The sequence below is a fragment of the Equus asinus genome, chromosome 2 (assembly GCF_041296235.1).
Source record: "Equus asinus isolate D_3611 breed Donkey chromosome 2, EquAss-T2T_v2, whole genome shotgun sequence".
Taxonomy (NCBI): Eukaryota; Metazoa; Chordata; class Mammalia; order Perissodactyla; family Equidae; genus Equus; species Equus asinus.
In genome coordinates this window covers 143,296,535-144,441,030 of record NC_091791.1, presented here as the reverse complement: position 1 = coordinate 144,441,030, position 1,144,496 = coordinate 143,296,535, and the positions used below count along the sequence as shown (strand labels likewise).

The following is a 1,144,496-nucleotide window of genomic DNA, read 5'->3' as shown; positions in this document are numbered from 1 at the left end:
CCAAAAAGTGGTGAATGTATAAATATATTGTGATACATTCATACAATTGAATACTACTCAGGAATAAAAAGAATGAACTCCTGATACACACAACAACATGGTTGAATCTCAAAAGCATTATGCTAAATAAAGAAGCCAGATACAAAATGCTATCACTCTATTTATATGAAATTGAAAAAAGGCAAAACTACAGTGACAGAAAGCAGATCAGTGGTTGCTGTGGCAAGGGGTGAGGGGAGGTGACTGATTGCAAAGGGGCATGAGAAAACTGGGTTGATGAAACTGTTCTTCGTGATGACTGTGGTGGTGGTTGCATGACTATACATTTGTCAAAACTCATTGAATTGTGAATTTAAAATGAAGTTGATTTTAAAAATCATGTGTCCTATTTTTTTGTTAAATGCAGTGGACATTATTCTTATTTGCACTCTATATAGCAATTGACAATGTTGACTATTGACTTCTTGAAATTATCTCTTTCCACGTCTTCTATGACACCACATTTTCTTGGTTCTTTCCCTAGCTCTCTGGTAATTCATCTTAAGTCTCTTTCCAGGATTCTCTTCCTTCAATTGTTCATTAGATATTGGAGGTCCTCAGGGGTCTGTTAGGAGCCCTGTTCTCTCTTCCATCCATTTGGATGCTCTCATCCAATCTCCCAGTTTCAACTGCTATGGATATACTCATCTCTCTATAACTCCAACTTAGATCTCTCTCCTGAGATTCAGACCCATATATGCAGCCACTTACTGGAATCTCCATTTGGTTGTACCACTGACATGTCAAACTCAACAAGTTAAAAACTCAACTCGTCTCATCCCCTTTACATGTCCTCTCTATCTCAGTGAGGGGCATACTATACCCCATACCCTTCCTTTCCCTCAACACTCACATCTAATTGATTAGCAAGTTCTGTCAGTTCTACCTTCTGCTCTCTCTCTTTTTCTGTCTGCTCTTCTCCATCTTCACTGCTACTCTCCTAGTTTAGAACACCTTCACCTATCTCCTGGATCACCCCCAACAGCTTTCTGACTGGTTTCCTTACCCTCGAACTTTTCCCTGTTTCTATTCCAGTCTGGCTTCTGAAAAACTATAGATTAAGATCAGAGGACTTTAGTATTGCTTGTCAACTCCCCAGACATCGCTGACATTTGGACTTCATTGTTTCTACTTATGCAAATGGAAACATGAAGATCATAATCTCTAGGAATATCAATCACACTAAGAATAACAACCAGTAGTAATAAAATAATAGTAACAGTTCCTTTCTTTAGAACATTAGGCTTTAGGATGCACTGTCACATGTATATTTTATTCTCAAAGATGTTCTTATGCACAATTCATAGTTGGGGGAACTGAGACTTGAATCACATTCAATGTTCACCATAGTAATAGCTCAGGGATTTAAATTCTTCTATTTTCCAACCCAAAGCTCTTTCCTGTGCTCCAAGCTACACCATAACATAGATTGTGTTTTACATTTAAAACGCCAATGACTCAGTTCTTAAATGGAGAAAACCATAGAAGTAATCAGAATCTATCCTGCACAAAGCTGTACCTACGTCTATTGAAATGAATGGAGTAGAAGAGCTGTTCTCTGACCATTGGCCACTCAGATAACTGTGATGAGAGTCTTAATGCAGCACCACGAATGCAGCTTCACACATGGGAAACCAGAACATCAGTTATGCCTGTTACAGCAATATTTAGAAAAAACAATAGTGGCCATCTTTGCTTCTTAGCACTTTTTCTCATTTTCTTTGACTGTTCAGGAAAAAAAATCAACAGATTCTATCTCATTTGTCCATTTGTTTGAAAGAGAAGTTGCTCTATTTTTAAAGTTACAATCAATAATCTTGAAAATAGAAACAATACTGGTAATTGACCAACACATTTTTTTATAAAGGTAAAAAATCCGATGAGTACATTCAAAGTTTAGTTCAGGAGCAAAGAGTGGTATTTATTTATCCCTTTGTTTGAGAGCCCTGAGCTGTCCCTCTATCCGAGGTACATTATGAAGCTGGAATAGGAAGACTGCCCGTACTTAATTGAGGAGGAATAGTAACCTATAGCCTGATCTGACATTTTCCCTGTTCACTAGGGAGGAGCTATTTAAAGGGTTTCAAAAAATAGCTGCCAGCAGCCTTAATTTAATAACCGTGCTGAGCTATTGGGGAGCACCCAGACGCGGATCCCCCTGTGGGAAATAAAATCCAGCCGAAGGAGGAAGTAATGGTTGCTCTGTAGGCCCAGGATTCCCAGGGTTAGAGAACTTTGTTTAAGGGGTTATCAGACTAATTACTCATACACAGGCCATCGGAAGTTTTCCCAATTGAGTCATCTTGTACTATGCTGGCTCCTTCAAACTATGGTTATTTGTCATATTATAGAAAATACCGAGGGCCAGGAGTATTTGTAGGTGTCAACTTACATCTCATGTAGCACTAAAGTTTGACGATGAGATGAACTCAACTTTATTTCAGTGTTGTGACTTTTTCTTTCCCTTTATTCTTCCTCACTTCAGCCCTCACCTTCCCCATGGTGTCAGTCTTTGGGTTCTAATTATGCAGACTTACATTATTCTGCCAGAGCATCTAAGAACCAGTTTAGCTATTAAAATAACTTTATTCCCTAAGCCATATTTTCCTCCACTGCAATAGCTTCAATACCAGGGCAAGTAAACAATGACTAAACAAAAGATGGTGGCAGCTATCTCCACATGCTCTGTTCTTATGCCTAAAATCTCAAAGAAATGCTGAATTCCCCAAGCAATGGAAATGATCCTCAGATTTGAAGAGAAGCCATTTATTTCCTGGTGTACTTCACACTTCACCTTCAGAACTGCCATTTTTATAATTGTCCAATTCAGAATTCAAATATAGTACTGTTCTGCCTAGAAATTCAAGGCAAACTCAAGAGCTAACAGCAAAATAGCCATTGTCTTTTATGCATTAGATGCAAATGTTTTAAAGTGTTTTCTTCTACCGTCATATAGAGGAGCTAAGGCTCTCAAGCCAGATAGAAAGTAAGTTTTCAGAGATACTTCCTGATTTGCTAGCGTGGGTTGGATTTACTCATATTTGCCTAACAGGCTCTAAACCACTAAATGATGTTCCAGTCCCCATTATTTTCTGCAAACAAGTTATCGGGGCAAGGCATGCGGGGAGTGGGAGAAATTTAAGAGTAAAATAAATGCAGCCGTGATATGAGAGGCAAATGCACAGACCTGGGGGCCTGGAGATCTGGGTCTAATCTGAGCTCTGTCACTAACTTCTGGGCAGTTTGCTTCATCTCTCTGGGCCTCAGTTTCTCTGTTTGCTAAATGAAGGGCTTAGACCAGATGAACAATCAGGTCTTACTGGCTCTGACATTCTACATTTTTGTATGAGATAAGCAATCCTGTAAAAGCAGGTAATGATTACAACCAAGTATTCCCTCCAACGCAAAGTATGTTTTCATGGGGGAAACTGGGAAGGCAAGTGACCAACCCCAAAGAAGTTACAGAGCCCTGGGGAGGTGACCATCTTAGTAGATAGGTAGCTAGACTCAGGAATCATCACTGCCTTCAAACAAGCAATGGAACTCTGGGGGAGATCTAATTGGGAGAGGCAGCTCGGGCAGCTTGTGAGCAAGTCAGGGCCAAGGAGGTGACAGGTCTGTACAATAGACACACACACACACACTATGAGATTTCAGGCAGGTTCCTTTTTATGTAGCTCAAGCTTGGAAATCGAGCCTATTGTACTCCCAGAAAAGATTTTCTTTTTTCTCTTTCAAGAATTAGGAAAGCAATTTGCTAGTCTATACTGTTTATTTCTTGACTTCTAGCACCGATACCCCACTTCCAGCCTGAAATTATTAAATGGCAGTTACAACTGGTAAGGAGTCACACCCAGTGGGTTGCTAATTAGCATAGACACTCCATCATTGGGTTAAAGAAGAAACGTTCAGGAAAAGAACTGCACAGTAAGACCCGTTCTCCACTCCCACTTGTTCTCTTGGATGGGACGGCTCACTGGAGAGTCATTTTCATCTGTTCTCATCAAGCTTCCGTGCACCATATTTATCCCAATCTCTCTCCTTCCAGTATTTTGAAAAGCTTATCCACAATGTTTTTCTTGAAAATTTCTTCTCCTTCTTTCACCTGTTGAGATCCAGGAATAATTCTTTCGTTTTTCTTTTTGAAACGGCAACAACAGTTATAATATTTTTTTCAGGTGCTTTATGTACAGGTGGTCATGCATGTTTGCCTTTGCAAAAACCAAGTTAAGTTAAAGAGTCAAGTGCTTGCTTCTACTTGATTTGTGCAGTGGGTGGGTGATCCGCACTGCCATCTGTCTCCCTTCATGCATTCCTTTTCCCTCCTTCTGTCCCGTCTCTAGTCCCCTACCCCTCACCATTAATCCTCTGTTTCTTGAACAGGCACTTCACAAAAATGGGCATCCAGATGGCTAATTTACAAACGCAAATGGATCAACTTTATTATTTATAAGGGAAATATAGACTAAAACCACAATGAGATAGCTGTATTATCCATTATCGTGGCTAAAATTAAAAGAATTGACAATAACAAGTGTTAGCAAGTTAATGCAAATGATGGAACTCTCATGCACAGCTAGGGGGAGTCTAAAGTGGCCAAAATTACTTTGAAAAACTAGTAGTATCTACTACAGCTACACACAGCAACATGAATGACTCTCGCAGATATAACGTTGAATGAAAGAAGCCAGGCAGAAAAGAGTACGTACTGTTAATTCATTCACATGAATTAAAGATAAAACTAAACTATGGTGATAAGAGTCAGAATAGTGGTTGTCTTTCAGGGGGAGGGGTGGTTGTTTGCTGTGAAGGAAAACAAGGGAGTCTTCAACAATGTTGGAAATATCCTCCACCTTGATCTGGGTCATAGTTATATGACTGTATCACATGTAAAAGTTCATCCAGTTACACACTTAAGGATAACATATTCTACTGTTTATTGTGGCATAATAGACCAATAGCAGAAAAAGACAAAAATAGTTTTCCCCAGGGAGTGAATGTAGCAGACCCTGATCATTTCCTTGTCATGTTTCATGTGCTCACTAAAATCAAGTGTTACAGAAGTGTCTGAACATCAGTGTTTTTAAGTGCACTGGATGTTACTTTCTAATGACTCTAATTCTGATGACTTGTGGATCATATTTGGAAGACACTGTAAAGAAAGTCTAGGAATAGCAGCTCTACACATTAAGACACACCTGTAGGCTGAGTACTCAACCAGATATCTGAGAGAATCTTTCCAAATGATTCAACAGCAGGCTGGCACCTGCCTGCTGGTTCCACTTTATAAGAAAGATAAATTAATAAAAAGAAGAGCATCAGATAATGAAGATCATTCAATTAAATTAAATAGTTACTGTTACAGTAGACAGTGTTATAGGAGCTGAGGTGATTCAAAGATGAACAGGACAGGCTTCTGTTATCAAGGTACTTACCTTTATTGGTTGCGGGAAGCAGGTATGCACGGAGCTAAGTGTCATTTTAGGAAAAGAGAGTGGGAGGTAGGAGAGAGGCATAATATGTTACCGGGGCACAACCAAGAGAATAGTGGAAGGCTTCCTGGATGGGTAGCATTCTACTAGAGTCTTGAAGGATGGGAAGGGATTTCACAGATGTAAGTGGGAAAATGGAAGGGGAGAAGGACACATCATCTCAGGAAGAAAACAAAGCCAAGTTTGATAGGACCACCCTTCAGCTACTCTCAGTTTGAAGGTCCCCATCTCATGTAATGGCTCATTTGTGCTGACAAGTGTTCTAGTCTGAACCTAGTGGCTGCCTTACCACCACAAGCATCTGACCTTACCGCTTCTGCTCCAGATGCTGATATATGAGAGTCTGTGACACGGGCAGTGATGGGTGCTCTGTAATGTCGCTTCAAACCTACAACAGATTAGTGAAAAGGAGACCTTTGAACATGGACCCCTGGCACCTTTGCAGCACTTAAGAGCCCTCTCTCTTCTGACTTGGAGATAACTTACCAAAAGGCCAAGCATGGGTTTAATTTATTGCCAAACTGGTTTAAAAGTGAGAGCAAAAACAGACTTTAGCATTTGTTTTTTCTAATTTGCCATGAGGTTGAAGTCCATCTCTTGCAATAAGAAATCACTCTTATGGACAACTAGGGTGAGAAGCTCATCCTGTGTCGCATTTTATGGGCTCAAAAGCATGAGGATTAGAATAAGTCTTTCACCCCATCTTATTTGACTGAAAAGATCTTTGATCTTTTCTCAACCTCCTAACAAAGGCTCCCACATTTACTATTTTCCTTCTTTCAAAAAAGATCATGAACCTTCACATGGATAAAGGCTTCCCTGAGTTATATAAGGTGATTGTTTAATTTATCCCCCAGACGGTGATACCTTTGTTAGAGTGTTTGTTCCTCCATTTGGATGAGATGTCAGGACATAGGCACAATGTAGGACCATCTTGGGAAAATCAGGATATATGAGCATCTTCCTTATTATACAGAGAAAAATTTGAGGAAACAAAGTAAAATTTCAAACATCGCCTTAAAATAAGCATCAGATTTGGAAATGACCATTGAAAATCACTGCCACTGCTGCGCATGGAAGTTCTGCACAGTTACTGAAGAGGAAGGAGCAAGTTTCATCTCTCACATTATGTTTCATTGAAGAGGTAGAATCTCATTTCCTATCCTTGGCATATTTTAGTATCTTTGTGACAGTGAAATATGGGTGAAGCTCTGAAATTGTGATTTCTGGTGCTTTCCCTTTGCTCCCTGAAAGAGAGCTCCTATCCATCAGCATGCTTCCCATCACCACAAGGTCTGGTGGGGAGGTGAAAAAGGCAGGGCACAGCACACAAAGGTTTTGCTAATTCAAAATTCGTCATTGAGATATTTGGAATTATGAATGTTTAACTAAGTTTAATGTTCCTATTATATCATAACCATGTATTTTATGCTTTAGTTTATACTCTTCTTATTTTTAAAAAAATATACTTTAAATGTGAATACATTCACCATCTGACCACATGAACTAGCTAATACACACATGCTTGTGTGTTATTGGTTGTGGGAAGCAGGTGGATCACTATGGATCACAGTAGATCATTCTGTATCCTCAGTGATAGGGGCCTGAGCCCAGACGGTTGATCATCTGACCCCCATAAGTCCCTACTCTGACTGGTATCCCGCAGACTGGCATTTGGGGTCTCCAGGAATTAGCATCAATTCAGAGCTATTGTCCAGTAATCCCCTTCCTAAATGCACAGTCACTCTGGTAAATGGCCACAGCCCCTCTGGAAAAGACTGAAGGGGAAGATACACAGTGTAAATTGGTGGTGGTGTAATAGATTCCCTTCTCTAGAGGATCCAGCCTCCCCCTCACTCAAGGGGCTTTGGGTTTGTGAACTGCCCCAATCCTCAGAATTTGGGACTCTCTATTGTGATAATTCAAGTCAGACTTCCTTTTTACCAGACTTAGAGCTTTCCCACTTACACCAATCACGTGAAGCTTTTTTGATTGTTGCTTTGACTCTGTTGCCCTTTATCGTAACCATGCTCATGTAATCTTTGGTGATTAAGTACCACCACTTGGCCTCTGCCATCGAGAAACTCATCATCCCTGTTGAATTCAGAGATCCCAGTTTGATCCCAGAGATCCCAGTAGCATTTCCCACTATCATTCATGACCTACACTGAATGGCACCACAGAGCTCTTCACGGATGATGGGGCTCCTGTCATAAATGTAGTTCTCACAGCTTGGACAGAGGAAGGATACTCCACAACTTCCCAGAGAACATAGTAAGAGGGTGAATGAAGTTCTTACATAATGAATCCACTCTAGTGTTCCAGTCTCCGTAAGACTGCAGGTCCCTTTTAAAACCTGTGTCCCAAAATTATACCTTAAGAAACTAAACAAAGAAGAGCAAGGTAGATCAGAGTAAGTAAAAGGAAAGATGTAAAAAATAAATGTTTAAATGAAATAATAATAATAAACATTTAAATAAATAGTGAATGAAATTGGAAACAAACAACCAATTGAGAAAATTCACAAATGAGTACTATGGAGCTGTAAAAATGAAAGCAGGCTATCATCATTTACTACAATGAAATACTCCTTAGGATATGTTGTTAGGTGAAATAAATCAAGGTGAGAAAATGTGTACGTGTTATGCTATTATTTATTTAAGAGGGGTTTATAAAAATATACATGTATTTCATTATGTTTTCCAAAACTATGAAAAGACAAGCCGTTAGAATTGGGAAACAATAGAATAAGGTAGAAAAGACAGGAATAGAAGGTCGACTTCTTGGAACATACCTTACTTTAGGGATTTGACTTTAGAATCTTGAAAATAGTTTACATAACTATAAAATACAACTAAGTTGAAAGGAATCCCTTTAAACAAAGACTATTTTTAGTAATTGTATTTTTATTGATAGGGTTAGTGCTTTTATTATCCAACTGTTATATACGATATAGCTATTTTGGGATAAACCAAATGAGTAATTATCTTCATGTCATTAATAAATACAATTTTTGTTATGGGAAAAAGGAGGTGCAGATGCAAGATCAATGAGGCTAAGTAAAAATACTGTGTTCATGAATCTGAATTGGAAGTACAGTAGTCCCCCTTTATCCACGAGGATTACGTTCCAAGACCCCCTAGTGGATGCCTGAAATCTTGGATAGTACCAAAGTCTGCATATACAGTTTTTTTCCTCTACATACATACTTCTGATAAAATTTAATTTATAGATTAGGCACAGTAAGAGGTTAACAACAATAACTAAAATAGAACAATAATAATAATACACTGTAATGAAAGTTATGTGAATGTGGTCTCTCTCTCTTCAAATATCTTATTGTACTGTACTCACCCTTCTTCTTCTAGTGATGATGTGAGGTGATACAATGCCTACGTGATGAGGGGAAGTGAAGTGAACGATGCAGTCACTGTGACATAGCATTATTTTGGGACCGAGGTTGACCGTGGGTAACTAAAATCTCAGAAACGAAGCTGTAGGTAAGGGGGGACTACTGTATCAGCATGAATTTATTATGTATTTCAACTTTATTTAAAAACACAGATTTTTTAATGACTTCCACTAATAGTGGAATCACCTTTTGTGAACCAACCTTCTTACCAATCACAATTAGAAAAATTGGATAAAATACCAAGAGCATCAATTTGAAGACATCAGAGAGCTTCCAAAGCTGCCAGGATCTAAGGAGAAAAAGTTCAGAGAGTAGAAAAGCCCAGGAAGTGAGCTATTCTACAGTATTGTAGTTTGGGACTGAGAGCAAAGCAGAGCAAAAATCGGTGGCTCCGTGGTTGGGAAGCTGAGAGGCAGTTTTGTCAGCATGGTGGTGCTGGGGAAACTTGTGGTTCTTGGAGTTCAAAGTGGGCCAAGGAGGAGGAGTGCTGTTAATAATTTCAGATTTCTATTTAGGAATTCTTAGAGCTCCCCCTGCCCCGAGGAATAAGAGTGAACCGGAAATTGACCAGCACATAAAAAAGAGTACAACAAAATTTCAAAGCTGCTCAGTCCCAGTCATGGACTAAGGTGATCTGCTTTTATTTTACCACCTGAACGAAAGCAAAAATCTCCTCTAGAGAAAGATAACACCAACAAGAACCTCTAATTATCTCTATAACATTTTATAAACAATGTCTGGTATCCAATGAAAAATTAGTAAGCATAACAGAATACAGGATCAAATGACCAAAAACTAAGAGAAAATACCAGATAATAGAATTAGACTCACAGGTAATGGAGATATTAAAGAAATCAGGCATGATTTTAAAATAACTGTGATGAATAGGTAAGGAAAAGAAATGACAAAATAAATTCTCGAGAGAACTCGATTTTATAAAAAAAGTCAAATGAAAACCCTAGTACTAAAATGTATAATAATTGAAATTAAGGACTCAATAGATGGGTTTAACAGGAGATTAGACACAGAAGAAGACAGGTTAGTGAAATCAGAAGGTAGATCAGCAGAAAATATCCAGTCTAAAGCACAAAGAGAAAAACGTGGATAGAAAAACAAAAGAGTCTAAGAGACATACGACACAGTATTTATGTCTAACAAATGCATAATTTCCTCAGAATGAGAGGAAAGAAAGATGGTATAAAAACAGTATTGGTAAAGAGGCCGGTGCTGGTGGCCCAGTGGTTAAGTTCAGTGTGAGCTCTGCTTCTGCGGCATGGGTTCAGTTCCCAGGTACAGACCTACACCACTCTGTTAGTGGCTGTGCTGTGCTGGTGGCCTGCACACTAAAGAACAGAGGAAGATTGGCATGGATATTAGCTCAGGGCAAATCTTCCTCAGCAAAAAATATATATATACATTGGTAGAGATATTAGCTGTAAATTTTCCAGAACCTCAAAGTCATCAATTCCGAGATTCAAGCTCTATAAACTCCCAGCTGTATAAATACAAGACATATAGTAGTTAACCTGCGGAAAGCGATGCAAAAAGAAAGAAAATTAAAGCTCTCAGGAAAAGAAAAAGACTTTCCCTTTAAAGGAGGAGCAATAAAATATATAGCTGACCTCAACAGAAATCATGGAAGCAGGGAAAATGTTTATAGTTCTGAAAGTTAACTACTAACCTAAAATTCTATATCCAATGAAAGTATTCTTCAAATATAAATATGAAATAAAGATATTTTTGCCAAAACAAAAATTTTGGAGCATTATCATTTTGAAAAAATACTCTTAAAATTGGTAATTTAATCATATGCAAATTGCTTATCAATACAGCTAATTTAAAAAGAAAAAGAAATACTAAAGGGAGTTCTTGAGGCAGGGTAAAACGACCCCAGAGGAAAACATGGAACTTAGGGAAGAAATGAAGAACACTAGATAGGATATATCTGTGGGTAAATCTAAATGAATATTGATTGTACAGAACAGTAATTTTAATGTCTTCCAGAGTTTAAAATATAAGTAGAATTAAAATACATGTCAAAAACAGAACAGGAGGGACTGGCCACGTGGCCGAGTGGTTAAGTTCGCGCGCTCCGCTGCAGGCGGCCCAGTGTTTCGTTGGTTCGAATCCTGGGCGCGGACATGGCACTGCTCATCAGACCACGCTGAGGCAGCGTCCGACATGCCACAACTAGAAGAACCCACAACGAAGAATACACAACTATGTACCGGGGGGGCTTTGGGGAGAAAAAGGAAAAAATAAAATCTTTAAAAAAAAAAAAAAAAAACCAGAGCAGGAAGTTCAAGAGTTAATGTGTTCAAAGTCCTTGTATTTTCATGGAAATGGTGAAAGTAGTAACTCATATTTATCTCTATTAAGTCAAGATACATATTATATTCTTTATGGTAACAACTCAGAGCAAAGTAGAGAAATATATAATTAACAAGCTAACATCTTTTAATAAAATACTATTATTACTCTAATGGATTATTTATTAGATGTGATAATAATTTGGACATCTGTTTATATTTATTCCTAGGTATCTTATATTTTTGTTGCTATTAGAAATGATATATTTTAAATGTATTATTTTTAACATATTGTTGCTAGTATATAAACACATAATTGTTTTTATATACTAATTTGTACCTAACTCAACTAGCTAAATTCTCTTATTCATAATTTTTTTTGAGTTCTATTGGCAATCATATTATCTGTACATAATTGTACAGGTTTTTTTTTTTATTCTTATGTCCTATTTCTTTCTCTTGTTTTATTGTATTTGCTGGAATCTTTAATACAATATTGAATAGAAGCAGGGACTCTGGACATCTGTGTCTTGCTTCTGATGATTAAGGGAATCTTTACATACGATATTTGCACTTGTTTTTTGTTATGAGATTAATGAAGCTCCCTTCTATTTCTAATTTACTAAAAATAATTTTATTATGAATATTATTAAATAATTTTTATACATTACTCAAATAATTTCTTTTTTCTTATTCATCTATTAGTGTAGTGAATTACATTAATAGATTTTTCTAAAGTTAAATCAATCTTGAGTTACTGGAATAAGCTCAACGTGGTAATGATATATTATATTTTTTATATATTGTTGAATTCCATTTGCTAATATTTTGTTTATGATTCTTGCATCTACAATTATAAATAAAATTGGCCGGTAATCATTCTCTCTTTTATTGTCCTTGTCCAGTTTTGATACAAGGATTATCCATTTTCATAAAATAAGATGGGGAATATTCACTCTATTTTCTAATTGCTGGAAGAATTTGCAAGTGGCTGAGTCTACTTCTTGAAAGCTTTTAAAGCTTATTTGTAAGATCATCTGGGCCTGGAGTTTTCTTTGTTGGAATATTTTATATTAATTTTCTTTCTACTTCTTCAGTTCATTTTGGGAAGTATATTTTTTTTTAGAAATTTCTCTATATTGTGTAAATTTTCAGATTGTGTAAGTTTTAAATTTGCTGATGTAAAGCTGTTTATTTTATTCTGTTTTCTTTTTATTCTTTAACATATTTCTAGTTTCTTCTTTTTAACTGCTCCTACTTTTGTATCTTCTTTCTTTCTTTTACTAATCAGTCTTGCCAGACGTTTATCTACTTATTAGTTATTTCAAAGAATCAACTTTTGTCTTTGCTGGTACTGTGTTTACTATTTAATTAATTTCTGGTTTTAACCTTTATTATCTCTATTTTTTTCTAATTCCTTTGGTTTATTCTATTATTATTTTTCTAACTTCTTAGTTTGAACATTTACACTGTTAATTTTCAACCTCTCTGTCTTCTCTTCTTACATAAGCATTTAAAGCTAGAAATTTCTCTCAAAGCACAGCACTAGTTACATCCTACACGATTTGATATGTGGTTATTCTTTTTCAGTTTAGTCCCTCCAGTCCTTCTTGCTTACACAGCCCTCTGATGTGTTAAAAATATGAGTTCTGTAATTTATCCAGATTTTCAGTTTTTCTCAGTGGGAATGTTGGCTTTTTCTGAGTTATTCCGCCCTAACCAAAGGTGGAAGTACCACTCATTCTTTCTTCAACAGATCTTTTCTTTTTTTAATAGATTTTATGTTTTAGAGCAATTTTAGGTCCACAGAAAAATTCAGCAGGGGGCCAGCCCAGTGGTGCAGCAGTTAAGTTCGCACGTTCCCCTTTGGCGGCCTAGGGATGCTGGTTTGGATCCCAGGTGCGGACCTGTGCACCTCTTGTTAAGCCATGCTGTGGCAGGCGTCCCACATATAAAGTAGAGGAAGATGGGCATGGATTTTAGCTCAGGGCCAGTCTTCCTCAACAAAAAGAGGAGGATTGGTGGTAGATGCTAGCTTAGGGCTAATCTTCCTCAAAAAAAAAAAAAAAATTCAGCAGAAAGTACAGAGTGCCCATGTACTCCCTGAAATCCCAGACACAACCTCCCTCACTATCAACATCCCCTACCAGAGTGGTACATTTGTTTCCATCAATAAATCTGCATCTTCTCACATAGAGTCCATCATTTACCTTAGGATTCACTCTTGGTGTTGTGCATCCTATGCATTTTGGCAAATGTATAATGACATGTATCCACCATTATACTATCATACAGAATAGTTTCACTGCCCTGAAAATCTACCGTGCTTTGCCTATTCATCTCTCCCTTCCGCCAACCCTCAGGAACTTCTGATCTTTCTACTGTCTCCATAGTTTTGGCTTTTCCAGAATGTCATATGGTTGGAACCATACAGCATGCAGCATTTTCAGATTAGCTTTGTTCCCTAGTAATATACATTTAATATTCCTCCATGTTCTTACATGGCTTGATAGCTCATTTCTTTTTATCACTGAATAATAGTCCACTGTCTGGATGTTCCACAGTTTATCCATTCACCTACATGGAGATCTGCATTGCTTCCAAGTTTTGGCAATTATGAATAAAGCTGCTATAAACATCTGTGTGTGGGTTTTTATGTGAACATTAGTTTTCAACTCATTTGGTTAAATACCAAGGAACCCAATAGCCAGATGGTATGATAAGAGTATGTTTAGTTTTGTAGGCAACTGCCAAACCGTCTTCCAAAGTGGCTAAACCATTTTGTATTTCCTCCAGCAATGAATGAGGTTCCTCACCAGCATTTGACATCAGCATTTTGGATTTTTGCCATTCTACTAGATGTGTAGTCACGTCTTGTTTTAATTTGCAATTTCCTAATGACATATGATGTTGAGCATCTTTTCATCTGCTTACTTGCCATCTGTATATCTTCCTTGGTGAGGAGGTGTTTGTTCATCCCTGTTGCCCATTTTAAAATCAGGTGATTTGTTTTATTATTGTTGGGTTTTAAGAGTTCTTTGTATATTTTGAATAACAGTCCTTTATCAGATATGTCTTTTGCACATATTTTCTCCCAGTCTGTGGCTGGTCTTCTCATTCTCTTGACAGTGTCTTGATAGGGTCTCTGAAGGTAAAATATTAGTGATGTCTACCTTATCAATAATTTCCTTTGTGGATCATGCCTTTGGTGATGTATCTAAAAAATCACTACCAAACCCAAGGTCATCTAGATTTTCTTCTATCTTATCTTCTAGGAATTTTATATTTTTGTGTTTAGGTCTATGATCCATTTTGAGTTAATTTTTGTGAATAATGTAATGTGCGTGTCTAGATTCTTTTTTTTTTTGGCATTTGGATGTCCACTTGTTCAATCACCATGCTAATCTGGTTTTTAAGCTATTCAATGAGTTTTAAATCGTAAAGATTCTGTTTTTCACTGTTAGAAGCTAATCTGGTTTATTTATAAATCATTTACTTGATCATTTTTTATAATATGTTTTTTTGTTCATATCTTCTTCATACCAACTTCAAAAATTTTATGCACAGTTATTTTTTAGTCTGCATCTGGGCATTCCAATATCTGAGATTTGTCAGAGTCTAACTTTTGTGCTTGGTTGGTTCTGCTAACCCTTGGTGGCTTACCTCCTCATGTTTATGGTGTTATTTTTTATTGTGAACTTATATTTAGCTGAACTTAATCGATATGTCAAGGAGCTGGGTTGATAACGCACTCTTCAAGGAAAAATTAGTGTTTACTTCTGTCGGATGTCAGGGGCATTATTAAACTGAGACCACTTATTTAGTTTCTTAGCATGCCGTTTCCATGACTAAACACAGAGTAGAAATTCGAGTCTCAGACCCATCTGAGAGCTGGTCTGTGGTTAAAAATGCTTGGTAGATACTATTATTATTATTATTGTCCTTACTATTATTTTCTATCTAGAAGATAAAAAGTGAAGGCAAGTTTCCTTGTCTCACTTTGCACCAAGCAAATTTTTACCTAGCTCTCATTACTGAGTCTGCAGCACCTTCAAGCATACTGGCTTTATGTGGAGTTTTCAGATTCAGCTCCAACTTCGCAGTGGACTAAGATACAGTCCTGTGTTCCACATATCACCATTAGCCCCCAACTTCTAGTTTCAGGTTGACGGCATTTGCTATCAGGGCAACCTCTACTCACTTATTCTGGTTTCTGGATCTATTTGCTTAACATTCTGGTTTCAACTCCCTTTTAGGGAGTTGCCTCGCTTTTTAGTGGGCTCAGCAATGCCTAAGCATATGTGTTGCAGTTTCGACATCATCTAGGAGTTTTGCAGAGGGAAGGCTCTTCAAAATATTCAGTCTAGAATTCTTGTAGAAGCTGAAGCCTGATGGTTTTGTTTTTACATCAACTTGTAGATTCATTGTCTTCTCAAATCTCTCTAGGGTATTGATTAGAGTTTTCTTTTAAGTTTCCTCTGTCCCCCAAATTATTTTTTTCAGGGGCTATGCTTCCTGCTGTTTATTTTTGTATCTCTTTAACATTCCAGGGGTTTCCTCAAATATCTGGTGACCTTAGCTTATTGGCTCATATTTAAAAATGAGATAACAGAGACTCTGTTTGCAGATTTGTGTTATATTAACAGAGCTATTTAACCATTGGTTGATAAAGTGCAGAACTCACAGTAACAGGGGGAGCCCTGACTTTAAAAAAACAACTAAAAGTCTTCTCTTGAGAACTTCTTAAGAATTTCTTAAGAGAGGAAGCTTCTGATTTCTTTGCCTTTGGGGTAGATGCCTGACTGTCTTCAAGATGCTACATGAAAGAGCGGAGGAGGAATTGCAGGTGGTGATTCGCTGTTCCATTGACCAGCTTTCAATTAATCACAAGGTTTTCAGTTCCACATCTTACTCTGGCTCCCACGTTTGCCCTTCGTTATTCTTTGTTGTTCTGAGACTCAACCTTTCTGTGGTTTTGCCAGACCGTTGGCATCCGCCTTAGCTGTAGCCCTCGGTGATTATTTTGGGCTGCGACTTTCTCCTCCTGCAATGTCAGGTACCACTCCTCCATCCGCTTAACTTGTAGAAAACTTCCTCCTGCTGAAGAACTCTCCCATTTTCTTAATTGTTCAGGTTTTATTTTTCCATTTATTAATTTATATGATATTTCTGGAGGAAGAGGAGATAAATTCACAGAGTCAACCCAGTTTTTTTTAATTGGAATTTCTATATACCTGACCTCTGACTATAATAGCTGGGTAGAGTGTCTTAGTCCATTCAGGCTGCTAGAACAAAATTCTAGAGGTGCAGAGACCAAAGACTGAGTATACGAACAACAGCAGAAATTTATTGCTTACAGTTCTCGGGGGTGAAGCCCAAGAGCAAGGAGCCGGCAGAGTCAGTGGCTGGTTGGGGCTTGCTTCCTGGTTTGTAGATGGTGGTCTTATCACTGTGTCTTCACACGGTAGAAGAGGCAAGAGAGCTCTCTTGGGCCTCTTTTATAAGGGCACTAATATCATGCATGAGGGCTCCCCCCCATGACCCAACGCCTTCTCAAAGGCCTCACCTCCAAACACCATCACATAGGGAACTAGGGGGGGATACAAATATTCAGTCCACTGCATAGTCTTCCCAGTTCAGGTAGCTATGTAGAGCTGTATGTGAATGGATTCTTTAGCTTGAGGCATTCTGAAGTTGAGAAGAAAATACATTGGGAATAGCCGACTTCATATTCTGCAGATAGATTCCGTAACAATTGAGAACGTGGACTCTGAAGTCAGAAAGATCCAGGGTCAAACCGCAACACTGCAACTTATCCATTTCATTTATTGTGTGACCTTAAGTAAGTCACTTCACCTCTCTGAGCCTCACTTTCCTCATCTTTAAAAGCCATACTTACCTCCTAGACTGGACAGAAGAATTAAATGAACATCACCCAGTGAACGTTGAGTAAATGCTACTCCTATAATTAATGTCACCTATAATAAGAACTATACCCAGTCTGTTCCACATGGTTGGTTATATACAATCTTGTCCATGATGCCTATTTCTTAGACATCATTTTTGCATTTGCCCAGACTTTAGGTGAGAAATTTGTATTGACGTCTATAGGAGGTCACTGTTCTTTCAGTACACCCTGCAAAATGCCAGGCTTTCTGCCTGTCTAAACTGAAAGCGTCCATGTGTGTTGGTTACCTGTCCTCTCAATTATAACCAGCATTCTTTCATACAACATGTGATGAAAAAGAGTTAAAGGACTTTCGTCTTGGAGGCCATGGTGAAGATGTATTACCCACCATTGTGCAGGACCATGACAATTCTTACTTAATGTGTAACAAGCCTGTAAGGCACAGCAGAGGTATTATTACACTCATTTAACAGAGGAAAGAGTTGAGGTGCAGAGAAATTAAGCTGTGTACCTTGGGCCTTTATATTTGAAGCGTCACCTCATTCTGGCCCTCACGTGGTGGTTCAGGGAATGTCTCCAGTTTATGCTGGCTCTCCCTTTCCCCTTGCAGTTTCCAGCTGTATTTCCTGTACTTTAGCATTGCAAGTGTGATGGATTGCTGAAAATTGGATGGCTGGAGAGGAGAGGGGTTTGGATGGTATATGAGACATATGCAAATCTCTAAGTGCACAAATGATGATGGATAGATGTTGTTCTACTATGTGAATTAGCTGTAAATGTATTTTTGTGATTCAATTTAGGTTGGAGGATCTAACCTTAGAGGTTCTAAGTAATGAGGCATTAACTTCACTACTATTTTTTCAAACTACCACAAAATATAAGCACATGTCAAAAAAATGAATCAGATGATGATAGCTGGTTTATGGGTGGTCTTTTTAATATCATTATTGCCATGGCAAACCCAAGCAAAATGAATTTGGTCATTTCCATAAAATCCCCAGTGAGCAATAGTTTCTATTCAGAGGCAAGGCTCACATCTTGGTAGGTCTGCCCACAGCTGCTCAGATGGGGCCCACGGCTGCGTAGGTTATCTTTCCTGGATTGAGGCGGGCCCCTATGAGTCAAGATTTCTGCCATTCAGGGCTAACTCATCCAGGGAACTGGAAAATTTGCATTTAGGATCCAGAGTGGTTCTATATTTTATTCCCCAAGAGAGTTGTCAGCTCCGCTATTCCAAGGATCTACTGAAACTTCTTATATTATCTGCTTTGTGGGACTACAATTCTGGGTTTTCTCTCTTTGTCCAGCTCTAAATAAACTTGTGACCTGATCTTACACTCTCTTCCTGGTTTTAACATCACGCTCCTGTAGGATCCTGCTCCTAGTAACTATGCCCTGGAGTCTCCTAAAACCTCAGGCAACAGGCCACGCGAATTCAGCAATCCTGCTTTGATCAGGTCCACGTTAAGCCCAACCTTTGTCTGTCAGGGAAGGAGGAGGAGGCTGGAAGAACCCTCTTCTCTCTAGTTTAGTGTTTAACTAGCCCTTTCTTCCTTCCTCCATACATACCCGCTGCCGTCAGAACCACCATTTCCTCTCAGATCCACATGACTGATAACGCCAAGCAGTGTTTCATAGACTTTTTAACCACCAAGGATGCTAATTACTACTTTCCCCTCCATAGATACCATGTTTTAAAAGATTTTTATCTATCAAGCTTGATTATTAATTCATTTTCAGATTTCTTTATTTGTCAAATACATATACACATGCCAATCAGATTTTTTTTATTGTGGTAAGAACCCCTAATGTGACATCTACCCTCTTAACAAATTTTCAAGTGTACAATATAGTATTGTGGATTATAAGTACAATGCTGTACAGCACATCTCTAGAGCTCATTCATCTTCCTTGACTGAAACTTTACGCCCGTTGATTAGTAACTGCCCATTTCCCTCTTCACCCAGCCCCTGGCAACCCCATTACACTCTTTGAGTCTACAAATTTGGCTATACCTCGGATAAGTGGAATCATGCAGTACAGTGGTCCCCCCTTATCCGTGGTGATATGTTCCAAGACCCCCAGTGGAAGCCTGAAACCACGGATAGCACCAAACCCTATATATATATATTATGTTTTTTCCTATACATACATAGCTATGATAAAGTTTAATTTATAAATTAGGTACAGTAAAAGATTAACAACACTAATAATAAAGTAGAACAATTATAACCATATACTGCAATAAAAGTTACTGTAGATCTTAGGAACCTCAACATTTTATTCTTTTTTTTCTTATTAAGTAGAGAACTTTCACCTTTTCACTTAAAGGAAGCATTTTATGGCTTCTCTTTGGCATATCCGAATTGCCAGCATCACTACTTTTGCACTTTGGGGCCATTATTAAGTAAAATAAGAGTTACTTGATCACAAGCACTGCAATGCCATGACAGCTGACCTGATACCTGAGGTGGTTACTAAGTGACTAATGGGCAGGTAGCCTGTGGATGTGCTGGACAAAGGGATGATTCAATAGCTGGGTGGTGCAAGATTTCATCAGGATACTCAGAACAGCACACAATTTAAAACTTATGAATTGTTTATTTCTGGAATTTTTCATTTAGTATTTTTGGACCACAGTTGACCATGGGTAACTGAAACCACAGAGAGTAAAACTGCAGATCCAGGGGACTATTTGTCTTTCTGTGATTGGCCTATTTCACTTAGCATGATCTCCTCAAGGTGCATCTATGTTGTAACATATTACATAATTTCTTTCTTTTTAAAGGCTGACTAGTATTCCATTTTATGTGTATACCGTGTATATTTTCTTTATCCATTCATCTGCCAATGGACATTTAGGTTGTTTCTACATCTTGGCTATTGCGAATGGTGCTACAATGCATGTAGGAGTGCTAATATCTCTTCAGGATCCTGATTTCAGGTTTTTTGGGATAAATACCCAGATGTGAGATTACTGGATCACATGGCAGTCCTATTTTTTGAGGAACCTCCATACTGTTTTCCATGGTGGCTGCACCATTTTGCATTCCTATCAACAGTGTTCAATGGTTCTAATTTCTCTACGGCCTTGTCAACACTTGTTGTCTTTTGTTTTTTTGATAAGAGCCACTTGACAGGTGTGAATTGATATCTCACTGTGATTTACATTTCCTGATAAGTGGTGTTGGTGGTATTGTGGTGAGCAGAGCTGTTTTCCGATCAGATTTTATCAGTACAAGATAACCAGGCTTACCACACTGATTTGATAGCATCATTCCAGCCAAAAGCAAAGAAGTTAGTTGTAGTTAGCCTTTGCAGCCTTGTTAATATTTTCCATTCAGCTCTTTTATATTGGAATCTTTGCTCCTAAGTTACAACTGCTGATTATTGTTTTTCCTCTCAGAGGGAGTTTATCTGAACAGGGCAAAAAGCTTCAAGCTAGAGATAAAACTCAAAAGGGAAAATCAGGCAGTTGCTAAGGAAAGATCTCTAGGGATATTCGGAACTTTTTGGGCCTCTGAAATAATTCTATAAAGTTAGACATTCAATTAGACTGTGAACTAAAAATAAACAGTGCATCTAAGAAAAATCTAATAGAACAAATTTCAGGAAGATCATTGAACACTGTAAATGTTGTCAGCGGCATCTCTGATGTGGTCATAGTTAGGACACAGTGCCATTAAAGTCAGATAAACAAAAAAGCGATTAAAGAGGAGGGGACTAATGAATAGTTTCTGTTTAATTGGTAGGGGAGGTATGCATCAGGTGAATCTAAGACGCAGCCAGTTTTGAAAACCACTGCTTGTAATCTCAAATTGTAATTTGAGAACAGTTGTTCTTGAACTTTAACGTGCATCAGAATCACCTGGAGGGCTTGTTAAACTACAAATTGCCCACCCCAGAGTTTCTGACTCAGCGGGACTGAGGTCGGTGCTATCCTTGCATTTCCAACAGGCTCCCAGGTAACGTCGATGCTACTGATCTGGGAAGAACATGTTGAGAACCTAAGGCAGGTAGGTACATGCTCGTCTCCCTCTAGACTGCAAGCCATGTAAAGGAAGGGGGACTTGTCTTGGCCAATTGGTAGCAAAATGTCTGGCACATACTGAACGCTTAAGAGATGTTGTATTACAGATCAGTACGTTAAAATACAAATCAGTGTTACGTGAGTTTAAACATGGCAAACCACAAGGTCCAAAGCTCGATCCTTCCCATGATGGCCCCAAACTGAAGTTTCTAGACCTGCAAGTTCGGACCTTGAGCCACCCCCATCCCCACCAAGGGTTTCAGGCTGAATCTTACAGTTCAAGGACGCGGGCTCAAAATCTGAAAGCTCATCTGTTTTCATCAACTGCCCTATACTCTTCACTTTTAAAACATCAAAAATACCTCTCCTGGCACTGGTTTTTTAATTTTTTTCCTAAACCCTTATTTCAGGCAAATTATTCATATCTTAGATTTGTATTAATTAGTTAGAAAATGGTGTTTTACAACATTTTTTGATCTGTGGATAGAAAAAAAATTATTGTGATTTAAAGAACAAAGTTACGCAGCCTAATGGATATCATAAACATTCCTGCCTTCCTCTTTACCAGGTTCCATAAACACATTTTTAGGAGTTAACTGGACTCTTTCTTCATTTAGCAAAGCATTACTGCCCATGCAGCATCTGTGTCCTACATTCAGGGAACACATGGATGAGCAAGATCCAGCCCTGGCCCTCCAGAGGCCCACAGGCTGCTGAGCCTACGGCAGCTTGGCGAGGGCCCGAGGTGGCTATCAATCCCCTGTGTGGTCCAGGGCAGCAGGAAGGAGAGGCCTGTGGTCCAGCCCAGGAGAAAGAGGGGGTAACACAGGGGGAGGGGGAGCTAATCCTTAGAGAAGAGACATTTTTATTCTTCACCTGGTGAATCCTTCTGAGACTGCTTTTAATAAAGAAAAAAGAAAAGGAGGCTTTTTAGGCCCGAAATTGTGAACAAGTCCCATTTCAGAAATACAGGGAACAAACAGGCTTCCTTCATAAAATTTAACTGTTGTTATAAGAGGGTAAAAAGCAAGATTCTGAGATCCTCAGGATTTTTGCTGGTTGGTGGGTGCCTGTAGGCCCTCTACTCCAACCACCACACCAACCAACTCCCCTCCCCCCTGGTACACATATGTACGCAAACACACACTCATCAAATCTTCTCTGGTAATTTTTTCAAGTGGACCCTTTGTTTGTTCTGCTGTGTGTCCCAGTGTCAGCCACTCTGACTCCTCGGCAGACATTAAGGATAAGGAAGCAATTACACTCTTGACAAAGCACATTTATGGACACTTTCTATGTCAGTTCAAACCCTTTCCCCTAGAAAGTCTTGCCTTTGGCTGCCTGTAGTTAGGGAGGCCTTTGAGAGCCAGTATGTGTGCGTGTGTGTACCATCACAGCTTCAGAAAGCACTGACACATTTAGAATCCTTTCTTATCTTTTCCTTCTGTTAAAACAACCAAGGATTATAATACTTGATCTTTAAGTGTGAGACATTACTTTTGGAAAAAGATTTATCAAATCCCCCTCAAATATAACTCCTTGGGTTTTCATGGTTTGGAGAGAATCCATTCTCTTGTAAAACAAGTTTTTTAAAAAAAAAATCTCATTGATTTTGAGGCGAGCTTGTGGTTGGGATGTGCACACTGGTTTCTGTTCAGGAATACCTCTGGAGTTCTCTCTAGATGGGCCAGCATACTTGTCTCACTACAGAGCAATGATAAAATCATTTTAGTCTAAACAGGATAGCTTTTCTTTACTATCGAGCATATTTTAGATTTTATTTTTCTGAATCCTTTTCAATCTTGAATGAAACGAAGATGTGCATTTCTACTTTTTTCCTGATTTCCAGGCTGGATATTTATTTTACACATCTTTCTCTCACCAGAAACTATACTTGAGAAAAAGTGCATTTTCTTTTCTTCTCTGTGTCTGTGGAACTTTCCTATTTTTCTGTACATCTGTAACATCTTTGTAGACACCTGATTTGGGCTTGGCTTTCGTTCCAAAAAGATTCCACTTTAAAATTCCCTCTGAACAAAAACATGGATAGTGAAATGCATAGCTTAAAATGTTAAATCAACTCAAGAAGAACAAGATGTAAGAAGAGACAAAAACACAAAATGAACAGAGATGTATATCTCACGAATTTTGTTTAGAGCAGTACAACAAAGGAAAATAATTGTATCTCTGTCCAAGGGTTGTTGCAAAGATTAAATTAATTAACACACATCAAGCAGTTACGACTGCCCGACCCTGTCGGTGCTCAGTAGTGTTAGCTATTATTATTATCTGAAAAAATAAAAGATAGAATTTAAGACAGCATTGATGCCCAGTGTTTTGTGGAGGAGGAATCTGGTCAAGGATTATAAATACCTGATTTTAAGTTTATTTGAAACGCCCCACTCCCTTGCTTTTTAACCTTCCATCATTCTAGATAGAAGTCGATATATTTTCCACATGGGAAACAAAACAGCCTCCTCTTTTCCTAACCGCTCACCCTATTAAGGAGATGGTGGCCTCTGAGGCACACACAAAACAAATAATAATAATAATGAGATCCTTTCTTGAGGCCATCCTTTCCTAAGTCCGGGTTTGTTGTTGGCTAGTCACTGGTTCATCACTCAGAGCCCTGGGTTTGGGGCTAAGTAAGCGGCTCTCTCTCCAACAGGATGACTCTCCGCTAATTGGAATGAGAAGTTAATCTCTCTCAAACTGAACCCAGCTGAGTCTCCGAGAGCAATGATGTATTTAAAACATCTCTGGCAGTCCAGGGCATGTGGCACTAACCGGATTTAGCCCATTAGCAAATCGGCAAGGCCCTGCTGACACTGCACCCAGAATAAAATACATGAGGCCAGCCCATGCCCTGTGGGCACCTACAGCATGACTACATAATAAAAAGGCATTTATTAATAATCTCATTGGTCACACAATACAAAAGAAGGCAACAAGGAGTCAAACGCTGTCATTTGTCGTGACTAGAGAAGCCTAATTAAAATAAGTGTCATGTGATTAACCTTTGAAAAATTAATCTGGTATAAAAAAAGTCAAAAAAACAAGGAGATAGGCTCTTAAAGTAAATTTAATGCAATGGGCACTATTCAGAAGAATTCTGAGCTCTCAAAGTAACCACTTGAGCTTTAGTTTTTGGGTGGTGAACATGATGTAATCTACAGAGAATTTGAAAAATATTACAATGTACACCTGAAACTTATATAATGTTATAATCCAATGTTACTGCAATAAAAAAATTAATTAAAAAATACAATAGGCAGCTGTTGTATGCACTGGGATCAAATTGCATGTGCTCATGAAATGTTAGTGCCACTGACAGCAAAGAGCAATTAGCGAATTTAACAAGTGGGTGTCTATTGTTAAAGATAACGGCTGGCCACAGAGAGGCAGGGTGCATGGTGGTAAAGAGCATAGGATTTTGGTATCATCCATCTAGATTTGAGTTAAGATTCTTCCACTTACCACCTATGTGTCCTTGGACAATTTTCTCAACCTTTTAGTATCTCATCTTTTAGTTTCTCCATCTGTAAAATGGAGATACTAATACATCTCATGTGATTCTTGTGATGATTAAATAAGATAGTATAAGTAAGCTTTCAGCACAGAGTTAGGCACATCGTAAGTGCTCAAAAACTGTTAGTGATGATAAAAAGCACTTGTTAGCTTAAGATCCTTGCTATGCAGAAAGCAGTTTGCCCTGCATGGAAGGCATGTGACGTGCACACAGCACTGTGAGCTGTGATGCTTCGATGCTGGTCATGGAGATTTTTCCAGGATCTTGCTGACAGGGGTCCCGTCTTGTGATTTAATGTCAAGGGTGGCACATTGGTAATCCTAAAGGAAGGTTACAGGCTATGGCAGGACAAGTTTCCTGAAGGTTCGAGGATAACATTTGTACATTTGGTCTAGCCCCAGAATGCTCAACTCAAATCCTACAGGTGCCAGGCAGGGACTGAACTGGCTGGGAAGTGTGGGGGCTTTGGCAGCGCCACTCAGGTGAAGCCACTTTCTGCCATGTGGCAATACAAGTCTGATGTTGCCAGATATTCTGAGTTTTACAAGGGATGCTAGAAGTAATGATTTTCATGGGAAATGTCCCATTTTGAAAAACACTCTGCTGGCCACATCCAGTCCTTCATCCAGGCCTGGGACTGGGGTGAGGCAAGTGAGGTACTCATCTCAGGGGCAAAACTTAAGGGAGTGCCCAAAAATTCAGTAATCAAATATCTTAATGCACTGTTTTAAAAATCGAAATCAAAGCAAAAAAAAATTCACGATAAAGAAAATATCAAAATCTTAAATTAAGACAGGATCGGTGTTACTAACTTTTCCTTTTGCTTGAGGCTCCAGCATAGCTCTGCACAGCACTGCCTTCAGCCTTCAGCTTGCAACCTCTGGTCTGGACTCTGCCACCTGACTGCCAGGCCGACTGCTAGCTTTGTATTGGACCAACTCATGAAACAACCAAGATATTGCCCCAAATAAGATAGTTGGATAAATTATCCATTAGTGTTAAGGATATACTCGATTCCATCTTTATTCAACTAAATTTCACTAATATCAACTAAAGAGGAATTAATGAAAAGTCAGAATTAATCTATTTGTAAATAAAAATGTTGTGTTGCTTTCTAATATGATTATCTAAAAAAATATACTACTAATAAAATGGCTTCAAATGGATGACCCACTTTTATGAACAGAAAGAAGAGATTTATAAATAGGTAGTAGGACAGGCATTCCGGAGTCGAAAATCCTCTTTGAAAGCACATGCAACATCTGAGTATGTTCTGTTTCTCACTTTTCATCAAATTCTTATACGGCCCAGGACCCCAGAGGACCAGGAATGACTGCAATATAGCATGAAGAAGAGAACACGTGCTCTGAAGCCAGCCAGACCTGGATTTAAATCCTGACTCTTCCCTGCCTTGATACCTTGGACAAGACAAATAATCTCTTTCTTAGTTTTCGTATCGGTAAAATAGGACCATCTCAGGGGCTGGCCCTGTGGCCGAGTGGTTAGGTTAGCGCGCTCCGCTGCAGGCGGCCCAGTGTTTCGTTGGTTCGAATCCTGGGCGCGGACATGACACTGCTCATCAAACCACGCTGAGGCAGCGTCCCACATGCCACAGCTAGAAGGACCCACAACGAAGAGTATACAATTATGTACAGGGGGGCTTTGGGGAGAAAAAGGAAAAAATAAAATCTTTAAAAAAAAAAAAAAAAAAGGACCATCTCATAGGCTTGTTGTAGAGACCAAAGTGGATAATACATCATGTTATCTCCTGATTCTTGGTCTGGCCGCAGACACTTGGTACATGCCAGTTGTCATTATCATTTAGCATATTCACTCAAACCATCCCCTGCCAACATCCTTAAAAATACATGATTATATTTAAGAAAGTTAATTATGTCCTTTATTTATGCTATTAATTTGCTTAGTTCATCTTTTCTTCAAAACAGCCAAAATTCAGCTTCAGTTTGGGTAGAATTACTCCAAATCCTGAATTCAACGGCACCTAAATGAGAAAAGTTTAACTGTACTTGATACAGCAAGTTTTTTCCCTTTAAATTAAAAAAAAAAAGCATTAAAACCATAAAATGGCAAAATCAATGGCTGTAGCCTTATTGCACATTCTGAGAGGAGAATGACTACTGGCCAGTGAGTGATACAACCTAATGCACCACAGGGCGGTGCAGGACGTGGTCCAGTAGAATCAGCCGTGGAATTCAACTGCAGCAGCCGGGTCTCCTGGTGTTCAGTTTTGCAATAATGTTCCTGGTATCTCTGTGTAACATGGACGCTCCCGAGATGAGAAACAGCATCGTAACTCAGTGGCTCTGGGTTCAAATCCCCTTCCCACCACAAATTTGCAGAGTGACTCAGGGCAAGTTCATTTAACTTATCCGAGCCTTAGTTTCACCCGTTGTAAATTATTTCCCAGAGTGCTTCCCACTGGAGCCCTGTCATGTGCATTTAAGAAAAATGTGAAACTTGCATAGCTTTGCTATCCTCTGCAATACATCTTTATTTTATGTTTCTTCTCCTCCCAACTGTTCTTCTAAGAAGCAGCTAGGATTTCTCATTTAATCAGTAAGCCATTTTTTATCATCCATGAAAGTGTAAAAACTCTATCAGTTAGAATTCGAAATTTATGTCAGGTTCATCTGATTGGAACTTAACTCTATTTCATTAATACGGAGAAATGTCACCCTTTTAACTAATGAAATGCATCCAAAGAGAGCTATATTTTTAAAGGTATATCATCAGAACTAGCCATATGCAAAATGCCTTTCAGAGTCCACACAGACTCCTCAACAGCACTTGCTCTCTCTCGCGTGTGCATCCTTGACCCAAGTAAAAACTCCTTTTTACTGGAGGAGGCAATGTTTCATTATGGAGAAAAACTATTTCCATTGCTTCCCCATCCAAGGAAAATATTCATGTATTAACCTCCCACTTAGGTATATTTTAAGGCATTATAAAACCTTTAGTTAAAAATATTTGATGCCACAGATGACAAGCTGGAATACATCTTGAAGACCAGAGGATTTGCAGAAACACTCGAAGCCAGTTAATTTTTTTTAAAGTCATAGTTTATTGAATTTTAAGTGCAGAGAGAAGATTCTTTTTTTTTAAAGATTAGCACCTGAGCTAACATCTGTTGCCAATCTTCTTTTTTGTTTTCTCTGCTTTTTCTCCCTAAAGCCCCCAGGTACATAGTTGTATATTCTAGTTGTGAGTGCCTATGGTTGTGCTATGTGGGACGCCACCTCAGCTTGGCCTGATGAGTGGTGCCGTGTCCGCGCCCAGGATCCAAACCAGCAAGACCCTGGGCCACTGAAGCCGAGTGCATGAACTTAACCACTCCGCCACGGGGTTGGCCCCAGGTGCCAGTTAATTTTGAGGCAGTACCACTCTCACTAACGGTTTTCTCTGTTGCTGTCCTTCACCATGCTACCAAATCTATCATCAGGAGGTGCCCAAGGAACGGGTTTTTAAAACATCAACCCAAATCTGGTTAGGAAGTCCCATCCCTTTTTCCTGTTGGCAGCATCTTCAAGAAGACTTTGTAGAAGCAAACGGTAGAGTCTTCAAAAGAAATCACTGAGCAGATCCTGTCTCTGGGGCTGCCATCTTAGCTCTCCAATGCAGAGCTGGTGGGTCAGCAAAGCAGTGCTGAACCCTGAGCACAAGCCAGCAGACTCCATGGAGAAGTTGGTTTTTCATCTTCCCTTTCTTTCTCTTCCTCCCTTTTCCCTTTCCTTCCTCTCTCTCTTCCTCCCCTCCCCTTCCTCCCTTGCTTCCTTTCCTTCTTTTTCCACCTATTTACTAATTTATTAAAAAAACACTTACTTACAGTCTGGTATTATCAAGTACAGTGTTAGGCTCTGGAAATATGAATGAATGCCCTTGGAGAGCCCTTGATAAATGTTATTAAGAAAACAAATAGGTTAATAGGATTGAATAGGATAGAGAACACTTGGGGGCATTCTCCTTTGGATAGGACAGACAGGGAAGCCCCCTCTAAGGAGATGACACGCAAAAGAATATGTACTTTTCACATTTACTACCTTTGAGGGGATACCTGGAGATCTGTGTTTTTAAAAAGCATCCCAAAATCCTGATGCGCAGCTGAGGTGGAGCAGCCCCACCCAAAGTGGTGGGGCCACTGGAGCATTTCACACCGGCAGGGTGACCTGGCTGAGTGTGTGTCCTGGAGGCATAGCTCATTGTGAGGGGCACTGACATCTGTGGGGAATGAAGCTTGGAGCCTCTGGACTGGAGAAGGGAAGCCTGTTGGGAAATCACTAGGTAGTGATGGGGAGCTGGCAGGTGGAATTATATCTACGGGCCTCTGCCTGCAGAGGTGGAAAAGACTTGGGCTGAACTGGCATCAAAGGAGCTCAAAACTTGGGACCCAAAGAGATGGAGGTAAGAACCACAACTGCGATGGCCCCTACTGTAGCCAGCCAGCCATCACCCTGGACAGCTTTCCCAGAAAACCTCACCCAGGAGGTAGATTTCATTTTAGCTTTGCTAAAGCTAAAATGAATCCAGGGTTCAGCAACTTTTCCTGTAATAGACTAGACAGCAAATATTTTAGGTTTTATAGGTCACAGTGTCTCTGTCACAACTATTCAACCCTGCCATTATAGCTCAAGAACACCCTTAGACAATATGTAAATGAGTGGCTGTGGCTGAGTTCCCAGAAGACTTTATTTACAAAAACAGGCACCTGGCTAGTTTGGCCCGTGGGTGGTAGTGTTGTTAGTGTCATGTCCTCCCCTCCCCGCCTCTAATCTGTCCAAGAGATTCTTAGGATTGTGGCCCTAGGCTCTAATGGAAGGAGGCCAGTGAATATCTTCCTAGGTATATATAAATATTATAAAGAACTTTACTTTCCTATATTTATTAAGTAGCAAGTTTAGACTCTCTATTTCTAGCTCTGCTGGTCCTGGTTTTGTGCTTTGTTGGCTGGCGGAATTGTCATATACTTAATTGCACAGCGTGAGAGCACTCATGGGGATCAGAAGACCTGGGTTTAAAGTCCATCTACCTTCCCATGTGGCTTTACCTCTCAGAGCCTCAGTTTCCTCTTGATTAAACTGAGAGGGTTGGACTGGGTGACTTTTAAGGCCCTGTCTGGCACTAATAGTCTAATTCTGTGTGCTTTGTACATTAGCTGGGATGCTAGTGATATTTGATAAATAGAGGCCCAAAGAGAAGAGGTGGAAGTCAACCAGATGAGAAATGACCTTAGTCTAGATGAGGGGTTTGGCAGCGTGGATGGAGATGACAGCATGCAGATGACAGATGTTCGTAGTATGATGCCAAGCACACTATTAAAATGAAATGAATGAGTGAGGTTGTCAATGTGAATGGAAATTGGATGGATGTGGATATCATGGGATAGAAAAGAGCAGATGATCCTGAAATCTTGAGTCTGAAGACAAAGGCCTTTGCCATGTTCAGTTTGGATGAAGGGTGGGGAATAGATGGATGTAGACCCAAAATGGTGACCTGGAAGTAAATCGCAAAGTAAGGGCTGAAAGAGTCTGGCTGAGGATCTTTTAAATGTGGGCACATCCACTACCTGAAGCTGGCCTTTACATCCCCCATCCAATTCCATCTGGTGTGTGACTTCTAGAGAAATATTCCCCAGCACATAGCTTCTACCCTGTAATTTGACTGCTCAGGAAACCGTGGCTCCCTCTCACCCATCTCCTTGCACCAGCATTCTAGATGACTGATAATCTGGCCCACCTGAAATTTTAGGTCCTATGGTTTCCTTCAACCTCTTCACAAATCCTATACCCCACACCCCAGCATCTCACTGACCCCTGAGCACACCTGGGCTTTTCCACCTCCATGTCTACCGTGAATCACAGACTTCCCTTATCTGGAGTATACTTTCTCTCTTTTCTTTCTATGCCTGCACCCCCTGTCCTTCAAGCCTCACTATTACCCTGAACTTTTCATGCTACCAAGTCCATAGTGTCTTTGTTCTTCCTCACATTCCCCAACCCCTAATGCTCGTGGCTACATCGGGTAAGTTTTACACACTGCCTGACGCAGGAAACCCACCCCTGCAGCGTGTCTCCTCTGCATAATTCTGCAGCCTGTGTGGATTTGTATAACCTTTGGGCAACTCGGAGAAGTTCAGTTCTAATCCCCATTTGGGAAAACCGAGGCTCATAGGGTGGGGACCAGCTGACAGCAGAGAGGAGTCAGGGAGAGAAAAGAATCCACACTGACTGAGCACCTTCTATGCAGCAAGAGCTATTTTGATACCTTAGAAACATCGTTTCCTTTCATTTTGCAACAACCCTGCAAAGTAAGTTGTGAAATCCCCATTTTCACAGGTGAGAAAACTGGTTGAGAAAAATTGGGTAACTTGGCCAAGACTGGAAAGGAACTAAGCGGTGGGTCTGGAGTCAGCAGGGGCGTGTAAGATGAAGCCCACGCGGTCGTGACGAGAGGAAGAACAGCACTGCAAAGAGCTTTGGAGACAGGCAGGCCCCAGATTAAACACGGAAGCTTAAATGCGAAGATGCCCAACCATGCCTTGCACAGAGTAGGTGTTTAATAAATTGTAGTTATGATTATTAAACCACATTTCGAGGCTATAGTATTTTATTTCCTCTTTGAATGTCCTATATTACTCAGCAAAGATATTACTCAAGATTTCTCATATAATTGATATAAGAGCTGTTTGATCTACATTTTGCCAAGTAATTGGTTTGACATTTTTCTTTTCCTAATTTGGATGGGTGTGCTGTCTCCACATGTCACATAAAAGAAGACCAAATTTGAGAGAATGTGCAGTGTCACATGTAGTCTATAATAAGTACCCTGAGTAACAGCTGTCTTTATTTTCATCACTGCCATTGCTAACACATGGTAGGTGTTTAATACAAATATCTTCCATGATGCTGTTGAATCAATGAACATGTTTAGGAAGTGCAATTGGTCATCTTGTCATCACTTTGGGCACATTTACTCCTGATGACTCTACTGAATGGATCTAGAGTCCGTTCCACTTGTTCTTAAACAATTGATCACCAAAACCTCCTGGTTTTTGTTGTTTCTTAAATCACAGATTCTTGGGCCATATCCCTGGAGAATCTGCTTTCCTAGCTCTGGATGTTTAAGAAGCTCCCCAGGAAGATTTGCTCACCAGTCAGGTTTGGAGATACCACATATCTAGATGGTGATGACCAGCTTCCACCCACACTTGCCATATACACTCTCTCTTTAGCTGAGGAGGCACTCAATGGCCATGAATCAAATTTCCTCAAGGCTGACCAACCACTGGCAACAACATCGCCCTTCCTTCTACCCTATGCTGATCACAAGCCTCCGGAAGACAGTGCCCATTGGAAAGGAAGCAGGTGCCGTTATTCAGGTCAACTTGATGCTAGAAGAGTAAAGGAAAGAGGAGGCAGAGGGAATAATGAGGAACCCTAGGTCCTATAGGCCACCCTGCCAAAGAAAGCCCCTGGCATTGCTGAGTGCTCATCCTGAGGGCACCCTGATTCCGTCCTTTCTGGTCTCAGGCTGGAAACGTTCCTGTTGGACGCAGGCAGAGCTTCCAATATGCTGAGAAGCCACTCTTCACCCCTCTCACCATGATTTTCCATCCTCTACTCCTTGGTCTTAACTTCTCAGGTACTGAAAGTTCTCCTGGACCTTCTAACATCCCCCACATGGCCTGATGTCAGGATGGCAACTGCCACTCTTTGTGAGACAAGTCAGCGTGTTAAAGGGGAAGCAGGCAAGGCACATGAAATGGGGACTCTACAATCTTAGGTTGGAACCAGCCAGCCCTTTGCCCGTGCCAGGATCTCAGTCTGCAGCTCTGTCCTTGTTTTCCTGAGCCCAGGATGCTGGCTTTCCTAGACAGGCACCAACAGACTCAGCCAGGCGCCACCCCAAATTCATCTTTTGTTCCAGACTGAATAGTATCGACCTGGATGGGTCATAAAGAAAATGTGATAAAAAATGTGCTTTGAAAACATTAACTTGCTGAAAAATATAAGAATAAAAATAATTGTAAAAACCTTTTTGAGAGCCTATTTAGTTCTTGGGAATGCAAAGAAGATATGAAAGAGTCCTGGCAATATCTATAAAAATTGGGGTAGATGTTATCATTACTAGACACAAAAATATTCTAATTAAAAATTTTAACACTATTAAATTTTAACATTAACAAAAACAAATATCTTTCTACTTAGAGATTTCCAAAGCAGTAACAATTTTATTTTTGTTTGTTTTGCTTCATTTTCTATTTTTGCATTATGACATGCATGGAAGATATTGGTGGAGATCTTTCTATTGTGGCAAGATATACATAACATAAAATTTACCACTTTTAAGTGTCTTGGACAGATTGTTTTTCTCTTATTTTTTGTTCAGTCTCTTGCCTATATTCTTTGCTAATTTTTATTTACTTTAAATAGATATTCAAAGATTTTCAGATGTTTTTAAGTCATGTAGATACCCAACTTTGATTAAGCTCCAAAACATGTGCCAATTACTGTGCCAAATGTTTCATACATCTTGTCTCATTTATTCCTTGCAGCAACCCTTGTTCAAAGTCACATGGCTAGCAAGAGGAGCCGCTGGGAAGAGTTTTCTATACTGCAGAGGCTAGATGCTAAAACAATATCCATTGCCTCTATGGCTCTGAATATCACAGATGAGTCCACTTTGCTGAAGACAAAATTAACGGACAGCCTAAATAATGTACTTAAGTCTCTCGGATTCCACCACTGTAAAAAAAGCCTGAACAAATAGAACAAACAGAATCTTATTAGGTTTTACAATTTGCCTTCAGTTTCCCTGAAGACTCTGAATAACTGTCACGACCCAATATGTCCAAGGTTGGGATAGAACCATCCTTACTTAACCCACAAATGGAATCATAAAGTTCTCATTTGTATGCAAAAGGAAGGATGGGCATTCATCCACTATTGTGTGGTGGTGTAGCTCCAACTCAGGCTCTTTAGTGGACTGAGTGCAAATCCTGACTCACACCTTGTTGACTGCTACTTAATCTCTCTAGAACCCAGATTTCTAATCGGTACAACGGAGATGAGAGTAATACCTACCTCCTTGGATTGTAAAGATTAAAGTGCCTGGTACATTGCTAAATTCTAGAGAGAGACTAGCTATGATCAGCCATTCACTGGGCAAATATTCATTGAATTTGTCCTGTGTGCCAGGCACAGGGCTGGCTTGGCGCAGATGACTAAAACATGGCTGTAACTCTTCATACGCCCGAAAGGGTAGACATGGATGAACAAATTCTACAATGGAGGCTGTTATACAAATCTCCACAAAGTGGAAGGACAGAGAGGAAGTGGGGATGGGAGCAGGGAACAGAGAGGGCTTCAGGGAGGAGGGGCTTGTTCTTGGCTAACACCTACTGCATTTCTATGCCATACAAAACAAACTCTGCTGAAAATTTTGCCCAAAAAAACTATGTTTTTAAAAAACTTTTTATTGAGTTAATGATAGGTTACAATCTTGTGAAATTTCAGTTGTATATTATTGTCTGTCAGTTGTGTTGTAGGTGCAACCCTTCACCCTTTGTGCCCACCCCGCCTTTCCCCTGGTAGCCACTAATCTGTTCTCTTTGTCCACAGGTTTAAATTCCTCATATGAGTGGAGTCATACAGAGATTGTCCTTTTCTATCTGGCTTATTTCACTTAACATAATTCCCTCAAGGTCCATCCATGTTATTTTAAAAATACCTTTATCCTCCTTAACTAAACTGTAAACAAATAGCACTAACCACCAGAAAAGGAGAGAACGTGGAGCTTTTTGATGGTCAAGAAGAGAGGCAGAACCCCGCTCGCCATTGGTAGTGTTCTGTGCTGTGAGAACTCACGATTATCTTTGGGTCCTGGAGGGCAGTTCTGTATAAACTGAATCTGACATTCTGAGCTAGTTTCCTAAGTCAATATTACCATTGAAAGGAAACCATTGATCAACCAAGTGGAGCTGCTAAAAATGGATTCCAGCCTGGGAAAAATTCAGTGGGGGAAGCTGTGAATGTGCCTGGCCTGTCTAGGCAGGGCTGGGTTCTTTGTGATTCAACTGGGTGCAAGCTGAGGGCTGCCAGTCAGACAAACCAGCAGCAATGATCACCTCGCTCACCAGGCTCCAGATCCCAAGCACCCACTTAGGGCAGAGGAGGGTGGGAGGAAGAAGCAGGCCTCCCCGCGTGGACCGGGCAGACATAAGGTCTGCCGTGGCTCAGTAGCCATCCACAGATCCCAGCTAATTTCAGCCTCCCCAGAAGCTTGACTCTATAATGAGGGGCTGGTGGTGGCTTGGCGCGTCTCTGCCCTCCTTTCTTGCTTAGTGGCTCATCACACTTTGTTGGAGACGAACAATGGGGGGAGGGGCTAGGAGGCCTGCGAGTTAGACAAAGAAGGAAACTGTGCCTTGGCCGGATCCACGCCAATTATGTCTGAATAAACAAATCCACAGTACGAGCTAAGAGCCTTCCCTCCCCACCTCACCCTATTTTTATTTATTTTTATCTTGGTCTGGAAAGTTGGACATATTCCCTGTACCGTCCTGGTACCCAGATGGCCTGTTTGAGTAAGCAGTGGGGAAGAAGGTCAATAATACATCAGCATGCAGAGTCTCCGCTAAGGTCAGTCCTGCATAAAATATACCGTGACAACCTGAGGGCAAGTTTAAAATGGTGCTCCACAACGGGGTGGGGGTGGGGGCGGTACAGATGCTGCCTTCTCACAACGGCTATGAAATTGACGTCTGGCCCCCAAAAGTCTACACTACTGGGTTCATATAGTGGTCTTTTAGGAAAAGTTTTCTTCACACACAGGAGTGCTCATGATCCAAGTGAGGAGGATTTTAAGAGAGTCTGTCTTCGTATATAAATACCTGTGTTAGAGGCTTTTTCAAAAATAATCAGATCCACTTGCCCCAAACGGGAGCACAATGGCTACCACAGTATCTCAAATTCTGTCCTATTGAATCAGCTCCATATGTGTGTATATATATGTATATATATACATATATTTTTTTGGTCTCAAGATATATTTGAATAAGATGTGAGTGCTGAACTAGCTGTTTTAAGATTCTTGTTATTGAGAGGCATTTCTCAATTATATTTGGATTATGAGTTTTTAACTAATAAAGATAAAAGTAGATAAATGTGGATAGAGTCACTGGGTATTTTATAAGGGTTCTGCTTCTCTCTTCCTTTTTTAAGATTGGGGGAAACCCAACAGCACCTTTTTAATGTAAAAAATAGAAGAAAAGTCCATTTCACTTGGGGAATGTATTCAAATTGGAGGCGAATACTGACACAAATATTCTCAAAGATTGATCCAGGTTGAAGCGTGTTGTGCATGGGTTTACTGTTCAACTTGCAAGTAATTTGTAAGGCCAGAGTCAGTCTTGACTATGAAACATTGTATCACTGTGATTGGAATCAATAGTTCTTGCACTGTCATTTGTCACATATTTACAAGCTTGAAAAATAGTTCATTTTGTCCTCATCCCATAACTCAAAAGATTGAATCAGAGCCCTGGAGGGATCTGCCAACAGGACACATTCATTACTGATCACCCGTCTTGGTGAGGTTATAATCACAACCACACCAAAAATAGAATATAAATAAAAATTAAAGCACTGCTCATTTGGTACACTCTTAAATATTTTCAGCTTCAAATATTTAAAAGTCTGCAGGGAGATCTCCATCACCTTGGTGACCTACCTCATTGACCACAAAGAGAAAATTCATTGAAGCTGATTTTCCCATAACACTCTCAAAACATTCAAAGGTATCATTTTTTTTTTTTAAAGAAGAAAAATCAAAATCTAGAGTTAATGGTCCAAAAACTTCATAAAGTATACTTCTTCCAGCCACCTCGTGTATAGTTCATAAATGACCTTCTATTCCCATGAAAGATTTGTAGAAGACATTTAAAGATAATGCTTTCAATTTTAAGATAAAAGATTTATGAATGATAGAACTTGTGTCTATGAAATCACTAATCCCAACTCTCTAATATTTCAGATGGAGAGCTTCATAAAATGAAAAGACTGCCCATAAAGTTGTACCACACCTGCTGTCAGAGACAATCAGTAATAGAATTGCAAAGTGAATATTGAAAAGGATGTGAGATGTGCGCATTTTGGGTTATAATAATGTATTTTAAGTCCCCTTCACTCTACTGCTGTATTGATAAAATATTAATGGTTGAAGTGCTGGGGGGGCCAATTCAGATTCTTTAAACAAGTCCCCAGAATTTAACAGATAAATACGTTGTTCATCACATTTACTTGCTAAAATAAGCCCAAATGCTAGGATTGCAACTAGTTTCTTCAGGCATTTTCCTGACTGAATTCAACCTGTGGGGGGTTGAATTTCTCGAGTCTCAGCCTGAATCAACCTAAAAACTCCAGATTGCCTTCCAAATGCTCAGTTGAGTGGCTCTGTATAGATACAGCCTGTCATCTCTTTTGTTAGAACAAGGCTGAAAACCTATGTGATATATCAGTCGTTCCCTCCCTAAATCTCTTTAATTTGTAACTTTAATGTGTAGGTTCTATGACTTTAATATTTATTTTATGAAGTAACCCCATTTCCTCCATTCACATCCTCACTGAGAATGGCTGAAATTCTACTAGAAGGCATGTTGAGGTGGAGCGTCTGATCTATCTCCGTCTCTTTGGAGAAGAGGTGGGAAGGCACAGCTTCTCATGAGGAGGGAGACCTGAACTTGAACATAGAGAGTTCGTGATGTCTGCCCATGCACGCGTCTGCTTTCAAGAAGAAAGAGAGTGGGTGGTGCAACAGGAGATTTGCACCCTCTTCCTCTGCAGCCAAATCCAGAGGTGTCCCTTCCATGACCTAGGATTATGTATTCTGGCTTGAAAAGATAAGCTGGGTAAATTAGACTCATTCTCTGATAACTTAACTGAGAGACAGAATGAGAAGTCGCCAGTGGGGCGTGTGCTAGAAGTAAAAGGTTTTGTAGGGATGTGGCTGGGGCAACCATTGCTGGCCACATGCAAGATGAGACAGCTCACCCTCAGAAAGAGAAGAGAATGCAGCGCCCAGGCAGGCGGTGCTGAGAGAAAGAGAGAGAAAAAACTGGTCCTGGGTGCAGCCATAGCTCTGGTCTTTCAGAAGCGCAGTTGTTCAGCCTTGCTCAGATTCTCGAGAAACCTCTCTGTAAACACACGTCTCCTCTGTTTGGAACTTGCTTGAATGACCTTCTCTCTCTTGAAATTCCAAAAACAGAACGAGATGTATTTAATGTTCTGTCCAAATCAGAGCTAAGCCATCAAGATTGGGGACATTATGATGTTCATTCCATGTTACCGGCATGCTACTCTGAAGATCAGTGCCTACTGAAGTTCGATTTCGGGGCCTGTCTTTGTACCTCTTATACTCTAACAGGAGACACAGATATTCAGTCACAAGTAGTAGAAAAATGCCTGGTGAAGTGGATAAGTAGACGTGCTGAGAAAGGCTGGGAACTGTGCTAGTAACCTGACAAACTAATTGGAAGCCTCAGATATTCTATGGTAGAGGTAGCTGACTTATAATTTGGGGACAGGAGTGTAGGGAGATGACACAGCCCAAAGGAATATGCATTTTGAGTGGAATCCAGGGGGAGGAAACTTTTCCTTCTGAGCAAAAAGCACAGGGTCGAGTCCATGAAATCTGGGTTTGAATTCTGACTCTGCCATTTCCTGGCTATGTGACCTTGAACGAGTTACTTGATGTCTGAGTCTCCATTGTATTTGTGAAATTGCTATAATAATAACTTTTCTTACAGAGAGGTGATGATTAAATAAGATAATATATGCAAAACAGGGCGTTGAATAAATAAACATTTTGCCGAGATCAAAGGAAAAGGTTTATTGTCTTCGTCACTGAAGCTTATTTCTCTGTCAAAAATCTACTGAGAAGCTCATCACATGTATTATCAAAATAGTTCGTATTCAGAGAAACTCAAAGAATTTAGTAAGCATCGTCTCTGGCTCACAGATCATTTCTGAGAGCTGGTTTGGTGGCAAATGTTAATACATCCATTTTACTGATGAGGAAGCAGTTTCTCAGGATAAATGAAACTCAAAACCAGATAGCAGTGGCACTCTTGAAAAGGAAGCTATAGGGAATTTAGGGGGAACAGGCTATACTCTCTTGAGGTTTATTAGGGGAACCTGTGATTGTTGCAAACCAGACCCCCTGATAGACTATTTAATTTTGTGGCTGTGGGATCTGATAAAGTATTTCTTTGTTATTTCTGTTTTGGCAGCAAGTTCAAATGTTCAAACAGTAAACTTCCTATGAGGATATCCTTAAATGGTCTTTATTATGCAATTTCAAAACTGCATTCATGTTTATCTACTTAAAAAAGACATTAGGCTGTTATCGTTACTAATACTTTAAGCTTATCATGACCATTTCTGATATTAATCTACATATGTGCTAATTCCTCATCTGCTGCTCTTAGCAATTGAATCCCTTGTTAAGACCTCCCCCACTTCGTTTGTGAAGACAGGTGGAAGATAATTGCTGAATGTAGATTTCTTTGTTCTCTGTATCCTAAATTTCATTGTCTCTTTAAAGATCCAAATTGCCCTTGACATTTATCTCTGTGCACATGAGAGCATTTTTATTAACAGCTGAAATTATATATATACACATATATACATATGATGTGATGCTCATTATTTACTGTTTCTTCCGCCTTTCTAACTTGCTGCATCCTCTTTCTATAACCTAACTAATTTTCCTGGGACAAAAAGACATGGAGAATTAACAAGAGCAGAATTCGAAGAAACACAAACGAAAGAAGGAAATAAAGGAGGGCACCCAGCAGTAACACATTTATAAATGCCAGATGTGTTTTGATTTGTGGCAATTATGTAGAAAAAACTTAACGATACTTCCCCAAAGTAAGTAGACAATGTGACATTATGAAGCATTGACATATAATGAATGGGGTCCGCTATGCAAGAAGATAATCCACTCTACAAAATAATTGGAAAACAACTGGATGAGAAAGAATCAAGTTTAGTCCAAGGAACATATGTCAGTCTCAGAGAGGCCAGACCAGAATGTGATTGAGTAAGGAAAGGTGGATCAAGATGAGCTGACTGTCAGTGGGTCTGGAGAAAAGAATGTGTGAGTTGATGGCACATAGATCATCTGCATTTGGCCAGGAGAGGAGGGGCCAGGGATGAAGGTCTTGCAGGGTGTCTTCAGCATGGTACGCTGGCCAAAGAGCGCCTGACTGCAGTCCGCTTCTTAAATTCAGTCGGCAGATGTTGAGCATTCCTCTGGACCATACGCTCTGCTATATGCCCAGGGTCAGTACGGAAGAAGATGGGTAAGCTCCGTGCCTTGTCCCTCTCCTTGCTTTGCGCAAGCAAAACCTTTTTCTCCTCAGCACCGAACATTATCTAACATACCATTGAGTTTCTATTTGCTTTCTTCTCTGTCTTCCCTGCAATAAAATGCAAGTGTTATTAAGATAGGGATGTGAATTCAGTAGTGTCAGTTCACTGCTGTATCCTCATCGTCTAGAACAGTACCTGGCACATGGTGGTGCTCAGTTAGGTTAGTGAATAAATTGATCAGAAGTAAACAAACAAGGAAATAAACCTATACAATTAAGAATGCTATAAAGAAGATAAAGAAAACGTCTGTAAAATTTTTCCCTTGGCCCGCATAAGACACATGACTCTCCTCATTTTGGCGCATATCCTTCCATTCACAGAAAAGTAAACGTGTTTCCCCTTGCCTTCTGTTTCTCAAGCAGCTTTTTCTTTGTCCTTAACAACACATTGCTTATCTATCTCATAATATAGCTTTAATTGGTTGCATAATATTCCATTGTTTAGCCTATGTCATATATTTAAGCAATTCCCTGTTGATAAATATTTAAGTTGTTTTCCTTGTTTTGTATTATAGACAGTGCTGTGTTGGGTCTCTGTAAACAAGTATCTTAACATACTTGTCTGATGTCATTCTTAGAATTAATTCCGAAAAGCAAATTCACTAGGTTAAAAAGTATGTCTAGTTATATGTTGATACATATTTTCAAATCATCCTCCAGAGCACACACATTTGTGTTCATAACACCAGAGAAAGAAAATATCAATTTCCCCCACAACTATCAACTCCTGGTATTCTTCTTTTTTTGTGTTTGTTAATATCATAAAAAAATTGTATTTCATCATTACCATGATTCACATTTCTTTGGTTTCTCTTAAGTTTAGATGCTCTATATACAATTTAGCCATCTGTATTTGTGTGTGCATGTGTGCACATTGTTTGTTCTTGTCTTCTGCTTATTTTTCTACTGTAGTAGAACAATATTTTTGAAGATTTATTATGAAATCTACAGTCTTTCCAAATTGGCCTATATTAAAAAATTCAACGTACAAGGCCTAAAAACATAGGATCTTTATTTCCAGAAGAAATGAAAAGTACACACACACATTTGGGCAGTAAAACAGTATGATATTAGTCATCTGATAGAAGCAGCATATTTCCTAAGAATTCCTGAATTCTAACTTCAAATATCTACCTCAATTCAGCCTTTATGTTGAGCACAATATCCACTATTCTAAGACTTGATGGCACCAGTACTATCTGGAGAGAGATTAAAGAATAGCTCACGTAAATGGAGAGGACCTCGGATGCTATTTCTTCAAGGATGCAGAGCCACTATACTCCTCAAACATTCTGGATGCGCTTGGGAGTTCGTGTGTTGCCAGATACGCCTACCGACTTCCAGGCCAGAAAAGGCTCAATCTCTTTCAAAGTGCAGCTTTTTTGCCATTTTGGGAGCAGCGGCAGTGAAACTCATTTATGCTGGTCCCATGTGGCTCTGTGTCTGGTATAGATTGTTCAAATCTCTTGGTCCCACCAGAAAACCTATAAGCCTGATGCTAAGTTGTCTCCTGTGTGTCATTTTGGCTCATATCCTTTTGCTCAACCTGTCATCCTTCCTTTTCTGTCCTTAGAGGACGATGTGAAAAGCCCCATTTGAAGGACATGCACAATCCCTAAATATCCCAGCAACATCAAAATCTTGCCATAAAAAGCATTATCCTTTACCTGTGTACCTCCTCTCTAACTAGAGTGAAGAGCTGTGCAGTAAAGCGTGCCCAGAAGCTCACAAGTTTCTGTTCTGTCGAAACCGTAAAGGAAGAAAACTTTGTGCTGAAATTATCCTCCTTTCCTTCTCCTACCACTGTGTTTCTTCTCTTCCATGTGTGTCTTGTCTGTCTCAGGCCTAAAGTCTTGTCACTACAGGGACGCTTGTCTTCATCTGTACCACGGACACTCCCTGGGACATGGCAACGGAGGTCACTTTCACTTTCTGAAAATGATAATTCATACTTTCCTCCAAAATGCACATTTCTGAACTTGACTAGATTTCAGTGAAATAGAAACTGACTTGAATGCACTGAAAATTTTAAAATTCTGCTGGCAACTGATGAATAATAGGATTTTTTGGATGCCTTTATGAAACTGTATCTGAGAGGTTGTTTTTGAATGTGGACCAAGGAGTCATCCCATGCAGTTTCATCCTAGAATAGAAAGTAAAAGAATGTTTGGTTGTACGTTTTTTCATATATGCATTAAGAGTTCAAACATATTTAGGCTAAATATCATAAGTATGACCAATATTTTCAAAATAATAGATATATGCGTTATATGTGAGATATCTATATTTTGGAATAAAAAGTAGACATATATTTGCTTATTTAATGTTTAATTTATTTAATAAATTAATACAGCCAACACAAAAGTGGGTTTTCAGCTCCTTAGTCTGTATATTTAATATACATCCTCACCAGTTTGACTGTTCCTTCCCTGAGACCATAAAGCTCTTTAGGATTTTACTTGTCATCATTTCAAGACCATACAGGCGTCTGTTCCAAAGCTATTATTAAAATTGCTGAAGATGTCCTCTAGCATCCTCTGCTGCAGATGCAAAGACTCATTTTCCTTTCCTGTAGGCTCTTGTTCCTTATTTGGAAGCACTCAATAATAAACAAAGCAGGAAGCTGGAAGCACAGGCCCCCTCTGAAATGGCTGAGCAGTATTCAATCTGGTGGCAAAAAAAAATAAACAAATAAAATTATGCTAGTGATGAGACATCACTTACATATACACTCAGGAAGCAGAGAGTGGCCGTCCACTCTGGGACTTAATAACAAGGCACATATTAATGCGTCTTTCCATCTAAAGGAAGGGTCAACCCCACTTAGCAGGCAGCCGTGCAATAGGGAGGTGCAGCCTGAAGAATGCGATTCGTGGGTCCATGTCAAGGTCGGATGTGTTCATGGTGGCTGGGGCCGTGGAACGTATCTTTCAAACATCACAGCGGTAAGGCCCAGAAGATTCTTTCTGAGACACAGTCAGTGCCTATGCCAGACCCCTCTGCTCATCTCTGTCACTGCCTCTGGACTCACCTTCTCAGTCCTTCTGGAGATGTCCTTTTGCTTCTTCTTCGACATTTGTGGCTCAGTTTAAGTCATCTTTCACAAACCCTTCCCCAGGGGCACCAGGATATTGAGAGTGTGGGATTTAGACCTGGAGAGAACCACCATTTCCTCGGCCACATACTAGCTCTGTGGCCATAGCCAAGTAACCTAAAGTTCCTACACCTGTAAAACAGGTGTAAGAATCATGCCTGTTTCTCAGGGTCGTTGTGTAGATTATAAGGTAATATTGAATGGTAGCTGTTAAACTGAACAACGAGTATATGGGGCTCATTGTATTATTCTCTCTGCTTTTGTGTACATCTGAGCATTTCCATGATAAAAATCTCTTCATCAAATGTAATGCATATAAAGCACCCAGCACATAGTAGGTAATTTCTATTTCTCCTTCCTTCCCACTCAATCTTCACTCTTCCTCCTCCTCAGAGCTTTCATGGTTGCTCATTCCTCAGATGCTCCTTAGTGAGACCCCCAAGGAAGACCTGGCAAGGTGGATAACATCAGGCAAAGGAGCCCTTGTTATCAGTGGAGGCTCTAAATCCAGACTCCACTGTGGGCACCTCATGGGCTTGGCCCTGCCATGGCGCCTGCAGTGCTCTTTTCTTTTTCGCTGAGGAAGATTCACCCTGAGCCAACATCTGTTGCCAATCCTCTTTTCGTATGTGAGCTGCCACCATAGCATGGCCACTGACAGACAAGTGGTGTAGGTCTCTGACCGGGAACTGAACCCAGGCCTCTGAAGCAGAGTGTGCCAAACTTAACCACTAGGCCACTGGGGCTGGCCCTGCGGGGCTCTTTTCCTGCAGGCCAGAGGCAGACCTAAAGCCTCAGCCAGCTGAGTAACTTCTTGAGCTTTCCTTTGGGCCCATATCCTAATTTTGCACCTGTAGATACTTCAACTCTCATAATGGGGAGAAATAAATTGAAGGGAAGGAAGAGGGAGGGAAACAACTTTTCCCCAGGGCCTAAAGCCGAACTGTCTCAGCCGCTCACTCGTGGCTACTGCAGAGATGGCTCCTCTGCCCCAACAGGGGAAGGAGGCTGGCCCTTCTTAGGGACCAGCGCTCTCAAGGAACAAGCCAGAAAATGGCGGCATGTGGGAGCCACAACGAGCAACAGAGGGAACTCTTCACAAGGTCCTGAGTTTTATTCCCTTTTTTCTTCTTTCCTTCTCTCGCGAGGGTCCAGGAAATGTCGTCATTCTTGAGGCCTCTTCCTGGGAGGCGGCAGCGCACCAGGTGATGGTGGTGGGAGGAGCCTTGAATTCTTCTCAGAAGAAACAGAAGCTTAGGGTAAAGCCATTCATTTGCTTTCTGTCAGAAACCAGGGAGGGAATGTGATGGGCAGGTTAAAAGGAGCAGTGAGAAGGGGACGTGGGCTTGTAATAAGGAGTCTGCCTCCGTCCTTTGGTTGTTGACTGCAGACAGCTTTGAAACCTCACTTCTCCCTCTTCCCTTTCTACCCCCTGCGCCCAAGAAAGCCGTGTGTCCCCTCCTTTGGCACCAGTGGAAGATTGAAACCGTGTGGGCCCCAGCCCTCCTGCAGGAACTCTCCCTCGCCCTGGCCCCAACCCTACCCATCATAAAAGCCGAGCCAGTCTCCTTTCCTTGCTCTCTCAAGTCATTTTCAGACCAGTTTGGGAAGCCTTTCCTGCTCCTTCCAGAAAAACCTCAATTATATAAATAACAAACTTTTTATACCCTGTTGGTGTGTGTGTGGCAACATCAGTCTCAACATCTGAACCAAACGCTGTTTCCAAATGGTGGCTTCCACAGGAATAGAAAGAAGGGATGGTAATATTAGCATCAGCTATTTCTGAGTGACTGGATTATGAGCAATTTATTTTTCTTTTATACTTTTCTGTAGAGGTCCAAATTAGTAAATATTTTAGGCTTTCCAGGCCATATAATTATTCAACTATATAACTATTCAACTCTACTCAACATTCAACCAGCAGTGTAAAAGCAGCCACAGACAATACTAAACAAATGAGTGTGGCTGTGTTTCAATAAAACTTTATTTATAAATATAGGTGGAGGGCCAGATTTGACCTGCAGGTCATAGTTTACCAACCCCTGCTCTGATGTTTCTACACTGAAAGTCTATTACTTACATGATTAAAAAATACGACATTTAGGGGCTGGCCCAATGGTTTAGTGGTTAAGTTTGTGCACTTTGCTTTGGCAGCCCAGGTTCACCATTTCAGATCCCAGGTGTGGACTTAGAGACTTACATCACTCATCAAGCCACACTATGGCAGGGTCCCACATACAAAATAGAGGAAGATTAGCATAGATGTTAGCTCAGTGGCAATCTTCCTCAAGCAAAAAGAGGAAGATTGGCAACAGATGTTAGCTCAGGGCCAATCTTCCTCACCAAAAGAAAGAAAGAAAGATGACATTTATAAAAATAGAAAAATTGTGACACATTGGTAATCTTAAGGCCTATTGGTCAGCTCTTATGGAGGTGATAAAAGGAGACAATAGCAGCTGGCCCTCTCTTTATCTATGGTTTCTTAAGGAGGCTGGCTTACTTCAAGAGAGGGAAGTCTTAGTGTCTTAGATTGTCCTACTCCTCCCCCATGAGATGCCTCTGCACCGGCCCCCTGACTTTGCCAGGATTAATAACTGCTCCAGTCTCGTGTCTTATAATCTGGAATGAAAATGCACATCCTGAAAGGAGTCTATTGATCCCAGCCTTCTAGTAGTAGTAGAATAACTGAGACTCTTGGAGAAAGCTTCCGATAAACTCAACATGGTATCATTGACTGACCATTACTTGGTGTTCCTTTTCACTGGACTTAGGCTTTCCTGATTTGTTTCTGCTAACAAGGCTGGGACCTTTCAGGAGAATGAGATGGGGCTGAGCAGCTCTAGAAAATTCTACCCTCTGCCCAGCAACTCTGGGGAATTCCCACCAGGGTTCATATTTCAGGAAAAATACTACCAGACTTCCAAAATGCTGCTTTGGCCCTGGCCATGTTCAAAAGCCCCCGACTTTCTCTTCTAAAGTGTGTTTCTCTAATCAGCAGGTTTGCTGTGAAGGAAACACCAAGTGTGGCAGAAATTGTCTTCCTATTGGGAGAACGGGGCGAGCAGGTGCTTGAATGTGGGAACGTCAGAGCTCAGAGTGAAGGCAATTATTCTCCCCCATGTAGCTCAGCGTGGAAGAGAAATTAGCCAGGAAAAGGCAGGCAGCTGCTCTTCCCCCAGTGTCATGGGCAGCTGCAGTGAGAGGGTGCCCCTTACATCTGGGCACACGAAGCCTGTGCCGGCCCAGCAGGCCTCGTGGCCCAGGCCCAGGATTCTGGAGATGCTCTCAGAGGCCTGGGCCAGGAAGGAGCTGGAAGGAGATTGATCATTTCTGGACTCCTTGCGGGAGCTGGAGGTGAAAGCTGGAAGACAATGCTTAGGCATCTTCCCCAGTAGGAACATTTTTCAAAATCAAAATTGACTCAGAGGAATAACATTATATCCGCTCCCCGTCTTGACACTCATCCTTCCAGGCTCAATTTTTACCCAAATCAAGTAACAAAACTGACAGTGGTCTGTTCCGCTTTCTATGAGCTAAGCCCAAAGATGGGGCCCCAAGCAGCTTATCTAGTGAGAATGGGAAGGGTTTTAATGGGATGACCTTCACCCGGGTTTCCCTCAGGGAGGGGCAGGCTATGGATTCAGGCTTCCCAGGAGCACATACTGTTAAACCCAGCTCGACCCTGGTGATCAGGAAGGTTCAAGTTCCTCTTGGAGCATTGCTGTGTGAGGTCTCCCCATCCTCCTCTGCCCTTTGTGCTCTGTGGCATCAGAAGTGTTAGAAGATTCTGACAGAGGCCTGAGATAAGGGGTACTGTATTGGCCAGAGAAAAGGAGGATTTCTAATGCAGGCACCTGTCATTTCTGTGTGGCTAAGCAATCCTGTGCTGGCTTTTATGTTTCCAGAACTCATTTGTTTCAAAGGCAAAAATGAGAACTCCCCTGGGGCCTACAGGGTTCAGTTCTTAACTATGTTAGTGACTGTGTTAGCTCAAGGCTGTGCCAAACAAACCCCCTAGTCTCAGTGTTTTAACACAATATTCATTTTTCTCATTTGTGCACAAGTCCAATGCAGATGTTCCTGTCTGGAGGGTGGCTTTGCTCCACATGGTCGTTCAGGGACCCAGGCTCCTTCTACCTTGTGTCTCCTGCTTCTTCTAGGGTCTCAGAGTCTTCTCCAGTTACTGACAGGTGGGGAACCAAGCAACGGGAAGGCATATCTACTTCTTATCCACTCAGACCCGAAAGGGACACACGTCCCTTCTGACCACATTCTATTCCTGATAATTAGTTGCACAGTCACACCTAGAGGCCAGGCAACTGTGACATGCAGTCCCCGGTTGGGCAGCCACTTCCCGGCAACAAGCTGACACTGTGGGTCAGGGGTGGTCAGCTGCCTGTCAGTATTTTCACTGCCCTTCCACCCCTCCCAGAGCTGCCTGCTGATGCTGCTACTCACATCCAGGATGACTGTCGCTGAGATGCTGCTTCACTTTGCCCTGCCACTGTCCCTCTATTCTTAGAGGTCCCTCAGGTAGCATTTCATTTCTGCAAATGCTTCATTCTAAGCTAAAGATAGATGTGGAGCTGGGGTTGGGGGGGGGGAACTCTAGGAAGGAAGGCCAAGCTGGCTGCTTTAACAGAAGTTGACGGTGCCTGTAGTAGGGCCAGGTTCGCTTGGGGCTGGGGAAGTGAGAGGGGAGAGTTAATGGTCACCAGCATGAAAGGCGTGGCCTGACAACCCGAGGGATGCAACTGTCAAGTGGGAGAGGGTCCAAGATGGCTTAGTGAACAGAGTTCTGTGCAAAGTCGTTGCTCCAAGTGAGACGACCAAGAGTTTCCATTTCTTTACATGGAGCGTGTGTGATAAGGTAAACATTTAAAAAGAAAATTGTAACAATCTGGATGTCAGTGGTGCTAGACAATTCCCAGTTGCTTCTGATCCATTTTAACACAACTTCTGATAAATTTCTCCTTTATGCTTTTCCTTCTCCAAGGTCTTATCCAGGGTCTTCGTTTCTAGGGCGTTGTTAAATTGTTTCCAAGTCTTTCTGGAGCTATTCTCTCCTTGTTCCTCAGAAAACTCCTGTGGGCTAGGAAGCACACAGAAAGCTTGAACGACACAGGAGATATGATGTCACTCAGAACAGCACTACCACCCAGATGTCCCAGACATCCTTAACGTTCTCAGATGCCCCAAGTGTTCTGACTCCCAGGATCTAAATTTAATTGGACTAGGCTATCTTTCTCATCTCTTTCACAGTCCATCTCACTGGAAGAAGTCCTGTTCAAAGAACCTTCTGGACACCAAGCAGTGGGCCATGCAGCTATTTCCTACCGCATCCTCTAGCTACAAACCCTCCCACGGCAACGGGTCAGAAAAGTTTTCTTCAAACCAGTGTGCTTAGAAATACTCACAGCTTACCTTGGCACACCTTCATCAGTATAGAAAGAGAAGGGATTTTCACGAATCATCATATGGACAGTCCCCAGCTCCAAATCCTTACAAGTCAAGACACCTCAGTGCCTCGTTATGGATGGGGAAAGTGAGCACATGCCGCAGAGTACCATGTCCATTAATGGAAAAGAACCACCACCCTTATCCAGAAGTTGAAGTTCTACTGCGTGCCCTCCCTAGGGGGAGATGAAGAGTTTCCACCCCTGATATGCTGCCCCCAGTGGCCTTTGTGGTCTACTTCTTTATACTCCAGCAGGTGAGAGGCGGCCTAACTCGATGTGCAGAGCACAGACTCAGAAAAATCCACTCTCTGCCAGGTACTAGCTGTGTGATCTTGGAGAAAGTACCTAATTCTCTGTTCCTGGATTTCTCATCTGTAAAATGGGGATGATAATCTGTCTTATAGGTTTGTTGTTAGGATTAAATGTGTTGATGATATAAAGCGCTTTCAGCTGTGCCCAGTGCATAATTAGCACAACATAAGCACTTGCTATTTTGTAATGAACATTATTTGCCCAGGTGTGGTCTGCCAACTAGCAGTGGGAAATCTGCCAGACTGCAGGGAATTTTGCCTCGGCCTTGCATGCTTTCTGAAATCCGTACCTTGGTTGGGCTCACTTAGGTTTAGTTCTCTCCAGAGGAAGAGGAGTAACAGGGAGTAGAAACTGTGCCAGCAGCTTACTTCTGCACCTGTTGAATGGCTGGCTTGCTCTAAAACTGATTGTTTGGTTTTCATATAACTTATTGTTCAAACTAGGCTACTTCTGAGGGTCCAAAAAATGTTAAACCAAATGGGACACCATGTCAAGAGTGATAATCCAGGAATACCCCAGAAAATCAAGACATAAACCTATGGTCACCCTAATACCATTGATTTGAGGTTTGTCTATTTGATCTCCTGCAGCACTATGTTAATACTTATGACATTTAGTACAGCATTGCACAGTGCATTAGGCACTTAGACATGTTGTTGACTCCTTTCAACATCCTTGTGAAATAGATTTTATTATTTTCCCCATTTTACAGATGAGGCAACAGAGGTTTATGATGTGCTAAAGTTACACCAATACTAAGCAGCCCCATTCTCTCTGTTCTACCGTGTGAAGGTTTCCTTTATTCCCAGAGACCTCCCAGTTTTGGAACATCTTAAACAACTTTGGGCAACCGTTTAGCTGAACTGTCCGGTCCACATGCTTTCAAGATTCCCATTGCTTGTCTGGTCTCTGGTTAAGTTTGTGCCCACAACAAGGCATAAAAGTAATTTTAAAAACTATTAAAAGAGATGTATGAGTTATTTATCTTTTCTCTGGGCCATAATATAGGGGAAGATGGTTTTTGGAAGGAGAAAATTTAAACTCTGGCTCTACCGATCACCAGCTGTGAGATCTGGCCTCAGTCTCTCACACTCTTTGTGCCACAGCTCCTGGAATTGTAAGCGTTCCTTATCTGTAAAATGGGAATAATAACACTTGCCTAGTTTTGTAAGGATTAAAAGAGCTACTGTCGGGAAAGAGCTTAGCAAATAGTAAGTGCTAAAAATAGAAATAAAATGATGAGGATGATTGTTTTAATTACTGAAGACCTAAAAGAATAATCTTTGAAACAGATGAACAAATAGGTAAGCAAATAATCAGCAACCAAGAAGCCTTAAAAGAAAATGTTATGCCTTCCTGTCTAAAAATGTATCCTATACTTGCACAAGTATGCAAGTATGCAAAGATGCATACACAGGATTTTTGTCGTTACGTTATTTGTAAATGCAGAACACAGGATATATTTGACTTTGGCTAATAATCATGGTATCTCTATCATTGAATTAGACGGGCAGTCTACTTACTTTTTATAAGCGGAAACACTCTGGGTCTGGTGACCAGAAGTCGGATTGAGTCACCACAATATAGAGGTGCATCCCTACCAAGCCCTGTACCTGAGCCAGGGTGCAGACCCAGAGCCCCTGGGATGAAGTGGAGTTAGGGTCCCCTGGAGGCAGGAGTTTGCTACATTGCCAAAAATGTATACTGTAAATCTCCCTCCTGCACTTCTTTGTGATAAAAGTCAGTGGAAAACTATATGACAACTCACTGCAGGCAGGACTGCTAATGGTCCAGACTCTTCAGGAATGAAGATTTAGGTCATCCCACAGGACAAGGAACGCCTGTAGCTGAGGGACGACTCTAGCTAAGGTGCTTGCCAAGGGCAGAGAAATATGGACTGAATAATAACAGAAGGTACTTACAAGTACTAAGTCTAACCACGTGACAGGTTGAGGAAACAAAGGCTGTAATAGTTACGAGCATTTCTTCAATATTTTCATCTAAATATATTTGCATATACATTAGCCAATTTTGTCTTCTTCTTTCTCAATCCTCTAAGATAAAATGTGTCAATCTCATCACGAGAAAAAAAATATAAATATGTGAGGTGCTGGATGTTGACTAAACTTATTGTGGTAATTATTTCAAAATATATACATATATCAAATCCCTATGTTGTACACATAAGACTAATACAGCATTATATCAATTATATCTCAATACAACCAGAAAAAAAGGAGAAAAAAGATGTGTCAGTAGTAGTTGACCCTATAGTTCAGTATGTAAATTATAGGCTATCAAAAAGAAAGTGTGACTCAGAAGAAGAAAGAACATCAGCCACATATGAGTAAAACGACTTTTTGTCCTCTTTTGTAGACAAGGTTAGTGTGTTTTGCAGGAGGGCTAGTTGCATCCTGTTAGGTGTAAACAAGATTTTGCTACTGTCTTTATTTGGAAGTTATGTGTGGTTAGAGCAGTGTGTATGGAAGCCATGTTGACAAGGGCTGGACTGCAGTGGCTTTGTATTTTGTCAACTTTGCCAAGCTGGAACTATGTTTCCAAGAATTCTCTTTCCTGTATGATTTTGGATTAGGGTTGGTCACAAGAGGTATTTATCTAAGATTTGGGAGGTGAAGTTAAGCAGCCGCCTTTTTCATGCTCTGAGGGTGCTGTCAGGGCACTGTGACAGCTTGTGCATGTTGCTACTGATATGGGGGCTCACGTTGTCGGCAGTGGGCAGCACCCAGGCCTGCAGCTCCTCCCACTCCCACCAGACCTCCTCCTTCACGTTTCTGGGCCAGATGTGAGTTCAGTCTCGTGGATGAAAGTGCCAGCTTCTGCATGTCACCCACCTCATCAAGATTGGAGTAACGGAGAGACAATCATGGGTTCCAGTCTGCCCTTGCTCTCTCTTACTTCATGTCCAGTTTTTTTGCCCCTGCTGCCGTCACAGCTGACCTGGAGTAAGTTCAGCCTGCTGCCAGGTGCAGCAGCCTTGCAGACCCTCCTTCACACCTCCCATAATTGTGTATGTTCTTACCCCTGTTAAAAATCCCATATTCTACACCACTCGGAGTGGTTCTGCTTGCCTGAGCAAGCTCTGACCTATCAGAGCAAAATCTAATACCCATTATCTTGCTTTTTATATCAAATTTGATAGTCTAGATATCCAGCTTTGCATGACAGTAGATTTTATCACACTGATCCCAGACTTCCCATGGCCACAGTTAGCTGGAGCCGAGTAGCGGCTGCTCCCTGGAATGACTCAGGCACTGTCCAATTTGCTACAGTCCCCATCTGGCCCCGTTCACTCATTTATATTTCATGCCTGGTCCCCAAAAACATTTGGGTTTCTGACCCCTACACTGGAGGCATTCTGAAAAGATATGGTCTGATTTCTGTTCACTGGACTTGAAGACTTTGTTATTGCCTGATGCAGACCAAACAATATTTTCAGGTTGGCTGAGTGGCATATAACAAAAGTTCTAGTATCTCATTAAAATAAATATTCATTCTTTATTAAAATTATTATTCCACCCTCGTAAGCATAGAATAACACCCACATTTCATTCAGTAGACACAAGCTCAGGTACCTCCCCCAGAGAGAGAATGTAAGTCGGTAGCATGATGGGAATTATGCTTTTCACAAGCTTTGGGGTTGAAAAAGACTTGAGGCAATACCCAGTTGTATGGATTTCAAACTCCTCCACCATCATTCCAGTTCCTTGGAAGCTCTTCTGGGCTCAGAGATGGGGCTGTGGGTCTCAGCAGGTGAGGCTCCTCCACTCCGTTCAACCAGAGAAGCTTGATGTTACTCGTTTGGGTTTCTCTTGAACTTTCTTTTGCTGTAAAAAAAGGGACCTTGCCTAACCCTCTCATTTTACAAATGAGGAACTTTAGGGACAAAGAGTCTCAAAGTTAACAACTAACTACTGAATGAGGTGTAACAAGATCTCAGGACTCCAGACTGCCGTCCAAGGATTTAGCTCATACACCTAGTGTCTCAAGAGGCATTGTATTGGTTGTGTCAAGAGAACTCGGATTATGCCCCAAGATCAGACGGATGTGGGTAGATCAGCTTCATGACCAACCCAGAAGGGGCTAAACCTAGGATGGGGCTGGTTCCCTCTCAGCTGTGTGGGGGAGACTTACAACCCTTATTATCAGTCTTTCGAGGTCTCTGTACCAGGACCTGAATGAATAAGAAACAGAGAAACATTCAGAAGTTATTTATTTCCCTATTTAACTGAGGCAGTTTATTTTTTTTCTTAAAGAAGAGGCATCTTGTTCCCTTTAAATCCACTTAGACAAAAACTAGACGTTATTGACAGAAGACCTGTGATATGCATCTCAGGTTTTATATAGGGATTTTCATTTTGTCACATCCAGTTTAAGCCACCAGCCTAATTTAATTACAATTAATGAATCACCATTCACCCTGAGGCAAAACCAGGTTTTCTTGCTGAAGAGGTGTTCAGTGCACAGCATTCAAATTCATGACCTAGACCTCAAATTAACGGGCTGTCCATTAAGAATGGATGAGTGGCTTTGAAGACTGCATTTATCGGTTGTCGACAGTCCTCTCTTGCAGTCCCCAGCAGTCCCTTTGGAAGAGACAATCAGAACAACGGGAGATCCCGCAGAGGGAATGTCTAGGGCTACCTACTGCCAAGTGAGGTTTCATTAAAGAATAGCTTTGCCCTTGCGGGGGTGGAGTCTATCAAGTGGTAGTTAGTCCTGGGTTGTGAGAAGAGGTTCCGTTTCGGCAGCAGGATTTTCAGTACCCAGAAAGCAATCAGCCATCCGAGAGATGCCATCCTTCCCACCGCAGGGGATGCTTCCATCCTGCATCCAACCCCTAAGGGTCTTACTGTTGGGGAAAAGCTAATGAAACCCTACTCCCAATTCATCCAGTGGGGATTTGGTGCGTAGCTATGTGCCTAAACCTCAAGATATTTAGACAACAATGCCACGAAGTGTAGCGGTATGTGTAAGTATGAGGGGTGTAGACAATCTTGAGGGACAAGAAGGAGGTTCGTCTTGCAGAGTTGTCAGTCACAGCATGCTTGCCAGGGTTGACTATTCAGCCAGTCTAATTGGCTGGCTTGGTGGCCCTTTCTTCCTTCTACTGCTCCACCGGGCGAAGAGGGCACCATTGCGTGAGAGAAAGGGACATCCTTAGGTAAATGCTACGGGAGCTGTGCTTCTGCTAGCACTCCAATGGTACAGGATTCAGAGACTGAGATGGGCACCTCAGAGGTATAAGAGGTGTAAGAATGACCCAGAGAAGCAAGAAGGCCTGAGAGTTGTCATTCGTGGTACTGACTGCAGAATGTACGACGGCTGCCCACAGCCAGGCCCGTGGATGCGAAGGGCACTGCTCTGCCTAGAGGGGTGGGAGCCTTCTGGGGGTGAGTCACAATGACTGCTGAGTCAGTCTCTCTGACATTTGCACTCCTGTCTGCAGCCTCCACTGAGTGTCGGCCATGGCTGTGGTTGCTTTTAGTGGAGCACTGCTAGCCTAGAGCAGTCCTTCACTTGGCCACTACACGCTGTGCCCTTTCATCTCTGTTCAGTGTGGTGCTGACTCCCCACAGTTGTGTGCCCTGAGGGCCCCAGCCAGAGGGTCTGCACTGGCCTTCACCAGACCCCTTACGTCTCAGACTCCTGGAGCCCTGGCCCATCCCCCTTTCTCTCAAGAAGCTTCAACCGGAGTTGCAACTCTCTTCTTCTGATTTCTACCTCTGTCGCTTTCCTGCAGTCACCCTTGACTTAAACAACCTCCCTTTTCAGGTGGGCAAGTCACCCTGCTGCCTCCCTTGAATTCTCTGTAGAAGCCCCAACTGGCACGTGAGGCTGGAGAGTGGGAATGACCAGGTGCCCAGCTAGGGGGAGATGCGCTAACTCTGAGAAATGAAGTTTGTGGAGATTGAACTTGACTTCCTCCCTGCCAGCCTCCCTAATTCCTCTGGCCAGCATCCCTCTCTTCTCTTTCTACAGCCCATGGGACTTTCTAAGCTAAGTCTGAACATCCAGTTTAATGTTTTATACCTGTTCATTCATTTAGCAGGACAGAGCAGGGCCCGTGGGATCACATGGAGGCAAATGACCTGGTTCTTGTCCCCAAAGAGCTGACCATTTTGTTGAGGAGACATCATCATCAACAGCAACAACAACAACAACAACACACACACACACAATTAAATAGCAAGACAACAATGCAAAGTTTGCTTCAGGACAGGATATAAGAAATGCCAAATGAGTGCTCTCAACCTTAAGCGTGGTCTGAGTTGGGTGGAGGCAGGAGTCTGTGGGCTGGGATGTGATTATGAGAGTGATTTAAGCTTGTCCAAAAAGAGGGTGAGAATTCGATAAGCTTGTGCCGTGACGCTGTACCATCACATTCTCTACTTATTTAACGTGTCAGGTTGTCTCCTCAGCCAGACTACAAGTGCAGGAACCCTGCCCCATGTTCCTTCTGGATCTGTCTCTTCTTACAGAGAAAAACGCAAAGTCTTCTTGGAGTGTATGCCAGAGACATGCACTGGATTGAATCCAATTCAGTCACACCCTGAGACATTCGTGCTGGGCTTGTCCACATAGAAGAGAACTTGAGGTCTCAGGCCAGCTTGGGGGAAAAGGACTCTCCAGGCACTAAAAGTCACTTAGACCCTCCCGGGAAATGCAGACTTGCCCTTCTCTGAGCAACTGCAGCACGGTCAGAAATTCTCCTTTCTAGCCTATGCCTTTCTAGGAAGACCAAAAGAGTTTGCACTAATAATTTTTACAATAATTGTCATCTGATTATCACTTTCCCCAAGGTGAAACTGTCATGAAGATTAGGATTCATGGACTCTCACGTGCAGAGACACCTTCCAAAATCTTGTACTTAATAATTTAAAATTCCTTCTCTTAAAGAGGGCCCCGCAAACGGTATTAGCTTCAGTCCTCAGAAAATTTAGATCTGTCTCTGCAGTTTATTATTCATTTACTAAATGCTTTTCTCATAGAAGCCTCACAACCGTCTCAAGAGGTAAATTCTATATAATTTGGACTTTATCAAGAGTCCCAGAGAGGTGCACTGACTTACTCAAGGTCACAGAGCAAGTTGATAAAGATTCAACTTCTATAAATGAGTTTCAGAGCAGAGATGAGATATTCTTATAAATTATCCAAGATAGAATGCTGGAGTCTTTTCATTTCCTCTCCCAGACAGTGAAAATGAGAACACAGCTCTGAGTAACACTCTGTTCTTTCGAAGTTACCCTCTCCTGTAAGGTGAGAAGGCTGGGGTTGTGGTCCAAGGCTGGCAGGGCTCACAGGAGCAGACACCAAATGGAATTCTGCGGTTATTGGTGCTTAAAGTCCACTGCATTCTCCACTTCAAACCACAGCAGCGAAGGGATAGAGAACAGTGTTGGGGAAACTGCCTTAAATTGAAGACAAGTCTGCAGCATCCAAAGTGTTCATAGTTTCTGAATTTCATTTTGTTTTCTGTCTTTTTTGGCAGCAAGGAAGTCAATCATGTCTCATAGGATGGTTCTTTTGTACAGGAAGGAAGTGTGCCCACCTCCAGTCATTTGTGAATAGGTACTTGCTCATCAAACATATCGCGAGCATCTACTCTGAGCCACACATGGTGAGAGGGGCTGGCCACAGCCTCGTCGTGAGCACTGCTGAGTCACAGGCCATTTAGGCCACCATATCTCTTTCTGGAAACACTTAGGCCTCAGATCCCTTAAACTGAGGCTCATCAGAGGGCCAGGAATGTGGGTAGAGGGCCTGCATGAGAGTGCCACATGGCCAAAGGCCTCAAATGCACATTTCTCAACTTTTCTTGAGTGAGGTTTTAGAGATATCATCATAATAAGATTGAATGGAGACGTTCATAATACATCTTGTAACATGTGTCCCATTTTCAGAGACACAACGGATTGTTATAGATGTAAATGCTGGCTTAACCCCTTTGTTCTTTGGCTTCACTATCTTCTGACAGAGATAACAATAGTAATAACAATAATAGTGGCTATACTTACTGAATACCATGTTCTTACTGCTGTGTTAACCATTTATAAAAATTATCTTTTTGATTTCTACCAAAAACTTGTGAAATAGGAACTGTGGTTGTCTCCATTTTACAGATGTGGAAACTAAGGCTTAGAGGTAATAAACTAACCCCTCGTGAGCTGTGTAGATAATGTTGAGTATAAACCAACAGAACAGTCACACAAAGTCTGTGTAACTCAACTTTCCTTTGCCAGATTTAAATTATAAAGCACACAGACCTTTCCAGTAATACTCAGAGAAGCAATTTCACACCAGAAACTTTCTCAGAGGCTGGTGTCTCACAAATGAGAGCCCCTCTGTTTCTGGGGGCTTTTGTGTTATTCCCAACAATTATTTTTCATTTTCCTCTGCCGAGCAAGCCAATAATTGGTGACTTCTCATCTAGTGGCTTCCCTGGATGACAAATCACATTACTCTGAATTCCCCACAGCTTTCTAACTCTCTCCAAGTCCAGTGGTTGGAAACAGCGAATGAAACTTTGACCACCTGTGTTCGTGACAAGGAGACCAGGATTCCAATGGCCCTCGGTTGCTGGTGACAAGGCCCGTGGCCTCAGGAGGCCTCAGTTCCCTGGAGCTGCTCTGTGGACTCAGATCAGGCAGAGACAAATGTTGAAGGTTTGGGGCTATATTCATTTCCTGTGGCTGCCATAACAAATTACCACAGACTTGGTGGCTTACAACATTAGAAATTTATTCTTGCACAGAAGTCTGAAATAAAGGCATCTGCAGGGCTGTGCCCCTTCTGGAGGCTTTATTGGAGAATCCCTCCCCCCTCTTCCTGCTTCTGGTGGTTCCAGTTGTTGGTGGCTTGTGACTGCCTAACTCCAACCTCTGCCTCTTCAACCTCTGTCTTCTTCACATGGCCTTCTCCTCTTCTGTCTCTTATAAGGACATTTGTCATTGGATTTAGAGCTCATGCAGGTAGTCCAGGATGACCCCATCTTGAGATTGTTAACTTAATTGCATCTGGAAAGATCTCTTTTCCAAATCATCTCACGTGCACAGGTTCCGGGGTAAGGACTTCGATGTATCTTTTGGGGGACCGTCATTAAACCCACAACAGGGTCCATGCAAAGTTCTCTCTCCTAGCTCCAATTTTTAGCATGGACATGGCAAAAGGCTGAGGGATATCATTAAAGTTGCACGGATCTCCAGCTTTTAAATAACTTGGCTGTTACTTCTCCAGCTTCTATTTTACAAACAATTTTTGAGTATCTACTGGGCAAGACCCTGGGAGCTCAGAGCTAACCTGAACTGCAAGCCTGTTCTCTACTTGTCAGAATCTAATTAGATAGACAAGAGCACAAATACTTATGATCCAATGTGGCTTTTTCTCTAAAAGGGGTGTGTACAAAGAGATCATATAAGGTGTTCAGTGAACATGTAAAGAAGGCAGGGCAGGCAGTCTAGATTCTCTTTTGTAATCATGGAAACTGAGGCCCCATGGACTGAATGGTCTAAGATCCCACGGCTCAGACATGATGGAACTGAGGCTTAAACCCGGAGCTTCTGACAGTTGCTTAGAGGTCACATGCTTCTGGCATCTGAAAAAAGAGCTTGACCTTCTAGAAGGCAGATCCTTATGTTCTTAGTGACTCTCTTTATTGGATCTGGAGAGCAACCACGGGGGAAGGTTATATAGCCTGGTGATTATCTAACATTCTTGCTTTATATCTCATTGATCTTCCTCTTCTTTTTTTCTTTACCTCTTCCTTTTCTTTTTCGAGTCAGGAGATGCTGGATATGGAAACCCAAAGTATCTTTTGATAAGACATTTTCAAACAGCAATCAAACAGGAGAGCAAGGTCCTAGGCCAAGAAACACTGTAAATTATAATTTTGCTGTAAATATGTCACACATTGACTTCCTTCTTAGCCTTTCCTTCTGGGAGAAGCTCTGCGAAGCCCTTGAGGTGAGCCTTGCTTCAGTCTGCCCCTCTTCTCACTCTCTTATGTATTCTATTCCTTTACTCAGAGGCTCCTTCTGGGGAGAGGGGTAGGGACAGATGCACAATTATCATGGGCACATAGGGGTCCTCAGGATTGGGCTCATTGAGATGCTCCATTCAGTTCAACAGACACTTATTGAGCACCTACGAAGAGTCAGTCATTGTGCTTGACACTAGAATGCAAAGACAACCAAGGTAGAGGCTCTGCCTTCAAGGAGCTTATTGTCTGATGGACTCACAGGACATAAACACTTGCTGCTGAGCAGAAGGAACAAGTACATTGGAGAAAAATCCATTGCCAAGGTTCCTACCAGTAGACCCAAGGGAACGCAGGATAAGCCAAAGCAGATTGATGGCTGGAGATGGGTCATTCTTGCAGGGCAACATGTAGACTGACGGAGATCACATTTCTATATGGCTTATAGAATAATGGCTTAGACTGAACCTGCAGGTAGCAAAATTGGGGACGAATGGGATCATGGCAAAACAGTCTCCAAATTATAAATTCTTTACCAATCCAGATGCTATAGGGCAATCTTACTGCCTCAAAGAATTTTGACATTCAAAACAAGCATCCACATCTCCTTTAATAGACGTGTTGTAAGAATAAAGAAAGATAATAAACTATTATTAACAGTTATTATGCTGCCAATTAGGCTGAGTATGTCTTCTTGTCCAGGCTTACTACTGGCCTTTTTCTGCCCTGACGCAAATTTCAAAGTGATCCTGTCATGTCCTTTCTCTGGGGCCCAGTTGCTCTTTCTGGGGGCGTAACCTCGTCAAATGGTTGTTGGGAAACTCTTTTTTTAAAAATGCACATTTATTTAGCAATTCCAAAAGAGTTATTGCTAAGAATAATTTATGTAAGTTCTAAACTGAAACTACTTCCTTGTCAAAAGCCATTGTAGCTATTTTTCAGATCCCATAGATAGTGTCACAGAAGAGCATTTGCTCTTTGTTGTTCCAATATGATAGTGGGGTAAAAATGGCAGATGATACTACAGAAGGAAAAGGAGATAGATGCAACATGCAAGGTGTCCCAGTTGAATGGGAATCATCAGAAGCCCGTTGAGGATATAACAGGAGCTCAGGGTAACATAAGCCCATCTACAGTTGTAGGGCCCTGAGGCAAATGTGGACTTCTTCCTTGTATACTGGACCTCTCCATCTGATCCTGATTTCTGGTGTAATCCAAAATGATTTCTTGAACACAAGATGCCTTTCTACTCAATGGGGATGAAGGTCAATGTTGAAATTTCAACAGGCAGCCAGGAAAGAAATAGTGTGTTGATTCTGGGATAAGTGACTGTTCTGAAACCCTCTTAAACACTTCAGGTCCTCTCAGCCCTGCCTGTCTCTTATGCCAGCCACAGCAGCAAGCTTTGCATGGGTGTGACCTGGGACCATTGTGCCTCAGGCTCCTGCTGTCCTCGGTCTGCTGCCTTGTGGATCACCACAGGAACCCATTCATTTGACTTCCGGAATGCAACCTAGAAGTGAATGGAAGTTAACACCGCATGAGTGGGACTTCCATCAATGAGGGATAGAAGCTGATGAATAAACACCTTCCCCTTTCTACTCTTAGGAGGCACTTCTAAGATGTGTTTCTTAAAACTTCTCAGATGGTCCTCTGGGATGAAGCAATCTGTGTGGGGTGGCCATGCAACCTTGAATTGGAATCCCTCCTTCCCTGCTTCCTTCTCCACCTTTTCCTCCTGCTCCCTGGATTTACATGTGCATACCCATTTCTAGGGAACTCAAGGTAAGATGGTAGTCATTAAAAAAAACCCTATTTTTGGAAGTCACTAGATCTGCATTAAAACAATCAATCTCCACCATCACCACCCCAAGACCCTTAGGATTTGTAGATTTAAAATTTTCATTTTTATCAATTTGTAGGGGACTCTCAAGGTCACTGAGATATGATCATTTATAATAATGGTGCTGAAGCATCCTGGGAGTCTCGTCCCAGAAGAGCTATTTGGCTAATGAGACTGACCCCCCAGTTAAGTATCTTCTTGGTTAATGCACAGACAAGGATGTGCTATAAAGATGATGAAGACACTGCACCCCACCTAGCAATTTTTCTGCAGGGCTTCTTCTTCCCCCTCTCCTGGTGGTCTGCTGACCAGAGCTGGGAATCAGTGTTATAGGAGATTGTGACTTGGTTTTCTTGTAGCTCATGGAAAATGAATGCTGGACAGCATTCCCCTCCTCCTCCCACTTTTTTTTTTTTTTTTTTTTTTTTTGCTGAGGAAGATTCACCCTGAGCTAACATCTGTTGCCAATCTTCCTCTTTTTGAATGTGAGCCACTGCCACAGCATGGCCACTGATGAGTGGTATAGGCCTGCACCTGGGAACCAAACCTGGGTCACTGAACTGGAGCGTGCTGAACTTAACCACTAGGCCACTGGAGCTGGCCCTCATCCTGCTTTTTACAGCATTTATTCATTTGGGAACAACTTGTGCCATCTTAGGCAGGAATCATGGAGTGAATCCCTAAAGAGAGTTATCACCTATGTGTACAATCTAGTTTAAAGAAAGTCTGGTTGAAGACAATCCAAAGCATAAGTTTATTTTAACAGCTGATCAAATTCTGTCAAAAACTTCCATTAAAAGATGGATGTTAGGGGGCTGGCCGAGTGGCATAGTGGTTAAGTTCACGTGTTTTGCTTCAGCAACCCAGGGTTTGCCATTTTGGATCCCAGGTACAGACCTACACACCTCTTGGCAAGCCATGCTGTGGCAGGCATCCCACATATAAAGTAGAGGAAGATGGGCACGGATGTAGCTCAGGGCCAGTCTTCCTCAGCAAAAAAAGGGGGATTGGCAACAGATGTTAGCTCAGGGCTAATCTTCCCCCCAAAAAAAACAAAAGAAAAAGATGGATGTTGGGGGGCCAACCCAATGGCATAGTGGTTAAACTTGGCGTGCTCCACTTCAGCAGCCCGGAGTTCACGGGTTTGGATCCTGGGTGTGGACCTACACTGCTCGCCAAGCCATGCTGTGGCAGTGACCCACATACAAAAACCAGAGGAAGACTGGCACAGATGTTAGCTCAGGGCCAATCTTCCTTAAGCAAAAAGGGGAAGGTTGGCAACAGATGTTAGCTCAAGACCAATATTCCTCACCAAAAAAGAAAAAGAAAAAAAAATGGACGTTGGCCTCTGGAGTGCCGGTAAAGTTCTATCTGTTGATCTGGGTGCCGATTATGTGGATGTGTTCATTTTGTGAAAACTAACCAAGCTATGGCCTTGGAACCTATGCACTGAAGATTCTTGTATGTGTGTTAAACTTCAATAAAGAAAGTTTGCTAAAAATTAAAAATGGTTGTTGTCTGCTTCTATCTTTTGAAAAAGCTTTCTGTTAACACCTGGAATCTGTCCCATTAGTAGTACATACATTCACATGTAAGATGCCAGGTCCAGATCTCATCTCTGGCAATGTAAGTGCTTTCACTGGGGAATTATTTTAATACCTTGCTGTCTGGTGATGAGAGGCCGATCTAAGCCCATCAGTCTATCATAGCCCTTCACTTGCCTTGTGCTTGGAGGTTTTGGCTGCGTTTTCCTTCAGGGGTGTGTTTTTAATCCTTGCCCCTCACTGGGTTTGAATCTAACACCTCCATTTGTCCTTTGATTTGGGAACCAGTTTTGTTGAGAAATTAGAGAAGCTTCTCAGTTTGGTCTAAGAAGGGGATCTGAGTCTTTTCCCATTTGTGTGGATTTTGTCAAGCCTTGCCCTTGACAAAATTATGAAATATGTGAAGTTTTTGTTCGTTCATATGTCATTCATTTGTCCCTTCCTTTCTTCACTCTAAAAATTTCTTGAATGTGCCAAGCACTGTGCTAGGTTGTGAAACAACTAGAGGGAGTGACGTGTAGACCTGGGCCTCCAGGAGAATTTGGTCTAGAATGCTGTTTCCTGAAATACATTCCTCACAACCTACTTTCATAGGGCTTTCTTTAAAAAAATAAAAAGGGAAGCAAAGTATTACATACTAATTGCCCTTCTTAAAGATTCTCATTGTATATCAGCCTTAAAAATTCTGAAAAGTCTGGCCTATGAAAATGTTTCTCTTTGTTTAACCCAGTTTTTCCCAAATGTATTTTGTCAAGTAACCTTCCCCCATCTTCTTTTTTTTTTTGGTGGCTCCTATTAAAATCCTTCAGGCTCGAGTTCTGGGAATGTTACGTACCCCGGTGCCATGACTCTCCTTTGAAGCCTCTCCCGAGGGGGCCCCAGGGATTCTGAATCTCTAGGCAGTGCCCCCGACCTCCCACACAACCACTGATGCCCACGCTGGCCCAGACTAAGCCTGGTCTCCCAGCCTCACTCTCATAGGAGTGAATCATCAAAAAATGACTTAGTGGCCACCTGTTTAGCCTTTTCAGATGGCAGGCAGCAAGGTGAGTGCCGTACTTACATTGCTTCCTTTGTACTTCAAACAATCCTCTGAGGTCGGTGTGAGTGTTCCCATTTGACAGAGGAGGAAAATTAGGAATGATAGCAGTTCAGTAACCTTCCAAGGACACTCAACTAACAAATTGCAGAGATGAATATGAGCTCTGGCCTATGTGACTCCAAAGCTCAAGCCCGTTATCGGTCAGCCAGCATTTTCCCAAGTGAGTTACCCGAGCTGACTTTAATAGAATAATGAACACTTTTAAATATATATTCATTATAAGGAATATTAGACAAATATAATCAGTATAATAAGCTTGGGATGACATTTCCCTTTGAAATAAATTTCTTTCAGTAAAAAATAAGTAGATCTAAAGAAAAAACATTATGTTAATAATTATTATTATAACTAAGCCCATCTGCTTCCTATCGTTTGTACATATTCCTGATATCCCCCTAGGAAACTACAGACCCGGTCCCTCTGCTGACTTCACTCCTGGGTGGCATTCCTCACGCTGGTGGTAAAGTCTCCTGGGAACCATGGACACGACGCCAGGGGTTCCATAAAATTTTCTTAATTTTATACATTGATTTTGAATCCAATATTTAAAAATATTTTTATCTATTATAGATGAAAGCATCTTTTGGAGTGATAAGTAGCATTTGAAAGATATTTTTGATAAAGGTTTTAATTTCTTAAGTTAGTTTCTCTTCAAATGAAGTTTCCCTTTATTAAACTTTTAAAATGGCTGAGCCAGCCCTGATGGTCTAGTGGTTAAAGTTTGGCACTCCGGCTTTGGTGGCCTGCGTTCGTTTCTCCATCATGGAATCACATCAGCTGTCTGTCAGTTGCCATGCTGTGGTGGTGGCTTACAATAGAGGAATTAGAAGGACTTACAATTAGGATATACAACCATGCACTGGGGCTTTGGAGAGAAAAAAAAGGAATAGTGGCAACAGATGTTAGCTCAGGGTGAGTCTTTCCCTGCAAAAAATGAAAAAAATACATAATGCACCATGTAAAGATAAGTTCTTATGAATTATTATTCATTAAATTATAAAATTAGGCAAGATATACTTTTTTGCCTTCAAGGAAAGAGATAGATGAAAGAGTAAGTATAATACAAGTTCCGTTTAGGTGAGAAGTTCAAGAGGCACGAAATGGTATGCCAGTGTAGGAGAGAGAGAGGGAGAGAACTCGAATAAGAGCCATATGAGAAAGTTCTGTTGAGTAGGTATGCACCACACTCCAACTTCTATTTGTTTCCTGAAGTTCAGTGTGAGGGAATTCTCTAATGTGGCCAATTCCAGTGTGGAGTAAAGCAGGACCCTGAGATGGATGTCACCCTAGGGCCCCAAGAGGTGAATCAGTCCCCTTGGACCACGGGAGTTTGCAGGGGCTCCCTGAGGTGGCCCCACCTGGACTTCCTGTCTTGTAGACTGTCAGAGACCACAGATGTTGAGGGTGGTGGTGGAGGTTTTGAGAAGATGCACGCTCAGGAATGATGAGATAAGTCATCATTGAGTTCCAGACTTGACTATCTATCATATTGACCTCTCCATTTGGATATTTAATAGGTATCTTTGTGGGAATGACAGTAAAAGTCAAAACAACCCCTGTAGGAGAGGCACAGTGAGTGGATTGCCCTAATTCTAGCCACAATAAAGGAAGAAAGGGTTGCTCATTTGTTTAGTAAGCTACGGTGGAAGCCAGGAACAAACCTGGTCAAAATGAAAGACAGAGGCAAAATTAATATGCATACTAATTAATTTCACAGTAGGAGGGAAACCAAATCCAGGGTAGGATAACAAAACCACATTTATAAGGCAAAACAAGGTTTCAAATCATTGCTTCTCTATTTGTCTTCTGAAGTAGACTGACAGGAGAGGCCCATGTCATATTCTCCTTTTACTTCCTACCTCTTCCTAATAGGATTTATGGAAGCTTTCTTCTGTAAAGCTTGGCCCTCAGCCCTCTTCTCCATCCATGCTTTTCTCCATAGGTAACTGCCTTTATCTCGTTGCTTTAAACATCGTCTATATGCCAACGACCTCCACATTTATATCTCTAGCTCAGACATTTCCACTAAGCTCTAGACTTGTATATCTGACAGCCAAATTGATTTCTCCACTTGGATATCCAGGAAACGTTTCAAATTTTAAAATGGCCAAATAGAATTCTTAACTTTCCCTCCCAAGCCTGTTCTGCCCTGAGTCTTCTTACCTCCATAAGTGGCACCACTATGCATACACCCACATCCTCAGGATGAAAACTTTAATTCATCTTTTATCCTCACCCATTGCATCTAATTTATCAGCAAGTCCTGTTGATTCCACTTGCAAAATATATCTCAACTCAGCCCCAATTTCTCCATTTTCATTCCAACTACCCTTGTCTGAGACATCACCATCTCTCACCTGGACAATGACAATGGCCTCCGGACAGTGATCTCTCTGGTTCCCACCCTTGCTCCCCGACAGTGCTTTCTCCATACAGCAGCTAGAAGGATCTTTATAAATCAGATCATGTCACACTTAAAATCTTCCAATCTTTCCTCATCGGGAACACTGACAACACCAAATGCCGGCAAGGATGTGGAGCTACAGGAATTCTCATTCATTGCTTGTGGGAATGCAAAATGGCACAGACACTTTGAAAGACAGTTTGGCAGTTTCTTACAAAATTAAATATACTCTTACAATATGATCCAGCAATCATGCTCCTTGCTATGTACCTGAAGGAGTTGAGAGCTTATATAAATGCAAACACCTGCACACAGATGTTTATAACAGCTTTATTCATAACTGCCAAAACTCGGAAGCAATCAAGATGTACTACAGTGGGTGAATGGATAAATAAAATGTGGTACATCTAAAGAATGGAATATTTTTCAGAGCTAAAAGGAAATGAGCCATCAAGCAGTGAAAAGACATGGAGGAAACTTAAATGCAAATTACTAAGTGAAAGAAGCCAATCTGAAAAGGCTACATGCTGTATGATTCCATCTATAGGACATTCTGAAAAAGGCAAAACTATGGAGACAATAAAAAGATCAGTGGGTACCAGTAGTTCAGAGAAGCGAGGGAGGAAGGCGGGGAGGTGGAGCATAGGACTTTCAGGGCAGTGAAACTATTCTGAATGATACTGTAATAGCAGAAACATGTCATTACACGTTTGTCCAAACTCAGACAATATACACCCCCAGGAGTGGGCCCTAATGGAAACTATGGACTCTTGCTTTAGATAAGATTTACTTTAGGGAATTGTCCAGAAAATCACACAGGTATCTATTTTATTTACATCCATATCAGTGTCACATCAATTTCGTTATCTGTAAAAGGAAACATGACATAAGGCCTTGTAGAAATGTACACAGGGAACAATGCCTGGAATATTACAATAATTATGAATGTTTTCAGATTCCCTGAGGTCTCTTAAAACACGCTGGGCCAAGTCAAGCATATACAAGCTTAGTTAGCCAACTTCTGTGTTCTGGCCCTTTCCTACCTTTTCTTCCTTCTTAATGCGGTCAGCCCTGCTTTGATTCACAATTTCAGGAGGAAAGCAGCACTTAACAATGGTATCTAGGGTTTTGTACTATCAAGCATACTATCTAGAAATAATGAAACTTCTGCCAGTCAACAGGTGTAAGCCAAAACTGCTCCATGGAAACTAGATGTTCCACGCTCATCAGGACTTCAGTTTTAAGAGCTCCCTAGGGTCTGCTTGCATTCCTGACCTTTTCAGGTTGGAGCTCCTTGTCCCTGACACAACCCGCAGATGCCTTTGAAAGATACAAAGGTGCATTTCCAGGACCAGTTCTATGGCATAGTGGTTAAGTTCGCATGCTCTGCTTTGGCAGCCCGGGATTGGCTGGTTCAGATCCCGGGAGGTGAGCTACGTACCACTGGCAGATGTTAGATCAGGGCTAATCTTCCTCAAAGAGTACACAACAAAACAGGGGCTGGCCCGGTGGTGCACCTTCCACTGTGGTGGCCCAGGGTTCCCGGTTCCAATCCCGGGTGCAGATATGGCACCACTTGGCAAGCCCTGCTGTGGCAGGCGTCCCACATATAAAGTAGAGGAAGATGGGCATAGATGTTAGCTCAGGACCAGTCTTCCTTAGCAAACAAAGGAGGAGGCTTTGTGGCAGATGTTAGCTCAGGACTAATCGTCCTCAAGAGAAACACAACAAAACAAAGGTGAATTTCCATAAAAAGGGCAGCCTGGCTCCCTGGATAACTATGATATTCAAATCAGCTTACATAGAGAAGTCCATTCCCAAGATCCAGGGCTGATACGTGAATAGCGTTGCACATATCCGAATTCTTCCTCCTCCTGGGCAGTCTGTTAGCACTCTGGGAATGGCAGCTATAGTGTGCCCGACTTGTTCCAGCTTAAATAGTTCACTCCTTATAGGTTACTCAACCAGTTGCTTCTGCAGTAAGACAAGGCCTGGACATAGGCATTTAACAAAACTTCTTCTACTAACTTCGGTTGATAACTGCTTCATCAATATTATTCAACCCTGCATCATCCTCTCTCTTGACTGTCGTGCCACCAGAAGAGCATTAAAATGTCCATGGAGTTAATTAGTTCTGCCCTATAAGCCCATCACTGAATGCTTTTAAATGTGTATTTGCGAAAGCTAGAGCTCTCTTTGACTTGAATCTCTGGGCTAGGTCCTCTTGTTATGGTCATAATCCCTCTAGGCTTATGCTAGTTGCGACTTCAAAGGGCCAATCATCTTGGAGGGTTCCACAGTAAAGACTTAAAGTTTGTCTACAAGGCCAGACTGAAAGAGCTCTTTTCCAGTTGACTTGGTTTTATCAGCCACAATAACAGCCAGTCAATGAGCTATCTACGGACTCATGCATGGTTGATCCAATTCAGTTGTTAAGGTGCCTGAAATAACATCAATCTCATTGATTGCTTCACCATTAATGACAATCAGCCTTTATGATGACCAAAAGAACCTATTTGATTGGGAAATTATCAATAGAGTCATAATCATAGCATTTAGATATGGACCAGGTGGGTCCCAGGGGATGTTTCCTTTCCTCAATCCCAAAAGATGAGTCTTCCTGATTCTGATTATAATCAGGAAATGTCTTGTGTGTGTGAAGGGAAAGGGAGGACAGAGGGTGTGAGGCACTTTAGGACAATTCTTTTCTCAACAAGCACATGTGAGGGCCTTCCTTTGATTAGTGATCATAGTCAAAGAGGATATATTTCTAATTCTCATAATTACCATGAACTTGTGGTAGTCACTGCATTCCTCACAGAGACCCACTTGTTCTCTCAAATTCTGATAAGCTGGCAATGACATGTGGGATAGACCATAATTTTATCAACTATCTTGAATCGGCCACATGTGAGCTGAGTCAATGCAAAGTGATTGCCCATAATCTGCTTTTTCCCCCCATTTTGCTTCAAATGGAAGCAAGCATATATGTTATATATATTCTTTACATTTATCTGGTTTGTGTTCATTTGTTTCCAGTTTAAAGAGAAATGAGCAAATCTGGTCCACTATTTATTCAGAGCAGGAAAAAGTGTTCTAATGCCAAAAGCTCCCAAATATACTTCATATTATTTTTGGAAGTAGGTAGGAACTAAATTAAACATTTTTTAAGAATAAAAAATGTTTCAAAACCTGAAATTACATTGAAACATTAAATTTATAGAAAAATATAGGGGAAAGTATCCTAAAAGCCATTTTGTATGAGAAAGGAAAAGTTTTATAGAAGAATACAGAATAAGTATAAAGAGCATGAAAATGGAAACATGCAAAATAAAAACATTTAAAAGCATTGAAGTGCAATTACTTAAACTATTTCTCTACTTGGAAAACAGAGACTAACGAATTACAACGGTAATGTACATATTGTCAGACAAGAATATTCTCTCCCACAGTTTGGACTTTTGGGTTAGGGAGAAGTTTGAAGAAAGGAGCCAGACTAGTTAGTAGTTAGCCTCTCACATTAAGGACATGTCACGCTCATACACCTTTCAGAGCACACCTTTTCCCATTCCTGGTGGGTTCCATGCATTTCTCTTGACTCTCCGCTTCTTAATGAACTGACTGAGTTAAACTTGACCACAGAAATCAACTTCATGCACTTGAAAAAATGCTGACACCTTATTTTACCACAGACTTGACAAATGCTGGTGCTATCACATAAATTTTTATTGGGGGAAAAAGCTGTTTTGTCTGACTAGACGCTAACTTTTCTTTTGAAAATTCAAATTATATTTAAGGAGCAACTGATATTTACCATCTTCAGAGTATGGAATGTTGCCTTTTAAGTAAAAGAAGTGCTCCCTTGTGCTCTGTAATTGCGAAGAACAACAGGCTCTGGGACGATTTCTGCTACTAAAGGAATGCTTGGGCTGCAAGGCAAGAGGTCCTCTTGCAGAAAGAGTCTTGGCTCAAAGGGGCTGGGTTCAAGACGGCTGTGTCCTTGTTCCAGAAGCTATGCTTTTGCTCCACTAAAACCAACACCGCAACTCCTCTGTTCTTTTACTTTCTTTCCATTCAGCCCTAACCTTCTTATTCACCTGCTGTATGATCCTAGGGAGGAGAAATTTATTTCTCCTGGCACTCAGTTTTCCCACCTGGAAAATGAGGATTCGAGGTTCGCTCAGTGGTTCACAACCTTTTGTTCCGATGGCACACCCTTAAAGGAGGCCATTCATGCAAGCACTCTCTTTGGTATACCTAGATTTAACAAAGCTCAGAGTACTACGACAATTTGTCAATTGCTCTCTGATGGTGAATCAATGATGGTCATGCATTGTTGGCTGCGGAGAAGGTAAGGTATCAGCTGTAACGCTGACTTTCTCCCATTCAATAAGTCTTTCACCATGCAGATGGCTGAGCCTGGAGTCCCTTTAGGTATAACTTTAAATGATCTCTAATTTAAACAAAATTTTAAAGTAAATAATATCCAACTTTGTTACTTTATTTTGCTTAACAAATTACTTCTTACATTCCTCCCAGCTGTTTAGAAGACATAAGTGTTTTGTGAGGCTGTAATAAGGAAATGCAGGGTCTCAGCAACAAGAATTAACCAACTGCTGTTACAACAAGCAATGGATCTCACAAACATGTACTGAGGGGAAGAAACCAGATACGCAAGAATAAATATGGCAGGGTTTCGTTTACATAAAGTTGAAAACAGGCAACACGAATAGGCAGTGAGAGAAATTTGACTAGTACTTACGTTTGTTGGGAGGAATTGGCCTGGAGGGGCAGGAGATGCATTTCCGGGGTTCTTGTAAAGTTGTGTTTCTTTATCTAGGTGGGGTACGTGTTCACTTTGTGAGAATTCATCACACACTAGGCAAGATTTGAACACTTTTCTGAATGGATGTGTTTACTTAAAATGAATACATAAATAAAAGATATGCAGGGCTAGGTGCCATCAGCACAGAATAACATCCACATTATCCTTTCAGTGTTTACTGTGTGCCAGGCAAAAGGTTTCTGGATACATTATCTCGTTTAACTCTCACGACACTATTAGAATACTATTATTATCCCCAGTTTACTGATGAGAAAACCACAATATAAAGAGAGAAATTAATTTGTCCAAGGTCCGTGCAGGGAGGTAATAAGCAATAGAGACACAGACTTTTCATTGCCAAGCACACGTTCTGAACTACCACACTGCCGAAAGCAATGAGCTCTGTTACGCACCCCAGTGTGTCTGGGGCAAGTCATCTGCTGTCTCGGAGCCTCAGCTTCTTCCACTGCTTCTTTTAGTTCTCCCATTCTAGCTCCACCTCGATTTGCTAACAGATACCTGTGTCTCTCCACTTCCCCTTTTGTCCTTGGCCCCCTCCCCTCAGAAAAGTCTCCTGTTACAGCCCAATGGGATATTAGCATGCAAACAGAACTTTAGCCCAAAGCACAAGTGCAGAACCATTGTTTTCCTTTTCCTTTGTAGGTGAGTGGAGTGGTACACATGCCAGGATTGCCTGAGTCTGTCCTGCTGGAATGTTGTTATTATTTGATACAATTCTGTCAACCTTTAAATCGTCCTTGTGGCATCCTCGCCACCACCCAAACATGGGTGGGTTTTTCTAAACAAGGCCCTGCTGCTCCACCATCCTATTCATTAGAATGGGATTCTACCTGGATAATGCCTTTTGAGGAATGCATCCCAGCATTTGAGGCAGCTCCCAGCAGAACAACCTGCCATTTGTGATGCCTCCTTCAGGTTAAACATTTTAGATTAATCAATAAGTAAATGGCAAATAAATGGCATGAGCCCCATGTCCAATATAAATAAGATCAACTGAAGAAACAGAAAAGGGCAGTTTCAACATTGTCCAATACGCCTTGAGCCCTGCTGCCTTCAGCTCTACTTGAGGTGAAATAGCCAGAGGAAAAGTGAACAATGAAGTGCATCATCCAGATGTTTTAGAACATTAGGGTGTCTGGCGTCCTTTACCTTAAGACACTGACTTCATTTTGAGGTGCCAGAGGTGTTATTGTTCTGAATTTCTGTCACCCAGAAGGAAGGTCACGACTCTGGCGAGACAGTCTCCTTCCTACAATATAAATCGAACCAGCCAGCCTCGGAACACAGTGCGATGAAAATGCCAAGGCCAGCGCAGAAGCATCACTGGCTCTGAGAATTTGCCAAATGCTGCCCCAAATGTATGTTTCATAAGGAATTCCATTCGTTTCTCCCAATTCTTTCTGCTAATTTACTTCAGTTACATTTTTCAGATGTGTAATATCTCATTTTTGAGGAAAAATACATTGCAGCCAAAAGAGCTGACCTTCGTGCATTTTCAGACTCTCCGCTGTGTACCTGACAAATGAGGCACCAAGGCCTTTCCATATTCTGTTTGGGGGTCTATTGGCTGAGGAATCCTCGGTCATCCCACCTGCCTGGCATCTAGGATCATGATGAATTGTCTCCAACTCTAGCCTCAGATTGTTTTTTAACATTTAATTTAGTTTCTTCCTGTGCTTGGATGAACATGGCCATGTTATGGATTTCTGCTCTAATGTACACCAGCAGGCTGGAAGAACAAGCCTCAGCAAGCTGTGGAAATTAGAGAGGCTGGATCAATAGGCAAGGTCACGACCCCCTGGCTCCGATTCTGTACACTGTCCTGAAATTCTCTCCCTTGAAAATCTTCCTGCTGCTTCTAATGTGAATCCATGTGTATTCCCAGAGAGGAATTCATGTAAACCAGCTTCCCCCAACCTCTCACATCTCGGGGAGGGACACCCATCACCACAAACACTGAAAAATTTGTGTAAAGCACAGCCTAGGAATATAAACATCTAGGCATTTGCTTTATGTGCTGTTTGTTAACTCCATTGTCCAAAGACCCTTTCAGAGGGATGACAAATGGAGGAGGACAAAGAGAGAGCAGACCTGCCAATTCTGGAGCAAACCTCTAAGAAATTATCTTGTATGATACACACACCTCAAACAAAGGGACGCAATCCTCTGAGCCTACGTCTTGAAATTTTTATGGAACACAGAATTGTAAAAATCAACCTGATTTAAACTCTGAGAAATATCTCTGGGCTCGATGAAATAGGTTGGGGAGAAAATATTTGAAAATATTTTAAAGCTAGCAGGTGCCAATAATACTACAAATTTAGATCTTTTCAATACAAAGGACCTGCTTTTCCAAATACAAAGCAATATTCTTAACAAACTAGTTTCCCATCTGGAGATTTAGAAGTTGATGTTGCACAGTTATAATTTTCCTAGGTGGAAATAACTAATGCATCAAAACCTCAAACCTACAAAAGCAAACCCGCTACTGGTAATTTATCATTTTCACTAATCACTGGTTCCAAAGTGACCTGACATCAAAATGATCAATTTAGAAAAAAAATCTTAAATATATCTGCCTTTTGAGGAAAAGGTTAAGGGTGTGGGAAAAAATGGGAGAAGGAGGGAGGTTCAGGTCAGGAGAAGAAGAGGAAAGCCCCAAAGCCCTTTTCTCCTGGATTGTGGATGCGACTTTCACTTCAGAAACCTGAAGCCGCACAGCCCAGAAAAGCAGGATCTCTTTTATTTAGGGAGTAAATTTAGTGCGTGATAAGGCACATCCTTATCTTTCCCCTCATTCAGGAGCAACAGCAGAAGCACTTTCTATACAGCCCGGTAATTCTACAATGTTTGGTAGTTTGGCTTCATAATTTAGATAACTGGATTCTAGTCAGAGGGGGTAAACTTCTGTTTCATTTTTGACAAACCACTTAGTCAATCTCTCATCTTTCTTTTATATTAGGGATGTTAGGTGAAATAACATCACACTTTAAATCTCCAAATGGAAAATTAGTTTATTGAGAATATTGCTGTGTACTTGAGAATGTAAGTCTTTGCTGGCAGAGGATGTTATCTGCAAGAACTCTGGAATGTTAGGATGTTTTCTTTGCAGCACAGAGACTCATTGCAAAAGAGAAGAGTAAATCTTGCATTTTGCCAGTACTTTATTTTGAAAGGAAAATATGCACAAATACGCTGTTTCTTTGTAGGTGCAGCAAGAATCCCATTCTATAGGGGTAGCCTCAAAGACCTATATGTGAAAAGGGCTGGTGAGGGAGCGGTTTAGAAGACACAAAGAGGTGAGTGATAAGAATTTTTCTTCCACTGCTAGTGCTGTTTTTCTACCTCATTTTTCAGTAGAGGCTTTCAGTTTGGAAATAAATCCCAAGTTTGATCACAATGGCAGTCACAAAAAGTATTTGGATGAATAAATGGCAATTTTGAATCATAAAGTCAAGAGCAGTATCTAACCTAATCTCAAGAGCATCTCCTTTTAGGTGAATAAAGTCATCATGTCAGTTTTTCCGATGAGGTATGTAAGATCTGAGACATTTAGACTTCCGGCCCAAGGTCTCCCAGCTCGGGGTAGAGGGTAGACTGCAACTCTGTGTTTCTGCCTACTGCTATAGGGCTTTGCCTTCACAGAAAGCTGTATCCCCTTTTCAAGGCTCTACTCTAATACAGGGTTCTGCCCTCTAGTGCAGGGCTCTATTGTCCATACAGAACTCTACTACAGTAAAGGGTTCCATCCCAACAAAGGACCCTACTCCAAAACAAGGCTCTACTCCAAGTACAAGGGTATTCAGCCTTACTCTATTTGTTGAAGAAATCACAAACTCTGCCCAGGTTCGAGGGGAGAGAAAATAGACCCCACCTCTAAGTGGAAGGAGCCTCAACATCACATTGTAAGGTGAGCAGATGGAATGGGAGATATTGTTGCATATAGGAAAATACAATCTGCCATAATCTGCCTTCCGGCCACAACAATTCAAATCCTCCTACATACAAAATATACTCATGCCCTCCCTCCAAGCCTCCAAGTCTCCTCACATTGAGGCATCAACTGGAAGTCCAGGATCTCATCATGTTAATCAGGTCCTGATGAGAAGGAAGCTCCTCCAGTGCAGTTCCTCACTTTCAGGTCCTAGAGCACTAGTGCTGTTGTTATGAAGCACTGTGCACTAAAGAGACATCATATAGAGTGGATAACTTGTCTCTGGTCCCCTTGGTATCAGATAGGGTGGTTATAAGGCTGGGGGCTGGAATCATCTGAAGTGTCATTCACTCGCAAGTCTGATAGGTGATGCTGGATGTTAGCTAGAGTTTCTCAGTTTCTCTCCAGGCGGACCTTTCCACGTGATCCGTTTGTGTGGAGAGTTTGGTTTCCTCATCACTTTCCCAGAACAAGCATCCTAAAGAGTGAGCTAGCTGGAAGCTATGGTCTTTAAGAGAGCTGGCCTCAGAAGTCACATAGCATCACTCTGCAGTACTCTGTTGGTTGGAGCAGACCCCAGCTCTGTCCAGATTCAAGTGGAGGAGCCCTAGGCTCCAGTCTCAGCGGAAGAAGCCTCAAAGATACGTCATAAGAAGAGCAGGTGGGAAGGAAGATATGACTGTGATCATTTATGGAAATGCAATCTATTGGAATGGGCTGCCTTCCAAATGAGTGAACTCCTTGTCACTGGGGCCGTTCACACTGAGGCTGAATGACCAGCAGTCAGTGGTGCTATAGAAGAGGCTCTACTATGGGTAGAAGGTTTGACTAAATGACCTCTGAGGCCTCTTCCAACTCTCAGATGCTATGACACTAGGAAAAGTTTAATTGAACCCAGGTAATCTGAAGACTTCGAGAAGCTGAATTGAATAGCTCTGTGGCATATAAGAAAAAGAGCAGGAGAAATGGGATGTACGGATAAATTGAAGGTGCCAAGAATGCAGTCCTAGGATAACCTGTGTCCAAATACCATGAGCCTGTCTCCAAATAAGAGCAAAGGGCCGTGACCTCACAGCCAGAGTCCAGAGGCATACTGTCCAGGCTGGTGAGGAAGGTGGCAGCTCATGTTGCAGTTCATGTTAAGAACTGAAATCAGAGTGAACCTGAGCACAAGTAGAGAAGGGGTTGTCCTCTCTGTTGGCCCAGAATGTAAGCACATACAAGGTGAGGAGCCTTTGAGCCAGCCCTGATGGTCTAGTGGTTAAAGGTTCAGTGCTTTGGCAGCCTGGGTTCACTTCCTGGTCACAGAACCACACCACCTATGTGTCAGTAACCATGCTGTGGCAGTGGCTCACATAGAAGAGCTAGAAGGACTTACAACTCGGATATACAACCATGCACTGGGGCTCTTGGGAGAAGGGGGAAAAAAAATAGAGGAACATTGGCAATAGATGTTAGCTCAGGGAGAATCCCTCCCTAAAAAAAGGAAAAGGCAAGGAGCCTTTGGACTAATGAGAGTCAAATGTGGTTGTGCATGTGAAAGGGCTTTATACCCTGTAAAGTGATACGTCAAACTTGTTTATTGTGTTGGGACTTCCAATCACACCAAGCAGAGATTTCTGTAAACCAAGATGAACCTTTTTTTGCTCTCTGTCCCACACATGGATTGCTTACCTTTGGTCAGATCATCTTTCTATGAAGCGATTTGTCCCCGTGCATTTCCCATGAGACCCTTTCTTAGCATTCTTAGTCAACCATTCAGTTTGGTTAAAATATCGGTTCCGAACCAACGGCAGGGGTTGTGTCAGCGGACATAGCCTGAGTGTATTGCTCTAGGTCTGCTTGTCGTCTCTTACTGTATCCTCTTCCCATCAGTTTTTCAAAACCAGGCACTTTTTCTGCTGCCCTTCACTGGGCTGGCTTCCAGCAGTACCTTGTCTGGGGCAGAATTGTACTGGCAAATGCATAATTCAGTGGTTTGTACTTTACATCTATTAACCATGGCACCAAATGCAGGAATGACACAATGGTGAGGCTTTTGCTTAGATAGTGTTTTTCCTGAGTGAAGCTTAACATTCAAACCAATTTATAGTTCCTTTGCATAGTAGATAAGTATCATAATAGTCTTTTAATAGATGACAGCGGAAATACATACATTATAAGGTCAATGTCATTGCAAATTATTACAACAGGTCTAATTCAGGGGTCCTACCTCCCCATATCTAACTTTTACTACTAGATTATGCATAGTACATAGTAGGTATTTAAAAATATCCATTCAACTTTATTATATTATCAATAGGCAATTAAACAAAATTCAATTTCAAGGATTTTTTTTTTTTTTTTAATCCAAGACTGACTTAAGACAGACCCATTCAACTGGTTTGTAAATCTCTGGCAAAATAATAACCATTATGTTCCCATTGGATAAACGATGGCAGCCAGATAGGTCTCAACTAACTAAACATTGTATTTTATTTGCCCTTATGCTAGTTTTGGAAGTAGAAATAGAGCTATTATGGAAAATCTTTATTTCTTTTCCATACTTTACACTAAATACCTTTTAAAAAGTGCACGTACTCATTGTTCTATTCATTCACAGAACAAGCCTTGGAGATCTGTTGGTATAGATATCGTTCTCATTTAAAAGATAGGAGTCAAAAGGCTAGAAGTGATTCATTTGGAATTAGAGCTTAGGCCCATTCTGTGGTTCAATTTTCTTTCTAATACACTGTGATGTTAGCTAATAAAATAATAATAACAACAACAGCAACTATTCATTGAGCATTTATTGTGCCCCAGTCCATATGCAGCACTTCACCCACATTATCACATGTAATCTTCACACAGGCTCTTGAAGGGGACACTTTTACTAGTATTATTTTACAGATGAATAAACTCAGGCTCAGAGAATTTGGGTAACTTGTGACAAAGTTCTAAACTAAAAAAGATGGATTTTGAGACCATGCAAAAGTGTTTAACCACAATGCTGTGCAATTTCTCATGCCAGATACCGCAGAGAAAATTGGAGATGATAGGAAAGAGTGTGGGTGAAAGAAATGGGTAAGTACAAACATTATTTTTTTCTAAAATAACATTTTAATTTCTAAAACTAAGACTCAGCCATTATACGAATGAAATCCTTACTTCTGTAAGGTTAAAGGGACCCCCCTCCCTCCCTATTACATTGTCACAGACCAGTTAATGTTCAAATAGGAAGCAATGTGCTCTGGAGTGTATTTATATTTTATAAGATGGAATAGGCCATTTTCATGCCCCATTCACTCAGCCCTGTTCTCTATCTGTATCCTGGTAACACCTAAGTGTCTGTCCATTCAAGGGTATCATCCAACTTGGACAGGCCAGCCTGGGTAAACCACACTTTCCAGTTGCCTGGTTATCATTACTAATGTATCAGAATGCGTTCTGAGAGCTTCTGTGCATCTTTCAACCCATGAGCCACAGTTTTCTTATTCAACATCTTGTCTGTAGAAATTAGGCTTCTTGTTTTATGTGATCGTTTTCTGCCTCATGCTAGTTCTTCAGGGCCTCCATTGCAGGCTTCTCATCAGCCACTCTCATTGATGCTAAAGGCAGTGATGAGAGTATTTAGATTAAGAAAGTTTCCTTAAGAACTCTTTCATCCTGATCTTCTTCAATAGCCAAAATTTGGGGAAACATCAAATGAGTCCAGGAGCTTAACTCAGTCTGACCCTGAGATGTCAAGTTATATATAAAATATCTTGATCCAAGTGTCAAGGTGAGTTGAGCAAGACCAGGTTCCTGAGTCCCCATTAGGATACTCTGCCCACTTAACTCCCCATCACAGCACTAAGGATCACATGATCACTGATTTCCAAAGCAAGAGACTCAACAATATGTTGGAATCAACATTGCCGCTGGTTTGCACAGCAAACCTATGGCCAAAATATCCTTCCACCTTTCCTTTCTGAACCTAAAACTATGACCTGAGTCTAGATACTTCCATTTCTCTTCTTCTTTTTCTGTTATTAAAATACAACCCCTCATCAAGTGTTCTTTCTGACAGATAATTGAAAATTCCCCTAAATTGCTTCTTACCTAAACAGGAAGCACCCATGGTTTTCAAACACTTGCCATTCCATGTCATGTGGAATCATATCGAACAAATAACTTCATTTAAAAGTGTGGACCATGGTGAATGGGGATTGCTATTGTCTGAATTTTTGTGCCTCCCAAAATTCATATGTTCAAATCCTAACCCCCAAAGATGGTGGTATTAGGAGGTGGGGCCTTTGGGAGGTACTTAGGTCATGAGGGTGGAGCCTTCATGAATGGGATTAGGGTTCTCATAAAAGAGACCTCGCAGAGATCCCTCGCCCCTTCCACTCTGTGAAGACAGCATGAGAAGTCTGTGACCCAGAAGAGGGCTCTCTCCTGACCATGGTTGTGCCTTAATCTTGGAATTTTAGCCTCTAAAACTGTGAATGTTTCTTTTGCTTATGAGCTCCCACTCTGAACATCAGACTAAGCCCAAACAGCCTAAGACAGCATTTGTCTATGTAATAACACCATCTTCAAGGAAACTGAAGTTTGTCATTACCTGTGATCCTCACTTATCTGCTGCAGTAATTTTTTCAAGGTTGTGAAGGCTCTCCTTCTGGCTAAATCCAAGTCTCTATCTCTTCTCTTTGTAGCTCTTAATACTGGTGACCATTTATTTGAAGCTTGTGGTAAAATTATCCCTAACAAACGATACCCCCATGTTTCTCTCCCCTGGTTCTCTCCCATCTATCTGATTCATTCTCCTCACATAGGGACCTCAGCTCTTATTTTTCCAAAATCTCACCCTGAGAGTATCTACCAGTCTTAGATTTGAATACTATCACTGTGGACATAACTTTCAAATCTGCCTCTCCAACTTAGTCCTGTATCCTTTATCCTGCCAGTTTCTTAAGATCAGCATATACCAAATCTAATCCATAATTTCTCCCCAAACTATTTTTGTCCTGATTTTTCAATTTCTGACAAAAATTAAGATGTGAAGTTTAGGTGAATGTGGACTGATGTGGTAGCATGAAAAACTAGAAGAAAGAAATGTGCTTGCAAGAACTTTCCAAGGAATAAATATAGGATTTAATGACTGGTGAGATGTAAGGAATGATTTAAAGATAAAGAAACTATTATTAGCCTAAGCGTCTCCTCAGTGTCCCTGCAATGGGCTTTACGTCACTTTTGACCCCATTCTTTGTTCTTGCCTTACCTCCTTTCTCCAACTAACCAAAGTACTTTCTCTAAATTACTCCTTCTTATGTTTATTCTCCACTGAGCCAGTCATAGTTATAAGCTAAATAAATATTTGTTAAAAGAATGACTCTCATTTTCAATTTTCTTGAGGAAACTGATGTGACCTGCTAGTGGCTGTCAGTAGCTTTGAATGCCATTCTCTCAATTTAGCTCTCTGCTGACAACTTTGGAGGTTATTGTTGTTTCCAGTTTGTGGTGGGAACCTAAAATCCACACAATTCTTCTGTCAACTGATCTGTGGCAGAACTCTCTTGGAAGCACAATCATTACAGGTCTTGGTTAATCCCTGCTGAGAGGACTACCATTTCCAGTTCTATTCATCCCTTTACCAGAGGACTTTGTGGCACCTGTGGGAGGCAGATGTCCCAAAGATGTCCACATCCTCATCTCGATAACCTGTGAATATGTTAGATTACATGGCAAAAGGACTTCGCAGATCTGATTAAAGATTTGAGATGAGGGACTATCCTAGACTAACCAGGTGGACTCAATGTAAGCATGAGCATCTTTATAAGGGAAAGAGGAAGGCAGAAGAGTGAGAGAAGGAGATGTGATGATGGAAGCAGAGGTCGGAGTGATATTGCTAGAAGGGGACCACAAGCCAAGGAATGAAGGCAGCTTCTATAATCTAGAAAAGGCAAGGGACAAATTTTCCCCTAGAGCTTCTAGAAGAAATGCAGCCCTGCTGATCCATAGATTTTAACCCTATGTGGCCCTGTTTGCACTTCTGACCTCCAGAACTATAAGATAATGTTTGTGTTGTTTTAAGCCTCTAAATTTGTGGCAATGTGTTACAGAAGCTATAAGAATATAATAATCCCCTAAACCAAACACTCTTCACCACCCTGTTATCCTGGTCATTGACTAAGATTCACCATTCTCTTCCGTTTTCTCCCAGACTCTCATCCGCAGGCTGCTCTGTGCTTCCTCTGCGGATCTGACCTCCCACCAAGCCTCTCCTTTTCAGATCTTTCCCCTGAGTTTTCTAGGCTTTCTTTTAGATTGCACACAAACTCCCCTGTGTTCTCAGACTCTCCACCAAATGCATCCCCTAACTGCCAGCCATAACTGTGCAATGCTCTTTCCTGAGGACACCAACACCCCTGAAAGTCCCTCAAGAAGACGCCTTTATTTTTCTTATATTCCCCAGTATCTTACTCCAAAAAATGTACGGCTTACCAAACACGACTCTTTTACCCTTGTGTAAAAATCCCTGGTGCTTACAGACTACTCATGATATTTGGCCGTATCATTCTTGACTTCTTGTCACTCTCATTTTCTAGGTTCGTGGTAACTCCTCGTTTATTGAAGATTTTAAACTGGGATCACTTAATTGGATCTGTGCACCAGGCTCTGCTCTCATCTTGGGGGATTTGACAATTCTTAAGAGCAATCTATCCTAGCCAATCCATTTCTTGATCTCTTATACTCCAGTAACCTTCACTTCCACTCCACTTCAGCCATTAATTCCCAGGGGCACACTCTGGGCCTTTTCATCACTTAGAGTTTCTCTACCTCTGAAATTTTGCATTCAAATATAGTATAAACAATTGAGTTAAAAAATTAGAGGCAAAATAAAAAATTAAAGACAACCAGAACCCATTATCTAGCCCCACTCCACCCCACTCCAAAGGAAACACTGGATCTTCCTCTCACGATGCCTGTCTCAGTAAACGGCAGTCCCATCCACATGTGTGCCCAAGACAAACACCTAGATACTGTCTTTAATTCTACCTCTGCCTTCCAATTTCCACATCCAATCATTATAAATTCCTCTCGAGTTTACCTTCTATCTCTGAAACCTGTCCTTTTCTCTCCAGCCCCACTATCACTACACTAATTAATCTGTTCTCTGTATTACTGCTAATTTCTAGTTGTTCTCTCTCCAACTGATTCCTTCATACACACCAAACCCAATTCTTTTCAGGTTCAGGTTGATCTTTCTGAAATATATTGTGCTCATGTTATTTCTCTGCTTAAAATCTTTCAAGAGTTTCCCATTGCCTTTGTAACAAAGGTCTTCTTAACATATCCTTAACAGCTGACTGCTGCTTACCGAGGGAGCTTCACCTGGTATACTTGCCACATGTCATCCCTTCTCCCCTGCCATCCCAAACACACTCATTCTAAAGTTGTCCTGAACTACTTTCAGTTTTCCAAACTAATTTTGCTGTCAGTGTCACCTCCAAGCTTTTCTACCTGCTGCTTTCTCTGGGAATAACTCTGTTTCACACCTTATCTGATGACACCATACATCCTTCAGATCTTAGCTAACCTATTACTTTTTCTGAAAAGCCTTGCTTTATTTCCCATCCTGCCTTCTCTCATCTCATCATTGAGAAAGGCTCCCTTTCTGTGGAGCAACCTGTGCTTACATCTCTTCTAGCACTTGTCACACTCTACTACAAACGTCTCTTTAGTTATCTCTCCAGCCAGTTTGTAAACTTGAGGAAAGACCAAGTCTTTTTTACTCTTGAAGTTTCGATGCATGACACAGACAATAAGAAATTTTTACTGAAGCAACAAATTAACTAAATACAGATTTGTGTTCCTAAATATACTCTCTCCCTTTTTACTACCTTTACTAATTTGAGGCTTCTTATATCTATCCCAATTAGAGTTAAACTTTATCATCTAGATTAAATAATGTCTTGATGCATGCTCTCTAGGTGGTTCATTTTGTCCATTCACATTAGCAAAAATGATCTTTTTTCATGACCTATATTTGACCCACACTGGCTTATGGACATGGTATTCTAATCCATCCAGCCATCATCAGTCCTGTCTTAAGACATTTCCAACCCCCAAGGCCTTCCTATGCATCCTGTTCTGGCTTAAGCAAGTATCTGTGTGGCTCCTGAAATATCCCAACCACATCATTACCAACAACCCTACCTACAGTCAAATAGAGAAGCCAGGACCCAACTCACAATTTGTTCCTTGGTCAGATTGAAACCCTAATATGGCCTCTGAGTGGCGGGAAACCACCTCTATAGACCACTATACTCTCAGCTAGTCTAAAAAACACTGATTCAAAGACTTCTTGTCCAACCACAAAGAGAATGATTACTAAGAAACTCTGAGAGAACCATTCTAATGAGATAATAATGAGATGAATGTCAATCCCCTCTTACATAGAATGACGAGGCTGCAAACCTTTCCAAGTAAGAAAACTCTTTTTTTCTTGCAAAAATATCCCAAGACTCTACATGATAGGTGTTGTGCTGTTGGTTGATGGACAACAAAGAAGCTCCTATGAATTCATTAGCACTTTAAAATAAATGTATTCATTATTAATCACAGAAGCAATTTACATGTTTTAAAAAAATTATAGCACATACAAGTATAAGAGGTATGAGCACATGAACTTGCAATAACTGTAATGTTTCCCAGGCTTGAGAATTGCTCACAGTTTGAGAAATTTTTAGTTAGAAAACCACTAAAATCCATTCCACTATTAACGTTCTCTGATTCTATTAGCTTAGCTAATCCCCCATCACTAGTCAGATCAGAGCTTCTCACTCTCTTTAATTCAGCATTTCCTAAACTTTGTACCATTGAAATCTACTTGTTGATTAAAAGAAGGGCTTCAGGTCAAAAACTTTTGGGAAATGCACATAATATTGTCTCCTTAGAGATGTTTCATATGTATAACCATATTAAAGCCTTCAAGAAACAGTAAATAAATTTGTTTATATTATTTAATCCGGTATTTCTCAACTTTATTTGTCCATGGAACAGTGTTTTTCCCCATGGAACACCTATCAACATATGGAGCACTGACATGAGAAAACACAGTTTGTAAACACTAGGCTAGTGGGCAGGACACTGTCAGCCAAGGGAACAGGAAGTCCAAGAGAACCACATCCCACTGGTTATTGCACGCATTATGTATTCATCCTCAGGTAGGGGCCAAGGCTGAGTAGATGTACATGACAGTCTGAAAGATTTTGATCCAGAGTTGTGGCCACTCGTGCAAATCACATAGTCATTGAACCAAATTTGGGGCATGGCAGAGATTCTGAAAAATCCGTTTGGCCTCTCAGATTACAGTGTAGTTGCAAATCTTTCTGTCCTAAAGACATAACCGTGCTCTTTAATGTCTCAGATGCTGACCCTTAAGAAGCATGATTCACACAACAAAGCTGATTCTACACCAGGATGAGAAGGATGGGTGCTCTCAGTGTGGCGTGATAAATTTCCTGAAAAAAGACCTGCATCTTCCTCAGCATTCCAGCATGCACTAACCCACTGCATTTGCCAGAATAAATGCAAAGCATCTCAGTCACCTTCTGGTTCAGCACAGACATGTTCAGCATCCAAGGCAGGCTGGAGAGGAGATGAGGAAACTATTCTGGGTGTAGGCGTAAGGTCAACAAATTGGAAAAAGCCACAACTCACCCTTGGGAAGGATTAAATACGCTGACATCCTCCAAATTGATTTACCTAGATCAGACCGCATGTTAATGAGGCCGGCAAGTTACTCTAATTCATTGTTACTGTTCTAAATGCAGAGACCTTTTCACATCAAAGAGGCGGGACCATGGATTCAAATGAGCGTCACTTACTTGTGGCTTGTCACTCACCCTGTCTGGGCCAGTGTCCTCAGAGCCATTTATAATTGCTGTCATCTAAACCAGTCCAAAAAGAACTGGACATTCAAAGAGCACAGCCCCCAAACAACGAAATGTGTTTTCTTCCCCTGTTACCGGCACCTCTGAATAGAGGGGCATACATGCTCTTAGCCCGCAGAGTGTAAGCACTTAGATTTCTTCTGGGTGCAGACACGTCTAAGTGCTCGAAGAATTTCTATTATTTGAAGTATCCCCTTGAAAATGTCTCATTCACTTTCTAAAGCTGACTCCTCGGTAACACCAAAACGTTATTTATACTACAGATCTCAATTTTGCCCAAATTATGAGCTGGGAAGGAGGATTTCTTAATGGCTTCACATCATTTAGCTGTAAGCTTTATCTGTATCGAAAGGTAAAGGTCATGCCTATATGAAAGCAATATTTATTGGTGTATTTATATGATACTCACACAGTGCTTTGCATTAATCATCTAATAAGTTTCCCTAGTAGGTAAAAGAATACATCAGTTGCAAGGCCAGGTAGTAAATACTTTAGGCTTCGTAGGCCATATGATCTATTGCAACTTTTCAACACAGTTCCAAAGCCACAGTTGATATGTAAATGAATGTATGTGACTGTATTCCGATAAATTTTTATTTATGGACGATGAAATTTGAATTTCATATAATTTTTGTGCCACAAAATATTATTCTTAAAAAAATTTTTTTCAGCAATTTAAAAAAGTAAAAACCATTCTTTGTTGGTGGGGCTGTACTAAAACAGGTGGCAGGCTGCATTTGGCCCATAGATTATTGACCCCTGCCTTAACCTGTAGCTTTGAAAATAAGGCATATAACCTCTTTCCTTATAATTCATTTTCAAGTTCTTTACCAACATGAACTCATTCCACCTGATATGATAAGAAGATCAGTGGAACCATGAAAAAACATACAGAACAACTATTGCAGTGTGTGAATGCTAGTAATTTCAGATTTTACTTTTACAGAATTAGGAGAGTATCCGGAAGAAAAAAAAAATCAAGAGGCATAAAGATGATTTTCCTTACAATATGTACTTTAAGAAAGGTTGCTGTGATTTTTCTTGTACTTTTACTACTCGTAGAGTTAAGTCTCTCCCCAGAAAATTGTACTCCTAGATTCATAATGGATTATGACTTTTGCTTTCTAACAAATGAATTTTCATTCTTCATAGTCACAGAAAACTCCATAATAAAAGTTACTTTTTCTGATTACAAAAACTGTATTTGTTTCTTTTAGACTACATGGAAAATGCATAAGAGCACAGATTACTTTTAGGTCAAGAAAGATTGCCGTTTAAAACCAAGAGATTTTTAAAATCGTCTCCCACGTGTTTATAGCCATTATATAAAAATTTTTCTGTTGGCAAATCAAATGTGAAATAGAACACTTGGCTTCTTGGCTAGAAAGCTTACAGTTTAACCCTGCGTGTAGATTCAGGGTGAAGCAAAGGTCTCTAATTCTAAATATTTGTTGGTAAATATTACTCCATCAGCTACTTGGAAATCAGTTTCCATCAGATTGGGTAAAGTGGGCTAACCAAACAAAGCAGCAATTAAGACTCCAGGCAGAACACGGCCTCTACTTTTCTTCTCCCTGTGCCTGTGCTGTGTCCATTTGTCCCTGGCCTCAGTCCTCCCACCCTCTGCTTTCTTCGATATAAAATGTCTTCGGCTTGCAAAGAACATCAGTGAGTTTATGAATACATTTTGTAACAGGCTCACTATACACTGCGGGCCGCACAGGTGTTCCTTCTTTGAGAAGGCTCCATCTGGGTAACTGTGGCTTCTTCGAGTCATCTTGCTTCCTGGCAGGTAGCTCAGAGCCACGGCCCTGTTGCTGCTTCCCTTTAATGGGAACAGGAGTGCCGAGAGGGCAGCCGTGGATTTGCAGGGCTTTCTTAAAGCAGATTCCGCTCTTTAAAGAGAAATAACAGTAATCCTTTGCCTTCAAACCCCTCTCCCCTGCCCCCAACCCACATCCCCAAATCAGACAGGCCAGATGTTTGTGAAAACTGCAGTTTCTGCAATCAAAAGTACAACATTTACCATAGCTTTTACCAAAGATTTCAATTCCCCTCATCTTAAGGAAAATGACCCTTTTATTTTGTTGTGGACATAAAATTATGGCCCTGGGAAAATTGGAAGCATTTCTGTTGAGGGAAATCAATTTTCTCACTGCCACATATGATCAACATGTCACAGCCATCACCCAGATAATAATGGTAAAGTACAAGTAAAATGGCTGGTAATACTGGCTTTAAAGGTAGAAAAAGAGAGAAGCAAGATAACACCCCCACCTATTTTTAAATCGTGTTTGCAAAAAGAAAAAAAAAAAGAAGAAAAACCTCTAACGGTTATTTTTGTTCTTTAATTTTCTTCCTTCCCGCCCCACTTTCTTCCTCTGCTCGTGCTTTCTAGAGTATGAGTATTCTATTTTGTGTACTAATCGGCGAAAGCATTAATGAAACTGTAGAGATATGTGTTCTTCCTGGAAAAGAGTAAGCACTTTATGTGTAAACCACTCTGGCTCCTTTTCAATCATCCTGTTAATGGGTGGCTAATTGTCAAAAGATGTGACCAGTGTGAGATGACCCAAGAGTGTGTTTAGGTGGGAGGCAACAGGGAAAGTACAGAAGCGGCTTCTTAATTTGGATCCTGCAAACAAAAGGAAACATCAAATCTGACCTCGCTGCTGGAGTGTTAATGGCACTCTCCCCATCGCCCCCTGCACTTAGCATCTTTTGTGCCCCACCCTGGGAAGCTTCCCGGCAGAAGCGTGCATTAGCAGAACTCTACAGTTACAAAATGCTGCTTACTACAGACAAGAGGAAAAAAGCCTTCAGAGTGATTAAACGTTCTTTGGACAAACACACCAACAGCCATAAATGTGCCATTTTTATTTCAGGCAGGCTTCTCAGTGACGTCCCTGCTATGGCCCCAGCACAAAGGAGTGTGGTACCCAGGATGTCATGGAAGCCCTTCAAAGAAGATCCAACACGATCCCTCTTTATAGGAAAGTTGGCTCCACATGTGCATATGGGAAGCTAAAACTGCATTAATTCAGACCAAGACTATAACAGAGAAAATAGCAGGCAAGATTTTGGCAAAACTTCAAATATTTTAAATAATTTAACCATTGCAAAACATCAAACAAAACCAACTGCTTATTGTGGAATAAGAATGAGAGAAGGAAGTGAAAATGAGAGGAAACCGAACCACTGAACTCTAGGCTAAGGGAATGTCACAGTTAAAGTCATTGTGTCATGCACAAAGATGTTCACAGAAGTATTATTTAGAACTGAAAATAACTGACATGTCTAGCGATAATGGATTTAAAAGAATAAACTATGGCACATACATTTGATAACACATTTTTGCAGCTATTAGAAATAATGATTTTGGAAAAAAGAAATATGGGGGAAAAACATAGACTATGGCTTTAAGTAAAAAATAAGAAGAAGAAGAAGTTATAGCTATGGAAAAATGCATGCTCAGGAAAACATACCGAAAAGAATGCTGTGGTTGTGTTAGGACAGTGGTATTATGGGTGAAATGTTTCCCTTCTATGTCTATTGGTAGTGATTTGGATATTGTATTAATTAAAAGCAAAATAAAACAAAAAACTAGGCAGAAATAAGCCCTAAGAAGCTCTTTTTTGGGTGGAGAACATCATTCAAAAAGGATAATTTTTTTCCAGATTTTATTAAAATGTGTTAACACCACATTTGTCCTGTGATTAGGTGACAAATTGGGAATAAAAGGACCCAGTAGGCTCTTTCTAGCTCAGAGGAGGCCATTTCACTCTGTTCCTTAGAGCAACACCCCCAGGGTCCTCCCAACTCAGCCTTCAAAACGTTGTATGCCTCTGTGCTGCTGATTTCCACAAAGAAACTGACATGGAATTTGGAGATCCTAGACGGTGCCTAAAAGTTCAGTGACGGGTAGCTAGATAGCATCTATACTCAAAGAGGAACAAAACTGTCTGTTTTCTCATTCATTTTATAACCTTTTTTCCCCAAACCTGCATTTCACACACTGGATATGTGAATAGTGCATCTGAAGTTTATTTCTAGCTAATCTCTTTTTTTAAAAAAACTAAGAGTTGTCCGAGGTATCCATATCCCAGCTCATTTCCCATTCACACTTCCCAAAATGGGTGGGTTATCTTCAGGTCAGGATGCAAATCCTGCATCAGGAAAATATCCACCCTAATGGGGGAGACTTGGGTGCCTATTGGTCCACTTAACACTGTGGCGGGTGAGGCTCTCAGCTCTCCAGACAGCGGGATGAACCATGTGTTGGAAAAGATCAAACTCAGTGGCTTATTGGAGTGGAATGGTTGGGAGAGAGGTGTTCAAAGAACACTTCCTGTCAGTTAGTAAAAGCACATCGATAAAAATAAATCAATGCCCACTTGTTTTCTAGGAATCTGCTTCATATTCAGCAAAGGTTCCCATTATGCTGCATTTCTGATCGAGTAGCCTAGAAAAGATGTGGTTAAGCTAGGGTAAACTACCCTGAAGAAAAGCATTACTCCGAGGTGCTGCATCTTCCCTTATGCCCCAAAAATGTAAAGCACAGATAAACTTAGCTACAAACAAATAAAATGGTCTGGGACTTATTTGACAAGTGGATTGGGAAGGAATTGCCTTGGATTGGATAACTTGAGTTTGATTCTTGACTTATTCATTGGGCTTCTGTGCGGCTTTGATTGTCTTCCCCTATTAGGGCCTTAGCTTTATTAATTGTGAAATAAAATGGTCGAACTAGATCAGAGAACTCTACACGGCACATACACCACCACTCGGCTATGCAATACTTGTGACAGACATTGTTAATCAACTGTGGCTCTTTCCCACTGAGCCAGGCTGAGGCCTCAGAATCCTTCATTTGACAGTGTTCCTGGCAGCCATTATTAATTGATAAGTTTAGATATAATGGATAAAACTTTCCCATTACAGGCCAAAATGATTTCCCAGGTCTCTGACCCTCCATGACCCTGTAAGCTCTTTCTCAACCCTCAACAGAAGAGAACTAAGACCTCTTCCATTAGATATCTAGACGCTCAAGTCCACTGACACTCTGTAGACTCCAGATCAACTTTGCTCCATATTTACATCTAAGTGGTTCTATTTTTCAAGAATTACTGTGCTAAAAGCACCAATTTAACCAAGTTATTTCCCTTTTTAGTAGCCAATTTGTACCAATGGCAGATACCAAGTGTTTCTTTGTCCGGCATGAGTTACCCAGCAATACCTACCACAGCCATCCGATATACTACATAAGAGGACATGCATTATTAATTCTTGCAAGTGCAGGGTGATATTCAGTAATTCGTAAGTTTAATAGTTGATATACAATGTTATACATAATTTTATCTTTTCCCCAAATCCATAATAAAGAAGAACAATATTGGCCCCTTGTATAGATCAGCTGTCACATGTGTCAGAATCCAACCAAACTGCTACATTAAATGCTCACGCTATGAAAACAGATACCATGTTCCTTTCCCAAAACCTGAGGTCCTCCACTGTCTCACTGGCTCCAGACTCATTGCTCTGTGCTTTATAGCCTGTTATTAGCTGGATTTATTACTGTGCTCTCATGTCTCATTATTAATCTTCACATTGTTACTCTATTTAGAGAGACCTGCTGGTTGTCTCTGTCCCAGGCTTGGTGAGGCAAGTGAGGAGATTAAGGTGTAAAATCTGAAGAGACACACTCTCAGAGTAGTCTCTCCTTAAATTTTGCACCCAGGCAGTTCACTTGCCTTATTCTGGTTCTGGCTTTGCCTAGTACGATCAACCAAAAATAACAATTTTTATTTCTTTCTTGGTTTTCAGCTCTTCAAAGCCAATTCACATGCAGAATCTAATCTTATTCTCTCAGGCCTTAGAAAGGCCAATGCTATTATTTTTCCCATTCTACAGGTTGAGCAAATCTGAGTTTGAGAAAAGTTAAAGTTAGGGAGTGTTAAGGTTAGAACTCGATATCAAGTCTTCTGAATCTGAGCAGAATATTCTTTCCAGGAGAATGAGACTATAAACTCCCTTTTCTGTGCTTTGTGAAAAGCAAGGTCTTCTCTTCTGTCAAAATCCAGATTTTTAACTAAACTTTTCAATTCTAATTATTTCATTTATTCTGAGATTTTCCCCATACCCATGCATTATTCCTCATTTGTTTTGCAAATATCTATTACGTGTTATTATCTCTTACTGGGTTTTTTTTTTTTTTTGGTTCTGTTCCTTAATAGGTTGGATACTCCTTGAAGTGTGAACAATATACAATAAATAAAATTCTATGTATTGATAGAGCCTGAACTTGTCGATGAACACTGTGAAGGATAGAAAGATTTGCATTATAGCTAAGTTTTAGAGATGAAGTGAGTGATAAGGAATGATGATAACAACTAGCATTTATTGAGGACATTAATGTTGCAAGGACTATGCTAAGCAGCTAACATGCAACATTTCCATGAATTTCATAACTTGATGAGGTAGGGATTGTTATTCACATTTTAAAGATGAGAAAACAGTTTCAGGAGAAAAAAAGCTTTAGTAAAAATAGCAAACTACACAAGGTCACAGCACTTGTACATGTCAGGGCCAGGATTCAAACCCAGGTCTGACTCCAAAATCTATGCTTTTGAATGATTATTCCACGGCTGTGGAACCAGTGAGGGGTCAAGTTGGAAACTGGCCCTAAGATTTAGTTGCTTTTTCATTGTCTTAGTCTGCTTCCCATGTTCACAAACTAGTGTAGGCATTTAATGTCTTTTTGTTTCAGGGGAACTGGTAACTTCAGCACAATTTTAGTCGATCTTTACTTTAGAGATTTAAATGTGTCCTTACTTGAAGTTAAAGCCTAAGTAGAAACATTACAAACCTCTATATCTGCTACTTGGTTATCAAATGGACGTAGTGTCTTTGGAGCATGCAAATACAAAGATGGCTCAGTAGGGTGTGGTCTTCATGTCTGTGCCTTGCAAGCTAAGAAGCATAATAAGGCTTGTGATAATTAAATACTGGTGGATCCCCAAAGGCATAAGAGAAGTGGGTTGCAAGAACATGTAGCACTGGGATGGCAAATAGGCAGCATGGCTCATCTATCCCGGCCTTCTTTCCCATGGGGCTCTGCGGTGGCCTCACAATGCATTTCAGCACAGAACTCCAGGCAGCCACTACCCATTTACCAGGGTTGGCTCTAGAGAGGAAACTTATTTGGCATTGTCGGCCATGGACTGGCAGAGACTTAGTTTCCAACCCTGGAAACTACTTATTCGCTGAGTGGCCCTGGGCAAGTTATTTAACCTTGAAGATCCTCAATCACATTATTGTTAAATAGAGACCCTGGCAGTACCTTCTTCCCAGGGTTGCTATGAGGTATAAAATGAGATGCATATAGCACAGGACCTGAATAGACGTTAATTATCCTTGAAAAGAAAACAGGGACAGTGCCTCTTTAAATCTCCTTTCTAACTGCAAATTCATCCAGGAAATAAAAAATAACGTAGAAGACTCTAATATCCCTCCCACCTTTTTTGCTTTTTTGATTTCTGAGCTTAGTGAGAATAATCTGAGTTTTCGCAGATTTTTCTTCTTTTTAATCATTTGGTGCCATCAGTTCACGGAATTTGGAGTTATCCAGACCTAGGTCTGAGTTTCAATTCTGTTATTTACTCAGTGACTAAGAGCAAATTGCTAAACTTCCTGAGCTTCAGTCTCCTCGTCTACAAACCAGGAATAGCATTACCTATACCACAAAGTTATTGTGAGATTAAAACAAGACAAAGCACATAAGCCGTAAATCACTTGGTAAATATTCCTTGTAATTCCGGCAGGGCAGGTCTCTAAGGGGCACCTGTGTCCATTCCAGTGAAAGGAGACATCTGGCCATGACACTGCACTTTGAGCTTGTCCTGTTTGGTGTAGCCATTGTGCTAGCTGTTGTTTACCTAACTCTGATGAAGTTACTCAGTTCTCGTCCTTGGCTACTTCCTGGCGCTTGTGCAATATCTCCTGATTTGAGGCTGGATTTCTGCAGATCATATAACCTGGTCACAGCAGAAGTGGTTATGCTTTAACTCTCTTTTCAACTCGGTGTAATGAACTATCAAGTGGAAAGAGACGGAAGGGATTCGGGGTCAGAGCTGGGGAATACTGGGAGTGATCTTCTTGATCTTTTGCATCTGATTCAATAATTATTGATTGCCTACCGTACACCAGGCTCAAAGGTATAAGCAGGACACACCCTTGCCTCGAGGAGCTCAGAGCCTGGTGATGCGATGAGAATAAGTTTTCACTTATATGAACAGTTACACAAAAACTAAGTTGGATGTAATAAGTGATCCCTTCAAGAAATGTATGTAAGTGTGCACATATCAACCTCAAGGAGAATGCAAATACATTTACTCAAAAAATCCCCTTGAACTTGAAAGAAAGAAAATACATACATCTTTCTTTAAAGAAGAATAGAAATAAAAGCTACTAAGACATACTCAGACTTTAAATGTGTATATAAGTTTTACTAAACATATATGGAAATTGAACGTGAAAATTTTTTCAAGTGTGTATACACATGTATACATACCATACCTGAAGAGTTCAGTGAACTTTCACAAACTGGAGATGTTTATGGAACCAGCACACAGATCAAGAAATAGAACCTTACCAGCACCCGAGAATCCCTGCATCATGTCCCTTCTAGTCACTGCCCCCAGATCAACCAATACCTTGTACTCTAATAGCATGAAATGTTTTGTATCTGTGTATTCTATATAAACAGAATCATAAAGTATAATCTACAAATTTTAAAGATATTTTCCTGCCAAATTTCAATTCATTATTGATGCTTTCTTCATTAAACAAAACCAGGAAAAGTTGACCCACTGTGAAACATAGGCTTGGAATAAAGTATTCTCAGGCTTGCATAAAAATCACCAACTCTTTCTGCCCAGGACGATGCCTTTTGTACCTGGCTGTCCTGATCTTGGAGGTTACACTTTAGAATGTGAACTCATTCATTACAAAATGCTTTATTTGATTGAGGGCCAGGTACTCGCTTCCCAGCAACACAGCTTAAGTAAATGCCCAACTCAGACAGTCAACATTACTGTCTCAAAAATCTTTCATTCTGACATATTATCACACATTTGTCATTAGGGAACTACATACCCACATATGTCCATAAATATTTGGTCTTGGTAGACCCAGGTTGACCTGCTTGAGAATCAGAAGGAAAAAAACCCTTATCTCTGTCCTTGGAAAGCGTACAATTAAATGAAGGGAAAGTTTGAATGCGGCCTCTGAGAGACTTTGTTTCCCTGAAAACAAAATCATTTCGCTCTAGTCAATCAATAACTCTGCATGGTAAATGTGAATCTTAGGCTCAGATAGAGGTTATCGGCCATAACATTTCTTAACACTTTCATAATGTTATCAGGAATTAAAAGGTAACATTTATCAAATATTTACAAGTTGCGTGGGACACAGCACAGTGTAAACATATGAATCTGATAATCTCCAAGCTGCAGTTTTAAAACAGATCCAAAAAAATCTCAAAAATGTTTGCTCTTCGATGATGCATTCTCCATCATGTAAAAATTTAACTATTGAGATGCTCTAATAACATGCAGAATGGGTCACACAAGGAGGAATGTGTCTTAGGTGAAAGGTTAATATCAACACGGATGAAAGAGATTGCATTAGGCAGGTTATGCCGACCAAGAAGGACATATGTTTTCTAAATGAACATTGAAAAAAACTATTATATAATGGAAAATGTGAGACAAATATTGTTTACTTCAGTTGACTTCACATGAAAGGTGTGTACTAAAACACACAAAAACGAAACAGCCCTATCTTCCTATGGTCAACTCTATTCTCCTTTTTGTTGCCCATTGTGGCATTTCTCCAGGTTCTTTGGGGGCAGAAACTTTGTTTCTCTTTCTCTCTCGCCAGTCCCCTGGGAACTTTGCCTCTATATATGGTTCCAGCCCAGAGCCCCCATAGCTGCCTCTCTCATAGTGGATCCTCTGTTCTATTAATTAGAGATAGTCGAGAAGAACAAGGAGGAAGAAGAGGAAGAGAGAGGAGGGGGAGAAGGAAGCGGAGAGGAGGCGGAAAAAGCGGAGGAGAGAAGTGTAAACTGACAGGCAACAATCTTAAAGGTCATTAGCTGGAAAAAGAGAGTCACACAGCCCCACACCCCAATCTCTACACTCCCCCTCCTCCTGGTAGACTTGACGTCCCAGGACACCATGGTTCAGTCCTAACCCATGCCCTGCATGCTGTCGGCTCTAGTCTTTCACCTCTGGGCCATGTGTGAGGGCCAGAGGACAGACAGAACTGGAGTGGGTTTGACTGGAGAGTAAGGTATAGCTAGAGTGGTCTGAAAGGTTTAGAACAATGAAATAGCACTTTCCAAAAAAGAAAACTTCCTAAAGTAGATTTTGTTAGTAGAACATTTCTTTCTTTGTTTTCAGAGTTGGAAGTGTTCACATTGTGAATTTCTTAGCCCTTTAAATCTGAGAACTGTATTTAATTCTACAGTGATGGCTGAAGGCAGCCAGAAATTCAAGGTTGCATTGCAAGGGTAATTGGAAATAAGGCCCAGACGGCCTAACAGAAATAGAACCTCCCAAAAATGTTTCTTCTTAAAATATAATAAGTGAAGATTTTTATCAAATATGAGAAGAGAAATTGAGGGCCAAAGAGAATTAAACTTGAATACTATGAAACATTGGGCTTCTACAGAACAGGCATATGTACATTTTTTATTCCAGTGTTGGCCGGTGTGTTAAGTACTACAAGTCGTGCAATATAACTACTTATTTTTATTTACATGCATGACAAATTAATGAAATAAAGAGCAGCCTAAGCTTTTTAAATTAGACTATAGAATAGAAATCAGCCACCACTTCATTAAATGGGACCTTTAATGGATATTCACCCTGTATAAATATGAGTGGGAAAAAGGAGAGCTTTATAACTAATTGACTTCCTGCCCCAGGCACCCAAACGTCTTTCTGCAACTCTGGATTTGTCTCTCCAGGATACTACTGCCAAAATGATCAACACAAGGCCCCAAAATAACAATTTATTCTGCCCAAAGGACATTGTGCCCTCAGTCTCCTGGCCAGATGAATCGGCACAATTACATCCTTCTCTCTTGCCTTCGCCCTCAGGGTATCCTAGGTGTCAAGGCTTTACATGTTGCGAGGATTCAGAGCAAAAAATCTGCTAAGAGGGAAGACAGTGCTACAAGTGTCTTCTTAGATTCTTAGGTCCAAACTGATGGAGCAAAACACAAATCCTCCATTGGTTTGTTGCCTTCAAAACTTCACTGCCCCTCAGGCACATCCACAGATCAAGAGGAGAGTTAAATCCTTTCCTGACTCCTGACACAAATATATTGGTGTTAACCGACGATGGCCGCAAATTAGCCAATTTCAAATCTTCTTTTTCAAGCGCTCCTCTCCTTCCCTCCTCCCACCATGAGTTAGTGACTTAAAGACCGCAGCACAAATGCCGGTTTAATCTCCCGAGCTCCACTTCTCTTTTTCTGAAGTAGTCTGATAGAGAGGAAGACATACATTCATTTCTGCTTTAGGAAATAAAATTCCTTCAGTGCGGTTTCTTGATGATCACCTTTTATTTGCTTTGCCTTTTTTGCCTTCAAACTCTCTTCGAGTACTGAGAAGTACTTTTCCTTTGGACAGAGCTGGCTTTTAAAAAATGTTCCTTGTACTCATTTTTCTTTCTGAGTCAGACTCACTGAGCTCTGCGTGAACAAACTCTTTCATCAGGAAACCCCACAGCTCACCCTCGGGATGTTTGGAAACAGGTGTGTGTCTGCTGCAAAAGCTTTTCTGGATGTAAGTAAGTTCAAGGTGGGGCTCTTAACAATGAGCTGGGGCATCAGGAGAGGAAGGTGGTTATTCCCTCAGACATCCCATCACCCCTGAGGTCCCCACTGCCCGTGTGAGGATGAGTGACTCTAGCCCCACACACAGGTAGACACCTGACCAGTGCTTCTGACCCTCAAGAGCTTCCTGTTAAAAGATAATTCACACCACTATTTAAATGCTATTCAAAAGAGATATTGCAGGGCTGGCCCCGTGGCCGAGTGGTTAAGTTCACATGTACCGCTTTGGTGGCCCAGTGTTTCGCTGGTTCGGATCCTGGGCGCTGACATGGCACTGCTCATTAGGCCACGTTGAGGCAGCATCCCACATGCCACAACTAGAAGGACCCACAACTAAAATATACAACTATGTACTTGGGGGACTTGGGGAGAAAAAGCAGAACAAAAAAAGAAGATTGGCAGCAATTGTTAGCTCAGGGTCCAATCTTTAAAAAAAAAGAAGATTGGCAACAGTTGTTAGCTCAGGGGCCAATCTTAAAAAAAAAAAAATAAAAGAGAGAGATATTGCTATTACTTGGTAGGGAGAGGGGTCGAGAGGAGGAAAAGGCCAGGAAGATCATTCTCAATGAAAAGGAAAAGGAGAATTATACAAGAACTCCTCAGGAGTTCATTAAGACTAAATTCACAAAATTTTGCAACAAAACACATAAATAGGCCATATCTACTCACTGCCTATTTCATCTTTTGGACACTTACCAAGAAGGACATAGCTTTCTATTGAACTTTAAATTTTAACGAAGATTAATTAGTTTGAAGGATCACCTTCATTCTCCATTTGCTCGTTTGTTCATTCATTCATTCAGTATTAATTATTGAGTGTCAACTATATGCCAGGTGTGGTGGTAGGTACTGGGGAAACGACAGTGAACTGAACCAGACACCTCTACCTCTCTGTGTAGATGATGGAAGAGCCATTAATCAACTCATCACACAAACAAATATAAAATTACTAAGCCCTCTGAGGAGAGGGGCATGCGACTATGCAAACCTATAGTAGGGTTTTCGGGCCTAGTCAGGAAGGTCAGGAAACACTTACCCAAGGAAGTGTCAATTGAGCTTGGATGTGCAGGAGGAAAAGTACTCAAGGAACTGAAGGTGTGGCTGGCTTGCAGAGAGTGAGGATGGATGGGAGGTAAGATAAAGCAGAAACAGGCCTTTAGGGACAGGATCATGCAGGACTTGGGCTTTATCCTAAGAGCAATGGAAAGCCATTGAAGGGTTTTGTACAGGAGAAATGATAGGATAGGATACAATATGATATGAATGACATATGATATGACATGACATAACATAATATGCTCAGGTTGGATCTGTCTGGCTGCAGCATGTCGATGGTGGCAAGAACAGAAGGGCAGGGAAGCTATCAATAGACTGAAAGAGACCAGAAAGCTGGATGAGTGGAGGGGATTTCATTCAGAAATCTTTACAAATTAATTAAATCAGTCTGATACTTATGAGGCAGATCAGACCCTGGTTTTTATCAGACACACCATATAATTCTTCTAGTGGGGCCTGTAGACCTTTTCCCACTCCCCTCCTAATAGCCCCTTCCCTCCATTTATTCAACAGAGGATTTTGTTCTGCCACTTACAAGCCAAAATCACTCAGCCAACCTGTCTTAGAATCTTTGTTTGTAAAAGGGCTAATTGTAGTCTCCAGGCTTTCCTCAAGGGGTTGGTGATTATGAATATAATCTACAGTAACAGGTAAGCAATGGCCTTTTACTCTAGAACACGTGAGATCAATGTAGGCTGGCATTATTGCAACACTCCTAATTATGTGTGATGTCCACCTGCTCCGGGAGTTAACAGCAAGTTGGTATGAATATTTTGGAGAGAAAAAAATTTCAAATGCTTTAATTAGGCCACTCAGCCAATTCCTAGCCAAGGCAATAACTAGTTCAGAAATAAAGGACAAAACAGAAGCAAGGCTGGAGAGGGAATTGGGGTGACTTCAAAGCCCCAGCCTCAGGTCTCTGGACACTATAAGGCTGTACTCCAATCCACGTGCCATGATGAAAAGGCATGTGTAACAGCAGCAGGTGGCTCTCATGCCCTCAGAACGCAGCCATTCACAGCTGCAAGGAGCTAGAAAGGTTTTAGAACTGAGAGATGACATCACTGCTCTCCTTCAGGGACAACGGTTGGGAAGAGCCACTAATTTCCCCAGAAGAACAAACAGAGCCATGCTTACCCTCCAACTTCTGTTTGAGTAAGCAGGGTCAGGATTTGATCAAACAAACCTATTTTGCCAGTGAAGGGGATGAAGGGCACCTCAGGGATGGGAGAGGGTAGCAGAGGAGTCAGGGCAGAGAAGCAAATGAAAGTATATCAAACTTGTAATGGGTCTTCCATCCATAGTCTGTGGGAGACCAAGCTACTGCAGGAATCAGAACCTCTCATATCTCTCTGTTCTCTGCCCTCTTGCCCTTCCTCATCAAATTTTGGTGTACTCTCTGATGACTTTGGGAGTAGAAAGAGCCCTACTTAGATTCCAGGGAGGAGCAGGCAGTCATGAACATCTTTGTGGAGAGGAATGCAGAGAACAGAAGGAAAAGGTCTGGAGCATCCCCTTCATCTGTGAGCATTGCCTCCAATGCATTGAGAATCAGTCCTAACTTTACAACACCCTCGGTCTCTCCTAGGGTCGTTTCAAATGTATTGGAAAGCTTCTCCCCAAATTGAAGCAGTGAATTCTAATGTACGATAGACATATCCAGTGTACAATAGCTCTAGATATTTCTATTCTCTCCTGGTAAGGTAGTACTCCCTGGAGAACGTTGTGAGGAGGTGCTCAAGGAATCCAAACCATGCTTATAGGAAGTTTCAACTTGAGAGCAGGGAGGGCTCTTAATGTCTGAGAAGGTAAGACCCTGAGAATCCCACTTCCTGTCTCTCAAAGAGCCTTTGGGACTGTGTGTTTGTGACTGTGTGTATTGACGGGGGTAGGAGTGTTGCATATTCGCCTTTGTAAGAGATGGGGTGTGTGGAGTGGAGCTGAGGAAACTTCTGAAGAAGTTTGGATGGTCTATCAAATCCAATAAACATTTACTGACGTGATTGTAGTTTGAGATGGTCTTGAAGATGGGTAGGACTTAGGAGGCTGAGATAGGTTGGGAATTGGCAAGACATTGCAACTAGAAGAAATAGCCAGAGCAAGGAAAATGAAATATGAAAATGCGGGACTTAGACAAAAAAATATCCAGTCAGCCAGTATGGCTGCACATTTCTGAGCTGGTTATGGAGGAAAAAATAAGACTGTAAAGCTTAAGAATGATCACATTAGAGAGGGTTTGGAAAGCCGGTCAGAAAAGGCGGGAGGACCATTTACTCAATCATTCCAGAAATATTTATTGAGTCTGACTATGTATATTCTATGCCGGACACAGTTCCAGGTGCTTGGAATATATCAGGGAACAAAAAAGATGAACGTTCCCGCTGTTATGGGATTACATTCCAGGGATGACAATCCACTACTATCTGCCATTGACTCTTAACGTTCCTGAACTAATTTCATCTTTACAACAAGCTCACGAGGTTGATACTGTGATTAACCTGCTTTTACAGATGGGAAAATTGAGGCACTGGAAGGCTAGGCATATTGCCCAAGGTCACACATGTAGTAAATGTTTACTGTCACTCTTAATTACTGCATTACACTCGTTGTTTAAGAGCTGGAAGAACAGAATTTCATGGTGGGACGTTTGGCGAGGGGGGCTGGTGAAGAGTCAGCAATGGCAAGATCATACCATAATGAAACCCCATAGACGAGGTGGCCAATCAACAGACTGTTCTTTCTCACAGTTCCGGAGGCTGGAAGCCTGAGATCAGGGTGCCAGCGTGGTCAGATTCTGTGGAGAGCTCCCTTCCTGGCTTGCAAACAGCTGCCTTCTTGCTGTGTCCTTACATGCCCTCACATGTGTGTGCAGAGAGAGAATTCTCTCTCTTCTTTTTTCTAACCACCTTATTGTGGTGTGATTGACATACAAAAAGCTGTGCATATACATGCTTAATGTATACAACTTGGTGAGTTTGAAGATAACTCTGTATCCATGAAACCATCACCACAATCTATGCCATAAACGCATTCATCACCTCCAAAAGTTTCCTCCTGCCCTATTTATTTATTTATTATTTTGTGTGTGTTATAAGAACAATTAACTAAAAAGCAAACTCATAGACAGAGAGAATGGAATGGTGGTTGCCAAGGGCTAGGGGGAGGGGGAAACAAAGAGGTTTTAGTCCAGGGTACTAAGTTGCAGTTATACAAAATGACTAAATCCTAGAGATCTGTCAGCTAGTGCCTATAGTTAGCAATACGATTTTGCATACTTATACATTTGCTGAGACATCTTAAGTGTTTTCTTCCTCTTCTTATAAGGCCCCCAATCCTATCAGATTAGGACTCCACCCCTATGATCTTATTTAACCTTAATTACTTCTAAAAGCCTTATCTCTAAGTATAGTCACATTAAGAGTTAGACTTCAACATTTGAATTTGGCCGAGGGACACAGTTCAGCTCACAGTACCAGGCAACATTAAGATTTTAAAAATTCTCTAGTATTTGTCCATGCTTGCCACCTGCATGTGTTTTCTCATTTAATCCTGTTCATAGCCCTAGGCAGTGGGCAATATTCTCCCCATTTGACAGATTGTGGAAAATGAAGTTGCAAGAATTTAAAGACATTTTTTAGCCACTCCTACATCTGTCGGTGGTCCCTGACTTATTACTCTAGATTCGCCTTCTCTGCACCACACGCATCGCCTGACTGCTGCCCACACCTCGGACTTAGTGCCTGCCTCAGTCCTGAAGGCTCTGTGATCCCTGGAGAGGGGGCTCTCAGCCTGCAGGGGAGGGTCTTCCTGTGCCCTGAGGCCCCACGCGGGGCAGAGGGCCTGGAAGAGCTTCCTGGGTGCTGGGAAACAGCTTGGCTTGGGGAACCCAGTCTGGAGAGGAGATGCAGAGAAGGAAGGTTTGAGTGTAGAATTTATTTAAGTCAGTTTAAGAAAGATGACTTTTTTAAAGTTTTACAAAAAACTTTTTTAAAGAACTTTCAATGGGAAAAATGGCAGATAATTTCCCAGGATATAATTATTGAGTTATTTGGGAGAAATTAAAATGACTACACAGAGAAATCTGAACTTCCTTTTGTCATGACTACCTCCCATGGACTTGCTTTTTTAAATGCCTTCATTCTCTCATTCATTTCCCCGTGGTCTGTTATGAACACGGCTCTGTGGAAGGGCTGAGGAAAATGTGTCTGTAATTGCTGTGAAAAGCTTCTGGAAAGTGCCACGAAAAAGGAGTCTAGCTAAAACTATGAGAATGCGTTGGTCAAATGGTTCACTACAGACACTTTCGTCTTTCCATGCTGTCTATCTGGTCTTCTAGATAGAGCCATGCAGAGTTGGGATGCCTAGAAACTGACTTGCTCCTCAGGTGACAAGAAGTGAGCATTAACAACATTCTATCACTTGCATCTTGTGTACCAACAGCTCTGTGGGAAAGGTAAATCAAAGCTGGAGCTAAATTCAACAGCTTATATTTGAACAAGTTAATGTATTTTCTCTTAAAGTCATAATAAGTAACAGAGAAACATGGGTTTGATATGAGATGTCTATTATTAGTGAGCTGATATTGGTCTCCTGAAATTCTAATAGCTCATCTTTGCTTTCGAACACTCTCAGATCCTACATTTAATTGAGTCATTCCTCTGCACTTGGAGAATTCACATATGTTAAATAATTTAATCTTCACAATGACCTACAAGGGTGCAGTTATTTCCATGTTACAAGGGAGGAAACTGAAGCTCAGAGAAATGAGTGATGCATGCCAGTTCTATCTCCTGTAGGTTCCCTGAGGACTGTGCCTATGCAAATTCATCATATCTCCAGGGCTCACTGATTATCTGCTGTATAGAAGATGCTCAGTAGTATTTGTGAAGTTACCAAAAAGTACAAGATCTGAGACTTAGAGTTTTGGCTATAATGGCAGCAAATATCAGAATGGCTTCTCATTTACTAATAATAGAGAATTATTTCCCTGCTTGGGGCGCTACTCTTGAAGCATTATAGACACACTTTGCAATATCTATTTGGATTTTTCTACTCTTTTTAATAACACAAGAGACACAATGTTCACTGTGTAAGAATTAGGGAGTGCAAATGAACAGTAAGAAGAAAAACAACAACAAACAAATTTAAGTCACTGGAAATCCATCCACTCAGAAACACTTGCCCATGTTCTGCAACATGCTTGGCTATAACAAAATCTGTATTCCATTTCCTAAATAAAAGAAGTATCTTTCCCATCTACTTTCTGAGTCTTTCTTGGAGTCAAAGACAAGACAGGTTCTCTCTTTATGATCACCCAACAGGATCTACTAGGACCATTCCTTGGGACTGTGGACCAGAAATACATCACTGGGGATGACAAGCCTCCCATTTCAAACATTTTTACCCAACTGCTATCAGTTAAACACAAGCCCAAGGGCAACCTGCGAAGGGCAACGACTTTGTCCTCAGCCTCATGTTGTTCAGTGGAAAGAACATGTTTAGGTGATTTGCTACTACCCAGCAGTGTGCCCTTTCAGTGCCTCCTTGTAAAAGGGAAGGTGATCACTCAAATAGTGACCAGGGTTACTTCCAGTCCAAGAATGCTATGTCTCCGTCTACAAAGTTAAAAAGGCAATGTGTATAAGGTGAGTATAACTCCCCTGCCAGCCTCCTCCATGAGAGGTGGGCTGGGTGGAGCTAAGTAAACACACTGTACTCCCATTGCTAGTTGCCTCGTGAACTCAATACCAGTTGCTTCCCCACTGCCAATCACTGCTGGACGATAAGTAACTATATTTGTCAGGGTTCTCCAGAGAAACAGATATATATTTATATAGGAATTGGCTCAGGGATTATGGAGGCTGCGAAGTCCCACAGTCTGCTGTCTACAAGCTAGAGAACTCAGAAAGCCAGTGATGTAATTCAATCCAAGTCTGAAGGCTCTAGAACCAGAAGCATCAACGTCTGAAAGCAGGAGAAAATGGATGTTTCAGCTCAGAGAGAAGGAGAATTCATCCTTCTCCACCTTTTTGCTCTATTCAGTGTTCAGTGGGTTGGATGATGGCCACCCACTTTGATGAGGGCTATTTGCATTACTCAAGTTTGTGAATTCAAATACTAATCTCTTCTGGAAACACCCTCACAAACACACCCAGAAAGAATGTTTTGCCAGCTATTTGGGCATCCCTTAGCTCAGTCAAATTGACACATAAAATTAACCATCACAGGAACATTGTCTTATTGACTTTGGAGTCTGAGGGTGCAGACACCAAAGGAAGATGGAGAGAGGCACCCATTTCTCCACCAAAATACAACATCCCAACGGGCTTCTCTTGTTGAAACCACAATAGCCCTGTCTGACTGACGGATGACAGGAACTTTCATTTACCATTAAAGCATCTCAAAGAAATTAGAGGGTAGGTTTGAGGTCCCTCAAGATGAGATCCAGATCTGTAATAGCCATCTACCCCTGCTCCTGGCTGGTCACCTACCTACCAGAATAGGCCAATTGGTTTTCCAAGTTCTCTTTTCTCCTACAACCTAGGACTTAGACATACTTCATTATAATTACTTGCCCAAAATACATCCTTATTTCTCTGACTTCATTTGACTTAAACGATAACTAAAAGGTTGATTTGATTGGTAAGAGATATTAAGAAAGAAGCCATCTATCCCAGTAAAATTCCTTTACCACTGTCAAATAGTGCTTTGTTTTTCTCTCAACTCTTCCCTCTCCTTGGTGCCCTAAAGTCACTGGAGCCTTGTGCTTTGCCCAGCTCTGCCCCATGTCCCTCTTTCCTAATAGCAATGGATGGATAGTTCTCAAGAGTGAGGAAAGTTCTTTGCTAAGGGTACTGCCATCAGTCTTACTCCACAAGAGCTTTCCTTTCTTATTCTTTTACTATTATTTTTAAGATCTATGGCTTGATTTCTGTAAGGGAGGTAGGGGAAGAGTGGCAAATGTGGAGGGAGAGAAAAAAGTAACATGATATTATCTTCTGTAGAAAATGCATTTTGGGTGTCGAGAGCTGACGGGGGAAAAACACACAGACATTCAAGGCAAAAGGCTTGATGGAAGCTTAGGAGACTAATCCTGATGCTTACTTTATTTTCTTTTTAATGGGATGTCAGTTCTGAAAAATAAACGTCTTCCCTGAATCCAGAGTTATAAGCACTTATTTGTCTAGATAAAGTACAGAAAAGAAATATTGTGTGGTGCGGCCCATAAGTCATCTTCATGGCCTTTCAGGTAAACTACCAAGGATTTTTACTGTTCAACTCAGTGGAACACAAATTGGTAAACTGAGAGCTAAGTGATCATGACCACTGAAGCAGTCCAGAGCTGACACCCAAAATTTCATCTTAATCTGAAATGGCAACATCAATTACCTGCAAACGTGCCACAATAGGGGATGCCCACGAAAAAGGGCAGCAGGCATCAGGTGCTTCAAGGAAAGCATCATTTCAGGGAATTGACTGAAATCATTCAAAGAGTTTTCCTTTTTTAAATTGGACCTGCTATTAAAATTGAAAGCAGTGATTAAGGGGGCTTCAAGTTCCAGTCCAAACTTAAAATCTGAAGAATGGTGGTCAGGACCCAATGTATATGTGGGCTTGAGTTTGTACTTTTTTTTAATTGTTTTTGTGTGTGTTTGAGGAAGATTCACCCCGAGCTAACATCTGTGCCAATCTTCCTTTATTTTGTACACGGAATGCCTCCACAGCACTCACGGCTGACGAGTGGAGTAGGTCCTCACCTGGATCCAAACCAGAAAACCTGGGCCCCTGAAGCAGAGTGCACGGAACTTTAACCACTTGGCCACAGGGCTGGCCCCTTGAGTTTGTATTTTTGATTTATTTCATCAGCATCATCTGGAAAAAAGGAACACACCTTGGCTGGACTCTTAGATGCTTCTAGACTCTATCTGACCCAATTCACGTTTTATGAATTTTTTTCTTCTTTTTTAGTGACCATAATGTGCCAGGCATTGTGTCTGAGGGCTAAGGCCACAGAGGTGTATACAGACAGTCTCTCCCTTCCTGGAGCTCACAGTTTAGTGGAAGAGAACATGCCCACGACTATGACACAACAGACTAAGGGCCACATTAGTCATTTGATTACAATCACCATTTAACTGGAGACCTGAGGAGTGTGTCATTAATTCTGCTTGGAGAGACAGGAAAAGGGTTCTTGGATTCTGTGACATCAGCCAAATCTCCTACATTCTCAAAATTTTCCTCAGGCCCACATACCCCTGACAAGAGTAGAAATAGAGGCCCAAAAAGCAGAGTCCAAGTATTTAAAAGTCATAAGTCAAGCTAACAGACTCATAAATAAATTATGCTTTACTTTCATACATTGACAAATGTAGCTTAATCACAACCTGGAAGGCCAAGTTTGAATTTAAACTTCTGGGAGTTCATGTGGTATCATGCAGAGAGCAGGCCTAGCTCCTGGCTCCTGCCTTAAAGTCAACTGATCTTATGTTTCCATCTTGGCTCCATCATAAAGAGTCTCTAAGTTTCCTTGGAACCTGGTAGATTGGCCAGTCCTGAGGAGAATGGACTGGGGAAGAGCACATATAGGCCCAGAGATGTTTGGGGCAGGAAATTCTGGGTCCTAGTACCTATAGTGTGGTCCAGAAAAGGTGTACTGTTTCCGAGTGGGAGCATCTCCAAGATACACATACGCCTCGCTCCATGTGTCAAGATGCAGACAGCAAAGGACAAGAGCAGAGGTCTCTGCTGTGCGGCCCAGGACAGGGGCCTTGCTTGGTCAGGTCTGAGAGTAGTACTCACTCCTCCCTTCTCATTCTTGCTCTAACTAAAACCTAGTTCTTCCCTGAGGATATTGTTTCCCTGAAGCGTTCTCAGGGGGTGGCTGTTTTCCTCTTGCACTTCTTAAATCTGGGGTAGGTGTCTTCCTTGCTCCTTATTGCCACTCCCAGAACATTCTCCCTCTCTCTACCCTCTTCCAAGATTGAGCCCTTGAACTGTATCACCTGCTACCTCACCTTGTGACCGCCATCCACAAACCTGCAGGTCACTTACTCTCATTTCTTAAGGGTTTTTAGCATCTAGATCCCTGCCAGTCTCTTCAGAACAATCTATGTGAAATTTTTGGTGATTTCAATTTCCACCTAGGTAATGCTTCTCAGTTCCTTAACCTCCTGTCTTTCAATAATCTTGTCCTTTACCCTACCTCAGTCAATCATTCTCATGGTTACATGCTAGACTTGTCATTTTCAATAACTGTACCCCCTCCATAATGTCAATTTCAAGCAGTCCTCCTACTTTTTCTAGTCATTCCCTCTAATACTGTTATTCCTACAAATCTTCAACCACATCAGGACTTCCAATCCATTGATCCTATCGCTTTACTTTTCCTCTGTCCTACACCCACCTCATCTCATCATTTCTCTCCTGATCCAACCTCAGTTCATGGCCAATCTTTATAATGTCTTTTGCTTTCATCCCAGTCTCCTTTGTCCCACTCTTCCTTTATCGCCCCCTCTTAAAACTCCCCAGTTAAAGCCAATCCTCTTCCTATTCTATGGCTGCTCACACAAAATGGAAAGTTTTGGTAAACCCAAATTCAGACTAATTCAAGCTTAAATTCACAGTCTCTAAGTATATAGGCCTTAGTGCTGCCCAGCAATCCTTCTATGCTCTCCTAGAACATTCTTTCTCTCTTACATGTCCGCTTCATCCCTTTTCCTCTTTCCAAAAGCTTCAAATCTTTCCTCTCTGCATTTTCTGATAATAACCTGGCTGCCTGTCTTGCTAAGGAGGCAGAAGCAGTCAGAATGGAACTTCCACTCCACATCTGTCCACCTGCTGCTTGCGTTTGAACCCATATTCCCCATATTCCTGCCTGCTACTGTTTGAACTGTCCTTGCCCCTGGCTAAGAAAAAAATCCTCCACTTGTACGTGGCATCTCATCCCCTCCTGTTTATTCAAAGACCTCACCACAGCAATTATCCTTTTATTCTTCTGTGTTATCAAAATTCTCCAATCTACTCAATTGTTCCCATCAGAATATAAACATGGTATTATTTGCCTCATCTTAAAAAATAGGAAAAACCCCAACACTTGCTTGATCTCTCTTCCTGCACAACTCTCGCCACCTATTAGACGGTTTCTCTGCTCCCCTTACTTGATGCTTTTTTTTTTTTTTCTGCTTTATTTCCCAACCCCCCCCAGTACATAGTTGTATATCTTAGTTGCAGGTCCTTCTAGTTGTTGGCCGCCTCAACAGGGCCTGATGAGCAGTGCCACGTCTGCGCCTAGGATCCGAACCCTGGGCCACCGCAGTGGAGCGCGTGAACTTAACCACTTGGCCACGGAGCCGGCCCCTACTTGATGCTTTTGATTTATCTCCTCCCATTCTTTCTTGAACCCACTCCATTCAAGCTTTTGCCCCAACTACTTGACTGAAAATATTTTAGACAAGGTCACTTATGACTTCCATGTGGCTAGATCCAATGGTTAATTCTCTATCATACTAACTTGATCTGTCAGTGGCTTTGATACACTGTCTACAACAGTGGTTACCAATAGTTCCTCCCAACCCTGAACACTTATGCTACTCCTCCCATCAAAAGGTGACACTTGTTTCTCTGGTGGGGCCTTGTGACTTGCTTTGACCAATAGAATGCATTGGAAGGATGCCGTGCCAGTGCCAAGCCTAGGACTGCATTCTCTTTTGCTTTCTCTCTCTCTCACTCTCATTTGTATCTATATTCATATCTATTCTCTTAAAAATTCCTACTACTTGGTAGATAATATATTATAGTGTAAGCTCAATAAATAACTGCTAATAAAAACACAGATGTTGGAATTTTGAGAGGAGCCTTGAAGAATGAACAAGAAATCAGGACGAAAGAAGATGGGTAGGGAAGGCAGAGAGGCGTTAAAATTCATAGAAGGTTTGGGACGCCTGGTGGTTCTTTGTATCTCAACTATTAGGATGGGAAGAAAGCAATAGTGAAGGTTGGCCCAGGTTATGAACAGTCACGAATCCCATGCTTACCTACTCAGGTTTGAATTTTACCCTCTGTAGCCTAAGGAGCTTCTGTGCTAGAGCTTCCAGATGGAACTTTTTAAGCGTAGGCCTCAGTCACTTCACTGTTCCAGGATTTACAATGACTCCTCCCTATTTTCTACTCCTTTTAGTCCTTATCTTTCCTTTTTGACTTTCTTTCTTTCTACATTTTACTTTCCAACTCTCAATTTGTCATTTAGGTAGGCGACACTGCTCACTGGGCCATGAACACACTGCTCTTTCCAGACAGTCTTTCCTGGTGCTTCTCTTTACCTCCTGATGTCCTTACTACCCCATCCCCTCTATAAATCCTATTTACTCCTTGAGGTCTTGCCTTGCCCTTAGAGGCTCCAAGAATCTTTTGCCAATCAAAAACCCCACAGATTTTTCCCCATTCTCTCAATTCCCTTTTTAATTATGGTTAATACATCTTGGTATGGCACTGGATTGTTCTCTGCATATGTTTTATGTGATTAATCTTAAAATCCAAGTATGTAATAAACTTTTGAGGGCAGCATTTACATCTTATGACACATTTTGGAATTCTCTGCAGTCTTAGTGTAGTTGGGAGGGTAGCGGTTGTGAGCTGGGGTTAAGTAGGACACACCCCAGGTGTCTGCTATCAAGAGATGGGATGGAATGACAGAGGGGGATCCTGGTAGCGTCTGTGGTGCCCATGACTTATGTACAAGGAAGTGGTTATTTTATTCTGAGACCTGTTCCAAGTGTCCCCTACCTAAAGAGAAGAGTATGGCCTCCCCTCGCCCCACCACCAGCCCTCCATAGGGCAGCAAATGTACAGGAATGCAGATCATAAAGTGCAAAGATGGAAAATGGGATAGTAGCACTGGAAAAACAGAGAAATGAGGTTACTGGAGTTGGTATTTTTAAGAACCTGTGCTTCTGTTTTAGTATCACAAATTGTGGAGGTAGAAACATCAGTGGTCAGAGCTATGGAATAGCTAAAAATCAATTTAAAATCTGAACCAGGCACAATTTCTGAAGGAAAGTTTGAGAATTCTCTGTAATTGCTATGAAAAGCCAGTGACAAGAGGATGCTTTAAATAAAGTGCAGAATGGCCTGAAACAAAATCAAAGAACACAGAACAAGCAGACAATGTCAAATCTGAATGACAAAAGAAAATGTAAAACGGTTTTACCAATTTCTTACAGAGGAAAGTTGGAAAATTAATACCAGAACCATACTGTTTATTATGGCATTATAACACATATAATCCCTATGGAGATTCCTTTCTTGCAAACGGTTCACATATTCCTTAAGTTTGAACAATGCTGGTGTAATGGAAAACACTAGGAACCAGGCTTCAGGTCCTATATATGTCTATTGCTAACTGCTCATTTGGTCATTCACGTATTCATTCAATCATTCCAACAAAACTTTTTGAAAACCTATTTATATCTATTTATAGTCTAATCTCTTTGTGAGCTTAAGCAACTGTCATACCTTTGGAACTCAGATTACTCATTGTAAAATAGGAATGGCAATTCCCATACTAACAACATTACAAGGTCTACAGAGAATCAGATGAGATGATGTGAAAAGGAATTAAACTATAGATATAACCTATCTTTTTTTCTAGAAAAGAAATATAAGTTCATCTAACTTATTTAAACCTGGTCAAAGTAATGTTGTAATTATCTTGAAACTACTACTGCAAAACCATCTTTTGATTTTCGAAGCCACTATTGAAACTATGAGCAGAGCTTGGTCATCATTCTGAGTACTTTCAACACTCCATATGTGGTTGAATTTTACTTGAAAATTGTCAAATATCAGTTGGGATTAGTCTGATTCCATTGATCTCTTCACCCAGTTAAAGAGAAAATACCACATTCAGAGACTAGCACATGAAACAAAAACAAAAAACCTCTGTTGCTCATAAAGGAGTCCAGAAAGTAGCAGAGAGGGCTGCAGTGAACTGCTCCTCGGCACAGACACTACCTCTTGTCTTCCAGAAAGCCCTGTCTTGTCCATTTATGTCCAGGTGGTCTCAGAGTGCACCTTACACTGGTGCCGACATTCAACATGCTTTATGAAGATGCCTCCCAGTTCTTTCCCTTCGTGCAAAGAGGCCAGTCTGTAAAAAACCTTGCTGAGTAGTTGTAAACTCAACTGACAGAGTATCCAGAATATTAGCATACACATCTTTCTAACCTAGGAATGGAAGAAGATTGGTTACTTTTGGGTGGTTGCTCAAAAAGTGAGAAAATTTAGATGTGTAACCACTTTCCTCTTTTTCTGGCTTAGCTTCTCACCTATGACCAAGCTCCTTCTTGCATATAAATGGGCCATTTAGGAGGCAGAAAAAAAAATCTCATGATAGGTGGGATAATTTTAACCCCATTACCAGGTTTTTAGTGTATACACAAAGTCAGAGACAAACAAACATTGCTCAGGACCTGGGCTAGATACCTGTCAGCAATATCACCAAATAGAAGGAGAACTTCTTCCTTGACCCAATATCTGTAAATCCCCGTTGCAGTTGTCCCTGCTCTCCCCCTTGCATGTGACACACTTGTCTGCTCTGAGCTTTAGAGTTCACAGAGCACTGTCCCTGGACTCTCTCATTTCATAATCACAACTTGGTGAGGTTTATTATCCTCAGTTTATAGAGGATAATTCCAAAGGATGAATTCATCCTCATAGGCTCAGTGAGCTTGATCGGAATTCAGGTCTTCTGACTCCCAGGACTTTGCTGGTGATGTTTTGAACCAGCCTGTACGCGCAGGAAAAGGGACCTAGCACTGGGTGATAGACAAATTGTCATAGCACCTTGGATGTTCTGTGTGAGTCACCTGACCACCAATTCCATTTATGGAAATTCATAAAGAAATCCCCAAACTTCACAACTTATTTATTACTGCCCTTGTCATCATTTTTGCACTTTGCCGACCTTGACAGGGTACACTACATATCCGGGTATATCATAAAGCTTCATACAAGTTCCGTTAACCCATCATACTGAAAACCATGCTTTCTCACCCCTGGCATGTAACAGTGTTTGGGGGAAGTTTTTAAAAATATACACTCTGAAGCTGCATTGATAGAAATACAGTATTTGGAATATAGTAGGGGATAGTACCACTCTATGCTGGTCAGATCACTTCTCAAACACAACTTTCAGTTCAAGACATTGATAAAATAAATATTGCATGTATCCTGAGGATCATGCCTCCACCACTAGGAACTAGGAACGAAGGATTTGAGCCTGGGGATGAAAAAATGTAGGGAGAACATGATCGCTGTTCTCACTTTCGCAAAGGCTGTCAAAGGGAAGAAGGATTAGACTCACTCTGTGCTGCCCTTCAGGGCTGAACTAGAGTCAGCGGGTGGAAGCAACAGGGAGGCAGATTGAGGCTCCATGGAAGGAAGAGCTGTCTAAATTATTAGGTCAGCTCACGCTGGAGTGAGTTGCCTCAGGAGGTAGGGAGCTCCTAGGTACCAGCAATGTACATGCAGAGGCTGAGCTGTGCTTTGCAGAGCTGTCACTGCAGGTGTTCAAGCACCAGAAGGGGATTTAAAAAAATAACATCTCAGATACCTTTTATTCCAGATATTCTTGGGTCCTGGGACTCATGGCGAAGGAGCATGCTTAAAGCATTCTCTCTTGTTTCAGACTGTCTAAACCAGCTTTCTTGAACACCTCCACCAACAGGCAAACAGGAATTTATTGTTTTTGGCTATCCCTTTGGGCTTATTCTCAATTCTTCCTTATTTTCCCTTATTTAGGCAGAAGAATTTATTCCACAGTGGAAGTGTAGATATCCTTGAATTTCTTATAAACTCCTGAAATATAAGATAAAGTGTCAGTTTTTCTTTTTAACAAGCACTTTGTATTTTTAAAGCAGTTTTAGGTTCACAGCAAACTTGAGAAGAAGGTACAGAGATATCCTGTATACCCCCTGCCTTCACATATGCAGCGCCTCACCCATTATCAACATCAGCCGTCAGAGTGGTACATTTGTTACAACTGATGAACTTGCGCTGATATATTATAACAACCCAAAGTCCATAGTTTACATTAGGGTTCACTCTTGGTTGTACATTCTGTGAGTTTTGATAAATGTATGATGACATGTATCATTATAGTGTTTCTTTTTATAGAAAACATAGTACCACTCTGGTGGGGGATGTTGATAATAGGGGAGGCTATGCATGTGTGAAGGCAAGGGGTATACAGGAAATCTCTCTACCTTCCTCTCAATTTTGCTGTGAACCTAAAATTTCTATTAAAAATTTTTCTCTATATATTAAAAAACAGTTTGTGCAAAAAGACCTTGACCCTGTCAGATTTCTGTGAAGGGGATTGTTCTGCTCTTTCATGAGCTCTTCTGGTCACATTATCAACAAGAAATAAAGGCACAAACTTCATAATTGAGTGGAGTGTGACATAGGAAATTTTTTCAGAGATATGGACAGGGTTTAGAAAAATAAATTGTACAGAACCCAGGGTCTAATATTGGCAGGTGTAGTTACCATCCTGAAGAAGCAAGAAGGAACAGCAGTTTCAAAAACCCACTGAAGGTCACTGTATGGAAAGAATGACTCTCTGGAGCTGGGCCTCTGATAGAGAGACCAGCTAACCCACCATGACCTGGCAGAGAGGAAGCTGAGGGAAATCTCTCTCATCCTCATTTTCCTCCCACCCTCTGTCATCTACTAGTGCCTCTTACTGGGCAGAACCAACTGGAAGCCAACAGACGAGAGTTCCTGTTGATGCTGTCCACATGGGTCAGCCTCACAGGGCATGAAGTAGTGTGTAGAAGGGTACAGGGTGGACATGGGGAGACCAGCAGAAAACGTCCAGCACTGTCCTCTCTTACAGCACACGCCCGGGTAGCCATTTACTGTCTGCTGTCCTTGTAGCTTGGAACTTACTTCCTAGTAGAGCCTACTTAATTAACCAAGACTTGCAATTGGCTCTAAAATAGGGTTAAAAGCAATAATTATTTTAAAAGAAAAGTTCTATCTTCTGATTATGAAAACTAAAAAATTTATCAACAATAAACATTTCAATGGAAATCAAATATTTGGATCCACTTAAGAAAGAGCTTTATAATAGGGGATTCATAAAATCTCCTGCTTCCCAAAATGCTTCATCAGAGTTGAACAGCTCCTTTTCTCAAGGCAGCCACAGCCTTTTTATTGGCTCTTTCTCCCACAGCCATCTGGTACTGTCTTTGATGGGAAATCTGGGATATATCTTCTAATTTCATTCCAAACATTCATATTCAATAAAACATTGTATTATCTTTTTTAGATAATCAAAATATTCAATTTTATTAGACAGGTTAAATGTAAGAAAGATAGTTTCAATATTAATATTTGTTGTGAAGCCTGTAACAAGCTGCCAATAGAAGATACACACTTTGTTTACGGGATATGAAACACCATGACGTCAGGGAAATCGATGTGCTTATGACTGGAGAGAGGGGGGATGGGCTAGATGGGGAAACCAGATTCTGTGCACACACTTCCCCCTCCTTGCCCATAAGGAACTATCAGAAAGCTAGTGAGTCTGATATTTAAACATAAATTCACTGTAATTTGGTGCTTTTCAATGGAGGTTTTCAGAGCTCAATTTCAGTTTCATCACAAAGTGGAATTTCAGAGTGACTTGACAATAACAGGTTTGCTCTTGAGAAATGAAAGTGGAAAGTGAAGTCTGGATCCCCCTGACTTACCCTGCTGTAGGCTCTCAGCCTCTTCTAGAGTGAAGAGGGTGCTCAATGTTGATGGAAACACGGTGAGCTACCTTATGGGAACCTCTTTAGTGAAGCCAAATGTTTACTGTAGCAGAAATATCTGAATCTTACTGAGAAATTCATAGCATTAAAAGTAAAAAGCATTGCGTAGACTAGTAGACTCATATATTTAACCTCCTGTAAAGTCTAACATGCATTTGGACTCAAATAAAATATATGCAAATAGGTCCTGATGGAGTCCTATATTTTGATCCTGAATTTCTCTAGTTTTCTATATAGGAGGGTTTTCTTTGTCACGCATCCAGCTAGAGGAGCTGATAAAACAAAGGCAAAGGTGTGTTGTGCTGCCCCAAAGAACAGATCCAGATGGTTTCCAAAAAAGAAATTGTCCCCAAACAATCACCGTAAATCTTTCACACTGGGGACCAGGTTTAAAGAATGTGGTTGAGCTGAGTGTTTGTAGATGCTCTCTGCGACTGTTTAGATTCTGATGGGGATGTAAGTGGTATTAGAGGTGTCTCAGATCCAAAAACGGTAGCTAATAAAAACTAAAAATCAAATCTTCTGTTTAATAATTTGGAATTCAATTCCATTTAAATTTGATAGAAAATAAAACTATTAATAGAATTCCTAAAAACACTGGGGTAAAAGGAGGAAAGGAAAAAGTATAACTTGTTGTCAGGAATCAGATATAAGGTGGTAGAAAATTTATCTTGTGGTCTTGGTTTAAACAAGCAGGGTTTAGATAGCACTGCTCCATTATTGCATACCAGTTACATTTCAAGGATATGACAGGATTCAGTTCAGGTTATTAATATATGACTCTCTTATAATTTACATTTTGATAAATATTGTCCAGGGAAAATGGTTTTTTTTCAGATTCAACGTGTTGCTTTTCTTAGAAAATACTCAAAGCAGATGCCTTTCTTAAGTAAAGTTGAAACTTGTACGAATTAATCAAAAGGACATTTTCAGTTCAAATAATGGAAAGCTACCCATTGATCAAATAATTGGATGTTGGGCAGAGGGAGAATCCAGAATATACTGCATGTTATCCCAACCCTTGTACAAATATATCTTGGGAGACAGTCTGCTCGGTTCTTTTGCAATAGAGTCAGTTTGAAAAGCAACATAAAACCTTCACTATGTCATGTGCATTTTGTACACTTTACAGTGTTTTGGTAATAAAATATGGAAAGGGTTTGTCAGAGTGTGAAAATGACAAATGATTACATATAAATTTTTTCTTATGTTTCAGGTGGGAATGGAGGCAGAGAATGGTGTACAATGGTCACACTTTCTCTTAAATTTTGAACCGTTTAACAAACAAGATAAAAAACTGCCTATTTACTCCTTCTTCCCAAAGTTGTCTGTCACTGGAAGAAGAAAAAAGCAATAATGTAATTAGCAATCAGCATGGAGCAGGAAGAAACTGCAGTGTTAGGCCAATGGTAGAATGCAGCATTTCCTTTCAAAATCCTACACAAGTACACAGGGCAGACAGAGACTATGCAATTGCTGAGCATTCTTTGTTCCCAAGGTCATATTTCTTACATGGGTGACCTTGAACAAAATACCAAAACCTCATTATGTCAAGACACTCACTGCTTCAACATTCCTCAGCAGTTGCCCATCGTTCGAGGATGACATTCTCATCACTCCAAATAGCATACAGGATCCTTCACAACCTGACCCTCGCCTGCCTCTTCAATCTCATATTCTGACACCCACACATCCACCAATCACCACAGATGTATCACAATTAATTATTGTAGAGCCTAAGTGGACTGTGTCCGCTTAGCCCCCATGCCTTTCTTTACTCATTCAATAAATATTTTGGGGATATCTGCTGTGTGCCAGACACCGTGCCAAGAGCTAAGAATAAATGAGGAGCAAGGCAACATGATCCAAGGACTCATGCAATTTATGCTCTAGTGGGGATAACAAAGAAAAATAACACACCCCTGCCAAAGTAAGCAAATAAAAATAAATAAAATAATTAAATTGTGATAGGTGCTGGGAAGAAAAAAAACCAGAGTGTTGACACAGAGACTAAAAGGGAATGAGGGGCATAAGGTGATGACATTTAGAATGCTCCAGGTGGAGACCTGGGGCCAAGACTTCTAGACAGAGGAAACAACATATGCAAGTTTTAAAGTATGAAAGACGTTCTCAGGTTCAATGAATTGAATAAACTCCAATGTCGCTGGAGTATGGTGTGGGGGACACAGCACTAAGTGAAGATGAAGGGGTAGCCAGACCTCACGTCAATCAGGGCCTTCTAGCTCATAGCAAAGAGTTTATTCCAAGTGCAATTAGAAGTTATTGGTTGGCTTTAAACAAAGTTGTAACATAGTTCAATTTATGTTTTCAAAAGATTGCTCTGGCATCTGTGTGATGAATGAATTAGAGAAAGACGAGAGAGAGGTACAGTTACTTAGGAGGTTATTCTGGCAGATCAGAAAAGAGATAATAGTGGATGAACTCAAGAGATATATGGGAGTAGAATTAACAATGCAAGTGATGTTCCCTATTTTTTGACTAATTCCTACTACCTTAAAGTCCCAACCTAAGCATCACCTCCCCTAAAAAGCTACTTTGAAACCCCCTCAATCCTCACAGAGTTAGAAAGCCCCTCCTGTTCTGTAAGGAGCCTGTCACATGGCTCCACAACATGACATGCCCTAATGTTGACTTCCTTGCCTGCTTTCTATAGGACTATGAACTTTTTTTAGGACAATGGCTGTGTCTTATCCATTTCTGTATCCTTGGCCTGATCACAGAGCCCACTGCATCAAAGGTGCACAATAGATGTCAAATGTGTGGGTGCCTCATGCCCTCCGGACTGTTGGAGAGCTCTCCATGTGACATGAAACACTGAGTGGGAGCCAGATCTAGGGGCTTGGTATTGATTCTCATATTGAAAGGACTATGGAAGAGCTGCTGCATACCTATATCTGTTAGAAGTGACCAAGAAATCTCAGACAGGAAGCCAAATTGATTTTTCCAAGGCCATTTCAGGGGAAGGAGTTCTTGACAAAGGTGGACTTTCTCAAAAGTACTTCGAGTTCCATTTCTAAACCCTGCTGCGACAATTACAGTTCAGTAACACTTGCTTGCAACACAGAGCTTAGCAGACACTGTCATTTTTGACAAGGCGTTTGCATTTATCAGGTGTGTGTCTGGGAACTGTTGGACAGAAATCATAACCAAGCTGTCACCATGGCCTCCCATTACCTTCAAGCGGATTCATTTTAATTCAACTCCATAAAGATTTAAGTGGCCGGCATGCACCAGGTGGTGTGCCCGGATGTTAGGATAGAAATGGATGTCAGAATATTTGTAAAAGGTCTCTATTTGTAAGGAACCCATAGTCCTGTGGGGCAAACGATTCAGTAAGCACTGCAGTTCAGGATGTTAAGAAGCTATAATGTGTATTTATAACATTATATGTATATACTTGGTGAGAGAAAACATAACAGGATAATTTATTCATTCTTCTAGGAGGAATAGAGTATATATTTGGTTAGAAAGGGGCTTAACTCAAGCTGGATCAGTAGGAGTTGATCTATGTCTCTCTGTCAACTTCCCAGATGCAGGGAAGCCCAAGGCTTAAAGGCACTGGCTCCAGAGGTAGAATGTCTGGGTTCAAATCAATTACTTCATGACCTGTGTAACCTCTGCCAAATTATTTAACAACTCTTCACCTTAGCTCACTCAACTGTGAAATGGGATAACAATAGTATATACCCCATAGAGTTGCTATGAGCGTTAAATGAATTCCTGCACATGAACATGAAAATGTCGTACCAGGCAGAGAAAACAGCATGAGGAAAGGCAATGGGTGTCCATGGAATGTCAAGGAAGAGCAAACCTCTGGTGTGAACAGAGTACAAGGTGTGTTCAGAGAAGGAGATTGGAGGGAAGATTGGAAACATGGTTTATGGTCCAGATTCTGAAGCGCTTTGTAAACCATGCTGAGAAATTTGGATTCTATGCCATAGGTAATGAAGAAATACCAATGGTTTCAAAGAGTGGAGTGATATGATAACGTCTATGTCTTAGAAGGATTCTTCTGGCAAGAGTAGAAAGGTTGGACTAGAAGGAGAAAGAAAGTGAGAGGCAGAGTACAAGCAGGTGGTTATAGCAATAATCCATGAGAGTTGATTTAAAAACTAGAATAGGGTGGCAGCAGTAGGGAATGCTAACCTACTAAGTTGAAGGTTTCCCAAATATTTTGACCACAGCACTCTTCTTTCCTTATATAATATTTCAAGAATTCATCAAGACACAGTTTGGGGAATGCTGGCTCAACATCCACTCATTTTTTTGATGTTTTTATTTTGTCTCTTTGCATCCTTGTGCATCTCTGATTTTCCATTCCTATAAGCCAGCAGGGAATCATGATCACAGACAGAGGTACTTGTAAATTATCTGACGTGGACAGTTTAGCAGATCAATAAATGAGCAAGTGTTCCATGGAAACCGAGTTTATGCTGAGCTCTCCGGATTTTCACATTAGCCAGCCCTCTGCCGTAATGCTCTTTTCCCTTTGCTGCCAGAGAAGCTTTGTGATAACAGTTGTATTTGGGTAATATTGTATTTGGGTAATATTTGGGTAATGTTGTTGACATACATTTTAGATTCAAAGGAGAAAAAAAATGATGCTCTAGGGGTTAGAATTTCCTTCCTAACGTGTTTGGTGCCATTCTCTCTGAAAATAAAAACAACAAATTCTGAGAATGTGCCAGATATTATTCTAAGTGCTACAGACATAAACAAACAACACACACACAAACATGCACACTATTTAATCTTCACAATAACACTGCAAGGCAGGCACCATTATTATTCCTACTCTACGGATGAGCAAACTGAGTCACAGAGAAGGCCAAAGTCACATAGCTAGTAAAGATTAAAACTAGGAGGGTCAGTGGCAACAGCTGCTGTTTAATAAATGTTGAATGAATGTGTGAGTGAATGAGCGAGGGAGTGAACTGAATGAACAAGACACGGGTGGTAAGCATTAGAAAAGAAAGAAAAGGGGCCAGTGGCACAGCAGTTAAGTTCGCATGTTCTGCTTCAATGGCCCACAGTTCGCTAGTTCAGATCCCAGGTGCGGATCTACACACCACTTGTCAAGCCATGCTGTGGGAGGCATCCCACATATAAAGTAGAGGAAGATGGGCACGGATGTTAGCTCAGGGCCAGTCTTCCTCAGCACAAAGAGGAGGACTGGCGGTGGATGTTAGCTCAGGGCTAATCTTCCTTAAAAAAAAGAAAAGAAAAGAAAGAAAAAATTATACACTCAGGTTAAGGACAACCTTAGGAATGAAAACAGAAAAGAAGGCCCCTTGTTAACCTGGGAAATATTCCAAAGAAATTATTCTCCAAATGAGAGAGTTGAAGTAGAGGTAGTAAAGAAGAAAAAAGAGTGAAATCTACCCAAGATTACAGAAAATATAGCACATTGTTAACACATTTCTCTGTTGTCAAGATCAAGCTCTTGTATTATTATTGGCCCTTATAAGCAGCATTTGAAACAGATACCATTTCAACTGCGAAGAGTTTACTGAGTGAGACCCAAGAAATGTTTGCAATTTGCTGAATTCTGTGACCTCGAGAATAGAAATGGCATCTGTGTATCTAGAAAGAGGTGCAGAATGTGTCCTGAGGAAGGCTTGCTGACACAGTTCTAAATAGGACCTGAAGCTGTCTAAGCTCTTACTCAGCTTCTAGGCACGTAGTCCTGTGTCAGTGTTATCAGAGGACAAAAGAAGAAATATCATCAGTCAGTAAACATTTCCAGAGCATATACTAGTGCTAAATACTAGGGAACCCAAAACGGGATAAAATATAATCCCTAATCTCAAACGCCTCCTAATCAATTGGGAGGGAGAGGAGACAAACACAATTATACGTTCAGATGACAGGCTTATAAAATCGACTGTTCCAATAAAACATACCCAGTAAGGTACAGTATGCAAATATAGCACATGAGTTGTATAAGAAAGACCAAAATTACAAAATAAATTTGAGTAAGAATGGCTCAACAAGGATTTAGGACCAGAGAATGAATTTTAGATGGTTCTAGATTATTAAGCAACGGATGATGAGAATATTTCAAGAAGGAGGGGAAGCAGCAATATCTAATGCTGATAAAAAATCAGGGACACTGTGCAATGGTTAAAAAAAAAGCCTTTGGGCTTCCCCACTGGAGAAGGATTTTACTGACTTTGAATTATGAAATTAATTACCCAGAGGCTATACTGCTAACTACAAACTATTATTTCATCTGAAAGCAGAATCCACTCTTAGATCTTCGTAATTCATTCTCCTAATCTTTCCACTTTGGGTTCTTTGGTCTTCAGAGCCCTAGAAATCTTCTCTCATGCTTCCAATTCTTTCATTTCCAAAGTAGGCATCCATAAGGTGTTCTGAGTCACTTTTTCAGACAACACAGAAACTCTGCTTTCTTACTAGTTTAGAATTCTGTCCTTCTCCAACCAGTCCGTGACCCTGGATGAGGCACAGCTGAGCACCTATCCAATTAGGCTCATCTTTATGCTAGGAGGTAGACCCAGGCCAACATCGTCTTTGAGCTGGTCTTCGTGCTGTACTTTTATATGAGTGCACAGCTCACGTGTCACAGCAGGCAACCCGATGCTGACATATAGCAAACCCTGATTGCCATCAATCTGCTCCCAGAACCATCTACCCAACTATCATAAGATATCACTTTGGGGCTGACATCTTTGGGACTTAGTCCCAGGCAGGAGATGTGAGTCACCCAGGGATGACAGTCTGATCAAAATGCATGATGGATAGGGTCTAACCATCATCCCATCACTCATGAGCAAGGAGGCAAAAATTGTCAAGGTAGCAGTGTCAGGTGTGGGGAAGGTAATTTCTGACAAGTGATTAATGCCAAGGAGCAAGCAATCATCCAGGTGCTGCCAAGAGAAATGGGCAGTTACATATTTTTTTTCTTGGATAATGCCTCCCTTCCCCGACTCTTGACCTCTGGTTATACAGTATGCTGCAGAGAAGCCTCACAGATGACTTTTGTTCTTTCCCAAATTCTAAATACGTAGGCCCCTCAAAATCTAGAGCTTATATACACTCTACACACACATACACCAAACATAATTTTAGTTAAGACCTCATAGCCCCATCATCTTTGGAAAAACAACTGAAATTTTCCCCAGTTAACATTACTCTAATGGTCATTAAATAAGCAATAGGTCAGTGTGGCTGGGGCCAAACGTTGGTTTCATTCATGATCTGGAGCAAATGATCGTACCTCTCTTTGTCTCAGCTTCCTCATCTATAAAATAACATTGTTTCGAGTATTAAAGGAGAATCTCTCACCTTTGTGTTTTATGGTAAATGCTTAAGAAGTGCTAGGTAATATTATTATTGTCCTCTGTGATGCTTGCCACGTATGAGAGAAAATTCTCAAAAACTGCAACAATTTTGTGGAACATAGGGCACCTGAAGGAGGCAGGTAAAATGGGCGAGGGTAGAGAGGATACTTTGAACATTTGGATTAAAACAAAATGGGCGTGGGTCCTTTGAAATGGGAAGTGGAGCAAAACAGCAGAGGGCAGGGAACAAAAGCCACCCTTAAAACAGCTGAAAGCTGGTCCTCCTTTCCACCAAGGCCCATGAGGAGACGTCCTCAGCTTTCTAAATACATGGAGGATTTAGTGAGGTAGTAAGATCTGACAAATGATCCCAGGACTCATCTGTGCAGCCAACAGGGAGGAGAAATCCAGTCCAAGGTCACACTGGGAACAGGCTTGGATATGCTGAGGGTGGGCACACTGCAGCTTCACTCAGGCTCCAGGCAAGAGACAGAAGCCACACTAGCTATTTTAACAGAGAGAATTTGATATTGACAAATAAAAATGGCAAGCAATAGGATATATTGGAGAATATGAGGAAGTCATTTGGTGTAAACCTAATTCGGCCTGACCTTGTCTTTCCAAAAGGGCTTCTCCATGGCCGTTGAGCATGCATTGTATATCTGCTTTAGACATTCCCTATGGCAAGAACAAAGGCCCTTGAGATAAAGGTGAAACTTCCCTCCCCATCCCAACGTTGGCATTCCCTTAAGGATTAAGCATCTTTCCTCAGGATAGGAACCGATTGCTGCACTCACCTGTGACCACCCAGCTCAAGACAATACACTTGCCTCCTGCTACGCCCGCCAACACAGCAGACCCACTACCTGCTGTGTCCATCAAGCGCTGTGCCAACAGGGCAATCTTGTGACTATCGTGGGAGGGACATTTCAATCATATGTGAAATGTCCTGTATGGGGGTATATAACCACTCTGTATACCTCATTTCTTTGGTGCCCTTTATTCCTTTGGGAAGAAAGACCCCGGGCCATGGTCCTCAGATTTCAGCTCAGAATAAACTCACCCAAATTTTCATTTATAGATTGGTTATGGATTATTTTCGTTCACAATATAAAGACTTGTTAAGTATGTTTCGAAGAACTGAAAATGTAAAAGAGAACTCTAAGGTATTACAGAGGGAGCAAGTGCAAGAAGCAGCTTCAAGCCTTGGGTTGAGGGAACCAAGGAAAGAGGTTACAACTGTTCCACCTTGGAAGCCTGGCCAAAGGGCCCCTTGGAGCTGAAAGTCAGGCCTCTGAGGTAGGAGCGCTGCTCAGCTGGAGCTGGGGTTCTTGAGGGTGTCATGTGGGAGAGACTGACTGCCAACAGGACTCAGTTGCTGCTACCAGAACATGCAGACACTTACTGAGGCTAGGGAGCCCCTGACAGGAACAGGAAACCTACAGGAAAGAAGGAGCAAGTCACTTCTCCCCACTGGGGCCTTGCATCTCCCTCTGGCGCCCCCTACTGGATGCACCTATCAAGGAGACTCTGGCAAAGCAGAAATATGTAATTTGTGTCCCTGCTGGGACACAAAACAGTGTAGAGGAGTGTGAGTGTGGAGCTGAGACACAGTAGCTTGTTAGTGGCACACTGTCTACCATCCATCCACCCACCCAATAAACACTGCCTCCTTACTGGGTGCCAAACACTGGGGGTTAAGATGCAGTACATTGCCCTTCAGGAACACAGGCAAGGGCAAGCCAAGAAAAAGAAAGAGAATATGATATGGACAGTGCCTGAAAAATGTAGACCAGTGTGGGGAGAGGGAGGGAAGGGAGAGAAACTGCCCGGAGTTGAATGTTAAAAATGAGTAGGGATCCGTGAGAAGAAACGGAAAGCAGGTAGACACTGATATATGGAAGAACAAATCGGGAGGGGTCTGAGATGCCATATATGGAATTGGGATATTTTTCCTCAAGGCAATGAGAAAACACCAAGAGTTTTAATGTGATATAACCAGGTTTTGAGAAAAACATTTTGAAAGTGGTTAGAATGGTGGCAGACTGGCCTGATTTAAAAAATGCAATAGTCTAGGAATGAATTTAAGTTTCTAAGTAATTAATACATTTACAATATAAAAATGATATGAAAAGGTAAATGCTAGGAAACCTATCTATCCATTAACCTGCTGAAGGATTTCTTGATTGCTTCTAGGTGTTGGCAATTATGAATAAAGCTGCTATAAATGTCAATGTGCAGGGTTTTGTGTAGACATAAGCTTTCAACTCCTTTGGACAAATACCAAGGAGCATGACTGCTGGATAATATGGTAAGAGTATGTTTAGTTTTGTAAAAAACCACCAAGCTGTCTTCCAAAATGGCTGCACCTTTTGCATTGCCACCAGCAATGAATGAGAGTCCTTATTACTCCACATCCCTGCCAGCATTTGGTGTTGTCAGTGTTCCAGATTTTGGCCATGCTAACAGGTGTGTGGAAGTATCTCATTGTTGTTTTAATTTGCATTTCTCTGATGATATATGATGTGGAGCATCTTTTCATATGCTTATTCGCCATCCGTATCTCTTTGGTGAGGTGTCTGTTAAAGTCTTTAACTTTTTTGTAATTGGGTTGTTTGTTTTCTTTTGGTTGCATTTTAAGAGTTCTTTGTGTATTTTGGATAATTGTCCTTTATCAAATGTGTATTTTGCAAATGTTTTTTCCCCATCTGTGGCTTGTCTTCTCATTCTCTTGACATTGTCTTTCACAGAGCAGAAGTTTTTAATTTTAATGAAGCCCAGCTTATTAATGATTTCTTCCATGGGTTGTGCCTTTGGTGTCATATCTAAAAAGGCATTACCATATCCAAAGTCATCTAGGTTTTCTTCTATGTCATTTTATAGGAGTTACATAAGTTTGCATTTTACATTTAGATCTATGATCCATTTTGAGTTAATTTTTGTGGACAGTGTAAAGTCTGTGTCTAGACTCAATTTTTTTGCATGTAAATGTCCAGTTGTGCCAGCACCATTTCTTGAAGAAACTATGAGCTCTGTTGTATTGCCTTGGCTGCTTTATCAAAGGTTGGTTGGCTATATTTATGAGGGTCTGTTTCTGGACTCTCTATTCTGTTTCATTGATCTATTTGTCTATTTTTCTTTCACCAATACTGCACTGTCTTGATTACTGTAGCTTTATAGTAAGTCTTGAAGTTGGATAGTGTTAGTCCTCCAATTTTGTTCTTCTCTTTCAACATTGTGTTGGCTATTTTTGGTCTTTTGCCTCTCCATATAAACTTTAGAATCTGTTTGTCTATATTCATAAAATAACTTGATGGGATTTTGATTGAGATTGCACTGAATCTGTAGATCAGGTCAGGAAGAATTGACATCTTGACAATATTGACTCTTCCTATCCGTGAACATAGAATATCTCTCCATTTATTTAGTTCTTTGATTTTGTTCATCAGAGTTTTGTAGGTTTCCTCTTACAGATCTTGTACACATTTTGTTAGATTTATACTTAAGTATTTCATATTTTGGTGTGCTAATATAAATAGTATTGTGTTTTTAATTTCAAATTCTATTTGTTTATTGCTGGTATATAGGAAAGCAATTGACTTTTATATATCAACCTTGTATCCTGAAAACTTGCTATAATCACTTATTAGTTCCAGGAGTTTTTTCGTCAATTCTGTCAGATTTCTAAATAGATGATCATGTCATCTGCAAACAAAGACAATTTTATGTCTTCATTCTCAAGCTGTACACCTTTTATTTCCTTTTATTGCATTAGTAAGGACTTCGAGTACAATGTTGAAGCGGAGTGGTGAGAGGGGACATGCTTGCCCTGTACCTGATCTTAGTGGAAAAGTTTCAAGTTTCTCACAATTAAGTATAATGCTAACTGTAGGCTTTTTGTAAATATTCTTTATCAAGTTGAGAAAGTTCCCCTCTATTCCTAGTTTACTGAGGGTTTTTATCATATGTGTTGAATTTTACTTTTGCTGCACCTATTGATATGATGATGTGACTTTTGTTTTTTAGTCTGTTGAGGTGATTGATTACATTAGTTGATTTTCAAACGTTAAACCAGACTTGCATACCTGGGATAAATCCCATTTGGTTGTGGTGTATAATTCTTTTCATACATTTTTGGATTTGATTTGCTAATATTTTGTTGCAGGTTTTTGCATATTGCTTACCTTTGTTCTTCTGTAGGTAAGGTTTTTTTTCCTTTGGCTTCTTTCAGGATTTTTACTTTATCTTTGGTTTTCTGTAATTTGAAAATCATACTCCTGGGTGTAGTTTTTTGACATTCAACTTCTTGATGTTCTCTGAGCTTCCTGGATCTGTTGTTTGGTGTCTGACATTAACTTGGGGAAATTCTAGTTGTTATTGTTTCATATATTTCTTCTGTACCATTCGCTCTTTCTTTCCTTTTGGTATTCCTGTTATGCATATGTTATACCTTTTGTAGTTGTCCCATAGTCCTTGGATTTTCCGTTCTTTTTTTTTTCAGTATTTGTTCACTTTGCTGAAAACTGAAAAGTTTTCAAGAATTCTATTGATGTATCCTATAGCTCAGAGGTTCTTTTCTCAGCCATCTCTAGTCTACTAAAAGCCCATCAAAGGCATTCTTCATTTCTGTTACAGTGTTTTCTAATCTCTAGCATTTTGGGGGAGTTGCTTTTTAGAATTTTCATCTCTCTGCCTACATCGCCATTTTGCATGCTGTCAAATTTATCTGTTACAGCCCTTAGCATATTAATCATAGTTGTTTTAAGTTCCCAGTCTGATAATTCTAACATCCTTGCCATATCTGGTTCTGATGCTTGCTCTCACTCTTCAAATTGTGTTTTTTGCCTTTTGATATGCTTTGTAATTTTTTTCTTGATAGCTGGTCATGATGTACTGAGTAAAAGGAACTACTGTAAGTAGTAATGTGGTGGTAAGTGTGGTGAGGGGGGAAGCATCTGTAGTCCTATGGTTAAGTCTCAGGCTTTTATTGAGCACATGCCTCTGGACTGTGAACTGCACAAGTGGTTCTCAGCTTTTTTCTTCCCTGTTAGATAGGATAGGATGGTTAGGTGGACTGGAGTTGGGTATTTCTCTTCCCAAGGTCAGTTAGGTTCTTACAATACTCTAGCAGGTTAGGCTCTGGTTAATTAGTTTCTCCTGGGGGCAGGCCTTATTAAGAAGAGCAGAGTGCTCTGATGTATTTCAAAATGGTTCCTGTTCCCCTCCCCCTGCCAGAAGCACGAGGGGATTTTTCTCTGATGTTTACTGTGGGAATATGGTTAAGCTCCTGGAGGCAAATCTCACAATATTGTGGGGACTCCCCTATGACTGAGTCTCCTGGAGTTTTTAACTCTCAGAGTTGTCCACACTTAGCCTCCAGCAATTTATCAATTATAGTTCCGGTTTTCCTCTCCACTCCAGGTTCCCCTGGCAGTTTCCGCTCCTGAGGCTCTGCTCCAGTAAGCAGTGACTCCCTGGATTTGCCTGTCTCTCCAATGTCAGGGGCAGATGTTTGCCTCTTTCCTCTCCTCTCTTATGGATCCAAGAAGTGTTGTTGATTTTTCAGTCTGTTCAGCTTTTTACTTGTTGTTAGGACAGAATGGCAACTTCCAGGCTCCTTATGTTTGAAACCAGAAACTAGAAGTCTCTTTTACCTGTTTTTCTACAATATACTACATATTATACTAGCTTTTAAATAGAAATTACTGCTAATATTTAAGCCTTTCTCAGCGACTCAGAGAATTTATTATGAGCACTAAGTTCACAATTTATGAAATAAGACCTGTAGTCACCAAGGGTATATTTGCCTCTATGTTAAGTGGCTCCAGATTGCAAACGTTTCAGATGCTTTGTACAGATTTTCTATCTCCTCCCTTTCTCCTGGTCACTATTAGGAGGCCTGCCAGTAGCCTCTCTGCCCTCTTCTAACTGGGAGCTAACTGGATAGCTAAGGATTCTCTAATGAAGAAAGTTTGTGAGTGCCCGTTCATACCTATCTCTGTAGTAACTCCTTGCCCTGACTTTTTCTTCTCTTGGGGTAGATTCAATCAGGATAATTGCTGGATTTGTCCAGCTTTGGGTAACTCTCTGCTATACTGATGATGTTTCTGTTTTCTGAATTCTCTTCTCTCCAGTTTCCAGATTGTGAATCCAGGCTCCGTTCGTGTTGTACTTACTAACTTGCTTAGGTGCTTAGACTAAGCTGTAATCAAAAACATATTTGCTTGAAAATGTCTTCATCATATGGGAGGATAAAGTCTAGTTCAAATGTCACCTCTTCTGTGATACTTTTCACAATTCCTTCAGTTCGGTTTAATTTTTCTTTCTTCTCTAGATTCAGAGCATCTTATTCATACTTAAAATATTTATTTTCTTGTACCTTGCAGTTTAACAGGTTATTTATGCCTGTCTCCCTATGCCCTGCTCTATTCCACCACCAGCATTGTACCCCATCCCACTGTACCCCCAACTCTAATTTTAAATACTGGGATCTGCATCAGCTCGTAGCAGAGGCTCAATATTTGCTGCATTTGAACATCCTTATGAATTGTGAATATGAAAACCAATTATAATCAAGCCTTCTAACTCTGACTACAAACTCTTCCAAAAGCACAGTGAGCGGGGGAAAAGTCTCTGGGCGGGAATATTTTGAAGAGTCAGTCTTGCTGTCTCAGACGATTGGGATGATCCTTCCCCTTCTGCGTACTCTACCTGCACTTAGGAATTCTCTCTCCATTTGCTTGGTGTCCATGCATTATATTACCAGGGCTCTGGGCCCTGGCTGCAAATCCTTCTAAGACAGGTCACTTCCCTTATGTCCAACATTCCTTACCCTAGCCAGAGTGCTTTCTCTTCTGCAACGTTCTTCATGGCAGTTACAAAAACACAATCCACTGATCCTGACCCCTGCTTGTACATTCACTGCTTTCCAGGTGAGACTCTGCTGTGCTCCCTTTGGCTCTTAGCTGCTTCCCTGGGGCTCCCCAGACATTTGGCTACCAGTTGTCTCATAGCCTCTCTACCTACCATCTGCCCCATGGGAGACTGACTATATTGTTACATCCTTCTCTTTCTCACTCTCTATATAATAAAAGAGTTATTTACTTGAATAGAAGGCCCTTTCCCCCAGGAAACAGACTAGAAATTATTTCTATGGTACTTTAGGTTTTCTCATTTTCCCTTTAGTAAAGCAGCAGGATCCTGAGGCTGGGTTTCAAACATGTCACTCTCCATATGAGTTTCACTGGCCTTAGTGGCCTCTGTTTTCACTGCTTATTTTTTTTCTTTTGTTCTCCCTTCATTGACAGAGTAGAAAGTATCACTAATATGTCTTGTTATACTTTCCAATAGCAATACCCTGATTTCTTAATAATAATGGGCTTCCACTTTTGATCACCAGCAGTACCAAGAGTTTTTTTCTGGATTCTGTGGTCTGTTCTCAACCTCTAGGATTCACATTTGTTACAAACTTCATTTTAGAGATGTAGTTTGCATTTTATTCTCATCCAATGTAACAGCAATTATGTTTGTTTAACTGATTCAAAACCAATTTTGATTAATAGATAGATCGGTGAAAAGATAGATAGATAGATAAATACTTTTCTCTAAATCAAGATTTCTCAACCTTGGGACTATCGACATTTTAGGCTGGATAATTCTTTGTTGTGGGAAGCTGTCCTATTTATTGTGGATGTTTAATAGCATCCCTGGCCTCTCTTAACGCACTAGATAGTAGTCAAACCTCAAAGTTCTACAACCAAAAATATCTTTAGATATAACCAAATGTTCCTGGAGGGCAAAAACACCCCTAGTCAGGAGTCACTGCTCTAAACTTATTCTCCCAATTATTAGTAAATAATAATGACAAAATATTTTTTTACCATTTTTAAAGTTAATATACAGTGAGTGAATACTGTACACCAGGCCCTTTTGAAAGCACGTTCACATATAAACTTATTTAGTGCTTAAAATATCTCTATGAGTTAAGTATGAGGAAAGAGAAGAGAGTCAGATAGCTAGTAAATGGTGGAGCTGATTTTTAAACAATTAGCCAATTCTAAGGCTCATGCTTTTTACAATTATGTCTTACATTTTACATCTTATCTTCCATGACATAGCTATATCTATCTATGTGAAACTTTTTCTTAAAGGATAAAGTTTTCATCTCTCTAGCTCATTAGTACTGAGCCTAAGCATGATTCTTCAGCCATAGTAGGCATCATGGAATGCTAGTTGAACTGAATATCTTTTAGTTTGATGTGAGAATGAAATATTGCCATACTTTGCACACAGTAGGTTTCTAATAAATATTTGCTAAATTAATATACTACACAGTCTAGAAAAACCAGATGTCTTACCCTCTTTTGGTTTTCTACATCCCTCTGAACTTTTACAATGGGGGGTAGGGGAGTGATGGGGGGTCATTTTGAGATAACATTTGTACTCCTTTTCATCTGTTGACTTTAATATAACCTTTCTGAATGTTTTCCTTCCACTCATTATTTTCTTTCTAATTTGGTCTTGGTCAAGAATCATAACCAGAGTAATGTTGCATTATCTTTACATGGCACCATTTTCTGAGGAAGTAAAGCCATATTACAAACACTATTCAATTTATCCTTAGTCTTTAGTGAGGAGAGTAGGGGATATTATTTTTTCCTTTTAGCAGACAGGGTTAATTGGAGGCATCAAATAACTGACACACCCAAAGATTATTAAATCAAATTCCTGGCTCCTAATCCATAGCATTATCATTACTAAAGTTAACTTCTCTATTAAGAAATATTAGAGCCCTCACACTCTATCCCCACCCCCTTGATTTACTCAGTAGGCATGGACTGTTTCCTATAGACAGACATTGTGGAGATGAAGAAAAACACATTTATTTTTTGCCCAAACCATCCTGACTACTCTGCTAGTCACTTTAAATTTGTAAGCTCATTTTGGAGTAGGTATTGGCATCTCCGTTTAAAAAAATGAGGCTGAGAGAAATTAAGAAATCTGCCCCAAATCTACAGCTAGAAACTATCAAAACCAGGTATCAAAAATGGTTCAAGTTTCAACGGCATTTCTACTATTGCTGTGTTTTAATTAATTCCCACCAAGTTTTCTTTAAATAAGAAGCCATCGGAACAAATCATCACCTTCTCTAAGTGCTCCACAATTGTTCAAGAATCAGCCTTCCCACTGAAGCAGAAAAGGAAGAAGTAGAAGAGTATCTTCTGGGTCCACAGGTTGTACATATGAAATTAGAGCGTAAGCCAGGTACGCTCTGGCGGGGCTAGAAGAGTGAAATTTGTTTGCTCTTGCCTTCTCCCCAAGAATACTGAGACTGTGTGTGGAAGGGCTGCCACTGTGTACTCCAGAGATTGTTGCATTTCTTGAGTAGATGATGTGATTCCAGGATACTCCACATGGCACTTTGGGTTTCTTATAGCTGAAAGGTGCTATATACATGTCAGATATTATTATCCAGCACTTATAAAAAATGTTTCCACTTATTGGTGTGGACTCACGGTTGAACAGCTTAGAGATGATAGTTCTTGCTGGTAATAGCAGTCAGAATAGCAGTGTAAATGGCCCTTTTTGCTATACTTTGCTCCGTATTTTACCATTTTTTTGCTCTATAATCCAGTCTGGCCTGGAACAACAGAGGAAGATATTTGCTGACAAGCCTTAAAAATAGAAAGATGACTATTTTTCTTATTGTGGTCAAGGTCAACAGCAAGGAAGGAATTTCTGTGAGTGCATCATAAACAAAGTTAGACCACAAGAAGGTTTTTTTTTGAGGAAGATTTGCCCTGAGCTAACTACTGCCAATCCTCCTCTTTTTGCTGAGGAAGTGTGGCCCTGAGCTAACATCCGTGCCCATCTTCCTCCACTTTACACATGGGATGCCTACCACAGCATGGCTTTTGCCAAGCAGCGCCATGTTCCCACCTGGGATCTGAACCGGCAAACCCCGGGCTGCCAAGAAGCAGAACGGGCAAACTTAACCGCTGTGCCACTGGGCCGGCCCCCACAAGAAGCTTTTAAAAATGCTAGAATGTAACATTTTTGCTTTTAAAACTCATAATGTAAATGCTATTATCCTCTGGCGGCACAACCAGTGTATTTGGAAATGTGCATATTTTATTGGTAGAAAATGCAATATATTGCAACTTCTTTATGTTTTCAATCTAATTTTGAAATCTCCTTTTAGGACAATCATCTGGGTTCTGAATTATTTGGCTTGGCCAATTGTGCTACCCACTTATTTCCATTGGCTTCCTATCTATTCTTCAAGCTTCTGTAAGAAGCCACTAGATATGCCCATCCCTTGACCTTGGTGTCATTGAACTCTTCACGATCAACTATTGTTCAGCTAAGGGGATAGTGCTACTTTGGGAAGCAAAAATCCCTATTCTTTTTATTTCCAGTTTGGCTACAACTTAGATTTCCACTTTAGTGTTAGGAAAACCTCAGTATGGCAGAGAAATGAGCTTTTCCTTTTTCTTTCTCTCTGAGACCTAACAAAACTACTCTTTATATTCTTATGCACTAGTTACAACTTTTCAATTACAAACCATTGTTGTATACGTTGACTTAAATAATTCTCAAAATTTCTTGAATTAGGCATGATTCCTACTTTTCAGAGAAGGAAACTGAATACAGAGAAGTTAAATGAAATGCCCAAGAGCACACAATCATTAAATCTAGTCAGAACTAAATTTCAAATACAGGTCTCTTGATTTCAAATTCCAAAAACTTTCCTTTATTTGGGGGGTTTGGACATTTCCTGTAAAAAACTAAACAGTAGATATTTTCTGTTTTGCAGGCCACAGGATTTCTGTTGCAAATACTCAACTCTGCCCTTGTAGAGGGAAGTCAGCCATAGACAATATGTAAACAAATGGCCGTGTTCCAATAAAACTTTATGTATAAACCGGGCAGCAGCTGGGCTGTAGTTTGCCAACCTCTGCTTTGTATTATGTTTCCCCTGTAATTCTATTCCATTTGGGATTATTTATAGACTCTCTTCTGGTTAAATTTTCATAAAGTTTATTTATAAAGATTAGAAAGAAGAGAAAATAACTTCTGCATTGTTTCCTAACCTAAGCTACAGGGGACAAAATTTACTAGTGTAATAGCCAATTAATGAAGTAGAAACAGCGCTGGACTTAGAGTCAAAAACTTAGATTTGAAATTGGGCTCTATACAATCTCAGAGATGTGTGACCTGAAGGAAGTCATTAAATTCTCTGAGACACGAGCTAATATGATTTTAACAGTTGTTTCACAGGGTGCTCACAAGGATCAAGCATGGTGTACGTGGCAGTGACTGAGCCCGTACCTGCTGTATAGTAAGCCCTCAATAAAGACTTGTCAAATCTCTGAATTTCTGTTGTAACATAATGAGAGCTTTCTGTCTTATTATTCTGGGGTTTGGGTGAAGAAATATGAGCATGATATCAGTCAGGTCATTTCAGGTACGTTTGCTGAGCCATTAGTTTTTAAACCCAAATGCTAATAAAAAGCAGCTTTTACAGAATTCTTGGATTATGGGTATTACTATATTTCTACTAAAATTTGTTTTCCAGCTATTGATTGTAATCAGAGGTGTGGTAGCCTTTGTGGTTGGTTCTCCCAACATCCATTCTACTCTCTAAACATTAATCTAAGAGAATCCTGGTAATCCTATTTATCTTCTTGGTGATTGGTTTAGGAATAGCGTGTCTCCTAGTCCTGGTCATTGAGGTAAGAGAGGAATTCTGCTGTGCAAAGGCTTCTGGAAAAAGTTTCTTCCCTCCTGAGGATGCATAAAAAGAGACTGTTCCTTTCTTCCTCTGCACATCCTTCTCGCTAGAGGTTTTGCCTGGAATGACCAAGCCAGCATGCAACCGTGAGGGGACAGCTGAAGGCGAGGCTGACAGAGGATGGCAAAGCGGAAGGATGGAAAGGACTGTGACTTCTGATGACCCTGTTGGGCCTCTGAAGCAACCAACCTGGGAATCTTGTTATGTTAGGTAACAAGGTTATCTAAGGTGTTGTTTCAGCCCATTTGATTGGAGTGTTTGATTCCTCGAAGTCCTGATACTGCAGCTTGGTCTCATATATTGTTCTTTATAATTTTTACGTGACTTACGAGCTAAGCATGAAAATGAGAAATGTTGATTGCTTCTTGATTCTGCCACTCATTAACTGAATGATTTCTGGAGAATCATTTTACTTCTTTGGGTTTTGGATTTTCTATTTATGTAATAAGGGAGTCAGATCAAAGGATTAAACTTCAAATATATTTCCCTGTTCTAATAATCTATAATATAATCCATGATAAGGCATAGAAATGCCTCCTTAATTCTTTCCCACAACACATTTTAGTCTAGATCTAAGCTGTCCAATATTCCAATATGTTAGCCATTAGACACAGGTAGCTAGTCCAAATTGAGATGTGCTAGAAGTGTAAAATATGTATAGGATTTTGAAGACTTGGTCCAACAAAGGGAATATAAAATATCTCATTGGTTACTTTTTTATTGCTTACATGTTGAAATAATATGTTTAGATACATAGGGTTAAATAAAATATATTATTGAAATTAATTACCCTTACATCTTTTTACTTTTTTAATATGGCTACTAGAAGATTTATAATTACTGAAGTCATTCACCTTATATTTCAGTAGGACAGTGCTGATCTAGATTCTATCATGTGTACTACAGCTCAGCAAAAGCAGTTCTCATGGAGGTCAGGCTGGAATAAATGCCAACAAAGAATTTGTTAATACAAAGGCTTGTAGAATTTTCTTCTGCACCTTACTTCAAGGACAAGAAGTATCTATTTTTCTTCTATTGAAATTAGTTTTCTCATTCTAACAAAAGAAAATTCTGAAAACTCAACCCAGAAGCAGGTTGAATATGGCATCTGGTATGAACAGAACAGAAACTTAAAAGAGAAAATTCTCTGGAATATTGAAATATTGAGAAAAAGAACAGATAGGTATAAGTTTGTTTTGTCTTCCTCTCAATGGAAGATATTCAGGTTCTAATGATTAGGAAGTTCTCTCAATACAAAGAAACAAATGGTGGAAGAGAGCAGTTTCCATACCGTGCCCTCCCACAGTGAGCTCTGCTCGGGCCAAGTACTTTCAGCTTGGTGTCCTGATGTCCACCATATTCACACATATGTAGCACCAGGATCTACATTCTACTCTGTGGCCTATATCATTTTAGCAGATGAGCACTGCAGGGTCTCACATGCTCAGCAATAAACTACGAGCCCTTTAACAGCCATGTGTCCTTCTGGCCCCCTTCTGGGTGGAACGCCAACCCTCTGGGATTTGTAATGATATAGGGCCTGGCCATTGCGGATCTTAACTTGTCTCACTCAAAGAGCATCACTTCTTGAAGGAACACAGACCCTTCTGAGGCAGCTGCTACTCCTGGGAACGTTGGTCCTACCAAGGGCCGTCCCTCTTGGCAAGCACATAGCCTTTAGTCCCCTGCGTATATAAGCAACCCCTCTCTGCCCACAGTAGCAGGTGCAAAACTCCATCCAGCCAGCTGCCCCTGGACACTCCCTGTAAGTCAGTCCCAATAAACTTATATGTCTCTTAGGCTGTCTCCGGGTCTTTCCTTTGGTCCCTCTGTTACCTATCCCACACTGCTTGCTTAGTCGAGCGTGTGGCCAGACAAGCACCTACTCATCCTTCAACATGGGGTCTAAGAATAGAAGTAACTGCAAGCTACTGACTTTCCACTTAACTACTGAAGTTTTATGCTTTGTACTTTTTGGCAAACTGTAATCTGCAGGCCAAAGCCAGTCTACCACCCGGGCCCAGGAGCCTAAAATATTTACTATCTGGCCCTTTACAGAAAAAGCTTGCTGACCTCTGCTCTAGATATCCTTTTAATGAAAATGAGAGAGAGAGATACAGAGAGAGAGAGACAGAGATGGAGACAGAGACAGAGGGGAAAAGCCGAGAGAGGGAATCAGCTGAGATTTTTATGACCCGGGAAAATCCATCCAGGGCACTAGCTAGACTGTGCTGCTGTCTTTAAGTTCATGGTAGAGACAATGTTCTCGAGAACGTTCCACTTCACCTTGGACCAGTGCTCAAGCAGGGTTAGAGTAGATCTCGCTGAGATTATGCAAGGCAAGACTTAAAGAAAGAGCAACTCGCTCATCTCCATAATTCTTTTTCTTTTATCAGCTGCTTTGCTTTAACTTTATTCTTTTAATTTACTGCCTTTTTCTTGTTTTAATATTTCTCTGTTTTTTAACTGCTTAAGTTGAATAATTACTTTCTTGAGTTTTTTTATTGAAAAAATTATTTTATGCTATTAACTCTCAGGACAGTTTTGACGGCTTTTTGCAAGTTTTTGTATGTAATATTCTTGTTATAAACTCTAACGCAGCTCTTACTTTTTTTTTTCTTTCACCCAGGAGTTATTTATGAGAGTGTTCTCATATTGCCAAATAGATGAGATTTATTATTTGCTTACCTATTTTAGCAAATGCTTTTAAAACATGTCTCTTGATAATCACATAATTTCTCTCCATTAACTTACTGATGGGGTTAATTTTGTGAATATATTTTGTTAAACAATCCTTAAGCTTCTGCTGGATTTAATTAGAATTTATTTATTTATCATCTATTTATTATTTATTTATTCTATTACCTTTAAGAAGTTTCGATCTGGTACTTACTATATTCCAGGCATTGTTATTTTTACTTAGTATGTTTGCATAGTTCTAAACACTTGATAAATATAAACTCATGTAATACTTTATTTAGAATTTTTTCCTCAATATGATTAACTGAGATTGCTTTGAAGTGGTGAGTGTATGTCATATGTATATGTGCTATTATTGTTAGGTTCAGGGTACTTATTGGAGACCCATAAAATTAATTGGGGAGCTTTTTATTTTTGTATTTTAATAGTACAGAAATTATCTGTTTCTGGAAGGTTTAGTGGAAGTCCCTAATAAAACCATTTGACTTGGTGTTCTATGGAGAGGAGATACATTCTGGACAACTTTAAAAAATTGTTCTATGATTATTCACTTACACAGGTATTCCATTTCTTCTTGAGTTAATTTTAGATACTAACATTTTGTTTTCCAGAAAATTATCAAATTATAAGTAGGTCTACACACGAACATATACACACATACATATGAAAGTCTTGATTAGAATTTCATTAATTAGAAATTTATAAGGATAATTAGCATTTTTATAATTTTGAGTCTTCCCATCCAGGAAAATGGTATGTCCCATGATTTTTTTCAATCATCTTTAATACCATTCAGTAAAATTTTATAGGTTTTTTCCAAATAATTTACATACATTTGGATTAAGTTTTCTTTATCCTAGCTTCTAAATGTTGTTAGTAATGTCAGTGGAGTCTTTTTCTGTTCCTTTTGATGACTGGTTATTCCCAGTGTATAGGAAAGTTATTGCTTTGTATGTTTATATTGTATTTGGCCATCTTACCACAATTTCATTTCTGTTGGTCCTCTTGGAATTTATTTATATCATTTGTAAATTTTGTTAATTTGTTCTTCCTTTACAATGCTTATCACCATTTATTATTTTGTCTTTTTGCATTGACCACACCATAGAATCATTTTGAGAAGCAATGGTGAACAGTTGACCTCAGTATATTTGTTTCTGATTTAAATAGAATGCCTTTAGTGTCTCATGGTTAAGTATAAAATTTGCTACAGATTCCTGGTTTTTTATTTATCATACTGAGGAAGTATCCTTCTCTTCCTAGTTAATTAAAAAGTTTAGTTTTTTAAATTGTTATTTTATTTGTTATAGTTTTTAAATTTTAAATTAAGAATAGATATTGACTTTTATTAAGTGGCTTTCTGCCATCTATGAACAGGATCAATCACTTGGTTTCTGTTTTTTAAACTATTAATGAGATGAATAATTTGCCTGCCTTATTAAAGTTACAGAGTTCTCACTACGTGCTGTTAGGGTAAGGAAAAAATAGCCCCTTCATCATCAGTGTCTCAGGGGCTCCTTGGCAGGAGGAGAGAGGAACAGTTTTGAGATTGATGGCTCCATTCTCAAGCCAAATGGTTGAGAAACTGAAATTGGACTTGGCAGTTCCTTCCAGCTATCCTCTTCTCTTTCTTCTTTGTTACTTTCAGTGCTCAAGTCTTAGAATTAGTGATATCTCTACTCATTTTGCCTATTTTTTACATTTAGTTTTCAACTGGACCTAACCAATCTGGTTGCAATGGCTCTCTACAGAAGCTTTATTGACATTAGTTTTTCTCCTTTGTTCTTTATAGGTTTTGACACCACGCCTCACTCCTCGCTCCTTAAGTCTTGCTGAGACTGTGGTTTTTAAACAGAATTCATTCACTCTCTTTGTCACTATTGAAGAGTTTGCTGATCACTATATGCTACCTACGGCAATCCAGGTCTACCAATGTGTAGAATCCGATAAAATCCCACCTTTACTCTTGCATTAGTTAGGGTTCTCCAGAGAAACAGACTCAACAGGATAGATAGATTGATAGAGAAAGAGATAAAGATAGAGAGGTAGAGATATAGAGATAGAGATGATAGAGATATATAGAGAGATTTTAAGGAATTGGCTCATGCAATTGTGGAGGCCAGTTCTGGCATGTCTGAAGTCTGAAATCTGTGAGGCAGGGCAGCAGGATGATAACTCAGGCAGGGTTCCTATATTGTAGTCTTGAGAAGAATTCCTTCTACTTTGGGAAACCTCAGTCTTTGTTGTTAAGGCCTTCGACAGATTAGATGGTGCTCACAAAAATTATGGAAGGTAACCAGCTTTCCTTAAAGTCTACTGATTTAAATGTTAATCATATCTTAAAAAATGCCTTCACATTAATGCCTAAATTGGTGTTTGACAGAATAACTTGTCATCATTGCCTAGCCAAGTTAACATATACAATTAACCATTGCAACTCCCATACTCTTTTCTCCTACTCTAGAATTCGTGTGCTTTCAGTAGGTGAGAAATGTATTATGTTGTTATCAAGGATTTAGGTTGTATTACTCTTTGTAGTTTTTTATACCCTTTGCTTTCCCCCCTTATTGTCAGCAGTATTCATTGTCTCAGGGGAAAGATGACAAGATGCACAAGCAAATTACATTCTTTTGAGTTGCAATAAGGCTTTTGCATTTTAAAATCCTTAGTTCTATAATACTAGAGTAAAATGTTTATGTCACAAAGAACAAATCTGAGAAAATAGACAAGTCAGGCTATCTCATTGCAGAAAAGGTAAAGATTACATGGGGAGGACAAAGAGAAGACAAATAGCTTAGATGTAGGTGGATTCCTAAAAAGTAATCCTGTGTCTTACCCACAGTCTGTTTCCTAGTTAGGGGTGGGGTGCAGAGTAGAAACTTGAGACAGAGTTCAGAATTCAAGAACAGTGGAGAGCTCTATCTGAATTTCTGGGTGGAGCTCAGGAGGATTACAAACTCCACAAAATGTTCCTGCATGCATCCTGACATAGATGTGGTTGAGTAGAAATGCCAAAGACAGCCACATGCTGTGTCAGTGAAGTTCAGGAGATTCAAATCTTTTCTGTTTATCTCACTGGGGCTTGGAAGGACCTGAAAGTGAACCAGACTAGAGATGCCTATTGCTAGAAAAGAGGGCAGAAGTAGCTGAGATATGTATGGGCGGATGACCAAAGACCAGAAAGGAATGATTCAAAATATTTTTTCCCCTCTAGACACTGTTTATCTGGATATACTATTATCTGTCCATCTAGTATGGACAGATTATGACTGAGTAGTCCCCAGACACCTGCACCGCTCTACTACTAGACTGACATTACCTGTCAGAGGTGACCATACATCTCCATTTGCCAGGGATATTCCTGATTCATACTGGTTGCTTGACGCATAATTGTTAAATAGTGGTCCCTCTCACTCTAGAAAGTGTCCTACTTTGCACTAAAAACTATATGATCTCCTACCTAAGCCCTCAAAACTTGGAGACAACATAGGAGAAAAACTGGGAAGCCTGAACCAGTTCAGATTGTTTCTTCTACCTGGAAAAATAAGGAAGAAAATCTAAAATAGAAATTAAATTCATTTATAGAGAAAAGATTGAGTTTTGGGCATACACGAGACTGTGTACTGAAATTCACCTTTCCTATTTAAAAGGCACCTAAACCTCAGGAGTTTGCATCTTGAAACCTATTACACTATGCACAAACTATTACTTGAATACAATAGGATATATAAAGTTTCAATATTTTACATATTTAATTTCTGGTTAAAGTTCTTTTAGTGCCTTTATTCTAGCAGCAGATGTAATTCTCACTAATTTATTATTATAAGATGGTAGAAAGCAAGGAATACTTTACAAAGGGCTTCACAAGCCCAGCTAAGGGGGTTTGGATTATATTCAAGGGAGTAAAAGATTGAGATTTGTGTTTTAGAGAGAGTGCTTGGGCAAAAGTGTGGATGATGGACTGGAGGCAGAAGGACCAGTCTGGAGGCTCCTGAGGCAATCTGAGCGGGAAATGAGCCTGAACTGAGGAAGTGACAGTGGGAATGCCAAGAGGACAGATTGGAGAGCCACTTAGAAAATCAAATGGAAAAATATTGGGAGACCAATTTTACACTAGGAGTGAGAAACAGAGATTTATGGAGATAGAGAATGAATTCAGCATGGGACACATTGACTTGAGGTTCCTGTGTGATGTTCAGGAGATGATGGTTTTTCAGGTGAATTTTGGGATATGGAGTTGGACATGAAGATGTGTATGAGGGATGTGTAATATGGGGTTACCAGCTTATAAGAGTTAGGGAAAGTAGTAAGCATTGAAAAAAAAGAAAAAATAAGGTGATTACTCCTTCTTTGTCTCTCAACAGATGATAATATAACCCAAGTAAGTTTCTTCTGAAGTCAGGCTAGAAGGTATTATTTTGAAATAAATAAAACAATATAACACTCTATGAACTTTTGGTTGGTAATTTATGTAGGAAGAATTTTACCTTAGACCAGTGTTTCTCGACTGGGGGCAATTTTGTCCCTGCAAGGGACATTTAGCAACGTCTGGAGACATTTTGGGTTGTCATAACTGGATGGGGGCATGGGGGTTTGTAACTGGCATTTGGTGGTAGAGGCCAGGGATGCTATTAAATATCCCACAATGCACAGGACAGCTCCCACTGAACAAAGAATTATCCCGCCCAGTATGTCAATAGTGCCGAGGTTGAAAAACTTCTGCCTCAGACAATTGAGCTAACAATTTTGTTGAAAGAGCTGAAATCATCCTTGAACTGTTTTTCTGATCAAGAAAGACCACAGAAGGACTTTGATGTAATGCATGAAAGAACCTTGATATTCTGGCTGGGAGGTCCATTCTAGTTAGAGTCTAGTTAGCTTTCTAACTCAAAAGACCACTTATCTGGTCAAAAGCCCTTGAGTGCACGGGAGCACTCTGGGCACACACCACATTGAGGGCTCCAAGAAAGTATGGCACTTTTACTCACTGAACTCCACAACATAGGTTAGCAGTTGATGCAAAGATAACAAGTTCCATAGCATGAGAACAGATGGGAAAGCATATATCACCAAATACATCTCAAAAGTGGAGGATTGCAAATGACCATTAAATTAGGCTACCGCATTGCCAGATACGAGGACAAAAGGTGGTGAAGGGGGTGAGCAATGTAAGACCGTAGTTAAGAGCACAGGCTCCTGAGTCCAACTATCTGGGTTTGCAAGACTCCTGGTTGTATGATTCATTAGTTGCGTGATCTTAAGCAAGTTACTTATTCTCTTATGTGTTACACTTTTTTCATTTGTAAAATGGGGGTAAAAATAAGACCTGACTCAAAGAGTTATTTTTGGGAGTAAATCAAATATCACATACAGAGCTAGCAGAGTGATTGACACACGACAGACTCTAAATAAATGTCATCCACATGTGCTTTGGCAGCCTAGCTGGTAGAGTGTGCTATCAATGGAGCAAAAGAAGACCTAGACCCAGTCCACTGCTTCCAAAGTGACCTTCCGCTAAGGGCTTTCAGGTAATTGACACAAAGATGTTTACAGTATTAATGCTGGGAGTATGAAAATACCTAGTTTTTCTTTTTTAATCAAATCAGTAATTTGCTGATCCATTTTTATTAAAAGTGGTGACATTCTTGCTGTTGATTCCCCTAGTTTCTGCCATAACGAAAGGGAGTAAATGAAATAGATTCATGCTTTTCAAATTGTCGTCTCATACTCCTAATGAAAAACTGGGATCTTCAGATAACACTACAGTTATAAGACACTAAATGATTCCAAAGAGTCTGAATGCAGAACCTGCATGCATACTAACTACACTGTGATATTTAACTTGTTTTTTCACTGCTTACTAGCTATGTGGTCTTTAGAAAATTACTTAGCCTTTCTGTGTTTCTGTTTCCTTGTCTATAAAATGGGATAGAAAGTATCTCATAAAATGACTGTGAAGATTAAATAAGAAACTGTACATAAATTGTTTGGCACGGCACAACCAGAAAATGTTAGTTATTAAAATTTTGTGCATTTAGCAAACATAAATGTATATGCATGCAAAACTTAAATGACTTTTAAAAGATAAACTACAAAATTCAAGAAAAATCTCACATTTATAGTGTGCTATTTTGAGGCTACTTCTGTGTACTATTTTGCTTTTCTTCTAAGAAAACTTTGGTAAATTTTTGAGAAGTACAGATGTAAGTGTCCTTCTAGTCTACTTGACATCTATGCAGGCATAGAATATTCTTGAACAATATTCCTAGATGCTATCCAAAAAAAACCTTATGAATAGCTACACACTCAGTATCATTTTCAGCTGTTTAAATTTCACTATCTCACACTCATTAATCACACATTGCACTCATTAATCATGCTACAAAGGAGGATCATTAACAATTGTGGCCAAATGTGCAGGAGAATCCCCTGCCTGGAAGCCATGGCTGCTGGATTACTCCAGAGACTGGGTTACACCCAACTGTGGTGGGGCAGCATCAAATGTGTGACATCGCTGTGGAGTTCAGAGGAACCGCACAACCCAGGTAATTTCTTGAGCTATGATCCTGAACAATCAGAGAGATACAAAGATAGGACCACATACAAGGCAAGCAGAGGTGAGATGCTCAAAGGTGCCAGATAGTTCTTTTTGTAAATAAATTCAATATACCAACACTTCTATAACAAAGTTTGTAAAGGAGGAATTTACCCACTGTTTCAGATTAATTGAAGTTCTCAATTTTAGTGATTCCTTAGCTGTTTCCTCTCTCTCTCTCTGTATGTATCTATATATGTCCATATTCTATTGACTTATAGAAGATGGGGATTTAGCTTTCTTTCCCCCATTCCCCACTCCTTTCACCCATCTCCCTCATTCTCCTGATAGTTATATTATCTTTTTTGTTAGAGTAATAATTACTTTGTAATAATTACTTGTTTTATTCACAGTTGGACCATGTAATATACTATAATTACATTTTTTTCTCTCTCTTTTCATTTGCTTAGTTTTCTTTCACACACAATACCTATCACTAACTCACCACCAAGCCTATTGATAGGACCCTGAAATCATTCTCAGTACAGTCCAGTTTATCAGGCAATCTACCAGTTTTATAGTTGTCCTGGAGGCATCCCTACTGGAATCCTCTACTTTCTGCTACAACTGGCCCGGTTGCTTTCTAGGTTCACATACAGCAGTAGACATGCAATCTACTGTCATTGTGCTCTGGGGAATGTCCTTCTTTTCTATATTGCATATGCTGCTTTTTCTTGGTTTACTCCATCTTGAAGGTAGATCATATCCTCTAGTAGTTTTATGAGAAAGAATGTGTGGAAGATAGATTGGCTAAGTATAGAATTCCTAGGTGGAAATGGTTTTCATTAGGATATTTAAGTCATTGCCTCATATTCTTCTATCATCCTTAATTGCAATTGAGAAGTCTCATGCCATTATGATTTCCTATCATTTGCACTGGGCAAAAGTTCTCTTCCTTTTCCTGAAGTTTTTATGATCATGCCTTTTTCTAGTGTTCTGAACTTTCACTAGAATGTGCATTGGTGTGGATCTTTTTCATAAATTTTACCGGGCGCACCATGGGTTCTGGAATTTGTTTTCATCATTTCTGGAAACTTTGCTCGATTTGATTTTACACAATTTTCGTCCTGCTGATTTCCTGTTTACTCTTTCTGGGACCCTCATTAATATTATTTTTAATATTGGACCTCCTCTAATTTAATTGATTTTAAATTTTCATATTGTCGCTCCTATTTTACTTTCTGAGAGATTTCCTCGATTATATCTTCCAAACTTTTTTTTGGAAAAAGAAATTGCTAGCCTTTGAGTGTGTATGTGTATGTATTGTTCACTGCTGTATTCTCAATGGCTAGAACAGTGAGTGGCACATAGTTGAAGCTGAAAAAAAGATTTGCTGAATTGAATAAATAACTGCTATCACATATTTTTAACTTTGTGAATGTTCTTTTTTATAGCCTCTTATTTTTGTTTCTTGAAGGTAATTTCCTCTCTTATCTCTCTGATTCTATTAATTATAGATGTTTGGGATTTTCTTGTAACATACCATATTGCTCGTTTTGGCTGTCACCTTCTACTTGTTTTAATCTCTGTCTTTCCTATTGAAAGCTTTCTTCATTTATCCAATGAAGTGAGGCTCTCCAACTAGTGAGGCACAAAAATATTTTGTGTTCTTGGGCACACCATGGGGTGTTCTGGGTGTGATGTTTCACTGAAGGAGCCTGAGTAGGCAGCATCTGTAGATATTTTTTATCAGCTGTTTTTAAAAATTTTTAATTGTGGTAAAATATACATAACATAAAATTTACTATCTTAACCATTTTTAAGTGTGCAGTTCAGCAGTGTTAGTACATGTACACTCTTGTGCAACTAATCTCCAGAACTCTTTCATCTTGCAAAACTGAAACATTAAACCCATTAAACAAGAACTCTTCATTCTTCCTTCCCTCTCCCTCCTGGTAACCACCATGCTACTTTCTATGAATTTGACTACTCTAGGTTCTTCATATAGTTGGAATCATACAGTCTCTGTCATTTTGTGACTGTTTTATTTCACTCAACATAATGTCCTCAAGGTTCATTCATGTTGTAGCATGTGTCAGAATTTTTAAGGCTGAATAATATTCCATTATATATATATATATACCACATTTTGTTCATCCATTCATCTGTCAATGGATGCATGGCTTCCTTCCACTTTCTGGCCATGGTGAATAATGCTGCTATGAACATGGGTATACAAATATCTCTTTGAAATCCTGCTTTCAGATCTTCTTTTGGATATGTACTCGGAAGTGGAATTGCTGGATTATATGGTAATTCTATTTTACATTTTTTAAAAAATTATATAACTTTTAATATATATTTTTTTAGGAAGATGGGCCCTGTGCTAACATCTTTGTTGCCAATCTTCCCCCACTTTTTTTCTCCCCAAAGCCCCCCAGTACATAGTTTTATATCCTAGTTTAGGTTCCTCTAGTTCGTTGATGTGGGATGCCACCCCAGCATGGCTTGATGAGCAGTGCTAGGTCCACACCCAGGATCCGAACCCGTGAACCCAATCGCTCAGCCATGGGGCCAGCCCCTATTTTACATTTTTTAAGGTACCATCATACTGTTTTCCGTAGAAGCCACACTATTTTATCTTCCCACCAACAGTGCATAAGAGTTTCAATTTCTTGACATCCTCATCAACATTTGTCATTGTCTGTTTTTTTGATAGCAGCCATCTTAATGTGTGTGAGGTGGTATCTCATTGTGGTTCTGATTTGCATTTCCCTAATGATTAGTGACGTTGAGCATCTTTTCACGTGCTTCTTGGCCTCAGGCTGGTTATTTAATCAGAAAAGAATCATCTGTCTCTTGTCTAGTGTTTGTAAGAACGGTTATCGGCAATTTGAGAGCAAAGCAGCAGGGAAGTGGGTGTGTGGCCAACCTGTTCAGGGAAGGAAACTCCAGGCATCAGCTGAGGAGAGAAATGGATGTGGGAATCAAGAATATTAACTGTTTCTTTCAGTTTTTCTGTTTCAGCCACGCCTGTACCCCCACTTTCGGAGGTGATAGTTGACTTCAGTGTCTGAGCCTTTAAGGCGCTCTGCAACACCAACCAGCTCCCTTCTTGGCATCATCTCCTATGGCATTTATTTGCCTTCTGGTTTTTAAAATTTTGCTGTTGTTATTCCTTTTCCCGTTCTCTATTTTTCTTCTGGGTTTATATCTTTTATCCCATGATTTCAATGGGGCTTCAGGAGAGGGTGGAGATGAATGTGTGTCTTTAATTTGCCATTTTAATTGAAAATCCCTCTAGTCATTTTATCATTATTATTCCTAATCAATACTCTTTTTTTTCCACTTAGAGAGGGGAAAGGAGGGGCAGAAACAGAGAAATATTGTGAGACATTTCACCAACCTTTATTAAAGTAAAAATATGGATGAGCATCCCTCTAGATACATTCTGTTGGTGTTTGATGTCCCTGATGCCATAGTCGGCCCCCTACTTTGACCCTTCCTTGACTCAGATTTTCTACTCATTTCATCCATTTTCAGATTTTTGCCTAATAGGAAAACATTTCTAATACACACTATCCTCATTGGGAAGGTAGAATTTTATCTACACTGTTTTGCTTTACACACAGTCTTTCAGGGATTCATTGACTTTCTATGTTTGGGATACCTCTTTAGAAGTACTCATGTCTTTTGGTTTGGTCTCATTCATCACACTCATACGAAACTATAGAAACATGCTTTTTAGTGTTAACTGATGATATGAAGACTGATAGAAATCAAGAGGGAAGTTACTTGTTGTTTAGTACAACCTTAGATGGACCATGGCCTATCTCATTCCGACATAAAACATCCCCAGAGGATTATCTTTCATGAGCCAGAAGAAAAACTATCTACTATTTACTATTCATTATTACTCACTGAGCTGGGGAAAGCCTTTACCTTTAAATAAATTGTTGAAAACTTTGAAACTAGCCCTCGATCCCAGGAGTACTCAGTTAACATGAAACATTTTAAAAGAGGAAACTCTTACCAAAACAATCTATATAGCTTGGTTATGTCCAATCTGAGTAAAAAGCTTGCTCGAGCACCTGGAGATCCATTATGGTTATCTAAAATTAAGATTCTAAGCAGGCTTTTTTGGTATGTGTAGTAATTTCAATTATTTGTAATATTATGTTCAATAATAATAGTACATACATGTGGTGCTTGAGAAATTGGAATTATTAGTCTCAATGTATAGATGAGAAAATTGAGGTTCAAGGTACTATATGAAACTACTTTGCTAATGTCAAATAACTAGTAAGAAAGGGAAGGAGCTGAGACACATGCCAATACTTCAGACTCCATGTTCAATGCCTGCTACAATGCAAAACACTTGCATTAAACTACATAGATATTTGGGGAAAGTAATCAAAGATACGAAGGACAAAAGAAGTGAGGAATAGAATAAACTAGATTGAAACATGTTAGATACAGAACCCGCTCCTCAATCTACCTTCTCCAAACCATTCAATGGCCTCCTCGTAGCCTGGGAATTAAATTGGCGTCCTCTTCACCCCTGTGTCTGGAATTGTGTATATTTGCTTGGTATTTCGGACACGTTGAATAACCCTATGTAAAAAGAACACTCTGAAGATTCCTTCACACAAGCTGCCTATGTTTGCTATAACATATATTAGTTCTAGCAAAACGCTAGGAATTGGAGAAAAGCTTACTGCTCATCAGTTTCCAACATTAAGGAAATCGATTTATATAAGGTGGGCATCCTGGTTTCATTCTGCCTGGGTACACTAGCCACTAGCTTTCTCAAGGCAGTGACCTACATCCACACAATGATTCAACACCCTCAGTGTTAGTCTGCCTGTCCTCTGTTTGTCTTCTGGCTTCCCTTCCAGGTGCCCTGGGCCTGTCTGCTCGGACTTAGCCTTCATTTGATTTGCACACAGAACTAACTTGAATGCAGTCACCTCTCCTTAGGACAATCAGAGAAAATGCCTTCATTTGAAAGACTAAAGGAAAATCTCTCCACATTGACTAAATACGCTGACTTTTTAGATGCTTTAGTATGCTGACTTTTTAGATGCTTACAAAGAATAAAGGGGCAGACTTTTACTATTTCCCAGAAAAAACTTAGGTGGTAGTGGGATAAAGCAGTTTTCTTCCTTTTCCTTCAGAGAAAGGCTTTAGCCTGAGGGAAGGTAAAGAAGTAAGATCCTAGTAAATAAAGAAACAGAAACCTAATACTACCAACATGTATGAGAGCAGAATATGACTTCTGTATTAAGGGAAATGATAAATGTTTTCACATTATGGGAACCGCTTTAGCACAACCTTAAAATAGTGCTTTAGAGATATGTGAGGACATAGAGAAATTTGTCTCTACACTTTAAACCTTTTCTCTTCCACAAGGATTTTTAGTAAGAATATGCTTTGGACTAGAGCTAAGAGAATGTGAAAGGAAATTTCTAACCTTGAGTGTTGCTGCCACCTACATGGCAGGAAGACTACACACAAAACCCAACACCTTTCCAGACAGGCATCAGCTGCAGGATACTTTCTATGAAAACATATTTTAGAAATTCCCAAATTTGTTTCTTTATTTGACTATCCCAATGACAACTGAAATGACAGTATTCGTTATTTTTACCTCACTTCCTATCTCAAATTCTTGGCAGAAATTGGACCAACTGGTTTTGCTTAGATTGGTGGGAATACATTGATTATTTGAAATAGCGGCTCATCTAAGGAAATCTTTCTTATCATAAAAACAATCCCAGGGGCAACTTGATCCCTGTGGCTATGACTGTCTCAGGGAGAGGAGGAAGGCTCTTAATCTCACTGTGCTACAGGTTTTTGCCTTTTTTTTTTTTTTCCCTGGCAGGCTCTAAAATACAGAAATAAAAATTAAATAAAACAATGTTTTCTCAGTTGATTATAACTATAAATTGATGCAAATAGAGATAACATAAATATAAGAATTCTTTTGACATACAAGAGAGGTTATTTCTGATAGGAAATGTAGTTGTCACTGCAGAATTAACAGGAAATCTCTTTAAAAGTCTAAAAGAAACTTGTAATATGTCAAGAACACATCATAGACTGTCCTTTTATCTTAGATGGCATCATTTGAGGCCATGATGCTAGTGACTGAGGCTGTGTGAAAACACCTTCTCCCAAGAACATACACATGCAAGATTGAAAACACGACTGATGACTTTACAAAGAATTGCTAAGTGAATAAATGATAGGTTTTGTAAGCATGTACCGACCAATTATTGCTATTGCATAACGTTATCAATATTGGCATTTTGCTGGCATTTGGCACTTTGCAGCTTTAGGCACAGTGTTGTACTAAACATGTACTAATTATATTTGCTGTTAAAAACCTTGCATCCTTGAATAAAAAATCACTGCTACTTTTCCGATTAGTAGAGTGTTGAAGACAGAAAAGATCCCTAAAACTGATGATAGGAATTCATGCTTTTGTGCAGTGATAAAAAGGCATTTGGAGAAACAATGTCAAAAGAAAGAACCACACATGCTCGACATTTCCCCCTGCAAACCACTAGAAGTAAGCTATTTTAAACATTTTCAATGGTCTATGGCTTTAGTTTTCACATGGTATTAAAATAACTATTTCTTACCATTTGTATCATTATAATCACGCTCATAATGATGCAATTGTCACAGTCTATTTACTTGTGGTATGCTTCCTGGGTTAAAAGTGAATTTATCCCAGACTTAATGAACAGGGCCTAAGACTAGAAGGTGGCAAAAAATTCAGTAATCAAGCTAAATATATTTTAATACAATATTTATAAAAATTAAATTAATGCAAAAAAATCCATGATACAGAAATTTTAAATGCAGATGGGATCTGAGAAGGTTGGGATGAGAGGAAGAGGTGTGAGGGAGTTGTGCCAAGACAGACGTCACCCCAGTCCCCGTCCTGGCAATGAGATGAACTGATGTGCACAGTCTTCCAGGGCTCAGTTGGATGGGAGTTTCCTGAGGCATGCTCTTACTGGAAGACCTGTTAATTTCCAGTTTACATTTTTCTCTTACATGCCATCTGTAGGGTCCTCGTTGATGAAATCACAGTGCAAAGCAGTCTTGGGACCACTGAACATGAAGCCACACAATTTCATCAAAAAGGTATCTATGCAAGATTTTTTTTTGTTTGTTTTAAAGATTGGCACCTGGGCTAACAACTGTTGCCAATATATATATATTTTTTTCTGCTTTATCTCCCCAAACCCCCCCCGTACACAGTTGTATATCTTAGTTGCAGGTCCTTCTAGTTGTGGGATGTGGGATGCCGCCTCAACGTGGCCTGACGAGCGGTGCCATGTCCGCGCCCAGGATCCGAACCCTGGGCCGCCGCAGCAGAGCGCGCGAACTTAACCACTCAGCCACAGAGCCGGCCCCTATGCAAGAAAGTCTTAACCGCAAAGTTTTTGGTCACAGCTAGTTTTGAAAGTATTTTACAATGCTAACTATGTACATGTTTACAAAGCAGTGACTTTCATATGAAATTAGACACAACTTTGGGTACTTTACATGTGAAACAACATTTTGTGGAGAATCAAAGTGTAAATAGCACTGCTTTTAAATAACTGCATAATCAAAAAGTGGGCAATGTAAAATTTTTAAAATTACACAAATGAGTCCATTTTGTGAAAATAAGACTTTTACATCAATTGGAATTAATGTATTCTGAGCTTTCACTTTAAATACATGGCATAACACTTAATTTTTAAAAATTCAATTATTATAATGTGCCTTAAAAACATTGAAGAGAAAGAATATCTTTTATAAAATGTTCATTTAAATAATTATAAAAGGCTTTTTAAATACAGAACATTAGGGGAAAATGTACAAAGAAGGAAATAAAAATTACCCCCCAATACTACCATTTAGAGATAGACTGTTAATATTTAGCAAAATATTTTCTTATCATTTTTCTAATAGTGACATTTTCAAAGTAGCCTTAACTTAGTTTCTAAAACAGCAATAGACTGTTTCAGGCCTGAAGCCACCTATCTAATTGTACGTTTCTAATACTATAAATTTTACCTTCTATTTGAAGTGCTGTACAGTATTCAAACTGCTTTCCATACATCATCTCATGGAGTGCCTTTGCATGCATAAGCCCTGTCAGGGAGGTCTCATCACGGGTGGGAAGTGGGGCTCTGAGAAGCACAGCAAGGACACACTGCCTGGACACATGGCAATGAGGCCTCGGCGCTAAAGCCTAAATTCTTTCCAAGATTCTTTCCTCAGCAATGTAGGCAGTGTGTAACTCTACCATGAATAACAGGATCCCAGCTTGCAAATTTGAAAATACGATATTCCTTAGAGGGAAATACATAATCATAAATATTGCCAAGATTATTATCAAAAAAGAAATACAAGATAATTTTTTTAATGATTTATTTATTACAATGACAGGGAAGACTCTGGATACAAACACATCTGCTAATACAATGACTCCACTTGTTACCTGAGGCTGGATGTAGAAAAGGACAAACACATAATCAAGAGGCGGTCAGTTTTGAGTTTCTAGCTGTGGTACCAAGTGGTTAGGGTCACCATGTGGTTGATCTGGTTAATTATGTGGCAGCTTACTATTTCAAGTTCTCTTCGCAATAGAAATTTCTGGAACATGTTGAACATAAGTCAATATAAATTAAAGAAATGATGTTTAAACAGACTCATGGATTTGTGTCAAAACACACTTGTACATGGATATTAGGGAACATTATTTAAATATTTATCTCTAAAACTCTCATTTTAGAAATTAAAAGTTTTGATAGTTAATGACCCTGGCCTCCAGAATTCATATTGGTAAAAAGATTTTAATTACTCATTTAATATGAATTATTAAATTTTAGCAACTGTAAAATATGATGTCAAAAAATTCTTAAAAATCTCATTTAGAAATGTCAGGGTCACACCAGTTCTAATTTTCTATAGCTAGTGGCATCATAAAATATTTACCAAGGATTCAATATTGGTTTCCTTACACCTGAAAAAATGCTAAATTTGGCACTTATTTTGATTCTTCTTTGAAAAGGGAATAACAGGACATAGCTATAAAAATAAAGAAGCTTGTTTTTAATAAACATAACAGAACTTGAGCATCCAAATCAGTTTTAACTATTAAAATTGCCCTATTGATAGGACATATACTTATTTGATATTGCCATCATTAAAAACGTTTTTGGGAGTTCTTGCAATGGCCTCAGAGCCAGTACACAACATGCAAGAAAAGGTGTTCCATTGCTTAGCTTGTTACCTTCTTTTATTTTGAAACTTGTTCTAAGTAGTTTTTGACTATTTCCAAAGGGGGGAAAGTATACATGTCGATTTGCAAAGGATGACAATTTTCAATGATTATTCATATTAACAATGTTACTATTTTTGAAGTACAACTCAACAGTAATTTCAAGCAAAGGTATCATATTATAGGGGAAAAATACACATTTCTATCTACTTTAAAGGAGTCACATTCATTTGATGTCTACGTTCTGGTATATTCATTCAGGTTAATCATTAATTATAGGTTCCTTCAGGGTAGGGACCATACTACTTCAATTATATAGTTCTCTTCTAATCTCTCCCTCTCCCATGCCTACTGCATCCCAGCACAGAACCTGATGCTGGTGCCCTCCGAAACGTTTGGTGAATTGAAGTGACTGGAACTTCCCTATTGGATACATAGATAGATATAAATATCATATATTTAACACTCTATTTCCATTTTTCTATGATTTAGGCAATATTTGTATTCATATGCACAGTAGTAATCTTTTTGATGATTTTCTATAAATCCAGAAATTATACAGTATAAATCAAAGCAAATACGTCAGATCACTAAGGGCTTTAATAGATGAACAATTTATGTCTCTTCCTACTTATATTGCTTCTCATATTTTAGTTTAAGAATTCCTGCTAGTCAAGCTTCTTTCTGGGAAAAGAACTGTAAGAGTTTATATTTCATAAGGATCAATTGTGACGTGCTATAAGCAGATTCCCTTTCCCTAGTTCCCATCTATGGCCAACGAGATCAACCTTTAGCTAAAGACATTGGCCTCTATGTCATTAGAAGTCCAAATTAACTTGACGGCACAAGATTGGTCCCTGTTATACTGTGTATCACTTATTTGGGCTAATTGATGACTAAATGGAACTGGCTATTTGTTGACAACATTTCACGCTTAGGGATGAGATTTACTGCAGGGTGATTGATCTAAATTAAAGCATCTACTAAAACAAAATGTCCTAACCTAACAAATCAAACAAATTTGGTAAAGTTTTAGATTAAATACATTGAAGCAAAAGTAAATTTAAAAGCATTATGTGTTATATTGTTTAAAAACAATGTGGTTTTAATGTTGCTTATTATACAATTCAGGGACTGAAAAGATGGAAGAAAAACTAAAATGGTATTAAATTTATCTCCACGGGCTGGCATTCTGTGTTGGAAATATTTTTTAAAAAGTAAGAAGCAGGACTACATAATAATTTAGACAATGATTTTTTAGAATTAGATGAACCTGGGTATTTTCAATCAGTAATTACACTTTCAATACACTCTGAAGTATTAGCAAATCTACTACAACTTAGTAACTTGAGTTATTAATAACATGGCTTATATACAATGATAAATGGCATGTTTTGGGTTTTTTAATTTGTCCAAATTCTGTTCCTATAGATGAGATTCCATTTAGCACAGCTTGCAGGAGCACAGCTTTGCTATCCAGGAATGATGCCTTGGCTCACCTAGAAAGAAAAGAGATTATATGGTTATTTGGTGAAATAAAGAAAGAAGGGAAGGAGGAAGGAAGGGAGACAGGAAGGCAGTGAGAGAGAGAAGGATGAAAGAAAGAAGGAGTGAGAAAAGAAAGGAAGAAAGGGAGGAAGGAAGAAATTGCCTATAATTTCTACATTTCTCTTCTATCTTGCAATAACATATGTTAAGATAATAAAAATATTCTCGTCTTATAAACCAGGCCCCAGGTAAATATGTTAATACAATAAAAATATTCTTGTCTTATAAACTAGGCCCCAGGTAAATATATTTTAATTGCACACACTATTATATAGGTTTTTCTTTTAATTGCCAAGAAAGATGAATGTTTTCAACAAGATGAATTGGGTTTGAAATTATTAAATTTCCATAAATTTCAAGTGGCTGAATTGTTCTTAGAGAAACCCACAGCTGCAGTTTTAAGGTCAAATGTTATAAATGTTACTTGAAATATGATTTGAGCTAAAGAATCAAAAAAAGCATTTAATTTTCAGACTACTTGGATGATTGTTATTGTAGGCTAAAAAATATAACTTAATTTAAGTTAATTTGACTATCAAACTAAGTGGAGCATCATGCCTTAGTGAACTACCTCTAAATACATTTATATTAATGATGTGATCATGTATAGTAACTCCCATTCCTACTGGCAAAAACTCAAAAAGCTGATTATGTGGTTTAGTTAACCAATATTCAGTATTGTATGATATATACACTATATAGTGTATATATAAATATATTTATAAGTATAAATATATATAAATATTATATATTTATATATATAAATATGAATGCATATTATTACCCTAGAATTCTACATCTTTTAAAAGTTATTAGGTTGATGTTTAAATTCTTCCCTTTAGATAAATTTTTTAAACTATTGATATTGTTAAATGCAACTAAAAGAAAGAACTTAAACGTTTTTTGCTACTGAAATTGTTCTTACTTCTAGAACATTTTTTTTAGTGCTAACCATAAGTGTGTTCTCGACAGCTATGATTGATGGGCTGCTCATACATTCCACATCTTTTCTGCTTCATGCATCATCATCAGCCATCTCCAACACTCCAGTTCTGAATCTGTCCTACTTTCTGTTACCTGATTTTTGCTAGTGATTCATGAGCCAGAATAGTAAAAGAAAAAAAAATCCACCTTGGCTTTTCACATGTAGTATCCCCTGGAAGCCATGAGAAATCTAGTTTTGTTCATCAGATTCATGCAAATGCAATATTGATTGACAATGATGTATACAGATCTACACACATAACGTGCTATATAAAAACCACTAAAATGTTCTATTAATGACAGAACACATACTGATTATAACCTACTTCAGAATGATGTGAAAATGCTTGTCTGAATGCTTTTATTTGTACTTTCAAGCTCTCTCTTGTCACTACTATTTTCAGCTGAAGCTATATTTAAGTGCACGGTCCCTGGTGTACTATGAAGTACAATGCTTAATTTTCCAAGCCAATAAGGTGATAAAAGCTCAAGGTCTCTCATTAACACTTGGATAACAATTGTGATGTCACACGAAATTTTTTATCATCGTGAGTACAAAGATGAGGGGCAAGGAACACTTTTTATCATATTCTGGAGAACGGGGATTGAGCTTTAATCACTGTGGAAGAGTTAACAAGAAGTTAACCAGTGAAAGACTAGACTGAACTATTTTTCTGATAGCATCTTTCAGATTCAGGAGCAACCAGGCCTTAAAGAGCCAAAGAAAGAAAGCCTAATGGCCCTAAAATCTCAAAAAAGGGAGCTGCAAGTTCACGATGTTGTCTCAGTGCTTCTATTACTAGACATCAACGTTATTCCCACTGGTTATGGGAATGTATAAATGCCAGTGAAGAAGCAAGTAGACTTCACAGACTCTGAACCAGAAACTTCAATCTGTGATTCACCTGTGAGTCAAAACTCCTTGCTAATGAATTATTCCAAAGAAAAGACACTGCTGAGGGAGACCTTAACCTATCAGACAAGACCTCCAGGTTCACTAGTGGGGTCAGAGTAACAAGAATGCTCTGGTCTAAAGTTGCTTTGCCAACCTTAATGGACTACAGGCACTCACCTGGGTATACAGCTTGAACCAATAAAGAGATCACAATGGCATGATGAATAAGGTAGAGCACTCTGGAGACCAGGTGAATGACCACTCCACTAGGCATCTAAATTGTGACCTATATGCACACACCAGCCCATTTACAAATGGGTCATCCTAGTCAATTCAGTACTGGAGAAGCAGTGATGTCAATGGAGAAATAAGTTCAAACAGACTGAGTTCAAAACCCATTGTATTAAAAGATAATCAATTGACAAAGTCAATCTTACCATTTTATATATATTCTAAACACTTGATTTTATTGATTACATTTAAAAATGTTCTATCAATGTTTTAAAAACTTCAACCTCATCTTTAAAAAACACTATTTTAGTTTTTCTGTGCTTCAATGTTCCTTTGCTCTCTGCATATGCAAATAAGTTGTTGTTAGCAACATGAAGCTATAAGCGCTAAATTAAAATGATGTTTACAGGATGTGCAAAGAAAAGACTATTTGGAAAGAACAATATATAGGCAATATTCTTGAACTGTGCTTGGATGGGAAACTGATTTTTTGTTTTCATTTTCTATACGCTCTTCGAACAACTGGTCTATTCATTAAAAATGATGTAATAAATATATTAGTCATTTAGAATTGCATAGATAAAACCATGTAAGGTCAATATCCATTAAAGCTAGAAGACTGACCACATTCAACTTTGTAACTGGGAGATTTTGCATGTACATGAAAATGTTAAAAGGAATTTTAAATGAGTGATAAATATTCCAGGTGAAAATGGTAAGAACGATGCATTCAGATTTAAATGCACTCCTTTCCATATAAGGAATAATGAATATACTACAATCATGTGCTGCTTAACGACGTTTCCATCAACAACGAATGACATATATGATTGTGGTTCCATAAGATTAGTACTGTACAGCTTAGATGCGTAGTAGGCTATAACCATCCAGGTTTGTGTAACTACTCTATGATGTTTGCACAACCACGAAATTGCCTAACGATGCATTTCTCAGAATGTAGCCCTGTAGTTAAGTGACGCACGACTGTAATACAATTATAAGCTTAGCTACTGAAGCACCTCTGTTGATTTGAAGACATCTTCCCAAAGCTTATCACTTAAAAACTCCAAATTTTGTTTTTTTCTTCCAACAAAGGTGGTTAAACTTAGTTTCCAGAGAAACACCACTCATACCTGGTAAATAGAGGTAACTAAACCACCATATAAAGCAATGTTTATAGTTTTGGAGCCCCTGCATTTGAATGACTTGATATTTTGAAGTTAATTTGTGGACACTGAGAAGTGGACAGTCATATTTTCACAGTTCAAGAAAGTCTCCCAGGGACACCAATTTCACAAATCTTCCTTCGTGTTCAATTTTAAGAATTTTGCCTCTCAAATGCTCATACTTCAAGGAAATGCACTCTCTCATCAAAATCTTTCTACTAAACAAGCACCTCTGTCAGAAGTGTCTTAATTTCTTATCACAGAATTTTATCCACACAAGGAGCAATAAATAATTCATGTCACTGCCTCTTTGTTGTGTGTCCCTGAACTGCACAGAGCTGGAAGGCTGACAGCTGTGTCAGGACAAGCACCAAAGATCTGACATGACAAGTGACTAACAAGTTTCTTTCAGTTCATAGTGAAAGAAGACAATGGCCCAAAGTGCAGAAAGAAATCCTGAAACAAAATAAAACTGCTTCTTTCTTTTTACCTAAGTGTGTGCTATGAGCTTATTTCCAACCCACAAGCCCTGGTCATTTTATAGGACTGCCCAGCCCCCTTTATTCCTCACACTGGCTTGGCCATTTACGCCTGGCCACAGATCAATATGAGCAATTCTTGGAGAAATACGATGTCTCCATGACAACCAAGCCACAAATTCTCAGTGGAAGGCAGTGAGACCAGTAGTGAACTCTCTAGAGGTTTCTAGGCCTATAAGGCAAGACGTCTTAAAATGCAGGAATGGACAGAGGAAAAAGCCAGAGTAATTCATTCTTTATTACCAGTTTAATGATGTCCGATGTATAGAACACTACTCACTTTTTAAGTTAAGATTCTTTATCAGTGCCTATATTTCCTAATTAATCTTTCTGTTTTGATATATCATTGTGTTTATATAAATCAGACGGATTATGTTATATTTGAATCACTACAATTGCACTCATATTGAGGAACGATAGACATTTATTCTACTTCTGATATGGTTTAAAACTGATCTATTCTTGCCGAAAACAATTAACTCTTAGGTAAAAACTTGACTCATGAATTTAACTGCCTGACAAACGGTCAATAGAAAACTGTTTATTAAGACATTTTAAAAACCTAGTCGAAATTAGATAATTTTAGTCAAAGCTAGGAAAAATTTTAAAATAGTTTTTTATAGAAATTTAATGTTACTACTACACTCTCTCTTTTAGATTGGGACTAATCTACATTTGTCTTCTAGATATTATGGCAGGGGGTGGGGTTAACGTGCTGATTAAAAATTTCTGTTATTGCTAAAGATGCCATTTCTCAGGTCCACGGGATGCTAAAGCAGGAGTGTGGTTGAGAACAGACACATAGCAGCGGTTCATCTTTGAGGAATCTTGGTGTGGTGGAGGGGACTGAAATACAATGCCAGTGCCACTGGGCCTATTGGGGTTCCGAGATGACTTAGGGGACCTGACATAGATTGCAGGCTGCACCTTTCACTGAAAATTAAATCTCAGTAGCTCTCCTCGGGGAAGGATCAGGGGACTGTTTGCAGCTGCCCCCTGTCAGCGAAGGCTACAAGATTTGGAAATCTCTTAACTAAGCTGACAGGCCACAGAGAGGATGAATCAAAAATCTGATACATGGATCAGCACACAAAGATGCAAGAGGGTAGAGGGTACACAGGAGCCAGAGAAAACAGGAAAGAAAACGTTCAATGGGGGGAGGTAGTTAACTCTTTCACTCATGGAAATACATGGAAATAAGGTACCCTCTGGCACCTTAGGGCTTTGTACTGATCTAGGAATGTCATTCTACTTTTGCAAGATTTTTTTCTTTTAATTAATTAGTTAAGACTAAGCATGCTTCAAAACAAAACAAAAACAGAAAAACTCATGCTCAAGTGTTTCTGGTCAAATCCTTCCGGTACATTTCAGTCTATTCTTTCCACAAAGAAAATACAAACATAAGTAACTTGGACATAGGGTAAATTTTATTGAGTGAGGAAGGGTTACTATTTTCTTTTTTCTTGTTCTGAACAGTTGACAACATCCATGAGTCCATTATTGTGATGCTAAAATCCTCTCACCCCAGTTAGAGTTCTGTTTGTATTTAGAAACGTAAATAGATAGTAATGGGGACAATTTGTTTCTCTTTTCTCGAACTCTCCACTTGCGCTTGATCCCATTATTTGAAATATTTAAAATGTTGTCATTTCTCCAGTTTCCAATCTCTGCCTCTATTAACCAGTTTAGCCTAAAATTGATGATAATGAACTAATAGTGTCAGCTTCCCTTCTCAGTCATAAAGCCTTTGTACTTCCTCCAACTGAATTCTTGATGAAAGAGGAAAAGATAACAGCTCCACACTGTGACCCCTGGAGGTGACCATTAATTTGACAGTGCAGCTGCTAAGAGAAAACAGCATTACAATGTCCTCTTCCCCCACCCCCTTCCAAGGACCCCAAAGCTGTGTCAAATTTATCATTTTATACTTGACTATTTTTAAATGGCTTTCACCTGGGCTCTCAGACTCTTCGAAGACACATCTGTCAGGCACGTCCTCAGTGTCTTGGAACTTTGCCGAGTTTGAGTTGCTGTCATGCTTGACCGGACTGACTGGAGCTATTAAAAAAAGAGAGCGAGAAAGAGAGAAGAAAGAAAGAGAGCGATGAAAAAGTAGTAATAAACACCATTAAAACATTTCCCTTCAGTTCCACAGATATTTCCAGGGACACACTATGTAAACACAAATAATAAATTGAAATAAAATGTATCCTCTAAGTATGTATTGGCAGACATGTAATTAGTTGAAAAATCTATAGATGAGACTTTATCTTAGAAGAAAAATAAGTTCATGGCATCAGCTTAAAAGCTACAAAGTAACAAAGTGATCCCTTCGAAGTAGAAATCGTATTTTGAATGCATAAATCTAAAACAATACAGTCAATTAATGGCAACAGGACACAGAGAGAAGAACATCAGGCTAGTCAATTAGAAAGACCAGCTCTAGGCTGGTGCAATGGTTCCTTTTGTTGCACAAATCACAGCTGATGAACGCTTTTTATGCATTTTGGTTCTCTTTCATCAAATTAAAAACTATGGTACCAAACACCAATAAAAAGCTCTATAAAAATAAATTTAAAAATGTAGAATGAACACATTGCAAACGATAATAAGGAGGGCTGATGTCATGAATGGTAGATCTCTAGACATTATTTTCTGAGCAGGAATTATGAACAGAAACCAAAGCTAGCAAAGGAATCTAAAATTTCCTATAAACTCATTGCAACCACTAAATTTCATTACAGAAGCATAGACTCAAGTTTCCACATTTTTCTAGAAGTTGTAATACTTGGTCTAAATTATCTCCACAAGTAACGTATTTCCATATTACATTTGTTCAGGAATCATCTGTCAGGGTAAGTGGACATTGTCTTCATGAAGAAACTTCGTGAATAACAAAACAAAGCAAGCCTGCAATAATATAAATTATGTCATACTTACTGGTCTGAAGCCAAACAACATAAATATGTATATTATTGACTACATTGGAATTCTATCTATCACAAATTGCTGCAGTAAACACTATCACTGTCTCCTCAGGTCGTGATAACACACACAACATATTATTTGTAAGCCATAAATGCAATCAAGAAAATACAGATTTATAAGTCATACATGAAATAACAAGTTTGTTGGCACAGGGGCAGAGCTTGGCTGCTGTTCCTAAACCTCCATTAGGAGATGAGAGAGCAAACGTAGAGGCTAAAGCCTGTGTTACTTCACACATTCAATAAGTGACACAAAGGAGTGCTGCCAGAGGTCCAAGCAGCATTAGTAGAGCTCACACCTTATATACTTCTTGTCTTGTTTTCACGGGGTGTGCATAGGGTTGGTGATCATAACCTGGGGCCCACATACACACACTTTAAAGGAGACTAGCAACATAATTCTGGTTCAAATATTCTCTTCAAACAGTGTTACCAACTCTCTCAGGAAACATATAACACTTCTCTGTTCTGTGGAAGTGAGAGTGTGGAGTTTGAATTCACTGCTTCTCTAAAACTTTTTGTTTGGGAACAAAATATGAGAAAAATGTATGAAATTCTGATTTTAAATAAATAAATCTGATTTTTCATTTTGTGCATTTGAATTTTCTGAAAAAAAATATGGAAGTAGGTACCGCGTCTGTTTCATTTATGTCTGTGTGCTGGGTGTATAACAGTGCCTGGGCCTTAGAAAGGTATTCTCACATGATTTATGGAATGAATGAACGAACAAATGAACAAAGCAGACACACCATGCTAGATATCCTCCTGATCCAAGGATATGTGCTTTGAATTATCTTTAAGTGGATCTATTCAGTTTCTTGTTTAGGCCCACATGAGACAAAGGATGCATATTTGCAAAATGGTGGTATGGATTAGTCTGTGACTTGGAAGAAGTGACACATATGGCCTAAGTAGTTATTGGGGTAGCCGCCTTTAACCTTCCTCAGTTTAGTTCATACTTAGAGATTATTTTTGAATCCACAGATTTTTGTGAAATTTTAAGTGAGATAATTAAACACATTGAAGTTGTAGAATACTATTACATTCGTCAAGATTTCCTTGTCTGTTTTAATAATTTTTATTTCTATATTTCTTACTTGTTAATTTTCTGAAATATTTACATTGGTATTTATAATTGGAAATTAACCATACAGCTAAATCTATTACTAATCGCCAATGAGGTAGCATCTGTGTTTATTTCAGCAAATGTTTTGCACTTGTCATCCCATACACTGTTCTTTCGTAATGTAAAACTTTCACCCATTCATTCATTCATTCATTCCTCCAACAAGACTCTGTCCTAGACACAGGGGCCTCAAGGAGGAAGAGAGCATGGTATTAGTACAACAAAGTAAATGTCTAGAATCATTTTTAGTGACCACATTTAGACCACATTTAGCAATAATGTGGTCTCAGGATGAACTGACATCCCAGTCCTCTCAAAAAGCCAGAAAGTTAGATGTAGTTTTAGCTGCCTGATCTTCATTAAATTCACACTAGTAGGTACCATGCAGTGATTTTTGTCTCCACCTCTGATTTTGGAGGGTGTGGTTTGTGTGGGAGTAGGAGAGTAGAGAAGGTTATTCTTCAGATATTTTGCTTAATTATACTTTAGCTTCCAAATCTGAGATGGTACAAGATTTGTCATCTTTACTGGTATCCAATTAAATTTACTGTAGAAGAAATGCCTACATTCTATCAACTGGGAACAACTGACATTGGAGAGGTTAATTACTGCCATTCCACCCTTTTTCTTTGATAGGCTAATCTTTGCAATTGTTCTTTTGGGTGTTTCCTGTGATGTTTCATCATTAAACTCTGACATGCTGCGTGACCAAGGCTTCTCTAATGAATCATTTCAAAAATGATGAAATCAACAAATATTGATCTAGTGCTTGTTATAAGTAGAGCTCTCTGCTAGACCATGTGAGGGGTAAAAAACAATGAAGGCACTTTTAATGTGCCCTCATACAACTTGTGATCTAGCTGAGGTAAAACGAAAATTTATTAGCAGGAGCATTAAAAACAACATTCCAAGAGTGACATGGTTTTAGGAAGGCAGAGGTAATTCCCCTACAATAGGATAGTTGGGAAGTGAAATTTGAATTAGATCTCCTTGACAGGGAATATGAGTAGCACAAAAGGAGCCCATTCAAGGCAAAAGAAAAAGGTGTGAACCTGGGCATGGCCAAAGAAATATATTAACTTTGTGCCACAAATGTACTTGTTAACAGATTGTTGCTGCCAACTTTTGTATGAATTTTTAATGAATGCTCCTTACATGTCTCTTTGAGCTTTTCCTGAATTGCTGTTGTGGCTAATTCTTCTCACCTGTAGAAGTTAGCTATAGACAGGTTTTTCCTTGCCTAGATAGTCAATAATTTGATCTTTACTGATGGTGGGCCCATTTATCACAGTAAGTTGTCCTTTCACTATACATATTGACTTTTATTTATCAATACCAAAGTCCATTTGTAGCTCATCACTAAAGTTCTTGGATATTTTCAGTAGTTTTTGAAGATGCATTTTAGAGCTTGGCAGAGAGATACTTTTGACATCAATATAGTGCAAATTGTTGCTAGGCTCATCCTTAACTTAAAATCAACTGTTTATTTCCTCTGTAATGGATTCTGAAATAGTCTGCATTTGGGGGGCGAGGGGTAAAAAAGACAAACTCGTTTTGACAGTTCTACAGCTGAAAGATGTAAGGCTGTTCCATTTACTCATCATACACCTCAAAATATTGACAACTGAAAGGCCAGTGTTTTAAATATCTTTGGTAGCTAAAGAGAAGGAGAAGTCCATGTACTTTGTATGGATGTGCTTGATTACAGTGTGTTTAATTATGAGTATAATTCTTCTAGATCCTAAAGAAATGAATGGTTCAACTGTAGACAGTTGAATCTTCTCAATCTTACAGTGTCACTATGAATCAACTCAAAAAATCTTTCTAGAGGCTTAGAAGAAGGAAAAATTACATTAACTTCAAGTAGAAGTAAATACCAATGTAATACTCACAGATCACAAAAGACTGCAATATATTTTAAATTAGATACAAGCACAACGAGCGAAAAGACTTTAAGGGATAACACCAAATTTGTAAACAAAGAGGATGTCATTTGAACAGACCTCAAATTTAGTTTACAAAGTGGTTCTCTGTGGACAGACGTCTTATCAGGAAACGTATCTGGCTAAAGAGCTATGTACATATTACCCCTACTTTAAGAGTATCTACTGAGATAATCAAGTGATAGGACCTCTTGATTACACTGGAATAGCAATAGCTACACCCTGCATCAGATTTCAGGCCAACTTTGTTTTCAGTGTGGACTGGACACTGGAAAAAAAAATCATATAGAGATGCCAAGAATTAAATAAAATAATGCTTCTTTATAATTAAGTAATAACTTTTATGGACAAGTTCAGCAAGATGAGTTAACATTAAACTTACGTGTCTTTGCTATCTTCCTGTAATTGTAATCTGACATGGAATACTACTTTCTAAGTGACATTTTCTAGTATGAATTTTTTTAAGGATATTTTTCAACTGGTAAAGAAATGAATTTTCCAGATGCTATGAAGGGTAACTATTATTTTAGTATTTTTACTAGATTCATAGAATTGAAATTATTTTATTTAAATATTTTGTATACATATATACACATATATAATACACATGCAAAACAAGGATCAAATTATTGACTATCTGGTTTAAGGGAAAGAAAAAAACCTGTGTAGAGTTAACTTCTACAGGTGAGATGTATGCCTAGACCAGCCAACTAATTTGGGGGAAGATAAATTTTAATGAGAAAGAGGTATATTGTTTACTGAATCTTTGTAAACAACACTTTATTCCTCTCAGATACAGAAAGTCCCCCGCTATCCAGGATGTTTGTACAATGGGCTTCTTGGTAAGGCTGACAAACAACCACATATATCTGTAGCCTAATGCAAGGCACAAGGCAGGTACTTATGAAAGGATAGAGTGAAACTGCTAATGAGGATTCCTCATACTAAAAAAGCAGTGATTAACTTCACTTGTAGTTTAAGGGAGAAATCTTAAGGTTAGGCCTATGGTTTACAGTTCAAACATACCCAAATATTCCCACAATCTGTTATTAATCCCAACAGGCAGTCTGCATAAAGAAAGAGACCCTATCTGTCTTATTTCTGAATGGAAAATAAAATTCCTCATTGTTTAGCACCCAAATATATGTATTAATTGCAACAAAAGTGAATATCAACAATTTCAGCATAGACATGAACTTCTGAGTTCCTGAGGGGGAAGATGTTGTACTAGAAAAGACCTTCATTAACAGAACCCAGAAGATCTGTTTTTTTAATTCTGTCTCTGCTCCTAAGAATGTGACCTTGAGCATGTCATTTCACTTGCCTGGACTTAGGTAATTTGATTAATAAAATTAGAGAGTTGGATTGGACAAACTGCTTGACATCTTCTGGCTCTGAGATTCAAATATTTTGCCAGTTAAGAATCCAAGACCAACCAACCACTCATTGTATCATTGAACAGGATACCAAGAGGCTAGTGGCTATGAAACTGGCCTTGGAAATAATAAGGATGTCTGAGGTCCTTTCTGAATTGAGTGAGATTGCTATTTTTTGACAACTGGCAATACCCAGTGTGACTGAGGGACAGAGGAAATCAGGGCAACTTCAGAGAGAGAGGTGGGTAGCTGCAATGCCAGGGTAAGACAGCCCTATGGAAAGATGACCAAGAAAGGACTGAGGCTGCAGTAGGGCTACTTGAGAGAAAAAGCAAGGTGACTCCTTGGCATAGAAAAGCATCTATCAGATATTGACCAATGGTGTAAAAAAAATCTTTAAAACCAAACATTTAAAAAAAAATAACTTATACCTTACCATTCTTAGAATCGTATTTATGCTATTACTTTCTTTAAACAACCCCTCTCTTCATCAATCAATTTGACAAATATGAACTTCAGTACAAGATGAATCATCCTAAAGTAAATTAATTAGGTCCACATAATAATTGCAAGAAGTACAATTGCAGTGGACAAGGCCTGGCCTGGAAGATAGATGGTCTGGCTTAGGTTAGGCTACATGTGCACTAGACTCCTCCGAGGACTGGCTCCATCTTGGCTTTGGGGCCCCAGCCACAAAGAGGTTCCCAATTATTGTTTGTCAAGTGAATACAAAGTGTATTCCTGTGGAATTGTATTTTCCTCAAGTCAAATCTCTTAAAGAGAGAATCAGTAGAGTCCAGCTCTTTCTATTCCTTTCATATGTAAGGATGGGGACCATGAAGTCATTTGTCTTAGTCGAGCCTGGCATGAAAACCAGCTCTAATCAAATTATCTAAACTCTCAGATTGAAACAGACTATAGAGACACATTGAGATGCAGGAGGGAGAGAGAGGATGACAAAGGAAACATCTAAGTTAGAAAGTAAGAAAGAAAAATAGTAGGAAATGATGCAATTCTTGCTCCTTTTTTGGCTGCATTTCCTCACCCCATAAAAGGGTAATTCTCAGAGTTACCAATGAGAGGTTTGCCTAGATTTCTTCATGTGCTCCTTTAGAGCCCCATTTCCTTGGCAAGCAGTGTTCCAAGCAGAGAGGTGCTGAGTAGATAAACAGGCAGCTTTTTCTTTTTTTAGTATTAAATCAAAATAATTTCCATAACTTTGATTCTTAAGCATTACTAAAAATTCAGAGTGGAAATAACTCAGGGAAACATTACTTATTTTTATTTTTTATATTTATCTATAATCTGGTAAAGATGAGAATTCCTAGATGCAAGGAAGAAACTGGTCAAATCAGCAACCTCAACCCCAGCTTTCTACATCAAATCATGGAGATAATTATTCAAGACAAAGGGACTCAGGAACATCTTACCTGAAAGGACCCCTTCATCACTAAAAGGAAGTATAGATGATGAATGAGTTCAAGAATGCATAGAAATTAACTGTCATACTCTTCATGTAGTTTAGATTCTGCAAAAGTCATTTGACTTTTCTCATAATGACCAAATCCTACGGTTAAATACAGAAATGCATTAATTTCACTGTTCGGAAGCTCAAGAAGTTGAAAGCAGGAATAGATTCGAAAGAAGAAAATGAATAGATTCCCACACATTGATAAATTAAAGGACAGTCAGTAAAGTGAGAATTCTAAGAGGAATTTATAGTAAACTTCCCCACTTGCATTTGAAAATTTAAAAGAAAGTCAGGAAAACAAAAGAGACTCTTCAAACAAAAGAGCATCAAGCTAGCATTTGAGACTAGAGAGAAATGTGATTTATATATCAACTTAAGATAAGGATTCACAGCATAGGGCAATTTAAACCACAGCAAAGTCTAAAGTTATCCATAAGGAAAAACACCAGAAGCATTTTCCTTTTGAATCAATGGGAGAAGAAACTGTCACATGGAACTACTATTGGAATTTGTAAGAGCAGCAAGCTTTCCATAGGCTGAACCTAAGATGATACCCTCAGCATGGGAGAATGGTTGGCAGGCAGTCTTCAATTCCCAGCTGACAGCCATTTCTATCTCAAGGGAAAACATTTGTTGCAGACGTTTAGTCAAGTGTCAGAGTTCTTTCATCTCTAGATAGGAAATGGAAAATAAGGAAATCAAATTATCTAGACTGTGCCTTTGGTTTCTAGTTCTTTGTCAACTTTAAGAAGGATGCAAGGAAGAAAAGGCCTAAGTTACCGTATTTTGTATTATTAGGCTTACTCTGAATGTGATTCATTTTCATTTGAAAGACATCAAAATGATATGTTAGTGTACTTGAGAACTCACTGCAATTGAATGGAAGATATGCTTGGATGCTAATAATGCGCTTTCCCACTGTATTATAATGTAATCAGCAGCAAGCATCACATTCTCATACCCCACACTCCACATATGCACTCATACTGGACATAGAAAACATAGGTGATCTGTTGGCATTGATTGCTTCTTATGGTCATGCATATAAAATATAGCCACTCCCTTCAAAATATTAATTTTGCTGGGGAATAAATAATCGAAAGATGCCTTCTCATATCCTCAAGCTGTGTCACTGAGTGAACCTCAGTATTTGTACTAATATCTCTAAGAGATGGTTGCCAAGATATAGAAATGAACTTGATAAGTAGTAGAGAGACTCATTTTGATACTAGACAAGCCAGAGACATCTATAAATAAAGGATAAGAGAAACACACCCAAAGGAAGCAAAGTTTTAAAGAGCAAACATGCATGTGGATAAAGGAAAACCTGCAACTGTAATCTAATGAGACTTTCCAAAAAACTGATTCAATACAAAAGAGATGTTATCATAATTGGAGGACTAAGAAATAGGAAACAAAAGGTAACAAATAGATATTTCTAGATAAGACAGTATAAAACAGTGTCCTAGATTAGTGTAAAGTACTCCTCATAATAAATTGTCATAAATTGTTTGAAAGAATACATGGTAAAATCTCTAGGACTATAGACGACACTAAGGGTTTCTGAGCTGTGAAATGTTAGAAGACAATCACAGGCTGAATCAGTGGGAATACATGCTACGTATGCATTTCAGTATAATAGTAAATTCTGGGAAACATTTAAAGGAAACAGGATCCAAAGTATACGTGACAAGAACACAGCCCTGAGCTATCATTTGCTATGACTCCAGGACATCAGGCCAGTGTAAAAATGTAGGCAAATGGTTAACAGAAGGCTGGCACTTTAGGAAGAGGATGATCAACACAATAAATCAACCACAAGAAAATCAACAAGTGAGCCCAGGAGGCCTCTGCACCTGAAACCCTGCATGTCTCCAGTGATCACAGCCAATACAGGACACGATAGAATTTAAGAGGCTAACCAAAGGTCTGGGAGGAGAGTTTATACAATATCAGAACACCTCAAAAAGAAATTAGGAAGACCAAGACTCCAGTATGGAAGTAAATCTGAAGAAGAATGGGACCGATATTTGTAAAATTGCCAAGGAGTTATATACATCTATTACTGCCATTTTCTCACCTCTAGCTCTTCCAGCCCCTCAAGATGATTATACTCTCACCCTACTTTCCATTACCAGACTGACTTCTCTATTTTAATAGCCTGATAAGACGTGTTTGTCCCTCCAGTAATTCTTAAACTGAGACAAGTCATACCCCTAACTCCAAGGTCTGGTCACGTAGCTTCTGTGAAGAAAAACCTGCAATCACCTCTATTCAGTCAGCAATGGGAGATTCCAGAACCATGAATTTGAAGGTCTTTCATGATAGTCTCAACTCACATTTAGGTTTCTTACTGGATGCTGGCCCTCACCCATTCCTCCCCGTCTTAGACTCTGATATCACATACTATAGCTGGAAGAGACCACTCATTGTCCCCTGGATATGCCATTTATTTTCTACATGGGTACCTTTGTGAAGATCCCCAGCATGAGAGATCCTCTCTCGCCCCAATCTCCAATTCTCTGCTTGCCAATATACTCCCCTTCATTCAAGACTCAGGTCAAATGCCCGCTTTCCCACAAAGTCTTCATCAACCCAGCAGTTAACATTAATTTTTCTCCCCTCTTCTGTGTTTGTTAGCACTTTGTTTGGCCTGTGTTATTCTTCTTACCCCATTCTTTGGTTCTTGTGTCTGACTACTTCACTGGGCTACATTAATAGGGAAGCAAGATATTTTAGACATATCTTGAAATTTTGAGGCTGATGTCATGAGGATAACTTTGCTTCTCTACAGTGGAACTTCTAGTGTTGCAATCAGAAGACTAGGCTAGAAGAATCACAGGCCTGACCCAATGTGTCAGTTTCTGTCATTCTTAGCTTGTCTCAGACACTTAGAAATTCAGACTGTATGCACGTTCCACTAACAAGATGAGTAAGCGCTCATGGGACAGCTTACTTATGGACAGTGATGGCTAGGGGAGTCTACTTTCTCCACATTGAATGAGGATATGTAGACATCAGGTGGACCATGCTGAGCAAGATCTCTAGGCTAAAGCATCATTATACAACATTCACTTCCCTTCCCTTCACAGAACTTTATAAAATAAGAGCCATACATTGTAAAATATTATACCTAGTCCCTACAACAGAAGGGAAAATTCACTGATTTCCACTCTCTTTTCCTTACCCTCATAAATCATAAAGTTAAATTTACCCTAGGGATTTCATTTCTCTGAGCTCAGTGTACAGGCATAAAACAAATTTTGTTCTTGCAAGACATCCCATTTTTGTTTCATTAGTTCAAGGAAAGGGCCACTCAATTTTTAAAGCATTTGGTTTGATCTTTGCTATGATTCATGCTATCTAACATCCACAGACACACTTTATATACTGAAATGTATCTTATATATATAACGTGTCTCCATGGACCCCATAATGGTGGTACCTTCACATAAAGTACTCAAAAGCTACCTTACAGACACATGAGTCTAGGAAAGGTGACCAGTAAAAGAAAATAAACTTATTTGTTGACTATTTAAATAGTTATTGTTTTGCCCAAGTTCTTATTCTACAATAGTTTTCTCTCTCTCTCTCTCTTTATGAAAGGCAAAATGCTTCCCTGGAGATGGGAGAGGGAGTACTCTAAGAAATTTTCCTCAAATGTGTGTTCTAACATTCTATTTTATACATTTTCATTCTATGTTTAATCATCTTATTGATATTTCATTCTACAGAGAAGGAGGTGATAAAAATTTTTATTAATGTAATAAAAGAAAAAAGAAATAAAGATGATTTGTCATAATTTAACTAGATAAAATGAATTCTTGTGATCTTAACATCAGAACAGACTATGATTTCTAAAGGAATACTGAATTATGGAAACAGGATTTTTACATAATAGAACCATTTACACTTACCATTTAATCACATTAAATAATAATTCTTATGGTTCTATTGGTTCATATACTTTTTTTGTCTCTAAATTCTTTCCACAGAACAGTTAAGTTATTTGAAAAGGTTTTCTCATTCTACTGCAATGGAGAGGCTTTCTCCCACTCCTCTAATAGTCAAAATTAGATTTTCCATGCTGGGTATCTACAGGGAACCATGATCATCAGGCTATGCATAGAACCTCGCTCTCTTCATGAATTAAAGATCACTCAGATTTATTTCTCAAAAAACAAATAGGGAAAGGAGATTTGGATTAAACTTGTTTTGCCAAATTATGGTTATTACTTTGTTTTAAAACCCTAAGGATCATAGGGAGCTCAGACCAAGCACAGCACAGTTGGAGTTTGCAAAATGGCAGCTCAAGCAAGGAGGAAGCAGCTCTTTCCACAGTATTTCTCTCATATTTCCCACAGGAAAGTTGTCCAACTTCAAGGCACTCAGTACAGCCAGAGCAGAGAGGTAAACAAAAATGCTATAGAAGTCTGTTTCATTGACAAATCTACAACACAGATAAAGTTGGCCTTCTTCCAAGAATAAACAGCCCCCAACTTCTCTCCATCCTGTGGAACAGACTCTCAGAGATTCCAATCCATACACGGCAGAAGACCCTGGCCTCCAGTCACCCAGCTAGTTATCCATGGAAGTGGCTCAAGGCTGACACTCAGATTGACTGGTTCACACTAATTTACTTCACACAGATTCCATTTATCTCCTAGAAGATCCCCTGGCAACAGCTTATAATGGCATATCCTAGGATGCCTGCCTGCATGCGTTTTTAAAGCAGCAGCGCTTGATGAATCTGAGTTCAGAAAACAGTTCACAGATTGAAGAGTAGGTGCAATCAGAAAACATCAAGAGGCACAGCTGGGACTTGGTAGCTTGCTTGACTAGTCTGGGCAGCTGAGCATTAACTGTGTCTGCTTTTCTGCTGGCTGCTCACTGCCACTGGGACAAATCAGAGAGCCACTTCCTTTTTCCTATACTACTCACCCTCCAAAGGAAAAGAGAAAAGAAAGTGAATCATCATCCAAGTAGCATGTGCAGCTGTAGGGAGAGCTAATTTGACTTTACTCTTTAAATATTATGATATTGCTGATCTAGGTAAAACTACAGATGATAGTTCTGAGGTTAAGATGCTGGATATTTGGACTAGGCAAAATGTAGCTAGAAAAAAAAGTAAAAGAGAACTCCAAATTATTTTATTTACTTTCAACAATGAGGTCCAAAGAGCTGGCTGAGATACTGTGATTGTGAGGCTAGTTGGTTACTACCCTGATGCTTGCTCTCCTGTGTCCACTGCAGAGCTTGGGGAAAGACACAAAAGGACTCGATATTTGTCACGTGAATAAATGGGTGGATGAATGTATGAACAAACAAGTCACTGTTCTCTATTTGACATTTTAGTCAAATGTGTTTAATTTAGTCAAATGTTAGTGTGGTAAACCACTGACTATTTTTAAATTAAGGCATGAAATACCAAGAATCCTAATGGTAACATGGTCAGAATCCAAAGGCAGAGGGAATTGAGAAGGTCTTTTAATGGCAGTGAAGCTAACGGTATTAAACAATAACAATTCAGTAGCAAATCTACCAAAGCAGTGACAAAGCACATTTAGTACTTAGAAGGTTAAACACTCAGCTGCAGTAGCCGGTTGATGGAAAAAAGTAGGATTAAGGCTTTTGCATGAGTCTTGACATGATCATGTTGTCTGCCTGCTGTCTTAAGCTTTGAAAAACAGCTGGGATCGTCTTCTTATAAGCTCCAACTCAAAGATGTTTAAGCAGTCCTCAATCCAATTAAACAGAGGTAAATAGAAGGAAGAATTCTACTGAATACTTCATCACATTTTTTCTTAATGAAAAACAGCATAATTGCAGGTTACACAGCTCCTTAATCTCACATTAAATCTAATAGATTGCTGATTTATACAGAGCATGGCAGTCCCAGCTTTCTATATTGGTGTGCTTAATTTTAGGTCATTATCCTTTATTATGTGACTTGTAATCCTTAAAGCCCATGATTGTGTCTGGATATTTGGCAAGGATTGTACTTGGCAATACAGGGATTCTAGTTCTAAGTGATGATTTAATTGAAAGATATAGATGATTAGATGTTGAAAGAATTACATATTTTGCTTTTCTTTTGTAATAGGCTAGTTTCTTATAAATGTTTGCTTTGACAAACACTGTTTAAGATCCCTATTCAATTTTAGGGGTCTGCTAAAAAGGACAGCTTTCACAACTGAAAGACAAGTAGCTTATTGTTATGGAAATTTATCCATATGCTAGTAAAATAGCCAATTCAAAGAAAATCCTGGCTCATCCACAAACTGGCTAACTACAGTCAAGTTACTTAATCTTTCTGTGTCTCAGTTTCCTCATCTACAAAATAGTAATAATGATAATAATGATTAACAGTAATAATTCTACCAGATGCATGGAATTGTTGTTACAATTAAATGAGTTAAAACATGCAAAGTGCTTAGACTAGTGGCTAGAAAGCAGAAAGCCTAAATAAATCCAATATTATTATTATTATTATTACATTTGTCCTTGCTTAGAAATGTGTGTAATTGGCAATCAGATGCCCAGGCTTCAGATCAAGGCACTTTATTTTACTAGCAATATAGTAATATTTAAAATTTAACTGAAACACTTTAAAGTTATTCAATCTTGAGCTTCACTTAAAATTGTAGAAGTCTAGAGGATAATGTTTGTGGCCCATTTTAAAAAAATAGTTAGTATAAATTTGATGATATCCATAGCCAAAAAACATCCTGCACAAAGTCATCTATAATTCTCCTTTTTCCTATCAAAAGTGCTAAATATGGAAAGAAGTAAAACTGGTTTCTGACAATGCAAGCAAACTAAGTACAGCTCTTTCACCATAACTCATGTAGGATGTTTGATTGCCAAGCTTTTTACTGATTTCCAGTCTATACTATGTTTGAAGGATGCGCTAGTACTAAAATTGAAAGTCTAATCCAGCTCAGCCTCATCAAAGGCAAAAACATTACTGGAGGGCGGTCATTTGACAGAGTACAAACCTCAAACACAGAAATAGTGGTTTACTTGTTACTGACATTCCCTTCTCTCTCATTTCTAGGGTAGATAGCACCATAAAATACCATATCAAATAACAACAATAAAACAACTCTCTTCCTTGAACATCAGGTTAAACCTTCAAAAAAGTATGGCTTATATTCATCTTAATCACAAAGCTGAAAAAACTGTATATTTATTTCAGTTCATTATTATGTTCCATAAACATAAATCATAACGTTTTCATTTTTAAGGTAAGATAGGATAAATTAAGATTATTTTACATCCATCTCTGGCCATAGCTAAAAACATATCTTGTTTGATCCAGATATTTTTAGAACTGTTCCCCCTGCCCCTACACATACAGTAGATCACAAAATTAATCAGATTACTACATAGTTGATTCCTCTGTAAAAGTAGCTGAAATAACTGGACAGAGCCCTGGTGATTGCCAAGACCTTAGCAAGTACATTTAGATATTAAGTAGTACCTTGCTTTTGGTATTGTACAACACATACTCCATGAACTCTCATTAATATGAATTTACTGATGTTAGCAATATTACAAATTTGAACAAAGTTCAGAATATAAATAGAACAAGAAATGGGTCAAGTTATTCATAAGGGAAAGAAAATTAGATTGTCATAAGATTTTGATGACAACACTTCACCCCAGAAGATAAAGGAGTAACATGTTTTAAAAGTTCAGGGAAGGAAAAATTTGAGCTAAGATTTTCTATCCAGCAAAATCGATCTTTAACTATAAAGGCTGTAAGCGGATATGAACATGCAATAACTTAAGGAATATTATTTGAATAAACCTTTCCTAAGGGATTTACTAGAGAATGAGCTTTAGACAACTAGCATAATCGAAGAAACATCAGCATAAGAACAGGAGGTAAATATACACGCACCTGTAGGACTAAGACTAAATGATGGTTATAAAAATACAACCATATCCTCTGACAATGCAGGGATAGAACAACTACAAAAAAATGGAGGGGACTGGAAGGATATGGAGAGAGCGTAAAAAGCAAGATATGCTCATTGATAACATTGTAAGTATTACCTGGGAGTAAGAGAATATTATTTCAAATTAGACGCTGGGAGGGAGGGAGTTGAAATGTTACTAGCAACCTTATTTCAATATTTCTCATAGTTAAGAACCAATTGGCAAGAGTAAAAAAAAAAGATATTATATAAAGGTATTAGCATAAAGGTAAGGCATTGGAACAAAAAAGAGACTTTCCTAAATAGTTCCCCACTTCTCCTCCCCAAAAAAAGACACAGATAGAGTAGAGAGATTTTAAGGAAAATCAAATAAAACAGATTGCATAGTGAAAGGATATATACAACTTCATATATTTGTGTGTCTGCACAAATTTACCGACATTATCAATAAATGTTAATGGACTTAATTAACCTATTAGAAGAAAGGATGATCAAATTGACTAACAAAGTAAAATCTAACACTGTGTTGTATAAGAGAGACACAGTAAAAACAGAGATTAAGAAAGATTAAAAATAAAAAGGACAGGATATAAATAAAAAGAAAGCAGCTGTCACAATATTATTGAACATGGTGGACTGCAAACCAAAGAGCATCAAATAAGGATGCAAAGAAGGGTATTTATGATGCTAAAAGCCACAATTCACAATTAAGTTATTTTAATTACTAATATATGGGCATGTAATAACACAGCCACTTTAATAAAACATACTACAGGAAGTGCAAAGAGAAATAAAAACTGATAATAGATAACTTTAGCACATCCCTCTCAATTTAAGACAGATGATGGAGAGAAAATATTGACAAGCATGCAGAAAACTTACACAATGAAATCAATAAGGTAGATCTTAACAATTAAACTCTGAATGCCAATAATAGCACACCTTGTCTTTAAGTGTACATGAAACATTCATGAAAATTGGCCACAACCTAAACTCGGAAGTAAATCCCCCAATATTCCAAGGAATAGAATTACTGCAGACAATATTCTCTGATCACATAGAATAAAACTAGAAATTAGTAAGAATATATATATAAAAAAAATCTTTCCACCTGGAAATTTCAAAACATATTACTAAATGATTCTTGGCTCAAAATGGAAATTCAATACAAAATTGAAGAATTTTTTCAAAATGACAATAATGAAAGCATAACATAACAGAATCCATGAAGTCAATGCACAATTAATCCACTTATGAAAGGACATTTTATAGCATTAAATACCTGATTAATAAAAGTGAAAATGAATTAAGTACCCAACTGGAAAATGTAGGTAAAGAACAATAAAGTAAACTCAAAGATACCAAGAGGAAAGAATTAATAAAGATAATGACTTAAAGAACAGTAAAACAGAAGAACCAAGAAAAAAATCCGAAAGTTGTTTTTAACAAAATAATCAATAAAACCAACAATTCACTAGCAAATCTAATCAAGTAAAGGGAAAACTCAAGAACACATAAAATGAAAAATGAAAGGGGGGAAATAGCTATCAAGAGAGAGGAAATTTTAAAAAGTCATAAAAGATGGCAGTGGTCAACTTTATACAGATTAATTTGAACATCTAAATTAAATAATTAATTTTATGGAAAAATTGGTAATGATCAAAAGGGTGAATGGACAACTTACCAGAACAGAAGTAGGGAAAGAAATCTTATTTGACAAAATTTAACACCTTGTTATGTAAAAACACTTAATAAAATAGGGTTGTCAGATATTTCTTTGATATGATAAAATATATATGCCTCAGCCCCAAAGCCAGAATACTACTTAATAGAGAAACACTCGTGACTTTCCCACCAAAGTAAAGAAAATAATGGGATGCTCACCATTTCCAACTCCTATACAACATTGTGTTGGAAATATTCATCAAAGCAATTAGCTAAATGAAAAAAATTAGACACATATAACTGGAAAGGAAGAAGTTAGACTTTAAAAAGTTTTTTTGGTGAGGAAGATTGGCCCTGAGCAAACATCTGTGCCAATCTTCCTCTAATTTGTATGTGGGATGTTGCCACAGCATGGCTTAATGAGCGACGTGTAGGTCTGCACCTGGGATCCAAATCCTGAACCCTAGGCTGCTGAAGTGGAGAATGCAAACTTAACAACTATGCCATTGGTCTGGCTCCCGTAAAGCCATTTTTTTATTGGAAGATACAATTATATGTCTGGAAAACTCAAAGAATCTATGGAAAACTATTGCAGCAAAAAGATAATTTAGTAAAGCAGCACGGTATATGAATCAATAGTCTTCAAAAATACAAACATGGGCCAGCCCAGTGGCGTAGGGGTTAAGTTCACACGTTCTGCTTCTCAGCAGCCCAGGGTTTGCTCGTTTGGATCCTGGGTGTGGACATGGCACTGCTTGGCAAAAGCCATGCTGTGGTAGGTGTGGCACATTTAAAGTAGAGGAAGACGGGCATGGATGTTAGCTCAGGGCCAGTCTTCCTCAGCAAAGAGAGGAGGATTGGCAGTAGTTAGCTCAGGGCTAATCTTCCTCAAAAAAAAAAAAAAAAACCCAAACAAAACTAGTTGGAAGATATAATAAACAAGAAGGCTCTATTTACAAATAATTTTTGTTTTTAGGAAGACTGACCTGAGTTAACATCTGCTGCCAATCTTCCTCTTTTTCCTGAGCTAACATCTGTGCCCATATTCCTCTACTTTATATGTGAGATGCCTGCCACAGCATGGCTTGATAAGTGGTGCATAGGTCCATGCCAGGGATCTGAACTGGCAAACTTGGGGCCACCAAAGCAGAGCATGTGAACTTAACTGAGACACCACCAGGCCGACCCGATTTACAAATAATTTTTAAAAATAGTAAGAAATATCCAAAATTTATATGAGGAAAATTCTAAAACACTCTTCAAAAACACAAAAGTAGATCTGAATAAATGGCAAGATATACCTTATTCTTGTAAGGAAAAACTTTGATCAAGTTATTGAATTTCTTAACTCTCTGAATTTAGTCCTATGGCATATCATAAAAAAAAAAAAACAAGTTCAGAGAAGTCACAGGGATTCCATTTTAGAGGAAGAACATGGCCTTGGATCTGAATTCGTGATTTGGTGTTGAATAGACTACACTCAGTCTCCTGAGAATTGTAATTATCACATGAGAAAACACACACAAAATTTCAATATAAAGGTTTTTAACATAAAATTTAAACAAATAGAGTGGGTATTTTCATCAAAACATCTGGAAATGATTTGTTAGAAATGAGTTGCATGAACATTTAATGCTCTAATATTGCAGAATAACCGAAGCATTACTATTATAATATCATGACTTCCCTAAACAATGAGTGCTGACTGCGTGCCAGGCGCTGTGTGAAGTGTGGGGTATACAGTGGTGATCAATCTCTATTTTACTAGTAACCTCTTATTTCAGTGGTAATCTCTGTATTTCAGGTTTCATTGGTTCTAAACCATTGAACATTGCCCATTTACTAGAAGAATACTCACCATAGAGTAAAAGGCAGACTGAAAACACAGGCTCAGAGTAGACAGGAACAGGAACAGCTAAAATTTCTTCATAGTAAGAACTGCATTAGTCTCCAGTGGATGCCACCCCTGGAGGGAACGTATTTCATCCACTTGTTCTGCCCTTGTCTCACTCATCTTAAGGTTCTAAGCCTCAGAAGATTAATTGGTCGGTTGCGCTACAGGCACCCGCCCACCCCTTGGCCATACTGTGGTCATGATAGAGGACTTGATCTAGTGGTAAGTGCTTCAAGCACGCCTATGGTGTCTGAAGGGGGAGGACAAATGACTTATTGTCTTTGAAGAAATACACCAAAGAAAATGGGGTGCTCTCAGGGCAGCAACGAATGTTGGGCAGCAAAAAAAGGACAGATGTCACTGATTTCCCAAGGTTGATATGATAAGCTGCATGACTTCTTTATAACTGACCACTTAGATTTTTCTGCTAAGTCTATACTGAACGTGAAGCAATCTTATCCAATGAAAAATGAGGCGTATAAAATTGATCAGAGAGTATTCATCAACTCTGCTCACTCCCTATAGCAGTTTAGAACTATGTGTTGGTCACCTCCTACCTAAATCTTCCTTTCTTTAAAGCATATGTTAGCATTGCACCGCATTCCTGGCCTTCCTTCTACACAAACCTGTGGTAAGGTATCTTTCATAAGTAAGACTTCCCAAACAGAAGAGAAATGGCTGGTGCCACCTTCCTCCTGTGGAGTAAGTAGAGCAGGCCTGATGTGAGGACTTGAGTCTATCACACAGCAAGGTTATTTTCCATCACACACTGGGCTTGGAATTCCTGTTGTGCATCTGGCCCATGTGCAGAATTTCAGCTGACTTCAAAGAGAGTGATTTTGAGGAAAGAGACTTAGTCACCAAAAGGAGAAAGTGAGGCATTAATCTTTGATAAGCTCCATTTACTAATTTATAAAGGCAATGGGAATTGGGGTGAGGTGAAAAAGTAAGCACTGAGGGAACTATCTGACGTGAATGCCAATGATTTTCTGACCATGTCAGGAACTCTGCTTTCTGGGGCAAAATGTACAGCTTGACTGTAAAACATTACATATTGTTTGGTAGCTTATAAGTGATTACGAAATTCAAAAATGCCAATTCTGGCCACTGAAAAATGGAAGAGCCATTTGCTAGAAGGGACTTGTAAGAACTAAGTGGTTACAGAAGACATTTTTAGAATTCAAAGTCAACAGAGCGAGACTGGCATAGACAGCAGCGTAAATAGTGCTCACATCTTTGTGTTCATCTTCTTAATCCTAACATAGAGAAGCCTGGGAATGACAGGCAAGAAGATCGAGAAACAATCTGGGGAAACTTAGAAAAGAAAGAGAACCAACAACTGTGCCCTGAGCATAAAGAACACAAACAGAAAAAGGTAAGAACAGTTTGTGGCAGTTAAGTATGGACAATATTACTTTATTTATTCTTAGCTATTTTTATTGCACTCAACATTTTATTTATCCAGCATTTTATCCATTCAACAATATACATATTTTGGGGACCCTAGTAAATCAGGTCTTCATTGCTTCCATAGACTTCCTGGGCACCCACTACACCACTGGTCCTTGAAGTGTGGTTTCTGGACCAGCAGCAGCAGCAGCATCTAGGAACTTGTTAGACATGCAGATCTCAGGCCTGACCCCAGACCTACTGAATCAACAACTCTGGGTGTGGGCCCAGGAATCTATTTTAACAAGCCTTCTAGGTGATTCTGAGGCACACTTGAATCTGAGAACCACTGAGCCACTCTACACTCTTGGTTTGAGCCATTTTTCATGGCTCATCTAGTTTCGTATGTATGAGTGTAAAGAGATGTGAAGGCAGAGATCATTTAAAAGACTGGTTTGTGCTTTATTTCTTCACAGAGCAACATTTGAGGGATCAAGCTATTTGCATTTCTATTTTACTGTAAAGGGTACTGAGTCAGGAAGTTAGTGACTCAGATCCAAGTGAATAAAGTAAGAGGTTAAGAGAGATCCTGGGAAGATCATATTTTGTAACTTAATAACTGAATGACAGAGCTCTAACCAGTCTATCAAGGCTACTCGAATTCTGATTTGAGGTCTAGCCGCATCCTTCCTCTCCTGAGCCTCTCCCTCTCCTCCACAGTAAATGTTGGGATTTCCACAGAAGCAATGGTGAAAAAATTATCATAACCACCAGAGGCTACAAACCTGCTATACATTAGAATTACCTAGAACAATTTATGAACATATCTATGACTGACCCAACTCATAATAATTAAATCAGAATGGGGGTGGGGGGAGGTTATAGCCCAGGTGATTCTAGTTAGCAACCATCATTAGGAACTACTGACCTTTGCAATTCCATAGTGATTAAATTAGATAATCTATTTAAAACACCTGATGAAATAACGGGCATTTGTAGCAGGTGTTTAAGAAATGTTCCCTCCTATATCTTTTTCCCCTGCTCCACAAAAAAACTGCCAAAAGGAAAGGTACCAATTAACACCTTTTCTAAGCAGCTAGAGTCCATGTACCTCTCCTCACTTCCTGACTTCCATAATACTTGCCTGTGCCCAAAGTTTCTGTAACTCATTATATCTCAAATTTTATGTCAAAATGTTTCCTCCTTGTATGTCTTTCTTCTTGACCTACATGTAAACTCCTTGATGGCAAAGAGCCTATTGTTACAATAGATTTCAAATTTTCTTCCTTTCAGGACCTGATGTTCATGATCATTCTGTTATCTTCCCCCTACTTTCCAATGCCTACAACAGGCAACCACAGAGCTCCTGATCCAGGAACCAGCTCACTCCTACTGAACGTGCTCTAGCCTTGAATCATGATCTATTATTGCCCAGATTTTTGCCTTATTCTTGTGCCCAACTCCATAATACATTCCCAAATTCAATACTTAAGCCTTAGGACCCAGATTTAGGTCCTAGGATTTCCCAGTTATCTGTCCCGTCATTATTTGCTTTCCTTTTCATTCATGGAGATACTTTGCAATCATGAAAATACATAGTTATCTTCCTGGGTGAACTGCTGGTGTCCTCCTTAGTAATACAAGCCCCATGAGTCAGAATTTCAATTAAATCAGAAATATTTAAGTTTAATTAAATGCAACCACTGTTTATTGAACATTGCTTTGTGCTAAGTACTGTTGTAAGTGTTGAGGGAATAGGCATGATGAGACATGATGTCCTGCAGTTCCTTCCCTCCCTCACGGGTCTTGACCAAGTATCAGCAAACTATTTTCTTAAAGGGCCAGACTGTACATATTTTAGACTTGTGGGCCATTCTGACCCTCAACTCTGCAGTTGTAGCATAAAAGCAGCCACAGAAAATATATAAACTAATGGGTGACGGTTGTGTTCCAATAAACCTTTATTTACAAAAACACACAGCAGGCTGGATTTGGCCCACGGGCTGTAGTTTGCAGACTCCTGGTCTTGACCATTTCTGGTTGGCTTATCAAGCCACCAGTCGAGTCCAAGTTTCCACAGCACAAGGATGGTGATGATATTAATTGAGAGCTCATCAGAGTCTCTGAACCTAGGTTTAGAAACAAAATTCTCTCCATCTGTCTACTTATTAAGAATTAAATTAAACATAAAATTTACTCTGTCTTTCCCTTCAAAGCCCCATCCAACCACCACACTGGTCCAACAGAGAAAAAGATGTGTTTTGACCTCCTCCGTAGGGAATGGTTAGGGAAACGAATAGAGATTTTCTGTACTCATATTATCTTCTCAGATAAATAGGACTCCATTCTAGAAGTGCTATAAATCAAGAAGAGAGAATTAAAGTACCATTAATTCAAGGAATAGTTATTGAGCACCTACTATGTAATAGGTCTTGGAATTGAGATCTTGGGGATGGAGTAGCAAACAAAACACACAGGATCTCCATCGCTTATAAAGCTTAGAATCTTACTATGAGACATACAATAAATATATAAACATTAAGAACTATAAGTAATTACCAATTACACATGACAATAAGTGGTCTGAAAGAAAATCACAGCATGCTATGAGAAGGAATAATGGAGTGAAAATAATGAAGCTCAGAGGTTAGGCCTCTCTAAGGAAGCAAGACCCAAAGGATAGGTAGAAATCAGGTGAAGAGTGGGTGATGGGAAAGATCACAGGTTAAATGGGTGCCTTGCAAAAGTTTATTAAAGTCCTGAGGAAGGAAGGAGCTTGGACCAGTCTGGGGACTAGAAGAAGGCCTGTGCTACTGGGGCCCAGAAAATGGGGAAGCAACTAGCCAGGACTGAAGCTGGAGAGGGAGAGAGATCAAACCATAAGCCTAACAGAACTGGTTTAGGATTTTGTATTGTATCTTCATTGCAATGAGAAGACATCAAAATAATTTATGCAGGAAGTGGCATGATTAGACTTACATTTTAAAAAGATCGTTCTGACTGCTGTGTAAAAAGTGGCTTGGAAAGGGAAATTTGATCAAACCCACTCTCCACCTTCCTCCTTTCAGCATCTTTGGGTAAAGCGCCTTTAAGCAACTATGTAGAGTAAGGAGATGGGTAACAGGAAAGTCAACTCTCTCTTCCCCAGGGTATAACTGGACAAATTTATTACCATAAATTTGGTTCCCAGTGCAAACAGACAATTATAATTCTATATACAAATCAAATAAAAGATCAAAATTCCATTTATGAATCATAGAGTCACCATGTAAAATAATTCCTTTAAGATTCAAATATCAGATGGTCTGGTCAAAGAAAGCAGGGAACCAGAGGTGGAAACTCCCTTGAAGAGAATTCCGGTAATGAAAGGCATCAATGAAAGGGGTGGTAAAAATAGATGTAGGGTGATAATTTTGATATGGAAGAAGACTTAGAATAGACACACACACACACAGACATGCAAACACAATCTACTGGGCTGGAGGCTTCTGACCTTGTCTGGCAGTTGGTCTCCATTTGGTATCATGGTCCTGTGAGATCGGGTTGGGGAAGGAAGTGAAGTGACGATTTGACCATCTGCTGCTGAGCATACTCAGAGAAAGGACAGAGTGTTGTTGATTGGAATGCTTCATAAGTGTCACCTGACATTTTTAGAGTATCCGTAAATGAATAGTTATACATCTATCTCTGTGTATGTGCACAGTATTATGTATAAATATACAAAGACACAGTCATTCTCAGGTAATTTCATATTGGCGACAAAGCTATATATCCAAAATTAGAGTTGTAACTTTAGCTGTAGAGTATATTAATCCCTCAGTGGGCTCATGAGTGCCACATATTCTCCATTATTTGTTGACTAGCTTGTCAGAGTTATTCATCATACACAGTGTCACAAAGCACATGGTCACTTCTCACATGTCTGCACCAAGGGCAAGACCAATGTGACCTTTGACTTTTTGTTTTACAAAAGATAAAATCATTCCTTAGGAACATTGTCTATTTGCACAGCTACCCAATCTGCTATTGAAGGAGACTCAATTTTCTGCAATATTGCTGTTAAATGTTTATAGCTAATTTTATAGTATAGGGATAGATGTCTGAATATTTTCCAATCTATTCTCTACTGGAGTAGGTTTTAACTGCATCTCTTATATTTTATGGGAGGAGAGATAGAAAATAATGAAGTGGTTTAGAAAATTCATTTTCCTGGATGATGAAAAAGTTGTATAATATAGAGTAATGCTTCCAAATATCCTCTGAGTTGGAAGACATGTTAACACATTTGTCTGTCATTTATATCTCTTCCTCAAGCAAATATTAACAGGTAAATATCTAATGCCATTTGATTTCACTCTCTTTTGCTTTGGAAACCTATGACTACCCAAACTCAGGAAGAGTTGGCATGGTGAGTACCAGTTTCTTTGGAGTACAGGAGCCTTACAGAGAGTAGTGGAATCCCAAATGTGGGCTGAATGGTTCAAACCACAGCCAAAAAAATGACTTCGACCACTGTTAATAGTCATTATCATTTCAATCTCTAGAAATCTCATGAAAAAAAGAAAAGAAAAACAAAAACTAATGGCTTTCTTTTGAGGACCTTTCCACAGCCAATAATTGAGAATATTACACTTTTAGATAGGGGAGGAGAAAATCATAATATCCAACAGAAGGGAGAAGTAATTTTATTATCTGGCAAGATAGTGGCTTCATCATTAAAAAATTCAACCAACTAGAATACAACATCCTTTGACCTAGCAGATAAAAGGTCAGAAGGCAATTTTGAATAATAAATGAGACCTGTTGACCTCATGACCCAAATCTGGCAGGGTCAGTGTTTCCCCTTTCAGCAGATGCTGCTGGCAGACACACACACACAGACAGCTCAGCTAATGAGCTGCCTCAACCCAGGTTGTAGGTGCTGTGGTACTTTAGTGTCAGGTAACACAAGAGAGAATAGGTTTTTAAAGCTGTTGTGTCACGTAAAGAGATATTTATAGAAATATTTCTATTGTTCTTCTAAGGAGCCTATTTTCCTACTTCCTAATGCTTCTATTTAGCTGTTAAATTTAGTAGAAACCTAAGTGGTGGCCAAGGTTTTTCTTCTAATTCTGATTTCCTTTATTATTTTAGCACTGGCAAAAAATAAAAGTTCCTTTTGCTATATTTATTTCATTTATATTATCAGCAAGATGATTTTATAAGAATTTTCTGAATATAGGAATGAGCCTACTTTTCCTAAAGATGTGACTTTTGCCCTTCATTTCACTGCAGATAGTCTTTGTATTTAGATAAAGGATTTAGATGTACACAGTATTAAGCTATGTGGATATTTCTATCTTAATCGTTAAAATGTTTAATCTTATTTGAATGACACAGTGATCTAATCCAGAAGTTTTAAACTTTTCAACAAAAATAAAAACAGAAATATAGTTTTAAACTAAACTATCCATCCTTATAATTTTAATCTTTTAAATTTTTCATTATTGCTTTTGGGAAAAATCAGCTGTTATAAAGTCAACCTGGTAAATGTTTACATTATTTTAATAAATACGTTTTAATAAGTCTCATTTTGGCATTTTTGATTAAGAACATGCACAGTGCATTTCTGTTTACTTGATATTCTTTTTTTTTTTAAAGATTTTATTTTTTCCTTTTTCTCCCCAAAGCCCCCCGGTACATAGTTGTGTATTCTTCGTTGTGGGTCCTTCTAGTTGTGGCATGTGGGACGCTGCCTCCACGTGGTTTGATGAGCAGTGCCATGTCCGCGCCCAGGATTCGAACTAAGGAAACACTGGGCCGCCTGTAGCGGAGCGCGGGAACTTAACCACTCGGCCACGGGGCCAGCCCCAACTTGATATTCTTTTAAATAAAAAATGTCAGGAGCCTGACCAAGTTCCAGTTTAGCTAATTATATTTATCTTGCTGGGTTCCCTTTGGGTTCCCTTTCAGCTTTCAACTGAAAATGATATTCTTCTTCACTCTTCATATTAAACTCTTGCCAATTTGTGAATTGCAGAAGGGCCACTTAGTAAAATAACATTATCTCATTTTGCAGTAATATAACACAGGTGAGATGGGAGTGTTACGAACCAAATTTTTTTTTGAAAAAAAAAAAAAAAAAAGACAACCGTGGAGGATTTGGAGAAAACCTCACCACATATTCATCACAATTCCCCATGTCTGCCCAAAATAAAAAGGCAAAATGGCAACCAAAACTAGTTGTTGTTCAATTGGTTTCAGCTTATTCAACTTGATACAACTGAATAAGTACATTTGGAACACTTTTGGTGTGCAGGGTCTTAATAAGCATAACTGTGTTATGTGAAAACATTTTGTCTCGTGCATATTGAATTCTTCTACAAAGTCACAAGTTTTACAAAGTAAAAGCACCTGATCTTGATTTATGGTGAGGTCATATTCTAATTAATAATATGGAATACTACTGCTATATAGACATGCAGCAGCTAAACTATGATACGGGGGAAGAAAGGAAGTGAGTTCACAAGGAGAATAAAAGGACACCTGGTGGGTATTGTGGAACACTTCTCAGTCTCATTAAAGCGCTTCACATTTCTTTTCACTTAGCCTCACTACAACCTCATGTGGAATACATGCAGTTGCGTGCTGGTAAATGTTTAACAATCTGCTCTAAAAAACAAACAAAAACACTAATTTGCATCATTTGCTGATTTTCAGGATGTGAATACTCCCACCATAATCAACTTCAAGCTATCAAGTGATGTCACTAAACACAGAGCTGGGAAGGGATGCATACAATTGGCTCTCAGGAGCTGGTGCTAGCTGGCTCCATCACACCATCAGACACAGGGCAGATATTAGTATCTTTGTTTTGGAGTTGAGAAAACTAAGGTGGAGAGATTAAGGGATTAATCTGAGACTAAGAGGTAAAGAATAGCAGGGTTGATACCAGACACCTTTTACTACCAGGTTCTGAACTTTTCTCCCCTTTCTGTTCTGTGAAGCCATTTAGGGCAAAAAAGAAGGAAGAGAAAGTGCCGCAAGAGTAAAGAAACCTTTCCTGACACAGGGAAGCACACACCCTTGACAGAGGCCTCAGGGCAGACATCGACACAAAGGAAAGAAACAGTGGAAGAGAGATGCAGACAGAGAGGAGAGAACAGTGGAGAGAGCTGGGAAAATATAGGAAAGGTAAGAGGAGAGAAACAGAGAAATGGTCACATATACAGAAAAAAAGAAAGATAGACAGATAGATACAGAGGGGGAAAAGGGGGAGGAGAGAGGGAGGGAGAGAGAGAGAGAGAGAGAGAGAGAGACAGAGAGACAGAGAGACAGAGAGACAGAGAGAGAGAGAGAGAGAGAGAGAGAGAACCAGACAGAAAGAGCACCAGAAAGGGAACCAGCAAGTCTTCTAAGAACAAAGCCTGCTGCCTCAGACACCACTGTCCCAAACTTTGACTAGATTTGCCTCCTTTCCCTTTAAGGATTGCTTTGCCCTTATCTAAGCAGGTATTCTTAAGACCGTATATGCTGAGGATGTATTGGTCTCTGCATTTACGAAGTACTTTTACATCCCTGGCCATCCAGTGGTATACGACAGCCAGTAACAGGTACATCCGTGAATAAAGTCTATTCTTCTCTGGAGGCCTTCTTTCTCCTATGATGCTCGTCTGAGGTTGTACACCAAATGAACCATTTGGGGTGGGGTTGTGGGGGTAGGGGAAGGCAAATGGTCCAATTCACTTACTCAAAGACAAAGCAAAATGAAACCAGTTTAACAAGACAATAATTAAATTTGTTTTCATCTGGCAGAACCGCACGACAAATATGATCCAAATGGCTTTGTTTAGTAGATTTTGAACTACTCAACAGAGCTTCGTTTAGTAGATTTTGAAGACCAGTGAAAAGAATTCCACATTAAATGTCTGGAGCAGGGGGTAGGAACCCCTGGCCTTTGACTTAATTTCATCTAGGCAATAAGGCAGATTAAAGATGATATCCTGATTTATTCCTATAATTAATAAAAGGCAACATGTAGTTGAAGGTCTTCAGCCATAATATATTGAAATGTCACAAGTTTGGGACTATCATTCCATGACATTTCACCTCTCTCTCTTTTCGTGTATACGTTAATTTTCCCTTTTGGCTCATTTGGCTCTTTCTCACTTTGGTCCCTCCTCTCCTTCGTGCTGTAATACATGGACGTCTTATTTGTGGTATTCTTTGTAGTTTTCTAATCCCTGTTAATATAACAACAAACCACTTAGTAGTTCTTATTTCTCTCAATTCCCCCACCCCTCTACCCTATCAAGTAAATTAAAATGTGGTTTGGTTTATTTGTTTTACATTCAGACCTCTTATTTGATTATTTTGCTGGATTCATGGCTTAAAATAAAAAAAAAGAAATGTTTCCCAGCCCTTCATGATAGTATTACTTTGCAAAGAAGACAAGGTATTTTACATTCATTATCTAAAAAGTCTTACAGTACTCCTTCAGAAAAAGGGGCTATTATTTTCATTTACAAAATAAGGGAAGACAAAAGGATTGAGGTAATTTATTTGACAAATAGTAAAATGAACTGAGGCTTGAATCTGTATTTCCACATTACTATATTCTATGATATTTTCTACTATACTACACACTATTTCAAAATCAAAATATACACTAAATTTTAAACACCTTTTCTCTGAAGATAAATGTTTGGATAAGAATATATTCCATCATTTCTCTATGGAGAAGAAAAATAATAATGCTCTTCTTTACTTGCCAATGTAAATGTTTAAGAGAGGCATAATGAAGAGGAAAATGTATAAATGGAGCTCATATAATGTCCATCTCTTAGAGAAAACATTTTACCATCAGTTATATAATAAGATTAGGTTATTTAACATTAGTATGAGGATATGGGTTATGCTGATGAAATCACTTAAACTTTCAGCATAAGAAAAAACTATAAGGTAAAGTATTGTCTTTAGAACTAAGGATTCACATTCCCTCCTTCATTTTAGTTTTCATTATGTTGTGAAGAAGTCACTTTTTTTCCAAATCTGTTACTTCGCAGAATTCGCCTAAGTGCTTCTAGAAGCACTGCCTCTGTAGGGTCTGGAAATCAGCAGGGTGACATTCAGCAGTGTTCCTGTACATGGATGGATGGAACTGACTTTCCAACTGTCACCTATGTCACCCAGATCGTCCATGTGAAAAAGGCTGACTTGGCACCGAGCTGGCAATTATCTGGTGAGCCCAGCCCAGTAAACTGCCTAGACTGACAAAAGTTCAAAGAATAAATATAATTGCATCGGGAAATCACGGAGAATCCTTTCTGATGATTCTAAATGCAATATCTTGACTGGATTCAGTTCGCAATAGCAGGCCAATCAAGCCAACTAAAATAAGACCAAAAATACAGACTGCTATTACGGGTACTCTATAACCTAGTTCAAAACATAGCATAAATCCAGTCTTTATAAAAATGTCAGCTATTGGTATACATAATGCTGAGTACATGTAGAAAAGTTACTAATGTCATACAATACACCTTACACATACAACACAATACATATAGATGTACACATTACACGTCCAGCTACAATAAGCTGAATGAAGAATTCAGGTTAATAGAGCAACAATGAAAAGGAGTCTCACTGTGAATACGTAAAAAAGAAAAAAGAAATAAAAGATTTATTGACAGTAGGAATCTGACTTCAACAATTAAACAATGCTTATTGCCACTGTTCCTCAGCTAGGACAAGAAACTGCACTTTAAAACGTAATTTACTTTATTAGCTCTTAGTATCAGGCTATCCAGAGAGCTTAGATGCCAAAAGGCAGTACCACAGCAATATGAGTGAAATGTGCAATTATAGCATCATTACACTTAGTTTTCTAAGGTTAAGAAGTTCTTTCCTGTTTTCTAAATGGAGGGAGTCGTGTTGTATTCAGCATTTAATAAATTTTTCTGAACTGTCAGATAATCTTAGAGAAACAAGTTGACTGATGCCTTTAGTACGATAATAAGAGCACCTAAAGAAAGGAGCACTATATGTAAACTTACTTTGGGTGAGCTTCAGGGTCACCAAGACATTAAGATGGCTCAGAGTTTCATCTCACATGCCACATCCAAAAAGATTACAGTAACTGATAGGAAGGATGTGTCCAAAAGATTTCTAATGCTGCATCTAGACCAAACAAGAAACAGTGCCTTGATCCATGAGCAACATCTGCCATAAGCCAGGAATGGAGGAGAGAAGGCTCACATGGCACCTTTTGTGATCTTGCGTAATGAGATCTGGGCTGAGGTCAAGAGATATCCAGCCCCATGAACCTGGGAAAGTGGCCATCGACCATCCTGAGGCTCAGTTTCTTTACCTTTAAATGAAGGGGGTGCTACTAGATGATTTCTGAGGTTCTCGTTATCCCTGATATAATTTCCTAGCAGCTAATATTTGTACAGTGATATTACAATCCTAAAAATCTTTTATATATATTAATTTCTTGTATCATTATTAATAATTTATAGATAAAAAAACTAAAGTTCAAGGAAGCTAATCACAGTGACACATGGTGTACTGCTGGGATCCAAACATTAGTTTCCATCCAAATAACACACTGCCTCATACAGATACAAGTGTACATTTCTACAGACACACCAACTATATTTCCTACTTCAGCACCTAACAAATTGTCATGTGCCAATCCCCTGACTCCGTCCCTCTACGTCTCCCAATTCTTGCCCATGGTAGAGATCACTAATCTATCATAGCAGCCTTTCTTACTTAGCCTAGCATATTGTAAGATTCCTCAACACATCACTGCTGGAGCCACTATCAGTTGGTGCGTCTCTCACTCAGGAGGGACTAGTCTCCTGGACTTCCTCAACAATGAAAAAGGTCTCTAGCCAGAGCTAAATCTTGAAGCCCAGAATCAAGTGAAGCAGCAGATGCTTTCCTCCTCTAGACCTTGCTGTCTGCTTTGTGGGTCATGAAAACAAATGAGCTGAGCCATCATGTTGTCAATGGAAAGCATTAGAGGAAGCAGTTTATTACCTCTGCTGAGGCTCGCTTGGACAAAATAGACAACGCTGGTATATGACCCTGAAAAAAGAAAATGCTTCCACTATCTTCACTACCATATCTGGATTATATGGAATACTGGGTAGAAATGACTTCTTCCCTTATTGTCACTGAAATAGTAGCAGTGGTGGAACCACGAGAAGTGGGGTAGAGCTCATGGCAAGAGCCCAATCCACCATCTTTCCACGAACATTGACTAACACAGCTCCACTGCTACCGTAAATGTGTCCTGGAACCTATTGCTCCTTCTATAATAGGAATTTATAGACTCCAATATTAATTTTAATGTTTTATCCAATCTTAACAGCAAACCATTATCCTATAATAGTATATTCTTAATTGTCCACATTTTAAACATTATCTATGACATATTTAATTCCAGATTACCTCTTCCTATCATCTAGCCGATTTTTGGGATTGCTCCAGCGGACGCCAACTGTTCAAGACAAAACAAATTAGAAATATTTATGTATAGCATAGGGTAGCCCTGATAGTTAAAAAACAAAACCAAATTCTGAAAGAATGGGCTGTAAACTCTTTGCATCAGATTTCATTAGACAACTCAAACTTCATCAAATGTTATTCTATAGATACTACCCTCTATCCTTGATCTTTAGGAAAATGGCTTAGGGGTGGAGTGAAGGAGGAGCAAGGATTATTTCATTACCTCTCAAAATGATGATTTAGCAATTCAACATTCCATTAAAGTATGTTTAATGCAGTGTTGAATTGATTTCCTAATTTATAAATTCAAAAAAGTTAAAGTCCACCCACTAGGTTGCTGTATAAGACAGGACCCTGTAATGCATTCCAAAACCTTATGTAGATGATTTCTTGATTTTTTATGCAACTTCTTCCTTCCAATTGAGCCAATGAGTGAAGCTAGCTTATTCTGATTCACAGCAGTAAATGGCACCTGGCTTTTGATTTCATTTTTGTGATAGGATTTTTTTTTACAGTGAAGAAAGAAAATGGCTTCAGAATAAAAGTCTCTTAAAGAATCTTTTTTTTCCCCCCCAAAAAAAGCCTTTCAAAAATGAGACACTCTAGGCTCTGGCCCAATGGTGTAGTGGTTAAGTCCACACATTCAGTTTGGGTGGCCTGAGGTTTGGTGGTTCGGATCTTGGGCCTGGACCTACAGACCCCTCATCAAGCCATGCTGTGGTGGCATCCCACAGAGAGGAACTAGAAGGACTTACAACGATGTACTAGGGCTTTGGGGAGAGGAAAAAAATAAAAGAGGAAGATTGGCGACATGTTAGCTCAGGGGCCAATCTTTCTCACCAAAAGAAAAAAAAAAGAAAAAGAGGCATTCTACTTTTTAACTTACTCTATTTGCATACCCAAAATGTGTATGATTTTTATTAAATCCAGCTCTTGGAGAGTTAGTATCTCAGGCATGCAGACAAAGAGTTATCTCTTCAGTTTATCAATGTATGAATCAAATCAAGAATTTAGAAATATTAAAAAAAAGCAATAGCAACCTTTATAGGTTACCTATAACTTGTTAATGTATTTTTCTGCTTGAGTGTTAGCATTTGTTTTTGGACTGAAAGACATGGACTCTGTTACTGCCATGGTATTTCCTTTTCTTTTAGCCATGAGCTAGAAAGAAGAAATGCTTTTCATTCCCAATATGAACAAAGTTAATGATGATAAATGCATGGATTTTTTTTTCTCAAAAGTACAATAAAAGTTTAAGAAAAAGCGTGCATGTTTTCCTTTCTTTTTAAAATATGTTATTAAAGATTAGGTGGAGATCAGCCTCCCCACTAGACTCTTATTTTTCCTTACAGTAACTGTAGGAAAGCTCATTTGCAGACAGCTGCAATATGAGCTTCCTTTCCTTGCCCTGTCGTTGACCTTCAACCTGATCTGAAAGAACCACCTTCTTTCAAAGTGAGAAGTTATTCATTCTCCATAATAGCTCTATTCTGGGCCTCCTTAGCAGAAACCGGCAATTGTGTCCAAATAAGAAGGTTTTGTGATCCTGACTACTGTTTTTACACAAGAGGACAAAACCACTAGGAAATTTCTGTTCCGACAGCCACAGTAGGCAGCCCCAAAGTTGGTGTTTAAAACTATGGCTGATGTGCAGTGATCACAAAAAGAGAAAGAAAAATCATTAGGAGTTCACACTCGCTCTGGTTATATACTAGGGTTTGCCAATTATGTTCTCTTAACTTGACAGCTTATTCATTGAGCAAGAGCTGCTACATTAGAAGTTAGCTGACAGTCTGCTGCGTGCAACTTTAAAATAAAACCATCACATGAAGAGAAGTGAGAAACATAAATGATAAGCCTATTGGATAATCATTACAAATAAATAAAAAGCCTTTGATACAAGCAATTAGTCACAAGCATTACAAGTTGAAATGCAGTCCAGTGTTAAAGAGACAGTTTAGAAGCACATGGCACATTTATCACAGCTCCACAGACAAGTTATTGAGCTGTCTGTGAAAAAACAGAGCCAAACAGGAAAGCTTTCAGCAGCGAGCAGCAGTTGAGGTCCTTGATTGATAGAGCTAGATGATGCAAAGCTGTCCGCTGGCTTTCTGCAAATAAAGTGAAGGAACTCAAGGTCTTTCATGGTGCTCTCTGACCACAGATGAACAGCTACTTTATTATGGCCCGTATTGAGGTTGCACCTTGCTCCATATTCTCCCACTTTCTGATGCACACGGTTAACTTGACCAACCAGCCATTGTGTTTAACATAAGGGTCTGCCATCTTCCCATTTTTTTTTTTAAAGATTTACTATAAAGGACAGAAGATAGCACTGGCTAAAAGCTCTAATTCTTTACTTGTCCTTACTAACAACTCTTTTAACCACAGTGGTATAAAGGAAGAATGTTGTCGTAGGCTTCTGATGCCTACTTCTTGCTTGGGTATGTTGTAACTCCAAGGAGTCGAAAGCAAGGATGTTCAGAACCATCACCCCCAATATGCAAGATGATTTTTTTGCCCAAGAATCAAGATGCTGTATTTATTCTTATTTTCATTTTGTGCTTTAAAATAGGGAATAGGGTGTCAGTTGCTTTTAGCAGGTTTCAATGACCGAAATTTGTTTTGCTAAGGAGTTTAACAGGAAATAATAAAATGCTTTGATCCTCATTTCTAGCTTGATTTTTGTCAACTAAATTTATTAATCTCAAAATAGCCAGTCTGCATTCTTCTAGAGCTATTCTTATTTATATATCCTCAAAAAAAAAAGAATGAATGAGAAGAAGAGAAAGACTCGCTCTAGAATCATTTTAAAAGATTACATTTTTCCATACTATCTCTTTATACATCATTCTCAGAGCTCATTCTCTAAAGATACTATTATCATAATCCTTGTTTGAGATTAGAACATTATAAATCTTCAAGTTCTAGTCCTTTATTGACATTTTAGAGTTGTATTATTTGAGTCTGAGTATCATAGACTTAGACTGCATTGTTCAGAATGCTTGGAATTCTGTCTTTAACAAATGAGTAAACCAATATGGCACAGCCAACAGAGTTCACCTGAAATTAATTCTGAAAAAGATATATTTATTTCTAAAACTTAAGTGTGTAACCAAAACCTAATATTAGACTCCCCTCCTCCAAAAAAAAATAGAAATTGTAATCTACTTTAAAATTTCCTAAAAAACAAAGATATTGAAAACTATTAATCTGTCCAGAACCCAAATTCATATCCCAAACATAAAATTATAAAGCAAAGTAATTATAAAAAACATAATCGAAGTATAACTTAGTTTTACTGTGTTTAAAACTATCATCAATGAGGGTATTCCGTTACATAAAATAAGAATATGCTTTGCTGCATTCTGGCTCTATCTCCTCTTACAGCTAAGGGGGGGCGGAAATGGTTTGCTTCTCCCTAGGAACTCCCATATTTACCAATACTTAAATTCCTTGTTATTCAAAGTACCTGTCACCTGAGGAATTCTTAGACTATCTAAGACCTCACCCCACAAAAGTAAGAACTCTGCCTTTTAACAAGTTCCCTGAGCCATTCACATGCACTTCACGTTTGAAAACCCCAGCTTTAACGCAGTAGTTCTCAGTCCTGCCCGCATTTTAGGTTCACCTGAGGACCTCTTAAAAAATAGGGATGCAAGGATGTGGCTGGCGGCGCAGCAGTTAAGTTCGCACCGCGCTCCGCTTCGGTGGCCTGGGGTTCACCGGTTCGGACCCCACATGCATACCTACACACCACTCACCAAGCCATGCTGAGACAGAAGTCCCACATATAAAGCAGAGGAAGGTGGGCACAGATGTTAGCTCAGGGCCAGTCTTCCTCAGCAAAAAGAGGAGGATTGGTGGTGGATGTTAGCTCAGGGCTAATCTTCCTCCAAAAAACAACAAAAAAATAGGGTTGTGATAGGGATGTAAGCACTCTGCTATAAACCAATTAAATCATAATTTCTGACAGTAGGGACCAAGCACTGGTATTTTTAAAAGCTCCCCAGGTGATTCAAATGTGCCTCCAGAGACAGCGACCACCATTCCACTCAAAGCTATGTAACCTGTTGTGTTTGTACAGCAGCTGCTAGGAAGCTCAAGTAGTCAAGATAAATCATTTAGGTAAATTAGAGCAATTTTTCTTTAATTTCAGCTTTATTGAGGAATGATTGACAAATAAAATTGAAAGACTTTAAGTGTACCTTGTGATGGTGATTTGATATACATATACATTGTGAACTGATTCCCTCTCTCTAGTTAACACATCACCTCAAACATTTATCTTTTTTTTCCTTTGGTGAGAACATTTAAATTCTATTCTCTTAGTAAATTTCAATTATACAATACAGTGTTATCAACTACAGTCACCATGGTTTACATTAGATCCTCAAACCTTATTCATCTTATAGCTGAAAGTTTGCACCCTTTTACCAACCTCTCCTTATTTCCCTCACCCCACAGCCCCTGGCAACCACTTTTCTACTCTCTGTTTCTATGAGCTTGACTTTTTTTTTAAAAAAGATTCCAAATATAAGTGATGCCATGCAATGTTTGTCTTTGTCTGGCTTATTTTACTTAGCATAATACCCTCGAGTTCCACTCAGGTTGTCACAAATGCGGTAAATTACAATATTAATTATCATTTTGTATTAAGAGCAACAAACAATAAGTTAAAAAGTAATATATGTATATCTCATGCTGGTCACTCCATTAAGCTTCTTCTTGTACATTTTTTTCATTTATCTCTCAAAGCAATGTTATTTTTCCCATTTTACATATAAGCAAACTGAGACTAGGATTGGTAGCATAAATTGATCAGTCACATAGCTCATTAGCAGCAGAACAGCCAGGAATCAAAACCACCTGTGTCTGACTACCGAGTTACACTCTTAAATCTCTTTGTGTATTCAATTCTTGCAGCTTTTCTCAATCTGTGAACTAGTTTTCTTTTAATTGGCATCTCTCTTCCAGACACACACAAACCCCTTACTTCTGTCTTAGTTCCTATCTTTGGTTTAGACTCTGGAAGGATGAGTGGGGCTCAAACTTTACCGTGATTTAAAATCAACTGAAGAGTTTGTTAAAACACAAGTTGCTGATTCAGTTAGTCTTCAGCAGGGCACCAAGAATTTGTAGTTCTAAGGAGATCCCAGGCGATGCTGATGCTGCTGGTCCAACTTTAAGAATCACTGGGCTAGATTAATTGTAGTGGATCTTATTATGTTACTTGTATTCATTTTGAGCTTCCTCAACCATTTATGTAAATAGAAAGGATATATACAAGTAAAAATAGGAAAGAAGGGACAGAAGGATGATGATATATAAACTATGTTAATTAAAACTGATGATAAAATAAAACTTCAAGTAAGTGATTTCCTATCCCCTATGGAAACCTTTCCCAAGAAATAAGTGGATTTCAGTATTCTTTTCTCCACAAAGCTAAAATTAGACTTGGTGTGTGATAGTAGGCAATGCCTGTATTCTAAAAATCAAAGAAACTTACATTATGACATTGCTTAGAAAATAAATGAGCAATTATGAAAAATTTTTGTCTTCTATGCTTTGTGTTCCCTAAGTTACTTAAATAATATCAAGATATGTTTAATTATTCCATGAAATGTTTTGCTTGAAGTTATAAATTACATTGTGTGAAACAATAAAAGCAAAGGATTTTCTTGAACTTATCATAGTGATTTATGTTCTTAGTGCAAAACTGACAATTTACGATATACACTTGGTTTTTCTTCACCACTTTTAGAAAGAAATATTCCACACAACAGAATAGTAGCTAGGAAGATGCCCCTAATTATTTGTGTTGGATATTGGTCCGATGAGATTCACAGAACGGTATTTACGTGAATCAGTTTCAGCAAAGGCAAGTCTTTGGAACTTTACGATTTAAAGTTAACAAGCAGACTAATTTATTAAATTGGAAATTAGGCATAGAAAATATGAATTTAACAGCCTCTTTCTCTTCCTGGCCTGAGTAAGTTTAAAAGAAACAAATTTGTATCTTTCACTTAGAACTTCAGTGACACATGTACTTTATTTGAGTTATTAAGATAAAGAAAAGTAAGGTCTGCTTGTTATAAGAAAGATATTTTTTAAATGTTCATTAACACCCATGTTTGAGGTGAAGCTGTTTGATCTAGTCATAGGCATGTCAGGTGGAACACAATTCTTAAGATTTTTTTAAAATGTGAAATACTGTTCCTGCAAAAAGTTGGTTGGATGACATAAAGAGCATGGGCTTGCCTATCACACTGATTACTTGATGTAATAGTAAGCAAGCTTAAGTGAACTGCGTGTCTTCAATCTTTCCAATCACTTAGGGATGGGCATCAGAGCTCGCCATCCATCATCCCTGGCCTGAAACATACGGTACATCAGCAATCTTGGGCTGACCTAAATGATAGTAAAAGCCACTATGCTGTTCACAATAAGAAATTGTTGTCCACTGAATTACAGGTTTGTGATTAGATTGCTAACATGGCCAACTTGATGTATAAGTGAAGTGTCCAGGGAAGATATTCTTTAGGATCTTCTGAAGATTAATTTATACCCTTGAAATGTAGACCAATCACAGAGTCAAAAAATATGTCAAGGTATTTTTCTTGCAACCAAGAAAGCCCAGCTGTTATAACAGTCATTAATTTATTTCTGGCACGTTTATCTGCAACAGAATTTAATAAACAAGGTGTCTAATGGTTATCATCTTGGCGTGGCTAGAATTGCTTGATACGATAATTAATTTTTTGGAGTCAAATTCATATGGAGAGTAGTTAGATACTATTAGGAATATAAACCTGAAATGTCAACTGCTCCACATAATTTAAATTTTTATATTTAAAAAATTCTAAATCTGACCAAATACCTATCTAAAATTTCTAGTTGTGTGCTATGTTCTCATATCTCAGAACTGTCTAAAGATATCATGCAAATTACCTGGTAGACATGCCATGTATTATTTCCTTCACTTCCTTTCCTAAGATTAAAAGAACTAGAATTTAAACTTAAACTTTAAAGAAATTATCTCCAGGTCAACTACATAGCCTTAAAAGAAGATTGTCACAAGAGATAGGAGGCCTGGCTTTGACTCAAGGTTCTGTGTCTAAATCTTCTATATGGCCTTAGATAAGCAACTTGGTTGCTCTTACCATCAGTATCTCTATCTGGTATAAGAGTGATATTTGCTAGTCTAGCCAAAGTCTTATTTAGGAGGATGGTATTCATTTCTTTAACATTTACTGACCACCTCTATTTTCCAGTCACATTGCTAAGTGCATAAAATGATGAAGACCCGAGTTCTGCTAAAAGCCTAGTGGAAGGAGACAGACAAGAAAACAGGCAAGTACAATATAAAGCTTAGTGTGTGTAGAAAAACTAGCCAGGCACTTATGAGAAATGAAAATTCTGGGGGCTCCATAAGCCCAGATTCTGAGTCAACAGATCTAAGTCTGGGCTCACATACACACCTTTTTAACACGTAATTTAGATAATTCTAGTGCAGATAGTCAATGGTCTAAAAGAGAATTTCCTAAGCACAAGGAATAAGCTCTGGGTGCTTTGAGGGGTATAGGAAAACATTTGACTCAATCTTAAAAGCCCTGAAAAGGTTTTGGGGGAAGTTGGTAGAGAAACAGAAACTCCACAGGGGCATAATCTGGGCACAATAGAGGGAAGAGAGGGGAAAGGGTTCCCAGTCAGGGAACTGCGTGAGAGTGAGCTTGGGGACCTTAGGCAGCTTAGTTTAGAAAACTCAAGAGGCCAAGACAGAAGATGCATTTGAAGAAGTTGGAAGGAGATTATCATGAAAGATATCTGTTTCCCTTTTTAATCATTTATTTCTGAACACATGGGCATGGAACAAAACACGTAAAAAGGATATACAATGAAAAGTTTTCTTTCCATTCTCTCCCCAGCTGCTCATTTCTCTTTCTAGGAGGAAAATACCATTAACAGTTTTTTTGTGTGTCTTTTCACAGATATTAAATGCATATACAAGAATGTATTAATATATATTCCTAACACTCTGTCCCAATAAATTAAAGAATAAGGTATACTATGCACAGTTCTGCACCTTGCTTTTTTTGACATAACATATTTTGGAGATTGAGCCACATCTTATTCTTTGTAAAACACTGTATATAGTATTCCATATATACACACATCATGACTTATTTTACCATTCACTTGCTGATGGATAATTAGCTTATTTCCAGTCTTTCACTCTTTTTATTTTTTTATTTTTTTTTATTTTTTTTAAAGATTTTATTTTTCCCTTTTTCTCCCCAAAGCCCCCCGGTACATAGTTGTGTATTCTTCGTTGTGGGTTCTTCTAGTTGTGGCATGTCGGACGCTGCCTCAGCGTGGTCTGATGAGCAGTGCCATGTCCGCGCCCAGGATTCGAACCAACGAAACACTGGGCCGCCTGCAGCGAGCGGAGCGCGCGAACTTAACCACTCGGCCACGGGGCCAGCCCCTCCAGTCTTTCACTCTTACAAGCAGTACTCTAAAGAATAAACTTGTACCTAAGCCATTTCAAATGTGTGCACAGATGTTAAATTCCAAGAAACAGAATTTTGGAGTCAAAGGGAATTGGTGTTTAACATGTTGGTAGATTGTGCCAAATCTACCATGAGGCTGTACTAATTTGCAATCCCACATGCAAAGTATGAGAAGACTGTTAACTTATTCTCCAAAAAGGAGTTTGACCTTTATTTTGAGAACACTGGGGAGTAAATCAAGGGTCTTAAGAGGAGGAATAACTTGATTGGGTTGTATTTTAGAAAGATATGCCCCCACTGCAATGTGGAGAATGGGTGGATTGGTACAGGAAGCAAGAAGGGTAGTTAGAAAGCTATGTAGAAATTAGCCAAGAAGAAATAACCTGGTATGGATTATGTGGAAGGACAAAGATCTTTACTCAGCATATATTATATGCCAAACTCTGTGCTGAGCATCTAAACTGTATTATCTCATTTATTACTTACAACAATACTGACGGATAGCTATTGTTATTTCTGATTTCAGACAAAAAACAAAAGTAAAACAAAGCTGCAGCTCATAAGTTAATTCGTTGTCCATGTTTATACAGGTAGTACATGGCAAAACTGGGACTCAAATCCAGGGAAGAATTAGTTCAGAGCACGTGATTTTAACCACTACAATATCCTGTTTGGAATGGAGAAAAGGATGCATTTGAGACTTATCAGAGATAGGATTGACAGAATTTAGCAACTGACTGGATGCAGAGCATAAAGAAAGAGGACATAACCATATTGTCTGCTGAGAACCCACAAAGACTTAAAATTGGAAAGTAAGGGATGAGGGTTGGGGGTAAATTTGATTTTAGTTTGAGGAGCCAGTGAGAGGTGAAGTAGAGGATGTCTCTACTGTCTTGGGAGCAGGAGAGCAGTCTGGCCTGGAGGTGTAGATGGGGGCAACATCAGTAAATAGCCACTATGCTTGGAAGCCACCAGAATGGATGAGCTCACCCAGGGAGCAACATTTAAGGAACAGGACAGAGATGAGGAGAACATGAAAGAGATTAAGAATGAATCAAGAAATAAGAAGAAAGGAAGGAAAACCAGAAGAAAATATTCTCTCTCAAACCAAATAAAAACAAACTAAAACAAAAACACTTTGAATTACTTTACAAATAAATTATTAATACTCTTTTTTCCTTATGTCTAAGATCTCTCATATATTATGAAAGTAATGTTCATAAAATGTTCCCCGAACACAAAGAAAGAATAGATTACTAATACAGCCCCACCAGTACTGTCTTGTGGTGGTGATAGTCCAGGGGAAAATCACTTTCCCTAAGCTGGCTGAGAGTCCTGATACATTTCTTTAAAGCTCTAATAACCATGCAGAAAAGTGTCAAATTGAGGATTTAAAGGCAACAGCTGTAGTCCCAGGAGAGTGTCTGGGAGTGATTTCTATGTAGCTGACATAACTCAGAAGCAGAAGAGTCACACTCAATGGCTAGGAGAATTCTCCTGCACCATCTCATATAAATCTACGGAGGGCTACCGAAGGTTTATGTGAGCTGTGTGTCCAACACGTGTTAGAAAATCAGTCGCCTTATATTTTCCCTGTAAATCCTTCCAGGAGTCTTCTAGGTTTAAGGGGGACCTTCACATTTGGAATCGAGAAATGAGTATAGATTTTCTGAGACTGCCTAGATTGTGTAATATGCAGTTCATACAATATATTTGGGGGGAAGAATATGTAGGTGCTGTCAGTCAATTGATGGATTCAGCCTCAAGAAGTTCAAACCTGCCCACTCTCCCCAACTTCCTCCCAAGGGAAAAAAAGATCTCTTTTCAAAGGAAGTACATTCTCTGAAAGTGGCTGAACAATCTCTGTAGCCTTTCTAGTGTGTGGCACGACCTGGAGAGATGGGACTGATTTTCTTGTTTAACAGTTTATAGAATCTGTCTTGTAAACTACCAATATCTCCTATATTAGCAAATCACATGCCACTTCTGAATATACCAAAGCTGAAAATTTATGATTGGACTGAAATATAGAATATAAACACATTTTTCTGTGTTTAAACTGATCTTTATAGGAACAGAAGCTCTGAAAATGATATAAATAAAATTGTAATTATTATTACAATATTCCAAAAAAACAATTAAATACCTAATATATACTATTAATAGCTAAATTTTTAACACATATTTTTAATTATTAGGCCAGATTTTATATTTTATAAATAAAAAATACTAAAATAATTATTTCTAAGCTTTATCAGAAATATCTTAAATTCAATATTCTTCCATTCTATCAAGTTTTATCTTTGACACCAATTGCTTATTATCTTGAACATAAACATAGTTGCCTTAAACAAAAAAAGAAAACTATTGATTATTTAGGATGTTCCAAATAAAGCTTTGATTTTAGGCATTTTTTTCTCCTAAGTTTATTTTCTTTAAGTAAACTCTACTTAATTTCTAAATATTAGTCAACGTATATCTGATTTTTAAAAATAGGAGGGTTTATTTAGATCAAATGCAAAAGAATTCTTTACCACTTAATAGTGAATCACATATCTGTGGATCACACATATGTGTATGTATGTGGAAGCAGCAGCCTTATTTATTATTATTTTTGGTGCTGAAAGCCTGGAACAAACAGCAGCAGCTTTAAAGAGCAGTTCCTCTTAAGCGCATAAGCCTTTGTTTTTACAGATCCTTAAAAATATTCAGAACAATGAAATCAATTTTTATGGGGTGGAAAATAGAGATTTTCTAACCAGTCTCATACCCAAAACAGTGACTCTGACTTCTTGATTGCCACTGTTTAAACAATAAAAATAACAGGTAGCTCACTACCTAATGAGGCAGGCTGTTCCATCATTCATCAGATCTAGGAGTTTGAATATTTTTCCTTAAATACTCTATACAAATCTCCTTAGATGTGCCGCAATGGCCCTTGCCCTGGCTTCTGGAACAATCCCAATAGTCTTCCCTCTTTTCAACAGGGTGGTCACTAATCATGCCTCCCATGCTAAGATTTTAGTTTTTGAAGCAAACATTTCTATTTCCTCTGGTCAGTATTCCACCTCATTGCTTTGACAGTCCCCCATCAATTCCTGCTCTAAAAGCACTGCTTATCATCTTTAGCAGAAACAATAGACCATCTTACTAAATATCACACAACTCTATGTATAGGGTTATTATTTCCCAGGACGTGGGTCCTTAGTTTCTATCAATGCAAACTATATTATGAGCACATGTAACTGGAAAATACTGTTGACACATAAATATTTCCACTTTCTTTTGGAGTTTAGCACAAAGAATAGAGAAAATTTTTAATTACGATATATTTAAATTGTAAGGGGCTGGCCCCGTGGCCGAGTGGTTAAGTTCGCGCGCTCCGCTGCAGGCGGCCCAGTGTTTCGTTGGTTCGAATCCTGGGCGCGGACATGGCACTGCTCATCAGACCACGCTGAGGCAGCGTCCCACATGCCACAACTAGAAGAAACCACAACGAAGAATACACAACTTTGTACCGGGGGGCTTTGGGGGAGAAAAAGGAAAAAAATAAAATCTTTAAAAAAAAAAAAAAGATAACATTCAATTTACCAATTTGTCTTAGAGTAATCAGGAGAATTAGAAGAACTCAGAGTGTTTAAGCAAAGTGGGGAGTTTATTGAAACATACACACAAGTCCAAGGTTTTCTTTCCTCTTTATAGGACTATGGTCTGTTCCTTTCTGCACATATGATCATTCTTCTTTCTCTCTCTCTGCAGATTGGTCTTCTATGCTTTGAATTACTATAGCCGGCCCATCCCTATCTTTATGTGGTCATTCTGATCTACATCAAATAGAAACTGGATTGGGCCTCTACATTCCTAGCTTCCAATTTCTGAGACAGAAAATCTCATTTTGTCCCAGGTCTCTACCCACTACTGGTTCAATTAAGAGATGACCAAGGTTACAAGGTTATACGACCAGTGGCTCATGTATCTGTACTGTAGGTACAGGTTCTCTGAAAGGTCATGGACAAGGCTGTGGAAGAAGGAAGCATGAGCCAGACAGGTACCCTGAGAGTTGTCTACTGTAATACTATTGAAGCATGTGTCTCTTGGCTAAAACACAATATTAAATATAGAGCCAAGATTGATATCTTGAATAGTTACACTATGAAATCACCCATTCAAGTCATAAGAATTCTATATATCAGGAATTCCATCTAATATCTGTGCATCAGCTTATGAGGCATTTATTTGCATTCACAAGACTAAATAGGATGTGGATAGCACAAGATATGAGCCACCTGCACATCCTGAAAGAGGTATAGTTGCTGTAGCTTTAATTAAGCCCCTCTTATCACGCTGCTTAGGTCTGCTCTCAGAAGAGCAATGATCTCATTCCTCATGCCCCACTAGGATGTCATTATGTGAGTGAGCGAATACAATTTGTGTTGTTTCATCTGTATTTACTTTTATGTTTTGGTTTGTTTATCTTTACATTAATGGTGAATTACAAAAAAAAATGAGCCATGAAAACAATGAACATTTAAAGTAGGTGGTTCTTTGTGGTCTTCAGAGAAGGTGTGTAAAGGTCATTCACACTCAATTCAGTGGAAGTGAGTTGGTCTTCCACCAAGAAAAATAAGCTTTTGTAGGTACACATTCTCTCTTTTTCTCTTCTTATGATTTCTTCCTCTTACACTGAAAGATTGCATTTTTAAAAAAGCTTATTAATACAAAAAATAGGAGAAAATATTCAGGATGTAGGGCTAGGAAAAGTGTTGCTAGTTAGACTTGACTTCAAAAGCATAACCCATAAAAGAAAAAACTGATAAATTAGACTTCATCACAACTAAAAAAAATTTCTGCAGGAGAGAATGGGGACATTGCTGCAAGAAACTTTTGACCTTTCTTGGAAATTGCCCTCAGCATTCAAGAGCCAACTTGATTAGTGATGCCCCAGAAGTTGCATACTCTACCAGGGTGGCCTGCACCCAAGGACAACTGATAGTGGGGTAAAAAGCAGCACAGGTCTTTTATAACTATTCATGCTGTGCTCTAGGCATTGCTTTTCTGGAAACGTTCCTGATCTTCATCAGCATCCAGCAACAATTAAGGCTCTCCTTTTCAGAGAACCACATTTTCTACCCTTTTACCACAAGTATGAATTTTCCACAATGATTGAGTTTTTTATTAACTGGAAATTCAACTAAAGAAAAGCACTATTATGTTGCCATATTGAATATTAGTGCCCATAGAGTTGGAGTTGGGAGGAGGTAGATGTGGCCAGTTTTCAATCAAGAGACTCTCCCCCATGGTCAAGGATTCCAAATAGTGCCAACCACTCTGATAGCAAATGTTGTGTTAAAAGGCCGTTTATCTTTTTTTTTGTGATATTCAAATATCAAATGAATTAACTTCGTTTCTCTTTTGCTAAGTATCTCATTTTGACTAAACACCTTCAAATGTGTATGTGAGTGTATTTTCTTCATTCTAAGATACCATCAATTCTAAAATGTGTTATCAATTTTATAACAGTCCTTAGACCGAAGGAAATTCCATACTAATTGTCCACATTTGTATCATCTCACCATGACATACATTTATTCATGCAATACATATCCCTTTCTTTTCCAATATCCTAATAATACTAGAATCTAATACTGTGTGTGTTCAAAGGCTAGGATTTTTCTGATTCACTTTTGGCCATTGACCTTCTGTACAATGTCATTTGATGAACTGCTTTTCATGATTTTTGCTTATAATTTTAACTCCTTTATCAATTTTAACATCAATTGTTTCATTTCCATTTTCTCTGTGTTGATGTCATAGTTTTGTTTTTGTCTTTACTTCTTTAATTGAATGACATATCCCAGGATATTAAACAGATCCTCTTGAAAGTCATCTGGAAACTTCTTAGTCCTTTATAGCGCATGAGTCGGTTATACGAATATACCCAGATTGAAAGTTTGATGATCTCTCATGAAAGATTTGCCCATTTTTACTATCTTTAATTGTATCTCTTGGTGTGACAATCAGTCTTCTGTATAGAAGGCAATCTTTGTTTCAGTTCTATATCACAGTGTAATCCTTCTGAAGATATTTTAAGTGACAATTAAAAATCCAAACTTAGTTTAAAATTTAGCCACAAGCAGTGCTACTATGGCAAATAATTCAACTGAATGAAAATTGAATGAAAAGGTGCCTTCTACACATGGCTAAGTTCATGCATAGGCAAAGACACTCATTCTCTGGATGACTGGCAGCTGTCTTTAACTTAGATTCATGCATTCATTCAGCAAATATTTATTTACAGCCAAATATTGACAAGAATAGACCTAGGTACTAAGGAAAGAGGGCAAATAATATGGATTAAAACTTCACTCTCATTGAGCTTATGTTTTTCAATTATGAGAAGCACCAGATTTCAGAAATGATAAAATGTGGAGAACTGCGGAAAATACGAATCTCAGAATAGAGAAGAAAAAATGATGTAACTTTAGGGTCTTTCAGATATTCTAATTCAACTGTTTCTAATGCATTTAATTTTATTAAAACTTCTCCAAAAGAGATTGCTTTAGTATTCACATATTTTCCTTGAAAAGATATTTCTTTCATTATATAATTTGTAATGCAAAATATTGCAGTTTTATATAACAAGTGACATAAAACCCAGACCTTCTCCTCCTCCTTTTTTTTCTTCTATAAAACAAATTAATAGAGAATTTTCATAGGGTATACTCCATTTACTTTCCCTGTACTCAGATATGAAAAAGTACATATGGGGACAGGAAGGAGTACATGGGTGTTCATGATGGTGGTGCTGGATAGGATGAAAACAACTCATACATCAAGCCCTCACTTCAAAGCAAGGAAAACTTCCAACGGACACTGTCCTAGAGTGCATTTAAACAGGCTGCTAAAAATTAAACGCTCTCTCTATATATACATGTGCATGTGTAATTTATACGTTATGCTTTGATACATACATATTTTAAAAAGCAATATAGAGAAATTACTAGCAGATTTTTTTTCACATGAGTACTAACACATCATATGTTCCAAACTCAAAAGGAGAATTGCTACTAATTGTATTTGAAAACTGAACATCCAAGTGAACATCCACTTTCATGTGTAAATGTGGACTTAATCTTTGATGTTCATGGGAAGTGATTCACGGCCAGTTTCTACAATATGCTAAGGAGATGCTTTATATCTGGGTACTGACACTTTATGTATTAGGCTATAATCAATACTATTCACTACATGCTCTGTCACTGAAATAAAACTGTGATTGTTCTGCAAATAAAGTTTTAATTACTAACACAAACATCCCTGTTTAGATATATAGTAACCATGTATATCCCCTAACACAACTTTATTACCAGGTATAAAAATCAACCTACATTTTAAAAGCCTTAAAATGTTGATATCTGAAAGGTACAGCCTGAGCCTGCATATTGTTTTTTTTGTGCAAACAACTCAGACATCTTAGGAGGGAGACCGAACTCAGTTTCCTCGTCTGTACAATAATAGTTCTAGCTCACAAAGCTGTTACCAAAATGAAATGAGATAATGTGTGCAAAGTACAAGAATTTTTAGGCTGCTACTAAAATTGGGGAAGGGTAAAAATCTGAATTTGAGTATTGATGCCTGTAATCAGGTTAGTATTAACCTGTGCATTTCAACAGCTGCTGTCAACACCTTAACACGCAGATATTTAATAGTTAATGTTAAGCCTATGCAATCATTTAGCTCATTCAGCTATCTCAGAGGGTAGAACTGACAGCCAACGACTTCTGCATGATTGGAAGACATCGCTGGAGCCCACTGAGACAACTGGTCTCCCTTCTTTAGCCCCTTCAGTCTTTGATCCATGTAGCATACTGAGAAGTACCTAAAGCAGAGACCCAAAAACTTTCTAGTACCTAAAGTATGGCATGCAAAACCTTTCACAAACTGGCCCCACTTCAACCTTAAGCCCGCTCCATTCACCCATGAGGTTGTAGTCTAATTACACTCCTAAAGTAGCTCTATGATATTGTGATATTATCAGTCTGTGGGGTGTCTAACCCTCTCTAGATGGTGCACCCAAGGGCTGTACTCCAAAGTACAAGAGTTTGGCTGGCGGAAAGTCAACCAGTGCATGCCTTTCCACATCTCCCGAGATAATCACACTTGAAAGGAATCCCCATTGTTAGCATCTTTCACAGATCCCTTGAGATATCAGTAAGATGAATATTTTGACATCAAATTTTAAGGATGTTCAGAAAAAAAGAAGTAAGGTATAACGCCTCCAGCTTCTCTGAGGCTCTGGTAAGCAGGTGGGTTCAGAGCAGCCACTCCCATTGCCCCAAGCAAAGGAAACACCTTAATGTATTCCTTGTGTCTTATTACTTTTTGTATGTATGGTAATTTGTGTGCCCACTACTTATTAAGTGAAATTTGGATGCCTGTTAAATGATAATTCCTTTTCTCTTCCCTTCTTCCTCAAATCCCACAGACATGCACACACAGAGTTTTTCAAGCTAAAGCTATTTCTTCACGTTGTTAAGCAAGTCAAAAACTCAGATTCCTGTAAGAGCCTAGTGAAAATTGATTAAAGCAAGTTTGGCAGGTACTGAGATAATCTGGAGAGCACACACGCACTCTGAAAAAGTTGTCTGTCATAACTCAGCTCCAGCCTACTGACGTCACACTAAAATGATAACTCAGTGTGGTCTCTCTTCCCATTTTTCTTTAGGAGTCAGAAATACAAAATATTTCATGAAATCTCCTGGTTTTTAAATGTTGGCAATTAAGTCTTTTCTTTTTTTCCCCATAAAAAGTATAATGTAAATCAAACAAACAGAGTACACATACAGGGAACCAGTTTGAACCTGTCTTAGAGTTCTAAGACTTGACAGCTTCTAGAAATTACTAGTACACATCTGAGCTTGAAAAGATCTACCGCTCCTTCCAAAACACGAGGATGCTACCTGTAAGCACCAAGGCTGTTCATGGCTGGGTTCCAGTGTGCCGTCTTTCCTTATGTAAGAAGGTTGGAGAGTACCTGACTCATAAAATTATGGCTCTCATTTTAATCAGCAAGGAAGAATTTCTGCACTGTAAAATCTTATTAGGGAATTTGATTGCAAATTGAATGTGGTCCAGCACCTCTCCAAAGCTCATTTAAGATATTTGATATTTGAGAGAAAAAGCCTAAATGGGCATGTTAACTGTCCATTTAGCTACACTATTCCAAGTTCTTTCCCTGCACTCTCAGACCATCAGAAAATAATGTCTTGGACCACATTATCTCAGTCAGTCAAAGACGTGGCTTCTGAGCTCTGACTCAATATCATATCCTTTGATTTTATAGACAGCTGATATAAAAAAAGTGTCACATTTAAGAGCATTTTTTGGTACCTTTTGGCAAACTGGTTGGAGGTATATTCTACTGTGTGACTTAATACTGCTTTATATTGGAACTCATGTGATAGATTCCAAGAAAAAATGTTCCAGGAAACCATGTTTATCCTCACAGATGCATCTGTATATGATGTCTTAATGGGAAACAATTTTCTTCTTCAGTTGTCAGGTCAAACTTCAAAAACTACATTAAGTGAGGATAAGAATTCTGGGTTCGCTTCTGAGTTTTTGAAGCCCTTACTGACCCTCCCCCATTATTTGTCCATTAACGTTAATGTTGTCTTTAGGTTTCTGGTAACTGGGAATAACCCAGCTATAATAATTTATTTTTATTCAAGTGATTTGATTTTGGGTGGGCAACACTTTTCAAAATTTATTTACTCCATTTTCTATAATATTATTTTGCTTTTTTTTTTTTTTTTTTTGGTGAGGAAGATTGTTCCTGAGCTAACATCTGTGCCAATTTGCCTCTCCTTTTTATGTGGGATGCTGCCACAGCATGGGCTGATGAGCAGTGTGTAGATCCACGCCTGGGATTCAAACCTGTGAACCCTGGGCCACCAAAGCGTAGTGCGTGAACTCAACCACTACACCACTGGGGCTGCCCCTTATTTTGCTTTTTTATTTATAAATAAAATTCTTAAAAAATAACAAAAATTCTATATACATCATGAATTTTGGTGGGCATTTCTGCTCCCAAAATGTCATCTTCATTTCTTATAACAGGGCCTGAAATTTTAACTTTAGGAGTACGTTATTTGTGGTTTTAAATGCATGTTGCAATTCTAGAATTCCTAGAATTGTAACCTATCTATTTGCTTATCAAATATTTATGGAGTATCTGCTGGGTACCTGGCACTGACCTAGGCACTGGAGATACAGTGATGAGCAAATTAGACACATTCCTTTCCCATCATGGAGCTCACAATCTCATGGGGAGTAGACAAGAAAACAGGCAATGACAATACAAGGCTATCAGTGTTGTGACAGAAGCGCAGCGTAGGCCACCTAACCTATTTCAAGGGAACAGAGAGGGTATCCCAGAGGATGTAAGGTTCACTTTGGGACATGAAGGTCTAGGAAAGTGGGAGAGGGGAAAGGCTTTCAGGCAGGGGCTATAGGCTCCACAAGGCTGTCTTTTTCATTGTTGTGTCCTCAGAGCCTTGCTCACTGCTCGGCTCATGCAGGGCACTCAGAACTTTTTAAATAGATAAATGAGTGAAGGAATAGCATGTGTGAAGGCTGACAGCCAAGCAGGGTTAGGCTCTTTGGAGGAACTAAAAGGGTTTGGTTTGGCTGAATTGTAGAGTTCGAAGTGGGTAGCAGAGGGCAAGATGAGACTAGAGAGGCATCCAGCAGCCAGTTGAAAATGATCCTCATGAATCATTTAAACAATAAGTACTTTATCCTAAGAGAAAAGGGAAGTCACATGTGCTTAAAAAATAATTTAAAAAAATCCATTTTCCATTTCTGCATAAGAGCTTGACTTTTGGTTAAATTTAGCTGGATTCTGGGGCCAGACCCATGGCCAAGTGGTTAAGTTCGGGTGCTCCTCTTTGGCAGCCTGGGGTTTCACTGGTTTGGAAGGCCTCCTGCTGCCCTGCAGGCAAGCTGTGTTTCTTAATCTCTGTTCTTTTGAGCAGACAGAGGCCAGATGTGGTGCATGGTCATCTTGAGTCTGAATATTTGGTTGAGCCTAAAGAAGAATCTCTGGTGGGCATTGCACCACTGAAGGGTTTTAGGTAGGAGAGTTAATATGAACAGATTTGTTTTTATAGCATCACTTTAGCTATTAAAGACAACTGCCTCTAGGACAAGTTACTCTAATAATACAGTAACCAGAATTAGTTAATAGCCCTCCTGGAATGAGATAGAAGCCTCAAAGGGGAAAAAGAGAGAGAAATACCTTCCTTTTAAGTTTCTTCTAGATCTAGAGGCTCTAAGCCCATCAAGTGGGACTTACAGGAATGCAAACTGCTTTCCATGTCTTTTTGTGTGTGGTTCATCTGTCTCCTACTGGAGAAAACATTAAGCTTGACTGGCAAATAAGAACAACCAGAGGGAAAGGAAGAAATACTAAGTGGAGACCACCAGGCCATTTTTAAAAAAATCAGCAAATATTGGAAAGAGTTAGATCTGAATACTGTCTCTGTTTAACTAGCTGTGTGACCTTAAACAAGTCGCTGGGCCTCTTTGAGCTTCAGGTTCCTAAGGAGAAAAACAAAGGGCTTAGACTCAATGACCTCCAAATGATCTTGACTCAAAGGTCCTAAGAGTCCTATTATCCGAGTACCACTCATATGCCAGGTACTACACTAATCTCTAATACCCCTCCCTCCCCCATAAGGACATTCAAAATCAAGTAAACACCAAGTGCTTTACAACAGAAAGATCAAGGAGTCAGGGACAAAAGCTAGAGTCAGTCTTTAGTCCACGGTGGAACTGAGGACAGTTAATTCTCTACACCAAATTTCATCGTGTGTAACATGGTGATCATATCCAACACTGAAGACTTTTTATTATATGCTTTAGATTCCTCAAGTGGCGGGTGCTACAGTAGGCTCTGACAGGCCAATCTAATCTGAGATCACCCAAGATAGTCACCTGCATGTCTACAGTATTTAAGCAATGTTTGCCCACCATAAACTCTCAGTGACTGCTGATGATTGACAGAATTAATAGAGATAATTAATAATTTAGTACTCGTGCTCTTCAACCATCTTGAAGTAAGACACAAAAATCCAGTATAATTTAAGCTTAATATCTAAAACAAAATGATGCAAAGTGAAAATAATAATAATTTAATTTTAAAAAGTATGTCTCCAAGAGATCTAAGCACTTTCATATCTTAAGGGGACACTAAAATGTACCATAAATGATATATGGTTGTGACATTAAGAATGCAGGGGAAAACCTTCGTTTTTACAAAAAGTTTTGAATTAGGAAATTTTAGTGAAAAGCATTGAGTGTACTTCTAGGAAATCTCATCATGATCTCAGTGTAATAGCCATTTGTAAAAGAGCCCTGAACTGAGTCCATGCCAGGGAGCATTATTGGAAAATGGCCCGCTCCAACGACTTCCTGGAATTCCTCTCTGTGCAAGTCAGCAGCTTGCTTGGTACTAGCTGGGCACTAAACTGAGGCACTGGGAAACATATGGGCATATCCTGAGGTGATATGGTTTGTGGTTTATCACTTGAATCTTAAAACAAGGCAGTCAGACTACAGCTCACACTATTCAAATCACGAGATCAAACTTCAATTTTTTAATAAAACATACAACTAAAAGCGACCATTGAAAAAAATAAAATTGGGGTAATTAGGCAAGTATTTGTTGCGGTGCCACAATTTTGTAGCAGGTGCAGGGGTGTTCAGAAGAAACTATATAGCCTCTCTCCTCATGATCCTGTCCACTGGTTTCCAACCTGCGTTCCATGGAATCTTGGCATTTCTTGGAAGGAATTACCTAATCGTCTGATTCAAATTTTATTTTTAAATTATGTACTCTAGCTATTGTTAAAGAACCATGACTTTAAAAAGGAATATTTTTATACTAATTTTTAATAAACTTGAAAACCATAAACATAGTGATTTATGCTGCCAAATAACTGTTTCCATGTAGATCCCAAGATTAATCTCTGTGCTTCTATTTAAATTTATACATGTATCACTGATTAAAGCGGTTGTGTGTATTTAATGTTGGTAGGAGGCAGTTTCACTCAGGTAAAACTGCACAAATAAGTGCTATTGATGTGCCATTCTGCTTATCAGGATAAATCATATTTTTTTTTCACTACAACATATCCAGAGCAGTATACTAAAATGAATTGGATGTTGAGACCAAAAGTTTATATGACTGCCATCCATCTGTCTTAATTTCAAATCCCATAATTCATCGAAATATCCTTGATCTCAGTGCTTAACTTTGTAATATATAAGTTATTATAAACTACTAAGATACAGTTTGTCTAGTTAATTGGTTGCTTCATTTTTATAAAAGGTTCAGATGCTTACAAAAGTTTTAAAATATCTATTTAGATCACTTCTCAAATAACAAAAGGAAGGTAGTCACTGGTAAAAATCTTTAGAAATGTATGCTTTACATATCAGATAGAAGTTACTGGTGAACCTTGGCTTATTTTTCTAATATCTTGCAAACTCTCGATTATTGCTGTGTAGAAAATCTCATGAAAAGGTGACAACAACTTAATTCACTTCATAGTGTAGAAATTATCTTGCATTAACTTTCTGATATATAAGCAACTAGGTATATGGGGACAGCACACAGCTCTTTCCTCTAGGAATCAGAAGTGGAAAATTTTAGAACTTGCATTCTAAAAAAGCACTTTCTAATAGAAAAAGCCTATGAAGGTTTACTTGACTTTTCACATATCTGATTTGACAAAAGGAATTAATAGTTTTGGAATACTGCTACACATTAAAAGAATAGATTAAAAAATATGAAAATTTATAATTATGGCTTGTGAATTTGGGAAAGTGAAGATTAGGCAAGGACAATAGGGAAAGTGAGACGATATTCAATACAACTAGGAAGGGAAACCTGCCAATTGTAATAAATAAAATGATTTATGATCCCTTCACCCTCTTCATATAGTTGTTATAACTGCAGCATCTAAGTGCTTTATACCATTAGTCACTAGGATATTGCAGTTTCATTATTACATTTTTTCAGTACCTTTTATATTTATGATTTATGCCTACAGAATAACTAGAAAAACCATATATGCTTTACATACAGATTCCAGAAGGAGACAGAACTCAGCTAAGTCAACTTATTTTTTAAATCCAGTTTTGTAATTGGGTTATAAGACACGTGGTTTTCCAGTAAAACATACTCCTGTAGCTTCACTTTCCACGTATGGACTTCTTCCAGGGCTGTTCTGCTTTCTTAAGCTATATCATGGTGGAATCTTATCCTTTATAATGTTTTGGAGAAAGCTGAGGGTGGCGCCTGCACAATTTGATTTGGTGTAAAAATACACACCAAATCTGATTTCTGTTACATTAAGGCTTCTCTGACAAAATATACAGAACAAGAAATGAAGTGAATTGTGTTTTAGAAATATCTTGCAAGCTTGTTTCCCCGAATACCTGACCACTAATTTTTAAAAATGGATCAAAACCCACTTTAATTGAATATTTAATAGATGATTTAATGGTCAAGTTAAGATACATTTTAAATGCTAAATATAAAAATGATTTGTGTTTGCTTACTGGAAATATTTGTAATACAAGTGAACATATGTAATAAACTAATATTTAAAGCAAATTTATTATGGAAGAAATGAAATGACTATCTTCAATTTCATACTATATTCATCAAACTATATTTTTGACTAATACTTGGCTTTTATAATCTGAATATCATAACAGTGGATTGCCATTAAAGGCAGAAATAGTTTAACTCATTTTTTTAATGTGTAATATATTTTCCTTTAAAATGAGCCATTGGAAATATAAAAATGGCAATATCCTCCCAGGGAAAGGCCTGAATTTAGCTAGAGGAAAACACATCAATTTTCATAAGTAAATGAACTTACTCTTGTAAATTTCATGCTCTACATGATGCCCCGTGAAACAGTGTAATTTACAGAAAAGAATTTGAGATTAGCAAATAGGAGCATACAATCTAGTCTAAGGCCATTTTCCAAGAAGTCATATCAACACAGCAAAGGTACCTAAGTCTATCGTGCCCTACTTTGCCTCTCATTGAAATGCGCAAAGGCTCTCTTCATTTGATATCTGTAAAGAGAAATAAAAAACACTTGCCAAAACCTTTTGAAAAAAGTAAGGGGCTAGGTAAGTACTAGAAAAGGCATGCTAGTCATTTGAAACTAATCCATCTAATATTTTTTTAGTCTCCAAAAATAATGTTTAAATAGATATTTCTGGGGCCTTGAAATGGGCATTTCCTCACAGTACATTGCGAGCAGACTTTAGCTAATTTGGAGAGCTTGAAATATGAGATCCCTAAGAAAATTCTAAAAACTCTTTTGCATCCCTCAACATTAAACACAGACACAGTATGGTATCTGAGTACTACTATTACCTAGAGAGTCCTCCGACAGCTCTACTCCAGAAAAAAGACTGAATAAAAATTTTCATTCCTTTTCAGTATCATGAGAATCCCAGAAAAATGTTAATGGGTATGTTACTGTTCACACAGGTGAGCAGGCAAGTCTACACTGCATTACAGGTATTTTGCCATTACCTTCTGAAACACTGTTTCACAGTGCAGGGTATGTCATGTAAAAAATAAATGATACTGCCCAATCTCAGCAGTTTGAAAGAAACATAAATCAATGGCATAAGGGAAGCAGGTGATGTAATGACTCTAGACTTAAGTAGATGGCTTGAAGAGATGAATCATGAAGTTTAACCTTTGAAATTATTCATTGGATATTAATATAAACATATGGAAAAGCACATTTCAAAGTTACCTTGCTTTACTAAAATTCTATTCATTAAATCAAGATTTTTCTAAGTGGTAAAGGGAAATAATATATCTTATTCCTGGAAAATGTCTAATAGCAAACATTTAATAAGCCTGGTCTTACTTAATGTTTCAGTTAAGGATGTTTGTAGAAAAGGAGGTCAATAATGTCTACATAAATCCATACACACAAAAAAGAAAAAAAATGGATGGTGAAACCCAAACTCGTCAATAAATGGCAAATGATACAAATGTATCCAAAGGAAGTGAGAAATCAGACCAAATACTAGTGTATTCAAGTTGGGAAAAATTCAACTTTTTGAACTGATTTAAGGAAGGTGGGAGATTGAGATAACGGCTAAATATAAAGACAGACAAATAACTTCAAATTAGCACCAAGAGCCACAGCAACTCAGAAGGTGCTACTAACATGATCTGGACTTTGGCGATCCTGAATGATGTTCAGTAATGGTTGGTCTAAAATCAGGGAGGCAGAATTTCTTTCCCACATGTAATGTGAATGTACTTTCTTTCTCCATGTGGGACGTGAAGCACAAATTTTCCATATAAATACCCTAACTTCATGAAGAGTCAATAAAAAAATCAAGAAAAACGAGCACTGCTCTACAAATAAGATATTAAACACAGATATTCCGACAAAATTTGAGCACAAGGGTTTCTTTGTATCTCCTGCTCTACTCACTCTCCACTTTGCACTGGATGTGTCTCACTTCTCCTCTTAAAATAATGTTTAATGGCTCCCTTTATCTTGACAAAGTCTCTATCAGCCCAATGGAAATTCCAGAACAAAACTGATCCTTAGAGGAGGTCTGTATGAACTGGAAATAGCAAGGCCCTTGTACCACCACCTTGCTTAGCCATTGTCCCAAGAAAAGCATGGCCTCTGCTCCAATGTGGGGATGGATCCTGGAGGTGCCAACAGCTGGAAGCTGTCAGTTAGCCACACTCCTCACAGCTGGGCAAGTAGTCCTTTCTTGTAGAGTGATCTAAGCAGTGCATCTCTCCATGCCTGCCACGCCATTATTCTCCAAAGCACATGTGAATGTCTACCCCTGTGTGAAGCCTCTAAAAATCATTCCCAGGCAATTGGTGGCTCTCCATGCTTCCACAGAATTGTGAACTTTAGTATCTTTCATACTGCATTGTGGTCTCATTATCTTTACAGGACTCTGCCTTTTGGAAAGTGGAAATCACGTCATATTCTTTTCAGATTCCTAGTAGATAGCTTGAGAAACAGAACACCTAACATATAACATATACAAAAGAGGTAAAGTGAATTGACAGATGGATGGATGGACCTACCAGCTGAGTAATCAATCAGATTGGTTATTCCCTACTCTGGTGCAGAGACACCAGAGTTATACTTGTATATGTCAAAGGGTATTATGAACTTCTCAAAAAATAACTTTAATATACTTTAATACTAATGGGTTATTGGACTTTATGGATAAGATAGATAAAAAATTAGTATGTTCTAAGCCAAAGTTTTGGAATTATATTCCCAATCATTTAAGTAACCTATTTGTATACCGCTTTCCATCCATTTTTCTCATTTCCAGTTTGCTGAATTCACAGATTGGAAATAGGTCATCTAATTTTTAAATTCTAGATGTACTTTGCTTATTCTGCATCATAAAATAATAATTTAATTTCAATTGTAAATTTTGGAGTTTTCTTTGATGACTTCCTTAGAGAATGCTTAGTAGCTCAGTAACATGTGCTCTGCATTTAATCAGCCAACACTGACTCTATGCCAGGCTCAGAGGCACACTTTGAGGACACAGATGAAAGTGAAAGGATAGGACAAGAAGCTCTTTTTCTAAAGGAGGAGACAGAACTGTAATCAGATGATTTTACTACACAGCCTGGGAAGTACTATGACCAAAGTATAAACAACATGGGTGGAACACAAAGGAAAGAGCAAACACGGGGGAGCTGAGGAAGGAACTTCTTGAGTTAGTTGGGGGTTACTAATTTGATTTCATCTCCCTGTGCACTTTTAAAATGGGAGAGGGACAGAAACAAAGAAAGGCCTCAGAACATACATAGTCCCTTTCCCAAAGGCAGTGGTTCTTGGTAGGGTTGGCACTGCCTCCCAGGGGAAGGCTTTGGAAATTGCTGAGGTGAGGGACGTTTGGTTTCCCCAGTGACTGTGGAGACACTGGCATTTAGCGGGCAGACACCAGAAATGCCAGATGTCCTGCAGTGCTCAGGACAGTCCTTCACAATGAATAGTTGTCCTGATATTTCATGTGGTTTCCAAATATTCCATTGGACATTCACGGAAGTGAAACCCTGTTGATAATTTCCTGAGCCCAGAAGCTAACTTTATTTTACACATAGGAATCTTTCAAGGTGTTAAACATCCTGATTTTTTTAGGAAGGGCACTAAACCTGCATATCAAGAAATAGCAATATTTTGCTGCTAGTGTTTGTCCAGAACTTTACCACGAAAATCCATTTGGACAGTCACGTCACTGACAGCACTATCACACGTGTGCATTTGTAACTGTTGTCTTCTCAGCAATGGGATGTGTCCCTGTCAGCCTTTTATTAAATCTTGTAATACAGTCATGCCCAAGCTTTTACCTACTGAGGCACATATTATTTTATTATAAACTACTTTTTGTTTTTTTCCCTTTAAATTGTATATAAATTATGTGTGTAGATAGGTTGTACTACTCATGAATTTCATTTTAGGATTATAAAGGGGGTATTACCAAATACTGACTATAAGGTCGATGCTGGAATTGAAAGGAATTGAGAACTACTACACTTAAATTTTCTAAAAGTTCAAGACTGACCTCATTCTCATGAGAAGAAACCTAAGGAGCTGGAAGAGTGTTCACAATTACAGTGCTCTTATGTATATTCAGCTACTAAGGAGCGCTTTTACATTGCCCCACATTAGCAGGGCCGCCTGGCTGGAGGACAGCTGTCCTGCACAGGTTTAAATAACGGGCCCATGTTCATCTGTAGCAGGTAAAAGAAAAAAAATGTAACAACTCATCTTTGAACTGTCTTCATTTCTTGCAGCTTATTCTTGGGGGCTGAAAATGAAGTACGCTGCCTTTTTTTTTGGCTTTCAAATATCTGTTCGCATTAATTTTTCCTAGTGGCTCTCTAGACAGCTAAATTGTTCCTGAACTAAAGAGATAAATTTGAAGAAATGCCTCTGGATTAACACTGTAGAAGAAAACCACTGTCCCTATAATGACCTTTTCCATTCTCTTCCTACCTATAGACTATTAACATATTACTTAGTATTTTTTTCATCCTGCCTTAGACCAGAGTTCTTTGATACGTATCTGTCACTGTCATTTATCATTCATCCTTTCACTCAGGCAACAAACATGTAATGAGTACCCATCACAAGCCACGTGGTGCATTAGCTGCTAGGAGCACAAGATTAATAAGTTCCAACTTTTGCCCTCAAGGAGTTCAGAGACGTGGGAAAGAAAGGCAAATAAAGAATTAGAGTGCCAGATGATATACACTATTTGGAAGGATATACATAAGAGTAGAAAGTGACATAATTGAAAATTTCAGTACCTTACATGGAACCTTAGACATACTATGTGCTTAATAAGAGATGTTTTAAAGTTATTTAAATTGCTCCAAGGCTGAAAATTGGACAGATACATTCACGAGTTAAAATGGAAAAATAAAGCTCCTGTTAGCAAGGTGAATGACATTCTGAGGGAATGGGATATTCCAACGGCACGGGGACAAATGAATGTTTTCCTTCTGTTACCATTTCTCTAGCAATTGCCTGGCCACATGCCAGACACTGTGCTATCTGCTGAAAATACAAAGCTGACTAAATCTCTTGCTTTTTCTCTCAAGGAATTTAATTGTGCTGAAATTGTTTCCAGAATTAGGAATGCATATCCATATTGGCTAATGGAATTGCCTTTGATGGAGGAACTAATATCACTCAAATTCCCAGGCTCAGAAGTAAGGATGGAGTTAATAGAGAGGAGGCTGACCCAGGTGATCTAGTTTGTAAAGAGGGCTCCAAATTAGCAGCTTAAGGGCTACTTGCTACAGGAGATCAGGAATGAGCCAGACGTCCAGAGAAAGGCAAGTGAGTCAGAACCCAGGATGTGAATCCAAAACCTGAGGAAAGCGCTTGATGCAGCAGCTCCTTAAATACTTCCATGGAGAAGCCGTAGTTGAATGAGGAGCAAGAAGATGAGTTTTAGCAAGGCTTGGGGCTCTCTAAAAATATCAGAATGAAATCAGATCATGACAAAATGAGTAGTGAAGAGCCAAATAATCAATCATCAGGAAAGAGAAGCTTTCTAGATGGTTACAAGCTAGATTCATTTGTGTGCCTACTTTTAATTTTTTGGGAGCCTGCTGTGTGTACACCACATGATCCTAGGATGATAACGCTCAGAAAACACAATTTTAGCGTATATTCAAGACGATATCTAGCTGCAATGGGAAAGTAATCAGCTGATTTTCCTTGTCTCCTCTTTCTTTTACTAATTAGGAGCTGGCTGAATCTTTAGTACAAGCTATCCTACAGTCCATCCATTCATTCATCTACTCAATAATCACTTATTATCAGCTATTAGGTGAAGGCCTATCCTAGGACTGGGAGGAAAAAGATAAATAGACCTGACCCCTGTCCTTGAGGGGTCAATGTTGGGAGGCCAGTCTCAGCTTGGGAGAACAATAGTGCGAAACACATTGGTTTCAGCAACAAAATCTAGATCACTTTTTCTTTGTCAGTAAATTTAAATGGGTATGTAGACGATAATCAATAAAGTTGTGCCTGCACAACTGTTACCAAGGAAATATTTAACTCAGTTTCTTAATAGTACTGTTGCTGTGCAGTTGGGCCAGGCTGGCATTCTGATTGCTCCTGAGGAAAAAAGACAATAAAATACTCTAGTTCTTCATATGCCAAGATGAAAATCATCAATCTCAATCTCCGTGAAAGATGGAACTACTTTTGGAACAAGAGCAGTGAACTCTATCAGTCTTTCTAAGGCAATACAATCTTTAAGATGATACAGAGAGGGCTGAGCCAGTGGAGAAGTTCAGAAGAATTTATATGGGGAAAAAGGGAAATGATGAAATTTCTCCATCAATTTTACAAGGAGCTAAAAATAAGACAGGACATATATTAAACCCAAATGACAACAGTGTTTTTTGAAAGGTATGTAATATATTCTAAGTGCTAAATAATTTATTTGCTTATCACATATAAATTCATCTTCATCTAAAATATGAGTACCTTCATATTTAAATAAGATTATCTATTACATAATTCAAATTAATCTATAAGAATGGAAATTTAAATTTCCTCTTCTCTTCTTCCCACACTGGTGATGCTTTCCCTTTTCAACTAATATGTATATACCAAATCTTTTTCATTTCTAGCATTTACTAGTTGGTATTTCCAGTTCTCAGGCATAAAAGCTTCTATTTTTTTAACCACTAAAACATATATTTATATAAATTCATATTCTAAACAAAAGTCTTTGTATTTAGTACATCTTTAGTAAGATGGCTTATAGTGCCACACTCAAAGGTTAGTAGAAAATAGGTATTTGATATTTGCTGATTACGTTTTTCAAGAGAATCCTTCCTTTGTTGTTATGCCAAATATCTGAGTTTTTGCTGCCTTGTAATCCCCAACCTGGATAACCTCTACCTCTGTAACTGTCAAATAGGAAGCACCTGCTAAATATTTGCTGAATTAAGAACTAGTGAAGGAGAATTGTGGTTAATTGGGAGGCAATGCCAGGTAGTGACAAAGAAGCCAGACTTCCTGCGTCTGACTCCTGGCTCTGCTGCCTGTTGGTAGGAAGACCTTAGGCAAGTTACTTAACTTCCTTGTATATGTCTTCTCATCAATAAAATGGGCATAACAATACTACCTGTCCCATAGGATGGTGGCCTGGATCAAATGATTTAAGGTATGTGGGGCATTTAGAACATACTAAGCCATAAGAGTATTAGCTGTTATGATTATTATTGTCATTATCACTGTCATTGTTATTCTGGAAGGCTGAAGGGTAGGAAAAAAAGGAGTTGGCACAATGAGATTCAAGGAGGACAGGGATGTTCTCTGGAGAAGAAATTAGAGACATATGGGTTTCTTTCTAATGTCCAGGCTCCTCATTCATGCACGTATTCATCAGATGATTCTTGGGAGGAAGATAAGGGCTTAAGGTGGCTTTAGTGGTCTTAGCAAACAGCTACCTTCTCTTACCTCAGCTTTTTGCTTGGCCAAGTCATATTCAACTTTCAGATCTTGGATCAGGCATCTTCTAAGAAGACTTCTTTACCCCAAAGACTGGGTTCTGTGCCTCTTTGATGTGCTCTCACAGCCTCTTCAGCGGCATCTGACACACTTTTAAGGTTATTCTGCTGCTAGTGTGTATCTCTGAATGGAGATTGAGAGCAATCTTAAAGGTATGGAGCTTTTCACAGAGGAGCAGGGGATTTGAGCTCCATGTTAGGCACCCCAGCCCTTAGATCCAACCCAAGAGAGAACAGACTCCAAAACACCTGGCTTTGAAAACGAATAGGGAATACACCCAGGAAAACTATAGAACTTCAGGGCAAGGAAAATCTGCCTTTAAAGGGCCCATGCACAGATTCATTCCACCCAAAAACCAGCACAAAAACACCAGACAGAAAAGTTCATAGTCCATTGGTAAAAGAGATTCACTTACTAAGCTCAAAGTGCATCCTGGAGAGGCAGGAGGTGGCTGGGCCCACCCTGTCCCAGGGACTGAGACATTGATGGCAGCCATTTTTGGGATCTAGTCCAGCCACGCTGAAACAGATGCTAACAGGTGCCATTTTGAAATCCTTCCTCTAGTTTGGTAGCATAGGGCCTGCCCTGCCCACTAGAGCACTCGAGGAAATCAAGCACAGACAGGCAGTGCAGGCAGCCGGCCCCAGGGACCCGCACTGCCCAGCAGCAAGTCCACAGCAGACTTGTACCACCAGGCCTTGCAACCAGCCACACAGGGGATCAGCCCCACCCAATGTGCCTGAAACAGCTGCCACTGGGGGCCTGTCCTGCCCACTAGCGTGCCTGAGGCAGTTGTGTACCACCACACCACATAGCCAGCCTGTGCCAGAGGGCCATCCTGCCTAAAAGTGAGCTAGCAACAGCTGTGCAAGCAGCCTCACCAGGGGCCTGCCCCAGCCACCAGTGCACCCAAGGCAGCCAAGCACTGCTGGATCATGCAGCCAGCCACACTGGGGGCCTGCAGGAGTTCCACACCCCTGGACCTAGCAACCAGACACACCAGGAGCCTAACCCACTCTCCAGGAAACCTGCAGTAATTGTGTGCTCCCAGGTCTCCCAGCCAGCTGTGCCAGGGGTTGCCCCATCCAATAATGAGCCTTTAGCAGCTACACGTGCCTGGGCCGCTCAATCAGCTGGCCTGGGGGCCAGCCCAGACTACCCACATGCCTGCAGCAATAGTTTTAGCCCTGCCACAACAGAAGGGCACATGCAGCCCACACAGGGGATACCCCTGGAGCATTTGGCATGGATGACAAGAGGGGAGCATGCTGCTGGTTTCTATAAGGCATCTCCTACAGAAGGCCACATTTCCAAGATCAGGACAATACACAGAAATAAGCACAGAGAAACAGGAAAAATAAGGAGACAAAGGAGTATGTTCCAAATAAAAGAACAGGACAAATCTTCAGAAAAAGAACTAAACAAAACAGAGATAAACAATCTACCTGATAAAGAGTAGAAACTAATCGTCATAGGGATGCTCACTGAACCAGGGAGAAGAATAGATGAACACAGAGAGAACTTCAAAAAAGAATTAGAAAATACAAAAAAGAACCAATCAGAGCTGAAGAATACAATATATACACAATACACAAAATACCATAAATACACAAAAAATAAAAAGGAACCCAAACATAACACTAAAGAAACCCATCAAAATGCAAAGGAAGAAAGTAAGAGAAGAAGAAAGGAGTAGAGAAGAACTACAAAACCACCCAGAAGAAAAGTAGCAAAATGGCAATAAGTACATACTTATCAATAATTACTTTAAATGGAAATGGACTAAATGCTCCAATAAAAAGACATAAGAAAGCTGAATGGATAAAAAACCAAAACCCATATATATGCTGCATACAAGAGATATACTTCAGATCTAAAGACACTCACAGATTGAAAGTGAAGGGATGGAAAAAGATATTCCATGCAAATGGAATTGAACAGAAAGCTGGAGTAGCAATACTTGTATCAGACAAAATAGACTTTATTTATTTATTACAAATTTTTTTTTGAGGAAGATTAGGCCTGAGCTAACATCCACTGCCAATCCTTCTCTTTTTTGCTGAGGAAGACTGGCCCTGAGCTAACATCTGTGCCCATCTTCCTCTACTTTATATGTGGGATGCCTGCCACAGCATGGTTTGACAAGCGATGTGTAGGTCTGCACCTGGGATCTGAACTGGCGAACTCTTGGCCACCAAAGTGGAATGTGCAAACTTAACCGCTGCGCTACTGGGCTGGTCCCCAAAATAGACTTTAAAATAAAATTGTAACAAGAGACAAAGAAGGGCATTGCTTAATGATAAATGGTATAATCCAACAAGAGGATATAACACTTGTAAATATCTATGCACCCAACCTAGGAACACCTAAATACATAAAGCAAATATTAACAGACACAAAAGATGAAATTGACAGTAACATAATAACAGTAGGGGATTTTAACACCCCACTTACATCAATGGATAGATTATCCAGACAGAAGATGAATAAGGAAACATTGGCCATAAATGACACATTAGACCAGATGGACTTAATAGAAATATACAGAAAATTTCATTAAAAAACTGCAGAATACACACTCTTTTCAAATGCACATGGAAGATTCTCCAGGATAGATTACATATTAGGCCACAAAACAAGTCTCAATAAATTTGAGATTGAAATAATATCCAACATCCTTTCTGACCACAAGGGTATGAAACTAGAATTAGCTACAAGAAGAAAACTGGAAAAGTTACAAGTATGTGGAGATTAAACAAAATGCTACTGAACAGGTCAACAGAGAAATCCAAAAATACCTGGAGACAAACGAAAATAAAAATACAACATACCAAAATCTATGGGACACAGCAAAAGTAGCACTAAGTGGGAAGTTTATAACAATACAGGCCTACCTCAAGAAACAAGAAAAATCTCAAACAAACAATCTAACATTACACATAAAGGAAGTAGAAAAAGAACAAAACCTAAAATCACTAGAAGGAAGGAGATAATAAAAATCAGAGAGGAAATAACTGAAATAGAGACTAAAAAGATAAGAGAAAAGATCAATGAAACTAAGAGCTGATTCCTTGGAAATATAAGCAATGTTGACAAACCTTTAGCTAGACTCACTAAGAAAAAGCAGAGAGAAAGCTCAAATAAATAAAATCAGAAATGAAAGCAGAGAAATTAGAACAGATATCACAGAAATACAAAGGATAATAGGAGAATACTGTGAAAACAGTACACTATACTATACACTAACAAATTGGCTAAACTAGAAGAAATAGACAAATTCTTAGAATTAGCCAACCTTCCAAAACTGAATCAAGCAAAAATAGAAAATATTAATAGACCAATCACTAGTAAGGAGATCAAAACAGGAACCAAAAACCTCACAAAAAACAAAAGTCCAGGACCAGATGGTTTACCTGGTGAACTCTACTGATTCCAAAAAGATTTAGGGGCTGGCCCTGTGACGTAGTGGTTAAGTTTGGTGCACTCCACTTCAGTGGCCCAGATTTGTGGGTTTGGTTTCTGAGCATGGACCTACATCACTTGTTAGCGATGCTGTGGCAGCGACCCACATACAAAATATAGGAAGATTGGCACAGATGTTAGCTCAGGGTTAATCTTCCTAAAGAAAAAAAAAAAAAAAGACTTAATACTTGTTCTTTTCAAACTCTCCAAAAAATTGAAGGGGAGGGGACACTTCCTAACTCATGTTACAAGGCCAACATGACCCTGATACCAAAACTAGACAAGCACAACACAAAAAATAAAATTACAGGCCAATATTGCTGATGAACTTAGATGCAAAAATCCTCAACAAAACATTAGCAAATTGAATACAATATATTAATAGGATCATACAACACGATCAAGTGGGATTTATTCCAAAGACTCAAGGATGCTTCAATATCCATAAATCAATCAACATGATATACACATTAACAAAATGAAGAATAAAAATCACACGATCCTCAATAGATGTAAAGAAAGCATTCACCAAGATTCAGCATCCATTTATGATAAAAACTCTGAATAAAATGGGTATAGAAGGAAAGTACCTCAACATAATAAAGCCAATGTACAACAAATCCATACAAACATGATACTCAACGGTGAAAAACTGAAAGCTATCCCTCTAAGAATAGGAACAAGACAAGGATGCCCCCTTTTGCCACTCTTATTCAACACAATATCAGAAGTCTTAGAGCAATTAGGCAAGAAAAAGAAAAGAAAATATACACAAAAATAGAAATTTCAAAAGGACATTAACACACACACACACACACACACACATACAAACATCTCGTGATGTAGTTTATGATAGATTTGGCAATGCCATTTACAACTTAATTGCTTAAGCTTGCATTATTAGTATTATCTTCAATTCAGTTTCTTGGCAGGAAACTCTTGTCCGTTTTTTGAGGGCTAGTTTAGTTAGAATGAGAAAATCAAATCTGTAGGTATTGAAGCACGGCCATTTGAAACTGAATGCAGCAGGGACATCCTTCTGTGGAGTGGGTCTTCCACTCTTCCTTCAGCATACCTAGAATAACATATATGACTCTGCACCACCTGACATAGGAATCAAGTCAGGACATCAGGGTCAATCCGTGTTTAAAATATTTTTTGTTGAAAAAAATATAAGTATAGATTTTCATTACCTTACTCCTCTATATCCAATCCATTGGCAAACACATTCAGCTATACCTTCAAAATACATTCAGAATCTGATCAGCTCTCACTTTCTCCATCCAGGCCACCCTATTTGTTCCAAGCTGCCATCATCTGGATTAGCATAATGGCCTCCCAACTGGTCTCCTTGCTTCTGTCCTTGGCCTCTGACTGCAGGCAACATGATCCCACTAAAATATGTGCCATTTGTCTGCTCAGTTGGTTTCTCATCTTAGAGAGAAAGCCCAAGACCTCACTATGGCACAAAAGGCCTTCTATGATGTGTCCCCCCATTACTTCTCTGCTCCTTGCTCACACAGACCTTTCCTAAATGACTTCTGTGGCCATAAAGAAGAATGCATTGGCCTTCTCACTTAGCCTGGAGACCTCACAGGGGGTGGTGGAAAATGCATTAACTATAAATAAAGACAGTCAAGAAAGAGTTTCCCTGTGAGGTAGTCAACTATGTTTCAATGCCTTTCCCCGACTAGAAAGAATCCCTTCTGAGAAATTCAGCAGGCAGAGGAACTCTGCCCTGAGCCAGTAATTCTACTGATGGCCACCAGGACCACAAAACTTTTCTGTTGAATAGATGTTTATTCCCTGATTTACTACAAATGCATGGTTTTATTTAAACAAAGAGCACATTTTCCTTATTTAATTTTGTAGATAAGTCTTTGAAAACGATGCATGTAATAAAGATTATTTGCAATACCCACATTTGATGCATCATCTTCACAACCACACAGTTTAACATGAATTTAAATTCAGTCAATAATTCCAAGGTGACAGTTTTATCTACAAAGCCTCCATTTCTATTTCAACCAATTTATTTAATGGAACAATTTAGAGCACTTGTTTAAACTGATCCAAATAACACACACAGAAAAGTAAAGGGAAATAACTCTCAAATGCATTTTAATAAAGAAACCATCGCTGTTTTTAAAGCAATGAATTTTAGCTCAAATGTGAGTGTTAATTGTACAGTTTCTTATTAAAAAGATTCAAGGAAGATAGCAATGTAATCATCATAAAAATGTAAACTCAGATAAAACTATTCTCCCATAAAATATTGATGAACAAATATTAAGACCTTAAGTAAAACACATGCTGTGAAATGTAACCAGTGAAAACACTGAAAAATAAATAAGATACAAAATTGTAAAATTCAAACACATGTTATGCTTCAACTCTCCCTTCTTTTGATTTCCATTGCTTCCTAGATGCATCTCATGTACAAATAGTTCAAGAAACCCGGTGATTTTCTTGATTACAAGGGCTGAGATGGCAATGATTGAACACTCTGCATTTTCTTTGGTAATAGAAAGCATGATTTATGAGAAAGGAATAAAAATCTAAGAAAACCACTCAATAAATTATTCAATTTTCACATCAAGCTGATTTAGAGCAAATTTCCTTCATGCTGCCAGTATGGAAAATGCAGCTTACTGGATAAGAACACAGTGTTTACTGGATAAGAACACAGTGTTTAACAGAATATCTGGGTTTGCTTCCCTGTTCTTAGTAATTTTGTGACTGTCAACAAGGCACATAGCCTCTTATATATTCCAGTTTATTCATTTAAAAAGTGGGATAATAATAAAAAGGATGTCTAAAAGTGCAAGATGTACACCACTGGTGGCAGTCAAGATAGCTGGTTTAGTGATAGACTTTTTTCCAATACTGTTTATTTTAATGTGTATGAGAACAATACATAATTAGTATGTCAAATAAAAAACTTACAGAGAGAATTTCTCAGGATAAGTCTAGGTAGCACCTGGGAATCTCTTTCTCAGAGAGTAGTTCTTTTCAGCTGTACTTCGAAACTTCATTTCCATAAACATGGACATTTAAAAAACTATACAATTGTTTACACAAATGACTCAAATATTGGAAACAGAGCCTGAGTTCATGTGGAGTATGTGAAAATTAAAAGAAAAAGTGAGATAACATTCAAAAAGTACTTAGCATAGTGTTGGAGTGTATTAATTGTTATTATTTTTTCCTTCTGATCTATTATTGCCGTATTACCATAATGCTAATAAACCAAATATACTCCAGCCTGGCATGAAAGAAATTTATGATTATCTGTGCATAATAAAACCATCATCTGTTACTTTCCAAATGATTTATATACAAAATTCATCACCAAGAAACCAAGAAAAAATAAAAAAAATTAGGAAAAAAAGAGAGGAGAAGAGCTTACAGAGGACAAATGAGCAAGGACCTTACAAAATTAAACAATATAAGCCTTTTATCATAAGATATTTGGTAAGATGATATGTGTTACAGTGATAGTGGGGCTAAGTAAATCTGCCTATAAAATTTGAAGAACAATCACACCCAGTGAATAATACCTACACCATCTCCTTAACCTTTGAATCACAACATTCGAAATAAATAAAATAGATTTTTACTTATTTATTTTTAAAAATTCCATTAAGTAATTCAGTACCTACCACTGTAATCAAGGTCTAAAACTTTTCCTGTAATTTCACTAATCTTTTCTGAATAGTTTTAAAAACAAAAGGGGAAAAAAGGCAATGTTAATATCTAACACAATATTGCTTGGAAATTCTCCTCTCTGATGCATGTTATGTGTTTCCTATTTAATTGCAATTGCAGTCAATATTTTCCTACAAGAAGTATTTCCCAAGAAAATATATCCTCAGCATTTTATGAATATATTTCTTTTAAACAGGATATTCTATATTTTATCCATCAACATCTAAAGTAGCTTTACTATTTTTGGGTTTCAAGTCTTATCACAAACTCACCCTAATTTTTTTTGACATTGGCAAAGGATCTTTCAATATTGATCAAAAGATAGTTAATATCTAATTTAAAATCTGGATGTCTTTAGTCACAGTAAGACTAAATTCCATAGTATCAATAGTTCTTAAACCAGAGAATTAACTGGGGACAGAACAGGGCCCAACCAGTGAAACTTCAAATGATGGGTAAGCTATGTGACAGCAAAACTCATCAGAAGTTTCACCTTGATGGCCTCCATGAATTTCTCCCCTAGAAAAGAGGGCTTTGGGCCAATGGATAAGTTAGACACTGAAGATTTGAGATAATACACAGAAATATCACCTAATGAGAGTTAATATGTGACAAATGACACTAGCTATCTTTGGAGAGTTGGAGGAAACCTATTAATGACACTATGGGTGCCTCTCCAAATGATTCAAGAACTCAAATATACTTACTGAAAATTAGTTTAAAAAGGAATTTTCTACTTCTTGCTTGAAAGGTATAATACAACTACAATTATGTGATATGATCAAAAAGGAGCTTCTTCAAGTGGGTGAATTTCCCAGATAACTAAAGCTAATTTCTGGACAACAAACAAATGACTTGAAATCACCATCGAGCTTTATCAATTTACTTATTAAATTTACCGTCCTCAGTGACTGTGTTGGCATTAGGGAATATTCTATTTTGATTGCTGGCCTTTACTGAAAAAGCCTTTTCCTGCCACATATCCTCTCTCACCACATAACGCTCTCCAATCAGTCTCATAAAAATAATAAGAAATAAATATAACACATTTTTAAGAATGACACTTGTTCTAATATTTAACAGTTCCAATATAGCAACACTCCTCTGAATCCCAGATAAATAAAGGAAAATCTCTTTTTGAGAGCTAAAAGAGGTACCTGACAATTTTTAACAATCCAGAACATGTAAATTTGTAACATGTTTTCCTGACAAAAATATCCATTTAATCATATTATAAATTAATTTGTTCACCACAAGCTTACTAACAAAGTTGAAATCAAATTTGTACTTAATTTTCTTTTACTGTTTTTAATCTCTATTTTTAAAAGTCACAGCTAACAGGCTGAAAAATCAGATAAAATTTTACAGTAGAAATTTGATTCACTTGGGAGCCATAAACCATAAACATTATCATTACGAAGTTACAATGATAAAATTTGTTATACAATCAAGTGGTCCAACTATAAATAAGCTTATTAATTGGTACATTTCGTATTCCCAGAAAAGGAAAAAACTGACACATAGCTATTATCAAGGTATCACATGAAAACAAATTTAGGACCCATTATTATCAGGGTATCCTTACAATGTACATCCCATTAAGCTATTACTATTAATCTTGTTTTCATTTTTATTCACTTAACTTTAAAACATTTTTATAAATGACATAAATTTTTGTTCTGGAAAATATGTATTGATTATAATAGAATTTAGAAGTTCTTTAAAAACTCAACAACTATAAAAGGAAATTGATTGCAGAATAGGTCAGAAACAGGCTTGGTTTTTGCAGAAATGATATATTGTGAACTCATATTCTCAACACGTTCTAAGTAGTACAAAAAGTTCTGATGAAAGAGCACGCCAATAAATTTTGCACTTACTTTGGAGAGGCAAAGTGTCCGTAATACACTGTAAATCTAGCTCTTCAGCCCATCCCGCCTTTGGCAGGATCTGTATCATCTCCCAGTTACCATTCTCTGTCATGGACTCTGGTTGACTGTTGATTGGTGCCTTTCTCAATGTCTTCATGTGCTGTTGAACTTCCGCCAAGAGAACAGCTTGTATTGCTTCAGTAACCTGTAAAGTTTTTTTTTTAATGAATTATTTTTAGTATTATTACAAATGCTTGGGGTTTTGCACAAAACCCAAAGCCTGGAATTTTTATTTGAATTGGTTTCAGATATAAATTGTTATGCTCCATTCCACCAGAATTAGCATCTGAAACAACTGAAATGCAGATACTGAGAATTGGCACTCAAACCATCACACTGTTCTTTTGCAAACTCAAGAGATTCTGAAAGGAAAGTTGAAGAATTCCCAATTCTTTCTCCTAAAATATTTTCATTTCCACCAGATGATAAAGAAAATTAATTTGAATATATCATATTGCTCTTAAAGACAGGCTTAGCTCCTCAAACAGTGTCTAGAACTAAATCACTATTTAGCTAAAAACACTTGATTTACACTAGGTTTAATACAGAAGGTGAAAGACAAGACTTTTATAATAAATCTCACTAAACTGTATGCATGTGTATGTGATTTTATACCATCTAAAATACCTCAAAGTGTGCCTTCCAATTATTGTACATACCCAGTCAAGGACCTGTATTTGGGTGTGTGGGGAGGATGCTTGTCACAGGGCATCGAATCCAATATTTTCATTTTTAAAATGAAGAATCTGGGACATGACATCCCAAGGTCATAAAGACTTGGTAGACAGGACTTCTGACCCCTGATTCCATGTCCTTTGTAGTATATGTCCTCCAGCGAGTCTATATCCTTGTCTCTCAGTAAAAAGCCAGTGATGATGTACCTTAGCCTCTTCCTGGCAAGAGATGAGGCAAGGTCCAAGAATAGGACAGAGTTCAAGGAAAGCTAAGAGTCGAATCAGGAAAGGAAGAGAACCACTGATCTAGGTGAACTTGGGGCACCTCCCATTATCCTTCTTTGGCTCATAGTTAAACTTTTCATATAGCCACATCCCAATGTCTTCTCCCCTCAAAAGCCTGCCCTGTGTCAAGACGACTCATATTCCCCAATCGCCACTGTGTCTTCTGCATTATATCCAGTCTACCTATAGGATGCTTAGAGCTAGGGCTTTGGGACAACACCAATCGAGACTGGTGATCTAGAGATGCTGATGCCAAAAACAGAACAGATATTCATCTAAATATTTATGTAGTCTCTTTTATGTGTTGTGACAGCATATGAGACCTTTTGGCTCCAGGAACACTCAGAGAGCTTATGCTGATGTCAGTTGCTCACTGAACTTCTGGGGCAGAAGGAGCTGGGTACCTGACTTTTAAATATAGGAAGCTTTCCAAAAGTTTCAGAGCAGCTTCCTGACCACTGATCATTCACCTGTTCTTGTCCACTGAAATGATTGCTTAGGTTGTGAAAAAAGGATAATGAATGATGTGATTTTACTATTGTATACAATGTCTACTAACATTGTGGTACTGCCTGTCACAACATAGGTACATAATGCTTCTCATGCACATCACGTGAGGAAACACTCAACAATGTGATGGCTATTGAGTACCATGAATCTAACATATAGTTTTATGTATCATGACACTGGTGCATCATGCCTATTAATATCTACTATGTAATGAGATATAGGATATATTAACTATTAGATATGACATTTACTAACATACTACTCTATAGCACAATATAGATGAACCATGCTTATTTATGTATATCATATGATGGGAAAAACTGTACTAATTATTCATGAACAATTTTACATCACTGAATTTATTTCATTTTAGTTTTGTCACACATTTTATTTGATGGCACTGCTTTCAAGATGTGGATGATGTGGTAGAAACAGTTCTGAGTCAGAAATGAGAAGGTTCAAACTTCTGATCCAGCTATGACAGTTACTACAATGTAACCTTTGACAAGTCACGTATTACTCTGGGACTTCATGTCCTCACTTATAAAACAAAGCCTGTGATACTGAGAGAGACTAGGATGAGAGCTTTCAATCACAGAATCCTGTACGGAACATGCTTCTGTCCATACCTATAAATCAAGAGTACATTAGAGGATGTCCTCAGACCCATCTATGTCCAGACTATGGTATACTCCTCAGAAGGGGCAGTTTGACCATATGCTCCCATGGGATTATGGTTGCCCTCTCACACCGGGATCATTATCACCTCTGAGGAGCACTCACAGTTATGATTTAGGACGTCCTCTATCTCACTGGATATACAACTTGGATCAATATTCTTTCTTAAAAATACACACAGACTTATGTAATTTAACATTTCTAATTATTAGATTTATATAGCAAGACCACAGTTTTTAACTATTGAATTCTGGAGCTTTTTGACATATTTGTCACTAAAAATGCTATCTCAAGAATAATTACTATGAATATCACTGGAAAACAAGAAGAAGTAGAAATAAGAGAATAAAATATATTAACCATAATGAGTAGGACACTCAGAGCCACAAAACTTAAAAGTGAATACTGAAAGGCATACACCCAATTGGAAACAAACTCAAAATACATACTTTATGCTGTATAGAATCAATACTCAGCACGACTCCAATTCACAGAGAAATTGTACATCATATAAACACATAATACTGTTATCACAGGATCTGGTATACAGTGGGCACTAAATAAATGATAATGGAATAGAAATAGATTTTGTATACTTAAAAAATATAAATTAGGGGCTGGCCCGATGGTGTAGTCGTTAAGTTCATGTGCTCTGCTTCAGTGGCCTGGGGTTTGCAGGTTGGATCCTGGGTGCGGACATACACACTGCGCATCAATCATGCTGTGGTGGCATCCCATATATAAAATAGACGAAGATTGCCGCAGATGTTAGCTCAGGGCCAATCTTCCTCAACAAAATATATATACATATATATGTAAATATATATGTGTGTATATATATATATAAACTGTGGAAAGCAGAATTTGTTGACAATTTCTGACTAACAACACTTGAGTCTGTCTAGTACATAAATATAGTAGATAAATTTTGTACATTGCTAGTAGGCATAGAATTTTCTGCAACAAAATATAAACTTTTTAGACAATAATTTATATAACTGTGTGACTTTAATAATGATCCAGAATTGAAAGCACTATGGCTATAAAGCTGTCTTCCAAATGCATATAAATAAGTTTCTCTGAAAAGACAGATATGCAAAGTATTACATTCTTATGAGGGAATGTGCAAAGATTCAAAATAAGGTTTACAAATCCACTGGCTGGAAACAGACAGCCAGAAATCTGGGCCATAAAGTTATTATTATAAGTATTACTGTAACCTAGGAAAGCTAAAAATTTTAATGGTTTTCTACTAACACCTTGAAACTGCAAAGTACTACAAAATAGCACAGAGAATTATGAAGACTCATAGGAGGCCCCATGTCCTACTTGTAGTTTCCATTTCCAGATTTTCTGCTATAAAAACATTTCCCAACATTCAAGCTCACACTGGTCTTTAATGTTTTTGAAGCATCTCCTAGAAAGGCAACATTTCTCCCTGGAGGCCTGGATGTCATGATTTCACCCACTGTTGATAGATTATAAAATCCCTTAGAGCAGTATCAGAAACATGCAAATTAGCAACTCCAAAACCTTGCTATTGCTTTTCCAGCATCTATTTCTATGTTGGATATGTTTCATGTGTGAAAAGCAAAAGAGACAATCTCCAGACAAACTCATTCACCTGGAAAATAACTCATTCTTACCTCCTCCCTTAAAGGTACCCTCTGCTTCAATTTTTTTTTTAAAGCTAGGCAAATCTTTTTTTTTTCTTTTTAAAGATTGGCACCTGAGCTAACATCTGTTGCAAATCATTTTCTTTTTCCTTCTTCTCCCAAAAGGCCCCCAATACATAGTTGTATATTCTAGTTGTAGGCCCGTCTGGCTGTGCTATGTTGGACGCTGCCTCAGCATGGCCTGATGAGCCGTGCCATGTTCCCACCCAGGATCTGAACGGGTGAAACCCTGGGCCACCGAAGCAGAGCACGCGAACTTAACCACTTGGCTGTGGGGCCAGTCCCCCTTCAATTTTTGAAATAGGATTTCCTCTGTTTTACAAAAGCATCCCATTACCACCTATTGCTCCTAAAACACATAAAAAGTAGATTTAAGTTAACACGATTTGACTAAGTGCTTAAATGAACAGCTTTATAAGGAATTAGAAGATTAGTTAATGAAGCATTGAAATGTATACTTGAAAGAGCCTCTGTTGTTCCTGAAGGGCCCAGGAATTCTCATTTCCACTTTATACATGAAGAAAATAAATAATCAATAAGTTAAACATCTTCCAGAGTCATTCATCAGGTGAGTGATAGAGATGAGAGGAGAACTTTGAAGCTTAGATTTCCCACAGAGTGAGTAATAAATGCTCTGGTAATACTGGTCCTGCTGCCAGCATTTTACACAAGGTCATAGAATCATAGAACCTTAAAGGTCCATTAGTCCAAAGATGTCCAAACCACATTAAAATTTATTTGAAGGTCAAATGAACAACTACAAATGATCTTTAGTTAAAGCAAATCAGGATAAATGTTCTGTTGAATTCTTTTCCTTATGGATTTTCTTTTCCAGCACTGAGGATATCTTTGGCTACTGGGGGAAAAAAAAATCTCGCCTTTAATAAATAGACTCTATCATTACAGTGATTGCTAATATGCTGGTAAAGTCAACATGTGCTAATGTTTGTCTGATTAGCAAGAGGCTTTTTGCATGGGTATTCATTAAATATTTATTGACTGGTTACTGTCACGACTGATTTCCTGGGCATTGGTGAAAGAGGGGTGAGTGAGACAGACAAAGTCCCTGCTCTCAGCAAGCTTCTATAACAGTGAGAAGACAAGATAAGCAAGCAAAAAAGCAAATGGTATAACTTCCATTAAAAGCAAGCACAACAAAGACAATAAAATTGGGTAACGTGCTGGTGACTGGAGGCAAGGGGTGGGGAGGGTGCAGTGATAATACTAGATGGAGCGATTAGGGAATACTCTGAAGTGCTGTTTTGAGCAAAGACTCAGATGATGAATGGAAAAATGAGAATTCTAGCCTGAGAAAAATGTAAAGTCCTAAGTGGAAATGGGTTTATATATTAGGTCAAAGTGGCTAGTAAGAAACGGGGAGAATGATGAGTGAAGAGGTTAGGCTAGGAGCAAATCACATAGAAACTTCCAGGCATGGTTTCAAGAGCCATTCTAACTGTTTATTTGGTTTCATGGTGTCAGCCCCCACAGTTTGTTCTGAGTTATCTTTCTTTGTTTTCCTGTAACCAAGCATAATCATTTGTAATTGGAGTTATTGCTATTCTCATCTTGCAAATTTGACATTTATTAAGCTTAGGAAGAAGAATAAAGTTCCCATAAATATTCATCTAATCAATGCAGAGACATTTATCGTACGGTGTACAAAGCTACCCAGTTAGTTTTTAGGACCCCAAAAAAGCCTTAAAAGAGAAAGAAGGATTTAAATTGGGCATTAAGGAAACAGCTCTCTAAATCAGCTCACAGATGAAGTACTTTCAGCATAGAAAAATGATTTCTAATTACACATACTGAATTCCCAAGCCCAGGGACCTTTACATCATGGCACATTTTGAAATCAAATAATAGACAATTCTGCCACAAATTGAAACCTCAAAGGGCAATAAGTTACCTATAATAACACAAACATCCCTTCCTCAGCCCCCTCTAGTCATACCTGCTAACGTGGTGCATCCTTGCATCTGCTATTTTCCACTTTTCCTCTCATTACTAGTCTCTGCATTAGGCCTGTTAAATGAAATGCCTTGGGAGGATATTTTGTGAGGACAGGAGTACCTACTCACTTGTACCCTCAGGAAGAGGGGAGTATGAACGAACCACAGCAGCAAGGAAACCTTCCAATAATTTCAAGACGATGAACTGTATCATACCTGCACAGACTGGTCTCTCCAACAGGAAATTAGCTTCAAAAGTGAAACATCAGCTGTCGGTATATGGGATTCATTCTTACCTAGAAATATATAGAACACATTCATATCTTGAGAGTATTAAAAATGGATGCAACCCAATGGTCCTCAACCCCAGCTGCACATTAGAATCACTTGGGGAGCTTCTTATTTTTTTTCACAAACACCAGTGTCCAGGTTCAATCTTACAGAGATTCTCATTTAATAGGTCCCAGGGTGAGGATGGGGCAGGTATTAATATTTTGTAAAAGTACCTCAGATGATTCTCATGTATAGCCAAAGTCGAGAACCATTAATTAGTTGATATGTATTCCTAACAATTATATAAATACATATTCACATTAAATTAAATTCATCTTTACACTTTAAACCCATCTTTGTACCCTTTTAACAATAGAAGTAACGACTAATATTCCTACCCAAAACAGATCATCAAATTTTACAATTCCTTCCTCATACAAATAGTTCCTGAAATTCTACCTTGCCATGAATCAGTATCTACCACACAGAAATCACATAAAAGACTTTCTTTGATTTGTCCTTACCCAGCTATAGTACTATGATCAATAGGTATAGCACTTATGTTTTAATTTGACTCATTTGGTTATGTATTGTTTCTTTTAAGTTTGCCCTCTTGAAAGTTCTTTTTATCTATTTGCCTTAATGTTCAGTGTGAAATTTTAAGAGTAAGCTAGGGTTTGGTTTATTTAAATTGATCCATAGAGTGTCCAGCAGTTTCCTACACAAAAAAGCACTTAATAAGTACCTTTTCATTAATTTAAAATGTACATATTATCATCCAAATGAAAAATCGATGAATTAAGGCTTTCTGAAAACTAAAATGTATTATCTAGGTGCCAGATCCCAGGAATGAGATAAGAAAGAATGATGAGGGCTTGCCTGCACTGGAGTGAAAATTACTATAATTGTCCATTTAAATTAACATATTAATATATGTTTGAAAGCTGGTACCAACTATTTAAATTAGCAGTATTAATGCAATATGCTTGTCATTGAATCACCATTTTATATGTTAATAACTGTGTATATATGTGTATGAATATATGTATATTATACACACATATATAAGAATATATATATATTCACACACATATATCACATTAGTAGTTAAGAGAAATGTGATAGAAGGTATTGGATATAATGTAAACTGAGAATATGAAGGAAATACACACGAAAATTCTGGGTCATTATTAACATCATTATCTTTTCCTGATGGAACACATAACGTGAATTTGCAATGACCAAGATCAGTGCATAAAAATTTAAATATGATAGAGCACTACGATTTTGAAGTCATATTTACCATTTCTTCATGAGCACAGCAGGTAAGAGAAAATCTTCTTTTGATCTCTCTCCTGTTTCCCTCTTTCATTTTGTTGACCTTGTGACTCTACCATCAAAGCTAAGTATTGGTCTCAACTACCACTACTTACTGGCATCACGGGGTACTTCACAGTGCACTTTAATGTGATGTTAAAATTTTAATATGAGGTAGAAATAAGAGCCAAATTTTCTTGGCAATGTCAGTGAGTTAAAGAATTAATTGCAACTTCAGGGAGAAAGATAAAAAGAAAACATCTCAGCTTTACCAGTATTACTCAGTCACCATTTCTGCTGACAGAAGTGGATATTGGTTCTTGTCAACCCTTTAGAATGAGCAACTCAGAGCATTATTTTATTCTTCGGGCTTTGACTTTATAGAATTAATAGCATGAAGTTAATCCCTCCTTTCCTTTCACCTCCCGTCTTCCAATTATTAAAACACAAAACCATGTTTCCTTAGTACCTAACTGAATTTTAAATGCTATAAATGCCACCTTGAAATACCAGGGACACTATTCAGTAGTAACACTAGTTGCTCAGGCTGCTTTGGTTGGGGCAGCCATAGGAAAAGCTGGGGCCTTTTGGCTCTGGTTAGCTATTCTCTCAGTCTCTGCAGAAACCACTTATATTGTGCCTTTAACTCAAATCCCTTTCTCAGTGTTATAAAAAATGAAAATGAGCATAAATACCCTAATAAGGGCTACTACTAAGGAGAAGGTAGGCAACCCAGACTGGCACCATATGATGGGAACACTACTTGTATCATAAATGTGAGAAGTGGTTTGACATACTGGAAAGAGCAAGGGATTTGGAATCAGACAGAGCTGGAGTGGAATCCTGGACCCTTGGCTTAATAGCTATTAGACTATGAGTGAGACATCTAACTTCTCTGAGCCTCAATTTTCCTAAGGGTAAAACACAGATAGTTCCTCCTATGTGCAGGGTTGTCTATATATTAATTGAGGTAATATATGTAAAGTCATTAGCATAATTCTTTGAACATACTAGGTACTCAATAATTGGAAGCCATTAATAAACTGTCACTTTAAAATATCTCAAATATTCTTTTCAATAGCCCTGAGAGGGCCCCTATGTACTGTTCTTCAGGTCATCCCAGTGTATTGATCTTCTACTCCATAACTTTGGAGGCAATATGCACAACAAGTCTGGAATCTTATTCTCATTTTACAAATGCAGTAAATTCGGCTTTTAAAGGAGTAAAAGACATGCCCAAAGTTACACAAGGAGTAAGTGGCAGAACTGGATCTTGAACCTCAGCTGTATGTCTCCAAAATTGCTGTTCTATTCACTATTCTTCCATTAATCCCAAAGCATTTGCTTAGTTTCTTGAAGGCATTTTCCTAGCAACTGGGAAAACAGCAGTGAATAAAATTGTCCTAAAAAAATAACCCCTATGGAGCTTAGATTTTAGTAGCAGGAAGTAGACGGCAAATGAAAAAACAATATATAGTATGTCGGAGAGTGAAAAGGATTATGGAAACACTAAAACAGGGAAAGGGGTAGGGTGTGCTTGGGAGAAGAGAGGGCACCCTCACTGATAAAATGGCTTTTGAGCAAGAATTGAAGGATGTAGGGTGGGGGTGGGGGGAGCAGCAGGTTGGCCTCTGTGGAATCTGGGAAAAAAGCACTCCAGGCAGAGGCAACAGACAGTGCAAAGGCCCTAAGATGTGCCTGTCATGTTTGGGTAAGAGTAAAAGGCCAGTACGGCTAGAACTCCAGGAGCACGGGTAAGCACAAAGAGATGAGGTCAGATTGGGGGGGAGGGGGCGGGGGCGGTGTGATGACACAGGCAGATCAGCCAGGTGAGCTCTCCTAAGGACTGTAGCTTTTATTCAGAGTGAAACAGAAGCCGCTGAAAGGTTTTAGGCAGAAGCATGAGGTTTTGACGTAGTTTTGAATAGCTCACTCTAGCTGCGTGGTTGAGAATAGAGTGTAGGAACAAAGAATAGGAGCAGACAGGTGGTTAGGAGACTTCTGTCATCATCCAGGCAAGAGGCGATGAAGGGTCACACCATGGGTGGTCGTGTAGGTGGGGAGAAGCAGTCAGAATCTGGGATATATTCTGAAGGTAGAACCAACATGATTACTAAAAGATTGGATGTGGGGTATGAGAGAAAGGGTAAAGTCAAAATGACACCAAAGTTCTTGGCCTGAACAACTAGAAGGATAGAATTGCCATTTACTGAGATGTCAAAGATTTGGAGAAGCTGGTTTTGGGGATGAAGTAGGCATTTGGCATCAAAAGAAAACCTAAACACTCAGAACAATTCAAGGACCACTATATAAACTTCTGAAATAGCTCTAAAATTCTATAATCACTTATTTGGTATTAAAGATATTAATATACTTCTCCATAAATCACATGTGACCTTAAACATCCAAATATTTCCTTTGCTGAAAAGTTTCAGACTTTCAGGCATTTCAAAGATCATTTGATGAAATCCATCACATTATGTGTCTTACAAGATGTTATTTAATAAACAAATTTCATATATATTTCAAATATATGCAGAAAGCAAAACTATAACCATGTGAAATGAAAACTAAATCAAATAATAAATACACACACTGCTCGTTCTAAACTGTAGAGTGCTATCCAGTTATAGAAAGACTAGTTATTTTATTTTATAGAAGAAAAATAAATCAGACTATATCTGTGGTTCCTTTACCATTACGTAAGTAACCATGGAAGCTTGAAATCTTCAAAACATCATTCCCAGGACTTTTCATCTTGTTATGCACAGAGTCCATTTTGAAAGAACTGTTGAAAAAAAGATTTAAAGGATATTATTAAATATGTCTGAAAAATATTCTGAGAAATAAATTGAAGATATGGGTGCATGACCACTTTAACAAATTTGGGAATTGAACACCTCACTTTTTGAATTTCTTCCATATTAACGTCTTCGGTGAGTCTTATTTCCCCACTTTGCTCCTGCCTAGAACTTAACCCCAATTGAATTGTGAATCTTAGTTTACCAGAATTGTCTCGTGATCCAGTTTTACAGGAGAGGCCTTGTTACTTTAGGTCTGTGATCTGTGGCTAATGCAATAAATTCTGGAATCCTAATATGTTGACATCTGCCAAAGAATTCTCACCAGGTACTGTCAAGACCTGATGGAGGCAGGCTTACCCTAGTCCATTGATTCATAGGAACTTTCCAGGGATGTTCTCATAGGCAGATGGCTCTTTCCTTAAAATTCAGTTACATCATGCACCCAGTTATTAAGCATACCAGGATTTCTCAACCTTTACAACCACAGTGAAATGTTACTGAAATTGTCAAATTTGTTAGAAGGGTTTGGTGTGACAAATCCAATACACATTATTTTGATTTCCTGAAAAATGACCTGCAGTTTCTGACAGCAGATTGAATCTAAAGTGACTGATTTAGGGAAGCAGTCTCTAATTCTGACACCTCCATTCAAAAATTTGTTTTAATGAAGAATTCTGTAAAGAATTAACTAATGTGTGGCAACGATTTTAAGGCCATTTCATGGAAGGCATGCTGAAAGTCCATAATCTCCCGTAAAGGGCACCAGACACACCCTCAACCTCCTGTACTCCACATCAGGAACAGTCAGAATAAAAACTGGAACACAATACTAAGTCCCTTATCTACTCTGTGGGATCATGATTAGGCGGACAAATAAAATTTGTTAGCAGTCCAAGGTTTTAAGAATTTGAAGAAATCTTAGTGATCACCTATCCCACCCACCTCATTCTGTAAATGAGGACAGTGTGGGCCAGAAGGCTAAGTGACTGCTCCACAGCCACATGACCAGTTAAACAGCAAAACTGGATTCACTCTCAGATTTTTTAGGCTCCAGGTTGCCTTCATTTTTTTTTTTTTTTACCATAGTTTAGGTGCTCTGTAATTTTCTTAGTAATAGAAAGAAAAGAAAGAGAAGTCTCTCTGAAATTAAAAATATATACATCTAGCTAGGCACTCAAAATGAATGAAAGAAAAGAAAATAGAGGAAAAGTAAGTATACGAATCACAGAGATCCACCAGTCTCTGTTTCTCACTATTAGGGCCACCAAACATAAAATAGAAAACTCTGTAGCATAGAAGCATTATAATGGAAGGAAACATTACACTGAATCCTATGTAATCCATATGGACTTGCTGCCAGATTGTAGGTTCACTGAGGGAAGGAACTGTGTCTATTTACTGTTCCTGGCACAGGTATTTGTTGAACTGAGCTCTTGTCAATGAACAGAAATGTCAAGGACTGTTTAGCACCATGTAGTGGGCAGTTCAAACAGTATCTCTTCCATAAAGGCTTTCTGATGGTTTCATCTCACACTAATTATTCTCTTTACACTGACCCCCTGTAATACTTATCTATCCTATGAATGTTTTTCCTTGTTCCTTTACCCTGCTTCAGAGTTTCCTACTTATTTCATGTGCATTATCTTTATCATTTGAATGAGTTCCTACCCAAAGGAGAGATTTATTTATATTTCCTCTGTGGGCTAGTGTTAAGGCCAGTAAGGATTTGGTGCATTGAATTCAATCCTCTAACATCAGACTATGGAAAACCACGTTGAATTTTAGCAGTGGGAGAGGGTAAACATCCAGAGTCAAGGTTAGTAATTAATTAGGCTCTAGAATAAGCCTTGAATCAGCATCTAGGGAACTGAACGAATCTTGAGGTTGATACTTTCTCTTCATAAGCCTCAATATCCTCATCTATACAATGAGCAAAATAATAGTACCTGTATCCCAGCTTTGCTGTGCATATGAAATGAAATCACGTATGTAAAGAGCTTATATGGTGACTAGTAGACATTAAACATTCAAAAAAATAGTTATTACTGAACTGTAGTTTCTAGAAATGAATTACTGATAGTCTCTTCTATTTTAATACGCCAGGGTACAAATTAAATAGTGGAATTTGAGGTGTAAAATCTTCAAACATTTCCTTTCCTGATGATATATGAAATACATCATAGGCATTTACCTAAACGTTCTTTGTTCCTACTTAATTCACAGCAAGGATAACGGATTTTAAGGTGTGCACGAATCTATCTATCGAATCATTCAGCATCCAGCAGTATGATTTCCCTGGCACATATTATGAGAGCAAAGGATTTGTTGTTTTGTTGAATGCAACAAATTTTGAAGTTTTGTTGAATGAATAAATTTTAAAACATATAGATTTATTGTCTAAATTATCTTCTAATACCAAAGAATTAAAAGGTAGATTTTCTTAAATATGTTTTGAGCCGAAGGAATTCTTGCATATTTACTCTTTATGAGAAGAAAGGAAGGAAAGAAGGAAAGGAGAGAGGGAGGGAAGAAGTCTAGAGAGCTGAATATTGCAAATAATGATAACATTTTTAAAGTCTAGAATAATAATAGCCAAAATTTCTAGGCATCTCTTACCTGTCAATTCCACATGCCAATTCTAAAGGCATGTTAACTAACTTATTAACTAAAAATATTCTGCTCAATAAATAAACTATAGTTTTTGACTCTTGCAAAGAATCACAATTATTTTCCAGTCCTCTCTGCATCCCAGTCTGATTTGGAAGAGTGGATGTGTATTTATTTGACAAGTCCAAAACTTTACTGGAAAACAAATTTACTTTTGAATAGTCTTTTTTCATTTCAGCATTGCATACATCCCAACCTGGCAGCATCAATGAGAAGTGATCTTCACTTGAAGCAAGTCCTAAAGAAACGGGACCCTGAAGCTTTAAAATATTGAGATGCTTAATGCAGAGATTATCTAATTCTTTATCCACGCCCCATGGTAAAAGGCAAGAGAGAAGCAATTTAGCTGTGTCTATTGTGAGGTTGGCATCGACTTTTCTTGATGGCTTAGGGTGCATCTTTTTGGAGCACTTCATTTTCTTTTGCCTTTTAATGCCATCATTTTCTTCTAAGAATTTGATGGTATTATCTCCTTGGGTTGGGCTTTCACTAACAGGCTTGGCTTGTGCCTCCGCTGGGAGAGGACCACAGGCAGTTTTATTTCTTTTCAGCGTCAATGTTTTCTTCTCGACTGTGCTTTTGGCTCTTCTCAGAATCTCACTACCATAAAACGAATTGGAAGGGTCAACATCACAGACCGGAGTTGGCAACAAAAGTTCAACAAGGTTTTCCAGATCAAATAAAAGGATATGAAAGCCAGTACTACTCCATTTTGTTTTCACAGGCAAGACATTAAAAGGTCCTGAGAAACACTTGGCATCAGCAACCTAAGTGAGATAAAAAAAGTTATGTGTCAAAGTTCTTATTTTTTAAGTGGTTTTATTATAGTTTCCATGATATTAAAATGGCATAAAAAGGAAATATTAAGTAACAGTACAACTAAAGGCAAGTCATTTCAATTTTTTTGTCTTAGCTGTAAAAATTCCCCTCTAGGGGCCGGCCTGGGGGCACAGTGGTTAAGTTCACATGTTCTGCTTCTCAATGGCCCAGGGTTCACCGGTTCAGATCCCGGGTGCGGACATGGCACTGCTTGGCACGCCATGCTGTGGTAGGCGTCCCACATATAAAGTAGAGGAAGATGGGCACGAATGTTAGCTCAGGGCCAGGCTTCCTCAGCAAAAAAGAGGAGGACTGGCAGTAGTTAGCTCAGGACTAATCTTCCTCAAAAAAAGAAAAAATAAATAAATAAAATAAATAAATAAAAATTCCCCTCTAAATTAAACATTCTACATTCTAAGATTCTTTGAAAACTTTTTTCCTTTCTAAAACTTATTTTTCTCTAAAAAATTATGAATTAGGCCTGTGGAGTAAGACAGCATCAGATTAACGTCCTTTAATACACACTTTCACTTCTTCCTATCAATATAATACTGAAGACATACAACAGGGAAAAAGTGGGTTTGAACACTAAAGAGAACAGTTAGAACATCTACAAGAATTTAGGAAGTCTTTTACTAAAAATGGTCTCTCCAAATGCGTTAAAATTTTAAATAATTGGAAGTAACCTAAATGTTAAACAATATCAAATTGCTTTTTTTTTAAGGCTCACCTTGTGGACTTGCATTATTCTTTCTCTGTCTAAAATGAGTTTGCCCTAAGTACTAGCATAGTGGGCCCCTATGTTTCAGTTATGTTCCTTCTCACATATAAGGCCTTCCTTGAGTACCTAATCCCTCATACCAACCCATTACTCTCCATCCTCTTTCCTGCCTTTTTTTCTTCTTCGTACTTATGATCACCTTATATTATATGAAATATTTGTTTACTGTATATTTTCCCCAATAGCATTCAAACTTCACCTTTGCAGGAGTTTTATGTATTACTTTGGTCCTAAGGCCTTTAAGATGATGCAGCATTATTAAGAGGCTCAATAAATATTTCTTGAATGAGCTTATCATATTTATACAACAGAATACCACTGAAATTTTTTTGGAGGAGGATTAGCCCTGAGCTAATGTCTGCTGCCAATCCTCCTCTTTTTGCTGAGGAAGACTGGCCCTGAGCTAACATTCGTGCCCATCTTCCTCTATTTTATGTAGGATGCCTGCCACAGCATGGCTTGACAAGCAGTGCATAGGTCCGCACCCAGGATCCCAACTGGCAAACGCTGGGCCTCCAAAGCGAAACGTGTGAACTTACCCACTGCACCACCGGGCCAGCTTCTCAAATATTTTTAAATGATGGTGTAAAACTATATTTATTGGGAAAAGAAGTGTTCTATTAGGCAGGAAAAATAATCCCCTTTTTGTAAAACTACATGTGTGTGAATATATAGATATTTCTACATATTGATATATACATATATACACATAAGCACAAATATATGTATATAAATATATAGTTAATATATAATATAAGCACATATATTATACATAGTCAATACATATATAGTCAATATAAATATATGTGTGTGTACATACATCTGTTATATATATAGTCACAAAGAACATGCAACAAAATGTTAAAAACAGTTAATTGAGAAGAGGGGATTAAAATGATCTTTATACTTTAGGGGCTTTTGGTTTTTTTATTTAGTCTTTTGGAATTTTTTGCAGTGATGATCTATTTAATTTACAATCATAGAAGGAGAAAATTTTAAAAAACAACCATAAATAATTTCTAAAAGTAAAAAGACAAAATGGGGACAAACCTAAAAAACACATTTTTCCACCAATAAGATAGTAGAAGGGTTAGTATAATTATTAACAAATAATTTCTGAAAACCAAAAATAGTACTATACAGACTGAAACATGGGCAAATAGCATCAACAGCAATTCACAAAGAATAATATTCAAATTAAAATATTGATTACCACCAGTAGTAATTAAGAAGTGAAATTAAGATAATACTATTCATTACCTATTAATTTAGCAAAGAGAGTTTCTTACATTAATTTATTTAATGTTTAATACATACAAAATAATATATAAATCATAAATTTAGTCTTTGTAAGATTATCAATGTTGTAGACCAAGAAACATGGACATAACTATACAGTATCATTATCCATAAGTGCTCCAAACTAGAAACAACCTAAATGTCCATCTATAGTGGAATGGATAGACATTGTGATGTATCTATGCAATGGAAAAATATGCAACAATGTAAATGAAAGAACTATAGACATTCAAAAACATGTATAAAATGTATGACTCTACCAACATAATGTTGACCAAAGAAGCTAGACACAAAGGAATTAACTGTCTGCCTTATCTATAAGGATACTGGTTACCTTTGGAGGACATAATTTCTGGGGTGCTGAATATTTTACTACTTAATCTATGTAGTGATTATGCAGGTGTGTGCTTTGTGACAGTTCACTGAGCTGTATATTTTTGTCCTGTGTTCTGTTTTTTTTTTTCTATAGGTGTTACACATTTCATAGTAAATAAATAATGTAAATGAAAAGTTAAAGGAATATTAACCAAGTGTCCCCAGCCAGGTTAGAAAATAGAACCTGTCCTGATTCTATACCCCTGCCTACTGTCAGAGGTAACCAATATTGGAATTTCATGTTCATGATTTCTTTGCTTAGGTTAAATATATACTCCTAATAGACCTATTTAATTTTGCATGTTTTTTATTTTCATATAAATATTAATTGTGCTATTTATAATTTTCCCTGATTTACTTATGCTGAATTTGACTTTTGCAAAATTCATGGTGATGATTATAGTTGTATGTGGTTCTTTCATTTTCACTGCTTAAAGTATTACATTCAATGATAACTATAGCTTATTTATCCATTGCTTTTAAGTCGACATGTAAATTATTTTCAAGATTTACTATTACAAAAAGAAAAAGTTTACAGGAATATTCTTTGGGTAAAGACTTTTGGTGCACATTTTCAAAAGTTTCTGGAGTAACATTGATAATTCACAGAATATGCACATCTTCAACTCTATGAGACTATTTCAAATTTTTTCCTCAAGTGATTGTATCAATTTATAAATCTCATAGCATTGTATAAAGAGTTTCCATGTTCCACATCCTTATTAACACAGGATCTCATTTTTGTCAATATGAAGAATATAAGTTGGTATCCCTTGTAGTTTTAATTTTCATTTCTTTATTACCATTAATTGAATATTATTGCAATATTTCATTGGCCTTTTATGTTTGTTCTATAAAATGCCTACTTATGGTTTTTATAAACTTTCTATTTGTCCTTTTCTTATTGATTTTTAGGCTTATGTATTTATTCTGGAAGTAATATTTTGTTGGTTATGTGGTCCAAATATCTTCCATTTGTGGCTTGTCTTTTCACTATTTTTATTAGTCTTTTCTGAAGAACATAGAATTCCTATTTTTAAACTGTCAAATTTAGGAAACATTTACTTTCAAGATTATACCTTTTGAGTCTTCTTTAAAAAGAAAAATGAAAACTTTCCCTATCTAGAGGAAATAAAAATTTTTATCTATACTTTTTCTAAAATTTAAAGTTCCACACAAGTTTTTAATTCTTTTAATACTTTTTCATTTTCATGTTTGGTTTGCAATAGGGAATAATTGTCATTTTTTTAATGTCAATATCCAAATGTTCCATCATCATTTGTGAATTTGTCCTTTTCTCACTGATCTGTTACCTAGGACATTAATCAATTTATCTATGGCTGTACAATACTCCATTGTTTAATAGCTTTACAAAAAGACAAAATCTGGTTGGTAGTTTCTCGTATCCTGTTCTTCCTATGGTCTTTTACTCTTCTATATAAATTTGTGGATGTTCCTAGAGTTCCAGATTATATCTCCCACTTATTTAGACCCTGGTTAATTTCTTTTGATAGCTTTGTAGTTGTTCAAAAGATTGTTTATATGATTTGCTTATCAATTTTTAATCTTTCTGTAGCATCTATAACTATGGGTCCTTTTCATTTCTGGTATTATTTTTGTTGCTTTTGTTTTTTTCTTGCTAGAGGTTTGTCAATTTTTATATTCTTTTCAAAGAATCAAATTTTGACTTTGCAGATCCTCTCAATGGAACAATGTTTTTCTTGGAGGATGGTTTCACTGAGTATACTATTTTAACTTGACTTATTTTCTCACAGCATTTTTGACGGCATTATTCTGTGGTCTTCTGGCTTGCTTTGATGTGGTTGAGATGTCAGCAGGTAGTCTGCCACTCCACTTGTCTTTTCCACTGCTTTTTAGATCTTTTTATCTTTAATGTTCTGCTTAGAATTGTAGAGTCACCACAATTCTTCTAGGTGTGGATGTTTTCCACTAAGCCTACGTCATATCTGAATATTCCTATATTTCATTAATTTTGTGGCATTCTCAGACTTATCTCTCTATTTTCTCTCCCTATTCTATTATTCCCTTATGCAACCCTGATTAGCTATTTGTCAGACAGTCTATCCCGTTTCAAGATTTTCATCTCTTTGTCTCTCTGTGCCACATGCTGGGCAATCATTTCAGAATTTTTCTTTTAGTTTGTCAATTTTCTTCTCACCTGTCTTTACTTTGCCATTTAACTTACCCATTGAGTTTCTAATTTTTGATTTTTACATTTTTTCATTTCCAGAAGTACTATTTGGTCCCTTTAAAAAACAAATTGGTCATTTTTATAGCCAGTTACTTCTTATTCATATTTTTAAACCCTTCTTTTATTTTTTTAAAGACACTTATTTTGTGTGCTATGTCTGTAATTCCAATTTTTAAAATCTTCATGAGTATGACTCTGTTTTTTGATTTTGCTGATGCTCTCCTGTTTCCTTATATGTTTTGCAATTTTGTGTGTGTGTGTGTGTGTGCATGTGTGAAACATTATTGGTGAGGATCCTTTGAGACATGGGTTGAAGATGCATACTTCAGGAGAGGATTTGTGTTTGCGACTGCCAGGTACCCAGGGGTACTACAAACAGGGCCCTCTTTAAACAAAAATTTCAGTGTAAGAGTTTTTCATTCTTTGCTGGTAGTGTGAATTCTGAACCTTAACCTGTGTGAAGTCTGGATTATGGTTATTACTTCTCATGTAAAACTACTTTCCCCCATCCATCAAGGGTTAAAGCCAACAAACACAAATGTCTTTATTATCTCCTTTTGTGGAATATATCCATCACCTAGGTTCACTTTTTCACTGCATACGTAGCTCTTAGAGGAAATGGATTTATGCAGTGATCTCCAACCCAACTTCCCATCAATGCACTGGACATGGACATTCTCTCTAATCATCTGTGTAGCAGTTACAAGTAAAACTGAGTGAACTCAGGGCTTAGCAAATGCTCTTTCAGCTTTCTTCCCACCTGTCTGGATTTGTGCTCTCATTTAGATTTTTATCTCTAACACTTTCTTTTAAACTCAGATATGTATTATTTTTAGGGGTGCATTTTAAAATATGTTCTCCACTACTTTTAGAGACTCGAGCAGAACTGATGCTTAAACTATTCGCTCACAAAGAGATAGAAAATTGGGTTTGTAAAGAGCATTAAAAATTAAAATATTCAGTTTTGATAACAAAGAGAGAAAATAGGCACTCTCTTAAACTGCATGATGGGTATAAACTGGTACCCTTTTTATGGAAGGAAGTTGGCAAAATATATCAACAACCTTAAAATATTATATACCCTTGGATGGAGAAATTCTTTTAAAAATAATTTATCCTAAGGGTAAAATTACAAAGATGCACACAATTATATGAAAAAGAATGTTCATTATAGAATTTTGTATATGAATAAGCTGAAAACAACTTACACGTTCCATGATATAGATTTGGCTAAATATATGATAGTATATGCACACATTAAAACACTAAGCAGATATTAAAAAGAGTTCTTTGTAAAATATATAATGCCATGGCAAGAAATTCTCATATACTGCTGATGGAAAACACCTAGATTTAAAAAGTACAATTCTATCTTTTACAAAATTGCAGTGATTTCTTAATATCTCATATGATTATATCTATTTTTAAAATAAGTTATACAAAAACCTATACTTTACCATGCTAAACAAAAGTTCTTTTAAAAAAGTAATCAAAATTGCCAAAGAAATTGTCAATAATAGATATGGCTATCTGTTTTTCACATGTACCTCCAAAACAAAAGTACAATAATCAGATTAAACTTAGAAGCATAACAAAAAAATTACAAGATAAATAATCAAAGACTAATATTTTAGATATACAAAGAACTCAAAAAATTAATTAGTAAAATACTCATGACTCAAGAGATAAAATAAGGAAAGGAGATTAAAAACACAACAGAGGGGAACAGTCTTTAAATCATTTGCCTCTGTAAAAAAAAGTGTAAAATTTTATATACTATACTGGTTTTGATCACTTAAATTAGCGAAAATTTTTGCAAATTTAATAACAAACAAAAAGTAGAGTATCCCACCTGTTGAGCACTCATTTCAACCTGGACTCTGAAAAGATCTAGATGGCCAAAACCTTTTTCAAAAACATTGTGGCAATATAGATAAGAATCTTAAAAATATTCAGTATCATCTCCTCTAATTTAGATGTTATCTCTTGTTCTTGGAGGTCACCGTTCCCAGTTCCTTCCTTTGGACTTATCCCTGGTTTTCATTCACTCAGCATTCATTCAAGAGGTCCCTGCTGAGGGCCTACTAAGTAGAACACAGTGTGAGCAGCTGTCCACACAACGCAGAACAAGACCCAGCACCTGCATGGATGCAGCTCACCCTCTTTACACACAGAGGGGAGAGAGACAGTGCCAAGCAATAACCACATCTTTTGGATGAGGGCAGAGAAAGGGCAAATATAGGAAACTATAAACGTATGAAGCAGGTACCTCACATCCAGCCTTGAGGACACAAGAAAGGGCCTAAGCAGAAGTGACCACAGAGGGGCTGGCCTGGTAGTGTAGCCGTTAAGTTCATGCACTCCGCTTCAGCAGCCCAGGGTTCACCAGTTTGGATCCCAGGTGCAGACCTACTCATCACTTATCAAGCTGCGCTGTGGCAGGCGTCCCACGTATAAAGTAGAGGAAGATGGGCACAGACGTTAGCTCAGGGCCAATCTTCCTCAGCAAAAAGAGAAAGATTGGCAATAGATGTTAGCTCAGGGCTAATCTTCCTCAAAAAAAAAGTGACAAAAGAGATATGAAAGATTAAGGAGAAATGAACGAAAGAAAAGTGGGAGGCCAAGTATTCTAAGCAAAGGGAAGAGCATGAGAAGACCCTGGAGTGATGGCTGGAAGAGGGGTGAGAAGGTATGTAGATAGCATGTAATGTAAAAATTTCAGCACGGCTAGAGAGTAGAATACGGGAATGTAGAATGAGCCAGACAGGACAGGAGGCAGATTACATTAAAGCCTTGCTAACTGCTGAGTTTCAGATTTATACTAAGTGCATTTATGACCCTTGAAGTGGTATTTAAGCAAAGAAGGCACCCAGTCACAAACTATTGCCATGGCTTTTTCTGAATTACCAGTTAATCAAGCAGGCTGAAGGCAGGGTTCTGCCCTCCTATGCACTTCTGCATCCTCAAAGCTATAATCTTCTCTGGCCACAGCATCTAGACCTCCTTAATTACTGGGCCAATCAAAATGATGGCAATGATTCTGGCAATATGACACATTCCCTAGTCTGGTCTCATCTTCTTATTTTGTGATCCACACAGCCACAACAGGCCCATTTCACTGCTGTAAACAAAAGTCCTAAATTTCTGTCCCTAAATATGATCACCTTAAGGCTCAGGAGCAACTGGATGCTTTACAGTATTTTCAAATCATAAATGTTATTCCAAATTTATTTAACATACAACAAATTTCATTTCTATTTGGAAACAAGTCCATTAGATTATATTTTAATAATCCAAGTCAATTGTTATATTTTAACGTCCTAAAATGATTAAATATTATAATTCTAGCCTGTCATTATTGTTTGAAATGTTTTAAATCTTTTAAGAAATAATGAGTATATTTTAAGTCACCAAAGGACTTTAAAAACAGTATTTACCATTATTTTGGATATAAGTAACATAGAATGACAATAAATGCCTATAATAGTAATTCCTGAGTTTTCACATATTATAGATTGGGCATACATGATATATTTAGTAATGTTTAGAAAAGGCTATAGTTAATCTTAACCTTATTTATATTTATACATTACCTAGATACAATATATTCCTCAGACAAGAATTCTATTAAAAGTAGCCTGCTAAATCATGACTGATATCCTGCAAAAATATGAATATACTTAGATTACTTTTAGGATGATAGAGTATATCTAAACCATCATTATAATAGAAGTGTTTTAGAAACATTCATCATTTTGATTACAATAAAAAAGTCTAGAATAAGTACTTAAACACAAAAAGTATTTCCTTCAATCTACGTCACTGCAAAAATGTGAAAGCTAAAGATAAATTTTAAGTTAGTAGTTTACATGTTGTTGAGAGAATGCTCTCTGATTGCCTGACAGATAATTCCCCAAAATGTCCTGTCCGGGCTTTGCACACATAGACAAGGTGCTGGTGTTTCCCCAACATCACATCACTGTTAGTCCTACTCTCTGAAGTTCCAGGTTGAGGCAAGAGAGGAGATGCTGTTTACAATCAGGACAGCAAGAGGGTATCGCTGAAGGATGATGTCCATTCCAGCCCCCTTATTTTCGGTAAGGCTGGGGAGAAAATGGTACCGATACATCTACATGTGAATGCCGTAAACAGCAGGTGGGGAATAAGAAGAGGCACACAGAGCAGAGCTCTCTGTCTGAAGTACGCAGACTTTGGGAAAAGCTACTGAGTCAGAAAGTCTGCAAGTAGAATCCCAGATGGCCAGCGGGCCGAAATCATTCCTCTAGTGCTGGCAAGAACCCAGACTGAATGACAAGTGAAACTGAAGTCAACAACACAAAATTCAAACTTGCAACAACCCAATATACATATAAAAGGGAAACCCAAAAAGACTCCAAAGTTTAGAGGAAAAACTGTAATAGGTATGAAGTATAAGTCGAACACCTTTATGAAAAAGAAGTCTATTCATTTATTTTTTTTCCTTCATCCTCCTGTGTTCAGCTTGTGCCTTTTCCTTTTTCATCTGATTCAGAAAGACAAAATGATTAAACAAGACAGGTTTTACCCCCTGCCTTTGAAGGTGGAAACACATTGTCTAACAACATGTTCTGATAAATCTTCTCTCTGAAAACATATTGGATCCCCCACTGTGTTTGTTGTAAAAGGATTTCACTGCCCAACCTACCACAACCACAAAATACATTTGGTAAAACTGATGCTTAAAACTATCTTCATCTTCTCACTTTTGTGAATTTGTGCAATAATACCTAATACAAATATTTAAATACTAAGTAAGAAAACATATAAATGAAAGCTGCAAAAATATTTTAGACATTTTGTCATGACAGAGCAAGAAGAATTTAAAAATTACCTAATTGGACGCTTTCCCCTTAACATAAGGGAAAATGAGGAACAGAGAAGTAGAGTGACTTGTTCAAAGTTACTCATTTGGTAAATAGCCAAGTCAGGATTCCCAAGTCTATTTTTTCTGACTATTCTTCAGATGACATTATCTACTTAAATTTTTCAAAGAATAGAATAATGTTTCCTATTTATCATTTCTAAGATATACAAGGGATCCTCATCAGCTAAGGATTTATTTTATGAAATGTCATATTCACTGAGATGTATAAGGAAGAAAAAGTCATCATTAAGTGAAAATATTCACAATCAACTGATCATTTATAAAATTAGTACCCAAACACTCCTCCCTTTCTAATATAAAGGCCCATCTCCATCCATTTGTCAGCCTCTGAATGATTATTAGATAATGCGATCCAATTGCAAAGTAGATAGCAAATACTATTAAAGATGCAGGATTATACTAAATCCAGACAGTGATGTCACACCTGACTCACACCCAATGCCACTGACAAATAAGGATCCAGCAGAGGAGACCAGTTAAGGACCGAAGAAGAGAAAATTAATTCAGATCCTTCAAATGACACATCTTTTAATATAAAGTGTATAAGAGAAGCTTGTTTTTTTTAATCCTTTAACAGCTAACTCATCAGTTTAACCTGTCCTCTCTAACGCCTCTGACCAGCGGTGGACCATCTTTTACTTTCTGTATTCTGATCACAGGAACTAAGATAGCTGCTTTTCAATAATTTCACCTCTTTTTGTTCTCAACCTTCTTTTTCCAGGTGTGCTTATAACTTTCACCACATGTTTTAATAACATGCAAGAATTGAGGAACTCGTCATGTAAAATATAAGAAAACAAAGTTTAGTAATCTGAAAGACCCTATGGTGATGAGTCATTCTAAAAACTAATGGCTAACTAGGTATGGATGAAGCCACTGAAACAGATTGGAAAATAATCATAAAAATATACAAAGATTCTGCACTCTGAAACCTCCGAAAATTTCTAAATTCTTTCTATTCTTTAAATAAACAAAGACTGGAAGTCACAGTTGATGCGTTACAAGTGTAGTTCACGCAAGGAAAAAAGATTAGTAGCAAATATATCTATACTCAAGGAAAAGTAGCCACATCGAAAGATTTATGACAATGGGAATTTTTCAAATAAGGGATGGCGCAGATGATGGGGGAAACGTGATATCTATGTATTGAACACTATCACTTTCTCTATGGATTTTCCTTTTCTGGACATTTTATATAAACGGAATCATTCAATATGTGCACTTTTGCATCTGGCTTCTTTCACTTAAGCAAAATGTTTTGCGATTCATTCATATTGTAGTATGTATCAATATTAGATTCTTTTTTATTGCTGCATCCCTATTAGTTTTGTACTGGACAAATGATCTTATAATTGAAGAGAAATAAAAATGTTTTAACATGTTGATCTGAGACCTTCTTTATGCTGATGAAAACATTTCCTTTGCACAACATTTCTTTCCTTCCACATTTTCACCATTTGAGTTTAGGGACCATTATCATTTTATGTGGCTTTTCCCAGAACACCTTTACTTGTTGCCTACCTTGAACCCAGCCTGCACAGTACTGCCAGAGTAATCTAGGGTCAAACAAACAAACAAACCAACCAACCAAAACTGCTTTGAATATATTACATTTAGATTCTGAAAAGCTCCCAAATGCCTGTGGAATTAAGTCCAAATTCATGGGGTTGGCATCCCCGGCTTCCAGTCTAGCCCTTTTCTCTCTGCCTTGTGTAACTTTACTACCCCTCCTCCATTGGGTCAGATTTCTCTGACTGATCCTCCTCCATGTTTGACTTGTGTCCACGTCTGTGCCTTTGCCTCTGCTTGTCACCTCAACAGCCATCCTTCTCTTCTCAGGCTCTACCCCAAATCCTACTCCTACAGTGCTACATCCCTGCCCACTCCAGCCCCATATTCTCTCTCCTCTCTCAACTCTTGAGCACTTACTCTCTGTATCACACTTTGAGCCTTAGGTAGTCACGGAACATTTTCATGTGTGAAAGTTTAATCTTCCCCAAAGAGCGAAGCTCTTTCAATCCAGGAACTGTATCTTCTGGTGTGAGCTATTTGAGAGCAGGATCCATATCTAATTCTTCTTCTTCTTCTGCTTCTTTTTTGCTACTTCCCAAATCTATATTTTGCAAATAGTAGTATTCAAGGATATTCATGGAATAAAAAATATTTATATGTCCTACAAAAGCAGCAAAATGAATTCACGAAATAGTACTGACTAATGAATGCGGTTTTGTCCATCCTTAACCCTAAGACAAGAAGTGAACAGAAGTAAACTTCGACATTACTATCACTACTTCACCCACAAAGAGCTGGGAATAATTCCTAAGATATGCATGTCCAATCTTTTACTGCAACATTAGACAGGGTCTTTCTTCAGGTGTGAGATAAAAAAGTTACTACCACAGTTGGGGCTCCCTAAAGGCAGCTCCATCACTGCCAAATATTCCCAAATACTCCCACCATAGCAAAGTAAGAGATGCTCAAGTCTGATTTTCAATCAGCATGGCTTTCATTTCCTTCCAAGCACACAACAGAGGGTTATGCTGGTGTAGAAAAGTGACACAAGGAAGAACAATGACAGATTTCTGCTCCATTGCAACACGGCAAAGGCTTATTTAACTATGGTCCTGGAAGTCAGGGAAAGTGACATTTAGTCACTGGTACTTCAACAGAGCAAACATCCGTCTAGACTTGTAATCAGGATTTTATACTTATTCCTAATCACATTCTTTGGCACACGCATTTCACCAAACTACAAGGAAACATATTGAAAAGTCAGAAATGTTTTTTCTAACTTTAAAATATCAAGAAGGTATTATTTGTGCTCTAAAACATGTGTATTAAACCATAGTTACCACAGCAGCAGCCTCTTCACTAAGTCTACTCCATCTCCTGACCTGCCTGCAGCCACATTCTCCCAGTGAACCAGACTTAAACTGGACACCATCTTTTCCTCCTCTTCCCTTAATCCTCATTTTCTTCAGTGCCTCTCATACCATGTCCCTTCCTTCACTTTTAAATCATTCATTCAATCAGCTATCCATCAAATGTTTACTAAGCATCTACTATGTGCCAGGTGCTGTGCCATATGTGGAAGACTCAGTGGTGAGCAAGACAGACAGTCCCTGATGCATGCAGCTTGAGGTCTAGATCATCTCACTCGAACTTCTTCCCAGCCTCCTCTAATTGCAATCAGTGCTTGGCACTGCTGCCTGATTCTTCTGTGGTTCATAGTTTGTCTTGGCCTTTCAGTCTTTTCTGATTTCTCTCCCTCTGTGTTTCTTCTCATGCTGAGATTGCCCTAACCCCCATCTACAGAAATTCTACCCCTGAATAAAGCTCATTTTCCCAAGAGACTTCCTTACCCAAACCTTTTCTAATCTCCCTTTCTGGTTGTAATCTTGTTTCATGACACTTTGATTTCTTTTCCAACATTTACCTTTTGTCATCAGTATATGTACAAGTATCATTATTTTCTCCTCCTCCAGTCTCTAAGGTGAGTATGCCTCACCTCAGCGCATTACACCAGTAGGAATTTAGGAATGCGTTCTGTTACGAGTTCATAAAACATGAGGTTTTTTTATAGGAGACTTCATTGAGCCTAACAGTGTCAGATAAGCTGAGTCACAGAACCACTGAGGAAAAATATACTTATTTCATGTCATTCTCCCTCCAGAAACTACTCAATACTGAAACGTAATGGTTGAGGATGTTATTCCAGGTCTTTTTGAAAAATAACAAATAAAAACCAGCACGTTTTTAAAAATTATTACTAAGTATGCCTTTGTTTATGGTAACTTGGGATTCAGCCCTTGGGTGTCAGTCCTGCACCTTTCCATAAGCCCATCTCTAATCTGTGTGATCAGAGAAATTCACTTAGGAAACTGTCGCTTAAGTGAAAAATAAGTGTCTCACAACACTAGCCCATTTAAGCACCTAATTACAGGGTCAGTCAAGAGTCAACCTGCTTCATAACAGATTGCCCTGGCCAGTGGGTTCCTGTCTACCCAGAGCTTCAGTTAGGGTGCCCCCACTCTTGGGTCCTGGTATACTTGGATGTCATTGTCCTGACTTTGGACTGTGTCTCCTCCAAATTTTATTAATGCAGAATTTGGACTAATTTGGAAAAGGACAAAAATATTCTTTAAGTAAAAGCCATTTCTCCATAGATTACAAATGAAAACCACCGTTTTCTATGCCTTCTCTGAACATACCTATGCCTAAAATCATGGAGCAGTTTTCTGGTTCTTTTTAAAATTTTTTGAAATGGAATTTCAGGGTGAAAAGATATGCACCTTTAAAATGTTGGTTAAATTAGACTGTGCTCCTGCAAGTTCGTTTCAAAACACACTTCAACCAAAAGTGAGTGTATATAAGTTATTCTGTCATAACATTAACGAGTTCAGCACTTCTTTTAATATTTATTCATCTGATAATAGGAAATTTGCATTGATGTTTTTTAGTAAGAAAAACTTAATGACTATTTTTATTTTTCTGATATTTAAGAGTTAATCTTTGTCCAATTTCCTATTTTACTATTTATCTTTACCATACCAATTTGTAAGAACTCCTTTGTATGTAAAGATATTAATCCTCTATAGAATATATTGCAAATATTGTTCAAATCTCATTAGGCTATAAATTTATAGATTTTGGAGAGTTTTGCAATACAATTTAAAAATTTTTAAACAGTAAAAACTATAATTTTTTTCATGTATCTTTTGGGAATTTTGCCACTCAAATCTTTCAAACCCAATTACTAAAAACATTATTATATATTTTCTTCTAGTAATCTATCTATATTTAAAACTTTTATTCATCTGAAGTTTTATTTTTATTAAAGCTAGAAAGTAGGGATATAATTTCATATTTTACCAAAAAATTATGCTCAATTATACAGAAGCCACTTATTAATTTTCCCCTATGATTTTAAGTGCCATTTTTTCCAAACAGCAATTTATAATTTATATGCATGCTCATTTCTGGACTCTTTTTCTTTTCCACTTATCTATTTGTCTGTTCTTGAAGCACTAACGAACTCTGTTGCAGATAAATAGATAGATGGATGGATAGATAGATAATGTTTGACATCTCAGAAGGACGCTCCATGCCCATCATTCTTCTTTCTAATTTTTCTTAGCTCATTTTATAAATTTATTTTTTCAAAAGAATTTTGTAATCAACTCATGAAGTTCCCAAAAACCCACCAAGGAGATTTTGAAATTTGTGTTATTAAATGTATAGATTTGTGACTATGAGAAATCTTTAAAATACTGTGCTTTCTACAACTAGAAGGACCCACAATTAAAACATATACAACTACATACTGGGGGGATTTGGGGAGAAAAAGCAGAAAGGAAAAAAAAAGATTGGCAACAGTTGTTAGCTGAGCTGCCAATCTTTGAAACAAATAAAAAATAAAAAAATAAAATAAAATACTGTGCTTTTCTTCTGCGGTTACATTGAGTTATTAAATCAACATATTTTTCATGTCTTTTAGTATTTTTTAAAACATGTTTTCATAAAGGTTTTGGATATTTCTTATCAAATTTATCCTTTTTTATTTTCTTCTTTTCTATTGCTATTATCAATGAAATTTCTATATTCATTGTACCTTCTAACTAGTGTTTTTTATATTAGTATATGAGTTTTGTTTTCAGCACTGCCATACTTAACTTTATTTTTTGTTTGTTTTATTAGGTTTTCTATTCTATTCACATTTTTTATATAGATTATCCACTATTACTATATTTGAATAAAAGTAATTTGTTTCATTCTTCCCATTTTTACTACTTAAATTTCTTTTTTTCATCCTTTGCATTTGCTAAAACTGCCAGAAAAAAAGAAAGTAAAAGAATAGTAGAGACAGTATGCTATTATAAATTAAATTGGTATGATTATTGCAGTTTTTTATTTAAAAAATCATTTGATTGGGACCGGCCTGGTGGCGCAGCAGTTAAGTTTGCACCTTCTGCTTCTCGGCGGCCCAGGGTTCGCCAGTTCGGATCCCGGGTGAGGACATGGCACTGCTTGGCACGCCATGCTGTGGTAGGCGTCCCACATATAAAGTAGAGGAAGCTGGGCACGGATGTTAGCTCAGGGCCAGGCTTCCTCAGCAAAAAGAGGAGGACTGGTAGTAGTTAGCTCAGGGCTAATCTTACTCAAAAAAATAAATAAATAAAAAATAAAAATAAAAATACACAACTTTGTAACAGGGGGCTTTGGGAGAAAAAGGAAAAATAAAATCTTAAAAACAAACAAACAAACAAACAAACAAACAAAAATCATTTGATTCACACATTTTCTTAATATTGGCTAAGTTGGAATGGTTTCCCTAGGTCCATTTATGTGAATAAGCATCCTTCTCTAATCCCTGTCATTCAAATTTGATTTACACAGTAATATCAGGTAAATGAAAGAATACTGGGTCCATTTTAACATTATAAACTAGTAATAATTGCATATTAACATAGCCAATATAGCTTTCCCCATCAAAGATTTTCTGAAAGAGAAAACTAAAATAGTATTTACTGGGGGCTTCGTCCAAAGTCTAACCATAGTAGATCTGTATATACTGATAGAGACAGATGTCTGTCAAATATTTTTGACTTAACAACTTTAGAATAGTATCTATAATATAATCTCATTTCTCTGTGAAAAAGAAATTTATACACATGCACACACCAACACACATGTCTATATTTTATGGTCTAGAAAGGAACACATCAACAGCATCACAGTAGTGGAGGCTAACACAACAGCTATGGTTTGAAGAGCGAGAGAGGTTTCTTTACTATCCATAAATGTCAGGGTCTTCCCTGTACTGCCAGGCATTCATTTCCTAAAATTCAGCCTTGATCCATTAGTGATACATAAAAACCAATACTGCTACATTGTATTTTGGAAAGTCTTAAATTACAACATAAACTGTACCTGAAAAGTCAAATTACTGTATATATTACTGACATGATATCCAGGAAAAGAAAATGCTTTTATATTTTCCCCCCTCAAATATATCAAGACATGCCATCTACTTTGACTGACTTAATACACATAACCACATAAAAATTTCATGGAAAGTACAACTTAAATGCTATTTTACCTATCCACCTTCTTGTCTCTGAAGGATGTTTACCATTGGGATTCAACTTATTCTGGGAACTCTGCTACCTCCCTTAAAATACACATTTCCATTAGCTGATGCGAGTCCCACATTGGTTTACCCTCTTTCCTAAGACACTAGCTTTTTTCCTAATAAGACACACACTCCTGATGAACGAGCTCCTCCTTTGCCTGTTACCTTGCCCTTTGGCTGATTCTATGGTAGAAAATAGAAGTTAGAAAGAAAAGTGAAAGAATTGTTATTAAATGTAATGATAAATTAACATTTATCCAGTGCTAAAAAGTTTTCACACAATTTTCACTTTCGAATTATTTGGTCTAAAAAAATAGAACTCAGAAGTAAGGCAGATATTGACTTAAGGATTCTTTGGTTTATGAATATTTATGACGTGGGGCATAATGAGTGCCTGGTCTCCATACCAGCAGCAAATTAATTAATTAATGTAATAATAACTCAATGTTTATTGAGGAGAAAATTTTAATTCAGCAAGTCAAACAATCCCTTGAAAAGCAGAAACAAGTTATTAGCAATTTTTTTTTTCTTTCAGAAATGCCTTCTTCTATCTGTCCTTGAAAAGATGATAAAGCTCCATTCTAGCCTTGAAAGCTGAAGTCCCCAGTTGTTTTGAAGTGCTAAGCACTAAGGTTTCTAAAATAAAAAACAACAACAACAAACAAACACATAGATACAGAGAGCAGATTGGTGGTTACCAGAGGAGATGAGCAGAAGGGGGTGGGTGAAAGGGGTGACAGGGCACATATGTACAGTGATGGGTGGTAATTAGACTTTGGGTGGTGAACATGATGTAGTCTACACAGAAATCGAAAATGAAGTACAACTGAAATTGATATGATGTCATAAACCAATGTCACCTCAATAAAAATTAATTAAAAAATAAATAAAATTAATGGGAGCTGGCTTGGGATGTTTCCCACCAACTGCCTTTGGGGTAATCAAATACAGTGCTAAGAACCCTGTCAAAAAGTGAAGGAGAGTGAAGAAGTTGAATCTTTTCTGGAGCTTTCTAGCTCCTCACATATCTAGTTTTAGTCCAGAATAATCCTAGATAATGTTTGCTTAAATTAAAAGCTGAAACGTGTGTGCTTGTGTGTAGAAAGAGAGAAAATAATGCTTTTCAACAATTTACTGATTTCCAAGATCAAACCTAAAATGTCTAAACTTTAATTAAAGAGGCACTTCCATGGAGAATTATAATAACACGTCATTTAATTTTATATGTGCAAACTAAATGTATGAAAGACTACTTTATCCACTAAAAATGTATACAGTAACAAACTTTTAATGCAGCACCTGGACCCTCCATTATAAAAACAAAATCAACTTCAAGTATTATGTTTAACTGTAAATGTTGTTAATATTGCTCTGTATATAATTATTTGAGGAATAAATTTCTATCACGATTTGAGGAAAATGGGGTATCTATCAGTCATGAAATGGAGTGATCCTTGAGGTAAATTCAAGTATTTGAGGAAGGGAAGAGTATCCATATGCTTATTGATTTTTACTCATTCTATATAGGTGGGGCTATTTTAAAGCAGACACAAACAAACCAAAAACACAAACTGTACTTCACATATACAACTGGAAATGTGAAATAAGATTTATTTTACTATATCTGTGCTTGCAATTGGAAATTCTCTCCTTTAATCTATCTTTTCTCAGCACTATATAATTTATCTTACGATATTTTTATGGAATAAATCTAGACATTCAAAAGAACTTACTCATATTCCTGCATGGGAAATTATCTTTATTGACAGAAGCCAGTAACTATTTTTAAAAGGATTTTTTTTTATCGGTTGACTAAATGAAGATCTACAAAGGGCTTTGCTCATATCACACCAAATATATCTCAACATTTATAACAAATGATTCAGTTTCATAGAAAACCATAAGCAGGTAGAGATATACCAGTTACAAAAAACATATACCTTACAAAGATATGGAAAACCATTGATGGAATGATAAGAATGAAGAAACATCCTAACAACGTATAAATCAAACAACCAGGTATAAATGAAAGTGCCAGCCATTCATTTTTAGACCTATTGAGCCCTCGCTTGCTGGAGATAGCTGATGGTAGTAAAAACTGTCTCCCTCCAAAAGGTCAGTGGAGAGCAGCGTGATTGGCAGCACAAATAGAAGACAAAGGAGAAAGCCTTCAATCTGCAGCTGATGCACAGGAAGAACATAGGGAGCTGAGTTTACAACAGAGACAACATTACCAAGCTAATGGCATGGGCAATCATGGGGCTACCATGCATCCTGGGTATCAGCAGGGCAGCTATTTTCAGCTAAGTGTTAGAGTACCTTTTTGCTTTCTCTCACCACTGCAGGGGTAAAACAACCTAGTGCAGGAAACCTACTGACTGGTAATAAATTACTATATTGGATACTTTTTGTTTTCTTTCAGCAATGACTTTACTGTGCATTCTTGCTATCATTACCAATTTAAGTGGAGCCTGCTTTAGTGAACTGTATCTAACAGTATATCAGTCCCGACGCTCCAATTGCTTTGGCAAGTATCACAGGGTCAAGAGGCTCCTTTGACCTTTATCATCTAAGTCTTTCTGACCACTCACTATTTGAAGCAATCTCAGCTGAACAGATGGACACTTTCTGTGACACTATAAAGCATAGAATATAAAGATAAATGAAATTGTGTTTCAGGCTTCAAACTGGTTTATGAGTGTAAAATACTGTTAGTGTATCTTACAAAATCTCCAGTTTTAAAGTGCACACTCTGACTCTGGCTAATGGTCAAAATTGCTTGATTCTTTTTTAATTTTATGTTTTGTTTTTTAAGTTTGAGGAACAGCAGAATTTTGTACAGCACAACTAAGGGTTACCTGGCACATTTTAATTATTACAACAATAGCCTATTTTAAAATGAAGGGTATACTTTTCATTACTGTGCAATGATATCATTGCATGTTTTTCTATTAATGATGCATCAAGAAAGTCATACCGTACACAGAAAAATTAAGACTATAAGTGATGAATGAAGATTTCAATTTGCCTTAGGCATAAATTTTTCTCTTAAACTATGTCATTTACCTACTGGAAGAAGATCTTAGTATTTTTACGTATCTGGATGTGAAAGGAAAATGACTAAGTAGCAGCTTTATATTTTATTAATCTGTTTGTTAGTATACCATCATGGTTATTTCAATATTTTGAAATTTTTACTTTAACGTAAAGTAGAAGATGTATATTTTTCTTCATTTGAACTAAAGGTTGGTCTCCTTTAAATAAAGTGGTCATATAACTTATTGTTCAATCTAGGCCACTTTTGAGAGTGGAATAGCTCACTATTAATAATTATATTGGAATAATAGGCATACACCAGAATTGTCCCAGTGAGCCTGGATGTATGGTCACCCTATCTTAAAGGAATATGGCAAAAAGTATGTTTATTAAAAAAAAAATCTGTATTTCTGTATCACTCTTGAAATGTGACTATTGTTTTGTAAATCACAATCATAATTCTATGTCTATTTTTTAAATGACTAAAAAGATAATTTTTTTAACTTTCAAGTTCAATTTACTTAGTTTCAATTGTTAAAAACTTCTGATTTGTGGTAAATGAAAAAATAACCAAAGCCCCAGCATAAGAATATTAATGAATCATTCATAACTTTTTATTTCTATATTTTATGCTTATAAAGTTTATATAACTAGTATCCTGTTATGGTATTTCCAAAATGATCTCTCAGCAATCAAATAAATTTCTGTAAGGCAAACAAATTTGGTTGCAGGCAAGTAAGAAAAAATAGATATAATCGATTTAGAGTTAAACAAACCACCTACCACTTTTAAAGAACTTAGAAGTTCAGGGAGAGAGGGAGGCATAGAGGAAGGGAAAGAAGAAGGTAGACAAAATTACCAAGAGGTCAGTAGGAATGTTTCAGAGAATTCTGGAATGGGAAATGGCTAATAGGTTAGAGACAGATGCATACTCCCCCCAAAAAAGAACCACAACCACAGTTGTGCCCTCACCTTCTGAAAGGGGACAGAAATCAAATACCAGCTTTACAGTTTCAGGTTTTTTGTAAGTAATTCTGAAAAGTAAATGCACAACACAATCTCCTTTCTAGGCAATGAAATACCAAAGTGACAGAGACCTAATTAAGGGAAAGGCACTGAGAGAGTTCAGAAAATAACGGCAAGTTGACATGTGGCCAAATACGAATTATCGAAAATAATTCACGTAATCAAACGATAGGGACTGAATATTTGTGTCCTCCCAAAATTCACATGTTGAAACTGTAATCTCAATGTGATGGTATTTGGAGGTGGGGCCTTTGTGAGGTAATTAGGTTATGAGGAGGTACCCTGATGAATGGGATTAGTGCCCTTATAAGAAGAGGCCAGAGAGCTAGCTGGCTGTCTTTCCATCATATGTAGGTACAACAAAAAGACAGCCATCTGCATCCACGAAGAGGTCCTTCATCAAACACTAAATCAGCCAGCACCTTGATCTTGGACTTCCCAGCTTCCAGAACTATGAGAAATAAATGTCTGTTTCTTATAAGCCACCCAGTATAAAGAATTTTGTTATAGCAGCCTAAGCTATCAAAAAGAAAAATCTAGAAGTGATTAAGGATCATTGCTGATAAACTTCTCTAACATTTTACTGAAGCCAAAAAATCCCTCTAAATTGTAGGGCATCACCAGTACTAGAGACAATATAGAAAAGATTATCCTATCTTGGTACTAAGCTATGGCGAGGACTCCATCAGAATGCTGGCTAAATCTGGCCAGATCTCAAGAACAAAATGTGAAGGAACAGAACTATTTTTGCACACAAAAAGACTAAAAAATAATATGACTCAGTCTAGAACCTTGAAAAGATACGTTTCATTATTGTAAAATCATAATAATACAGAATACGAAATGTTAACTCAGACACCAAATTCTGAATTATAGAAGAGACTAAAAATATTGATATACATTTACAGATTTAAAAAACGAATTAGTAAGAGAAACAAGAGACATCTGAAAGCAATCCTTAACTTTACAAAAATAGCTTTTGCTATATTATTTTCTCCTTTAATAAACAATGCTAATACTATTTACACAGTATTAAAAATACAGAAAAACAAGAACAAAAAGAAAATTAAAATCATTCATAATCAAAACATCTAGGGAGATCCTTAACTTTTTGAAGTAGAAATCTGGACAGAAACCATGCTTTCCCACAAAATTTCATAGAATTTTATAGACAAAAAGGGTCTTGGAAATTCCATCTGTATAGTCATTAGTATTTTACCAAATGCTTCTAGTTTTCCTCCTTTCCTAGCACATGGCTTCTGCTTCATCTGTCTGGTCTCTGGGACTACGAAGAGCAGAGACTCTCTTCTAACCTCAGATTGGTACATGGAGTGAGCAAGAAATAAATTTAGGTTATTTTTAGTTAATGAGATTTGAGGCATTGTTTGTTGCTAGAGTATAATCTAGTATATCTTGATCTAAACATCATCCAACTTGATATCAAAAGATAGATGAATACATAGATAACTGTAAAGGATAAACATCCATATTATTTCTCCACTCTACTCTCTACTACTACCATACTCATACTTCCGTACTCTCCATACTTCACTTCTGACGCCAGATGTGTTGGGGTTTTCCCACACCAAACAATTCTCAGATACCAGAGCAGGATGTCCTCCAATTTAATGCAATTCTGACACTACCTACCTGAAAATTGCATCTGATCCCACAGGTTAAGGGCTTAGTCCCACAAGACTAGCCCCACTCCCAAACTTCATATGCCAATTGGAAGTCCAGGTTGTCACTTGTGTTTCTAACCAACTGACTATAAATCAGAGGTTCCTACAACTTCTTCTTTGGGTTCAATCATTTGCTAGAATGGCTCACAGAACTCAGGAAAACAGTTTACTTACTAGATAACCAGTTTATTATAAAGGATCTTAAAGGGTAGGAATCAACTATGAGATGAAGAGATACATAGGACAAGGTATGTGGGAAGGGGCACGAAGCTTCCATGCCCTCTCTAGGAGCACCACCTCCATGTGTTCAGCAACCTAGAAGCTTTCCAAATCTGGTACTTTCACCTTTTTATGGATGCTTCATTACATAGGCATGATTGATTAAATCGTTGGTCATTAGTAATTAATTCACCCTCCAAATCCCTCTACTCGCCAGAGGTCACCGGGTGGAGCTCTGAGTTCCAACCCTCTAATCACGCAGTTGGTTCCCTTGGCAACCAGCCCATCATCCTGAGGCTATCTAGGGGCATTCCAAAAATCACCTCATTAACATAAACTTACAGGTTGTTGAAAAGGCTTGTTACAAGTAACAAAAGACACCTTTATGGCTTTTATCACTAAGGAAATTCCAAGGGTTTTATGAACTGTCTACCAGAAACCTTGGATGAAGACCAAATATATATTTCTTACTATATCACAATATCGCAATAATCAAGAGAGGCTTGGTGACTGATTCACTCATGCGGCCATTCATTTAGTCAACCAATGTGCTCAAGTGCCAAAGTTTAAATTAGAACGTAAATTGACTACTCCCACTCCGGTGCTCTTTCCACCACAAAAAAATATGATCTCATGTTTATGTGCCTTATGTTTTCCCTAGAAACTACTAGCAGACACGGAAACCAATTTTTTTCTGCCCATTTCTGAAACATGGTCACAACTGTTTGAATGATCACTTCATAATTCAACTTTGGTCTACTTTGCAACTTATAAACAAATTCAACGACACCCATAGAAAAAAATTAACTTGTCCTATCTGCTTTTTTTTTTTTTTTTTGAGGAAGATTAGCCCTGAGCTAACATCTACTGCCAATCCTCCTCTTTTTGCTGAGGAAGATGGCCCTGAGCTAACATCCATGCCCATCTTCCTCCACTTTATATGCGGGACGCCTACCACAGCATGGCGTGTCAAGCGGCGCCAGGTCCGCATCCAGGATCTGAACCAGCGAACCCCGGGCCTCCAAAGCAGTACGTGTGAACTTAACCACTGCACCACCAGGCCAGTCCCTCTGCTCTTTTTAAATAGCAACTGTTTCCTTCAAGTTTTTTACCTCTCTATGTACATAATTGTCAATTAAGATAACAAGTATGTGTTGCTAAATTACTCTGTACTCATCCCCCAGCAGAGACAAAAAGTAATTAAAAGAGATGTGCTGTGGATATGCTAATTTGACTTACTCCAGTCACCCTTGCTTCTCAACTATAACATGTCAATGGTATCATGCTAATGCTTTCTAAACATCATACTAATAAACTTATAATTGGCCAAAAGGTCAGAAAGAATGTAGTTTGAAGGAAAAATAACTTAGTCAGAATTGGTTTACCACTAAGTAGACCAAAGGACCAAAAAAAAAAGTGCTTTTTCTCTTTGGAATGATTCTTAGGTGTATTTACATAAAGAGTAATCAGCCAAACACTTATTTTTAGATATATGTCTCTGTGTGGCCACGAGATATTTTAGTCAATTCAATTTAACACATACTTATAAAATTGAAATCAATATCCTCACCTAAAAAAAAGTGTATAATTTAAACTAAAGTTAATGAAATGCCTAATTGAGCAAACGAGTTCTTTCAAATGACCATACCATGCTAATTTGTCACATATCTTATAATTTATTGACAAGATCAAGTTTGTAGACTACCTTAAAGAAGAAGTGACGGAAATAAGACAAAAATTTCTAAAAAGTCAAAACAGATTTCACAACAAACCAGGCTCCAAAATTGAGTGAAAACAGTTATAACTTTCAGCAAAGAGGGAACATGACAAGAACACCTGTTAATGACAATAACTGAATACAGTTTTTTCCCAGTGGAAAGCTTCCACTCTTTTTCCTGTGTTCTATTACACTTATTTATAATGGAAAATAACCACAGCTTGCCTATTGCAGGAGTCAGAAAACAATGGCTAGCAGTCCAAATCCTGCCTACCACCTCCTTTTGTAAATAGAATATTATTGGAACAGAAATGCTTATTTGTTTATGCACCATCTATGGCTGTTTTGGCATTACAAAGGCAGAGCTGAGAAGCTGTGACAAAAATGTCACATTGTATCACACACAAAGCCAAAAATATTTACTATCTGTAAAGCCAAACTTTACAGAAAAAGTTTGCCAATCCCTGGCCTATTCTAAATTAACAGGAATTTTAAATGTATACAAAAATATTTTTTCTAGGCAAAACCATAATATAAATATAAAGCATACAATTTAAGGTGTCAAATTCCCTTGACTCAGATAAGTTGTATTGTAACAGAGGACTCTATCTTAACGTTGTATTGGTTGTTCATTTGTCCCTTATGTGAGTTTCCACTACAAATATAAGTTGCTCTCAGTTCAAAGGCCAAGTTCAAAGGCTTTTTATTTTCCTGCAAGAGTACAAGACACAGTCATCTTCCACGATTCCCACTGTATATTCTATCTCCAGTCATACCAATTTCTCATCAATCCCCCACTCACTACCCATCTTTATATTTTGGACTTTTGGATCTGCTGTTCCCCACACCAACATCTTATTCATCCATTAAGATTTAGACCTAACATGACTTCTGCATTCTGCGGACAGCATTGGTCTTACCATCTACAGGGGTTCCAGTGGCACTTCGGGACATAGGCTTACTAGAGCACATATATCATATCATAGCTTTTACCAGTTTGATGTTCAAAAACTCAACACCAACTAATAATTTCCTTCTCTTGCTGCAATTATACAATAGCTTCCTCTTCATGACACCCCTTCTCCTCTAATCCAATTTTCTACGTAGGAACCAAAGTGATCTTTCTGAAACATAAATCAGATCACATCACTCCTTTTGAGTAAAACCATGAAGACTCCCCTTAGTACTTAGAACTCAAGCTCCATGCTTTGGATTATCACATTCAGCATAGTCTGCACCTACTTTCCTCTCCAATATGAACTTCTAATTCTCTCCCCATACACTTCTCTCCAGTCACACTGGCCTCATTGACTTCATTGCCTATGTCAAGCCCATTCCAACTTAAGGCCTTTTGCAGTAGCTGTTTGCCTAGAATATTCTCTCCTCTGAGAGTGACATGGCTTGCTCCATTTTGCCTTTCAGACTTAGTATAGATACTGCCTCCTCCTCTGACCCTCTCTGACCACTCAGCCTACAACAAACCCCCAGGCACTATCGCACTGCCTGATCTTCATTCCCTGCACAGTCCTTAGCACTATCCGACATTCTTGTTTTGTTTTTTGTATTTTTTAAAATTACAGTCTATCTCCTCTCACTAGAAATGTAAGTACCATGAATGGCAGGACTTCGTTGAAATTCCTGGTATCAAGAAGTGTGTCTGGCACATAGTAGGTGTTCAATGAATATTTGCTGAATAAATAAAGTATTCTGTTCCGCATTCCACGCTACAAAACATATATAACATACAGACACAGCTGTTTGTTTTCAAGGAGCTTAAGGCCTAATTGAGAAGATAAGACAAATAAATATCTGTAAAATAACTAGGCAATACATAGCTAACTTACAAATGTTTGTCTACCAGGTGCACATTAAATAGTGCATGCATATGCTGTAGTATGGGTAGGATTTGACTAAGTGGAGAGAAGAACATCCTCTGTATGTGAGTTTAGGCAGGAAGAGATGCATGGAGAGCACAGTCAGCACGGCAGTCAGGCGGAGGAGCACTGGCCTGCCCACAGTGACTGAGAGGCATCCTCCCTAGAGGCAAGGAGACAAGGAAGAAGAGCAAATCCTACAAGAGTTGGTGTCTCCGGGGACTGCTACTCTAGCACGCTACCCTACATTCCAACAATAGGGAGTTACCTAAAAGCATTTATTGTCACACACATCACGGAGTGGAATCAGCCCTCTCCTCACCAACCTGTGATGAGAGGGAGAGAGCAGCAATTTTCAAATGATCTATGAAAGTAGGAAGTGATGTTTGCCACTTGAGGGATGCAGGATTGTGCCAGAGACTCTGCATCTGGGAAATGAGACATAAATCAGGCCTCTTCATATTTATTACACTTACATTTCTAAAAGTTATTACAAACCTGTTGATTAGATTGTTGCCGGCTTCAGGGGTTTTGTATTGAGGGGAGGGCTTAGTAAAGTAATTATTTGAGGGAAACAGAGGGCTCATGATATGCAATACAATCCTCAGGCTATTTTTGAGTGCTTATTTTAGATAACCGTTACTAGAAAAAGGAGTCTGAAATTTAAGGGCAAGTGATTGGGGCAATAACATAAATTTGGCTGAAGTAAGAAACTATTTGATGAAACTTCCCTTTAATCTTTCTTTTTCAGCCTATATCAGCTCACTGTTGTGCCCACCTTACCTACTGTGAACCATTGCTCCCTAATGTGCTGAACATCCTAAATTTCATCACCAATGCTTAATAATTTTTTCTTATAAACTTTAGAATTGATTTGGACTGTTCTAAATATCAATATGCCTTATCAACTTTTGAATTGATTGAGACGGGTGTTTAAATATCGGTGGGGTAGCTGTTATTGACTATTTTGCTGGGTTACTCCCCTCTGTAAGATCCAGCCACATGTAAAACCCAATTTGAACTTAAAGCAATTGACTGGAAAAATAAATACACTTTCTTTTTTTCCTGTTAGTCATTTTAATTTTTTTTCCTTACAATTCAAAAAAAGAAGGATTCTCTACTTTCTTATCATCTATCTTTCATGTTTAGACTTTAGTAGTTTTCAGTCCATGTTTTTATTCAACAAATATTTCTGAATGCCTGACATGTGTCAGACATGTGCTAGATGATAAGGATAGTGTAATAAGCTGGCAGAGCAAGTCACTGCCCACTTTGAGCTTATACTGCCATGGAAGGTGGGGAAGATAAACAATGAAATGAAAAGGATGCTGAGAAAGAGAAAATGGGAGGTGGGTTCCTATTTACTTTATGGGGGAGTGACACTGAAACTTAAACTTGAAGGTGAAGAATCAGGGGGAAAACCTTCTGGCAGAAGACCAGCAGTAGTGGGAATATGAGTTTCTTTAATGAGGCCAAGTAGCTGGGGATTAAATATCTCGGCAATGGTCCCAAATCTAGTTGATGTTTTTCAATATATCTTTCATGTGTGCTTGATAATTTTGGATATTATTCTGAGGATGAATACAATTCAGCTTAATAATAATTGAATGTCAATTTCCTAGGCTCTTTTCTTCCCATCCAGGTCATCCTGGTGGAAGTTAAAAAGACTATTTCATAAACTGTAATGTGAACTCAAGAGATTGGAAAGTCACATGACTGAAGAATATGTGTAATCTTTACAGGACATTTACCCAACCTCCAAGATAAGTATCAAAATCAAATTTAAAGCTCAGAAGGTATTTTTGCGAAGAAAAGAGTAGATATCATTTCAAGTTTAGGAGATACAATAAAAATTACATAATAATAATAATGGCTAGCAATTTGAATTTTATGAATATTCTGAAATATTAAAAGGGATGTTTTCTAGGTTTTGATTATGCAGCCAAGTGTCCAGAATTTAAAACAAAGTTACCAGAGGATAGTAAAACTCAACTTAAATTATTCCCCAAGTATCACGCATCAACTACTGACTACACCTGCTCTAATTCCAAAGTGAGGAAATTTTTAATTATAGTATGGTGTTGCATGTTACTCTGAAGAAATTAGGCATATCTCGAAAATGGGAATCAAAAGAAACCATATTAAATGACTTATTGACTTATTGAGAAGACATCAGGTAACTCTAAGATGTTTGGAAAAGCTTTACAGGATATAATGTATCATTTACACATAATGAAGTACTGAGTATTTTGTAGATTATATTGCTTAGTTCTATTATACTTCATCATTTACCTATAATTTAAGCACCACTTATTATGCCTTTTTTTGCAGACAGATAAAAAGGCCAAAGTCCTTAAGTTTAATCCATTAGTGAAAGATAAACAGATTTTGATAAGTATTTCCTGTTATAAAACTGAATTCTGATAAAGAATAATAATATAATGCTTTGAAATATAAGAACTTAGTCCTAGAGTCAATGACACAGACTATTAGGTCAAGGCAAAAAACCATCAAGCTGTGGCCCCATAACTGGGTCACAAAATCAGTGAAGCAAACCATCATCTGAGGTGCTGTGTGTGATCTGGGCACTTACTCATGGTGCAACTCATTATATCTGATGTATCTGATCCCAACTGCTCTCTTGATTAAGAGAGAAAGCAGATCACTTAAGTCAAACAGATATTTCATGGCATAATTTATCACGACTAATGGAATTATCATAAAAAGGCAAATAAAATTTTGAAAAAACATATTCAAAATTGGTAGTTTTGCTACTATCATATTAACTCCAGATATCCTTGATAACACTAGAAATTGCATGCCTAAGGTAAAAGCATGTTCTATAGATTGGTTAAGCTGATCATTAGCATAACTAAACACCACGGGCATAAAGCAAAAATACGCTTAAAGACCCTAAACACAATTTGTTACCATCTATAAACTTGACTTTAACTATTAGTGACAGAGTTGAACAAAAGATAGGTTCTTTGTAATTAAAAATGTTGGGCTGCCAAACATATGATAAAAAAATTTTGTGGAAGTTCTAGATTCAGGTATCTTCTTAGATCTGGAAAGCCATATCAACTGTCAAATGATTCTCTCATTTAAGTCTCATGATAATCACGTAGGAAGAGACAGGACCTATGTTATTCTTTCCTTACTCTGCCATATGATCATACGATTGATGCCACGCTATGGTTTTTGTAAAACAGAGTTTGGCCTGAGAGACAGTTCTGCCATAGCACAGGCCAACTCTCTGCAAGACTAGCGTCAAAGGTCCCAAAGAGAAATAAGAGTCTTAATTCAAATTTCAGAAATGATTAGTAACAGGACAGCTAATCAGAGCATTTGGGCAGAGGTTAAATGTTCCAGAACCAGAAGAAGAGAGTACTAGTCCTAAAACAGTAGTCATCCTGAGTTAGAATGATTTCCCATCTGTAGGCAGAATTATAAGACTGCCCCTAAGATTCCCAGCCCCTGTGAAACATATCTTCTTCCAGTTACTCAACCAAACCCTAATCTAGGCAGTGCTGTAAAGGATCATGCCCATGTAATTAAGGTCCCAAATCAGTTGACTTTCAGATAGGCAGATTATCTGAGTAGTCCTGATAGAATCAGACTGAGTTTTTGAAAGCAGAGAGTATTTTACAGCTGGTGGCAGAGGGAAAACTCAGAGGTTCAAAGTATGAAGGGGACTAGATGCACAAGTACTCCACTGCTGGCTTTAAGATGAAGGCGACTATATAGCGAGGAACATGTAGCCCCTGATCAACACCCAGCAAGAATGCATGGACCCCAGTCCTACAACCAAAAGGAACTGAATTCTGCCAATAACCTGAAGAAGCTTGGAAGAGGACCCCCAGCCTCAGATGATACAGCAACCTCAGCCCACACCTAGATTTTTGCCATGTGAGATCCTGAACAGAGAACCCAGTCAGGCCATGCTGGACTCCTGGTACAAAGAAACTGTGATATAGTAAATGTGTATTGTTCTAAGCCTCCACGTTTGTGGCAATTTGTTACATAGCAATAGAAAACTAAAACACTGTCATCTTGAAGGGTTCAGACAGAAGCCAGAGTGCTCATCAGTGAGAGCAGAGATTGAGGACTCTGGTTCCTAGCAAGGCAAGTTGGAAGGAAGAGGTATACTTGGCAGGGTAATCAGACAGAGAAAAGAAAAATCAGAGATCCAAGCAAAAGTTAAATCCCACCCACTAATCACAGCAAAAGCAGGGAATTCTGAAATTCTGGAACTATAGAAACATCTAAAACTAACTTTTAGTACACCAGATCCCAAGATTAGTTGGCAATGAACATTCAAGAAAATGGGGCGGGGCAGTGAAGACAGGACAACACGGGAACCCAGCAGTGAAAGAAATTTGGCAGGTCGGAGCCTGGCTGCAAGGTCCACCCATTAGTGGGTTCAGCTACACTGGGACTAAGAGAGAGAAAACAGGAAACAACAGGTCCCAGTTTGGGTTCTAAACCTAATCTACTGCATGATTCAATCAAGACTGGGCTCCAAAATTCTCCTAAGTAAAGAAAGGAGGGAACGGGTAACTTGACCACTTCCAGTTCTAACATGCTACAATGCTAAAACTAGAAATAAAGGGTCTGATGAACCTGTATCCCTCCATTACTACTCTCTATGCATCCAGATTAATATTTTAGTTCAAGGAGCAAAACGGAAAACAAAATATTGACTACCAGAGAGTAAAGGGAGAAAGCTGTTTTGTATAATGACCAGAGACTCCTAGTGGGAGCTGGGAAGAAAGTAGTAAAGGCGAGCATAACTGTATATTTTGTAAGCTTTCATAAGGACTTTCTAATCATCAGGCCTTGAACAAGTGAAGACAAAAAAACAACTAAAATTTTCAGTCTTATTTGGATGTGCATGAAGTTAAATATGTGCATAAGAGAGACCCTGTTGCTCACAGCAGCCTCTTATGACCATTTTTTATGTCTGATAGTAACAATCATGCTTGGACCAAAAGCTTATGCAGGATATCTTACCTTAGGATTAAAACAGCAGTTTCCAAAGTAATTATGAGCTTTACAGTATGTAGAAAATTAAAAATAATGTAATTGATGTCATTATTTGTATTTAATGTCATAAATGCCATTTGGGGATGCAGAGAACTGGTTCTGCCTTCAGGATGTCACTATTAAAACCAAATTCAGAAAAATGGATGAGAATATTAGCTGGATTTATTTTTCAAATAAGTTCACGCTCTTCATTCCAATGAATAAAGCCGAACACATTTTGTTTTTACCAACATAGGGTAAAGATTCCATGAGAATAAATGCTTTCTTTTCTGAGAATGGCTTCCTGCTACATTTCTGCATTTGCTGCTCTCTTAGGGCCAGTTTCAACATAAGTCATTGGTACAGAAGTAGTGCTCCTGGTGGGATTCCTTTAAATGGGTCCAGATGGTACTCTCAGTCAATAAGTGATATTACCAGCTTTCAAAAAGAAAGATTTAATTCTCCTTCTTTTCTTTCTTGTTATAAGTCACTAACCCTGTTAGTTAACTCAACATCTGAATTTCTACAAACTTCACTTTTTACTCCTGAAAATATCATCCCTTGTGGTAGTCATCAAAAATAGGACAGAAACACAAAATATTCATGATGGAGGACAATGACTTGGTTACCAAGGAAACTCCAAGTTTCTGTAAAGGGGTAACATGCACCATCACCTTTTAATCAGAACCAGCAAGTTGCTCAATAACAAAGCATCCAAATCCACTGGAGTATATTTGTATCCCAGCAGATACAGACTTCTTTCAGTAGGTTGAATAGGTCCATCTTTGGATCCTACAAGAAGCTGAGTCTTAACATGTTTGGAAAAGTCACAAGTTTTTAAAAAGCAAAACTAATTTACAACTGAGAAGAAAAAAGTAGGAAAGGAAAGAAAAAGTGAAGGTGAAAAAAAAAGTACCTAAACGGCTCCAGGTGGGTAATATGGTATGGACATGATTACAAAATTCATAGCTTGTAAAATATTTATATAAAATTATTAATGTAAATGAAGGCAACTTAAAGACATGTTTTAACAAATTATGCTACTCTCCCTAGATGAAGCTAAATATAAAATTAAAATGCCTGATATGGTTAACTTTTATTCCTGTTTCTATGCTAGAATCACCCCCTCCCCACAAGTCAGTTGATGGCTATAATCAGAATATTTAATTCAAGAAGAAAGTTATAATCTTAGATTTTCATGTTTCTTACAGGGTTGATGAATGTGGTGGGGGTAGGGGAAGGAACTGGGTAAATCAGGGCTAAATCTAGTACTAAAGAAATGACAGAAACATTTATTCAGTGAAAAGAGTTACTTTAGAATTAACAGGAGAGAACATTTTTTGAAACCAGCTAAAACCCAAGTAGAACAAACCCTTTCTCTGGTAGAAGTCACAACCGCCTATCAGCAATTATAAAAACAATAACACTGACCTTGAATCAGCCTTAAAGGTCTTTGCACGAAATTATATTATCAGCTTTATGAATTTTCAGTTTCTATCTCAGCCACAAATTCAATAAATGCAGAGTTGGTCAGTAATAGGAACATGGCTATTTTAACAGCCTACGCTGAATAAGGCTTTTGAGAAAGTACACATTATACCACCATTTTTCCATATTAAAAATGACAGCTCTTTCAAACTTGTTCAGTATACCTTAGACAAACACTTATGACATCTGAGGTAAACAACAATAAAAATTCAAAATCAAATTCAGTCAAAACTAGAAATGATTTAAATAAATTATATCTACAATCCTGGGAAATCAACAATCAGCTAAAAGGTTTATATACCTGGAAATTTTTAAAAATTCAACATCTGGATTCAAAGTAAACTCTCGAAACATTTTCTTTTCTCATCTTGAGTATATAATTTCACTTCCTATTCTGTATCTTAAATATAACAGCTAGCAACAGCAGAAAAACCCAATGGACAAAAGAGCCATTGTGTGTAGTTATTGTAATTAACAGGTTCAATATCTATTACTGCCAGACAGGTATCATAGCAACCTTGTATTGCTGAAAACTGCTAGAAAACTCTTCAAAACCAGCAAGACTCTGCTTTAGGGAAATCTTGGACAACACCAGGGACATTACCGGCTGTCAACATCTGTGGGTGTTGCTATGGGCACAGCCACAAAGAACCCTGCTATCTTTACACAAAGGTATACACACAGAGAAGATGGGAGGGACACAGAAGATAAATTGATAAGAAAATCAAAAAGAAGAAATAATTGTGCTGGCAATATACAATAGCCACACAATTTTGAGTCCATGTTTTACACTAATTCTTTTCTATTATACCTGGAGAATCCAAATTCAACTTAACTGTAATTGTCACTAAACATGAACCAGGGGATGGAAGTAATATCCTAGAACTCTGTACTTGTACCATTTATCATGTCTTAATTTGAAACCAAAGTGAATTACATCTAAAATAATATTTAAACTTCCACTTATAAACCCTTGATCGTCATTTATAAATCTAGAGAAGGGAAAAGAACAGGTTACTATGAACAAGAACCCAATATTGATTTTTCGGCGGTGCAGTAAGGCATCTCCATTCTATTTGGCTGCTGTCAAAGCCACTCTTTAACAGCTGGAGTCAAATTGCACTATTTACAGCAAGAGCCCTTGTCAAGTGGACCATAAGTATCCTAACAATACACTATTCAAATGGCACTTTGCCACACAAATTGCTGACTTGATGAATAACCTATGTCAATGACTAAGGCCAATATAAAAGTTTCATTTTTACGAGAGGTTTTACATTCACACATTAAGTAAGCTTTTTTGAAGCACTATTAGGCTATATATTTCAGGCCTTTGGACGCTGAAAATAATTAAAATCTGTTTAAATACATCAAGGGAACTTGACAACATTAATATGGATCTGGTGTTAACTACATTTGTCACACGAGTCAGAATAGTGCCCTTCTGCTCCTGGCACTCCCCACCGGCACGTGCAGCACAATGTGGACTTTAACCAGCCGCACGCCATGAAAGACGAGCATTCTCCTTCTGTGCCTCTGATTCATGGCCAACGAATGTTTAGATACAAGCAAAGCTTTGAAGTCCTGTGAGGAAATTCAGGGTTGCTTCTGTGTGCGAGGCGGACAGCTGCAGTCATTTAATCCCACGTTTCCCACTTTTCATAGTGACTCTGGGACCTCTTAAATTAGTTTTGAAACAAAGCTGTGATATGCTTTTCATGGTTTTCCTCACCATTTGAGGTAAGTTTCACCAAAAAAAGTTTAAACTCATGCCACAAAGTGAGAAAAAGGACATCTTTCATAAAGCAGATATAAAAAAGTATTAAGTATTACAGAAATTTTTACTTAACTTACAGTAGTTAAAATTATATATAAAATGCTTATGAGAAATGGTTATACTCTGTCAAAAATTTGCATCACCTCACATGCGTTCAAAAAGAAAACTGCCTTGTATATTTCTCTGCCATTGTATATTTCTCTATTCTATCTTACTAGGAAGAGTGTTATCATTTAGGCACTGAAGTTTTAAGTTGGAATTCACTAAATTAAAATACTTAAAAATCTTAATCTAATGTTTACAGAGAGTAATTCCTATATTTTCATAAAGTGCTTGCATGTCTAATAATAAAAATCTATTTTCTAATATTGTACAAAATTGATGGAAAATATTTTCTGCATTAGAAAAAAATAGTTATATGCTGTTTATTACTTTAAAAAGAATATATCAAAAATTAACTACTGATCAAAAAAGTGAAAATTATCATCCTATATTGAGGATTTACCCCTACGTAATATAATTAATTGTTCCCAAAAAGATATTATTTGTCCGTTTCTATAGTGATTCAATTTTGATAATAAAATATAGATAGGTCAATAAAAACAGAGTTAATTTGCAACATGTAGTATTGCCACAATGAATTGTTATTTCATATTTATACATGTAGAGTTGCAGGTGACATTTTGAAATCTTACCATTTAGAAACCACTATAGCTAGTTCTACCTTGGTTAACTTTTTGTGTCATAAAATAGGAAAGAACTAACGCTTCATTCTGATAAAGTAATAAGTAGTAGTGTGGTCGAATTTTCTGTTGGTGGCCTTACCAGTGCATCATCTATCTGTGTTTTATGAGAGGTAGCAGGATAAAGCTCTAACAAGATTTTTGAGCAAATGGCACCAAATAGATATCACTTTAAGGTCAACTAAAGGTTAAAAAAATATAAATGTATTTCTAGAAAACTCAACTGGAACGTAAATAAATGCAATTGTATCTTTATTTATAATCAGTTTTATATGTTTAGATAAAGATACATGTATAAATAAATGCATTATTTGAGGAAAATTCCATTAAAAAATCTTGCTTAGATTAGGAGCTATAATGTGCACATGTTTTCTACAAAGGGCAAATTTTCAATCCCATGAATTTCAAGATTTCTGTCAGGGAAGAGACTGGATATAGGTCTTTTGGATTACATTCCACATAGTGCAGAAGTTGGGATAAATTTCTTTATTAAAAATTCAGATATCTAGAGAGAGAGGAAGTGTTGGGTATTTTGCCCATTGCTCCTAGGACCTCACGATCTCCAAGTCTAGAGAGGACCGTTTAGATCAGAAATTGGCAACTATAGCCAAAGAGCACCAAATCTGGTCCACTGCCTGTTTTTGTAAATAAAATTTTATTGGAGCAGAACCACACCCTTTTGTGTAAGAATTGCCTATGGGGACTTCCATGCTCCAACAGCATAACTGAATAGATACAACAACAAAACTCTGGCCTGCAAGGCCTAAAATATTTACTGTCTGGCCCCTTACAAAAAATTTTGCTTATCCCTAGTCTGTTTAAATATTGTCTAGGACAAAGCAAACCACGTATGTAATTTTAAACTGCCTAGTAGATATATTAAAAAAAAAAGTTTATAAAGGTGAGAATCGAGAGCTCAGAAATAAACCCACACATCTATGAACAGCTGATTTTTGACAAGGGAGCCAAGAACATGCAATGGAGAAGGGAAAGTCTCTTCAATAAATGGCGTTAGGAAAACTGGACAGCCACATGCAAAAGAATGAAAACAGACCATTATCTTACACTATACACAAAAATTAACTCAAAATGGATTAAAGACTTGAACGTATGACCTGAAACCATAACACTTCTAGAAGAATGCATAGGCAGTACACTCTTCAACATCAGTCTTAGCAGCATTTTTTCAAGTACTATCTCTGACCAGGCAAAGGAAACAGTAGAAAAAATCAACAAACAGGACTACATCAAACTAAAAAGCTCTGCACAGCAAAGGAAACCATCATCAAAACGAAAAGACAACCTAACAATTGGGAGAAGATATTTGCAAACCACATGTCTGATAAGAGGTTAATATCCAAAATATATAAAGAACTCATACATCAACAACAAAAAAACAAAGAACCCAACTAAAAAATGAGCAAAAGATCTGAAGAGACACTTTTCCAAAGAAGATATACAGATGGCCACAGGCACATGAAAAGATGTTCAACATCACTAATTATTAGGGAAATACAAATCAAAACTACAATGAGATATCACCTCATGCCCATCAGAATGGCTATAATTAACAAGAGAACAAATAGCAAGAGTTGGAGAGGACGTGGAGTAAAGGAAACTCTCATACACTGCTGGCAGGAGTGAAACTGGTGCAGCCACTATGGAAAACAGTATGGAGATTCCTCAAAAAATTAAGAATAGAACTACCATATGATCCACCTATTTCACTGCTGGGTATTTATCCAAAGAAGATGAAAACAGGAATGTGTAAAGATATATGCACCCCTATGCTCACTGCAGCATTATTCACAATAGCCAAGACTTGGAAGCAACATAGGTGCCCATCAAGGGACGAATGGATAAAGAAGATGGGTGTATATATACAATGGAATACTATTTGGCTCACTCATAAATCTCACTCATAAATAGAAGATAAAAACAACAACAAACAAACATATGGAGATAAAGATTGGATTGGTGGTTACCAGAGGTGAGGTGGGGAGGGAGGAGTGCAAAAGGGGTGATCAGGCACATGTGTATGGTGATGGATGGTAATTAATCTTTGGGTGGTGAGCATGATGTAATCTACACAGAAATCTAAATGTAATGATATACACCTGTAATTTATATAATGTTATAAACCAATGTTACCTCAATTAAAAAAAAAAGTGAAACTGATTTTAGTGATGTATTTTATTTAACCCTATATATCCAAAATATCATTTTAACATGTGTTAGCCAAATTTCAAGTGCTCAATAGCCATATGTGATTAATGGCTACCACATTAAACAGTACAGCTCTAAATAAGCAACAAGAGGTTGCTGTTGGGGATCCATTTGACAAAAAATCAGTTTTTAAAAAAAGGCATTCCCAGGACACTACAATGGGTCTAAAGTGTGACAGTTAAAATAATCCTGTTTATCCTTTTACTCATGTTACAGACAAGAAATGAAGAAAAAGAATCTAAAATCAACCAATCAACCAACTGAGAAAACAGACCTTCTCTCCTTAAAATATGATGATGATTTCTACCATATAGACATGACTTTAGTAAGGCTGTTTATTTCCTACTTTGAAGCTAAATTCCTCCCGCTGCAATTTAAACAGTTTCTATCTTGTTTTAGCCTCAGCACAATCTGAGAAAAGCAGTTTCCCATTACTAATATGATATTGTATTCCTTTAAATCCTTTAAGACTCTTGCCCTGTTCTATCCCAAAGACTTTTCTTTGTCTAGCTGCACAAATTCAACTCTTCTAATATTTCAAATTAGACACATTTTCAAAATGTTTTATTATAGTTGTTGTTCTCTTTAAAACCTTTTCCCAAATTTATATGCACTCTTCAAATGCAAGAAGAAAAAGCAAAAACTGTATTCTAATAAATTCCAAATATTGTTAAACAGAAAGAGCTCACTGCACAGATCTTACAAGCAACTCTTCTGTTTAAACAGTTTACTCTACCAGCCAGAAATATTTCACTTGTGTCTCACTAATATCCACACACAAAAAAAACCTGAAACTCAAAGTAAACTTAGACAGTTCTAAATTTCACAGGCTTACTGTCTCTCATTTTTCCCACTTCTAAAATGAGTGTGATTTAAATCTGCTTCTTTAAAATTGATGTTTTTCTTATGATAACTCATGAAGCATTTTACTACATTAACAACAAGAAGGATGGAGAATTTATAAGCACTCTTGAAATTTCATGCTTATCAAATTTGTAAATGCAGATAAAACAATCTCAATGGCTTAAATCTAAGAGGATGAAATATGAAGACGTGCAGTACATAAGTGAAGAAGATATAACTTAGGAGAAGCAGAAATAATAATAGCTGTAGTTAACAGCAATCTCAATAATAACAGAAGTATAGTACATAGAACAAAGGAGGTGATGGCTCCTGTCTAATTCAATTCTCTGACTCTGTAGAGAGTGAAGGTTAGAAATTGGAGTCATCTAAGGTAAAGCAGGGCAGCTAAGAAATAAAGTTGGAGTCAGCCTTAGAGTAGGAAAACAAGACCCTGGCATTTTATTGCTTCCTGGAATCAAGAAAGAAACAAAATTATATAAAGAAAATGAAATCTATATATACTATTATTATTACCGAAACGGTAGCTCTGAGGTCCTCTAAGAAACTGAAAGAAATAGCAATCAGTTTACCTTCTGGGAATTCAACTAGTAAAATAGGCACTTGATGAATGAGATTTGTTCCTGCAGACCCTAGACATCTAAATCCACAAGTCAAGAGACATCTCCAAGTTCTCATCTACTATTCTAGCATATAATTTCCATTATAAGATGCATTATGAACAGAGAGCCACAAATCACATTACGATGGGAATGCTTGGCAGTCAGCTGGGCTCACTCACTGGGCTTTACATACCCCAACCTTTTATTTTTATTTATTTATTGTATTTTTTTTGGCCCTGAGCTAACATCTGTTGCCAATCTTCCTCTTCTTTTTTTCTTTTCTCCCCAAAGCCCCAGTATGTAGTTGTATATCCTAGTTACAGACCATTCCAGTTCTTCTATGTGGGATGCCACTACAGCATGCCTTGATGAGTGGTGTGTAGGTCCATGCCCAGGATCCGAACTGGGGAACCCTCAGCCACCAAAGCAGAGCATGTGAACTTAACCACTTGGTCACGGGGTTGGCCCCACCCCAAGCATTCAATACAGAATATGTGTGGTTAAATTTCCCACCTTAGGAGACTAAAACCTTATGACTTTCATCTGCAGTTGTGAATGTTAAATTTTCATGATATTGATAAAATTGTCCTGGTAAAACATGACCTCTTTCAAGTTAAGAACACGAAAAATAGATTTGAGAAATCTAAGACAATCTGACTAAATGAGAACAGAAAAAAAGCTGAAGCCTAATCACTGATTTTAACATCTGAAGGAGGAAAGTATAAACAAAAGTAGGTGGCCTAAATGGACTCTTAAAAAGAGAAATCTAAAATTTACAAAGTTTTCAATGTATATCAGCCTTGACTAAGGGAGATAGTGCACTGATGGGCTGAAAGAGATGACTGCATTAGACTCTCAGAGCTCAATGAATGAATACTTAGAAAGCCCACTTCTGGAAATATATCCAATTAAATAATACTGAATATGAAAAATCTTTAGGTTCATAAATGTGTTATTCATAAAAATGAAACATAAAAAACAATCCACATATTAAGCTATAGGAAAATAATTCATATCAGTAATAGCAAATACACAGGATAGAACATAATACACCCACTAAAAAGAAATAGATAATATTATGAAAATAGGTTTACATGAAAAAACATTACATTAGATATATGCATATAAATGGCATAGTTACAACAACATGATAAGAGGATAACCTGGAGGCACAGATGACAAAATGATGGAAGAGTCCCTTAAAAAAATTAGATTAAGTTACTATATCACGTTTAGAAGGGAGAAATAATAAAGCTCATCTAAATTTCTGTGAAGCTGGTTGATTTGGTTTATGAAAATAAAAGCAAACTCCATCACTGTGTACTAATTAAGGCTCAGAATCCCAAGGAGCTGGTGATCTTAGAGATGCTGAATATATCAAAAGAACTGTCCATATAATGACCCAGTTTTTATGATACCTTTTTGGTTTATTTTCAATCAGCATTTTAAAAAGAGGTCAACTAATCTCAATTGAAAAAAAAAATGGATCCAGACCACAGAATATAGCGTTTTTTCTCCACCACTCCATTGAAAACCACCTAGAATTCAAGAGTTAACATAAAATTGGTTCAATTTTGACAAGCCAGAACCTATCTTGTCAAAAAGAATGCTAGATCAAGCATAATGAACACTCAAAAAGTTATCCTGATTCACCCAAGATCCCCTGGTAGACACGTATGGTAGACGCGATCCTCTGTGAGTTCTTGTTTTTGTGCTGATATTCAACTGCTGCATATTTATGATGGCATACTGCTTCTTACTCGGGGTTGATATTGCTCTTTGTGAGTAGCAGCTTGATTTGAACTTACCTGACATGAAGACTCCACCTGCAGACCAGGGCAAGGTACTGGCCCAAACTGGTAGGAGCTGGAGGATTTCTGTTCTATACTTTTGTGCTTATGTGTCTCTGAGGCAACTGGAAGTACAGATTCAGGCTTTAGAAGCTGAGAATCATCACAACAATTAAGAATAATTCTTGCTCTTTCTCCCGTTTCATGTCTTTCCAAAGTGCCTGGAAAACAAGATTAGAAATAAAAATTTATGCAAATTATTTACCCCCAAGGAGTAAAAAGAACAAAATACTTTTAAAAGAAAATCACAATTCTTTAAGTTATCATGCCTTACTATCTTCTTGCAACCAAAAAGCAGCCTGGCAGCTTTCTCTAAATTATTCAAATCACCATCTTACAAAGGCTGAAATTATGGATATGAAAAGCTCAACCTCCTCTTTGTGCTTTCTCATCCACTGAAATCAACAGGGCATTCAATAGTCTTTAACAGTAAAATCTCTTACTTATTATACAGTATGCAAGTGATCAATAACAAACAACTATGGAATATTTTAGTGCTGTCCCCTAGTGTTCCAAATCACAAACAACAGAGAATCCACAGGGCTTTGCTTGGGTTCCCAAGCTTAAAATGTTTCTATTGATAATACATAATTTAACTGAATAGGGCAAGTCAGAACACAGATGCTTTGTATTTCTGCCTCCATCACCCACATGCCCTCACAGCTTCAGGAATGCAGGCCACTCCAGGGTTTTGTTGTTGTTGTTGTTTTTATATCCTTCGGCTTTTATTTTCTGTTATTAGAAAGAAAAAAAAAGTTCTTTGCCCTCTTCTCTGCCATTCTTCCAGTTTCAGAATTTCAAGGTGCTAGCAAGTTCAATTTAAAGTTAAGAGAAACAGGGGCTGGCCTGGTGGTGCAGTGGTTAAGTGCTCACGTTCCACTTTAGCAGCCCTGGCTTTGCCGGTTCAGATTCCGGGTATGGACATGGCACCACTCAGCAAGCCATGCTATGGCAGGCATGCCACATATAAAGTAGAGGAAGATGGGCACGGATGTCAGCTCAGGGCCAGTCTTCCTCAGCAAAAAGAGGAAGATTGGCAGCAGGTGTTAGCTCAGTGCTAATCTTCCTCAAAAGACAAACAAACAAAAATAATAAAGAGGAACAAGTACAAAATAGAGCAAAAGTATCAGAAGACAATTCACAAAGAGTTGTTGTTTTTATAAAATATAATGCCACACGTTCAGTGAAATACTAATAAATGAGAATCAATCATGGCCACTGTTATATAGGTTATGAGTTCATATGAATTATTCATACTATATTAAATATATAACCTATATCCCACTAAGTAAAGATGCTAAGGAAATTAACTTGACATACAACTTAAATACAGATTCCACATCCTATTATTCCTTTCCTACTAATGAGAAAGAAATAACTGTACTGTTTGTTAAGAAGGAAAAAGATTATTATTGATAGCATTAAGAAAATACCAATTTAAAATAATTACTATAAGAAAACAGAAATAATTCTATATCACCATGTCTTTAGATAGGTAGATAGGTTTGAAGATTATGACTATCTAATCCTTTCTCATTTCTCCTCCTCTCTTCCATATCTTTCCTTTACAGCAACTAAACTACCATTAGTTGGTATTTTGGATTCTGCATCAGTAACAGCTACTATGCTAAAATATTGGGTAGAAATTCAGTCTTTAGTCCTTTAACAGTGATATTTTTTCATTATAACATTTCTATTTAACATATAAGCTTATAAACATATTATTTCTCTAAGCTTTCCTTTTCTTTCAAGATTGATATATCTTCAACAAATGAAACTGGCAGCAACAAGAAAATCCTTTCTCTCAAGGATGTCCATAACAGAAGTTTCTCAAACCTACTTCCTAAAAATGCATTCCAGAACTTGTAAATGTGACTCTTGGTAAAATTCATCGTCTTTTTGAGGAATTTCTCTTTGAATATGGTTTCCCCATGGATATTTTCTTCTCACAGGTTTTCTGTGGCCCCTCAAATTATATTTTTAAAAGATTTTGGGAATTCTTGAGAAAGAATTTATTGCACTTTGATAAATATGATATGTGCCTTATATGACACATTGTAGATATTCATATATTTTATATTAGACTTAATGTCTTACATAAACACAACTGTTTCCTGTATTTTTCAGCGATGAAAGTAGTTTACCTACAAACTTGGGCAGCTGTTATCCATTTTCATTCATGCACAGATAACTGATCAACCTAGCATCAGTTATGTACCATTCACTGTGCCACATGCTGGCAATTTATACTAAACAAGAATGACTGAGTCCTGGTCCCCCGGACTTAAAATCTGGAGCTTACTTAACATCTGATGGTTGTGCAGAGGCAAGAAATACCCGAAAACTAATCTGCTATAATATTTAAAGTAACATTTAAGCTATTTTGACTCCAAACTAAAAATCTCCCATTCTAACAAAATGTTGGACACTTGGTTTTGTGAACAATAATTTCCATCATGATTAATTATAAAATACTTAAAATAATAATTAGATTATTTTGTCTCAAAGAACTGGGTGAAGCACAAATGTGACATATGAAGTGGTTAGAGTGAGTCAATTTCTTTTCAAGTTATCAGACAAAGAAATTACATATCCAAAACAATAAATTGATTTGGTAATAAGTTCAGGACAACAGCTTTTAAAACCCTTGGTCAAAACCCTGGCAGTGGATAGATAGGGATTTCCATGTGCCAGTTATCCATTTATTGTTGCTTAGTTCCAAAGTCACCCTTCACTGCCTCCTCTGTGAAAATGGATATGTGCTCTTCAAATATTTTTCCTTCAGCAGCTGGTGTGATGTTAACCTTTGTGGATAAAAGGTGTTAGAAAGATCTAGTATAAGAAACAGTTCTTTTTTTCTTGGTTCTGGTGTGCTCTGTTGCAGCAGCACGGGTGGCTTCCCCAGCACCAGCCTCCTGCAGTGCATGACAGCCAGCAGTACCCAGCAGGCAGCAGCCTCTCTTGGCATACTCTTTGTGAGGTTTTGTAGCAGAGTGCCTCCAGCAAGACATCTCCCTGTGAACAACTTTCCCTAGTACCCTAGAGGGCACATTCCTGGCAAGTTCCATCATACCACACCACACCACACCACATCACAGCAGCTCCTCGACCATCCAGTGACCACAGCTATGACCTCTCCAATGAGGTCAAGATCTTAGCCCTGGGGGCTGGCCCTGTGGCCAAGTGGTTAAGTTCTCGCGCTCCGCCGCAGGCAGCCCAGTGTTTCATCGGTTCAAATCCTGGGCGCGGACTGTCACTGCTCATCAAACCGCACAGAGACGGAGTCCCACATGCCACAACTAGAAGGACCCACAGCTAAGAATATACAACTGTGTACCGGGGTGCTTTGGGGAGAAAAAGAAAAAAATAAAATCTTTAAAAAAAAAAAAAAGATCTTAGCCCTGGGGAGTCTCTTCCTCATGCAGGCTATCTCAGCTTCAAGAGTAACGGTTACTTCTTAAATCTGCTATTCCTATATTCTTTAGAGTTTTCTCTCGTTCTTAGTATCAATTCCTCACATCCAAATTCTTTGTGATAGTTGTTCTCTTTTTTTTTTATGCTTTTTGGTGAGGAAGATTGGCCCTGGGCTAACATCTGTTGCCAATCTTCCTCTTTTTTTGTTTTCCTCTTCAAAGCCCCAGTACATAGTATATATCCTAGCTGTAGGTCATTCTAGTTCTTCTACGTGTGATGCTGGCACAGCATGGCTTGATGAGCAGCGTGTAGGTCTGTACCTGGGATCTGAACTTGTGAACCCCAGTCCACTGAAGTGGAGCAAGCGAACTTAATTACTCAGCCACGGGTCAGCCCCGATAATTCTTTATATTAAATTTTCTCTGTTCAAATTACTGTGTCATTTCTCTCTCTGGTTAGACCCTAACTAATATATCATGGTAAATCACTTCCAATGCAGAATGTTCCTTTAAATATATCCCTAAAATTATGGAATTCACATAACTTCAGGAATATATTTCAATTGTTAGGGGGAGTCTATGGCAAAGGCAGTAACCTGGGAGGGAGAGTGTGACCCCAAGGAGGTCCAACGAGGGATGCAACTCTAACAAGCTGTCTTTGGCAAGACACAGAACAGTCACTGCTTCCTGATATTAAAGAAATATCAAAAAACAAATTACAAAATTGCTTAATTCAACTTCCAATTTCAAAGAAAAGTTTGCTTTCCAAAGTGAACTCAATGATAGTTAGATCTTTTCTGAGAGAAAACTCACACTTGCTCTTCATTTGGATCAATGTGAACATAAGGAAAGATGTAAAGACATATGAGTAAAATATTATTGAAAGTGACAATATCATTTCCTCCTTCAAAGTAGATACTATGCAAAAATTACCATAAAATCTACCTCAAGTAAAATTTTCATCATACAACACGCTTTCCATGTAAATATGCAAATATCTTGCATTTTTTTCTATTACTTACTAATATGAGCTTTAGTACAATTGTTTTAATCCTAAACTATTTAATAGTACATTAGAGAATGGAGCCAATCATAAGAAAAAAGAGAGCTTAAAACAGTTAGTGTTCTAACCAAAAGGAAAGGAAAGATGGTACCAGCAAGCATTTGAAGCAATTTTCATTGACCCCAAATTGCCTATTCCTCAAAAAGCCAGTGCACAGAAATATAAGGAGCAGCCAAGACTCTCTTTGCAGAGCCCCAGGGCCAAATTGTCAATACCTTCATTTGTATACCCTGCTTTCACTAAAAACTCAACACACCCTACAGCATAACTAATCACTTTTTTTTAACCAGAACTTTCTCTATGACCCCCTTCGCAACCTGGTGTCTAGCCACTGTCCTCTCTACCAGTCAAGGCTGATGGCCTGGAGACATCATTGCATTAGGGGGAGAGTGGAGGGGAGGAATTGCAGACTCAGCACCAGACTGCCCTACACTTGATCCTCGTTTTACTCTTCCCAGTTGTGTGGTTTGGGGAAAGTCATTTTACATTTCTGTGCCTCAGTTTCCTCATCTGCACAATGGAGTTAATAATAATTCTTACCTCCCAGGGTTACTATGAAGATTAACTTGAGTAGCTATTTTAAGAGGTTTAGCGGGTTCTGGCACACAATGAGTGCTGTGCTATATGACAGCCTCTCTCTGACACACAGCAGGTTCTCATTCAGCCCCTTGTGACCAGTTTAACAAACCTTCTCAGCTCTGTGGCTCTGGCATCTGCCTGACACCCAGGCCTGAGGTCATTGCGCATATGACCAGCATGGGCCCCCATTTCATCCTACCTGAGACTTGAGCCTCCTCAATCAGCCTTGCCTCTCAGGCTAGGTTATCATCAAAATCAGAGTAGGATTATATATTTGATTTATTTTTTAATCCTCCTCAGTAAACCAGACTGAAGCCTGGCATAAATTAAAGGCTAGATAAGTACTTCTTAATGGATTATATGACATCAGCAACCTGGCTAATGATTTTTTACTGTGGCCACACTTGGGATTAAATCCAAACTCCTTGACCTATAAGTCATATTCTCTCCTCTGTTTCTTCCCATGTCACCCCCCACCCTGTTCACAAATTAGATCTTTTTTAAAAAAAGATCCTTGAAAATAAACAAATCCTTTCCTGATAGCTCCATCTCACTCTTTAAGTATTACCCCCAAATCTCACCTCCTTAGAGAGACCTTTCTAAAGTAAATTCTTCTCTTTTGTATTGTTTTCTATCTCAGCTTTTTTCCTTTACTTTACAGAACTTAATACATTTGCAATTGGTATATTTCATCTGCTTGCTTAAATTCAGGGCTGCCTTCCTACTACATGCTAAATTCTTCTTGACAGGTAAGTATTTTATGAACTTGGTACAAAGCAGAGCTCAACACATGTCCACTGAATGAATAAATTAAATTTGATCTTTTCCCTGTAGCAGCGGAAGAAGACAGCTACGAAAGCATCAGCTATGAATGCCAAACTATACTCGTTATAAACTTTAACCCTAGAGCCTAGGAGGGGCCAACAATGGGAAAAGTAGCATTCACATGTCTGACGGCTGTCCTAGCTCTCAGCTATGTTGCCAGGTCATTCCTGATGCCCTAAGAACTTGGAATTGGAAACAGCAAGTCAGTCTCTGAATGTGACATATTAACTTGACCTGTAGAGTAGCCGTGTCTTAACCTATGGAAAGAAGAGCAGAATATGCTAGTCTACAGAGAGAAAAGAATAAGAAAATGCACAGAGAGAGGCAGAGATGGGGAGGGAGAGGGAAGGAAAGAGAGACAGAGGGAGGGAAGGAGGGTGAAGGGGGAGAGAGAGAGACATCTTCAACTTTCAAGTTCTGTTTTTAGTCCCTTCCTAAGGACTACTACCACTGAGGTCTCTGCAACATCCCTGAATCCTTACCATAAATACCTCTTTCTGATAGAAACCAACTTAACTTGGCTTCTAAGTGCTTCCTACTTACCTAAAGGGTCCTAATAAAGAGAGGACAGAGGAGATGTTTCCATTATTGTGAAGGCCAAGTGTGAGAACATCCAAACAGACTTGCAAAATTAACATGTAAAGTTCCAGGTAGAGATCAGAGCAGTGAGATAAAGGCTTAAGCATTATCAGCCCTTGGGTGGGGATTAAATCTCAAGGAAAAATGCCATCTCCAAGAGAATTTGGAGCGAGTTGAGTCAAGAGACAAGCACAAAACCTTTAGCAGTTTCTGCATGTAAAGAGGAAAGGAAAGAAGGAAGATTCAGAAACCGTGTAATCAGGATGTTGCTAAAATACGGCCATATTTTAAATGCATTAAGATTTTCAATATTTATAGGATGCCTACAGTTTTCCGTTCATTTTGTTTTTAAATAAGGCAGAGAATCATTTTGGGTTATGCCTGTTATAAAATCTGGTTTTGAAGCTTCAACTATCTTAAAACAAGATGTGTGCACCACGAAGGATGCTGCCTTCAATTGTGGTAGAAGAACAAGACAGAGGGTAAAAAGAACACTTTTAGGTGATAAAATATACCTTATAGATGTAACAGACCTGAATATCTACATAAAGAAAGGGAAGAGGGAGTAATAATATTCTACACTTTAATTCCCCTCCAAACAGTCAAAACTTGCTCCCTTGACTTTATTTCTCTTGTAATTTGCCCATATTTTAATATTTGTTGTCTTCTATCTAAACATTTTTTCAACTCTCACAACTATTTGCTTTCTAAAATCAACAAAATTATCATAGCCTACCATCAATTAATGAATAGCTTTAAATTACATATTTTAAACCCCCAGCCAGACAAACTCTATCCTACAACTTAACAAATAGGTCCACTAAGTCTGTGGAAAAAGGAATAGCTACTATCCCAAAATACAGAAATGGTTAAAAAAGCAATCATAGTCACTTGATGAATCCATCTGCAAATGATCAGGAATAAAATTAAGATTCAAAAACAATACCCAGATGTAGTCACATTTTATCACATTGTACAGAAACATTTTATCTACTTAAAAATCATACATAAATAAACTTGAGACAATAATTGACTTATAACTCCTGGTGCTTTTCCTCAGAAGAACATAGTAGAAATAGCTTTACTACAGGAACAGAAAATCCTCTCAGCCCACAAAAATCACATGTATTACAAACCAGCAAATTTTAAACAATTCATTTCACAAGAAAAAGAAACATTTTCAATTAAATATTCTCTGTATTATGGGATTGTGAAAACACCAGAATTTAGTAAATAATTCCTATTATGTGATTAGTAATGAAAATAAATCGTACTTATACGAACAGGGCATAACAGCAATATGTGAGTGGATACATGACAGAGTTACATCTTCTTTCTGCCTCAGGCAGGTATTTTCTAACTGAATTCACCACGATATTGAGCAGTGATTAAGAGGACAGTTACATTTCAAAGTGAGTCTCTCTAAAACACAATAGGAAAAGACAAATGGCCTCACTACCACATTTAGTAGTCAAATTCATAAAATCAGCTTTCAACAAAACAGCTGACTGACAGCTATAATCAAATTTTACGTATCAAGGAATCTGACCACTGGGTCCATTGTAAGATTTATCATTTATCTTCAGTTACACATGAAGTTCATTGCCTTGCTCACAGAAGTGTATGGAGATCGACCTGGTGCCCCCTTCCTAGCAAAACCATTTCACAGTTACTGCATCTTACTCCAGAAAACGTATAACTGATGGGGGTTCTGACCAGGGACAGGGGACCCTGGAGGTATTAAACTTAGCTAGCTAAAAAATAATGGAGAGGTGGGAAAAGAGAATAAATCTGAAAATATTAAATTAGGCTTAAAGGCACATACCTTCATTCCTAAACATGTTTGAATAGAACAAATTCAGCTGTAAAATAGACTGCGGGTGTGGCTCATTTTGTTCGATATAAAGGTCCTAATATGATAACAAACTCATGATTGGCTTCTCATCAACATTCTATAGCTTAAGGGTATATAGAATACAGTTTTACAAAGTCTCCGACCACCACGACCTTAACCCCAGCTCTGCCACAGTCTCCAGCACATTCAGAGCAATACTGGGATTTATCAGCTGGGCCATACTCAACTCTCACACCTAATTCTGACCACTGACCTCCAGAAAAACAGAATAAAGGGACAGGAGTGCGGTGAAGGAAAAAAAGGATTAAAACACAGAGAGATTTAAAGTTGCTGAGATATATAAAGAATACAAATAATGCATTAATTTTAAACAAATTTTAAACTGAGGTTTTCTTGATAAGGTATTTATACTTCTTAAATTCTCCCTCTTCTTAAACACATACTAACAACATAGAGTCTACTATGATTAAGTTTTAATTTTTAACCTCACTCAAAAACTTAATACAATTTACCACGAACTTAAGAGGTGAATGTTTACAGAAAAGTTTTTCTGTATTATGATGTGAAGAATATATCTGTTTATAATTATTTATTATATACAAAACATTAAAATTGTATTGCTTCTAAGTATTGCAAAATGTTATTCATTGTGCATTGAATTCTTTATGCCAGACATACTTATTTTTAAATTTTAAAATGTTTCAAAAATAGATTTTTTTCTGTCATAAAAACAAATAAATGTAAAGGCTGGCTAGATATTTCATACTATTTTTATAACCATTTCCTCTACTCTTATGCTCTGAGTATCAGGAACTATGAAGATATTCACTAAATCGCTGAAGATTGAACAATCATATACCACATCAAAAAAAGACTTTTTAAAGCACTCAATTATTTCAGAGGGAATCATATGTAAAATATAAATATTTTTAATCCTTTTAATTATCGTCATCAAAATTGCCATTAGCTAGCATTAATTGCGTGCTAAGTGGTTTGCTTAGCACTTCATATATCTCATTTAATTCTTAAAACAGTGCAGCAGTTGGGAAAATTTTCAATAGTTCATGAAAAAGATGAAGATCCCAATTCATTTGGCCCTAAGGCATTTTATTTTAAAATGTTTTTGGTACCTCTGAAATATGTAATTCCGTGTTTTACTGGAGGTTTACAAAATACATGTAGCACATAGTTTACCTTTCAAATGACCCAAAGTCATCACTAGACATTGGTAATAGTATTGGGGCTAAGAACCAGTAATGCCCTCTGGAATTATTGATCAGGACTGTCACAGAATGGCTATCTAGGTTCTCTAAATAGCCAGAGGTCTTTGGTGGGTTCTTAACTCTAGAACGATTTCCTTTTTCTTCTTCTTTAGCCCGAGCATTTATCCTATTCCACTCACCACCATCACTGTTTCTGTAGTTTATAATCTGCTGCCACTTCCTCTAAGTGGTTTGTATGTAGTTTTATACCATGGAAGGAGTCTTACAGAATATAAATAGTTTCTGACATGAGCCATTTTCCTACCCAACTCTGAATTAGAAAACAACAACAGAACATTAATTCAGCCTTGAAAAAAGAGGAAATTCTGACACATGCTATAACTTAGATGAACCCTGAGGACATTATACTAAGTAAAATAAGCCAGTCACAAAAAGACAAATACTGTGTGATTCTACTTATATGAGGTACCTAGAGGAGCCAAATTCATAGACACAAAAAGTAGAATGGTAGCTGTGAAGGGCTGAGGCGCAGGAAGAACAGATACTGACCATTTATTGGGTGTAAGGTGTCATTTTGGGAAGATGAAAAAGTTCTGGAGATGGATGATGGTGATGGTTGTACAACAATGTGAATGTACACAACACCCCCGAACTGTGCATTTAAAAATACTTAAAATGGTAAATTTTATGTTATGTATATTTTACCACACACACAAAAAGCATCTATGTTGATAAGACAGCCCAAGGAAAATACAAACAAAAAGAGAAGTACACTGAGAATAAACCCAGGAAATAATAGAGTATACAGAAATAGGGCAACCTAAGGAAGAGGGCCTACTGACCACCGGGAGAAGGCAGTATCATCTAAGGCTGAGGGCAGAGAGAGAGAGAAGAGAAGGACATTGATGACAGACTGATTGCAGAGAAGTCTAGACTCTCCACTAAGAGAATGACAACTGAACTTGGCTGTGAGGTAACCTTAAGAAGAACAGTGCCTTCAGAATAGTGTAGGCAGAAGCCAGATTAAAATGTGTTAAATAAACGGGAGGCAAAAAAATAAAAGAAAGAGTATAGATGGCATTTGTAGAAAACTACCAATTATTTTGAGGAGAATGACAGAGAAAGATAATAAAGGCTCCAAATCTCTTATCCAAACATTAGGACCTAGGATTTTAGAACTCACGATTTTTCAGATTTTGGAGAGACAGGATAATGCACAGATATATATAGTATACATATAGTATACAGCAGGGTCTGGGAGAGCAAACAGTAATCAAACATGTCACATACTTGCAGAAAAGAAAATAGTCACACTTGGTAGATAAATAACCTCATCTGAGTTAAGGTTTGGTTTTGCTGCTTTACCAGAAACTAAAAAGAAAAAAAAATCGTTCTGTTCTCAGATTTCAAATTGTGGCTAAGAGAATGTGGATCTGTAATCAAAATAATTGGTAGCTTGTAGGCCAGAACTCACCAAAGAGATATTCTCTGAGACGAGTTAGTAGGATGCTCAGTTTTCTGCAATATAGGATATAAGATCATGTATTTAACTTCTCTTTCTATCTATACAAGTAAGCTTAGTCATCTAATTCCAAACCCCCAATTTGGCTGATTGTTTTGTCTATGTCATCTATGATTAGATCATAATGCACTAAAGATTCTTTTAAACCCAGTGCTTTAAAGAAAGCACACTTCCTTTATAAAATCATTGATGAGGGATAGCTTTGCTAACGGATCAATCTTGGGAGAAGGATCAAGGTTGTAAGAAATGAAGATAAGAACATTTTTTAATGATAGACATAAAATAAGCAATATGTAACAATATGACTTTTGAACTAGACTTACATTTGATGCTTTTGGAAGTAAGAAAAATGGGATGACAAAAGAAAGTTAACCTCCAGTGGAAATCATGGATTAAAAGTAAATTGCTTTGTCAAATCTTCTTATTCCAGTTATTTTTCTGGAATGTTAACTCATAAACATTCTCAGTTTTGATCTATCAGCATAAAGTACAATTCATTTAACTAAATTTACAAAAACAACATGCTATGTGCTCAAATGACGAACTGACTGTAAGATGACATCTTGTGTCCCTCAGTGGAGTTTCTGGTACCCTGATGCTTCAGAATCTGCTTGCACTTGAATGTGAAAAGGATTGGGGAAAACAGTGGGGAAATCCATGTCCAGGACTTTTCAACAAGGTTGAGATTAGCAACCAACAATTTTTTTTTTTTTTTGTAACACCCAAGATAAAATCTGACAACATTCCCACAGTCAAATTCTCCACTCACTACTCCCAAGCCAAGGACTTGATCTTCGGATTTGTTTTCACTTGATTCATCCTAGAAACACAAGAGATTTTTCCCATCAAATCCTAACAAGTAAGTTAATGGTAGAAGTTGGATATTATTGATACACTCAGATGAATCAAGTGCATCCAATATCCTTTTATCTCTCAGCCAAATCAGAGAACCTACTTTCCCAGAGAATAACAATCATTACAGTCCACTGAGTCTTGCTTTTCCAATCGTTTCTGCGGCAGCTGGCTGCTGGGAAGTTGCTAGGGAATTGAAAGGAGGCAGCGTGGGGAGGGGCAGATGGCTCCTTTGGGTTTATTTCACCAAACATGGCAGCTGTGAAACCCACTAACGTTCCAAGTGTCCATATAAAATGCTCACAGAAGGGGCTAGGCTAAGGAGGAGCCACAGAGCAGCCATGCCAACATGTTTCTCTTTCTGCTGCTATAAAATAAGCTCCCGAGAACATTAAAAGCAATTACATAACAAACATATCCAGCCAGCACTCGATGCAACAGTGTAATCAGGCCACAGGAATCAGCTAAAACCGATCATAGTGAGTATTTTTCTTTACTAAATGAAAACCCAAGAAGATAGCAACTGCCAAAGGAAACAATAAAGGCAGTAAAGGGTGGGACTTAATTGGCGAAAGTAATTTTAAGAACAGAAACTATTTATTTTTATCATTAGAATGAGATTGTATTGATTTTCATATTTGTTTCTGAGCGTACAAAATATTCCAAAGATATCCTGCAAATACCACAATAATATGCCTAACATATATTAAGATGCCAGGAGATCAAAAAAAAAGGTGGAGTTGAATAATACCTTAATTAAAATGCACACACACACGCAAATGCCTGTGTATGTTCTATACCAGATAAAAGTTAATCATATAATTAGAATTTAAGAATAAGTCTGAGGTATCTAAAAACAACATAAAACCATATTCATATAAAGTACAATTCTGTAATAAAACATAGATAATTGTTCAAATATTTATAACTAATAAATATTGACAAAGAAGCAAATCCAAATTGGGGAAAGGAAAATTATTTATGTTTCTTTTGTTAATAGCCTTTCAATGTAATATCTGGATTTTAAAGAGCACAGCAGAAACTGCCCCAAGCAGATCATTTTTTTTCTTGAATTTTTCTACATTCTTGCAATTTCCTCACTTTGTAAAGTTTGTAAAATTATAAGAATAAATTCACATTGATATAATTTTACCAAAGTAGAGGTCCATATTCCCTAGATGGAGTTACAGAAGACTACTGTGGGGTGAGGAGGGGGGCATGCATTGTTGCATGTGCATGTGTGTATGCACACACATGCAAGTAAAAGTGTCTACCAAGGCTTTATACTGAACTAAAAACTATATATAATGACATTCATGTGCCTCTCTCAGTAGTGCAGAGTTAACTGTTGGATTTAATTTTGTTGAAAATAATGTTAAACTCTTTATTATTATTGTATTTTTGCTCTGGAATTAAAAACAAAGGCAGATATCAACATATACTCCCCAGCTGTCCTGCAACCATTGAGTAATTTCAATGAATCCCACATTAAAAATCATTTAGACTAACAGGGAGTTTTTAATGTTCTTCATGCCATGAACCTTTTCAGCAGTCTGGGGAAACCAATGAAGACTTTTTCACAATATTTGTTTAAAATGTTGGAAATAAAATATATAAGATTTTAAAGGATATCAATTATATTGAAATACAATCATCAAAATATTTTAAAAACAAAACAATTGCTTCTTTATTAATGTATTAAATAGCAAGAGCTGGGGTATGCCTACATGTTTATGGTAGTGACAAACATAAATAACACTTTGAGATATTGGTGACCACTGTAGTGTGATAGGAAAATATCTGTGATGTCTATTATTGACAAAGTCACAGGTATTGCTAATACAGCTGTGAAGTGTTCCCTACATTCAAAATGGAAAGAAATACTTAATTTCATTTAGGGTTCACAAACTCTTTAAAAAAGGACTTGTGGATTGTGGAGCCAGGGAAGGAAAATGGTTTTCTGAAGCTCCCCATTACACCTCCCAGGGTGTTACATTAATAATGAAGATAATGAACAAATAATCGGATAACACTTTACCAAAGACTTTCATGATATGAAAATACATAAGCATGTCTCCATATAGATTAATATGTAAAAGAATAAAATACTGAAAGTATAGTACACCAACCATTAATAATGATTATCTACAAATGTTAGGATTCTATTGCTTTTTAAAAATGTCTTCTTTATACTTTCTGTATTTCTGGTTTTTCTCTTTATTTAGTTGAAATTGACGTAACATACACTGAACCATTTTAAAGTACAAAAGTCAGTAGCATTTAGTGCATTCACAATATTTTGCAACTATATTTGAAAACCTCTACTTTCAAAACTTTTTCATCACCCCTGAAAAATACCCCTGTAGTTTAAACCCTGACAGTCCTTTTTCTTCTTTTTTTTATAATGCAAGTGCCTGACTTAAGTCTCACTTCAACGAGGCACTCATTTCAAAGAGGGCTGTCTCAATCAACACATTACCAGCCACACAACTAGATAAAGAGCCAGGCTCCTCCCCTGACTGAGGCCCCTTTGTTTTAGAGGGGCCTTTGTTTGGTTGATTTAAATAACTAAACATCTGGGAAGCTTGTTTTTTCACTTTTATGCCTTTAAATTCCCACTCTTATGTTTAAAATTCACCAAGAAAAAGTAGAGCCCATGAAATTCTAGGCCCCACTCTCAACACCAATAAAAGCAGAACTCCAGGCCCATGCATACTCTCTCTACCTGCAACCTCAATGTGTGGCCCCAGGTATGCTGTGTAATTTCTAGGTCCTGTGAATAATAAACCTTTATTTTTTCAAAGTTTCCTGATGGTTGTTGATGCAGGGCATCTCACAATCATAATAAGAACCACAAGGGCCAGTCGAACCACAACATTGGTTATTGATAGGCTGAGACTAGCACAAAATAATTGGTGTAGTTGGCAGGAATGTGTGATTTCCCTTGCAATTAACTGAGGGGAACTCCCTTTAGCTGCAACTTTCTTACTATTCACATAACTCTTGTGGTTGACACAATCTGGGAAAGGAACACCGCTTGCTGGGGGTCTGTCAGGCCGCTAAGTGCTTTCTTCCATTGTGTCTGTTGTGTGTTGCCTGCAGTATCCAACCCAAAAAGTCGAGGCTGCCATAATAATCCAACAATCTCCCCAGAGCAGCATAATCAAGGCCATGTGGTCTAATGAGATGATTAGACCACTAGTTATAAAGACCTTAATTGACTATTACTGTGTGGAGGGGTCCGCCACACCTCAAGGCTAAGGAGAACTAAGGAGGGTGAATTGGATAGCAAGGCTATTGTCACCACGCAAGGAGAGGCTCTGGGTTAAAGACAAGAGGAAAAGATTCCTTCAGGTGAAGAGCATAGGATACCTACACCTGCGACCAATGAGTCAGTGCGTCATGCATGGATTGTTGAGTCATACCTGGACTATGTACCCTAACCCAGAAGAGTAAAATAGCCCCACAACTGGAAACCAACGGTACCACTAGAGAGAAAATACAACAGAGGCCTACTGTCTCTGTGTCACCACTTCACTCACTACTGTCTCTCTCTGTCCACTGACCTAATGGGATATTGTGGGTCCAATCCCTGGCATGATGTTACTAAAAAAAAAAAAAATATTAATGGACAAATATAAATGTCCTGAACATCTGGTGCCAGAGCCTCCTAAGAACCCTAAGGAGGTACACTAGCTCCTTGATAAATGCAAAACCCCATGGACACTGCCTGGGTGTTATTCAATGCTATGCATACTAACACACCAAGGCTCTGGTATTATGTGCCAGAGGCCTTGGGGCTTTTCCCAAAGACCCTGCACATATCACGCTAGCGGAGGCAGATCCCCAATCCTGGAGAGTCCTCTTAGGACACCCTGGAAAGGAAAGTGGCCACCTACGAAGAGGGTTCACAGTGACACCATGCAAAATTTTCTGGTAACAACATGTAAGATTAAAGTAACAGGAGAAAATCAAGAAGTAGAAACTAAGATCAAAAACTATACCTTAATTGAAAGTCAAACTTAAAGATTTCATGCAGCAGGAAGGAGAAAGGGGAACTAATTGGCTATTGTGGGGTTTTTTGTTGTTTACTTGTTTGGAATGGGCTCTGAATTGTTAACTCCTGGCTGCCAAAATGTGTCAATAGGTCAGTATCTAAAAAGGCCCTAAATTCCTTAACTGTCTTAAAGATTCACCCAGGCTATATATTTGTGAGCTCTGAGGTACCACAGATACTAAACTCCCTCAGCTTCCCCTGACTTTTTCTCCAAAAAAGGGAAACTCAACTTTTAACCCTAAAGCTGACAGAGTTATTGAGCCCTGTAGTGAGTAAGAAGAGGGAAATGGAAATCAAAGGCCCCTAGAGCCCCCAATATTTGTACCAGGGCCCTCGCTTTCCTCACTTGGATATTTATTGCCTGGCACCGTGCCCATCTTTGCACAGTGATCACCGCTGAGGCTCACAGTGAATGGAAAACATCAAGATGAAGCCCATTTCCTACTGCGAAAAATTGGCATGGTCCAACGGGTTTATCATTTCCATGACCATAATGACCCAAAGGACACCTCTTCATTTCCAGCCCTGAAGAGGCCCAATTTGGCCCTGAGTGCAGAGAATTACTTTTACAGGGTGCTCTCCCTAATTATAGGGCAGCACTACTACATGTTATTGGGACTGCCAAAATCATCCAAAAGGCACTAAAATTTTGAGGAGAAAACTTACATTCTTTCTCTGTTCCTTGAAGATGTAAATCTTACCATGTCTTTGAAATGTAAACCTCCCAGGAGATAACTAAAACACAGCCCATACTTGCCACAAACTAAAGAAATATTTTTTAAAAAGGTAATAGAGGGTTTTCCTCAAGCCTCCTAGGACTAATAATCATAAGCATTGGCATTAATCAACCATATTTAGCATTCCTTTAAAATATAAGATCTCTGCATCTGTATGTTCACATGTGTCTATATATGTATATCATAGATATGATATTTTTCTATCTCTGGATGATATTGTCAAAATTCATTTGTAAAAGAGCTCTACCTGATTAGGTTAAAAAGTAAGTACTTATGAATTAAGTATTTCTAAATTTCAGAAATATCATAGAAATTAACCCAAATGTTTTTCAAGTTCATGTGCTCTAGGATTAATCTTCAGTAAATAAAACCTAGTTTAAAGTTGTCGGTTTAATTAAAACAGGCATGTCTTTAGAGTTATCAGTATCAAGTATAATACTTTTATTCTACATGGTTTTACTAATCAAATAAATTCATGCTTTCTCTGTTATAAAATTTGTCAGCCAGAAGACAATTTAGGATGATGACTGACTTTATCTAATGAAGTTTTTGTAGATAATCTAAACATAATTGTTAATAACAAATTATTTAAATAGATATAAATGGGATAAAAGTTTCTAGGTGAACTTTCCAGCAAATAGTTTCTAAAATCTTTTGGTGACTAGAAACAGTAAAATTTTGCTACATTAAAATAAATGAGTTAAGTCAAATTCATTGCATATCTAGATCATCTCCAAATAAAATAAAATAAAAACTAAAACATTACTAAAAATAGGTTTATCCACTTTTGGCTTCCTTTACAGAGGAACTAAAGATATTTGGATTGTTTTTTTTTAGGAAGATTAGCCCTGAGCTAACATCTGCTGCCAATCCTCCTCTTTTTGCTGAGGAAAACTGGCCCTGAGCTAACATCTGTGCCCATCTTCCTCTACTTTATATGTGGGACGTATACCACAGCATGGCTTGCCAAGTGGTGCCATGTCTGCACCTGGGATCTGAACCGGTGAACCCCAGGCTGCCAAAGCGGAACGTGTGCACTTAAGCGCTGTGCCACTGGGCTGGCCCCTAAAGATATTTGGATTTATTGGTAAACATGTTTGTGCTACCGTGAAAAATTTACTGTGAGGAAAATATACTTTTAGGAATTATCAAATGTATTCATAAATTTGCCAGTAACAGACCATTAGTAATTATTTAAAGCTACTAAAAATAACAAGGGAAACATCTCTGTATGCAAGGAAAGTAGGTTATGTGTTTTTGGTAAAAGAGGGAATGGAGATGCATTTTGCTGAGGCAAATAAAAGTGATTCTGTCCTAAAATGAGGTTGGGAAATAGGAAAAACATAGGACAAAATCTGAAGGTAAAAGAAAATTATAGAAGGTTTGTGAAAAAAGGAATCTTGGGAAGGAATTTTAGGTGTGGTGAAGCTGGCTAAGATTAAAATGAATTTATTTGAGTTAAAACATAGTTTTAATATCAAAAGTAAGCTGGTACAAAATTAGAATTTGGCTTTCTCTTTGTTAAAAGGACAAACATTCTTGGGCTCTTAGACCACTCTTGATGAGAGATTGTAAAAGGTTTTTCTTTATCTTTTAAAATAATCTGTGTAAAAGGAAAGATTTTATGTTTTATCAAAGTAATTTCCTTCATGTTATCTTTATCATCAGGTCTTTGATTACTTAAATAAACTCAATCTTTTTGATATTAAAAGAACTAGGGTTTGCTTGGAAGTATGTAACCTTCTATATTTGCCTTTGAAATTTTTTTTTCGTCACATTGGTTAAATGGATAATTAAGTATGGTTTCATAATTATCTGTGATCCTATTTAGTCATATCTCCAAACCATTTCTTATATTTTGACAAACTTTCTAAAATTTTAATTCTAAATGAAATCTTTTTGATCTTGAACTAACTTTGGGATTTTTCCAGAGGGACCTTGGAACATCTCAAAATATTTGTTCCCTCTCCTTACATAAAAAAAAAAAAAGAGAGAGAGAGAGAGAGGGGCCAGCCCTGTGGCACAGTGATTAAGTGTGTACATTCTGCTTCAGTGGCCCAGGGTTCGTGGGTTTGGATCCCAGGTGCAGACATGGCACCGCTTGGCAAGCCATGCTGTGATAGGCATCTCATATGTAAAGCAGAGAAAGATGGATGTTAGTTGAGGGCCAGTCTTCCTCAGCAAAAAGAGGAGGATTGGCAGCAGATGTTAGCTCAGGGCTAATCTTCCTCAAAAAAAAAAAACCAACAAAAAAGAGAGAGATATTACACTAATTAGGCTTACTTTGGTATGTTAAATTACATAGGAAACTTTGTCAACTAAGTGATGATAAACCTCTTAGGTTATATTGCATGGGTGAATGTTATTAATATAAGCCTTCTAGAAATTGTATAACTTTCTTAGAAATCAGGTGTCCTAGTATAATGTTCTCACTTTTAATTCTAGTTATTATCTTAAAATGCTGTGTGTATCACAGAAAACCAAATTTCCTTGTCAATTGCATTAAATAAACTCTCATCAGATCTTTAATAATGGGCACTTATAACTTCTTTGTCATTTATAGAGTTATTTTTTTACTCTGATGCTTTTACGAAAGTATTCTTGCCAAAGTACCTCCTCTTGTGGCCAGCTTGGTGGCATAGTGGTTAAGTTCATGCATTCCGCTTTGGTGGCCCAGGCTTCACTGGTTTGTATCCCAGGCACGGACCTATGCACTACTTATCAAGCCATGATGTGCCAGGCATCTCACATATAAGATAGAGGAAGATGGGCACTGATGTTAGCTCAGGGCCAATCTTTCTTAAAAAAAAAAAAGTGCTTCAACTTCAAGGAGAATTCATAGAAAAAACTGCACAGGAAGTACAGCTTTCTGATAACTTGAAGATCATGAAACTGAACTGGATAAGAATTTCCATACAAGGGGAAAAACTGGATTCAAACAGAACAAAAATTAATAACAGGAGACTGAATGAACTGAAGAGAAATGATTATAAGTTTTATGACTTCTTATTTGAAACATTGCTGTTTCTCTAATGTTTTGCTTTTACAGATTTAAGGAAACTTTTTCTCTTAAGCTATCTATCACTTAAAGCAATTTGGTAAAATATACCTTTGTAAACAAAGATGTAGCATTTAATGTTTCTCACTACATGATCTCTCCAGATTCAGAAACTCTTAGCGAGTATTCTTATTTTCATGATAATATAGTTATTTGCATAAGTTCAATAAGAATCTGTTCTCCTTGTAACAGGACACAATTGCAAATATTGGTTATATTAACAAAGCTTTGACTGCAATGTCATGTTTGAGAGAGACATACATAGACTCAGATATGACCAGATAGCTCTAAGGAACTAAGGTTGACTTTATGAGCCAATAAAGTCCCTTGAAAAGTCTGGCCTGGTACGTTGCTTACAGGGTCCCCAGCAGCCTTACCAGAAGAGTAAGAAAGGTCACTTTCTGGCAGGTCCAGGAAGCTCAGGATATTTGGGGGATCTCAAGGAGAAACAAATTCACCCAAATCTATAGGTATGGCAGGTGAAGTCTAATGGCAAGTATTTGGCTTGGCTTCTTAGACTGGAGAGGCTTTTAAAAGTTTAATCTGTGATTCCCTAAGAAAGTTTCCAGCCATGCAGACTTAAAAGAGCTTATATTGTCAATCACTATTCTTGCTGCACCTATGTAAATAATCAGGCCAAGTTTATTAAAACTAGACTCAATTTGCAAACATAGTATACTATAGGTACTATAGTTATCTTTGATAGAAATGGGGATAATTGTAGACAGAAAAATTGTTTCAGTAGAAACTATAATACACACTTGTGGATATTAGATTCTGGTTCTGTTAATTGCTTCTGAGGTTTTATTTTCTGCCTGTAAAATGAATTCTTCTTGTTTCCTCCAACACTGGGCTACAACTCTCCATACTAACATTTCCAGTTTTTCTCCCACCCTTCTGACTTGGAATCATTGAGAAGTAAAACTGCCCTTTTTTCTGAAGACATGCAAACGAAAGTGGAACAACTTTATATAAACTTTAGAGAAGGCACCACAACAGCTCCTGTATTGACAACCTTTATGCCTGTTGCTATGCTGGCCACTCAGAAAGATCACCAAAGACATTCCAACTGCAAGCCAGGAATACCTGTCAGATTGCCACTGCCTACCCTAACTCTATGTGAAGATGCTTTGAGCCTGACATCTAGAAATCTTCTTGACTGGTTGCCTTCAGAACTCAGAATCTTGGATTGTTTTCTGCTCCAGTCATTAACCGTTTTTTTTTTCTCTTGTCTTTGTAGAAATGGCTCTTATTAAATATTTGATGCAAATGCTTGTACCATGTAGGCCTAATTTGGGGAACCCACCTGCATCACCAGCTTCTGAAATGAGGCAGAACCCTCTCGATGAACTGATCTATTCTCAGGGCTACAAGACTGGTTCAATGAGATATGGAACAATCTACCAACTTAGGACAGGTTCAAACCCACTGATACCAGATGGCCCAATATTTCACAATATTATCCAAATATTTGAACAGATTCCTAGGGCCCCTAAGATTACTGACTTAGTTTCATTGTGGGACTCTTCAAATTTCGGACAATGGCTATGGACTGGATTTCAGGCTATTGCCTGTATAATTATTATAGGATTTGCCACTATAATCCTATTTAGACGTGTACTTTCTGGATTATAACGCGCCCTACTCCTGACTTTTAGCATATCAGCTATCCAGGCAGTTAATGTCTTCATCATTGACTTTGAGGCCCAGGTATCACAGGGTGGATTGTGGTGTAGTAAGCCCTGACAGTTGTTTTTTTGCTGTTTTTTGTAATGCAAGTGCCTGACTTAAGCTTTGATTGCCAAGGCATTCACTTTAAAGAGGCACCCATTTCAAAGTTGGCTATCTCAAATAAACACATTGCAAGCCATGACTAGATAAAGAGCCAAGTCACCTCCCCCTACCGAGGCTCATTTATTTTAGAGATCTTGGTTGATTTCAATAACTGACTGTCTGGGCGACTTGTTCTGTTCTCTTCCTGTGCTTTAAATTCCTACTGTTATGTTTTAAATTCACCAGTAAAGAGTGAGCCCACGAAACCCTAGGCCCCACACTCAACCCCAATATAAGCAGGACCCCAGGCCTGTGTTCACACTCTCTCTCTACTTGCAACCTCCCTATGTGGCCCCAGGTATGCTGTGTAATTTCCAGGTCCTGTGAGTAATAAACCCTTATTTTTTCAAAGTTTCCTGATGGTTGTCACTGCAGGGCATCTGGCAATCATAATAAGAACCACAAGGACTGGTCCAACGACAAAAGTGCTTATTGATAGGCTGAGAGTGGCACAAAATAAGCCCATACTCACTAAGTAATGGCTCCCCATTCTCCCCTCCCCTGATCTCCTGGCAACTACTAATCTGGTTTCTATCTCTATGGATTTGCTTATTCTGGATATTTCATATAAAAGAAATCACACAATATGTGATGTTTTGTGTCTAGCTTCTTTCATTTAGCAGAATGTTTTCAAGGTTCATCCAAGTTGTAGCATGTATCACCACCGCATTTCTTTTTAGGGTGGAATAATATTTCATTGTATGTATATACCACAATTTACTCATCCATTCATCCATTGATGGACATTTAGGTTATTTCCATCTTTTGGCTATTATGAATAATGCTCCTATGAACATGCATGCACAAGTTTTTGCATGAACATATATTTTCATTTCTCTTGAGGGTATACCAAAGAGTGGAATTGCAGACTCATATGGTAATTCTATGTGTAACTTTTTGAGGAACTGCCCAACTCTTCTCTACAGCGGCGGTACCATTTTATACTCCCACCAGCAATATACAAGGGTTTCTATTTCTTGCATTTTTGGCCAAAATTGTTATTTCCTTTTTTTTTTATTATAAGTATCCTAGTGAATGTGAAGTGTATCTCACTGGAATTTTGATTTGCATTTCCCTGATGGCTAATGATGTCAATAATCTTTTCATGTGCTTGTTGGCTATTTGCATATCTTCTTTGAAAAAATGTCTATTCAAGTCCTTTGTCCTTTTTAAAATTAGTTTGTTTGTCTGGTTCTATTATAAGAGTTCTTTATATACTCTGGATATTAAACCCTTATCATGTATATGATAATTTTTCCCATTCTGTAGACTGTCTTTTCACATTCTTGATAATGTCCCTTGATGCACAAAAGTTTTTAATTTTTGTGAAGTCCTATTTATCTATTTTTGTTTTCTTGCTCTGGTTTCTTTTTTATTAGAGCAACCATGTGGTGTGTATATATATATATATATATATATGTGTTGTGTGTGTGTGTGTGTGTATAATATAACACATTATGTATAACATATGTTATATAGCAATATATACATTGTGTATATGTGTATGTATATGAATATATATATACAATATAAATACAATATAATACAATAATATAATACACACACATATATAGTAGTTTAAAAAATAAAGCCAATATTCTCACATATAGGAACTTCTTATATCTTTTTGGAAACATTGTGTTAAGTATCATCATCATCACCCTGAGGAAACCAAGGCCCTGATCAATTTAGTGATTTGCCAAAGAATGCACAAACTAACAGTAGCAGAATCTTCTGTCTCTAAACATTAGACAATAACGTTAGCTTGACACATTAACGGGGAATAATGAGTCATATGAAATGATTTATGCTTATGGAAGCTAAATGTTTTTAAAATTTTCAATTAAATTCAACAAATATTTGTTGATTTCTTCCCAAGTGTCAGGTGCTGTTCTAGCTTCTGGGAATAGAACAGTGAACAAAACAGTTCATTCCTAGTGTTTTTAGGCTAGTGAGGAGGACAGATATTAACCCTGAAATTATAAGTATGAAATTGTAAGTACACTGTGCTATGACAGCAAGTAATCAAAATCTCCCCCACACTAACTTGCCCTCACCCCCACCTCCAGTCAAGAGCTCAGAACACTCATGAGTACATTTGGGCACTTTAGCATACTCCACAGACCACTTTCTTATATGTTGTCCTACATTTTTTCAAATTGTTTCAAAGGTACAAATGGTCCCTGATTATACTGAAAGCTCTTTAAGGAGAAAGGACATATGTGATAATTCTCGAATACTTCAGAGTGGTATGCATTTCATCAGAACAAGAAATAATTGTTGAGCTCAACTAGAATGGAGACAGGGAGATAAGGAGGCAGGGACAATGAAACTTTAAGTACAAACTGGTATGGTAATATATGAAGGATTTATAATAAGTTATAGTTCATGTTTATTCATTGCTAACTGCCATTCAGAGATGGTGAGTCTTTGAAGAGTTAAAAGTGGATGGGGTAATATATATTGGACAGGATAGAAGAAAAATTCAACCCTGGCAGTCTGAATCCCAAGGCTCATGGTCATAACTTCTCTGGATACTAATTCCCACTCAATACATTATACTTTGACAATTATGCAAAAACTTAGTAGCTAAGCTGCAGACAAAGTTCATATACACAAGCGTGTACATATGTGCAAGCACGCATGCACACACACATACACACACAATACTACATGAATGAAAATCTCAAATTATAGTGTAGCTGTGATAAGTAGGGCCAAGGAGGAAGAAATAAAGATTCAAAAAATTGGCAATAAACTAAAAATATATGTTGAGCAATAACATCAGTAATTATTATAATAAAGAAGAAAAGGTCTTGGAAAAGGTGATATAGGAAATATCTCACCCTGTGCTTTAATGTATCCCATTTTTCTTTTCTAAAAACAATCATCCCAAGAGGGTTCCATCTGTAATCTACCACAACAAAATAACGTGCCTTTGAGAAAATGACATACTGGAGAGACTATTACCTGCCAGATGCTGCATATCCAAAACCTACCTTTAACACACTTATAATGAAAGTCATACTCTGATAGTGCTGGCAAGGCAGTTGACACTATGTGACTTTACCCCTATGTCTACAGAGGGTGACCTTGATGAGAAAACCAAGCAAAACTGTCCCTGAGAATAGTATAGTTGGTACCTAGTGGAATTTTAAAATTTCATTTTATACACTATATACTATAAAAGAAGGCAACCAAGTAAATAAAACTTGTGTCCTGGAACAGTACTTCTCCATGCAGTGACCTTGTGTGATATTTTGGTACGGCAAAGTAAGAAGTTACTCACACAATTCTATTCTATTGGGGAAAACAGGACTGCATATTTCTGGGAAACAGTGTCCTGCGTGTATCTATACATCTGTCACCCTAAACAATTAAAACAAACTCAGACCTATAATAGAAGATTAAATATTGGATATTTTATAAAAATATGGCCTATTAGTTACTACTTCACAAACCTCATCTTATCTTTCCTAATAGTTTTATTTTTTTAATTTTCTTTTTAAGACTATGTACTTTGAAATCACAGAAGAACAAATGCTTCATTTATTTAGCGTCATAGTAGACTGAATAATTTTCTAACTATCTGCTACTAATTTCACTAAGGAAAAGATATCAAGAGAGAGACAATTTAACACCTGTGGTGAAAATAACTCCGAAACGTATTATCTTCTTCCTTACTTCCTTAATTTCGTATGCATAGGCTTTGTTCCAATGGTCTGTTTATAAGACGGTTGTTTTAAAACTCAGAATGTGTTTTCCCACAGAAACCATGTCATAACCAGAGGCTGGGTCCTCTGGCCATGCTACAAGAATAAAGCTTCCTGCTCAAGGTTGCACAGCTCACATTACCTGAGCAGAAACAGGAAGAAATGAACAAAAATAGACTCACATGAGTTCTACCCACTCATTGGCCAAAGACTTCGGTTCCCTTTGAATTCTAGGCCCCAAGGACTTCTGAGATATCCTTAGATCTGGAATCCACTGTGGCTATCATATCTTTAAATATCCCTTCTGAAGCCAGGATTACCTGGGAAGGAGAAAGCCCAGCTCTCCAGCAGGAATCATGGGGCGTAGACTGGCAGCTGCCCAACACCCATGCAGACATATTTAAGAGCTTCCTGAACAGGGGAAACAATTTCAGCGTTTCTTTGGTAACCATCTTCCCATGAGCACAGGAAAAACTGCCCTGAGCAGTGACACATAGTTTTGCCTCTCCTCCCTTTCCCGTCAGCTGTCACTTCTGCTGTCAGAGTGCCCGCCACTCATCCTTTCCCCACTTGTAATCTGCTGTTTCTAATCTGTCATCTGAGCAATCAGATGACCAGAGCTGGGAGAACTGTGTGCAAACTGAGAGCCAAGCTCTGACAGATAGCCAGAGACCCTCTTCTTCAGAAGAGCATTAGCAGGTTTCCTGGCAGCCATTTTTTGGTCTTCTCAGAGCTTTTCTTATTTAATTCCCTGCTTGACAGTCTCAAAAAGCTGACCCCTATCTGCAAGAGGTGCTCCTCTCGTTCGGTACAGTGGAGATCACACCAGAACAAAAGAAAGAGATACACATTCTAGTGCAGGTGCCCAACACCCCGCCTGGAGAGCTTCAGAGTCAAAAGATCTGTGTTCCATTTCCTCACTAGCAAAATGTGTATAACCATACAGAGTCAGTGAGGTATAATGGATTAAAAATTATAAACTGTTTTGGAATGAGTTATTATGAAAATAGTGATCTTTTTAAAGAACTATCATCATTCTTAGGGGTCTATAAACTATGGCTGCAGGGCAAATCCAGCCTGCTGCCTGTTTTTGTACATAAAGTTTTATTGGAACACAGCCTCAGCCACTCCTTTATGTATCAGCTATGGCTTCTCCTTTGCTACAAGGGCAGAGTTCAGAAGTTGCAACAGAGATCATACGGCCCACGAAACTGAAAATATTTACTATCCAGCCCTTTCCAAAGAAAGTTTTTCTGACCTAGTTTATCAAGAAATGTTTTATTTTCAAGAAAGTAAGGTTTCAGTTTCCCACAAAAAAAAATCCAGTTGCTTAATATGGCATATTTCATAACACAAGCCATAAGCTTAACAGAAGACCTTCAATAATAATAATTACAGTTATATTAATAACACACAAGAAATTCATTACACAAGCTTTCTGCTATGTAAATCCATTACTGTGAACAGAAAAGTCCTCAGAATTATTTTAAATTCAATTCTTAAAAGAATAATGAGCTCATAGCTGAGATTTATTTCTGGTGTGTATTTTAGAGGAAAAAATCAGTATTACATTATCCCTATTGTGTCTCACAGCAAAGAGGGTGACAAAGCTGCCCAGAGTTGTTAGTGCCAAACACACTGTGGGAGCTCAAATATTAATCAAAATGACATCTCCAATTTTTTCCCTTCCTAATCAGGCCTAAACATCATGGGACATCTGGCAAATCAATAAGCAAACCAAGATGCCCTCATCACTCCTAACCTAGCAGTGCTGCAGTTTTAGTCAGAAGACGAGGGCCCTCACTGTTAATGAATACTTCCTTACTCTGGTGTCTGCCTCTCCCACGAGATGAGCATGCCCACCTCTGATGCCAAACTCCACTCAGGTACGCGTCTGACTATGCCATCGTCACAGGAAGAAACACCTCTTATGCTTTTAAGATAAAATAAGCAAGGGGGTACATGGCTATAGAATATGTTTGTGCATTCTACCAAAGAGAATCAATAAATGAATGAATAAATCCCATGAATAAAGCAAGAATAGGCTGTTAAAAAGTGTCTGTGAAAAACTGAAAAAGTCTCATCTCCCATCCTCTAACCTAGGGGAACGTGGCACAGGGACTGACCTTTACCGCACCCCACCAATCTTCCAGGAAGGTAGGCTTTTGGCACAGTTGAGAATTAATTACTTTTGGCCTCGAGCCTCTTCCTCTGTCATTTCTTTCTACACCCCCTTCCCCCAAACCCTTATGCCACTGGCACCTCCTATTCTCTCTCTATGAGCTCCGAAGTTGCTCTAGTGCTGAAAGAGCTGATAAATGCCTTCGCGTCAATTTATTCCTCCTTCATATATTTAAAGGAAGCAGAGTGCTGGAGAAATGAAGCAAAGAATAGGTATGTTCACATATGGAGCTAAGTCTGAACCTTTTAACAAAGCTCAAAGGCAACGATCCAGGAAAAATTGGCTGGAGTAGAAAATACACAGACTTAACACCTGAGAAGTGATTATGTATTTTTGGAGTATAAAAAGAAACAATAAAATTAAAATACAATGTGAATAAATATGGGCTCAAGAAGTGCTAGTGGTTTGGCTTCCCTCCTTTACTGCCCACCCCATCAAAAGATACATAAATAAAAAGCTGCAGAGCCTGAAAGGTATCCTGATGGGGCAATGGAACCATAAATACTTGTGAGTGCTCAGATATTTCTTTATTCTCATTAGGTTCTATTTTCTAGGAAAAATATTTTGGATTAGCAAGTGTTAACAATTGAAAACAATGCAATTGTACATATTTATAAGTGTATGTATTTTATAGACTCAGATTTCACAAGCAGAAGGTAAGATTTTGCTGCATTATTTGATAATAGTAATAGGGAATATTATTAAGGGCTGAGCACCTACAGGCCTGGTTATGAGCATTGTTAAGTATTAGTTCACTTAATCCTAACAGGAAGGCGCTATTATTACTCCCATTTCACAGATGAGGAAATTGACATGGAGAGAAGCCAAGTTATTTGCCCAAGGTCAAAGAGCTCTTCATTAGCAGGTCCTGGAAGCAAGTCCAGACTTGAGAGTCTATTTTATCTATCATATTCAACAGTCACTCAGGTTGATAGATTACCTAAGAATTCTAAAACTCTCCCAATTTTGTGTGTATCGTGCAGAGAACAATGGGGGGGCCTCATTTGGTTCACCAATTACTAGCTGTGCAATCTCGCACATTTGCTATAACAACTTCAAATTCTTCATCAATAAAATGGGGAATAATACCTTTTACACCTACCCTAGAAATTGTAATAATCTAATGGGAAAATGAGCACGAAAACCCGTCAAAGCTTTAAAGCAAGGTACAAATGCAAGGCAGCATTACATTGCACCCTCTATACACCAGTACATTAGCCATCATCATTAACACACAAAAGTCAAATGTAAAGAATATAGCAATTATTTTGGTGACGTATGGCTCTAAACTATAATATTATAAACTATCCAGTCTGTTAATAACACCCAACATAAACCCACCACTGATTAATCAATAAAAATCATGCAATGGCTTCAGTGAAATGTACTCTCGAGCGCACTCCGCTGACTCGCATGCATTAATTACCTTGCCTTATTTGATATGTTCCAGTATTTGCCTGAAATGCTTAACTCTCAATCTTAGGTTATACAGCAAAACTTTTTAAAAACTTTAAAGTTCAAAGTATACATTCTCTATGCTATGATATCAAAAGTTCAATTGAACCACTCAGTTTTCAGTTTCCCTGACTCAACTTTTTGGAGTTTTGTAATTAATTATATTCCATTATTACTGATCATCAATTAGCTCAAAATGTTGCTGAGATGGTGAGTATGCTGAAGGAGGCAGAATTTAACGATAATTTGAGACTAGCAGGACACTAAATTTCTCCCTTGTTAATAATTAAAGTAGATAACTTATATTTTTATTTATAGCTTCCAGAAATATCCGGCTCATTCCTGCGCATTGCCCTGTCAGCTAATCATCAGTTGGTCAGGATCTGACTTAGGCCCTTGTGTTTTATTTTCCACACATGCCTTCAACTAAAGCCATTACATGGAGCCCAACCAAAGGTTAAAGAAAGTGAGGTCGTCACTGCTACTTCTGTAGAATTCTCTACCCAGTCAAATGCTTTGATGTCATAAATATGTAAAGGATGAAAAGGGGCAAAATTTCAATTTACCTGTTTCAATTTCCCAGATGTAAACAGAGTCATCTGCACATCCAACAATTAAAAAATTCTCAACTGGGTGCCATTTTATCATCCTCACAGGGAAAAGGTGTTTCCGGGCATGCAGGAGGCAGCTCTTCCCCTCAAGATGAAGGAGAACCACGGAATGGTCACTGCACACACAGCAAATTACCTGATCACTTCTTAGCTGTGAGAAAAAAAAAAAAAAAACATTCTTGTGTAAGTAAATGATCAAACGCTTTCTTTAAAATTAAATCAGATGTTTTCTCCTAGCAAAATAAAATTTTTATTAAAACCGCATTTACAAAGTGACATTTCTGCTTTCTACAGCACCTCTCCACATAACACTCTACTGAGTAGATTTTAAACTCAACACCTATCAGGAAGGTCAAGAGATGCAAGTAAAAAGGAGAATTCCAGGCCAGATCTACTTATAAGATAAATGAAGGACTTGACCATCACTCAGCAAATTCAGGCAATGAGGCACACATCGGAAATAATGCAGAATAAAATAAACCCCAGAACTAATTTGTTGCCACAAAAAGAAGCTATTTGTAGACACAAGCTTAGGTCCAAGAGTATCATGAGCTGATATTTTTCATTTAGAGCCTCAAAATGTGATTTGGTGCTGTTCCCAGAACTATACAGATTCTAATCCAAACAGGAAACTCTGTGTAGACACAATCTAAAAGAAGTAAGCATTAGATCGTTCCAACTGAATGTACAACTTCAAAGACACAATGACCAAAAATAGGCTCATAGAACAAAGATTCTTAAGATACTTTTTTTAAAGGGTCAGCATGTGGTTACCTTGAACACAGTTTAGGACAAAAACTATCCGTGCTGGGTGCTGCTGAGGTTAATCTGGGAGGAATTTACAGGGCACCTCTGTGCCTTACCACAAGGGCCATCCATTAGCCTGCCCATGAAGGGGGGCAGGTGGGGTGGGGTGGCTGGAGGAGGGGGGAAACAGGGAGTGGCTCTTCTACCTTGCCTGTGTTTATTTTCTGACCACCATGCTGAGTGGATTCTCCAACTTTCACTAAGGCACCTAGCCAGAGTTTCAGCTGCTAGTTGGGATCTCTTGAGAAGCTCCCAGTGCCCATCATTGACCTCTTTCTGTGGGACATTGGGAAGCATATTATTTTTCTTAATTCTTTTTAGAGACTACAGAAATCTTGAGGAAAAAAATTGCAAAATGGCAGGTATGCTAGACCGGGAGAGAATGAGGCAGATGACATTGCCTCTCCACTACCTGGAGAACCTGCCCAACTCACAGCTTCTAGAATGGGCAGCCCAATGTACTTGAGGAAACTTACACACACACACAACACGTGAACACAGTCCCTATGGCCAGGAGTAGACATACACTGGAGACCCACACTAGGCCAATCAAATTCTCTTTCCTAGGCATTTGAAATTGTAAAGTTAGAGGAGGCACAGGAAGAAGCAAGATAAGGGAGCATTCACAGAAAGGCAGACTCTTTCAGGATAAAGTTCTCAAAGGATAACCTTGGTTTCTGAATTTAAGTTCAAGTTCCACTGGGTGCTTGCTGTAGCATTTTGTCTCGGATGTCTAAAGGATCGTCTCTCCTCTTATACCCTTCAATAAACTCCCTTTTAATTTGACTTGGTTTGAATGGGTCCTGATCCTTAGAGTTAAATCATCTGTGACTGAGGCAAAAGTAAAAGGGATCAGGAGTGGAATGGACTTGAACTACATTCCTGAAGCAGAGAGAAAAAACTAGTTTAAAAAAAAACAGGGAGAGGTACCTTAGGAATAAAAGACATATCAAGGTATCCTGAATCAAGATGTGGAAGTGTTTTTTTTTTAAAGTCACTTAACTTTGTTTCACTGTTATGTTTAATCGTTTGTGTTGCTGAAATATTGCTTTCATTATGTCTTACTACAAAAATACAGTGTAAATTTTCTGAGTTTACTTTGGAGCTGATTTTTTATAATATTACTATGGAGAAATAATTTTTATAAGCCAATCAACTAATTTACAAACTCAGGAACTCAAAAGTTTGTTGTTTATATTTTAACAAAGACATCAACTTTATGGAAGCTGAATTTAAGTTGACATTGCAAAAGAAAATTATACCAAAGTGTTTCCTTTTGCCTGGAACAAGCCAGATGCTCACAAATTTGCTAAAGCTCATTATTTGTTAAATAAATGAAAGAGCAAGCAAAATCTATCTAAGAAAAGAAAATGTAACTATCAATATTATTATAAAAGTAAATTGTTGAAGGCAAAAGTTAATTTCTATTTGAATAGTTTTTACATTGCGTTTATTACTTTTTTTTTATTTCTGAGGAAGATTTGCCCTGAGCTAACACATGTTGCCAATCTTCCTCTTTTTGTATGTGGGCCGCCACCACAGCATGGCCACTCACTGACAACTGGTGTAGGTCTGTACCCAGGAACCAAACCCAGGCCACCAAAGCAGAGTGCGCCAAACTTAACCACTAGGCCACCAGCGCCAGCCTTGAGTGTTTACAACTTTTATTGAAAAAGAAAAGACAATTTCATTAAAAATTAAGACACATAACCAAGGAAAAAAAATTTAAGTACTTAAGGAGAATTAACTGGCTCTTGTAAAGCCAAGTATTAACAAAATTTCTGCTTTAGAACCACCTTATTTGTATAAGCTATAATAATAATAAAATGCATATAAAAAGATTAGAAAGGAGTATATAAAAATCACCCAGTTGTATTATGGGCACATACAACTTTTCTTTCTGTGGGAATATGGGCTATTTTTCCTTTTGTTTTTTAAACATTCTGTAATGTTATATAACTTTTAAACTTACATGTTATATTTTACTCTTTGTCTTAACTTACTCTGAAGTTCTCTGGTGACATCAAAAGACTTGTTACTGGACCAGCTTCCAAAACGAATTTATGCAAAATTTCTTCAGTAAAGATATTCCACAAAATGACACACGAATCCCGGTCCCCAGACACTAGCCAACTTTGGTCTAATTTTGAAGAGAGACCATGTGGGTAAAGTAATGAAGTAACACTTTGGTGATGACCTTTGAGAACTTTGTGAGGAAGGGAATCTGGAAAACAACCAAAGACCAAATAATAAAAAAGTTATTTTTGCTCAAGAAATAGTCCCGAGATTTTCTTTTATAAATTTTTCACGTAAGGAAACCACATATAAGTAAAGGTAGGCAGTTGACTAAGAAAATTAGTGAGCAACCCCTGGACCATCTCAAAAGACAAGAACCTCATGATAAGCCGTTGATGAAGAACTGAAGTTGGTTGTTCAAAATCCACTAATTCTTTACGGAGTTAGCAAGTCACCAATTCCAGTGCCATGAAATAGCAAACGCTGTTCCCAAAGAATGAACAATTCATACATTTGGCCTCTACAAAAATAAGCTCAGAACATTAGTGCTGTCCTTTAAATTAGCATGACCAAGTCTACCACAAAAGAAAAGCAAAGTTTCACAGAACACTTTTGCTCTAAACGATGTTGGAGATTACCTAGTTCCACCTCATTGTTTTACAAAATATTTGTTTTACAGATAAAGTATCCGAGGCTCAGAGAGTTAAGTGGTTTGATTCCAAGTGTGAAAAAGCACAGCAAAATGTTTAAGAGCATAGCTTTGCTGTTAAACAAATCTGGCTCTGTTTTTCTGGGTCTGTCACTTACTAGATGTGTCACCAAGGACAAGATGCATCTTCCCTCTAAGCCACAGCTACTGCATCTGAAAAATTGGGGTAATAATACCACTTATTTCACACAAGACTGTTGTGTGGAATAAATAAGATAATTTCCATAAACTCTTAGCACTGGCATTTGGTAGGAACCTGGGTATTTCATACCATAGCTGTACTAGAATACAGAGCAACTGACACCCAGTTTCCACACTGCTTCTTTCTTCATCATTAGCTAACCCTAAAAAATTGGAGAGGAACGCAGATCACAAACTCTTTATTCAAATTGAAAATCATTATTACTTCTATTAAAGAATCACTGGTTACTTCTATTGCATCCAGTACATCCTCATTTTACACCTTCTAACAAATAAAAATGAATATTAATTCAAATGCTACAAGTCAAATGTAGGTTTCTGCTTGTTTTCTGATAAACCAGCCTAGATAAAAAATGCTAAGGTCTTAAGCTTTTTCACTAACTTTTGACAACAGCCGTTGAACTGTATAGTAGTACATTATCTCTCCTTGGTTCATTGTTATTCACTCTTCTATTTCAGTCAATCACAAATGAGTAACATTTAGTAAGTACCCAAAGTATGCTGAGCACAATAGTAGGCAATTTAACAAGGTTTTTTTATTTTTATTTTTTATTTTTTTATTTTTTTTTTGAGGAAGATTAGCCCTGAGCTAACATCCATACCCATCTTCCTCTACTTTATACATGGGATGCCTACCACAGCATGGCTTTTGCCAAGTGATGCCATGTCCACATCCGGGATTGGAACCAGCAAACCCCGGGCCGCCAAGAATTGGAACGTGTGAACTTAACCACTGTGCCACTGGGCCGGCCCCCAAGATTTTTTTAAAAAATTGAGATTTGGTCTTTACTCTTAAAGGCCTTGCATTCTAGTGGGATCCTTATAGTAAAATGGGTATACAAATTTATCTATACATCCCCAAATCTCAATCACCTCCTACATTTCCTTCCTTTACCAAGACAACTTAAGGCATAACAGTCTTTATTTAATAGGTATTCGCTGTTGTAAAGCACAAAGACATATAAGAACATATTCATATTTCATTAACAAAGAAATAAAAACTAAAACAGGAAGATACCATTTTCTCCTGATTGGCAATTAAAAAGTTTAATAGCACACAAAGTTGGCTAAGGTTTAGGGAAAAAGGCATTCTCATAGGATCTTAGTGGACACATATGCACATTGATATATGTTTACATTTTTAGATATATTTTCAAAATTAAAAATATATACAAATGTTGATCCAGTAATTCCACTCCTGAGAATTAATTCTACAGATATACCCACATATATATGCAAAGATAGTTAATTTTGCATTGTCTTTAGTAGCCAAGACTAAAACCAGTATCAATAGATTTTTAAAATTAAAATTTGATTATTATTAATCATTTAAAATAAGCTCATAAAGAATGTGCTTCAAAATATTTTATTAAGATTTGTCTAAAGACATTTCAGTAAAGTGTGTAGTAAAATGCTTCTATGACAATTAGAAGAATGCATACTGCTATGTTGGTATGTGCTTGTATATGCATAAATTTTGAGAAGGGTATAAAGAAACTTACTAGCAGTTGCCTTCGGTGAAGGGAACGGGAAGATCAAGGAAGGAGAGAAACATAGTTCTCGTTGTATAACCTTACATTTGACTTTTAAAAAAATCTAGATGTACGTTTTATTTAACATTAAAATACGTACACGTTTATCAGCAAATGCCAGCAAATTTTTTAAGCTTTGGCAATCTTCTTAGTATAGCTCATTAAAGTTGAAGCTTAGGAAATTAATTAAATAGGGTCAAATAAAATTCAATGACCTTTTAATAAAGAATCGCCTTCTAGAAGTCCTGCTTTGGCAGCATTCAAAGCCTGTGTAATGAAAATTGTCCCATCTTCACAGCCACATATTAGTTTATCAAGACTTGGAACATACTCTGATGAAGTGACTACTGCAGTTCCAGTCCCATCTTTAAATCCAGAGAAGTGATCAGTAATACTTTGTGACATGGTATCGTGCTTATCAAAATTATCTTGAAGGGTCCAGGTGCTAGTTATTGGTATCTCTAAAAGGAAAACAAAAAAGAAAAATTTGGTTTATAAATTCATCATGGATATGGAAAATATTATCAAGGCACCATCCCTTGGGTTACACAGAGGCTCTTTTGCTATCCTAATAGTGGGCTATGGGCAGAAAAGTTCTCCTACCATGCACTGTCTCCACCAAAATGCTATTTTATTGGTCCTCTGTCCTTCAAGGAGCCTCAGACGAATAGACGTGTATTAGTACATTCATTTTAGATTTAGGTCAACTGAAAAGAACTGAGAAACTCATGTAACGATGTAAAATGGTGGACCAAACTATTTGCCTTTGTAATGTTAAGAAGGAAAACTGAGGGTCTATTAGTTGCGTGAGATAAATGAAAGAAACTTATTCTTTAAATGTCAGGGATATGAATATCTCAAAGTCATACCAAGCTCCCAGGCAACTATCTATGGCTACCAAGAGCACTGGTTATCATTTATATAGCTGACCAACCAATCATTTGACATGTGCCTCAGGTAGGCTCAGGAAGTGAGACAGCCTTGGCATCCAGAAGCAAAGAAGGAAAGTGAAAGCTGACCTACCTCGCTATGAAAAGGCCTCCTTGACCTTGAAGTACACATGCCACAGTGACTATGAAAACTTCAACCCCAAATCTTAGACTAACACCAAGAGTTGTCATAGATTTATACAGTTCTAATTATAAGCAAGGTTGGCTAGATGCTTAATTCTGTTGCTGGGAAGTAGAACAGACATGAGAAACCCTAGAGCCACCATCAAGCAGACTCAGCAGTGGGCATGGTATACTTTTTAACTCTTAAAATTGAACTTGTAAGAAGAAACTTTTTCACACCCATACCAAATTCTAAGTCTATTTCCTGACCTATTTCTTATTAATCTAGGTCTATTACGAAGCATTTTGAAAACATCTGGAGCAGGAACACTAGAAGTTATACCAGTAAACTTGTTAACTGATAGAACCCTGGGCTTAGAAATTCAAGTTTTGAAAATAGGGACCCTGTTTCTGCTCTGCCCCAGACCATCTCACAGACATGATTCACTGATTTTGGAATAACGGAAAAAGAGTAAGACAGGATTCCTCAATTTGGAATACATAGTCCCAGGAGTTTGAAAGTTCTCCACAATAATGTTTACTTTGATGATTTCAGTTTTGTATTTTAAGAAAAGTTCAAATAAGCAAATGCTAAATCATCTAATTATTCAAATTGCCAAATGTTTTAGTGTCCAAATTTATATCTGTGCTTGTAGTTCCAAGCATCTGTAATAATCCCAATAGAGAAATTGATTGAAAAAGAGTATAGGATATGGAGTGACAAATTCAAAAATAAGAATATGATGTATCAACCTATCCTATATTCACATTGCTAGAATTCATTTCACTTCAATAAAACATCACTCACATTAAATTGATGTTAATTTGAATTATATTGGTTATATTGTTGTATAAGATCTAGAAGCATCATATTTATACCTATTTATGTTGGCATCTAATGCATAGTAGTACACAAGAAAATTTTTCTTGTTTGTAGCCTCATGCTACTCAACTTAGAAAAGCAATGAGTTAATCATAAACTAGTTATCAAAAGACATGTGATTAGAAATGGAAATTGTCTTACCTCTAGGAGACCCATCAAACTTGGATACAGGAACATCAGGGATGTGCCACAAAGTAATTCTTCCGGAGACTTCTCCAGAGAAAAGAACCTTATAAAAAGGCTCTTTTCTTTCATTTATGTAGCCCATAATAAAGGGATTGCTCTGGTCCAAAACAACAAGTTAGCTTTTATGAAGGGAAAATATCTAAGTATAAAATGACAGCCACTGTTTGTAAATGGAGGAACAAGACTCCATAGATGAACTAAATTATTTCCATTTATTTCCTACTCTTTTAAAAATTGCAAGTGAATTAAGTGAAATAATCTCTTAGGACAAAAAATTTTTATAAAACAAGAAGCAAAGTCATCAGCTAGACTTCAGAGAGTTAATAAGACTATCCAACATTTATTGAACAGGTTCTATGTATGCATTACACATACTGCTTGGAGCTTTACGTGTGCTCATTAAATAATCTTCACAATAACCCTGCGAAGTTGGTACTATTATTGTCTTCATGTCACAGATGAGTAAACTGAGAGTGAAGAGGTTGATTTATCTAAGGTGATACAGACAGCAACAGGCTTTTGAGTCCAGTAATTTTGACTCAAGAGCCCATGTCTTGATGACAATCCTCTACAGTCCACTAAGGAGGTCTGATGTCCTTATGGTCCCTTCAGTTCCAATTGTAGTTAAAATAGCAACAACTAATATTTGTATAGTAATTTTGTGTTCTTAATATGCTTTCCACTTTCTGTTGACCATTTTTCAGTTTTAACATACCTGATTTCAAATTTCCCAAACAGCCACAAAGAAAAATGAGTCCACAACTTATACATATATTTATATTAATATGTAATACATAATATTACATATAAATGTATATATATAGTTATAATTTTGCCGAGACAGAGAATAAATATTGGGCAACAGCACTCTGAAAGATGCTTTCACTAGTGAATGAACCTAGTACCTCAGTGCAGTGCAGATATTCTTTGGGCAGGCTTGTGTATAGAGATTATGAACAAGAGATCAAAATGGTTAAGTGATAAGAAAAACAAAACCCCAAACTTCTTTTGATGTCCAAATAAAAGGCATCCTGAAAAGAAAGCCAACTGGTGGGTGCTAGAATTAAAGAAATCTAAGAAAGTGATAGTTCCTAGTCAGGAAATGTATGTTTGAAGGTTCGGATTTAGAAATATTAGTGGAAAAAAAATCTATAAGGTATCTTTAGAGAATATTAAGGGTCAAAATATTTCTACAATCCTCACAACAAAACTACGAAGTAAGTAAATACTGTTATTATTCCTGGTATGGAGATAAGGAAGCTAAGACAGGAAGAGAATAAGAAACTAATCTAAGATCGTGCAACCAAGATATGTAATCCTCTACGATCCCCAGAAATGAGAACATTGCAGAAGAGAAAACAGTTCCAATGAAGTCAGTTCTCTGAATAGATTTTTTTTTTTAAAGATTCAGAAGACACTTTGTAGTCTTGTAGTTCTCATAGCCATCTTTTCTGTAGGTGTTAGAAATGTTGTTGATAAAATGTAGTTAAATTGGCTTCTCAAACTCTCTCAGCCTTTAGGAACTTAGAATTGACTAGTGTAACTCCCTCTTGATTTTGATATGGGGATGAAGCTCCAGAGAGGCTGGGTGGTGACTCAAGTTGGTAGCAGCATGTCTGCTCCCTCCAAGCTCCAAGCACTGCCCCGTGGGGAGCCCACACTGCCCAAGCTGCTCTCATCCCCTCTGCCTTCACCTTCTGTGCTGCCAGTCTTCACATGCTCACGCCTACTCCTTGACCCCTCGACCCTCCTCATTCCCTAGTTGTTCCCTCACTAGTTCTGCTATTCACCTGAAAACTGCCTCAGAGCCCCCTACTATATGAATTTTGATTTTTCATCACAGTACCCAGTACCCATCACAAGGAGTACCCATCCTCCAAGAGGTAATAAAATAGTCATTAAGAGTGAATTCTCTTGGGCTAACTGCCTGGATTCAAATCCTGGTTTTAGCATATATTAACTCTATCAAAAGAACCAATTACTTGACTTAGGCAATTTACTTAACCACTCTGTGTCTCATTTTCCCTAACCATGAAAGAAGGCTAATAAAAGCACCTACTATATGGGATTACTGTCAGGATTAATAAGTTGACAAAGGTAAGGTGATTAGAGTGGTACCAGGCATTTGGTACATACTCAATAAATATTAGCCGTTCTTATTATCCACTTCTCAGAACAATTAAGAAACTGACTCCAGAGACCCATTGCCAGACTCTGGGGCCAAACTACCTTGGTTCAAATCTTGGGAACTGACCTCTCTGAACATCAGTTTCAAAATGAGGTCATGGTGGGAACTCATGTAAATAAGGCAGTGTGTGTATGTGTGACATAATAAAGGCTCAATAAAAGTTATCTATTATCATCATTATTGTCATTACTCTTATTCATGCTCCCAAATTCCTTATCTACAATTCTCAGGCTGTTTCTATCCCAACTACTCCCATCTCAGCACTGCACTCTTACTCTACACCTAAGACCCTGGGAAGCTCACTTCCTCATCTCAACAGTCTGGGCCCCTGCCACAGATGTCAGTGATCATCAGCTGTAATTTGAAGCTAGGGAGACTCTCATAAAGCTACTGGAAGGAAGGAGGAGTCCCCATTCTTGCTACTGCAACTCCATCAGCAGATATGTTCCCGCATTACAAATGGGAACTCTGAGAACATGTTACTGTCAAACTCTGAGATTTAATTCTATGGTATTATTTGAAAAAAAAAGGAGTCCAGTCAATACAACATGTTTACAGAGCACCCTTTTCCAAGCTCACTGTGTCTACTGAACTCATCTCCCACCTCACCAAAAGGCCTTCATTGCCTTCTAGCTTCAAGAGAGACTAAGAAATCTTACATTTCGTGAACATTAATATTTTGAATAAGAAGAATAATGTCTGTCTTCAATTTCTTGGCTCGATAAAGGGCAAGCAAAGGTCCAAGGATGGGTAGACCAACTTCTTTTAGTTTCAGATCATTCTATTCATATTTCATTGGCTTCCAAGTACCTCCTTCATTTTTTTTTTTAAAGATTGGCACCTGAGCTAACAACTGTTGCCAATCTTCCTTTTTTTTTCTGCTTCTTCTCCCCAAATCCCTCAAATACATAGTTGTATATTTTAGTTGCAAGTCCTTCTAGTTGTGGCATATGGGGTGCCACCTCAACGTGGCCTGATGAGCTGCGCCATGTCCACGCCCAGGATCCGAGCCAGCCAAACCCTGGGCCGCCAAAGCAGAGTGTGCAAACTTAACCACTCGGCCATGGGCTGACCCCTCCCATCTTTAAGATACACAAAGAACTGTGGTTGTCTAAACAAGAATTATTGAGAGAAGACCCATAAATCTTTGTCTTCATATTTTGAAAAACAAAGCAAGGTAGCTTCCCATAAGATTATTATTTTTAAGTTAACTTTTAATTGTTGTACTTTTTCCTAGTAGTTACGTATATCATTGCTATTTTCAGTAGACTAGAAGCTCCTAAAGGACACTATATTTAGCTTGTAGGCCAAACTGTGCTTTATAAGTATGCATTCTGGAGCTGGAAAAGTAGAAAGGAAAGGTCCTTTAAAAAAACTAAAATGCCTTTCTGAGTAAGCCACAATATTGTTCTTGTGATCAACAGCAAAACAAGGCTCTATTGTTCCCTACAAATGAAATTAGAAATAGTGCTTGATGTCATAATTCTAAAGTTTTCCTGTGCCCCACTGGCACTTGGATTTCTAATTTTTGGCTGACAGTTTCTTAATCAAGTTTTTGCAACAAAACCTCACAGATATGTTAAAGGGACAATCCCTGAACTATAGGATTTCCAACAGCTATGCTGCCTAATTAAGCAAACCATCACTCTGTAAAAACTAACATGCTTCCTTGGTTGACACATCAATAATTCAAAACTCCTCCATTCTCAGTGAAATACCTTTTGGGATAATTAACTGATGACTAAGTCCAAAAAAAAGACACTTTAGTTAACATTATTAAAATAAAGTAACTGCTTAAATTTTCAGGCTTCAGAGTGTCAAAGATATAATTCAGTCGAGTAAATGCTCACAATTATATCCTCAACTCTCTGCCAGGAATCATAATTATATTTGTTTTAAAAGAAAATTTATTCAGAATAGCTAAATACATGTGAAAATGATCTCAATATACAGTTAAGCAAAAAAAAAAAAGCAAGATATAAACCATTTGATTAAGTCTAAAAATTGGAGTAGATACATCAAAATGTTTATACCATTGTATTAAACCATCTATCAAAAAGGGCAGTGAAAAGATGTATGCATGTATGTAAAAGTATGTGTGTATATATATGTAGAGAGAGAGAAAATAAATATGGCAAAATGTTGACAGTTAGTGAATCCAGGTAAAGGGTATATGAGTGATCATTGTACCATTCTTGCAACTTTTCAAATAATTGAAAAAGGTCCCATTAAAATAAGTAAATACACAAAATAAACAATATTCATAGTGAATATTAATGTTAGTAAAATCAGGAATTTTAATTCTTCCTTTGTCTTTTTAACATTTATAACTTTTTTACAATAAATATGCATTGTTTAGTTAATCAGACTTCAAAATATAGATTTTTTTGTAAAGGCAAAGTTTCCTCTTCAGTAGCCATTAACAATTAAATTTGATTTTCTCGTTAACAACTTGATGTGATTCTTCAATTCAATTTGTTCAAGCTTGAGTCTGTTACAGACAAAGCAACGCTTATCTAAGAAATGGAGTGAAATAAAGCTTTGAGGCAGTCACTCTTTTCTTGCATTACCTTATTTTCCTGCACAGAAGTAGAGCACAGTAAATGAGGATAAATGGTCTCTTTAAGCACTCTTCCATCAGCAGGGTATATGCTTTTTGAAAGCCCACTGTGTGGTAAAAAAATAAAAAGCAAAGTTTAGAACTTTGGGGTTCTTTATTCATTTTTTTCCCCTCCCACTTTCAAAAGCCGGATGGTACCATTCAAGTTTCTAAACTCCAGTTAGAAATTGTTGGGTTAATAATTACGAGTGACTTTTTGAAAACGCAGCACCAGCTGTACAAGTTATACATGGTTAATCTCATTCCTTCATCCCCTGCTGTTTTATACAAAGGCTGAAGCCCACCAAGCCCAGAGTAAATCTTCTAGTGCCAAAGTTGTTTTGTTCTGGTTTTTGATCATGGGCAGCATGCAGGGATTTTTCCATAATAAACCTCCCAAAGTTCATTTTCTACCTGAATGTTTTGTATGCTGCTCCCATCTGAGCCCACCTGTTCAGCAGCTGATAGATATAACTGTGACCATCTTCTGTCCAGATGATGATTCTGTGAGCAGCAAGCACCTCACCACCAGCAAAGAACTGCCCGCTTCTACTAACTTCAGTCCGCAGAAGGGAAAAATCACAATAATCATAAACCTAAAATACAAAATTAATGATGCACATTAACAAAAGCTTACAATCTAATCTGCCAATGAGATGAAAGACAAATTATGCTTATCAAGACTATTTTGATGACAGTGTTAATGCAACAACACATTAAGTATTAATAAAAGGCCACACTGTACTCATGTATCAAGATAATATTTTACTAGTATTTTTTTTCACATTTATCCTAAGGTAGATTTCAGTGGATAAACTTCATCTGACTGTATTATTCCAGAATGTGCCCATTAAGCACAAAGACTAAAAATCTCAAAATTTCTATATAATTTTATTCTTTCCATATGGATAGTCCAACTTTAACATGTGAAAATTTATAACACAAAAAAGTTTATATAGCAGAAATTCTTTATTAGACCATGTACTTTATATTTTTGTTCAAAAATAGATTACCAGCATACAACTAAGACAATATAGCTTTTTTTTTTAACTGAGCCAAGTATATGAAACATTAAAGAAAAAGAGGATGCTATCAACTGATGGTAACTTAGCTTTTCTTTCTTCTTGAAGATGTCAGTGAATATATTCACAAGAAAGGAATGTATATTCATTAAAAACAAATGTATGGGCTGGCCAAGAGGTTAAGTTCGTGTGCTCTGCTTCGGCGGCCTAGGGTTTTGCCGGTTCGGATCCTGGGCGTGGACATGGCACCGCTCATCAAGCCATGCTGAGGCAGCGTCCCGCATGCCACAACTAGAAGGACCCACAACTAAAAATACAAAACTATGTACCAGGGGGCTTTGGGAGAAAAAGAAAAAATTAAAATATCTTAAAAAAAAAATGTAGTGACAAAGCTGAAAAAGAAAAAATATCTAAAGATAAGATCAATTTATGTAGATGAAAAGTATTAGTTTTCTTTTTAATTCTAAAGTGTAGGCACCAACTTTTGAAAATAATCTAGACATAAATGCTCATTATTATTATGGTTTGTTATTAATAAAATTAGGACATGCTACTATATAAATAATATCCTGGGAAGCAAACAGCTGAATGCGGGGAGTGGAAGACTGATAAAAGTCTGTCATAAAAGACAAGACATTCCATGCTCTGGTAATAATATTATTAAGAGTCTATATCATATTTAAATTATATTTTTATAATTGTTGCACTGAACAAGAAAAAAACAAGCTACATTTGTATATCACTGGTATTTATTATGTTATTTTATAATACCTTCCAACATTTAGAAAATACCACCAATAGAAGTCTCTCTGTATACGTGCAAAATCGTATTGTCCGGCAATTCAGGGAGTCGAGCGATGTGGATTCCTTTTCATAGACATCTTGCTTTTCCTTCAAAAGGAATGAAAACATTTTAGTCCTAGTTCTAGGCAATTTATATAGGACTGTAGGAGAAGATTTACTCTCCTGTACAACAGAAGTAGATCGCACCCTTACTATAAAATGAAAAGTACCCCAGTGTCCTTTTGCAGACAAGTTACTTTGCAAAGAGATTCTGACCGGAAAACCCACTTGGACTCAAGGGCTCATTATATATAATCATTCAAGAAACATTCTGTGAGGGACTTTGATGGATGCTGAGAATGTAAAGATAAGAATAAGTTATTGACTTTCAGACAGGGCAGAAAGATAAAAAATAAGTAAAACAATTTCTTAAAAACCTTGCAGTATCTTAATTGCTAAAATGGAAAAATAAAGTGTTCTGAAAAAAACAGAAGTGTGGCCAACAGAACACACAGAATATTATTCTCCATGAGTTTCTGAAAATTCTGGGGTGTGTTTCTTGGGCTCAGTATGTCAAAACAATTCCTAGGCTTTTGCAGTCAAGAAATTCCTAAGGGAGAGCCCAGTGGTCCAAGGGGCAGCCAAAACAATTTTGTCACCAGCACAAACACTATGACTGTTCTTTTGTGCATGACCTCAACTTGTAGCCTGATGCCAGGGAGCAGGTGAATATAATGGACTCCCAGTGTATGTGACCCTCAGCTGTTCTTCGTCATCTCCCTGACACCCCTCATACACCCCAGGAGAAAGGGAGTCTTCTACTGGAAGGGACAGAAAGATATTCTTCTATGATGGTTTTCTTTTTTTAATTAAAAATGTGATCAGTGTGTGTGCATGCATATGTGGGGGGGTGTGTGTGTGTGTGTGTGTAGATCAAAACATTTGCATATGCATGGAGAAAAGGTTGGAAAGTTACAATCCAACCATCACCAATGCTTATCTATGGGAAGAAGGACAGGGAAAGTCCAGGGAAGTAAAATTTATAGACGTCTATATTATTTAAACTTTTAATAATGAGTGTGTAATACCCGTATAATTAAAAAAAGTCAATAAATATGCTTGAAATTGGAGAAGAAAGGGTAGAATTTCACAAGCCAACCTGAATGCTGTTGATAGATGAAGAGAGATCCCAGACTTTGAGCTCACCAGTTACTGATACCACCAAGAGAGAATCTTCTGCAAAAACAACAAAGACCACATATAAGCTGACCACTGCTATACCTGGTTGGTGTAAAGATCATTTCACAGCCACTGAAGGATCATGCAGGCCTATGTAGGTGGAAAATATCCAGCTTTTTTATTTAATAAAAAATAAACATTTTAGATCATGTTTTAAAATTTCAAATGACCTCCACGTAAAAGGAGAGCACCACTTAAAGCAGAAGCACACTGCAAGCCACCATGTTGGCAACGTTACCACTTCCTATTTCAGAAATAAAGAGTCAGCCTTTCCTTTCTTGTGTAGTTACTCATTACAGAAACTAAATTCTCTTCATTACTACAGCCAGAAGACGCAGCAGGGCAAAAATTCCAAGAGTCTTGTTAATTAATCCACAACACACACTTGCTTGTCACTCTTAAATGTACCAAGCAGAACTGGGTCATGGAAACATAGGGTCTCCTCTTTCGACTTCATCTTAACGTCTCACTGACTTTCCAAAAAACTTGAACCACTGGCATGAGCGTTTTCAGTTTTTCTTCATCTGGCTTAGAGTGCTACCCCCACCGACATAAAAAAGCATTCTGAACTCTTGCCCAACAACTTAACAAATAGTTCAAAAAGTTATATTTTTATATGTACTCTTAGTGTTATATAATACCCATCTATTACCTTGTATTCTCATGGAGTGTACAATGCACATGCAGTTAATCCAATCAGGAGACTGAGATGATGTAAAAGTGTGGACAACAGCCAAACTTTTGGCATCAATTATAAGAATGTCTTGATATTCTCCACAACACAGAAGCCAGCCTTCTCCTGTCATCCGGAATGAGCAGTGATAATACTATGCAAAAGGAATTCAAAGTGAAATTTAATTATCACCAGCAATTAACATAATTTTGTCTGTGTGAAGACTTCTTCAGATTTTAGTTTTTATCACCTATTCAATTAAGGTATTCGATTGAATAGCAACTAAAATTTCTTTTAGTTCAACTATTCCATACATCTAAAGTATTGATTTTGCACTTTAGTCTTATATATATTTCATCATTTTTCTGGAGAAAGAGGAATCTTTTGAGAAGGAGGAATCTTATTTCAAATCATGGAAAGCTCACAAGTATACTATTTCTGGAGTGCTATGTAGTACTAAACAACAACAACAAAACCAGGTTCCTTATCCTGGCAACACTGCTATATGTTAAGAAGAAATAAAAGTGTGTGAAGGGCATTCGAGGAATTCTTGTGCCAAATAAATCATGAGAATGACTTTCATTAAAGATTGAGTAGTATATTCTACCCTTGATGAGCTCACTCATTGTGCAGGTTTTGGTTCTAGAAAGGAGTTTGCGAATGTTGCAATGCAAGACATCGATGCTAACCCAATGAGTGACATACAAAAAACACTGTCAGCACCATTGGAATAACACAACTACCTTACATAGATACTTGGAGTCCATCTACACAAAAGCCAAAATCTGTTTTAAATACTAGGAAGTGATTATAAGGTTTATGGCCATGCCTCTTGCTCTCGTTTCATAAATAAGAAATTTAGAAGTTAAGAATCTATCCACTCAAAAAGATTAAAATTGGGAACAAGAGAAAAAAAGTTTTTGCTTTATAAAATAGCACGCCATCAAAATGGAATCTTTCTGTGTGTGTGTGTCTGTGTGTGTGTGTGTTTTTTGTGAATGTACCTATGGAAAAATAAAAAAATTGTCTTTCAAATTTATCTATGTTGAAAGAAAGAGAAATAAGAGAAAGAATCAGAAAAAAATTGGTTGAATAATAACTTTGGGGAAAGAAAAATGCCAAAATAACAGATGATAACTACTCTAATGACAAAACAAAAATTTAAGAAAAGCATATCTTCCAAAGACATTTCTTTACTATGTGTGTAGCAAATGCTCTAAAGGAATTGTAGAACCCAGAAGTGTTCTCAGGGAAGTGCACGTACTTACACAGATTGCCGTGTGCCTGTAAGGAAGTGTGGCCTTCTCCACGCACTGTCCGTTGGTGACATTCCAAATACACATCTCCCTAGCAGAGATAACTTTGTATTATTCTCTGTCATTTCCACTCAATTGGCTGGAATAATTTTTGTGCCACCAAGTTTTTCTTTAGTGCTGCACTTAAATGCAGCCGGATCATTTATGTGGCTTTTCGTTACAGATTATTGGGCAAGAAAATGTTGTGGTCATTAGCAGGGATGACATACTGTATCTGTGTCTTTTTGTTTGGGTAATTACACCCTGCCTGCAGCCTACAAACCTGACTTTAGCGCCAACCTGACCTACAACAAATTGTGGGGATACAGCTATCATAGCCTGTGAGAATGACAGCACAACAATCTTTCCATGGAAACTGCATCCTCTTGAAAATGGTTTATTTCACTGAACTTAAACTACATATTCTGAAAAGCATAATGCATCAAGTGCTGCATCTTGTGGAGAAGACGTATCATTTTTGTAAAAATAAACAGTGCCACCAAGAGGCCTTGGTCTATCATTGATATGGTTTATTTAGGTGATCATTGATACAGTTTATTTCTTTGCTTCCCCTGAAATCCTGAAATCATCCTGGCCACTTAATGTTTAGAAAATTCTCATTGTTCAGAAAACTCTGACTTGGTTACGTGAATGTTACAAAGAGATAGACACAGTTATAAAATACAGTTACACAATATATCCAGTGTAAGGTAGCTTATATGATTTCTGTTCACAAAATAAAGAATGGCTGTTTCAGAGCTGTTTGGCAATATTCTTCAGTTTTGACAGTTTTAACACATAAGCAAAATTTTCCATGGAAGAAAAATGAAAGCTTTATTGGCTTTAAAGGAGAAGCTGCTATTTAGAAGCAAAAGATAAGAACTAATAATGTTAAATGCTTATTCGTTTGGTAATCGCAGGCTTTTTCATTTTTCTAGCCAAACAGTGGAACTCAATCTTTAAATCAGTGGTTCTCAACCTGGAGCGATTTTGCCCCCCAAAGGACATTTGACAACGTTTAGAGATATTTTAGTATCACAACTAGGAACACACTACTGGCATCTAGTGGGGAAAGGCCAGTGATGCTGCTAAACAACCTACAATGCATAGGATGGTCTCCCACAACAAAGAATTCTCTGTTGGTCCAAAATGTCATAAGCACTGAGGGTGAGAAACCATGTTCTAGATATAGAAACAAAATATTCCTGGCTTTTTTCTCTCTCTGTTTATACCCAGCCTTATTCCAAAAAGGATTTGAGACACGCAACTCAATAACAGGGGAAAAAATTTGTGTGTGTATGTGTCCGAAAAATAAGACTGGGAGAAAGGGAGAAACTGAAATAATGTATCTCAAAGGTAAAGAAATAGACATCAAAAGTAAAGAAACCGAATCGTAAGCAGTCATCAATATAAAGTTTTACCTCTGAGAAGGAATTTCTTTACAAGGAATTTGAGTGCATCACCTCTAGCTAGACATCAACAATCACTTATGAATATTTCAAAAACTACCCTCAGAGATTCTAATTCCATGGCTCTGTTCTGGGAACTTGGCATATGGGATTTTGAAAAACTCCTGGTCAGTTAATCTGTTTTTCGGTAAGTCTATCTGCAAACTTGTGATTCTAAACTCTGGCTATATATTAGAATTATCAGGGAGCTTTTTAAAAATATTGATGTCTGGGACCCAACCCAGATGCCAAGTCAGGCTAATTAAATCACCTTTTCCAGGGTTTGGAGCCTGGGCATCAGTGAAAGCTCTCCTCCCAGGGAAACTAATTCTCTAAACTCTCTCGGATTCTAATGCTTCCCCTGTGTGCTTATTATCTTACTTTCTATCCTAAATTTTGAAAAACAAAAATATCACAAAAGCAAAATTGATTCTTTACCTATCGATTCTATTTAAGAAAAGAAATCAAATTCATTGTGTATCAAAAGCAGCATCAGCATTGTAGCTAGAACTGTACAAGTTATATACTTAAGAAGACATGAAAATTAATTAATTAATTAAGATGCATATTCCTCTTTTCTTTTTCAAATACTGTTGCCAAAGTTTTTACATAGATTAGATCACCTTCTCTTATTAAAAAAAACTTAAATTTAATGATTTCCAAATTTTTTGAATTGCTTTTTATTTCAATGAAAAGAAAAACAGAGAAAAATACCTACAACATATAAAATTAGAAAATTGTTAAATTCCTCCTAAAGTTCCTTTTTTTAAAAATTCTTTTGAATTCAAAGCTATATCTCTACCTTAGGACCTCAATAAAAATTCATTCAATAGATAAATATATCAGTCACCACTCTTCCATACACCTTTCATCTTTCAGAAATATCCTATTTTCTCTTAGTCCCATTCCTATTCACATATTTGTGTGCTTATGACAGTTATTGCTTTGGTCAAATTTGCACAAAGCATCTAGAGGGAGAGGAGATAAAAGTGAATGCTTGGTTTGCCATCTTGAATCGGAAGTCCATTATATCCTTCAAACTCTGTTTTCTCTTGTCTTCCATTATACTTTCGGGTTTTCTCCATCATTTTCAGGCTCTTCTTCTTCTGCCTGCTTCTTAAATGTTAGTTTTCCTTAGATTTTTGTCTTAGGCTTTGTTACAGTCTCACATTTCATACTCTCTCTGCCTGAGTTATTTACTCCCAGAACTTCAGATTCCATCTATCTGCTATTGGAAGCCCAGACTTGTTTGTGGAGCTCTGGATTTCCATATGCAACTAGCTATTAGATATCTTCACCTGGATGACTTGCAGGACTTCACACTCCTTGTGTTCAAAACAAAACATAACATGGGGCTGGCCTGGTGGCGCAGCGGTTAAGTTCACACACTCCACTTTGGTGACTCGGGGTTTCCTTGTTTGGATCCTGGGTGCGGACCTACCCACTGCTTATCAAGCCATGGTGTGGCAGGTGTCCCACATATAAAACAGAGGAGGATGGGCACAGATTTTAGCTCAGGGCCAATCTTCCTCAGCAAAAAAGGAGGAAGATTGGCAGTGGATGTGAGCTCAGGGCTAATTGTCCTCAAAATAAATAAATCAATAAATAACATCTTCCTTTCTTTGTTCCCTATTCTCAATGATTGGTATTGTCATCAATGAGTTTCCCAAGTCATTCTTGATCTTGTACTTTTTCTAAATGCCCCAAATGTGGGGTCCTCACTACTCCAAATACCTTCTCTGAACCAGCAGCATCAGCATCATCCAGGAATGTGTTAGAAGTGCAAGTTCCTGAACATCAGCCCAGACCTACTGAATCTGTACCTCCAGGAGTGGGGCCCAGAAATCTGTATTTAAACAAGCTCAGCAAGTGATCCTAATGCAAACTCAGGTTTAAGGAACACTTTCCTAGAAGACTCCAAGACTGGGTGCCTGCCTATCTCCCTAGTCTCATCTCTTGCTGGTTATTAAAAGTCTTATTCGGGGTCCGCCTCGTGGCATAGTGGTTAAGTTTGTGTGCTCCACTTCTGTGGCCCAGGGTTTCCTGGTTTGGATTCCAGGAGCAGACCTAGCACTGCTTGTCAAGACATGCTGTGGCAGGCGTCCCACAAATAAAATAGAGGAGGATGCGCACAGATGTTAGCTCAGGGTCAATCTTCCTCAGGAAAAAGAGGAGGATTGACAGCAGATGTTAGCTGAGGGCTAATCTTCCTTAAAAAGAAATTTTTTTTAAAAAAGTCTTATTAATAAGTAAGAATCCTCTTTCTCAAGGCCAAGGCATTTTTGGTCCTAAGGTTTTATGAAGTACTATATTTATTAATATAAAATATAAATACAGCCATAACCTTATTTTGGTTAGTATTCATCTGATAAATCTTTTTCCATCCATTTACTTTTTTTTTTAAAGATTGGCACCTGAGCTAACAACCATTGCCAATTTTTTTTTCTGCTTTATCTCCCCAAACCCCCCAGTACCTAGTTGTATAGCTTAGTTGTGGGTCCTTCTAGTTGTGGCATGTGGGACGCCGCCTCAACATGACCTGATGAGCAGTGCCATGTCCGCGTCCAGGATCTGAACCCTGGGCCACCACAGCGGAGCACACAAACTTAACCACTCGGCCACGGGGCCAGCCCCTCCATCCATTTACTTTTAATTTTTCTATGTCCTTATGCTGTTCCTGCTTTTTAAATTGTTTGGCAATCTTTGTAATTTAAGTGGGTTTAGTTCCTTTATGGAATTGAGACTATTGTTTTATTCAGATTTATTTCAACAAACTTATTTTGTGCTTTCTATTGTTCCATTTATTTTTGTCTCCTTTGGATTGAACAATATTTTTTTCTTTTTAAATTGGAAGTTATATATTCTACTTCTTTTGTCTGTTCTACCTACTCTGGAAATGCCAACATGTATATCTAGTTAAAGTCTAAAGTTAATCAACATCTTTATCCACCTCTAGAACACCAGAACACACAGCATCTCATCACTACACTATTATATCCAATTGCTGATTCGGGTAGTGTGTATGTGTGGGAGGATGGGATATATACATATATATATATGAACATTATTGTCCTATTTGTTAGTGCTGTGGAGTCCATTTCCACTCCTAGAGAGCCTGTGTACAGCAGAGCGGAACCTTGCCCTGTCTTTTTGCGCCATCCTCTCACTTTCCAGAGTTATGTTAGACAATGGTCTGCTGCTATTCAAAGGGTTTTCATGGCCAATCTTTTTAGAAGTGAGCGGCAAGGTCCTTCTTCCTAGTCTGTCTTAGTCTGGAAGCTCTGCTGAGACCTGTCCACCATAGGTGACCTGCTGGTATTTGAAATTCCGGTGGCATAGCTTTCAGCATCACAGCAACACACAGCCTCCGAAGTATGACAATCAACAAATGGGTGAGGCGGTGCCCCGACCGGGAAACAAATCCCAGGCCCCAATGGTGAGAGCACTGAATCTCAACCACTAGACCACCAGGGCTGGCTTATTGTCTTATAGTCTGTGTTTATTTAAATTTTCTAAAAAATTTGCTGGGTTTTATTCAATATTCCTTCTTCCAGCTCAGATCTTCCTTCTGAAACCAATGTTCATTGAAGAATATAATTTAGGAGTTCATTATTCATAGAGGGTCTCTTGGCAGCGAGCACTCTTAGTATTTGTCTTAAATGTTACTATATTGCCCTCACTTTTGGAAGATGTTTTTGCTAGAGATATAATTCTAAGATGACAGATATTTTATCTCAACTTTTTGAAGATTTCACTGCTGTCTAGTTTGCATGTTACTGTTGAGAAGTCTCAGTTTAATTAACTTTCCTTTATAAATAATTTGCTTTTTCTCACTGACTACTTTCACAATCTTCCCTTTTTCTTTGGCATTCCACCATTTCAACATCAAGTCTCCAGCTGTTTATTTCCTTTCATTTATCCAGGAATTCACTGAGATTATTGAATCTTAGCGTTTATGCCTACAGAAAAAGTAACACTTTGGGAAAAAAATGAAAAACTGAGTCATGAGGCAATTTTGGGTCCCCTCTGATCATTTTGGAGGCAGGAATACTAAGCTTACAGGCATATCCTGGGACTTCTCAAAGCTAAAAAATCATTGTTGTTTGGGGGGAATAATGGGCAGAGCCTAGTAAATTTAGTAACTTCCAACAGAGTAAATTAGGATTTGCTAAGCATGAAGTAGCTGAAGTGTAGGTACTGTCTAAGAAGTATCTTTTTTTCTTTAAAGATTTTATTTTTTTCCTTTTTATCCCCAAAGCCCCCCAGTACATAGTTGTATATTCTTCGTTGTAGGTCCTTCTAGTTGTGGCATGTGGGACGCTGCCTCAGCGTGGTTTGATGAGCAGTGCCATGTCCGTGCCCAGGATTCGAACCAACGAAACACTGGGCCGCTGCAGCAGAGCGCGTGAACTTAACCACTCGGCCATGGGGCCAGCCCCTCTAAGAAGTATCTTATAGATGCAGGCTAAGTTTTGCACTCCAAAGGAACAGAGTTCTAGAAAATCCAAATTATTTTGGAAAAGGAAAACCAAACCAGGTCCCCTGGCTCTTTAACAATCATATTTACAGGGCTCATACAAGCTGAATTCATCCATCATCAAGAATATGTCCATTAACCCTGGTTTCTTTTTTGGAGCTAGGCCACTGTGGGCAAAAACCTCAAGCTGGAACTCAGTTATTTTCAGATCTATTTCTTACTTAGCTATTAATTTTCCTAACTCTCTAAGTAGTCTCAGAATAAATTCACCATCCCCCAAATTTTCCAGATTGGGAATAAATATCTCAACATGTGTAACAGGCTTTGTGGCAGCCCTAGTGTATGAAAGCTACTGACAATTGTTAAAGAAGGTACTAGGACATTTCACATTAGCCTTGCCCAAAGTTTAATCTCTCTAAGTATAGCAATTATGGCTTTGCTATAAACTATGAGAATAGGTACCCTTTGATATCTCTTCCACTAGCCATTTTGTTAAACTATTCAGTTTCTACAAGTTGAACACTTGATTCCTCATTATTCTTTCGACAGAGCCATATATATAATTTCTCCTTGAGTTAAAAACAGAACAGGAAGGGGTTCTTTTGTTTCAACCAGCAACCCAATCCCTCATTCACAAACACATGCCGAATCGATTCCGCATTCCTGAGTATACTTTGGCAAATAACTCAGCAGCGGAGTCTAGTTCATAGCAGCTCTTACATCAGTGGGGCTTTTTCCTACAGCTAAGTCCTATTTCATTGGAACAAACCTCACTTCCATGAAACTCATATCACTGTCTATGTGGCGTCCCTTTTCTCTCCCATCATTCCACTTTCAAGCAAATCCCCTCCTCTGTTTGTGTTATAATGATATCAGACAAGGGTACAACATGAAGATTGTAACTACTGAATTGTTTTACAAAACTATGAAGGATTAGGTGGGTTTGCTTAACAGCTCAAAGTGAGTTTCTATATGAAAAAAGACAAGCACCCAGACTTTTCCATTTCAAATTCTATAATAGGTGGCATTTGCCAGTATCCTTCGCACAGTGAGGCTGCCACAAGTCCTATACATGTTCGGGTGTTGATTTTGGTCCCAGTTCAGTAAAAAAAGAGTTTTAGATTGCGAGTCATAGCACCAATTACATTCCTTGGCACCATCACACAAATTACTCAACCATTCAAGATCTAGATTTTCCTATATGTAGAAGGAACATGTTAATCACTAAGGCTTCCTCCATCCTAGAATTCTGTACCCCAACATAGGTTTTAAAAAGGGAGAGGGAATGGAGACAGGTACAAGTTCCACACATCTTACCTACCCATTTTCAGCAGCACTAACGACATAGGGTTGTTTAGAGAAGTCCCTTGCTCTTGCCAAACATGTTACTGAAGCCGAATGACCAAATAGAAGTTCTTTAGCCGAAATCTGAAAATGATGAGGGCAAGCTTTTAAACATCTGCTGACTTTTTAGTTCAAGAATATAAACATGACATTATAGAAACATTCATAATTCTGACTAGAAAATCCTGTTATGTTTTTGCTGTACATAAGTTTCAGGAAAACTGATATAAGGCATATCAAAATGCACAGAATAATAAACTCCTAGATAGAGGAATTGTGTTGTACATATTTTTTTGTTTATTTTTCGTTTTGTATCCATCATGAAACCTAGCTGATTGCTAGACCTGTTTTACAACATCCAGGTTTTGAATACAAATAAGTCAGTGCTGATGTTTATTATGCACAAAATGTACCTCAAATGATAGTAGCTTATTAACGTGCAAATTTCAGATTTCAGAAATGAGTTTACAAAATAATACAAAAAAAGATTACCCTTTTTGTAACCATTATAATACCATATTTGGCTACCTGCCTCAGAAATAGTTATATTAACTTTTCTACATTAAAAATAAAATTGCAACTAAGCTATTATTTAAAATGCCACTGTTTTCTTCCTATATTCGAATTTAAAAATATGGCACCAATGGCTATTTCTTCCATTACCTCATGTGTGAAAAAAGTCTATTCTTTATTATTTTGTAAAACAAGATTATAAAAATTAAACTACAAAACAGAAAATATGTAAGATACCCTCAAATGGAGAAGAGGTTGTCAATAAGGGACTAAAAGTTTAATTTGAATGAGTAGAAAACTTGAGGTTAATAAAACTTGTCTCATGGGTAATAATCTATTTTCCAAATGAATTAATATTCATTATGTTTTTTCTGAACTATGCAAACATATATGTAGCAATGAGGACAAATTATTTCATATGATAATTGTTCTCTGCTTCATCTTATTTCTATCATAATCTGAAATATTTCTTTAAAAGGTCTGTTGTCAGACTAAATTTCTAGTGCTACAAAGAGGGTTTTGTATTTGGTTAGAATCACTTACAACCCAAGTTCTGACTCTCTCCCTTTTTCCTGGGAAACTCAGAAGGTTCCATCTCAGAAAACAACATAATATCTTTCCCCATCATCACACTTGGAAATGCATACCCCTATGAATTTAACCCCATTCCAATATATACAGGCCAAATTAAACAATGAATGAGTGCTCCTCAAGGACATTCCCTCCTCCAGAGAAAATCCACTATGACAAAATGTCAGAATGGAACACCAATGCCTTTCATATGAAGTCCTCATTCTGCTAAATCCCTAAACGTAGTTGAAGCTACATGAACAGTTGAAGCTGTTACAATTCACTATCATCTCCTCATTTTATCACATTCTAGAACAGCTGCAAAGAATAACAAAAAAATTCTACAATAACACCGAGTCATTGTCATGAGGACATCCAGGAGACCTTTACTTCTATTCATCGTCTCTACCTCTATGAAGCATTGGTCCCCCCTTATCCCCGCCCGAGGTACTTCTAACAGCACATTGAGAGAGGGAAAAGAATGCATAAGTTGGCAAGCATTTACAACCATATTCCAAACACTGGTACAACTATGAACAGTGTTCAATCTCCCTTTCACAGGTGAGGAAATTGAGATTCAAAGGATATAAGCCATTTGCCCAATATCGCAGAGTTGGTAAATATTGGAGCTAGAACTTTACCCAGATTTATATTTTTTCTTTCTACACAACATTGCTATTCTTCATTTCGTCATTGTTGTGTTGCCTTCTGAGTACTAAACAAGCAGAAAAACAAAATATACCAAAACTAAGGGAATATATCTGACAGGATGTTCAAGTCACCTTTTTCTATGCTTAAAGGTGTGATGAATACCAGCAATCAATACCAGGAAACCCAGGTAAGGAAGTTCCTAGCATGGGACTTGGAGAAGCACCTCATTAGTGGACCTCTCAAAGCTCTGGGGAAACCAGCGGGCTCTGGGAGTCAGACTCAGAGCCTGGAAATAGCATGCATAATATAGGCATGTGACGGGAAGCCCAGGATGAGGAAACACTTATTCTCCAGCTCCCCTGCACCCTGCCATCCTACCACCCACGGACAGGGAAAGAGTAAGATGTGTACCCAAGCCCCTAATGAATACTAGGATACTCCAAGATATCCAGAACTTAAATCACCTTCTTTCCCTCTCTATTCCTAATCATTATACAAATACATAATACCATCATCCCACCATTCCCACCCATCACCCAACCCCAAATCTGGAACGTATCCTCGACTGTTCCTGCTCCTTTACCTTGAATCCAACTGGCGGCTTAGTTCTGTCCATTCTGTTTTTCTAACATCTTTCCAGGTTTCATCTCCTCATCATTCCAATTTCCACTGATCTGATTCATGTTCAAAAACTTCCTTGACTAAATAACTATAGAAGCCTCCTGCCCATAGTCCCATCTCCACCTCCCTTCAATATGCTCTTCACATTAATACCAAGTGATGTTCTATATCACAAATATAATGAAACAGTATCATGTCATCTCCTCTCATAAAACATCCTCAAAATCCCTTAATATCACCACTGCTTTAAATTAGGATCTAGGATTAGCTCTTGCTAGTTTTTAAAAAAAAATCTAAACCCCTCAGAATGTCGGATTCCATGTTGAGTCTGCTCTGTCCTTTCCAGATGTGCCTATCACCACTAACTTACCCACTATGTTCCAGGTCTACTCAACTACTTTTACCAGTTCCCTGAAGGCAAAATATTCATGCCTTTCACACACACTTATCACTCTCTGTCTGCAATCTCCTCCCACCTTCTTTTCCTGTTCAAGTCCTGTGCATCCTTTAGGACTCAACTCAAGCATCACCCTCAGAAAGACTTCAAAAGCACAATGAGATACCACTTCAGAATGAGAGGATGGCTATTATAAAACAAAAATCAAACTAACTAAAAGGAAATAGCAATGTTGATGAGGATGTGGAAAAAAGGGAACCCTTGTACTCTGCTGGTGAGAATGTAAAATGGTGCAGCTGCTATGGAAAACAGTTTGGCAGCTCCTCAAAAAATTTAAAATAGAGGAGAAGAGCCAAGATGGCGCCGTGAGTAGTCCTCTTTGTCTCTCGCCCTTCGAGTCTACAATTATTTGGACACTTATCGCTTGACAAAGGATATCCAGACAGCATCTCAGGACGTCTGAGACACCCACGCGACTATACATCGGAAGGCGGATGGACTTTCCTCCGGGAGGATGTGGAAATAGGTGAAAACTCTCTGACCCCGATGGGCAGCCTAGTACCCGCAAGCGGCTTTCTTCCAACGGACGCCCCCAGAGGATCCACACACATCTAGGGCAGGAGCGAGAACACAACAGAGGAGCGACGGTGGAAACAGGTGACCAGAACCCTACCTGAACCCCCTGCAATTACTCCTAAACGCAGAGGGAAACTTTGGAGTTGCACACCTGAGCCCGCGGGGAGAGTCTCTCCCCGCCATTGGCGGGGAGACCCAGCCTGGTGCTCGGGGCGCCCGGAGGGTCCCAGAGAGAGACACGGAGGGCATGGAGATCTCCCAGCTGCCGTTGCCCGCCCCGTGGGACTAGGGATTGCCGGAGATCTCGGAGAGGACCGGGGCCGGGGGAATTTTCAAAGGCCGGTTCTGCGACCCGGAGGGGAAGCGCCGGACCTCCGCCGGGGCAGCAGACAAAACTCTCTGTCTGCCATTAGCAGAGGGGCCATGCCCAGCATTCACGGCTCCGGCAGAGGCCCGGAGAGAAGCCCTGAGGGCGGGGCGACCCCCAGCTGCCGTTGCCCGCCCCGTGGGTCTAGGGATTGCCGGAGATCTCGGAGAGGACCGGGGCGGGGGGAACTTTCAAAGGCTGGTTCTGCGACCCGGAGGGGAAGCGCCGGAGCTCTGCCCGGGCAGCAGACAAAACTCTCTGTCTGCCGTTAGCAGAGGGGCCATGCTGAGCATTCACGGCTCCGGGAGAGGCCCGGAGAGAATCCCAGAGGGCGGGGCGACCCCCAGCTGCCGTTGCCCACCCCGTGAGGCTAGGGATTGCCGGAGATCTCAGAGAGGACTGGGGCTGGAGAGAGTTCCAGAGACCCAGCTTAGTAGCCTAGGGGGAAACCCTACAGGCTCACAGCAGCCTTAGGGAAAGCCTCTGCACAGCACCAGTAGAAGGCACCCAGCCGCCAGCCACAAGGCTGGAAGACCCCAGGGCAAAAGCAGCATAGCTAGGTGTACTAACCACAGACTGTAGAAGATGCCAATAGCTCTCCTGCGACCCATAGAGGACAAGTGAGATTTGGTGGGTGCCGACAGCAACGGAGCGACAAATATAAGTGATCCCACCCCTGGCCGCTGGAAAAGCCCATAACACCGTTGCAGACCCCAAGGAGAGAGCACATCTAGGTGGGCTGCAACAGTAGGCACCTGCAGCCTGAAGCCCCCCTGTGACGGCCCCCACGGCAGAGGAGGGAATACAAAGGGCCACTGTGGCTACGAAGAGGGGCCCAGGCCCAGTTAGCAACTACGGACAGGGTTCCTGGTTGGTGAAGTATAAACAGCTGCTCCCCCCACCGCAGCAGCTGAAACAAGTGAAAGGAGCAACTAAACTCTATCTCCATGCGGAGGCACAAATCAACAACATCAAGCAATATGAAAAAATACATTAAATCTCCAGAACAGAAAGAAAGCAACAAATACACAGAAAACAATCCCAAAGAAAATGAGATATATAACCTAAATGACGATGACTTCAAAACAGCCATCATTAAGATTCTCAATAAGTTAAGAGAGAATTCTGACCGACAACTCAACGAGTTCAGGAGCTATGTCACAAAAGAGTTTGATACGATAAAGAAGAACCAAACAGAAATATTGGAAATGAAGAACACAATAGAGGAGATTAAGAAAAATCTAGATGCTCTGAACAGTAGGGCCGATAATATGGAGGAAAGAATTAGCAATTTGGAAGATGGCAATATAGAATTGTTGCAGGCAGAGGAGGAGAGAGAAGCAAGACTTAAAAGAAATGAAGAAACTCTCCGAGAATTATCAGACACAATTAGGAGATGCAACGTAAGGATTATAGGTATACCAGAGGGAGAAGAGAAGGAGAAAGGGGCAGAAAACCTATTCAAAGAAATAATGGCTGAGAACTTCCCAAATCTGGTGAGGGAGATGGATCTTCAGGTGACAGAAGCCAATAGATCTCCAAACTTTATCAATGCAAGAAGACCAACTCCACGGCATATAGTAGTGAAGCTAGCAAAAGTCAACGACAAGGAGAAAATATTAAGGACAGCCAGGCAAAAGAAACTAACCTACAAAGGAACCCCCATCAGGCTATCAGCAGATTTCTCAGCAGAAACTTTACAGGCTAGAAGAGAGTGGAATGATATATTCAAAAATCTGAAGGACAAAAATCTACAGCCGAGAATTCTCTACCCAGCGAAAATATCCTTCAAATACAATGGAGAAATAAAAACTTTCCCAGATAAACAAAAATTAAGGGAGTTCATTGCCACAAAACCTCCTCTTCAGGAAATCCTCAGGAAAACCCTCATTCCTGAAAAATCCAAAAAAGGAAAGGGGCTACAAAACCAAGAGCAGAGGAGATAAGTAGAAGGACAACAACAGAGAGTAGCAGCTCTACATCAGAACAGATTAAACCATGGGACGAGAAACAAAGGAAACTGAAGAAAACCGGAAAACAAGACACAAAATGGGAGTGGTAGGCCCCCACATCTCAATAATCACTCTAAATGTAAATGGATTGAACTCCCCAATCAAAAGACACAGAGTGGCAGGATGGATCAAAGAACAAGATCCAACAATATGCTGCCTCCAGGAAACACACCTCAGCCCCAAAGACAAACACAGACTCAGAGTGAAGGGATGGAGAACAATACTCCAAGCTAATAATGAACAAAAGAAAGCAGGTGTCGCTATACTAATATCAGACAAGGTAGATTTCAAAGCAAAACAGATAAAGAAAGATAAAGAGGGACAGTATATAATGATAAAAGGGACTCTCCACCAAGAAGACATAACACTTATAAATATATACGCACCCAACACAGGAGCACCAAAATTTGTAAAGCAACTCTTAATAGAACTAAAAGAAGACATCAACAACAATACAATAATAGTAGGGGACCTCAACACACCACTAACACCAATGGACAGAACATCCAGACAGAAAATCAACAGGGAAATAATAGAATTAAATGAAAAATTAGACCAGATGGACTTAATAGATATATATAGAACAATTCATCCAAAAACAGCAGGTTACACATTCTTCTCAGGTGCACATGGAACATTCTCAAGGATTGACCATATTTTGGGAACCAAAGCAAACATCAATAAATACAAGAGAGTTGAAATAATATCAAGCATCTTTTCTGATCATAACGCTATTAAACTAGAAATCAACTACAAGAAAAAAGCAGAGAAAGGTGCAAAAATGTGGAGACTAAACAACACGCTTCTCAACAAACAATGGATCATTGAAGAAATTAAAGAAGAAATCAAATATTATCTGGAGACAAATGAAAATGAGAACACGACATACCAAATCATTTGGGATGCAGCAAAAGCAGTCCTAAGAGGGAAATTCATCGCAATACAGGCTCACCTCACTAAACAAGAAAAAGCTCACGTAAGCAACCTCAAACGACACCTAACGGAACTAGAAAAAGAAGAACAAACAAAGCCCAGAGTCAGTAGAAGGAGGGAAATAATAAAAATAAGAGCAGAAATAAACGATATTGAAACAAAAAAGACAATAGAAAGGATCAATGAAACAAAGAGTTGGTTCTTCGAAAGAATTAACAAAATTGACAAACCCCTAGCCAGACTCACCAAGAAAAGAAGAGAGAAAGCGCAAATTAATAAAATCGGGGGGCTGGCCCTGTGGCCGAGTGGTTAAGTTCGTGCGCTCCGCTGCAGGCGGACCAGTGTTTCGTCGGTTCGAATCCTGGGCGCGGACATGGCACTGCTCGTCAGACCACGCTGAGGCAGCGTCCCACATGACACAACTAGAGGAACCCACAACGAAGAATACACAACTAGGTACACAACTAGAGGAACCCACAACAAAGAATACACAACTATGTACCGGGGGGCTTTGGGGAGAAAAAGGAAAAAAATAAATAAATAAATAAATAAATAAATAAATAAATAAATAAATAAAATCAGGAATGACAGAGGAGAAATCACAACAGATACCAATGAAATACAAGAGATCATAAGAGAATACTATGAAAAACTATATGCCAACAAATTGAACAACTTGGAAGAAATGGACAAATTCCTAGACTCCTACAATCTCCCCAAACTGAATCAGGAAGAAATGGAGAATCTGAATAGACCAATCACAAGTAAGGAAATAGAAACGGTAATCAAAAACCTCCCCAAAAACAAGAGTCCAGGACCAGACGGCTTCTCTGGAGAATTCTACCAAACATTCAAAGAAGACTTAATACCTATTCTCCTCAAACTGTTCCAGAAAATTGAGAAAGATGGAGAACTCCCTAACACATTCTATGAAGCCAACATCACTCTGATCCCCAAACCTGACAAGGACAACACAAAGAAGGAGAACTACAGGCCGATATCACTGATGAACATAGATGCAAAAATCCTCAACAAAATTTTGGCAAACCGATTACAGCAATACATCAAAAAGATTATACACCAGGATCAAGTGGGATTTATACCAGGGACACAGGGATGGTTCAACATCCGCAAGTCAATCAACGTGATACACTACATCAACAAAATGAAAAACAAAAACCACATGATCATCTCAATAGACGCAGAGAAAGCATTCGACAAGATCCAACACCCATTTATGATAAAAACCCTCAGTAAAATGGGTATAGAAGGAAAGTACCTCAACATAATAAAGGCCATATATGATAGACCCACAGCCAACATCATACTCAATGGACAAAAGCTGAAAGCCATCCCTCTGAGGACAGGAACAAGACAAGGGTGCCCACTTTCACCACTCCTATTCAACATAGTACTGGAGGTGCTGGCCAGAGCAATTCGGCAGGAAAAAAAAATAAAAGGAATCCAAATAGGTAACGAAGAAGTAAAACTCGCGTTGTTTGCAGACGACATGATCTTATACATAGAAAACCCCAAAGAATCCACAGAAAAACTATTAGAAATAATCAACAACTACAGCAAAGTAGCAGGGTATAAAATTAACGTGCATAAATCAGTAGCATTTCTATACACTAACAATAAACTAACAGAAAAAGAACTCAAGAACTCTATCCCATTCACAATAGCAACGAAAAGAATAAAATACCTTGGGATAAACTTAACCAAGGAAGTGAAGGATCTATACAATGAAAACTACAAGACTTTCTTGAAAGAAATAGGCGATGACATAAAGAGATGGAAAAACATTCCTTGCACATGGATTGGAAGAATAAACATAGTTAAAATGTCCATACTACCTAAAGCAATATACAGATTCAATGCTATCCCAATCAGAATCCCAAGAACATTCTTCACAGAAATTGAACAAACAATCCTAAAATTCATATGGGGGAACAAAAGACCACGAATTGCTAAAGCAATCCTGAGCAAGAAAAACAAAGCCGGCGGAATCACAATCCCCGATCTCAAAACATACTACAAAGCTACAGTGATCAAAACAGCATGGTACTGGTACAAAAACAGGTCCACAGATCAATGGAACAGAATTGAAAGCCCAGAGATAAAACCACACATCTATGGACAGCTAATCTTCGACAAAGGAGCAGAGGGCCTACAATGGAGAAAAGAAAGTCTCTTCAACAAATGGTGCTGGGAAAACTGGACAGCCACATGCAAAAGATTGAAAATTGACCATTCTTTTTCACCACACACCAAAATAAACTCAAAATGGATCAAAGACCTAAAGATTAGGCCTGAGACAATAAGTCTTTTGGAAGAGAATATAGGCAGTACACTCTTTGACATCAGTTTCAAAAGAATCTTTTCGGACACTGTAACTCCTCAGTTGAGGGAAACAATAGAAAGAATAAACAAATGGGACTTCATCAGACTAAAGAGCTTCTTCAAGGCAAGGGAAAACAGAATTGAAACAAAAAAACAGCTCACTAATTGGGAAAAAATATTTACAAGCCACTTATCCGACAAAGGGTTAATCTCCATAATATACAAAGAACTCACACTGCTTAACAACAAAAAAACAAACAACCCGATCAAAAAATGGGCAGAGGACATGAACAGACATTTCTCAAAAGAAGATATGAATATGGCCAATAGACACATGAAAAGATGTTCATCATCGCTAATCATCAGGGAAATGCAAATCAAAACTACACTAAGATATCACCTTACCCCCGTTAGATTGGCAAAAACATCCAAAACCAAGAACGACAAATGTTGGAGAGGTTGTGGAGAAAGAGGAACCCTCATACACTGTTGGTGGGAATGCAAACTGGTACAGCCACTATGGAAAACAGTATGGAGATTTCTCAAAAAGTTAAAAATAGAAATACCCTATGACCCAGCCATCCCATTACTGGGTATCTATCCTAAGAACCTGATATCAGATATCTCAAGAGTCCGTTGCACCCCTATGTTCATCGCAGCATTATTTACAATAGCCAAGACGTGGAACCAGCCTACATGCCCAGAAACTGATGATTGGATAAAGAAGGTGTGGTATATATACACAATGGAATACTACTCAGCCATAAAAAAAAGACGAAATTGGCCCATTCACAACAATGTGGATGGACCTCGAGGGCATTATGTTAAGCGAAATAAGTCAGTCAGAGAAAGACGAACTCTATATGACTCCACTCATAGGTGGAAATTAGTATATTGAGAAGGAGATCTGATCGGTGGTTACCAGGGAAAAGGGGGGGTGGGGGGAGGGTACGGAGGGGGAAGTGGTGTACCCACAACATGACTAACAAAAATGTACAACTGAAATTTCACAAGCTTGTAATCCATCATAACATTAATAAAAAAAAAAAAAAATTTAAAATAGAACTACCATGTAACCTAGCAATGTGACTTCTAGGTATACACACCAAAGAAGTAAAAGTAGTGACTCAAACAGATGTTTGTACATACAGGTTCATAGTAGCATCATTCACAATAGTCAAAAGCTGGAAGCAACTCAAGCGTCCATTGATGGATGAATGGATAAACAAAATGTGGTATATACATACAAGGGAATATTATTCAGCCCTAAAAGGAAATTCTGACATATGCCACAAAATGGATAAACCTTGAGGACGCCAGGCTAAGTGAAATAAGCCAGTCACAAAAGGATACATACTGTATGATTCTACTTATATGAGATACACAGAGTAGTCAAATTCACAGAGACAGGAGGTATCCCACTGCTCTACAACTTCCTATTTAGAAGCCTGTCTTCCACACTAGACTGAGAAACTCAAAAGAGAGATCTGTGCCTAGAACAAAAAGCATCTGTGTAATTTGTCTAATGACTCCCTAAGTAAGTGTCCTCAGGTTTGTTTTTCCACTTTACATGGTGGCAAGTGAGTATTTAAGACCACAGAACATGATGTATTGTCTTACCTAAATCCTTTTGGACGGGAGATGGAGCTTTCCAAATTTAGTATGAAGAGGAAATAAATGGCTTCCAGGTCACTTTACACCCCCTCCTTGTAACTTTCTTCTTCCCTTCCTGCTGTCCTCCTGCTGATATGTTCACTGGCTTTAGCATGCCCTACAGCTATAATCTCTCACGTCCTCAAAGCCCTCCCTTTTCTTCCTCTGTCCAAATTATTCCTTTATATATAAAAATGTTTTAATAAAAATCAAATTAAACTACCAAGCATTAAAATATTAATGACGGACCACTCACTCGACTGCCTTACAGGTAGCAAGATTGGTTGAGATTTAAAAATGCCCTTGATTTTTGCAAAGCCTAGAGTGTTCCCTGCTAATAGTTGATCTGTTGTCATGTAGGGGTGAGACTCTTAGGAAAAATCAGAGAAAATGTTCATTCTTTCTGATCATACGGTTAGCCACAGAAAATGTGAAGGAAAACTCACACGTCAAAAATCTCACATTCATATTAATTGGTCTCATATTTATGTTATTAACTTTCTGACAATGTCCTGACAGTGAATTTCCAAAACATAAAGCTGATCCAATCCCCTACTAAAATCTCTTCAATGGTTCTCCTTGTTTTTTCCCACCCCAGCTGATCTGATTCCCATTCCCCTCCTATATCTACTATGGATTTCTCAATATTGGCACTATTGGTATTTTGAATGGGATAATTCTTTGTTGTGAAGGGGTCTCATGTGCAGTATAGGATGTTTAAAGCATCCCTGGCCCCTACTCACTAGGTGCCGGTAGCATCCCCCTTCCTCCAGCTGTGACAACCAAAATTATCTGTAGATGGTACCAAATGTCTCTTGTGGGGCAATTTCGCTCTCTGTTAAGAATCTCTAATCCCAAGCAAAAGACTTGCTCCTAAGAAAAGCGTGGCATAACTTCTCCCAGTAAAGATGCAGTGTAGACTACTCCCTATTTAGAATACGTTGTATTATAACATAACTGCACCTCATTAGCCTATGTCTGTCCTCTACTATAATGCAATCTCTTGGGCAGCCAGCACAAAGTCTTCCTATTCATGTCTGAACTCAGGTACCTAGCATAATGCCTAACTTATGCACTCAATAAATGCATGCTGAATAAATTCCAGGAACATACATGAAAAGATAGAGATGCTAGGATTCCAGATTTCTTAAGCTTATAGTAATTTACATATGACAAGGCAATTACCCCAGCCAGAAAACACTACACTTCAACATTAAAAGTAGTTTAGACATTTCAAGTAATTTAGGAGTCTGAGTTAAACTATAAGAGATAATAAATGTGAAGGCCAATTTTCAAAGCTCAATTGTTGCAATAATGCCAGTTCCTTCTTTCAGGAATGTTCATAAACATTGAGCTGAGCTGGTCTGCTACGCACTTCTTGGCAGTCCTGCAGTGTAGCTGTTCAGTGAAGGGAGATGTTAATTAATTACTCTATAAAATAGAATTACAATTAATTGTTAATTTAGGTTTTAAAGTGACAAACTTTAAAGGCTAAAAATAATCTTTGATCTTTAAAAGGCTTCTTAATGAGGGCAGTATACTTTAAGTACGTCATTAGTTTAAATGTTCAAATTGGGTCTAGAGGCTGCTAGAGCTAAGCAAATATCTATTCCAATATGTTAAATGTTTATGACTTGGGACAGGGACAATTAATTGCTAATCAATGGGCCAAATCCTAGGTGAGGTCAGGTTCTGAAATAGGAGGATGACAATAGTAAATTGGATTTAGAGCTTTTTGATGTGATCTGTAAAAATCACAGGCAAGCAGAGACTAAAAGAATCGCAAGAAGGCCAAACCGACAGAAACACCCAGATAATTAAGATATTACTCATTTATTTAATAGTGGTTTTCAAGGATGCCCTTTGTTTAGATTAATGAGCCATAATTTTTAGAATTATACTTACATGTCTGTAGTTCAGTTACTTAAGCATATAATTCAGGATATAAAACAGTAAAACTCAGCATAGCTTAAAGGGTGATAACACTTAGCTGGTAGCTAAGATTAGCAATACTCATAATATAATTTTCCAATATGATCTTGATCCACCATATAATACTTAATTTTCCCCAAATTCAGAAGTAAAACCAATCTACTACTTCAGTAAGCATCTTTTTAACAATCACGCAAACTTCCACTGTCACTGCAGGTAGAAGAAGCAAGCTGTGCTTATTTTGTGAGCATTGTCTTTTTCAATATGAATAGTTTCCACTAACCTTTAGTTCAGGTGAGAGATTCCAGAGACACAGCTGCCCCTCTTGACTCCCAGTTATAACTGTCTGCTGGTCATCGGTGATCATGATTGCAGTGATGCTGTGTGGAGGGGCCTTCCTCCCCCAGAGTGCCACTGCCTGCAAGGAGGGCCTCATGTTGAATGAATCCTGGACACACAGAGGAGGGAAGAGGTATACACAGTCATCATTCTTAAATTTGGGGGAACTGGTCATATCACAAGGTGGATTTATGATGACATAAACTTTAACAACATTTTCTCCCAGAGCTATGGAGTGGGGCACTTCCCCATCAGTTAGAGGAGAAGGTAGTCTTCAGACATTGAAATGACCATGCTCAGTGTTAATCCATCAAAGAGGAATAACTTTTATTCCAATTCTTGATTATTGATGCTGATGAAGAGAAGGCTAGGAATAGTCTATCCACTCTTCCCTAAGCTCTTACTGTGGGTGGTCGCCACCCACAGTAGAATATTAATATTCTACTATTGATATGCATATGAATTGTAGCAGAATATGAATATTCTACATCCTATAGAATATTATATTCTGTATACAGAAAGCTGTCATATTCTGTATATATTCTTATAAGCTGTCGTACTCTGTATATAGAATATAATATTCTATTCTACAGAATAGAGCTGTCTACACACTATAATTTGAAGACAGCTTTGCAAATTCTCTCTCCATAAATGTCACCTCATCTAGATAACAAATATCTGAACTTTGCTATTAAAAAGTAAATCTGGGGGGGGGCTGGCCCCGTGGCCGAGTGGTTAAGTTCGCGCGCTCCGCTGCAGGCGGCCCAGTGTTTCGTTGGTTCGAATCCTGGGCATGGACATGGCACTGCTCATCAAACCTCGCTGGGGCAGCGTCCCATATGCCACAACTAGGTGGACCCACAACGAAGAATATACAACTATGTACCTGGGGGCTTTGGGGAGAAAAAGGAAAAAAAAATAAAATCTTCAAAAACAAAAAAAAGAAAAGATCTCTATAAAAAAAAAAAAAAAGTAAATCTAGGGGGCTGACCCCATGGCCGAATGGTTAAGTTTGTGCCCTCTGCTTAGGCGGCCCAGAGTTTCACCTGGCACTGCTCATCAAGCCATGCTGAGGCGGCATCCCACATGCCACAACTAGAAGGACCCACAACTAAAAATACCCAACTATGTATCAGGGGGCTTTGGGAGAAAAAGGAAAAATAAAATCTTTAAAAAAAAAAAAGTAAATCTATTCCAAAAACGTTTCCTAGTCTTCAAAGATTCATGTAAGGCTGTTATGATTTCTGCTATATTCATGTTCTACCTTTGCTATTTATAATAATAATTTTTATTTTTATATTTATATTTGGTATCTTCCTAAACAATACTTTTAGAAAAATCACTACCTTCATTTGCTAGTTACAAGGGTTAAAAGGAACACATAATTACCAAAAACTGCTTGCCTGTGCACCACCCAAAATAATCTGAAATATAACCCATAATATGAGCATTACATTTTTGAACCATTGAGTTAAATGTTCTCCAAATAGGCATTATTTTCTGAAATACAAATAATTTGGGGATGAATAACACTTTAAGTCCTTAGAATAAATCAGTAAATTTTCTCCTCTAAGTATATATGACATTAATGTCATTAAAAAATGTCAAAGAGGGGCCAGCCCGGTGGCATAGTGGCATGGTGGTTAAGTTTGCGTGCTCTGCTTTGGTGGCCCAGAGTTGGTGCATTCAGATCCCGAGTGTGAACCTAGCACTGCTAGTCAGGCCGTGCCTTGGCAGCATCCCACATAAAGTGGAGGAAGATTGGCACAGATGTGGGCTCAGAGACAATCTTGTTCAAGGAGAAAGAGGAGGACTGGAAACAGATGTTAGCTCAAGGCCAATCTTCCTCACACACACACACACAACCTCATCAAATGTACATTTTCAATACCTATATATAAATATATACATACATATATTTGTATATACAAACAAACATATTGCATGTCAATTATATTTTAATAAAGCTGTTTAAAAAAAAGAAAGCATTTTGGAAGACACTTCCACAACCAAGATTGCATATGATTTCCACAGAAACAAACAACCCCAGTGGCAAATAAGCTCACAATTAAAAATGAAAAAACATTCAGGAAATAATAAACCAGAGCAAAAAGAGCAATTAGTATTCCAAGAAATAATGATAAGAAAACAATCTAAAAACACATTGCAAAAGAAGAACGAATATATTAAATTTATTATAAACTATCAAAGAGACAAAGAAATTTAAAACCCTAAGAAAAAAGACAGCCTATAAAAAAATAAACAGGCAAAATTTTAAAAGAAACAATACTACCTTTAGAAATAAAATATAATCATTGGAATATAACAAATGTCAATTAATGGGATAAATCAGAATAGACTCAAGTGAAGAATCAATAGATTTAAAGAGAATTCTCAAGAAATTACACAGAATACAGCAAGAAATGGAAAAGAATTAGAAAATGAATGAAAAAAATCAGAGAAATTAATATTAATCAGGATGTTAAGAGCTATAGATGATAAAATGATAACACAACATTTATCTGACATAAGCTCCAAAAAAAGGTAGAACTCTCTCTTTCTGGCTATTTCAGTCCTAAAACTATCAGGTAGAGAGGGCATGAGTAGGGCGTGGGAGGTCAAACTGCATAAAGAGGGCATCCTTATAGCAGATGCATGTGGAGTCAGAGCCCAGGGAGAGTGAATAGGGTGTTCACACATGGGGCAGTTCCATGTGAGTTGCAGAGCCCAGGCAGAGTGAAGAGGAATATAGTGTGCAAGCCTGTCTTGTACTGAGTGTTGGAGCCTGAGCAAGGTAAAGAAGGAGTTCACACAATGAGCTGCCTCAACAAGGGTTGTCATGAGCCTAAAAGGGATGAGGATGGCAAAGGAAGGGACCCTGGTGTGGGAGGTCAGTGCCTGTGTAGGGTGGGAAGCATATTCATATGGAAGAGAGATCCAGTGTGGAGTGCTAGAGCCCAAGCAGAGAATGATGGTGTTCATCTTGGGGAGGGAGGTATAGGCAAAGAGGTCAGAGGCTGGGCAGGGTGAGGAAGACGTTCATTTACAAGGATGGCCAGGCATAGAGTGCTGCAGCCCAGAGAAGATAAGAAAGGTGTGCATGTTGGGGGAAGTTCAGCACATCATGGAGGGGTAAGGAGGGCTACTGCCCGAAAGTATAACCAGACATAATGAGGGAACACAGGGGGCTGCAGGGTAGTCACACGTGGGGTCAGTGAACAGCTCCACAAGGGATGATGAAGATATATAATGATCAGGAGGGCATGCATATAGAGGACAGGGCAGCAGAAAATTGGCTGCATAAAGGGTAAATGATCAAATAAGTAAGATATTAATAGGATAACAGGAACCAGATTTCTTACCATGAGAAAAGGGAGTCAGAAAATAGAAAGGAAGAAAACTAGAATGATCCCTGTGGTGTTGGAGTGGAATCAGAGGTACTGGTGTGAAATAAACGTAGATGTAAACAGACACAAACACACACATTTCTTATTTCTGTTTGCTGAGGGCTGAGGGGCAGCAGCAATGGCAATGAGCTCACTTACCATCTTCTACACACTATTCTCTATAAGAGGAACCAGGGTTTCTTGGGAAGTTAGTTGATTCCAGGCGTGGAGCAGGGAAAACACAAGATGATACTGGAACATGTTGTTTAAAGCAAGGAAGTGCTCTATGAATGAGGGAGACATAGCAAAAAGACATGGGAGCCAACTTGAAGAGGCTCCCACTGGCAAATTATGGACAACGTGAGCATTAAAATAAATAATGTGAGGAATAGATTATAACTCCTTGAATAAAATAGGAAACCATGAGTTCACACTGATAATTACTAATTACAAAAGGGAAAAGAGTAACTTTACAGTGGAAAATCCTTGCAGATACCTCCTTAATCAAGTGATGAAAGTTAGCCACCAGTGATAGGACAAATCAAATTCATGTGCCACGTGATAGGATGCAATGAGAAGAACACAACATCATTTCTGCAATATTCCTGCCAAAGATGCATGACCTGGATCTAATCATGACAAATACAAATTGAAGGACTCTCTACAAAATATCTGGCCTGTAATCTTCTAACATGTCAAGGTCATGAAAGTCAAAGGAAGACTGAGAAACTACTCCAACTAAAGGAAACTCAGGAGACGTGACAACTAAATGCAACATGTGATTCTAGACTGGATTCTTTTGCTATAACTGATATTATTGGTGTAAGTGGAAAAAACTTGATTGGGGTATAGGGACTGTATGGAAGTAATATATCAATGTTAATTTCCTAACTTTAAGTATTTATTGTGATTGTGTAGGAGAATGTTTTTGTTCTGGGAAACATAAAGTATTCTGAAAAGATGAGGTAACAAATTCGCAACTTACTCAAATAATTTTCAGGTAAACAGTTCTGTGAACTATACCTACTACTTATCTGTAAGTCTGAGATTGTTTTTAAAAATATATCATTAGGGCTGGCCTGGTGGCATAGTGGTTAAGTTCACATGCTCCAATTTGGTGGCCCAGGGTTCGCTGGTTTGGATCCTGGGCACGGACCTACGTACCGCTTATCAAGCCATGCTGTGGCAGGCATCCCACACGCAAAATAAAGGAAGATGAGCACAGACATTAGCTCAGGGCCAATCTTCCTCCACAAAAAAGAGGAGGATTAGAAGTGGATGTTAGCTCAGGGCTAATCTTCCTCAAAAAAACACACACTATATATATATAAATAAAATTAAATAATTAATGATAGACAATTTTCCAAAATGTTTCAAAAATATGAAAACTTAGATTCAAGAATCCAATAAGCATTAAAGATTAAAACAAAAATAGACACCAAAGCACATCTTGGAGAAACTGCAGTATACTAGAAGCAAAGTGTGAAAGAAATGAAATGACCCAAAAAAGAAACAGTAAGTATGCCTAAAGCAAATTTCTCCACAGCAAAATGATGGCCAGAAGCTACTGGAATTTTACCTGCAAAATGCTGAAGGGAGGTGAATGTCAATCTAGGTTTTTGTATCTAGTTATCATTTAATGTGAGGGCACTATAAAGACATTTCTCCAATAAATAAGGCCAGAGAAAATAGAGCATTTACAGACCTTGCTGAAACAATTATGAAAGGATGTGCTTTAGGGAAAATATATTAAATCAAAAAGAAAGGAATAAAATGGAATACAAGATGCAGTGGTAATCAGAAATCAGTAAGCACACAAGTAAATCTAAATGAGCATTATTTGTAAAATAATAATACTAATAATGATGAAGTGACTAACTGAGGAAATTAAAGAGGTAAATTAAAAGTCCAGATAAGAATATGAAAGAAAAGGAAGTGGAATCTGTGTTAAAGCATTCGAATGGTCTTGTATGCATGCAAAGAGAGCAGAGATACTGATTAAATTTTCTTAAGGGAAGAATTCATGACAAGATGCTAAAAGAAAAAAAAAATTGTGTGTAACCTTCAAACCTTTAGGTGGTAAAAGGAAATAAAGAAAAATTATCAATCCAATAGAAGAAAAAATTTTATTACAGCAAACAAGCATGGAAAATAGAAAAAGTAAAACTAATTGGTAAATTCACATCCAAACATATCAGAATTTACAATAAATAGATAAATTAAACTTATTAGTTAAAAGACAAAGATTCTCAATTAGATTATATCCTACCATATCCTATTTATAAGAAATTCCTGAAGTATTAACATAGAAAGTTTGAAAATAAGAGATGGGCAATCATAAACCAGGCAAATAATAATGAAAGAAAACCGATACAATTTTAGACAAAATAGGCTTTAGGGTAAAAGCATTACTGGAGAAGGGGAAAAAGGTCACTATATAATGATTAAATAAATCATACACCAGAAAAGAATAAGATCTCCAATCTGTAGGTACTCAATAGAAGAGCTTCAAAATACATAAAACACGATCTTGCAAAGAAAAGTTGATAAATTTACTATTAAAGAGGCAGATTTTACATATCTGCATTAGTAATAAATAGATCAAGCAGACAAAAAAAATGTAAGGAGAGAAAACACTTGAAGCACATAATTTGGGTTTATAATGTTATGGACATACAGAGATTCCTGCTCCCAGGTATTGAAAAAGATCCTATTAAATCATATATATAACATTTATAAAACTGACCATTTTAGATCACAAAACATGTCTCAACGGGTCCCAAAGGATTTTATATCATATAGGCAACTTTGTTATTGTTACATAAGTCATGTCAGCTCCACCTCCTGGTGACCTCATGAATGAGTGATGGCCGCAATGTCCCGTCCGCTACAGCCCTTCTCAGCTTCTGTAGCCTCATGCCTATGGCTTCCCCTATGGAGTCAATCCATTATCTCAGTTTTGGTCTTCCTCTTTTCCTGCTACCTTCAATTTTTCCCTGCATTACTGTCTTTTTCCAAAGAGTCTTGCCTTCTCATGAGGTGCCCAAAGTAGGATAGCCTTAATTTTATCATTTTTGCCTCCAGCGGTGCTTCAGGCTTAATTTGCTCTAGGACCCACTCCTTTATCGGGCAGTCCAGAGTATCCATAGAGCTCTCCTCCAATGCCATACTTCAAATGAATCCATTTTTTTCCTGTCAGCCTTCTTCACTGTCCAGCTTTCAGACCCGTACATAGTAATTGGGAATACGAGAGTGTGGATAATCTTGGCCTTCGTCTCTAATGACACTTCCTTACGTTGATGATCTTTCCTAATTCTTTCATTGCTGCCCTTTCGAGTCTCAGTCTTCTTTTGATTTCTTGGCTGCAGTCTCCATTTAAATTGATGACTGACTCAAGGTAAACAAAATCTTTAACAATTTCAGTGTCTTCATTGTCTATGTCAAAGTTGTGTAGTTCTTCTGTAGTCATGATTTTGTCTTCTTGATGTTCAAATGCAGTCCTGCTTTGGCACTTTCTTCTTTCACTTTCGTCAGACATCATTTCAAGTCATTTCTGCTTTCTGCCAGTAAGATGGTGCCATCTGTATATCTTAGATTATTGATATTTCTTCCTCCAATTTTCACTCCTTCATCTGAGTCTAGCCTAGTTTTTTGTATGATATGTTCTGAATACAGATTAACCTGATAAGGAGATAAAACACATCTTTGTCTGACACCTTTGCATATATGAAACCCTTCAGTCCCTCCATATTCTGTCCTGATAGTGGCTTCTCATCCACAATACCCACAGGGGCACTTACATTTCACAGGTATTTGGTGATTGTGACACCACAGACCAGAGCACACGTGGTTTGAACCCACACATCATGCAACAGAAGGCAATCATAAACCACTCCTGCATTTTCCTTTTTTCCTTTTTCTCTTTCTTTTAATTTTTTTTTACTTTGAAAACTGTCTGATGAGACAATCCAAAATAGGCAAGATAATCATGACCAAAATGAATATAAATCTGAAAGCTTAGCTCAACAGACACACACAACACAAGTTTGAAATTCTCCCTCCCTAAATATTTGGAAACTAACATAAATATATTCTAAATGTTCCTTGTGGTATCAAGGAAACATGATGAAAATTAGATATTATTAAGACACAAAAGACAATGAAGACTTTGTATAATGAAACTTTTCAGATGTAGATTTTGTATTAGAAGGGAAATTATAGCCTTAAATGCAAGTAGTAAGAAAAAAAAGATGGAAAATTAACGAGCTAAGCATCTAAATTAAAATCTTATATAAAAGAAGAGCAGCACAGGGGCTAGCCCTGTGGCATAGTAGTTAAGTCTGGCACACTCTGCTTTGGCAGCCAGGGTTCGCGGGTTCAGATCCTGGGCATGGACATACACCATTCATCAAGCCATGCTGTGGCATGACCCACATACAAAATAGAGGAAGATTGGCACAGATGTTAGCTCAGGGTAAATCTTCCTTAAAGCAAAAAAAAAAAAAAAAAAAAAAACCCAACCAACCAACCAACAAAAGACAGGAAGAGTAGCAACAGATGTTAGAGCAAATCTTCCTCACCAAAAAGAAAAAACAAAAGAGAGAGAGCAGGGTAAATCCAGAGAATGCAGAAGAAAACAATACACAATACAGACAAGATCACACATTAATATAATAATAATTTTTTAAAAAGGAAACAATCTACACAGCCAAAACCTTGTTCTTTGAAAATTGAAATAATATGAGTAAATCTATGGCAAGTTTGATAAGTTTGATAAGGAAGTAATTAAAAACACTAAAAAATAATATAAAGAAAAAATAATTTAACACAAATATGTTAAATGGGAATATTATAAGTAACTGTATGCCAAAAATTTGGAAAGATTAAGTGAAATAATTTTTATAGAAGTACAGATTACTAGAACCAAATGACATGAAATAGACAACACAAATATACCCGTAACCATTAAAAAGTAAAGCTACACACACTCATTTTACCAAAAACTTTATATTGGAGTATAATCTTAGGAATTAGCAGGTACATCTTTACATATGAAAACATAGGGCAAATCCCCATAAATTCTTCTAAGTAAAATGACAGCTCGTATAACAGCTCACTTGTATTCAAATCAACAGATGAGAGAGGGGGAGCAAGAAGCAAAGAAAGTTGGAACATAATGATTTCCAACTGAAGCAAGCAGAGGAAAAAAGTGAATCAAAACAAAGAAACAGAAGACTAAAACCCCCACAAAACTTGTCGGTAGAGTGGCAAAATCTGGCAGTCTTGGGGCTCGTAGTGTAAGAGCAAATCGGCTCAAATCTCCACCACTCCTGGGGGTTCCATGGTATTCCAGCTCAGGACAGTTACTGCCCATCATGGCCCTGATCTGGCTGAATAAAAGATGATGAAATGCCTAATACACTCTGTTTAAGAAGGCAGAAAAGCAGAAAGTAGTAGTTTTAACAATATCTAAGACAAAGAGTTAAATAGATAGTAAGTTTCATTTATCAGGAAAATTCACTTTGGGGGAACAGCTCAGACCCATGAATATCAGATGAATGTGACACAAGTGAAGATTGCAAACCTGGTAGTGAGAAGGACCCACATGGGTGTGTTTAACATTCTGCTACTAAGAATCACTACTCCTAACTTTGTATTAGTCTTTTCACCGTAGTGCCTAGAATTACAATGAAAATCACCATTCAAAAATCATTTGCATTTTGACCTCCACTCCTGGCTTGGCTAATATGTGCTTCTCAGAACTAAGAAGCTGTAGAAAAGAGAGTGCTCATGGTCACATCCCTCCAAAGGAAACTAGGCATTTTTTTTCTCCTTAGGCAATGTACACCTGACTCTTGTCCAAGGACTCTCCTGATACCTTTTTAACTTTACCTAGGAAAGCGTAGGCAAGGCAACTTGTCTAGACTGCTAAGTACAATCACAGCAGAAAGAAATTTGGGGAACATTTACCAGGAAATTAATATATTTGTAATGATTAACATGATACTAAAGACAAATAATTCCTGAAGTGAGTTATTTATATCCCTATTACTCTGGAAAATTAGCTTCTCTTACTTGATTCACTGCAACTTTGTCTACGCAACAATCAGCCACTTTGTATTATTCTGGTTTTTTAACATCCCTTGAAATTATCTACTCTGCATTGATGTCTCCCTAATGAAATGATACAATTCCCCCAAGAATATAGACCAGACCTTGCTTAGTGTAACGCCTGGCCCATAGTGGGCACTTGATAAATATTCTTTTAACCAAACTGATCTTGATGCTTCTTCCTTTTATATTCTTTGTGAAAGATAGGAATCATGTCTTAGACATTATTATATTTCCTACAGTGCCTGAAGCACAGTGCTCTGAACATAGGAAAGTGGTAAATATTGGTTGAATAAATTCTTTTCTTTATTATTTTTAAGCTCTATATTTCGAGAGGGACAGAGTTGGCTAAGAGTATGAGCTGTAAATTGGCTTAGAATTAAATGTGAGCCCCTTAATCCCTCTGAGCTTCAATTTTCTCCTCTATAACCTGGGAATAACAACAACACCTAGCTCAGAGTGGTTGTGAGGTTGAAGTGAGAGCATGCTTATAATGAAGAGCACAGAGTGGAATTCAGTAAATTACTATTATTTTTATATTAGCTCCCATACTTCTGGATAATAGCAACAGTTACCCATATATCAAACTTTTTCACCATTACACTTTTGCTTTACACTTTTGCTTATTCAAATTAAATTCACCTCAAATTCAATAGACTTTAAATCCTCTGAAAGCAGGAACTTCTGTCTGATTTGTCCATTGCCCTATTCTCAGGGCCCAGAAAAGGGCTGGGACAGACAGGTAGTCAACAACTATTTGCTGAATGGATGAATAAATGAATGGAAATATATATTATAGTCTAAAGACTCACATCTGGGAAAGCATCCACCCATTCAAATATTTACAAATACTTAGGAATGTATCAAAATACAAGGCGCTCAGAGTTTAGAAAATCAAATAAGTCAAAGAATTTCAAATATTAAAATCCCTAATAGTCATAGGATTCCTAACACATCCAAATTAGAAAACTAAAAGCACCAAGGCCAAAGCCACAAGAAATCAGGTCTTAACCAGAATTCATCCTGAACAATCCAGATTGCTAAGTGTAGTGAAAACAGACCTGGAATTCAGAGACATAGTTCTAAGGCTTCTATTACCTCTTATTATCCTTATTTCCAGACTATAAAGGCAATATGTAGTAAAATGAGGATACTATCACCTGCAATGCCTACATCTCAGTATTCTTATGAAAAATAAATTCAGTGATGTAAATAAAAGCATATGGGTATAAATATACATATTATGCTATCATTATGCCTTACATATATCACTGACATTATAAACTTCCATAAATCTAGAATTTAGGGCAAGAGTGTCCTTGAGGATCACTATCTAATCCCCCTTGCTTCTAAGAAAGCTGACAATGAGAAACGTGGTCTAGACAACTCTTCAGATTACCTCTAATTCTGAGAGACTAGGCGAATTGTACAGTGAGAATAAGTAACTGATTAAAAGGCTGCATATCTCCTAAGTTATTTTTTCAGATTCTTTTTTTTTCTTGCAGCAAACTTTTAAAAGTGAGGCCAGAAACTTAGAGCCTTGCTATCAATAGGAGAGAGAGCAAATCTATATCTTCTGAGATCCTGTACAATTCCCCAGGAATCTCTAATCAAAAATAAACCTCAGAGGGGCTGGCCCCCTGGCTGAGTGGTTAAGTTCGCGCGCTCCGCTGCAGGCGGCCCAGTGTTTCGTTGGTTCGAATCCTGGGCGCGGACATGGCACTGCTCATCAGGCCACGCTGAGGCAGCATCCCACATGCCACAACTAGAAGGACCCACAATGAAGAATATACAACTATGTACTGGGGGGCTTTGGGGAGAAAAAGGAAAAAAAAATAAAAATTAAAAAAAAAAAAAAACCTCAGAGAAAAAGGTCTATTGTAGAGTCTCTAACCTAGAGGGAAACTCTGTGATGTGGGGGAGTAAGTTATGCTCCTGACAGAAGCATACTGTCCCATTTCAAATGATTATCTGTCTAGATGAGTTTTAAAATCTTTGGAAAAGGATTACAAACCTCTATCCCAGTTTATAATTATTGTATTTATACAATTTATAATTTATAATTATTGTACAAATTTGAGTACCCAACTGATGTTTTGGAATGTTTAAATCAAGACTATGGATAGATGTTTATAGGTCCTTAAATGCTTTCTAAATCTGGTCTATTTAAAGGCAATTTAAAATAAATACTTCCATTGGAGAAAAAAAAGTAGACATTAAAAAACAAAAATACTTGGGGGCTGGCCCGGTGGTATAGTAGTTAGGTTCATATGCTCCGCTTCAGAGGCCTGGGGTTCACAGGTTTGGATCCCTGGTGCAGATCTAGCACAGCTCATCAAGCCCTGCTGTGGCAGCATCCCACATAAAGTAGAGGAAGATTGGCACATATGTTGGCTTAGCGACAATCTTCCTCATGCAAAAAGAGGAAGATTGGCAACAGATGTTAGCTCTAGGCCAATCTTCCTCACACACACACAAAATGTTACATAGACAGGAATAAAGTTACAGACTACATTATAAAGGGCAAACAAATTTCTCTCATTTGGATCTAGTCACAGTACCAAGCACAACATTTTAGATTTTAATATTGTATTTTCTAACTCATATAAACAATATAATCAATAGCTTATCGTATAATCAGTATAGCTATTTAAATAATTATATAAACACTCACACACAAAACTATACCCATAAGTGACTCTCAAATAATTTCTACACAAAGTTTTGAATGCAGTCTACTCAGATGTCACAATGGATTCTCAGGATGAGAAGATGAATGGTCTTCAGGAAGCTCACAGCCTGCAGGTAGAATCCCCCATGTAAATGAATTACTCACTAGTTATACAGTTGAATATATAGAGATATATAGATATCTATACATATTCCACTGGTCTTCCCAAAGTGACTTTACTATGTAACAAGTGCTCTGGACATGTATAAGTGCCACGGGAACACAGATAAGAGTGTGTTGTGACCTATAGAGAGTAGCTGGTGTTTTATCATCTTTCCCATCCTTCTGATTTTCATCCCCTTTTTCAACAATATATAATCTCTCAAAACCCCTTTCATACATATATATTTATTATTTTCTTATTTCTGAAAAGTATAATGAAAAATAATTTTAAGGAAAAAGATTATTTTAGATCTAGTAATTATTAAACTATGTATTACAAAGCTGATTTTGATATATTTTTATATATAAAGATAAATTCAATTTATTCCTAACTATAACAAAAACCATAACATTAAATTTAAATATGCTATTTTAATATTACATATTTAAATATAGATTGAAATTTAGGTACATAGGAAATAAGACCAAAACTGCATCTGTGACATAATGTTTGGATTTCCTATCTTATATGGTTAATAAAGTCAAAGGAATCATTTTTATAATTTCCACGTTGTGTTTCTAAATTAGAGAGGAAGCTTCAGACTTTTATTTGCAAATGGTTTTTAGTCTTTCAAAATACATGAAGTTTGTGAATATTTTTCCTTTTCAGAAAAAGCCATGTTCAATGAAATCGTTCTGATTTTCCCCTTTTTAATATTGATTTTAAAGTCCTAGTGACGGTTTGATGTTCTATACAAGACTCTTTATCAGATGAATGCACTTTACGGATTGAAGGGTTCCTTCTCGTAATGAATCTGCAGCATTCTTACTGTTTTCACTTTCAGTGACACAGGATTTCAACAACAGATTTCTGTGCTTCCTTTCTATACCCAATGGCTGACTATAATATAAATTAAAACAGAGCTTCCCTAGCTGTATGCCATGGCACATACTGGCCCGTGAATAGTTGATATGAGGCGTGAGAGAAATTGAAACCCTCAACCCAGTGTGTGTACAAAGACAATCATTTTCTGTGTTTATACTTTGACGTGAAAAAGGATGGGAAACATTGAATTAAGTAAAACTTGTCTAGGAACACAAATAATTTAAAAGCTAGGTCCAAACCATTAATTACAGAGTTTGGAAAACAATACTTATAACTAAGAAATAAACCTCCTGGTGATGCAGTCACACTGATTGCACAAACTCTCGTCATGAGCACCCGGAAGCTCCCAAACTGTTCCATTTTAAAGGGAAATTTTAAAAAATAATATATTTTTAAGTAGAAATAGCAAAGGGCTACCTAATCTAACAATGTGAGCTTACTAATCGCCTCCCAAACCACAGGGGCTCTTAACTCACCAGTAAGGAAACACCGACAAACCTGTAAATTGCGGCTGACAAAGGATGGGTATGTCTTTTCAATGTTTGATCCCTAGTCACTAGCACACTGCCCGCCACACACATGACGTTCAATAAATATTTCTTAAGTGACTGTATTTCATCTTGAAAATGGAGCAATAGTTCACCAGAAACTGGAAGAAACTTTAAGAATGTGGAGTTAAACTCTTATTTTGCTTATGAGGAAGTAGAGAAAAGGTGATGAGACTTTCCTACAACCAGAGAGTCTTCTTGTTCTGGTAGAACTAGATTCTGAGGAAAGTTACCTCTCCTGCTCCCCTCTTTGTGTTCCCTCCAAATGGATGGAAATATAAGGTTTCTGATTCTAGGATGATTATTAGGTCATATCCAGCACACCAACATCTCCATTAAGTTAATTCAACATATACTTTATTATGAAGAAAAGAGGCAAGAAACTAGAATAGAGTCAGACAGATTTTTGTCTTTTTCCTCCCTTAACAGCTAGCAAATATTCTTTGAACTTCAGCTTTCTCGTGACAGAATGGGAAAGATAATTACCTTGGAAAACTGATGTGAGGACAGGTGATTCTTCACAGAAAATGCGCATAATTCCTTGTTCATAATTGGTACTCAGTAACTGTTTCTTGAATGAATGAATGAATGAGGCAATGAATTACTATAATTTTATACTAGGGGCAGAGAATGTGACTATCACTTTCTAGCAATACCTTTCTCGGTGTGAGATTTCTTTCCTTACTTTTGCAATACGGTAACTACAATTTCTTTTCTCAAAAATATTGTGGGCATATACTAGATTATTTGGCCATGAAAATGTAAAATTTGTTAATATTACTTCTAAAATCTATGATGATCTTTTAATCAATGACTCCAGGTCAAACTAGGGCTGTAAGATTTAGCAAATAAAAATACAAGATGTCTAGATAAATTTGAATTTCAGATAAACAACAAATAATTTTTTTAGCATAAGTATGTTCTAAGAAATATTTGGGACAAGTTTACACTAAAAAGAAAACACTGCCTATTGCATGGGACACGCTTATAAAAAATTATTTATTGTTTATCTGAAATCCAAATTTAACTGGGTATCCTAGGGCCACTGTCAACCCTAGGCTACAGCCAAATGGGAGCCCTGGAACTCAGTATCACTCCCCTCCCTCCTTCTACAGATGAAGGAACAAGACCCAGGAAAGTTACTTGGCCAGAGTAACCCAGGCAGAGAGTAGCTGAGCAAGAACCAGAAGCAGGTCTACTTTCAACCTGCTTAGAACTCTCCCCCTGCACACCATGACAAAGATGACCCAGACTTCCCTACCTGAAAATTTTAGTGATCTGCTAAGCAAAATTCTTCATTATTTTGGTGCCTCTTAAAAAAAATTTTTTTTTTTTGGAGGAAGATTAGCCCTGAGCTAACTGCTGCCAATCCTCCTCTTTTTTGCTGAGGAAGATTAGCCCTGAGCCAACATCCATGCCCATCTTCCTCTACTTTATATGTGGGACGCCTACCACAGCATGGCGTGACAAGCGGTGGCATGTCGAACCCAGGATCTGAACCTGCGAACCCCAGGCCACCGAAGCGGAACATGCGCACCTAACTGCTGTGCCACCAGGCTGGCCCCCAAAATATTTTTTAAAGTCAAGCAAAACAACAACAATAAAATCTCTTATATTCAGGTTCTAATGTGGCCTCCACTGACTTTAAAAGCTGGGCTAGCACTTCCTGGTCCTTTCCTCATAAATACGATACCTGGCAAGCACAAAACAACACACATTACAGACCCATCCTCCTTCTCACCTTCATCTTCTTCCTTGTAACAATTTGTTTTGATCACTCTGACTCGTCTGAGGCTAGTAGAATAATGAGTGTGACGCAAATACGGTTTTGTGGTAGGTGCGGACTGAACACTGGAATTGTTTACCTCAACATAAATACCTTTCTTCAGGGACAAGCCCAGACACTGAGTCTTTGCCTTCCTAGCCTCAAAGACAGAGACAAATCTTGAACCCCTCGACTGAGGACAGCCAATCAAAAAATACAAAGAACAAAGTTCTCGGTCACCATGCATGAATTCTGAGAGTAACCTCCTGACTAAAGGAAACATCTGTGAGGAAAGTAAAAATAACGTAGCAGAAGCTTTGAGATAAAACAGATCTGGGCTTGAATTTCAGATCTGCCACTTCCAGTCCTATGATCTCTCTGATCCATCTTTTAAGTGGAGAGGAATCCTACCTACTTTCTTCAAACCTCATACATTGGCACCATGGGGGATACAAATGAATTACTTCATCATTCTTTCCTTCACAAAAGATAACCTGGTCATCTTGAGCCCAGAGGGAGTTTTGTTTCTAAATTTAGACTTTAGGTTAAAAAAGGTTGGAGTGCTAAAAGTAATCAAATTGTACACTTTAAATGGGTGTTATATATTGTATGTAAATTATACCTTAATAAAGCTGAAAAAAATAGATTGGAGATTAGAGTAAAGCAATTTGGTCAATGTCACACAGCTAGCTAGTAAGTCGCAATAAACTGGAAGAGGATAAAGTAGGGCTTCATGAAAGAACAGGAGAAGTTAAGCTGTAGAGAAAGTATCTGGGTAGCAGGGTAGGCCAGAGTCGGAGGTATCTGATCCACAAGGGACTATGAAGCACGCAGCCTCAGGAGTCCACGGGAACCTAAGGGTTTGTGCACAGCTGGTTTCAGCAGAAACCCTGTCCCCCCAACCTGTCTGTTTGCAGATGCTCCCAAAGCAAAAGATCTTATTTTATCAACAGATTGTAATCAGATCACTCCTTAGAAAAGGTAAAAAATTGTTCCTACAAAGTCTAAGGCTGCCCAAGGCATATTTGAATAACACATAAAAATCTACCTGGTCTACCCACTGGAGCATGACTATTTCAGAATTAACCCCTAACCAACATCAAAGCCAAGCTCCTTCAAACATGTCATTATTCAGTGATTAATTGCTACTTAAGAAATTCTAGAAGGTAATGCGTTTTAGGTAGGTAATATCTTGATAGGTAAAGTTAATGGTAAAAGAACCCAGAGTTCAAGAGAAGAATTAACCAGTTATGCAAATTAATCTCTGAACTCCAAATACCCAAAACAGCCAAGAAATCACATCTCTATAACTATACGATGAGGTTTTTGTCACAGCTCGAAGCTTTCCCAGCCTTGAGAGTCAAAGATTTTCACAAAGTATTACCTTCAAACTTCACCTCCATGCTCATTAAGCTGTAGTACAGAAGAGCTAACACAGCTGAATTAATGCCAAGTCCGTTCCATTTATAGTCACTGTGAAAGAGATGAGCATTCAGCTTGCAAAAGAAATTTGAGAAGGACAACTCATTTCTTTCTGGGTAGCTCGTTCACTTTTACTTATATTCAGTCAGTGAACAACTTCATAGAACTCCAATTCTCTTTTCTAAAGCCTTAGTTTTAGGCTTTAAGAAGTTGATTTGTTTTCCTTTTAATTTCTACATTTAACTCTGTGAATATTTACAAAGTCTTTGTTTTGTTTTTGTTTAACCTAGATGTATCTAACATGAACAAAAAAATACCTCTGTTCTAGTCCATTTTTAAATAACTTCAACAAATATTCATCAAGAACCAAATGTATTCAAGGCGGTGGGTTGGGCTACAGAGAACACAAAGAACAGAAAAACACTGTCCCTGACCTCAAAGTAATTACAACTGAGTCATGTTATAATTAGTTTTAACTAAGTATTCCTGCTACTGGGCAAAACAATTGTTTTTTTGTGTGTGAATCTATAAACTTATTTTCAATCTTGAGCCACATTCTTCTTTGCCATATCCAAATACAATCTAAAACTATTTATACCTATTTCTTTAAATTAACTCACTTTATTTTAGAGTATTAAATTAACTTATTTAAGAATAATTTAAATCACACAAGTATTTCTTTTAGAATTATCTTAATCATTAACATCCATATAAAATCATGGGATTTGAAGTGCTGGTTAGATTTTTTTCAAAATGCATTTTAAAGAAATAGTCGTCTATTACCATAAATGTTTGCTGTGCACTACCTAAAGTCATATTGGGACACATGTCTCTAACCCATTCCCATAGTAAAGTCTTTTCTTCTACTCTTTCAAGACCTCACCCCAACCCAGGCAATTCCTTACACCCCAAAACTCTTAGTTGGTGATCCTTCCTTCCAATTAATGAAGAAAATCAAGGCACTTAGACATGAACTTCTGCTCATCCCTTGAACATTCCATATCTTTTCCTTATTTTTAGCTTATTTTTCTAAGATATCCATACTAATCTGCTGTAATAACATTTTTATCTTTAGCCCAAATTTCATCTTCTGTCACCTCAGTTACTCCTTTTTTTAACCCTTATTTTGTGTATCTTCAACTGGTCTCCTTTTTCTTTGGCTCCTTTGCCCTTACTTATATACATTTAGTTACTAAATATTTAATGAGTATCTATATGTGCAAGAGACCATGCAAGATTCTAGGGACGTAGACAAGAAGGGTAAAGACAGTCACGAACCTCCAAGGAGCTCACCGGTGTCTAAGGAGACAGGTGAGTCCTGAGTTACCAACGGTGTGATCAGGGCTATGTAAAGTAAATGCAAGAATGTTTGGGGAGGAAACACAAGTGGAACTTGAAACCAAACATGGGAAGGATTTCTCTAAGAGATAACATCTAAGCTCAAATTCCTAATCTTATACACGTTAAACTTTATTTTCCTCATCCATGAAATGGGAATAATATCTACCTTACTTGGCAGTAATAAGAGGAGGGAGACAGCAGGTACCCAGTGATGAGGCCCAAGAGTTAGTCAGCCTGGATTCCAATGCCAACTCTACTACTGTATGGCCTTGGATAGGTTACTTTATAACTGTGTATTGGATTCCTCATCAATAAAGTGTAAATAAATAATAATATCAATCTGATAGGGTTGATATGAGAGTTAAGTTGGATAATCCATGGAAATCATTAGATAGTAAGCATTCAACAAATGCTAGCCACCATTATTGGAAGGCTTTTTAAATCTCAAAATCTGTGTAAAAATCCTGCTAAGTAAACAGTGGTACAACAAGTAGAATCCTTGCCATTTACACTATTTCATTTTATTATTCATAATTTATAGTATATTCTATTAAATGAATTAAACAGGGGAGATGAAGATAAAACTCCAAAGGGACCAAATTGGCAAAGTAGAACAAAATCTACCATCTTTCCATCTGTTATGGGTTGAATTGAACCCACCTTGAAATTCATATGTTGAAGTCCTAACCTGCAGTACCTCAGAATGTGACCTTATTTGGAGATGGGGTCATTGAAGATATAATTAAGTGAAGATGAGGTTGTGCTGGATTAGAGTGGGCCCCTAATCTAATATGACTAGTGTACATACAAAACAGGGAAATTTGAAGACAGACGCACACAGGGAGAGAGCCATGTGAAGATGAAAGGCAGAGATAGGGTGATAGTTCTATAAGCTAATGAACATCAAAGATTGCCAGCAGACCACCAGAAGGTAGGGGAAAGGCATGGGACAGATTCTTCCTCATAGCCCTCAGAAAGAACCAACCCTGCTGACACCTTGATTTCAGGCTCCTAACCTCTAGAACTATAGACAATAAATTTCTGTTGTTTAAGCCACTCAATTTATGGTACTTTGTGACAGCAGCCCTAGAAAACTAATACATCATCTAACAGATTTTGTTTCTTTCTAGTCAGAACAGAAATCTTAATAATACACATATCAATTCTTGAGACATACACTTAAATTGTATACTGAATCATGCAACTGGCATATACCAAATTCTGTTCTCTATTTCCTTTGTGTAATAAATCTCCTTTCTGTCCACATTATTGGCTCCCTAAAAAAAGAATATAGTTATTTATTCATTCAACAGGTATTTATTGAAAGCCCTACTAAATGAAAGATGAAAAAACACAGGTTCCTGGCCTCTAGGAATTCACAACCTATGAGTCAAGTCATAAGTACATAAATAACTGTTGCAAAGTAGGCTGGGATGAGAATTCCCAAGGTACAAGAGCAAAGCTCGCTTCACTCCCATGGTCATTGATGGCATATTCCATACACCTCAGCTTCTCTCTTAGAAAAATTCTGTGTTTTTCCATGGGCCAGTTGTCTCCTTCCTTAGCCCTGACATCTACTTCTCTTTTCTCAACTTCAGCGCAAGCTGACACTGGAAGGCAGTCCACTGCCTTTATGGCAATCCTTTCCTCCCCAAATAAACAGATGGAAGGCTCTTCCACAGGCAGGGATATGAACCAATGCAGACAACTCCTGCTTGGAGAAGCCTCCCTAATGCACATGATTCTAGTGTTTTCTGATTCTGCCCACAAAACAGGGACACCTCTACCAGGGAAGTCTTTAAAACCACCCTCTTCCGCTCCTGAATCCTAGCAGAAGCTTGGCCAAAACAGATTCACATCAAGGAGGCTTATGCATGCAGAATTCTATGGTGGTTTGGAGAGAGTGGTAAAGGAGGCATAGCATTTGAGGGCCATAATTGAAAGGAATCTTAGCCTTACCAGAATACCCAAATTTTTAAAAACGTATTTTCTGGGACTTCTAGCCCGTTCTAGCATTAATTCAAGACACACAAGGTGAGTCATTGCAACCATTCTTCTCATCTTAATGGATTTTCTGTCATGAGCAAAGATAAGCCCTATCTCCTCTTTGTATTCCCCTACCTCATGTCTTTACAGCATTTTCCCTAGCCCTGGCTCCTCCCACTTTCCCACTTTCCTACTTTCCCAGAACACATCCCCACCTTCTGCCTTAAATGTCCTTTCTCTTTCTTCCCAAACTTAGGACATAGTGTTGGGGCTGGCCCAGTGGTGTAGTGGTTAAGTTCACGTGCTCCACTTGAGTGGCCTGGGGTTTGCAGGTTTGGATCCCAGGCGAGGACCTAGCACCACTCGTCAAGCCACACTGTGGCAGCATCCCACATAAAATAGGGGAAGATCAGCACAGATGTTAGGTCAACAACAATGTTCCTCAAGCAAGAAGAGGAAGATTGGCAACAGAAGTTAACTCAGGGCCAATCTTCCTCACAAAATAAATAAATAAATAAAAGGTGAAAAATAAGCCTGGAGAGATTTGATGAGCAGTGTTCAATTAAAAAACAGAAAAGACATAGTGTTACAAATTCAATTCAAGTGTTTACTGAATGGCAACTAGAATCATGGGCATTCCAGACATTGTGCTGGGGGCTTTCCCACGCATTATCTCATTTAATCTGCACACCTACCATTGGTGTTATTAGGAAAGGAGACTTGGTGAATCTAAATCCCTTGGCTAGGATTACATCCTTAAATCTGTCTGACTTCAAGGACAATCTCACTTCTCAAAGGGCTTGAGAGTGAGAGTATACAACAATGACACCACTACCTGTTTACAATTTACAGTTCCTGTTTACAGACAAGCCATTCCACCTATTTCTTTAAAAACAAAACAAAAACAACTTCGGTTCAAACACAGGGGTGGTTAAGGTGCCAAATCACTCATTAATCCAAGGGTAAATGTATAAGTAGATTTTCTCTACTTAACCTACAAAACCTACTCATTACATGTGTGAAAGTACATGCATGGGCAAGAGTGTTTTCAGAGCAGCAGGGCTTTGAAAACAACAAGAAGCCCATTGTAACAGTGGTGTCATGGAACAAGACTCAGTACAAAGTGAGATTTCTACACTGCGATGATTTCAATGCAGCACATGTCCCAGAGGTAGCCCAGGGAGACAGGGAAGGGTTTGACTGGAGCTACAGGCCAACAGAAATCAGGCAAATGTGGCACTTTCTAATATGTGCCGGCCTCTACTTATTCTAAAAGAAATGTCCCTGGTAAGGGGAAGCCCTTGTCTCTGCTCTGCTGGGTTTCTGTTGACCAAAGAAGTCACTGTCCAGTGATATCAAGAAATTCTGTCCCTAGGGCATAAATAAATACCTGACTCCTATAGTTCATGGGTGTATGAGAGCTCAAGAGGCCTGGAATTGATCCAACCCATTTTACTTGGCAAGAAACCACCTAGTAATACCTTGTTTGTATTTCTTGGAGGAGGGACACAAGAAACACTTATTTCATTCCACACAATAATTCACCACAATCAGAGGGAGCACAGTAAGGGCAACACCATCTCCCAGCTGCTGATTACATCAAAGGCTTGCAGCACAAATTCAATTTTATGATGTTAATCTCGGCCTGCCACTCAGAAATTTTCTCTGAGGGATATGATTTTTCTCTGGATTTCATTTTAAGAATGATTTTCTTTGTCCACAATCAATAAAGATATGTTTTCATCAGAAGACTCTATCTTGGTAGAATTCAATTGGCTATTTCAATCCCTTTTGGTGACACAATATTAATTAAAATAGTTTATGTTGCACTTCAACGGGAAAAAGAGGCAGTGAAAATAGTAGCTACTCAGAACACATGTTCTATACACATCAACATGGAGGGCAGAAAATAATTTTCTCCTTCTCCAGGTGTCAGATATTAGCTATTCAAGACAGTTGCTCTGACTTGGTCTATCTCTGTGATCTCACTGAAAAAAAAACTGAAACTTTTCCTGTTTGCATTTATTGTTCAATAGGAAATCAAAATGCACAGAAAAGATGCTTCAAATGCTCACTTCCCAGTGCCTCAGAAAGAAGAGAAATCAGTGTTTGTATGCCCATGTAGCATGATGGGCTATCAAGAATCACAGTCACTGTTTCTCCTAACTGAAAAAATATATATATACTGTTATTAAAATTTATTTTTATTTTCAATTTCTAAATAATGATCGCATTAAATACACTGCACTTCTCAAAAGCAAGCATATAGAATTAGCACAGAGTTTTCCACATTTAGAAAAGAGGAGAAAATTATTAAATGTGTTACAGAAAATAACTGAATTTTGTCTTAACAGCAGTTTTGGAAGTAGCAGTTAATTTACTTAAGTATTTATGAAGCATCTACTGCCTGCCTGACTCTGGTCACCAGTTGAGACTGAGAGGAAGGGCCCAGTCTCTGGCCCACGATGATGACAGATCATGGAACCTCCATCACCTCAGAGTGAGAAGGGCTGAGGCTTGATTCCCACAAGGTATATGGAGCACCGAAGGCAGGCTGCACTTAACCCTGTCTGGGGAGGGGATCAGGAGGGCTTCTCAAAGGGAAGTTTAATTACTAAAATATTCAGCTGGTAATTTATATCCACAGTTAAAAATTTTTTTTAAAAGGTAGCTTAGTCTCCAACTAGGTCTCTATAGACCAAATCTTCTCATGTTCATAGTCTTGAAATCATCCATTCATTACACTTCTTAACGTAAGAAGGTGGCAATGAACTGTTAAAAGATAAACTGAGGCATATTAAGAATTTTAAGAGTTTATTTGAGCAAAAATAGATTTGAATCAGGCAGTGCCAAACTGGAAGTGGTTAGGAGCACTCTGCCGACAGGAGCTCAGGGAGAGAATTTATAGAGAAAAGGCAGAAGCAGAGTAAGGAAATTATTGATTAGCTATAGCATAAAGCGGAGTTGGCTGTTTGTGATTGGTTGTCCTTAGGTTTCAATTTCATAACCTTGAGGCATTTACTGGCTTAGATTTTGGTTTGCTAATGTAGGCAGCCATGGCAGTAGAGCCACCTCAGTCTAATGGCCTCCTTGTTTAATTTAGCAAAAAAAAGTGGGTGTATTGATACCCCAAAGAGTCTAAGGATTTCACAGAGCTCTGCGTAGATCTCACTCAGTCCATTTCTTCAAAGAGGGGTCTGAATCTGTAAGTGCTCAAAGAATACTCTTTTAGACTAATCTGGATGTTACTATATCAAAAGGAGAGAAAAGCGTCAAATTAAGAGCATCATGGAAATTTATAGACATTCAGTCCAAGTCCCTATTTTATGGATTAAAAAACAACAACAACAGAAAGGTAAGTTGACTTGGTTAAAGGCAAAGTGGGTCAGAGTTTGAGTTTGTTTAGACACTTAGACAGCAATGATAAGGTCTAGACAGACAGATTACACTATTGGCCAGAGAATCTACGTAAATGTGTAGAAGAATGCTGGAAAAACATTGATTAAAAAAAAAGAAAGTATCTATCAGCATCAGAATTAACCACAAGGCTTACTGAAATGCAGAATCCTGGGCCCCTGGCTGGCTGTACTAAATCAGAAGCTCTAAGATATAGGGCCCAGGAATTTGAATTTTCACTAGCCCTCCAAACACATTCTTATTCACAACTGAGGCTAAGGAACTTCATTCAATCTCAGCATCCTCCATGCACAGCACAATTAATTAAAAATTCAAATTAATTGATGAAATTTAAACAACATTCACTGAGTGTATGACCAAAAAGAACAATTCCCTCAAAAAGTTCTTATTCTGGGCCTCGTGTGTATGACCTAACGAAAACGCCAATATCTGGCCTGATCTGGGCCTTCTCTAGTAAACAGTCCTGGCTTGGCCCTCTGACCCACTATTTTTCCCTGCAATGAATGAAATCTAAAGTAGGTAAATTCTTTTGCTATCTACAGCTGTCTCAACGGCATGTACAATTCTTCCCTGTTTTGTAGGACTTTGCAACAGAACTGCCTGAGGTCCTCTCTTTGAAATTCATGTGGGAAAAAGGCCTAAAGGGGGGCATTCTAGATATTCAATTGTTCAGGAAATTTGTAAACACTGTTTGCATGAAAGACAATTTATACACGATCAAGTTGGAATTTCAAGGCAAAGTTTTCCAAATTTAAAAAGAATTTTAAGAGCTAACAATAGTAAAGAAAAATTGCAAGAGGGTAAAATCTTATAACAAATTCCTCCCAAAATGTTCAGTTTGCATTTCGGTACTCCAAAATAACTAACCAATTTTCAATATCCCCTCCCCACAAAAATTTTTTCTAAGACTCACTTCAATAGCTTCAGACTGACACAATGACTGGAGCACGAAGCAGGGCCTAAAATGGTCTGAGATTCTATCATGCAAATGGCAGGAATGCTAACTTTTGCCAGCAAAGAACTCTCAATGTGATCAGAACTCCTTTTATAGAGCCTGCCCCTGATACACAGGCTAACAACACAGCCTTTGTATGTTGAAGGAAAGACAGTAGTGGTTGGAGAAACTCTTCCGAAAGAGAAGAGTTACAATATTTCTTGGTCAGCTTTTTATAATATGCGTGAAATGATAAATCCCATCCATACTCAAGGCTAGATTAGTGTTGTGTTTTCTCTAATCAAGAGAATGAGATGGGTGGAGGGAACCACACTGGTTGATTGTCAACTGTGCATCAGATGGCCTCATGTTTTACACACAACTAAGTCTTCCAACAAAGTTTTGAGGTAGACACCCTCATAGGAAAGACTTGAAGGTTAAATCAGTACCAAATAATGTAAAATATACAATCCTCATTTTACGTTTGAGGAAACTAAAGCTCAGAGAGGCAAAATAATTTGCCAATGTTCCATAGCCAGAAAAGGATGGGACAGCATGGAGACCGTGTGCCATGATTTGCATTTGTCATGCTCTCTCACTCTATCACACCGTCATACAAATTTTTCCCTTGGACTGGAATCCTCTTTCTCAGCATTTCCTCTTGGCAAACTCCCATAAAACTGGAACCTTCAAAACTGGAACTAAATTTTAACTCATTTGAGCCTCTTCTGGTTGATATTTAGCACTCCTCAACTCCCAGCATTCCCTTTTCTCCTTATCAGACCTCTTATCGCTCTGCTATAATTACTCACGCGACCTGAACTATACTATGAATGCTTGGAGGCAGGAACCTGCCCTGTTTTCCTTTGCATTCCTCTATCAGGGCATTCTACGTATAACAAGAAGTCAAAAAATGTTGAGGAGGAAGTCAAACAAGTAATGTAATAGTTATGAATGAATATGATATGGCTTCAAGAGTTGCCTCTCTTTTCTCCTTTCTTGCTTCAGACAAATCAGTTTGAAAATGGTCATGTGTAACTCTGACGTCCACACAAAGAGCAAAAGGTACACACAGAAACATATCTTGGATATAGACGTGAATTCTAATTTCTACTAAAGCAGCCTAAAATCATATCAGCTTTCTGGGCCCTTACAACTCACTGGTGACTCAGAGAAAACACAGTCGATTAAACATGAGGTTGATGGTTCAGTTAATTACAACTTCCTCATCTTGTACTTGCTTATTTTTTAAACACCCAGGTGTAGGTCTTCACATTTTTCCAGGTAAAATTCCATCTTCTTCAAAGGGAAAGAGGAGGGAGGTCACTGTTGAAACACACTTTCTACCATTTTTGACTATTGAGTTGCAGACACTGTGCACTTACGCTATGTGCATCACTTCATTTGCTCTTCATAATGACCTCAGGCATTATTATTATCTGTATACTAAACAGGAGGAAAATGGGCTTGGAGACATAAGTAACTTGCCCAAGACCAGAGCTAGAAAACAGAGACAGATCCACCAGTCTCCAAAACTCAAGCTCTTAATCACTGCACTGCACCGCTGTTGTGGGGTAGGGGCGGGGCCCAGCATGTAACGACACCCTCTGGAAATGAGAGCAAACTCTAGAAGGCATACTTCTCTAGAGCAGTGATACCTAGCTCTAGACATAAGGATTTGCCTTTTATAGAAGAGTTCAAAGGGACCAGAATGTCCATTACGACCGAAGACAAGCTCCTCATTTTGAGGACAAAAATGACACACATATGTTAAGGGACTTGCTGGGACCCCAAAGTTAACTTGGGAACTTGCCAGGACTTCAAAGCTGATCCGGTACTAGAGCTCAGGGCACCGACGCCTTTAGTCCTGATCCCCACCTCATCTCCCTGCCTACAATTCAATCTAGAGCAGAACTGAATCTAAAAATACTAACAACTGGGAAAAATAACTATACTTTCAGAACAGAGCCCCAGAGAGATGTTCTTTATAATGCACTGACAGAATTATTAATGAGATGCCACATATTGTGAGTAACATTATTAAATAACAGAAAGAATAAGTGAATTGTGAAGCCACAAAGATATCGGAATGCAGCAACTTTGAAATATTCCTAATAGCATTATTTTCAAGGTTCCACGAAGTTATTTCATAACTTAAATACACTTCTATTCCAGCTGGCCTCTATTAAGTAGAACCTTAGACTTCTAAAGCATTTACTTCATTGGGTAGAGACTATCAATGTAAGATTTCACACACAGGGAGAAGCTTAACAGTTGATATTTTGTTGATAAAATAATTATAATTTTAAAATATCTTTCCCAAAAAGAATTCAACAGAGTCCCAAGTTTTGCGGTTTAAAAAAATAGCCATTTTACTACATGGACAGTTTCCCATTCGCCTCCAACCCTTCGAATTCTTTACAGAAAACACTATTGGTACATTTTAATTTTGAATTGGAACCAAAGGAAGGTTAGGAACAAAAGTCACAAGACCAAACTAACCACAAATACTTGCATGACAAAAGTGGGTGCTTTCCTCACCCCTGGTCTTTAAGGGGTGAGAATTAAGGAGGGTGGAAGGCAACCTCACTGGGTGTAGGGGGCCTGGAAAGGGAGGGTGGGTAGGGAAGGGGATGAAAGAAACAAAAGTTTCTAAACCCTTTCTTTAGGAAAAAATATTCCCAACAGGTGACCTAGTCTCCAGTAGGTGACCTTGTCTCCAACAGGTGACCTTGAACTCATTTAGCATAAAACTGCGAGAGAAAGGGAAAAAAAGGTAACCTTGCTATATAGCCACGTTCTGTTTGGATCTTAGTTAACTGTTTAGAAATATACACAAAAATGCTCTAGTGAATGAGGAGGGTGGAATAAGGAAGCACCTGTCCCGGAAGTGAATATTCCCAGTATTTCATCTTCTCCAGATTTTTGTCAGAGCAGACATCTCCCCTCCCCCCCGACCCAGCTTTATTTTCCTGCCCCTTGTCCAACTTTACAAGTGGCAAAAGTCTTGTGACAGCTGGCTTTATGCCTGGCTCGGCCGCAGGTGCGCGGCAAGGAAAGTTTTCACCGGATCTCCCCGCCCTGGACAGCCCTCAAGCTGTCACAGCCGCGCCAGCCCGAGTCGTTTTCCCAGCTACTGAGCGCAATTTTGAAATTAAGTCAACCGACTCTCGTTCCTTAGAAGTCCAACTTCGCAGTCTCAAGAAACACTCTCAATGGTGAATGGCGGGTCCCTAAAAGTCTCTAGGGGCAGACGCCTCCCAGGGCCACAGGTGGGAATAGGAGGCCCTCACCAACCGCCCCCTCTCCCGCCCCCTCCCCTGACCGGAAAGGACCAACGTGTCCGATGAGCGACTTCTGTCACCACGGATGCGACATCTGGACAAGAGTTTGAAGAGAGAATTTTCCACGTGCAAGAACTTGGAGCAAAAGAAGAGGTCATAGCAACTGCTACACGCGCTCACCTTCCTTCCCCGCCCCTCAGTATCCAAACGCCGGGCCTGCGCGGGCTCTCAGGGCGGGAAGCCGGGCGGGCACCAGCCCGGGGCAGCCGGTGACCCAGCGCCCGGGACGCGGAGCCTGAGCCCAGCCCGGGGGCGCCCGCCTTACCCGAGCCCCGAGCAGGGAGCAGCAGGGTCCTGGCAGTCTGGCAGAAACAGCGGTTGAGCAGAGGGGCGGCCCTTCTGGGCAGTGGGGACCAGCCCCGGCCCCGCCCCGCCCCCGCCCCGCCCCCGCCCCAAGCCCCACCCCGCCGCGCCCACGCCCGCCTGGCCCCGCCCCGCCCCGCGCTCGCCAGGCTCCCTCCGGCTGCCGCCGGCCTGCCGGTCCCTTCTTAGCTCCCTGGCGTGGCTGCTGAACCTGTCGGCCCGCAGCCTTCGAGGTGGCCTGTCCTTCCAGGGCTGAGAGTTCGAGGTCAGGTGAGGAAAATCAAGGGAGGCCGGGCGGCGCACCCTCGGCCCCGGACCCTGGCAGGGCCCTTTGAGAGGAGAAGGGATGAGAGGAAGTTCCCCTCAAGACTGCATCCGTCTAGCAGGGGACAGTGAGATTCGAGGGTCTAGAATGGGGGAGAAACTCACCATTGAAATCGGCCTCCTAACCTGCTTTGAGTCGGCCAAGTACCGCGACGGACCGAGTGGTTTAGAAAAATGTGAGGAACAGTGTGTCTTCTCAGTTATTTTACTTTCCAGTCCACACCCTCTGGGCAGCCTAGTCGTGAATGCTAAGACTCCCGGAAGCAGGTGGGGAGAAATTCTAAACACTGGCTTTTCACTGATACCTAGCTTCCCAAATACTAAGGATATTTAGTGAGAGCCTAAGTTTTAGGTCTCCTCTGAGGTCAAAGTTCGCATGCCCCCCGAATCTTCCTGTGTGAAATCCCTTTGACTGGGACACTCCCCTCACCTTCTCCATCCTCTGCCTGGTCAGTTTCTGTTCTTGGTTCCCTTGGAAGCTCACGTCCCCCATGCAGGTTAGGTTTTCCTGCTGTTCACTCTCAGGATACTTCAATTCCTCTGTCATGACACTTGTTAGACTTAGTGCAACTGCTTGTTGCATTGGCCTCCCCTCCTTGACTGTCAGCTCAAGCATTTAGTAAATACGTAATAAATATTGTTGAATGATGACGTGCGTGCAACAGTCGACTGTTAAGATTCCCCCAGGCCCTGGCTCTTTAATGAATTTCTCACTTATCGTCGCCTCTAAGTCTGCAGGATCTTATTTCAAATATTCCCACTCCCACCCCATTCCCAAGTCTTCATCCTACCTCTTGGGCAGATTCTTCTTCAGTCTCTGTAGAGGTGCGGCGTGGAAAAAGCCCTAGACTTGGTTCCTCTTGTCTGAACTCTTCTGTAACTAGTTCTGTGGTTTTTAAAGGCCCTCAGTCTCTCTGGGTCTCAGATCAGAGCACTTGATATTTTTAGGGCCTGCGCAAATGGAAAGAAAGGAAAAAGGAAAAAAAGAACTTTTAGGTTGAAGAAAATGTTATAATATATAATATTAATTTATTGGTCTTTATACCAATGCAATTGTTGACAGTGGTGAACTTTACCCAAGCCCTGCAATTCTAGAAAACAGTAAGAGTTAAAGAAATCTTCCCACCCCTTTGTGTTCTGGAAATGGTTTACTGCAAGGAATCATCCATCCCCAAATGAAATAGATAAGAGGTCCTGATAAGACTTACCTTGTTTATCAATGACCAGACTGGCCACAGACCCTCCAAATTCTCATTCTTTGCTTCATAAAAGATTAGCTGATTTGTTTGTGCTTGCTAACCAATCTGAACAAGATACCCGCTACCTTGACTTGACCAAACTTTAGTTAGGCTTCTCTCTTTCTCCCTAGACCTCAACGTTGACCCATCCTCCCTCAGCCTGCGCCAGAATACACCCCTCCTTGACAGCCCACCTGACAATAGGCTGGCCACCAGGTAAAACTTTCTCTTCTCTGCCATAAGATCATGCCACTCTAACTCAGCCCTCTTCCCCACATCCTGTCCTCTCCAGCATTGTGTATTGCTTCCTAGAAAAGAAAAGACATTTTCTGCCTAACCTTTGAAAGGCTTACGGATCTAAGGATCAGAGCTTTCTTCCTCATGTAGTCGCCCCTCCCCACTGCAATAGTCCCTTATAAAATCTTTTTGAATAAAGTCTCTCCTTTCCTCATTCTAATTTGTTTTTATTTGACCTCATAAAATATAATTTTTATGGAGGAAGGGGTCCCCAAATGCGAAAGTGCCTTGTCTCAGATTCCTGTCTGTAAAATAGAAAAGTTGGATTAGGTAGATCAAGATCATTTTTGGCTCCAAAACTAATGAATTCAGAAGGAGAATTTCCAAAGAAGTCAAATCAGACCATTTAGACCTCAGCAAGAAGAGCAAGCTGGCCACTGAGAGCCAAACTGGCCACTTGGAAGTGTTTGATTTGGCTAGCCTGGTATTGTTACTGTTATTTTTTAAATTGAGTTTGAATGTCACAGGCCTCTTCACTCCCTGTAGTCTTCACCATTTTTATTACCTGTTTGGCCACTGAAGGCATTTAAATTTGTGTTCCTAGAATACTTTTGTGCTCTCAGAAAAAAGCCTTGAATTACCAAAATGTCTCCTCCCTTTCCTCCCACCACATGGATAGCGATAGCTGTTAATCTCTATACTATAGGATTCAGGTGTTTGAACAAAAGGACAAATATTTCGTTCATAGTTGAAATGTGTTTCTGTGATAAGATGCTGTCCAGTGCAATCATTTCTCCTTTTTAAGCAGTGAAAGATTTTTACCAAATAAAATAAATATCCCTGGAGGGTATATGGTAAATTAACTTCAAATCAGAATAGAATCTCTGACATAATATAATACAAAAATGAATAGAAATAATGCATAAGGAAATTAATTTGGCCAATTCTGTGAAATAATAAATGATAACTTATGATGCTTTTAATACATGTCCAAAAATTCTGTGATACTCCTCCCTTTGATGGAGCCTAATTCGCCTCCCCTTGAGTGTGGGCTGTACTTAGTGACTGGCTTCTAACAAATAGAATGTGGTAGAAATTATGGAGAGTAACTATCAAGTGTACATCATAAAATGACATTGTAGCTTCCATCTTGTTCTCGCTGTTTTTTGGATCACTCTCTCTGAAAGCCAACTAACATGTTGTTGGGACATTTGAGCAGTTCTATAGAGGCCCATGTGGTTAGGAATGAAGCTTCTTGCCAACAGCTGTCAAGGAACTGAGGCCACCTGATATGAGAATACCATCTTTGAAATGGATCCTCCAGTCTCAACTGACATCTTGACTGGAACCTCATGAGAGACCCTGTATCAGAACCATGCAGTTCATCCACTCTTGAATCCCTGACCCACAGATACTCTGCAATCATAAATGTTTGTAGTCTTTAAGCAGTTGTTTTGCAGTGTTTTGTTACATAGCAATAGAAAACAAATACAGAATTTATTCAGGAAACTTCCATGATGATGATGTGCTAAAGATGATAATACTAATAATATCAGGCATTTTAGAGTTTTCTGCATTATAATGCTTTATCTATCTTCCAAACCCCTTTTGATAGCCTGAACTATGTAGACATTTATCCTTCTTCTTAACTATCCAGTCTTTGCTCCTCTTTCCTATGTTTGGAGAATTCTCACCTTCCTTATGAGGCAGAACCTGTGTCTTCCTGGAGAAGCTGCAAAACAGTACCATTGTTTACTGTTTAATGTTCCATTATACACAGGACACGAACACATGTTCTATGGTTGTGCCAATCAGATTCACAGCCCCAGACAAAATACATCCTGGTGAGGGAGATGGCAGCACCACAGCCATATCTGGTTTCCAGAGGCAGCAGTGCAGTGCTTCTAGCAGCTACATCCAACCTCTGGCAGCAGAGGTGTCAGTTTCTGTGCCTAGTGCTGATGGCAGCCATGCCTCCGTGGTACCAGTGCTGCAGTGTGATTTTGGACTTTGTCATGACTGCATAACATCCAAATTTAGTTTTCCATTTCCCTAGAGAGATCCAATATCCTTGTATAAAATCATTTTATGCTTAGATTAGCAAGTATTGCTTTCTCTTGCACACAACTAAAAACCCTGACTGCTACCGGCAGATACTATCTCCATTTTACAGATGAGAACATTGTAAATGTTGTGTTACTAGATACAAGTAGCAAGTGATAGAGCTGGAATATATTGATTAGTATAGATTGAACTAAGCAAACAAACTTTTAAATTTAGCATTTAAAAGATAAAGGGTTTAGATACTTTAATAAATAATGTTTTTCTTTAAACGAGATGAAATGCTGGATCTCTGCCCTGATCCACATATTAAATTCCGAGCTTATGGCACTGAACCCTTTACTGCTGCAGAAATGGACTATGCTCTTCTAAGCTTCCTTGATATTGCACAGATACTTCTTCCTACAAATACTTTTCTCTCTCCATCCCTGCCTCCAGCAAATTTAATCAATTTGCCTCTTCTAACTTCAAAACCCAGGTTTAGTGATGATTCCTCTTTGCAGCATCTTCTGAGCCCTCAGGAAGAAGTAATTGTTACCCACTCCTAATGCTCTCCCAGGGTTTTGTTTCTATCCATGATGAAATACTTAATAAGCCCCTTTACCTATCTGAACAACCCCACCCCAGCCCAACAAAAGAAAGAGAAAGACTCCAGACTCTGCCCAACCAATGGAGAGAATCCTGAAAAATAAGGAGATAGGACAAAGTCTACTTATTAAACAGGGGCCTCAGTGCTTAAATGCCATCAGCTATAAGAATGCTGGCAAGTAGGCATATAATCCCATGCAGAACACTGGAGACATTTTCTCAAAAGAAAATGGGATGATTCTAGAAAAAGTTCTCAAGAAAAATGACATTTGCAAATTTCTCTTGTAAATAGATGAGTACCCATCTAACTGTGAAGGTCACTACTTGACAAGTCCAGCTGTTACACAAAGAATGTCCACTTGAATTTGACTGCCTTACTTTTACATTTTAATAAGAAGTAAAGGATCACCAGAATTATGTAGAAAATCTCCAATATGAAAGAAATTAAAATGTATAAATCAGAAAAGGGAAAAGGAAGAAACAGAGACAATTCAGGGAACAGAATAAAATTTTAAATAAGAAAGCATTATCAGGGAGAGGAGAAGCTGAATCCATTAAACAAGATTAAGAAACTTTTTTTTTTAAGATTGGCACCTGAGCTAACAACTGTTGCCAATCTTCTTTTTTTTCTTCTTCTTCGCCCCAAAGCCCCCCAGTGTATAGTTGTATATTCTAGTTGTAAGTGCCTCTGGTTGTATTATGTGGGATGCTGCCTCACCGTGGCCTGATGAGCGGTGCCATGTCCGTGTCCAGGATCTGAACCAGCCAAACCCTGGGCCGCCAAAGCAGAGTGTGCGAACTTAACCACTCTGCTACGGGACCAGCCCCTAAAACACTATATGTTTTAAAAAGAAACAAATAGAGAATGAATATTTCTTTGGAATTAAAGCAATGCTAAAAATGTATACATTTCAATAGAAAGATTAAAAAATAAAGTTAAGAAAATCTTTCTGCAAGTAAGTAACAAAGATAAAGAGATTGACAATGGGAAAGAAGAAAAAACTAGATCAATCCTGGAGTTTCAACACTTACCAATCATTCCCCTAAGAGACAACAGAGAAAAAGGTAGGCTGGGGATGACTGACCAAAGAAATAACAGAAGGAAATCTAATAGAAATAAAGAACATAAATTTCCAGGAAGAAAGAGCCCACTGAGTGCCCAGGGAAATAAAAATAAATCTTATGCAGATGTTTATTGCAGCTTTATTCATAACCAGAAATAACTCAGATGTCCTTCAGCTGGTGAATATACAACCTGACGTATCTATATGTGCACCAAGGGAAAGACTCAATATTGTAAAAATTCGCTTCAAACTAATCTGTAAAGTTGGTGTAATCCCAACCAAAATTCCATCAGAAATTTCTATACAGATTGACAAACTGATTTTAAAATTATGTGAAAAGGCAAAAGAACTAGCATAGTCAACAATTTTGAAAAAGAAGAACAAATGTAGAGGATTCACATTCTCTGATTTCAAAACTTACTATCAAACTACAGTGATACACTATACTACAGTGGTAGTGGTGAAAGGACAGACATACAGATCATTGAAACAAAACAGTCCAGAAACAGACCTGCACATAAATAGTGTCAACTGATTTTTTTTTAAAAGATGCAAATGCAGTTGAATGGAGAAAGGATTGTCTTTCCAACAAATGGTGCTGGAACTGTTGTCATCCATACATTGAATCAATGAATGCACTTCAACCCTTATCTTGCATCCTATACAAAAATTAACTAAAAATGTATCATAGATCTAAATGTAAAACATAAAACTATAAATCTTCTTGAAGAAAACATAGGAGAAAAATCTTTGTGATATTGGGTTAGGCACAGGTTTCTAGATATGACATCAAAAAGTATGACTCATAAAAGAAAAAATTGAAAAATTGGATGTCATCAAAATTAAAGACTTCTGGTATATGAAAAGCACTGTTAAGAAAAAGTAAAGAAAAGCCACAGACTAGGAGAAATTATTTTCAAATTATATATCTGATAAAAGATTTGTATCCAGAATATAAAATGAACTCTCCAAACTCAGTAATAAAAAAACTAAGAACTGAATTAAAAAATGCCAAAGTATTTGGCCATTTCACCAAAAAAAATATTACAGATGGAAAATGAACACATGAGACACATGCTCAACATCAATCAGTTATTAAAGAAGTGAAAATTAAGCCACTATGGGGTATCACTAAACCACTATTAAAATGGTTAAAATTTAAAAAAAGAGAAACTGTTGATGACAAATGCCAGTGAAAATACCAAAAACCTAGCAATTCTCATACAATGATAGTGACATTGGAAAGTGGTTTTGACACTTTGGAAAATGGTTTAGCAGTTTCTTACAAAGTTAAACATGTACTTGCTTTATGATCTAACAATACTACTCCTTGGTATTTACCCAAGATAAGTGAAAATTTATGTTCATACAAAATCCTGTATGCAAATACTTATGGAAACAACTCAAATGTCCTTAGCTGGTCAATATATAAATTCTGGTATATCCATATATGGGAATACTAAGCAGCAATATAATAGGACTAACTAGGGGCTGACGCATGGCGTAGTGGTTGAGTTTGGTGCGCTCTGCTTCAGCAGCCCAGGTTCATGGGTTTGGACCCTCAGGTGCAGACCTACACCACTTGTCAGCCATTGCTGTGGCAGCAACCCACATATGAAATAGAGGAAAGATTTGCAACAGATGTTAGTTCATGGCTAATCTTCCTCAGCAAAAAAAGAACAAACTGTTGATACACACAAAAATGTGGATGCATTCTGCTGAATTAAACAAGTCAGACATTCTAGAAATGGCAAAACTAGAGGGACAGAAAACATATTAGTGGTTGCCAGAGGCATGGGATAGCCTTTCGGGATAATGGAGCTGTTCTATATCTTGAATGTGTATCTATTACACCAAAAAGTGTGAATTTTACTGTATTGAAATTTTAAAAAATAACCAGGAACTAAAGAGTCACTCATTTGACCATGTAGAACTAAGTAGAGAGGCTAGAGTACATTTATTACCAGTATAATACCAACTGAGCAAAAGAATGCAAAACCCTTCAGTGCCTGGGTAGGCCAAGGATAATTTTAAGGAATACCATATCAGGATGATATTTCACAAATAGAAAAAAATATATAGGGTGAGATGCCTCATTTCTGCAACCTTTACTGTATTTATTTGAAATTATTTGCAATTTTTGTGTCTCAGTAGCTAATACCAGAGTCTTCTCTATGGCAGAGCCTTCCTTTTCTTAAAAGCTGAAATTACTTGAAATTCAAGAGAAGATCTGAATATTTATGATCTGTAAATTCTGAGCCTTCCATTAACTATGGGATTATAAACAAACCACGCAATCTTCAGGAAGATAATCATTTTTATCAGTGAGGGAAAGTCCTCTGTAAACTGTCAGCAATATGCACGTGTGAGACATGAGAATTATTAAAATAATTCTGTCCTGTAGGTACAGACATGGAGCCCCCCTCTCTCTCTCTCTGCCCCCCCTCCACCTCCTTCCCTCCCCCCCCCCCCCGCCCCCCGCCTCTGTCTCTCTCTCTTATCTGGCTTTCTCTGGGTAACAAACCATCCTCATGATGGCCAACACTAAAACTGCAGACATAATGCCTAGAGGGATGTATCTTGTTCTTCAGGGCAGGGTCTCTTCACTTTATTTGTAAGACTCTCAAAGATCATGATGTTGTATATGAATTTTCACTGACAAAGGACTCTGCCACCATTGAGACCAAGGGACCAGCTGATTTCAAAAGTCTTGTTTGGGATCCTTGTTCTAAGCAGTTCCCAAACTTTAAGATTTCATAGATCATAAAATTTCAAAGAAAATGGGGGAGAACAAACATAGGATTATCAATTCTAATTTTGCCAACAAATATCATTAAAAACAAAACAAATTAAAAAAATCCTTATCAAAGCAAAATGAAAACCTACCAAATTACATTATTATGAAATTACACAATGCCCAGGACAATGAGCAGAATCTAAAAGAGAGAAAAATAAAGGTCTCCTGCAAAGGAAGAAGTGTAATTGACTTTAGACTTTCCTGTACCAAGGCAGGTGGTAAAAAATAGGGAATCAAAGTCTTCAAATTTTTGAGGAGAAATGATTTTCAAATAAGAATTCTATATCTAGCCAAGTTAACAATTATGAGGCATTTTCATTCATGCAAGAACGAAAAAGATAAATGTTTCATACACAATTTTAGGAAGCCATGAAGGATATCTTCAACAAAACAAAGATGTTAACCGGCTAAAAGGAAAGCATGATACCCAGAAGTTATGGGAACAGAGGAGTCAACAGGAGAAAGCAGTGAAGGAAAAATCCAGTATGAGACATGTGCCCAAAGCCCGAAAGTAGCCAGTCCACAGTGGAATGGAGAAAAGAGGTGTAAAAAAGTCTCTAGAGGAGAAAAAAGTGGAATTGATGGATTACCTGATATGGATGCAAGTTGGAAAATTATTAAGAGACATTTCTTGAGTCTGTTTGATCATTGAGGGGAAAGCACCAAAAAATTATACACGAAACCACACAAGTACTTAAGTTAACATTTAAAATAAAAAAAAATAGCACTTACCATGATAATAATAATAGCTGACATTTGTACCAAAAAAAATGTAAATGAAATTCGCTCTACTTAAAATTTGCTAGAAGATTATAATGGACGTGTATTCTTTTGGGCTTCCCTGGCTCTTGGAATGCTCTTTGTTTTGGGAGAAATTTCTCACTCTATCAACTTCTACTTCCCCAAGATAAAAGATAAAACTTTCTTGCCCAGTTTATCTTACAGTCAGGGTCAGGTGCATAATCTAGATTCACCAATCAGATACACCCATAGGAGACGTGGGTTAACATAGATGGGACAGAGTAGGTGCCTTTCAGAATTCAGCCATGTTGGTGGCAGAGACCTCTGCTTCCAGACACAGCAGTGATGGTGGCTCTAGTGATAAGATCCAGTGCCCACAGCAGTGACAAGGGTCCTGATGCATGTGCCCAGTAGCGATGGCATTCACGTCTCCACAGAGCAGTTCTAAACCATTAGTTGTCCTTGGCAATGCTCACCGTATACTTTAATAAATTAATTTTGTGCTGAAACTTTTAGAGTGGGTTTCTGTCATTTACAACTTAAACCAGCAATGCATAATAAGAATTTAGCATTTACTGTTGACATTTCACAAGCATTCTTTCACTAGATTATAATCCCCTAAACCAAGACTATGTAATATGAGAAGTATGAAAAACCTGACAATGGCAAAGATGTGTAGTGACTGAAAGATTGCCTTCTGATTAGTCACTGGGGAGGGAAGTCTAGGACTTGCAATTTTCGTGCTATGCAGCTTAAGCCCTACCTATAAAAATTATAGAGTTCTAGACACTATCAAGTCCAACATGACATTTTAGCTAGGAGAATGGAGGCCTTAAGAACTTAAGGGATTCTCTCAAGGTTGTGCATTTTGTTATGACAGGGCTGGGCTCAAATTTCAACCTTTTAGTACAATGGTCTTCCTACCCCCACATTGTGTTGAAAAAATGAAAATTGTGTGCTCTGTGTGTGTGTTTTCTTGAACTGGCAGTGAGATTGAAGATCCTTGGGTGACTTTTAAAGAAGTTATAAGCCTGTGAAACTAGGAGCTTAAAAAAATGATGGCAGGTTCTTAATTAAAGCAGTGCCATTGAGCAGCCCTATAATATAATATTTTAGGTGAAAAGTAACATTTAGACAGGTTATTTTTCTAGCGCTTGATTTCAAGGTCAAATATGTTTCTTCTTCGTGTTTTGGAAGTGCCTACGTTGAAAGCAAAATGAGAAAAGACAAGTAAACACATTTTTTATGATAGAATTCTGGATCTTAAAAAGGGTAGATATTGAAGCAATTTGAAGTTACTACCACAGTGACCAAACCTGGTTATTTTCCATGCTCTAAATGCTTCATGTAACAGCACAATAATTACCTGAGATAATATCTTAGAAAGAATGACCCAGATGCAGTTTGAATTTTGCAGTCTCCTTGTGAATTCTGCTCAGCTGTCTATATAAATGATTGTAACATTGTGTGCTTAATCATCAGGAAATGAAAGTTTCCAGAAGAAAAACTGTCCCATAGATTTTAGCACATTCTGACATGAAGGGAAGGTTAATTCCCAGAACTTAATTATATTAGCATCCCAGGAAGTGTCAAGGAACAGAGTTGTCTACAGTTAGTATCCTAGTACTGTATATATTATCCTGAGAAAATCAATTCACAAACTAGGACCACACTCCAATTTATAACAGCAACAATGCCTTACATTTGGGTAGTGCTCCTTCAGCAAACTTTCATACATATTATTTTTAACTGATACAATGAAAGGAGAAGATGCACAAATAACAGAGAGAGGACATGACATAGAAATTATTTGCTTTGGACTAGGCGTTGCTTTTAGCAATTCTGCATGATGTCACTTCTTTCCTTTAGATTGTCTTTCATGTTTTTTTCACTTTAATTGACTCCAGCTCATTTCAGGGATAATGTAAACCCTTCAGTTCTCAACTTTCCATCCTCAGAAATAATCCAGATCACTTCCCAGTTGCCCACTTCTGAGACCTGATACTACAAGAAGAGGGAGAGAGGAGCAAGCATATGAGCGTCCCATTCCAGACTCTAAATGACTTCAGCCTGAGATGACATCTGATGGCATCCTTGTGAGAGATCTCAAGCAAAAGCAGTAGAAGTATCCCGCTGAGCCCAGTCAACCCCAGAACTAGGGGGCATAATAAAATGATTGACATTTAAGGCACCAATTGACAACTGAGATGGAATTAGGTAGCTATCTTAGTCCATTTGGGCTCCTATAAAAAAAATACCACAGATTGAGTGCTTTATTAACAACAAACGTTTATTTCTCATAGTTCTGGAAGCTGAGAGGTTCAAGATCATGGTGCAGGCAGATTCAGTGTCAGATGAGGGCCCACTTCCTGGTTCATAAACCATGCCTTCTAGCTTACACGGTAGAAAGAGTTAGGGAACTCTGTGGGAGTCTGTTTTATAATAGCACTCATCCCATTCACGAGTGTTCCACTCTTATGACCTAATCACCTCCCAAAGGCCGTCAATTTGGGCATTAGGTTTCAACATGTGAATTTGGCAGGGGATGCAAACATTCAGTCCATAACAGTAGCTAAATGTGCTCCTGTACGTGATGAAAAACCTAAAACATGTGCAACTGGGTTAGGGGTCAAAGCTGAAAGGACCTCAAGGAGATTGTAAAAGTTGGTTTGATCATAAACTAAATTGTATTCCCAACACATACTGCAGCATTCAGAAAATGGTATAGATGCTAAATAAATGTCTGATAAATAAACAAATGAGGTCTTGTAAACAAGTAAAACAAATATCCCAATTTAAAAATGTGCAAAAAGAATAAATAGGCATTTTTCCCAGGACACAAATATCTAGGAGATATGTAAAAGCTTGCTCAATCTCACAAATATTCAAAGAAATGCAAATTAAAATATTATCCTCACTGGGTGTTTTTCTGTTTGTTTTGCCCATCAAACTGACCAAAATAAAATAGAATGATGCTAGGAAGGCATGCACTCTTATATTTGCTAGTGTGAGTGAATATTGTTAAAATGTTTTTGGAGGGCAGTTAGCAATATGTACTAAATGCCTCAAAAATGTATATGCCTTTTGACCAAAAAATTTAATTTTTAGGAAATTTTCCTGAGAGAATAAGTAAGAATTACACAAAGGTTTAGTCATAAATATTATCTCAATGCAGCATTTTTTATTATAATAAAAATTTGTTTATGATTATCTGACTTTAAGAGATGAATTAAATTGTGGTGTATCAAAAATGATGCTGCAAGATTATATTTATGAGCTTAAGAAGATGTTCATGATACATTGCTGAGTAAAAAAAACAGGTAACATAATAATGTATTTGATATCCCATTTTTATTAAAATATTACATAATATATAATATAAAAATATATGATTATATACACATATATAATCTTAAATTTTTTATATATGAAATATATCATAGATATATGTGAAAAAAGTCTGAGAAAGCATGCTAGGGAGTATTAGCAGGTAAACTGCATAGTGTGAGTGAGGCTAGAGATGCATGCAGGTACCAGATAATTCAGGGCCTTTAGTTCTGAACAGAAATTTGGTTATTTCCTCCATAGCATACAGCCATTGTGAGATTTTAAAGCAGAGTAACAAAAAGATCTGACTGTAATGATTGCTGTGTGGAATATTTTGGAGGTGAGCAAGAGAAGCAGCTGTAGCACGGTGACTGAGAACTTGGACCCCACAGCAAGACAGTCTGGAGTTGAATCCGAGCTACCCCACTTAAAAGCTCTGTAACCATGGGCAAAAGCTCTGTCATCTTTAATCTCTCTAGGCCCCAGGTTTCCTCTTCTATAAAATGGTGATGATAATAATACTTACCTCTCAGGAAGGCTATGAGAATCAGGCAATGCAGTGTAAAGTGTTAGTGTCCAGAGTAGGACCTAACACATACTAAGCTCTATATGTTACTGTAATTCTTTTTTTAAAAATAAGGAGGCTCACAGAGGTTGAGGAACTTACTCAAAGCTATACAACTATAATTTTGCAATAATGGTGTAGCTTCAGTTGATGATAAAGTAGAATGATCATACATTTCCTGGGTTATAGTAGGGCACACCATATCACCAACTAATATCCCAAAGGGAGAACAACTCTAACTATTGAAGATGTGATAATAAATCATGATGGTGTTTGCATATGCATATTTGATTCCAAGTACAGTAAGATATGTAAAACATAAGTGAAGTTCTATTACTTTTTGAAACAACTGTAAATATCATGTATTTTTCATGTTCTGTATCCAGAGAGTTTTACCTCATCTATCTGGTTAGCTCCTTCCAATGCAATGCCTCTGCTCTGGAAGTCGGGGGAGAGTAGATGGATTTAAAATGGGGGAAAGGAACACGGTGATGTATACTCCTCCTCTGGGAGTCAAACCTACATCTGCCTAGCTCCAAAGTTTATGCTTAGTCCATTGATTTACAGGCTTTCACTTCTCTTAAAATACATCACTGTGGTCGATTTAGGTCTTCTGAGATAACATTAATGAGAAGCTCAAATGTCCTTGGTCACCACAGAGTGACACTGCCAGAAAGGGGTTATTAACAGGTCTGGCTGTTGACAAACTTGTTGAGTGGGAGTGATGTGGATTAAGGCTGCCCCAGCTAGAGAAGCCCAAGGTGACCTGGCCTACATGCCAAACTATACGACCCAGTGCACTTTTTTTATGGTATGAATTAGGACTGCCCCAGGGAGAGAAGCCCAGGGCATCCTCACCTACATGCTGATCTATATGGCCAGATTCGTATCTAAAGTTATATGACCGCACAATAACCAGACCCCATCTGCACTGAAATCATTTAATGACTTTTTACATCATCTTTTCTTTTCTCCAGTAAAAATAAGTCACGTACCCATGCCTTATAAAATTAGCCCTAACCCTCAACTCAGGGCAGCAGCAGGAGCTCTGACCACCTGTGGGTCCTGCCCCCACGCACCAGCTCTGCCTGCCCATGGGTCCTATCCCCATGCTATTCTATTCTCTAAATAAAAGAGCACTACTGCCAGATCTTAAGAGTCGAAGAAATCTTTCTTTTGACTCCTCGGCTCACCGACCCCGCATCAGGAGAAGTTGGTGTAGGCTTACCCTTTCATTTCTTTCAGCTAGTTTATTTATTCTGGCTCTCACTTCAACTTGTTATCTCCCTGAGAGCACACTCGTTCCTAACTTCCCCCTCCTAAATCCCCTTTCATCAGAGAGGGCATCATGACCCAAGTTATCTCATTAACCTGTGCTGATAGGCCAGTGGTGCTGATCAGGTTATCCCATTCTGTTGTGCATCAAGAATACAGCAATCAGGGGCCAGCCTGGTGGCACAGTGGTTAAGCGCACAAGTTCCACTTCAGCGGCCCAGGGTTCGCTGGTTGGGATCCCAGGTTCGGATATGGCACCGCTTGGCACACTATGCTGTGGTAGGCGTCCCACATATAAAGTAGAGGAAGATGGGTGTGGATGTTAGCTCAGGGCCAGTCTTCCTCAGCGAAAAGAGGAGGATTGGCAGCAGTTAGCTCAGCACTAATCTTCCTCAAAAAAAAAAAAAAAATACAGCAATCAAGAAATGTTTAGGCTGTCTTTGGGTGCTGGAGAAAAAGCAATAAACAGTCTACCAGACCTTGGTGCTATCTTATAGACTAAGATACTTACATCCTTTCAAATGGATAGTGTGAAAGTCTAGATAGAATTTCTCCCAATCAACCATATTCTTTTATTGTTTATTCCCCATTATGTGTGATAAGAAAAGCCAGACGTATTGAAGTTTTCTATATCCCTTAGCAGTGGATTAAGGTATTTTTAGCTGGTGCACTAACTGATCACTGTGTTTACTGCCTTTATCTCTCTTCCTTAGAGGGAAATATTCTAATTCCCAAAACCTTATCAAGATCCTCCTAATTTTAAGCTATACCTCCTTATTGATTAGTCCTTTCTTCTCTACTTATTTCCAGATAACAACTAAACCTCACTTAAGACATTAATTTGAGTCTCTTGGGAATCTAGTGCATGTGTAAGAGTCTTAAAATGTTAGTGTTTTAACCTAGACTAAGAATCTATTGATGAAATTTCAGATATCCTAACAGGGTCCAAATAATGAGAAAGATTCACATTTAGAAAGTAAGCCCGTTGGCTGAATCTCCTAAGATCTCTCCTGGAATTAAATAGAAGTGATGGTTGTAAAAAACCAGTCATGTTAAGAAGCCTCTGCTTCTTTTGTAGGATGATGGGACAGTAAAGGACTGGAAAGATCATCTGGCAGTAGTTCTCCACTGGGGCTGTGACAATTCCTGGGGTTGCTCCTAGCATTTAGCACCAGGGGTCCAGAACGCCCACAATGTAGCAGTTCCCTGATAAGCGGCACTGTTCGTCTACCCTTTCACCAAGGGGAAGGAAACGCACCGTGGAATCTTTTTCCCAAAGTCATATGCATGGCCAGTGGCAGAGCTGGAGACAGAACTTGGAACTCCATCCCAGTATTTTTTCCACTAGAACCACTTTTCTACATAACTGCTCCCTATACAGACAAAGAAAATTGTCCCATTCAAAAGAGTTTCTTTCAGGTGTGATTCTCTCATTCTCCTTAGCTGTTATCTCTCACACTCTAAACCCTCCTTTGGGATGGTTTTCAGTCACATTTCAGAAACTACATAAGAAAATCATTCTCATTATGCTGCAGTTATGACACATTTTTGTGGGGGAAGGTAGCAGTTATATTGTTCATATCCTCAAAAATGCTTTTATTAAACTTGATCATTTGCGTTATTTCCCTACTTAATCCAAATAACTTTTGACTCCTTTAGAAAACCAAACCTACCTTCATATGTATAAAATGTGTTGTTTTTAAGCATCAAAAGGAATGAACATGCAGTTCTCATTCAACATATAACACTCACTGCAAGTGTCTTGTGTGCCAGGGTTGTGTTAGGTTCTGTGGGTGCAGAAGATATAATGTGAAAAGAAAAAAAGATGACCTCTCTTTCAGATGCTCTCAGAGAGGACAGACTTGTGAGAAGGTGAGTCCAATATAGTGGACATAGCGATAAGACGGGATGCTATTTGAACGTGGAGAAGGGGCACTTAAGCCCAATGTGGGTAGTCAGATAGGTCTTCTGGAGGATTGATTTCCCAGTTTAGAACTGAGGGGTAGCAGGTGATAATCATACAAAATGGTAGTAAAAAGAGAGTTTTAGGATAAGAAGAATTGGCGATGGAAATCTAGACAAGATTTGCCTCTGCAAATGTTGGGTTACACAAGGAAATGTGTCACAATTGTGGAAAAGCAAATAGTTTAGTTTGGCAGAAACATAGATAAGCTGCCTGTCAGTTGGCAAATGGGAAAGGAAGGGATAAAGAGGCTAGGATGAGACTGGATGCAACAGAATTTTTGAGCCAGGCCAAGGACTTTGGGCTTTATCTTGGGAAAATAAGTAACCACTGAATGGTTTTCAGAAGAGATTTGGTAATTCCAAAAATAGAATTTTGAATAAATAATCAGCTTCTAAAAATGAAAGCTTCATAGAACAATATTCGTTAGATGCAGAATATATAGTCTGACATTCTTGTTGAAATTCCTCACATCCACTCCCATCAATATTGTAAACATTTCTGATCCTGGACCAAGTTTGGCACAGATCCTATCCTCCATTTCTACACTCAATGATAAGCCTCTGTCCTCAACCAATACTATTCTGAATTAGTGCTCATCAGTTCTGGGGAGAGATGGTATAGTAAAGAATGAGGAGACATTAGTTCAGGGTACATGAGGACACTGTCAAAGAGGGAGGATTTATTGCATTATTATACACACAACACAATTAAATATTAATGAAAATGTCACTTTTCCTGTCATTACCAGGCTTTTGTTTTGCAAAGATAATCTACTGAACCAAGTGGTGAAAGACACATAGTGTTATTTGTATCTGAGTGAATGTTGGAGATGTAGTTAAGAACGTTTTGGAAAAAATATGGTTTTACAAATTGCTAAAGGATAGATGAGCAAAAATGTCCACTGGAGATACCTCCAGTAATTAAAGAGGTATCTTTGGGTGCTGACCAAGGAATGCTTTTTATGTGTAACAGTATTTACAGTCTATTGTTCTTCCGCGTTAAATTAAAGCACCCACCATACTCACGTGTTTTCTTTGTAGGAGGTGTCGAGTTTCACATGCTGATATACAAGTGAAAATTCCATCAGAGCCTCAATAAAGTAGAAGGGAAACATTCTTCAGAAGATTGACTATGAAAAAAAGTAATAAACATGGCAGTAGTGAAAGTATAAAGGTTTTCTCACTAGAGAAGAGCTTTGTACTTATTTAAAATCAGATGGCAAGGAAACAGATGGCAAGAGATTAAAGACAGTGAAGAAGGGAAAGGAAATAGGACGTTAATTTTTTTTCTGAGACAACATGAAAGAATGAAAGAAAGTAAATTGAAACATGAGAATGTAGAGGCAAATGAGTAAGAAACAGAAAATCATTGTTTATTTATACCTCGTCTATTTTCTAAAAGAATTTGAAGGAGCTTAGAAAAGAAGACACTGGAATAATAAAGTTAATAAACAGAATAAAGACCGGGACTCAAAAAGGAGGAAGAAGCAAACATGATCACCATGAGAGCTGATAGAGCTGGGTGATTGAGTGTCAAATTTGGCTCCAAAGTTTTTGGCAGTTGGAGCAAAGGGGAAATGTGATATGTTTCCAGGTACCTCCTGCTGCATAACAAACCACCTCAAAACTGTGACTTAGAATATTAACAATCATTTATTATTATGTCTTGTGGTTCTGTGAGTTGAACTGGCATATAGTTCAGCAGGGAGGTTCTGGCTCTTGATCTCTCACGCAGTTCTGGTCAGTGGCTGGGGCTTGAGTGGTCTGAAGACGAGCTCATTCACATGTCTGGAAAGTCGCATGGGCTGGAAAGACTCAAACGACAGGGCTCAAATGCTGGGGCTTTCAAGCGTCTCTGTTTCTGTGTGTTCTCTCTAGCATGGTAACTTCAACGTAATTCCAAAGATACATGCAAGCAGAAGCTGTATTCCCTTTATGACCTAACCTTGGAAGTCACTCAGCATCACTCCCTCTGCAGTTCTTTAGAAGCAAGTCTCTAAGGCTGATCTATGTTCAAGGGGAGGGGAATGAGTTCCCTTTTTGAAGAAAGGAACTGCTAAATAATCTGTAACATATTTTAAAACTACCACAGGATATAACAGATTTCTCATTGTCAAAAAGGTAACAATGTATCAATTGTCCAAGCTTGCACCTGATGTCCGTCTTTTGATTTAGATGACGTAAGAGGGAGGATCATTAAGCATGAGAGGAGAGATGAACAGATGGTGTGATTAAGGAGAACGGTGTGTGTTTAGAATATCTCTTCATAGAAGCATATAATCCCAGCATTGTAGAGCCTTGCTTCTCAAAGTGTAGTCTAAGACCAGCAGCATCTGCACAATGAGAGTTTGTTAGAAATGCAGAATCTTGGCCCCAACCTCAGACCTACTGAATCAGAATTGCGTTTTAGCAAGACCACACAGGGGATTCCTGTGCATAATAAAGTTTGAAAAGCACTGGTTAAGAGGCCAAATCGAATTCTTGGGTAGTGGGGAGGGACAAATTGTTGCTGTGTACACACTTAGAGCAGGCTGTGTGTCCTCCTTTATGGGACAAAACAGAATATGAGTGGGATAAGGCAGTTACTAAATAGTAGAATCCTCTGAGATTGAGAATTCCATACATTCATTGACGAGGACATCTAGGATGGGTGTTCGATACTTAGGTGGAATTGAAATAGAAATAAGAACTAAGTGGTTTGGGGAAAGGGTGCAGTTATGGAGGATGAAGGTTGGAATAAGGCTGGAGAGCTGATATTGCAGAAGTATGAACAATGGTATCCAAATAAATGGTAGCCAGAAAGGAAAAATACCAAGCTGGTTTTCAGAGACAGAGAAATATTATTTTGGTGCACTGGAATTGTGTTGTATGGAATGTTACATGAAGCAAGTAGATTATTGACTGAGGCATTAACTTTGTTTTACAGAAATATCTGTAGTAATGACATTTATTATCCTGATAAATATCCTATATATAGTTAAGGGCAGACAACTAACAGAATGGTATCAAATATTAGCAAATTGCAGTCCACCGACACTGATATTTCAAATTGTTTTGTGTATGTGGTTTCTATTAATAGTGTAGGGCTTGGAGACTGTAGGTATCCTTGAAGAAAGGGCTGATACCAATTCTGGGCCAGGAAATGAATAAAATGTGTCTGGAATATCTTGTCATACTGAAAGACAAGGAAGCTATTAGAGACAACTGAGTTCGTGTCAAATGGACATCAGAGCTAATTTGAAGGGGGTTGCAGTTGCCAAAGATGAAAGAATATTAGCACAAAAAAAAGAATAATAATGATAATGGATTGAGACATATCAAATATGTTAAAATCCATTAGTTCTTAACAATACACACAAAACTTTCATTAGTCACCTTTGGGAGACGCTGTGGAACCAACACTTTATTTAAAAATTAACAAATGAAGTGAAACAATTGAGCATTTATATCACATTTCTTGTACAAATAGTATTTAAGGGTGCCAAATAGTTAATTTGGGAAAGACTTTTTAAACTAATTTCAGTGAATAAATATGGGAACAATGGTAAAATTAGAATGTCACCATTGAACTCCTAATGAAATAATGGATTTAGGCCATGATCATCAACGGCTATTAAAAACCATTAGGTGAATTGCTGATGGAGAGTTTTATAATGGTGGATCAGGCTGACAACAGCAATCCTACTGCCCAATCTTAATGTTACAAAAAAGAGAAAAACTGGACATTATGAGCCTCCTAATGGAACTACACAACACCCCTATAAAATCATCATGCCATTAATCTAGGCTGAATTTGATCGAGCCTTTAGCTTTCCAGAAAATATAGGAGCCAGGGGAATGTGTAAAAGTCCCCATCGGGAGGCAATCAGCAAAGTTTAGAATGTGGGACTCCACTTTCTTCAACAAATAAATTGTGAGGGAAGAAAAATAGTGAGGGAGAATTTATAGATTAAAAGATACATAAGAGACTATGGGTTTCAGTTCTAACATATAAAGGGCTAGGAAATTGTCATTTCCCTTCCTACAGTAAGAAAAATTGCTGAATAAAACCCTGAAAATTAGTTTTTTCTTAGACACATTAGAGAACTGAAGCCACAGGACAACTGCCACCTCATAATCTGGAGAGACAAGTGGTTACAGAGAATCTCAGCCAAGATGAGCTGACATGAGCAGACACCACTGGAGCCAGAAACAGCCAAGGGGACTTAAATGGTAATTTTGCTGAATTCTTGGAGGCTGAGTGTTGACTAGCTTGAGAGTAAGAAACTGCTAGGTCCCAGGCTTATGGGGTCCACATACTTTTGAAGGTTTTTACCTCTAGAAACCTACCAGGATTCCAAGGTATAGATCTGAGAAAAATCTCACTTGGGACAGGGAGAGGGGAAAGTAATCATTTTGAATTATGTGTATGGGAAAAGTAGCCATTGGGAATACTCCCAGCATGGACGTCCTGACAAAGGCCTGCCCTCCTTAATTTAAACAAGGAGAAATACTTTATCAGAGCCTGTCTGACCCTGGGGCAAGGCAATAAGCCAACTCTAGTCCCTCTAGCTTTCCTATCTCACCTGAAGGGAGGAAAAAAAGGCTAAAAAACTTTTGTGAAGGTCACAGCCCAGGGACATAGGCCCAGTGAGATATAATCATAAGATTATAGAACATTTTGCCTTCCTATACGTTACCATCACATCAACAGAGTTTCAGTACAATAGCAGTGGATTATGATTGAGAGAACTGCAAGACACAGACTCAATTTAAGAAACTGCACTTAAAGAAACTCAAAAACAAGAGAAGGGGTGACAAATGGACTCTAGAAGAAACCAAAGTCTTTGGTACCTACAGTTAAAGCAAAACTTTAAACATAGCTCAACGTCTTGCTAGATTAAGATAAAACCTTGCACTAAAGGCCTGTTTATTTCATTTCCCATTGCTCAGTACATCATGTCCTGCTTTCAACAAGAAATGCAAGGGATGCTAAAAGGCCAGAAAAAGAACAGTCTGAAGACAAAAAGTAAGCATGAGGATCAGCCTCAGATGTGACAGAGATTTTAGAATTATCAGATAGGGAATTTAAAATATCTGTGATTCATTGATTAATATGTGAAGGGCCCCAGTGGAAAGATAATACAACATGCAAAAAAGATGGGTAATGTAAGTAAAGAGATGGAAACCCTAAGTAAAAATCAAAAAGGAATGCTAGAAATCAAAACCACTGTAACAGAAATGAAGAATCCCTTTCATGGTCTCATTAGACTGGACATAGCCAAGGAAAGAATCAGTGAGTTTGAAGATATGTCAATAAAATTTCCCAAAGTGAAATGCAAAGAAAAAAAGAATAATAAAAAAGAACAAATTATCCAATAAATATGGGACAATTATAAAAGATATACTGTGTGCATAATTGGAATACTAGAAAGAGAAGGAAGAGAAAAAGGAGCAAAAACATTTAAAGTAATAATGGTTGAAGATTTTCTGAAATTAATGACAGAAAACAAACCACCACAGATCCAGGAAACTTAGAGAACACTAAACAGGGTAAATATGAAAAAACAGACATATTGTATTAAAATGGGTATAAAGTCAAAGATAAAGAGAAAACTTCTAAAGAAGTCAGGGGACAAAACAAAACATCTTACCATTATAGAAACAGTGGTAAGAATTACAGTAGAGTTCTTGACAGAAATCATGCAAGCAAAAAAGAGTGGAGCAAAATATTTAATGTGTTGAATGAATGAAAAACACCAACCTAAAATTCTATGTTCAGCAAATTTATCCTTCAAAAGTGAAGGAGAAATAAATACTTTCTCAGACAAACAAAAACTGAGGAAATTAATCAACAGTAGACCTGTCCTGCAAAAACTGTTAAAGAAGTTCTTCACAGGGAAGGAAAATGATGTAGGTCAGAAACTCAGATCTATATAAAGAAAGGGAGCATCAGAGAAGGAATAAATGAAAGATAAAAATCTTTTATTTTTCTTATTCTTAATTGATCTAACAGTTAACTGTTCAAAGTAATAATTGTAAAAATATTGGGTGATTTTGACATATGGATAAATAAAATGAATGATGGCAATGTTATAAGGGATGAGAGGGAGGAATTGGTGATACTCTTGTAAGGTACCTGCACTACCCATGAAGTGCCATAGTGTTATTTCAAGCGTAAACTTAGATTAGCTGTAAATGTATATTGCAACCTCTAAGGCAAACACAAAAAAGAGGAGAAAGAAGTATAGTTGATTTGCTAAGAGAGGAGAAAAAATAGAATCTTGTGGCATGCTCAATTAAAACCAGAAAAGGGAGAAAAAGAGAAGAATATTTTAAAAAGGGAACAGAGAACAAATGGTATGAATAGAAAACAGTTAAAAACATGGTATATATTAATTCAACTCTATCAGTAGTCACTTTAAATGTTAATGTTCTAAATACACCAATTACATGACAGATTTTTGTGGTAGATAAACACACAAGACCTAACTATACATTGTCTACAAGAAACTCACTTTAAATAAAAGTCACAAATAGGTTAGAAATAAAGGATGTGAAAGGGCATACCAGAATAACACTAATCAAAAGAAAGATGAAGTAGTTAATAAATTTCAGACAAAGCAAACTTAAAAGCAAGGAAAATTACCAGAGATAAAGAGAGGGCATGACACAATGATAAATCAGTCAATTCTCTAAGAAGACATAACGGTACTTAACATGGTTTCATCTAGCAACAGAGCATCAAAATATGTGAGGCTAGAACTGCAAGGAAATATAAACAAATCCATAATTATGGTTGCAAACTTCAACATCCCTTTTTCAGTGATTGATAGGTCTAGAAGACAAAAAATCAGTAAGGGTATAGTGGAACTAAACAACATGATCAATCAAATGCATCTAACTGCATTTATAGAATACTTCCAAGAACAGCATTATACATGTTGTTCTCAAGCTCACATGGAACATTCACCAAAATAGGCCATGTTCTAGATCATAAAACACACCTTAAAATTTTAAATAATAGAAATCATCCAAATATGTCCCAGATCACAATGGAATCAAACTGGAAATCAATCAAAGAAATACAGATATAGATCAAACACCACAATTCTAAATAAGTAACACATGGATCAAAGAAGTATCTAGAGATACTAAAATATTTTGAGCTAAACAAAAATGAAAACACTACTTATTAAAATTTGTGAGATGCAGCAAAATTAGTGTTTAGAAGGAAATTTATAGCACTGAGTGCACATGTATTTGAGAATAAGCTAGAGCTAAAATAAATTTAAGCTTACATATTAGGAAAGTGTAGAAAGAAGAGCAATATAAGCCTAATCCAAGTAGAAGACAAGAAGTAATAAAAATTAAAGCAGAAATCAAAGAAATTGAAAACAGTAACTTAATAGAGAAAATTAACAAAACCAAAAGATGGTTCTTTGAAAAGATCAATAAAGTTGATAAACCTCTAGCCAGACAGAATAACCAGGAAAAAAGAGAGAAGATGCAAATTATTAATATCAGAAATAAAAGAGGGGGGATACACAAAAGTCAATTACTTTCTTATATACCAGCAACAAATAAGTGGAATTTGAAATTAAAAATACAATAGTTTCCATTAGCATAAAAAAAAAACATAAATAGAATGAAGTATTTGGTATAAATATAACAAAGTATATATAAGATCCATATCAGGAAACTACAAAATTCTGAGGAATGAAATCAAAGAAGATCTAAATAAATGGAGAGATGTTCCATGTTTATGAATAGGAAGACAATACTGTTAAGATGTCAGTTCTTCTCAACTTGATCTATAGATTCAATTCAATTCCAACAAAATATTAGCCAGATTATTTTGTGGATATTGGCAAACTGATCCTAAAGTTTGTATTGAAAAGCAAAAGACCCAGAACAGCAAACATAATACAGAAGAAGAACAAAATTGGAAGACACTATCCAACTTCAGGATTTATTATAAACCTACAATAATCGAGACTGTCTGTGGCATTAGTGAAAGAATGGATAAATAGATCAGTGGATCAGAAAAGAGAGCCAAGAAATAGACCCACAAATACTGTCAACTGATCTTTGACAAAAGAGCAAAGACATTTCAAGAGATAAAGGATAATCTTTTCAACAAATGCTGGGACAAGTGGACATCCAATGTAAAATAATGAATCTAGACACACAAATTGCATGTTTCACAAATTATCTCAAAATGGATCATAGACCTAAACATAAAATATAAAGCTAGAAAATATCTAAAAGATAACACAGGAGAAAATCTAGATAATCTTGAAATTGGCAATGACTTCTAATACCATACCAAAGCATGATCTATGAAAAAAATTGATAAGTTGGACTTAATTAAAATAAAAACTTCTGCTCTGTGAAAGACGATGTCAAGAGAATGAGAAGACAAGTCACAGACTAGGAGAAAATATTTGCAAAAGACACACTTGTTAAAGAACTGTTATCTGAAATATGCAAAGAACTCTTAAAACTCAACAATAAAAAACTAAACAACTCAGTTGAAAAATGGACCCAAGACCTTAAAAGACACCTCACCAAAGAAGATATACAGATGGCAAATAAGCATATGAAAAGATAGTCCATATCATAAGTCATCAAGGAAATGTAGATTGAAACAATAATAAGATACCACTACATCCCTATAAGAATAGCCAAAACTTGTTACACTGACAGCACTAAATGCTGACAAGGATGGAGAGTAACAGGAACTCTCATACATGCTGATGGGAAAGCAAAATGGAGGACATTTTGGGAGAGAGTTTGGTGGTTTCTTACAAAATTAAACATATTCTAACTTTATGATCCAGCAATCACACTCCTTGGTATTTACTTAAAGGAGTTGAAAACTTATGTCCACACAAAAACCTGCACACAGATAGTTATAGCAACTTTATTCGTAACTGTCAAAACTTGGACGCAACCAAGATGTCCTTCAGGAGTCAAAGGTATAAATAAACTGTGGTACATCCAGACAATAGAATATTATCCAGTGCTAAAAAGAAATGAGCTATCAAGCCATGAAAAGACATGGAGGAACCTCAAATACATATTACTAAGTGAACGAAGCCAATCTGATAAGGCATGGTATGATTCCAAATCTATGACTTTCTGGAAAAGGCAAAACTATGGCGACAATGAAAAGATTGGTAGTTGTAAGGAGTTTGAGTGGGAGTGGGGGATGAATAGGTGAAGTACAGAGCATGTTTAGGATGGTGAAACTATTCTGTATGATAGTGTCTTGCTAGCGTTATGCATTTGTTAAAACAGAACTTTACAATGAAAAGAATGAACCTCAATGTATGCAATTTTTGCAAAGTTTTTTAGGATGTTTTGTAGTCACAAGAAAAAATGCAGACTATGACAAAAGAATCTAACTGTGTCACAAACAAATGAAACAATCTCACTGAGGAGTTGGGGGAAGGGTGCTAACTAACCTAAGTAACTTTGGAAATGAATGGAGTCTGTAGACTGAAGGCAAAAGGAACTGCACATAAACACTATATCCTAGTTGATAAATGTCTTCCATGGGTTATAAGTTAGCAATTTTTGTTGTAAACTGGTATACAGGTATATTAGAATTAAACAATTAAACAAATAGACGGTAGATGATAGGAGCCAGGTTTCTCACTGTTGTGGGAATTTACAGATATGCAAGGGGAGGAGGCTAGAATGATCCATGTGGTAATGGATTACATCAATAAGAACTCACGTTTAAGTTAATATGGGTACAAATGGTTACATGTAGAAATATTTATAGATGTGTATATGTACATGTGTCAGTATACATGCATGTATTTCTTTACTTTGTCAGCTTAGAGGGCCTAAAAGAAACAACACACCAGTAGCAACAAGTATACCAACTATCCAGACTATGGTTTCCAATACCATTCTCCAAAAAAAGCAACTGGGGCTCCTTGGAGAAATGGGTGATGCTAGGACTGTGGCAGGAATATACAAGAGGAGACTGGAGCATCTTGTAGTGCCAGAATGTAAGAAAGTGCTTAAAAAATAAATAAATAAACCCTACACACAGCATTGATGAGGATATGTCAAAGGGGCACAGGACCTGCATGTAACCCCCCTATTCATTATATGAATAATGACCCCAAAGATATCTGTTTCTAATCTCTGGAACCTGGAAATGTTACCCTATAAGAAAAAATGGTCTTTTCAGTGTTGTTTAGTAAGGAAGATTATCCTAGATAATCTGATTGGACCCTAAACACAATCACATGTAATCTAATTGGAGGGAGGCAGAGGGAGCTTTGACATAGACACAGAGAGGAAGAGGAGGCAATGTGATCATGGAGGCAGAGATTAGAGTGAGGTGGCCACAAGCTAAGGATTGCTGACGTCTGCCAGAAGCTGGAAGAGGCAAGGAATGAATTCTCTGCCTTCAAAGGAAGCACAGCTTGGCCAACACTTTGTTTTTGTCTCAGTGAAACTGATTTTGACGTCTGGCCTCCAGAACTGTCAGAGAATAAAGTGCTGTTGTTGTAAGCCATCGACTTTGTGGTGATTTGTTGCAGCAGCCCTGGAAAGGTAATATAGCCAACTGAACGATCTCCAAATGGCCAAAGTCAGAAGAATTTGAGGAACAAAGTTAAACAAGTAGTATTGGATTATAACCCAAAGTATGAAATAAATATCCATGAGTTCATACTGATATAAATAAATGATGGGATAAATATATAAATGGGATAGAAGAGACAAATCTCTCATACAGAAGAATTCCGAAGCAATTATGTAGATACCTCCCCACTCAATGAGGTGGAGCATAGCTCTCTTCTCCTTAAGTGTGGGCTGTGCATAGCGACTTCCAAAGAGTACCACATGAAAAGCAGGAAAAAGGAGTAATTTTATAAACACTGCTTCACCTAGATGATCAAGGTCATCATCAACAGTCATGAATCAGGTTAACAGGTTGCTATGAATCAGATTGCTATGAAATAATGAATATGGCACTTTACCTCTGTTACCTTTCTCCTCAAGACCATAGGCCCTGTCTAATCATGGTAAAAATGTCAAATTCTCCTAGAGGGGCATCCTGCAATATACCTGACTCCTGAAAACTGGCAAGGTTATCAAAAACAAGGAAAGGCTGAGAAACTGTTTACAGCCAAGAGAAGCTATTTTTGTTTAGTGTTTCCTTCTATTTATATGTGTTGCTTTTGAACAAAATTAACTTCTCTGCTAATTGTACCATTCGGGCCATCTCAATTTGGATTTATTTTTACTGCTTTTGTTCTTGATATAGGCCACATAGTTCTGTGTCTTCACATGTCTAGTGAGTTGTGATTGGATACCTGATATTATGAATGATGCATAGTAGACACGTGGAAGAGTGACTTATATTCTAATCAACAGTTAACTTGGCTGGACCCAAACTCCATATTCTATCCCCTCTGCCGTCAGTGGCTGACATTTTCCTCAGATCTGGTTTCCAGCTTCTGTTTTTGTTCCTTCTTTTTACTAGTTTCTCTGTGGCCTCCTTTGTGAATATTAGTTTAGTGGTCCGCCAACATTTCAGGCCAACATTGGTCGCATATTTTGAGACTCACCCACTACGTGACTCTTTCCTTCCAAACTGCCCGCTTTAGCCTTCTGATTGCTCTCCAAACTCTGAACTCTAGCCTCGTAGCGTCACAGTGGTAAGACTTTGGCATTCTGCTGCCCTGAGCTGCTGTGCACACTGGGAATTGTCCCCAGGCAAGAAGCTCCAAATTCCCCAGTCTCACAGGTGCAATTCCTGTTTTTCCAGAGTAGATTTCCTTCCAGTTTTTACCTGTTTTTGGTTATTTTCCAGTGCCTCCAAATGGGTTTTCTTCGTAAACATTTTTGTTCAAATTTTAGAACTTTACATCTGTGAGTGGTTTGGTCTATCCAAGCTACTCCAGCATATCAGATAAAATAGTCAGTCAATGAACTCTTTTTGGAGGTTCAGCAAAGTTTAGCCCAGTTTAAAATGAGACCTCTGCTCTATTTCTTTCTCATTTTTATTCCATAAACATTTATTTAGTGCTTATTAGGTACTGGGAACAGTTCTAAGTTCTTTGCAAATACCAACTCATTTATTCCTCACACACAACCCCAATGGAAACTGCTATTATTTTTCTCATTTGCCAACAGAAAAACTGAAGTAAAGAGAGGTTCAGTTACTTGCCAGAGTAACACACAGCTAGAAAATGGGCTAATTGCTGAACCCAGCTTACTGTTTAGGCATAGGTCATTCTTCTTAACTATTCAAAAAGAAACAAGTTGATGCAGGGATTTTGAATGTCCCTCAAATCATGCATAATGCTGCCTTTTATAGTCCACGAAAGTAACTGAAATAGAAGTCTCTATCAGATATCCTGGTTGTAAGGCTGGCTCTCCCATTAATTTTATACATGACTGGTATATCATGTCTCTTATCTCCCAGCCCCAGTTTAGTCATCTCTGAAGTGGAGTGATACTATGTTTAACTGTAACAGCATGCATACTCCAGAAAGATCAGAAGACAAGCAATTCATCCACCAGTATATTTCCTCTTTGTCTCCACTAGAGGGAGGAGTGAGACCAGACAGACTTGGTTACAAGAATTGAAAAAAGAAACTCTAGTGTAAAAAGTTTATTTAAAAAAACTTTTTTTAGATCATGTAATACTATGCATTATAAAAAATGTAGGACATAAAGAAGAAATCATCACCTTACCCATTCTCTTTCTCTCATGTTCTACATTTAGTTGATGACTGTATTATGTAGAGTCTAACAGGGATTTCAGTGGTTTACAACTGGATTCTAATGTTGCTGGTGCCATAGAGCCCGTTCTTCATTACTTTGCTTATCTCCTTGACCTCTAATAGTTCTGATTTCCATGAGTGCTGAGGACACTGATGCATGTAAGGCTTGAACTCTCTCCACATTTGGAGTGCATAAAGGACTACCAGAGGTAGACCGCAGACAGGGAGGAAGCAGACACAGAAGAAATTCATTCTAAGCAGAGAAAGCATCTAGCATGACTTTTCGACTCAACAATGAGGACTGAGAGTTAGACTGTGCAAGTTTCAAGGTAGTGATGGTATGTGACCTCATGCCAATCCAGCTATCCTGGTAGCCTGTGTGCTCCCTGTGGAAAAATGGATGGCGTGTGTCCTGAAAACTTCTCTCACTACGCTCTATAGAACATCATTGCTCAATCTACCCTGCTTTGGACATTCTGCAATTAAAGACAATAGGGATGGGGGACTGTGAGGTGAATAGCCTTTCCTGCTTCATAAGATACTGCTGAGATTCCGCTGCATTTTGAGACTGAGCACTGGTGGCCAGGGGAAATCAGCAAATTTCTGGATTTCAGAGCAGAAGATGCTGGTGGCAAGGGGAATGCTGAAATTTTTGTTGTTGTTGTTCTGTAAGCACATGTAGGAAATCCACTGCAAACTCTCAGAAATATTTTGGAGAGATTGTACAGAGGAAAGGAAGTCCTGCTTGAGCCTGTGAGACTTGGAGCTAGCAAGATTAGAATATAAATTTGTGTGACTCAGTCTGCCCTCACAGGCTTGAGAGGTTTGGAGATATCTACCTTTCATAGATGTCTCTCAAATTTGTCTCCTTCTCTCTGCTCCCCATGCCACTGCATACTTCATTTCTCACCCAGAGGAATTTCTCACTTCTTAGCCTGGATCCTACCTTCTGTCTTTCTCCAAGTTTCAATCCATTGTCGACATGAACGCCAGACTGATTTTCTGTGGCACAAATTAAATTATTAATTGTCACTCTTCTGCTTAAAAATCTCAGTGGTGAGCCAGCCCTGATAGCCTGGTGGTTAAAGCTCAGCATGCTCCACTTCGGTGACCCAGGTTCAGTTCCTGGGCTCAGAACCACAACTATCAGTAGCCATGTGGTGCTGGTGGCTCATATAGAACAGCTAGAAGGACTTGCAACTATAATATACAACTATGTACTGGGCTTTGGGGAGGAAAAGAAAATCTCAATGGCTCCTCATTTTCTTTGGAAAAGTATCCAATCTCCTATATTGATTTGGAAGATTTTTTCATGATTTGACTTCAGTCACCCTGCTTAGACATTTCATTCACCTTCCCATCTTGTACTTTATGCTCTAGTCACATTTAACTGTTGACAGTTTCATGAACTGATCATGTATCTTATTTTTGTGCATTTCAGTGTCTTCCTTATCTTTACATCCACAGTGTTTAGTACAATGTGTGTATAATAGGTACTTGATAAATATTCATTTAATAAGTGAATGAACAGGATGTGCTCATATGTTCTCTGAGATGGACTCAAGAGAGAGAAATTGCAAGACTCAAACATTTTCAAGAGGTGATGAAATTCAAGGTTATAATGATACTAATAACAATAGTAATATTATTACTAATACTATTAGTAACAATAGGTAGCATTTATTGAGCACTGACTATCAGGTATTCTTGCCATAAGATCCATTGTAATATCCCTTTGATCCTCCCCACAATCCTATGAAGTAGATACTACTATACCCATTGAACAGAAAAGAAAGCTGAGGCACAGTGTAGTTTAGAAACTTGCTTAGGGGCCGGCTCAGTGGCGCAGCAGTTAAGGGCACATGTTCGGCTTCTCCGCGGCCCGAGGTTCGCTCGTTTGGATCCCGGGTGCGGACATGGCACCGCTTGTCAAGCCATGCTGTGGTAGGCGTCCCACATATAAAGTAGAGGAAGATGGGCACAGACATTAGCTCAGGGCCGTCTTCCTCAGCAAAAAGAGGAGGATTGGCAGCGGATGTCAGCTCAGGGCTAATCTTCCTTAAAAAAAAAAAAAGCAAGAAACTTGCTTAAATTAATCTGGCCAGCAAAAGGTGGAGCCAAAATTTGAATACAGTCAAAGTAACACCAGAACCTGCATGTCATGTGACTATGGAGTATACTGGGGGTGGAGAACTTCTGTGGCATGAAAGTGAACATCATTGGTTTTGAAAAATTTGAGGAATTGTAATGTCAAGGTGTTAAAAGGAATATTGACCTGGATTTTTTATTATCTGTTCCTTGTTTACATTCTCCACTAAAAGGAAAACACTAAAGGAGAAGGGAATTTGCCTCTCTTTCACATTGAATACCAAGCGCCCAGAAAGTGTTTAGCATATATCAATAGTAGTTACTCCATAAAAATTGATGGAAGAAAGGAATTATAAAGGATTTGTTGAAATTACGAAAGATCTGTTTTTGGCGTTACCTTCATTTTACCAAATGTATTTTAAGTTCCTTAAGTGTATGTAACTTTCTTTTCCTCCTCTCAGTTAGTCTGGCACTGCGTATAATAAGTGTTTAATAAGTAATTATTGATTGGTTGAAGAGTGTCATAAAAATTAATGAAAGACTTTGAAATGGTCACCCTGTTGGCTGATCTCTGCCTTTCAATATCTTTGGCTATTTTACAACTCAATAAAATGTAGAAAATTAATAATAATACAACTGATTTTGTCCATAGAAATGCTAATTAGTTGTGCCTGGTGGGATGTAATTGATTATTGATCTATTCCATTTCAGCATTTTTTATCTGACTATATACATGTGTTCTTTGAATACTTTGAACAGGTTATAAAAACTTACTGATTCCCTCATTAATTAATGAGTTAAGTAAAATCTTTGACACAGAATCATTTTATATCTGTATGAGAGTCATGATTTTACCCTCTTTTAAAAACCATCCATTAACAAGACAAACACAAATATTTCTTTTCATTCACAGCTATGCTTCTTAGAAGGGGCAATGACAGTATATGTGGTATCTCTATATACAATCATTCAGTTATGAGGATCCGCTCTAAATAGTTTGTGTTTGGAGTTAAGCATTGTGTTTTCTGTCCAGTTGAGGCATGACTTTCTTTTTAAATTTTCAACTCTTTGACAACTTTTTAAAAAGTGGGAGTCAGGTAGAAATTTATAGTCTTGCTGGACATGTTAAGAGTGTCTGTCTACCAGATGTCGCCCTAACGTCTTAGGATCCATAGAAAACAAAAGAGCTAGCCTTCCTTTCATATGTAGGTTATTCTTGGTAGTACATGTATAAACTGGTGATATTTTATGTCTTAATATGGGGGCTGACACAGGCAGGATTGGAGACAAAACTCAGGTCTTTATGTTTCTCCACATTTCTGCTTTCCTGACAGAGACACTTCTCCATATAACATTGCAAATTTTTCTCTCACTACTTAGTTATGATAAATCTTTTTTCAGAAGCACCCTTCTAATTAAATTATAATCATTCACAAGTAAGCCTAAAATACATGGTCATTTTCTGTATCATGTAAGAGTCCTCTTAGTTCTTGAGCAGCATCCATTCAGACATCATCCATAGTGACAGTCTTTGAGGATTATGATAAAGACTACCTGCTTGATCAAACTTTAGTCAGACGCTTCTGACTAAAGCAGGAAGAAAAAACTGCCCAAATCCCATGCATAGTAAGGAATACCACCTGTCTGAGGATTCTTGATGGGGGAGAGTCCTGGGTGGCTTGAATTTCTTTTCATCACCTCTGACTCCATTCGCCTGAATTCCTGATCTCACCTGTATCTTCCTCACCCGTATCTTCCTCTCTATGATTGCTCTTCTCTCTGCTCTCTAAAAACTTGATATGGAACAGAAAACTTTTTCCTCTGTTTCCCTCCAAACATTAGTCATACAGAGATTCAGAAAGTGAAAGCAATTTACTTAGAACACAGTGATGGAGCAGAGACATAACTTCACGTTTGTCCACCTCCAAACCCAGAGTTATTTGACTTATTGTGAGAGAGTGAAACATCTGAAATGGTGAAAATTCATAAATTTTTATTTCAAAGGGAAAACTTTTCCTGTTTAGAGCAATGATTTTTATATCAGTACCCACTATTTGGGAATTGTTATTACCATGTATTATGTAAGAGTTAATTGTATATAAAACTATCTAACATTCAAACGTGCAAATAACTATGTAGTCCCTAATTCTTTAATAGAATTTAGCTCTCTACCAACGACTATACCAAAGTAAGCCACTAGGTGTCGCTCTGGCACAGAAATTATCTAAACAGGCCCCTAGAAAGCAAGCGAACTCGCCTTCGAGGTAGAAGATGCTCTATTTTGCCTTCTCAAGTACGTACTTGAAGTTTGTGTTCACTTAGCCCTGGGTATCCATCTACCCTGGGGAAAGATTAAAATTATTTTGCTACCAAGAGAAATATAATAGATGGCTTTATTCAAATTCCAACAGACTTAATAAAAAAGAAAAATCACTTTTAGAATAGTAACAGCAAAACCAATATATTTAGGAATAAACCTAACTAGAATATGCAAAACCCATATGAGAAAAACTTTGCAGCAGCCTTGAAAGACACAAAAATAGCTTTGAGCAAATTAATGGACATGTCTTCTTTATGGATAAGATATGTCAATGACAAGAGGGTGTCAGTTCTCCTCAAGTTAACACATATATTTAATGCTATCCCAATTGAAAGGCCACAGATATTTCTGGAGCAAGACAAATTGCTTCTAAGCTTCATATGAAAACCTAAGCTTGCAAGAATAGCTATGAAAGTCTTGTTTGAAAAAAGAACAACAAGGGAGCCTAACCATGCCAGATATTAAAATATCCTATAAAGCCTCTGTAATTAAAACATTATGATACTGGTGGATAATAGACAGACTAGTGGAGAGAATAGCAAATCCAGAAACAGACCCAAGTACATATAGAAGTATTTTATATTAAATACGTGGCTGCTCAAATCTCTTGGGGAAAAGGTAGGCTTTTAAATAAATGGTATTGTGACAAGTTATGGTCATAGGGTCATACCCAATATCAGACACCAGAATAAATTCCAAATGGACCAAAGATATAAATGTAAAAAAACTCATATAAGTTAGAAGAAAACTTGGGTGAATTCCTTTAAACTTTATAACTAAGATGACCTCCCATATAAATGTATAACTATGAATTCTTCTCTGTGATTAAAAATCCAGATGAAATAAAAGATAGATGAGTGTGATTCCAAAATATGTTTTGCATGTCAAAAAGAAATTATAGGCAAGGTCAAATGACAAATGACACACTGGGACAAAATATTTTCAAAATATATCACAGATAAAAGAATAATTATATATACATATACACACACAATTTCTTTAATATATGATAAACTTTTAAAAATAGAAAATAAAAGACCAAACATTAAGTAGAAATATGGGCAAAAGACATGAGTCCAGAATTCATAGAAAAATATTTACAAGTGGTCTTTAAACATATAATATGCTCAACTCTTTCATAACAAGAGAAATGCAAATTAAAACAATATCGACATATCATTTTCACCTATCAAAGAGTAAAGAGTTTGTCTATGCACTTTGCTAGCAAAGGTGTAGAGAAACAGGCACTCATACTATTGGTGGTAATTGCGAAATGGTGGAACCTACATAGAAAGGAACTTGGAAATATGTAATACAACCACATATTCATATATCCTTTGACACAGAAATCTTTGTAGGAATTGAACCTGAAGGTACACCTCTATTAATACAAAACAAAATATGCACATGGTTATTCATTTCAGAATTATTCATAAGCACAAAAGATTGGAAATAATCTTAATGCCCATCCTGGAAGAATGATTGAATAAACTGTGGCACATCCACCCAATGGAGTTATTTGTGGCCAAAAAATAAAATGAGTATCTCTAGAAACTGATATAGAGTGTTTCCAGATATATTGTTAAGTTGTATAAGGAATTATAAAATAACAAATCTATCGTGCTAACTTTTATATAAGAAATAAGGGGAAATAAGATAAATAAACTCATTTTTGTAAAAAAAGAAAAATAAATATAGAAATTATAAACTAGAAACTCCTAAAAATGGTTACCTAAATGGCAAGGATGAGAATAGGATGAAAATGAAACTTCTTTATGTTTCCTTTTTTATATAGATTAGGCCTTTTGACCAAATTTTTTGCAAAACAACTGATCTGGACTCTAAAAATATCAACCATGAAGGACAGAAAAAGTTGGGCAACTATTCTAGCTTAAAGGAGACTAAAGAACCATTTTTTTTTTTATCAAAAGTGCACAAATTATAAAGAAGAGCTGTTCACTTTTGACTTTCGCACTTCAATGAAACTTTAACTTTAAAAGATGTAAACATTATAAATTCTTCATGATGCCTCCAGAGAACCTTTTTAAAGAACATAAATAACCTTTCTCCCTCCCACCTCATTTTACTGATACTTTTGACTAGTTATCACTTCTATATTGAGGTTAGAAGGCATGGAGAATAATCCTCCAATAAGAAAAAAGAAAAAAAACAAGCTTTGCTGTTCTGGGTGTGAGATGTGGGCTGTCTTCTTTTCAAATTTGGCCTCAAATGTTTGAAATTCAATAGATAAATTAAGCTGGTTTTTAAAAGGCAATTGATTTCATTTGGATATAAAAACAATGTTGGAATTATTGTTTAAATTGAGAGCAGAAGAGGTACCTGGGTTGTAGGAAACAGCACATTAGTTCAACAAAAGTACTTGTGAAAAATTTCTGACATTCCTCAACTGAATAAAGTATTTTGGGATAAAGTTTGAAATTAAAATCCATTCCTGGGAAAAAAATTGAGCATATATGAAGAGTGTTTGTTTGGTAACTACAGAAAATATTACCTTATTTTTCTTTTTTCTTTTTGTTTCTGAGCTCTGACTTAAGGTTAGGATGAAGCTTGCTAGATTATATTTGTGAAAGAAAATTTCTACTTTAGAAGAGTATGAGAAATCAATGTGTTACCTACTCTTGCACAATCCATAAAAATTATAAGACAGATCTTTTTTTAGTTGTCTAGCTCATCAAATTAAATTTAAGAAAGACTTGGTTCTTAATCATATTGAGACCCATAAAGGAAAACCATAACTCCATCAAAGAGTTAAAATTATATGTTAATGTTTATTATGGTAAACATTTATTATGGTAAATGGAAAAATATAATTAATAGTGATTTTCAAATCATGTCTAATTTTGTTTTATCTATACTGATCTCGATGTCTCCTCCTCTGAATTATTTTGAAACCAATCACAGACATCATATCATTTCTAGGTTAGATTATATATTATCAGGATCTTTATGTTTATTCTTTTTTTTTTTTTTTATAAAGAGCCAGGCCAGATGATCTTTTTCTTTTTTTTAAAGATTGGCACCTGAGCTAACATCTGTTGCCAATCTTTTTTATTTTTTTTTCTTCTTCTCCCCAAAGCACACCAGTATATAGTTGTATATCCTAGTTGTGAGTGCCTCTGGTTGTGCTATATGGGATGCTGCTTCAACGTGACCTGATGAACGGTGCCATGTCTGCTCCCAGGATCCCAACTGGTGAAACCCTGGGCCACCAAAGCAGAGCGTGCCAACTTACCCACTTGGCAATGGGGGCCCACCCTATATTTATTCTTCTTATTATAAAAAGGGTACGTCTAAGTTATTAGCAATAATAAACCTCGACACAATGAAATAATACACTGCATTTCTGTAGTTCTTTAGTTTATCAAACTTTACTAGTACTTTGTGGCATATGTCACATGAACTTTATAGCTTTTCAAAATCTAGATATTTTTCTGATGAGATCCCTGGTTATAATAACAAATACAATTTTTTTCATTGTATAATGCAATTTGTCAGTTTTGGAATATCTGCATAGCTTCATGAACCAATGTTCTACGAATGACCAGTGTATAAGTGGGGGACAAAATTGGCCACCCTAGAATATATCTCTTTGCCTTGATAGAACAAAAGACTCTGAAAGAAACTTTGGCCTCCCCACCTAACTGCCTAAAACAATTTAAGATAGAAAGCCTTGTCCCCATGACAGGCCATCACCATAGATACCTCTGGATATCAGTAGACTGTGAGGGTCCGTGCTAAGCCCATCCTTATCAAAGTTCTGTCTACCAAACATTTGCTTTTCCATTTCCATGTGAATTGCCTTCCTTCCCTTTGAAGCCCCAAACCACTACCCCCAACATCCTCTGTTGTCTTTAACTGAAGGTGATATTTAAGCTGGCAGCTGGGCCGTTTTGGCGAGTTGCTCAGTTCTCCTGGGTGTCTCCCACGTACACATGTTATAAAGCTTTGTTTGATTTTCTCCTGTTATTCTGTCTCATGTCAATTTAATTTGTAGCCCAGCCAGAAGGACCCAGAGGGTAGAGGATTTATCTTCCTCCCTTACATATGACATTACAAAGTCACACATTAGTAAAGCATCTGTTCAAAGTATAAGATAGACCAATGGATTTGAACTCAATAGTGTATGAAAATTTCGGTGGTATGGCTTCCTATTCCACATTGCAACTAGCCTAAAAAACTGCCATCTATTGAGCTTTGGTGAGTATCAAAGAAGAATAGCCATAATTACCTGAAAAGTTATTAAAATACTACTCCCTTTTCCAACTACATATCTGTGTGAGGCCAGATGATTATTTATGTACTCCAACCAAAACAGCATATTAAAACGGATTGGATGCAGCAGCATACATAAGAATGTAGCTATCTTCTATTAAGACTGACATTAAGGGGTTTTCAAAATTGTGAAACAGTCACAAATTTCATCACTTTTTTAAAATATAGGTAACCTTCAAAAACTAAATTTTTTAATGTTAAAATATTGATTTATTATTGTTATTTTAAAGTAAATCATATTTTTAAAATTCTCAGTTTATTTCCTAATATGGTAAATATTTGTAGATATAGCCCATATAAACAAAAGTTCTTTGTGGTCCTCAATTATTTTTAGGAGTGTAGAGGATTCATGAGACCAAAATGTTTGAGAATTGCTTACCTAGCTTATTCTGAATCATATTCAGATTTTTCAAGAAAATGGAAGGCAATGGATACTTAACGATTCTCTACCTCATACTAAAGATTGTACATATTTCATCATACTCGATGCATTTTATCTTTTTTGACTTCTCATAATAGTACTGTAAATTTTATACTCACTTCATGATTGAGGAACACAAGATTTGGAAGTGTTACTTAAAATCCCCAAGGTTGTGCAATTGGCAGGGGAGAAATTCAAACCCAGGTCTGAATGACTGAAGACCTTTCCATTCTTGCACTTAAATCTGTTGACTTCTACAACTGTGATGTGAAATAAGGCGAGTGCAGACACTCTTTTCACAGTTCCAGAAAATGAAACAATCCAAGTGACCCATATCTAGCAATCGTAGCTCCAGCTCAGGACACACAATTTTCAAATATGGCTTCATCCCTTGGTTAAAAAAAAAAAACAATCCTGTTTGGAATAGGAGTTCAACTTGAGTGGATGCATTTTGGGGCCAGGATGACAAACTGAAGACCCGAGTGATACTTTTGTTTTATATTTCCTTCAATTTTTCACCATGATTTATGGGCAAAGGATTGAATTTGACCTGCCTTGGAATTAAATTTTCTTTTCCTATTTCCCTTTAGGAAAACCTTGGTGACTCTTGTCCAAGATTGTCACTTTATTAAAAAATATTCTCCTCTATAACTTAGACACATAAATTTTTACATTTTCATTTCTACTCACAACTTAGTGTTTTGGCCTCCCTTCACATCATAACTGGAAAAACACTTAAAATATAAAATGAAAGCAAAGTGACTGAAAAAAATCTGTAGATAGAATTAGAAATTATCCACCCAAGAATTAAGGTACTCCTGCTTACTATGATTTATGTGTACAAAATTAAAGATGAAAGACGCTCTTCTCAGATAGACTCTGAGCAGCTTTGGAACAGCAGCTGCCTTATTCTCTTTGGTTAGCCCATTGCCTATTCAGCAAGTATAATACAGAAAATACTCAATTCCCATTTGTTTAATTGTAGAAGAAAATTGACTTTAAAATGTACATCTCCTCTAATTTAAAAGCTTTTGCTCTGCTTTATAATTCATTTTGTTATATAGCCTAGATGCTAATTTCCATGTCACAGAATGTATTATTTTGGAAAAACAGTAGGGAAAGCTATCTACTCAGGATGAATGCATTGAAAATCCAAAAAGTTTCCTTGTACATAATCCACCTTAACAGTTTTTTTTCTTTATCACTAAGTAAGAAAGACTTTTCGTGAATAGGAGGATTTTTGTTTTTAATTTTAATTAAGGCAGATGGTTAATTTAAATGGTAAATGGTACTGTTGGGGAAATATAACTAAAAACAAAATCTTCTCCCAACCCAGAAATCCTCTTCACAAAGTTAGGTGGAAAAGAAGACACTTTATTATTGAATAATCATTAAAACAGAAATGTGATGTGCATCACAGGTGATAAACTAAGAGATCTCAAAGACAGAAAGAAATCTCACTCTTTTCTAGAGCGAAGCAGATAAAACCCTTTACATACATGTTCTCAAGATAAAAAATAACTAGTCCTTAAGTAAGAGAACTTGACAACACTGTTTGTCACGCATAGTTCATCCTAACTTAAATAGGTAATTGGGGTGATCATCTATCTTATCTAATTAGCTTTATCCAGAGGAAAACCAAACCTGGCATATCTTTATGACAGGAGGTAGTTTTGCAACTTGGAGCAAGGTACACAGGGAAGTTCGGCTCCTACTCTCTCGAAGAAACTGGGAGATACGGGTGCTATCTTCCTTGATGTTTACATTTCAAACAGATGGCTCCAGGTCCTTGAGAAAGACATTCCTAGATCATGAAGCTGACAAACAGCCAATGTAGTCTTCAAAGGGATTTATATACATTTCAAAGAGAGTAGGTAGTACTTACAGTTATAAATTTCAAATTTTCTAAAGTAAATGCTCAAAGAAAAAGGAGAGGGAAATTTCTTCCTTTATGTTCAGCAGAGAGAATTAAGCCTCTCATTTTTAATTTATATTTGTCCTTATAGTATCTACCCTCTGGTTACTTCATGCAAATGTTTATGTAACTGAGTAGGGCTAGTGAAGAGAGACGGAGAGCACTGAACTCATCTCACTCATACCCTTTTTTTTTTCGTAGTTTGTCTTTTTCTCATCTTTCTGAATGTTAAACTTGGTACTTCTTAACCAAGCCATGACCTGAAGTGACTAGTATTCTGCAAGTGAAGAAGATTCCTTTAAGTTCGTTCTTCAAGATCCTGGCATGCTGAGAGGTCTGAGAACAGCTTTCTCAACTTCCTCCCCCTTGGTCTCAGACTCACAAGCTCCAAATTAACCTCTGGTTAATAAATACAGGTTAATAAGTAAAGGGACTAAATGTCCCTTTAATCATTATTCAAATTATCTCTCTTTTTTTCCCTTTTTGCTTCCTTCTCAAAATTATTCTTTGTTACAGTTTCTTATTTAAAACTATTTTGCTACATATAGCACATTTCAGGTATAGGCCAATAGAAGGTAGGGTTCAAATAATCACTGTAGTAAATGTGTCTGGAAAGACTTTCTTCTCTTGCTTCCCATGATGGTGTACTCTCCTGGTTTTCCTCCTACTTCACTGGCTGCCACTTCTTGGTCTCCTTACAGGCTCCTCCTCCTCTACTTGACCCCAAATGAAGGAGCGCTTCTGTATAGAATCAGGAGTTCTCTCCTTATTCACTATCACTCCATAGGTGGTTTCTTCTAGTCCCATGGATTTAAATACCATCTGATGTTGATGAATACAAATTTATATGTCCAGCTCTGAGCTTTCCTATCAGTTCCAAACTTTTATATCCGATAACTTACTTGAAAACTCAACTAAATGGCTGATAGCAACTCACATTTAATTTGTAGAAATGGAGCTCTTGATGTCCCCCAGTCTACTTTTCTCCTAGGCTTCTTGATTCAATAAATGATGCTATTATCCATTCAATTGCTCATTCAAAACACAAAACAAAACAAAAACCTAGTCATTTCATTGACTTACGTGGTCCACATCAGACCCATCAGAAAGCTCTGTTGATTCTACTTCTAAAATATATTTCATATCCACTCCTTCTCTCAATTCTTACAACCACTACAATAGACCAACCCACCATCCTTTCTTATGAAAGGATGAGAGACTGCCTTTCAACCAGTCTCTCTACTTTCACTCTTTAACTTCTTCCTCCATGTATCAACCACCATGATCTTTTAAAAATGTGAATCTTATTACTTCAGTAACCACATGATATACATTTAAGAACTTTCCATTGCACTTAGAATTAAATTAAAAGTCTTTATTGGTGTGTTCTTCACACTTTTTTGTTCAAATGCCCCTAGATATTTAAAGATGGGCAACTAAGAGTAAATATAGGAGAAAACTTCCTTGCATTAAAAAAAAATCAACATGTTAAAATAAAAGAGTTACATAGCTCTGCTAAATATATTCAACTAAATATTAAATAAAACAAGCAAAATTATTTTGTAAAATCATCCTTTAGTGAGATGCATAGGACTTTTATTTTCAATTAGACCATATTTCTGTAGATTAATATTTTTTTATAGCTAGAATAAGACAGGGTTCAGGGTTCAGCATTAGTTCTAGTAAATAAATGACAAGCGATAGGATATATTAGAGTATATGAGGAAGCCTTAGGCGTTAACCTAATTCAGCCTCACCTTGTTTTTTGAAAAGGGCCTGACATGGCTGTTGAGCATGCTTTGTATATGTGCTTTACCCATTTGCTATGTTCCAAAGATAAGAACAAATGGTCTTAACATAAAGATGAAACTTCCCCCACATTGGCATTTCCTTAAGGATAAGCATCTCTCCCTAGGCTAGGAATTAATTGTTACGCTCACCCTGTGACCACCCAGCTAGAGACAATAGACCTGCTGTGTGAGTCACTGTGCCGGCTGGGCCATCTCATGACTGTTGTAAAAGGGACATTCCAATCATGTGATACATGCTCTTTGACAGTATATAACCACTTTGTACACCCCATTTCTTTGGTGCCCTTCTTTCCTTAGGGAAGGAAGGCCCCAGGCTAGTCCTCGGATCTGGCTTGTAATAAACTCACCCCAATTTTGATTTATAGATTGGTTATGGATTATTTTCATCAAGAGTTCCATTCTTTTTTTTTTTTTTTTTTTAAAGATTTTATTTTTTCCTTTTTCTCCCCAAAGCCCCCCAGTACATAGTTGTGCATTCTTCGTTGTGGGTTCTTCTAGTTGTGGCATGTGGGACGCTGCCTCAGCGTGGTCTGATGAGCAGTGCCATGTCCGCGCCCAGGATTCGAACCAACGAAACACTGGGCCGCCTGCAGCGGAGCGCGCGAACTTAACCACTCGGCCACGGGGCCAGCCCAAGAGTTCCATTCTTATCGTGGACTTTAGTATTTTTTTGCATAGCCACATTTCAGTTGTACACATTGTTCAGATATGCCTTAAGTGTAATAGAGAGATGAACCCTTAAGAATTATTATATATGGTTATATTTGTAATTTCACTTCATGGCTAAAACTATTAATTTATTATTATGCATTTGGCGAAACAAACACATCCTATCAACATTTGAGAGGGAGGAAACCATTCTAATTGACCAAAGTTTGTTTTCTATAGTTCAGAACATAACATTATAGGTTGTAACTTCGGAATGTTTTGTTCTACACCCATACTTAAGTGGATATTAAGAATGCAACTTTGTAGAAATTAACAGCAAAAAAGAATAGAACCTGTTAGTCATTATTAAATATGTGCTTATAAAATGTCCACTATTTACAGGAGAATCTATAATACATTCCTGTGAAATTTTTTTTTGAGATTCTGTATTTCTTTTTTTTTTCTTAAAGATTCGCACCTGAGCTAACATCTCTTGCCAGATTTCTTTCTTCTTCTCCCCAAAGCCCCACAGTACCTAGTTGTATATTGCAAGTCCTTCTGGTTGTGTTATGTGGGATGCTGCCTCGGCATGGCTTGGTGAGTGGTGCTAGGTCTGCGCCAAGGATCTGAACTGGGGAAACCCTGGGCTGCTGAAGTGGAATGCGTGAACTTAACCACTTGGCCATGGGGCTGGCCTCTCATTCCTGTTAATTTAAAGCTAATAAATGAATCATGAAAATATATAAAATAGTGGATAAGTGGCTGAGTGACGATAAATAAATGACAAGCAATAGGATATATTGGAGTATGTGAGGAAGCCATTTGGTGTAAAACTATTTTGGCCTGAACTTATTTTTCTAAAAGGGCCTGATGTGGCTGTTGAGCATGCATTGTATATCTGCTTTAAGTATTTGCTATGTCCCAAAGAGAAGAAGAATGCCTTTAAAGATAAGGATGTAACTTCCTCCACATCAGAATTTCCTTAAGGATAAGCATCTCTCTCTAAACTAAGGATTGGTTGCTGACCTGCTGCACTCACCTTGTGACCACTCACCTTGAGACTACCCACCTGCTGTGTTCATGGAATTGCTGTGCTGGTAAAGCAATCTCGTGACTCTTGTACAAAGGGATGTTCCAATCATATGTGATACATGCTCTTTGACTATAGATAACCACTCTGTACACTCTCACTTCTTTCAAGTGCTCCGTTCTTTTGTGAAAGGACTCTCCTGGGCTACATGGTCCTCAGGGTAGGCCCATAATAAACTCAACCCAATTTTGATTTATAGGTTAGTTGTGGATTATTTGCATCGACAGTGACAACAAGCAGGAGGCTTTCGCCATGTAAAATGGTAAGTATGGCTTCACAGTACTCCCTGATGTTTTAGCAACAGTTAATGAGATCTATATTTCCCAAAACTCTGAATAAATATTTAAAAAAAGAATTTTAAAAACCTCTATTTTATCTCTAATATATGTATATTTTCATTTATAATGTAATGTTGATTGGAGGAAAACATAGAACCTTTGACCTTGTCCTTAACGTCGTGCAAAACGTGCAGCTGAGACACAGACTACTTCGTGGACAGTAGCAGTGTACAATATCACTGGCTGTATTACCAGAACTCACCCAAAATCATGGCCTTCCTTAGATCTGTATCTAAACTGAGTCTTGTGTAAAGTGGAACTTATAGTCACTGATTCTTAGAGTGTGCATCATATACAGATTTCAATATACTCCTTTCTTTATAGATTTATTTCTAAAAAGGCTTATAGTTATTGAGTTTTGATTGCTATCATGTTATCTTGTTTAAGTTTTCCTACTTAAAAGGTATCTCTTTCAGAAAATCATAGTGTTTGAAAATCCATACTTTTTTTTTTTTGAGGAAGATTAGCCCTGAGCTAACTAATGCCAATCCTCCTCTTTTTGCTGAGGAAGACTGGCCCTGAGCTAACATCCCTGCCCGTCTTCCTCTACTTTATATGTGGGACACCTACCACAGCATGGCTTTTGCCAAGTGGTGCCATGTCCACACCCGGGATACAAACCAGCGAACTCCAGGCCAGCGAGAAGCAGAACGTGCGAACTTAACTGCTGCACCACTGGGCTGGCCCACAAAATCCATACTTTTTAAATGATGTATTTTTCCCAGAAATATATTTAGAAACTTAAATAGGATTAAATAATGATGTTAAAAAGATAAAATGGCTTCACCATTAATTTTTTTCAAACCATGTACTTCATATTTCATGCCACTGTATTTTTCTTTTTCTAGTTTAATTCTTTTGATAATTATGCTTCAGATTGCAGATGCAGTCACAGTAGGCTATCTTTCCAAGGTGTGGGTCATTCCATCAAGACATATGCATTTGCCTGTTCTCTGAAAACAGTCTCAGCAAGAAATGGACAATTCAATTTTTATTCAGGCAAAGCAGAATTCTAAAAAGCAGGCTGTAATTTTAGGATATATTTTGTACATCACCTTGAATTTGATGTATTGACCCTTAAACACTATTTTATTTTTCTACATGACAAATAAGAAATATGGAGAATCTTAAATTTTTTTTTGTTGTAAAAGTAAAGCATGCTTATTATATTAAAAAATGGGGAAGTAGAAGGAATAAAATACCACGTCTTTGGAAGAATGTGTAATGGTTTGGAGCACAGATTTTTAGGGTCTAATAGACTAAGTTCATATCCTAGCTGTGCCATGAACTAACTGTATGACCTTGGGAATGTTAATGTACTTGCCTGTGCCTCAGTTTCTACAATTGAAGAATAGAGACGACGTTAATACTAACTATACCATAGGGTTGCTGTGAGATGAAATAAGTCATTCAGGTAAACCATCTGGCTCCAGGAAATATTTAGTAAGCATTCACTAACATCATCCAAAACAACCATTGTTGATTATTTGCTATTATGCTTTTTTCTCATGTATTTTTAACATTTGTTATAATAATAATATATGAATATGTATGCATGTATCACTTTTCTTTTAAAATTAATTTTTAATAATTTTTTTATGACTGCAAAATTGTTTCTTACTCTTTGTAGTAAAAAAAATGCAGATAGCACATTGGCTAAAAAGTCTTGTTCTGGTCATGGAAGCCATTTAAAATGCTTTAGGGAGAGGGATAAGGGGCACATCTGTACAGTAATGGATGGCAACTAGATGAACGCAATGTAGTCTATACAGAAGTTGAGATATAAGGATGTACACCTGAAATTTATATAATATTATAAACTAATGTTACCTCAATAAAAAAAAGTACTTTTTCTAGAGTGTCTTAGAGCACTGGTATAAACAGTTGAGCATAGCCCTCCTCATCTGTGAGAATGCACAATATAACTGAACATTGGATACTTATCCCGAGGGAAATTAGACATCCCTCCTGGTAATTTATCTTCAGAGAGCACTTACAATGGGGTCCGTATGCTGCCTGCCTCAGTGATAGATATGTAACTTACAGTCAGTGTCTCTAAGGGAAACAGTCCCATTTACCACCCATCACCAGTTTCTATCTTGTTTCACCCAGGATAGAGTTCCCAGAAGACTCTTTGAACAGGAAAGAAGCTCTAACATTTTGTGAGACTGAAATATCTTAGTCATTGCCGTAGCAAAATACCACTGGCTGGGTGGCTTAAGCAACAGAAATTTATTTCTCATAGTTCCGGAGGCTGGAAAGTCCAAGATCAAGGTGCCAGCTGATTCAGTTTCTGAAGAGGTCTCTCTTGCTGGTGGGCAAATAACCACCTTCTCACTGTGTCCCTGCACAAAGAGAGAGAAATCTTCCTCTACTTACAAGCATTCCTCTTATATGCATTTCTATCGGATTAGGACTCCATCCTTATGACCTCATTTAACCTTAATTACCTTCTAAAGACCCTATCTCCAGATAGATACGGTTATATTGGGGTTAGGGCTTCAACATACAAATTTTAGAAGAAAACAATTCAGCTCTCGTATTCTGTACAGGTGAAGAGGAATTCAGGAAATGTCAATCCTATAATCTGGGTGAGTGCATTCTCCTTGCCCTACTATAGGACAGAAAAGAAATTTCTCCATTTTGTTGAACATCCCACATAATATCCTCATTAAAACATTTAGTGAACAGCTTACTGTGTGCTAGGAACGGTGCTGAGTCCTGGGGCTTGAGCTCTGTTCTTCAGAAACTCCATTGCCTCCACATCTAAACTCAAACTATGTTTCAAGTCTTTCAATGATTTGACCTCATCCATTTGGCAAAATTTACTTCTCACATAGTATTCCAGTGTGAACCATTCACTCTACTTCATCTGTTTTTCTGCAAATGCTTTTGAGTGCTTACCATATGCTGAGTATATTGTAGGCATTGCAAATACAGCGACAACCAAACAAAATCCCTGCTTTCATAGATTTTAAAGCTAGTATGGGGCTCGGACAATAAACAAACAGAATAACATGATATCAGTTAGTAACCCTTATTGTGAAGAAATAATGATAGAAGGAGAGAGAACAATTTAGGGGAATATATGTGCCATTTTACATACAGTGGTTAAAGAAGTTTTCTTGAATAATGGGGGTATTTTAATAATTGAGGGAAGGAGTTGTGTGACTATTTAGGGAAAGAGCATTCTAGGTAGAGGGCAGAGCAAGTGTGAAGTTCTTGAAGTGGGACCACGCTTGAAGTGGAGTAGCAAGCTGACCAAAGTGGGTGAGTGCAATAAACTAGAGGAAAGAATGGTGGAGATATAATTGAAGAGAGAGCCAGGGGCCAGATCATGCAAGACTTTGGAGCATGATGTCTTTGAGTTTCAAGTAGGAAGGAAGCCTTTGGGAAGTTTGATGGCTGTGTTGAGAATAGGAAATAGCAGGCAAGTGTGAAGACAGGAGGCACTAGCAGTCATCCAGTCTAGAAGACCCATCTCTGCCTCATTATTATGTCTCACCTGCATTCCTGCTTCCTCCCCTTTTCTCTGATCTCTTAGTTGGTATTATACCACTCTTCTCTCCATTTGTTCAATCCTTTGTGATCCAGCTCAGGTCATTGTCTGATTTTATTCACTTCCAGCATATTTTATACTGGGGAAAAACATTGCAGGTGACTTATTTTCACATCTTTCAAATAGTTTAACACTCCTGGATTCTGGCAACTAAATCCATCATTTGGAAAATGATTTCTTAAATGTGTATGATTCTATTTTATTAAAGTAACACTTTTTTTTCCTGCTTTTTTTCTCCCCAAATCCCCCCAGTACATAGTTGTATATTTTAGTTGTGGGTCCTTCTAGTTTTGGCCTGTGGGACACTGTCTCAGCGTGGCCTGGCGAGTGGTGCCATGTCTGTGCCCAGGATCCGAACACGTGAAATCCCGGACTACCGAAGCAGAGCACGCAAACTTTACCACTCAGCCAAGGGGCCGGCCCCATAAAGTAACACTTTTCTTACCTGCTGATTTCTGACTCCAAAGCCTTCTCTAAATGGAATGCAAAAGAGAATCCAGAAAAATATGCCTCTGGGCTGCCAGAAAAGATGCCCTAAAGTCCGTATGTTTTCCTCTTGCATTCTCATATCCACAGACGACTGATAGAAGAGACAGATGATAGAAGAGACATGTTAGAAGAGATACATGGTGGACTTGGCAAGAAGTTTCTCTCTTTTCCTGTTTCTAGGGATCTCACTTATTATCCCACTGACCATAAAGAAGAATTTGTTTTTCCCCAGCTGATAGGATGGACTACTCATCTTACTCAGCATAATATAGGGTAAAGTCAGTCCCACAGTATGTAAACCACTCCATCAGTAGGCAATATTAGGGACACCTGAAGGAACGAACTGGGATGTTCTGACCTGAAGGAGCAAGGATATATCTGACATTTTTTAAAGTTCAGAAGTGAGAGGTCCTGGGAGAGCTATAGTTGACAAGTTAGAAAGCGTTTCTAATTCTTTTTTTTTTCTTTTTTCCTTTTAAGATTGGCACCTGGGCTAACAACTGTTGCCAATCTTCCTCTTTATTTTTTTAAGGATTGGCACCTGAGCTAACAACTGTTGCCAATCTTTTTTTTTTTTTCCTGCTTTGTCTCCCGAAACACCCCCTGTACACAGCTGCATATCTTAGTTGCCGGTCCTTCTAGTTGTGGGATGTGGGACACCGCCTCAATGTGGCCTGATGAGCAGTGCCATGTCCCCGCTTAGGATCCGAACCCTGGGCAGCAGAGCACGCAAACTTAACCACTCAGCCATGGAGCCGGCCCCTCTAATTCTTAAGCTTTCTGTTCTTCTCTTCCACTTCCATGTCTTTCCACTGTTCATCTTCCTTTTTATGTATCTCTTTGCCATCTCCCTACCTGGGAGGAAGGAGGGTGAGTTTTTTGTATCATCCTATTTAATCAGTCTATTCTTTAAGAACCAGAGAGAAATTTCTGGAAATAATGAAAAAATAGAGCACAATGCTTAGACATTGTATCTCAAGACTGCCTGCTAAAGCATTACTCTTTATAATGGTGACTGCATAATGCATTTATTTAAGTTTAGCATCTATTTTTTATGTTGCAGCTGTGGCACCTGAATTAATCAAGATTAATAATGGCTCTGCAAATAATGAGCAGTGTTGAAACAACTGTGGCATTGGTTCTCAATGAATGACTGTTGAATTCAATTTCAATAATAATCTGTCCCATTAAATGAATGACACAAGTCCTGAGAAAGACAACTTGTATATCCTGCTCATAATTATGACAGCTCTGAGGAGATAGGAAGGCCCTTTGTGGGCTCCTTAAAAAGACAGTAAAATGGAAATTTTACTCAGGTTTCCAACAGACCTCTGGATTGGGCCAGAGTGGCTTGAAACTTGCTACTATCAGTTATTGGTTGTGTGAGGTATAATTTCTCTAAGTTTGAATTTTCTTATCTATAAGATGGTAATAATGATTGACACCACTCTTAGACTTTGACAAGAAAGGCCCTTGCCCTGGGCCCTACTCTGGCCCTTTTCTGACTATGCCCTTCCCCAAGGTGTGAAGAGTTAGCATGGCTAAAGACATGTGCCCACCCAGAGCCTGCAGCACCCCTGTATCCACCCCACAGACCACTCCAAGTATCTAGGACCCCAGAATTTTAGGCTTATAGAGCTCTGAGTCTGCTTTCAGAGCCTGCCTGAGGTAGCCAAGGAGGGGCTGCCTGAGGGATGGGAGGGTGTGAATGGAGCTTGTATGTTCAGCTAGACACCCACAGTTGTGCATTTCAGGCACCTTGTGCAGTGCAGGTGGAGCTTGAGACAAGAAGAGAAGAATGGTGCACATAGGATGGGTACCCTAGGGTACCCGTGGGTATCCTCGGGCAGCCACATTTCTGCAAACCTCCAAGGAATGAGAACAAGAAATTTGAAACTGGAATTCCAGGTTGTTATGATGTACATTTTTCAAGGTAGGGGGCTGGAATATATTTTATTTAGCAGGTTGTTACCTTGATTTACTATTATTTTTAAAGATCATTTGTAATTTGAGATAATCGCAAATTCACATGCAGTTGTAAGAAAAAATACAGAGGGATCTCTGGTACATTTTGCCTAGTTTCCCCAAATGGTAACATTTTGCAAAATTATAGCATAGTATCACAATCCAGATATTGACATTGATACAATCCAAAGATCATGTTCTGATTTCCCCAATTTTACTTGTACTGCTTGGTGTGTCTGTGTATATTAAGTTCTACCACCTGTGTAGGTTCCTGTATTTATTACCACAGTCAAGACACTAAACAGTTCTAATGCCACAAGGATTCCTTGTGAATTTATTACTTTTAAATATATAGACACATAGAAATGTCTCAGCAAATGAGGGAGAGTAGTGTTAAAAATAAATGTTTGACTTCGGCTAAATTGAAAGTAAAGTAATCTATCAGAAAGCAGGACACTTCTGACAGGGAAAACCCTTCCTGAAACCAAATGCTACTATTAACCCAGTGATTCCATTGGGACAGGTGTTTTTTTTTCCCACACGGGCATTTATAGATGGGGATTGTGGGAGGGTTGTACTTGAAATTGCTGCCTCTGATTCCCGGGTCAGGTTGTTTCTCTGTCCTTTATTGCTCAATACTCCATATCTATATATTGTTAGCCCAACACTCCTTTTATTGTTTATTGCTCAATATTCTGTGTCTATGAATACAGGAAAGCTGACCCTGAGGCAACTCTCACATTTTAGCAAAGCTCTTAGGCTTCCTAGGAGCACTGATTTCCATAGAGTTTGTAGGAGAGTTGAGGGCCGTCCTGCTCATCTTATTAGGAACCTACAAACTTCTCAGGCTTACACTCTACCCTGGATATAGGTTTTAGGGCAACTAGGCCAACTCATGTTCTACTGAGTGGTTAACAAGGCAGAAAGGGCTTTTATTACCTGCTAATAGTGGGAGTTACTATTGAAGCATGTGAAAAAAGAGAAAGCACTATGCAAGGAGGAGATAAAAGATAAGACCCACAGAGAAATAATCCAATGAAAAGAATTACGGTTAGGTTATAGTCAGGATTCAGCTTTGGAACAGTCCCACCCCTGAACTCCCTGCAGCTTGTCCCAAATGTTCTGCGGTCCACCCTGGAATCCGTTTGATGGTTGGCAGGAGCTTCTGTTCTACCTCCGTCCACCAGATACAGCCTGTTGGCCCGCTGACAGGCTGGCTCATTCTTCAAGCTCTTCTTTTCCAGTCTTTTGGCATCTAAGTCTCTGTATTTTCAGCAGTTGGTTGACTCCTAACATGAGCCAAGACCTAATCTGGGAACGAAGCCAGGATCCAGGGCAGCCAAAAAGGCAAAAGTTGGCTGTGAAAATAAACCTAGTGCTTCCTCAGGGACTCTGGGTGTTAGCAATGCTATGGAAGCAAACCCTTTGTTTAATTTAGGGTCCATGTTTTTGGTAGAGATATATATACACACACACACACATATTTTTTCCCATATATATGTTAGACAAATGACTGAAACCCCAAATTTAGTGCAACTGTGAACATATATTTGTGATAGTTGCTAAGAACATAATCTGGGTAGCAGAATTACATAGGGAGGAGTGGGAGGGAGCAGAAGGTAATTCTATTTGCAACTTGAGTGCTGTCAAAGCATATTTCGGGAGAAATTTAATTTTATTTCAGTCTTATAAGTCTTTTTTGGTTCTTTAATTTTTTTAAATACAGAAAGATTATTAATAAATAAATAAGACCATTATCTTACCATACAGAAAAAATGACTGTTAGTTTCTTTTCTTTTATCCATATATTTACCATAAATCATATTTGTAAGAGTTTAAAAGTAGTATATGATTATTATACAAAATATGGAAAAATCAAAAATAGAAATGAAATTAAAATCATCCATAATATACTACCCATAACACCACTATTGACATTTTGGTGTATATCCTTCTAAAATGTGTGTGTATATACCATTTGTGAAAACATATGAAATACATGCTTTAACAAAGTTGAGTTATAGTATATACCTATTTTATAATCTGCTTTTTCTACTTAATGATGTAGCTTGAACATTTTCCCATATTCTTATAAAACATGACTTTTAATGATTAAATAGTATTCCATCACACAGATGTGCCATAATTGACTTCACAGTTTTCTTATTTTGGATATGTGAGTGGTTTCCAATTTGTCATTGTAGAATAGAATGTGGCAGAAATTTAGTACTTCTGCATTCGGTGTCAGAGGGACTTGCTGAAAATGACTGTTCATTCTGTCTGTTGCTGCCAGCCCCTGCTGTTTCCAGAAACTTGCTGTATCGACCATCTCTTTTCCCATTAAGAGCATGGGGATCTTATTATAAAGGTGGTATAGCTAAGAGTGTGGCTGTGGCAAGGCCAAACCGACCTGGGTTCAAATCTTAAACCTGCCATTTTCCAGCTCTCAAAGACTCAGTTATCTCACATTTAATTAGGGTTATTGTAAGGATACATGAGACAAGGTACCTAAATTTATGTTGCTATTTAGCTGATAACAGTGTTATCACTTATTTTCTCTTCTTTGAGATGTATTTATTGAGCAGTTGAATGTGGCAAGCATTGTGTTAGGTGCTGAAGATACAAAGATGGGAAAAACAAGCATAGCCCTGGCCCTGTGGCTTTTGACAGGCCAGTGTTATAGAAAATCAACAAGCATCATGTTTTTAAAAATTCAGAATTGCAGCTATGCCAAGTGCTAGGAAGGAGAGAGACCTGGTACAAGGAGATCTGTCAGAGGGGATTTGATGTGGCCACAGAGGGGCTCTTGTGTTCTCAGAGGGAACATGGGCCTTTGCCCTTTGATTCTGGACAAGAAGAGAGGGCTACAGGGAGACTGGTATCTACCAGGAAACGCTCAACTTGCTCTAAGATCTTTTCTTGTCTTCTCTCCCAAATGAAAAGAAACTGTATGAATGTGACTTTGCAATGGTACACTGCAGACTGGGACCAGCAGGAAATGTCTTTAACTCTTTCCTGCCCACTGTGCATGGCCTTTGATGATCTTTCTTGTTTATAGTATCTGTGCTTTCATAGCCTTTTGTCCATTCCTCCAAGATGGATTGTTGAAATATGCTTCTTTGCCTGAGTGTCTGTTCTCTCCCATCTTCTTTACTCTGCCGCACTGGCAATCGTCATATTGCCAGGGCTTAGCAGGGCACCGGGCACACAGTAGGTTCTCACAACATGCATGGTAGGGCAGCTGCTAGAGAGGGTTCAGTGAAGAAGGGGACGAAGGCATTCCAGACAAGGAGACATGAGGTAAATTGGTGAGAAAGGATGAGCAACATCACCTGCAATAAGAGTATCAAGGTATGGCTGTATCAGGAGCAGGGAGAGGCTGGGGAAAGGCTGTTAGGTGGAAAAATAGGAGACGACACTAGGAAAGTAGTTGGAGCTGAGTTGTGAAATGTCTTCTGTCATTAATACTAGAAACAAATTTTAAGAAAACAGACTGGAAAAGAGAAGAGGGCTTTAAAAAAATAGAAGTTAAATACTGCTAATTATCTGACAGCACAGAAAAACAACAGAGAGCAAAATAAATCCTCCCAGCTGTGATCAGCTTGCTTAAGGATCTTGAACTTCACAAGCCTCTCGGGAGCTAGAACCTTCATGGTCTGCTATCCTTGCAATCATGAAGTTAATATCATCTTCAATGTCTGAAGGTAAAGGGGCCTTTAAAACAGAGAAATATAGCATCTTATTTTTTAAAAATTTTTGGTTAGTTTTTATATTTTTATTTTAAAATATATAGACAATAAGATTTTATAACTTTAACATCATGAATACATTTCTCATTATTAACAAATGTCTTCATACACCAATAGATTAGAAAGTTTACTTGCATAAACTTTCAAGTTTATGTAGCAAAGTAAGAAATCTCATTGTTACTGGAATAAATAGGCACTTAATATGCTTGGCTTCATTCTGTTATCTATGGATTATAGAGAGGTTTTATGTGAATGTGTTCCTGTGTGTAAAACTGTGTTTCCAAAGAACTCACTTAATTACCTCTTGTCCTAATTCCTAGAGACACACTTGGGGGCTCATACTGACTGGGCTGTGAGGCTGCCTGCTATCTCATTCTGGTCTCTTCCCTGAGGATTCAGGATTCCTGACCTCAGCCAGAACGGATTATACCCCATGAGTGGGCAATCATATAGATTTTGCCAACAAACATTCTGATTTGGTGCCAAGCCTGGGAAAAAAATAGGTATATAAGAGTCCAAGAAAACAGATGCCACACTCAAATTAGGGTAATTTAAAGAGGGTTTATTTATGAGAGACTAATTACAGAAGTTCGGAGGAGTGAAGGTCCTATCAGAATTTCTAAGAGATGAGTAACTCCTTTCATGCGCAGCTTTGCATATCATTGCCTGTTTGGAAAAGAAAATGCAGTGTACCTGTGTGCATACATCAGCAATTTTATGTACAATTAAAATGAATCAAGAAGAGGAAAATGAAAGACTAAAGAAAATCTACCATAGTCATCAGGGGGTGTTGAAATCAAATCACAGTTTTCTAATTTAGACTACATTGCCTTACGCAGGAGCACAGTTCTAGAGAAAAGTAGCATGTTCTTTCCTTATTTACTAGACAAGCTCTGTCTGCTGCTGGAACACACCAGCAGTGTCTTGATTCTCCATTTCCAGCTCTGCAGGAGCATCTGTTTTATTGATTGGCTGCCCACCAAATCAGGAGCTGATCTGCCTTATTGAAAAGCCCTGTGTTCACAATATGTTTTCATTAGTTTACTAAGTGGTATAAACATCTTAAACTGCACTGCAGCACCTCCCCTGCAAGTTCAAATTAATTTGATCTTTATTCTCAGTCTTGACTCTGTACATGGGCTTTTCATTGGCCAAGGTCAATGTGGAGTAGTTTTAGCTGCTATTTTACAAAAGAGGTGCTGGACAGCATCACACTAGCACACAGACAGCATTAGGAGACAGCAAGAGAGGGAGGTGATAGTCTTTCTGGAAGTTTTAATATTTTGCTTTTGTATTTACATGTTTAGTATAACTGGAATTGTTTTTTGTATATAGTGTGAGGTAGGGACCCAATTTCACTTTTCTTTATATGGATTTCCCCCCCAGCACTATTTATTGAATAGTCCACCCTTTCCCCAGTGATTTGCAATGCCACTGAACACATATAAGGAAATGTGTGTTGGTCAGATTCTGAGCTCTGAATTGCGTTCTATTGGTCTGTTTTTTTTTCTTTTATAAAATTAACTACTTTCCTTTCTTTTTCCTTTTTTTTTTTATTGAGGTAACATTCGTTTATAACGTTATATAAATTTCAAGTGTAGATCATTATATTTCGATTTCTGTGTAGACTGCATCATGTTCACCACCCAAAGACTAATTATCATTCATCACCATACACATGTGCCAGTCACCCCATTAGCCCTCCTCGCTCTCCCCTTCCCCTCTGGTAACTACCAATCTAATCTCTGTATCTATGTGATTGTTTGTTGTTGTTGTTTTTATCTTCTATTTATGAGTGAGATCATACAGTATTCGACTTTCCCCCTCTGACTTATTTCACTTAGCATAGTACCCTCAAGGTCCATCCATGTTGTTGCAAATGGCAAGATTTCATCTTCTTTTATAGCTGAGTAGTATTCCATTGTGTATATATACCACATCTTCTTTATCCATTAGTCCTTTGATGGGTAATTTGTTTCCAAGTCTTGGTTATTGTGAATAATGCTGCAGTGAACACACAGGTGCATATATCTTTACGCATTCATGTTTTCATGTACTTTGGGTAAATACCCAGCAATAGAATAGCTGGATTGTATGGTAGTTCTATTCAAAATTTTTTGAGGAATCTCCATACTGTTTTCCATAGTGGCTGCACCAGTTTGCATTCCCACCAGCAGTAAATGAGGGTTCCCTTTTCTTCACATCTCCAACACTTATTTCTTGTCTTGTTAATTATAGGCATTCTGATAGGAATGAGGTGATATCTCATTGTAGTTTTGATTTGCATTTCCCTAATAATTAGGGATGTTGAACATCTTTTCACGTGCCTTTTGGCCATCTGTATATCTTCTTTGGAAAGATGTCTGTTTAGATCTTTTACCCATTTTTTAATGGGGTTGTTTGGTTTTTTGTTGTGGCGATGTATGAGTTTTTATATATTTTGGATATTAACCCCTTATGAGATATATGGTTTGCAGATATCTTCTCCCAGTTGTTGGGTTGTCTTTTCATTTTGTTGATGGTTTCCTTTGCTGTGAAGAAGTTTTTTAGTTTGATGTAGTCCCATTTGTTGATTTTTTTTTCAATTGTTTCCCTTGCCCGGTCAGACATGGTACTTGAAAACATGCTGCTAAGACTGATGTGAAAGAGTGTACTCCTTATGTTTTCTTCCAGAAGTTTCATGGTTTCAGGTTTTACATTCTAGTCTTTAATCCATTTTGAGTTAATTTTTATGTATGGTGTAAGATAATGGTCTACTTTCATTCTTTTACATGTGGCTGTCCAGTTTTCCGAACTCCATTTATTAAAGAGACTTTCCTTTCTCCATTGTATGTTCTTGGCTCCCTTGTTGAAAGTTAGCTGTCCATAGATGTGTGGGTTTATTTCTGGGCTCTCAGTTCTGTTCCATTGATCTGTGTGTCTGTTTCTGTGCCAGTACCATGTTGTGTTGATTATTATACCTTTGTAGTATATTTTGAAATCAGGGAGTGTGATACCTTCAGCTTTGTTCTTTTTTCTCAGGATTCCTTTGGCTATTTGTGGTCTTTTGTTGTTCCATGTAAATTTTGAGATTCTTTGTTCTATTTCTGTGAAAAGTGTCATTGGAACTTTGATAGGGATTGCATTGAATCTATAGTCACTTTAGGAAGTATGGACATTTTTAACTATGTTAATTCTTCCAATCCAAGATCACAGAATATTTTTCCATTTCTTTATGTCTTCTTCAATTTCTTTCAACAATGTTTTACAGTTTTCAGTGTACAGGTCTTCCACCTCTTTGGTTAAATTTATTCCTTGGTATTTTATTCTTTTTTTGCAGTTGTAAATAGGACTGTATTCTTAGTGTATAGATGCACAACTGATTTTGGTATGTTGATTTTGTATCCTGCAACTTTATTGCATTCATTTATTATTTCTAAAAGCTTTTTGGTATATACTTTAGGATTTTCTATATATAAAATCATGTCATCTGCAAATAGAGACAATTTCACTTCTTCTTTTCCATTTGGTTCCCTTTTATCTCTTTTTCTTGTCTGATTGCTCTGGCTAGGACTTCCAATACTATGTTAAATAAGAGTGGTGAAAGTGGGCATCCTTGTCTGGTTCCTGATCTTAAAAGGATACCTTTCAGCTTTTCTCCATTGAGTATGATATTACCTGTGGTTCTGTCATATATGAGCTTTATTATGCTGAGGTACTTTCCTTCTATACCCATTTTATTCATGGTTTTCATCATGAATGGATGCTGTATCTTCTCAAATGCTTTCTCCACATCTATTGAGATGATCATGTGATTTTTATTCTTCATTTTGTTAATGTGGTGTATCATGTTGATTGATTTGTGGATGTTGAACCATTCCTGCATCCCTGGAATAAATCCCACTTCATCATGGTGTATGATCTTTTTAATGTATTGTTATATTCAATTTGCTAGTATTTTGTTGAGGATTTTTGCATCAAGGTTCATCAGTGATATTGTCTTGTAATTTTCTTTTTTTGTGTTGTCCTTGTCTGGTTTTGGTATGATGGTAGTGTTGGCCTCACAGAACAAGTTAGGAAGCTTCCCTTCCTTTCCAATTTTTTGGAAGCATTTGAGAAGGATAGGTATTGTCTTCTTTAATGTTTGGTAGAATTCAACATGGAAGCCATCTGGTCCTGGGCTTTTATTTTTGGGGAGGTTTTTGATTACTGTTGCAATCTCCTTACTGGAGATTGGTCTATTCAAATTCTCTGTTTTTTTTTTTTATTCAATTTTGGAAGGTTGTATGACTCTAAGAATTTATCCATTTCTTCTAGATTATCCAATTTGTTGGCATATAGCTTTTCATAGTATTCTTGTATAATCTTTTGTATTTCTGAGATGTCCATTGTAATGTCTCCTCTTTTGTTTCTGATTTTATTTATTCAATGCATTACTTTTAAATCAATGTATTCCTACCAACTTGCTAAACTAATGGCTTAGTTAGTTAGTTTATTTGACTTAATGTTGCTATTTTGTTGGGTAGAGTTTCCTCCTTTAATCATCAGTTTGGGGGAGTATTTTTCTATTTTTTACTCTTCATTAAAAAGTTTAAATTAGCTTATAATTTTTCATGAAAAATTTTAAAATTCATATTGGGATAATATAAATTTATAGATCAATTTGGGAAGGATCCATATCTTTAAATATTATCTTCTTATCTATAAGCATGATATATTTATCCATTATTTGTCTTCTTTAATGCTTTCAAAAAGTTTTATAATTTTCTCCGTAAAATTATCACACATATGTTATGCCATTCGTTCATTCATTCACTTATTATTTTCTTAGAGAGCTTACTTTTCAAATAGCAAATTTGCCAGCATTGTGTCCTTCTTGATTTAAGATCAATGTGGTTTTTTTCATTAGTTGTGATGTTTACTGTAGGCTTTTGTAGATATGTTTTTATCAAGTTAAGTTCCTTTCTAGACTTAGTTTTTACTATGAATAGATGTTAAATTTTATTGAATGCTTTAATTCATCTGTTGAGATGGCTATAGGGTTTTCTTCTTAATGTGGAAAATTACATTAATTGATTTTTGAGTATTAAAACATTCTAACATCTCTATTCAACTTGATCATGATGAACTGTGTTTTTATACATTTAAATTTCTCTTGAAATTTCATTTAGGATATATGCATAATTTTGTGAGATGGATTAACCTATAATTTTCCATTCTCATACTGTTCTTGTCTGATTTTAGGTCAATATTTTGCTATCCTTATAAAATAATTTAGTGAAGATTTGCTTAATTTTTTGTTTTCTGGAAAAGTTTATAAAAACATTTGAATATTTGATATAAATTACTAGTAAGCCCTAAAGTCTTGGTGATTTTCTGCAAAGAGGAGGTTGGTTAGAATTTTACTATTAATTCAATTTCTGGTTTCAGATATATTCAGATTTTTAATTTCTTATTAAGTTATGTCTGATAAATAATGTTATAGGAAATATAAAATTTGTCCAGGTTTTCAAATTCATTGACATAGTATCTTCTAAATGTGATTATAGCTCTAGCTATGACCTTTTTTGATTCCAAGTATTTTATATTTGTTCTTCTCTCTTTTTTCCATGACTTCTAAAATATGTATAAAATGTGTATATGCATGACTATGTAGGCATGCACATATGTGTATATGTATACTTGTCTGTGGGGGGGTGTGTGTGCACTCTTTCACACTGTGAGAAACTTGACTCCCAACAACACCACATTTACTTAATTGTTCAATTCTATAATACATCTAAAGCAGTTTTAGCACCACTTCAATATGCTATCTAATGACAATTTCTATTACTAAGAACACTTTTGGTCTTAAGGATAATTTTGTGTGATAAAATTTTGCTTCACTAGCTTTCATCCTTTTTTTCCCTTTCAGTGTCTTTGCATTTTAGCTTTGACTCCTATAAATGACATATGAATTTCCTCATCTGCTGTGACAAACTCTGTTTTTTAACTTGCTATTTTAGTTCATTCACATCTGTTATGATTACTGTGGATATTTGGACTTATCTCTAACATTTTATATGGTACTTTCTATTTGTTCCTTTTTTTCCTCTGCTTTTTTCCCCTCCTACATTGCCTTCATTGGATTGATTTATTTTTTGCTCTCTTTGGTTGAAAATTATATATACTATTTTTATTTTTTAAAGGTTACCTGTCAAATTTTGATATGCAGATGTGTTATAATGATGGCTAATATTAATTAATAACTCTATATGAGAACTTTAGAAGACTTAACTCTAATTTCCTGCCTCTCATCCTACATGTTATTGATAGCAAGTATTTTATTTCTGTTCTATCTTTTACTGTCCCTCTCATCCAGTAAGACTTATATCTCTAAGTTTATTAAAACTGCAAATACTTTCAGTGATTTGTTACTTGTAACCAAATGAATTTTGACAGGATGATAGAGCAGCTTCTCCAACTTCACATTTGGGTGTTTCTGCTAAGAACCTACTCCTTCAACACTATATAAAAATTAGCAATTGATATTATGATGTTTATTATTAATCTTAGAGAATTGTCTCCTCAATGAAATTATACTCAGAGGAAGAAGCATACATGTTAAGTATTTTAGCTATGAGGAAATAATTTGAGGACAGCAACCATATGCCTGAAAACCATTTCTCTTGTTCTAAATTTTAGAAAATTATCTCCTTAGAATTTCAACTCTATCAAAATGAGATAATATGCTAAACTAAGTAATTTACCAAAAGCTTGCTGTCAAGGAGTTCATCGATATTCTCTGGAAAGCAGTATGGCTTACATCTGCTTCTGGCTAAGTGAAACCAGAGGCTCAAACTGGGAAGAAGCATGGAGAAAAGGGAACTGGAATGGAGGTCTGAGAGATTTGAGCAGCAGTAAGTTGAGGTACTAGGCCCTGGCGGTGGAGCTCAAGGACAGGGTTCAAAATGTGGAGGACCAGCAAATGGTTAACACAACCTCTTCTTGCCTTGATGTCCAGTTCTTATAGCACTTGAGTAATTCTTCTAAATTCTTCTATCATCATTACAGGCCCCATTTTTGCTATGAATCAACGCATTGAGGAAGTGTCAATGTAAGCCCTCAAAACTGGGATGGGAGGAAAAAGAGGATCAGATATGAATGAGCAGGATCCATTATTACTGACCTGTGAGCAGAGCAGAGGGGGCATAGCAAAAGGAAACATAATTCTAGGTGCCAGGATTGCAGTGTGGTAAGTGAAGGTATCGGATTCAGAGGCTCAGTCCAGGCTCAGAGCTGTTAGAAGTGAGCGAGAAGTCAAAATTTAGGGGCTCAGGTCTGGCACAGACAAAGTACAGAGTGTCTCATAAACAGCGATGATTTGCTTTTGTTTGCCTTTTTTTGACTGCTTACTGTGTGCCAAGAAATTCATATATATCATCTCTAATGTTCTCAAGAATCTTGGAGAATTGGAGTATTTTCAATCCCTATTTTACATGAAGAAACTGGGATTAAAAGGTGTTAGGAGATTGACCATTTTACATCTATCAGTCAGCAGAGCTAGGATTTATGTATCAGTTTATTTTACTCAGAGTCTGTGCTTTTTCCACTACAGCTTGCCATCTCTCAATGAAATGAATTCCTGTTCCTTTCAACTGGGTCTTGACAGATCCAACCACAGGTTAGGCTGAAAAATACACATTTTTCCTTCTTTAAAATATGTCTTGGGTGGATTTTCTTATTCTGCACTTCATCACAACCTCTTTCTCCAGACATTTTTATTAAGCATAAATCCGCAGGCAACTAATAGACATTAAAGGAGTTAGGTCAGATATCCTACCTGAGAACCAATATGTGGAAAGATTACCTACCATATGAAATGAAAAAGAAAATGTTTGTAGTACATGTGATAAATGGGTGCTTCCCACGAGATGCCCTAGGAATAGAAGGTTTGTGATTTTTGTTTAGGAAAGATTGTTTTCTTAATAAGATCTATGGTCTCATTTAATGGAAATGAACCCTGGAAGATTGTCAGGGATTTTATGTGGATTTGTACTGCTTGCCAGAGATAGTAAATAAGATTGTCACTGCAGCTGATTAATTTTCGGGACAAAATTTGCATCTCCTTTCTTCAGGGATAGTGTTGCCATGGTGATGTTATGACATCAAGCTTTGCACAGAGCATTGCTGCTTCTTACCTATTGACTTTGGCATGTGTTGGGTAGAAAGAATATCTTGACCATTTGCGGAAGATTTTTATATGTGTTAAAGCCAGGGTAAGGATATAGAATTGTCTGTTAAAATTTTGACTCTGTGACTGTCTTAATACCTCTTTCTATTTTGATGGCCGTTGTAATATTCTGAACATAAGTGTGAAGACCAAACTATATGCTTGCATTTGCATAAATGTAAGCTTTCAGTAAGTGTGTTTCTTTTACACTCTGAAAATTGTACAGTCTTTTATTCCTATTGAGCAGGAGAATTGGAATCTTTGCATAGTGGAAAGAACATTGACCTTAGAGTGGGAAATAGAAATTAAAGTCCAATATTGCTTTCTACTATGTGACTTTGAATTTAATCTCCGTGAATTTTGTTTTGCTTATTCATAAAGTGTGAATAGTTTCTGTTGTTGAGAAGATAAAAAACCACTTTCCAGGTATAAAGTATCATCACATATGAACTTCCTGGCAACACAGCACTCTGGTTTACCTTCGGGGAAACTATTCTCCATTATTTTCAATCCATAATGTTCGGATTAGACTGACAATTTCCCTAGACATTGACCGAGGTTGTGACACAGAACTGGCCAATTAGCGTTCTGAATCTCCCTGGTCATAATAAATAGTTTAGGATGGATTCATAACACAAGCCACGCCACTGAGAAACCTTCTTGAGACTTCTGTTGAATATATTTAGAGAACTATACTCTCTTTCAAGTATAGTTGCTTAGCTGGTAGGATATAAGTCTGAGTTGAGAGATATCTGTGTTACCAGTTGGGGACATTTAGCCTAAAAATCAAGTTGACACATAGAGAAACTGAGCTGAGGGAGAGAGATGGCACAGTTTGACCACTTGCACTCTTCAGCATCTGCTCCTTAATGTTTCAAAAATTATGTGAGCTGATTTATTGCTTAAGCTGATTTGAGTTGGGTTTCTATCACTTGAAACTGAAGAAATTCTGCATACTTGAATAACCAACATACTTATATAGATACACAGATTATTTTTAATTAAAAATTGCTAATTATCTAGAATTTTGCTCATAACTAGAGTAGTCAAAGATCAGCCATCTCTGACTTTGATATAACATTCCCCTTAGATGTTTCTCAGTTGAATTTTTTTTTACCATATTAACATTTCTTTTTATGAACATTGAATTGGGTCAGTTATGTAGTAAGTATAATTGATTTTTTAGAATGGATATTTTTTTGCTTTATTTGCTGGGATTTTACTTATTTTTTACAATAAGTAATGAAACCATGACACTAGGGATATTGTTTATGGAGGGACAAATGGGTGAGAAGAGGACCAAGGTTAGAAGCCTGAAGACAGTATGTCATACATATACGGAGAAGGAAGAGTCCATGAAGGAGAATGAAAATGAAGGTAAAGTGCTACAGAGTCTAGTGAGTAACTGAAATCTTTCAGGAGTGGGATAAAGATCTGCATATTTAAATGCAACACAGGAACCCAGTAAAATAGAGGCTGAAAATTTCCTTTGGGATCAGCATTTAAGAAGCTATCAGTAATTAGTGAGGGCAATTTCATGAGATTTGTTGAGAGGTTCTATTTCAGTGAAATGAGAAATGGGTGAATATTTAAAAATTGGAGTTGAAAAGTGGAGATAACTAATTGAAGAACCATAAGAAGAGAAGGAGAGAAAGATGGTGGAAATAGGAGTAGAACATAGGATCAGGGAGAGTTTAAAATATTTTCAGAATGGAAGACCCTAAGTATGTTGATAGGCTGAAAACAAGCAGCCAGTTTAAAGGAGATGTGACATATAAAAGGGGGAATTGATAAAGGTGGGCCCCAGCTGAGAAAGAAAAAAATGAATAGCAGAGCATATATAAATGTGTTGGCCTTGAACAGAAAAGACACCACCTCTGAAATCAGAAGAAAGGAGGCAACAAGTGTGTCAGTATAGAAAAGTATGTTGACTGGGAATTAGAAAGCTGGAGATCACCACTGATAATTTTAATTTTCTTACTGAAGGAGAAGGCAAAGTTATAAATGAGACAAGGAAATTTGGCCACTCTAAAAGAAAAACAGAGCTGGACAGTTGTTAAAGGTGGCAAGACAGATTTTATTCTAGTACAATAGGAGAGAGACTTCAATATGAACTGAGCTCATCTTTGCTGAAACAAAAAGTGAGAGGCTTTTTAAATGCTGGGGTGTCCTAAAGGAAAAGGACTGGAAGACATTGGTGGGTGGGGAGGCTGATCGATGTGATTAGGCAAGTTGTGTTTGCTAATTGGCTCCTACCCTCACACAGAAACTGGGAGAGAGGGCCCTATATTTCTTGATGGTTACGTTTCAGAAGGATGGCTCCCAGATTTTTGAGAAAAACATTCCTGGATTGTAGAAGATACATCTCAAAGGGTTAGAGAAAAGATTTACAATGGCAAATTTCCTAAAGTAAATGACCTAAGACAAAGGAGATCAGGAGCCCATAGTCAGGTTTTGGCTGGAAGAAACAGCAAATTCTCTTGGCAGCATTGAAATTTCTCGGGCAGGCATTTTAAGGGGTCTGGGCTCATCACCCTAAGGACATGGCCTCAAGCTGGCCATGATCTTGCTAGAGTTTGGCCAAGAGAAGGGTGTTTGTCACCACACTGGTACTGACTTTCCCAAGATCATACTGATTTGGATGATTTAGGTGTAAATCCAGGTGAAGCAGCGAGCCCTAAATATAGACTGAAATTTAAGCAATCTCATAGAAAACTCTCTAAAATGATCATATAAAAATTGATGACAGAATGTTAAGTTTAGAGTAATATGGAAAACTGAAACACACAAATAGATTAAAAAGCGCATAACTACACAATTAGAATCATAAAAGAAGGAACTATGGAGCAGACCCAGAAGTCAGGCACAACTGTTTCACTTTGCCTACAGCTTTCAACACTGTCTTGTAATATGGAGTTGATTTTTAATTCCACAGCATATTACTTCATCATGCATTCAATGTTTTGATCATTCATAAGATTTATTGAATACCTACTATATGCCAAGCACTGGTCTGGGGATGAAAAGCTCAATATAATTGAAACTATTTATGAATTGTGTGCTGTATATATTTATGCTTAATTTAACTGTCAGTAAATTTTATGTGATTCAGTACATGAGGTGGTGAAGTTTTACTTCTGAATCTTTTTATTTTGCATAATGTTCTGAATTCAAAGATATCTTTTAGGTATTGTTAATGAGACATGTTTGAACTAGAACAAACTCAATTGACATTTGTAGGCAGCACCTCTTTCTTTTATTGGGCAGAATCCTTGTACTGACATGATTTCATCAAATCTTTGCATCCACATGGCATTGTGTAATATGATGTCTGAGAAACATAACTAATGAATCCATGAAATCAGTTGTCTTAGTCTGTTGGGGCTGCTATAACAAAATGCCATAGACTGGATGGCTCATAAACAATGGAAATTTTTTCTCACAGTTCTGGAGGCTGGGAAGTCCAAGATCAAGTTGTTGGCAGATTCAGTGTCTGATGAGAGCTGACTTTCTGACTCATAGATGGCCATCTTTTCATGGTGTCCTCGTATGTCAGAGAACAAGGGATCTCTCAGGGGTCCCTTTTATAAGGGCACTAATCTCACTCATGAGGGCTCTGACATCATGACCCAATCACCATCTAAAGTCTCCACCTAATATACCATCATCTTGAGGATTAGGATTCTAAAATATGACTTTTGGAGGGAAACAAACCTACAGTTCATGGCATTTAGTGATGTTCTTCATTTGGTAAAGAGAATTTAAATTTTATGGTGGATTATCTTTTGTTTTGTTTGCTTGTATTTATTTAGTTTTTATAACAACTAGAAAATCCATGAGATTAGTGATGCCACAAACTTACTGTGTCTTCCAGTTCTCTGCTCTCTACTTCTGCATTATCTAATCTGCTGTTATTCTTATCCTATGAAGTTTCTGCTTTTGACATTTTATTTTAGTCTTTCTTAAAGTTGTATTTGTTTCTTTTTTATATCTTCCATTTCTTTTGTTATCTTTATTTTTTCCTTACATCTTTGGGCGTATATAGTGTATTTAAATCAAATGTTTTAACATCTCTATCTGATAATTTCATCCTCTCTGTCATTTCTAAGTGTGTTTCTATTGACAGATTTTTCTTCTAGCTATTGCTCATATTTTTCCTGGTTCTTCATATGTCTGCTCATTTTTGGTTGGATACCAGACATTTTAATATTATGTTATCAAATGCCTAGATTTTGTTATTTTCCTGTAAAGAATGCTGGACTTTGTTCACAGTAGGGTTAACTCTTGTATCAGTGTGATCATTCTGAGGCTTGTTTTAAGGTTGTTTATAGTGAATATAGAGTAGCCTTTGCTTTAGCTCCAATTCTAATGTCTGGCCTTTTAGTAGTATGTTCACTGGGGCCTTTTACTCTGGCTGTTGGGAACTTGAATTATTCCAGGCCATATGTGAGCTCAGGAATTTTTCATCTCACAGGTTTCTATAATTGTTCTTTCCTCATGGTATTTCCCCCTACATATGCACTGATTGCTATTCAGCCATAGCCTTAAAGTAACCCAAAGATAAATTTCTAGAATTTTTTCACTTCATAGCTTCTATCTCCCAGGGAATTTTATCTACTTTTACCTCTTGAAATCTGAGCTCTTTCTTTAGGCTCTTTTCCAGTCATTCTTGTCTGTGATGCTATCTGAAAATTGCCTCAGGCAGAAAGTATGGACACTTATAAGGTTTATCTCATTTGCTTTATTTTTCTCTGGCATCATAGCCTTACACTACCTACAGTCTGATATGTAAAAATAGTTTTTATTTTATATAATTTTTCTAGTTGTTTATGGCCATAGGTTAATTTTGGATTCTGGTACTCCTTCAATATTGGTAGTGGAAATCAACTTACTTGCTTTTTGGGTAGCTAATGGTGAAATAGAGAAAAGAATATCATATATCTGAGTAAATTGCTGGAGAACTAATTTTAACTTTAAAGGACAATCTTAATAATTGATTTTCCCTATGACCCAATAGTTGAGCATGTAAGGGAAAGGTAAGATTTAAGGGAAAGAGGTAAGGTAAGGTAAAGGTAAGATGTAAGGGAAAGGTATTTGACTCAGATGAACACACATACCAAGCACATCCATGGCTCATGAACCTTGATTACTGCCTACATGCTGTGACTTGGCATATGCCTCCAACTCCCTGAGATACGTGTATTCTTTGGTAGGAGCTACTTGCCTGAAGTCATCCCCAGAGAATTTATTCCCCATCATGGCCATTCAGCAGAGAGTATTTGAATCATAGTAGCTTATGGTTTTATTATTCCAAGTAATTTTGAATTTTAGATAGGAGGCTTTAAATTGAGAAGCACCTTTGAATGACTTTGATGTTGCTTTTATAGTCACCGTGATAGGCAGCATTGTTAAGAGAAACTTGAACTAGTCTACATTAAAAAAATGAGCTGTTTCTGTTTTACTCCCTTGAGGGGCAAAGAAGACAGGGATATAGCATAGAAGTGGAGAAGAGGAGCTAGAATAGAGGATAAAATAGCATTGTGGGAGACTGGAGCCCTGGTTATAGATCTTTTAAAGTAGAGAATTAGTAATAAGAAGAAGGAGAAGGAAGAAGAAGAGAAGAATAAGGAAAGAGGAGGTATTTGAGAAAGAAGACTACCTAATAGTAGATTTTAAGTTGTTTGTGTTTCTGTGATGTAAATACATCTAACATCCAAAATCTTTAATAGGGTTGGCTAAACACAAAAATAAATGACTGAGTAAATTTTGTATAAATTAAGGAAAAGCGTGAGTTCCCACATCTAGATTGGTACCAGGCAGAACAGAAATAGCATGCAAGAGATAGAAAGGCTACCCTGAACTGAGCTAGTATTGGGAGCAGAAGCTTGAAATCAGATTTGGGAACACAAACTCCTGGGAATTTTCAGAAATCTGAAAGAAGGCATTAAACTTTTCAAATTCTATGGAAGAGAGATTTAGCAAAATATTTTCGTAGCTCTAATGAGCAGAATGACCCTAAGTGACCTGTGTTATCCCCAGGCTCTGTGCTGCCTAATACCAGGAAGATTCTACGAGTCACTGAGCATCTATTATTAACCAACTGCTGCTGGCAATGGCAGTCTGCTGGAGGAAAATTATGCACAGAAAAGATTCCGTTTCTTCCTCAGATTTTGGCAGAGAAGTAGGAGGAAAATTATCTGAAAAATGAAATGATTTAATATAAATGTTATATGATAAGCTAGCTTTTTTTGGATGACACTTGCATTATCAGGCTGAAAGTACAGTGGTGAGCTGGTGTGAAGGTTCTCTTTAATATTCCTTAAAATAATAAATGCAAAGTTATTTTTAAAACAACTTAGTCACCCAGAATTGATTTCATTCCCAAAGGCAGTTCATAAATTAAGATTTACACTTAACATGCTGCTTTCTTAATTTGGAACATGTTAGTATAATAAAATGACACACATTATTTTGGAACTTCTAATTTAGCTCTTGCAGAAATGTTATTTTTATGCTCTATATGAATGTTATATGTCATGTTTAATTTCTTCACTTTTGTTATGTACATCTATAATATTGGTGGTTAGATAGAAATGAGAATAGGCAAAATATTATCTAGATAGAAATGAGAATAGGCAAAATATTATCTAGTATTCTATCAACTGAAATTCTGTTTTATAGCATATTTACACACACTGAAAATTGAACTATAAAATTTTGATATGTATTTTGAATCATTTGCTTGGGAATATTATTGAATTAAATTATGCTTGATTTCATTTTAGTATTGTGACATGACTTATAATTTTCAATGATAAAACAACTCACAGTTGTATATCATCCATTGTCTCATTTTTTCCTCATAATGAGATTGGGAAACAGGCTGAGGAAAATAATGCTTATCTGTGGCCTAATGGCTAATACATTGCCTCTTAAATTTTATAAGTGTAAATATGCATAGAGTTCATATTCATGATTTATTTTAATTCTGAAAAGAATTGATAGATAGGTTGGAATAAAAACAGGACTCAGTCATAGTCCCATGATTCAAATTATCATTTTATGCCATAGATATATTTCATTTGAGATCAAAATATTCTTATATGCATTTAGAAATATTTCTGGGTAATGATGTTTAATATTTGAAATCTGCTAAATTTAAATATTAAAAATTTTTAACAACGATTTTGTTTTCTTATTTTCATTTTGTAAATAAGCATGTACTATTCATAGAATAAAGCTAGTTACCATGCATTCATCAAAGCAGTTAATAATCACAATAAAACAAAAAAGAATCCTATATAGTCTTATAATATTTTGATCTTATTTTAAAAACATGAATATTTAAACAATAATGAAGTTGTATAGTATGAAGGAAATAATTTGTACAGTTATTTATTGCATTTGCTAGATGAATGATTATTTTCAAACTATTTTTTTGTCCGAACTTAACATATCACCCTGACTGCCACACAAAATCAAACTGCAAACACTAATGGATGTTCTGGGCCAGTTGTTTCCAGACATTTAAATTTCACAGACTGGTGAAATTAAAAGGAAAACAAATAAAGAGGTTGGCCCAGGTTTGTCAGTATTTCCCATTGCCAGTGAGAACATTAAACAAAACAAGACAAAATTGTTTACAATTATCATTATTTCATAAAAGGGAGGCTATAAAAACTTCATCTAAACAGGTATCAAGAGAACATAATTTTCAGCTGTTACCCAGACCCTCTTTTTGTCTCCCTGGCTAAATTCTTCGCTCCACACCTAATTTCTGATACCTGTTTGTGTTGTCTTTCCATTGCATAAACTTTCTGATTCCACTTCTGGCTTTGGTGACCTACGTTTTCTATAAAGGTTTTGGCTATGCACACTCCCTTGCTTTGCCATTCTCTGCTGCTTTAGGGTAAGAAATCCCTGTGCTACCCTCTTGCTTCTTGGAATCCCCACTCTAGCTGTGATAGCCCCAGCTTTGATAAAAAGTTCAGACATATTTTTCCCCACCTGAATCAAATTTCAGTTCTGCTAGTTATACTATCATGGTGCATCTTCTCTTCCTGGATATTAATGCTGCCTTGTTGTCCATAACATTTAAAATAGGAGCATATTTTGTTCAATTGTATAATATAGTTGTCTTAAGCTTTCAAGATGTGTGGAGCTTTTATATTACTTAAAAAAAATAATTTACCGAAGTGAGATTCACATGATGATATATTTTAAATGATATTTTACAGAATGTTTCTATGACCTGAAATTTTCAAAATTTCAAAATTAAAGAAAGATGTTTTGAGGATCTTCCAGCAGTAACTTAGAGTTGAAGGGAACCACAGAGGTCATTGTTCCACCATTCCACCCATAATGTAGAGTAATAACATCTGAATTAAATGGTCATACAACCTCTATTTGGGCACTTCTAGTCACGGGGATGTCATTTCCACATAAGGTGTCTCTTTCTGTTGTTGGGCAACCTCATTGGAAATTTCTTTCTTAGGATGACCTGAAATCTGCAAGTCTATATCTTTTTCTAATCTTAGCCCTTGGACTGTTTGAAGATAGCTGTCAAATCCACCAGGAATCTTTGCTTCTCTGGGTTAAATATTCCTAGTCCCTTCAACCATTCACTTTTCATGTGACATGTTTTTCAGATCCTTAATTTTTCAGACTAAATTTTCCTAAATATGTTGACTATTTTAACAGTGTTCTGATTCACATTGGCTCCCAGAGCTGGACATGACATTCCTGAGAAAAGTCTTGCAAAACAGAGAATGATGGACTATTTCTTTTGGGTCACCTGGATAAAGTGCTCCAATTGATACAGTGTGAGATTGGGTTAGATTCTCAGAAGTGTTCACATGAATTTTGTAATAAAAAAATCCCTAGATTTAATCTTTGCTGCTGAAATAGGTTCTTTCTACTTAGTTCTTGTACATTTGAATTTCTGAACCAAAATGTAGGGCTTCAGATTTATCTTTGTTAAAATTAACATTGCCAATACATTTTAGCATTCAGTTTAAGATGGAGATACTTCATATTATAGAAAGAGATCATTTTGAATCTTAATTTTATTAAAAATGAATCTGTTCAAGGACTCTATATTCGAGATCTCCTATCATCTTTATACTTTGTCATTAATTCACATTATTGGGTATAGTTGTCTAAAAGCCATGAATCTAATTAAGTACATTTTATTATTCAGCCCATGTTTTATTTAAGGATATAATTGGAAACTTTATTGCTTACTTTCTAAAAGACAATGGTATCTGAAGAGACATTTCAAACATAAAATGACTCAATTCGATAATTTTTGCTTATGTTATTTTTGTTTTCTATAAGTTCATTGGACTTTTTTTTCTGTCGAAATAAAAATATAGACTCTTCATAAAAAATATGTTTCTTAACATCGGTACTCTAGAAAGTGGAGCCTGAGGCAACAATTTCAGTGTTGCTGCCTAAAGAGGTATGAACACATGTGTGTGGTAAGATATAGGGAAAATAAGAAGTGAAGCAAGGAAAGACGTGAAACACAGTGAGCTGGAAACAGACCCAGCAGGTTGCTCAGTGGGCATGTCTGCTTGGCATTCAGAATAGGAACAGAGGATTGTAAGGAGAAATCACAACTCAGAGTGGTCCATTGAAGAGAGTTAAAAGGGAGGAATATATCTGTGCTGTCTCCTGCTTTGCATTAGTCAAGGTTCATCCACACTAATTCCCCATATTGCCACCAGCTCAGCTATCTTGTCTCTCCAACTTAGTTTTCCCCTGGTATATCTGTGTCTGCCAGTACTTGGTTAGGAGGCATCAAATCTCAAATCTGGAATTAAATCAGATGTATTAGTCTGTTCAGGCTGCCATAACAAAATAGCATAGACTGGGTGGCCTAACAACAGAAATTTATTTCTCACAGTTCTGGAAGCTGGGAAGTTCAAAATCAGAGTGCTAGGATGGTCGGGTTCTGGTGAGCTTTCTTGCTGCCTTGCAGTTGAGAGCTTGAGGAGCTCTTGGGAGCTCTCCGCTGCTTTCTTGCTGAGTCCTCACATGGCAGAGAGAGAGAGAGAGAGCAAGCTCCCAGGTGTCTCTTCTTATAAGGGCACTAATCCCATCATGAAGACTCCACCCTCATGATCTCATCTAACATACTTACCTCTCAAAGCCCTCATCTCCGAATACCATTTCATTGTGGGTTGGCGTTTCAACATATGGAGTCTTAGGGAACACAATTCAGTCCATAGCATCCATTGCTGTCCCTCCTATGCAATTCATGTCCATCTCACATGCAAAATGCATTCATCCTATCCAACAGCCCCAAAACTATTAGCTCATTCTAGCTAAAACTCTAAAGTCTAGAGTCCAGTCTTATCTAAATATCATCTAAATCAGATATGAGTGAAATTCAAGATAGAATTCATCTTGAGGCACAATTCTTCTCCATCTGTGAATCTGCGAAACCAGAAAAGTGATGTGCTTCCAAAATATAAAGGTGGACAGGTACAGGGTAGATATTCCCATTCCAAAAGGTAGAAATTGGAAGGAAGAAAGGAGTGACAGGTCCCAAGCAGGTCCAAAACCTAGCAAGGCAACTTCTATTAGATCTGATTCTCTTTGGTTTGATGCTCTGCCCTCCATGCTCACTGTAGTGGCAGTATCACCCTCACGGCTTTTGGGGCAGCCCTGTCCCTTTGGCTCAATATTAGGCAGGAAACAATAGAAATAACACACATTGCTAATTGTGTAAATCAGTAAAATCTTTCTAGAGGGCAGTTTTGCAATGCAAATCAAAAGCCATAAAATTTTGCATATTCTTTGATGCAATAATTCAAATTCTAGCTATTTATAATAATGATATGCTATAGTTGCACAAAACATTTCAATACAAGAATATCTATCACAATTTGTATATTATAATGAAAAAAGTAGAAACTCCAAATGCCAACAATCAGAGATTGATGTAGTCATTCAATAGACTAGTATGCAGCCAAAAGGAGTAACAGTGAATATCATACTCAGACCATTTAATATCATGTAAAAAATTTGAGGTATAATAAATGAACGAAGCAGGTTACCAAACAACATTCCAATTGTGGTAGATGCTATGTGTGCAACAGCCCATACATTCACCCTCACTATTTCAGTGTATGCTTGCTATATTTCCAATTGAGTTTTCTTTGTCCATGTGCTTAGCAGCCAGAAGTGCTGAAGAATTATGCTCCTGGATGAGCTGTCAGCCAATAATTGATGGAATTCATGTATAAACGGCCCATTCACCCCTTTGTTGAGATAACTTTGAGACCCATGCTCCATACTGTCTCCTAGAGTTGGGGTCAGCTCCAGTTACTCACAGTGGTAACTTCCCAGGTAATGTCCCCTCTATTGGCTGCTTTCGGTTCTCTTCTCTGTCTCCTACCTGTGTTTCCTGACATCATCACTCACATGAGCTACTAGCACTTGAATCTTTGTCACAAGCTTTTCTTAGGGAAATCCAACCTAGAATACCAATTCAAACAAAATTTCAATTAAAAATAATATTTATGTCTATACCAAACTGACTGGAAATATGTACACTGAATTAGCAATATTGGTTATTTCTGGAGATGGTGAGCTTATAGGTGGGTATTTTCTTCCTTTTTACTTATTTGCATTATCTTTAATGAATCTGGAAGAAGAAAAAAATAAAAGTTATTTTAAACAGGAAAAACCAACAAATGTTTTTCTTGCTTTTCACTCTTTCTCAATCCCATTTTCAATTCAGTCCCTGCAAAGGAAAGCACCTTAATATGAATTCCATTGATTTACAGTGCAAAGACTTATTGCATAATTATATAATGGCTTTCTGTCAAAGGAATATTAAAGGCAATATAGGCCTCAAGCAGTTTCTGTAGCAAGTGAATTTCAATTTTAAACTTTCAATATTCTCTCTGCATTGGCTACATCTTTAAATATTTTAGACCTAAGAAATTCCCTTTTTCACCAGAAGAAGATTGGCCCATAAAAACCAATAGTGTTTGCAGAATTGTAGGTATAGACATCCCTGAAGAATGCCCTCTTTCTAGATTGTTTTATTTATTATAAAGTAACCCTGATTCCTTCTAGATGAAAAGATATCAAACCTTATGATGGGTTTCAGAAATGTTCATTTTCACAGAGCTTGAAGGGCAATTGTTTGACTATCACACAATTCTATTTGTCGGGATGGAGAGAAAAGTAAATTCTCTAGACAAGTCTTTGAGTCTATGAAATGAGCAGTGTAGTGAGTGGGAAAGGGCATTGAACCAAGAGTCAGGACCTGAATTCATAGCCTTGGAACAGCTACTGACCTGCTTGTTGGGCTGTGGGTGTGGCAAACTTTCAAGCAGAGAGGAAAGATTGAGAAAATTAAAGGAATGAGTTAATGTCTACTGGGAATAGACAAGTTACATGATGAATAAACTGATCTAATTTGGACTATCTTTTCTTTTCCTACATTGGATAAAGACCCGAATACTGAAAAATATTTCTTTACTCTAAGAAAAACAATGGTGCAGGTGTGACTGATAAATAGCAAATGTACTTGGCCTCAGTTATGAAGGGTGTGGTTGGAACCATAGTCCATGGGTGATTGTATTAGTCTGCTAGGGCCATCATAATAAAATATCACAGACTGAGTGCCTTCAACAACAGAAACTATTTACTCCTAGTTCTACAGGCTGGAAGTCCAAGATCCAGACATCAGCAGGTGTGATTTCTCCTGAGGCCTCTCCCCTTGTCTTACAGATGACCAGCTTCTCATTGTGTCCTCTCATGGCCTTTTCTCTGTGCACGTGCTCCTGGTGTCTCTTTCTTTTCTTATAAGGAAACCAGTCCCATTGGATTAGAACCCCACCCTAATGGACTCATTTTGTCTTAATCACTTCCTTAAAGACCTTATCTCCATATAGAGTTACATTCTGAAGTACTGGGGGTTGGGACTTCAACTTACAAATTTTGAGTGACACAATTCAGCCCATAACAGTGACTTAGGTAGGAAGGTGAAAGAATGATGAAGCTTCAGGTTTTGAGGACCGCTGAACTCCATAACTTAATGATCCAGCAAAATCTACTTTGAATCTCAGGTTATGTATTTTTTGATAGAGCTTTGAAAATATGTATCTAAAATTATATTTCTATTTAACTGTTTATTTTCTTCTTAATTGTAAATATAGAAATTTGCTAAAAATTGGCTCTACTTAAAAGTAAGTTAACTATGAAACAGTCACACACAAAAAATTGATTACATATTGTTAGGCCAAAAGAAAAATGTCAATAAATCCCCCAAAGTAGAAATCCTGAATCCACAAAGCAATAGAGCAAGAAATCAATGACTAGAAGATGGTAAAATAAAATAAAAAAGCAAAATAAGACAGTAAAATAACCACAAAGAAATCATTTTTAAAATGAAACTTTTCTAAAAACTCAGGTTAAAGAGGCAAGCAAAAATTATGTGGTAGACAAAGGTAGTAAAAAATCTTTTCAACTGCTGTTCTTCAGTACTCTGAAATTATGAAGCTATTATATCACAGTTACAACAGTAAATATTTTCCATAAATGATAGTGAAAACAAAACATATTAAAACTTTATATTCTTTTTTGAAAGTGTAGGGGAGGAAGACATTTCCTCTCCCCACTGTGGGTTCTTCTGGCCAGAGAACAAATTAAATTCACATGAGACAGAATAACAGGAGAAAATTAAACAAAGCTTTATAACATGTATACATGAGAGAGGCTCAGGCAAGCTGAGCAACTCGCCAAAATGGCTGAAGCCCCCACCTTAAATATCATCTTCAGCTAAAGACAAAGGATGTTGGGGGTGGGGGGAGTCAGTTACAGGAAGTTATCAGACAAGCACAGTAAACAAATGCAGATTTAAGTCCTCGCCTGTGGCGTTGGTTAAGAGTTTCTAGAGCTAAGGTCATCCACCTTCTTCCTGGTACAGAGAGGGAGACACCTTTACAGATGGAGATTTCCTTTACAATGTAAATGTCTCTTAACAAAGGGTAAGTAAACTCTGCTTCTCAGAGTTCCTTTCCTGTCTGCAGTTTATTAAAAGTAACCAGCCCCAAATAATCCTCATGCCAAAGAGACATATCTTGGGGTGGCCAATGCCAGTCCCCCACAAAAGCAAAAAACCCAATAGATTCAAAATATATGAGCTTTACATTTCACCTAAGAAGACAGATAAGTGGCAATACTAAAGAAATAAGAATCAAGGAATTAATGAAGATAAGAGCAGAAATTAATGAAATAGAAAGCAAAAATATTGCCTTCAGAGCTATTTCTTTGAAAAGACCATATAGACACACAAATATGCAATATTAGTAATGCGTAAGTATTTACTCAGATAATGAAGAAATTTAACAATTTCAAAGGAATACTAACTATACATTTATATGAGCAAATTTGAATATATAGATGAAATGGATAACTTTCCTGAAAAACAATTAGCAATTTAGCTTCAAGAACAGGTAAAAGCAATAAAGAAAGATAATCAAAGAGCTCTCTCCCCCACCTTGCTCCTGATCCACAGTCACCAGATCCAAATGTTTGGGCAGCAAATCCAACCTGAACTTCAAGACAAAAAAATTTGAGATGGTTAAGTTATTGCAAAGCATAAAGACATAGAAATTAGCAATTCATACTATGAAACTGTTATGTCACTAGTTGTCACATTCTGTTGTCACAGTCACAGAAGTGTTGGAGGATAGCACTAAAAAGAAATTTGCAGACTTTTTTCATATATGAAGATAGAAACAAAAGTGATGAGGATTTTTAGGTTGCTTAATTTTAAAATGGCTTATGAGGATTTTTAGGCTGCTTAATTTTAAAATGGCTTATGATGAGGATTTTTAGGCTGGTTAGTTTTAAAACTACAGATGAGATTCAGGATCCAAGGAGTGGAAGTTGTTTGCCCCTTTGTGGGGAAACATTTACATTTCTAAGGTAAATCTCTATCTGTAAAAAGGTGCCTCCCTCTCTGTACCAGGAAGAAGAGGAGAGATGACCTTATCCCTAGAAGCTCTTAATGGGGAAAGCAAGAACTTAAGTTGGTTGCTGTCTGGCAATCTCATGTAACTGGTTTAGGGTGGTGGCGTCTAACCTTTCTGACCTTTACTTAATCCGATTTGATTCTTGTCTAAAAGTCATGGGAGCACCCAATGACCAGACCCCACCTGCACTGATACCATTTTAACTTTTTTTCATGTTCTTTCCTTTGTCTTGTAAAGAGATGAATCATATACCTATGCCTTAAATTTAGCCCTAACCCTCAACTCGGGGCAGCAGCAGGAGCTCTGACTGCCCGTGGGTCCTGTCCCCATGCCAGCAGGGGCAGCAGCAGCAGCTCTGCCTGCCCATGGGCTCTGTCCCCATGCCAGCGGGGGCAGCAGAAGCGGCGGCAGCAGAAGCTCTGACTGCCCATGGGTCCTGTCCCCATGCTATTCCACACTATTCTCTAAATAAAAGAGCACTACTGCCAGATCTTGAGAGTCTAAGAAATCTTTCTTTCGACTCCTTGGCTCACTGACCCCGCATCAAAAAGTATTAAAAACAGTCATCTAATATATCTAGCAAAATTTTAAAATAACGCTATGTCATATTTGAGAAGCTCAGGGATAGTTCAACACTCAGAAATCTTGAAGTCATTCACTACATCAGTAATTAAGCAGAGAAAGTATATGATTGATTTTAGAAAGGCCATTTGATAAAGTTCAACATCCATTTCTGAGGAACATCTGTAGTAACTTGGAAATATACTTAATTTGAAAAGAGTTTTTATCAGCAATTAGCGGTAGAAATAATACTCATGGAGAAACACCAGAGGAATTCCCAATAAATTTAAGAAAAAGACAAAGATGTCCACTCTCATTACTATTATTTAACATCGGACTGGAGGTCAAGGGGTACAAATGAGCAGTTAAAGAAGAAGAAATGCAAATGAACAATGAATAATAAGCATGAGAAAACATGCTTCTCTGTAGTAATAATAGGAACAAAAACTAAAACTACAATAAAATACAATTTTTACCTAGCAGATGAAATATGAATGATGTTCAATTTTGGTGAAATTGCTCCCATTACCTAAGCCCTTCTTATGCCTTCAGAAGTGTCCACTTCCTGCCCTCTCTCTTTTAGTGCCCTGCTTCTCTGTGGACCAATGAAAATCACTTTACAACTAGTTCTTTACGAATCCTGAAGCCTCAAGGCATCCACTGAAAGTCAATGGCTTTCTCTTCTGGAAAAAACTCTGCAGATGGAAAAGTTCTGAGGAATTGAGAGAGGGGTGGAGTGGGGTGTGGGGAGAGCTCTGGTCCTGTGGATGGTGATTGTTTTCCCTAAAGTATCTAAGAATAAACACACCTTGTCACTATGAGGATTGATTTCCTTCCTGCCCATTAATGTGATTTGTATCCTATTTCCTGTAAAATAATAACCCTTACTTTATGTTGCTAAGGTGCACTCTTTCTCTCCTTGTCCAAGGTTATATTACAAACCTTTATCACATTAATCTATCTATGAATAGAAAACAGCCAAGTTGCTGCTCTGATGACCAGAAGTTTCCACTGACCACCTGACTGGAATTGCAGGCAGGCAGGGAGGGGTGGAGGACATTTCAATGTACTCTCACCTCGCTGGCAATTGGAACAGCGTTGTATTATATGCTTCAGCTGATCAACCAAAATGCAGCCAGGGGCCGTTTGGACTGGTAGTCTATGGTTCTTTGTAACAAAAGGACACATTTAAACGAAGAAAATAGGTATAATGATCCACCTGAGGATCAGCCCCTGGGTTATCTTTCCTGGATCTGGAGGCTGAACGCTCAGCTTGTATTAACTGTGCTGCAGGGGTCACAAGAGGGGTCAAGGGAGACCTAACAGCCTGTGCAGCCTGCCCCAGCAGGGTCCTTATCTCCACTTAATGTACAAAGTGTTCTTGCCTGGGAAAGTGCCCTGTCCACAAAGAGTCATATATCTCCTCTTGTTTAAACCACAGACAGCTAGGATTGTTGATTTTGCTTTTGGCCAAACCATAAAGAGCTAAAAATGGCCCATATGGTCTGGAGGGATGAAAATAAGTTAAATCCTAAACTAGAGACTCGATTCCATTACTCAGGCATGTGGAAATGCTCTTTAAGGCTTTCTATAGAGACTTCACCGAGGGCCTGATTTAAAACCAAGAATAGTCATAAGGACAGAAAGCTAACCGATAATCCACCATATTTGATGACAGACAGACAGCCATCTGGAATCAGCGTCTGGGACGTGAAGGTAGAAAGCTTAGGGCAGTGGATGATGAGCAGTCCCTGCAGTCACAGAGGACTGCCACATGGGGGCGGCAAACCTTTGCAATCATGAAGTGGTCAGCTCCACTTCTTTAAGGCGGTTTGACTCTGAGATGAGATATCACTTGTCTCACGAGCTAGGTAAAAGCAAGTGTTCGTACACTGACTTAAGACATTCACGACTTTGTTTTCTTTTGAAGACATTTCGTGGGTAGAAGAAAATCATTAATGTTTCCCTCCATGATGTCATGCTTTGCTCCATAAAAAAGGGAATCCATAGAAACTTCCTGTGGGCTTACTCACTTTTCTTGCAATATTAGTATACATTTCCCCTCTCCTTGAAACAGTTCATTAATAATATTTTGGAGTTCATGTAGCTTTGTCCCAAATACCTTAACTAATTCTCGCAATATCGCTATTACATGAAGATCAAATCCTTTGGGTTCTTCATTATCCTTTTATGATACAGTTTTGTCTAAATCCTTCTCCTTCAATAAAATCGGAAATATTTTGTCTTGCATACCAAGTCTCACCCACCAAAAATGCTTTTTTCCTACTTTTCTCCTCTCCTTCAAGCAGCTAATTTTTATCTTTATAGAACATTAATATACATCAAATATTGCTTGCTGCTGTCTCCTGATATGCATCCTCCCCTTTTCTATAATGACACACTTCCTGAATTTTTGCAGTATGTGCTATTCCTTTTCATCTTTCTTTCTTCTTTTTCCCACTAGCTGTAATGGAGATGTCCTGGGCCATGTAAATGAATGCATCAGAGCAAGAAGATTGAAGAGTCCTTGGCCATCCAGCTTGCCTTCCTAGGACTGCTTACACCTGGATGAAAGGAAAATACACCCTATCTTATTTAAGCCACCATAGTTTGGAGCTTCTGTTACAGCAAGTGAGCCAATGTCCTAACTAATTCAACTAGTATGTGCCAGGTAATAGTTCAGCACCTTATGTACATTATCACATTTAATCTTCACAACCACTCTATAAGGCAAGTCTTGTCATTATTTCCATTTTACAAATAAGTAAACCAAGGCACAGAGATTTAAGAAGTTTGGCCAAGGTCACACAGCTAATAAATAAGAGGACTAGAGCCTCTGCTCTGAATCCCCATGCCATACATTTATTCAAGGCCCCAGTGACTAAGAGTTATCAGAATGATTGTAACGACTTCCTCTCCAGCCTCCATGTCTCTAGGCTCTGCATCTTCTAATCTACCCTACACATTAGCTCATTTAACCTTCCTAAAGGTCTGTACTGACCTGGTCCCAAACCTCAAATATTCACTGTTACCTTCAAGATACATTTCAAGTGCTCATAATTCAAGATTCTCACAATCTGGCTGTAGTTTACCCTCTGATATCATCTCTCATTATTCCTCTAGGCTGACTGTACCTATAACAGACCTTGTTAGGGGCATGCATATAAAATCATATTCTTTACTCACTTTCTTCAGCAAGGTAAGGTTCTTTAAATGACAACTTCCTCAGGTCACATGGCTTTTTGGTCACTCTAGTTCTTAAAAAGTCCAGTCTAGTGCAATTTTAAACTCCGGTTTTACCTTCTCCCTGCCACTTCCACAGGCTTCATCTTTGTTCCAGGAAATCTTCAGAATGGTAGGATATTGCCTGTGCCTGCTCTCCTCTTTCCTTCCTCCCCTGATTCTAGATCCTTTGGTGTGTTAAGGAGGAGGAAGAGGGTCAGGGACAAGTCCTTTTTCCTTTTGTGGCTGTTGTTGTAGTCTTCTCTCTGGGGTTGTCCCTGTTTCTCTAACACCAAATTGCTGTCAATGCCTTCTGTGTTTTAGGCCTCCAAGTGATAGCTCTGGGGAGGGGAAGCTGTGAGTTTCTGGGATTCCCTGTGGAAGTTGAGGTTCTTGTGGAAGGTCCGTTCTGAATCTTTCTCTTCCCACTCTGTCTCCTTCTCCAACCAAGCAGTATGCTGCAGCCTCTTGTTGCTGGAGTATCCCTCCTTTGTTGCCTGCAAAATGGCTCAATTTGGCTCCTTTTCCATGATGATCTGACCCACGGAAACACCTGCAGCAGCTTTTCCTTGTCAAATTGTGGGCTTGTGAGCTGCCCTACAGCCACATCCCTTTTCCCTTCTCTCTCTCTTTGTTCTTTACCTCAGTTCAAAGTTCGTGTAAACATACTTCTAACCATGGGATGAAATATCAGTTACCTTTATGTGCTGAGTAAATGTCTTGGAAGCCATATCACTTGGCTTTAGGGGAGGATTGAGCACTTCCTCCCTCTTCCATTGGGAGGAGAAGGGAAAATAATCTAACACCCTTGTCCTGGCACATGACTTAAATTTCTGCCATTTCCTCCACTCCTCTCCACCCTCCCACCATTGCATGTTCCTCTGCTTGTGTAGACTGGATGGGAGAGTTGACATGGGCTAATGATTGTAGAGCAGATGAGATGGCTTAGTTACCTCTAAAAAGTCTTAAAAAGGTGTCTAATTTTTCAAGAGTTTTCAGAATGTGCTTGTTGTCAGCTATTGGTCCTTTGCTTTAAGTTATAGTGCCCACTCTGGGAAAACAAGAAGAGCCTAATTCAGTGTTCTTATACATTCCAAAGTAGGTATATTTCTTACAATAAAGGTAATAACTAGACTTTACTGTGCATTTAATCTGTTAGGTACTGTACAAAGTACTGTAATGCATTATCTCATTTAAACCTTTGACAACCCAATGGAGTATGCATTATTAATATCATTCTCATTTTATAGATGAAAACAATTGAAATTTAAATAAGTTATACAACTTTTCTAAGGCCACACATGTGGGAAGTGGCAGTACCAGGACTGGAGCCCAGGTCTGTCTGACTTCTGTGCCCATGCCCTTAACCTCTATGACAGGTTGTCTCCAAACACGTCATGCACTATGCCTTTACTTATATCATTGAAATTGGGGGACTTAGAGATTATCCAATTAGATATTTCCATCATGTAGATGAGAACCTTCACCTAGAGAGGACAGCTGGATTTGTCAAGGTCACACACCAGAACTTTCTTTTTTGAAATGCCTCCCTTACTGTCCTATATATCCAAACCCTATATAGCCTTCAATACCTAGCTCAGATCCCAACCCATTCCACCTCCCAAAGCCTTCCCTGTCTGGCCCGGTCCTCAGTGGACTCACATTCCTCTGAAACTTATACCACTTTCTGCTGGTACCTCTTACTTAGCACTTCCACATAGACTGTCATGCATTTCTTTAATTGCCATGTGACTAATTAAAAGAATCCTTTCATGTGCACGTGACTTTTCCTCTCATATAGATTGTAAGTAACTTGAGCAGTAAACTTTGAAAAATATTCTCTCATGTTGCAATTTTAGTTCAATTTGTAGAAAATGTATTGAGCACCTAATAATACAATGTACCTGGAGATGAGTAAGAAAATCTCTAATCTCAAGGAACTTTCTTTTTTTTAGTAAGGAACATAATTTAAGTGTACAAATTATTACTTTTAAAAGAACAAGTTATATAAGTGCCACAGCTCTGAAACTTGAAAGGACAGATTACATCTGGTTTGATGGGATCTGAGAGACTTCATGGAGGAAGTAGATTTAAGGTCAGCCTTGAAGGTGATGATGTGGATTTATGAACATTGAAGGCAAAGGAAATGCAAGAAAAAGTGAAGGGAAAGACAAACGGTGCTCAGGGTAAAGGCTCACTATGGCCTGCGTGGGTTGCAGCGTGTGGCCCAGCAGGTTGACTGTGGACCACAGGCTTGTTTTGTTTGACCACCATAAGATTTCCTTCCACTTATAATCTGAATGCGTTTAGGTGGGTCCTGGCTAGTCTGTGTACTCTCTGTAGTTTTCCAACAGGCTGCTACACATTTTTACCTTGGTTGCCTAGACCCTAAAGGCTTTTGAGTGAGGAGGGTAGCAGGAGGATGCTCGTAAGGTGGCTTGGAGGCCAATATTATGTCAAGGTAAAGATTTTTCAAACAAATCATTGGGGAAGAGACTCATATTTGTGAGTGAAAAAGTAATGTGATTGGAGCTGCACTTGGGGACAATGGATCTGGCAGTGGTGTGTAAGACTGAGCAGAAAAAAGTAGGAATCAAGTAAGAAATCAATGTCCTCTTTGACCCCTCGCAGCCTGTGGCACAAGTGGTTATGCTTCTCCAATACTTCTTGTGGTCTGTGGTCTGCGTTACACACTGTAGCACTATCCTGTGTTCTCTAATTTTTTCTGTTGCAGCAGTCTTTACTCAAACATTAGAGATCTAGGGTTGTACCTTGTATCTTTTGTGTGTCACTCAATACTGGCACACGATAGGCAGTCCACAGAGAAATTGTTTGATGGGAGATTCAGTGTTACTTCTCTGGAGGTAACAAGAGGTGGTGAGGAAGGGACATTAATTCATGTGCTATATCAATTTAAATTATTAAAGAAGTTCTCTCAGATACCTGAGCACAGGACATATGTTTTAAAATGCTTTTGTTTGGCTCTGGTCCCACATAATGACCTTTTATGCTAAATAGGCTTTCCTGTTGAAGATAAAATTTCTTTATTTTTCTAGTCTGACATGCGTGATGTGATCTGAATTATTCATGATTGTCTTTAGCTTTTGCTCATGTTGCGTTTTGAAGTCCAGTATGCACAGGTATTTTGGTATAATGTGATGCTAAACATTCTCATTAATACATTGAAGTCTGTTTTTCTAATCCAATGGAAAGTTAAAACCTGTAAGCTCAAGTACTAAAACTTCTATTGAGTTCTCAATTAAGTCATTCTCAAAATCGAACCTACCTATTTCAATATTATGTTTAAAACTGAAGGCTTGAGGGGTTGACTCAGGAGTATGTTGATCTTCGTAGGACTAGTGAACAGTCCTGGCAATTCAATTGCCCCGTGTTATCTCCACATTATAAAACAATAATGAGGAGCCGGCCCCATGTCTGAGTGGTGAAGTTTGCGCGCTCCACTGCGGCGGCCCAGGGTTTTGCTGGTTCAGATCCTGGGCGTGTGGACATGGCACCGCTCATCAGGCCGTGCTGAGGCGGCATCCCACATGCTACAACTAGAAGGACCCACAACTAAAAATATACAACTACGTATCAGGGGGTTTTGGAGAGAAGAAGGAAAAATAAAATCTTTTAAAAAAAACAAGAATGTTAAGATATTAAGAAAATGCTATAGACATGGATTGATTTCTTCTATAAAAAGCCTCACGTCTTATAGTGCTCACATACCTCCTTGCCTTGGAAATCAACTGAGAACAGAAACTGCTGTCAATGTTAGGAATTTTTTTGTTCCAGATGGTTTTTATAACATTATCTTTGGACAAGTCATCCAGGTTTATACCTTTTACAAAATATGGGCAACAAAGCAGACGTAGACTGTTACAATTACCCATTTATCATTGCCTCATCATAGAAGTATTTTTTATTATATTGTTAGTCTTTTTTGTACTTATAAAAACAATATACTAGTTGTAAAAACAAAACAACAAACAAACACAGAGATGAGTAAGACAGAGAAGGCTTCCTATTCTTCTCGCCAGAGATAACCACTGTCAACTGTTTCACCATTTGATATTCAGTGGGACAGATAGATAGATAAATGGGATTTTTGGTGCTTTGACCAAAAAATAAATAATGTTGTTCTTGTAAGTCCAAATATGGCATATTCTTCTGGAATCACTAAGGCAATTTATTTCATGTGTGGATTTTATCTTGATCTAAGATCCAACAACTTTAGTGGGGCATGTTTCTTAACCCCGTGATTATCGAAGGACTGCTCACTAATCTCAGGCTGTTAGATCTCAGGCTGCTAAACTCTTCTGTGCAATAATTTAAATCAGTGGCTGAGTTAACCTGGTGGATGCTAGGTTATTGGGATGCTGGTGGATAACTTGAGTTACTGGGGCCTAGAGATTCTGGAAGTGGTTTCCCTGGGTAATTTAGGAAGTTGTCAAGAGAAGTTTTCTCTGCGATAATATAGTAATATGACAAAAAGTCAGGTTAAAAAGGTCATTTTAAGATAATTATTCGATTTGATTAGATGAATCATGCAAAAATGTTTCTGTGTACCAGATGTAGTTTATAGCAGATCTAGAAAAGACTCCTGTTGTCCTTTACCTTCCCCTCTCCGATGTCTCCTGCCTCATCAATCCCTCAATGCCATGTTCACTCCCTGAGGGTGAGCAGAAGCTCCTAGGATCACAGGCTCAGGGAAGACAGAATCTAGCTCAGGGAGGTTTCTGCTCGGAATTGTAGAGGATTGCCTAGGGTTAATCCAGCTTCAGGAGGGGAGGAGAAAGAAAGGGAGAGACACGTGAAGGAGAAGAAAAACGAAGAGAGAAGAAAAGAGAAGAAAGCTCACCTTTTACAAAATATATTGAGGTAAAAAATATAGAGAAAGAAACGTACAGATCTTAAGTGTAGAATCAGATGAGGACGTGTATACACCTGTGTAAATAATGCTCAATAAATATATGGAACATTTCCTTTACCCCAGACAGTTTCTTCACTCTATCTCCAGTCAAATCTGTGCCACCCTCCCTACAACTCTGGTGATTTCTGTCACTATAGATTACTTTTGACTGTTCTTGAGCTTCATGTAAATGGCATCATACTGTGTGTTCTCTTTTGTATCTGGCTTTTTTTGTTCCATATAACGTTTTTAAGATTCATCCATGTTGTTTGTATCATAATTCTTTCTTTTTTAGTGCTATGATTCCGCTTTATGAATATACTACATTTGTCTGCTCATGATACTTGTCTTTCTGTTTTGTTTTGTCATGTTTTATTTGATTGTTTTATTTTGTGTCCTGGTTACTGCAATTTCAATATTTGAAATGAAGATACATGAGTTCACAATGATAAGGGACCAGATCATTTGGAAATGATGATAATTGAAATCTGCAGTCAACTTAGGAACTTCATCTGTGCCCATTATTATCATCTTCTCACTACCAAACTTTAAACTGAAGCTAATGTCCTTTGAAGTGCCAAGGTCTGCTTGGTAATAACATTTCACATTTATGCAGGACTCTACAGTTTACAAAGCATTTTCATACACAAAATTTTCTTTCACCTTGATCAACGCTGAGAGTTTCTAGGTGCTGGATTTTGAAATAGAGAGTCAAGTAAATGAACTTTCTTGTCCTGTCTTCCCAAATTCTAATTTTGTGATGTGATGCTCTGTCAGGTTTCTCTGGAACTGTAATAGGAATTACTAATTCTCTGAGTGGCTGTAAGGGCCTGGCTAGGGCTTCAGTGCAGCCAACATACTGGCCTGCTGAGTGTGCCTGTTTATAGCCACATGGTTCTTGTCTGTGCTGCTCCTTGTGCACCCTTGGTCTTTTACATGTTTCTTTTTAAAAGTAAGGGATATTTGGAGGCTTTTCTCAAAGAAATAAAGGAAAGAGATAGCTGCCTTAAATCAAGATATTTTCAATGCAGTTTAGTTCTGAAATCACTTAAGGAGAAAACAACTTTTGTATAAGTGTCCTGTTGCATTGCTGAAAGACTGCTGTTTTGTTCATGGAACCAGCCAATAAATGAAACTGTGGAGCAATGAATGTGCTTATGCAAACTATTTGATATCTGGAGGAATGATGACCTTCAGAAAATTTACTATATTATGAGCACTTTGACTTTTATTTTAAAACAGCTTTTGCTTTTGGACAGTTAAATCATATCTGATCACGGTTCCCTTGGAAAAGAGAGTCATCTCCAAATTCTCTTTATAGAGAAGACATACCTTGTACATTTCGATGGCTTTATAAAAGTAGCATATTCAAAAGTAAAAAGAAAAAAATTTTAGCAAAGAAAATATTCCTTCATGATTTTAAATAGGTTCAATTTTTATCAAATGTATGTGTGGAAATAGCATTTATGTTAGTGGTTTTTTATAGATTCTATCAGTAAGTAATGAACTTTGCGCTTCTAGATTTTATAAGTATACTCGTGATTTTTTGAAAGTAAATCCTGATTCTTTTTTTAAAGTAAAAATATTATATACAGGCCATGTAATCTAATGTCTAAGATATGATAAAAAATTTAAATAAATTTCTTAGGCTTTGTGTGTGTGTGTGTTTGTGATTTTTCTTCTTTGTTTTCAGGCAACACATTTTATCAAGGATGACTGGCATTTTGGTTTAAAGTGTGCAGTTACTCCACAACACTCTGTGAAGTAAACAGGGCAAGTACTGTTCCCATTTTACAGATATGGGAAGGTGACTGCAATATTAAGGGGCTAGAAAGAGGTGAGGTTGAAATTAAAATTCAGCCCCTCAGAGAGATTTTCCAGTGCTCTCCTGCTACACTTTTATTTTTTTGCTTGTCTTTTCCAGTTTTTGGTGCAGCCACCCAAGGAGAGGACCAGGAGCAAAGCCAAGAACAGAAAGAGTCTGCAAAGGGTGTAATGAGAGCTCTGGATGAGCAGTAATTTTACTCAGATCTGAGAACTAGAAAGCTGGCTGAAAAACTGTATCATAAAGATTGAAGAAACTAGATGGGAAATCAATATTCATCTACAATACACTTTATTGACCAATTACTTAAATTTCAAAGAAGTTAATTTGTGTTGCAGTAGCTTTGCAATTGTTTTCTGAAGAGCTGAAGAAATAACCCAATCCTGTTTGAAGTGCATGTTCGGTTTTCAGGGGGGCTTGTGTGCTGTGCTTTAGAGTACAACGGCGGGTCAGCATTTTGGTGACAGCATGAAAGGGCTTTAGTTTCAAGAAGCTTCTGTGAGGTCAGCTGTGGGCTCTCCTGAGACCAAATTCTGATCTATGATCTGGATGATGCAGTCTGCTCTTGAAATGAGATTTCTAACAGGAATTAACCACCACAGCCTCTTTTTCCTCACTTCAAAAGCAAGCTGCTTTGTCATCCTTCCTTTACTGAAATTATCACAAAAGAAGGGTTTGAGAGGGAGTTGTTCTGTTTAAGACATTGCAGCAGATAAGAAACAAAATAAGATGTGGGAGATTGCTCACTGCTCCCTCCCAACACCATTGCTTCTTACTCCCCTTAGAGAATACCCTTAGTTTTAATGTTCATGAATAAAAGAAGGAGCCTATGAGTAAGAGTCTGAATTTTTAAGGCAATCAAGAAACATACCAAGAGAGAAAAGAACTTAGGGATGGACTGGAAGTGGAACAGGAAAGAAGCAATCCTTTTTCTGTATCGCCCCAAGTAATGTTGGTCTTGTCAAATGAATCACAGCTTGAGTCTAGTTTCAGCAGTGTCTGAGCCACAGCAAAGAATAAGCCCATCCTTTAAGGGTTGCATTAACTTCTCTAAGCCAGTAGGAGAAGCTGGATATGTGTGTGTGTGTAAATTTAAATCTGATTGGTTTTGTTTGTTTTTGTTTGTGAACGAGGAGAAATGAAACCTGTCAAGTGTCTAAGTTCTTCTGAGCCTCAGACTAGCCATGCTGGTTGGAGAGATTGCTGCTTACCCAAGTTTCCATGGTTAGGGAATGTTAGAGCTGAAAATTGTGTCCAAGTCTGTGGAACTGTACCCTATCCCCATCCCATTGTCAAAGTGGTCATTTTAAGTATCTTAAAGTTAAAAAGATTTGTCTTGTATTGGGATCATAACTTCTGATTTGAGGACATTTGAAATCAAATTCATGTAAATTTTCAGGAAGTTTTGCTCAGCCATACACCACTTTCAGCTACTTTAAGCCAGATTAACATGAATGAGAAATAATGTAAAGAGCATCCTTTAGAGAATGAATAGGGGCTGTCAACTTCTTCTTGATTCTCTTTCCGGGTCATAATTTAATTATCCATTGCTGGACATATAACTTAAGCAGCCAGTCAAAGCTTTTAACCACCCAATTAGAAAGTTCTTTAGTCGGTTTTCTCATGTCCTGGAAATTGTGAGGTTTGAAAGTTGATTTTGTCGTTTGCAATCAGACTCCTGACCAGTACATTTCTTTGTTTGGGGAATGTTTAGAGGGTTTATATTCTCAAAAATCTTTCAATGGCTTCCAATAAATAGATTATTCCTACATTAGCTACATAAAACCATAAAGTACCCTGCTAAAATACAGATATCATCGGGAAGGACTATACATCAAGCCTCCAACATCTGTGATCACTTTAACCCTAATCATCTTTCTGCTATCTAGTCAGCAGCCTCTTTGAGTATTCACAGAAAAGTCAGCACAGGTCAGTTTTGAAGGAAAAGAAAGGTCAGACACAAACATCATAAGAGGTAGGGAGAAGACACCTTCGGTTTGAAAATGCCCAGAATGTGCATGGTTATGGGAAGTTAGCCTCTGTAAAATGGGTATAAATAATACTTAGTGAAAGTTATATGAAGATTAATTGGGCAAATGCATTTTAAGATATTGAATATGGTGCCTAGCTCTTATTTTATGTTCAGCAAATGTCAGCTATTGCTACTATAATTAAAATATTAAAATATTTAACATAATTATGTTTTTGATTTTTAAACTACTTCAAAATCTTCCATTATCTCATGGCTGTTTCATTTTTATTGTACAGTTCTTACAAAAATATGGTATTATCTTTGAGATTTGCAAGTCTGGAAATTATTATTTTCCTAGTACTATTGCTTATAATAGTTTTTGAATATACCTAAGGTTATCACATTATAATATATTATTCATGATACTTCATGTGACCCAGAGTCATTGTTTCTATCTGTGTTTGTGTGTCTGTGCACAATTAATTTTATAATATGTCAGACATATTGTATGTCTCGTGACACGGAATCAGAATTATTCATATTGGCAAGTGTCAAAGCCATGCCCTTTGAGAAAAAGCATTTCAATATTTTTCCACATTTCAACACTTTTCTACCATTTTATAGGACAACAGAGCTAATTGAGGCATAATTTACATTTATTGAAAATGGATTTGGTGATAGTGGCCCCTTTTCTTCCCAAAACTTTGTTTAATCAGTACATCCAAGAAACAGTTTTGGTGGAGAGGTGAATGAAACATTCTTGAGGTCCTCATTTATGTGTTAACATGATCTCTGCAGAGGTTATTAAGTGTTAAAAAACTATATAGCTTTGGGAAAATGTTATCTCCACTGATGATGATATTATGATTTTTTTTCTTTAATAGACATCTTCCGGTTATCTTTTTTCTTAATATCCAGAGAATCTTGGAAGAGCTATATAGCTACAGCACGTGAGAAAACCAATCTTGTAGGAAAAGATGCAATGGAGAACCAGCGATTGATTTTTTTTTAACTTAAAATGACACAAATTTATTATCTTACCTTAGGTGAATGCCAGCCTTAGAAAAGAGTAAAGCAGCTGGTGGTAGATCTGGGTTGCAGGCTATAACTTTGGAAGCCTCAAAAATGGGGAATTTGTTTCTTTTCACTTCTGACATCAAATATTGTTGCTGTTTGCTTTGAAATATTTCCTCTTGTTATCAGTCATAGCCCTGCAAAGGCTGACAAGTAAAACATATTTCTCAGGTTTTTGGATGGAGTCACAAGCAAAAGATAACTCTTAGAAGATAACTGTCTTTTTTGCATCAAATTCAAGAGTTTAATTTTCTTAACCCAAAAGAAGAGAACCTAATGACAATTCGGATCTATCACATGTCCTTTCATGGAGCTGTTGGTAAAGCAATTAAATGCATAAATGACAGAAATGATAGATATTGGTTCGATTATTGCAGGCAGAGTATGTATTTTTCCAAGATTAGATTTTTATGACAAGATTTTTTTTGGTCATAATACAGAGCTGTTATTTGTCAAAGAAGTTATATTTGTTTTTGGTTGCTGCAAAAATCTCAGAGGAAAAATTCCCAGGCTCATTTTTACTTTTAAGAAGTACATAAACCTGAAGAGTAAGATTTTTCTTTCAAAATAGTTTTGTTTTGACTTTGAAAGCCTCAGACTTCCTCAAAGCATTATAATATTTGGAATAAGCATGCAAAATTTTTCAAGGTTTTGGTATTTATCTTTTTTCATAATTCTGGGCAAAAATTTGTATGGAAAGTCTGAGGATAGATTTCTTTCATTTTCTCTCTTCAGTTTCCAGTTTTTCAAGTTGCTTTTATGTGGAAGTCTGGGGGAAATGCTTCAGCTCCTGTTCACAGCTGAGTCTAGGTGTCCACGAGGCCAGTCGAGACCATTGTTATTTTTATAGTGATTGATAAAAGAGACTTGCAGAGTGCTTAAAGCTGGAAGGAATTGTCCAAACCAACTACATAATCCTGTTGTTTTTCAAATGGGAAACTGAGGTGTAGGGAGATGAAGGGACCTGTCAAGGTCATATGATCAGCTAATGTCAGAATTGTGATCCAGGCAGACTGACTCTCCATTCAGCGATTTTCTCAGTAATTTCCTGGGATCCTTTTTACTTCACTCTTGACTTGCTCCCAACTCATTCCATTCCAACTGGTCCCTCATCTTGAGCAGGCTACTATTTTGGCCTCAATCCTGCCCTTTGGATATATTGACTGAGTGGGATTTCCCTGTCTCAAGTCTTGGCATTCTCTGAGTGGTTTTGACTTGGACTTACTCTTCCAGAGGTTTTAGCTCCTGAGGACCTTGAGAAGGGCTCCTTCTCCACCTGTTGGCCTTCACTGCTGCTGCTGCTGCTCAGGCTCCCATCACCACCACCATTTATTCAATTACTACTTTTTGTCAGGCACTGTTCTGGGAACTTTATAAAAACAAGCTCATGTACTCCACACAACAGTTTTTATGGTGGATATTTTGCCACCTTGCAGTTGAGGAACTCAAATCTCAGAGAGATGAAATCATATCCCCATACTTTTAGAGTGGTAAATTCAAGCTGATGTTAAAACCCAGGAATGTTCAAATCCCATTCTGTTTCCACAACACTCCTCAGACCCAGTCTGAATGGCATAAAGCTCAGATTTGGGGTAATAAATCATTGCAAGTTGCACTGCTTAGGGGACTCTGGCTCTGTAACATATCTTTATTTATGTATTAACTCATGAGGCTTCCTTCTTTGGGCTTGTCTGGTGTTAATACTTCCTGGCTTTCTGCTCTTAGGGCTCTGTGTTCAATATTCTACATGTTCTGGATTTGGGAAGGGGAACAGTTAAACATCACTCTGTTGGCTGAAACAGTAACTCCTTTTTGCCAAAACGGTCACTTCCTGATTGAAACTCCAGACCCTTCAATGGCAGGCTCATAGAATGCTGTGACATGTTTGATGTAACACCATTGAACAATTCCATCTTCCTCCCTACCTCCCACTCCTGCAACTCAATGGACAAATTCCTTTCTTAACCATTTCATATTCACTATCATGATCAGAAGGGGTCTGTGGCAGCATTTGTTCCAACAGCTGCCAAAGGACATCTGCTGCCTTGTTGGCTAAAGCAAGTTGCATCAACCCACTTTGCTGTACCCTGTTGGCAGCCCCTTAGATTTAAAGGTACTTGGAAGGCTCTCATTTGACTGCCTTGTGTTAAATATTTCCTAGTAGGTTACTTCACTGAATGAATGGAAAAGGAGGAAAAAGTATTCATTTAGTGCTTATTATGTACATAGAAATATACTAGAAATATTCACATATATTATGTGAATTGATCCCCACAGTAATGGTATGAAGTAAGGAATTTTATTCTCATTTTGGAGAGACATTAAATGACTTATTCAGGATTACATAATTAGAAATGGGTTCAGTAAGCTTTTGAATCTAGATGAGACTGACTCTATATGTATATTTCTAAGCTACCCCTGAATACTCCAGGAGCCTGGGTGCCAGGCCTCCATTATCCTATCCATCATTACTCTCCCCTTATGAGGGTTATGGCTTCAAAAATCCTGATAAGAATCTTTGCTAGTCTTTGGAATTTTTATCTCTGTTCATCAAAGAAAGGTGATTTACACTGTTACAAAGAGACTAATTTAGAAATCTATAGCTTCCTATAGTTTCCACTTTCCCTACCCCACTCAGTGACTGGACAGATTTTTGGTGAAGAAAGATATAGTGTGCTCCTCGTAGATATGGTAGGGTGACACTTTTTCTCTTTTGGCAAAGATCCAGCAGATTCTTTCACCTGGTGGTTTGATGAAAAACCAAGGTAAGATGTTTTGTTTATGTTCTGAGTCTCAAGAGAAAAAAATCCAGATGGCTAGAGCAGCTGACTAATTCTCCTTTCTCTGGATTGATACCTCCAAACGTGAAGTTGAAAAGAAAGAGAATTCTATTCCTAACCATTGTGCTCTTTCTCTGTCTCTCTCTCTCTTCCCACTCCACCCCCTCCTACTTTCATCCCCTATGGCCAGCTCTAGCCAACTCAGTAGCGCCTTTGCCCCACACACGATCCATATACACCGATCTTCTTTTTAAAAGACATCCCTTTCTATGAAGCTGAATATAGATTTTAGTTTTCTTTTTATAATTCACGTCACCTTGCTAAACTTGAATTTCTTTTCCTGAAAAACAAGAAGATTAAATTGAAATATTTCAGGATTCAATATGTTTCTCAACCTGGTGAAAATAAACGAACTTTAATGAGCAATTTTTATTCTTTACTCCGTGTAAAATTTTAGCAGCGGCCTCACCAGCCACAAGGCAACTGCCTCTGTTCACTGCTGTGAGGCAGAGACTTGTTGCCATTTCTCTCAGGTTCTGCCGCTGCGGAGCCTCCTTCTGTCCACTTCCCATTCATGGATATCCCCTTCTTTCTAAGGTCGCTTATTTGTTTCGTGGTCACCCACTAGTTCTCTCTGCCTCTGCCCTAGGGGCTGACCAGGCAGAAGCTTCTGCCCCAAACTTTCCCCTGACTCCCCGACTAAGGCTGGTCCTGTCCAAACATGTTACAGGTTTCATCAGACAATATGCAATTCAACAAATGTGTTTAGTGCCTACCATGTGCAAGCTTGCGATGGTTGCTGTTTCTATCTAGTGATACAACCTCACCAAGGAGAAAGTTTTGTAGAAAGGAAAGCCTGGGGTAAGTTTATTAATCCTACTCCCCTTTTGAAGGACTTTCATATTTTTCTCAATATCCAACTAAAAATATGATTTAAAAATAAGCTTTTTTCTATATAAATAAGAATCTTGATAAGAAAAAATATATATGATGTGTTACTTATATAGTTTAAGGTTTCCAAAAGGGAGAAATAATATGCTTATCTACCGGGTTTTGTATTTTAGGCATGGTTTTCAAGAGTATCCATGTCCTAGTCCTGAGATTACAGTTCTAAAAGCCTCCAGTATGTGTTTAAGGAATTTGATGTTATAGAAAATACAGGGTAAGATGATTGTTACGTATGAGTTATGAAAGTATTTATTAATATATTTTATGCTCATTAAAAGCAGATAGTAAGGCAGCATATTAAATAGAAAGTCAATAATAGTTTACAAATCTTAAATTAGTAATAATGGGTAACATACCCTTCCTAGCTCAAAAAAACCCACTTTAGGATTTTATTCCTCCAAGTTTTAATGAGATATTCATTAATTTTTTCAGCTTTATCATGTATTATGTGGGATTGACCTCCAAAATTGGCATTTGTTCCAAAAGCAGTGGAGTGGAATTGTTGATTCTTGCCTTCTAGGTCCCATGATTCCAGAAACACAGAGAAATTAATGACTAAGATGTAATAATATGTAAAGCATTAGGAAATCCTTCACATGTCTAAGTAGGCATTCCTCAGCCCTGATAGGTTATTCACTCTAGTTCTGTTTATGGCCACTTCAGGCCAAAGCATGTCTTAGAATCTCCTCTTTCATAAGACCCCACTTCCTTCTCTCTTAAAAGACCCTTAAGTACTGTTTTAAAGCTCAGAATTGCTATCCCTCAGATTTTTTTATTTCTTGTTGGCAGCATTACAGCACTTTCCCCCTACCCCAGGTGAATGTCATTCCTTGTATGAAAACATTCTAGAACTACACAGTCAAATTTGGAAATTCCCTTTTTGGAATTCCACTCATCTTATTCTAACTTCTGGTGCAATTACTTTGGTAGTTCTGCTATTCATCTTAATTATATTGTAAGCTTTTCAAGCACTACGTTCTCTCATCTTTGTTTACCCAGCAGCATCTATCAGGGATCTTGCAGACAGAGGCTACACCACAAACACTGGCTGAAATGAATTATTGAGTTACTGTTTGGTACCATTGTGCTGGCAATGGAAAGTCAATATTTATTGTTCAGAAAAGAATGACTTTTGTCTAACACATGATTGTTTCTTTTAAATTTCATAATATATTAGATTGAATCACATTAAATTGCTATTTTTATAGTTCAAAAATTGACAAAGTTTGAAAATATTGATAATTTCATATAGTTCAACTTATATTATTATTAATATTTATTTTTTCAATGTTTTAGGCATTTGTGTAACTTTCGGACACTCAGATAGCAATTATTAATTTTTCAGATCCTAAGGAGGTCTTTATAATATAGGATCTAATTTGTGAGCATTCAGACCATTGTATCAGGATATTCTACATTTTTCCCTTTAGTTTTTTCCCAGACAAGCTCTATCTCTTTATAGTGATGAAGTTAATCATTCTTCAAAATTTCAAAAGCATATGGAATTTATGTGAATAGAAGCATTGCTTTTCTGAAGAGTTTCAAAGTCAGTGATCTTTGTTTTTATTTTTTTATTACTTAGAGCATATGGAAAGGATGATTTGTTGCCATTCAGTTATGTTTCTTTGATTTTTGCCTACGATAGAGATTTATTTAGGAAAAATTATGTGGATATTGGGTTTCTGTGTCTATCCAGTTCACACGCAATCTCTTTTAGCATTTTTAAACTTTGCGTATCAAACACTGAACCACTGGGGCCGGCCCCATGGCGCAGCGGTTAAGTGCGTACCTGCCGCTTCCGCGGCCCGGGGTTCGTCAGTTCCGCCTCGGTGCGGACATGGCACCGTTTGGGAAGCCATGCTGTGGCAGGTGTCCCACATATAAAGTAGAGAAAGATGGGCACGGATGTTAGCTTAGGGCCGGTCTTCCTCAGCAAAAAGAGGGAGATTTGCAGCAGTTAGCTCAGGGCTAATCTTCCTCACAAAAAGAAAAAAAAGATTCGCTTTAAAAAAAAAGAGGGGGGCTGGTTGGTGGCATAGCGGTTAAGTTCATACATTCTGCTTTGGCAGCCCTGCGTTCCTGGTTCGGATCCCGGGTGTGGACATGGCACTGCTTGGCAAGCCATGCTGTGGCAGGCCTCCCACACATAAAGTAGAAGAAGATGGGCATGGATGTTAGCTCAGGCTAATCTTCCTCAAAAAATAAATAAATAAATAACTAAATAAAATTAAAAAAATAAAAAACTGAACCAGTGATCTGTTCCTCCCCCAAATCTTCCTCATCTTAACTAATGGCAACTTCATCTTTTCCATTGACTAGTCCAAAAAGCATGATGTCATTACTGGATCATCTTCCTTTCACACCCCGCATCCAAGTAATCAGAAATTCCCTTTTGACTCTACCTTCACTTCCGCATCTCCCACCCTGTCTCAGACAACCATCATTTCTTATCTGCATTACTACAATGACCTCCAAAAAAAATCTCCTTGCTTTTATTCTTGTTCATTTATTTCCTATTCTCAAAAACAGTCAAAGTAATGTTTTTAAAACAAGTCAGATCATGTTACTCTTCTGCTTAAAACCATACAATGGCTCTCCATTTCACTCAGAGTGAAAGCCAGAGTCCTTACAATGATCTATAAGGCTCTAAATGATCTGCCTCCTCCCCCTACAACCATCCTAGCACTGCCTTGTCACCTCTCTGACTTCTTCCCCTCTCTCATTCTCTTTCAGCCACTCAACCTTCTTGCTATCACTTGAACATGCCAGGCACTCTCCCATTGAGGGCAAAAATCCAAACGAGTGCCCCACACATGAGTAGGTGCTCAATAAATATTTGTTGAATTAAATTGAAGTTAGCTCAGATTGGTAGCTATAATGATAAGATGTAGGATTTGGCATTACCATTCTTCTTTTGCTTGAGTCGGATGTCATAGCATGCACCCATACATAAGTTCCTTTCTTCCTTCAAGTATATTTTTTTCCCCCCAGTTGGTAAGGTGGACTTGAGAGAACTTCCACAGTATATATTTTTTTTTTTTGTAAAGATTTTATTTTTATCCCCAAAGCCCCCCGGTACATAGTTGTGTATTCTTCGTTGTGGGTTCTTCTAGTTGTGGCATGTGGGACGCTGCCTCAGCGTGGTCTGATGAGCAGTGCCATGTCCGCGCCCAGGATTCGAACTAACGAAACACTGGGCCGCCTGCAGCGGAGCGCGCAAACTTAACCACTCGGCCACTGGGCCAGCCCCTCCACAGTATATTTTTAAAGATAAGTAAGATTTGGAATGGCATAAGCATCTTAGTTATTAAAACTGTGGACAAGTGTGTTTGGAGTATTGACCAATATAGGAGGGTTTTTCTAATTCTATGAAATGATTTGGTATAATTGTCCATGATCAAATTATAGATTCATTAAGATGGATTTATTTACCATTGTCTGCAGGTTACCACCTGCCTAGTTTAAATTTAGTAGATGGTGAAAAAGCTAGATTGTTAGATGAATACATAGCTACAAGTTCTGTTTTTTGTTAGTCATTCATAAACATGATAATATTGACAAGTAGTCTGAATGTTAAGGCCTTTTTGAGCACTGATAACTAAATTGTAACACCATTTATTATCACCAAAGTTTGTGAAAGGTTTACAGGTTTTTGGGGGATGACATTTCATAGCAATAACAAGTAATTTTGTTTTTTAATTATAGAGCACAACATCATCTTGTCTTCTCTGATGGCCAAAGGAAGAAACTATGTTTATTTTTGTCTATGCTTCAAGTACTTCTTATGGAGCATTAAGTTTCTTAGTTTATGAAATTAGTGTTCCCTAGGGGCAATACAAGTAACATACAGAAATGAATTGCACTTAAAGATTTTATATTATTGACCGATGATTTGTTCATAACAACTGTGTTTTAATCATTAATACATCTTCTAATTCAAGCGAACAAATTTATTTTTTTATTTTCATTTACAGCCAAAAATTTTGTGTTTTTTTTTAAATAGAATCTCTTCTAGGCTTGAGTGAGATTTCTATAACTAAGTTGGGAATATCACCAGTGACTAAAATATTTGATAAATAATTCTTGAGTTTATAAATAAAATATGTCAGTTTAGAATTTGGAATAGTTGGTATTTTTATAGGCTTCAAGAAACTGTGAGGGTATAGTGATTTTTAACAAAGGTTAAAATATATGCATTAATCTTATTTAAGCATGTGATATACATGCCAAGATTTTAGAATTACAAGAAATTTGGACAAAGACCAAAATATACAAATCACAACATCATTAAAGTGTAAACAGATTTTGGAAGGAAGAAATAAAACTGTCTTTGTTTGCAGATGGCAAGATTGACTATGAAGAAAGTCTCACACAGTTGAAAAGAAAACAAAACCTTGAACTAAATAGCAAGTATTGCAATATCACAGGATACGATGTTGACATACAAAAGTCAATTGCTTTTCTATATGCTAGCAATGAATAATTGCAATACTAATTTAAAAACATAATACCGTTTATATTAGCACTAAAAATGACATACTTAAATATAAATCTAATAAAATATGTAAAGGATATATATGAGGAAAATCACAAAATTCTGATAAAAGAAATCAAAGATCTAAGTAAATGGATAGATTTTTCCATCTTTATGTATTGGAAGACTCAATATTGTTAAGACGTCAGTCTTCCTAACTTGATCTATAGATTCAACATAATCTCAATCAAAATCCCAGCAATCTTTTTTGTAGATATCGACAAACTGATATTAAGTTCTATGGAAAGGCAAAAGACCCATAATAGACAACACAAGACTGAGGAAGAAGAAAGTTGGAGGGTTGATGTTAACCGATTTCGAGACTTATTATAAAGCTGCAATAATCAAGACAGTGTGGTATTGGGAAAACAATAGACACAAAGATCAATAGAAGATAACATAGGAGAAAATCTAGGTGACTTTGAGCTTAGCGATGAGTTTTTAGATACAAAACCTAAGTCACAATCTATAAAAGCAAAATATTAATAAGTTGAACATTATTAAAATTAAAAACTTCTGCTCTGTGAGGGACACTATTAAGAAATTGAAGTAGTAGTCACAAACTGGGAGAAAATATTGGTAAAACACATATCTTATGAAGTCGTTTCCAAAATATGAAACAAAGATTTCCCAAAACTCAAAATAAGAAAATAAACAACCCAATTAAAAAAAGATCTAAGATATCATAATAGACACCTCACCAAGATGATATATAGATAGGAAATAAGCATATGAAAAGATTGTCAACATCATTTGTCATTAGGGATTGTAAATTAAAACAACAATGAAATATCACTAAACAACTGTTGGAATGGCTAAATCCAAAACACTGACAATATCAAATGCTGACAAGGATGTGGACAAACAAGAGTTCTCATTCATTTCCAGTGGGAATGTAAAAATGGTACAGCCACTTTGGAAGACAGGAAGTTTCTTACAAATCTAAACATAGTCTTACCATACGACCCAGTAATTGTGCTCCAAGGTACTTATCCAATTGAGTTGAAAACTTATACAGACACAAAAACCTACATGCAAATGGTTATGGCAGCTTTATTCATAATCACCAAAAATTGGAAGCAAGCAAGATGTACTTCAATAGGTAAATGGATAAAGAAACTCTGGTACATACATATAATAGAATTTTATTTAGCAATAATAAGCTATCAAGCCATGAAAAGATGTGGATGAAACTTTAATGTGCATTTCTATGTAAAATAAGCTAATTTTAAAAGGCTATATACTGTAAGATTTCAATTATATGACATTCTAGAAAAGGCAAAACTATAGAGAAAAAGATCTGTGGTGGCCAGAAGTTCAGGAGGAGGCAGAAATGAGTAAGTGAAACTAAGGGATTTTAGTCAGTGAAACTATTGTGATACTATAATGGTGGAGTCATGAGATTATGCGTTTTTCAAAACCAATAGAACTTTGTAACACAAAAAATGAACCTTAATACATATGCAAATCATTCTTATAAAAATCATTTAGAAGGTCAGGAGATTTCCGGAAGCATGCAGACTGTGACAAGAGAATATATATGTACAATCTCACTTATAGGGATGGGAGAAAAGATGCTGACATAAGTAGGTCTGGAAATTAGTGGGGTCTAACACCAAAGGCAAAAGGAACAGCACACAAGCACTGTGCTCTCATTAATAAAGTTGTTTCCCATCAAGCACCGATTAACAAAACTGACACTGCTCTACTTGTATACTGGAATTGAATAATTATGTGAATGAATGGTGGATGGTGGGAGCCAGGTCGCTCACTGTTGGGTTAGCAATTTACAGATAACTAAGGGGAGCAGGTTGGAATGGTCCATATAGTAATGGATAAGAGTTGGAGACCTTACCAAGAACTCACGTTTAGATGGTTATGTATAGAAATATTTATAGATATGTATATATACATTTGTTAGTACACATACGTATATGTCTTTGCTCTGTCAGTTGAGAGGGCGTCAAAACAGAAAAGGCACCCTAGAACTAATGAGCACAGCTAACAACTAATCTTGGTTTCTAATACCATTCAAGTAGAAATACCTGACATTTTCTAATACCGAGGCTTCTTGGAGAAATGGCTATTTCTAGATCTGGGGCAGGAAATATACAAGATGAGCTTGGAGCATCTTGTATTTCCAGAAACTAAGGGAATGCTCAAAAACACACACACAAACAGAATATAACAAAGCCAAACCCACATTGATAGGGATGTGTCAAAGGGGCACCGGAGTCAACTGAAAGAGCTCTTAAAGGCCAAAACTAGAAAAATTTGAGCAACAAAATGAAGTAATATTTGATTATAACCCAAAGTATAAAGCAAATATCTACAGGTTCATACTGATATAAGTAAATAATCGAATGAATTAACGAGTCGGGGGAAAAGACAAATCTCTCATGTAGAACTTTTATAAATAATTTATAAAGATACTACACCCTAAGGAGGAGGAGTATAATTCTCGACTCCTTAGGTACTGCTGCATGTAGTGACTTTCTTCCAAAGAATGTGGTGTTTAAAAAAGCGGAGGGGGAAGGTAAGAGTGACTTTACAGTGGAGAAATCTAATAAACACTATTTGAACCAGACGATTGAGGTCACCATCACCAGTCATAAATCAGGTTGATAGTACCTACCCTTGGTGTGATGTGATGAAATTGACACTTTACTTCTGATTTTCCTCCCCCAAACCCATAACTCTAGTCTAATCATGGGGAAAACATCAGACAAATTGCAATATGGGAACTCTCTATACTATCTTCTCAATTTTGTAAATCAAAACTGTTCTAAAAAATAAAGTTTATTTAAAAACTTGACTATGTTATGAAACATCTATTCTTGTTTACGTTCTTATGATCCTTTATTATTTAACATATGTATTTTTTCACTCTGCTCTGCACAGTATTATGTTGATAATTATAATGCTTCTAAATTTAAATATTATGTATAATTATCCAGTGAACATTTTCATGAATAAAGCTTTTTCTGTGGTTAGGATTATTTCTTAAAGGTATTTCCTAGAAATGAAATTATCAGGTCAATAGGTAATAGTCTTTGTCTTTTGAAAGATAGGTTATAGAAGATTTAGGCATGATCTGATACTGTTTAAGTCTTAGATGAAATAACTGAAGGTTGATAAATTGACAAAATAAAAACATTTTCTGTAAAATGTATTTCAGAATGCTTCTGTAAACATAACTAAAATATATCCCAGCTTAAGTAAACTGTTTATCTAACTAATAATACTTATAATCCCTTGTAGATGAATTTTGTATTCTCCAGCTGTCTGTGAAATTAGAATGTATGCAGATAGCTGAAGAATGAGTACTGATTTTTGCTTAGCTGAGGAATGAATACTGATTTTTGCATTTCATAGGAGTTATAAATGAGAAAAATTTACCCACCTCTGAATTCATTATCATTAACATTTCCACCAGCTTTATAGTGTCTACTCCAAGTTCTTCAAAGTTTTGAGAAATTACTGCTCTTAGATGAACATTGAAAGTATGAACTAAGACTAACATTAGTCTATTGTTTAATCTTGATGTTTTTAACAAAGATAGGGTTCTCATAAGATGCAAAAAAATTGAAACTGTCTCAGTCTGAAGGTGAGGTTGAGGCCATTTGGTTCAGTGATTTTCAACTTTTAGTATTTCTCTGAGGTTCTTCAGAGCTCTGCAAACATTTTATTTGATTTTTTTCTTAAAAATACATCTGAACGAAATTAAAATGATGAGTAACTAAAAGTAACCCATGAACCTTAATATGCTAATATCGGATATGACACATTAGTGACCATCATCAAGTTAATTTGAATTGCCAATGTAATATACTTTTGTGAGTCCCAAGATCAACACTTCTGCAGTCATCTATGGGAATATATTTGAGTATCTTATAAGCATGTTGATTGTGAAGCATGTAACCATCATTGTTTCATTTGCTATTTGTCTGATTTTTAACTTACTTATGACAAATGTGAGAAATATACTACTGGAGCCCAAATATGCCAAGCCCAATTAAGTGACAGTAAGTCTAGATCTAATAGTGAATTATATTTTAATCTTCCATTGTAGTTTTAACATTTATCTTAAGTTGGATGCTACTTTGCACTTCTGGTTCAGTTTAGTATAAGACTCCTCTGAGCTTTCATGGAATACTTGTTTTTCAAAGGTATCATTTGTAAATAAGTGTATATGAATCAGTATTTTCCTCTTAATGCTGAATATCAGGATGAATATTACTATTATAATATTCAATATGATTGTTATTAAATAATACATTGGATGCTGAAGTATACATACATTTGTACCCCTAAGCATTATGACAGACTCATTGCTTACTCAATTTCTACTCTATCCCTTTTCCTTAAGTGAACCAGGTTCAGGGCAACTGAATATTTTTCAGCAGAGACACTTAATCAGCTAAAAAACATTCATGTTTCTCAGTCTCCCTAAAGATGCAAGGGGCATCTGCTGGGGATTCCTAGGAAAGTCTCCCTTTCCCAATGCAGATACTATTCTGTATTCCTTGGCACTTCTTTCTCTGCAATGCCTGGAATGTGAATATGAGACCGCTATCTTGCATGATGGCCATGAGCGTAAAAACTGCACCCTAAGGACAGTGAGTAGAAACATTGAAGACACCCAGATACCATTGACATCATGAAACTACTCCACCAGTCCTAGACTGCCTACATCGGACCTTCTTGTCAAATGAGAAAAATAAACTTTTAGTTGGGAAAGTCAAATAGGTAATTTGTTTGGGTTTTTCTTACATGTAATTACTTAAAAATTGTGAAAATTACTGATGGAGTTCAACTTCTCCATTTTGTAGAGGAATTAACTGAGCCTTACTTTCCTCCTTCACTTTATAACAACTTACCCAATCTTATTCTTCTTCATGGTGCCTAAAATCAGCTGAAAATTTATATTTATTTACTGTCTGTCTGCCACACTAGAATGTAAGTTGCATGAGGTTAAGGACTAGATCTTTCTTGTCCACTGCTATATCCTTAGCACCTAAAACAGTGTCTCATACTGCAGAGACTCTAATGTTCATTCAATAAATGAATCAATCAGTGAGCCTTCAGAGGGGTAGAGTGACTAGACCAAGAAAATGGTAAAAGAGGAATTACAATCCAATCTCCTGATGACCCTTCATCACACTACTTGATGGTTTGGGGGCTTTTTCAAGTCCATGGAGAACAAGATAATTCTATATACACATTTAATCAGCAACACATCACAATTCAGTTGAATCTACTCACAATGTCATCAAACTCTTGTAGCATCATCTCTTCAGACTTATACCTCATAGTGTGCCATTTTTGATATTTCTTGAATTTCCATGACTGGAAACAACATCTTAATGGGCTTTATATGTGGATCCCTTTCTTGGAAAATCACAAAACACATTAGCATATTAAAGATATGTAGCATATTAAAGATAAGCTGATATGTACTATAATAAAAAATCCATTTAACTTTATCTTAACACTTTCCAGATTTGTTTTCTTTCGGTATGCCCTGCCTATCTTCGTTTTGTTGCTAATTCCTACTAAAAACTCTGAGGAATTAATATTGCACTTTGAAAAACTGTGAGTCTTGACCATTGTAGTTCTTGGTGGGTATTTTGTGCCCTTCAGTTTCTTATGATTCAAGCCTTGATGAGCATAGGTGTCTGATGATAAAAACACTGCTCTCTACAAGTGCTCTCTTATTGGGCTAACTCTTCCAGCCGTGAGATTCATGCTGGTCAGTTCAATATAAGAACTAGATCGCCTCTTCCTGCTGGTGCTTACAGTCCTGAAAATGTAGCCTACACTCCTTTTACACAAAGATGATAACAATGATCATCATCATCATCTAGTATTAGAGTTAGAACTACACTATTGTTTTAAATCAATCTTGTTTATCTTTTAAACATAGTCCTAATAAAATTATTTTAAATCATCAAGGGTGATATCATAAGGTTATTGAGTACAGTTTTTCTTGACCTCCCAGATTCTAAAAGTCTATTTAAATTCTTGCCTATAGACACGATCACCCGTACACCACAGACACACACATTTATTTTTTTCCTAATAGCTATATGTATTCTTCACAAAATCAAACTTTTCCCTAATTGGCTTGCTCCACGCAGCCTAAAGAGGGAGGTCACCATGGCCTCTTCTGATTCGCTAGTAAATGAGAAAAGAAGCAAAAGGCATCAGCTTACTAGGGGAGCAGAGTGTTGACTGGGCCATTTTATTTTATTTTATTTATTTATTGACACCTGCGCTAACATCTGTTGCTGCCAATCTTCTTTTTTCCTTTTTCTTCTCCCCAAAGACCCCAAGTACATAGTTGTATATTCTAGTTGTAGGTACTTCTGGTTGTGCTATGTGGGATGCTGCCTCAGTATGGCCTGATGAGCAATGCCATGTCTGCACCCAGGATCTAAACCGGTGAAACCCTGGGCCCCTGAAGCTGAGTGCGCGAACTTAACCACTTGGCTATGGAGCCTGCCCCATGGGCCATTTTTAAGTTAATGGGTTTTAAGAAGTAGGTATCAACGTGTTCCATGTCTTTATCCTTTCCTCAGGGCTTCTCCCTTGCCACTGACTTATCTCAGCAGATGACCTTTATTCCTATTTAAAGTGAAAACTGAGGAGTTCTCAATCTACAAAGTTACCCATAGCCACACTCATTCTTATTCCTTCCCACTTGCCTCAATAAAAGAAACTACCTTTTTTAACTAGGCTAATACCTTCACTTGCGCCTGAGCTCCCATCTCTTTCTATATTCTCCAAGATCATGCTCTTTCAGTCATACCTCTGTCTTCAGTATTTTCAATATTTTCCTCTCTTATGATTCTTTCCTCATGGCTTATAACAATACTCATTTTTTTTAATTAAAAAATCCTTTTTTCATCCAATTTCCCATTCCAGTTGCACCCTTCTTTCTGTCCTTCCTTTTACAGTCAAGTTTCTTTGAAAGAGTTGTCTTAACTCCCTATCTTCACTTTCTCCACTTCTAGCATTCTCCTGAGTGCCAAAGCCATTATGCCTCTGGGACAAGTTTTGCTCAGATCAACAGTGATCTAATATATGCAAATCCTGTGGGCTCCTTTAAGGACTCCTCTTACTTGTAATACTCCCTGACCCTAATCCCATCTACATGGACTTTTCTAGAGAAAGGAGACAGACAGGTTGAAGGAATTCAGCCAAATATCTACTTCAACAAGGTTTCCAGTTGTAGCCAAGCATTGGCAGTAACGGAAGAGAAAGAAGACTAATATCGTTAGAAAGTGCACTGAAGAAAGGAATAATGTCATCAGCTAGTGGTTGTGGAACATGAGGACCTAATATGCATAGTTTGGGGCAGCAGAAAGGAGAACATGGAGAGGAGAGCCCAATTGCAATGACAGATGGGGCACCAGAAAATAGTTGTGACTAAGAAGTCTGATTTATTTATTCATTCATTTCTTTAATTAACTCATATTAAATACAACCTACATGCAAAGCACAGGGAATACAGTGTTTCAAGAAGTAGATAATTCATTGTTAATATTAGCAGAAGCAAGAAATCTGTAGTTATAGAAGTCAATGCAGAAACTGTTTGGTCAAGGATCTTCAGGGGATTTTGTGGGACAAGGATGCATAGTGACTGTAGCATAAATGGATCACAGTATCAGGGAAGGCAACTGAAACTTATTTTGGAATAATATAAGGTATGAAGGAAGGAAATAATGGTGTAATAAGGGATTACAGGAGAGAGAGAAGGAAAATCATAAGCAGTAGAAGCTTCAAAGGTGGCAATGATGAGGCTGGAATGCTGGGACATGCGTCCTATTAAAATTACTTTTGGAGGGCCGACCTGGTGGCATAGTGGTTAAGTTCATGCACTCTGCTTCAGTGGCCTGGGATTTGCAGTTTCCGATCCTGGCATGGACCTACACACCACTCATCAAGCCATGCTGTGGGGATGTCCTGTATACAACGTGGAGGAAGATCGGCACAGATGTTACTCAGGGACATTCTTTTTCAAGCAAAAAGAGGAAGATTGGCAATAGATGTTAGCTCAGGGCCAATATCTCTCACTAAAAAAAAAATAGTACCTTTGGAAGTTGCCAATGGAAATCACATAGTCAATGTGAAGTTTTATTTTGTTAGAAATAAAGACAAGATAATGCCAATGCAATTATTTGTTTGCTTAAAAAAGCCAAATTTTGTTTTCTGGGTTTACACTCCAGCACAGGGGATAAAGTCTTCATAAAAATTCAAATAAGTTATGTTGATATATGGATATTAGTCTCCATTTTAGTACTGTAAAGCCACTGCAGACTGCATGACATCAGATCAACTCAGATTTCAAGATTGCCTTGACTCCAACAGATGTAACCCATTAGAATTTCCTAGTGTAAATAAAAGGACCCAAACATATTGTTCTACATCACAAGATTTCTTGATGGAGCCTATCAAAATAAATCAGAAGCACATCCATCAAATGTCACTTGAAATATTTCAGAGTATAATCTCTCAAGAGAAAATGATTTCCATTCTGATTAAGTTTCTTGATTTTGAAATCCAGCCAGAGCAAAGCAAATCTGATCAAAGTCCTCTTCATTAATTTAAAATTTTGATGATATCTCCATGAGGACCTGGATGGCCATAGGCTGACCAAATAATTTTGCCCTTCTTCAATTCCATTGCCCTCAGCCAAATCAATAGAGTGGCAATTCCCATGAATCTCCAAGCTATCCACAATGATCAGACCAGGTACACTGTTGTCCAGTGACTTTCTCTAGAAATATTCTTTAGCCTGAGAGCAGGCATAGGAAAACAGGGTGTAAGCACGATCTGGCAATAGGAAGCTGGAAATTGAAGGGTTGTGTTCAAGTCTAGGACAGCTGGGATATCATATGTACAGCCTAATTGGCATTTAATGAGAAGGTGTTTATTGAAGACTTCTCTGAAAGCTGCATTGGGGGTTGTGGGAGAGTGAAAGGAAAGGAGATAATGAAGTTTCCATCTGAGATAGGGAGGGCTTAGTATTTAGACCTTGGAAGCACATAAGAAAGGAAAGACAATGTGAAGTAGAGATGTCATTGTGCAAAATGTAAAAGGTCAAAACACTTGAACCTTAGTGGGTCTTTAACATGAATATCCACATACCTAATAATTCTTAATTGGTTGGTTGGCTGATTGATTGGTTTACTTGGCCAAATGCAAGCCTCAGAATTATGATTTTAAACCTCAATAAGGAGACCTTCGGTAGGGGAAAACTGAACTTTTCTGCAGAAATGGTGGAACATACTGGGTTCTGTTTCCAGTGCAGAATAGTGCCATATTTATCAAATAACACTTTTAGGTATCATTTGAGAAATTTATGGATCTTCATTTACCTCATTTGCAAATGATAAAACATTTAATATATCCAAATACTTTATACAAATAAATGCACATTTTAAAGCATAATAATTTGGAATGCAAATATAATGGAAAATCTCACTTTAATTTTTATCCATATGCACTGTGCTTTGCACTGTACAAATGCCAGAAGATATCATCATGTAAATATTTTCAATAAAAATGAACAAAATCATTCTTTCAGTGTTTTTTGGATTAACTCTAAACTATTTTGCTTTCCTTCAGGGCATTAGGGATGTTACCATATTGCTTTCACAAAGGAAACATTCTATTTTGCAAAATTCAAAGTGTATTCACAAAGTAGGTTACTCTGAACTTTATAGGGGGATCTCAAAATCTTGAAATCTCAGATCCTTATTCTTAAATCAAATGTTCTTCTCAAGTACCTCAAATCAGAACAGTGAGAAAAGACCCTATATTTTCATGCTCATGAACATAAATTTTGGAATCAGCTTGCTGGATTTATACTCTGGCTCTACTACTTATTAGTTTTGGTGGCTTGGGCAGATTACTTAACCTTTATGATGCTGTTTTCATTCATCTGAAGAGTAGTTAGAATTATAGTTTCCACCTATAAGTGTTGTTGCAAGGATTAATGATATAAGGAAAACGATACAAACAGGAACTTTACATAATAAATGTTCGACATTTTTATAAAAATCTGTCCAAGGAAAATAGATATTCCAAGGGCCTTGGAACAGAGGCATGCATGGAGAGGAAATCACAAGCAGAAATGATTCATATTTGTTAAGCACTGAATGCATGACACATGGAACTCCCTGCTTTAGGGTAGAGGTATGAAAAATAGAGGGCATGTTGCTACTCCTGACACATTAAACAAATTGAAATTGCAAATATTGTAATGCAAACTTAGAGAACATGCAAATATTTGCTGTCCTATACTCTTGCTAGAGTGTGGTGTTTAGTGGCTGAGGGAACCCTGGGAGACCATTAGAAGTCTCTGTAGGGGGCTGGCCCAGTTGCATAGTGGTTAAGTTTGCACACTCCACTTCAGTGGCCCAGGATTTAAGGGTTTGGATCCCAGGTGTGGACCTACACACTGCTCAACAAGTCATGCTGTGTGGCGTCACATATACAAAATAGAGGAATATTGGCACAGATGTTAGCTCAGGGACAATCTTCTTCAAGCAAAAAGAGGAAGATTGGCACGGATGTTAGCTCAGGGCCAATCTTATTCACCAAACAGGCAAAAAACAATCTCTGTAATGGAGTTATGTGAATAGTCCTACTACTGCTCCAAGGTTTATCAATCCAGCGTGGACTATTTATATTGCTGCCTCTGAATTTCCACAAAATTCTGATGTTCAACATCCACTTTAGCAAGATTTGCTTAGGTTACATTTGATGATTCTGTCTGGCAACTCTTCTCTATTCTTCTAGTAACAACCTTCTCCTCCCTTCTGCGTGGCGTGTAGGTGGAACAGTCAATCAAGATGTCCCATTTTTCTTTGGCCAAGGGATCAGCCAGGGCAATTAAACTTTCACTCCAGGATATTGAATCTCGAGTGGACAGATTCAAAGACTAAAATGGTTATCTCTGCGTCTTCCAGATGGCGGTGTATACAAAGCCTGTTTCTGAACTTTTGCTTCAAGTACATGAACTACTCAATATCCTTCCATTAATGTCATTTTTTTTTAAACTTAGAGTGCATTTCTGTTTTATTAAATAAAAGAACTCCTAAGATCAGGAGGTATCTGATTAATAGAGTACACAGTCCATGATTTTGCCTATTTTCTGGTAGTTGATATAAATACTGAATTGATAATATACTGCATTCAAAAGAAATAATACATTTAATTTTTTTAATAAATATTTGTGATACAAATAAACATTTGTAATAAAAGATCAGCACTGAGCAGACCAATAGAGTAGATCTTGTCTAAAACAGGTGAGAAAGCCAGATAGGAAGAGTTTTACTTCAAATTTACCTCAGAAATTGAGTATTCCTCTGTTCATTTCTCATTGTTGATCTTGACCGAGTCACTTAATCTCTTTCTCTGAATAAGTTTCATCATCTGTAACGTGGGGATAACAATACCTCTGGCGAAAAGTTACTTTAATTATTGACTGAGATGATGAGTATGAAAGTGTCTGGCACACGATTTCACTCACGGCAAGAATTCTGTAAATAATAGTTCTGTAAATAATATTTATTTATTATTATCTAATTAAGCATTCATGTCTTTCTCCTTTCCCAAAGAGTAGAGGCCATATCTATTTTCTTTACCATTGTACCTCTAGTTCTAAACATAATGCTTATATAAGCAGTGCTCGATAAATATTTGTTGAATAAATGAGTAAAATAAAAGCAAAATGAGAACTAGAACCATTAGAGATTATTTCACCCTTGACATACAGTTTGTTTTTTATTTTGTTCTAGTTAGTCAAAATTAAGAAATTCTTAATTTTCATAGATATAATTGTTTTAATATATGTATCTTGGAGCTTTCAATTAAACTGAGAAGTTTGAAAGAGGAGTGTAGGAAATTTTCCCTTTAAGTGGTTAAGTATTCTACTTGCTGTTAGCATGTCTTACTATAAGTGTAAAAATACGATGAGAGTAGGTACTTGGCAATATTATCCCTGTTCAGTGTTAGGCACGCGCTCATTATCCACACTCTGTGCAGGAACATGTGCACATCCTTGTCATTGAAGACAGTGCTCCTTTTTTGTCCTAGTGCCTTGGTTGTTCTATTTTTACCTTACCAAGCTTGCAGAGACTTGTATTAAAGGAGACTTAGGCAGTACTAGCAAGCTACTGGCTAATGGTACATACATACTGAGAGTTAATAGGAGAAGCTTTATTCCAGGATTTACACAAAAAAATGGTCAGGTTAGCAGTACATAACCCATTGGGGAGTATCCATTGTGTTAAAAATGTAGCATATAAACCTTCGGTTTTACACATTTTCAAAAATTACTATTTTAGGGTCTGGCACGGTGGTGTAGTGGTTAAGCTTGTGTTCGCCACTTCAACAGCCCAGGATTCACAGGTTCAGAGAAGAAGATTGGCACAGATCTTAGCTCAAAGCTAATCTTCCTCAGCAAAAAGAGGAAGATTGGCAACAGGTGGTAGCTCAGGGGCCAATCTTCCTCATCAAAAAAAAAAAAAAAATACTGGGGTTGGCCTGGTGGTGCAGCAAAGTTCTCATGTTCTGCTTCGGCAGACACAAATGACACATGCTAATTGTAGAACAATAAAATATTAGAAAATATATTAGAAACATGGTAAAAATATTAAACAATTTTATCTTGAACACAAACATTGCTAATAATTGGTTCCATATATCTAAAACAAATTTATATGCATGGCTTGTACATAGACATATATATATAAATATAATAGTTTTATCAAAAAACTATCACATGTGCATGATGAAGATTTAAACACGAAAGGCATATTCTCTGTAAAGTAAGTTTCCCATCCCGCCCCCTGAGTGCCCAAGTTCCGCTCCTCAGAGGACACTGCCATCACTAGTGTTCTCTGCATTCTTGTAGAAATACCTAATTGAGATAAGCATATTTATCTGTATCTCATTTTAAAATTCCGTATGGGAACATTTTTCTGTGCTGTGGTTTTTTTTTTTTAAACCACTTTATTTTGGAGATTTTATTCTATCTCAGCACATATTAAATTATATATCTAACAATGAAATAAGAATCAAGACTTAGGAAACCCTGAAGCACCAGGGCATGGTTTTAGTGCTGATCTAGTCCAACGCCCCCATTTTATAGGTGAGGAGACTGAGACTCAGGAGGTAATGTGAAAATGAGACCGTAACAGAGCAGGGACTGGAGCCCAGGCATCCTGGTTCTCAATCTTGTGACTTTGCATTATACCCAGGGGTAAATTGAAAGAAATCCTAGAACTTACACACAGGGAAAAGTAAAATATTGAAAGGAAGAAATAAAATGTCATGAGGATGGTAACTACAGTGATTCATTCACTGTATTCAGTGGAGAAAAGTTTTGGGCTTGTTTGCTAAAAGTTTTGCCTGGAGCAGCTTATCTTTCTGACTCAGATGCTGATAACCTGGAGCAGATATTTAAAGCTCCTTTTAAAGGAATTTTGCCGTGGTTTGGACCTGAGTGAAATGTGATGCTGCTGCAATTACCAGCTTTCTGCAGGCCAGTAAAAAGGCGAGGGATTCCCCCTCCCTCCTCTCTAGCCCCACGGCGTGTCTGTGCCCCAGTGTGCCTACCTCAGACTGGGGTGGGTCCAAGGGACCTGCACTAGGCACTGCCAAGCGCCCAGGCCAATTCCGCTGAGGGTTGTTCAGTTCTGGGCCTGCACCCTGGGGCCCAGGTCAGCCCAGTTCTCCAATCAGAGCTCCAGGGGCGCTTTTCACAGAAACGCTCTACCTAATTAGGCAAGATATTTTATAAGCTAAAAAATCTATGGGGATACTGCTTCATCAAACACATTGAGGAGACAGTAATTTTCTATACACTTTTTTTAACACCTTATTTTCCTCCTGGGCCAAATCAACTTGCCCACAATCCATGTTGTTAGTTCTCTCTGAAAGCCCCTCTAACTACTTCCCACAAAGTAGCCATACTTCACTATGGGAATTTTTCTGGGTCTCTTTAGCAAAACATCATTTAAATTCACATATAACTGTGAATTTAGGGTATACCATCTTTCCAATAGAGTACTACAGTTTATTAGACTTAGAATTTAAAACTTGGAAAACATGTAATAAAGCCAATGGATCCTGACTTTCAATTCATTCTGTTATCATAATTTTGAGCACATACTTGCTATAGGTGTCTGAGCAGGGATTAGGGTAGGCAGGGTGCTTGGGCAGGCTGAATGATCAATATGATATAGTTTCTACTCAAGCGAGGAGTCCAATCCATGCACTATTAGCTATTATACAGAGAGGACCCCCTTTGATGCTCACTTACGCCTACTGGATTTTAAAAGAGGAGTACAATAACAGGCTCTAGAGAAGACAGGGCCTCAAATATCACAGAGGCCTAAAGAGAAACTGTGAAAAAAATGCGAAATTTACCCAATTGTAGTAGATTAGATAAAACTCAGAGGAAAACAGAACTGTATATTTATCAAACATCTAGAGAGGAAATAAATTTTTATGTCAAGTAAAAAAAGCAGATCATAAATGAAAACATTTACAAATATGATTTTTAAAAGCTTTCACTTACATTCGTGAAAAATTTCAAAGAACCAAAATAAGAATATAGACTATGGACTGGGAAAATATTGTAGCAACTGTGACCAACAAAGGATTAATATTTCTTATATTAAAGTGTTCATATAAATAAAAAATCACAAAGTCTTCAAAAGACAAATGAACAAAGGATTTAAGCAGGTATTTCATAAATGACAGAATACAATTAGTAAACAAATATTTGAAAACTATGTTCAATTTCTCTAGCAAGCAAAATAGTACAAATTAAATAAGAAGGTTGTATCTTAGCTTACTTATTACATCCGCAAAAATTTTAGAATATAAACCAATAGTGTCACACTGTAGTGTATTAAATATTTGTTGAATGAATAGAGAGATGGATTGATGAATATTAGGGGGAATAAAAGATACAATTTGTTTGTATTATGATTGAAATCTATGCATGTGAACAAAGGCACACATATGAAAAAGTACTGATGCAATAATGCTCGTTGCTCTTTATCTCAGTTTCCTTCTCCATAAAATGGAGAAAAAGGAATGCATTACTTTCAATAGTCCTTCCTTTTATTTAATTTCTTTTCCCAAGTTTCCTTTTTTCCCCAAATTTCTATTACCATATTATATTTATTATACTTTTGAAATAAAAATCTATAAAGTAAAGCCTTCAAAGTAAAAAACTTATAAATTACACATAGATTGTTGTAAGAGAGGGGCAGTGTAGTAGGGTAGTCTGAGATCAGGACTAGTCATGGTCCAGGGAATGGTAATAGAAGAGCTAGCAGCCCAGGGCAGTGATCTCCAGTACAACCCAGGTCATTAGCTATACCTGGGCTTGGAGGGTTGACTGGGGGGAGCTAAGAATATAACCTCAGTCAGGGCTTGGCGGCAAGTGTTCAGGTCAGTTGAGGATGGTACAACATTGTCTGTTTGAGAAGGACATCCTGAACAGTGAGAATCCTACTTGTCATTTATCTGTACTACTGCTGCATATTCCCTGAAATGTCCTACTCCCTAATGAAGTTTCCTTCTGCACTTGAATCTAAAGAGTAGCCTGTCCTGGAATGGAAAGGTTGAGAGGAAAGTAGCACGGGGAAAGGAAGCAGAGGGAGAATGGGAAAGGCCGAGACTTGCCAGATAAAGAAAACAGACTCAACGGTAGTCAGAATTGGGAAGTAGAACTGCTTTCATTGTCCAATACTCAGAAACTCTATCCAATGTTGTGAAAAGTGTGCTTCTATTTCAGAATTACCGGAGTTGATTTCTAAAAATGCAGATCATCGAGCCTAATCCAGAACACCTGAATCCTAGTCCCTGAGGGTATGCATTTTATGCACCTTCTCAAAGTGATTCTCACGCCCTTTAAAAGAAGCCTATAAAGTACCTATGCGTTCCCCGTTCCCGGATCCCATCACTGGAGGTCCTGAGGCACTGCAGCTGGGGTGCTGTCAAGGTATGGGCATTTTTAGCAGGCACTTTGGGGCTTTGAGGCAGGTGGGTCACAAATTGCACTTAGGGAAAAAATGTTATAGGTTCTTTGATAAACTTAAAAATTGGCAGGAAAACAAAGAATCAGATGACCTGACTGAGATTAGATATTAATCAGAATGGCATCCTAATTCCTTACTTATTTACTTATCTATTTATTCATATATTTTTATGATACTCTAGTCCTGGTGAATTTGTTTAATATTTAAATACACATGATATGAGAACTTTGTGAGAGACTCTTGTCCTTTCTCATCCCCACACCATCATTACTGGTTATCACGTAGGTTGTAAACATGCAAAGGAATGACTTTTGTGAGCTCATTTCTTTTTTTTTTTTTAAAGATTTTATTTTTTCCTTTTTCTCCCCAAAGCCCCCCGGTACACAGCTGTATATTCTTCGTTGTGGGTCCTTCTAGTTGTGGCATGTGGGACGCTGCCTCAGCGTGGTTTGATGAGCAGTCCCATGTCCGCGCCCAGGATTCGAACCAACGAAACACTGGGCCGCCTGCAGCGGAGCGCGCGAACTTAACCGCTCGGCCACGGGGCCAGCCCCTGTGAGCTCATTTCTTGAATGTGAGAGGTGATTTCATGCAATTGAACCTCCCAGAATTCTTTAACAGGTGGCTGCAGTTAATGCCTGAGTCAGAAGCGGCTACCCTCTGGTGTCGAATACCCTCCTTCCAGCTGGCTATGCCTTTAAGACTGGAAATCAGAACAAAGTGGGAAGGCACTAGCCTCCGAGAGATTTTGGCAAAGAAAACACAAAGAAGAAAGAAGAGAAAACAGAAAGTTGAGATTTCTTGTTGGCCCGGGGAGGGAACTTCTACTTGAGTCCACCAGTTTTTAGATCATGAGTAGTCATTGATTGACATTTGTCTGAATGCAGGCTTGACACTGGTGGAGATCCAGGGCAACGAACATCTCAAAACTCTTATGGGGAAAACTTTGGATTTAAAGAAAGGTAACTCAGTGATAATTCAGATCATGGACAGAAATGTGACACGTAAGAAAGGCCTCTTCATCTTCTTCCCTTTTACCTCACTCCACTCCTCGCCACACACACACAAACACTCACACACAAACACTCATACACCCTCACACCCATTTTAGTCACTGTGTTATTCTTCCTCTAGAAGATAGGAAAGTAGGACAGCAAGAGATATATGAAGTGGAATCAGCTTTTCGGGCTTAGGACGGTAGGATTTGGGGCTATGTAACGTTCTTAACTACTTTCCTTGATTTTGTTTAAGAAATCATATTTTTTCATTATTAGCTATTTCCTTTATTGCCCTACCTAAATATTTAGTAACTTATAACACAGTCACCTGTTTTAACTGAGAGAGGAGAAAGAATGAAAGGGTGTTTGTTCAATATTGTTTAGTGCAGCATGTTTTAAGGAGAGTAAGATATCCCTGGGGCTGGGATGGTAGTAGCAGTAGGATCAGAAAAAGAGGACCCAGAAGGGGAAGTGAGACTCGAGGAGAAACAGTCATGAATACTTAGACAATAAATTCTCCCCCTGCCTCCGGCAAGAGTCTCCTGCCAGCATTTTATTTGCTCAAAACTTATGGTTTCTAAATTCTGTTTTAATAAAGATGATTGATTGTTCACTTTCAACCCTGACTTACTGGGTTTCTTTTGTATTTTTGCTAGTTTTGTCTTTTTTTTGAGTATGGAAGCCACTCAATTGCAGAAGCAACAGGGACTCAAATCAGTGGTATATTGAGGCCCTGTTTTGTGCTGCTCTCATGACTAAGTGCGGCTCTGGGGAGATGAGCAGGTATTTGGCCTCAGGCCCAGCTGCCTCCCTCCTGTTGTCAACAACTGTTTATTTCCCTATTAAGATTCTTTCTATTTTCTCACCCTCTTGTCATAAATCACACTTTTTAACAGCTTGTTAACAGTCTTTTTGGTTAAGGCAGAGGTGAAAATAATATCTCAACCTTCAACCTTTTGTAGCTTGTAAATTATTCTCCCTCTCCCTCAGGGGAGCATTAGTCTGTGACACTGATATTTTTGTCCCTGGCTAGTGAGTCTGGTTTATGTCTGTTCCCTGCTATGACAGCCAAGTCAATGCTGAGCACAGGGGCTGTCCCAGCCCTTCTACATGATGTTACACACTGTCTGCGGCTACTGGAGACTGCACACTCCCATTGCCTGGTGACTGCTGGGTCCCACTGGGACTCAGAAACTGGCTGTTTTTCAAAGGCTAGTTGGTAAAGTGAGGATGGTGAAGCCAGATGCTTCTTCCTGCAAGTGCCTGTCATCGGAGAGCCTCTATCCCACACATCATGGAATTTACCTGGTAGTATAAGACCTGGGCTTGCGAATTTGGTTGGGGCATTGCATAGCGTTTCTGAGTACTTTTTAGAAGGATGGGGACGCAAGGGACTTTTCTACAGACAGAGTATATGTGCTTCCCTGACTCTGCAGGAGGGAGAAGTGAACATTGAGATTTTTTCTCTCCAATCGTAGTTTGTCTCTTATGATATGTAGAGGCATAAGAAGCTCTATAATTCACCTGAATTTGATAATATAGAGTTGAAGCAAGTATTTTCTAATTTGCCATTTTTTTCTAAAGTTTTGCAAATCTCACATTTTCATGGTGCAATGTTTAAATGTGTGGACTCTGGGTTCGGTTCCTGACTCGAACACTTACCAGCTCTCTGACCGTGGCAGGTTATGTAACTATTATGGTGTCTCAATTCCTTTTGTTAAAAAGTGGGGGTTAATAATGATGCCTAATCTGGGGAGTTGTTGTGAGGATGAAATGGAATAGCATGGTCAGTGTGCTCAGAGATGTGTCTGGTGCGTCATAAGCAAACATATTAGCCCTTGGTACGAATATCAAAAGGGCCTGCTTGTTTTCCTGGGAGACTGTGTGTTCTTAGGGTAGAGCTTCTCTATGCTAATGAATTAACTCCCTGATTGGAATCAGAGAGGGATTCTCAGAGGCTGGATCCTCCTAGCTGCTTGGGTGCTGATTTCTAGATAGAAATCAACTGGGCTCATCAGCATTCCAGGCCAGCACATGTCTGTCTCCAATACCATCACATGATGGGACACACTGTAATATCTCAAGAAGCTGGCGCAATCTTTTGTTGCAACAATGTTAATTTTAAATTTTAGCCAAGTATACTCAATAGTTGTAAATCGCAGAGTTTCCAAGAGTCAGACTAGATGTCTGTTAATACTGTCTTCATTCAAAGGCATAACCCAGTTGTTCTTTACCCTGGAAAGTGTGCCACATATAACATGATATAGTATTCTCAAGATAAGTATCTAGAGTTTTGGTGAAAAATATTCTGCAGTCAGCCTCTGTGTATTACTGTGTGTATACTTTTAAATGATAACTTGATTCAAGTACTATGACAACATAATAAAATTATTCATTATTATCTTACCACACTTACAATCTTATTATAAGGTTATATGATTATATGACACTCCCATATCAAGTTGCTTTTCTTTCCCATGTTCTTTCAAGTCAGTCTTTATATATAAACATATGCTTTGTATTTTAGAAGATACATAATTTTATATTTTGTTCTTGTTTCCTTAGGCTTATTTATTTGAGTTTACTTTTCTTTTTATAACATAACCTTCATAATTATTCATTTTAATGTATAGATAGCATTCACCTGAATAGATGTGTCGTGTTTTACAATTTCCTTCTAGTTGGATGCTAAGGTTATTTTCATATTATTGTTAAGATAACACTACAGCATATTACTTTGTGCATAACCTCTTTCCCTTTCTCTTGGATTCCTTCTCTAGGCATCAATTTAAAAACTAATATCATATTCATAATTATTAACTGAATTGTCTCATTCACATAAAGTATTATCTCCTTGGTGCATAAGGCCCTTTAGGAATAGACCCAGACAGAGTTTGAAGGAGGATTTGAAGCATGGGGGCTGAGAGTGGATGCAGCCATCTCCAGGAGAGAATCATTAATTCTTTCAAAAAAAAAAAATCAACTGTTTTGCATGTTCCAGGCATTCTGCTAGGCCCTAAGGATATGATGATGAACAAAAAGACACAGTCCCTGTCCTCTTAGAGTTTGACTCTAGTGAGGGAGTCATTTTAACCAAATAATTGCGCAAATAAATAATAAGTCACACTTCTGACAATAGCTGCAACAATAATGTATGTATACGCCATGAGGGTTTAACTATGGGGCGTAACTAAGGCAAGAGGCTCAGGGTAGTTTTCTGAGCAAGTGATATTTGAGCTTAGTTGTGAAGGATGAATGGAAATTAAATTAGGAGGCCAGGGTGTTTTCTAGGCAGTGGAGAGAGCATTTAAACCAGCCCTGTGGCAGGAGGGGAAAGGCTTATTGGAGATAAGAAAGTCATGCCAGGCTAGCTGGAGCACAGATACTGAAGTATTCTCTGTTTTCGGTGACAGGCAGGCATATTGCTCTAGAATGTTTACTCTGGATCTGAATGGGAGAATAGAGTTGATATTTCTATTACTTTTTATTCTGCAAACTTCTCATTGCTACTGTAAAAACCAGTTCTAATATTGGGAAAAGCCTTCAGAGTTGCTTCGTGGTCTCTATATGCTTGTTAGAAATAATATTCCATTTGTAATCAATAAGAAAAAAGAGTTGCCTTATTATTTATAAAGCTCTTTTTAAGAGATGAAATGCACGTCTATAACTTTATGTCAATAAAAGCATTTCATTTTCAAGATGACTTCTGAGCCAAGCCAAGCAAATATAAATATTCTGGTTGACAATAAAGTTGGCCAAATCTCTGTAGAGATTATATATTGCATATGAAAGGAAGTCGTATTGCTTAAATATCTACTATTCTCAGAGCTCTCCAATCCAATAACTTCTTCAGTGGGATATCAACTTTCTAAATGTCAGAACAAATTATGGCTATTTATGACTTAATTTTCTCTGGGCTATCAAGGACTCAAAATGCCTGCCCTCTCGCTCTGGCATGTAGACAGTGATGGGTGGAATTTGTAGGGCTTTGAGTTGGTACAGATGGGTGGATAGGATTAATGGGTGTATTATGGCCACCTAATATTTTCATGGCACTTGAAATTTTCTAAAACATTTTCATATTTCTTGTTGTAGTAAATGTCCAGCTTTATAGCCAGAATGGACTTTAAGAGTTATTTAGTCTAAAGGTGTTATTTTTCTTTTATTTTAAAAATCTTCTGCTCTTTGTATGCTTTTCTGGTGAGAAAGAGTGGCTCCAAGCTAACATCTGTTGCCAATCTTCCTTTTTTTTGTTTTTTTTTTTTCCTTCCTCAAAGAGACAGTGCATAGTTGTATATCCTAGTTGTACGTCCTTCTAGTTCTTCTATGTGGGATGCTGCCTCAGCATGGCTTGATGAGCAGTGTGTAGGTCCGTGCTGAGGATCTGAACAAGTGAACCCGGGCTGCTCAAGCAGGGCATGTAAATTTAACCACTATGCCACTGCGCCGACCCCGCTAAAGATATTTCTAACATAAAAAGCAATGGGCTTGGAGAACTGTGCTCAAACTGAAGCTCCATGATCTACTAGATAAGAGGCTTTGGGCAAGTCATATAAACTCTCTGCAACACACTCTCTTCATTTCTACACTGAGGCTAACTAGTACCAAATGTATGAGACTGGCTTGAGTAATAATTGGGGGCATATATGAAAAAGGTTTTCAGGAGATATTTAACCTATATAAATATTTTTAGAACTGCAACACATATTCACACACAAACTAAGACAGGAAAACATACAAGTGAATGGTTCCTAGCCAGGTATTAAAGGATCAGTTTTACAAGTGGTGAAATGAAAGCGAATACGGGCAAGCCACTTGTTCAAGACCACTTAAAAAGAATGAATCGCAATAAAATCCAGCTCTCTTGACTCTTGGTCTTTCATGTTTACCTCCATTCCTGTCCTTCACCTTTGGAATTTCTTCCCCTGCCCGTGTTCTCTTCTTCAGGGATTTATTCCTTTTCACATTAATCAGAAAATAAATAGCAATATCCGTGGGTTTATTAACATGACCCTCTGACTTCAAACTACGATTCTTATGTCTGACAAGAGACATCTCTAACCATAAATAATCGACTTACATAATAGAGCATGGAATAATGCATGCAGAAAGAAACTAAACTGAATATCAGGAAATCTAAGCTTTAGTCTTTTAATTTCAGTGTATGAAATTAACTGTATGAGTCTTAAATAAGACACTTAACTTATCTATGCCTTATCAAAAAGGATGATATTGGACTGGGATATAGCTAAGAACTTTTCTGCCCTTGATATTTTGAGAATCTATGCATAGAGGTAATAATTAAAGTGCCCATTGTATATTGGAAGCAATTATCAGCAGTGAAATACCTAAGGTGGATTTCTGTAGTTATTATTTACTGAGCCATTCTATACATTGTTCTGGAGATTTTTTTCTTTCTATTAAAATATTTCAACATTAGGTTGGTAGAGACTTCCCCTCGGAATTGATGTATGAGTTTATATTTATATATTTGTGAACTGCAGCAGGAATAAAATACTAACGTTTATACCACTTGCTTACTGAACTATTTAATCTGTAAGAATCAGATCAAATGGCATAATTTCTATGATGCCTTCTCACTCATCCAAGTGGAAATGATCACACCCAAAGCACAGAGTTATACCATCCACCAGGAAGCACTGTGATTGTTTATGTGTCTGTCTCCTATACAAGACTGATGTGTCCTCAGAAGCTAGTCTAGAGCCTGGCACATAATAGACTCTCAATAATTACTTACTGGATGAAAGAAGACTCTGGAAAAGTCTAGTAAGCCTCCATGTGCCTGTCACTGAATGTTCTAAGCAGAATAATTTTTAGAGTATTCTAGGATCGTCTTCATTGCATATTTGGTACCATATGATGTTTACGGTAGAAACAATAATGAAGAGGGTTGTGACAATAAGCAACAGCCCTGATGACCTGCAGGAAAGTGCCCCTGTGATCCTCGATTGATACTCAACAAGCAACTGTGCAACCCCTAGCATCGCATCTTTCTTCAGTATTAGCTGTTCCTACAGAACTCCCATTGTTTGTTTTCTGGTGGAAACTATTAAAATGGAGAGCTGCAGAGAGTAGGATTTGGTTGGAAAGAGATGAACACGCAGAGAACCTGGGACATATTGAGGGAGAGCTGGTTCTTCCTTGGACTGGAGCTATCACCCTGAGACTCTTCTCTCAGGTTCTAAGTGTTCCATAGCTGCTTCACAGGAACTCTCCATTCATGCTTACCAATTTTTTAGAACTATTGCTAGAGTTAATTTATAGCAGACTGGCAACCAGTAGCAGTTTGGGTGCTAAGTGGATTATTCTAGGTAACAGTAAAATTTATTCAAGAGAGATAGCATGGTAGTTTAGTGCCAATAGACTAGATTTGTTTTCAGTTCTGTCATTTACCGGCTGGATGATCTTGCAGAAGTCATGTAATCTTTCTGACATACAGCTCCTTGTTTGTCAAAGGGAGTAACGATCCCTTCCCTTCTCTTTCATAGAATTTCTGTGAGGCTCCATTTAGAAAATAAATAGATAAGTGTTTGGAAAGTGTAAGATATTATTATTTACCTCTTCCATTAATATTTTACTTTTATGAATTGAGAAAATTATAACAGACTGCATTATCTTTTTAGCTTATATTTGGGGGTAAATTTTAATTTGGGATAATTTGGGCAATAACACTGGTTTATAATCTTGTACTTAGTTTAACCTAAATAATTATTTAATTTTCAGTGCAAATTTAGAAGACAATGTGCCATACATAAAGACTTTTAGTCAGAAAATTTAAATATAAGAGCCTTTCCTAATTGCAGAGAAAGCCTCTGTTTCATTTGACTAAATCATAGACTTTTGAACACTGAATCATCTGAGTATTGTCAAATCAAAATTTACTTCTTTAAGCACAGGTAAATAAACTCTGTTGATTTCAAGAATTAATGTTTTCTCTATTAAGATGGAATGTTGTTTATAAACTGTGTATTGAGGATATATGCCTATATGTGTTTATGAGCTGGCTTATAACTAAGAATCCTAAAGTGAGATGAGAATTAAGCTATCAATAGAAAACTGTGCTTTCACAGCTATTCTAGGCCAAATATTGAATCAAAATATTGTTTCAGTCAATGTTTTTTATAAAGAGAAAGTCGTACTTAGTTTCATGGGAGATGTCCGGAAACAAAGGGAATTTGTTTGCATTATTCTGCATTTTCAATGGAGGGGATGAATGTTACCCGGTGATTTGATTGGGTATTCATTGACTTTTACAGCAATTATATTAGATTCTTATTTCAGAGACTCTCTCGTAAGGTAGACATCTCCCTAAAACAAAGATAAAATAAAGCATGTCATATCTTTTCAAGTTACAAAAAGTTAAACATTACAGTCTATAAAGAAGAGACAAAAACAAGACACTTTGGGGGCCTGTCAAGATTTCAAACCCCAAAGGGTCTGTGTCTGGCAATACAGCCTTTGCTTCCCAAGGGAAGGGCTTGTTTTCTTTGTGGCAATTAGCATTGGCCACACACCTGAATTTGGCAGGACTTCTGAGGTGAGGAAAACACTCAGTTGTAGACCTTTGGTATAAAGCCCCTTAGTCAAGCAGGATAAAAGAGTTTTTGTATTTTAAATTCTGGTTTTTCTTTAACTCCCTGGAAAAGGCAGGCTAGCCCTTTTGTTCAGATTTTAAACATACAGCTCTCCCCATAAAATTGCAGGCTCTGAGAGTCTGGCTGCCTCATTTAATTTGTGGTGCCAGGAGAAACAATCCCCAGTGAAAACGTAAACACTAGACTATTATTTACCAGAGACACTGGCTCAGAGCCTAATCTTCAGGTGTCTCCAAAAACTACTTTTTAAAGAAAGATCTTGCTTGTTTAGATCTGATGAAAAATCTCCATGTCTATCCAGATGCTTTGTTTTTGTGGCCTTTCCTTCCTGGGTCTGTAAAATATGAAATGACATCACAGATTTGGCTTTCTGATCTGGCTCCAAGGACTTCGTACCCTTGGCTAGGACCCTCGGAGTTTGGTATCATTCCCATGGGAACACAACATATTTTAAAATGACACCCTGCTGGGAGTTTACAAGACATATTTGTAAGAAATGAACACATTTGACCAGGAACAATACTATTCTTGTTGATTAAAACAAGATAGTTTAGTTGTCTTTTTTTGATGGGGGATTATGAATCTTATAGACATTAAAGCAGAGATATTTTTTAAATCAGGTAAAAGGAGCAGCGTCAATAATTTCCCAGACTGTAACTAGTATAAAATGATCATCTTGAAGGAGGGTTTGTGGTTGTGGGGAAAACAAAGCATAAGATTTGGAATTGCAAGGCCTGGATGTAAATAATGGCTGCCCAATCCCAGAGAAACTACATAACTCCTGAGACCTTGGTTTTCTCAGCAAAGTGGTGATTTTTTTTTTTTTTTTTTGTATTCTGTGGATCAAAATAAGATGACATAATGTGTTTCAAAGTGTTTTATGAATATTACAGCAGATATTATTATTACTACTACTAAGACTATTAGGAGAGGAAAGAGAATATAGAGAATAAATATATACAAAGGTTTGTTGTATCCTCTATTCCATACTAGATAATACGCTATCCATTAAAGATAAAAGAACACATGATATAGTCCCTGATCTGAACAGCACGCCTGGTAGGGGGAGCAGACTTGTCAAAAATATAATTGTGAGGTGGCCTGGTGGTGTAGTGGTTAAGTTTATATGCTCTGTTTTAGCTGCCCTGGGTTTACAGGTTTGGATCCTGGGCGTAGACCTATACACCACTCATCAAGCCATGCTGTGGTGGCATCCCACAGACAAAATAAAGGAAGATTGGCAATGGCTGTTAGCTCAGGGCCAACCTTCCTAAAAGAAAAAAATTTTATATATATATATATATAATTGCAAGGCAGTATGGTAAATGGAATAATGGAGATAGCTACTAGATCCCAGAACAGAACACAAACAAAGTGAGTAGTTTGACTTGAGTGAGTCTGGAAGGGCCTTGAAAGGAAAAAGACAACCAATCCATTGATGCTTGAAGGATTAGTATGAGTTTACTCTACTCCCATGGGGAAGAGGGCATTCTGGAGAGAAAAGTATGGAGGGATGACATAACAGGGCAGGTCTGGTGATCTGCTGGCAGTTTGCTATGCCTGGAGCTCTGCTCTTACGTGGGATTAATGGAGTGAGCTGAGGCTAAACAAGTAAGTAGGTGGCAGATTATATAGGGTCGCTTTCCTTGAGTAAACACTTTCCTCTAGAGAAAGGTTTTAAGCAGATAGGTGACATCCATTTATTTAACAAATGCTTATATTGCACTTTCTATGTGCTAGGCACTGTTCTAAGAGCTTTATAAATATTAGTTCATTTCATTATCATAACAATAAGGTGAAGTAGGTACTATTTTTATTCCCATTTAAATTCTGAGGAAAGTGAGGCATAGACAAGTCAAGTAACATCCCCAAGATGACACAGCTAGTAAGTGATAGAACCATGATTCAGCTCAGGCTCTGGAGTCTACATTCTTAACCACTTCACTGTGCTACCACTCAGGATTAGTCCCATATTTTAGGAAGATCACCCTGGCTACTGTGCAGGGAGTGGACTGAGGAGGAAGCAAGGCTATAGGCTGGGAGGCCAGTTGGGATACAGGTGCAAGAGACCAGACAAGAAATGATGCATCAATGAGGTAAGGGAGAGGGAGTGGATGGGCTCAGAAGATGTGTTTGGAGGTAGAATTGGTAGTAATTAGTGTGAGCTGACTGTGGAGTGTAAGGGAGAAGGAGTTAAGGATCTTAGGTTTTGGGGTAAGTGTTAATTCCATTAATAAGACAGGAAGGACTGGACTAAGAAAGGGAGGAGAAAGATAAACAGTCATGTGGATTTTGAAGCAGCTGTGAAGTATGGAGGTGGTCATCTACAGAAGGCAGATGGTTATATGGAGATAGAATTCAAAAGAAAGGTCTAAATCTTAAATTTAGATTCAGGAGTCATCACTGGAAGCTGTGGGTGTACATGTGATTGCCCAGGGAAATATTAAACAGATCCCTACTGATTTTATCTGGCTTAGAGATGTAGATATTTGAGTTTGCCTCCTTTGGCACAAAGTGAGAAGAGCAGAGGCCTTGGAATAGAACACTAGGGAGAGACAGCTATCACTGAGTCTTCAAGAGTGATGGAATGAGCAAAGTCACATCAGTATATTCTGCCAACAATTAGTTGAAATAGGCATATGTAACTCCTGAATGAAAGTTTGACAATTGCAGAAATAATAGTTTATAAAAAAGAAGGGATAAAGCATGTCTACATGTTGAGCATTTTAGCACAGACATAGACTATCTGACTATTCAAAAGGGCAGTTCTACTTAGACTCCCTGGGAAAGACACTTGATTATATTTACTTTTGGCTTTATTATGAGACAGTGTCACTCTAGACTCTCGCTGTTGGGATTTATAGTATAGTGTGGTCTACATGGACAGCTTTCTAGGGGCAGGCTGGGGTACATTCCCAGAGACACTGCTGCTTTCACAGTGTACTGGGAGGTCTAACTTGCTGTTTCACTGACTGTATAAGTAATGTTAACTTGCAAAAGATTCTTTACGTCACTGGAAGAATAAACAGTTTCAGGAGTGGGTCATGTCCTTTATGTTCTGTTTGGGAAGACTCCACACTGAAATTCAGTCTGCAGGAAAAGGATGAGGATTACATCATGGCAGGAGTCATTGAAGAGAAGGACCATACTTAGTGCTCACCTGGAGGTTTTACTGAGAGTTTGCCTCACTGTGTCACCTTATTTTGAAATGCCACTAAGTAAAATGATGTTGCCAGAGACTTTTTTGATGAATGTATCTGCCCTGAGTAATTTTAAAGCATCTAACACTAAAATTTAGAAAGACAGAGGAAGAGATTATTTATTAGAAAAATTTTAATATTTAGATATGTAGTTAACTATATAGTGGACTGACTTAGACCAGAATGGTTCTTTTAGGTGCATATAGTGGGGACAGGCTACATTAAATTTGGGCTTTGCTCTTCTTATATTGACCTCTTAAATATTAACTGAATTTTAAGAGTAAAACTTCTATGCATTTGAGTATTTCAACTACAGTGAATTTGATTATAAACATTTTAGAGACAGACTGTCTCCATTATACTAAGTCATGTTATCTGGCATTGTACCCACAGGAAAGTTTTAGAAACCAATATTTTTGAAGTATAGCTCTTCATTCTAAAAACTGGTTTTAGCACTACAGCTACAGGAAACAGGGTAGAATTTCTATGAGAAAAGTATCAAAAAGAACAAAATGAGATGCTAATGCTGCCATAGAAGAGGACTGTGATGTCGTTTGTTTTGGTTATCTATTACTATGTAACAAATCACCCCAATCATAGGAGTTTAACAACAATGGTTTTATTATTCAGTATTGTGTGGGTTGACTGGTGGTCCTTCTGACCCAGCTAGGGTCACTCAGTTGGCTGCATTCAGCTGGCAATGCTGGGTTGGATTGTCCAAGATGGCCTCTCTTATATGTTTGGGGCCTGGAAGCTGGCTGTCAACTGGGCCACCTCAGTTCTTCTTCAGGGTTTCATATGTCCTCTTTTTCCACATGGTGTCTTATTTTCCAGGGTTTCTTCACAGGACCACTCTCTCTAGCCGGAGAGCAGGGATTTCCTTAAAGCATGGCAGTTGAGTCCTGAGAGAGCAAAAGTGGATGTGACCAGTCCTCTTAATGTCTAGGCCCTGAACTCACACACGTCCCTGCTGTTGTATTCTTTCGGTCAAAGCAAATCACAAGGCCAGCCCAGATTCAAAGGGAGGGAAAATAATCTCCACTTTTTGATGAGAAGGGCAGCCTGTGACTAGAAGCATGGGTAGAATTATTGGTGGCCATTTTTGGAGACAATTGACCACATCATTCAAAGTAGATTTTCTGGGAGGAGGGCAGCTTTGGCTCCTTCTAGGGCGGTGGTGTATTGAATATAAAATACTGGTGTTAAAAAAGAACACTATTGGTCTGTCTGTGCTGGGAAATTGCTTCTCAGTAGACTTTGCCGGATTTTATTTGTATCTTTGCCCTCTGTACTCAACATTGTGCTCATTACCTGACAGAATCAATGTAATGTACAGATTCAAGATTGCACTCTAATTTCTTCACTTGGCTATTACTGAGGGCCAACTAAATGTTAGGTCAATGCTGGTGAAACATTCAGGAACAATGCAGACATAGTTGCTGCCCTCATGCATTTTAGTTCTTTGATCTTAGTATACTCTTTCAGTGTTAAGATTTCTCAAGCAAGGAAAAGTAAGATTTAAACCTAAATAAAGTTGTCGTCAACCTCTGCAGAGAACACTTTGTTGCATCAGCTGAAAAATACTATCTAGTCATTGTCTAATGGGTTCTTCCTGAATTGAATGTGCCTAATTGGAAAGGGCACTTAATCAAGAGGTTTCCTGGGGAAAGAACCAGCAGGTGACAACTGTCTAATGCCATTTAGTGACAGTGCCTTCTGCTTAAGTGAGATGAGCTTATCATCTCAGGCAGGAAGTTGTTGTTGTTGTTTTTTAATTATTCATGAGCTTTGTATTACAAAATATATGTGTGTGTATGTGTGTGTGTGTGTGTGCGCATGTGTATAAATTGTCTTTGATTCCTTGTTCCTAATCATACACGCTTTCCTGTGTGACACAGGGTGAGGAATTGATTACAGGGCACACTTCTGGCTTATGTGTCTAGCCTAAGCTTTAAAACACATTGTTAAGATAAATATACCAAAATATACACCTTGGTGAGTTTTGTGAAGGATTCTGAGACTCTTCTCTTAGGAAGGATGAAATCAGTTGAGTTGTGTTTTGGTCCAAATAATTTCCTGTTTTGCTAATAGGAAGAATGCCTAGCACCACATATGGCATGTATGCTACAAGTAGAGTTACACCCCCTGTGTTATGATGTTATCAGTGATTCATGTAGTAGGAAATGAAGTCATTTACCAAACTGGAGATGATTAACTTGATCATTTGTTAACATCTGAACCACCATCAGTATTAGTGTTTTTTAACCATTCACAGGACACATCTCATGTTGTTCTTAATTTATCATATACTAGGTACTGCATTAACAGTGCTGACCTCAGTCGGTTAAATGGCAGAAAAAATGTTTAATGTTGAGAATACTATTCACAAATATTCTGTTCTAAATTTTAGTCTGTGTCTATAATCCTATTATGTTAAAATTAATGCAATTTCTCTAACTGCAGGTGCTCAATTAATACTTGAAAATATTAATGGTCGGATGAAAAAGGGAATGTTGTTTACCCAAGACAATTAGACAAATCACTTTTCTTCATGAAACTCTCCCTTGCTTGGACTTCGGTGACTCTATCTCTGCTCATACTGTTCTTAGCCATGTTTTTCCTCCGAGTTTCTTTTTCTGTCTTTTCTTCGCATACCTTTCCTTTAAATATTGGTGTTCCATTAGCTTCTGTTCTTGGATTTCTTTTCTTTTTATATTCATTTCAGTTTATGGGCACTCTTCGCCATTTCTATGGGCTTCTGACTATAAGCTGTTCACTCCCATGTATATTTATCACCAGGCCAGAGCTCTTTTCAGAACTTAAACATCCACATATTCAACTGTATCCTAACCATTGCCATCTGATTGTCAAAGAAGAATCTCACAATTAAACATGTCAAATGTGAAGCTTTCCCACCAAACATTCTCTGTTTCCATGCCCCAAGCACCATGATTGGTGCTGCCATCCACCTAGTCACCCAATCCAGGAGTCGTTCCAGATGCTTCCCTCTCTTCTCTTCTATTTCATAAGTGACTAAGTCCTGTTAATAATTCTGTAAAATCCTTCAATATCGGTCCCTTCCTTCCTCTCCAATTCTAATGCTATTGCTGTAGTTCAGATCCTCATCATCTCAGCCAGGACAATTACAATAACATTCTAACTGCCTCCAATCAATACTTCACACTACCCATCTCCCCCTACCGTAAGGACTTTTTAATGTAAAAATCTAACTACTTTATGGCCCTGCTTAATACTTTAATAGCAGTTGTCTCCAAATGTACATAATGTACCTCATCAGTAAAGGAAAAACTTAGACATATGTCCCTAATATATGTATATTTATTCATTTATACAATATCCATGTGTATTACCACACAAATATATTACATTACAAAATACACAAAAGTAGAATTTAAGCATGAGATTAAAATAAGTATAATTAGACATTCTAATATTTACTTCCCACACTTTAGCACTGTATACAAAAGCATTGGTGGTGGATACATTTCACTGTGTAGACCTCTGAGCTATTGGATAATTCCAAAGTTTTTAACATGTCTTATATGATCTGATCTCTCTGCTCCTTTAGCCATTCTACTTAACACGCCCAGTTAGCACACTGTGCTGTGGTCATGCTAAACCACTGCAGCTCTCTGGCTGCACCAAAGCTATTGCATGCCTCTGTGTCTTTGCTCCCTCTGGTTTCTGAGCTTGGAGCACCCTCCCCAGCCTTGTCTACTTGGTGACGATTTATTGAATGTTCAAGGAACAACTCATAAATCTTCTCATTGTTGAAGTCTTTCCTACAACTTTACCCAACAATACTCTGTACAGAACTTCTGCAAGAACATCCACACAACCTTACTGCATTTGCTTGTATCTATAATTGTCTACTGATACTTGACCGTACACTCTCTTGTAACAGTGCCTCCCCAGCGCATAAAAATGTTTCATAAAATAGTAGCTGCATGATAAACATTTGTGGAATGAACGAATATATTTATGACAAGTTTGTCCTTAAACCAGAAGATAAATTCAAGTCCTAGAATAATAAACAAAGCTACCAGTCAATAAGGGTCAGTTATGTCTAGACAATTGTTATATATTTTTAAATGACATTGTCTCTAATCCCTAATATGGTCTTAGAAGGTATGTGTTCTCATTTCTATGAAGGAACTGAGATGCAGAAACGGGAAGCACTTCCTCAACATCACCCAGGGCATTCAGCTACATCTAGTGCTGGTAGTGGTCTTTGCCACAATTTCCCTTATTTTTTCTTTCTTTTTTAATGACTTTTATTTACCACCCCCCCATTGGTTTAAACTTTTTCAATGGTTTCTGAGTTGAGGGGGAATGGGCCACCCATTATGAACTTTGCTTACCAGTGAGGACGCTGCTTTTTTTTTTTTCCAGATCACCAAATGGTAATATGTGGTGGGGCAATTCTCAGCCTTTAGCTGTATTTTTCCTGTGTTCATTTATTTGGGGGACAGTAAATGACTTTTCTTTCATGCTGAAGAAATGGGACTTTTATTTGCTTTTTTGTTGTTATTGCACCCAGTTCTAGAGGCATAAAAAATGGTCCTGGCATAATTTATTGAATTGTTTCACCTTTCTCCATTTAATTCGCAATGATTCTTCTTCACATAGCAAGTTTCAGTGAATCTGTTTCTAAATTTGCAATTCCATTCCATTGGTTAATTTATCCATACTTAGGCCAAAATCATATTCTCCTATCCTAATTATATAATACATTTTGCTATCTAGTAGGACAAATCCCGTCATTTAATTTTTCTTCTTTTTAAGTGTCTTCACTATTCTTGGCTCTTTGTAATTCCTTGATAACGTTAGAATCTGTAACTCAGGTTCCTAAACAACAATAACAAGAAAGACTGTTGGAATTTTGATAGGGATTGTTTTGAAGCCATTTTGAATTTTGGGAGAATTGACGATTTCTTATCTATGTTAGCATATGTCTCTCTATTTCAATAAAGGCAAAGTTTTATCCTTAAAAAGTTTGTGAATAATTTTTATTTATTTGTTTATTTATTTATTTATTTTTTGAGGAAGATTAGCCCTGAGCTAACATTTGCTGCCAATCCTCCTCTTTCTGCTGAGGAGGACTGGCTCTGAGCTAACATCCATGCCCATCTTCCTCTACTTTATATGTGGGACGCCTACCACAGCATGGCTTGCCAAGTGGTGCCATGTCCACAACCGGGATCCGAACTGGCGAACCCTGGGCTGCCAAAGCAGAGTATGTTTACTCAACTGCTATACCACCAGGCCGGCCCTGTGCATAACTTAAATTGAACTTCCATTTTGAGGTAATATACATTCACATGCAGTTGTAAGAAATAGTACAGATCAATCTTGTGTACCCTTAACCCAGTTTCCCCGATGGTCACATCTTACAAAACCATAGTACAACATCATAACCAGTATATTTAATTTACAATCATTGAGTTGCGATATAGAATATTTCTCTATCTATAAGGATCCTTCACACTCACTTTCTTCCCACTCTACCTTCTTCTTAATCCCTGACAATCACTAATCTATTTTTTATTTCTATAAATTTTTATTTCAAGAATGTTATGTAAATGGAATTATATAATAGGTTATATTTTGAGATTTCACTTAGCATAATTCCCTGGCGATTCATCCAGGTTGTTTCTTGTATCAATAGTTCATTCCTTTTTATTCTTAAGTAGCACTCTATGGCATGTATGTATCACAGTTTTTATTAAAATTCCCATATCGAAAGACATCTGGGTTGTTTCCAGTTTCTTGGTATTATGAAGAAAGCTACTGTGGACATTCACGTACAAGTTTCTATGTGAAAATAAGTCTTCATTTAATTAGAGTACATGTCCAGGAGTACAATTACTGGGTCATATGGTAGCTGCATGTTCAATATTTTAAGAAAGTGTCAAACTGTTTTCCAGAGCGGTTGTATCATTTACATTCCCACCAGCAATATACAAGTGATCCAGTTTCTCCACATCCTCTTCAGCATTTGATGTTGTCACTATTTTTTGTTTTAGACATTCTGATAGGTGTGTAGTGATATCTCATTGTGGTTTTAATATGTATTTCCCTAATGGTTAATGATCTTAAACACGTTTTCATTTGCCTATTTGCCATCTGTATATCCTCTTTTATGAACTGTATCTTCATGTCTGTTGCCCATTTTCTAGTTGGAGGTTTGGCTTTTTCTTTTTTACTCTTGAATTTTTTTTTAAGAAGTTTTTTTTTAAATTTTTTATTTTTTTCCCCTTTTTCTCCCCAAAGCCCCCCAGTACATAGTTGTATATTCTTCATTGTGGGTCCTTCTAGTTGCTGCATGTGGGAGGCTGCCTCAGCGTGGTTTGATGAGCAGTGCCACGTCCGTGCCCAGGATTCGAACCAATGAAACAGTGGGCCGCCTGCAGTGGAGCGCGCAAACTTAACCACTAGGCCACAGCGCCAACTCCCTTTACTCTTGGATTTTGAGAGTTAATTATGTATTCTCAATACTAGTCCTTTCTTGGGTATGTGATTTGAAAATATTTTCCCCAGTCTGTAGCTTTCTTTTCATCCTCTTAGCAGAGTCTTTTGCATAGCAAAAGTTTTTAATTTTGACGAAGCCCAATTTATCAATTTTTCCTTTTATGGCTCACGATTTGAGTGTTAAATCTAAGAACTTTTTGCCTAGCCCTAGTTCCCAAAGATTTAATATGTTTCTCGAAAAGGTTCTTATGGTGTTATAGTTTACATTAAAGTCCATGATCCATTTTAGTAAAATTTTGCATAGAGTGTGAATCTTATGTTGAGGTTAAATGTTTCTGCCTATGCATGCTTGATTGGTTCAGCACTATTTATTGAAAAGACTCTCTTTCCTCACTGAATAGCTTTTTCACTGTTGTCAAAAATCAGTTGGACATGTTTGTATGGGTTTATTTCCCTCAAAAATCAGTATTTGAGGAAGTTCCCTCAACTATACAGTTCAATTGATCTGTATGTCTATCTTTCTGCTGATATCACACAGTCTTGCCTAAAGTAGTTATATGATAAAATCTCGAAATTTGGTTGCTACGTCCAACTTTATTCTTCTTTTAAAAACTCTTTTAGCTATTCTAGTTCCTCTGCCCTTCTATATAAATTTTAGAATAATCTTGTCTCTATCTATAAAAATTCTTGCATTAAACATGAATGTGAATTTGGGGATAATTGATGTCTTTACTGTGCTGAGTCTTCCAATCCATGAACGTTGCATGTCACTTCGTTTCTTTAGATCTTCTTTGATTTCTTCTATCAGTGTTTTGTAGTCTTCAGCATAAAGTTGTATACATTTCTTTTTGGATTTACACCTAAGTATTTAAATGTTTTGAGCAATTACAAATGGTGTAATATTTTTAACTTTGATTTTCTGTATACATTGATAGTATATAGAAAAACAACTGATTTTTATGTGTTTATCTTGTATTCTGCAACCTTGTCTAACTCATTAGTTCTAGAAGGTGCTATTTTTTTGGTAGAGTCTTTGAGATTTTCAACATGAACAATCATGTTATTTGTAGATAGTGACAGTTTTATTTCTTCCTGTATAATCTGTATGTCTTTGAATTCCTTTTTTTTTTTTTTTTTTGCCTTATTACACTGGTTACAACTTCCAGTAGCACATCAAATAGAGCAGTGACAGCAAACATGCTTGCCTTGTTCCCAGTCATAGGCGAAGAGCATCCAGTCTTTCACCATTAAGTAAATTTTTTTAGATAGTCTTTATCAGGGTAAGAAAGTTCCCCTCTATTTCTGTTTTTCTGAATTTTTATTGTGAATGAACGTTAAATTTTGTCAAATGCTTTTTTTGCATCTATTGATATGATAATGTGATTTTTTTGTCCTTAGGCTGTTCATATAGTGGACTATACTGGTTAATTTTCAAATACTGAAACAGCCTTGCACCTCTGAAATAAATACCATTTGGTCATGATATATAATTCTTTTTATGTATTGCTGAATTCTATTTGTTTATGTTTTAACAATTTTTACATCTAAATTCCTGAGGGCTGTTGGTCCGTAGCTCTCTTTTTTTATACTGTCTTTGTCTGATTCTGGTAACAAGGTAACATTAACTTTGTAAAATGCATCGATGTGTCTTCTTTTCTATTTTCTGGCAGAATGTATGTAGAATTGGTACTATTCTTCTTTAAAGGTGTGGTAAAATTCTCTAGTGAAACCATATGAGCCTAGAGATTAATGTTTTTTGTAAGTCTTTTATTAACGAATTCAATTTCCCTAATAGTACAAGGCTGTTTTTTATTATTTATTTCATATCAGATGAATTGTGGTAGTTTTTATTTTTCAAGGGATTGGTATATTTCATCAAAGTTCTTAAATTTATAGTGAAAAGTCGTTCATAATATACTCTATTCTTTTTATGTCTGTAGAATCTATATTTATATCCTCTGTTTCATTCGTGACATCAGAAATGTGTTTCTTCTCTCTTTTTTCTTTGTAAGTCTTGCTAGAGGTTTGTCAATTTTATTGATATTTCCAAAGAACAAGCACTTTGTTTCATTGATTTTCTCTATTGTTTTTCTGTTTTCAATTTCATTGATTCTTCTCTTAATCTTTATCATTTCTATCTTTCTGCTGGCTTTGGGTTTATTTTGCTCTTCTTATTCTAGTTCATGAGTTGGGACCTTAGATTATTGATTTGAGACTTCTTTTTGATTGTATTCACTGAGTGCCTTAAATTTCTCCCTCAATGCTGCTTTACCCATTTCCTGCAAATTTTGATATATTATATTTTCATTTTCACCCAGTTCAATGTTCTTTTTAAAATTTCCCTTGAGACTTCTTTGCCCAATTGACTATTTAGAAGTGTGTTTTTTAGTCTCCAAGTGTTCGGAGATTTTCCTATTATCTTTGTTATTGATTTCTAGTTTGATTTCATTGTGAATGGAAAATACATATGTAAGACATCAGTTCTTTTAAATAGGTTCAGGTTTACTCTATAGCCCATAATATGGCCAATTTGGGTATGTTTTGAGGGTGCTTAAGAAGAATGTGTTTTCTAATGTTATTGGGGGGTTTGTTCTGCAAATGTCAATTAGGATCTATTCATTGTTGCTGTTGTTGAATTCTTCATCTTTTCTAATTTTTTGTCCAGTTGCTCTATCTGTTGTTGATAAAGCATGGATTAAAGTCTACAACTATAAATGTGGATTTGTCTACTTATGCTTTCAATTCTATCAATTTTTCCCTGGGATATTTTGCATATTTTTATCTGGTGTATGTACATGTAGGATTGCTATATCTTCTTGGATTGACCCTTATATCCTTATGTAATGTCTCTCTCGGTGTCTGATGATTTTCTTTGCTCTAAAGTCTATAGTCTTATCTGATATTAGTATAACCAGTCTTGCTTTATTTTGATTAATGTTTGCACATTGTCTTCTCTATCTTTTTAACTTTCAACATGCGTATATTGTTATATTTGAAGTGAATTTCTTATAGACAGCATAAAATAGGGTCATGTTTTTTAATCCACTCTGTCAATATATCTTTTAATTGGTGTATTTAGATGAATTACACTTAATTCAATTATTTTTATTTAATATAAAATGGCTTATCCTAAGATGGCTCCAGTTTTCCTAATTGTTATTGTTTCTTAAAGCTCTGAAAAGGAAAAAATAAATTAGCTATTTTATTATTTTGATAATTTAATTTATTTCACTCAATTTTTAAAAAGTCATTAGCACAGAGCCTAGTCGGTTCTAGTGCAAGTTCTAGTTTGTCATACTTGGATTGTGAGCAAACAAATGAAGCAGCCAATCTTTTCTATTTTGTTCCCTATCTTTACAAATATAAAAATGTCCTGCTTTAGACTCTTTAATCTATCCTCTGATGAGTTCCAGGACTGTACACTGCCTCAGACCTGAAAAATGAAAATAAGGAAAGGAAGTAGATAGACAATTTCGGACTCTAAGCCCCATTAAGGCAGGGGAAGTGTCTCTCTTGTTCACCACTTTATATTTAAAGTATAGTATAGTGAGGCATATAGAATACATTTGATTAACATTTGACAAATGAATGAATGAACAAATGAGGTAGAGTACTGATTTATTAGCTCTCAGCTCAAGAACAGTCCTCAGTTGTTAGAATATCCTTTCTTGCATCTTCTGTCCATACCCAATCCCCATCCTTCAAGGCATAGTTAAAAGTGCAATTCTTTCACACTTTCTGAATCTTCTTCCATCTGAAGGAAGTGTCTCCCTTTCCTGAAATCTTATAGTCCTTCATAATGCCACAGACCACTTTCTGCCTTTTGTTAAAAATATTCACGTCTTATTATGACCCTGCAGCTCTCTTTATTTCCTAAAAAGGGCATCTAAGTCTTTTTGATGTTGTCACAATAGCCCCTGATGCAATATTTTGTACAATCAGAGTGTCTCATTGTTAGTCTACTGCAGAAAATTGTGACTGCATGAGGAGGTCATTGCTACTGTCAGGAGTTGTTCCATAATGATGGTAAAGGATTGGCAAGGTTAGAGGATGACCCTTCAGATTTCACTGCAAAGGAACAGATGGGCAGAAAAACATCTAAAACCAAAATTTTGTATGTTATCACAATGACTTTGTCCTCACAACTATATTGCGACATAAATTTTGGAAAGTGACAGTATCTTCTGAATAAAATGTCAGCTGTAGTTTTAACTTTGTCAGCAGGATTGATTTGCTATGTAACTCAGTAGTGCAATGAGGTGAATATATTCTAAAGATAAATGAGCAAAAACTGAAAGTAACAAAAAGAGCAGGCTAAGGGTATAGACCAAAACTAAAATCTTGATTTTAAAAAGTTTTCCATTTCAAAAACTACCCAGGTAAAGAACTACTTAGACTGTCTAACATAATAATTCTCGTTTGTCTACTCTTTTTATTTTTTCAAGTGTCAATTTACTGAATGTTATTTTTTGAAGGTGGTTCTCATGGAGATTTTAAAGACAGAAAAAATGATACTGCTTTCAGAAGAAAGTACTCTATTGAGAAAACTTTACCAAAGAAAGAGCCATCATAGATATTGAAGACCAATAGAAATGTATTTATTATACTCTAGCATTCTAGGGCAAGGGTCTTTTTATTTTCTGCGCTCTTAAATTAAAAAAAAGAGTAGGGGGGGCCGGCCCCGTGGCCGAGTGGTTAAGTTCTCGCGCTCTGCTGCAGGCGGCCCAGTGTTTCGTTGGTTCGAATCCTGGGTGTGGACATGGCACTGCTCATCAAACCATGCTGAGGCAGCGTCCCACATGCCACAACTAGAAGGACCCACAACAAAGAATATACAACTATGTACCAGGGGGCTTTGGGGAGAAAAAGGAAAAAGTGAAATCTTAAAAAAAAAAAAGACTAGGGGACCGAAATGACTCTAGAAGGATGTGCAGGAATTATCCAGGTGAAGAAACAGACTTTCAAGTGGAGGAAATGGGGAGAGTGAAGCCACATAGCTGACACAGAGTGTGATGTATAGAGGGACCTTAGGCTGAGGTGAAAGGCAGGGGAATGATAAGAAATGAGACTAAGGAGATAAATTTAGAGCCTTAGATGTTGTGCTTAAAGAGCTTGGAATTTATTCTTTGTTAAACTGCTAAAAGTATTTCCAATTAATCCATTCATAACCACTGATTGTGCTTAGGCACCATACTAGGTGTTGGGGATACAGCAGAAGGCAAGACACAGTGCCTTACCTCAAGGGACTTATACTCAAGTCTAGGGTATGGAGAAACAGATAGGCAATTACAGTATAATAAACGCTTTATCTTTGTTTGCAGTGGAGAGGCTTGGCACCTTTTAAGAAGTTATGGATATTTTAGATTGCTCACTTTTGTTGCAATTTGGAGATGGCTATAGGCTGGCAAAATGTGAGATGCTTATTTTGCTTAGGTAAAGTACCTGCTGCTACATAGTTAATGTCCTATTTCCTAGGCCACTTCCTACTTTTTGGAAGGGAGATTAGCAGGTATTTCAAAAAGTTAGCACCTGACTAGGAATTATTCATTGAGGTAACCCAGGAAATCCATACAAGTTGGGTTTGGTTTTGTGTTGTGTTTATTTGTTGTTTTAAGAGAGAAGTAAGAAAGAAAACTGCAAGTTATAGAAGTAATTTATGTAGAATAATTTCTCAAAGATTTGTCTAAGTATAATCTGGAGTATTTAGCCATTTTTTCTTCTATTTCCCCTTAGCACCCTGCCCAGACCTTTTTCAGTATTTACCACATCTTCTGATTAGATCCTAGGATTGGAGGACTGTGAGCACTCCAGGACTCTAAGCCGAATCCTAAGCAGAGGCCCTGGAATGTCAAAGAGATTTTTCTCAAAGCATCACACCAGGACCACCTGAGGGTCTTACAAAATGCAGATTCCTGGAGCCCTGCTCCAAACATACTGAATCAGATTTTATAAGGAGGTTTGAAATTTGCATTTTAAATACAGTTCTCAAAAGATTCTTACGTACAGTAAAGTCTGAGAAACATTTAATAAAGACTCAATAAAACATTGCTGGCTGAACCGATATTCAAGAAACTTATTCTTTTTGAGTGGAGAAGGTATCTTATAATAATTCTAGGTTTAACTAAAATTATATTTGACCTTAAAAATCTCCACTAGCTATTTTTGTTCTTTTTATATTTTTGGCACCACTATCCTCAATGTCAGAAACACAAGCAGGAAGAAGATATCAATGTCAATACACAGAAATGTATCTAGAAAAACATCTGTGACACTCTCACCCCAGTAGACTATATCAGTACATGATGGGGAAGAAAATTCCACATTAACCCCAGTCAGAGGTTAATGAAAAGTCATCTCTAAGGCAACTTCTAAAATTAAAATATAAAGAAGGGGCTGGGTAAAGATGATCAGGTATTGAAGGGCCACCATATGACATATACCTTATATTTATGAATTTGTTTTTCACAACAGCCATGTAAAGTAGACAATTTTATTCTCATTTTATAGACAGGAAATTGAGACTTTGAGAAGTCAAGTAATTTGCCCAGAGAAGGTCTCTTTGTTTATTTTTTCCTTTTTGTTAAATAAATTGTCATTTTCCCCCTTTTCCTTTGCCTGCTCAAAAGAGTATCAGCAACAACAAAAACAGAAGCCAACAAAGATTTTTTCCCTTGCAGTATTTGATGGTTAGTAGCTAATTTGATGCTAGCCTTCTCTGTTACAATTTTGCAGGAGCCTACTCTTGTAGTAATTTATCATGTTTGACAACAGAAGACAATAGTTGGGGAATTCAAAGTTTCAACTGACACGCCAGGGTTTTTATATTTAATTTTCGATTACACTCAGAAGGTCCACTTCCAGCATCTGTCCATATTGGAAAGCATGAAAGGCTTCTTGTAAGATGCTTCTTTGAGGAAAGTCACTCTGATTCTGGATTTGGGACGTAAGATACAGAAACAGTGAGTAGCAGCCAGTGATTCTGTATTTTTCTCTCAGCTGAGAAAGCAAGCTCAGGGTTGGCATTAGGCTACAGCACTTTGTTATGCTTAGATAAGACGCATTTGTGTTCAAAGAGCTTTTAGGAAACCAGCTGAAGCAAGTGCATTCTCTTCATAAACACATTCCCAAAAGTTTTAGTTCTTTATGTAACTTTTTTTAAATATATATTACAAAGAGAAATTTAATAATCTGATGGAAAGAACCCTGGAGTATTCTCCATTCTCATACTCACTGTGAGGAAAATATGGGAAGATTATGCCTTTTCTCCAAAATTGTTTCCTAAATTGTAAAGTATGAGCAGTGGACTGGATAATTTCTAAGGCCCCTTTTGTCAAGCTTTCTTTAATGATTATTTATATAAGTCTGCAGCAAATGTGAAAATCTCAATCTTTTCTCTTAATCTCAATTCAATTCAATAAACCTACATTGATGGGTGACTTGGCATAAGAAATGCCCTGTCAAAGAGTTAACATATAAACTGAACTGGGGGACTGAATTCCAACTTGACTCATTTCAACCTTTTACCCTGATTTCACATCTGTCTTATCTATAAAGGGTTTCTATAGTGTTTAACACAGTAATGTGAATAACCAAACCATTTGGGGGATGCCCATTTTGTGGGTTGACCATACATCCAGGTTTGCCAGGGACAGACCTTTTTAAATTGTGTTACAGATTAATTAAAACCGTGAATTATTGTGGTGACCCCTTTTATTCCCAAAAGTATCCTGGTTTGACTGATAAATTATACAGTCATCCTATTCCTCACAACACCCTTGTAAAGTATGTATTGGTCTCCTAATCCCACAGATCTGGAAATGGTAGCTGGCTTTGAGAGGTTAAGCAACTTGTTTAAGTTAGAAAGTGGTGAAGGCAGGATAAAAATTAAATTCTGTCTGACACCAAAACCAATGTTCTTAACCATTACCCTTCAAGGACTTCTTTTCCTACCAAATACTAGGAGAAAGTTACTTACAATGTAACACTGAAAAGTTTATTACATCCTTTACTTCTGTTTTTTTTTCTTTTAAGTGCAAATAACATTCGCTCCTAGGACATTTTTCCTTATGTTAGACTCAAATCCATCTTGTTGGAAGTTCAAGTGATTCTTTGGCTCTGTCCCAGCAGAGCTAGAGACCAGTTGGTCACAAGGATTTTATCTTTGTTCGAGGTGTATTTATCCTGTAAGCCTCAGTAAATGGAAAACTTTGGTTGCAAAGAACAAAGGATAGAGGTTGCACAGGTTGCCATGCCACTTTGATTCACACGTCTGCTGTAGGACTGTGTGAAACTTGGGCAGTGTTGAGGCTTGTAGCGGTTGGCTCTGGCAATATTCTGAAGGCAAATGATGCAGTAAACCATTCCTGGAGCTGTCGTCGTCCTGAGAAGGAAAGAGAAATCTTTTCTAAAAAGTAGGGATTCTGAAGATGATGGACACATGACCCTAAAGTTATACAGATGGTCATTGCCTTAAGGTTGTGCAGATCTGAACCAAAGTGGGAGCTTCAGAAAGTGGTTAAGAAGTAAATGTGGTAATGGTGGTTAAGATGATGTTGGTGTTACTTGTTAAGATAATATTATTATCTCCATTATATGGAAAAGAAAATAGATTCATACAACTTTATGACTTGCTTGCCCAATGTTACACAGAAATAAATAAGCTGGATCTTGAACTCAGGACTTCTAACTCTAAATCATTCTCTCATCCATAAATTGTTCTCCCATCCGTTTTCTCTTCCTTCATCAATTCACCTTCCCACTTGCTAATTAATTCGTATCGTCAGTTACTATCAAGCATTTACTAAGTATCAACTTTGTGCTAGGCCAGTGGTTCCAAATGTTGATGCCTGTTTGAGACACCTTGGGAGCTTTTAAAATTCCTTATTCCTACCTGGCTGCCAACCTAGACATTCTGATTTAATTGATGGGCTGTGACCTGGGCATCAGGATTGTTAAAAGCTTCCCAGGTGATTCTAATGTGTAATTAAATTAGGAATCCACTGTGTTAGGCACTTGGTTAGGAGCTAGGGATAAAAGATGACCTAAGCTGGCTGGCCCCATGGTGTAGCAGTTAAGTTTGGCACACTCTGCTTCAGCAGCTTGGGTTCAGAGGTTCAGATCCCAGGTATGGACCTACACCAATCGTCAGCAGTGCTGTGGCAGTGACCCACATATAAAGTGGAGGAAGATTGGCACAGATGTTAGCTCAAGGCTAATCTTCTCCAGAAAAAAAAAAAAGATGACCTAAGCAAACTGATACCCTTAAAAAATTGCAATGAAATCAGGGATTCACAGACTATCCTTCTTACTCCAAGTTTACAGAGAAACCATTAAGACACAATGATCAAGGATGTTTATAACATTCATGGCATATAAAATAAAATTTGCAAAATTTTACAATTTCTTTGAATGTCTGATTTATTTTGAGAGGTTTGGTGAAGAACATAGCAAAATGAAAATAAGATTGTTGGAGTGCCTTTTATTTATGTGAAGTGCAAAATGCGAAATATATGTCACTTCTATGTTCAAAACATCAAGTAAAATAGATGTGAATAGAGCAAATTGTTACTGAATTAGCACCTCACAACAGCTGCTCTCAGGGGGAAATTTAGGCTTCTTTTTATATCATGCTTCAGACTTGATATGATGAGAAGATTTTGAAATACGCTTTGAGAATTCTTTCCCTCAGATTCACATGGTTAAATGAGCAGAGATCACATTTTATATCTATGTGGCAAAGCTCCATTAATTTGATGCAAAGCAGGCACTTTTGAATCCTGAGGGAAATGAGAAATTGATGGTTTCCCTTGTAAGAGCATGACGGGTAGGCGGGGGAGCTAGGCTGTGCCGGCAGGCAGATGCTATGTGGTGCTCAGGGGTTTCCCCTTAGGAGGGCCCCAAAAGTCAAGGCACATTAACAATGAGTCTCCAGCTTCTGTCCAACTCAACCCTGAGGAATCTTTAGACCCAGGGATATTTTTGGAATAGCAATATTATGGCATCGCTCAAGAGTATTACAAGACGAGCAGAATAAAGATTTTCCTTTTTGGACTTGGCTAAAGCTTGAACAGTTTGCTCTAAAAATGGATGCATTACAAATTGGGGGCAGTTGTTCTGTAGCAGGGACTGGAGGCAATGACTCAGAGGCAGAACAGATATTTAGATATAATCTACATGTCCTATAGCATTTGTGATAATACTTGCCAATATATTACATATTAATTTCACTTGTGGAATCATAGGATTGAAGGGGCTATGAAAAGATCTTAGGGCTTTCTGGCTTCCTGTTAAATTGCCTCTAAGCCAAGAATAACCCAGCAATGATAGGTTTCCTCATCACAAATCTCTTCTTGCTCCTACATCCCCTGAAGGCAATGTCAGAGCAGAATCTAGAGCTTCCTGGTTAACTAGCCGGCAGATGCCATATGCAGTGGGATGTGAACAGACACATACTATTACTCTGGAGGGACACACAGCAGCCAGAAGAGTATCCACGGCTCTGAGCTTCAAATGGAAGGAGTAGCAGGGCAGCCCGGCTCTCCTTGTCCTCCACCATTCTCTCCTTTCTTTCTCATTCATCATTTAAAGAAACTGAATTTCTTGTAGTGATGGGTTGTAGGAAGAATAACTACTGTGTGCCTGTGAATTTTACATATGCCATCTCATTTAACCCAAACAGCCTGTCAGAAGCTATCATCATAACCTCCTCAGCCCAAGTCTGGGCCAGATGTTTCTCAGCTGCATTCTTATAGCACAATCCATGGCTAAGTCTATATTGACACAGCATTTTATTTTTTTTGGTATCATTAGACTGTGTGCTTCTTGGTGGTAGAGATTATGTTTCTCTTTGAACTGTTACTGTTTAAATTTCATGTAATAGGTGTTTGGTATAATTATAAATTTATTCAAAAACTCAGTGACTGATATTTGCAAAGGAAGTAAATATTAATTGAATGAATAAAGAAAACTAAAAGTCCAAGAAGTTCAAAAGTAGTTTGCACAAGGTTACACACAGTTGTAAGTTGATCAACCTGGAATTCTAACCCCAAAGGTCCAACTTCTGGTCTCAGGGCTTTTTATGCTATCATATAGTCTCTTTTGATGAAAATCAATCCAAAATTAGATGTTACTGTATATTTTTACATCTTGCTATTGAAACATCTTTCCAGGTTTTGTCTTCTAACTACATACTTCAAATGAAAGTTATGAGTTAGATTTATTTGTTACAGACTCTAAATTTAGATAGCTCCCAGGACAAGCTTATAAAAGAGTAGTAAGATTTCTCCTCAATGTTTTGGTTTATGTTTAAGGGATAGGACATTCTCACTCTCTCAAACCTAAGGGAGAAACTTTATACGAATTATAAAATTCTATGGCTAAATTTATATTTAAAAAATTTATAATAAATAAATGATATGCTCCTAGTCTTATATGAAGAGTCAGTGTACTGTTATTTTGTTACTTTAAGGCTCTCATAATTTATGTTGTTACCAAAGTCAAGATGAAAGGTCAATGTTAAAGGTCAAAATGATCAAAAAATCAGCGTATTTTGGAAGTCCAGTTATAATACTAAGGTGAACTAGCTAGGACATCTAAAATTTAACTTCTTGGTTCTACTTCTGGTGTTTTGGAAAATATGAGAAGAGAATTGGAGCATATATGTTCAGTGACAAAAGCACCAAAATATCAGTGCTATTAAGTGCAAGTTAATTTCACACGAGTATATATTTTGAGCATGAATTATCTATATAATGTCTTCAATTATATCCATGGTAGTTTTTCTTTGTGGACAGGGATGCTGGATTACTCTGTGAAGATTACTGCCTCTTTTTATACAATGAAATCAAAGTTATGATTTTTTCCAGTCATATATATCAACTCTAACTGGAAAAAAGTCATAATGGGAAAAGAGTAACCTAGAAATAATCTTTAATATTGAACATGCTGAATTAAGGAATACAAAATTATGAAAGACAAGGTTAGTAGCAGACATGATTTTTCAGTTGTTGTATTCCTGTTATTTCATTAGAATGAAAGTAACTAAGAAATGAGAATAATTGAAACTGCTCCAGCCGAAATGATGTAGGTAATTAGAGCAATCTACTTTTGGTTGAAACACAATCAAAGTGACAGGGCTGTTGAATTTCCACCTCCAAAACATTTAAATACAGTTAGAGTATTCTCTACAGAAATTTGGGGCAGTCATGATGTGGTGGGCTATAAGTGGCTGGTGCCAGGGGCTCAAGAATACATGGGAGGTGGAATGCATGGAGAGAGAGAGAAGCAGTTGGTACTAAAAATCCCAAGTCTTTACACACGCACAATCAGCTGGGAAGTCTGGCCATCCCACAACCACCTACCTGCCCCATCCTGATGCTTTCTCATGCTGGTCATTTAAATCAGATTTTACGCATTTAAGAATATGAAGGGATGGGGTGTTCACACAGCAAATATACATGTTACTGCCTATAACCTGTAGGCACTATGCTAGGTGTTCAGCAGGCTCATTGTTCAAAAATAGACATACATCATCTTGCTCCAGCCTCCTGTTCTTAACTATTATGTGTTTTAAATGAGGTTTGTGTACAAAACAAAACAGAGGGACAAAGATGTTTAGGATTGGCAAGGGTGTTACTGAAATGATAGGTCTTGGAATTTAAGGTGCATAAATTGGCAAGTGAAAAAAAGAAGCTTGTGGATTGGGATAAAATTAGGAGCTCAAAAGGATGGATAGCTCATTGAGTTTGCAGATCAGTCACACTGGGAGCAGTTGAACAGAAAACCAGAGGAAACTGAGCAGAGAACGATCGTGTAGTTGAAGAAATTATGGGTGATGACGATGTCATGATATGGTCTAGGGAATGGATGAAGGAAGTAGAATGGAAGACAAGATCATCAGAGCTGAGGAGGTCATGGAACTAAGAGGCAATGCCGTCGGCTGGGTTGTTCACGGGGCTGGTAAATTTGTGCTGTTGAGTGTGCCTGTGTGCACGTGTGTGTGTATAAAACATGGACATTCTGTGCCTCGAGGTTTATAAAGTAGTTTAGGAGCTCTGAGTACTACCCATAAGGCTCAAACACTCCAATATTGCCTTCATAGGAATATTTTATCAGTAAAATAAATGCCAAAGAACATATACTATTACTACATGTATATTAATTATAACAGTCCTTATATTCTAACATATGCTAAGTGAGAATTCACAGCAATAAAAATGTTCTCAAAGCTGCATTTTTAAACGTGGTACTTGGTTTATTTGTGACTACTTAATTTTCTTTGATAGACTTTAAATATAATTTAAAAAATCCTCACAACACTGCGAATGTACTAAATGTAGTTAATGGTAAATTTTATATTATGTGTATTGTACTACAATAAAAAAATCCTCCCCACTCCAAGCAAATCATTTTGTTTTATAGCCCAGCAATTCTGACTAGTTTGATATAAATACCAATTCCTTTCTATGGTTATGGTTCAACATTCAATTATAGCATATTACATGAATAAAGGAAAGAGAGGAATTTGGCCTTATTGTAAATTTGGTTCAAGTCAGGACACATTTATTGAACTTCCTAGTACATGCCAGCAACAGTGCTCTAAGCCTTGTGTGGAGGGCAGCAGCAACACCAAACAGTCCCTGCCCCGTAGCAGCTCACAGTCTAGTGGGAAAGAAAGAGGCATCAGTAAACAGATCTCTTAGGAAGCAAACTATGATTAAAGATTACGACACAGCCTTAAACAGTTTTGGTGGGTGGAGAAAGTGAAGACTGAAGATAACCTTGTTCTTATTTTCAGAGTCCCTTTAAAGAGGTAGTCAAACAGTGCTAAGTTATGTTCCCATATAAATTAGTAGGAGCATGAAAACCTATAGAGGCCCTGCTTAAAGAGCTGACGAGCTGCAGAGAATTTTAGACAAGGTTTGTCATTCAGTCCCCTTTTTTTGCTCTAACTACAAAAGTGTGGAAAGGATTAGGGTTAGGTTTCTAGAATTAGAACCACCTAAAACTTGGACAGCTCTAGAAACACATGGCAATGTCCTTTCTCTCTAAAAGTTCATTCTAAATTTCAAATGGACTCAGCCCCGGAGTTCCATATGACTGTGTAATTTAGAGAAGTCTCTACCTCCTTGTTTCCTCCATGCTGAGATCAGCGTGAAGTGAACACCTGTGCTCACTGTGGTTGCCTTTTTGCCTGGTCTTGAAGACTTTGTGCTCCCTTCTTTTCAGAGACAGATCACATAATCTGAGGGAAATTTAGATGCATCAAATGCAGATGCCTCAACTTATTGGTGAAGAAACAGAGTTCTTTTTTTTTAAAGATTTTATTTTTTTCCTTTTTCTCCCCAAAGCCCCCCGGTACATAGTTGTATATTCTTCGTTGTGGGTCCTTCTAGTTGTGGCATGTGGGACGCTGCCTCAGCGTGGTCTGATGAGCAGTGCCATGTCCGTGCCCAGGATTCGAACCAACGAAACACTGGGCCGCCTGCAGCAGAGCGCGCAAACTTAACCACTGGGCCACGGGGCCAGCCCCAAGAAACAGAGTTCTTGGCTTGCCCAAAGATATCCAGTCTTTCATGAGTTATGATAACTTTGGGTCTCCATCCACATCACAGTCTCCTCCTGCTGCCCCTGCCTCCTGTCTTCTTTCTTGCCCTGGCCCATGTTCATGTTGGCAGCCATCTTTGTTTAACCCTCACTACTGATTTTCCACCTACACCTAGTAGCTTCCCCATAGTTCTGTAAGACTGAGTGTGTTCTCTTTGTGTTTCAGAGCTTAAACAAAGGCTTTCTAATCCACTTTGATAAATTATTGTATGCAGTGTTACTTGAGAGAGATTTCATGGCAATGTTTTTTGTATTAAGTCTCACAACAGAAAACAGATCCAAGCTGCAATATTGAAGTGGAAACTGAATATAATATAGCTGATCCATGTTGATCAGAGTAAATCTTACAGCCAAGTTTCTCATAAAGTGAATTTCCATTTACATTTTTTCCATGGACTTCATTATAAAATCTGAGCTGGGTATTGCTGTAATAAAGTTAAATCGAAAAAGCCAATCTTTACAGATCACACTTTAGAAAAGAAAAAAATATGAAATTAATAAATGTTGTGAAGTGTCTAGAAGACAGTGTTTAGAACTCCCTGGATAAGCATTGTTTTTGCCATTTTTTTAATAAAGAAAGAATATGACATTTTATTTTCCTAGTAGTGAACAACTATCCCAATTTTTGTGTGTGTGTAGTTAAAAGAGAACATTGAGATCACTTTCTTACTGTGGCTAACTGCAGGCAGTAAGGCAATGTACTGTTTCTCACTAGTTGTGCCATATTCACCCATTTCATGCAGTTACTAAAGGGCCATCTGCCTCTGAATTGAATCAGATCTGGGTTGGGATGCTCACGCTGCCATCGTCACCTCAGGTGGATGATAACTTCTCTGTCTTATATTCTCTATCTGCGTAACAGAGTAACAACTGCCTTAGAGGGTTGTGAGAACTGTGTAGGATACTATGGTAAATTTCCAAGTATGGAACCCACCAAATTATATCTCGTTCTTCTAAATCTTAGCTTGGATTTTATAGGATCACAGCAATGGAACCAGCCTGTCCTTATTCTTTGAAAGGTTGTTTTATATTCTGTCCTGTTCAAAGTTTGGTTAAATTTTTTAGGCCATTAGTGTAACATTTAAGGAAAGCCGTTCTAAATAAGAGGCCCAAGACCTATACACTGAAATGTACACATGAACTGTGACAAAAAATACTTATTTGAGATTACTATGAACATGTATAGCTACAATGTGAAGTAAATATGTGGTCTGGAAATGACTCAGATTACTAGTTAATAGTAGTAACTAACCACCCATACAATTTAGATCCCAAAGTAGATTATTTTTGGAAGGTAGAGTTGTCCAGTTTTATCATTTTAATAATCAACACTTTCATACCCATTTTAACTAATCCTAACATCAAATCAAGTTTGTCCATTGAGATGTATGTCACAGATATTTTCATCTTCTCTGCTGCCAACTTCTCACCTTCACATCTTCCCATTTTTTTTTTGCAGTATTTTTTCCCCTCTTTATTGAGATCTTATTGATATAGGACATATATAAGTTTAAGGTCTACAATATGATGATTTGATACATGTTTATATTGCAAATGATTACCACAATAAGGTTAGTTAACACTTTCATCCCCTCACATAGTTACCATTTGTGTGTGTGTGGTGATAATATTTAAGATCTACTCTCTAAACAACTTTCAAGTATATGATACAGTATTGTTAATTATAGTCACCATGCTGTCCATTAGATCTCCAGAACTTACTGATCTTATAGCTGAAAGTTTGTACCCTTTGACCAACATAATCCCGTTTCCCCCATCCTCTAACCTCTGGCAACCACCATTCTATTCTCTATTTCCATGAGTTCAGTTTTTTTAAATTCCATGTACAAATGAGATTGCCTGGTTTTATATACTATGTAACAGGCAAAGAATATGATGCAGGTATTTTAAATTATCCTTAGTGATGGGAAAATTACAAAATTATTTAAAAAATTCAAAATTTCTGTGTGTGTATTCCTTTACCTAAAATTTGTGTATGGGCAAAATTTACCTTTTGAGTGTCTGCCTACTTTCTGATGGCCCCCAGTTCTCCTGCCCTCAACCTATCCTTCACCCTGAGGTTTTGCTGCAGCTGACAGTCAGTGAACAATTCGCTGGGGCTCTCTGGGGCACCCTAGACAATGGAACATGGTCCTGCAGAGGGATACCCATTCCTCCCAAGTCCTGCCCAGTCACCCAGCACCTGGCCATGAATCCGCTGAGGCTTTGGTGCTGTTTTTCCTCCCCTAGAGGACTCTGCTTGTCTGAAAAACACTGCCTTTAACTTCTTCATGATGAAGGATGAATGTATAAATGACACGGAGATGCTTTTATCTTTGGGGCCTCAGAGAAATAGCACACACTTGTGAAGAGCGGGTATGGAAACTGCATTTAAATCCTGATTCTGTTACTGTATGATGTGTCTAAGCCTTCATTTCCCTAATAGTAAAACAGAGAAAAAAATGAGGTTATTGGGAGTATTAAATTGGTTAATGTATGTTAAGTGCCTAGAAGAAAAAATTGGCTTTTTATCATTGGGTAACGTTACTGCTGTAACAAAATGAGCATTCCTGAAAACCTTGTAATTAGTGTCCTATTTACCACAGATATATGAGTTAACACTCCTTATACAAATATGTGCTGGAGCAGAATAAACTGTATTTTGGATGATGCATCACCATGAGAAATCTACAAACCAACCTCACAAACCCATAAATTCCCCCTCGAGAATTTGAGGGAAAGTAAGAAGGCATGGAAATTACAAACCCTTCTCCTACTCTTCATTTATTCCTCTTTCTTATTTTGAATCTTCCCTTATTTCTTCACTTCTGTTAATGTTATCAAACTTTAGGAGTGGTCTTCGATTGCTGCTTGTATTTTGTCTAAACTCTATTATATCGAGCTAATGTCTCACAATGCTAAGCATTTTGCTGGCTTAAGGAATATAATTTTCCTTGCTAGCAACTTGAATGAGATCAGACAAATGTATAGATCATCACATGAGAAAATAGAACAGGAAGCACAGATTGAAAGCTGCTAATTTGCTAACTATTTTTAGATCTTGCCCTTTTAAAATACTGATGATATTTGAGTAAATTAATATTTTGATATATTCACTGTCTCATTATAAATTTATGATTTCTTTCAAGTACATGATTTGATATTTTTTATTTTATTTTCAAGCATATGTGTATATTTGAGCGTGAGTTTATTATACTCTGGGCCCACGCCTGTTTCTTGCAGAGCACATGTCTGATGGATTTTCTTAGCTCCAATGGAAACCTTAACAAACTTAGTGACAGTTATCTGTCTCAAGAAGCAGATAAACCTATAAGATGCTGACTGTTCCATTTCAGTGTTGCAGTGTTCATCAGGTAACTGGCAGCAAAAAAGAATACTGAATTATTAAAGAGAAGAGAGGAATAGATTGGAGCAAATGCCAAGGTTTTAGTTGTCTTTTTTTCTTCAGACATAAAATGGAATCACAGAGGTGAGCTTCTGCTCCAATTAATTCTTCCCTTGGTGAGAATGTCAGCCTTCTCTTGTCTGCTGCCCTCATCAGAACCACTGAAGGGAATAGCTAATAAGAGTTCATCTGCCATCTTTCGTACATGACAAAATTCAAACTGCCTAGAAATCAAAGGTAGCAAGTTATCCCCACCTGCAAAGAATGATAACAGAGCATATTCATGTAGTTATTGCCATGTCATGATTTTTCGTATTGGTTTAAGAAGGTCAGAAAGCTGATTTTGCTGTCCTAATTCTAAACTGGCATTAGGTAGATTATGTTTTCATGATCTTACCGAAGGGTTCATTTTCCACAGAATGCTTTTGAAACACAAATTAGATACTCCAGCAGGGGGCGAGCATTAGCCATGAGAAAGGCTCACATTGACATTACTTTCTAGAGAGGCAAACACACTCTCTCCTATGTGCACACACACACTTACTTTTGATTATTTTGTGGGCTTAATTTTAAAAGATTTCAAATTTTTATTACATTTTCTCTATTGTATGAGAACCCTCAACTGCTGCATTCATCATTCAGCAAAATTACACCTAGACTTTTGTTGTAAAAATGCTCTCGGTTTTGGGGAAAAGAGTATAGTGTAGCAGAATGCACCAAGCTTTGAATTAAACCAAGCTTGCCTGGGTTTGAACCCCTTGGGAGGTGTGTGACCTGAAGCAAATTTTGTGACTTCTCTGAGCTTCAGTTTCCTCATTGGTGAAATGGTATCTACCTCATTGTGTTGTTGAGATACCTGTATGGGATGATATATGTACAGGATTTAGCTCTATCAGCCACATGGTAAAATCGTGGTAAGTGTTATGTATTACTAGCAATGAGTACAGATCCTGGGAAAGAGTAGACACACAAAATAGTAATAATACTCATTAGAGAAGCCTTGCTAAGAGTAGGTTTGGGCAGGCTTATTACAAGATGAGTCTGCAGAACTGAAGGACAGACAAGATGCTCAAGGAAGTGTGATGCGTATTTCACTTAGCGGAGGTGATTCTACAGGAGTACGGAGCCAATGACTAAAGTTCACGGTTCACAAACCTAAAATGACTAAGAAATTGTCAGAGGAATTGAGTGCTGCACATGGAAATGGAAATAAAACAGGCTGGATGGTTTTATATCCAGAAACATAATTTACAGTCAAGCAATTGTGCCAGGACAGAGGGATTTTCTGCATCTATTTTAGCGCTCAAGTTCTTTCTGGCAGGATTTTGGGAAGAACATATCTTTTGGAGTTTGGCAAATCACAACAGGCCCATCTGTTCTGGAAGGAAATAGTCTTTACCCATTGCTCTTTAACAGTTTGGAGGCTTGACAGATGAAAGATGTGAGCTTGGGGCAGCAAAAACGGGTTACAATTGCAGGAAATAAAATCAGAAAGGACCAACACGGTTATGGAGTCGAATGAGCACTGAGAAATCTCATGGGAAAGACTGTATCTACTCTTCATCCTGAACTGTAATCAGGGGACCACTAAATCAAACAGCTTGATACAAAGGGTTTGGAAGCAAATTAACAATTTTACAGGGATGTTCGTCTACTTCCTGAAACAAATCGATATGGTTGATCTGTCTCCCTAAATCCTGAACGCTCTATGGAAGTAGTATTTTGAGTCTAAGAATTATATTTAATACAAATGCTATATTTTTAGCAGCTGTTTTTACAGAGCTGTCCCAATGAGTATCTATGAAGAGTAGATAAAAATGGTCTTTCTTCAAATAATTACTGAAGATCCCATATTTCCCTACACTATGAGGACTTATTATACATTTCAATCAGGCAAAATAAATTCTGAAGTGATGCTCAGGTATTCTTCTGAGGTATTTAAATGCACATCTAAATAAAACAGGTCTGGGTACTTATGAGAGCCAGAAATCTATCACTTTAAAGACTTCGCTTTCATTATTAAAGATGATATATAAAATGCCATGCTTCTTTAAAACTCCAAGTAGTCTTTTAGAAATAGCATCTCATCTGGAGTCAGCACCAGGTGAGGATTTGACAAGCAACCAGCAAACTTATAACCCTTTGGCACCTCAGAGGCTCTGACAGCAGCCAATGTTCCTGGAGGGAGATGGTGCACAGCTTAAAATTGTGTTGTCAGCCACAATCATACACGTGTATTACATGCTAAGATGATTTCTGAACTTCCTTGCTTTCTGGGAGACAGCACCTTGGAAAAGACTTTTCCCTCCAGTGGTGAAAGTACATTTGTCATTTACAGTACTGTTGTCATGATACAGTTGTCATCAAGATTTTTCTATGTGAAGCTTGTTAAATATTGCATCAGGACCCTCCAGAGTCATGTCTCATAATGTTTAAAGATGGTTTCTTCAGGCTGAGATAGTTTTGGCTGTGCTCTGCCCACAGATGTGCATCTTTTACGTAAGAAAATGCAATCGTGCAGGAAAGCAATGCTAACGATCTTATATGTCTTCTCTCTGATTATACTAGTAAACCCGAGGTAATTTTTATTTATAAAGGTATAGAAATATTTGGCACATTACACTTATAGGGCAATACAGCTCAAAATAAGCTGGTTTTTACAATGTGACCATTAGGCATACAATGACTTGAACTATGTTTGATTATATAAAATTTTAAACATATAAAGAGTGGGCAGATTATTATAATGAACTGCCATGTGCCTGTCAACTGGCCTCAAATATTATCAACCCATGACCAATCTTTCCTCTATGCTCCATCTACTCCTCCTTAGCCTGTATTAATTTGAAGTAAAGCTCAGACATTATATCATTTCACTCTTAAATATTTCAGTATATATCTTTAAAATACTTAAACTTTTTAAACACAACTTTCCATGCAATTGCTTCGTAAATTATCAATGATTCTTTAATATTATTGAATATCTATTTGAATGTTTAAATTTTCAGTTATCTCACAAATATTTTCTTTCTCCTCTTGCTCATTTCTTCTTCCCTCCGCCTCCTCTTTCCCCTTCTCCTTTTTCTTCTTCTTCTCCCTTTTAATCAGAATCCAAATAATATCTAAATATTGAATTTGTCATGTCTTTTAAGTGCAGGTTCTCCCTCTATCTCGTCTTCCTTTTGTTCTCCTGAAATCTATTTGTTGAAGAAACTGTTGAAGAGTTACCTGTTTTATAGAGTTTCCACATTCTAGATTTTGTTGATTGGATCCCTGTAGCATAGTTAACACATTCTATGATTTATATTTCCTATAAATCAGTAGTTGAATCCACTGGCTTGATTAGACTCAGGTTCAATCTTCTTTGGTAGGACTATTTCATAGATGATTGTGTATATTTTTCCATAAGAAGGCACACGCTGTCTGATTCTCTCTCTTTTTGTGATGTTAACAACTGTTGATGCTCAATGCCACCAATTTTTCTGTGCCAACAAGCCCCCATTCATGTTGGTTATCTGAAGCTCCTTTTATAGTATATTCCTCAGCAAGAGATCACAAGAATAATATTCCTCGAGTTTTGTATGTTTAAAGGAATTTATAGTGTTTTATCCTTGAAAGTCAGTTTGTCTGAATATCAAATTTATGGCTCATATTTTCTTTCCTTAAGTATTTTAACTCTTTTATTCCATTGTTTTCTGGCATAAAATGTTGTCAGAAAGTCTGAAAACAATCTCATTTCTTTTTCTTATAAGTAACGTGGTCCTTTTGTCTTGATGTCCACATTATTTGCTAGAATATATGCTGCTATTGATCTTTATGGATTAATTTTACATGCATGCAGTATGCCCTCTCAAAACCATATATGTCAAATTTTTTTTTTTGTTTTAAATTTCAGGAAACTTTCTTGAATTAAAGGTTTTACTATCCTTTTTCTTCTTCAAGTGCTCCTATAAAATGTATGTTAGATTTTCTTTGCCTAACTTTTATAGTTATCATTTTATCTTGAATTCTTTTTACTATTTTACATATTTTTACTTAAAAATTTTTACTCCTCTTATTTATATTTCTCTTAAGGTAACATCAGTTGTTTTTATAAACTGTGTTCTTTCATTTCCAAAATAATTTTGCTTTTATTTCTAATTCTGTTCTGAGTTCTATAACCCTATTTATAGTTTTTCTAATTCTAATTTATTTTTTCATATCTTGGTACCATTTTCTTAAATTTATTTCAGTTTATTTGAAACACTAGATTACCTCTTTTAAAAATCTGTTTTGTAGGCTTGTCTTTATATCATGTTTTTACTTTCTGGAGGGATGTTATTGTGCTTCATGTACACAGCTTTTTCCTTGTAAAAACTTTGTATGGGGTTTAAATGTGTTGCCTCTCTATTCTTCACTTTCTCATAAAATTAATTTTCCAGAACATAGATTTTTGCAATCGTCCTGAGTTGCGTGTGCAGCTGCTGTTCTCAAATGACCCACTGTGCTTTGAAGGAAGTATCTTTGTTTATTTTTGGGTTCTCCTCTTCTCAAGTCTTTTACATTCCTTGTTGCTTCCTTCTACTTCCTCTGACACAAGGAGAGTGTGACAGCTGTGCATGTTTTGGGATGAGGATATCTTGTCAACTATTTTTATCGGTTGTCTGTGGGTTTTCGGTTTTGCTATCCTAGTTACTCTGTGTAGTGTTAAGTGGTGTTCCCCTGAGCTAGTCTTAAAAGACAGTGCATCATGCAGATTAACGTGAAGGCAAGAGGGAAAGGAGAAGCCTAAACTACATTAAGTTCTTTTCCTTTAATGAATTATTTTGCCTTTCCTGAATGTAAATAATTGTATTTGGCCAAACCAGTTTGTTGATTTGGTTTGGTGATTTCAAGTAGAGAGAAATAATATGGGACAGTATCAATTGTGATGGGTTGTTTAAAGAAAGTCTATCTGTAGATCATATAAAGTCTTTTTTCTCAAATAGCTAGCTTCATTTTTTTCCTGTGACCTCTATATCTCAAAATATTTTGCATATTTAGCTTGGAGAAACTACTGAGAACCAATAACCATACCTGGATTTTGATTTGTACATGCACCCTGTGCGCAATGAGGAATGTCTCTGATGGTAAATGGGATTATTCTCATGGCTTTGGAGACTTGAGTCTGGATATGTAGAGGAAAAATATGCTTGTACTGTGGGCCAGAGGGGAATGTGGCCCAACTCATCACATATCAGAGGATAATTTAGACAAGAGATAAGAGAATGTATTATGCTGTATTATAGAAGCTTATTTCTCTAGGCAATCTCAGTGAATTCTGATTGTTTCTGTGAGAACTGGTTCCTAAATGAATTTTAAAATTCAGCTCACAGTTGCTTCTAGTGAACTGAATAGACTCCTTACTACTGGAAGACTTCTATTAATCTAAGATACCAGTAAGAAGAGTGGAAACACCGAAGATATTAAGCACTTATCAGGATGATGGAGAACCGAGGGAAGATGGCGGGGGAAGCAGAGACACCCAAGACATTAGGTGACAAAAGAAAGACAGTGTCAGTATAATAACTGAAACTCTGTGGGAGGAGCTTTTGAAATCAAAGCCTGTCAACTAACAGTAGCCTTTGGAAGCCGCTGATACCAAGGAGAAGAAGCACCAGAAAAGATGTTGGGCTAAGGAAAGATCCTACATCCTAGGATCCCATAAGGTTCCATATTTGGGTCTCTCCATGAGAATAGAGGAGTCAGTCCTCCTTTTATATGTAATTTGAGATTAAGAGAGGATCCAAATTCCTTATATCTTTGAGGTTTATAGCAAGAATCAAAAACCGGTGGCCAGTAAACTGCAAAGAACCTACAGGTTTTTCTCTTTCTTTTTGGCATGAAAATTGTCTTAAAAATTGCAAGTATTTACACAAAGTTCCAGATTTATGACCTATTTTGAAAAACAAGCAGATTTCATTATCTAGTGCTCCTCTCATTGGGCAGCTGTCTCTTTTACATAGGGCTTGTACTCTCCAGTGTCCTACAGTCCCTATCTCTGAATTTTATCACACTCAACTGACTTAAACCATTGACATGACCTGCTGAACAATTAGAAGTATTTGTGTTTGAAAAGAATGAGAAATATGAGGCAACTTAGGGTGGCCCCTGGTCATGCTCTTAAAGACTTCAGGATGGAGGCAATTCCAGCATTCTATCCTCTACCTTGAGCAGGAACTTGATAAACGATTTTCGGAATGTTAATACATAGTTTAACAGAATACTCTCTTTAGATAGCAGTATTTTTTTTTTTAAGATTTTATTTTTTCCTTTTTCTCCCCAAAGCCCCCCGGTACATAGTTGTGTATTCTTCGTTGTGGGTTCTTCTAGTTGCAGCATGTGGGACGCTGCCTCAGCATGGTCTGATGAGCAGTGCCATGTCCGCGCCCAGGATTCGAACTAACGAAACACTGGGCCGCCTGCAGCGGAGCGCGCGAACTTAACCACTCGGCCACGGGGCCAGCCCCCGAGATAGATAGCAGTATTTTTTAAAATTGTGGTAAACAACCATAAAATTTACCATTTAACCATTTTTAAGCTTATAGTTCAGTAGTGTTAAATATATTCACATTGTTGTGTGACAGATCTCTAGGAATTTTTCATCTTGCAAAGCTGAAACTCTATACCCATCAAACAATGAACTGCATGTTCCCCCTTCCCCCAGCCCTTGGCAACCACCATTCTATTTTCTGTTTCCGTGAGTTTGACTACTTTAAATACCTCATTTTTTGTTTCTTTGTGCTGGCTTATTTCACTTGGCATAATACCCTCCAAGTTCATCCATGTTGGATTTCCTTCCTTTTTAAGGTTGAATGATATTCCATTGCACGTATATATTACATTTTCTTTATCTGTTCATCCATTGATGGACATCTGGGTTGTTTCCACCTCTTGGCTATTATAAATGATGCTGCAATGAACATAGGTGCACAAATGTTCTCTTCAAGATCTTACTTTCAATTCTTTTGGGTATATATCCAGAAGTGGGAATGCTGGATTATATGGTAATTCTATTTTGTTTTTTGAGGAAACTCCATACTGTTTTCCATAGTGGCTGCATCATTTTACATTTCCACCAACAATGCACAGACTTAAAATTTCTCTATATCCTCATCAACACTTGTTTTCTGTGTGTTTCTCTTTTGATACTGGCCATCCTAATGGATGTGAGGTGATATCTCATTGTAGTTTTGCTTTGCGTTTTTCTAATGATTAGTGATATGAGTATGTTTTCACATGTTTGTCATTTGTATATGTTTCATGTTTTTGCCATTTTCATATGTTGGTCATTTGTATATCTTCTTTGGAGAAATGTATATTCAAGATCTTTGCCAATTTTTAAATTGGGTTGTTTGTTTTTTTTGTTGCTGAGTTGTAGGAGTTCTTTATATATTCTGAATATTAACCTTTTATCAGATGAAGACATACAGACCAATGGAATAGAATAGAGAGCCTAGAAATAGACTCTCACATGTATGGTCAAATGATCTTTGACAAGATTGCCAAGACCATACAATGGAGAAACAACAGTCTCTTCAACAAATAGTGCTGGGAAAACTAAATATCCACATGCAAAACAATAAAGCTAGACCTTAACCTTTACACCATATACAAAAATTAACTCAAAATGTATTAAAACCTAAATGTGAGACCTAAAACTGCAAAACTCCTAGAAGAAAACAGGGGAAAAGCTTCACATTGGATTTGACAGTAATTTCTGGGAAATGACACTAAAAGCACAGGCAACAAAAGCAAAAAATAGACCAACGAGACTATATCAAACTTAAAAACTTCTGCGCATCAAATGAAATAATCAACAGAGTGAAAAGGCAACATACAGAAAGGGAGAAAATATTTGCAAGGAGAAGTATTTTTAATTGAATATAGGATGATTTGTTAATCTAGAAAGAGTCTTCATTAGCTGTTGGAATTTCAGATATCATAAGAGGGCAATGTTTTTAAGCAGAAGATCTTTCTGTAATTAAAAAAATATTTTCTTTTAAGGTGTATATTTGGAAACTGGTTAAAAATTCATCTACATGTGGAAGACTTTATTATTTCCCTTTCACTTCTTATATGATGCTATCAGATACTGCTCCCTTCTACCATTTCCAGAGGTATACATCATCTCCTACAGTATTCATAAAAAAACAATGATGATGATGATAACAATAATGGCTGATACTCTATCAAGCTATTTATATTTTTCATGCATTTATTCTGAACAAAAAGCACATAAATAGGTAGTTACTCTTTATTTCCCCTCATTTTATAGATGTCCCATAAATCAAAATCACCAACTGTACTTAAGTGCTATGATGGCAGAATTATTCCAAAAAGGCTATGCCTATGTTCATTGCCTTAACTTCTACTTTCTCCCATGTGACATACTTTATTAATTTAAGACATAGCACTAGTTACTTATAGAGCCTTTTCTCAACAGAATAGCCAAGGGAACCAAAGAGTTGCTGAAAGAGAAATGAAAAAAGGCAAAGACCTGGGAAGTGAAGGGCTCTGAAGACAAACTTCACTTGGTTTACAGTTAAACTAGAGTCAACCCTTCTGATGGTTGTAAGAGGGCCTTTCTCTTTGGCTGCAAGTCAGGATGCAGGGTTTTGTTTTTGTTTTTTCCCTTCCGTGATCTGCAGAGTGTGTGGATGTGCTCTCTGGAGACAACAGCCAAGAAACTGGGCAGAAGATGAAACACCTTGAAGAGGAAGGATGTAACATCCAACCACATTAAATAAAATGCTCTAAGTGGATCTATTTTTGATACAAGTATTTTAGACCATTTCAAAGAAATATGTTTTTGACTTGCTTCATGGTTTGTGTATGTCTTAGACAGTTATTGTTTAAGTTAGCAGGAAAGAACTTTTAGTATGAGACATGAACTATTGTTTATAACCAGAAACTAGGCAATTAAAATTTCTTTAGTACCAGATATGGTTTTTAAAAACCTGTTAAACAAAGAATGTATCTTCACAAATTTTGAATCCATGTCATTTCTGGTCCTAATACTTCTCACCCAGTCATCATGGAGCTTCTGTTGAGGTCATTTTCACTGCTCTTGGAGTCATCAGCACAGATTGAATAACTCCTGAAATACTGGCAAGTAATATGATCTAAAATTACACTCCTTAATCTTCTCAAGAGTGGAAAAGAGATCATTGCTGTTGTTGGAAGAAAGCCAAACCCAAGAATCATTTATTTGTCACTGTGTACATACACATACTATCCGAGACATTTATTCCTTCTAATATTGAACAAGATAGCTCAAATTACCTATGAACTTTATTGTCAAGCATGTAAAAATGTCTAGTGGACATAAAACGTTTAGCAGGTGAATATAAACCATTAAAACAATTCAGTTTTTATTTTTCTCAAAGTTGAAATTTACCCTTGGAAATGCATGAAGAATAGAAAAGGAAAAGAAGTACGCATATTGAATAGATGGTACATATAAACACAGGAAACTGAGGCTCAGGGAGGTTACAAATCTGAGATGAGTCCATTGAGGGGGAGAAAGCAGCAGAGCTATGAATCAAAAATAGGCCCTTTGGTATTCTAAAACTTTGATTTTTAGGAAAAATTTCTTCTTAGAGTTTTAAAAAAATTTACTCCTCTGAAAATTTCACCTGATGAATGGAGGGCAGGTTAGTAATAGTAGAAAATAATGAAAATTATATCTGGTAAGAAGTTTGATATTAATTACTATTAATATTTATTAATATTAGCTAAGTTAATAATAACTAATATCTATTGAGTACCTACTACATGTCAGGTATATACTAAATTGCTTTACATGGACTGTCTCATTTGATTCATCAGCAAGAGTATGAAGAGGAATTATTTTTATACCATTTTACAGATGAAGTAAGTAAGGCTAAGAAAGGCTAAGAAACTTGACTACGATCAAAAAGATAGCGGATAGTAGGGCCAAGATCAGAACACAGGCATCCTGATTCTAGAGTTCAAGCTTTTCAATGCTGAGCTGTACTACTAAATTATAGTTCCCTTGAATCACCAAAAGTCAATGGAAATCTTTTAATTCATATTGTCCAAATGCTGTGCCTTTTCAGCAAAAAGAATCTCTTTAAAAATACCTTAATCTGATGATTTGCTTGAGTACAATACTGACACTAATTTTACAGAAAGAAAAACAAAGAACAACAGCATGAAAATGAGAGGCTGTCACACCAAACAGCATTCAACATCTGATGATCATTAACCAAAGTCTACCCATCATTACCCAAGCAGAAATATCCTAAAAATGTCTGCTTGAATAATTTTACTCTCTTTACTTATTAAAATTTTTAAAAACTTACAAATTTTGCCATTGATTATGTTAGTTTAAATAAATACCTGTCAGCATAGTGGTGGAACCAGTTTTGAAGGAGAAGCGAAATGCCTGCTTCCTAATCTAGTCTCCACCACTTGCTAGTTCTGTATTATCAGGTAAATTATGCAGCTTTTCTGAGTCTTTCTTTTTTCATCTTAGTATGAAGACAACAACAAGACTACTATAGTAGCTTGCAGTCTTTTTAAAGATAAATATCAAATGAGAAAATATATGTAAAACACTTTGTAAGGGTATTAAATGAACTTTAGACAATATTATTGTGTTACTGACTCACCACTGTTGGAATGGGTAGTTAGAAGGTTTGTTCTGGCATACATTTATGAGACAGCTGGTGAGAACCAAGGGTGCCATTTGGACCAAGAAATAGAACAAAACTAATTGGCTACACAGGGACTCAACCCATGTCCTTAACCTCATGAACTCTGTGCTCTACTAACTAAGCACACTGTTACTCACTCAACCTACCTTCATGAGTCTGGCCTTCAGCTGGGCATTGGTGATATAAAGGTGAATGAACCATGGTCTTTGTCCTCAAAGAGATCACAGTCTAGCAGGGAAAGGCAGGCAGATGAGTAAATTAATAGTTAACATACTTTATAATAAACTAACACTACAGTAGAGGTTTCTAAAAGTGCTAAGAGGGCACAGAGAAGAGAACTACCCACACTCACTAGGAAAGTATGGTATTCTCATCTTGTTACTGAATGTGTTGAATCTAACATTTTTACGTCTTAAAACACTTAGGTACACTTAAATCCACATATTAAATAATAGTCAATCTAATTCCTCATTTGGAAATTCCAGAGGTACATTTCCTTTTTTCTTTTTTTTTTCTCCACTTAAACAATGAACATTTATTATCAGCTTCTGTGGGTCAGAAATTTGGGAATAGCTCAGCTGGGTGTTTCTGCTGTAGGGTTTCTCAGGTGGTTTCATTCAGCATGTCAGCAGGGGCTGCAGTCATCTCAAAGCTTGAATGTGGCTAGAAGGTCAGCTTCCAAAATGGCTCATGCACATGGGTGTTGGCAGGAAGTCTCAGTTCCTATACAGCTGTTGGCAGGAGACCTTCATTTCTTGCCCTGTGGACTTCCACCCAGGCTGCTTGAGTGTCCTCATGACATGGCAGCTAACTTTCCTAGAAAGGGTGAACCAAGAGAGTGTGGGCAAAGACTTGTAAGTTACACCCTGTTACTTCCACTTGAAGGTACAAATTTAAGTAACCCATAATTTAATGAAAAGCCTGAATTTAAGAGCAAAAATTAGTATGTGCCTTACTATCACAAAATCGACATTTTGCAAATCTTTCCAAATTGCATTGGATGGTTTATTCCCAAATATTTGTTCCCTTATACATTATTTATTCATACAGAGCTAGAAACATTAACTTGCTATTTTAGATGTAGTCATGTTTTTATCCTCAATTATCTTGAGAATTAGTCTATTTCATTAATTCTTTTCAATGGAGACAGAGAGCCAGTGCTGGTCACAGTTTTGTTTTTTTCTTTAAATAGTGAGGTCCAGTGATTGGTTACCAGTTCCCTGAAACAAAGAGTGAAGTCTTCTAGAAAGCTAAAGATACAATTCAATGCACACAAACTTGATTTATGCTTTTTCAAGAATTCCTCTATTGCTTAAAGCCAAGAGCACAAGCAGTAACAGAATTGTACAAGAACGACCCTTTTACTTGATCCTTTTGGTTTAGTCAAACTTTACTACCAATAAAAAATGACCAATGACCCAGACACCTTGCTCTTCTCCCATCTGAACCATAAATGAAATAAATGATCTGGCCAAGTTTATGTCTTGGGATATGGGAGATAAATGGTACCATAGAGGTTTTATTCCTCCTGAAATTACTGCTGGAAGATTTAGAGAAGAAATGATCTTATTGTCTTAATCAATCTGTGAGTAAATTTTGGGGCATGTACCTGTGAGTTGCGACTATATAAGTAGAAATTATTCATTTCCTATCCTGTGTTGTTTAATGTTACTAATCCAAGAATTTGGAAAGTTTTTTGAAGAAATAGAGTGTGTTTTATTGATAGGAATGTGTAGGGCTCTAACCAATTGCTGTATTCATATCATTGTGATTAAACGTTATTCAAGTCAGGTACTCAGCAGGTGAAAACTATCCATCAACAGCCCAGGAAGCTGTTAGGGATTTTGCTGTCCCTGCAGGCCAATAAAGTCATAAAGCTCTGTCACTCCTTCCAGTGGTGACATATTTTATTAGTAGTCAATGTCCCTTAGATGCATCGTTCCTGACACTTTTAGGGATGTAAACAATTTCCATTTTGAAATATATAACGAGAATCCTGATTATTAGAGCTAAGCAGTACATTTATCAGAATCCACACACTGGGTTTGGACCATTCATGGAACATTATGTCCTCTTAAAAGCAAAGACTGATGATCACCACTCCTGTTGTTATTTTCTCTATGAGAGTATTTGAATTAGAGCAATATTTTCACACCTCTTTTCATTATACTACATACTCTGGAGACCAGTCAGCGTTAGGATCATCTTACTTGTATTTCCTTCTATAGGTTTAAACATTTACATTACATCCCAGTTTACTGAGGACTTAGAGACATTGCACTAGGCTGGGTGCTGGGCGCTCTCAGCTGAATGTGGCTTCAGCACTTTGTTCTGGGTATTGCACGCCAAAAGAGAAGAAAAAAGGCTCTGTGAACAGGTGTTCTTTCCTCTGCATATTGAGGAGCATTCTTCAAAACAGTGTATCGGCTAGCCTGAAGTTTTCTGTATAAAAAAGTCAAGTTTAGCCCTATCATCTACTTTTAGGTCTGAACAGTTTTCCTTTGCTACATTTGTGTGCTTACAGCCGGGGGCAGTAGAGCTTCGTCCTGCCTGCCACTCCGGTGGCTGCAGTGGGGATCGCACTGCCCCAGTGTCTGTCTCCTCATGCAGCTCATTAGACCTTGAGCAGCTGCTCAAGTCCATTAACAGTCACTTAAACAGCAGGTTGAGGAAGCTGAGCTGTTATGAGCTAAAGGTGGGGCTGTGAGCTGGGAATGGGGAGGGCTGAGCTACCAGCACCTGGCACATATGTTGTGCAAAATTTGGGGGCTATTCTTTTTAACCATAGAGGTATTATTTATTGGTTGTCACGTACAGTAGGTGGAATGTTTTTTGCCACAAGTTTTTCCAAAAATGCTGTATCAGGGTTAACTGTTCCTTGGGTGGCGACTATTACATATTAAGTATTTAGGTAAAGTAGAGTCAATTCTAAAGTTAGTCAAGGTATTTTCATCCTTAAATGTACTGAAAAAAGGCCATACAAATCTATGTATATGCTTCATGTTACTGTTTGATCTCAGCTGATAGTTGACTGTTCTTCAGTCCTGGAAACATCCTCCTATTTTCTAAAAAAGCAAAGAAAAGTAAATAGAAGTAAGCCAGCAGACCAGATGCAGCTTAAAACCTACAAATTATTCCAGGACATGAGCTTCTCTAAGGTTCTATTTTAAGATCCAGTACTTTTTTGGTCTGTTTCAACAGGAGGTTTAGAGGATTGAAAACGCTTTATTGATGGAAAGTGGGAGCCCTTATTCCCCCCACCTCCTCTACTCAGCAAGACTAAAAAAGAAAGCAACCCCATTCAGTTCCTAGCCGGATCTTTAAACGGTTAACATCAAATGGCAAGATATTATTTCTAAGTGAGATGCCAAACCTTTGTATCACTATTAAGTTTTCCACCATTTCCCACTTTGATTTGTGTATGTGTCTTTAACTCAAATCTTTTGAGTAATCACCTTCAAATGGGCTTCCACACATTACAAAGAAGGAAAACCACCCGGGATGAGATACTAACATCTCCTTTCTAATGGGGAATTATGCTGTGTGCAGTGTACTTTTCATGATTCCAAACACAGCTAACTACATCTAAACCAGTAATTATCAAATTATCCATGCTTTCAAAGAGGCTGCAAACGCGGCTAGCAAAATCGGCTGTACGACTGTCTCCTAGGTCATCACTCAACGATAAAGGGAAATTTAGGCTGAGGAAGCTCTGGCAATCAGGCGTTTCCCCCGGCAATGAAGCTGCGCCCCACAGTTAGTTGTCAGTGCGGTGGTGACGGCCACACCTGGCAGCGGCCACAGTGCATCGCCTGTGAGCAAGGGCTGTGGCTCAGCCTCAGGAGCAGCTCTGTGCGCAGCGGCGGCGGCAGCAGAGGGAGCCGAGGCGCTCTGGGCAGAGGCGGCCGGGGGATCGCATCGTCGGTGCTGCATTCCCAAAACCGGCGGTCGCGGCCGGCCCTGTGTGAAGTTCCCGGCACGCAACAGCTCCTCACCCTCAATTGTTGATGAGCCTTGGCGCTCGACAACGCACGGGAGACAACCTGTTTTGCTTTCTTAGAGATAGGGATGAGAAATGAGCTGCCGAAGGAATTTGGCAACAAGGAGGGTGAAAGGCAGTTTCTTGCCAGCAGCTAAGTTGTAAAATTGCTTTGGAGGCTGCTGCCCCGGGAGCACGATAGAATTGATAAGAACAGACACCGTTGCAGACCAAAGGCATGCCTGATTGCACTTGAGTCGGATCGCTGGGACGCAGCCTCCTCTCCTGCTCTAACTATTTGTGGCTGAATAAAGGAAAGGAGACTAGAAACACAATTGCAAGTGATATTCCTGAAAGGAAAACACAGACACTCCACAAGGTGGGGAGGAACAGCCCAGCTGGTGTGTACATTTTTTTTTAAAGGAGAATCCCTCAGGTATGTTCTCTTTTCCTGGTATGTACTGCCTCATTTGCATGTGATTTTTGTCTGCCTTTTCTTGTTGATTCTTTTCGTTTGCACTTTGAATCACAACCATGGGATTCTCCTAGTTTAGTACATGCGTTTGTAAATGCTCAGCCTTCCTGTCTTTATAATATGGATGGTTCTATTGAGGATCACTTCTCAGTCATTGTTTTATTTTAAATGCAGAATGATAAATGATTGCTTAGTTTCCGCTCAACTTTCAGGGGAATATCTGTTTAGGGACAAACAAGGCTAGGATATTTCCTAATCCCTTGGAATTTGGGGGAAGAATAGAGCCAAACAAAAGAAAAAAGTTGAGGGCTTCTAGAAAGGGGTTAAAAGCCAAGATGTCATAGACTAGCATTGTGTCACCCAAGTGTTTTTCCAGCTCAGCTTCGGGTCTGGAGCAGTTTGAGCTTTACCAATGGCTCTGCATTTCTAGCTCTTGATCAGTCCTTCAAGATGAAGATCCTACAGATTTGCTTTAAAGAGATGAATTGCTTAAATTGTGTACTTGATTCTGTTTTATGATTGTTCCATGGTGCTGAAGGAGGCAGGCTGAAAAAACATCCCTTTGCTCCAACAGCTTGAGTAAACCCTAACTTCTGCAATTACATCATCGATACACTTGTATAATAAAGAGAAAGACACATACGGCAACAATAGTAACATTGGCCGCCTCTAGTACCTAGGCTGAGATGACAAATCTTAAAGTCAATTTTCCTCATTAGGTTTTTAAAGAGAAAAAGGAAAGAGGTGGGTGGGTAACACACAAAAATGAGTTTTTGGAAATACTCTAACTTTCTTTAAAAAGCTAAGAATATAAATTTATCTCATTTTTGGACTAATAATAAATGTAGTGCTTTTGAAAATAATCTTGCCACCTTTTACACTTCAATATATTATTTTCATAAAAGTGGGTGAAACTGGCAATAAATTAAACATACATGTATTTAAATTCAATGAGCTTTACTGGAGAGGAGAAACAAGAGAATGAGAAAGTTTGTTACATTTTTGTATATATCAAAATATTAAAGATTTTTAGGTGTTTTGTTAATACAAAGAGTTAATGCTAAAGCTCTAGGACCTTGACTTTTAATTACTGATGGTTCTACAGTCTTATGATCTAAAAGTCCAAATGGAATAGAGGTAAATGGGATTTAAATTATGATTTATGCATAATGTAAAATAAATCACCACTCTGCTCTTTTAAAACTAAAATCTCATTTTGGCCAAATGGCAGTGATCCGGAGCACTGTCTTGGGCCATACAACAAAATGAGGAAGTCAATTGTTCCAAAATTTCACATATTACTATAATAACAGCACTATTAAAATATGTTAGGTAACTATAAGCAATTCCTGGACTAGAAGAGTGATTTGCAAGATGGGCAAAGAGTTAAGTTTACATTCATTAGTAGGGGTGTGGAAAAAATTGTGTATTTCTTCTGTGTTGATGTTGTATGGGGAGCATTATGATATCTGTAGATGAAACACTACAGCAATGGATACGACAGTAATTTTACTGAATGCGTTCAATGATTATTTTTCAAACTAATGAATAAACTGAGCTAAAGTAATTTAAAAGAATATTTGAAACTCTCAAATACAAAGTTGCCTTTTCAAATTACAATGGAATTCTGTTGTGAAAGTAATTTCAACAGAATTGTGGACTCAGATTTGAAGGTGGATAAGCAGGTATGGGTTTATTTCCTAGCATTTGATTATTCGTTGTTAGACTTCCATTATAGAGATTTGGAAACTTCTTCCAGAAATTGTCATCACTATGTGTTTGGATAAATTCATGTCCAGGTGAACTATGAGGTAAACATGTTAGATAAGCCTAGAGAATTCACTTTCCATGTGCTTATTATTAACAAAGTAAACTATTTCCCTTTCTAGGGCATCTAACACCTGTCTATGGTTGCTAGTCTTTAAATTTGAAACAATGAAGTGTGTGGTGCACAGAACTACTTGCTTAAGAGCCCATGGATCATTGTAAACAGATGACAACTGTGCTTATTTCCCTTTCAAAGACAAATTATACTAAGAGTCTTTGTGCATGTGCGTGCGTATGTGTGTGTAAGGGTCAATTGAGAAGGGTTTTTGCTGATTTAGGGCAAACCTCTGATTTTGAATATCAGTACACTTTTGGTATGATATCTTTTTTCTAATGCTCCACGCACTTTCATTTCTGTTGACCTACTCAGCGAATGAAATGTGTAAACCCTACTGTGAGTGTTCTGAGACATTTTGCCACCTGTACATTGTCTTCCAGTTTTAATATCATCAGTTTCTGTTATTCATTCTTTCCATTCCACAGTCTTTACTACGGAAGGACTTTTTCTCCAGAATTTTTGAAATGTGAAAATCACCTTGCCACCTGAGAAAAGCATTCCTGCATTTCAGCTGGGAGCTTTAGGAATTTTAAATACATGCCAAATTTGTTTCTAAAATACATTTTTACAGGTAGAAAGTCACTTTCTAACTGTATTATTGTTTATACCTGTTATCAACTTATTTGATAAGATACATTAAAATAATATCTCTCACGCAATAATGCAAATTCAAGGAATTAAATTTGCGTCTTTTGTTGTTGTTGATACAAATCCTTTCTGGATCTTAAGTTTTCTGAGCTTGGATGGCTAAGCTCCAATTCCCTTCCAGCTTGAAAAAGAGGAGGGGAGATTTATTAATAGCCCTCTCAGTCTGTAGCTTTTGAGTATGCAGAAGACTGAGTGCCCTGTTCTGTAATCTCTGCAGAGATAACGGATACCACAGCAGCGTTTGCTCCACTTGTAGTCTTTTAAGACATAGTTAGGAGGACAGGCTGTGTTCTAAACTCTAGATCAAAAGTCCTCCAGAGAAGAAGTATAAATGAAAACACACTGAATCATTTCTCCTTCTCTTGTGAAACTGGTTGTGATCCAAGAGACATAAATGTTTCCTATCTCTTGCAAATCCTAGTTATCCTGTGTAGTTTAGTCTCAGCATGTAGAAATTATTACAATCTTGATATTGGAGAAGATTTTATATTATTTTTCTTATGTAGACAGTTCAGAAAGTATTTTGAGGAAATAAATGCTAGTTAGTAAGATATAAACTCAACATTATGAATTGTACTCAGGATTTTCAAAGTATTAAAAAAAAGCAATCAGAGAAGATGAGTTTCTCTCTAGAATATTTTCTTGTCTCTCTTAGACCTTTAAAGCCCCACCGTCAATCTGTCTCTATTCTCGGCCCCCAATCTCCATTGGCCCAAGTCCTGTGTTCAGAGTAAAACATACTTTATTTTCTGAGCATTCAGGCTCTTGAGAAGCTGGGTGCGATGTGTCTTTTTGATAGAAAGAGAAAGTGTTTTACATGAAAATATTTTGCTTCATGTATTTTATAAGTTCAAATAACATACTCTAGACGTAGATTTTCCAGGCATATTAAACCTAAGAAAGAAAAAAAAAAAAGAGTAGCTGTCAGACAGGGATGACGATTTCTATTTTACAGGTGGGAAGAGCTGATGAGCTAGGCTCAGTCACTGAGGTATGTTTCTGAGGGCACACTGTTGACCTTAGCTTAGAAAAGCTGGAATCATGTCACTGTTAAGTGGCATATAACTGGAAAGACCTAAACAGTTGCTTTGTTTATCAATGAGAACTATTTAGTAAAAATTGCCAATCAGATAAAAATAGAGAATTAATTCACACTTTCCAACAGAAGTCCAGTGCTTTTTGCTATAGTGGAAAATACTGGAACTAGTCAAATCCTGGCTCAGTCTGCAACTGTCTGGGCAAATTTGGACTGTCATTTTCTAAGCATTGATTTTCTCATCTGTAAAAGAAGACTATTGCTTTGATGCTCATGAAGACTCAGTTTTCAGACTCAGAAATTCTATAAGATCTACATCATGCAGACTCTATAGTGTTGACTCCATTTGAAATGTAGCTACAGAATTACTTCATTCTGATTTGCTTCTCCTGAGGCTAGAGGTTTGTAAATATCATTTACCTGCTTGACTAGCTGAGGAAGCAGTATTAACCCTTTTAGAACTTTTAAGAAATTTGTCAACTTATTTTCCTTCGCACAACTAGGCAATGATAAGTATTGGCTTAATTATATTCCATGTAACTGCATATTTTGTATAAGGCCCTGTATTTGTGAGTCATAAAATATTTGCTGCATCTTTGATAGATGTTGAAATGCTGCCATTTTCTTACAAGAAACAAATGGTGTTTGCGTACTTAGCTGCTTGCCTTATTAGAGTCACTCATAGAACAGCTTTATTGAGAGCTTTTAAAAATAAAGTGTATGTACCTACTGTAGTCATTTGAATAGAATTACTCTCTCTGCTTCCAGCTGCCTTCCCTTTTGGATGGGCACACTCATGAGAACATGCTAGAAAGCAGGGGATTGCAGGGCTCGCTCATGGCTGAAGAGGCAGACTTAACTAGGAAAGCTTCTCAAACCAAAGGAGAATTCATATTTCCTTCTTAATTTCAAAGGAAGTTGATTGGAAGGAGGCAAAATATATAGGTTAATTTCATATATGTAAAAATTAAAATTTAATTCTAGTTACTTCTTAGCAAGTAATCCATAGGATTAGAAGATCATGCTTAATTACCCAATAAAGTGTAATAATATTACTGGACAGGAGGTGAAGAGCATCTTTTTTTAAATAGTACATGATAAGACATGTAAAGCTTGTCTAAGTAGGTACAGCAAATTACAAGAAATTGATGTCTCCCTCCATTAACCTTGAGCAGGAGCATGCCCTTGATCCTCTTTGTCTACTCTTTATCTTGATGAGCTGAATTTCTTTAGTGGCCTGTACTACCTCATTGAGGAATTTTATACCAACACATCTCACCAAAGTCAAGAGATTCAACTCCTCTAGCTTCCCCCAAGCAGCTCTTTTTCCTGATTTTCCTCAGTCTCTCAGGCTCAATCTCAAGTCATCCACATTGCCTTATTCTTCTTCATACTCCATATTCAATTAGGACTCATCAAATCTTGTTTTCTCTTTTATACATTGTTTCCAGCCATGCCTTCTTTCCTCCTCCTGTTGGCACCATCCTACTTCAAGTTCTTGTCACTTCATGACTAGAATTCTGCTCTGGCCTTCCAACTGTTCTATTATGAGCCTCTCATCGGAGCGTCTGTTCTGCATACTACTGCCAGATTCATTGTCCTAAAAAATGCCTTGGTCATGGCACATGTTACTCCCTGCTCAAAAACTTTCAAGGACACCACACTGTATATAAGATAAAGCCCAAAATATTTTAATGTGGCTAAAGCACCTTTCACAAGCAGATCTCAGACTGCCTTTCCAGCTTTACCTTCTTCTAGTTCCTTACCCAATCTCTGCCCCAATTACACAGATTATTCATAGTTTCCAAATAGTAAAATTTCATACAATTTTCATTACTAAATTATTTGCACAATTCATTTAGTAACACATGTATACTTTCTTATGAGATTTATCCTTTGGTCTTGACCTATACTTTAAATCTTTATTGTTGCATGTAACTTAAAAAAAATTCCTAGCAACACTATAAATCCATTAAGTGCAGTATTTGAGTTAACTTTGGCAAGCTACTTAAAACTTCTGCGTCTTAACTTCTCAACCAGAAAATCATGGCACCATAAAGAGTATTGCTTTTCAGAGTTTTCATGAGGATTAGATGAAATAATATAGATTAAGTGCCCAAAGAATATTGGCTGTTGTTAATTGTAGTTATTATGTTCATATTCCTCACTACCTTGTATATAGAAGATGGATACTCAGTAAATTTGTTTGCTTTTATATTTAATTTGAATTCTATAATATTATCAGTTATTAAAGGAAAAGACTAGTAAGGGAAGAGAGAGGCTGATGTACAAAGAAGGAAATAAAAAGAAAAACATGAAAAAGAAGAAGAAACTCAAATGTCTGCTATGATTTAAGATAGTAGTTACCTCAGCAACTACATTTAGAACAGATTGGAATAGCTTTGAACACCCTGTTTTTGATGAAATCAAGGGCCCTGAGATTCCAATATTCTTATGAGTGTTTGCCATAGTATTATGAGGCAGCAAATCTTAATGACTTTCCATAGTATAGCTGAGATGGATTTCATGGAGAGTCTACCACTGTAAAATGCTCCTGGGAACAAGAAGAGAGACTAGTGTGTAACAAGTGACTGTGATTTATTCTCATTGTTCAGAGCTCTGGCTTTAGAGGCTCTCAGTAACTGTATGACACACGTCAGGATCTAGTGCCCATGCAGCTTATGAACACAACCACAAGGCACAAGAAGAAAGACATAAGAAGTGTACTTCAAGAGAGGTGGAAGATGAACAATTAATAACAGGGAGCCACCTGCCTGACTTTACTTTAGTCAGAGTCATGTCACATTATAGGTCGGTGTCAACTCACGATGATCTCTGTTTTCTTGTTCTTGACCAGGGTGCTGTGACTAGATACTACTTTTTCAGCTTGGTGTTTCTAATAACAGTACTTTCCTCATTGGCTCCATGTCCCATATCCTCCCTCATTTCCTTGTATCTAAATCTTCCCCTTTTAACTTCAGCTGATAATCTAGAACATGGTCTACCTCTCTCCTATTTAGTCCTGTAGCACATCCAACTTGTGTTTGTGTTAATGGTCTTTACCACCCTAGCTTCTGCTCTATGGCTCTAGCTCCCAGTGGATTCAGCAATAGCCACAATTATGGAAAGAAATCCAACGAATTCCTAATGGTCTTTTTTAGTATTCTAGAAGGAATTCTTAGAGCATCTGTTTATTCTGAAATAGGAGGCAATGTGGCTGATTATAGACAGGTGTTTTCACTTGTGATATTTCATGTTGGAGGAAAATTTCCCAGAAAAGAGTGAATGAGGAGGGGCTGGCCCCGTGGCCGAGTGGTTAAGTTCGCGCGCTCCGCTGCAGGCGGCTCAGTGTTTCGTCAGTTCGAATCCTGGGCGCGGACATGGCACTGCTCATCAAACCACGCTGAGGCAGCGTCCCACATGCCACAACTAGAAGGACCCACAACTAAGAATATGCAACTATGTACCTGAGGGCTTTGGGGAGAAAAAGGAAAAAAATAAAATCTTTAAAAAAAAAAAAAAAGAGTGAATGAGGAATCTGAGCAAAATCTGCCTTGAATTCCTTGGTTGAGCTTGAAATCTCTAAATTCCTCAGTAATGATGGTAAGAGGAGGGGATGTCAATTACAAGCGGCAAAATATGGTCAATTCTAGAATCTAGAGAGAAAGCTTGAGCCTGGCTTTGTAAGCTTTACTTCTCAGTTTCTAGATTTTATATTACCTTTCTCTTAAGACACTTGACATTATAAGCCTTGATTAATTTCTCTCATAGTTGGTTCCAGTTCTCTGATCTTCAGGTCCTACCCACAAGATATTATTTGCTGATTGTTGGTTTGGAAGATAAAACTTCCTTCCATGAGAATGGAGGAGATGTTTCTTAGAGTGCAGAAAATTCAAAAAGTCCACAAGACGTGACACAAATTTCAGATGTCAAATTTAAGTAGAATTATAAGATTCTAGATATGGTTTTAAAAAATTATAGGAGCGTGCTCGCTTTGGCAGCACATATACTAAAATTGGAACGATACAGAGAAGATTAGCATGGCCCCTGCGCAAGGATGACACGCAAATTCGTGAAGCGTTCCATATTTTTCAGAAAATGATTAATAAAGATTTATGCTTGAGTCTTCCTGCAAAAAAAAAAATTACAGGAGCATCAAGAAAGTACTTATCAAAGTAGTTACAGTTTCTAGATGCCTGTTTTTCAATGATTTCTCAGTTAGTCTACATATTGTCCCTCTTTTCATTGTGAACTCAGTCTCTTAGTTCAGCTATCTAAAATTCCTAGAAGACAGATGATTTACTGTATTGCTTAATGCCAGATGGAAATGTACCAAAAAGTAAAGTCTTTTCATATTTTAAAGCAAAGAAATTTGTTATTGTATGTCTGTGAATATTAATGAGTGATAAAACCAAGAAATCTAAAATCTAATGGAGAGATACTATAAACTCCTATTTATCAAGAATTCAAACATTAGTGAACAATTAACTAATTTGTGGCAGTATCTTTTGAACAAAGATAAATATAGTAGATATTTATAGGTGATGGCTTATAGATTAAGTTAAGACATCATCTTATGTCGGCAATATTGTACAATAGCAATATATATTCATATGATGTCGTGGAAGATTCTCAAGGCTTCCCCTTAGTGCTTCCTATAATATAAAATATTAAATTATATTTAGCATAATTGGTCTTTAATACTTTTTAAGTATTTGAAATTGGTAAGTAGAAATTGGAAATTGGTATTTGGATAAATAGGCATTTGCTATTTAGTTAAATAGCACAATGTTGATGATACAGGATAACTATCTGGGTAATTAGAATTCTATTTATTTGGTGTGGGAGGTAGTAGAAATGACCTTTTGAAAGTATGTTAACTCCTGTATGGATTGAATATCAGCACTTAGGGAAATATTCTGTCCCAAGATCACAGACCTGGATTTTAACACATCATCTTGAAAGAGGAATACATTTACTCATAAAGAAGAATAGAAAAGGAATTATTATTGTGCAAAATCCATCTCTTTTCCCAGAAAAACAATTCAAAGCCAGCATTCTCCTGAAGAGAAACTGGAGCCTCAACCATATGCATGAAAGACAGTACATTTTTCATATTTCTGAGTACTGGCAGGTTTATTTTAATTACATTTTGGTTAGATCACTACTGAAATTACTCTCTGGCTCCTGAGGACACAGCAGGTGGCTATGGAAGAAGGTGGGGCAGGAGTGTCATGGATAACAGGCGAAAGGCAAGCTTGGATTTGAAACATGTCCACAAAACCCACATTTCAGAAATCCCAGCCCGCTGAGGTGACTATGTTTACATTGTCTGTTCTTGCTGTATGACTTAGGCTGCCTGAGGGACATCTCCTGTACCTTTCTGATTGAGAGGTATATTCTGCCTCTTGAGCTGCTGCCTTTGTCCTAATTAGACTAGCTATAAAACACTTGGAGTCTAGGGGATTCCTTCTGGGTTAATTACAGAGCTGTGAGCAGCTTTTGCAGGAGAAGTGAAGCAAGTTCAACTTCAGACAAGATGTGTCTATGTGGTTTTAATATGTGGTTACCTGTGCAGAGACTGAAAGGCTTGGCTTTCCCAATGCCCCTCTCCCTCACCATCTAGTATGGACTAAATTTTAGTGCTTGCCTTCTCTTCTTTTCTTCACTAGATTGTGAGCTCCTTGTGGGCAAGTCTTGTGCCATTGTTCTCCTCACTGCAAAACAGGTAGAATGCTTACATATATTAGTTTCAGAGAAAAAGAAACCTGGTGGATTAAAATGGTTCTGATGGGATACAATACAGAGTTTCCTGTGTTTGACATTATTAATAACAAAAGATAATGTTCAGAAGAGTTTTTCCTGATATTTCAAAGAAGAGAGGAGGGCATAGATTATGATTATTGGTCAGAGAGAATATTCTGGGCAGAGGGATGCTCGTGGGACCAAAGGAAATAAAGTTGTTGTGAGACGACAGCAGAAAGCTGATTTTGTTGATATTTAAGAAGCCTTCAGACACTTTGCTAGGCTCTATAGAAAGAATGTGACAATGAATGAAAAGAGGACCTGCCTTCAAAAGCCCTTACATCTACTGGGAGAGGGAAATCTGAACACAAATTACTATACAAGAGGTGAATTAAGGGAGATTGCCAAAGTAGTGAATGTGAAAGTGGGCTAAATATGAACTACAAATGGAAGGAATGAATTGTAGGATTCTACATTGCAACTGTGATGATCTGGTGAGGAGGAAATGAAAGTACATTGTGTTCGATCCAAGAGGTAAAGAGGTGTCTGGGGTTAGAGCAGAGAATATATGGTGAGGGGTAAAGCTGTTGAAAGGTCTGAATTTCATAGAGTAGGCATCAAAGAGTAACCTTTTGGTGGAAATGGTTGGAAAGAAAATACTCTTGTTTATTGAAATTGCTTTCTCAAATAACTGTCCCTGTTCATTCTGATCTTACAGAGGGCAAGGACTATTGCTGTTTTGCTCATCAGTGTATCCCCCAAACCTAGTACAGGCTAGAATACATAGCTGGAGCTCAATAAATATTTATTGGGTGAATGAATAAACTGTTGCTATCTCCATAATGTCAATATTTTTTAAAGCTTTTGAATTAAAACCAAATTTATAGCTTGAATATATTTTTCACTTCTTCATCTTCACTAGTAACTTATTCTGTGTAGAAAACCATGTAGGTACTAGGGTACTAGGGTTACAAAGAATAGTTTTCCAAAGGAGGGACTTAGAGCCTTATTAAGGAGAGAAGACAGAGAGAGATGCCATGCTTGCTGTGAGTAGAACATTAAAGAGTAAATTGAGCTGTTTCTCTAATGTCAGCATATTGTTCTATATTTTGGAATCTGTTAACTAAACACTTCCCCTCCAAATTGTGATCAGATATTTCTTCCCTGAACACTATGGCTCAATTTGCATTTATCAATGAAGGCAAGGTTATGCAACTTCAACTACAATCTTGGAAAACTCTGATTAATAAGCACTGCTTAATTGTTTTTAAAAAATGGCAATCTTTCTTGGTTTCTGCCTGAAATAATAGCCTGATAAGAAATTCAGTGATAAAAATAGAAAAAAAACACTAGTCCAAACAATTCTAAAGACACTAAGGCAGACCAATGACCTTAAATTAAAACTCTAATTCCTCATGCTTCGCCTATTTTGCCCTTAAATGTATAGATTTCCTCTTTGGCAAACATAAGGATTTTTGTGTTTTGTTTATTATGCCATGTAAAACCTGTTTCCTTTTTTCTTCTTTTTTGCTGTTGAACATAAACACAGCCAAATACAAACCACAGGGAGGATTATTATTTCTGACTGTGTGTTCAGGTGTTTCTTAATTTATATACCATGTGGGTTTCCAAAATATCTGCAAGCTAATATCAATGTTAAATTCACTAGGGAACTGGCATTTTGTTTTCTGGGAAATTGAGCTAAATAATCTTCTAAAGAAAGTATCAGTCCATTGATTTACATGTTTTATAAGTTTGAGCTTGCTTAAACTGATGCATAACTGGGATTTTTTTTCTTTTTTGGGGGGGCAGTGAGGAAGATTGGCCCTGAGCCAACATCTATTGCCAATCTTCCTTTGTTTTTTTCTTTTTTCTCCCCAAAGCCTCAATACATATTTGTATAGCCTAGTTGTGGGTCATCCTAGTTCTTCTATGTGGTATGCCACCGCAGAATGACTTGGTGAGTGGTGCTAGGTCCACGCCCAGGATCCGAACTGACAAACCCGGGCTGCCTGAGCGGAACACATGAACTTTACCACTTCACCACTGGGCTGGCCCCTGGATTTTTTTTTAAAACAATGGACAGCACCGGCCTCTCTGTCCTCCAGTTTTAAAAGGAGTCGTCCTTGGTGCTGACATGTGATACTGCAATAGCCCTGCATCTCAGTTTTAGAAGAGATCTCTGGCACTGTCGTGATATGAAAAACAGAGGAAGAATTGGGCTGAAGAGTCTGAGGCTGTATTAATGTTTCTTTTTTTAAAAAAATTATTTTACTGAGGTCATATTGGTTTATAACATTGTCTAATTTCAAGTGTACATTATTATCTATCAGTTTCTGTACAGACTGCATTGTGCTCACCACCGATAGTCTAGTTTTTATCCATCGCCATACATATGTGCCCCTTCACCCCTTTCGCTCACCCCCCCCCACCCCCTTCCCTTCTGGTAACCACTAATCTGTTCTCTTTATCCATGTGTCTGTTTATCTTCCACATGTGAGTGAAATCATATCGTGTTTATCTTTCTCTCTCTGGCTTATTTCGCTTAACATAATACCCTCGAAGTCCATCCGTGTTGTTGCAAATGGGGCAATCTCATCTTTTTTATGGCTGAGTAGTATTTCCTTATGTATATATACCACATCTTCTTTATCCATTCATTAGTTGATGGACACTTGGGTTGCTTCCAAGTCCTGGGTATTGTGAATAATGCTGCAGTGAACATAGGGGTACATAAATTTCTGTGTATTGTTGATTTCATGTTCTTTGGATAAATACCCAGTAATAAGATGGCTGGATCATATGGTATTTCTATTTTTAATTTTTTGAGAAATCTCCATACTGTTTTCCATAGTGGCTGCACCAGTTTGCATTCCAACCAGCAGTGTATGAGGGATCCCTTTTCTCCCCATCCTTTCCAAGATTTGTTATTTTTTGGCTTGTTAATTATAGCCATTCTGACAGGTGTTATGTGATATCTCGTAGTTTTCACTTGCATTTCCCTAATAATTAGTGATGTTGAACATATTTTCATGTGCCTGTTGGCCATCTGTATATCTTCTTTGGAAAAATGTCTGTTCGTATCCTCTGGCCATTTTTTTGATCAGGTTGTTTGTTTTTTTGTTGTTGAGTTGTATGAATTATTTATATATTTTGGATATTAATCCCTTATCAGATATATGATTTACAAATATTTTTTCCCAGTTGGTGGGTTGTCTTTTCATTTTGTTGATGGTTTCCTTTGCCTTGAAGAAGCTTTTTAGTCTGATATAGTACCATTTGTTTATTTTTGCTTTTGTTTCTCTTGCCTAAGTAGATATTGTATCCAAAACGATGCTGCTAAGACCAATGTCAAAGAGTGTACTGTGTATGTTTTCTTCTAAGAGTTTTATGGTTTTGGGTCTTAGATTCAAGTCTTTAGTCCATTTTGAGTTAATTTTTGTGTATGGTGTAAGATAATAGTGTACTTTAATTCTTTTTCATATGGCTGTCCAGTTTTCCCAAAACCGTTTACTGAAGAGATTTTCCTTTCTCCATCCTATATTCTTGGCTCCTTTATTGAAGATGTGTGGCTTTATTTCCGGGCTTTCAATTCTGTTCCATTGATCTGTGTGTCTGTTTTGTGCCAATACCATGCTGTTTTGATTACTGTAGCTTTGTAGTATATTTTGAAGCCAGGGATCGTGATGCCTCCAGCTTTGTTCTTTTTTCTCAGGATTGCTTTGTCTATTCAAGGTCTTTTGTTGTTCCATATAAATTGTAGGATTTATATTCAAGTTTCTTTCTGTGGTCCTGACTGCTATCCCTATCAGGGTAATGAGGTAGGGATTTAGTTGGGAAATAACTCATAAAGGGAGAACAGGCCAGCTTTTCCAAAATGTAAACAAGCTGTGACAACTGGCAGTGTCTCTGCCTCCTCATTTCATCCATCTCTGCCTCCAATTCTCTTCTCCATCCTTTTTTTGGGGGGGGATCCCTCTCCCTATTAAAACATACCTATTTTGTGTCTCATTCCCTTACTTATTTGGAACTTTTTAAATTATTCCAAACATGCAGGTAATTATTCCATATATCCATGGGGTCATCTAAGAAAGAGAGACCAGAAATAAAGAAGTATAGAGCTTTCAAGAGAATTCAACAAAAGATTAGGAAGATGAAATGCAGAGCCAGGAGTACAGGGGACTATCTGTCTTGCCCTTTGATGGCCAACAAATTGATAACACAACTCTAGCTTCAATTGGTTTATTCATATTTGTGTGTAAAGGACATATTGGAGTCACACCTAAGTATTATATGGTAAAATTTTAAAATATTTTATTTAAAAAAATTTTTAGTAGTGATAGATGCACAAATCTTTCCTACCTCACACCTTCTTCCACAATTATAAATTTTCTTTGTACTTACCCTTTTTGTGTGTAAGTGGATTTAAGTTTTACTACCAGTAGACTTTGAACCTGTAGAGAATGAAAAACTAGTTTAGGAAAAATAGATTAGGTGTATTAGGAGTAGCAAAGTAGTTTTTATTTATTTGGAAAGATTTAAGGGCCATGAAGTCCTCATGTTTGGAGAAAAAAAAATAACAACCTTTATCCTTCTCTCCCCTAATATTGATGCTTTGTTACTCTAAAATTCTTCCAAGTACCCCAGAAAAGTAAATAAATTAGGCTGCATCAATTATTAACATGTCTAGTTATCAGATTCTTTCCTGAAAGTTGTGGTAGGTCAAGTAAGACCTGAGTCATTGGACACTTAAGGACAGAGAAAGGAATGACTCAGTGGGACAGCAAAGGTAAACAAAGGGGCCAAGTTGTTGGGAACAAAATTTGTATATTCAGGGCTAGGCATTGTGTGTCCCTCAGCTCCGAGGCTGGGACCAACTGACTGAGAGCTCCATCAGATGCTAGGAAACCTTTGATTTAGAACACTGTTCCATGTTTGAACACAGCTTGGAGATGGAGACACAACTTCTGCCTTGGAGACATAATTTCTAATAAAGATCCACCAAGAGTGATTTTTTTTAAGTTCTGTACAATATGCCAATAGAGGGCCTTTTCAGCAGAATATTTACTACGTTTATGTTTAGTGTATTCAATAATACATTTAAATATATAATCAGGCAGTTTAAATTCAAATTATGTTCTCCTTGATAAAAGTATGTACCTTTTATATTTTTCAGGTTATCTGTATAATATAGTGATATAAGGTGAAGGCTTTGGAGTTTCATATCCAGTATGCAGATGTGGGCACTTCCACTTTCTAGAATTGTGGTGTTAGGCAAGGTACTTAATTGTGCCAAGCCACAGTTTCCTGTTCTCTACAACAGGAATAGTACAGTAAATTTTTTAGAGGATTGTTGCCATGATTAAATGAGATAATTTTAAAAAATACTCAGTATAGTACCTGGAACAGAGCAAGCAAATATTAAATGGCACCTACTATTACTATTCTTTGTTACTCATTAACTGCCTCTGCTACTTATGCTATACCATGAAAATAAAGATAATATGTTTTGTAGAACTGGAGTCACGCAACCTGAAGGTCAAAACTAGGGCATGTTCAGGGACAGTATGGAAAAGCTGTGAACTTGTATCTGTAGCGATCCAGGAACCAAGAATGGCCTTCAGTTGAGGGCCATTTCCAGAGGTTGACTCAGGAGAATGAGTACCCCGGTTCTGAAGGTACCACACTCTGGCATCCATTACAGTCTGTCCTATGTGCCGTTCAAACCCATTTGCTTCATAGCGCAAGTTAGCACCGTCTGGAATAACTGGCTGATTTCTTTTCCTGGAGAAACTTACATGAAGAAGGTTATTGGAATGAACTAGAGCCCCTGTAATTTCAGCTGCTCTCATGACCACAATACATCATCTCCCTCCTACACCTCCCATATTAGATATCCTCTACCCATGGCTAGCATCTCTGCTGGGCTAGGTGGTTTCCCTCATGGGATGACCCAGATTATCATCCATGAGGGGTCTGAGCCCTCAGTCATTTTGCCATTCTTATCCATTTACCATCAAATCAGGCAGGGGACTCTGAAGGGTTTCCTCAGTGGCTTACCTGGGTGCCAAACATATTCCTCCTTGTCCCCATAGTGTAATTTCATCCCTACTTTCTCCTAATGATCAGAGTTAGTTCCTCTAAAGTGACCAGATGGCAATCATCTCCTAAGATTTCATGGCACTTTCTCTGTGTGTCCTCATAGAAGCAGTCCTCCTCTGGGACCCAGGTGCTCTGTAATCACGGAGAACAAAGTTGTGGGGGATGGGAAGTACAAACACTCCAAGAGGGCCATCAAGAATGATAATAAATAGGGCCACTCCTTGGTTCTCAGACCCATGTATTCTGTCTATAGGAGACACAATACCATGTGATGGCCATGGAGTTAGAGTATATAATGCATTCTGAAGTATGGCACCCCATCCTATCAGGGTATCGTTTCTAAGCTGGCACTTCAAATGTGTCTTTGAAGCCTATTTAAAAAAAAATTATCAGCATAGAAGCTTCTGGGCTTTGATTTACTATGTCATAGTTGTTTTGATTCCAGTTAAAATGAAGTACTGCCGTTTTCAGAGTAGAAGTTCAATGTAATCAATTGCTGCCAAGTGGCTAGTCGATCTTCTTGAAAGATGTTGTTTTTTCAGGTGCTCAGCATTGGTCTCTGTTCCTGGCAGGTTGCGTATTTGGCAGCAGCAGTACCTAGATCAGCCTTGTTGAAAAGGAGCCCATGCTGTTTAATCCATGAATAATCTCCATCTCAACCACAATTGATCAGGTCATTCTCCTTACTTGGTTATTTATTGCTACTTCCATGGTGGATGCTCTCTGGTGGGCCTCAACATGCAACACAAAAGTTTTCACATTTTGAGCTCTTTCCCTTAAATCCATCCACATGCCTCTCTCCTCAGTTTCTTTGACCCTTATCTTCCAATTTTTGTTTTTACAGGCTCCTGAGACATTAGCCAAGTGATTCACCACTGCTCATGAGTCCACATACATTCTTACCATGGGCCACTTCTCTTTCCACACAAAGTGGATGATCAGGTAACCTACCCCAAATTCTGCCCATTGGGAGGATTTCCCCTCACCGCTGTCTTTCAGTGCCATGTTGAGTGGGACTGTGTAGCAGTAGTCCATTTTCATGGGCTACGCACATATTGAAGCATCCACATGCTGAGACAACCCATCCATACACTAAATTCAGATGTTTTTTTCTTCTTCTCCTAGCTGTCCATAAGGGATATCTTCCAATGAATACACACACACACACACACACACACACACACTCACACACACACACGTATACACACACACACTGAGGGAGAGGGACTGGTGCAATAGTAGTGGATGACAAAAGTCTAGGCCCTATACTCATGCAGTTTACTTGTGCTTACCCAACCTTATGACTTGGTGAGTCAGAGAGAACTCAGCTCATGACAGGTAGTTCTGGCAGCATAGCCAATTGATGTCACATATTCAAGTGCTCTGTATGTATTTGGGCCCAGTTGCAGATTGGGGAATATTTTTTTGGATAGTGTATAGGTCTCCAGTGCAGATGGCATGACCTTGCTCCAGAATCCAGGGGTCAACATTGTGATTCTTCTCTTGGAACTCACCATATATTCTACAAGTTGACTTTTTTCACCATAGATATTTCTGTTAATCAGGTCCTAACCATGTCAGTCTTTCATATCACAGCATTTTATTCAGAGTAGTATTAACCAGTATGGATTATAATACTTTCCAGAACCTGAAGAGGCTACCATGCTTTGGATGTGAGAGGCAATGATTTACTTTTTACTCTCGAGAGGATATTTACCACTTACCCCTAAAAACTGCACTGTTATGATCTCTGAATCATCATAGCATTCATCTTCCTCTGGAGCTCATGTCTTATCAAGGCCTTCTTGTTCACCTTCTTGCCACTTTTCGCTCACTGGATCCAATTCACAGGATGTCATCAATGTAGTAGAGCAATGTGATGTTCTTCAGAATACTCAGATAATCTAGGTCCCTGTACGTGTTGGGAAAATTAAACAGTCCTGGGAGAAGACTGTATATTCTTGTCTACCCTACTTGAATGTGGACTGCTTCTGAACCATTTTCCTAATAAGGATAGAAAAGAATAAATTTGCCAGTTCGATGGCCATATACTATGTTTCTGAGGCTATGTTCATCTGCTCTAGCAAAGATACCACATCTACACACCAGCTGCAAATGGGATGACTACTTTGTTGAGTTTGTGATAGTCCACTGTCATCTACTAGGATCTATCTGGCTTTCTCAGGGGCAAGTCTGGTGCTAAATGACATGAATTAAATATGGATATAGTGGAGACCACTGCTCCTGCATCACTTAAATCTTCAAGGGTAGTACTAATCTCTGTATTCCTCAGAACATGATAATGTTTGTTTATTTATTCTCTCTGTCTTCCCCACCATGATAGCTCTTACCCCACAGGCCAAGGAATCAATGTAGTGGTTCTGCCAACTACCACATATGTTCATTCCAATTATACATTTGCAGGCTGAAGAAATTACCTCTGGGTGAGTCTGTGGACCTGCTGGACTCACTGAGAGCCATCCCTGAGCTAAGACTATATTTAGTACCTGCTCTCACTTACCCCCACTCTAAAATAGAGTTCAGATCAGTTAGTATCAATGCCAACTCAGACTGTGTCTCACAGTGATCAAAATGTTTGGATATTCTCTTTTCCCCTGTGTATAGTTATAGAAGTAGGTCCCTTTGGTGAAGGTATATGGGAATCATTACCATATTCATTTGTCATAATGTAGTGGGGTCCAAACTTCATGGAGACGTGGCCTCTCCTTTGGTCATTGGGTTCTGGTTTTGAGTGTTGGCTCAAGTCCAGAAACTGTGCAAGAGATTTATGTTCTTAGTGGGGAGGCTGTCCTCAATCTTCTGATAACCTATTCATGATTCCTTTTGCTTCTGTAAATTAAACAGTATCTGTGGAGGAGTGTGCATCTATCTTGCCTCTAGGAACTGCATTCTATTAACCATCTGCCTAGGTCTCCCTAAGTCGCTTTATGACTTCCATTTTTAACATTGCAACTTATTATGATAATTACACCCACCCTGTTTCTGATAATTAAGTGCTACTACCTCACCTAAATTGTTTTGGGATCCTATCATTGCCATTGTTATCAAAACCTAGTTCTATAACATCCCTGGCCTATAGAGGATAGCCACCACTGAGATACTCTGTGATGCCATTGAGAAACTCAACATCATATTACTTATCTCAATGGTAGATAGTGTGTCCTCCCATGGAACATTTTACGCTGATGAGTTTTCTGGCTTTATGCAGTATATCTACTCTAGTACATCCACTTCTCTGAGACTTATGAACTTTTTCTCTACTCTTTACCATATTACTTCTACTTGGTACAGACCATAACATTTTCCAAGCCTTCAAGAATCACCATAGCTTTAATACTGTCTCCCATGATCCTTGCCAGGTGTTAAATTCAATATCATAGGAGAGTGCTTCCATAGCAATACATTCTTCCCTATTTAACTTTATATACCTCCCCAGTGATTTAGTACCTGCAGAATCCGGTTCTTAAGTACTTTCTCGGTTCCTATTGGTGCATATATGTTGGTAAGGTCCTGTATTTTCTTCAACATACAGTCTCTTTCCTTCCTTAACAGACCCACATTTACTCAGCTGGTTTGTGTTGTGGCTTTACCCTAGTTATTGGTCTGGATGTCCATGGGGGTATTTGTGGTAGATCTTGATGGAGGGTACACAGATTGTCTTGGAAGTTGGAGACCTTTACATTGTCTACAAGCAAGGATGGAGCACTAGCCACTAAAGGGAGGAGTAGGCCACTTTTACAGTATCGACTGATTCAGGGGAATCTGAGGATTCAAGAGTTTCAAGTGAATTAACCCCGATGTCCCCATCACGTGACGCACAGTCCCATTTTTTCTCAATTAAGGCCCCGAACTTGGCATAGCCAACCTGCCTAAGTTGAGATTTAAACCTTCTCTGGAGCTCTGCCACTTTTATGATTAATTCCTGGATCTGGTGCTCAGCTTTTTCTGCATCTGCTGCAATAGATGAGAATTTATTTATATGGCAACATGGCCTTTTGCTGTTTTTACAGTTAGCCTTAAATTGGTGATTAATCACTCTTAGCCTTTCATTGTCTTTCAGTTCATCAAGAGACCCTAGCAACAGCTATTCTATTCCATAGTGCTAATCACTTCCTCTTCTCAACCCCTCAAATACCTTGAGATGTTGTACCTATGAGTTCATTCCCTTGCAGTAGTATCACACTCCAGTCTACCACTAGTGGATATTTTAACAATTGTACTGCTACAGTAGACCACAGGCTATCAGCTGTCCACATGACATCAATGATGAGGTCCTCATTGCCAGTCCAAGAGAGAAGATCCAGATAAAATATCTCATTTTAGGGTGACTTCCTCAGTGTTCCCTGGGTACCAACTTTCTTAAGTCAGGTTCTCTAGGAAACAGACTGTGCCACAGAGATTATATGTGCAGAGTTTCTTTTAGATTAGGTAGAGGGAGAAGCTGAACCATGATACATTTGCAACAGAGGCCTCAGGCAATCTTACAGGAAGGTCTAATGTTGGGATGGTCCCTGTATTAAAACAAGGGGGCTAGGCATTTGAGTACCCACATCAATTATTCATTGGATGTGGGCTGACCCAGAGGAGGGGGAATAACCCCTTGACCACTGTCATTCTCAGGGAGCAGCTCAGCTATGTGCCTTTGGCAATGAACACAACACTCTCTGCAGTTGGAGTGCCTTAGTCCTTAAGGGGACATTTGTGTGGCACAGCACAGCTATGCACACTATTATCTTTCCATTAATTCTGAAGGTGGAATGGGATGTTGGAGTGCAAATATTATAGTTGAGACTACCTTGATTGTAATATCAAGGGTCCATGGAGAGTATACACTCTCTGGGATACCCCTTCTTTTTTTTTTTTTTGGCCCTGGGCTAACATCTGTTGCCAATCTTTTTTTCTTCTTCTCCCCAAAGCCCCCCAGCACATAGTTGATAGTTGTATATTCTAGTTGTAGGTCCTTCTAGTTCTGTTATGTGGGATGCTGCCTCAGCATGGCTTGATGAGCAGTGCTAGGTCTGTGCCCATGATCCGAACCAGCAAAACCCTGGGCCTCCAAAGTGGAACACTTGGCCACTTGGCTACAGGGCTGGCCCCTGGGATATCCTTCTATGTCCTGCTTTTTCCTAAGGCACAGAAGTTTACTCAGAGCGCTGGTTAAGTTCTTCTAAATTACTTTTAAATTATCTTTTTAAAATGTTTTTAAAAATTAGTGGGTTCTGGTTCCTTGGTGTCAAAGAATTTCCCACAACATTCTTCTGGGCCTTTGCTTTCTAGCTTTTATCAAGGCCTAAGTAAAGGGTCTGGGCTAAGTCAGGGGGACAGATGAACACAGATACAATGAGAGCCTGAATCTTAATGTGATTTTATGGGAGGGAGGAAGGACTTAACTTTGTTTGTGACAAGGGGCTTTGGAACACTTGAATTTGGATAGATAGACATTGTATATTTTTATCCCTGTGGTTATTAGAGATGTAAAACTTTTGTATTGCCTTCTTAATTTCTTATTTTTTTATATCAATTACACTAGCACCTAGACTTGCCATAGATCAAGTTACCAACCACTTCTGTTATTATTATTTATTCCCGGATGCTCTTTGAGGTAAGAGCTGGCTGATGCTAAGCATGTTTTAGTTTTAAACTGAAGAGACTTTACATGTATAATTTCATATTCCATAATAAAAATATGAGACATTTTTAAAGAACTGAACTTGATATTTTGAGTTCTTTATTGGGGGCATGTATTACCTTTTATTATAGGGAATGTGTTCTATCTTTGCAGAAAAAGTTAAAAAATGTCTTTCTATTAGGCATTTTGAAATAATTTCCGTATAGATTTACTTAAAAGGCACTCTGTGATACAGGAAAAGGATGAAATTGCAGCTCTGTTTAGTGAGACACTAATTTTAATTTTAGTTATAAGTGTCACGCCCATTTTACTTGCATGCTTTGAAACATAAGTAATTGACTTTTACCCAAGAGTTGGAATCAAATGAAGTTCCATTGTGTGAGGAAAATTGCATTGGATCTAACACTTAAAGGGGAAGGGAGGGAAGATACTAATTATGTAAGCATCTAAGTTTTGGTCTGTTTTCATGCTGTGCAACATTCACTAAAATTTAAAATTCTCACTTGTACTACAGAAGAGAGACACATCTAGAGTTATGTACAATCAGTGAGGAGAGAAGAGCAGTTTGGAAGTCATATCAATAGTCACGTGTAAAGTCTGTGGTGAGGATTAAGTGAAGTTATGTTTTTTAATGTGTACAGTACAATGATGGGAATATTTTAGGATCAACGTAAAAATGTTCAATTTTTTTGTGAATTTTTATTTTCTGAAAGAAGCTAATGACCTCAAATGAACATTGATGAGGGACCGAACCAAGATGGTAGCTCTGGGAATGGAAAAGAGGTGTAGAGATTGAGAGAAATTGTAAGGTTAAGGGTCATAAGAGTTAGACTTGGTTAGAAGTTTGGGACAAATAGAAGTTCAAAGGTGAACCTGGAGTTCCAGTCCATATAACTAAGAGAATGTTGGTTTTATTCATTAGTACTGTATGAGAAATTTAGAGAATGTTGTAGTTTATGAGTGAAGATGAATTTGAAAATATTGGATTTGAGATGTTAGTGGTCATTCAGGCCAAAATAGTTAACACAAAAATTGGAATTAATGTTAAGAAGAGAAGATAGATGCAGACATATTGACTTGGTAGTTAGAAGAAAGGGGAATAAAAGAAATCTGAAAAGGAAAGAGAGGCCAGTGAAGGACCTTGTTGGGGTTTCTTTGTTAAAGCATTAAAGAAGAATACTTACTTAAACTGTTATCTCACCATACCATAGACAAATGGCCCCAGACCTTGGTCTAGAGAGCAATCAGAAACATAGGCCTCCTCTCCCTCTGTGGCTATGCAGTCTCTCATTTCTGCTTTTGACCTCCTGTCTGCATTGCTTTCTCTTTTGAAAATATGTTTTCACTGTTCACTTTTTACAAAGATCAAAAGTTGATTGCTTAGGTCACAACTTTATGTGGCTTTCTTGTTAAATGCCTGAAAAGATCTGACAGTCTCTATGCTCCAACTCCCAATTCCCAAGAAACAGAACTGATTGGTTCAGTTGCCATTATGTGACCACTCTGGTCAAAATAACTGTGTTCAGAGAGAGGCCATGTTGTCATCAAGATGTATAGAATGATTTAAAAAAAGGCTAAGTGGTTAATCATTTCAGATGCAGCAGATAGATTAGGGAAGATTAGGGTTTTATATAAATATTATTCATGCCCAGTAAGAATGAAATTTTAATAGAGTTCTGGGGCTGAAACTGGACAGTAAGAGGTTGAAGATGACTGGACTCTTGAGAGGATAGAGACAGCAGGTCTCATCTGTGCTCTGGAAGTGGTAAGTAGAAAGTGCCGTAGCCTGAGGAGGTAACGACATTGAAGGAAAGCTGAAGGCTGTCTTCCGTTAGTTTTTTATTTACAATAGGATAAGATGTAAATATGCTCATTGCTTAGGTGGCCTGGACCCCTTGGAGAGAAAGAGACTTAAAATGTGAGTAATAGAAGAGATACTTGCTGGAACACTATCCTAGAGGTGGTAGGAGGTGATTCAATCAACAGCTCAGGAGGAGATATGACCCTTGACGAAATTTTTTTTTTAAATCGAGATAACATTGGTTTATAACATTGTAGAAGTTTCAGGTGTACAGCATTATAATTAGACTTCTGTATATACTACAGATTGCTCACTAGCAGAAGTGTGGTTTCTGTCTATTACCATATAGTTGACCCGCTTTGTCCTTTGCACCCTCCTCCCTACCCCCCTTCCTCTCTGGTAACTGCCAATCTGTTGTCTGCTTCTATGAATTTGTTTTGTTTTGTTTATTTGTTTTGTTTTTGTTTTGTTTTGTTTTTTTATATTCCATGTATGAGTGAAGTTATACAGTATTTGTCATTCTTTGTCTACTTATTTCACTTATCATAATATTCTCAAGGTCCATTTATGTTTTCACAAATGGCAAGACTTCATCTTTTTTATCACTGAGTAGTATTACATGGTATGTGTATATCTGTATATATATATGTGTGTGTATATATCTATATATATATGTATATACACACATATACACACTACATCTTCTTTATCCATTTATCTATTGATGGGTACTTAGATCGTTTCTATCTCTTGGCTATTGTAAATAATGCTGCAGTGAACATAGGGGTGCATATATCTTTTCAAATTAGTGTTTTAGTATTTTTCAGATAAATACCCACAAGTGGAATAAATGGATCATATGGTAGTTCTATTCTTAATTTTTTGAGGAACCTCTGAAGTGTTTTCCATAATGGCTGTACCAATAGTGGATGATAGTTCCTTTTTCTCCACATCCTCTTCAACACTTGTTATTTATTTCTTGTCCTTTTGATAATGGCCATTCTAATAGGAGTGAGGTGATAATTCATTGTGGTTTTGATTTGCATTTCCTTAATAATTAGTGATGTTGAACATCTTTTCAGTTGCGTGTTGGCCACCTGTAAGTCTTCTTTGGAAAAATGTCTATTCAGATCCTCTGCCCATTTTTTGATCAGGTTGTTTAGTTTTTGGTTGTTGAGTTATATGAGTTCTTTCTATATTTTGGATATTAACCCCTTATCAGATATATGATTTGCAAATATCTTCTCCCATTTGATAGGTTGTCTTTTTGTCTTGTTGATGGTTTCCTTTGCTGCGCAGAAGGTTTTTATTTTGATGAAGTCCCACTTGTTTATTTTTTTCTTGTGTTTCCCTTGCCTGAGGGGACATATCCAAAAAGATATTGTTAAGACTGATGTCAAAGAGCACAGTGCCTATGTTTTCCTCTAGGAGTTTTCTGATTTCATGTCTTATATTTAAGTCATTAATCCATTTTGAGTTCATTTTTGTGTACGGTCAAGATAGTGGTCTAGTTTCATTCTTTTGCATGTAGCTGTCCAGTTTTCCCAACACTGTTTATTGAAGAGAATTTCTTTTCTCTACTGTATGTTCTTGGCTCCTTTATAGTAAATTAGTTGTCCCTAACAAAAGATTCTTGTATCTTAGAACTATACAGAGAACAGACAGTGCTGAAATAAAAATCTCTCTGAATACTTATTGTAGTTGTTCCAGTTGGATGACATTGAACTTCTGGACAACTTCAGTCTGTCCTTAGTCAAGGAGGCTTTTCTGTGTCAGCTGGATTTCCAAGCAAGTATGAGAATTGAACCCTGGCCTTTGTAATGAGGCGGAATGTCAAAAGAACCTTTTGTTCCCTAGACATGCTGTCTCTCTGCTTTGAACTTTATGTCTCGGGGTGCACAGCCCAACTACTTTTTCCATGTGCTGCGTGTTCTGCAATGGCACTAAATGGGGTAAGTAAAGAAGACCTAATTTTCATGCAACAGTCAATTAAATCAGTTTCCACCGTCCAAGAAATTGCTTCTCATGTACTACTTCCATTATCAAAGTACATGTCATTTTTTTATTCATATTTATTTATTTACATAGTTTTTTAGTAGAATAAGATTTCCAAACAGTGAAATGCATCGATCTCAAATTTACATTGTGAATTTTAAAAAATGAACACTCCTATTACCCCAGTTAAGATACAGAGCATTTCTCTCAATCCAAAAAGTTTTCTCATGTCCCTTTCAAGTCAGTCTCCACTTTTCATAGGCAACAACTTTTCAGGCTTCTAGTATCATAAATTAGTCCTGCTTTGAATTTATTATAAGTGGAATCATAGAGTATTGACTCTTTTGTGTCTGGCTACTTTGCTTAATATGATATTTTTGAGATTCATCTGTAATAGTGATTCATTCTATTTTTATTGCTGATTAGTGCTAGATTATTTTAACATACTTTAATTTGTGTACCCATTCTCTTCCTGATGGATATTTTCCCACTTTTTGGCTGTTAATAATAAAGATACGATAGAAATTCTTATACGAATTTGTTTGAGAAAATGCCTTAATTTCTCTTTGGTAAGTGCTTAGGAATGCAATTGCTGGATTATAGTATAAGTGTAGGAATAACTTTATAAGAAACTGACAGTTTCTAAAGTGATTGTATTCTTTTACATTGTCCTCTTTATTGTATGAAAGTTCTAGATTCTCCATATCCTCCCCAGCATTTGGTGTAATCAGTCTTTTAAAATTTTAGCCATTTTTGTCTTTATGAAATGGTATCTCATTTTGGTTTTTAATTTGCATATTCCTAATAATTAATGCTGTAGGCCACATTTTCGTGTGCTTATTGGCCAGTTAGAAATCAGTCTGAAGTTGTCACTAATTACTAACTGATTGTGTTGCTTTTAAGGATGTGTGCTTGGCATTAGAGTCAATTTTTGAACAGATCAAAAGTAATAAAACTGAACAAAATGAGCTAGCAGCACCTAATCATCTATGAAGAATACTTTGTGAACAGAATTTTATTGAGAAACCCAAGGTGCAGAGCTCTTCAGATTTCATTAATTAGAAATGTGGACATCTAATCAATGTACCAATTTGCCAACAATATTATTAATTTTTTGTTATAGATATGTTTAGTGTAGTTTTAGTATAAGACATATTTCTGGCTGAAACATTTTATTGTGTAGGCAATTCTTGTAGAGATACAGTAATATCTTATAAATTTGAACCTTATTCTTTCAGAAAGGGTGATAATTACTTCATCTAGGAGGGTGTTAAACTTGTATCAAGAACAGGGTAACTCTTTTTCTCTTCCACCCTACTAATATTTAGGTCGAGTTCTGTTTATGCTTGAGCAAATTACTGATAGTTTATGAAATATTTTGGTACATTTATTGATTACCTTTTTTTCCAATGAAAATTAATTGGGTTGCTATTAAATATCAGGCACCTTGATACATTCCATTAGGGAAAACAGATGCAAAAATGGATTATATTATCTCATAATATTGCTGTAATACATGTGCAGCTTAGTAAAGGTGTGTGTGTACTTCAAAGATTGTATCTATGATGTCCAAATGAGTTGTGACACAGATGGAAAGGCACATTAATTCCTGCCTGAGCCATCAGGGAGACTTCTGGAGGGAGATATTGCTTGACCTGGACCTAGAATCCAAGTTGCCAAGTAAGGAATTCAGGATACTGGCTGTCTTCATGAGTTTTGGGTTAAATAACATTTTTTGGGGGGTAAAGAAAGGGAGTGATAAGGAAGAAAATGGACATTAATGAAACTAAACAATGTGCCCTGCCAAGAAATGTGATAGATGTGTTTGCTCTCATTATCGCATAGTCTGATACATCTCGCAAACACCCCTAGGAAATAGATACTATCATCCCTGGTGTATACATGAGGAATGTGAAGTTTCTATGGTCCCAATCCCAGTTTCAAAAAAGGTTAAACTGTAAAAATATGTGGGCCTTAGAATCAATAAAATACAGTTAAATCATTGTTATGAGTAGCGTATCATTCCTTTAGAGTATGCAACATTTTAAAAGAAATAACTTTTAAGTACATGTAACACTACTAATTTTTATCTTCTTCATTAGCCTTCAGAATTACTGTGACTCTTACTCTACCTTAAAAAAACTGGACAATTTGCATTATTCTAAATAAACACAAAAGAGGGACTGTGTTACTGTGAGACCTCCTCCGCTGCCCTACAGTCAGGAAAGGAGTGGGGGTAGAGGAAAGGTCTGCCCAGATGGAAATTTTACCATCATTTGTTAATAACAATAACTAGCATTTTTGAGTACTTCTGATGTTCCAGACTCTCCTCTAATTATCTCTTATTTAATGCTTACAGCAACATGAGGGAGTTGGTATCATTATAATCTCAGTTGTCAGATGAGAAAACCGAGGAACAAAGAGGTTAAACAATTTGCTCATTGTGCACAGCTGGTGTACAGCAAAGCCATGATTCAAAGCAGGCCGTCTGGCTTAAGCCACCATTCTATGCCCCTCTGCTAAAGTATGAATGGTGTATTTTGGAGCTCAGCTGGGCACCAAATGGAATATGCCTCCTATTCACCAAGGATGGACGTGCTCCCTGATATAACTGATGGTATCTTATTTGAACAGTGTGGTGTAGTCTGGTTTGGGAACCAAACATAAATTGTTCAAATTTTAGCCCTATCACTCGAGTAAGTCTGGAGTAAGTCACTTAGGGTCTCTGAGTCTTGGCTTTCTTGTTTTTAAAATGAGAGTAATATTTTCCCTTGTGAAGTTTTTTAAGGATTAATCATTTTAACATGTTGAAGTAGACATTTCCTATTACTATGGGGATATCAAAAAATACTTAGGAAGCACGGGTCGGGGGTCATATGTTCTCACAGGGATCTGGGCCCCTTCTCTGGCACAGGACATTAGGCTGGTAATGTATCCAACAATTCTGGTGGGACAGAGATGTGGGAAACATTAGAACTAGTAACAACTTTTGTCCAGAATGGTGTCTTTTCTTCAGTGGCCTTTCTTTACATAGTTTATGCCTCTAGTAAAAATTCCACCACACGTCAAAATTGCTTACAAGATTTTCTTTTAGAAATCCTTTTTAATATCAAAGGAATTTCCAGTTCCAGAAAATTACAAAGATTGACTATAGAGAATCAAGGCAAAAGTCAAATTATCTAAGGATAGACTTAGGTTACCATATCAGAGAACACTGGCACAGTAGGAAGATGCCAAACCCTTGGGTGTGATTGCTTTAAAGGAAGGCAGCGCAGCACAGGGAGAAAAAAACAGTGAAGTCAGGATAGGAGACCTAAAATTTCGTTCCAGCTCTGCTGTGTGAACTCAGGCAAGTGTTTTGAACTTTCTGGGTTTTCATACCATGCTGTGTACAGTTTGAAGATTAGTGCTGTTCAAACTGTATTCTCCAAGCCCTAGGACCCTGTGGAGAAACTGTATGGGCTGCAGCTCACGTGGAAGTAGCAGGTAAAGTGAGACTCCAGCCCTGCTCCCTTAATTCAACCAAAGGAGCTCTGCTTTATCAGCTGTATTCATTGAGTTTCCACTTCTGATCTTTGTTGGAGGAAAAAAGGGTGGATTCTGAGAATAAAACAAAGAAACACACACACATGAGAAACAACTTGGCTCTGAGATGATATCATTCTAAGTTGTTCATCCATGAGCCAGAGTATCTGGGCTCTACTCTCTGTAGGTGAGTGGGGAGAAGTTTCAAAGATTGAAAAGACATAGTTCTTATCCTCAAGGGGTGTACATTCTAGCTGGGAATAGGGCTGGGCCATGGCCAAAATAGTAAGTGGGCAAAGCGTACTCTAGGCACCTTTGTCTCTCATTTCTGGCCTATCCTCCTGCTTTCCCCTTTGATGGTTGACTCTTCCCATTCTCAGGCTCCTTCTTGTTGTCTCTGCTCTCCCTCCTACTCTTGAAGAATGCTCTGCTAAACCATTTATGCCAAGATACAAAATAGCTAATAAGTCTTAAAACAGAGGGGCCCCTAGGTGAGATTTGCATTACCAAAAGGACCAAAATCTTAAATAAAAGGAACACAGCTCTAATTGTAGAAACCGACATAGACTCTTCTTGAGGGAGGAGTTCTTCTTCAAAGATACTACATACGTGACAACTTTTTTCTCTAATTGGTCCTTATGGGCATAGCAGTGTAGCATGGTGTTTACGATAAAGGATTCTGAAGCCAGTCAGTTTGGGTTGCAATTCTAGCTCCATCACCTCTCAGCTGTGTGACTTTGAACTAGCTACTCAGGTTCTCAGTTTCTACATCTGTAAAATGGGCATTAATAATAGTACCTACTGCAGAAATTACTATCAAACATTAATGTAATAACCTATACAAAGCACTCAAGACAGTGTCTGGCATATAATAGCATTAAAAAATGGGAAAACATGTCCAAAGCTATTTGGTAAATAGTTTAGAAGAATAATTAATGACTAAATATCATGGTGCAGACTATAAGGACTACAGGAAAAAGTGAAGGCATCTGAGTAATTAAAAAACCTTTTGTGGAAAACATTAGACTTGATATGTCCTTTGAATGATTGAGACCAGATTAGCTGGAGGACATTCTAGGCAGAGTGATGAACAAGTATAAAAGAAACAATGAAAGAATAAGCTTAGTGGGTCCATGGAATTATAAAGTGGCATGGAATAGAGGTGTGCAATAGTCTGCAGTAGGAGACTAAGAAGAGGAAAATGATAGAAAACAAAATTAAGGAATATTAGATAGAAATCAGTTCATGGGATGGTTTGGAATGGTGGGGACTATTACTTTAGGAGGCCAGTAATCTCCTGCAATATTAAAGGTTTAAAGTAAGGAGCATGTAAATTATTATAGTGAAGGAACCAAGCTTTGGAGTCAGGAGACACAGGCAACTACATTAGCAGCTATGAGGCTCATCATTGCTAACCATAAACTGGAGATAATACCCTTACAAAGTCACCAGGAAGATCATATGAGCTGATACATACAAAACTACTTTGTAGATTCAAAAGTGCTTATAGAAATATTAGTACTAGATTTCATTGTTTACTCCTAAACCAAAGCAGCAGCAATGGACGTGAGTAAAAAATGTAGATGGGCTGTAGTTGGATGAAGAAATTCAAAAAATATATGACTAGCTGGAATAAACAGGATGTGAATCATTTGGGCTTCGTTCTTGGGGAAATGGATCTTTCTGTTTATTCTTTTAAAACAATTTATTAGCTTAGGATAAACCTTTTTATCACTTTCTGGTTTCATCATTTTTGTTGGAAAATTTTCAGTATGTATTGGTTTATTGTTTTGCCTTAACATCAGGCAAAAAATAAATAGTTCACAAGAACATCATTTCATATGTTACTGTTTCAGCAATTTTCATTGTCACGGTCATCACTGTGTCCATCAGTCACATTATATATATAGTACTTTTACTACTTCATATGAAAAAGTTATATAAAACAGGTATAAATCTGTGTTGATCCAATAAAGACAATCTAAAAGATACTTCTTAAAACTTGATCTTTGATAACAACTTATTTTCTCATCACTTGCCTTGTCCCAACTACCCTGATGCTTCCTCTCATCAGGCCTTGTGTCTCCTCACTGCTGTTGGTGTGGCTAGCTTTCCCTTCCATCTCAGCTTCCCTGGTTTTCTCCCTTGTTGTGTGATTTTGTTTATAAAGCTACATGGTCATTGTGCTGGCCAATGCTGCTTTCCACTGGGGCCGTCTTGCTCTGATGAACTTTCTTAGGTTTACTCCTTCTCTGTAGCAGCAGCTTTTCTCACGTAGTGGGAAGTCTCTTTCAATCAGCTACTTTGCAAATCACGAAGAATTTTCTGTTGAACAGATATTTGGTGAACCATGTGTATGTATTTCTCTTGGACTTATTTTTGGAAAAGTTTCTTTTAAACTGGCAATCATGTAGTATAGGGTATTCACTGCTGAGGTGTTATACAATGAGAAGCAGAGGCTTTCTTGCTTTCTTCTGATGGGGTGATTAGTTATCATCCTAACACAGTCTAGGATACTTAACACATACTCACTGCACATGAAGGAGCAGTTAAGAGTGAAGTTATTCTATTGGGCTAGGAGCAGGGATTAAGCAGATAACAGTAAATGGAAGGTCAGAAACTCAAGTCATAAGCATGGGGTTCCTAGGCCAAAGGTGGAAATCAGGGACACAGAGTCAGGGACTGTAAAGACATCATTATGCATAAGTAGAGAAGGCAGGACTTGGGGAGGTGACCTGTGAGGGCTCTATCAGATCACATCTCCTTGTCTTGTGTCTCTCTCGCAAGTTAATACCTAAATACCCTGTTCATCTACTTTACCATATTTGGTAAGGAACATAAAATTGTTTATTGATCTGAAAATGCTTTAGCTTAATTCTGGTAATGATTTAGCGATAAATTGCTGTTTAAAGGTTCATTAGCTCTTTTAGCCCATGAGGGCATCTAGCTTTATAGTCATGTTAAATAAATCTCTTACGAAAGGAATTTAACATACCTGCAAAAATTATTTTACTCCCCATTCAACTCTAATATTAGTTTCAGAGTTTGTACACTTGCAGTTCAAATCTGGGGCTTGGAGTCAAGGTTGTATTGCTTGTTAACTGCATGATCTAAGTCAAATTTCCTAAAAACTCTAGACCTTAGCTTCCTTCTCTGGCAAATGATAATAATTTCACACAATTACTATGGGAAAGAAATGAAGTAAATTTTAGAAAATTACATACACAGTTCTTGGCACATGGTAAGTAATAAGTATTATCAGTAAGGTTTCCCATGGCAACATAGTCTAGTATTTTAATCTCTCTCAAAGATCTCCTTTCCAAACCCTTAAATCTTACCCCTAAACTTTCTTACGAGAAACAATGTGTGGCTGTGTAGTTAAAGGTAACGCAACTGGAAGTTGAGTGTGAGATTTTGAATTCAAGTAGTTGAGAATCATGTGATGTTGTCCTGTTCTCCCCCTCGTTTCCTCAACTTCCCACTCCACCTGGCCTACCTCTCCCCAATACTGATTGTGTCCTCATCTTGGCTATTTCCATTTAAAAAATTGAACTTCAGAGAGGAGAGTAAATATTTGGGCTTCTATTGGGTGGGCGTTAGAACATGTGTCAATTCCCCCTGTAATATTCACTTTACATGCAGCTGAGAGCTTCGTAGACTCTAGGACTAGGGGCCAAGGTACATTTTGCTTTATTTATCTTTCCTAAAGTGCTGGATGAAGCTATTGGAAGGGAGAGAAACATGGTGCAATTCACCAGCTGTGTAATTTTGGCCATATATCTTAATCTCTTTGAACCTCTTATTTCCTCATCTGTAAAATGGGCATAATAATGCCTTCTTCGGAGAGTATCTGTGAGGATTAATTGGGGCTGCTTAATTTTCTGGAACATAACAGGTGCTTATTAAATGTCATCTTCCTTCTCTATCCTGGTTGCTTGTCTGAAGGAAGTTCCACAGCTGATATTTGAGACTCGCTAACGCTGCTGTTAAAGCAGCTGTGGTTTTATGATGGTAACGCACACACACACAGAAGAAAGGATCCCAGTAATGGGAAGGTGAGATTTCAATATTGGAAAATTGTCACTGGACCATATAGATGTAAGGCATCTTCCATTTCTTTTCCAATTGCTTCTTTGTTCTTCATCTCGTCCTCCAACCTAGCAGGATTCCAAGGTGCCTCCTCCTTCTATTCACCTTAATTCCACAACAGATACTGCATGATTAATCTTCTGTAAATACTTTTCACTACCCTTCACAGTGCTAATGATGACTGATATTACTGAGCTTTGCTGTATTATAGGAACTTTACATGTGTTAACTCATTTAAACCTTACGATTATCTTTGAGGAGATGCTACTTCTATCCCAATTTAATAAATGTACAAGTGAGGGGAGTGTAGAAATTAAGTAACTTTCTCAATATCATGCAGCTAATATATCTCAGAGCTGGATTCTAATGCAGGTAACCTGGATCAAGTGGTCTTGCTGAAAACCAATGACCATTAGTGCCTCCTCATTAGATGGAACTTCTCAGCCTAAATTTCAAAACTTCCCACATTGTTACTATTTTCCCCACCCAAACTCATCTCCCTGTAGTCCCCATCTTTCTCCAAGGTGTATGCTTCTCCATCTTTGCACGTGACATGAATGTTTATGATACTTTCCTTCTGCTCACACTGCTTCTCTTCCTCTGGATTGCTTAAGGCCCAGTTCAGCCAGTTCAGGATTCTTGGAATCTTTATTGTTTATCTGTTAGTTCATGGGTTTATTATTTGTCCATTCATTCACTTGTTTATGTATTTATCCATTTGTCCAACCATCATCGTGAGTCTACCACATATCAAGCATTATGAATATTTTAAATTAAATAGAACACAGTCTCTGCTCTTCAAGAGTTCACAGACATATTTGAGAGATCAAGATGTAGATAAAATATTTCACATAAATAATTATTATATTCTGAGAGTTACCATAACAAACATGCAGTCAAGGTGTTATGTGAGCACAGAGGAGGAAATGCCAACTCTGAGGAGGTCAAACAAGCTGATGCTGGTCCCTGCTGGATCTAAGCTGTATAGGTATTCTAGAGATATTCATGAGAAGGACATGTAGGGGTAGAGGAAAGGGTAAAGGAATGGAGGCAGAAGAAACAGCATGGAAAATGGCGCATTGGTTAGGCAACATTATAGTGATCAGGGAACTGCTACTACCTCAATGTAGCTGGGGCAGATGTGCTTATGGGAGTGATAGGATATGAGGCTGCTAAAACTGGCAGCGTTTTAAGCAGGAGGATTTATATCTTTTAAAATATATTAATTTTAGAGAGGAAGATTTGGAAAAAGGGCCAGTTTAGAGTTAGCAAGGCCATATAGGATACAATTGTGATAATCCAGATGAGAAATTGTAGAGTTCAGAACTAAGGCATTGCTAGTGGGAGGAGGTGACATTCTTACATCGAGTGTGGTTATGGGATGGATCATATGGAATCTAGAATGACTCCTGGGTATATGTCCTAGGTAAGTGGATGATTAGCCTGCCCTAGTGGTAGTGGTTAAAATTTGGGGAGCACCATGGCCCGGGTTCATTTCCCAGTCAGGGAACCACACCACCCATCTGTTGGTTGTCATACTGTGGCAGCTACGTGTTGCTGTGATGCTGAAAGCTATGTCACTGATACTTTAAATACCAGCAGGGTCACCCATGGTGGAGAGGTTTCAGTGGAGCTTCCAGACTAAGACAGACTAGGAGGAAGAACGTGGCCACCTACTTTAGAAAAAATTGGTCCTGAAAACTCTATGAATAACACTGGAACATTTTCTGGTATAGTGCAGGAAGAAGAGAGGATGACACAAAAAGATTGGGCAGGGTTCTTCTCTGCTGTACACAGGGTCACTAGGAATTGGAACCGCCTTGAGGGCACTAACAAAAAATGTATATAATTATCATGATATAAATTGAGATTAATAATCTAAGAAAACAATTAGGGTGTGGATGGAGTTTAATTTGGGCCAACCAGGTGAAGATATTTAGTAAGTGGCTGAAATATGAGCCAATTCTTTTTTTTTTTTTTGATGAGTTTGGAGATAAGTATACATCTGTGAAACCTTCACCACAATCTATGCCATGAACGGATCCATCATTTCTAAAAGTTTCCTCCTGCCTTTTCTTCTTTCTTTGTTATTATTTTGTAATATGAAAATTTAAAATAAGATCTACCCTTTTAGCAAAAAATTTATGTATATAACAATATTATTAACTATAAGCACTACGCTGTGCAGCAGATCTCTAGGATTTATTGATCTTGCATAACTAAAACTTTGCATCCTTCGGACCCATTCTTCAGTCAACATTTATTGAGTGCTTATTATGTGTCCTGGGTTCAGGATGTTTAAAATTGAATAAGTCATTGTTTTACCCTTAAGTTTTTTTTGTTTTTTGAGGAAGATTAGCCCTGAGTTAACATCTGCTGCCAATCCTCCTCTTTTGCTGAGGAAGACTGGCCCTGAACATCTTGCCCATCTTCCTCTGCTTTATATGTGGGACACACCTGGGATCTGAACTGGCGAACCCCGGGCCACCAAAGCAGAATGTGTGCACTTAACTGCTGCGCCACCAAGCCAGCCCCTACTTTTACCCTTAAAGAGGACATAGTTCAGTGGGTGGAGACAGAAATGAGATTAAAATACAGAAGAATTCTAATTGCCTATGAACTGGGTTGTGGGAGAGTATGGTAAAGAGACAGAAAAGCTCAGTTTGGGTGGTGGGTGAAGTCTTTACAGGACAAATGATTTTGGAATTTAAACACAAGTTTTACAGACAGGGAGGGCTTGACATGAGTGATATTCTAGGTAGAGAGAACAGAAAAGTTACTGAGGTGTGAAAGAGCATAGAGCCTTAGTGAATAACAAATCATTCTATGTAGCTGGAATATTGAGCCCTTGAGTTCATTATTGCAACAGTGGACACATGCCCTTGGGTTTGTGTTTTTTCAGGATAAATATTCCTGCTTAAAATTTTTCCAAAATTATTGCCTAGAAAAATAGTTCTGAACTAGTAATGCAGGTCAGGATGTCTAGACAAAATTTCATGAAAACATCAGAGGCATTGGCAAAATTATTGCTTTCATTTAAACGGAAAGTAAGCATTTGTTTCTAGGTTTGGGAGACCCAGGATCCTGGATTGAGTGATTAATAGAACAGTTTATTCTACCAAACGTGGTTTTAAAACAATTTGTCTTCCCACTGCTACCAAACTTTCCAAAGTCTTTTCTCTACAAGGCGAAGTCATGCAAGGGTACAATAAATATTTTTTGAATTTAATTCAGGAGTCAATTTCTTGATGTTTTTTATAGTAGAAAACAGGTATTGGCTTATAATTGTGAATGAATACCAAATTGTTTCAGATGAGAGGAATTAGGCTCTGACAGCTTATGAAACCCAGAAGATGTGGATTTCTTTAGTCAGTGTCTTTCTCTCCTCCGTCTTTTTGTTTCACTTTCTCATATACATTGTCCTGTCTCTTATGAAGCTTGGCTTGTGACCACAGCATGTATTCCCCAAGGCCCTGCAGAGCCTGAGTGAAGTAAAGATGGCAGATTTCCAAATGGAGGAAGCTGAAAATATCAGTCAGCTCCTAAAACAATATGCAGTTTATGATGTATTCTTCAGACAATTAAATGGATTATATATCTACCCAAATATGTAGTCCAACATCAGCAAAGTCTTTGAGCTGTTAACCATTATTCTGTGATATATTTCAACAATAAATAGGAAGTTCAATTCAGCAAAATTTTATTTGAATACCTACCACATTCAAGGCATCATGCGAGCGAACCAGCAAGATTAATGTAAACTTTCTCCTCCTCCTCCTTCTCTTCTTCACATAATTCAAGAAACTAGCTATCATAAAGATTATTTACTTGTGTGGTTATGTGCATTATAAAACACCAAATCATAGGATGAATTATATCTGACCAATTCTTGATTATCTGTAGGCATATTTTATTTGTGGCACAATTTCTTTTTGTGATTTGGTACGCTATCTCCAGTCATGGTCCTAACACTGAGGATGGGTTTCCTGCCATCTGCCACAAGCCTGTACCAGTTGATTAGGATGACTCTGCTCTCTCAAGTCACATCCTCTGAAAGCTTGGATATTATCTACATTTTTAATATTTTCCTATTTTTATTGTTGTTACAATGCCTAATTTGATGTAACCTCCTGTTTTTTTCAACTCATGATAATCTATTGACAAACCTGATGGCTATATAAGAGGTATTTTCTCTTGATGTTTACTTCATCATATGAAATATTTCTTAGGTGGATTACTTCAATCATTATTTAAGAAATTTCCAATCATTGAATAGTTTGAAAAGTAAATGATTACTTGAAGAAAAGGTCTTACATACATGGATAATATTAATTTGATGAATTTTAAATGTCTAGGGTGGGGAGAATACATTTAAATTTAAATGCTAATGTTTGTGTAAATAAATGCAAGTTTAGGAAAGGAAATAAAGTGGAAATGATCATACAATACAGTTGCTATAGCTTTTTAAATTTGCATGTCAACTTACAAAACCTGTTCCAAATAATCATTATTACCTTTTGTTACTATTTCAATTGTATCCACCCATAAGTGATTTAGGAAAAAAAATCATTTAAATATAGTTATTGGTTCTGATTTGCTTTTTAGTTGTTTTGAAAATGTGTGTCAAAATTCAGATATGCCCCTGCACCCTCTGCAATTTTTCACATTGTACATCTTGAAAACTTTTGGAAAATGTTAGAAATGGGCTCAATCTGGAATTGAATTCTGATTTTCATTTTAACGTTCCTTTCTTTTAGACACTACATGAAGCTATGTGGAAATGAGAGAGATTCATGAAACCCCTTCTCCAAGAAAGAATGTCTTTCATCAATGGAGCTTTGCTTCCGATTTTCATAGGACATTGACACCGTGGCAGAGCCATGCCTGCCCTTTCTGCTATTTTCAATGATTCACAGAACATCTGAACAGTGATGCTTGCCTTGGATTTACAGATTTCCATCCTGATACCTTGTTTACTTCTTCAGGGCAGAAAAGCTTGCACTAATTGCTGTCCATGGTGGCTAATCTTTTCAAGAACCTGATTTTACCTTACATACATAAGCTTTGCAAAGGGATGTTTACAAAGAAATTGGGAAATACAACCAAAAAAAAAAGAGAATCGTCAGCAGAAAAGGGATCAAGACGTTTCTACTGCTGGCCAGACCAAAACCCCCAAACTTTCTAATACCTTGAAAAGCACTGTAAAGAAGATTGCAAAGTGTTCATCTGCTCGCAACTTATCCACTGAAGACGACGAGGCTAACAAAGAATTTTCCCTCTCACCAACATTCAGTTATCGAGTGGCTATTGCCAATGGACTGCAAAAAAAAATTAATGTGAGCAACAATGATAATGAGGATCTGCCTCAAGAGTTATCTTCAATTGAGAGTTCCTACTCAGAATCACTCAATGAACTAAGGAGTAGTACAGAAAACCAGGCACAATTAACACACACGATGCCAGTTAGACGCAATAGAAAGAGTTCAAGCAGCCTGGCACCCTCTGAGGGCAGCTCTGATGGGGAACGCACTCTACATAGCTTAAAACTAGGAGCTTTACGCAAACTGAGGAAATGGAAAAAGAGTCAAGAGTGTGTCTCTTCAGATTCAGAATTGAGCACAATGAAGAAAACCTGGGGAATAAGAAGCAAATCTTTGGACCGAACTGCCCGAAACCCAAAGACAAATGCCCTGGAGCCAGGATTCAGTTCCTCTGGTTGTATTAGCCAAACACATGATGTCATGGAAATGATCTTTAAGGAGCTTCAGGGAATAAGTCAGATCGAAACAGAACTTTCTGAACTACGAGGGCATGTCAATGCTCTCAAGCATTCCATCGATGAGATCTCCAGCAGTGTAGAAGTTGTACAAAGTGAAATTGAACAGCTACGTACAGGGTTTGTCCAGTCTCGGAGGGAAACCAGAGACATCCATGATTATATTAAACACTTAGGTCATATGGGTAGCAAGGCCAGCCTGAGATTTTTAAATGTGCCTGAAGAAAGATTTGAATACATTGAAAGTGTGGTGTACCAAATTCTAATAGATAAAATGGGTTTTTCAGATGCACCAAATAGTATTAAAATTGAATTTGCTCAGAGGATAGGACACCAAAGGGATTGCCCAAATGCAAAGCCTCGACCCATACTTGTGTACTTTGAAACCCCACAGCAAAGGGATTCCATTTTAAAAAAATCATATAAACTCAAAGGAACAGGTATTGGTGTCTCAACAGATATTCTTACTCATGACATCAGAGAAAGGAGAGAGAGAGGGATACCATCCTCCCAAACATATGAGAGCATGGATATAAAGCTCACTACTCCAGAGCCCAAAATCAAGAACAATTGGCAATCACCCGATGACAGTGATGGAGAGCTGGAATCTGATCTCAATAGAAACAGTTATGCTGTGCTTTCCAAGTCAGAGTTTCCAACAAGGGGAAGTACTTCCAAATCAAGTTCAAAATCACACAATACTAGAGCCAAGAATAAAACTGCTAGTAGCAGCAGAATTTTAAATAAATCAGATTATGATAAAATTTCTTCACAATTGCCAGAATCGGATAACTTGGAACGACAAACCACAACCCATTATGCAGATGCAATGCCCCTCTGGCATTCACAGAGTGATTTTTTCACTTCTAAACTTAGTCGTTCTGAATCAGATTTTTCCAAATTGTGTCAATCTTACTCGGAAGATTTTTCAGAAAGCCAGTTTTTCACCAGGACTAATGGAAGCTCCCTCCTGTCATCTTCAGACCGGGAACTTTGGCAGAGGAAACAAGAGGGCACACCTACCTTGTATGACAGTCCTCAGGATCAACATTTGAATGGGGTTGTTCAAGTTGTCCAAGGGCAGAGTAAAACTGCTAACACAGAAACTGTGGATAGCGGAATGAGTAGTGGCATGGTATGTGCATCTGGAGACCAAAGTCATTACAGTGATTCTCAGCTCTCTTTACGTGAGGATCTTTCTCCATGGAAGGAATGGAATCAAGTAGAGCAAGGAACTGACGTAGGTTTAGATTCATCCACCCAGGAAGCTTTTGATTATGACACAAACAGTCTATCTGATCAACAACTAGATGTTTATAATAAAGACCTAGAAGACTTGGCAAAGTACCACAGTGACCTTCAGGATGACTCTGAGAGCTATGATTTAACCCAAGATGACAACTCATCTCCATGCCCTGGGTTGGATAATGAACCACAAGGCCAATGGGCCGGCCAATATGATTCTTACCAGGAAGCTAATTCTAATGAGCTGTACCAAAATCAAAACCAATTGTCTATGATATATAGAAGTCAAAGTGAATTTCAAAGTGATGATTCAGAGGATGCCCCACCCAAATCCTGGCATAGTCGATTAAGCATTGACCTTTCTGATAAGGCTTTCAGCTTCCCAAAATTTGGATCTACACTACAGAGGGCTAAATCAGCCTTGGAAGTAGTATGGAACAAAAGCACACAGAGTCTCAGTGGATATGAGGACAGTGGCTCTTCCTTAATGGGGAGATTTCGGACATTATCCCAATCAACTGCAAATGAATCAAGTACCACCCTTGACTCTGATGTCTACACAGAGCCTTATTACTACAAAGCAGAGGATGAGGAGGATTATAGTGAACCAGTGGCTGATAACGAAACAGATTATGTTGAGGTGATGGAACAAGTCCTTGCTAAGCTAGAAAACAGGACTAGTATTACTGAAACAGATGAACAAATGCAGGAATACGATCACCCTTCATATGAAACACCTTATGAAACCCCACAAGATGAGGGTTATGATGGACAGGCAGATGATGTGGCTAGTGAAGGGGGATTGGAACTCTTAAATGAGATACCACCTGAAATGGAAGTAAAAGAAGATGAAAACCAAAACATCCCTGAACAGCCAGTGGAAATCACAAAGCCAAAGAGAATCCGTCCCTCTTTCAAAGAAGCAGCTTTAAAAGCCTATAAGAAGCAAATGGCAGAATTGGAAGAGAAGATCCTGGCTGGAGGTACTCATGTTTAAATTCTACATTATGAGTTAATTGTGTTTTAACAATGCTTCTTTAGAGCATGTTCTGTGTTTTCTCTTGGGGGAAAGAATTTACTTTCAAGGAATTTGCATGTTTATTTTGAGAAGGATTTTAGTTTAATCAGCTCCACCAACAAGTTGGGCTTGATAATTTAAAGTCAGTGTTTTCAAATAGTTCCTACTAAAATGAACCCTACACTCTGGGGATCACGATTTCTATGCTAGGATTAGGCATAAACTCCATTTCATATAAACCAACTTTGTGCCATCAGTTATCAAAGAAAGGATGAATGAAATCAAAGAGTAGCATGGGGTCTACTTCTTTATTCTATTAGATTTACAGGGATGGGGAGAAAGGCACAGTTAGAGAATTAGGAAAGATGCACTCCTGCACTTACCACTCCTTTTTCCATCAAATCTACACTTTGGGGCCAGCCAGTAGGAAGAGCTGGGTCTACATAGCCAACTCTAACCAGTCCCATGGAGGACCACAGCCTCCCTCATTATCTATTGATGCAGCTGAGGGAATGAAATAGAGACCAAATCCTAGACCATGCCTAAGTGCTCACCAGCTGCTCTTTGAGGAGGAGTCAGTAAGGGGGTAGAATGGAAAAGTTTCCTCCTAAAGAATGAAGTAGAAGTCTCTTGCCTATTATGGAAATGAGAAGAGTACCTTAGCTGACAATTTTGCTTGATCTCCTGGGGGAACAATTTTGGATCATACACTTTTGAAAAGTAACTGCATATAAATGAAACATTTGTTGACTTTTTATCTCTCACCCAAACTTCATCTGCACTTACCTCACTCTCTTACCATTTATTTTATTTGCATGCTTATCGCTTTATATCTTTGAGACAGTTTGATATTATCTCAATTTTAATGAATTATACGTTGTTAATGTTTTTCCTCAATTATAGCATTTTCATCTTTAATTAAAATATTTACATACTATTTCATAAAGGTATATATGTATGTGATCAAGTGTTACTTGCTATTATGAAATAGTATAATAATTTCTGCAGCCAGTAGCTGATTATAGCTTCTTTGTCTTGACTAAAATTGTGATCAGACACTACTCTAAACTGGCCATTTTCTGATTGAAATGGGTAAATTATTGAATAATCAGATAGATACTTTCATTGTTAAACTGTTTCAGGCCCTAAGATAATTGAAATAACAATTAGGGTTCTCTGCTTAAAATTCTGTCTATATGAAACAGCACAGCCTATGTATTTTATTTAAAGAGGAATCTAAGTCAGGGGGATCTTCGGTGCATTGGCTACGATTTTTTTGTTCTTGTTAATTTTTTCAACGGAGAGTTCTCAACTATATTTAAAACTGATTTGAAAGTGCAAAGTAGTCAAATTTTATGTGAATGTAATTCATCTTGGAATAATATCCATCTTATTTCAGAGTAACTTTTAATAGTTAGATATCTTTATTGCTAAAACTCAGTTGATAGTTTCTTGGGATATAGGACAGCAGTTTGACATTGTATTTTATTTGCTGTGGATTCACAGAAGTCTAACCAAAGGCATGTTAAGACTACTCAGTGTGTGTGTGTGTGTGTGTGTGTGTGTGTAGGTGCACCTGTTGTGATTTAATAGATGAATTTTTCAATGCAAATTGGTTAAGGTATCTGAAATGTCAGGCAGTATTATAAACATGACAAGACTATAAGTTTCAGGAAAAAATGAATCTTCATCAACTTTTAAAAAATTAGCAAAGCTCTGCAAAGTAGATTGTTACTGATAGTGACCCTTCAAACAGCTAACAACCCTGGTCGTCCAGTGGCACTTATCCTTAGAAAACATAAATATTCTTGGTTATACACGTATCACAAACTTAAGAATCCTAAAATAGGTGAATCAATCTTGTGCCATAAACTTGACAAACCAGGGCTGGCTATAGAGGACTCAGACCCCTCCACCATCTTGGACCTTGGCTCGTTGTCTTGTGAGCCTTGCTATCCTCTGAATGGAATCTGTTGGATATCATCTATCCTAGAGGAAATCAGACACAGATCTTTAAGATGCTCTCTGGTTGCTTGAAAGGCACCAGATTGACTACCCAGGAGGCTGCAGTAGCCTAGATTTTAAAGGCCATCTCTTCTCCCCTTGGCAGCAGTCAGGCAGTTGTCTCCCTCCTGTGCCACCAATATGCCTCAGGAGGAAGGGCAGCCAAAGAAGGACATTTTTCAGGCCCCTTCCCTGCTCAGAGCATCCCAATGAGGTGCCAATCGTCATGGTGGATTTTGTGCCCAGGGCCATCTGCTTACTGGGCTTTGGGCAGATGCCAACAGATTTTTCTCTCCATGACTACCCACTCACCATTAGGGAGCAGTGCTGTCTTTTCTCCACTACTAACCTGGCAATATTGGACCACAGAGCTCTTCCTTTAAACTCTGTGAGATGCTATTCCCCTGACAAAGGTTTATGAAATTATAAGATCATAAATTTGAATTATTTATTTCAACTTTTGCCTTCAGGATTCTGCTAAAGTGTGATTTTAAATACTGCAATGTTTACATACACGCATTTTTGGTGATAATGTTTCTGAAAACCTTCACCTTGAACGGCATGCCAGTGGGAAAGACATCTTGGAGTATGTGTAGTCAGAAACTCCATGAGGTCATATTCTTCCCTTGTTGCTAGACCCTGCTGAGTGGCACATTTTGTGTAGCTGGCCTGAACCCCACACCATGATGGTGACTCTCTGATCCCCCATCTCCAGTCCTGCACCACCTGTTAACTGGAATTAACCTATGTCTCTTCTGAATTCCCATTTACCTGCCTCTTACAGCACTGGCTTCCACCTTGTATAATGACAGTTTATGTGCATTTCTTATTTTCTTTTCTAAACTGTAATCAAGAGGTGAGAGGTCTTGTCTTTTTCATTCTTTCATTTGCACTGTACCCTGACCAGTGCTTTATCCAGAGACGGCACTGAGTTAATATGTGATGGATGAATGCCTGAATCAAGGGAAGCAGGATACTAAATAAAACACACAAGCTTCAAAGTCAAATCCAAATCCAAACTGTGGCCTCTAATTGCTAAGACTATAACTTTATCTCCTGAGAGTTCAGAAGTATGGTTAGAGATAAAAGCTTATTATTGAACATTACTATATACTAGGTGCTTTCTAGGCAGTTTATCTGTTCTTTTCTTCTTCTGCCACCACTATGAATTTGATTTCATTATTAGGCCATTTTACAGGTGAGGAAACTGAGATGCTGAAAACTTACGTAACTTACTCGATGTCATATAGCCAGTAAGAGGTGGATCCAGAATTAAATGGATGGTTATTTTGGTTATTTAGAGCAGCCATGTGCTTACTCACTTCAAAGGTTGCTTTATTCACGTCTTAAGATGGAAAAACATGATTAAAAATAGAGAGCAGCGTTAGCCACAAGGTTTATTCCAAGTAAAGGATTTTCATGAGAAAATTGTAACAATATGAAAGGCATTGAGGTTTTAGTTATGAGATAGCTCATTCTCAGTTTTTCTACTTCAAAGCCTTGCTTTATCCTATAAATCAAGACTTGTAGAGCCCAATAAATACTGCACAACAGCAGCTTGAAGGATGATGTATTTAAAGTCTGAGTACACTTTACCTGGAATTAGAGTCTAAAGTCCATTGGAAGCAAAATTTTCTGGCAGAAGAACAGAAACCTTGTTTTGTTTTGAAATGCCATTCCCAGGATGTCTGTAGATTATGAAAGACACTGTGGCATCTATAATTAGCATAATTACTAATATCATGGTGTGCATTTTGTTTTCTAAATGGTTATAAAACTTTGTGGGAATATTTTGCCTCCGAGTTAGGATATGAAATTGAATGTAAAAAGTTTGCCTAAGATTAATGCTTTATAATGTTAGACCAGTGGTTCCCGCTCTGACTGGTTAAGAATCAGCTGGGGAACTTTCGCAGTACTTCTTCTTGTTCCCGTGGTGGTGTTGTAAACTTACAAATTGTTAGGATCCTGTCACTGAATATTTTGATTTTGTAGTCCTATAATGGAGCCCACAGATATGTATTGTGTTATTGATGAATTATGTGTAAATTCATCCCATTCAGCCCTTGTAAATAAAACCACCACCACACACGCACACACAAATAAAAACATAACAAAACAAAATCCTGAAAATTCCGAAGTGAAAAGTAAAATAGACAGCTCCTCCCATTCTTCAGAGAAAGATAATTCATTTCAGACACTCTATATACATAAATATACGTGTACCTCTTTTGTTTTTCATTTAACACAAATGGTATACTGTCACGTATTCATGTTGCTCTACACCTTGATTTTTTTCATATAATATATGTCTGAAAGATATTTTCATGTTATTATCTACTGCATTCTTTTTAATGACAGGAAGATTTATGCTATATAGCTATTGTATAATTTACTGACTCAGTCCCTTATCATTGAACAGTTAAGTTTCTTACAAACTCACAAACAATGCAGCCTATCATCTATCTTTGAGCAAATGAGAGAGCATGTAGAAATTCCAGGATGTGGAATTATTGCGTCAATGATTTATCCAGCTTAAGAGAGTTAGAAACTCATGAATTCTAGGTCAATTCATAGCACCTTTCATAGCTGTAAATTTACATTAATTATATGATATTTGTATCATGATTATTTATTTAGATCTCTGCTACTAGACTAGATTGTAAAATCAATGAGTGAATTTTTCTTTCCGTTGCTATTATAATGTTAGCCTGGGCCAGTGGATGACATAGAGTAAATGCCCAATATTTGTTGACCAGACAAATAAATGCTAGCCTCTTCCCTAAGGTGTTGGGCTAATTCCATGTAAGGCGAATGACTGTTAGAATTCAAATGAACTGTAGTTTTCTTTCTTTCAATCAAAAAGACTTTTTGTTTATATATTTTTTTAATGTAGTACAATAGGGAAAAACATCATTGAGAGTAAAAGTGTGACTTTTCCCCACTTTGGCTCAGTTAATGGCATCTATGAGAAGTCTAGATATTCTTTCCATGATGATGCAACCTATACATCTCCAAAAACTTAGTCAAATTACTTAAATTCCAGGCTGAATGTTGAAGAAGACTAAATATTTCAGCTAAGTTTTGGGGCCTTTCTGGCCCAAATCTGTCAAGAGGTGCTTCCCAAACTTTACAGTGCCTCTGGGCCTCACCTGCCGAGAGTCCAGGTCAGGAGCAATGAGTTCTGCCTTTTTAACATGCTCCCAAGGTGCTTCTGATGCAACTGATCATATGGGCACAGTTGAAGAATGCTGCTCAACACTGTGTAACAAATATTTCACCTGTCTGCATAGCATCATTTCATCTCTTCTTTTCAAATTGGAACAGATAGAATCAGTCTAAGGAAACATGGGATAATTTTCTTAACTTAAAAACAAATAGAGGATAATTTCCTAGTTCTCCAGAGCAGCAGGTTATTACATTTATGAAAAGGTTTTGGTAACATCTCCGCATTAAAACATAGGGAAGCAATAGATATATTCCTGAAATTGAAACGTCTTTCTTCAAAGCAAGTATAGCAGTACCGGTAACAGTAGGAGGCAACCCATTTGTAAAATGTTCCATTAAGATGCAGTGCATAGCAATAAACTTTTGGATTAGTATTGTTTGCTTCTAAATACTCTAGAATTGCCTATAATATAAAGTGATTGTTTTGTTTTTTTTAAACAGACTATGATCTAGAAAGGAGACCTGTGAGGAATGAAGTGGCCAAGAGCCCCTACAGGCAGCAGAAACAGCTGGAGTCTCTACTTCTTGCTAGACATAAACCCAAAGGCCCAAGGGGAGAATTCTAGGAGACAGGACTGGGACTCAAAGAACATGCATGTTTCTAAATCAGTTGAGTTGGGGGACAGGTAATGGTGGTGTGTATAAGGAGATTAGTTCCACGTGGAGCCAAAGATCTTAAAGTATACTCTGGTGTGAGATGGAACTATGAGAAAGGGACAGAAACCAACACATATTTAATGCCTTCCTATCAGGTTCATTTCTCAAAATTTTAAATACATATTTAATCTTCGTTATAATCTTGGGAAGAAGGTAGTTTTAGCCCCACTTTACAAATGAGATGACTGAGTCTCAAAAGGGCAAAAGCAGGTCTAAGGTCATACAGTTACTAAGAGTATTGATGGAATCTCATTTACATATGACAGAATCCAAAGTCTGATGCTCTTTCCATGACATCCCATTGCAGGTGTGGGCAAGGCTTGTCATGTAAGGGCATGGCTCGTGTTTTTAAGCATATGAATAAGTTGTGCTTTCGAGGTCAGGCAGTTTTGTGTTAGCTGCTGTAGTAAATATTGATCTCTGTTAACACAAAGTGAGTGATAATAGTTTGGGCTAAGAGATAGTATCACATTTTCAGAAAGTTTAGAAAATCTGGAATGGTGACACTTGTCACATTAAAAGCCTTTATTAGGGGTGAGGAAGTGCCAATAGCAGTAGTTTTTGAGGAAGGAAAGCCTTTTACAGAAGGTAGGGAAGAAATTCACAAGAAATCACAAAGGCCAGCTATTAACAGGAACAATGAGAATGTTGTAGTGTTCAAAGATTTTGTTTATTTATAATTATTAATAGGTCCCAAACCATATGATACCTGGAACAATTGTCTTTGTAGGGAAGCTAAAAGTGTAACACATTTTTCAAGGGAAATATTAACTGACAATGAAAGATGGTGATTTCCAGATTGTACTAGGAGTATTGGTTCAAAGCCTGCAGTACTATTTTCCAAATTCCAGAGACTCAAGAAAAGGTGTTATGTCAAAATCTCAGATAAATAAGTTTTTATTTATTTGTTTCTGCTAATGCCATTGTTCATATTCTTCCTACAAGTTCAAACAGAAAGATATATTCTATTGAAATTATGAATCAATTGAGAACTTTCTATATGGTATTAAATAAGGTAACTCTGTACTCTGGTGTAAGATACAACAAAGTGTAGCCTAATCAATTGCTATTGATTAGGTTAGAATGGGAGGTGCTAGGACCTGGAATAGATATATCCATTGGGGTGATTCATGCTCTGGCATAAAGCTCGGGAACAAGTAAGAAGAGAAAATCCAAAGCTGCAGAAGAAAATCTGCCACCTGGAGAGTATACCTCAGACTACAGATAACTACTAAGGCATATGGGAGTCTAATTCTGGGTATCAGTTGGGCAGGGAGAAAACAGCCAGAGGCAAAGAGGACTGGGGCCTGAGATGCGTGGGAAGTTTTTTCTAGGAAGGCTTTTTGCTGATAGGGCCTTGGTTACCTGGCTAGGTACTTAGGAAGGCTCTAAACATCCCAGAATGGAAACTGTTAAGAGGAAAGCAAATCCCAGAGGATTTTGCTCTCACATCAAAAGAGTGAGTGACCTAGTTACCTGAACTGGGGTCCAAGGTCAGGAATGAGTCCCTAAAACAGGTAAAAAGGCCTGATTGTCCCACCTCCATCCAATGACTGAGCCTTATTTGCAGGCAGAATGACTTGATGATGAGTCTCAGTTTCCTGGGATACCCTGACCCCAAGTAGAACCGTTCCCCATGCTAAAGGTATTAGCTTAGTTGCCTCCATAGACTACAAGACCAGACAGAACAAAATGCATTAATGGACTCTTCACCGTGGCTTATTTCAACCTATGGTATGCTGCTGCTGTTGCTGCTGCTGCTGCTGCTGCTGCTTCTCCTCTTCCTCCTCCTCCTTCTTCTTCATCAAGGAAAGTATGTTAGGGAATCTTGTCAACTACCTCATTCATCAAACTTGGTTCATGCTGGATCTCAGCTACTTTCAAAAGATAAAAGAAATCCTCAGAGGATAAAAATGACTAACATTCAGCATATTCCAGCAACTGTGATATGACTCTGTAGGCATTCCCTAAGGGTCCCAAAGATACCTTGAGCAATATTACTTTATTTAGAATAAATGTATCTCTCCCTACTCCCTCAAACCATCTTCACTGATTCCAACTTATCCATCACTTCTTCCAAAATTCAACCATGATTACTACTTTAAAAAGGATAGTCCTCATTTTGGAGTACGAAATTTAATGTTTGTGTGGGCATATTTTAATGTAGTATTGACAAACACACACTTACGTTCATTTTCTTAAGAACTCTGTAATGTTGGTAGTTTAATAATGAGTGACATTTATTAAGTGCTTTGTTATGTCCCAGACACTATTCTAAATATTCTACACTGTATTAAGGCATATAATTCTCACAATAAACCTATGAGATGGGTACTATTATTTTATTTATTTTATAGATGAGAAACAGTGTAACTTATCTAAGGGGATAAAATAAAAGCTGAGAAGTGGCAGAATTAGGATCTAGAATTAAGCATTTCTTTTACAGATTTTATGTGCTTACTCACTGCAGCCTAGTGTAGGATTTCAGTTATGAAATATTGGTATTCAACTTCATAAGGTGGAGACCTGAGGTGACAAAATGTTGATTTGCCTGACAGCACCAATTTGTCAGCAGAGCTACAATTACAAGCTATCTCCCAAATCATAAGCCAGCACTCAAGCTATTGGACCATTCTTCCTTTTTACATAATATTATTACAGGCAACATGATTATCTAGGTGTCATTTCCATGCAACTTGTGATAAAAGAAATTGTTGGCTGCATGTAACAGTGGCCAAAAGAAATGACAGATTGAGTATGATCTTATTTCCCAGAGATGTAGGTTAAGCTTCCCCTTTTCTTAATATCTTTTCTGATGTTTAGTGATGTCTTGGGGAAAGCCCACGGTTTTAGTTTCCTATTTCTGTTTTTCAGTGATTACAGTTAAAGACATGCACACTCTCATGGGCACACACACACACAGAAAATATGAAGTCACTTAATGCTTAACATACTGGTATTTTAGTATCTGAGAGAAACCAGTAGGAAATTCCCAAGTTGATCAGCATTCCCTTTGCATTTTCTAGACACATAAAGAATTTTAATATTTTTAAAAGTTAACTGTCATATATTTAATCCTCATGAAACATCAATCAGATAGACTATTGCCAACCTCCCCAAGTCTCTGTTCCCTCAAAGTAGTTACCAGTAGTTATGTAGGTTGTAAAACTAGGAAGTGATGGGACCAGGTGTCGGCCCCAGGACTTCTGACTCCTACTCTGGTACTCTTTGCACAACAACATGCTTTTAGCTAGTTGCACACATTCATGCTTCTTTCTTCTGGATTTTAGAACACTTGGTCTGTAATACAAACTTCTGGGCCTGTGTCAAGGGTATCTCTCTGCTGAATCCTAAAGTTAGTGTTTCTCAGATTTTCAAATGCATGAGAATTACCTGGGAGTAAATGTTAAAAATATAAGTTCCTCAACCCAGTCTCCAGTTGATTTCCATGCAGGATGACCCATGAATCACATTAAGAAATGCTTAATAGTTAATAATTAATAATACATCCTAAGTACCCTTTCCTTTCCCTCTTTCTTGAGTGATTTCATTTGCTCCATTGGTTTGAGTTACCATCTTTGTGCTGATAGTCTCAAATCAGTGTCTTTGGGCTGACTTTCCAAACCTAGTTCGTTATATACATTTGTTCTTTCAGTCATTAATTCACCTACTAGTTAGCTCCTTCTTTAATAAATATCAAATTGCCTGGTTGGGCATATAGGCTATAGTAGTGACAAATTTTATTTGGTCTTTATCTTTGTTAAGTAGGTGAGATGAATTTAAATTTAAAAAATTATACAAATGTATAATTTTAAGTTTTGATAATTCCTATAGAAGTAAATACAAAGTGTTAAGAGAGCAAATTAAGTTTGGAGGTTAGAGAAAACACCCTGAGGAAATGAAATTTGATCTGAGATCTGAAGAATGAGTACATTCTTCTAATGTAGACTAAGAGAAAGGAAAAAGAGCATTCCACGCAGAAGAAATGGTGTGGAACTGGGTTTAAGGCAGACAATGGCATGCTGTGCTTGAGAAACCTAAAGAAAGCCAGGTGTGGCTGGAGAACATCAAGCAAGACAGAGAATGATGTGAGACAAATCTGGTGCAACAATCAGAGACCAGATTTCTCTGACTCTTATAGATTACATGGGGATTTTTTTTTTCTCCTGGTAACCATTGAAAGGCACTGGTATGATAAGTTGTAGGACTTACATCAAATCCGATATCCCACAGGCCTCAAACAAGTCATTCCTAACACTGAACTCTTTTTCTTCCCCTATTTCCGAGCCCTACTTCTCTTCCTGGATTCCCTATCTCGATAAATGGCACCGCCATCCTCCTGTTTGCTCAAGTCAGAGAGTCATCTTCCTTGGCTCCTTCCTTGCCACACTGTGGTGGACATTGGCCTCTTTTTTGGCTGCCTAGCATCTGAATTCCTTTCCTGCTGGTGTTTCTGAATGTGTGAGCCCTTGGAGGGAAACAGTACCGTGTCCTACTGCAGAAGTTTGAAGGGAGTTGGAAGTTCCTTCTCTCCGCCCCTGGCAGCTGCAGATTGAGTGCGCGCCTTAGACGTGGCTAATTGGAAGCTTCTGCTCAGGACTTTGAGTTTGGAGAGAATGATGCAAAATAGGGATAGTTAGAAATTCCACGTTAGCACTGTGCATGGAGTCATGAATCCAGGCCTAGTGGTTGCAATTGCTCATGGTAGGAGTGCCAGCAGTGGTGAACTAACCAGACTGTGGTGAGCCTTGGCCATGTTCTATGTCATCTCAACTCCTATATCTCAAGCCCCATTCTTTAAACTTCCAGTTGATTCTATGATCTATGCACTGAAACCTTTTTCTCCTTTTATTAACCAAAGTGAATTTGTTACTTGGGGTACATTCGTCAACCCAAATTCAGTTACTGAACAAGCTGTGACAATTTTGTCTCCTAATTATCTCTCAAATACAGCAAATTCTCTCAATCTTCACTGTCTCTACCCTAGTTCTAATACCCATCATCTCTTGCTTGGACTATTTTTAGAACTTCCTAACTGGGCTTCCTGTGTCTTTGCCCTGCTCTCCCCTGCCCCGTTCCCCAATTTGACACCTCTCTGCATCCAGAGATACATACAAATCTGCAAAACTGTAAAAGACATTTTTGTAGTACTTTTAGGGTGAGGTCAAAACAAGCAATGGCCCCATTGTCCCGAAAGTACCTGTTTACTTGCCGCCTCGCTCACTAGACAGTGAGCTCCTGGGAGTGTCCCTGGGCATCTCTCCCAGTGTCCACCAGTGACCAGCAGTGAGGCAGCAGGGCATAGCGGTTGAGAGCATGGGTTCTGGAGTTGCCCTACAAGTTATGTGATCTTAAGCAAGCTGTTTAATTTCTCTGTGGCTCACTTTCCTCACTGACAAAATGTAGATAATGATGGTATCTCTATAAGATAAAAATAAAATAAATAGAAATAAGATAAGCTTTCAGCTGAATCAGTAGGGAGCCAATCTACCTAAAAAGCGTAAAGACTTCTTCCTTTGATCTTAAACTATTTTTGAGAAATATGAGCCAGAAGCCAAATGTTATAATTACCTTCCTATATATTTTTTTAACTGAACTAAAATAACCATCCAGAATGCATTTTGGAAAGTGATCAATTATGTGATGATTTTTGTGGTTTGAAGTTTTGAAAGACTCTGGGCACAGGCAGCTTGGCACAAGCTGCTAGACACAGTATTAATAGCTACAGTTATTGGTGTTTTGATGAAACACAAAAACATGCAACTGCCTGAACTCTCTGGCTTGTTAACTGCTTTGCCTTGGGGCAGTTTCAACATAGAGAACCAAGGAAGTTCATCAACATTTATTGAGGCTGCGAGAGTGGTGAGCTCAAGATTAGGGCTATGAGAAGGGAGAAAACTCAAGATGCAAAGATGGATTCTTTTCTTGGTAGGGTTACATTCTGGTTCAGGTCAATTCAAAATTATTTCTTGAGCTAACTGTTGTGAGAGGCGTTGTGGCTTATAATCAAATATTATTATTCAATTGTTTATTAAAAATTATTTATTAGCACTTACCTGAATGTATACTGTGAAGGACATCATAGTGATATATAGAAAACACAGAAAAGATAATTAAATAACTGGATGACAAATGATGCTTACTATTTTATTATTAATAATTATTACTTAATTCATAGCTATTAATTATGACTGCTAATAAGCTTAGAGGATAAAAAGGAGTCATAACATTAAAGATAACAACTAACATTTATTCAACTCAAACTGTATGACAGAGGTGAGTACTCTGCATGCATTTTTCAACTTAAGTCTCCACACACGCTCGAGAGGTACAGCAGATGTCTCTGGAAATCCATGTCACCTTCCTGAGCCTTCCTCTCATTTTAGCTGCAGCTGTTGTGGACCACAGCATGTGAGCTCAGCCTCATTTCCTGACAGCCTCCCACCTCAAGCAGGTGCCTTCATTCTTTCGGATTTCTGCCTCAGAGTCTCCCTGATATTCGTGGATTCCCCTCAGCAACCCTCAAACAGAGGTGTTCAGGAGTTCTAGATAATGCGGCAGCCTTCCAGCCTTCCGGAGCCCACACCTCTGGAGGTCCCAGCTGATTCAAGCTTCTGGTGTCTTCAGCGGCAACCTCAGTAATAGGCCCTTAAATTGGCTTTTCCTCCTTTTCTGCCTCATTCTTCCTGCTCCTCATTCCTGCTCCCAGGGACCACCTCCCAAAGAAACTACTTACCTTTATGTCCTTGTCCTAGCCTCTAGTTTTGGGGAAACTCAAACTAAGACTTGAAGTTATAACTGTTAGTGTCCTCATTTTACTGAGGAGGTCATAAGAGTCTTAGGTCATTAAGCTGAGTGTCACTTGCCTAGCTGACTGACTTACAGCAGAGCAAGGGTTTGAATACCTGCTCTTAATTGCTCAACAACCTCTTGTGAACAAGATGAAGCTACTAGTGAAAAGGGCCTAACTAATTGCTTTCAGAATGCTTCAGTTTGAGAGGCCTTAGGAATGATTTCAGACAGTGAGGTGAATTGGGTTAGAAATTGTTAATGACAACAGTAAGTGAACAAAAACACTCCTGTATATTTTTGGAAAGCGTTAGGGCAAAATTGTGTAGACGTCACTCGGGCTTCCTTCATCCTCTTTGTACCCCGCAGCCTCTCCCCACCCCCAGTCTGCTGGGCTGGCAGAGCTGTGTCTTCTGATTATTGTGTCCTGTAGCCACCTGCTTTCTGCATTATCCTCTCTTGCCCTTCCCAACATTGCTTTTTAGGATAACTCTGATATTCTTTATAACTGATTTTTAGTTAATAAGCTGCATCTCCTGGGGATGTTTGTATTTTTATGCCTTTTCTCTTCTGTCTACAATGACAGGTTTTCCTGCTCGTAAAGGCATTTTAGGCAGTGGCAAACAGGTAGGGTATAGTTTTTGGATAGCAGAGTTGTCCAGATATCCTGAAATCATGGCATTTTTGCAACTGAGCACACATAAGGCTGGGCTTGAATGAAATCATCTTTGAACAATTTGAAGTTTCTACTTTTTGAGGTGGAGTTAGAGGGACTGATAGAGCTGCAAAGAACCAGGGCATTATTTATGTCCAAAACTTTGGGAAGAGGCACAAGTGTATGTCTTTGCCTGTGCGAATGTACACACATGCATAGTGACCTAACTGTACTGGTAGCTGGGCAAATGGTTTTACCCGATCCCTTTTATTCTAGACACTACAGAAATAGGGATCAAATACAGTGAAGTTTTGCTCTGGCTGCATAAAATTAACCATAATCACAGTCAAGTACATTATCTGCTTAACATGGTCACATCATTATTAAAACCAATTATTAACCAAAACCAATTTTTGCATATCACTGATGAACTTTGTCATAAATTTTGTTTGTTATAACGATGAATTATTTATTACATGGGAACTTGATCTTTATGGTCTGCTACTGAGGTAACTCATTTTTCTGTCCATGACTTAAACAGTTAGTGAAGTATTAATTAGAAGGATTTCCTTTTCTTATGGAAAAGACATGACTCTATAGGTCTTAAAGACTGAGGACGACTGTAGAAGCAGGAAATACATCTAATTTATAGTTCAGGGTCAGATGACTTCTTTGGGCTCAGTAGCAGTATTGGGTTATGAGTGTAACCATTGATTACTATCATTTGATTCTGTTGGTGGGTTTGATTTCTCTGGCATTGTTCAGTGTGACTATAAATAATTTAGAAAGAAAAGCAGTTTGTGGGGAAGGAAGTTATTTCCATGTTAATGTAAATCAAGTCAGATTGATAAGAAAACACTCCTTTGATTATAAGACTGAATAAACATGAGGGATGCTTGGACAGGCCTAGAAGCCAACTCTTCAGAGAAACTTTCTCCACACTCTTGGGCTTCCCCCATTGCACTGGAGAATGCTTACTTAGGTTTGAAGTATAAATAACTATTAGAGAGTTGTTTATTTGCCATATTCCCTTTAGCACAAGGTACCAGACTCTCTCTTTTAAGGTAAAACAATAGAAAACAAAGGAAGATAAGTAGATTTAATGTGGCATTTCTTAGACTCATGAGATTTTAGGCTATTAAGGGACCTTCTAAATCATTTAGGCCAATTCTGTAATTTAACAGCTGAGCGAACTGAGGGCCTGGAGGTTAAATGTTTTGTCTAAAATCACACAGTAATTGTGCTGAAGAACTTACTAGAAACTGGTTCTCCTCATGTAGTGAGTTGTAAAACGACATGCTGAGTTGAAATAAAAGGATGCTGCTATTAAAATAGCTGTTCCCTTAATGATGTTCCCTTAATGTTGGCATACATGCAATTGATAATAAGACTAATTGCCTCAGATCCTGTCATATAACATACAGGAAGAAACACCAATGCAAAATACTCAATGAACTTCTATTTACCAATATTAGAATGAAAGTCTGAAAATGCAAAAAATAAAAAAGGGAAATGTTAAAGCAGTTTTGAATGAGGTTAGAGAGACATCATTACTCTGGATATATCTTAATTCTTAATTTTCTCTATTGAGTGATAAAAATAATTCTTTCAATCACCTTTCTAACTTTATGTTATTGTCATGGGATTTTGGAGCTGGAATGGGTCTTGCAGATCACTGAGTACAGTTGTTCTCAAGCCTGGATGCATGCCAGCGTCACCTGGTTGAATTTTATATACAAAAGTTCTCGGGTCTCACTCCTGAGGATTCTTATTCAGTGGGTCTGGAGAAGGCCTGGGAATATGGATCATCCATGGGATTCCCTAAGTCTCTGAAGACCAGCTGGGTTGGAGAACTCCCAGACTAATACAATCACCTTGTTTCACAGATGAGAAAAGCTGAAACCCCGGTGTGACATGCTGGCTCATTCTTATTTATTTATTTATTTTTAGCACAGCACATTGGAGTGATGTGAAAGGGAACTAGCCCCTTTAGGAAGCTGATCTAAGCACTAACTTCATGAAAGCTCTCACACTGAGCTTCTTGAGCACGTGTGACCTATATTTCTTTTTACTGTTCATTGTTGTGGGCTATGAAAAGCATCCAACAGGAATGAGCTGTCTAGTAAAATCCCCAGTTATATACAGTGGCGTGTCATCATGGGGTCATTGAATTAGTTCAATTAATGGAACTTATTTACAGGGAGAGAGAGAAAGAAAGTGAGAGAGAAAGAGAGAGAGGAAAAATAATTTAAATAGTGCCAGTGATTCCTCGTGCCAATTCATTCGGTGAGCTTTTGTCCCTGAATGGACTCCTCTGGTTTGCTCTCTGCCCCAGGAGGCTGACCTCTGCCTTTGCATTCAGTCCGCTTTGTCAGCAAGCTTCTGGTCAAGTTTGCAGGAGGTCAGCTGCAGAAGGGAAAGGAGGTCAGGGAATCTCTTCTCACTCTCAGCTTCAGTGCCTTAGCTCTGGCAGTAGCTGTGTCTCTCTGGTTCCCAGCTTCTGTCAGCCACCATGGCAGCTCGCACTGGGCACACTATTTCACCACCCCCTTTACCCTTAAGCCCCAGGCACAGTAACCATTTCCCTCTGTATCTAGTCTTTGGAATGTTACCATCCCTTTTTGTCCCCTTAACCCAGCTCACCCCTCTGTAATTTGTCCCTTTCTTAAAGAAGTTCATTTGAACCAGTGTTGTTAATTGTTTTCTGCAGACAGCTGTATTAGTACAAGATTGGAAATAGAATTATTTGTTTCCCTCAGAAATTCTAAATTCTTGAGTTCCTTTATAGTGCTGGTAACTTCTTGAACTGAAAATAATTTATCTTTAAGAATAAAGTGATGTGAAATTTTACCTGCATACTTACTTGATTTGCATTGCATGTTACTGCATATTTTATCATTTTTGAATACATACTAATGTACAAGTTTGTTGACACATAACTATAGACAACATACTTTGTAAGCTATGTAAGATATTTTCAAAGGTAATTTTGACTACATAGGCTTCCTCCTTAGCAACTGACTTCAGAACCTCCTTCTGTGGTTAAGTGAAACTTTGCTGTATACACCATAAAAGATTTTAAAGCTGGGAGAGAAACCACAGAGCAAGAGAACCAGGGTAGGAAAAGTTCAGTTTGTCTCATTCCCACAACCTGCAATTTACTGCGGCCCAGAAGTCTGAAACAAACCCTTCAAAATGCCCCCTGCAGGCTATACACTGGTGCAACCACTTTCAAGAACAACTTGGCAATATTTACCAAAGTTTCAGGCAAACATATCTTTTTTTCCCATCATTTCTTCTTTTGCGAATGATGCTTCAGATAGACATGGGTATGCTGTTCATCTCAGCATTGTCATCTGTAACACAGTATACAACCTAAACATCCGTTGTCATATGAAACACAGTATATAACTTAAACATCCATCAAGGGAGATGTTAAAAATGTGTGATGTATTCAGACACTGGATTACTCGCTGTCACTATAAAGAATGATGTATATCTAGATGCTTGAGCTATATTTAGTCGAAAAAAATCCAAGGTACAGAACAGCACATGTTATGTGACCCTATTTGTGAGATATATTCCTATGTTTTTCTTTTTCTTTTGTTTTTAGTCATAAACAGATATTAGTTGTGTTATAAAAATTAGCAAACCACACTGCTCCAGTAATGGTGGTGAGAACTTAGAAGTACCCAACAAATACTTACTGCTAATTAATTTACTGACTTTCTAGAAACTCATTATCTCCATTTGAGAGATCCCTCTGTCTGGGGAACTCCTTTCACATTCCACTGCCCTCACTCTTACCACTTTATAAATCTAAAGCTCATTGCTGGGTGCATGCACCTTTGTCACTAGGGAGGTAGCTCAAGCTCGGACTTTACTTACAGAAAAACTCCTGTGCGCACCATCACTCAGAGAGAAATGTGAAAACTGATTTCTGCAGGTGATGAGAAGGTTTTCATCATCCAAGATGTCAGTGACACAAATGAGAATGGATGAGAGCATGATGCCAGGAAGCAGAGTGTCTAAGACAGGACTCCAAAAGCCCAAGCAACTCACAGAGAGGTTTCACACAGGGGGAAGGTATTAAATCAAAGAGAGCAGGTTTACATTCCTAGGTGAAGTCATTGGCTGCCACAAAGAGATAAAAAAGATGAAGATGTGGTCATAAATTCCTCTGCCTTAAAAGATAGATCCAGTAGTAATACTTCAGCGATTTTGTAGGCTGGCCACCCGGGACTTGAGGTTACAAAGAATTATTGTCATGCTAGGGCCTTGCAAGCAGAGTTGAGAGATTTGTCTTCAGAGCACAACACCTTTCCTTTAGGGACACTTGTCTCTACCTGCTTTCAGTCTTGTATTTATTCCCAAAGAAACTTGGAAACCTAACCATTTTGTTTCTCAATGCTAAGTGAATAGTGTTAACACACTTAGAGAAGTCATGGGAACGTCTTGTATGAATCACACAATTATCTTTTAAAGTGAACACTACATCCCAACACAGGCCAAACTAATTTCTAAGGTTAGAAGACAGGTTAGGGGCTGGCCCATGGTTGAGTGGTTAAGTTCACATGCTCTGCTTTGGACGCCCGGGATTTGCCGGTTCGGATCCTGGGTGCAGACCATTGCACCGCTCATCAAGCCATGATGTGCAGCATCCCACGTAGAGGTACTAGAATGACCTACAACTAGGATATACAACTACGTATTGGGGCTTTGGGGAGGGGAAAAAATATGAGGAAGATTGGCAACAGATGTTACCTTAGGGCCAATGTCCTCACCAAAAAAAACAAAGACAGGACAGTGGTTACTCTATCAAATAGATAATCTTCTACTATATTTCAAATGCATATAGACTCTAGTGTAATTAATAAATTATAAACTCATTTTAATGTATAAATGAATTAAAAGTTGCTTTTGCTATAATCAATAGATGCTAAAATAGCAAAATAATTATTGACATTTTTCTGGTCGCTTACCCAATGCTAAGCCTTTTAGATATGTTTTTTTCCTGCACAATGACCCAATGAGGAAAATACTATTATTGCCCTAATTTTGTAGCTGAGGAAGGCAGGGAGTAGAGACTTGAACTACTTGCCCAGGGCACATTATAAAGAAACTCAGAGTGGAACACCTGGGCCTCTCTGACTATAAAACACTTTTAACCACTTCAATTTGGTGCCTAAGAGTGCAACCTCTATTGAAGGGGAAGTCTGCAAAATTATGTGAATGCTAAAAAGGGTAGCTAATACTCAAAATAGCTGGAGGCAGTGTTAAACTCAAGGCAGCTATTTTTCTTTCAAGAAGATTTCCCTGTTTAGGAACAATGTTTTAACTGGAAAGCACAGAGTACTCAGCACAAGTCTCCTCTTAGTGCTAGGTCCTTCAGCAACCCAAACAACATAAAATAAGTCACATTTAGTCTTCACACCGGGATCAATTTCTTGGCGGTTCTGCCCTTTATGTGGGTGGAGTGGCCTGCTTCTGGTGACATAGGTAAAGGCAGAAGGTTTATTAGCATACTGATTCTCCTTGCTGTGCCCAGGATCTTCTCAAATGAGTCACTGGGGGGTTTTCCAAGTTCATCCAGTCATAGAAATTCAGAGGTAAAAGAACTTTGAAAGTTGTCGATTCTGTTCTGGTCTTCTGGCACCTCAAGTTACCACTTATAAAAGTATTTTGGGGAAGTCCATTTGGCTTTTTGGTTTAATTCATGGTTTTTTGTGCATCCTATTAAATTTTTTTTTCCAAATAAAGCTCATAAGTTTATTGGATGAAATTTGACAAATGCAAGAGAATCTGTATTCTTTTACAAAAGTGGGAAGTATAAAAGTGAACTATTTTCTAGATGTCTTCGAGAACAACTTTGGAGCAAGAAAATTCTATTTATACCTTGCTTTAAAATTAATATTCAATTTATTACAGTTAAAAATTTTTAAAAAACATGGTTCTCCTTATTCTTTTAAGTTCAATCTGTATATCTTATTCTATTCATAGATGTAGTAAAATTTTAAGAATCACTTGTTAAAATCAAGGAGACTGAATTAATGTTATGTTCCATTTACAAATGAGGTTAACTACACAATTTTAAACTTTTTAAATTGTATTTATATATAAAAATACTTGATTTTTTGAACACTTTGACTGATAAAAAGAACGTTCCCAAGTCATTAATTCTTTAAAATATAATAAATTAAACTTATAAGTAAAATGAATATCAAGTTCTTTTAAACATCCCAACACTGTTTAGAAACTTAACTAAATTCTCTTTGAATAACTAAGATCACAATTCCAAAATCAATTAATTATATTTAAATTTATAATCCTGAGGCTTATATGTTAGCTTAATAAATTGAATTGTCTTAAATATTTTTAATACTTTACTAAATATAGACAGATTGTTTTCATTTTTACAAAAACCATTTTCCTGAACTTAACACAATTGTTTTCTAATTATGGGTTTGATTTCTTACCTCTGTTATAAATTTTAAACATTTCTGTTTAAGTCCAGTTGAGGTTACAAGTCTGGGGCCTCCATGCTGTACTTGATTCTCCCTGTATCCCTTACCCACAAATTGACCTGCTTTTTATAGTTGCTATGACAACAGGGACTCCATGTCCTTTAGAGGACATTGTCCTCTCCTGAGTTCAGTCTACTGTTATGTAGCATTGCTGTCAACTCCCATTGTGATTGTTTGTGATTCTCTTCATGGCTTGCTTAGGTTTTATACTTATTTGATTCGCTTAATATATTTTAATGTTTTCCCATATGCCTCAAAACACATTTTCTTTCTATGCCGTCGGATATTTCACACCATATGTAATACTTTTGAAATCTCATTTAACTTTATTGCCTGATTTGTGTTGTTGGAATTCTGTATTCTTTTCATATTGTTCCTGACTGGCAGAGCCACAATGAGATAGAGTGACATGGCATTGGATACTGTATGTCCCTCTGGTCTTTGGCTCCACAGACATAACTGAAGTTAAGCTAATGACAGTAAGGAAAAATAATCACCATCTAGAATGCTTCCACACAGCTGCTGCGATTGTTGACTGTGAGCATATTGACTTCCAATATTTCTAAGGTTAAAGTGTGCCAGGGCTCAGTGCTTGGACTCTTTCTTTTTTTCTATTTTCACTTACTTTCTAAGTGATCTCATTCAGTCCAATGATTTTAAATGCCACTTATATGCTAATGACAACCACTTTCATATCTCTTACTACAGACCTCTTTCCCACTTCTAGATTGTTATGATCCAACTGTTTACTTGACTACCTCACTTGGATGTCCAGAATCTATCTTCTTCTCACATACCACTGTCTCCCATCCATCCCCCCCTACTGTGTGCCTCCATTATCTCCACCCTGGGTTACTGCAGTGGCATCTGAACTGACCTCCTTGCTTCTGCTCTTGACCCTTGCCAGTAGCCAGGATGAGGTTATAAAGGTTAGAGTGTGTCATCATGTCACCCTCTGCTAAAAAACTCTACAATGGCTCCTCATTTTACTGTGAGTAAGAGCCAAAACCCTAATAGTGGTCCTATGTCCTCTTCTCCCATTACCTCTCCAAATTCTTTTTCTTTTCCTGCTACTGAGCCCCACACTCACTTTGCTCCAGCCACACTGGATTCTTTGTGTTCCTGTAGGTCACCAGGAGCACCCCTGCCTCAGGGTATGATATAGACTTGACTTAGCAGACCCCAAGACAAGGTGAATGTGACTAGTTTATTTTAAAAGTGATGCCAGTTTAACACTGTATGGAAGAGAAGAAATGAGTCAGAGATGGGAAGGAAGCCAATAAAGAGTGTGTCACTGCTGTGGTCACGTGGGTTTATTCCCTCTGAATAACTCTAGAACCTCGCTACTTAACCTATAGTCTGTAAACTAGCAGCATTGGCATCACTTGGAAGTTTGTTAAAATGAGACTCTCAGATCCCACCCCAGACCTACTGAATCAGAATCTGCATTTGAACAAGGATGCCAGGTAATTCATACGTCCTATTTGATGTTTGAGAAACGCTGCTCTAGGAGGTAATGTAGAACGTGCTTCAGAGTTATCCCACTGAAGGGCAGGGAATCTGGGGGTATTTTTTTATCAACTCCTTGGCTGTCATTGGTTGAGTTCTGATTTCAGGGCCGTTAATTTCCAGATTGCCTTGTGTACTGACTGAGCATGCTCCATGGCCTGAAAATAGAGGCCTTCAGGAAGTGAGTCACAGATGTTTGCAGTAAACCGTTTTCAGGTGTAAAAAGGTGTGCACTCAAATATGAGCAGTGTACCAACAGCATCTGCTCCCAAGCCTGTGCTCTAGCTGTTATTTCAGCCTGAAATGTTCTCTCCTCAGGTATTTCTATGGCTATGAGGTTTTCTTCTGTGTAATACTGGAACCTGCGTGCACCAACCCAGAATTCCCACTTCCCATCATCCTGCTCTTCCCTTGCTTTTGTCAATTGTACTTATCCTTCTCGTTCACGGTATAGTCCATTTACTTACTATGTTCATTGTATGCCTGCTCCACTAGAAAGTTAGCTCCATTGCAACAGGGAATTTGATCTGTTTTGCTTACTTATTAGAATAAATAAATTTCTGTATTTTTAAACATAAATAAGATAGTAGTATACATAAAATTTTGAATCCTGCATTTTGTTTAGCATTATATCATAAATATTTCCCATATCATGAAAGCTCTTAGTAAATGGCATTCTTTGTTGGCTGCCAAACATTCCATTGACTCTATAAATTAGAAATAATTTAAACATTCCTGTAATGTTTGGCATTTAATGTGTTTCCTATTTTCTTTTGGTGATTATAGATAATGCTGTGATGAGCTTCTCTGTGCATAAATCTGTTTCATTTTAAATATAATTTCTTTAGAATGGATGCCTAGAAGTTAAAATATTGAGATAAAGGCTAAAAATTACTGTCAAGATTCTTGATGAATACATACTTCCAGAAATTTTGTCCCCAAACACGTCTAACCAACAATGAATGAATATGCCTGGATCACCATACCCTTTCCATCGCCCTGAGACAGCATAGTATAGTGGTTAAGAGCATCTGTCTGGAGATAAACTGTCTTGGACTGAATACCAGTCATCAGGCAGTTCACTGACTTATGAGTTGTGTGCCTTTGGACAAGTTACTTCACCTATCTGTGTCTCACTTCCTCCATTTGTTAGGTGGGAATGAGGAAAATCATATTGCTTACCTAATGTTGCTGTGAGGATTTAATTACCTAATATAGGTAAAGCACTTAGATGAGTAACTGGTACTTGATATAAGCACTATGTAACTGTTGGCTAGTATTATATTGAGACCTTTTAAAATTGATAATGAATAAATGATACTTTGCTTTGCCTTATTTGCATTTTGAATTGCAGCTTGAAGTTGAAAATTTCTCTTTATATTTTCTCTTTTGTGAATTTTATCTCCTCCTAGTGTTTTCTTATTGGTTTATACAGTAAGAAAATTAATTTGTTATATTTGGATAAAATATTTTCCTAACTAAATGATTGCTGGTTAGTTGTTTGTCTTTGATATCCACGTATATTTGTATGTTATATGGTAATATATTAATTTTCTTTTATTGTGTCCTCATTTTTTAAGTTTAGAGGAATTTCCTCATTCAGAAATCAGAGAGATGTTTGCCTATATTTTAGATTTTACTTTAATTGTTATAGGCTTTCTTTTTGCCTCTTTTATCCTTCTAAAATGCATTTTAGTGTATTTTAGGAGCTAAGTTCTAATTTGGCTTTTATTTTCAAATTAGCCTCCAGTTTCTGAAGAGATTTGAATAAGAGCAGAGAAGAAATTGAATCAATTCTCTAATTCACTTAAACTTTCATAGGGGAGCTCTTTTTCAACATTTTCACAAGAGCCCCATGATGCTTATCAGAGCTTCAGCGTAAGATCACCCATGATATTTGTAATTGGCAGGGGGATTAACTCTAACTCACTCATAATTGAGACGGTGGTACCCAGAGAGTTTTAACTTCAGGGCAGGTTTTGAGAGAGGCTACGGAATAAGTGTTCTCAAATGTGCACAAAACATCTGGCTTCCTATGAATAATGTGATGTCATCTGTTGAAGGAGTCTGTTGCTGGGCACAATTCAGGGTGATGGAAGTTTCTAGCATTTCATCCCAACTGAAGCCTGTCTATTCTGAGAATATAGTGCTGTCAGTAGTGAAAGGGATTATTTGGTAAGATTTATGGAGACTGTAATGTTTCAAAACCTGGTCTTATACATCTCAATTTAGCATGAGGGAGTTAGGGCTTGGCTTTATAAGAAATCATACTACTACAGAATCAGGTGTTAGAGCCCTGTATCTAAATAATTGCCAGAAAGTTTTTATTTTCTAAAAATTTCATTTTCGAGATTTTCATTTGAATGAAAATAGATTGGAATTTATCATTGAAAATGCAAGTCTGTAGATATAACCTTAACAGTGATTTTTTTCACCAGTAATAGATAAGCATGCCTGTTGTGGCATAGCCTCACCAATAATGTATGTTGTCAGACATATTTTTGCCAATTGATAGGTATGACATATTTCAGTGTAATTTTATTCTGAATTTCCCCTATTGTAATGAAATAAAATATTTTTTTTATATAACCAGGATTATTTTTGTATTTGCCTCCTCAAAATTTTGGGCTATTTTTCTTTTTTACGATTGGCCCTGAGCTCACATCTGTTGCCAATCTTCTTTTTTTTCTTTTTTTTCTTCTTCTGCCCAAAGCCCCCGGTACATAGTTATATATTCTAGTTGGAGGTCCCTGTAGTTCTGCTATGTGGGACGCCCTCTCAGCATGGCCTCATGAGTAGTACTATGTCTACGGCCAGGATCTGAACCAGCAAAACCCTGGGCCATGGCAGAGGCGTGCACGAACTTAACCACTTGGCCACTGGGCCAGCCCCTGGCTATTTTTCTAATGGTGGCTTTTTCCTTTAACTTTAGAGTATTTTTACATTGATTGCTAGTCCTTTACCTATGATATATGTTGCAAATATTTTCTCCTAGTTTTAAATTTTTCTTTACTGTGGTTTTTTGTCATGTCAAATTTTCATACTTATTTAGTTACATTTATCAATCTTTTGTTCCATCTAAATTTCAATCATAGTTAGATTTTCCCATACCAAGGTTCTAAAGGAATGGACCCATGTTTTCTTCTAGTAATGTTGTGGTTTCATGTGTTTCATTTGTATCCTTGATCCATTTGGAGTTTATTCTGGTATATGGTATAGGGAATGGATCCAAATTCATCATTTTCCAAACCACTATCCAGTGTCCCAACACTAATTATTTAAAAGTATCTATTTTTACCTAGTGGATTGAGTTGACACCTTTATAATATACTATACTGAATTTTTATATTTACTCCGAGCTTTTTTTCCTGGACTTTCTATTTTTTCCACTGCTTAGTCTCTCTATTCATGTGCCATAGCTTTTTCAGTATTTGAAAAGGCCTGCTGCTAACCAGACAGCTGTATACTCTGTGGTTTTTCTTTTCCTGAATTTCTATTTTAAGGTTTTTTTTTTCACATGAACTTTAAATCCAGCTTGTTGACCTCAAAAATTTTTTTGGTGTTTTCATGGAGATTTGTATTTATTTTATATAAATATAAAATTAATATAGTATTATATAATATAAATTGAATGATAATGACATGTTTGTGGTGTCAAGATGTGCTCTTCAAAAGGCCTGCCTTTCTATTTGTTAAACTCCATCTTAAATGTTAATATTGAACTCTTTATATGCTCACGTTCCTTTTATGGGTCATTTCCCTTTTTGGATTGTACAGGTTATGCGTCCACACCACCCCCTCCTTTTTTTTTTTATTTGCTTTCACTTACCATCTAGGACATGTCTTCAATATAATTGTTTATTTGATTTTATAGTTATTCAGTGATAGAAATAGGATGCTCAGTGAAGTGGTTACTGTCAAATAAAAGGATATAGAAAAAGAAATATAGAAATCCAATTAACTCAAACTCTCTCATTGTTAACCTGGACTGTGTTCTAGGAACGTCAGACTGATTGGTACAAAAATGAAAGCATAAACCCCACAGTGAACATTTACTTCAAGTGTCACATTCTTTACAAAGCTTTCTGGGATGTATGCTTCCCTGCCCACCTATGATTTGACGGCCTCCTTCTCTGGGCCTCCACTTACCTTGTACATACTTTCATCAGAGTACGCCCCATTCTTTTGCTCTGGTCAACCTCTCCCTCTTAGACTGTAACCTCCTGGAGGTCAATGGCCATGACCAATTAGTCTTTGCATTCTCCTATCATAATGCCTGTCTTAGGGCCAGACCCTGTTAAACATTAATTTTATGATTTGGGGCAAACAGAATTTTGTGAATAGATTTAAATATTATGAATCTATGACTTGGTACTTTAAAAGTTCTTATATTTTTGCAGAAACAAGAAACTAGGATCATTAAACTGGATATTCAGCATCCACTCACTCTTTATAATTTAAATATGGACCTGTGATCTAAATTTGACAGACTTTCTTCACTCCTTAATAACTTGCCATTTTCTCTGCCAGTTATACAATGTATTGTCACCTATTTTCAATCATAAAGGCATATCACAATATCAATTATTTATCTCAAATATGTATTTTCCTTCTATACCCTGCCATCTTGATGAGAGCCCAAATAAAATTTTCACCAAGATACTTATTTTTTGTTTTTTATTTTATCTTGTTGGCTCCTCATGAAGGCTAAGAATCATCTCAGTTCATTTTTGCACAGTTGATTTTTGTTTTTCTTTAACACTCATGATGTCTGCTGCCCAATGAGTTGGATCAGCTATTGCAACGTCTGAACCAAATGTGGCAGGCATTGTTTGATCAACATTGCTAGATTATTTTATTTTCTTATTTTTTAATTACAATATACAGATAAACAGGCATTATTGTAGGGGTTGAAGTTGGTTATGCCACATGTTACATTACAAGAATCACTCTTTGTCTACAAAGGCAAATTGATTTGATTAAATTCATTAAAACACATTACCATATAATTAATTTATTACAATAAAATACTCATGCCTCACTTCTAAATTGGTTAAAACAGCTCATTGGTAGTATGTGAACAAAATACAAATGAAAAAATCGTATTTCTCTGTATTGGGTTTCCTTGAATGCTAAATTAGCTGCTTAGGAGTTGGTCCTTGCCAACTTGATAATTATCTTTTGTTCTGTCTTCTCTTCTGCCATTCTCTAGTAAAGTTATACCAAACTAACCATTCAATCATGCTTTGGTAAGTGTTTGCCTTGGGGAAATACATTCCTTGGGTTCTTTTTGTATATATATATTTTTCATATGTACTGCTACAAAACACACAAGTAAGTACTATCATTGATGACAGAGTTTTATTTGATGCTTCAAGCTGATCAACTGAGGGACTGTAGTCTGTTACCATGTCTAGACAAAATGCAAATGTGGTACTTGATTTTTTTTCTTACTGTCAGTATGCATTTGGAAAGTGTTGAGGATACTTCTCAATTGTTTTATAGAGTTAATTGTTTTATGGAATGAATTTTCAAGGCTTTTAAGACATCTTTGCTTAGGTGGTGTTTGACTTTTTGGGACAAATTTATTCCTACATACATTTTCTAGGAAAACATTGATAGAGTCAATTAAATAACAGGATGGAATGGAATAGAGGTTCCACTAATAGAAAATGAAAGGTTATGAAACTGAAATATCTGTTTTGTTTCCCATGGGTACATTTTAGGAATTTTAGGACAACTGAATGATGGAAGAGGAGAAATCCCATAAATGACTATAGGAGAGCTGTGGGTGCTCTCCCTGCATCCACAGGACACTCTCCATTAGCTTCTATAAAATCTCTGTATGATTTCTTTGGCTGTGGGAGCATGCATGGTCCATCTGAGGACAAGCCGGAAATGTGAAAAAAAATCACATCTTGGGAGCAGCCTTTAACTAACAACTAGAGGGAGTTGGTAGGTAAATCCCCCGGCTTCCTTGCACTTCAGTGGGGCGACTCTGAGGTGTGTTCTGTACCATTTTCCAGAGTCCATAGCAGGAATGAGCCCAAGTTTCCCATTGAGCTAACTTTTCTGTGTTGGCTTCCTTCCTCTTTCTCAATTTCCCAGTCCTCTACCATTGCTTTCCAGGATTGCCTCCCAAATAAACTGTTTACACTTACATCCTACTTCAGGGTCTGACTCGGGAAGAGCCCAATCTAAGATGGTGACCAATGGCTGTGCTCCTTTAGCATTCAGGTACCTGGGGAAAAAATTGTACTCTCCTCAGTACACTTTGGTTGTGCAAACAGAGGAAACACTTTCTTTTTGCTCTTGGAGGCTTGCCTACCTTGTGCCTTGGACCAGAGATGTTTTTCACTAATTGGACCACTGCCCAATTTCTGTTCATACCAAATCTCTCTCTGTTAAACTTGGGTTGGAACACAAAGACTAGTCTAAAAACCTCTGAGGAAGTATACATCTCCCTGTGTCCAAGTCCAGATCTTGGAATCTTGCCTCCCTTGTTAGCAAAATGGTACAGGAAGCCCCTTAAGCATGTGTAAGTGGAAGAGAACAAAGGGAACAAGAGAGTGAAGTAAGGAGGGAATGCGTACTCCATTGTGCGGATAACAGAAGGTACAAGAGATGAATCTCATTCCATGAAAACTTTTCATGCACAATGGCCTTACTCAGTATAAATACAGCCCAGTTATGGTTCTAGACATACTTGGAGGTAGGAAGAATCAAGGAGGAAGGAAAGTGGAGGCGGTGTGAAGTGAATGAGTCAGAGACCTTCTCAGCTTTCCCTTTAACCTAAGGTATGTCAGTTAAATCAGGGTCGTGGATATTTATAAATTTAAAAAAGATATCTCAGAATTTAGGTAGCTTATGTTATATACCAATAACTTGATTCTTAGTTGATGCCAAGATGGGGAATGACTCAAGATGATTTCTTATATCTTTTAACAGTTTCCATTCTCTGTGTTACTCTCCTAACAACTTAGAGGTCACAGTTTCCTATAGAGGGTGGTCCCAGCACCACATTCTAAACTGGTATGGTTCTTCACTCTTAGCCCCAAACTCCATCAACTACACTTTCCTTTAACTTTCCCCAAAGCTCAATCTCCAGGGAAAGCAAAATGCCATTGTTACTAAACATGTCATGCTCTTTCACACCTCTATGTTGTTGAATATACCCTCCCTCCTTTTGGAATGTTCTTTCCCTTTCATGTGGAAAGGAAGTTTAGTACAAGGCAATGATTCTCAACATGTTGTCCTTGGACCAGCAGCAGCCACAACATCAGGGAGCTTGTTATAAGCGCCAAATTTTGGCCCTATCCAAACATACTGAATTAGAAACTCTGGAGGTGGAGCCTAGCAATCTGTTTTAACAAGCCCTTTGGGTAGCTCTGATCCACTATAAATTTTGAGAACTACTTGTATAATGATTGACAGCTGTAAATATTGGAAACTGAAATAAGGAAGTCCTGCTGTAGCTTGGTGTACCCAGTTGTCCTTAATCCATCCCCAGCCCCTTTCACTGAGAGACAAAATTGTAATTAGGAAGGCTCATTGGCCTTGATTCAGGCAGCTGATGTGAGGGGAGAAAAGGCTCACTCCTTCCTATCAGGAATAGGCCTTGGGATCATGATGGGAACAGATGAAGATAAAATCTGTGGCTGTTGGTTTTCCCCTTCCTGGAAGAAAGAAGATGCCTTCCTGTTCCAAAATATCTCCTCAATACTGACTGAAATTTAGCCAACTAGAGTTAATAAGAAAACATTCCTGAGTAGGTTAAAGAGTATGTAGGGAGATGATTAATCATAAACTTAATATGAATTGGCTTAATTAACTTTCATTCTAACCTGGCTGAGATACCTAAAGAAAATGAGAGTTTTGGTTTCAGGGAACGGTAATTCCAAAGCAAGACATACATGAGGTTGAGTAGGAGGTTTGGGACTTCATAAGGGAGGGGAGTGACGTGGAAGGATTTAGGTGGTTAGAGGTCTAGGTGAGCTCACACAAAGCACCAATGGGGAGGAGAGAGGTATTGGAGATGTATTCCAAAGCAAATACTGTCTGCTTCTCACTTTTATTTTAGATTCTCTTAGAAGCCATCAGCTCTCAGTCAAAGGTAGCTGTTGTTTGATTTTTTTTTTTTTTTAACATCCTTACGTACTTGCCCCTCACTCATTTTCATTTTCCTTGACTCAGGAGACGGGAGTGTATGGGAGCAAATTAGTATTTTTCTGGCAGTGGCATGAAGGAAAAAGCTTTAAAGAGGAGTCTCTCATGAATGAATTCTAGGTACCTGGTAAATGCTACAAGAATAACTTGACCTTTAAAAAAATGACCATTGTTTGTATTAAGTGTGTGGAAGAAATTCTATGCTTCCACTGAGTTTCATAAACTTTTGTGTGTGCAGAAAAATTCCAATGAGGTCTGCCACAGATACTGCAGGGGATACCTAGATGGGAGATGCAAGGGCTGCCCTGGAGAGGCTGTCGTTGAGGGAGAGAGGGAAAGGGCTGTGGACAAATAACTGTACCACGACCTGGAAAGAAGGGATTTTAGGGGAAACAAAGGACAATAGGAGTTTTATGAAGAAAACAACCACTGTTTGTTGCCACCCATGAGTTTCTGAGATTTGACTCACAGCCAGGTGCAAAAGGAGCTGGATGGAAAAGGCTTGATTGCTTCTCTCTCTGTCTAACTTCTCACTGTGTCCCTGCCTCAGTTTTCTCTGCTTTCTTTAGATTCTTAAGGCATATCATTGTTTGTGTCTAACGTTTGGTGAAATTATTCTCACAAAAGATGCTTAGCCCACGAAGCTGAGGAACAGAGAATTATTTAGAAGTCACAGGGACATTACCTCAGGGTCATAGGGATAGTTCGTGGTGAGACAGAGATCCATGGCTCCATGATCTTGCCATGATTTCCTTTCTGTTGTTTCTGCCTATAAATAGACCTCCAGGCTCTACATAAATGTGGTGAATTTGTTGCTAAAAAAATTATAAAGAAATGATCACATCCTTGAAGCTTGAGAAGATATCTATAGTTCACTTAAGAAGAGGAGACCATGATGAGGTCTTTCCTCACTTTAGAATTTACAGTAGGGGCCTGGCAGGTCAGTGCCTCAAAATACCACTGTGCCCACCTTAGTTAGGATAAGCAGAGAGTAAATTTGTATTGAGTTTTCTCTGTTTCATTCAATATGCATGTGGGAGCAGTGAAAAAGATGCACTGTGGCTGATTTCCCAAGAGATGATGCTAACGTGAACCAGCAGCTCATTCAAAAGAATTAAACGGAAATCTTCCAAATACATATTTACTCAAATCCGTCACTTTCCTCCCCCATTTCCTGTGCTTCTCGCTCCTCTGCACTGAATCTATCAGCAGGAACCACCACCTAAAAATCTTGTTAAGACCAGTTAAATAGGAACAACTAGACGTATGGTTTAATTTACTTTCAGGAAACAGGCTTTAATTGAAGAGTTCCCATCTCTGGATGTGCTTGCCAAAACCTTAGAGGTTTTAATTTGCTGTTGTTGACCATCACTGGGTGAAAAAGATTTCATTGAAGAAAGTCTTATATTTAGTTCTGAAAATTGGGGAGGGGTAAGAGCATTTGAGAAGTGAAATATATAAATAAATAAATTGATTCTGCAAGAATTTCTAGCTGACTAATATTAGTTTTATTATAGAAAACTGCCTGGGTTTAAGATTCATTCACTCCAATTTCATGGTACTCTTGGAATTCTGAGCTAATATCTAGGTCTCCAAATTAGATATGCAAACCACAGTGTCTTTCTCCAACCTCTGGACTGCAGTATGTATGTCAGTTGGTCTGGCTGTACTCACCTTCCAACCTGGATCAGAGAGAGAAACAACAGATACAGTCAAGAAAATCCTCAGCTCGCCTCTCTGTTGGCGGCCAGCCTTCCCAGCCCTAACAAGGGAGCCAGGTCCAAGATATATTCTCCAGCTCTGCCTCGACCTCTGCTATTTCTGCCTTTTATTTGCCAAGAGTCTTGGCTTCCCTATATTCCCAACTCCACTCTCAGTTTTGCTTTTTCTGCACTATATGATCTTTGTGCCAACCTTCACTCTTTACCATTTCCTTGCTGCTCCCTTTTGGACCTGTGAATATTTTTCCCATAATAATGAGCCATGCTAAGATGACTCAGAACATTGGGTTGGAGCAAGCCCCTTCCTCAATGTCAGGGTAATGCTGGTAAGCTGCTGTAACAAACAACACCAACATCTCAGTGGCTTAACACAGCAAGGATTTATTTCTTGTTCACGTGACAGCTTGGGGCAGATTAGGAGGCTATCTTCCAAGTGTGGATGCAGGCATCTGGGCACTTTCTTTAATGTGGCTTCACCATCTTGGAGTCCTTTACTTCCAGTTAGTAGGAGAAAATCCAGGACCTCACAGGAACTTTTCAGTGCTAGGCCATTCCATTGGCCAGAGCTAGTCCTATGGCCCTAATCTAATTGCAAGTAAGATTGGGAAATGTACTCTTACTATGCACCTAGGAAGAGGAAATGCTCTTGGTGAACATCCAGCTACAGTCTACATCACCTGTCATTGAATGACTTATTGACTTCCAAGAACAGAAAAAACATTAAGTGATTACAATACTGGCTTAGGGAAAAAAGTAAGTACAGTTTGATTTAATTATTTTCTCTCGAATGAGTAATTAATCATACCCACAAATTTTACTCTCTATTTGCATGAACATTCATGTAAAGTTGTGGAGATCTGAATTGTCTTATCTGTAATTATGACTTAAATGCGGCTTGAGCCAATCTTAGGCAAATTAAAAAAAAAAAAAAGGCAAAGTCAAGCCCAGGGCAGCTTCTGGGAATAGTTTATTTCACTTTTATGGTTAGTGTCAATAAAAGATACTCACGGATCGTCTAGTTTAATAAGTAAGTAGTTATAGATTTATTAAGATTTATGTCTAAGGCTTTTCTTGTGTCTTATCTGGTGGTCAACAGCCTAATACCTAATAGGTACTGGATAGAAGTTAATTTCTTTCCCCCTCCTCTGATGACTAATTTCTCCAGTGAATCTGGAGTAGCGTTTTGAAATTCTTTCCTGGTAGAGTTGGAGCTTGTGTTTGTTTAGAGCCAGCCCATCTTGTCCCCACTGCTTTCAAACATTTTTTCTGCGTCTGGAAGTGCATGTTCAAATTCAATGTTATCTGCACACTTATTATGTAAAATAGACACAGAAAGGGGTGCTGGGACGCAAGGATTTCATTCATCCTCCAGCCCTCAGCCCCACCCCAAGGTGACCACATGGGCTGCTCAGAGAACTCCCCACTTGAGGAAACTGAGGCCCACTGAAGTGAGATTTGTGATGCTGAGAGGTCATACCCTATACCTTCAGGTGACCATTTCCAGGAAGTTAAAGACCCAGCTGACAGAACGTTTCTTTCCTCTGAAAAGTGGAAACCATAAATGAGACCAATGGGAGTGTTTGAGCGCTCAAAATTGAGGAATGGAAAAACATCCTAGACATATTAGCTTCAGGATTTCTACCAGATTTTGTTTAGCACAGTGTTCCAGAAGGCAGAGCTTCTCCCATGGAAATATGTAAATGTGATTCCTGGAATCTAGGTATTAATGTTGATGGGGAATATAGAAATTTACATTTGGTTCTTTTAAATCTAGGCAGAATAGATTTTGCCATGGTAATACAAGGTGTTACCATACTCCATCTAATGCTTACTTGTTTCGACAGTCTTTTAGCTTACAGCTGTGGCTGATGCTGATATTTCTCAAGGTAAATGAGTTTCTTAGATTATTAAGACAGATTCTTTCCCATACACCATTTAGTTCAATTTGATGATTGATTATTTTCTTAATCGTGGTTGAGTATTCCTTAAAGTAATGTCTCAAGTAATTACTTTTACCTCAAGGAAAACTGCATTGTCTTCACATAAACATTATTGAATGTTTAGATCAATGCCATATTTAAAATGCCCTTTCATCATTTACTTTATCTTCAGAGAGAACAAGTGTGTCTCTTAGGTTGTCTTTTAGGACGGTACACTACATATCTAATTTTGGATTCTCTATTCTCAGATTCAATCAATCTCTTATAACATGTTATAAAATTGTTAAAATTTGACTTTGTTAAGTTGATTTAAAAAATTGCTCTTTTTCCCAGAGAAGGAGAATTCATTGCTTCAGTTAATAAGTCATTGTGTGACAGGTAAACATTGTTGCAATGATGACTCGTTTGCATGCTGTTTTAGGAAACAGCTATAAATGTTGGCACGATGTAGACAAACCAAAGGGAAACTAAAGTTTTACACTTTTGTCAGGTATATCTTTATGAGTGTCTATTGTACAAGCTAGATAATAATTCTATAATGAATTAAATGTTTGTATCTGTCTGGAGTTACTAGGGGATGTCAGACTTATTTGTCACTAACCCTCTGACTTCGGATAATTCATGAGTTCTTGCACCTCACCTGAATTGAATGAAGATAATGCCCCCTGTGCCCAAGAGATGGAGTACTGTGAGACGTAATGAGATCAATATATGTGAAAATACATCTGTAAAAGTGCCTAGAGTCCGACTCCTTTCTCAAATTAAGGAATTGGTGTAATCTTTCCAGATGAAATACAGGATGCCCAGTTGAATGTAAATTTCATATAAACAGCAAATAATTTATAGTTCCTAAATCCAGTAATCCTAGATTGGAGTTATTGACAAGTTGCAAAGGACAGTCTCTATCCTTTCCAAAGGGAAGAGAAATTGTTTGTCCCTTCTTGTTATCTACATTGGTGACTGATTTTCAGGGGGACCCTTAGGGTACCCTTGTAGTCATCTTAAGGAAAGCTTTGATAAACCATTCTGGATACAGCTGCAGAGCAACCTGTGCAAACAATAGCCACAATTGTTTGATTTTTAAAAATGGCTCATAGATATTTTGAAACTGAAGTTCATTAAAAATCAATTAAAGTTTGCTCCATTTAGAGATAAAGACTCAAGCCCAAAGTTGTAAAGTGGTGGTTTGCCATCATACAGGTAACTAGAGGTAGGAGCTCCCTTTTCCTGACTCCCAGGCCAATGTTCTTCCGCTTCACCATCCTGTGCACTGGGGCTAAATACAGGCAACCACCTGCTTTTGTAAATAAAGTTTTATTTGGAACATAGCCACCGCCATGACCGTTCATTGACATAATTCTCTATGGCTGCTTTCACTCTACAGTGACAGAGTTGAGAATGCAACAGAGACTGTATGGCCAGCAAAGCCTATAATATTTATTATCTGGCTTTTTACAAAAATGATCTGTTGATTGCTGCTGCAGGAGAAAGTGTTGTCTTCACCTCATGGTTGTAAGGCTATAACTGGGTTTGCCCATCTAATTATTGTAGACCATGTAAGTATATAATTTCCTTTTCAAAAATGACAAAGCATAAGCTGTATATAACTGTGAATCAATACATGAATTGCTATAACTGTAGTAGTCACCAAAGTTCAATAAGGTGCATTAGAATAGTCAGAACTGAATTTTTTTCCCTTTACATTTTTGATCCCTTAATGAGAGCAAACTACATGATTAGTGAATAATATTTATTGAGAGATCATTGTGCACAGGGCATTATGTCTGTTTTAGGCATTCTAAAATAAGGCACAACACATAGATTTTTCCATCAAGATGACAACAAGTCAAAAAAGGCACTGACTTATTTTGTATTATCTATCACATCTTAAACAATTCCAGGAACACAGTGGGATATACAATATATATGCATACAAATATGGACGCTTACACATTAAAGTATCCTCTGTATCTACAGAGACCAGACAAAGGGACAATAGGAAGCAGCTCTAAGGAAGTTGGTCTTGTCTCAATTTTATTCCTCTTAATATGACACAAGTTATCACAGGAAAGAGCAAGTTCCCCTCTGGGTTGAAAGTGTTTAAGCAGTTCCAGGACGACCATTAGGAAGTCATAGAGATAAGAGCTGGACGAAGTGGCTATTAAAGTCTCCTTCTAGGCTGAGATTCTATGATTAACAGCCTATGACATTTTAGGAGTCCTGTTTACAGTCTCCTTTTTGTCACAGTCATTGGCAATCTCCTATTCATGCAGCCCATGTGGACAGACATTAATAACATCACAAGCGTGTCTATGAATACTGAACTACTGCACATGTTTTCTTGAGATTGTTTATTTTACAAATTTATTACTTTCTGAATAAAATAATCCTGGGGATCACATCCTTCACTAAATTCTCTGATGCATATATTGAAAAGGACACACAGCTTTATGTTTTACCCCGTTTGCCTCAAACTTTTCTTTTGAAGCTGCGAATATCTTCTTGCCACAGGCCTTGTACTGGCAGAGGTATTCTGATTTCTTTGAAAGAGAAAAGTGATTTTTCAGGGCAACTCAGAAAATCAAAGCTGATTTGAGAGCACACACGATATACTGTAAAGTTAGATCATGTCTGGAGTCATTGTGAGGTGCACCTAAGCCCTGGGGATTCCTGCTATGGTTGGACCTGAAATTTTGTAGATGATGAAGAGCCGTATAAGGAATAGTCTTCAGTCTTCTGTAAGAAACTTTCCCTTCTTCTGGCCACATAAGCAAGAATTAATCAATTATAGACATCTATTCTATGCCACATACTTCGTACATTATTTCACTTAACCCACAGAATGAGTTAAATATCATTAACCTTCCAATTTAGAAATGAGGAAATTGACTCTCAGAGAAATTAAGTGATAAGCTCAAGGTCAGATAACTTGAGGCAAAGGAGCCTGCATTCTGGCTTAGGTCCGCTGGATTCCAAAGCCCCTAATAAGTGATTTTTACCGCAATGTCTCCCACTGGCAATGAGGAATCCAAGTAACTCAGACCTGGGGCTCTTCTGATTTAGCCTTAGCTATTTATAGCCTGTTTTAACATCAACCCAAATGTTTTCATTAAGCCCTTGCTGTGTTCAAGGCACTATGCCAACTGTTATGGAAATTCAGATACACTGCCACTGTCAAGGACCCTCAAGGATCTTATAATCTAGTTAGTGATAAAAGACATGACAATATGAAATGATAACTGAAAATGGAAGGCAACTCATGCCAAGAGCTGACTAAATGGAAAATGTAAGTGCTACAGGGGTTAGAGAAGGACAAGTCACCTCCAGCTGCAGGCGAAACCACAAGGGAAGGAATTTGAGTCTGAATGTAGTATAAGACATTACCAGCCAGTTGGGGATCGTAGCATGGACACCACATTTAGCCTACAGGCCTGTTTTGTTGGCCTGCGTAGCATTTTTTTTCTAACTTCCGGTTAATTAATGTAAAACTCTGGTTTTTGGTTTTTCTCAAAAAAATTTCAGAAGATTTAAGCCATGTATGTCACATGGCAAAAATCAGAGCGTGTGCTTCCCAGTTTGCTGTGGTTTCTGCCCTCTCAGGAGCTACAGCGGCTCTGCTTCTCCCGTTTACATATCTTGTCTGGCCAGATGGGTATTTGAATTTATAACCCCTGATCAAGATGAGGAAAATGAGACCCAGAGAGGGTGAAGTAAATTTTCTAAGATCCCAACTAATTAGTAACAGGGTGGATTAGACCCAAAGACTCCTAACTATTAATCTAGTTTTCTTTTTACTAGAGCACACTATCATTCTTGAAAATCAATTCATACTTTGATAGAGAATAAGGAGTTAAAGCAGGTATACAATTCATTATCAACATCCATGGGACCAGATATGTTTGGAAAGTCAGAATTTTTTAAACCTTAGAGACATAATACTATTCATATATCAACTATTATGGAACAAGTCGAGGAGAGTCTGGGGCAGCATCCTAAATGAAACAAATTAATACTTCTACCAGGAAATGTATGCATGCCTGTTCACCCTAGGTGGGAAAAATAAAGACTATGCATAACCACGTGCCCTTTCAGATTAGGATTTGCTATCAAATCAGTTCAGGTCAGCTCAGGTTTTACAATACATTTTTTTAATTTCTAAACTTTTAGGATTCCAGAATTGCAGATAAAGCCTTGTGGACAGCTATAACTATCTTAATACTCTTGTGTTTATTGTCTTCATTTTCTTCTCTATAAAATGAGAGTAATAATAGTTCCTACTTCATCAAAGATTTAATATATGTAAATAACAGTGCCTGGAACATAGTAAGAGCTATATAAGTAATGACTATTGTTATCAGTATTCTCTCTTACTGGCATTTTTGTTTAAAATTGTTATTTCATAAATCAGATTCTTGACTTGTTTTTCTGCAACCACCTCATAAGTTTTCACTTCTAAGCACACAGACATGCTCTATACAATTAGTTCTGAATGGCTCACCCTGACCTATGGACAGGAAACAGTAACCCATGGGCCCAGTGTGGCCTGTTGCCTCTTCGTAGGGCCCAAGACTAAGAAGGTTTTTTACATTTTAAAATGGGTGAAAATAAAAATCAAAAGAACGATGTTTTGTAACATGTAAAAATTACATAAAATTCAAATTTCAATGTCTGTACATAAAGTTTAATAGAAACGCCGTCATACTCACTTATTTTCCTGTTTTCTATAGCTGTTACAATGGCAGAGTTGAGTAGTTGCAGCAGAGACCATATGTCCTGCAAAGCCTAAAATATTTATAATCTTGCCCATTACAGAAAAAGTTTTGACCCATGCATTGTGGATACTTGATCAACAATGTATGCCTTACAGAGCGGTGGGAAAGAATGATATTTTAAATAAATGCTGCTTGTTAAATTGGCTATCTATATGGGAAAAATAATCTGTAATCTCATCCTCACATCACATACAAAAATAGCTTTTATTAGACTGTAGATCTGAATGTAGAAGGCAAAACAATGAAGCTGTAAAAGATAAAACAAAATTATTTTTATGACTTTGGATTATGAAGACTTCTTAAAATATAAAGAGGCACTATAAAAGACAAGACTGATAAATGGGACTGCCACTAAAATGAAGGCATTCTATTCATCAAAAGATAGAATTAAGAGACGGAAAATGAGGCCACAAAATGACAGAAAACATTTGCAATGCATATGTTATGGACTGAATTGTGTCCCTCCAAAATCCATATGTTGAAGTCCTAATGTGCAACGTATTTGGAGATAGTAGGTAAATGAGGTCATTAAAGTGGGCCCTAATCCATGAGGACTGGTGTCCTTATAAGAAGAAGAGACACTAGGAGTGTGCACACAGAGAAAGACCATGTGAGGCCTCGGGAAAAAGGCATCCATCTGCATTCTGGGAGGAGAGACCTCACAGAAACCAGCCCTGCCAGCACCTTGATCTTGGATGTCAGCCTCCAGAACTGCAAAAAAATAAATTTCTGTTGTTTGAGCCACCAGGTCTGTGGTATTGTGTAAAGCAGCCCTGGAAGACTAATACAGCCTATAACTGACAAAGAGCTTATACTAAAAATATATAAAGAGTTTCTGCAAATCAGGCAACCCAATAGGAAAATGGACTAAAGATACAAACAGGCATTGCACGAAAAGGATAGCCAATTCACCAATAAACATACAAATACAGGCACTCAACCTCATGAGTCATCAGTATTATAGTAATTAAAACTATTAATTAAACACATTTGTATACCACCAGGAGAGTTAAAATGAAAGTATTGCCACTGGCAAATGTTGTGATGGTGGGGAGCAGTGGGAATGTTCATGCACTGCTGACAGGAGTGTTGATAGGTTCAACCACTTTAGAAAAAGTTTTGCTTTCTCTATAAAAGTTAAAGGGACCCATACCCTATGACCTTGTAACTCAGCTCCTAAATATGCATTAGAACATTTTTGAGACATTGACAGGAATAAGAATATTGAGTAGTAGTATTTGTAATAGCCTCAAACTGGAAACAACACAATGTCCCCTAATAGTAGAATGGATAAATTACGGTGTGGTCATACAGTGAAGTATGCAACATCAGTGGTTCTCAACAGGTGGCAATTTGGACCCAGAGGACGTTTGACAATGTCTGGAGACATTTTAGGTTGCCACAATCAAGTGGGGAGATGCTACTGGCATCTAGTGGTTAGAGGCTAGGAATGCTGCTAAATATTTTACAATGCACTGAACAGTCCCCCATAACAAAGAATTATCTGGCCCCAAATGTCAATAGTGATAAGACTGAGAAAATTTGTTCTATGGTAATGCAAATGAATGAAGAGCAAGTACACAAACAACTTGGATGAATTTCACAAACAATTTTGAGGAGGAAAAAGAACCAATCTCAAAACAATGCATAACTGTATGATTTCATTTATGTGTGTTCCAAAACCAATTTGAAGTGTAGTACTTAGGGATACCAGCTCTTGTAGTAAATCTAAAAAGAAAAACAAGGAAGTGAATAACATGGAGGTCAGGATTGTAGGCACCTTTAATTTAAATGAGGCACATGATGAATTTTAAGGGTCCTGGCAATATTCTGTTTCCTGACCTGTGTGAAGCTTCCCTGGGTATGCACACTATGATAATTTTTGAACTCTATATTTTATTTCATGCAGTGAATTTTTCTGTCTGCACAATTATAAATGCTTAAAAACAAAGTAAAATAGTAAGTAATTACGAAACTATTGTTAGCTCTGGAGGGTAGTTTAGCCTCTCTTCATTTTTGCATCCCTAATAGCATGACATATTTTAAGAGAATCTGCATGGAGAAAGATGTGTAGATACAAGGAAACATCCAAAAAATTTTTTTAAGAAATATTTTTCTGAGATTCTCAGAAATGATATTTCCTATCTTCTTAAGGGTCACATGGCATAACCAAAAGTTTGTCAGCAAAATGGTAAAATCAAAGCTGCTAGGGCACTCAAAATAAAATGTTAACCAAAGGGCCTGGAGGTTAAATGGGTTTGATGCTCTCCTAACAAAGGAACAACATAAATCTCTTCTCAACTGTTGTGTTTTGATATCTCCCTAAAAATGAGAGTTCAAAAGAGGGAGAGTGGGGAGGTGAAAAAAAGGAAACATAAATCTGTTTAAATGCAGCAATATGCTGCCATGGAAATTGTCTTATTTGGGGCAGGTTTGAAACATTACCGTTGCCTTTATAGGTACCATAGGTGCTGCTAATTTTCTACCTCAGTGCTTGTCAGTCGCTGGAAGCACTATCTCCTTTTCTCCTAGCAATGTAAATTGGACTTACCTGATTCAGCCAAGTGTCATTCACCTCCTCTGACATATTTTTCTTGTTGTTCCCATTTCAAGCACTATTTTTATAAATTCTACTCCAGACAGTGGAATGGGCTTAAAGTCTGGTTGTCTCTGCGTTAAATATCGTGATGTTAATTCTAACTCTGGAGGTGTATCATTTGTCTTAGCATGTGCTATGCTTTTGGGAGGGAGCAAGAAATCAATTTTTTTTATAGACTCAAAGAATCTCAAGTTTTAGAGAGCTTATGGAAAGCCTCTAGTTCATCAGATATGATAGATAGATTTCTAACCTGTACTTGAATACTGCTCGTGTCGGGGAATTCATAATTTTATGAGACCATCTCTGTGCATGTTTGCAAAGCTCTATTTATGAGAAAGTTCCCTTCTGTATTAAGTTGACGTCTAGAACCCTGAATTTTCCACCCATTCTTACCGTCTTTGTTCTATCCTTATATAATATTTGTGATCATTTTTATTTCCACTTTTCTCAGTAATGAGTATATACTAACTAGTGTGTAGAGATGGGCAAAGAGTCCCTAAGGTCCGCAGCTGTGCAGATTACAGACAAACTAGTTTGATGAATGTTACCACCACAGGTAGATTTCCTGTGCCCAAACTACTTCAGTTACCCCAAACAGACGCCTACAGGGCAATGGCTTTAGGCAGAGCCTTTTCTAAGCACAAAGGAGAATTATTACAGGTTAGCCCAGCACTCAAGAAGCTAAATTAAAAATGACTTTCTGTTTCACATTCTTCAAGCTCTTTTTCTTGAGTGACTAAAAGTTTTTATCTCTCACAGACTTCCATGACTGAGGAAATTATCAAATAATTTCCCACTATAATCCATTCTGGATAACTTGGAAATTAGGAGAGAAGGAGCTTAGAAACAATTTCTAATATTGTTTAGAACAAAATTAGTCAAAATGCAGATCAAATGGAAAGAAGGTAATTTCATTTACTTAAAATTGCACCCAATATTGAAGAACACATTCACCTGTTCTAAAGACACTATTGAAATGTATAAAATAATACCCATGTAGCTTAGGAATCCAGAATATTACATACATCTCTTGATTTTAAAATGGGCTTAGAGGGGCTTCTATCGTGTTTGTATCAACTGAATTTTATTTTTTTTTCTTTTAAACACATTAGGCATAGATGTAGAAGCAGCTGTAAGCTCCTTCTTTATGCAATCACTAAAATCTTCTCCCTTTGCAGCCCTAATTCTTAGGATCCAGTCCACAGACATAATTCCTCCCATCCTTGCCTGTATCCCTGGCTTTCAGTTTGACACAAATCAGTCTTTCACTCTTGGGAAAAATTGGATGGAGGAAGGACATGTTATTCTGATCGTGAAGGGAGAGTAGCATTCTTAGACAGCATTGGCCAATACGTGATTGTACGTGTAGTTCCAAACAGTAAATGCTTTTAAATAGAGAGGGAGTTGTGCTGATTCATTGGACTATTCATTTGTTCTCACAAAATACTGTTGTTCCTATCATTGTTTTGTATTGGTTGTTAATATTGTTGTTTAAATCAGAGCTCAGTTACAAACAGGTTTACCTACTCCTGGATATTTACCAGTATACATGACTTCCTTTCTTCAAAATATTCTCTTAAGGTTAAATTTGTCATGGGAGTTAGGACTACGGGTTAGGAAGAGAATGAATTCTCTTTATCTTTTCATCTTTAATTTCTAAGCATATAGACAGTGAAAATAATGTCATGTATAGTTTGCCTCAGCACTCATATTGCAAGCAAAAAATGAGGACTTAATCATTTTCTGCTTTTTTTCATAAGTAATTTACTCCTCCTTCTGCCAGTGCTAGGGGGAGGAGAAGAAGGAACTAGTTTCATGCCAGTGAAACAGAGGAACATTTGGGATTGACCCCACCTGGCTTTGGGGCCAAATAACTAGGGAGAGAAATATTATGGAAGTTCCAGAAACTTGATAATAGCTTGGCAATATCGTTGTCCCATCGTATTCCACACCCCTATGCCCTGAACATTCTGAGCAGCCTTGTTCCACCCTACTCTTATGATTCATTAAAATGCCCCTTTCCTACCTCTTTCCTGCCTGTGGGAGTGGGGCCACTACAGGCAGTAGAACTTCCAAATATGACGTTTGAATCCTGAGTGGAATGTAAGAGAGAGCGTGGATTGCGGCAAAGCTCTGACCTATATTACTGGGAAGGACTTTGGCCGTGACACAGACAGCCTGGGGCTCACATGTGTTTCCTTTGCTGATGTACAGGAGAACTCTGACATTGGTTAAAGTTCTTTCTCTGAGGTTATGTATCACCTGCAAATGTCAAGTGATAATTTTGTGCTATCCAAAGGGAATCAGCTCACTGAAAATGGAACCACTTCAGGATTGCAGGGGAAGAATACATTCTGTAGGGCTTTCTTTTGGGGCCTTCTAGGCCATTCTGAAGGATTTCTTCGGATACTGTTTAAAGAAGATTTTTTCAGTTAAGACTCTGCCATTTCTGTAGAAAAATAAGTGTTGACAAAAAGGCTCAAGGATGAAGGGACAAGAAACTCTGTCTACTCAATACTAACTGTCCTGTTTAAAGTAACAATAAGAGCAAATGCTTTTATAACACCATGTAATAAACACACTTCTAAATGCTTTCTTTATTTGCTTATAATCCTCACAACAGTCTTACAAGATATTAACCCAATTAACCCAGTTAACCCAAGATGGACCTAGAGAAATTAAGTGATCATCCATCCACATTTAGAAAGTGGCAGAGTCAGGATTCAGACTCACACTCTCTGGCTCTAGTTCAGGCTCTTAACCAATTGTGTTATATTTTGCAATCGTTAAGAAGTTTATTGTGCACACTGCCAAACATTAGCATTGAAATGTTTGAAAAAATCTAAAGGAAAGGAGTTAGCCTTCCCTTTTATCCATCTGTATGTTTATATTCTATAGAGATGGTGGGTTACATAGCATTTGATGGCTCCTTGTAGAGAGGTTTTCAGCCTGGAACCCCCTCGTAGTTGAGCTAACCTGCCTGAGATTTAGGCAGATGCATTAGCTCTGGGAAGCATCAACTTGGTTCTGTCCCTCTGTAATGGAGAATGCATGATGGGACTGGCACATGTCAGTAGGAACCTGATGATGAGAGACTGAGTAGCGCTAAGGAGAGTTTGGAGCCTTTGTGCAGAGGGGCGAAAATGCTGTTGGTGTCACTTAGCTTGTTTCCACTAGCACCACTTAGCTTTGGTTCTCTAAGCTCCAAAGGTCACCCCAAAATGCCTGAGAAGGACACACCTTCCACAAAGGCCAGCAGGGGTTGCCACCACAGCCACCAATGGCCCTGCTCATTGACTTCCTCTGGCTCACTACACACTTGCTTTGTGGTGCTGGTTTGATCCTGCCTCTGATTTTCAGCTTAGAATTTGCACTATGTCCCACCTGTGCTTGTCTTTATAGAGCCTCGATCCCATTTTTTTTCTTGATTATTTTCCCCATTTATTCTTCCATTTATTCTTTTTCCCGTTTATTCTTCTGGATTTTAGAGTGTTTTCATAGGTTCTAAAAAATCCATTGAAATTTATATGGAGCTGCTTTAAATTTGTGAATTAATCTGGGAAGAGTTGATATGTTTATAGTGATAAATCCTCCCATGGTTACTATTCTGTATTTTTACATTTATTCAAGGTTTATTTTCTATCTCTGTAAATTTTTGTAGGTTTTAAATGTAGTTCCTATGTTGATATGTTTATTTCTATGGGTTTTATATTTTCATTAGTCCTTTGAATGAGGTATTTTTTCATTATGTTTTTAACTGGATATTACTAATATCCAGAGAAGCTATCAATGTCTGAATATTTGTTTTGTAACTTTGTTCTCTTGGGAAACCTTTATTAGATCTTAAAGTTTTCAGTTGATAGGCTTTTCAGGAGACATCACTGAGTTTTTGTTGCACAGGACTTAAAATTTTCCGTTTGGCATGGTTTCTGTTACAAGCATTTTCCTGTTGAGATTTATTCCTTAATTTTGAGTCTTTTCATCATTGGCAAGCTTTTCTTATTATGCATCCAATCATGTTTATTTCCTTAGATATCAGAAATTTGATATCAATACTGGCTTTACGGGATTCAAATTTACTGTACCTCTCAGATTTAGGAATTGGAAGTGAAGCCTCTCTGTTAGGAGCTGGAGAGAGGCTTGTTATCTCTTTTTAATTTCTTCCTCCTACATAGCCACCCTTCAAGGTCTTGGCTGTAATTTGCCTGCCTCACTGGCAGGGCATGAGGTCCCCAGAGAGCCCCTTCCCTGAGGCTGTGCAGTTTAGGTTGCTTCCTAAACAAATAATTCAAGTATGATAGGATACGGTGTTATAGAGTCAAGTATTTAACATGATTTATTTTTATTGTGAACCTCCACAATCTTGAAAATTAGATGCTATTATTGGGCTGATAGGATCATGAAACACATTCATTCAACAAATATTTACAGAGCACCTGCTATAATTTTAAAAACCATGCTAATGATAATGATAAACTATCCACATTTCTTAGTAACTGGATCTGGTACTATCTAAATGTTTACATACATTATTCCATTTATGCTCACACCAACACAGTGAGGTAGTGTTATAATCCCTCTTTAAACTATGTCTCGAAAAGGTTTACTAACTTGCTTAAGGAGATATGTTTAGTGTTGGTGCCAAGATTTGAAACTGGAAAAATTCTTCCTCTTAATCACCAAGAACATTGCTTGTTGCTAGTGATGTGTAGAAGTTGAAAAGAGGTGCTTAATACCTTCAATATATTTAGAAGTCTATTGGGAAGATAGATATTTGAATAATTAATATATAATACATAAAATGTAAATATACTGTAAATGGAAGTATATACAATGTGTAATGGGATAATAGGGGACATAGTTACCTATTACATCATCCCAGATTCATTTTTTAATATGGATTTTGACGTTACTTCATTGGTGACCTCAATGGAAAATCGTTTTTAAATTTCCAGTTATTTTATGAGACAGATAGGAAAAAAATTTCTTTGCTTAGAGAATCTAACAATATGCTCCTCTCAGAGAAAGGTGAAATGATCTTGGAAGAATCCTCTAGCTTCTGAGATTAAAGTAGCCCACTTCCCATTAGTCTCCACTCATTATTCATGCCCTGGCATGCTAAGTTCCACAGGGGCCTATCCTTATCTGACATCTATTCTTGATTACCAGTCCTATTCCAACTTATATTTAGGCTATTATTCATCCCTAAGGCTATGTTTACAACATGCTAAAAATTGAGTAAAATGTTTTAAAAAAATATGTCAATCTTGACTATTTTGACAATACAATCAAAGGCTGTTTCCAAACAAATAACTGAGTCACTCAAATATGTTTAACCTATTCATTTCTTATTGCATGGATAAAACGACTGAACTGATTTTTCACTTTCCCCAGGGCCTTTTAGTTTTATACCCTTTTATGTACATATAGCTAAAGAGTTAACCTAGTTGTGTTTGCTTTGCATCAGTCTTGCTCTTTAAATCATGCTTTGCTTTTATGTAAAGGTGTAATTTGATGATTAGCAACTAAGGAAAAGCGCAGGTTATAACCTTTGTCATTCTGGATATTAATGATGCTCTCTTGAAATGAACAGTTTAATGAGAACATCTTTTATTTTTAAATGGGTTTTCATTTTAAGATCTTGTTCGTATCAGTGGATAGTTACCAAATGCTATAGAGGGTGCTGCAACGGTCTGACTTAGTGTGATCTGAAAGTCCTTGGAAAGCCATATTCAGATTCTTCTGCTATAATTTAGGTATATTTTGGACTCGATGTGACTGCCTCTTGCTGCTGTTAAGTGAATAGCATCTTTTTAATTCTGAGGAAGAGAAGTAGTCACATTCAGCTTTATAAATACGTTGTCCAAGAATAATTTAAAACACCTTTTGAAAATATGACAGCATGAGCCATGGTTCATCTTCAAAATGCTGTTTTCTCAATTTAAGATCCCATGGCAAAAATAAGTAAACAAATTCAAAATATGTAGAACCACTGTAGAACTTATGAGAATGCACCTCCCAAATCTCTAACTGTAAGGATAATTGACCTACAGCCCCAGCTGCTGTGCTCTGAAATCCATTACTGCATTTCAGCTGAGGCCATGCTTCCCGTGGGCTATGCCAGCCAATGACCTAGCAGGGCACAGATGCAAAGGCAGACGACCTGCTTGCTTGGTGACGTGGGACTCCTCTAACAGGTGACTTTGGTGTAAGGACTCTCCAAAGGCTTTGCCAAACTCTCTTAGAACTACACTGCTGTCCTAGACAGTTCCCCTCAACCTTCCTTCTCTCTCTGTTCACCCAGGATCACAGTCAGTTCTGCATCTCTGTCTGACAGCTCTCCCGGCCTCTCCTGTCTCCTTCTTTATTTTTCCTAACAAATGTTTTCCGTAATAAATCTTTATGCAGCTAATCAATCCCATTTTGACATCTGCTTCTTGGAGGACCTAGTCTAACACCATCACCTTTCAAGCTAAAATAGTATTACAGGCTTAGTTTTTAGGCCAACTGGAACTCACGAATTTGTGCATTTTATATCATGCTTTGAGGTCACTGTGTAATTATGCCTTTAAACAAGCTAGACTCATAGGGTGAAGGTTTAAAATAACTTTATTTTTGTCTCCTGTCCCTTCAAACTTGTTTTTGGGACTTTTTCTTCCCACCCTCTTAGATGAAAACTTGGCTGGATGTCATTGACTTTTATGTTATTCTGAGATAAGAAAGTTCTTTCAATATTTTAGTTTACCAAATAGTCTCAGTGCATCAGTTGCAGTGCCCACTTCCATGTCATAATCGAGAGGTCTATTAAAGCTTTAGTGAAGTCTTTCTTCCATTTGGTGTAGGCCTGTGGGAGTATCTCTGAGTTTTGGCAAGTATTTAAAGTTGAGTCCCTTTCTCTTGGGTTGTTGGGGAAACCCATCATCACTAGAGGCCTCTCATTCCCATTTTCTTGATAAGGCCAAACGCAAGACTTCGGGCTATTTGCTTACATTCTATTTCCTCTCTGAGGGATCCACCCAGGCAGCTCCAGCATATTTCTAGTGAGGTCTTTAAACACATTCTGATGGCCCTCTTCAGCAACACATAAGACAGCCCCACACTGACTCTTTCACAGGTGTGTCCACATCTGCTCCACAGAAAGCACTCACACATCCTTCGTCTGACAAATTCTAGGCATGCGGGCTGCCCCAGTATAGCAGTCCCACTGAAGAACACTGTCCACTCCAGCAGATAGACTGCCCTAGTCTCTTTTCATTTATATTTCTCTGGCATTGTGTCTCTTAAACTCCAAGGGATACAAATCAGTCTGTGTATTAGTCACATTCACGAATTTTTCCCACAGCTTGAGGGATAAAAAAGCATCTCCTCTCTCTTTCTCATAGAGTGGGGTGTGGTGTGGTGGGCCGGACCCTCAGTTTGCAACATCCTTTCTAAAACTCCTCTAAACTCTAAGCCCCCCTCTTGACCACTTTAAACTTTCTTGCAAGCTAGTGGTGCATTTTATGCTTCATGTCACTAAACTAGTGTTAAGCAACCTTCCCTGCTTTTGTGGTCCCACTTCGGAAAGTGGGAATAGTTGGTACCTATTAACTAGATTGATATTTAAAATGTGGTACAAGTGCCAGCAACATCCTCACCTGGGAGCTTAAAAATTACTAAATCTCACATTCCATCCCAGATTTACTGAATCAGAATCTGCATTTTAACCTGGTCCTCAGGTGATTTGCATTCAGAGTAACTTTTGAGAAGCGCTAGCCTAGAGTACTCAGCTAAAACAGGAGTAATAAATATCCTATTTTAACATTCTATTACAACTGTCATTATTCATTAAATAAATATTTCTTGACTAGTATTAGGTACAAGACGTATTCAAAAGACTTAATAGGGTCTTGGAGGGGAGCTTGAACAAGCTCTTACATAAACAAAATGCAAAGAATGAAATTAAAATGCTAAGAGAGAATACAGTTCTGTAGGATTTTAGAAGAGGAAAGATTATTTTTTGGCTGGAGATTCAGAAAGGAAATTATTTGAATTGAGTCTTTAAAGATAGCACCTGGCCATGTAGAGTTGAAGAATTGGTCTTTTTATGTGGAGGGATTGGAATACAGAAAGGCACAGAGGGGCACATCATAAGCAAATGTTCAGGGAATAGACATATTTCACTGGAAGAAAGGGTATGTGAGGGTGATACTGGGGCAACATTAAGGAAGACACATCGGGGCCTTGAAGGCTGAGTCAGAATTTCCACTTCGTTTAGAAATGAAGTGAAGGGTTCCTATGATGGTATGTGGAATGATTCCCCTTAGCTGCTGCTCTTCAGCAGCTACTAGTGTGTTAGAGGAATAGCTTGAGACTTTAACTCGATTCTGAAGTTAAAATATGGCTGGAGCAGAAAGTATAAATCTGGAGGTGAGGGTTGGATTATACTAGGGCAGTAATCCCAGGGTTGGTCCCATGATCCTTAGATGCTACTCATTTCTCTATTTGAAAAAAATAATCCATGAAGGGCTAAGAACTATGGTCTTAAGTTCTCCCAGAGGAATTTTAAGAGAGAACCATGCTGGATACAGTGTTTGGGAATCTACTTTGAGAAGTGCCAATTTCCTGCTCCCCTTCAAGGAAAACTTCTCAAGTTGTCTATAGTTACTGTCTCCAGTTCCTAAACTCTCATTCTCACTTCAATACGGATTAAGCTCCATTCTGATGTAGTCTCCACTCAGCTGTGAGAGTGGCCTTAGACATAGACTGATTATGACAATTCCCTGCTTTGAGCATTTAAAAACAGTTTAGAATAAACACTATTTCCTAACCATTGCCTAAAATTCAGCATGGGCTGGCTCCTGCCCTGCTCTCCAACCTTGTCTCATGCTCTCCCATACTTCATTCACTCAACTCTAGTCTACCAGATGAGAGGCAGAATAAAACACACAGTAAGAGAGATCAAGGCTAAAAGAAAAAGAAATCCTGTGTATTTCCCTGTGTACATATATGTATGTAAATATATTTTTTACTCTATAGAAGGGTATATAGTAAATTGATAATTATGGTTATTTGGGGTGAGGCGCAGGAGATTGAGATTGAGAGAGGAAACTTTTCATCTGTTTCATTTGTAATGCGTTATCTGTAATGTTTGAATCCAATTCTCCAGCCGTACCGGCGAAACACACTCCCATGTTTCTTCTTTACTTTCACACTACCACAAATGTGAGGATTTTTTTCCCCCCAAACATCGAGTAATCCTCTGTGACACCAGCTGGGTGTCCTATAATTCAATTCAATTCTGACATTATCTACCTGGAGTTAGCATCAGATCCCATAAGTAACGGATTCAGTCCCACAACATTGACCATACTTCAGAAGCCAATTACAAGTCCTGGGTTGTCACCCATACTTCTGATCGACTGGCTGTAAATTGCAGTTCCTGCAAACCTCTCCTTGGATTTGATATTTGCTAGAATGGCTCACAGAACTCAGGGCAACATGTTTACTGGTTTACATTAAAGGATATGAAATAAACAATGAGATGAAGAGATATATAGGGCAAGGTTTAAAAGGGTCCTGACTGCAGGAGCTTCTGTATCAGTGGAGTTGGAATATACCACCCTCCTGGCATGTAGATGTGTTCACCAATCTAGGAGCTCTCTGAACCCTGTACTGTTGGGGTTTTTATGGAGGCTTCATCACTTAGTCATGATTGATCATTAACTCAATCTCCAGCCCCTCTCCCCTTCCTGGAGGATGGGGAGTGGGGCTGAAAGTTCCAAGCTTCTAATCATGGCTTGGTTTTTCTGATGAGAATCCCCCATCCTGAAGCTAGCCAGAAGCCTACCAAGAGTCACCTCATTAGAATAAAAGACAGTCTTATCACCCAGGGAAATTCAAAGGATTTAGGAGCTCTGTGTCAGTAATCAGGTTTGAAGACCAAATATCAGAACAAAAGATACTCTTTGTGTCTTAACACTTAGGAAATTTCAAGGGTTTTAGGAGCTCTGTACCAGGAACTGGGGGCAGAGACCAATATATATATTTTCTATTATTTCACACCACCTTAAAAATAAATTCACATATCACTTGGTAATTTTTTAAGTCAGATTTTGAAAAGGCTCAGTTAGGATACAGCCTTTTTCTCTCCAAATATTCTAAGTAGAGAAAATTGAACACGTTCTCTTCTGTGTTCTTATAGCAGTTTGGTTATAGCTGTATTCTAACATTTCATTTATTCTACAAATATTTATGGAGAACCCAGTACATATGTAGTTGGCTAAGATAGTCACTGTCCCTTCCCTGAAGGAGCTCACTTTGGATAATTATTTTGGTATCTATTTCTCTTTTAAAAGCATCTATTTTGCCACATATACTATTTGTTAGTTGGGTTTTTTTTTTTTCATTTCAACAATATAGCTTAGAGGTCTTCCTGTGACAGGAGATTAGATCTACCTCATTTTTACCAATATTTAGGAAAATTGTTTGTCTCAAGGGAGAACTTGGAGGAAGCTCTTTGTAAGAAGATTGTGAGATGCTGAAAAATTACCATGCTGGTATTTTGTGTGGTTTGATGACTTTCAAACACTTTTTCATTTATTTCTTCTTTAACTTGTGAAGGAATCTGGGGCCAAGAGTTATGGATTGTTTTCTAGGTGGAAAATCTTGGAAGTCTAGAAGTTTAAATAATTCACTCATCTTCATAACAAATTCTAGGAGTAGACCTAGAGACAGTCATGGCCTCAAGCCTATCTGTAACTCATCTAGGAGTCCATCTATCTGTTCATCTGTTCATCTCTCCTGGTTCACACAGGATTTGAAATGGCTAATTGTGTATAGCAATGAGACTGATGTTCTTAGATGGCTGATAAACTGCCTCTAAGAGGAATTCATCAAAATAACATTGAGATCCTTGTTGGAATAACTTGCTTGCAAAATGAGTGTTGTGATGGGAACAACACTTATTTGTATGTAGAGACACTGGGGTGAAAAAAGTGCCTTCCTCCTGTAGAGCCACATGTCATATATGCTAAATGATTATGAAAGTTTCTCTGCCATATTGGTTTAAATTTGCACTAACTGTTACAGAACAATGCAGGTGAGTGTGTTTTTACTGGTATGGAGGTTGGTAACAAGTCATGGTAGCTTCAGTGGTCTCAGCCAGGCAGAGTGGCCTGGGAAGGTCCTTGTAGGGATAGTTGAGTCTGGTGACTCCCTCTACATCTTCCTTTCCTTCCACTCAAATTCCTGGAACTGCAAGAAGCACCAGATCTCCAATATTCATTTATGTACATGCATCCATATTCTTTTGAAGGTTAGAGATTTTACGTTTTTACTTTACAAGGGTTTCTTTCGGTAGATTATAAAGAAAAGAATGGCATACCAGCATAAGATAGATATGTATGTCACAAAGAATTACACTTTTCCAATCCATATCACAGCAGGCAAGTGAAGTACACTGTTTAACTTTTCCATAGGCACATTTTTAAAACATCTTGCCAGGAAACATTTTTAACCAAGAAATTCAGTGTTTTCTTTTTGATAATTTGCAAATAATGATCTTCCTAATAGAGATTTCCATCTCCATCAAATGTCAGTGAATCCCTGAAGGACATTTTTATTCTGCAATACACTGCTAAAGTGGGTCAGCAGAGTTTGAAATAGTTGAAGATATAGACTACAATTACCTCTTTAACTCAGGGCTAGAAAACGGATTGTCATTTCTGTAACTTTGCAATTTGTGACTGTCTTGTATATTTTATTGACCTAAATAATTGTTCTGAGAGAAGACTTATCAAAGCTCAGCAATCCCTTTGCTTTAACCAAAGATGTCCAAAGAATTTGAGACCACTTCATGAAGTTTTAGAGATTTTTACTTGGAAAAGGGCAATTTTGTCAGAGTAGAACCATGATAAGTGACAGCAAATCCAGATTTCCCATCCCCAGCTTCTTCACACCTTGGGTGATAGAACTTTCCAGTGTATTCCAGTGAAAGAGGCTGAAGCATCTAAGATGGATAAAATGCCCCCTTTTTTTCCCACATGCCTTCTATGGGAAAAATCTAAGCTGTGGCTAAATCCAAAATTCCTCCTTCTCCCGTACCCTGTTCCACACCTGCACTACTGACCTTTGCTTGAGAAGAGACCAGAGCCTGATAAATGGTATCACTGTAAATCTATAGCCATGCATCTCACAGGAGCCCTTTCCAGCAACTCTGCTGCATTTCCTCAATAAATTTTCTTCCTAATTCCCCAAGATCACCATTTCATATCTTCTCCCTTTAAACCTCCAATATTAATGCCTCACAGTATGAAAATTTACAAACTTTAATGAGAAAATAGAAGCATTCCAATAAGAAACCCATCATCTGACTATAATTAGTTTTTGGGTGGTGAACATGATGTAATCTACACAGAATTCGAAATGTATTATGATGTACCTCCGAAAGCTATATAAAGTTATAATCCAATATTACTGCAATTTCAAAAAAAAAGAAGCCCATCATCTTTTCATCATTGAATTCCTAAACCTATGTATATCTGCACCCAATTATTTTCCTTCTGACTGAAACGGAAGAAAAGCCCTTCTATCCCCTCCCCCTGAAGTCTTCACCCATCCAATCTGACTTTTTAAAAACATTTTGTTCCTATAAAGTGGAAGTATACTTTAATATAGCCCATATTAAAAACAAAACAAAATGTTCTTCTTGTACTCCTCCAACTACCACCCAATTATTTTTCTCCCTTTCACATAATGAAAGGAATGTCTCTATTTCTTGTGTCTACTTCCTCACCTTTTATTCTGTTTTTGATTCACTTATTTCAAGTTTTGCTACCACCACCCACTGAAATGGTCTCAACAATGAACCCCACTCAGTCAAATACCAGCTGGTATCTTACTTAATCTCTCAATATAATTCCATATGATTGACCACAATTTTCTTAACAACACGTTCTCCACTCTTGGCTTCTTTCACACCACATTCATCTGGATATTTTCCTGCCTCACTAACTAATCCTTTTCAGTGTTCTTTTTTTTAAAAAACAATTTTTACATGATTTTATTGAGATATGATTGACGTGTAAAATGTACATGTTTAATGTATACACCTCGAATTTGGGGATAAGTATACACTTGTGAAACTATCAGTATCATCAAGTCTATAAACATATTCATCACTTCTTAAAGTTTCCCCCCAGCCCCCTTATTATTATTTTGTGAGTTTGATAAGAACACTTAACATAAGGTCTACTCTATTAGCAAATTTTAAGTATACGATACAGTATTGTCTGCTATAGGCACTATGCTGTATTGTACATCTCCAGATCTTACTGATCTCGCATAACTGAAACATTGTGACTTTGACCATCACCTCCCCATTTCCCCTTCCCCATAGCCCCTGGCAACCACTGTTCTAATCTATGCTTCTATGAGTTTTACTATTTTATATTCCAGGTTCAAATGAGATCATACAGTGTTTGTCTTTCTGTGTCTGGCTTATTTCACTTAGCATAGTGTGTCCCCAGTTCATCCATGTTGTTGCAAATGGCAGGGTTTCCTTCTTTTTTAAGGCTGAATAATATTCCTTTGTATGTATATACCACATTTTCTTTATCCATTTATTTGTTGATGGACATTTAGGTTGCTTTTACCTCTTGGCTATTGTGAATAACGCTGCAATGAACATGGGAGTACAGGTATCTTTTTGAGATCCTGATTTCAATTCCTTGGATAAATACCAAGAAGTAGGATTACTGGATCACACGGTAGTTCCACTTTTAATTAAGAAATGTATCTCAACATAATAAAGGCCACATATGACAAGCTCACAGCTGACATCATACTCAACAGTGAAAAGCTGAAAACTTTTCCTCTAATACAAGAATGCCTACTCTTGCCACTTTTATTCACCATAGTACTGGAAGTTCTAGCCAGGCAATTAGAAATAAAAGCCATCTATAATCAGAAAAGAAGTAAAATTGTGTCTCTTTGCAGATGATGTGATCTTATGTCCAGAAAACCTTAAAGACTCCACCAAAACCTGTTATAACTAATAAATTCAGTAAAGTTGTAGGATACAAAATCAACATACAAAATCAGTTGTGTTTCTATACATTAACAACAAGCTATCTGAAAAAGAAATTAAGGCAGTGATTCATTTTACAATAACATCAAAAAGAATAAAATACTTAGGAATAAACATAAATTTGTACCATGAATACTATAAAACATTGAGGGAAGAAATCAAAGAAGACAAAAATAAATGGAAAGATACCCCATGTTGATGGACTAGAGGAATTCATATCTTTAAATTGTTCATACTACCCAAAGTGATCTACAGATTCAATGTAATCCCTATCAATATGCCAATGTCATTTTTCATAGAAATAGAAAAAACAATCCAAAAATTCATATAGGACCACAAATGATCCTAGAGAGTCAAAACAAACTTAAGCAAGAAAACTAAATCTGGAAGCATTCCACTTCCTGATTCCAAATCATATTATAGGACTGTAACTATTCAAACAGTATGATGCTGGCATAAAAACAGACACATAGACCAATGGAACAGGATAGAAAGCTCAGTGTTCTTGGTTATCTCCAATTCCTGCACCCAAATTCTAAATGTTGGTGCATTTTAGGGCTCAGACAGGGTCCCCTTCTCTTCTCTGTTAATATTCTCTCCCTACGTGATTTCATTCAGTTTTACGGTTTTCTTAAATATATTTTTTATACTGAAGAGTTAATTTGTGTCTTTATCCCAGATCTTCACTCTGAGCTTAGTGCCTGTGTATCCAGTTGCCTACATGGCAGATGTTTCACAAACATCTCAAACTTAACATGTCAAAAAATGAACTCTCAAAACTTGAAAATGTATTAGCAATCCAATTAACATTATTTCAAAAGCTTTTCATCAATCACTCTCTCCATCACTACCACCTAATTCACGCCATCATCCTTTTTGGAACTCACTACACAGCTTTTGAACTGGTCTCCCAGCTTTCACTTTTGTTCACCCCTCTCGTTACCTCCTCCAAGTCCTTTTTCTACACAGGAGGAGGAATGAATTAAAAATACATTTATTTAGGTATAGCATATCATACACATGTAGTAAAGTGCATAGATATTACATGTACACCCAAATAATTAGCATTTAGATAAAAAATATCATATTATTAGCACCCCAATGCCAGTATATGTTGTTAAATTCATCTATCTCAGTTTTTTGTAATTTAATTCTAGAATTTCATTTGATTTGTATATATGTATATATATATATCTGTTTTATAGTGAAATTCTCCATCGTATCATGTATTTCCTTCAACATATATGTAATTTTTTTTAAAGTCGGTCTTTGATAACTCCAATATCTGCATTGCCTGTTAATTTCTTTCAACTTTCTGTTCTTTTTTTCCTCTTAATTTTTAGTAATTTGATTCTGTCTCCTGGCATGCTTAGTAGTTTTTTTTCTATTTTATTTTTTATTGAGGTTATGATAGTTCACAAACTTGTGAAATTTCAGTTGTACATTAGTATTTGTCAATCGTATTATAGATGCACCACTTCACCCTTTGTGCCAACCTCCCAACCCCCTTTTCCCCTGGTAACCACTAATCTGTTCTCTTTGTCCATGTGTTTGTGTATCTTCCACATATGAGTGGAGTCATACAGAGATTTTCTTTCTCCATCTGGCTTATTTCGTTTAGCATAAAGCCTCAAGGTCCATCCATGTTGTTGTGAACGGGACAATTTTATCCTTTTTTATGGCTGAGTAGTATTCCATTGTGTATATATACACCATATTTTCTTTATCCAGTTATCAGTTGATGGGCACTTAGGTTGCTTCTACATCTTGGCTATTGTCAATAATGCTGCAGTGGACATAGGGGTGCCTGGGTCTCTTTGAATTGCTTATTTCAAGTTCTTTGGATATAGATCCAGTAGTGGGATGGCTGGGTCATATGGTATTTCTATTTTTAATTTTTTGAGAAATCTCCATACTGTTTTCCATAGTGGTGACACCAGTTTGCATTCCCACCAGCAATGTATGAGGGTTCATTTTTCTCCACAACCTCTCCAACGTTTGTTCTTTTTTGTTTTGGTTATTTTAGCCATTCTAACAGGTATAAGGTGATATCTTAGTGTAGCTTTGATTCGCATTTCCCTGATGATCAGTGTGTTGAGCATCTTTTCATGTTCCTATTGGCCATCCATATATCGTCTTTGGAGAAACATCTCTTCATATCCCCTGCCTAGTTTTTGATCAGGTTGTTTGATTTTTTGTTGTTGAGTTGTGTGAGTTCTTTTATAGTATGGAGATTAACCCTTTGTAGGATATATGATTTGCAAATATTTTTTCCCAGTTGGTGGGTTGTGTTTTTGTTTCAATTCTGTTTTCCCTTGCCTTGTAGAAGCTCTTTAGTCTGATGAAGTCCCATTTGTTTATTCTTTCTATTGTTTCCTTTGTTTGAGAAGACATGGTATTGGAAAAGATCCTTTTGAGATTGATGTCAAAGAGTGTACTGCCCATTTTCTTCCAGAATTCTTACGGTTTCAGCTATTACCTTTAAGTCTTTGATCCATTTTGAGTTTATTTTTGTGAATGGCATAAAAGAATGGTCTATTTTCATTCTTTCACATGTTGCTATCCAGTTTTCACCACACCATTTGTTGAAGAGACTTTCTTTTCTCCATTCTACGTTCTCATGCTTAGTAGTTTTTGACTGAATCATCATTACTATGTATGAAAGATTGCATAGTTTTAAGATGATGTTTTATCTTTGTCCACCAACAATTTATTTTTTTTCAGGATGCAATTAGAGTAGGTTCAGGTATCTTTGCTCTATTAGAGATTGGTCTGTTTCCAGTTTTATCCTCTGTCTCTGAAGAGTAGATCCCTTCAGTGATTTCAATAGAAAGCCTGGGACATTTAGCAGTCATCCTAGTCAGTCAGGCTGTTATAACAAACTACCACAGACTGGGTGATTAAACAGCAAACATTTCTTTCTCACAGTTCTGGAGGGTGGAAATCCAAGATCAAGGTGCTGGCAGATTTGGAGTCTGGGGGAACTGTTTCCTGGTTCATAGATGGCCATCTTTTTGCTGTGTCCTCACACAATGGAGAGCAGAAGGAAGCTCTTTGTTGACTCTTATAAGGGCGCTAATCCCATTCATGGGAGCTCCACTCTTATATCCTTATCTAATCCTAATTACCTTCCAAAGACTCCACCTCTTAATACCATCACATTTGGGAGGTAGGGGTTTAATATATGAATTTTGAAGGGACACCAACATTCAATCCATAATAGCAGTGTTCCCTTTACTTGGAGGGTCCTGAATTTTACTTTTTATCTACCCACAAACCATAAAAGTGCTGAAATATTTGCTTAGCTTCTTCGTCTCTTAGCAGTTGCTTTCCGTTTGGTTCTTTACTGTCTCATCCACACTTGTGTGACTTAGACATTGGGAAATGCCTCGAGGGGAAATCGTATACAGAATTTTAGGCTTACCGTAATGCTTTTTTCTTTTGTCTGGAATCTTGTCCCCCTCAAGTCTTGATATTTTGGTCATTTTCTAATGCCTTCATACAGTTTTTTTTTTAAAATTTTATATTTGTTCCTGGTGGGAGGGTTAGTCTGATATTAGCTATTCTGTCATAGGCAAAGAAAAAACTCTCCTCTGTTTTAAATGCAAAAGTCAAACCACTTTCACTTCAAATTCTCCAACTGCCCATTGAGTTGGTAAGAAAATACAAACTCCATACCGTGACCTAAAATATTGTAAATAATCTGCCAAAAGGCATGTAGCAGAGTGACAGAATTGGATAAAAAACTAGGATCTTTTATTCCCAGTCCAGGGCTGCAACAATTTTATCCCTTTTGAGGGTGCTTTGCCATTGTGAAAAGTAAAATTTGTATTTTGGTGAGATGAATGGGATTCCTCCTGACCCCTGGCCAAATCGGTGGAAACATACAGGACTTAACTGTGTGCTGTTTGTGTTCCTAGTGCCTACCACAGTGCCTGCACCATAACAGGCCCTCAATATTTATGAAACTGAACTAAATAAGAAGCTTTTTCATTATCTTTTCAAAGTTCATATCACTGCCAAAATTATTTGAAAGGCGTCAGACTCTCTGAATTTAGCACTGTATTTAGTAATGACTTAAATCTCAATTTCTTGCTGTCTTTCCTTCTCTCTCTCTCTTTCTCTCTCTCACACACACACACACACACTACACCCCACATTCTCTCTTTTTCTAACCTCCTCCCCCTTCCTTCTAGCACTTTCATCAGCAGTTAACGATTATTCAAAGAGAACTTTATAGGTATGTTGAAAGTCCTTAAATCAAATGTTTCCAGGACTAAATCTTATAATTTTGTAACTTGAGAGCACTACCTCCATGTTACATGTAAGGAATCTGAGGTTTGTGCAGGTTAAATGACTTGTTTGCAGTCATACACTTGGCTGGTAGCACAGGGAAGGAATATAATACAAGTTTCCTGATTCACAACCTATTATTGTTTTCACTGCCTCCCTTTGTCGTGTTGAGTTGTATAAAATAGAGATTTTTCCCTTTGGTCTGTTCTGTGAGTGAGAGGCCTTCCCTGTTGTTTATGGCTTTAATTTACAAATATTTTTGAAACAGAAAGACATTTTTTATTAAATAAAATCTTACTCATAATTCCAATATATGGACAAGATGAAAGGGGAGTTACTTCAGGTCAAGTTCAGGTGAGACATCAAGTCCTTTACATTTGCTCCTCCTCATTCTCCTCTCCACTATTGCACTCCCCCTTGGTAACCTAGAGAACCAAAGGAGAGAATGGAGAAAACACTGGTAGATTGAATCAATTCAAATTATTAAATGACCTGCCTGTGTTTAGTGCTTTTTGTATCACAGAGTTTTTGCACGTATAGTGTCTCATTCGATGCTCCTTGCATCCTGTGTGAGGTATCTAAGGCATGGAATTTTAATTTACCCTTATTATAGGTGAGAAAACCAAAACTCAGCTTAAGCAAATTTCTCTAAATCATAACAATAAAGAAATGAAGGAAGTGAAACCAAAGTGTTATGGTTAGAGTCCAATATTCTTTCTTCCACATTTAAATGCAATGCATAATAAATTTTTACCAGACCCTTCTTAGTATAATTACCTGGAGGCCCAGGCTCACCTGAGAATGTTTATATTATTATATAGTATTTTCATTAAAATTTAGTTTTCCAACTTTCAAAGAAGATGTTAAAGAAGGTGACCAGAAGTGCCTTGAGAACCTTATGTTCTGGCTGAAAGATTTTCAAGCTGAAAACTTCATTGCTGCTGTGGAACTTGCTCTTGTATATCATCTCATGATGCACAGAGCCGTTACTCACCTGCCTGCTTCTCCTTGACCCTTGAAGCCTGTCTGCACGCTGGGAATATGCTGTCTGTGAAGACTCTATCCTCCTTTTTGGGAGTGCAAGAACAAAACAAATATTTAAAAATTATAATAAATACCTTTTCTGTATGTAGCTAATATTTTCTACTTTCTCAGTTGGGAGTATTAAAAAAAGCCACATCCTTTTAAATGTTAAAATTAAATGCTTCTGAGTGCTGATTCTACCATTGAGAAAATATCTATCTTTCCTCCCCCGCATCTCTCTTTACCTCTACTCTCCTCCTATGCTAAGAACAAGAATGCCAGGGTTGACTGAGTCCTGGTGACTCTTGCCTCTTGGGAAAAGAATGAAGAAGAAAATCTGATTGGTCCTCCTGGAGAGCAGCATTCTCTGCTACTCTTGTTGTTTTTTTGCTCCTGTAGTACTGGTATTACTGATGAAAATAGGCGATCCCTTGGCCAGATGCTGTATTTATCTTTTGCTGGAAGGCTGTTGATGACCTTAGCAGATCAATACTCCTACCCGTGACACCTATTGTTCTGGGAAGCAGGCAGATTTTTTTTTTTTTTTGAATCACTTTTTTCCCTCCCCAAAGCCTCCCAGTGCACGGTTGTATATCCTAGTTGTAAGTCGTAGTTCTCCTATGTGAGCCATCGCCACAGCATGGCAACCGACAGATGGGTGGTGTGCTTCTGTGCCCAGGAAAGGAACCTAGACCATGAAGGCTGACCCAAAGAAGGCAGATTTTGTCCTCTGTGACTGAAGTTCATGGTCTGGCAGCTTTTCAGGGTGCAATCTGAGAGAAACATCTTCTTCCCACAGTATTTTGCTCAGCAGTGGCTGTTTCATGTCCATCACAGACCTGGAGCCCACCCATTATGGCTTTTGATGACTTGCTCACACACACATGTAGACACACACTCTCATAACACATTCACACACACACTCACATACAAAGAGACACATACATGCACTTGTGCAGTCACACAAATACCTCCACTCACACTTTTTCTTAGGGGTGCACCAGAGTGACAAGCACAGCTTACCTTCATCATCTCAATATTTAGGCCTTTGAGAGCTGAAATTTTATCTTGTTATACCCAACACCTACTCTATCTCCTGACAGAAAGTGAATAATATTCCTTCTAAGAAAAAGCCATACCTGGTGGTGTGTACAGAGCATCTTATAGTTTATAAAATGTGTTCAAATTAATTATCTTATTTGAAAACACAATAGTATTATTTTCCTTTTATAGATTAGAAACAAGACAAACTCAGGGACATTAAGGGACATGCCCACGGACACACTGCTTTTACATAATAAACCTATCTCTCTTTTATATTTTCCCCAATGTAGGGTGTTTATTTTAAAAATACTACAAATATTCTGATATAAAAAGTATTCAGACATAAAAATGTAAAAGAGTAATATAGTGAGTACCCATGTACCCACTACCCAGTTTAAGAAATAAAATACTGCAAATAGAATTAAACCCCTGTGTCTCTCTTTATCCACCTTCATCTCCCTCCTCCTGGTAAGAAATCGCTATTCTGTACCTGCTGTTTATCATATTCTTACATTTCTTTACATTTTTACCACATATATATGTACTTCCCAACAATGTCTATTGCATCTTCTTACAAATTTTGTAACTTTTCTGTGTCTCAATTTCCTCATTTATAAAATGGCAATAATAATAATAATACCTACTTTATTAGGTTTTTGAGAACATAGATGATTTAGTATCTATAAAAAATAACAATGCTTGACATATAGTGAGACTTGAGTTATTAACAGTTTTTAAAAAAACTCATGTGTTTTTCTGCAACTCATCTTTTTCACTGAACCCTAGGTTTGTGAGATTCACTCACCTTGATACATGTAGTCCTAGTTATTCATTTCTCCTGCTTTCTAGTTGGCCACTTTTTATTACAACTACATTAGGTTTTTTTATACTTTTTTCTATTTAAGGTAATGTTGCTATAAAATTCTTCTACACATCTCCATGGAAGAGAGGGCTAAGGAATATATAGAAGAATGTGATTGCCGAGTCGTGGAAATGCACATCTTCAGCCTAACTTGATATTGCCAAGGTCATCCCCAAGTTGGTGTACCCAGTTACCCTCCCATTGACAGCAAAGGAAAGCATATATGTAGATGCCATATCCTTGCCAACTCTTTATATGATTTTCGAACTTCTGCCAATCTGATGGAATTGTCAATCCATATATCTTTTCCTTTTTCTGGTAGAGTATTCATCCTTTTATCTCTCAGTTGTAGGAATTCGTCATATACCTTGGATTATAATCCCTTGTCATTTAAATTGGCTAACTGAATCTTCTCACAGTCTGTGATTTATTTATTTTTTTTCACCCTGTCAGGGTGAGTTTTGATAAGTTTTACATCTAGTGTAGTAAAAGTTAACATTTTCTTCCTTTATGAGATGTGTTTTTGGGTTTTTTTTGAAGAAATTTTTCTTACCCTGAGGTCATATAGTCTCTTAAATTTTCTTCTATGTTTTAGAATTTTAATTTTTATACTTCTCTACTTTGTTTGGACTTTTTAAAGGAATAAAGTGGTAGAAATCCAATTTTATTTTTTCATATGTCTATATAATTATCCCAGCATAATTTATTCAGTCTTCCATTCTTTCCCCACTGATCTGCGATGCTCCCTCTATCTTGTACCTAGTATGCATATTTGTGTATGTATATATATATAATATATGTATAATATGTATGTGTGTGTATATATATATATATATATATATATATTTTCAGGGTCTCTTCGAGGTTCCTTCTTCTGTTCCATTGGTATGTTTGTCTATAAACCAAATCCACAATCTTCGTTACTTTATCTTTATATTAAGTATTACATGAAATAATATTTATTATAGTTTTTATTGTTTTGTTGGATATTTTTAGACTTTTTGTTCTTTCATAGAAATTTAAGAATCTGCTCAAATTTGATGAAAAACTCCATGGATCTATCAATTGTCATATTATTTCCATCACTTTATATTGCCATTTTGGTGCAATAAAACTCTTCATTCTTTTTATCTATTTTTTCTCAGATTTATAACTATATGACTTTGGTCTCCTCAAGAAGGTTCATTTTGGATCTGGAGTTGTATTTTTTTGGTATCCAGTAAATAGCAAGGCCACTGATAACTGCTCTAAGGTACAAGGTTTGATTTTAAGAATTCAGGTAACTAAAAATGACCACTCCCATCAGCACTTTAGAATTAACTAAAAAACCAAGAACATTATTTTACTTCAATGGATAAATGTCAGGAGACTTTGCTGGTGAGTTACACCCGAGGAACTACTATCCTCTTAGCATCATTCATGCTCTTTCTTTGCTATGTTAACATATAATGGGATGCAGTTGATAGAACACTGACTTTACAGTCACTGGCATCTAGTTCAGACATAGACTTTGTAACTTACTGGTTGATGGGGAATCACTTATATGAGCTTGAGTTTTCTCATGTGTAAATTAAGATAATGATATATAGCTTACAAGGCTTGGGTAAAAATAAATAAGATAATAAATGTGAAATAACATGGCATACTGTCTGCTATGTCATAGATATACTATAATAAAACAATAACTTCCTTCTTCGTTAGAAGAACTAATTTCAGGGTATCTTACCCAAATCTTTGCTGAGTGCAAGAAAAAATATTGTTTGCAGGTGATTTAGCTACTTGTTGAAGTAACAACAGTAGTGGCTCAATTAATTTTTAATGGCTAAAGGAGGATGATTTCTTTTATATTATATAAACATTTTAAGTGAAATAAGACAGGCCTTGCAACAAGACCTTCCTTTCTTAGAATCCTGGCTTTACTATTTACTAGCTATGTGATCTGGAGAAGTCACTTTTCTTATTGGTAATATGGAGATAATTCCTTAAAGCTCTTTATAAAAAATAGATATAGTGGATTCAAACTTCCTTCTGCTCTGCCTTCTACAGAGTAAGTGCTTAATAATTAGTAACTTCTACTTTTACCATTTTATAGGAGTGAGCTTTCAAATGCACTGGCATAATTAAAGGAGGAACTTCTAAACCTTCCTTCCTACTTCAGAACAATCTCATTGAGACACATGTCAACAAACAGTAACTCATTTTTTGCTCTTTAATAAATTGAGCCCTCAGAACTGAAATTTTTCATGGTAACTTTCACAGAGTCATCATTCAATAAGTGCACATAGGATAGATGGAATAATGGGACATGGATGTTTGTTTATCCCAGTTATTGTTGTCAGATGTACATTAGTTGTCAAACCATAATCCTGTCAGGATGCCTGCAAAGATTAGCAAATAAATCATTGTTAAAATACTTCAGCTCTGGGATTCCAATGGCAGAGAACAAAGGAAAAGAGATCCTGGATCCTGAGTGTTAAATTGGAGAATTGCGACTGAAAAAGCCCCATCAAAAGAAATTCAAGAAAGGGACATGGGGGCTGGCCCCAGTAGCCGAGAGGTTAAAGTTCTGCATGCTCTGCTTCAGCGGCCCAGGTTCGCAGGTTTGAATCCTGAGTGTGGACTTACTCCACTCATAAGCCATGCTGTGGAGGCATCCCACATTCAAAGTAGAGGAAGATTGGAACAAATGTTAGCTCAGGGCTAATCTTCCTTAAGCAAAAAAAAGAGGAGGATTGGCAACGGATGTTAGCTCAGGATGAGTCTTATTCATAAAAAAAAAAGAAAGGGACATGGACACATTTTCATGATCTCTGCCATAAAAAGAAAGGGATTTTAAATTTAAAAAATCTGCTACAGGTTTTCTTGTTTTGGCAAAGTATAAGAAACAAAGAAAACTACGTTAAATCACATCATAAGCAAATTGCTCAACATATAATAAAGAACAATTCTTTTTTGATGAATTAATTTTATTATATTTTATAGCTAATAGAATAAGTGGTGATTGGGGAAAGATAATAAGCAAGATAATTGGTAGTGTTAGTGTTTTTCTAGCCAAAACCAAGCTTTTAGTTTTTTCTTCCCTTTCTGTTAGATATTCCAGGACCTGTAATTATTGCCAAAAGTTTTCTCCACTCGGTGCTGACCACCCCCTGTACACACACACGCACACACCTGTAGCCTGACGTGTGACACCTGTTGATGACCTGGGCTCCCATTCCCGATTTTCCTGTGCCAGGCCAAATTTCACCTTGCTCCCTCCCATCTGAGACCCTGCCTGTGCCTCCCACTGCAAATTTGGCCCAGTCTTCTTCACTTAAGCACCAGGTGCCGGGAGGCTAAGTGCTGTGGGCACCCTAAGCCCCAGCACCTGTGGGACTTCACTGGTGGGAGGCAGCTCTGTCACCTCCAGGAGGAAGCTGGGTGGGTGGAGAAACTGCAACAGGCCAGGTGGCCGGAGGAGGGAGAAGCATGATGAGAAGGGGTTCTGAGACCTTGGCGAGGTCTTGGGGAAGAGGAAGTAGAGACTGAGATGAGTTAGGGAGCCTAGAAGAGCCCAAAGTAGACAGGAACAGTATGCACGGCACGGACCCGAGGCTCTGTTGTCACAAGCAGCTACCTGGACAAAGCCTTCACAACTCCAGGAGGGAGAGCAGGTAAGGAGACAAGCCCTGGAGGGAGGAAAGAAAGCCCCTCCTCTCTATCCTTGTACCCCAAATGACTACTGACCCCAAAGTACCCCAGTGAATAGATTTAGTTCCCTCTGGGGCTGGCCTCCCTAGCAGGAGTGGTGAGATTCAAGGGCAATTGCATAAGCTCCCCACCCCCACACCATCTATTTGCTGTTGACTAAAATTATCTTAATGGCAAATAAAACCTTTCACTTCCTTACTCAAAAGACTGAAGTTATAATACAAAGGACAAAAGTTTCCTGACCCCAAATGTATTCACAGTAAAGTGTGAGTGACTGAGGTAAGACCTGTTCCAGTGCCGATAGAGGTTAGGAAAAGGGACCCCATCCTAAGCTGGAAAAAAGCCCTGAAATGGGAGGCTAGGGTCCTAAAAGACCCATATTTCCAGCCCCGCCATTTTCTCCTGGGCCCTGTTTACCTGAAATCAATCTCAGACGGAGAGACTGGCGGGGGCAGAGTTCCCGTGGGGGCAGTGGTGGTGTTGGCTGCAGCAGGGGTCACTGCTTGGATTATTTCATCTGCATGAGATTCCACTTGTGACTTTTGCGTAGGAGAAGTATTCCACAAATGTCTCCACACACCACAGAATACTTGCAAGGATTGAATTGCTCAAAAGATGGTAACTCTTCCTGGGCGTGAAATCAGAGAACAAATATGCTTACACCAAAAGGGACCGGCATAAATGTGAGGTTTCCTTTAATTACGTTGGTTCCCGAGTAAAATATAACAGACTCTACTTCTGAGTCTCCAGAATCTTTTCCGAGTGACAAGTTTTTCCCTTTGACTCAACCTCTTTCCCCGTCTTCTCAGCCTCCCCTGCCAGCCATGAGGCCTCCTTCCGGAGTCTGTTTGCCAGGTTATGGGGGCTTGGAAGGCTTTTCAGCTGGTGGAACACAGATTTCTCAGCCCTTTAAACATGATCTAATGTATATACAACTGTGGTTAGAATAGTGACTCAGCCACTGAGTGGATATTTTTTTAATCCACAACAAATAAGTTTGACAGCTATCTAATTGTTCCCTCTCTTCCTAATTAGGACCCTGAAAAGTACTGGACCACTGTGCCATTCTGGAGAGTCCCTTACATTGAGATAGTACTTCTGATTCTCTTTAATGTGTTTTCACATTTTTTGTCTCATTTCATTCAATGCCAGTAAAGCAAGTAGGGCACGTGTCATTATTCTCATCTGACAGATCAGAAAGGTAAAACAAGACACAGCAAAGGTTTGCGTTTGGTCACAGAGTAAATCAGCAGCAGCCCAGATCTAGGGGTGAGGTCAGCCTCTTTGGGTGGTCTCCTGACCCAGCCTTTGTACAACTTCAGAACATGGCGTCCAGGCCTAATGAGCTCACCTGAATCTCACTATGTCTGACCTGCAGGGGAGGTTTGGAGGCAATCCCTCCATTGGGAGTATCAATCATGTAGCCAGCACCCTTCCTCTCTTCCAGATAGAATGGGTGTAGATAAACTAAATGCAGTCTGGCCATCCCTCAGCCAGAGACAAATGGGCAGTAGGAGCTAATCAGATTTGCATTTTTCATATAACCTTATCAGATTCTTAAACTGGAACTTGTAGTAAAAAAATTCTCAACTTAAGTGTCAACAATGCACAAAGTTTTCTAAATAGTTAAACATTACAACTAATTAGAAATCTAATGTTTCAAGGTGTATTTGGCTCAGAACACCACACTTCACTTACAGGGGGCTTGCTAGAGATTCTGTAGCTGTGGAGGCTGAGTCAGGGTCTTTGTCCTGTCCCTCTCAGACCTCTGTTCTCTGCATTTTGATCAATTCTTTTCTGTCATTCTCTGTCCTCTTTGGGTATGTGTGTGAGAGTAGAAAGGTGGGTGTATACCTGTAGATTCTCTGCAATGTGTCCAGTGCTGTTTATTCCATCACAAGGGCTTTGCTGTCCTGGCTACAAACCCTCACACACTCACTTTCTTTTTCTCCTCCACTTTATTCTGAAAGTTTTTGTCTTAGATCATTGACTCCATTGGTTGTATCAGCCTCCTGCTCCCCCTCTCAGGAAGGGAGAAGCTGTTTATCTTTCTCAAAAAATTGTATGGTTTAGGTGGAAAAGATTTGACTCCCTGAAGAGCCCTGAGATTTCTGGCATTTCCTGACTTCCCAAAGTATCCCTCTACAGCTGACATTGATTAAGTTTCATCAAAGGCATTTGTCAATTAGACTACAGTTTTTTAAAACATCTCTTAACTATGTGAATCATATTAGCCTTTAAGATATTGATCTTTATCCATAGAATGGAATATACATTATCTCCATTTTGCATGTTATCACGTTTCTAAAAACTCAATACAGTCCCTAATGTAATTAAAAAGCAATTTTAATGCTTTAGCTTGCCACTCCTGACAGACACAAAAGCATTCTTGAACAAATGGAAAGACACCTCCTGTTCTTCAATAGAATGACTCAACATTATAAGGATTTCATTTTCCCTAAGTTAAATTTTTAAAATTTTTATTAAATTTTTTCCAGTTGAATTAAGATATAATTTAAAGATAGCACTATATAAGTTTAAGGGGTACAGCATAGTGATTTGACTTACATATATTGTGAGATGATTACCACAATAAGTTTAGTTAACATCCACCATGTCATATAGATGCAAAAAAAAAGAAAAAGAAAAAATGTTTTTCTTCCTTGTGATGAGAACTTAGGATTTATTCTCTTAATAACTTTCATATATACAGTATAGCAGTGTTAACTATAGACATCATGTTGTACATTACAACCTGGATACTTATTCAAGAGGAAGTCCTTTTGACCACCTTCATCCAATTCCCCCTCCCCCCACTCCCTGCCTTTAGTGACCACAAATCTGATCTCTTTTTCTATGAGGCTCTTTTTTTTTAGATTCCACATATAAGTGAGATCATACAGTATTTGTCTTTCTCTGTTTGACTTATTTCACTTAGCATAATGCCTTCAAGTTCCATCCATCTTCTTGCAAATGGCAGGATTTCCTCATTCTTTATGGCTGAATAATATTCCATTGTGTATGTATATATATATATATATATACACACACACACACCACATTGTATGTGTGTATATATATATATATATATATATATATAGTGTATATATACGTATACCACAACTTCCTTATCCATTCATCCATCGATGGAAACTTAGATTGTTTCCATGTCTTGGCTATGGTAAATAATCCTGCTATTAACATAGGGATGCACATAGCTCTCGACATAGTGTTTTCATTTCCCTTGGATATATTCCCAGAAGTGAAATTACTAGATCATATACGCTAGTTCTACTTTTAGTTTTTTGAAGAACCTCCATACCGTTTTCCATAGTGTCTTTACCAATTTGCATTCCCGCCAACAGTGCACAATGGTTCCCTTTTCTCCACATCCTAGCCAGCATTTGTTTTCTCTTGTCTTTTTGATGACAGCCGTCCTAACAGGTGTGAGGTTATCTCATTGTGGTTTTCATTTTCATTTCCCTAATGATTAGTGATGGTGAGCACATTTTCATGTACCTGTTGACCATTTGTATATATTCTTTGGAAAAATGTCTATTCAGGTCCTTTGCCCATTTTTTAAATTGGATTATTTGGGTTTTTTGTTATTGAGTTGTATGAGTTCTTTATATATTTTAGATATTAATCTCTTATCAGATATATGGTTGGCAAATATTTTCTTTCATTTTTTAGGTTGTCTTTTCATTTTGTTGATCATTTCTTTCACTGTGCAGAAGCTTTTCAGTTTGATATAGTCCCACTTGTTTATTTTTTATTTTATTGACTGTGCTTTAGGTGTCATAGCCAAAAAGTTATTGCCAAGATCGATGTCAAGGACCTTTTTTCCTATGTTTTCTTCTAGGAGTTTTATGGTTTCCAGTCTTACATCTAAGTCATTAATCCATTTTGAGTTAATTTTTCTGAGTGGTGTAGGATAGGGTCTAGTTTTATTCTTTTACCTGTGAATGCACAATTTTCCAAGCATCATTTTTGAAGAGACTGTCTTCTCCATTAAGTATTCTTGGCTCTCTTGTCAAATATTAGTTGACTGTATATGCATGGATTTATTTTTGGGCTGTAGATTCTGTTCCATTGGTCTATGTGTCTGTTTTTATGCCTGTACCATACTGCTTTGATTACTTTCTTGATTAGCTAGTTTTTTTGGTTAGTTTTATTATACAGCATTGGCTATTTGGGGTCTTCTGTGTTTCCATATAAACTTTAAGATTGTTTTTTATACTTCTGTAAAATATACATATATATTAAAATTAACAGAAGGTACAAGAAACTGGCAGATCTACACTCCAAGAAATGTTAAAGAAAATCTTTCAGGAAGCAAGAAAATCACACCAGATAGAAATATAAATCCACACAAAGGAATGAGGAGCACTAGAAATGTGGACTACATAGAAAACATGTAAGATGTTGTCTCTACTCACAAGCGGTTCAAAGCTATTAGGAAAGTAAAAAGCTAGGTTGAACAGCTTATCATTAAACAAAGTCTGCCTAATTAAATTATCGTTAAAATTATTTATATGTTTAATTAAAAGAATGTATTGTTGTTGTTTTAATCAATGATCTAAAAGATTTTTAATGAAATTAGAGTAAGCCTCCAGAAGTTTATTTCACAGCGACCTCTCAAAATTATCTTAGCTTCTGAGGTTTACTTCCATATGTCAAAATAATGTGCTTATACTGCCATTTCTTGGTTCTCAATATTATTCATCATCTATTAGATTTTTATAGTAAATATGGATTAAGTTTTTCAACATCTTTCTCCTCTGCTAACCCTTCTCATTGCTCTGTATTCCACGATTTTTTACTGAAATAGTTCTTGTTTATGTTTACTATGACTATGTACATATTTTTTACTGCAAACCCAATAGAATCCTTGTATTAAATCTACTTACTTGAGCATTGTTTTTCCCCCTACGATTATCGATTGCCTTTTTTTTATTTGCTTAATTTTCTGTAACCCTATCACTTTTTCTATATGCACTATCCTACCTATCAGACAACTATCAATATTATTTCCCAAACATATAGTGCTTTAAGATATTGTGTCAAATATATTTCTTTTTCTCTTCAAGTCCTCAAGACTCAGGCTTTGGCCTGGGCTCCTTACTCTGGATCTCTGCTTCGTTGCTTTCCCTGGGACTTCCATTGGCAACCTTTCTGGAATTCCCTTCCTTTTGTTCAAATGCTGCCCAGATTCTATCTCTTTTGGGGTTTGCCTCTTTGTTATCATGAAAGTCAGTAACTTCTTGAGAAAGAATCCAATGATGCTCACTTTTATCTTTGTTTTTTTTTTTTTTTGTAGCATATTCATGTTTGAAAGTGTCTTTGTCTATAACAGCTTTTTAAAAAAGCTCTTCAATTGGTTTATTTTCCACAGATTTCTTTGTTCTCTCTGGAATTCTTTTTTTTTTTTTTTTTTTGAGGAAGATTATTCCTGAGCTAACATCTGCTGCCAATCCTCCTCTTTTTGCTGAGGAAGACTGGCCCTGAGCTAACATCCGTGCCCATCATCCTCTACTTTGTATGTGGGATGCCTACCACAGCATGGCTTGCCAAGTGGTGCCATGTCCTCACCCGGGATCCAAACCAGCAAACCCCGGGCCGCCAAAGCGGAACATGCAAACTTAACCACTGTGCCACCAGGCTGGCCCCTGGAATTCTTTTAACTTGAGGTTGGACTTCCAGGATTGATCTCTAATTTTCTTATCTGTTCTATTTTCCTTCCCTTTTTCTTTCTGTTCTGACTTCTGGAGAGATTTTCTGAACTCTCTCTACACTTTAATTGAATAGTTTTATTTCAGTTATCGGATTTTTAATATCTAAGAGTTCTTTCTTCTCTTATATTTTTATAGAATTTTATTCTTATTTTATGATGCAATATGGTTTCTTACCTCTCTAAAGAAGTTATATTACAGTTTTTAAAAAGACTTATGCTTCCTGACGTTTCCATTAAATGACGATGGTTCATTTGGATTCCTTTTCTGGTTTGTTTGTTTCCACCCTTCATATTAGCAGATTGTTTTTCATTGTCTTTTAGTCCTTTTCTACTGGTTCATATATAAGAATGAGGCTCTAGGATGATGACTGTGAGCTCTGTGTACGTGGGTGGGGTTTGATGACTGATAATTACGCTGGACAGTAATATGGTGGCAAGCCTGAATTTTCACAGGAGTGTGTGTGTATCTGAAAGTGTTGCAAATATCACTTTCTGGGAATCTTGTCTCTGAGGTTCTTCACTTTGTCTGGACGAGAAGTCACCAATTCTTCTAACTGAGGAGTATACACTTGCTCCTGTGGTTCTGGGAGCAGAACAGGCAAGGGTCTGATAGTTTTGACAGTTTATATATAGGATTTTATTTAACACAGTTGGTTTTATCTGATTCCCACCATTTACCTGGAATTTCTGGGTCCATAGCCTCTCAGGTTCAATTTCTCATGAGAATAAACCTTGGACCTCCTTCCTGAGGCAGTGACAGCTTGGTGGTTCACATGATGGTGAATAAGACCTGGGGGTCCAAATATTGTATTTAGATGGTCAATTCTACTCTTGCTTTCAGCCCCTTTCTCTTAGTCCGTATTATTTGCCACTGGTGGCTTGCTGTCTGGAATCTGCCAAGGTTTCTTGTGATATGAATGTATATTTCATGTAGTAACTACCCATTTTAGGCTCTTTCCTGTTGCTTCCTTCATTCTGAAGGTTTTTATATATTTTAATCTTTTATTATCACTTTAGTGAAGTCATAAAAGGGAGAAGACGTACATGTTTATAGGCAATTCATTGAGTTTAAACACAAGTCCCATGTAGCATTTTAAAGCCGTTGGGTGAGTAAGGAATAGAAAACTTTAAATAAAACAACTCCCTCTGCTACAAACTACAAAAAACACTTCTACCAGTTTATGATGAAAATCCAGAGGCAGGAAAACCACAATGACAGTTGCAGAAATCATTAAAATCTGAACAATGGCAGTGACAGGATTAGATAGAAGAGTGTGAATATGAGAGGGATATAGGAGGTGGTTTCAACCAGGCTTAGTGACTGGTTGAATATGAGGGTGAATGGAATAAATGGAATAAAAAATATAGAATGACATCAAGGCTTTTGACTTGATGACTGGGTAAAAGCCATTCCCATCTTTTAAATAGAATGCTGGAGGAATATTGGCGGAGGAACAGATCAATACTATTTTAAACTTACTGAATTTGATGCTTGGGGTTCACCCAAATAGAGATGGCCACTAGATAGATACTTCTCTCTTGAAGTTTGAAAGGCAGTGACTGCACTGTGTTCTTGAGTCATCCTCAATGGTATAGTTGTAATAAGCTCTAATCATTATATTTGTTGGTAGAATTGTGTTTCTAGGACCCTTGACTCGTTCAGCAGATAAAAGTAATATAGTGATTCCATTTCAGAAGCATCTGCCTTTACTTGAAATGAGAAAGAATTATGACATCTGAGACTTATGTTTATAGAAATAGGAGACCATATATAGAAAAGAGGATCTGAAGCCTAGAGTTTGGGTTTGTCAGAGTGGATAATTTAATTTCTTATTAAAATGTCATTATTGATCCTCAAGTCACCTTGAAGAGAATAAATATTAAAACAAGAACCTGAAATATCCCAATAACTGCCTAATCTCCTCTAAACCTTAAAAAAATCACATCAAGGGGCCAGCTCAGGTGACATGGTGGTTAAGTTCATATGCTCTGCTTTGGCGGCCTGGGGTTCATGGGTTTGGATCCCGGGCGGAGACCTACACACCACTCATCAAGCCATGCTGTGGAAGCATCCCATATACAAAAAACAGAGGAATACTGGCACAAATGTTAGCTCAGGGACAATCTTCTTCACCAAAAGAAGAAGAAAGAGAGAGAGAAATCACATCAAGTAAGAATATTTTCAGGTTTCACACACACTCTTGTTCTCTTATTTTTCTTCTTCAGTTTCAACAGAAATCTCGTCTTCTCCTTTTTTCAAATGAAGTCAATCCTTTATTTTTTGTTCCATGTGCTATTCATATCATCTTACTCACCAAATTTCTTTCTCCAGTCTTTCTTTTCTTGTACTCCTCCTCTAAAATGACGCTTAATAGATACCTACCATATGACTTAGGTATAAATTGGCCAAAATACCAAATCAGCCCCTATGTTTAATGGCAACTGGACAATAGTGAAAGTTGAATCAATCAGTGGTACTGGCAGTTGGCAGTTAGGCAAGACAGAAAAAGTACTTTACTTGTTTTTTGAGTTTTCAGAATAAGCTCCACATAGCAGAGCACTGGTTCAGGGGTACCCTTGCTCATATATGTTCCCCTACTGTGGGTAATCAAAGATACCTTTAGAGTGAAGTCACATTCTTGGAAACAAATTCTCCAGATTAGTTTGTTTCACAGGTTCATATGCAGCTGCAGCATCTGACTGTGTTGAAATTAAGTATGTTTTCGTGTAGAACAATATCAGAAAGTTAGCAAATATATTATTGCAACACCTGTTTTCATTGATATGAAAAGAAAATTGTGACATATTTTTGATGGTTTTCTTTATTAAATCTTAATCTCACATTACAATTACATGCCTGAGGCATTGTCTGAATTTTTATTTTTTTATACACCAATAATTGAATAGGAGAAGGCTGAAAGTAAGGGCTATCTAGGTACAAGGCAGGAAATGGTTATAACAATAAAAGGACTTATATTTGTATTGTAGATGCTAATCATTCAAACATCAATGTAGACATTTCCAAGCCAGTTGAATGTAGTTTCTGACACACTTGTAGTACTTTCATGTATTGCTTGATATGCACAAGTATATGCTAGACAGGGAGTTAGAATGTGCAGTGTGTTATACAGATGACCACCTGGTTTCCATTTTTGAAGGAGCTCACAATCTGCAGGAGAGGCAGTAAAATAAGACAATCTTTAAATTTATGGTATTAATTCAACTTTGGAATCCAGCTGAGAACAGGAGCAGAATTGGTTCTCAATGGGACTGCTTTTTTCCTACAGAATGAGAATTCAACTATTAGTTTAACGGGAATTAGTGTGATATACACTACTTAAGGGAAGTCGAGTCTTCTCTCAAGCTTTTATATTAAATAACGTTATTGCCATTATTTTGGGATGATATTGCTGTCCATTTCTAAGGAAACATGAGAACAGATTAGATCATCTCAAGATCTCTTTATTTTCATTCGAGGATTACATAAAAGGGCAAAAACATCCTTTGAAATGGAACTTCCCATTAGAAGATTTGAGTTGAGTTTTGAGAGGGTTGAAATTTTAATCGTTTATACTAAAAGTTACTGAAAACTGGTATGAGCAAGGACAAGAGAATGAATGGTTTCTGTGACTTTGATACCACATGTTGTAAAACAGAAGAAAACATACTTCAGAGAAAAATTATCGTGTCCAACAAAATACAGGATTATCTGGTTTTTATTCTGTTTTGCAGGAATAACTGTTTTCTTTTTGGTTCTGTAGCAAATTTTCAGACATAATAGTTTGACAACCACTTTTCTGTTATTCAACAAAAATGTATTTTAATTTTATATTATAGAACATATTGTTTTATAATCCTTTTATTTAAAATCTTAATGTAGATCTAGAAAAATTATCTTTATGACAATCATTGTATGTAGTAGGTTTTATTTCAAGTTTCAAATTATATCAAGTTCTCTTAATTTTTTTTCTGCATAGCGTATACATTTACCTCCAATGCTAGATAAGAATTATTGATGATTAAAGGAAGGGGCTTATCTTTCTCTTAGCTGTAACTTGAACTTTTCTCCCCATTTCTATTATTTTGTCTGAAAAATAGGGGCAGTAGATTAAAAAAAAGGTACAGGTATACAAATCAACTGAATTTCTCTGCAATGGTGATGAGTGATGATAAGTGAAGGAGTCTACTATGGAGGATACAACAGATTCAAGCTACTCTTTAGACAGAGTCACTGCTCAGCAAACTCAGAGGAGGAAGTATCTCATGTAGCTGTACCATCTTGGAGTGGTTTACTTTTATCCATCAGCTAGAAGGAACTCTGATACATGGTGTGAGAATTAGAACCTGGAATATGGGTGCAAGCTTTCAGTTCCTTTGCCTATAGTAAGGTTCCTGTACTCTCCACTTGTGCGTGGGGATACTCCACTCACCTTCTCTCTCTTCTGCACCTCCTGCATTACAGATGTTTCGTATTTAGGATTAAAAATGTTTTTCATCTGTGGCTTTCTCAGCCTCCAAGTAATGCTTTACAAAACTGAAAGCTAAAAATAGCAACTTCTCTGCCAGGAGAGGTGAACTTTTTACAAACTATATTTTCTGCTGATATAAATAACTTTTTATTTAATAGTCTTCATTCAGAATAATCCACACCTCATAAGCTCTACATGTACAGTACTCCACGATAAGAGTTGGAATTATTATTAAACAGTGTGGGTTTTGAGTTTCAGGTATGGGGATAGGGATATTATGGGCGAATATTCTCCCCTTCCTCTGCAAAATATGTTCAGACAGACAGTGACAACCAGTTCCCCATCAAAGTCTCTCTGCTTGGTGGCTACACCACCTTCCTTGGGCACTAGCAGGGAAGAAGAGGGTTATTCTAAACATCTTCTCCAAGAATGGTGGTAGGTCCTACTGTCAAAAGTAGAAATATTAATAGACAATTCCTAACCTGGGACAAACTACTTTTCAAAGATTCTATACCAGGAAGAGTAGAGAAAAATATGTCATTATTACACTTATCAGGTCAAATGAGATCTGAATGTAAAATCAACTTCTGTCTCTTCAGTGTATAACCTGGGAAGTGAGATTGCTTTCTGTGTTTTGAAGCCTTGTGGTGAAGATGTTATAGGAATAAAACAATGCATTGTGTGATAGTTGGTTTCAAAATGATTAAAAGGGGCTTCCACTCAATAGGAAAAAATGTAATTGAATGTTATTTGAACATTATAGCTGTAGCCATATGACATATTTTTGTGAAAATTAATGATTATTGGTTTTCCAGACCATTAAGCAGAGCCTGGAGTAAAGATCAAAGTTGGTTTTTTTGAATTTTCTTCCTCATGAGCTTTGATGCCTAATATAATTATCCCCCTTTTTAGTGATTTCCTTAAGAGAAATGATTAGCCTCATGCGTGACTTTCGATAGAAATTACCAAGGCTAACGGGCAGGAATGGAGACTTGATGACCTGTTCGTCTTCCTGCAACTTCAGACAAAAGTAAACAATTGCTTTCCAAAAGCTCACACACCACTGCGCCTTCTTTAATGCTTATTAACAAGGTTATTTCTAGGTTAAATGAATCTAAAAGTTATGCCCATACAAGTTGATGATGACTCTTATTCTTCCAACTGTTAGAGCAGAGCTTGATGCACGCTGGAAAATTTGAGGGAGAAAATTTGACCTTCTCCCTCCTTGAATTTATACCAGAATTGCTCTGTTGGTAAATTAAACATAATTATCCTTTCACTTCTGACTTGAGTCTTGGAGGAACATCCCCCAGTTTATATGGTATGGTGAGATGGATTTTAGAAACCAAAAAGCTTCCCATTGTGCCAAGAATTCTGTAAACATCGAATCAGTTACACAGAAGATTTATGTGACCTTGCTGGAAAATGACTTTAACTAACCTAACTTTTTATTTCCATATGAAAAATAAAGTTAATGCCTGAACTCAGTAGTTTTCATCCTCTCTTTTTCTTTAATTTTATTGAAGTCATATTGGTTTATAACATTGTATAGATTTCAGGTATACATCATTAAATTTTGGCTTCTGTATAGATTGCGATTGCATCTTGTTCATTACCAAAATCTAGTTTCTATCCATCACCATACATATGTGCCCCTTTACCCCTTTCACCCTCCCCCTACTCCCCATCCCTCTGGAAACTACCAATATTCTCTCTGTATCTGTATGTTTATCTTCCACATATGAGTGAAATCATATAATATTTGTCTTTCTCTGACTTATTTCACTTAGCATAATACCCTCAAGGTCCATTCATGTTGTCACAAATAGTACAGTTTCATCTTCTTTATGGCTAAGTAATATTCCATATATGTGGCATATATATATATATATACATATATATATATATATATATACACCACATCTTTATCCATTCATCCATTGATAGGCACTTAGGTTGTTTCCAAGTCTTGGCTACTGTGAATAACACTGAAATGAACATAGGGGTTCAAATATATTTTTAAATTAGTGGTTTTGAGTTCTTTGGATAAATACCCAGAAGTGGAATAGCTGGATCATATGGTAGTTCTATTCTTAATTTTTTGAGGAATCTTTGTACTGTTTTCCATAGTGACTGCACCAATTTACATTCCCACTAGCAGTGTATGAGGTTTCCTTTTCTCCAAATCCTCTCCAACACTTGTTATTTCTTACCTTTCTAGTAATAGCCATTTTGATGGGTATGAGGTGATATCTCATTGTAGTTTTTGGTTTGTGTTTCTCTAATTAGTGATTTTGAACATCTTTTCATGTACCTGTTTGCCATCTGTAAATCTTCTTTGGAAAAATGTCTGTTCATATCCTCTGCCCATTTTTTGTATTGTGGTGTTCATTTTTTGTTGTTGAGTTGTAAGAGTTCTTTATATATTTTGGAAATTGACCCTCTATGGGATAAATGATTGTAAATATTTTTTCCCATTTGGTGGGTTGTCTTTTTGGTTTTTTTTAAAAAAATTTTTTGTTGTGGTATAAATAGTTTATAACATTGTGAAATTTCAGTTGTACATTAATATTTGTCAAACACCATATAAATGTACCCCTGCACCCCTTGTGATAACCACTAACTTGTGCTCTTTGTAAGTTTGTTTATATTCCATATATGAGTGAAATCATATAGTGTTTGTCTTTCTCTGTCTGGCTTATTTTGCTTAACATGACTCAACATCCACTCATGTGGTTGTGAATGGGACAATTATGTCTTTTTTATGGCTGAGTAGTATTCCATTGTATATATATATACACCACATCTTATTTAGCCAATCATCAGTCATTGGGCAGAAATAAAACCACACATAAACGGACAACTAATCTTCGACAAAGGAGCCAAGAACATATAATGGAGAAAGGAAAAACTCCTCAAAAAATGGTGGTGGGAAAACTGGACAGCCACATGCAAAAGAATGAAAGTAGACCATTATTTTCCTCCATACACAAAAATAAACTCAAAATGGATCAAAGACTTGAAGGTAAGACCAGAAACCATAAAACTTCCGGAAGAAAACATAGGGAGTACACTCTTTGACATCAGCCTGAAAAGGATCTTTACAAATGCGATGTCCACTCAGAAAAGGGAAAAAAAGAAAAAATAAACAAGTGGGACTTCATCAGACTAAAGAGCTTCTGGAAGGCAAAGGAAACCAAGATCAAAATGTCTTTTTGTTTTGTTGATGGTTTCCTTTGCTATGCAGAAGCTTTTTAGTTTGATGCAATCCCATTTGTTTATTTTTTCTCTTGTTTCCCTTGCCTAAGGAGACATGGTATTCAAAAAGATAGTGCTAAGATCGGTGTCAAAAGCATGCTGTCTATATTTTCTTCTAGGAATTTTATGGTTTCAGGTCTTACATTCAAGTCCTCAATCCATTTTGAGCTAACTTTTGTGTATGGGAAAAGATAATGGTCTACTTTCATTCTTTGGCATGTTACTGTCCACTTTTCCCAACATTAGTTATTAAGGAGACTTCCCTTCCTCCATTGTACATTTTGGCTCCTTTGTTGAAAATTAACTATACATAGATGTGTGGTTTTATTTCTGGACTCTCAATTCTGTTCCATTGATTTGTGTGTCTGTTTTTCTGCCAGCACCATGCTATTTTGATTCCTATAGCTTTGTAGTGTATTTTGGATTCAGGGAGTGTGACACCTTTTATTTTGTTCTTTTTTCTCAGGATTCCTTTGGCTATTCGGGGTCTTTTGTTGTTCCATATAGATTTTAGGATTCTTTGTTCTACTCCACAAAAAATGTCATTGGGATTTTGATTGGGATTGCATTGAATCTGTAGATTTCCTTAGGTAATGTGGACATTTTAACTATGTTTATTCTTCCAATCCGTGAGCATGGAATATGCACAACCCTCATAGCTGAAGAATTTGAGTATCTTTTCCCATTTATTTAATTCAGATTTCCTCAATGAATTGCGTGTTGAAATGCATTTCCTATTTTTCTACTGGGTTATTTTTCTTCGAGCTCTTTTATTATGGATGATAAGCTAACCTTCTATTTGTTATATGTGTTGCAAATATCTTCTGTTCTTTTGTTGTTGTTTTTTACTTTTGATATGATAAATTTATCATACTTATCCTTTATGATTTATGCTTTCTGTGTCTTATTTCATGGCAATATATATATTGAATATATAGAGAATAGACTATATTTTTAAATAAATTTAGTTTTGTTCATTTGGGTTTTAATACACCAAAAATGTATTTATGTGCATATTTTGAGAAATTTAATTTTCTCTTATTTTTTCCATGTGGAAAACCAGTTGTGCCAACTTCATTAATTCTTCATGGTTTTGTACTGTTATTTCTTTTTATAGGTCTCCATGTATATGTGTGTGTTTGTGTATTTAGGGGCTCTCTGTTTGATTACAATGATTGATTTTTTAAAATCTGTTCTGTGAACAATACCACACTCTCCCAATTATCATAGCAGTTTAACTACCCTTGATATTTGTTAGAGCAGTGGTGCTCTTCCTTTTCTCCTTTTCACAATGTTCTCTTTGCTGCTCTTAGACTTTTATTTTTTACATAAATTTTAAATTAGTTTGTAGAAGTCTATGAAAAAATTTTATTGTCGTATTGATTCCAAATGTACTGCCTTTACAGATTAATTTTAGGGGACTCTATCTTTGGTATTGAGTTTTCTTACCAACAAAAATGGTAGTTTTCTATTTATTCATGTCTTTTATATCTTTCAAGATTGTTTTTATAATTTTCTTTGTAAAGGTCTTGCACTTGTTTTGTTAGAGTTTTCCTCATAGACATGTATTATCGTTACACTTTGTGAGTAGAATTTTTTTGGTATGTATTTCCTAATGGGTTCTCATTAAAATATGGGCATAGTATTTAGCTTTGTATGTTGATCTTATGTGAAGAGACCCTAATGAACATTCCTACTAATTTTAATAGGTTGTCTATAGGTTCTTTTGGGCTTTTATGCAATCAGTAACGTTGTCAGTAAATAAAGACTGACTTTTTTTCTTCTTTTATTGCATTAGCTAGATCTTTGGAAGACATTGTTAAATTGTAGAAATGGTAGGCATATGTGTCTTATTTCTGACCTAAAGTTTCATCATTTATATATGGTGTGCTATATGTTTTTAATAAACACATTTTATCAAGGTAAGCACTTCTCTGGCGATTCTTAGTTTAAGATAGTTTTGTTTTGATTTTTAGTTTGTTTTTGGTAATTATTAATGACTGTTTAATTTTATTAAATACAGTTTACTTTATATAATGAGATTTTGTTTCTTTTTTCTTCGACTCTTTAACATGGTGAATTGTACAGATGGACTTTTTAAATCAACTTCATTGAGATATAAGCTATATATATATATATATATATATATATATATAAAATAAATCCATTTTAAGTGTGTTGTTTGATATATTTTGACTGTTGTATGTGCCTGTGTAAACCACTTCACAATCAAGACAGAGAAAGCATACATCATCACAAAAAGTTTTCTTATGCCCCTTTGCAGTCAATCCCCCCAACCTGCTATACTAGGCAACTCCTATCTGATTTTAGTTACCATAAATTAGTTTTACTTGGTCTTGAAATGGAATGGAATGGAATAATACAGTGTACACGTTTTTGCATCTTGCTTCTTTCCCTCAGCATAATATTGACCTCCATCCATATGCTTGTGTGTATCAGCAATGTATCGCTCATTGTTTTATGATGTGGCAAAATTTGTTTATACATTCTTTTGATTGGCATTTGTGTTATCCCCAGTATTATCTATTATTAACAAAGCTACTATAAATTTTTATGTTTGTCTTTCTATGGGTATATGTTCCCATTTTTCTTGTACCATAATTCTTGGGTCATATGTTAAGTGTATGTTTAAATTTTTGAGAAACAGCTAACCTGTTTTCCAATGTGATTGTAGCATATTACATTCTCACCTGCAGTGTAAGCAAGTTTGAGTGACTTCACGTACTTATCAGCACTTGTTATTGTCAGTCTTTTTAATTTTAGCCATTTTACAGTATCTCATAGTGTCTCATTGTTATTTTAAATTTTATTTCCCCCAAGACTAATGATGATGAGCATCTTTTTATGTGCTTTTTGGCCACTCATATATTTTCTCTTGTGAAGTGTCTGTTCAGATTTTTTTATCCAATTTTAAATTGGGTTCTTAGTATAGTATTTTAGACGCAAATTCATAAATATATATATGTATGTACACATATACATAAATGCATAAATACATATATGTGAATAATATAAATGATTTTCATATATATGTTTCCTCAGTCTGTAAGTTTTCCTTTTTTTATGGTGTCTTTCAAAGAGCAGAACTTTTAAATTTTGATTAAACCCCACTCCTCATTTATTTTTCTTTTAACACTGATTTTTTAAACTGCTCAATTTGAAAAAATTATAGATTCGCAGGGTATTGAAAATATAATATAGAGGTCACATGTATCCTTCACTCAATTTGCCCCAATAGTTACATCTTACACAACTAGAGTACAGTATCAATACCAGGAATTTGACACTGGTACAGTGTGTGTGTATGTTTCATTTTATCGCATATGTAGATTAAATAACCACCACTGCAATAAAAATATGGAAGTGTTCCATCACTAAAAAATGATTTCTCCCTCATGCTCTCTCTTTATAGTTAACTCTTACCCACCTCTGCTTTTCTTAACCATTCGTAACCCTTGGCAACCACTAATCTGTTTTTCATCTATATAATTTTGTCTTTTCAAGAACATTATTCAAATGGAATCATATAATTTCTGACCTTTGAATATTGATTTTTTTCATTTAGCATAATCCCCTTGAGATCTCTCTAAGTTATTGTGTGTATCAGTAGTTTATTTTTATTGCTAACTAGTATTCCATGATATGGATGTATCACAGTTCACCTATTGAGGAACATTTTCGTTGTTTCCAGTTTGGGGCTATTAAAATAAAGCTGTTATGAACAATCATTTGTAAGTTTTTTATGTGGACATGTTTCATTTCTATACAATCAATGCCTAGGAGTGCAATTGCTGGTTATATTGTAAGTATATATTTAGTTTTATAAGAAACTGCCAAGCTATTTTCTAGAGTTACTATATTATTTTACATTCCCAGTGATGATGTATGAGAGACCCAGTTTCACTGCATCCTCTCCAGCATTTGGTATTGTCACTGTTTATTTTAGCTCTTCTAGTAGATGTATGGAAACATTTCATCATGGCTTTAATTTGCGTTTACTGAATATCAAGTGATATTGATCATCTTTCCTTGTGCTTGTTTGTCATCCATATGTCCTCTTCATTGAAATGTCTCTTTATATCTTTTGCCTATTTCCTAGTTGTGTTTTCGTATGGTTTTGTTGCTGTTTTTCGTTGTGTTTGGAGAGTTCTTTATATGTTGCAAGTACTAATTCTTTGTTGGATATGTGGTTTGCAAATACTTTCTACCAGTTCATAGCTTGTGTTTACATCCTTTTAACAGAGTCTTTCTAAGAGCAAAGTTTTTAATTTTGATGAAGACCAAATTATTGATTTTTTTCTCATTTGTATCATGCTTTTGGTGTCATGATTAAGAACTCTTCACCAAGCCCTGTGTCTTGAAGATTTTCTCCTAAATTAACTAATATTTTTATAATTTTATAGTTACATTTACATTTATGATTCACTGTAAGATAATTTTTGCATGAGACATGATGTTTAGGTTAGGGATGGTGTTTTTCTTGTGAATATCCAATTGCTTAAGCACCAGTTGTTGAAAAGGCTGTCCTCCATTGAATTGCTTTTGCATCTTTCTCAAAAAATCAGTTGTGTGGGTCTATTTCTGGGTTCTCTATTTTGGTCCATTAATCTATGTTTCATTCTACCAACTGACACCACACAGTCTTGGTTATTGTCACTATAAAATAAGTCTTAAAATTGGGTAATTTTTTCACCTCATTCGTCTTTGTCAAAACTGTTTTAGCTATTCTAGGTTCTTTGCCTTCCATGTAGTTTTTAGAGAAACTTATCTGTGGCTACAAAAAAAATCTTGCTAGGATTTTGTTAAGAATTAAAATAAGTATTATATATATATTTAAATATATATTCAACTTTATATATATAAATTTGGAGAGAATTGACATCTTGCTCTCTTAAGACTTCCAATCCATGAACATTGGTATATCTCTGTATTAATGTCTTCTTTGATTACTTTCATCAGTGGGGATTTAATGTGGGGTGGGAGTTTAAGTCTCTGACAATAATTGTGCATTTGTCTATTTTTCCTTTCAGTCATATCAGGTTTTGCTTCACGTGATATGCAGCTCAGTACTTGGTACCTGATCATTTTGAATTGCTATGTCTTCTTGGCAAATTGACATTTATGTCATTATGCAGTGTGCTTCTCTGACTCTGTTACTTTTCTTTGCTCTGAAGTCTCCTTTATCTGATATTAACATAAATACTACTGATTTATTTTAATTAATGTTTGTATGGTATATCTTTTTTCATCTGTTTCAGCCTGCCTATATCCTTATATTTGAATTGATTTGAATTGAGTTCCTTGTAGACTTTATAGTTAGGTCATGATTTTTTATCCACTCTGTTAAGCTCTTTTTTATTCGATGGATTTAGACCATTTACATTTAATGCAATTATTAATATGTTAAGGCTTAAATCTGTCATTTTATTATTTGTTTTCTGTTTGCTTTTTCAGGTTTTCATTTCTGTATTTTATTTTTCCTGCATTGCTATAGATTGCCTGTGTATTTTTTAGTTTTTGAGTGTATGTCTTTGTTAGCTTTTCCGGTGGCTACTCTAGATATTGCATTGTGTGTAAGTTTTTGATAGCAGCCTTAAAAAATTATTACAAACTAAAACAATACAAATTTTTACCTTAGAATTCTGAAGGTGAAAAGTCTGATACAGGCCTCACTGGCATAAGTCAAGGTTTCAGCTCAGCTCTATTCCCTTCTAGAAACTTAGGGAAGAATCTGTCTCCAGACTTTTTCAGCTTCTAGACACTGTTCATATTTCTTGTCTCATGACCATCTTTCTCCATTTTCAAAACCAGGAATTGTGTGCTGAGCTTTCTCATATTGCATCACTCTGACCTCACTTTTCTACTTCCTTCTTCCCTTTTAACGGCCCTTTTGATTATAGTGGACCCACCAGATAACCCTGGATGATATTCCTATGTCAGAGTCAGCTGATTAGCAACCTTAATTCCATCTGCAACTTTAATTCCCCTTTTCCATGTTACATGAAATATTCAGTTTCCAAAGATTATAATATGGTCATCCTTGGGGCCATTATTTTGCCTACTACACATTATATATATGTAATTTATCAAAGACTGCTGGTATATAAATTTTACCAGTTCAAGTGAAGTTCAGAAACTTTAGCTCCCTCTATACCCTTTACTTCACCACATTTAAAGTAAAATTGTCTTAAATATTTTCTCTCTATATATTTATGACCACATTAGATACTGTTATAATTTTCATTTCAACTATCAAACATAATATGGAAAACTCAAATGGAGAAGAAAAGTATACTGTATTCACTCATAGTTTTGCTCTAAACATAGTCTCTCTTCTTTTTGGATGTTCAAAATTCCTTCTTTTGTCGTTTCTTTTTCTGTTTCAAAAGTTTTCTTTAACCATTCATTTAGAGTAGGTCAGCTGGTTAAGAAGTCTCATAGTTTTCCTTCATCTGAGACTGTCTTGATTTCTTGTTCATTTCTGAAGATATATTTCCCCTGGATATGGAATCCTGGGTTGATAATTTTCTTCTTTCGGCATTGAACACTGTGATGCCATTTCTTTCTTGAATCTATGGTTCCTGATAAGAAATCCACTTTTATTCAACATGTTGTTCTCCTATAGATAACGTTCCATTTCTGTCTGGTTGTTTTTAATATTTTTTCTTTGATTTTAGTTTTCAGAAGTTTGATTGTGATGTGTCTTTACATGAATTTCTTTGTGTTTATCCTGTTCACTTAGCTGCTTCTGCAGGTTTGTGTTTTGTTTTTTTAATTTTTGCCAAACTTTGGGAATTTTTCAGTCATTTTTTTCATTAAGTGCACTTTCAGCCCTGTTATGGACTAAATGTTTGTATCCTTCCAAAATTTATATGTTAAAGCTCTAACTCCCAATATGATGCTATTTGAAGGTGGGGCCTTTGGGAAGAATTATATTTAGATGAGGTCATGATGGTGGGACCCCATAATGGGATCAGTGTCCTTATCAGAAAAAGAAGAGAGATCAGAGCTTGCTCTCTCTCTGCCATGTGAGGACACAGTGAGAAGGTGGGCATCTGCAAGCCAGAAATCAAGTCCTTACCAAGAACCAAGTCTGATGGTGCTTTGATCTTGAACTTTCCAATGTCCAGAACCGTGATAAATAAATGTCTGTTGCTTAAGCCACCCGATCTATGGTATTTTGTTATAGCAGTTCGAGTAGACTCATGCAATCCCCTTCCTCTTTCTCCTGTCCTTTTGTGACTCTAATGAGATGAATATTAGATTTTTATATTTTTTCCATAATCCCATATGCCCCTGAGGCTGTTCACTTTTTTGGTCAGCCTCTATAGTTCAGATTGTGTAATTTCTACGGTTCTATCTTTGAGTTCACTGATTTGTTTTTCTCTCAAGTGGATGTTGATCCCATCCATTTAGTATTTTGTTTAAGTTGTTGCATTTTTTTAACTCTAAAATTTCCATTTGTTTCTTTTTTATATCTTAAATTTCTTTGCTGAGACTGTCTACTCCTTTACTAAAACTTTCTATTTTTTCATCTGTTTCAGCCATATTTATAATTGTTTGTTAAAAAATTTTATGATGACTGCTTAAAATCCTCACAAGATATTTCTAACATCTGTGTTATCACATTGGCGTCTGTTGTCTTTCCTCACTCAGTTTGAGGTTCTTGGTATGAGAAGTGATTATTGATGGAAACCTGGACATTTTGGGTATTGTGTTACAAGACTTTGGATCTTATTTAAATCTTATATTTTAGCAGGCCTTGTCTGACACTGCTTCAGCGGTTGAATGGGAGCTGTGACTCATTTGTTAGGTGGAGGTGGAAGTCCAGGTTCTCAGTTTCCAGACACCTAGGGGAAGGGACTTCTTGTTACTATGGGTCTTGACTGGGAGTTGAGGTTTCCCACTAGGTCTCTGCTTATACCATCCTAGCTTAGAAGGACTGGGTGCCTAATTGCTGCTTCCTATGTGGCCACCACTGACATTGTGGATGGTGACCTTGTTACTGCTAAGCAGTAGTGAAAGTCCTGATTCTCTACTAGGTCTCTCTAACATCACTCCAGAGAGGAGGGAAAGGATGCCTCTTTACCACTTTTTTAGGGCAGAAATTCAGGCTTCCTGTGTGATTTCCAACTCCCCACTTGGCCTTCTCTGGCAGTACTCCAGCTAATGTGGGGAGTTAGAGCACCTCATTACAGCCTGGCAAGGGCAGAAGTCTAGGTACTCCTCTTGGCCTTTGCTGACAGAAGTGGGAATGGAGGCCATTTCTGTGCTGTTTAGCTGGAATAGGTTAATTATTGTCTAACAGTTCTCTGTCTTTCTAGCCTATTCTTGGTCCTTCTGGTGGAGAGAGTAGGCTATCCTTAGGGCTCTGCTTGTCTGCATCATTGACATTTCTGGGTTGATGGCTTCTCCACTATCCACTTTGGCATATTCAAGGCCAAAAGGAAACCCAACAAGCTCATCACCATGTTGTACTTTGAGTACAAAGTCGCTAACCAGCATGCCGCCTTCTTTCCATTTCAGAGTTTTATATATATGTTTGTTTTATATATAATGCCCAAAGTTTTTAGTTGTATTTAGTGGGAGTAATAAGGAAGGTAAGTCTATCCATTTTTTCCTGGAAGCATAAGTTCACTTCATTTTATATTGTTACAGCACTTCTTTATCTCAGGGATAAATACAACTTGGATAAATGCAACTTGGATAAATGTATATGCTGATGTATACTGCTGGATCACATACAAAAATTTTATTTAGAATTTTGCTTATGAGCTCATATATGATACTGGTTTATTATCTCATTATGTACTATCCTTTTCCCATTTCAATATCAAGGATACAGTAGCCTTAGAAAATTAGTTGGATGCATCTCCTGTTTCCATTCTACGTGTCCATCTTACTTCTGTAGTCAAGTTTGTGTTACAATGGTATTATCTATTTCATAGAGATTTGATAAAAATTACTTTTAAAATCATCTGGTATTCTTTCTTGGGGAGATTATCCTACCGATTCATGTAATTATCAGTATGTTTAGGCTTTATATTATTTTCATATAAATTTTGGTAATTTATATCCTTTAAAAATTTATATTTTGTTAATTTAATGTTTTTAGAAAATTACCCATTTGTTTAAGTTTTAGCATTAATTGACATGAAGATGTTTGTAGCATACTGTTAAACTTTAAAAAATCTCCACTGCATCTTTAGTTATATCCTTTTTACGTAATAATATTATTCATATATACAATCCGTTTGCTTAATCAGTCTTGCTAGAGATTTGATGTTTCATTAAAGTTTTAAAAAAGCAATGTTTTCATATCATTTTTTTCACAAAATAATTTTACATCATTATTTCCCATCTTTTCTTTGCCATCCTGATTTTTACTATCTTTCAGTTTATGCTATGATTCTTCTTTTTAGCTTCTTGAGTTGCGTTCTTTCCTTGTCTATTTTAAATCTTTTAATTATATTTAAAACATACTTTTAAGGCTGTAATCCTCCTTCTATTTAATCAGATTTATTCCAAAAGTATATGTATGTATGTGTACGTCTTTATATATGTTTAATTTTAGTTTAGTTATAAGTATTTCATCATTTCTACTTTTTTTCCTCTAAATCATATTCGGGGATGTTCATAAGTTTCTAAATACAGTTTTTTATTTGTTTATTATTTAATTGCCAGTCCATTGTTGACTTCTTATTTAATTGGTCTTTATGATAACGTTTTTATGGAATATGTTGAGGTTTCTTTTGTGGCCCGGTGTGTCGTCAATTTTTAATAGTATTTTATATTAAAAGAATAAATGTATTTCAGTTTGTGAGTTTGAGTCCATAGTTGGTACAGGTCAGAAGTTTTGTTTTTTCATGGGTAAATTTTTTCCATTTGTGTCCTTAGGTAGATGGAAAATCTTCCTTTTGTTTCTCTATTCTCATAGGTCATTTTTATCTCATGCATTTATTGTGTATGAGTGTATTGATACTGTATTGACTTACTGCCTTATCCAGGTAGCTCCAAAACAAGTTTTAGCCTTTCTTATGCATAGATTCTGTGGTGTGGGCTTGCCATTAAAGTTCCATGAAGAATAATGATATTTATTTTTATTTTCAAGTATTGTATCCCTAGTCCCTAGCACAATGCTTAACTTGTAGGGGACACTTGATCAATGTTTGCTGAATGAATGAATGAGTTGTTTCAATACCCCTGTGAGCAATTTTGGCTTTTAGCTTCATTAATAGTTAGTTTTAAGTTGCTACTTCATTTGTAGTGATTGGGAGATTATGTTTATTTTTCTTTTTCAGCTTAGATGTTTTAAAATTTTGAAAATTATTTTATCTAGCATTTGTGTATGTGTGTGGAATTGTGGTATAGATGGACTGGAGAACAAACTCATTCTATATCATCTTATTCTGCCTTATGGTCCAGAGAACTGCCCTGGATTTTTAAAAACAGAAGATAAAATTCTGATCATGTTACATGTCACTGTCTTGCTTGAAAACAATCTGTGATTCCACATTGAAATTAGGATATAATTTAAATTATTTAATAGGATATACGAAGACTTTCATGCTATGAACCCTATTAATCTGCCTTTTATTTCTTATAATTCTTTACTGTTTCACACCCATGTTTCAGTTCCTAACACTCTATACTCTTTCGAGCTTCAATGCCTTTGCAAATTCTTTTCCCTCTGCCAAGAATGCCTTCATTCATCTGATAAACACCCACTCATAAATCATCTCCCCTGTGAATTCTTTCCAAACACAATGCCTTCTCTGGATGCAGTTTTGAGATCTTTTCTCTGTGTTCCTATATCAACTTGTTCATATCTTTCATATATCCCATCATATTGTATTGTCATTGTGACTCATTTTTTCAGGTTACTCCCCAGCCCATAAGTGAACAAAAATGTGTGAGATGTGAGTTACATCAGCATTAATCTCTCAATTAGCACTCACCCCACTGCATCCAGAATTACAATTGAAACATGAGCCATGCCAAACTGCTCCCTCTGCCCTGGCGGCATCTAACGCATATTGATACCTCACAAGACAGTTGAGGGGATTCAATAAAAGAGCAGATAAAATGCTTTGTAGAATGTCGAGCACATAGTAGGTACCCTGTAAAGGTCAATGGCAACTCAGCAATCCTCTGATTACATTATAGGCTTTTCTCAAAACTGCTTTCAGCTTCCATCTCAGGACTTTCAGGCATTCTGTATATGTTTTAAAAGTCATATATTTTGATATGGTAGTAAATAAAGCAAAGCTATTTCCAAAGCAGATAATGAACAATATTATGACCAGTGAGAGATTTATGTTATCACTGAATGACTTTAGAGCAAAGAAGTCGAAGGACATTTCTAAGCCAGGTAGGACACTAGAACTCAAATTCTTTACAAACGTACAGATCTATCCAAATTTCCTTCAGAAAGTGTGTTATAATCAGGGTAAAATGTCAGGAAAGAAAGCACAAGTTTTACTTTTATCTTAAAAAATTGAGAAGTGATTATAAATCTCAAATTTAGGCGTTAGGTATTAATCTTAAATATTTTTTATTGTAACCAATGAGTATTCTTTGTTATAGTAAAAATTCATTATACAAAACCAAACCAAAACAAAATCAAAATCAAAACGAACAAAATCATAAAGTTTAGAGTTAGAAGCTTTAGATATATGCTGGTCAAACTTTATTTTACTTACATGTGAAGGAAAACTGAGGGTTAAAGAGGCCACATGTTGCCTAAATCACATTGAGATTTCCTTCTCGGGGATGCTCACATAAGAACCTATGATGGGTTTAACTTATATCACGTGCATTCCTATACACTAAAGATTTTAGTTTTTTCAGTTCTCCTGTAGCATGGATCAATAGAAGAGGGATGTTCACCTAGTAAATATAAGTTTTACAAATTTTTTAAATAACTAGTTTATGGAATTTTGAGACATTAAGAAATGTACAGTCTTTGGAACTTCACTTTAATCCCATTATAGAGGAGGTTTCCTATAAAGTACGTGGATGCACCAAGGTCCTATATTAAAGATATTACATCACTGAACTACAAAATTACCTTATGAGACGATATGGCTTTAAGACAAGGAGCATTGGGAGCAGCATTATAGAGAATATCCAGCATGTAACTGCAGAGATTTAACCGGAATTTGACTAAGCAAAACAACTATATGTAGAGTAAAAGGCAATTCATCAGAGAACAAAGCCATCATGAGAGAATGTGTGTGTGTATCGATTACATATATATGCAACATGTGTGATATATACACATGTATATATACTACAAGCATTTCCTACATTTTTATTATAGTCTTTTAAATCCATTTATTTTAATTGTAATTAATTTTAATATGCAAATTATTACATCAAGGTCATGGAACATAATTTTCAACCCATCCTTCTACACGTGATCATGCATATTTTTCTAGTTTTTTATTGTTAATAATGGGATAATGCATATCTTCACACATAGACTTTCTCTTTCAGTATTTAAAATTATATTAGTTTGCTAGGGCTGATGTAACAAAGTACTACAAACTGAGTGACTTGTTAGAACAACAGAAGTTTATTGTCTCACAGTTCTGGAGGCTAGAAGTCTGAGACGAAGGTGTGTCGACAGGCAATGTTCCCTTTAAAGGCGCTAGGCAAGGATCTGTCTAGGACTCTCTCCTGGCTTCTAGTAGTTCCTTGGCTTGTGGCAGCATAGCTCCAGTCTTTATGTGATGTTATTCTTGAGTATGTATCTATCTTCTAATTTCTCCTTTTTGTAAGGACACCAGTCCAATTGGATTGGGAACCACCCCACTCCAGTATGACCTCATCTTAACCAACAACTCTATTTCTAAACAAGGCCACGTTCTCAGGTACTGGGGCTTAAGACATCAACATATGAATTTGGGGGAGCACACTTCAATCAGTAACAAAAATGATTTCTTTAGAATCAACTTCCAAAAAAGGAATTTCCTAATCAAACAAAATTTACTACTAGATATCACTAAAATTGTTCTGAAAATTTTATTATAATTGTCACTGTCATCAACCGAGCGTCAGAGTGTCTGATTCATGACACTCTCAAAAGCCTTGGGAATTAATTTTAATAGCATTAATATCATTATTCTAATGTTTGCTAATTTTATAATCATGATTAGGCAAAGCTTTAATAAATTGGATCATTTTTTACCCTCATTTACCATTGTTACATTCTAATTTGTGAATTATCTAGTCATGTTCTTGACCATTTATTTATTGGATTATCAGGGTCATTTTTATAGACATGTAAGAGTTCTTTATAGACTGAACATTAATTAATATACATGTTTTCAGCAAATATATTTTTGTTTTCTTTTTAATTATTTTTATATACACAGGTACTAAATGAGCATAAATTTATTAAACTTTTCTTTGTAGTATATTCTTTTACCTCTAAGTTTCAGCATATCTTCTCATTCCACAGGGTTAATAAATATTTTGCTATTTTTACTTGCTTTTACTTACTTTATTTTATATTTAATTATTTAATACATGTGTAACTCGTTGGGATATACGTGAAATGAGGATACAAATGAATATTACAGATACTTAAGCTGCGGTCTAAGCATCATTTATTAACTGGTATTTCTCTTTGTCTTTGATAATAATATGTCCTTTCTGATTCACTGAATTCTTAAGTATAAAGGTAGATTACTTAGCTATATTTTATGTCTCACTGATCTTTTAATCTATTATTTTACTGGGACTTTAATGTTTTAGTTATTATAGATTTTCTATATTTGTATAGACTCTCCTCATAAATCTCCATTAAAGAAGTCTTAGATATTTTCACTTGTTCATTAATCCAGTTACACTTGAAATTTGGATTATTTCAAGTTTCAACAACTTGCCATTAGGATTTTAACTGTTAGATCTATAAATCTGTTGAAAATAATTCACCCTACCTATACAGGAAGGTGAAATAATAGTTTCCTTTATTAAGATTTTTAGATGCTTCTGTAAAGTGGTGTAGCTTATGTAAAGTTGTTCACTCAATGTTCAGCAAACACTTATTGATCATCTACTATATATCAGGAATGTAGTAGAAGTTAAGAAAAAGAAGTTAAAGAATAGATTATCATCGAGGAACTTGTATCTAGGAGGATTGCAGATAAGGAAAGCAGCAAAGGATGAGGATTAGCCAAGAGGAATACCCAGTACAGTGCTCATGTACAGGTACCATGAATCCCTGAGAAGTGACAAATTTCCAGGAGAGGGGGTTATGCTTCACCTGAGTACTGGAGGCTGACAGGCAGTTAGCTGGGTGAAGAAGCGGAGCACCTGTTCTAGGGAAAGGAAACTGAAAGTGCAAAGGCACACATTTCAGAGAGCATGGCATGGAAATGAAAGGCAAGAATTTAGTCGTGGCCAAAGTGTAGGATGTGAATGAGAACTAATGAGCCATGAAGCTGCAGTAGACAAGAATCTGATTTTCTCTCATGTGGGCAGTAGGTAACATTGGTGGGCTTTAAAAGGGAAGTGACATGATCATATCGGTATTGTAGAAAGGTTTCAAGGGGGAGAATATAGCATGAGGACAAGAAAGGAGTCAGAGTAAACAAAAGAGATCATTGATAATTTGTAAAAATATGTATTCAACAAATGAATGAATCAATCAATGAAAAAGTTGAAATGTACTACCGGATTCCGCAGCTGAAAAATAATTAGTGACTTTGGTAAGATTACCTTTATTCAGTGGGATGGTTGACATAGACGCCAGCTATATCAATGTCAAAGTATAGGATATTTGAAATCAAATCTAATGTCATTGTTTTCCAAACCACTTATTGCTAGTAAATAGGAAATAGCTTACTGTTGTTATTATTGTGTTTACATGTTGGTTATATATTTACTTTTCTACCTATTTTATTAACTCTAATCTTTCCAGGTGATTTTTTTGTTTATTTTCTGGGTATAATATTGTAATTCCTGAAAATGATAAGTTTGTATCCTACCTTCTAACATGTATATTGTTTATTTCTGCTTTGCGTTTTAATATATTGGTCAGAATTTCTAGAAATAAGTTAAAATGATGGTAGTGGATATTTTTGTTTACTTTTAATGATACCAGGAATGCGCTAATATTTTACATTTAAGTTGATGACTCTGAAAGATTTTTTTTTAACATATTAAACTTAAGGAAGACTCATTCCATCCCATGTTAAATAGGTTTTAAAAAGATATTTAGATGGTTTTGAAATTTTAACAAATGACTTTTTGGTGCCTGTTCAAATGCAGATACATATTTTCTGACCAGTTAATATGACATATAGTTTATTCCATGATTTTAAATTATGCTTGTGATAAAATCTTCAAGTATGTGATATATTATTCTTCTGATATAATGCTGAATTTTATTTTATATATTTATGTAGTATTTTAAGACATTTATGGCTATAAATAAGATTGGTCTTTTATTACTTTACATTTTGCCTTACCCTGTTTTATATTCAAAGATATTACCCTGAGATGTTGTAAATCTGTAAAATATTGCATAAAAATATTTAGGTATGGTAATTAGTTTATACTTAACGAGTCAATAAAACAAATATGTTTCAGATTTTCATCAATAAAGGTCATCACCGAGCTAGATGACATTGCGTAAATCTTTACCTCTCTGGGGCTCATCTATAAAAATGAGAGGTTTGGACGACATGAACCCCAAGGTCACTCCAGTTCTAGCTTTCTGCCAGCTTGTATTCATGAAGAAGCTCCTCCAGCTTTGTGCTAATAAGCAAAACTGATTAATAAGTTTAAGAGCAATGTACTATGTCAGGTAGAAATTAACCATACCACGATGACCCTGGCAGATTTAGACTTGAGTCTAAAAAAAAAAAAAAAAAAACTTAGTAGTCCATTGTTCATCTACTTGGGCCCATGAGCAGTTGGAACTAAGGAATGTTGACTTTGTGATTTATCTTAAATTACATTGGAGAACTGTAAACCAACTATCCCTCACTGTTTTGTTCAACTCACTGAACATTGGATCTAAAGAGCAGTAAAGGGGGGATCAGGACCCTGGATTTGTATCCCACTTCTGCCATTTACTAGTTTTGTGATCTTAATCAACTCACTTAACCCCTTCAGGCATCAGTTTCCTTATTTGAGAGGTGAAATATATTTAATCTTTAGCTCAAGTTCCATGATATGAGAAGCCATGAATAAACAGTCCCTTATCAAAACATATTTAATTTATATAGTCATCTGAGGTTTATTTTCACATATTGATCTCAGTTGATCCTCTCAACAATGTTTGGAAGCAAATAGGCAAAGTATTAGTGACTTTATTTCAGAGCTAGGTCTAGACTCTAGACTCCAGAGAATTTGGTAGTTTGCTCAATGTGCTTAGTAAGTGACAGAACAGCTGGAGCCTAGGACTTCTGATTCTTCAACTGTGTTCTTTTCTTTATATGATGCATTGTCTTTCATTAAGTTCCATAATCACACTTTTATACTTTTCAAGCATTCTGGCTCATTTTCCAGCTCTTTAAATGGTGAGGACCAACTATCCCTCTTCTCTTGATGTTCAGCCTTGAAATTCTGTTCGTTCATGATTTTAAACAATGTAACACAATAACACTTTGCTCATGTATATGTTTATATGATTTCTTGACAAGTACTCCATCTAACATTTATCCCTCTTTTCCTGATTCTCTTTCAGATAGCAGTTCTGTGGATGAAAAGGTTTTAAATCATACTTTTTCTTCCCTCCTGAGGGATCTTGTCTTTTGTACATGTTTGTTTGTGACATCTTAGACCTGTTTTGGTTCTTCTGTTTTAGTTGTGAAATGTGCATGTTATCCCAGCTTTCCATTCTTTGGTTGTCCTTTAAGTGTGCCCTGATATGTTGCATTTATGAAGAGGTTACACCTTGCCAGCTGCGCTTACTTTAGCTTACACTTGCCAACCTGGGGGTCTGCTACGGTCAAACTCAGCATCTGTTCTTAAGTCTGGCTAATTATGATCTCTCTGACTGATTCATGACTTCACTGCACATACCAAGTTTTAAGGGCAAATAGTATTTGAAATATAATATTTTCCCGGACTCTGCCAGTGTTTTTGTTTAAATGCTGATGGCTAATTTCAAAACCTCCACTCACAAAAACACAGTAGCTTTGACTTGGAGCTGACCCTGCTTAGCATCTGTCATACTAGGTGTTACGTGTCTAGTGCAGTTGACCCGTGTCCCAAATTCACGTATACACAGCTGTAGTATGCTAAAAGCCTGTTTTTTCTTGTTTTTGTTTTCTTGTTTTTCATTTAAGGCTCGAATAGTAGGTGGCAATGATTTGGATGCTTCCAAATTCTCTACACTTCAGGCATTTGGTGGGTAAGTATACTCATAACCTTTCTAATTCATTCCTTTCACCAATTGTACTTGGTTGTGCTCTCAACATATGTATTTTGAATGCAGGATGTTGCATGATGGTATAATTAGCTAGCCTCACTATTGCTATTTTTTCACAATAAAGTAGTTTTCATAGAGTTTAAAAAATACTGTATAGATATGTATGCATGTATAATTATGTATTCATGTATCTCTCTGTATATAAAGAAGAAAGTCAAAACCACCTAACCAGATTAGTTGTTAATATTATCATTCCATACACAAATACAACCACATAATTTTACATTAATGACTTCATATTAATACAATTAATACTGTCTTTTGATCTGCTTGTTTGCACTTGATATGTGCATGAACACTCTTCTATGTCAATTTGTCAATGAATGTAATCTTCACCATTTTTTAAAGTTACATTTAATGGGTGTAAAAATATGTTTAGAATTTAATCACAAAAATAATGTACGAATTATATTCTCCATGTAAAATAACCAAAAAGCAAAGGATCTCCTTTAATGCTCATAATTACACATTGGTATCAGTTTGGAATGTATGTTCATACACCTTTTTTTGTGTGCTTGCATACATATCTATGTTCATATAGAATAAGTAGTTTTATATTGTATATCTCTGTGCTTTTAACATAAATTAGACCATTATGTATGTAAATAAATGAGCACTAATGTAGCACTGACTTTGTAGTAGGTATTGTTACAATTGTTTCATATTAATGACTCATTTGATCCTTACAATGGCCATATGAGGTAAGTACTGTTTTGACCTCCTTTTTACAAATGAGGAAACCAATGTATAAAGCAGTTAAACTTTCCCTTCATACAGCAAGTAAGTGACAAAATCAGTATTCAAACTTAGTCTAGTTCCAGAGTCTATGGTCTTAATCACTGTGCTATATTGCATCTGCAACTTGAGGTTTCTTTTTCCTTTCCTTTTCTTTTTTCCATTTAACAACATGCCTTGAAAACTTTCCACTTCATTATTTCTAAGTGATGCAAATATTTCAAGACACTTACGTAATATTTATTTGTTCCTTCTATTAATGGATTTTCAAGAATATTTCTAGGTGTCATTGTAAACAATACTGAAGCAAACATATAATAGATTTTTAAAGTGTAATATGTGGACCAAAGCTTATGCACAAGATGGATAGATAGATAAGTTGTTTTATAAGTGTTGAAATTTGAATACATTTGTGTACAATATAAGTAGAAGCAAAATTTGGATACATCTTTTAGATTTATTTTAGGCAAATAAATGGTTTCACAGTTATCTTTTATAAGAATTTCATTCTTTTAAAATGAATATTTTGTTAAATACATTCACGTTACTTCAAATAAAACGTGAAATTTTGTTTCAAACTTAAAGCTCCTGAATAATAACATAGACCATTTTTATTTTGATTTTCCTAAATAAAAGTAATTAAGATGTTATTTTTTAGGTCTATAAACTCTTCAATGTCCTTAAAATAAACATGTGAAGAACTACTTACATTCCTATTGTAATGTCACAATGATTTAAGTATGTTATGAAAACCAGCTGTGGCAAAAGATCACTATGGATTATCCATAGAAAATTCCAGTAATAAGTGGATTATATTCTCTCCCTGATGCCACAAATATAGACGTCCCTTGGATCCTTGGGGGATTGGTTTTAGGACCGGTCCAAATACCAAAATCCATGGATGCTCAAGTGCCTTATATAAAATGGCATAGTATTTGCATTTAACCTATGCACATCCTCCTGTATACTTTAAATCATCTCTAGATTAAGAATAATACCTAAAACAATGTAAATGCTATGTAAATAGCTGTTATATTGTTTAGGGAATAATGATAAGAAAAAATGTTTGTACATGTTCAGTACAGATGCAACTATCACAAGCCTTGTGGTCTGCGGTTGGTTGAAACCACAATGCAGAATCCATGGATATAGGGGGACAACTGTACTGTTTTTCTTTAAGCTCTCTAAAAAATAACTTGACAAAAATGAATAAAATGGTTGCCTTAGAAAATACTTAAGGTGAATTCCAATTTAATTATGAACAATGTTGTATGTCATGATCTTGGAGGCATATCTGAGTTTATGATTTTATAGTTCCCGCACCACTCCTCCTTGCCTACAGCATCCATTACTTCATAGCAACTTGCTTCCGTAACTCATGTCTGAATATGGACCTTTATCAGTGTCAAAGCAATGGAGTTAATCTACATCCAGGTTTTTGTTAAGTGCATGGTGTGTAAATGTCTAGCTAAAATAGGTCATCTTTGCATTTTGAATAGATCCCTTCCACATCATTTTTCCAGAAACTGCCTATTATGAGGACTTTCCTAGGGATTTTGGAGCTATGATGATATAGAAAAGGGGTAATAATTTGCAGTCATCAAGAGAATTTGCTATTATCTGAATGCTTATTTCCTCTTGAAGAACCTGAAAGGTACATTTAAATATAAGCCTTCAATCATAGCCTCTTTCAGAAAGATTTGCTTCTTATTTTACTTTTTCTATAAATATTTGTTGTTGTTGTTGTTTCTTGTTTTTGTGGGGTTTTTTTGAGGAAGATTATCCATGAGCTAACATCTGCTGCCAATCTCCCTTTTTTTGCTGAGGAAGACTGGCCCTGAGCTAACATCTGTGCCCATCTTCCTCTACTTTATATGTGGGATGCCTACCACAGCATGGCTTGTCAAGCGGTTCCATGTCTGCACCCAGGATCCGAACCGGCGAACCCCTGGCTGCCGAAGCGGAATGTGCAAACTTAACCACTGTGCCACCAGGCCGGCCCCTATAAATATTTTTAATAAAATGAAATACTACTATAATTCTTCTAAATATTAGAACTTCCATTGTTCTGGGAAACTGAAACTGGAGCAGACTTTCAAGATAAGCAGTCACTGCTTCTTCATGACAATGCTGCTACATCATTCACTCCTCTACCTTCAGCATCCCTAATCAGCTCAGAGCTAAACCACACATTCATCTTTCCCTCCCCCTTCTTAAGCGTCAATAAAAGAACAGTCTAGGGGCTGGCCGGGTGGTGTAGCAGTTAAATTCACATGCTCCTCTTCGGCAGCCTGGGGTTCACTGCCCGGCCCAGACCTACACACCACTTGTCAAGCCATGATGTGGCAGGCATCCCATATATAAAATAGAGGAAGATGGGCACAGATGTTAGCTCTGGGCCACTCTTCCACAGCAAAAAAAGGAGGATTGGGGGCGAATGTTAGCTCAGGGCTAATCTTCCTCAAAAAAACAAACAAAAAAACCCCCACAAAAGAACAGTCTATACACACTGAAACCAGATAATGGAGTTAGCAGTACTGTTGTCTAATTTCTGCTCATCTGTGTGGGTACATTTCCTAAAAGTGTTGCTGAAAAAGACGTGGCAAACTTCATTCTGTTTTTCCAATTTGTCACAGTAAATTCAGACAGGCTCTAGAAAAGGAATTGAGAGAGAGAGAAAAAAAATGAACAGAAGAAGAAAGAGATAAGGCTGGAAGGATGGATGTTTTAGTGAAATCATTAAATTTAATATTTCACATCTCTTAATGGTTTTGTAAGTGTTTGGTAACTTTTGTCATATATGTAAGCAAAGTGTAATACCAGAAGCACACACCAACATGAGAGAATTAGAATAGCTTTTTTGGTGGAAACATTTCAGAGATAATGTGAAGAAACAGCAGATGTAGGCAAGAAAAGCCTTTGGAGCTTGATATAGATCTGACATCTGTGAAAGGAGAGGAGGAAGGAAGGAAGCCTGGGTATGAAAAGCCTTAAATTGACTGCAGTGAGACTACGAGAAAGTGTCAGACCAATGAAGAGTCCTAGAGAAAAGTTTTCCTGTTAGAGGAGTCCCACCTTGGGCATAAGTGGTCAGCTCTGTTGCCTCCACTGTGTTCAGTCATTGGTTGGGAGCAGCTTGGGGAGAGTGTGGACTTGGATGAATATTTCAGCAAATTCTGGAAGTGTGGTAGCTGAAGGCTGCCTTCTAACTACACTTATTTGAGAATATTTTCTCTGAGGGATATCTGAGTGATACATGGCCTTGGTTACCCAGCATCTTATAAGTCAATTTGGTGACACTACTTTAATAAATGATAGTGAATGAAGTCAATGAATACCTTCTCAAAATATGAATCACTTTTTTAAATTAGAATGACACTCCTTTGGTGCTTTGATTGCATATTACTTTAAATTTATCCTTCCCTGGACATTTGTAGTTAGAGTTTCATTGGTTGCAAGATAAGCATTTCAAGTCTTCTTTCTCTCTCTTTCTTTTTTTTTTTGTTTCTAGTCTTAAGGTACCAGCCTTGTCTGTACCACAATTCAGGAAAATAGATAAGACGGTGGTGGGGACAGGGGAAAGACAGATAGTTTTGGAGAGGAAATATTTATCTTTTTTGTTCCTTTTCTTCTCTAGTCATTGCTTCAAATTCTCACAGAACTAAGCTCCTAGAGCCTATGTGAAGGATGATTTATCCCCTGTCCATGATTCTGAACTAGGCTGTAGCTGCTTTCTTTAACCCCAGGAATCTGTGATTGCTTTACAGCCACTACCAGGATTACTGAACTTTGTCAGGAAAGAGGTGACATTGAGAGAGGTGAGAAAAAAATAGAGATATCATTGAAGGGCAGGATGCTTAAAGATTGCCAAATAAAAAAAGTGAAGCTTCTGTTTTGACCTCATTTTCAAATAAAAACAATTGTCAAAAAAAAATGAAATAAGTGCTGAAATTTCCAATGTTGTTCAATTATTGCAGTAAACAACTAACTTCGTGAGTGTGAACAATTATTAACCAAAGTTCTGAGAAATTCTTTTGCTTTTAAATTTACTTGGATTAAAATAGTGAGTTTTGTTACTGTTATGAAAACTGACAAGAGTTAGATTGCACAATATATGGACATAGTTTGTTTAATATACTCTTAATATTGCTGTTGTAGTTCTGATATTGCTTTTATATTTTTCTATAAAGTTTAGGAGGTTACATACTGTTGCCATGCCCTTTTCTCCACTCCTAGTCTTGATCTCCATGTTTAGCCAGGGCATAAAGTCAGTCATTTAACGATGAAACTCAGTTTGTTCTTACTCTCCAGGGGCTCTTAACCCATCTTTTCTCATTGAAGCATGGTAGCGAGAACTTGTTGTTTTATTTTTTCCTATTTAGCCCATAAATCAGATTCTTCCCTACCCTTTTGGGTAACTTCCTTACTTCTCAAGGAGAGGGCCAGAAATTCCCCTAAGACTAGTCAATGGCTGTGTCCACTGCTGTAATCCCTTCCCTGGGTCAATGGTTCATCCTACACAAACATCCTTTCATGCTCTGAACTAAATTTGCCAAATATTAAGAAAATGACAGCACTGACATAATACTTTACTTCAGTCGCAATAGCAGGGCACTCTTTGGAGAAAAAATGGAAGCTTTGTCTTTCTTTGACTTTCCAGTTAGTTGATTTTATGGAAGAGTTCCTCCCTGCTCCACCCCCCCCAACCCCCACCCAGGGGATTTGGTACAGAAGGAGTTCACTATAGATATAGGTAGAAATGAATTAGGATTAGAGATTATTAATTATTATGAAGATTTATCAGAATTCAAACAGGGTCTACTTTCACAATTCATTATTGCGTAGCAATTCAGTCACCATGGCCATAATTTTTTCAACTTATTTTTATTCATAGTGCCATCAATCTAGTTTTAGTCGTCAATACCTTTTACCTAGGAAATTGCAAAGTGATCTAACCAAACTTCCTTCATCAGTTCCTTCTTCCACATTAAGTTCAATCTATACACTGTGAAAAGCACAGTCCTTTTCTACTTAAATGTGTCTAATGGTTCCTCACTTCTGCAATGTAAAGTATAGCTCTTTCTACGTGGCTTTAAATATCCTTCTTGATTTCTATTTCTCTCTTTCTTTTTACAATGGAGAAGTATTATCTCCCTTTTCTGTGTTCCTACTTATTTGTGTCATTCCTATTGTACACGTTAATTTCTAAAGTTGCATAAATTTAACAAGATTCCTATCCTCCAACTTGATTTTAAGCTCTTTAAAGGCCCAGAGTTTGACTTTTTCACTTAGGTCTCCTTCCATAAAGCTTGTGATAGTGCCTTGCTGATAAATTTTGTTTTAGAAAGGCAATCTCTTAGATCAATTGGTTAGAATTACTACTTCTTAGGAGATTCAGGTCTATCACATTATAAGAAAAAAATTATTCCTGAAACAATCATGACTTCAGGATGAGACACACATAAATACTCTGAGGTTTAAAAGCCGCTTAACCCACCCCCCAAACTCACTGTTACTAAGCCCTTACAAGAAAAAAATCACCAAGGGATTTTTCTTGTATTATATCTAACCCCGCTTGATCAGGAGCCCACTTTGCTTTTGATCATGAATTCCCTTTTGTCTACTTTGGAGAAACTTTTGAAGGTTGTATTGAGCAAATCGGTAAAAATATTACTCTCATAATGCTAAGATATAAATTTTATCTTTTCATTCTCCTATCTGAAAACCTTAGCCCTTTAGAACCCTCTAGATATAAATTCACACTGTATTAAAGATTTCCTTTAATCAGCTCCATATTACTTCTGTAGGAAGGAGTTTTTTTGTGATTAATATTCAATGACCCTTTTCACCTTGTTCTTTATAAATGTAATAAAGGGAGTTGTCTTGCTTAGTCCATTACAAGATGAAAAAAACCTGGCATCTTTTAGCTAGAGTTGGACACAGTCATGCCACAGGGTAGTTATATCAGCTAGCAAAGGATCTCGCGTGAGGCTAGGGGAAGTCCCAATCCTATTGTATACTCTTGATTGTACCAGGCCCAGTAGTCCTCAACACTGCCTGCAGTCCTCTGAGCAAGCAGACACATTATATCCTGTATACCTAGATTTTACCTTGATAGAGAGCCTCTTACTAAGGAAAGCTGCCAGCAATGAAGCCACCAGTTTTCTAAAACCAATCTATCAAGAACTCGTTACTAAGCCATTTGCTTCAATGGCCAGAAAAATCCTACCTCTCTAACTTTGGCCTACCACCAGCAATCAGTTCTCCAGTTCACGGACAGTTGAAATGCTTCACTAGCTTGTCATGGAAATTACAGGAAAAATTTGATATCTTCTCTATTTAGAAGTCATGGGGACCTTAAAGAGTGTTTTGATATTAACCGTAGAGACCAACCACTAGGCTGATTCCCTCAGTGTGTGGACCTACAAGACACCAGGACCACAACCATGGACTCCCTTAGTGGGAAATACACTTTGACAAAGTACCTGTGGAAGTAAGATCAAAGTTACTAACTACAAGCTAAACCAGTGTTATAAACTCCATAGTTTTCCTGGAGTGGATTATAAATAATTCCTTTTAGGCATATTTTTTCCTACATAGATAGTGGCAAAGAATTCGTAGAACTCACTCAAAGTATTAAGAAAACGGAGCTGTTACCCTCAAGCTAGTAATAGCTTATAGTTCACAAAGTTAGAGATTGACACCTTTTGCATCGTGTCATATTCTGGCCTGAGTGTGTAGCTTAACAGTCTTTTTTATTCAGTAACAGACTATAAACACAGAAAGGACACTTGAGTATCACCCACAGTCAATCCAGGGATACTGTATAAGATGCCCCGTCCTCTGGTAGTGATATTACGGTACAGATTCTCCATCCTCACACATCCACAAGAAACCTGCTGTCTACTCTAGTACGGGCCATCCTGTGCTTAGAATGTAGACCGTAGAAAATTCTCCCAAATCATATTTACATTTCTGTTTCTTAATAGTGTGTAAGAATATGAAACTTCAGGATCATTCTGGGTTGCAAGCAAGGGCAACACCAAATTTTACTCATTGCATAAAGGCCACTCTTTTATTCTTAAGGAAGATAGGTTTACATTTTAGATACAGAGGCTTCATATAAGCCCTCATCCATATTAACCTGGGATGCAGGTAATGTTTTCATTTCAGGGAAGGAAACCACAGCCACGATCAACTCTGACAACTTTCTTTTAGAGAGCTCCTGGCGCCAGGACCTTTTATAATTGTTGTGCACAACACTGGTTGGTTCCTTAGAAGGGTCCTGTTTTTCTTTTTATCTTCAGGTGACTGCCAATCAAAAATGTGCCCAGCAAGAAGTCTGCCTTTCCCTAGTTTCTGAAAGTGTTAACTTCACCTCATAGTACTTGAGACACTCTTTTAGGAATCCCAAATCATTCACTTTCTAAAAACTAGTACTTGGTAAGCCCACCTAAACTTTAGTAATAGAAGTTATATTATATGCCCAGACCCTGAGGCCAAATCTTTTCTCAGGAAAGTAAAGCCACCAACATAAGCTTAAGCGCGGTGCTGATCCTACCTCCTAACCTTTGTGACTCCCACTCAAGATTTCTTTCCTTGCTCCAGGCTCCACCTCAAAAAAAACAAAATGCCTTTCAAGTTAGTGCTTGTTGTTCTCTCTCTGACTCTGAGCATCACAGGAGGACCAACCTAATTATGTAGCAGCTACTAGGATCAATCCAGCCTCAGAAAATAAAATTCCTAGTTAAGAAACCTGAGAAAAGCATATTTGTTGGAGAAAAAAATTACTATGAAGAAGCACATTTTTCTAAAGGCTTTTCTGTATTTAATTTGCTTACTGAATTTACATATTACTATACCCTTTCAGTTCTTTAAAACAGATCTTTAATCATGACCTCTAAGTCTCTGGCTTGGCTTAAATTTATTAGAAAATCAATGAATCTTTAGGGAGACACCACACAGAAACAAGTTTAATCTTCTAATGCCTTCCAGATATTTTATGTGTTTGAGGAGTAGCAAATTAAAATCACTGATACATCCATTATGAAGACAGTATTCAAGTAGTCAATCTTAAGACGGTACCAGTTCAGTAACTATGGAAAATATCATCTGTTACATTGAGCAGAATAATCACTTGTGTTAGAAAATTACTAGCTATTAGTCAAAAAACATTGAAAATAACCCCACTAAATAAGATTGCAATTATAATGAGTACCATGACACCTAAACCTGCTGGTTCCTTCAAAAATTGAATTGATATGGCTATTGAGTACATCTGCCATATAAAAAAATGCCTTACAAAAACAAAGAAGAGCACTGAGCTTGATCATTGTATTGCCCAATAAAGCTTATATTGAGTGTATTCTTAAGTATCTTTTAATAAATGAATACCATATTCCATGAAGGTAGATCATATAGATTTCCTTTTATAGTAGACTACAGAGTAGAGTAATATAATCACTGCTAGTAAAATAGTATTCTTCTATAAGCTTGTCATTACTCACTCTTTATTTAAAGTAATAGGTTTGCTTAATACAATACTTTCTTAAATATTAAACATCTTGCTGTCAGAACCATACCATAATTCTCAGATATGACAAATTCTAAATTGAAGACTAGAAAATTAAGTAGTTCGTGGTTTTTAGTCTTCCGTGGTATTCAGAAACAGCATGAAATGTCATAGGGTAAATATAAAGGAACATTTTAGATGTTATTTTAAAAATGGAGATAACGTCTCAAATTCTTAATAATTATCATATAACTAATACTTTTTGAAATGTAACAGTACAGGCTGCCTGTGTCTAAGCATTGTTTATGTACTACCTCCTTTAATTCTCATCACAACTTTTTGAGGTAGATGTTATAATAGTTATTTAGTATTTCACATGAGGTAACTGAAGCTTGAAGACATTAAACATAGTCAAGGTCAAACAGTGACTAAGTATCAGAGTTGAGATTTGAATGAGATTTACCTAACTCCAGGGCTTACCTGCTTCACTATTATACCAAATTGATATAATTTGCAAATAAACAATGCTTATTTCTGGGTCATTTCTTTATAATTTTATATTTTGAACTTAATGTTTCATTGTGTATTGGTCTGACAAAGTTTCTAAATAGGTGTATGAAATACATGTTGTGGATATATTTCTATCTAGATTCCAGAAAGGCATTTGCTAAGGATTTTCAGAATACGCCCTAGGAAAAGATCTCATAGATGGATTAACAAGAGGTTGAATAACTGGACCCAAAATGTGATAATTCACGAATGATTTTGTATCTTAGTTAAGGGCTCTTACTTAAGTGTTTCAGGAATTGCCTTTAGACAGGTTATTTTTGACTGAATTAGATGGAATTATAAAAAAACCTGATTGTAATATTTGAGGGTCACCTTATGCTAGACAAAATAACTAGTGTATTAGATAATGGAATTAATATCTAAAAGATCTTATACTACAGCAATGAGCTGTATCTAGCTAGATGAAATATAAATAGGGTATCAGTCAGGATAAGCTAGATTACAATACAGTAACACACTGTACTACCAAATCTCAGTTTATTAATCAAATAAAGGTTTATTTCTCGCTCATACTGCATTTTCAATGCATATAGATATGGGCGAGAAGGATGCACTTTACTCTTCATAGTTGCTCAGGGAACCAGGCTGATAGAGGTTTGTCTCAACATATGCTTTCATGATTTCACTATAGGGAAATTAAGATGTGGCACATAGACATCATGACATACCTCCCTTCTGTTATGTTACAATGGACAAAGCAAATCACATGACAATATCTAAGTTTAAAGGGAGAGTTGAAGTGCAATCCTATCGTCTGCCTCAAAGGAGAAAAGAACTGGAATGTTTCTAACAGTCCTAATTATCACTATTAGGGTTGAAGGAAGGTCTTAAATTCAGACTTCATAGAAGAGAGGGAATACAGTTTAATGTCAATGCATGAAAAAAATTAAGGTATTCATTGACTCTAGTGGCAAATAAAGTACGATTGTAGTGATAGTGCAGTGGACCTGTGGGAGAAGCACCCTTCCAGTTCAATGAGAGGAGTGCAGTATGTGGAGTAGGGACGAATAGCTCTGCTCCTTACAGAGCTCCACTGCTTCTCAGGACTGTTGTGCTCAGTGCAGGGCACGACACTTGGACAGGGTGTCAGCAGAAGAGCAAGCTCGCAGCTCAAGCAAGCAGATTGAAAAGGTATCTCAAATCATAACACATGAAAACCCACAAAAGAACCAGGGATGCTAAATCTGGAAAAAAGAAGTTAAAGTGAGAATATGTCTGTGGTCTTAAAAAAGATTAGATGTGGAAAAGGGATTAAATTACCATGAGCTTTCCAGAAGGCAGGACAAGGATCACTGGAGAAATTATGGATAAGCAGACTTCTACTCAATATAAGGAGAAATTTCCAACAAGAGCTGCCTTTGCAAAAACTAAGTTTCCCATTTCTAGAGAGATTTAAATAACTAGTGTGATCACTTGTTAGAAATGTTGCAAAGGAAATTTAAATATCAGATGCTTAATTCTTGAAAGCTCTTCCAATCTGTAGATTTTATTACCTTCTATCCTAATATAGTCACTGTATCAGGTAGATGGTGCTGTGTAACAAATCACCCTAAAACTCACGTGGTTTGGAATAATGAATCCACTGATCTTGTCTGCGTTCACTTATGCATGTATGGTCAGCCGGACATGGGCTAGTTCTATTGTCTATGGGTGTCTGGCTATTGTCTGGGCAAGAAAGGGGATTGGGCTATGTGTCACTCATCGTCCAGCTGGCCAGACCAAGCTTGTTCATATGGTAGTGAAGGATTCTAATGAAACAAGTGGAAGCTTGCAAGTCTACTTGAAGCCAAGGCTAGAACTGACAACCAATACTTTTGCTGCATTTTATTGCCCCAAACAAGTTGTAAATCCAGCTAGGACTCACAGAACATGGAAATAGACCCTGTTTCTTTACAGGAGGAGTGAACTGAAGCTATTTTTTATAATCTACTATAATCATGTGTACCTGCAATTAAATGTTCTTCAAAATTGCATATTTCTCAAAATTGAAGAAAGCAGAATGTTATTTCATATATTTACCTTTACTTATAATGTTATATTCCCTATGCTTGGAATAATGAAAAGTAGCAATTGCCATATAAATATCAGAATCTCATTTTTGGTATTTACCTAATTACCTCAGCTACAATACAGGGTAAAGAGTGATTTACTTTCCAATAGATAAAGTGCTCTGAAAACTTAAGAAAGGAAGATATTTCTAATTTGGAGTTAACAGGGAAGACTATAGAGAAGATGGCATTGAATTGGGATTTGAAGTTTGGGCAGAACTTTGATACACAGATATGGAAAAGAAAAGGCAGAGCAGGAAGCAGTACAAAACCTTGAATAGCACCACGGGCAAGAAAATGTACTGTACAATAATGTGTCAGAGTCTATGAAGGAGTGGAAGATGTGCTTGGACAGGTAAGTTAAAACTTTAAATGCTTGACTAAATATATTAACCTTTTGAATATTATATCTATAAGTTTTAATACTTGCATCTTGTGAAAATGTCTCAGGTGTTCTGGGCACATAGTGGTTGAAAAATAACTATCGGATGATGATGATAATGAGAGAGAAGAAGCTATGCATTAATATTCACATGACTGTATAGTTTTCATTAACCAGAGCAGATTCATCTGCCAAAAGTACAACAAACTTAATTTTTAGAAAGACGTTAGTCTCTAGAAGCCAGTGCACTCAGGCATAGCAGATGTCCCTTTTGCTTTGAGTCCTTTTACCATGATAAGCATCACAGTAACTCCTGCTCATTATCTTGATATTTAGACTCTAAGGTCCCAGGTAGGAAAGGCCAAAGCATGAGATCAGTAGAAGCCATTGCTGCTCAAAATGATCTGAGTATAAATCTTTTCATGTAAGGTGATACCATCTGGCACACAGTTTTTACCTATAAAGATCCCTTCAGGAAACAATACTTGAAATAGTTGTTCCAGAGTTACAGAGTGACAACTACAGAATCTCAGAAGATTCTCCAAGTTTAATGATAAGATGCATTTATTTTTATCAAGTGTAAGAAGCACCAAAGCTATAGAGCAAGACTAAACACAACCATGGATTGCAAACCACAGAGTATCCTATCTGGATCAGAGCTGAGAGTTAACTTGAACAATGTGATGAGATCTGTGAAAAGTCTTTTCAAATTATGTATTTGCCCCCATTGATTTATACAATCTGAAGAGAGTACTTGGACAGTACTTGCAACTGGGTTTCAGATTTAGACATTTGCTGGAAGATTGGATTAATAGTAATCAAAATGATAGGCAGCAGAATTCGGAGGACAGGAGGATTTCTGTGAGAAGTCTTACAGTAAGGAAACAAAGAGCCTGACATGGCAATTCAGACTCATCAAGAAAACCTGAACATCCGTGGGAAAGAATTCTGGTTACTGTGTGTGTGTTAAGCCATCCTTACCTAGCTACCCTGGCTGTATAAGTAACTTTTAAGGAGAAAAAAGAGTGTATGTGACTTTGAGAACCAAGCAAAACTGCTGAGCACCCCCACCTGCCCACTACCCCACTAAGTGGGTAAACAACTCAAAGGGGACCAATTAGACATAAAACACTAAGTGAGGGCAAATACTATCTTCACTTGTTCCATTCAGTCAGTGGGATCTGAGGAGGGGAAAATGCTACATCATCTCCGAGCAAAAGACAGAGAATAATGTGGTAGAATGGTAAATACACAGAATTGGGATTTAGAAGGCCTGGTTATAAGTCTTCACTCCACCATTTATTAGCTGGGTGAGCTCAGGCAAGTCATTTAACCTAGTGAGTCATAATGCCTCATTTGAAAAATTTGAAAAATGGAGATTATAATCATAACAATTAGATCACAGGATAATTTAGTGGATCTTAACTTTTTCAGCTGGCGCACTCAAAAATAATAGTTTCATAATACATTATTGGAAAAGTAAAAGCTTTGCTTATAGTCCCAGAGACGGGGTTTCTTGGGACTGAGGGGTTTTGAAGGATGCAGGACTATCAGTGCTAAAACCAGGAAAGTCCTGAGCAAACCAGGATTAGTTGTCCACCCTAGGGGGTCTGAGTGACTCTGGCTTCCCCAAGTGGATGCTGAGAGAGTTTCTCTGAGAAGTTCAACATACCTGTAACGCATGTGTAGCTCACTAGAAGCTCTCATTTAGAGAATTAAATTAGGCAGTATACTTCTATCTATGTAGCTCCACTTCTCTGTGCTTCTGCCTGAGAAAATGCATGGATTCAAGTTTGGAAGAGTAATTACCTACTTCAGTCCCCTATGTGGCACATTTCGTATTGTTTGCCCCCTGAAAATACAAGGATCTTATCTCAATAAAGACAAAGGAACAGGAAAGAGAAAGGCCTTAAGAGGTAGAATGGAGAGCCCGTTTCTGAACTGAATTGATAGAAGGAAAACTTGGGTAGAACAGAAATCTGTTCTGTTGCCTCGTTGAGAAAGCTACAGTAAGTAGAACTCAGTAGGGCTGCCTCCCTTTTCTAAAAACATTGATGTTTGAGTGAAGACATGGCAGATACTGACAAACTTCTTCCCTTTCGTGTGTATTACAGTGTCGTTTTCTGCTTTTATTAACTAGATATTACCTTTATCATCTCAACTGAGATAAGCCTTTTCCTTCCTGTTATTGCAAGCTGGGGTATGAGCAGAGTTTTATTTCACTAACTGACAGGAGGGGCCAAGTTCTCGGAGTTAAAGCTGAAAACAGATCTTACCACTGCTTAGAAACTTGACATTTCCTGCATCACACCATTAAACATCTTCCTAAAGGCATTACATCTTACTTATTACACTTAAGCTATTTCATGCCCACCATTGAGCAGGCTACAATATAACTGTCTAGTAAACATGCTGATATAATAATTTCCAAGTCTTTCTAGCATTCAAATTCTATTGTGACCACTGGACCAGGCAGAATGAACACAGTAAAAATCTGACACAATATAAATATCAATGGATATGAGTAGAGAGGAAAATCCTAGGAGTAGGACTGTATAATTTCAGTCAAAGTCAAATCAACACATTTATTGACTGTACACCAAGTGCAAAATCACTGTTACTTCTAGGGTCTTTTTTGATTAGAAAATGCAGAAGTCTGAGGCCATCTCTCTCCTTGTGCATATTGCATTTAGCTGAAAAGATAGTTGAGGGGATAAGACAGGCATAGGAATTTTAAGGGACAATACAAAACAAGCAAGAAAAACCAGGTTGCCTCATGGCTGAAATGTGCATTAATGATCTCCTGATATTTAAGGCCATACTTCTGGCATGAACAATGACTTACACGTGGGAATTAGCGATTCCTTTTGGTAAATGATTAAGGTTCACAGGGGTATTACTGGGACAGGAGGATTTTGAAGATTTTATTTTTTCCTTTTTCTCCCCAAAGCCCCCCGGTACATAGTTGTGTATTCTTCGTTGTGGGTTCTTCTAGTTGTGGCATGTGGGACGCTGCCTCAGCGTGGTCTGATGAGCAGTGCCATGTCCGCGCCCAGGATTCGAACTAACGAAACACTGGGCCACCTGCAGCGGAGCGCGCGAACTTAACCACTCGGCCACGGGGCCAGCCCCTGGGACAGGAGGATTTTGAAGATAGGCCAGTGTCAGCTTGGGAAGGGCCTTGATCATCAGCTAAGAAGCATGAAATTTTTGTTTGTTTTCTAACCTACTTTTCTAACTCTAAATATTCAAAGGATGTGTTGGCTCACTATTATGGCAGTAGTGCACTAGAGAAAGTACCAGAATCTTGTGAAGGCAGGGGGAGAGCTATGTATAACTTCCTTTTCTTTTAGATAGTATTATGTCACCTGTGTATCCTGTCCTTCCTTGACTAAAACACCAGTTTTAGGCAATCAGGAGGCAGGGAAGGAATTTGAACAGTGAGCTAAAAAAAATTAAGTCTTTGTTGTATAAAGATTGAAGTGGAAGTTGTATATAATATATACTAGAGACGAGACAATTGGAAGACTTGGAATATTATTGACAAAAAGAGAGCATAGGGACTACTTTATCAGAATAAATGATAACTTCAGCTTTAAACGTCTTTACCTTGGGAAAACTATGAAATGGACAACCAACAGAAATGTTGGGTAGACCAGTAAGAGTGAGGGCTGGATCGTGGGTGAAAGTTGAGGACTATTATAGAAATTTGAGATTCAACTCCACAAGCTAGATGAAAATGGCACAGATCAAGTATAAAAACATAGGCTGAATGATTAAGAAGGATGTTGCTAAACCCTCATAACAATGCATACTAATTCTTTCTTCCCTATACCAAGTAACAAAGTTATGACACGTGCTGTGTCATAGGAACTGTAATAAGTTGTCAATCACTCCAGGACATACTTGAATTACTTGTGTTCCAAGACTAACTTATGAAAATCTATAGTCATTCATCCTCTTTTTTGATTTAGAAATGGAATTCACTAACTTTAAAATTGGTGTGAGATTCTGACATCTGGAATTAAATTCTAGCTAAACAGATATTCAGAAGTATAACCATGGACAAGTCACCTAATTTCTCTAAAATTATTTCTTTCACCTGTATAAGGCAATGATTACAATTTCCACCTCATTCCGTTGCTATGAGTATTAAATGAACCACCATATGTAAGCATTTTGCACAATGTACATACAGCGTATGGAAAGCAAACGTTCATTACAAGCTGGTTATTAACGATTCCTTCATGTTTTCAAATATGCTTCAATATGTATATCTCTGATAGCTTTCTGATAGTGAGTTTAGATTTTAAAGATCAAACTATATTTTAATGAGAACCTAAGTAATCAAATCATTGAATATGCTTTGTAATGTGAAAAATCCCTGTATCTGTACATTCAGATTGGACTATGATACATCATCTAAGATGAGCTAGGAAAAGCCAATGTGAGTAACAGGACAGCTCCACCCTTAAACAAAAGAGCTCAGCTTATCCACACTCAATGGACTATCATAAGTCACTCTTTGATCTACATTTAATCTTAAGATCATTCTATAAATTCAGTAATAAAAAGAAACAAGCTGGCCAAGTTGGGCACAGAGAATGGCGGTCTCAGGCTACATTAGTTATAAAGCCATGACTTGCTGCCAGGCACGTGTGCTTAGTATGACAGTGATATAAGACTTCCTGCAGCCAATGGCTTTGTCCAGGGAGATGGCCGAATTAAATACTTATTAATTTAATAATGTTTCAATTAATTGGGAGAATTAAGAATAACACTGCCACAATGTCTCTTTAATGGGAATAAAGATCTCAATATTTATTTTTCTAAGTTCAGAGTTGTTTTCCTTTTGTTCTGGTCTTTTTGTGTTTTGTTTTATATTGGATACAGTAGGCCTCTGGTCAGTTGGAAGATTGACTTTTTCCAAGCAATTCTATGTCTGTGTCATAGAGGGATTTGTGATTTTGCTGAAGTGCAAATCTTATGTTGGGGATTCAGAATTCTCATTTTCACGCTGCCTCGCTCTCTAGTAATTAGGAAATTACAAATGATAGTGTCATATTGTTGTTGTTTGTAAGTCTGTGTGTGTGTGCATGTGTGTGGGTATGACAAGTGTCTACTGTTAAAGATTTTTTTTTTCTTATGTCAAATAACAACCTGTAACTTCAAAAGGGCTAATGTGAGCCCAGGCAAGTGACTAGAATATAATCTTTGGTAATTTCATTAGAAAAGCAGAGACTTGTCCATTTCCCTGTTTGGTTCACTCTAGGGCTCATCCTTTGTGATTGCAGAATCTAGAGACCCAAATCCCTTGGCTTGTGCCATTATGAAATCATGGATGGACAAACCAAAAGGCACTCAGAGAGATCACCCTGGTGGGCCAGGCTTTGCAATCCAAAAGAACATTTTAACTATGGTGGCCTTATACTGGAAGATCTCCTGGCAAGGAGATTTCAAAGCCTCTTTCCCTTTAAAATGCATTCTGATATTTTATCACCTTCACTGTCTAATGAAGGTTCTTTTTTGTCAAAATCAGTCTTACTTTTAAATCAATTTCTCTTATTGTGTCTTTTGTTCTTTTAGACCAGTTCCAAGAAACAGACAGTTCCCTGGCTGTTAGTGAGAAGGGTCTCCAGGGGTCTTTGGACCTAAGAATCTTCCCCCACCTCCCTCTGTTTCATCCAATATAAACTAGTTTACATTCTGGTTAACATAATTTTTAGTTTCCAGTTAATTCATTAGCTCTCTAATCTCTTAACAGAGCTCTATCTTTAAAACTTCTACTCTGTGTTTAAAATAGTTCCCTAAATAATCCCCATTCAAACTCAACTAGATTAAGCATGAGGGAAAAATCTAGACAACGCAGAAGTTGAATAATCCAAGGTCACTGAGTTTGATTATGACTTTTCACCTTATGTTCCCTGAATAGATGAGAGGAGACCTCTAGATAAAGTAAAGTTACACCATATTTTAGGATTTTCTTCTCTTTCTCTGTAGTAGACAGAATAAAGGCCCTGCAAAGATGTCCACCTCCCAATCCTTGACACCTGTGAATGTGTTATCTTACATGGCAAAGAACTTGGCAGATGTAGTAATTCAGGATCTTGAAATGAGGAAATTATCCTGGATTATCTGGGTGGGCCCAATGCAATTATAAGGGCCCTTATGAAAGAAGCAGAAGGGTTAGATTCAGAGAAGGAGATGTGATGATGGAAAGGAATTCAAGGTCATTGTTCATGATGCAAGGAAGGGACCACAAGCCAAGGAAGACAGGCAGCTTCAGTCTCTAGAAGCTGGAAAATGCAAGGAAATGAATTCTCCCCTAAAGCCACCAGAAGGAACACAGTTCTGCTGAGACCTTGATTTTAGCACTTCTCACCAGAACTGTAAGTAAGAAATTTGTGTTATTTTAAGCCACTAAATTCACAACATTTTGTTATAGCAGCAGTAGGAAATGAATACACTCTCCCTCTATTTCTTTAATGGGTCTGAATCATTTTTAAACTTTCCTATGAGAGCACTTGGATCTTCTGGAACATTTACTGTTCTTTTCAGTTTCCTGTCTTCTCTCCTATACATGATGCCTTATTTTATAACCAGAGCCTCTTATACAAATTCGCTACCATAGGTTCTTGAGAATTGGGATTGCCTCTATCGTCAATCTAACAGAAGCTATTTATCCAGTATCTGCTAGGTGCTCAGTGCTATGCTAGGTATTGTTCTAATGCATCCTCTTTAAGAGGTTATAATCTCTTTTGTAGGAGTGAAGTTACTTGCAACCTGAGAAAGCGATTATTATCTTTTCCATTAGCTGGCATAGAAAAAATTTTCTTTTCCTAGTTGGAGAATTATGTTCTCAAATGTAAATTAGAAGACCACTTTATTTTGGAAGTTAATACTCATTAAATTATTTGATTCTTTATAATGTCAGGAGCACAGTGTTAAAACTAAAAAGGAGAGGATCATGGGGCTAACACCTCCTCAGTGGGAACAGGTATTACAATTGGAAGCAGCCTTTATTCTTTCAATTCAACAGGGTTTCCAGAACCATCGGCCTTCCTGAGGGGCCACTTAAACTAATGACTATAGTGTGTATGTGTCTTATCAAATATGAAGCAGTGTCAAGTGCTCTGGATTGCTATAAACTACTTGGATTTACTTTTTCTTAACAACCAATCCAGTTGGCACTGCAGGACTAGAAACACTGAGAATTCTATGGTTTTCAAGCAGAAAAAATAACAGGTAGCTCTAGTTTGGAATGGTTTCACCATGTTATTTTATAATTTGATGTTTTCACTAATAAGGTAACAAATTGTTTACCTTTAGGTTTTATATATCTCATATTATTGTTAAAAGTAATTTGTATTAAACAATGGACAAAATAGAAAAGATTAAATCAAAATCACTTGCAAAATCCTACCATCCAGAGATGAGTGAACATTTTGGTGTGTGTTGTGTATTTTAAAATAATCATGCTCATTTCAAAATTTCAAAAGCCGCAAAGTGAAATGAATAAAAAGTCCAAGTCTACTTCTCTCTTCTCACTGTATCTCCTTTCCTGCTTCCCAGAATTAATCATTGTTTACAATTTCTTGCACACTCTTCCAGAAATTCTCTTTCTCAGTCTGTCTCTCTCTCTATACACATATATATGATTTTTAACAAAAATGGAATTATGTTTAGTATAATATTTATAAATCTAATTATTTTCACATAAGGTTGTTGGTAATAACAGTAAATAACTAGTATATGCATATAATTAGAATATATCTGGAAGACTGTGCAAAAAATAAACTATTATAAGCACTATATGTCAAGTACTCGTATTTTCTTTTCCATTATCTCACTTAATTCTCACAACTATGTTGGGTGGTTTCCATGTTGCCACTTTATGCATGAGGAAGTTGAGAGGCAGACATTAAGTCCAAGGTCACGCAGTAAGTAAATGATGGAACTGTGTTCTGATCCCAGCTCTGTCTTATTTCAGAACTTGAGTGTTGTAGACATCTTCTCAATCCAATAGGTTTTTATCATCTTTTATATAATATGCATAACATTCAAATATAATGATGTACCATAATTTATCTATTCAAATTTTACCATTAGATATTTAGGTTATTTCTTTCTCATTAGTATAAATAATGTGCTTTCAAAATTATTTCGCCAAGTTACTAGAAGTGTAATTACTGGATTATTATATTGTCCTCAACAAAGATTGTATTATTTCTTTACTTCTTGTACTGTAACGTATTATTGTTTATGTTGTATTATTTTATAATTCTCTCTGTATTTCTTTCTCTCTCTTTCCAATCTGAAAGGTCAAAAATGCATCTCACTTTTTAATTTTGCATTTTTATTACTAGTGAAATCAAACATTTTTCTTATGTTTCTTGCCATTTCCATTTTTTATTTTGTGATTGTTCTACTACTGTTTTCTTCCTATTTATCTTTTCTGGTAAGTTATCTTTTCTATTAAGCTTTGTTGGAATTATTTATAAATTAAGAAGAGTATTTTTTGCTTATATACAATAATATTTTTCCAGTTTATCATATTATTTATGGTGTCATTCATCTTGAAGAAATTAATTTTTATTTTGTTTAATCTGTCAATATTCTCTTGGGTTTTGTCTTTGGATAATAATTATAAAAGTATTCCCCACACCAAGATTATGAAATTATTTTCTTCCACTCCTCTTCAGGCAAACATTTGTATCTTTAGTCTATATTAATTTATTGAAGTCTATGGTATGAGATACAAAAAAAAGTTATTCTTTCAACTATTTGTCTAATTAATAGCATTCATTGAAGTATATATTATTTCTCCAGATATTTGAACTTTGAGTATTTATATGCCAAATCATATGTATTTGCAACCAAATCACATTTGGTTATTTCTGGACTTTCCATTTTGTATCAGTTTTAGGGCCACTTCTATGGCTTTTCAAGATAACTATAGGTAATTAGGTATGAAAAAATGGCATAAAGATTGGAAAGAAAGAAAACTTTTTGTTTGTAAATGCAATTATTATTTATGTAGAAAAGCCTAAGAAATCTACAGAACAATTACTGGAACTAATAGTGAAGTTAGCAAGGTAATAGAAATTCAAGGTTAATATAACCAAAGTCAATTTAATTTTTGGACACTATCTGCAAACAATTATAAAATGAAATTTTTAAAATTTCATCAAATTGCATCAGAACACAACATATATAGGAATAAATTTTAAATAATGTGCTGGATTTGTGGCCAAATATATACAAATATGGCTGAGAGAAGTTAAAGAAGACCTAAATACTAAATAAATATGCTATGTTCCTGGATTGGAAAGTGCAAAACTGTTAAAATGTCAGTTTTCTCCAACACAGTCTCTAGCCAGTCCCAGTCATAATCCCGGAAAGCTGTTTTTTAATAATTTTTAAAATTATTGTAAATTTAACAATTCTTTTTAAATTGACAAACTGATTCTAAAATTAACATGGGAATGCAAAGAGCTTGAATATTCAAAGCAATATTAAAAAACAAGTTTGAGGACATATACTATCTGACTTCAAGATATAATATAAAGTTACAGTAGTCAAACAGTGGAAAATGGCGTAAGAATGAAAAATATATCAGCAGAATACATGGAGTCCAGAAATACACCCACACGAATATGGTTGTTTGATTTTCAACAAAGGTGACAAAGTAGTACAATGGGAAAAGAAAACCTTCAACTAATGGTGTTGGAATAATTGAAAATCCATATGAGGTGGGTAACTAAACCTCAACTATACACAAAAGGTAATTTAAAATCTATCATATACTTGAATGTAAAAGTTAAAATAAACTTTTAGAGGAAAATATGGAAGAATATTTTTATTTCTTGTTTTTAGATCACAGAAAGTGTTGATAATTGAAAAAAATATATTAGACTTCAATAAAATTCTACTCAAGAAAAGACACCATTAAGAAAATGAAAAGACAAGCCATGTATTGGGAAATCTGACAAAGGACTGGGATGCAGGTTATACAAAGAAATCCTACAACTCGATAGTAAAAAGTTGAACTACCCGATAAAACATAAGCAAGAGATTTCAACAAACACTTAACAAAACAACATACAGAAATAGCCAATATGCTCAAAGAAAACTCTCTAACATCATTAGTCTTTAGGAAAATTCAAATTAAAACCATTATGATATATTTCCACCCTCACCAAAATGGTTAAAATTAAAACAACTGACATCACCAAATTTTGGCAAAGGTGTGAAGCAACCAGAACTCTCTTATGGGAAAACTATTCCATGGATAGTGGGATGAATATATGGATAGATATGTGATAAAGCAAGTACAGTAAAATGATACTGGTAGAATCTAGGTGATGGGCATAGAGTATTCCCTTAAAACTTTCTTACAAGTTTGTTGAATGCGTAAAAATTTTTGTAATAAAAAATTGGGTTAGTATTTTCAAAAAATACACTTAAATATATAGTTATTTCCATATTCCTCATCTTGAAAAAGTTCCTGGTTGTTTTCACTATTATTTTAAAGATATACTTTTCAAATTTGTTTGGTCTTTGGTTATTCATAGATAAGTGTTACAATTTCATAAAAACTCTATAGTTGAAATATTATATAATTTATAATTTTATGTTTACGTTTATTGTAGTTTGTTGCTAGTATTTAAATGTCTTTTCTTTGTGTGATTGGGATCTCACACTCTTTTCTAATTGGTTCTTTCTAATACAGATGCTCTTATACTTAAGAGTTTTCAACTTCCGGCTTTCATATGCACCAAAGCAAAATTTTATTACTTTACCCATTAACATCAGATGAAAAGAATTTTTGTCCACAGTCATTGTGTTCTGGGACAGCCCAGGCTGTGGCTTGCTTCCTGTGCTTATTTTTGACGTAGTTTATGGATATAATAATCCCATTACATCTGTTAAACTCAATAGCAATGAGAGAGCCAGAACATTAAGAACTTTAGAAAGCAGATTTCTAGAATTAAATTTTTTTAAAAAGTAAAGAAAATCAAAGAAATCTTAAAAATAAAATATAATTATTGTATGTGTATATGAGATACATTTTTTGACAAAACAAACATTTGAAAGGAAGTGAATGACTATTGCAACACATAACAAGTGCTGTGTCTATGCAATCAACAATAATTGGCAAGGATCAATAAAAGTGATTAATGAAATGGAAAAATATTAAGCATGTGGTTGGAACATCAAATATCAGCATGGTCACCTATTAACCTAATGTTAATTCAGAGGAAGGGTAAGCATGATAAAGTCCTGCTGATGAAACTACTATCACAGGTTGGGTAGGGTAAGCCCATCCAAATAGGCGCATCAAAATAAATGGCAAGAGAACTTTTGGAAGTAACCTAGCTACTAAAGAAGTGGATCCTGGCCAAGACCATTAGAGGGGGTGGGATTTGCTTAACATTTTTCTCAATATAGATGAAAATAGACCTTTAAAAAAAGCCAGAGAAGGTTTAGAAGACTATATCTGGTTAAACAGCTTTGATGGATTAATTCACAAGTCTGTTTGGTGGGAAAGCATCTAGTGGCTATAACCTTAAATTTCTCTTAGTCATTTTGAATTTATGCTCCAATAGAATTATGAACAGCTTTTCAGAATCCAACCTCTTCCTAAGTATGGGATTTTCTCTATGTAGAAACACAATTGATTTTTTAGTATATTCCACATTACTGGCCACCTTACTAAGCTCTCTTGTCAATTCCAAAACTTATTCAATCAACTACTGGTGTTTCCAGGAGCATTCTCTTTCAATAATGGCATCTCTTTACACTTAGAAGTAAAATTCACTACCCCTAACATGACCCGAAAGGCCCAGACCACCTCCCCTGTCTCACCCCATGCCCCTCTTTCCTTTCTTCACCACACTGCCCACCATCAGGGCCTGTTGGTTTCCTCAAACATGACGATTGCACTTTCCAGCAATAGGGCTTCAAACTTGCACTTTTCATTGCCTGGAATGCTCTTTGGCACACTTTTCACCTCTCCTCACCAGCTTCTGTACACACCTTAGATCTCTGCTTATGGGATCCTTCTTCCAAGAAGCTTTCCCTGGCTCTATAGTTTATGTTAGGTCCCCCTGTTCTCTCTCATTGCAGCCAGTGCTTTTCCTTAGGGAACATTTCACAGTTTGTGAATCTGTATCTTTTATGCGATAACGTTTGACATCTATCTCCTCTCCCACAGGTTGTAAGCGTCACATCAGCAAGGGTGATATCTTTTTTTTTTGTCAATCATTGTACTCATATACCTAGCGCAGTGCGTGTTATTTAGTAGGAGCTCCATAAACATTTCTTTAAAAGTTAAATGCTATCAAAATGGGTTCCTGTTGCTTTCAGATAAGACCTCGCTCTCACCTGTCTGTTTAGAAGGAAAGAAGTGAGAAAAGCTTGTCTCTATCATGATATTCATGTCTGATAATAACAATAGATTTCCACGTGAGAAGCATTTGTATATGATAAATATACAACATGTTAATGAAATAGAGAGTTTTTCGGATGATAGAATTCTCAGACGTAAAACTACAGGGTGATAAAAGGAGAAAAATAGGAAAAAAACCACTAGCTCATAACCACACAGGTGGTTTGAGAATGAGTTGATCTTTATGAGTGAGTCAATTTATGGACTCTATCCTGATCACCAATCTATTTGTATTTCTTTATGCCAATATCACACCGTTATAGTAAGCTTTGAAAGCTAGTAGTATATGTCTCTAATTTTGTCCTTCTTTTGCAAGATTTTTTTTTAGATATTCTAAATCTTTTGAATTTCTATATAAATTTTTATGAGTTTTACTGAAAGAGCCTGCTGGGATTATGATTGGTAACATGTTAAATCTCTAGATCAATTGCTGGTTGATTGTCATCTTAAAAATAATGAGTATTCTGATCGAAGGACATGAGGTATCTCTCCATTTATTTAGGTTTTCTTCAATTTCTCTTTGCACTTCTTTTTTATAGTTTACAGCATACAGTTTTTGCAAGTATTTGTTAAATTCATGTCTAAGAGTTTCATGTTTTTGGATGCTGTTGTAAATTGTACTTACAAAATTTTACTTTTCAATTTCTTAGAGATGAATTATGAACGATGAAATTTATTTTTTAATAATAATCTTGTATTCTGCAATCTTGCCCAAACCAGCAATTAGTTTTCATTTTTGCAGCTTGCTTAGGATTTTCTGTGTACACGATCTTCTTGTCTACATATGCAGACAGTTTTATTACTTCCTTTTCGTATATGAGTTTTATTATTTTTCTTGCCTTAATGCACTGAATAGGACCTCCAGTACAATGCTAAGGAGAAGTGATGGAATGCACGTATTTACCTTGTTCCCAATCTTAAGGGGAAGCGTTCAGGCTTTCAACTATTAAACATGTTAGCAACAAGTTTCTCATAGTTGCCCTTTATTAGGTTCACTTTTATTCCTAAGAGTTTTTATTTTTAAATGTGTGTTGAGTTTTGTCAAATACCTTTTCTGCATGTATTGAGATTATATGTGGGGTTTTCCCTTTAATTTGCTTATATGATGAATTAAATCGATCATCAAATGTTGCATCAATCTTGCATTCCTAGGATAACTCCCACTTGGTCATGATGTATTCTCCTTTTTATCTATTGCTGAATTCAACCTGCTAATATTATGTGAAGGATTTCTGTGTCTATGTTCATGAAGGAAACTGGTCTCTAGTTTTCTCTTCCACTGATATATTTGTTTGGGTTTAGTATTAGGGTCATCTTATTCTCATAAAATACTTTGGGACGTATTCTTTCTTCCTTGACTTTCTGGAAAAGTTTGCATAAGAATTAGACAAAAGTCACCAGTGAAGTCATGTGGGCCTGGAGTGGATGCCAGCTTTTACAGAGAATTTTTTCAGTTTTAAATGTAGCAATTATAGAAGTTAAGTTACAAAAGTATTCAGTGAATAATTCTGTGAAGTCCTGCAATGGAGAAAGGTGAGTAAACATTCATTCTTGCCACTATTTGAGAAGGAGCACCTTATCATGGCGTCAAAAGGTATGTGTCAGAAGGAGAAACATGGCTTTAGAGATACTGAATAAAGTGTTTTCAATGGTCAATTTACACAAATGGCTGGGTCAATGTATATAAATATATTAAATGTTATCACTTCTTGTTGATTCCTATTATTTCATGTTCTTAATGTCATGTTAAATATTGATACTTCTTGATGTTCTCTTCCATGTTTATTCTAAAATGTTACTAAAGTTACTAATAAGCAATACAGCAACACTTATTAGAACTTGATTCTATTTTCTAGAGATAACATAAGGTGGTTTTGTTATATAGAGAATGAGGAAATACTCTCTCTATTTCTGTGACTTTATTTTAGATATTTGGGTTATCATATTTTAAAAATGATAGAGAGGAAAATAAATATTGCAAAACAAAATTGAATTTGCTTCTATACAAAATGCATCCTGTCCAGGAACGTGGGTGTTTCCACCACTAGTGAGCTCTCATTTATATAATCAACTCTCATTTATTTGTGGAGAGGTTATTCGTAGAAAATCTTGCTTTTAATTTTTAATTATACCTTTGCTGTTTGAATTCATATCAAAATTTAGCAAATGGTTTGGTTCAGGTGTGATTTAATCAGTGTATTTTTGACTATAATATAGTATAACACTATGAAATAAAACTAAAACACTAGGATTAAAACAAACTTGTACTTATACCAACTTCTCATAAACAGTATATTTAATCTGTGATTCTATCTTAGTCTCAAATTCTTACAGCCAAACAAAACCTAGACCTTATCTTAATTCCATAGTTATTTTTTGAGCTTGCTCTCAAGGAGCTAATACGATAGTAGGGAAAATGAACTCGCAAACCAATAATTACAATGATCAATAAGAGCTTTAATGAAAAAGTGGAATGAAAAAAGGGAGAAGAAGCCTACATCAGGAAATTAGTAACAAAGGTGTGACCTCTTGGACTAGATATGAAAGAATGAATAGAGATTTCCACACAGACTAGAGGGGAAAACACTTTCAAAGCCAGAAACACAGTGAATCCAGGAAACTACAATAATTTCAGTATAGAGAAAATAAAGGTAAGGTGGACCTTGCACAAGGACAGGGTAGAGATGTAGGCAAAGCCTACATTGTGAAGGGTGTGCTATGCTAAGGAGAATGGGATTTTTACAGGAAGCTTTAAAAAAATTCCTGTGGGATTGCAATCAGTAGGATTGACCAAGTAGATCTAAGTTTTAGGACAGTCAACCCTGTGTATTGCAGAAAATGAATTGTTAATGTGTGAGAATGAAGAGAGGGAGATCAGCTGGAAGACAATTGTAAAAATCTGAATGAAAAAACAAGGGTCTGAAAAAGGAAGTGGCAGTGAAAATAAACAGGAGAGCATAGATTTTCTAGCTATTAGGGAGATTAAATTTAAAGCACTTGTGACCAATTAGATATTGGAGGTTCACGGCATTGAGAGACAGCGAGGCAAGCCTAAGTTTATGTTCCACATGGCTGTGTTGCAGAAAAGAACAGAACGATTAGTATGTTTGGAAGAGTATCAGCCACTACTGTCAAAGTCAAATACCCTGAATCTCAGTGCATCATTTCAGGATGGTGGGTAAAAATAAAGATTTAAATGTGGAGATATTTGTGATGGTGGAGAAGACAGCTGATCTTCTACAGGTGTCAGTCTATACTGCATGCTACAGTGCCTGTAGGATGTGTAATCCCCTGTCACTAATACATCAATCCTGTGAAACAAATCCCACCACATCTAAAAGGAGCTTCTCAGAGAGATTATCTACCCAAAATTGCTCAGCTAGTAAGTAGCAGAACCAAAATATGAATCCAAATCTGCTGAAATCCATGTAATTTACAGGATTCAAAAAGAGATAAAGTGATATCAGAATTGAGTGGAAGGACAAAATAACAATTGTGCTGGGCTTATAATGTTAAAGATGAAAGGATGCCTTAAGATCTTTTGATGCCTGGTTCTGTTTTCTGATAGTTTCCATGAGTATAATCCATCGCCCCACACTGGATCTAGAATCTTGTTAAGAAGTCAACAGTATAAACCTTTGTCCTTAAAGGTTATCTTTATCCCCATACAAACGTTTGTACAACAGCGTGATGTATCTCAAGATTTACAAGGTGGCAACATGTATCAGTTGTGAGGGACGTTCTTAAACAGTATGATTTATACATTAATAATGGCACATCTGATTCACTCTCAGAAAAAGTTCCAATTTAGATGTTATATTTTATGATTATCCTAAAATTTTGGCTTCAAGACAGAAATTTGGTTGCGCATCTTTGTTCAGTTATGTGAACTGCAGGAAGAGATTTAACACAGATTTTGGGGGGTAGTTTGGATTTTAAGTAAAGGTAAGCTATTCTCCAAAATGTAAGATTTAATGTAATTTTCTGTAATCTTACACCTCACTGCTAATAAACTTCCTGCTGTGGTGCAACTAAATTATTGAACGGATGCAAATTTGACAAATCTCCTTAGGCTTCAGGAGGAAACTTAAATTACTTTTACTTTCAATCACTTAACTGCAACAAGTGTTCATTTAGAAGGAGTTTGGCTGTGTGGGGCTGGGCATCAAATACTCATGTGATTTTGAGGAATTTTAATTTTGAAAATTTGTTGTCTCCACTCTGTACTTTTTAATCCTTTAAGGTAAATTTATATAGGGAAGTTTAGTTCCTATGATAATTAGATAACTGCATCCAAATTCATTTGAAACAGATTTATTCTAGAAAATTGAAGTATATACTTTTTTATTAAAGTACTTAGGATGTCTGCTTTCTCACATCATGAGATATAAAACATTGAGTTAATAGTCAAAAGGTAGACTGTAAAGCATGAAATTAGAGGAAGGTGTATTGGATTTCAAATAATTTGTGTGATAAAAATGCAAAATATCTTAATTTTTATATTGATTACATGTAAAAATAATATTTGGGATATATAGAGTTAAAGAACATATATTTTAATTTATTTAATTTGACTACTACATTATATTTCTGTTGGTCAATACTGAGTTCTACAGATAAGTTCGTTAGCTTATGTTAAAGCCTGGTGAATCATCTCTGCTCTGCCAAAGCGAGGAGTACAGGTGAGATTTTAATGACTTCCAGGGATGCAGGAATGTTGTACTGATACCTTGCCAATTATTCCTCTTTGGTCCTTCCTCTATTTACGTATTAAAATAACAGATAATAATTAAATTCTATTGTAGAAAGAACTGCCTAGTACCAAATAACCCCCAGGGCAGAACTTGTAGTTAAAAGCTCAATTAGGGGACATTGCTTAGGCCTTGATGCCAAAGTGGGGCTATAACAATAACAACACAAGAAAGTGACTAACATTTATAGAAGGGCTGTTCTAAGAACTTTCAATATATCAAAGCATTTTTTTAGTCCTCACAATAACCCTACAAGAGAAGAACTATGAGTATCCCCATTTTACAGATGAGAAAAATTAGGTGCAGGAAGGTTAAGTAAGTTGCTTAGGCCTATCAGGTGGTAAATGTCAGAGTTACAGATTTGAATACAGGAAGACTGACTCTAGAATCTGGTCTCTTAACCACTATACTATATTCCCTCTCAAAGTCAAATGTGAAATTTTAGGGCTGTACTATTGCCAGACTTCTGGGAATTCAGTGAGAAAGACAAGAGGAATTCTACCACTTATTCCGGGAGGCTGGACCCAGTTGAATTAATCCAGCAAGTTACCTGGAAGAGAATTGGACAGTTTTTAGAACATGGATTCTTGCCTTTCAGTACATGTTAACCAAGTCCACTGGTACACATAGCCTAATAAATATCTTAAACTCTAACCAATCTAATCAAATTAGCAGAAGCTACTTCCAAAGTGAAATGGTGAAAGAGGGCTTGGAGAGATGTGTAACAGAGAAAGTGTCCTGTTGTTCTGAAAGGAGACAAAAGGTCCCTTCTACCTAAATTCTTCAAATCTTTGTTTCTCTTAATCCATTGGACTAAAGTCTAAGTTTACAGTTAGTTAGGGTGTCCAGATTTCAAATTTATGAAGCTATTCTCCCAACATATACCCTGGCTCTACTGCATCCTAACCGAGCCAGTGAGGCAGTCTATATTGAATTAACTTCATGGCTATTCTGTATTGTAGATCAAAAATTGACTCATCAATAATTCTCCACCATGTTTTCTGACCTAATTAGAGTATAACAATAAGAACTGAATGATAACCTAATCAAAATACTTAAAGCCCAACAGTATAAAAATTCTCCACATTTGAACAGTATAAACTCATTATTAAATTCTATTACAGAAATTAAAACCAAAATTACCTAACATTCTCTGTAAAAACTGAAGTCTCTGAGCCAGTGGTGATGGCCTAGCTGTTAAAGTTCCATGCACTCTGCTTCAGCAGCCTGGGTTTTGTTCCTGGGTATGGAACAACACAACTCATCTGTCAGTAGCTATGCCCTGGTGGTGGCTCACAGAGAAGAACTGGAAGAACTTACAATTATACACAACTATGCACTGAGGCTTTGGGTGGGAGCAAAAGGAGGAAGATTGACAATGGATGTTAATGAAGGAAGAATCAACCCTTGCAAAAAAAAAAAAAAAAAGTATCCTAATTCCTCACATTTGTCACACTTTATAAAAACGAACAAAAAATGGGCTCTAAATTATTAAAATTAAAAATTTTTTGTTTTCTATTTCATATTTTTCACTGTTTGGTCACTTGGTGCTTAGTCTCCAAGGTTTGAGTGCAGTCTTGCTTCCTTCTTCAGGATCAATAGCCCCAGATATTGCTCATTGCAATAGGTTAGCTCCTTTAACATCTCCAGCATTCAGTTAACCCAAGACTCATTCTTTCCTGAGTCCCACTTGTCCAAAGCATTAAAGAGTCAACAGGGCACATAAGAAAATCATACCACCAATGCCAGACCCACATAATTCAGAGACAGCTCTTTTCTCTGAAGTAATAGCATTTCATGATCAAAAGAATATTCTCATGTTGCCTTTTCTACTCATGAATAATTTGAGTGTACATACAGATAAAGCAGGTGAAACTAGAGATAGTCTTCTTGATTTCAGTTTTACAAAGATGTCAATTGTTCAAAGTTCACAGACTTTGAATTTAAATTTATTTAGAGAAAACCTCATATGAGATTAAATTTTGCTTTGGCCGAATGCTGCTAAATCCTTTTGCCAAACTCAAGTTTATTGACCCCACATGCTTCTATTTGCACTTTCTGAGCCTGTGATCCCAGTGGTAGTGAGAAATAGATTGAGCTGAGCCTTTATCTTTGCTCAGCTCCTCAATTCCCCAGGCCTTGACTAACCATTACTCCAATGGGGCCAAAATATTTCCTCTCTACCACTTATTTTCTTGCTTCAACAGAAACTAACTTACAATGGAAAAGCAAACTCTTCATCAGCCATGGCTGAAAAACAGACTAAAGGGGGAGAAAGTTTCCAAACAACCACGAGAAGAGCAGAATCTATGGTGGCCAATCTAGCATCAATAGCAATATCTTATTCTCCCTGCTAGTACACTAAAAAACAGTAAACCAAAGATCCACAGTTTTGAGGGGAGTCTTCCCTGGTGCCAAAAGAATCCTCTTTCCTGTGTGCTTAATAACACGGGAAAGTCATAAGTTGCTGAACTTAAAGCCTAGTTCTCTCAATGAGGCATTTTGCTCCCAAATGCTAGTTCACCAACTAAGCTGTCAAAACTCCTCCTTTATGTTATTTATTTTTAAATTATATTTGATGGCATAAGAGCCAGTAATCTCTGAAATTCTTAAACCCCATCCCTCCATCATCTTTTCTCTATGTGGAATTTCAAGTTACTGATACAAAGCATTACTTTCTTGATATCTAGACTAATGTTTGATGCCTTAATGTAGGATTCTCTGCAAAACTGATATAGAGAAAGTAGCTTAGACTAGAGACCTAAGCACATCTCAACTTCCCAGATTGCAAATGTGGGAATTATGCCGCTATTTATTGGCTTCAGTGGAAATTCAACTTGGGCATTCAAGTTGTGTGATAGCACACAGTTATCACAGTGTGATAACACCAGCTGGGTAGGACTTAAGTCCGCCCAACCACCAACTTTCATAGAGTAGAAATTGCAGGGAGAGTGGAAGGCAGAGGGAGAAGGGAAGGAAGAATAAGATCACTACCTAAGGGTATAACCACTACATAGAACCATATTTTAATACAAAATGATCCTAGGCTGTTATAAAAATAGCCAACCTGACATACTGAACTTGACCAACTGCAATAAGATTCTCTCTTCTTGTGAAGAAATGAGAATGGAGTTGAACACAGAGGAAGTCGGAAGAAAGAAGCAGCTTGTTTCCAAAAGTCTTGTTGTGGTCCAAGAACTCTTACCCTTTTACAAGGAGAAATGCAGAAGCTGAGAGTAAAGGTTTGGAAAATGTTATAGTGATTTGACATTTCTCCAACATTTAAAGCCATGATAGGTGGACTTATCTGATTAAACAGGGGTGTGAATCATGTGGTTTAAGCTGCATACAAGTTATGAGCAGTAAGACCACACAATGCTCTACCACGGATAGGAAATTTTAAAAAAGCTAAACCTTGCCTTTCCCCATAGTTTGTTGGAGAAGCACTACTGTAGAACATAATTTTAGTACTAAAATAATGTATTTGCCATATATAGGGTTTCTCTTCCCTCACCCCTTAAACAAGCTGTCTACCCTTTAGATTCAGTGTAGCTGTCCACCCTTTTCTTTCCTTATGTTTTTGTATTATTCTTCTTCATTTTAAACTCATGCAATCATAGATCGAAACATCCCGAAAAGAATCTGAAGGGACAAACAGTCCAACATTCTTTTTTACCTACAATCTTCAAAGTTGTAGTTTTTTTCTCTGTTAAATGTTATGATGGCTTTTTCCAGTACTGTATGAGTGTTTCCCACTTCTTAGTAGCATCTCTAAATCAGACTATGGACCAGTGGCTTCTGGACGGTAAGAGCCAATTCCAGTGAAGGTACTGAGATTATTATCTTTCATCAAAGTAACCATATACATTTTCCCTTGGGTTGTCTGTTCTGGCTTTCTGCCTCAACATTTTTGAGTTTTGGGATCTGGCTTACCTTGGCTTTATAACCTACAATCATGTTTTATAATATCTCCTTTAACCCTCTATGCACCTTTTATAATAATGTTTCTGCAAATATATATCAAAAAATAAGGTTGGAGCAATTGTTGAAAGACTTAAGCCTTTTATGAATAAGTCCTTAAGGAGAAAATTATAGTTCTAATAATTCATATCTACAGTAAGAACAGAGAGAAGGAAAAGATATTTAAGCCTATAGAGCTGTATTTCATGAAAGTTTGACACTGAAGAATACATTTAATATTACCAAATAGTACCTTAAAAGAACAAATATGATATAGGTTTAATATTTGAGGACTAAAATATCAGCTCTAGAATTTAATTTTTGGTTCACCATGCAGTCATGATTTCCACCTTTCTCTATGGGACGAAAAGATGAATGGTTTATGAGAGACATCTTGTAGTGCTATAAAAGAAGCATAAATGCTACTGACGAAGAATCATCAAGTTAAACTGAAGAGAGCATAGTATTTATCAAGTGAACACCAGGAGCATTGAGACTGATATTACTAACCTACCTTTGAACTGGCAGGCTGGATATGTGATTGGGTTGCCTAACTCTAAACTCCAAAATGAATGCATTTCTCTGCTTGTAGCCTAGAAATCTGAAAACCTAAAATGTTTCAAAGGCATTCTGAAGAACGATCTTAAAAATCATCTACATCTAACAGCAAGGACACGGATTTTAGGGTCAGACCACACACATGTGTAAGAGTTAACACAGTTAAAGAGAGTTGATCCTATACAGGTACTATTCTAAAAAATACTACCACGACTAGTCCTACCACCAGTAGTAATAAAAAATGATGATGATGGTAAGAGTTACCAGAGGCATTGTGTGTGTAGACGGGGGTAGTGACTACATCAATCCACTGGGTTCTCCCTTAGTACTTGAAGAGGTTCTTTACAATTCAGGATTTTATAAGCATCCCCACATGCAAATGGGCTAAGGCAACTTCCCATACTCAGGGAAAGGACTACATGCAGTGACCTATATTAATATAAACATATGCATAATAATAAAATAAATATAGATGTAACTACATTGTAGTTCTGACCTGAGTCACTAGTCTGTCCTTGTGAAGAGGTTAAAGAGAGGCCATAAACCAATTTAGAGGAAAAGCAGAATGAAACAAGCAGAACCTTATTTTTCCACTTTTGCTTCAATGTGTCTGTTTCCTGTCTTCCTGTCTTCAATAGGTCTGTTTCCTGATAAGTTAACTCAAAAATAAGTTTTTAGTTAAGCCTCACAAGTATAAACTCAGACATGGTGAATTGTTAAGTAAATCTTGAAAGTAGTGTTTCCAACCCCACCCCCAGGAGTTTCTGAGTATTTATTGGTCAGAGATCCTGGGTGGAGTTCACTTTGAGGATCCTATACCTCTATTTTTTAGGCTTTTTGATAATATGGAGGTGGAAACAGCAGAAGTTTCTCCTTTAGGAAACTCTAAAGATAATTTACATATCTCCTGAGCCTGTGAAGGTACAAATGCAGTTTTCCTTTGAAAACACTTCCCTTTCATCTTGCAAAGTTCAGACATGCAGGGACATTTTTTCTATTTAAGATAAATTAATATTTTAAACTTTATATTGTAGAGTTGGTTGTATGACAATTAAAGATTATGCAAACAAAATTCATTTTTTATTAGAGAGATCTCATAAGAAAATTCAATTACTATTAATTTATCCTCTTCTTGAGTTAGTAAAGTATAACAGCTGTGTTATTTCATTCTCTAGAAAGTGAACTTCTATTTAAAAGATAAAATCCTGTTTCATTCATCATATGAAGGTAGTATTATTAAACATTCTTTCTCTTCTTTTCTTTTTTTGCCATTTCTTTTAATAGTTTGTGGCCTATGATCCTACAGGAATTTATTACTCTGAACTTTTTTATGTATGTAATTTTTCTTCTTTACACACTTTTGATTTAAAAAAAAAAAACTATTCACTACTTTCCTCTGTCTTTCCCATTAGTTTCCAACATAATATTTTGCTTTTAGGGAGAAAAATTATAGTGTTCTTTCAAGTATAGTAAATCATGTATCTGATCATCAGGCATGGTTTTCATGTTATAGAATCCTGTATTAAATGGGTCATTAGATATAAGCTGAATATGTAAAACCACTTAAAGTGTATTGATTTTGTTTGAAGTCAGATTTAGGAACCCCGTCTAAGGAGATAGGGGTTCATTTCTCCCCATGTTTGTTCAGGATAGCTAAGTCAGGACAACCCTGATAAGCCTTTTCAGGAGCTCTTGGTTTTCTTATTGGCTTCAGAATTGCTGGATTTGAAGAATCCTCAAATTCTAAAACAAAAAATGTCAGCAAATACACAGAAGAGGAACACTTGGAGTCTTAAATAACTTGTTTTAATAAGTAGTTTCTAAAAAAAAAAAAGAGAGAGAGAGAACTGTGGAAACAAATACGATTAAATGAACAAAATTCCAAGAGGGACAAACCTTTCCAGGGTGCAAAGTTGGACACCTGTTGTTTTCTTCCCTTGGAGTAGCTACCTATTCTCAGTATGAGCTAAGGATCAGGCTGTGCTTACACAAAGGGGAAAGTAAAATTAACAATATTCTGTCCACGACTCACACAACATTTTAGAAACTCTAGGAGCTCAAAAAGTAACCTGTTTTTCTCCTGGTTCATTTGCTGAATTTGGGGGCCCTGATGAAAGCTAGGGAGCTTTATAGGAAAGTCTGACATTTTCCCATAGTTTCACAGAGTTGATCAAATAACATCCTACTTAAGGGATAGATCAGCCTCAAAAACACGGTTTATGTTCTTTTCAAGACATTTACCAAATTTGGAAGTAGCATGGAATGGAAGGCGAGACATCAAAACTCAAAACCTACTGAGGCTGAGTGAGTCTTCCATCGTTGTTTAGAGAGAAAGTGGTAGAGACCTACTAGTCTCTCAGGCAAAAGCCTGAGACATGCCTGAAGAGCAAGAAAGATTCAGAAATAAATTTGTACTAAATCACCAACCCAGCCAATGACCCATCTCGATTCATGATTGTGTGAAAGTGATTAACCATCCCCACCCCATCTCCCTGACAGAAGAAAAGGGGGACTGTATCCAAGAGAAAAAAAGATAAGATCTACCAGATCCTTTGTGTTTCCTTTATACATAATGTGCACATATAATAAAAAAGTTACTAGACACATGAATAGTCAGGAAAATATGACCAATAATCACAAGAAATAAAACAAATAAGCAGACAAAAATCCTGTATTGGATTTATTAGATATAGACTTTCAAATAACTATTATTAATGTATTAAATAGTAGAAGAAAAGGTACACTAAATATGTGAGTAGATGGAGAATTTCACCAGAGGATCAAAATACATTAAAATAAAACAAGTTAACATTCTAGGGCTACACAACATAATACGTAATATTCAGAACTCATTAGTTGGATTAACAAGTGGAGAGACATGGAAAAGATACTATAAATGTACTTAAAGATAGGCTAATTGAAAATGTCTAAATAAAACTCTGAGAAAAAAAAGGATAAAGAAACAAAGAAAAATGTGAGCTACAATGAGAAATTCAAATATATGTGCAATTGGAATCCCAGAAAGAGAGAAGAAAGACTTTGAAAAGGAAGAAAATCAATATTAAAAAAACCCCACAAAATTTCCAAAAATGATTAATTACATCAAATTGCAGATTCAAAAATCCAACAGCACTCAAGCAGGATAAAAATCTTACCAAGACACATTATAGTCAAAGTGTTGAATACCAAAGCAAAGGATAAAATTTTAAAAGCAGTCAGATATGTTATCGTAAAAAGAGAGGCAATAAGATTTACAGCTTATTTTTCATTGAAACTCTGAAAGCTAGAAGAAAGTAAAGTGACATCTTAAGTGCTAAAAAGTTTTAAAAGGTTCATCTCGAATTCTATTCTGTATAACAGTATAACCAGAGAAAATATCCTTTAACAGAAATGGAAAGAATTCAGCAGCATACCTTTATTGTAAGAAATATTAAAAAAAAGTTAGTTGAAGGAAAATAAATTCCAAACAGAAGCATTGAACCTTAGGAAAGACTAAAGAGCACCAGAAAGGGATACTGCACACATAGATCTAAAAGAATATTGACTGTTTAAAGGTAAATAACATATCACATATGCAGCAATAAAATAAATGCCAACAATATGGTGTGAGTGCAGTTAAAGTATTATATTTCATTCATTGTTCATGAAGTGATAAAAGTACTAATTTGAGGTTGACTTTAATAAACAAGATGGGTTTGTTTGTTTTTTTTGGTGAGGAAGATTGGCCACGAGCTAACATCTTTTGCCAATCTTCCTCTTTTTTTTTTTTTTTCTCTTCTCTCCAGAGCCCCAGTACATAGTTGTATATCCTAGTTGTAAGTCATTCTAGTTCTTCTATGTGGGATGATGCTACAGCAGGGCTTGATGAGCGGTGCATAGGTCCATACCCAGGATCTGAACCAGCAAACCCCAGGCCACTGAAGCGGAGCATGTGAACTTAACCACTTGGCCATGGGGCCGGCCCCCAAGATGGGGTTTTAATATCTAGTGTAAGCACTCTAATAAAAAGTATATAATACAAAGAAGTTAATAGAGGAGAAAAACAGACTAATGAATACCATTTGGCTAATTCAAAAGAAAGTAAGAGAAGTGGAAAAATGGAACAAAAAAGAGATGTGACAATATCAAATATTGATACATATTATAAAAATACTGGTTTTCCTTTTATTATAGTAATATAAAGTTTCCTTTATAAATACATTATGTAAACCTAAAAAGTAAGTTGATTTAAGGAAAAATAGTCAATAAAAAGTGGAACTGATTGTACATAAATGGTAGAAATTTGGAAAACATTATCACTAAATATTACAGGGGATTAGAAGGAATTATTCTGAATTCAAGCAAACTGGATCCAGTACTGACTATGCTATTAACTATTTGTAAGGCCAAGGGATAGAAATTTATCTTTCTAAGACAAAAGATGATTTTGTAAAAGTTTTCTTGAATACACATATGATTCTTCAATCGTTTTTTCCTGAGGCAATGAAAACTATCATTTGCCTTGCCTAACTATTTACATATGTAATGACAAGGCTATTAAAGGCTAATATATTGCTTGTTTGTGTTAAAATCAAGAAGAAATTTACCCATATACAGAATTTATAAAATTGAGGGACTTGAGTTATTGGAATGACATTCTAGAGAATCTGAGTAATGGGCCTGTATTAAAATTCAGCCATTCATGCAGTGAGTACTTACTCAGCACCTAATATGTGCTAGTCTTTGTGCTAGGCACAGACATAGTGAGATGAAAAAAGCACTTCTATTCCTGGAGACCCATCATTGCAGACAGTGATAAGTACTAGAGTGGAGGTAAGTCACAGATTGAGCAGGGGTACAGAGAAGAACAATTGATTTGTTAGAGTGAGGCTTGGAAGTCTTCACAAAGGATCAGGCACATTAGCTGTGTCTTAAATATTGAATAGATGATTTAGTTGCGGAAGGGATATTTCACCAGTTTTGTAAAAAATTGCAAGTAGATTCACAACTTCTAAAAATTATAAAAATGGTACTAAAATGTATGACAATTTTTCAGCATCATAGTCTATGAAATACATACTATGTGTTTCCATCACATGAAGTGTTATGTATGATTAAGTTTGTTTCTTTAGTCTTGTTTTGTTTCTGAAATAACAGATAACTAATGAGAAAGTTTACAAGAAAGCAAGTCAACTTGTTTTCCAATGTTGAATTTTTTAGTATTTCTCTATTCAATTCATTATCCATTTGCTCTGTAGTTTAAATTTCTCTCACTGAAAGCAGATAAAGAAAATAAAATAAATTCTGCTATATAGTGACACTTGAAAAATTATGTCTTAAGCCACAGAGTAATTGCATGGAATCAATCAAGTATAGCAATACTAAAATATTTTCTCCTCAATTATGCAGGATGTTTCAGAGTTCTAGAAACGTATTTATCTCTTAACTTCATATCACACAGTATAACTTTTCTCAAAGTGAATAATTTATATTGATTTTTATGTTATAACAGAGAAAAAATCCACACCCATTGCGGGGGAAATTTAATTAGGGATTGATAGTAAGGATGGATCAATACTATCTCCATATAAGAACAACTTAATACCTTTGGGCTTTTGGAGAAAATCTCTATGATGTGGTTGAGAAAAAAAAAATGTGTCTTTGACTTAAAAACTACTTAATGCACATTGCCCTTAATCATCAAACTATTATGATCTATGGCATATGCAAGACACTGGGATGGTATCATTTTCACACATATGAAGTTGGTATGGTATTTATACATATAAAATATGTTTGAAAATGAGTACATATCCATTTCTGAGAGTAATTTTTCAAATTAAAGCAAAATTCTAAATATCTCCTAATTCTGTTTCTGTCTGTTACTACTCCCTTACTCCTCTCTGTTACTACTCCCTTACTCCTCTCTGTTACTACTCCCTTACTCCTCTCTGTTACTACTCCCTTACTCTAACCTGAAGTTTTACTACATTCTATGTGCATCCTTACATCCATTCTTGCCCCACACCAAGATGTTCTCCATACCATGGCCAGGGTGGGCTATTTTGAAATGCAGTTGTGGATATGACATCCTATTGCCTAAAATTCCTTAATGACTTTTAATTTCTCTTAAAATAAAGATTAAAACCATCCATAAAATGGCCTGACACATCTCCATAACTCTATAGCCCTGCCCTTTGCATTCTGGTCACATTGATGTTCAGTTTCTAAAATGTGTCTAGCTCTCTCTACCACTGATCCTTTGTCTCTGCTCAGAGTAGTCTGCCTTCTATTCTCTTTGCATAGTTAACTCCTATTCATCCATCAAATCTCAGTCAGCATGTCCTCAAGAAAGCCTTTTCTGATCTCTGCAACAACGTGATTTTCTTCTGTTAGTTCACACAGCACCATGTATGTCTGCGTTACATCACTCAGGCAGCTGTGCTTATGCCTTTATCAGTATAACAATTTGATCAGTGTTTTCTCTCTTCACTAGACAATGAAGGCCACCAGGATGCAGATTTTGTGTTTTTACCACTGGCTCCCCAGCATCTAGCAGAGTTCCTGGTACATAGTAGCACTCAATAAACAATGTCTAATCTTACATCATTTAAACTAAGTAGAAAGTCATTACAACTGAAGTTAATTCCTATAGCATAAGAAAACATAAACTGACCCTTTTTTGGATGAACCCAAAATTTGTTAAGTAATTTTCCGATTGTGCTGTGTATACAGGTAAAACACATGTTGAGTTTATCTCACTTATGTACTGGAAATAAGCAAATAGTAATTATATAAGAAGGCATTTTACTTATCACTGTTAAAATATATATAATTTTAATAGACAAACTTGATAGAAAGACTTTAGGATGATGGTGGAATACAGCAAACTACATTTATTTTGACTTTTTTATGTGAATGGTATTTGCTAAGCAATTTGCAAATATTAGTTTATTTAGTCCTCGTAATTGCAACTGTGAATGTAATTCAAAACCAGGTTGGCTAATTCCAGCGCCTAAGATCTTAATTAAACTGCTAATTTGCTGTGGCAATTTTATGTGTATGATATTAACCATCATTGGTTAAGCATCTGCTATGTACCGGGCACTCTGCTAGGGGCTTTACATACATGATCTAACTTGAGCCTCGTTGCTGGATAGGTGTGTATTATTTTCCCTATTTATCAGATGCCCTCTTTGTGTAGTTGTATTTATTATAAATTTAAAATTATCGCAAATAGGGGAAATCACTAATACTTAAATTTTATTGTTCTCCAAATAGGAACTTTTCTCAGAAAGCACCGCAAGCTCACTCTTCCATTGTTAGAGTTTACAAATTCTCTAGCAATAATGCATATACTTATATAAATATTTTGATAAAGCTACATAAAAACCAGGAATATTGTTAATTTGAAAGTTGGTTTAGGCTAGATGATATTCCAAACAAAATCAATTATTACTAGAAACGTTAGAGATTTCTGCACCAAAAATAAATAAATAAAATATCAATGACATCCCATTGGCTGTTGTGAGTATTGGCCATCTATTGTTTAGATATGAGAAGCTCATTTTCTTTGTCCTACAGGTGAGTGTCTGGAATCAGAGTAGAATGTATAAAAGTGGCTCAGGAAATTCTCTCTTCCCCTCACCCAGAAAATAAACAGTCCTTCAGCATGCAGGAGAGAAATGAGTTGGAGGATGTAGGTGTTCAGTTTGCCTGTTCACATTCTATTTAGAATTTCTTTTCTTATAAAGTGAGCTCTTGATGTTACCATTTTTAAAAATTCAATTTATTTTAATAGCACTTTCAAGAAAAACAGCAGCTTTGTAGCACCAGTTACCTACTGAATCTTTTATAACTATTAGGAAAATGAGCTCCAAAAGTAGTAACTACTTCAATAAAAGTTATTAGGAAATTTTAAGAGTATATTAGGGTGTGGAGCTGTGTCAACAGAGGCAGAATGAAGGTGGCAGTTGAGGCAATTTTCTAGATATTTTAGGCAAATAGAAGCAAGATAATTAAGAGAAAAGGTGAATTATTTAACTCAAGATGTTTCTTGGTCATGAGTCAATATTAGTTGCAGCAAAGTTTATAAGATCATGTGCAGAAGAAGTTTTCAGTGCCACCCACAGCTGCTTCATTGTGGCGTCTTTATTCTTTGAAGCTGCTAGATAACCATTTCAGTAAAAAAAACATTCCATTTAGGAAAGAATGCTACTACAAAGATAGAATTGACTTAGATAATTTGGGGGTAAAATCATATAAATGTGATTAACACTTCAGATAAATGGTCTTTTTACCTAATGTTTTTGCATTTGTAAGAACGCTTAGGGGCCAGAACCGATTCTACAAAATTCTGGGAAAATGTCCAAAGTGGCAATGCTTACTCCTTAGGGTTATAGGGTTATATGTAAGTTCAAAGTTTCTAGTATTCTGGTCCCTGCAGGTGGCTAAAACAACAACATTTATGAATCTATATGTTTATCTGCATCTATAAAGAAAGAGAGAGATACTTACTTTAACCATAACAATCAATTAATACTATTACCCCCTGCTACAGGCTGAATGTTTGTTTCCCCCACAATTCATGTGTTGAAACCTAGTCCCCAATATGAGGGTATTTGGAGGTGGGACTTTGAGGATTAGGTCATGAGGGTAGAGTCCTCCTGAATGGAATTAGTCCCTTTATAAAAGAAACTCCGGGGCTGGCCTGGTGGTGTAGTGGTTAAATTCCTGTGCTCTGCTTTGGCAGCCTGGCGTTTGCAGGTTTGGATCCTGGGCATGGACCTAGCACTGCTCGTCAAGCCACATTGTGGCGGCACCCCACACAAGATAGAGGAAGATTGGCACAGATGTTCGCTCAGGGCCAATCTTCCTCACAAAAAAGAAAAAGAAAAGAAACCCCAAGGGGAACCCTCACCATCTGAGGTTACAGGGAAAAGATAGCTGTCTATGAGCCCAAAATCTGCTAGCACCTTGATCTTGGACTTCCCAACATCCAGAACTGTAAGAAAAAAATTTCTGTAGTTTATAAGCCACCCAATCTATGGTATTTTGTTACACAGCCCAAGCTCACTAAGACACCTCCACTGGAATGATACAGTTCTGCACAACCAGTAAGTGGCAGAAGCAAGACTCAAATCCAAGACCTACTAACTTGAAAGCTGTTACTTTAAAAAAGTGTATTAAAAAATAGGCAACACATATATATATATATATATATACATATAATATATATATATCATATGTATATATATATATTTACACACAAAAAAAAAATTCAAAAAGCACCAAAAGTACATAGTGATAAGTGATAAGTAAATCTCCCGAACCCCCACTTCTGGCCAACCATTCCATTTCCTTAAGCACAATCATAGTCATCTATTTACTTAAATATCTTTTTGGTGGTAGTCTATGCATGACAAGCATTTTTATATATGTCATTACGTGTGTAAAAAATATATGGTAGAATACCATACACACTATTGTGCTTTTTTTTTTTTTTTGAGGAAGATTAGCCCTGAGCGAACATCTGCTGCCAATCCTCCTCTTTTTGCTGAGGAAGACTGGCCCTGAGCTAACATCTGTGGCCATCTTCCTCTACTTTATATGTGGGACACCTGCCACAGCATGGCTTGACAAGTGGTGTGTAGGTCCATACCCGGGATCCAAACTGGCAAACCCTGGGCTGCCAAAGTGGAACATGTGAACTTAACCACTGTGCCACTGGGTCGGCCCTATTCTGCATTTTTTTTAACTTTACATACCTTCCATACTAATATGGAAGTTTCTTCCATACTAACAGATATTGAGCTGCCTCATATTTTCTGGAAGCTATATACTATTCCAATGTATAATGTATCATAATATCCATGAGGGACATTTAGGTTGTTCCCAGTCTTGTTTTATTACAGACAGTGTCGCAAAGTCTATTATTTTTCTATATGGCCTTTAGTAATTTTGTTTTGGTGTATATTTCTGTATATGATAGAGTTGAATTCTGCTTTTTGACCTAATGTTATAATATTTAAACCATTGACGTTTATTGATATAACTGGCTTAGTTCTACCATCTTTTTTCATATTGTGTTTTCTCTCTTTACAGCCTACAATTACTTTCTGTTTGTAGTCTGTCTATATATTTCTCTAGTATTCTGCAAAGTTTATCTTTTTAATCTGTGATATAGTCTTCTAGTTTTTAAGACATTATTTATATGTTTATCATGATAAACAATGATAGAATCAGTTTAGTCTACATTGGGTTAGCCCTTCAATTTTCTCTTCTTCACCACCAAATTTAATTTTATTATTTATAACTTTTACATATACTTATGCTTCTTAACTGGTACTTAGCTTTAAATGCCAGCCTTGCCCATGATTATAAATACAATGAATTCAGCTAACTTGAACTACTTCTCACCTTCTGTTTCCATTCCCCTCCCAACTTTTGTCAGTTCCCTCATTTTTGCATCATCAGGGCTTATATTACATTCTTTTCCACAGTCATAATGTTTATACTCAATGTTGTCATATTTGTATACAGTTAAAATGACTCCGTGTTACCTTCTTCCTTTTGCAATAGTTTCTCCGTTTACCTCTTGTTTAGGTGAAATTCATTCTCTACTAGTATTTCCATGAAGGGCTCAGTTAACTGTGTTCTCTGAATTCTCAACATTAAAATAAAGTTTGCTTGTTTCCTTTATCATTGAACAATAATTTAACTGGTTTATTAATCAAAACTTAATGCAGGAAACAAAGCCACTGTAAATATTTTAAGTTGCCTTCAGAAATGTCTTGCAGAACAATGTAGAACTCATCCAACAGCTGAGTTATTACCTCTAAGGTAATCACTGCAGATGCTGAATTCAGTCTGTAAACTTATAGCTGCAATTGAGAGTTTAGGAAACCAGAATTAAGAGGTTGCCACTGCTACTGACACCATCACACCTGCCTTTGAACCTGGAAACCTGGAGAATGAAAAATGGAATGTTGCTAAAGAAAAACCTGTTACCATGCTTGCTAAAACAAGGCAGAAAGTGAACTCTGCAGCACTTCTGCCTTCCAAATCTCACTTGAGTGCATGTAATTGGTGGATCCTAATTCAGAATAATATCCGTATCTGTGAGTGAGCCTGGCAGGTGGAGTTTTTACCTTTCCTTCACAGACCTGGAATACATTGTAAATGGAAGATGGTACAGAGATCAAATTAACCAACTCACCGTACCCAATATCTCGGTAAAAATCCAAAAAACACGTTTGGGTCATATTTTATTTCTTAAGGAACTTATAAGCAATTCTATATTCTGAATGTTGCTGTGAAGGAATCTAAGGATAACTCATTTCCCCCCTTTATTGATACCTTAACATTTTTGCCTCATTACTCCAAGTATCTTTATCTTTAAGGCTCAGTAATTGTAATGAGTATCTTGATATTGATCACTCTGAATCTTTTTTATTCTGGAACCTAATGTGTCTTCAACATGTCTTAAACCTTCATTTATTTCTGGCATATTTTAATTTATCTTACAATATAATTATTATTACTATTGCTATCTTTTACTCCTTTACTCTTGGAGCATTGAATATGCATGGATGATATCTCTTACTATCTACCTTTTTATTTGTAATTATTTTATATGCTAAATGTATTTATACAGTAATTTTCTCACTCTTCTCAATCTTATCCTCCTTGTCTCTGTATTTTCATCAGGATCTGTTCCCTTTTGTTCTAGTTTTTAATTTCTATAATGATTTTTTCTTCTTTGCTTCCTTCCTCCTTTAGTTCTCTCTTGCAATGATTTAGCTCTAGATGCTATCTACGTACATATTCTCTGAGGTTGTGTACATTTCCTGTGAAATCTTGTTTTACAGAGGCAATTGTTTCATTATATTTCTGGAATTATTTCTTGAATGCAAGATAGTGTGCTTGTCACAATTTTCATTTCTTCAAGGGAAACTTTTATATCTTAGTTGCATTCTTTCTTCTCATTTGTTTTGCCTGTTCCTTTTCATTTTTATTTTTGTAGTGTCTTTGTGTCAATCTCGTGTTAGTTTATTATTATTATTATTCAGTCATTTTAAAGGAGAGGTGAGTTCCTGGATCATCTACCAACAGAGGAGCCTCCCAGGCAAGAATAGCTTCTCCATGATTCACAAGCTGTACCTGATGGCACAGGGCTGTGTATACATGAATTCTTTTTGCTTTTACTTCTCTCCAGACAACGGAGTCTGGCAGCTGCCAGACAGCTCACAGTGCAGCCTTTCTTCTCCAACATTTTACTTCTCAAATGACCTTGTCTGGGTAATTCCTCCTTTTGTTGTTCTCCCTTGATTTGCTTTACCACCATATAGTGTCCAGGGCATATCTTTTTCACCATTACAAAGAATGATTGGCTTTATTACTTGGAGTGGGGTATCTAATTTTGATCATTGTGTTCTGTTAGTTTCATCTGAGAGCTGTAGCTGTAGGACTACTTTCTCGGCTTCTCCCTGTACCTTATTCGACCTTCACTGCATTTGGCAGCCCTTTCTCATATATTGTGGTTTGGATTACAGATATCTCCTAGTTTTATCTAAGATCAAATTTGCTCCTCTCTCTCTCTCATTAATTTCAGATAAGAGGAGAAAAGGGACAGTGCTATTTACTTTTTATCCATTTTTAAAATAGAAACCTAAGCAACTCAAAGCTCATACTCTCAATTACTCTGTGACACTACTATACTACATTAGCAATGCCCTACTACTATTTTTCTAAATAATCTACCATCTTAGATTCTTGATCATTACTACTGGGGCTTCAGGTTTTTATGAAGTTTCTTTTTCTTATGTTTTATAAAGTACTAAGTGAGGTGATGTATAATATGTGGCAAATGAAAAAGAAGGTAAGGTTTTGGGCTTTTAGGAGCGATTGGTTTTTTTTGCAATTCTAATCAGTCTTTACATATCTCCTTAGGAATCAGAAATTTGGCCTCAGTTACTACTGTGCTAATGACTGCATGATATGCTTGTTATGATGTCCGCTCTTCATGACTCCTTTCTCTGAGAAGCCTGAGTATATAAGGCCTAAGTTTGCTACACTACCCGGTACACATTGACACCTCTTCAGTGAGGAAATAGCTTCTTTCTTTCAAAAGCTTACCTTTTTTACTTTTTCCCTACAACCCCTCACTTCCCACCACTTTCTTATCCTCTCTCCCTTTTCCTCATACACTTCTATCCTAGAAGCTTCCATCTATGTTGAGTCACCTATCAGTCTTACTTCTTTTCAATGTTTCCTCTTGTTCCATCTATGAAAAAACCCTGCACTTACATCCTTGGCCATTCAATCTACTCTGCGATTTCTATTTTACCCTTTACAAATAAACCAGTTGAAGAGTTAGGCAATCTACTGGTGTCTACCATTTATCTCCATTTTAATGATAAGGGAACTTAGGCAGTAAGAGGGAAAATAACCTAACCTTATCTCAATATGAGACCTTCTCTTAAAAGAAATTGATCTTCCCGTAAAGATTTCCCTATTACCTGTATAGTATTGATTTCTAAATGTACATATCTGGACTTATTCTTCATTCCCACTTACGTCTCCTTTATTTTTAACGAAGTAAAAATGAGTTTTTATACAAATGAAAATTAAATATTTAAAAATACATTGATTTTTTATTCACTCTAATTCCATACAGAAAATAACTTTTTACAGTTTTAATCTTCCTGTAGCAATTATAATCTCATTTACCTGTTTCCTAAGGGTTAAGACACTGCTAATACTGCTAAACTCTTCCATCTTTGCTCCTGGACAATACAAATTTTCTGAGTGGTCTTTCTTTATTTAAATTCAGTCTAGTAATGCAATTCATCTTGAGTTTCTTCTAGCGATACTACTTTCAATCTCTTCTAAGTCTAATCACATTTTCACACAAGTGCTATGTGTGTGTGAACAATTTATCATATCACTCCCTTGCTCAGAAGTTACAGTAGTTCTCTATGGAATATTGGATAATATTTTTTAATTCACCCATTCAACAGATGGCTATTAACTTCCTACAATGTCTCGGGCATGTTTTTAGGCTCTGGTGTAACTGTCCCAAGACAAATAAGATCTCACTCTCATGGAACTTAAATTCTAATATATTGAGAGAAACAAATAAATAAACCAGGAATTATCAGATATGTTAAGTGCTATGGAGGAAATAAAACAAGTTAATGTGCTAGAGAGTGCCAGTGTCACATTTCAGATTGTTTCTTAAGATAATATTTGAATTCATACCTGGGTAATGAGATCTGGAACCAAAAAGGCCCCAGCAGAGGGAACACATGGAGATGAGCCTGGCAAATAGGAGAACACTAAAAGGGCTAACATAGTCCAAATAGAGTAAACCAAGAGGAAGAGTGGTTGAAGATGAGTTTGGAGAGAAGTAAAAGCTAGAACACTGAGGGCCTGGCAAGCCTTCATAAAAGGTGTGGACTTCATTCTAAGTTTAATGGGAAGTAATGAAGGCATTTTAATTAGGGAAACTGACATACAAGTATAGAGATCACTCTGGCAGCTCTGTGCTTACGAGTTAGGAGACTATGCAATAACCCAGTCTAGAGGAAATGATGGTTTAGACTAGAGCAGTGATGGATGTAGATAATCATATTTTGAAGGTCCTTTAATGTCATTAGCCAAATCCTGCTTTATCAAGCTCACTTCTTGTTTTCCCTGACACATGCTCTTAATTTTCATCCTTATTTGGAGGGATGATTTTCACTTATGATAATAGCATCATTTTCCATTTGTCAAATATTTTTTTATTTTTCAAAGTTCTTTAACATGTTTGTGGCAAGAGTAATATAGATCTATAATTTAATCATAAATACTTTTCGTGGTAAGTAAGAAACAGAAGTTTTAAAATTAAAGCTCTTAGATTGACACTTTTAATGAAGAGTGAGACTTTAATGTACTTTTATACATTGCTATGTAAGAATTTGATAGCTTTGCTTGATTCTATGGATTAAAACAAAATAATGCAAAACTCTCCCTTGATTCCAAATTGCTTCAAAGCTGATTGTGAGATTTCAATGTGAAATCTGGGTAAAATGCCACGAGGTGCACTTACCCCTGTATTGAGAATCAGGTATGGGGTGCAGAGTTGAAATGGAGCAGGATACTGACTAGGAACTGAAGATATCCATACACTCCCAATGTTGGAAAAGGGACATTTCCTGCTTAGTGAGCCCCAAATCAGCCACATAGGTATGCTTGTCCCCCTACACACAGCTGAGGGTCTCTGACCCAGATTCTGCTGTTGAGATTAGGTTAAAAAATGCACAAATAAATATAGTTTTAAAGCAACTTTAAACACTGAACATGTTTATTGAGAAAAAGGATGAAGGAAGAAACTATCAAAAAAATTTCCTTGAAAGACAAATAGGAAATGATGATGGAATCCGTAATTTAAAGTTCCTCTCCACCTAATCCGTCATCCCTAATCAAAAGTTACATTTTGCTCCTGGGATCCCATGCATAGAATACTGAGTTCAATTAGCCTTTCAGGATAAGAGAGAGTTTTGTGTGCATGTGTTTTTGATTTTTTAGTACTTCTCCCAAATCTCTGATATCGCACATAAAAGGAAGGTAGAATTTCGATCTTGGTTATTCTCCAGTTGGTAACTACTCCATAATCAACTCTACTAGAAGAGGAAAAAGCCTATGCCCACAGTAGGAGGCAAGTTTATGTCCTACATCACTGTCTAAGTAAAAGCCTGGCTGGCAGACAATATGTAGATGTGAATAGTCATTTGATAACAATGCAAACACTACTATTCCAAGCTACCATTCCATTGTAGCTTTGGTATTGAACCAATATATAATAAGTGACAATAGTTTTGAAGAGAGTCGTGAGTATGCCCATCCTTTCTCTATTTATTCAGTAAATATTATCGAACAGCCCACTTGGCCCTTGTTGACAGAGAGGCAGAGTGTTGGGAGGAGGATAGAAGTAGCCGCATGAGTACTACAGATGGATCAATAAGTACAGCATTAATATCGTGAAGGTTCACAGGTACAAAGTGAGTCAAACTTTACATAACCCAAACTCTTCCTCTGAATATTCAAAATCTTCTACTACTTGCTCTTCAGTTTCCATATCCTTAGCGAGTCAGTCTCATTACCATTCTATCTCCATTTTCTTTTCAGGGATATATATTGATGTCTTTTTTTTTTTTTTTAAGTGGCAGAGTATGAGAAGGTTTCAGGGAAGTGAAGCCAAAGGAGATAGCGCTAATGACTGCAAAGAGGGTATCCTGTTGCATTTGGTTAAAATTGCTCAAATTAACCTGTTGCTTTATGATACACTAAAGCTGAATTAATTTAAAATAACCTACACAGATTGCCATACCCCAGCTTCATCTTATTTTGTCTCATTACTGCCACTTTGCAAATGCACGTGCTCTCCCCCTTTCTTATAGTGCTGGATAGTCATGGTCATCTTCTTTTTTACAACCTCAATTCACCAACTCTATGAATACTTCCCTGTAGTCATGAAAGCAGACTATGTTTCATCATGTTGCGAAAGCTCTCCTATGAATAGGAGATGAAGTTTATCTTTCTCCCCACTAAATGTATGACACACACTCATTTCCTAAGTAAAGTATGAGAATTATCCTCTTAAATGTATGCTGAGCTTGCAAGAAATTAAGGAAAATCCTCTTAAGTTTCACATGACATGAGAGTGCAAATCCAGACAGACAAGCAAACATCAACTGTCACCTGCCCTGGGGGCATCTGCTAATTTCAGACGCCTAGATCTTTAGCTTTAGAAGTAAGCAGCCAACAGGAGAAAAAAAACCTAGGACCCCCAAAAATGAGACTTTGTAGTGGAGAGCCCTATAAAAAAGAAACTCTAGAAGGACCCAACTACATGCATTTTTGCAGATAATAGAAAAAGAGGATATATTCTCCAATTTGTTTTATGAAACTGGTATAAGCTTGATACCCAGATCAGACCAGGAAAATAAGAAGCAGGAAACTTACAGGCCATGCTCACTCATAGATAGAAAATTACTAAATACAATATTGAATAGCATCCAGCAATGTATAAAAAGACAGTATATTATGACCAAGTTAGGGTTGCATTTCCCCCATGAAACATAGATATAGGGCCATGGGGATCAGTGCAGACATAAGAGGCCTTCTCTTCATTGAGGGAGCCCAGAACAAAGGGCTCCAGCAGTTTTATTGACCCTGAGGTGTGTGTCTGGGGGGACACAAGGGGGAAGGGTTAGGAGTGGACAAATACTAAGAGTGGGGAAAATGTGACTTCAAGGATTCCCTCTCCTCCCCCAGTTAGGAGACCTTCAGAGGTCCCAGAAGAAGACCTGTGCTCAAAGTCCCAGAAAAAGAGACCTCGGGGCCAGCCCTGGAGGCCTAGTTGTTAAGTTTCGTGCTCTCAGCTTCAGCAGCCCAGCTTCCATTTCCGGTCGCAGACCTATACCACTTGTTTGTCAGTGGCCGTGCTGTGATGGCAGCTCATGTACAAAAAAAAGAAGACTGGTACCAGATGATAGCTCATGTGTTAGCTCTGGGTGAATCTTCCTCAACAACAACAAAAAAAAAAAAAAAAAGGAAAAAGAGACCTAGGAATGAAGGTACCAGGACTAGGAACGTAAATATAGGAAAGAGCATGACCAGCCAGCGGAGGCTGGGTCCTTGGCTGCCCCTCCCTCCGGAGACTGCAGTGCATTGGCTGTGCACCAAGTCTAGTACAGGGAGGGCAGCTTTCCCCCAGGAGGCCCACCACACGGAGTCTTCATGATTGCCTGTGGTCAGGCCTGAAAAGTCACACATAGATTTTTAACCATTTAGAGTATGTTTTCGCCCACAGACTCCTCACCTTTGTGAGCACTCTTCTCAGAATGTGTTGTAGGGCACAACAACACAGGGAGGGAGTGTATTGTAGTATCTCTCCAAAATTGGGTCACCAGTGGGGCAACAAGGAAGTAATTAAATCGTTTGAAATTACAGCTGTGCTTCTGAAAATTTATGACTGGAATAGAACTAAACTAGGCAAATCTAAGGGCAAGTTTCTCTAGCTAAACTGTTAAGTTCTTACTTTGAGGGATCAGGGTACAATTTAATTTTAGATCAAGGATTTACTATCATCTAATAGAATATAATGAAATCAATGATATTAAAGTATTAATGCACAACAGATTAGATTTGTAGTAAATATTCAGTTTTCTCAGGGTACAATTATTCCTTTACAGAAACTCAAAAATTATCTTCCTAAAATATTTATAGATGATAGGTGGGTTTTTTTGTTCTGTAATAGTGTCTCTCCTTCTCTTTGTGCTATTCATTTACCTCCCACTTGCCCTGCCTAAATCGATCTTCATAAGACTCCTATCTCTCATCCTCTAATCAACTTAAGTACTCACCTACATGAACAGAAATTATTTTCCATAATAGCAAAGGTTTGGATTATTTTCAATTGGAATTATTTTGAACTCATCTCTACCTTCTTTAAGTAGCTCAATGTGGCCTGACCTCCCTAACAGAAAATGGCTAACAAATTGGAATATTAAATTGTGTCTGTTCAGACGTTCAAATGGTTGATGGTTATTAGAGCATGGGCCATGAATCAATGCCCGTGGTATTTAAGGACTCAATCATCTCACTTCTACTCCCTAAAGCAAAGCAGATCATCCTCACAATTGGGCGGTAAACCAGGATCAGGTGAAGGAAATGCCTGTCAGACACGATTCTGTTTAGACCAGACAGTAAATTGTGTTAAAGGCACGTGTGGTGCTTGTCACTGAGTGTAATGTAAAAATGGGAGCCTCATGGTGTTTCTTATAGATGTACTTATGTGCATATAAGGAGTCAGCTTTTAATGTGGTCAAAAGATCACAAACTGGAAAATTACAGCAAGTGAAACTGCAAGGTGAGAGAAACTGCAAGGTAAGAGCTCTTGGCTTATGAAATTGCTATGGCAAGAACATAGTTCATGAATGTCAGAAGTTTATAACGTGGTGACCTCTGGTTACATATATAACTCCCAAAACAAAGTATTGTGTTGGGATTGTTAAAATATATCACACTTCTAATGGAAAATAAAACCCAAGGTATATGAAGTAGCAAGAGTAACTTTGGGCCCTAAATAAAAGTTATGACTAAAATCTTGGATCTTACAATTTTGGAGAGTAAGCATTCTCCTACAGTGCAGGAGCCAATTTAATGTAGCAGTGACACCTTGTTAATGGTGATGGTGATGATGACGGTGATGATAGTGATGATGATGGAGGCAATCATAACGAATTAGAGAAGCAGAAGGACATGAATGGGGAAGGACAGGGAGAAGGATTAGGGGAGAAAGAGAGAGGAAGAAATTGTGGAAATAGAAATATGTTCAACAGAATTCAACAACTAACGAAATATTTGAGGGAATACAATAATCTACATAAATTAATTATCTAGATAACTGAAGTTCCCATTAAAGATACCTAAATAATTAATTATTAGAATAATTTTGATTAAATATGTTTCTAAAAAGTATTATATACATCTATGTCTTCTTAAAATAGAACATATTTGTCTTTTCTTGAAATGACTCATGTGACTATTATGAATACAATGACTACAATTACTGATGTAGTGGTTAAGAAGATTGACTCTGAAACCAGACTCCCCACGTTCAAAACTCAGCTCTGTAGTTACTAGTTGTGTGATTTTCGAGCAAGATACTTAACGTCTCAGTACTTTAATATGCCAACTTGTAAAATAAGGATTTTATAAGTTAAGGATAAGAGTAGTTCCATCTCGTAGATTTATTGTATGGATTAAATGAGTTAATGTGTGTAAAGCAGCTATAACAATACCTGGCACATAGTAAAAGCTAAATAAATAATAATTATTATTGAACAGCTAATGGTTGTTTACGCTTTCATTCATTCCCATAGTATTTATTGAGCAACTATACACTAGGCATTGTTCAAAGCACTTGGAAGCAAAACGAAGATCCCTGTTCCTTGAGAAGCTTGAATTCTAGCACGGGTGACAGATAACAAATAAACATAAATAAATTATGTAATGTGTAAGATGGTCATAAGAACTATGGAAATAGAAAAAAATAAAGCAGGCTAAAGGGGTTTGGGAGTGCCGATGTGGAGGTGAGTTTCGGTGGGGGAGTAGGGGCAGTTCACCTGTTGTAGTATTAGATAGAGTGGCAAGGTTAAAAAAGTCTCATTGAAAAGATGAGATTTAAACAAAAACTTATCTGCAATAAATAGCCCTACACTATAGTAGTTTTAAGTTCTTGTATTTGCTTTTCAAGGAAAAAATGAAATTGCTTTTTGGTTTTCTACTTGTTTACTTGTTTGGTCCTAAATATTTTTATGCTTATCAGTGTTTGTCTACACAGTCAAACCCAAACAGAGCAAGGACTCTTGCTCTATGTGATTGTGTCTCCTAGAGAGAATGAGATTTTTCTTTATGAAAGCAAACCCATGGTTAACAAGGCAAGTCCCTGGACTTGAACACCTTGCCCTTGCCCTCCTCATGGCTTAGGGCTCTTGTACTGAAACCAAGTGTCCCTGGGATCCTGCATCTTCAACCCTTGTCCTCAAGTTCCTCTGCCCCTGTCCCCCTCCACTCTAAATGTTTAGCTGTATGGAGACTTAAGTGCCCGAGGAGAGAGGGTTTCAGGGTAGAATGGAAATTATAGTGGGGTAAATGCCCTAGAAACCCAAAGATGGGGAAAATGTTTTTGTTAGCTCTCCCATTTGAAGTTCCTTATTAACCTTATTTGGTAGCTGAGAGGAGATTATGGGCAACCTGGAGCCCAATTCTATGCTCCAATTATAAACTATCCTAAATGGTCCAGAGATAGACTGAAGAGTCTGGCACATGTTAATCAGTATATGTTTATTTTATTAAAGGTATGTGTAAGACACTGTGTTTCATAATTACTTGACTAATAATATTTGAATCAATTTTCTGTTATTTAGTTGTTGTATTAATTTTGAACAAATTATTTAACTTCTCTGAACCACAATTTCCTCTTCTATAAAATATAAATAATAATTCCTACCTGAAAAGTTATTGTGAGTGTTACAAAGAATACTTATAAAAAAGCTTACAGCACTATCTGACATACAGTTGGTGTTCAACAGAGTAAAGAAATGTTTCATATCATTTGTTAAGAAAGCAAAATTTACTAAACTACAATTTTTTTTTTCTAGCAAAACAAGTGTTAATTTTTCTCATCAGTGCTTTTGTTGAAAGTCGTTTGTATCTTGGTTCTTTAAATCAGTTGCTTTGTCACTAATTAGATGATTGATGCTTCTACCTAACAAGCATGATCATGAATGAGGGTTGTGTGGCATAAAATATTTATTTTTGTAATGAAATGTAGTGCTGTACCATAGAGTTTTTTCATGATGAGTGATTCAAGCATTTATGCTACACATCTTTCCTCTTTGAACTACTTAATATAGCTTTATATATTTTGGTTATACGCAATTCAATGCTTTGTAATTGCATGCATTCATACATCATCGCATATCTCCTCAACATTTTATATGTCTCTTTAAGGCCAGGAATAAACTTATTTTATGTCCTCTATGTCAGGAACTGTGAAAGATCTGATATTTTACTCTACTTACTAGCTGACAAGTTAGCCTACCACAGTTTCATAGTTGCTAGCAGAAGGCATGGGACTACAGGGTCAGAGAAAGGACCTTATTACTCATTACACAGCAGGTAGCATGAACTTCGTGTTTGCATTAGTTTCTCTTGTCTGCTAAACCCCACAGGGACAATGTGGAGGCAGACCTAGATGGATGCAAATTATACAGTGGATTTGCATCAGTTTCTGAGCTTAGGAAATCCCAATCTTTTAAAAGCAAACCAGGCCAAATTTTGCCCAAGAAGAAGAGATTACATTTACTATATTGACCAGCACACAAGTTTGTCCTCTACTCCAGAGGAGGACACTATCTTTATGTGCACTCTATGAACATTGTGAAAAGTTATTCTGGAACAGAGCCAGTGCCTCCACTCATAAGGTGTATAGAAATGCAAAAGACCCATGAAGAATTGTCTCCCAACACTCCACAGCACTTAGTAGTCTGGGCACGTAGTAGGAGCTCAGTAAATGCTGAAGTGAATTCATATGACCAGAGAATCATAAGGTCACTGACGTAAATTGCATGACTATTTATGTGTACTCTATGCTGACTTCCTTTTCAATTGAGTTTCTAAAAAAGATACTGATTAAGAACTCAAATATTTGTACTAAGATATGCAGAAAGATACTAAGGGCCCACATCAATCAAAGATAGAGATCAAGTGAAACAAAAGAGTTAGTTTAGTTAATAAAGTAACAAATTATAGGAGTCCCTTTATTAGCAAGAGTCATGATTAGTGGTGTGCTCGTAAATGTTTTATAACTGGCTTTCCAGTAAAAAAGGTCCTAATTTGTAGTTTTGCCTGTTTTCTTGGTCTAAGTTATCCTACCATGGCCAATTTCAGGCGATCAATGTGTCATCTGTGAATGTGGAATTGGGTAAAGATATGCACAATCTGCTCTCCAGAGCCATGAGGCCAGCTCCAGTGTACAACTGGTTGCATTGGACAAAATGGAAGTAATAATACCAAATACCCATTCCCCCAACTTCCACGCTTTGTCCCAGTGTTCTCCCTCGATTTAAAAAGGGTAATGAATGCAGTGCTAGTAGGACTTCTTGGGATATACCATATTTGGCAGATCTAGTCTTAGTTGCCTTTTCTAAAGAAAATCAAAAGAAATGAGTTTGCTTGACAGCTGCCTAGTCTGTGAGCAGAATTCAGGTCAGGACACAACCTGAGCTCCCATTCCCTACAACACTATTAAGATCAGTGGCAAAAGTCTGCTCTTCTCTCATATATTACCCCCAGGTTATAAGGTAAGAGCCAGTAGATTACTTCTCATTGGCTTATTCACTCCTAAGACCTGTTTATTTTATATGAGGTCCTAGTTTTCATTGGCTCAAATGCTTTAGCTTGCATGGGGAGGCAAAATGACCAAGTTATGATTCCAGGAACTAACATATTCTCTGACCAGCACTTGCTGACTGCTAGAAGGTTGCTACATTTTTTCCATTATCATATTGCTTGCAGTTTACAAACAAACTTGAAATGTATCCTCTTTACTTCATCTCCCATGGTGAAATAATCACAAAAAGGTAAATGGCTAAGCTCTCATTGTGCCAAACTACTGAGGAGAGATCGATGTGATTAGAGAAATGCCAGGCAGGCATGCACCCAAAGGAAAAATTCAGGTAGATCTTTGTATCATTTTTGTGTTAATGATCATATTCAGAAACGTGCCCATTTCAAGTAACTATACTTATATACCACTGGCCAGATGATTCTTGCCCAAATCCAGAGAATCATATACAGTCCTTGGAAACCAGCTCCAACACCAACACACATTGAAAGAAGACTGCTCATTATGCACACGATAAAGTGACCCTCACAGCAGCTGAGCAGAATAAACAAGGTCTTCTTTCTTTCTGCTTCTGCAGTCAGCACAGCCAAATTCTCCAAATCTACATAGCTTGGTTCCCTCACTCTCCCTTCCATTCTAATTAGATCTATGTTTGTTTGTTTGTTTGTTTTAAATACTGGTTTTAAAAACTGTTTCTAGAATACTAGTTTGACAGTCTGCTAGCAGAGTTGATTACACATTAAGCTAAATATAGATGGATTTATCTTTGTTTAAATAACTATAATCACCTTTTGGTCAGGTATGTGTTTTTCAAAAGCTCCATTTCTGTACTGGTAGGTGTACCTGAAATTGCAAGTCATATCCATTAGGAGAAAATAATACTTATTCTCTGTCTAACCCCTGATTACACTGAGTAAGTAAAATGTTCCTATGCTAAGTACAGGAAGAGCAACATTTTGAATTAGAGAAATAATGAATTGATTTGTTTTTCAATTTTCAGCAAAGCATACCTGTTAGAATAATAATCTTTGTTCTAAGCCTGATTCAGACAAGATAATGGGAACAATTTTTTAATTTCTAATTACTCAAGATTCTACGTGTAAATGTTTATTTACTTTAGAAAGGAGTACCTAAAAAAATAACTGAAAAGAATTCTTCCAATCATTAATTTTACTATTTATTTACTAAGTAATGTGCATACTAATACTAATATGTGTAAAATCCTATACTAAATACTAGGAATGAAAAACAAATTGTTTATAGTTCCTGTTTTTGAGGAGTCCATAATCTGGGGGGAAGTCAGATGTGAACAAATAATTATCGCATGATGCTTAACTGTGCATTATAAAAGGAATAAATTGAGTGCAACGGTAGCATGGTAGGATTGGTCCTTGGCTATTAAATAAAGTTATTTCAGATCATGTGGTTGAGTTTTATTAACTTCATAAGCTTCTGCTTACTTACACACCTCGGGGCAGTCACTCCTCGAGAACCTTCGTGAGTTGCAGAGGAAGGATTTTGCAGCAGACGGATAGGTGAGGGAAACCACTTCATAACCTGCCAAGTGTAACAAGTAGTTATGCTCAAAACGTTTGGAGGCATGAGAATGTCCTCTAGTCCAGTGGTGCCAGAAGTCTGCCAGTCATAAGAATTGAGGTCATACAGCCAGAGAGTCAAAGCTCCGACAGAGCTACTGAGGGACAGAAGTAACAGACAGCAATCAGTGGACAGGGAGACATTTTTTAAAAATATAATTGATACTACAATATTATTATATTTTATCGCTGCATATTTGGCTCATTTGGAATCCCTCCAACATCCAGCCCCTGGTTGGCATATTATTAAAACAGTACTTGGTATATATTTATTGTTTTTCTAAAATTAGATGTTAATCCTACTCTAAGAATTCTGTAATACCCCTTAAAATGAGATAACCATGAGATAGCATGTAACCAGGGCTTGACTCGGTTGTCTTGTCTGAGAACGGGATATTTCCTGAGTTATACAAAGCATGAGTTTCCTTCGTTCTTTATTCTTTTTCCTTGTGGTGAGCAGGGCCTCAAGGCCTTTGTTGGTACTGCCTGTCAAAGCTAGACCACTCGATTGGATGTGTCTTTATTTGAGCTAAATTCTGGGTCATGTTTTGTGTTTCTGTTAGCATGGAGCAGGGAAGCTGTAACAAAAGGATTCAAGAAACATTGTCTAAGAATAAGAGGGTCTTGGGCTGTGAAAGTCTGGCAACCACCAAATGGCTTTAGTCTCTGCTGCCAGGTACTGCTAATCTTCACTAGTTATAGGAGAGGGATTGTTAAAAATTCCAGGGATTAAATATGCATCATACGTCTAAAGAGCAGTATAATTAAAAGGACTCTGAGGTTTTAGCTTCGAGAAGTGTAGTTTCTTTGCTATCAGATGTTTGATTCTATTTAGGGAATTTAAGTAAAACATTAAGAAGCTGGTTTTTCATTAACTTATGAATGATTATACTTTATAAACTATGTATAAATGGATGCTGAGATTTTCCAGACAGAGATTACTAAGAAAATTAGCTTCAAACCAAGGAACACATGGTGCACACAATTTCATATTTACTACAGCTTTGAGCCGCAAAATCATGGTTTAGGATTTATTAACACTCTAAATTGAGACCCTATGTAGCATGAATTTTAACTAAAGGAAAAATTTTTTTTCAAACAATACCAAATGCTTAATTATGAGAAAGGTTGAAGGCTGTATTTTTAATTTGTTTTCTGTTCTGTAGCATGAGATAATGTATGAGGTTAATTTAGGTGCAAATAATGTTATGGGAGGGATAAGAAAGGTTTTTGGTATAGGGAATTGCAAGCCCTAGAAAAGGCTATCTTGTCTACTTGATAAACAATCTATTAAGGAAGTGAGCCCTAAAAGGTACATACTGTAATTGAGTTAGAAGTTACAGCTGACATTGCCCCTCAAGTCTAACATTGAGATATCTTCAGGGCAATGTTTAACAGCTGCATTTTAGGTTTTCACTTCTGCAACTCAGTTTACTAAAACCTATAACCATTTGGTTGTTTTGCTATGGGAAATATTTTTAATCCTTGGAAATATAACTCGCAATCCCCTTTACTGCCAGGATGGTAAATCTTTCACATCCCCTTTATCTCTTTAAAAACATAAAAATAGTAAAAACATTAGCTTTTTAAAAATAATGTAAAGATGAATAATGAGGTAGTCAGCACTTCTGAAACCATGTTTCAAAGGATAAAATGTTTGAAAGAAAAAGCCTGCTTAAAGTGTTAAAGAGCATTGCGGAGCGGTACGAGGTCAAATGGCGAGGAAAGGAGAAAGTAATTTAGTGGCATACAAAGGCTCTGCTTGACAATCAGGCCATTTACTCTTTAAAATATTATAGCAGTTTGAATTGAGAATTTTAGCAGAGTTCATAGGTGGAATGAAAGGGTTGAAAGAGAAAGTGGTGAAACCACCTCAGTCAAGACCCTCATTAAGGAATCCATTAAGGAATTCAGGATTACTTCAATCTTTTAGACCGTCTCTCTGTCTCCTTTCTCCGTCCTCTAATCCATCTGATAGCACTGCCAGACTGGACTTCTTAAAACATCATTTCATCATGTTAGTCTCCTGGCTACATAAATATAGGAAGATGGATGGAGCAGTTTTGTTCAAGATGAACTGAAGATGGGATAAACTGGAGATGGGCAAATTGTTAATTATAAAGGCAATAAAAAGAATTCCAGGCATAACACAGTAAACATCACAACAAAATTGTAGTGACCCAAATATAGACAAAGTTGCAAATGAGAGCTGGACAGACAAACTGTGACCGTGAAGGAAAATGGGAAGAAACGGAGAGGGAAAGGACGGCAGTGATGGTCTGGAACCCCGAGTATCTCTAGCCTGCTGCCATAATCTGGGTATCTTGGGCAAGCATTTAAATTCTGTGCTGCTCAGTTTTCACATACCTAAAATACAAGACTGAATATTGGAATATATCATTTCTTAACTTGCTTGAGTTTTTCAGCTTGGATTAGCTGTTATTTAGGATTTTAAACTTCTGCAACTGGGCAAATGGTGATAGCATAAAAAACAGAGAAATCAAAAGGAGACATCCAAAAAACATTTGCAGTGAAAATAATTTGTTCTGAAATGGATGTCTTGGCTTGAAAGTGCTGACAGGTTTGTAGCTATGTTCAAGAACATTCAAAAACTATTTCTTGATACCCGCTGTGTTCCAGGCATTCAGCACAACAAACATGCTCCTTGCCTACTTCAGTGGAGTCCCTTTCTATACAAATTTACTGTATGAACTAGAGAAAGAGCAAGAGAGTGAAAGCAAAACACAGAAAGAGAAAAGAAACCATTTAAAAACGGTGGGTAATTCAACATGCCAGTTCACTATTTTATTAATACATACCCAGAATGAGCAAGAGATGGAAAATATGAATATGCTGTACTCTATTTGCTTCATTTTCATTTTGCCTCTCGGACATGAATAGTATTGTTCCACTGCACATAATTTTATTATTTTTCATGCAACCATGGCCTCAAAACTCAAGCCAATTATTTCATGTCATGCTCAACCAAGGAACTAGTGATCACTCCAAGGCAAAAGGAAATATGGCTCTTCTGGTTTTATTGAGAGATGGCATGTCAGTGTCTAATGTAGATCCCTCCAAAGAGATCATCAAGGGTTGTTTAAAGGACTATATGCCATTTCCAATAAAGACAAACATCCTTCTTAATGGCCACAGTTAAGAGAATCCAGGAAGTAATGAAGAGAAGATGGAAGAGTCTGCAGTGATTAGTACTGGGGAGGAGATTTATGCTTTGAATTTTATTTCCTGTTTTAAGACAGAGCTTAGAAAATTATTTGAGAGGATAAAAGCAGTGTTTTTCAAGATGAGAGCTAACAGAAAAAAATGAAGTTAGTTGGGGCATCTGTGGGACCTTTATCCAACATGAAGCTAAATAACTGGGACCAGGATTGTAGATAAGGGTTAGGCAGGGAATAAGCTCAGCCAAGATGCATCATCAGGGCTGAGATGCTAACCAAGACAGGATCAGCAGAGGAAAGAAGTCTAGACTAAAGCTGAGTCAGAAGAGGAACTTAATAGAGCTCAGAATACAACATAAGGTGCAATCACAACTTTGGCTTTCTGCCCTTCTCTTCCTTTAATCTTTGGGTAGATAGCTACCTACAAGTTCATGTCTGCCAGAGACTCTGTGAGTAATCTATTCCGTAGTGTGGAGGAACATAAATAACTTAGGGCTGCAGTGGGCGAGCATACATTCCATCAACTTCAATAATGTTCCTGTCTACACAATTCTATAATAAAATAATTGCTACCAATAATGTATTATCTGCTTACATTCATTATCTCAATCAGTACTCCCAACAATGCTGCAAGGAAACTAATTTTTTCATTTTCCATGTGAGATAACTGAGATTTATGGAGGTTAAAAAATATTTATTGGTCTAGTAATTAGGCTCTTATCTTCTTCCAGTGACTAAGTCTTTTGCCTGCTAATCCACTTTAGTGTGAAGTCCCTGATTTTCTTCCTGGTCCTCAGGCTTCTGTTTTACTTTTTCCTGGTATTATTTCAGAGATAAGGATCTTACATTTTAAACCAAGATCATAGTTTATTTAATGTCCAATCTCTCTGATGTCAAGGACTATTAACTTGAACCTACACTTTTCATTCTTCCCTGCTACATGCCAGAGTTGGCTCTAGGGAAGTAGAGATGAGTAAGATTTATTTCTAATTTTTTTGAACATATATTCTGGTGGGGACATCCATGTAAATAAACAAACAGAATGCAGTTTTACAAGCGTTATGACAGAAGACAGAACAACTGTTCTCAAACGTTTTTTCTGCCCCAGAACAAAAAAGTAGGATATCCTTCTGTAAGTAACAAATATTTATGGTTTAACCCACACAGCTGCTGAGAAGCCCATTTGTCAGGGGGAAGGCATGATTCTCCCCTTTCCACCCCGCTCACTCCCCAGCCCCTCCCACTGAGAATCCCTGATGTTGCAGTTACAGCAAAGCACCTTTGGTTGAGATGAGGAGGAGGTATTTACATCCATCTTATGGATTAATGAGTGCTATGTTCAAATTTCATTTGAGAGGTAGGTAGGTGTTACCTCATGCTACTCAGTGAGGAGGCCAGTACCAGTAGAGGGAATAGCAGACCAAAAACAGACAGGTGGGGAACAGTGTGATGTCCTCGAGGATCTACAAGGAGTTCAGGATAAGTGGAACAAGGAAGTAGAGGGAGAAGACAAAAGAGGTGAAACTGGAGGAGCAACCATACCATATTGGGATATAAGGGAGTTTGCTCTATATCCTGTAAGCAATGAGGGATATTGAGTATGAAAATGACATCTTTGGATTTGTGTTCTAGAAAAATCACTCTATTGGCAATGTAAAAAATGGAGTGGCAAAAAATCAAAGAGATTATCTAAGAGAGTAAGGCCTAGAATAGGCACTGTCAATGGAGGAGTTTCAGGAGGGATACAGATGCCCAAAATACCATATTTGTCAATTCTACAACATACGTTTTTATATATTCTAACAAACTGAGATGCATCTTAATAATGCATTAAGAGGTGGTGTCTTAAAAACATTGGTAGCCAAGCAGCACTTGTAAGAGTTTCATTGCCTGCCTGTTTGTCTACTTTGATGTTTTGATAAGGTTGAGAGCCCACCAGCATCAAAATCTGCATCATAGTTGTCTGTTTCTTGGAACAAAAGAGACATATTTTGCATAATGCTGAATCACTGATGCTCTGGATGGCTTAAAGGACAAAATTTGGAAAAAGTCTCAGACATTGGTAATTCTGAGTTGAAGAATGATTCTGACAAGTTGGACTCTGAATGAGAAGTTCAAAGACTAACAGTTTATTTAGTTTATTTTTTCCTTTTCATGGATAGAAAAATATGATTGATATATCACAAATCTATATCCTAGATGAAGTCAGTTTAAGAGAGCCCTTGCAATAAGTATAAAATTTAAATTCTAATTGCAAAGAAAGCTTGGTGTCAAAGATTAATCTGATTCATTTCATAATGATATATAAAATAATGCTGTATCTTATGACAGATGGTGTCTTAGTTTTGATGAAATACGGAAACAAAAAAATCTTTAAGAATTGATGATTAATTGGATATGGGGAGTGAATAATCAATTACACAGATATAAATACTCATTCAGTATTGACAATAATGGAAATAAAAAGAGAGAATGTGAAAAAGAAAATATCCTGAATAGCATATCTTCATATGTAACAGGTGAATAAAATACAATGATCATCAGGAAAATTGTGTTAAAAATATACGTAAAATATGTAACGTTAAGTAAAAAAAGAAAAATAGATTATTGTATGTTTACCATTTGCTAACTAAATAAATACAAAGAATTGTTTTTAATAGTCTGAAAGACAATACAGCTGTATTACAGGACAGGGATTTAGTATGATTCATTATTAATCTTTATATTGCCTTAAGGTTCCATTAAAAAAGATTAATTACGTAGCTCTGCCTTGTCTTGGAAACATAGAAATAAACAGAAGCACTACAATTTGCATTTTTAGGCCTGTAGTCTTTAATTTAACAACTCCATTGGATATAAGGAAAGTATACCAGTTTTCTGATCTCTAGTGGAAATTAGTTAGTCTATGAATATTACCGATTAACCGTCAACCATCCACTTGCAGAGATAACATACCTTTGGCCCATAATCAGAAAGTTCTACCTTTAGAAAGTTTGCTTGATAGTTTTCATGCAATACTCTTTTGGTGCCTTCTCAGAGTTCTTTTTCAATTTCCATACATTCAATACGTTATCAGACCAATTTTGGATTAAAATAATTAAAGTGTACTTAGTAAAATCATATTTTACCCCCTGTATCTAAATATCAGATTCCTTAAAAATTACAGAGTATATATCCTTTAGATAATTTAGATAATTGTTTGTTCCATAACAAGATGATTAACTGAACCTGAGTCAAGATGTATATATTATACTTTTATATCTCAGATTTTATTAAACTCAGTAAACTCCTTTTAATATAATTATGCAAAGAAGTAAGAAATAAATAAACCATGAAAATATTGACTATGTAGTAGAACGAATGTTGAATTAGAACACATTTCACTTAATTTAGCCTATAAAATTATATCCATTTTGTCGATTATATGTCATCATTGACTTTCCAAATATTTCTGTAGCTCTCCTGATGTTTTTGTCCCATTTGCAATGTCTATAGTCTAAAAGGCTCCTTTTTCCTAGGGAGACACTTAAATAGCTGGAGAGGAACTCCTTGGGGAGGGTTGGGAGTGTCTTATCCAGTGATATAGGGTTTCTGATCTGAAGATAATACTCTCTAGGAATACATTGAAAAAGTTTCAAATACTGGCATCACCTCTAGATGGACTGGGACAGGCCTCTTATTTCCTCCTGCCAAAAAGTATTAGTTATTAAGAACATGAGGTTTGAGGTAAGACGATCCTGCAATGGAAATCAAGCTCTGCCATATACTTCTGGACCTAGGTAAGTTGCTTAACTTTAGTTACATTAATGGAATTAATCGTAAGCCTCACCTCATAGTGTGTTATAAATATGGAACGATCCAATCATATAAGCAGTAGAGCATGGTAAGTCATAGATCTTGGGTTCAAATTCTGACGCTGCTAACTATTAGACAATGACCTTGGGGATCATTCTGAATCGTTCTGTGCTTCCATTTCCTCATGTATAATATCAGAGAAGTACTTGTTCCTATACCTCATTTGATTTCTTGAGAATAAAATGAGGTAATTCATGTAAAGTTTGGGTATAACTGCTGGCATTATATCTGGCTCCTGGTAAGCACCACATAAATATTGGCTATTTTTAGCTAGTTTCCTGGATACAGTTAGGGTCAGCTTAATCCACTCATCTATATGAGAAAGGGCTGAAATCAAAGAGCTTCTTCCCTAGAATCAGATCTCAGCTTCGGAATTACTTGTCTGCTATTGCCTTTGTTGATGACTTCCTCTGACCTCCTCATCGTTGAGCCTAGTTAGTTCCTTTGGATTTTAACTAATATCCATTAACTTGACCTCTTTCTTGGAAAGTCAATGATTTACTTATCTACTGATATTTACAGTCTTTACCGTTTTTTCTTATTTAATCTCTCTCACACCTCTCCTGGTTAGGAAGCCTCTCCATAAATATTATGAAAATAGATTACATGTGTAGAGCTTCATAGTATTCACCAAACACTTCTCTATTCATGAGATGAGGCCATTAGGGCAGATGTTTTTAAGGTTCAGGTTTGCAATAAAATCTTTGTTATTACTTGATGGATAAGTTCATGAAAGTATATGTTTATATAAACTTCTTATAGTAATGATGAAATTGTAAAATTATAAAGAAACACAACTGATAAAGAACTTTTTTGAGGCTATCTGTGAAGATTAAGAGAACACTTTTATTGCATTACAATTCTATATAACCATACATAGGTTCAACGAAATTAAATGACAGACTCAGACGAGTCTGTCTCAGTCAGTCTGTCTGAGACTCAGATGAGACAGAGATGAATTTTGGATCCGTGTCTTCTAACTTGGGCTCATTATTCTGTAATGCTCAGGTTTGGTCTGGGTCCTTGGATACCTCTGTTCTGATGAGACAAGCATGGGGTGAAGTGTGAGGCCCAAGAAAATATATGTGTGTAACTGATTCCTGAATTTGTGAGTATATAGGGTTGCTCAAGATTCTAGGTGTGTTTGGGAATTTGAATTATGTTTCATGAGAAGGAAAACATAAAGAAAAATCATTATTGATAGGAAGAAAACATACAACTCATTTATATAACACATTGCAGTTTATAAATCACTTTCTCAACCATTATCACAACTGAATGTGTTTCTTTACATAGTTATTAAAGTCACATTATAAGGGAGTCAAAACATTTCAAAACACTGAAAGGCAGCTAGTTAGTATAATTGCCATGTAATGTGGTGAAAAGACATTTATTAATGTACACTTCATGCCATTATTAATTCTGTTCAGAGAGGGGATAAAGTAGAAACTGCTTGGAATCAGAGCCTTAGATTGGAGCAAATGGAACTGGAAAAATCCTTCTAGAAACCCACTCACATAATCCTTTACCCATATATTTGGTGTTTGGGATGTGAGAGGTCAAGCATGAGCTGGCAGGGAGTGGGAAGAATGTGGAAAGAGGGTAGGAGGGAAGCGAGAAGTTACATTGAGAGAGTATTTGGTTCATTTTCTGAAGATGGTTATTGAGAAGAAGGAAAAACAAATTAATTGCTCTTTTCCCCTTCTCAATTCTGCAGTTTCTTGCAGTTCATAAGAGCGTGCTGCCAATGATTCCTTTTTGTGGCCCCAATTCTTGATCTTTGACTGTCACTGTGATTATCATAGCCCTTGCCCTAGAGGGTGTCAATTGGCATTTGGTGGGCAATGATGGAAACTGTATTAACTCCTTTCTCATAGGATCAGTGTGGACAGGATCTTAAATGTAATCTCCCCCTGCCATGCACACTGTCTTCCCTCTTATCTTTTCTCCTTTCCTTCTCTTCTTTCTTTCCTCTTTCTTGATCTCTGCCCCACATTTACTATTTTCCTGTATTCTGTGATCTAAACTAAAGGTAACTTTAAGGTGAAGTGCATGACCTTAAGTATAATTTGTTCATCATTGAGTTTAACACATCCTTCTTACTCATGTGCATTGGTTTTTTTTAAAGATTGGCACCTGAGCTAACAACTGTTTCCAATCTTCTTTTCTTTTCTCTTGCTTTTACTCCCCAAAAACCCCCAATACGTAGTTGTATGTTTTAGTTGTGGGTCCTTCTAGTTGTGGCATGTGGGACGCCACCCCAGCATGGCCTGATGAGCGGTGCCGTGTCCGTGCCTGGGATCTGAACCGGCGAAACCCTGGGCCTCCAAAGCGGAGCCCGCGAACTTAACCACTCGGCCATGGGGCCTTCCCCTGCAGTGGTTTTAACAATCTACATATATTACTGCATTTAATCCTCATTCTCAAACATATGAGTTATGGCATTATCACTGTTTATTACCATTTTATCTTTATTAATATTTTGCTTTTATTACTATTTTACAAGTGTTGTATGAACAATTTAGTGAGTTGTTCAAGATCACCAAGCGAGTAAGTGATACAACTAGAAGTAGTGGAGGAAAGACCTTGGTTACTAAGGAAAATCCAATAAAATAAAGGCTTCCCTTTTTAAAGCTAAGCAGCAAGAACACAGAAGCCATCTCTGTGTCAGTGGAAAACTGGACTATAAAATGCTGGTAACCTATTATTGCCTATTGTAGCCTGTTCTGGTGGCAGAGTTCTCCCCACTAACACCCAGAAATATGAATTGTATTGTTCCTGGTGAAAAAGCTGATTCTAAGCTAGAAGTTAGAAAGAGTTTTATAGTTCAAGTGAGCATAAGGAGAGATTATCATCAGTGATTTTAGCACCTTTTTGGTTGTATAAGAAGACTAGCTTTGATATAATAAAAAATCAAATTCAATGAGTTAAACTAATTTTTAATAAACATAATTAGTAGTATCTCTTAAAATTATTTTAAATAGCAAAAATGGCACATGTTTATTATAAAAACATTGAGCATTACCAAATTTATAACATAGTGAAAGTCTTCTCTTTTTCTCTCATCCAATTTCACTCCACAGAGGTATCAATAGTTATTAATTTGATGATTATCTTTCTAGATATTTTCTGTGCATAAAAAATATACACATGTATAAGAGCATACTAAACTTACTAATATGCAAAATTGCTTTTTTTACTTAATATACTATGCATATTTTTCATATATACATATTTACCTAGTCATTGCGTTCTTCTCATTGTATAATTCAGTATAATTCATTTAATCAATATACTATTGTTGAATGTTTAGGTTACCTAGCTTTTCTTGCTGTTACAAAAAAAATGTTACAGTGAACATCCTTGTATAACAAGTTATTTTAATCCTGTGCATTTATGTGTGGATAAATTCTGATAAGTAGAAATTCTTGTATTAGGGTAATCACTAATATTTTAAATGTATCTATGGATCCTTGGACGCCACTTTGAAGTTTAATCTGTGAAGACACAACACACACAAAAATGATATTTTTACAATTAAAGTATTTTCTTTACCATTGCAGACCAAACTTTCACCAAAAAATGGTTTGGTTCTGTTGCTTTCAGGAGGTACAAAGTTCCACATATCCAACAATTTTGATTATCCTCTCAGTGATACTGACAGTAAAACAGTGTGTCAAACCAGACCATGTATATTTTAAAGTTTCAATGTATGGAACTATCCAAGAAGGCAAGTGACCACTAAGTGTGGTAGCTGGAGTCTCTCCTTCTCAATGGTCAAGGTCCTGGAGTCTTGGATCCTTGCTGCTTTGTGAACCAGTTGAAAACCGTGGCATCCATTAATGTTTTTCATAGTCTTTTTACTACGAACAGTGGAATTTTTCTTCTAAGAAGTCCCCATTGAAATCAGTCCTGTTTTTCTTCTTTCAGGGCTGGGCGGGGACTTTACGGGATTGACAGTATGCCAGATCTCCGCAGGAAAAAGACTTTGCCTATTGTACGAGATGTGGTAAGTCGCTCCTGTTTAATTCTCTTTGATTGCATGTGTTGTCTTTTCCTCTCATTAAATGCCTAGCCTGTAAGTATTTCATAGAATGAAACATACAAGAAGCTAGATCCAGCAAGTATTATATTTATTATTTCTTAAAAATCTATTAGATGGAAGAAATAATTCTAATCTTTTGACAGCTTTTGATATTAGTTGAAATTACAAATTGAGTTAAAATGATCCTATAATGGAGTGAAAAGAAGTCACACAGCATGCCAAGTGAGCTGCTGCAACTGGGCTTTGATGTGTTCAGTGTTATGAGTGACCACGGGTTTATTTTGCAGTTAAAGGCTTGATTTGAACTTCTTCGCCGTTAACCCAGTAGACTTTAATACTTTATAAAGCAAGCAGATAATACTAATCAATTCTTTATTCTATTATATTAAGATCAAGTCTGGCCAAACTATTAAGCTGTTCCACTATCTAAAGAAAACCATGGCTCCCAAGTCATTAAAACCTTTATTAGCCCTGGACATAACTCTAAATAACCCAAACTCTCCTATAATGAAATATGCTGGCGACCACCTAGAGATACAAAGAATTGACAATGATCTGTATTAGATTACAAACACAAATAGCATTAAAAAACGTTTTCTATCATCCACAGGGTCGTCACATTTTTCTGGAGGCATATTCTTAATAGTTTCTGCCGTGAAAACATATTTTTCCCCAGAGAAGCCAAAATTTCCCTTTTGGCAAGAATTTGCACAATTTCTTGATATCAGTAATTTTTGGTTTTTCTGTGAAAACCTTTATCTGAAGGCCATCACTTTAGTTTCAAATTAGGAAAGATATAATCTTGACTGGAAATATCTTATACTGGAAAGCATGACATGTCTGTACAACTAGCTTGAATTTCTGCCATTGTAGTGTGGATATTATTTTAAATTGTTAGGCTTATTTGACATCATTATACTCTTTTTCTAACCTTTCTTATGTCTAATTGTGTGCACTTTGTTTCCTCTGTCACTTGGAATCTTCAGGCCATGGTAAGTGATTTTCAATTTATTTAATTAATGTTTGTAATCTCAAATGTACACTGGACTTATTCTTGGGGTAAAAAAGAGCAAGACGGGGAAATATAAAGAGAGAAACATACAAGAATAAGAAGTTATGGTTCTCCAAGAATTTAATATCTAGTTCAATTCTGAAAGACTGAACAACTTATGTAAACAACAGGTGCAAATACAGACTAGAAACGTAATTTTATGGACACTAGTTCTCAGAGATGGAAGATCATCTTGGGTAAGCCTTCGTAGGTAAGCCCTCTATAGGTTTATAGGCTAAGGGTGCAGATGAGTGGAGAGTGACTTCCCCACTTAGGATTGTGCTAAATTTTATTTGGATGCATGACTTTGTATCTCCAAGGAGATATATTTATGACCAGATGCATTACTCCACAATGACTTCCTTTTGCTCCTAATCAGAGAGCAGATTTAATTTCCCCATATAAAACTTCTGATTCCAGAGTTCTCTATGGCACTGTCAAGTTTATTATATTGCATATGCTTCGGGTAGGAAGGGTATGGTGGTTCTATTTTATAGGAGAAACTAAAGGGACTTGAGTCTTATTTAAAATCACCTAAGTTACCAACACTGAGTGAAGAGAACAAACAGGGGTGTGATGATTCTCAAGTGATAAAATGGACATTTTGAAGAAAATATCCTGGAAGAATATTCCATAGAACTATGAATAACTCAGGAACCATCTAGCACCAATTGTGATTCCAAGCTATCGTACAGATCAGCTGGCTCTGTATCAGTTGTCATGTTTTATGAAAGAATGTGATCATGACCTCCTTGGTGAAGAACAATGTTCTAGAAGCATCTTGCTAGCCTGGAAAACTTGGGCTGGTCATCTGCCTTGCTGGCCTCAGTTTTCTTATCTGTAAAATGTAAGGGTTGGGTTTGATGATCTAAGGGGCCTTTTTCAGCTTTGATGTTCTATGATTCCACATTCTGGTTGAACTGGCTGACTACTGGAAACGGCAAGTCTCTACTGACTAAAACATGAACATTGATATTCTTACATTTTCACATTCTATGTACATAGCAGCCACCTCATGTACAAATAACTCATAATTCTATCTGTTTTAGACTCTGGCTGCCCGGAAATCTGGACTCTCCCTGGCTATGGTGATTAGGACATCACTAAACAATGAGGAACTGGTAGGTGCAGAGTCAATTACTAACTATATATTCATCATAGTCCAGGAGAAAACCATTCTGCTTGAGCCACTCATTTGTAATGTCAGTTCCAATGTTCCAGAAATACCTGGGAGAATAGGGAGAGTCTGACCCCAAACAAATTTCCTCTTGGCCTCACCTTCTCTATCATACAAACTATCCTCTGCTGCTCGAATATTCATGAAGCTTCTCATCTTTACAAATGCTAGTCCATCGTAACACAGTTTACCTGTTATTCTCCCCCTCAAAAAATCCTGCTAAATTTTTAAGTTTTGCCTCCTTTATGAGGCTTTCACAAACACCCTCCTCTTTTGGGTAAATTATTAGTTTCCTCCTCCAGGCTTTTCTAGCATTTAATCATGACCTCTATAGTGTAGTATGGTTGAGAGTAAAGGCTGCCTGGCATGAGTCCCATCTGTACTACTAAATTAGCATTGACATTATACCGGGCAAGCTAGGTAGCTTCTTGAGTCCGAGTCCTCTCATCCGTACAGTGAGGTAATAGTAAGATACAGGATTAACGGAGTGAATACATGTTTAGCACTTGGCAGAGCCTAGGGTAAACAATAAATACAAGCTGCTGTTTTTATTATCATTGTTATTACAATTAATTTGATTGTTTTGCATAAACCGTTTTTTTTTTTTTACACTCTGATGTCCTTGATGGTAGCTCTATACCTGGTTTATTGTTCTTGTTAACTACTTCGTTCCTCTTATTTGTACACTGTCTGCCATGAGGTAGGTGCTTTATAAATTCTTGCTCAATGAAAGAACCAATGAGATTAGAAGATTCAAGTAGGCTGCGAATATCTAGGTCAGTATTCTTAAATTTGGCTCATTAGAGTCACCTGGGGGAGCTTTAAAACATACCAAGGGCTGGGTCTCACTCCATGTGATTCTGGTTTAATTGGCTTTAGGTATAGCCTGGACATAAGGGGCTTGTAGAAAACTGTTGGACAATTCTAATTGCCATGGATGTTATGCCATGGTAACTGCATTCTGCACAGCCTCTCTACTGGGGCTTTTTCTGGAGACAATTAATCTTTGCCCTCCCTTATGGGAACTAATATACTCTACCTTTCTCAATTTTAGTGACTTTCCACTCTTAAAGAATAAAATTTGGCCAATAATATTACCTTACTTGTTTTAAATTTCTATACGTTTGACATCTGACACCATTATTTCTACTTCTATTTCTCATTCTCTTCTTCCCATCATTGTCCTGGCTTCCCCAAAGCCAGCATTTCCTGGGTCTCTGTCAGCAAACATTTCCCATCCCAATACACATCGCCAAAACAATATGTGTCCATTTGAATATCTGAGTCTACAGCAAGTTAAAACATTTTCTATTGTGCCACAGGATTAAAAAAATGTGTCTAGTTCCACAAGGTCCTATGTTTATCTATTATATTTATGATGCCATATAGTATTTTGAGTAGTGTTTAGATAGAAGAGAAAGTAAATATCCTCTGGTGTATGAATAAGCCCCATATTGCTTGCTGAGTCTCAAAGTATCTAGTCCTTTGCTTTTGAGGAAATAATCAAGACAAAGGTTTTTATTGATAAACTCCTACACTATACCTTTCTTATATTTTAAAATATGGTATGTGGTTTGAACCACAAATATTCATTCCTATGAAAAGTTAACAGGAAAGCAATAGAAATTAGAAGAATGCTACTACATTTTCTGAGGCCCTGAACAGGGAGCACACCCTCGCTTTATGGTTAAGTTAGCTCTTTTTCTACTTTCCAACAGCTTAAAAATGTCATTTTACTTCTTTAGTTTCAGAAGTCTTACGTAAAAGACTTTGCGTGGTTGTTGGATGGATGAATGGAGTCCATCAGCTTCTTCTAAAATTCATAAAGCCCATTTCCCTTGGGCCCATGTCTCAAAAAGTAAATGAAATATGACTTCTGTACAAGAGGCACATTAAATATCACTTTTGACAAGCTGTCGCATTAAGTTGTTACATGGGCTACTAACATAAATGTTGAAGCGAATAATTTCTACTTCTCGGTGCTGAAAGTCTTCCTAGGCACCCTCAATGTGAAAGCATGAAATATTTGCCTTTACATGAAGAAAAATGGCTTGGGCATGTGGAAAATACTGAATGGTAGCACTTCTCTTTTAGTTAAAGAGATTTAGGACGGTAAAAAGCTCAGTTATCTCTTCCAAATGAGGAGGGAGCTCTAAAGTCTGATGCGAGGTGACGATGGTCAGCAGCGCAGCCTCCCTTAACACCCTGTTGGCGGTGGTGAAGCACTGCCAGGTGCCCCATCCATCACCAGTTCCAATTCACTCACAAGGAGCTAGTGGGGGTGATTGTGAATCTCAATCAAGTAAGTGCTATGGACTTCAGTTTCTGAACATTTCCATCTGGCTTAATAACACAAGAAGGAATAACAATCTAGTCTCCATATACTACAACAATAGTCTGCCTGGCATTATACTCTCCTGCCTTGTGTTTGCTTTCACAGAGTGATAGTTTCCAAGGTATGAACCCAACAGTGGGACAATAAAAGTAGATCCATTCAATAATTCAACAAATATTAATTGACCATTTTCTACATGTCAGACATTGTTTCAGATTCTGGAAATAAGACAGTGAACAACTCAGCTGAAAAATCCCTGCCATTATGAGGCTTATCATATAGTGGAAGGGGATCTGAAATAGTATGTTTTGTACCCACTGATGCTACAGGTCATAATGGAAGTTTCTACAGGCAGGAATATTTACACTAAGACAGGCTTAGGTGAGGGTTATGAGAAACTCAAGCAGTGTGAGAACTCCAAATCACTAAACTGAAAAGGGATCCTAGAATCGTGTTTTTTCTATCTGGGTTGATGACCATGTTTAGGGGGCTGATCTAATGGCATGCTTCCAAAAGTGTCAATTCTCAGTAAGGATTGGTTTGTCTAGGAGAGTGGGGGTCTTTCTTCCAATAACAGGATTCAGGCTTAATAAAAGAAATGACAAGAAGTTGGTTTGGAAGCAATCCGGAGGCCAGACCTGGGCCCTCTTCCTAGTATGACACTAGAAAGATAACATGGAAGGAAGAAGCAGGTCAGAACACCTCTCTGATGCCTAGGATTCAATCCAGAAGCTGCAGGTTCACAGTACACCCAGGTACTCTGGACCTCCTGCTCAGGAACAGGACCACTTTCAAACAAGAGGCATGAGTGTTGAAGTGATGTGGGCCTGAATTTGAATCTCAGCTCCACCTCTTAGTACCTTTGAGAACTTGTTTCTTATCAGTTCTCGTTATATCCCTGAGACTTGTTTACTTCATCTGTAAAATGAGAGTAATAATACTTATCTCACAGTTTGGGAGAATTAAGAGAAATGTCTTGCCAGATGAAAGAGTCTTAGCAGATTGTCAGGGGGCAGTCAGGGAGGTGGGACTGGGGTCCTCAATCAGGTATCCAGAGTACATGCTGAGTCCAATGCCTCTTGTAGCTGAGGGTCATATTCCAGGGAGTACTGACAAGGGAATGAGCAGTAATGAAGCCAGATTTAAGATTATCTCTTGTTTAAAAGAGATTATCTCTTGTTTAAAATTTTAAAATTGCTATTAGTCCTGCTTCTATCCTTCTTCAAGAGTATAGTCTTTGGCTGGAGATAGATTCTGGTCCAGCTCCATTATTTACTACCTGTGGGAACTTGAGCAAGTAACCGAAACTCTGTTGGCCTTGATTTTCTCACATTTTCCAATTATGTAAGATTTTTACATCGATGTTCATAAGTAAAATGGTTTATGGTTACTATGTCCTTGAATAATTTTGGCATCAATAATAAACTAGTTTCATAAAATAAGTGGGGGAGCTTTCCTTTTTGTCACTTCTCATAAGGTAAGTATTGCTATACCTTGAAAGACTGGCAAAACTTGCCTCTAAAACCATCTTGCAGTTTTTTTAAGAGAGGTTATTTGACTACTGAATGAATTTATTTAATATAATAATTCTATTCAGGTGCTTGAAATATTTGTCTTTGATAATTTATATTTTTCCCAGAAAGCTATCCTTTTTTTCTAAATTTTAAAATTTAGTACCATCAAATTGTTAACATAATTATATTATGATTTATAAAGCTTGTGCTGTTTTCAACTTATCATTTACTTGTATTTTTTCTCTCATTTGTCAAATCAGTACTGCAAGAGATTTCTCTGGCATTTGTTTTGTTAACTCTATAGTGTTCCTTTGTTTTCTGTTTTGTTTATTTCTGCTTGCCCTGTTTAGATTCATCCTCTGCCCTCTTTGTATATATCCTGAAGCTACTTTTCTAATTTATTGAGTTGAATATGTAGTTTATTAATTTTTATTGTTGTTATTATCCATTTCATATATACAAAAATATTTACAATATAAGTGAAGGCAATAAATAACAATAATACATACACCTATCTATCCGTGACTCAGTCTTAGAAAATATTTCCATCCTTTGTATATTCTTTCCTTGCTTTCTTTCTCCTTCCAGACTTCAAAGATTTTATATCTATTATTTCCTTGCTTTTGTTTTTTTTTTACCACACTTGTATGTTGTAATTTAATTTCTTTTTTCTCTTTTCTAACATATGCATTCAAAGCTATTCATTTTCCTCTCAGCACACTTTAGCTGCGTCATATGCTTTTTGATATATAGTGCTTTCATTGTTGTTAGATATAATCATTTCATAAATGATCCAATGATTAGTATTTTGACTCACCCATTATTTAGAAAATATTTTCTTTAATCTTCAAAAGATAAGTCATATGAGCTTTATTTTTGTTACTGCATTGTGCTCAGGACATGGACTTATTCAGTCTTTAGTATTTAATTGAGGGTTGATTTATGGCTTAGTACATAATCAATTTTGCAGATATCCATGTGAGCTTTTTCTCTTGGGTACTTAAGTTTCAGGACTTCTATATTCCTGAAAAATTATTTCTTTCAACTTTTGGTAATTATCTTATTGGTCTCTTAAATGCTTTATCCTTAAAATATATTCTATGTGATATTAATACAGCTACACTAGATTGATTAGGTCAATATTTCCTTGATAGAACTTTTTCTAGGACTTTCTTGTTTTTTTTAAAGTTTGGCACCTGAGCTAACAACTGTTACCAATCTTCTTCTTCTTTTTTTTTTTTTTTGTTTCTCTCCCCAAATCCCCCCAGTACATAGTTGTATATGTTAGTTGTGGGTCCTTCTAGTCGTGGCATGTGGGATGCTGTCTCAACATGGCCTGGTGAGTGGTGCCATGTCTGCACCCAGGATCCGAACCTGTGAAACCCTGGGCCACCAAAGTGGAGCGCGCAAGCTTAACCACTCAGCCACGGGGCTGGCCCCTCTGGGACTTTCTTTAAATTTTAATGTGGTTTTATGTGTATCTCATAAAAAACACATAGCTTAATTTTAAAATTCAGTCTGAGATTTTCTCTTTTTATAGGTGAATTCAATCAACTTACATTTATAATAATATGTTTGTGCTTAGTTCTTTTACTTTTAAAAATTCACTTCCTCTTTTTTCTTTTACTTTATTGCCTTTCCAAGCTTCTTTTGTGTAGATTGAGTTGTTTTTATTTTCCCTCTTCTCCATCAAATAGACTAAAATTATCTATACCGTTTCTTTTAATATCGTGACTATAGTTCTTAAATGTTTGATAAAAATATTTTATTTTTAAAATTTTAAAGTTAGTCAATAATTCTATCCCTTGAAAACCAGAAAGATCTGAAAATGCTTAGGCTGTCATTACCACCCTCAATACCCACATTAGGTAGAAGGAAAGTCGAAATCTCACATCTGAAAATGGTGTGAAGACCCCAGCTTTCCAGGCCATGGAATTTAACTGGATTCCAAACACATCCCTTGGGTTTCCACAGAATCAGCTTTTATAATTCTCGCATTAAGTTTCTTTCTTTCTTTTTTTTTCAGGCACCTGGGGAATCTTTCTTTTGGGCTCTTCTACATATTAAAATATTTTTTTCAACACTTCTCTAGTAGGCTATATCAACTTAGCAGCCATGTCACCAGATCAGTTTTCCAATATGTAAAATGATATATTAATATTTCCAGAGGGTTGCGGGGGAAATCAAGTGAGATCACAAACAGAAAGCACTTCAGTCTTTTTGGGCACATATGTATATGGTAAATGCTAGTTATTATTTTTATTATTAATTACTTTTACCACACGACTTTCCATGGCTCCATGATTGGCTTTGCTTGGTTAGACAAGAAGACAGTAGGATGGGTTTCCTTTAAGGAGGATGGTCTCCTTTTTCTCTCTCTTCCGTTTGCAGTATCCTAACCCTTCTTCCTACTCTTTCATGGCCTCTGTAGAAGATTTATAAAAACTTGCCCTCTACCCCAAGTGGTAAAAATTAAAACTTCCACATTAAAATAACTAAAGTTTCCCCCAGTAAAGGAATTCACTTGTTTGTCCTCTTACATTTAATAAATTACTCATCTCACACCACCTCCATTATTTATGTATACATTTTCACTGGAAGTTGGAATTGGAGAAAAAGTATACAGTACATGACAATCTATCTGAATTTGTTTTCAGATGTTGCATGTGATAACAGACAGCATATCCTATGTTGTACTCTCCTTGAGTTATTGAATCATTCACTTTATCATTGTTCTGTCCTCTTTATTTGGACTCACCCCATAAGTTACTTAGGTCAATGATAATCAGTATCTGTTATAAAATGATACAAGTAAAAACAAATTACTTATAGTCTTCCACGGATAGGCACATAACTTTTAGTCTCTGTTTGCACTTTCTGCCACAAAACAAAATTTACCTGAGTAATTTTATCTTCTACAGCCAATCTTACGTGATGATTATTCTGATGAGTAAATCAACCCTGAAATTATGTCTGTTTTTATACTCAGGAACTTAATCTACTGTTGTTCTGCCTTCATGTTTATAACAAATTTCAAAGGTCACTTTGTACCTAATCTTTGCTCTGCAAATCCTTCTGATGTTTTTGTCCAGAAATAGTAAAATGATACCTACAGGACAGCAAATAGATTTTTTTTTCTAAAAAGCACGCCTCAAGTACTTGAAAAATGCTTCAAAACAAGAAGCATATTTTTTCTCAAAATTACCAAAATGTGATTTATTTTTTAGTATAGGAAAGAAATGGTTTACATAATGCCATGGAAACCCACAGGATGAGGAGGAAAATAGAACTTCATTAGGGGAGAAAGAGAAAAGGTATATGGCAAATGGAGGCAGACAAGCTTTGTTCCTGTTAGATGTATTAGCAGTTGGTAGATTCGGATATTGATGGTCTAAAAACACTAGTCATTGCTGTTGGCAGGAGGCCTGATTGCTTTATTTCTTGAACTCACTTTAATTTCCTCATATAGTTACGAATATAAAAGGCAATTCATTTCTTTCCAGTGTCCTAATTGTTCAAAAAGTGATGTATTAGGGCAACTCACTTTAAATTCCAGTTTCTTGGAGCAGAAATTTTTGACAAAATATTTGTCTAGAATACGAGCATCCTCTCCTTTGTAGTCTGTAGCTTGTACTTGGCTGCAAAGTCTTATCAGAATAAAAGCATTTCTTACCCTCATTTCTACAGGTTAAAACAATGTCTACACACAATAATAAGTGCCTTCTTTTCTAGAATCACTTCAGTAATGTAAAAATAATGTTTATTGGGTTTTTTTTTTCTTATTGTGGAAGTCTTACATCATGTCTATAAATAGAAAAAACCAGTGGAAGAACACACATCAAACCATGCCTAAATTTGAAAAATCAAGTAACTTACTTTTTGTTTTTGTGCTTTCTTGGTTTATAAATTATTTTTACGATGAGCATGCATTTTATTATAATCAGAAAATACATACATTTTAGAAAATAATATATGTTTGTTGTAGAAGATTTGAAAAGTTTAGAAGTATTTAAAATAGATTAACAGCAAGCCCCCCAAATTGCTAAATCCACCATGCCCTTGGGTCCTAATCTCATAATTCGGATTTTGCTTGTTCTTGAGACCACCCTCTCCTAGGCTTTACCCAGGCCAGAGACCCTCTCTTGTTACCATGCCCAGTCCCATCCTTGCATTTCTGCTAGGATCCTATTAGCTCTACCTAATCTTTCTACCTATTCTAAGTGCTAAATTAAAAGAAAAATTTTCTCTTCCCTTTAATCCAGCTCCTATTGATGAGTTACAGACTTTCATTTCCCATGGTCTATGGCTAATGTTAGAATTTCCCCTTGTTTTTTCTGTGTTGCTTTCACTCAGTGGCCCTCATCCTATCTTTTTGCCTAATTCCACAAAAATTCCAACACTCTCTGTCCTTCTTATATTCTAGTTTGATCTGGTCTCATTTTGCTGCTGAGAAAGCACCTTTTTTCCCCAAGAGGCAGCATTCCCCTGAGATGTAAGAATTCCCTCTTATGAGATGTACTTTTACATGCTTTCCCTAGCTGTTCATTTCTTGAGTTTCTAAACTGACCATCACTTCATCTTATGCTTTGCTGGAGTAAGAAATGTTTTCACATCATTTATTTTAGAGTAATTTTCAGCTTTGATAAACACATGCTCGTGTCCCAAAATCAAGAGTGAAAAGACTTATCGTATCATTTCCCTGAGACTGGGCATATATACCTTCCAGTGAATTACCCAATGTTTTTCTCTAGCTTCTATAGCTTTTAAATGTTGAAATTTATTTTAATGCCTCATTCAATTAATTTTCAATATTCTGTCTAGTAAATTTTCCATATTTCTTATTTCTTTTAAATTAGCTTCACTCTCTTTTTTCATGAAATGGATCATGGCTGTTTAACCAAACCAAACCAAACATTTCAATGAAATCCTTTCAGCTGTCTATTCAGAACTATTTTTTATTTGTTTTCCTACATCCTGTTTAATTTTTTAGCAAGTTTTCCTTATACGTATTACTTGTCTAGCCTAAGGATTTTGAGGACTGACTATATATCACTTGAATTCAATGAAAAGAAAAAATGGACATAGGGGTTTAGATAACATGTACTAATCATTTACTTAATCCTAAGATATATGCATAAATTCATGTTCAAAAACAACCCCTTGCCCATCTCTTTTTTTGAAGTTCATATGTATTTCTCACTTTTCTTGCGTTCAGTAGCAGACTGTTTTCTATCCCCAATTAGTGTTTCATTGAGTTGGAATTGTTATTTTTCCCCTACTAAGACAAACAACAAATTACCTGATATGATTGCAAATATAACTAAGACGTTCCCTGCTTATTTTTTTTGCTAAACCTAAAATGCTATATTAAACACATACACACACACACACACACCATAAGCCCCACAGCCCAGCTTGAACAGGAAACTGTCTATGGACAGCTGATGGAAAAATCTGTTATGCCAAGAATAATTCAATTCATTTTAATGATATTGAAGATACCCACTTTGCTAGGCAGTAAAGGGGAAGGAAAGATGAATAATACATGCTCCTGAAAAGAACTAAAAAGAACTCTTAATAGTTCTTTGCAAGACAAGACATCTTCATTATGCAATGAAGCCAAGAGATTTGCTTTGCTCAGGCTATCTTTATTGAAAAGTAATGGATCCAGTTGTTCTGTCTGTAAAAACCCCACCTGGGTAATTCCCATATTTGACCATAGTGCTGCTCTATAGATCACTCAAAGTGATCAGGTTTGACTAGACCCTCCTGTAGTAGCACAGCTGGATTTGACTATTGAAAAGTTAAAAAAAAAAAAGTTAATAATGCTTAACTCTCTGGCAGGGAACCTCCCAGGACCATTACCAAACATATTCTGGGAAAATACATAGTACGGAGAATGTACTAGTAAAGGGAAATATGCTGTTACTATACTGTGGAATTAAAAATAAAATGGAAAGTTGGCCATTGCAACACTGTGGGAAGATATTCTGAAAGGAGATTTAAGGATGATTAATGTAAAATATAAACACTTCCCTTCCAGCATTACTTATTAGCTAGGATCTTACAGGATTTATGTAAATATGCATTCATTATGCATCAGGGAGTTGTGTGAAATTATCTGTCAATGTAACCTCAGTGAGTGCTAGTCTTTCTCTCAGGAAGTCACCTGCATAGTGGGAGATGAGAAGCATAGGGAAGGACTCATCCAGACAAGACTCTTTTCTGTTAGTCTATGGTTGTTTCTTAAAAATCCACTATCAATACTAATACTTAGTATTTATGCAGTGTTTTGAAGTCTATGGGATACTTTTGTTATCATCATATAATTTGAACTTCAAAATAATACTGTAGATAGTAGAGGAGGAAAGTGAGACTCAGAGACCTTAAATTTCTCTGTAAATAACAAGACCCATAAGTGCAAAACATAAATCTGTTTCCCAAAAAAATGTGTTGCACCCCTATTACGTGCCAGAGACAATGATAGGCACTGTTTAGGCACTAAGGAGAGAAATATGGCAGGCAGCTCCTGTATAAGGAAGTCCATTTTAAATGCCATGTGATTGGACCTATGCTAAGGAACTCAGATCTCCTGGCTACTCTTTCAGTGGAATTTTCCACCCCACCAATGGCTTGTCATTAGAAAGTCATTCTGTGTGCTATTAAAAATTATCACCCATTAAAATATAAATCACCATGCCACATTTAACCTTTATCTGCCACCAGGGCATTCTTATGAATTAGTTGATGAGCTCCTTCGTATGGGATAGGTGATGAAAGCAGTCCCCTGCAGAAAGAATTGTACAAGAAGCATACTTTGGGCCTGGGGAGAGTTATAGTGTCAAGGAGGGTACAGAACTAGGGAAAAGAGGCCTGGATAGGATACAAAAGAGGGGTGGGGATGTTTCTAGAGGGTTAGGGTCAGCACTGAAAATACTTTCCATCTACTTCACAGTTTTGCCAAGAACCAACTCAGACCAAGGATGGTAATATAAATTCATTTTCTAAAATTGTTTCCAGAGCACCTATCTCAAGCCAAAGACTAGGATAGCCTCTGAGGATTGATATAGCTTTGAGGAAGGTGTTTATCATCCTTGCCCTCTTGGAGTTTACAGTATAGCAGGGACATAGACATTATCAAGTAATCAGAGCTGTGCACTGCTATGGAAGAAGCTTGCACAATAGTGGAGGCCAGTCCAATCTGGACGATTAGGGAGTTCTTTGTATTCCAGTAATTGAACTGGGCCCTAGAACACTGAGAGAACAACAAGCAAGCTGAATTATTGTGCTTACTGTCATCACTTAAATCAGTAATCAAGAGACTCTCTCAAAATAACCTTTTCAGGGAAAAATGATAAAATGATTTGCTTTATGTTGAAATGCTTCAAATCCACTGACTTGGCTTATGTGGGTAACTTCTCTCATCTTCACAGAAAATACATGTCTTCAAGAAGACCTTGCAGGCTTTGATCTACCCCATGTCCTCCACCACCCCACACAATTTTGAGGTCTGGACAGCTACGACACCTACCTACTGTTACGAGTGTGAAGGGCTCCTGTGGGGCATTGCCCGGCAAGGCATGAAGTGTTTGGAGTGTGGAGTGAAGTGCCATGAAAAGTGCCAGGATCTCCTAAATGCTGACTGTTTGCAGAGTGAGTACTCTGTTAGGCTAAAGAAGTGGGTATGCAGAGCCTGCCTTACCCTATATGTTTTCAGGTTAGACCTCTGCAACTCTTGCTGGTTTTCAACAAATCCTACCGACTCCCTGCTACCGCTACACAAAGATACACATGCTGTCCATCAAGTTATATCGTTAATTATACATTCCTACAGTGTTGAACTTAACACTTGCAGATTCCTCAGAATGAGTACCTGGACTGCAATTGCACTCTCATCTAGTAGAAAACTTCAAAGTGACTTCCAATCTGTTTTCTCACTTTTGTCTCATAATAGCCCCATGTGTAAGTGGGAATATGTAAAGTCATGTTCCCCACACGGGAGCTAAGGTACACCCCTGTGACTACAGCAAGTGGAATTCTTTTCCAAGCCTATTCTGTACCTGCCTGAAGGAGCCATATACTTCTACAGCCCCTGCCTTGGAATTGGGAGGTATCGTGTTTGAATGTCACAGACAAATCTAACTTACCAGATATGTAACATTGGCAAGGTTTTTAAGTTATCAGGGCTTCATTTTCCTTAACCAAACAAATAGGAATAATAAAATTTACCCCAGAGGGTTATTGGGAAGACTAAATGAAATAGTCTCTGCTAAGACTTTGGTGCATAGTAGATGCTCAAGGAATATTAATGGCCTCCCCATCTGGTCACACTTCTGAATAGGTACATGTCACTTTGACCTTTATGACAAGTTCTCTTAAATTTTCCATTTCCAAAAAAAATCCTTTATGCTGGTACTTTGATTAGGTCCAAAAATGTCAAAACACCACATTCTAAAAAACATATTGTTGACTTTTCACTGCTTCATTTATCTGATTATGTCTGCTGACCTTAAATTACTACAAAACATTGACAAAGTAATCTATTTAAACATGGATTTTTTGTTTGCAGATAATTTTTTTCACATTTAAATATTGTCCCCTCTGCTTATTATTTATATGAATGCAATCAATGTGAGGTGCATGGGTTGCCTAAAATTGAAGGGGGAGAGAAAAATATCAAAATAAAGATTAAATCAGAAATCCTGTCCCAGCTGGCTTTAAGTCACACACATTCTACAGTTTTCTCTATCTGATTGGTATTTTCCCTACACAATCAGTTCAGATTGAGGCTGTTAATAGTAATGAATGCATTTTAAAAAATCGAAATATCCAGTATACCTTCTTTGAAAAATAAAATGCATATTTAGGAATAACTGCTTAAAAGGAAGGGGGATTGACCCAATATTACTCAGCCAATTTACTTGCAAAATCTCGTAATCTAATTAAAATTCAGTTCACTTGTTTAAAAAATGAATTGTAAACAGGCATGTTAAGGAATAAGCATATTAGGTCAGCGACATTTGAGAAAACAGGAAAAATATTGCCATCTAGAATCAAATGGCTTGAATCCCTTAAAGAAAAAAATGATGCAGCTCACATCTAAGAAATGTACTCATTCTTCTTTCAGCCTTTTAGAGGAGAGGCCACCCATTCATTAAACTTTAGAAACATTTTCGTAATCTGTTTCCATTTCTTAAGACAGCATGTATTATTTGATATTGGTTGAATAAATGAGGCAATTTTTCATTGAGGTTATTCATTAACATGCACATGTAAATTAGAAGAATAAAAAATGGTGCAGAAAAATGAAGACGAAGATGTAGATCTATCAAGACGTAAATGAAGATACCCAAGAAGAAGGGCGTCCTTAATGACACCTCCTTACTTTTTCCTTAAAATCTGCACTCACATGGAACAGAAAGAGGTTTTGCAAGTATATCAATCAACCTCACCTATTCTGCAATAGCTCTCAATAACATTTGAAATTCTCCCCACAGAATGAGTGAGATTTCCTTAAGAAAATCTTTTTATTGCTTTTAGCAAGAAATTTGCAATGGTGACAACTTGTGTAAAATACTTTCATGTATGCCAATACTGGAAGAAAAGGAGAGAATAGAAAATTAAGAGAAGTCAAAGCTGAAAGCTATTGCTAATAGTGCCTCCTGAAAATGTAAAGATATTCTGTGATTTCCTTCTCAAAATGATGATTCAATCTCTATTTAAACACCTCCAGGGAAAATTTCACACCTTGGCAGGTAGCTTAATTCACCATTAGAATATTCTAGCTTATACGTCAAAATTTGAACCAAGGCCTGCCTCCTGGTGAGTTCTACTCTTTAAGCCAAATCTTACCTCTGGAGAAAAGATTTAATAAATTGACTTCTATTGTATGTGACAGTCTTTCAAATACTTGAAAATAGTAGTCTTCCTCAAGTCTGAGCATCTAGAACCCTTATTATTTTGCTAATCCTTTTCTGAAGATATGCAGTCTATTAACGCAAGACGCACACACACACACACACAGAATAAAACAAAAGACAAAAAAATACATGTGGTCTGACCATGACTCATGCAAAAGGGAGAGTATTTAAAGTTACTTCAAATCGATTTGAGTTTGGTATTTCATTCCCATCAAGTTTTGGGTCTGTAACTTCTATACTTGCACTTGAGTGAAATTAGACCAGGTGATTATAAGACCCCGTTCACTGCTTCAGTACTTCCCTGAAGGCTCAGAGATGCCTCAAAATGCCAAGCAAGTTCCCCAAACAGCCTCATCTCAGCTCTTGTGTAACTGAGTTTACTTGGTGGTGGTTCCCTCACTTTACTGCCTTCCTGGCCCAAGGCTGACAGCCATTTAGAGTGGGAGACAGAAACAGGAGACCAATGAGAAACAGAAAAATCAATCTCTGAGAAAAGAGAACTGATTTATCCTTCTCCTCTCAGTTCCAGTGGCAGTAGCCAGGGACCACCTGCCTTTTCTTTAATTAACTCAATTGTGCCCTGTTATTTTTAAAAAAAGGCATTTCATTCTTTTCTGGAAACAGCGTTTGGTGGTAGAACATTGAATTGTAGCTAATGAAGGAGCAGTTTGTGCCTCTGAATGATAATATAACCCACAAGGAACTTGCCATGACAGTTATGGTGGCAGTTTTAAACTAGTGAAAAGCAAAAAAGTGTGTGTTGGCTGGGATGAGATTGTATGCAGAGTGAGACATATGCAGAAGAGAGATCATATGTAAAGTATTTTCCCTGATTATCTTTTCCAAGTAGAAAACAGACAACTTCAGAAATTGGAAAAAATATGCAAATAATCATGGTCCCTAACCCAACTGGCCTGTACGTCCTTATACATCTCCAAAGAAGGAATCCCAGAGTCCCACTGAATAAACATTCTGCCAACTTTTAGTTCCTAACTACAAATTTCAAGTACCTACATAAGAACAGAAAGTATTTCACCAAAAGTTCAGGAAAGTAGCATTTTATGAGATGTGTTCTTTTGTTCTGTGTGTTTCCCACTGACATTATGTTAAGCTTGTGTGTCCTCATTATTAGCCATTGCAAATTTATAACATTAACAAAATCTGGCTAGTGTGCTCCTGTCTGCAAACTAGATATTGATTCTCTTTATTTTATCTTCATGTTACCACGCTTTGCAACTGTAATGTCTTAAGATAGTCAGTTATTTGTATAATGAACAGCTACCATGGATGGGAGCTTTATTCTGGGCTTTCAGAGCTCAAAAGAAAGTAATGAATGTTGTCCATGGACTCAAACGTATATTCTAAAACTTAGATGAATAGATTTGAACACGTATCTTGGAAACTTTTGACATTCTACTCTTTCAACAGCAATTATGAAAAATGTGCTTATGTAATGAGTACTCAGGAAGCTTTGAAGTAATATTCTGTGTATCCATTGCTATAGGGTGGAGACCATAGTCTTTATTTCCCCAGAACCACAGATGTTTAGGGGGGTGTTTGAGAACAGAGTTGGAGAACCCAATCTACTGATTTTACTGAGTTCAGGCAATATATTATCTTGTAAAAAAGAATGAAGTAGATATTATAAGTAGCATTAGAATCCAGGTCTCTCAACACCCAGCCTGGTGTTCTCTCCTAATTTATAAAGAAATATACAAAGTTGACTCTAAGGGAAAAAAACGGAAAGTTGTTGAATTTTATTTTTTGTACTTTTCCACTTTCCTATATAGTACCGCTGTCTTTTAGACATTCTATGCTGACCAGACCGTGGCTTCACAGAGCTTCCCATCATGATGACTCCTCAAGTCCTGTCCTCTATGGCCAACCCACCAAGGTTGGGGTATGCAAAAATCACAACATACTTATTGCATTGACTTTTCAACAACACTAAGGGGGAAATGATTTGATGAGTCAAAGTGGGTAAAAGTGGAATCAATGGTTAAGTTACTTTAATACAATGGTCAATTTCTTAGCCCAAAGAAATCAACTAATAACAGAGCATTTTCAGGTCTTGGGTAGGCTTCTGTAAGGGGGTCAAAAAGAGTGAGTGTGCCTTACATAATGTCACAGAAGTAGTCAACATAACACAAGCAATGGATAGCTATATATCTCTATCTTTATATTTCATAGTCCTCAGCTACTTGAGAAAGATCTGTTTCTAATCCTGCCACCACTAGAATTTTTCAAAACCTCTCTGAGCATCATTTTCCATGTATGTGAAAAGAGTTAATAATACTTATCCATGCCCTCTAGCTAAAGACCACCAGGAACACACCTGCAGTTTTAAAAGTTCAGTTTATTACCCGTTGCTGCAAAGGAGAATGCATACCAGAGTAAAGCATAAGGTGTTTCAGTAAGAGGGTGTTAGAAAGCAGAGGTTTGCTCTGAATAGAGTGTTGTCTGGAAGTGAGGACAATTCCGTGTATGTTAAAAAATCTTATCTGCAAGGAGAGCAAACTGGAGTGAGACTAATAGCTGTATTTAGTAGAGAAACAGTGGTCACTCACAATAGTTAGGAAAGCGTAAGTTTAGTATTTTGTGGTTTGTGCAGTGACCTTGTTTTCATCCGTGCTTAGACAAAATTATGAAGTGGCGTCGTTTGTCTCACTTCAACATTATTCCAGAATGACCATGTGTGAGAGATGCCTGTGAGCTTGCTCACGTCCATCAAGAGAATGACATGGCCTAGCTGTGAGTGCCAGGCCGACTTCCAACAACACTGTGAACTAGTTGTAAATGTCAGCCAAGTTTCTCTCAGAGGCTATTTAAGAAAATAGAAATAGAAAGAAATCTTGTGTTTAAATTTTTCTTTTCTTTTATTTTGAAAAGGACATGAAGAAATCTATGTAACTAAAAGTAATAAGAACAAAAAGATCTTTCCTCCCTCCCTCCTCCCTTGTCTTCTTCTTTTTTTCTTTACATAGAAAAACTATTTTTGAAGTTGAGCACTTCTTTTTTTTTTACAACTAATTTGTTCCCCTAATCCATATAGTAGTTTTTGACTCTGCAATGATTGGGAAATCACAAGAAAGTGAGTATCTAGATAACGTTCCTGAGATGTAGTAGCTTTGACAGATAATTGCAAGAGTGCATTCTTGATTTTTTTCTTCTTTTAATATGCAAATCTTTCCAAACTTGTTCTAAAAATTTGCATTTACCAATAATGGGATGATTGAATATGGCGGGGGTGGTATAGGTGGAGGAGGAGGAAGGGTGGATCTTTTTCTGTTTGTTTTTGAACCCAAGCTCACTGACAGTGAAGTCACTTTATAGAAGGTAGCAATTATTTGAAAGGAGGCTACCTGCTCACATTCTCTCACTATCAGAGATGGGCTGCCTACAGCAGTGGGAGATGATGCTGGGCTAGATCTGTGCTCCTCTAATTATCTTTCTGTTAAACGTCAGTCCTTTGTTGTTTGTGAGAAATCATGTAGAGTGTGTGCTTTGATTTTACAAGAAAGAGGAGGCGGCTGGCTTCAAGACTGGGGGAGTTGCAGGTCTGCTCCTTGAAAAGATTGAAGGCATGTTCAAAGAGGTGGGTTAAGATTGTCTTGGACATAAAGCAGCTAAAGGGAAAGGGTAGCAATTGCCAACCACGTGCCAACTACATGATTTCATGGGAAAGAAAACAGAGAGGCACCAAAAGCAGGCCCACCCACATGATTTTACTGGGAAAGAAAAGAAAAGCAATCAAGTTTCTCATGGTAGAGACTGCTAGAGAGAGAAATGCCTCAGTATCAGACTGTCTGCAAGCTTTCCATGCATGATAACCACCTACCTCCTCTGGGTTCACCAGCCTCAAATCCAGGTAAAGATTTACAGATGTGAAAAATAGAAATAACCGTTTCTGCCAGCTTCTTTGAACTCTATTTTCTTTTATCTTCAAGCACCTCACTGGCTGCCATCTAACAAATAACTATAGAGCATTTAGCATGTGGCAGAGCTTGGGTGTGGCACTGTCCACGGGAGAATTTTCAAAAAGTTGCTGCACACGTCAAGTAATCATGAAGCTCAAAAACACTAAAATTCCTTGTTAATACAAAATTCTTTAATACATGCTTATATCTTCACCTTTTGACATTCTGCAATCCCTATACTTGTTCAGTCATTGGTATTGAAACTATATGCATTATCATTTAATCCTTACAATGACCCTGTCAAAGAAGACACTATTATTTCCTTTTGTTTATAAGATGAGAAGACTGAAGCTTTCAGAGATAAAGTAACTAGTCCGATTTCAAATGGTTAGTAAGTAGCAAATCAGGATTCACACACAAGACTGTCTCCTTCTATACCCAAAGCATCATGAGCTACTACGCTCTTTTGCCTTAACAGTGATTTTCTTGATGTATTTCTTCCATTTATATTTGGATTTATGCCCTTGCTTTATGCTGACTGTTAAGTGCACGAGGTAGAAAGGCCAACCAAATTCTGCTTTCTAGTGATGGGCACACAGCCTTTGTTTTCTGAAAATTCCAAACCTGAAGCCAAGAGCCAGGTGTATTTTGTCTTGTCATAAGATGTATTCCACAGCATGTCTACTATTTTACACTGAATTTATTCTTGTTTCTTCCAGGATCATGGCCTTAGGGCCAGAGTGTGCAAGAAGTTCCGAATATGTTAAATTAAACCCAGAGCCAAATTAAATAGTCAAATCTAGTAATCATTTTATTAACTGAGGTTGGCCTTACAGGCTAGCATGTAGGACATTCAGGTAGCCATATCAGTGGTGATTGATAAATATTCAAGAATTTTGTGAAGCAGTTGCTTGAAATCAGCCATTTCAGGAGTATTTACACCACAGAAATCTACTGCTACAAATCAGGTTTTGTTGTTGTCGGTTGTTTTTTTCTGTAGGGGAGGACAGAAAATGTGATCACTGAGTTTAGAAAGCCTCTATTGTTGTTAAGGAAGAGAGAAGATCATATGCTGAGAATGGAGGGTAATGGGGGTGCGGTAGGAGACCTGAAAGGGTAGAAATGTTTGGAACAGCTGTTGAGAAAAATAGGAAGGAGAAGAGACTGAGACCAAGGGAGAATATTGCAGTTGTCATATAGAAAGAGATAATTATTTGAAAGAAAGGCTAAAATTATAAATCGCCATGTAAAGGTGGCGAAACTGGGAATTTCACATGAAACATATATATAGTGGGTAATAAATAGAAATTAAAGAAAAAGTAAGGGTTCTAATTAATTGACTGTCATGTTAAATTGTGTAGAAGGGAACCCTGTGAGATAAATTTGCCTCTGTTTAAGGTTGAATTCTCTTGCAGTTTTGTTGTGCATAATTGTATTGTCTCATCTGTCAATTAAGTGTTTTTAAAAGTACCAATGATGTATTCCATTTGGATAATGTATTACACTTTATGGAGTGCTTTCACTGCACATTTCTCTTTTGACCTCATTTACTGTTGATCTCTGGTTGACATATTGCTGTATTTCAGTGAACCTACTAGAATTTCTACCACATACTTTGAAGGAAAACGCATACAAATGCAAATTTAAGTTTATTTCTGATGACTGAGATAAACAAAATAAGCCTGAAGGAAAATTAAAAAAACTCAAAGTGCTGGGAATACATGACAAATTGCAACTATTTAAGAAATAGTTTCATTATAAAAATAAGATATGTGGTGTTGATAAACAATAGGGCAATGGAAAGTACTTGTAGATCAGTGACAAAAGTTAATTATGAATTAGTCTCTGTCTCTCCGAACTAAACAGATCTAAGTTGAATCCTTCTCTTCAGATGAAAAACTGTTAACAGTAGAACTTTTAAAAAGCTACATGTTTTTTTCTAAATAACAGATAAAAGACTTAAACATAAGCCTCTGTTAACCTGCTCTACCCAGATTGGCGATTTCAGTTTTGGGGTCTGTCTATTGTCTGTATGTATTAGAGAAGATACTCTACTCCAACATTGAAAGCATTGATGAAAGATTTCAAAGTTAATTGTCAAGCTTTCTTAATTAATTCTTTAAAAGGATTCAAGAGGTAGTCATTAAGTACAGAGATTTGATTCCTTTGGATGAAAAATCTCTTGACATTCTAGCTTTGAATTTAGTAATTATTGCTTGAATGATGAGCACTGTTATGTGGGTGGTGGTCAACTGGCTCTTCCTGAATTTGGAAAAATAATCCAAAATATATTCAACTCTCCAGAACTTTAACATTTTTTCCTAGAACCTTTGGGGGCGTGAATAGTTACAATAATAATACTTGTTTATAAATTTGGGGGAGAGTCACATTTTTATGGCATTTCTAACCCTTTGAACATTCTTAGGAAAACTGTCACAAACCAAACTTCTGGGGCACTTTGAATCTTGCAGTTAACTTTTTCAAGCCACTACTGTCCTTTTGTTTAGAGAATATTCTAATACTTGAAATAAAATGTGCCTATTGGGTAGTTGTAACTATTTAGTCTAGCCTAAGTTAGTTTTACATTGTAAGAATTATGCACTTTGGAGTTAAGCCGTTATTGATAAATTACAAACATGCTTAATTGCTTAAAAGTGTATAATTTACAAATTTGTATCTGTTCTAGGGCTTGTTTTAACAGATGACTAGGGCATTTAAAATGTCCTTTCAAATTACCTTAAATGGATGCATTAATTTTTAGTATTCTTTTTTCAAATGTGGTTTAAGTCCTCAAAGATATTTTAAAAACTTGTAAAGACAGGAAATCTGCTCTTTCTACCATCAGAATATTCATTTCTTTTAGCTTCCTCTAATTACACCTTGATTACTATGAATGTATTTCTTCCACTTTAGAAAACAAAAGTTATTCTTTCAAATAAATGAAGATTTTCACTAAATTACTCCTGTCAAGTTGTATATGAATTTATTATAATAAAAGTTAATAATTGACCTTTCCTCTTTCATCTTAGCTTCTATACTTAAATTGGGCTTAACATACAAAGATTAGATTCAAAGAACATTACTGAGGCTATCCTTTGTGGCAGATAAATTATTCCATTTAATCTCTAAACATTTTATGATATAATAGTATGCCTCTTTCAGAAATATAATATTTCAAACAATTATTATACAATTTGGGCGATACTTGCAGTTACATAGATGAAAACTAAAACAATTACTAGCTTGAACACACGTCTTTTTATTTTTTTCACTATATCTCAATTGCTCTTGGGCCAAAAACTTCTTGGTTTCAGCAGTTACAGTTCTTGCAGACACTGTTGCATCGGCTTTTGCTTTCTCACTTCAAGTTCACTAAGGAACCATGAGAGTTGGGATCATTGGTCACTGTTTACTTGCATAATATTGGGCAACCTAGAGTTTACACAAAGCATTGAGAATACCTGGCTGGTAGTTGGAAAAGGTAAGGGACTCAAAAATGGACTTTTTGAAATTCTTCACTGCCAGAAGGATTTGTATTATAAATAAAAATGCCCAGAACATTGACACCAATCATAAAAAACAATGCCTTAGAAATCAAAAAGGTTTTGAGTAGAAAGTAAGAATTCAGCCTGTTCAAAACTGTGGCCATATCATAGAATGAGAGTTCAAGTCTGGGGTCCATCAAGTACCTTACAGATCATGTAGCCCAGTGATTTCCAAATCCTTTTTAAACAGCAGAACCACTTTCTTTCCAAGTAAAATCTTACCCTATACATACTTCAATATATAACAAATAGCAGTGGTATTTATTATACAAGAAAAACTTAAGCATTTAGTTGCAATAAATTCCATCAATAAAGATAATTAGGCGCTTTGGATGACCACAAGTATTTGAAATATTGATTTTTGAGTGACATTTGTCATATATATCCAATCTACTTCTCAGTTTTGTTTTGGTTACCCATTGAGTAAATATGTGTGGTGTATAACACATTTGCTTGTGTGTGTGTGTTTTGTTGTTTTTGAAAATTTAAACCAAATAATTGCACAACTCCTGGTTTAATCCAAAAATACAACTGAAAAAAGCAGGGATCAGGGAGGTCCATTTACTGGTCAATAACACAAGGCCTGGTTGTTCTGAATCTCAGTGTAGGGCTTGTTCTGATATTTTCTGAAAAAGCCACTCTGACTCCCCAGAATGAAAGCATTCATTCATTCTCATGTTCCTTCTTTTACTCTCTCTCTTAGGCCTTCAAAAAGTGACTTCACGTACATTTACATCACCATTGATTTTTCCATTATAGGAGCAGCAGAAAAGAGTTCTAGGCATGGTGCCGAAGACAAGACTCAGACCATCATTACAGCTATGAAAGAAAGAATGAAGATCAGGGAGAAAAACAGGCCAGAGGTGTTTGAAGTAATTCAGGAAATGTTTCAAATTTCTAAAGAAGATTTTGTGCAGTACACAAAGGCGGCCAAACAGAGTGTACTGGATGGGACATCTAAATGGTCAGCAAAAATAACTATTACAGGTAAAAATAAGTCCCCCTTAAAATTTTTGTTCCACATTGAGATTTTTATATGTCTTAGAAATCACTACCAATAATAATTATAGGTAAAATAAATAGAATTTTTCAATCTTGTCAATATTGACAAGAAGCTTTGTTGGTACTTCAAATTTCTAAAATATATACTAGATAATTGAAGTAATTTCAGTCTGTGTCTTATTCTAATCAAAAGCTCTTCCAGAGGAAGGAAGTTCTGTTTTACAATACACTCATCAATACCTCACAATTTACAAGAGATTATCTTCGTTGCTGCCTGCTACTGATAAATTACAAGAGTAGCCAATAGTCTCTTCAGAAGAGTTGGTTTCTCTTAATGAGAAAATGAGTGTCATTTTACTTACTACTGGATCAATATCTCTCATTAATTTGATCCTTGAGTCAAGGCAATTTGAGCTTAGTAATGTCTAATAATTTGAACTTCTAAAGTTGCTTGTGACATTAACAGCAAGTGCATAAGTATTGTGTCAATGTTTACCAAGCCTCTTAACTTACTCATATCATACTTACAAGGTAAAGTAAAGACGCTTCTTTTACTAGGTGGAGTTGATTAATATTGACAGCAAACTAATAAATAAACAAATTTTAAATCACAGCCTTTAGAATTACGTTGGATAACTTTTAGCGTATTTTATGTGCATCCTCATTTCTCTATTTGTGTATACAGTAATGTGAATATAGCTAATATCTATGTGCATGTCTACGTATTTAGCCCCTAATCATTACAGGCAACAGCAAATATTAGTCAAAGGAAGGTTTCAATGTTCAGTGTGTTTGTTGTTTTATTAATTATTTTTTGAAAGTTTTGTTGCTTATGAAATGGAAACAATGGGGATGTATCTGCAAACCCAGGGGACAAAGCCATAGAAAATGTTTCCTTCATTATCGTTTTTTATTCCTGAGGAAATCTTTATGTTAAAATGTTTATTTTGGTTTATTTTAGTGGTTTCTGCACAAGGCTTGCAGGCAAAAGACAAAACAGGGTCAAGTGACCCCTATGTGACAGTTCAAGTTGGAAAGAACAAAAGAAGGACTAAAACCATTTTTGGAAACTTAAATCCAGTATGGGATGAGAAGTTTTATTTGTAAGTACATAATGTGAAACTATTACAAATATTTAAGAATTTGAGAATAAATTTGACCAGCATGCAAAATATACAAGCAGTAATTATCTCATATTTTAATAGTATCTATGCAGAAATCACAAAAAAGTAAAATTAATCAACTCACTTAATACTTATAATATTTATTATTTATTCTTTATGTTGGGAAGCAAGTGAATAAAAAGAATATTTCAAACAAAAAAAGGTGGCACAGGTTGGGTGACTTTGCAGGAGAAAAGAAAAGATTACAAGATGATCTATAACTTGGGTAAACCCAACATAACCAGGAATTTACAGGCTTGATTCAGCAGTATCTTGACATCTGAAGATTTATGAGTAAAGGCAATAGAGAGCCTTTGGGCATTACCTGGCATATCACACCTTCCCCAGCCTATCCTGGTGAAGTGGTTGATGATAACTTTTGCAACCTCTCATTTTCCGTGAGGTCATTTATTTTTAAACCTCCTATGTCTTGCACCAAACAAGAAGAAATCATTTTTCTGTCAAGAGTTCTTTTCTTTCTACCAATCCTTTTTGGAGAGACTTAAAATGACTTCAAATTAGCATTTGGTAGAAAGGAAAATCCCTACCAGAGTTTAAAGGCAGTCCTTTCTATTTCCTTCTCTCTTTGCTATTGGTTTAAACATAGATCTTGTTGACATGCTAAGTAAGCAAACCCAACACATACAGCTTGTTTGGAAATGTGGGCAATTGTGTCTAAGAAATATAGTGTGTATATATGGACTGATAAAGGGAGTGTTAAGAAATAGATTTGGAAAATCAGTTGGGGCCAAATAAGAGAGGGTATCATAGAATGAGTTAAGGGATTTGGATGGTTTCTCCTTCGGACTGATGGAAGAAACTATTTTAATATTCTTTTGTTTGTTTAGAGGAGAAAATAAATCAACTGATAGCAATATATTCAAGTTCTTAAAACCAGCAAGTAAATGAATAAAGCAGGACAAGGGCAACAAAGGGGATGGAGAGCGACCATGGCAATCTTGAGAGCAAGTGACTGTTGGAAAAGAGGCAGCTTCCACTGCCTTGCTATTTATGCAGATACAATGCAGCTAGAGCTTCCAGTTTCTCAGGAGAAGCTGGAAATTCAAAAGTTTACAAACAGTTTTGTTGAAGTAAAATTGACAAAACATGAAGTTTACATATTTAAAGTGTACAATTTGTTAAGTTTTGACATATGTTTTCCTCCATGAAACCATTACTACAGACAAGATAATGAACAATCATATCCATCACCCCAAAAAGGTTCTTCATGCCCCAGTGAAGCCATCCCTCCTAACCTCCCAACGTCAAGGCCATCACTGATCTGCTTTATGGTGCTGTAGGAGATTTTTCATTTTGCATTTTATAGAATCTTATATAAATAGATCATATAGTATGCATTCTTCTTTTTTGTGGTTTCATTCATTCAGCATAATTATTTTGAGATATATTCATGTTGCTGGGTTCAGCAATACTTCTTTTCTTTTATTGCTAGGTAGCATTTTATTGTATTAAAATATCACAGTTTCTTTATGCATTCACCTTTTGATAAACATTTGGTTTAATTCTAGCTTTTAGCTATTAAAAATAAAGCAGTTAGGTGGAGCCAGCCCCATGGTCAAGTGGTTAAATTTCCACACACTCTGCATCGGCAGCTCCAGGTTCACAGGTTCGGATCCTGGGTGAGGACTTACTCCACTCATCAGCCATCCTGTGGAGGCATCCCTCTTACAAAATAGAGGAAGATTGGCACAGATGTTATCTCAGGGCAAATCTTCCTCACACACACAAAAAAAATCAATTAAAAAAAGCAGTTAGGAACACGTGTATAAATATTTGTATGGACATATGTTTACATTTCTCTTGAAAAATATACTGAGGGGTGGCATAACTGGAAGATATATAAGGAATAGGTTTAACTCTTAACACTCTTTTTCCCAAGTGGTTGTACCATTTTACATTTCCTCCACCAATGTATGGGAGTTCCAGTTCATACACATCTTTCCAACCCTTGGTAAGGCCAGTCTTTAAAATTTTAGCTGTTTTAATATGTGTGTAGTGATATAGTGATTTTATTTTGTATTTCTCTAACGGCTGATGATTTCAAGCATCTTTTCATGTGCTAACCATGTATCTTCCTTAGTTAAGTGTCTGTTCAAATATTTTGCCCATTTTTATTGTTTTTGTATACATTTTATAGTTTTATGTTTTACATTTAGGTCTATGATACATTTTGAGGTAATTTTTTAATGTGGTGTAAGTTATAGACCTGAGTTCAATATTTTGCAGATGGATATTTAATGGTTTCTGTACCGTTTTTTGAAAGCACTATCCTTTCTCTACTAAATTGCTTTTGCACCTTTAATAAAAATGTGGGGGCCAGCCCCATGGCCAAGAGGTTAAGTTCGTGTGCTCTGCTTCGGTGGCCCAGGGTTTCGCCGGTTCCAGTCCTGGGTGGGGACATGGTACCACTCGTTAGGTCGTGCCAGGGCTACATCCCACAGGCCACGACTGGAAGGACTCACAGCTGAAAATACACAACTATGTACTGGGGGGCTTTGGAGAAAAAAATGAAAGATAAAATCTTTAAAAAAAATATGTAGATGTATTTCTGTATTATTTATTCTATTCCATTGATCTAAATTTATCATCTGTATGCCACTACCACACAGTCTGGATTACTATAGATTTACTTTATGATAATTCAAAGTCAGGCAGTGTTAGTCTTTCAACTTTTTTTCAATTATTTTATCTATTTTAGAACTTCTGAATTATTTCTATATGAATTTTAAAATCAACTTTTCATTTTCTCACAAAAAATAAAAAGCCTGATATAATTTTGATTGCCTTATTGCCTGGGCTAAGATCCAGTATTTGCCAGGTAGCAGTGATAAAAGCAGACATCCTGGCCTTGCTCCCATTCTTAGATGGAACACATTCCTTTCTTGATTAACTATGATATTAGCTGTAGGTTTACTGTAGATGCCATTTATCCAGTTGAAGGCTATCTTCTATTTCCAGTATGCTGAGAGTTTTGATCAGAAATGGATGTTATATTTGTCTAATGCTTTTGTTGCGTCTATTGATATGAACATATGATTCTGAATGTCATTTTTACAAACTTTCCTCTGAAGATATTTTTCTGTTGTCTTGGTGGTTGCATTGTTTTCTTGTTTTCAGTGAGAAATCTGTTGTTGTTCTCATTTGTTGTTGTTGTCCTTTATACATGTCTTTTTTTCCTGCCGGTTGCTTTTAAGATTTTGTTTTGTTTACTCATTTGCACAATTTGATTATGATGTGCCATGATGTAGTTTTCTTTGTTTCTGGTGCTTAAAGTTTATTGAACTACTTGGAACTATAAGTCCGCAATGTTCTTCAAATTTTGAAAAACTTTGGCTATTATTTTTTCAATATTTTTTCTGTCTCTATCTTTTGAAGACTTATCTATATATTAGGCCTCTTGAAATTGTCCCACAAACCACAAATGCTCTGGGTCTCTCTCTCTCTCTCTCCCTTTTCTCTGTTTTGCTTTGGATTATTTCTATTGCTATGTGTTTAAATTCACTAACCTTTTCTTCTGTAAGGTCTAATCTACTATTAATCCAAGCCCCTGCATTTTTCATATCAGATATTTTAGTTTCCATCTCAATAAGTTCAAACTGGGTCTTTGCATATTCCATGTCTCCACTTACCTTTTTTTTAATTAAGACAATTTTTTTGGAGAAGTTTTAAGTTCAAAGAAAAATTGAGAAGAAGGTATAATGGTTTGCCATACATCTTCCACCCCTACACATCCATAGCATCTCCCTGTTGTCAACATCCGCCACCAGAGTGGTACATCTCTCACAACTGATGAACCTACATCAACACATCATCATCACCCAAAGTCTGTAGTTTATGTTACGATTCGCTCTCTGTGTTTTACATTCTCTGAGTTTGGACAAATGTATGATGACATGTATCCATCATTATGGTATCATACAGAGTATTTTCACTGCCTTAAAATTACTCTGTGCTCCACTTTGTTGTCCCTCTCCTTCCTCCCCAAATCCATTTCAACCACTGATCTTTTTACCATCTCCATAGTTTTGCCTTTTCTAGAATGTCATATAGTTGAAATCATACCATATGTAGCCTTTTCACGTTGGCTTCTTTCACTTAGTAACATGCATATAAAGTTCCTCCATGTCTTTTCATAACTTGATAGTTCCTTTCTTTTTGACAGTGAATAATATTCCATTGTCTAGATGTACCACAGTTTATTTATCTATTCACCTACTGAAGAACATCTTGGTTGCTTCCAAGCTTTGACCATTAGGAATAAAGCTGGTAAACATCCAAATTCAGGTTTTTGTGTGGCCATAAGTTTTCAACTCCTTTGGGTAAATGTCAAGAAGCACTATTGCTAGATCATACAGTAAGGGTATATTTAGTTTTTGAAGAAACTGCCAAACTGTCTTCCAAAGTGTCTGTACCATTTTGCATTCTCACCAGCAATAAATGAGAGTTCCTGTTGCTCAGTATCCTCTCTAGCGTTTGGTGTTGTCAGTATTCTGGATTTTTGAATATTCTAATAGATGTGTAGCAGGATCTCATTGTTGTTTTAATTTGCATTTCCCTGGTGAAATATGGTGTGAAGCATCCTTTCATATGTTTACTTGTCATCTGTATATCTTCTTTGATGAGGTGTCTGTTAAGGTTTTTGTCCCACTTTTTAGTTAGGTTGTTTGACTTCTTATTGTCAAGTTTCAAAACTTCTTTGAATATTTTGGATAGCAGTCCTTTATCACATGTGCCTTTTGAAAGTATTTTATCACCATCTGTGGCTTGCCCTCTCATTCCCTTGATACTGTCTTTCTCTACTTAACTTTTTGAACACATGCAAAACTTATAATAACTGTTTTGATGTGCTTGACTGCCAATTCTAATGTCCGTACCTATTCTTGGTTAGTTTTGATTGATAGATTTTTCTCCTCATCATGTGTCCTATTTTTATGCTACTTCACATGCTTACATTTTCATACCGGATGCCAGATATTGCAAATATTACCTCATTGATTGTTGTATATTTTTTGCTTTCTGTAAATATTTATTGCTCTGGAACAGAGTTAAGTTACCTGGGAACAGTTTGGTTCTTTGGATCTTGCCTTTAATATTTGTTAAGTGGGAATGAAGTAGCTCTCAACTTTAGGCTAATTATTCCTCAATACTGAAGCAAGACTCTACTGTGTACTCACTCTGTCTACTGACTCATGAATGATAAGTTTTTCTAGTCTGCCCAGTAGAAACAATCACTATTTCTGGCCTTGGTGAGTGTTGGGCACTGTTACATCTAATCCTTTCGATGGCTCTTAACCAGGTCTTGGGTAGTTTCATCATATACATGCACTTATCATTACTCAGCTGATTGCTCAAGAGGAACCCTCTGCAGATTGTTGAGTTTTCCTTCTGTTCGTTTCTCATTTCAATATTATGCCTCTGACCTCTAGCTGCCTTGGTCTTCCCAGATTTTTCTCTCTGTCTTTTCAATTCAGAGAGTCCAGTGGACTCTGCTTGGGTTTCCTCTGCTTGCACAGTGGCCTGGAGACTTCCTCAAGGTAATAAACTGAAGTAATCGAAAGGGTCATTTTGTTAGTTTATTGTCTCCTTGGGATCACTGTCCTTCATTAACAGATCTCCAGTATATTGAAAACTACTGCTTTATTATATTTTGTTCACTTTTTGATTTTTCTTATAGGAATATATCTCCAGTCTCTGTTACTCCCTCTTGACTAGAATAGAAAGCCTATAAATCTGAATTTAATTGATAAGCAAAATGAAATAAAACAATATAAAAGCCAGCACAAGGCATGTGGCATGCCAAACAATATAGAACTTCTGCAGATATTTGCTCTGTAGGTTTCCAGTTACAATCTGTGAAATAAAGCATCCATCCAAAGGAAATACAGTAGTAGAAATATTTATTCTAATATTTTAATCCTGCAGAGGGTCCCCCTTGAGAAATCAGCTGAATAATCATAAGTGCATGCATGTGAAGAAACTACCCAAGGCCAAGATAAAGGTCACCCAAAAGAACTAGATGTGACAGTGCCCATTGCTCATCCAGGCCAGGAATAGTGTTTGTTCCCACGAGACAAGCTAGACAGCCTCATGATTCATGGGGCAAGTACACAGAAGAATATACTGGAATAGATAGTTAAAATGTGGATTATCTGTAGTCTAGTTTTCCATTTTCATATAATTTACTATACCCTATGCCTCTGTTTTCCTTTTGAGAGGAAGCATCATCTACAATGGCAATAATGATATATCTATTTTTTAAACATTATTTTCTAGTAAGAAGAAATTCAAATTTAAGACCATTGCACCCTGCTATGCATATTATATATAATTTGCATAATTTTTTCACAATATTTTTCATTGTACTGACAAGATATTTATGAGCATTAAGTGAACTTACAGGCATAATTATTTTCTATGTGTCTCCTAGAATGTCTAGAATATCAAAACCTAACGCCTAAATTTCCCATAGTAATTCTTTATGTTGTCAGTTTCCTGAATGCCAAGATTCCATTCTTATCATTGAGGTTCTATATCCCTGGTTCCAGAAATACTATTTTGGATCTTCCTGTGAGAGTTTTCATTTTACCATGAAAATGGCATGAGAATTGCAAACTTATCTTCCATTATTAGTTTTTTGGGGGGGGCAGGAGGAAATGAGTTCATAGTGAATTTATGTGCAGATTTTGAAAAATGCATACGTGTCACAGATGAAGTCATTCATGCCTCCTACTACCTTGACAGTTCTGCCCTGTGAACTAGAATATAAAAATGTGTCCTGACATTCTGAAAATAGGACGTCTTACTAATGATATGGCTTTAGTTTGCATTTTGGGCAATTTAGTTAAATTCTGAGATTTAGCTTTCCTAATATGAAAAATTAGAGTGATACATACTTCACAGGATTGTTATCTTTGTTGAGATGATGTATATAGATCTCATGGCACTTGCTAAGCATTAGAAGTGGCAGTTGTATTATTAGCATTAGCAGTGTTAATGACATGATCACGTCCTTTGTGCTGAGATTCAGGCTTAAAGCAAGCATGGCAGTAATACTTTCATGTCAAAAAAGTTACAACCTGAATAGTGGAGCCTGGAAAAGACCCATGAACAAGAAATAAGTAGAAAGAGCTGCTGAAATAAGCATTAGAGAACTGAGATTGGGCAAAGGATCTGAGAGATTGTTTTATCCAAAACCCTCATTTTACTGATGAGAAAGTCGCACTTCAGACAGCTTATAGTAGAGCCAAAACTTCAAAGAAGCCCTCTTTTATGAAGCCATAAGTAACAAACAAGTAAAAATAAAGAGGTGTATTTTTTCCCTCACCCAAACTCTTCCCTTGGAAAAAGTGCTGTTGATCTGAACCAGACAGACAATCACAAAACTGGTTAACATGAAAATGCAAATGAAATCATTTTTTCAAATTTTTTTGGTTTGAAAGCTTGTTTTCCCATTGATGGCACTTGAAGCCCTTGAGAGATTAATGCTGAGTAATTTCAATTTTAATTTTACCTCTCTTACTATGAGTTAAAAAAAGTTTGAAATTTTAATCTTCAAAAGACCATGGATGTTGTATGATTCTGGAATGGGGCACTCTAGAGAGCATTTGCATAAAATAGAGATGAGATCAATTGAGCTCTTGCAGAAATATGGGTTAGGAGGGGTTTAAAACACCTGTAATTTTTAAAATATCACATGAGGATTAATTAAGATAATATATATGAAAGCACGTTGAAGATGATAAAGTATTACATAAATCTAAGCTGATAATTATCTTTGCTCTTTGATCCTAGTAAGTTGTATATTTAATCACTTCATAACTAATTATGACATTTGATTTTACTTTCCTATGCTACAGTTAATGAAATGTTTTATGCTTATCATAAACCATTCCCTCAGGAGGAAAGGGAGTAACTTTTTCCCAGTGAATTCTAGAGAGAAAACAGCAGCATAGTCTGCTCAATTGGAATAAGAAATTTTGGAGTTAGGAGACATGTATTTCATGTATATCTTGATATTTTGTTTTCTAGAGCACTCTGTGGGACTCTATAGTTTATCCTTGGTCCTCATTTTTGCAAAATTCTGAAATAAAAACAAAACTTCATTCTGTCTCCTTCCTAGAGGGGAGGTAGGTCATAGAGGTAATAAAAGGAGTGTGTTGGTTATTTTTTTTTAATTGGTATTAACCATTGGAGTCAAAAATTATTAATAACAGAAAGTCCAGGCAACACATTGCCTGTCATAGGAGTGCAAACATGCCCTCGTTTATTTATGGTGGTATTGAATAGGCCCAGCAGTGGTGTTTAAAGATTCTGTTTATGTAATTGGCTAGACAACCAGCTCCACTTGCTTAGTGGGGTATCACTTAAATTCCACCCACATTTCCTGAGTGCCCGTTACATGCAAGCACTGTACTAGGTCCATGGAATGTACTGACTTGAAGAGTGACTTTATGTTATACCAAAATTTCTCCGGCCTGCAAGTTTATAAACCTGAGTTTCAGAACGGTTCTGGATCGAACATACTTCCTGACCTCCAGGAAACCCCTTAGCCTTTTTAAATCTCAGAAATCTCGACATGGACTCAATAAACTTGTTGTTAAGAGACAGTGTACATGAAAGCTCTTTTAACACATAACCACGAGAAACCCATAATGCTGTTGTTTATAGAAGCATGATTGCCCTGGCTCTCTGAAGCATATACCAGCCATGTTCAATTCACAGCTACCTAGATCTGGTGGCACAATCTTCAGGTCCCTGGCTTTCCACCATGCCATGTGCTGCTCAGTGTGAATTTAGGCGTGAATTAAGCTCTATAGGAGATAGCTTATTTAAATACTACAATTAAATAAAAATATCTTCATAGCATTTTTAAATGACAGCCTAAATGTAGTTAAGGATTTGATGTACTACATAAATTACTAGCATAGGCTTTTCCCAGGCTCCACGGGAAGGGAACATTTCCTGACTTGTCTGAGCTAGCTCACAACAATGGTATCTGCATCAGGAAGTCGTTTGTCAAGAAGATAGTCCCACAATTGTCTAAAGCAAGAAGGAGTTTAGTCACACTTTATGGCATTAAAAGTTTGTTTACTAACCCTTGTCTACATTGTGAATATGCCTGGCAATATAGGAGATTCACTCACTGATACTGCCTTTCACTTAGAAAGTGAGATTAAGCCACATGGCAGAGGCAGTGGAATAGCATTTACTTCATCACTGCCTCATACCAGAACCTACGGGTTTTACAATACAGAGAGGAAGTGGGTGTGGAAAGAGATCTGGACTGAATTTGGTGAAGTATGACCTTGGGGTCACCAAAGAGAATTGATTCACAGTCAACAAACCATAAAATTTCAGATCAGAACAAATATTCTGTAGACCGAGATGTAGGCGGCCATGTAATTTACTTAGTTTTAACTTAGGTTCAAGTAGAATTCAAACAAAATCTCCCAAATCTTTAGGGAGCAGTTGGATTAAAAACAGCAAAGCCTTGGGGCAATGAGGCCTATTTTGTAGGGATCCCTTTTGGGAGGAAGAAAGAGAGCTCTTCACATTTAAATTGGTCCATGAAAAAGGATTAGGAGGGAACAAATTTTATTATATGGACACAGAAAGCCCTTGCAGGAATCCAGGAAAAGCCAAACAAGTATACTCCAAAAAGGCAGAAATTATTATGCCCTTTTGTTCCTCTCTTTATTTTCCTCTGACACTTTCTTCATCTCTGATTGTCTCTTCCTCTCCAAAATATTTTTTCTCTCTCACTGTCTTTCTCTCTATCTCTATCTCTTTCATCTGTCACTGTGTATCTCCTTCCCAGCCTCCCCTTCTCTCCCTTCTTCCTCTTCTTCTGTGTACTCTGGTCTGATTCCTGATCACTACTCAATAGCTTTCATATCATTAGCTTGCATGTGGTTCATAACAGCCTTGGCCCTACAGCCATGTGTCTCCCAACTCTTGAATTCACAGTTTGCTGGCAACAAGCTTCTTTGCATTTGTAGCCAATTATTCCAATTCATCTTTAGGAAACAAACCATGAAAGTTATGAGGTATTGGTCAGGCTGTGATCAGAACATCTTAAACCCATTAATTGTGCTTTGTGTGAGGAGGGGAGAATAGGGAAGTCCTGGTGGTCTGCTGGTGATTGATTTAAGCCTGGAAATTGGAGCAATTTCCCTTAGCGGAATATGTCTAGTAAGGACACTATAACCATCCGAATCTATCAAGCATTTTTAAGACCCAAACACTACAATGCAAGTCAACCTCTATTTGCTTCATTTCCACACCTCTTGGATGTACCTCATGTGTGGACCAACCATTTTAAAGGAACAAAAAGGAGATTAACATGCTAGTACTAGTCCTAGGCAAGCTAGAAGTTTGTTGATCTCTGTTGACCCAGAACTGTAATATCCAACTTCTTGGAAATTTTTTTTCCAGTACTAGTTCCAACAATCATTAGAGGAATAATTCATTCAACAAATATTTATGTGTGAGGCACTCTCCTAGGTGCTATAGACGCTGAGGTAAATATGAAAGACAAATGTTCCCTCTTATAGAGCTTTCATTCTAGTTGGGGTGGAGATGGTGCTGAGACTAATATCATCAGCTAGGGAGATCCAATCTTAGGAGGTTAGGTGAGAATGGGCAGTTCTGCATGGTTCTGCCATCTTGGCTGGGCTGGACAATAGAATAGTTATTTACCTCTAAATAACGTGTGTTTAAAGGATTATAAAATTTGAAAGCTGGGTGAAAGAAGTTCTAGACAGGTAAGCATCTTATTGAAGAAATGTTAAAGTCTAGAAGGGAAAATCTAAAACCAAAATCATTGCAAATATCCTAATTATAGGCACTGATATTTGTATAGCTATTGACTGTATCTCAACTCCCATCACATGTATTATATTTCACAACTATCTTACAAAGCATTGTTGGTGTTGTTGTTGTTGTCATTTTACAGATTAGAAAGCTAAGGCTCAGGGAGGTCAATAGATTGTTGCTAAAGAACTCATCCAACAAGTAAAGTATAAGAACCAGAACTCATATCCTTATCCTCTGTTATCACACTAAATGCCCTTTCCACAGTGCCTTATTCCCTCACTAGTGTCAATCATTCAAAACAGCCACCCATCAAGAGCCATGGCAAAGTCAGTACAAAAAGCCCCACATTAAAAAGGTAAGTGGAGATGTGAAAGTTATTTAAAAAATAAAAGCCTGAATTTGAACTTTTGGAAATGAAAAATACAATGTGTAAAATGAAAAGTACACTGAGTAGGAATGACAGCAGATTAGACATTGCAGAAGAAAAGACTATTGAATTTAAAGACATAATAATAGGAAAAATATAAAACAAAACACAGAGAAAAATATTTTAAAACATAAGCAGAGCAAGTGAGATCACTTCAAGCAGCCAAGAAACATCTAATTGAAGTCCTCTAAAGGAGAAGACAGAAAGATAGGTATAGAAAAAATATTTGAGGAAATAATGGCCAAATATTTTCCAATTTGATGAAAATTGCAAACTCACAGACAAGAAGCTCAATGAACTTGAGCATAAGAAAATGAAAAAAATTACACCAAGACACATCATAGTCAAATTGCTCAAAACCAGTGAAGAAGACAACATCTTGAAAGTTTCCAGAGAATAAAGACACACTACATACAGAGTAAGAAAAATAAAGATGGCAGCAGACTTCCTATAAGAAGTGATGTTAGCAATAACACAGTGGAGCAACTTCTTTAAAATATTGAAACAAAAACTTTCAAACTAGAATTCTATACCCAGATAAAATGCTTTTCAAAAATAAAGGCAAAAAATATTTTTTTTAAAGAAGGCAAAATAAAGGGTGTTCTTTTAGACATATAAAAGCTAAAAAAATTCTTTTCCGTCTGAGCTGCACTACAAGAAATGTTAAGGGAAGTCTTTCAGGCAGAAGAAAAGTGACACCAATGAAAATGTGGATCTATATAAAGGCACAAGAATGAATAAAGAAACTGGAAATACTAACTACATTGACAAATAAGCTATTATGTTACTATTTAGTTTTATTTTAAAAATGACTCAATATTTAAACAAAAGCAATAGTTTATTCCTGGGTTAAATAAATTATTAAATAATAATTAAATAGTAATAATTTCATGAAAGTCTGGGGACAGAACTAGAAATATACTATTTTAAGGTGTTTATACTATGCAAAAGTGTATAATATCATTTGTAGATCGACTGTGATAATTTAAAGATGTGTACTATAAACTATAAAGAAACCACTAAAATGACAAAACAAAAATGTAATAGCAAATTTGCCAGCAAAATAGAAAAATTCAATGATAAAAATTACTAATAAATTCAAAAAAGTAAAAAAAAGGGAAAGAGTAAAAACCAAATGAAGAAAATAGAAAATAAGTAGCAAGATGACAGACTAAAACCTAAATGTGTCAATCATCACATTCAATGGAAAAACTCTAAACACTGCCATTAAAAGGCAGAGATTATCATATTGAGTAAAAAAGCAAGTCCCACCAATATCCTGCCTATAAGAAATACACTTTAAATATATAAAGACACAGATAGGTCTACTACTTGTAGGTCTGCTACTTAGAACACTTTACTCAACAAGAGCAGAGTAAATGTTAATTTGGAGAGCATACAGAACGTTTGCATGGGTAGCAAATAAGCATATGAAAATATATTCAATGTCCTTAATCGTTAACGAAGCTGAATTAAAGCCAGAATGGAACACTATTTCATAACTAGTAGAATGGTGTGGTTTTTTTGTCTCTTTTTCTGTCGTTCTTTCAGACCAATTGACTTTTTTATAAATGCATTTGATCTACTTTGTTATTTATATCTCAATATTTTGTTATTTTATTGGTTGCTTTAGGATTTATAGTATATATCTTTAAATTATCACAGTCAACCTATTAGTAATATCATATCACTTCACGCACAATATAAAATCTTTATAATAGTACACTTCCAGTTGTCTCCTCTAGATCTTTATGCTATTGTTGCCAAGTGTTGGCAAGGATATGGATGAACTGGGATTCAACTTCATGGCTGGTGAGAATACAAAGTCGTACAACCACTTGGGGAAACTGTTAGTTTCTTGAAAAGAAAGCATGTGCCCATACGCACACTTGTATGCAAGAAATCATGGCTGCTTTCTTTGTAATCTCTAAAGAGAACACCCCATATGTTCATCAACAGGTGAATAGATATACCAGTTGTAGCATATGCATATACTGAAATACTACTCAATACTGAAAAGGAAAGAATTATGGGTATATACAACAAGATGGATAGAGCTCATAATAACTATGCTGAGTGAAAGAACTCAGAAAAAAGAGTACATACTATATAATTCCATTTCTATAAAATTATAGAAAATGCTAAATGCAAACTAATACTAAACTAATAATGTAAGACATCGTATCAGTGGTTATTGGGAAGTGAGGGAGAGAAAGGATAGAAGGAAGTAATTGCAAGGAGTCCAAGATAACTTCTGGAGGTGATGGATATGTTAATTATATTGATTGTGGTAGTGGTTACATGGATGAATATATATGCTAAGACCTAATAAATTATACACTTTAAATATGTGCAGTTAATTGTACGTCAGTTGTATCTCAATAAACTGTTAAATAAAATAACCTCTGAAAAATTAATTTCATCACTCTATTAACACTATTTCATTAGTTATGCATTTATGCTCTACAAATTCAAGATCATATAGAATTGCTCCTTCTAGAATGATGATGATGATGATGACAACCACAATGATGATGATGTCAATGACCTCCATCACCACCACCCCTTCTGTGCTGGCATTTTATAGTTTACAATGTTCTTCTATACATCTAATATCATTTAAATGCCAGAAGAAACTCAGTGTCATAGGCATTTGTCCTCTCACATTTACAGCTGAGAAAAATGAGTCTCAGACTTTCCTGAAGATATTGGTAGTAGAGCTAAAACCCCAGCCTCTATGTTTTTTTTCTAAGTACTTGACTCTCACTGGAGGTTTCTGGAGGGACGGATTGATACATAATGGTGGTATAAGTTTTTCACGGCTTAGTCATTGATTTCTTTATGAAAAGTCATGACTCAAAATTAAAAGAAAGTGCCATCTTAGGCAGATCTGCTTGCATTGACCATTTTTTCTCATTAGTTATACAACATTTTAGAGCATTTTTAATATAGTCCCTAATGATTTTCATGTCTTTTTTATATGTTAATGTTGTTTGCCCACCTAAGTTTTGAGCAGCTTGAGGGTGAGGACATCTTAAAATGATGTTACATAGTAAGCCTAAAAATATGCTTAATGATTGTTTTCAAATGATAATTTCTAAAGTTAATTTCTTACCAATAAAACTGTCTGTTATAAACGTTCACTGCTAATTTCTTTTGCACTATTTCTTCACCCTTATTTCTTTCTTATTAATGTTTGCTCAATGACATTTCTTTCCCAAGAAATTTCAAAGATATGTTTTTGTTCTCTGTATATGCTACTTGAGCATTATTTGGTTAATTCAGACATTTTTTTTATTTGTTTCTACAATATGTGTTTTCCTGCCTGATGAAATCTTCCCAATGCCTTTTTAGTTTTCACGAGACGTTTGTTATTTTCTTCCAGTTATGTTTCTACCTAATAAACTTTGAGCTGCTTTTGATTAGATTGGACCTGAAGAGACAATAAAAGGGACACAATGTATTTTTATTTATTTAAAGCACTGAAATAAGCAGTAGGAAGTAACCACTTGAGGTTTCACTATGATTAGATCTTGTCGTCCTTTTTCACTCTGTCCTCCCAGATCTTGAGGACAAAGTTAAGAAAACACAGGATGGAAAACTCCCACTGACTCTGCTGTTGGGGGAGCATTTAGCATGTCTTTTTTACCCCAAGATCATATCTAAGGCTCTTGCTGCCATTAGAGATTTATTACTTTATGAAACTTTGCCATTGACAGATAAGTACATGTGTTGGGAAAATTCTATCAAAAAAGGAGACACTAACTTTATTTTTTTAACACTGCTAATATCAGGGCCATATTTAAAATGATTTAAAGGACGCTTAATTAAATATTTAATTTTAAGCTAATGTTTATTTGTACCTTGCTTAGTTCCAAGGAGGAGTTGAAACAACTAATCCAGTTTTATTTTTCAGTTGTATTCTCAGTTACAAGGATTAAAATGAAACTAAATGATTCAAACCCAAACTGTTTTGTAATTCAGAAGTATAGTTGTGGAGAAAATGATAAATTGGGAGAATATTAAGTTGCTGATACATTTATGCACTGGCTTTCCAGAAACTCTTGGAGGCCGGGGACTACTGTAGAGTGAGGTTCCTTTTAAGTACGAGTAGTAGCCAATGGACAGTTGGTCCCTTTAGAAGATTTTCTGTTTCTGGAAAGGACATCAGTGCAGCAAGAGTGGCTGTCATGTGAATGCTGTCTACTAGTGTGGCTAACTTTTCTTACCTTCTGTGGCCATCTGGCCCTGACCTTAGACCTCGGACTGTTTTGCCTAGCTTCTACTCTGCCTTTTTTTTTTAATGCTAACACCCTACTCTGAATTTATCCCTTATTTAAAATCGTATCCTCTTTCTTTATCTACAGTCCCTAATGAGTATGGACCTTGCCTTTTTAGAACCCCCAAGAAACTCCTTAACAGCCAGAAGTTTTGACTGCCTCCCACTTTAGGGCAAAGGTCAGGAAAATATTCTCACGTGAGCTTAAAATCTTTAGATTTCCTTGACTAGACAAAATTAATCCATTGTCTGTTGGTAGACGTCCTCTAAAAAATGGCTGAGTTTCTTGAAAAGCATTTCAAGATAGTGTCTAAGTGATCCCCTCAAGGATCATTGCCATTTGCAAATGAATCAAATTTAGTAAATCTTGAGGATTTCCAGGGCTTCCTCAACTTTATAGTTATTTGATGCTTTTCTTTACTTGCTTTTCCACAGCACAACCACCACTAATTTCTTCAGTATCTTGATTAATAATCAGACTAGGATTTGTGAATGTACTAGTTTTTTTAATCTAATAGAATTTCTTGTACTTGCCAAGTACAAACTGGATTTTCAATTAGGACACAGACAAGGCTTCATTATATAAAACTCATTACTAGGTCAAGCCATATGAAATTACTGATATTTGACTCTTTTGACCTCCAAAAAATTGGCAATTTCACACGGTTCATCTTAAAGTAATATCTTCTTTTAAGATGAATTCTACCTGAATAATAAGTATTACCTTTTTATCATCTAGAAGGTAATTGTTTTCGTATATTTTAATTTGACTTATATTTATAGATGATCAAATTGGGTTGTTTTATTTTCATTACACAAACTTTTAAAGTTTGAAAACTTCCAAATAAATGTTCAGCTAATTTTTTCATCTAAATTTTGGCTAAATTGTTCATAATTATATAGATTCAACTTTAGTTTTCAAAACACTTTCGTTTAAATGATAAAGGGTAGCTATTGCAGGTGGGCACCAATGCCAAAGTATCACAGGTGCTGTCAGGTGATTTGCTGTGTTTGTGGAGTGGCTTGGTGTTTTTTGTTTTTTTCATTTTGGATTCCATCTCTTTGTATTTTCCATAACACCCAGCAAAAGGGTCCAGAGAGGACTGAAGTATAACCAACGTTACTATTTACGAATTCTTAAGCACAGTTGCTCCATTCCAGATAATTGGTTGAAGGTTAGATTTAAGTGGAAAAGTTAATTGGAATGTAGGATTTCTTAACATTCCTTCTCTTTAGCAATTCCTTGGCGATTAGTGCAGAAGTTTTCCATAAGCCTGTGCTGTGTTACTGTGTTGCTGATATTTGGAATGAGAGGGATGTTTGTTAATAGTATTTACCTTTATGATTGTCACTCCTGAGTCAAGTATGTTGTTCAGATAAAGTGTGGTCATGCAACTGATGCAACTGCAGCTTTCTGATATTTCCATCATTGCTTTAAGGTTTCTGGGAGAATAGCAGCTCTTCCTTTCCATCAAAGAGTGAGGGGAAGGCTTTAAGAAAAAGTCAAGTTAAATGGCTATAGAAATGAAGGCTGACTGATCCCGTTCTCTTGCCAGCAATAAATTCTGGCTATTTAATTTAATCCTTTTTTTCTGGCCAGAAGTAGTCATAAACTCTTTAGAGGTCTATTAAATATGTGTGTGGGGGAGGGTGATGGGTGGGCATTTTTCATTAGTTTTTTTTCTGCTTTTCAGATGGACTGCTATGGGAAAGAGGAAAGTATTACAAAAATATTGTATATACATATTTCACTTAATGTACATATTGCTCCCTAAAAGAGTCAATATAATATGAAAAGGGAAGTTTCACTTGTCTGGTTAACAGAGATTAAAAAGTGATAATTCTCAGTATTAATAAGAGTATAGAGAAACAGGTGCAAGGGCGAGCACATACATGCTTTCTGAAGGGTATTTTAGTAGTGTGTGTCTGTAAGTATGTGTATCGGTACTGACGTGTATATTATTAATATAATACTTTTCAACTTAGAAAATCCATTTTTAATAACTTGATTAAAATATTTTTGCAAGTTCATAAAGATGTGCATACAAGGTGTTCTGTGTAACACTGTAACAGTAAATTGGAAACCACACAAATGCCCATCTACTATCTATAGGGGATGAATTAAATAATTAGGACACATTTGTATAATGGAATACTATATAATCGTTAAAAAGAATGATATACATGTGTATATGTCAGGATGCATGTGACATATTAAATAAAAAAGGCCAAGATGCCAAATGGTATGTAGAGTATGATCCCGCATTTGTAGCAATTCGAAATAGGTACTTACATGCAGAAAACAGTGTATCAAACTTTTTAAAAGTAGAGACTAATATTATATAATATCTTTCCATTAAAAAATTGACAATAATATTCAATGAATCAAGTAATGCAGTGGATGCAAATATATAATACGAATTTTTCTCGTTGCAGTGGAAATTGGTAAAGGGGTCCTCCATTGTTCTGAAAACACTCAATATTTTTTAAAAAGTCTTTAAAGCATCCAAATACTTATATAGAATGAATATATAAGTATAAAATTAATGATAATAAAATGGTTCACATTTATAAAGCACTATTATTTTTCCAAAGAATTTTTATACTCATAACTTTTTCCAAATCACTCATTGTATTACCTAGGGAAAAAATGTTTATTATTGTTTGTTTATCAGTTCCCTTTCCAAAAGAAGGAAGTTGGATGATACACTCTAGAAAAATTCTTTTAGCATTAAAGAGTTTTGTCTATCGAGATGCAAATGCCAAGACCTCTCAGTGAAGGACAAAGAAATGCTGAAAGGAATAAGAGAGGAAAGAAATACTTCAAGTTGAGTGTAGTTTTATGTATCTTTCTGTGGCATTTTCTATATGATTTTGGCATTTGCCTGCTTGCTCTTTCATTCATTCCCTGAAATTTCTTTGATAGGCTCTGTATCTCAGGGAACTGAACTCTGAAGGCTACCTGGCCCACTGTGGGTTAGCCATCAGGAAGCACTGCAGTGAGATCAAAAATAAGAGGATGGGAGAAGTCAGGGTATTTCTTGCCTTCTCTCTCTGCCTTGGACAGTACTATCAGCAATATTTGAGTCTCCTCCATGATTCAAGTTCCCATTGGATGGGATCCCCCTCTGTGGTCCCAGTTCCTTTCTATCTTTTCCTGCTGTATAGTCTTGACAACCTTGTCAATGAACCTTAGTACATTGTTTAATGGGAATGAAAAATGCAGCCACCATGGAAAACAATACGGAATTTCCTCAAAAAATTGAAAATAAAACCACCATATGTTTCACCAGTTCTACTTCTGGGTATTTATCCAGAATAATTGAAATCAGAATCTCAAAGAAATATTACCACTCTCATGTTCACTGCAGCATTATTCACAGTAGCCAAGATGTGGAAACAACCTAAATGTCCATCAGCAGGTGAATGAATAAAGAAAATGTGGTATAAACATACAATGGAATATTATTCAGCCTTACAAAAGAAGGAAATTTTGCAATAGACAACAACATGTATGAAACTTGAGGACATTATGCTAAGTGAAATAAGCCAGTCACAGAAAGAAAAATCCTGTATGATTCCACTTATATGAGGTCTCTAAAATAGAAATTTCATAGAATTAAAGACTGGAAAGGTGGTTTCCAGGGGCTGGGGAGAGGGAGAATGAGGAGATACTTAACAACAGGCAAAAAGTTTCAACTAAGCAAGAGAAATAAGTTCTAGAGATCTGCTATACAACATTGTACCTATCAACAATACTGTACTGTATACTTAAAAATTTGTAAAGCTATAGTAACCAAAATAGTATAGTACTGTCATAAAGATAGACATATAGAGCAATAGAATAGATTAGAGAGCCTCGAAATAAACTCTCACCTAAAACAGTATTTTTTAAAATTAAGTTCTTAATAGTTTACATCATTGTGAAATTTCAGTTGTACATTATTTCTTCTTCATCACCATATAAGTGCTCCCCTTCACCCCCTGGGCTCATCCCACACCCCCCTTCCCCTGGTAACCACTGAATGTTTCCTTTTTCCATGTGTTTGTTTATCTTCCACATATGAGTGAAGTCATATAGTGTTTGTCTTTCTCAGTCTGGCTTATTTTGCTTACCTTAATACCCTCTGGGTCCATCCATGTTGTTGCAAATGGGATAGTTTTGTCTTCTTTATGGCTGAGTAGTATTCCATTATGTGTATGTATGTATGTATGTGTGTATATGTATGCGTGTGTGTGTGTGTATATATATATAGTATATGTGTATATACTACATCCTCTTTATCCAATCATCGACCGATGGGCACTTGGATTGCTTGCATGTCTTAGCTATTGTGCATAGTGCTGCAATGAACATAGGAGTACAGAGGTCACTTTGGATTGTTGATTTCAAGTTGTTTGGATAGATACCCAGTAGTGGGTAGCTGGATCATATGGTAGTTCTATTTTTAGTTTTTTGAGAAATCTCCATACTGTTTTCTATAGTGATTGCACCAGTTTGCACTGCCACCAGGGTTCCGTTTTCTCCACACCCTCTCCAACATTTGTTATTTTTAGTCTTAGTGATTATAGTCATCTAAAACAGTATTTTTAATAGTTGAATAAGATTTTGTTGTATTAGTATGCATTACTTATTTAATCAAGTTTATTTGATTTGATAATTAGGCTAATAAAATTTTTACCATTTTATATATCTACAGTAACTTGTACTTTACTGTTAAAGGCAAAATACATTTATATGTTTGAATGATATAATTAGCTATATTAGTTAGCTAGCTGTAATTAAAAGCATACTAAGTGCTCAGCACAATTCTGTTTTATATATACATATTTAATCATCTTTAAAAGATAATTATGGATATTCTGATTTAATATATTGGGCAAGGAGGGTCAGCATAATTGCATAACTTGCCCAAAGTCATATTACTAGTAAGTGGCTCAAATGAAATTTGAATCAAGCAGATCTTTTTCCAAACTTGTTCCATTACTCCGTCATGCCTGATACACATTGACCTTGAAAGTAAAATGAAAAAAGGCATAACTTATACTATGAATCACAGACCTTGGAATATTAGAGCTAGAATACGATAGCCAAAAACAACAGCAACATACACTGTTCCAGGCCCTTTACAGTTACGTTATTGTTTCCTTATAGATGACTGACACAGAGCTCTTTGTTCTATGGGCAAGAAAGTTTAAGAAAAAAATTCATATCACCACGTAAAGAAAAGTCAGATTTGGGAAGATAATGTCATTATTCAAATGTCAAATAAACGTCAAACATATATCCAAAGAAGACCTTATTTCCAACTTCAAAAAAATGGTCCCATTTCAGCTACATAATTATGCCACTAATTGGAACATGGATATTTGAAGTTTTTAATGAACAACAAAAAAGAAGAGTATGATTACTCTTAACTGTGATATGCCTCTTATTTATTTGGTAAACAATTTTTGAATATCTATTTGCTGCAAGTACTAGGGATTGGACAATGAAAAAGAAAAAATAAACAAACAAAGACAGCTCCCAGGGAAGTTTTACAGAGGTCATATTGTATCTGTGTCTTGAAAAATGGGTAATTGTTCACCATACAGACAAGTAGGAAAAAGATATCTTTGTCCTAAGAACCACAATGAATAAAATGTTTGATTGAGGCTAATATATGGTGAAACAAAATTGGTGAGTAGAAACCACCCCCATCACACACACACACACACACACACACACACACACACTTACACACACCCATTTCTCCTGCTTTTCTGAGAAAGCAGTTTGATCCTCCTGTTTTCTACATGTGTTTTTTAACTGAAGTATATTTAATGTATAATGTTGTATAAATTTAAGGTGTACAACATGTTGATTTGATACATTTATATTTTGTAGTATGATTGTCATTCTAGTGTTAGCACCTCTGTCACCTCACATAATTATCGTTTCTTTTTTGTGGTGGGAATAATTAGGATCTAGTCTCTTAGCAAGTTTAGTGATTATAATATAGTGTTGTTGTCTCTATTCACCATGCTGTGTGTTAGATCTCCAGGACTTAGTGATCCACTAGTTGCAAGTTTGTACTCCTTTTGTGTTTTTTTTAAAGATTGTCACCTGAGCTAACAACTTGCCAATCTCTCTCTTTTTTTTTTTTTTTTTTTGCTTTTTTTCTCCCAAAATCCCCCCCAGGAGATAGTTGTATACTTTTAGTTGTGGGTCCTTCTACTTGTGGCATGTGGGATGCCACCTCAACATGCCCTGATGAGTGGTGCTATGTCCATGCCCAGGATCTGAACTGGCGAAAACCTGGGACACCAAAGCAGAGTGCATGAACTTAACCACTCAGCCACAGGGCGGTCCCAAGTTTGTACTCTTAAACAACATCTCTCCTATTCTCTCATCCACCAGCCGCTGCTAACGGCCATTTTACCCTCTGTTTTTACAAGTTTGGTTTTTAGATTCCACATGTAAGTGATATCATATGGATCTTCCTGTTTTCTGATCTTTCTTCCTAAATGGTCTCTTTCTTCCACAGCAAAATGGACTCAAAAGTATTTTTCTAGACAAATAAGTATCTTACCTTTATTATTTTAATATTATTTGTTACTAATTATTAATTAATGTTAATATTGTTTTAATATTGCTTAATATTCAATACAGTCATGCCCTGCATAATGGCGTTTTGGTCAATGATGGACTGTGTATGTGATGGTGGTCCCATAAGATTAGTACCATATAGTCGAGGTGTGTAGTAGGATATACCATCTAGATTTGTGTAAGCACACTCTATGATGTTTGCACATGACAAAATTGTCTAAAAGACACATTTCTCAGAATGTATCCCCATTGTGAAGCAATGCATGACTGTAATTCTCAAAACAGCTGTAAAAATAAGTTTATTATGCAGCATTAATATCTGTGGAGAAAATATTAGGTATAACAATAGAATACAAGACTGAGGTTTTAGTGATCTAATTGTGGGGCTAGAAGGTGGGGCAGAAAATGAACATATATTATAAGGTCATACTTTACCCTTTGGTTCTTTGATCTATTACAGTAAAAGGACCTCCTTCAGCCAACCCTTAAATGCCAGTGCATGAATTCCTCTTCACTTCCTTTCCTTTTTTGAAAATACTTCTAATAATATAATTCATTTCTTGTTCTTATTTTTATTGTCTTCTATGTCCTTGATTTATAAAATGGATCAAAAATGTTCAAATATTACAAAGAAAAACCTCAAGAAAACTTAAACAAAAGTAAAATGTTGGACTGTTTTTTGATCCTAACTCCCATAATTAAATTGTCCTTGATAAATGCAGGCAGGAAAAGTTGCTGTGCACTGTCACTGAGTTTTGAACTTAGAGTTTGTCTATCCACTGTAATAGAATTCAAAGATAATAGGGTTAGGGATCTTGAGTCAATAACAAATGAGATGCCAATATGGTGAATTACATAATTCATATAAATCACAAAGAAGAAATGTGGACGTTGAATGTCTCACCATTTTTCCACTTGATGGGTCAGAGTTTAAGGAACTAAGCTGTAACTAGAGAATTTAATTACTGTTTGAAAGGCTGCTGCTTTGCCTCAGGATGGCTCTTGCAGATTTCTGCCTGATGATTTTCTTAATCAACACCCAGCCTTCCAGCCTGCGTTGAAATGGGATTATTTATAATTGCTAGATATTTTAAAATACAATTTTATTCATCATAACTTAAAAATATAAAGAATAAAATAAGCTTTTAATTCTAGCTCCCACATTTTGACATATACCTTACAGCTTAATTCAGTGTGTGTATATATATATTTTATTCATATGTGCTTAATATCTCTCTTATTAATGTGTCTATAAATAAAACTGGGTATAATATTTAAAATATTATAGAATCTCACTTGCTATACAATGTGTACCTAGAATTTTACATATTCTTAAAAAATATTATTTTTGATGGTAACGTCACTTACTGCTGGCTTTTTTTCTGATATAGGTGCCATGGGAGACAAATTTTAGTTACTTCATTAGCTCTAGCTTGACTATGGGTGTACCTTTCATTTTTGAATAACTATTTGCTTATATACAACTACAGTAATGACTTCCCACCAGGGGATGATTACTTGAGCAAGAGCTGGGTTTTTCATTGAAATCAGTCTTCATCGACTTTATGAAATCCACGGGCATCTCTCTAGTTAGAACAATCCGTCTCAGAATAAGTTAAACTTTGATAACTTGGGTAGCAACAGATGTTTGTGTTTTTTTTGAAAGTTAATGATACTCAATGATAATTGAGTTTTCAATCGTAACATTTCTTTTCACAATTGGTATTTATTTAAGATTCCTTCCACTTTGATCATTTTCCCTTTTCAAGGATGGTTTTTATGTGATTAACTATAGTCACCGTGTTGTACATCACATCCCATGACTTATTTTATAACTGGAAGTTTGTACCTTTTGACCCCCTTCACCCGTTTCTCACAAGCCCCACCCTCACCTCCGGCAACCACCAATCTATTCTTTGTATTTGTGAGCTTGTTTTTTGTTGTTTTTGTTTCCATTTTTCACATATAAGTGAGATCACAAGGTATCTGTCTTTCTCAGTCTGACTTATTTTATTTAGCATAATGCCCATATCGTTAGAAATGACAAGATTTCATTCTTGTTTATGACTGAATAACATTCTTTATCCATTAATGAACACTTAGGTTGTTTCCATGTCTTGGTTATTGTAAATAATGATGCCATGAACGTGGGGGTGTATGTATCTTTTAAAGTTAGTGTTTTTTGTTTTCTTCAGATAAATACCCAGAAGTGGAATAACTGGATCGTATGGTAGTTGTATTTTTAATTTTTTGAGGAAACTCCACACTGTTTTCCATAATGGCTACACCAATTTACATTCCCACAAACAGGGCACAAGGGTCCTCTTTTCTCTACATCTTTGCCAACAATATTTCTTGTCTTTTTGATAATAGCCATTCTAACAAATCTAAGTGTAAGTATGGCTACCCAACTTTATTTTGGTTTCCATTTGCATGGGATATCTTCTGCCAACCCTTCACCTTCAGTCTGTGTGTGTCCTTACATCTGAAGTGAGTCTTGTAGGCAGCATATAGATGGGTCACATTGTTTTTACCCATTCAGCTACTCTTTGTCTTTTGATTGGAGAATTAAGTCCATGTACATTTAAAGTAATTATTGATAGGTATGTATTTATTGACATTTTGTTAATTGTTTCCTGGCTGTTTTGTAGTTCCTCTCTATTCCTTTCTTCTTCTCTTGCTCTCTTCCTTTGTGGCCTGATGACTTTCTATAGTGGTATGCTTAGATTTCTTTATCTTTTGTGTATCTACTGTAGGATTATGCTTTGTGATTACTATGAGGCTTACATATAATAACTTATATCTGTAACAGTCTGTTTTAAGTTGATAACAAGTTTGATCGCATTCTAAATCTCTACAATTTTACTTCCCCCACCATGTTTTGTGCTTTTGATGTCACATTTTATACCTTTTTATTTTGTATATTCCTTGACTAGTTATTGTAGTTATGGTTATTTTTACTACTTTTGTCTTTTAACCTTCATGGTAACTTTATAAGTGACTATTCCACTACTTTTACTATATATTTACCTTTCCAGTGAGAATTAATTTTCATATATTTGCTTGTTACTAATTAGTGGCTTTTCTTTTCATCTTAAAGAAGTTCCTTTGACATTTTCTGTAAGTCCAGTTTAGTGATGATGAACTCCCTTAGCTTTTAGTTGTCTAGAAAACTCTTTCTCTTTTCTTCAATTCTGAGTGATGACTTTGCCGACTATTCTTGGTTGGAAGTTTTTTTCTTTCAGTACTTTGAATATACAATGCCATTCCCTTCTGGCCTGCAAACTTTCTGCTGAAAAATATGCTTATTTCCTTGTACCTAACAAATTGTTTCTCTCTTTCTGCTCTTAAGATTCTCCCGTTGTCTTTAAATTTGACGTTTTAATTGCAATGTGTCTTGGTATGGATCTCTTTGAGTTCGCCTTATTTGGAACTCTCTGGGCTTCCTGGATCTGGATATCTGTTTCCTTCCCCAGGTTAGGAGTTTTAAGCCACTGTTCCTTCAAATATGTGTTCTGCCCCTTTCCCTCTCTTTTCTCCTCCTGGGACCCCTATAATGGGAATTATACTCCAATTGATGTTGTCTCATGAGTTTCTCAAGCTATCTTCACTTTTTTCTCATTCTTTTTCTTTTTGCTGCTCTCATTGGGTGAGTTCCACTGCCCTGTCATGAGCTCACCAACCCTTTCTTCTGCTTAATCCAGTCTGATGTGGAACCCCTCTAGTGTGTTTTTCAGTTCAATTATTGTATTCTTCAGCTCTGTGACCTCTGTATGGTACTTTCTTATATTTTCTATCTCTTTGTTCTCACTGTGTTCATGCATTCTTCTCCCAAGTTTGGTGAGCATCTTTATGACTACTGCTTTGAACCCTTTATCAGGTAAGTTACTCATCTGTATTTCATTAAGGTTTTTTCCTGAGGCTTTATCTTTTTCCTTTGCTTGGAGCATATTCCTTTGTTTCTTCATTTTGCTTCACTCTGTGTTGTTTTCTTTGCATTAGATGAAAGAACGACTTCTCCCAGTCTTGAAGTAGTGGCCTTGTATAGCAGATAAACCTTGCCATTCAACCCTGCCCTACCTGTTTGTTGCCTCTCAAACCTTTGTGATTATCTAAGCAGCCTATTATATTTTTAATAGCTCCCGATAGTTGAGGGTTTTACAAGACCTGTCAATGTCCCAAAGGGGAGGTCCTCAGTCAGCACCTAGATTCAAGCTGATTGGAAGCCAAACGCTCAGGCAGCAGCTTTTAAAGTATGTAAGTATATACCATCCTGTGGGACTGAAAGCATAAGCCCCACTGGCCAGCACAACCAGATGATCTGGAGGTGTCCCCTGGTGGCAGTCACAAAAATGAGGGCTCTAGACAATGTATAAGCTCTTTTCTAGGAGATATTGGTGAGCTGTAGCGAGGCAGAGTGAGAGTGAAAAGATGATGTCCACTGGCCTTTGTTCCCTGAGAGCAGCTGCATAGGGCCCCAGGTTTGTGACAAACTTGAAGCCTACCCCTAAGGCTGAAGCTCCAAGAGAAGCAAACAGGCTTCTTTCACAGAAAGACTGCGAATGTTTTAGTTTGTTGTCTGTGCAGTGCCCTGGGGGTGGTAGTCTGATAAGAAGTCTCTCCAATCATTACAGTCCCGCAGGACCCAGGAATGCAAGCTCCCCTGGCCTCCAGTGCTAGGCCATCCAGGTGTGTCCCTGGGTGGCACCTGCAAAAATCAGGGCACTGGACACATGTAAAAATTCCCTTCTGAGAGATACTGGTGCTCTGGAGTGAGGCAGAGGGAGAGCATGAAGATTATTCCTGTAGGAAAAAGAAAAAGAAAAAACGGTGGCACCCACTGTCTAGAGCATGGCAGAGGGAGATGTGAAGATGGCACCCCCCTAGTCTCTGTCCCTGAAGAGTGTTCCAACAGGCTCTTAGATGTGTGTGTTAAATTAGATGCCTGCCCCTCAGGTCAATGCTTTAATATATACAAGTGAGCCTCTTTCTCTTAAAGTCTGACACAATTGGCTGCCTCTGAGCTAGGCCCTAGGGTGGGTGAGTTCCAGCACTTGAGCCTTTTAAAAACCATTTCTCAGATCCCTATAGACCTGTGGGTCTCATGGATCTCACGGACATGAGCCCGGTGGTTTTCAAAGCTAGGTGTTTTGGAGGCTCATCTCTCAGGTGCAGGTCCTAAAAAATGGGGTGCCTGGCATGGGGTTCAAACCCCTAGCACCTCAGTTTTCAGCTCCCTCTCGACTGGGTTGGGGTCGTGAGTCTCTGTGCTATAGGTGGGGTTTATGGTGAAATTATGCCACAGTCTCTCCTACCCACTTCAGTGTGGTTTTCTTCTTGTTTGCCCAATGTGTAGCCATTGCTCAGTCAGCCTTTAGGTTTTTTTCAGACGAAATTGTTCCGTATCCAGCTGTTGACTTGGTGTGTCTTTGAGAGGTGGTGAGTTCAGTTTCTTCCTATGTTGCCATCTTGAACTGGAACCTTTAGGTTTTGGTTTTTTAGTTTGTTTGTTTGTTTGTTTTGCTTTAATCATAGGCGATATGTATTTGTGCCATATCCAGGAACTAAATCTAAAAATATTTGCAGTGAGATCATTTGCAAAGTTGAAATAAATAATTATAGAGAAGTTAGTCATTTTGATAGCTGCCAAGGGAAAACTGGCCAAACAGTGATTGGCTCTACAGAGATATGGTACTGTGAATTAAAAATATAAAATAAAATAACCCCCACAAACTATACACAATAATCCTGAGTCCAGAAGGGAGAAATGTTTTACTTTAATTGGAGAAGGAATAAAACATTTTATTCCCATGGAAACAAAACCAGTCCTCTCTTTAACAATGAAAAAACATAAAATTAAACATAGAAACCACTCTTTAAGAAGGGAGTTATTTTTAATTAAAGGAAAACTACAAAGCAAATGGCTCTAACAGTATTTATTTTCTTTATCAAGACTTTGTACCATAAAATATCTTATTCTCTAATGATAAAAAAAGCAAATTCACAAAATGGTAAACTAAATCAGGCGCCTTGGTTAGCTAATTAATCGGTTTGGAAATGGTCTAGTAGAGTAAGATTTCATGCTTTTCCTATCATATGAGAGAAATTTTTCTCCGGTTTGTAAAGATATTTTTCTTGCTGTCAAATTTTGTTTATTACACAAGCCTATCTTTTCCCATCTAAATGCAAGCCTTTGTATTTTCGTAAAAGTCAGGGTTTGTGAAACACATGTTAAATAATTAAGGAAGGTCATGAAGCATGGCAAGCATAAAAAATAGTAACAGTTCATCAATGAAACATATTTTAATCATTTCATATACTGTCAAACAAAAGGTACATAGTAGGTTTTTTATTCATTTCCCACTTAATTCAATTAGAATTCCATTCATTTTCCCATTAAGCCAAAATTGTGACTTAGTTAAAAAGAGATTTATTTATTTCATTCAACAAAAATTCCAGATATAGGCCTTTGAGGGCTAGTATGGTAACTCAATTAATTCCATTGAAGAACAAACCTTATTCTATCTGCCTGTTTAAACATCTTTAGTGAAGTCTGTTCTAAATCCACGTTCCAGGGTAATAAAAGAAGAAAATAAAAGAGACAGGACCAGAAGACTTTTGCTTATATCTCATTGGCAGAACTATGTCAAGTGGTCATCTCTAGTTGCAGGGGAGACTGGGAAATTACATAAAAGTAGGAACAGGAAAGGAGGGGTTGAAAAGTTGAGTGAACTAGTTTATAGTAACTGCCACCTTCCACCTCTTTGGCTATTCAACATTTATATACAACTTTTCTATCTTTGTATTTACTTTAAATGAAATGAATTCATCCTCTTCTTTCCATGATAGGTAATCCCAAAATTATATCCAGTTACTATATTTAGCTTGAAGTCCAGGATCTTTCGGTTGTCTCTCCATCAGCTCTACGTTTGGCTCTCTGTGATCCTCGGACCTGTGAATTAAAGACAAGTTATTTTCCTCCAATGTTACCAAGGTGTTATTGTGAAGAGAGAAAAAGATAGGATAACAGGATTTTAAAAGTCTTATTCAGTAAGAGGGAAAGTGAGAAATTCATGACTGTTGTTGGTACATAGCAAATATTGAGTCTTGCTGGACGGGTACACTCAGGGCTTCTTGATCCTAGCAACAGAAGTAGTTACTTGGCTAGCCAATCTGGCAGGCCCTGGGAGTTCTTTCTGGGTGAATTCCTTTTATCCATTTCCTCCAAGTTCTTGATTCTACATCAGGGGAGACCTTCCTTACCCAATTTGTTGATGTCTACAAATCTAGGCAGCTACTGCATAAAGTGAAAATAAATGAAACAGGGGTCTAAAAATAATTGAAAGGCATTACATATGTACAATAACTGTAAATTGGGATCATCTCAAGAAATCCTGACGTATGATCTTCCTAGTTAGGAAGAGACTCTACTTGGAGCCCACTTCCGATTGCCGTCACTTCCAGGACCCAGAAACCACATTAAGTATAGCTGTAGCCAGCCTGAGTCACATTTTCCAATACTGTTTCCTGAAAAATTTACCAGGCTTCCTGAAGATGGGTTTCAAGACAATTTTAAGAGTAACCACATAAGCCTGGAAATTTTAACTCTTTCCTATTGGTTCCTTTGTTCTGATCAACTTTTCTCCCTTAACCTAAGGGCTGCTGCCTCAGCCCCAGAAAAATAGCACACCAGGGTGAGAATGCAACACCATTAATCTAATCCTTCCCACTAAATTCCCCTTCATTGTCACTCAGAAACTTCCTAAAGGAAAGGATTTGAAAAGCCCTGGGGTAGCAATTTTATCTCTTTTTGAAGTTGCACTTAGAAACCTCTGCTTGTGTAGGAACATTTTAGTATACGGAAGCAGCTGGCTTTTCTCAACCATGCAGGGTTCCAAATTATTCTCACCCAATTTATACTGCAGGACACAGGCAGAGTGAGCCTTTTTTGGCATAGGTGTGCTCCCTTGCATCTCTGCTTATAGATTGTCTAGCTCTAGTTTGAATGCATCTCTACTGTAGTACATTTATGAGAGCAGTAAAAGTTAATAAGTATATGCCAATATTCTGAATTTTATTCCTACCATTCACACTAATAAAAAAGCTTCAATCGGCATGTAGTTGGAGTTCCAAGGCATAGCAAGCAACAGTTTGACCAGCTGTTTTGCTATTGCATTTCAAAATGCATCCGCTTTCCAGCCTGTGGCAATTAAATCTTTGCTGTCTGCCCCCATCATCTCCTCTACAGAGTCAATTCTACATTTTAAGTTCTGTTATTGGAGCTCCCTTCATTGTTTAAAAATTACTACATAAGTTACTATTTAGCTAAACAGTCTGTAAGCAGAGACGCAAGGGAGAACAGCTATGCCAAAAGAAACTCACTCTGCTTGTGTCCGGCAATATAAATTGACTGAGAATGTCATAATTTGGAACCCTGCATGGTTGAGAAAAGCCAGCTGCTTCTGTATACAAAAATGTACCTATACAAGTACAAACTACTCTTTTCCATGAATCTAAAATTATTATGAATTTTAAAGTTTACTTAATTAAAACATGAAAAAAACAGAATCAATGAGAAACGCAGAGATTCAAATTCCCTTCAGCAAAATCGCTAGTATATCCATAGGGCGCATAATCGATTATTTATATTTTGTCCTGAATCCATTAATATCACATACATTTTATTTAGACATTAAAACCAGAAAGAGTTTGGTTGGTTGAATTATCTAACTTCACTAAGCCTCAATTGTGTCTGCACGTTAGTAGGTATTCAATAAATAGCTGCTCAATGGGTGACTGAATGAATAGATGGATATATGGATGAGGGCATAGTGAACTCTTGATATCATAATAAAAATAAAAAATGCAAAACAAATTAATGAAGAAAATAATGGAAATGTAAGCAGTCGTTTGGAAGGTACAAAATAAAAAAGAGCTATTTCCAATAGAAATTTGGACAAAAAGATACTATTGTCTTTCTGCTTTATCTATAATAAACACACACAAACACACAGAAGGGATAGGTGTACGTAAACAATTATGAATTATGTGCAAACAAGGAGAGGTTATAATGTATGTACATGTATGTATGTGTGTATGTATATATGCGTGTACATATATATCCATACATGCATACTTATGTCATTACTGTTTTATGTGAATTACTATTTGTGTGTGTATGTAACTAGCTAAAAATCTTTACCTTAAATTTATAACAAACACTAGAGCTTCAAAAATTCTTGAAAATGAGATGGGATACTTTTGTCTTCCTAAAGAATAGATGCTAGAAATATTTACCAGTCTTTATTCCGATCTTTATTATCTCTAGCTTGCTATTTATTGCACCTGTTTTTTTGCAGGGAAGAAATATATTAGATCTCTGTCTCCTAGGACTTACATGAACTCTGGTGATTTATTTTATCAAAAGGTGACAAGAAAGGATTTCTTTCTGCTTTTGTAATGCTGTGTGTTTTAAGTTTATGGCAAAGATATTTTTCCTGATACTCTTAAGTTTTCTTTCACTTTTCTAAGATAAAGATGAGGCAAATGGGCTGGTAGGTGGATTTTTGTTTCTCTGTTGACTTTTTGTTTTTGATAGGAAAGAAATTAAAATTTTAGTCATTTTAAATATAAATTTTTGGTAAATTGCCAAAGATTTCAGTATGTAAATATCTTTGCTACCATTATTTCAGGTTGTGTTTAGCTATCAAAATTGTAGAACTTCTTTGGGAAATACACTATTTCTAAGAATGATAAAATTATTTATCCTTCAAATATGATAAAGGGGATTTTATTTTGACACAACTTTGCAGATTTTCTTTAATGAATAGTTTTTGAGTGTCAGACATCTGCTAGAAACTAAGTCAAGAATAGATATATTAACAAACATAGGTTCTAAGTTCAAAAAGAACTATACGATAATGATAGTATAATAATAATGACTAATAAATCAAACACTATGTATCTGTCACTGTCCTAACTACTGTAAGACATTATTTCACTTATTTTCCATAAATATTTTCTAAGACAGGTATCATTACCTGCATTTTATAGATAAAGAAACTGAGATTCTGGGGCTGGTCCCATGGTGTGGTGGTTAAGTTTGGCATGTTCCATTCAGCAGCCTGAGTTCATGGGTTTGGATCCCAGGCATGGACTAACAACACTCATCAGCCATGCTGTGGTGGCAACCCACATAAAAGTGGAGGAAGATTGACACAGATGTTAGCTCAGGGCTAGTGTTCCTCAAGCAAAAAAAAGAGGAAGATTGGCAATAGATCTTAGCTCAGGGCTAATCTTTCTCAGCAAAAAAAAAAAAAAAAAGGAAACTGAGACTCATAGAGGTTAAGTCAGGTAGAAGTAGTTAGTAGTTCTCCACCTTATCAGATCCAATGACCCTTTTTATATAAAATAATTTATGATGACTTTTTAGTGCTGAAACAAAATAATACATAATTTGAAATATTATAATAATTTCAAGTAATCAGTACAATGTTCCAAGTATTACATAAAGGAGAAACAAAAGTATTTTGATATGTAAGAATCAGATGCCACTACCCTAGAATACATAATTTAGTAGACACATATTTTCATCTATTGGTAGAATTAGCATGTATGTGACCATCTCAACTGCAGACTGATACAGATACTTTGATTCAAATACTTTGTGTGGTTTTGACATTGGTAATGTAATTTCTTGAAATGGAAAACAGCCTTTGGTAAAGTTCTAAACAGAAACAACCACAAAAATCCTCCTTTGGTTAGTGCTTTACATTCTAGTTGTTTTCCGGGAAATTTTAGTATCTAGAAAAACATGCAAAAGAGTTGGTGTTTTTATGTAAAAGACTTAAGTCCCAAGCTGAGCTAATCATCAATGGGTTTTGAGTCTTCATGAATACCTTTGGGTCATTTCAAATTATGCAGATTGTCCTGTAGATGGTAGGGTGTCTAAATCCCTGGCCTAGACCGCTGAATGTTGACAGTGCCCCTTAATGTTTGTAGCAACCAAAAATATCTTAGAAATTGCCAAAATGCTGTATTGAAAACTCTTGCATTATGTAGAAATAGTGGAGCTAAAATTTGCACGTTGGCATGCCAGACTCCAAATCTTATTCTTAAGTGTGCTATATTATCTTGCCTCATAGGTTAATGGGAGAGATTGTATACTGTCCAGAATTCTTAGATAAATTTTGTACCATAAGCCTATTTGGCAATCTGGTGAAGACTATGGAATCTTTTTCAAAACTATATATTTTTTAAATCCCTAAAATAAAATACATAGAATTGAAAAGAAATAATTGTTTTGAAAAATAGTTTTAGTGCAGTAAGGATAGTTATAAATAATTCAAGTTTCATAACACTTGTAAAGTTATATGTAGGTATCTGTGGTTTTATTGGTGATAAAATCTTCCAGGTACTGACAATAATGCTGTGGTTTGTTGCCTGTGTTCATAATTGAAGGAAAATAAAGATGATGTTGTTTTATTATTTTTTTAATCCAAGTTTGGTGGTGCTCAGAACTCATCCACTGACGCCAGGTTGAAGACCCCTGTGCTAGAGTGAATGCACATCCAGAGTAAATTGGGAGGCCAGAGTTGATCATCCTAACTGTTATATAGCTGCAAAAAAGTTACATAGAGCAGGTGACTAGCTGATTCTTAAAGGATGATGAGTTAGCAGGCAGAGAAGCATAGGAAGGAGAATACACAAAAGCCACAGGGTCAGGAAAGCCGATAATATGTGTGGGCAATACTAAGTAGTTTGCTTCAACAAGAAGGGGTGGAGGAAACCTGGAAATAAGGGATGGATTAAAATGCATGGTTTACTCTTAAAAACAAAAGGATTTTGCTCTAATTTTACTTGATTTAACAATACCCGATGTGCTTACTGGGATTTTTAGTTTATCAAGTACTTGCACATAACTATATTGTCATTTTATGCTCTGTGACATCCACTTTGTCAACACCCAATGTAATAAAATTAGCTTTATATTTATGGTGCAGAATTTTCTGAGCATGGATATTGTGTTCTAGATAACTGTTGCAAATAGAAAATATGTCATAAACACCCCAAATAAATATTTTTGACCCATATTTGATTATACCTAGTTCAGTTAAAGGAAATAGGAGGGAATAGGATAGGATTTCCCCTTATTAACATTATTTAACTAATGCATCATTTCTTTAATGTCTCTGATACCTGCAAGATAGATGGAATGGGTCAGTGGGAAATCTCATTTATTATGTAATATACTATGCCTTTCTAGATTTAAAATAAGTTGCTAACATCAAATGCCATTTAGAGCAGTTAGAAATGGTTGTTAACTTAACCACATTTCTTTTCAGTGAGTGCCATAACTCCACAGATCGAATCAAAGTCAGAGTCTGGGATGAAGATGATGACATTAAATCCAGAGTCAAGCAACATTTCAAAAAGGAGTCAGATGATTTTCTGGGACAAACAATTGTAGAAGTCAGGACCCTGAGTGGAGAAATGGATGTCTGGTACAACTTAGGTGATTATTTTTATACATACTTGAAAAAAAGTTAAATAAAATTCCAGAATACCTGTGGTATGTATTATATTCCGATATAAGTAAAAATAACCAATGTCTTTCTGGAACGTTCTGTTCGACTTTAGGCTGTTCAGTTTCATTAGAAACTAAAGGTGATAATTATTTATTCAAACTCAGTATTATTGAAAGATGTTGGTAAATTAGTGATGAAAAGACAAAATCCTTTCAGAGAATCAACTAGGTGTCTTCTGGGAGAAAAATATTCCATTATTAATTTTTAATTCATAAAATATTCCTTCAAAACCTTTTGCCAAATGTATAAGAAACAAATAATCAATCTATGACCTAATACTGTTTGAGTTGTTTCTTTTTGGTCTCTTAATGAAATTTTGGCAATAAAGGAAAAGTATATTTTGAATATCTTTTAAGTGATGATATAAAAGTAGGCTTTGGTTGGCAAAGCCAAGTAAATATGTGGATTTATGCTTACTCTGATGATGAAGATATTTAGAGTATGCTTAATTGGCATGATTTTTTAAATGAAATTTTATTTTGGAGCCAAGAATTAAATAAACATGTCTTAATTTGAGTTTTACTAGACTTAAATAATAACCAATATTCAGTGCTGATTTAATAATTGTAAAAAATATATGGATCCCCTCAGTCTCTGTAAAAGACATGATCTAAGATTTCTTAATCATATCCTCTGAAGTGTTTTAATTAAATTTTTAAGGGCTGGTTGTGAATCAAAGAAGTGTTCACACAGTCCAAGAATTACAAAGAATTTCCATTTAAGATACCAATATATTTAAGCAAATTAAAGAGTGCTTTTAGCTTTGGAAAAATCTACATACTTCAAGTAATGTAATATTTGACAAAGAAAGGGAAAGACTCACATAGAATTAATGAAACTCTAAATAATATAATAATTTAAAGATAGAAAGATATATTACTCATCATCCAGATGATACTAAGAACTCAGTATCAAAAAATATTTTAAAGAAGGGCCCAGCCAGGTGGCTTAGTGGTTAAAGTTCCACACACTCCGCCAGCAGCCTGAGTTCACCAGTTTGGATCCCAAGTGCCGACCTACTTTACTCACCAGTCATGGACAAAAATATAGAGGAGGATTGGCACAAATGTTAACTCAGGGCGAGTTTTCCTAAGCAAAAAAAAAAATATATATGTATATATATGTATATATATATACATATATTAAAGAAATCTTTTAAAAAAATTGCTGCTCCTACATTATTGGCATACAATTTTTACCTCTGTTATAACGATCATCCTCCTGTATCTTGTTTATACTATTAAATAACTTTATTTATGAAAACACAGAGGCTAGGCAAAGGTAAACTTTAGGCCATTAACTCTGTGTCATACTCCCAAACTGTGTTTTAATTAAAGTGGCTTACCTATATGTGGACTTTTTTTCTACAGTAAGTTAGCGTGTCCTTGAATTGAAGCAGTTGGAATTCAAAACAGAAATTCTTGAACTTGTTCTTTTGAAAAAATGTACATGGGTATACTCAGTTTGCCAAGGAACTTGAATGTACTATCACTAAAATCAACTATCCAGCTCTCAAGCTGAAACCGTCCTTCAGTTTATGGAGAGGAAAATATGATGCCATGTGACATGGAAGCCTTTGCCTGTTCACCCTCAGTTTGTAGTTTTGTGTGCTCATTGCCGAAGTTTAATCTTTTAAATGAGAGAGAGAAGGAGAAGGAGGATGGGTTTTAGCTTTGTGTAAAATCCCTCAGTGGGTTCAATCCACGTTAAGTACCATATGTTCGTTCTGTGTGCAACATTCCTACTTCCTCATCATTTAGAATGCATTCCACCATCCACGGGTCTTGGCCCAAAGCCCTGGGCCTCCAAGCAGAGACTGTGTCCCATGGATCCATTGGGATGATAGTTAAAATTAAAGAACCAGCAATTCTCTCCTGGAGCTCTGGAAAGAGGGCTGTGACAAAAAGATCCCAGGACTTGCATTTCTCTTGGCCCCAGCAGAGAACTTTAATATTTGTTGAGAATCAACTATCTTTTAGCCAGTAGAAGAAACTCTCATGATCCTGGCACTCCTAAGGGAAGAATCTTGGCAACACAATAAGTGTTAATATTAACAATGAAAAGTCAGCAGACATTCTACAAGAAGAAAGTAGACGTTACAATTTAGCTTTATCTTATACTGCTAAAAATACAGTTATACTTACAAAGAGGGTCAATTAAAGAATTCTTCACCACTGACTTTGTGTCACTCTACCTGTTTATATTTCACTTGTGAAATGGGTCAGCTTTCCTCTTTATGTTTTATCTGTTAAGTGGGTGTCAAAAGTAGGTCCCCTCCCTACATTCACACTCTAGGAATTTTGTGACTATGCCTTTATTTCTCTCAAATCAGTTCATGTTGGACACATGTGCATGCATACACACACATTATTTGACTAAACTGACTACATATTGGTTCCATTCAAATAAACAGTTAATCCAACCCTCATAAGTAAAAACAGACTGTGACTGTCGGTCTTTATGAATCACTGACAGAGAAATCTATTAACAGACTTTTTTGTTAGCCAGAGCTTTGACTCATCTTTTCAAGCACCGAAAGAGAAATGGAAGCTTTTAGATAAAATATTTTCCTGGTTAATTTTAGCTTTAAGTTATTTTGCTTTTAATTGCCCAAATAATAATTTAACTTCATTGTATGAACTGATTAAGTACACAGACATTTACCTCAGAATGGCAGGATCTTCTGATTAAGCTTTTCTATTTGAAGTATCTATAATGCAGTTTGGCAAACACAGTGACACAACAGGCACATTATTTTAAATTATATTTAGCAGAATCATTATGGTTAGGTAATAATCAAACCTGATCTGGAAAAATGGCTTTTAGCAACGTAAGCCTCTTTTTAAGCTTTTGAGAACTCGTGTGAGGAATATAGCATTGTCAGAAATGACTGACCAATTACGTTTTTGCCTCATCAGAGAAACGGACAGATAAGTCAGCTGTATCTGGGGCCATTCGATTGAAAATCAATGTGGAAATAAAAGGAGAGGAGAAAGTTGCTCCATATCATATACAATATACATGTTTACATGAGGTAAGTAAATTGAATTGTATTAATAATAAAATCTAGAAAAGAAGTTGGTCTTGATTATGGATCATACAACAAAATATTTGGTTTAAAAATATAATTGAATTAAGTTTGTGGAGTTGTTCCTGGAGTTCTTACTCTATACCAAAGCAGGTGATGTGCTAGGCTATCACACAGCCTGTGTATTGCCCCCTGAAGAGAGAGTGGGTGTCCTCTAAGGAGAGTTTAGAACAAGCTCATGAGGCAGGTGTTAATAAACAAGTTAATAAGATGATAATGAATAAGTAAACCAAATTAAATTACCATTCTTCCAAGGAGGAAGAAGAATGTTAAAAAGCATTCATTGAAGAAATAAGTCACGACAGATACTTCCGAAGCATTACACATATAGGACTTTAGTAATGTAGGAGAGGATGCAAATCATGATTGTTTTTGAGAACTCTGAATTAATGTTCAGATTTTATTGAAGATTCAATTAGGAGTATTGCTTATAACTAGAAATAAAAAATATTGATGCTGTATTAATGGCTTTTGGAAGCCAATATAATAAGCAGTATTTTTTCCTTCCTTTTTCTGCATACAACAAAGGGCTTCATTCGTAATGAACCCTCCTCCATTGTAACTACCCTTTCCACAAACTTATCTGGATAAGGAGAATATCAGAAGTAGTTACCCACCCCTGGACACTAGAGACTATACTCACCCAAAAGGTAGGGCTGACGTAGAGAGAGGTAGAGACCACCCAATTTGAATCTAAAGGGCAAATTCATCCGTTCTTTTTTGTGCGTCAGTGTAGATGCACAGACAAATAATCTTGAACTGCCATTGGATGCTTTGCATCTCAGAGCTTAGTTAGAGGTGTTGCCAGAGCTTTTCTCTGATGCAAATGACACTTGTCCCATGTATTGAAAAATATAAGGTAAACCTGAGGAATGTGTCTTTCCCCATGTTCAAAGGGGTAAAGAGAAAGTACCTTCCTAAGACACAAAAAGATAGTTGAGAGAATCTTTCCTCTTTGCGTATTATTTTTTCTAAATATATCTATGAAAATTTATATGTGTAATTATTTGCACCTTTGTTTTGTTAAAGAAGGAATGAGGACCAGTATTTAAGTCATTTACACGTTGCACAGTAATTAGATATAAGACCTAGGCCTAATTTCCTGACTACCTTAATTCCTTAACTTCCTGGCCAGTGATATCATTCCTTCCAGAAAGGGGTTCCATTTTCAGATCAATAAAAGGAAATCTCTTGAATTGGCAGGATAAGGAGGCAACTCTAGCCTTAAAGTGTGGGCACAGAAGATTTGGGATCAGAGGAACAGCATTATGCTTTGCTTTTCAGAGTATTTTCTGCTGGTCCAAGAATCAAAAGGAAGTAAAATCCAAGAAAAGTTCCTTCAGTGACCCAGAATGCATCTATACAGCAGTTTCTAAACTTGTTAGGAGCAAAAACGAATTGGGCACAGTGATCTTTTTGATTGTAAAATTTACAAGCGTTCATTTTCAACCTCAGTTCACTGACCTGACTCCTCCCATTTTTGCAGCCAAAGCCCTTTAGTATCATTTATATGCCTAGATTCTGTATTAACACAGCTGTAAGCACATTATTCATCCAGGGCTCTATAATTTACTCAGAGCCCATAAATGCAAAATATGTTCTAGCATGTAGAAATGTTTATATGCAAAACCTTTTACTTCCTTCTAAAATGATTTGGTATGTATGAAACATTTGAATCATTGATTCTGTACAGACCCAGGCAGAAATAAACCCAGAATTTGCATAAAGGTGAGGTGAGTTAGAATGAAAATCCATGATATTCCTATTGCTCACAGAGGCTGATGAAACATTAGATGCAGATGAAACATTAGATGCAATTACAATGCAAGTATAATTTACTGAAAATTACAGTTAAATATTTCTGGCCTATTCTGAGGAATTACTGAACAATTGAAAACCGCTTACTTTTAGAATCTGTTCCATTACTTGACTGAAGTGAAATCTAATGGTGGAGTGAAAATCCCAGAGGTCAAAGGGGATGAAGCCTGGAAAGTTTTCTTTGATGATGCTTCTCAAGAAATAGTTGATGAATTTGCCATGCGTTATGGGATTGAGTCCATTTATCAAGCTATGACGTAAGTACTACAGAATATTTACGTGTTCAAAAATCTCTGTTGAAATCTGAAAAAAAGAAAAACCTAAGAGGAGCATCCAACTTTCTTCTTCTAATTCAAATGAAATTTTGATTAAAAAGACACTTTCATTTTAATGTGCTGGTTTGATGCTGGCTGCCCTCTCTCTTACAGCTATAAAATATTAAGGAATTGGTAATTTACTGCCACTATTTTTCCAACCCTTATTCTGTTCCCAAAGTGTAGTCCCTTGACTAGCAGCATTAGCAGCATCTAGAAACTTAGACATGCAAATTTTCCACCCTACCCCACATCTACCAAATCAGAAACCCTGAAGAGGGGGTCCAGAGATCTGTGTTTTAACAAGCCCTACAGCAATCCTCATACACTCTAAAGTTGGAGAACCAATGCTTTATTTGATATCTGAGGAAACTAAAGTCTGATAATTGATGTGCATTGTCCAAGGTTACAAAGCCTGTTAGTGCCAGAGACACATCTAGAGCCATTACGGTATCTTGACCCTAACGTTAGACTATATCCTTCCTTCCTATGTTTGTATCAGTGTTGCTAATTCAGTAAAACCAAGACTTACTGAGCACTCATAGAACTCGACACTACGGTAAATGTGATACTGCAGAAGTGACCCAGACAGACACATAATCCTTACTGAGGAGTTTCAGTGAGAATTTAGAATTGAGTTATTACTTGCCCATAGTTAACCTTTGGAAACCTGGTCTACATCGTAAGTGCATTTTGTTAAGATATGTACCATATATAATATATAAACTACTTATGTACATATAAGAGAGGACTGTTCTTGCATTCTAACGATCAGATCATATTTTCGTGTGAACCGAATAGATGCTGCCCGAGATCAATCATTTTCAGCCATCCTAATAATGAATGTGGATTGGATCAAAATCATTGCTCTTCTTCAAAGTTTGCTGTTCACAGCATTCAATCACCAGTCATAATTCTTGAACAGCTTCTGTAAGAATAATTTTTTAAAAAATTTCTGATAGAGAAAGTATGTGTGCTTTTTCAGTTTACAGTGTCCTAAGGCTAAATAATAAAGACATAGATTCTTAGCCAGGAAAAGTAACTTACAGGTCACCCAAATGAACCTCCCTCCAAACCAGGAAACCCTGTTATTGCATCCCTGACTGGGGATCATCATCCCTCTGCTTGCTCACGTCCACTAACAGGGAGCTCACTCCTTTTGAGGCGACCTCTTGTGTAATTGGGCAGCCATTATGGAGTCTGTGAGTTTGCCATATAGTCTGCCCATGTCGACGGCTATAAGAATTCAGAACATTTGGTATAAAATTTGAGCGCAATTGAAACGTAATTATGATTAACAGTCTAAAGTAAACGAACAGTTCTGCCAAAAGAGAGCTATGTTTAAAAAAAAAAAAAACCCTGCTTCTGGAAAGAATCCCAGTAAAAGAAAGGATCAAGTTAAATTTATTCCAAAATATCTCTGTGAGCTGATGTCAGATTTCTTCATTTCCGTGTTTCTTATATTCTGAGAAGCACAATCACATTAATATAGAAAAATGGTAAATGAAGTTTGAAAGAGGAGAACCAGGGCTGGCCCGGTGGTGCAGCGGTTAAGTTCACACATTCTGCTTCTTGGGGGCCTGGCGTTTGCCGGTTTGGACCCCGGGTGCGGACATGGCACTGCTTGGCAAGCCATGCTGTGGTAGGCGTCCCACATATAAAGTGGAGGAAGATGGACATAGATGTTAGCTAAGAGCCAGTCTTCCTCAGCAAAAAGGGGAGGATTGGCAGCAGTTAGCTCAGGGCTAATCTTCCTCAAAAAATAAAAATAGAAGAGGAGAATCACCCCTCTTTCATTTTATCACTTTTATCACTTTATACCTTTTAACTTAAATAAACAATTACAATAAAAAACTATTTTTAGTTACTTGTTTGGTATCAAGTGACCTGCAGATGAATGGGATCCTCTCCTATTTGTAAGATTCAGTTTTGACAAAGCCCCTGCTCACACTGGAGTAAAGCAGCGAGTCGGCAAAGAGTTTTTCCTGCAAAGGGCCAGAGAGTAAATATTTTCAGCTTTGTGAATCCTACAGTCTCTGTCACAACTGCCCAGCTCCGCCCTCCTCATGCAAAAGCAGCCATAGATATTAAGTAAACAAATGGGTATGGCCATGTTCTGATAGAACTTTGTTTTAAAAACGAAAATTACAGGCTTAGATTGCCAGCTGCTGGGCTAAAGAGTGAGGGCAAGGCAGTAGGCAGGCAGAAAAATAATGCCTTCTTTTTTTTGTGATACACCGACAAATGCACTTTGATGATAACAAAATGTGGTAGATTATATCTACTTCTGATTATACATTTGATTTGATACTGATATTTTTACTTATTAAATGTTTCTTTTAGCACTGAGTACTGACCAAGATGGCCTTAACATTTCCCTCAGCTGGACAGAACTTTAAATAGGCTTCTTTCTGCCTCTAGGCCACTCACCTCCCTCTCACCTTGGCTTTAACAGAATCCAGAAAGCCTAACTCCAGAGGCCCCGACCTCCCTTTCCTTAGAGCATTGACTTCAGAAAACTTGTAATTTTAAATTCTTTCTGTGCTCCTTTGAGATATAAACTCTTTGAAAACCGCTTAGCAGTTTTACAATCCAGAACGAGATTTCTGAAGGACCTGGGAGCCATCCTTTTCACATGTAATCATCAAGAAAGATAGGTCCCTATCTCCCACTCTCTGTAGGAGGGCAGGTGCCTTGTTCCAAGTTGTAATTCCACCTCCTGTCCTGAAGATAAGAGAAAAGTTTATTTTTCTTTTGAGTAAGGCAAACTGGCAAACGCTGGGGACTAGGATTTCCCCGACTCCAGCTCTTAGAAACTCTCCCCTCCATCCCTCCTCAGCTCTTAAAAACTTTCCCATCTTTTATTTCAGTGGAGTTGAGTTCAGACTGAGTTCTGTTTTCTCTTCTCTATTGCACAGCCTTGAATACAATTTTTCTTGCCTATTTAACTATATCCAGTCCAATTTTTGCTTTGACAGTACAAAAATTACCATCTCACCAGGATAAAAATAAAATTTCTGATGTTTGACAATCTGATAACTCCTAGAAAAACTAACTACCAATGCAAATCTGATATTGCCATTTACTACTCATTGATCATTAATTGTTGAAAATTAGTTACTTTTATAGAAGAATACACACACATCCATTTTATATCAGTTAATATTATGATTACATGTATAGTCACATTTAAGAGAGATGATAGAATGGAGTCACTTGGAGGGGCACTTGAATTCTATTCAAAGATTTACAAATTGAAATCTTGAATTGAGGTGTCATGTATTTTATTACTGCTTTATAAGAAGTTCTGGGTGCATGATAGAAACTCAGTATGTATTTGTAATTGAATAAATCAGAAGCAGAAGTTGTTTGTCAGAAATATGTTTATTCTCAAGTTCTCCTGATACATCTCTTCATGTCAAAAGTTTTCAGTTGCCAAAAGCGAGCAAAGTAAAACCGAAAAGTTTAATTAAGCCAGTGTATATTTTACCATTTATGTTGCATTTAAGAGTTTTAGAGCATACTGTATTGATTGATCATTTCTAATAATTTGGGGAAGTTTCAGAGTACTGACATTCTTCTGTCAGGTGTTGAAATATAACTTTCAGAGATGCTTTTGGCCATATTTTCTAAAAGATACTTTGGCAACTGAACTGAAACTTAAGTCCTAACCTATTGTTGGCCAATGAATAACTCAACTAAAAAGAGAAAAAGAGGGTTTACAAATAAGCAACCGTATCTTTTAATTTAAACTGGTTGCTTATTGAATCAGTATTTTTCTGTTATTTCTAAACTTGCTTTAGGGGACCAAAAAATGTAACCAGAAAACCAACAAATGAATAACAACAAAACGTAGAACGAGACATGTCAAACTTATTTCAGAAGTATGTCCTCTTAATTTTTAAAAACACAAAATTGAGGAACTCAGCTTCAAGGAAGAAACAAATGTCCTGTCTGTGTAGAAAGACCACTCACGAATTTGAGAAAGGACAAAGCTGCTTAATTCTTGTGGACTTTATTAGACACCGTTTGATCAGAAAAAGAAATCAAATCACAGTTTCTTTTGATATTTAAACTCCCTTTATGCTTAGCCAAACCCCTAGGTAACTTCGTAATCTTCCTCTTTTAACAGAGATTGCTTGGTTTCTTTTAAGATACTCCCATTTCTTTGAAGACGGATTTAGAGCAGAAATAAATAAAGGGGAAGTGTGTATTAAGTCAGAGAGTCTGGTTTTACATTATTAAACTTCCCTCTTGTGTATTTCTCGTCATAAGAAGGAGGCTGAATCTATTTTGCTGGTAAATAACCTGAACATTAATACTGAAATTCCCAGTCCTCTAGGGTACCTCCTGCTTACAGGAAATGCTCTCTTCTTTTACCATGGAACATTTTCTATGAAGGCACAATTTATTAGTGCTATTTGTTGTATAAAAATGTATCCTTTGTTTTGGAGCATTCATGAAAAGAAGGAAATAGATTATAGTTTTCCTATTCGGACAAGAGATTGATCAATGACCTGGAGGATTTGTTCCCACATGGTAAATACAACCATCCATCAAAAATAAAAGCAATTTTCCAATTTATGACAGTAAGAATGAGAGTCTGTTCCGTTTTTCAAAGGAGCATGGTATTCCACATATTTAACATCTTGAAGTCAGGCATAGAACCTGTTTCCATCATGAAAATTTTGGGAGTCCTTGATGTTTTATATCTATCTATACAAACATATATGTTTTTAATAATATTCTGATAGACCCACTATTCACCCATGAACAGAAACAGAGAATTTCATGTCAAATTCACTGTTGAGAATTAAATCACTGGGGGCCAGCCCCGTGGCTGAGTTGTTAAGTTTGCACACTCCACTTCAGCAGCCCAGGGTTTTGTGAGTTTGGATCCTGGCGGGGGCCTAGCACCACTCATCAAGCCAGGCTGAGGTAGTGTCCCACATAGCAGAGCCAGAAGGACTTATGACTAGAATATACAACCATGTGCTAGGGTCAGTTTGGGGATAAGAAGAAAAAAAAAGAAAGAAAGAAAAGAAGACTGGCAACAGATGTTAGCTCAGGTGCCAATCTTAAAAAAAAACACAACTTTTATTAAAAAAAAGAATGAAATTGTCCTCTGGAGTTGATTTCTATCCATCAAATACATACATTTTAACTAAGTATTTAGTGAGCCTTTCATTTATTATAAAATGAAGCCCAAGATGTCTCACAAAATCTGAGATTGTTAGACTGTAGTCATGCATCTGTAATATCAATTAAGAGAAAATCATTAGGTTATTGTTTTTTACCTTGATGTACTTAACAAACAACCTGTACTTGGGCACTGGCCATCTAAATCTAATTTATATTTGAATCAGAACTGTTGAGATACAATTTACATTAAAGCCGTTTGTCTATTTTAGCTGCTTGAGCCATGAGTCTGCTTTCTAAGGAGGGTGTTGTTTAAGTGAATCATTCATTCCCTTAAGAAATATTTATTAAGTGCCTATCATCTTGAGTGCTGAGATACATCAGCAAACAAGAAGTCAAGGTCCAGTCTCTCACGGAGCCCACATTCCAGAAGATGCAATTCATTTATTCGAGAGACACTTTCTGAGTATCTAAGGATGGAGATTTATACAGGGCAATGGGGATATAGCAATAAAAGATAGGTCTTGCCCCTAGTGAGCTCCTAATCTAGGGGGAAGAGGAAGAAGAAATTGAATAATAACAAGACAATATAATGGAGGTATGTGTGGGTGCTATAGGAGCATAGACATGGAGGGACCAAATCCAGGGACCAAATCCAGATGAGGAGAGGTGTCAGAGAAAGCTGATGGACAGCCTGAGGGTCCCATCCTTACTTGCTCTTCAACGTCCATCATTCCTCTAAAGCCTATGCATTTCATTGCTTTCCTGTCTCACACGACTGCCCTCATATCCAAACTTCCCTAATTGAGCTTGAGCAATCCATAGCATCTATGAAAAGCTGTGATGCTTTTGGCCAAAGGAGAAGTGATCCTCAAATGTTTGAGCCCCTCTTTAGTGACAAGGGTGAATAAAATATTTACTCATCACTGAAATGCACGCTAATCTGAATTTTGGGGAGCAAATGTGATAAATATTGTTTTAGTGTGTTTGTAACATCAGGAATACAGACAGTCTTTCGTCTTGTATTACTTCTCTGAAATCTCTTCTAAGGGTTCAAAACTCATTGTCTTCCTTTGGCTGCTTCTTTCCAATCACCCTGCTTTTACTTTCATTTGAAAATAATTGATTTTTAAATCTTTTGAATCAAAGGCATTTCCATCCCTTGAAAACCACAGATGGGTATGATTAGGGACAATTGTCCATGAAACAGTAGGTGAGTCAGATGATTCTTTTATATTTTTTCCATCACGATGCCTACCAAACAGTAGCAAGTGAGCTGAATCTAGATGTGTTAATTGAAATACACGTGGTTTCCCAATATTTTGCCAATAATATTTTGAGAATTAATGGTTGATAATATAGCAGTGCTTCAGCTGAAAACATGCCAGTAATGATCTCATTATTGGCAATTTAAGCATCATCTTTTTGGAGTTTGTTACTCTCATTTTTTCCCATGAAACTGAGACTTCACTAGTTAAGTTGGTTTGACACTAACTCCATTTTCTTGCAAAAGCAAGGTCAAGTGATTATAACATTATTAACCCATTGTTTTTAATCATGTCTTTGTGGGGAAATGTTAAGTATTCCCAGGGATTCAGTAGTAACTTTTGATCTATTTTATTCGAAGGTGTATTTTTCGAAGAGGTGGTTCCTGCAGGGAATACTCAGTCATTTTAAATTGCTAATTGTACTTTTAATCCTGTTTCCCCTCTCCCGCTTACAATAATATAAGTAGTATTGGAATTGCAGCCTTGAAAAGGAAATGGTTTTCAAGGAGATGGTTAGAAGTGAGAAAGTTTGCCTTGACACCACGCATAAAGAAAGGTCACGTAAACTCAGAAGCAGATGCTTGCCAAATTGGAGACCATGTAGAATCCTGTGAACTGGAAATTCTCAAAGAGCAAAAGCCAACTCTGGATGACTCCCTCGACCCCTGCTTTCTGGTCATCCCTGCTAACCAGGGGCTGCGATAGAATCAAATGTTGATGGTAGGAGTAAGTAATGTGTATGGCTGGGTACAACGTGTTATCTGTATTCAGAGATGCATAGCATGTGAAATCTTGTAAGGATTAGACCTTCTAATAGCCCTTTCATTTTACAAATGGAGAAAGTGAATCTAGGAATGATGAAGTTACTTTTCTAAGGTCACGGAACAGGACTGGAATTAGAATGAGTCATCTCTATGCCGTGGTACCTATAACTCTAAATTGGTCACCCAGAATCCCTCTATCCCTCCACTAGCCTACCTTCCAACATACAAAAAAAGCAATTTGCTAACCATTTCTTCAAGGTTTCCAAGAAGGATAGCCACTAACCCTGATTAATACTTGTCCTTTTTTGAAATTTGTCTTTTTTTTCCTTCTATCATCTAAGAAATGTGTACTTTAATGTATACGACTATCTTTATTATATTGACTGCCTAATTATTCACTATTTAGAGTTAAGAGTGAACGTGGAAAGGCAAGTTCAGTGTAGACTATTGTTTCGGTACCAAGAGGTACCATCTTTAACTTACCATGCTTCTAGTCACACTTTCTAGAAAAGGACAGGTATTTTTACCAACCAGGGAAAAGATTATACTCATCAGAGTGACCTACAAATCCTGTTTCTGAGTTTGTGTTTTATATTTTTCAAATTAGTATTAAATGCTTAAACTTTTAGTCTTGGCATTCCAACTGATTGTGTAACTCCTGATATGTTAATATAAGTTCTAAAAGGTGACAACTATTTTCCAAATATTGGGTCTTTAATTTTTATGTATATTGAGACATGTTCAACCTAATTCTGACCAAATTTAGAAGGATCATATTTATGACTTTGATCTATTTACCTTTCTCCTTTTACCAAACAATAAAAATTTTGTTACTTACAGTTTTAATCAGCTGACTGGAGAAACACCATAGAGTGCTAATTTGATATTGAAACTGATGCAAAATTCTAATGGGAAGAAAAGTAACATTAAGTGAAATATTGGGTTTTCTTGTTGTCCTCCTTTGATTTTCACATCTTTACCCTTCTCATCCCTATGTTTTGCAACCATTATGAGCCCAGATCATTCCATTAATATCTTTAAATTAACTCTTGATATATTTTATTTAGTGAAATCAAAATGGTCTCTATTTCATAGTAATTTTATAGTGGGTTTTTTTTTTTTGCATCTACTCATTAACCATAAATTAGTATGGTCAATGATAAATTTTGAAAGGAAAAATCATTTTATGGGTGATTTGTTTGACTTCTTCCACAAAAATCTTGTTTAATGATACTTTAAAGAATATTTATAGGTTCTACAGTTTTACATTATACACTTTAAAGTTTATAAAGTGTTTTTAGAAAAGAAAGATATAGAAAGAAATTTTTACTTTAGTTAATCAAACAAAATTTTTAAAAGGAGTTAGACTACTTTGCTTCTTATTAGTGCTAAAAGTCACGAAGACTTGTAAAATCAACAATAGGGCAGAAGTTGAATCAATAACATTTGAAATATGTATTTTCTGTATTTTTTTCTGATTAGGGTAATAAAACATGCTAATGTTAAATTATTTTTAAAATATAGAATATATTTTTTAAATAACAAAAATCTGTAGCTCCACCCAGAGATAACACTGTCATCATTTTAGTTAGTAGTATTTCCTATCAAGTTTTTGGTCCTTTTTGCTGTATGTATGCTTATGTGTGCATGCATGTGTGTATGTTGGATAATAATGTACAAAGATGTTTACAACCTACTTGTCTGACAAAATACAGGGTTCCTTTGAATCAGTATTTGTTGACCACATCGATGTTGTCAGTATTCACCTGCAGACTTTAAACTGTAAGGCAAGCCTCTAAAAACGTTCCACTCTTTGCCATGTCTTTATTCAAATACAGCTCTCTTTTAGACTGAGGGAAGATATTCACCTACTCTTATTGGTGGGTTCTCAAAGAGCTGGACTTTTTCCTGGATAATGTAAACAATCAGTGAATTCTTGTCTTGCTGAAGCAGATCATGAAAGATTATATATGTTCCCCAGGGTAGACTGTTCCCAGTATTCCTTCAGCCCTTTCTCGTTGCCCTATCGCACAAGCTATATTGCAATCTTAGGAGTTTTGTACTCTTTAATAGATATAGAGTGAAAAGGTTGAGGGGGAAAGAGACAGCTTTACTGCCTCAGGAAGCCATTACTGTGGAATAGGGGAGTGATTGACAGTCTTTCTGGCCAGTCGCTTAAGCCCCCAGATGTCTGATATAGGGGCATACAGTGTATGGTTCCTAGAAATATCCTACAATTTCCATTCTAGTCAGGTTAATATTTTAGAAGTTTAGACAGCAGTTGGTCACTGAATGTCTCTCAACTTAGCCAGCTGCCCTAAAGTTAGGCAAAGTCACTCCCTGATATTGGGAAATTTTTGATTGGAAACCCTAATTTCCAGCGCTGTTATAACTTTACATCCTTTTTTTGGTTTTCTTGGATATTTCCTTGGGAGTTTTTAGGGGTGAATCATGTGCAGCTAGCTACCGCCCATCATACCTTGAAATCATCTCAGTTAAATTTTAATCAGAAGGTAAAAGATTTCTGTCAGTTCTCTAAGATGAATGCATGCCTAATGCTCTGGAAAATTTGAAGTACTGCTCTCAGTACACCAATTATAAGCAGAATACTATTAACCTTCAAAGTTGTCATCATCATTATGGCATTAACTGCTAAACACTTCAACCAAATGTTCATAAAGCAATTGGATGTTTTGATAAACGGTCATACTCAAGGTAAACAAGCACATGTCCTGTACACTCTAACTCTACATAAATACCTTTGGCTCATATTGTTTCATTTGTTTTCATTAATAAATGCTTATTGCTCAACTCCTGTGTATAAGAATGCATTATGCTAGAGGCAGGCTGGATAAGATGATAACTAACCATGACCTAAACTCACTCTGGAAGAAACAGATACATACACAAGTAATACACCTCAGTGAAGAGAGAGGGAGGAGGATAAATTAAGAAAAGGTACACCCAAGTGATTAAGAGAGATGATTCTGAACTCACTTTGCCTGAATTCCAGTCCTTAATTACATTACTTGCTCCGCGACCTTAGAGAGAAAAAAACAGAAAAGGAAAGAAATTTTTTTTTTAAAGATTGGCACCTGAGCTGACATCTGTTGCCAATCTTTTTTTTTTTTCTTCTCCCCAAAATCCCCCAGTACATAGTTGTATATTCTAGTTGTAGGCCCTTCTGGTTGTGCTATGTGGGATGCTGCCTTAGCATGGCTTGATGAGTGGTGCCGTGTCCACGCCAAAGATCCCAACCGGCAAAACCATGGGCTGTGGAAACAGAGCACATGGACTTAACCACCCGGCCACAGGGCTGGCCCCCTAGAACTGTTTAATTACAAGAAATACAGGGAGGGAGTCAGACTTCAGAAGCACTGGCAAAACAAAACAAAAACATGACATTCCTAAGGATACCTAATTTACATGACGTTTTCATGCTATTCTTGGTGGAAACAGCAGCTTTCCTACCTGGTTTTCATATTTTCAGAGGTCATAATAAATTTTCAGATATAACATGAGTAAAATCAAGTTCAAAATTGTTTTGTTACAAAGTTCAGGTTTTGGAGAAATATTCAAGGTTTTATATTTTGGAGATCATAAAGAGTGTAATTCTGTGATTTTTCGATTATCTTAAGGTGCAAAATATTTTGTTCCTTCTGGCTGTGGTATGTGAACTGCTTAGTCACATTGGAAGCAGGGTAGAAGTGTCATTTTTTGCTTCTGTATTTCCTAAATTGTTTTTCTGCTTCTAACACCTACTAGTTTTAATCCGCCTTTATACCACTTCAGAATCACCAGCCCAAATTTGTGTGATAATGTCACTTCTCTCTGCAAAAATCTCAGCTAATTCCATATATTCCACATGAGAAAGTCAAAACTTCTTAGCTAGAGACCAACAGAATCTGACCTTGACTCACTTTACTTTGGTCATACCTGGCGTCTCCTCCTTTTCATCCTGTTTCCTCTTAGTGCAAACTCCTGTCACTCTGCTGATATTGATCTTGTTAAGGTGACAATAATGTTTATTTGTCAAGTCCAATAGTCTATCTGCTGGTCTTATGTTATAAGACTCTTTCACTGCACTTAACAGCATCAGTCATCCTTCAAACCCCTTTTTCCCATGGTTTCCCTGATTCCAGTGTCCTGGCTTTCCTTTTGCCTATCTGATGTTTTATTTGGTCTCAGTCATAGAATTTATTTCTTCCACTAGTCCCTTACATTGTGGTGTTTCCTAGTTTCCATTCCCTGACACTTCTCTTTTTATTCTACATGGTCTCCTGGATGATCTCATCCTTTCTCATGGTTTTGACTAACTCCTACATCCTGATGATTCCCCAATTTAAGCGTCCAGCCCAGGTCTCCAAAAACCTGGTGGATTTTCCATATAAATGGAAAGCTCTAAAAGCACCTTAAACTCAAACTCGCCTGAACTCATAATCCCTACCTTACAATTACTTTCTCCTCTTTTGTTCCCAGCTCACTTGGCAGAAGCGCCATTCAGCCAGTCACCGAAACTAAAACCTTGGAACTGAACCATTTGTCTTCTCTGTCTCTCACTCTTCATCAATCACTAAGTCCTGACAGTTTTTCTTCTCAATATTTTTCAAATCCATTCCCACCTCCCCTTCTCTACAGCTACTGCCCTAGTTATGACACCCATCATCTCTTCCCTTGATAGCCTCCTAATTGTACTCTTTTCTGTAGTCTCATCTTTCTTAAAACCATCCTCCTAAAATCTCTGCCCAACAAAATTAACCTATTTAAAATTTGGCGTCACTTCCTACTCCATGTAAACAACTATAGAGTTCTTTGGAGATACTTTTTTACTTACATTAACTCTGTAAGATTTTGAGTTTTGTTTGAAAAAGTCTTTTGACCTATCTGATAGGTCCATCTTACCTAACATACTACACGAGACTCTCCTAAATACACCCTCATCTTGTCTCTGGTCATACCAGGCCTAGAATGTTCTCCTTGAAATTTGGGCTCCACCAGGCTAAAATTGCTAGTGTTCACTGTACACAATATTTTGGGTTTTTTCCACTGCACCTTGGCCTGTACTATTCCATTCCCATGGAATGTATTCTTTATCAGTGATAACAAGCCCTATTTGGTTTGGCTATCTCTTAGTTATGCATTAACTCTTAGCCCATTTCAGCAAGACTTCCTTGACCTTCCCTACCAGCTACAATACACACACTGTAACTTGGTGTCTCATAGTACCCTGTTGTGCTTTTCTTTCTCATAACTTTCTCATAATTGTATTATATGTCTTGTGTGTCTTATTCTCCCACTAGTCTGTAGGTGGATTCATTACTGTATACCCAATGCCTAATACAGAGTCTGGCATTCAGACATGTTCAATAAATATTTATTGAACCAAGTTGTAGAGACACCAAACTCTTCACTCTTCCATGGCCGTTACATAAACTCTAATCCTCTAGACCTTGGCTTAGGCATTTCCCTCTGACTTCTCCTCTAGTGGGCTTACCACTGGTGGACTCAACTCAGCCTTTGGACCTTTGCCCTCCATCTCCAGGCCTCACTCCTGTATCCTATGGCCCATCCAAACCTTTAGATGCCTTTGTAATACCACTTTCTCTTGTATGACAACATTAGGGTTTAATGTGCATGCCTCTCAATTAAGGTATACCTTTTTTACACCAGGACCATGTTTTAATCAACTCTAGATCCTTACCACGAAGAATAGTCCCAGAAATATAGTATATGTATAGTCATTGAAGGGAGAGTCCTCTGACCAGATGCCTTTAACATGAAAAATGGATGAAAGATTAAAGAGTAGAAAAACACTAGAATCAATTCTAATTCTATTTCTAACTAATATTAATAAGAGAAAGTATTAGAATTCTAATATTTGGCTATAAATTGAAACTATTGTTTAAAGAAAAGTTTAAAGTGTGAACAGCAGTTTATTTTTACTGTTTTTATAGTTTTTTATGATTAATATGTATTATCATTAATAATAAATGCATAGCAAGGATTGCATTAAACTAGATAATTCCAAATTACATTTATTTACATGGCTTTGCCTATATTATCCATAAATTTTCATATCTAACATAAATTATTTGTTAAACCTCTCATTATGCTTGTAAAACATTGCTTTGGGATCCCAAAGCCACAATTTCGTAGGGTATTTTCATCAGGATACTGGCTTAACCAACTCAAAGTTTAAAATAGGCAAAGCGTGCTTATTGATATCCCCAGTCTTCCCATATTGCATTCATTTTTTCCTCAGATGGCTTATAGGCAGTGAACAATGTTTAATAACTGCATCATTTTCAATATAAAACTTTCTATTTCGCTTGTAAAATTCACGCTGTGAGCGCTTTAAGCAGAGTATTCATATGTTTCTCTATTATTTCTGCTGACAGTACCTGTTAAGCTGTTGAAGCCACGCTAACCAGGCACCAAAAACTATACAGTAGCAGCTACAAGAAGCAAAGACTAAATGACACGGCCACGTTAGGAAAGCACTGATCCTTTTTTAAAATCAAGAACAAGATTATTCATTCTGGTGACCTTCAGTATCCCTTTAGATAGATAATGCATGCTCAGGATAATAAACTTCTGGTCCTTGAGTTTCTTACCAGTCTATTTTGACAATTGATGTTTCTATATCTCTTGTACCTACTAGGTATGTATATTTTCTTTTTGCCACCCCCCCCACATCATTACATTTAGGCATTGCATGTTCAACAACTCTCAACCTCTGACTTGGGTCTAACAAATCTAATTATGTGGGAATTGTTGGGAAAAAAAAGGAATGTGATAGCATAGTGCTAGGTGTTTTTAAATTTCTATTCTTAATATTTTTATACCATTGGTGGTATTCTTAATAGGTAGTAATTATAATTAGTTTAGTTTATAATAAAGTCAAAATACGTGTAATTTACTTAAAAGAAACATCAGCGATAATCTAATTCCAGGGTTAAATTGCACAAATCATGTAACTCTCATGGCATACATTGCTATGCACGATACTCAAAGATCCATTTAAAACTTTAACCTACTTTTATTAGCTAATATCATGACAAGCTAAGCGAATGGCCTGCCTAAGAGCTAAGAGAAGCCACCATTTCCAGGACCACCATCCATTTCTTTTGAGGTGCCACTCAGGACACTTATTTACGTATGTATGTTTTGTGTTTGTGATCAATGATACAAAATTCAGAGATGCCTAGGTGGAGGATAAATTACTGAGATATGAGAGCAAAATAGGATCAGATTATACACTGAAAATTTCTTTCCTCTATGAGTATTTTATCTTTTCACTTTTATCATAAGCTGTGCTTTCAATTTTCAAGTCTTTTGTTACAGTTCAAATGAAACAGATTTTCTTGAGAGAAGTAACAGAATTGAACACTTGATGCTTCTGATGTCTGTAAATGACACTATTATTCAAGGTTTAAAAGAAATGGTCTTTAAGCATAAAGCTGGTATAATTCAATCTGTCCACGCTATTCATCTGTTTGCCTAATTAAATCCTAGTTTTAACAAAATGCTTAGAAAACAGAACTGCCTGTGGAAGATATTCCTTTATGACAAAAACTCCCAAACAGGGCTCAAGTCAGATAGTAAGTTTACTTGTTCGATCAATGTGCAATGAAAGAAGGGCCTCCTGCTCACTTCATCAATGTGAGAGGAATACGAGTGTGAGGGAACATTCTGGTTGGAATATAGCATTTCAGGAACTGAAATAAGTGGGGCCAGAGTTGGGGGAAAAAGAGAGACCCCTCTGTTATTGCTTTCCAGCAGTGCTAGATCCCACTAGAAATTGTACTTTTGGTGTGTATAAACAACATTCTCACACTTGAAAGGAATTATGCACAATCCCTGGGGCAAATCACATTCTAATTAAGCCACTTCACATTTGTGAATGAGAAATCTTTAAAAGGCTGAAATTGCTTTCTCTTTCAATTAGAGATTGTGGGAGTTTTCTCTCCTTTTCATAGATGTAGTTGAGGAATTATTTAATTGCTGATGTTAGAGGATATGCTGTTATCTGAACTAATTAGTTTCTGCTTTAAAAGCGCTTAATGTTTTTGTCTTGCAGGCACTTTTCATGTCTGTCTTCTAAATACATGTGCCCTGGTGTCCCTGCCGTCATGAGCACCTTGCTGGCGAATATAAACGCTTTCTATGCTCACACAACAGTTTCAACAAATGTACAAGTTTCTGCCTCAGATCGATTTGCCGCTACCAACTTTGGTGTAAGTATTATTTTCTGAACTTTAAAATTCCTAGTAGCTTATGGGAGTTACATTTTCAAGAAGCTTTGGATTCAAGATATTCTTGGAATCTTATTGCAGAAGTTACATCTTAGGGAATGTCTCTTAGTATAATAGTCTAAAGCTGAAAATTTTATTTGAAACATATCCAGTGAAATAACTTTATTTAACAGTCAATTGGCATCTTCATTATATTAAATCCCCAAATCTAGAATGATCGTTTCCAATGGGAGAAAAACATACATTTTGTGAGATTGTACTGGTATTTTATAGGAAATTCTTCATGTGTGCAAATTTAGGATTCACCATTTCAGATACTGGCAAATTTGACTTTGGTTGACTTCTCTGGAGCCTATTAGGCTCCATTTGTGCTTCCTGTTGATTCTTACCGATGGGTAACAGTACCTCTTCTAAGTAAAAAACAGTAGGTGTATAAAGAGCCTAAGAGAACTATCTGTTCTGAATTAAGACTGTCCAGCTGAAGTATTCAAATGTATCAAGAACACATTTAAAGGCAGAAATGCAGAGATTCTAAGGAGTCTCAAGTATTTATCTGTTGCACCTGTCACTGGAACTCATTCTCTATAAGTATAATAAAAATGAAATTGGCAAGACTGGAAATAGGATATAAAATTGAGTAATCCCAGTAAAATGACGGGAGCGTAAACTAAAACGGAATTAATGGTGATGAAGAAGGAAGGACAAGTTCTAGAGCTTTTCAGGGCATAGAATCAAGAGTACTTGGTGTCATTAGGGATTTGGACAGTGAAGGAAAGGTTTTGGCCAAGGCAACTAGGTAGACAGTAGCTCTGTTCAATAACCCTGTGAGACAGGTATGTTAATTCTCATTTTTTCTTGCAAGAAACTAAGATTCATTATAGGAAAGTGATTTCCATGACATCATATTTACATTTCCCACTGCACTTCCAAATTGGTTCACTGAATAGATTTTTGTTATTGATCATGTTATTAGAAATCAAATTTTTGGGTATGTGTCACAGAGCAGAAACAAATGAGACCTAGCAAATAAAGGATATAAAGCTATTAGGGTAAAAAAATGTGATACTGTGTTTACTCTTTTCCTGTTCTTTTCATCTAAATGACAATGCTTGTGAGATGTGTAAGATGAGTTGGAATGAGTTAAAGGAAAAAGTAATTTCTATTTAATGATAAAATAAATGCTAGTAGAAGAAAACACTGAGTTAGGAGTCATGGGATTTGAGTTTGTATTAAAATTTAGCAAATAAGTTCAGTCATTAAAGCCTCAATTTCTCAATTTGTTCAGTGAGGATAACAATTGTTGCTCTAACATATTTCTCAAATTTAAGATGAAAATCAAATGAGGTAAAAGACGGTAAGCCAGTTTGTAAAAGTTGAAAATGCTCTATAAGGTAAGAGAATTTCATCTCTCTGGCCCTACTCATAGTATAAACAGTACTCTGTACACTTTTGTTAGACAGATTGACTCTTGTAAGAGCTGGCGCCAAAGAACATTCCTAGGCAGATCAACAAAATAGTATTATGACCAATACCAGATCATAGAACAGTTTTGTTATAAAAATCTCATCTTGGTAACAGTATTCATTATCTTGGGATTTTACCTGTAACATAAAGCATTCAGTGTTATGAAATTGTTTTGGTCTTAATATTCTGCTTGGGTACATTGTAGAGAATAAGCCAATCTTATGGAACACTGAGCCTTTCTACCTCTGAGAAAGAAGCTGTGTTTATATGATTAACATCCACCGTAAAAGCTGCCCAGAGGAAGATTAGATAGTGTGCTCCTTTACTTCATGCCGGCCCAACAGAGAGAAACCCAATTGATTTCAGTACCCTTCAGTGTTTCAGTGGCAACGTGGTTATAGGAAACTTCATTTTGTAAGTCAAATAGCTTATGGTAGAAGAAAGTCAAAAGAGGAAATCTTTCTTTAAACGACATCTTGATAAATTGGTGATTTGGTATGTAAATTTGATTATATTTTTCTCTCTCTATTGAAAATAATGCTGTTTGCTGAGTCAAATATATCTAAGTATAATGTCTCCCACCTCCACTTTAGGACCCAAAGTTCTTATTTACCTGAAATCTGAAGCTGATACTGTTACTTACTGACCAAGGAACAACGTTATATCAGCGTTTCTTCATCCTTCTCAAAGGTGTAACCCAGACATTTGAGCCTCAAAAAAAGAATAAGCCAGTGGAAAAAGCTTTCTTACTTATGAGGATTGTAAAACAAACAAATCTTTAAGAAAAGAAAACCATTACTCATACAAATTCAGACTCTTTTGTGTACAAGTGTTATTTGAAGTCATGGTTTGGAAAAAAAACTGCTCAAGAATAAAGTGAAAAGGACAGAACCCTTGGGTGTGGAGAGGAGAGGCAAGCTAAGTTTGCTGAGGAAAATGAGGAATTAGATGAAAATAATAATAAAAATGTGATAGTATGAAAGGCAAGGTAAAGCTATTTTGAGAAAAGGGAAGTATATGACATTGTCAACTGTTACCAAAAGTTCAAGGAAGATGGGGAAAGAATTGAGCCCTTTGGATTTGGCAGTTAGGGTCCTTGCTTAGTGAAGCAGTTGAGGTTGAAGCCTTATTTCACAGGGTTGGTCAGTGAATGGTATAGATCAATAGTTGTATAAATTAGGGTTCATTTATTCACTAAAACATAATACAATCACTAAAAATCAGTTTTTAAAGAAGAGTTCATACAATTGAGTAATGCCTATAATATAATGGTAAGTGAAAAAATATGATACAAAAATCTATATACAGTCTAATTCCAACATTGAAAACACACACACACACACACGCACACACACACAGATGCACATACACACAGGGGTTTAGAAATAAGACTGGATGGAAATGCACCAAAATGCCAATGGTACAGCAACCTCGTGGGATTACCACTAGTATTTTGTTGTTTTGTTTTGTATTCATCTTTAGACTAAAATTTTAAAATTTTCTACACTTGTGTTAATAATATAATAAAAATGTGAAAAAAGGGAGGAAGTGGGTGAGGAAATAGAGACTGTTCTATCAAGGAACTTGAATGAGAAGAGGAAAAGAGAGATAAATCAAAAGTGAGGTTTTGAAAGGGATTTTATTTTTCCTGTCTGGTTGGGCAGGAATGTATTATTATTTAATAAGATAAATTTGAACATGTTTATGGATTGTTAGAAAGGAGCTAGTTGCAAGAGTGAAGTTGCATATTTATCAGATGGAGAATAAGTGATATAAGAACATCGCAGAGGAGAAAGAAAGAAGTGCAGTCAGGAGGACAGAAGGAGGATATTCCTTGAAATCAGAAATGGCAAATTATGTTCTGAAAATTAAGGAAATGGTGTGAGAGCCCTTGCATAGAACACTAAGCTTTTGACATAGGAGTGAAAAGTTGGAGAATTCCTATTCTATTTCCCTAATCTTCTCTATGGTTGTCTACAAGGACAAGCAATGCTCATCTACAAAACAAGGCCTGTGATATAATTGCACAAGGTCGAGGAGGTTGGGTAAAGGTTTGGATGAGCTACTATGGAAGGAAATAGAAAGGGGAATGATTCAGGGCCACATAAGAGGAATTTCTAGTAAAGCTGAAGGTCTCATTTGGTGTTGGGAAGCACAAGTTTGTTGTCACACCAATTCATGTGGCTGTGAGATTTTGTCAGAATTTCCAGCATTCTGATACTGATGTAGTAACAGATACAGCAGATGGTTGGATTGACTATAGGTTGAAATTTTGCAGAAAAGAGGCAATGGAAGGGTGAGGGAATTAGTATATAGACTGTGCTGTCAAGAGAAAAGTTGAAGTGGTTCACCATGGAGTCTAGGTTTGATAAGTAGCACCATGAGAGAGACAGAGACAGAGACAAAGGATTTTGGTAGGAACATCATACATTTCGGTCAAGATTTCAAAAGGGAAGTCTCAGGTCCAAGGTGTAGCTCTGGGAGTAGATTGTTGAAAATTGGGTGTAAAACAGTGGTATACTGGAGCTAGTTTGTACATGCTCACAGGCAGTGATTGCTGAATTTTTAGGAGTATTGCAAGCTAGTTGTTGAACACAGTCATCCTTGAGATGAGAAATATTGAGAATATTTACATCACAGAAATTGGCGAATGCTAAAAATCAAGCCTTTCTTCTTTCAGAGATGATTTAGGAGCAGACCATTGAGTGTAAAGGTTGCTTGGAGTCAAGAGGATCAGAGAACTGTATTGGGTAAAACATTTTCACGGATGTTGAAAGCACCATGGGTAGATCAATGGTTGGAAAGGAGGAAAACTCTGTGAGGTGGGGGGTCAATATTTCAACTTTGAAGAAAAGTCTTTAGGAAATTTATTTAGAGAGTTATCTTAAGACACAAATAGCCAATAAATTTTTAGTAAAATTGATATTTATCTAGCTAAATATTTTTCCTAAGCATATACACCCTCTTTGACACAGGCAGTGCTGAGCAGAAGCAAATATGTTAATAAGTTTTTCTTTGCCATTACATATTTCTTTTATTTGTCCACTTGTTCATTCAATAAGTATTTATGTGATACCTCATGTATGGCAATATAGCAGACAGTGGAGGGGCTGAAAGATAAATGTTGACCTCTGTTCTCTGGGATTTATACTCTAATGGGAAAGTAATATAACCTATGTAACAATAACCATAAATCACTCCCAAAATATGATGAGTAAAAGGAGTGTATACTTCCAATTGCTTTGAGATTGAAGAGGAGCAAGTGATTGATTCTCTTCAGGGGCTCATGAAAGCTTGACAAAATGAACAGGGCTTTTAGGGAGGAATAGCAATTTTCAAAATCCAGTAAGCAGTGGGGAAACTACCTTAGACCTGGGAAGACATTTGAGTAAAGACAAAGAGAAGTAAAGATGCAAAATAAATTCAAGGAGATATGTGTAAGGTAGTCTGCCCCTGGAGTAGGGCAGATAGAACAAAAGTTGGAAGTATAAGAGGAAGCTGTGTTATTGGGTTGACATTAGATTGTTGAGGGCCTTTAATGACCACTAAGATGTTTGGACTTCATTCTTGACGCATAGAGTATAATCTGATCGAATTTCTGAATTAGAAGGATCATTCTGTAGAGGAAATGTTACAGAGGGGAGAGAGAGAATGTACATCAGACAGAGTTCAGCTGTAGTAATAAAAACCATCCTAGCAACTTTAAGTAGAAAGAGGTTTGGCACAGGGAATTCGATGCTTAACAATATTAGCTGAAGCACTTAGGAGGAGGGGGATCCTTCTATAATAATTCTCACAATATCACAGTGAAACTGACTTGCAAAACAAGCTGTGAACTTTCTGACAGTCAGAAAGGAGAAGAATCAGAAGGCTTCTTATATTGCCAATGCGTCTGTCTTAAAAACCACAAAGCTAGTGGCCAGAGACCAGGAGACAAATGTCTTGAGGACTTTACTTAGCAGCAGAGGTAAACCAAAAAGCAGGAAGTGGACCTCCATCTCATGTCTGCTTTCCAAATGTGCTAGTGCACATACATCTAATAGGCAGAAATGAAAATCTTGCAGAAACCTAGCTACAAAGAAGTTTGGGAAATATGGCATTAAGTTTTCCAGCGTCAGAACTGCAGGAAGCCACGCTGAAGAAAGGAGGAATGAGTAAGCCAGTTCTTGGTACTAAACACAGGAGGACTACAGGGAAACTGGTGAGAGGGTTGATGCAGTAGCCCTGGCATGGCAAAATGATGCTGCCTCTGGACAACGGTTTAGAGAAAATGAAGTGATGTGGCAAAGGAGAGAATGAATGTAGGAAACATTCTCATATAGATTAGGTTTCTTTATGACTTGCCAAATGATTAGTTCTGGGCAGAGGTGGATCTAGGTTTTGTGCTGCCTAAACCTTAAACAATTTGCTGAGACTCTCTTTAAGAAGAAGAATATAAAATTGTCAATATAAAATTAATATGCACTTTATTTCAAATTGCAGTAACAGTTTATAACATTATATAAATTCCAGGTGTACATCGTTATATATTTCAATTTCTGTGTAGATTACATCGTGTTCACCACCCAAAGACTAATTAAAATCCATCACCACACACTTGTGCCTAATCACCCATTTCGCCCTCCTCCCTCCCCACTTCCCCTCTGGTAAACACCAAGTCAATTTCTGTCTCCGTGTGTTTGTTTGTTGTTGTTTTCATCTTCTACTTATGAGTGAGGTCATATAGTAATTGACTTTGTCCCTCTGACTTATTTTACTTAGCATAATACCTGCAAGGTCCATCCATGTTGTCACAAATAGCCAGATTTCATCATTTCTTATGGCTGAGTAGGATTCCATTTTGTATATATACATCTTTTTTCCCCATCTGTCCCTTGATGGGCACCTAGGTTGCTTCCAAGTCTTGGCTATTGTGAATAATGCTGTAATGAACACAGGGGTGCATGTATCTTTATGATTCTTGTTTTCATGTTCTTTGGAATAAATACCCAGCAGTGGAATAGCTGGATCGTATGGTAGATCTATTCTTAATTTTTTGAGGAATCTCCATACGATTTTCCATAGTGGCTACACTAGTTTGCACTCCCACCAGTAGTGTATGAAGGTTCCCTTCTCTCTACATCCTCTCCAATATTTTTCGTCTCCTGTCTTGTTAATTATAGCCATTCTGACGGGAGTGAGGTAATATCTAATTGTAGTTTTGATTTGCGTTTCCCTGATAGTTAATGATGTTGAACATCTTTTCATGTGCCTGTTGGCCATCTGTATATCTCCTTTGGAGAAACATCTGTTCAGATCTTTTGCCCACTTTTCAATTGGCTTGTTAGTTCTTTTTCTGTTGAGATGTATGTGTTCTTTGTATATTTTGAATATTGACCCCTTATCAGATAAATCATAATGAATTATAAGTTATTATAATACAACAAATACCACAAACATTACAAATTCCAGAAAAACAACATAATATTTTCATTAATTAACTGCCTGACACACCTCTATAAGAGTTTTTACTACAGTTTTTATTGCAGATTCTTTGATCACTTCTTCATATGACAAAAATTCTGAAATATAATTTTTTAGGCTTTCATCTAGCAGAGTTGATCAAACTTTTTAAATTGATACTTTAGAGGAGTTTCTTTTACTTTCACAATTCATTGATAATGCCACATGCATTTTAACGACTTTCATCAAATTTGGGAAAACATTTATTATGTTTCTTTCCTATGTGATGTCAAAGCAAAAATTGCACACAACAAAGTTAAAGAGGGAAGGAAGACTTTATTCAAGGCTATTGCAATTGGAGAGAGAACAGAGCCCAGTCTGAGATGGACTTTACTGAAACAAAAGAGAGGAATTTCTAAGGGCTGGAATAAGCTAGAGGAAAAGTATCTGAGGATATAAGGAGGGTCAGTGGTATGTGACCAGCACATTGAATCATTCTTGAGTTTGCAAAGATCTTTTTCTGTGATTAAGCTATCTGTGTTTGCTAATTGACACCCATAGATGTTAGTCTCCTACCCTCCCACAGAGGCTGGGAGATAGGGGTGCTATCTCTTTGATGATTATTTTTCAAAGGGTTGGCTCCCAAGTACTTGAGGAAGACATTCCTGGGTTGTAAAACTGGCAAGAGATTTCTTTTCCTCTCAACTTTTTTTTTTTGCTGAGGAAGATTCGCCCTAAGCTAACATCTGTCACCAATCTTCTTTTTCTTTTTCTTGAGGAACATTAGCCCTGAGCTAACATCTGTGTCAATCTTCCTCTAGTTTTTGTATGTGAATTGCCACCACAGTATGGCTGACGAGTGGTGTGGGTCCATGCCTGGGATATGAACCCAAAAACCCAGGCTACCAAAGCAGAGAGTGTTGAATTTAGCCACTATGGCCATGGGGCGGGGCCCCTGGGAAGACGTTTTTAAAAAGATTTAAATCTCAAAGGGGCAGAGAAAGAATTTACAATTGCAAATTTTCTAAAGAAAATTCTCTAAAAATAAAAAAGGGAAGTCAGGACTTAGAGTCAGGAAGAGCTCTGTGGAAAGTTCAGTCAAACCCAGGGAAATATTAAGGCTGACTTGGTCAATGAATGATAACATCTCAGTGCTTTTCAAGTTTGCCTATGAAGTGACCCCTTAAATACTGTTCAAATTGGTAACACTTATTAGTTTTTTTATTGATAGTATCATTGTAGTTTTATAATTTTATAATTTTATGGTATCTCGTATCAGAATTAATCTCATATCAGCAAGAAATGTAAACATTTCCAATATGTTCATATGATTAACATTAGCTGTCAAAAAATTATCAAATGGGCTATGCTTTACTTCTGTTTGAAATGTTTCTGTTCTTCTTAATGAATTACTGCTTTTGATAGGATCTGGAAAAAAGTTTTTACAATTTGCTAGTCCAGGTCAGAATAATTTTTATCCTATTCTTACGAATTTTACAAAAACCTAAGATCACGGGAACACGTAGCTAGTTTTCCTCCCAGGGAAGCTGAAGCAAATGTGGGCCCCCAAAGCTTAAGCTTCAGGTTAAACCTACCCGTGCTGTTGGAGTGAAATACTGAGAAAGAAAGGAATGGAAGAGAGAAGCTGAGGATGATGCAGAGGTTTTTATACCCCTTCCTTATATGAGCTTTTCCTTCTGTGGTTCCCAGGATCCTAGGGAAAATTACGGAGAGTGCTCTTGTGGCGTAGCAACTGTCTCCCCAGACTCAAAATCTCCCCTCTGCCCAGGGGCCAAAGCTGACCCACTAACTGGTTTTGTATGGCTCATGAGATAAGAATGTTTTTACATTTTTAAATCATTAAAAAACCAACCGAAAGTAGATTATTATTTTGTGACACACTAAAATTATATGAAATTCAAATTTCAGTGTCCATAAACAAAATTTTATTGGAAACCAAACCATGCCCATTTGTTTGTATATTGTCTGCTAGAACTATTGCTCTGTAACAGCAGAGTTGAATAGTTGTGACAGAGACCACAAAGCTGAAAATATTTACTATCTGGCTTTTTATAGACAGTTTGCTGACCCCTGGTCTAGAGATATCCTTATCAACTAATTAAACCTAAATTTTTAATAACTGATAATGCTCACTGTTATTATTATCGATTTGGTCCTTACCAAATACCAGACATATGTAGTCCTTACCTAATGCAAAGACCTGAATAATGTGGCAGTTTCAAATACTGTGGCATGCTGCCCCTCAGGGGAATCATTTTTTAATCATGCCATCTTTTGTTCTTTCTCAAATCACACTATGCAAGCAATAGGCCTCCTCTGTTCTTGCAAAGGCAATCTCACTGTAGTTAATAGAAATATGGTAAACAAAATTAAATTTCAAGCTGTCCTGCTGTTTAAAGAATCTCTATGAAAATTCAATCAGCAGCACACTTTTAATTTGACATCATCTGATATTGTTCACAATTTAGTGACAAACAAGTCTCGCAGTTTTCTCTGCAGTTTTCTATTCTGCTTGGATGTAAATTTTCCAGCTGGGCCCTGAAGACCTAGGTAGGAAGACCACGTGTGTGATCTGTATCAGTCAGAATTGTGTTCAGCTGCATGGAACAGAAACTCAACAAACTTAAGTAAATAAGATTTTTTTTCCCATGTAACTTAAGTCCACAGGTAATAAGAAATTTAGGGCTAGTGTAGCTTCTCAGTATTGTAATTTTTTGAAAGAGTGATCAGACAGGGCTTGGATGAGGTGTGGGGCTCCATCTCGCTTCCTGCTGCAACATTCTTACCATCTCTTAAGCTTTTCATCTTACAGTCATAGGATGACTGTTTTACCTCTAGTACCTAGTCTGAGTTTAATGTGAGAAAAAAGAGAGAAACACAAAGGGCAAATGGAAAATAGCCCAACAGAGAATCATACAGCAAACACTAATAGCCTGCCAAGCACTCTTTTAGAGTCTTTCCAAATAATAATTCACTGATAATATGCTATCTGGGTCCATCCCCTTTAATACGTTGTATGTATCTCATTGACCCAAACCATGCTGCATGGCCCTTCCTAGAGGAAAAGAGGTCTGGGAAGGTAGGCATTTCATAATGGACACGTTTGATTCATGAGGTTCTATTATAAGGAAGAGTGGAAGAATGGGTATTGAGCAGACAACCAGAACATTCAGTCCCAGTGTATATAACAGGGCCAATGATTTCAGCCATAGCGTGGTTGGCTAGGGTCACATCAGCTGTCTCGATGATTAGTACCAATCACAGAGGTCAGACAAAGCTTTCAGAGACATGACACGAACACATTGACTTTTACAGTCATTGAATGATTAACTTTACTGTGGCCTAAACTGATGATTGTAGTGGCTCTTTTATCTTTCTATTTTGATTGAAAGCCATTGACCCATGTGGATGAGGGATGAGGGGTTAATAATGGGCAGCATAGGTCGTCTCCTCTCCGTGGAAGGTGTGATAAGAGTGGGAAAGAAAAATCTAAGACATTCAACTCATCTGTATGTTTTAGTAGCTTTACTGTAGAGTCTTACCTGCCTAATGAGATGACAGGCTTCCGGAAGGCAAGGTTCATTTCTTAGGCTCCTTCATTGCCTCCACGGGGGTTAACATGGAGGCAATACTCAAATTTTTTTCACTGATTTGTAAACCTGATGAGGACAGTTTAAATTGGAGTTTCAACTTAGGAACAATTCATCAATTCCTATTAATATTCAGCTCACTTCCACAAGATCAGTGACTTCAAGGCATAAGAGTTATATACACTATAAATCCACCTCATATGTGAAACTATTAGAAAAAGTTTCTACTTTTGCCAACATCTTCCAAAGTGCAATTTGATGTTTACAGAATATTAATATAGGCAGAGAACTTGACTGTCATTTACTCCCACCCTTCTATTTTTTTCATTTTTGATTCGAAATCTAAAATTCAGAATGGTGAATTGTATACCTATAAGGGTTGTGTGTGTGACTTTGATGTTTTTAATTTATCTAATTTATATAATTTACTTAGTCCACACAACTTCATCCTTCTGCTTATTAACAAAACTCCTTTTTGTTATAATCTTCAAATCCTTCTATGAAGAGGTCAGTCCAACACTGACACAGCATCAAAGGGAAGCATCAGTGAATTTTTGCCTGCTATTTTTTAGCATTAAATCATAAACATACTTTAAAGGCAATAAATCCTTTCAGATTATGAAGTGTTTACTTGTTACCAAAAGAAAATGCTTTTTGAAATTTTTTTTGACAAAAACAGCAGCTACTCTCACTACCATAGGTGGGAGAAGCTTTAAAAACTGTAATTTATTTCTGGGGAGGTGGAGTGGTGTGCAGGGGTAGAAACAGGGGTGGGTTATATTTTCTCTTGCTGGCTCATGTTGCTGTGAATCAGTACAGTGACAATTCCGTTGTCTGGACTCTTTCTATAGAACACAAGTCTCTGGGTGCTTTCTCATTCATCACAGAGAGGCAGTGACTTGTTGGAAAGAGCCTGGATTTGGTGTCAAAAAGACCAGAGTTTGAAGCATTGCTGTATCACGTATCAGCTGTATGACCTTGGGCAAGTCATTGACATCTTTGAACCTTCCTTTCTATAAAATGGGGACAGTAACTCACAGACTTGTTGTCAGGACTACATTTAGAATGACCGTTTATCTCCATTCTCCTACTTTGTGTTTGCTTTCTACAGAGGGAAAAATTCATAAAACTACTGGACCAGTTGCATAACTCTTTAAGGATTGACCTGTCAAAGTACAGGGTATGTACAAAATTATTTGCCTAAAGGTACAATATGGGCTTGGCTCAGATGATTTCTTGTCCTATTGTACAAAATAATCCACAGTGTAATGGAAAAGTAAAAATATCAATCTTGAGTCCTGTCACATTAGAAGAGTCCACTAAGTAAGCAAGCAGATGTCCCTTATTCAGTCCGTGTCCCAAATAAGCCTACAATACTGTGTGTGTGTTTTTACAGCTTTAATTTTATAATTATTTTAATAACCACCAGACTGAGTGGCCCTTAGCTAATTCATGAAGTAGACACGTGGCCCAGTCCTCATTTTGAAAGCTCACCCCTTGTTACCGAGATATCCTGCTGATATTTCCCCAGCTTTTGAGATTCCTACTGGGATTCACTGTTTAATTCACTCCTTCTAGATCAATACAATGTGCTTTTTTTGAAGTTGTTCGTAGTTCATTGTCAACACTTCTATACTTCACCTCCAGGGGAAACATACACAAATGCACACACAAACACAAATATATTCATGTATGTGTGAGTACAAACATATAATTTTAATTACAAAGTATCTTAATTATAAAAAAATTAGTTACAAATTTTCTTTCCTAAATTTCCATAGTAATAACTATTCCATTCTTTATTTAGCAATTTATTCTAAACATCTTTCCATATCTGCACATATATATCTCTCCTGCATTCACTTTTTAGTCTCTTTTTGATGGATACCTGAACTGCATATTTCTGGAAATTTTAATACCAAATTTTGTCAGACTCACCTTTTATGTTGGAACCGGGACCAACCCTATGAGAAGAGAATTGCTATGGCTAGGCAACAAAAAAGATATTTAGAGGCAAGAAGGGCCTGGAGGCCGCCTCATTCACCATCATTTAGACTCTCCCGCTCTGCTTCAGTTCATGAATATATAAAAGTTACCTGTTGTTTTCGTGATAACTGTTTAAAATCCAATATGAAAGCAGGTTAATGTGAGAAATGTCTCAATGTTAAAATTATTTCTTACATAAACACTTTCATAATTATACCTTTCCTTCAAAGTTTTGAACATCTGCATTTTTATATGACATTTTTCACCAAATCTCACTAACAGAAACTTTTGTTGAAATCCATGGTACTTTAGGAAGAGACTGTGCAATGCAATCTTAGTTTTCTTAACTTTTAGAAATGTAGCACATGCAAAAGTTCCCAAAGTACTTTTGAAAAAAATTACCCATCTTGAGAAAATCATAAAAATATTTTCAAATATATGCTGTCCTCCCCACTTTTAGTAGCAAAACTATTTTATGAACATGACAAATAACCTAATAACATTGCATTAATGATATGTTTTGAATATTTTTGTTGCATTGTGGGGATAAATAGAAAGATATGGCTTTCTAAGACTAAGAAGAGACTATTTTCAAATTGTTTACTTTCTGGAACATTTTATGATAGAATTATTGTGAGAATACTGTAGGGATATTTTAAAAATTTTACAGTTTTTTCTTTCATAGAAAGCTAGTTTTAGCTTATTTTCCCACTGGAGGCTTAATGCTGATAATTTACCCATTTTCTGTTTCCTAATTAATAAGGAAAATTTTCCTGCCAGCAATGCTGAAAGACTGCAAGACTTGAAATCAACGGTTGACCTGCTAACAAGTATCACCTTTTTTCGGATGAAGGTACCTCATTTTATTTCTGTCACTGTCTTGGTGTGACATAACACATTTATCCCCTGGTAAAGTCTGGTTTACCTTTCTCTTGATCAATACTGTTCAACTTCAGCAATTAAATTGTGGTGACTTTGCCTGAGCTAAATGAAGCTTCCAGTATAAGGAGGGTTGAAAGGGATTATCCTAGACAGTTGAGATATTTTATTGGGCTCAAATTTCATTTTAAATTAAATCCATCTTAAACACAGCTCTCTAATAAGTGGACATGGCACTTACAAAAAAGTCCTTAAAAATGTGGAAGTGGAGTTTACTTCTTGTCTTAATTTTAACTGAGATATCCTACTGACTTTTTCATCCTAAGAGAGTAGCTGACTCTTTAAGTTTACCCCAATTATGGCAACTTCCATTTTTAGCCTTGGCCTGTCTACATAGGAATATATTTGATCACCTAATCCACTATAATAGTTATTATCTACCAAACTATGCAGACACTTCTTTTTAGGTATATCTCCTCTGCTTTAATAGAAAGTTCTCTAGAATCATACTTTGGCTAGCAGGACAATTCATGTAAAGTCTTTCCTAAAATTATTTGTCTGGCTATGGGCTAAAAAGTTTTGTTCTTTGAAAGAGTTTTATGATGTTTATTCAAAAAAATTCTACATAGAAATAAATTGGAAATAATTGGTTTTCTTTTTGGTGTTGCCTGTGATTGTTTCCACTACAAGCACTAAAAATAATATTTTATAATATAAGAAAGGCAAAAAAAACCATACTGTATCAATAATCATTTAAATTCTTTAAACTTCAATTAAAATGTATTTGGTTTAAAACCGTGGTTAAATTGGGTGACTAGGATGAATAGAATGTATGTCAATTCTGACCTACTGGCAGCAGCTGCTGGAACAGTGTGTAGAAAATGATAGTGAGACCCAGTCCAGGCTCAGTGGGAAAGTTTACTTGATTGACAGGTGATGCTTACCATGAACAATGAGGGTAAATGGGAGTGAGGTTAGAGAGTGCCAGCACAAGTGCTACATATCTGTCATTCCTCAGTCACCAGCCTTGCAGTGTTTAGAAAAACAAATCTTGTCAAACTTGCGAGTCCTCTTTCCCCTCCCTCATGATCAGCTGATGACCTTGCTTCCTATTTCACTGAAAAAACAGGAGCAAAGACTGGAGAGCTTCCTCAAGCTCCAACCATATGCTCCCACAACCCATCTCACCTACCTACTTAGCTACATCCTTGTCTGTATACTCTTCCTTTTTAAAATTACTATTGATTAGCAGTCTGTTCTAGAAAAGGTGATCTCTTCCACCTGTGCAATTGATTTCATTCCCCTCTTGCATACTAAAACATTTTCCAGCAATCCTCCCCACTTGCCTGAATTATCAAGTTTCCCCTTTCTACTGGATATTCTCCATCACCAAACACGCTCTTAATTTTCAATCTTAAAAATAGTGCTTGACTCCAGGGTGGCTTGGTGGCATAGTGATTAATTTCACGCATGCTGCTTTGGTGGCCCAGGTTCGCTGGTTCTCTTCCTGGGCACGGACCTACACACTGCTCATCAAACCATGCTGTGGCAGCATCCCACATAGAGGAACTATAAGGACGTGCAACTAGGATATACAGCTAGATACTGGGGCTGTGGGGAGAAAAACAAATAGTGCTTGACTCCACTTTCTTTATAGCTACTACCTTAACTCTTCTTTTCCTTTAATGCCAAAACTCCTCAAAATAATCCTCTTTACATTTTCTTTCCAATTTATTTCCTCCCATTATCTTTTGGACACATTTCCTCTTCCATTGTCTATTTTTCTCATTACAGACTGTAAAATTCAGTCTTTTGGTTGTACAGATCTATTTGTTTTGACAAATTTGTAGTTGTATAACCATTACTACAATCAGGACATAGAACAGTTCCATAATCCTCCAGCATTCCCTTGTACTGCTCCTTTAGAGTCAAACCCTCTCCCAGGCCCTGGCGACCACGGATCTGTTGTTGTCCCCTTTGGTTTTGCCTTTTCCAGAACATTATGTAGATGAAATAATACGCTATCAAGCATAACACATTGGCTATTCATCCATCTTGTTGAGTGTATCAATGGTTCATTCCTTTTTATTGCTGAGTAGTAGTAATTCTTTGTTATGTGTGTACTACAAGCATTTGGGTTGTTCACAGTTTGGGGTTATAACAAATAACACTGTTAAAAATATTGATATACATATTTTTAGTGTAAACATTAGTTTTCACTTTCGTTGGGTAAATATCTAGGAATGAGGTTCCTGGGTCATTTAGTAAATGTATGTTTAACTTCACAAGAAATGCCAAATCATTTTTCAAAGCAGTTGTACAATTTTTCATTCCCAGCAGCAATGTATGAAAATTTCAGTTGCTCTACATCTTCTGGTGAAGCTCTTGGTATTTCCCATGGTGCTAGGAGTGAAGTTCTATCTAATCGTGGTCTTAATTTTATTTCTCTATTATTATTTGTTTTAAAGATTGGCACCTGAGCTAACATCTGTTGCCAATCTTCATTTTTCTTCTTCTCCCCAAAGGCCCCCAGTACATAGTTGTATATCATTGTTCTAGGTCCTTCTGGTTGTGCTATGTGGGACTCCGTCTCAGCATGGCTTGATGAGCAGTGCCATATCCGCTCTCAGGATCTGCCCTGGTGAAACCCTGGGCTGCCGAAGCGCACAAACTTAACCACTCAGCCACGGGGCCTGGCCCCTGTTTGTCTATTAATTAGTAATGTTGATCATCCTTTCTTGGGCTGATTTTCCACCTGAGTTTCTTTTATAAACAATCTGTTGAAATATTTTGCCAATTTTTTCTTAGGTTATTTTCTTATTGTTGAGTATTAGAAGTTCTTTTATAGACTCTTGATACAAGTCATTTATCAGGTACTTTATTTGTTAATATTTTCTCCCTGTCTGTGCTTTGTCTTTTCATTCTCTAACAGTATCTTTTGCACAGGAAAAATTCTTAATTTTCATGAAGTCTATTTGTCAATTTTTCTGTTTGTGGATAGAGCTCCTGGCTAAACCAAGGTCACAAAGAGATTTTCCTACATTTCTTCTAAAAGTTTTATTTTGCCTTTTCTATTTAGTTCTATGTTCCATTTTGGGAGTTATGTTTTTAATAAGGTGTGAGATATGGGTCAAGAATAACTTTTTGCATATGATATTCAATAGTTCTGACACCATTTATTGAAAAGATTATCCTTTATCCATTGAATTGCATTTGCATCTTTCTGAAAAAATCAGTTAGCCATATTTGTTTGGGTCTATTTCTGGACGGTTCAATTGTCTATACTTTCACCATGACTATATTGTCTGGATTACTTATAGCAAATCTTAAAATCAGATAGTGTGAGTCTTCCACCATTTTTCTTCTTTTTCAGAATTGTTTACGCAATGTTATTTCTCATTGGGATTTTGACTGGGATTGCACTAAATCTATAAATCAGTCTGACGAGAACTGATTTTTAACAATACTAACAATATTAAATCTCAAAATACACCATTATATTTTGACCCACTCCAAACAGACTTTTACATCATCACTTCACCAAAGATGATCTTGTCAAAATCACTAATGACCATCACTTTGCTAAATCTAGTGGTCATTATTGATCTTTATCCTACAGCATTCAATATCACTTAATATATTTCATCAATTCTTCCTCCTGGAAACCCTTTCATCTCTAGATTTCCAGGACACCCCTCTTGCTTAGTTTTCCTCCTGTTTCATTGGCTGATTATGTTCTGGTTTCCACTACTTTGTTCTTTCTCATTTTCCTCATGTCATAGGGCTAGAATTACCCAGGGTTTATTTCTTGGAACTCTTCTCTTCTCTATCCATACTCATCTAGTCTCATTTCTTAAATCTTCTCTAAGCTAATAATTTCCAAATTTATATCTCTAGCCCAGGCAGCTCCACTACTCCAGACTTATTTATCCAAATTTCTATTTGAAATCTACTTGTGTGTATAACAGTTTGCTCAATCTTAACCTGTCTGAAAGCGAGCTCCTGATCTCCCAAGCACAGACTTGCCCATCTAAGTTGAGGCTATCTCCACTGTACCAGTTACTCAGGCTAAAAACTTGGGGGTTTAACCCCTCTTTCTCTCATACCAATAATCCAATCTGTAGCAAATCTGTTAGGTCTTCCTTCCCAAATTAACTAGAATATGATTTCTTCTGACAGCTTCTAGCTTACCACCATAGTCCAAGCATTATCTTCTTTTGACTGAATTATTGCAGTATTCTCATCACTAGTCTTTCTACTTTTTCCATAGCTCAACCTAAGGCAGTGTAAGAGAGCCTTTTAAAAGCTAGTTTAAGTTAGGTCACTTTGCTGTTCTACTCAAACAATCCAATTCCTTCCCACCTTGCTCAAAGCTCAGGTTCTTGCAACAGTCTATATGTAAGTTTTCTCCTGGCACCATCCTCTTACTTTTCTGAATTTATCTACTGTTGCAGTCCTGTGTTAGTTCTGTTCCACTGAATCACTTCCTATCCCCTTTTCTCTAGTTTATTTTTATTTTCAACGTGCATCATTATGTAATACATTTTACTGATTTATTATGTTTATTATGTACTAGAATTTAGCTCCATAAAGAAATGGATTTTTGCTTCTTTTGTTCGTTGCAATGTCACCATTGTCTGGAATAGTATGTGATACATATTTGTTGAATGATTGAATGGAATGAATGATATCGTAATTGGACACTTTAAGTGTTTCTATTTGAATATTTACAACTATGATCATTTCACTGAGTTGTCCTAGCAGAAAGTTAAAGTGAAGATGTACACATTTAAAACATTTCTAAGACCATATTTTTCCTGAACACAGAAAAATCAACTGAAAGCATTCATTGGATATTGTTTGTTTGTACTGGATTAAAATGTTCTAGTTTTGAGTTTAAGAAAATAATCTGTCTCTCAGGTTTTAGAGCTGCCAAGTCCCCCAAAGGCCAGCTTGGTGGTGAAGGATTGTGTCAGGGCTTGCCTGGATTCCACGTACAAGTATATTTTCGACAATTGCCATGAACTCTATTCCCAGCTGATAGACCCGGTAAGAAAAGATGAGCATCTACTTTCTATTTCTAACGCCTATTTCTATAAGTTTAGAATGACAGTAAATGGGAAAATATGTTCATTTAATTTCACATTAACTGCAGGTTTTGAGAATTTCCATATTTTTTCTTCACATTTGAACATTACTTTTATTTACATGGAGTAATTCACTCCATACAATAACTTTATGTGGTAAAGACGGATATTGTTGTTGAAGTTTTTCAAGAAAGGAGTTAGTTTTAGAAGAATTAAGTAATTCATCAAGGTCACAGTGGGCAAGTGGCAGATCTGGGGCTGGAATTTAGGATTCCAACTCCTGCTCCTGTGCTCTTCCCTATGTTCTTCTCCTATGTTCTCACACCGCCTCCCTGCTCATTTTACATCATAAAAGTGATAGATGTGGAAATTTTTATAGATCAGGATGGTAAAGTTGTTATATACGTAAATTTATTATTAATAAATATTTCAAAAATACAAAAGAAAATACAGAAAGTAAATCAAACATGCATATACTTACCACCTAGATGACCAAATGTTAACCTTTAGCAATGTTTGCTCTGCTCTTCATGGTTTAAAGGCATTAAATATTGCACATGAAATGGTATTTCACTTTATACTTCTTCCAAATTGATTCCCCTCCCTTCCTCCCCCTTCAGGGATGAACACAATTTTAATTTTGGTGAGTTTGAACATCTTTTCACATATGCTCAATGAACACTTCAGTTTTATTTTCCGTGAATTGCCTATTAATCCTTTGCTGATTTTTTTCTTGGCTTGCTTGTCTTTTACTTATTAACTTGCAGAAAATTACAAAATGTGTTCTGGATACTAATCCTTTGTCAGTTAAGTGATCTCATATATTACTTCCCTCTTTATATGTGATGTGTTTTTTTGTTGCATTGACATTATCTAATGCACACTATGATTTATACATAGCTATTACTTCTATAAAACTGGTGTTTGAAGTGGCTTTTTAATATGTGTCTATTGTCTATCTGCTTCCCTGAAGAATGCAGTTGTTCCACTAGATATTGAAAACTGCAATTATCTGTGGAACTTCCTCGTTACTTGAGTGCAGCAGATTCTAGAAAGCATATGTTGGATGAAGGCTAGTGAGACTCTTTTAAGCTAGGTTTCAAGCTGGGTGTCTTATGGTATTAAATCTTTCTACAGTCATTTATTTCTTAGCTAATAGGAGAAAAAAATTAAAGCTGAAGTTTTTCATTCTATAAGCAAAACAATATATAACCACATAATTGTCAATAACTTTAGTTTATCATTTCTGCTAGATGTGCTCTAGTTTAGAAACTTGGTTCTCTGGGATTTCTAGGGATTAAATTATCTCTAATTTATACTCTCCTGTTGGGTGACTTTCTAACAGCTTCCCCTTCATCTATTCTCTACTCTCTATCTTCCTACCACAAGGTTCTTTCAATTCTGCATTTTCAACAGCATTGTCTTTATTTACCTAAAAGATAAAATTGAAACTTTTTATTATACATGTACATATTTATTTATATTTATTATACCATGTACCTTACATAACTTCATTATCAATTTTATCAGACTTTACCAGCCTCAATTTTTCACTCCTTACAACTCCAAACCAAAACTGGTCCCCTCTCATGGGCCCTAAATTCTATAATTTCTGTGAATTGGCCATCCTTTTATACATCCATGCATGTATGTGTCTTGTTCTCTATGCCTAAAATGTTCCTCCCCCGTTTTCTGCCTTCATCAAAATCCAACTTAAATATAACCTCTTGTTCTACTAATTAACACCAAAATGGCATACCTTAGAGTCTTTCTAATATATAAATAATAATGATAAAGATAATAAATAAAATATTCTTTTTATTTATTTATTTATTTATTTTTTAAAGATTGGCACCTGAGCTAACAACTGTTGCCAATCTTTTTTTTTTTTTTTCCTGCTTTATCTCCCCAAAGCCCCCCAGTACACAGTTACATATCTTAGTTGCGGGTCCTTCTAGTTGTGGGATGTGGGACGCTGCCTCAACATGGCCTGACCAGTGGTGCCATGTCCACGCCCAGGATCCGAACCCTGGGCCGCCACAGTGGAGCACGTGAACTTAACCACTCGGCCATGGAGCCAGCCCCTAAAGTTTTATTTCTGTAAGAGATATAGAAACATAGGCAGTTCCCATAAAACAAACATGCCCCTAAGAAAAAGTAAATCATTGCCATATCAAAATGAATCTAGTATAGCTTAATATTTGCTGACTTGGCTTTCAAAAAAGAGATATCTACATAACTTGCTAACTCACTAGTTTTCTTTTTAGGTAGGAAGATCTATAGATGTTACATAAAATCTTATCAATGTGGGGAATGTTTGTAGCTAAGCTTCAAATCAGAGAAAAAGATCTTTCCATAAACATTGTTATCATTAGAAATTCTAAAGCAAGCACTTATTGGATCTGAATAACTTAGGAAACCAATGCTCCCTGGAGCCCTTCAGAAGCCATCTCAGAACAGTTTTAATTATTAAGGCTTATCTCTCATTTGACTGCAACTCCATTCTCCTGGGAGCTCAAGTTAAGACCTTTTTTTCCTCACACCACACATGTGAATTGTCCTCAAATTCTGTTGACTTTATCTTAAACATTAAATACATTATCTTCATAACACATCCAGAATCTGACCATTCTCACCAGCTCCATGCTTCCACCCTGGTCTGAGGTACCATCATTGCTCACTTAGATTACTTCATAACTTCCTAATAGAGTTCAATACTGTCTCCCTACCACCTTATGTCTGTTCTCAAAAGAGCAGTAAGAGTGATCCTTTTAAAAAGTAAGTCAGCAGCCCAGCCAGCTGTCCTGCTGGGGTGGGCTGCTAAGTGCAAAGTGCAAACTCGATGCTTCAAAAATAAATAAATAGAAAATAAATAAGTAAGTAGAAAGCAAGTCAGATCATGTCACTCTTTTGCACAGAATTTTCTAAAGTCTCTTCATTTCAGTCAAATTCAAGGTCCTCACAATGACCTATAAGACACAGGATCTGTCCCAAATTACAACTTCCACCCCACTTACTCTATTACTCCATCTTTTGCACATATTATCAGGTGAGTGGAGAGCCAAATAAGAGTTTACCCACAGGAAAGTAACATGAACAATGCTATACCCATTGTACTTATGACAATGCCTGGATCATAGTCGGTACTCAAAAGCATTTGTTGAGTGACTCGAATAAATGAATAAACAATAATTTTTCTCAATACAATAAGAGTTTATAGGTATACTTGGCCTATTATAAACAAGACTGAAAGAAGTGCTCTTCTCTGTGGGAGGCTCTCAGTGCTTGCCTAAAGCCTCTTGCAGTTGTCCTGGTCATATTGTAGGGTGCTAGATGATGAACTATGGGAGGAATTGGTGAAAGCCACATCTAGTTCCAACCCTTAAAAACATCCTCAATATCCTCCAGCTCGCGATCTTCTGATGCAGTAACCTAGAAGCCCACACATTCCAGATGGTATAGCTACCAGCTAGAGGAGAGCTATCTAGCCAGCTTCAGACTTTGGATACTTAAGAAATAATCCATTATTTCATTAACTCACTGAGATTTGGAGATTTATTTGTTACCACAGCACAACTTGGTTTATTTTGACTAATAGACTTTCAAATCCATTTCCAACCTGCCACCAAAACTATCTATTTATAATGTGTCCATTTTTATATGACTATGCTATCTATAACTCTTCACTGGCTCCCCACTCACTCATGGGATTAAGTCCAAACTCTTTGCCATTATCCACAGGTCCTCTAAGATTGGAGCTCTAGCTATTTTTCCTTATTTTAACCTCATTTCTACCTTGCATTCTGTGATTCAGCACACTAAACTCCATGATGCCTTTTCCTGCATTGTCTTTACCTGCCTGGATTGTGCTTCACCTCCTCAAACCCCCTCATGGCTAACTCTAGGTCATCTGGGCTTTTCCTCAGGAAGCCTTTAGGTCCTCTCCCAGCTAAATTAGGTGTTCCTGCTCTCAGCTCTCATGATACACTGACATGTCATCACCAGTGCACTTTTCATGCTGAATTTATTAGGCACTTAGTATATATTATCTGTCTGGCCTGTCTTCTCCACAGGGGTGTGAGTTCATCTTTGTAGCCTCTGTGTTCAACGCTGTGTCTGACTTGGAGTAAGGTCGATAAACAAAGTAATTAGTTAATAAGAAACAAATTTTATAAAAACAGCATAAACTCAGTTATTTATAGTCTCCTTCAACGACTCCATATCAAAGTCTGTGGTCAAGAACATGATCTCCAATATCAAAACTCTTGAGTTCAAATCCTAGCTCTACTGCTTATTAATTTTGTTGCTGTGGATGAGCTGCTTGGCCTCTTCACATCTCAGTTTCTTCATCAAGACGTATTTTTTTTTTTTAAGATTTTATTTTTTCCTTTTTCTCCCCAAAGCCCCCCGGTACATAGTTGTGTATTCTTCGTTGTGGGTTCTTCTAGTTGTGGCATGTGGGACGCTGCCTCAGCGTGGTCTGATGAACAGTGCCATGTCCGCGCCCAGGATTCGAACCAACGAAACACTGGGCCGCCTGCAGCGGAGCGCGCGAACTTAACCACTCGGCCACAGGGCCAGCCCCCATCAAGACGTATTTTTAATAGTCTACTTCTGTTTTATCTGAGTTCTATCTAGATGATGTAATGCCTGAAACAAAAAAATAAAACTTTCAGGGTTGTTAGACACGGTATAATTCTGTTTATTAAAATGTAGAAGCATACTTTCTCTCTCCAAAGGGGTTTTGAAGAACCGTATAAAAATAGTACTTGGAATAAAAATGGAAAATAAATTTGAGATAAAAGTTCCAACAGTTGCAGTTAGAAGAGCAATATAGAAGTATGGTCTCCAGAGGCCAGCTGCACACTCATAGAGCAGCATTTACCTTGACTGACTTACCAGGCTCCATATTTGTCATTCAGTTTAGCATAACTAAGAACTCAAATATAGCAATGTAGACATCTCTTGCATAAATATATATGAGATCAATCTGCAAACGAGCCTAATGTTTGTGTTATATTTCTTTAATTAAGAATGAGTTTAAGAGTCTTTTCAAAAGCTTGTTAGCCTTTTGAGTAATCATTTTTATTAATTGCCTGTTCATATCTTGTGCCTATTTTTAAAAATAGATTATGTTTTTCTGGTTGATATTCTGGCATTCCTCAGTCCTTTGTCAGCTTTTGACATTGCAAATATTTTTCACAATGTCATCTTTCTTTATCTTCGTCACAGTGTACATTTATAAGAAAATCTCAATATAATCAAAATGATCAACTTTCCTATTTATAATCTGCACTTGGAGGTTTTAAAAAGTCTTTCCTCCCCATTCCACAAGTAGAGCGGCTCCTTCTGTAGATTTTAATGACACGCATGTGTTCTAGCTTGCTAATAATTACTGTTAAGATCATCCAACTAATTTCCTTGCTGTTGTTCCATGACCCTAAAGCAACCTTCAGGTTACAAATTTTCTTTTCATATAGATCTTCTTCCAGGAGAAAATAAGTCAAAACGTTTTCAAGTCTGTTTGAAATGTTTGGGTTTTTATTTTAAAGAAACTCTCGTTTGTTCCCTGAAGTGTCCTCAGAACCTACACTAGTTCTTGGCATATAATAGTGCCGAATAGACATTTGCTGAATGAATATCTATGTCTATCTCTCTGTCTCTCTATCTGTCTATGGAAAATCACATACATATGCTTAGAGTCCCTTTGTTTCCGTCCAAAATCAAATTCCTCTGCTTCTTACCTCTGAAGCAATCTCTATTATGAATTTTATATTAGCTTTCTGGCTCTTCTTTGTGAACATTTATTATACATGTCTGTTATCCATTTGTGGTACTCTATTTATCTCCATCAATCTCTCATGTATTACACTGTATAAACTGGCAGTACAGTGATGCGGTTACAGGTGCTAACTCTAGAACCAGACTGCCTAAATGATATTATTTGGTAGGAAGGCGTCTGCAATTTTTAAAGCTCAATACTATTTTTGGAGATCTATCTATATTGATGCATTTAGGTATAGTTTATTGATTTTTTTTACAGCTACCTATAACACAAATATACCACAATTTACATATCAATTCTAATGTTTCACTTTTACAAATAATAGTGCAATAAATATCTTTGTGGTGAAAGTGATGTGTGCAACTGCCAGTATGTGCCCTTAAAGGACAAGAGAATGCCCTCCTTTCTCCTGCTTTTCCATGTCTGCTAGAAAGAATGTAATCTCGATTGTGACCTGTCTTATACCCTGTGGTTAAAAGCACCTTCTGTTTCTTAACATGTGTTAAAATGTCCTTTTACCTGTCTGAGTTTAATGAAAACAGAAACTGTCTTTATTATTGAATTTGCAGCACATAGTACTGTGCCTCACACACAGTAGCAGGAATCAATAAATACTTGCTTACTTAATAGAACCTCTATCCAAAAACATGTCTGTATGTATGCATCATATAATAAGTATACAATTATTCATTTAAGAGTTTTGACCAAGATATCTTCTGAAAATTCCTTGGGAAAAAGAAAATTCCCTCCCAGAATACTTTAATTTTGCAACTTACATGAAGTTAAGTCAGTCAGATTTCAGAAAGCCTATCCTTGATTTATAGATGTGTGCTTTTTCAGTTATTTTAACCAGAAAAGTGACTGTAGCTATTTCTCTTTGTTTTTTTCTTTACTTTTTCTCTAGCCAGTTCTAAATAATTCAGTAATGAAATGAAAGTTAAAAATAAAATGTGACTTTGAAATTTACAAGTAAAAAAATTGCAATTCTATAGCTCTTAATTGGAGATATTATTTAAAGAGTAATCATTAAGGAGTTAGCTAGAAACTGTTCCTGATTTTTCTTATATTTTTTCTAGCAATGGATGTTCTTATGCAATCAGTAGCATTAGCTTAGGCGATAATGCTCATTCTGGGAGGAAGGTGACTTTTCACTAACTCATGTGATTATTGTCTCAGCGTTAGATCTACGTAAATACAAACATTTTAAATTTAATTTTCTTTTAAAGTTTGACTGTTGTTAAATGTGTGGAAGAAAGGTTATGAACAGGAAATTTCTTCTTAAATGCCAGCTTCATAAGCAGTATATAAATGCTTACTTATAAAAAGAAACTGCTTAAAATGAATGGGATATGCCATATCTTACTTATTGGTGAAGAAGAAAGAAACATGAAAATCCAAAGCCTACAAAATTATTAGACAGTTATGTTTCCATCAATGTGTATTTTTATTTTTCTTACAAAGTAAGGTCAATAAGTTAAGCCACAAATGAAACCTTAATAAGTTCTAAAAGAATCAACAACAGACAGAGTGTGCTGTGCCATGTGACTACTGTAATCTTGATTCTAAAACTGGATTATGACAATACATTAAAAGAAAATCATAAACTCATTTTCTTAATCAACATTGGTGAAAAATTTTTAAATAAAATATCAAATAGTATATGTAAAATATAACTGGATCAATTTTACCCCAGAAATGTAAGGATGGTTCAACATTAGAAAAATCTATCAATGCAATTCACCATAGTAGTTAACTAAAGAGGGAAGATCATATATTTATTCAATTTCTGTAGAAAGAGCATTTGGTGAAATTTGATGCCTCTTTACGATTAAAAAACAAACTCACAGAAAACGAAGAATGGAACAGAATTTTTTTTATTTGGTTACAATTACATTACAAAAACGGTGCTTAACATTAATACTTAGGTGAAATTTAAGTGCATTTATTTAAGAAATGTAGGTACTTCTATCTATATTGCTGTATAACATAATACTTGAAAAAATAAGAGAATGAGAATCAGGAATGAAAAGAAGAAAACTGTTATAATTTACAGATGATATGACAATATACACAGAAAAACTAACAGAATGTGCAAAAAAAAGCTGTTGGGTTCACATAAGAATAAATCTCATTTAACAAACGCAAGAACTAGAATTTTTTACACTAGAATTTATGGCACACACATTACGATGGAAAAACACAGACAGTTTAGTATAGAGTGTTAAGAAAACTTTCTCACCACATGGAGAGGGGAAATAAAAGGATTGGATTCTTGGTTAACACCATATACAATACGAACTCAAGAGGATGGAAGAGACAAGTCTAAATGGTAATAATAATGATAGTTAGGAGAATAACTTTCTGATGCAGAGTAGGAAAGACTTAAAACTCCAAAGCACAAATTTTATATAGAAAAAATGACCAATTTCATTATGTTAAAATTGAGAATTTCTTATAAGGGTGCACTGTCAGAAAGATAAAGAAAGATGACAGATTGTGAAAAACCTTTGCAACGTCAAAAGCTGAAAAAGGACTAAGGAATGCTAGAATATCAACCAGAAAGAGATAGGGAACCTATTTTTAAAAACAGGCATAAGATATAACAGGGAATTTACAAAAATGATTGCTCAAAGGCTAATAAGCTTATGAGAATATTCTCAAACACATTATTAATTAAAGAAATATAATTAAAACAACACTGACTAGTATTTTATATTCAGCAATTTGGAAAAAATTAGTAAACTGGATAATGCTAATATTCATGGGGATAGGGAACTCTGCACTTTTGATTGGCATGTAAACCAGGAGCCGGCAATCTGCTCCTGGGTATATACATCAGAGACATTCTCACAAAGATCCCCTAAGAGGATATTTACTAGAATATTCAATAAAGCATTTTTGTGATACTGAGGAGTTGGAGGCAATCCAGGTGTCCTTCATAGAAGAACAGATAAGTAAAATGTGTTGGATTCATTCTATGGAATATTGTGGATCACGTAGAAGAAATGGGATAGATGTTTACAGAGTAACATGGATAGAAATGTAAATTTTACCCAGCATAGAGCTGGAATTTACATGGTCCAAATCTCTGTATTTGAGATTCCAACATCTCCCTCACCTCAAATTAAAAAAGATAAGTTAAGTCTAAATTTCTGGAGCAAAATATGCTATATTTGTGATATATTTGGAATCAAGTACCTAATCTTTATAAGATTTTTCAGTTGGTATGAATTTGCATCTAACAAGTATAAAACTGGGTTAGAATTTTTATTGACTCTTTCTATCTCACATGGCCATACACAATAATGTGTATGGTGATGCCTGAAATTGCACAATGTTGTAGTCATAAAACCACCTAGTAGAGTTAAGAAGTATGATCGATAATGCATTATTTGATTTTTGTTTTAATGTATTCCCACTTTATAAACCTTCTTTCTTTAAAGATGTTCTTTATTCACAAATGATAACAGGCAAAAATGAATTAGTCTACAATGTGCTTCTTGGTATTTTGAAACCTTTAAGTTGTTTGGAACACAGTATGTTTCATTGAAGTTTATACATAGAGTTATCTCACAATTTATTCTATTTTTCACACTGTAACTTTTGTAGTTACTCGGGAAATCAATTACTCTTCAATCTATTGTTTTTAAAATATAGCTGTTGGTTTAGATGGGGCATTTTAGTAAATGAAATTACTCCAAATTCATGAAAAGTCCGGTAGATATAGAGATGGAAACTTACATTTTCTTATACGTTTTTGACTCTAGTTTAATGTTTCCCACACTTTCCTGCTCCTAAGAATCACCTGGGAATATTATAAAAACACAGGTTCTTGACCACTTCAGAGCCAATAAAATAGGATATCCAGTAAAGAACCCCAGGAATCTATATTATTAACAAGTTTTTCAAGTGATACTCGACATTGGGCAAGTATGAAATAAAATAGAATTTCACTTGTCACTACTTTGATTTCTGGCTTTCTTTTTTTTTTTTTTTGAGAATTATATGAAGAAAAAGAAGATAAATTCAACTTCCATTGAAAACCAAATTTTGAAAAGAGCTATAGTGTGTAAGAAATCTGCTTAAGAACTATTTTTGTCTAACAGTCTATATTATTTTCCATGGCTTAGGGTCCCGTTTTCCAGTTTCTTAGAACTTACAGAAATCTTAATATAGTTCCTTTTTAAGAGGAAAAAAATTAGGTAGACGTTAGTGATATTATTGAGTCCTTAGTGAAATAATACAGCAAATAAGATTACAGGGGAGACAATATGGTAGAGCAGATTGTAAAGCCCAAAGGAGTAGGAATTTTGTTGTCCTTACTCACCAATGAATTTTTCGTATGTGGTATAGCATTCACACCCAATAAACATTCCAAAAATACTGGATATAATAGTTGTGATTTTTGTTTGTAATACATTTAAATTAAAACTACAAGGATTTTGTTTCAATTTATGTTTCTACTACTCACCAACTAGGCTTAGCAAAGAAAGCACTCATTAACCAAGGTGTTCTCATCTCTAAAATAAGCACGATGATATCTTTCCTCTGTAGTCCAAAGTTATGAGGTCTTAAAATCAGAAAGAAGTATGTTTGAAAGTGCCTGGTAAATTAGAAAGCAGTGCACAAACATAATTAATTAAAAAAAGAGAAATACACTGAAGATAGAATTCATCTTAAAATATCATTATTTACTCAGTGATTTCACTGAAACAGAGACCTTGGGTTGAAATGCAAACGTGAAACTCTAAAAGAGGAGATCACAAACTTTGGACCATCTCAAAGGACCCCCATATGGTTATGTTTGATGCATTTTTTAAAGGAAATCACTATTTGCAGTCTTCCAGGAAACACTGATACTGTTGTCTTCATTGCTTTGACTTTGTTTATATATTTTATTTATAGAGGTATACAGACAAATATTTATAGACAGGATGTATCCTCATGAGTAGTTTTGATCACATTTGATTGCTTTGGTTCATCAACAGCAACAATAAACTCATGTGAATAAAATGATGTCACATTAATAAAATGGAATTTAATGTGCTGATTAGACACAGTCTCCTTTATTAAAAGAGCCTTAGATTTAGTAGCAGGTTTCTTTTGAAGCTCCTAACTCTTCAGAACACTGTCACATAGAAGGCATAAAACAAAAATACAACAAACTATCAATTGTACTAACGTCTATTATTCATACGTGATTCAACCATCATGCATAAGTGGTGTAATACACATTCTTTAATACGTGGCTAGCAAAGGCGGAATAGACTGTAATAATCCACTAATCCGATTTCCCTTGCTATCTCTGGAGCAAGTTAAAGGATAATGGAATCTCACAAAGAAATGAATTGGTCCTTTTCTCTATTTTCTTTCTGCATTCTATTTTCCTCAAATATGCTACATTTCTCTCCAAAGAGGGATTCAATTCCCTTACCGTTCTTTAAAATATCTTATTAAAAATTTAGTTTGTATCCTGCTTTATTGCTTTTAAAATTCCACCTAGTGAAAAGTTCTAACTTTGAGTTACTGTGGATTTTTTTTGGCAGTGATGAAAAGGAAGCATTGCAAATCATGCAGGAAGGTTGGTTCTGAGTTCTCTGTTCCATATGGGGAAGAGGATTTAAAACTCACTCATTTATTCACAAATAGACAATAATTAAAATTTTTAGAGCTCTTGTTATGTGCCAGACCCTGTTTGAATAAGAGAAAGACCAGTAAACAAGACAAACATGGTCATCATCCTCATGGGACTCACAGTCTAGCCAAAGACAGACATTAAACAAAATAATTGCACCAATATCTAGACTAGTCAGATGCTGGAAAGGGAAAATACAATGTGCTATTAGAATATGGAACAGGAAGAACCATCTTAGTCTGGGGTGTAGGGAAGAGTACCGTTTATATGATCTCTGGAAATCCGTCATGAAAGATCCTTCCCTAGAGGTATTAATTCTGGAGTAATGTTTCCAGAGAGAGTGGGGAAATGTTAGAAAATGAAAATAAACAGAACATCCTCTTACTTTTATTCAAAATCACAGTATGGTAGGCAGTACCAAGAATATTATATTTTAAGATGTCTTCTTTTTCCTCTCAGCAAAAGAGGTAAAGTAGATTCACTTTCTTTGGGCTTCAGTTACCCACTTCTTCTGAAACTATCTTAACTAGGTCACCAGATACCTAGACTTTACCTAAATCAATGGTCGATTCTCTAGCCTCATTTTACTCAGTCTCTCAGTAGCGTTTGTAACTATTGACCACTCCATGCTTCCTGAAATACTCTTTTCTCAGTGTTTAACTGCCATCTTTAACTGTTTCCTCCAACCTTGCTGGCTCCTCCACTTTGAACTTTTTAGTAAATCCCCTCCTCTACCAGGCTCTTAAATGCTGGAGTCCCAAGGGCTCTGTTCTTGGCTCTTACTCTAGCTACACTTAATGATTCAGTCTACTGCTTCAAACACAAGGCAGTCTCACAGAAACCCTGAGATCACATCAACCTATTGGAAAGTGAGGGTTGAAGGAACTAGACCCTTTTCCTTCAATCTCTGGAAACAACTCTTACAAGTCCTAGAGAAGAATAGGTGGTCTTGCCTGCCTCGTGTCATCAAAGAATCTTGTTCCATTTGGGCAGGCAGTTGGCATGTCTTAGGAAGAAATGAGGTTTTTAAATCAGATGCACCTGCATTCAAATAGAACCCTCTCCCCCCATCCACTGGGAATATATTGAGTCTTGGATAAGTTATTTAACTCCTCTAAGGCTCAATTTCTTCATTTGGTTAAAGGGGATAGCAACAATTACTTATAGCATTAAATGTGATAGTGTTTGTGAATCACTTTACTCATAGATATTCAGAAGGTCTCCCTTTCTTTTAGTTTTGTATACCATTTTTTTATTGAGGTATGATTCACATATAACATTATATTAGTTTTAAGTGTACAACGTAATTATTTGATATACATATATATTGCAAAATGATAAACACAATGTCTAGTTAACATCCATCACCGTACACAGTCAAAATATTTTTTTTCTTGTGATGATGACTTTTAAGATCTGCTGTCTTAGCAACCTTCAAATATGCAATGCAGTATTACTTTTTTTCCAATTTTTGAACATTTTTATTGTATGTAGAGAGTCAATAGTTATACAATCCAGGTAATTTCAGAAAGAAGTAACTACCCTTAGATTTACATTTTTTTAATTTTGTTTTTGTTTTTGTCCTTTTTTATTGAAGTAACATGGATTATAACAGTATATACATTTCAGGTGTACATCATTATATCTTGACTTCTGTATAGAGTTCATTGTGTTCCCCACCAAAAGTCTAGTTTCCATCCATTACTATACAAGTGTTTCCCTTTACCCCTTTTGCCCTCCCCTCAACCATCTTCCCTTTTGGTAACCACCCATCTGTTCTCTGTATTTATGTGTGTGTTTGTTGTTGTTGTTGTTTAACTTCCACATATGAGGGAAATCATACAGTATTTGTCTTTTTCCATCTGACTTATTTCGCTTAGCATAATACCCACAAGGACCATCCATGTTGTTGTAAATGGCAAGATTCCATTCTTTTATATGGCTGAATAATATTCCATTGTATATATATACCCCAGCTTCTTTATTTACCCGTTGAGGGACACTTAGGTTGTTTCCATAACTCGGCTGTTGTAAATAATGCTGCAATGAACATGGGAATGCATATATCTTTTCAAATTAGTGTTTTCATTTTCTTTAGATAAATACCCAGAAATGGAATAGTGGGATCTATTTTTAATTTTTTAATTTTTTGAGGAACTTCCATACTGTTTTCCTTAGTTCCTGCACCAATTTACACTCCCATCAGTAGTGCATTAGGGTTCCCTTTACTCCACACCCACACCAACACTTGTTATATCTCCTCTTTTTTGATAATAGCCAGTCTAACAAGTGTGAGGCAATATCTCATTGTGGTTTTGATTTGCATATTCTTAGTGATTAGTGATGTTGAGCATCTTTTCATGTACCTGTTGGCCATCTGTCTGTCCTCTTTTGGAAGCTGTGTGTTCAGATCTTCTGGCCATTTTTAAGTCAGATTGTTTTTTTGCTGAGTTATATGAGTTCTTTATATAATTTGAATATTAACCCCTTATCAGATATATGATGTGCAAATATTTTCTCCCATTCAGTAGGTTGCCTTTTCATTTTGTTGGTGCTTTCCTTTGTTGTCCAGAAACTTTTTAGTTTGATATAGTACCACTTGTTTGTTTTTGCTTTTGTTGTTTTTGCTTTTGGTGTCAGATCCAAAAAGATTATCGCCAAGACCAATGTCAAGGTTACCACCTGTATTTTCTTCTAGGAGTCTTATGATTTAAGCTCTTAAATTCAAGCCTCTAATCCATTTTGAGTTAATTTTTGTGTATGGTATAATATAATGGTCCAATTTCATTCTTTTGCATGTGGCTGTCCAGTTTTCCCAACACCATTTATTGAAAAGATTATCTTTTTCCCATTGTATATTTTTGACTCCTTTGTCATAAATTAATTGACCATGATGTGTGGGTTTATTTCTTGGCTCTCTGTTCTGTTCCATTGATCTGTTTTTATGCCAATATCCTACTGTTTTTATTATTATAGTTTAGTAATATAGTTTGAAATCAGTGATTGTGATGCCTCCAGCTTTGTTGTTCTTTTCCAAGATTGTTTTGCCTATTCAGGGTCTTTCGTGGTTCCATACTAACTTTAGTATTGTTTGTTCTATTTCTGTGAAAAATGCCATTGGAATTTTAATAGGTATTGCATTGAATCTGTAGGTTGCTTTGGCTAGTACAGACATTTTAAAAATATTAATTCTTCCAATCCATGAGCGTGGAATATCTTTCCATTTACAAATGTCTTCAATTTCTTTCATCAATGTCTTATAGTTTTCAGTGTACAGGTCTTTCACCCCCTTGGTTAAATTTATCCCTAGGTATATTAATCATTTGATGCAATTGTAAATGGAATTGTTTTCTTAATTTCCCATTCTGTTAGTTTGTTATTAGTATATAGAAATCAACAAATTTTGTATATTGATTTTGTATCCTGCAACTTTACTGTACTTGTTGATTAGTTCTAATAGGTTTTAGTGAAATCTTCAGGATTTTCTATATATAATATCATGTCATCTACAAATAGTGACAGTTTTACTACTTCCTTTCCAATTTGGATGCCTTTTATTTCTTTTTCTTTCCTAATTTCTCTGGCTAGGATTTCCAATACTATGTTTAATAAAAGTGAGGAGAGTGGGCATCCTTGTCTTGTTCCTGATATTAGAGAAAAAGCTTTTAATTTTTCACCATTGAGTACGATACTAGCTGTGGGCTTGTCATATATTGCTTTTATTTTGTTGAGGTAAATTCCTTCTGTACCCACTTTGTTGAGAGTTTTTATCATAAATGGATGTTGAATTTTGTCAAATGTTTTTCTGCATTTATTTAGATGATCGTATGATTTTTATCCTTCATTTTGTTAATGTGGTGTATCACATTGATTTGCAGATGTTGAACCATTCTTGCATTCTTGGAGTAAATCACATTTGATCATGGTGTAAAATCTTCCTGTGTATCGTTGAAACAGGTTTGCTAATAATTTGCTGAAGATTTTTGCATCTATGTTCATCAAGGATATTGGCCTGTAGTCTTCTTTTCTTGTGATATCCTTGTCTGTTTTGGTATCAGGCTAATGCTGACCTCGTAAAATGAGTTTGGAAGTATTCCTTCCTCTTCTATTTCTTAGGAGAGTTCTAGAAGGAATAGTATTGATTCTTCTTTCAGTGTTTGGAAGAAATCACCATTGAAGCCATCTGGACCTGTACTTTTATTTGTTGGGAGATTTTTGATTACTGACTCTATCTCATTACTAGTAATTTGTCTATTCAGACTTTCTGCTTCTTCATGATTCAGTCTTGGATGGTGGTATGTTTCTATAAAAGTATCCATTTCTTCTAGGTTCTCCAATTTCTTGGTATATAATCATTAATAGTGGTCTGTTACGATCCTCTGTATTTCCTTGGTGTCAGATGTAATGTCTCTTCTTTCATTTCTGATTTTAACTGTTTGAGCCCTCTCTCTTCTTTTCTTGGTGAGGCTAGCTAAAGGTTTGTCAGTTTTTTTAATCTTTTCAATGAACCAGCTCTTAATTTTATTGATCTTTTCTATTGTCTTTTAAATATTTATTTTGTTTATTTCTGCTCTGATTTTTATTATTTCTTTCCTTCTACTGAGTTGGGGCTTCATTTGTTATTCTTTTTCCAATTCATTGAGCTGTGTAATTAGGTTGTTTATTTGAGATTTTTCTTGAGTTAGGCATTTATCACTATGAAGTTTCTTCTTGGAACTGATTTTGCTGCCTCTTGTAAGTTTTGTTATATTGTATTTCCATTTTCATTTGTCCCAAGGTATTTTCTAATTTCTCTTTTGAATTTTTTAACTCATTGGTTGGTCAGCAACATGTTGTTTAATTTCTACATATTTATGCATTTTCCAGTTTTTTCCTTGTAATTGATTTCTAGTTTCATACCATTGTGGTCATAAAAGATACTTGACATGATTTTAAATGTATTAAGACTTGTTTTATGCCCTAACATATGATCTGTCCTGGAGAATGTTTCATGCCCACTTGAGAAGAATGTGTATTGTGTTGCTTTTGGATGGAATGCTCTGTATATATCTGTTAAGTCCATCTGTTCTCAGATGTCATTTAAGGCCAACGTTTCCTTATTGATGTTTTGTCTGGATAATCTATCCATTGGAATAAGCGGGGCATTAAAGTCCCCTAGTACTATTGTACCGCTGCCTATTTCTCCCTTTAGGTAGTTAATATTTGCTTTATGTAATTAAGTGTTCCTATGTTTGGTGCATAAATATTTAGAAACATTATATCTTCTTGCTGTTTTGACCACTTTATCATTATGTAATGCCCTTTCTTGCCTCTTATTGCAGTCTTTGTTTTAAAGTATATTTTGTCTGATTTAAGTAGCTTTCTTTTGGTTTCCATTTGCATGGAACAACTTTTTCCATCCCTTCAGTTTACATCTATGTGTGTCCTTATATTGGAAGTGAGTCTCTTATAGGCAGCGTATAGATGAGTCTTTCCGTTTTTTCCATTCAGCCACTCTGTGTCTTTTGGATGGAGAATTTAGTCCAGTTATATTTAACATAATTATTAGTAGGTATGTACTTATTGACATTTTGTTAATTATTTTCTGGTTATTTTGTAGTTCCTCTTTGTTTCTTCCTTCTCCTCTTACTCTCTTCCTCTCTTCTTTTGTGGTTTGATAACATTCTTGAGTGGTATACTTAAATTCGTTTCTCATTATCTTTTTAATATCTCCTATAGGTTTTTGCTTTGAGGTTATCATGAGGCTTACATGATAACAACCTACATTTATAATAGTCTATTTTAAGTTTATAACAACTTAAGTTTGATCACATTTTGAAGCTCTATATTCCCCTTCATATTTTATGATTTTGATGTCACATTTTACATGTTTTTATCTTCTGTATCCCTTATCTAATTATCATAGTTATAGTTATTTTTACTGCTTTTGTCTTTTGACCTTCATACTAGCTTTATAAGTGATTAACTGACCATGTTTCTTGTATATATACCTTTACCAGTGAGACTTATACTTTCATATGTTTTCTTGTTACTAATTCGGCCCCTTTCTTTGTCAGCTTAAAGAAGTCCCTTTAACATTTCTTGTAAGGCCAGTTTAGTGGTGATGAACTCGTGTATCTTTTGCTTGTGTGGAAGGCTCTTTATCTCTCTCTCAATTCTGAATGATAACTTTGCCAGGTAGAGAGTTCTAGGTTGAAAGTTTTTTTTTTTTTTTCTTTCAGTACTTTGAAATATATCATCCCATTCCTTTCTGGGCTACAAAGTTTCTGCTGAAAAATCTGCTCATAGTCTGATGGGAGTTCCCTGTATGTGACAAGTTACTCTTCTTTTGCTTCTATTAAGATTCTCTCCCTGTCTTTAACTTTTGGTACTTTAATCATGATTCGTCTTTGTGTGGTTCTCTTTGGGTTCATCTTATTTGGAACTCTCTGGGCTTCCTAGATCTATGTATTTGTTTGCTTCCTCAAGTTAGGAAAGTTTCCAGCCTTATTTCTTTGAATAATTTTTCTGCCCCTTTCTCCCTCTCTTCCCCTTCCGGGACCATATAATCCAAATGTTAGCTTGATGTTGTCCCTTACGTCCCTTAGGGTAATTTCCCTTTTTGAATTTTCTTTTCTTTGCTGCTCTGATTGGATGAGTTCCACTGCCCTGTCTTTGAGTTCCTTGATCCTTTCTTCTGCTTCATCTAGTCTGCTGTTGAACCTCTCTAGTGTATTTTTCAGTTCAGATATTGTATTCTTCAGCTCTGTGCCTTCTATTTGGTACTACCTTATATTTTCTTTTTTTGAAGTTCTTACTGTGTTAATCCATTCTTCTCCCAAGTTTGGTGACCATCTTTATGATTATTAACTTGAATTCTTTATCAGGTAAATTACTCATCTCCATTTAATTAAGGGTTTTTTTTTTTTTGAGCTTTTATCCTGTTTTTTTGTTAGGAAGACATTCCCCTGTTTATTCATTTTGCTTGACTCTGTGTTGGATTATATGCACTAGATAAAACAGCCACCTCTCACTGTCTTGAAGAGTGGCTTTATGTGGGAAATGAACATTATCATTCAAGCTTACCCTAACTCTGGGTTGTCTCTTGAACCTTTGTGACTATCTAAGCAGCCTATTTTATTTTTAAGCTCCCCATTGTTTAAGGTGTGCCAAGACTTGTCAGTGTCACAAAGGAGAGGATCTCAGTCAGCACCTAAATTCAGGCTGATTGGAAACCCAACCCTCAGGCAGCAGTTTTTAAAGTATGCAAGTGTGTACAGTCCTGTGAGAATGCAAGGGTAAGCCCTGCTGGCCACCACATCAGTTGATTTGGAAACGTTTCTTGGGTGAGAGTAGGAAAAAGCAGGACTCCATAAGAGTGTATAAGCTCCTTTCTGGGAGACACTGGCAAGCTGGGGCAATGCAAAGGGAGAATGCAAAGATAGTGTCCCCCAGCCTACATTCCCTGAGAGTACCTCCATAGGCCTTTAGATGTGTGCCAAACCTGAAGCCTGTCCCCTAGGCCAAAGCTCCAGGATAAGCATATATAGGACTTTTTCACAGAGAGACTGGGGGTGTGTTTCAGTCAGCTATCTGTACAGTGCCCTGGGAGTGGTAGTCTGCCAAGAACTGTCTGTCTGATTTTTACAGTCCTATGTGATTCAGGGATGCAAGCCCTGCTGACCACCACAGCCAGGTGATCAAGGGGCATCCCTTGGCAGCAGCCACACAAATCTGAGCACCAGATATAAAAACCAGGGCACCTGACACATGTGAGAGTTCCCCCTGAGAAATACTAGTGCCCGGGAGCACAGCAAAGGAAAGCACCGAGGATAGTGCCTGCCTTCTGAGGTCTCTGGAAAGGTTTATAGTCAGTCCTTAAATGTGTGTTTAACTGGAAGCCTGCCCTTCCGGCTACGGCTATGATGATAAGTTTGTAGGTCTCTTTCACAGAAAGACTGAGCTCCTAGGTATGCTGCCTCTTGCTGTGCCCTGAGGATGGTAGCTGTTTGAGAGCTTTTTCTCTATTGGTTACAGTCCCATGGGACTGACAAGTGTAAGCCCTGCTGGGCACTAGAGCCAGGAAATATAGAGGTGTCCTCTGGCAGCAGTTGCAAAATTTGGGGCAGCAGAAAAAGGTATAGGCTCCTTTTTGGGAGATACCAATGATCAAGGCAGAAAGAGAGTACAAAGATTGCCTCACTGGCCTCTGTTCCTGAGAGTACCTCTGTAGGATTCTAGCAGTGTGCTAGATAGACGACAAGCTCCTGGACAAGTAAATAGGCCTCTTTCTTAGAAAGAATCAGGATGTGTTTCAGTTTCCTATCGGTACTGTGCCTTGGGGGTGGTAGCCTGCCAAGAAACTGTTTCTCCGATTGTTACAGTCCCAGACGACCCGGGAACACAAGCCCCACTGGCCTCCAGAGCCAGTGATCAAGGGGCATCCCCTGGGCTTCAATCATAGAAACAGGGGCACCAGTTATTAAAACCAAGCACCATACATGTGTAAAAGCTCTTCTCAAGGAGATTCTGATGCTGTGGAGCATGATAGAGGAAGATCACAAAGGTGGTGTCCCACTGGTTGGAGGGGAAAGATGGCACCTGTCAAGTAAAAGAAAAAAGTGGTGCCTGCTGACTTTAGCAAGATAGGGGAAGATTGGGAAAATGGTGGCGGCCAGCACCTTTGTTCCAGAGAGTATTCCGACAGCCCCCTGACACTTCTTTAAGATTAGCAAATAAATCTCCCTCACATAAAGTCTAGACACTTTTCAAAAGGCTGCTTCTGTGCTGGGCCCTGGGGTGAGTGACTCTGCACAAGCCTTTTTAGAGTCATTTCTCAGTTCACTATAGCTCTTTGGGTCTTATAGATGTGAACCCTGTTTGTCTTCAAAACCAGATGTTTTGGGGGCCTGTCTCTCAGGTACAGGCTTTAAAAGTTAGGGGTGCCTGGTTTAGGCTAGGAACCCTTCACTCCTCAGGGAGAAGCTCCAGGTTTGTGACTTCCCTCCCTATTGTGAGTCGCCGTGCTGGAAGTGGGGTTTGTAGCAAGACTGCATCTCAGCCTCTCCTACCAGCCTCGATGTGGTCCTTTTCTCCTTTGCCAATGTGAAAGAGCTGCTCAGGTAGTTTTCAGGGGAAACCGTTCCATATGTAGCTGTAGATTTAGTGTGTCTGTAGGAGGAGGTGAGTTCAGGATCTTCCTACTTTGCCATCTTGGACCACTCTCAGCTCTTCCTTTTCTTCATTCCACCAATACTTGCCTTATTTTTGTACTAAATTAACTGATGGGTCAGGAGTTTTTGCTATAGCATCATGCACTGAAACACAGTTTTTGGTTCAGTGCTTCTCTTTCTGATTCTGTTAGCACTATAAAGAAGGAGGAGATTATAAGATGCAAAGTACACAGTTAGCTAAACCCATCAGGCTTACTCTGAAATGCATATACTGTTTCTCTCCATCTGCTTTGAAACCGTCTTCCAGAAATCTGAAATCACTGGAAAGCACTCTGTAATTAAACTTGATACTAAAGCCCAATCAAAATCTTTCCTGCTGGAAATGTACTTCACTGTCCTTTACTTCTTTTGACGGCATAGCTTCTGGCATAGGTTCCTTTCAGATCCGGTAACAAGAATGAGATTGTACAAGCCAAAGAATCATTCTCAACTCAAGGAAAATCTCAACTCTGCTGTTATTCAGGAAAAACAACTTAAAGACCAATGCCCCAAAATTCTGCATAAGAAGTAACTTGGATAAAAAAATGGGAATTGTTACTCGAGTAAAAAGAGAGGAAAGAATTGAAATTATTTCTATGATCATACAGCCAAGAAAATGTGTTTGATCATCACTGAATTCATCTTGATTTCAGATTTCATTTTACGTTTCATTCAAATTTTATGTACTCACTTTTATTTGGTAATACCTTCATTGGGTACATAATTGAAAAGGTATTTTTAAAAAGTATAAATAAAAATTCTCTTGAGCCTCAAATGCCCAAGTACTCAGTGTCCCTCCCCAGAAATAAACAGCATTATCACTTTGCTGTTTATCCTTTCAAAGATATTGTGTTCATATACAAGCATATGTGCTTTTCAGATATACATATAGTTATAGGTGTACATATAGATATGTATGTATATATAGACACATACATATTCAAATATGTGCATCACTCCCCTTTTTGTCCACAAGTAGTATCATACTGTACTGCATTTTGCTTGAGTTAGCAATGTGTCTTTGAGAGGGTTTCATATCAATGCATAAAATAATCCCGTTTTTTATGTATGAACAGTATTCCATTGAATGGGTATTTTATAATTTATTTAACCTGCCTCTATTGATGGAAATTCAAGTAGTTTCTAATGTCATGTTATTACAAACATTGCCAAAAAAACCTTAGGGGCCAGCCCAGTGGCATAGTGGTTAAGTTTGCGTGCTCCACTTTGGCGGCCCCAGGTTTGCGGGTTTGGATCCCAGGCACGGACCTAGCACAATTCATCAAGCCATGCTGTGGAGGCATCCCAGATAAAATAGAGGAATATTGGTATAGCTTTTATCTCATGACAATCTTCCTCAAGCAAAAAGACGAAGTTTGGCAATAGATGTTAGCTCAGGGCCAATCTTCCTCACAAAATAAAACAAAACAAAAACCACCTTATACATATCATTTTGTAATTGGCTACTGACTCAGAAACTCTGAGGGTAGGGCCCAGCAATGTTTTTTATTTTTGTTTTTGTTTTTTCGGTGAAAAAGATTTGCCCTGAGCTAACATCCATTGACAATGTTCCTCTTTTTTTTTCTTTGCTTGAGGAAGATCAGGCCTGAGCTAACATCTGTGCCAATCTTCTTCTATTTTTTCTATGTGGGATGCCTCCACAGCATGGCTGGTGAGTGAAGTAGGTCTGCACCCAGGATAAAAACCCGGGGCACCAAAGCAGAGCGGATGGAAGTTTAACCACTTGGCCATGAGGCCAGCCACTCCAGCAATCTGTTTAAACAAGCCCTGCAGATGATTCTGATGCATACTCATGTTTGAGAATCACTGATCTACTGCATAAGCCAAAGTAAAGAACAATTACGATGTAGAATGGAAAGTGCTCTGAGAGAGAAAAGATGGAGTGTTCTGTGAGCACATAGGAGGCTACATGTAATGCCCTGCAGGGGGTAAGAGGGGATCAAGGAAGGCTTTCAAGAAGAGGTGACTTCTAAGAAGAGCTGTAAAGATAAAGAATAAGTAAGAGTGAAGCAAGCAAGGTAGGTGAGGTAAAAGAAGGATAGCATGATGAGGGACAAAAGGCAAGAGAGGGTATTATAAACAAAGGAGGGTCCCGCATACGCAAAACCTCAAAGGTATATGAAGGTTGGATACCTCCCAGAACCGGAGGCTGGAGTAACTGTGACCAACTACAGTGCCCAGCAGACCATGAGGCTTAATCAAGGGTGAGGGATGTCACAAATCTTTTGATACTAATAATAGTGAAAGTAGTACTGGTGATAGATAAGGCTGAGGAAGAAAGCAGATGGCTTATAAGCTGAGTTAAGGATTTTGGATTTATTCTGAAGGAAATGTGGAGCCACTAAGAATTTTAAGTAGAAGCATGGCATGATCAGATTTGTGTTTTGTAAAGATGGATCTGACTGTGGAACAGAGGATTAATTGGAGGAGTGAGACTGGAAGCAAGGAGAGCAGCTAAGAGGATGTTTGGGTAATCTGGCTGAGTTAAATTTCCTAATATAACCTGATTTGTTCTTGCTAAAATAATTTATTTACAAAAATATGCCCTAGTTCTTCAGTGTATGTTGAGTAAGAGTAGTGGATACAGAAAGATTAAAGTCTTATCCTTTAGATAATGGCTTCCAATTTGGGGATTCTGGACAACTATAGATGTTTATAGAAAGTAAGGGGAAATCACAAGCTATTTTCAGTATATTAAAAAGTCCAACAAGAATCGCACATTTGTGTAAAAGTAAATTAAAAATTCACATTTCTCTCATTTTTACTAAAGTTCCATCAACTCTGTGTAGGTGGTAGTCTAGTCATTTGCTGCTGATTAGAAACTCCAGCTTCACCTTTACTATCACTGGAGAACAAGAACATGAGAAAATGAGCTTTATTGTAGCCAATGCAGTATGAAAGAAAAAGAAATAGGATTCAAGGGAGAAAACTAAGTACACGTATCTTGAAGTTTAAAGATTACAAACCATGACATGTTATCTATTATGTGATGTAGGTGGACCCAAGTGAATTAGGTGGCTACCCAAGCATTAGGCAGAAAACTGACCTGAAATGAGAAGAAAAGAAAAACTAAATTGCATGAAAATAGTTCAATTTTTGAGATAAAAATCGTTTTTTTGTAAGTAATTACACTCTGAGCTGCTTTGAGAGAGAAAGGCATCATCTTCCATGAGTGCCCTGCGTAGCTGGTATTTGAGCAGGGCCCCACTTCAATGTTCATTTTTCTTTAGTGAGCCTGTTGGGGTTTAATGCCATTTTGTTCACATTCAAATGCAATTTGTCTCATCTTTTGAGTGGCAGGTGTTTTTGTAATCTGATTGAGCTCATGACAGTCCGTACTTTTAGTGATGGATGGTATGAATTCAGTTTAGTAACATTCTTTTACGAGAACAAACTCATATGAATCTAAATAAAAAGTCTAAAACCTTTATGGAAAATAGAGGTACCATATCTAAGGTTCACCTCAGGGCATTAGAAGTGTAAGATGGCACGGATCGTACTTATCATGTTCCCCATTAAGTGACTTAATGGACCTTATTCAATGTAATTTGTGTCTAGAAAGTGCTGGTAACACACTTATCTAGTGATTGATTCTCACTGATCAATAGTTGTGTCAGCTAGAAAACCATGGATGAGCCTAATAGTAGCATACTAGAACCACTTTCTGTTGAACATAAGAGCAACTCAACATCTATGCAGGCTACCGCATTTCCATCTGTTGTCGCTGACTCTATCACCATGTCTGCAGCAATAGTTCTGATTAACAAAGAATCCAGCCACTGAAATGGCGCAGCGCATCATCATTCTAATTTTTTTTAAAGATTTTATTTTTTTCCCCCCCAAAGCCCCCTGGTACATAGTTGTATATTCTTTATTGTGGGTCCTTCTAGTTGTGGCATGTGGGATGCTGCCTCAGCGTGGTTTGATGAGCAGTGCCATGTCCGCGCCCAGGATTCGAACCAACGAAACACTGGGCCGCCTGCAGCGGAGCGCGCAAACTTAACCACTCAGCCACAGGGCAAGCCCCATCATTCTAATTTTGATAGCCATTTTCTCTTTGCCCAGCAGAGGAGATCCCATCCAGAGAGCTAAACCATTCCCTGTCGGATATGCAGAGCCCAAAACAGGCATCTGTTTTAGTGGTCGTCTCAGTCCTTCCCTGTCTCTGCTCTGTTTCTGACTTCACTGAATGCAGTGACCTCACTGCGTTCCTTCCCTCTGTGCCATTCTTCCCCTTCTGGTCAGGTTGTCTTCACAGACTAACCTCACCGCATCCATTGAAAGTCTCCCCCTCAGCCTCATAGCACCTTAGGGAAGGGCGATTCTCTGGTTACTTTCCATGGGCCCCATATTGAAGTAGCTTTTCTTTTAATTTGTTCAAATTTATTTCTTATATTTGCAAGATATCCTTTGTATTACCTAGGAATTTGGGATGGCATAGAAATCCATGTTGATTTACAATTTTACATATGTCAATATACATATGACAATATACGTATGTCAGTACATACTGGGAGACTCAAGCTTTATGATAGAAGAGTCTGAGTCTTTCTGGACATTCCTCCTGTGACAAATTTCCTAAGCTTCCCACCTGCCCTGTCCCCTCAACTCTTGACCCCCAGAAGCAGCTCTATCTTTGTGAACATTGTGAAACATTGTTTAGAAATTATTCAGTTGCACTGTGTCTTTCTGACCGCTCAGTACTTGGACTACTCATCTTATTCAGTTGTAAAAAATATCATAGGGTTTTATAAGGAAATAAAAAGAGGTCAGTTTTAATACTGAATTTTGAAGATGTTTAGAATTATTTTAACTGTGTTAACATAGTTTAGAATTATGTTAACTTTTTTAACCTTTGCATCACTCTAGGTAAAAGTGTTCTAGGAGAATTTGTTTAGTTGGAAGATAAGCAATTTGGGACATTGCCCATGTGTGTTATTTTATTTCCTATTTTTATTAATAGCTCTCTTTAAAATAAAGCTTCTCTCCCTCAGATACAAAAACCTTATTTTTATTTTAAAAGCATCTTTTTATTATGATTATTCTGTTACTCAGAGTCAATTACTGAGGTTTCATCTACATATAATTTTGTTGATGCATTTTCTACCTGCTGTACAACAGATTTTGTTCCATAACATGGCAAAATGTGATAAAGAAGCTAGCAGCTTAGGGTACTTACGTTTAGCCCTTCCAGATTTCCCTCATGGCTTTACAGATGTGGATTTTAATCCTGCTTTGTATTTTCCCTGAGATTCATTTTTCAGCCCAAAGTCAGATCCCTGGGATAAAAAGCATTCTTGTCTGAAAACATTTTATCATATTTTGCTTATGTGCACACAGACACACACACACATCCATGCCTGGTACCTGTAGTTTTTTGTTGTTGCTTTTGATATATTGGTTCTATAAGGCTTCTGTGCTAAAACTATAAATATTCTCTGTTAATTGGTTTAAAAATGATTAACTGTTAGACCCAAGATACTAGCAGCAATTGTAGCTCCAGTTTGCTAGAAGAAACAAGTCTAACACATTGACAGGAAGAAGAAGTCTCTCTGTGATATTTCTATTAAACATCATCTTGAAAACTGATGGTGTTTTATTGTGGCAATGTGCCTGAGCTCTCACAAACATTTAACAGAAAATCCATAGAAGACATTTTTCTTTGTTTTTCTGAAAAATGGATAATCTGTCTTTAAAGCATATTTGGACAGCCCTCAATTATATGCGTATAATACACTAAATCATCCAAGGGCCGCAAGGCACGAATGTCACCATAAAACAGAGCAACACACTCTTTCCTAAAACCCAGTTAGGTCAAGAATTATTGGGCTCTAACACTACCATCTTCTCGTGAGAAAACTGGTTGTGTGTCATCTAAGCTCAGGAGGTAAAAGTGACCTTCCAACTCAAGGAATTTAATTATGCATAAGATCAGCTTTTAATGACATGAAAATTACTTATTACTTTAAACCTATTTATATTAAATCTATTTATATTAAAGCTGTTCCTTAAAAGTTATCAGAACAGGATTTACCAACAAAATGTAAGAAAGTATGCTAACCTCCACACCCCTTATATTCCAAGCAAACCAAATAGTTCCTCCCACATATGGCTCGCATTTTCCTCCTGCCTCGCTTTTTTTGTAGAGCTCTGCCTGCTACTATACTTACATTTCCCAACTTTACCTATCCCTAAAAGCTCAATTTAAACGCCACTTTTTCTATAAAGTTTTCTTGATAGATCTATCAGTAAATAATTTTTCTCCACTCTGAACTTCTATTTGGGAATTTGTTCCACTTCCTGTTATTGTTATATTTCGCAAGTCTTAGCTCGTCTATTATACCACAGGCCTTTGGAGGGAGGATTTGGTCTGATTCATCTCTGAGAATCACTTTTTTCCCCTCCCCTGCCTACCCACAGTGCCTTGCACATGGTATATGCTCAACAAATACTGATAGAATGAATGAATTCAAAATAAATATTTAAAAGTTTCTAGAGGAAGAATGCAAATGATTCAAAAATTATAGCTATTGAGGAGCCAAATTTTAATTTGTTTTTTAATTTAAATAGCCACATTTAGCTATTTAGTCGTATCGGAACACACAGCTCTGGACCTTAGAGCAAGTGCTGAAATTTACATTGGCCTAAAACACTTCAGCTAGGCCAGGACCAGGGCCCACTAGGATAAGACTCCTGGATTGTAAAAGCGTAGCTTCAACTCTTAAGCTTTACACTCAAGGCACCTCACTTACCTCACCCTAGCCCCAGCCCTGCGTTTCAGAGACTATCAGCAAGGATTTCTTACCACTGACGCTTTGCCTTATATTATTGGAGCCCAGTTAAGCCACAGATGGCACTGGGGCACCATTACTGACTATTCCAGAACAATGTCATCTACAGAATAGATTGTTCACAGACCTAAGAAAGGTCCTATCTGCATTGTGGGAATCAGACATGTTTCCTTTTACCCCTTTCGTATCTTTTGGCAGCTCTTAAATATCAGACTGTCTTTCTATAATCAAATCAAATGTTATCTCCTCTGTGAAGTGATTCTTGGTGCTTTGTATATTTATTTCTCCTAACAAAATTGGGTTTAAACAGTGGATAAGCAGTATGGCCTAAACAAGTTATTTAACTTATCTAAGCATCAGTTCCTTTTCCAACACCCTCCCTGCCTGGAGCCACAACATGGTGAAGCTAATACTAACTCATGTTTGTTTTCTTAAGAACTACTTAATGAGGGCCTGCTATATGCCTGGTATTTGTGCTAAATCCAGATTATTTATTTAGCCAGGGAGATTTGGCCTTTTGTTACACAGAGTAGATCTAGGTCAATAATTAAATAGGCAATTATGATGTGTCTTTTATGACTTCAAAGTTTCTGTTTTAGTAACTGAATCAGAGTAGGCATTCGTTAAATAGCAGTCTTTAGAGTTATATTTTCTGTTGTTAAGGCTGAGGAGTCTGTTTCGTAAAATCCAGAGAGCAAATGAATCAATATGGCATTACTGTGTTAAACAACTGGGGATTCATTTCATTATAATTTGTTGATATAGGAAGAACCATTAGAATCCTCTCCTCCATGAAGGAATGATTTGTTCAAATATACCTTATAGCTCCTCCCAGAGCTACAAATGAAGAAAAGAAAAGAATTTTGTCTAATAAGCACAATTAATAAAATTGAATATCTTTGTCTTTTTATATGCACAAGTAAGTTACAGAAATAGACTTTGTGGATTAAAGGATTTTTAGCCAAAGAAAAGTTGAATTTTGAATGCTGGCATCCACCAGTTGAATGATAGGATTTTACATTTTTTAATGTTGGTAGTTTTGAACTGCGGTTATTTGGAGTAAAGTTTATTTGGAGGTTTGTCTCCCCCAACAAAAATACTGCCTTTGCTGAAGCCCTTTTCCTTCTTTTCTTGCTTATTTCAATCCAACATAACAGCCACAATTACAGCTAACTTGGTAATTGACTATTAAGATCACTGTTCCCCAAGTAACAGTAAACTCGTAAGTAATGATTCAGGCATTAATAAGAAGCTATGCAATTTAAAAAATGCACCACAAATTTTATGTTTACCCAATGAAATGATAAATCCAGAAGGAAATTCTAGATGGGTTCTATCAGCTGTAAAATTAAAGATAGAGCTTGAAGAAAACACAGTCTCCTTTTGGTTATTTGCAGATGAATTATCTAGTTTGAAAGATCCTTTGATTCTCCTTTTCTATTTTTTGTTTATGACAATTCCACTGATTTATTATTTCACTAATGGGTGGATAAACAATGAAGAAAAGCGACGCTCAGAGCAGTCAACTCATGTGCCAAAAGACGAGATGAGGAGGAGACTGTCTGTGCTCTTCTAGTCACCCATCTTACCATTTTCTGCTGTTTTCAATAAAAATGAGAGTTGGCTGTACAATCATATGCTGTATAATGCAAATGCATAATGATGTTTCAGTCAATGATGGACCATATATATGACAGTGGTCCCAAAAGATTAGTACCATGTAGCCTGGGTGTGTAGTGGCTATACCATCTAGGTTTGTGTAAGTCCACTCTATGATGTTCACACGATGATGAAATCACCTGACGACGCATTTCTCAGAACGTATCCTCATCCTTAAGTGACACATGATTCTGTTCGAATCTCTGGTTTGTCAGGGATCCACATGCTCTCCTTGTGTTTTTAAGAATGATAAGGAATAACAGGCAACATTTGTTTCTTAGGAGCTCATTGGTTTTACCTAGTATCTGTTGCTGAGTTTTCCTGTGCTATTATGACTGATGCATTATGGCATTGCCGTAAAGCTAACTCTTGGCATTTCTATAACACTTAGTATTTGCTTATGCCATATTAACAACTTCCATCTCTCTATGTACACAGATTGAAACAAAAACCAAACCTGTATGGTGGGGGCCGGCCCAGTGGCACAGTGGTTAAGTTCACACATTCCAATCAGGCGGCCCGGGGTTCACCCGTTTGGATGCCAGGTGCGGACATGGCACCGCTTGGCACACCATGCTGTGGTAGGCGTCCCACATATAAAGTAGAGGAAGATGAGCACGGATGTTAGCTCAGGACCAGTCTTCCTCAGCAAAAAGAGGAGGATTGGCAGCAGTTAGCTCAGGGGTAATCTTCCTCAAAAAAAAACACCAGTATGGTGGCTTGCTGCACCTTGAATAGTAAATGGCAGAAATGAATTGATACCGTGTTTTCTGACCCCATTTAACATGGCTATTAAACATTGAGAAATAGTCAGTTTTAGAACAGTGAGGCCCTAGTCACTGTCTATTTTTGCTAAGTCTGACAAAAATTTTGGAAGCTTGAATTACCCTCAAACTATTTACTTCACTACAGAAAATCAGTAAATACCTTATAATGAAATACAGACATTAGGCATACAGATAAAATTTGCTTACTTGTCATTATGCCTAGAGAAAAGTAAGACTTGGAAACTTTAAGGCTCCTTTCTACTCTAAAATTCTCTGGCTATGAGCAATCTGACAGTTATGTCATGACAACAGCTGCAGGTACCTCAAGGCTAATTCTCCTCAATGGCCCCTGCCTGTCTCTTGACTTTCAGTCTACTTTTGACAAAACAGCAATTTGGTGTTTTCTAGTTCATCATTCTGATTTCTAAACTGACATCTTGTCATATTTTTATTTATAGGTTTCAGTTTACAAGCCAGCATTCCAAAGACTATTTACAGCTTTCTGGTTTTTGGCCTATAATAATAGTCTCTCATTTTAGTGTCTAGAGAAAGCATAAGAATCTAAATTTCTCTTAAGTATAAGAAATCTAACACTTTTTAAAATCCCACTGAACTAAGCTTGAAAATTAAAATAATCTTCATTAAAATATAAAATTTCACGAGTTGTTAATTTTTCTATTTGGAACGATTATCAAACATTTGAAGGAAATGTATAGAATAAAAGCTCTTAGATCCAATTAAACACATGCACTACTCATCCTCCATTCTTGCCACCAACATGGCACCCAGTAAGTCCCCAAGTTGAATAAACATACTCAACTCATCTCAAACCATTTTGACTGGTCTGAGATTTATCAGCTGTTTTTAGATCATTAGTCTGTTATGAATAACAGATCTTATTATTGAAAGTCTTAATGTGATATAACTAAATTATAAGTTTTACAATGCTGTTTGATGTCTCTAATCTTATTTTCATGTGTAATAATTGAATTCTCAGGATTTGCCTATGACTTTACTACAGATTTTTTAAAATAAAAGACTCTTTAATAGTAATATTTCATATCAGTGAGTTTTAATTTATTTATACCTGTTCTCTACTATTAATACAGAAAGAATCAATTTTCCTCTTCTCCTTAAGAACCCAGATTATTTTTTTAATTGTTTTTATTTTGAAAAATATCCTAAGTAAAAAATAGTGAAGACTTATCCTTTAGAAAATAGTAATGAAATGAACACCTAAGGACTTGTAACTCAGATTTAGAGATTACCCTGATAGCATCTGGTTTCTCAGAAATAACCACTCTTAGCAAGTTTATGTTAACGATTCCTTTGCTTTTCATTATAGTTTTACCACATATAAACATTTGTCTAAATTAGTTAATATCTAGTTTTACTTGTTTTTAAATTGATATAAATGGAATCATCCTAAATATATTCTTCTGTGTTATGATCGTTTTCCTCTGCATTATGTGTTTGAGTCATATGTGCCGCCATGTGTGACAGTTTGTTTTGGCTTGGGTCCCCTGGAAATAGAGTCTAAGGTGGAGAATTGCATGCAAAAGTTTCACCTAAGAGTGTGCTAAGGAGTGCTGTCCAATAGGACTTCACAGAAGGGTGAAAGTGTTCTTTATCTACACTGCCTAATATAGTAGCCATAGCCACTAGCCATACATGGCTATTGAGTGCTTGAATTAATTTAAATGTAAATTTAAATATCCACATGTAGCTAGTGGGATACTGTATTGGACAGCACAGCACTTCCTGTAGGGAAGTGAAAAAGCCAGGATCAGGCAGAGGGAGAAGCTGACTTGCAATATGGTTATAGCTGAGACCTCAGCCAATCCTGTAGGAAGGTCTGGAGCTGGGATTGCTCTTCAGAACCATCCTCAATTGAGGGAAAGCAACAGAGCTTCATTATCACAGCATTAGTCTGTCATTAGCGCTGCCTCTTAGAAGAAGGCGTAACCTTGGATGAATCAGTTTCTTGCCTCTGAGGGCAATTCCCAGTGAACAGCACAAATATAAACCTTCAGCAGACAATATTACCAGAAGCAAGGGGATTGGTGCTAGGTCCTAAAGAGAAAATCTGAGCAAAACACCACAGTATCCACTACATTGTTGACCGTTCATTTTCAGTATTCTGTGCAAGTTCCGTTATATAAATAAGTCACTATTTATTTATGTATTCTACAGATGATGGAGAATTGAGGAAATATGGCTATTGTAAACAGTGTTTCTCTCAACATTTCTGTATATGTCTCCTGGTGAATGAAAGCAAGAGTTTCTCAGGGATATATGCCCATAAGTGGAATTATAGGCAGTTAGAATATGTGCATAATTGACTTCACTAGATAATGCCAAGATGTTCTCCAAAATGGTTGTATATTTTACAAATTGCAGCCTTTCATTCAGTATCTCAGTTGTGTCAATTGACAGATTTATTCAGAATACTTATTCTACCATTCAGAAGACAAACTTTGGGTTTTTAATATCATTTCCCCCTGAATAAAGTATTAAAATAACTTTTACCCTGCAGTGGTTAGCAGAATTATAAGATGACTCTCAATGAGTCATGCCTCTGTATAACGCTTTTTTCTGAAGTGTGGGCAGAACCTGTGACTTAGTTTTAGCAATAGAATATGGCAAAAACCATAAACCTACAACAAAAACCTAAATCTATGATTAGATTATGTTTTATGTTAAAGACAAATGGGTTTTACAGACGTAATTAAGGTCCCTAATCAGTTTGACTTTGAATTACCAAAAAAACAGATTACGCTGGGTAGGTGAGCCCTTTGAAAGGAAGCTTGGGCCTTCTCTGAGGTCAGAGAGATTGTCCTGCTGGCCTTGGAAAAATAAGCTTCAATGGGCTCTACAGATACAAGGAAATTAATTTCCCCAACAACCATGTAAGTTCGCATGAGGACCCTCAGCCTCAGATGAGATTCCATCCCTGGCCAACACCTTGATTGCAGCCTTGTGGGACACTGAGCGGAGTACCCAGTTATGCCATGCCTGGACTCCTAACCCATGGAAACTGTAAGACAATAAATATGTATGGTTTAAAGTCGCTAAAATTGTGGTAATTTGTTACAAAACAGTGGAAAACAAATACACCTGCTTAGCAGCAAAATTTCTCTTCTTTTCAATCACAGCATTTTATTTCCTCAATCTGACTATTTCGTTTCCTTAAGTCTTTTGTATTTGGAGTGAGAGACTTTATTATTTCTATACTTAAGAGAATTCTTAATCCATGGTAAAGAGACATGGGATGTAACTCAAATTGCTCAGCATAGTATCCAGTAAGTAACTGCTTCCCTTCAAAGAAATTATATTTCTTTTCCATGGTTGAGTGTACCTGTAGAAAGTTAAGGATTGAAGAGAAATTATTTATGTCAGTTTTAAGGATAAAATATCTAAAAATCACTTTCCTGAAACATCCAAGAATAGCCAAGCTTAAGAAGAAAAAATGTAAGGGTTATTTACAGTGCTTCAAAATTCCTTTAAGGGCAGAAAGAGTTTTGAGAAGGTGACAATGATGAAAACAAAAGAAAAATGTGGCTGACACTTGAGATATAGGCATAGAAAGCCTACAGAAAGTTTAAATTCTATAAACAATGATGAGAGTTACATTATTTTAGATCAAACTGGCTGCTAAAACCAATAAACTTAAATATGAGTGATAAATTTTACTCTCGCTCATGTAGAGTTTGTAAACATGGATGTTCTAGATACGCAAGTGGCTCTTCCTGTCATAGGTTGGGTTCTCTGAAAACAGAGCCTGAAAGAAGATTTTGTAGGTAGTTTATTTGAGACATTGATCTCAGGAAAGAGAAGCTGAGTATGTAGGGAAAATGAGATAAGGAAGAGAGAAAAGCAATAAAGGGTGCTATAATGAGGTGATTATCTCTGTGGTCTACTGAGGCTCTGTTCCTTTGGGAGCCCACTGGGAAACCACATAGAACATACCTCAGAATTGTCCCAGTGGTGCGTTGAATGTTGTCTCTCCAAAAGATATGTCCACCCAGAATCTCAGCACGTGACCTCATATGGAATAAGGACTTTGCAGATGTCATTAAGGTAAGCATCTAGAGATTGGAGTAGGCCCTAAATCCAATGACAAGTGTCCTTATAGGAGACAGAAAAGAAGGCACACACAGAGAAGGCCATGTGAATATAGAGGCAGAGACTGGAGTTATGCATCCACAACCAAAGAATAGCAAGGGTTGCCCTCAGTCATCAGAAGCTAGGAGACAGGCATCAGAGGAATTCTCCCTCAGAGGCTCCAGAAAGAACCAACCTGGTCAACACCTTGATTTTGCACTTCTAAGCTCCAGAACTGTGAGGGAATAAATTTCTGTTGTTTTAAGCCACCCGGTCTGTGGTAATTTGTTATGGGAGCGCTAGGAAACTAATATAGGGAGGCTGAGCTGTTGACTCCTCTGCACTTCTGGGCCACACTTGAATGTGACAGGATGGCCTTTTGTGACTTTATAAAAAGTCCCAGGCAGCAAATCAGAGAGAGGTTGCAGCGAGTGCTTGATGTGGGACCCTGGCAACTACATGGAATCACTCAGCCACCATAGGTGTGCTGAATTCAGGCAGGCTGAGGGGATGTGATGCTATTATCCACAAGCAGCTGCTTCACTCCTCCAAGCAGTGACTGAGAGAACTAGGTCTCTTCTATCTTGTGATTATACCATCTTAAACGTGGTACTAAAGTGATTGTGCTTTTACGTAGCAAACTGGAAGAAGGGAAAAGAGCTTGGAGGATTGTACACGGAAGGTTTACAGGCTATAGCACTTCTGCTTGCATTCTATTGCCTAGAACTCAATCATATTTCCAGAACTAACTGCAAAGGAGGCTAGGAAATATAGTTGTTCTGGTTATCTATTGCTATGCAATAAACAATACCAAATATCAACAGCTGAAAAAAAAAACCCAATAATTTATTTGGCTCATGAATCTGCATCTGCAATTTGGGCAGGGCCCAGTTGGGATGGCTCATCTCTGCTCCATGCAGCAGTAGCTGAAGTGGCTCATCTGGAGCTGAAGTGTCCATTTCCAAAATGGCTTGCACACATGGCTGGAGGGTTGGTAACAGGTGTCATCTGGAAGGTTAGCTGAGGCTGTTATCCAGGGACCTTAGCTCATTTCCATACAGGCCTCTTTATGGATTCCTTACATTTCTCTCAAGTGCAAATTCCACTCACCCACTCCCAACTCCTCACAAAATTCTCATCCTCTTACAGCATCAGGCTCATGCTTGAGGTTCAGGATCCCTCTAAATCATGTCCAAATGGGGATGAAGCTCTTTGGGTCCTATTTCTGATGTGTGGTTCCTCTTGATCTAAATATCTGGAAACTAAAGGGAAAAGTTGTCTGCCCTCTCCCACATGCCCAATATACAATGGTGAGAAGAAACAGTATGATTGTGAAAGACATTTCTGTTCAAAAATAGGAGAAACATGATGATCACTTGCCCACAGAAATTCTGAAATCCAGCCAGGAAAGTGTTGCCAGTTCTTAATTGGTGCCCAGTCCTGCTCTCTGGGGATTATTCTCTATGACTCTTGGCTCCATTCTGTGGGTTCTTGGCCTTGCCCTTGAGTCATCTATCCTGTTCTGTAAGAAACAGCTCATTATTACAACTGAGTAGCCTTCTAGCCTGCTTCCTGCCCATCGAAGTTTGGAGATTCAAAGGCCTCTTTTCATTTTATACTGATTTAATCCCTTTCAGTCCAAACTGATATAATTTATTTCAAATATCTGTGGGCATTCCACTAGACAAAAGCAATATCCATCTTCCATACTTGGATTAAAAGTCATGGGCTGTAGGACAATATACTTATGATTCTTAGAAGTCTTTTTGCCTACTTGAAAGGAACTGTAAGGCATACCTGTAAGATTCTTATAAGCCCTTTTTTCTAGCATAAAAATCTCGAAAGGAACTTCCTTAAGATTCTTAGAAACTCTACTAGATACACATTCAATATTCATAAGCGTCTCAGAAACCTTGCTTTAGACCTAGACATCTTGTGTGATCTTAGAATCATACCAGTACAGCAGCCTCAATTTGATATATTCCTTGAAGCTATTTCTCAGATCAAGAACCTTGCCTTCTGGAGAGGTTAAGGATGAGAAAGTTTTACTCTTGAACCCAGGGAGTCCTGTTTTCTTTGTATTTCCTCTGAATTCTTCTTGGGAAATGATCCATATGCTTTTGGCTCATCTCTCTCTCCAGCTGTAGCTTATTCTACATGGCTATGAGAAACCAGTTGGTGTGTTCGTCCTGTCAAAGCTACCGGTTCACGTTATATTTCCTACTTACCATGTTTATTACAGGTGACAATGTTGACAAATTTTCCTCACTAAATAACAGGAGTTGCTTTAATATGGCCTAAAATAACAATTTCCTCATTATCCTTCAAGCCCTCACCAACAGGTCTTCTGATTTCACTAACAATCTCCTTGAAGCCCTTCTAGCTTCTGCCTACTACCACTCAGTCCCAAATCAATGCCACACGTTATAGGTTTTCATTACATTAACGCCGCACTTCAGGTATCAAATTCTGTTCTGATTCTCTATTGTTGAATAGCAAACCACACTAAAACTTAATGGCTTAAAACTATAACAATAGCTTATTTTGTTCCAAATCTGCAATTTGAGCAAAGAGAGCGGTAAAGGCGCATCTCTGCTCCAGGTGGCTTCAGCTGTTGTGGCTGACTGGAGCTGGAGGATCTACTTCCAAAATGTTTACTCAAATGGCTAGCAAGTGGGTGCTCCCAGTCAGCTGGACACTGCACCAGACCCGTCAGTTCTTCTCCACATGGACCTCTCTGCTACTTGGTATGTCCTCACAGCTTAATGGCTAGATGTTAACAGCAGGTGTTCCAGGAGACTGGAACTGGAAGCTGCCAGTTTCTTAAAACCTCAGCCTAGAAACAGACATAGGTCACTTCTGCCATATTCTGTTTGTCAAAGTCATTCATATTCAAGGGAAGGAAATATAGACACAGCTTTTAATGAAAGGATTATCAGAGAATTTGAAGACATCTTTAATCCTCCACAGTAGTCTAGCTTTTTACTCAAAGAGAAGAGGAAAACATTTGGCGACAGCTATCCAGTTTCTACCACAAAGTATTTTAGCTTTCTAAAACAGTAACCATGCACTCAGTGGATGTGAAGTTGCAGTTATACAAGATGAAAAAATTCTAGAGATCTGCTGTACAACGTAGTGCCTATAGTTAACAATAGAGTGTTATGCATTAAAATTCATTAAGAAGGTAGATCTCATGTTAAGTGTTCTCGCCACAGTGTGGGGGGGAGGTGCAAAAAGACACAAGGACACTTTCCAAGGTGATGGATATTTTTATTACTTTGCAGTGCTGGTATCACAGGTGATACATGTGCCCAAACATGTATACATCAATACATAATGTATACATCAAACTGTATACGTTAAATATATGCAATTTGTATATATCAATTACACCTCAATAAAGCTGAAAAAAACCCAGTAGCCATATATTTTTTTATCAACATCCTGTCAAGTGCTCAAAACTTGTGAATTTTGTTTTCATCTCTATGAATTTAGTTACAGGCATATAGTCATAAAAATGAATATTAGAAAGAAACTCAGGGCACGTGGTCAATTTTTAGATACGATATAGACAAGGGATTTCTTGTATAGCACTTCCCATGTGCCTCTAAATGTCTGGGAGTTTATAACCTTTGGAAATTTCTGATATTTAGAGAGTTTTTCCTAATGTTAAAATCTTCTCTATTGAAAATTTTACTTCCAAGTACTAATTTTATTTTTTCCACTAAACAAGACAAATTCAGTTTATCTTCTAATCTCTTTCTATACAACAGTCTATCAAGTATTTGAAGTCAGCTATCACGGTACTCCTGAATTTCCTCTCCTTGGTCTAAGTATTACTAGTTCTTCTAAAGATGTGATATCTTAAAAGGAAAATAAATGCTTGCTAGATGTTACCTATTGCATTTTTCCTTTTTAATGTGTTTATATAAAGAGAAAAGGGAAAACTATTATTTTATCCATTAAAATAATGATTTTTTTATATTCAAGAAACTTTTTTATACATTTCTCTTTGGATTCTAACAAGAACTTTGTCAATTAGACAAAACATATGCCATAAATTTAATTAAAGGTGAGTATTTGTCTGTTATGATAATAAATGTCTCTTATTGAAGATATTCTACCTATGTATTTGCTAGAATTATCAGAAACATAGGATTAGGTCTGTGTATTCCTATTTCAATATTAGGAATCCAAAGTCAAGGAAATTAATTCCTTGCCCAGATTTGTGCAACAAGATAATGGAAAGCTGAGAACAGACTTTAAGTTACTGATTCCATGTTCAATTATTTTTTCTATTATACCATCCTGTTAAGTAATTTATATATTTAAAGTCCATATTCAGAGTTATAAAAATTTATAGTGATGTAAAGATCACTTAACCATGTACAGTCTATTCAAATTCAAAGAACCATTTAGTGCTGTTAAAAAGCACTTAGAGTGCCCAAACACATTGAAATGCAGTTTTGGCAATTTAAACGTCAGCATATCTCAAACTTATTGAAACTGAAAGGACCAAGTGAAGATTCTCTGAATATTTTGCTGTAATAAAAATGAAGTATTCTAATCTATGGAAATTCCTTATTTTTCCTAACCAGGTTAACATGTTTTTAGTTTTCGATACTCTTACTTAAGACCGCTAGTTCTTCAAATTTTGTTCTCAAATAGCAATCGTATATTAAATTGAGTATACCAGTAATTTCCTAGTTACTGTTAATTTAAAAAGTGATGTTTTACAAAGGGCTCTAGCATAGGAGTCTAAAACACCTGGAAGGAGAACCACGTAAATATCCAGTAAGATACTCCGCTTCCTCTTAAAATTAGGGAATTGTATGTATTTTGGAATCTGTCAGATGTAAAGGTGAAACAGAAGTCTTTTGCTATTATGACAAAATGTAAAATCTAGTAAACCCATGACTGATATTGGCATCCAGGAGGAACTGTATCACTCTTCTTCCTAAAAACATGAGGCCTATTTTTACCTGACTTAATTACAAGTTAGTTGTGAACTCTTGCTATGAATGTGAGGATTTCAGACGAGCAGAGCCGTATGTGTAAATCCAAATTCCCAGGCCATACTTCCAGTTACCTACTTTAGTAGGCCTGCAACAGGAGCTCTAAAATCAAATATATTTCTATAAGCAACCCAGGTGATTCTGATGTAGGTGATCCATGGACCAGACCAAGAAAAACACTGGTCAGTGGCAGCTTTGAACATAGTCTCAAATTTCATTCCTCAGTATTTTTCTTTTAGATTCTCTGTATAAGTTGCAACTCATATTGTCCCAAGGCACTTTTGCTGTGGATTTTAAAAGCCAGTTACACAGTAACTCATGACAATTGGAATATAGACTCTGCCCTAGCTATACCAGAAAGGCATAGATGACACAAATTTGTCTGTGATGAAAGTAAACTCAGATAGATCCATGACATGGCCAGAAAACTAAGGGCTGTTCACTAAGTGTGTAATCAAGACGCAGCTCCTTAGACACTCCAGGCAGCCAGCCTTATCCAGCCTAACTTCCCAAAATCTCTCCCGTTCATGGCCAAAGTTTAAATGACTTGCTATATGTCAGTAAAATTCTGGGGGAGAAGAAAGCATCTTTGGCAGTAGCATTAAAGACTAATAGTGAAATAAACTTTTGAAGTAGGTAGATCAAAGGTTATGAACTTGCAAATGGTCTAAGTAAGTGATGAATTGAACTTTCACAAAGGCAAAAAAAATAAGTAATGAGAAATATTGGCATCACCTTAAAAAGGATTCCCCGTTTATATTAGATCTTAACATATATAAAGAGGCTTCTTAGGTCATCAATTAAAAATACTAATGCCTTCATTTAGCAATGACTCTCACACTTTTTTTATTAGGAAAGGTGATAAATCCTGCTGATCAACAACTCATTTTGCTTCTTTATGCCTTAACAAAGAAATTCCAACTCTATTTTCGACTATTTAACGAGTAATTTTTAACTTCAGGAGAAGGGAGGTAGAGTGAGGTAGGCTCTCTTGAGAACATCACATTTTCAAGGTCTGGATTATTTGAATTATGACTTATGTGACTTTGGATGGACTACTTTAAATTACATCAGGCTCAATATCCTCATCTGTAGAATGCAGAAATTGCAATAGATGTTGTCTGTAGCCTTTTCAGTGCCACAGTGTAAATAAAGAACAAAGAAAAGAGAGTAATGTGAGTGGGTCTATGAGCTCTTGGCAAAAGTTGAGAAGAAGCAAGACAAAAAAGATTTTCGTTTACTTATGTATTGATTTTAACTTCTGTATCTCTTTCTCTCTTGCCTGGGGACAGTCTCCTTTATTTCTCTCCAGGTGCAAGACCCTAGAATCCAGCTGACTGTTTTTGTTTGAGTGACAAAAATCAGGGTTTGTAGAACTCTCTGGTGTGGCGACCAAGTTGCTCACACAAAGCTAATACATCTTAACAATCCTCCGCTTTCATTTTCTTCCTCTGGTAGGTGTGGAAGCCTCCACAAAATACTTTCACATCCTGCTTTTTTAACTTTCTGTCTGCCCCTTCGCACATAAGCAGATTCATGTCATTTTGCTTAAGTGTAATCAGTCAAACAGGGATTTAGCCTTCCAGGATTACCAAAATAAGCAATTTTAGTAAAGTCACTCTGGACATTGTAGTATCATTTTGATGGTTTTCTATTTAGGCAAGCAGCGTAAGGAGTCTGTAAAAAGCTGAGAACTTCACTCTCTGGATCTTTCTATTATGTCTATGGCTAGTTGTCCATACTGCCCCAGACTAAATGGAATTAAGCCAATGCTAGTTGGGAAAAGCCAAAGAAGGAACTGTGGTGATATGAACAGTAAAGATTAACTTGTAACTTTAGTAGGAACTTTTGGGACAATAGGGCGCTGATGATAAAACAGTGACAATTAAGAAAGCTCTAAAACTGGGGGAAAACCAAACTGAAACTAACTTAGAACTAGACTCTTTATCAATAGCTCTCAAACTGCAAATGAGTGCTAAGCAGGTGTGAAAGTCTCAAGAACTCAGGCAATGTGTAGGTATTTCACATAAGCATCAATAACTTTATTCTTTGAAAGCTTTCCTTCTCATTCAAGATATATAACTCAGAATGAAAATCAGCTTAGTATTATTAGTGGGAGGTAATGGTTGTCACCTGTGTCTATAAAATATGTAACCTGGTCTTGGAGTTGTGGATATAAAGGAAAAAACAAGGCTATAAGTTTTAAAATGTGGTCTACATGTTTTGTTTTCAGTTAAGAAGAAGGGTTAAGAATTTAGGTAACCCTCAGTTTCTTCATCTCTGAAATGAGGATTATATTATTTGGCTTTGATATTTGGAAATGAATGAAGACAACCCAAATAAGAACAAACAGAGGATATTTATTAAGATCTTGCTGTAGCGAGGAAGGAAGCCAAATCACTTATTTGGCAAAGCCTCAAAGGTAGGCAGTGAAGTGGGAAAACTTTATAGTGAAAAGCAGTGAAGGCTGCAGATCTGATATATTAGACCTTGTTGGCGTGGGGAAACTGGGAGTCAGCTAACTAGAAGAAGGACATCCTATGAGATTGGTTCGGAAAGCATATTTAGCTTTCTCTGGTTGGTACTGAGTTGGAAATGAGGGCAAAATATAAGGAAACTGGCAGTCATTGACCAAGTCCTACCATTCTGGGCTGACGGCGGCAGAGGTTGTGGTTTGGCTTCCTGGGCTGCTTGGTACAGAGATTGTGGGTCAGATTTCCGTTAAATATGATCTGGCCATTGTTTGTTTGTGTGTTTAGTCTTCAAGGCTAATGGTTTTATGAACATGGAATGAGTTGAAGAGATGCCTCTGTTGCTGCTTTTGGAGGAGGTGGAAAACAGAAAAGAGAAGGCAGCAATATCTGGAAGAGAGAAGCAAGAAGGGTGGCTCCACTGATGTCAAGAATGTTCCACCAGTTGCCTTGGGTGAGGGGAAGCCTACACAAAGAAATTCTCTCAACCTGTCTAAGTGTAGGTAGGGTAGTACAAATGTCCTCCCTTCTCCCAGCTGATAAAATGTCCACAACGCTGTTTACAAGGATCTGAGATCCCCTAAGTGTCTGAAACTTTATGTTCTGCTTCCAAAACCACTGACAGTGTTCCCATTTTTCTAACCTGTGAACTACCAGGTTAAGATTTCCTTATCTCAGAAGTATGAGGAGGTAAGCAGCCAAGTCAGAGTCAGAGGAAGTAGCCAACATCTTATGTAAGCACTGTCTAGTTAATGGTTTGATGCTAATTTGTTTTGCCAGTCTTTTTTATCATCACATTTTAAAACTTAATTCTTTTTAAATATTCAGGTTCATCTGTATCTCATTTTCTTTTTTACATCTTTATATCCATGCCGTTTTCCAGATTCCTAACATCTCAATTTTTCAGATTCCTAACATCAATAGACCTTGTTGCCAATATGTTTAATCTTTGCTTACCTGGACCTTGAACTAAAACCGTTTCACGTGCACACGCAGCAGTCACCTACTTACACACAAATTCTGTAAGCTCTTTTCAGAGATATCACAGCTTCATTACCTTACCTGAGGAATCATTTTCCTTGGCTCTTCTAGAGCTCAGTTCTAGAGCCCTTCACTTAATTTCCATTCCTGCTTCCCACTCGCACAGGCTGAATGCCTAGACACTAATATCCTACTACCACAGTCTGCTGCCCTCTCCCTTTCTCACTCCCTACTCCCTTTAGATCTCTTTCTCCATCTTCCCTCTCATTTCTCTTCTTCCTTTCTCTGGATCAACATATATATTTTTTCCAGCACTTTGACCAGTCTTGTCAAACACTCAAATCTCTTTCTCCTTTTCTAATTTCATTGCACTCCAATAACAAATCCAACACTCTGTTTTCTCGACTTCTAAATCCAGTACTGGAGAAAACGCATAATGATCCAGAGTAGTGTCATTATAAGTTCAGGAACCCACCCTCAGTAGAGCTCCCAAGCTACCTGGCAGTGCCATGATTCACCCGACTCAAGGCTTTCTCTCTCATTCCTGGCAAAGGCTATTTCAAACCTTTACTACTTACTCTTCCTCCTCTCTCAGGATGGAAATTCCTAGCTATCCTTTCTCACCATCAACAAGACTTATCTGCAAGACTCTTTATCACTTGACTTGAAGAACAGGAGAAGCCATGTTCTTCATTTATGTTTGAGGCTAATCCTCCCACATATACTCCAGATCCCATTCTCTCCCATTTCAACAGGGGCCTCACTCCCCTATCTGTGCTTCTCTTTCATAATTTTTTCTTTTTCTTTAGAATTTTTCCCCAAGGTTTTGCCTGTGGCTATGAATTCTCCTCCCTCTCTTTGAGTACTCTTATTTACTCCATAATTTCAGCTTCCATATATACCCTGGAATTCTTCTGTCTACATCAGTAGTCCAGAATGCTTTTGAAACTCGAGAACAATCTACCTAATTACCTTCTGGATAATTCCACTTGATTTCTGCCTCTCTTCTTTCTCACTAACTAGGCAATGAGTTCTATCAATTTTCCTTATTAACTATTTCATAAGTTTAATTTTGTTAAACTTCCTGCTACTGCCAAGTTGTTTAAAACATAAATATCATTAAATAATTCCATATTTAAAATTTTTAATGATCCTCATCAAGTTTGGTTTAAGTGCAGTTTCCTTAAGAGGATACACAGGTCCTTCAGGATTTAACTGCATTGATTTCTCTAGACTTTTGTTTCCCAAAGTATGTTCAGAGGCACATTTATTCTGTGGAAAGTTTTGCAAGATAGAGTATGGACAATAGAATGAGAGTAAAGGGCTTTATCCAGTTCAAATACATTGGAGAAACTAATGCAACAGTGTTAGCTCTCAGAGCAGTGGTTCTCAAACTGCCCTCTGAACCATCACTACCAGCATTACTTGAGACATCATTATATATGCATATTCTCAGGCCTCACCCTAGACCTACTGAATCAGACACTCTTGGGGTAGGTCCCAGCAATCTATGTTTTAACAAGCCTTCCCAGCAATGTTGATATCCACTAAAGTTTGAGAACCACTGTCTTAGAGAATAACAATGCACATTAGCATATTACTCAAAGAAGTTTGGAAATACCTATTTAACTTTGTTTAAGCAAACATTTTCTTAACTTGTTTAAGTATGAGTCATGTGTGTGTATGTGTGTGGGAAACTCACTAACATCTAGTACAACTTATGTTAGAGAAACACTTTATCAAAAGCTTGTAGCGTCATATTACTAGTAATTCTCCAAGTATGCATCTGTCATATGCTTTTGCATTTAAACATCTCATCTTTGTATTTCTCTACCAAATATCTTGCCACAACCCTTGTCTGGCCTACTCTTTAGACAAGGCATTTCAAAATTATATGCTTACTGCACAAATACGTGGAATGCCACAGAAATATTTTATAGTAATCTTAGAAGTGTTGCATGTTATTTCAGTGGTTCTTTTTTTTTTTCTGGCACGTAATATTCTCTATATACTGATCTCTTCTTCATGGAATATCTTCATATTTTCTTAATTGATATTATGAAAGTATACTGTACGTCTTTTTAGCTTGTGCATATAAGCTTCTCTGTAGGGGGAATATCCTTTATAAACACGACTATTGGAAACTTTTTTCAGCTGATCCTACGCCCTTGCAACTTTCCATTTTCAAAAACTCCTTTCCCTATTATACTCTCATAGACTTTCCTTCAAGTTTCCTTCCTCAGTAATCTATTAACAAAATTATTTTGTCACTATAATAATAACAACCATAATTAAAATTGAACTGTCACAGTTTTATAAACTTATTGTATTTTTATGTTATTAATGAGTTTATAATTATGTATTATACTTATATATAAGTATATATTATAAAATATATATTTTATTATGATAAATATTAATTCATAATGGTTTCAGTAAATAATGTACTTATTACTAGCGTCCTAAATTTTCACTACCATTATCTTAATTTTTCCATCCATAAGGTCAGCTGCCCTAGTGAGACTTCTAGGATATTAATAAAGTGTTACTTAGAAAAATTCAATTCTTAGGAAATCGGGCAAATGTTCTAATAGACATGATTATACCCCATCGTTTTAAACATACAGTCTTTTAAAATGCACTAGTAAAATAGGGAAACCCTAATTTATGATATTATTGTGTGGTATGTACAAACAATGATTCAGCATCCAGTTTGATTTATTCTGATGCAACATACAGAATTTGATGCAAAAAATGGTACCATCTTTAATCCTCTGATGTCATAAAAAAGAGTAATGGAAGTATTATTTGTGACAGCTAAGAACTTTGGAATCAATGCATAGTCAACTACGTTAGTCTCTCCTCCTTTCCGTATCACTCTTTGCAGAATGATGATAAGTGACTGTGATGTTAGACATATCACCTATAGTCATTTCCTTTCATTTAGTCACATTACTTGAAATAAGTTAGACATATAGTGTGGCTAGGTACACATCATGATGATTAATGATAGTATTCTAATATAGTTCACTGAGGCCATCAGAAGCAATTTTATTTACAACCTGCACAACTCACCAGATCCTCAGGATTTCTAAATAAGATAGAGAGGGAAATGTATTGAGCTTAATGTAATGACTAAATAATAACATTATTGTGACAATAATAAAGTCCTGTTCACAAAAGAAGGAGACATTTCAATAGAAAATGTAACTTAAAAGTAGGAAGTCTAAATAGTTGTAAGCCTGTATTGCTGCCTTTTTCCCCTTAAAAATTTTCTGATGCGCCTTGATGTACCTCAGGAATTGAAAGAGGAAGCCCGGCAAGGAGTTTCAAGTGGTTCCCAGGGACCAGATATACAAGGTTCTTAAGATCCTTTAGAGGAGGCTTATAGTTCATTCTGGCAACTTGAAATAATTTGTGCCAGCCACTAATTTTTGACTATTTTAATTTAGCTCTCCAACTTTTAATATCTGTTGCATTTTGAGCATAAAAATAAGTCAGCAGTGCTTGGAAGTACCCTAGGAAAATACATGTCCCTAAAGGTACATTATAGTCTGTGTATGGAGGTCTCTAATAGTAAGTGGATTCAATACAGGGCTGTATTTTAACATAAGTGAGAACAATAATAGGGTAATGACTCATCCAAATCTGATTACACGTCTTGGGAAGCATTAGAAGATATGCATACAGCCATTCAGCAGAGAGTGACTGATCTTTGTATAAGATGTGGTAGTTGGATATAGCGATAGATTGGGCCAAATAAAATCTAATCCACCTTTTATATCAGAGAGCCCAAGAATTTCCTAAGCCACAATTTAAAGTGTTCAGATATCCTGGACCTATAAGCTTGTAAATAATTTAGCAAAAATAGTCAGAGAAGCCATATGCCTCCCACTTATTTGTATACTTGAGTTAAAATTGTCTCTGCCTTTACCTTTTTTCCTAATTTAAAACAGTAAATGTAAAAGAAGAGCTCTAAGAAGAATGCTCATTAAACAAAATAACCAGAATAACTTATCTGTATGTTTGAAAGAATTGTGTTGAGTTTGAAGTAATTATGTGAAACATTTAAGATTGTGATTGTGCTCTGTTAATCTGAATGTAAATTTAGATCTTCCCAGGCAACACTATCTTTCTAGAGGTAAGAGTTGGAGAATTCATTCAGTGCGGTAAATTGAGAAGGAATCAAACATGACTTAAACACACAAATACACAAAAGAAAGATAGATTTACAAAGGTTTAGTTAACTAGATACATTTTTGGGTGGAACGAGAGAGTTCCAGGCCATTTGTGTAGCGTGTATATACTATAGAATTTAACAGTACCAACTTTGTAACCAGGCAGACTTGGGTTCTGCCCACTTACTACCAAAGTGACCTTGGACACAATATTTAGGCGGGATAAACTTCACACACACACACACCTTTGCACACCTCTCCTTGGAAGAAGCTACACTAAAGGGATGATTTCTACAATAATAATTCCTAAGATCATGACCTGTACTAGTCTGAGGAAGAGATACCTCCATTCCAGGACCAAAGCATTTAGAAACACAAGCCCAGCCATTGTGACTTTATCCTATGGGATGCTGTTCAGTGAAAAAAGGAAACTTGAATTTAATAGCTTTGGAACACATGATCTAAGAGTTTTTCCATAACCACTTTTCTCTGATCCTCCTGTTTGACAGTGACATCTAACTAAAGTCATACTATTTAACCTTTTCTTTTGCATGTTGCGTGACCTTGTGAGCAGAGTAAGAAACAGGACATTCCTCGGGAAGATCAGGGACCAACCACCAAGAATTTGGATTTTTGGCCCCAACTTATTACACTGATGGTCACTATTATTGATGAGGATAAAACTGCCTACACACCTGTCCTGAATCAGTAAGTACACTGTTTTGGAAGTGAATAGATTTTATTTCACTAAAGTTAAGAAAACATAAAATATTTGAAGCATGGCTCATGACAATGACAAAGTTTTCCAAAATTAAACTGTAGAAAGCTGTATTTTTCTACTTTTATCAGTAACCATAAATTTGGTGATATTAAGAATTTTTAATGTAAGCCCCATTGAATGAGATTCTTTGGATATAGAGACAAACATTTCCCAAGATTTATTTTTATTTGAGGTAGAAAAGTTTCCTCTTTTCTCTGGTTCCTTTCATAACTATCCCATTGTCTCAAAAGAAAAAAATGCACTCCCCTCAAAACTAAAAAGAATGCTAAACTAGTATTAAATATGCTGCATTGTGACTTTTTAATAATAAAGATTTGTCCAAAAAAAATCTCTTTAAAAATATTTGTGTATCCTGAATTTAACAAACGATGCGATATTTAATAGAACAAGTCCATTTTCTCAAGCCTATGCCTCCATGCATAGAATTTACAAATTATAAGCAGGTAGACAAGACAGATGGATTAAAAATCAGCGTCTGTTCTAGAAGAACAGACACTAGAAAAGTCTAAAATCATCAACTTATCAAAATGCCACTAGCTATGAGACCTTGGGCAAATAGTCTAATTTCCCTGGGTCTTAGTTTTCTCATATGTAAAATAAGGACATATTACTAGATAATTTCCTAGATCCAATCCAGCTTTAATGTTCTACAGTTAGGATTTACTTCATGCCCACATGTTGAGGGCTATAAAAGCAAAATAACAGCTGATTCTGCCAACCAGGCACTTGCAATCTGGCTTAGGGAGAGGGTATCCAGACATATTGGTAATACCTAAAATGCTGTGGGCAGCTGCGATAGCAGAAATAGACAAACCATGAAGTGGAACATCGAGTCGATTCAGACTTACTATGGACATCTTGTTTCATTATTTTTCACTCTCTAAACTGGTCAAGATAGGGTCAAAAAGCTTATGCTGAATTCGATTGAAATTCTAACTACAGAAGAAATAAATTTAAGTATCTCAAGTTTCATCCTTTCCTGCTTCTTAGCCACCCATTTCACATGCCCCAAATTCCTCCTGATTGTGGAGCAAATGCTCTTCTCTTTGATGTGCATCCCTGAGAGCATCATTAGGTTTGCCTTTCCACTGTCTTCTCCCTCTTCCCCTTATAGCCACTTCTCCTGCCTGATGGCAGACTGTCTCCTGACGACCATCTGTAGAGTCTTTGCTCTTTTATTCTCTTCTGATAGCCCAGGACTAGATCTTTTAATACATGACATGTCCTCAACTCATCCTGGGTAGCTTTGTGAAATAGATATGTTTTCTCATTCATTCTTTGGAACTTTCTTGAAGACAGAGTAGATTTCCTAAAGATAAGGAGATCAACAACTTGTTTCAAGACTGTGTCCTTGGGCTAGGACAGGCCATTTGATAAATGACTATTGAATGAAAACAAACGTCTGCTGAGCAATGCTAATTAAAAGTTATTTGAGGAGCCGGCCTGGTGGCATAGTGGTTAAGTTTGCACACTCCACTTCATCGGCCTGCGGTTGGATGGTGCAGATCCTGGGCTTGGACCTATGCACTGCTTATCAAGCCATGCTGTGGCAGACGTCCCACGTATAAAATAGAGGAAAATGGGAACAGATGTTAGCTCATGGCCAATCTTCCTCAGCAAAAAGAGGAGGTTTGCTGGCAGATGTTAGCTCAGGGCTAATCTTCCTCAAAGAAAAAAAAAAGTAATATGAAAGGATTGTATTTTTAATCAAAGAAATTTTTTACCTTTACCAAATATAAAAAATCAGGACATGAGTAGGAAAAGATATATTATAAAACCATGGAATAAATTAAAGTTTCCCAGAATTATCTTTAATCATATACCAAAGATATACAAAGATTTTAGTTGACTTTTTGTAACTGTATTAAAGGAAATACATTTAGTTATGGCAAAAATTAAATTATGAACTAAATTAAATCTACTAAGTATAAGAATGAACAGTGACACACAGAAAGGAGAGAAATGTCTTTGTTGTGCTTTTTAGTTTTGTTTTTAATTTCAGAGTTTAGAGTCACTTTTCTTCTGTTAAAACCTAGCCCTAAAAACCCTGAATGCCTTCCCTCTACTTGGAATCTATGTTTTACGATTGTATTCACTCAGATTTTGAGGATATTTTCAAGATTTTTTTTTTGCTTTCTAAGGATCTTTACATTTTGCTTCTCATTTAATTAAATCTATGTTTTAAATAAACTCATTTGGACAGTAAGGTATGGTCTTGGTAGCCAATGTTGCGTTTGTATAATTTCGTGAGATTTTCAATCACATCTGTTCCTTTATTTGTACAATGTGTCATCACATTTAGGTTTCACTAATTAACTCATCAGTTAGTTAAGCTAGCACAGTGTTTCACAAAGTAGAAAAATCCAGACCACTGGGGTGAGGGTCACATGGGCTGCTAGTTGAGTATGCAGATTCTGAGCTCCATCCCAAATCTATGAAGTCAAAATCTGAAGCTGGCACAGAAGCCTGCGCTGTCAATAGAGCATCCCTCATGTTCTATATACACTGATGTATGAGGGCACAGGCCAATTTGTGAAGGACATGTCAGGCTAAAACATGTTTTGGTTTTATTTTGAAGGCAATGGCAAGTGAACAAATGATTTAAAAATATGGGACATATATCTTTCAATAATTGAGATTTATCGATATAATTTATTGAATAAAGTGTTGTTATGACTTTGAAAAATCATTGTAAGCTTTTACTTATTCAAATTTGATAAAAATTTATAGTAATTGTAGAATGTAAACATGAGGAGAGGGATTTGTTTTATTTTGTACACTAGTATATATCCAGGCATATATATTGGTTGAATAAATGAATAAATTAAGCTAAATCCATATGTATAGTTGGTATCTGTTTTCTCTGTCCTGCTCCATTGATTATTTGATGTACTAGAGTATTTCCTTGAGCAATATTTATTCACATTTTTAAAATTCTTTTTTATGAAAGGCCTTTCTAGATGCTTGTAGAAATTTCACCATTTCATTGAAACTGAAAACTATGAAATAGAGTATTTTTAGATCTTTAGGTGTAGGTCTTTCTCTCTGTTTTTAACAGATTTATTGAGGTATAACTGAATACAATAAAACGGCACATGTTTACAGTATATAATTTGATTAGTTTTGACATGTGTGTCTAGCCACAAAACCCTCACCACAATCAAGATAATGAGGATATTATCCATCAACCCAATAAGTTTCCATGTGCCTTCTTAACCTACCCCAGGAAGCCTCTGGTCTGCTTTATGATACTATAAATTGGTTTGGAAATCTTATCCTTTTATATGAAGGAATTATGTACTATGTACATTCTTTTGTCTGACTTCTTTCACTCATTACAACTATTTTGAGATTCATCCAGGTTGTTCTGTGTATCAACATTTTGCCTCTTTTTATTTCTGAGTAATATTCTACTATAGAGATATACCACAAAATATTTATTCATTCATGGCTTAGGATGAGGGTCAACATTTGGATTTTTTCCAGATTAGATTGCAATAAATATTTGTTTACCAGTTTTTGCATAGACATATTCTTTCGTTTCCCTTGGGGCATATGGTAGGTCCATGTTTAACAATTCTTAAAACTGCCAAAATACTTTACAAAATGGTTGTATACTGCCAAAATTTGGCACAATTAGACATCTAATTTTAGCCATTCAAATAAGTATATAGCGTTATTTCATTGTGGTTTTAATTTGCACTTTCCTAATTACTGATGTTGACCATCTTTTCATGTGCTTATTTCAACTCATATATCTTCTTTGGTGAAATATCTGTTCAAATCTTTTTGCCATTTCCAAATTGGGATGTTTATCTTCTTATTATTGAGCCATAATGGTTTGTTATATATACTAAATAAAGGCCTGCTGTCAGATATAGAAGCAATATTTTCTCCCAGTTTTTCTTTTTCATTTTCTTACTTGTGTCTTTGAAGAGACTTTTTCTTTTTTAATTTTGATGGAGTGGTCCAATTTTATTGATTGTTTTCTTTTATTATTTGGACTATTGTGTCCTATTTAAGAAATCTGTGCAACACCCACAGTCAACTTACAACCACAGTTTTCTTCTAGATGTCTTATGTTGAGGTCTATGATTCATTTCAAGTTAATTTTGGTATATGGTTTGATATGGAGTTGAATATTCTTCGGATTTTTTTTTCATAAGTTTATCTAATCTTTCCAATGCCACTTTTAGAAAAACTATCCTTTCTCCATTGAATTACTTGGGCAACTTTGTCAAAAATCAATTAACTATGTGTGCTAGAGTCTGAATCTGTACTTTCTGTTACATTGATCTATTGATCCACATATCAATCAGTCTAGTCGTGGTGAACTTTTTCAGCTTTTGTTTGTCTGGAAAACTCTTTATATCTCCTTCAATTCTGAGGGACAACTTTGCCGAAGAGCATTCTCAGTTGGCATTTTTTTTCTTTCAGCATTTTGCATATATCATCCCACTCCCTTCTGGGACCCACATCCCTCCTTTTCTGCTGAAAAGTCCACTGACAGTCTTATGGGGACTCCCTTATATGTAGCAAGTTGCTTTTCTCTTGCTGCTTTTAAGATTCTCTCTGTCTTTCATATTTTCTATCTCTTTGTTGAAATTCTCACTTTGTTCATGCATTGCTCTCCTGACCTCAGTGAGCATCTTTATGACCATTATTTTGAACTTTCTATTGGGTAAATCACTTATCTCCATTTCATTAAGATCAGTTTATGGTAATTTATCTTGTTCTTTCCTTTAAAACGTGTTCCTTTGTTGCTTCATTTTCCTTGACTCTCTATGTTGGTTTCTGCACATTAGATAAAAGAGCCACCTCTCCCAGTCCTGACAGATAGTCTCATCAATCAGCCCAACCCAAGCTCCTGGTTGTCTCTCAAATCTTTACGATTATCCAAGCCTCTGTCTTAGTTCTTAGTGGCTCTTGTATTTGAGGATGTACCAAGGCCTATCAGGAGGATAGCTGTCAGCATCTAGATGCAAGCTAATTAGAAGTCAGACTCTCAGGCAACAGCTGGAAAAGCATGTAGTTAAGCCCCTTCCAAAGAGAAACTGGAAGATGGGCATTTTTGCTTGCTCCCTCTGTACTGAGCCCAGTTATATAGCCAGTTGGGGGGGCTGGTCACATAGGGTGCTCTTGCACCTGCTGAAAATTTGCTTCTTCATTTACTATAGTCCTATAGGACTTGTGAATGCAAGCCCCATTGGCTATCAGAGGTAGGTGATTTGGGGACCCATCCCTTGCTTGGAAGCCGTAAAAGGTGGGGCACTAAATGTGTGAACAATCTCCTTTCAGGGAGATATTAGTGATTTGGCTTTATTGTTGGAGCAAGCCAGAGGGAGAAAGCAGGGTAAGTGCCCACAGGCTCCCCCAGGCTCTGGGGAGAATCTCAGCTGCCCCTACATGCGAGCTAAATTAGAAGCCAGACCCTCAGGCAGCAGCTTGTAAAGTATGTAGTCAAATCCCTTCCAGAGAAAGACTGGAAGATGGACTGTTTTTCCTGCTCTTTCTGGCCTGAACCTTGAGGCAATAGCCACAGGGAGTGCTTGCACACCTACTAAAAACTGCTTTATTTGCTATAGTCCTGTGAGTCTTGTGGACAAAAGCTCTGTTGGCTTTCAGAGCTAGGTTTTTCAGGGGCGCATTACTCAGGTGGGAATCTTAAAAGTTGGAGCAGTAGGTGTGCAATCAAAACGCTTCATTCCTCAGGGAGACCTGGGAGTTGGGGGTTCCCTCTTGGCTGTGTGATGCTGTGCCAGGGGTGGGGTTTATAGCAAGACTGTGTCTCAGCTTTTCCTACCCATTTTGATGTGGGTGTTTTCTCATTCACTCTATGTGTAGGAGTCACTCAGCTAGTTTCTGGATTTCCCTCAGAGGGAATTGCTCCATGTGTCATTATACATTCAGTGCATCAGTGGGTGGAGGGAAGTTCAGGAGCCTCCTATGTTATATCTGGGTCCCTCCCAAACCTACTTGTTCTTCATTGAGCTTTTGTAGTTTGTATCTTTCAATGAATTTTTCCATTTAAGTGGTTGAATTTGCTATCATACAGCTGCTCATGACATTCTCTTTTCATCCTTTTAATATCTATAAGATCTGAAGTCGTTTCCTCCTCTCTCATCCTTAGGATTGATATTTTGTATCTTCTCTCTTTTTTCTTGTCTGACTGGCTAGACATTTATAAATTGTATTTGTCTTGTAAAAAAAACCCAGGTTTGGGTTTCATTAAATCTTTATATTGCTTTTGGTTTTAAAGTAAATTGGTTTCTTCTCTATTCTTTATCATTTTCTTTATTTTGTAAGTAGAGGTAACGCTTAAGTGGCTACAGCAGTAATCCATTGAGAAGATAGGAGGGCTTTGTATAAGATGGTGGAGAGGTAGGGTCAGATTAGAGAAATATTAAGGAGATAAATCAAGAGATCTTTTAAACTAACTGCATTGAGTAGAGTGTTAAGGAAGATGGGACAGACAATGAAGATGCTGTATTTATGGGGGCACCATTAATTGAGATGAATTCAGGAGGAAGTATAAATTTAAGGGAGAATATAGTTAAAAAAAAAAAAGAAAGTACATAGTAAGTTATATTTGGATCTATAGAGATTTGGCTATCTGTGTGACTCCCATGAATTTTAAATGCAGTAGGCAATTGTATACTTAGATGTGAAAGTATTTAGACTGACGTCAACTAAATGTATGATGTAGGCAAGGTCTACTACTTACTTGAAAGTAAGAAATCTTATTTCTTCTTAAATAGTTATAAAATTTTCCTTTCAGTTCATTTAAATTATTGTGACATTAAATTATTTTGTTTTTGTAATGCTGGCCAAAATATAAGCAGAAATATGTTTCATCTATTCTAGGATCCTGTGTTTGCATGTATTTTATTGCTGTCTGTAATTTCTTTTGGTTTCCTCCAAAAGTATACATATAGTGAAGGCTCAATTTATTTTCTCCCTGAGCTAAGAGTATGTATCAGAAAGGATCCGATGTGTTAAGTAGAAAATGGACCAATTTTCAAAAATCTCCTATTACATTTGCAAGGATAAAGTATGCTGCTTTTATTTTTGCAAGGCTGTAAGATGAGCCAGAACATTATTTCAAATTGTACGTTTTAAAAGGTAGTATATTTCCTCTGCTGCAGTGAGAAGATTGGGTTTAAGATACTTGGATCAGGGATTTACATCTTGTTCCTTCTGTTTTGGAACTAACACTATGCAAAGTATTAAAGCTATTGATTTCTTTGCTTGCACTGTGGCTTCCCTAAATTATTTTTATATTTAAAAAATTGTTACAGAAGTGTTTATCATATTAAAAAGTAGAGAGACTATACAATGGAACTGTGTATCCATCACTCAAACTGAACAATTTCCAAGATTTCTGTCATATTTTCTTTACCTATACTCTTAAGCTTTAATTTTGTTTTTCTTTGCTGAGTTATCTTAAGCAAATCTCAGACATTATAGCATTTCATCCCCATGTACTTCAGTATTCATCTCTAAAAATGATGGCTATTTTGTTGCAGATCACAATGCCATTATCACAAGTAATAACATTAATAGTAATGGCTTGTTATTGTGTATTTCCTGTTCCATAGTCAAATGCCACTGTTTCTTTTTAAAAAAAATGCCTTTTTACATTGGTTTTTTAAAATCAGCATCCAAATAAAGTCCACACGCTAACATGGTGATTATATCATAAGCCTCTTTCATTCTTGTTCAGCTCCCTTCATTTTTCTTTATCCATGCCACTGACTTCATAAAGAAGGCATGTTCAACGTCCTTCAGAGTGGTTCACTTTTTAGATCTGTATTGTGCTTGCTTGTTTGTTATATTTAACTTGTTCTTCCATATTCGATACTCTCCATAGTTGAACATTAGCTCTTGAGGCTAACTTTCAGGTTCCTTTTATTATTTTTTTTAAAGAATACCTCACAGGAGACTCTGTGTACTTCATACTCCATCACATCAGAGGTCACACTAAATCTAGTTGTTCCACCTGTAGTGATGCTAAGATTGATGAGTGCTAACAGCCTAACCCTTTCATTCCGAAGTTTTCTATTGACCTCTCCTCTAATGCTTTCATTTACTTATAATCACTTCAGAATCAGTAATTCCATTAGAGATTGCAAAACTTTGGTTTTTTGCTGTTATTCCTTCAACATTTATTCATCAGAATTTGTCTGTAAAGGAGTACTTCCCTTCAACAATTAGAGCTATGTACTCAGCTACCCTGAAATAAGTACAGAAAAGGAAGGACAAATACTTAATTCTTTCTTTTAACGTAAAGATTTTTATTCCATTCTTTTATTTCCTGTTTCATTCATAATTTTTTCACTAACATTCTGATTTAACTTTAACAACTTTTTATTGAGTATTCGATATATGCTGAGGACTATGCAAAGTTGGGGCCATAAAGATTTAATTGGGAAAGCAATATGTACAAAACTAAACATGGGTCTCAGATTGGTTAATCACTGTGCCTGCCCCATTCACAAGTCATTCCGGGATTAAATTCCTCCTCTCACAGTCCCTGTTGAGGTACCCTAATGAAAAGAAAACCTACATTTGCTCTCTGGAACTAGACTGAGAAATCCAGAGGAGGAGACAACTGACAAGGAGAATAGGCATTGAAAGCTTTCAAGTTTGGATGTGGCTGTAGTAAGCGATCCAAAAGAACAAATCAAAATGATGTGTAAACAGAAGCCCAGAGATAACCAGGGTTGAAGGAGAAGTCAGCTGTCAGTGAAGGAAGAGAAAGGATGCTTGGAAGGAAAAGCAGAAATGGTGAGAGTAGCAGAGTTGTGGTATTGGTGGACATCTTGAGTGAGGATCCCAGCTGTTGTCACTTACTGCACTCCCAGACTGCCTTCAACTCTGAAAAAGATTCTTTTTCATGGTTCCATGAGGCCTGACTGGTCATCACACTACCTGTTAAGCTGAGTTCAGCTTTCTTTGGGTTCCAGTACAAAATGGCAATGCAGTTTAGTCTTGTTTCTCTGTTGTGCAAAGTCTGCTTACAAAAATTGCCTTTTAGTTATTTGTCATTACTTGAGTCTGTGCTCCTTGCAACCAAAGTGGCATAACTAACCAGACATGATATTATATGGAATGATACATGTATTCCACTACAGTCGCAGTTAGATTGCTGTTGAAGTGTAAAGGAATGCTTCAGTTTCAATTGTTGGAATATAAGCAAACAATTTATTTCCTATAAGCAATCAGTTCTGCAGAGCGGGGTTTATAGTGAGAATGGATAATCAGAAAATCTGAAAATCTAGGCTAAAACTACCTGACTAAAGGTACAAAAGAAAAGAAAATGTCATTTTGAAAGTTATTACTCTTGTTAATTATAGCCATTTTGAATTTGAAAACAGATTAGATGTTTCTCTGCAAATTTCTAAAAGAATACATTATCTGGAAAGATTAAGAATATTTTTCTAAGAGCACAAGAGTACTGTTATAAGAATCCTTACAAAGAATTGTACTAATTCAACCACTTCTGAAGATTTCAATTTTCTACCTCTCTGCACATTATAGAGGAAAGAAAAGATTCATCTTGAATTTTCAAGGTTTATTATGCTTGCCAGATGATTTAGGCACAACTAGATATCTACATAACTATTATCATCATCATCTAGGGAAGTGTAGAGCATTAACTGGAGCCTGGAACTGTACTAAGCAATTGTGTTTAATGTTTAAGTTAATCCTAAATTTACTTCTAATGACATCAGTACTATTATCATCCCCAAACTACAGATGATGAAACTGAAGTAAGCAGAGGCTAAGTCACTTTCCCAGGGTCACGCATCTAGGAAGTGGCAGAAGCAGAATCTAAGGTACCCTTTGCATTAACAAAAGGATTAATTGTAAGAAGATCCCATGAGAAAGGTGATGGGCATTAATCCTTCAGTTCAACCCAAATGTTGTTGATGTTTTCATGATTAATCTGGACCTGGTCATGATAAACTTGTAACAATAATTATTCAGAAAAAGTTAAAAGTGCAAGATATGCCATATGGTACCAGTTAAGGTTGTATATAAACCAATAGAAAAAATGTATGCAATTTGTTATTTATTGTGAGAAAAACGCTAATATATTGTGTGTACTCACTGGCATCCTCAGGAGAAACCATGAAAGAATATTTTTTTCTTCAGAATTCACTGCTTTAAAGAACTTTGCTTCCCTAGCAATTGGGATACATAAAAATGATCAGTTTTCTTTTGTGCATTAGGTGCCAGAAATGTCAGAACTGAACCCCACATTTAATAACTCTGTAGACTCTAACAGCATACATTTCTAGTCTAATCTCATTTTATTTTTGTATTTTCATTTTTCCTTTAATTTCTCTACTTTAAGGCAAATCTCATTTTATTATAGTAATTTTGTAAACCATCTCAGTATTTTTGAATGAGATGAATACCTAAGTAATAAGTGATAATAAGGAGGACTGTGTTTTAAGAATGCAAAGATAAAGGTGGCTTGAGTGCTTTAGTGATCTAACATTTTTGAGTGAGACAGATTGAGTCATGAGACTTTAGGAAAGTTTGGCAACATCTTTCAAATTGTTTTCTACATTAAAAAACTTGGGAGGTAAAATTTAGCACATAGGACCATTATCAGGATTTGAGGAGACAGTACATATAAAGCACCTAGCCCAGTGCCTTGCATTGCCTAGAAGCTCCGCAGGTGTTAATTCCCATCTCTCTTCTGCCTCAGGCTCCCTGTCCCGCGATGTAAATATGAGGACTTGTTCTCTCTAGGTCTCTAATCTGGAAGTACTGGGTAGCTCAAGATACAATTATCCGAACTCAATAAATTCCATTTATTATTCCCCCCAGGCACATTACCCAAGTTGTGGTGGGGTTTTTTTTTTTCCATTTAAGAAAGGGAATACTTTATTCAAACCCATAAGAGAAACACACCTTGGGTCTGTAACAAAGCATTGTGTTTTAAAGCAAAGTAAGTAATTGTATATGAGAGTATACACTGCTACATAAGAATTAACTGATCAGACCACAACTTTTCAATGTTTAAAGCAGAACAAGTTTCTCTGTAAAAGCAGCACCTTTGTGACATTTTACCTTTACTATTCCTCTCCTTCTTCTTCACCCTCTCCTTCAACAAAATCCACACCAACCTCCTAGTAATCCTTCTAAGGGGCAGCCATGTCCTCACAGCCCTCAGAACACTCTCCTTCTTCCATGCGCTCACCCACGTACCAATGAATAAAGGCACGCTTGGCATCATCAGGTCAAACTGTGGTCCAGGCGAGCCCAGGCCTCAGCAATGGCTGTGGTATTGCTCAGCATGCACACACTTCACTGTAGTTTGGCCAGGTCTCCACCAGATACCACAGTGGGAAGCTGGTGATTGATGCCAACTTTGAAGCCAGTGGGGCACCAATCTACAAACTGGATGGTATGCTTGGTCTTGATGGTGGCAATGGCAGCATTGACATCTTTGGGAACCACATCACCATGGTACAACAGGCAACAAGCCATGTATTTACCATGGCAAGGATCACATTTCACCATCTGGTTGGCTGGCTCAAAACAAGCGTTCTGATCTCTGCTACAGAAAGCTATTCATGGTAGGCTTTCTCAACAAAGATGACAGGGGCATACATGGCAAGAGGGAAGTGGATGTGGGGATAGGGCACCAGGTTGGTCTGGAATTCTGTCAGGTCAACATTCAGAGCTACATCAAATCTGAGGGAAGCAGCGATGCAGGACACAATTTGACCTATCAACCTATTCAGGTTAGTATAGGTTAGACACTCAATAGTGAGGCTTCTACAACAGATGTCATAGATGGCCTCCTTGTCTACCATAAAGGCACAATCACAGTGCTCTAGGGTGGTGTAAGTGGTGAGGATGGAGTTGTGGCACTCAACTATACCTGTGGAAACCTGGGGGCTTGGTAAATGGAGAACTCCAGCTTGGACTTCTTGCCATAGTTGACAGAGACATTCCATCAACAGAGAGGTGAGCCCAGAACCAGTTCCCCCACCAAAGCTGTTGAAAACCAAGAAGCTCTGAAGACCCATACACTGGCTGGCCAGTTTCCAAATTTGGTCCAAGACAAGGTCAATGATCACCTTACCAATGGTGTAGTGCCCATGGGCATAGTTACTGACAGCATCTTCCTTGCCTCTGATGAGCTGTTCAGGGTGAAAGAGCTGATGGTAGGTGCCAGTGCAAACTTCATCAATGACCATGGGTTCCAGGTCTACAAACACTGCTCTGGGCACATACTTGTCAATGCCTATGTCACTGAAGAATGTGTTGAGGGAGTTATCTCTTCCCCTAATGGTCTTGTCCCTTGGCATCTGGCCGTTGGACTGGATGCCATGTTCCTGGCAGTAGAGCTCCCAGCAGGCATTGCCCAACTGGATACCAGCCTGGCCAAACTGGATGGAGATGCACTTACAAATGGTTGCTGCCTTGCAACTGCAGAGCAGATGGTGGAGAGGAAGGAGAGAGGTTGTTGCTTCTTACGGTGCAACTCTTAGGCCTTCTTTGTAAGAGAACCTGCTCACATTACCCAAGGTTTTAGGCTATTTCTGGCTGTCTCCATCTCCTTTGCCACTGTCAGGTGGCATTTTCATTGTCTTAAAAATGCTAATTTTTTGTGTGTGAGGAAGTCTTGCCCTGAGCTAACATCTGTTGCCAATCTTCCTCTATTTCATGTGGGATGCCACCACAGTGTGGCTTGACAAGCAGTGCTAGGTCCACGCCTGGGATACACACCTGTGAACCTGGGGCCACCAAAGCAGAGCACACAAACTCAACTACTACACCACTGGACCAGCCCCAAAATGCTGATTTTAATAGTTAACCTAGCTCTATCCCCACTTTTATTTTCATATTTAAATTAAATATGTATTTAAAGATCAGAATTCATTAAAATAACGCCTTAGGTTATAAATGTAGATAAAGAAAAAACAAAAGGATAAAGGGGGGATTTGGTTTAAACAACACTGGTGATCCATTTGTTTTTGGTACAAGAGCGCTGAAGGACAAAAGGAAAAATTATCACCACAGGAAATGTTCAAGTAGATGAATTCACACTTCAAATGATAAGCTGACTTTCACCCTCAACTGCAATGTTATGATATGTTTCAGTTTCCCTTTCATATAGCTTCAACTTGTAAGGCTAGTTTATAATTTACTAGTAGAGTACTGCTTAAAGTTCATTCTTCCTGGCTGTTCTTTCTCTTCATGATAATGGCAGTTAACTGCACTAATGCATGTCAAGTATTCTTAAATGGAGAAGACATTGACAAAAGCTGTTCTAATATGAGAAGAACACAGCAAACTAAATGTCTCTTGAATTCTAGCTATGATAATAAAGCTTCTGTTGCCTATGTGACACCCAATAACAGAATCATGGCTTACTCATTTGTAACAATGAACACATTTTTCTTCAAAGACAAACTTTGCATATCAAAATAATCCTTCACATTTAATGGATTCTAATTTTATCTGTTGTGACTAATGAATCAGTATTATCAAATTTGGCAGTGGTAGATTATGTTTTCCTTACTTCACTAAGAGATTTGCAAGATAATAAATTGGGTTATTAAATTGTTGTGTCTCATAGGATTCAAGGTTTAAAACATTTATGCTTTGTATTAATTGCTGCAAATTAAAAACAGGAGACTTTCAAATAATGTTGGAATGGATCAGTTATTTCATTAAACCTCCTTTTATAAATGATAGACTAAGTTAAGCTTTCACTGCATTGAAAATGAAGAAGAGGTGAAGCTATTAGAGAATTTAATTTGTGTACAGCAAAACTTCATGAATTTAGACCAGTATGAGGAGGGCCAATTTTACTTTCTAGATCTGAATCATAAAACATGAATATTTAATGTACCATATTATATGTGTACTTGTTTTAACTTTTAAGTATATATAATAATTTCTACAAGGTTAGAAAAACAATTATGGAAAGTTAAAACCTCTTTCAGTCCTGCTTATATCATAATTTGGAATTTATTTGTAACTAGCATATAAATTGTTATATGTAGATTGAGATTTCTGAATTTTGTGAAACCAGTTTATTCCTGTGAGTACATAAAAATGTCCCTCTGCAATGAAGTTTATTGCTATTAATTTTATTAGCAATTTGTATTTTTCTGGAGACTGAAAACTAGCAAATACAAATGTAAACTTCCATTCAGTTTCTGTGATAATATTTTTTCCATTAGAAATCAATAGAATCCAAATAATATTTACCTGAATGTCTTATTTGTAGTTAGAATTTCATTATTATCCTCAGCAAACTTTTATTTGGTGTTCACTATGTGCCAGTGGCTGTACAAAATATTTACATGTAAAATTCATTTAATTCTCACACAGTCCTAGAAAAAGTCCCAAATTGCACAATTATTATCGTCCCCATTTGGGAGATGAGGAAATTGAGTTTTAAAGAGATTCCTCACTGCTCCACTGAGTAAATTAGTTAAGTAGCAGAGGAGAAATCAAATCTCTATCTTTTGGATTGCATTGAGGTTTAACCACTGCATTATACTGCTATGGATTGTGCAGAAGAAATAACCAGAACTGTGTTAAATTGCAGAAAATAAGCCTCTGGCAAATATGCAGATAGCGTAGACTTAGCACGAAGAAAAGGCAGAAATATTCAACTATGGAATATGTAAGAAGACAACAACTCTACCTTTTGAATCATGATTTGGTACTGGGGATGTAACATAGATAAAGTATATAAAATTTGATGCTAAACTGAGATTATGTGTTTTCAAATCTCCTTTGTAGATTTGGACACAGTGCAAAAAAACTTATGGAAATAATGATTTTTTGTGGCCCCTTAAAAATTGAAAACATAAAATCTAGCCAGTAGTTATTCAGAACTTGCTAAAATCTGTTATGAGAAATATTAGCTGTCTCTCCTCTCACTCCAAGTACTGATTTCTTTCTTTTATCTGTTGTATTTTGCTCATACTTGTGAATTTTTCTCCCCTTTTTTCACTAAGTAGGTAGGAGTAAAAAAATTGTTAAGGAAACAAACTATTAGTTTTACACATATTGTCACCAGGTCATATCCTGGCTTCTGGAATTGTTTAAATGATGAGGAGTGGAAATATACACATATTTTAAGAAGACTATATAAGCATAATTAATATTATTTTATAGTGATGAGATGCTAGGTGGAGAATTGTTTTCTAATGCTAGACAAAATTGATTAAATAGAAAAATATTCGTATTATTTTCATCAGTTTTGAACTATAAAGCAAATGCCAATAAAATCATACTAGATAGGTTAAATCTTGTGTCACCAGTCAAATTATGGAATTTACACAGTACAAAAGCACCCATACTATCACTAACTCTTAATATTAAGTGAGCTACGATCCAGTTTATAGCCACTGTACACATTTCTTTGCCCTATCCTTCACAGCTAATTAATCACTGGTAATTCTGCCTTGAGTACAAAAGAATACTTTAGAAGGAGGTGACACTGAGTGACCTGTGATTTGAAGGAAGAGAGAATAGTTATGAGCAAATGGAAACTGAAGAGGAGAGATAACAGGCAGGAGAAAAAGATCAGAAGACATGGGATGTCAGATATGTTGAGAAATTGTGAGTAATTTGAGAAGCTAGAGCCTGCAAAGTGTTGGAGAGTGGAGATAAAAGTTAACTTTGGGGGCCGGCCTGGTGGCGTAAGGGTCACGTTCATGCGCTCTGCTGGGGCAGGCCAGGGTTTGCAGGTTCGGATCTGGGTGCGGACCTGGCACTGCTTGTCAAGCCACGCTGTGGCAGAATCCCATATAAAATACAGGAATATTGGCACAGATGTTAGCTCAGGGCCAGTGTTCCTCGCATACACAAAAAAAGGGTTAAACTTGGGGTCAGATCGTCATTGGCCAGGAAAGTCATGTTAATGAGTTGAAACTTTTCTATACTAGTGAATGTGTGACAATCAATTGATGGTTTTAAAGCAGAGGCTTGAAATATAATGGCCTGTGTCTTTAAAAGGTAAATTAGGTGGTAATATAGAGTAGGTATTGGAAGAGGAAGAGATGGAGGCAAATAGATTAACTAAGAGGTTAGCGCAATTCTTGAGGCAAGTGAGGGTGAAGATTTAGGGATGTGACAATAGGGATAGGGCAGGGACAGACAAATCCCACAGGTATATCAAAGGAAGAATCCACAGGAGTGTGGAAAGGAGAAGATGCTGTGGATTGTGGCAGCAGTTGATGAATAAGTTTGCTGTTTAGATTCAGGGCTAAATGCAATGTTTTTTTTATTTAACTAGATTCTGTGTAAGAAAGAGCCAGAGAAATATTTCCAAATGTACCAAAAATACCATACAGAGGTAAAAAAGTAAAATAAAAATATAGACTTCAAAAGAAGCTGAATAAAAACAAGCTTTGAGTTCTTTGTTTCCAGCTTAGGATATCTCTTATCTCCATAGGTTACGGTAAGCACAGCCAAATCTGACACCAACGTATCATAATACACTATAAGCAAAACCTCTTCTAAAACAGATATCAGAAAATATCCCAGACCCCAAAGATTATCTTCTGCATATAAGTTGAGTTTATCAAACATTGATCTTGATATTTAAATTTGAAGAGGGATTATTGCATAAAACATGAAGCTAATGATTTGAACTGTAGATATTTTAAGGCAAAATCAATAGGCTAATACAAAGAAAAGACAGAAAAAAATAAGCTGTGAAGACATTTTCAATGCTTAGGAATTTCTGTTATTGTCATAAGAAAATGAAAAAGAAATATGGTCAGGAAGCATAAGCTCTATTTCCAATTCTGTCGTTGACTTGTTTCATGTTTTAGGACAGATTTCTTAATCGCTAATGTTCCTGAGTCTAAAATGACTGTGAATGAGGTTACCTTTATGTCCCTCCTAAGTATGGAAAAAAATCATTGAATATTTGCTGTTTCTTTGTTGGAGAGATCATGAGCTTTGGAAAAACAGCTCAAAGCTCAAATCCTGACCACTAATTCCTCATTTTTAAAAAATCCCAAATAGGGATTTTGTGAGAAATAAATGAATGTTACTCATCTTTACAAAAGCCCCTACATATAAATTAAAATTCTCATTGATTTTATTTCAAAAGAGAAATGATTTTTTTAAAGTTTTTATGGTTACAAAACTAATCCTATTCCACTTCAAGGATGGTATGAAGTAGAAAACAAAAGTTCTAATGTCTACGTATCATTTTTGTCAAGAAAATAAAATAAAAACCAAAAATAAGATTCCCTTCACCCAAGTCTTACAAATTTTAGGTAATTGGCTATATTCTTTTCCAGCTAATATTTTCTGCATATATGAGCATAGGAATTAATTTGATGGTGTTTTTATATATTTTTTAATAAAATGTGGGATCATATTACGTGTACTCATCTTTAATTTGCTTTGTTTACTTAACACTGACTAAAATATCTTTTCATGCCAATACAAGCAAACCTACCTTGTTTTTTTTCTAATAGTTGCATATTATTCTGTGGTTTCATCTAACATCAGGTTTCATACCCATACGGGAACTGCTGGGGTGCAGGAGAGAAGGGGTGGATGTAACACAAGTATTGAAATAACATAAGAACTTGGAAGCATGTAGAGTCATTAGATAACTTTTGGACACGAGGTTCAAACAAGTCCTGAATTTTCATCAGCCTTTTCTTATATTTTCCAGTCTGAATTTTTTTTCAGTAAAACATTTTCACTATTATTTTAATTGAAATTTCTTCGAATATTAGAGAGGTTGAGCATCTCTTTTCTTGTGCTTATTAGGCAGTTGTATTTTTTCTTCTTAGATTGCCCATTCATCTCATTAGCCATTGTTTTTAATATTCATCTTTTTCCTATAGATTTGCAACAATTCCTTTCATATTAATAATATTATCCCTGTGCCTTTTATATATCCTGTGTATATTCTTCTAGTGTGTTGCTTTATTTTAAATGGTAGTTTGGTTTTGGCACATTGAGGATTTAATAGTAGTAATGAGAACCCTTAAACTACAGTCTTTCAAGAACGAAAATCAGACTTGACATTGCTTATACATCTGAGAAAATCCTGAGACTAACAGATTATTTTTAGATTCCTTGTTTCGAAGTTACCTGATTGAAGCTTCTAGATTAAAGAAAAAATATTTTAGAAGTCACTTTGAAAGTCTTTTATTATAGTAATTACAACCATTAACTGGGGTGCACAACTTATCTCTTCCACCAATTAATCTTTACCCTCCTTCACAAGTACACGCAAATCTTGCTTTCTTCAAGTAACTTCTGTCAATGGCGGCACCAACACATTCTCCTGCATGATATACTCTTAGCTTCATTGTGTTCCGTAATTACACTTACTGCTATAATATGTCCCTTTTCATTGTAACCCATGTTTCTTGAAGTCACATCAACCCAAGGGTAGAAAATGGCATAGAAAAACAACAGCCACTTAGTACATCTGTGAGTGTTTTTGCTCTTGCTCTTTGGTTTAGTGCGTCAGGATCTTCTCAGCTAGAGCTAGTGTTCTTCATTCTCCATTTCCATTTATCCTCCATGTTTCTGCTCTCCATGTTGCTATTTTTCTGTCTTCTTTGATATCATGGGAGTCACCATCACTTATAGTATACACCAGGTTTCCTATCAGTGCTAGTGCCTGATAACCAAAAGTTCCGAATCCCCAGTTGTCAAACTTGTTCATGCTACTTTTTCCCATTTCTGTAGAGGCTGCAGGAGTGATCCTCCATTGAAAATAAGCTGCTGTCACAACCTCTGGGAACCAATAATGAGTAGTTGTTGTTTTTCCAAAACCCTTGATATACCAAAACCACTCTGTTTCCCACAACCATCTCTATCTTTTCACCCTGCAGTTTTTTTCATTGAACTTATTATGAAGAGAGCTTGTCTATATAAATAGTTAGACTATTTAGATATTCTTTTTAAATATATATATGTTCATATGAATATAAATATATACATGCATATTTATTTATAAATATATACAATATATAAATATTTATATTTATAAATATACATACGTATATATTATATATATACGTATGTATATATATATATTAGTCCTTATTGCCATGCCTATTAGGTTATAAACTTCAGAGGGGCAGGAACTGTGTCTGTTTTATTTAGCAGTACGTAATCTGCCCTTAGCACAGTGCACAACACATGCTAGGCCTTTAATTAATAGCAGCTTATTAATGAATGTTACTTATTAAATGTTACATGCATTAGAAGTCATTTATATTATATTACCTCTTATTTTACTACTAGTAAATTTATAAAATTTTAGATATTTTCTGAAATAAATAAAACATTGCAAATTTGATTGAAGCCTTACATGTACATATGCCCCCTGAATCCAATTCCCTTTACTCCTTGCCCAAACATAGCTAATAGAATGGAATTTATATTTTTATCCCCATGAGTTTCTTTATATCTTTATGATATATGCATGTATTTACTAGAAAAGCATGTCAGAAATGCGTGGACCCTTTCCTCTAGAGGCATTGATTGATTTGCCTAATGGTAAAGCTGAGAGCCTCAGAAGCTAGAAAGAAAGTAGCACCTGAAAAACTGAAAAAACTGAACACAGGAACAGGAGAATAATTGGAACTCAGACCCTACAAGGTTGTGGGTCTTGGTGAATACCCCAAGTATACAGTTGAGGCTGTGGAGGGGTACATCCTAAGAGTAAGTACGTATAAAATATTGACCTGCTTTGAGAGAGCTCAGTCCCTAATTGGATTAAGTTCATCTCTCCCAACTCTAAAACATTATTGCCAGAAGAAAAATAAATCTTTTCTGGAAGAATACCCACATCATCCAGAGACTCAAATTATGCATTTATCTTTCATGTACAAAAAATCTTTGATTCAGTAAAAAACAAGCAGTCATTATAAAAAATTAGTATAATAGAATTTAGAGACTCAGATGTTACAATAACTATGATTAATAAATATAAGAACTTAAGTAACAAAATGGAAAAACTCAGCAGTAAACTCAAAACTACTGAAAGGTCAAATGGAAATTCTAGAACTGAAAACTACAACAAATAAAATTAATAACTCAATATATAGATTTAACAGTAGGTTATATACAACTGAAGAGAGAATTAGTAAGCATGAAGATAGTCCAGAAGAAAATGTCCAGAATAAAGTTCAAGGAGACAAGAGATGGAAAATGAAGATTATTTACCAAAATTAACTATAGGCTCGAGTATAAAGCAAGTCTCAACAAATTTCTGAAAATTGAAATAATTCAGAATATATTTTTTGACCTTAGGTCTGATTAAGGCAGAAAACAGCTACTAAAAGATACTTAGGAAATCCTCAAATAGTAGAGGTTTAGGTATTAAGATTAAAAATGTGAAATATTTTGACTGGATTAATATGCAAAGACAGCATGCTAATTTTTTAGGATGCAACTAAATAGAATTCCTAAAATAAACTTATACCTTAAATACAAATTTTAGAAAGGAAGAAAAGCCAAAAATTAATTATCTAAGCATTTTTCTTAAAAGGGTAGAAAAGAAACAGTATATTAAGCCCAAAGAAAGTAGATGGTAGGAAATAGCAGAAATTGATAATATAGAAAATAAACACAGTCGTGTAACTACTACCAAAATTAAGATATGGAATATTTTATCACCCCAAAAGTTTCTTCACTCTTCCTTATAGTCAACCCCTCTCCCAATACCAAGCCCTGGCCACCACTGTTTCCTGTCCCTATATTTTTGTCTTTTCAATAATGTGTTATAAATGGAATCATACTGTGTGTAGACTTTTGAGTCCAATTTCTTTCACTCAGCATAATTTGTTTGATACTCACATACATTGTTAATGATTTGGTAGTTTATTCCTTTTTATTGCTTAGTAGATTCCATTTTATGAATCTGTCCAACTTATCCATTCATCGGCTAAAAGACATTGACTGCAGTTTTTGGCAATTAAGAATTAAGCAACTTGTGCAGCTTTTGGTATAAATATGAGTTTCATTTCTCTTGGGTAAATACCTAGGGAGAAATGTTGGTAAATGTATATTTAACTTTATAAGGAATTGTCAAACTGCCTTCCAATGTGACTGTAACATTTTGCCTTCTCAGCAGCAATGTATCAGAATTCCAGCTTCTCTGCACACTTGCATTCTTGCCTCCTTGTCAGCTCTTGGTATTGTCAGGTTTTGTTTTGCTTTTAAGCTATTCTAGTAGACGTATGGTGGTATCACCTTGTAATGTTAATTTGAAAGTACCTAGTGGCTAATGATATTCAGCATATTTTTATGTGCTTATTTTCTATCAATTTATCATTGCTGAAATGTCATTCAGATCATTTGCCCACTTTTATTGGCTAATTTTTTTCTTATTATTGAGGTTGGAGAGTAATTTGTATACTCTGGATACAAGTCCTTTCAGATAACTGTTTTGCAAATTGTTTTCTCCTGGTCTGTTGCTTATCTTTCCATTTTCTCTACAGTATCTTTTAAAGAGATTTTAATTTTATTAAAGTCCAATTTATCAATATTTTATTTTATAGTTTGTACTTTTTGTGTCAGATCTAAGCAACCATTGCCTAACGCAAGGTCATAAAGATTTTCTACTATGTTTCCTTTTAGAAGTTTTATAGTTTTAGGTTTTGTATTTAGGTCTATGATCCATTTTGAGGAAATTTTTTATATGTTGTGAATTATGACTTTATTTTTTCACATATGGCTATCCAATTACTCTAGCATAACTTTTTGAAAAGACTATCCTTTCTCCATTGAATTAATGTAATATATTATTGAAAATTAATTGACCTTGTATTTGAAGATGCACTGTCTTAATTACCATAGATTTTATTTTATTTTATTTATTGCAGTAACATTGGATTATAACATTATATGGCTTTCAGATGTACATTGTAATATATTTCAAATTACTATAATTTTATAGTAAGCTATGAAGACAGGTGATGTGAATCCTTCAGCTATTTTTTAAACATTTTTCTGTTCTAGTTCTTTTGCTTTACCATGTAAATTTTAGAATCAGTTTATCAATTTCTACAAAAATTCCTGTAAGAATTGTGATTGAAATTGCATTGAATCTATAAATCAATTTAGGGAAAAATGACATTCTAACAATATTGGGTATGCCAGTCCATGAATATAATATTTCTCCATTTATTTAGGTTTATTTGATGTTTCTCCTCACAATATTTTGTAGTTTTCTTCATATAAATCTTGTCCATATTTTCTTAGATTTATACCTAAATATTTCATAAGTTTTGGTGCTATTGTAAATGATACTATTTTAACTTCAATTTCCAATGGTTCATTGCTAGTATATAGAAATACAATTATTTTGTATCTTGACTTTGTATTCTGTGACCTTGCTGAACTTATTTCATAGTTTTTTTGTAGTTTTTTGGATATTTTCTATGTAGACAATAGTGTTGTCTGCAAATAGAGAGTTTTATCTATTCCTTTGCTATCTATATGCCTCTCGTTTCTTTTTCTTACCTTTTTGCAGTCTTTAGGAACTCTAGTACAGTGTTTAATAGGAATAATGAGAATAAATATCATTGCCTTGATCCTGATCTTAGTATGAGACCATTAAGTATGATGCTAGCCGTAGGGTTATTTTTTCTGCTTTATCTCCCCAAATCCCCCCTGGTGCATAGTTGTATATCTTAGTTGCAGCTCCTTCTAGTTGTGTCATATGGGACGCCGCCTCAACGTGGCCTGATGAGCGGTGCCATGTCCGCGCCCAGGATCAGAACCAGCGAAACCCTGGGCTGCCACAGCGGAGCATGCGAACTTAACCACTCAGCCACAGGGCTGGCCCCTAGCTGTAGGTTTCTATAGATTCTCTTTATAAGGTTAAGGAACTTTCCTTTAATTCCTAGTTTTCACAGTTTTTTTTTTTTTTTTTATCACGAAGGAATGTTGAAGTTTGTCAAATACATTTCTTGCATCTATTGAGATGGTAATAGTTTTTCTCTTTGGTCTGTTAATATCGTAAATTACATTGATTCATTCTTGAATGGTAAACCAACATTGCTTTTTTAGGATAAACTTCTTTTGGTCATGATGTATTATTCTTTTTATGTATTGCAGGATTGAATTTGCCATTTTTTGTTGAGGATTTTTGCACATATTTTTATGAGAGATAATGTTCTTTAGTTTTCTTTTTGTACAATGTCTTTGTTTTTTGTATCACAGCATTGTAAAGTGAATTAATACAGTCTTTATTCGATTCAAAAAAATTAAAGTAATTAATTTCCTCATTTTATGAGCTTGAAGCACTTTCATTATATCACTTACAATTTTGTTGTTTCATATCCATTACATAAAAATTAATATACTATAAATTGTGATGTTAGTCACTATCCACAAATGAAAACTTTTGAAATAAATTACTTGGCTAGCGTTACTTTTATATCGAAAAAGTTTAATGTTGAAATTAATTTTGTGTGTATTCATATTGTATTAATATTTTTAAGCATAGAAAGTGTTCTGAGTTTAGTACTTGATAAACGTACATATTCTGCAATTACGTTTTAAAATATCAATTGGCATTGTTAGATAAATTGATAGCAGATGGTAAGGGATATTTAATGAAGCACACCTTGCTTTTGGTGAAAAGTTTGACTAGAATAGTTTTATGTAGTGTCAGTGGTCTTTTCTTCTTTGAAGTCATGTTTTCTTCGGTAACACTTTCTATCCCATTCAGGATTGTATTACTCTTTTGATTTAGACCCAAAAGTATAAACGAATGTGAGAGCTAATTTTGTTCCTTAAAATATATATATATATATTTTTGTTTCTTAATATATATGATTTTTTGTATACATATGTATGAATACATTTTATATATATATTATATAGTAAATATTTGTTAGAACAGAAAATACTTTCAGTCTTACATACTTGCATGGGGTGAATGTTTATCATGAAATGAAAAGACTTGGTCATTATATTCACTGGACTTATATTACGAGGAGCTTATCATGAGATTGAAAACATATACAAACAGAAGACATCTTCGGCAGTAGTGGGAGTCTTGTCTTTAGCCTAAGCTTGTTTGATCTAAAACACGGACCTGCCTAGGAGTTCTGGAGTCCTGATCAATGTGTCCACCATGGGATATTTCACCTGAGGGGTGAAGAATCTTTCTTGCAATAATCCATTTTAAGCAAATAGAAAATGGAAGCACTCAAGCTTGTTCCAAGGAAAATGGCTAACAGATGAATGTGAGGCATGGTTTTGGTATTTCATGGTCACTGTCACTCAGATTCATCTGACTTATCCTCAAAATTGAGACATATGAAGATGAAGCGTTTGCTAAAACTGAAGAGGATCCTTAGACACAAACACACACACATTCTAAGACATCCATCCGGAGCCCTGGGGATCACTACTTTGGAACTGATGTAATGGTGTCTATTTTCCCGCCACCCAATAATTGTTTTCATCACCACACTCTGGTGTGTAGCTTTTTTTCCTGCTTATGAAAGTTCTTAAAGAGAAATCTCTGGGCCGGCCCGCTGGCACAGCGCTTAAGTTCCCACGTTCTGCTTCGGCGGCCCTGGGTTCACGGGTTGGGATCCCAGGTGCAGACATGGCACTGCTGGGCAAGCCGTGCTGTAGTAGGCGTCCCACATATAGAGGAAGATGGGCACAGATGTTAGCTAAGGGCCAGTCTTTCTCAGCAGAAAGAGGAGGATTGGCAGCAGATGTTAGCTCAGGGCTAATCTTCTTCGAAAAAGAGAGAAATCTCATAAACAAAAGTATTTATGAACAATATAATAATCACTGTAGTATATGTGTAAAGTGAAGTATTTTGCTCTGTTTTTTAGGTACATTTCTCTTTTTGATGTGCTAATATATGTGTTTGGTTTTAGGTTTCCTCAAGAACTGAACATGGGAAAAGTCAGTGCTGAAATTATGTGGACCCTTTTTGCTCAGGATATGAAATATGCACTAGAAGGTAATTATGAATATCTATACTTATTAGAATACATGTTTTAGTTAAATCATGATTTTGTGTTCTTGGTTTTAATGTAAGGAATTGATGCATTAAAACATTGATTGTTGTGATCAGTTTAGTTATAAAACTTATTTCCACATTGTAGAAAGATAAAGATTTCAAAGTACTTAAAATCCCTAAAGAACTATATGCATTTTAATCAAGTGGTCTAAGTTTCAGGACCATAATGAGTATTTCAATTATAGGAAAATGCTTAGATGCAGGACTATTTTATGGTAGTTTAGTTACCAAAGCTGACCATTTTGAGAGTGTGGGTGAGTAGTATTCGTCTAAATATTGTCTACATGGACTTGGAAACGGTATCCACTGCTAGGCAGGTTAAACTTTCACCAAAGCTTGCCCAAGGACAACAGCAAGGTTCTTCACCAGAAACTCCACTTTCAATAAGACTAAATCATACAATGTAAAGCTCTCAGTTTAAAAATTCTATAAATACTCTTTGAGCGCTCACTTTATGATCAGAATTGGAGATAGAACCTTAAGACAGCCAGGGTTCCTGTCCTCTAGGAATTTGTACTGTGGTAGAAAATTTTCTTTGTGTTTATTCAACAAATATATATTGAGACTCTAGATGCTAAATGTCCATGACTGCACTCAGTGTGGAGGATACAGCAGTACACAAGACAGCCACGGTCCCTGCCCTCAAAAAGATTATGTACGATAGCTTCAAGTATGCAGACAATTGTAATATGGGGTGGTCTGGGCTAAGGATGATGGAGTGCCTGGAGGAGAAGCACCTAAATCAGACTTGGGCCAAGGGGCCAAGGTAGGCTTTCTAGAGGAACTTCCTCTGAGGAAGTGTTATCTTAATGAAGACCTGAAGTATAAGTAAGAGTTAGTTTAGGGAAGAGATGAGCAAGAAGCATCTCTGTCTTGTCCTGGTAGATAACAGAGCATTAGCAGTTAGAGAGAGTACAAGGTGCATTTGAAAATAGAGAACTCAGCAGGCCCCATGAGCAACAGGTAGCAGGAAGTGAGGCTGGAGAAGTTGGCAGGGACCAGCATCCAGTGCCTTGTGGGTCATGATGAGTCGTTTGACTGTCTACTAAGAGAAATGAGGGACTGTAAAGGGATTTCATTAGGGACATATATTTTCAGATTTGCAACTTAGAAAAAGCATTTTGAGTCTAATATAGAGAACTGATTAATAGTGTAAGACTGGTTCAGAGTCCATGTTCATCATGCCACTGTTTTTTAGCATTGCTAAAATACAAGCTTGCTGCTAGGTAACACAGAGGGAACGTAGGAAGTTTTCCTTATTTGAAAAAAAAGGTACACAACAGATTATAATACCTAGTTTTCTGGCAAAGTCTGGGTCTACCACCTGCAAATATAGAGGTTTATCGAATCCTTAAAATTACACCACAACTGCTCAGAGGTGCCAACTCCTTATTCTGCAATGAAGTGTTCCATCTCCGTTGTATTAATCAGTCCTACTTTCTCTACCTCTGTCTCTGCCTCCTACCAACCACATCCTTTTATACCACTCTGCTTTGATTGTCTCTTTGGAATCCAAAAAGTCTCTTAAGTCAGACAGGAACCACCAGTCCATGAGGCCAACAAGTTTCTTCAGACAGCATTTACTCCTCTAGTCGTGTCCCCTGCACTCCCACGCCCTCCCTCCTTGAATGTCTATCAAGCTTCTCAAACTTTATAGAGTCAATGTAGAATTCTTTTTCTCTTTATTGAGGTAACATTGGCTCATAATATTGTATAGGGTTTAGCTGTAGGATATGCAGATGTCAATACAGAATTCGTAATCCCCCCTGTCAAAACCTATTTCTTCCCCCCTGTTCTCTATTGCAATTATTGGCATGACCATTCATCCAGTTACTTAGGTCAAACATGTAGGGTCATCATGGACTCCTTTATTCTCCTCAGCACACTCTAAGTTCATTCCCGCCTTCAAACTTTTTCGCCAGCTGGGCTACTGACTGGACTTCTCTTCCATTAGTCTTCACAAGTTGCTGTGTAGGGCTCAGCTTAATGTCATCTCTTCAGGATCTAAAGTGACCCCAAGAATAATTTATTTTAATCCTCTGCACAGCAACTAATTACTATCTTTTATTTGTTTGTTTGTGTTTCCTTGTTCATTTGAATGCTTCTTATCTATCTTTCTCACCAAAATGTAGAATTTTTTTCCATGATTTTTACCGACATATTTATGTTGCCTAGAATGATGCCTAGAAAATAGAGGCTATTCAATAACTATTTGTTGAGTAATAAGGTAAAGACTTCACCAGGTATCCCAACTCAATGGAATAGTGAAAAGGGCAGTAGAAGAGACTTCCACTTGTGATTTCGCTGTGTGATCTTGGGAACATTCCAGGAGGTCAGCACCTTTGTTTTTCATCGTCTTCACCTGTACAATGAAAGGTTCACATTGGATCACAGGGCCGGGCAATGGGCAGGCAGCCTTCTGCTTGCCAGCGCACATTTTGTTGGGGCAGCGCCTGTACCTTTGCTAACATGGTAACATTTGTGCAACTATTAGATATTTTATGTTACCTTTACTTTAAAAAATAAGTAGCAATTTTAGAGAACTGAGTATAATATTTATGTTAAGAAATATAAATCACTTTATTGAGATATAATTCACCTACCATACAATTCGCCTACTTAAAGTGTACAATTCTATAGTTGTTATGTTTGCACATGCACACACATTTTCAGGAAGGCATGGTAAGTACAGTAAGGGAGTAACTTGGATTGTACTTCACGGTTTATCCATCTTCTTCTTCCACGAAATGAGAAAACTTTTGAATGCAAAGAATGTATTTGTCATCTTTATATTCATTGAACCTTAATAGGAACTCAATATGTGTTTGTTTACTTGAATCAAATTGCAAATGAGACAAGCCAATGCAAAGAGCCTTGGAGACAAGGCTGGAATACTTACCATGTTCAAACTAAACATTTGTAGTATTGAAAGTTGGGAGGCAGCAAGCAATCTGAGTTTGGGAAACCTGATTTCAGAAAGCTTTATCACTTAGGAGCTGTACAACTTTGGGCAATTCATGTATAACCTGTCCAAACTTTAGTTTTCTTTTCTATAAAAAAGTGATGAGAGGAGCCAACCCGGTGGCATAGTGGTTAAGTTCTAGTGCTCTGCCTAGGGGCCTGGGTTCACAGTTTCGGATCCCAGTATGGACCTACACACCCCTTGTCAAGCCACGCTGTGGTGGTGTCCCACATAAAAAATGGAAGAATATTGGCACAGATCTTAATTCAGGGACAATCTTCCTCAAGCAAAAAAGAGGAAGATTGGCAACAGATGTTAGCTCAGGGCATGGCAGGGGACCTTTGTTATTATTATATAAAGGGAGAAAGAGCTGTTAAAGTCTCAAAACTGTCTCCTGTAGGGGTCAGTTAAGGTTTAAACTCTTAGGAGAATGTTTACAAATGCATGTGAATCTGTTCACTCTCTCTCCATGCTTCCCTTTCACCATTTCAATCTAATAGGTGGTTTCAAGAAACGTACTGTTATGCGTTTTTTAAAGTGACACAAATAATAATTATTAGAGAAAAGAAGAACCAAGAGTACCTTAAAGAGTAGAGGGCATATACTTAAAAACATTCCTCTGGCAGGCTCTGTTGCACATTGATAGTAATGTTTTTACTCTGCCTATTTGTCTGATAGAATGTTGTTAAAATTAATTGCCTGTGGAGCAGTGCTTTGGGCTGTTGACCTAGAAAGAGTCTGTGTTGCTATTATATAATTAGGGCTGCGTAGTTCATCTTGGGATTAAAGCATCTGAGCCCAGCTTCTGAAGAAGTCAGGTCAACAGAGAGGAGCCATTTAGAATGTATGGACTTGCGGCTGTTTGATGCAGCTTTCCGCTTTACTTCAGAACTCATCAGCTGCTGCAAAAGAAATAAGCTAATTTTAAAATAGAACAACTTTTTTCTCAATTTTACTCAATCTGTATGAGCCAACTTATTTTGTTTTCAAATTTGACATTAACCACTTTACAAGTTTGATAAACAGTAATTGATTTGATCACATGGGGATAATTTATTGAATGAAACCAGAATAAATTATTTTACAGATTAAAAAAAATGTTCTTTCTGTGAAAAAGGGAGTGTAGGAAGGAAAAAAAGGCTCAGATGAAAAGTTTCCTTTTATAGTGAGGTAGAGTTGGCTTTTCAGAATTTTTTCTAGGGAATTTATTCGAAAGATTTATAGTCTTTACCCCGGCAGGGACAAATAAAAGTTTTGCAGTAATTTAAAACAACCTAGGTTTGAGTTCAAGCTCTGCTACTTTCCATTGACTTTTTATCTATGATCTTGGACAACTTACTAAACTTACTAAGCCTCAGTTTCCACATTTGTAAACAAGGGACAAAAATATCTACCCAATAAAGTTATTATGAGAACAAATAAAGAGACAGACAGATATGCGGGTGAGGGGGACTAGTTTCCTAGCACATAATACATTCTCAACAAATACTAGCCTTCATGACAACCTTGATTATAATTTAGTAAATGAGAACTTAGAGACGATGTATAATACCACCAAAATGTATAGATGCCTGTGAGTGATTGAAATGTTTAATCAACAACTCCAATTGACTGCAGATGAAGTGTTTGTCATCTTGATATCTGCAGAACTTGGTTGTCTGGCAATTCTTAAATCAGGACAGTCCTGTTCAGGGCGCCGATTGTGTAGCATATGTCTGTGTCTTCAAAGTCTTTATTAAGAGCAAACCCTACTAGGCTCCAAGATAGCAGCCAGATGGTGAATTGGGTCCATAAGGATTCAGGTGGTTTCTAATTAATAATTCTGTAAGAGTGGTTGGGATTCTTTAAAACACTGGTTCTTAAATTGGGTTTAGTGACTGGGCTTCAATCGTATCCTGAAATTGCATCCACATTTAGGGGTGGATGGGATGGGAGATGGGTGTTTAAGGAATGTGTCAAATTCTCAGATGAATCTTTGAATAGAAAAACAATTAAAAGTCCCTGAACATAAACTAGTTTAAAATGGTTGTTTTACTTAATTACCTTAGGCAGAGATGAAATCACTTATAGTATTCAAAACACAATCATCTTTCATTTGGCGTTAGTGAAGTCTCCCACATCAGTGCCCTCAAACTTTAGCGTGCACACTAGTCACCTGGAATCTTGTTAAAATGCAGATTCTTGGTGAGAAGATCTTTGGGGAGGGGGAATTGATTCTCTTCATTTCGAACAAAATATGAGGTGATGCCCAGGGGCTGGTTGGCGTTCCACACTGAACAGCAGCAAAGCTTTAATACTGTTGTAAAAGTAATGTCTTAGTTCTGATATTCTTTTTACCACCAGTCTTTGCTGTCTGCTGCTTAGTTATCATGTTGGACCTCACCAATAGGTGAAGATTCTGAGACTCCCTTGGTAATTTTTTAGCATCTCACCATCTTAATAAACACATCTGCTGCCATTTACTTTGCCCTCAGTTTTCGTGCACTGTCTTATCTTGACTTAGGAATTTGAATATTTGCATATTGAGTACTGTCAGAAAGTTCTTTACTTCCCTCACATTTATTTTTAGGGCCTTTTCTGAAAGAAGTGTGATTTCTTTCTATTGCCCTTCACCCAAATACAAGTTTCAGGCCACCCAATGCATTTGACAACATTGCCCTTGACCTTGTAGCCACAGAGACAATGAGAACACAAAGGCATGGTCACATCTCTCACTGACCACCGTGGCTATACCAAGAGAACTGACTTGTTGCCCCATGATTTCTCTAGCCTCACTTAGAGTGGTCTCATATTTAACATCTTTCTGGTCTACCTCATACTTAGTCTACCTCAAACTAATATTTCACACTTGTCCTCTTTCTGGTCTACCTGTCAGCAATTTTCTGCTGATTTTCAAGTTTACCCTCAGAAATCACTGGTTCCCAAGTTTTCATGATCCTTATTTTTTGGTAGAAAATATTGGCTTCTGACTAATTTCTACAGTAAATAAATCCTCCCTGACAAAAACTGATTTTTTTTCCCATCCTATTTCCTACTTTCAATCTTCTTTACCTTTATTAGACTCACAGAGATTAAAGCTACACTTCTGCACATTTCAAAGACTGTAGGTAGAGCAGAGACGGATAACACTTTGCAAAGGATCCCTCTGGCCTCTTTTACTTATAGGAGTGGTTTTCAACCTGTTTGGAGTTTTTTTCCCCTGTTCCAACATACCTCAGAGGTACAGAAACTCCCACGAGTAACAGAGATGTCAGCGTTTCTTAAGCAAGGAGAGATGGCAGGTGGCTTTCCCCTCACCCTATTCAGAATCATCAATATTACTCTTGTCCAGAAACAGACAACTTCTGAATGATTCAAAGAAATAATACAATACTTATTGATGAAAACATTAGCTTTTAATGGATAACGTCATACTGAAAAAAATTCTATCCTATATTTTGTATGACTAATAATCAAGTCATTTTCCTATTCTCAAAGCCATTTGCTAAGATTTAGATACTTTGGCAGGGACTACCAGAATACCAGAGACAGTTAAACACTATTTTAGGATACTCCCACATTCCTGATATTATAAAATAGCCTCATAATCAACCCAGTTGCCTAAGCTAAAAGTTGGGAAGTCATGGTTGACTTCTTTCTCTCCTCAGCATTCAATTAGCAACTCTACACTATAAACTCTGTATCTGAAATTCTCCTCCATAATTTTCTTTTCTATGCTTCTTACTACTGTCCTTGTTCAGACACATCATCTTTCCTGCTTCCACCTTCAGTGATATGGTTCTTCCTTTGTAGATGTCTCCCTAACCACTGGATAAAGTCCAAATTCCTTAGCATAGCCTGGATCAGTACCCTACACTCCTTTCTATACCTGATTTTAGCCCTAGTACTTAATACATACACACACACACACACACACACACACACACACACACTATATGCTCTAGCTACACCTAGCTATTTAAAATTTTCCTGAAATCCTTATATAAGTTTATGCCTCAGGACATTGTGCATAATGCCCCCTGCCCAAGCTGTTCTTTACTTGCCATCCCTGGCAAAGATATATATTCTTCAAAGTCCAATTCAAATGGATTCTTCTGTTAGGTTTTTCCAGAGATTCTCAAAGAGAAATAAGTACTTCTTCTCTATTGCCCCCAAATACTTCCTATTATAACATTTATCCTTTTATTATACTTCACAAATATATTGCTTACCATACCCTGATCTCTTATTCATCTTTGTAAGAAGCTCCCTACTGTCACCTTTCTCTGACACTTGATAGAAAATGTTATGAACCGATGACTGCATTCATCAATATAAGCCTGGGTCTACAAACAGGCAAAAGTATAGCTATATGTTCTATCCCCAAACTGTAATTTCCAGCCGCAGTCCAACACTACCACACAAACCCGATACACTCACTCATACAAAGGAGAAAATTTTTCTAAGTATGTAGTTCCAACAGTTATTTCACCAGATGTTGTGGTTGTAGCAGTTCTAAGAAGTGTTTAATAAGCATAAATGAGAGAAAAACCTAAATGCCTTTCATTTACCCACAGAAACTCTGTAGGTGTGTGTTCTTCATGCATCTGTGTGTTGTATGAGAAGACGGCGTGTTTACAATGAAGTGTAAGCTATGTTTCTTTAATAAATTGTGAAATATTTCTTCCAGTCACACTCTGTTCATCAGTCCCAACCTTCTTTTCTGTAACATCCCACCAATTTGTGTTAACATATCTTTACACAGAATTCCAAGTCTAGATTAATGGATAACAAATCAAAACAAAACTAAAACAAATGATGACTAATTCTCAGTGCTTATTACTACAGAAAACCAGTTCTATTCATTTAAATTTTCAGTGGCAGGTCACATGAGTCAAACCATGAACTGAAATATGATTTCTGGATTAATATATCAATTTAAATGAGAGAGTTTATTTGAGAGATCATGTGTTATATTTTCCCCCTCCCCCAAAATAAAGGCAAGAAAAAAATGTATCGTGTTATATTTGTCCCCCCTCACCCCAAATAAAGGCAAGAATGAAATGTATTTCCTGGTACTTCTTAAGGTTTCCTGATTCACCAGGCCAGTGGTTTTCAATGTGTGGTCCCCAGACCAGCAGCAGCCCCATCCCCTGGGAAGATGTTAGAAATGTAAATTCTTGGGTCCCACTCCAAGCCTACTGATTCAGATTGGGGCCCAGAAATATATGGGTTTTTTTGTTTTTTGTTTTTTTAAAGATTGGCACCTGAGCTAACAACTGTTGCCAATCTTTTTTTTTTTCTTTTTCTTCTGCTTTATTTCCCAAACCGCCCCCCCCCACCCATCCCCCCTCTGGTACATAGTTGTATATCTTAGTTGCAGGTCCTTCTGCTTGTGGGATGTGGGACGCCGTCTCAACGTGGCCTGACGACCGGTGCCATGTCCGTGCCTAGGATGCGAACCCTGGGCCACCGCAGCGGAACATGCGAACTTAACCACTCAGCCATGGAGCCGGTCCCTAGAAATATATGTTTTTAACAGGACTTCTGGGTGATTCTGATGCATGCTAAACTTTGAGAACTACTAATCTAGGGAATATATAATTAGCATACTGCCTTATTCCATTGTTGTTATGAACACACAATGATTTTTGAAGACATTTAGGTAGGTCAGAAATATGTCCCTGAAAATAAAAGCTAAAATGGAGGAGCTGCTTTGGATGCATTAACCATGTAAAGATAAACCAGTAAAGGAATAAAATCATGGAAGAAAAACAAGTTAAAGGAGAAAATTGATTTGTGAGTATCAATTTTTTTTAAATTTATAAGTAAAGTAAAGGAGAAGAGATTAAGAATTAAAATAGTAATTAAAGAAAAAAGGAGAAGAGAATTAAAAAGTAATTCTCAAGGAAATGAAGGGAGGAAGAGAATAGACTGAACCAAGTCTATCAAGATGAAACTTAGTGGGAAAAAAATGATAAGGAAGATAGTTATTGATGACTCAGGCAAGCAGGCATACAATTCTTATGTCAAGAAAGGTCCATGGGGTATTCATTACTGTAGAGGAAAATAAACTTCCCTTACAAAAGAATGAAAAACTTGCGTAGTTTGTTTAATCTCCTACTCAAAAGAAAAATAGAAACCCATACTGCATTCATGTCATTTTTCATTTTTTTTGCCTTGGAGTCAAGTTCCAACAAGAGTAAATAAATTTCCTGTAATGTTTACATCTTTCTTTAAATCTTTATTTATTATTTTGAATAGGACAAACTCAATGCATTGTGAAAAACTTAATGCTTTTTTGTACCATAATGCTTCAAAAGCCAAATGCGATAGAGATGGATAGCTAGCTTTATCATTTATTTCTGCTTTATTGATCTTATCCATGTGACTTTAACCAGGAATTTTCGTAAAACTGTGCATAACAATATTTTCCATATTTAACTGTTCAGCATGCTTCATATATATTTTACAGAGTAAAAGTTTTCTTTTTTTATTTTTAAGTAGAATGGGGTGGTCTTATTAGCGACATTCTCAATTATACAAAATTGTGACCTCTTTGGGGGAAGGGACTACGTTGACCGTGTTCAGTCCTTAACATACCTGGCCTGTGTAGGTGCTCAATAACTAATCATTGAATGAAAATCCCAGGTGGACTAAAACAGTATATATATGAATGTGTGTGTGTAGGTTAACTACATAATTCAGAATGATTTTCATCTAATCAAAGACAGGGATTACATATTATTAAAACTTTCTATCTATTTTCAAGAACATTCTATATTAAGGCACATTATTCATCAGTTTAATTGTCCATTTTGATATGTAGACAATAACAGCATAGTAAAGCTTCAGTTCATCATGATGCCTTTCCTCAGATAAGCCTTTGTGATTCAGTCCTTAGCCAAAGGCTTTCCAATATATAATGATCTATTTTACATTAGCAAGCACAACACACAAAACATATGGTAAAACTCTGCTTCTCTGAGTTAAAGCCAAATTTCAGCCATCAAACAGATTTCCTAGGCTGGTTAATAAAAATCAGCTGTCAAGCTATATAACCTAAAGTCTAAAAACTTTCCATTAAATCCCCCATGACATTTAATGGGGAAATAGAGATCAGTGAGAGTAAATGTTGAAAACCACAGCAAGACCAAGGTAGACGTGTTCTGGTTCCACCTTCCTCTGCTTGCTCTGCTGTTTTTTTCACACTCCTTACCTGTCCTTCCCCCTTCTTTATCATCCTCTTGAACATCTGGTACACTCAGGGCTTTCCAGCAGATTAAATACACTAAGGTGTTTAGGACGTAGTGGTGATCTCTTCCAAAAGGTCCGAAATCAAAATAAGGAAGGAAAAGCATTAAAATAAAAAATTGTGAGTCGGGGGATAGCAAATAAGTCCTGCTTATACCAGTGAGCTGGAAGTGGCCAGGTAGGCACAAACATAAAACAAAATAAAATGGAAACTAGAAATAAAGCTTATTACCATCTGCTATTCACCTTCTAAACATGTTATTTCTCAGAAATTTAGAGGATTCTTGCCTCCTTTCATCTTTAGTCTGAAGGAAAGCATCAATGTTAATTCAAATGACCTAAACTAGGAAGCACAGAGCCTCTTTCACATAGAGTAAATGCATTTTACAGTTTCCTTTTCTGTGGCAACCCCCCTACCCCCTCATAATTAAGTTGAAACTACTCGTTTTATATTTCTGGACTAGACAGAGAGGGTAAGCTGTGTGTGTAATTAATCTAGAAACATACTGACTAAAATATTTGGCTTCTAAATAACAGAAAAGAAAAATAGGTATTCCAGAGCATTTGGAATGCTATTATTTATCATAACCTTTAACCATCTACTAACTCTCCTTATAATCTATTTCACTAAAAGGTAATTATAATATCTTAACCTGAGTAATATATTGTGTTCCTTTGATAGAAATGAGTGTATCAGAGTAGGATGTAATTAACTGGTCAACCACTTTCTCTGGGTCCCCAAATCCCCAACTTAAAAAGTAATTGCATGTCAAAAACAGGTCTAAGCTAACTCAGGCTATGGATGTGGTCTCACCAGCAGTATAAGCAAATCCATTTGTCACACACACCCCATGTGTGTTCTGAAGTTAAGATCAATGATTTTTAATTCTGTCTTCTCACAGCGGTGAGCTTGAGCAAAGTCTCAGGTAAATGGAAATGATTTTCCAAAAGCCCAGTGAACTGGTTAATTAGAATCAAGAGATGAAGCGCCACTTATTCAGATATTTTAAATTGTTACATGGCCAGTGTGTAAATAGCACATAATGTTCTTCTTGGTCATTTTCTCTCTGCCCAAACTCAGGCTTTAAAAAGAAAATTCTAGTTGTATTTCACATAATTCTATCGTTTATTTGGTTTTAAAATAAAGAGCAATAGTAGACAGTGATAAAGCAAGGATTTAGATAGGCAACCTGGCCATCTGTACTCCTAAGAGCTTTCTCACATTTTTCTTTTAAAATAGTATTAGAATTTAAATTCTTTATTGACTCAATCAGGGTCCCTGTTGCCATAAGCATAGCTTGCCTCTAACTGTTTAGCTTGGTACAGCTCAAGAGTCTTGTGACTTTTTCTCTCTGGATGTGAGGCCTCAGGAAAATACAAGGCAGGAGACTGGGTTCACTTTCTCTCCTTCATAGAGCATGCCCACTTTACTAGCTAATCATTTCTTTATACCTTAAGTAGTCTTAATGGGTTAGGAAAGAATAAAATGAGCAGATCACCTGCAGTAGCACCAAAATAGCAAAGGGGAAACTCAGCTCAGGTATTCCAAAAATAGAAGGGTTAGGGTTAAGTGTATCAGTTATCTATTGCTGTGTAACAAATTATCCTGAAACTTTGTGAATTAAAACATAAATAAATATGTAGTATCTCTCATGGTTTCTGTGGGATAGGAGGTTCTGGACTGGAGTCTCTTATGAGGTTACAGTTAAGATGTTGACCAGGGCTGCAGTTGCTGAAGGTTTGACAGGCCGGAAGATCCACTTCCCACATGGCTCACTCATGTGGCTGTGAAGCCATTGTGGGCTTTTGGCAGGAAGCCTCAATTCTTCCCAGTGTAGACCTCTCCATAAATTCCTTGACTGTCCTTTCAGTGTGGCAGCTAGCTTCTCCCAGAGTGAGTAATGTAAGAGAAAGGGTAGAAACTGCCATGTGGTTTATGACCTCACCTGGGAAATTATACTCCATCACTTCTACAATATCTTATTTGTCACACAATTCAGTTTATTCAGTGTGGGAGGGAATGCGCAAGGATATGAACTCCGAGAGGCAAGGATCACCCATGTTATTTTGAAGGCTGGCTAGCACTGTTAGTATTTGCCTCTTTGATCATTTCATTATAATATTAGCATAGTCTTATAATAGGATAGGCTTTTATTGTTTATGTTGATTTTAAACAAAAGTAGCAATCAACATGGACCAACCCAATTTTCTTCTTTCCGCTCCTTTCCCTCAGCCTCTCCCACTACCACAAGAAAGGAGGTCAGCATGAAACAACTCTTGAAACTTTAAGAAGATAAATTCTTTTCCAATATGCTAGGGCTCTTGCTAGCCCTCTCTAGTTTTCCTAGCTAAGCTCCTCTGGGAAGAGAAGCCTGGTTCACTGAGAGGAGATTAACCCTACACTCTCAAGAAAGACATTCATCTATCTCTTGCTCTCTCATATTGCAGAGCAGTGGTTTCCAGCCCTGGCTGTACATTAGAAAGACTGGGGTTAGAGCCGAGACTTTTTAAAAACACTCCCAGATTGTCAATCTTGTTTAGCAAACTCCTATTTAGCACTTCCTAGGTACTGCTCTAAATGATATGTAAATATTCCCTTATTTGAACTTCATAACAATCCTCTGAGATAGGTATTATTATTATCTCCATTTTATAGATGAAGAAATTGAGGCACAGAGAGATTAAGTATTTTGCCCAAAGTCACAGAGCAATTGAATGGAAGAGCCAAGACTCCAAGGAGTTCTAATATATAGCCATGAATGAGAACCACTACTCTTAATGTTGATTAAATTTTGAAGGCGTTCTTTGAGAATCAGATGAAATACGTAGGCTCTATTATAAAAAAAATACACATAGCATGTACATCAAAAATTTGCATTCCTTCCAGGAATTCCTTCCACTCCTTCCAGGAGTGCATGTACAAATCCCCTGCAGCCCATTTGTAGACTTCGTCCAGATATCCATGTACCCCAGGTTAAGAACCTTTGCTTGTTTGAGCACTGACTTTCCCTGGACCAGTAGCACCAGCATCATCTGGGAAGTTGTTAGAAATGCAAATTATTGGGCCCCACCCAGACCTACTGAATCAGAAGCTCTGAGAGTGGGGTTCAGCAATCTCTGTTTTAACAAGACCTTCAAATGACTCTAATGCATGCTCGAGTTTCAGGACCACTGCTCTAGAAGGCTGGTTGTAGAAGCAAGTGATTACTGAATAACCCTAGCTTCATGGTTCTGTATAGACATCTCATTGTTCTCTGCTCACTAGTATGTGAATGGAAATTCTCTTCCATTAAAACTTGATTTCTTTGAAAAAAAAAAAATGACCGCCATAAGAAAGTCAGTCACTAATATTATTCAAGTATCACTACTACCAACACTTATGTGTCATTCATTCCATAGTTATTCCCTGAATGTTTGATCTATGCAGGACATGCAAAGCTCAATGCAACACACAACATAAACAATATAGTCATGACTAATACCTCGAGGAGTTTTTTACTCTATAATTAGCAAATAACTACACAAATAAATATGTAATTACAAAATTTAATCAGTGCTATGGGTGAAAAGTGTGTCTATTAGACATCCCAAACTTCTATGTTAAAAGTGAACCTCTAGAATTACCTGCCCAAATTCTATTCCTATCCTGGCCTTTTCCATTTCAGCATTAGATGCCACCATTTGTGTAGTGTTTGGACATTATCTTTGATCCCTTTGTTTGTCTTACATTACCACCATCCCCAGACACACAACACACACAAATCCATAAATAAATGATACCTATTCTACCTCCAAAATATATGTAGCTGTGTACCCTTCTCTCCATCTCCTCCACCTTTAATTAGTTCCAGCCACAGATCCCCTTTGCTTGGACAGCTGTAATAACCCCCTAAATAGTTTGCACATTCCCACTCTTGCTTTCCTATAACCCTTTGTGCTCGTAGCATCCAATCTGACCTGCACAAATTTAAATTAAATCAACACATTCTCTGGCATATAAAAGCTTCGAAAATCTTTCTCTTTCAATAGACCAAAATACAACTTTCTTATCCCATGACTTATAATGTACTATGTAGTCTGGGCTCTACCCATCCCTCCAACTTGATCTCAGTCACTTTCTCTCTCACTCTAGCCACACTGCCCTCATGCCTGTTCCTCTACTGAGCCAAACATGTTTCCGTACTAGGGCATTCACGATTGCTCTTCTTTCCACTTAGAAAGCTGTTCCCTACTCTCTATATGGTGGGTTCTTCCCAGCCTACAGGTCTCAGGTCACGTGTCATCTCTTTTTATACTCTGCCCCAACCATCTCATTCCTCATGACACTTCCACAATTTCCCTCCCCTTTTCCGCCCCAAATACTGACTGTATCAGAATCATTTTATTTTCTCTAGTTATTTGTCCACTTGTTTACTAATTTTTTCTTTTTTTTATAGCACTGTTTGTAAGTATTTGGACACAAAACTAAAACACAAGTTCCATGAAACATAGATTCTTGACAAGGATAAAGGTGATAAACTCTACAACTTTATTTCTTATTCTATTTTTTCAATTTCGTATATGCATAAATAAATATATAAATAATTATTTAATTTATATATTATATATTAATAAATACATATTTAAATTCTAGTTATAATCCTCTAAATTTCACGACCCACTGATGAGTTGGGGCCAAGATTTTAAAAGCACTGCTCTTAAACTTAAAAGTAAGTTTCATGGAGTCAGAAACCTTATAATCCCATTTACACTTGAATCCTCACTCCTAGAACACGGCAGGTAGTCAAATAATAATCTTTGAATCATTTAAAAAATACACTATATAGTAAGCCTTAAATCTCACAAGAGCATATCCAGACATATTTCCATAGTCATGAATTTTTGAATACCAATAGAGCATATGCATCATTTCCCTAATTATATTTGGGAATTTGACACAATTTGTGGGCCGTTTTTGTGTACCTAGCTCTTTATTTTTAAATATCTGTAATGAGAATATTATATTTAAGCATAAAAATTTTTTCTCTTAAGACTATTAAGATATTCCTGGCCAATTATCACATCTCTCGGGCAAGGTATTTGAATGGAGCACTTGAATGTGGAAATCTGTAATAGGTCATAATTGCCGGGAGGAAGATGTAGTAAGAGTGAAACCAAGAAAATAAAATTGGCATTTGCTGAAAACTAGGGAATGGGTTTGCATACGTCACTAACATAACATAGTAAATTATCACTTAAAGGAAGAGTATATATTCAGTTCCTCTTTTTCCCCTCTATTGTTTTCCTGCTATTATTCTTTCAGCCATGTTTCATATGGGAAAAGATTGGGGAAAAAAGAAAAGTAAAAAAGAAGCAATAAAACCATGGTTAGATATAACAAGTTGAAAGTGATTGTTCAAATTAGTTTAGAAAAACTCGATTTAAACGGGAAATATAAATATTTAAATAGCATGGCCTTAGATGCTAATTGCTGCCTTGCTGCCCCTGGTAAATATCAAAGAAGACAAAATGATTTAGGAATACATGAGCATTATCTAAACTACTTCACTTGAATTGTGGAACTTGTATACTTAATAGCCTCATTAAATCAAGTCAAATCAGTCACAAGTGCAGCAATGCATGCGGATACACAGATACAACCAAAGAATACAACGTCTGTCACTTTTTGGGTAATATTTTGGTCAAGAATCTTTGTATTTGGAGATTGTCGAAACACAGCCAGTGAAAAGGTTTTGGCAACAAAGTAAACCAGGGAAGGAGATGGCAATTGGTATAAAAGCTGCTTTCCAGAAACTTTCTCCTGATAAGGAGCCTAGGAAACCAAGATTTTGGCATGTCTTTTTATTTGGAGACCTTCCAGGGAAAGCTCTGAAGGAATGACCTCCTGTTGGTTTTCTTGAAGTGATTGCCAAATCATATAGACTATAAATAATATGTATAAATATGACCTGATATAATTTAAGAAGAAAGAGACAGGCCCTGTCTAAAGCCCCTTTCTGTTTTAGACCACAGCTTTGCAAACGTGATAGACAACATGCACATATGTTTTACCATATTAAGAAACTACCTGTGAGTGGCTCTTGATGGTGTAATCTCAGACTCTTATCAATCCCATAACAATGGGATAGTCCAGATGGCAAAAAAGCCGAGTTAAGGGACAAGAAAAGGGCATTTTTAGAATCTTAGTGGGAGAGGAAAGATTATGTCTGATGACATCTGATGCTGGAGAGACCATAGCAGGTTGGAGCATGGGGGCACATTGGAGAGAGAACAGAGATGTCTAATACAGAAGGTAAGTACATTGTTCTGTTCTCTGTGCTGGTAACTCTCTCCTCCACCTCCCCAAGAAACTTCAGTGCACTGTGCATTACTTGTCATTGGAAAGGTTTTTTGGGGATACTCCAAAAATGCTAATACTGACTTCAAAATAGGTCAAATTAGAGCTGAGGCTGACAAGCTACACATAAATGCTGTGTGCTACAGAAACTTCAGCCTTTCTTCTCCTGACAAGAACCACTTTAGCCTGTAAGAGAGCGTGAGTGGCATTATTTTAATATATTTTAAAATAATACATTATTTATTATAATATTAATACAATACTTTAGATAATAGCTTATTCTTTTAAAAGAAGAAAGTAAATTATCTATAAACTTTCTACCATCACTATGATGAATAAAAACTTCACTGTGGCACACCTCACGACTCATCGTGTAGACAGCAGGATGCCACAACACCATGGCCAAGAACCACTGCTCTGGCTTAGAGGAATACAAAGGCACAAAGTAAAAAGAATGAAAGCTGAGCACGAGGTGATGGATGGAGGTATGTGTGAAGATTCTGCAGAGGCAAAGAGAGGCAACTTGTGGCAAGTCATTTGCAAGCAGGAAATCTCCAAGCACAGGAGAATATGACATAGGTATGAGGCTGAAGAAAGATCATCCTGTGCTCCACACGAGAAAAACTTACAGGTACAACTAGGCATGAAAGATCTTAACAATAGACCCAAATGCAAACAAGGCCTAGAATATTTGGTTATTCTTTTTTCAAGAGTCCCTCTGAATGACTGTTCAGAGGAATTTCTTCATCTCCTGAGAGGTTGGTCTACATCAGTTGCCTTCGCACTGTGTTGTATGGAACACGAGGTCAGAACTTCAGCGACTATTTTGGTGGTAAGTGAAGTGTTAGGGGAGAAGGACTCCAAAGCAGCTAATTCTTCCTCTTTGTGACATAGTATGTTAATTAGATATCTGTTGCTATGTAAAAACTATTCCCAGAGTTAGTGCTTAAAACAATGCAAGTTTATTATTTTAGGCAGTTCTATAGGTCAAAAGTCTGATGTGGGTCTCTCTAGGTTAAATCAAAGTGTTGGCAGGGCTGCCTTTCCTTCTGGAGGCTCGAGGGGAGAACCCATTTCTTTTCCTATTACAGCTTCTAGAGACTGCCCACATTTCTTGGCTTGTGGCCACCTTCCTTCTTCAAAGCCAACAATACTTATTCAAGTCTGTCTCACATTGCATTGTGTCACCCTGACTCTGACTTTTCTGCCCTCATCTTCCACGTGTAAGTACCCTGGTGACTACATTAAGCTATCTGGAAATCCAAGATTATTTCCCTATCTTAAGGTTGATTTATTAGCAAAGTTAATTCCAACTGTAACCGTAATTTCTCTTTGCCATGTAACAGAACCTACTCACAGGCTCTGGAGATTAGCATATGAACATTTTTCAGAGTGGCATTATTTCGCCTTCTACAGTCAGTCAGCTGGGGATGGTTCAACTGAGTCCTCTATCTTAGGCTCTCTTACAAGGCTGAAATCACGGTGCCATCCAAGACTGTAGTGTCACCTGAAGGCTCAACTAGTGAAGGATCTGCTTTCAAGCCCTTTCATGTGGTAGTCAGCAGAATTCAACTTCTCAAAAGTTGTTAGACAGACGGTCTTACTTCTTCCCTGGCAGTTGGCCAGTGGCCATCCTCAGTTCCTTGCCAGGTAGGCCTCTGCAACATGATGTCTTATTTCATCAAAGTGTGCAAGCCAAGAAAGGAATAGAGTCTACTGGCAAATAGAGTTCATAGTCTCTTATAACCAAATCACAAAAGTGATATCTCATAACTTTTGTTGTATCCTATTCATTAGAAGTAAGTCTCTAGGTCTAGACTATACTCAAGGGGAGGTTATTACTCAAGGGTGTGAATACCGGAAAGCAGGGATCATTTGGGGTAATTTTAGAGGATGTCCTCCACAGAGTGCTTAGCAACAAAAAATACTACCTTTAAACAAACAAGCTAAGTGCAAAATCTATTTCTGCTACTTCCCAGCCATATGACATTGAGCAATTGTCATGTCTAACTCTATGCCTCAATTTCTTTATCAGAGAAATCATATTGTTGTGAGGGTTAAATGAGATGCTACCATTGGTTAGACAATCACCTGGCACCCATGAATAAGTGCTCGATGAATATTAGCTTTAGCAATGGTGATGATTTAAGTCTGCACCTGAATGGAGGGTTCAATGCTAAAAGATGAGTTGAAAACTATTGAACCAGATATATACTAAAACCCTACCTAAATTAAGAATCTATGTGTTTCATTAATGACCTAAAAACTCAATTTTTTTCTCCTCTTAGAATACATAGAAAATAGGGAACATAACATTTTATTAAACACCAGAGGATATGACAGAATTCTTTCTCTATTGAAATATTTATAATATTATTTTTCTGATTCAAAAAAGAAAGTAGGGGAAGTTTGGAAGATACAAAGAAGCATAAAAAAAGAACATTAAAATCACCCTGTCTCACTATCCAGAAATTACATATAAATATATATATAATACACATATATGTTTTTCAAAAATTTAACATATTATAAAAATGCTTTTATACCTTTAATTTTTACATTATAGCTAACCAAAATACTTTCTGTGTGAAAATATAGTACTGCATTTATATTCTACTATTGCTTTATTCTTGACTTTTTTTACAATGTCATCCCCAATCTTGATTTAGTTATTTGTCCAGCATTCATCTGCAAGTCTTATTAGAAAGTGTAGATGGTTATATATTCTAAGCCTGTGCATGTCTAAGAATAGCTCTCTGTTACACTTGAATGACAACTTGGCTAAGTATATAGTTGTTGGGTCATACTTGTTTTCTTTCAGATCTGTGTAGACATTTCTGTACTGGCTTGTGACAATCAGGGTTATAGCAAAGGAAGGCTAAGACCAGAATAATTTTTTCCTTGTACATAATTTGCTCTGTTTTCTTTCAGCCTAGATGCTTATTAGATTTTGAAATTTATTTCAAAGGTTGAAAATATGTTGAAGGGTTGCTTTCATTGTTAATTTTGCCTGATACTCAATGGGTCCTTAAAATTTCTTTACTCAGATGTTTCTTCAATTCTGAAAAGATCTTTCTATTGTTTCTTTGCTTTGAACTGACAAAAATCAAATCATGTCACTCTTCTGCTCATAACCCTCATCACACTCAGAATGAAATCCAAAGTCCATACCCTGGACTGTAAGGCTTTGCACAGTTGCTGGTGGCTTTCTCTCTGAACTCATCTCTTACTACTCTCAGCCTGTCCCTTTGCTTCAGCCACTCTGATCTCCTTGCCCTTCTCCAATCATATCAAACACATGTCTCCCTCAGGTTCTCTGTGTGTGCTGTTCCCTCTGCCTGCAGTGCTTTCATGCTAGATATACACTTCAGGTCTCCGAAAAGGGAGGCCTGGCCACCATACAAAACAGGAAATCAGAACCACCCCCAATATATCACCCACAGACATGCTTATTTGATTAGTGCCCATTTCCCTTGTAGAATATAACTTCCATGACAGTAAGACCTTTTCTGTTCTGCCCACTGCTATAACTCCAGCATCCACAAAAGTACCTTGCACATGGTTGGTAGGTACTCTAACAAATATATGTTGCATGGTGACTTCCTAAGTTTAGTTTTCTGGCATACTGTCCATCAGATCTAAAGTGAGCATAAGCCAGCATAGCTGCAGAATCCCCAGGCAGTGTGTCCTTTGGCCCCTTGTGTGCTTCTCAAAAGGCTGATGGATTCAAAATATGCCCCTCCTACTCCAAGGGGCTTTTTCTTCCTGTCCCACTTCTTCTGTGTTGGGTGGTTAATCAAGCACTGATAGATTGCTCCCTATTTGTTAAGAGTTGTACCCTCATGTGCCTCCTTCCTTTTCTTTGTTCCCATGTTTCCCAAGTCTTGTATAATTTCAGAAAGCGTCTTGCGTATGAATGCCGTCTGTCCCTGGGGTGTTGACTCTTAAAGGCTTTTGTAAACATGAAATGAGATAATGCTCAAAGTCCTTTAGTATATTCACAGAGTTGTGCAACCATCACCATAATCTAAATTTAGAACATTTTCATTATTGCAAAAAGAAAGCTTATACCCTTTAGCAGTTACTCCCTGTCCCCCACCCACTTTGAATTGTACACATTAAATAAATGAACTTTGTGCTATATAAATTATATCTCAATAAAACTTTTAAAAAGTGATTTATAAGCAGGAGTGTTAGATAGATGCTTTCAATTTTTATGATGAAGAGAATAGGGAAGCATCTGAGGGTGACAGGTTAAAGCATTATTCTTTTATAAACCTCTCAAATGTTACATCTCTTTATCTTTTAAAAACAATGCAATGGTTTATAATTTTAACACATTGTCCCGTATTTCTCTCAAATCATAACAGTTATTTCTCATGAATCATAAAAGCTGATTCCATGTAAGTAAATATGGAGACATAGTTATATTTAGTCTTAACATATTAACTATAACTAGTAATGTCCCCATCATTTCTCTTTATCAAATTCATTCATGTAGAGGGTAGGGGTACAGGCGGATAATTTCCATTATAAATAGGCAGTTATATTGTTTGTGAATATTTATTCACTTATAATTTTAATTAGTTTTTTCCTTAGTTGAATTCTATCCAAGTTCATTAATTTCAGATTTTGTCGTCTACTAATTCTTATTCTTTATCTCTATGGAAAATTGACATTGAAACTTTGAAGTCAATATAGTGACAGCATTGCCATTTTTTTTATTTTTTAAAATTTATTTCTATTTGCCTAGGGAGAAGCATGTTATGTCACTTTACAAGTAAGTATCAGAAAATGAAGAGTAATGAAATTCTGAATAAAATGTAAGGGATTTCATTTAGATAGTAAAAATTGAATTTTAATGACATTTTGTAGTTAAATAAAGACATGACATACTGAAACGCACGCTTGTTACTAAAACACTTTATTATCAAAATAATAAGGAAATTTGAGAGTATGAACCTATAAACAAATGTATAATTGACTGTCACTTCACTTTTTAGAACATACTTCATAGTCAGGCATATCTTTAATTTAACCATAAAACAGTCTCTAATCTAATAGTATGTTGAAATATTTGCTGAGTGGAAGTCTCAGATTCCATATTCACTTTTTTTGTGAACAAAGAAAAATAAACTATCTGTTGACTGTACCCTTTCAAGTCATGACTTACCAACTGTTATTCCATTTAACTTAAGGTATTACAGCATTATTATATTTAGTTTTACACTCTGAATTATGATAATATCCTAAACATTTTGGGTAGTGCTTGATAACCAAACCCCACTGGGATCAGCTATTAAAGTTTTTAGATAATTTGTGGTAAAACATAAAGAAATCCAAAAACTATACTATTATTAGTCTTGCATGTTCTTTTCATATTGAATTCTGCCTTTCATTTATAAGTTTAAACATTTTTTAAATGTGCTACTTGCTCATACTTATTAGTGTATTAAGCTTTTCAACATCTTATGAGATAAATAAATATTCAGTATTATTAATAGAAATTAAGGTACACAGAGGTCAAATGACTTGTCAAATCCTATTTCCTATGCCATTGCTTTTAAAAGAATTACCTTTCTTAAATTTGTACTAACTAACTGAATAAAACTGTTTGCATGGGAATTTAAATCACATTTTCTTTCCACTACATGGAAGAGGGAGCCCATGAGATTGATAACTAAACTAAATACTATCTCGGGAATAAGCCTGCTGGGTAATGGAGGTCTTCCATTCATTTACTCCACTGAGAGGTTCTGGAACTTAGCAACTATATTCAATAGCTAATGTAACTGAGGGAACAGTTGGTGCATGAGTTTAGACAGATTTTCCCTACTTTAGTGATCCAAGTCTACCCATGGGAAATTTCAGATATCATGAACCATGTTGCAAATTCTCTTTAGAGAATACCAGGACAGGAGATGATAACACCCAAAGCAGTAATATTAACATTTTTTGCTTTCCCCTGCCCTTGCAAACAAAGAAATTTGTTAACTCACTACACAGGGAGGAACATTCGGAATAATTATTGTTAATGGAGTTCTGGATTTGGGGATTTATTTGGGTAAATGTTTGGTTTTGTTAAATTATATACTCAAGAAAGGTAATGTATAAAGCTGATTCCATCCAGCTGTACAACATAAGCAAATTTCCTGGAATAATGAAAATTTTAAAATCTCAGATCTCTTCGAGTGCTGTGTCACCATGTTAAGGGACCACCTCTGCCAGTTTTACTTCTCTAAATAACAAAAATTTGTCTTGCCTGGTGATCCAATATTTTTCCTTTGTCTTTATATGCATTCTCAGAACTTACCCCCTTTTTCTATAAGACTGAATACTTAGAATGTCTAATAAAGTGTTGAACATGAAATGTCACATCTTGTCAGTACATACCACTATATTAAAATGTACATCCATATGGCTTTATTTATTTTAAATTCTAAAGTTTGGTGAAATGAAGTTTTATTATTTCACATTCTTATAAGATCCACGTTCTGTAAAACAGATCTACTTAAAATATGTGCTGCAATCTAGGTAATAGGAAATGATTGCAACTGAGGAAGTAGTTTTGAAGACTGTTGGTTTTATATTATGCAAATTACTTTCTTTAGTAAAGTAGCATTTTTTGGATTCAGAATATCCTGTAGTTATGTTGACTATATCTTTGAAATAAAATAACAGGACATATGGTCTGACAAGTAAGAGAATATTTCTATATAAAGTGGAGCAACATATTTGAAACTGGAACAGTCTCAGAGAATCCAGACTATATGGTCTTCATAGCTAGAATACTAGGAAGTACCAAATAGTCATTATGTAAGATAATTTTTAAAAGGTTACTGCAAAAATGTTCTTAAGATTTATCTATAATTTGTATTTAAAGCCACTCTTTATATCCACAAAAAAAAATTACTCATTTATTTGACCACTTAATAAGCTAAAATTTAAATCTCTATTCTGCATTAGGCACGGTGGTAGGTACTTGGAACAAAAAAGAGGGAATCTCTGCCCTATGGAGATCATAGCCTTGTCAAGGAGACAGGTAGTGATCAAATATTCATGCTTATTTAGGTAAAAGTAACTGTGATATCTGCTATAAAACATTGAGTGTAGTATGCTAAAGAACATTTGATAGAAGCATTTTATTTTGTCAGGAAATTCAGAAAAGTGTACCCTAAGGAAGAGATTTTTTCACTTTAGAGCTCAAGAACAAGCAGGAGTTAGCCAGTTAAAAAGGGATGGGAAGGTCCGTTTTAACGAAAAATTTTATATATTCTCAATGGAGAAAAACTGAAAGCTATCCCTCTAAGAACAGGAACCAGAAAAGGATGCCCAAGTTCACCACTCTTATTTAACATAGTATTGGAAGTCCTAGCCAGAGCAATCAGGTAAGAAAAGGAAATAGAAGGGATCCAAACTGGAAAGGAAGAAGTGAAACTGTCACTATTTGCAGACGACATGATTTTATATGTAGAAAACCCTAAAGAATCTACCAAAAAAACTTTTAGAAATAATAAATGACTATGGTCAAGTTTCAGGATACAAAATTAACTACAAAAATCAGTTGTGTTTCTATACACTAACAACGACGTAGCAGAAAGAGAAATTAAGAATACAATCCCATTTACAATTGCAACAGAAAGAATAAAATATCTGGGAATAAACTTAACCAAAGAGTTGAAAGATCTGTACAGTGAAAACTATAAAACATTGTTGAAAGAAATTGAAGAAGACACAAAGAAATGGAAAGATAGTCCATGCTCTTGGATTGGAAGAATTAACATAGTTAAAATGACCATACTTCCTAAAGCAATCTACAGATTCAATGCAATCCCTATCAAAGTTTCAGTGACATTTTTCACAGAAATAGAACAAAGAATACTAAAATTTATGTGGAACAACAAAAGACCCCGAATACCCAAAGGAATCCTGAGAAAAAAGAACAAAGCTGGAGGTATATCACTCTCCCTGATTTCAAAATATGCTACAAAACTATAGTAACCAAAACAGCGTGGGACTGGCACAGAGACAAATGGAACAGAATCAAGACTCCAGAAATAAACCCATTCATCTATGGACAGCTAATTTCCAAGAAGGGAGCCAACAACATACAATGGAGAAAGGAAAGTCTCTTCAATAAATGGTGTTGGGAAAACTGCACAGCCACATGCAGAAGAATGAAAGTAGACCATTATCTTATACCATGCACAAAAATCAACTCAAATCGGATTAAAGACTTGAATGTAAGACCTAGAATCATTAAACTTCTAGAAGAAAACACAGGCAGTAAGTTCTTTGACATGGGTCTTAGCAGCATATTTTCAAGTACCATGTCTGACTGGGCAAGGGAAATAATAGGAAAAATAAACAAATAGGACTACATCAAACTAAAAAGCTTCTGCACAGCAAAGGAAACCATCAACAAAACGAAAAGATAACCTAACAACTGAGAGAAGATATTTGCAAACCATATTTCTGATAAGGGGTTAATATCCAAAATATATAAAGAACTCATACATCTCAACAACAAAAAACTAACCCAATTAAAAAATGGGCAAAAGATCTGAGCAGGCATTTCTCCAAAGAAGAGAAACAGATGGCCAACAGGCACGTGAAAGGATGTTCAACATCACTGTCAGGGAAATGCAAATCAAAACTGCAATGAGATATCACCTCACTCCCATCAGAATAGCTGTAATTAACAAGACAGGAAACAAGTGTTGCAGAGGATGTGGAGGGAGGGGAACCCTCATACACTGCTGGTGGCAGTGGAAACTGGTGCAGCCACTATGGAAAACAGTATGGAGGTTCCTCAAAAAATTAAGAATAGAACTACCATACGATCCAGCTATTGTACTTCTGGATGTTTATCTAAAGAACGTGATAACATGGATGTGTAAATATACATGCACCCCTATGTTCATTGCAGCATTATTCACAATAGCCAAGACTTGGAAGCAACTTAGGTGCTCATGAAGGGACAAATGGATAAAGAAGATGTGGTATATAAACACAATGGAATACTACTCAGCCATAAGTAACGATGACATCCAGCCATTTGTGACAACATGGATGGACCTTGAGGGTATCATGCTAAGCAAAATAAGTCAGAGGGAGAGAGTCTAATACCATACAATCTCACTCATAAGTAGAAGATAAAAACAGCAACAAACAATCACATAGAGACAGAGATTGGATTGGTGGCTAATGCAGGGGAAGGGAGAAGAGGAGAGGGTGAAAGGGGTGATTAGGCACATGTGTGGTGATGGATTGGAATTGGTCTTTGCATGGTGAGCATGACGTAATCTACACAGGAGTAAAAATATAATGATATACACTTGCAATTTATATAAAGTTATAAACCAATGTTACCACAATAAAAAAAAAAGAGAAAAAACCCAGTCAATGTATAGCAAAATCTTTTCCTTTAAACTACTGATTTTCAATATCATCCCTGACCCAGTAAGTCGATAGCTTGTGAAATTCAGAATTTACATTTCTCTGTTGGCGGCCTGCAATGAGAGTATTTGGTTTATGTGACTACACATTCACCAATTTGTCTGGTAACAAACTTGCTTCTTCCCCATTGTAAAATTAACTTCCTCTTGGATAATTGCTCTCATTGGTTACCACTTAGCCTCAACTATTTTTTGTGCTGGCAAGTCCCAGAAAGTTCCAAAAGAGGAAATGCATGTCCATCTTTAGCTATTTGATTATGTGCATGATATTTTAGTCACGAAATAATTTCCAGCTGGCAAGCTTGACATACATATTCAACAGCATCTAAATATTGTTGTTGTATCTATTTCATAAGCTGCAAAGAAATTCACTCAACAGATGCTCCAAAATTTATAAAACTTGTAGTTCTCAAAACATTTGCTGTTTTAATCATAAAATCTGAGTCTCATCTATGACTGATTTGATTGTTCACATTACAGCCCTTCTCTTCCCTGGATCTATATAGTGTGTTTATTTTCCAGGCTCCCATATGTTCCATTTCTTCAGAGTTAGGCCATTTTCCCAGAAGTCAGGCCATGGGTAAAGCTGAGTGATAGGGAAGCTTTTATGAGTAGAATCATTCCAGTTAGAATTTAAGACACATCAGAGGGAGGTCAGTTATTCCAACTCTGTCCTCTTGCAAACAAGAATACTGGTGACAGGGAACATCAAATGATCAAGGTCATACTGGTGGTTAGAACCCAGCTGAGATGTAAGGTGTGTGAATCCCCTTCTTCAAAATCTGTCCAGTATAGTTTGTATAATACATTTTATAGAATAATGATTAAACTTAACTTTTGAAGCCCATAAAATTAAAAATAGTTTTTGACTAAGCTACTTATAGGGAGTTCAAGGCATTGCAACATTTTGGGTATGTGATGAAAGTAATTACTCCTCTGTCCTTACATCTCTTATCTTATATTCTTTGACTATCTAAAACTCATAAATTTAGCAAATTAGCAGGGGTGGGTGTGTTTATAAGGATAAAATAAGTTAAAATTCAAGCAATCACCAGTTTCGTTTCTTCACACAATATTTGATGGAGTTTATTCTTAAGGAAAGCATATAGATTGCACCAGCGAAAAAAAAGGCCACATTACTTGCACCAGCTCAGGTTAGCTTTTCAGGTCAAATCACCAAATCAGCAGATTTGAATTCACAGTAAATTCTAAGTTGCAGGGTTTGCGATTAAATCCTTACAAACTCAGTTGATTCCCCAAAGTGTGTCTCCTAATGGCCCTGAATCTTCTACTAAAGTAAAGATGGAAGGGGATCACAATATAAAAGTGCCCATCTGTTTGCTTTTCTTCTAATGGAAAATGCCAAGTCTGCAAAAGATTTTTACTTTAAACATTCCATTCGCTTGTCTCCAAGGTTTTGTGCTTGCTGATGGTAAGCATGTATATTTTTTAAATGTAGATTTAAGTGTGGTTGACCCCTCTACTGTAGTCAACATAAGGAGTCCTATTTCTAAGTTCTTATATTCATATAATCAGAATCTTCTTCTCAATTCTAAAATGATAAATAGAATATACCTTAATGTTAATACCCTTGCCGTAAAGCACAGGATCTCTGATTTTATGTCTAGGTACAATTTGTCAGTCTTCTTGACCTGCTTTGATCTACATATCTGTGAGTTGCAATTATTCTTTCTAGAGAGTTGATGGTGGGAAAATCTCTCCAGAATCCCAAAAGCACATCAAGAATTTATCCTTTATCCAAAGCTGTTCTTCCTACATTCCCTGTTATCCTTGACAGTCTCACTCTGAGCCCAGTAACCCCAATCACATCCTCAGATCACACTAGGGTCTCCCCTCCCCCTTACTCTTCATGTGCACAGTCGAAGCTCTACCAGTTCTCACTTTCAAGTATCTTCTTCTTTTCTCCCTTCTCCTCACACTCACCCACAACTGCACTAGTTCAGGGCAACATCATTTATTCCCAAGCATTCCTTCCTAGATGTCAGGCTTCTCAAATTGCTTCTCTTCTGCCACATGAGATCTGTCTAAACTCGAAACACCTCTCACTCTCTCTTTGTTCCTCTCTCTCTCTCTCCTTGTCTCTTTCTCTCTCTCCCTCCCTCCCCTTTCCATCCTCCTACTCTCTGGCCCTGTCCCTTTCTCCCTCTCCCATTCTCTCCCTCTTTTCCTCCTCTACATGGAGTTGTTCTAAATAGAAAACTTCCGTGGGACTCCATCAATAGCAATATCAAGTCCAACATCTTTGCATTGAATAGCTACCTAATCCTTCATGAAAATGCCATTTATGTGTATGTATGTTACTACTCCTGAAAGAGCAGTAAGAACTCAGTGCCTTTGCCACTGTTCATTAGCCCAGGTAATCTAAAGCTTGAATTAAAATCTATAAAATAGAACAAAAATTCTCTGCTTCAGGGTACGTGAAAACTTGTTGACAATTTTGAATTTTGAGTTTATTTAACTTATTTTTATTATTCAGTTAGTATAACAGAAATAGATTTTTAAATTAGCCATGATTCAACCACTCCATTTTCTACTGTTACACATGCATACAGAATTTTATATAATTGTAATAATAGCATAGATGCACTTCTGTATTTTTTCACAGTTTTTGGATTTTGGCATATTGATAGAGTTTCAGAGTCATTTTAATAGTTGTGTAATATTCTATCAAATCCAGAAACCTCAGCTTTCTAACCAACTCTCTATTTTTCAGTAATCAAGTTGATAGCATTCTTTGAAGTAGTATGAATAATCCTACAATTAAGATGTTCTTTCATTATGCTTTTCCTCATTTTGTTTATATCTGTGGGGCAAATTATCAGTAGAATTACTGAGTCCAAGATGATTAACCCTATAGTCTCTTAAAATGTATTGCCAAATTATGTACCAAAGTTTTCAACAGTGTGTACTGTCACCAGTGATGGATTGGTGCTCTCATTTCAGCACAGCTTTCACAGAATAGAATCTTGTAATGATTTTAAGTCTGCCGTTGTAAGAGTTATAAAGTGTTACCCTTGTTGTTTGTTTACACTTTGAGTTTCTTTCATACCAACAAATAAAACATTTTTTATGTTTGTTGACTAATTTTATTTCTTCCTGCGTATCTTTTTCATTCATCTTCCTGCCCTTTATATATTGGATTCAAGGAGTACTTCAATTCAATAAGCACTGTTTTAATTTTTAATTGATATGGGTTCTTTGTAAAATGTAACTTTTAATTTTTAAAACAATTGCATATTTTTTCAGGGTCCTCTCCACTTAAATTCAGTTATTTTTGTTGTAAGCATTTGTTGTATCATATAATCTATCTTTGTGGTCTCTTTTAGCTTTAATATTTTCCAGCAAAACATTTTGTTAGTCTCTAACTTGATTTTCATATGTATAACATTAATTCTTTAACCCCTTTGATCTTCATTTTAGTATTAAAAGTCCATTTGATAATAGAAAAATGTCATATGTTTTTATGGTTATGGGAATAATTCAGTTGGGCAGAGAAAAATTGATAACGCAGAAAAGATAGTACACAATTGCAACAGCCAAGTTTTTGAGTGCAGAAATCAGGTATTACCCAGTACATAAGTGAACTGGTTAGCTTTGGATAGCAGTATGGGTAGTTCAACCATAGTAGCAGGAGGGGAGGCAAAGTGTATGGCTATAGAAGAAGGCAGGTTGGTAATTGTAGTGAGAGATGTGGAATCTAAGTGATCATTTGAGAATTAGGAGAGGAGAGGGGTTCTTGGATGTTTGTGAAAATAGAAGAACACTAGTATGAAATAATCTCAAAGTGTAGAAGGCAAAGTGCTTAGCGAAATGCAGAGATTGCTGTCAGTACTCAGTGCCCTTTTGAGATTTCTAGCCATCACTTTAGATAATAGGCTGCAAGGCTGTATTTTTTCCAGTCACATTGAGGCACTGGGATACAGAATAGAGAAGGAATTGTATTTACCCATGTAAGGCTTTTGCCAGATGAGTATGACAAAGAGAGGCCAAATAGTTGAGGGTGTATGTAAAAGAGAGATTGCAATCATGGGACATAGATTCTCAGTTAGATAAAGAGAAAGTCAACTTATGAAGAAGTCATTTATAGAGAAAATGGGTGTCTCAGTGGATACAAGAGGGAGTGAGATAGGGTGGTAGTCAAGTAGGATGCTTTCCAAAGAGCAGATGCTTGAAATTAAGATTTTGGAGGGAATGCTTCGTTGGTAATGACATGATCTAGGATAAGACCATGGAAAGGGGTGGCTGTGGGGGGAGAGAGGGTAAACCCAGTGGAAAAGTAGAGATCAGAGGCTGAGAACCAAGACACTCAATAGGCCGTCTACTTGGTTATTAAGATCACAAAAATTTTGACAGGAGTGATGGTGAAGAGAAAGGAGCAGTAAGCTAAGGAACATAAATCTTAAATAGTGATAGTAATTTCCAATAAATTGTATCATTAAAGATTCCCATTAATGGTATTTGAAAATGCCTGCTTCTCCATATCTTGCCAACACTGGGTATTATCAATATGCTTAATCTTTATCAATCTCCTAGGTGATTATCAATCTCCTAGGTGAAAAACAGTGTCTTGGGACTGAATTTTCCTTTTCTCATAGTACAGTTGATCATCTTTTCCCATATATTATTTGTATTTGTATTTCCTTTTCCATTCCTTTCCCCACTTTTCTGCTGCTGTGTTCACCTTCTCTTAGCTATTGAAAGAAATCTTCCTGAAATAGAGGAACTTCCTCTGAGCTATCAACTGCCTTGCAAGTATTTTCGAATTATTTTTATAGCAATATTTTAGTGAAAAATTAATAAATTTTTCCCTTCTTGAAAATAAACATTATAATGAATATATTTATTAATCAATTATAGATAAAGCATCAGTTGATGTATTTATTTGTATTTAATCATTTTTTCTTCTAAACGATGAAAATTCATTGTATATGAGTTAAAGATATTTTTGGAAATTTCATAGTGGCTGTAGTTAACACAAGGAAAAGGACATATCAAGTTTAAAAGCCTTTTAATCAAAATTTCATTTGAATAGCTTTAAAAAGAAGAACTTTAGGTTCTCAATAGCAACCATACACATATTAGAGGTAGTACTGCTTCAGATAAATTTTCTGGATTTTTTTCAGTAGAAAATGAGAGTAAATTAATGTAATGCTAAGAGAAATGCAATTTTATTGACTGTTTCTGACTGATGAAAAGGTATTAAGCACTCATTAATGGAATACCTTTAAAGGATAAATAGTTCAGAGGTATTCAGACACTGATTTTCTCTGTATCTTAGAACTCCCATAATGACGTGCTTCACTGAAATTTTCACTTATTTTCTAGTTCCAAGGATAATGGAAGCCGATTTGCTATATAATACAATAGAATTTTTCTGTATATTAAATTGATAATACATATCTGATAGCAGCATTTAGTACCATACTATTTCAATATGTATTGATGCTACTGTTAATCTGCTTTTGGAATATGTCCATGAGGTACTTAGGCTTGAAATAAGCAATAAATGAACCAAAATGAGATAACTAATGAGAGACAGTGAAGAGAATAAGATAAATTTCCAGATTTCAAATGAATTGTGCTATTTCATGACTTGACTCATCTTCATATTATTGCACATATATTCATTCACCAAGGATACATCAAAAATAATTATATGTTGTGGTATTCATAGTTTACTTTGCCAATCCTTTTGGTCTTCAAATGATGAATTCCAATTCATTTATTCAAAGTTTCTTTGAGCTCCTACTTTTTGAAAACACAGATGTAAACACTAAGGTTGACATGATCAAACCAGAGATCTCAGCATTATAGCTTGCTTAGGGGAAGAGTTAATAAGAAAATACAAGGAGCCATTAGCATGACTCCCCACTGAATAAGAGGTCAGCATGGAATAGTAATAGTGAAGGATAACTTCGTGAGCTATGCAAATTCAAAGCTGCATTTAAATATGATGATTATGGCTGCAGCTAGATGAAATGGGAATTCGTCCAAGACAGGGAGAAAATAGCCAAAGTGAATACACAGATGCAGAAATAGTAAGATGATTCCAAAAAGATGGTCAGAATGTAGCACTGTGACAGATATGCAGCTGCCAGAATTGGGGTACATGATGAGGATTAGATTTTGGAACTAACTGAGAGGCAGAATTATCAGAACAAAGGTACTAGATTAGAACTATACAAGAAGCAGCGTAAGGAGTGTGATGTGACGTACGTCTAAATTACTTTCACCTAAAGCCTGGATTATTCCTAAAAAAGTAGCTTTCAGACTTCAGCATGCAAAAACATCACCTGGAGAGTTTGCTAAAAGATAACTCCAGATCCCAGGATTCTAAAGCTCATGACAAAAAGGCATGTTAGAGATCAACTTAGGGCTGAATCTGCCTATAAAAGTCAATTGCCTCTGGAGAGGTTAATTATCAAGCCAGAATGTTGCATCTCTAAGTAAAAAGAGTTACATATATGATTGTTCTATTTTGGCAAATACAATCAGACCACATAGACACACACACTCACACATTTGTACAGCTAAGGATAGAGGTACACCAGTCCATGTGTGTGTGCATGTGTTGGAAATCTAAAAATAGATTCAAAGGAAAATGTAATATGGCACATTGAAGAAAGGCAGAACAACCAAAAGAATGAAAACAAAATTTAAAAAATAAGTTGAGAGGATCAAAGAGAGTTGTTGAAATGAAAGCTAGGTAAAGAAAGTCTAATGTGTAATTAGAGTCTCTGAAGAAGAAAAACAAGACAAGAGAATCGAACTTATATTTAAAACTGTAATAAAAGAAAACTTTATGGAAACAACAAAAAAAATCTCACGGCCCACTTGATACTATAAAAATCAGCCTGGAATGGTAACCTGTAAAAGAGAGCCTAGTAAAATTTTAGTTAGAGTTTTAAAGATAAAGAAAATATCCTCAGGGTCTCTTGGCACAAAGAACAAATACAGGCAAGTGGAAACACCAGTAAAGCAGGGATTGTGATTGTTATCTAAATTTAAACAAATATATTAGAGAAGAAATCTTCTCAAGTAAATATAAGACAATCACAATCATTGATCACATATTAGATCACAAAGAAAGCATTAGCAAATTTTATGAGGTAGAAATGTGAAAAAAGAACTCTGATCAAAATGCAATAAACTGAGAATTATTTTTTTTTAAAGAAAGATCCTTCTAACCTGCAATTAAAACAACCAACCAATCTCTATCCTTTAATGAAAGAAGAAATAAAAAGAAATTATAGAATTTTGAAAAAATAATAATAAAAATACTGTATAGATTTATGTAGTGTGTATATATATACATATATATATACTATAGATTTATAGGCTATATTTTGAGCATTGACCATAGGAAAATACATAGCTTTAAACAGTTATATCAGTAAAAATGAAAATAAATGAATTGTATTCTCAACTTAAAAATCTAGAAAAAAACAACAAAGTAAACCAAAAGAGTACACAAGAAAGAAGACAAAGGACATAGAGAATAAAAATTAAAAGCATAATTAATTAATAAATCATAATTCTAGGTTTTTGCAAAGTTAACAAATTAGACCAACCATTACCTAAGTTAATCAACAAAGAGTGAGAAAGCACAAATATGTCAAATAAGAAATGACAAGTGAGAAATAACTACTGAAATAAAGAAATTTAAAAAATTTATGAGACTAATGTACAAAACTATATGCAATAAATTTGAAAAACTAGATGAAATTGATAATTTCCTAGGAAAGCACAATATAGCAACTTTATTTATTCTGTGGAAATTGGTCTGTTTAGGCTTTTTATCTCTTTAAGGGTTAATTTTGACATATTGATGCAAAAGCATTAAATTAAATATTAACAGAATCTAGAGCCATATTAAGGAAATAATTCATCATAGTCAAGGGGAATTTATTTCAAAGGTAAAAGGTACTATGGTCTGAATGTTTGTGTCCTCTCGAGATTCGTATGTTGAAATCTAATGCCCAATGTGAGTGTTAGGAGCTGGGCCTTTGGGATGTGAAAGCGCCTTCACCAGAATGTGATCTTACTGGTGCCTTGATCTTTGACTTCCCAGCCTCCAAAACTGTGAGAAATAAATGTTTGTTGTTTATAAGCCACCTAGTCTATGGAATTTTGTTATAGCAGCCCAAACAGAGTAAGACAAAAGGCTAGTTTAATACTAGGAAATTCATTAATATCATATAACATATTAAAAGATATAAGAAGGAAAAGCATATGATAATCCCCATAGATGCTGAAAAAGCATCTGACAAAATTCGATACACATTGCTGAAAAAACATTCATGAAAATGTAAATTGATGGATATTTCCTCAACATATTTTGTAAAAAGCATTGTATGTGTTTATATGCCTATGTATTAGTATACATATATATATGAAATAGACACATACCGCAATTTGGTAAAGTATTAACTATTGTTGAACGTGAGTAAAGGATATATGAGAGCTCATTGTGCTATTCTTGCAACTTTTCCATAATTTTTACATTATATCCAAATATTAAAAAATTCATTATTTTTGAATAATGGAGATAAAGAATGGACTAAACAATGTCATTTTCTGCTGCTATCATCTAGTCCACGTCTTTGATGCTTTTTAACAAAGTTATTGTAATAGCTTTCTCACATAGTGGTTCTTGTTACAAGTACAATCACTTTTATTGCCATTTATAAATTACATTTCAGTAATGTTATATCACTGGATTTTCCACAAAAAGAAAAAACCCAAAAGGAAAGTAGAGGTACAGTCCTATTTTATCTAAGAGGAAATTGAGCCTTCTAGGGGCAAAATGGCTTGCCTAATGGGACAAGGCCAGAAAGTGATACCGCCAAGACTGAAGTGCATGTCTTCTGGCTCCCTTGCTCTCTCAAGTCTGTCCTCCAAAGCATCCATTTAACCCAAAAGACAGATTAGCCTTTCTATATGTTTTTGTTTAAATGTGGAGACCATGTCCTAGGGTTATTTTGTGTCCCCATAGCACATAGAAGAGTGGTTTGTACATCATAAACAATTAATAATACTTGCTGAATTGAATTAAATTTCAATGTGGTGCAAATAAATAGAAAGGGAAAAAGAAAAGAATAAAAGCCTGTGCTTAATTAGTTCTCTGGATATATTGATTCTGTTTGTCTGAACTTTCGCCTGAAGAGTAAAGTTTGTTAGCTGACACCATGAAAAAGGTAGATAAATCAATACAAGCGGAAGATTGATTATATAAAGGTAGAATATAAAATGTAACTAAAAATACAAAATATTTGACTAGTATTTTTAACTTTCAGACACTATGTCTGTTTTGATAAGCGTTTGCCTAGATGTAGTGCAGTTGACATCATGTAACTTCTGTGTTCATAAATCTTCAAATACATGAAGTATTTTCAATCACAGACCCTTGCCTAAAGGATGAGGTATACTTTTACTAAGTAAATATTTTATTGAACTATAGCATACATAGAGACAGTGCCCAAATCATAGATGTCCATCTGGATAAATTTTCACACACTGAATTTACCTGTTAATGGAAGCTCAGAAGCCACCACCATGGTCCTTTCCAGTCACTACCCAATCCCTCTAATAACGTTACTCACTACTTTGACTTCTAACACAATAGAATGGTGTTGCCTATTCTGGAACTTCATGTAAGTCAAATCATAGAGTACCTTCCGTTTTGTACTGGATTTTTTTTCACTCAACATTATTTTTGGTGAGATTTTACACATACGGTTGCATTAAATTATAGTCCATTCTCATTACTGATTGTATTCCAATATATTGTATTTCATAGTGGCATGTTTATGCTACTGTTTATGGATTTTAGCGTTGAGGTATATTTGGGTAGTGACTTTAGGTTATTATCAATACTCCCGCTGTGAATGTTCTTACACACGTTTCAGTGAATATACGTACACTTTTCTGTCATAGATATACCAAAGGAGTGGACTTACCAGGTCATGGGGATGCGCATATTCAGTTTTGTAGATATTTCAAAATAGTGTACCAAAGTGGTTATACCAATGACCTCTTCCACCAACAGTGTATGAAAGTTCCAGTTGCTCCATATTTTCACCAACTTGGTATTGCCTGTCTTTTTCATTCTAGCCATTTTGGTAGGCATGTAATGGTGATTGAATTAAAATTGTGGTTTAATTTCCATTTTCATGATGACTAACTTCACTAACTTATTGGCCATTTGTGTATTTCTTTTGTGGACTACCTTTTCAATCTTTTTTTATTGAATCGTCTGAAATTTTCTTAATATTTAAAAATTCTTCGTATATTGTAAATATTAGGCTTTTATTGGATATTTGTATTGAAAATATTTTCTCTCGGTCTATGGCTTGCTTTTTTACTCTCTTAATGTCTTTGGGGAAATAGAAGTTCTTAATTCCAACAGTGTAATTTATCGATAACCTCCTTTATTGTTAGTTCTATTTTTGTCCTATTTAAGTAATCTTTGTCTATCTATGATCATGAAAATAATCTCCCATATTTTCTTCTAAAAACTTTATTTTACCTTTCAATTTTAGATCTACAATCCATCTGAAACTCAATTTTGTGCACCAAACTACCCTTAATGAAGTTGTGTGATGTAATAGAAAGAGCTTAGACCCTAAAGTCAGATACATCTAGAGAATATAACAGAAAAATGTAAAAGTGTATGCTCGAGAATACACAAAGCATAGTTTCTTAGACACCATTCTAAATGATGATATAAATCTCACTTTATTGGTATGGAAAAATGTTGAGTGAAAGGAGTGGCTTATAGAATAAAACTATTTATACAAATTGTATGAACACATGTATTTATAGATACCTAAATTCATAGAGTGTTATCCTGAAGGGTATTCAGAGTTTAAGAGCATATCTGTGAATCGTGGGATTTCTGGTAATCATGATTTCTTCTTTGAACTTTTCTGTATTGTTTGAATTTTTTTCAGTGAAAATTCATTTCCAAAATAAACATGAAAACATTCTTACTAAAATACAAACAAGTGCATAGGAGATGATCACAATAACCTTTTGTATCTTTCCATTCAATCTTTTTTCTTGGCATAGGTAGGTGGTGGCTGTTTTATCCTTTAATAAAAAATGTAATTCCTATTTAATTAGACTTCCAAATCTAGTTATAAGTCTGGCCTAAGGGAGAGAGAGGTTTTAACAGAGGAACTCCTTGTGTCCAATGAAGCTTTATTTCTGTAATGAAAAATAATGATTCAGGATAAAGTGAATTGCTTTTAAACTTTATCTACATGCTGTTCCGAAAGAAGGAACCAATACCTCCACATCTTTGCATGTTTATTAATGGAGCCAGCCAGTTCAGTTGTATGTACTTTGCTTGCCTATCAAAAATATGACTGATCATGCAATTCTTCAGTCCTTGGAAAATTTTCCTCTCGTGACTCAGTAGCTCTTGATTGGTTATCCCGTAGCCTCTAGTGAATGGGAGAGCCACAGGCCAGCCTATGGTAAATAATTGTACATGTTTGTGTTTCTGTTTAGAAGCCTGTAATATTTTTTTCCTTTATTTTGTCCTTCAAGCATTTTAGCAAATGTATCTATCCACTAGTATCTAGATGTGAGTATCTTGTATCTAGTGGAGGATTCCTTAACCTCCTACTTGCTTTCCTCTTTCTCTCCAACTACAACATAGTTATCTTTAATTATGTATTTTATTATCAATCTGTTCCATTTGTTTCACTTTTTTCCCTATGTTGGATCTCCACTCTCTAGTAGTAGAAGTTTCTGATTTTTAGCTCAATCATTTATTCTCTAATTTTCCACTCTAAGTATTATCCGTGCATTCTAGAACATTTTATTGAGCTACCCTTCAAATTACTTAGTTGTTTTCTTAAATTGTCTATTTTGCTCTTTATTGTTTCTGGCTGTATTTTTTAAATGAGGTATTGGTTTTTGAAAATGTAATACAAGTACATGATTAAAACAATCAATACCAAAATGTATTTTGTAAAAAGTTTCTTTTTGATACCTGACCAATCTTCTTCCCCAAAGATGATCATTTCCAGGTTCTTATGTATTTCTAGAAATATTTTAAGCATACACATGTACATACGTACATATCGTATTCTTTTTTACACAAGTGGTCATACATCATCCATACTGTCCTGCACCTTGATATTTTACTTAACAGTATAACTTGGGTCTTATACTATGTAAACACATTTAGATCTACCTCATTCTTTATTATAATTTTATTGTTTTCAGCGGAACGGATGTATAAAACATACTTATTTCTTCCAATATCAATAAATATTTAGATTATTTTTAATAATTTGCTAAGATGATAAATACCTCTGAACTTATAATTTTTGTTTACAAGTGAAAATATATTTAGAAGTGAAATTTTAGAAGTACAATTATCAAAATATTTGTGCATTTAAAATTTTGACATATGTTGGCAATTTTTCCCTAAAAAGCAAAACAGTATATTTTGTATTTTTTGCAATCTGATAGATAAATATCATGTCATTAAATTCTCATTTTGTTAAATATGAACAAATTTATGCTCTTTTCACATGTTTAAAGAGCATTATCTTTTTTGAAATTAGAATTTCTAAATTATTAATAAAGTAAAAAATAACCATTGGGGGATTAGATCCAAGATGGCGCCGTGAGTAGTCCTCTTTGTCTCTCGCCCTTCGAGTCTACAATTATTTGGACACTTATCGCTTGACAAAGGATATCCAGACAGCATCTCAGGACGTCTGAGACACCCACGCGACTATACATCGGAAGGCGATGGACTTTCCTCCGGGAGGATGTGGAAATAGGTGAAAACTCTCCGACCCCGATGGGCAGCCTAGTACCCACAAGCGGCTTTCTTCCAACGGACGCCCCCAGAGGATCCACACACATCTAGGGCAGGAGCGAGAACACAACAGAGGAGCGACGGTGGAAACAGGTGACCAGAACCCTACCTAAACCCCCCGCAATTACTCCTAAACGCAGAGGGAAACTTTGGAGTTGCACACCTGAGCCCGCGGGGAGAGTCTCTCCCCGCCATTGGCGGGGAGACCCAGCCTGGTGCTCGGGGCGCCCGGAGGGTCCCAGAGAGAGACACGGAGGGCACGGAGGTCTCCCAGCTGCCGTTGCCCGCCCCGTGGGACTAGGGATTGCCGGAGATCTCGGAGAGGACCGGGGCGGGGGGGAACTTTCAAAGGCCGGTTCTGCGACCCGGAGGGGAAGCGCCGGAGCTCCGCCCGGGCAGCAGACAAAACTCTCTGTCTGCCATTAGCAGAGGGGCCACGCCCAGCATTCAGGGCTCCCGGCAGAGGCCCGGAGAGAAGCCCTGAGGGCGGGGCGACCCCCTAGCTGCCGTTGCCCGCCCCGTGAGGCTAGGGATTGCCGGAGATCTCGGAGAGGACTGGGGCTGGAGAGAGTTCCAGAGACCCAGCTTAGTAGCCTAGGGGGAAACCCTACAGGCTCACAGCAGCCTTAGGGAAAGCCTCTGCACAGCACCAGTAGAAGGCACCCAGCCGCCAGCCACAAGGCTGGAAGACCCCAGGGCAAAAGCAGCATAGCTAGGTGTACTAACCACAGACTGTACAAGATGCCAATAGCTCTCCTGCGACCCATAGAGGACAAGTGAGTTTTGGTGGGTGCGGACAGCAACGGAGTGACAAATATAAGTGATCCCACCCCTGGCCGCTGGAAAAGCCCATAACACCGTTGCAGACCCCAAGGAGAGAGCACATCTAGGTGGGCTGCAACAGTAGGCACCTGCAGCCTGAAGCCCCCCTGTGACGGCCCCCACGGCAGAGGAGGGAATACAAAGGGCCACTGTGGCTACGAAGAGGGGCCCAGGCCCAGTTAGCAACTACGGACAGGGTTCCTGGTTGGTGAAGTATAAACAGCTGCTCCCCCCACCACAGCAGCTGAAACAAGTGAAAGGAGCAACTAAACTCTATCTCCATGCGGAGGCACAAATCAACAACATCAAGCAATATGAAAAAATACATTAAATCTCCAGAACAGAAAGAAAGTAACAAATACACAGAAAACAATCCCAAAGAAAATGAGATATATAACCTAAATGATGATGACTTCAAAACAGCCATCATTAAGATTCTCAATGAGTTAAGAGAGAATTCTGACCGACAACTCAACGAGTTCAGGAGCTATGTCACAAAAGAGTTTGATACGATAAAGAAGAACCAAACAGAAATATTGGAAATGAAGAACACAATAGAGGAGATTAAGAAAAATCTAGATGCTCTGAACAGTAGGGCCGATAATATGGAGGAAAGAATTAGCAATTTGGAAGATGGCAATATAGAATTGTTGCAGGCAGAGGAGGAGAGAGAAGCAAGACTTAAAAGAAATGAAGAAACTCTCCGAGAATTATCAGACACAATTAGGAGATGCAACGTAAGGATTATAGGTATACCAGAGGGAGAAGAGAAGGAGAAAGGGGCAGAAAACCTATTCAAAGAAATAATGGCTGAGAACTTCCCAAATCTGGTGAGGGAGATGGATCTTCAGGTGACAGAAGCCAATAGATCTCCAAACTTTATCAATGCAAGAAGACCAACTCCACGGCATATAGTAGTGAAGCTAGCAAAAGTCAACGACAAGGAGAAAATATTAAGGACAGCCAGGCAAAAGAAACTAACCTACAAAGGAACCCCCATCAGGCTATCAGCAGATTTCTCAGCAGAAACTTTACAGGCTAGAAGAGAGTGGAATGATATATTCAAAAATCTGAAGGACAAAAATCTACAGCCGAGAATTCTCTACCCAGCGAAAATATCCTTCAAATACGATGGAGAAATAAAAACTTTCCCAGATAAACAAAAATTAAGGGAGTTCATTGCCACAAAACCTCCTCTTCAGGAAATCCTCAGGAAAACCCTCATTCCTGAAAAATCCAAAAAAGGAAAGGGGCTACAAAACCAAGAGCAGAGGAGATAAGTAGAAGGACAACAACAGAGAGTAGCAGCTCTACATCAGAACAGATTAAACCATGGGACGAGAAACAAAGGAAACTGAAGAAAACCGGAAAACAAGACACAAAATGGGAGTGGTAGGCCCCCACATCTCAATAATCACTCTAAATGTAAATGGATTGAACTCCCCAATCAAAAGACACAGAGTGGCAGGATGGATCAAAGAACAAGATCCAACAATATGCTGCCTCCAGGAAACACACCTCAGCCCCAAAGACAAACACAGACTCAGAGTGAAGGGATGGAGAACAATACTCCAAGCTAATAATGAACAAAAGAAAGCAGGTGTCGCTATACTAATATCAGACAAGGTAGATTTCAAAGCAAAACAGATAAAGAAAGATAAAGAGGGACAGTATATAATGATAAAAGGGACTCTCCACCAAGAAGACATAACACTTATAAATATATACGCACCCAACACAGGAGCACCAAAATTTGTAAAGCAACTCTTAATAGAACTAAAAGAAGACATCAACAACAATACAATAATAGTAGGGGACCTCAACACACCATTAACACCAATGGACAGAACATCCAGACAGAAAATCAACAGGGAAATAATAGAATTAAATGAAAAATTAGACCAGATGGACTTAATAGATATATATAGAACACTTCATCCAAAAACAGCAGGTTACACATTCTTCTCAAGTGCACATGGAACATTCTCAAGGATTGACCATATTTTGGGAACCAAAGCAAACATCAATAAATACAAGAGAGTTGAAATAATATCAAGCATCTTTTCTGATCATAACGCTATTAAACTAGAAATCAACTACAAGAAAAAAGCAGAGAAATGTGCAAAAATGTGGAGACTAAACAACACGCTTCTCAACAAACAATGGATCATTGAAGAAATTAAAGAAGAAATCAAATATTATCTGGAGACAAATGAAAATGAGAACACGACATACCAAATCATTTGGGATGCAGCAAAAGCAGTCCTAAGAGGGAAATTCATTGCAATACAGGCTCACCTCACTAAACAAGAAAAAGCTCACGTAAGCAACCTCAAACGACACCTAACAGAACTAGAAAAAGAAGAACAAACAAAGCCCAGAGTCAGTAGAAGGAGGGAAATAATAAAAATAAGAGCAGAAATAAACGATATTGAAACAAAAAAGACAATAGAAAGGATCAATGAAACAAAGAGTTGGTTCTTTGAAAGAATTAACAAAATTGACAAACCCCTAGCCAGACTCACCAAGAAAAGAAGAGAGAAATCGCAAATTAATAAAATCAGGAATGACAGAGGAGAAATCACAACAGATACCAATGAAATACAAGAGATCATAAGAGAATACTATGAAAAACTATATGCCAACAAATTGAACAACCTGGAAGAAATGGACAAATTCCTAGACTCCTACAATCTCCCCAAACTGAATCAGGAAGAAATGGAGAATCTGAATAGACCAATCACAAGTAAGGAAATAGAAACGGTAATCAAAAACCTCCCCAAAAACAAGAGTCCAGGACCAGACGGCTTCTCTGGAGAATTCTACCAAACATTCAAAGAAGACTTAATACCTATTCTCCTCAAACTGTTCCAGAAAATTGAGAAAGATGGAGAACTCCCTAACACATTCTATGAAGCCAACATCACTCTGATCCCCAAACCTGACAAGGACAACACAAAGAAGGAGAACTACAGGCCGATATCACTGATGAACATAGATGCAAAAATCCTCAACAAAATTTTGGCAAACCGATTACAGCAATACATCAAAAAGATTATACACCATGATCAAGTGGGATTTATACCAGGGACACAGGGATGGTTCAACATCCGCAAGTCAATCAACGTGATACACTACATCAACAAAATGAAAAACAAAAACCACATGATCATCTCAATAGATGCAGAGAAAGCATTCGACAAGATCCAACACCCATTTATGATAAAAACCCTCAGTAAAATGGGTATAGAAGGAAAGTACCTCAACATAATAAAGGCCATATATGATAGACCCACAGCCAACATCATACTCAATGGACAAAAGCTGAAAGCCATCCCTCTGAGGACAGGAACAAGACAAGGGTGCCCACTTTCACCACTCCTATTCAACATAGTACTGGAGGTGCTGGCCAGAGCAATTCGGCAGGAAAAAGAAATAAAAGGAATCCAAATAGGTAACGAAGAAGTAAAACTCTCGTTGTTTGCAGACGACATGATCCTATACATAGAAAACCCCAAAGAATCCACAGAAAAACTATTAGAAATAATCAACAACTACAGCAAAGTAGCAGGGTATAAAATTAACGTGCATAAATCAGTAGCATTTCTATACACTAACAATAAACTAACAGAAAAAGAACTCAAGAACTCTATCCCATTCACAATCAAAACGAAAAGAATAAAATACCTTGGGATAAACTTAACCAAGGAAGTGAAGGATCTATACAATGAAAACTACAAGACTTTCTTGAAAGAAATTGACGATGACATAAAGAGATGGAAAGACATTCCTTGCACATGGATTGGAAGAATAAACATAGTTAAAATGTCCATACTACCTAAAGCAATATACAGATTCAATGCTATCCCAATCAGAATCCCAAGAACATTCTTCACAGAAATTGAACAAACAATCCTAAAATTCATATGGGGCAACAAAAGACCGCGAATTGCTAAAGCAATCCTGAGCAAGAAAAACAAAGCCGGCGGAATCACAATCCCAGATTTCAAAACATACTACAAAGCTACAGTGATCAAAACAGCATGGTACTGGTACAAAAACAGGTCCACAGATCAATGGAACAGAACTGAAAGCCCAGAGATAAAACCACACATCTATGGACAGCTAATCTTCGACAAAGGAGCAGAGGGCCTACAATGGAGAAAAGAAAGTCTCTTCAACAAATGGTGCTGGGAAAACTGGACAGCCACATGCAAAAGATTGAAAATTGACCATTCTTTTTCACCACACACCAAAATAAACTCAAAATGGATCAAAGACCTAAAGATTAGGCCTGAGACAATAAGTCTTTTGGAAGAGAATATAGGCAGTACACTCTTTGACATCAGTTTCAAAAGAATCTTTTCGGACACTGCAACTCCTCAGTTGAGGGAAACAATAGAAAGAATAAACAAATGGGACTTCATCAGACTAAAGAGCTTCTTCAAGGCAAGGGAAAACAGAATTGAAACAAAAAAACACCTCACTAATTGGGAAAAAATATTTACAAGCCACTTATCCGACAAAGGGTTAATCTCCATAATATACAAAGAACTCACACTGCTTAACAACAAAAAAACAAACAACCCGATCAAAAAATGGGCAGAGGACATGAACAGACATTTCTCAAAAGAAGATATGAATATGGCCAATAGACACATGAAAAGATGTTCATCATCGCTAATCATCAGGGAAATGCAAATCAAAACTACACTAAGATATCACCTTACCCCCATTAGATTGGCAAAAACATCCAAAACCAAGAACGACAAATGTTGGAGAGGTTGTGGAGAAAGAGGAACCCTCATACACTGTTGGTGGGAATGCAAACTGGTACAGCCACTATGGAAAACAGTATGGAGATTTCTCAAAAAGTTAAAAATAGAAATACCCTATGACCCAGCCATCCCATTACTGGGTATCTATCCTAAGAACCTGATATCAGATATCTCAAGAGTCCGTTGCACCCCTATGTTCATCGCAGCATTATTTACAATAGCCAAGACGTGGAACCAGCCTACATGCCCAGAAACTGATGATTGGATAAAGAAGATGTGGTATATATACACAATGGAATACTACTCAGCCAAGAAAAAAGACGAAATTGGCCCATTCACAACAACGTGGATGGACCTCGAGGGCATTATGTTAAGCGAAATAAGTCAGTCAGAGAAAGACGAACTCTATATGACTCCACTCATAGGTGGAAATTAGTATATTGAGAAGGAGATCTGATCGGTGGTTACCAGGGAAAAGGGGGGGTGGGGGGAGGGTACGGAGGGGGAAGTGGTGTACCCACAACATGACTAACAAAAATGTACAACTGAAATCTCACAAGGTTGTAATCTATCATAACATTAATAAAAAAAAAAAAACCATTACCACAAATAATAAAATGAAAAGTAATCAAATATTTACAATGGTTGAATAACTTCCAGATAAAATATAAATTAATTGAAGCTTTTTTTTACCTATTCATGCCTTATCAATTAGTTCCATTTCCATTGTACACTGTAAATAATAATGACATGATGGTAACCCAGAAAGCAAAGGAAAAAATAGCTTAGGTGAAAATCTATACAAGAGAAATCTCTACTTTTTATTTTTGTATGTTGTAAATAATGGATAGAAATCAATTTTATCCTACAAAAGAATTTCAACTACTGGTTACATTTAAATAAGTAATGAGAAAATGTACAGGAAACTACAAGAAATGAAATCCATAAAGATTCGAGTCTTTTCAGAAAAGACTACAAGCAATGATTTTGCAATAAATATTATAAACTTCTGAGAAATATATGAAACATTATTTGTGAGGGGTTTATATGAGCTATGTATATGGGAGGAAAGTTACATTTATATTTTATTGATAATTATCAATAAAAAATTTATTGATATAAATAGGGCCTTTTATTTTAATATAGAAAACTGGACCTTTTAAGACACAGCAGTGACTTTTTCCTCAGGGGAAGCTACAAACCAGAAAACTTGTAGATCAAGTCCAGTTTTGAACAGGTCCTCCTCCAGTCTGATTGATGACCCACTCTATTCTCAGCAAGACTGAGGAGAAAATGAGGGGATAGACATGGCAAAAGGGTTTGATACAACATTTATATTCTTTTATCCATCCATCTTTCTATCTATGGTTCTAAGCAGACAACGTGGTGTGGAGTCAAAGTTTTAATAAGTTACCATATTTGTTTTCAGAGAGCTCTCTAGAAAGGCAAGTGGTGAGAGGCAAGGTTATATAATAGAAATACACAGAACCAAGGTTAGACTCCATGCCTCACCACTTATACCACAATCACTGCTGTTACCACCAAAGTCCAAGCCACCCCATCCATAGCTTGTCCTACTACAGTAGCCTCCTCTATACCCTCCTGCTTTGACTTTTGGATCCCTATAATCTAGTCTCAAGACAGCAACCAAAGTGATGTTTTAGAAATGTAAATTAGACCAAAATTCTCCAATGTTGTTCCATAACTAGTAGGGGGAGAGGTCCTTGTCATAGGCTACAAGAGCTCATGTGACCTGGCCTCAGCTTCTCTCTAAAATCAGTTCTCATTACTCTCACTCACTTACTCAGCTTCAGCCACATTGGCCTCCTTGCATCACTTTGAACTTGTCAAGCACATTCTTTTGCTTGAGGGCCACTTCACCTGCTGTGTTTTCTACCTGAAATGCCCTTCTGGGACATGGCTGCATGGTTTGCTCTCTTACTTCATTCAGTTCTGCTTTCATGTCACCTCATTAGAGATCTTCCCTGAGCACCCTATCAAAAAAGGAATTCTCAGCTCCTCTACTCCTTATCTTGCATTATTTTTTTCAGAACACTTAGTACTACCTCACATTAGAGTGAATGGTTTTGATTGTCTGCCTTTCCTCACTATATTATAAATTCCAAGATGGCAGGAATACTCTGTTTTCTTCTTTGCTGTATTCTCCATGTATGGAATAGTACCTGATTCATAGTAGATAATCAATGAATATATGTTGCATAAATGAATGGAATCCACATTCCAGTCCTCAGTTATAACTCTTATGTAAATATTCTGTATACATCTATTGGTAAGACTCTGGATAAAAATGCAATATAAGTGAAGCTCATTTTTATTTCTTTTTTATATCCTTGCTTCATGACTTGTCAATTAATTAGCTTCTTTGGGTGTCTTTATTTTACCATTATGTTCCAGCCTGTTGGCCATCTCTGTCTTTTTGAACACTTTTTCCCATTTCATCCCATTTTTAAAAAAATAACTATCCATCTATAGTTTCCTAGCACCAGATTATATGGTCCTGCCTTCATACTGCTTCCTGATTTTCCAAAGTTTATGACTCAGGCAAGTCATGGAGCATTCTTCCAAGTCATACCATGGAATGGTATGCTCTTCCTTCTTGTGTTATGAAAGAGTAGCTTCACATTCTGGCATGGCTGCAAAACACTTCCTAAATGTAGGAACTGGTCATAGATGAAGATTATAGAGGAAGTGTCAGTGCTGTACCATTTAATTTTGGCCAAGAAAAGTTTGAAGTCAAAAAGGGTGATCGAATTGCACAGCCCATTTGTGAATAGAATTTTTATCCAGGAATAGAGGAAGTTCAAGTTTTGAATGACACTGAAAGGGGGTCAGGAGGTCTTGGTCCCACTGGAAAGAACCAGTCTTACTGAAAACCCACGAGTCTACATTTTGGGTTGTCGATCTACACTGGAATTCTAAGCAGTTATATCAGAGAGTGTATCTACGAAGAAGTATGATCCCACATCATTCCTGGTTTAATGAACCCAGGGAGCCTGGATTCATTCTGGGATTCTGCTGAGAGATTGGTTGTAATTATGAGCAGGATTTCCAGGTACTCCTCGCAAGGGTAAAACTGCTTCTGGCATCTGTTTCAGTGGTCATAGAGTAAGGCAATATTTTACTAATTTTGCTTGGTCTTTTTTTCCTAGTGTTTTGCTAAAGCTTAGTTATCAGAAATGTGTCATGAAAGAAACTTCAATGTCTTCTTTCTTACCCTACAAAAATTAATGACGTTTGTTCCTTCATTGTCATTGATTCTTAAGATAACTGACTACAATGATTTACTATTGTGGCTAATCTTATCTCTCGTTTATTGATTTTCCTCTCTGGAAGCTTCACATTGGTCCAAGTTACTTTTTTGCTAGCATGTTATGCATAGCCACTTATTTTTTCATTTTTATTTTATTACTCCAAGCTTTATACCTTGTTAACACCATAGCTTACTTTGGCAGCTGGAATTTTAGATGAGTTCTCACCCTAAAGATGTGCCGATATTGCAAGACCTTTATAGAGCTACTCAAAAACGGAAAATCGTAACTCTTATTCTTTTTTTTTAACTTCTAATTATGCCTTAGCATTCTCAGTGTATAAAAAAAAAACAACTCATGACCCCCATCTATGTATTGTTAATATGAATTTAGTTATCTTTGATAGCTGTTTATATGTGTGTATGTATCTACAAAAGTCTGATACATACTTATTTTTAGAACCAAAGTCTCTAGGTGATAAGGTTTTGGGTTTGTGAGCACACAATATCTCACAAAACATCATATGCATAGGGCCCCTAATACTGGCTTTTTATTTGATATTCCTTCCAGACCTTCCATATCACCACCTCTTAGAGACAGAGCAGGCTGTCAAACACTGAGAGGGATGTTTAAGAGACCTACAAAATTGTGTGCTACCAACTATAGGACAATGCAGAGTGTTTATGCAATAAAATGACATCACAAATTAAGGACTGGAAAATGACACTGTGTTGATTGATGACAGCAGATTTGCCTTTGGCATGAGAATGGGTTGAGTGTATACCACCTCTACCCTGTAAGCCAGTACTTAATATACATTTCTGCATTGTACATAAAACCCCATGCATAAACCCTAACTCTCAGAAGAAAATGTATTCTTTCCAAGTAAATGCTGGTAAACACCATCTGAAGGAAAATAGTCATATCCTTCTAAATTGCCAAGCTTTTTCCTTGTACAATGTTAATGAAGTGTTTTTAGTCTCATAGTAAAATATTCATATTTCTCATTGAAATTCGAAGATTAAATTTTGTACAAAATTAGTATACTGCAGTTTGTAAAATGAATTAAATGTTTTATTTTGTAAATGTAATGAGCTGGTTAAACCTTTGTTGCCAAAATTAAAAATGTAGGAGGATTGATAGCTAAATAAATTCCAAGAGTCATTCACATCATATGAGATAAATACAATTTTGTCAGTGTCGTCTACCACTAAGCAGAAGATAATTTGGGTAGAATTAAAGATAATTTGAAGGATATTTTTGAATTTGATATTATAATCTCTTACGCTGATATTCGTAGGTGGTAGTTAGGATGTAATTGTAGTTTATTTGAAATATCTCCTTATATGTATATGATTATACATTATGGGAGGAATATAGCAAGACCTGAGAAAAACAGGCATATGGATTTTGGAACAATAACAGCTCACTTTTTATAGACTCATTTAAGTGGTAATAATAACTACTCAGAATATAGCTAAGAGCCCAGAACTATGAAACAAGGCTGACAGGAAGATAAAAAGTGATATCAGTCTATCTACAAAGCCTATGTATTTCACTTCTATGATTATCCTCTCTCAGAGCCTATATGCTATTTTCTAACGTGAACTTAAGTTTGATTAACTGATTTTCTATGGGATGGTGGATCAATTCATTGTAGGGTCTTCTAGAGGTGCTTATACTGATATAGTTCCACAGAGCAAGGGGACAGCCTGATGATACACTATATAGATATAGCTATATAACGAAACAGACAGGAAATTAGAAAGCAGAGTAAAGCAGAGTAGTTTGGAGATTAATTAATAAGTGGGTCTCCATCTTCAAAAACCTTTTTTGTGATGCAATAGAATGTAACTCCATGTAGCCTAACTCCATAACAGACAATTTGACACAGTACACATTTGTTTATTTCTTACTTGTACAAGTCAAAGTAGGTATTTCTTATGGGGCAGCTCTCCTCTGAGAAGTGCTTTCTGCCCTCTGCGGTCCCCTAGAGTTTTGGAATCTTTGGCTGGATCTTCTGTATCTGGCAAGCAAATGAGGGAAAAGAGAGCACAGAGGATTTCACAGGAGGTGTTTCAGGGCAAGACTGGAAATGGCATATATTACTTTGACCCAAAATTGAGTCATAGACCACACCTGTCGCATGGAAGTTTGGGAAATGTAGTCTGGTTGTGTGCCTGGGAGGAAAAAAGACATGGTTTGGTAACCAGTTAGTTAAACCTGGCACAAATACTGAGGTTCGTGATGATTACAACAGGTCACTGCTGATAAAAGTTTTAATTATATTTAATATTTGCTACTTAAACACAAATACCACAGGTGGACCTTATTATTCAAGAGCATACCCTTTCCATTTTCCTTTATATTTCCCTCAAGATCAAACCTACATCACCATCTAGCTCAATAAACTGAAAACCTCTTGCTTTATCAGCTGAAGTGCATAATGCATGAAAAGATGTCACTTATTCTTTTGTTGAATTGGCAGAATGTGAAAACAGATGGTACCAGTTTCCTATTTCTGTCCACAGAGAGCAGTAAATATCAGTTGATGGTGCATGAGAGATACATGACTTAAAAGGATAGAAACTAATTCCTATGGTGTGAAAGCAATTCTGTAAGGAGGAAACTATTAGTAACTCTAAGGTTTTTTTCAGCAAATGGGTTGGTAAAACCCTGATAGTTTGAGTTATCATATCAGGTACTTTCTTAGGAACTGAAATGGATGGTCTCTAGACTAAGGCAAACCAGATTTCATCTTTTAAAAAGATCATTAACATCATTTATCTCTCTTTTCCCTTATCCATCCTCAATGGGAGAGACTCGGGAGGTGGGAAGGAAGGGGAAAGGGCCTGGATAATGTGTGGCTATAAAAAATTATACATATAGAAGTGTTTCTTTCCTGGAACTGTGGGAAAAACTGGAATAAGGAGAATATAGGAATGTAGGGAGCTTGCAGAGTCCAGGAGGATGGGTTTGGGAAGGTCTGTAACTTCTGAGCAGAGAGCCCAAACGAGGAGGAAGGAAAGATTTCTGAATTATGGAGAAGTGAAGTGCAAATGGGTTAAGCAAATAAACTGAAAGTCTTGCCTGAAAAACTAACTGGGATGCTGCCCACAGTTGGCTTTTACCTGGGAGGGACAAAGGACAGGGATTAGTATAGGCTTTCCTTTTAAGGCACAACATAAATTTAAAGTTTACCCAAACTCACCACCGAAACATGTAAACCTATGAGTAGAGACAGGGGGAAAAGCCTCGTCTTAACTGGACACATAGTTATATAATTCCACAGAAAAGACACATGTATATTAAATAGTATTCCTCATAAGTAAGAAGTCTTGTTTTATGTAATATGTGTCCTCTAACTCAAATTCCTCTTCTGCACTAAACCACTAACAGCAAATCATTTCACTATTTAATTGTTCACCTGAAGCACAAAGTTGGGCTAAATGCATCTCCTCCAAGAAACCACATCCTCCTGACCACATATCAAATCATGGCACTTGCCATATTGTATTAAGTTTACTTCTATCTGTTACCCTTCCTCCCTAAGCTCACTCCTAACATTTGCAGAGGCAAGAGCACAAATGGAGGCCCATATACCATAGACCTAAATATGTACAATGTATAAATCAAGCTAGTAAACTGCTAAATAAAATGTGTTCTATCTTCCTACCTCAGTAAAGATACTTTTATATCAGCATGGTAAAAAAAATTGTGTAACAGTTATTTTTTAATATGCTAAAGTTGGCAATATATCCAAGAACACAATTTAATTATCAACATGCATATTTGAGTGTTCAGCTTGGTCTGGCAATGTCTGAGTTTTCAAAGAAAGATATAAATTTATAAATTATTATATTTTTCTTTCAGAAAATGTATATTCTCATTTTTATTTCAGCAAAATTACTAATTATGCAGTTATAATACAAATTTTCAAATATTTTGTAGTTCTACTTACAGTAGTGCCAAATAATACAACCTTTCCTAAGTCACATTGTCTGCTCTCTAATTTTTTCCTGTTTTAAAAAATTTAAGCCTACCTTGTCTTTGGGCTTTTTTCTATTTCTTTTCAGCCTTTTTTTTTCTTTCCTGAGATCTGCTTACATTTTTTCTATCCAATCTCAGTTTATACACATTCTTAATATTTAAAAGATTAAATATTAAGAAAAAGGAACCCTCATACACTGCTGGTGGGAATGCAAACTGGTGTGGCCACTATGGAAAACAGTATGGAGATTCCTCAAAAACTTAAAAATAGAACTACCATACGACCCAGCTATCCTACTACTGGGTATCTATCCAAAGAGCTTGAAGTCAGCAATTCCAAAAGTCCCATGCACCCCAATGTTCATTACAACATTATTTACAATAGCCAAGACGTGGAAGCAACCTAAGTGCCCATCAACAGATGATTGGATAAAGAGGATGTGGTGTATATATATATATATATATAATGGAATACTACTCAGCCGTAAAAAAAGAACAAAATCGTCACTTTTGCAACAACAGGGATGGACCTTGAGGGAATTATGTTAAGTGAAATAAGCCAGATAGAGAAGGACAATCTCTGTATGACTCCACTCATATGAGGAATTAAAAAATGTAGACAAAGAGAACAGATTAGTGGCTACTGGGAAAGGTGGGGTGGGGGGTGGACACAAAGGGTGACGGGGTGCACCTACCATGTGACTGACAAACAATAATGTACAACTAAAATTTCACAAGATTGTAACCTATTATTAACTCAATAAAAATTTTAAAAATAAATAAAATAAAATAAATTTTTATTGTATTCAATATGGACATGATTTAAATATATACTTATAAAAAGATGTAATTAGTAAACTACAAAAGTTAAAATTTTAAATTATTTCCATATGTGTTTTCAGATATAGTTCCTATAGTTTTCAGAAAGTTATTTTCTTCTAAAATATTCAAATATTTATTAAAATGAGGACAAAATGCAAATTATTTTATGTAAACTTTTATATAAATCATTTGAATACAACTAAAATTTAATTAGTTAAATTTCATAAGTCTAAATTTCAAAAATAAAACTGTGGACCATTCTAGCATTCAATAGCCATCTAGTTGGCAAAGAATCAATATCAGGCTTCATGTATATTATATCTAGAACTGCACATATACAAACTTTGAGAGTAATATGGATTGTTTAATATTCAGAATACTCCTGAGCTATCATGTGTGCTTGTTTCGCATACTGCATGGATTTGTGAGAGTCTTTGAAAGCATGAATTGGAACCAAAGAAAAGAGGTGCCTGTTAATATTTGAAAAATAATCCACTGCATTTATGCTGTCCAGAGGAAAAATCTGCTGAGTTAATTAGTTTGCCCTTTTTCTTATCTAAATGCTTTTATAGCTCAAATTCCTTCCCATCCTCCAAAGCAGTATCCATTTCTGTTGTCAGCAATGGCAATCTGCAAACCTTGATAGCATTTGGACAGTAATCTTTTGTTTCTAGGATACAGAAGAAAAGATAGTCCAAAGTGTTTCTCTGGGGCTTAGAAGGTGTTAATCATAAGAGCAAGTGATGTTAGTCAAGAGAGCAAACGTTTAGCATTCTGGCTTGCTCTGTGCCAGCACCAAGTGTGGGATCCCAAGTGACAGAGGAGCCCACAAGGTATTTAGTTTTTGAGTTTGTATTTGTGGTAAGTGGAGCACTCTAAATGTGTGAGTCCTAGGGCAAGGGTCTTCTCTTGTCTAGGTTTCAATGTGTTACTGCATTAAATTCTTACCTCTGACTTTATCAAGTAAATGTTTCCTCTAAAAGTGTAGAAGGATGCTAGACATCTAAAGGGAGAGGTGTAGTGGGGACAGCCGGCGGCGAAAGAGGGAAAAACTGAAATGAATTTGAAGGGAGCTGAAGCAAAACATCACAGTTCATTAATTTTATTTGGAAGTTTGGAGTTTGGTCTAGAAAGATTAGTTTATTACTTTTGTTTCTGTGTGTCTGTTCTCTCTCTCTTGGTTCTATAAATTGTCTTGAATTAGTTATTGTTTAGATAATTTGAAAATATTCTATTTGGGGATGTGTTACCTCTTGTGTTTATCATTGGGATTTAAGTTCCTCTATAGAAAGGTTTTGGAAAGTAGAGATGCCTTCAATTTGTTTATAACAATCTAATTACTTCAATTAATATTTTCAGCCTGGAATGTAATATATGGGATGTTTCTACTATAAATCAAGCCCTTAATTTGAAGAAGATTCACAGACCTCAACTAGAACTTCTCAGAGGGCACTTTCAAATGAACATAGTTAGGGACATTTTGGGTTTGGTTGTGTCTAAACTCGTAGACAGAATTGCCCAGGATATTAATAATGGGGGCAGGGGAGAAATGTGTTCTGTAACACTATTACTTATCTCTATTCCCCAGTACTGTAAGTCCAGATTAAAATAACAGTTTGAAGTTATACTTTTTGAGCAAGAGAGAAAAAATACCATATATTAGGAAATCCTGCTAAAGAAGTGTCAAAAACCACAGGGTGCAAAATAATTTTAACTGAACTTAAAAGGTGAAGAAGAAATCATCTGGCTTAGCAATTAGATATATTTCCCCTCATTTCAACTACCTCAATTCTTTAAGTGTTAAATATCCAGGCCTGAAATGTGATCTACTCATTCACTTTCCAGTATTAATCAGGGATTATGTCTCCTAGTTTGATTCATATTTTAACCATGCTTAAAGTTTTTATTCTTTCTGGCACTTTGCATCAGGCTAAGAGTAGTCAAACTATGGAAGTTTGTAGATAAATAGAAAAATTTTAGTATGGTATTACTCTTTAATTGCTTCAGAATTCTCACCTTTTTTAGGAAGGCACATTATAACATTCAAGTTATTTCACATTACTGCTTGACCTACTCTACATAGGACCTATGATGATTTTCTGCGTTTTATAAAATTTCAGGTCCATCATTAGCAATTCACTTTGCTTTGACCACAAATACACTATTTTCTTCCTTTTTGAAATACTAATAATAAAAGTAGGTTGGAACACAGCAGCATTGTTGGCAAACCAAACTTTATTAAATGTTTGATTTTATCTGTTATAGAACATGAAAAGCAGCGGTTATGCAAGAGCACCGATTATATGAATTTGCATTTCAAAGTGAAATGGTTTTATAATGAATATGTGCGAGAACTTCCTGCCTTCAAGGATGCTGTTCCTGAATACTCCTTGTGAGTAGCGATTTTCACCCCCAAGTTTGTTCTCAAATCATAGTCTTGTAAAATTACACCTGAATTATGCAGCCCTAAAATCTCTTCACAGTCTTCATTTAAATGCAGACATTTCTATTATAAAATTAACATTAACTGATTTGCATGTCTTTGGGAACCATATTTAATTGAATTGTGTTGCATTTTTCAAATATGACTTACTTGGATATTCGACTCAAAGAGAAAGAAACACATGATAGGATATAGCCTACAAGATGAAACTATATCCTATAAAAGTGCTTGAAACTAGGTTTTTTGGGGAAAATGACAGTGCTTGTATATTGATCTATATGATCAGATTTTCCCTTTAATTCAAACTGCAAAATATCGTAGAGATTCATATTTTTAAAATAGAAGTCATCGTTAAACAGGTAACTTTTTTCATAAATACGTCTCTATGAAATACATTTGTAATCACACAATCAGACATGTAATATTCTGCAGTGGATACTTATTAGAATTCTACTTTATTCTATTGAGGGGGTCTTCCATATACCAGGCACTGTGCCAAGTACTGAAGGACAACAGTAAATACTATAAAGACCTCACTCAGAAAGGAACTTATACTCTAGGAGACATTGATAAGTACAAAGTCATGATAAAGCAAGGCAAAACGAAATAAGTACTAATTCTAGGAGTACAAGTAAAGTGCAACGGGGCCTCACAGAAGAGAGACATTAGCCTTATTTGGGGGACTCTACACAGTATTTATGGATGCAGTTGCATTTGATGTAACTGTGAAAGTATGGTCAGGTTATGGCAAGAAAAGAAAAAAACAAGTGTTAAGGTAGAAAGAAAAATTATGAACATAATTATGGAGGTAGGAATATGTAGGCTATGATTAAGCACTTATTAGGCACTAAGAGATTAAAAACTACATGGAGACTTTAGCATTCTCACAATGCTGGGGAGACAAAAATTGGAGGTCAAGGCTTTCTAAGGAAGAAGAAGCTTATAAATACCGCAGGCTTTCAGGTGAGATCCCTGAAGGGCTCTGCCCTAGAAATAAAGGCAAACTGGAAATAGCCCTGACTAAAACCAAGCCTTGAATAGATCATGGTAATCTCCCTGCATTCTACCTATGAGGAGAAATTTAGATCCTCCTTGGAGGAAATAATCAAAGCTTCCTCAATTTTTCACAAACAATGTATAATAGTCAACAAAAAATTAAAGACTGTCAGGCAACAGGACCAAATGACTAGAATTTAAGATAAAAACAGATATTAGACTTATCAGACATGGACTTTGATGTATACTTCAAAATGTGGGAGAATTTCAACCAAAAAAAATGAAATCTATAAGAATAATATGGACATTGTAGAACTGACATACGATTAAATTAGGAATATAATAGATGGGCTTAATGGCAGATTATACACAGCAGAAGAGGGGCTAAAATAACTAGAAGATAGGATTGGACAATATATCCATATAAAAACATAGAGAGCACAGAAAACGCAAGATATAGAAAAAATAGAACAAGGAATATATGGAACAAATTATAAAGATCTGATATACAAAGATTGAGACCCAGAAAAGGAGAAGAGAGAAAGAGTAGTACCAGAGCAATGTTTGGGAAGATACTAGGTGTGGAATAGAAGGGATTGAAACCAGAATACAATGCAATGATATCTTTTAAGTACTGAAAGAAAACAACTAACAACTTAGATTCTAGAAGCATCAAAAACTCCTTCAAAAATAAAACAAAGACATTTACATAACTGAGAAGCTAAAAGAACCGATTTCCTGCAGACCTTCACCAAAAATATACATACTATAGCCATGCCTCAGATAGAAGGAAAATTACCCAAGGTGAAAATACAGTAATGTAGTAAAGAATAAAAAGCATGAAAAGTAATGTAGTAAAGAATAAACACATATTAACTATTTAAAATAAAAAGTAATTTCTACAGAATAAAATATACATAGAACTAAAATACAAGACAATAGCATGAAAAGGTGAAAGAGCAATAAATGGAGTTACTATGTTATGAGATCCTTGAATTGTTTGGAAAGTGTAAAAGTCACTAATAAGTCATAGATGCATATTATAATATATAGTGTAACTCCTTAAGGTATAATACAATACTATGCATCAATAATATAATGGGGGAAGAGGAGAGAAAAAATACTTAAAAGTGAGAAAGGAGGATGAAAAGAATAAAGAACAGGTAGAAAACTTAGGGGGGAAGCAAGATGATAGATTTAAAATTAGATATATCAGAAAATTAAGTGTAATCATAAAATGTAAATGAATTAATACTCTAGTCAGCAGATATTGTCTTACTAGATAAAAGAGTAAAACCCAAAATATCTTGCTTGCAATTTGTTCACCTAAAATAGAAAGGTGATTCAAAAGGATGAAAACAATAATTGAAAGAAAACTCATGCAGTTATACTAATATTAAACAAAATAGCCTTTAAAATAAGAAATATTTTGAGAGATAGACACACTTCATGATGATTAAAGGAGTAATTCAACAAAAAGATATATAAGTTCTAAAGTTGTATGTATGATATAACATGTTGGCAAATATAGAAAGCAAAAGTTGTCCAAAGTAAAAGGCAAAATAAACAAATCTACAATTCTATTTGGAGATTACACTTCTTTCAGCAACTGATTGAAGAATCAGAGGAGAAAAGAAAATTTTCAACAGCATTAATAACATCCTTAGAGATATTTTTCTATCTATATCTATATCTATACATCTAGATCTATATCTATATCTGGTCATCCAAAGATTCCACATTAATCATAGACTATTTTTCATACAGTTTGTGCACAGACACACAACCTATCTACAATTTATAATCAATCATGACAAAATACACATTGTTATCAGAGGCACGCGGTGCATTTACCAAAATAGACTATCTGCTGGACCATAAAGCAAATCTAATGAATTTTTAAAAATTGAAACATGTGTTCTCAAACCACTTTGGAATTAAGCCAGACATCACCTCTAAGAAGATAACTAGAAAATCACCAGATAGGGAAATTAAACAGAACACTCTAAATATTTCATGAGTCAAAGAAGAAATCACAGTGTAAATTATAAAATATTTTAAGTGATAATAAAATATGGCTTGTAAAAACTTGTGGACTGCACTTAAAAAAGAAATAGAGGAAAATTTATAGCTTTAATTCTGTATAGATGCAAGAAAAAAATCATAAGGTCATTAATGTATCAGAAGAAATTTTTAAAAAGTAAAGTTAGTCAAAAGAAATCAGAAGAAATAAAATAATAAATATGACCTAGAATAAAATTATTTGCAAAATTTAAATTACTAAGCCAAAGTTGGTTTTGAAAAGACTGACAAAATCAAAAAAGACTTGAGGCCAGCCCCGTTGCCCAGTGGTTAAGTACTCATGCTCCACTTTGGCAGCCCAGGGTTTCATCAGTTCAGATCCTGGGTGTGGACATTGCACCACTCATCAGTCCATGCTGAAGTGGCATCCCACATAACACAACCAGGGGTACGCACAACTAGAATATACAACTATTTCTGGGGGGCTTTGAGGGGAAGAAGAAAAAAAATGAAGAATATTGGCAACAGATGTTAGCTCAGGTGCCAATCATTACAAAAAAAAAAAAAGGCTTGGAACAGATGAAAAAGAAAGAGGAAATGTCCCAAATTATCATGAAAAGACACCACTAAAGATACTACAAAGATGAAAAAAAAACATTTATGCCAATAGATTTAGAAAGTTAGACAAAATGTACAAATTCCTTTAAAAATAGAAAGTATTAAGCTAACATAAGAAAAAACACAAATATGAATGGGCCCATAACTATTTAAAAGTTGAATCCTCAATTACAAATCCTGTCACAAATAAAACTCTAAGCCCAGATGGCTCCAAAACTGTTTAAGGAAGAATATCACCAATATTACACAAACTGTTGCAGAGAAGGCAGGAATACTCAAATCATCTTTTAAGGTCAGCATATCCTCACTCCTAAAACCTATTGAGAACATAACAAATATGAATAATTACAGCTCAATTTCTCTCATGAACATAGTTTTAAAAAAAAAAACTCAAATGACATATTAGCCAACAGAATCCAGTGGTTTGTAAAAAGACTAACATAACAGGATGAAGAGGAATTTATTCCTGGATGTGAGATTAGCTAAACATTTTTAAAGGAATGAATGCAATTTACCACATTTAAAGAATGAAGGAAGAATGATTCCTGCAATCATAAACACAACTCACAGAATAATCATTCAATAAAATGCAGCATCAATTTATTATAAAAAATCTCTTAGCAAGTTGGGAATAGAAGGGAACTATTTTAATCTAATAAAAGACATTCCCCCTTCAAAAAAAAAAACTAAACTAACATGCTTACTGATATTGATAAAATTTTAAAAGCAAGGGGGCTAAGATCAAGAATGAGACTGATAAGTGATAACATCACCTTTATTTAACATTGGACTAGAGGCCATAGGCAGTGCAATGAAACAAGAAATGAATAGAAAAGTATGATTGTAAAAGCATCAAATGATGCTGTCAGTATTATATGACAAAATTGTGCATCTAGAAAATCCAAAAGCAACTAATAGAATTTAAAAAGTGAATGTTGGAGTGATGACAGCCTTATAGCAGAGTGAGTTGTTCCCTTAGTCTCTCGCCCACTAAGTTACAACAAAATGGACATTCATTAACCAACAGAGGATTCTCTACAAAGCACAATAGGACATCTGAGAGATCCATACCACCATACATCTGAAGGTGGGGGCTGGGTTCCTGGGAAGCAGTGGAAAGATGTGAATAGAACCCTCCCCCTCCTCTGTGGCAGCCATCTGGGTCATGGGTCCTCACACAGCACTTGGCACAAGACTGTAAGAGGAGGCAGGGGCAGCCAGGCCTGTGTGCAAATGTGTTTGCTTTCAGAGTTGCAGGCTAGCTGCAGGAGCAACCATTGTGCCACAGGGGCCTCGCCCGTGGGAAAGCTCTCCACCAAGTGGTGCAGCCCAGGCCCCATGAAGGAGCTTCCACCAAGTGGAGCAGCTCAGGCAAACCACCCATGAGCACAGAGCCCACCCACTCAAGTGAAAAGAAATCACCCCTCCCCTCCTGGCTAGTGCACCAGCTTGGTTGGTCCCCTGCCAAGGCAGCAGTCCATCATCAGAGCACATGCATGTGCATGTGTGACCAGCCAAGTGGCTGCAGCCAGCGGGCAAACATAGATGAGCTCAGTGGCACAACTTCCAGCAGACACAGCACGTGCCACCTCCCCCCAACCCCAGAAGTGGCAGGCGGAACCTGCAAACTGATACTACTACAAATGCCCCGGCAAAGGATCAGCTCATCAAACACCATGAAAAACTACAGTAGCACTTCAGAGCAGAAGGAAAATGACAAGTCTCCAGAAACCAATTCTGAAGTCACAGAAATTTACAATCTAAATGACAGAGAATTCAAAATAGTTGTAATAAAGAAACTCAATGAATTACAAGAAAACTCAGAAGGACAATTCAATGAGCTCAGTAATAAAATTAATGATCAGAAGGAATACTTCACCAAAGAGATTGAAACTCTAAAAAGAACCAAACAGAAATTCTGGAGATGAATAACACAATTAATGAGATAAAAAATAATCTAGAATCCTTAAAAAATAGAGCTGACGTTATGAAGGACAGAATTGGTGATTTAGAGGATAGACATATAGAAATATTTCAGGTGGAACAAAGAGAACTAAGATTTTTAAAAAATGAAGAAATTCTTGGAGAAATATGTGATACAATTAGAAAATGCAACATAAGGATTATAGGTATTTCAGAGGGAGAAGAGAGGGACAAAGGAGCAGAGAGCTTGTTTGAAGAAATAATAGCTGCTAACTTCCCAAACCCATGGAAAGAACTGGACTTACAAGTACCTGAAGCCAATAGAATTATTTACCTCAAAGAGTAGAGACCTTCTCCAAAGCATATAATAGTAAAACTAGGAAAAATCAACAACAAAGAAAAAATATTAAGGGCAGCAGAGCAGAAGAAAATAACCTACAAAGGAACCCCTATCAGGCTTTCAGAAGATTTCTCAGCAAAAACCTTACAGTCTCGGAGAGAATGGAATGCTATATTAAAAATACTGAAAGACAAAAACTTTCAGCCAAGAAAACTCTATCCAGAGAAACTATCCTTCAGATTCAGTGGAGAAATAAAAGGTTTTCTGATAAACAAAAGCTGAGGGAGTTCATTGCCACTAGACCTCCCTTACAAGAAATGTTGAAGGAAGCACTCATATCTTAAACAAAAAGGCAAAGGTTTACAAAGCTTTGAGCAGATGATAAACAGTCAGACAAATTGGAAAATTGCAGCTCTCTATCAAAACAGGTTAGCAAACAATTATAACATAAAAGAGAAAGGAAAGGATACAAAATAACTATAAACACTTCAATTTAGTCACAAACTCACAACACAAAAGAGAATAATTTGTGACAGCAGTAACTCAGAAGAAGAAATGGGAGAGGATGGAACCTGCTTAGGCTACTGGAGATAAAAGGCTATCAGAATATGGACTATTTCATCTACAAGATCTTTTATATAAACCTCGTGGTAACCACTAAACAAAATATCAGAACAGAGCCACAATTCATAAATGAAGATAAAACTGAGAAACCATCACAGAAAACCACCAAACTGAAATAGCAATCAGAAATAAAAGGGAAGAGAAACAATGGAAATATAGAACAATCAGAAAACAAGAGATAAAATGGCAGTATTAAGCCTTCATATGTCAAGAATCACTCTAAAGGTAAATGGATTGAATTAATCAATCCAAAGAGAAAGAGTAGCTGGGTGGATTAAAACACAAGACCTAACAACATGCAGCCTCCAGGAAACACGTCTCCGCTCTAAAGACACACATAGACTCAGAGGGAAGGAATGGAAGCAAATGGTACTCCAAGTTAATGGCAAACAAAAGAAAGCAGATGTTGCCATACTTTTATCAGATGAAGCAGACTTCAAGATAAAAAAGACAGTGAAAGTCAAGGAGGGGCAATATATAATGATAAAAGGGACATTCCACCAAAAGGACATAACACTTATGAATAGATCTGAAAGAAATGAGATAGAGACTTAAAAAAAAACAGTAGAAAGGATCAATGAAACTAAGAGCTGGTTTGTTGAGAAGATAAACAAAATTGACAAAGCTTTAGCCAGACTCACTAAGAAAAAAAAAAGAGAAGACACAAATAAATAAAATTAGAAATGAAAGAGAAGTTACACCAGATACCACAGAAATACAAAGAATTATAAGAGCACACTATGAAAACTATACGCCAACAAATTATATAACCTGGAAGAAGTGGAAAAATTCTTAGACTCAAACAACCTCCCAAAACTGAATCAAGAAGAAATAGAGAATCTGAATAGACTGATCCCAAGTAAAGATATTGTAACAGTGATCAAAACTCCCCCACCCCAAAAATCAAAAGTCCAGGACCAGATGGCTTCTATGGAGAATTCTACCAAATACTCAAAGAAAATGTCTATCCTTCTGAAACTTGTTCAAAAAATTGAAGAAGATAAAACACTTCCTAACTCATTCTATGAGGCCAACATTACCCTGATATCAAAACCAGGCAAGGATAGTACAAGGAAGGAAAAATTATAGGCCAATATCATTGATGAACATAGATGTAAATATCCTCAACAAAATATTGGCAAACCGAATACAGCAATGCATTAAAAGGATGATACACCATGATCAAGTGGGATTTATACCAGCAATGCAGGGATAGTTCAACATCCCATAAATCAATCCTTGTGATACACCACATTAACAAAATGCGGAATAAAAATCACATGATCATCTCAATAGATGCAGAGAAAGCATTTGACAAGATCCTACATCCATTTATGATAAAAACTGTCAATAAAGTGGGTATAGAAGGAAAGTACCTCAACATAATAGAGGCCATATATGATAAACCCACAGCCAACATCATACTAAACAGTGAAAAACTGAAAGCCACCCCTCAGAGAACAGGAACAAGACAAGGGTGCCCACTCTCGCCACTCCTATTCAAGATAGTACTGGAGATTTTGGTCAGAGAAATTAGTCAAGAAAAAGAAATAAAAGGTATCCAAATTGGAAAGGAAGGAGTGAAACTCTGGCTGTTTGCAAATGACTTGATTCTATATATAGAAAATACTAAAGAATCTACCAGAAAACTATTAGAAATAATCCACAGCTACACCAAAGTCGCAGGATACAAAATCAACATATAAAAATCAGTTGCATTTCCATAGACTAATAAAGAACTAGCAAAAAGAGAAGTCAAGAATCTACTCCCATTTACTATCACAAAAAAAAGAATACGATACCTAAGAATAAATTTAACTAAGGAGTGAGAGACCTATAACTGAAAACTATAAGACATTATTGAAGGAAATTGAAGAAGACATAAAGAAATGGAAAGATATTCCATGCTCATAGGTTGAAAGAATAATAATAGTTAAAATGTCCATATTACCAAAAACAGTCTACAGATTCAATGCAATCCCGATCAGAATCAATGACTTCATGGAAACAGAACAAAGAATCCTAAAACTTATATTTAATAACAAAAGACCCTGAATAGCCACAGCAATCCTGAAAAAAAGAACAAAGCTGGAGGCATCACAATCCCTGACTTCAAAATATGCTACAAAGATATAGTAATCAAAACACCATAGTACTAGCAGAAAAATAGACACACAGATCAATGGAATAGCATTGAAAGTCCAGAAATAAAACCACACATCTATGGACAGTTATCTTTGACAAAGGAGCCAAGAACATACAATGGAGAAAGGAAAGTTGCTTCAACAGATGGTGTTGGGAAAACTGGACAGCTACATGCAAAAGAAAGAAAGTAGACCATTATCCTTTGCCAAACACAAAAATTAACTCAAAATGGATTAAAGACTTGAATTAAGACCTGAAACTATAAAACTCCTTGAAGAAAATATAGACAGTACACTCTGACATGATTCTTAGTGCATCTTTTTGAATACCATGTCTACTCAGGCATGGGAAACAAACGTAAAAATAAACAAACAGGACTACACCAGACTAAAAAGCTTCTGCAAGGCAAAGGAAACAAAGAACGAAACAAAAAGACAACCCACCAACTGGGAGAAAATATTTGCAAATTATATATCCAACAAGGGGTTAGTTTTCAAAATATAGAAAGAACTCATACAACTCAACAACAAAAAAACAAACAACCTGATCAAAAAATGGGCAGAGGGTATGAAAAGACATGTTTCCAAAGAAGATAAACAGATGGTGAACAGGCACATGAAACAATGCTCAACATCACTAATTATTAGGGAAATGAGAATCAGAACTACAATGAGATATCACCTTACATCTGTCATGATGGCTATAATTAACAGGACAAAAAATAACAAATGTTAGAGAGGATGTGAAGAAAAGGGAACCTTCATACATTGCTGGTGAGAATGCAAACTGGTTCAGCCACTGTGGAAAACAATATGGAGTTTTCTCAAAAAATTAAAAACAGAAATATCATATAATCCAGCTATCCTACTACTGGGTATTTATCCAAAGAACTTGGAATCAACAATTCAAAGAGATTTATGCAACCCTATGTTCACTGCGGCACTATTCACAACAGCCAAGACATGGAAGCAACTCAAGTGCCCACCAACTGATGAATGGATAAAGAAGATGTGGTATATATATATATACAATGAATGCTAAACAGCCATAAAAAAAGACAAAATTGTCCCACTTACAACAACATGGTTGGACCTTGAGGGTATTATGTTAAGCAACATAAGCCAGAGAGAGAAAGACAAACACTGTATGATTTCACTCATATGTGGAAGATAAACAAATACATGGACAAAGAGAGCAGATTAGTGGTTACCAGAGGGAAAGGGGGTTGAAGGGTGGGTGAAAGGGGTAAAAGAGCACATATGTATGGTGAAAGATAAAAAAATTAGACTATTGGTGGTGAACATGATAAAGTTTATACAGAAACCGACAAACAATAATGTACACCTGAAATTACACTGTTATAAACCATTATGACCTCAATAAAATGATTGAAAAGATTAAATAAAAAGTGAATGCTGTAAGTCTATGTAAAAGTTCATTGCATTTCTATATAATAGCCACAATTAGAAAATTATATATAAATCATACTATTCAAATAACTTTAAAACCATGAAAAAGAAACATGATGAAAGATGTGCAAGCCCTCTATTCAGGCAACTATAAAAAATCACTGAGAGAAATTTAAGATGAACTAAACACACAATGTTCCTAAAAAGATGCATTATTGTAAAGATAGTATTTCTCCTCACATTGCCTTCTAGATTCAATACAATCCCATAAAAATTTCAGCAGATATTTTTGTGCAAATTGCCAACTTATTCAAAAATGTATACAGAAACACAAAGGGCTATGAAAGCCAAGGTAATCTTGAGAAGAAGTAAAAATGTTGGAGAACTGAAATATCAGTTATCAAGACTTGTTAAAGAGATACAGTTATTAAAAGAGTGCAGTGTTAGTGCACGATAAGTAGACCAATGGGACAAAATAGCCCAAAGACAAACCTACACATATGGTGTTACCTGATCTGCCTCAAAGATGCTAACTCAAGGGAGTGAAGGAATGGATGGTTTTCTAATTAAATGGTGCTAGACAATTGCACATCCATGTAGAAAAAAGAACTTTGAAACTTGACTCAGACCATTTAAAAAACCCAAGTGCAGATGAATTATAGATCATAAGAAGTTAACGTGAGTACCCAGGATAAGTTACAAGAGACTAGTCGGTATGAGTAGAAACCCAATAGTAAACCACTATGAGAGAAAGGCATGACAGGCGTCACAGCCCACAAGGTCTGAATTTTACAGGATTCTGAATTGTAAAGGGAATTGTAGAGTGGGAATTGGGAACTAAGCATTTCTGAGGCAGCACTGGAAGAACCAAGAAAGAGTGAGGGACTAAAGGTAAAAGAGAGGGGGATACATTTGATGAAGTAAAGCTAAAGGTCTCTGAGGAAGTAGAACTGGAAAAAGGGAGTAAAAAGAGATTTTTGGTCCTGAGTTACTCTCATATAAGAAAAGAGCAATGTTCACTGTTATTTATGTACAAATGACCTCTTTTATTGTATGTAACATTATTCTTGTTTATTTAGGTGGTTTGAACCTTTTGTCATGCAGTGGCTAGATGAAAATGAAGATGTATCAATGGAGTTCCTTCATGGAGCACTGGGAAGAGACAAAAAAGATGGAGTGAGTTTAAATTACTTTAAGATTGCTTATTGTCAAGAATCATTCACGCTGCTCAATTTTAGGCTAATGGGAATTGTTAGGCTCATTGTTATTAATTAAGTTTTGTTTTAATTCTCTAATGATCAAAATAAATTTAAAAGACAATTTTAAAGGGCTAGTAGGAACCCTAGAGAATTGCTTAAATTAAAAAAAAAAACATCAATCACCCTTTTGCCCCAAGATTCTTTACTTCTTGAATTGGTCTGAATCTACAGAGTCAGTAGCCTTGTACAAAACTCCCTTGTTGTCCTGGAACCTTTCCAGGATTACAAGATTAGGAGCAGACACCCTCCCAGCCCCTCTGGAGCAACTCAAAAGTCTTGAGTCACAATCAGCTTGCTAATCCATCCTAATGCCTGTGGGGAATGAGAAATATGAAAGAACTAGTCCTCAATTCAGCAATCGAGAAACCAATGAATAGCAGCCTGCCCCATGATATTAGTTCCACTACACTTTCTAGAAAAGTTGATGGATGATTTTAAAATGGGTATTTTATTACCAAGAAATGAAGGTACATGATATGAAGGTACATAATATAGGAGATTCAGTTGTTTATGTGAAATAATGAAGACTCTTTACACAGTCCCTCTAATGTGCTTCCTGGATGGTTTCGCCTTCTCTCCCCTCAGTTCCAGCAGACGTCTGATCATGCCCTTTTCTCTTGTTCTGTGGTTGATGTCTTTGCTCAGCTTAATCAGAGCTTTGAGATTATTAAGAAACTGGAATGTCCTAATCCTGAAGCATTATCTCACTTAATGAGAAGATTTGCAAAGGTAGGTTAAATGAAATGACTCCTGTCTTTGATGGAACTGTAGCATGTTATTATTTTCATACACAGAACCTGAAACATGCTGTTGTTTTGTGGTATTAGTCTTCTCTGACACAACTACCCCAGTTTAATTTCTAATTCTAGTACTAATAAGTTTAGTTGTTTGAAATTTATCTTTGTTTCTGTACTTCCTGTTTCTTAAACATGGATTTATCATTTTAAAAACCTATTATTCACGTTAATGACAGTCATTTGTAATTGAAGAGATTACCATGGGTAGCCAAATTATTTCCATTTCAAATGTGGTTCTAACTGAAAATAAGCCTTGGCATTTCATATTCAAATTGCAAGTATTTTTTAGTGGACACTATAGTATGATGAAAAGTGTATTGGACTTGAAGTCATGAAAACTGAGTTCTCATTTGAAATCAGCCAATAACTTTAGTGTGAGTCTGAGCAGTTCACTTGATTTTTACGAATTTAGTTTTCTTAGTTGACAGATTGATCTTGACCAACTTTATCACTCTTAAGACCTCTTCCTCCTCTTGGAGTCTAAGAGGGCTTGCAAAATGCTTACTACTTTGCCAAGACTTTCGATGGAAATATAATAAAAGATGTAATCTCTGCCTTTCAAATATTAAAAAACAAAAGATTCCATGTAATAATCAAGATAACATGGAATGAACTAATTGGGAGATGACATGAAGAGGGACACAATTCGGTTGGGATCTACACAAAGTTGAGCAGAAGGAAAACTAATGAGAACTGAATAGACAAAGGTTTCATTGGAAAAGCAGGCTCAAATAAACGAGAAGTTTATTTAGGTTAGAAAGTTAGAAAAATATTCGAAACCATGGGAATAGCAAGAACAAAGAAGGAAGTAAAGCGCTAAGCTTAACATGTGAGGAGCAGGGAGAAACAACCCTCTGGCAAAAAAGACTTGTGCTAGGAGAGGCAGTGGAAAAGGTTGGGAGTGTGAAGATGGGTCCAGGTCTTGAAGAGCTTTGCTTTCCAGCCTGAGAAGTTTAGATTTAATCTCTTGGATGATTTAAGAAACACTAAACATTTGGAGATTTCTAAGCAAGGTAGTGACATAACAAACATAGTAATGTAGGGGAATGACCTACACAGTCCTGTGTCTCATGGTCCTAAGGACAAGTCTGGCTCCATGGGTGGGATGATGGCAGAGATCTCAGATGTTCATTCAACAAGTGCTTCTTACTCATTGCCTCACTTGCACTCTTTACCAGCTACTTTGAGAGATGTAGTCATGAATAAGTACAATCTCTGACCTCAAAAAACTGATAATGGGAGGGCCAAACCTATAAACAACTATGACAAATTTAAATGCTATAGTCAAGACATCTCAGAGTTTGAAAAAGGCCCAGAAAATATAAATCTATTTCACATGTTAAAAAATAAGGAAATGCTAAAACTCAAACTGTATAATATTTAAGATGTTGTATTAATTTGCCAGTGCTCCCATAATAATATACCACAGAATTGGTGGCTTAAACAGCAGAAATTTATTTTCCCACAGTTCTGGAGGCTGGAAATGCAATGGTGTCAGCAGGTTTGATTTCCTCTGAGACCTCTCTCCTTGGTTTGCAGATAGCTGCCTTCTTACTGTGTCCTCTGTGGTCTTTCCTCTGTGCACACGCACCCCTGGTGTTTCTATGTGTGTGCAAATTTTCTCTTCTTATAAAGACAACAGTCAGATTGGATTGGAATCCACACTAATGGCCTAATTTTAACTAAATCCCCTCCTTAAAGGCCCAATCTCAAGATAGAGTCACATTGTAAAATACTAGATGTTAGGATTTCAACATATGAATTTTGTAGGGGGACACAATTCAACCTATAACGGATATGTACATTTAACATGCTGCTGCTTTTAACCACAGATATGACCACAATGAGCATATAACTTCGTTAGTGTTATCAAAAAAAGTCTAAATTTGAGGTCCTTTATGAATGGGAGGATTGAGCTTGATCTTGTCATTGGCCCTGGCTCTTAGAAAAGTTTAAACTTGGTTCACTGGCTTCTTGCAGGAGATATCTTTATTAATTGTGGTAGGATAGTTTACACTGTGGTAACAAGTAAAACAAATTCCATGTTTTAACACCAAAAAGATTTACTTCCTGCTCATACAACATCAGATATGGGTTGGGTGACACTATAGGGTACGCTTTGTCAAAGATAAACAAAGCCAGACACTAGTTAAAATGGTAAGGACAGATTTTAATGGGTAATATGCTATTGCAATAGGGAAAAGAGTCCAGAGTGACTGGACTCAACTTTGATTTGTATAGAGGTGACCAGGTATTTTAAAGGGAGAATGAGGGAAGAAGCCTGTGGGGGGTTGGGGAGGCTCAGTAGAGTCAGGGAAGTGAAAAATCACAAAAAGTAGGAAGTGGGGTTTGTTCCATGTGAAACCCAACTGGGTTTGTAACTGAGGCTTATTGAAGCTGGCTCCTATCCTCCCACAGAGGCTGGAAGACAGTGGCCCAATCCTGAGCTGTTGACTGAAACAAATAGAAAATTCTTTTGCAAGCATTGAGTTTTCACAGGCAGACACTTTAAGGGAATCTGTGATCATCCTAGGGATGTGACCTTGAGCTGTTAGACACTATACTACTGTTTTTTTGAAGTCTTTATAGGCCAAGGTTGAGGTCTAGTTGAGAAGAGGGCTCAGAGAAGCCTGGCTAGAGGTTGATCAAGGAGAGAACCTTTGTCACCCTCCACCATTCTGTGACCAACAGGTTCTAGCCTGAGAGCCCCCAATGAGGAGAGAGCATAAGGCTCAAAAAGGGCTAATGAGCTACAGTTGGAAATTTAGGCCCACATTGTAAAAAGTCTTGAAGAGCGGGCAAAGTGGCTGAACCTTAGTAGAAAATGAGGAGCCAGCAAAGGCTTTTAGGCAGACAGGCTGTCAGCCTAAGCTGTGTTACATTATTTATCTGCCATGAAATATTTTGAACTCCAGTCTCTATCTGTTAATTAGGAAGACTAAAGCAACCTCCTGCTTTTTAAGATAATGTCTAAAAATCATTTATTTGGATAATTCCTAGAGGAGACTTTCTTGGACTTCTGATTTCAATTTCCCAATATGATGAAATCTGCAGTAAATTCTGCAGGAGAATTATTCAAAAAAATTCTATAAGAAAGTCTTTGCTTGAACTGCAGCTGCATTTTGGGCAACTGCCAAGGAAAGAATGAAACAGGGTCATTAGGGATAGTGTTTCAAAAGTTATGTCACATGCTATTCTTGGAACTTTGTAGGACTTGTAGTGGAAGCAGGATTATATGAGAATTTAATAATCTCAGAGTTAATATATCTCGTAACATACTATTATAATTGCACATGTTAGAGAAGTAATGAGAATTCTCTCTGAGAGTAGTCAGGTAGCAGAGTACGTAAGGTGGAGACATGGCAGCCCTGAGAGAAAGTGGAAGGAAAGCTGAACTGGGACTCCTGGGCCCTGGGCTCCAGCCTATGCTCCACCCCTCAGAAGCTCTGACCTTTCTCCAGTTGTAAAACTGAACCTAGCCATGTTGAGACTACTAGGGGTACAATCAAAGGGACTGAGGGAGGTATAGGTGTGGGAGGTCACAAAGGAGGTCATATTAGAATCACACACAGGAAAACATTCTCTGAAGCAAGAAGAAAAGAATCAGGTTCCATGTGTCACTGAGGAAATGTGAGCTTTTATTGGCACAATAAAAACATTTCAATTAAGTAAAACATGTTTAATTCATGGAAATTCAACACTCCCCAGTTATTATCACAAGGAAATAATGTAAGAACAATGAAAAACATTTTCTGGGAAAGTAGAAGTTGGCAATTTTCATTGAAAAATAAATTATATTTTATTGGAATGATTCAAAACCTCATAAAAATGGGGCTTTGTGGATAATGTAACTGCAATTTCACAGTGACTTCAGACTATTGGGGTTTGTTTTGTTTCATCAGATGTGACCAACTGATCTTGAAAACCCTATCCATCTTAGGTTTGGGATCTCTGTAGCAAAAAATACTGAAATCATATTCTCTTCCTGGGACCTAACATTGATTTAAACCAACTCCTGGAAAGAAGACATATTAATGATATCTACAGACATTGTAGAAGATATAGCATTCTGAAATGGGACTTAAAGGGATGATTTGTTCTTACTAAAGCATATGTAAGATTGACTAAGGTACCAAACAAATGCTTCAAATTTCATAGCGGCACAGTCAGGAGCTATGATGAGTGGTAAAGTGGGCACATGGGTAGCAAATATTCCTCTGGCTGTACTACTAGTTTAATTAAAAAAGAGAGACACGAAGTAACAATATCTTCAGTATTACTTAAAAACAAATCAACAAACATTTACTAAGTCCTGGCTGTGAGTTTGGCTGTTTGCCGGGTACCAGAGATACTGAATGAGACACACATATTCTCATCTCTGGGAACCTAATCCTAATTTTAATAAAACAACAGTGCTAATTTATTGGGCATCACTGTGTGCTAATCATTTTACATATATTGCCTCACTTATTCTTCACAACAACCCCATGAGATAGGTACTATGACTACCTGCTTATTTTCCACAATCCTATTAGAATTTCATTTTATTTAATCTGGAGCTCTTTGAATGGCAGGTCCTTTGCTGCATCCATGAAAGAACTGTCTACACCTCATGACTATTCTTCATATAAACTGTGTTTTATTATAGAATATGATGCAAATAACCCCTACTTGGCTATCTATTGCCTTTCTCTCTGCGAGGTCCCATTTCTGAAGACCAACAATCCCACAAAGCTAAAATCACGACTTAAGTTCAGACACTCAGAAATCCTATCTTCCAGGCCTTGCTAGGAATTCCTTCCATCAACAGTTTCTCTCTGAAGAGTTACTTTCACCCTGCTATGCTTTAGTTAGGACTGTGGTTCTCAAACTTCAGCTTGGATCAGTATCACCTGGAGGCTCATTAAAATGCACATCACTGGGTCCCAACCCCAGAATTGCTGATTCCATAGACCTGGGAGAGGACCAGAGTATTTGCATTTCCAACAAGTTCCCAGGTGATGCTTATGCTGCTGCTGGAGCTGTGTCTTGGGTAGACACGAGTTACATTAACTACTTACTAGCATTAGTTAAAGAACTAATATCTGATAGCGACTTACTTTGTTGAATAAATTAGAGTGAAATCAAATTTCCCCTAAAATGTACATGCACACTTTCATTCAGATATACCTTGTACATTAATAAAGAAATGGATATTATTTCAACTAGTCTACCCACAACTCTTATGGGCAAAAGGCCTTAAATCATGTTCTACATGGCTGAGCACTTTTCCTTACCCACAACCCATCCTGACTTGCTGCTTGTAGGCTAATAGATGTGAGATCCTAGGATCAGTTGTCCCCAAGCAGGAATTCAAGAAACTGGGTCTTCCTGTGAAGTAGAGGCAAGCCTTAGACCATGGGGATAGGCTACCTCGAGAATGATCAGAAATGGATATCTGGATTCCCCTGCCCAAACTTTATCTTAAGTTATGATGTCTGAGTTGCAACAAGCTCCTAAAGTCAGGCTTTTGCTTGTTTTTGGTTTTGCAATATAGTGAAATGATTCCTATAGTTTACACTGTCATTAAAACCTGTAAATTGAGAGTAGTCCTCATATGTACAAGTGAATTAGTGCTCCTTAGGTAAGTCCCAAAGTAATTTTCAGCATTATGTGTAAAGTAAAATTTGAACAGCTGCACTTGGAAGATACTTCAGTCTGATCAGCAATCTGTTTTCCTAGATTTATTGGTCTGCTGCTTGATGAGATTTTATATTTTCCAAGACCGACTTCTGACTTAAATTGATGCATATTATCATCTCACTCTGTACTCCCAAAAAACATTGATTTTCTTTCTGTGTTATCCCTAATTTCAGGTTTCCATTGTGATTTTAAAAATTTATAAAACAAGTTCATAGTCACATTTGGTGACTTCAGGTTTGTAGATTAAACATCTCTCATTTAGTTTAACTCCTTGGAGTGTCTCCCTGAGTTGATTTTGAGCCACAAAGAAAATTCAGAATATGTTATACAAAAATGAAAATAAAAGCTTTTTCGTCCTCGCTTTTCTATGAAAATATATGGCATATATCTATTGTCATTGTTGTTTCCTCTCTTCTAAGAAAATCACATCCACATTTGGCTTACGATAGATAATTCAAGGTACATAAGTAAAAGCAGTAGGAGGCAGACTGATCAATACATCTATAAGTAATTGAAATAAAATGTAACTAAGTTCATTCATTTCCCCTTTTTTTGCATAATTAATGAAAGCAGAGGGCATCTTTAGGCTCAGAAACTGTTATTGGATGGAAAAGGAAAATGTGGAATTAAGATGAAAAGGACAGACAGAGGGGTAAGATCAGGCAATATTTTATCAAATAATGCATCAATAAATATGAAGGTAAATGTATTGAGATAGTGCAATGCAACTAAAGCTGAAGTTTTAGATTTTAAGAGGTGATCTTTGATATTAGTCAGTAAGGCTCCTTATCATAGAAAATTACTGAAAATATTCATTGCTAAGTACCACGTATAGGAATGCTCTGGCCCCACTTATAATGAGGTATTTAGGAACATTAGAGAAAGTTGAGAAAATGACCACCACAAAGAATTTTGGCATGGTATATGTGTGTGTGTGTGGTTGGGCCAGGGGTGGGAGTGACACTAGAAATCATGAAAGATGATTCAAAGCATGAAGTGTCAATTTTTTCTGGGGTGGGGGGGAACATTAGGGGTCATCAACTAATAAGTATCCAAACATAGAGAAGGTTGCCAGAAAATAGTGTATCTTCTGAGTAGTTAGTTAAGTTAGAAATAAAGAATTTTGCTGTGGAGTAGATTACATTAAAATGGAATGAGTCCAGGTGGAATACCTTTCAAATGTACTCAGAAATATTACAAATTGTGATCTAAATATAAGAGCTTAATTGAGATCCTTCTCTTGGCAAGAGTGTAGATTTAATCACTGTTTATGGCTCCCTTTCAGCTGAAAAAAAGACATATGAAAAGTTTGCCTGATTAGCATTAACCTGGATAGTGTATATAAATACTTACTTGCCTGGTTGAATTTCACAATATTTGGGTTTTTTTCCCTAGACTATCAACAAAGTACTGCTTCAGTATGCTGCAATTGTATCAAGTGATTTCAGTTCATATTGTGATAAGGAAAATGTGGTAAGTAAAAATGTCTCTACTTTCAAGTATTCCTCAGTTGAGATTCACTTATTCAAATCAATAAGTAAGCATGAGAAATTGTTTTCTTTCTGTCTTCATTCAGGATTATAGGGAATAGGGATCTCAAGAAATTGTTGGAAACTTCTCTAGTAGTCCTGAACTGGTTACGATACAGAATTCAGAGGAAGGTTGAGAGCATCTCAGTGTCAGCCAGTTTGTACTTTTCCATGATGATAAGGAAGAAGACTCATGTAAACAATGGAAAGCCCATATAATTGTAAAACATTGGAGCTGAGAATTAGGAGTTAAAAGGTTATTTAGTGTTAACACCAACTAGTGTCGTTTGGCACCAATACCAAAATGAGTATAATTTGGTCTTTCAGTTTTCAAATAAATTGAGAAGGATGGTTAATGTAGGGAATGATGCTGATTTCTTCTCTGAGTTATTAACTTACTCTTTTATTTTTTGGATGATTGAGAAAATGTTTATGAAATCCAAACCAGTATTGCAACTTAGTCTATAAAAGGCACAAAGAGAAGCAAGGTAAAGTGATTTGGAATATAATCAGTGTTATTTTATGGTGGAAGGTGAAATCTTATTCACCATACGTAAGATTAGGAGAAATATGTTGGTAACAGTATAGGAATTTTTTTAAAAGCACTGAAAAAATATATTTAAAAAGTCAGTACTAGATTTTTAAAGAGGAAAACCAGGTTTTTTTTCTCCTCAAAAAAGCAGTTCTCACTATCAAGCATGTCTAAAAGAGAATTCTCACTGAAACATCATTGACCTCTTCTGACAGCTCATTAAGATGTCAGTCTTAATGGTTCTTGAGGGTCCCAGAAGATGCTTCTTTCCTTTAAATTAATATACTGTGCAGAAATTTTATTAAAACACCCAGATATCTCAGCAGTGATTTCTAATTGTCAATGATTATAAATATTGTAAAAGGCAAGATAGTTGTTTATTGAAAGTATATAATTATAATTAAAGGATAATACATTTGAAAAGTAACCGGCACAAAATTATTCAGAGCAAACCAGAGCCGGATAATTTCAGAAAAGATTTCGATTTTATTAGAATACCAAATTCAAGATTTTGAAAGGTGGCTAAGAATTATCGAGGCTAATTCCTGTCATTCAGAAAGGAAAAAACATTAAAAGGACACTGCAGATTTCCACTTTGTGTTACCATTCTGTAGAGTATTTTATTTTTTAAAAAACTAAGAAAAAAATCATAAATTGTTTATTCTTTTTATTTTTTCTGTATATTTTACACTTTTCAAAATCAAATTTTTATTAAAAAAGAAACACTTTTGCAAATATTATAGCACAGGAACTTGATTTTGCTTTTCTCAATGCTTTTCTTCACTAATTACTGATGTCTTGAGCAATCTTAAACTCTCACTAAATGCCAAGTATCATTTTAGCTTTTCCATGAAAGAATATCAATTAGCTGCTTACTATAGGCTTTCAGCTGGGACAAACTGAAGAAGTGCTTTTGTACATTTGTGTGTATATATAACTATTGTTACAGATTTCTTTGAATATCAAGAACATTGAAACTTTTTATTTTTTCTTTTCTCAGTATATGTACAGCAATATACCTATTTCATCTGCAAATTGAGCTAGAAATTTTTAAAGAGAGACGTCTTTTAAGAGACCATGACATTTGCTTTCCCAGGGGTCAGAATTAAAGACAAAGGTTATATAAAAGTCCTGTGGCGGGATAATTTTTTTTTCTACTGTGACATTTTAAATTGGAAATGGGTCAAAAGTTTTTTAATCTACTTTTCCCACATTCCGAAATATAGCAAAGCAACATTCTCCAAATAAGAATTACTTGATTTTGAATATTTCTTGCAATATTTTTCAACTCAGAAACATACTTCAGTTATGTAGAAATAGCATAGTCTGAACAGAACTTTCATATTCATTGTATTTTAGGTTTCTAACTTTGTTCTAGATTTAGATGAAAGACAATGTATTATGATGTTTTTAGGGGGAAAGCCAAAATACACAAATAAAAAAGATTACAACTTGTCACAAATGGCCAGATTTCATCACTTTTTATGGCTAAGTAGTATTCCAATGTGTACATATACCCCATCTTCTTTATCCATTTGTCCTTTGATGGGCACCTAGGTTGCTTCAAGTCTTGGCTATTGTGTCTAATGCTGCAATGAACATAGGGGTTCATGTATTTTTACACATCCATGTTATCACGTTCTTTAGATAAATATCCAGAAGTGGAAGAGCTGGATCATATGGTAGATCTATTCTTAATTTTTTGAGGAATCTCCATACTGTTTTCCATAGTGGCTGCACCAGTTTCCACCACCACCAGCAGTGTATGAGGGTTCCCTTCTCTCCACAGCCTCTGCAACACTTGTTTCCTGTCTTGTTAATTATAACCATTCTGATGGGAGTGAGGTGATGTCTCATTGTAGTCTTTATTTGCATTTCCCTGATAATTAGTGATTTGAACATCTTTCATGTGCCTGTTGGCTGTCTGTATATCTTCTTTGGAGAAATGTCCATTCAGATCTTTTGCCCATTTTTTAATTAGGTTGTTAGTTTTTTTTGTTGTTAAGATGTATGAGTTCTTTGTATATTTTGGGTATTAACCCCTTATCAGATAACATGGATGGAACTTTAGGATATTATGCTAAGCAAAATATGTCAGAGGGAGAAATTCAAATACTATATGATTTCATTCATGAATAGAAGATAAAAACAATAATCACATGGAAACAGAGATTGGAGCGGTGGTTACCAGAGGGGAAAAGGGAAGGGGGGAAGATGAAAGGGGTGATTAGACACATGTGTGATGATAGATTGCAACTAGTCTTTGGGTGGTGAACATGATGTAATCTACACAGAAATCAAAATATAATGATGTACAACTGAAATTTATACAATGTTATAAACCAATGTTACCACAATTTAATTAATTAACTAATTAATTAATTTAAAAGATTACAACTTGACTTCAAACATAGGTTACTTCATCTAACCAAGCTCATCAATCAATGATACTTCTGAATCAGGTTTTAATGTTCCCTTTACTGTGAGTGGTGGTGTTTTTTTGTTTGTTTCATTTACTGTAGAGGTGTTTAAAGTAAAAGCTGTTTCCTAGTTAGGTTTAGGGTGGATTTGTGTAATTCAATTCCCAGTAGTGTTTTTACAAATGGATTCACTAAAATTGGAATTTGAACATTTCAAGGTCAGGGAAAGCTTCAGGAAAGAAGAAAGTTTTGTATTTATTTTTGTCTCCTTCTGGATAACTGCATTTCTTTTCTCTATGTAGCCTTATCTCAGTAAGCATCAATAGCAGTTAATGCCAAGTGAGCCAAGTGTCTATGTTCATTTTATTTCTTAGTAGCTCCTTTTCATCGGAAACGGTCTTAGTAAGAAGGCTTGCGGGTTGGTGTTTATTTATAAAGTGGGTACTAGAATAATATTATATGTGCAAAAAAGATAAGCTTGAATATTAACATCAAATAACCATAGAAGAGTCTATCCAGCTAACTTGGACCTATGGGGAGCAGGATGATAAAATCTTTCTTCATGTAGTCTTCCTGCTTCTCATTAAGAGTCGTGATCTCTCCTTTGACCTTAGTTTCTCCCTGGTAGGACTGACCAGTTCAAGCCATACATTCTCCTTCTGTAATGAAAAAAACCAAAAGAAACAAAAAAAATGATGACGCTATTCCCTAATGGAAAAACGTCTATTAGCTCAGTTTGTTGATTTGGGGTCAAGATGCTGAAACCCATGAAAGTCTGACCATACATACTATGGAAAGGACTAAACTTAGATCAAGTGGCTCTTGATTATGGCAGGAAATTGGAATCATTTGTGCAACGTGTGGTTCAGCTTACTGAACAGAATCTGTGGGAGATAAATATCAGATATCTGTGTTAAAAAATAAAATATTTAAGTGACTGGAATCAAATGAGCAAAATAGAAATTTTAAATTGTTTTCCTAAATCGAAGTTAGGATGTGGTCACTTTAAGAGTCAAATAGAAAGTTTTTCAAAGGTCAGTAATGTGGTTAAAACAATAATAAAATCTTTCCGCTGATGAGTGCTAACATCTCTCTGATGTCCTATAAGTCCTTTGCTTTCCTCTCTCTGATTCATTATTGGCTGATTTCCCAGCAACTTGGAAGATATATCCATTTTCCTTTCTTTTACTCTTTTCTTTCCCTAATCTACTGGCTCTTCAGAATCAGCATACAGCAAATATCAAATTATTCTATAACTATTCTGAATTTTACTTTCCAATTATAAATTAATTACTACCATTCTAAGGTCACATCTAGTCCTGTCACAAAGCTTTACATCTTTTTGTTATTTTCATATTTCTGTCTCCTCAGAAACAACAAGTCAAGAAACATTTTTAAAGCATGTATTATGTGTAAGGCTCTGTGAGTGAGAAAAAAACCAAAAAGACACAGCAGCACATATAGTGCATTTAAGGTCAGCAGGCAAGATGGTGAAAAGGAACTCAAATATAAAGTTAAATAAAACAATGTCAAGTGAGTAAGAAAAGTCTACAATTGAGGAAAGAGAAGGCTCTAACCTGAATGATGGATATGATTCAAATATGCAGAGATTCAAGTGAAGAGGTCACATGCTAAGCCAAGTCGCAGAGTCTGGAAAGCACAGGTGTTCCAGTGGGAATAAGCCCCTTGGAGTTGAGAGTTAATCGTAACGCAGTAGATGGAGATGAGCTAATATCTGTGCCAATCTTCCTCTATTTTGTATGTGGGATGCCACCACAGCACAACCTGATGAGCAGTGTATAGGTCCCCACCCAGGATCTGAACCTGCAAACCCTGGGCTGCTGAAGTGGAGTGCACACACTTAACCACTATGCCACTGGGCTGCCCACCTGCCCCCCCTTCCATTCTTAACTCTTAAAAAGTATAATCTTAAAATAGCAGAATTATTATATTTGCCAAATATAATAGGAATTCAGTGATAGTTGTACACTATCATATTTTAGGTAAACTCATTCAACAATTTAATGTATAAAAGGGTTCTCACACTACTTTTTTTCGGATTGTTTTATTTAAAGCCCTGTATATTGATGAACAATATTCAACAATTGCGGGTCCAGCTGGAAAAAATGTTTGAGTCTATGGGAGGAAAAGAGGTGGGTATGTTTTTATGCTTGCATTTGACAAATATCTACTTAGAGATCATTAGCACCATATCTCTTTGCTATGGAAAGTGTTGTAATTAAGTTTTCACATGGTTTAGCCAAAGAACAGGAAATGATAATAATCTAAAATCCCATTAACAACTAAGGCAATTATTATCCACAACAGAATACTTTAATAAATACTTTAAAAGTGTGAATGGGAGAAGGGAGATGGCCAATAGCCTTTTGTAGTGTATATAAATATATATATATAGTCATATGTACACAATTAAATATGTATATGCTAATGATCTGTAAAGTTCCAAAAATTGCACGTGCTTTTTACTGTATTGTGCAATGTTAACCTGATACCAACGTTCGTTCTGTAACGTGCTGTGTGGCGCTAGTGGTTTTTGATGTATCGGTGGTTATTTGTTCACATCGAAAAATCTCTGTCAAAAATGTGTTGTGTGCTGTGTCTGTAATGTGTCATGTCTTTGTCCAACACCTTGACTTGCAATTCCATGAGCAGAAGAAGGAAGGAGAAAGATTCTTTTATGAGGTTTGTGATAGTAAGCATCTTATCCTTCACCTGGCTGTTTTTCCCCCAAACCTAAAGACCATTGCACTTCCTCCTTATTCTCATTTGCTTGTTTGGATCAGACAGACAGTGAAATACTAGCTGTGCACCTGCCTCCTCCTGCTGCCTCAGTCTTTCTTTTCACAAGCTGACATGAGCATCTGGGGAATTCAGGACTGGAGATGGTGCCTAGAGGGAAGGTCATGCAGCTGGCATTCTCCCACCCCCATCACCTCCATAAAACAAGCCCAAGGGTGGCTAGAATGTGGGGATATTTCTGTTTAAGATTTTATCCACATTACTCCTTTTTGTGGTAAGTATATGAGCTATATGTAAAGACAGGTTGGATTTCAAAGCAAAGATCTCTTTTATTTCTAAATTTATAAGGCTGAAAATGCTTCTTTCGAGATTGGGCCTCTTCACATGTGATATTGTTTTTAACTCCAAAGAGACGATTATACACTTGTCTCCCCAATGTCTTTTTCCTTATCCTCGAGTCTCAGTCTTTTGTAAATGAACTTGCTATTCAGCGTCCTACAATCGAGAATCACTAAAATACGCGTGTGAAGGTGCAAAACTTCCAAAACGAACTTATATGAGCTGTGCTCCACTGCGGTCTTAGTCTAATTTGTATAAAATAAGGCTCCATTCCCCAACGTGTATTAATGGTTTTGGCGCAGTCTGAGGGCATCAATGTCATTTTTAGAATTATTTGGCTAAATTAGGTTAGCACAAGCAATCAAGGATCATAACTAGAGATTCTCTCTTTGATTTTAGTGATGTTTTTATATTCAGACTTTAAGTCCACTTACTATTTTAAGATGTAGTGGAGAAATTACTGATTTCTTGTGGGAAATTCTATCTCCTTTTAGAAAATTTCAAAGACCAAAATCACTTAAGGATAAAGTTATATTAAAAATGCCATATTTCCAGAAATTTCCCCTAATGCTACTACTATTTTGTTACTATTCTGTGGTTGAACTCTAATGTGAGTGATATATTGCTGAGCTGAATATTAACCACACAAATCATACCTGTACTTAAAGGAAATGATGCGGGCCAAGCCACTCACCAAACAAAAATGTTATGGGGCAGCTTGTTGACCCATCAAAAATGGACTCCTTATTTCAGATAAAATTGCAAGTTTGAAATGTACAGGTTTCACAATATAAATTTAGTTGCAAATCTATGGCTCCATCACTGAACTGAACTGAAAATAATGAAGATAGAAATACTGAGCTTGGTGCCTTCTCTCTTTTAACTCTTGTAATGTCAATTGCTAAGCTCCTCATAATTTAAAGGGAAAATTCAGTTAAATAAATGAAATGAATGTCTAGCTTTTAGCAATGTAATTTTTTAGAGACAGTATATACCCAAGCTCCTTTCTTCTCCTACTTTTAAATATTTTTTATTTTTTATCCCTTCTCTCCCTCTCTTTGTCCTCTTTCTATGTTCTCCTGTCTCTCTTTCTATGCAGTTTCTTTTCTCTGACTCCTTTCCATTTCCATCTTTTGTCTTCCTTCTCTTGCTAAGAAAAAGCATTAGGCAGGCCCAGTCAACATAGGGGTTGTTGAAATGTCAGGAGGAAGCAAGACGTGAACCCAAGTCTGAGTGTGACATGCAGGCTCCTAGATAGAAATAAGCTTTATTTTTTAAATTTTTTTGGTGGGGAAGATTACCCCTGAGCTAACACCTGTTGCCAATCTTCCTCTATTTGCTTGAGGAAGAATGGCCCTGAGCTATCATCTGTGCCCATCTTCCTCAATTTTGTATGTGGGTCGCTGCCACGGTGTGGCCGTCAATAAGTGGTATAGGTCCTCACCCAGGATCTGAACCCATGAACCCAGGTCACTGAAGTGGAACGCACTGAACTTAACCACTATGCTGCTGAGCTGGCCCCAAAATAAGCTTTATTAATACGGAATTATGTTAAAGTTGCCACTTGCTACACTCAGCCTCCTCCAGGTGCCAGAATCTCAAAATAATGGGCAGAGTCCTTCTAATCCAGTTATTTATATATGGCAGTATCTAAATGGGTTCCTTAAGCTTCTTAACTTTGAGCTTTTATAAGGATGAAAAAGGATTTTATTGCAAATGACAGAATTTACCCTTTGATATGAAAAGTATATATAGCACTTAAAATAGGCATGTACAATGGCCTTTAAAGGTAATATAGTGTGTACTGATGCCAATTCCCAGATTTTTTCCCCACAGTGGAGCTGGTTATAAAACCTTGACTGGTATTGCCAAGGGAAATTTTCCAGCCTAGATCATATCCTTCTTTTCAGAGTTTCTCTTTATTTGATCCCCTACCATCTGTGTTAGGATGTGCACTTCTTGCTACAAAAACCTAATTAGCAAATGATTGCTTGTGCACTTGCTCAAAATAGTTTTTGATGCCATGTGTTTATTAGTTGGCTTCTAACAACAGTGTTGCTGGCCTCTAGTACTAGCTGCAAAGTGATGGCCACTTGCAGGCCTTGTTGCATGATGCTGCAGCTCTCTGCCGCTTTAACCCAACCACGTTGGGACAGCTGCTCTTTCTTGGCAGGATCAGTCACTTTTCCCTCTGGAAACGGAAAGAGTGTTTAAAATCTTTTTTTTGGTGGAAAAATTCACTCTCTGCATGGAGTCCAAGATGGAAACATTGCCTAACACGATGACAATCTTGGGATGATGCTGTTAATAATGGTTCCCAAAGCAGTCACACGAGCAGTCACTGTTCACAACTGCACAATATCCTATGGGCTATGGAGGCACATTCTTTTCCAATATTCTATTTAGAAAAAAAAAACTGAAAGAGAAAAGCAAGCCACAAATTTTCTTCTCCTATAAAGTGACTTTCTAACACATTTATCTGCATACAAATTAAGAGCATATTTTGGCACAGCAACCCTGTGATTACTCTAGAGAATATTAAAAAAAAATAAGTCACACGAAAACCATAAAGCAAAAATAACCTTTAGGAATCAGGCAGAGAGTCTGTTTTTTAAAAAGCATCCCAGGTGATTTCTCATGTGCACAAAGTTTGGGAATCACTATGCTAAAACAGATAAAATAGCCAACTCATGGTATAGAACGACTTGAGCTACAAGTTAAATTATTTACACCACAATGCTCATACTGTATTACCTGTATTACATTATTGTGTCTTTATAACACAACTACAGCAAAATGATCACCAGGGTGCCAGGTAATAATTTTCATTCCTTGGTGAATAATTGTTTTATTGTCCTATGAAAGTTCAAATAGTTAAAAAGTAAAACATATACTGTCATGTGTCACTTAACAATAAGATACCTTCTGAGAAATGCATCATTAGGCGATTTCATCATCATGCAAACATCATGGCATGTACTTATACAAACCCAAATGGTAAAATCTACTATATATCCAGGCTATATGGTACTCGTTTTATGGGACCACTGTTGTACATGCGATCCATCATTGTCTGAAATGTCGTTATGTGGCACGTGACTGTATTTTTGTTTATAATATTTTAATAGCTTAACTATTTCATGAGTATGACTCAGTACATATCAATTGTAAATAAATACCTAGGTTGTATTCATTTTTTTCATAAAAATATGTTGCTGTAGCCTACAGAAAGGCCTTAGTTGTATTTCCTTGTTCTTCAATCTAATTTGTACAAGTACATGAAAAAGAAAATTAGATAACCCAAAATTTAATTTCTTTTCAGGAATCATAAGATATTGGTTATGAAACTCTACAGAGCTTGTATTGTAGTAATTGATTTAGAAGAATTATGACTGCTATGTAAGCAGAAGATGCATTACTCCTTCACAATATTTTATTGGTACAATCCTCTTGAATGGCAGAAAACGTAATTATCCATAGGCCTGCTAACCTATTAACAGCACTTCAAATTCTAGAAATTAGCCATTATTAACACATTTAGAGGAATGGGGTGAGGGTGTTTGCTTAGCTAAATTCTCTCATTCTGCTGACCACAAAGCAGACCAATTAGGTACAATGGTAAGTTATTTTTATTGATATGTCTCGAAAAGGATTGAATCTCCTGACTCATCTCATGGTGGTAAACTTCCCTGAATAGGACCAAGGAATCTGGAACATAACCCTACCTATCCAAAAAGGTGTATATTTTAATGAGCAACTTAATTATTCTTTTGTTTCAGAGATACATATCTATGTCACTTTTCACTTTTTATTGATTAATTGGATGTGTCAATTAGAAACTGCATCTAACTGCCCAAAAGGGTATGCATGTAGCTGATTGAAATTCACTGTAAAATCTATTAGCAATATGGTCTTAGTCTTCAGCCAAGCAACCCCTGACCAGAGGGTAGAGAAATTAACTTCTGTCATATTTTACTTAGTACTATCCTTTCAACATTATACTGGCTAGGCAACAGGGAGCTGAAGACCACCACTTTAAAGGAAATAACACTCCATGCCAGAAGTTCTTGAACTTTAACATGCATCAAAACTACCTGGAGAGCTTATTAAAACACACATTGCTAAATTCCATTTCCAGAATATTTGATTCAGTAGGTCTAGGGTGGAGCCCGATGATTTACTTTTCTAACAAATTCCCAGGTGATGGTGATGTTACTGGTCAGGAGACATATTTTGAGAATTACCACTCTTTGCTTTTAGAAAAGCAGCTAGGTAATAGGTAATACACATTTGTCTTATCTGTGTACCACTCCAAACTGACCTACTTAACGTGTCTGGAATTTTGAGAATATGTGGGAATCAATGTGTTGGATGAACCTTGAGACAGCATGCAATAGCACCAGCAAATATTTGGATTAAAGAATATAATAATGTCAAAATATAGGTGGCAAATTTGTAGTCATATACAAATATCCAACATTTTTTTAAACATTCTAGACTTTATGCCTACATTTTATATACATCTTATTAAAAGAGGTGTTATAGTTGTACAGAGGTTAAGTTTTATGTTCAGGTTTCTGATCTGTCTCACCTTTTCTCCTTAATGTAAATAAAGATGTAATTCACTAGTTAATACATTAATGAGACAATCTGCTGTTTTCTCTTTTATAGCAATTACAAAATAAATTATAAAATAAAGTTAATAAAGTATATATTAGTTGCCACTAAATAATAAAATAGGCCATTTTAACTAGTCAAATTATGTATTCCTTTTAGTTCTAAAATTGCTTCCTAGGCAATTTGCACAGTTCTTCCTATTTAATTGAAGTGTCTATTGTTGCCTTCTTATATTTACTGTATCTTTGGGGAAACAGGAGTTGAGATAGAAAATAAAAAGATTTAAAAATAAATGCCTTAGGCCTCAAGGAGCTAACATCAGTAAGACCTTGTAAAACAACAATTAGAGCAGAGATCCCATTAGCACCCATTGAAAGAGGTATTTAGAAGCCAAATGTTCCCTGTCCTGCCTGGACCACTTGAAGCATCTCTTCCCCTCTGGGATGACTATAAAAAACAGAGGTTAGAGCAAAGTGAACTACAGACAGAATGTATTCCTTCATTAGTTCATTCAGCAAATATTTATTTGCTGGGCACCTATTATGAGCTGTAAATTTTACTAGGCACCAGAGATACAATAATTACTAAGATACAGACCACACCTTCAAAGAATTTCAAGTTCGTTAGGGGAGTCAGAATAACTAAAGGGGTAAGGTTTGTGGGGGGAACTCCCCCAACACTTTCTAAACTTGAAAACATCCTTCAAATGAAAGTTGTAATTGTTATATCTTGTTCTGCAACTCTTCAAAGAATAAACTCAAACATCTAGCCTCTTACTATGTAAATAAAACTCAAAGGTGAGATGTCATTTGGCTGAAGTCAGTAAAAGAAAGCAGCTGTTTTTAGTTTTATGGTAACAGATAACCAGGAGGACTGAGTGTTTGAAGTGCTGGCCTTTTATTGTGGCAGCATGCAGATATTGTCTGGTTTCTTTCTCCTTCCAACCATCTCTCCAATTAGAGTTAACAAATTGGACTTAATAGAAAATTAGGAGAATAATGAGGGCCAGAAGGGCAAATTGCATTGAGGTGATTTAAGAAATATGATTAAGGATCTAGCACTACCACCACATAAAGTTCAGCTAACTGCTAAGCTTGTGAAATTAAGAAAAGGTGCCACCTTGGCGGTTGAGAGGTTCCTGGGCAGGTGATCCATATCAAAGTGAAATTCAGACCTAGGCAGGTGCTGCTTGTTAACCTCATTCCCCAGAGCAGTCCCAGGAGATCCAGAGATCATGGGGTCACTGTTGTGCCACTAAGTCTCTTTTTAAACTAACCTCTCTCGGATCCTTGAGAGAATACAAGCCACAGCCCACTGGGAGAGAAATAGAGTTTTACTTGAACTGCCATCTTCTATAATAGACCTACTTTATTGTCTTGTTGTAATCCCCTTTGATTGTTTATGCTTGGCTTAGCAAACCATAAATCAATGCAGACGCTAGTAAAACATTTCTCTAACACAGCCAGTCCTCTCTCTTCTACTTCATAGAGTAGCCCTCAGCAGCTCATCCAAGTGACTCACTGAGGGAATTCTGTCCCCATCACTTGATATCCTACCGGTGCTCAATTCAGTTGATTGACAGACTATACTCACACTGCTAAACTGAGATGGATGCAGTAATGTGAACAGCTGAATGGGAAAGACAGCGTGAGGCAGGGCAAAAAAGGCAATTTTTACAGAACAAATTCTGAACATAAATTTTGTCTCTTTTCTTCTAGTCCTGACTTATTCCTACTCTGTCCAGTTTCATAGTTAGTCAGCCAATAGATGGAGTTAATAAGCCCAAAGTTTCTTCCCTGCCAAGTTATCAGACTTGAGTTTTTTTAATGACCATTTTAAGAAGAGAATCCCTTAAAAGAATATAGCTTCTTAGAATGCTGCTTTTCAATCCTCATGTGGCTCCCAAATGCATCTTGTGGCCTGACACATTATCTAGGCCTTGGTTTTCCCCACCTATAAAAAGAAGGAATTCAACTACATGATTTCTGAAGTTATCCTCGTTCTAGCAGTCCACAGAGTAGAAGGATAATGTAAATGTAGTAGGTGAGAAGGAAAAAAAATCTTTAAGAGAAAAGAAGGGCATGTCACTCGCATAAGGCTTGAAGGTATAATATTTTTTAAACATTCAGAGAAATAGAAAAACACAATTTACCATATATTCACTAACTCAAAACTACACTGAATGAATTATAAAAGATAAGGCAATTTCTTTTCCTTCAGTTGTCTAGGCTGAAGAACCTAACAACATGTCTCAAAGGCATTTACTTGATTTGAAGCACAATGACAGTAGGATTTACTGCGTACTCTTTGTAATTAGGATGAGAGACAGCTACTGATGTTCTTCAACTTTTTGAAACTGAGAAGTTAGAAGCAGGAATTTATATAACTGATACCTCTAACAGTTCATGCAAATCTGATTGACATAAGGAAAATGCCATAGTTTCTCTCTGAAAATGATCTTGTAAGTTTTTGGAGAGGGTCTCTCCTAAGGGGAATTAAAAAGGAAACAAAAACAGGGTAGCATTGGTAGATCTGGGGAACTTTTGTTTGCAATAGAGAGAACCATGTATTCTTTTATTCCTGACAACATACTACAGTATCCATGCTGAATGCTGTAGGCCTACAAAGTGATTTACGGCATTTCAAGGAGAGTAACTCCCTGCTGGATTCACTAGGGAATTTTCACTGATTTCTCAATTATATATTGTAAATTAAGCTAGTCATTTTAGGATGAACAGATTCTAGTCAAGTAGAAGGGTTGAAGAGAAATAATCTTTTCAAAATAAAAGAAATAGCAAGAGCCCAGATGAGATTGTGAGAAATTTCTTGAAGCGTGTCCCTGGTTGACAGCCAGCTAGAGGGGTCAGCAGATGCCATGATCAGATTTGGGCTGTATTAAAACAACTATAGGAACAGTTAGGAGGAGGGAAAGAAGAACACAATTTGGAGATGATTGCAGTGTAATCTGGATGAGAAAAATTCTGCGTCAGAAAATGAAGAAGACAGGATAGATGGAGGAAATACTTCAGAGATATTGTCAATATATTTGGTATCCAAGTGAATATGGAAGGAAGAAAACAGAGAGGAGCCAAAGATCACTTTCACAATTCTGCCCTGAACAATTGTATGCTATCAATCAAATCAGAGACAATAAGAGCAATAAGTTAAGGATGAGCAAGTAATAAGTTCATTTTTTGATATGTTCAGCTTGAGGTCATCAAAGTGGAAAAAGCTAGTAGGCACAAGGGAATATACACAAGATGCTCAGGCTGTAGATAACAGATCCGGGGTCATTAGCGTATAGGTGGAAGTTGAAGCCATAAGCATGAATGTGATTGCTCAAGAATAGAATATAGCGTGTAAAGAAAAGAGGACTGGGAAGGGAAAATTGAAGGACATTAATATCTGAGGATTATATAGAAGAAGAGAAGTCAACAAAAGAGATAGACAAATCATAGGCAGAAAAATAGGTTAGCTAGGAGAAGGTGGTCTCTGGAGAAGCAAGAAAATAAAGAGCTTGAGAAATAGAATAAACAATAGTCTGAATGCAGGCTGAGTAGGATAAATAAAGTCATAGGATTGGCAATTAAGAGACTACCAGTGACCTGTATGTGAACATTTCAGTGGAGTATCCAGAGCAGAAGCTACAAAACAGGATTAATGAATGTTTAAGAGACAAGGATGTGGAGGCAGCAAGTTTTACATTTATGTTGTGGGCAGTTTGAAGGTCAAGAGAAGAAAAGATATTAGCTAGATGCTAACGATAAAGTAGTTGGAAATAAGTTGGATTTTTTATTATCTGTTCTATTTTTATTTTAACATTAATGTTATTTGAGCATATTTATAGGAGGGGTAATAAAAATAATGATGGAAGGACTGAAGATAGAAAGGGATATCTGATGGAACAAATTCCAAAAGAAGGAACCAAAAGCTTAAGTGAACAACATTTCACTTGGAAATGAGGCTTTCTTTTTCATAGAAATAGTAGTGAAGTTTTCACTTATTAAAAGATTTTCTGCAAAAATCTTGATGACAGTGTGAAACTCATCAGACTAATGATCAAATTTTGGATGCTGTGAAGATGAAGCCAGGGGATGCTTATCCTCCCTAACTTCTTTAGATGATGAAATTATATAACCCTAACATTGATGAGCTGAACACAAGGAAAGGCAGCCCAGTAGCCCGTAGAAAAGAGGAAGGAAATGAGATAGTGATGAACACTGTGGAAAAGGAATAAAATTTACACTAAAGATCCATAACTTCTTCCATATGAAGTCCTTATTTTTCAAGTTTGTCTTCAGAGTTTAACTGACACTTTCCAACCCACTAGTTATATCTCTAGCAAGAGCTTGATGGTTGGTTTAACAATTGCTGTTTTAAGAGGCTGAAATAATACGTGCTCCTCTCAGGTCCCTTAGGGAAAGAATTTTTGCTTGGAAAAAAACATACAGAGTGCATGTATGGTAACCATATTTTTGGAACCAAAGAAGTATCAGGACATAAACTGACATGGTCTGGCAATGAGACAAAAAATTGAAATCTGTACTAACTTGGTAACTCCAGAATATGTGGTTGCTAAGGAATGAAAGATTTCATATGCAAAAGTCTCCTATTAATAGTCAATGCAAAGTATCAGTCCAAGGAGAAGGATCCCTCTGGATACCAGGATTCCTTTTGAGGGCCTGTCTTCATGCTTCTCTCTGTCCTCACCTCCTTCTTTAACTATTTGGTAAATGCCCATGCACGCAGGGACAGACACCCAGGATAGAAAGTTAAGTAAGACAGAGAGTTTGCTGGAAGAGAGAGATTTATAAGAGAACAATTTGAAGAAAGCATTGTACAGACAGTAATGGTAAAAAGCACAGTTAGTGCAGAAGCTTAAGCTACTAACTGCCTGAGGCAAGCAACATTTGGGACATTTGCAAAAGGAGGTGATGAGTTAATTGTCTTTTAAAAGGAAAAGAAGTGAACCTTAAAAAAAAAAAAAGGGAACTTAAAAGATACCTTGCCTTCTAGCTATGTATTCCAGACAAGTCACTTATATTACCACAGCTCAATGGTGTAAAATGCCTCAATGGTGTAAAAACTCAGATACTAACTGTATATGACCATGGTTCATTCTGTCATTAGAACCACACTTTACCAATCTAGATTTTGGAATTCCCAAACTTTTTATAGGATGTAAACAAAATCTATTTTGAAAACTTTACTATAAATTCAGAATTTAACTCAGTATTCTTAAATTTTCATTGTGTATATTCCTTCTTATGTGGAACCATTTATTGTTCATTTATTCCTTTGCCAGCCAATTAAGTTGTTCAGGTACACATGCTAATTCAGTTTCTAATTTATAATAAATTTATTAACTGTGACTTTTGGATGCTTGAAGTTTGTTCTTTCTTTTTTTACTTTTAATAATAACTCTCATGATACAAAGAATGCTAGTTAATTTTGATATTTGATGTTGTATTACTTATAGAACTATGCTAAGTTTTAAACCTCTGTGAAAAAAATTTAGGTAACCTTTTACCTTTCTAAAGTAGCCAATAGTTTGTAAAATGTGCTATTGGTAATTTAAGCAATAAACTCTCAAACCCTAAATTATTACTTCTTAGAAACTTTAGGAAGTTTGTAGGAATAAGGAAAATTTCCTCAATTTAAGCACATAAAGAAAGAACTCAAGAATTAGTAAATTTGATGTCTAAAGAGGTTGTTTTATAATTAGATAAGTGTTATATTTGTGCCCATTATTATTGCAAAATACTTGCAATTCGTAGATTGGCCTTAAAATTACTGTTTCTATTTTAACGCTTTAATGATTTGGATCAGATAAACATCAAATACTTAACTGAAACTAAAACTTTTCTGTGTCTTTGTTTTTTTTTTGGCATGGTTACGTGACAGAAGTATTCTATCTGTACCTACTTAGAAACACATGCTTCTATCAGGAAATGGAAACTATAATCCAATATTTAAATTACTGTAGTTTGACAGTTTCCGATTTTCAAGTAATAACCAATTATAAGAAATTTCCATTCACAAAATACCTAAAGTGGTCTAAAATAACTATAATTTAATTTCCCATAAAATTTAAAAGAATTTATGGGGAAGGAGCATAATTTCATACAACTGACGCATCTAACCTTCTTGTGTGACTTTAAAGTCATTATCTTAACAGGTGAATAAACAACCTCAATGTGTATATCAAACTAATACAGGAACAAAATACACATTTGAAATAAGAAGCAACCCCATTTCCCGAAGAAAACCCTATTCTCAGAGCAATTTCCTTGCAAGTGGCTGATGTGTGGGTGGAGAAGTACCACCTATCCCCCCCCCCCCCCGCACAGTTTGCCAAGGAGTGGGAGCCTGAAGAAAACCATGTAGGAGGGCTTTCTGATTCCCTAATTCCTCAATAATTTTATCCAAATAAAATCAGATTAAAATTAGTATCAGAGCAATCGCGAGAAAATATGATAAACATTCAGTCTGCATGGTTCCCTAGGATTTGGGTAGGCAATCCACATGTGCTTTCTGGGTCAACATTTGCGGGGATATGGTTTATTAGGCTAATTGTGTTTAAATCCATATCAGTGTCAGGTCTTTCTTAAACAAATACTGTCTAATTGTCTTTCCCAGATCACTGCCAAATAACTGATTATAGTTGAATGGAACCCTCAGAAAATATAAGACCCAAGGATTTTCTAGTTTTCCAACACATAGAGAAGTCTATATTGTTTTAGTGGCCTGTCTGTCTGTGGGTAAGAGCTGTGAGCCTATCTGATGATAGAGGCATAATAAAAAAGAGTCCAGAAGAATCACTTTGGCTCTGATAGAGGGGCAGAAACTAATCAATCCCGAAATCACCTGAATTTAAGTTAAAATTGACATCAAGGATTGGTTTGATGTAATCAAAGTGTCAGATGCCAAATGCAATTTTTGGCTTCCATTCCAATGTTTTTAGTCATGTCAGTACAACCTAGAGCTTCCCAGCTGCTACAGTCTGTAAACAATACCCCTTCCTAACAGTTTCTTAGTGTTAGAAATGCTCTTGGAAGATTACAGGACTGGCCTTAACTACTGGGGACATTTTTTGGTTTTGCGCATCTCCCGGGAGTTTTAACTGATATTGGGTCCTATATTTATTTGGGTCCTATATTTATTTGGTGTCCTCCTCAGGTTCTCCTGTTGATACTAAGTCCTCCTTTAATTTGTTCTACTCCTGAAAGTTGGCTTTATCCCATCCTCTTCTTTCAATAGTAGACCAGCTTGTACAAAACCTATAGGTACAAATGGTAGGAAACTAAATCTCTAAAGACTCAAAGGAAGATTGACTTAAATTTCAGAGAATATTCTAGATTTCCCTTTACATGAACTTCTATCAGCTTGATAGAATACATCTATCATAAGTCATCCTTTTTTGACAACTAGTTTGCAAAAACGTAATTAACAGACAGGAGAAAATTTTCTAAAATGCTGGTTAAGATTCTAATGACCTTTCACTTAAATTACAAAAATATTCTCCCAAGTAAATAGATTGATGTGTTCATTTATTTGTGTTTATTTATAGTGTAAGTTATTTTGTAATATTCATTAACATTATTTTAAGAACTGAAATCAGATAAAAAGAATAATTGGTCTTTAAAGTTTACAATGTAATACAACAAGCATTAAATAACTTTATCTTGATTTAATTATTTTTATTTTGTCCCCAAATTTGCTCAACAGCTTAGCTTCAAGCTAAAAGTACTCAAATACTTGAAGAAAAGTAAAATAAAAATAAAATGTGAAACTTTGAAGCTTGAACTCTCAGTTTACAAATTGGCATCTGGGAAGAGAAGCCAGGCCTGTTGCCATCAGAGAAACATTGCAGCTCTTGGATCATTTGTTTTCCTATTACTTTTAATTCCATAGTTGGAAAAATATGAAAACGCCTTCACATGAGGCACAACACACTACTCTTGCTAAATTAATTTTTTAACCAATTTTTTAAATTTGTAATGGGCCTATCTATTTAAAGAGATATTAAAAATTAAAATCTATTTTTAAACAACACATATATTCAACTGATGTATAGCATGTTAGGTTTCCTAAGTTATAAATTTCTCATGTTCTGGAGGTTATTTTGTCATGCCTTGCATCCCATTGCTATAACCAACAAAGGCTTCGCTATCTAGCTCTTCTTTGTATGCATGCTATGCATTTCAATCAGTTTTTTTATATATAAAATCTCTTCCAGTTCCTTTAGAATTTCCTAAATTTTGCATTTGATTTCAAAGATAAAAAAAAGCAAAGGAAAAAAAGTACAGATGTGTTATATTGTTTGATGTTTATCTTAAAACAAGAAAAATGCTTATTAAGAGAAACAGGGGCATGCTTTCTCAGAACCCCAAAGTAATATTTTTATGGTCTCTCTACAGCTAGATCCCGAAGCTAGTACTATTCTAAAAGAACTTCAAGTTAAACTTAATGGGGTTTTGGATGAGCTCAGCGTCACTTATGGTGAAAGGTAAGTGGCCTAAGTAGTTATTATTCAAATGTATCAGGTTTCAATTAATAACAATCATGCCTTCAATGCTGTTTCTTTCATCTGACTGGCTAAATCCATTTAACTTCAAGACTCAATCTATACCATCTTCTCAGAAAGTCTGCCATGACCCCACAATCTAATGGTGTATCCTTCAGTCAGGTAGCATTTATAACACTATGCTCTAAGTTCTGGTTTGCTTGCCTGTTTCCCTCACATACTTCTTAAGCGCAGAAACCATATCTCATTCCTATTTGCAATTCTAGTATTTAGAGCTTAGCAATTGGCTGTTGAAATAATGGAGAGAGGGAGGAAGGCAAGGAGAAAACCTTCACGTACATAAGAAGTCTGAGTTGCGTTCATGCTGTACATATCAATGTGGTTACACTTCCAAATAACTGAACTCCAACCCCATAACTGAATTAATTCAGGATTCTAGGTTTTAGGGCTTAGGAATCTTAATGCAATTACCCCATGGGAAACTACTGGCATATCTATATTTTTTCTATTTTTTAAAAATTAACTTTGCTCGTCTATAGTGTGATTCTAAAGAGACAGAGGTCATCCTAGATAGACTTCATTTTGGTCCCAGAGGAAAAAGCCATAGTCTCTATTTTAACATGAAATGTTAAAATAGATAGATAAACATAAAATGTTTAAAAAATGCATCTTTGAGGAAGCTCATTAATTTCATTCAGAATTTGATTTAAATATTAGTTCAATGAATGTTGACATTATTTTAAACTGTGTGTTTAGTTCTCAAATAAGACTATAAACATTACTCTTAAGGCAAGGGCTAGCTACCTCTTTGAACCCTACTCATAACTTTTTATTGTGTTTTGGAAAGACACATTCTTAATAAACATTTGTTGATTATTTATGCCACTTTTAAATCAGAAAGACTAAAAAGAAAAAAGACAGTGAAAGCATTATGCTTTTTCTTCAATATAGGAACGAGGCAAAGTAAAGAAAAATCCAATACTTGGCTCTCTCTTAAGTATCAGGCTTATGATCATTGTCTTTATGGAGCCCACCCTCATCACTCAGGGCCTGAGCCAGGTGCAGTCTCGCTGTGTTGAGCTTAGGGTAGTTGCTCTGCCTTCTGCTTTGTGTTGTTAGCTGACCTGGATCCTGCTTACTAGGCATAAATGTTAATAAGCACTTTGAATTTCCATTTAACCTGGAGTTAGAGAGGCAGACCTTGTCCCAGAGATTTGGGGTCTCACTGGTCTGACTTGGGATGACACTTAGCCATGGGGTCTTTGGTCAGTGATTTTAGGCTTCTATCTCTATTCTAGTTGTAATTCAATATGTGGTTAGCAGAAAGACTGTTGCCTTCAGCTAGGAAGGCAAAAATATAGATTATTTAGCAAAGTTAGGGGGAGAAAACAGGGGTCAGGAATAGCTAGGGGTCTTTAGGTCAGATGACTAAACAATAGAAACTGGAATATAGATAGTCATCTGAACAGAATAGAAACTAGAATATAGATAGGAAAAGTATATACAAATTACTTTATGTAATATATCCAAATGACCCTCATAAACACATACTTTTTACTTTTTGTTTTGAGAGAGGGAAATATTCAGGTTACTAAGGCTGAAATACGAATTATAATTTGAAAAAGTCTGAGCAAACTTCAGTGATGAAATAAGGATTTGTGCCCTTAGGATGGCACTTAAGGTAGTTTATTCATTTGAAGCTGGCTATTTTAACCTAAGTATTGAAACTCCTGGGTACCCAGTATCTACTTCCTCATTATTTTTTAAATATAGGAAAGAATTTAATACTTTGTTTGAAGAGGGCTAAGATTATTGGACTAAACAGCTCACATGTCATGCTTTCCTTAAAAAAGAATAATTAGTGTATCTTTGTTGCTGTGGGTTTATTTCCCACACTACCAGCCAGGTCTACATCACACATGCGGTGGGGGTGGGAAGTCCATAATGATCAGTGTGACCATGCTGTGAAGTCAAACTGGATAATTTTAGTCTGAATCCATCCTTCTTAAGAGTCTAAATTAGAAGTCTGGAGCTTTAAAATTAAGTTCATAATTAATTGCCCCAAATCCATTTTGTCTCGTGTTATTAAAACCCACAATTAAATAATTTTACCATATGGAGCTGGTAGGGCGAATTTTCAGTAAAGCCAGCGCAGAGCCAAACCACACATCTGAAGCCCGGGTTCCTGACGTGCTCGTAGGGCACCCACCTGGGAACTGAGACTGAGTGATATAAGTTCAGTGATATCTTAAAGATATTCTTAAAGTTTTCAAAACTTATGCTACTTAGGTTTCTGCTTGCACACATATTTTGCAGTTTGATTTTTTTGATTTACTACATCACCTTTTATGATAACTTTGGTACCAGGAGCTGGCTGGATTAAGTAAACAAGGAATTCAGGAGCACTTCATAGGAATTCTTCTGTAAGTGTTTGGCTTCTTGGATGCTCGCAAAGTCTGTCGTTATTAACTGGTACTGCTTTTATTCAAGCTGATTAATAAAGACTTTTTCAACCAAATAATGAATAGAAAAAAAGGCTTTTTAGGTGAATTTGCCAAAAGTTGATAGAGACAAAAAAATTTTAGGTTAAATGCAGGTGTTCATTCACCATGGATTAAAGCTAAGGTAGAATGGCATTATCTCTTATACAGTGATAACCCTTCCTTCCTTCATATGCCTGATCCCACATGCACAGCTGGCTTCTGGTGGAAGTTTACCATATGGGTCTGTTGTAGGAACTTGTTTGCCCATTTTTGGAACATGAGTATCATGCCTTCTGTTCAGTCTATCCTCCACCCCATTACACTGATTTAAGAATCAGTGCAAAAGAAAGTAGCTATTTCAAAGATGATTATTACTACAGTTGCAGGATCATTGATGACCCATTGGTAAATCAATTTGTTCAGAATTTCCAACATGATATACCTTCCTTTTCTATTGACTCAAATATCTACCACCACTATCCCCACTAAATATACACACCACCATCAACTCCACCCTCTTCTCCACTATCCTCTCTGCCACCCTCCCCCACACCTCTACCTGACAAAAATCCAAGGCAGATCCAGCCAGATGAAAGTCAGATAGTCAGGCATTTGGATTCCTTTGGATCTGAGCCTGAAACAGGATTTTCCATTGGATTAGATAAATATGCAGAGAACCAAAAATGAGCCACATCCATGGGGATAAACTAAGATCCAGGGATCAAGGAACCAAATACAAATGCCAAGTCCAGACTGGCAAGAATGGTGTTGTCAAGAGTAAAGAAGGTCATGGAGAAGTCTGGAGCCAAAAGATGGAAACAGGCTAAACATGATGGTAGGAGTAAAATCAGACCTTGACTATATGTTCAAGATTATGGACCAATGTATTTATAAACCTGTTATAAAAGGGCTGGGAGCAAGAAAATTATCCAAGTTGTGATAATTTAAATACTAGCAAAGATTTCTCATATTAGGTAGCAAAACCAATAACTAGAAAAATGAAGTATTTGACAACAGGCCAAGTAAAATATTTCCATAATATAAATTCTAAAATAAAGGATCTCATATGTGCCATGAGAACAAGAAGTTTTATCTGTCTTGGTCACTGATGTATCCTCAGCATCTAGTAACTGAGACTGGCATAGTAAGTATTTATTAAATATTTGTAGAATGCATGCATGCATTAATAAATAAATAATTATATTCTTTCTATTTAATTAATAATGAAAGCATTATACAGTGAAAATTCCTAAACTTCTATATAAAATTTGAGGAATTGATGTATTTGGACACTTCTCAAATAACATGAACTGTGTAATCATTGTGTGGAGAAAGAAGAATGAGACTGACTTGATTGCAATTCTAAAATGAATTCCCTCCTTCTCATTGCCATTCCAGTTATGTGATCATTTCCTAAGCTTTCATTTGTCCCTATTCTCCTAAAGGGCTTTCTTCTTGCCTGCATGTATATGTATTATATTTACTCCTATTTTTGGAAATGTGAAAGTAATAGACAATATAGAGGAATGATAGATAAGCTGAGAATCTCCATTATTTAAATCTCTTACTATTGGCCACTGCTTAGGTAAGAAACACCAAAACTGGTGTAGGGAATATAAAGAATGAAAACAATATACTGAAGATGGCTTTTCACAGACATTTAAATCCTTAGAGTGGTGAGGCAATAGTGGTGGGTGGAAGGAGGATGGTCCATTGAGACATTCAACCAATATTTCTTGAGCAACACATGATATAAGCATGTAACACTGAACAAAAAAAGACAGTTCTTGCCCTCATGGAGCTTACAGTCTAGTTGGGGCAACAGGCAGTAAACAAATAAAAATTATGAAATGTGTCAAATAATGGAAAGTGCAATTTAAAAAAAAAAAAGGAACGGCAAGGGAATGGAGAATGATAGGAATGTCATTTCAGATTGAGCATTCAAGGAAGACTTCTCTGAGGAAGTGACAGTTGGTACATGCCTGAAATAAGTGAGAGACCAAGACACTCATGAGAAATTCCATGGGGGAGGGAATACAATAGTGGCCATGAAAAAAGAGCATCCTGAGAGAATTCTAAGAACACTGGGAAGGCTGTTGTGACTGGACTGCAAGAAGCAGAGGAGAGAATGGCAAGAAATGAGATCAAGGAGATTTCCAGTGCCAGATTATATCAGGATTTAATTAAGTTCATGGAATGCATTCTAGGTTTTGTTCTAAGTGGATCTGGAAGCCACTGAAGATTTTTAGCAAGGGAGGAGCATGATCTGGTTTATTTTAACAAGATTTTATCTGTAGAGGATTGAACAGAGAGACAATATAGGAAATTATCACACAAATTCAGGTAAAAGATCATGGTGGGCTGGTCTATAGTAGTGTTGTGGAAGTAATAATAGATCCTCAGACTTAAGATACTTTTAAAGATTTGCTGATGGATTAGATATCAGGTATGAGAAAAACTCATTAGACTTCTAAGTAGAAAGATTACATAGGAAGTTTAATGCAACAGTCTGGAGTTCAGGTTAGAATGCAGGTCCACAGATATATATTTGGGAATCATCAGTATGTAGATAGTATGGAAGCTATGAGACTAAGTATAATTACTAAGGAAGTGATTTTTTAAAAAATTTTATTGAGGTCATAATAGTTTATAATATTGTGAAATTTCAGCTGGACATTACTATTTGTCAGTTACCAAATATATGTGCCCCTTTACACCTTATGCCCACCTTACAACCCACTTTCCCTCTGGTAACCACTAATCCGTTCTCTTTGTCCATGTGTTTGTTTATCTTCCACATTTGAGCAAAATCATACCATGTTTGTCTTTCTCTGTCTGGCTTATTTTGCTTATAGGTCCATCCATGTTGTTGCACATGGGATGATTTTGTCTTTTTTATGGCTGAGTAGTATTCCATTGTGCATATATGCCACATCTTCTTTATCTAATCATCAGTTGGTGGGCACTTGGGTTGCTTCCACATCTTGGCTATTGTGAATAATGCTGCAATGAACATAAGTGCATAAGTCTCTTTGAATTATTGATTTCAAGTTCTTTGGATAATCACCCAGTAGTGGAATAGCTGGGTTGTATGGTATTTCTATTTTTAATTTTTTGAGAAATCTCCATACTGTTTTCCACGGTGGCTGCACCAGTTTGCATTCCCACCAGCAGTGTATGAGGGTTCCCTTTTCTCTACATCCTCTCCAACATTTGCTGTTTTTTGTCTTGGTAATTATAGCCATTCTAACAGAAGTAAGGTGATATCTCATTGTAGTTTTGATTTGCATTTCCCTAGTGATTAGTGATGTTGAATATCTTTTCATGTGCCTGTTGGTCATCTGTGTATCTTCTCTGGAAAAATATCTGTTTATATTCTCTGCCCATTTTGTGATCAGGTTGTTTGTTTTATTGTTGTTGAATTGTATAAGTTCTTTATATATTTTAGAGATTGACCCCTTGTCAGATATATGATTTGAAAATATTTTCTCCAAGTTGGTGGATTGTCTTTCACTTTGTTCCTGGTTTCCTTTGCCTTGCAGAAGCTTTTTAGTCTGATGTAGTCCCATTTGTTTATTTTTCTCTTTTGTTTCCCTTGCCTGAGTAGACATGGTATTCAAAAAGATCCTTCTAAGATCCATGTCAAAGAGTGATCTGCCTATATTTTCTTCTAGGAGTTTTATGGTTTCAGGTCTTACATTCAAGTCTTTAATCCATTTTGAGTTAATTTTTGTGTATGGTGAAACATAGTGGTTTAGTTTCATTCTTTTGCATGTGGCTGTCCACTTTTCCCAACACCATTCATTGAGGAGATTTTCCTTTCTCCATTGTATGTTCTTGGCTTCTTTGTCGAAGATTACCTGCCTGTAGATGTGTGGTTTTATTTCTGTGGTTTCAATTCTGTTCCGTTGATCTGTGTGTCTGTTTTTGTACCAATACCATGCTGTTTTGATTACTCCATCTTTGCAGTACTTTTTGAAGTCAGGGAATGTGATGCCTCCAGCTTTGTTCTTTTTCTCAGGATTGCTTTAGCTATGCAGGGTCTTTTGTTGCCCCATATAAATTTTAGGATTCTTTGTTCTGTTTCCATGAAGAATGTCATTGGGATTCTGATTGTGATTGCATTGAATCTGTAGATTGCTTTAGGTAGTATGGACATTTTAACTATGTTTAGTCTTCCAATCCACAAGTATGGAATATGATTCCATTTCTTTATGTCATCATCAATTTCTTTCAGTAATGTCTTATAGTTTTCATTGTATAGGTCTTTAACCTCCTTGGTTAAATTTCTTCTTAGATATTTTATCCTTTTTCTTGTGACTGTATTTTTTTTTTTGGAGGAAGATTAGCCCTGAGTTAACATCTGCCAACTATCTTCTTTTTGCTGAGGAAGATTGGCCCTGAGCTAACATCCGTGCCCATCTTCCTCTTTTTCATATGTGGGACGCCTGCCACAGCATGGCTTGATAAGTGGTGCATAGGTGTGCACCCAGGATCCAAACCGGTGAACCCCGGATCACCAAACTGGAACATGCAAACTTAACCACCATGCTACCAGGCCTGCCCCAGATTGTACTCTTGAAGTCTCTTTCTGTTAGTTTGTTATTAGAGTATAGAAATGCCACTTATTTTTATAAGTTGATTTTGTACCCTGCAACTTTGTGGCCATTGTTGATTATTTCTAATAATTTTCCAATGGATTCTTTAAGGTTTTCTATATATAAAAAATCATGTCATCTGCAAGCAGTGAGAGTTCCACTTCTTCCTTTCCAATTTGGATTCATTTTATTTCTTTATTTTTTGCCTAATTGTTCTGGCCAAAATCTCCAGTACTATCTTTAAGAGTGGCAAGAGTGGGCACCCTTGTCTTGTTCCTGTTCTCAGAGGGATGGCTTTCAGTTTTTCCCCAGTGAGTATTATGTTGGCTGTGGGTTTGTCATATATGGCCTTTATTATGTTGAGGTCCTTTCCTTCTATACCCATTTTATTGAAAGTTTTTATCATAAATGGATGTTGGATCTTGTCAAATGCTTTGTCTGCATCTATTCAGATGACCATGTCATTTTTATTCCTCATTTTGTTAACATGGTGTATCACATTGATTTGTGGTTGTTGAACCATCCCTGCATCCCTGAAATAAATCCCACTTGATCATGGTGTATGATCCTTTTAATGTGTTACCGTATTCAGTTTGCCAATATTTTGTTGATGATTTTTGCATTTATGTCCATCAGCAATACTGGCCTGTAATTTTCCTTCTTCGTGTTGTCCTTGTCTGGCTTTGGGATGAGCATGATGTTGGCCTCATAGAATGTGTTAGGAAGTGTTCCGTCTTCTTCAATTTTTTGGAATAGTTTGAGAAAGATAGGTATTAAATCTTCTTTGAATGTTTAGTAGAATTCTCCAAAGAAGCCATCTGGTCCTGGACTTTTATCTTTTGGGAGGTTTTGGATTGCTGTTTCAATCTCTTTACTTGTGATTTGTCTATTCAGATTCTCTCTATTTCTTCTTGATTCAATTTTGGGAAGTTGTATGAGTCTAAGAACTTATCCATTTCTTCTAGATTGTCCAATTTGTGGGCATATAGTTTTTCATAGTTTTCTCTTATAATCCTTTGTACTTCTGAGGTATCCATTGTAATTTCTCCTCTTTGATTTCTAATTTCATCTATTTGAGCCTTCTCTCTTTTTTCTTAGTGAGTCTGGCTAAAGGCTTGTCAATTTTGTTTATCTTCTCCAAGAACCAGCTCTTAGTTTCATTAATCCTTTCTATGGTTTTTTTTAGTCTCCATTTCACTTATTTCTGCTCTAATTTTTATTATTTCTCTCTTCTGATGACTTTGTGCATTCTTTTTCTAGTTCTGCTAAGTATAGTTTAAGATTTCTTATTTGAGATTTTTCTTGTTTGTTAAGGTGGTCCTGTATTAGTATGAATTTCCCTCTTAAGACCGCCCTTGCTTCATCCCATATGAGTTGGTATGGTGCGTTTTCATTTTCATCTATCTCCAGATCTTTTTTGATTCCTCATTTAATTTCTTTATTGATCCATTGGTTTTTCAGTAGCATGTTGTTTAGTCTCCACATTTGTCACTTTCCCAGATTTTTTATTGTAGTTAATTTCTTGTTTCACAGCATTGTGGTCAGAAAAGATGCCTGATATGATTTCAGTCCTCTTAAATTTATTGAGGCTTGCCTTGTTTCCCAACATATGTCTATCTTTGAGAATGTCCCATGTCCACTTGAGAAGAATGTGTATTCTGATGTTTTTGGATGGAATGTTCTATGTATATCTATTAAGTCCATCTGGTCTAGTTTTTCATTTAATTTCACTATTTCCTTGTTGACTTTTTGTCTGGAAGATGTATACACTGATGTAAGTGACGTAGTGAGGTCCCCTATTATTATCGTATTGCTGTTAATTTCCCCTTTTAGGTCTGTTAATAGCTGCTTTATGTATTTCGGTGCTCCTGTTCTAGGTGCATATATATTTATAAGTATTATGTCCTCTTGGTGGAATGTCCCTTTTATCATTATATACTGTGCCCCTCTGTTTCTCATTGTCTTTTTTATCTTGAGATCTTCTTTGTCTAATATAAGTAGGGCAACACCTGGTTTCTTTCGTTTGCCATTAGCTTGGAGTATCATCTTCCATCCCTACCAAGGAAGTGATTTTTGATGGAGAAGTGGAGTGGTCCAAGGATTGAGCCTAGAGCATTACAATGTTCAGTTTCCAAATTAAAATACATGATATGCCAATTAAATTTCAATTTCAGATAAAAATGGATAATTTTTATTATAAATATGTCAAAAATATTGCATGGAGCATACTTTTTTTTTTTTTTTTAAAGATTTTATTTTTTCCTTTTTCTCCCCAAAGCCCCCTGGTACATAGTTGTGTATTCTTCGTTGTGGGTTCTTCTAGTTGTGGCATGTGGGACGCTGCCTCAGCGTGGTCTGATGAGCAGTGCCATGTCCGCGCCCAGGATTCGAACTAACGAAACACCGGGCCGCCTGCTGCGGAGTGCGCGAACTTAACCACTCGGCCACGGGGCCAGCCCCACATGGAGCATACTTATACTAAAAGATTTTCACTATCTGAAATTCAAATTACCTTAACATCCTGTGTTTTTATTTGCTGGCAACTCTGCTCCAATGGTTAAAGGTGAGACACTTGAGAGAACTGAGCAGCCAGTAAGGTTGGAGGAAAGCCAGGAGGGTGTGGAGTCCCAGAAGCCAAGTGAAGAAGGTGTACCCAGATGCCAAGGGTCTTTCAAGAACAAGCATTTTTCCACACAATGCTCAGAGGAACATCTCAGCTACTGCTGTGAGAGATGGGGCCAAATGAACTACTACTTAAATTAATTCAACCTGAAGAGTGTTACTTTTATCTGCTTTACATATAAGGGTTCCAAGTAAGCTTTCATTGCAACAAGTTTTTGAAGCTGAACAACAAGTTCGAAAACTAATGAGTGAGGGAAATCATACCATTTGAAACAAATCAAAGTTCTCAGGGTTGAATTAAACAGATACAGGCAAAGAAAAGCATAAATGCCTGCTTTTCTTCCAGAATTTATATTCCCTATTTTTAGTTTCCAGCTTATCATTGAAGAGTGTATAAAACAGATGAGTTTTGAACTAAATCAAATGAGAACAAATGGAAATACCGCATCTAATAAGAACAGTGCAGCAATGGATGCAGAGATTGTATTAAGACCTCTCATGGACTTCTTGGACAAAACGTAAGTTTCCTACTCAGTTTCCTCTGTATTCATTGCCCTAAATTTGACTGATAGGGGTTTAAGAAATAAAATTGTTTTCTTCTATATAATACAGCTTTAAAAAGGCTTATACAAAAATGTATTAATTCATTAAAAAGCAAAACATTTTTAGTTCATTAGCAGATGGGAAAAAAGCAGGAGTTAAAATAAATAGGAAAGGAAAAATGGAGAGGAAATAAATATTGGTAACTAAGGAGGTTGCTGTTCTGAGTGGGGAGAGATCTAGGATTTCATGCTCCTCTGATAACACATTGTTTTGCATCCTCCTGGACATAGAAAAAGACTGAATTGAGCCCAGAATATCTGATTTCATGTCAGAAACCTGCTGAAGAAGAGACTAGCACAAATGTGACTAGAATTAATTCAGCTCAGAGGCAAGTATATTACTGCTCAATTCGACCTTCGATAACTACTTATTGAGCACTCATCCATATCAAACCTTATTCCCAGAACTAGGTAGTAATGACAGAGTCCGAGTCCCTGACTCCATGGACCTTACGGTCTAGTAGTGATGGGAGTGAGTGGGAATGGAGGTCTTTGTGACCAACTAAGATAGTGTTCTTAACCAAAAAAGTTTGTTTTTTAATGCTTCTTAGTCCCCACTCTTAGAATTTCTAATTTTGTAAGGTTGGAGTAGGTTCATAGCATTTATATTTTAAAATGTGTCCACAATTGGGAACTATTGATCTAAAGCAAGCAGAGACATGATTTCTTAAACAGTGATACTTAAAACTAGAACTAAAGGTGGAAGAGACAAGTAAATAGTAATTTGGAATGCCTACCAAGGGACCAGTGTTACACCTGATAATTTCATATGTTTCCTCATTTAATATTGTTGTGGAAAATTAATTAATACTACAGGGACAAAGACAAATAAGAAGGATACAATACCTTTATTTTTTAAGATAGGGACAAGAAAGCAAGAATTAATAGAGAGAACGTCTTCTATTCGTTTATAACTCCTACTTTACTTCCATTTCCCTTTGCTTATAATCTTATTGCATAAGTAAGACTAATGTTCTTATCACTTTAATTTTGATATTTGGTAGAAAAATTGTCTTATTTTCTGTTCTTTATGAGAAAATATCTATAAGATAGGTGAATAGGTAGTTGTACAGCTTCACAGGAGGTAGGTAGGCAAGTGGATGTAGAAGAAAAAAGTAGAAGAAAGAAGAGAGGGAGAGAGAGAGGAAGAAAAAAAGAGAAAAGGAAGAAAGACTGCTTCATTTCTTCAGTTTCTTAATGCAGACTTTTATTCTTATCACCTAATTTCCAATACAACTCGTTGAAATTTTGGTCTTATTATATCCTTCTTTTCTATGGGCAAAACAGAATTAAATCACATAAACACGCCACCATTGGTTGTGAATGGGATGGTGAATGGAGAGCAGAACAAAGCAGTCCTGATTCTCTTAAAACTCCTACTGAAATGCCTTCTATTTTTGAAACTTTAGCCAGCGGTTTAGAGATGTATCACTTATCATTAACAAAACTATTTATTTTTGTATATATTGTAATCAAAAGTTGTGGCACATACAGAAAGTGTTAAATTATCCTGATACTCTTATCTACTAGTTGAGGGACCTTGAATCCATTTCACCTTCTATAAAACAGGGAGAATGCAAAAGTGAGTTGACCTTGATTTTCAGTATTTTAGATTCCTATTTTACTCAGTCTTCATTTTCTAAATATAATTTATTACATCATTATATATGTCATTTCTTGTAATTCTTAGTAGAAAGAGACAGTGTATAAAAATAGGAAAACATCAATGAGCTTTAAAAATTTGTGAAAGAGATTTAAAATTTTTGGAAAGAAATATTACATGAGGCATAGAGAGTTGCACAAATTCTGAGGGCTGATACAGAATGCATAACCATAAGGCTCCTTGTTAGAGGAGATGTTTAAAAGTCACATATTAATTCTGTTCTCAAAGAGCTAACAGGTTAGAAAGAAAAAATAAGACAGGTACACAAGTAAACACAATAAGGTATAGAGTAATAATCTCCTGTTCAGACAATCAGTAGACATTTCATTTGGGTTGGGTCTTTAAAGGCAGATAGGGTTTGGATGTGTAGAAATGAGGGATGGGCATTCTCGGACAAGGAAGAACGGCTAGATAAATTTTCATGAAAATATAATCAACTATATGACAGGAAATATCTATTGCCAGCTAGTATACATGGCATTTGAAAATTGTCTGGTTAATTGGTTCTGTGGTCAGACAAAATAGATAGCTCAGGTCCCAAAATATATGGTTTTTTTAGCTTGCATTATCAAGTTAGACTAAATTAAGGAAGAAGTTGCTAGATCTCCCCTTTATTTTCTGTAATTTAAAGTGAACAGTAGAGGCCAAAAGTCTTCAAGGTGGTTTCGAGAAAATCCCCTTGGCAATCATGTTGTATTATAAATGCACAGGTTCTCTTTGTCTTTGTGCAGCCTCTCTAAATAAAACGTTTCATTTCTTTATGTTTCATTTTCTTCACCAAGACCTCACCACTCTGTAAAATGAGCTGTTTAAACTCCATTTCCTGCTGGCAGAAATCCCATGCAGAGTTGCAGACATGTCAATGATCTTATTCCTATTCGTTCAGTTCCAGTCTAAGCAGGGTTAGTCAGCATGCCAACTACAGGAGCTGACCATACAAACAAGATCAATTCTTAAACTCAGCCCTTTTGAAAATGCAAATTACACATCTGCTGCAAAATTGGCTGATTTGTTGTGTCTCAAATCATCCTAGGAATTTCTCTGAGGATGGGTTCTGTTGTTCTGCTATAACATATCTGCTGGTTTATACCCTATGCCCATGTCATGAATATCCACCAGCAAGCTAGAAATGCTACCCTTGAACATGGTTTCCAAACTAGCGGGGCTGGAGAGTTCCATGGATATGCCTTAGTGGTCCACAACTCTCCCCTACATCCAAAGGAGGTTGCTTTCCTGTATTTTTGTATACTAGCTATCTACATACAGCAGTGTTAGGAGAAATACTTCTACATGAAAATGTATTTTGGAAATCTCTCCCTTTGCCTCTCACACATCACATGCCTTTAAATATTAATTATTAATTTAATTATTTAAATATTAATTATGTATATCTTTAAATATTAAAACCAGTCAATTTTGCCTCTATCAGAAGCAGAACCCAGGTTATAATTTATGAGTCCCAAAGTATCCAGAGTACTTAGCACTATAAGGAGTCAATCAGGCTGCCCTGAAGTATAGGACCCACCTTTGGCTTTCTGTAAAACAGGTTTGATGAAATCTTATTAAAGGAGTCTCAAAGTGTTCAGTGTCATATTATAATACATTCGATGTTTATACATCACTGTGCCTCCATATACTGCTGGGCCTCCATCCACAAGTGCATTTGTCAAGGCAGCATGGGGCATTGAAAGACATACGGGGTTTAGAGGAAGAGAACCTGACTTTGAATCTCAGCCCACACTCACTAGCTTCACTTTCTTGTGCAAGTTCCCTAACCCTTCTGAGCCTGTTCTTGGTTTCTATAATGGATACAGTAATAAATGAGAAATATCTGCAGAAGAGGTTTCTAAACTAAGGTGGTATATAAATGCTAAATGATGTTACTGTCATTATCTCACCATGAGAAGAATTTGTAAAAAATATCTTGAACCTATTGAAGTTGGTAAATTTTGAATCTAAAATAACTGAACTCAGAAATACAGAAAACAGACTGGTGGTTGCTAGAGGTAGTCATAAGGTACAAACTTCCAGTTATAAGATAAGTCCTGGGTATATAATGTACAGCATGGTGATTATAGTTAACAAGAGTTTGTTGTATATTTGGAAGTTGCTAAGATAGTAAATCTTGAAAGTTCTCATCACAAGAAAAAAATGATAACTATGTGAGTTGATGGATGCTAACTAAACTTATTGTGGTAATCATTTCGCAATATATACAGATATCAAGCCATTATGTTTTACACCTTAAACTTATACAATGTTCTGTGTCAATTATATCTCAATAAAACTGGAAAATAAACACAGTCGGTAAATTTTAGTTTTTGAGTGAAATTATATGCATCTTTTCCATGTTGTTATGTTGGTTCATTGCCAGGTAGTGATAATGACTTGCACCATGAATGGGGCATGTAGTGAATGCAAGTCAAGAGTGAGGATGAAAGTCATGTACTTTGGGGTCCTTGATGTCAATTTAGGAAACAAGTTAAGGAAAGATATACTTTGAATTCATTTTCTACCAAATAGAGTAAAATATCTAATGTACAGTATGGTTAAATAGATTCCTGATATAATGAATTTTTTCAGTACATGGAATTTAGCATTTGATAGTTATAAAAACCTATTTTGAATCTCAGTACTGAAAAATGTGAATTTCTTATCAATAAAATAAGTTGATACCTTGGTATGAGATTTACAAGTGAGTAGATGTTTTATTTTATTTCAGATTAAGTCTCTCAGCAAAAATCTGTGAGAAAACAGTCCTGAAGCGAGTTTTGAAAGAGCTATGGAAGATAGTTCTTAACAAAATAGAAAAACAAATTGTTCTCCCTCCTCTGACAGATCAAACAGTAAGCATTTAAACTAAAGATTGATTATACTTTCAATAACCCATCTAATTGTCTTTCATTTAAGTGAATGATTTTGATCCAGATGAAATACAAATTAAATCCATTTTGGGAAAAAGTGTTTGGCATACAGTGTCTGAACAATGATCATTCAAATGACTTTTTCCTATACAAATCAATTTTAAATAGTGGCAATAGCAGTCAAACTTCACATTTACTTGACATTCAAAACTTCATCTGTTGAATAAAAGTATCATAAAATGCAATTTATAGGGTTACTTGGTCTACACATATAATTTTTTTGTTTAACGTTACTGTAAAACCACAGGGAAATAGATTTAGGATAGAATATCCCCATTGTGTTTCTTTCTGAAAATGTATACTTTAAGAAGATAAATCCAACCCTGATATATGGAATTTTTTCACCTTTCCATTCTTCTTTCATCTATTACCTTCCCATCTGGAGGTTCATAGAGGAGACACCTTTTAGTGGCTTTGAAGAATGTGATTGTATCATATACAGTGAAATTTAAAAAAAGAAAAGAAAAAAACGAGAAAGATCAATTGGCAGCAAAGTTAGCCAATGATCAATGGACAGTGCCAGGTAACTCAGGTCACATATCTGAGCCAAGCAAGGAAAGAAATAACCCTAACAACCACCTGTTATGGAATAATTGATTTTTTTCCTGTACCTAAGGAAGACAAGCTGATGCAAATAATGAGTAATTATAAACTAAAGTATATATTGACACCATTAATCATGCACACTCAGTACAAATTTATCCAGTGAAATTATGTAGAAAATGCTTTCTCATAAAGGTTCCAAGATGAAAAGATACGTATGTTTTTGCTGACTTACTGTCAGACAGTGAGTGATGAAATATAAATTACTTTGAGTTTTGCTTCATGCCGTGCATGTGTGGTATAATCGTTTATAGCCTCCATATATAGGTAGCCAAACCACATAGATACACACACATCCCTTATTCTGCTACAATAGGTAATGCATTTTTCTAACACCAGTTAGCTATCATGTAATTGGTCAGAAGGGGCATGAGGTCAGCATAACCTGGAAGTTGGATTGCTTTATATGTAAATTTTCCCAGGTGACAAGCTTGAGAATATGACAGAAGAGCTATAAACTTTAGCAGAAAATGAAAGAGCATTCAGCTTGGCTACTACACAGGCAGGAGCCCTTTCACCTCTATTTAAAAAAAAAAAACAAGGGAGAAGGTATACATGCACATCAACGCTTCCTATCCAGAAAGATGCACCTTGCATGGTTCTCACACAAGCCATGCTATCCTTCCCCTGTGCTCAGAGCTCCACTTGTATGGGCGTCGTCTCAGCTCACAATTGTACAATATTGGTTTGTTGTCATTTGGTTGGGGTTTTTTGCATTTTTAATATCCCTTGAGGCAGCCACCAGTCTTACCGAGCAACCCGCGAGCTATCCAAGCTCTCTCTCAGAGTAGCACTTACTGGTTTTTATAGTTCTTTACTTACAAAATTGCATAAGCTTTGACTGTGCTGCCCACTGCTATTTTCCCTATAAGTGCTACTATTTCTAGTGCAGAATTTTTTAGAATATGAGGTTCTTCAAGAATACATGTATCATGTTATAGCAGAAATGCTATATATGCATTTTATTTTTGATACAAGGTCTTCCTAGGAAAGCTTTCCATCACCTCAGTTGCCTCTAGTGTTGAGATCTCCAAGTAGGAAGTTATATCATTCATTCATTCAATACACATTCTTTGACCTTCTACCATGTATGAGACACCATGCTGGGGTTAAAATATAAGCAAAATCAGACATGACATAGTTGCTGTTCTCATTAACTTTGTAGTCTTTAATTTCTTAATATAGGCTCCACTAAAAAATGGAGATTAGACCAGAATAGCTGATTTTCCTTACTGTGAAAACCTTCTAGTCTACTAATAAATTTAGCCAAATTTAGTACTTTTCCTGTCACATTTACCAATACACACGCCTCTAGTTTTTCACTCTAGTAGTGCTTCGTGTAGTTAGTCCTGTGTTTTTCAAACCTTTCCCAGGTGGTTGGAGTTCTAGGAAAAGCCTCAAGCTGAGGGAGGAGTTAAGTGGGCAGGTCTCTGATAGATTGGACAGCATTTCAGAAGGAGCAGCTCCGCCTTGTTCAGTCCTGTATCTTGACATTTTGCATGGATTTATTTGGGGTGAGGGGAGTGAGGGAGTTTTCTCTTCTCAAAATAAATGAATCAAAGTTAAAGAGCACTGACTTAATCCATATGCTACATTAAACTGGCTGCATTAGCAGTAACCCATTCAGTAACTCAGACTTAAAACTTTCAGAAATGAGATGCCTATGAGGACAGTTACATTGCTAGCAGTCCTAGATCTCTTTGACCCAGTCTGTAAAATAGACCAATTAAGGGCAGATTGCATAAAAGTCACAAATATAATAAGGAAAATAAAGCAAATTCTCTATTGACCACATTTCTAATGTGACTATTTCTGAAGATCTTAAGACTGAGTCTTCTCTCTCCTTTTCCATGTGTGTCTCTAGGGACCCCAGATGATTTTCATCGCAGCTAAAGATCTTGGACAATTATCTAAACTGAAGGTAATAAGAATAAAGAAATGATTGGTTGCCTGTGAAAAGTAGAACTAACTACAGCACTGCAAGAAATGGTCCTCCTACTAGCAATGGTATCTAGCACGGCAGGACTAAGAAGATGTGTGTCTGTGATCTCACAATCTGCTTTAAGGATGAATCAAGTCAAAATTTAGAAACTGAATTTACTGTTTTCTTTTTTTCCCCATATTTCTCACATTTTTCAGTTGGTAGGGACAACTGGGAATTTTTGACTTAGTGTTGTAGCATTCAGCATTATTGCCTTTGGAGTAAATTAGAGAACATATTTTCTTTCATATATTAACTTGGCTTTGTAAGAATAAAGGCAAAATGGAATGCTTCACAGAAATCTAGTAAAGTCTAGAGAAATCTTAAAGGCAAAAAGCCTAATGTAGGAAAATGAAACTCATCAAAGCAGATATTGAACTAGTCAACATATTCAAACCCATTATAAACGAGGATTTGCTAACTAAATAACCCTACCCTTTATTATTGCTTGAGATTCACAAGACTTTGCAGTTGTGCAGGGAACCTTAGGCTCCATCCCTCTAGGATAGGAATTTGACTGGTTAAAATATATATTGTGCTTCCATGACTGGTTTATTTTACTTAACATAATGTCCTTCCGTTTCATCCATGTTGTCACATATAGCAGGGTTTCCTTCTTTTTAAAGGCTGAATGATATTCCATTGTATGTATATACCATATTTTCTTCATCCATTCATTCATCAATGGACCACACATAGGCTGTCATTGTGCCTATAGTCAAAATACATGTTGTTTTTGTTCCATTTATACCTGTTAGAATATAGTGTAGCATGCTGATGGGTTCCAGGGACAGACCAACTTGGTTCAAATTCTACCTCAACTGCTTCCAACTATGTGAAACTAGCCAAAGTATTTAACCTTTCTAATCTTCAGTTTTAGCATTTGTAAAATGCAGAAAATTTTAACACTTGGTTCATAGGGTTGTTTTGAGGATAAATGAAATAATGCATATGTTATCTTTGCATGGTAACTGCACAGAGTGTGCCGCCTTCTCTCCCAGTCGGCAACTCAGAGTTAGGTATCACTGGGATTGTTTTGTGTGTACACCACAGGGGAAGGATAATCCATTTGTCTGCATAATTACTTACTGAGATAAAATAGCTGCCCTCCCTATTTTATCACCTACATTATCCTTTTCCTCAGAGAAAAACCCTAAAAGCCAATGATCCATTTAAAACACATAACCATCACCTAAAGTAGTTTCCCAGGGTATTCAGCGATGTTGACAGTTCAGAGGGAAAGTAGAAAGTAGATGTCACTACCAAACTATTGTTTTGGATATTGGATCTCTATCCCTTTCTTTATCCCTCTTATTATCTCCCTGGGATTTCTAGTCCCTACTTTGAAAAATGGATTTACACAGTATTGAAGTTTCTCATATACAATCATGATGGTGAAACAGCATAGTATCTCATTACAAAAGAGTTGGCCCTGGCCATGCTTCTAGCACCTATGTGATGTTAGGAAATACACTTCATCTCCCCGAGCTTCAGTTTCCTGAGTGGAATGTTATATCAGCTAGAATTGTTTTCAGTTTCAAATGATGGAAAGCCAGGCTAACATAAGCAAGGAAGGAATTTATTGCTACATGAAATTTTATAGTCCTGAGTTAACTCTGGTTTCCATCACTGCTTGATTAGAAACTCAAACAATGTTACAGAACCCAGTTACTCACTATCAATTCTGCTCATTCCTTATTTGATATATTGCTGTAACAAACCTCCCTTCCTGTTTGTAAGATGGTTGTCTCTACTTTATAGCTAACATCCTTTGAACTTGAAATCTTGTAGAAAAGAACAGCCGCTTGATGAAGGAATTCCAGCAAAGTCCACTGGCACATCATCAGCTCTGATGGAGTATTATCGCCATTCCCAAGCCAACCACTGTGGCCTGGGAAGTGACATATACCATTTGGCTTAATTCACATACCCACCCCTGAGCTGGGGGTGCATCCACCCCTGTCCAAATCTCATGAACTCTGAGTGGGATAGAGACCCGCTCCCCAGAGGGCATACGTATGCTAGGTAGGAAAAATCAGAGTCCACCAAAAACAACACTTTAGGTCCCTTTTCAGCCCCCAAAGTCCTTTAATTCAGTAAATTTTTTCTATTTGTAATCAATTAAAAGCAAATTTTGAATAAAATCTCCTAAAAGGGAACTACTCTGAAGGACTAAAACTAGAATTTTGTTATCTATAGATGATGGATAAATTACTTAGTTATGAATCATATTTTTCTATTATTGGCCCTTGATCTTTTAATTTTAAATTATTAGTCTATTTGCTTATTATTTGAATTACAGAGCAATAAGTCCTCTACAATCTTATGCAAACAGTTAAAACTCTGGCCAGAATAAAGAACTTCTAATTTTACAAAGCTGATTTTTCTTGCTTTACTAGAATTTACTGCCAGTGGTTTGTTTGTTGTTATTGTTGTTTTCATTTTAAACCATGGGTCTTTACATTTTTCATGTATTAGTTTGAAAGGAAATATGATCCACTTGAAACAGTCTTATTTGAAAATAACTGTACTGATAGATAAATTCAGAAAGCCTGTGTAGAAATATTAACAAATAACTACCTTATTTAAAAGAACACAGGATCAAGGAAAATAGAACAATGAGGGGAACTAATTGTTTTTCTGCATTTGACTGTGATTTAGGATTAATTTGTTAAACAACTATTTATTCAACAGTTTTACGTATTCTATATTACTTCATGTTCTGGAACTTCATAATGTATGTATATTGTATATATCCAACTTATTACTATTTAATGGGATCAGATTTATTTGTCATAAAATTTTCAAAAATGACTACGTCTTCATAGACGAGAGATACAATATCAAAACCAATTAATAAAAATACATATGAGACTATGAGTTTACTGCAAAGAAGTAACAACTTATTGGACAATAACTCATTGCCAGCCTCTTTCGGAGACTCCCTTATTTGAACGAGATATTGTTAAATCCCAGAGAATTATTTCTTGCAACAATTATATTTTTCTTTAGCACCAACATATATTATTTATTACCATCTATTAAAAATAATGTGACCACACTGTAACACCAGTCAAGATTGATGAACCCAGAGAGATTTATTTAATATAAAACATTTGTACTTAGCTGCCCTAAAGCATTTCCCTGTATAATTTGGCAAATATTTCCCATTACTCTTGGAGTCTCAATGGGTATTTAATATTCCTATTTTAAAAATATTAAATGGATTCATGTTTGAGTTGAAATCCCTGTATCAGAGAAAGATCCAGTGAGAAGCAAACATGTATATCATGGATCCAGGAAGCATTATACTATGTTTTCAGCAATATTCAAAGGAGTATGTTTTCATTCAAGCACATTGAGCACTACAAGATATGCTGAAGGAAGTACAATTCAATTACCCAAAATATATTGAATCCCTAGCAAGTCATAATTGCCAAGATAGACACTGAAAGACTGTGGAAGTGAGTAAGACATAGTTAGAGATTATCTTCAGGAAGTCACAGCATCTACTAAATAACAAAATAAGAAAAGGCTAGAATAGAAGGATGAGCCACTGGATGTGATTGATTGCATAATTTGTGCATTGCACAAAAGTGCCCAGCTAAGGGAATGAATGATGGCTGAAATAGAGCCCACGCTCCACTTGCTAAGCCCATATGTGCCTATGTGGAGCTGTGCTCCATAGAAAAAGAGACACTTTTATTGCTGACCACAGGCACTGATCCTTTACTCAAGCCATGCATTCTCAGAGCTATGTCCAGCCATATAGACTTTTCCTCTACTTCACACAAAGACACTATACAAGTTAGAATTTAAGCTCCAGGAGGACAAAATTCTTTCTTTTATTCAACAATATATCTCAATCACATAGAACAGTACTGACACATAATGAACACTCAATAAATATTTGTTGAATGTTGTTGACTAGAATAGTGGTATCCCTGGGGAGATTCTATCAATTTAGGGAGTCAGGAATTTCTAAATTTTTCTCTTAGACAAATTTCTATGTCCTTTGTTATTATCTTCAAATGTCTACCATCATTTCCCAAAAGAAGCTTTGAATGATAGACTGAGACAGTCCACAGTGGACAATGAGGAAATTCTATTGTAAATCAGTTGCAAAATGATGCAAAATGATTTTTAAAAATATTGAAAATCTCCCGAGCCAAATTCAGTTAACTCTTTGGGGCTTTTCCTAGTAATAGCTAAGCATTAAGGGAATCCAAGAAAGATAATAAATTGGGGGTATTATACTTAAAGTAGACTTTATCAGTAGCAATTGAAATAGGCTAAAATTCACCTCCTAAATCCCTTTCATGATTGACCATCCTCAGTGTGACAGAACATAAAGCAAGGAATTAAAGCAAAAAAGCTTTGACACACATTTTCCAGGTTTCTCTTTTTTTCCTAACATTAACTTGCAAGTGAAAAACAAAGCCACACATGAATCAAAATACCCCTCTTTAAGTAAACATTTAGCATCTCTTCTTTTGGCAAAATAGACATTTATTAAATATATGACAAAATAATCATCTAAAATGTGTCCATATTAAGATGGCATCTTAAATAGGAAATGTTTGCGTGCAGGGATTATACGGGTTTTGTTTGAAATAGTTGTTAAATAAATGAACTGGTTATTTTATAAGCAACTGTTAACCTGTTTTCCAGGAGCACATGACTCGAGAGGATGTGAAGGGTCTGACACCAAGACAATGCACAATAATGGAGGTGGTCCTGGCTACCACCAAGGTAAGGTTATAGTGCCTCTGGATATGCATCCAGAATCCTCTGTGTACCCTTAGAGAAAAGTACCCCAGATGCATATCTGTAGAGCTGTGCCATCCCTAGATACAGTAGACATCTGTATAGATACATTCCCAGAGTGTGTCAGACCTAGCCCATACAATCTCCTTATGACATGCATATTACTCTGCCCTTATACTTGATTCCTTTGTCTACCTATAGAAAATGTGTGTGAAATCTATGTTGCAACATGTGTTTTCAAAGAAAGACACATGCCCCCAGTTAAACAGATGCTTCAGGGGATTTGGGGTTAGCAGAATTTCTTTTTATGTTTTCTATGCTTGTTGAAATGATTTTTCAAAGATCAATCTCCTCTCCCTTATTAAGTGCAAAATTTAATTTAATTTTCTACTGAAATCCCAAAGGCATTCAGTTGTGTACATCAATTTTTCATAGCCAAAGGTTGACCAAAAGTTATTGTAGTGTGGGCTAAATATGGGCAGTTCTCAAAATGTAACTTAGAAAGAAGTTCTTTGTTTTCACATAATTCCTTATATATTTATAGATGTACATTTTATATTTATATGTGAAAGTTTATTAAAGAGTGAACAATTAATTTGCCTCCTAAATTTAAATCATGTCCAATGCTCCATGCTTCACTGGGGGGTGCTTCTATTATCCAGGATGTGTGGACAGTGTAGCAAATAACTATTAGTTACCACAAGCCATTTTTAGAGCCCAGAATAATCTCACTGGATTGAAACAGACGTTACAGTGGTATTTATTAAAAGGGAATTCTACTTGTATAACAATTGGACACCTTCACAAAACCATTACCTCATGGCTTTCGTTTTGCAGTTTCAGTATCTAATAAGAGGCCATCTTTTGCTGCTTCAGTGTCAAAAATTGCGAAATGAAAGCTATGCGGTGAGACTTTTGTGACACTTGGTGGAAACTGGAGTGTATGACTTTAGGGCAGTGAGATTACAGAAACGGAGTTTCTAGAGATGCTGCAAGAGTATTGTCCGGAAGTATGGAAATTTTGCAAAATAATTTTGAGGGAAAAAATAGAAAACATGAAAAAGAAATACAGAACAAAGGCAACACTAATTCTTTTAAAAATTATTTTCAAAAATGTGAATGAGATATGATTGACCTTTGGAGTTATAGCAGCACAAATGGCTACATATAGCGAAATGCTAGTAAACAATAATAATAACTCTGGAGTACACCATGAAGGGGAAAAAGTAAAAATTTTTAGAATATGAATTCAGCACTTCATGGATTTTATTAGATCAATGTATGACTTTAAGAAAAGGAAAACATCTTCTATGAAAATAGGGATTGGCATTCAATGTGTTAACAGACTTGGCTTCTGTCCTCAACACTAACATTTCTCTAATTCTTCTTGGTGGGGACACATGACCTCTACCTGCAGGCCAAGTTCTGCCCAAACTCTGGGACAATCCTGATCACCCAGCAAATCCCCCTGATGTACATCTTGACAGCTCAACTGTCCCATCCCCCTGTCCAGGTCATTCATGATGATCTTTTAATTCAGCCTCAGCACCAGACATTTGCCTTGCTCTTTAGGAAAAAACTACTGTCTGGTGTCCAAGATCCAGTAAATGGGTCCATGTCGTTATCTCATTCCTCCGGGACCAGTGTCTGACCCTGGTCTTCCTGAGCCTCAGATCCTGAGGTCAGGTACAGGCCCCCTATATCCCAGTGTCTGTGATGCCAACTCTTCCTCTGGGGTCTCCATGCTACACTTGCTGTGCCTGCTATTAGATTCTCTTGTCCCTGTGGTCTGCCCATCTGACAAGGCCTTCACCTCATATCTGCTTTCAATGGCCCTGTTATCAGTTTGCCAAAGCTGGGATTCCCTTTATCTTGTCTACATCTGAGATTTGCCCAACTGACTATCCCACCAAGCACTAATTTTGATGTTGACTACAAAGGAATTCAGGAGACAGAGAACTAATAAATACTTAAAAAAATTGCAGCCCCAAGAGGTAGCAATTCAATGTCTGCCTGGAGCCCAGCAAAGGGAACACTTGTAAGGCAAGCAGAGACCTCATGAGAAAGATGTCCTTGGACCAAAGCAGCTGATGCTATTCAGGCTAACTCCCAAAGGCTGCCAAGGAGATGACCTTTAATTCCTCTTTGGCTCAATTTAAGAAAATAAGCTGAAAGTGAGAAATGTAGAAGGAGAATGCTATGGAGCTTGTAGACTATAGACTGAAATAGTGTTTTGCATTCTTTCAAGTATGTACATCATCTTGCCTGATCCTTATAAACATCCTGGGTGTTAGTTTTGTCACATTTTATAGATGAAAAAGCAGAGGCTATGCAGATGAAAAAGCAGAGGTAAGTTGTTTGTCTCAGCCTGCAGAGTTGCTAGTAATTGGCAGTGCTGAGAAAGGACTCCAAATTCTAAAATCAGTGTCCTTGCTTCTCTGTCACGTTATTTCACTAAATGTTGACAAAGTGTAGGTAAAATGTAGCAGGCCAAAATGGATCATATTTCTTCCAAGAGATTACTTCTTTCTAAATTAAAATAACATATTTCCTTTCTTTAAATGACTTTCTAATTATTTAAAAAATAATTTTAAATCCTTCAACCTCTGCACAAGCATTGTTAAAAATATTGTCTCTTAAATATTAAAATTTTAATTGGACTGGACTATTTTGTCATACCAGTCACATGTGGTTTCAGTTATAAGTCAAAAGGGTAGAAAAATGCACAGGTAACAGAAATTATAATGATCTGCTACAGCTAGCATGTTTTGGCTTTGAGACACTCCTTTCACCGGCCATCATGCAGCCAAATCAATAGTATTTGAAAATAAAAGTAGAAAAGTGACAGCTATGAGGCAGAGAACCAACAAATTAATCAGTTTGTGCAAGCTAATGGAGCAATCAATAAGGAAATCCTAGTTTGAAAGGGTGCTAGTAGAGACTCTGAGTCCCAGGCTCCTATCTTAGGAAGACTCAGGACTGCTATGGGATCCTCTGAAATGTGGGTTTCTTTCAAAGAGAAACAGTAAACCTTTTTCCAACAGTAGTACTCTTGACCCAAGCATGAATCCCAAGACTTAAGAAAATTCTTAAATCTTGAACAATCCTCAGGTTACTTTCTGATAAAGTTTCAAATACCCAGCAAAAAAGCTGGCTGGTTTTATTTTTCCCATCCTTCCAAATTCCCCTGGAACACTTTTTATTTGAACTTGAACATGACATTCTGCAATGTATGTTGCAGACGTTTTTGATATCATTCAGTGTCGATACAGAGGTTTCTCTAAAAATAATAAACACGTGGATCAGAGCCCTCTAGAACTGTGCATTTCTTGGTATAAAGGAGATAACTGGACTAAATATGAATATCTATACAAATATAGCTTAGGAATTTACTTATTGCTTTCTTATTTAATCCTAGATGACACCATTTCTGGTACTCAGGATTCCAGGCAAATAGCAGGATATGTAATGTTATGCCCCTGAGGCTCTTACCCTGACTGAGCTCTTACCCTAACCACTATCCATTATTCACAAGGCAATTTTGGTGGCTGCTTCTCAGCATCTTCTTTTTTTATCATTATAAATATAGTTTTTGCATTATTTAAAATTCAGCTGCTCATGGAAAGAACAAAGTGACCTACCTAGTTTGGAATACTGCAGTTCAAAAATCATTATTTGAGAGCTTACTGTATATAGAAAATACGGTGAGCAATGAAGAGGTTGCTGGAGAGAAGAGAGAGCTTGTTCTTGGCTTATGAACAAAACATCTACAATTGATAAAATAAAAGAGTTGTGGACAAAATGCCAGCGAGTGAAGAAGGGGTGATAAATTCTCTGTGGGTATCTAGGGGAAAGCTTCCTGGAGAGGTAAGTTTTGGGGTTTAGAAGATAGATTGGGCAAAAGAAGCAGGAATGTCATTGCAGGCTTCGAGAAAAGCATAGTGAAATGGGAGAAGGTGTGGCTCAGCCTGAAACTTCAAATAGTTTAGTATAGAGGAACAGATCATTACTGAATTATAGGGACTAAAACAAGAACATTAGATTGGAGCCAAAATGATGTGGCTTAAACACCAAGGTAACGAATCTGAGCTTCAGTTTTTTGGCAAAAGGGAAGGAGTTAGCATATTCAGATCCAAAGTAAAAAAGAGGTCTCCAGTTCTGGTAAAAAATAATTTCTAAAATATCTATCAAATATTTTTTTTTAAAGGTAAACTTCAGTTTTTAAAGGCCTGTTATGATTATATGCAAGTTTGCAAAATGAATTGTCTGCATGGATTTTCCAAAAGTATGATAAAGGTATTGGAAGGAAAAAAAGTGATGATGAGAAACTGCTACCAAAATAGTATATACAACCAAAAAGTAAATTCTTCCTGCTAACTTGTAAAGAAACTTTAGCATGTTCCCACCAGTCAGTAAAAATAGATTGTGAAAGATCTTCAAATATATGTCAAATATAAAGAATTAGAAGAATTTAGAGAGTTTTTATTGGGATTATAAAAATAATGGCTTGCCAAGCATGCAGACAATGTTTATCCTGATTTTTTACTTAGCAGTACCATTTTTTTCTCACCATCACAGCCAGGTCTGAAGTGCTTTATTTTTTGCAGTTTCATGAAAAATACAAGAAACAAAAAATCTCTCTGGTTATTTTTCAAGATAATGATACTTCATACATACCTCTTTCCAACTCCCACTCAATTGTAATAATAGTGCTCCCCACCACCCACCCTTATATTAGGGAAGCCGATGTATTACTACATTAGGTTGAAGCCTGTACAAATATCAGAATATGGATATTAATACAAATGTAAATAAAATATTTGATACTATATAGGGAATTATACCACTGGCAATTAGACTATTAGGCAAGTGCATGATTAGGAGAGAGAGAGAAACTAGAGTGTGAAAGTTACTCTCCTCTCCTATGGGAATAATAATGGGATTTAAGGGATTATTGCCAGAAAATTAAATGTTATGACATACAAAACAATTAAAACAGTTCCTGTAATATAGAAATCTCTTCATAAATGCAATTATCTTATCTCCTGAGGATTGGTTTATTTTGAAGGAGCCTCCTTCTACTGTTAAACCCAGGATCCCACATACTCTACTGCAACCAGTTTTTTTTCTTTCTCCTTTCCTGATAAGTGCTTCATTCTCTCTCAATGAAGCTACCTATTAAATCTAACTTTGCCCCAAGCAATAGTCCATGTCCTTAAGGCCTTAGCCTCAGGGCTTTTGATTTCCTGGGCACAGCATCTTCTCACTATAAGTGCACAAAACATCTAAGATCTTCAGTGTTCCCTGAGACTCCCCTCTGGGAGGTGATGCTGTTCCTTCTCTTAAGGAGTTTTTAGTCCAGATTAAAAAAAATGGAAAAGGCATGTTAAAAATTAAATAATGATATGTGTAAACTTACAATACACCAGTGTAAGAGATGGAACAGGGTAATACAGTTGCTAATTGAGGAGCATAGATAAAAAGTGGTAAGGACTTAGAGTAATGAGCAAACACTATGAATGCAAGAGATCAGGAAAATCTGAAGGCATGGTCTTGAAGGCCTGATGGGAGTTCACAGGCTGGATAGGAAAGACAACAGTCTTTTTTGGAGGGAGATTCATGACTTGAACGTAATCAAGGGGAAAAGATTTCACCATGGAAAGGCACAAGATCAGAGGGCTGGGAGTCAGTGACTAGACCACTCTATGGACTGGACTGGAATAAACTGGAGATTTTCAGGGTTAAGCTGCGTAAAATGAGGTTACAGGAAATGTTTGGATTGAAAGTACAGAGGTCCTTTTGCACCCTCAGTGTATTTTGTAAAAGCGGAGCCGTTGATGGTTTTGAAAATATATGGCATGCCAAAAGTGCCGTTTTAGCAGTAGAAATCTTACAGCTACCATTATTTAATGCATAAGATGATGAGGGCTATCACCAGGGTGGTGCCTTACGAGTAGAAAGTGAAAGACGGATATGAGTGACACAAGTAAAGGAGAGTCACTGGAACTAAAATCAGGGCAAGAGTGAGGGAGGAGCCCAAGGTAATTCAGGTTTCAGCCAAGTGACTGGGAAACCACGGTTCCACTCAGAAAAATGGCAAATCAGGCACGTGCCTGTTTTCTTATTGCCACGTTGGAGTTAGATATGGTGACAGAAACATGGAAATAAATATCTGGTAAACTGCTGAAGACAGGGGCTGGTGCTTAGGAAACAAAGAAGGGCTAGATTTGGGGGAGTTATTCTACCAATTAAGTGTGTCTTCTTACAAGGAGAGAGAACTCTACAGTCCACAAATCTCTTCCAGGTAGAGTAATTCATTTCACTTTTACAAAACGATAGTCAGGCAGGGTGAGTATTTCTGCTCCCATTCTACAAAAGAATGAACTGACAATCTATGAGGTTAAATAATCTACGCAAAAATCACATTGCATAGAGGAACGATGAAGAATTACATTTTCTAGCATATTTTAAATTAAACAGCAGAGGGCAAAGAGGTGAAGAGGATTCTAAAATCTCAGCATTGGAAACGTAATGCAACATCTCCCCTCTCCTGCTCATGTAGACAGATGCCATCCACGGTGTTTTTGGCCCATAGTCAACTGGCCACCACTTAATAATGACTGGTAGTGGAATGTCACTAAACTCACAAGTAGCAGCTTCAATTTTTAAGATGCACTTATTATTAGAAAGGTCATCTTTATAATGAACTAAAATCTGCTTCTCTGGTACTTCTAGCTACTCATTGGTTTTCCTTCTGTCCTTTGAAACTACTATAAAATAATTCTATTTCCTTTTCTATGTAACTCTTCAGACATTGAAGAAAACTGTCATGCAGCCTCAAGTTGTCTGCAGCCATTTATTGAATAACATGTCTTGTAGACCTTACAAAATTCTGGTTGTCTACCTTTGGATGCCCTCCACTGTTTTCACATTTCTTATAAATGATGAAGCCTTAATAATGAATTAGGAATGACCCTAATATTTCAGATGTGTTCTAACCATCAGAGAATGCTGTTGCTCTATCATACCCTTTGTCTTGACCTGTCTACCTATATTAATGCATGATCAGATTCCATTAGCTTTGATGGCTGCCCTGTCACTTATTAAATCATGTTGAACTTGAGAGCAAATAAAGCTTTATGGCTTTTAAAGTTCTACTGATGGTAAGCCATGTCACCCCCATTCTGTACTCTGCAGTAAACATTTTATCGTGAATACAAGCCTTTTTCTTATCTCTTTCTCATCGCATCCTGTAAATGTTGACCCACCATGCCAGACTGCCAAGATGTTTCTGAAGCCAGATTCTGTCATCCAATGTAATAATGTCAAGCTTTGGCTCATCTGCACATTTGAAAAACATGCTCTCTGCCTTTGTCTGTCCAAGTCCATGGTGAAAATATCAGCCAGGAAATGGCCAAGGGAGAGAGAATGTCACCCAGCTGACATCCTTATCCTTCACAGCACTAAACAACCAACTTTTCCACTGTTCTCTAACTGATCGAAAATTCCTTTCTTGGCCAGCCCCAGTGGCCTACTGGTTAAGTTCAGCGCACTTCGCTTCAGCAGCCCAGGTTCGGTTCCCAGGTGCAAACCTACACCACTCTGTCAGTGACCATGCTGTGGTGGCAGCCCACATGCAAAAAGAGGAAGATTGGCAGTAGATGTTATCTCAGGGTGCATCTTCCTCAAAAAAACCCAAAAAGACACTTACTTTCTTGAATGAGGAGGAAATGACTTCCTGTCCCAACTTGTTATGTTGCCAAGTATTTTCTGCTGATTTGCACCAATCTAAGTAAAGCATCTAAACAGATCAAACTGGAAGTTCCTGGATTATGTTGCAGTTTGCAGAAGAACAAGAAGAAGCTGAATCCCAGGTTTTTTCTGGTTAGAACCAATAGAGAAAAATCCACTTTTTTTCAGGCATAGGGAAACATCCAGAAGTCTTTAAAACCCCACACTCACAAATTCCCCTCTAGTATATAACTCCCCCCAACACACACCAAATGCTTACTATAATGAGTAAAGGTCAACTAGGCTGCACAGAGCTGTTGATAGCGAGTTCTGTTTAATAGCTAAGACATTCACTCCCACACATTAGCCCCAATTTATATTCTTCAAATTCAGGCCTCAGCAAAATACAAATTCTACTCTCCTGTTCCTTCAAGGGCTATTGCAAAGAGTCAAAACTGAATGTGAAATCTCTCAATGCCAAGGTGCAAGCCATAACTGCAGCCCCCTTTCTCCTGATTATCTGTGCGAGTAGGATAAACAGACGGATGCTGTTAGGAGCTGTCCCAGGTTCTGAACCACTGTGTAAAAGGCTTCCGTGAAGCAGCATTTTCACTGAGTTTTTATTTGCATAACTATAATTTCCTTCACTCATCGAGTGAGGAGCCCATGGCATGTGTTATTTATCTGTGTTCACTGAACAGAGGGTTTCATTCTTAGCATCTTGCAACTTGTTTTCTCTACTAATATTGCTACCTTTTGTCCTCGGTTTGTCTTTCAATATCTCCTATTATACAGCGCACTCAAAAGACAAAAGCATCAGTTCTGCCTCTACAAATCTCCTACTGTTCACTTACTATCCTGCTAGACCCTCTAGTAGAATGACTCATTGTACCCCATGACTAAAACGGAGGAAATCAGTTCAGTATCATAACCTAAAACTCTAGGGAGGGCCTTAGGCTCTACTCAGAACAAACTCATATCTTATTTATGTTTTCACTTCATGACTAGTCCCTCACTTCCCAGAGACCTACAAAATAATGCCTTCATGGTAAAAATATGTCTTCCTACAAAATTATTAGAGGATTCAAGAGTGAATACATAGTTTATACCTTCATAGTGTAACTCTCTGCTTCCATGAAGCCTTCTAGACCCTCAAAAATATCTATTATATGAAGTCCAGTCACATTCTTCTATCCTATGGTTTCCTAAGCCATATTCCATGGAACACTTGTGTCCCCAAGCATGTTAATAGATGCCCTATTTGATAGGTGTCCTATAGCCAAGGAATTTTAAGAACCAGATATGTTAATGAAAGATTAGACAGATTTCTTTACCACAGTGAGTCTCAGAGCCTTTAATATATTAATGACATTGTGAATCTTTAAAAGTCCAATGTCATCTCTTAACTTCTCTAGGCCCTCTACTACTTAGAGGCAACTTGTGGCTTCCAGGCAGCACAAGTTTGTGGTGAGAAGAGAGTAACAGCAGCAAAGCAGTATATTTTAAACTATACCAAAGAAATCTGAAAACTACAACTACCTTAATTCTTCTTAAGTACTGGGATTCCCAGAGTTTAGTTTCTCTTGGTTACCTAATAGGATTGTCCTATTTCTCTAGTCTACTGTAATGAATTATCTAGTGGCTGCTAAAATTTAAAAAAAATGACAATGCTGATAAGTTGATAAAAACCAAAGTTGTCACTTCTTTAGAAGCCTTTACTAACTCCTTCCCCCAATAGAATTGTTTGCCGCCCTCATTATCTGTATTTTCAAATCATTTTTCTTATACCTGCAGTGTATTATTGGAGTTATTCATTGACATTTTGGTTACATTTGCTACTAGATTATAATTCCTTTGAGAACAACCTCTGGGTCTCTTTCACTTCATATCCTGAGCATCTAGCACAAGGTCTGGCTCATGATACAGGTTTAATAAATATTTATAAGGGACAGAGGGAGAGAGAACAGGCAAGAAGGCAGACCCCACCACTGACGCTGGGTGAGCCAAGGACCCATGGTCCTATCCTCACAAATTCAACAGTAACAGTGATAATCCTTATGAATGCTGTCACTGTGCTGCTTTATATACACTGTTAAAGAACAGTTTTTAAAAGAGAACATAATAATGACATTCATGCAATTAAAAAACTTGTCAAAATCTTATTTAACTCATCAGTTAATGAGGGAACCAGTAAGCTCTTACAACTGGCTCAAAGGAGAATTCTAAGAACTACACAGGAGGATAAGCAATAAAGAAAGCTGAAATAAATTTACAAATAAAGGCAAAACAGATCAACACTCTGTAAATTGAGTATTTAACTCATCAGTTAATGAGGGAACCAGTAAGCTCTTACAACTGGCTCAAAGGAGAATTCTAAGAACTACACAGGAGGATAAGCAATAAAGAAAGCTGAAATAAATTTACAAATAAAGGCAAAACAGATCAATCCACAGAACAATAATCAGTTGCATCCCATCAGAAATAATTCATTTTCATTTCTATGGGCAAGAGTCATTTACATCATTATCCATTTTCCACAATTTACAGAGTGTTGAAAAGCTCAAAGACAACGAAAAGCAAAGATAACTCAGATGGACATACTAAACAGAACGTGCACAATCTTTTTTGTCCATTTTGAAGTCTTTCACAATTTTTCCTGTCAACTCTTAGCAGTCCCAAGAGATGACAAAACATCATTTTAGATGCTGCTGCTTCTTGTACTTCTTTTTATTGTAATCTTCCAGCACTTATGCTCAGGTTTGATAAGGCTGGCACTTGCCTGAGAAACACTGAGAGAGAGAATGTGTTCCCTTCCAGAGCCACCCCTAACCCCACCCTCACCCCCTAAACCCCCTCCCCTTCCTGATTATTTATCCCACTGTTCTTTACAATTAGGGTGAGTTATTTCATCTGATGACTCCTTGGTTCATTATATAAAACAGACCTCCAGAGAACACCCAACCACTCCTCTAGGAGAGAGAGTCTAGTCCAAGCTAAATTTTCCCCTCTCAATACATCCATTTAATATAGTCCACCTTACATATCATACCATGTTTCCTGAAGAAAGGAACTGTCATAGTTTTTTGTACCCGCCAAGACACCTGAAACAATTCTGGACTCATAGTCCTCAATAAATACTTTCTACATGTGAAAATATTTTAACATTTTAAAATATTTGAACATTTAAAATATGTAAAATAGAAGATCAAGGTGTAGAACAATTTTAAATATTATATCTTTGTCATCTCTTAAAAAGTAAGAAAAGGCTTTTCCCATTTTTATATGCCTCCTCTTCATAACCATAGGCAGCTTTTGGCACAAGTTGTGTTCTTACAGTACTCTCAGCTAGAATCAGTCAATGGAGTTTTAAGTAGTCATAGGTTTTTCTCCTTGCAGTGTCCACATTGTAGCAATCTTTCTTCACATTACATCCCCATTGCCTGCTTTCTCTGGCCTGTGCCTTGATTCTTCTCTGCGTTGCACTCTTTGAAAGTACACTCAGATGCTTACAAATGCCCAGAATATTTCTCTGTATCTCCCCTTGAATAGGGGAGAAAACTAAGACAATTAACATTTTTCAGTTCATTCAATTATTTTACCTTAAAATTTCTTTGTATGTGTGTGAGGGAGATTGGCCCTGAGATAACACCTGTGCCAATCTTCCTCTATTTTTTGTACGTGGGACACCACCACGGGATACTTTGATGAGCAGTGTGTAGGTCTGGACCTGGGATATGAACCTGTGAACCCCTGGCCGCCAAAGCAGAGCACATGAATTTGACCACTATGCCACCGGGCTGGCCCCTACCTCAGACATTTTTAAGGAGTGGGATAGAGAGATGATACATATCCATTTAAGAGAGTGTATCAGAATCATTTGTTGAGCTTTATCAAAATATGTCATTCTGTAAGAGTCATAGATCACAGTGAGCCAGGTTGCAATAAGTGTGTAGTTTAGCATTGTTGGCACAGGGGGACAGAGAACAATTTATCTAACCTTAACAGAATTCTACAAATATGTTATCATCTATAAATGGCTGGGGGAAAAAATCCTTAGTTTTATCACGTATCTCTAGATATTCTGCCTTCCAAAGTGATGTCTGTGCATACTTGCAGCATGAGAAACACTAACATTCCTCAATCACAATATTTATTGTCAAAGAGCATATATCTTCTCTATTATCTTACCTATAAATATTTTAATGTTTTGAGTTTGTTGGATGACAATATCAAAAACAAAACAAAAGAAAGACTCTATGTTTTAGTACATTTATCAGCCACAAGGTTCAGGGGATACTGGGTTTCCAAGGACAACTCTGCATCTTCAGGTTGACAATCTATATAGTGTGTTATTAGAGCATTGGGAACATGGAGCAACTGGCACAGGCCTAGAATCGCAAAGTAGTATCTTAAAAATATGCGACCAGAAGCTACCTCCTTTGTGAAATTTTGACAACTCTGGATATTTTTCTCACGCTCTAGAAATAGAACTTGATGATTGTTGAATTGATCATTGTTATCTAAACCTGTCATTCTATAAGCATTCTGACCACTGCAACTTTATGATCCCATTTGCTTAACTAAAGTTTTGAATGAGAAGAAAAATCTTAAGCCTCAAGAATCTGGGGTCTCTGATGTAAAAAGATATTGAGGGAACCTGACTTACTTGGTAATGACCTAGCAATGGGCACATGGTAGCATTATTTCTTTGTATCTAATTTATTTTGATCATATTGTATTATGCCATTTGATGTTCACTATTACAGCAATAAAATCTCCCCTCCAATACCTCTTCTAAATGCCTCTGCTTACATTATTATTTTTTTCTTTCTAGCAATACTTTCATGCAGGAGGAAGTGGCCTCAAGAAGAATTTCTTGGAGAAAAGCCCAGATCTTCAGTCTCTGAGATATGCTCTCAGTCTTTATACCCAAACTACTGATGCCTTGATAAAGAAATTCATAGACACCCAAACCTCACAGAGTAAGTAACATATTGGTTGTGAGAATAAAGTAAACTAAAAACAACTAAAATTCAATTTAAGAATTATTATAAATAGTAATAATTTTTAATACAATAAATTAAACCATCAATAAGAATGGAAGATTATGGTTAACAGAAAATTACCAAATTTTTTTAGCACTCATGAATTATAATTTTATAAATAATTTCAATAACACTAGGATATGCTTAGTATGAAAACTGTACAGAATGGGTGACTCTTCTTGGTGATTCTAACTACATAAAATTTAGTAAAACCTAGTTTTGAATATCCATGACTTCAATTCGGTACAAAAGTTTCAGTGTTTGCTGGTCTTGGTAACTTCTAAAATATGAGAATAATTCCCCAAATCGTGACTTCAAATATGAAATCTCCTGCTCTGGGGTTTCCAGAAGAGAAATCTCATTTTATCCTAATTTTCTATGAGAAAAATTCTAAGTTTTACTTTGAAACAAGCCAAGACGCAAGTACTTTATTGGAAATTCGGATCTATTTCATGTGGCAAAGTTCCCACCTCATAAGCTTCTAGGATATTACTGTTAAGTAACCTTTCTTTCAAGTTGCTTTTTGATTTATTACATTTTGGTAATTATATGCATGTAAGATCTGGCATTTCTGAGAGATTATTGGAAATGTCCTTCTCAGTAAAAAAGAGCCAAATAGAGGCTGAAATTGCACCAGAGAAATAATAAAGACAAATAGGAAGACATTGTCTTCATTCACGAGAGATCCTCAGAAAAGAAAGCATACAGATTTTTTTTTCTGTGATGAAAATGCTCCAGACTAGTCTGTTGTTCTTCATGGATATTTTAATTTTTCTAACTATATGAAAGAAAATGCCAGGGTAGGTGATAGGCCTGTCTTTAACACTTTGTGCTTTCTGATAGTGCCCAATTAAATGCTACATATGCTCCTTTTAATGCTGTATGAAAACCCAGTTACATCTTGGGATGGTTGCAGAAAGGAGAAAAGAGGTGAGCTCATGAGGGGTTGTCAAGAGATACAGAAATATGCAAACATTACTCCCTGAATCCATGATCCCTCAAGGTTTGCTGAACTTCATAAATATGAATGCAATTCTAATATATCATATAGTTTGTAGCTTTATTCCCAGAGAATGTGAGTGTATAAAATCTTTGCTTTGCTTTTATGGGTATACATTTGTGTGTTTACACACACACACATATGCACATGCAGCCCGTGTTTTAGCATAGATGTCACAACAAAAGACTACATATGGACATCAATTTTGGTATGTGGAATTTGGCACATGTACTTATTTTTGTTGTATGTATTGTATGGCAGCAATAAAAACATATGGGGAGAAAACAAGAGGATCCATAATCCCAGTAACCCCCTGACTTAACAGGACTTATTTCAGTCTTGTTCTCTCTTTTTCTTTTTTACTGCCCTTTTCTGACTTTTTCTGAGTAAACAATTTTTAATTTTTTTTCGCATAACTGAAATTGACAGGATATAGATCTGCAATGGCTTTGCATTTTCTCCAATAGCTACCTTCAACCATACTTTGTGGAAACTATTTCCATCTCCTCCCTACCTACCTCATCATCCTCCCAACTGCCCCCAGCCAGGCACGATCAGGCCCAAAAGACCTGAGTTGTGAAGGGAGCTTGATGAGCCCTTCCCCACCCCTCCCTTACCCTCTCCTAAGATCCCTCTCTGCTTCAGAGTTTTGGGCAGAAACTGAAGAGGAGAAGGGAGATGTCCTTATTGTCCCTTCTATGGTACATCAAAATGCTGGCTTTTCTGGGGGCCCAGTGTTAGGGGCCCTCCTATCTGTTCAGCTTCCTGATGAGTGGAATCTGCTCCAGGTCCTTTCAGGGACCCCTCAGTGACCACCTCCTGCAGCACATACCATAGCTTCTTGCTCCTTGAATATCTGCTCCTAGTGGCCAGCCCTCTGGAATGGGGTCCCAGCAAGAAGGCTGAAGCCCAGCTTCCTCCTGTGGGGTCACTTGAGCTCATACATTCTCTCTATGTCTTTGGTGATGATGGGGGCTTCACTGTCACTGTTGTCTCTCTACAATTATCCTCTCCACTTATTCAAATAAGTATTTGTACTTCCAAATTGAAGGAAGGGGGATGACAGGAATACTACTGCCTAATATAACATAACCATTGTTCAGTCAAAAATGGAGGCAAGACAAATTCTCTTCAGTTAATGGATGCAGGATTTCTGAGTTTATATTCATTCCCTCTCTTCTAAGTCTATCACGATCCCATCTCAATATTCATTACCAATGACTGAATAATAAAGTTAGCTAACAACATCATATGCTTTAGAAAATAGTGAGAGAAAGGAGAGATAAAATGAAAATTAGCTGAATAATAGAAATGTTTATGACACAACCAAAAAGAAAATATAGTAGAGGATATAATCTTCATCTCTATAGCAGACTCTAGAGTCATGGTTTGTGTTTATGACTTCCAAATGCTCCTGTCCAGTCCATATTCCCTTTGGCTTCAAAGGAACCTTAGCTTCCAGGGTTCTTTAACTGACAGAGAAACAGAAAAGTTGAATTCTCGAGGATCTTATTTATATGGTGTGCTATACTATCCTACTCACACTTGACAATTGACATGTTGAAGGAGATGAAGTTGGGTTCCACCTTTGGATTCCTTTGGTACTCTTCCCTGCAGATGAGTGTTTACAGTTAATAGTAGGATCAGCTGTGCCCTTTTTGTACCTGTTATCCTGGTAGCGTGAAGAATCCAAAATGAACAAATGAAGTCTCAGTTTCCAGTGTAAATATTGTTGTAATTATTCAAACAATTTTCTAGGACTTAGCACCAAATACCCATGACTATTTATTATATTTAATTTTTGTTAATCTAACATATTTTGTTAATACAATTTTAAAAGACCATACTGGCATTAAAAGACAAAACTGATGTTTATATTTAAATATAAAATTTGAGGGGCAAGCCCTGTGGCCGAGTGGTTAAGTTCGTGCACTCTGCTTCGGCGGCCCAGGGTTTTGCTGGTTTGGATGCTGGGCATGGACATGGCACTGCTCCTTAGGCCACGTTGAGGTGGCGTCCCACATGCCACAACTAGAAGGACCCACAGCTGAAATATACAACTATGTACTTGGGTGACTTGGGGGGAAAAAGAAGAAAAAAAAAAAAGACTGGCAACTGTTTTTAGCTCAGGTGCCAATCTTTAAATAAATAACTAAATAAGTAGATAAATATAAAATTTGAAATATAAGCTAGTACTGCATAATGCAAACCCCTGCCACTTTCTGCCTGAGGAGCCACAGGAGCATGCTTACCCTCACTCAGTGTAAACTGGGCTGTCAGAGAGTTAATGCCCCAGGGAGCAGCCCTCAACCACGGGAAGTCGGCTGATTAAAAAAACAAAACTTCAGCTTCCTCAGTTGGGACAACTCTGACATGTATTCTATGTGAACTCCAGAGTTCCCCTGTGAGATGGAACTCTGGTCCTCCTCAGAGGGATCGCTTCCCAGGTAGACCGTTTACCCTTGATGCTTGTCTCAGCTTCTGCTTCTGGGGGAACACAAACCCAAGGTCACACTGCTACAAAGTGGGGAGCCAGGTTCTAATTCAGCTAGTCTAGATCTAGCGGAATCTTAACCATCGTGTGCACATCTTTTTTCTTTTTTTCTGAAGAAGAGTCACCCTGAGCTAACATCTGTTGTCAATCTGCCTCTTTTTGCTTGAGGAAGATTGTCCCTGAGCTAACATCTGTGCCAGTCTTCCTCTATGTTGTACGTGGGTCACCACCACAGCACAGCCACTGAGAAGTGGTGTAGGTCCATGCTCAGGAATGAACGTGGGCCACCAAAGCAGAGTGCATCGAACTTAACCACTAGGCCATAGAGGCAGTCCCTATGTCTTCTTGATAAAGGCCAAATACCCTCAATGAATATTTCCCCATCACTTGAGCTTTTTCTTTCATGATTTCTTAATACAGAAGTAATTAATGAAATTCAACTTATAAGTAAGAAAACATTATTTGGAAAAACTTTTACATGTTTTGTTTACCTTATGATCCGTAAAACACAAAGTGATTTTTTGTCTCCTTAATTTCTAACTCAGACTCTACAGGGAAATTATTGTTTAAAACAACATTAAATCTTTATTCAAGTGTTTAATCCATCTACGTGTGGTGTAAAAGGACTTGGGGTCCTTTAGAAATCTAAGAGTGCTTCTTAAAGCATTCATATTTTACTTCTTTTATTCTCATAAAATCTTCCCTTACTCCATTTTCTTCTTTCCTTTTCTCTTGTTAAAATTCTCTTTCTCATCTCTTTCTCTTTTCTGTTGTTTTCCTTGTCTGTGTTTGAAAATTAACTGTAATATTAAATGTAAGGAAAAAAACAATGACAATTAATGGAATTATTTTTTCACTGTCTTCAAATTGAAAGATATACTTTCCTTTAAAAATATTTTTATTTTCATTGAGCTTCTACATAGTGGGTCTATAAGTATAGAAAAACCTGCTGGATCTTGCTCACTTATTCTCTCTTTACCTCCTCTCCTTTTTCTTTTTTTCTTTTGCTCCTTTCTCTCTCATTTTCACTTTGCTTCCCTCCTTCTTTGATCTCTTTTTGGCATAGATTTATATGTCATCTTTCACTAGTAGTAAAAACAAAAACAAAAACAAAGGGAAAAACTGCAAGGGATTGAGTCCCATTAGAAATTTATGAACCACAGAGTTCAAATGAGATCTATTAATTTGGAAAAACACTTCTTCTCTCCTCTTTCTATTCCAAATAACGGAAAATAAACGAATCCAAAATGGGTATAGAAGTATTCTTAAGTCATCAAATGAAACTGAGAGTTCAGTTTATGAGAGTAACATGTTTATTATTCTAGCACTATACTACAGTAGTAAAACAGCATCTTACTCTGCATTCACTTTACAAATATTTACCGAGCATCATGTCCGAACAAAGTCCCACATAATGAGGCATATATTCAAACCTGAACACAATGTGATGTACATCCAGTTGTTCTAATATGGTGATTCTCAAGCAGAGGTGATTTTGTTTCCCCAGGGACACTTGGCAATATCTGAAGAGCTTTGCTCTCACATTTAGGAATGGTGGTATTGTTACTGGTATCCAATGGGTGGAGATCAGGGAAGTTGCTAAATATCCTACAGTGCACAGGACAGCTTCCTAAAACAAGAATTTATCTGGTTCCAAATAGCAAAAGCGCCCAGGTTGGGACACCCTGCCCTAATACTAGACTGAAAAGTGAGAAGTGATATAACATGGGTCATGTTAGAAGAGGAGGACATTTGGCTTGAGAGGATAGGAAAGGCAGAAGCTTCAGTGGGCAAACTGTGTCATAAAGTGGTAGAAAGAGAAAAGTGTTCTGGATGCAGAAACTGTCCAGGAAAGCATATACTTGTAGTCTTAATTTTAAAATCCTAATATTTCAAGCACATCCACAGTATATTTTTATTAGGAAAACGATGTCTATTTTGCTTTTAAAACAAAATTCACCACATCACCACCTATTTTTGAGCAATAGATATAGTTAAAAGTGCCTTAAATTTCCCTACACTATTAAAACATACTTAGATACTGTGGTAGGTTTATGTAACACTATTAGAAATTATTTTAATATTTGTAGTAATTATTACATATTCTTACTCTTAAAGGTTGGCCCAATGGTTTAAATTGAGTAGTTAGCTTGAAAAATTGTGCTCTTTTTCTTGTTGTTGTTTCTCAAGGATATGTTGCTTACAGTTGTAGAAGCTGGTACAAAATTCATTTCTTGCATCTTGATTACAATATTCGTCATCAAAAAACAAAAATGCTTTTCTAACAACCTTTTCATTGTACCCAGGGCTCTTTGACTATGTCACACAGTAGCAGACAGTGAAAATGTATAAAACTTTAACATATTAAATTGATTTTTTTTCAGTGAATAACACAATATGGAATGAGACATAGAATGAGTAATTGCTGAGCTATCCTGTGTTGTGCTCTGTTTCCTTACCTCAGCTGTTTAATAAAGGGAGAAACTGAATCTCAAAAGCTTTATAGACAAAAGGGATATTTTCGTGTCTAAGTTACAACTGGCTCATAAAGAAAAAAACAGATTCTACATTTAATGACTATGTCAGTCAATTAAAATATATGATATGAAATTTTTTATTCTATGATCTGTCCTCTTTTTAACTTTTTATGAGCAACATTTTTGAGTCCCTGCTTATTTGGAGTTTCTTAAAATTTAAATCAGAACCTTTCAACCCTTTTAATGACTTGTTTCCTGCTAAAGTGGAGTATAATGTATTCTAATTTGAAATGGAAATCAGAGAGCTAATGATTCACATTTTGGAATCTATGACTACACTTCAATGCATTCATTGTATAGAAAGCATTAACTATATCTAATTATGTTCATCAAACTATAGAAGATATGTCCTTTCTGAAATGGTTCACTGTGAAAGGGTCTCTTCTTATCAGAAATGTAGGCGAATTTAGCATTAATAATAGTTAGTTGGCAGAAGACTAGCATCAAAAGAAAGTCACTTTGGAGCCAAAGTCCACAGCTGAAATTTCAACTGGATGCCACTTATGGGGGAAAATGCTGAGGAATGTGTTCAGCATACATGGGGAAGTAACATTAAAATCCACTTGGCCATCTTCAATTTAATACTAATTTGAAAGCACAGACAGAAGTGGTTTCTCATGCTAGCTGATAAGCCTTTGAGATATAACCAGAAATCCAGAATCCCATCCAACAGATCTATGCCCCTGTCTTATCTCTGGGACAGTGGGATTCAACTAGCTAGCACTGCCTTCCAAGACAAGAGGTTAGCATTTCTTAGAGGGACAAGTGGAAAAATGGAGAATTTATGAAGTTTGGCCCTTAAAACGTTCCAGTTGGTCTGATGACATTCAAAGCTGTGTGAGGCTCTCCAGTGCAGTCAAAAAACTATACACAAATAACTCTAATAAGAGTGGTGATGTGATATGGTTCTGAGTACATTGAATCCTTTCCCAAAGTAGAAATGGCAAGTGTTAAGTAAGGTTACAGTAATGCTGAGCAATACTGGGCAGCAAGCAAGTTGTCTACCACTGTGCTATTCCTCTCAATAATTCTTCAAGGCCAGTAACATTATCCCACTACTCAGGTTAAGAAATGGAGTCACAAACAGATTAAGAAATGTTCTAAAGTCATGTAGATAAGTGGCAGAGACAATGCCCTTCCCACTATCTCATGCTTATTTTAATCAGCAAAGAAATCAGAATGTATTATTATTATTTCCTACAGCTCATGCTTTCCTCTCCCTAGTTTTGAATAATCAAGTTTACTTCATCCTCTTTACTTTTCATTTTAGTAGAACTAAATCTCCCTTCTGTTCAGGAGATAATCTTTAGTTAGTTTGTGTGTGTTGACAACAAACTCTATCCCCAAACTTCTAACTTCTTCCTTGGCTTGCCAGTTTCCTCATTCTGGCCCCAATTAACTGGGCATGCTCAGTAGCGTCATGGTTCTTAAACCATCCAAAATTACCCTTACTTGAGATTCTATCTGTTTGTTATTGATATCCTCACTGATATGAAAGAAAATCTTTATGGCTTTGCTAGGTTTTTCTTCCATGCTGATTCTCTTTCATTTCGGTCATCAAAAATTAGCATGTTAAAATTCCCAAGTCAAATCTCAGAATAATTCTCTTTGGAGGAGGAAAAACATTACATTTTAATGTCTGAGCTGTGCAGAATGAACTAAAGAGTATATTAGCTTTTCACTCAGGGGGATTATTTTCATTACACTCTGGTCAGGGCATCAAAATCCCAGATCCCACTTTCTCATAATGCAGTTTATCTTGCCCAGCATCTCATCTTTCTGGAAACCTGAAGTTAAATTGAGACAACTTGGTATAATTGGTGAAATCATTTGCAAAATTTAAGAGTCCTCACAGCACAGCATAAGCAGATGTGTGTTGTATGTCATGCAATGGGAAAATTATCATTCTTGGTGCACTAATATAAGTATATATACTTCTAGGTTAGAACAGGTGTGCTTTCATTATTGTTTAATTCATTTTTTGGCATGAATAGTTGAGAGATTTTTTTTTTATAACACTACCCTTTTAAATCAACAAGCATGTGTGTGAGGTGTGTCTTTTCATTTCCTGATCGGGTGAGAACCAGTTCTTATTCCAAGGCCATGCCCAATATCAGTGGTATTAGAATCCTGTTTTCTGAATTAAAGTGGTCTCTGTTACTTGCCTCTCAAAGGCTAACATTGGTTTAAATAATTCTGAAAGTAATGTATATATTTTTCTAAAATTAAACAAAAAATTTTAAAATTAAAGTTATTTTGTTTCTAAAACAAGTAAAAGAAAAAGACACTGGACATTTGGCATTATATTCAAAGATCTAATTAATAACTACTCGCGATTGTGATTTACTACAGTTTATAGGCATCCTCAAATACCGTTTTCTCACTTGAGTCTCAGAACAACCCTGCAAAGTCAGACAGAGGTCTTTAGATTATCGGCCTGATATTCTACACTGCATCTGCGTGCCCTTTTGAGACGGTCATTTCACCCAAGAGCAATAGATGCCATTGAAGTGATTAGAGCAAGGGTGCAGTGTGGGCAAAAGACTGAAGGGAGACAAGACAGAAGCAGGCAGAGAGGCTGGAGGCTGGGCTGCTGGGAACAGTGATGGAGAGATGTGGGCAGATTCCAGATGTAATTCAGCAGTACAATAGGCGAGGGCTAGTGAAATGAATCTTGTTAAATTAATAAAGATTTAGGATAAGAAATTTCTGTGACAGGATTCTCAAATAAAGCAACATTTACTTCTGTGTGGTGAAATTATGGTAGATTTTTTTTCTGCCTGCTTCTAATTTCCTGAACTTTCAAATTATCCAAAGTTTCCAAGTATTTCTTTTTGAATCATAATTTTCTTTTAAAAAGAAATATGGAGAACACATTTTGCTGTGCAAAGTAAATGAGTTTGATTGAATAACAACATATAATTAATTTAAAGTGGTAGACTTTGAAGATTTCCAGGGCCTTGAATATAAATCTGTGGGCTGGAATAAACAGCCCAATTAAACTTTTTCCTAAGGACTCAAAGGATCTCAGAATTGTTCTGTGAGTAGGAAAATTGTCCAAATGAAAACTGTGCACACACACACACTATTTTTACACACATATATACATTATATGTGTATATGTAATTTAATAATTTATAAATCTTATTTTATGAAATTTACCAGAGTGATTGGGCAATGCATTCACTAAAATTAATCAAAGGCTAAATCAATGATAAGACAGGTATTTTAAAAATTGTTTAATATTTTCTTATGGGTAACTATAATACCCTTTATATTTTTGTTACTGCTGTTATTTTTTGTTTTAGGTCTGATTAGAAAGAAAAACAGAGGTTAGAATCAGTTGTTTGGGAATTTTATGGAAATGCTGACAAACTGAGATGTCAGAAAAACATTCTTCAAATCACTGAGTCAAGAAAGCAAAATGCAATACAATTTCCCTGGACTCACTGAGCCATAACGTCTGTTTTAATGCACTGAGAACACGTTTTGTGACCAATGACGTCAGTGGCATTAATTGAAAACTGCAAACTATTGCCTTACAACCTCCATATGCCCTTTTTAACTAACTTCCAAGAAAAGATATGGGATGTTTTCTCCTTCAGTTATCCCTTGGCACTAGAATTTAAGTCTTGTTATTAAGCCTTTGATTTATCTTAGAAAAAGAAATATGAAGTGCGTTAAGTGGCATGGAAATAGTAAATCTAAGTCCTTAAAGGTTGGAAGCCAAGCTTGTATAAACCTCTAGCGTAAAGGTCTCCGGGGCAAGAATTTGATGTGTTGGTTAAGACAAGGAGTGGGGAACCATGCAGTCATGGCCTAAGCATCTGCTTTACCTCTGCCCAGCTATATGACCTTGGGATAAGACATTTAACCTCGCTAAGCCTCAATTTTCCCATCTGTAAAATGTTAGCATAATAATTCCTAAGTCCATTGGGTTGCTGGGAGGATCACAAGTGGTAATGCATGTGAAGCACTTAGCACACAGCAATTTCTCAATGAATATTAATTCTTAATTGATAATAATTATTATTCTTAGGTGTATGTCTAAAAGGTAACTTTCTTCTACAAATATGAAAAAAGAGGAACTCTCGTGGGTGCAGCTCTCTAAGCAAGGAAACCAATGATCAGATGCTCCCCCGTGAGCTGTGCCTCCACATTACCAAGAGACCCTCAGAGTGATTGAGAAACCTAAGACACTGACACCTGAAGGATTCACACCTGCATTTCTATGAACTACTTCTCCATACTTGCCATGCTTGTCGAATAATCACATATTTGTTGAACCCTTGCTATGCACAAAGCATGATGCTGGGTATGAGACATGGGATAAATTCTCTGCTCCGAGGAGCTTCCAATGAAGCCAAAACAACTATATAAAGGGAATAACAATCATCAGGGTATCTTAGGCTAAATACCAAATGAATCTAAACACCAGATGAAACCTAAGGGCTTTCAGAAGATGGAGAAAATCCTGTGGGCAGGAGAGTTGGGAGGCTTCAAAGAAGAAGCGTGGTTCAAGGTGGGCCTTGAAGGATTCAGCTAAGCTTTGTGAGTTGCAACTCGGGAGGAGAAGAGGAAGGCATGTCAGCAAGGCACAGAGGCCAAGTTGACCAGGAGACTCGTTAGGGAGAACTAGAGGAAGTGCTTTCCAAAGTGTAGTCTCGAGAGCAGCAGCACCAGGATCTCCTGATGTGTCAGTCAGCTGAGACCACTGTTAACAGAAAACCATAGACTAGGTGGCTTAAACAACAGAAAATTATTTCCTCACAGCTCTGGAGGCTGAAAGTACCAACCAATTCAGTTTCTGGTGAGAGCCTTCTTCCTGACTTGTAGATGGCTGCATCTCATGGAGTCTTCACAAAGTGCAGAGAGCAAGTGAGCTCTCTGGTGTCTCTTCTTATAAGGATGCTAATGTTATTGGGTCAGGACTCCACTCTTATGACCTCACTTAACCTTAACTACTTCCTTTGAGGCCCCATCTCCAAATACAGTCCCATTGGAAGTTAGGGCTTCAATATATGAATTTGGGGGGGACACAAGTATTCGGTCAATTAACCCCTGAGGATTTATTAGGAATGCAAAGTCTTGGGCCATACCCCCAAACCTATTGATTTAGAAACTCCAGGAGAAGGGCCCCAAAATCTGTGTTTTAACCAGCCCTCTGGGTGACTCTGAGCTTAAGAATCACTAGAGTAAAAAGCACGTAGGGAGGAGTGAATGGAGGGGAGATGAAAGAAGAAGATTGTGACCAGAGCTTAGAGAGCTTTGAATGTCAGGCCCGGGAGTGTGGAGATTGATCTGCAGTCAGTGGGAGGACCCAAAGGAGGGGGGTCAAACAGGTTAACGGAAAGCCCTCACGCTATGCTGTGTGTTTTGCACAGGAAGGAAGGAGAAAAACCTTTTGGAAAACAGTTTTGTGTTAAATATTCACAGTCTAAAAATAGTAATAGCAGGAATGGATAAAAAGGGATGAATATGAGGAACAGCATGAAGGAAAAATCTACAGGTCATTATAAGAAAAGCGAGCAAAGGTACTTAGGTACCTTGTAGATCCCTGCAAGCTACTACTAACCAAAACATGGAAGTGTAGATGGGATGCTGTTTTGAGGCAAATGATAAACTCAGTTTTATTTATTTCTGTCAGTGTTAAGAGCAGGACATGCAAGTGACTACGTGAGCTGGGCAGATGGGAGATGTAGTTAAGAGAGCAGTCAGTTCTGACACTACATTTAGGAGGTGATTACAGAATCCTGGGGAGTGCAAGCTCTGAGAAAGGCACACAGCAAGGGAGGATCAGCGAAGTCACTGAGCAAGCCCCCATTCAAGGGAGAGGAGCGGCCTGGAAATAGAGGGTGAAGATCAGGGCAGGGTAAAGGTCAGCGCCATTTAAACACTTTTGCTACTATCACCTCAAAAGGTCTCTAACTGAGTCTGAGCATGTCTGAAGGGGCATGTTTGTGACTCATTGTGAGTCCTCTGGGTAAATCATTGTGCTTGTGAATAGGGCCAACTAAGAAACCTATGAATCACAACCATCATTGGACGTAATTAGGCGACAGTAGCCTGGCACATTGTTAAACAGGGTAATGGCCTTCTGCAGCATCTGAAGGACCTAAGGATGTTGGCCCTTTATATGTATTTTTAAAATGTGTCACCTCATTTAGGGTCCCTGTCACAGTAAACTTGTGTTTCTCAAAATTTAGTGCACTTTAGAATCCCTCAGAGGGCTTGCTAAAACACAGCTTTCTGGACCCCACTCTTAGAGTTTCTGATTCATTAGGTCTGGGGTAGAGTCTAATAATTTGCATGATAACAAGTCCCCAGGAGCCACTGAAGTTGCTGGTCCAGGAACCACACTTTGAAAACCATTGTTAAGCCTTACACAGAGGCACTCCATAATGAGGGCCACCTTAGCTAACTCAGGGCAACTTGTTGGCTGCAAACTATCATTGTTGGCAATTTTTTTAGAAATGTGTCTCCTGGCTGAAACCTCTACATAAAAGGAGCACTCGAAAAGCGTAAGAGAGCAAACTATGGAGTCAATAAAAATGTTCTTTTCCAAATGAAAGCATGTGATTTATAGCCTCAAAGGAAGATCTTTATGTAGACTGCACCCAAAAGACAAAAAACTGAAAGCTAAAATAAAGGAAGGCCTTTATGAAAGGAAAACAAAACCACTTTCATGCTTGCCAAAGTTGACGTTCAGCCCCACATATTTTCCTCATGTTCTCATATTTTAGCTTTCACTTAAAATAACACTGCCTTTTTACATACAATAGAAGAAACTAGAAACTTGATTCCTGCCTGTCATTCCAAATAAAAGGGTTATTTTCAATTATTTTCAATTTAGTTTTTGTTCATGAACAATATTATGTAAATGATTTAAAAGCCAGTTTCTGTGGGAAAGCTTGGCTGTTTACATATATGTTTGTAATGTAAAATTTTTATGATAGATTTAGAACACATTAGATCCATTCCAGCTCTAAATTGCATTGCTATCTTGTAGTATGCAGCTATGCCTCGTTTCATTTTATTTTCCACTTGAAGTCATCTCATTCCCTTGGTTTACAAACACCTTGAATTCTCTTTAACTGAAAAGGCAAGGTAATTTCATAGAGCATGCCCCCTGGCAATGATAACCTCCGAGGCAGAACCAAATTAAACAGAGCAAAACTATAAGCAACATGTCCTACATCATTAAAGACAGGAAACAAAATGATGTTGAAAGGCAGGAAAGCCACTAGGAAGAAATTCAAAAGAGTGGAAGAATAGACAGATATACGAGAAATGGAGAAGAAGAAAGTCAATTTTCTCTTAGAGTAAGCCGATTTGGAAATTGCCAGCCCTAGTGGTCTACTGGTTAAGATTCAGCACTCTCCCACCATGGCCTGAGTTTGTTTCCTGGTCTGGGAACCACATCACCCATCAATCAGTTGTCATACTGTGGCAGCTGTGTGTTGCTTTGATGCTGAAAGCTATGCTACCAGTACTTCACATACCAGCAAGGTCACATGGTGGACAGGTTTCAGTAAAGCTTCCAGACTAAGATGGACTAGGAAGAAGGATCTGGCCATCCATTTCCAAAACAATTGGCCATGAAAACCTCAGAGGGGATGGCTCAAAAAGACCTGGCAGGGTTCTTCTCTGCTGTACACAGTTGCTAGGAATCAGAGTTGACTTGGCAGCACTAACAAAACAATTTGGAATTAGCAGACAAATGTTATAGTTATTTAAATGGCAAGATTAGTGAATCCTAGACAAACATTATGATCCAAATGTCCGTTATACAGAGCACATCTGTGTGTTTTACTTGATCCTCTCAGTGGCCCTACAAAGAACACAAGACTATACCCATTTTCAGATGAGGAGACAGGGATTCAGGGTGAGAATGGGTGACTTGTAAGAGTCACATCAATATTAAGTGGTGGAACTGTGCTCAAATCCAAATTCTTCCAGCTATAAACATGGGACATTTTCCACTAACCAGTAAACCAAAGCTTATCAGAGAGCTAATTTTTCTAAACATTTAGAGTGATGCTATGGACCTGTGAGTAAAACCAATTTTGATTTATAGTCAGTATTCCTTGTCATCGGCCTACCATTGATTATCTGATACGAGCAGTGGAATTAGGATGTAATAAAGTCTAATAGAACCTCTTATTATTTGTGTGGATATAATAATAACAGAGATGCAGAATTATAGATATTAATTCAATTCAACAGATATTTATATATTGTCTAATATTTGCCCTGGCATTTGGGAGTTTTGGCGAAAGATAGTTAAAAACAATATTTCTTCCCAATCTTTGAGAAGAAAGGAACCGGAAAGGTGAATATATTGAAGCAGAATCACCTAGATACTTGGTGATATAAGTAGGTTGTGCAGATTGTTAGAGCCATCAAGCAATAAGAATTTACCAGCAGCTCAGTCACTCATTCATTAATTCACTTATCCATTCACTCAACATTTAATCATTCATAGATTCATCTTTCACACCAGTATGGCTAGAAGCTACCCAGATAATTTGTTTCCTGACAGCAATCATTTACCAGCATTATAGATTTTATAAGTCTATTGATTGGGATTCAAACTTAGATTTCAATTTCAGCCTGTTGTGTCATGTTGATTTGACACAAATACCGATGAAGTGACATGACAGAATAACAGATGGAAAAATTCTACTCCTACCAGTACAATTCAGAAAACCCGTGAAACATTTATATGGCTTGGAGTTTCCTATTTGCTCAGAGTTTACTGTGGGAAACAGTTTTCTTCACTCCTTCCCAGTTCTTGAAAACAACCAACAACCAATTCATACAAGACAACTCACTGACTCAAAATGAGTGGTGTAAAAGGTACTCTGGATAGAGTATAGATTTAAATATTTTAAAAGATTATGTAGTTTTATAACTTCCACATTTATTTATTTTTATTTATTATTTATTATTATTTTTTTGCTGAGGAAGATTTGCCCTGAGCTAACGTCTGTGCCAGTCTTGCTCTATGTTGTATGCGGGTTGCCACCACAGCATGGTTGCCGATGAGTGGTGTAGGTCCAAGCCCAAGAACCGCACCTCCAACATTTAAATAGGAACTTGACAACTAAGGAGTTTGACACTGGTCCTCAAGGTCACCCCCAACTTTTTCTCAATTTATAGGCATTTCTGGTAGGGTGGAGTTTATCCCTAGAGGCAGATGTTACCTTCACCCCTCCCCTCAGACAACCCAGTTAGGGGAGTGCAAGTAAAGGCCAGATGACACAGATTCTCCTCCATCTAGTTCCCCACCTTCCGCTTTTCTACCCTGCACACCCCCTCTGTATACAAATGGCAAGCATGTTTTTACTTTAGTCAGGTAAAAAGTAGACCTCTTCATGTGAAATATTGATATACTCAGTAATAAAATATTTAAAAGAGAGCCCAGTTAGACATGTTTTAATGACTGAGTCACCTTTTTTTTTTTAAGAAAAAAAAAGATGATGATTCATTGTGCATTTGCATTCATTGTGTCACCAAGTTTCAGAAGACAATAAAATTTGTCCTGGGCACTGAACATGAGTGAAACACTTTAGTCTCGTCTCAGTAACATGGGTTTTGTGCTGATACCTGGATCAGACAGAATCAAAGGGTAGACATTGGTGAGCCCTAGATAAGATGGTTCATTGAATAGCTCTAGAACCCAAAGCATTATCTGCTCAAATACAAAGGAAATGTTACTTTAAATTTATTTATTTTCTCAAGTAAATTGAACTTTCCTCTGCAAATATGGTCATATTATCGATTTCTTCAAATCCTGGTTCTGCTACTTATCAATTATTTAATATTAGGTAAGCTCTTTATTTCTCTACACCTCAATTTTGTATAATTATAGAGGATATGAAGGAAAGAATATAGAAACAAAAAATAGATTATGTGGTCAAAGTAGTTTTGGGAACTCTGACTTAAAATTACAAGTTAAAATAGTTTTTCCTTAACTTTTAATTTGCTAATGTGCATTGTGACGAGGACATAGTGTGCAATATTTCCACATATATCTGTTCATGGAAATCTCTTTTATTTACAAAATCCATTTAGTATAAATGGTTCATAATGCCATTTACAAATATTGGTTAAATTCACACAAATACACACATACTCATAAATTTGAAGAGTTCGTTCTTCCTCAAAAATGACAGCAGGGGTATTTGTCTGTTTTGTCCATTTCTGTACCCCTGTGCCTGGTGCTCAATAAATATTTATTGGATGAAAAGTTTTTAAAAATTCCAGTGTATTTTATTATTATTCTGCCCATCCCACTTCTTCCTGCTTAACCCCTCTCATAATACTAACCAGGACTTAGGGTAATAGCAGATTTTAGAGCATATCAAATACGTCTGTATTCATGATCTTACTTGGTCCTCACAAAAACATAGGTAGAGAAATATTACCACTCCTTCCTTATCAATAGAGAAAATAGAAGTTCAGAGAAGTTACAGACTCACTAAAATTCACATCACTAGTGACAAGGATACAAATCCCTATTTCGAGATTCCACATCCAGCACCTTCTGTACTAAACATGGAAGAACCTCAAGAGAGCAATTGTTTCTAGAGCAGTCAAATGTTTAAACCACCCAAAGCACATGGTTGTCTACACCGTTTTTAAGAATATCTTTAGGTAGCCTATGTCAGTGTTTAATCACTTGTACAATGAAAACTTGTTCCCCGCATCTAGACAAACTTTCTCTGGGCAGGTGTTAAGTCTGTTTTATTTCTGTCCTCTGTCCTCTGTTTCTATGGACATGAAGGACATCCGGTCCTTTTCTTCCTGAGTATTACTTATAACCTAAAAAAAATATGGTCTTCTCCCTCCTCTTTCTTTCCTGCCTTTCCCTGACCACTGCAAGTAAACTTTGCAGAGAACTGTATCATGCTATTTAAGTTAGAGACATTGAAAAGATTAATTCCTCTCTTGCTTTTAAAGTAATTGTTTTTATTATTTTTGATTGTTTGTTTTTAAGAGAGATTTCACAGGTGTAACTTAGCGGCATATGGTCATTGATTAACCCTTTATTCTTCTAAGTGCTTTGGGCCAAAGAGAATAATGGACACCATTCCTACTCCAGAGTAGTCTTGATCCAATTCACCAGGGCATAATAGGTAAGCATGGGATCATAAGAGGATCACTTCAAAGGAGCACGTAGTGTGGGAATACAGCAGGCCCTGGACTGTTCCTTGATCTCATTAGAGTGAGGCCTCCGTAAATCCCAAAAGAATAGAGTTGTTACCCAAGGAAAACTGTGTGGAAGAGAAAAGTCTGGTGAGGAATCTTGACAGAGGCATATGATTCAGAGAAGAAGGGATTTTCTATGAACACAAAATAGTATCAGCAAAGGCAAGAAGTAGGAATGAGCAGGCTGTGTTCAGGGTGTTGAGAAGCAGGCCAGATGGGCCAACACAGAAGGTCTAGTTGAGAACAAGATGAGCTCGAGTAGGTGAAATTAGATTATAGAAGTCCTCTTAGATTTCTTTGTCCATATAATACTTTCATATTGCCAAATGTATAATAATCATAACACCTGAATATTTGCTACAATTCACTTTTTTGGTGCATTATTTTTTCAGGTGTTAAACAACATTTCTGAATTATGGAACATCCTTCTCACCTAATCAGGTTTTTTTCCTTATATAGAAGAAGTATTTTTTTTCTCTTTGAAAAAAACTCACCTCTTTTATACCTTAAGAGACTTCCATAGATCAATTGATCATTTATTCATTCATAGGACTAATGTTAGCTAAATGTTTATCATGGACCAAGTACTATTCCAGATGTTGGTGACACGGCATTGAGTATTTTAACCCCTACTCTCAGGTAATCTACAATCTAATGGATTAGGTTAAACTACAGCATTCTTCTTAGCAATTAATTCTTTGGTTCCAAAGAACAGTTGGTGTGCTATGCAATGGATATGAATAAAATAAGTCAAATAAAGAACAAACATATTTTGATGTCAGGAACTCTGCTAGATGCTACAGGGAATCCAGAGGGCAATATAACAGGGTTTTTAACATCAAGGCAGAGATAAGCTCTGCCACAAACAAAATTACTTGATAATTCAAGTCAGGCCTATAAGAGCTTTAGGGGACAGTGCTATGGCTTAGAGGAGAGAGGGAGTACTAGATGGTAGGAATGGGCTGAGAAGACAATGAAGGAGCAAGACCTAGCTTGGCACTGAAGGATGAGTAGGATTTTAATAGTCATCAACAAGCAGAGAAGAAAAGAAAGACATAAAAAGTGGGGAAAGTGGTATAGTAATTGCCTTATTTGCATCAGTGTCTTCTATGGACAGCTAATCAAAATTAACTTTGACTTTCACTGACTCTGTCAGCAGGAAAAAGTATTAAAGTTCTGGTGATCACAGAGAGTATAAGACTTCCCCTGATCATTACCAGTATGCTCTTTCATTTTGGGGGCCTATTTGAAAGGTCCAGACATCTATCTTGCTTCCTCCGTACCTCGAGGCTAAAGCAGTTTTGTCAGTGCTGTTGAATTTAACAACAGGCAAAAGGAAATAAAATCATCCAGGTGTCATTCTAGGGCCCTGTTCTCTCTCAAAACGCAGAAGTGGAAGCAGACACAGGTAAGGAAATAGTGCAGATGAGAATTGCCTGGTTTTTGCAGTCTACTGTAGTGATTTCCTGTTCTCCCCACTCACTACCTCACCTGAGAAGAATGAGAGGATTGACTTGCATTCTCCCCCTGCCTCACTCCTCCTGTGATCCGCCAGCCAGCTTAGTCTTCTATCCCTGCCCTCCTCCCTAGCCCCTTTCCTGGCTGGTTCAGCCTAGCTTACACTCAACAGGCAACACTTTCTCCATCAATTAACAGCTATTGAGGAGACATTAGCTCCTTATTGGCCTCTGAGGACAAAGAAAACATCCAAAAGAAGCAAAGCTATAGGTGGTTTCCATGGAGCTTTGCAGCCTGGAGGCAGAGGAGATAACTTTATTTTTGAAATATCTTAGTTACCATAATAGTTCTTTAACACAATACTCAGAGTAATAAACAATTGTTTCTACTTTTCAATGAGAACAATAGATTAATTTCACTGGGCTGAAAGTGACACAAGGTTAAAGTAAGTTAAGAGGAGGAAGAGAGTCACCCCCACCCCAGCCAACCTCATAGAAGTTAGACATTTTTAATATTTAATATTTTTGAGATTCTATTATGAATAGATTTTATGATTTTAAGGTAAAACCTTCTTACTGTAAAATAGATAGATATAGAGAACCACATAAAACAAATGTAAGGCCCATCAGGGTCAATGAAGAGAACTCTGCCAGCCACCCTGGAAGCTTCTCCATGTACCCCATCCCAATCACACCCCTACTCTCCTTCCAAAGATAACGACTGTCCTGACTTCTGTAGTCACTCCCTTCCATCTCTTTGTAGCTTTATACCCAAGAATGTATCCTTAGACACTAGAGTTTCATCTTGTTTATTCTTTTTAATTTGATGCATCTAAAGTCCCTTTATTTACACGTTCCTCCTCTCTTTCTTTCTTTTCTTTATAATTTGTCTTTTGAAGAACATGGATAAGTTTATTGTAGAGTCTCACAGAATCTGGGTTTTCCTGAGTAAGGATGTAGAGTGTGATTCAACATGTCCTTCTGTGTTCCCGAAAATTGGCTGCTGGGTCCAGAGGCTCGAATAGATTCAAGTTCCATCACTTAGGCAAAATGATAGGTAGAATCACTGTGGAGAATTCATAGAGGCGAGGTCGCTTCTGCCCCTTCAGTCCTTACTCTTCCCCATGTACTTGCCAGTTCTTGGGTTGAACAAATCCCCTCCAAATTCCAGCTGCTATCTCAAAGTGGCCCTCAGAACCTTCTAGTGGGTACCTGTTGGCTATTTTGGGGTTCTTCGGTTCTCAGGTCTGTCAGATGTCCCTGTGCTTCTCTTCCATGCGGACATCAATTACACAGAGGCCTCATGGCTACTGGTGGTGCCACTTACATTCTCACACTTAGGGGTTCTTGGGGCTACCTTGGCACCCACTTCTCAGTAAATGTTTCTCTTGGGTTTTCGGTTTCATTAGGCAGTTGCTCTCGCTGTCTTTATGTGGACTTAGGAAGACCCCAAAATTGTGCTGCTACTATCTCAGCCATCTTCCCAGAATACTGTAAATGTGATTTTTTTTAAATCAAATTGAATGTATTTTTGAAGGAATATATTCTTGAATTTTTAATGAGAAAAACATTTGATAGAAGAATCACTTTGCTGGCAACTTTGGGAGAACATGTTTATTCTGTATGTGGAGAGATGCTTATCTGGTTATGATTCCACAGTTAAATTACTGCCAGACCCTGGTTGTAGTACTCATTCTTAGCCATATTCCAAAAATCACTTCTGTTGCTAATAGTCCAGATCTATAACCATTCCCAACCCAAACTCCTTCACATGTGGATGCTAAGATACAAAGAAGTTCTCTGTTTAAATAGACCTTATTAAAAGCTCATTCCTGAGCATGACTTTTTCTACCTGACTTCCTGAATACAGCATTTCCACTGTCTTCATTAACAAAACCTACATGTTCACTCCCACTTATTCACAGGTCCTTTGATCTCCTCTGACCACAGATGCCTGATCTCCAATTTCCAGACCTTTGATCTGCTTCTGACACTTTAAGCCTCAGCTGTTGATCTGGGACCTGGACCCCTGCTCATCTCTTTATAGAGTCAGCCTTATCTTAATCTGACACTGTACCAGCTGGCCCCCATTGTCATCCATGCTCTAGCATTGTATATACCGTATTGTATATCATAGTGTGACCTGATTTTTTCCCACCAATATTATATAACAAAACACCTTCATGTGTCAGTTAAAAGTCTCTGAAAGTATGTTTTAAAGAATGTATAATTTCCCATCATAAAGATGGGTTAAATTGTACTTAGCTAGGAGTCTAACATTTTTAGGTTATTTCCAATCATTTTTCCATTAAGAAAAAACAACTAAAAGTTTCAAGTTGCATTTATCCTTACACCAGAAAAAACCACAGTGGCAACAGCCCTGAGTTTAGGTGGAGATTTGCTTATAGACACTTTATTTTGACTGGGGTGGTAGAAGTTTTTTTGATCACTGATATCTTTATCCTTAAGGGGTTCCCCTTCCCCTGTCTCCCTGATTCCCTGAAAGAAACTCCAGCTCTAAATCTTGATTCCAGAAAATAAGAGGCCACTCCTATGAGAGGAGATTCCCCTCTGTTCTTTCATCTCAAAAGTCAGCAATTCCTCTTAACCACGTTATTTCTGATGGGATAATATGTCCATTTCGATACCTCCTTCCAGTGCCAGCACAAGACAGTCCTGTGGCAGCAATGTCCTGGAGACCTGTGAGTTGCTCATGGACACTATCATTCCAAGAGGCCATTGAAGCCGAATGTCATTATAATAGACAGCATGAGAAAAATCAAACAAAATGGAGTCATCTCCATGCTTTAATAAAAAGTAGAGGAAGCCGGCCCTGTGGCCAAGTGGTTAAGTTCGCATGCTCTGCTTTGGTGGCCCAGGGTTTCACCAGTTCAGATCGTGGGTGTGGACATGGCACTGCTCATCAGGCCACGGTGAGGCAGCGTCCCACATGCCACAACTAGAGGGACCCACAACTAAAATATGCAACTGTATACTGGGGGGATCTGGGGAGTAAAAAAGCAGGGAAAAAAAAACCAAAAAGTAGAAGCTAAAACCAAATAAATGATCTGAAACCAGGCCTACCTAAATCTAAAATAGCTCTGTTCTCTATGTCTAGATGAGTAATTTCCTCATTTCCAAAGGATGCTACATCAGCAGGTGAACTTGTCAGGTGTTTTTTCCCAGCTTGGGGTTAGGATTCACTGCCTGAGACACAGAACACAGGATCTGCTGGGTAGTGAAGCTGTAGGGAGAGGCAATTCGCAGGAAACTCACAGAGACACAGGTAAACAGTGGACCCCAGGGAAGGGTCAAACGATACACATCCAGTACCTGTCAGCAAGGCCACATAATCAGTCTTGGTCTGGATCAGGTGGCTGAGATCCAAGAGGGGCCACTGTTAGGGAAAGGGCAGCTTCAACGTACAGAGAAGGATCACTGAAATTGCTCTTTGAGGTTCCGTTCTGGAACCAGGCCCTGGAGGAAGCCTTCCCTGACACCGAGCCAGTCCACCCCTAGTCTCCATGAAGCACTCTTCCTTTGTGCTCCCCAAGTCCCCTCTCCTCCCTATCACAGTGCAGACCACACTGGACTGTGAGTGCCTGTCTACTTCTCAACCTCTCCATGCACTCTTGTGAGTTCCTACAAAGGTGTGTTTGCTAGGGAGTAACTATACCTGTAGTTCTCATCCTTGGCAGCATATCAAAACCACCAGCAGAACTTTAAAAAAAATGCAAATGCTGGAGCTCCACCCCAGAGATTCTAACTTAATTGGCCTGGAATGGAGCCCATATCTATGTTTTTCAAAGTCCTCAGAGGTGTTTATAATGTACAGCATGAGGAGTGGGAATCACTGCCCTAAACCACTTTTAGTGCCTGAGATAATAGGTGCCCAGTAAATGTTTATGGATGCCTGAATGAATGAATAAATGAGTGACTCAATGCTGGTTTCAATCAAACAGAATGCAGCTAGAACAAAGCAGGACTTGTTCAGACCTATATAGCTCCATGGCTTCAGTGCTTTGCTAACAATATGCTCCTTCTCCTTCTCCTTAGCATTCAAAATACATGAACATTTCTGCTCAGTGTAAACATTATTCTTGGACACTGGCCAGTGTTGCCTGCAATTGTTGACAACAAGTCTTTGCAGACAGGGAGAATAAACCAGGCCTAGTTGTCGTACCCAGAGCACTGCCTCTGCCTTCTCTGGGAAGCAAAAAGCATCTGCATATGACACTACTGCATGTCATTCCTGGACTACCTGTTTCCCACTCCTGTGAGAAGGACTTTTGTAAATAAAACAAAAATCTGTCTTTGGTAATGGTTTGTTACTTTATCGAATTATAAAAGAGAAGTAGATTTATCAAGCAAACATATTCTATTGTTACTTGGTATTAAAACAGAAATCAAGGTCTTCCTAGATTATAGTTACGTATCTCTAATTCTCTCCCTTAAACACACATGATGTGGTTGAATCTTCTTGCTTTTCAGGACAGTTGAGCAAGAACTTAAGTTTGAAATTTCCTTCAGAATGACTGAGAATATGATATGAGGAACTTTGTAAAGTTTTGCAAGTGTTTCATAGGAGAAATTTCTAATTTGAAGGAGTTTGTTTAAAAACAAATTTAAGAATGCGTGTGCTCCATATTTGGTCAGTAAATCATTTCAAAGTTTGTATGTCACTAAAAGATGTTACCATACAAATCCTATGAACTTGTGGATCCCTTAGGGAGACCTGGGTGGTCAAACTTAATTTCTTTGTCATTTTGTCGGCTTTAATTTAAAAAAAAAAAAAAGATAAACTAACTACACAAGTGCCTTACCTACACCCAGAGTTCTTAATGCATCTGCTTTTGGAGAAAGTGTACTTTAGAAATAATCTTGGCCATTAACACTTACTTATTGACCATTTATTATCTGACACGCACTCTACTAAATGCTTACGTAATTCAGTCTTCACAACAACACTATGACATATATACTATTATTATCCCATTTTTCAGATGAGGAACCAAGGGTTAGAGAGATTAAGGAATTGCTCAAAGTCAGACCCTGAGTTACGAGCTAGATTCCAGACTCAGGCATTAACTTGAGAGCCTGGGTCTCAAGCCATCTGCTGTGCTCCATTACTGGGGCCATGTTGAGTTCATGGTGCTGGCGCATAGGGGCTACACACAGGAATTTATCAAAATCCTTGTCTTTAGGAAGTTTACAATTTACTAAATTAGAAATACATGCATTTTGTATGCAAATAACTATAATCAAAGCAGAAAATACTAATAGGTTTAAATAAATTATAAATGAAGTTTTATAAGAGGGGGGACTGTTTCCTGGTAGACGGGTCAGGGATGGCTTCATGGAGAAGATGGCATTTGGCCTCGGCCTCAAATCTTGCATTTATTTTATTTTTTTAACTTTTTCTAAAAAATATATTATACATTAAACTTGACATTTTTGGAGGGAGTAGGTTCAGTTATAAAGCAAATTCTGCATTAATGAATGCAACCAGTGGTTGGCTCTGAAAGAGGTCTAATCTTAAATATTTTAAATAAAGAGGGGAATGAATTGTAAAAATGCTGGCAAGTCTCAAGTTAGGACCAATCCACAGGGCACAGGGATATAGTGGGCCATGGAAATTACTAGAAGACAGTATTTAAACTCCTTCAGAACACTGTCTCTTATCTCTGTTTCTCCATGCAGGTTTGCCCTTTTTCAGAGTCGGATTGAATGTTTTCTTTGGAAAGAAAAATAATTTTTAATGCTATGCATACCTGGGAGTTTCTTAGCATTGTTTGAACTTGTGAAATTGGTTGAGTGATAGTAGTGCTAAAGAATACAGACTTGGGGCATTATTTCTGAGACCCTTTGCTTTTTTTCTGATCACTCCAGACAAATAACTGATTTTGTATTTCTGTGTGAGCTTACTTAAAAACTTAAAATCTCCCCAAAAGGTATAGTTTCTTGCTGCATTCTTTTTAAAAAGGCCAACTTTTCTCCACTTGACAGATAAAGTCAAGATTTTTGGAAGAAAATAAGCATTTCTAGAAGAGTAGATGTTTATTTTCCTTAATCAAATCTAAGGCTTAGCTTATCAAAGCTAAAACCAAATCCAGATATTTTCCTTGAAAATAACATATATTTTGCTATAAGTGGGAAATAGGTTTTTTAAATAAAAATTAAATAGATCATCTTTCCCAAATTAAAATGAGAGGACACAAAGAGAGGAACTGACCTGATTGTGACTTCAGCTGGTCGTACCTCACTTTGTCCTCATAACCTAGTGAAGGAGATGTGATTATCCCACTTCTACAGATAAAGAAACTGAGCCTCAGATGTTAAAAAGATTTTGAAAAAATTATAAAAAGAAGATTGCTCAAGGCCACAGCAGGTAAACGGTAGAGCTAGGATTCAAACTCAGATCTTTACAGTTACAAAAAACAGTATCTTCAAGTAGAGTTATTTATGTATATATTGTATTCCACTTCTCTGAAGATAGAGAATGCAAAGCACTCATTTCATGGTTTTTTTTTCCCCCACAACACCTAGCAAAGTGGCAGGTTTAATATATTAATAACCGAAAGGAGAAATCATGTTTAATTCATTTATTTTTAAAGTCTATACAGTAACTCAATTTTTACACATTCCAGATTTCAAAGTCTTATTCAGTACTGTGTGATGATCAATAAGCAAAGCAGACTGAAAAAGGAAAGAGAAAGAAAGCAGAAAAGGAAATGCAGAGGATATCTTGCGTTAAGTCTGTGTCCACTGTATCTGCTAGGCAGTAGGACCATATCTATTCTTTATTTGTCTTCTGACAAGTGTTATTCATTCCGCCCATTACAATTCCTTCTATCCTGTTATGTTGTCCTTGCTGAATTATGTTGGATTAGACCAGTTCTTGATAAAAAGGTCAGAGCAATACATTACCAAGCCCTGTCGCCTTTTCTGCAGAGGAGTTAATTTGTGTATGCCCTCCTCTTGCAGAATAGCTGCCTCAAAGTGAGGGTGAGAGTTCCATTTTACTATTTCAACACTCGCCTCTAACTCTTCAGTTTTGGGCCTGCAATAAAGTCTTTGGTATTAAATGAACTCTCAGCCATACGCTCTGAACCTGGGACCCAATGTTGGTAACCATGGTCATCTCTTGGATCTTTTTGCATTGTTGTTCACAACAAAGCTGATTTTTTTTATGGTTTTTACTGCTGTTTCATGGTATTCTGCTGGGTGAGTACTCTTGACTGATTACTGTAAGGAAGTCAGTTCTGTCTTCTGCTGTCACTCAAGTACTTATTACCAGATCACTGTGGACACTGCTCCATCTACCCATCAATGCACATTACCAATTTTCGCTCAACACTGTTCAATTACTTGCTCACATGCTGCAATCAGCAATTTGTTGATGATATCTGCTTGGCAGGGTGGATAACATCCTGGTGGAAATGACAGCCACATCAGTGAAGTGTGTATTCCCATACAGAGGGAAAGCACAGTGTTTTAAATCAGTGAAAGGAGCTCATCATCTACATTTTCCTCCTCTAATCTTCTGGTTCTTTTTATAGATCTAAACTTTTTCATTAACAAGTGGTAAATGCTCACTAAAAACAAATCAGATAATATAAAAGTATAGGATGGAAAAGCTAATACACTCAGCTGATTCCATCCCTACTGTGTGCACTTTAATGTTTATTCTCCCAGACCCTCCATCACACACATATAAAACCTATATTCTTCTTTCTTTCCCCCAAAATTGGATCATGTGCACACTGTTGTGCTATTTGATTTTTCTTACATATCTTTTCAAACTTATATACAGATTTCTTTCACTCTTTTAGTGCAGATTCACAATATTTAATAATAAGATAGGTTTTCTCTCATATTTTAACCATTATAAAAATGTTGTTATGAACATCTTTAGTCATATATGTCTTTGTGTATTTAATGCAAGTATTTTTGTAAAACAGATTCATAGAAAAGAAATTGCGAGGTCAAAGAGGATGAATAGCTTAATATTTTAATAAACAACCACAACAATAACGTAGAGGACTTTCTATATGCCAGATAGTTTTATTAAGTCGCTTATAAGTAATAACTCATTTAACTTTACAATAATTGAGTGAGGCAGGTATACTATTATTTCTAATCAGGGACTAGGTAATTGAAGCACAGACAGATTAAGTAACTTGCCCAAGGTCACCCAGCTCACATCTAGTGGAGCCTGAATTCAAACCCAGGCAGTATGGTCCAGAGACTCAGCTCTTACTTTCTGTGCACACTGCCTCATGATTGTGTTGCATCTCCAAAATTTGATTTCCGATTAACTTTTATTTTTCACATTGGTTATCCTACCAGTTTTACCAGTACTGGATATTATCAAACACATAGACAAAAATTTTTAATTTAGTACTGAAACTTTTTAAATCTTGGTGTAACTTCATGATGTAATCAAGTTTGATCAGTAGAAAAAACACAGGACTACATGATGAGGCAAAATGCCAAAATGGGTGGTGTGGATAAGAACACAGAAGTGGCTCCAAGTGATAGTGAATAACATAGGATGGAGTTACTGGGAAAGCCGTGAATAGGTGATGAAGCATGGAGGGGGGTAGTATCTGAATATATGGAAGGAAGGCTTGTGAAAAGGGATATTGTTGAGTGTAATGAGAGATAAATTTGATTATAATTGACAGAGGCAGAATTTCTAAAGCGAAGAGTTACTAAGGGAATTTGGAATTTCCCCTCAAAGCAACAAGAGCCCTTGGTTTTAGGAGGAGAATAGTAATAGGATGGAATTTGCATCTTGGAAAGCTTAGTACTGCTAAGTTTTATAAAATATAGTAGAAGTGTATGAAAGCAAAGTGACTTCTTGGAAGGTGACATAGATATTTAGATATGGTGATAGGGCCTTAAACTAAGAGAGCAGAATGTAGAAGTAGAGATTGAATCAAACAAGCTATGTGAAGAATAATGGAGAAGATTTAGTTATTGGTTAGGATCAACAAATAAGGCAGAGGAAGAGTTCCATGGGGTTTTCATGGATTTCATGGATTTAATGATTTGAAGTTGGACAGTAGGACAAAGAGTGTTATCAGGCTTGGAAATGGGGAAGTTGAGAACTGGAGGAGGTTTCAGAACACCATCAGTTAATTTTAGGATTGGTGAGGTTAAGCTAAGAGGAAAACATCAAGCAAGGATATCCATTAGACAGTTAGAAAAGGAATTCAGTTGAAAGGTCAGGGTAAGGACTAGAAATATATTTAAAAATTAATAGAATAAAGATGAGAGTTAAAACTATAAAACCAAAAGTATTTCAAAAAGAGAGGAGAGAGCCAAGAACTGATATTGGGGGATGTCACATAACAGAAAGCTGAAAGAAGAAAGAGGAAGTTACTAGGAAGACAGAGAAGGAGTAAATGAGAGAAGCAGACAGTGAACCAAGAAAGCATACAGTGAAGGGAGCCAAGGGAGAAGGGACTGCAAGGAGGTAACTAACCATGTCAAGGCCAAGGCCAACCATGTCAAAGCAAATAGGAAGGAACTGGAAAAATATATATATTCAGTTAAAAAAGAGGCCATTGGAGACTCTCAAAATGCCCAGAATTATGCTGTAAGATAAGAAGAGAGGATGAAAAACTCAATGGGAAATAAGTGAGCAAATTCAGATAGTACATTCAAGATATTTGATGATTAAATATGAGAAATAAGATAACATCTAAAGAAGTCAGAAGGTCAAAGCATAGGCTGGTTGAGTTTTTAAAAACATTTCTGAATTACTCTCTGGGAGAGCTTGTAGGAATCCTGAAAGATTCAGCTATTTTTAATCTCTTCAGCAATCTGTTCTGCAAAAATATATGGATACACTGTTTCAAACCTTTATACTCAGGAATTAAAAATTCCTATTTGTTGATAAGTTTTGTGTTTTAGCCAGTATTAAATCTAGCTCTTTTGGAACCAGCCCGGTTGCACAGTGGTTAAGGGCAGACGTTCCGCTTCAGCGGCCTAGGTTTTGCCTATTCAGATCCCGGGTGCTGACATGGCACCGCTTGGCAAGCCATGCTGTGGTAGGCGTCCCACATATAAAGTAGAGGAAGATGGGCACGGATGTTAGCTCAGGGCCAGTCTTCCTCAGCAAAAAGAGCAGGGTTGGCAGTGGATGTTAGCTCACTGATCTTCCTCAAAAAAATAAATAATTAAAAATAACAATAAAATCTAGCTTTTTTGACACGTTTTAAAACATTGTTTTAACTAAGTTTGTTTTATTTTGATTATAAAGATAATATGTGCATATTGGAAAAAATAGAAAATGTGAAACAGTATAACAAAGGGAAAGATTACCCACAGAATTATTAAACTTTTGGTATGTTTTCTTGCAATTTTAATTATATTTGTTTTAAATACTTCAGAAGCTTTATATGCAATTATGTATCTTTCACACAGCATTCCAATATAAATGTTTTACATGATATTATAACTCCTTGTCAATTTGTCATGCTTAGAGCCAATCACATTGATTTTTCCTAATTTATTCATTTATTCCCAACTACAAAATACGTTTCTCATTTTCAATCAGCATTTTAAATAACATTTACTAACATTTTTCCATGTAAACATTTTCTGTATTTAGAATCACCTTTTGAATAGAATTCCATAAATGGAATTACTGAACCCAATGGTCTGGATATCTGTAAAGCATGTATTACTCAAATAGCTTTACAACTAAAAAATTATTCCAATTTCCATTCTCATGAAGGGTGGATTAAAATATTAGATTTTTCCACAAAATCTCTAGCATTAAGTGGTTGTATTTGTTTAAAATATTTGCTAATGTGATAGGTAATACTAATTATCTTATTTAAATAACTGCTATATTAATTTGATTACAAAAAGTTAAACATTTTCAACATTTACGAACTAGTTGAATTTCTCCTTTTGTGAATTATCTGTTTATGACCTTTATTCATTTATTTACTGGGCTTAGAATTTATTTTATCAATTTGTGTGATTTCTTTATACTTTAAGGGTGGTAACTATAACTTTTGCAAACATTTTCTCAGTTGATTATTTACATATGATGTCTTTGACCCACAAATGTTCTCAATGTGTTTCCCTTTGTGATTTATTTCTTTAATTTTAAGTTCAGGAAGTCTTTGCACAGGCAAATATCAAATAAAAATTCATATATGTTTTCTTCCTTTTTCATAGTTTGATTCTTCAATTTTAACTTTTTATCAGAATTTGTTTCTGTGTACGATAATATAGTGAGGATGTAGATTAAAGTTTTTATTCAAATCATAAACAATTCTCCCACAAATTATTGAAGAATCCTGCCCTTTCCCATTGATGATTATTTTGGCCACTGATCTCCTAAATATATTAGAATTCTGTTTCTGAATCTTTTATCCTATTCTATCTGACCATGTATAGACCAATTTAATTATTCTTGCTTAATAAAATGCTTAAATATTTTATAAGAATAATTTTTATTTCTCCATTTTTCAAGTTCTTAGTTACTATTCATTTAATAAGTGTTAATAAGTTCTTAGTTACTTTTAATAAATTCTGCTTTTAGTAAGTTCTTAGTTTCTATTACTAGTATATTTCCAAATGAAATCTGGATTCTGTACAAAAAATTTTAAAAAGCCATTGGAATTCTGATTATAATTGCAGTAAATCTAGTAATAAATACACAAATAAGTAACATCCTAATGTATTTTATCTTAACTTCAGAGATATACTACTTCTTTTATTTTTAATGATTATTTTATGCCTAAATCAAATTTCATGGTTTTATCACATTTTTAACTAGGTTTATTTCAGGACATATATTTTTTTTCTGCTTTGAGAATGACATGTTGTCATTCAAAATCATGTAACTATTTGAGTTTTCATCTTTTATCAAGTTAATTCAAGAAAATCTCTTGTTACTTTTTCAATTGTTATGCTAGTTTTTCATATAAGCATATTGTTGCAAAAAAATTAATGTCACCATTTCCAAAGCCATACTATATTTTCCATTTGTTGTTGTTGTTGTTGTTGTTGAGGAACATTCGTCCTGAGCTAAGTCCATACTGCCATTCCTCCTCTTTTTTTTTGGCTTGAGGAAGATTAGCCCTGAGCTAACATCTGTGCCAATCCTCCTCTATTTTTTTGTATGTGGGACACCACCACAGCATAGCTGGTGAGTGGAATAGGTCCACGCCTGGGATCCAAACCCACAAACCCGGGTCACCAAAGCAGTGTGAGGAACTTTAACCACTTTGCCATGGGGTTGGGCCCTATATTTTCTATTTTTAAATCATTACCTTTATATAAATTTTCAGACCACTGTATTTATTTTTATTTTGCATAGTCTTATTTTGTTACCAATTTTAAAAGGAAGTTTCTAATGATTCACATGTGGGTATGAGGTTGGTTGCTGGGTTTTCTGTTTTTTCTTTTTGTTTTTTGTAGGAAGATTAGCCTGAGCTAACATCTACCACCAATGCTCCTCTTTTTGCTGAGGAAGATTGCCCCTGAGCTAACATCTGTGCCCATTCCTCTATTTTACATGTGGGATGCCTGCCACAGCATGGCTTGATAAGCAATGCGTAGGTCCACACCCAGGATCCAACGGGCAAACCCTGGACCACTGAAGCAAAGCATGCGAACCCAACCACAATGCCATCAGGCTGGCCCCTGTTCACTGCTGTTTTTTTTTAAAAAAAATTCTTTATCACATTTAGGAACCATTCTCCAAATCTGAGTTATCTAAGTGTTTTCATCATGAATGGGCACTGAAATTTATCAAATGCTTTTTCAGCATTTATGAGAGAATTTTTCAGTGATATTTATTAGGATAATAGTTTAAACCAACCTTTTTCTATTAAGACAAACTGTACTTGGTGAAAGGGTTGCATTTTATCAGTATTTCATTTAGAAATACTGCAATTATATGTATAAATTAGTTTAGCAAGATCTTTTCATACTCTTCATGTTGAGTTCTTAGCTCAAGGTTATATACATGTAAAATCAATTAAGGAGATTATTATCTTCTCCTCTGCCCAAAAACAAGAGAATTTTTTAAAAAATCCGTATAAGCAGACAACAATTATTTACACAGAAAGCATAGGCAAATCTATAGAGAAACTATTAGAACTAATAAGAACGTTTGACAAGATTGCTCATTGCAAAATCAACAAACTCAACAGCATGCCCTTACACAATTAATTAGCCAATTAGAATGTGAATTTAAAAATCCCAATTAAAATAGTAATAAAACAATAGGATATCTACAAATAATTTTGGAAAAATATGTGTAAAACTTCTAGGAAAACATTTGAAATTTTCTTAAATGCAAGACATAAATGAATAGCTGAATAAATGGAGAAAAGTCCATGCTCGTGGACTATACAACAATGTCATCATAATGCTAATTTCCAAATTAATCTATAAATTCAGTGCAATGCTGATCAAAATCTCAGGAGACATATAAAAATGTCTATTGAAAGCGTGTTGCTATTTTATTGCTATATTTGCTATAGCAAAATATTGGAAACAACGTAAATAATCATTAATAGGGGAATTCATGAATAAATTATCATCTATTCATAAAATGATATCCTATACCGTAGTTGAAATGAATGGACTATAGCAACATCCATTAAACCTCTAAACCATATTGTATGAAATAAAGCATGATGTGGAATCATCTTCATGATAATACTATTTATAAATATTTTTAAAACCTATGAAGTAATATTTATGATATTTATGAATATATAATATTTATAGATTGATCAGTAAAGCTATAAAACATTTCAAGGAGTCATAAGTTCTGAATCCATGATAATGGAGAATGGGAACAGGGCGGAGTATTCTTGGGACCTTAACTATTTCTATATTTTATCTCCTTTGTAAAAACTACAAATCAAAATAGAGATGTAGATCATGATAAAACTCTAGGGTTAAACATCCAGTTTATCATTTAAAAGTTATTATCTAAAACCTCACACTTTTAAGCATTATTCTTAACCTTTCTTTCAAATTTTGTAACCTTGTGTATTTGGCAAAAATGTACTGAGTACCTCTTATGTTCTAGGCATGGTGTTTGGTACTAATTAATCATTTGTGACCAGGGCAAAGATCTTTTCCTCATGAGCTTATATTTTGGTGGGAAAGACAGACTAAAATCAAACAAATATGTATTACAACATCAGAGAAGCACTATGAAAAAATAAAACAGGGTAAAAACCCCACCCCAAGTTCCTAGCACTGCAGCTGTTTTAACAATAAAAGCAGTTCCCCAGAGGGATTTGGTGGGGAGTGGCCGTTGACTAATTGTCGTGTTGCTCTCCTTGTTTCATTCCTAATCAGATTTAATAATTTTCATGTTTTTCTCTTTCCTTTCATGAAACTTCACATAGTGTAAAAACCTCAGGTGAACTTCAGATCTATTTTTGTACACTTTCTCTATAATTTTAAATTTTTCTTCCCAAGGTTTGTCTTTTTATTCTTCTCTCATCACTGCTAGTGTCTTGCCATTTTATTCTAACACAAGATTGAGTAGAACTTCTGCCATAGCTAATACCCACAACCCCAAGCTTCCAAAACCTCTGTAATTAAGGGAGTGTGATAAGAATCCTGAGCTGCTACAAAGCAAATTTTACACTCCATAATCATCTATTCACAGAATTGTTTTTAACTATTTGAATCCACAATTTTCCTGCAAAGATGGTAACTTGCCTATGTAGCTGTTATGTTATAAGAGAGAATACATCTGTGCAGTGGAAGCCAGACATAGATCAATACCCATTTAGCTTGTTAAGGAAAATCTCCATTGCATATGCCCATAATTTCACTATTTCACCCATAATTTCATTATTTTACCACTGATTCACTTACACAATATTCCAATATTAGAGCTGAGAGAACAAACCTTTCAAAGTTACTTTCCCATTAAAGAGTTCATCCCTTCTTAACATCTGCCTTCCTGTTCAATCCACACATCATTCAAATTTCTGTTCTTGCACTTCTTTTATGGAGCTCCTTAATCATACCAGGCACAAAGATAGACACTGGGAGTATAAAACTAAGTAAGACCATGCCTGCCCTCACCAACTCAAGTGTAAAAGGAGAAATAATATGCATCTGATGTCCACCTAATAGTTACAATAAAATATATTCTCATATTTAAATGGTGCCAGTGCACACTGCCATGCTTTTTACAATATAACTTCTGCAGTCTTAGGTTCTTTTGGTTTAAATATGTCTCTCTGGTTGAGTTGTCTTCTCTGGAAAGATGTGTGTGTGTGTGCCTGTATTATAAATTTTCTTAACTCTTGAATTTTTAAAAATTACTTTGGGTTTTATTCTCACATGAGAAACAATTTGACTGGATTTAAACTTCTAGGATCATGGACTCTCTCCCTTATAACTTTGTAGGCATTGCTCCTTTTCCTTCTGAATTTTATTTTGTGAGGAAAAATAAAGGCCCTCTGAAATTTGAAATTCTCTCCCTTTTACCCTTGGATGTATTTCTTCTTCCTTCTCCTTCTTCTTTTCTTCTCCTCTTTTTCACTTAGCTATACATGGGTATAGTCTGTGATTTATTAATTTTTCTGAAACAAATTGAACTCTTTAAAAATTCAGGACTCTTTTTAGCTCAAGAAATTTGCTATTATTATTATAATTATTAGATTATGGCTCCATTTTTTATTCTGGTTTCCTCAGGAACATAGTTTCCAGAGATGGGACTCTCCTGAGTCCTTGAGATATCATTGCCCTTTTCTTGTGCTGTAGAATTTTTTTTCAGAAACCCCTCATTGAGTTTTATATGTTTATTCATGCTCACGTAAATCTATTTAAATAATACACTCAGGTAAACTGGATTACTCTAAGCCACTTGTCAACAATCTTTGGTCACTGATAGATCCAACCATTTGAAGCTAGGGGTGCATAGCCCCTAGCCTAACTCTACTCATCTGAACCAGCTCAGTTCCCACTACTACATTTATTGACTTCAACGACTACCAAGACAAAAAGACATGTCCTAAAGCTTTCATCCCTCAAAACGCATCATGCCCTAGTCTCTTCCTGCCAATAATGATGTACCTGGTGTGGCTACCCCCTGCCTTTTGGAAGTAATCTTTCTCATCTTTTTCTCCCCTAGGTAGTAGTGTTTACTGGTAATCATGGTGCATGAACAGATTTTGGAAGAGAGATGCAGACAGGTCAGGGGAAATAGATAGTGACTGACTACATTATAAATAGTTCTCAGGCATTAGTCAGGGCTGAAACTTTAGTTTTCTGATTTTTGCCACTTCTGAGTTTCCAAGCATAAAAAACAGCAGTGATTGACCATATCCACATCTTATATACTTCCAAAATTCTACTATTCTTTGACAGTCTGTCCCATTGTGTGGATTCCAAAAGACCGTTTGAGACAAACTAGTCTGTCAGTGGAAAGAGGCCTTACTGAAAATAAGACCTAACACTGATACTGCCCAGCTATGGGAACTTGTTGACACTTAGCCTCAACTTCTTTGTCTCTAAAACAAAGAGATTAGACCAAATAGTTTCCAAGGTCCCCTCTAGTTCTGACATTCTTTAATTCTAAAAACTATGTATATTTTTCAATCCTAAAATATTTCAAGTTAGGATAACTGAACTTTCCAAAACATTTCTAAAAGGATATCCAACTAGTGTAGGGACTTACTTCAAGGATTTGACACTTATCTTGAATCTTGATCACTGATTAATTTTTCATCAACACACTTCAGCATGCTATAGCCATGGAAACTCACTGATATAAAGCAGCAATATAAGATGAGTCAATCAGTTTTAAGTGTAAGGATAAGGCACAGAAAGACGTGAAACCAGAGTCCCAGGAGGCAAAATTAATTTAAATATACATTTGAGTGATTACTGTGGAGTTTAATATAAAAAATTACAAATGCAAACTAAATGTTATCACACACAAAAAAAGTAATCTTAAGATATATAAGTATTTTCTGTCTATGTAGTATGTTTTTTGTCTTCGATTTTATATCCTCTTCTGCCTTTTAGTTCAGCAAGATTTTAAACGCCATAAAAAAGACACCAAGACTGAGTTTGCCTTTTTCTCTGTGATGTAAGAAAGATGTGGGGAGAGGGAAAGAAAGGGTAGAAGAGAAGTTATTCAAAGAACATCACAGCATGTGAGAGATCTGAGGTCAAATCTCAGCTTTTTCCACTTAGTGACTTTGGCAAGTAACTACCATCTGGGCCCCAGTTTCCCCATCTATAAAATGTACACAACATGCTTATCAGATCTCAAAGCAACATCTTATACCTAAAGCATTTAGCACAATGTTTTGCACCCATAAGTAGTCAAAAATTGTAGCCGTTATTATTATTACCATGAATACTTCATGTATTAAACAACCTACAGTTAATGAGCAAAGAATGAGGAAGAGACAGGAGGAAAGCACAAGAAGGGATAAGAGGAAGAAAGGGGTTTAAGTCAAGCCACTTCCTGGTTTATTCAACCCCCACCATCTTTGATGATGGCTAACAACTTAGAGAACTGAATAGGGGTAGGTTACTCCCACCTGGAGTCCTAGATCTGAAAGTGGGAGGAGCTGTAGGGCAGGTGGACTCTGATATTGAACTGTGATGTGGGCAGAGGGATCATCCATCATGAATTCTCTACACCCTTCCTTTGTGAGTTTCAGCAAAGGTCCATGGGGACAAATTCAAACCCTTTTGTCAGGGGTTAAGCAGTTTGGCTAACTTGTAAGGATCACTAGAGAAGGTATGATATTTTTCATCTTACATTTTACAGGATGCTACTTGAAGACTTGGGGGTGATTATCAGTTTAAAACGTTACATGAATAATCATTACTAAATGTTTATAAGATTATTCATTCCCTCACAGAATGTACTAAAGTTATGTTGGGTGAAAGACTAACTCTATTAGGGTGCTTATATAATACTGTATCATAATCTGATAGTAATCAAGTTCTTTTATCCTCAAAAGTTGCTTTTCTGAAAAGGACATCAAATAACACAATCAGTTCTTTCATCCTCCTGCCCTTTGCCATTGTTTACTCATATGAGCGCTACTCATTCCTGGACTGGAAAGTTTGGTACTCATGACCCAATAATGTTGGTGACAAAGGACACATTCTAGACACCCAGATGTTGATTTGAGGCACAATAGTCTAATTTCCATGGATTTAGAATAGACAAGATTATGTAACAGCCATAGCCTCTGATTAAATTTTTAAGTGCTCATAAAAGTTGTTAAATAAATTAATAAAAAGCACCATATTAGATTATTTTCATATTTCGTTCTATGGGAAATGGAAATCGCTTACATGTTGGTTTTTTTTCTCTTTTTGGAAAATAACTGCCTGGTTGATAGATAGTTTCTTAAACTTGAAAATGCTTTTGCTCAATTCCATGTTTATCCTGGGATAGGCAATTGACAGATTTCATTACGCACCAAGGCTGCAGAATCAGATTCAACGCTGTAGTCAAGCAAACCCACCAAATGGGAGGAAAAATGTGTGGTACAACATAACACACACATAACTCACATCTGACTGAATTAAGTAGCTTCTATACCTTCAGCATCTGCAAAAAATATTAAATGAATCAATTCAAATATATGTACAGACAGTCCTCACTTCGCATAGTAAAGCAAGACCGTAAAAATAACTGCAAACTGAAACTGCAAAGCAATCTTGCTAATTAATGGGAAAAATTATGATTCTACCCTCATTTTTAAAAATATTTCGTCAAAAGAAAGAAACAAGTACTAACTTTTTTACTGTTATAAATGTATAGGGAAATGAAAAAATAGTAAAACATTTCTTTAATACACTGTAATTGGAAACCTTAGAAACATTGAGAATTAAAGTGTTTCATTTGTTTTTACAATCTTATCAAGAGTAGTTTGATCAGTGCTTGCCTTTATGTTCTCATCATATAACTATAAAGAGTGAACATCTTTTCTATGTCTTGGTGGATTGTAATACTTCTTCCAAAGTTTGGATCAATTACTGATAATTTATCCTTTCTCCTTTCAATGTTATAACATATCTCAGAGTTCCTTTAAGGTGAAGTTTTTCTCCAATGTCACTTCCACTGGGACATATTCATCTTCTTCCTCATTTATGCCAATAAGTTCACCTTCACTAAGTTCCTTGGCTGCTTCTCTAGAGTCTCTCCATTGGCAGCGGTGTCAATATTCCCAGGGTCAGTAATTTTTCTATTAACTCATTTACATTCCATGCAAATTTCACTCCAGCATTTATCACTTTGTTTCTTTGCTACACTTTCATCTTTGCTGGCCAATTCCCACTTTTGATTATGCATATTTGAAAGACATCACATGGGTGTATCACTGGGAAACAAAGTAGCAACACACCTACACACTTTGCTGTGTGTGAACTGAACAGATGCACAGTGACCAACCATCAACAGACTTTGCAAGAAGTGATGTGATTGGTCCTTGATAATGACACATACCTGTTATTTAGTGATTCGATCTGTGATTTGTGGACTAAAAATCTAGCAGGAAAGTTTGTACTTTATGCAATGATACACACTTAATATACTAAGATAACTGAAATTTGAATGTGTCGTTGGGAGACAGGTGTTATTTAACTAAACCACGGGAACCAAAATTCAGGCATATTGACACCGTGCAAAGTGAAGACTACTTACATGTTTAATCAATGAATAAATATATATTGGTCATTGAATATATATCAAAAGAATATTTGTAAGTTTATTATATGAATGAGAGATAAGTGTGGATTACTAATATTAGTAGAGGTTTCCCATCATTATGGAATGTAGTTAAGAAGAAAAAATCTGCATACTTAACTACAATACGAGGGATAACAAGAGCTCTAAGGAGTGATGAACAATGGGCCATGAAAACATAAACCTGGAGTTCTAAAATGACAATTAAGAATAGCATGACTATGAGGCAATAATTGCAATAATGATAAACCCTTTTAAATCAATTGCTTCTACTCATAATTGTCAGAAAACTATTATGTTCCTAGTTCCACTCTTCTAGGGTTGTGCCGCATTAAGCAGTCAGTTCTCAAGACTACATTTGACTTGATTGAGCAGTAAATTTCACAATTGGTGCTAGAAAAGGAAATGTGTATTTTGAGAGTTTAGTAAATGTTTCTACCCAGGAGGTTTCACAGAAGTGTTCAGGCACTGCTGACTATATAAGTATGATTTTTAATGTGTGTTTTTTCCTCCAATGAAACCCTCCATATCTCTAGAAAATACACAAACACATGCAGAGCTAGGATGTACAAGTGGAAGACTATAGAAAAACAATTTGGAAAAGGGTAAAACTTGTATTTATATATTTAAAGAACACCCTTTAAAAGGTTTTAGGCACATTTCTCTAGCTGTTGGTTGTTTTAAAAAAGCATAAATCTTTTCCTGCATAACTAAGAGCACCAAAGAGAAATTGTTCTCCTAATTAGAATTTTCTATTTCCTACCATAGAAATCTCTCAAATCCTAACACCACAATTAAAGTCTTTAAATTACCTTGGTGATTAGAAACTCACACGAAAAAATGACACCTCCTCGTGAGTGCTTTGATGGAAGGCTCTTCTCATTTACAAATATGTTAAATCAATAACTTGCCTATCATTTCTTCATGTTTACTATGGGCAGAAACCAGCCATTGCTACATTACTGCATATAATAGCACATATAAGACCACCCCTAAAAGTCTTAACCACAAATCTGGGAACTGAGCAGGCTCTGATTTTAGAACAAAAACAAAGACAAATATACAGCGTGAATGCATTTTCAGTGTTGCTGAGAGGCCTTTTCTCATTAAAGGTGATTTCAACAGTAGTTAAATATACAAACTAACAAAAAAATCTTTATTAATCAAGAAAACTCATTTCACTGAATTCTTGCTTAATCAAAGGTTTTACACCATAGAGGGAGGAGTTTTCCCTATTAGACACGTGCTGACTCTTAAAAACCTGCCATCGTTATTGTACTCAACCCAGAAAGTCTTAGTGGAGAAAGAAGGAATTCCAAAGTTGTTGGGAAAAACTCCAGTCACTCTGGAGTTTTCTTCTTGCAGTCTTTCATTTGGATAACATAATATCCGTAGATTTTTTTCCATAATTTTTATATGTGGGCATTATGTGTGAATCTTCAAGAGATTTAATAACTTTGAAACACTCTTAAGAATTGAATCATTATCATAACAAACTTGGATCCACTTACTAGACAGCTGTTGCTAGACAGCAAGGCACATAATATTCTTTTTTTTTCTTTTTGAGGAAGATTAGTACTGAGCTAACATCTGCTGCCAATCCTCCTCTTTTTGCTGAGGAAGACTCTACTTTATGTGTGGGATGCCTGTCACAGCATGGCTTGACAAGCAGTGTGTAGGTTCGCACTGGGGATCTGAACCGGCAAACCCCGGGCCGCCTAAGTGGAACGTGTGAACTTAACCACTGCACCACTGGGTCAGCCCCTACATTTTTTTTAAATTATCTTTTTAGTCTCACCATAATACTACCAGGAAGGTGGTTTTATCCCCACTTTATAAATAAGGAAATGAAAGTTCATAGAATTTTAATTAACTATTAATGAGTGACTGAGACCAGATTCATAATCAGGGAAGTCTGATTCCATCGTCCAGGGTTTTTGCACTATGTCATAGTATTTGAGGAAATCAAGAATATAATTACAGATTATTTATAGAATAACAAAAATCAAAGAATTTTATAGCAGAGGTATTTGGACAGGGTTCCACAGGACAACGGAGTAAGGATGTTGCAAATATGTAGTTTGTCTTGATGAAAACATAAAAGTTTAGGAGAATTAGGTCAAGAGAACAGCATGGACCACCAGGGCAGATGAAGCAAAGGTGATCAAAGCATCCTAGTGAAGGGCTGGGTTTTCGCCTTGATTCATGGTATAATGAGATGCAAGTGTGAGGCTTTCCAGAAGAGAATGGGGTGATGAGAATGATCCATCTTTTAACAGATGAAATCTTTTCAAAAAATAAATCTGACTGTGCCACTCATGGTCAAAAACTTAAGAGACTTCTCAGCAGCTGTAGGATAATGTGTAAAGACTTTTAAATGTCATTCAAAGTACCAACATTTTTTCTAATGTTTCCTCTTGCTACTCTGTGTATGCTCTATCCATACTGAAATAATTGCAATTTCGAGGACACACTATTCTGTTTTATGCATCCACATGTGCACACATACAGAAAAGCCTCCCTAAGCATTTTCTCCTCTGAGAAATCCATAATAATAACAGTTGCTAAGTAGAGAGTGTCCATATTTTAAGCCCTCCCACCCCCAAATTGTCTCAATATTCCACAAAACCTAAGAGTATTGGGAAACTACTAGAAGCATATCCATTAAAGTTATGAGCAAATCAAAAACAGTAACTTGATTAATCAAGGTTCTAGAAGGACTCAGATGGCACACCCAAATTAAGAGTATTTAAGGAGGATTTAATAAAGGAACTATGTACAAAGGTATGGGCAGGATATAAGAAAACCAGAAGGAACTAACCACCTTGCAACAAAAGTAACAAGGGCGAGGGGGACGAAGCTACTGGAGCCACGAGAGAGATTGTCACCTAGTAAAGGCTACTTGAAGAAGTTATGATTTTTGGTTAAAGAATTCAGCCAGCAAAAGGTGACCCCACAGGAAGGAGACTAAACAAATAAATATCTGACCTGCCTCTCCTCTTTCCTTCCTATCTCTTGCCAAGACTTTCCATTGGCCAAACACAACTAGATACTAAAGTATAGAAGTTACCACTGAAATTGTGCATACAGGTCAGTCTCTGAGGGCAGAGGGCAGAGTGGAGAAGGGTAGAATGTGAATTTGGAGAGCCAAGTGGAGGATAACAAGCACATCTACTTTTAAACCTATCAGATAGTATTAGAAGTATAAGCCAATAAAATTAGCCAAAGCAAACAATAAGCGGTATAGAAACTGGGAAAAAAAGTTAAATGTTTCATTGATTGAAGATAATATGATTGTATACCTGCAAAACTCAAAAGGATCAAGTGAAAATCTTTGATTAAAAAATTCAGTCAGTTGGCTGGATAAAAAAATTAATGTGCAAAAATCACGAGCCTTCCTATTGTACAACATAATGGAAGAAATTGTTTCATTTAAAATAGGATATAATACACAGGAATAAACTTTTTAAAATGTGCAATATTCACTTAAAAATATAAAACATAGTTGAAGTACATAAAAGGATATTTGAACAATGGAAAGATATACTCTATTCTTGAATAGGAAGACATATCATAAGGATATCACAAATTGAGGGATAATATGAAACTATTTTATTTTTTGCAAAAAATGTTATTAACTTCTCTTGTGAGACCCACTTTTTACTGCATAGACACCTTCCTTACTGATATCACAGCCGAGGTCCACACTACAGTAGTTATTTTCACTATTAGAAAGTTATTCGGGGTTTTAAGACCTCTGCCTGCTCACATTAAAGCTTTAATCCCTTATTGGATTCAAAGCTCTTCTCTCTTCACAAGCAGGCAAATGTAACATTAGCATTAGGAGGAGGAGGAGGAGAAGGCATGGGTTTCTCTCCTGTGTACTCTTTCTCTTCCTCCTGGTAGTAGTTTCCCTGGTGTTGAGGAGATAGGAAAGAGAGGAAAAAGATAACTTTATTAAACTTCACTGGTGAGGACTAGTGGTCATTATCTATTTGATTAGTGTTAAGGGCTGCTCTAGTTCATTGTCTTTGAGGAAGTAAAAGCTTGATAGAGCTGGCAGGTATGAGACTCATTTCCAAATAGCTCCCTGGGGGCATTGATGGACTCTTCCAAGGCTGAAGACTTGGTCACTTATTCCTGCTGCACCTCACCTGGTACCAGCATGCCACAGTCCTCTGAGGTGCTTTTCCTTTTTGCCCCATCTGTGATAATGCCTGACAAGACCAAAGCCCATGATCCTGTCTTCCCTCTCTTGTCCCCAATTCTGGCACTTCAAGTCCATTCAGGAACCATCTCCCATACTTGTTAGCAACCATGAATTTAAAGAAGTGGTCCTGGCACACTCTGCGGCTGGTTGTTCCTCACTTGGCCATGCTCAGGTCATGCTGTCTGCTAAGTAGACAAGCAATCCAGAAATGAAATGCCTGTCTTGCTGACACTCCCAGAGTTTAGGAGTGTTTCTCTTGGAGTTTTCTTCCCTTCACCTGAGGAAAAGGAAACATTTCCCCTCTGCCCTTCCCATGGAACAATGACTAGCCCCTTTGCTAATGCCCAAAGTGATCACATTCTATCTTTTAATCCTGTTATTACCAGATGACTGGGGTAGGGGGAGAGGGGTCATTGTGGAGAACTGGCTCGACAGCAGGTCCTGTTGAGAGGTTCTGGCCCAAATCGAGTGATTCTCTGAGGTTAGAAATTGAAAGTTTCTTAAAATCTTTTTTTTCAGCTTTGGTCATTAGCCATTTATTTGACAAAATAAGATTCTTGTTAATTTTACATGTTGTATATGAGTGTTAACTGTTAAAATCTCTATGGGCAAAATTAAAATTTCACCTACCTTTGACAAATAAATTTCACTTCTAAAGCTTATACTAGAAAGAGATTTGTAAATATGAAAAATAATTATTCATTATAGTTTGTAACAGCAAGGGATTGAAAACAACCAAAATATGGTTAAATAAATTATGGTATATTCAGATAATGGAATAAAGGCTAAACATTATTTTAAGTGCTTTAAATAGTTTAATGTTTCAAATATTTGTAAACAGCTCAGTGATTCATTTTCAAGCAAGTACTCATTGAACATTTACTTTGTAGTTAATGCTGTGATATTCCAGGGTATATTAAAGAATGAGGGGTAGCATTATACATACTAAAATAAAATTATCTCCATTATATGTTTTTAGGTGAAAAGATAAAGGATAGTGCATGTGCTTCTATTTGTGGAAAAAATTTATATGTTAATAAACGATATGTTGATAAATGTGTATATAGTGAGAGGTCGGTGATATTATCCCCATTTTACAAAGGAGAAAACTGAGACTTGAGAATAGAGCAAAATTCTGATCACAGAACCAGTAGTGGCATAACTGTGATTTGAATTCAAGTTTATCTGACCCCAAATCACAGGCACTTTCCAATACAATATGTTTGACCCTTGACTAACACTTACCAAGGTAGAACTGACTACTCTTTTTTATGCCATCACTAGGCCTTGAAAATATACCTATTATAGAACTTATCCCACTATATTACAGCAATATGTTTATGTGTTGGTCTCTCCTGGCCAACTGTGGGCTTCATGAGGGCAGATGCTCTATAGAGCCATCTTTGTGTCCCCAGTGCTCTGGTATGGAACATTGTAGAAAAGCTCTTAACAAAGAATTGAAAAGCAATGACATATCTTTGTATGTAAACAATGAATACAGCTTTATTAAGTGTCCAGTAAGACAACTACTAGTTCTTCTAACAATAATAATACTAAGAGGGTATCTTATATATTTGAGGACCATATGAAATTTTAGCTCAATGGGTTAAACGTGATTTTTACCCAAGCCTCAAACTGGCATAGCAAATTTACTTTAGTGAACATTTATCAATACTTATCATGTGCTAATAACAAAAAGAACTATTCATGTCCATGAAAATACTTTAAAGTCCCTTATGCTGAGAATGTAGATGTCCATTACTAAGCAGTCTGAAAGTTCAGGCCAGTAAACTTCTGCTTATTTTGCAGGTCGCTCCTCCAAAGATTCAGTGGGTCAGATATCTGTTCATGTGGACATCACCCCCACCCCAGGAACTGGAGAGCATAAAGTCACTGTAAAAGGTATATTTCAGGTCCAGATAGATCAAACAGCTTATTAGACTATGACCTCTGCAATAATATTGAAAATGTAATTTTTTCTTAGATTTCTGTTCTTAAAAATGCATATTAAATGATTTTAGGGCATGCTCAAATTTCTTCATGAAACCAGAACTTTTGATTCAAAGCTGAAAAAATCAGTGGCACAGATATTTAGCCTTTATTATTTGAAATGTCAAAATGGTTTAAATACATTGGTGATTACATATCAACCTGTACACATTGAACATTTTCTCTGTGGTTGATGCTATGGTGTACATTGAACTTTAGTGCTGTGGTTGGCTCCATAATTTGTCAATCAAATTTTAGATGTTAAGTCAGTATGTTCTTACTATTCACATAATCTACCTCCTTCATTTTCTATGTGATCGTCAACAATTGGCTTGATTTTTTTTTGTAATAAGTGGTTCAAGCTATTGGCTGCATATTGTAAAAACGTAATTTGAATGCAGGAGACATTTCAAAGGTGAAATTTAATGGTTAAAATTTTGCCTAATAGAAAAATATTCTATTTTTATATTATTATAGATTTAGTCACTTTAATCAAAACTATGTCCTTCTAATATATTTTAAAATTTCATTATCTAAGGTATCTTTGTATTGTAAAAGTAACACTTGTATAGTCTATAATAACATTGTGTACAGTATCAGTAAGCATGCAGATAAGTGGGCATGCCTATACATGCCAGTGTCCTTAAATATTTTTGAAAAATATTTTACCACTATATATCAAATGCCCAAAGTTTTATGAACCTTTTGCATGAGCAGTTTTAGTTACAAGACATTTCCTTAAGGATATCATCACCAAAAAATGGGCAAAGGTATACATACGAGAATATACATTTAAGAATTTTTTATGATGCCTGAAATTAGGAAACAGCCATAATGTTTAAAAATAAGTGATTGGTTAAATATAAGATGGTATATCGATATAGTGAAATACCTGCAGTTAGAAAGATATCCATGATGGACTTAAAACATAAAGCTACTTAAAGAGTGCAATGCATTATGATCCCATTTTATGTATAAAGTAATTAAATATTGAAAACATACACACCAAATATTAACAGTCATTTCCTCTGAGTGATAAAGTTAGAGACTTTTATTTTAATCTATTTTCTATTTTCTAAATATTTCGTGATGAACATATCTTAATTTTTAATATGAAAATTATCATGTTTTAACTAATTTTCATTAGTAATGAATGTCATTTCAATTACAGTTAACTTTTTGCCACACCAATGCCACACAACTTAGAGCTAAATGCCCCATCAAGTGTGCATTCCAGAGAGTAAATTATTTTTTCTTCAAGGATACATTCTTGTCAATGGGATTAGAGTGCTATCAAATGCAACTTATGGCTTCACACATCATTTTTAAAAATAAAAATTCACTCTCTGGACTAAAGGGAGAGGCTAAGATTCCACATATTTGTTTGCTAACACTTTGCATTCCTTTCCTTTTTCCTTTTTGTTTTTTAGTGATTGCTATTAATGACCTAAACTGGCAGACCACCGCAATGTTTCGCCCCTTTGTGGAAGTTTGTATACTGGGACCCAACCTTGGAGACAAGAAGAGAAAACAAGGCACAAAGACAAAAAGCAACACGTGGTCACCAAAGTACAACGAAACATTTCAGTTGTAAGTCATGACCCAACTCATTTATTCAACCAGGCAATGCCCATAGTACAGCTAAACCTATTGAGGGATTCAGGATAGAAATGGCACCAGGCTTTGCTAAGGAAAGCAAAACCTATAGGTTTCAGTATTCCTGTTGACCACTGATCCAAGGCAAATGAAGAAGGCTATGTTTTTAGTTCCCTTCCATTCACTCAGTATCTGTTCAATGCCTGCCATGTAACAGGAAATATTATACGCATTGGGTATATATAATAGGAGATCTCTGCTCTCCTGGAAGTTACTTTCTAGAGATGAGGAACATATGACAAACAAAATCGCACATAAACAAAGTTTATCATATGATAGTGAGTACTATGCAGAGAATTAAAACAGAGTGATGTAAGAGAGGGATTGGTCAGCTGCTTAGATTGGGTCTTCAGGGGCGTCTCTCTCAGCATGTGACTTTTAAATTTAAACCTGAGAAAATAAATAACCAGTCTCACAAGGAAGAAGGTTGAGAGCATTTCAGGCCAAGCAAAATTGCTAGTGCAAGGACTCTAAGGCAGGAGCATGTCTGGCATATTTAAGAAACAGTATATAGTGGGCAAGGGAGTGAGATGAAATGAGTTTGCATAGGTGTTCAGGGTATAGGTACCCATGACAGAGGGCTTCACAGTCAGGGTAAAGGAGAGTAAGTTACAGTCTAAGTTCAATAGGAAGCCTTGAAGGATTTTCAGATGAGGGGATGAACAATCTGACTTGTATCTTTAAAGTATTAATCTGTTTGCTTTAGAGAGAAATAATTATAGGGAAGCAAGACCAAACATGTAAAGACAAGTTAAAAGACTATTGCAATAGTCCAGGCAAGAGGTAATAGTGACTGACCAGATGGTAATAGGGAAATAGAAGTAAGGATTAGAGAGATAGAAAGAAGTGGAAAGACTCTGAATATGTATTGGAAGTAGACTCTACAGGCATACCAGAGATACTGCAGGTTCGGTTTCAAACCACTACAATAAAGCAAATATCACAATAAAGTGAGTCACATGAATTTTTTTTGTTTCCAGTGCATATAAAAGCTATGTTTACATTATACTATAGTCTATTAAGTGTACACTAGCATTATGTCTAAAAAACAATGTACACACCTTAATACTTTATTGCCAAAAAAATGCTGACCGTCATCTAAGACTTCAGTGAATCATAATCTTTTTGCTGGTAGAGGGTCTTGTAAAAAACACAATATCCATGAAGTGCAATAAAGCAAAGCACAATAAAACAAGGTATTCCTGTATAGAAGTTGCAGTGGATTGAAGGCAGAACACAGAAGAAAGAATGTATAAGTCAGGTTCCTGAGAACACTCAATTCAAAGATGTGAGAATAGATGGACTACAAGCAATAGTGATGTAACCTGGAGCTAGAAGTAGCCATAGGACTACCCCTACTGAGCCTGAAGGAAGGAGAGGAAGAGCTATTTCTAAAATTGGGAAAACAAAAATTTCATGTGTAGTCAGCCACCTTAAAAGGAGCAGTGGCCAAAGAGGTTGCCTGCAGACTCACTAACCCTGGGACCCAGTGCAAAAGTAGTAGTTTAGCCTAGTCCATGTGTGAATAACATTCAATTGCTAACCTTAAAGCATCTGCCAGAGGGGTAGAATCCTATTGGGATTCTCTCCAGGTACAAAGTCACTGGCAGACCCATTTTTATTTCTTCCCTCTACCTTGCTAAAGCTGGTGCTAGCAGGCACCATTTTTGCACTCTCACTCTAACCTCCTAGTGGTAGTAGGCAAGTGCCCCACCTACCTGCACCACACCCCCAGCCCCACCAAAAGCAGCAGGGATGCAACCCCCTAGCACTGCTTCCCACAGCCCCACCACAGGCAGTGGGCAAGCACCCCACCCCACCATGCAACTTCCAATGTCCCTGCCAGAGCCAGTGGGCATATGCCACCTACACAGGGGATGCCCCTTGAGTGCCAGGCTCTGGTGGCCAGGAAGTATTGCATTTCTGGACCCCATGGGTCAGAAACAATTGGAGGGACAGTTCAAGAGACAAGCAAGAACTCGGGAAAGGATAAAGGATAAGGTTCATCTTCTACATAGGGCTACTCCTTCAAGACTTGGAGAGATAGCTGTTTCACCTAATACATAGAAACAGAGAGTCAAGCAAAATTAGGACATGGAGGAATATGTTCCAAACTAAAAAACAAGATAAACACCTGAAAAAAAAAAACCTTACTTAATGAAGTGGAGATAATTTACTTCATAAAAAATTGAAAGTAATGGTCATACGGATGCTTAGTGAACTTGGGAGAAAAATGAATGAACATAGTGAGAACTTCAAAAAGGAAACAGAAAATATAAGAAAGTACCAAACAGGAGTCACAGAGCTGAAGAATACCTAAACCAAAAAATACACTAGAGTGGTTCAACAGCAGACAAGATGAAACGAAAGAAAGAATCAGTGAGCTGGAAGACAGGGCAGTGGAACTTACCAAAACAGAACAGCAAAAAGAAAAAACAATTTTAAAAAGTGAAGATAGCTTAAGGAAACTTTGGGACAACATCAAGTGAAATGACATTCACATTATGGGGCTCCTAGAAGGAGCAGAGAGAAAGGAGCAGAAAACTTATTTGAAAAAATAATGGCTGAAAACTTCCCTAACCTGAGGAAGAAAATAAGCATCTAGATCCAGGAAGCTAAGAAAGTTCCAAACAAGATAAACTCAAAGATATCCACACCAAAATACACTGTAATTAAAATCTCAAAAGTTAAAGAAAAAGAGAGAATCTTAAAAGCAGCAAGAGGAAAACAACTTGTTACATACAGGGGAACCCATAAGAAATTATCAGCAGATTTCTCAGAAGAAATTTTGCAGGCTAGCAGGGAGTGGCAAGATATATTTCAAAGTGATGAAAGAAAAAAAAAAACTTCTGACCAAGAATACTCTACCCAGCAAGGTTATCCTGCAGAAGTGAAGAGACAGAAAGAGCTTCCAGACAAGCAAAAGCCAAAGGAGTTCATCACCACTAATTGGGCCTTACAAGAAATGTTAAAAGAACTTCTTTAAGCTGAAAAATAATGCCACTAATTAGCAACAAGAAAACATATAAAAGTAAAAATCTCACTAGTATAAGTAAACATAGGATAAATGAAGTGAATTAATCACTTATAAAGCTAGCATGAAAGTTAAAAGACAAAAGTAGTAAAAAAATAAATAAATAACTACAACTACCATACTTAAGGGATATACAAAATCGAAGGATGTAAAATGTGACACCAAAAACATAAAACGTGGGGAGGGAGGAGTAAAAATGCAGAGTTTTAGAATGCATTAAAATTTAACATGATGCTATCAGCTTAAAATAGACTGCTGTATATATAGGCTGTTATATGTGAGCCTCATTGTATCCACAAAGCAAAAACACATAATAGATACACAAAAGATAATGAGGAAGAAATGTAAGCATATTATAAAAAGTCATTAAGCCACAAGGGAAGAAAGCAAGAGAATAAAAAAGAAACAGAAACACAGAGAACATAAAGGAACTACAAAATAGCCAGAAAACAATAAAATGGCAATAAGTACGTACCTATCAATAATTACTTTAAATATAAATGGACTACATTCTCCAACGAAAATATAGACTGGACGAATTGATAACAACAACAAGAAAAAATGACCCATCTATATGCTGCCTACAAGAGACTCATCTCAGATGTAAAGACACACAGAGGCTGAAAGTGAAGGGATGGAAAAAGTTGCTTTGTGCAAATGGAAACCTAAAGAAAGTGGAGTAGCTATACTTATATCAGATGAAATAGACTTTAAAACAAAAAAATATATAATAAAAGACAAAGATGGGCATTACTTAACGATAAAGTGGTCAATCCAACAAGAAAATATAACATTTGTAAATATTTGACATAGGAGCACCTAAACACATAAAAACAAATATTAACAGACTTAAAAGGGGAAATTGGCAGTAATACAATAATAGTAGGAGACTTTAATGCCCCACTTTCATCAATGGGTAGATCATCCAAACAGAAAATCAACAAGGAAACATCAGACTTAAATGACACATTAGACTATATGTACTTAATAAATGTATGCAAAACAGCAGAATACACATTTTTCTCAAGAGCACATGGAACATTCTCTAGGATAGATCATATGCTAGGCAACAAAACAAGTCTCAATAAATTTAAGAAGATTGAAATCATATCAAGCATATTTTCAGACCACAACAATATGAAACTAGAAATCAATTACAGTCATGCACTACATAATGACGGTTTGCTCAACAGTGGACCACATATATCATGGTGGTCTCATAAGATTAGTACCATATACCCCAGGTGTGTAGTAGGCTATATGGTAAACCATCTAGGTTTGTGTAAGAACACTCTATGATGTTCCCACAACAATGGAATCAACTAACAACACATTTCTCAGAATGTATCCCTACTAAGTGACACATGACTGTACAAGAAGAAAACTGGAAAAATCACAAATATGTAAAGATTAAACAACATGCTACTGAACAACCAATGGGTTATCAAATAAATCAAAGGATAAATCAAAAAATACCTTGAGATATATGAAAATGGAAGTACAACATACCAAAATCTATGGGATGCAGCAAGAGTAGTTCTAAGAGGAAAGTTTATAGTGATATAGGCCTGCCTCAAGAAACAAGAAAAATTCAAATAAACAATCTAACTTTACACCTAAAGGAACTAGAAAAAGAAGAACAAACAAAGCCGAAAGTTAGCAGAAGGAAGGAAATAATAAAGATCAGAGCAGAAATAAATGAAGACTAAAAAAAACAGATCAAAGAAACTAAGATCTGATTCTTTGAAAAGATAAACAAAATTGACAAACCTTTAGCTAAACTAAGAAAAAAAAGAAAGTTCAAATTAATAAAATCAGAAAAGAAAGAGGAGAAATTACAACTGATACCAAAGAAATACAAAGGACCATAAGAGACTTCTACAATTATATACCAACAAACTGTACAACCTAAAAGAAATGGATAAATTCCTAGAAACATACAATCTCCCAAAACTGAATCATGAAAAAATAGAAAATCTGAACAGACCAATTACTTGTAAGGAGATTGAATCAGTAATTTAAAAACCCCCAACAAAAAAAAGTCCAGGACCACACAAATTCACTGGCGAATTCAAAGATTCAAACATTCAAAGAATGTTCAATATATATCCTTCTCAAACTCTCCCCAAAAAATTGAAGAGGAGAGAATACTCTCAAACTCATTTTATGAGGCCAGCATTACCCTGATACCAAAACAAGACAAGGTAGCACAAAAAAATAAAATTACAGTCCAATATCCCTGATAAACATAGATGCAAAAATCCTAAACAAAATATTAGTGAACCAAATTCAACAACAAGGATCATACACCATGATCAAATGGGATTTATTCCAGAGATGCAAAGATGGTTCAACATCCGCAACTCAATCAACATGATGCACCATGTTAACAAAATGAAGGATAAACCCATATGATCATTTCAATAGATAGAAAAAAAGCATTTGACAAAATTCAACATCCATTTATGATAAAAACTCTCAACAAAGTGGGTATAGATGGAAAGTACCTCAACAGAATAAAGGCCATATATGACAAGCCCACAGCTAACATCAAACTTAACAGTGAAAAGGTGAAAGCTTTTCCCCTAAGATCATAAAAAGACAAGGATGCCACTCTCACCACTTTTATTCAACATAGTGTTGGAGGTCCTAGCCAGAGCAGTTAGGCAGGAAAAAGAAATAAAAGATATCCAAATTGGAAATGAAGAAGTAAAACTGTGACTATTTGTGGGCAACATGATTTTATACAGAGAAAACCCTAAAGCCTCCACCAAAAGAAAACTGTTAGAACTAATAAACAGATTCAGCAAAGTTGCAGGGTACAAAATCAATATACAAAAATCCGTTGTGTTATTATACATTAACAATGAACTATCAGAAAGAGAATTAAGAAAACAATTCCATTTACAATTGCATCAAAAAAAAACAAAATACCTGGGAATAAATTGAACCAAGGAGGTGACAGAGCTATACACTAAAAACCAAGACACGGATCAAGGAAAATGAAGAAGGCACAAATAAATGGAAAGATAGTCCATGCTCATGAATTAGAAGAATACTGTAAAAATATCCATATTATCTAATGCAATCTACAGATTCATGGCAATCTCTATTAAAATTTCAATGGCATTTTTCACAAGCAAGAACAAACAATCCAAAAATTTGTATGAAACCACAAAAGATCCCAAATAGCCAAAGCAATCTTGAAAAAGAAAAACAAAGCTAGAGGCATCACGCTTCAGATTTCAAATTATGTTACTAAGCTATGGTAATCACAACAGTATGGTATTGGCATAAAAACAGACATACAGATCAATGGAATAGAATAGAGAATCCAGAAACAAACACGTGCATATATGGTCAACTAATTTATCATAAAACAGGTAAGAATATATAAAGGGGAAATGACAGCCTCTTCAACAAATGATGTTGGGAAATCCAGACAACCACATGCAAAAGAATGAAACTAGACCGCTATCTTACACTATACTCAAAAATTAACTCACAATGGAGAAATGATGCATATAAAACCAGAAACCGTAAAACTCCTTGAAGAACACATAGGCGGTAAGCTCCTCAACATCACTCTTGGTGAAATATTTTTGGATCTGACTCCAAAGGAAATGGCAACAAAAGTAAAAGTAAACAAATGAGACTATATCAAACTAAAAAGCTCTACACAGTGAAGGAAACCATCAACAAAATAAATGGCAACCTACTGAATGGGAGAAGATATTTGCAAATTGTATATCTGATAATATCCAAATTGTATATCAGTTAATATCCAAAATACATAAATAAGTCATACAGCTCAAACACAACAGTCTGATTAAAAATTGGGCAGAGGATCTGAATAGACATTTTTACCAAAGACAATGTACAGATGGCCGACAGATACATGAAAGGATGCTCAACATCACTAATCATCAGGGAAATGCAAATCAAAACCACAAAGAAATTTTGCCTCTCACCTGTCAGAATGGCTTTTATCAAAAGAACAAGTAACAATGTGTTGGCGAGGATGTGGAGAAAGAGAATCCTCATGCCCTCGTGCACTATTGGTGGGAATGTAAATTGGTGCAGCCACTATGGAAAACAGTACGGAGATTGCTCAAAAATTAAAAACAGAACTGCCATATGATCCAGCAATTCCACTTCTGGGTATTTATCTGAAGAAAATGAAAACGCTAATTTGAAAAGACATATGCACCCTCATGTTCATTGCAGGATTATTTACAATAGCCAAGATATGGAAATAATCTAAATAGAAATAATGATGGATGAATGGGTAAAGAAGGTGTTGAATATATATACAATGGAATAATACTCAGCCATAAAAGAAGAATGAAATCTTGCCATTTGCAACAACATGGATGGACCTTGAGGGTATTATGCTAAGTGAAGTAAGTTAGACAAATACTATATGATTTTACTAATATGTGGAATCTAAAAAACCCAAAACAAAACAAAACACATAGATAGAGAACAGATTGGTAGTTGCCAGATGAAAGGGAGACTGGGGGAAAAGGGTGAAGGAAACCAAAAGGTATAAATTTCCAGATACAAAATAAGTAAGTCACAGGGATGTAATGTACAGCATGGTGACTATAGTCAATGATAATATATTGCAAATTTGAAAGTTGTTAATAAAGTAACTCATAAAAGTTCTCAACACAAGAAAACATTTTTAGTAACTTTGTATGGTGGCAGATGGTAACTAGACTTACGTGATGATCCTTTTGCAACGTATACAAATGTCGAATCATTATATCATGCACCTGAAACTAATATAATCTTGTATGTCAATTATACTTCAATAAAAAAAAAAAATCAGCAGCCTTCCATGAAGAGAAATAGCCTGCTTGAGGCAGCCTCACATGCAAGGAGCCAGGGAAATGAAGACTGACCTTAGTCTTATCATTACTTCTGATATCCTCATGGGGCTCTTTTTGCCAAAACTAACTGGAAACCAGAGCACGGTGAAACTCTATTGACGTAGTGTTTACAGGTCAGCATTCTATTGCAAAATGCAAGGAATAGGAAGGAGAGTAGATCCATTTGGGGCAAATGGAAGTTATCTGGCACTGAATGAAATCAAGGATGACTCATAGGATTTTGGCATAAGCAATTAGGTAGATAGTGATTTACTGAGATGGGGGAATAGGGATAAAGGAGATGAGGAGACCAAAGATTCTGTTTTAAACCTATTAAGTTGGAGATGCCTTTTGTACATCCAAAAGGAGATATCAAATATGTAGTTGGATATAAATTGAGAATTATCTGATATCAATGTAATTAATTCCATAAATCTAGATGTGCTGACCTACGGATAGAGGAGAGAGGAGGACACAGGTCCAAGCCCTAGAGGTTTACACACACAAACACACAAGTGCACACACATGAAAATAGTCCCTTATTGATTTGATTTGTTTTGAATTCTTGATTTGCCAGAGACCTTTCTCAGTCTGTGCTCTGAATACTTAACTCTCCTTCTACTCATTAAACTTGACTGCCCCACCACATGTATTAAAAAGGTTCTAATAATCTCATTAATGATCTCTACTAGAAACCAGCTCACAAGACTCCACCTATTCACTCCTCCAAATTACACAAAATCTTTGATCCAATTAAAATGTCTTCTAACAGATTCTAGGAATTACTTGAATCATTCAAAATTCAGATATAGCACTGTGAGCTACCGAGACCATGATTCTGGGAAAAGCGTCATTTTGATATATTTTAATTCACAAGAAAATTTGGCTCCTATCATGTTTTGCTCTTCTATTCTTACCGACCAGGCTTCCATTTTCTTTCATATTACTTCAGATTGTCTCTAAATAAATACACAGTTTAGTTATCAATCTTGCCTGAAAATGAAAGTTTGACTCTGCAAAATCATCAGAAAAAGTCACTTAGAAAAGGAAGAAATTTGGAAGCTTGAACTGCTGAGGAATAGATGTACATTCATTAGAAAGTCAAGAATATCTGAGGATGAATTAAAGTAAGGGGTAGGGGAAAATTATTCTCAGCATATCACCACTTAGCCTTCTTCATTATGTTCAGTTCTGCACTGACAAGTTGTCTTGGGTTGTTATTAGCAGAGGCCATTTGCAGCCCCACACTTGACAGGTCTAACTGTTGCCAGAGAAAAGAATTGGCATTGAAGCACAGGGCTTTGCTGGAAGTGATTTACTCAGAGATTTGTATCCAATTCAGCATCTTGTGAATACTGCTTGATAGCCTGTGCAGTGTGTTCCCCTGAGAAAGGCTCCTAGGTATAACAGCGTATCCAGGAGTCTGAGGTAAAGAAAACAGATTGTAATAACTGATGTTGAAATGGCACAGAAATTCTTCTGAGTTACCCCTTGCCCTGACCAAGCTCCCATGACCCCTAGCAACCCCATCCTACCCTTATATCAGTGGGGAGACCCTGTCTCCCATAATTAAGTACAACATAGTATCTTAATTCCAGTTTCTATTAATATGCTTAACATCAAGGCAGTAAAGCACATTTAGGTTGATTTCCTATTTCTATCTGAGGAAAGAATTAATTTTTCAGTTATATTGCAAAATAATGTCTATGTAAAGACAATCTAAGTAAAATTTAAAATATATTTGCATCAGAGTTAAAATATAATATACTCTATTTGCCAATATAATATTCTGAGCAATGTATAAAATTTTCAACAGTATTTTAGAACCCTACTGATCCCTACGTGAATCAAGTTTTTGCTTAAAATTCATATTTTTAATCCACACAGTATTCTGGGTAATGGAAACCGCCCAGGGGCCTATGAACTTCATCTCTCAGTTAAGGATTACTGCTTTGCCCGAGAAGACCGAATTATCGGAATGACAGTAATTCAGCTACAGAACATAGCAGAAAAGGGAAGCCACGGAGCATGGTATCCCCTTTTGAAAAATGTCTCTATGGATGAAACTGGTTTGACTATCCTTAGAATACTCTCTCAGAGGACCAGCGATGATGTGGCTAAAGAATTTGTAAGACTTAAGTCTGAAACAAGATCTGCTGAAGAGAGTGCTTGAAACAAATACTACAAGATTTCATCTTTGAGCACTCACAAATTATAACCGTTTGACTACCGCATGCATGTGCAAATACATGGGAATGTTTATTTCACTATGTTTCAGTGTTTGCCAGTACTCAATGTCTATAAGGTATGTGAAAAACCTGCTGAACTTTTATACCAATTCTGGTCTTTGGGAAATAAATGTTCCATGAAGTGCCAAAATTATGATGTAAAGTGAAATATCTAGAATATCTTTTAAAACGTTGATTTCACTTCATTTCCAATTTCTCACACATTAAACATACTAAACAACAATTAGTCTTCTGAGTTTGTCCATTAGTGGTCTTTGTTAAAATTTGTGTATTTTGCCCATAGATCAGGAAGCATTTGTTACTCAAATTCCATTTTATTTACTTACCTCATTGTAGATGTCTCACAAATACCCTTTTCTATCATAACTAGAAATGCAGTCACTTCTAGAAAGTGTTTGTAATTTTATAGTTGCAGATATATTGTGATGAATTTTGCATACAAATTAAAATAGAAAAGGTGGGAAATATTTTATGCTGACCAGTTTCCAACCTTTCTGAAATATCACTGTGAAGAAATGCTGTTAAAGCAAACTTATACAAAGCAGCGCTAAATAGAGTTTGTTAACGATGTTTGATATATTGACAAAACTTTGTTCTTTAAAACTGCCAAGGTCACATCACATTTGTAAAAAAAAGGTAAATTGATGCATTTGCCTTCTAGCATTATGTCTTGGCTCTACCAAATTTCATTCTTTAGAAAGTCATAGGATTAATGGTTTAGAAATGTGATGGAAGGTTTGTTTCTTAAAATTACCTATGATAAGTAACTACACTGTTAGTGTTTTCTCTCTGACAGTTATGACTATCTCCTTATTTACTTAGTGCTATAATCAGTTAAATGCCTTTTTCTTTTTAAAAATATTCAACAATTTGTACTGAATGCAGCATTACTCTATATTGCACTGGAGCAAAAAGTCATGTCTTCATCTATTTAGTGAAAAATGTAACAAAGTCTGAAGAAATTGCTTACAATTTTGTAATTTATGTTATTTATAAGCCCAAGATGCATCAGATGTAATAGGAAAACAATACAGCTCAGTACATAAAAATATAACTAGGCTGGATTTTGAATATGAAATAGTTTAAGAATATTTGCATTTTCTGTATTTTTATGGTTTGACTTTTTAGAGTCTATCTAAATACTTGACTGTAAAACAATACTTTGTAATTGTAACTTATGGTCATAACTGTTAGTGGACAACATACACAAGCAGAAACAAGAAGCTGTTACAATGATTGTGTTTTGTGAACTGACTGGTCTGATATGTTAAGAACAGAAATGAAGAGTATTACAACTCTTAGAACCATTCTGTTACCGGGTGTGAAAACACAGACCACTGAGATCCACTAATTCATGTTAAATTGTTAAGCAATTGCTTTGTTAATGATTTCTCCAAACGCATAGTACAATGCAATCCTCTGGCATATGCATTAATAAATGGATATATATTAAGTACATGCAACACTTTATTGTATCTTCTGCCTTTTTATTTCATTTACACAACATCATTTCATTATTTGGGAATAAAACCTCCAGGTTCTTTTTACTGAATAGAACACTCTTCATATTGTTTAGTTCTAATATCTCATTAGAATTTGAAAAAAATTTTCCAGGAGTTATATTCATGGAAACAGCTGCTTACTACACAGTAAAGACACTGAAAATAAGGAAGGACTGATTTACCTACCTGTATGCCTCTGAATATGGTTAAGCCCCATGAAGAAAATTCAACATATAAACAAGCAACATTGTTAAATAAAAACTTATATTACAAAAGGTTTCATTGTTTTACTGGAGGATTCATTCTAAATTTACCTTATAATGATTTTACAGAACATTGACTTGAGCTCTTTAGCAGCACAAAATAAAGCATCATACACTTGAATAAACGTCAGTTTGAGTTTGCATTGATCGCTTAAGAAAATGATGAGCTAAGTATTTTTTTCCAGTGCTTGTTTAATTGGATCTATTAAGTTTTTTTGTATAAAATACAATCAAACACTGATGGTGACAGTGTGAATTGAGTCTGTTTATTAATATCATAAAGTACAGGTACTAATTTTGAGATAGTTTTCAATTCTGTAGTCTTTGTTGTTTTTCCCCAGACACAAGTATTTCTGTTGTCTCCAGAACAGTCTGTTGTGTTTACATACCCAAATTAGTAATCATTCTACAGCTCATAGCGATCTCTGTCAACTATTGGCTCCAATAAAGTATGTGGAGATTTATTTATCTTATTCTAGATAAAACACACAGACAAAGCTCTGTTATTCATTTAGAAGTTCTTAAAGAACGCATGAAAATCAAATTTTGCCAAAATGAAGTACTTAAAACCACAGGGGTTTTGCTATGTAAAGGAACTCTGATGAACGATTATTTGAGATAAGTAATCAGATGTCCCCCTCACAACCTGCTCTAATTCATCTATTTCTAGGATAATTTATATATTGAATTTCTCTTAAATGAGGCACATTTATAAAAGACAATTGTAGTTTAAAGTTTTTCATTTGGTCTTTATAAAAACCATTTGAAGCAAGGTTTATTTTCTCCTTTTAATTTCTCTAAATTATATAAAGATATGACTACACTAGCCATCTTATGGACTAACATAGTAGCTTTAATCTTTACACTCAAATAATGAAAAATAAGCAAAGATATACAAGACTCAGGAAATATTCTTGGATGGATGTCTGATTCCCCCGTTACCATTTGGCAGAATTCTTCAACACACAAAGAATAGACTGCCTTCCCTAGCACTACCTGTGTTTATATTTGCTCCAGTCCTTTGTTTAAAATAGCTGGCCCCTTGCATCCTGACTCCCAGCCCACCACAGATTGGTGATCTCTCTGATTCAGGCTTCTGGTGTTTGTTTTTCAAAATCAAAAACTAGGAAATGTGACTTGATGGAGGATAAATTCCAATTTGTGAATATCACATTGTATATATTTTAAAGTACACTTTTTTCACATTATGACAACTTGGAAATCAGAATACATTTTATAATCATTGGCAAATTATAGTTTAATTGGCGTTTTTCTCCCTTCTTAATAGTATATAAAATAATGGTTCATCTTGCAACAAATGACTTCTCAGAAATAGTAAGTATATTTACACAAAGATTTACAAATATAGGAAAAGAAAATAATGGTTAGTTATCTATTTAACAAATCACATATATTTTAATTTGCATATACTAAAATTAACTCTGTTGGTATACATTTCTGTGTTTTGACAAAGTCATAGAATCACATAACAAGCACAACAAGCAAAATATAGGACGATTCCATCATCCTTAAAAATTCCAGCATGTTAACACTTTGCAGACAGCACTCTCCCTACCTTTAATCCTTGGTAGCACTAATCTGTTTTTAAGCCCTCTAGTTCTGTGTCTTCCAGACTGTCAGATAAATGAAATCATAACAGTGTGTTATGACTCTTCCGAGCCTAGCTTCTTTCACTGAGCATAATGCATCTGAGTCATCATGCTGTGCCATATATCAATAGTTTACTTTTCATTGCTGAATGGTATCCCATTGTATTGACATACAAAAGAGTATTCCATTCACCAGTTAGAAGACATCTGGGTTGTTTTCAGTTTTGTGAGATTACGAACAAAGCTGTTATAAACATTCATACACAAGATTTTGTGTGAATATAAATATCCTCATGCGTGAATACCTACGAGTAATATTTCTGGGTCATATTATATGTTGAAACTGTCAGACTTTTACCAAAATGGTTGTATCATTTTACATTCCAAGAAGCAATGGATAAGAGTTCCAGTTGCTCCAAATCCTTGAAAGCACTTGGTATTATCAGTTTTTTCTCCATTTTAATTGTTCTGATATTTATGCAGTGACATCTCAATACGATTTTAATTTGCAGTCCCGTGATGATTCATGATACTGAGTATCTCTTTATGTGCTTATTTGCCATTCATATACTATCTTTGGCGAAGTGTCTGCAAATCTTTTGCCCATTTATTCAATTGATTGTTTTATTATTGTTGACCATGAAGACATCTTTACATAGTCTGTATAGAAGTCCTTGGTGAGATATAAGATTTCAAATACTTCATCCCAGTCTGTGGCTATTTTTTCATTCTCATAACAGTATCTTTCAGAGCACAGAAGTTTTTAATCTTGATAAAATCCAACTTATCATTTTTTCTTTTATGAATCATGGCTTTGCTATTATATTTAAGAATTCTTTGCCTCACTCAGCATCACAAAGATTTTCTCCCATGTTTAGTTATCAAAGTTTCATTGTTTTAGATTTTACAATTTGGCCCATGATCCATTTTGAGGTTGGTTGGTTGTTCTATTATAGGGTGCGAGGTTTGGGTTGAGGTTTATCTCTCTATTTATTTATTTTTAACTAATTAACTTGCATAGAGAAGCCCAATTGTTTCAGCACCACACCACACCATTTGTTGAAAAGAGCACACTTTCTCCTATGAATTGCCTTGCACTTTTGTGATAAATCCACTGACCAAACATGTGGATCTATTTCTAAAATCTCTGCCTTTTCAACAGTGTGACACTGTCTTAATTACAGTAGCTTTATATTGTTTTGAACTCAGACATTATGAGTTTCCTGTGTTGTTCTTTTTTCAAAACTGTTTTTGACTATTCTAGTACTTTTGCCATTCTATAAAAAAATTTAAAATCCTACTGGGATTTTGATTGGAATTTTTTTAAAGCTATAAATAAATATGGGGACAACTGACATCTTAACAATATTGAGCCTTCAATCTATGAACAGATGTCCTCATTTATTTAGGTCTTCACTGATTTCTTTCATCAGTGTTTCATAGTTTTCAGCAGACAAATCCTACCAAGTGTTTCTTCCGTGTGTGCATGTATGATAGTGTAAATGATAATTTAAGGATAAAATTCAAATTTCACTTGTTCATTTCTTATATAAAAATTGATCTTTGTATATTAGCATAGCTTCCTGCAACCTCACTAACCTCACTTATTATTTGTAGGATCTTTTTTGTAGATTCCTCAGCATTTTGTACATGGACAAAATCAAATAGATTAAATAGAGGCATTTTTTTTCTTCCATTGTTTTCCTTTTAAACTATCAATATCACTATATTTAAAGTATGATACTTGTAGACAGTGCATACATGGGTCTTTTTTTAAAATCCAATTTGACAATCTCTACATAGTTGGTATACTTAGATAATTTTACAAAGATAATTAATTGGATTTTTTTAATTGCCGAAATCCTGAACTGAGAAAGTTGAAATGAAAACATCCATGATGAATTGGTCTTTTGCCTCCTCTAGAGAAAGGCATTTATGCTACAAATTTGAAAGGCTAATATATGTCCACATTGTAAGCATCAATGTTGTTATTTCCTAAAAAGGGTATAATAGAATCATAAAACTTAAGAGCTGAAAAGAACATGCAGATCATTTAATCAAAATTCTTCACTTAAGATCTTAAGAAACTGAGGGGCCAGCCCCATGGCCTAATAGTTAAGTTCAGTGTGCTCCATTTTGGTGGCCCAGGTTCAGTTCCTGGGCACAGACCTACACCACTCATCAGTGGCCATGCTGTGGTGGCAACCCACATACAAAATAGAGGAAGACCGGTGCAGATGGCAAATCTTCCTCAGGAAAAAAAAAGAGTAAGAAACTGAGACCCAGAGGGATGTGATGACTAGCCTAATATCAGCCAGTTAACACCCTAAATAGGAAATTGGAACCCAGATGAGCTAGTTTTCCTAAAGCTATCTTCTCTACCCTATCCTAATACATTGTCTTGGGCACATTTAATTATTTCAAGACCAGTCGTCAAGGGCTGCTTCCAGAAAGTAAAGGGATCAATATGGTCAAATCATGATTATATCCCAAAAGTGTTACCTAAATTAGACAGTTAATTCTCATATTTTTTGTAGCTATGATATTAGATGGTTGAGTATCTTTAGAATATAGCATTATAGAAAGGAGAGGTTAAAAACATTAACACATGCTAATCATCTCCTTTGTTCTTGTATCTAGATGAATTGATATAATTCTAATTATCATAGTCTGTGAAATATGTGTTTTTAATTTCAGTTTTATATATGAGGAAACTTAACCTTGAGGAATTTAGATTACTTGGCCAGATTCATACACATTCTTATTTGTTTATGCTCATATAAAGATGTATGGACAGGTTTATAACCAACTACAAAATATATTAATAAAAAAGAAAGAAAAACCATATTCCATACACAACAGCAACAAAATTTTTAAAGTACCTAGGAAGAAATCTAACAATGCATAAGATTTATATAAGGAAATTCTAAACCTCTATTATAGGACATAGAAGATGATACAAACAAAAGAAAATATAGGTCTTCTTTATGGATGACAAGGCTCGATATTATAAAGATGATAATTTCCTCTAAATTAATCTACAACTTTGATTACATTCCAATGAAAAGCCCAACGGATTTTTTTGGTAATATATTACAAGCTCATTTAAAAACTTATATGGAAGCAAAAGAATAGCCAAAGCAATTTTGAAGAATAATCAGGCATCCCTCCTGTTGCACACCTCTAATATCAAGATTTCTCATAAGCCTGTAGTCAATAAAATAGTGTGGGTTTTACCCAGGGATAGATAAATAGACAATGAAATAGAACAAATTCCATAGAAATAGATCTATGAATATGTGAGAATTCAACATCATGTCGGGTAGGGCAGCATTTGAATAAATGTATACGTTAATATACATTTAATAAATGTATATGTTCTATATCTATATGGATATAGATAAACTAGATCTCAAATGCACAACACAATAAAAATCCAGGTGGATTTCACACCTAAAAATTAAAAGTAAAACAGTGACATTTTAGAAGAAAACATAGAGTATCTTTACAATATAGGAATTAGAAACAATTTCTTAAATAGGAATTAGAAAGCATAAAAGAGAGAAGAAATGATTAATACATTTGAACATATTAAAATTTAAAACTTTTCTATGACAAAAGAAACAAAGTTAGATGAAGAGCCAAACAGAATATATATATATTTTTAATACACGTAATCCAATAACGGATTCGACTATGTTATGTGGCACAAACTTATACAAATCATTTAAAAATTCAATAGAAAAATGGGGATATTATCAATGAGCAATCCATGGAAAAGAAATAGCAATGACAGTAAATATAAATTTAAACATGTTCACTCTCAATGCAAATAATAAAAAAGCAAAATCTCTCTCACTCATCAAATTGGTAAAATATTAAAACGTTGATTTAAGAATCAAGATAATTTGAATGATCTCTCCTCAATGTCATTAACAAGATCAAAGAAGACATTGCATCTACGAACTATAAGATCCAAAGCCAAAATAAAATATGCTTCAGATGCAATAAACGGCACACATTGCAATGATGATGACAGTAAAGAGAAGTAAATAATGAGAGAAAATATTACCTTTGGAGAAGGATAATCTTTTGTTTTGGGGAGCTGTCCTGGGCGTTGTAGGATGTTTAGCAGCATCACTGGCCTTTACCCTGGGTGAAGATAATCATGGCCTTCATCTTAGAAAATGGCAAGAACTACCAGCACTGTGAAAGCACTGTTAGACCAGGTGTAAACAGGTTGGCTGCATGACAATCCTCTCCTGTGTCCCCCACCCTTCTAGACCCCAGGGCTAAAAAATTACAACCTAAGGAGACTGTGTCTTCCCAATGTTGGTTCTGAGAGTTTAGAAGTAAACCTCTGACAACTAGATGTTTCCTACTGGTGCAGTACCAAATAGGAGTTGGTAACAGTGGCTCTTTAGTGCCAAAGACTGTCCTGGGGCTGATCTCTCTCCCTTCTTCAACACACTAGGGGGTGATGATTATGTTTTGTTGGAATTTATCTTGTCGAATAATTTGTAGGAAAGATACTCCATTTAAAACTCTACTAGTGATTAATTTAGTTTTTTCACAAATTTCATTTATAGTCGCTATTATCAAATATGCACAAAATAATTTTTATTTCACATTTACCAGTCAAGAAATTTAACACATTATTTCTTGGAGTTTTGGGGTTTTGTTTTGTCTTTTCTTAGACTTCTAAAGTTTTTTATGGAGCAATGAACTCTGTTATTTAAAATATGAAAGTTTTCAAGGTCAAGATATTTTTATTTTATATTATTGTAATCATATTTTAATTTGTTACTTATATCTGCCTTATCAGTATTTCCCCCAGGAGTGGTTAGTTCCTTTATCCCGTTGTCCTTTGTGCTTTTTTGGCCTCTATGCTTAATAACTAATCACTCCCATTAAATGATTGCTAGAATATGCCGGTCACTATTGCAAGCTTTTTAAATCCATCAACTTATTTACTCTTCACAATACTATTATGAGATTGGTATTATAATAACCATTGTAAAGATAAGAAAATTGTGGCTTAGAAAGGTTAAGTAAATTGCCCCATGCCATGAAGCTAATGAGGAAATCAAGATTTGAACTCCAATAGTATGATTCCCATTCTAAATTTGAGGCAAAAAAGAAAAAAAAAAGCCTTAGAGAACAAAGAGGCGCCATGACATAACCTATGATGAACATTCACTTAACAATACATATGAATCTCAAAATATATTTAAGCAACAACTTACAAGCCTAGAAGATTAAAAAGAGAGAAACTAGAAAATATAGTTGCAGAATTTAATATGATGCCCATCTCAGAAATTTCTAAAGCCCTCCAAAAGTCTCAAACATTAATGATCTCAACAATTCAACTAAGTTTAAACTATTAAATACATATAAATAGAGAACTCTATATCATACAAACAAGGAATACGAATTGCTTTTGAGCAGAAGCAGAACATTTAGAAAAATAGCTACTAGGCTACAAAGACAAACTCAATATATTCCAAAGGATCAACAGCTCACTGACTGTGTTCTCTGACCATAAGCAATAAAGTATGAATTACTAACAAAAGGAGCTAAAAATACGTGTTTGAAAGTTAGCATCTTACCAAATAACCTTTATCTTATGGAAGAAATAATAATAATAATAAAGAAATATTTGATGCTGAATTATAATAAAAACATGTCAGAATTTGTATGTGAAAGCAATATATAAAAGTTATTCTATAGTCTTAAATGTGTTTATTTTATAACAATAAGTGATTAAAAATATAACTGAAGGGGCCAGCCGGTGGCATAGCTCCACTTGGCAGCCTGGGGTTTGCTGGTTCAGATCCCAGGTGTGGACCTACACACCGCTTATCAAGTCAAGCTATGGCAGGCATCCCACACATAAAATAGAGGAAGATGGGCACAGATGTTAGCTCAGGGCCACTTTTTCTCAGCAAAAAGAGGAGGATTGGTGGCAGATATTAGCTCAGGGCTAATCTTCCTCAAAAAAAAAAAATATATATATATATGTAACTGAAGTATCTAACTCAAGAAGCTGAAAGACAAGTAAGAGAATAGGCCAAAGAAACAACAAAGAAGAAAGTAATAAAATTAAGCTAAAAAAAAATCAGAGACCTAGAGGTTTCCTGCAAAAGAAAATCCACATAGAAGTTTAACAAAACCAAAATCCAGTTTCCTGAAAATATTTATCAGATGGATAAACCCTTGACAAGGCTAATCAAGAAAAACAGATAAAATATTGCTACATGAAATAGAGAATGAGAAGGGGAACTATCACCCAAACAGAAATATACTAATAATAAAGAGAATAATGAACAAAAATACTCTAAGAAATAGATGAAGAGGATAACTTCCTAGAAAAATATAAAATGCCAAAATTGGCCAAAACATATATAAAACCTCAAATAACTTCTTAAGCATTTTTTAAAAATTGAAAAATGTATTAAGAAATTCACCTCTCAAAAATGCCAGTAAGAGCGTAAACTGGTACAGCCACTGAGGAAAGCAATATGGCAGCACTCAACAGTCCCACTCATGGGCTTTACATTCCAAAGAAGCCGTCACACAATCCAAACGTGTGAGACAGACTACAAGAACATGCGGCACAGGGCCAGAGCTTAAAACAGTTTGATGGTTTGTAAAAGTTTAAAACAACAAAATCTAGAGCACATTATTATTTATATTAAAAAATACATGCAGTACAGGAAAAATATATATTTTAAAACTGCACATGTAACTAAACAAAACAATTATCTTGGGATGGTTGCATTGCAGGATATTGGGATACATATGGGAATGGGGACTAGAGATAAAGAGAAAAAAAAATTTTAAATCTTTTAGAAGGTAAACATGTTTTAAGAAGAATGAAAAAAAGACTCTTCTTTTTATCCATATATTCCTATTTGAATTTCAATATATACCCTAAATATGAGATCTCTATTAAAAGAAAAATCAAAGAGCACCAGTATTTCAATTTTAGGATTAATGCTCTTGAAAAATTGTTGAATTCTGGTAAAATGCTATTAATCTCATATCTGCAAATAGTTTTGCTCTCAAAAATTAACTGATTCTAAGCAACATAAATGTTAATAGCTTCCTTAGCCACAGTTTTATTACTTTGGAAAATTTTTAATATCATGAAAGTATATTACCAGAATTCACAGTTTCTTCACATATTTCTTTGTTCCTCTCCCATGGACCCCTCCTTTTCAGTGTAGAAAAGTCTAGGCCCACAATTATATCGTTGCTATTATTGCAGTTCTTATTGTTACACTGTTAGCATGTCAGAGATCAGTGTTAAAAATTCATATTACTTTTAAATTTACTTTTGAATCAAATATTGCTAAAGAAATTGGATATTTTTATTGTTTGTTCAGATAAAAATAATATATTTAGTTAATGATTTTTGAAACTCTTTCTTTCTTCTTACTCAAACAATTCCCTTAACCATTAACTCTTTTCTCTACAAGACCAACCCACTAGTAACTATTCATGATATATATGCATTTTTTAAACTTTAAAAATATTTTTAGTTGAGTGAAAAGAAAGATTTTCTAAATTATAGGGTCCATGACTCAAGAATAAATTGAGTATTCAGGGTCTTTTGTAGCTCTATACAAACTTGAGGATTGTTTTTTCCATTCCTATGAAAAGTGCCATTGGAATTTTGATAGAGATTTCACTGAATCTAAAGATGACATGGGTAGTAAGGACATTTTAATAACATGGATTCTTCTGATCCATGAACATGGATGTCTTTCCATTTGTTTTGAATGTCTTCTTCAATAACTTTCAACAAAGTTGAAACAAAGTTGAAAGTTGTACAGGTCTTTCACTTCCTTGGTTAAATTTGTTCCTAGATGTTTTATTGTCTTTGATGCTATTGTGATTGGGATAGTTTTCTTTATTTCTTTTTCAGATGTTGCATTATTAACACATAGAAATGCAGCTGATTTCTATATGTTGATTTTGTGTCCTGCTCTTTTACTGAATTCATTGATTAATTCCAACAGTTTTTTGGTTTAGTCTTTGGGATTTTCTATACGTAAAATCATGTCATCTGCAGATAATTACAATGTTACTTCTTCCTTTCCAATTTGGATGCCTTTTATTCCTTTGTCTTGCCACATTGCTCTAGCTAGGACTCCAGTACTATACTGAATAACCGTGGTGAGAGTAGGCATCCTTGTCTTGTTCCTGATCTTAGAGGAAAAGCTTTAAATTTTTCACCATTGAAAATAATGTTACCTGTGGGTTTGTCATATATGGCTTTTATCATGTTGAGGTATGTTCCTTCCATACCCAGTCTGTTGAGGATTTTTATCATGAAAAGATGTTGTATTTTGTCAAATGCTTTTTTGCATCCATTGAAATGGTCGTGTAATTTTATCTTTCGTTCTGTTAATGTGATGTATCACATTTATTGATTTGTGTATGTTGAGCCATCCTTACATCCCATGGATAAATCCAATTTGGTCATGATGTTTGATCCTTTTAATGTATTCTTGAATTCAGTTTGCTAATAATTTGTTGAGAATTTTTACATCTATATTCATCAGAAATATCGGTCTAAGTTTTCTTTTCTTGTAATGTGCTTATTGGCTTTGGTATCAAGGTAATACTGGCCTCATAAGATGAGTTTGGAAGTGTACCCTCCTCTTCAATTTTTTGGAAGAGTTTGAGAAGGATTTGCATTAATTTTTTAAATTTTTGGTGCAATTTGCCAGTGAAGACATCTGGTCTTGGGATTTTCTGTGTTTGGAGGTTTTTGATTACAGATTCAATCTCTTTACTCATCATTGGTCTGTTCAGATTTTCTATTTCTTCATTATTCAGTCTTGACAGGTTGTGTATTTCTAGGTATTTATCCATTTCTTCTAGGTTATCTAATTTGTTGGCATATAATTGTTCATAGTAGTCTCTTATAATCCTATGTATTTCTGTACTATCAGTTGTAATGTCTCTTTCATTTCTGCTTTTATTTGAGTCTTCTCTCTTTTATTCTTAGTTAGTCTAGTTAAAGGTTTTTGAATTTTATTTATATTTTTGAAAACAGCTCTTAGTTTCATTGACCTCTTCTATTGTTTTTCTGGTCTCTATTTCATTTATTTCTGCTCTAATCTTTATTTCCTTCCTTCTGCTAACTTTGGACTTAGCCCAAGCAATTATGAGAAGGAACAAAGCTGGAGGTGTCACACTTCCTGATTTCAATCTATACTACAAAGCTGTAGTAATTAAAATGGTATGGTACTGGCATAAAAATAGACATATAGACCAACAGAACACAATAGAGGGCCCAGAATTAAAGCTCTATATCCTTGGTCAACTAATATTTAACTGGGGAGCCAAAACACCCAATGGAGAAACAATATTCTCTTCAACAAATAGTGCATGAGAAACTGGATAAACACATGCAGACAGATGAAGTTAGACCCCTATCTCACACTACTCACAAAAATTAACTCAAAATGGATCAAAGATTCAAACATAAGACCTGATACCAAAAAAACTCCTAGAATAAAACATAGGCAGTGAATTCTTTGACATCTGTCTTAGCAACTTTTTTTTTGGATCTGTCTCTTTAGATGAGGGCAACAAAAGCAAAAATAAACAAACAGGACTACTTCAAACTAGAAAACTTTTGCACAGCAAAGGAAACCATCAACAAAATTAAAAAGGCAAACTATGGAATGAGAGAAGACATTTGCAAATCATATATGCAATAAGGGGTTAGTATCCAAAATATATGTAGAACTCATACAATTCAATATTAAAACAACAAACAATCCCATTTAAAAATGGGCAGAGGATCTGAATAGACATTTTTTCAAAGACGACATACAGATGGCAAACAGACACATGAAAAATGCTCAACATCACTAATCATCAGGGAGATGCAAACCAAAACCACAGTGAGATATTACCTCATACCTGTCAGAATGGTGACCATCAAAAAGACAACAAACAACAAGTGTTGGTGAGGATGTGGAGAAAAGGGAACTCGTATGCACTGTTTGTGGGAATGTAAATTGGAGCAGCCACTATGGAAAACAGTATGGAGGTTCCTCAAAAAATTAAAAATAGAAGTACCATGTGATCCAGCAATTTCATTTCTGGGTATTCACCTTAAGAAAACAAAAACATTAATTAGAAAAGCTACATGCACCCCTATGTTTATTGTAGCGTTATTTACAATAGTCAAGATATGGAAGCAACCTAAGTGTCCATCATTCAGTGAATGGATAAAGATGATGTGGCATATATATATGCAAAAGAGCATTATTCAGCTGGAAAAAAAGAAGGAAATCTTGCCACTTGTGACAACATGGATGGACCAACAGGGTAACTCTGAGTGATATAAGTCAGATAAATACCATATGATTTCATTTATACGTGGAAGCTAAAAAAATAAAACAAACGAACAAACAAAACAGAAACAGACTCATAGACACAGGAAACAAAACTGGTAGTCACCAGAGAAGAAGGGGTGTGGTGTTGGGAAAAATAGGTGAAGGAGATTAAGTTCAAACTTCCAGGTATAAAATAAATGCCATGGGGATACAATAAAGATCATAGGGAATATAATCAATAATATTTTAATAACTTTGTATGGTGACAGATAGTTACTAGACTTATCATGGTGACTATTTTGTGAAGAATATGTTTAATTACTATGTTGTACACCTAAAACTAACATAATATTGTATGTCAACTACACTTAAATTAAAAAAAAAAAACTCCAAGAAGAAAATATAGGGAAGAAACTTCTTGATATACCTCAGCAAAAGCACAAACAAAAGTAAAAATTAACAAATGGGACTACATCAAACTTAAAAGCTTCTGCACAGCAAAAGAAACAATCAGAAATTCCACTTCTGGGCATATGCCCAAAGGAAATAAAAGCAGGATATGAAAAAGAAATATGCACTCCCATGTTTATTGCATCGTTATCACAATAACCAAGATACGAAAACAACCTAAGTGTCCGTCAATGGATGGAATGATAAAGAAGATGTGATATATACCACACACACACACACTGAAATATTATTTAGCCAAGAGAAAGAAGGAATTCCTGCCATTTGTAACAACATGGATGGACCTTGAGGACATTATGCTAAATGAGATGTCACACAGAGAAAGACAAATACTATATGATCTCATTTATATGTAGAATCTAAAAAAAACGCCCAACTCATAAAAAACGAGAGTAAAATGGTGGTTAACAAGGGCTTGGGGATGAGAGAATAGGAGAGATGTTAAGTGTATAAACTTGCAAATAGTAGATAACTAATTCCTGGAGACCTAATGCACAGTATAGTGATTATAGATTTAAAAAACACTGTATTATAAACATCAAACTTGTTAAGAGACTAGATCTTAATTATTCCCACCACAAAAGAGAAGTAATTATGTGATGTGATAGAGATGCTAGCTAACGCTACAATAGCAAACATAGTGTAATATATAAATTTATCAAATCAACATGTTACACAGCTTAAACACACAATGTCATATTTCAAATATTTTCAATTAAAAAAAGAACAAATTGGGTAAATCTAGGACACAGGACTAAGGACTAAAAGCAAACACTGTTTGAAATTTAAAAAGATATTGACACACCAAAATAGAATGGAAAATACATAATGTTTGAATAATAACGCTTAACTGGAAAGAATTGTCACTCCTGAAATTTGCAAATATTACAAGCAGTGCACATATTTTCTAAAGCCTATAGAGAACATTTTAAACTATTAATCAAATATTCTGCCACAAAGGAAATACTAAATAGGTAGGAAGGAAAGGAGAGAGAGAGAAAGAAGAAAGAGTACAGGCCAGCCTAGATCCACACTAAAAGGTAATAAAGTAAATAAAATTAAATTAACTTACCTTTAGCAAAGTGAAAAGATGAAAATATAGGCAAAATAATAATAAGCAAAATTTGGAACAACAAAGGTATGACTTTAAAAAAAGAATAATAACACTACAAAGACTCAAAATGTTGAGAAATATACTCCCATGCTAACAAATTTTGAAGTGTGGATAAAATGTCCACTTTTCTGGTAAAATTTATTTACTGAATGTAGTCGGGCAAATAATGTTCACTTCTATAGCAAGCAATGCAAAGTCTCAGTGGATCAAAACAATAAAGGTTTATTTCTTACTGACAGCAAATCCAATGTGGGTCGGTTGACTCCTCGGTAGCTTTTCTTTAAGCAGTGACTTCCGCATCCTTCCTCCACTTGCAGCCATCTACACAAGAAAAACGGTAACCACGGAAGTTATAGGAACCATTTTAAGGAAGTCATGGAGGAAGCATACGTCATTTCCAACCACATTCCATTGGCCTAACTGCAAGGGAAACTGAGAAAAGTAGGTACCTCGTGTTGCCTAGAAGAAACCCAGCATCACTGAGCATGGAGCCATTTCTGCCCTATCAACGGTGATTCCTCATGACGCAGCAAAAATGGCTGAGCTGTAACTGTGAATGACATAAGTTACCATAAAATCTTCTCCCTAAAGTTCTGGAGGGATTTGGTTTTATTGGTGAGTTCCTTCAAACGTTTAAGAAGCAGTTAATCTCCATTGCCTATGAAATGTTACAGAGTATAAAAAAGGAAACTACTCTTTTATGAAGCTAATTTAACACTAATTTCCACTGTGATAGAAACAGGGCCTCAGATATCTTGAGTGAAAAATGGGGATAAAAAATATTCGCAGTGCTGGAGTTACTGAGAGGATTAAATGAATTATGTAAAATGCTTACACAATGAATGACACATGGTAAATAATATATATGTTCCAATTATTATTATCGTGCCACAAGTAAACAACAGACTAATCTCAATTTGAAACAAAATTTCAATTGTAAGTAAAATTATTTCAAATTGTATTCAGTAGCATTGTAAGAAAATTATTGACCAAATGGTAAATTTCTTCTAGGAATACCAAGATCTAATGTTAGGAAATCCATTACTAAAATGGATTTTAGTGGACATTGATTTACAAAATTACAATGATCATCTCATTAGATACTACAAACTATGAAATTTAATAAACAGGCTGGATAAAAGTTCAGAGAAAATAAGGAGTAAATCAATAGCTCTCATCACAAGAAACTGCCCCTCTAAACTGAGGAAAAAGATAAAATCTCTTTCAGCAATATTTAAGACATTTCTGGAATTTTAAAAGAATGCAATAATGCATGAATCAAAGAAAAAAGGGAATGGGCTCTCTGCTTTACTCATAGAAATTACTGAACTAGCAGATTTACAAAATAGTGATTTTGTTGCTTTATACAGCTACTAAAATTGATGGCTATTAGGTGAAAACATAGGACAATGCATGCCTAGAAGGTAATAATAGGAAAGCAAGATACAAAGTTATATTTCAGTATAGCTATGAAAAAGCAACACTCATACATTTAAAAGAATAACTTTTATATAGAGAGCAATAATTTTGAAATCCAAGTAGACTTTCAATATGTATAACAAAAAATTGAACTACTTTTCAAGTACCCACAGAGCTAATCACTTTGGAAATAATAACAGTGGCTAACATTGTACAATATTTACAACATACTCTTTTCACATATAGTATGTCATTTATTCTTCACAGAGGGATTTTTAAAAGTAACAAAGGCCGTTAACAGCAGACCTAGAATTAAACCCCATCTCCACATGTTCTGAGTCAGAGAGATCTAGTTACCTACCCCTAATCTCCCACACCCAATCCGTGACCAAGCACCATCTGTCTGAGTTTCTGGCTGTCTCTCAAATCTGCCCACCTTTTCTTTGTCTCCACCACCACCCAGGTCTACACATCTGTCACAGCTCTCTGTACTACTACCCAAACCTCCAAACCTTTCCATTTAGAGCCCGTTTTGGCTACTCCTCTAATCTCCTCTGCAGCTTTGCAACTAGTGTAACTTTTTAAAAAGTCAATCTCATCATGCAAGTCCTTTGCTTAAAACAGTATAACGGTTTCCCACTGTCTTTATGATAAAGATCAAAGTTAGTAACAATGTAAAAGAAAAACTATGGCCTTGCCCCTGGTACCTCTTCAACATGATGTTCTGCACTCCAGGTTCTCCGACCTTATGTTCATCAAATGCACAACCTGCATTCCCCCTCAGTCTCACCATAGGTTATTCCCTTTGCCTGGAATTTCTTTTCCTCCCTCCTCTCTGTGTTCTACACTTCTATTTCTTATTTTCTCCTCAGCCTTAAGATCTGGTCTCAAGTCTTCTTTATTGAGGAACTTATGTGATAAAATATAGTTTCCTCTCATATCTCCTTGTGTCATATTTTTGTTTATTCCTAGTTATCCAATAAGATAGTTTCCTCTTATGATACTTCATTTTGTTATATCTGTTTCTCCATAGCACTAAATCGCAGGGGCAATTATATACTGGTGAGTGTATTTGGTTAATATTTATCTATGCCTCTCCCAAAACACACACTAGATGTTCTAAGAGGATCAGTTATATCTGTTTTGCTCATTATTGCATTCCTATGCAGTACTCGAGACAAAGTGGCACTGATATAGATGTATATGTGGAGATAGATTAAATAGACATAATAAGTGAATAAATATGTCAATATTCTAAATAGTACTAATGAGTGATAAGGTTAGCGATGATATTTTCCTGATTTTACTGTGTTTCACATTTCTTTAAAGATGCTTCTTTTTAAATCTTGAAAAACACAGACAATTGAATTCTGTCAGGTAGGTAAGGAATCTTAATTGAATCAATGACACTATTTCTTGTTCCTTGATAGCAGTGGCCTTTGCAAAGGCTAAGGCATCCACAGAAAAACTGAGTGACTGGGTAAGTCCACAAAAACTTATTTTTCCCAGGATAATAAACATCTGTTAGCCTAGTCTCGAGCTGGAAATAGAAAACTCCAAGTATTCTCAAGCAAGATCTCCAGTATCTACACACGTCCCCATAAGTACATCTTTATTCAACATGGTCATAAAAAAGGGACTCCCTCAGGAATAGAAGAACCATGTAAAGCATCAACATAGCACATAGTGAGATTTCAAGATCCTGTCTGAATACATACAGTTTAAATGCCACCTTACTTAATCCTTCCCCAGGGAACTTGTTTATTTTACATTGAACTTTGTTTCAATTTAACAGCAAATAGCCTGTTCTTTATTCATGTATGAAGCTCCTGAGCTAAGATTTTGTTGCTGATTTTGACCTTTACTTTTCTTTTCTGATCCTTCTCCCTCTTACTAACTACAATATGTTCTTGACGTAAAAAGTGTAGTCCATAAAATTTGTGCCTATTTGACATTTTTTAGTGTAAAATAAACTGAATATCTTAGATATTCAGTAAATACTTTTTCAGTGTTTATTATACAATATTTAATTATCATCCATTTAAGAAACAAAAAGCATCCCCCAACAGTACTTAGTTTTCTTATGTGTCCATGGTGACGGAGGATTTTTAGCATTTGTGATTCTTATTAAACATGATATGAGTTACAAAAAATGTTATCAAAAATACTAAATAATTATATGAATTTTGGTGGAGAAAACTAATTGATGCAAACAAACCTCTCTCTTCTTTGGGTCTTGTGTGGGAGTATTATTATTTTGATCGTTTTACTTGTTTCTGAAAAGAGATAAAGTCCTATCACTTCTTGTTGATATTTTAAAACTGCAAAAACCATCTCAAGTCTCATACTTTGTCAAAAGAAATGAAGATTTATGTTAGGCTGGGGTTTATTGTTGTTGTTTGTTTTGTGTTGTTGATTTTAGTGATTTTTGAGATGCTGGGTACTAAGTTAGTTGTTTCCTGAAACATCAATATATATTAACACTTCTCTTTGCAGTTGAGAGTTCATAGTACCCTAAAGCTTTGGGATTCCCTTCTATTGACAGATAGAGTACAAGAGAATGAGGAAGAACTTTGGCATCATGCAGCTTTGAGCTCAGATCCTTGCTCTGCGTCAACAAACTGTGTGAACTTGAGCAACTGTTTTACCGCTGAGTTTCAACTTCCACTTCTGTAAACAGAGTGTAGTAATACCCACCTCTTGAGTTTGTTTTGAGAACTGATTAGAAAAATACACATAACACCCCTGATACAAAGTAGGCACTCAGTAAATATTAGCTCCCTTTCCCCTTTTTCAGAAAAACAGCATTAAATTTTGAACAGTATTTAAATAAAAGATTTTATGAGGTGTTTAAATAAGTTTGCTCCTTTTATGAAAAAATGTTTGGGTTAAACTCTAACAGGAGATGACAAGATAAAAATGCTAGAATAGGAGCATTGTTTAAAAAAGATTCTGTGATTGGAGACATGTCACAAGTAACACAGGAAGCTTGATGTTGAGGGAGTGTGAAGAATGTAATGAGAGCTACAACTTCTAGAGAGCAGAGCACGACACTTGCTAAAGGTCATCAGAGAAAAACATCATACCGCACTTTGAAGACAGTATCTTTATTTAATATCATGTACACAGATGACATCAAAGTTTTATTGTGTCTTTTACTGGTGAGCATGGACAACATCTAGCAAAACTTTAACAGCTAATTATTAATTAATAGCTTAATTAGCTCGTCAGCTAAGTTAGTCATTTAACAAATACAAACCAACCTATTTCCTCATATTGAAGTATTAAGTCCTTTTTGATTGATTTATTCTTTTTTCAGTGATCCCTAATGCCAGGCAGTGTGTGGCTCTCGTGGATCTTTCATATACAATTATTTCTTAGAGGGGAAGTTGCACTGAAATCTGCACTATGCAAGGAAGAGAATCTGAAGTCCTAGGTAGGCATCTTTTTTTATCAAAGATTTTGTTTTCCTGGACTCTATGATTGCTCTGTGAAGACTGCTTTCTTTAGAAAATAGAATTGCATGTATTTCCCACTGAACAGCCAACTCTATCAGCTTTTGTGCCTCCCTGCTGGGTGAGGAATGCCACATATCCTCACCAAATAAGCACTGTCTCTTTTGAAACAGATAAAACCAGGCTTATTTAAGAAATCTACAGATGGCACTCTTTAGGCCCTTCCCCCCCCCCCAGGAAAGTCTTCCATCATTATTAATGAATCCATTAACACTTCAGATTCACTAATTCCTCCAGTTTCCTGGAGAGCATAGTTCTACGACCTGTCACACTAAGTGTTTCAAGGAGCTCTTCTCCTTCAGACGTTTTCTGCTACTGTCAGCCTTCACCGGGAGCTACAACTCTCTTATTTTTGAATGAGAGAAAAAAAGATTTCAGGGAACAAAATACCTTTCAAATGTACTGATGACATGGTAAACATCTCTCTGAACTGATAAAACAAAATGTCCAAGTAGGAATTGACTTCAAGCTCTGTCCTTAGCCTAGAATGCTCTTGCCTTCATCCTCTCTCACCTGGCTAGCTCCTACTGGCCTTCCTTTAACTTAAATCCAGAAGTCACATTTTTCCAGGAAACCTTGGTATCGCCTTTCTCTGTGAACAGCTGCCCCCCGACCCCCACCACCTGGCACACACACACACAGATGCCCCTTTCCTATCCTATGCAACTGTTTACTTATCAGTCTCCACCATTAAACCTTTATTTCTGCATCCTGAGGGGTTGGAATAGCTCTCTAAGCTTCTTGAATGTATGAACAAACAAATATCAAATGAACAAACCAGAAGCTCCCATTAAATGCAGCTGCACAGAGGACAGGACTAAGAAAGTCCCAGATATTTGCACTATCCCTCATCTAAGTACAGTATCCAGAGGTGACCTGACAAATGTCCTCTCTTAGAGAAAAGTCCTAAGACTCACTATTAGACAGCCAGTTATATAAAAGTCTAATATGAGTCATATGTTTCAAGAGTTTTCTCTCTTTGTTATATTATTTCCATGGTTCTTTAGCCACGTCTAGTTTATTCAAATCCCCAGCTGCCAGTGTAGTGACATTTTGATTCTAAGTGTGTGATGTATAGTCCTTCAGGATGATTCTCTCTCACCAGGATGAGAAGCCTAACAGCTAAGGAGGCCTCTGGCATCTGAAGTCCAGCTAGGGTGCAGCTGAGGTGAAGCAGTGAGCTGGAAGAGAAAGAAAAATTTGCCTGCCTTTCTTCCTTTTTCGAAGTTGCATGTTGGCTGTCCTGTCTGTAGTCTGCACTGGGTATAACACATTCTCCATGGACCAGCCACTTCTCCAATAACAGCTCATTTGTTATGTTGGTTTTTAATTTTCAAATCACAATAATAACTCTTACTGATAGACAAATCTGATCCAACGAACACAATGAGGCACATGATATATATTGATTATGAGTTTGATGATACATGAACTACTAATTCTTGTTATTTTCCTTAATAATGGCTTTGAAATTTTCTTTTTCTTCTTAAGTCACATTTTCGTTGCTTCTAGCCTAGCATATCATAATAATATTACAGCAGTTTCCATATATTCTTTTTTATTTTACAGCCCATCCTTAGGGACTAACTACAACACCATATTGAAATTCGTTGCCTAGAATTCAATGCTGGCAGAAATCTGGCACCCTGCTGGTCACAAGTCCACTTTCCACACAGTTATTGTTTGCTTTAACTGGGCTGATCTCCTCATTGCACTCCTCACTCCCTCCCTACCATGCAAACGTCACATGACACTTATTCCCACCTCTGAGCCTTTGCTCAAAGTGCTGCCTTAGCTGTTAACCTTGTCTAGTCCTGTTTATCTGGATCAATTTCCCATCCACTTGGCTCAACCTGGTCCAGCCAAGTTCCAACTGAGTGTACAGATTCCATAATGGTGATAACTAAGATAGAGTTAGAACATTCTGAGAAGCTGCAGCAGGGCCCAGAGGACATTCTGCCTGCACTAAGAACATTGATAGGCCCGCCTGTCATGGGTATGGGAATTCATTTCAGCATCCAAAGGAAGAAACCACACTTACTTTCTCACATAGCATTCTCATCTAACAGTTACAGTACCTGCCAAAGAGGAAAATACTCAATGTCTAAAACAAATGCAGAAGAGAAGTTAGAAAAGTAGACAGTTAGCCTGATGAAAATGGGTTTCTGAAGAGACAATGTGGTTAGATCAGCTGGGTACCACAAATGTACGAGGCAGCCCTGCTTGTGTAAACTGACTATTGCCATCTGTAGCGTCAAATATTTAAGTCCAGATGAGCCAGCTTTCCCAAGGAAAGATGTCTGCGAAACCTCATCCAACTGACTAATGTAATGTTCTTTACTCAAGAAATGATACAAGATTATTTGACAGCCAGTTTCATTTGTAAATCTAACAGGATTTCAAGATTTTATTTATTATGTCAGTGACATTTTTTGTTCTGGCTGTGCTTCTTAGCTGCTATGTACCTTGGGCAAGTTATTTACCTTCTCTCTGCATGAATTTGACTTACCTCTGAGACAGAACATAGAGTAATGTGGTATAGTCCCCTTAGGGGCAAAAACATTGCTCCTTCCCTCTCTTCTTAGATTGTTACATTAACCAACATCAGCTCTATGAAATCCCATCCAATCATAAGTCATGATGGAAGCTCCCTACATGTCACCTTCCCAAAGGACTCCTTCAATTACCTGGAATGACTGACAAAGTTAACCAGTCTGCCTAGTCAAGATGTTCCATAATATTCCACTTTAGGGGGCTGGCCCCGTGACCAAGTGGTTCAGTTTGCATGCTCCACCTCAGTGGCGTAGGGTTTCACTTGTTTGGATCCTGGGCACAGATGTGGCACAGCTAGTCAGGCCATGCTGAGGTGGCATCCCACATAGCATAACCAGAAGGACCTACAACTAGAATATACAACTATGTACTGGGGGGCTTTGGGGAGAAGAAGAGGGAGAGAAAAAAGAAGATTGGCAACAGATGTTAGCTCAGGGCCAATCTTTAAAGAAAAAAAATTCCACATTAACTCTCTGTGAAGACATGATGTAGCTATAGGTTCATGTGTAAAATGTCACCTTTGTCTAATTTTTTTGTTTTTTTGTTTTTTTGTGAAGAAGATTGGCCCTGAACTAATGTATATGCCAATCCTCCCCTAGTTTTTGTATGTGGGATGCCGCCACAGCATGGCTTGACAAGCGGTGTATATGTCTGCACCCAGGATCTGAACCTGCAAACCCTGGGCTGTTGAAGTGGAGTGCATGAACTTAGCCACTACACCACCAGGCTGGCCCCACCTTTGTCTAATTTTTGAGGATAAATATCTGAGATTTTGAAAGTACTATTTTTTTATTTTTATGATAAAGCATACTAATTACGTTGACCTCCCCTCAAAAAAGCAGCCTTATGAGATTCTTTTATTCTTTCCAATACAACACCACCTATTTGAACTGAAATTCTATGTTTATCTTGTCTCTAAATCTCTTAAGGCTAAATCTTAACTTTCTATTTTGGGAATTTAACCATTCCAGTAATTTTCCAGCAATATAATTTTATTCACAACTTCTCGAATGACTATACTGTTTCACAGAAACTCCCATAGTGTGAAGTTAAATGCCCAACTAAATGGTAAGTTAACATTGATAAAAAGTCAAAGTTCTGCATCATAACCTAGTAAACCTAAAATTTTGCAAAGCTTTGTGTACTTCTTAAACCAATGCATTTCCATAGTAAACAGTGATAAGTGAAGTTTTGACAGCTTAGACAAAAATAATGTCAATCAGGATATGAATAAATAATGTATTTTATCTTGGAAAAATCCATTTTGTCCTTAAATTTTGACTAGTTAAGTCTAAAAACTAAATAGATCTCCCATCAGCCTCAAAAATACCCCTCTGCTCCTACAAACACACACTCAGAACTTTATTTATGACAACAAACAACATTAGTATAGTGCTCTATGACACATTTTTTTCACATAGCTACTGAAATAAGTTAATGTTCCCATCTTGATGGATTCTTTGGCAAAGAAAGGGCACAGTGTATATTGTGAATATAATCCTTCCACTAAAAAATAAAGTAGGGCCAGCCTCAGTTGCCTAGTGGTTAAGTTTGTCACCCTCCACTTTGGTGGTCCAGGTTCAGTTTCTGGGCACAGACCTATACCTATACTTGGGAGCAGCCATGCTGTGGCAGTGGCTGACGTACAAAATAGAGGAAGATTGGCAACAGATGTTAGTTCAGGGTGAATCTTCCTCAGCAAAAAAATAAAGAATAAATGTTTTGCCATTGAACATGCAAGCTCATTTTCCTTCTTGTTTTATTATGATTATCATTATTTTAAATAACACCATCCATTGAGTTGTAGCTGTCATTTTGTATACTGTGTGACTGAAAATTCAAAGGAAAGAATTCATATTTACTGAGTGACTATAGTACACAATAGCATTAGATGCATAGGATTGCAAAAGCAGTAGGTATTAGATCTATTTCACAGATTTATTCATTCTTTAATTTATCAAATATTTGTGTGCTTTTGATGTGCTAGGCATGGTTCCAGGCTCTGCAGATACATCAGTGAACTAAATAGATAAAAACTACTCACTCTGGTGGATTTTATATTCTAGTGTGGGAAAATAAAGAACACTATGCATCTTTCCCAGGATAATTAAGATTTTAACAGTGTTTCCTAAAGTGTGGTTTCAGGAATATCTATTTTAAAGTCACTGAGGATGTTTGTTGAAAGGTAGAAAGTACTAGATTCCATCTCAGAATCCTGGGAAGTGGGGAAGCCGCAGGAATTTGTATTTTTTAAAAAGAACCCCTCTTTCCTTACAAACAGAGATTTTTGACAGCCATGAGCAAAAAACTGAAGGTGTTTAGGGTCATGCTCAGGTCTGTCTAGATTTCTATCTCAAACAAAAGCATGAGTATATAAAATAGATACAAAAAGATGTTTAGAGAAGCATTGTCTATCATAGAAAAGAAGAAAAGATGGAAACAAACCAAAAGTTTATTAATGGGCAAATAGTTAAATAAATTGTGGTTCATGGATACTGTAAAATATTCTGCATCCATGAGAAAGAAATATATATATATATACATATATCGTTAACTTGAAAATCCTCAAAATGAGTTTATTTGGGAATAGCCAAAAGACTTGCAATTCAGGATGTGCATGCTATGGCAAAGCATAGGCAAGTCCAGAAAAGAAAGGAAGGTAGCTGCTTTTATAGAGAAAAAAGGAGAGTTGGGAGGGACTGCTCTAAATGAAAGTCTGTTTGGGGAAAGAAACAGTTCAGGGTGGCAATAGCTTCTTACTGGCTGAGTTGAGGTGTTCCTCATTGGCTGGGCTGTTGCCTGGGTGGTAGGGAAATCTTCCTTCAGTAATAAAGTAGCTTTACTTCCTGTCCAAGATGCAAGCATCAGTCTCTCCCTGTTTGGTGTAATTGATGATCTATGATAGGGTGCAAAAGCTCCCCCTACAGGCCATCCTGACTCCAATTTAGTTAAGGTTTCTTTCATCAATTTCCACATTTTACCTTTTGGATCAAGATCTTTCTCTGAAAGGATTGCCAATCAGCAGTCAAGTTGTCTGCATGTAGTGGTCTTGTCCCCCAGTGCCAGGAAGGACCTTTTCTGGTTGTCGTGTCCCATGTTGCATGGAAAGTGCATGGTGGTTGGAAACCATTTAGGCCACATTTGAGTAACAAGGAAGGTTAGGAGGGAGAGCTCTCAGGCATTTCTTATTTAAAGTCTATAGCTGTTTGAAATTGTAAGCATCAGAAATCATTTCAAATTGTTGAACTAAAATCACCTTATTAGGTACATCATTTTTACAGAGGTTTGACAGGCAATAGTTACAGAACTTCACAACAAGTATACAGAGTAAGATTACCAGCAAAACTATAACCCCAGTTTGCAAGATGGTTCTAAACCAGGAACCCAGACCTGAAGGTAACAGGCTAAACAACAGGAAGTGTTTGCCACTGCACAGACACCTCCTTGCTCAGCAAGTAGATAATCAAGGGTTACATGATAATCTAAAACTACCTTGGCTAATGAGTTAAGCAACTGTTGCTGACTTGAATTGCTTTGGCTGTGGAGTCAGACAACTCTTCTAGAGTCAGGGAGAGATTCCTGATCATTTGTTTGTTGGCACTCACTCCTGTCCCCAAGGAGGCAAACCCAGAGGCGTGTACACCTCCTGGAAGTTCTTGTTTAGAGCAACTATGGAGATTCAATGGGAGAGACCAATGAGATGCCTCTGGTTATGCAGAGAGAATAGGACAGTGAATATGGCAAGGGCACACTGTCCTTATATTTTTCAGCTGTCAAGACAATGAGTTGCCCACACATAAAGACCATTACTGAAACCTCTACAAATGAAGACGTAACCGGGGGTGTACATAAGGCTTCCACATAAGCAATATCATCTATAGATTCGTTCATCGGTATAGAGGTGTTAGCATTATACAACCAAAGCTCAGATACTATGTTGTTACATACCCAAGAGGTTGCCTAAATATATGGGTATATCAGAAATTTACAGATAGCCTGGATTACATTGGTGGTTCCACAGAATTTTTCATACAAATATTCAAAAGATTTTGTTTTCCCCGCCCAACGCTGGGCCAAATTAAAAGAAGAAATGAGCTTAGCTGGGCTTAGCACCTTGTCTTGGTAAAATGGGCCAACAGAGCTATTTAAATAAACAACAATATCTGGAATCCCAGTGAAATTACACATTGGGTAAACTAGAGGATCATTACTTTCTTGGACAGAATGAGGTTTCTGATGGCAAATCTAGCAATCAGAGACGTTCCCCCTTTGTGAGGGATCGGGAAATGTGGACAAGGACATGGTCCTTTGAAGAAACAGAGGGAGAAAATAAAGTAAGAAACAACAGTGGGAAGAGGGTTTACAAGCCTGGTGCTGTCATCTGGGGAAAGCTGTCTGCCTCCGATGTCAGCTGCTTCTTTCCCTAGTCAATGTGATTGGAAGGTCTCCAGTGTTTGTACAGGACTAGATATGAGGAGGAGCCTTCTTTGTCTGTGAGATGTGTACCAAAGGCTTGAGTTCCTGAGTTTGGCTGCGTCTAGGTAGTGAGGAGGGCCTAGCATAGTCCCTTCTAAGGGGATTTCAAAGGCAGTAAAATTCAAAACTTCAGTATAGAGTATCATAACCAGACATTTAAGGAAACTAGAAGAATTTAGGATTCAGTACAACTTACAAATATATAACAAAACCTTAAAAACAATTAATAGGACTAGAATTTAATATCTACAAAGGTGCAAGCATAATTTCTTTCTCCATATTAACCTCCATTTTTATTAAAGATAATCATAGTAAAATTAGTTTGTATTAAAATTGGCCTGATTATTTACATAAATGCAGCAAGAATAGTGATTGACCACGTAAGCTCTTTTTTAAGATTGCTTTGCTGAAACCTTGTAAGCAAGGTACTAGGCCAGTTTTTCAAGCAGTTCCTTAAAGCTGTCTGGTCATATCTGAGTCTATGTACGTCTTTTTAAAATATAACATTCTAGTCAAAGCTGTGGTACCGTAGCCAATATTTCCACAGGGAGAAAAGATCTTCAATGAACCCATGTAAATACATGTATCGTCATGAAAAGAATACTTAAGGGAACAGGTAGGGAGAAAAAGATAAATGTTTCAACCTTGTTACAAAGATACATTTTACCAAATTGCTGTAAGTTATAGATAGCTTAAAGGAGAAGAGAAAAACAGGAGTCCTTTACAACTGAAAAACAAAATGTTAAAGCAATGTCTTTCACTTGAGTTCCAGAAACTTCCACCCAGTTCAGTGTTGTGATCTTAAAGTTATCAAAACCTGTATTGCAGAGTACTTGTCAAAGTCTTTTCCATGAATCTCTTTTAAAATCAAACATATTTTTAAAAGCATCAGAGTAAAACAACAACTGTCTGTAAGAGACAAAAGACTTTTTTTAAAAAAATATGGTAGTAGGTAAGTGCAATTGACAAGGAAATTTTTGTGCCATATATTTTAGATAGTAACCAGAATTATAGGTAATAACATTATATTATGAGAAATTAGATATTTAGGAATTTTATACAATTTTTAGAACACTTTTTAGTAACATTTACCCATAAAACCTAAAGAGGTCTATTGTCACATATTTCACCATGCTTCTCATGTGATTTTACATACCAAATAAGCCTAATTAGTGTAATATCTCTCTTTTTTATAAAGAGAGGGAATAAATCTTTTGAGATGTCCCAGGTGTGCTTTGGAAAATCCCAAAGTTACATCCAGGTCAAAAAAAAATGTCATTTAGAATTTGAATATTTGGGGAAGCTTGTCAAAAATATCAAAAGGTCAGGACACTTGACTAAATAGGATCATAGATCACTATGAAATAATACTTAAATATCTATTTGACCAAAGTAATAATAAAAGATTTCAAAGGCAAATACAAAAGGTTGCATAGTTGTAAGAAAAACTTAACTCCTTCAATACCAAGAAGACTCAGTTTTCTTAAGTAATTAAAGACCTGATAGTAACAATATAGAAATTATTTTGACAAAACACAAAAATCTCTGTTTTCTAGGCATATTGCTTAAAAGTAAAGAAGATTTCACAATGTTTCACCAGTAGACCAATAGCCCAATAAAACTTTGTCCTCTTAACAGAAAAGAAAGCCACATTTTAATTTTGCTTCAGCTTTTGATGTTAAAATTTATTCGTTTCAATCTTAGTCAGTCCTGACCACTCATAAAATTTTCCCAAGATTCCTTTCCATAAATCTTCCTTTACCAAAACACACATCCTCTTTTCCTTGCATATAGAGATGTTTCCCTTTAATTTCTAGTAGCTTTAGTTACATATATTAGAATTCTTAACCCTTAGAATTCCCAATTCCTAGTAAAACTAAAAAGTAAGCAGTTGCGGATTGGCAGGTTTATAAATACATTTCATAATTTCCAGGAGTATATGCCCTTTGAATAGTGCAATCTTTCAATGTGGCATAAGACGGTTACCAACAGACCCAAATTCATCCTTAGTTTCTTTGCTATTGGAAGCCAAAAGTAGATAAACCTATGTTAAGCAATTAATGTTTTAGTACTTTATCTTGTTTGGAAAGTGATTTACGTATTCAGTGACTATCCATTATTTAGTTTAACTTAGTATAAACTTTAATCTTATTTACACTTCTTTTAATTACTTGCTTTTAACAAGCATGCTTGGTTTAGACATTAAATAGCCAACCATCATCTTAAATGACTTTCTTGCTGACAAATTTTGTAACAGAGACACCTTGAGGCCACTTGACTAGTAAACCCAGACAGAGAAAATGTTGCACATTTGCGTTATGCCCAAGTCTAGCAATTCTGAAGACATTCCTGTTTTTTATTTACACCACCAATTTTAAGCCAGCTTTAAAGATTAATCCTAGATCACATGAACTTGAAAAGCATTTAAGTTAGTTTCTATTACATTTCTGAGATTTAGGAATACTTAATTTATAAGCACTTAATTTCAAGTCAATTAAATAGAGCTATTTACAAATCAATTCTAGCGATATCATCCGTAAGTAGAAAAATATCTCATCTCTACAACATACATACAAAGTCATAGACATAAACAGATCTCATAGCTTTCATTTTAAAACATTTAGCTGTGACTCAGGTACAAAACTCAAAAGAATTGTTGAACCCAAATTGTATTTCTGGAAGATGGACTAAGGTAACGTTACCTGTTCACTTGGCCAAAGTCTTTTACTATTTTTATTTGCATGTTCTAAAGATCTTTTTAGAGCTATTTTTGGAGTCATTTTGGTCCTATTATCAAAAGTCTAGCAAGTTATTTAAACTTTTCCTTCTAGTTGTTTACTTGCTCCAGTTAACTTAGAAACAGTACTTAGGGGTTTAGCATTTGAATCCTCAGAGAGTCTGATTTTAAAGGGGCAGATTTTCACAGAGGAGAAGAGAGGAAGAGGGTGTCAGGGACAGAGCCTGGGCACAGGATGGCTACCAGGATGGAGTCTGAGACAAAGGAGTCTGAGAAGACAAGATGGTGCCTAGACAAAGGAGGAGGAGGAGGGGAACATGGGGTTTCAGAAGCCATTTTGTTCTCCCCTAGTTTTTTAGTCATTTCAGCTAATTTAGACAAATTATCTTGCAGTGAGGCAATTTTAGAGTTTTGTGCGTATCCAGAAGCATCCAGGTATCAATGAAAATAGGCACACCATTTGTTTTGCTTAATTTTAAAGCTGCAGTCTGTTAATTTGTTTTTAAGAAGAGCTAGTTAGGGGAAATCAAAATTTCCCCTAATGGCCATTGCAATTCCAGACTGCTTTTGGTCCATTTGGCCCACTTAGCTAAAAATTTGCATGTGGGCACAAAGGTTTTTAACATAAACACAGCCAGTGTCCCTGAAGGAGGAGTTCCTTCATAATATTTAGATGACTGGGATACCATTTCTGAAATTTCTTCTGAAAACTCAAGAAACACACACACAGGTACAGTAGAAAGATGTTCATTTTATATTGTTAAAAAAGCAAGTTGTAGAATACTATATAAAGTATGACTACCTATAAACCTGCTATATGTACAGCTTGTATATGCTTTTATGCTTCAACTGGTATAGAAAAGAATACACAGCAAATGATTAATGATGTTTATCAAGAAAAGAGGAAGGGGAAAACTATCATTTTTTAATTTACATCCTTCTTTTTTAAATTGTAATAATAAACACACATCATTTTATAATAAAAACAGATAAAGAATTGTTTTACAAAGAAAAATATTTAAAATATAGATGCAAAAAATTATTTCATAGGGAAATCATTCTTTGTTAGGAGGGTAACTTTTGAGAGATACAGATAGTTAGATAAAGAGAAAGTCTTAGATCTCAGGTGAAAGACACAAACACTAACCAAAAGATTTCAGGCATCTGGAAGATATGAGAAAAGGCAGCTAAATAACTGGTTTATATGCCCACAAAAATCTTATGGAGGAACTCTACCTGGTTATTTAATGTTATCAGTCTCTCCATATCATGAAATTGCACCCTTGTTCTTTACTATTGAAAAAATGAATGTATTTACATGTGTGTAGTAGCCATTTGTATATCCCCTTATGCAAAAGATCTGTTCAAATCTTTGTACATTGTTAGTTGGGTTGTTTGTCTTATAAATGAGTTAAATACACATAGACACACACACACAAAGATACACACAATTTCATCCTAGTCTTCTGCGTTATGCCTATTCATTTTCTCAAGAGTATTTCTCAATAAGCAAAAGTTTTTAAGTTCAATCTAGTCTAATTATTAACTTTCTCTTTTGTGGTTTACACTTTTTGTGTCCTAAGAGATCTTCTATTCCAAGGTCAAGAAGACTTTATCCTTTTTATCCTATGCTTTCTGTAAGAAGTTTCACAGTTTTAACTTTTATGTTTAAGTCTTGACACATTTTGAATTAATTTTTGTGTGTAGTGTAAGGTAAGAGTTGAGGTAATTTCTTAATATATATAATTTTCTCTTCATACATATATATTCTCCATTTATATACACAAACATATAATGTATGTGTCTATTTCTGGACTTTCTATTCAGTTTCCTTGATCTATGGTTATTCTTATGCCAATAGTACACTGTCTTGTTTACTATAATAATAGAAATCCTTGAAATCCGGTACTATATGTCTTCTAACTTTGTTTTTCTTTTTAGAAATGATTTAGGATATTCTAATTCCTGTATTTTTCCCCTAATATTTTCATGAAAATTTTAGAAGTAACTCAATTTCTACCAGAAAAAAAAAGACTACACGTGTTCTAATGAGCATTGTTGTGAATTTGTAGAGCATTTGCAGGAGAAATGACATCTTAACAGTATTGAATCTTCTGATCCGTGAACGTTCATGTAAGTTTTTAATTTCTCTCAGCAGTGTTTTGTAGTTTTCAGTGTATAGGTCAAACACATATTTTGTTAAATGTATCCTTAGTTATTTCTCGTTTTTTTAATACTACTTTAATGGTGAATTTTAAAATTTTCCAATCGTTCTTTGCTACATTATAGAAATATAATATAAACCTGCATCCTGCAAAAATGTTAACATCATAAATTTTATGTTTGTTTTCATTTTAATTTAGTTCAAAATATTTTCAATTTCTCTCATTTGTTTTTTGTCTCATGGGTTATTTAGAAATGTATTAATTTTCAAATATGTATTGTATATATGTATTGCTTTCCTCAAGTCTGCATTTTGCTCACTGTATCACACTGCCAAATCCTCTAGTGCTCAATACCTCTCAGGCTGTGACCCAGCAGTCAGGAATATATAGAGCCTGAGGTTATTAAATTCTCTCATTTCTAACAGATATTTAGTGAAAGCTGATAGAAATCCATGATTACACTGAGATATCCTTTCTTTCCTCTTCAGCTCCTTTAGAAACAATGGCACAGCAGGAAACAGCCCACTCAAAAGCGATGATTCAAGAGAATTGAATAAAGAGACTGTTCACAAAAGGTAGACAGAGTTCAGAGAAATTACAAAGAATGGTAAGACATCCTGGGGCAAGGCAACAACAGAAAGCAAGGAGAGGATAGGTTACTGGAAACCATTGAATGTTCCAATACAGGATGTAGGGGAGGAAGACATTTCCTCTGCCCAAATGGGGGTTCGTCTGGCCAGAGAATGAATTAAATTCACATGAGACAGAATAGCAAGAGAAAATTAAACAAAGCTTTATGAGGAACCATGGCCCGGGGCCTTTCTTCCCGAAGGAAGAAAGGGCACCGAAGAAGTGGGGTGAACAGAGTGGTTATATACCCCCAAACAGGGTGTTTCACATATGATTGAAATGTCCCTCCCACAATAGTCACAAGATTGCCCTGTCGGCACAGTGCTTGATGGACACAGCTGGTAGTGGTCTGCTATCTCGGTGGGCATAGCAGGAGGCAAGTCGATTGTCTGGAGCTGGGCGGTCACAGGTGAGCACAGCAATCAGTTCCTAGCCTAAGGAAAGATGCTTAATCTTTAAAGAAATGTCAACTTTGGGAGGGGGAGGGAAGTTAGTTACAGGAGGTTACCAGACAAGCACAATAAAATGCAGATTTAAGTCCTTGCCTTTGGTATTGACTAAGAGTTTCTAGAGAGAAAATCATCTCCTTTCTTCTTCCTGGTACGGAGAGGGAGGCACCTTTTACAGATAGAGATCTACCTTACAAATGTAAACGTGTCCTAACAAAGGGCAAGTTCCATTCCTCAGAGCCTCCTTCCCTGTCCCAGTTTATCAAAAGCAATCAGCCTCAAATAATCCTGATGCCAAAGAGACATATCTTGGGGTGGCCAATTCCAGGTCCCCACAAGGACCACCTAACAGGAGCTGTGGCCTCAGGAAGAGAAAGAGAGAGGGGACCAAAGAAATAAACACTGTGACCTCTTTTTCTTCCCATACTCCAGTCTCCTTTTGGTTCTTCCATTGATCATTCCAACCAAAAGCTGAAAGACAAGGGAGCCTGGTTTATAGGATCCGTGGAGGTCAACCTCCTGGAACCCAGAGCACGATGAAGCTGGAGAGGGAAGCCAGAGAGGCAGATGGAGAATATTCAGCACAGACAGCACGACACGAATTTCCATGCATCAAGTTCCAATCCTTATTATTGAAATCACCAGCTTTGAAAGAACAGAATGAGCTCACTTCCATGGATACATCTCTTAAAAGATATTTTGTTTCTTCTAGTATTAACAACATTTCTTTTTCCTGTCTTTGTTCTCAAGGTCCTGCTAAGCCAGGATGATTGACACAGGGATCTGAAATGTAATCTTAAGTGACATTTACTCTTCCTTTAAAGCTGCTTAGCTCCAATCTGTGGGGATATTAGTTCACTCTGGATTTACTACCGAAAGAAATGCCAGACAGTGATATCCAAACTCCCACAAATAGTTGGATAACTATATCCAGGTGTTTTTCAGGACATGATTTCAGGAAACCATGATTAATTATGTCAGTGGGCATTTGGCCATCACTATAGCTTGATGTATATTCCAAAGGGAGGAGAATTCTCAGGCAGCTGCCAACACACACCTGGCACACACTGGTCTGTTATCTGTCCCGGCAATTCCTTCAGGATCATCCAGTCAGTGACTGGTCTAGTATTATACCTTATTTATTCTGACTACTAACAAGTACATTCCTTTCTGGGAACCACTGGGCAATTGTGCAATTAGAAGAGGTCTATTTGTAGCTGCTGTATGTCAAGTTTTTCCAGGGATGGATGTTAATCAACCCTGGCTTTTCTCTACAATGGAAGGATATTAATTGACCACCGGGAGTCAACTACAGCTATATCTTGGGGTAGTTCCTTTTCAATTATTTTACTACTCCCGTTGGCTTTAGCAATTTTTGAAAAATAAATATTTGGGATTTAGAAAATAGTTTCTTTACAGCTTTGATCATCATTTGTTGGGATGGAAGCTTGTCTCTAAGTTTCAAGCTACCATAAATACAGAGCCTGGGAAATCTTTTCGAA

General features: G+C 36.9%; 2 protein-coding genes, 2 long non-coding RNA genes, 1 other non-coding gene and 2 pseudogenes across 6 annotated transcripts; 3 read left to right on the top strand and 4 right to left on the bottom strand.

Moving 5' to 3' along the window:
• Positions 1 to 151,177: 151,177 nt before the first annotated feature.
• Positions 151,178 to 380,699, bottom strand: WDR72 (WD repeat domain 72). Of its 2 annotated transcripts, none has more exons than XM_070501346.1 (20): positions 380,583 to 380,699; positions 351,822 to 351,986; positions 338,948 to 339,054; positions 331,675 to 331,753; positions 330,386 to 330,560; positions 329,654 to 329,730; positions 328,483 to 328,602; positions 327,140 to 327,285; positions 326,661 to 326,757; positions 321,858 to 321,999; positions 319,997 to 320,242; positions 317,327 to 317,547; positions 314,472 to 314,667; positions 284,918 to 285,120; positions 243,241 to 244,058; positions 240,517 to 240,608; positions 236,447 to 236,526; positions 230,405 to 230,600; positions 159,354 to 159,458; positions 151,178 to 153,536 (listed from the first exon to the last, which is right to left on the bottom strand). In XM_070501346.1, the coding sequence occupies exons 1-20, from the start codon at positions 380,583 to 380,585 to the stop codon at positions 153,481 to 153,483; spliced, it is 3,324 nt and encodes a 1,107-aa protein (XP_070357447.1). In that variant the 5' UTR covers positions 380,586 to 380,699; the 3' UTR covers positions 151,178 to 153,480. The 2 variants fall into 2 exon arrangements, with proteins under 2 accessions (XP_070357447.1, XP_044620797.2); XM_044764862.2 differs by lacking the exon at positions 380,583 to 380,699 and adding an exon at positions 379,971 to 380,217.
• Positions 380,289 to 460,110, top strand: LOC139042530 (uncharacterized). Its single transcript, XR_011499331.1, has 3 exons — positions 380,289 to 380,423; positions 381,847 to 381,931; positions 459,974 to 460,110. It is a non-coding gene; the product is annotated as an uncharacterized lncRNA (long non-coding RNA).
• LOC106837155 (small ubiquitin-related modifier 2 pseudogene) lies at positions 433,616 to 434,913 on the bottom strand (annotated as a pseudogene).
• LOC139042531 (uncharacterized) lies at positions 453,465 to 460,833 on the bottom strand. The gene is made up of 3 exons (XR_011499332.1): positions 460,696 to 460,833; positions 456,471 to 456,528; positions 453,465 to 453,602 (listed from the first exon to the last, which is right to left on the bottom strand). It is a non-coding gene; the product is annotated as an uncharacterized lncRNA (long non-coding RNA).
• An 84,642-nt stretch (positions 460,834 to 545,475) lies between these two features.
• On the top strand, positions 545,476 to 1,111,197 carry UNC13C (unc-13 homolog C). Its single transcript, XM_070501335.1, is given in 34 exon segments — positions 545,476 to 546,277; positions 562,577 to 562,674; positions 583,550 to 583,896; positions 583,898 to 586,796; positions 682,557 to 682,579; positions 683,161 to 683,225; positions 752,772 to 752,850; positions 754,987 to 755,058; positions 766,397 to 766,616; positions 777,105 to 777,332; positions 778,309 to 778,450; positions 812,986 to 813,155; positions 816,147 to 816,262; positions 818,228 to 818,391; positions 833,700 to 833,856; positions 845,503 to 845,571; positions 847,141 to 847,230; positions 852,177 to 852,305; positions 899,516 to 899,649; positions 924,610 to 924,695; positions 979,554 to 979,680; positions 990,888 to 990,984; positions 991,653 to 991,796; positions 998,942 to 999,019; positions 1,004,103 to 1,004,180; positions 1,018,164 to 1,018,252; positions 1,028,342 to 1,028,491; positions 1,032,961 to 1,033,084; positions 1,035,630 to 1,035,686; positions 1,040,418 to 1,040,498; positions 1,053,079 to 1,053,226; positions 1,097,740 to 1,097,832; positions 1,099,350 to 1,099,509; positions 1,109,371 to 1,111,197. Coding segments are annotated over 32 exon segments (6,645 nt in total). The 5' UTR covers positions 545,476 to 546,277; positions 562,577 to 562,674; positions 583,550 to 583,806; the 3' UTR covers positions 1,109,657 to 1,111,197.
• Positions 553,871 to 553,977, top strand: LOC123283688 (U6 spliceosomal RNA). The gene has a single exon (XR_006524354.1). It is a non-coding gene; the product is annotated as a U6 spliceosomal RNA (small nuclear RNA).
• On the bottom strand, positions 910,813 to 912,153 carry LOC106837152 (tubulin alpha-1A chain-like; annotated as a pseudogene).
• Positions 1,111,198 to 1,144,496: the final 33,299 nt, after the last annotated feature.

Bases quoted from the DNA above. Each gene is read 5' to 3' on its own strand.
- WDR72 (XM_070501346.1), bottom strand. The intron at 339,055-351,821 runs GTTAGTGGAAAC...CATCATTTTCAG, and splicing joins ATCTCTCACCTGAACTAAAG to ATTTCGGCTAAAGAACTTCT. The intron at 322,000-326,660 runs GTAATGCAAGAA...GTTTTGGACCAG, and splicing joins CTTCTGTGCAGGAAAATAAG to AGCAATCCCTTTATTATGGG.